Source organism: Lissotriton helveticus, chromosome 3_1, assembly GCF_964261635.1.
Source record: "Lissotriton helveticus chromosome 3_1, aLisHel1.1, whole genome shotgun sequence".
Lineage (NCBI taxonomy): Eukaryota > Metazoa > Chordata > Amphibia > Caudata > Salamandridae > Lissotriton > Lissotriton helveticus.
The window spans coordinates 735,613,549-736,766,981 of NC_136061.1; the positions used below are offsets into that span (position 1 = coordinate 735,613,549).

Sequence of the window (1,153,433 nt, forward strand, 5' to 3'; positions counted from 1 at the left end):
CAGCAGCCTAATCTATCCTGCCAGAAACCAGTAGTCACCTGTAGTTGTACCGTACCTAAACACCAACTCTCTCCAAATTGTGCAGCAACAGCCTAGTCAAGGAAAGAGATCGGAGAAAGCCAATCGTCGGCTCCACAGCCAACCAACATTTTTAGAATTCTGTATGGCGCACTAGGATTGGGTTAGTTTTCCTCAATTTCTCCAACCACAGGTCACGGTGCATACTAGCAGTACCGCACACTTCCGGGTGGCTCGCAGAATATGTTCAGGCGTGGGATTGGTCGCTATGTAACCCGGAAGTGTTACATTTATAGACAAATGACATCCGTGATAGATCGGCTGTGGACGTCGGTCGGGCATGAGGCTGAATTTACTGCTGACCCGTGTAAGTAAAGGGCAGGTGGTAACCGTAAACGCGCATGATAGTAAAACACCTCGTCTGACTGGTAGCTCTTACAGATATTAGGTTTGATGCCACGCGAGCTCTCAATCTATAGTTCATATATGTATCTCTTTTGAGACTGATGAATCTACATGTAATTTTTGTGTGTAAAGAACAGAGGTCTTTGACATTTTTCCAGCTGTGTTGGGTGGTTAGGAGCGGGAGCGTTCTTTCAAGCGAACGACGTCTATCTGCACTGATACGCTCTCCCTTCATTCGTAGCCTCACAGCCACGATTCAGGAAGCCTGAAACGTCCTTACATAGTAAAAACAAAAATAGTTGATAGACATGTTAAGAAGTATTTTTAATTCAAGGATATCATCTGAGTGGCGGCTAGATCTGCCGACTTCAGAAATCCGGAGTAAGTCTCTGTTCTCTGCCTTGGCTTAACATTCAGTGGGGCAAATCGATCAATCCGCGCTAGTGTCGTTCTCTTGCTATAAGAAAGCTTCAAAACCAGGATGTGCTAAAAGTGGGCGAGCCAAGGTTCTGGTTATGCTCTAAGAGCCTGTGCTCTAGCCAAGTCCTACGGGATAGTTGGCATCTAAATAATGCAGCAAACAGAACGTCAAAATGTGATAATCATATGCAATTTAAAATATGTATTTCTTCAAGATTCAGAAGCGTTTCACCGTAATACATCCGATTATTTTTGTGCAGGGCACTCCCTGAACTCATTTATTGGAAGCTGCCTTCTGATAAAGAAAAAGGAGGCTTTGTAAAACATTTGCCTAGGATCAGACAGTTTGGTGAACCAGGGAAGTCCGTATTGGTTCATTGTTTTCTAGTTTAACATTATGCAATTCACCCACTAAATGAAAACCTTCGTCTCTCCCTTTTAATTCCAAAGGTTTATGCTTTGTTTTTAATTCTTGATGCATGATGGTAGACCATGAGTGACAAGCAGAAGTGACAATGAATCTCGGGTCGTTTTGTTATTTTATTGATATTATGTAATGAACTCACTTTATATTATACCTTCTACGCATTGACTGCTCTGCACAACATGTTGTTTATTAGTGCAAATTTTCCATTCAAAACACTTATGCTTGTACACTTCTTGGTATTTTTCACTTCAGACTTTAATGGACTTGAATGTCTTAGTAAAGTAGTTTTAAAGACTACAGATTTTGATTCACTATTCGATTACTTAAAGACCAGGTTTTATTATTCCCCTATTGAGTATGTGTCACTCTCTGAAGATGTAGCTTCTGGGCAAGTGTCCAAACTATATTACCATCCAAGATTCACTTAAAGACACTATCAAAAAGAATTCATTGACTTAAATACATATTTGTATTAAACACTGTGAAATGTATACCATATCAATCAATGTCCAACTACATAGCTTCATGTGGTAAGAGTATCATATGTTCCGCTCGAGGTGCTTTTGGGCATTATTCAGAAGACCACAATTTTAAATACCAGACAATGGAGAGTCTTTAAGAGTTATGGTCCTTTGAACTGTCGGACAGTTTGTATTGCTGTTTTGAGTAGAAAGGCTGATCCGTTTGGAAGCCCCCTGTAATAACTATGTGGAGTTGCTGATCAACTTTTTGCTGCATATCCCCATTTTTTTGTATTCAACGGTTTACAATAGGGCAGACACGCTCGAGGGGGCCTGGAACAAAGGCTAGGATTTTTTTATCCGCTCTGTTCAGGAACTGTACGAGGCTAGCAATTGTTTCAGGATAAGCTTCGTTCAAGAGAAATTTAACAGCTGCCAATATTGACCTTTTTTGATTAATAGAAGGCATTGAAATCTTTAATTAAGGGGTGTCGTAGCCCACCCCAGGGCTGAACATTTCAGCAGAAAGGGAAGTGGGTCACGCAGCACCTCTCTTTGCACCATTAATGGCCCCAAGAAACCCATCCCCATGGGCCGACTCACAAACAGTGTCCTGCGAAGATCACCCCCGGGACACAGTAGTTTCTTTGCCCATACCTATGCAGACAGGTAAACGTTTGTTTGCTCCTACCTGGCGGGAGCATTTTTGAAACGCCTGCCAAACAGGAGCAAACATAGCTTGCTCTCTGCTGGAGGGAGCTTTAAGAATGCTCCCACCAGATGGGAGCAGACTTTTGATTGGTTTCCCTCCCTGCACTTTTTTTCCCAGTGCCATTTTAAGGTGTAGAGGTTGGCTGAGCGGCCACTCTCCCCTTAAAAAAAACAACAAAAAAAACACATAGATGCTCCACCTGTTTATCCCTGCCCCTTCCATGTTAGTAGTATGCAACAATGTTCCAGCCATTTTCCAGGCTGATGGACAGTGTTTTGTTTAAAATTGTACGTTTTAAAAAACTATCCGAAATCTTTGATGGGGGTGACTGCATTGTTAATTATTGGTGTGCAATCTGTTCTGTAGTAACTGTCTAAGATGAGTGGGTTCTTAAGTGTTGTCTACTGGTCTGAGTGCAGAGTCCACGGTTCTTCATTGTAATTGCTGCTGAGTATGCAAAGGTGCCAAATCGCCTACAAGCTCTGTTAGCGTAGCCCCACCCCTTCCACTTTAATAGTATGACATAGTGCTGGAACTGGGTGGGGTAGCCTCAGAGCTGGCTGCATGCCAGGCCCTGTTGCCAACCCACTGCTGTGCATGGCCAAAGGCTGTACGAGGTTAGATGCATGTGGGGGTGGGGGGTTTGCCCATGAGCTATGTGAGGTTGGCTGTATGTATATTAATAAAATATTACTTTGTTTAAAAACCTTAAAACTTCACTGAAAACATAGTTAGTTGTGGTATAAAGATCTGTTTTTGATTTTAGGATAAAACCCATAATATTTCACTGAAAAACCAAACCGAAGGTTAAAGTAACATTAGATTCGGTGAATGTCAGTGACAACATTAACGTTATGAACTAAAAAAAAAAAAACTGCTCGGTATGGTCATGTATATTTAAGTAAAATAGGGGGGCCATTTTGAAAAGGCTAAAGCGTAATAAAGTATGAAGCCTAAAGAACCCAAAATACAAAAGTGGAGTGGTGCATCTGTTGTCAATCCTTAAAGTGTCTAACATTTGCGATGCATTGCAACTCTTATAATGTGCTACTCGATGACAGAACTTATCATAAGTTCCATTAGGAGTGGCATACTACCATTTAAAAGAATGCGTACGTCCAATAATGGACCTTGCAACAAAGAATCGATCATAAGATCAAAGTTGCGTGCCATTTGAAAGAACAAAATCACGTGCCAGTTAAAGTTGCCCAGATCTACATCTAAATTCCGAAGCCTGTGTGTGTGAAGGCATCACAAGTATACAGGGCTAGCACAACCACACATTCGCAAAATTAAGGGATTAAAGGTTGCAAAAAAGTAATTACCAATGGCACTACTCTGAACCAGAAAAAGTAACACATACCAGAGATCTGGCATATAAACTATGATTATAGTGTCGCCTTTGTATGCCATTCCTCATGTTGATTTAGACCCATATTCACTGTAGAACTGGATCCATCGGTTCACTGTTATTGTGAGCAAGCAATCCACATCACATCCTACGCCGTAAGCATTTTACCATTTACAGGACGAACCATTTCATTGCATTGGAAGTATGCAACGTTTACATAGTATTCAACAAGTGGAGCATTCAGCACTTTGCAACAAATCAGTGATTGATGTTGGATAATCCGCTTTCTCACTCCTTTAGTAGTTTTCCCAATGTAGTACATTGCATATGGGCACTAAATACAGTATATTACATTTTTAGGGCTCGGACTCCTCCCCAGTGAAACTGGGAGGAGTTTCGAGAACTAATGTTAAAGGAGAAAAAAAAGAAGTATCTCCTAGGGCCTTGGTGAGAGGAATTCCACACATTCCTTAGCGTTTTCTGTCATCTGGTCAGTGATTCGTCTTCCCTGTGCTGTGTATGTAGTAGCCTTGAAGTGATAGGCTGTAAGTAATTTACGCGTGCCCGATGTGGCATTTTGTGTGCGAGAACGAGCACGGCAGAGTGATTAATCTTAGTTACGAGCTGTCAGAGTGCCCGTGTAATGCAAGCCAGATGATGCGAACGCGTTCACAGCGGTGAGCGCGTTCAATGTTAAATGACGAGAGGCAGCAGGCGAGGCTCACAGAAGATGACTCATACATGCTCGTCCACACTGTAGTTCTTGTGTTTCCTGAAGAGTCTCATTTCCAAAGGGCGCCATTTCCTTCTTTTCCTCGCACGCTGGCTGCACTGCACTATTTTTGTCTTGTTTAAACGCTGTTAATAGTGCATCCTACTTGGTCTCACCCCAGCTGGCTTCTCGTCACGGGTGCAAATACTGTATTGATAACAATATAAGAGGTAATCAATACAGTGATTCTTAAATTCCCAAGAGGTGAATTTCAGATAATTAGCTCGCCTGTTCATCATGGCTCTGACCTTTGGAAATAAACCTGCAACAGTCGTTGTCCTTGGTTTTCAAAAGCAAAATCACACGCGAGGCAGGGTCACTCGTAATGATTGGGGAACATCGACCACTTTTGCGGTCTGATAAGCCGGTGAAATGTTTTAGTTAATTCAGTAGGGAAGAGGCTGAACACAGCTCAATAGTGCTGAATGAGTCCATTAAAAGCCACGCAGGCAAAATTTGAGCCGGTAAACATTCCCTTCTGGTGGGTTTCCGTGCTATTAGAACATTCCCATCTGAACTGCTTTGTCAGGACATCTTGAGAGCTTCTGTACTTCTACCCCCGCCCATCACAATCCTGGCGCTTTTTCAATATGCCGTCTGAATACCTGTTCCATTGATGGTCCTATAGAATTCAGATGCCAACCAATCAGCTCCTCAGAATACCTGTCCCATTGACGAAGCTCAGTAGAAATACTTCCTAACACAGGAGCGATCATGGAATAGCCACTAACTAAGGAGGGAACATCCGAGATCCTCTGAACCTACCTGTCTGGGTGGTCATCACTCGAGCTTTGCATCGCAACAGCGCTGTTGACAACTACATATTGTGCTCGACATTCTTGTGCCGGGGACTATAATAGTCACAATTTGTATGTAAGTAAATCTAAGCATCAAAGTTACAATGTCAGCTAATTCGTCTGCTAGAATTCCTATGCCAGGAACTTGCCCATCACTGTTCCTGTTCTGGCACCCTGACCCTTGGAATTTCAAGGCAAGTTATATAAGTGGCGACCCGTCTCAGCTTTGTGAGCCTACAATAGCCAGGCATGTATAGTTCCAGTTATTGGTCACCATGGAATTAAAAAGTTTGTGATTGCGTCGAAACACGATAGGCAAAGTTAGCTCTGCAGCCATCCTCACTCAGGGGGGCACGGCACCTTGTTGGAATGTCAGTGCTCAAGTTGGATGGTCATGTCTTGTTCTCGTCTGGCCACTGACAAGTGCACGTGTTTTCTTTGAGGATGGGCATGTTCTCTGTAGAGAAATGGTCAGAATGTAGAGTGGGTTCCTATCGACTCTGCAGCGCAGTGTGGTGCATTAACGCTCCGGCTCTCTGCCCGCGGCACCCTTCGCAATCCTAGTGCCTTAACACTGTTAGTGCAAAATGTTTCAGCCCCTGCATGCTGGGCTTCGATGGTATGTCAGCAACGAGAGATGATGCCATGAACCATATGGAAATTCCTTAATGGGCTTCCTGGCAATGGAATAGTGTTAAGGAGTGTCGAAGCTTTCATTCTCAAAATGGCTTGTGAAAAATTAGAACAGGGTATTTAGCTGCTGAGGGAAATACTGGGCGCACAGCTCATTGGTAAATCGCAGTAGCTATGTTGAAGCAAAGGTGCAAATGGGTTAGAGGTAAGACCCTAGACCTCTCAAAGTAGTGTCAAAAAAGCACAACGTGAACAATCCAAACAGGACCCACTGCACACTTCTAATGAAAGTTAGAGCAAATCGGATGTCACATTGGACATTAAAGTTCGTTTTTATCAGAGGACATAAAAGTTTGTTTTCAGCATTCAAAAAAAAAGGAACACCAATGTTCCGGCTCCTCTTTTATTCTTCAATAAGTGCCAGCCGACACGTGTTTCGTCGCCGGGAAACACCTTTTCCCGCGACTCATCAGGGCTGGGGAGGATACAAAATTACAGGATGGAGTACATGATGTTCAGAAGACAGCAATGATGCGTACTCATTTAATCATCCATGCGGTCGTGCCGTGTGGGTGAGAGATTATGGTCATGCAAATGGCAAGAGTGGCGGTTGCATGCTACACCCACCTACAGATCATTGTAAACGGATCCGAAAACTCGTGTATATGGAAGGTAGACGGACTGTGAATTTATAAGTGTTGAGTGAAAAACCAAAAGGTGGCTAATAGTGCATTCGCCAATGGACATGTGAAAACGGTGAGTGCAAGGTGCAGTGCACAAGCAAAATTTTACGGGATCAGTGCAATCTAAATAAAACGCACCGACCGGGGGTCAAGGACCCATCTATAATTTCAAAGGGTAGATGGTACGCATCCTACCTGTAGATGGTCTGTGTGGGACCAAAGGTCTGTAATGTCACAAAATGAAAGGAGACAGAGAACCATAAGATTGTGTACGTGTGTACTGTGACTTATTAAATAATAAATGCACACTCAGTAGTGGTTATGTACAAAACTCACCGCAGTGCCGGTGATAATTCCGTCCCGGCCCTGCTCGAGACCGGGTTCCTTTCAATAAAAAATTGGATTCTTGGAGTGAGAAGTCAGATTCCCCAATGAGTAATAAAGTAGCTAGAATAAATGAAATGCAACCGTTTAGGGTTGGCAGAAAGTAGGTAATGGGTACAAAAACCAACAAAATCTCTGCGAAAGGATTTCACCAATAATACATTATTTGAAGTTCCATAAGGCTCACCTTTGTTTCGTGGTGACACTTGTTAAAGTGGGGATCCAGTCGTTGATTCCGTCTAGACTACTAGTCCACATGTGTTGGATGCACACACTAGTGGTATCCTTATGCGTAACACCCTAAAGGATGAAGAAAAAGTCCACGTGACGAAACGGAAGTGGACAGATAAAAGATAAGGGCGGGGGAGAGGGGGAGAAAGGAAATAATTTGTAATTAAACCTTTGCCCAGTAATTAAACAAAATTAAAGATCTAAATGCCGATTCAAGCACATGGGCTGAAAGTTAGATCAACTTTTATGAAGGTCAATTAAGGGAGACTATATTAGGACCGAACGACAAAACGCGATCCCCCAATGTAATCGATCCTATGCAGGACTGTGGATCTTAGACGGGTCTACCTGTCTTGCTTGGGGGATCTCGAATGTACGGTGACCGGGGAGTAACCTGTTGTGTGTAACACGGTTAACTTTTCTATTCCCGCCCTAGTGGAAGAACGGTAAATACAGAATTCTTACCCGAAGTGCGGGATGCGGCGCCGGCAGAGTTAGAATGCTCAATGGCAGTTCCGGGTCCAGTCACGTGATCTGACGACCCGGAAGCGTATTAAGTACTAAGGCGTGAAGCCACCCGGATATGAGTGACTAGAGCGTCAACTTGTCCTCGGTAAATTGAAGTTGGATGCAAAAAAGCGAACAGGTTTAAAATGGCTAGTATGTCCACTCGTAATGTGGATTATACTATCAAGTGGTTGTGACATCCTGCGCTAGATAGCCACCAGTAGAGAGGGGAGCATGCAATAAGTAAAATAATAGAAAATTGAATATATAAAGCGCAGTGAATGTGCAAAACCCGGTGTTGCATACACTAATGTGGAGTGTCTGTCATGCAACATAACACAAAGGCTTGTTAACAATTTCATTAGATCACGTTTTGGTATACATAAACGGTAGACGTGCAAACTTATTTTTCTTTCTCAAGCAGTTTGACAAAATTAATGGAGCCATAAGAAGAAGATTCTGTCAGCGTTCGCAGTTGAGTAAAATCCTAAACTATGTACAATCATATATCTGGTTATAGTTTGACAGTAATTCATCAGTGGACAGATCCAAAATCCCATAAGGCAATTAGAAATCATATACAGCTGATAGTGACCGAGCCTCGGATAGCCTCTATTGCGGAGGAGTCCGAAACTCAGTGACCTCACGTACATTACATAGAGAGTTCATAAATTGCGTTGTGTGGGATCAAATCAGAATCACAGAACCTGTAAATAAGATGAAAGAACACAAGTTCATGTAGCAATGACAATACACAGGACATTATATATAATAATTGCTGTTTGTCTTAGTTCATGGGATTAATCACCAAGGAAATATTGCATCTCTTGGTCGAAATTTAATCCCTGATCAACCGATCGAAGACGAAGAATCCAAGTGGCCTCCTGTCGTCTAAGTTTGAGTTCTCTGTTGCCCCCTCTAACCCCTGAAGGGACAGTGTCAATTCCAAAGAAGGACACTTGTTTGTCGACACTCTGGTCACAGCATGCGGCCGCATGCAAAGCCACTGGGTATCTGGGGTCCTGTTTGTGGATAGCCCTAATGTGTTCCGCTATCCTCTCTTTCAGTGGGCGGATGGTGCTGCCTACATACATCTTCTTGCAGACACACTCAATAATGTAGACTACAAAACGTGTAGTGCAATTAATGTTGTCTTTGATGGTGTATCTATTACCTCTCGTGTCATAGAATTCTTTCGTTTTGTGCTTAGCCCAACGGCACATGGAGCAAAAGCCACATTTGAAAAAACCTGAATTCCTGGTTGTGAGCCAGTTAGATGTGGTTGGCCTGGGAGTAGTAGGACTAAGTCTGGTTCTCAGAGTCCTCCCTCTTCTGTATGTAATGTGTGGATTCTCTCCTATGTACTCTTGGATACTCTTGTCGCCTCTTAGAATTTTCCAATGTTTGGTGAGGCTCTTGCGCAGCAGTCTGTTATGGCTATTAAATTCAGTAATTAATCGAATTCTATTGGGGCTCGTTTCAGTGACTATATGCTTCTTCTTGAGTGTCTCTGCTCTGGTGATTTTCTTAACACGGGTGGTGGCCCTGTCAATGAGTTCATCAGAATAACCTCTTTTTCTGAAACGTGTTTGCATTTCTCTCAAATTCTGTTCAAATTCTATATCATTGCTACAATTCCTTCGTGCTCTCAAAAATTCCCCATATGGGATGGTGCTAATTTGGTGAGGAGGATGGGCACTCTGTGCATGTAAGATCGCGTTACAGGCAGTGCTTTTTCTGTACAGTCTGCTGTTAATCATGTTATCGGCAATATAAATTTCTAGGTCAAGGAATTCAACTTTTGACGTGCTGGAACTAATGGTGAAACTCATATCCCAAGTGTTATTGTTCAAATGTTTGTGGAAATCCATTAGAAGCTGTTGTGAGCCAGACCAGATCAAGAAACAATCGTCTATGTACCTCCCCCAGAAAACTATGGAATCAACAAAAGTCGCACCCTTGATGCCCCAGATGAGGTCTTTCTCGAGGGCGCCCATGAATAGATTCGCAAAGGAGGGCGAGAATTTAGAGCCCATGGCTACGCCTTTAATCTGTTTGTACCATGAATTATTGAACATAAATACATTGTTTTTCAGAATGAGTTCCATCATAGTTGCCAGCATATTGGTATGCTGCCACATGGTGGCAGGTCTGTTGTGCAGTGCCTTAGTAACTGTTTCTAAACCAAGTTCTGGTTGGATGCTGGTGTAAAGTGCCACCACATCCAATGTTGCAAGAATGTTGCCTGGTTGCCACTGTAGATCAGAGAGTAGGCTTAGAATATGTTTGGTGTCTTGAATATAAGACGGAAGGTTGCGTACAAGGGGTCCCAAAAATAGATCAACATACTCTGCTAGTTTCTCAGTAGGTCCCCCTATACCAGATACGATGGGCCTCCCAGGAGGGAAAGGCAGATCTTTGTGTATCTTTGGTAAAGTGTATAAATAGGGGAAAGTAGGTTTAAAGACTTTTAGATAAAGAAATTCGTCTTCATTAAGTAGCCCCTCCTCTTTCCATTGGAGAAGGTGTCTATTAATTACCGTTGTGAGGGAAGCCATAGGGTTATGATCAAGTAGTTCATAGCATGTGTTGTCATTAAGTTGCCCAAGTATCTCATCTTGATAATCTTTCTTGTCCATTACCACAATGTTCCCCCCTTTGTCCGCCTCTCTGATAACGATGTCTTGGTCTTTGGTTAAGGTATTCAGAGCGGCACGTTCCCCTGACGTTACTGAGTGTGCATTTATTATTTAATAAGTCACAGTACACACGTACACAATCTTATGGTTCTCTGTCTCCTTTCATTTTGTGACATTACAGACCTTTGGTCCCACACAGACCATCTACAGGTAGGATGCGTACCATCTACCCTTTGAAATTATAGATGGGTCCTTGACCCCCGGTCGGTGCGTTTTATTTAGATTGCACTGATCCCGTAAAATTTTGCTTGTGCACTGCACCTTGCACTCACCGTTTTCACATGTCCATTGGCGAATGCACTATTAGCCACCTTTTGTTTTTTCACTCAACACTTATAAATTCACAGTCCGTCTACCTTCCATATACACGAGTTTTCGGATCCGTTTACAATGATCTGTAGGTGGGTGTAGCATGCAACCGCCACTCTTGCCATTTGCATGACCATAATCTCTCACCCACACGGCACGACCGCATGGATGATTAAATGAGTACGCATCATTGCTGTCTTCTGAACATCATGTACTCCATCCTGTAATTTTGTATCCTCCCCAGCCCTGATGAGTCGCGGGAAAAGGTGTTTCCCGGCGACGAAACACGTGTCGGCTGGCACTTATTGAAGAATAAAAGAGGAGCCGGAACATTGGTGTCCCTTTTTTTTGAATGCTGAAAACGAACTTTTATGTCCTCTGATAAAAACGAACTTTAATGTCCAATGTGACATCCGATTTGCTCTAACTTTCATTAGAAGTGTGCAGTGGGTCCTGTTTGGATTGTTCACGTTGTGTTTTTTTGACACTACTTTGAGAGGTCTAGGGTCTTACCTCTAACCCATTTGCACCTTTGCTTCAACATAGCTACTGCGATTTACCAATGAGCTGTGCGCCCAGTATTTCCCTCAGCAGCTAAATACCCTGTTCTAATTTTTCACATCTTTGTTGGGAGGGGGGCGGCCGCCACGCAGTCACCTTACACACTACTAGGGACAGGGACTTCCAATCCCTTATCATGAACAGAGACAAAGCAGCAGAGGAACTCTTTGACAACCTGGCCTAGGGGATGTCAACACACAGAGCTGCCACGAGCGGCACACCTAGTGTCACTAAACCAGAAGGTCTCAGAGACAAGTTTGTCAAATTGGAGAAATTAAAAAAACAGGAGAATTCAAGATGGTGGGATGGCACCACCTTGAAACAATATGTCAGACTTAGACGTATACCAAGGGGTCTAAGGGCACAAATCTTTCCTATTTATGACGACCTAGATGGTGATCTCATAGTTAAATGGGAAGATTCCCTCACCAATAACTCCTACACCCTCATGGACATTTTAATTGAGAGTTCTGACCGCAAGGTTAAGAAACTCCAAGCTGAAATTGCCACTCTTGAACAGGAGATTAAGGACTTGAACCGTCCTGAATCCACAGTAAAGAATTACACCACATTGGATGAAATTCTACTGAAACACCAAAATGAGATTAAGAACCGCAAAGCAAGACAGTTAAAGAGAGACGAGGCTGATTATGCAGAAGGCAGAATCTTTACGTATGACAGGAAGTATGATTTCATGATCAAGAAATCTACATTAAAAGGTAAAGACAAACGGGTAGAGGTAGAGGCAGGTTCTGCCTCTTCAAGTAATACATCACTCAGTACCATCAGTGTCAGCGAAGATGACTCTAATAGAACTGATAGCGAAAGTACACCTTTTTTATGCGAGATACAACGGATCAGGAAAGGCAATCGTTTACAAAATCCAAAACCCGTAGGGGCAGAAGGGGGAAGCGTAGACGAATACAGGAGGAAACTCAAGTCTGGGAACAACCCGAAATAGTGGAAAATGAGGGAGGGGATGTTCAAGTGATTAATTTATCTTCCAAACCTTTATCTCCTACCTCCATCTCCCTTCTGAGCAAAGGTTTAAACTTTAACCCATACGCTTACACTGACATTTGTAAACTCAAAATTGATCTGTTTAAGTTTGTGCGGAATTTAAAACTCAAACATTTTTCCAATAGAAATCTGTCTAATAAACAATCCAAGAACATTCCTACTGATTTTGACCCTAGTGCTTTAACGATTAATGATATGCATGCCACTCAGCTTTTACTCTCCTTAACTGATGATGAACACACTCCCTATGACATGGAGAGATTACTTGAAGAACTGAACATTGAGTCCGATTACAGCATTGCTAGTGGACTTAAGTCCAAATCCAAATGGATCCCAACTTTGCCAGGGGGGAATGCCATAGACAACTTTCATAAAAGAGTTCTAGAAGACTTAGACAAAATGGACAAAGCAAGAAACCATCATACCTTTAGATTCAGAGACAATTTAACATCAGGGGAACGTGCCGCTCTGAATACCTTAACCAAAGACCAAGACATCGTTATCAGAGAGGCGGACAAAGGGGGGAACATTGTGGTAATGGACAAGAAAGATTATCAAGATGAGATACTTGGGCAACTTAATGACAACACATGCTATGAACTACTTGATCATAACCCTATGGCTTCCCTCACAACGGTAATTAATAGACACCTTCTCCAATGGAAAGAGGAGGGGCTACTTAATGAAGACGAATTTCTTTATCTAAAAGTCTTTAAACCTACTTTCCCCTATTTATACACTTTACCAAAGATACACAAAGATCTGCCTTTCCCTCCTGGGAGGCCCATCGTATCTGGTATAGGGGGACCTACTGAGAAACTAGCAGAGTATGTTGATCTATTTTTGGGACCCCTTGTACGCAACCTTCCGTCTTATATTCAAGACACCAAACATATTCTAAGCCTACTCTCTGATCTACAGTGGCAACCAGGCAACATTCTTGCAACATTGGATGTGGTGGCACTTTACACCAGCATCCAACCAGAACTTGGTTTAGAAACAGTTACTAAGGCACTGCACAACAGACCTGCCACCATGTGGCAGCATACCAATATGCTGGCAACTATGATGGAACTCCTCCTGAAAAACAATGTATTTATGTTCAATAATTCATGGTACAAACAGATTAAAGGCGTAGCCATGGGCTCTAAATTCTCGCCCTCCTTTGCGAATCTATTCATGGGCGCCCTCGAGAAAGACCTCATCTGGGGCATCAAGGGTGCGACTTTTGTTGATTCCATAGTTTTCTGGGGGAGGTACATAGACGATTGTTTCTTGATCTGGTCTGGCTCACAACAGCTTCTAATGGATTTCCACAAACATTTGAACAATAACACTTGGGATATGAGTTTCACCATTAGTTCCAGCACGTCAAAAGTTGAATTCCTTGACCTAGAAATTTATATTGCCGATAACATGATTAACAGCAGACTGTACAGAAAAAGCACTGCCTGTAACGCGATCTTACATGCACAGAGTGCCCATCCTCCTCACCAAATTAGCACCATCCCATATGGGGAATTTTTGAGAGCACGAAGGAATTGTAGCAATGATATAGAATTTGAACAGAATTTGAGAGAAATGCAAACACGTTTCAGAAAAAGAGGTTATTCTGATGAACTCATTGACAGGGCCACCACCCGTGTTAAGAAAATCACCAGAGCAGAGACACTCAAGAAGAAGCATATAGTCACTGAAACGAGCCCCAATAGAATTCGATTAATTACTGAATTTAATAGCCATAACAGACTGCTGCGCAAGAGCCTCACCAAACATTGGAAAATTCTAAGAGGCGACAAGAGTATCCAAGAGTACATAGGGGAGAATCCACACATTACATACAGAAGAGGGAGGACTCTGAGAACCAGACTTAGTCCTACTACTCCCAGGCCAACCACATCTAACTGGCTCACAACCAGGAATTCAGGTTTTTTCAAATGTGGCTTTTGCTCCATGTGCCGTTGGGCTAAGCACAAAACGAAAGAATTCTATGACACGAGAGGTAATAGATACACCATCAAAGACAACATTAATTGCACTACACGTTTTGTAGTCTACATTATTGAGTGTGTCTGCAAGAAGATGTATGTAGGCAGCACCATCCGCCCACTGAAAGAGAGGATAGCGGAACACATTAGGGCTATCCACAAACAGGACCCCAGATACCCAGTGGCTTTGCATGCGGCCGCATGCTGTGACCAGAGTGTCGACAAACAAGTGTCCTTCTTTGGAATTGACACTGTCCCTTCAGGGGTTAGAGGGGGCAACAGAGAACTCAAACTTAGACGACAGGAGGCCACTTGGATTCTTCGTCTTCGATCGGTTGATCAGGGATTAAATTTCGACCAAGAGATGCAATATTTCCTTGGTGATTAATCCCATGAACTAAGACAAACAGCAATTATTATATATAATGTCCTGTGTATTGTCATTGCTACATGAACTTGTGTTCTTTCATCTTATTTACAGGTTCTGTGATTCTGATTTGATCCCACACAACGCAATTTATGAACTCTCTATGTAATGTACGTGAGGTCACTGAGTTTCGGACTCCTCCGCAATAGAGGCTATCCGAGGCTCGGTCACTATCAGCTGTATATGATTTCTAATTGCCTTATGGGATTTTGGATCTGTCCACTGATGAATTACTGTCAAACTATAACCAGATATATGATTGTACATAGTTTAGGATTTTACTCAACTGCGAACGCTGACAGAATCTTCTTCTTATGGCTCCATTAATTTTGTCAAACTGCTTGAGAAAGAAAAATAAGTTTGCACGTCTACCGTTTATGTATACCAAAACGTGATCTAATGAAATTGTTAACAAGCCTTTGTGTTATGTTGCATGACAGACACTCCACATTAGTGTATGCAACACCGGGTTTTGCACATTCACTGCGCTTTATATATTCAATTTTCTATTATTTTACTTATTGCATGCTCCCCTCTCTACTGGTGGCTATCTAGCGCAGGATGTCACAACCACTTGATAGTATAATCCACATTACGAGTGGACATACTAGCCATTTTAAACCTGTTCGCTTTTTTGCATCCAACTTCAATTTACCGAGGACAAGTTGACGCTCTAGTCACTCATATCCGGGTGGCTTCACGCCTTAGTACTTAATACGCTTCCGGGTCGTCAGATCACGTGACTGGACCCGGAACTGCCATTGAGCATTCTAACTCTGCCGGCGCCGCATCCCGCACTTCGGGTAAGAATTCTGTATTTACCGTTCTTCCACTAGGGCGGGAATAGAAAAGTTAACCGTGTTACACACAACAGGTTACTCCCCGGTCACCGTACATTCGAGATCCCCCAAGCAAGACAGGTAGACCCGTCTAAGATCCACAGTCCTGCATAGGATCGATTACATTGGGGGATCGCGTTTTGTCGTTCGGTCCTAATATAGTCTCCCTTAATTGACCTTCATAAAAGTTGATCTAACTTTCAGCCCATGTGCTTGAATCGGCATTTAGATCTTTAATTTTGTTTAATTACTGGGCAAAGGTTTAATTACAAATTATTTCCTTTCTCCCCCTCTCCCCCGCCCTTATCTTTTATCTGTCCACTTCCGTTTCGTCACGTGGACTTTTTCTTCATCCTTTAGGGTGTTACGCATAAGGATACCACTAGTGTGTGCATCCAACACATGTGGACTAGTAGTCTAGACGGAATCAACGACTGGATCCCCACTTTAACAAGTGTCACCACGAAACAAAGGTGAGCCTTATGGAACTTCAAATAATGTATTATTGGTGAAATCCTTTCGCAGAGATTTTGTTGGTTTTTGTACCCATTACCTACTTTCTGCCAACCCTAAACGGTTGCATTTCATTTATTCTAGCTACTTTATTACTCATTGGGGAATCTGACTTCTCACTCCAAGAATCCAATTTTTTATTGAAAGGAACCCGGTCTCGAGCAGGGCCGGGACGGAATTATCACCGGCACTGCGGTGAGTTTTGTACATAACCACTACTGAGTGTGCATTTATTATTTAATAAGTCACAGTACACACGTACACAATCTTATGGTTCTCTGTCTCCTTTCATTTTGTGACATTACAGACCTTTGGTCCCACACAGACCATCTACAGGTAGGATGCGTACCATCTACCCTTTGAAATTATAGATGGGTCCTTGACCCCCGGTCGGTGCGTTTTATTTAGATTGCACTGATCCCGTAAAATTTTGCTTGTGCACTGCACCTTGCACTCACCGTTTTCACATGTCCATTGGCGAATGCACTATTAGCCACCTTTTGGTTTTTCACTCAACACTTATAAATTCACAGTCCGTCTACCTTCCATATACACGAGTTTTCGGATCCGTTTACAATGATCTGTAGGTGGGTGTAGCATGCAACCGCCACTCTTGCCATTTGCATGACCATAATCTCTCACCCACACGGCACGACCGCATGGATGATTAAATGAGTACGCATCATTGCTGTCTTCTGAACATCATGTACTCCATCCTGTAATTTTGTATCCTCCCCAGCCCTGATGAGTCGCGGGAAAAGGTGTTTCCCGGCGACGAAACACGTGTCGGCTGGCACTTATTGAAGAATAAAAGAGGAGCCGGAACATTGGTGTCCCTTTTTTTTGAATGCTGAAAACGAACTTTTATGTCCTCTGATAAAAACGAACTTTAATGTCCAATGTGACATCCGATTTGCTCTAACTTTCATTAGAAGTGTGCAGTGGGTCCTGTTTGGATTCTCAAAATGGCGACTTGGTACTTCATTCACCGAAGACATTCAGTAAAAAATAGAATTTAAGGACATTGAGAGTGGGGAGAACACTGGAAATGCTACACGTTGGTAGCAGACATCCAGAACTCGCTGCAGAAACAGGCATTGCATGAAGCCAACGTCTTTGGAAACCTTGGCAGTTTTACGATGTTGTGAATTTTTTATGCTTTTCCCTTATAAATATGGGACAATGTGTCTCAGAAGCTAAACTTGGAGAGGCAGTTGCTTAATGTGCTTTTGTGCATTAAAAAACAACTGCAAAGAAAAGCTCTGTGTACAATTTCCATCTTGGCTGTTTCGATCAGGTTGGAAATGATCTTGACCTGTGGCTCATATTTACACGGGCAAAGATGCAATTAAACTGAGGAACTTCTCCAACTTGAATGTCGGAATCCAGACACTTGGCAAAAGTAGCCTGTGTAAAAAAAAACCAAAACTTTTTCCATACCCTTAATTCTGACCCCTCCCAGTGCAGAGGAAACGCCGAAGCTGTGCTTCACAAATATTGACAAATTCAGGTTTGCCCCCACCCCTCTGCATGCATCTTAAAGTTTACGTATAGAATTTATTTAAAATAATGTAATGTTTTTTAAAGAAATACTTACATTGACTAAAAGTTATTCACATATTTTGTAATAACAATATTTGTTTTATTTATATATACTTCTTAACATGAAATAAAATATATTTATGTTTAAAAGAAGGTTTCTACGGAGAGTGTTGCCGTACAACTGTTTGTCCGTGTGAGTGCAGAGTAGTGAGTGCAGAGTAGTGAGTGCAGAGTAGTGAGTGCAGAGTAGTGAGTGCAGAGTAGTGAGTGCAGAGTAGTGAGTGCAGAGTAGTGAGTGCAGAGTAGTGAGTGCAGAGTAGTGAGTGCAGAGTAGTGAGTGCAGAGTAGTGAGTGCAGAGTAGTGAGTGCAGAGTAGTGAGTGCAGAGTAGTGAGTGCAGAGTAGTGAGTGCAGAGTAGTGAGTGCAGAGTAGTGAGTGCAGAGTAGTGAGTGCAGAGTAGTGAGTGCAGAGTAGTGAGTGCAGAGTAGTGAGTGCAGAGTAGTGAGTGCAGAGTAGTGAGTGCAGAGTAGTGAGTGCAGAGTAGTGAGTGCAGAGTAGTGAGTGCAGAGTAGTGAGTGCAGAGTAGTGAGTGCAGAGTAGTGAGTGCAGAGTAGTGAGTGCAGAGTAGTGAGTGCAGAGTAGTGAGTGCAGAGTAGTGAGTGCAGAGTAGTGAGTGCAGAGTAGTGAGTGCAGAGTAGTGAGTGCAGAGTAGTGAGTGCAGAGTAGTGAGTGCAGAGTAGTGAGTGCAGAGTAGTGAGGGCAGAGTAGTGAGTGCAGAGTAGTGAGGGCAGAGTAGTGAGGGCAGAGTAGTGAGGGCAGAGTAGTGAGGGCAGAGTAGTGAGGGCAGAGTAGTGAGGGCAGAGTAGTGAGGGCAGAGTAGTGAGGGCAGAGTAGTGAGGGCAGAGTAGTGAGGGCAGAGTAGTGAGGGCAGAGTAGTGAGGGCAGAGTAGTGAGGGCAGAGTAGTGAGGGCAGAGTAGTGAGGGCAGAGTAGTGAGGGCAGAGTAGTGAGTAGTGAGTGCAGAGTAGTGAGTAGTGAGTGCAGAGTAGTGAGTAGTGAGTGCAGAGTAGTGAGTAGTGAGTGCAGAGTAGTGAGTAGTGAGTGCAGAGTAGTGAGTAGTGAGTGCAGAGTAGTGAGTAGTGAGTGCAGAGTAGTGAGTGCAGAGTAGTGAGTGCAGAGTAGTGAGTGCAGAGTAGTGAGTAGAGTAGTGAGTAGAGTAGTGAGTAGAGTAGTGAGTAGAGTAGTGAGTAGAGTAGTGAGTAGAGTAGTGAGTAGAGTAGTGAGTAGTGAGTAGTGAGTAGAGTAGTGAGTAGAGTAGTGAGTAGAGTAGTGAGTAGAGTAGTGAGTAGAGTAGTGAGTAGAGTAGTGAGTAGTGAGTAGTGAGTAGTGAGTAGTGAGTAGTGAGTAGTGAGTAGTGAGTAGTGAGTAGTGAGTAGTGAGTAGTGAGTAGTGAGTAGTGAGTAGTGAGTAGTGAGTGCAGAGTAGTGAGTAGAGTAGTGAGTAGTGAGTGCAGAGTAGTGAGTAGAGTAGTGAGTAGTGAGTGCAGAGTAGTGAGTAGAGTAGTGAGTAGTGAGTAGAGTAGTGAGTAGAGTAGTGAGTAGTGAGTAGAGTAGTGAGTAGTGAGTGCAGAGTAGTGAGTAGTGAGTGTAGAGTAGTGAGTAGTGAGTGCAGAGTAGTGAGTAGAGTAGTGAGTAGTGAGTGCAGAGTAGTGAGTAGAGTAGTGAGTAGTGAGTGCAGAGTAGTGAGTAGAGTAGTGAGTAGAGTAGTGAGTAGAGTATTTGAATTTGAATTTGAAAGGATTTGTATAGCGCTCGTGCACCTGGCGGTTTCTTGGCGCTTACTGGCAACAGCTACTCAGCGGCGCGGGCCGAGGAGAGAGGAGAACATTCAGGATGAGAAGGCTTGGGTGAAGAGGAGAGTCTTGAGGTCTCTACGGAATTGGGGGTACTGGGTACAGGTTCTGAGGGCCAAAGGGAGAGAGTTCCAGAAGGCTGGACCTGTGGTAGCAAATTTTGAACCACCCCACTTCTTCCGTTTGAAGCGGGGAACCAGAAGGAGGTGGTGAAAAGAGGATCGAAGGTCTCGTGAGGGGGTGTAGGGTTGAATGGCCAAGTTAATGAAAGAAGGGGCAGAACCTGTCCGGGCTTTAAAAATGGTGCAACCGAGCTTGAATAAGACTCGTTGCCGGACCGGGAGCCAGTGCAGGGAAAAAAGAAGAGGGGTTACGTGGTGTGACTTAGAAAGGTTAAAAACCAGCCTAGCGGCCTGGTTTTGAACAAGCTGAAGACGTCTCATGAGGTAGTCGGGCATGCCATGAAAAAGAATATTGCCATAGTCTAGGCGAGATGTTATCATGGCTAGAAGAATTAGTTTGAGCGCGTCTGGGGCGAAAAATCGAGAGACTCTGCGGATAGTCCTGAGTGAAAGAAAAGCTGAGGAAACCACAGCAGCAACTTGAGAATGCAAAGAGAGTTCGTTGTTGATTTTGAATCCAAGGGTTTTAGCAGAGGATACAGGAGTGGGGGGGGAACCTAGTGAAGGGGGCCAGAAGGAGGGGGTCCAGGGACTGGAACAACCACCTGTCAACACCAACTCCGTTTTATCGGGGTTGAGCTTCAGGTGGTTGAAGTTCATCCAGTCCTGGATGAAGGTCATAGTGGACTGAACATTGGACATAGACTCCGGGGTAGAGGAGAGGGAAAAAATGAGCTGGAGATCGTCTGCGTAGTTATACACAGAGACCTCCCGCTGCTGTAAAGCAAAAATAAGGGGGGCAATGTAGAGGTTAAATAAAAGGGGAGATAGAGAAGAACCCTGGGGGACACCACAGTGAATGGGTTTGAGTTCCGCAGAGAACTCTCCCAGACGAACCGCTTGAGTCCGGCCGCTCAAAAAGGAGGATAACCATAGTAGGGCTGTTCCTCTGATTCCCGCCGCTTCGACACGTGAAAGTAAGATGGTATGATCCACCGTGTCGAATGCGGCGGAGAGGTCTAGAAGGATCAAGGCCTGGTGTTGATTGGTATCCATTCCTTGTCGGAGATTGTCCAAAACCGATGTTATCACCGACTCAGTTGAGTGGGCCGGGCGGAATCCGGCCTGTCTTGGGGCCAGCACACCATGGCTTTCCACGAACTCGCTCAGGGTTTTTGCCACATGCCGTTCTAATACCTTAGCCAGGTAAGGCAAAAGGGAGATCGGGCGGAAGTTAGCTGGATCGGAGGGATCCGCGCCGGTTTTTTTTAGGATCGGAACGATCACTGCCGATTTAAGTACCGGGGTAACAATGCCCTGAGCCAGCGAGCTGTTTAGAAGCACTAAAGGCGGAGAGGGGCAGTAAGTGAAAATCTGCTTTAAGATGAAGGCGGGGCAAGGGTCCCGTGGGGAGCCAGACTTGACCAGCGGGAGAATTGAAAGAAATGAGTCGGTCGAGAGGGGGGGGATTGAGTCCAGATGGGCAATAGCTGGAGGACGGCGGGGGGTCAATGAAGGTCTGGGATGGAGAAGAAATTTTATCTTTGATCTTATTGATTTTGTCCAGAAAAAAATGGTTAAGCGAGTCACATAATGTTTGAGAGGGTGATGGTTTAAGTGACGCTCTATCAGAGAAGGCAAGATCCTGGATGATAGAGAAAATTTCTCTTGGCCGATTCTCCGCGAGTTGGATTTTAGAGGAGAAGTAGTTTTTCTTTGTGTCAAGTATGGCTTTTTTGTATTGAGTGAGGAGTTCAGTATAATGGTTTTTAGCAGTAGGGCAGTAGTTCCGTCTCCATTGTCGTTCTGCTTGGCGGAGAGTGAGTTTTTTGATCTTTAGGTCGTCTGAGAACCAGCGGTTTGCATCTTTGGGGCGTTTGGTTGTGATGCGTTTTAGAGGAGCAATGGCATCGCACCCGACCCGGAGCCAGTTGGTAATAGCTTCTGCCTGCCCAGAGGAAGGCAACGCGGTCAGATCAGGGCTAGAGGAAGAGAGGAGATTTGATAGAGCTTTGATGTCGACCCGATTCCATGACCGCGCCCAGACATTCCTAGCAGAAGTGGGCTTGAGTGATGGAACAGGGGATAGGGAAAAGGTGATTAGTGAGTGATCTGACCATGAACATGGAGAGATCAAAAGGGAATTGACCGGGCAGTCGCGTTGCCAGATTTGGTCCAGGATATGTCCCAACCTATGTGTGGGGGTATTGACAACCGATGTAAAGTTGAGCGACAGAAGAGATTCTGAGAACTCCTTGGACGTGGCGCATTCCGCGGGGTCGGAAGGCCAGAAATTGAAATCTCCCAGGACCATGATGGAGGCATGGTTAACAACCAAGGTCGCCATTAGGTCTTGAAAGCTGGGGAGAAAAGTTAGGGGGGAAGACGGGGGTCTGTACACAAGGACACAAGTTAGCGGGGGGGTGAAAGAAAGAGAGCGAACCACTAGGCAGTCTGAGGTTCCCATGGAAGGGGAGACCAGAGGCTGAAAAGTGAGTTCCTTGCGGGCGATCAGAGCGACCCCTCCACCGGGCCTGCTAGAGGAGCGGTCTGCTCGAATAGCATAATAGGCCGGGGGGAGTATCGCTAACAGGGCGGGGAGGGAGCTATCCGAGAGCCAGGTCTCGGTAAGAAACAATAAATCTGGTTTATGGGAGTCAAGCAGAGTGAAAAGATCGAGCTGGTGTTTGACTGCCGATCTTGTATTTAGATATATAACAGTGATTGCTGTGGGGGAAGGGGCCTCGGGATGGGTGTTGGTATAGACTTGATTCTGCGTAGTTAGTAGTCCAAGAGTGGAGATGCGAGCTAATGTATCGGCCGGTAATGTCCACTTGCCCTGAAGGGTAGTGAGTTGCGCCTGAGAGTATTGGATGGGGCCAGCAAGGTGCATGGCCTCTGGTCTCGGTCGGTCGCGGACGGGCGCAGACGGGCTTTCCTTAGGCGCGCCTTCGGCGCGCAATCGTCGCGCCCGCTGCGCTCGTCCGCTGCGCTTCCTGGGGAGGCACATACTTGTAGAAAGGTGAGTAGGAGGGCGGTGGGCGTGGCCTCCCAGGGGGGCGTGGCCTGCCGGTGGTTCGAGGCGCTGGCGTTTTACACGCCGTTTAGAATTTGTCAAGGGCTCCGCTTGTCTAAATCAGCGGTTTCAGGTGAGTGCAGTCAAATTTTAAAACAAGTAAATAACACAGTTTAACAATTTTAAAAGTTGCTCTCTCCCGGCTAGTCGCCTCAGGAGCAGCGTGTTCACAGATGGGAGCGCTTGTGATCAGCGTCCCTCTTGTACTGTGGGCGGTGGGCGTGGCCTCCCAGGGGGGCGTGGCCTGCCGGTGGTTCGAGGCGCTGGCGTTTTACACGCCGTTTAGAATTTGTCAAGGGCTCCGCTTGTCTAAATCAGCGGTTTCAGGTGAGTGCAGTCAAATTTTAAAACAAGTAAATAACACAGTTTAACAATTTTAAAAGTTGCTCTCTCCTGGCTAGTCGCCTCAGGAGCAGCGTGTTCACAGATGGGAGCGCTTGTGATCAGCGTCCCTCTTGTACTGTGGGCGGTGGGCGTGGCCTCCCAGGGGGGCGTGGCCTGCCGGTGGTTCGAGGCGCTGGCGTTTTACACGCCGTTTAGAATTTGTCAAGGGCTCCGCTTGTCTAAATCAGCGGTTTCAGGTGAGTGCAGTCAAATTTTAAAACAAGTAAATAACACAGTTTAACAATTTTAAAAGTTGCTCTCTCCCGGCTAGTCGCCTCAGGAGTAGCGTGTTCACAGATGGGAGCGCTTGTGATCAGCGTCCCTCTTGTACTGTGGGCGGTGGGCGTGGCCTCCCAGGGGGGCGTGGCCTGCCGGTGGTTCGAGGCGCTGGCGTTTTACACGCCGTTTAGAATTTGTCAGTAGTAGAGTAGTGAGTAGAGTAGTGAGTAGAGTAGTGAGTAGAGTAGTGAGTAGAGTAGTGAGTAGTGAGTAGTGAGTAGTGTAGTGAGTAGTGAGTGCAGAGTAGTGAGTAGTGAGTAGTGAGTAGAGTAGTGAGTAGTGAGTGCAGAGTAGTGAGTAGAGTAGTGAGTAGTGAGCAGAGTAGTGAGTAGTGAGTGCAGAGTAGTGAGCAGAGTAGTGAGTAGTGAGCAGAGTAGTGAGTAGTGAGTGCAGAGTAGTGAGTAGTGAGCAGAGTAGTGAGTAGTGAGTGCAGAGTAGTGAGTAGAGTAGTGAGTAGAGTAGTGAGTAGAGTAGTGAGTAGAGTAGTGAGTAGTGAGTAGTGAGTAGTGAGTAGTGAGTAGTGAGTAGTGAGTAGTGAGTAGTGAGTAGTGAGTAGTGAGTAGTGAGTAGTGAGTAGTGAGTGCAGAGTAGTGAGTAGTGAGTAGTGAGTAGTGAGTGCAGAGTAGTGAGTAGAGTAGTGAGTAGTGAGTGCAGAGTAGTGAGTAGAGTAGTGAGTAGTGAGTGCAGAGTAGTGAGTAGAGTAGTGAGTAGTGAGTGCAGAGTAGTGAGTAGAGTAGTGAGTAGTGAGCAGAGTAGTGAGTAGTGAGTGCAGAGTAGTGAGCAGAGTAGTGAGTAGTGAGCAGAGTAGTGAGTAGTGAGTGCAGAGTAGTGAGTAGTGAGCAGAGTAGTGAGTAGTGAGTGCAGAGTAGTGAGTAGTGAGTGCAGAGTAGTGAGTAGTGAGCAGAGTAGTGAGTAGAGTAGTGAGTAGAGTAGTGAGTAGAGTAGTGAGTAGAGTAGTGAGTAGAGTAGTGAGTAGAGTAGTGAGTAGAGTAGTGAGTAGAGTAGTGAGTAGAGTAGTGAGTAGAGTAGTGAGTAGTGAGTAGTGAGTAGTGTAGTGAGTAGTGAGTGCAGAGTAGTGAGTAGTGAGTAGTGAGTAGTGAGTAGTGAGTAGTGAGTAGTGAGTAGTGAGTAGTGAGTAGTGAGTAGAGTAGTGAGTAGTGAGTGCAGAGTAGTGAGTAGAGTAGTGAGTAGTGAGCAGAGTAGTGAGTAGAGTAGTGAGTAGTGAGCAGAGTAGTGAGTAGTGAGTGCAGAGTAGTGAGTAGAGTAGTGAGTAGTGAGCAGAGTAGTGAGTAGTGAGTGCAGAGTAGTGAGTAGAGTAGTGAGTAGTGAGTAGTGAGTAGTGAGTAGTGAGTAGAGTAGAGTAGTGAGTAGAGTAGTGAGTAGAGTAGTGAGTAGAGAGTAGAGTAGTGAGTAGAGTAGTGAGTAGTGAGTAGAGTAGTGAGTAGAGTAGTGAGTAGTGAGTAGTGAGTAGAGTAGTGAGTAGAGTAGTGAGTAGTGAGTAGAGTAGTGAGTAGTGAGCAGAGTAGTGAGTAGAGTAGTGAGTAGTGAGCAGAGTAGTGAGTAGTGAGTGCAGAGTAGTGAGTAGAGTAGTGAGTAGTGAGCAGAGTAGTGAGTAGTGAGTGCAGAGTAGTGAGTAGAGTAGTGAGTAGTGAGTAGTGAGTGCAGAGTAGTGAGTAGTGAGTGCAGAGTAGTGAGTAGTGAGTAGTGAGTAGTGAGTAGAGTAGAGTAGTGAGTAGAGTAGAGTAGTGAGTAGAGTAGTGAGTAGAGTAGTGAGTAGTGAGTAGAGTAGTGAGTAGAGTAGTGAGTAGAGTAGTGAGTAGAGTAGTGAGTAGTGAGTAGAGTAGAGTAGTGAGTAGAGTAGAGTAGTGAGTAGAGTAGAGTAGTGAGTAGAGTAGTGAGTAGAGAGTAGAGTAGAGTAGTGAGTAGAGTAGTGAGTAGAGTAGTGAGTAGAGTAGTGAGTAGAGTAGTGAGTAGTGAGTAGAGTAGTGAGTAGAGTAGTGAGTAGTGAGTAGAGTAGTGAGTAGAGTAGTGAGTAGTGAGTAGTGAGTAGAGTAGTGAGTAGAGTAGTGAGTAGTGAGTAGAGTAGTGAGTAGAGTAGTGAGTAGTGAGTAGAGTAGTGAGTAGAGTAGTGAGTAGAGTAGTGAGTAGAGTAGTGAGTAGAGTAGTGAGTAGAGTAGTGAGTAGAGTAGTGAGTAGAGTAGTGAGTAGTGAGTGCAGAGTAGTGAGTAGAGTAGTGAGTAGGACATCACAGGCAGCAGCTGTGTAAGCTTCTTACACTCACAAGGAGACCACAGGCAGCTGAGGTGCAATCTTCTCCCACTCACAAGAACGACATCACAGGCAGCAGCAGTGCAAGCTTCTTACACTCACAAGGAGACCACAGGCAGCAGAGGTGCAAGCTTCTCACACTCACAAGAAGGACATCACAGGCAGTAACGGTGCAATATTCTCACACACAAGGAGATCACTGGCAGTACACACCACATGAACACACTCCATAACACATAGCAACAATACATTGGCATTTACAATGCCATTAGCTCAAACTCAAATGAATCCGAGCCCGATTGCATTTCTAATGCTTGTTTTTAAAGCAATTAGAATGTTTCAAATTCCAAGATCTCATTCAAAGCACCCGTTTTCACCACAGTTCGTATTCGAGCATGCAAAACAATTGCCCCATGGATAATGCCCACAAATTGGCCTCAAACCCCGAAGCTGGTTAAGTGACACTGGTTCTTGATCCTTATAAGCCCTGACCAACCGGTTCCTTAGATTTCTACCTCTCTTAAAGGCAAACTTCGGTCTCTACCAACGTGTGGGAGTATTCTGCAATAGTTGCCAGATTTTTAGTTTGATCTTTTTAATCCTATTGGACTCTCTGCCAAACGGTGTTAGACACGTAGGTCTTGTCTGTGTGGGCCTTTCTTTAAACTGTAGCAGAGTCATAGTACCAAGCTTGTTTTAATGACCACTTAACTAAGCGGTACAAATAGCCTATCATCTCATGTTTTTTAAATTTGTTTGCTGGTATAAAAATGATATACTATTTTATGGATGTACATTTTGTTCTATAAGATGTGCGAAGCCGCATTGTGGAGGCATTTCAATCGGCTACTATTGGGCCAGTAGGTTCTGACTTTCTATGAGCTTTTTCCACATGGCCCGTTAGCGGGACTCGTGACCAGTTGTAGGCGTATTTGAGCGGAGCTTGAGTATGAATTTAGCTGCACGCAGTGCATATCAATTACTGAATAAAGTTGTTCCTTTTTGATCCAGGTGGAATTTTGAACGACGCAGGCGTTTGTGCTTTTCTTATAATGTATTGCTACTCGCTGGCCGAGTGTTGGCCTTCTTGCTCATTTTCTTTTTAGCCATTATAAGATGGCCCCTGCAGCACTCATCAATACATATAACCCGCTAGGGGCATGCCTATGTGTCCAAGTTATTCTATTTAAAAGTGCCTCCGTTCTACTTGTGGGTTGCACATGTTACAGGATGTGTTTGGTTAGCACAATTGTCAAAGTAGAAGTAAGTTCTATGTTTTAATGTGTCTCTGACTTCCAGCACTTTGTCAACCTGTGCATTTCTATGTTAACTGCTATGGTTTGTTCGTAACTTGAATTTCCCAAGTTACAATTGTTTTGTTTCGGTAAGAGATCCAGCGTTTTTGTACCATTAGGTGGTGGTGTATTCACAGTGGTTGTGGATTACTTTTAATTGTGTGCTTGTTTTTAGTGTACCTTGTTCGATGCATGAGGCATCTGCTGACTTCTTTTGCAGAATTATCTGTGTGGCCATGTAAATTAGCTTGATTTGTTCTTACCAGCATGGGTATGTATCTTTTGTTCGGACTATATATGGTTTCTGCACCTTGTAGTTTAATATTTCATGGCACAGTGTTTTATCACTTCTTCTCAGATGTTTTTGGTGGACATTGCGGTGTTGGTTGTGACTACCTTTAACAACCCTTTGGTGTTCTGAGGGATTGTGGGCAAGTGGTGCACATTGATGTATGGCGTATTGTTAGTTTTTGTTTCATTTAGTGTTTTATGGTGCTTATCAGAACTTTAAGGTTTTATTCCTTCTCAACACTGAGTCCTGATAATGGTCTTGCGGACCTTTTGTGCAATCTGAGACCAAAACATTGCCAATCTGTCATCTGTAACATCATTGCTGACGCTATCTGGTGTTTCAGTCCATATTCAAGGTTGAAAGATATTGATCTGAATTATATGAACTGTGGATTTATGAGTTTCAAAGATAGGAGGATTTTTTTTGCGCTTCCACAGGTACCCAGATTGAACGAATGTTCTCAAATTCCAGGGATTAGAAAGTGGCACCAGTGTTGTAATACTGATGTACAGCTGTATACAATATATATATTTGCACTGAAATTATGTATAATGGATATGATGTAATTTTTATTAATAGATTCATGTTCATAACATTACGTAGTTGATGCAGTACATGAGTAATTTGCTGATGTGATGTATTGGGATAATTTTTATGACCAGTAAAAGATTGAGTTTAACATAAATCTACCTGGAATTTTTTTTTCTTGTGTGGATTACATTACCTTGGGGGAATATTAGGTTGCCCTGTCTGATAAAGCACTTTTCTTTGTAAGACAGCATCTTGAACAAGATGGAAGCCATCTCTGTCACTAACACATGCTTCCTCTCAACCTGACGCCCTGTGTCAATTCTCACCATACAACCTTTGCTGCATATAGACTAGCTGATGTCATATTAGTTTATTTCATTGCTGTATTGTATTGCTTATGATTAACTTTCCATGGTGTGGATGTAAACATTTTTACTTGGAAAAGTGTGTTATGTTTCTACACTGGACTATTCACACGAAAAAAAGTCTATATTTCATATTTTCTTCTAACATCTCGGAATGACCTTAGCTTAGAGGGTGCTGAAAGATTATGCCTAAAGTGGGTTAGTCCTTGGGTGCTAAGGCAATGACGTTTATTGTCTGTGTGCTCTAATCTTTAGAAGAACTAACGCATTTGCTCGCACCAAGGTGAAATTGCAGATGCGCTGATTTAATATGCAAGAACTGTGCATAAAAAAAACCTTGATTTTGGGAGGAAAGCCAGAGGTTGTTCTGAAGACTTTCCTATTCTACTAGGGATGCTGCCCAATTTCTTACTGATTGTGCTGTCTATTGGGACTTAGAATATGTTCGGACTTTGACATACTCTGGATCACTTTGCATTGGAGAGCCCTCATGGGATTGACAGCATATCAATTATTTTTGAATTTATGTAATAAAACCCTTTGAACCTGTGAACTAGAACACAGTTTTTATCAACCCCATTGTTTTAATGAATTGCGTTACTCAGCTGATTTGATGTTTGGGGGGTGTTTTAACAAGGGGACACATTGCCTCATTAAATTGAGGTTTATTACAACCTCCGATTCAGTAAAGGTGGCAGGTTTTGTGTAGGTAAATTAATTTTAGGTACCTACATTTTAAGTTAAAGTTCTGCTCCCTCAACTGCTGCTACAGAGGTAGTCGTTGGCGGAAAGAAAGACTGTAGTTAGCAGTGTTGCAGCTATCCAGAATCTTTGGCTTGCGGTCACTTGTGCCACCTTCTTTCTCATGTCAGCCCCTCCTTTTTAATGCTTCAAACTGTTTTATTGCACTTTTTGGCTCTTCCTAGCCTTGAAGTTGGAGGTGAGAGTAAAAACAGCTCAGATTTACAAGTAATCTGTGTGTGAGTTTTAAGAAATGCTTTAAAACAATTTTAACCTGCTGCACTAGAAAGAAATGGGTCTCAAAAGCGAAAATTTTGAGGTATATGGCTGTGTCACAGGATAATTGTAAAAAAGAAAATTAAAGTTTGGGTTGTGCCATTTAAATTGATTCAACATGACCAGCTACAAAAATGTTAAGAGTTTCACTGATTGACCCTTTTGATTCTTGATGTGATCTACCTATTTTCTGACCTCCAATTAGTTTAGCATTGCCCCTCAAAGTTCAAATGCCTTCCAAGATCGTGATAGAGCGCGTAGGTCACCCGACCAACAATTTTACCATATGCACACTTGGCCCATAAATTCAATTTACCATATTTATTAATCGGGTAACCTACACGTTACTACCAGTAACCCTAGTTCGTTCCTACCTATTTCCTATGTACCTGACTTACCAATCCTTGTCACAGGTATCTATGATCACAATGGATCAGGGAGCTAGCTGAAAAAGATACGCAGTCACCAAAATACAATAACATCTATAATATTTGCACTCTTTATAATAACCACAGACTCGGGAAGTTTTGAAAACCTTTATCTAGTTCTCGTCAGTCAGAAATCATTAGATTTACAGTAAGCAAACTATCGATAACCAAAATCATGAAGAGCGTATAACCATGTAGAAAATAGTTTATACCAACCATTTAGAAGTCTAAAGGGAAGGTAAGAACAGGGAATATACTAGTATGAAATTTTCAGGAATAGACTTGGTATGGTGTGTCTAAAGAACGGGAAAGATAAGGAACATGCTAGAATATCACAGTGTGAGTATTTCTAGAAAGGAGAAATAACACAAAGGAGCTTGATTCTAATGATGAAATTTTGTAATAAAAAAAGCTTATAGGGAAGGTAAGAAGAATGGAACATGCTAATAATTCAGAGCAACCACTTTAATTTGGCTAAAGGAGGGTAAAGAAAGGGAACATCTATATTTCACGAGCAGTATTTCACCATTTCGCTTAAAGGATGGGTTGAAGACGGCAAGATGGCCGCCGTTGCGCTGTAGGTGCAAGTCGCATCTAGACCCCTCTCTGACCCATGGAGGTAACAGGTTCCTGATCGGCTGCTAATGAAGTATGCAGTGGTGGCTATGCCGGCAGAGGCGGGAAGGGAATAGCGGTGTCTTTCACTACTTTAAAAAAAGTTTACTGCAACTGAAATCGCTCTTTGGGGAGTTCCGAAAGGCTTGCTCTCCTAAAATGGCAAACCGGGCGAAAGACAAACAGGCAGTGGTTTCAAGCATCGGATCGGCAAAAGAGATAGGCCAGAAGGATCCGGGAAGGACTGGTACAATCCCGAAAACCAAGATGCCCCCACCCAGCAAACGCTCTACACCCACGATCTCGACGGTGACCAAGGCGCAGCAGCGCAAAATCGAGAAGGCTGCCGAGAAAGTTAGAGGCAAGGCACTGAACCCAAATGATGACACGCGCAGCGGCAGCAGCAGCGGCAGTCACAGCGCGCAGCCCGGCCAAGCGGGAGAACTTACCACGGAGAGAAAGAAGGGCGACCTCACCTTCCGCCAGCCCTCAGTAATCGAGATCTTCAACAGCAAGGCACCCCCGCCAGCCCCAACGGAGGATGCAGAGGCAACCTGGGACACGGAGAAATCTCTGGCAGGCGGGCCTGGAGGTAGCGTCCTCGTGGACGCAAGCAAAGGCGTTGCTAGGCAACCGACGTGTGCGGAGTGGGCAGAGCTCACGCTTACCGCGGAGCAAGATGCCACTGAATCAGTTACCGTCGGAGAGGAGGCTGGGCGGGCGATCACGGAAAAAGAGGTGAGAGCGATAGAAGAGGCGTCTGCAACTAAATCTTTAAAGACAGACCCTTTATTAGAAGCGCTTCAAGAGGTGGAGGCAGGATTATTGCAAGGACGGAAGGAGCAGCTGGGTATGGGATATACAGAGGGCACAGAGAGTGCAGAGGGAGCGGAGGGAGAATTCTTCTCTGTCCCTGAAGAGTCAGACTCCACTATCACCAGCAGTGAAGAGGAGAGAGAAACGGGAGACTCACTCTCCAGCACTGAAGATACAGGGGGCTCCAAAGAGAAAGACACACAGAAAAAACGCAGGCTGACTAGCAGGAGAACTGGCTCTCCCACAATACTGCACAAGAGCTCTCAAAAAAAATTGATTTGGGATTACTCCGCTACTTCAAACCTTTACAAAGAGGATGGGCAAGACCCCCAGAATGAGGCTGGGAAACTAGACTTAATATTTACAACGCTAAAACAAATCCAAATGGAAGCCAGAGCAGAGAGTAGAAGAGCCAGGCATGATACGAAGAAAATTCAAGCCTCCATTAGGAGAATAAATAAAAAATATGAGGAAGTGAGCGAAAGAGTTATCGAAGTGGAAGAAAGGACTGGCAGGATTGAGGAGGAAGTGACGGACTGGCAGACTAATAGAGAAGAGCATTCAAAGGCGATGGGGGATCTGCAATGGAAGGTTGAGGATTTGGAGAATCGCCAGAGGCGAAATAACGCTCGCCTGCTTGGAATAGAAGAAGGGACAGAAGGGCAAGACCCCAGAGGCTTTGTGATAAAGTTGCTAAAGGGGGCCTTCCCGGAGACCCCATGGAAATGGGAACAAGAGGTGCAAAGAGCACACAGGTTTCCGCTCACGACAAAGGGGAAAAAAAGAGGGGATGGCTCACTTCCAAGAGCGATGTTAGTGTTCTTCGGGAACTTTCTGGCGAGACAAGAGCTGATGGATAAAGCCAGACCTGACTCTAAAAAGTCGGTGGATGGAACTACATTTTTTGCAAGACCGGATTTTTGCCACGTTACAGTGGAAAGGAGGTGGAGACTGAGGCAAATGATTGCTGCATTTCAGAGTCAAGGCGCTGAAGCCTATTTGATGTTTCCGGCAAAACTAAAAGTCATTGTTGGGGGGAGAGTCAGAATGTTCTTTTCAGAGATCAAGGCTGGAGAATATCTAGAAGAATTGAAAGAGATGAAGGGTAAAGGTGGAGCTAGGAGATAGTATTATTAAGCAGATACATGAGAATGGGGTGGGGCAGTGGAGTAAAAAGTTAAAAAAGAAAAGAAAAGTAGAGGAAAGGAAACTGGGGAGAAAACAGTAATGCCCAAAAAAAAGGAGGGAAAAGAATAAAAAAAAAAAAAAAAAAAAAAAAAAAAAATTTGCAACCAGTACAAAGATTAGTGGGAATAAGAGTTGTTTTGGGATTGGATTTTTTTTTTTTTTTTTTTTTGCTGTTGGGGTAGGGGAAGAGAGGGGGGCGACGCTACAACGCACAGTGGTCACGCATAGGTCAGCTCTGACCTATTTGCCTGTCATAGGGGGGGGGGAGCTGCAGGGGAGGGGGGGTACAGAAGGGGAGGGTGGGGGGGGGGCACGTTTTATGGTTGGAATAAAAATACAGTACAGCTTGATAAGTCACTATGTTGTCAAGATGGAAAAATGGAAGTAATGGGAGCGGAAAGATGGGAAAAAGGAAGGGGGAGGGGAACAAAAAACATGTTAGATGGAAACTAAGATAATTACGTTGAATATATGTGGTTTAAATAACAGAGAAAAAAGACAAAAATTGGGAGCTCTACTGCGATTCTGGAAAATTGACATTGTCTGTTTGCGAGAAACACACATAGCCGTTAATGAGATTTACTTGTTGGAGCAAATGGGGTATGATGTTTTAGCTTATACAGGCCAGATAGAAAGGTGTAGGGGGGTTGCAGTCCTGGCAAGGAAAGGCTGCACTATAGTCAAAAGGAAAAAGGAGGATAGCGAAGGGAGGTGGGTGATGATTGAATTGGAAACAAATGCATCTCGATTTACAATTATCTCTGTGTACGGTTCAAATGATGATGATCCGGATGTTTTTGAATTTGTTGATAGAGAACTAGCAATATGGCCAGAGCCTCTGATATGCTGCGGAGATTTTAACATCAATGGGTTAAATGGTTTGTTTGAGAAGCAGGGGGAGAGCTACATGGGAAGGAAGAAAAAGGTATACAGATCAATTCAAAATCTTGCTAGACACAATGCACTAAGTGATATGTGGGCGGAAAAAAACCCTACGGGTTCAGGTAGCACATTTTATTCTGCACCACATAAGTCGATAGCTAGATTGGATTATTTTCTTATATCTAGCTCTCTTGTTGGTATCTCCAGTATAGTTCGTCTCCCTAGGATTGTGTCGGATCACAACCCCCTGGTTTTAAGTATAAGAACCGCTCAAGTTAAAGAGAGGTTAAACTCTACCTGGACGTTTGAAAGAGGGCTATTAAAGGAGGAGGAGTACATCATAAGTATGAAAGTATGGATAAGGAATTTCTGGGACATTAATAGATACTCTACATCGGCAGATGTAGTATGGGATAGCTTCAAGGCAGGTATAAGGGGGGAGACACTAAGCTACACAATTGCTAGAAATAGAAGGGAGAAGGAGAAAACAGAAGAAGAGATTAGAACTCTAGCAACAATAGAAGAGGCTTTAGTAGAGGCAATTAGTAAGAGGGAACCGTTTGAATCGATATTACTTGAATTAGAAAATCAAAAAGCAGAAACAGGGGTCTCACTAGCGCAGAAGCTAGTTAGGAATTACTTAGCAAAAAAAGAGCTGTGCTATGAATTCAATGAAAGAGTTGGGCACCTCCTGGCAATAAGAACAAGACAGACGATGGCAGCAGGGGAAATAAAAGAGGTCAGGGATAACACTGGGGCAATAGTGAACAAGGTTGAGGAGGTACAGGAAGTATTTAGGAGGTACTATGAGGTATTATACGAGAGAGATGAAAATATGAGCGAGTCTGAGTTCGAGGAAGAAAGCATGGCCTTTTTAACTCCTAGATCACAGACAGAATTTAGTATAGAGCAGAGAGACAAATTAGACGAGGTGTTAACTCTTCAGGAGATCGGGGATGCTGTCTCTGACCTTCCAGTAGGTAAAGCAGCAGGACAGGATCAGATACCCGCTGAGTTTTATAAAAATTTTTGGGACGTCATTGGCATAGATTTGTGGACGATATGTTGTCTGGCACAGGGTGGCAGGATTGTTCCAAAGTCATGGTCGGGTGCAGACATCATTGTGATATTAAAAAAGGACAAACCACCAACAGAACCAGGGTCATATAGACCGATCACTCTACTCAATGCCGATGTGAAGATATACGCTAAAGCCCTCGCTAATAGACTGAGTAAGATCATTGAGGAAGGGGTGTCCCCGGAACAACATGGGTTCATACCTGGTAAAGGGACTACCCAACATACCAGACAATTGATCACTGTCCTGGATGCAGCAGAGGCCTTGGGAGACCCAGTTGCAGCAATCTTTTTAGATGCCGAGAAGGCCTTTGACAGGGTCTCCTGGGCCTACCTTTGGAAAGCGATGGAGTGGGCAGGAATAGGTAAGGGATTTATGACAACAATCCAGGCTTTATACAGACAACCTACAGCTAGGATAAGAATAAACAAATCCTTTTCAAAAGCGGTGCAGATTGGGAGGGGGACAAGACAGGGGTGCCCAGCTTCACCGTTACTGTTTGCCATCTATTTGGACCCCTATCTGAGAAGGTTAACAGCGAATTGTAGGATTAAACCTGTCACACTGCATGGGAAAGATTACAAATTACTTGCCTATGCAGATGATGTAGCGATTGTCACTCCAGAGCCAGCACAAGCACTGATCGAAATTGAAGACGAGGCAAGGAAATTTGGTATATTCTCAGGATACTTAATAAATAGTGGGAAAACACAGATAGTGCAGAATAAGTATTCCACCTTTAGCGATATTAGAGTAGTTCACGAAGCAACATACTTGGGAGTTAAGGTGACGGCCGATTTAGGGAAGCTGGTGGAAATAAACATGGGGCCATTATTAGGGAAAGTTAGGAGAAATTTGGAGAGGGTCAATAATTTACACCTGACTTTAATGGGGCGTATTAACTTTATCAAAATGGTTACATTTCCCAAATTTCTATATTTCTTTAGGGCGATTCCTTTACTGTTTGATGGGATATGGTTTAATAAAATAGAAGCAACACTGAACAGGTTAATATGGGCACAAGGTAAGACACGAAGAGCATACAGATTTCTGACACTACCACGGGAAAAGGGAGGTTGGGGGGCACCAGATTTCAGATTTTATTATTGGGCTGCAGTATTGCAGTACTCTAAAGCGATACTAGGTGGTGGTTCTCTACACGAGGAAGGGATAGGTTTAGAGAATACTTATAAAGCATTATTAGGAGAAAGGGCTGAGAATGCCCTGGTTAATACAGTAGAGTTTACATATTTCAAACATACTAGATTCAAAACCTTGGAGGCAGTATATAAAATTTGGAGGGTTATTATGAAGAGAGTAGGGCTAGGTAGATTTAACAGATATCTGAGGCTATACCTAAATGATGATTTACCAACAGAAATATTTTGGGATAACACAATGAAAACCTGGAATGACAAAGGGGTTAAGAAAATAGGCGATTTGATGGATGGGGAAGGGGGCTTTTTGTTATTCCAAGATATCCAACATAGATTTGAAATACCCGGAAATAATTTCTTCAAATACCTACAAATAAGAAGTTACTTTCATCTAAAACAGGGGGGGCCAGCTGGTATGTTAAGTTGTAGGATTATGGAATGTTTAGGGAGCGGGCTAAGGTGTTCAATCAGACAATTGTATATAGAATTACAGGAGTATAAAACCGATGATAGGGAGAAATTTAGTAAGAAATGGATTGAGCAAGTTGGGGCTCACCCGGAAGCTTTGCAAGTCTCCTTAGACTTTGGAAGATCCATACTATGTTCTGCTACACTGCAAACACAACATTATAAGACTATTTTCTCGCTATATCACACACCAGCCAGAATAGCACAATGGGGGGGCAACACTGGTATAACTTGTCCACGCTGTGACTCATCAAATGCTAATATTATGCACATGTTCTGTCAGTGCCCTCAGTTATGCACACTAAAAATTGCAATAGAGGAGTTCTTGGAGAAATCTTTAAGAACAAAGGTGAAACTCACAGACGAGCTGATAATATTAGGAATTAGCATAGGCGATAACAACAACTATCCCGAATTTGTATTTTTAGCCACAGCAGTTTACAGATTGATTATTGCAAAAGCCTGGAAAGATAAATCTGCACCAACATTTTGTATCTGGCTGGCAAGGTTACTGCATATATATAATTTGGAGAAAGCCATTTATGATAGGAAAGGCAAAAGGGCAAGAATATTGGGGAGGAAGATATGGCGTCCTATAGAAGAGTGGAAGAATAGCAAGACATGAATTGGGTTTTTTTTTTTCTTCTTATTTTTTCAGGAATACTTTAGGTTATGAATTATTTTGTTGTATTTCTTTAGATTTCATTTGTCGTTCATGGCTTTGATTGTATGATAATATATATGACTGTATAATTGTAAGAAAACTCTGTACTGTATATACTGTAATGTAATCTACGGAAAAAATGGGAGAAAATAAAAAAAAAAAAAAAAAAAAAAAAAAAAGGATGGGTTGAAAATGGAATATCCTAATAAACCGCTAAAGTTTAAAACTTTATTATTGGTCAGCACAGGGAGGGTAAGAAAAGGAGCAAATAAGACTTTAGCAGTTTCAGAAGACAACAAAAAAAGACGTAAGTGTATTTCCCTCACAGATTTATATTTACCTAGAACGGTGTGTAGACAAACCCTGGCCACGGGTCAGTTAAGGACAGTAGGAACCCCAAGGAATTCAGTCGCCAGTAGGCCAGCAGGTGCAGAATGGAAACCCAGGACAGGAAAACCAGATTAGGATCAGGACAGGATCACCAAGGTAAGACCAGCACCCGCAGTTCAGTCGCAACGCCTGCGCTACACCCTCTCTGCAGCTATCAGTCAAAACCCCGATTGGGTTCTCGATTTCCCCAGCAAAGTGCTTCGCCAGCACTTAATGTTCTCAAAACCCCGATTGGGTCTGTGAATCAGTCGGACAGAGTGCTCCGCAGCACCTCCTGTTTCAATCAGCTATTGAGTGCGTAGGGTCAGTGACAGGTCAGCTATTCGGACAATTTCTCTAACTAACCTAGGCTAGTTATACTGTTTTCAGGTCAGTGTTCCACCCCCCAAATGTTGCAAGTGTAAGGATCCCCAATTTCGATTGGACAATTGAAAGGACAGGTCATCACACCACCTAGGATTTGACTTTCTCTAGCCCATAATTTACATTTTCTGGGCATGCCTTCCGAACTTCAGGTTCACATGACGATTTAAATGTGTGAAACAATGGACAGTCTATTGACAAATACATTGTAGATTTTTTTGTCTTCTTAGTAGGGTCAAGCGTGAGTTCCCAGGCACATCTTGGCTGGTGCTCCCATCTGGCTAGCGTTCAATGACACAGAGTTCATCCTCTGGCTGTGGACTGTCATGCGCAGAAAGGATTTTCAAAATGGAGTATTCCCGTCCCTCATACCCAAGGATTACAGATACATGAAAAGTAAATAGAAACAGTTTTAGAACACAGAATAAATGAATGCACTGTATACCAGGAATCCCTATATTATTCCCATTATTTTATAATGACTATAGCTTTAATGGTTAATGCAAAACAAACAGCATAGCCAAAGCAGCGATGCAAGCGGCGGGCATGTGAGAACACAAAGCAGCCATTTTGGCTCTAATGCGCAAGTGCAAAAGGTTTCCTACCAGAACTGCGAGTACGTCACATCACATGGTTATGACCGACGCATGCGCAGAAGAAATTCCCGCGTAGCAGCAGCCATTTTGGTAGCAAGAGTATTAGGTTTAGTAAACACATAGGCAAGCATCTCTGGGACACCCAACATTTCAGAAAAAGGGCAAATTAGTAAAATAAACAGGTTGATTAATACTATAAGGGTTATTTGAGGTTCATGAGTACAAGCAAGTCGCTTTACGTGCGAATCCTTGCTCCATTAATCCCCTCTTTGATGATATTCTATATCATCACAAATTAATGAAACCAGATGCCAACTTTTCACATGTCACCCAGTTCAATCTCTTCAAACATTCTGTTTAGCTTTTTCTCAGTCTCTTTATTAGGGTGAGAATTTTTCACCCTTTTATAAATCTGATTATTTAATTCTTCTAATTCAAGTTCTTCAACATTTCTTTTCACTCCTCTCTTGTTCACAGTATACTTCTTTTGGTGTTTTTGACATTTACAGTAAATTATTATTATGACCATTACTAACCCTATTCCCGCAATTGGCATCAGTACTTTACTCAAAAGACTTTTGCCTAGGTTAGAAAACCAATGACCTACAGCAGAGAGACCATCAGTTAGTCTCTTCCAGGCACTGTCAACCTCCAGTGGTTTAAGCTCTTTTTCCAAATTAATAATGTTCCTTACATACCCTTTGATTTCCACACTTTTGTCAGGTATGTAAGTGCAACAATGTTGCGCTTTCAACATTCTGCAGACTCCGCCCTCTTTTGCCAATAACGTATCAAGAGCAAGTCTGTTTTGTAAAACCATTGATCTGATCGCAACCATTTCGGTGTTGACCATGAGGAAACCTCCAGCAGTGTCAGTTGATAACCGATCTACTACTGTTGACAATTTGCAAATTCTGGGTGTATTCAGAGTCACTCCCACTGCAGGTATCAATGCACTAAATATATCACCTACTATTTCACTAACACTTTCTCTTTTACTACGTACTAATTCATTAGTTCTTTCAGTGCTTCCAGTGATTTTCCCCACATCGTATATCTTTGGGAAGACAATACCAAAATAACCGCTTCCGTACCAATGGTCGGGCAATTTGAAATAAGCCTTGTTCCCACATATATAATACATTACAGGAAAAACATGCTCTGACCCATCTTTGAAACCCCAACCCCCAATTACCTTGTAGTTGTGTTCGCATTCACTGGAACCAATGAATATATCGTTATAATAACTAGTTCTTTCTCTTTGAAGACAAAGTTTCCCTTTCTTTTTGAAATCCAGCAACATAGCAGCATTAGCCCCACCATTTGAGGTGCTCTCTATGCTTTCAGCCCATTTAGGAATTTTCAGATTTTTGTCTTTTGCTTTCTTTTGGAAACTTTCTCTTTTCTCTACCATGTTCAGGAACATTTTCTCTTGTTCGTGTAATGAACAGGTCAAGTTATCTTTGAGTGTGTCATCTATGTTTATTTTACCTACAGTTAGAAAAGAATCACTCATTTATTTTGCTACATCTCTAGTTGTATGTACAGGGTTCAGGTTTCTTCGCACAGGAAGTTCAGAAAATGTCACATCAGAGTTTGAGTAATAATACTGTAAGGGTCCTCTTCTATAAAATAAACTAGTTAGTATACTACAGGAAATTCCATAGGTTAAGGGCAAGTGGTGATACGTTACACCTTCAGCAACTGAAGTAGGCAGCTTCATATAAACATAACAGTCGTCTATTTCCATAGCTTCTACATAATGTACTAACAGGTTTTCGAAAACATTTAAATGAGTTGTGTGCTTGATCTTAGTGTAATGTAATCCTTCCTCATCTGGTGCTTCTAAATCTAATTTTGTTTGCTTAAGACTAAGTGGTTTTTCTGGTGCATCTACTCTTTGTGGTGTATTTCTAGTGTGTGATTCTACAGTGTCCTCGGGTAAGTGATTTGGGTACAGGTTCGGGTCTTTACTCATCATAGAAGGAATAGCTATTGTTAGTCCTATGCAAAGTATCAGTACTATTGCTACACTACATAGACATACTTGGCAGCATGTTTTTAAACAACTTCGTCTCGGTCTCCCATTCACAGAAGAATCAGACATTTTGACTCAAGAGAAGCTTCACCCCTCTTTGTAACAGTTTGCTTACTCGAGCAACTTTCAGGTTGGTTCCGCCTCTTCTTCAGCCTGGTCGATAATAAATTCTTCATCATTTTTGTCACTTATTTCCAAATTTTCAAATTCTTCCAATACAAAGTAAGTCCACTCAGGACTCTGGTACTTGTTGTTCAGTTTCTTTATACGAGCACTCCTTCTCTTTCATCACAGCTGTGTCAGTTTGACTTGATACTTCATTTATCTGTTCAGGTTCTTCGTTTATTGTCTTTAGTCGCAATCTCAGTCTTTTCACAAATCTAGGTACTGAATCACCTTTTCTGAGTTTTTTAACTGGCACTGTCTCTTGACTTTCTTCAAACACTCTTTTGTTTTCGTTCAGTTGTGGCACAGTTGTTTCAAGTTCGTGCTCAGTATTTCTCCCTAACTGACTAGGTCCAGGTCTTTCATCAGTTTCTTCTGCCTGGTCCCTAAACTGGCCTTGTTCAGGTGTATGCTGGATTTGGCTCTGTTCTGTATCGTTTTCTTCTTCCTGAACACAATTGTCTAGTTCTATCCGGTCCTGTTCAAACTCTTCGAACTCTTGATTTTCTTCCGCTTGAACTTCCGCCCTAATTTCTATCTGTCCCTCTCCTAGCTCAGGAGTTCTTGGTGGAGTGTCAATTACCTGTTCTTTCCCTATCTGGTCCTCCTCAGAATCAGATTTGATTTGGATTTCGATGATCTGAGTACCTTCTTCTATACCTGTCTCGTCCTCACTATCCCACTGTCTATCTAAATAGATTTGTCTTCTGGTTCTCACAGGATCTATAGTCAGGTCGACTATTGGAATCCAATCATCTTGACTGGAGCTCGGTTGTTCCTCTTCAGCTACTTCAGGACCAAAATCTTGGGACCCCTCAGCTGCACAACCTTCAGCCTCAGTTTCTTCAGGTTCAGTCACTCTCTTCGTATGGCTGGCATGGATCCAGCGAGGTACTCCTGCACACTTCACAGCTGTGGTGGTTACTAGGATCACCTGTCGTGGCTTTCCCCACCTTGGTGCAAGGCAACTCTTCCGAGTGTGTTTCTTTATTACGACCCAGTCACCTGGATTCAGGTCATGTGCTGGAGTCGTCGGCCTGGCGACGGCGTCTCCCCCAACCTGGTGAGAGAGAGAACGCACTTGGTCAGCCAGTTCTTTACAGTATTCTAGCACCAAATCATCAGGTATGCTTATCAGTTTGTATCCTGGCACCCATGCTTGCCGCATTGCTCTTCCCATTAGTATCTCATGTGGGCTCAAGCCCGTGTTCCGGTCTGGAATACTTCTGAGTCCCATCAACACATGTGGCAAAGCATCAGGCCATTCCAATTGAGTGTATTCACACATTTTTCCTAATCTTGCTTTAATTGTGCCATTCAGTTGTTCTACTACTCCAGAAGCCTCTGGGCGATATGCACAGTGCAGTTTTTGCGTAATTTTGAATGCTTCACAAATCTGTTTTATTATTTCATTTTGGAAATGACTTCCTCTGTGAGAGTCAATCGTGACTGGGAACCCGTAACGAGGTATACGTTCCCTAAGTAATAATTTTGCTACTGTAATGCTGTCATTTCTACGTGCAGGGTAAGCTTCCACCCACTTTGAAAATAGGCAGACAATGACAAGTAGGTTCTTCATTTCTCGACAAGGGGGTAACTGAATAAAGTCTAGTTGTAGTCGAATAAAGGGGCCCTCTGCCTTTCCAATTGTTCCTGGTAATACCACAGTTTTCTTTCTGGGGTTAAATTGCTGACAAACCAGACACCCCTGGCAGAGTGCCTCTGCTATGTTTCTGATTTTCGAATTGAACCATGTCTGGCGGAACATGCGAATCATCGCGTCTCTTCCCAAGTGTGTGTCTCCATGTATCAACCTAGCCATAGGAGCAAGCAGACAGTCTGGCAACACAGGCATACCATCCATGTAAACAATGACGCCATCTTCCACCCTCCTCTGACAACCAAAGTTTCTCCACCTTTGTTTTTCCTGTGGCTCTGCTGTGTCCTGTAAGTCTCTCACTTCCTCCCATGTATTCACTCCCTCTAGCATCAAAAGTTGGCAGCTGTTTCCGTTTCCCCCCAACCTTTAAATTGATTGCTGTTCGGTATCTTGCACAATGTTGGGCTAATTGGTCAGCATATCGATTACCTGCTGTAACTTTGTCATCGCCAGATTTGTGAGCAGCACACTTGACCACAGCCAATTCTTTTGGTAACTGGATTGCTTCCAGTAAATCCTGCACATAATTTCCATTTCTGATTAGGGGTGCCTGAAGAAGTCAGGAACTCCCTTTGCATCCACAATTGGCCAAAGTCGTGCACAACCCCATAACCATACTGGCTATCAGTGTATATGGTTATCTTCGCGTTTTTCCAAAATTTACAAGCTTTTGTCAATGCAACCAATTTAGCTACTTGTGCAGACTTAACTCCATGTAAATAGGATGCTTCCACTGGACCTCCCAATATACACACTGAGTAGGCAGCACTTGGGCCTCCCTCCTCGTGTCTCATGCATGAGCCATCTACAAACAGCTCATAATCTTCATTAATTAAAGGGTCTTCTTTTATGTCTGGGCGTGGTTTTGTACTAAACTCGGTCAAATCAATGCAGTCATGTTCAGTTTCCTCCATCACTTCTGTTGCAAATGAATTAGGCAGTACGGTAGCTGGATTCAGAATATTACTCCTAGCAATGGTCACATTTCCTGCACCTACAAGGATACTTAGTCAGCCGACTTGGGGTGAGATACTGAGTTTTAGTTCTTGTCAGCAAAATCACAACAGAATGTGGAACATATACAGTTACTGGATGTCCCATCACAATGGACTCACTTTGTTCAAGACTCGTGCATGTTGCAGCTACAGCTTTCAAACATCCAGGTAATCCAGCTGCTACTGGGTCCAATGTGGAAGAAAAATATGCCACTGGACGTCGAGTCAAACCATGAATTTGGGTCAGGACTGAAAGTGCACAATTATCTCGTGTGTCACAGAAAAGTGCAAAATCTTTTGAATAGTCAGGCATTCCTAATGCAGGAGCTGTACACTGACATTCTCGCAATTTTACAAAAGCAGTCATGCTTTCATCATCCCATTCCACTGGATCTTTTGCTCCTTTCTTTGTCATCTTTATCAATGGTCTTGCAAGGACTGCACATCCCACAATCCACTGCCTACAGTATCCTACAACTCCCAGAAACATTCTGATTTCTTTCTGGGTGTTTGGCAATTCCATGTTTCGAATTATTCTGATTCTTTCTGTGGTAACTTTCCTGATATCTCTCTCTATCTGGTGCCCCAGATATTTTACTGAAGAGGTACAAAACTGTAGTTTGTCCGGTGATACTTTGTCAACCTTCACCTAAATGGTTCAGTAAGGCAATGGTGTAGACAACAGTCTTTCCTGCTCTTGGATGCCACCAAGAGGTCATCTATATATTGCACCAGGACTGATTTTTCCGGGCAATACCAGAGTTTCAAGGCATTTTTTCAAAATCTGATTAAAGATCGAAGGGCTTTCTGTGTACCCCTGAGAAACACGATTCCAGACGTACACATGGCTGTCTAATTCAAATGAGAAAATAAATTTGCTGTCTGGATGTAATGGGATTGAAAAGAATGCATGACACAAGTCAATGATGGTAAACCATCCAGCATTCCATGGTATTTGGTATAGAATCACTGCAGGGTTTGGCACGACAGGACAGCAAGGAACCACAATTTTATTAACCTTGCGCAGGTCCTGTACTACCCTGTATTTACCACTAGGCTTCTTTATGCCAATTATCGGTGAGTTACAAGGACGGCTCAGTACTTCTTGCAATATGCCTGCTTCCAGCAATCGTTTGATTTCAATAGCAACTCCTGCTTTCACTTCTGCATTCATTTTATACTGTTTAGAATTTGGGTAGATTGCATCTTCTTTTATGGCTATTTTAATAGGGTCTACATTTGCCATTAATCCTACATCTTTTCCAGTAAAATCCCATACCTCTGGTTTCACTGTTTCTTGGAGTTCTTCAGGTAAGTCTTGTATTGTCAGTCTTTTAATTTCTGAGTCGGGTCTTGCTAACATTAATTTGTATATTCCATCTTCATCTGGGGTCTGAATTTCGGCGCCACTTGGAGTGCAAAACATAGTGCAGTTCATTTTGCACAGCAAATCTCGTCCTAATAAGTTTACAGGACTGGAATCACAAACAACAAATCTATGCATTTCTTTAAAATTCCCAATTTTAATTTCCATAGGTTCTGTGATTGGGGTACTAATTAGCTGATTAGAAACGCCCACTACTTGGATCGCTTCTCCCGAGAGGGGTAGGTTTGGAACGTCTGCTGTTCTCACAGTAGAACGGGTAGCACCAGTGTCCAACAGAAAGGTGACGTCATTTCCTTCAACCTTTCCTTCGATGTATGGCCCTGACTGGTCCACCGGCAAGGAGGCGCCAAGCACGCACTCCTCGTCCTCCCCCCTCAGGCACCGTCAGTAAGTATCGTCACAGAGAAATGTGTCATTTAACAAAAATTGCGAAGTTGCTGCATTTCTAACCTCCCTTCCTTCCCAAGCGTCAGTGTCTTCACTCTGTTGTGCTTTGCTCCTATAATTTGGCCTAGGTGCACGAGGCAACTGATTCTGTTTTACCTGCTGCTGGGTCTTCCGTGGAGTCTCATTCTGCGTCTATGGATTTAAATCATTAATTTGCACATTACCATTCTGCACAGCCTTACACTCGTCTCTCCAGTGACCTATCTTTCCGCACCCATGACAGGGGAATTTCTTTTGTGCCTCTTCTCTGCTCATTTTTACTCTCGGCTTTCCCCAACCTCCAGGGCCCTTACTCTGATTACTAGTCATTTTATTCAGCTGCTGTTCTTGGTGTTCTGCTAACTTTACCTGTGCCCACATGACTTTTTCTTTCAGTTCTTTACATTTATCTGCCAGCTCATCCTTGCAATATTTAGCATATTTCAGGACTTCATCGATTGGTTTAGCTTGCCAGCAAATTTTATTGTCTTTGATCCACTGTGAAATCTCAGGCCTTAACCCTAACACAAATCGATAAATGAAGTGGGTCATGTCCTTCATCTCAATGTTATCTAAGCCACTGTACGTCTTGAACACCTGTAACAGTCATTCATAATATGAGTGTACAGTCTCATCTCGATTCTGGGTAGTTCTATCAATTCGGGTCCAATCAGTTTCTTTTGCAGGCACCTTTCCTTTCAGATACAACATTACCTGATTGTATTTCCTCATCACATCCAATGAAGGAGCCCCTGTCTTTGGGTCCATCGGGAATTCTTCACTAGGCCAATCAACAGCAATTTTACATTCTGTCCACAAATCTACGGGAACTACAATGTCAAAGAAACCATCTAGATCTTTCAGGAGGCATTTTTGGACTTTCACAAATCTCTCGACCTGTCTGTACCATTCTACAGGTTTTTCTCGTAATTTTGGGAAGTCATTTGTAAAGGACACAATATCCTGTCGGGACCATGGAACATGTACCTATCCTCCACCTGGCACTTCTCTCATAGGATATAATTTTTCCACTTTTTCTGCTTCTTTCAGGACATACTCAGAAGCCATTTGCTTTGATCTACTGTCTTCCTTTTTCTTGGCCCACCTGGCTTTCCATTTTTCTAAATCTCCCCATTTCTGTAACAGGTTTAGCAATTCTCTTATTTGCACCTTTTTCCCTGACACATTCATGTTTTCGAAATCTTTGTCTGAGAATTCTGCTCTGTAGGGTTTTTGCAACACTTTAGATCTGTTAATGTCTATTCCCATACTAGCCGCAGTGTCCATTAATTTCTCATGGAACACTCGGGTATTACGGGTGATACTTTTGCAAATAAATAACAATTCCTCTTCACTAAGGGTGTTCAGTCTGTCCAGACCCACATTCCCAGCCATCAGTTCCTCTAATTCTATTCTCAGTTTATATATATATCCAATGGTTTTGGCTGAGGATTTGGTTTCTCTAATTCTCTGGTCCATCTGTCGATTTCTTCAGGAGTCACTACCGTAGCACTTCTAGTACCAGAAGATGACTCAATTTGAACTTCTTTCGAAGTAAAAGGAGTATTCTTTCTCTGTGAACTCCCTTCTGGTTCCCTTATTAGTAAATCCATCAAGGAAATCACAGATTCGCATTCACTTGCCTGATCATCTACTATCAAGGGCTCTTTTCTCTGCTGTACTACAGATGGGGTGATGATTTGAGTTTTTGGACTACTTTGCTTATCCCCGTACAAAGGAACAACTGGTCCAATAGTTATTGGGATTGTCAAAGCTTCAGGACTGGTATTCAATTGGGAAATGTTCTGAATTAGTTCTGTTCTTTGTTTAATTAAAGCCTCTCGTTCTCTATCCTGCAGTACCTTATCCATGGAAGTTTCATGTACTATCTGCGGAATTAAGGGAGGGCCATCACTTGGGGCACTTGGATTTGTCATACTTGGACCCTCGCCATAATTAGGTTTCAGGAATGGATTTCTCTTACTTGGGGATCTTGGTTCCTCATTATAAGGTGGTGGATTTTTCATTAACAAAACCTCCAGATATTCATCGTCTGAATCACCAGTGGTCATTAAATGCTTTGTTTTCTCTGTCCTTTTCCCTCCCATGGGCTCTTCTACTGTTAATACAGGGTACAGTCCTTCTACCATCATGTTCTGTCTCCATTCTTTCATTCTTTTTTCTCGGGTTTCTTTCTTTACCTTCGGATAAAATTTAGCTAACCCTTTGTCAATTCTGGGTCTGTCTCGCTCAAAAGCCTCTATTTCCCATTCTTCTAAGGCCTCATATTGCGTCAGTCTAGGTCTGGGATGCAAATCATTCATTCGGGTCCTCAGATTGAACAGAATTCTGTCATTAAATGTACCTCCTAAAGGAAATGCTTAAATTCCGTCATCTTTAGTATATTCCACCCAATTTTCTAATTATACACAAGCGTGGTAGCCTCTGTCAAACAACCTAAATGATGCGGGAGTATTAGGTGGTGGAATTATAACTCCTTCTCTAGTTTTGATAGGCTTGTCTTTCTTGAAGTAATTCTTTACTTTGTCTACAAATGTCATTTTTCTCTTGCCTGAGTACATAATGCGATTTCTAGCTGTTCTCCACTGATCTCTCACAAAACCTTGATATCTTGGATCAGGTCGAATCTCTGGATGACTTGGATACCACATATATTTTCGCAAAAATTCTTTTGTTTACAAACTCACTTCCAATATAAATGCGTTTTTTATTTTTCCGCAACCAATCAAATGTGCAGTTTCAAATAATTTCACCCAATTGGTGCGCGGCGTTCCTCGTGAAACGAGTTCTCACGCTTCTGTGCTCACCCCTCCTTTACAATGCTATCTCAGCTACACGCCCGCTGTCTCGACCAATACCAGCGCTGCACTGAGTGACGTCAGCGCAGCTCCGCAACTGACTCCCTCCTTCACAAGGTATCGTAATCTAATTCTTTATTTAAAGTGCAAGTGCTCTGTTTATTTTAAAACGCAAAAATCATTCGCCACTGTACTCGAGTGTCTAGAAAGAAAAGGATTTGTTTCACTGCAAGTAAATATCTTCTGTTTACTTTTCATATACTGCGAGTAGGTCCCTTCTGCCTACTCCTCACACAAGCATTAGAGAACCTGCTACTCCTTCGACTCATCCAGTCAGGGATATATACTAAACCAAAAGTTTCACCAGTGAACCCCTTTGCTATCAAACAAGCTAAGACGAACCCGCTACTCCTTCCGTGTGACCCTTAATCGGTGATATCACAATGGAAGTTTTGCCAGCGAACTCCTTGCTATCATTTATTCATATGCTTCTACAGAAACCCTAATTAGTGCTTCCAGTTCTGCCCAACCTGCACCAATTTTCCTCGAGCAACTGACCTCACTGCGACGTGGCTTCTATTCTACCACTCGCTATTCTGCCCCCGGGGATTCCAGACAAACATATAACAATCACTAACAAGTTTTATTAGTACATAGATCAATATTACAGCATATCAAAGAAAACTTTAAAACATTTCAAACAATTTAAAACACTTTTTCATTTGTTCGATCAATACTTTTAGCAGCAATAAAATGTTCACAGTTTAGCAGCAGTTTATTACCTATCTTAACTAGTCCTGCCTACCTTTAACTAGTCCCTAACCATAGCTCTGCTACCAGAAAATTACTGATAGAGCGCGCAGGTCACCCGACCAACAATTTTACCATATGCACACTTGGGACCATAAATTCAATTTACCATATTTATTAATCGGGTAACCTACACGTTACTACCAGTAACCCTAGTTCTTTCCTACCTATTTCCTATGTACCTGACTTACCAATCCTTGTCACAGGTATCTATGATCACAATGGATCAAGGAGCTAGCTGAAAAAGATAAGCAGTCACCAAAATACAATAACATCTATAATTTTGCACTCTTTATAATAACCACAGACTCAGGAAGTTTTGAAAACCTTTATCTAGTTCTCGTCAAAGTCAGAAAGCATTAGATTTACAGTAAGCAAACTATCGATAACCAAAATCATGAAGAGCGTATAACCATGTAGAAAATAGATTATGCCAACCATTTAGAAGTCTAAAGGGAAGGTAAGAACAGGGAACATACTAGTATGAATTTTCAGGAATAGACTTGGTATGGTGTGTCTAAAGGACGGGAAAGATAAGGAACATGCTAGAATATCACAGTGTGCGTATTTCTAGAAAGGAGAAATAACGCAAAGGAGCTTTTTTCTAAATTTTGTAATAAAAAAAGCTTATAGGGAAGGTAAGAAGAATGGAACACGCTAATAATTCAGAGCAACCACTTTAATTTGGCTAAAGGAGGGTAAAGAAAGGGAACATCTATATTTCACGAGCAGTATTTCACCATTTGGCTTAAAGGATGGGTTGAAAATTGAACATACTAATAAACAGCTAAAGTGTAAAACTTTATTATTGGTCAGCACAGGGAGGGTAAGAAAAGGAACAAATGTGCAAATAAGACTTTAGCAGTTTCAGAAGACAAAAAAAAAAACGTAAGTGTATTTCCCTCACAGATTTATGTTTACCTAGAACGGTGTGGAAACCAACCCTGGCCACGGGTCAGTTAAGGACAGTAGGAACCCTTAGGAATGCAGTCGCCAGCAGGTGCAGAATGGATACCCAGGACAGGAAAACCAGATTAGGATCAGGACAGGATCACCAAGGTAAGACCAGCACCCCCAGTTCAGTCGCAACGCCTGCGCTACACCCTCTCTGCAGCTATCAGTCAAAACCCCGATTGGGTTCTCGATTTCCCCAGCAAAGTGCTTCGCCAGCACTTAAGGTTCTCAAAACCCCGATTGGGTCTGTGAATCAGTCGGACAGAGTGCTCCGCAGCACCTCAGCTATTGAGTGCGTAGGGTCAGTGACAGGTCAGCTATTCGGACAAGTCGGACAATTTCTCTAACTAACCTAGGCTAGTTATGCTGTTTTCAGGTCAGTGTTCCACCCCCCAAATGTTGCAAGTGTAAGGATCCCCAATTTCGATTGGACAATTGAAAGGACAGGTCATCACACCACCTAGGATTTGACTTTCTCTAGCCCATAATTTACATTTTCTGGGCACGCCTTCCGAACTTCAGGTTCACATGACGATTGAAATGTGTGAAACAATGGACAGTCTATTGACAAATACATTGTAGTTTTTTTTGTCTTCTTCTTAGTAGGGTCAAGCGTGAGTTCCCAGGCACATCTTGGCTGGTGCTCCCATCTGGCTAGCGTTCAATGACACAGAGTTCATCCTCTGGCTGTGGACTGTCATGTGCAGAAAGGATTTTCAAAATGGAGTATTCCCGTCCCTCATACCCAAGGATTACAGATACATGAAAAGTAAATAGAAACAGTTTTAGAACACAGAATAAATGAATGCACTGTATACCAGGAATCCCTATATTATTCCCATTATTTTATAATGACTATAGCTTTAATGGTTAATGCAAAACAAACAGCATAGCCAAAGCAGCGATGCAAGCTTCGGGCATGGGAGAACACAAAGCAGCCATTTAGGCTCTAATGCGCAAGTGCAAAAGGTTTCCCACCAGAACTACGAGTACGTCACGTCACAAGGTTATGACCGACGCATGCGCAGAAGAAATTCCCGCGTAGCAGCAGCCATTTTGGTAGCAAGCGTATTAGGTTTAGTAAACACATAGGCAAGCGTCTCTGGGACACCCAAAATGTCAGAATAAGGGCAAATTAGTAAAATAAACAGGTTGATTAATACTATTAGGGTTATTTGAGGTTCATGAGTACAAGCAAGTCGCTTTACGTGCGAATCCTTGCTCCATCACTGAATAACCTTTCCAACATTGATCCTAGTGAATCTGGTGTTCTGACCTATTGCCTTCCCGTGCCCATGCATCTTCATTTTAGGGTTGGCATAGGTCCGGCCCAGACCTAAGCAGCTATAGTGCGATGTTTTCGAATTTTCATTACTGCTCCATGTCCTTTCTTAAGGGTGTCTTATTTTGGATGTTGTCATTCTTAATTTCTTCTAGACATAACCCCCTGTTACTCTTTTTGGCGAAAAAGGGCTTCATATTAGTGTGGAAGTCTGTGACATGTGTGCATGGGTCTAATCTACAAATTCTGGTGGTTCATTTTTAGGTCGAGCCTGGAATTCGCATCCAAAGGATGCGTCCAGGTGGAGACTTATAGCTAGCTGACTCGGGGGAATGAAGGACAAGAAACTGCCACGAGCTTCTCTTCGGCTGGATTACACTGCGTGCACGCGCACGCCCAGCCGGCGCCGTGCACATCCCCTGCCTGGTGCGCGCTCTTCAATGAATGAAAGTGAAACTGGCTGCAGTGCCTCGCATCCATGCCGCGTTAGTGTCTTTCCCGTTTATTTCCCTCCGCTTCTCTCGTGTCCCCTTCCCTCCGCCTCTCTCGTGTCCCCTTCCCTCAGCGTCTCTCTCGCCTGCATCCTTCCCTCGGCGTCTCTCGCCTCCCCTTCTGTAGTTTACTGTCCTCCCTCTGCCTAAGGCTCTCTCCAGGTCCTTTCCCTACCTGCCTCTCCATGCTCCGCTCTCTGTCTCGTGGGCCGCGGTGCTCCTCTATCTCTTCGGTGTCGTTTCCCGTCCTAGCTGCTAACTTTCCTCTGCAGGAAGTCGCCGCTGCCCCGTCCTCGGCTCCAGCTGTGCCCCACCCTCTTAACTTCACGTCCCTCCCTTAGCTCCTCCCTGCGGTCTCCTCCCCTCTCCCTATCTCTCCCACGAAGGAGCGGGGCACTCCCTTGCGGTCAGGCGGCTCTCCGGTGCCGTGACCAGACTCCGAACTTCCCCGCAGACCCTGCGCTCTGGTTCCGGACGGTCCTCTGCGTCTGACGAACCTGCACTACAGTCCAACACAGACTGGGGCTTCACGCCACCCTTGGACAGAGTCTCTGAGCCCAAAGAGAAGGCTGACAGGCTAGGCGGTGATTTTTTTTTATTTTTTTACCACAGCGCAATACAGACTTGCAGTACGCCGCGTGTTTAATCATAGTATGTTATTTATTTAAGTTTACTCCTTCCGTACGTTTAACTTTTGTTTTCACACAGCGCATTCCAGGAACCTTTAAATTTTTTTAATGACAGCGCATTTATGACTTACAATGGGCCCTGTGCTCAATAATGGACACACTCACGAAGCACGTTTAGATATTTTGTACCACAGCGTATTTCACATTTATAATAGGCCGCGTGCTTCATCGTGTCATGTTATTTTATTGACTCCTTTGTAAAGCCGCATATGCTGCACTTATCTGCCCTCACCCGCAGTTTCACAAATCAGACATAGAAGTCTAAATAGATATTTCATTTACTGTTATTTCATTACGGTACTTTGCAATACCGGGGCAATGAGGGCATATAGATCAAGCATGTACACACATTCAGGAAGCGCCTTTTCTATTTCAAGTAATACTGTTTGGTTCTAGCATGTCACTTTTAATTTAACCGTTGCGCATCTACAAACTTTGTTAAGTATCAGGAGGCCAATATTTACAGCTACAAATAATGGCCCATTCAACAACAACTGGTTCAAATATGTTCTCTCAATTTTTCAAGCTTTATTACAAATGTCACAGAAAGATGTTAATATTTCACTTCTGTTCTTGGATTTTCGTCACAATAAAATACACTGAACATAATCTTCACAAAAGTTATTTACAAAAGTTTAAGCTATTGCTATTATAAATTACAATAACTTTTATTTAAGTATTAATTATTTAAAAGCCATTGTTATTTGTAATAGCAATACATCAAAGTCACGTAAATACAACACATATTGCATTACAAATGCTATAGGTGTCACAATTGCGAAAGTTATAACTATTGGCATTGTAAATGTCAAAGCTATTAATTTAGCTATTTTAAAAACCAACACAGAAATAAAAAATATTGCCATTTACAATACCAATAGCTCTAAATTTCCTAATGCGAGACCTATTGCATTGCAAATGCTTGTTTATTCTTTTTTGAGAGCTAATTCTAGTCCCTTTATGCTGAGTGTTCGTGTGATTGCATATTTCCGCTCCGAAGGTTGGACCAACCGCCCCCAAGTGGTATGTGCATAAATAGATGCCTGTAAGCCTGCATCCAGTCATTGTTTGGGTGGCATGTTGTTGAAGGTTGTGACATAAGTGCATACTGTTTTTTTGTTTGGATTTTTTAGGAATTTGTAAGTCCTATATGCTTTCAGAGATGCCTTTCAGATTGAGCGAGGATAGATTGAAGCATTGTTCACCAAAGGCTGATGACGTCTATTAGTGCAATATTTTCATTATTATATTATGACTGACTTGTATATTATTCCATTTTATTTCTGTTATGTTACCCATGCTTTGCATATCACTGCATTAGTCAATTGCTGGGTGATCCTAGACAGTCGGAGGTTTGCAGCTGTGGGATTAACTGCTGGGAGCCCCCAATTCAGTAGGACTCAGGATATTCATGGTTGAGGAAGCTTGTACAGTAATAATTAAACTAGTGTTCCATGTAAAGAGATGGCTTTTCCAACTTCTACATTAACCTCAGCATGAAAGAATTTTCCCACCTAGCAGGTTGTGGGACTTTGCAGCTCTCCAGTTAAAATGCCTGCTGTGGCAGAGGTATTGTCACATGCTGTGTATCTTGTACTTTCTATTTCATTTTAAGTGTCTGCACCTCAGAGCCGTTGTAATGCAGTGTTTGTGGCTGTTACCTTTCTTTTTTGGTGTGTCTTTTACAGGTGTAGTTTTAATTGATTGAATTTCACATTCTGAATCATGCCTCTCTAGTCTGGGAAAAATCTATCTTGTTCTGTTACAGTTAGTCCTGAGCCTCTTGTCATTGTGTGAGAGTCCCTACTGTCCCCGCCCTTCCATTGTCTGTCCCTCAGTAGTCTCTGTACATAGACTCTGCACAGGGCTCCTAGGAATAGATTTATGTTAATAGGCAAGAGAGTGTAACTGCTATCTGCACTTGAAACGGGTCAGTCGTTTAAGCAAGGGGCAGGCCATGTTTCTGTTGTAGATGAGAGATGGCTCCTCTTTGATTCATGTGAGGTATGTCTCTGCTGCCTGTAGAAAGTTGATTATAGCTGTGCTTTCTGCAGTGAGGTAAGAATAAGGCTGGGAAAAGAGTAGCTCTGTTCTTAACAAGTAAGTGTTTGACATATTTGGCTGAAGCCACCCTTTTCATGAAGCAAACTTTGATACAAGAGACTGCTCAACCTGCTGTGTTGCCTCTGTAAATTGCTGCAAGGGAGCTAATCTCTGAAGAATGGTGTGCGAATGCTCCATACACAAGCTCTCTTGTGGATCAGGCAAATCTTTATGCCCTACATCTGTAGAAGCATCAGAACGGAAAAGTGCAGCATTTCATGGGCTTCCTTCATTGATGCTTCCTGTCACAAAAATTGTCTGCATCCTCAGCTAGGCACATAATAGGGCACACTGCCTTTTAAAATAAACATTTTTAGAGTTTTATATAGCTCTAACTAGACCTGAGACTTCGGGTATCAGAGCGCTTTACATGAGCACCAGCTTCGTTACATATGGACACATTCATTTTTGTTAGGCACCAGGAGATTAAGTGGTTTGCCCCGAATCACAGGTTGTTGAGTGTCGTTGCCGAGACTCGAACAGAGTTCCCCAGCTTTGAGGTCGACCGCTCTAGCCATAAGGCTACGTGCTTTAAGCTCTGAATGTTTTGTGATTGGAGTGTGATTGGAGTGTAAGTAGGGAAAGATTCCAAGTTTTCTTACTTCAGGAGCTGTAGTCCAGATAATTCCCTAAGATTCTGACCGGAGTGCCAGACAAAGGCGTGATTTTAGAGTTTGTTCTCATCGCTTTTTTGCCAGATTCGTCGGTGGACAATTTTCCTTATCTGAGAATTTTACTAGATTCTGGTCTTGGAACTATTGATAAAGAAAAACACAGGGTGTTTTAAGAGGTCCATTTCTAGTGTAAATGATTTTTCTTGTCGTTTTAGGATATGAACTAATTCAGATACAGATAGACTTATTTAAAGCAAAGTATATCCCTATAGCCAGCTTTGGATCTCTGACCCTGATGGTATCGTAAAATAAGGCATTGCTTGGCTGACGCAGGCGCTTTCCCTCATGGTAGCAGCAGAGTGAGATGCCTCTGTATTAGCAAAGCAGTCAAGACGTCTGTATATCATGATAGTCCGTAATCAGAATTGAACCAGATCGCCTTCTTGAGATGTCCAATCCCCACAGATGTCTACTATTTATTTTGTATTGGGCATATTTCATCAGTTCAGGGCTCGAAAAAAAACAAAAAATGGTACTAGTCCTGCAGGACTAGTACCTTAAAAAATGTCCTCGACCTAACTGCAACCTACTTGACCTCCGTCTCTGAAAGCGGAGCTAATGTGACAAGATAACAAGATTTAAAGGCATCTTTATTGCTCATTAACTTTGTGAGCAATAAAAATGCCTTTAAATCTTGTTATCTTGTCACATTTGTTCCCTTTTCACAGACCGAGGACAAAAGTTGGTTTGTTTTCCTACTCGCCAGAAAGGCCGAGTAGGACCTAAAAACAGCTTGACCATGTTAAATTTAGCTCGACTATGCGAGCGGTCAAGTGGAATTTTCGAGCCCTGCAGTTGTTTTGAAAAGGCTCCTGATTGAAAATGTCTGATTTACTGCTGTGTGCATGTGTTTGATATTGTTCTTCTCTGTCCTAGATTTAATTCTCTTCACAATAAATTCATAAGGTCCCTTTTGTTACCATGTATTTGAGACCAGTTCGACCTGCTTTTTTAGGTCTCTGCCTGCGAAAGACTGCGCAGTCGAGCTGGCGAGATTTAATGATGTTCACTAGCCGGTATTCATATCGGAAAGGAGCCGTAGGGTACAATAAGGAAGCCCCCAGATATACACACAGACACCGGGCCCTCTTGTACATCCCGCTCGTCCCCCAGCAAGTCAAACGCTGGTCCCTCCTAATGCACAGTTGATGTTTTTTGGGGGCGGGGCCGCCATAACCCACATATGCTTGTGCACGTCCCATCTTCGCGTCCTCACACACAAGTTGTAGGCGCGTGCAGTATTTGAGACTGGGGTAGCACCCCTCCACCACATCCTCCAGCACATGTCCCATCTTCCCTCCCCGGCACTGAGAGCTTACACGCGTGGGTAGCGTGCTGTGTAATGCTGTCCACTGGGGCTAGCGTGCTGTGTAATGCTGTCCACCGGGGCTAGCGTGCTGTGTAATGCTGTCCACCGGGGCTAGCGTGCTGTGTAATGCTGTCCACCGGGGCTAGCGTGCTGTGTAAGGCTGTCCACCGGGGCTAGCGTGCTGTGTAAGGCTGTCCACCGGGGCTAGCGTGCTGTGTAAGGCTGTCCACCGGGGCTAGCGTGCTGTGTAAGGCTGTCCACCGGGGCTAGCGTGCTGTGTAAGGCTGTCCACCGGGGCTAGCGTGCTGTGTAATGCTGTCCACCGGGGCTAGCGTGCTGTGTAATGCTGTCCACCGGGGCTAGCGTGCTGTGTAATGCTGTCCACCGGGGCTAGCGTGCTGTGTAATGCTGTCCACCGGGGCTAGCGTGCTGTGTAATGCTGTCCACCGGGGCTAGCGTGATGTGTAATGCTGTCCACCGGGACTAGCGTGATGTGTAATGCTGTCCACCGGGACTAGCGTGCTGTGTAATGCTGTCCACCGGGACTAGCGTGCTGTGTAATGCTGTCCACCGGGACTAGCGTGCTGTGTAATGCTGTCCACCTGGACTAGCGTGCTGTGTAATGCTGTCCACCGGGACTAGCGTGCTGTGTAATGCTGTCCACTGGGACTAGCGTGCTGTGTAATTTTGTCCACCGGGACTAGCGTGCTGTGTAATGCTGTCCACCGGGATCAGCGTGCTGTATAATGATGTGCACTTATGTGCACCGGGGCTAGTATGCTGTGTAATGCTGTGCACCGGGGCTGGCCTGCTGTGTAATGCTGTGCACCGGGGCTGGCCTGCTGTGTAATGCTGTCCACTGGGGCTGGCCTGCTGTGTAATGCTGTCCACCGGGGCTGGCGTGCTGTGTAATGCTGTGTACTGGGGCTAGCGTGCTGTGTAATGCTGTCCACCGGGATCAGCGTGCTGTGTAATGATGTGCACTTATGTGCACCGGGGCTAGCATGCTGTGTAATGCTGTGCCTTGGGGCTACCATGCTGTGTTATGCTGTCCACTGGGGCTGGCCTGCTGTGTAATGCTGTCCACCGGGGCTGGTGTGCTGTGTAATGCTGTGTACGGGGGCTAGCGTGCTGTGTAATGCTGTCCACCAGTGCTGGCGTGCTGTGTAATGCTGTGCACCGGGGCTGGCGTGTTGTGTAATGCTGCCTACCCGCAAGCCCGCTCATTCATCGCCTCACATGGGAGCTCGATCCAGCGACCCCTACCCTCACTATAGCGATCCAGCGACCTCCACGCCGAACTATATATCGGCACTAGGTGTGCCGTTTGCACATTCTGATCTCCTACCTCCATAACGCCCCCTTCCCGCATCAGAACCCTAAACGGAGCATCCTTCGGTGGCAATGAAGGGAGGGGTCTTTGCCGCCCACCCACATACCTGAGGCATTACTTCAGCAGCCCCTCCCCAACATACATAGACAGGGTTGGCGCCTGCCGAGGTACCCAGGTGCCCTCAATAGGGCTGGGTGCCTGCTGGTCCTATATGATACTGTGCAATCTCTGGCAGGGCGTAGTCGGCCTTCCTTCACCTCCCATGGAATATGGGGTAGTGAACGGGGTTGGGCGGGGGGAGTGTCCGGAGCAGTGTTTCAGCCCCCTCTTTTGTCCTCGATGGCACAACAGGTTGGTTCCCGTCAACACTTTGTGCCTGCTGTGCCTTCCGGGGGTTGTGGTAAATAAAATATAACCCTGGCATAATTTCTAGGCATTAACAATTAGCATGTATCAAATGAGAGGCAGAGAGTCCGTGGTGTCCAAGTTAAAAAGGCTTTATTCCAATAACTCGAGTTAGGGAGAATCTGTTCCATCACCACTGAGGTTCAGGAAGGGTCTTCTAACATTTTAATAAAAATGAACTGAATATATACATTTTACTCCTTGTACATAGGGCGGAGCGCTCCAGGCAGAGCAAGAAAGAAAGAGATAAGAGCATGTGGGCGTACATGAGGGTGTGTACTTTGATGAGTCATAGGTAGGTGATAGGTAGGTGTCATAGGTGGGTGGGTACTTAGAGGAGGAGTTTGCATGACCAGCTCGAACTTTGTCCTACTTGTGTGCAACATGAGCATGACGTGCAATTGACGTGTAACTGGGAGGAGAGCTGACTTTCAGTCTAGTAAAGATCTCTTGTGTCAAGGCGACCAGCACGCCTGGTACTAAGTGATATCTTGAGTCAGGGGATGTATTCTCTGAAGCAAAGGTTGCTCGTCACTAAATGACAGAAAGGGCATATTTATTCGTTCATTGCATGAGCTTTCTATGGATGCAAGCACTGTAATCCACTTAAACAGAGACAGAATGGCTGGGCCCTATCTATGCAGATGGGTTCTGTGTACCTTCTTCACCAGACTGAAATGTTATTCTGCAGAGCAGACAGATAACTGTTATTCATAATACTGTCTTGGCAGGCCTTACTGGGCTTCTTGCGGCTGAGCTAGAAGCATGCGAGGTCAGAGATACGTAACTGCAGCCTTCAGTGTGTCACGAGTCATGAAAACGTTAATTCAGGGACTGGTGGTTCAATCTGAACCACAAAAAGGGTTCAGTACGATATTTATTTAAAAGTGCAAAATACATGGGCCTTCATCTTAGCTTAACTTTTGGGAAACTTGATGACTGGCATTCTAATGCAGGACATGAATGCAGAGGCCTTGTGATTCAGGCCACTAAGAGAAATATGCATGTAACATAGGGTATACGTAGGGGGCATCTTGGTCAGGCAAAATATCATTTTCCTCATTCCCTCCTTGTCCCCTACGTAACCCTTTAGGATACATCTATATTCATGAGACCGTATAGTTGATCATACAGAATCATTTGTTCATCTTTAACCCTTTGTTTACGTGGTTGTGGAATACAGGCAGTTGCACACAGGCCGCAAATGGCCGGGCCACACTGCAGACAGAGACAGCAACCAAATATCATGAGTAGGATCATTCCTAGGAAGGACATCCCCAAGCAGATATCACACCCCAGAGCCAACTGGACCAAGTCCATGTGCCTGGGTCTTGATGTATGGCATGAGCAATCTTGTGGAGCCTTGTTATTGCTGCGTACACAGATGGCGCGTTATTTCGGATGAAAATGCAACAACTAGATCGTATCACGCTACAAGCTCCGCCCCTATCCGCCAGGATGACGTCGAGGACAAGACGATTTTGAAGGACAACAAGTCTCATAGCAGATTGCTCCTGGGTTAAGTTCGCCAGGGCAGATGCAGTCACATTCACTACTGCTTCAAGAGTTCTTGTTAACCTGCGTATCAGTTTACTGTTTTGGACGGGACCTACAAAGAAAAAGAAACCTTTGTTGAAATCTGTATATTGTTCCCAAGTTGTTTCAGTCTGATCAATCCCTGCAGAATCTGTCTCTCTCTTTTGTCTAACATGTTCTAGTCGTGAATCTCTATGATAGTGGGATGGGGCCAGAAAAACAGGTGGCAATAAGAATGCTATATAACAAGTCCCACCCCAGTCTAAGGGCAGATGTACATAGGCTGTCTGACCGCAAATGAAATAGGTATGGCGTGATGTTTTGAAAGAAGAAAGTCCTTTATCATTAAATTCTACTACAACTTTACACTCGCTGTGTCCCATGAGTACTGAGCCTTTCTTACTAACACATAAATCACCTTTTGCTGGTAGAACTGAAATAAACGGTGGACCTGTATTTTGCTTGGGCTGAACATTTAACATTATAAAGTTAACGGATGCATTTCCCTGCTCATACTCTTCATTTTCTAGATCAGTTCCCTTCCTTTGGGGGAATCCGTCTTTGTCTGGAAAGCATGCTTCATTCATTACTTTATTCAGGTTTCCATATATCCAGCCACCTGGATAAGCTATGTACTTTCTATCTATTGAAGTCATTAAAGCAAACCATGCTCCACATGAACCATTGTGTGAGAACGGTAAAGGATAGAATGGCAGAACTCCCATTCAGGGATGTGGAATTCCTATAGCCCGACTCCCAGGACATATTGTTTGGGGTCAAGGGCAACAAGTTTTAATGTGCATTTTGTCCTTGGGACAAGCATGCCCAACCCCCTGCAGCATTAACCCTTTGGCTGCCAGTTTGCAGTACCACATTAAGGATCAGGGAAGGGCACTGCCTGCAGTTAAGTTAATATTTGTGTGCATATGTTAATGCTGTTCAAACTTGTATTCATGGTTCAATAATTGAGAGCCTTTATTATTAGGCTGAGTGCTCTCAGTAAATGTAAGTTCTGACAGCACTACTGACAGTGGTTCCAGTATAAAAATGTGGACACGTGGTTTCAAAGTTTAGCAATATGAGGTTATGCATAATGCTCCCAGAAGCTCTCTGATTAGATGCAAATATTTGCAGAAGCTTGAAAGCAAGATTAATGATTCTTTGCTTTCACTATAAAATGTTCCTAAAAAAATGAAAGTAGAAAAACATTTCTTTTGCTAAACTACTGTAAAGTTTCAGGTACCTTTTTCTTTGCAGCATCATTTAGTAAAATTTGTTGATGCCTGCTATTATATATTAGAAAATAAGTGTAACCAGTTTCAATACGATATTGGGAAACATAAAAATTAACAATCATTGGAGAAGCCAGTAGGTCTGAAATGGTGGTCAGCTTTTTAGTTTTGGCAATGCGTGACTTGTTTTGGCATGGTTTTTGTAAAACCTTATTGATGTGAGAGCTGCCAGATCCTCCTCATTATAACAAACATTGGCAAAAGCAAAAATTGTTTTTGGTCTCAAAAAAGCACACACTGCGACATTAGTTACGGACATTGAACAAAACCACTTTGTGTGCCGATATGCTCCTTGTGAAAGAGCAGAATGCTGTCACTCACCCTGAAGCCAGCCGATAGATACACAGAGAGAATTTTAATAAACACAAAAGGTCATGCTTAACGCCTGACCAAATTAGGGGGCAAATTATTAAAGGAAGTCTCAAAATTGCACCCTTGGTATATGTCCTTGCATTAAGGGCAGCTGTATGGCTTTCGTGTAATTAACAAGAATTTACAGCAGTAGGGTAAGAAATAGTACTCCTAGAAAGTATTTGTGAACTAAATTTTAGCATGAGCAAATATGCATGTGTAGATTTGCTCATGCGAAAACCTGAGTGTTTGCAAGTTTATTTTCCCTCCAACCACTTTATTCCCAACTCTGGAAGAAGGTTTACGTCTGCCATTGTCAGGAGTAAATTTCCAACATTTCTCAGCACAGTATTGGAAAAGATTAGAGAAGAGTTTTTGAAAACCCTTAAACCATGCAAAAGAGTAGTTTGCATAGATTCAAAAGGAAATTCCAACCCTGGAACTATTGTTTAGCACTACCTTCAGTCCCAGTTTGTAGATCTGCGGAAACGTAGCAACATAAAGGGATTGCTAGTATTCAAACACTACTATGGTATGAGCCCTGGCATAATCAGAGAGGCTATATAAGAGCTCATATATAATGAGATTGCTGCCATAATTTGTCGCCGCACAACATGGCACCAAAGGGACAAGTGGATTTTGTTACAGGACAAGTAGATTTATGAAGCAACCTGCCCCATGGACAAGTAGATATTTTAATAAATTCCACATCCCTGTCCCTTTGTTTTCTGATAAGGGGACAGTTGGCCACATACCCAGCAATCAGTTGCATTGCTGGTCTGGTGAGAATGGTGTAACATACGAATGAATGTATTGTTACGTAGTGCAAGTCGATATGACAATTCATGAGGTGGCAGGTCACTAAATGTATGCTCTGCGGTGCTGTTACTGGAAGAGTGTATATGTGGGGAAATAGGAAAGAAAACATGTAGTAATAAACTGACACAGATTATAACGATGCACAGAATAAAAAGAATGATCAAAGTAACTATACATCTACTGCGTAATATCTTGCAGTATTTAGCTTTCATTTGGGTTTTCTTGCTATTCTTGTCTGTGATCTTATTTATGTCAGAAATCTAGTCTAACCGATTCACCACCTAGTGGACTTAAACAATTAAACTACGTCTGACTTACTAGATCTTAATTTAGATCTATACTCCTGCTGTGGAGTCTTTTCTAGCAAAGGCGGCGCAAAGTCTGTAATGTCTATAGTTTTTTTCTTGCAAAAGTTCCAATTTGTCCAAGATATGTTTTCTTCAATGCTGCGCGTCCCCTTGCGTCCTTCCACTTTCACTCCGGTCCTCGTGGTTTCGGCGTCTTCCAACGTGGCTCAAGGGGGCTTGATCAGTCAAAGTTCCGGACACAAGTATAGAATCTTCTGGTGCTATGGCATGTTCCTTGACCTGGGTGTTGTCAGGGAAGGCGGCAGCAACCTGTGAACAACAAGAGAGTAGTGCAGACATCAAGGAAGCCAGGTAATCTGTCAGCATGTTACTGTCAACATCAGTAATTTTCTTTGGCATAGGCGTACCCCACATATTTGGCGGTCTACCGAAAACTACTTCATAAGGAGATAGGCCTGTTCTGGAATGAGCTACCATACGCATGTAAAAGAGGGCAACCGGTAAGGCTATCATCCAATCCACGCCTTTTTCTGCACAGATCATGGCAATTTTTGTCTTAATTGTCTGATTATGTCTTTCTACAAGGCCTGCTGCTTCTGGGTGTCGGACACAATGGAACTTCCAGGTATAACCTAACAGAAGAGACACTTGTTTCATTAATTCAGAAGAAAATGGCTGCCCGTTATCTGAATAGATGACACGGGGCAATATCTGGGGAAGAACTCGCGCACCAACTGTCTGGCTGTTGTCACAGCAGTATAATCTGGAACTGGATATGCTTCTGTCCATCTGGATAGTGCACATACAATTACCAAGACATACTTGTAACCTCTACATCTGTCCATTTGGATATAATCCATCTGGAGAACCTCAAAAGGGTGGTCAGGAGGATGAAATCCGCCTTGTTCCACCAAATGCCTTTTCCTGGATTGAACTGGCAACAGATTGGTTTGTTAAACCAAATATTCTGTAAGCTGTCTAGCATTGCTTTTTCTCCCAAGTGTGCTGGACTATGAGCTGTGTTTATGATTACTTGTACCATAGAATCTGGGAGAAACCATGTACTTTTTCCCTTAGTCATCCAACCTTGGTTAGTCTGGACCCCTCCTTGTTCAGTCCACTTCTTTATCTCATCTGTAGTGGCATGTGTCTGTATGTCGAGTACATCATGTGTGGGATCCCTGACTGTCATACATGTTGTCAGTAATGGTACCTCTGTCTTTGTCGTGTCTGTTGGTGTCTGGGCTGTCTGGGCTGTAAGTTTAGCTGTTCGGTCTGCCAGGTCATTACCCTGGGAAATGGTGTCTGTAACTTTAGTGTGAGCTTTGCACTTCAGGATAGAAATGGCTCTAGGTAAATGTATGGCTTCTAACAGGGCTTGGATAAGCTGGCCATGCTGGATTTTGGTCCCATGGGAGGTCAAGAAACCTCTCTCCCTCCATAGTACCCCGAAATCATGAACAACGCCAAAAGCGTATTGTGAGTCAGTATAAATGTTTACTTTCAGGTGCTTAGCTCTTATGCAGGCTTGTGTCAGAGCGATGAGCTCTGCTGCTTGTGCTGACAGAGTGTCTATTTTCTGTGTCTCTATGACTTTAGTAGCAGTGGTCACAGCATAGGCTGCTACTAATTCTCCTGCACTCGTTCTCATGCATGATCCATCTACATAGAGCGTTAAGTCTGGGTCTGGAAGTGCAATATCTGTCAGGTCTTGTCTTGGTTTCGTCACTATATTCATTACTTCCACACAGTCATGTGGTGGTGCATTTACTGTACTTGAGGGCAAAAGTGTTGCAGGATTCAGAATATTACAACGTCTGATCTCTATGTGTGTCTGAAATAATATCAGTTCATATCCTGTCAGTCTCGCTACAGTCAAGTGTTGTGGCTGAGTCCTGTTTAAGAGAACCTCCACTGCATGTGGAACCTGTACTGTCAGAGGGTGTCCTAGCACTATTGAGTCACTTTGTCTTATGGCCAGGGCTGTTGCTGCAACTGATTTCAGGCACGCAGGCAGAGCCTGGGCCACTGGATCCAGTGTACTGGAAAAATAAGCACATGGCTTGTGTTTTCCTGCTTGAACGTGTGTGAGGACAGATAACGCTGTTCCATCTTGTTCAGTTACAAAAAGCATAAAAGGTTTGCTGTAACTTGGAGTTGCTAAAACTGGTGCTTGACATAAAGCTCTTTTTAATTCCTCAAATGCCAAGGTGTGTTCTTGTGTCCAAGGGAGGACAGTTGGATTGGCTGCCTCCTGTGTAGTTAACTGTATGAGTGGTTTGGCTAGATATGCATACTGGGGAAGTGAGGCCAATAAATGCACGAACTTCCTTTTGTGTCCTGGGCTGTGAAAGGTTAGTAATGACCTGTATGTGATCTTGTGTTAGCAGTCCACCCTCCTTCGAAAGCAAGTGTCCTTGCACACCACTTGCTTTTCACAGAATTGCAACTTTGAAGGCGATACCTTGTAAATGTAAAACTGTCAGTGATGCATTTTCGCAGTCTGGTTCAGATCTGGTTCAGATTTAAATAAAAAAATGAGGATGTCGTCTACATACTGGATCAGGGCTGTATTGGCAGGCATATAAATACTGTCCAGCTGTCTTTTTAATGCTTGACTGTAAATGCTAGGGCTCACTGTCATCAATCTAGCAAAAATGAAATTATATAAACATAAATAAACAAATAAATAGAAATGAATTTTCAATTCAAAAGCACAATTCTTATTTTGGGGAAACATTTTTCCAAAAGCTCTGCAGTTTAAAAAAAAAAAAAAAATCCTACTCTAAATCTTGGTAATAGTATGACCATACTACCTACAATATGTTCTCTAAATGTGTTTGAATAAAATCCAAATTATTCTAGCATAGACAGATGGGCTGGAGCCTTGCTACTCCTCACTCCTTTGAGAAGCAGCCCCTCCCTCTAGAAAGATGGTCGCGCTCGTAGTTTAGAATCAACTCCAAGCCGTGCTTCACTGTGATCTAAAATTGAATGACTGCCAGATGCTTAACACATTGCAAGAGCAAAACTCCTGCCAATTATTCTGTTTACACTACTGAGGGAAAAAACTATTCATTTGCAAGCGTGACTATATCTGAAGTCAATGAAGCTTACAGTGCTGGCTGTAAGGAAGAGCAACTTTTTGTACACAAGTCAGAGGGGCTGGGGAGGTAACTTCGCTACGAACTCACTCCTTGCTCACCTACCCCTCCCCTCAGAGCCAGGAGCTGGCTCAGTGTCAAACATAACAAATAGGAGACAAGCCTCTCGCTCGTCCCTGCTTCTCTAAAATTGGGTCGCTGCCAACGCTGAGCTCATTGAAAGAGTCAAGCGTCTGCCAAGGAAGCTAGTGTCAGTCAGTTACATAAACATTTTCTCCGTGGCTCATCGAGTTTTTTTTTTTCTTTTCTGCTTGCAAAGGAAGCCTGACTTAGCTGGAGAACAGCCAATAAATGTCCGCGGAAAAGAATTGGAGTATGGCCAATAACAACAAGACAGGCACGGCAAGAGGGAAAAAGCCCTCCCTTTACATAAACATTTACTGGGAGCCAGGACCTCGGACGGACTGTCTCAAGGCCGAAAAACAAATTTCAGAGTAATTCAAAACATATCTGTTCCCAGGACAGAGAGCTAACCAACATTCTCTAACTTAATTGAAGCGAATTTAAAACGTGGTAAAAAGCATTCTAAAATCAGTAATTAATAAGGACATATTTTTTTGTAACTAAGTGACATGCTAGCATTATAAAATAATTCTGTACTGCTACTAGCTGCTCCACTTTCTAAAAAACACTTTTGTCTAACTAATTCAGCTAGAAGGCAAGACATTTGAAACATGGGCATTTGTTTAGCATGCAAATTAACACACAAAAAAGGGACAATTTGCTTCTGCACACAAGGCTATGCATTTTGCAGTTGAGAGAAAAAAAACGAATTATCATGGACTGTTGGGTTGGGACTGTTCTCTGCATACATCAATTGAAGCTTCTTCACTAAATGTTTATCTGAAACCATCTGTGTAAGCATTGCAGCCTAACTGACCTCTAAATCAGACATAATAAATCTTATTTTCAAAGGCTGGAGGACATATATCAGGCAGCATGTTTAATGAACACTGCTTTTACCGTGCAAGATTATACCTTTCTATCAGCAGCCTGTCAAAGTACATAGGTGAGCCTTGAAACTAAATGAATGCAAATTAAACTAATGTAGGGGACACTTAGCAATGCATTAAGATGGTAGTGTATTATAGCTATCAAAAAGGGCCACGTTCATTAATTTACAAATAGCCACTTTCCTATTTAAAAAATAAAAAACACGGTTGCATTACACTAACAAAAATCCCCAAAATTCAGCACATCTGGCCATCCACCTCCTCTACCGCTGATCCAACCCCCGGGCCTCTAGCGCACCTGGAACACCCCCAAAATAATTTCTCAATTTTCAGAAATACGCCCATTGGATAACATGGCAAATCGCACCTCCGCACAACACATGCTTTTTCCACCACTTCCACAGCTCAGATCCCTTTCAAATTTGGCATCACAGTAGTCCAAGCGATTCCCTAAATCCTCACCAAAAAGCAACCAAATCCCTCCACTGGAACGGGTACGAATTACCGCTCAAAAACACGCCCCCCGCAAACACCAAAAAACGCCAAAATCCCTCAACACCTTGTTAAACAGCATGTTAAAACAAATACTGCCTTCTCAATACAAGATATTAACTCTTTGGCAGCTGAAGCACAATCATTCCCCAATGACTGCAGTACATGGGAAAGTCATGAACTCATCTCTCCATGTTATCACATAACACGTACGCACATCTTCAAAACGTTTTCTCCAAGCACTTGAAAGAGATTCAGCTCTCTCCTGCCTAGCGTAATGATAACATACTCTGCACAAAACATAACCACATGGCGCTATTCACAAGCCATATTCACAAGAAACTCAACAAGTCATAATAATGACATGCTCTTCATAAACCGTATTTACAAGGAGCTATTTACAAGGAACTCCACTCTTTGGCTTTTTCCCCTGCTAGTTTAGTTCTCTCTGCTTTATTCAATTCTTTCTCTATTCTCCTGTGTGACTCCTTGCGCCACAACTCGATGGCATCTTTCTGAGAGGGTCTTGACTTCCTTTTCCATAGCGCTTCCTCTACTCCCATAATGCATTCTGAATCCCATGTTCCTGAGACAGGCCATCTATATTTCTCCTCTAGATCCTTCGTGCAGTTTACCCATAAATCTAAAAACAAGACAGCGTCTAATCCATGCTTATTATACATATAATGACCAGGTGTGTCTCAAGGCGGGATGTTAACTGACTCTTCTAGTATGCCTTTCCTGGTCCCTATCTGACGCACTTTCGAAAAAAGTGGCATGTTGAAAACAACACAATGGAAACACAATACACAGAAATAAACTGAAACAAGTAACAATCATTCATACTAGAAACATTGTAACATTAAAACAAGCACAAAATCTGAACTGATACAGAGAACTAAACATGTACTTGAAAAACTTTGTGCACTGGAATACAGTACAACCATACCGGTCTCAGAAATGAGACACGTCTTGACCGTTCCCACCTTTTACAGTGGACCCGTCTTGACCGTTCCCACCTTTTACAGTGGACCCATCTTGACCGTTCCCACCTTTTACAGTGGACCCGTCTTGACCGTTCCCACCTTTTACAGTGGACCCGTCTTGAAACTTGATGCATTCCCCATAGTGGTACTCACCGGGAAGCAGAATCTTGAAACTTGAAGGCCTCGGACTTCTACGCATGCGCCTTGGAACAGGTGGACCTCTGGAGACCTCGGACCTTGCTCTCTCACGGGTTGGGCTCTGGTTGAGACGATCCGCGTTCCTCACCGCCTCGCATGGATGCCTGGTCGCAGTCCGTCCTCCTCCTGGGCCTGAGGGAGTAGCGGGAAATCCCGATGGCGTGTACACTTTAAAGTCCGTCACGGCTGTAGAAGGGGGCAAAGCTGGACCTACAACTCCGGCGTGTGGGGAAAGGGATTGTCCCTGTTCGGGCGCCAAATTAATGTGGTAAATAAAATATTACCCTGGCATAATTTCTAGGCATTAACAATTAGCATGTATCAAATGAGAGGCAGAGAGTCCGTGGTGTCCAAGTTAAAAGGGCTTTATTCCAATAACTCGAGTTAGGGAGAATCTGTTCCATCACCACTGAGGTTCAGGAAGGGTCTTCTAACATTTTAATAACAATGAACAGAATATATACATTTTACTCCTTGTACATAGGGCGGAGCGCTCCAGGCAGAGCAAGAAAGAAAGAGATAAGAGCATGTGGGCGTACATGAGGGTGTGTACTTTGATGAGTCATAGGTAGGTGATAGGTAGGTGTCATAGGTGGGTGGGTACTTAGAGGAGGAGTTTGCATGACCAGCTCGAACTTTGTCCTACTTGTGTGCAACATGAGCATGACGTGCAATTGACGTGTAACTGGGAGGAGAGCTGACTTTCAGTCTAGAAGAGATCTCTTGTGTCAAGGCGACCAGCACGCCTGGTACTAACTGATATCTTGAGTCAGGGGATGTATTATCTGAAGCAAAGGTTGCTCGTCACTAAATGACAGAAAGGGCATATTTATTCCTTCATTGCATGAGCTTTCTATGGATGCAAGCACTGTAATCCACTTAAACAGAGACAGAATGGCTGGACCCTATCTATGCAGATGGGTTCTGTGTACCTTCTTCACCAGACTGAAATGTTATTCTGCAGAGCAGACAGATAACTGTTATTCATAATACTGTCTTGGCAGACCTTACTGGGCTTCTTGCGGCTGAGCTAGAAGCATGCGAGGTCAGAGATACGTAACTGCAGCCTTCAGTGTGTCAGGAGTCATGAAAACATTAATTCAGGGACTGGTGGTTCAATCTGAACCACAAAAAGGGTTCAGTACGATATTTATTTAAAAGTGCACAATGCAAAATACATGGGCCTTCATGTTAGCTTAACTTTTGGGAAACTTGATGACTGGCATTCTAATGCAGGACATGAATGCAGAGGCCTTGTGATTCAGGCCACTAAGAGAAATATGCATGTAACATAGGGTATACGTAGGGGGCATCTTGGTCAGGCAAAATATCATTTTCCTCAGGGTGGGGAGGGCGCGGGCACCGCCCACGGCGGGGAAGGGTTGGTCGCAGATTCTAGCACCCCACCCTTCCATTCTGAGGTGGTATCACCGGGCTCTGATTACAGAACCCACAGGGGTGGGGCGAGAACAGACCGATACTGCCTGAAATATATAGTGGCCGAGAAGAAGGAAGGTGGGCAGCGGTGAACCGGGTGCGCTGGCATGGGCTGGCACAACGCCCCTCAGACCCTGGCTGCACGGCCCTCCTCATGCCTTCCTGTCAGTCATAGACCCCCACCCCTGCACGTCCCTCCTTCTGGACATCCCCACACACACCTTCTAATGCCCAATGCACACAAAGCTGTTCCGTGTGCCACTCCCAATGAGTGAATGTCCGCGAATGCCCCCAAAATGGGTCAGCCAACCAACCCTAAGGCAGCGCCCCCCACCACGAGGCACGTCACCAGCACACATTGTACATCGGTGCCCTGAACAGCCCCCACACCCAGCACATCTGGAGATGCGTGCTCGGTACTACAGGTGTGCCCGCTTCACAGCATGGCACTCAAGCCATCATACCGGCACCAAACGCGAGTCCACCCTGGCAGCACAGCGCAAACCCCCGAATCTTGAAGCCCCCTATGCCCCCCTCCACCCCCCCCCCCACACCCTTTGCACCCAAGGCCGACCGCATGCATGTCTCACACAGAGACCGCGTACACCCTATCAGATCGCACCGCCGTTTAGAGCTTCATAGCTCACCCACCCTGCAGCCACCCTGTTAACAGACCAACTTCTCAAAGGCGCAGTCCCACGCCTCCAGCATGCACGTTTTCTGAACCCACCCTGTCTACAGACCACCATCTCAGGGGCTGCGTCCTCAGCGCCACAGCCCACTACATAGACCTATGCCCACCTTGACCACAGACCAGCACCTCCGAGGCGCACAGACCCCCCCCCCAGCTTTTTATCCATTCTCGCAGTCCAGCATCTCGAAGGCGGCATTCCGCACACTCAGCAGAGCCACGCCCCGCCACACCCACCCTACTCACAGTCCAGCATCTCAAAGGCTGTCTCAACATTCACCATCTGCACCCCCACCCTGCCCAGTGCCCACAGACCATCACCTCAAAGGCTCTGCCATCAAGCGCCGTCCTCCAGGTGAAACCTCACCCACCCTGCCCATGTCTGCTCACCCGACATACCACAGTCCCCGCCCTAACTCCAGCGCATCACCTCTGTAGCCCACGGACCGCACCCCGCCGGCACTACACCATCTTAAATAATGCTACATCTCATCCCCTCCACAGACCTCCCCCCATTACAGCCAGCGCCCTCTGCCACCCGCACCCCCTCAGGCAAGAATGAGACAGCCACAGATATCAGCGTAAAGGCGCCCCTTACCTGGTTTTGTTCTCCTCAAACAGCACAGCATGGTTGGTGTTTTGGGGCTCCCGGGTCCCTCTCTGCTGTCACTCCTTTCTTGCGGCTCTCTTCCGAGCGTGTCCCCCCCGCCCCACCTCCGCATATTTCCATGCACATAGAAGCACACTAACACTCATAGCCACAAAAACACACCCTCATTTGCCTGTGTGCACACACACACACACACACACACACTCAACATGAACCCCAAGATCAGGACACATTGGAGTTTCTGGGTAAGAATGTTTAAGGGCCCCTGTTTGGAACAACTTTGAATTTCATAGCCCATTTTATGCTAGTCTAGCTCTTTTCTTACCACATGATATTGACTTGCATGTAAAAGGCTGAGATGCAGAAATACACAGAAGTGAGCAAAAGAGAAATGTCACTTTCCGAGGGACCCCTTGGAAGGTGGGGTCCTAGGCTCCTGGGCAAGTGCCCACTTTGCCCATGCTTTAACACTTCTCTGTCTGCATGGTCCACAAGTCCATCCACACAGAGTCCTCCCTTTATTTTACAAAGAAACTGGTGATCTCTGCGGCTCTCGCTCACCTGGAAGCGCAGAACGCTTCCTCCTGGGACCAGCAGCATCCAATGAGACACAAACCCTTCTGTGGGAGTAGCCAGAGAGTCTGGAGCCCCATACCCCCTCCGTCACAACCAATCCACCCTATAGCGCCTTGAAGATTGAACTTAAAAGCTGTCTCTACCATCCCCACCTCGATTTGGGAATGTCTGCTCGCTGGCCACTCTTACATCCCGACTAGAGATGTCTTCCCTGATCCCCACACTATTCCCCCAAACACCTTTTGAAGAGATCTCCCGACTGTAACTTGTAAAACCCGGTGATCACTCTTACTACTCTGCATCCTAACTAATGGGCCGATGATTGACGTGCATTTACTCTGTTACCCATCAGCTCAGGGTTCTCCAAACCCATCAGCTCAGGGTTCTCCAAAGTCTGTCCCGGAGAGCGGGATCCATGCCAGATTTTTAGCATATCCCCATTTTGATAAATGTAATTCTCTTAAAATATGGCATGGATCTGGCCCTCCAGGACAGACTTTGGAGAATCCCATGCACTAGCTGATTCCTGTCATAATATCCTGTGTATAGTTCACCTACTGTACATTACATAGTGTATACTGGTAGCTGTTGTGTATATATGCATTAAATGTCAAGTGTTCCAATACCCCGGCGGGTTTGGTTTGACCCATAACAAATTGCAACTAACTAAATCAAGAAGATACACACACCACACCACACCACACCACACCACACACGGCACATAGACCTACATGCACACAGAAACATTCACCTGTACACAGAGGCAACACAGGCACATGCAGAAACACATAGATAAGCACTCATATGTAGCTTCAATGAGTAGCTTGTGAGCTACTGGTAGCTTTCCAGCTACCTGTAAGTAGCTCTCCTGTGTGCAACCCACCTTACTAATTTTGATGCTTTTCCTTGGTTGAATATGAAAACCAAAATTAAACAAGCATTGAAAATGCAATATGTCTCGCCTTTGATTACGTTAAAGCCATTTGCTTTGCTAATGGTATTGTAAAGCAAAGCAAATGGCTTTAAGTTCTGCATATCTATACCAATATTAATGCATCCATACATATACATACATATGCATGGTATGTACATAAACGTTTTAAAAAAACACTAATAAAAGCACAGCTAAAAGCTACCTAATTACAATCAGAATTGCTTAAGCTTAACTAAAGCCGAGACCGTTGCATTGCAAATGCTTGTTATATTTGCAGCTTTTGTTTGCACCTAAAAGTTTATTTCACGTATCTGGGTTCTCAGCAGGTGTTTTTAGCTCAAGACATTAGTTTGTTATTACAGAGGGTATGTACTAGGTCATGATGCTGCTATTACCTGCCACGGTCATTATAAATCCAGTTCATGATGGTGTAATGACATTTTGTATACATTGTATTAACTTTTGTATATAGTGATTTATTTTATGGATGTTTAGGCAGAAATGTTTGATTTGCGCTCTTTTGTGAATTTATTATAATCGAGTAAGTTGATCCCTTTTTCTGTCCATTACAGTTCTGTGGTCTTCTCGGAAGGGAGTACCGACAAACTCGCTACTCAACCATGGTCTGAACTCTGGTAGTCTCCCGTTCAGGAGGTCTTAGTCCTTAATGAAATATGCATGCAGGTGCTTAGTGACGAATTGTTCAATTAAGTTGACTGTACAAAGGAATTTGAAGTTAGGGCTGTAGTTTACGATGTCAATAGGATCAAATAGTGGCTTTTTTATCACCAGGCCTACTACCACTATTTGAAGGGAAATGCAAATCTGCTTAGCTAAGCATTATTCTCCCAATATAAGCAACATATTTGCCAGTTATGGTAATGCTGCTAAATAGGGATTCCATGGAATATTGTTGTCCAGGTTCTCTGCGATCCAGGTGTTTAAATGCACCAATTCTTTGGTCATTTATAGGAGGAAGAATGGCGATAAATCTGTTCCAAATGTCTGCAGGTGTTTTCCCAGTCCTTTCTGACTCTTTTGAAAGCTTCAATCTTCTACAAAGACTATCACTAAAGTTAATGATAATCTGGTACCGTAGTACCCAAGCCATCTACCAAGATGTCAAAATCCTCTGGACTTATTTTGTTTGTGTCATGAGGGATATGCTTAGCCATAATATTGATATTTTTATCGGGGAACTTTGCATATAAAAATGGGGCAGAGGCCATGTAGCTGTCTAAAAGAATGTCTAACATGTTGGAGGTGAGATTATTACTTGAGTAAACCATTCTTATGCATTTTGGGTGAGTTTATGGGGGAAATATGTCACTTTCAAATAATTGCTGTTCTCCTGATCTGTGCTTTAAGATGCATTTATATTGTTCATTGACCAATTGGTTATGTATTTAGAAAGATCATTCCTTAATAAGAATGGGTCTTAAGTGTACAGTGATGGCTTGTTTGGTAATCGCCAATATGATGATCCGTATGGTGCCAAAAAGCATTGCAGTAAGGGAACTTAAGCACCAAATTGTCACCGAGCCTGCTGTGGCCAAAGTGTTTGGTCATTCAGTAGTATCTTAAATGCACATAAAATGTGATCATGTTAGCTACAGGAGTATGGCCAAGGCAAAGTTAAGTAAACTGGGGTTAATGGCCTGCCACATTGTCTGCCACCACTCTTCCCTGTTGCTGGTGCAGACAGGCACAAGCTTGCTTGCCTTGGTCTTATCAGCTGCATGGATACCCATCTGCCTTATTAAGATTTTGTTTGTTTGTGTAATTACATATGTCACTCCTCCCTAAGTTCAGTGGGAGTCAGTCAAAAAAACTTAGATGTAATAGATATTCTAAAGTAGAGATTCTTTGTTCAAATATACCTGCCGTTAGTTGTACATTTTTTTCCTCTACTTGCTATATATCTTATAGAGTCCTGGGTTATTCCTAAATATGTATCAATGCATAGTAATATTACTTTCTCAGACACTTGAGTTGAATTATTCATTGGCTGACAAAGATGTCTTGGTTTGTTTTTCGGAATACGTTTTAAGCCCTCTGGGAATACCTGTCACCTTGAAGATACGTCGCAAATCCTTTGTCATCATGTCCATGATGGAGGCTGGTATTCCCACCACCCTGCTGCTAGCAGAAATATTATGTCGGATTCTGCTATCACCTGCTGGATGCGGTGTTTGTGAGGCAGGGTGGATGTTTTTGCAGATTCTGGTCCATAGCAGCCTTGAAGAAATACAACCATAAATTTGGTGATTCTTTGAATGAGATTGGGATTTTCTGTGTTCTAAACGCTCTGAATTTAGTCTTATGGAGCTGCACACTACTGCCTCCGTCCAAACTGTAATGAATATTTTTTTCCGCAAGGGATGGATTTGCAGAAAAGACCAGTTTAGTTTAAGAAATGCATCTGCACATGCCATCCATGAGTTAATGACTTGGCAGAGATGCTAATTGATTGGTGAAGGAATGCATTCAATTGGTACTTGTCATAGGATTGAGTTTGAATGAATCTATTCTGAAAATTGTTTGTCACGGTGTATAAGATGGCAAGCACTGTCCTTGCTGATCAGGGGGCGTGGCCCAGCCTTAAAATGACTTCTCCTTGTCTCCAAAGAATGTAATTGTCAACATCAAGTAGGTTCTGGGCAAGGTAGCTTGCACACAAGCAAACAAAAGTTGTCAGGCATATCCACAGGATGAGCTAAGCCTATAAGGTGCTAAGAAGAAAAATGGTTGAGTTTCAGGAATTCCTGTAAAGTCTACCATGGATTGTTTGTATATATGTATAGTAAGAGAATCACAGAATTGATCAGAAACATGGTTATTTGTACTAGAAAAAGGAGTGTTGTGTGCCCTGCAAATCAATGAAGTCATGGGAACTATTAAGACAGGTAAGCAAGCAACCGACGGCCAGGGAAGGATGAGAGGATGTGACGTGCTGGTGTTAATATCAAGGACAGGGACCTGCAGCTAGAGGAACTCCTTTGGTAAAATGTAGGCGCATTGGGAGACACACTGCTACTGGAAGCCGGCTCAGGGTTACATGCATTTTGAGATCTAGAAAGGTGTTGATGAAGCAATGTAGACCAAGTATTAAATGTGGTTAGTAAGTGACCCGCTGCTTTTTGTGTACTTCGAAATTCTCTCTGTACTACCATCTTCTTGACTTTTGTCATGGAAGTAGACGTTTACTGTGTTTCCCTTTATTGGATCTTGGAACCTTCGTTCTTCTGTTCTATGAGAGTATAACACGTGTAGAAAGCTTCAATACCTTCCCTGGCCAATGTTCTGTGGAGCGGAGCCTTCTTGTGGCTGTTTATCAGCACGCTGTCTTATATATTGGTGTCTCTGGAGACTTGCTACATTACATGAAGCTCCACTTTCCCTTCCTTTCACCTCATTACCACTGTATTTCAATTTATGACTGGTACGTTCCCTCATATTAGTATCGTTTGTCTTTTTTCGTGAAGGACTTGTGATAGACCTTTTTATTTGAGTTTTTAAACTATAACCGTGGTCTCCATGGTGAAAAGGAAGTGATCGGAAGGATTTTTATACGCCATTTTTTAATAAGTTACCTTGTTAATATTTCGTTTTTTAAAGAAATTAGTCATTAATCACCTTGTTAATGTTCATCTAAAAAAATGATGCTTCAGTCTAGATTTGAGAGCCTGTATGGTCTGTCATTAATGAGTGCGCCAGTGCAGTAGGCTCCAGCATGGTTGTAGGTGATGAGGCATATTTCAAGCGGGGTTTACTACTGCACGCTTTAAGTGTGTACAGTAAGTATGGGGTCGTTAAGAGACTGCTTGCATCCTGTCCGTCATCATCAGTGCTTTATCGCAGCCTGCTGAAGCCTAACAAGATTGTGGGATTGGAAACCGCGTCACGGGAGCGCTTTGGCAGTGATCCAGAAAGCTTTCTGCACTCCTCCCCCACACCCTTTTTCTTGTCATTTGAAGTATCCAATGGTAGCTTTCAGATGGGCAAGTAGCTCGCATAAATGCATCTGGCAGACGTCAGCTTAGCACTACCCACATCTGAGTCAGTGATTGGGAGCAGGCGATTTGAATGACTCTGTAAGGCTGCGTCTCTCTCACATTAAGTGACCTTAATGGAAGCAGCACAGTTACTACACTTCACGGAGGAAACAAAGAAACGAGTGAATGAGGTTGGCTAATGCAGCGAAATACTAGGACGGTGACGAAGATGGCAAGCACGCCGAACTTCACAAGTGATGCCCAGGGATGCTGAGCTGGTTTCCAAAGCTGCCTTATTTGTCGGAGCACGTTTCCTTTGTACTCCCATTCCCAGGCTGTTTTCATGCCTTTGTCTTTGTGCCCTGTCATGTGCAGGGGGAAGGTGCGTACTCGTTAATAATTCATAGACTTCTGTAGCGGCACAAAACGGCCAAGAGCTGGATTGTGTATCTTGAACGGGCACTTTTCTATTTCTCGTCAAATAAGCCCTTCCTGGCATCCATGTATTACAAATCGTCATTCTTTATTCTTCAAAAATGGGTAGATTATATTTTTATGTTCCTGTTTAATGTTAGACAAAGGCTTATCTGTAACTTAATATTCCAATGCAACCATTTTCGAGCAAATCACTCATTCTTATTGAATTCTGTTTCGGAAGAATTAAATATTTACTTGGTTGGTTTTTAATGATTTGACTTAATTTATTTGTAGCAAATTGTAATCTAGCAGCACTCATACTGACTCTGTTTTGGTGTTTTCTGTGACATGAGATAGGAACAGACATCGATTCTAAGGTAATCTGATTTTGTGGTTATTTCTTTATTTTACCCTATACTTGGGTAATTTCACAGTTTCTTTACTTTAGTGAACACTTAATATCCTTGCTTAATTTGCGCTGGTGGTCCCTTCATCGGACTTTGATCGAGCAAAAAAGTAACACAAAGAAGAGAGACGAGAAACAAGTGACAAGGGCCGAAAAAGGGATGAAAACAAACCTGCATGAGCGAGATAGAGGGATGGAATGTCTGGTGTGTTAAAGAGGACTGAAGTGGAATGGAAACTATGCTGGCTTGGTATTCCAAATAACGACCATCGATAGCACAGGCCGTGGGCTTCTGGTCAAAACTTTGTGCCCTGGAAGTTTTTCTTTTGCAAATTAAGCACTATGGATTTTTTTTTATGTTGACGTTTTGGTTAACTTATAAATTGCATTGAATCGTACACTTTGCTAATACTTTTTTTAAAGCTATTATTCGTTAGTAGCTTATTTTCCAAATCGTTTCCCAAAAATACCACCAATTTTATTTTGGGTTAAAAATGGTATTGGTAAGTTCTATATATTTTCATCCCTTAGAAGCTATTTCATCCTAATAAAATGTGTCTACTGATTCAAAGAACAGAAATAACTTGCCCAACAGTCTGGTCAAAGATCTTTTAGTCTATATTCCGAGCTATAAGCCACTGTGGTCCCTGCTGCTACCTGCTTTGCTGTGATAATATTACACGTCCCATTATTGATACCTTCTCATTGGATATTTACAAGCAGACAATCTAGTTTAAGATAAACGTGTTGCATTACTTAATGTTTCCCTTGATAAGCAATAGGGACAATCAAATTAAGGCTGGCTAGGAACCTGCGTGATTGTGAAAACAATGTCATGGTTGGTTCTTTGTGAAAATGAAGATCTCTAGACTTTTAGGGTGTCAACTATAGTGTCAAGTTAATTGCATCCTCTTACAGAAGTGTAGACCCTTTGGGTAACTGATACACTCAGTTTTTGGCACCCATTCAAGATAAAGGTCTTGTCTGGTTAGCTTTGCTGTACTGTACTTGTTAAAGGGGAGGAGCTCTGCACCATTATTCCCTTGGTAACACAACTTTAAAGTTCCTATTTCAGAAGTGTATGGATCAAGCGTACTTAAAGCTGCAAAAATGTGTTGTCTGTTAAGCTGAATTCATGCCGAATTATCCCTGTTAGGAAACCTGGAATTATTCTGTTGGTGGTATATGCATGTCAGGATGCTATACTTTGGTGCATGGTATATTGCATCCAAAAATGCCTAGATATTATTTTGGGATGAATGGCCACAGTTACAGTTATTGTGCTTCCACACTAATCCACGTGCAGTGCTCATGGTTGACAAATGTTCAGTGTGGTGCTTAATGGAGGCATAGGCCTAACCCATGTGGCCATATGTTGGGTGGTTTTTGCAGTTACATTCTGAAAATGCATAATTTTTTTTTTTTAACATAAATTTTTATTGAAAGCATTGCAGCGTCAAAATCAGAGTACAATCTACATGGTCAAGCAAAGTCATGGTACATTCACAATAAGAAATTATTGCACAATTCAGCCCAGTAATCTAGTCCGGTTCATGCCCAGTTCCATCGTGGGGGATTCACAGAGTTCACCCCGGTTAATGTTCCAGTGGCCCCACTTCGCAGGGCAGCCACGGAGCTTGTAGACAGTTTTTTGGGCCAACATGCACCTGTCCAGTTCAGCCATCCAACCCACCACCAGAGGTCTATCGGCCACACCCCACTTCATTGCAATTGAACGCTTGGCAATTAGGAAACTCAAAGCGGCCTATTGTAACTCTAAGTCATTCAGGTCTGTGGCACCCAAGATATTGAGGACGATTTCTTTTGGTGACAGAGAAATGGGTTTTCCCAGCGAGTCATTCATTTTTCGGTCTGAAGACGGCTGGAATGCCAGAAACCGGTCCTCGGAAGCTTGTTTCCGGTCCAGGGAAGGCATGGCATGGCAGTTCGGGCTAGACTGTTCCCATGAGGCACAGGGTCAGACTGATTTGCATAAAGCCATGTCTGAACTGGGGTGGCAGAGTGGGCTAAAGAACGGTGATGGATCAAACCCAGATCTTTTGACTGGGTGTGAGTGTTTGATTGGTTCAGATGCTCCGTCCATCACCACCCCCTTTTGTACCGCTTTGACTGACAGTCAACCATTCCCATCAGGTGGCAGTCGTTCAAATGTCTAGGGATATGGGCCGCATTACTCCCCAACTTGAAATGTCGCTTAATATCACCCCACTGGTCAAGAAGGCAAAAGAGGATCTCTGAGGCTGGCATAGCTTACCACTTAACCCGCTGGGGAGAGTGGCCCTTTTTAAAATGATGATCCTCCCCAGTTTCCTATGCATTATCCAGAATACCCCATTCCACCTCCCGCAAAGCTGGGTTAGGGAACTAGACAGCATTGGCACAAAGTTCCTTTGGGGGAACGTACGGCCGCGTATAGCTCTCGCCCACTGCCAGATCACCCCCCCCTTTCGATGGGGGCATGGGCATGACTAATCTCTATCTGTATTATCTAGCAACCCGGCTGCTCGTCCTGCAGGATTGGCGGCTGGTCTGATCCAGCATATAGGATCGCATTAAGGAAATTAGGACTCTCACAAATTTAGGCAATGTTGTATGGTGCGCTGTGCCCAGAGCCCTACCATTGGTGACTCGAGCGGCCCTGCTGGCCTGGCGCTCAGCCCTGTGTCACACTCGGTGGGACAACAAATTGACGCAACAAACACCTCTCTGGCAGGGCTTTTGGCTGAGGGTGGTGGGAGCTTTGGAGGGGTTCTGGGGATGGGCCCTTATTGGTATATCACAATTGGGAGATGTGTGGGTGGGGAGCACAGACACTCGTTCCAAGACCTAGAGACCCGTTACACCTTTCACAATTTTACAGATATCTGCAGTTATATCACACCCTCAGCCCACACCTATCAACTGGCACTACACTTCCAGAGTTTAGCCCAATGGAAGAGCAGATCATGATGGGAGATTTGGGGATGGGAGGGGTGTCCCGGATATACTACTCCTTAACCAACAATGGCCCAACAACGCTGGACTCGCTCAGTCTCCGCTGGGCGGTGTGGCTGGGTCCTCTCAAGGACAAGGACTGGTGTGATGCCATAATGGTTCCCAAAACCATTACACCTCAGCCAAGCTTCGCCTAATCCAGCTATATTATCTTCATAGCGCCTACCTAACCCCTGATCGCCTTTACAAGGTGGGTCTGCGACCCTCTCCACCACCTTACCTCATATTGGTAAACACTGGAATCTGAGCTCACGGGTGTCCTGGGTTGTGAAGTACCACACAACCCGTTGAATCTCCTCCTGGGAGTTATGGACGGTCTAGACGGATCCAAGGCAGACAAAGTCCTCCTGGGTACCACCATCAAGGTGGCCAAGCGAGAGATCTCCGCAGCATAGAAACAGTCTGCTCCCCCGCCAAGTGTAACTAAATGGTGCAAAGGCGTAGATTGGTGCTCCGTGCAAAAAAAAAGCCTGTTTGAAGCTAGGGGATGCCAAACACCAGAAGGTCTGGGGCAAGTGGTGAAGGGGGTTCCTTGTCCTTTATTGGACTCAGATTGTATATAATAATGCATCAAGAAGTGGGTTGAATGCATGCTCGTGCATAACAGACTAATCTCCTGAGGCGGAAAGCCGGGAGCACGTTTAGCAAAATTTTAAAAATTTGAGTGTCACAAATCTGTGTGGTGATTTTAAACCTACCTGATCTTCTCTCACTTCGTTTAGGGGCCCTAGCACGCTCCTGCTTTGTCCGTGCAGTGGATTCTAGCGCTGCTACGGGACCACAAAGTAAACAACACTCTCTGCCGCCATCTCCGGCGAACCCGCCGGCCACGCCCCTTTTCGAGGCCACGCCCCGCCGATACCTTTTAAATGATGCTGATCACAAGCGCCATTCAGAGACTAATCTCCTGAGGCGGAAAGCCCGGAGCACGTTTAGCAAAATTTTTCAAATTTGAGTGTCACAAATCTGTGTGGTGATTTTTAAACCTACCTGATCTTCTCTCACTTCGTTTAGGGGCCCTAGCACGCTCCTGCCTTGTCCGTGCAGTGGATTCTAGCGCTGCTACGGGACCACAAAGTAAACAACACTCTCTGCCGCCATCTCCGGCGAACCTGCAGGCCACGCCCCTTTTCGAGGCCACACCCCTTTTCGAGGCCACACCCCCTGCCGATACCTTTTAAATAACGCTGATCACAAGCACCATTCAGAGACTAATCTCCTGAGGCGGAAAGCCGGGAGCACGTTTAGCAAAATTTTTAAAATTTGAGTGTCACAAATCTGTACAAGGTTTCATACAATGCCTTTGAACAACAATATTATAACAACTTAAACCCTTTTCCTGACGATATTAACGATGCTGTTTTTACACTTAACAATGATCTCACGGCTGCTTTTGAGAAAGTAGCTCCGCTTCAAACCCTCACCTCCCGCAGACAAAAACAGTAAGCCCCCTGGTTCACTCAGGAACTAAGCGAACATAGAAGTAGGTGCAAAAAGATGGAGCGACATTGGCGGCAGACCTATGACCCAGAAGCCAAGACTCTTTACAGACCAGTCCTCAAGGAGTTTCGCAAACTCAAACGCAACTCCATGAGCACCTACTTCGCTGAAACTATTGCCAATGCAAAAAACTCTACCAAAGCCCTCTTTAACATTGTTAAAGATTTTACGAATCCCAGTGCTCTATCTGCCCCAGTCCCCCCTTCCCAAGCACTATGTGAAAACTTATCAGATTTCTTTGAAAGTAAAATAACCAACATTGCGGCAACTATTCGTCAGAATGGGACCAACATTACCGAAGACCCTACCATCATTTGCAAGCATGCGTTTACCGCTTTCCAACCTCTAACTAAAGAGCATGCACTTAATCTATTCTTGAAATGCATATCAGGCTCTCCATTGGACCCAGCCCCGGCCCTTATCATGAACGAAATTGCCCCTCTAGTTATCGACCCCCTACTCGAAATATGGAATGCTTCCTTACTTTCAGGCGCAGTCCCCTCCGCTTGGAAACATGCACTGCTTATTCCTATCCAAAAAAAAGCAGGCATGGACCCTACCTGCCTAAGCAATTACCGGCCTATCTCGCTCCTACCCAAGCCCGCTAAAGTGCTCAAGAAAGCGGTACAAGAGCAGCTTTCCTATTAACTGGAATCAAACTCTATGTTCCATGGTACCCAATCTGGATTCAGACCGGACTTTAGCACCGAGTCAGCTCTGCTTGAGGTTTCCGAGTCGATTAGAGAATGCACGGATAGGGGAGAGGAGGCCATGTTGGTCCTCCTCGACCTATCCGCTGCATTCGACACCATCTCCCATGACACTTTACTGGGTCGCCTGCAAGAGGTAGGTGTCAGCGGAATTCCCCTTACTTGGGTCAAATCGTTCCTTACGAACAGATTCCAACAGGTGACGCTGGGTCCCTTTCTTTCCTCCAAGAAACCATTGATTTGGGGCGTTCCACAAGGTTCTGCTCTCAGTCCGCTCCTATTCAATGTGTACCTAAAACCGCTAGCAAAAGTGCTTGAATCTTGGGGCGTCAAAGTAACCTTTTACGCTGACGACACCTAACTAGTGTTCTCCTTCAAAGACCACTCCGATAAAACATTCCACAAACTTTCGCCACTGCATGACAAACATTGCTTCCTGGATGTCTGTCAATAATTTAAAGCTTAACACAGACAAGACTGAGGTCCTATTTTTCAATTAGAAATCCCCCATATCGTCCACTCTCTGGTGGCCAACTGAACTGAACCCTCCCCCGGAACCAGTCCAAGCTGCCCGTAACCTTGGCTTCCAATTTGATACTGCCCTTTCCTGCAAGACTCAAATTAATAAAGTCACCTCGTCGTGATTTGGAAAGCTTCGCATGATAAAAAAAATCATCCCATACCTGCCTCTGGACTCTCGCAAAACAGTAGTCCATGCCCTCATCACCGCTCATTTGGACTACGCAAACAGTCTGTATGCAGGGGCTCCGGCATACCTCATAAACCAACTTCAGAGAGTCCAGAATGCAGCGGCTAGACTGATTTGCAACATCCCATACCGTCATTTTATTTCACCCCATCTGATTAAACTTCACTGGCTCCCAGTGAGACTGCGCATCCAATTTAAAACCTTAACTGTGGCTTTTAGAGCTCTTAATGACCGAGGTCCTATCTATCTAAGTCGCAGAATGAAGCTCTCACAAGCCCCCCGAAACCTCAGATCCAACCATCTCCGTCTTATGATCTGCCCCCGTTTCCGCTTGGCACGCACCGGAGGAAGAACCCTCGCAGTGGCCACCTCCAAATTGTGGAACCAACTTCCTATAGAGCTGAGATTTCTGACATCAGAGCCTGTATTCCGGAAAAAACTCAAGACCTGGCTTTTTTCCCTCATCTAATTCTACCTTCTCCCTACCTCATCCTTCTGACCCTTTGGAGATAGCGTCTTTAGCGCCGGGACACCTCCGTTGGAGATAGCTGAGCGCTCTACAAACTACTAAATAAATAACAGAAACAACAGTCTACCACTGTACCAGATTGCTATTGCTTACCTGTGCTGGACTGTTTTCTGTGTTAATTCAAAAATCTAAAAAATTGTTTATCAAAAAAACCATTCGGTGTGCCTCTGCTGGTTTGTGGATCGACTGTCTGGCTTTTGAATGCCAGTGGCCGGGGATGTGTATTCTTTCAGACAGCCACCGAGGGTGGGGAGGGTTGATGTGTATCCTCCTTTACTGAATGAGTCAGGCTGGGCTGAATAGACCTGGGCAGCATTTAGAGTAGTGGGAGGAGATTTCCCTTGCACCTGAATAGGCCCTGTCTGCCTTGGACAAGGCAGTCTCCACCTCTGCCGGGTAGCTGGACCAGAGAGGACAGAACTGGTTTTGGCTGAGCACAGAGCCTCTCTGCACCAAGAAAACGAAGAAATTTGCTGTATATATAGTGGGGCTCAGACACTAGTATTTTGGATTACTGCTGAACAAAGGAACCTGCCAAGAAGAAGAACCGAGAAAGCTGGAGTAGGAGTACAACCTCTGTGCTGTGTGTTGTTGAGGTTGGCCTGCAGTGGTTGCTTCAGTCTTGGGCAGGGAAATGACTGGACTGTCCTTTCTTCATCCTGCTGTTAACGTTTTCTCCAAGGGCTTGAAATAGAGCTTGCCTCCTGTTGGTAGTCTCAGGGATGGAAAAGACTTCAATGATCACTTTTGGACTTCAAGAGGAACCTCTACCAAAGAGAAGAGCTGGAAGAAACTAGAGAAGGAGTACTGCCCCTTTGCTGTGCGCTGTCTGGGGTTGGTCTGCAGTAGCTGTTTCTGACCAGGAGAGGAACTGTGTGTGTATCCTGCTTGAAATAGTATTTCCAAGGGCTTGGAAGTGGAGCTTGCCCCCTGTTCAAGAAGTCTCAGGAACAGCAAAGACCTCACCATCCTCTTCGGCACCATCTCTGGAACTGCTGGTTTCAGTCGCCGCAGAAGGAAAGGACAACCGACTCGGTCACCGATTCCGTAACTCTGAAGAACTGTGTTTTGTGGATATTTCTACAATTTAAGGTTACCTTGCAAAGTAACTATTTTTATAGTATTGTATGTTGGATCTTTGTTGTATTTGGTCTTGTTTGGTTCAGATAAAGTTTTAATTATTTTTTTAATCTGGTGTTGTGTCCAATTGTAGTGTTTTCACTGTGTTACTGTATGCAGGCACACATGCTTCACACACTGCCTCTGAGATAAGCCTAGCTGCTCGTGGCAAGCTACTAAGGGGATGAGCAGGCGTTATTTTAGAAGTGTATCCCCCTTACACTGACTAGGTAGAAGGGACCCTACTTGGACAAAGGTGCAAACCATTGCCAACTAGAGACCCCCATTTCTAACCGCGTACCAAAGAATCAAATTTAGTACGCTTAGTGGTCATTCAGAAATGGAGATTTATGGAGAGGACAAATTCTCTTGGGGCCTTTTCTTTCTTCCTCACTGTGATTTCATTAATTTTTTAGGCGAATTTGCACGGTGCAGAGCAACTATATAAACTGTAACAAATATGGTTAACTACCAGTTTGGCCACATCTGTAGCCACTTTTGAAATACTTGAATTTGCAAATAAATGTTTTCGCTTTATATAGTTCTGATAAAATATTGTTTTTGGTATTTTTCTATCAATGCATTATGTTTCGATGGTGGCTTTTGTCTTTATTTGAGCGCTGTAAAAATGCAAAACGTCTGCCAAGGCAGTGCTTGGCTCGAGCTGTTTTTAGTCTGTCTTCACATCGTCAAATTTCTCCATTTATGTTCTTCCTATAAATAGCCATGAAACGTGAAACCTCTTTTTCACAATTGCCTTCTCACACCCTTTCTCCTGCTCCCTATTAAATTACACATCAAGCTGTAACTAGAATAGGACACCAAACTGCTCCAACTTAACAATCGAATCTTCCTGCATCTGCTCTCATTCTGTGACCGAAACCTACCTCCTTTCCTGTAGATGAGCTCACTAAGTAACCTACATGCATTAATTTTATGCTTTGGGACCTTCTACAAACCTACTTTCCTCTTGAACTGATGTCCTTACACATCATTAATTTTGCGAACAAAGTCCAGCATTCTGTTTCATAAAACTCTTTGGCCCACACACACACACACACACACTTGTATTCATTCTCAAATTCTTTAGAATGTTGTAAATCTTTCAACATTTTATCTAGGAATCCTATTCCAGTTACGAAATCTAAACCTTGTTGATTTAGAAAGTCCTTAAGGAGATGTGTGATCCTGCTTTGTACGTTTCTATAGACCAATCTCCTTTTGGAATTGTATGATCCGTCTTAAGTTTCTGTGCTAGTGCACTCTTATGCCTACATCCCTATACATGTGTAAATACCAAGTCAGGCGCAAATTCTTGTCTGTGCTTGACTTTATATTTCAGCCCCGCCTCAAATGGTGCACAACATCAGTTTTTTCCTAACTGATTTGTGGCAAGTAGAATCTGTTGAAAATCAACTGTGCATGTGCCGACATATGGGAGACATATATATGTGCTACTTGTGCATGAACCTCCATTCCGACATGTGTCATGGAGAATCAGGGCTAAATTGCACACCTAGTAAGTTTTGGGCCACAGTGGAGGTTACAGAATTTGTGAATCTTACTTGATCGCTGCCTTGGCCATTTTTCATCCATGTAGTATGGTGTTTAGAGAAATGCTCTTTATCTTCTATTACCAAGTTAATGCAGTATTTTGTTTTTCAGTTCCTCATCCTGTGGCAATAAGAACGGTTCGGGTCACAACAAAATGAACGCGCATGGTGCCTGCGGTGGTCATGAGCGGTCAAGAGACAGACGCAGATCCAGTGACCGGTCTCGTGATTCGTCCCATGAAAGAGCCGAAAGCCAACTAACTCCATGCATTCGCAATGTTACTTCGCCAACACGACAGCTTCAAAGTGGTATGCTCGAATTTTCAAGTTAGTATTTCTATCCTATGGTAAATATACATGAATGGCAAAATAAATTGTTTTTTAGTCTAGCTCATGTGACCGCACACCATTTCTTCCCTACATATTCAAGTCTTGCTCTCTCAAAGTGTTTATAGTGATCGGTTGTTCATGTTAATCGAAAGCTCCAACTTTTAGGTTTTATAACGTTGTTTGAAGTACATGATGACCTATCGCAGAGATTAATGCAGACAGGGCACACGAGAAATGGGAACGGACTATAAAGTGTGCGCTAGAGAAATCTTTGATTTAGCTTCTTATATTGTTTGTGTAAGCAAATTTCCAAGACAATTGTTGGCTCTTTCGAGTTACAGTTTTTCCCTGGTCATTTGATGGTTTGGTCCTCCCTAGTTCAATAGAAACAAGAGGAGCACTCCGTAGTTAAGCTTTTTGTTGAACCTTTTAACCTAATTTTAAACCAAGCATGCTACAGGGGCTGACATGCTGTCAGGTCATGTCTATTTACATCACAGCATATTTCAAGTATAAGAACTTGACTTCTGTGCACTGTAGCTGCTGAGCTGTAGCTACATGTATATATTCATAAAAAGATTATATTAATACATTGTCAATAATGTTTAAACCTTAATTAAATATCCACAAAACATTAATTTTCTTGTTAACCAAAACATTAAATCTGTTATAATTCACAGAAAATATATTTTCATTATTCAGTTTCATTCATAGACAGTTTTGTTGGTGTCTTATTCAATTTTATTCATGAAGACAAATCTTGTTATTGCCCAATGCATTTTGGGCCAGTGTGGCCCTTCCTCAGAGGGGCTTGATTCTGTGAAGTATACAAACAAAACTTTTTTCAATACAATATGCAAGGAAGCGATATCCAAATACTTCCAACAATTTGTCAGACTATGCCAAATCTTTAATGTGTCTGGATCGCTTGTGCTTATTCACATGAATTCACCACAAGATAGTTATTACGTCACAAAATAAACATCAACCTGATCACATAGAAAAAAGAAGAAAAACGAAAGGACAGCGTTACATAAATGTGAAGAAAAAGTGCTAAAAACCTGAACCGACTACCACGTTCAAAACACTAAACCTTGTGAAGAGCAAAATGGAGACTGCCCCTCTAGAACTAAAATCAAAAAACCTCTCACGGATGCTGTGGTCCTTGAAAGTGGCCGTGTAATCTTACTCCTGGCTGGTGAAATAGATAAACGGTACATTGATAAAAACCTACGTTGCTAATGGTCATCACCATATATATCACCCTACCAAGATACAAGAAGGAATAAAACCTAAACCAATCTTACTATGTGCTGCATTAAAAATGAGGCTCCCGACCACCAACTCTGTCTAATGTCCTGTAATGACCAAAAACGGACATTAATCCTCCCAGTCCTAGTCTAACTATTAAAACCAAACACCCTACCACACGCGGTTGCCCTCTCCTCTTACTTTGTGCAAAAGCCTCCGAACCTGTTCCCAAGTGATGCCAGTCTTCTTTACTTTCCGTTCGGTGAAACGCCATCGCGTTCCATTCGCGTATTAATGCAGCACATAGTAACGTTGGTTTATAGTTCCAAGTCTATATAGCTCCACTTAATTGCATTCTTATTACATGAAATTGTACAGGAGGGGCCATAATTCCCCCAGATGAACAGATGAGTCCTGGTCACCTTCTGCTTTTGCACCACTTCTAAATCTTTAAGCAAAGGAAAGTACTCAATAGTTGCTATTTTATCGTCTATAAGGAATCCCTGAGTAGATTTTATAAAAGTATCTTCTGCAGTAGAATCTGAAGGGAGGTTCCCATTAAAATTTTCCAGACTGTGTTCAAATGGAAAGAATAGAGCTTCCTCCCTTGTCGTTGGAGCTAGTGTGTAAACAGCCCTAACATCTTCTCAATCTGTTATAGGCCTCAAAATGTGTATAATTCTGTGTCAGAGGGACCTGCTTGCAGTAAGAAGAACCAACTCCAGTATAGTATGTGGCATACCCTTGCCTCCATATTTGTTGCACGAACCAGGTTTCCTATACACAAAAGATCTCAGTTATTCAAGTTTACTTTGGAAATCTAAATTCTCCATTTTAGATGAAGGCCAGCGCATTCCAGCATGAGATCAAAGTAAGTGAATGAATTTGGCACTCCTGGGCCTGTATTACAAAGTGCCCCAAGAGTGCAACAGGCGTGGCATATTTCGGTATTCCAGAAAGAGCTTTAGACACTTGCGATGCCCCTGCTGGAATACAGCTCGCACTGGTGCACCCGTATAACCATTAATAATCACACAAGGGGGAGAGAAGACCATGTGGATAAGTCCACTCGCCTTCCTAGGACAACTTACTAATCAAAGCAAGAGTGGAAGCCCCTAAAAAAATGTCTCTAGCAACAGTCTCAAAATTATTTCATAAATAGAACCTCATCCACTAGTGTATGCTATTTTCCTCACCAGCGTTCACTTGGGGTATGCTTCATCATTGGGCCGTCATTCCAGGTACCCAGTGTACTGGAATGGGCTCAACCTTCATGGGAATGGAGCTTGCCTAGATATTCACAAGTTTGAGGGGGATTATAAGCGGTCTGCGGGAAAAACGATTACAATCACCCCCTACTCCTAGTTTGTGTTATTCACTGGAGTTGGGATAAGGTTAACAATGGTAAGAGATGTAAACATAGGAATGAGCCAATGATTCCTTACATCTGTCAAGGACAATGGTCTACAGGTTGTAGCCGAGTGCACCCACAAGGGTCTTGTGCCTTTCCTTAGGACCTATGTCAAACAGAGCCCCAGTGTAGATATCAGGGCAGTTTCCTATTATCAGATAACTTCTGGTTGAGTTTGCGCAATATAAAACTAAAAAAAGCTGCAGCGATCTACAAGAGATGTAAACCACTTACTGTTCTTGGAGGGTGCAGTAGTTCTTACAAAATATTCAAGGGTACAATTGCCCTTACCTTCAGGAGAGGCTAACTATGGTCCCATAGGGTACAGTGGAGGCAGGCTGTTCCTGTACTCGAACAGTCATCAAAGAGACTGGCTCGGGAATGCCACCCCTTCGATCATTCCTGAAGCTGATGCCAGTATTGGACACCAGTGGATGAGGGTGTCTGTATGAAATTCTTTTGAGACTGTTACTAGAGACGTTTTTTTTTTTTCGGGTTTCACTCGCACATGTACAAGTGGCATTATCCTAAGAGTTCCCTCATTTGCATGGCGGCATGGCCCCATGCAGATGATTAAACACTTTGCCTCTGCACTTGCACTATATTATACATGTGGACTGTGTCATTCCACTTTTCACTAATGTGCTACCCCCAAGGGCAGGCAGCACATTATCTCTAATATCACTGACAAGATCTGCAATTGCCACCCCGTGCTAAAGGAGCGCAGAACAGGGCAGTGCGCCATTTACAAAATATAGCCCCTATTGCTTTAATCTTCTGTGTTTTTAGAATAATAATATAATTGATGTGAAAGCTATTCAACTTGTACCATGTGAGATACCAGGGAAGACTACCTTTTTATCCCTTCGCATTGTGAGTTGGTTCTCAGTTGCTGATGCAGCTTAATCTCCAGAACATTATGGTCACTTACTTCCTCAAGGCTGACCTAATAGAGGTCTCTGAACATTTGGGATTCACCCCACACATGGAGCATACATTTTCACCCCACACCTTTTTTAGGTTTCGCCTAGGCAGCGCATGCGCTGTCTTGTTGAAAGATGCTGTGTACAGTAAAGTGGGGGAAGCTCCGCCCCCTTTCCAGTCTCATTTTTTGATTGGCTTCAATGATTTAGGCATTTGGGTTGGTGCTTGGCTTGGTAATCCCGCCTCCTGACTTGCATGATGTCATTTTTTTCCTTCCGAGGCTATCGCCCCCTTTACTGTTAAAACAGTTTAGTTCCCCCTCCTCTACCCCTTCCCTCCCATAGTCTGTGACTTTTTCAGAACTCACCATCCGCGCAGGGCACGCGGTCCTCTGTAGGCTCTGATACAGCCACCCCAGGTAGTCGGCCGAACCGGGGGTTGATTTCTCAATGACTGGGAGGAGGTGACACAGCTATGCGTGTCTCGGGCACGGTAGGCCGGCAGGAGAATTTATTTTCAAATTCTCTGCTGCTTATTCCTCGAGCAGCTTCCTATGTGCAGCGAGCAGATGGGCAGAGTAGCCATCTTAATTTTAAAAAACTACACGCCGTGCCTGGGATTAGTATGTGGCCTGGACCTCTCACAGGCCCCGATTGAGGAGCCACCACCACTTGGGCTGTTAGTGCAGATGGCGCTTAAGGAAAGTATGTGGCTTGGCAGCATGCATCAGGAGACTTTGGCAGTTCCCTCTCCCAATGCAGAGTGTAAGGTTCCCCTACAGTTGCAACCGCTCTTTCACCTCCAGTTCAATGGGGATGTGTTCCGGGTTGAACCCCTTCCTCTAGGCACGGGGAGATTAAGTAATTTGCCCGGAATCACAGTTGCCCATCCTTGCCGAGGTTCGAACCTGGTTTCCCAAATTATAGGTCAACCGCCCTAGCCATTAGGCCAACTTCTCTCCCCTCTCCTCTCTGTACAACGAAGAGCCATGGTTGGATCTAATGCACATGGGACAAACATGTAACGGGCACCGTGCCTGCACACCTACAGTATGCAGTTAAAACAAAGTAAAAATGGAATTCTTCCTAAACAGTGCTAATGAGTCTTTCTGCGGAAGAGTGTTTTACCTGATGTTAGATGAGTACTTGACGTTACAGTTGGACGGCTAAATGGATGACTCGTGAAGTGAGTACTTAGAAGGTTGAACGTTTGTGCAAGGGACTGGGGATTGGTAGTGAGATTAGATAGACGGATTGATGTTAGAGATATGGATGAGTCAACAGGTTTGTGTATGGATGTGAGTGTTTACATACATGAGTGGTGCGCATGTCCAGAATGTGTGTGTGTGTGTGTGTGTGCGCGCATACATGAGTGGTGCGCATGTCCAGAATGTGTGGTGGTCTGGAGCATCCAAAGGTGGTTTGGCTGGTTGGGTCAATGAATGGATGGATACATCAGTGAGTATATGGCTGGATGGATAAATGCAGATGTGCCGAGTCCCTGTCTGAATGAATAGATGGAGGCGCATTAGCGAGTGATTGATAGAGGGATGAGTGGATTGATGTGTGAGACAAATTATTGAGAGACAGAAGTGGAGACAGGCATCACCATCTCTTCATGCAAATGGTTATGTTGTGTAACACTAGGGTTAAAGCATCCACAGTGACACTGCACACAAGTACCACAAGGTTACTGACTAGATTTTATCTGTATTGGTTGAAAAGAATAGCACCTTTGCGATAATTTACATTGTAACATTTTTTTATATTGTTACAGCTTCAAGCTTCCACTTATTATGCTTATGGGTGTGCCAGTTTTTGAGTAAAGGGACTTGGCGAGTCTGCTGAACAAAGCTGTCACTTATCATTATTGAACGTATATATGAACACCGAATTTAACCGCCCTAGGAACATGCACTGATTACATCATATAGAAACAGAACCGGTGCACGTAAAGCAAGGAGTAATTCTCGTCATTAATGCAGCATGAACTGCTGAAACCTCAATTAATATTGACGGTGTTTTTAATGGTTTCATATTTGTGGAAAAGGACTGAATATCACTGGAAGAGCTAAGTTAACAAATGGATTGGTGTATGACACTACCATCTGAGTTGTGCTCCACAGCTTCCGTCAGTATTCATCTACCTACCCTAGTGAGCTGTGGTGGGGTTCTGTTAATGCTTCGCTCATTGTGATTGTTTTTATCATTTAACTAATGTCCGCTGCTATGTTATTGTTGTCGACATCTCTGTAACATTACTTCCCATGATGTCACCAAGCATTCTAATTAGCTTTCACTTTTGTGAATTCTGAAATCTGGGGAGCACTGTACACTGAAGCACACTGTGCCATTCTCACACAGAGACACATGAGTGACGGGCGTATTGACTCATCATTAGGTGCCTGCAGGTACCAGGGATCAACATGTGAAGCGCTACAATGTCTCACCATGGGTCGTAAACACTATATAAATGCAGTTGAAGTTGCAGCACTATACAACGCAATGTACAGCAAAGGCAAAACAACACGTTTACTTTTTGTTATTTTTATTAATATTGATGTTTTTAAAGGAAATTCTCGTTTTTGGTTCTCTTAGTTGTGGCTCTGGTATCTGGATGGGCGGGGTGGAGTGAGTTACGCTGCACATACGCTAGCCGTTTTCCCATCATGTGATGCTTGTTTGCATGTTATTTTCAGGACATTACAGGTTGGCTCGGTTTTAACATTGCACCCATCCCTTGCATCACCCAGCCATGAAGGCGGCTGTAAAGTTAATGTCTTTGTTCCCTCGCCCCCTTCAGCCACGCTTTTCTCCGAGAGAGAGTATCTTCTACTCCCGCTCGACCTCCCTCGATCCTCAATACCCAGGGCCGATCCCCCACGGCACAGGGCTGCGCGGCTCCCAGTTGCCGGTTGTTATGGTGCCCCTGCAGGTGTCCAAAGGCTTGGCCGTCGCTGGCCATATTTATTTACAGTCTCCCAAAGTCTGCAGGCGGATCTAGTACAGCGCATGTGCGCAGGGCGCGCGCACCATTTGTCCGCCTGCAGCCTTTGGGGGCACTTTTGCTGCCGCTTTGATGTTCTCCGTGAGCCGCGCGGCCAGTGAGAACATCAAAGCGGCCGCGAAAGTGCTCACCATTTGCCACTCCCTCCCTCATCCCAATTCTTGCTTGTTTTTCTCCTCCTTACAGTTTTACCTACCTGTCTTGTTTTCGTGCTTTTTGCCATGTATTGCTTATCTTTGTTTTTTCGCGCAAACGTTGTTTTCCTTTATCATCTCCATTTTTTTCACTCCCCTAGTCAGACGTACGCAGTGGAGCATTGTTGCTAGAATCTCCTACTGGCGATAGCCAGTAGGTGTATATATAGTTAGGATTGTTTTCCATAGGGAAATCGCAACATTCTATTGGGAATAACTTTGGCGCCGGTTGAGGAATCTTCCTGAAACTTTCCTTAACTTTGCCTCGCGGCACTCCGCTCCTTCCCTGAAAGTTTGGGGGGGATTCGTCAAGCGGGGGCCGAGATAAAAGGGGGGTCCCAAAACTTGTTTTCCCCATGTTAATTTCCATAGGGCGGTTGGACTCACTTTTAGCCCGAACGGCTGAATGGTTTTCCACCAAACTTGGCAAAATTGTAGGGACTGGTAGCCCGATGTGCCTTTGCTATGTCTCAAGATATGTGCTCCAGTGGTTTTTACGAAAATTAACTTTGAAAAAATATATATTGGGCTATATATATGTTAGAGCCCAAATGTAGCCCAATGTAGCCCAAAGATGGTCACCAGAGACAAAAAAAAACAAATGTAGCCCAAATATCAGCCAGATGTAGCCCAACTATAGCCCAATGACAGAATGTCCCAGAGTGTTCTAAAGAACAACTAGAGCGCTAACAGTCTTACTTATGACAAAAGTATGGCACACCTGAAGTCATCTTGATTGGAATAAAGTGTTAACACTTAAAACATTTAATTTGCAAAGGAACAAAATGTTTGGGTTCATTTTGCCATAGAAATTATGATTAGTGCTGAAGAAAGAAACATGAGGGCACATTTTGAGTGACTTCTCAAATCCTCTTATATTTCATTAAAAAAATTCTGATATGCAGTCTCCCAAGATGGCCACCAGAGACAAAAGAGCCCAAATGTAGCCCAAATATCAGCCAGATGTAGCCCAACTATAGCCCAATGACAGAATACATTTAATTTGAAAAGGAACAAAATGAGGGGTTTCATTTTGCCATAGAAATTTTATATATATATATATATATATATATATATATATATATTCACTGAAAAAACCATAGGTTACACACCAGTTATAGTTAGGAATTAGCATTTAAAAAAACCTTTGAAATTCACTGAAAAAACCATAGGTTTTCACACCAGTTATAGTTAGCTGGAAATTTTACTCGCATAAAACCATTGAAATTCCCACGTTATAGTTAGTTGGACTCACTATAACTTGCACGTCTGCAATGCACTGCTGATGACGTCACATATTACATCACTCATGCATATATTTAAATATTTAAACATTACTCGCTAATATATGTATTCACTAAGATACACTTAATAAGCCAGTTAACCAATCAATTTTTTTTTTTTTTTAAACCATAGGTTTCAGGCCTTATATAGTTAGGAATTAGCATTTAAAAAACCTTTGAAATTCACTGAAAAAAACATAGGTTTCAGGCCTTATATAGTTAGGAATCAGCATTTAAAAAACCTTTGAAATTCACTGAAAAAACCATAGGTTTCAGGCCTTATATAGTTATGAATTAGCATTTAAAAAAACCTTTGAAATTCACTGAAAAAACCATAGGTTTCAGGAGTTATATAGTTAGGAATTAGTTTTTAAAAAACCTTTGAAATTCACTCAAAAAACTATAAGTTTTAGTGGTGTTATAGTTAGCTGGACATTTTACTCATACAAAACCAATGAAATTGCTCCTATATAGTTAGTTGTACTAACTATATTTCGCGCACCCGCAATCCACTGCTGATGATGTCACATATTGGATCATTCATGACATGGTCAGTGACATCACTGATGACATCTCAAATGACATCACTGATGACATCACTGATGACATCATCCACGTGACAATCACATACACCTTTTCATACACTATTACAATTTTTCAACACTGTTTGTAAAATACAGAGTATCATATTTAAATCCATTGTCACAGCAATACAAGTATCTAAAAATCCACTCAGTGATTCATAGATGTATACACACATCTAATCACTTACCTATTTATTCACTCATACATGCTGTCAATGAACAATAGAACACGATCAAAAATACTTATACATCTATATCGACATTAAACAACAGCACACATCCTATTCACATATGAAGTCATCCTATTCACTTATGCAAACCATGGATCATACTTACATATTTACTTAGCAAAACACTTATACAAACACCACTTCTTCTATTCATTTAGATAGTAAGTCATACTTAGTGAATTTTAAAATCATTATTACAAGTATACAGTTATCCATACAGTCACTCACACAATCATTGTGTCTTATGTATACTTATTTATATACAACAACTGACACATACACTGCCTCTTATTTTTCTAGTTTGTTGGACTTGTACCTTTGAGAAATATATTTGCTCCTCACCACACCCATAAACAGATTCCCTCACCCAAACTGTTAGAACATGTAGTTTTAACTTCATATATCTACTGAATCAACTATTCACACATCTTTGGACAGTCACACCCCCCCCACCGAACCACACACACTTTCACACTCCCATACAAATACTCAGTTAACTAATCCATAACCAATATAGACTTTCACATAGCTAGTAACCAACTGTAGAATCAGTTTACACAACAACTGACAAAGTGATACAGATATTCACACAGTTTAGTCACTATCCACTATATTTAGTGAGACATTATAAATTGGTCAAGTAAACAGTCAATTACACTACTACTAAATCCTTCATCCAAATATTTATTTATATATATCCACTCATTCTTCAATGTAAATTGCTATATATATAATGCATATTTAAATAACGAAGCAAGCCACATTCACTGGATGATGTCATCAGTGATATCATCAGTGATGTCATTTGAGATGTCATCAGTGATGTCACTGACCATGTCATGAATGATCTAATATGTGACATCATCAGCAGTGGATTGCGGGTGCGCGAAATATAGTTAGTACAACTAACTATATAGGAGCAATTTCATTGGTTTTGTATGAGTAAAATGTCCAGCTAACTATAACGCCACTAAAACTTATAGTTTTTTGAGTGAATTTCAAAGGTTTTTAAAAACTAATTCCTAACTATATAACTCCTGAAACCTATGGTTTTTTCAGTGAATAAATATATATATTCACTCACTCCCAATGACAGATGCCACTTTCTGATGGGCCACGGGGTGCCGCCCGATGAGCAGACCCAGAGAGTGTCCCGCTTTCACTGGGACATCCCCCCTCATTCCATGGCGTTGCGTGGTCCCACTCAGACAACAGGAGCGGCTCCTCATACCAAGGAACCCCACCGAAACACCCGTAGCCTGCTCGACTTTTTATCACCGTGTCCTCATGTCTGCTTTAAAACTGCAGGTCAGGAGAGCATGCTTTGAGGTCATCGGGCAGCGACGAAGAGGCTCCTTCGCAAATGTAACTGTTTTATTGAATTGCGTTGCTGAAGTTTGCATGCACCATTTTACAATGCACATTATACCAGTGCTAGATCTGGGTTGTAACTTTATACCAGAGGCCCTCTCCTAATCTATGGAGTATCATGTTTATTCAATTGGTAGGGGAAGCTTGAAGTTTCATTATTACAGCACACTTAGAGCAGCCTATCGCAATCAATTAATATTAATTCACTATATCTCCAGGGTAATGTTGGTGTATATTTTTGGGCCATATTGTGGGTAGTACACATATATAGATGTTGTGTTGGCTGAGCTCTAAAACAACGTGGCACTAACACAACTATCCTTGCTCTATGTCTAAGATGCTCTGAACTAAAGGAAATTAAACAAAGCTTCCTGGAAGTAAACCTTTACCCATGCAGGCTGGTACAATTACACAAGGCACCACAAATGTGCGCCAAGTGCCTATCATGTTCATTGCTTTTAATGCCCAGCAAAGGAAATATTAGGAAACAACGTTTTCCTTGGTGTCCCCTTATTACAAAGAAGGCAAGAATATGCAGTTAATGTCTCAAATGGGACGTTCACCTTTGACCTCTTGCATGACATGGATAAGCCGTAACTAATCAAGTTGTCACTTATTGCTGTGCGGTGAAGTGTTTCTTTTTGAAAACACAGCAGCAGGCACCTCCATAGATCTGCAAAGACGTGTTTTACAAACCTGTGTATATTCCTTCAGTATTCGACAGACTCAGGGGCCCACTATGCTTCTAAAAGAGAGTAAAATGATCTGTAAACAGTTAGCAACCATCTTAGAAGCAGGGAATGGGGGCGCCTCCAGGGTTGGACTGGCATATAGGCCTGTCTGGCAGTGTCAGAAGGGCTGGCTTGGCAGGTCAGTGTGCGAGCTCGTTTTTTAGGTCTCGCCTGTCGATGCGCATGCGCATCGAGCTTGCGAGCCTATTGCGGCTTAAACAACCTTTAACTAACAAGCAAGGAATCGTGGCGATTCCTTGCAGTGCCCGTGACTTTTAAGCTCAATGCGCATGTGCATTGAGCTTAAAAGCGCGTGCACATCAGTTCCCTCAGCCGCAATCGCCGTCTGTTCCCTCAGCCGCATTCCTCCGACACCTTTTGAAGTGAAGCTTAGCTTCACTTCAAAGGCCCCGGCTTCTTCACACCCACATGCCGCTCTCCCCGCTCCGCCCCCTCCCCTGCCCGCCGTGTGCATTTCTCCTACACCCCCTCCCCACAGCAATGCCCTCCGTCTGTTTTACAATTTGAAGAGGTAATCGGAGTGCCTCCTCACATTTCACTTCACTGCCTTCCAACCTCATGGTTGAAACTTTAGTCACCATCTCCTGTTTGTCGTACTGTTGTGCCGCTTGTCTTGATTCGCTACAATGTAAGCCCTCAGATGCCTTTTTTCTTTCTTCTCTGATTTACATCGTTTTGTACCAAGTTTTTTTTCCCTTGGCTTTCAAAATACCTTTTGCTAACATACCGTGAAAATGTGATCAGCTTCACCCATCGTCCCCGTTCAGCACTAATCCATTCCTGTAAATAAAGTTATAAATATATTTTCCACTTCTGCTGCAAGACTGCATATCATCCAAATCTTTTTGATTTCGATTTCTTTCCACTGGGGTTGCTCTACTACAGATTCAAAGAAACGCATGGTGTGCATGTTTTGTTATAAGAACATAAAAAGGGATCTCTAAACTCTTTTTTAGGTAAATAAACACTGGTTTATTGATACAGCAACTCTATCAAATGGGCCGTGGTAATAATCAATTTGTGTTTTCTTTAATGAGGGAAACCCAATTTTCAATCGTACCTGTCCTTTCCACCCATGTACTCTCCATCTTACGCACTATTGACCACACACTGTGAGCTTGCCCTTTCTCCTTTTTTTCACCCCCACAATCATACCTGAAGAACTATTCACGTGCTGCTCTCTTTATGTTGCAAGTCGCCTTCCCGTATGCTCAACGACTTCCCTGTAATAGTTCTGAGAATATGGTTGACTTATGTACAAAGTCAATCATCTTTCCAGCCCGACCATTCTTCTTTGTATGCACAACACCCACCCTCACCCACCCTCACTCACCCTCACCCTCACCCTCACTCACCACCCTCACTCACCCTCACTCACTCACCCTCACTCACCCTCACTCACCCTCACTCACCCTCACTCACCCTCACTCACCCTCACTCACCCTCACTCACCCTCACTCACCCTCACTCACCCTCACTCACCCTCACTCACCCTCACTCACCCACCCTCACCCACCCTCACCCACCCTCACCCACCCTCACCCACCCTCACCCACCCTCACCCACCCACCCTCACCCACCCACCCTCACTCACCCTCACTCACCCTCACTCACCCTCACTCACCCTCACTCACCCTCACCCACCCTCACTCACCCTCACTCACCCTCACTCACCCTCACTCACCCTCACTCACCCACCCTCACTCACCCTCACTCACCCTCACTCACCCTCACTCACCCTCACTCACCCTCACTCACCCTCACTCACCCTCACTCACCATCAACCCCTCACCCTCACTCACCCTCACCCTCCCTCAACCCCTCACCCTCACTCACCCTCATCCCCTCAGCCTCCCCCTCACTCACCCTCAACCCCTCACCCTCACTCACCCTCATCCCCTCAGCCTCCCCCTCACTCACCCTCAACCCCTCACCCTCAACACCTCACTCACCCTCAACACCTCACTCACCCTCAACACCTCACTCACCCTCACTCACCCTCACTCACCCTCACTCACCCTCACTCACCCTCACTCACCCTCACTCACCCTCACTCACCCTCACTCACCCTCACTCACCCTCACTCACCCTCACTCACCCTCACTCACCCTCACTCACCCTCACTCACCCTCACTCACCCTCACTCACCCTCACTCACCCTCACTCACCCTCAACCCCTCACCCTCACTCACCCTCACCCTCCCTCAACCCCTCACCCTCACTCACCCTCATCCCCTCAGCCTCCCCCTCACTCACCCTCAACCCCTCACCCTCACTCACCCTCATCCCCTCAGCCTCCCCCTCACTCACCCTCAACCCCTCACCCTCAACACCTCACTCACCCTCAACACCTCACTCACCCTCAACACCTCACTCACCCTCACTCTCACTCACCCTCAGTCACCCTCACTCACCCTCAACCCCTCACCCTCACCCTCAGTCACCCTCACTCACCCTCAACCCCTCACCCTCACCCTCACTCGCCCTCAATCACCCTCACCCTCACTCACCCTCACCCTCACTCACCCTCAACCCCTCACCCTCAATCACCCTCACCCTCAATCACCCTCACCCTCACTCACCCTCAACCCCTCACCCTCACTCACCCTCACCCTCACTCACCCCCACTCACCCCCACTCACCCTCCCTCACCCACAACCCCTCACCCTCACTCACCCTCACCCTCACTCACCCTCCCTCAACTACTCACCCTCACTCACCCTCATCCCCTCAGCCTCCCCCTCACTCACCCTCAACCCCTCACCCTCAACACCTCACTCACCCTCACTCTCACTAAATGACAAAGCCATCAATATTGCAATTTTAACATCGCAAAAATAAATAAATTATGTCATTTACAAGAACAATAACTACAACTTTTCTAATGCGATACTTATTGCATTCCAACCCCACTCATCCACGCAACGCCACTCACACACGCAACGCCACTCACACACGCAACGCCACTCACACACGCAACGCCACTCACACACGCAACGCCACTCACACACGCAACGCCACTCACACACGCAACGCCACTCACACACGCAACGCCACTCACACACGCAACGCCACTCACACACGCAACGCCACTCACACACGCAACGCCACTCACACACGCAACGCCACTCACACACGCAACGCCACTCACACACGCAACGCCACTCACACACGCAACGCCACTCACACACGCAACGCCACTCACACACGCAACGCCACTCACACACGCAACGCCACTCACACACGCAACGCCACTCACACACGCAACGCCACTCACACACGCAACGCCACTCACACACGCAACGCCACTCACACACGCAACGCCACTCACACACGCAACGCCACTCACACACGCAACGCCACTCACACACGCAACGCCACTCACACACGCAACGCCACTCACACACGCAACGCCACTCACACACGCAACGCCACTCACACACGCAACGCCACTCACACACGCAACGCCACTCACACACGCAACGCCACTCACACACGCAACGCCACTCACACACGCAACGCCACTCACACACGCAACGCCACTCACACACGCAACGCCACTCACACACGCAACGCCACTCACACACGCAACGCCACTCACACACGCAACGCCACTCACACACGCAACGCCACTCACACACGCAACGCCACTCACACACGCAACGCCACTCACACACGCAACGCCACTCACACACGCAACGCCACTCACACACGCAACGCCACTCACACACGCAACGCCACTCACACACGCAACGCCACTCACACACGCAACGCCACTCACACACGCAACGCCACTCACACACGCAACGCCACTCACACACGCAACGCCACTCACACACGCAACGCCACTCACACACGCAACGCCACTCACACACGCAACGCCACTCACACACGCAACGCCACTCACACACGCAACGCCACTCACACACGCAACGCCACTCACACACGCAACGCCACTCACACACGCAACGCCACTCACACACGCAACGCCACTCACACACGCAACGCCACTCACACACGCAACGCCACTCACACACGCAACGCCACTCACACACGCAACGCCACTCACACACGCTACGCCACTCACACACGCTACGCCACTCACACACGCTACGCCACTCACACACGCTACGCCACTCACACACGCTACGCCACTCACACACGCTACGCCACTCACACACGCTACGCCACTCACACACGCTACGCCACTCACACACGCTACGCCACTCACACACGCTACGCCACTCACACACGCTACGCCACTCACACACGCTACGCCACTCACACACGCTACGCCACTCACACACGCTACGCCACTCACACAGGCTACGCCACTCACACAGGCTACGCCACTCACACACGCTACGCCACTCACACACGCTACGCCACTCACACACGCTACGCCACTCACACACGCTACGCCACTCACACACGCTACGCCACTCACACACGCTACGCCACTCACACACGCTACGCCACTCACACACGCTACGCCACTCACACACGCTACGCCACTCACACACGCTACGCCACTCACACACGCTACGCCACTCACACACGCTACGCCACTCACACACGCTACGCCACTCACACACGCTACGCCACTCACACACGCTACGCCACTCACACACGCTACGCCACTCACACACGCTACGCCACTCACACACGCTACGCCACTCACACACGCTACGCCACTCACACACGCTACGCCACTCACACACGCTACGCCACTCACACACGCTACGCCACTCACACACGCTACGCCACTCACTCACACACGCAACGCCACTCACGCAACGCCACTCACTCACACACGCAACGCCACTCACTCACACACGCAACGCCACTCACGCAACGCCACTCATCCACGCAACGCCACTCACTCATCCACGCAACGCCACTCATCCACGCAACGCCACTCATCCACGCAACGCCACTCATCCACGCAACGCCACTCATCCACGCAACGCCACTCATCCACGCAACGCCACTCATCCACGCAACGCCACTCATCCACGCAACGCCACTCATCCACGCAACGCCACTCATCCACGCAACGCCACTCATCCACACACGCTACGCCACTCACTCACACACGCTACGCCACTCACTCACACACGCTACGCCACTCACTCACACACGCTACGCCACTCACTCACACACGCTACGCCACTCACTCACACACGCTACGCCACTCACTCACACACGCTACGCCACTCACTCACACACGCTACGCCACTCACTCACACACGCAACGCCACTCACTCACACACGCAACGCCACTCACTCACACACGCCACTCACACACGCAACGCCACTCACACACGCCACTCATCCACGCAACGCCACTCATCCACGCAACGCCACTCTTCCATTTGCAAAACGAAAAATGTCTAACTATTTTATTGCGAGACCTATTGCATTTCCAATGCTTGTTTGCTGTTTGTGGGTCCTCACATGGTCTGGTGGGCCAATTTTTACTTTTGATTTCCCTGATATTACCACAAACATGACCTGCAGCAACACAAATGCGTGTAGACTCCTAACTACTTGTAAAGCATCTATACAATGTGTCTCTGAAATTTCAAAACTGCCCTTTTTGCAAACGGTAAAACACTTTTATTTTGGTGCCCGAGCCTAGTTTCTGCCCCAGCCTGACCCTTGCGGTACAAAAGGGGGTGGTGATGGACGGAGCATCTGAACCAATCACACACTCACACCCAGTCAAAAGATCTGGGTTTAATCCATCACCGTTCTTTAGCCCACTCTGCCACCCCAGTTCAGGCATGGCCATATGCAAATCAGTCTGACCCTGTGCCTCATGGGAACAGTCCAGCCCGAACTGCCAAGCCATTCCTTCCCTGGACCGGAAACTAGCTTCCGAGGACCGGTTTCTGGCATGACAACCGTCTTCAGCCATGCTTGCTTGAATCCAGTGGCAGAGTGAGCAAGGGACTCACGTCTGAGCATACCCTGCCACACTTATGGCGAACAAAGCGGTACAAAAGGGCACCGTATGCCCCGACCGCTGTCTCGTCAGCCATTGATCAGATATTTGCAGCTGCTTTGAAGGCAGACTCCTTGTACCCCACCACTGGGTGCTTTTCTTTGGGACATTTCTCCCAGTTCCAGATGTGATGCCAATTAACGTTTAAGGGGCCGCGGGGTCAGGGCTGCGCCAGACTTCATTCAAACAGTATGTACAGAAAGGCATAAATGTTTCAAGTTATTTCTGCCGGCTTAGGCTTCAATCCAAACAAGCCCAGGGAGGCTGGGGTCGCAGTGAGAAGGTTCCAATAACAGAGGGGCCTGAAAATGGCAACCCAAGAACAGAGCCGAGAAAACAGAGGCCTTCCCAGCCTCGGCAGAGGCACGTCAGAAACCTTTCAAGTCACAGTACATTTAAGACCAGGATTGCTCCTCGGGGGCCACTCTATAAAGCTATTGTATAAGCCGCTCTCAACGCCTATACTTTCTTTTCTGGGCAAATTTAGGTAGCCCTGATTGCTGCAAGAATTTTCTCTTGTAGCCTGCAAGGCGACCAGTTGATTTCTCAATTTTTCCAAATGAATTGTTAATTTAGAGTTCGAAGTGGATTGTGAATATTTATATTATTCCTTAATTTGTAAGAGAAATGTGTTTGAAGTGGCAGCAGCATTGAGTGGTCGCTGTGTGTTGGTGGTAGCTCATATTACTTATTATTCCTCAGCAGAGAGTCCAGAATGTGGCTGCACGTCGCCATGTCTGAGTCCACTGCATTGCCTTACTGGAGCGGAACAGGCCACAGTGGCCAAAGTGTTACAATTTAAGACTTGCTTCCCAGTTCACAATGCTTTCCATGCCACAGACACACTATGGCCACTAGCCTCTTGCTCACTAATGGTTATCTTCAAACTTCAGATTTCTAACAATCCTCTAATAGTATAAAGTCAGCAAAGATAGTGAAGTCTATTTTGTAGGAGACAAGTGATTATGGATCTAATTTCCCACAACCACCAGGTAAATTAGCAGTGATATGAGATTCTGTAAAATAATACCTGGTGGGCGCATAACTAGGAATCCTGCCCATCAGAGATTGTGGTTACCTTAGGTTTTCAAGGCTGTATAGATAGCAGAATGTGCCCTCTACAAAGCCTCAATGTAAATCAGAGCAAGACTCGCTGCATTCTAGAGTTATGTATGAGTTTAAATGACAGTTAGTTCTTAACAGTTGGATCATATTTTGAAAGGTAAAACCAGCTACTTATTTATTTATTTATTATCACATTTGTAGAGCGCTCTGTTACCCGGAGGTGTCCTGGCGCTGGCTGCTAGTGCTGGTCTGAGTAGATGGACTTAGTGGGTAAAGAGCCAGGTTTTGAGCTCTCTCCTGAACGCCATCAGGTCCTGGGATTGTCTGAGCGTGAGAGGAAGTTTATTCCAGGCCTCGGCTGCCCCAAGGGAGAAACTTCTGCCTCCCCAGCGAGCTCTTTTCGTTCTGGGGACAGTGACCAGGGCCAGTTCCCCTGATCTCAGTGTTCGTGCCGGTTTATGCCAGCGAAAGAGCAGTTTCATATATCTGGGGCCCGTATCATGTAGGGCTTTAAAGACCATGCATAACGCCTTGAAGACAATTCGCTTGCGGACAGGTAGCCAGTGAAGGGTCACCAGATCCTGACTTATTGATGCAAATTTGGGAGTGTCAGTGATCAGGCGGGCAGCTGCATTCTGTAATAGTTGGAGTTTATTAAGGACGCTCTGCTGGGCGTTTAACATCAGGCTGTTACAATAATCTAAGCGGGAGAGGACTAGACCTGTAACGATGGTTTTCCTATGTTCCTTCTCCACATAGGGAAGAATTTTTCTAATGGTTTTAAGAACATAATGCAAGGAGGAAGAGAGTGCGTTAACCTGGGGTTTAAAGGACAAGGAATTGTCCACTAAAATGCCTAGGTTTTTTACTTTGTCCACCGGGGAGGGGAGAGGACCCATTTCATCTGGCCACCAACTCGGGGACCAGAAGTTATCCCTGGCTCCGAAGAGCAATACTTCTGTCTTCGTGGAATTACGTTTTAGACCGTTTTGTGCCATCCAGCAGCCCACCTCACGCATGCAGTTTTTAAATCTGTCTGCTGTATTTTCAATGTTTCCGGGTAAAAGTGACACCACTATCTGAGTGTCGTCTGCATATGCTGTGAGGTGAAAGCCAAACGATCGTATCACTACTAACACGAATTGCAGAACTTCGGGCTTGGTAAATAATGTTAGGCCTCCTAGCTTCACAGTGAACTGTCTGTGATTTGACGGTGCAGCAAAAACAATACATCATTTCTACTCCTCTTTAGTGACATATCATTCGAAGATGGGTATGAAACTCAAACTCCATTCTAAGATGGCGACCTTGTAGCACTAAAAGGTGTTCACCAAACATGGATTCTGCTTCAGAATGCGCACTTCTAAGATCTAACCCTTCCTTCCTGTTCTAAAAACCACCTGTCCTGACATGTGGTTCATTTGTTGGGACCCTACAATCTTTTTAAGGGTGGGCTTTACTCTAACACTACAGGGGTCCTGTATGGTAGTTCCTGTCCTACCAGTATGCAAAGGGCCACAGCTTTTCTTTTTTCCTGCTATTGGATTCTTTGCTACTCCTCCAGACTGGTAAGACCCAGTACTGCTCAATGCTTACAAGCTCCATTTTGATCTTGCCAGCCAAAGATTCAGCCCTCCATGAACAGTTCTGCCTCTGAGAACCTGCATAGAGGACTATGCCATTGAGCATTTCCCCCCCTGTTGCTGTCTGGTAACACTTTCTAGAAGGTAGCATCTCGGTAACCCATGTTATACCCTGGACAGACAATATGGCATCCAGAAGATTTCATCCTTTCCTCTCAGCCTCTAACAAAGAGGTGAAGGGCTGCTAACCCTCCCTCCCCCCCTCCCTACTTGGTGAAGGTGGATCCTGTAAGTAATAGAGCACAAGCCATCTATCTACTTGGTATCTAACAGGACTACTTTGGAAAGAGTTCAAACCCCATTGCAGGATGGGGCAGCGTTGATTTTATAATAAATCCTCACATTTTGCAGTCTGAGAAAGAAAAATTAACTTTTTAGGAAGACAAGGGACCCCTATAATTACAACTAGCTATAACATAGGGAAATAAACTAATGTAAGAAAATTATAGCTAGGAAAGGATATCTATCAAAATAAATGTAAACACAAATACCAATCTTGCTAGAGAAATATATAGTTATCTCAATAGGACACCCTATAACCACAAGATAGACTCTTGGAAAGAATATAATGATATTTTTATTGATTTATTTTCGAATATATTTATTATGTTCCATATTTCTTTTCAAGTTATTTCATTGGTTGAATTTTAACAGTCAATATATACAAATCCGATTAATGGACGGTGCGTTGATTCAGGCAGTGCGGCAGATGTCTACAACGTGCGTTTCGGCATACACGCCTTCATCAGGTAGCCGTCTATTGCACACAGTAGCCTATTCAGGGCTTCTTACAAAAGAAAAATTAACACCAGGTTCATTGTTAAAAGACTAAGCAGCAATTTGCCCGAAGACACAGCCTGACATTTGACTTCTCCCTTTCAATGTACAAAAAATATGACAAGCACAAAATGTGAAGGCATTCACCTTCTGAACTCCAGCATGGCTATTTTTGGGGGTGCTGCAGCACTCTCTGCACCTCTACCCTTTTTTGTTGCCATTTTATAAACCGCTGCGGCCCGTGTAGGTAAGAGCAGTGGGGCCGGGTTGGGGGGGGGGGGGTTCACAGACGACCATTAGGGAAAATGTAATAAATAATTACTTTCCCTCGTTGTCTGTCGAAATCCCCCAGCACTGCTCTTACCTGCACAGTCCGCAGCTGTTTATATAGCGCAAGCTCGCCCCGAAGGTATTGGAGTGCTTAACATGAGCACCAAATACATTACACAAGGACACATTCATTTTTACTAGGCACCAGGAGATTAAGGCCCGGGTGTATCAATAATAGGAATAATGATTACCTAGTTGCAATTTTCTGCGAATCGCAATTAGGTCATTGCTCTTCTTATGTATGAAACTCATAGTTTAATTTATGAGTTTCATTTAGCGATGCTTAATGGGTCACAAATCGGCCTATCTCACGAATATTAATGAAGTAGGTTGCAATTTGCGACCCTTTAGGGATCGCTAAAATCACATGGATGGTAGCCTGCTGGAGTGAGCAGGCCATGACTGTGAATGCTTTTAAATAAAGCAATCTTGTTTCTTTTTTTTTTTTTTTTAATGCAGCCCGTTTTCCTTAAAAGAAAACGGGTTTTGTTTAAAAAAGAAAAATGAAACTTTTTATTATTTTTAGGTCGAGCCTGTAACAGCGCGCTTGCGCAGTTCTGGGGAAGACTTCATGTAAGGGCTTCAGAAAGCTGACCTTACGCATGTGCGTGTGCTTTTGTTATTGTTACAGGCTATTGGCTTTTGCGTGCGTCTTTTTAACAAGGACGGCATGCAATTGGTCAAAGGCGGGTGCATGTCCCACCTTTCTCAACAAATGTAACCGCCCATGGCCTATTGGTGTCGGTTACCTGCAGCACGGCATCTGTTTCTTATCACCATGGGTTTATAATTATCGCGCGTTCACTTTCCTGCCGCGCTGGCTCGCCTCCGCTTGTTGCTTGCGTGCCGCCTTGTTAGATGAGACTTCACTTTCTTCAAGGACTCCATCTACTGGACTCCGGGGAGTATTGCATCCTTAGTGGGATTTCTACTAGGGGTGGGCGGAATTTGCATAATCGCGTTATGCAAATCTCTGCGAAACTGTAAAAAAATCTCTGAACGGCCAGGAATTCCGCGAACACGCGGAATTGCTTGTTCGCGATGTTTTTTTACTGTTCGCAATCGGTGTTTGCGTGCTCTGGGGGAAATATCTTGCGAACACGCATTTGAGAACGCAAACAAAAAATTTCGCAAAGTCGCGGAACGCAGAATTTTGGGCAATTTTGCGTACGGGATTTACCGCCCAGGCCTAATTTCTACTGCTGTTTTTTTTTTCCTTTTAGCGCGCGCACACACACAACTCCCGTGCTTGTTAACCAATGTATGTTTTGTAAATTGGCGAGGGCTTCAAAGCTCCTCGGCTCCCCAACAGTAAGGCTTTACTAAAGCCACGAAAAACACAAGCACTTACCGCGCCAAAGCAGGGCTGACAGCCCATGTCAGACCGATTAGCTTTGCTAATGCTGGTTTATGAAACGAATAAAGCCGTCCAATTTGTTGTTGCATTTTTATCTGATATCAGAAAACATCTTATAGTCTAACCTTTTCATCGCTGCTACCTCAATTTCATCGCTGCTACCTCAAATTCGCAAGCCATTGCTATTGTAAAGAGGGTATTTTTAAAACGTACGTGTTCAAGGCAATATCCGACTCGCAGCGCGGTTTACTTGTGCTCCAGCGTGCGCTATCTGCCGGTGAAGCTGCGCGTGGGAGCTACACTCACGCGTGCACAGTGTGATTTACCTCACTAGAGATTCACTCCCGCATGTTCCCTCCACACACCATCCGTCCTGGAACTGGTGCCGGCGGCATCTCTTCTTCATGTTACTGTGTGTTCAGCAGAGCTGTTATGTGACTCGACCCTTAATTATGTATTCACGGCAAGACACAATTTGCCTGTTCGTTTTGAGTCTGGCCTGATAGCGCAGCCTGGTATTTACTTAATGTTAGCAATTATCTGTTCCTTTGTCTTTTGGTCTGACCTTTCTTCCTCTTCCCTCTCGCTCCAGTCTTCTCTTCCAATTCTCTCTGACCCCCTCGTTATTTGCATATATTTACCCTTTCGAGTCTATTTCTTTATTTTTCCGTCCCGGGACCACTTTGGCTTTGTGTGAGTTTAATTTTACGTGCACGAGCACCTTGTAGAGGGGGAGACGCCGAGTGAAGCGCTGGGAGACAACTGTTTCATCCCGGTACTTCTGCATTAATGTTTTGTGCATTTAGCTGTGTTAGTGCACCTAGAAAATGTGCAAGAATTTCACCATCGCATTCGCGTTCCCCGCTTCTGACTGACAAAGCAAAATTGGTCTCAACAGATTTTCCAAAAAAAGCGCAGAATCACAGGCGCGTGCCTCTCGCTGCTCTGAAACTACTTGACACTACGCATGTGCTGCGCGAGCTCCTGGCCAGTGCACTGTGATAATTGCAGTTTGTAGGAGTTTCAGTAACCTACAAGCAAGGATGCGCCCCAGTGGCTGGTTCAGCTGCGTGCATTCCTGGACATGTGCGTCACGGTGGCAAGAAGTAACACGTATGTGCACGTCCGTTCCAGCCAGACTAAACACTCCCGGAGGAGCATTAACAAGCAATAGAGAATTCCAGAGAAAGTTACCATTCCATTCCGGTGAATGCTGTTCAAGATCGTTTCAGTAACTCAAAATCATGGCTTTAAGTGGGCCTGGTAACCGGCAATTCTAACCAGCATTGGCATTGCCAATAGGTCTCGCCCTTGGGATCTTATAGGTATTTAGTGATGCAGCACAATATCCTTGGTGCAACAACATCAACTGTTGCATGGCTAAACACATATAAGGTCGGAAAGGCAAGACCTATTGGCTATGCAATAGGTCTCGCATTTGCGAGAGTTTGAGCTATTGGCATTGCAAATGACAATGCCTTTTATTTTTGTGTTTTGAAAACCTGCAAGTGGTGCGTAAACACACACCTTGTACTCTTAGTTCTTGCTTACAAAAAGCAAGGCGCAAGTTACTGCCAGCCCTGCTTTTCGTAAGCAAGAACTTTGAGTACAAGGTGCATGTTTACGCACCATTTGCAGATTTTCAGAACAGATAAATAAAAGGCATTGTCATTTGCAATGCCAATAGCTCAAACTCTTGCAAATGCGAGACCTATTGCATTGCAAATGCTTCTCCTTCCTGTGTTTGGTCTGGTGGCTGATTATTTGTTCTGTAGTTTCGCCTTTGGTTTCTGGTTGCAGCCAGGCTCGGTCAGTGGGTGCAACAGTCCCTGGGCGGGCGTCTTTCAGAGGATGTTACTGGTGCATTGTGTTCGAGGCATGTGGGCTGCTGAATTCATATCTGTGCATAGATCGCCGCCTAGTGTTGGGTCCAGATGATTGCACTTTGTTGTCTTGGAAGAGTCTTCGAAGTATTACGAGATAGGTGACTCCTTCCCTAGACTACAGTGCGCAAGGGCATCTTCTCCATCCTCAGATTGTTTTTTTTCGCCATTGGGTTCGGATGCTAACTCCAACTTCGGAATCGAAAACAAAACTTTCTAAAGGCCTTCGACTTCGACGGTATTGTTCTCGTTCGGTACCTCTCTACTCGATCCAGCTTTCCATCTCCCATCGGTTGTCGACGCGGGCCGTTAGGCCTTTTTGACGCCACGTGAGCCGACCGTCGATGGAAAGAAGCCCTTTTAAAAGGTGCCCACAATGCCACTCCAAGTTCCCACATACTGACAAACACTCAGTATGCAACAAGTGCCTGTCCCCAGACCATAGGGAAGAAACCTGCCCGGCCTGCGCCCAGTTTCGGTCGAAGAAATCCATACGGATCCGATGGGCCGCTAGGCAAGAAATGCAGCGACAGGCACCGGAACCGGACAACATCTTCGATGATTACCTGGACCTTCCGGACGCTCAAGCCTCGGACCTAGAGATCGTCACTGTCGAGGACTACTCGGACTCCGATGACAAGATCCCACCGGGGCAAATCGTGAGTACACTGCCCCCGACACCAATAAGCCCGTTACCGAAGTCTCCAGTCGAGGCATCGCCAAAAGGCCTTAGCCAAGATTATAAAGTTTCGGAGCCCCGCCATTTGGCTCGGCTCCAAAATCGAAACCGATACTTTCAGAGACCCCAGGGCCCAGTAACATCGTCCCGAAGAAGGTTCCAGAGCCAAAAAAGGTCGTCGACCCGAAGGGCGTCGAACCGAAGAAGGCCGTACAGCCAAAAAGCGTCGACCCCAAAGAAGTAGTCGAACCAAACAGGGGCACGCAGACTAAGGGCGCCGAACCGAAGAAGGTCGCTGACCCAAATAAGCCTACCGGTCCAAAATCCATCGACCCGTCAAAGGTCGCCGACAAAAAGGGGGCCGTACCGAAGCCCGTAGCACGGCCGGAAAAACCTGCCGACCCAAAGATAAGTCCCCCCCCCCGAAGACACAAGTCGATCCGAAGAAGAATGTCGACTCGGAAAAGGACACTCATCCAAAAAGCCTACGGAGCACAAAAAACGTGTCGACCCGAATCACTCGTCGACCCCGAACAAGGGCCCGAGCTGAAAAGCAAAAAAACACCAAAAGTCGTTGAAAAAGACAGTGTTACCGAGCCAAAGAAGTCTAACACTCAACCTAGGACTGTAGAGGAAGAACTCTTCCACCCAGATCCATCAGACGATCAAGCTAAAATATACATCAATCCAGACACTGGTAAAGCTACCATCCTGCACAGAAAAAAGAGGCCTTTGTACTCTGGCTCACATTTCCCTATTCCATTAAAGAAAAAGGACTTTGGGACTTCTCCCTCTAGACTCTTCATTCCTTATCAGCCTATCATGCCTACTACACCCTTTAATCCTTACATTCCTTACCCTCATTGTCCCCGTGGTGAGAAGGAGAGTAACATGGGGGATGAGCCACAACCTCAATATGATTTCCCACAAGATCCTCAACCACAAGAGGAACCATGGGAGGAGCCAACAGACCCTTACAACACCCACCCCATCCCTGATGTACCCTCTTATCCTACTAAGCCGTCACCTACAGATGACACCGTAGTCTTCAATCAACTGATAGACAGGTCAGCACAATTCCACAATGTAGATATGCATAATGACCCTGTTGAGGAAGACTTCTTATTTGACACCTTCCCCACTTCAGAAAAAAGTGTTAGAACACTTCCCATGTTAAAAGGAGTTCTGAAACATGCACCTGACATATTTAAGGATACAGCCAGGGCACGGGTAATCAACCCCAGAATAGAATAAAAGTATAGGGCAGCTCCTACAGACCCTACTTACATCAGGGGACAGTTACCACTAGACTCACTGGTAGTGGATAATGCACGCAAATGGGCCAACTCCCAAACAGGGGAAGCACCTCCCCCTGATAAAGAGTCAAAAATACTGGAGGCATCAGGAAAAAGGGTAGCAGCACAAGCCTCCAACTCATGGAGGATTGCTAATACACAAGCCCTACTGGCTCGTTACGACAGGGCGCATTATGATCAACTCGAAAGCCTAATGCAACACCTGCATGAGCCCTTTAAACCACAAGCTAATGACCTCATACAAGAGGGAAAATTTATAACAAATGCCTCCATCAAATGCGCGCTTGACGCAGCAGACACCGCAGCTAGGTTAATTAACACTAGCGCCTTATTACGCAGACATGCATGGCTGCGTATTTCCGGTTTTAAGAATGAGGTGCAGTCCACCATTCTTAACCAACCTGCCAATCAAGATTTTCTATTTGGCCCTGCTGTCGACACCATTTTGGATAAAATGAAAAAAGACACAAATCGCAAAATCAATGGGGGCATTGCAATTTCAGCAACACAGAGGCTCCTTTTGGCGCTCCTCATACAGAGCAACTACACGAGGAAATACCTCGCAAACATCTGCCTCATACAAAAGTAACACACAAGGTTCCTTCAACAAGAACACAAACAGAGGAAGTTATAGGGGCAACAGTTAATAAGGGAAGAGGACGTGGAGGCAATAACACCAGAGCCTCCACTACCACAAAACAGTGACTTCATTACGCTGCCTCCATACCACATAACACCGGTCGGAGGCAGACTCCAACGGTTCCTACCTGTCTGGCACACAATTACCACGGACAGGTGGGTGAGAGAAATTATCCAGTTTGGTTATTGCCTAGAACTGACTTCTACACCACCAAACATACCACCCAGACATCATCCTATGTCCACGGAACACATCACTCTGCTCCAACAAGAGGTGAAATGCATGCTGGAAAAGGGGGCCATAGAGCCAGTCCCTTTCCACCAGCAAGGGATAGGAGTATACTCCCTATACTTCCTAATCCCCAAGAAAGACTGCTCCCTCAGACCAATATTGGACCACAGACCCCTAAATCAATATATACTATCGGAACACTTCCATATGATCACACTACAGCAAGTGCTCCTGTTGCTCCAACAAAGAGATTTCCTAGCAGCACTGGACCTCAAGGATGCGTATTTTCACATACCCATCCATCCAGCCCACAGAAAATACCTCCGGTTCACAATAGAAGGTCAACGCTACCAATTCAAGGTTTTGCCCTTCGGGGTTACCACGGCACCAAGAGTGTTTACGAAATGCTTAGCGACAGTGGCAGCACATCTGAGAAGGCAACACATCCATGTGTACCCCTATCTGGACAATTGGCTAATACAAGCGAAATCGTACCAACAGTGCACAGCACACACATCTCAAACACTTCAGTTGCTACACAGTCTAGGGTTTTCCATCAACTACCCAAAATCGCATCTGCAACCATCCCACACACAGCAGTACCTGGGAGCCACTATAAATACCTCAGTGGCAAACGCATATCCAAACTCAGCAAGGATAGCCAGCATGCAGATACTCATTCGCAAATTCCTGCCACAACAATCTCTGCCAGCTCGAATTTTTATGCCGCTCATAGGCATGATGGCCTCCTGCATATTCATTTTCCCCCATGCCAGACTCCAGATGCGCCCATTACAAGAATTCCTAGCACGGCAATGGAACCAGGCTCGAGGACAACTAAAAGACCTAGTGTTGGTGGACAGTCGCGCTCACAACTCTCTGCAGTGGTGGAACCCACAAAACCTTTCCAAGGGGCGACTGTTCCAAGAGCCGGTTCCACAACTAGTACTGACAGCGGACGCATCACTGACAGGCTGGGGAGCCCATCTCCTTCAATACACAGTACAAGGGCTCTGGACAACCAAACAGAAAAGGCTACATATCAACCAACTAGAATTGCTAGCGATATTCCTAGCCCTGAAAGCATTTCAGAAATACCTGTACAGCAAGACTGTTGATCCGGACGGACAACATGACCGCAATGTACTATATCCAGAAACAGGGAGGAACGCACTCTCCACAGCTGTCCCACCTGGCACAAAGCATATGGAAGTGGGCCATTCCCAAAAAAATTTTCTCCTAGCAGAACACCTTCCACAGAAGGACAATCAGATTGGCGACCTGCTCAGCAGGCACAGCCAACAACTAAACGAATGGGAGATTCACCCCCTAGTTCTCCAGCCATTCTTCAAAGAGTGGGGTCACCCAGAAATAGACCTGTTTGCCACAAAAGAAAACTCCAAATGCCAGTACTTTGCCGCCAGATTCCCACATCCGTTGTCACAGGGCAATGCGATATGGATGAACTGGTCAGGCAGATTTGCGTACGCTTTTCCGCCAGCACCACTGATCCCGCTGGTGGCACGCAAACTGCGACAACACTCACACTAATCCTGGTTGCTCCCACATGGGCGAGACAACCGTGGTACACAACGTTCCTAGAACTTTCAGTGGTTCCTCATCAAAGACTGTTCCTTGCTCCACATCTTCTAACTCGGAACCATGGAGAAATAAGACACCCAGATCCCAATCGGATGAACCTAGCGATCTGGCTCCTGAGGTCTTAGAGTTCGGATACCTTAACTTGCCCCCAGAATGCATGAACATCATTAGGGAGGCAAGACGACCAACCACACGAGCGTGCTATGCAGCTAAATGGAAAAGATTAGTTATTTACTGCAACAATAACCAAATCAACCCATTAGACGCTTCCATACAAAACATTATATGTTACCTGCTGCATCTACAAAGATGTAACTTAGCATACTATTCTATACGACTACACCTCGCTGCTATAAAACAGGCAACACCTTTCACTGTTTAGAGTACCAGCAATCAAAGCCTTCATGGAGGGTTTGAAATGGGTGATCCCTCCAAGACATTAGATGTGAAAAGAGCCCTACTTTATTACATAGACAGAACTAATCATTTAGGAAGACAAAACAACTATTTGTTGCTTTTGCACCACAACACAAAGGAAATCCTATTTCAAAGTCAGGAATAGCCAGATGGATAGTTAAATGCATTCAAATATGCTATTAAAAGGCAAAACGCACTTTAACCGTCCCCCCAAGACCACACTCTACAAGGAAAATGGGGGCATCCATGGCTTTCCTAGGAAATATTCCTCTTGAAGACATCTGTAAGGCAGCCACATGGACCACCATACACACTTTCACAAAACACTACTGTGTAGACGTGCAAGCAAAACAGCAAGCTGCTGTAGGCCAGGCTGTCCTCAAAACTCTTTTTCAAACTGCTGCAGCTGGCACAGGTAGCCACCGCTAGAGGAGATACTGCTATACAGTCTATGCACAGATATGAATTCAGCAGCCCACATGCCTTGAACAAAATATGCTACTTACCGGTATGCATCTGTTCTTGGCATGTAGGGCTGCTGACATTCATATCGTCCGCCCTCCTCCCCGGTGCCTGTAGCAGCTGCAGCATTATCTTTCGCATGGCCATCTCTTACTTTCCTATCTCCATCTCTGCCACAATGGCGAAAAAAAATCTGAGGATGGAGAAGATGCCCATGCGCACTGTAGTCTAGGGGAGGAGTCACCTATCTCGTGATACTTCGAAGACTCTCCAAGACAACAAAGTGCAATCATCCGGACCCAACACTAGGCGGCAATCTATACACAGATGTGAATGTCAGCAGCCCTACATGCCAAGAACAGATGCATACTGGTAAGTAGCATATTCCTTATCCTCATCCGTGCACACATGATCTGGTGTGATTGTGACTCCAGGGAGGGTCTGCTGCTTTTAGAAAGCACACTTAGTGGGGACACTGGTGAGGTCTTCAAAGCTAATATGGTATGCCATATGCGCATTATCATACGAACTGTGCTGAAGTGTACTGCCAAGACCCAGTAATAACATAATCCGCAAAGAAGGCCAGATGTTGCTAGTCAACGCTATACTAATGCAATTTACAATAAATGCTGGCAGTGCTCGTTCCCAGCATAAACAACCATGTGCTGACATTAACATGATCTTACTTCCATAGAGACACGCTCTTACACTGCTAGCATAAATGTGCGACACAGGCAGTTCTATCCCTACTGTCTAGTGGTGCAAGCATCCGCGAACTTTGTCCAATCAACGTGCTGTTGCTCCCTCTCCCTGCTTCCAGATTGCCTTTCCACCGTCATCAGGGAAGTTAAGCAGCTGAGGGGAGGAAACATGTTAGCCAAACCGCCATTCCCCAAACATCAAGAACTGGACAAACCCCCGGAGGACTCTGGAAGCAAAAATACAAAAACAAAGGAAGAAGAAACGGACATTACAGGAACAATCAACCGCCCTCCATCGATGAATGGCCACCCTCAGAGCGCTTCAACAAAACCAACTCCGATGGTTGAAAACGGCCGCCTCCCGTCACCAACTGGGCTAACAATCCAGCATGCCCAATTTGAGGATGGGCGAAACAGCTCTGCTTCTTCGCCCGCTCCATCATACCCTGAACAGTCACACTTCACAATTAAAACAGGTCCCCCTCGGACCACTACAGCAGTTACACAAAAACAGATCAGATGCAACAATCGAAATACCGGTCTTCAGACCCACAAGTGCATCAGAGCCGCGAAGCATTGACCTATCGCGTCATCAGATTTTACTAGCCCCTGAATACAAATCCAAGGGGCGGCACGATATTCTTAACAGATCAAATCTGTTGAAACTAGTGGAAGGCATACCGGGGCTAGCAGGTCTGAACACCAACAGCATCGAATCCATTGAATTCCTTCCCCCACGAGGAAACCAACCCTCTGAGGTCACCGTTGTAACTTTTGTACAGGTAGGCTGGGCAGGAGCCTTTCTCGAACACAAGGCCATACTGCGGAACTGGGGAATCAGAGTGTACCCTTACTCAACGCCAGGGTATCCAATCACGCTGCTATCCAGAGCGACCACACCTAGTAAGTCGGCCCCCAACAAAAATACAGAGCATAGGAGGCCGTTCTCTGTTTTAAAAAATGCCTCAGGGTCGGATACAGAACCTAAATGTCCCGAAATAGCGGCGAGAAACGAAGAACTAGACCACGTCTGGGGATGGCTGCCAGCAATACTGGCCTCAAAACACCCAAACTGACCATCGGCGGCTGGGACACCCGCAGAAACACACAATGCATTCAAATCACTCCTCCCGGCAGGGGCACCACAGCACAATGAGGATAAAAGCAAAGGGGGGCTACTCTTTTCACTGTGCTCATGGAATATCAGCGGCCTACATCAAAAAACCCTAAACAAAGACACCATGGCTTTCCTGGGGGAACACGTGGCAATTGCCCTACAGGAAACCTGGGAACCAGAGGGCTGCCCTATAGAAGGATTTATTGAATATCGGAAACCGGCACTTAGGGACAGCCGCTTCGGCCACCCCAAAGGCGGGCTGTCCACATACATATCCAATAACCTAAAAGGTGAATTCAGTCAATTTTACTTGAAAGAATACTGGCGGTCAAAATTAATCTGCGGAGCAGACAGCGATTGCTCTTACTTATAAATGTGTACATTAACCCCAACACCCGCACAAAAAAAGACCACCTGGCCAGACTCTGCGAAATTATGAATGATATAGCCACAGAATATCCTAATTCGGACCGCATTATTACAGGGGACTTTAACACAAATCTATTTCAGGGGAACACAGCAGACTCAGAAGGACCCAACATGACCAGCATTATTGAGGCTATCCCCCAATCCAACCCCCCTGTGCAAGTTTCCAATATATTAGGCGAGGTCACCGTGATGAGACTCTACAACGCAGGTTACCTGGTGGTGAATGGAAGATCGGCCAGCGACTCTCCTCCAAACTGGACCTGGTCAAATGGAAGAACAAAGTCCTACTTGGACTTCACTATTTGCAATGCGGAATTCCTGTTTAATCTGGACAGCTTCTCCGTCCTGCCAAGGTCCGAAAGCGATCACAGGCCATTTGTTATCTCCTTCACCACAAATTTAGTTCTCCATAAAAAGGCACCATTTACCTACAACGAATACATTCCGATAATTTAAAATGCCTGAAATGGAGTGAGTCCAATTGTCAGAGTATCTTAAGAACTAGCAAGGACTTTATCATGTATGCCCCAGATCAAGCGGCTTCCCCAACAGTAATATGGTCGCAGTTATGCGCACTTCTGATCAGTATTTACCCAGTGACAAATCGCACCTCACTAGTAGGAGCAACAGCCCTCCCCATCATAAAAACACTAAAAAGAACGAGAAACAACGCACTGAGGTTGCTATCAAAATTTCCAGGGAACAGTAGCTTTCTCGTTACATACCGTAACGCCCAAAAGGCACTTAGGAGGGCAGTCACTCAAGAGAAAAAGGCCCAGGAATCTCAATTCTGGGTCAAACTGGTATGGGAAAGCAAGCAAAAGAACTCAAGGAAATTCTGGTCACTTGTCAACTGCACCGATCCAAACATAACATCGTTTGGATCAGCGAACATTCAGGAAGCAGACTGGATCTCATACTTAACAGAGCATTTCCAGGCACAAGACCACCCTGACCGCCCTGGATTAACATGGGTTTTTGACACTGGCACGGGCGTAGCACCGAATACCCCACCCGGTTTAATGCAGGGGCTTATTCCACTTGATGAATTGTCTGAAGAAAGAGTAGCTAAAGCACTGACAAAAGTGAGACAAGACGGAGCACCGGGCCCGAATGGCCTGCCACAAAGGCTATTCAAGTCCGATATCCCCTTCTGGTCTATGGTGCCATCAAACCTCTTTAATTACACCCTGAGCTCTCAAATAATTCCGGATTCTTAGAGAGGTGCTATCATTCATCCTATCTATAAAGCTGGAGCACGAGGCAACCCGAACAATTACAGATTAATCGCCCTGCTGGATATAAAGGCAAAGCACTTTGCAGGCCTCATTTTGGAGGACCTTAGACAATGGGCAAAGGACAACAATCTGATTCCCCTGAATCAAACAGGGTTTGTTGCCAAATCAGGTACAATGACAAATCTATTGACAATCTCTACCATCATTGACAAAACTCTTTCAAACTCCAGGTCGATTTTTTGCTGCTTTGTCAACTTCAAAGCAGCATTTGACAGGGTGCCCAGGGCAGCACTCTGGCAAAAACTGAGGCAGCGGGGAATTCCTGACAACATCCTGAATCCAATCATCCTGTTGTATTCCAATACATGGGTTCGAGTGAAGTTAGGGTCGGGCTCGCATCTCTCCCGGAAAATCTCGACCTTTCGTGGTCTCAAACAGGGATGCTTCTTGGCCCCCCTCCTCTTCAACCTATTCATTGCTGACCTGTCAAGCACTCTAGAGCAGTGTTTCCCAAACTGTGGTCCGCGGACCCCCAGGGGTCCGTGACACATTCCCAGGGGGTCCGTAGGCAACAGTTTTAAAAGCACAGAAACATTTCTTGTATAATTAGCAGCTTTCCAGCAACAATAAAAGTGTCAAGAGAATGCCAGTGATTAATGTACCTGCTGGAGAGGAGGAGAGTTTTGTTCAGTGGCAGCTTTGATTTAACTAATGTAGCACAGAGGGTTAATGTGGCTACTGCAAAGAATGTGCAACATGCATCTTAAAAAGCAGTATTTTATGTGCCTAGGTTCGTGGTTACTGCTTTTATCACAGTTTCTTTTGTTACTGTGCACTTCATAAGTGACAATCGTAATCTAGCAGAGGGACCTATAAACTGTCATCAAAGAGCTGCTTGTAAACTGCATGGTACCAGTTAGTAACTTATATTTTGTCCCAGTTATTCATTATCCTGATGCTGCTAAAAAGATATATTTGGGTGGAAATACATTTTTAATGTTAAAGTCAATGCTAGCCACTGTGTTATGCCCTGAATCCTGAGTTTGTGCTTTTCCAGACCAAGCACTCTTTAAACATTTTATATACACACTGATTTACATGTATGATTCAATGTCTCTATACGTGTATGATGTAAAGTGCTCTGACATCCTACAATGGTATGAGAGATGCTACAAAACAAATGAAATGCATGTGACAGAGGGGCTATTACTTCCATATAAAATACTACGGGCCAGATGTACGATCTGTTTTTATATGCGCGAATGGGTTCGCAAACCCGTTTGCGCATGCAAAAACCTTTTGGGCCATGTACATAGCCTATTTTGCGAGTCGCAATTTGTTTGCGACTCTCTAAATAGGTTTTGCTACTTGCTTTTTATGGAAGGGGCATTCTCTTCCAAATAGCGAGTCTCAAAACCATGTACAAATGTTTTGCGATCGCAGAACAGTCACAATTACCACCTACTTCAAGTAGATGGTAATGCATTCGCAAATGGGCAGGGGTCTCCAAAATGCATGCCAAATTATTTTTGAAGGTCAGGCAGTGGTCCCAGGGACCTCTGCCTGCCCTTAGAATATGAAACAAAAACGTTTCATTTTCTTTTTTTTTTTTTTTAAATGCATGGGAAACAGGCTTCATTTTTTTTTTTTAAACTGCTTTATTTGAAAGCAGTCCGAGACATGGTGGCCTGCAAAGCCCAACAGGCCACCATCGCTGGGAGGGCTGGCATTCACAATGGGCTCGCAAATTGCGAGAGGCTCATTAATATTAATGAACCTCGCAATTTGCGACCCCATTGGGAATCCCAAACAGTGTTAAACAAACTGTTGTACATTTCATTTAGCGACTCGCAATTTGCCACTCTCAATGTGTTGCCAATTGCGAGGCGCTAAATGAAATGGTCGTACATCTGGCCCCAAAATCCTTAGTACTTTGAGTATTTGTTTTGTGTGCACATGTGTGTTTTTTTTTCGAATTACTGTTTTAACCCCTTGGCCGCGGCGGTAATTCCGCCGCGGCGCTAGGGGGCAGGGGGGGCCGCGCAGCGCCGCCATGCTCGTGTCGGAACCACTCCATCACGAGCCGCGGTGGCGCTGTGCTTGTGACGGAATGGTTCCGTCACTGCCAGTCCCGCTCAATAGAACGCGCTGCGCAGGCACGAAATCAGCACTGCGCAGGCGCGAAATCAGCGCCGCGCAGGCGTGGCGGCCGGGCCGTGACGGAACCATTCCGTCACCAGCACATCCCCACCGTGACTCGTGACGGAATGGTTCCGTCACGAGCGCACAAGGGGTTAATGTTTGAAATTTACCTCCTACAAATTGCTTGGGGGTCCCCGGCTTCCAGTGGTGACTCAATGGGGGTCCTCAGGAGTCAAAAGTTTGGGAACCACTGCTCTAGAGAATGTAATCAGCCATCCACCCAAAGTAGGAGGTACGGCATTATGCAATCTCTTATATGCCGACGACCTGGCACTGTTCAGTCTCACCAGAGTGGGGCTACAAAGACTCCTCGACGCCTTAATGCAATACACGGCCAACAACCAGTTAGAAATTAATATGAAAAAAACCATGATTGTCCCGTTTGGCAAAAAACGTTACAGCGGTGGAGGCTGGTCAATAGATAAAGAAAGCCTCTCAATTGGCCAATCTTACAAATACTTAGGGGTCCGCAAAGATCGGGCCCACACTTTCGTATGGCATAGAGATTTTTAAGGGTAAAATGAATAATACCTTAAATAAACTTACAACCAAACTCTACAAGAAATTGCTTCATCTGCCGAGTTATTCCTCGCCAGCACAGGTCAGACTAGAGCTGGGCTTAATTAATTATGAAGCCTCCAATGTTGGCTCATATCTTAAGCTGATCCACAAATTAAGACAGGCAGAAGCAGGTACCCTGGAATTCCTAGTCTGGAAGGAAATCAGTGTGAACAACCCGGGGGGATCATTTGGCCGCCTCCTAAATGACCACATTCAACAAATGTCTGCTGCGGATCTCTGGGCTCTTAATCCAAGCCAGGCTGTCTTTAAAAACACAATTAAACAAGCATTAGAAATGCAATTGGGCTCCGATTTATTTGAGTTTGAGCTAATGGCATTGTAAATGCCAATGTATTGTTGCTATGTGTTATGGAGTGTGTTCATGTGGTGTGTACTGCCAGTGATCTCCTTGTGAGTGTGAGAATATTGCACCGTTACTGCCTGTGTTGTCCTTCTTGTGAGTGTGAGAAGCTTGCACCTCTGCTGCCTGTGGTCTCCTTGTGAGTGTAAGAAGTTTGCACTGCTGCTGCCTGTGATGTCCTCCTTGTGAGTGTAAGAAGCTTGCACTGCTGCTGCCTGTGATGTCGTTCTTGTGAGTGTGAGAAGCTTGCACAGCTGCTGCCTGTGAGTATGAGAAGATTGCATTGTGCATCTCTGTGCTGTGCCTGTTCTTTATAAGGGACTCTTGCTCTGTTGCTGCTGCTGCCTTGGCACAGTACCTGCTGTGAGTGTGTGAGGGAAGCTTGCACCGCTGCTGCTTGTGATGTCCTTCTTGTGAGTGGGAGAAGCTTGCACCTCAGCTGCCTGTGGTATCCTTGTGAGTGTAACAAGCTTGCACAGCTGCTGCCTGTGATGTCCTTCGTGTGAGTGTGAGAAGCTTGCACCGCTGCTGCCTGTGAGTATGAGAAGATTGCATTGTGCATCTCTGTGCTGTGCCTGTTCTTTGTAAGGGACTCTTGCTCTGTTGCTGCTGCTGCCTTGGCACAGTACCTGCTGTGAGTGTGTGAGGGAAGCTTGCACCGCTGCTGCTTGTGATGTCCTTCTTGTGAGTGGGAGAAGCTTGCACCTCAGCTGCCTGTGGTCTCCTTGTGAGTGTGAGAAGCTTGCACCGCTGCTGTTTGTGATGTCCTTCTTGTGAGTGGGAGAAGCTTGCACCGCTGCTGTTTGTGATGTCCTTCTTGTGAGTGTGAGAAGCTTGCACCGCTGCTGTTTGTGATGTCCTTCTTGTGAGTGGGAGAAGCTTGCAACTCAGCTGCCTGTGGTCTCCTTGTGAATGTAAGAAGCTTGCACAGCTGCTGCCTGTGATGTCCTACTCACTACTCTACTCTACTCACTACTCACTACTCACTACTCTGCACTCACTACTCACTACTCTACTCACTACTCTACTCATTACTCTACTCACTACTCTGCACTCACTACTCACTACTCTGCTCACTACTCACTACTCCACTCACTACTCTCCACTCACTACTCTCCACTCACTACTCTGCACTCACTACTCACTACTCTACTCACTACTCACTTCTCTACTCACTACTCTGCACTCACTACTTTACTCTCTACTCACTACTCTACTCACTACTCTACTCACTACTCTACTCACTACTCTACTCACTACTCTACTCACTACTCTACTCACTACTCTACTCACTACTCTACTCACTACTCTACTCACTACTCTACTCACTACTCTACTCACTACTCTACTCACTACTCTACTCACTACTCTACTCACTACTCTACTCACTACTCTACTCACTACTCACTACTCTACTCACTACTCTGCACTCACTACTTTACTCACTACTCTACTCACCTCACTACTCTACTCACTACTCTACTCACCTCACTACTCTACTCACTACTCTACTCACTACTGACTACTATACTCACTACTCTACTCACTACTGACTACTATACTCACTACTCTGCACTCACTACTCACCTCACTACTCTACTCACTACTCACTACTTTACTCACGACTCTACCCACTACTCTACCCACTACTCTACCCACTACTCTACCCACTACTCTACCCACTACTCTACCCACTACTCTACCCACTACTCTACCCACTACTCTACCCACTACTCTACCCACTACTCTACCCACTACTCTACCCACTACTCTACCCACTACTCACTACTCTACTCACTACTTTCTACTCACTACTCTGCACTCACTACTCACTACTCTGCACTCACTACTCTACTCACTACTCTGCACTCACTACTCACTACTCTGCACTCACTACTCACTACTCTGCACTCACTACTCACTACTCTGCTCACTACTCACTACTCTGCACACTACTCACTACTCTGCACACTACTCACTACTCTGCACTCACTACTCACTACTCTGCACTCACTACTCACTACTCTGCACTCACTACTCACTACTCTGCACTCACTACTCACTACTCTGCACTCACTACTCACTACTCTGCACTCACTACTCACTACTCTGCACTCACTACTCACTACTCTGCACTCACTACTCACTACTCTGCACTCACTACTCACTACTCTGCTCACTACTCACTACTCTCCACTCACTACTCTACTCACTATTCACTACTCTACTCACTACTCTACTCACTACTCACTACTCTACTCACTACTCTACTCACTACTCACTACTCTGCACTCACTACTCACTACTCTGCTCACTACTCACTACTCTGCTCACTACTCACTACTCTCCACTCACTACTCTACTCACTACTCACTACTCTACTCACTACTCTACTCACTACTCTACTCACTACTCTACTCACTACTCTACTCACTTCTCTACTCACTACTCTGCACTCACTACTTTACTCACTACTCTACTCACCTCACTACTCTACTCACTAATGACTACTCTACTCACTACTCTGCACTCACTACTCACTACTCGCCTCACTACTCTACTCACTACTTCTCTCACTACTCTACTCACTACTCTGCACTCACTACTCACTACTCTGCACTCACTACTCTACTCACTACTCTGCACTCACTACTCACTACTCTGCACTCACTACTCACTACTCTGCACACTACTCTACTCACTACTCTACTCACTACTCTACTCACTACTCTACTCACTACTCTACTCACTACTCTACTCACTACTCTACTCACTACTCTACTCACTACTCTACTCACTACTCTACTCACTACTCTACTCACTACTCACTACTCACTACTCACTACTTACTACTCTACTCTACTACTCTACTCTACTACTCTACTCTACTACTCTACTCACTACTCTACTCACTACTCTACTCACTACTCTACTCACTACTCTACTCACTACTCTACTCACTACTCTACTCTCTACTCACTACTCACTATACTCACTACTCTGCACTCACTACTCACTACTCTACTCTACTCCTCTACTCACTACTCTACTCTACTCACTACTCTACTCTACTCACTACTCTACTCACTACTCTACTCACTACTCTACTCACTACTCTACTCACTACTCTACTCACTACTCTACTCACTACTCTACTCACTACTCTACTCACTACTCTACTCACTACTCTGCACTCACTACTCACTACTCTACTCACTACTCACTACTCTACTCACTACTCACTACTCTGCACTCACAACTCACTACTCTACTCACTACTCACTACTCTGCACTCACTACTCTACTCACTACTCACTACTCTACTCACTACTCTGCACTCACTACTCCCTACTCACTACTCTGCACTCACTACTCTACTCACTACTCTGCACTCACTACTCTACTCACTACTCTACTCACTACTCTACTCACTACTCTGCACTCACTACTCACTACTCTGCACTCACTACTCACTACTCTACTCACTACTCTACTCACTACTCACTACTCTACTCACTACTCTGCACTCACTACTCACTACTCTGCACTCACTACTCTGCACTCACTACTCTGCACTCACTACTCTGCACTCACTACTCTGCACTCACTACTCACTACTCTGCACTCACTACTCACTACTCTGCACTCACTACTCACTACTCTACTCACTACTCTACTCACTACTCTACTCACTACTCTACTCACTACTCTACTCACTACTCTACTCACTACTCACTACTCACTACTCACTACTCACTACTCTACTCACTACTCACTACTCTGCACTCACTGCTCACTACTCTGCACTCTCTACTCACTACTCTACCCACTACTCACTACTCTACTCACTACTCTACTCACTACTCACTACTCTGCACTCACTGCTCTGCACTCACTGCTCACTACTCTGCACTCACTGCTCACTACTCTGCACTCTCTACTCACTACTCTACTCACTACTCTACTCACTACTCTACTCACTACTCTACTCACTACTCTACTCACTACTCTACTCACTACTCTACTCACTACTCTACTCACTACTCTACTCACTACTCACTACTCTACTCTGCACTCACTACTCTGCACTCACTACTCTGCACTCACTACTCTGCACTCACTACTCACTACTCTACACACTACTCTGCACACTACTCTGCACACTACTCTGCACACTACTCTGCACACTACTCTACTCACTACTCTACTCACTACTCTACTCACTACTCTACTCACTACTCTACTCACTACTCTACTCACTACTCTACTCACTACTCTACTCACTACTCTACTCACTACTCACTACTCACTCCTCTACTCACTACTCACTCCTCTACTCACTACTCACCTCACTACTCACCTCACTACTCACCTCACTACTCTACTCACTACTCTACTCACTACTCTACTCACTACTCTGCACTCACTCCTCTACTCACTACTCTACTCACTACTCTACTCACTACTCTACTCACTACTCTACTCACTACTCTACTCACTACTAACTACTCACTACTCTGCACTCACTACTCACTACTCTACACACTACTCTGCACACTACTCTACTCACTACTCTGCACTCACTACTCACTACTCTACTCACTACTCTGCACTCACTCCTCTACTCACTACTCTACTCACTACTCTACTCACTACTCTACTCACTACTCTACTCACTACTCTACTCACTACTCTACTCACTACTAACTACTCACTACTCTGCACTCACTCCTCTACTCACTCCTCTACTCACTACTCACCTCACTACTCACCTCACTACTCTACTCACTACTCTACTCACTACTCTACTCACTACTCTACTCACTACTCTACTCACTACTCTACTCACTACTCACTACTCACTCCTCTACTCACTACTCACTCCTCTACTCACTACTCACTCCTCTACTCACTACTCACTCCTCTACTCACTACTCACTCCTCTACTCACTACTCACTCCTCTACTCACTACTCACCTCACTACTCACCTCACTACTCTACTCACTACTCTACTCACTACTCTACTCACTACTCTACTCACTACTCTACTCACTACTCTACTCACTACTCTACTCACTACTCTACTCACTACTCTACTCACTACTCTACTCACTACTCACTACTCTACTCACTACTCTACTCACTACTCAACTCACTACCCTACTCACTACCCTACTCACTACCCTACTCACTACTCTACTCACTACTCTACTCACTACTCACTACTCTGCACTCACTACTCACTCCTCTACTCACTCCTCTACTCACTCCTCTACTCACTCCTCTACTCACTCCTCTACTCACTACTCACTACTGTACTCACTACTCACTCCTCTACTCACTCCTCTACTCACTCCTCTACTCACTCCTCTACTCACTCCTCTACTCACTCCTCTACTCACTCCTCTACTCACTCCTCTACTCACTCCTCTACTCACTCCTCTACTCACTACTCACTACTGTACTCACTACTCACTCCTCTACTCACTCCTCTACTCACTCCTCTACTCACTCCTCTACTCACTCCTCTACTCACTCCTCTACTCACTCCTCTACTCACTCCTCTACTCACTACTCTACTCACTCCTCTACTCACTACTAACTACTCACTACTCTGCACTCACTACTCTACTCACTACTCTACTCACTACTAACTACTCACTACTCTGCACTCACTACTCTGCACTCACTACTCTACTCACTACTCTACTCACTACTCTACTCACTACTCTACTCACTACTCTACTCACTACTCTACTCACTACTCTACTCACTACTCTACTCACTACTCTACTCACTACTCTACTCACTACTCTACTCACTACTCTACTCACTACTCTACTCACTACTCTGCACTCACTACTCACTACTCTACTCACTACTAACTACTCACTACTCTGCACTCACTACTCTGCACTCACTACTCTGCACTCACTACTCTGCACTCACTACTCTACTCACTACTCTACTCACTACTCTACTCACTACTCTACTCACTACTAACTACTCACTACTCTGCACTCACTACTCTACTCACTACTCTACTCACTACTAACTACTCACTACTCTGCACTCACTACTCACTACTCTACTCACTACTAACTACTCACTACTCTGCACTCACTACTCTGCACTCACTACTCTGCACTCACTACTCTGCACTCACTACTCTGCACTCACTACTCTACTCACTACTCTACTCACTACTCTACTCACTACTCTACTCACTACTAACTACTCACTACTCTGCACTCACTACTCTACTCACTACTCTACTCACTACTAACTACTCACTACTCTGCACTCACTACTCTGCACTCACTACTCTACTCACTACTCTACTCACTACTCTACTCACTACTCTACTCACTACTCTACTCACTACTCTACTCACTACTCTACTCACTACTCTACTCACTACTCTACTCACTACTCACTACTCTGCACTCACTACTCTACTCACTACTCTACTCACTACTCTACTCACTACTCTACTCACTACTCTACTCACTACTCTACTCACTACTCTACTCACTACTCACTACTCTGCACTCACTACTCACTACTCTACTCACTACTCTGCACTCACTACTCACCTCACTACTCTACTCACTACTCTACTCACTACTCTACTCACTACTCTACTCACTACTCTACTCACTACTCTACTCACTACTCTACTCACTACTCTACTCACTACTCTACTCACTACTCTACTCACTACTCTACTCACTACTCACTCCTCTACTCACTCCTCTACTCACTCCTCTACTCACTCCTCTACTCACTACTCACTACTGTACTCACTACTCACTCCTCTACTCACTACTGTACTCACTACTCACTCCTCTACTCACTCCTCTACTCACTACTCTACTCACTACTCTACTCACTACTCTACTCACTACTCTACTCACTACTCTACTCACTACTCTACTCACTACTCTGCACTCACTACTCTGCACTCACTACTCTGCACTCACTACTCTGCACTCACTACTCTACTCACTACTCTACTCACTACTCACTACTCTGCACTCACTACTCACTACTCTACTCACTACTCTACTCACTACTCTACTCACTACTCTACTCACTACACTACTCACTACACTACTCACTACTCTACTCACTACACTACTCACTACTCTACTCACTACTCTACTCACTACTCTACTCACTACTCTACTCACTACTCTACTCACTACTCTACTCACTACTCTACTCACTACTCTACTCACTACTCTACTCACTACTCTGCACTCACTACTCACTACTCTACTCACTACTCTACTCACTACTCTACTCACTACACTACTCACTACTCACTACTCTACTCACTACTCTACTCACTACTCTACTCACTACTCTACTCACTACTCTACTCACTACTCTACTCACTACTCTACTCACTACTCTACTCACTACTCTACTCACTACTCTACTCACTACTCTACTCACTACTCTACTCACTACTCTACTCACTACTCTACTCACTACTCTACTCACTACTCTACTCACTACTCTACTCACTACTCTACTCACTACTCTACTCACTACTCTACTCACTACTCTACTCACTACTCTACTCTCTACTCACTACTCTACTCACTACTCTGCACTCACTACTCACTACTCTGCACTCACTACTCTACTCACTACTCTACTCACTACTCTACTCACTACTCTACTCACTACTCTACTCACTACTCTACTCACTACTCTACTCACTACTCTACTCACTACTCTACTCACTACTCTACTCACTACTCTACTCACTACTCTACTCACTACTCTACTCACTACTCTACTCACTACTCTACTCACTACTCTACTCACTACTCTACTCACTACTCTACTCACTACTCTACTCACTACTCTACTCACTACTCTGCACTCACTACTCTGCACTCACTACTCACTACTCACTACTCTGCACTCACTACTCACTACTCTGCACTCACTACTCACTACTCTGCACTCACTACTCTACTCACTACTCTACTCACTACTCTACTCACTACTCACTACTCTGCACTCACTACTCTACTCACTACTCTACTCACTACTCTACTCACTACTCTACTCACTACTCTACTCACTACTCTACTCACTACTCTACTCACTACTCTACTCACTACACTACTCACTCCTCTACTCACTACTCTACTCACTACTCTACTCACTACTCTACTCACTACTCTACTCACTACTCTACTCATTCCTCTACTCACTACTCACTCCTCTACTCACTACTCTACTCACTACTCTACTCACTACTCTACTCACTACTCTACTCATTCCTCTACTCACTACTCACTCCTCTACTCACTACTCTACTCACTACTCTACTCACTACTCTACTCTCTACTCACTACTCTACTCACTACTCTACTCACTACTCTACTCACTACTCACTACTCTACTCACTACTCTACTCACTACTCTACTCACTACTCTACTCACTACTCTACTCACTACTCTACTCACTACTCTACTCACTACTCTACTCACTACTCACTACTCTACTCTACTCACTACTCACTACTCTACTCACTACTCACTACTCTACTCACTACTCACTACTCTACTCACTACTCTGCACTCACTACTCTGCACTCACTACTCACTACTCTGCACTCACTACTCACTACTCACTACTCTACTCACTACTCTGCACTCACTACTCACTACTCTACTCACTACTCACTACTCTACTCACTACTCACTCCACTACTCACTACTCACCTCACTACTCTACTCACTACTCTACTCACTACTCTACTCACTACTCTACTCACTACTCTACTCACTACTCTACTCACTACTCTACTCACTACTCACTACTCTACTCACTACTCTACTCACTACTCAACTCACTACTCACTACTCTACTCACTACTCACTACTCACTACTCTACTCACTACTCACTACTCTACTCACTACTCTACTCACTACTCTACTCACTACTCTACTCACTACTCTACTCACTACTCTACTCACTACTCTACTCACTACTCACTACTCTGCACTCACTACTCACTACTCTGCACTCACTACTCACTACTCACTACTCTGCACTCTACTCACTACTCTACTCACTACTCTACTCACTACTCTACTCACTACTCTACTCACTACTCTACTCACTACTCTACTCACTACTCTACTCACTACTCTACTCACTACTCTACTCACTACTCTACTCACTACTCACTACTCTACTCACTACTCTACTCACTACTCACTACTCTACTCACTACTCTACTCACTACTCTGCACTCACTACTCACTACTCTGCACTCACTACTCACTACTCTGCACTCACTACTCACTACTCTGCACTCACTACTCACTACTCTGCACTCACTACTCACTACTCTGCACTCACTACTCACTACTCTGCACTCACTACTCTACTCACTACTCTACTCACTACTCTACTCACTACTCTACTCACTACTCTACTCACTACTCTACTCACTACTCTACTCACTACTCTACTCACTACTCTACTCACTACTCTACTCACTACTCTTCTCACTACTCTTCTCACTACTCTTCTCACTACTCTTCTCACTACTCTACTCACTACTCTACTCACTACTCTACTCACTACTCTGCACTCACTACTCACTACTCTGCACTCACTACTCACTACTCTGCACTCACTACTCACTACTCTGCACTCACTACTCACTACTCTACTCACTACTCTACTCACTACTCTACTCACTACTCTACTCACTACTCTACTCACTACTCTACTCACTACTCTACTCACTACTCTACTCACTACTCTACTCACTACTCTGCACTCACTACTCACTACTCTGCACTCACTACTCACTACTCTGCACTCACTACTCACTACTCTACTCACTACTCTACTCACTACTCTACTCACTACTCTACTCACTACTCTACTCACTACTCTACTCACTACTCTACTCACTACTCTGCACTCACTACTCACTACTCTGCACTCACTACTCACTACTCTGCACTCACTACTCACTACTCTACTCACTACTCTACTCACTACTCTACTCACTACTCTACTCACTACTCTACTCACTACTCTACTCACTACTCTACTCACTACTTTACTCACTACTTTACTCACTACTCTACTCACTACTCTGAACTCACTACTCACTACTCTGCACTCACTACTCACTACTCTGCACTCACTACTCACTACTCTACTCACTACTCTACTCACTACTCTACTCACTACTCTACTCACTACTCTACTCACTACTCTACTCACTACTCTACTCACTACTCTACTCACTACTCTACTCACTACTCACTACTCTACTCACTACTCACTACTCTACTCACTACTCTACTCACTACTCTGCACTCACTACTCTGCACTCACTACTCTGCACTCACTACTCTGCACTCACTACTCTGCACTCACTACTCTGCACTCACTACTCTGCACTCACTACTCACTACTCTACTCACTACTCTACTCACTACTCTACTCACTACTCTACTCACTACTCTACTCACTACTCTACTCACTACTCTACTCACTACTCTACTCACTACTCTACTCACTACTCACTACTCACTACTCTACTCACTACTCACTACTCACTACTCTACTCACTACTCACTACTCTACTCACTACTCTACTCACTACTCACTACTCTACTCACTACTCTACTCACTACTCACTACTCTGCACTCACTACTCACTACTCTGCACTCACTACTCACTACTCTGCACTCACTACTCACTACTCTGCACTCACTACTCACTACTCTGCACTCACTACTCACTACTCTGCACTCACTACTCACTACTCTGCACTCACTACTCACTACTCACTACTCTGCACTCACTACTCACTACTCTGCACTCACTACTCACTACTCTACTCACTACTCTACTCACTACTCTACTCACTACTCTACTCACTACTCTACTCACTACTCTACTCACTACTCTACTCACTACTCTACTCACTACTCTACTCACTACTCTACTCACTACTCTACTCACTACTCTACTCACTACTCTACTCACTACTCTACTCACTACTCTACTCACTACTCACTACTCACTACTCTACTCACTACTCACTACTCACTACTCTACTCACTACTCTACTCACTACTCTACTCACTACTCTGCACTCACTACTCACTACTCTGCACTCACTACTCACTACTCTGCACTCACTACTCACTACTCTGCACTCACTACTCACTACTCTGCACTCACTACTCACTACTCTGCACTCACTACTCTACTCACTACTCTACTCACTACTCTACTCACTACTCTACTCACTACTCTACTCACTACTCACTACTCTACTCACTACTCTACTCACTACTCTACTCACTACTCTACTCACTACTCTACTCACTACTCTACTCACTACTCTACTCACTACTCTACTCACTACTCACTACTCTACTCCCTACTCTGCCCTCCCTACTCTGCCCTCCCTACTCTGCCCTCCCTACTCTGCCCTCCCTACTCTGCCCTCCCTACTCTGCCCTCCCTACTCTGCCCTCCCTACTCTGCCCTCCCTACTCTGCCCTCCCTACTCTGCCCTCCCTACTCTGCCTGAAGCAAGTCTCTAATGATAGGACACTGAATGATAGTACAATGAGTGATCTGGTACAACGGCAGTAGGAATCTGGTAACCGGACTGTGAGAGTAAATGTGAGGCTCCCAGTGAGAGGAAAGCGAGGTGGAGTGTTTTTTTTATGAAAGGGTGGAGAGAGTGAGTCATGGTGACGAGACAGGGAGCGAGTGAGGAATCTGGCAATAGCTGGGAAGATGCAAGGGATCTGGTAAGAGGACAACGAGAGCTACTGCAAGGGGTCTGTTATGAGGGCAGTAAATTAAAGTGATCTTCTATTTTGACATTAAAAGTTTGAGTTCGGGTGAGTGGGCACGAGTGCTTATCAAAGCACTTTGCTTGTTTTTTTACTTTCAGCTGTGCTGCATAGCAGCCAGCCTGCTGTACAACATGGCTAAACATATCCCTGACAAAACCAACAGATTTTGTATAGGAGAGTCCTATTTGCTTTGCCAATGCTTGTTTAGCCTACCTCAGTCAAAGAGCAGGCGCGGGTTTGCCGGCGCGCACACAGAGCTCAAGGGAAAAAAAACGCAGCAGTGCTCACGCTCCCAGCACCATCTGCCTTCAATTACCGGCACCTCGGACAGCTGGTAATTGAGGATTTATGTATTCTTCTGCGCGTGTCCGAACACTTTATGCAGGAAGTGGACATTGAAAAAATTCCAAAGCCCTATGGCGTGCTGTCTTACTTAAACACAGCCTTGCCTGGACCAATTACCATTCACATGGCAGAATACCACACGTAAAAACCGCGCGCTTTCTGGAATGCGGCAGCCCACAGCCCTTTCTGAACTTTTTCTTTTATAACATTAGAGCTCGCAAGCCTCGCCCCACTTCGTGTGACGTAGGCCCGAGCCCTAAAAAGGTATAAGATTGAAATCCCTGATCGTGGACAAAGCTCTTCTTGCGAAACGCAGTCATGCTTGGGCGGTAGCCAACTCTTATAAACGATTATCCCCGGCTAATTACCTTTCGATAACATTTTCTCATTATCTAAAGCGATGCCTGATCGCCCTTAGATTGGGAGACTGGCGTTTCCTTCAAAATCTCCCAGCATGGCGTCGAAAAAGGGACGATCTAAAGTGCAGAGGGTGTGGGGCAGCAAATGAAACTATTCTGCACGTGCTTTGTACATGCCCTTTCTTTACTCTTCAACGCAGACGCCTTCTCAGGCCCGAATGGAATAGGCTGGGAGTTCGGACTTGCAGGCACGCCCTCATTGCTGCTCTGTCTTTAGAGAACATTGTTTTAAATATAAAATTAGCCAAATTCATTCAGAAAGTTTACAGTATTTTAGAAAAATTGGAAACGGCTAAGGCTCCGCTGATAACTGTGTAGAACAACATGTATTTTAACTTCCTCTGCATTATCCGGGAGTGTTAATTTACAAATTGACACGTTGCAGTAAGCACTGATAAGAAAGGCCACATTTTATTTCGTTTTTTCTATTCTTTTAATCTGTAAAACTGTACTTAATGTGTTGGAAGAATCTTTTAAAGATATGTTTTTATATATCTAAATAAAGGAATTATTATTATTAGTGGTGCATACTATCTGATTTATACACAGCCCTATGCTAGCTGTCCTTGACATGCGCATCACAGCAGTCCTCAGCCAGGGCCTCTCTCCACTGCACACCAATGGCAATTTGTACTCCGGGCACTATTTTCTCAAATACCTTTCTCCTGCCTGCAACAGGCAGGGCATGCTCTCTCCTAATGTTTTTTTTAACATCTTTATAGCACGGGTGCTGAATGCATTTGCAATGGAATAGGTCTTGCATTTACCAGAGTTTAAGCTATTGGCATTGTAATTGACAATGCCTTTTATTTATCTTTTTAAACTACTCCTAAATAAAAGGCAATGCCAATAGCTCAAACGCTTGTAAATGTGAAACCGATTGAATTGCCAGTGCTTGTTTTCTGGGCTTTCATTTTACGTATGAACTCCCAAATTTAATGTCCATGGAATTATTCCGAAAAAGGAGTTATACAAAATCCTTTACACAATGGGGCATAAAAAATACCCTTTTTCTGTGGGCTGGGGCATTCACCTTTTATACCAGCCCCCTTTCTTGTGTCATTTCATGATATGTATTGGGGAACTGCTTTCCCTTTATGGAGAGAAATTGAACTTGGATTTGGAGGATACTTATAACGTCATTGTGTCTTTTTCCATTACATTGGTTTGTTTTGTGCCCTACGGAGCAAAGAGTGCTCGTTTGGTTCAGTTCCTGCCCGATATCAATGTAGAAGCTTTCTTATCCAGCTATGACATGTCAAAGCAGGATCAACTAAAAAGCAGAATAATGTAGTTTATCAGTGCAATTACTCACCTGGGAAACGCACATTGTCAGCGACCCAATACTCTTCCAAAACGACCTCTTTCTGCACCGTGGAAAACTTCAATCTACTTTGTGATTCTTCCTTCCAAAGAAAAAGGGTGTACCAGGCCAGTTTCCTCTGGGCTGAGCTGGTGGTGCGATTGGCAAGGTCTAGATCTTAAGAACCAAATCCCCCCCCTAAACGTTGTGGACGAGAGCCAAAGGCCAGATAGTAGTAACCACTCAAATTTGGACCTAAAGTCTTTAGCAGGCACTGCAAGAGATCATAATGGATGGGAAGCAGTGGAGGGTTGAGATGGAAATCAGCAATGCGGCATACATTTAATCCGGCCGCGCAGAACTCCCCACCAGTCACAACCACTCCTCCTCACTAGCTGTCCTGCATGCACTTGCCTCCTTATTTTGATAACCAGTTTGTCTTGTAACATTTCGAAATGTAGTGTATATTTAACTCTGTGGAAATTTAAATATCACACACTCCTGTTTGTGACCTGTGGCATGAATGATAAACTAATGAGTCATTTAATTATAGTCTATAATTAGTACAGTGCTATTACTGAAATATTCACATGTCCATATTTTGTATCTGATGTACCATCTTCTTCCCAGCATAGAATACCGCAAGTCTAGAAATAAGTGAACAAGCATCAAATTATTAAAAATATCAATACATTTCCTAGCCGTTATCCTGAAAAGAATAGTGTGGCCTGATAATATTGGATTGAATTATATAAATGGGTCTTGGGATCATTATTAGTGGGGAAAAATGTCAAAGTCCATCACTTCTGAGGTATGTTAAAGATGAATCCAGCCATTTTAGAGTATAATCCAGCTGTTAGTGCTTATGATTTAATAGGCTTTCTGTCTCGAAGACCAACATTGTCTGAACTTAAGTGTCCTATAAATATGCCAAGTACCTGTTTAATTTATGAAACTAGGTAGGATATTTCCACAGTGTGCATTTTAACACATTAGGGACTACAGACATAAAATATGTTAGATCCAAGACATATTCATATCTTCACAAATATTTACTTTCCCATATAACCAGTATTTCTTGTACATCTTCTATATGGGTATTCATGGAACCAAACCTACGTTTGAAATTTTTTAAGATTTGAAGTTAATATATTGGTGGACATTCTGTAAAGGCATGGGATTAACTGCTCCAAAAGTGATTGTCGCCTTTCACATCAGCTTACTTGGAACACAACATTAAATGTTGTTTGTACATTCTTTGTTGTAGATCGAGAGAAAGAGCACAGTTCATCTCGCCCAAGCAGCCCACGTCCACAAAAAACTTCCCCGAATGGCTCCAGTAGTAGTTTTACATCCAGTAGCAGAAACTGTATTCAATCAAGTTCAGATGGGTTGTGCAAGGCTCCCGGCGAGATGGTGTTTGTGTACGAAAATCCAAAAGATGGAGCTCGGAATATAAGAACTTCAGAACGAGTGACACTGATCGTGGACAACACCAGATTTGTCGTAGACCCGTCTATTTTTACTGCACAACCAAACACAATGTTGGGCAGGTTTGTAAATTTTTTCTGTTACTACATATAGGGTATTCTTGATGATCTGTCTGGCATTGGTTTCATTGTATACAGATCAACAAGAGAGAGAGGACTAGATAAGCTAGCCTGTATCCCCAGTTTATATATATAAATCAATAAAGGCTAGCTAGTTTAAGGGAAATATTAGGGAGACTCTGGTACGTCAGCAGTGACAATATGTGGGAAAAACACTGTTTTCCTTTGAAAGCCCTCACCCACCGACCTAGTCGGTGGCATGCTTCATCATCGGGCCCACCACAGTGGCACCGAATGTGCCCCGGGTGTGCTTCAACGCCAGGTGACTGCGGAGCTGGTATGTTGCTGAGTGTGCAGTGAAGGGGTGTGAAGGTGAGAAATTAAAATGCTATCCAGGAGGTCCCAGCACCCGAGGGTATTAGCAATATTTAATGAACTGGGCCTCTGTTAGCAGGTTAAAAAGGCAATAGGACGTTTTAAGGGAGAGTTACAATGACCTCCAGCGTCCAGTGTGGTCTACATGTTTCTGCCAGTGCCTTTGTTGTAAGCTGGCTTTCCTCAGGACCAAAAAGGGGTGAAAAGTGCAAATAATAATAAACTATATTAAGTGAGTGTTGTTATTTTCTCTATGTGTCGCGCACGCTAAGGCGCTGTAGCTGTTAGAGGGGGATTCCCTCAAGCTTTTCTACACAGAACACATAGGACAAAGACAAGACGTACAAGGAAGAGTCATATTAGGTTTACATTGAGTAAAAGAACCACTTATAGCCGACTTGTAAGGTGGTGTTCGACCTATATGCGGCTAAGGTGAGCTCATTGGGGACTCCATAGAGCTTGTGAGGGTATATTCGACCGTTAGTGAGGGGTGGTGGGCTAAAAACGAAATCACAAGGTGAGGTACAGGGAAGTAATAGTACTAAGTCCTCACTCTGTTATTTCAATGTAAAAAGCCTCATGGGTCGCCTGGCAGAGAAAGAGACCCTGTAGGGATAAAAATGAGACATACAAGGCTATCTAACCTGTAGGGAGAGAAAGTTCTTACCCCATTTGCAGGATTTAGAGGGTTACTCACGAGTAGTTCGGTCTGGTTCCTCCTAGGACCTATTCATCCATCCGCGGCGCCCGAAATGCAGTGACTGGGCCGCAATGTTTGTCTTTTTATGCTCTAATCGTAATCTGTTTCACCTGGTTAGAGTAGAAAGAGAAGGCGGTATGCGCGTAAAAAGCCCTATCATGCTGCAACCAACTGCACATGTGCAGGGGAGCAGCGCGTGGACTCGCGCATGCGCGGAAGGCAGGGCGCGTCAATGCGCATGCGCAAGGAACGGGGCTCTGATGCGCATGCGTGGAGCATCGCCGGGTGAGCGCTGCAAGCGCTGGGCTGTATGAGCAGCCTGTGTGAGAACAGGTGTGCGTAGCGCTGGATGTGCGCTAGCCCAAGCGTTATAATAGACAAAGTATTAAGCTCTGGCACATGTAAAGAAACACAAGCGCTGGGCAAAGAGAATAACCTGTGAGTTAACAGGTGTGTGTAGCGCTGACTATGTGCTACCCAGAGAGTCATTATAAACGAAGTATTGGGCCACTATGTTGAGAATGGGTAATGCCCATCAGGCTTAGGAGATACTAAGTAGAAAGGGGGGATCACTAGCTGGAGAGAAGGGGTCAGGGAGGACGCTCATGCAGGGGGACAGGGGCACAAGTGTCTCACATGAAGTGCTAGGTGCTACTGAGTAGGACCGTGGAGGTTATTACTGGCTCACAGCCCAAGTTGTATAGGTGGGCATGATATGGTTATACTGTTAGGCTATTCCATGGAATGGCATCGTTCAGGCCATGGATGTGTGTGGCCAGGCGGTAAATCCAGCGCTGCTCTTTTTGTAGAAGGAATCTTTCATCTTTGGCATTGTCAAATTTCTCAATGACAGTCCAGGAGAAATCATTTGGTGTGTGGTTGTGGGTCAGGAAGTGATCTGTAAGTTTACTGATATTTTTCCCACATCTTATTGTACTCCTGTGTTCGGTCATTCTTGTGCGTACCTTGCGAGTGGTCATGCCAATGTATCTCAGGCCGCATCTGCACGTTATCAGGTAAACCAGGTTGGTAGAGTTGCAGTTAGTGAAATTTCGTTGCATCCAGGTTTTGCCTGGTTCCAGATTGAGGGTTTTGGACGGAGATGTAAGGTGGCATACGCTGCAGTTGTTACAGGGTTGGTGTCCGATGATCTTGGGCAGGCCCCATGCGTTAACAATTGTGTTGTCTCTGTTCTGATTGGTCGTGCGTGGCCTGGTGTTGACTAGCTGGTCTCTTAGGTTGGTAGATCTTTTGTAGGCAATGCGTGGTTTTTCCCATTGTCTTGTGCCAGAGTTGATAATTTTCCAGTGCCGTTGTATAATGTTGGAAACTTGGTTCGATGCTGTGTTGTACGTTGTTACACAGGTGAGGACTGGTTCTTCCTCAGGTTTGTCGTAGTTTTCCAGGAGGGCTTCTCGATTTTGATTCCTTGCTCTTTTGCGGGTTTGGTTTATTATCCTGGTGGGGTAGCCACGGTCCCTCAGTTTGAGCAAGGAACTCACTGCTTAGGTTTGACAGTTTTCACCCTCGACACCTGAGGGAAAACTTGCCCTACGGGCAGTTTTTACGTATCAGGCGCAATTGCAGTAACATCCAGGACTATAAACAACAGTCCAATGACCTAGTTCACAAACTGAGGGACCGTGGCTACCCCACCAGGATAATAAACCAAACCCGCAAAAGAGCAAGGAATCAAAATCGAGAAGCCCTCCTGGAAAACTACGACAAACCTGAGGAAGAACCAGTCCTCACCTGTGTAACAACGTACAACACAGCATCGAACCAAGTTTCCAACATTATACAACGGCACTGGAAAATTATCAACTCTGGCACAAGACAATGGGAAAAACCACGCATTGCCTACAAAAGATCTACCAACCTAAGAGACCAGCTAGTCAACACCAGGCCACGCACGACCAATCAGAACAGAGACAACACAATTGTTAACGCATGGGGCCTGCCCAAGATCATCGGACACCAACCCTGTAACAACTGCAGCGTATGCCACCTTACATCTCCGTCCAAAACCCTCAATCTGGAACCAGGCAAAACCTGGATGCAACGAAATTTCACTAACTGCAACTCTACCAACCTGGTTTACCTGATAACGTGCAGATGCGGCCTGAGATACATTGGCATGACCACTCGCAAGGTACGCACAAGAATGACCGAACACAGGAGTACAATAAGATGTGGGAAAAATATCAGTAAACTTACAGATCACTTCCTGACCCACAACCACACACCAAATGATTTCTCCTGGACTGTCATTGAGAAATTTGACAATGCCAAAGATGAAAGATTCCTTCTACAAAAAGAGCAGCGCTGGATTTACCGCCTGGCCACACACATCCATGGCCTGAACGATGCCATTCCATGGAATAGCCTAACAGTATAACCATATCATGCCCACCTATACAACTTGGGCTGTGAGCCAGTAATAACCTCCACGGTCCTACTCAGTAGCACCTAGCACTTCATGTGAGACACTTGTGCCCCTGTCCCCCTGCATGAGCGTCCTCCCTGACCCCTTCTCTCCAGCTAGTGATCCCCCCTTTCTACTTAGTATCTCCTAAGCCTGATGGGCATTACCCATTCTCAACATAGTGGCCCAATACTTCGTTTATAATGACTCTCTGGGTAGCACATAGTCAGCGCTACACACACCTGTTAACTCACAGGTTATTCTCTTTGCCCAGCGCTTGTGTTTCTTTACATGTGCCAGAGCTTAATACTTTGTCTATTATAACGCTTGGGCTAGCGCACATCCAGCGCTACGCACACCTGTTCTCACACAGGCTGCTCATACAGCCCAGCGCTTGCAGCGCTCACCCGGCGATGCTCCACGCATGCGCATCAGAGCCCCGTTCCTTGCGCATGCGCATTGACGCGCCCTGCCTTCCGCGCATGCGCGAGTCCACGCGCTGCTCCCCTGCACATGTGCAGTTGGTTGCAGCATGATAGGGCTTTTTACGCGCATACCGCCTTCTCTTTCTACTCTAACCAGGTGAAACAGATTACGATTAGAGCATAAAAAGACAAACATTGCGGCCCAGTCACTGCATTTCGGGCGCCGCGGATGGATGAATAGGTCCTAGGAGGAACCAGACCGAACTACTCGTGAGTAACCCTCTAAATCCTGCAAATGGGGTAAGAACTTTCTCTCCCTACAGGTTAGATAGCCTTGTATGTCTCATTTTTATCCCTACAGGGTCTCTTTCTCTGCCAGGCGACCCATGAGGCTTTTTACATTGAAATAACAGAGTGAGGACTTAGTACTATTACTTCCCTGTACCTCACCTTGTGATTTCGTTTTTAGCCCACCACCCCTCACTAACGGTCGAATATACCCTCACAAGCTCTATGGAGTCCCCAATGAGCTCACCTTAGCCGCATATAGGTCGAACACCACCTTACAAGTCGGCTATAAGTGGTTCTTTTACTCAATGTAAACCTAATATGACTCTTCCTTGTACGTCTTGTCTTTGTCCTATGTGTTCTGTGTAGAAAAGCTTGAGGGAATCCCCCTCTAACAGCTACAGCGCCTTAGCGTGCGCGACACATAGAGAAAATAACAACACTCACTTAATATAGTTTATTATTATTTGCACTTTTCACCCCTTTTTGGTCCTGAGGAAAGCCAGCTTACAACAAAGGCACTGGCAGAAACATGTAGACCACACTGGACGCTGGAGGTCATTGTAACTCTCCCTTAAAACGTCCTATTGCCTTTTTAACCTGCTAACAGAGGCCCAGTTCATTAAATATTGCTAATACCCTCGGGTGCTGGGACCTCCTGGATAGCATTTTAATTTCTCACCTTCACACCCCTTCACTGCACACTCAGCAACATACCAGCTCCGCAGTCACCTGGCGTTGAAGCACACCCGGGGCACATTCGGTGCCACTGTGGTGGGCCCGATGATGAAGCATGCCACCGACTAGGTCGGTGGGTGAGGGCTTTCAAAGGAAAACAGTGTTTTTCCCACATATTGTCACTGCTGACGTACCAGAGTCTCCCTAATATTTCCCTTAAACTAGCTAGCCTTTATTGATTTATATATTGGTTTCATTGTTACATAAATCTTTATTGCTGTTTTTTCCATAATCAATATCGTCTCTTCCTTGGAAGCTATTTTTCTGTCTTTACTTCTAATTAGCATTTCCTCACTTGTTTCATTTCACACATACCTTAAAACGAAACACATATTTTGTTTGAGGTTTGTTTATCTTTTCTACTTGCTGTTATTTAGCAGATTTCCCCTATTAGATTACAGTCTTATATGTTAGTGTAACATACAACTAATTTGTTTGGAAGTGATTTGTCTTAATGGCATGGAATTAATTTAATCAAATGTATTAATTCGGTGCCCATTATGCACATTCTGTATTTGACTGTGTATGTTTCCTGCACACCTCAGTGATGTAGGATTAAAAAAAGTCCCACTGACCGTGTTACTATTACTCAAAACAATTTCTTTAATCTGAAAAGTATTGTGATGCATAATGTACAACATTATCTTTGTGACCTGCTATACACATACGTTTTCTCTTCCTGATTGTGGATCCTATCGCAGCACTCACTGCTCTTGCTTTCCATCACAGATAGTTTATTCTTTTCTAAACTTTAATTATATACTTTTGATTTTTTCCAGTACCATCACAAGATTACAAAAAATCTGTGTGTTGAAGTTTTATTATAAAGAGGAGGTATTGTTTATCATCCTCAGAAATTGTAGTTATCGCGGACTGTGCTAGTTTCCCTTTCTTTAGTCTCCTCATCTTACAATAGAGGGCAAATTTATGAGCTTTAGCCTCCTCAAAAGTAAAGGAGCATAATGAGACAATGGGAATATGTTAAGGGAACTGTTTTTGGGTGGAGGTGGATGCTTCAGCAGGACAGCAACTATTGAGTTAAATCTCTATCTATGCTTTCTGCTAAAGGATTATCGAGAAAGAGGAGTGGTTTCCTTATCAAGAATACGATGCAACTGCAAAGGCCTTATGCTAGGTTGCTCTTGGAAAATACACTTTGGTAAATGTATAAGGAGTTAGCTGAAGTTTAAAGATGTATTGTTTGAAATGCAGACCTTTTTTTCATTCCTTAGTCAACATAATGGACTTATATGGTGGTGTTTATTACCACAGTTGTATGCATAATTTTAGTCAGCCAAGTAAAAGGTACTAACATTCTCGATTTTAAATGCTACTTATTTTATTGACCTTGGAAGAGTGAATGGCTGAGGCATTCAACCAGACGTCCTTCCTGCTCCCTTCTTCAAAACCAGCAGCATCATTTACAAAGCCATCATGATCAACGCCCACGCTTATTTTGCGGACATTATCTCGATTTCTTATGGTTCTTGGTACACCAGCTGCCACACCACCTTCAGACCGGACACTAAGAATTGTAAAAACAAACGAAAAAAACAGGTTAACAGTCCTTTGTATAACCTATACACCCAGAATCTAGAACAAACCTCTTTAAAATCATGACTGCTTCAATTTTGGAAGTTTTTAAAGAAGCCTAAATCACAATGCAGTAACAATCAAAAATACCTCTCTCTCTCCCCCTATCACTCATTCACTGACTGTATGCTTTTCATTTGATCATGTTCATCGCTCGGCTGCATTTTGGCTGGGTTTGAGCTTTCGAAATGCTATATATATATATATATATATATATATATATGTGTGTGTGTGTGTTTCCTAAGCTACGTGTGGGGACCTTTTCTGATATATATATATATATATATATATACGCAGTGGTGAAAAAAAATTTGTGCTTGAATACAGATATGTTGTTTTTTTAGGGCCTTTGTAGCAATACAAATAGGATGTTCAGCTTCACCTTGGTGACCTTCAAGTTTCCTGGGCATGTTTAATATCATTTAGCTATACTAGAGTGCTCTTGGAGTATCCTTGTTCTCTTTGGCTCTTTGGAGTGATGGGCGAAGTGTACTTACGCTTCATAATAGAAGGTCCTAGGAGTCTCCACGCCCAACCACAAAATTCACAAGTCTAAATTGTACAGGAATGAAAGCAACAAACATTCAATGGTGACCCCCCAAAAATAAATGAAAGCAGCATGTTGTACATAGACTTTAGTATAGGAACACAGATGTGGGACTCCACATGGAAACAGTAGGGAGGAAAAATCATTAGAATAAAAACGAGGTCAAACAAGCTAGTAATGTTAAAGTTTTGTCCAGTTGGAAGGAGGGAATGGAAGCCAGGTCAGCGCTGACGGACTGGAATTGCAGTGGATTTAAAGGAGGGAGCCAGGCAGGACGAAATGCACTAGTTTAAACCAGTAGGAAAGTCGATAAGTGTATGTTAGGCAAAAGTCATTTTCCTGTCGTCTGCCAGTAAATCGTTCTAGGGCTGGATTTACATCCTGTTGTGGCCCGCATGATCTCTAACCAGCAGAATTGTACAAGATTGCTTGTTTCGTGCATTTCAACAAAATGCTCAATTAATTTTACAGAATGCCTTTAAAAACAACTTATGCTTATTAAGTGTACTTAATTTTTATCTTGGAAGGCCTGTATCGAACCTTCTAACTAATCATGCATCCTAGTATTGAGCACAATTGAATGAATGTATGAATGAAGGGGAATTTTTAAAGCGCAAACTAAGCCCAAGGGCATCAAGGCGCTATAGTACAGACAGGCCAATAGGCACAAACAACGTGCGTACTAGGATTTACTTTACAGAGAACATCCAGGTCTTTAAGGACTTATGAAAACAGGCGTGAGTTTGCTGGCCGTCGGGTCCTGTCCATAAAAAGCATTATGAGTAAGGCAAAGGGTCTTAAGCAAAACTCTACGATCCACTGGAAGCCAATGCAGTGAAATTACGTTGCTTGAAGACACTGCTGTGTTTCTGACTCAGAGTACCATTGATACTGGTTTCCTTGGTCATCCCCTAGTAGTTCAACTAGCAGTTCTCAAATTCCACGGACTCCTATGTCGTTTTAGTTGCAGAGATGTGAAGGGGTTACAAAGTGCTATTCTCCTTAAAGGATATAAATTGTCAGAGACTGTGAAATGCACAAGTTTATAGATTAGGGTTCCCTTTGTGCAAAGAATTATCATATTCACCCACTTCTTGGCTATGTAGTTGAAGGTTTTACACTAGGGTAAGACCTCTATGCCTTCCCAGCGTTTTAGCTGGTGTTGCTGTACGTAACCCCCAGAACTACCTCAGCGCACTAGTCTAGAAACCCTCTAACTGTTTTGGTCAGGGTCTATTTTACAGTAGTGGCTGCATCCCTTTCCTCCCACCCGCCCCCTCAAAACCTTCCAGTATGAATATACTTGAGAATCTTTGACTAGGAGGCATATCTGAGAGTCAGGAATAAGTGAAATATACTTTAGTGTAGTGAGTTTGGTAGCTCCAGTCCATTAACATTACTAATTCTTCAAGCAGCTTTCCCACTATCTCTATCTCCATGACCATGATCTTTGTATACTTGCTTAACGTTGAGAAAATCAGTAAATGAAAGTGAAAGAATCGGGACGTTAAAGAGGTCGGGTCAAGATTTGTAACTTGGCTACTGCTTCCTGATTGTTTTTCACTTTTATGGAACATGCTTTGAGTTCTTTCGCCTACCTGGAACCTGCATTCCACCTGTGTATGGAAAGCGTTACCGTCCATCCCACCCCACTGATAATAGCATACAGTATTGACTTTCTGGTTCAAGAAGGATTCAAGTGTGGGGTAGATGCCAGTCATACAAACTTATTCTGTGTATTTCTTTAAATGTAAAATAGCATGACCATTTTATATATGTAATTTACTCGCTGTTTAAAAATACATTTGTAATGTTTTTACATTGATTATGTTGTACAGGATGTTCGGATCAGGCAGAGAGCACAATTTCACACGTCCTAATGAAAAAGGAGAGTTTGAAGTGGCAGAAGGGATTGGCTCAACTGTGTTCCGTGCTATTCTGGTAAGTTTGTCTGCAAATTGGCAAAGATTGCCACTGGATTTTTTTTTAACCTTCTACCAGACTAAACCACTATTTTTATTAGCATTTTCATATATAAACAGTTCGGCATTTGTATCAATATTGAAGATTTAATACTATCTGATAAAATAGGGTACTACCGAGCTACAACTAAGATACAAATAATCATAGTAACTTAACAGTATCACCATCTTTAAAGTATCACATTGTAGAGCTACTTGGTTATTGTAGTAGGTCCCAAAGCTGGCAAAAACTAGAAGCAAGCTTACTGCAGGCGTCATACCTGTTAATCAAACGTAACCAAGGTGTAACCTCATTTTATCCAGTATTAGGGGTGTCTTTCATAGATTCACATGCCTGAATCATTCCCCGTCGTCGAGACGGGAGCCTCCGGTATATAGAAAAGTAATGTCCTATAGACATACATAAAGAAAAATAGGCCTAAGGACCTCCCCTTAGTAGCCTATCCTCGTCCTTATGCAAAAAGGACCAAACTCTTAGAGCCAGCCAATCAGCTATCACCTCCCTCTAGAACCTTCCCTGCTGGAGCCTCAGTCTCTCAGATTTTCTACCGCACGTTGTGCTAGGGAGTCTCCAGCCTGAGCTCTCCTCAGGATATCTTCTAAACCTACTTTTTTCACTTGGAAAAAGGATTACCTTCTCAAATTCTACCAAGCCTACGCCATCTTCAACGCAAAAGAGAGCTGTGACGCCACTCGCCGTCTCCACAACGACGACGACGGTGTCGACGGCGTCGTCAGTCCTCGCATCGACGTCGACCACTCCATTGTCGTCGGCAGGTAGGCCCATCCCATCTGTCATACTGACAAAACCGTCGTCGACTAAAACACCGTCGACGACGAAATTGGGGCCGTCGACGACGACCCCGTCGACGAAGAGCTCATCGACGTCTAAATCGGAGCCGTCGACAATGACACCGTCGACGAGGAACCCATCGTCGACGACGACACCGTCGACGAGGAACCCAAGCCCGCCGTCGACGGAAGACTCGTCGCCGAGACCGTCGACGAAGAAGATGTCGACGAGGAATGAATCGTCGACGAGAAACGAATCGGCGGCGAGTGAGACGTCGACGAGGACGTCGTCGACTACCGCGTCGTCGACGAAAACATCGACGACGAAAATCTCGTCGCTTGAGCCACCGACGACGGAGGACATGCCGTCGACGACGAAAACGTCGACGGGAGGGTCGTCTACGACCAGGGACAACGCGGAACCATGGCAGAAGTCCAAGCTAGTGGAACCGTCGTCATGGACGCTGCCTCCGCCGACACCACCGCGCACATTGCCAAAGAAGCTGATCACGCCTGAAACGACATCCCCAAGCAAAGTACAAAGCCACTTACCTTCTGACTTTCTCCAGAGTGAAGAATCGGAAGAGGAAATGACGACTCAGGCTATGTCCATCTCAGACCTCCACGTGAAATGCCAAAGCACTGATGAGGAACAGGAGGAGCTTACCTACCAGGAACACTCTTTCCAAGCGCAGGTACGGACGGAAGTGACCCCAATGGTGTGTCTTCCTGCGTCCATCGTGGATGACCTTAAACATCTCATCCAGGACTACAAGCAGCGTTTCCCGGAGGCACAGGCTGTTGAGGATAGGGGCCCAACGCCGGCTACATCTGCTCCACCGGCAGCCCCACGACAGACGCGACCACCTCCGCAGGCCTCCCATGAGGCAGTCTCACCTCAAGTAGTGGAATCCTCAGATGAGGAAGCTGAGGAGATGGAAGAAGGCGAAGTCCCTGAGGATCGCACGGATCAGGACGAAGACGACGAGTATGTCGCACCCTCCCCAGCTTCACCCCAACCACGCCAGTCGGATCCTCCGCCAGTGGACATTGGCGGGTTCCATAAGTTAGTGGAACGGGCAGCAAAGCGTTTCCACATGGAATTGGAAACAACGGAAACAGAATGTTTCTTATATGATTTTAAAGAACAAACAAAAAAGATCACTAAATCAATTCCGATTATAGAATTTCTCTGGGACCAGGGAAAGAAACTGATGGCTACGCCGGCCTCCATACCTGCGGTGATCCCAGGCCTGGACAAGAAATACAAAGCTCCCACCAAGGCGGCAGTTTGTTTCAATGGGCACCCGAAACCTGATTCAGTGGTGACCCAGGCAGCTCAGAAGAATTCCCGCAACCCTTCCTCTCCCTTGTCAGCACCACCGGACAAAGAGGGAAGAAAGTTGGATACCATCGGGAAACGGTTCACCACTACGTCAGCCATGACTATCAAAGTCGCCAACTCTATAGCCCTGTTGGGACGTTATAATCGCCAACTGTGGGAGGACATAGTCCCTTATTTGGCGGAGCTACCAGATACAATGCAGGAAGAGGTCAAAGCACTGCTCTCAGAAGGACAAGCCTCGGCAGCGGAAATCATAGACTGTGCCATAGATGGAGCCATGACTGGCTTTCGCCAATTAGCTGGAGCAGCAGTCCTGCGGCGCCAGGGCTGGCTTAAGGCTACTTCATTTAGACAAGAAGTTCAAACAAAGGTGCTAGACATGCCCTTCGACGGCGAACATCTTTTCGGAGCCACAATTGATGAGGCGCTCCAGAACATCAAAAAAGACACCGATACGGCTAGAGCACTGGGTACGCTGCAGGCTAGAAACCAGTCCTTTCGAGGCAACAGGTCCAGAGGTCAACCCTCCTACAGGGGGTCCTTCCAGAATAGATCCTCCTATTCATACCAAAATAAATCGCAGTATCCGCAGAAGCAACAGCAGAGTCGCCAAACTTCGTATGGAAGATCAAACTTCCGTGGAAAGAACCAGAGGAGGGGCGCTGGCGGACGCCAGTGACCGATTACTCCAGCCAGTCCCGCCACAATCTCCCTCATTCAAAATTGGAGGAAAGTTGACCCATTTCCTACACAATTGGCATCTCATAACCACAGATCGGTGGGTACTACAACTAATAAGATTCGGCCATTCCCTGGAATTCATCACCATCCCACCTCCAACACCGCCACGCAAGCTGCCACACAAACATCTGCGGCCTTTGCTCCTGGAAATATCTGCGATGTTGAAGAAGGGAGCGATTGAGATGGTCCCATCGTCTCACAAAGGACAGGGATTCTACTCCCGCTTCTTTCTTATTCGCAAGAAGGGGAAAAAGTGGAGGCCCATATTGGATCTCGGAGCCCTCAACTCTTTCCTAAAGAGTCAGTCGTTCAGGATGGTGACGATCCAAGAAATACTAGGCATCCTCGAAAGAGGAGACTTCATGACATCCCTGGATCTCCAGGATGCCTACTACCACATCCCAATACTCAAAGGGCACAGAAAATTCCTAAGGTTCGAGGTGGCAGGACGCCACTACCAATTCAAAGTGCTGCCGTTCGGCCTCAAATCCGCGCCGCGGATTTTCACAAAGTGCCTTTCTCCTGTGGCAGCCTTCCTACGTCAAATGGGTCACCAGGTCTTCCCTTACCTCGACGACTGGCTGGTAAAAGCTCCCTCAGCGACAGCCGCTACCTCATCCTCCAACGCCTGCACCAATCTCTTTCTGCACTTAGGATTAACTCTCAATCTCGAGAAATCCTGCATGACCCCGACCAGAAGCATCTCCTTCCTGGGGGCAACCTTGAACACGGAATGCGTAAAAGCATTTCCTTCGAAGGAACGGAAACACAAGATCGTCTCTCTGGCCACGGCTGTGGCTACGAGAAAGACCGTGAGAGTTCGAACTTTCAAATCACTACTAGGCATGATGTCGTCCTGTATCCTCCTCATCCCGCACTGCCGCCTCAGGATGATGCGCCCATTGCAAGAAGCCCTCACATACCAATGGACTCAAAGTACAGGCTCTTTCGACGACACAGTGAGAATAACACCACAAATGTCCAAGACCCTGCAATGGTGGATGAACGACAGGAATCTGTTGACCGGCCTACCCTTCCTCCTTCCAGCAGCACCTTTGGTGATCACCACGGATGCATCCCTGGAAGGTTGGGGAGCGGTCCTCCAGGACCTCCAAGTCAGCGGCAAATGGACGGAGCAGGAGAAGAAATTCCACATAAACATTCTAGAACTGCGAGCGGTCTTCCTGGCACTGAAGGCCTTTTTACCACGTATCCAGAACTCCCAGGTGCTCGTCAGGACGGACAACACCACGACGATGCACTACCTGAACAAGCAGGGAGGGACGCGTTCGCTCACTCTGTCACGCGAATCGCAAGAAATCTGGAACTGGCTAGTGCTCCAAAGGATCACGCTCAAAGCGGAATATGTCCCGGGCAAGGACAATACCATTGCAGACGCACTCAGCAGACGGACGTCTCTCACTCACGAATGGGAGCTCAACCAAGGTACACTGGATCAGGTATTCTCAGCATGGGGAATCCCAAGGATCGACCTCTTTGCCACCAGGGAGAACGCCAAATGCCCAAACTACGCAAGTTGGCGTCCCCAACAAAGGTCACTCGGAAATGCCCTTTCCATCAGTTGGTTCGGCGTCTTTGCATACGCTTTTCCCCCCTTCCCGATGATTCCCAGAGTCCTCAGGAAGATGAAGGCAGAGCCTTGTACCCTGATCCTAATTGCCCCGTTCTGGCCGAGGCAGCACTGGTTCTCGGACCTTCATCGCCTCTCCATCAGGACTCCGATTCGTCTGAAACAGTACCCGAACCTGCTGACTATGTCCAACGGACAGATCCAACACCCGAACCTAACATCGCTCAGATTATCAGCCTGGCTCCTGAGCACAGAGAATTCTGTCACCTAGACATCCCACAGGAATGCAGGGAGGTCCTAGCGAAAGCACGAGCGGACAGTACCAACAGAACGTACTCCCTCAAGTGGAAGCGGTTTTGCTTATGGTGCGTGGAACACAAATTGTCACCTCTCCAGATTACCCCTGTACAGATATTGCCATACCTTCTACACTTGGCGGAGTCAGGGTTGGCGCATGCATCTATAAAGGTTCATTTGGCTTCGATTTCATGCTACACTAGATCCTCGAAGGCCCCTTCGCTTTGGTCCAGCAGGCTTATTAAACAGTTCCTCAAAGGCTTGTATAGATCGTATCCAAGACCTCGAAGGATCCCACCTACATGGCATCTAAACTTGGTACTCACCCAGCTTATGAGCCATCCTTTTGAGCCCATTCATCGAGCACCCATCAAGTACATCTCATGGAAGGTAGCTCTTCTGCTCGCTCTCACATCTGCCAGGAGAGTCAGCGAGTTGCAAGCTCTATCCATTCAGGAACCATTTATGCAATTTAAACAGGACAGAGTGGTGCTGAGGATGAATCCCAAATTCATACCAAAAGTGCCTTCAGACTTTCACCTTAATGAACCGGTGGTTCTACGTTCCTTCTTTGCAAACCCTACCACTGCAGCAGAGAGGACGTTACACTCCTTAGACCTCAAAAGGTGTATAAAGTTTTACTTGGACAAGACAAAAGACTTCAGGAAGTCGTCACAACTTTTTGTGGCCTACAGTAGACCAAGGCTTGGTCTCCCTCTCACGAAACGGAGTATATCAAGGTGGATATCTTCGGCGATAGCATTCTGCCATGAAAAGGCCGGCCGGCCGTTGAATGCCACGGTGCACGCACACTCCACAAGAGCGATGTCCACATCAGCAGCGCTGTTCGCTGGAGTGCTGATTCTGGACATATGCAGAGCAGCGACGTGGAAGTCACCGCATACCTTCGCCAGACACTATTGCCTGGATGTTGAGCTTCTGCAGGACGCAGCAGTGGGTCAGGCGGTGCTTCGACATCTATTCCAGTGAGGTGAGCCTTCCTACATCCCGCCATCCTGGTATGCACATCTCTTCTCTTTGGTTATGTTGATGTATGCTAATGCTTACAGTCGCATGCTTCTGAGTGTATTATCTAACTGCTTATAAGGCATCATTGCATCAGACATGTGCATAATGTATTGCTAACTACTCTGATTCAGGCATGTGAATCTATGAAAGACACCCCTAATACTGGATAAGAAATGTGTTACTTACCTGTAACAGCAGTTATCCAGTATTGGTGTCTTTCATAGATTCACATGCAACCCTCCCGCCTCCCCTGGAAGGACTCACGTTCTCTACCTGCTTTACGCCTACCTAGCTTGGTGCGTACGAAAATCTGAGAGACTGAGGCTCCAGCAGGGAAGGTTCTAGAGGGAGGTGATAGCTGATTGGCTGGCTCTAAGAGTTTGGTCCTTTTTGCATAAGGACGAGGATAGGCTACTAAGGGGAGGTCCTTAGGCCTATTTTTCTTTATGTATGTCTATAGGACATTACTTTTCTATATACCGGAGGCTCCCGTCTCGACGACGGGGAATGATTCAGGCATGTGAATCTATGAAAGACACCAATACTGGATAACTGCTGTTACAGGTAAGTAATGCATTTCTTCATTTTGTGTGTTCACATTGCACAGCCTTCATCTCTGACAAGGAAATGGTGTCAAACTACAGTATATTATGCTAAAAGCGGACACTGGATGACGTAATTCCTTTGTCAAAACATGAGGTTGCCTAGTCTTGCAATTAAGTCCTTAACACATCAATTAAGGGGTTCTGCTGTTATCCTTTGCAGCCAATTTTAGGAGTATAATGGCTTAGTCGTATTTCATATTTCTATTTCATAAACTTTTATTCGATTATAGAATCATATAATCATAAAAAGTACATTTTTTAAGAAAAAAGGGAGAAGATTTTTTCTTAAATCAATAAATAAAAAAACAGTATACAGATAAAATCACAGAGATGGAGTTTCGGGATGGTAATATAGTCTCTCTAAATTGAAAAACAAATACATGTTTAGTTAGAAACTTTGCGACGTGTTGATATAACTACTTTAAGAAAGGTAGCTATCAATTTCGCTTCTTGTGGAGATTTCGGGGATTGTAAATGGTAAAGTGCTGAATGCGATTGTCTAAGTCCATTAGATCGGAGAATAGGAATGATCCATGTTTTTCTTGCTGATCTGTAATATTTGCAGAAAAGGACTACATGAATCGTAGATAGTGCAGAAACTCCATCGCAGGGACAGCTCATTAGATTACGGGACCAGTTCTTCGTTTCCGGAAATGAGACCAGTCGATAGAAAAGATCAAACCGGAGCCTTGTAATTAGGAGCTTTTCATAGTTCGATAAGAAGTATGTTAAATAGGGCTGAATAAGTTTCCCTATCTGCAGTTTACAAATTCTTTCATTTTGAATTTTAGTGATCTCTGCTTGATTGCGGAGTTCCCTTAGATGGCCCATACATATTCGTTTCAACTGTTTCTTCGAGATGTCTTCAATTGAGGGTGGTTCGAGGAAGTAGTGCTCACAGTCAAGATCTACAAAGAATTTATAAATATAATTCAGCCACGGAATTTTCCGCCAATGCGCTAGGCCAAGACAGTCGGAAATAAGGGAGCGGGTAATGTGACTTTCGGGATTACACCATATTCGCTGCCACAATAAAATGGGCTGGCTTCGTATGGAGTCAACAATATATTCCATCCCAAGTTCCCGATGCGAGGCTAAGATCGGGGAACTTTGGGGGAGAGATAGAATGTATTTTATAAAGTCGTTTTCGGTGACCTGGAATTGATCAATACATCCATAGCCCCAGATACCTGCTCCGTAGGTAGCCACACTGTGGCATTTTGCATAGTATATAGTTAGCAATTCCGCTGGGGCTGGTTTGCCTAGTTTTCTTGAAAAAAGTTAATGCTGAGGTAGCGCGGCGAAAATTAAGATTTCTAGCTTCCACTGCCTTGCGCCAGGTCATTGTGTCGTCCACTAGGATGCCCAAGTATGGGTACACAGGTGTTTTTTCTAATCTGGTGTTGTTTATAAGTATGGGCTTGGAGACTCTTGGCCTTGGGCCAATGTTCATTGTAAAAGTCTTTTTGATATTAACTTTAAGGCCAAGTGAATCCATGAAACTCACATACTTATTAAGCTGCAGCTGGAGTTGGTTAGAAGTCCGTGCAAGAATTACAGAGTCGTCGGCGTACAGGAGGATGGGTATCGGGCGGTGGTCTATCTGCGGGAGGTCCTGGCTCCCTTCCAGCATAGCCTGCTCAAGCCCGTTTGTATATAGGTTGAACAGGAAGGGAGCCAGTACACATCCTTGCCTTACTCCTCTCGAGATTTTAAAGGGTCGTGAAAGTTCACCGCCGGTGCCAAATCGAACTCGGCCTTCTGCTTTGGTGTATAGTTCTCTTAGGAAGGCTAATAAAGGTGGATCCACTCCGAGGTGCGCTAGGATCTGCCAAAGCTTAGCGTGTTGTACGCAGTCGAACGCCGCGCTTAAGTCTACATAGACCAGGAAGATGTTGCCTCCTTTAGCGCGCGCGTACTTTCCGGCCAGGAGGACGAGATTTAGGGCCTGCTCAACCGTTCCGAGCCCCTTCTGGAAACCATATTGCAGATCCGTGATGATGTTATTCTCCCGGGCCCAGGATTGTAGTCGGTCCAGGAGTATTCGGCCTGCAATCTTGCCAGTGGAATCCAGAAGGGAGATCAGCCTATAGCACGCAGGGTCGTTTCGGTCCCCTTTCTTGAAAATAGGCAGTAGTGTTGATGTTGACCATGAGGGGAAGAGACCGATTGAAACTACTGCATCCATGACCCGTGTAATTATTTTCGACCAATAATCGATGTCATATAGAAACAAATCCATGGGGACCCCATCTGGACCCGGAGCCTTGCCTGTTTTTGAAGCCTTAATTGCCTTTCTAACCTCATTTAGACTAAAACGTAGGTTGATTGGGTAGATGTTACTCTTAACCAGATCGGGTTCATCCATTTGGATTGTTGGTACGACATCTGATGGTATTTCAAAGATTTTTGAAAAATGAGAGACCCAGTCGTTCTCAGTTATTGCCACGTCGAGATGGTCGAGATCACTGGTGTTGGTCAAGAATGGCGATCTTATGGTCTGCCAGAAGGCAGTACTGTCTTTCCTTAGTGCAGTCTCATGTAATCGGAGCCATAGGTCTTGCTTAATCTGTTTTTTACAGTTTTTTCGAGCAGTATTGTACTTTTTCCTCAATTGGGAAATTTTTTGAGGATCTCTCGGTTGCTGGTGTAAGGCTTCTTTGAGAGATGTGAGGGCCTTCCGACAGGCGGAATCAAACCATCTCGTGGTGCGAAGTCTGGGCTTATTTTTTGGATTAATGAATAGCTCGTCCCTTATTGCAACCTGGATGTTATGAAAAGAGGTGACAATTAGTTCTGGGGGTGTCACAGGGGACAAACAGTTGGTTAACCAGATGTGTTTTTTCGAGGATCCTTTGAGTCATCTCTTTCGGGTCGGTCTTAGTCCATTTAATTGCATATCCGTTCAACTTCTTCAACGCCAGCGACTGTTGATCGAGGGAACTAGATTTTATGGGGAGTATCTCGACTTGTTTTATGTGTATTTCCACACTAAGTGGGTAGTGGTCGCTGATTGGATTAGACCCAATCTTGTAGTTGCTTAATTGCCCTTTATACGAGTTTGAGGCTAGAATATAGTCTATGGTAGACGAACATCCTCGCCCATGAAAGGTGGGTAGAAAAGCCTGTTCCGGGATCACTAGTTCGTTTACAAAGTCAAGATCTAGAGTAAACAGAATTTCGTTTAATTTGTTACCACCTATGGTGTGCACAAAGTGTGCAATGGGGTTTCCAAGTTCGTTATAAAGCCCGCAGTTCCCGTTTTTGTGCTTTGGGCACAGTGTGAGATTGAAATCTCCACCCCAGATGAAGTAGATTGTGCGATTATTGTTGATTTTTTGGAATGAAGATAAGTATGTGCCTATCACGTCTAGATGTGAGCAACATTCCAGAGGACGTGAGTTATTGTAGTAGTTTATGAGAAGATATAGATTTCCTTTCGATGCTGTTGTCTGTGTGATTTGTACGATTTGGAAGACGGGTGTTTCCTTTAACAGTTTCACGGTGAGGGGGAGGGTATTGGAAATGTAGGTCATGAGACCACCTTTGGGTCTGCCCATAGTACCTGATAGTGCTAGAGTGAAGAAAGTTTTGTAGCCAGCTAAATGGAGTGGTGTTGTACACCAGGTCTCTTGTAGACACAGAATTTGGTGACTCTTTGCTGTATCCAGCCATGATGAGGAAGTTATTTTTGTGTTTAGACCTGCAACATTCCAGTAAGCGATGGCAAGTCTCAGGGTTGAGGGTTCCGTCATGATGGGTGCTGGTCTTATCAAGTTGTTAGCAGACGTGATGCTTGGTGTTTGTCGTGTTTTGACACAGGAATATTCAGATGAAACTTCAATGGCTGTGACTTGCTGATGGCACGTTTTGTCCCTGAGTGGTCAATCGACCATTTCGAGACAATCAAAACGGTTTCGAGTTGGGAGGCCCTGCCAGCCTTCGTAGGTTTGATAAGGTCTTTCTTGCCAGTAGGGCCTCTGGTGTTCTCTGGGCCTATTTCTCGGTCCACCCCTACCTTCATAGTCATATGAATATTCCGTCTGTTTCCATGGCACTTGATACCATGGCTCTTGGTTCCAAGGTTCTTTAGGGAACTGGTGCCATGACCAAGGTGGGGGGTTGCGTTGTTGTTTAGCTGGGGGATAGAAAAAGGAGAGATGACAAGCGTCAATCCCCCCTTTTTTTTCGAGCTGAGGCCAGGCACAGATGTAGTCCACTGTTGAGGGATCTCTACATGTTACAATAATGCAATCTCCGCGGTTTGTTTTTGTAGTTTTGCCTATCCAGGCTACCCTGCGGGCTGTAGTGACCCCTCCGGATAGGTGGGATTCGAGAGGTCTGTTGATGCTTAACCACTGCATGGCCTTGTTCTTAAGTGACCATGCTGTTTCGGGTGTGTCATCTGTTAACTCGGGTACACCTGTGAGGACTATTGTGTATGGGGTGGCTTCCGGAGGCAAGTGGGCAGGGCGTCTAGTTGCTACCGGTTTTTTGGATGTGTTTTTAGGAGTCAGTTGAGAGGGCAATGGTTTCGATGGAAAAATTTCAGCCCTTTTTTCTGGGCAGGCTCTACTGGAGTCTGTATTTGTCAACGGACCTGGGGTATCTGTCATGTCTGGATCTACATTTACTGTTTGCTGGGTGGATATAGGAGGAGGTTTCTCTCTCTGGGGTTGGGGCGCTTTGGCTACCGCCTTTGGGAGTGAAGTACTATGTTTGTGATTTTTCTGTGCTAAAGGCGTTGGATTAGCATATTTCACTGTTTTCTGTAATTGCTCTTGATGTTGTTTTTTAGGTGGCTGTGAGACATTCCGCGGACCCTTTGTATCTATACGGGTGTTTGTGTCTAGAAGGATCGCCGAGATTACAGATAGCTGAGCTTCAAGATTCCTAATGCTGAGTTGGATAGGCTTTAGGTATTGGTATAGTAGATCTTTCGTTGTGGTAAGGACTTGCGAGGTGATTCTGCAAGTTTTACATTGGTTTTCGAGATGGTCAGTTGAAATTGCCTTGTGTGGTTGGTCGGTTACTGGGAGAAGTAGTGTGCTATGTGACGTAGTGGGATTTGGATGAGTTATCGGGTGTTCTGAGCTCGAGATATTAGTTCCTAATTCTTCAGTGATTTGTGGATGTTTATTTGAGATTGCTCCTTCCCTTTCATCTTGTTGGAACGAGTTATCGTTTAGCTGGGCGGCCCCCTGAGTATGGGAAACGGCTAAGTCAGGAGTGGTTTCCAGGTCGTCAAATGTTACGGAAAGATCTGACTCAGACTGTGTGACGGAGAGATTAACTACCGACGGTACTGTATTTGATTCTGTAGCTAATAAAGTCATTGGAAGAGAACAATTCTGTGTGCTAAGATGAATGGGAGAGGTAGCGTTTGCTATAGCACCCAGGGAGGAACGCTTCGCATTTGCGGTCATGAGATCTAATGACACTCTCTTTTCCATGAGGGCTATACTCTGGTTTATTGTCTCATGGACCCGCGAAATGAATAGGTCGATAGGACCTGTTACTTGTGCAACCTCCTGTGCGTGTTTGGATTTTGGCTTAGTGGTGCTCCTTGTTTTTGGTGGCATGATGTTACCTGATTTCAAGTTCAGTGATGGAAAGGAGATGGCCCGGTCCGGTCTCTATCGGGCACTAACGGGCAACAACGGGCCCGCCCTTTGCCCGGGCTTCGCCCCGGTGTTCGCCCCGCGCACGTCCCGCGATGCGCGGTCAAGATGGCGCTTATGTGGAGTGCGAGGTTATGGGGGCGTGGCACTGGAAGGGGGCGCGGCGCTCACGGGAAGAGGACCAGCTGGAGATGGTGTTTGCTGGTCCTCGCAGTCCCGGGGCCAGCGCCTCGTCCTCCTCTGCGGCCTCGCGTTGGTACAGGTCTCTCAGCGGCACTTTAACAAAGAGCAATGCTACTCCTGTAGCAGGGGAAACGGGCAAACAGCAGTCTTGGCAGCAATTAGGCTCCACGAGTGGCACCCGCGAAGCGGGTGCCGCGAGCAGTTGTAGTGCTAGGCTGGGGGCGGGGCGCGGCGCTCACGGGAAGAGGACCAGCTGGAGATGGTGTTTGCTGGTCCTCGCAGTCCCGGGGCCAGCGCCTTGTCCTCCTCTGCGGCCTCGCGTTGGTACAGGTCTCTCAGCGGCACTTTAACAAAGAGCAATGCTACTCCTGTAGCAGGGGAAACGGGCAAACAGCATTCTTGGCAGCAATTAGGCTCCACGAGTGGCACCCGCGAAGCGGGTGCCGCGAGCAGTTGTAGTGCTAGGCTGGGGGCGGGGCACTGGAGGGGGGCGCGGCGCTCACGGGAAGAGGACCAGCTGGAGATGGTGTTTGCTGGTCCTCGCAGTCCCGGGGCCAGCGCCTCGTCCTCCTCTGCGGCCTCGCGTTGGTACAGGTCTCTCAGCGGCACTTTAACAAAGAGCAATGCTACTCCTGTAGCAGGGGAAACGGGCAAACAGCAGTCTTGGCAGCAATTAGGCTCCACGTGTGGCACCCGCGAAGCGGGTGCCGCGAGCAGTTGTAGTGCTAGGCTGGGGGCGGGGCACTGGAAGGGGGCGCGGCGCTCACGGGAAGAGGACCAGCTGGAGATGGTGTTTGCTGGTCCTCGCAGTCCCGGGGCCAGCGCCTCGTCCTCCTCTGCGGCCTCGCGTTGGTACAGGTCTCTCAGCGGCACTTTAACAAAGAGCAATGCTACTCCTGTAGCAGGGGAAACGGGCAAACAGCAGTCTTGGCAGCAATTAGGCTCCACGAGTGGCACCCGCGAAGCGGGTGCCGCGAGCAGTTGTAGTGCTAGGCTGGGGGCGGGGCACTGGAAGGGGGCGCGGCGCTCACGGGAAGAGGACCAGCTGGAGATGGTGTTTGCTGGTCCTCGCAGTCCCGGGGCCAGCGCCTCGTCCTCCTCTGCGGCCTCGCGTTGGTACAGGTCTCTCAGCGGCACTTTAACAAAGAGCAATGCTACTCCTGTAGCAGGGGAAACGGGCAAACAGCAGTCCCGGGGCCAGCGCCTCGTCCTCCTCTGCGGCCTCGCGTTGGTACAGGTCTCTCAGCGGCACTTTAACAAAGAGCAATGCTACTCCTGTAGCAGGGGAAACGGGCAAACAGCAGTCTTGGCAGCAATTAGGCTCCACGAGTTTATGCTAAAAGCGGACACTGGATGACGTAATTCCTTTGTCAAAACATGAGGTTGCCTAGTCTTGCAATTAAGTCCTTAACACATCAATTAAGGGGTTCTGCTGTTATCCTTTGCAGCCAATTTTAGGAGTATAATGGCTTAGTCTATTAGCTGTGATGACATGCCACTAGTCTCTATTGCCTAGATGAAGCTATACTTTTATCCTCAATCCTCTCAGAAAGTGGCCTACTCCATTGTTGGAACTAGTGCCAGGTCAATGATTTTACACTTCAGCCTGTTCTTTTTTTTTTCTGTGGACCGTGAAGCCTAAAAGGCAAATCTTGGGGTTCTAGACCATTGTATTGCCTGTCAGGTGTGAAATTAACTAAACAATTTCAGACCAATAAAATGTCTGTGTTTAGCTTGAGGCAGGTGTCCCTCATTCAGGATGAGATGTTCTTCATACCGTGGTGAAAGTTGGTTTTTGCTGAGGTGGGGTTGGCTGAGAGTGATGAGACAAGCTGGGTGTCGTTGGCATAGGAGATGATGTTGATGTGGTGAGATTTGACAGTGTCCGCAAGTGGTATCCTGTAGATGTTAAAGAGGGTAGGGTAGGTCTGAGGGATGAACCTTGTGGTACGCAGCAGATGTTGTTTTGCAAGTAATGTGAAGAGGGCGAGTTGGACTTTCTGGGTGTGTCTGGTGAAGAAGTATGCCATCCAGAAATGCGTCTGCTTTCACCATCTAATAGTATATGGCATAGCACTCACAAAGGGGTATAGAACTAACAGTGCACATCTGAGTGGTGCCCACTTGAAGCAAAGTAACTATTCCTCGAAAAATATTCCTTGTGAGCACAGTCCTAACACATTGTGATTGAATTTTCGGAGATGACTGTTTTGGTGGAGAAAGAACTGGTGTACTGTTGCCACGAAATGTTATGTATAATATTTTGCATTTTCATTGTTTAGAATTTTTTGGGACACCTTCGGGTGCATACAAATTGTGTTTATTTGTTTTAAATGTGTTGTCTAACTCATTCCATGTAGTGTGTCAAACCTGGACATGTTGAAATATTTATAATTCATTAAGAAAATGGTATAAATGTATAAAGAAAATATGTGCCGATGAATTAAGCAACTTAGGCGCGAAGTCTACTTAAATAAAAAGTCCGTTTGAGACCGTTGTCTGTTATTAAGATCTGTATTCGGCAATTGATGGGAGTGTGGTGGGAGACTGTGTTGAGGGCTGTGGATAGGTCGAGCAGGATGGCGGATTCTCCTCTGTCCATTAGGGTGTGAATGTCATTCCTCGCAGTGATCAGCGCTGTCTTGGTGTTGTGGTTGGATCTGAAGCGTGACTGTAAAAGATCAAGAAGGTTGTTTTTCTCCAGGTGTTCTGTGAGTTGGAGGTTGATGGCCTTCTCCAGGACAAATGCTATCTTAGTCTACTTTGCCTCCCTAAAGGTTCCCCAGGACCACTTTCTTTGTAAGATACCGTGACTTTGACTGCAAGCATGGGTTAGTGAAGGCCCAAGTTTAACTTGTGTGTGTGAAGCATGCAAAAGCAGCAGTGAAAGCAAAGAAATAATTGCATATTTAAAACAAGTCGTTTTTCCCCGATCTGCAACATGTAAAAATAAAATACCAAAATGAAGGAAAAAATGCAGAACCCAGATTTTAGGCACACAGGATCATTTAGTCACCAAAGACTTCTTTCCACTGAGAACTACGCACACATACGAAGAAAATAACTCACTCTAGCCTACACCGGTCCTTCACAGATTCTCCTACACAAACATACATTTTCATCTGTGTGAACAACATGTGGCGATTCGGGCATAGCTGCACGTCTGAGCATTTTCTGAACCTGAAAGTCCCCGAAGAGAAGAATATTTCTTTATCATAGTTTATAAATGGACCGGCCTACCAATCTAATCCACATCTGAGCATTATTAGCTCTGAACTTGTTGATAATTGATCACTATTGTACCTGACTTTTCGCAAGCATATTTTCAAAAATATTTAGCCCTTTGAAATAATAAATGGTTCTATGGAAAACTAGTTACAGAAACAGGTTGCTTACACTTGTTTTTCATGAACTGTTTCGTTTTAGAATTTAATCTATTGTATGCTTGTTTTTAATTTCAAAAGGATTACTACAAGACTGGAATAATCCGATGCCCAGATGGAATATCTATTCCTGAACTAAGAGAAGCCTGTGACTATCTTTGTATCTCGTTTGAATATAGCACTATCAAATGTAGAGATCTCAGTAAGTATGCTTGTTTTTAAAAACAAATTATTTAATTTATAGCTACACTTCTAAATACGCCAGCCTCATGCATTTCACAGTCTTGAACAATGGAGAAATAGGAGTTAAAAGAAAATGTGAACTTTTTACCGTGTTGTGCTATAGATTAGGTTGGGGGCGTTTCACTGCTTTGGTTAAGTTTATACCTTGGGAGGTGTGGACAGAATGTAGAATAAAATGGCTCAAAATTGTTTTGTTTCAGGATTGATTCAGTTTCTCAGAGGCACAACTAGGAGAGGTCCCTTTCCAAACTGATTTTAGATTACAGTGCAGATAAAAAAAAAACATTCTTTACAGGAAGACTGTACAAAATGCAGTGGGACTTCTAGATTTGTTTAGGTTCCTTATACACTCTGGCATAACACTCCACTTGGATAACTATAGGGACCCTCAATCCCATTGTGTGCCTATGTCTCAGGAAGTTTTAGCAATTCAAAAAGATGATGGACGGAATGCTGAACATTGTCAAACATTCCCAGCCACAGATGCGCGTTAAATCCATTGTTTCCATGTGCAAATCTGCCTTGACCCTGCTCCCCATGGCAACAGTCCAGCCCGAACTGCCAGGCCAGGTCCTTCTTGGACCGGAAAACAAGCATTCTTGGACCGGTTTCAGGATATCACCCCTCATCAGCTAGGCTAGCTTGAATTCAGTGACATGGCGAGCACAGGACCCACACTGGGAATACCATTCCCTCTTAGGGTGACTCTAGCAACACGAAAAGATGGACGGAATGCTGAACATTGTCAAACATTCACTCTCTGTCACAGATCTGGATTAAATCCATTTTTTCTTTTTTTTGCTCACCATGCCACCCCAACTTGCATCCAGCCATATGCAAATCAATCTCGACCCTGCTACCCATGCGAACAGTCCATCCTGAACTGCCATGCCAGGTCCTCCCTCTGCCTCCAAGTTGAGCAACAAAACTATGGATTTAGCCCCAGATATCTGTACTGGGGGTGAATGTTTGACAATGTTCAGCATTGCGTCCATCTTTTGCTGTTGCTTATTTGCCTTGTGTGGAAGGGGTATCCTTGACGTGGGTCCCGTGCTCACTATGCCATTGGATTCAAGCTAGCCTGGCTGATATGGGATGATACCCCAGTACAGGTACCAGCATGCTTGTTTGGGTTAAGTCTGGGAACCAGCCAAGAATGCCCACTCCACTTTCACCATTCTTATTTGCTCTCAACGTTGAACCCCTTGCAACAACCATCCGAGCTACATCAAAGATCCAGGTCACTTCTTACGGGTCTATAGAACATAAGATCTATTTTTGCAGATGATGTTACTCTTACTCACTGCACCCTGAACCTCTTTAGCCATTCTGCAAAGAGAATTAGCTCTCTTTGAGACAATGGTGGAATATGGCATAAACGTACGCAAATCTTTTCTTTTAAACCCGACCTTTCCCACACACGAAATGGAACAACTGGTGTGTATAACCCCTTTTCAATGGAAGAAGAAAGAAATAACCTACTTAGGCATCAATCTTTTATCAGAATTTCCAACCTTCATGGAGCCAACTTTCTCCTGTTCCGTTGCCAACTTAAACTGGATCCCAAAAGATGGGCCCCGAAAAATCTTAGGGTGTATTAATTCCATTAAAATGACCTTTCTGCCACGTGATTTATACCTTTTTCAAGGCCTGCCCATAGTAGTGCCCCGAGAATTCTTCTCGGAACTATGTTCTTTGGTCCTACGCTTCATCTGGTAAAACCGTGAAGCCAGACTCCCCTATAGATCATCCTTGGTGATCCCATATCTGAAAATCAGTGGCAGAAAGTGTGGAAGGATATTCCCTGACACAATCAGTCTCTGGGACTTAGAGAGGCCCAAAATAAGGTTTGATTGGTGTCTCTATCCAACTAAACTTAAAAACGTATTTCCGAACACATCCCTCTATTGGAGGACTTTTGGTTTACTCTGTGATTTCATTCATATATGGTGAACCTGCCCGATCATACAACCATTCTGGGCAGAAATCTTAGCACAAAATAAAACGATATCAGGTTATCCCACTTCGGCTTCCCCAAGTTTTTCCCTACTTAGATTACATGACGACTCACTGAAATTTCAAACTGTAAGCGATCATGCCAATTTATTCTCTGTTCAGAAGCTGCCAAAATGACCCTGGCGGCCGTCTGGAAGAAAACGACAACACCCTCTATTATCCAATGGAATGCCTGGCTATGGCAAGCATTAACAATGGAATGAATGGCAATCCTGCTGTTAGATTCTTGCAATAGATTTGACTACAAATGGAGACCGGTCACTTTTCTTTCAGAACACCTACCACTAACTGCTTGTCAAACCTGCACAAGACCTTTAAACCTATTTCAGTTTTGCCCCTCCAGTTAGCTTGAAGAGCATTTTTAAAATGTCTTGGCCTTATCTAAAACTGCCCAACCCAGCCGATACCTCTTTACCTGATGTATTAAATGACTCTTCATTTGTCTTTCAGCATGGCTTATTGTTTTTGTTTGGCGGGGGAGTGGGTTCAGAGAGCACTGTGCTTGTTTTTCAGTTGACACTGTAAAATCAACGTATGTCAAACTTTTTGAGCCGTGTCATAAGCAACTGTAGCCATCACTAGCACTTTGTTACGTAAAATGGTTTATTCCTAATGTACACTGTCATTATATGTGCTTGGGATGGGGGGGGGGGGCAGGGGGGGGCCTGACACCGATGGAGTGAGCAGTGTTGCTCTGTACACCTCGGCTGGCCTATATCCAGCACCATCCTGAGTCCCGGAGGACTGACCAGGGGCCCGAATCCTCTTCAATACTTTACCTCACGACAGCTGAGATAAGGCGAGGTATCCCAGGACCATGAAGCCCATATGACGAGTGAAAACGGATGGCAGCCATACGCTCGAAAACCAAGGTAGCAGCTCTTGGCCCAGACAGTGCCAGGTCGTTACTGCAATAGTGGAAGTGGTGTGACAGTGATGGATGAGAAGACCAGGCAGGCCACCCCCCAGACTAGCCCTGAACTGCTGCTGTGATTAGGGATACTGGAGCCCCTGTCTTCAGGTACCTGGATAACCTGTGCAGAGGCCGACGGTGGCCTTCAGAGAAAGCAGCAGCAACCTTAAAGCCTGGGAGCTACACCAGCATATTGACGGGGGCGATGAACTGGTGACCCCCTACGCACCCCCTTACCTGGAGAGGAACGGGCAGCGAGAGGCCTTGTGAGACAAAACCGCGTTGTCTCAGCCCGCACATCAAGCGAAGATTTAAGGATGGAGGGGAGGTGCTCGCTCGTAACCATTTGCTGCAGAGGGCGATACCTGCTTAGAAGTGCTGCCTGATCCTAGAGGCTCGGGTAGAGGCCTCCTCCTGCAAGAGGTTAGTGGACCACACCAGAGGGTGACCTGCAAAGTGGAGAGGTGGTGCACTCTGGGAGGTACAACGGGAGTTGCCTGAGAGCCCGAGGGTACTCCTGGGCCTACTATGACTGCAATACCCGTGCAATGATCCCAAAGCAGACTGCTACCGGAGGCCATTAAAGCCCTGTGAAGTACTGTTTTCTTCCCCCTCCTATGCGAAGACACTTTGGCGCTATCCTGAGAGAAGCAGAGAGTCCGCTAAGATGTGTGCTGCCTCTAGGAAGCCGGAGTTTGCGACTGGCCACCCTGGGGAACAATTTCGCAACTCGTGAATGTGATGAGAACCATGCCAGTGGGACCGAATCGGAGGCATTCTCTCTGACCTGGATGGCCACAGCTGAGAATCTGCAAGTACAGCGGAGGCGGTGAGTAAGTTGACTGGCTTTGACTGGAGGGCAGAGAGATGACTATGGTGAATGTGTATGCCCCAAATGTAGATCATAGTGGGTTTTTGCGAATCTGTCATGTCGATTAGTACCATTCTTAACCGCTGTGACTCTAGTTGGAGGAGACTTTAACTGTGTGTCTAACACTCTGCTAGATCTGTCGCACCCTCCATTGCGTGACTCCCAGACTGTTCGCACAGTTAAAATGTTCAGGGACTGGCGGCCACAATGGGGACGTGTTGACTCCTGGAGAGGCAGACTGGCGATCCCCGGCTTGGAGTCCTATTATATAGCGACCCAATTGCAGTAACTGGTTAAGGGGATGGGACAGAGACTGAGGCCAGATTGAGCCCTAGGCTCGCTTGTACCACCGTTACTTTATCTATTGCGAGTGTTTCTCGAAGTGGGAAGACCGATTTGGGGGTGATTCGCGCGAATTCAAGGTACAGGCTAAAGTGCTTGCGCTGAGTGTTAAAGAAAATGCGGGTTATGATTCGATATGCCCCTGACTTATCTCTGGACATGTTGAAGGCAATTCCCCATCGAGGTTACTGGCGGGACCTGGATATCTGGGTTGAGGCTCGGGCGACGAAGATGGGAGATATTTATAGGGATGCAGCGTTGCTCCACTTTGAGGAATTCCGCATGGAGTTTGGCCTACTTCACAGACTTTTATTACTGCATAGAGAACTAGAGACAGCAATATATAAACACGGTGTATGGGAACTACTGAAAACCTGTCGTAACAGAGCTCCTATTATATTGTTCTCTGTGCAGGCACCTTAAATGAAGTGTCTTGCCTGTACAGAGCAGATCAGCAGCACCCGTTGGAGAAATTACGTTCTCCGTGGGAAGCAGATTTGGACACCTTGATTTCGGCAAAGGACAGGGACAACATATTAGCGAGGGTACCCAAGGTCTCCAGAAATGCACACTTCAAGCTCATTCATTATTTATGTCCTGCATAGATCCTACCTGACCCCAGAGCGCATGAGCAGATGCTTTCAGATAGCTGATGAGGCCTGTCCTCACTGCGGGTAAGAGGGCACACATACTCCATATGTTTTGGGCCTGCCTGGAATTTCATTGGTTTTAGGAGGGGGTCTTACATGTGGTGGAGGAGGCTATAGAGCAAGAGGCTCCCACAAACACCGGCCCACTGTTTGTTAGGATGTTTTCCCCCACTCATCTAAGACTAAAGTCACAAGAAAATGTCAAGACCTAGCGTTTTTCCTTGCTAAACTCGAGATAGGGATAAACTGGAAGACACTGTGGGTCCCAGATTGCATATATGGAGGAGGGAACTGCTGAAGTGGGCAGGATGTGAGGGGCGACTATTGTGAGAGAGGCTAGGAGGGGAATAGGGAACATAGAGGTGTCCCGAGCCTGGGATGCCCTGGTGTAAGACTTGTCCAGTCCCAACCGGACATGCCCAGGGGATCACCTGCAAAGGTTCCCATGAGTGTCCCCTGGGGCGTGTACTCTCTTACTTACTAAGCCTCTCATATGGACCTTTAAAAGACCACAGTGACAATAGATTTGTCTGTGACTGCACCAGCCCTACCTGGAAAATGCTGCTTGCACCATAAATTAAGCCTGCACATGCATAACAGTACTGACTCATAGGGGGAGGGAGAGGAACCGTTTATCATTGCAGTGCCTTAATTCTACACATATACAGTAAATAGCTATAGAGTCGACCTGGCTACTACACTTGTAATGATATAATGCTGGATATATAAAAGCAATACCATCTGTATACAAAAAAAACGTGCTTAGGAAAAGTTCAATAAATGGAGTTCGACAAAAAAAGCTATGTGTAGAATTTAAATTAAGTTAACCATTTTAGCTTTTGCCTACCAGACAGCACAATGATCTGTTAACTGTTCGAAAATGGGGGGTCTCTAGTTGGCATTGGTTTGCCCCTTTGTCCAAATAGGGATCCTTTCTTCTAGTCAGAATAAGGGGGATACACTATTGAAATAACCACTACTCATCCCCTTGGTAGCTTGGCACGAAGAGTCAGGCTTATCTCAGAGGCCGTGTGTAAAGCATTTGCACAGTAATACAGTAAAAACACTGTAAAAGGACACCTTACCAGTTTGAAAAAAATAAAAAATATTTATCTGTACAAACAAGACCAAAACGATAAAAGACCAACATACAGTGATCAAAAATATGCACTTTGCAAGAATACTTTAAAATGCAGTTCCTTAAAGGCTAGTAACTCCATCCGGGGCTACTGCAGTGCTGAAAACAGATTCCAACAGTTCTGGCCGATCGTGTCGATGTGGGCCGATCGTGGCAACCGTTGCGGTTGCAATGTGAAGCGTAGCGGTGCTGCATGCTGTGCCCTAAAGTCGTGGTGCAGGCAACTGCTCGGTGACTGTCGTCTAGTGGGGGTCAAAGAGACCGGGGCTGCGGTGCGGAGTGAGGCCGTGCTAGTGGCGCTGCTAACTGTCACGATGCAAGCAACTGTGCCTTTTAGTGGGAGCTGGCGTCGGCCGGTCCAGACTGCGGTGTTGGATGGGGCAGTGCGTTGTGTGACTTACGAACGGTGCCCCCAAACTATGGTGTAATCATAGGTGTCGAGGGCAGTGTCCTTGTTGGCGAGACCAGGGTGGCGGAATGAAGCGAGGCAGTATGGAGTGCGGTTCCCACAGGTCGTGGCGCAAGCAGCCGCGTGGCGGTCGCCGTCGGTGAGAACAGGAGTTGTGGTGTGGAGTGCGACGGTACCTTCAGGGCATGGAGCCAGCAATGATGTCGATGACTGTGTTGGCTGCTTTCCCCTTCGGTGGCAAGTAAAACCCATGCTCCCAGAGGTGGGACCCAGAGGTAAGTGAAGTTTTTACTATCCCTGATACTTAATGAACCGAAGGCAAGCTCTATTTCAAGCCCTTGGAGATAATCCGCAACAAGTGAAGAAAGTACAGTCCAGTCCTTTAACTGCCCAATGCAGAAGCAGCGACTGCATGCCAACCCAGCAAAGCAACAACACAGCAACAGGGCAGTACTCCTCCTGGCAGGTCTTCAAGCTCTTCTTTGCAGGTTCCTTGATCCAAGCGAGTTCTAAAGTTCTGGTGTCTGAGCCCCGATATTTATACTCCGTTTCTCTTTGTTCTCTTGGGCAGAGTGTGTCTTTGCACATTCCAAACGAGGTGGCAGGTGGTGGATACCGCATTGTCCACAGCAGACCAGGCCCATTCAGGTGCAAGGACATCTCCTCTCACTAGTCTAAATGCAGACCAGGTCTATTCAGCCCAGCCCTGACTCATCCAGGAAAGGCAGGACACACCTTGACCCACCCCCAGTGTCTGTCTGAAGAGAATGCACATCCCCAGCCCCTGTCACTCCAAAGCCAGCCAGTCAATCCACAAAACAGCAGAGGCACACGGGATGGCTGACCAAGAAAATACCCACTTTATAAAAGTGGTATTTTCAAATACAGAACGTAAAAATTATCTTTGCTTAAAGATTCATTTCTGCATTCTGAGTTCAGGCACACTAAGCTCCATTTTTCTACCTTGTCCCAATGAGAAAATATACTCGCAAAATGTTAGATTATTCCCCATTCTATCCTATGGGACAGATAACCTTTCAACAGTGAAAAACTAATTACACTGTAGTTCACTATCAGGATATGTCTCACACACCAGGACATGTCCTTCATTTTATATACACTGCACTCAGCCCATAGGGGTACCTTGGGCCTACCTTAAGGGTGACTCACATGTAATAAAAGGGACGGTTAGGGCTTGTCAAGTGGGTGCGCTTGCCAAGTCGACATGGCAGTAAAAACTGTGTGCAGACACTGCAGTGGCAGGTCTCAGAACCCTTTGCGAGGCTGCTCTTGTGGTTGGCACAATCAGTGCTGCAGGCCCAATCCATATTACAATTTTACAATAGGAGCACTTGCACTTTAACACTGAACAGCAGTGCGAAAGTGCACAGAGACACTAACCCAGCAAAAAACAGAGTCAAAATCGCGAGGTCAGAAAGCAAAAAGACTGGGGAAACATACCAAAAATGCCAGGTCTTACATTAGCTTACAGTGTGCTAGAGACCGCTCATTGCTTACCATTGGGTGGCTTTAATGTCACTCACTTGCTTATTTTTCGTTACCTGACATGGGCTTCATTTCCTCTTATATTGGTACTTAACCTGGATCAAGGCCTCATGGCGTGTTCTTCAACAGCTTGCTTTTGAGGCTCTACTTTTTCTTTTTTGCTTAGCTCTTCATGAGAATGCATGTTTATTCCAGTTGTCTGCCTCATGTATTTCTCTTCTCTCCCTGCGCCACGCTCTGTGTTGCTCTCTCTAACACGTGTGCTTCTCCCCCACACCCCTTTGTGTTGCACTCTCCCTCATGTGCTTTCCTCTCCACTGACTCCTCCCCTTGTCTTGAACGCTCTGTTTGGTGTTCTTCCTCAAGTAAAACATTTTAGACTTCCGCTGACTCTTATCCTATGTTGATAAGTACGCTACACAAAGCTTTAACCTGCATTCTAATGACCATCTGTCTTTCGGGTTATCGACAATTGCTCTGTCTGTTCTATTTTCAAGACCTCCTTAAGAAACGAGCATTTGCAATGCAATAGGTTTCGCATTTGCGAGATTTTGAGCTATTGGCATTGTAAATAACTATTTGTGTTTTGAAAACCTACAAGCAATGGCAATAAGTACAAAGTGCACATAAATAAAAGGCATTGTTATTTACAAGTATCAAATGCGAGAGTTCTTGCATTGCAAATGCTTGTTTGAATGTGGATATGAGCAAGGCTAATAGTAGAACTGGTAATGCCAGCCAGTACACAATACATTAACTGAGCCAGCGCTGTCCATAATGATCACATGAGGTGCTGTGAAGTGGTGCTGTGCGGCATTCCGCCTATAGCAGTCCGAAGCAGAAGGAGCTGCGGGCCTTATTGGTGTGCCTTGGTTCCGGGCCAGCGTTTGGCAAAGTGATAGTCACCCTGCGAGTTGCTTGAACGAATGTAATGGCAGGTGACTAGATGAAATCTAAAGCATGGCTGGAGGGGGCTGCAGGCAACATTGTTGTGTGCGCCTGTGTTAATGTAAATTAAAAAAAAACAATGTTCAGGGATTAAAATTGCAGGGTCTGTGTTCATAAGATGGATTCTGTAACTCCTTTCTAGAGACTGGCTGGTGGACAGTATCTAGAAGAAAACGTGTTGAATTAAGGAACCATCAGCCGTATGTCTAGGCACAATCAAAGAAGAAAAAGTTAAGTTATCAGCAGCACATAAAGGCCTCTCCTCCACTGACATCAAATACAGGTTAAGATAAAAGTTACGTGAAAAGTATGCATTATATCAAGCGCTGAAAGAATTTAGTTGAGCTTAATGAAAACATGGTTTTAACCCACATGCGCCATTGTCGCCTACCAATTTAGAATGCGGACTAAGGCTCTCCAGGCCAATGCTTCCTCAAACAAAAAAGGAGAACCGTAAACCATTTTCGAGGGCCTATCACTTACCACAGAATGCTTTTCTCCTCCACAGCGGACACAAAGGCTGTCTGTAATTGTTTTTACCAAAGAGTAACATGGCAATTAGCGGTTTAGAAAAAAGAATCCTACAAGTGACCCCTTGCGTATATAAAACTCTACCCGTTTCAAAATATAACAAGCGAGTAACAGAGTTGGCTAGAAGAAAATGTAGACATTCAGGGCCAGCTCCGGCTTGGGAAACGGATCTGTGAAATTCTGAGGAGCAAGAGCTCAAAGGTCTGTGCATAGCCTTGAATTAAAGCGTGGCGGGAGGGGGCTATGGGCGGCGGCTACTATTGTTGACTTGGCAGCGGCCGCCAATGTTGTCTGTAAGCCCATATTATTGTAATAGCGGGTGCTGAGCTGAAACCTAAAGCGCGGTTCCCGTGGGCGGGAGGGCGCTATGGGCGGCAGGTACCGTGATTGAGTGCGCGCTTTGTTGTTAATTTACCTACAAAAACTATTTTTAGGTGCACAACAAGAGAAAGCTGAAAGTGAAATAATATTAAAGTTGAAGCACCGTGTGAAAGCAAAATAAAAAATATAAAAGCGGGCGCCGCTCTGTGCTGCGTTACAGGAAAGCATGTCGTGGGTGAAAGAGGAGAAATTATTCAAGAAAATAGTGCTCACAGGCTAACCTACACCGTAACAAAACAAGAAAAAGGTCCAGTCCTCATGGGGGATTACAGATGTAACAACAAAAGAGTATAGCCAAACAGAAAAAGAGCCAGCAAGAGGTGTCCCACTTTAAAAAAAAAAAAAAAACTCAATCACCAACCTAGTTGGTGACCTGCTTCATCATTGGTTCCCCACCAGGGAAGCTGACTGCCTCTCTGGTGTGCTACGACGCATGACTACAGCGGAGCAGGTTTTGGTATATAACGTGAGTGCAATAAGCGAGTAGAAAACTATGATTTAAAAGATGCCTTAGTTTGATCCCCAAACATTTTTTATGGTCGAAAACCCAGCGCCAATAAAAACAAGTGCGTTGGATGTTTAATAACTTGCTAAATTGACCAGATACATCCTACTGTGAAAAGTGAAAAATTGGTCAACATGTTTCTGCTGCAAAGTGTTATTGGCGAAGCATTCATCAGGACCAGCACACCACGGCAGTGTGCACATGCTAAGGCGCACCCTAACCTGTGGTGGAATGAACCAAATTAACTCACGGTTATTTAGTTGCGCCTTTCTGAAAGCCGTTAGTATCTGTGGAAATATACAGACAAACAGAACCAGTCACATGGCATAAAAGTACATCATAGCTCAAGTGCTTTGTCGTAATCTACAATGTCTAGACTCTTACTGCTGTTTAGTGCACTTCGGAGTGCAGCTATATCGCTAGCGAGCTCATGTGATGCGTCCGTGTCAGTGACATGTGAGTTAAAAATAACACATTGTGCTATAAAAGTACTTTATAGACGTGCTAATTTTCTGTATAGCATTTAAACATGAGATTGGAAGCGCGCTTACGTTCATGCACGCTTAAAGTCCATATCTGAATACAGCATGCCTCACAGAGCTACGCATGCGCTGCCCATCCGCGACCTAAAAAAATCATGGTTGCTGAGACGCAATAAACAGTAACAGTACTTAATTTCTCCTGCATAGTGCTGCACTTTCTTTAAGTCTGACTTCGGTAAAGCATGCAAGGCTTTTCTCCTAAGGACCTTAAAGGTCTGAGAAAAGCAATGTTTGGTGCAGTATGTAATGTCCCAAATAAAACCAATATTTCCCTGAAAGACCTAAGGCTATCGGACATTGAGATCGAATTACAGGAAGAAGAGGCAGAGGGACTGCATTCAGCGTCAGTAGACTTGGAAATTGAGGATTTAATGGAAAAAGCACTGAAAGAACATGCACACGCCAAAAGAAGCATGCACACACAAACTGCAATATTGTAATGTGTCTCAAGTAAAAAAATATCAGACTCAAACACCCAAACAGTCTTTGACTAACCATTAAGCATTGAACTCATTTTTGTTTAAATCCTTTTATTGTTTTTCAAATACATGGAAGCGCATTTTTTGTATATATGTGAAAGTTCGCAGCCAGGCCGCAGCATGGGGTGGATCAGGAGATTTCAGTCTGCGGATAATTAGTCGTTTGACCAAGATAACATCCACTACTTCAGGCAGCAGATCAGTCATTTGCTACCTCATAATCTCCATGCACATACTATATATTGGGCAGATTCGACACAAGGACTCTGGCCTGTTGCTGAGACCGGTGGGTTTTGTAAAGTGGTGGTCTGATCGGAGGTCAGCTGCTGGGAAGATCCAGGTACCACATTCTGCTGGCCCAATCTGGAGATACTAAGAAGACCTGGGCTTGGCCTTTACTGGGATGGAGAGACAGAAGTGAGAAGACATATGCATCCCATGAGAAGTGTTCTTGTGGAAACATTGAAAACATTTGACGCATTCCCGACCGTGTCAAAAAGATACCATTGGTCTTTGTGTGGACCTGCACCAGCCCCCCCGGCCCTTATTTGGATGGCAAAAAGGCTGCCTGAGCCAGAAGTTAGGCCTACTAGCCCAGAAGATTGATGTGCAGCTGGCCCTCTGCCGGCGACCAGAGTTCCCCCATCTCTACCTGTCTAGTCCAGCAGGAATGCGTCCATCACCACAGTCTACCACAGGTGTGGTAAGGAGAGGGCGACCAACGCTAGATCAGTTACTTTTTAGCAAGCGCCACCGCATATCTCAAGTATGCTTCTCAGAGGCCCGGATAGGCTCGTTCAGATTGCTTTGTTTGATGCTAGACCTGTTGGAACTTGAGTCCATAGAAGAGCCCGCATGTGCCTCCCTTCATAGCTGACAAGGACTTTACAGGAGCCTAAGAGGCCAAGAGGCCAAGAAGCCTCAGAGCGTCTCTCACCAAGGTCCAGGATCGAGTCTGAAACATTGAGATCATAGTCTATAGTTCTTTGACTCGATGTGGCTGAGGCTAAGCTCTTAACTCTGCTGTGTCCAGGATAAATACCAATAAATGGAAGCCTTTGGGACGAAGTCAGGTGGGATATCTGCCCTTTAACAATGAACCCCAATGATGTCAAGGGGCTTCAGCACCTTCTGGAAGGGGTCTGTGATAGACTGTGGTGAGCATGCCTTCAACAGCCAGTCTACATACGGAAATACTGATATTGCCAACCTCTGTAGATGGGCTGTAACCACTGCTTTCACTTTCATGAACACCAGACTGGTGTGGTGATGTCAAAAGGTAACACAGGAAACAACAGAATTCTGGTCTACCTTGAACTGCTAGTAACATCTGTGGACTGCCAGATGGATATATGAAGGCATGCGTCATGCAGGTCCAAGGGCACCTTACAGTCGCCTGTGTCCAGAGCATACAGAATCTGGGCCAGCGTGATCTAGCTCTTTAATTTGTACAGCCACAGAAAGTTCTTCAGAGTCTGGAGGTCCAAAATAGTCCTGAGGCCCCTGTCATTCTTTGGAATGCGGAAATTTTAAGAGTAGCAATCCCCTCCTCTTTCTGAGTCTTCAACCGTCTCAATAGCACCTTTTTAAGAGCACCAGCCTCGCCTTGTGTAACAGAATGGACAAGTGCTGATCCACATTTTTTCTGGTGAGGGTTGAATAGTGGGAGAGGTAGAAAGAAAAGGTCAGGCTTAGCCGTTTTAAAGTTTCTGAATGACGTGATGGATCACCAGCTCGAGAGGAAATGTAGTGTCCTACTCTTCACCAGTAAGCCACCTCTACGGGTAAAGTTAAGCTGCTGCAGTAGCAGTAGAGCTTAAGAACTTATGGCTGTGTTGGCCTGGACTCTGCCTGCCAGACTAACGTCCACTGCCCCATAAGGAGTGGGGTGCCTGCTCCACTGTTTGAGAAGGCAGTCTTGGTTTATACGCCATCCCTCTAGAAATGCCTCTAAACTTTCTGAATTGATGCAGGAATTTGTAGGGGTAAACAGCCCCAAACAGTGTTCCATATTTCCACTGTTTCTTAAAGCATTCAAACGCAGAATTTGCTTTTCCGCCGAATAGACTGGACCAATGAAAGGGCATGTCTATTAGGGAGACCTGTACATCACCGGAGAATCCTGTGGAATGCTTCCACATGTGTAGTACAACACTATCTAATGACCATCCCAGGTAATCCATACAATCCAGTCCTGTGCAGATAACATATTTGGCCACGTTCTGTCAATCGTGAATCATCTGATTGAAAGAAGTTCTGAGGTCCTTTGGGAGGGTGGAAAACAAATTGTGAGTGAAACTCCTCAATGGAAGGTGTAATAATAACTGAACGGACGTCAATATGCAGGAGTGCCACTTATATGCGGCTCTACCTAGTCACCTTCATGGTCCTGTCGAGTAGGCATTGAGCAGTATGCACCATCTAGCGAGGTGTAGGCACATTGCTATGGATAAATGTTTTCAGGATCCAGTGTAGCCCCTTGGGAGTATTCTATGGTGAGGAATCTGCAGATAGACGTATCTATCAGAAAGGGGTTTACACAGCAATGAATAGATCTCAAATATGTCTAGTTGCAATATCTGGTTGAATGAGAGCCACAGACGATATTAAGTTTGGGGTAGCAGGCTCTCATTACCAAGTCAGTTTTTACATTTGGAATGTCAGCACCAGTAATGTTTACAAAATGTCTTACTAAAAAGTGGCTGCCCATTTATAAATGTAGAGGACGGATTTAGACTGGAGCCTGTCCAAACATTGCATGCCAGAGCAGCATAAACATGGTAAAACGAAATGATGTAAACACTAGGGTTTTCAGTGAATTTTGTGCAACCTTACCACACTCTATGAAATATCTCTTTTTAGGCAGTTACTCTAACCAGGCCCAAGCCTTTGGAATCCAAGAGTTATAGCATTGATGGAGCAAGCGCGACTTTCCCAGACTTCTACAGATTTTAACAAAGCAAAGGAAAAATGTTTTGTTTCTGGCTCAGAAGGTTCAAAAGTTCGTATAAACACAGCAACATGTATGGCCGCACAGTGAAAGGCCCTTTGCAAAGGTTGACTGGTCACCATTCTGTAGTTTATTGCTATATTTGTTTGTTAAACTGGTACGAATGAGGTACAACTAATGCTCAGACAGGGTTATCCAGCTTAAAATGACAAAATAATGAGGCCAAACTATTGCAAAGTGTGCCCCATAATGCCACAATTTGTTTTCTTGCCACAAAAATGTCATCAACCATGCTGCATAATTTGACCCAAACCTGCTGCATAATTCCGATGGCCTTGACTCACACACAGTGAATCAGCAGGTGATATTATTGGCTTAGTTTTCAAACAGATCATTTTAAAGTGTTTTAGACCTAACCATCTTCGGTATGGTATTCCCACAGACTTTTAGCTTTCATTTCTCTGCTTCTGCTGACCCAGTTTTCTTTTTGCATTGGGACTCTGTTTACTTTACCCCTATTAACCAGTGGTAAAGTGCTTGTGCTCTCTCCCGTAAACATGTTAAAATTGGCCTACCTGTAAGTGGCACATTTAATTTACTTAGAAGTCCATAGTATATGGTATTACCAGTACCCAGGCCATGTAAATTAAATGCAACTAGTGGACTGCATCACACGTTCTACCCACTAGAACTAGCCTCTTAAAACGGGTTTCAAGCCTGCCACTGCAGCTTGTAGTACAACTTTAAACTGCCATTTCTACCTGGCAATATAAACCTGATGTAGAAAGGGTATTCTTTGTCACCCTAGACAGATGAAGGCAAACCAAGGGGAAGAACTGACAAAAACTAGTTTAGGGCTAGACAAAGATAGTTATATCCACACAGAGGCTGGCACTAGATATAAAAAGTGGCACCTTCACAACCTCATCAGAACATTCCCGGACCTGTGGAAAATTCAGACGAAGGACTGCCATGCTGTCTAAAGAAGAAATACTGGACCTACTTGTCTTGAACCCAGAAGTTACTCCAAGGGCCAGTTGGCTGACCTCCTGCCTAAGCTGCAGTGACACAACAAGCTTCCAGAGGCAACTGACTAGCACCAACTGGACCTACCTGGACCTACCTGGACCCTGCTGCTTGTCTTTGCTAGAGTGAGTCCTGACCCCAAGAGGTTCCCCACCAGGTCATTGACCCTTGGACTTAATGTATTCCTACGAACTGCAAAAACTGGGCTTGAAAAAGAACCATCCCTGGTCTCCGGGCAAGCCATCTTTGCCAGTGCATTATTTTCTCAGCTACAGACTTTGGATTTTACCCACACAGTGCTCTTTTCATCAGCAACAACCACCTTACACAGAGCCATGAAGAAATCGGACACCCAGATCCCAAACAAATGAATCTCGCGATCTGGCTCCTGAAGTCATGGAGTTTGGTTATCTGAACCTTCCACCAGACTGTGTGAACATCAACAGAGGCCAGAAGGCCTACCAATAGAGCCTGTTAAGCAGCAAAACGGCAGTGTTTTGTTATTTATTGCAATAACAATCGCATCAACCCTCTTGATGCTTCCATACAAAACATTACCTGCTATCTGTTACATTTGCAGCAGTCCGGATTGGCTTACACCTCCATCTGGGTACATCTTGCTGCAATAGCTAAAACAGGAAACATCTATCGCATTTCAGAGTGCCCGTAATTAAAGCTTTCATGGAAGGACTTAAAAGAGTTATACCGCCAAGGCTCCCACCTGCCCCAGTGTGGAATCTTAACATAGTCCTCACAAGATTAATTGGACCACCCTTTCAACCTATGCATAGGTGTGAGCCGCAGTTTCTCTTGGAAAACCGCTTTCCTCATTACAATCACTTCACTAAGAAGAGTAGGTGAACTACTGGCACTAACCACAGAAGAAACAATTTTCCAACTGCACAGAGATAAAGTGGTTCTGCGTACAAACCCTACACTTCTACCTAAAGTCGTCTCAGCATTTCACATAAATCAATCTGTACTCTTCCCTCAACCTGATTCTGTTGCAGAGAGCGCTCTACACACTTTAGATGTGAGAAGAGCACTCTTGTACTACATCAACAGAACAGAATCATTTCAAAAGACCAAACAACTTGGTGTTGCTTTCGCACCACCACACAATGGCAACCCTATCTCCAAATCGGTATTGCAAGGTAGATTGTTAAATGTTTTCAAACCTGTTACGCAAAAGCAAAGCAAACTTTAACTGTACCCCCTAGAACACATTCCACTCACAAGATAGGGGCTACTATGACCTTCTTGGGAAACATTCCCATAGTGCAACATGGTCTGCAACACACATTCACAAAGCACTACTGTGTAGATGTGTTAGCGAGACAACAAGCTAATGTGGGCCAAGCAGTACTTAAAAAACTATTTCAGACCACTCCATCAGCTACAGGTTAGCAACCGCTTTGGGAGATTACTGCTATATAGTCTATGCAAAGCATGTGATTTACAGCTCGCATGCCTCGAAAAGATAACATTACTTAGCCAGTAAACGTTTGTTCTCGGCATGTACAGCTGTAGAGTCACATGCACCCCACCCGCCTCCCTGGGTACCTGTAGCTGCTGCAGTTCTCTCTTTAGTATACATACATATGCATGGACATCTCTATTCTACTCTTTCTAACTCCATTCTCACCCTCTGCGGGAAAACAACTAACAATGGAGTAGATGCCCATGCACACTATCACCGAAAGGAGGAGTCACCTACCTAGTGACTGGAAAACACTTCTTCAAAGAAAAACAAACAGCAAACATCCGGATCAAACACTAAATGGCAGGAGTATACAAAACATGTGAATCTACTGCTGTACATGCCAAGAACAGAAGTTTACTGGGTAGGTAACTTTATCCTTATTAAAATTTACTTTTTTTCTAAACTAATTTTTCTTGTGCGTTTTCACTTTATTAATCTTGGAGGCAAGGCGCAAAGTATTTATGAAACACTGCAAGTAAAGCCTGATTGCTTTTGTGCCATGCTACCAGAGGATTAAGCACAGGTTTATTTAGTGACTTTTGTGATTCACTCTGACAAGGATTGAGTTTATTCTGACAAGGATTGAGTTTATTACTTTAGTGGGGCTCTCGCCCATCTCAGTTAATTGCCCAATTTCTTACAGTTTACATAAAAATCTATGTTCATGTCACTATTTTAGTACTGTCTATAATCGTTACGTGGAAAAAGTATTTAAAATATCCACATTCCAATTAAGCAAATGCAACCTTGTCACAATTTCCCACATTTATATCCGCACTTATTTTGTAATCACATTATGCCTAAAGGTAGTTTTGCAGAATGTTGCTTATCTGGCTTTCTGCACTTCAATGTTGCATTTCGTGGGTTGCGTTGTTCATTCCAAATCCAATGGCAGATCACGTTTCTTTCATTCTGCCTCGCTGTTTTAATTTTCAGAGTGCAGATGTATGTTGGATTACATATTATTGGAAATTGGCAGTATCCATATAGATTCATTTCAGGAGGCTTTATAGGAAATGTCAGTCTTTCTACCTATAAAGAAATGTTGAATGTCTCTTTAACTTTATGCATTTAAAACAGTTTATCAAATTGACATATTCTAAAGTCAGTGGCAGTGAATGAAGCCACCCTTGTGATAATGTAATTAAGATTTCTTTTTATGTTTAAGAAAATAATTCTGGATGTAAACGGCTCCCAATAAGTGTTATTAATTTATTTTTAGGTGCACTTATGCATGAGTTATCCAATGACGGTGCCCGCAAGCAGTTTGAGTTTTACCTGGAAGAAATGATCCTCCCTCTAATGGTAACCAGTGCCCAGAGTGGTGAAAGGGAATGCCACATTGTTGTGCTTACAGACGATGATGTGGTTGATTGGGATGAAGAGTATCCTCCCCAGATGGGAGAGGAGTATTCACAAAGTAAGCTGGATTTTATTTCTTCCCTGTGGTATAGCATGTTTACATAATAAAAATTACAGAAGAATACAATTAAGAACCTAATAGACCAAAAAGATTTAGCTCACTCTGACAAAATTGCAGATATTTTTAAGGACTTTTATGGCACTCTGTATAGCAAGAACCAGTATTTGGACAGCACAAGACTATCTAAACAAATGCATACTTCCTACCATCTCGGATCAAGAACAACACGAAATCAATAGCCCAATCACTGCCTCAAAAATCGAAAGCTCAATTAAGTCCCTTAAAATTTGAAAGGCTCCGGTCCCTGATGGGTTTAATGCTAAGTTTTACAAATGCTGCTCCTCAATACTAACTCTACCTCTTTTAAAATTGTTCCATGAATTTAGTGACTCTGGCCAAATTAATGGGACACCAGCAGAAGTCATTATTGCAGTAATCCCCAAAGAGGGGAAGGATCCAACCCTCCTCAAAAATTATAGACCGATATCTTTAATTAACTTAGACTGCAAAATGTAAGCAATGATCCTCGCCAAACGCCTTCAAAAATTTTTGTTTACAACAAGGGGTGGTGATGGACAGAGTCTCTGAATTAAGCAGAATACTCTCACCCAGTCAAGAGATCAGGGCTAGATCCAACACCGTTTTTTAGCTCATTGCACCATCCCAGTTTCAGAACCTGGCTGTATGCAAATTAGTCTGTCCCTGGCCCAGTGCATCATGGGAACAGGGCAGACCAGACTACAAAAGCCAATTCTTACACTGGGAAGGAAACAAGCTTCCGGGGACCGGTTTCTGGCATTTCTGCCGTCTTCGGCCCGGCTTGCTTGAATCCTGATGGTGCAATGAGCAAGGGACTCACATCTGAGTATACCAAAAAAATTTTGGCCAAACATATCCATCCCTCACAGGTTGGTTTTTTAAAGGCAGACTATCCAGTGATACTACCCATATCCTAGCACATGTACTGGAGAAAGCCAAACTTACTGTCTCGCCCACAGTTGCTATCACTTTGGATGCCGAAAAGGCATTCAACTAGGTAGATTGGACCTCCCTTAAAGCAACGTTGGATAAATTAAACATGGTCGAGAATCTTACGCGAATGGTAATGTCACTATATTTTAATCCCTTGGCCAGGGCAGGAGACTGCCTCTCATCTTCCTTCAACTAGAACAAGACCAGGCTGCCCCCTTTCCCCCTCCCTATTCCTACTGGCAAATGAACCCTTCCTATATCACCTTCGGAATAATAACCAGATCTCAGGGATACATTTAGGTAATTGTACAGTCAAGATAAGTGCTTATGCCGACGACTTATTGGTTGTCTCCGAGAATGCCAAAGCTGCTATCCCTGCTCTCATGTACTCAATAGGAGACTTTGCTGCAGTATCCGGTTATAAATTAAGTAAAGACAAGACTGCGGTTAAATTCCTGAATAACCTAGGTAGTAAAGAAATTATTGTTGGCAACCTAAGTGCTTCAAGTACCTGGGCTTGGACTTAACGGGAGATCTGATCACCACCCTTCAAACCAATGAGAATGCCCTCCACAAGAAAATCTCTTCATTGCTAGATGGCTGGTCACCTAAATTTTTATCTTGGTGGGGGAAGAGCTGGGACTTTATATATGATTACTCCTCTTGTTAGCTATTTATCTAGCATGCTACCAATGATGTTTTCAAATTACTTCCTGAATAAAATCTATGAACTTTTCAATACGTTCCTTTGGCAAGGCAAGAGGCCCAGAATATCAATGAAAAAACTTCAATTACTGAAAGAGAAAGGTGGTCTGGGTCTTCCGAACTGCGTATCTTTGCAAACAAGGCTCCAACAAATCCCTCAGACTGACTACACCCCGGTCTGGATACAGATAGAAAAGTCAATCATCAATGATATGCCTTTACCTGCTCTCCTCACCATGGATACATCCCATCTCCCCCACTCAAAATACATCCTGCTTAATACTAAGAGAGCCCCATTACGGCTGGAACAACCCTCTACACTAAAAATCAATACGTTCAATTTGTCCTCTCTGGCGCAACCGGAGCCTGAAGATTGATGGAGAGATGCTCCATTGGGAACACTGGTCTAAAAACGGCATACATCTAGTAAACAAGCACTGGAAATGCAATAGGTCTCGCATTAGAAAAGTTGGAGTTATTGGTCTTGTAAATGACATATTTTATTTATTTGTTGGTTTTTAAAATTGCTAAATTGATGGCTTTGTCATTTACAATGCCAATAGTTATAACTTTCGCGAATGTGACACCTATAGCATTTGGAATGCAACATGTTTTGTATTTACGTGACTTAGATGGCAGCTCTGGTCGTTAGGCCACATCTCTAGAGAGCAGAAGAGTGCAGCAGGGGAGAGAAGCACAGCAATGCAATAGGTCTCGCATTAGGAAAGTTTGAGCTATTGGTATTGTAAAGGACACATTTTTTATTTATGTGCTTGTTTTGAAAATAGCGAAATTAATAGCTTTGTTATTTACAATGCCAATAGTTTTATCTTTCGCAAATGTGACACCTATTGTAACACAATATGTGTTGTGAGGGTGAGGGGTTGAGGGAGGGTGAGGGGTTGAGGGTGAGTGAGGGTGAGGGGTTGAGGGTGAGTGAGGGTGAGGGGTTGAGGGTGACTGAGGGGTTGAGGGTGAGGGGGTGAGGGTGAGGGGTTGAGGGTGAGTGAGGGGTTGAGGGAGGGGAGGGTGAGTGAGGGTGAGGGGTTGAGGGTGAGTGAGGGTGAGTGAGGGTGAGGGTGAGTGAGGGGTTGAGGGTGAGGGGTTGAGGGTGAGGGGTTGAGGGTGAGGGGTTGAGGGTGAGGGGTTGAGGGTGAGTGAGGGTGAGGGTGAGTGAGGGTGAGTGAGGGTGAGGGGTTGTGGGTGAGGGTGAGGGGTTGAGGGTGAGTGAGGGTGAGGGTGAGTGAGGGTGAGGTTGAGGGTGAGTGAGGGGTTGAGGGTGAGGGGATGAGGGTGAGGGGTTGAGGGTGAGTGAGGGGTTGAGGGTGAGGGGATGAGGGTGAGGGGTTGAGGGTGAGTGAGGGGTTGAGGGTGAGGGGATGAGGGTGAGGGGTTGAGGGTGAGTGAGGGTGAGGGGTTGAGGGTGGGTGAGAGAGGGTGAGTGAGGGTGAGGGTGGGTGAGGGTGAGGGTGGGTGAGGGTGGGTGAGGGTGAGTGAGGGTGAGGGTGAGTGAGGGTGAGGGTGAGTGAGGGTAAGTGAGGGTGAGTGAGGGTGAGGGTGAGGGGTTGAGGGTGAGGGTGGGTGAGGGGTTGAGGGTGGGTGAGGGTGAGGGGTTGAGGGTGAGTGAGGGTGAGGGGTTGAGGGTGAGTGAGGGTGAGTGAGGGAGGGTGAGAGTGAGGGTGAGGGGTTGAGGGTGAGTGAGGGTGAGGGTGAGTGAGGGGTTGAGGGTGGGTGAGGGTGAGGGGTTGAGGGAGAGGGGTTGAGGGTGGGTGAGGATGAGTGAGGGTGAGGGGTTGAGGGTGAGTGAGGGTGAGGGAGGGTGAGGGTGAGGGTGAGGGGTTGAGGGTGAGTGAGGGTGAATGAGGGTGAGGGGTTAAGGGAGGGTGAGGGTGAGTGAGGGTGAGGGGTTGAGGGTGAGTGAGGGTGAGGGGTTGAGGGTGAGTGAAGGTGAGGGTGAGCGAGGGTGAGTGAAGGTGAGGGTGAGTGAAGGTGAGGGTGAGTGAGGGTGAGGGTGAGTGAGGGTGAGGGGTTGAGGGTGAGTGAGGGTGAATGAGGGTGAGGGGTTGAGGTTGAGGGTGAGGGTGAGGGGTTGAGGGAGGGAGAGGGTGAGGGGTTGAGGGTGAGTGAGGGTGAGGTGAAGGTGAGGGTGAGCGAGGATGAGGGGTTGAGGGAGGGAGAGGGTGTGGGAGGGAGAGGGTGAGGGTGAGGGGTTGAGGGTGAGTGAGGGTGAGGGTGAGTGAAGGTGAGGGTGAGTGAGGGTTAGTGAGGGGTTGAGGGTGAGTGAGGGTGAGGGGTTGAGGGTGAGAGGGGTTGAGGGTGAGTGAGGGTGAGGGTGAGTGAGGGTGAGGGGTTGAAGGTGAGTGAGGGTGAGGGTGAGTGAGGGTGAGTGAGGGTGAGTGAGGGTGGGTGAGGGGTTGAGGGTGGGTGAGGGGTTGAGGGTGGGTGAGGGGTTGAGGGTGGGTGAGGGGTTGAGGGTGAGTGAGGGGTTGAGGGTGAGTGAGGGTGAGGGGTTGAGGGTGAGGGGTTGAGGGTGAGTGAGGGTGAGGGGTTGAGGGTGAGGGGTTGAGGGTGAGTGAGGGTGAGGGGTTGAGGGTGAGTGAGGGTGAGTGAGGGGTTGAGGGTGAGGGGTTGAGGGTGAGTGAGGGTGAGGGGTTGAGGGTGAGTGAGGGTGAGGGGTTGAAGGTGAGTGAGGGTGGGTGAGGGTGAGTGAGGGTGAGGGGTTGAGGGTGAGGGGTTGAGGGTGAGTGAGGGTGAGGGGTTGAGGGTGAGTGAGGGGTTGAGGGTGAGTGAGGGTGAGTGAGGGGTTGAGGGTGAGTGAGGGGTTGAGGGTGAGTGAGAGTGAGGGGTTGAGGGTGAGGGGTTGAGGGTGAGGGGTTGAGGGTGAGGGGTTGAGGGTGAGTGAGGGGTTGAGGGTGAGTGAGGGTGAGGGGTTGAGGGTGAGTGAGGGTGAGGGTGAATGAGGGTGAGGGGGTGAGGGTGAGTGAGGGTGAGGGTGAATGAGGGTGAGGGGGTGAGGGTGAGTGAGGGTGAGGGGGTGAGTGAGGGTGAGGGTGAATGAGGGGTTGAGGGTGAGTGAGGGTGAGGGTGAGTGAGGGGTTGAGGGTGAGTGAGGGTGAGGGGTTGAGGGTGAGTGAGGGGATGAGGGTGAGAGAGTGAGGGTGAGAGAGTGAGGGTGAGGGTGAGTGAGGGTGAGGGGTTGAGGGTGGGTGAGGGTGAGGGTGAGTGAGGGTGAGGGGTTGAGGGTGGGTGAGGGTGAGGGTGAGTGAGGGGTTGAGGGTGAGTGAAGGTGAGGGGTTGAGTGAAGGTGAGGGGTTGAGTGAAGGTGAGGTTGAGTGAAGGTGAGGTTGAGTGAAGGTGAGGTTGAGTGAAGGTGAGGTTGAGTGAAGGTGAGGGTGAGCGAGAGGGGAGATGTATATGGGCATATAACGAGAAAGCGAAAGTGAAAGAACAGGTGATGTGGAGGACTCAGAGGTAATCAGAACGGAGCCGAACGCAGAGGAGATGGCTTCGAGCTCCAGTACAGGTAGAGAGAGGAATGACAAGGACACGAGGGCAGCTTGGGAAGGACTTCTGCTGATTACCTTCAAGTACCGTCTTCCACTGCCAAGTAAACTGCTCTCAGGACAGAAAGGGCAGAGGGGGAGCATGAAACAGAAGACAGATATAGTGACTAAGCAAAGGGCAGGGCGACAAACAAGAATAATGATCATACGGATAGGGGTTCAAAGGCGGCAAGGATGAGGCTCATGAAATTACGCGTTGGCAATTTGGATAAATACATTAAATGATTACGTTAAACAGAGTAGGCTATAGCCAGAGAGAGGAGGCATGCAGGGAAAGAAGTTAAGGCAAGAGGGAATCCAGGCCAGACTCTCCTGCTCTGGATTCATAATAGAGTGTGAAGAGGGTTATTAGATGACGTGCAATATTAGGATGTAAAATTGTTAACAAAAAAAACCATTAGAAATAAACATTTTTACGCAATAAAGTGCTATAGTAGTTTGATGCACTAAAATCACACTAACGCTGCTATGATTGGTTCCTGGCAGTGCTCTTTGCAACCAGACTGGAGATGCATATGAAGCGGTACTGATTCTCACAAGAATGAAAACTGGTCTAATGAACAGACTATGTGTTTACAGACTCATCTATGAAACAGCAACTTTGTTACCCACAAAAACATAACTAAAACAGACAATAGGTCCAGGTCATTGTTGAGATTGCACACAACAACTTAAGACACCGAAGGGGAGACACACGGCGGGCAGGGGAGGGGGCGGAGCGGGGAGAGCGGCATGAGGGTGTGAAGCAGCCGGGGCCTTTGAAGTGAAGCTAAGCTTCACTTCAAAGGTGTGGGAGGAGTGTGGCTTTGGGAACAGATGGCGATTTGGTGATGTGCACGCGCATTTTAGGTCAATGCGCTTGCGCATTGACCTAAAAGCGCACGGGCACAGCACCAAATCGCCGCAGTTAGTTAAACTTTGTTTAAAGCCCTATAGTCTCGCTTCTCTCAATGCGCATGCACATTGATAGGTCACGAGACCTAAAAACCTTTTTTACAGGAACCCTCCCATTACCTTTTTCCGTCCTCCAGACTCGTCCCGAGCTAAAACCGATGGATTTTTATAAAATCCTAATGCTAAAGTCTCTCCTCTCGATGTGTTCCATCAAACCCTCCAATCCGTCGATAGTCTTAAAGATGTCACAGCTACTAAAGTCAGGAAACAGTCTCTAAAATATATAAACTTCTTCCCCCGCACAAGTCTCACATGAAATGCGAAGTAAAATGGGAATCTGAACTCAACTCCAGCAATATCCTATATGACTGGGAGAAAATACATATCTCCCCATTTTCGAATAAAATATCTCCAATATTGTCGCAAACCAAACTCATGCTAATAAATAGGACATACTGGACATCCGAAAAAATCTTTAAACTTAATCTTAGTGAGACCCCAACATGCTAGAACTGTAAATCTCACGTAGGTAACCTCGCCCACATGCTCTTCCATTGCCCTACCTCACAAACATAGTGGGACAAGATTTAAGAGTGTATAGGCAATACATTCAACATAATTCCTCCAAGGGAATTTTCCTATAATATATTAGGTGCTCTGGATCATAAGATCGAAGATATGAATGACCTCTACATCCTAGATCTCCTGCTCACTTGAGCCTGTAAAATTGTATTGTGTGAAGTAGAAAAACTACAAAGAATTTTCTTTTAGAATGTGGCAAGAATGGCTATCCTTCCTTAGAAGAGCAGATGATGGGGCACGTCATACCTCTCCCTGGTGTAAATCCCACAGGAAGCTATGGAAGTCCCTTGATGCCTCATCTTTCTCATATGATCCCCTTTGAAAGCAGACCGAATTCCCAAGCTATAATACGTATTGTATGCTATATTTACGGCGATACTCCTGTACTGCATTCTATTTCCTGCCTCCGCAGCTGTCTAAAAGTACCTGCTTGTCACACCTGTACCAAATATTTTGCTTGTTCACCCACCTGCACGTCACTGTGGGCTCACTGCGAATACCATGGCTAGGCACTTGAGTAACTTGTAAGCCTTCCTACTTATTATTTATTTACTTTGTTTTTCTCATGATTTGTATTTGTATTTATCATGATTCCTCATGATTTCATTACTGGACTCTATAGTTATTTGTTCTTTTCTTGAAATTCAATAAAAAAGGATTTTAAATTGTTAAAAAAAGCACAAAATAGGTATCTGGCAATGTAATCTTAATTTATATGCAGCTTGAAGATCCTTCATCTGCGCTGAACTGCAATTCTAGTTTTTGTGCAGCATGAATTGGTTACAGACAGAAATTTTGTGCTTAACCCCCATTAAAAAAAAAAATTAATTATCGTTGCTTGACTGACTTTAATGAAAGTCTCCAATGATTTCTACTGCAATATTAATTTCCCCCACTTATGTCACATTCAGATTTTTCTGTACTGAAACCCAAAGTTAACCTATTTCAGAGTTTTGCTGATTGTTGGACTATGAATGCTGAATGTTAGAATATAATGAGTGTGCTCTTGGAAGGCCAGTAAACAACAAGTTATTTTGTGTGGTTTTGACTCTAGTCCCCTTGTTTGAGCCTGCGGAGAGACAGCAATTCAATGTTTATTCTCTCACCTAAGACAACAAGACTACATACACCGCTTGTTTCGCTTGATTCTAAAGACTGATGACAATCAGTTATGTCTTTAATTCAACAGATTTGAGTCATACTTCTAAACCCTAGGGTTCCAAAGATTTCATTTTTCTCACCTACATAAATGACATGGTGGGTGCACTATCTCTAATCTTGTCATCACCTACATATTTGGTCAAAATGAAACTTTTTTCATCTATGCCCTTTGACACGGCAGACCTCAGTCAAGCTATGGCTCAAGCAGCAGTTAGGCCTTAAGAAGCATCTCTCTAGATACAGTGCTTCTCAGTTGAATCTTTATCAAGAAAAATGTTAGTCCAGAGAGCATCTTAGCGCACATCTTCCTGTCTGACCAATATGTTTTGAATCTAAGTTGTGACTCAAGAACTGCAGTTACTTTAACTATTAACTGGAGGGAGGCAGGGGAATCTATCATGCAAAGTGTATGAAAAGATGCAATGTCCCATAATAATTTCATATCATATCAGCAGTAGATCCTAAATATATTCACATGCTTGAGTCATTCCCTGTCAGTTTGGGAATACCCTATAACTTTAAAATGGTCATGTACCCAGCAGAAGTGTTTGTTTAGTAGCATATTTGCTTCATTTGAAATAACCTGAACCACAGACCGTGAAGTGGAAGTGCTGAGCTGTCTGCTCCTTGAGGCCACTATAGCTCGGATTTCTACTTAACACCATGTGTGAAGGAATCCATTAGAACAGTTTAGCTCTAACCTGTTTTTGACCTTGTATTGGCTCCTTCTTGACTTCTACTTTGTCCTCCCTGGACTTCAGTCAGCTTTGATCAAACTGATGTGTTTTTTGGGGGGGGGTTCTGGCATTTTAACCTCAGTACCCCCCCACATGACTATAACTGGGCTTCTCATTTACCGGCCCCCGGGCACGGCCACGCCTTTCTGTAATCAACTAATTGAAACGGCGACGCAATTAGCTATCAAACACAATAACTTCATGGTACTTGGCGACCTTAATCTTCATTTTGAAGATTTACAAGCCAAGGAAGCTCAACTTCTGAAGACAGCCTTGCATGCGCTGGGGATCACTCTGCTCTCCACTGTATCTACACACAAACAGGGCCACCTTCTCGACCCCATTTTTGCGACCTGGACAGACATTAACATACAACCTCCGGTCCCTATCATATGGTCAGATCACCATATGATCATGTTCAATATACCCAAGACCAGATCTAAGATTAATGCCCATAAACCCTTATACGCCAAACGTCGCAACTGGAAAAACTACACTCCGGAACGCCTCTCTGACGCTTTAAAAATTGACCCTCCCCCCCTAGGTCAATCCCTTCAAGACACCTGGAATTCTTACGAACTCTGGTTGAGTAAGGCACTTGACAAAATCGCCCGTTTGGACTTGTAAGCCCCCAGCTAGGCGAACTAAATCCGAACCGTGGTTTTCAGAAAAACTTAAGGCAGCTAAAACCCGATGCAAAGTGATAGAAAGGAAATGGAGAAAGAACTACTCCATGGAACTGAAGGAGAAATACAAACGTGAATTAAAGGTCTATCAGAGACTCATAAAAGAGGAAAAAAGTCTCTTCTACCAAAGTAGAATTGAACAGGCTACAAACCCCTCCAAAGAACTGTTTCGGATCTATAAAGAACTTACAGACGCATCGAGCCTGGACACGCAAGACACATACTCCGATGAGTTATGCGAAGAAATTGCGGATTTCTTTGTCAACAAGGTAGAAAAGATTCACGCCTCATTCCTCGTTCCCTCCACACCCGGCACGATATCTCCCTCTCTCCATAAGACCACTCTCACCCACTTCCTCACTCCTGACAAAGCAGAATTGTCCAGCATAATTAACAGTATTCATTCTGGCTCCCCTAATGATGCATGTCCATTAGACAAATGTAAAGATATCATGGACAACACTCTCCTGGACCAAATAAGCCATCTCATCTCTCTCTCCTTCAAAGAATGTTACGTCCCGGAGGCTTGGAAAAATGCCCAAGTCATCCCTCTGAAAAAAAAACCTAACATTCCTATCACTCAATTTCAAAACTTACGGCCAATTTCCCTACTGCCCCAATGCGCCAAAATAATAGAAAAAATTGTGAACATTCAACTCATGGCGTATTTAGAGGCAGAAAACATTCTCCATCCCACCCAATCTGGCTTTAGACCCAAATACTCCACAGAAACTGCTGTCTTGTACTCTACGGAATCCATCCGTAAGATGGTGGACGAGGGTGAAACCGCAGCGTTGGTCATGCTAGACTTAAGCGCCGCTTTCGATACGGTGCTACATGCCACGCTGCTGTCCCGGCTTTCTGACATTGGAGTAAAAGATGACGCGCTGGAGTGGATTAAATCTTTCCTCACCAACAGAACCTTCCAGCTCCATTGCCCGCCTTTCAAATCATCCTCTCGGATCGTGAGCTATGGGGTTCCACAGGGCTCTAGTCTGAGCCCTACTTTGTTCAACATCTATATGGAACCCCTGGCTCAAATCATAGAGAATTTTGGTGTGGGCATAGTAAGCTATGCCGATGATACGCAGCTCATGTTCAAGCTTACCCCGGATACTGATAAGAATGCTTCTAATTTCTCGGAGTGCATGACTGCTGTCGCCGGATGGATGGACAGTAACTGCCTCCGGCTGAATGGTGACAAAACTGAGGTGTTAGTAATAGGAAATAAAACCTCCCTTTGGTCCCAAGCATGGTGGCCCACACTGCTTGGTGAATGCCCTCAACCGGTCGAGAAAGTCAAAAATCTCGGGATCATGATCGACTCTGACCTTTCAGGTAAATCCCAAGTCCACAAGGTCATTGGCAAATGCATCGGTACACTTAGAATTCTTAGGAAAATCATCGACCTAATACCGATTACAGCCAGGAAAACCATCGTTCATGCTCTTGTCACACCTCACCTGGACTACGGGAATGCCCTTTTGCTAGGCATTAACCAAAAACTTCTACACCAGCTGCAATGTGTACAGAATGCAGCCGCTCGATTGGTACTAGGCCTTTCGAAAAGAACCTCGGCCAAGACAGCACTGTCCAAGCTGCACTGGCTTCCCGTAAGGGAAAGAATAAAATTCAAGAGTCTCTGCCATGTCCACAGGATAGCCCACAACAAAGGCCCCTCATATCTAAAAAGCCTCATGACCATTCATCGTCCTATTCGCCATTTGAGGTCTTCAGGAATGTCCCTCTTCAAACTGCCCCGCGTTCAAAAAGCAAAAATCGGCGGCCGATCCTTCTGTTATCTAGGAGCGAAACTCTGGAACGCTCTTCCGATACATTTAAGAATGGAACCCTCTGAAACTCTTTTCAGAGCGAATTTAAAAACCCACCTTTTTCCTCAATAACTCCGGCCCCTGTCCCCTCTGACATAACCTTCGGATGAGAGTTTTCAGCATTTAGCGCGGGGATACACAGCTGTGCAGCCATGCGCTTAATAAATGTTTTATTATTATTATTATTTAGTACTGGCCTGGGGATTGTCAAAAATATAAACGTTCTCAAAGACTTTTCTGTCGGGCTAAAGAACATCTTTGCCGACCATCTTGATCAGTGAGTTTGCCTTCAGCCCATAAAAAGTGTCTTGCTGTAAGTCCTTCCCTTCGAAGACCAAAGGACGGAAAAAGAAGGCTGACTCTTTATTTGTTGAAGAGAATTCCGCCCGACCTCTCCTATAAAGTGGAAATTCTCCCCTCAGGCTGCGAGTCTGTGAAAGGTGCATCACCAACCACTTCCAAGCAGGGGACATAAAAAGGAGGCATATGGAACTTCCTTAGCTCGACGTTACCTCCAAAAGCGTCCTTGGCCATCGTAATCAAATATCAGGCAAAGCCTTCCGTAAAATGGCAAGCAACAACCTGCGCAGGAAACTGCAGGAAAATACAGTGCTAGAGACTTGATGCTCAAGACATTGAAAACCAAATGACACTATCTGCTAGAAAGAACCCTGCTGTCCACTGGCACCTCACCAGCAAAGTCTATTGATAAGTGGCCCTTTGTCGACAAGCAAGAAGCCACTGCCGACAAGATCCTTGTTAACAAGAGCACTTTAGAGTATCTGTGTGGTGACAATCACCTTTTTTGAGGACTAATGTGCATCCACCGCCACACCATAGGGATTCCTTTCAACCTTTAACTTTGCCACAATCTTTGCATACTTGAATCCGTATTAGAGATTGAAGTAAGTGACCAGAAGCAAACGTCTGAAATAGCCTACAGTCCTGCGCAGTTGGATGTCTGCTACCTGCCAGAATTTAAAGTGGAACCTTGTGAGGAGACGGAATGACGGAAGGAGTTTGAATACCAGCTTCATACCTTTAGAGTCGAAGGCCACTCTAGCAGTTATGACTAGCTTTACCCAGGGCGTCTCCACAGAGACCAACCCATGATTGATGTTCTTGTGCTATTCATGATCATGTTACCTCTGATGATATTAGCTGATGGTCACATTCCAGAGGTTAATTCCTCAAACACAGATATGACAATAACTTGGCACACCAAAGCCACATCCTCTGTCTCTGATGCTACCTCTCTGCCATCTCCTCTAACCCCACCCCAACCCAAAATCACTGCTACCTTCTCTGCAACAGATATGCCCCGATTTCCCACATCTGCCTGTTGGTGATGCCAGCTCAGTGCCCTGCCTCACCAATACATGGGGGCATGGATAAACCGAGTACATTTGACATACACCTACTCTCAGATATTGAAGATTATTGGGACCTTTTTGGGGTAGAACCAGATGAGGATGATGATCCTAAAGAGTGGGAACACTTCATACTTCCTAAAGAGGACAATTCACCTACGCAAGTTGATTCATTGCTGGATGACATCACCCACTATCAAACCTTACTGGGAAGAGCAGCAAGAAGGTTTGACCTTCCCCATAATGTCTGCAGAGCAGCAATGTTTTCTTTATGATTTTAAAGAACAACCTTGGAAAGCCACAAAATCCATTCTGATCCTGGATTTTGTTTGATTGAAGAGTCTTAAACGAATGCATCCAGCCACAGGTTAGGCAGCTACACCCCAACTAGAGAAGTGGCATAACATTTGTTAGCATGTTTGACTGCCCACCAAGCTCCTTTTGTGGCACCACGTGAGCTGTGAAACCCTTGCCCATTCTGAGGCGATACGGTCACCAGATGTGGCACACTTCAGCACTCATCCGGGTCATCCCAGAGAACAGGAGGAAAGAGGCTAACACCATTTTCAAATATGGGTGCAATTGTGTCCGCATAATCTACTTCGCAATAGATTTTTAGGTCTCGCGACCTATCGATGCGCGCAAGCGCATCGAGCGGAGCGAGAATTCAAGTAGCCAAAATCCTCATGAAACCACCAGCTTTTTGCTGGCGTTTTCATGAAGTTCACGTGAACCACGTGATCAAACACGAACGCGCATCAGCCTCCCTCCCTCCTAATTGCATTTGCCGCACAGCACATCAAAGGGCTTCGCCCAGCGTGCGCTCTGCGGCTTCTTGGCTTCTCCTCCCCTAATTAGTCATTTTCGCCGCTCCCCTGCCCACCGTGTGGCATTTCTCCTCCCCCCTCCCCTTCTCTGCCTTCCTTTCCCGGCGCACGCATTTGTTGACATTTCTTTCGCTGCTTTGAACTCCACTCCAGCACATGCTGTGCTTGTTCTTAGAGTTTCATGTTGCCTTACTGCATCTTTATTGATGATGTTGATTCCCTCTTAATACAAATTTTACCGTAATCTCCTCTCGTTATTCTGGGTGACCTCAACCTTAATGCTGACAGTCACACATGTTTTTACCCTTATTATTTATTTTTTTGTTTGCCTCGGCTCGTGTATCCGCATGGCGCCCGCTTCAGGATGCTGTGCTTCAAGGTTTTAACCACATTTGCATTTCACAACTAGTAGTATGTGTTTCGATGTGTAAACAAAATTTGTGGCTTTTGTTTTCTCAGCACGGCGCTTGCTTCACGGACATCGCGATTCATGTTCTGTTTCACCACCACAGCAGAGTGTTGAAATGTGAGCTCCCAGCTCGGCAGATAATTCTTCCCTGTCTGCCCTCTGCCCCCTTCTCCACACACAAGCTGGCCCGTCCTACATCACTGAAACAAAATGAACACCAGCATTCCTTACCCTTCAGACAACCACGGTTCCGATTTCCGAATTCTGTTGTTTCGAAGTTAATCTATGCAATAAAAGACACCTTTTTTTTTTATCCCTTTAGATATCCCTGGCACTTCACATTCTCCTGCTTAGTCTTTGTTGGAGCGCTGACCGCTCTGATCATGTGAGGGATTTCTACCTGTGATTACAACCTTGTGTGGAACATGGCCGTGTTTATTCAATTAATCATGTGTGTGAAGCTGTAATTCTCACTCACTAACACTATATTTGTAAGTAGTCACAGTCCGACACTGCTAGCAAAACATCTGCAGTCCATTAAATGAGAAACACATCCCAAATGGAGCTAGGCTTTGGTGTATTTTAAGCACAATGCCTTACACAATCTGAAAGTTCTGTGTGTGCCTCACAGGACATGATTAAAATGACCTTATGGTTAAAACAATCGGAACGTCAGACAGGAGATAATACAGATGCAAAACAAAAGTCAAATGAATTCCAATACATTTAAAAACAACTCCAAGAATGAGTGTGGACTACATTATATGTGTAACCTAATATTAAGAAGCTATTGCCGGACGTGTGCAAGTGTTGCCCTCATGCTCGAGACACCTTGCATGTGCTATTTTTTATTTGTATTTTGTAAGTACTGATGTAGTGCGTCATGGCTCAGGAGTGTCATTTCGCTTTACATAAGCAAAGGCGCCCTAATGAGCCTGGCCCTGGCCTATGACCTCATACAAGGCTTTGTAGCTTTGAACAGCACTTCGATCAGTAGATAAAACAAGCATTGGCATTGCCAATAGGTCTCGCTTGTGGGACCTTATAAGTATTTAGTTTTGCAGCACAATATCCTTGTTGCACCGAGGATATTGTGCTGCAAAACTAAATACTTATAAGGTCCCACAAGCGAGACCTATTGGCTATACCAATGCTTGTTTTCAATGCAGGCTTCTATCAACTTGCAGGAGCAGTAGTCCTACTCTGGCAGGGATGTTTTCCATCCGGAAGTCCAGGCAAAAATTTTAGACATGCCTTTTGATGGCCAAACGTTATTTGGAACCCTTAAATGACACCCTTCATAATAACAGAGCTAGCTCCCTAGGAATTTTACCGTAGAGGCACCCATACTCTACTCTGATTTATGGCTAAATATCTGGGGCCTACAGAGGAGGATTCTCCTAGAAAGGCAGGCCCTGGGTGACCCTAAAGTCCACCAACACAGTCTGGATCCAATCAAGGAGACTTTTGAAGCAGAAGTGACGGTTAAGTGTACAACATAGTTTTGGTGGGAGCTTAATTTTCACAAGTTACCCCTGCTTACCTGGTCAGGGTTGAACTTGAAACATGCTTTTTTGCGTTGGTTTGCTTTGTCCCCGGATTCGGCCGCAGTAACAGATCACTGTGTGCTTCACATAGTGCAGTCTGACAGTTCTCTGGAATTGATATAGAAACCATCCACCCAGAAAGCAACACGATGTATATTACCGCAATATATATATTCTCCTCCTCCTAAAAGGAACCATAGAAAATTTACCAAAGAAACTGAGAAATTAAGGATTCTATTCCAGATATATATCTGGTCACTAAAACTTCAGTTGAGTGGAGGCCAATACTGTACCTTCAAATTTGATCAAATTCCTGAAAAAACAATCCTTCTGAATAGTCCTTCCGATGTTTTAGGAAGTAGAGTACCTCATCTCCTTGGATCTTTAGGTTGTGTATTTTCATGTCCTTATACATCGGTCTCAGGCAATGTCTGCAAGTTTTTCAGTGGTGAAGCAGCACTTTCAAAGCCTCCATTTGGTCTAAAGTCTGCACCCCAGATCTTTACAGTGCCTAGCGCCAACATCTGCCTTCATTCGAAGACCGTTACCAAGCATACCCATACTTGGTTGACTGGCTGCTTCAGTGTAGTCTAAGAACTAGGACTTACCTTAACCAAAGTTTCATAAAGGAAACCTGAGGTCTCGTATCCTCTTGCATTGGCCTGATTCCTTTCTGCAGGCTCAAGATGTGGCCTAACCGGGAGAAGCTAGATGCAGAAGTAGGGGATTGGTTCGTAGTAGGTCTTATGTTCCAACCGTCTGTAAATGGGAAAATCATTGTCTACACGTCAAGTCAAAATACCTTTATTCGGTTTCAGAAGAAAGCCATAAAAACCAACATTACAAATTAATATTCCAGTGACCTATTTACAAATCTGTGTAAGAAGAAATTCATACAATCCAATTATTTAAAAAAAATATAATCCTTAAAATTCCATCTTTGATAAAAGTGCAATCCATGTTACAAGCACTTAATACCACAGCATTGTATAACCCCCGCCTGAAAAAAATACATCAATGCTTAGATTGTGTATGAGAAAATTACAGTGTTTGGGTTCATCTACTATATCTAGTACCGTTTCCTAACAGCCATTGCTACGTTGATGTAGTTAGAAACCCTAATGCATATAGCATAAGTAGCCAAAGAGTGCAGATAATTAAAACCTTCAATATAAGTGCATGGGCTAATTTCTTTTAACATCGGAATAACATTTTTTTCCTCCTGGCTCTTTATAGAGTGGGCAAAATAGCATAAAGTGCAATGTGCTATGAACTGCCAAATTATCATAGGAGCAAGATGCCAGTTTATCTGCCCATCTCGATTGTTACGGGAAAGACACTAAAAAATGAGGTTTCAGTAAGCGAAATCTTAAGTAAAATCGTGTCTGTATATTAATGGTGAATATTAGATTAAATTGCTGCTGGGGTTGGAATGAACAAGGGAAAACTGTCACCACGGGTTGAGAGCGGCGTATATTCACCCCCGTAAAATGTGCCTATTTTATGATGTCTTTTGCATTTTCGTGGATACCAGCTGGGTTATCAAAGTAGTGCCCCAAACCTAGCTTGTAAAGGTTATCTCTTACAAATCTGAGCCAAGGGATAGATAATGTTCCATCAAGATTGATAGTCTTTAGTGACCTCTCTTGAAAATACTAGCTCCTCAGACAACCAGATTTTAGCCCATAATAGCAGGGGGCCATATCTATACGACACTCTACAAAGTCAAGCCCCAGCTCATGGTGACAAGAGTGTGAGGGCACTATTTGGGATCATCAGTAACCTTTTTATAAATGTATTTTCCATGATCTGTAAATGGCGGCTGTTATGGTGACCCCACACTCCGGCTCTGTATGTTGCAACAAGCACACATTTGGTTTTATAGAGTGTAACCAGGTAAGTCACTGGTTTATGGCTCAATTTACAGGCAAAGCGAAAAAGCCCCTCAACAACTCTGCCCGCATGTTGCACTTTTGCAGTAACAAGCAATTCCCAGTGCATCCTGTTAACATTTTTCCCTAAGTAATTAAAATTATTCATTTTATCAATTCTCTTATCCCTTACAGCATATGTTCTAATTGTGGCCATAATATATGATTTAATAAAATTGACTTTAAAATCAAGTGCCAACATAAAATCTGTAAATGCGTTGTAATTTTTGGAGGCCATTTGCTGTCATTCGCATATGAAAGTAGCGGGACCGGTATGCCCCTAGTGCGTGGACAATCAATTCCCTTATCAGATTTTAAAAAAATCCTCCAGACCCTTGGTATAAATTTTAAAAAGTAAGGGGGCTAAAATAAATCCTTGCTGGACACCTTCTGTAGAAACTATGGGGCTGTATTTTTCCCCTTGTGGGAATATCTTATGGTAACAGAGGTGGAAGCAAGAAGCTTACGGAGAAGAGAAATCAGTGCTTCCTCGACACCCATTTTCCCCATGAGTGCCCACAACTTCTCCCAGTTTAGGGTGTCAGAAGCATTGGACAAGCCCATGAAGGCCAGGTGGAATAGAGCCTTTCCTTCATGTAGTTGCCCATAATCTGGAACAAGTTGCGGCACTGTTGTTCTGTGGTGCTCATCCCTCTCCTAAAGCCATACTGTGTTCTTGCCATCACCCCTGTATCAGTCGCCCAGGTTTTGAGGTGGGTAAGGACAACCCTCCCAAACAGCTTTCCTGTGGTGCCAATAAGGGAAATTGGCCTGTAGCAGGCAGGGTAGCTCCAATTACCTTTTTTTAAACACTGGAACCACAATGGCCTCATTTCAAGTTGCTGGGATGTGGCCAATAACCACTGCTTTAAAAACAGTCAATAAAGGAGCTCACAGCTTGGATTAATTTCAAATAGATCTAAAGGCACTCCATCCGGGCCAGGAGCTTTCATGCTAATTCCTTTTGTTATGGCTTCCTCAACCTCCGCTTCTGAGATTGATGCTCTTAGATGAGAAGCAGAGATTAGGTCCAAGGGCAAATCCCCACTATTTGCCTCTGGCTGGAGGCCATTACGATTAAATATAGCTGCAAAGTGATGTTCACAGGCATCCCCCAGGATCAAGGAATCCAACTTTCTCACCTCTTCGGTGAATAGAGGACGATTTATAATATCCCGGAAACTGTGTGTTATTAAAGGGAACTGGCTCTCTCCAAATTGTCCCAAGCTAAGCTCTTCAGTTCTTCCTTCCTCTGCTTAACTGTGCTTTTATAAGTCTTCCTATCGGATCCTGTTGCGACTACACACGTCACTGAAGGATGGGGTGCATACATGCAGGAGCAGTTCACAAGAGGCTTCTAGTCAGAAGTTGAGAAGAAACTCCACATAAGCATCCTAGAGGTATGACCCATCAGGCGTAGGTTGGCAGTTGTTCCTTTTTCTGTAATTAACAAAACAAGGTATTATCTGAACGTACAACCCAACCTCTGTATTGCATCGCAAATCAAAGCGAAACAAGGCCCCTTTTTGTATCTGAGGCAGAGATATTATGGAACTGGACCATCATCAGTGAGGTGGACATTGTAGTAGAACATCTCTTGGATGCTGAAACAACCAGGCAGATGTGTTCAGCTACACTCTTTCAGATTGAAATGAATAGGAGCTCCACCGGGACCAAGCTAAAGTGGGACTTGCTATCCGTAGACTAGTTTGCCTCCCTGGAGAACTGTAATTGGAGGTACTGCACAAACTGCTTCCATCATCCAGTGTCTGGGCGCAATGCCTTTTCAATCATATGGGCAGTCCTATTCCCTTAAGTCTTTCCTCGCCTTCTCAGAGTGCGTAGGAGAGCGAAGACAGATCAGTACTTCAGGTTTCTGATTTCCCTGACATGGGCTTGTCAGTTTTGGTACTGCGACCTATTTAGGCTGTCAACATACACGGCAATTTAGTTAAGGAATCACTCTAGACTCTTCTCCAGACACAAAGGAGAGATCCCCGGCACTAATTTGAATCACTGATTCTGACTACATGGTTCCTGCCACTCTAAGTATGGACATCTGAATATCCCTTCAGAAACCGCAACATTTTAACATAGGCTTGTGTGCCATCCTCAAGTAAGACTTAGTGCGAAGGGCTAAAGATTCAGTAGGTGCTACCATACTTGTAAGAACTATGTGAGATGGTCTCAAGTATTCATCAGACTTGGTTCACTTGCCTCAATTTCCAGATTTAAAATGATGAACGACTATTCCTCATCTTCATTCTCACAAGGAATCCTAAAGCAATTTCTGAAAGAAAATTTTAAGGCCTTTTATCCAGTGAGGTGTCTTCAGTTTCGTGGGAGCTAAATACTTTGTAGCCTACGTATGCTTCCTCCTTTCAAGCCCATTCATAGACTGTACTTTAAATTCCTTTTGTGGAAGACCCCCTGTTCAGCTTGCTTTTACCTCAGTAAGGAAAGTTGAAAAATTGTAGGCATTCACCATAAAGGAGTTATATCTTCGCTTCACCGGTGATCAGATGATTTATTGGCCACCCCATGAATCAAGCCAAAAATCCTTCAAGACTTTAACTTAAAATAACTTATCCTGTAATATTGCTGCTCTAATCTATCCACTTCTGCACAGAGGAACTTTTACTTGCTGGACATGCTGTTCTAGACTGATAAAACCAATGATTTGGGTTCAACGAAGAAGCTGCCTGCTAGCCAAACAAATCATTGCATGTTGACTGTCTGTGTGCCTCATTTTCTTACACACAAGGCCAAGCATCTGCTCCTGGGCAGATTCCTGCTGAAACATAGCCACAACAGCTGAATGAAGTAATTCCTACTCTCTATACAGCACCAATACATTACACAAAAACTTCTAGTGCCAAACTTATTGCATCTAGTGGAGAAGTGTGGCTCAATGGTTAGAGCGGCAGACCCTGATGCAGAGGCTAGCCCGGGACCAGGGTTCAATTCCCTGCCTCGGCGGGTCTTGGGCTCAAAATTCCACGGACCTGATCATTCTCGCCTCGGTGCCTATTCCAATCATGGAGTCCCACTCTGCAACTCTGTGCAATAGCTTGCTTAATCTCCACAAATGCCCCCACAACGCTAAGGATGCCTGGTCTCCACCTTGGGGGTGCCCAGGAGTGGACACCTCACAGGTAAAGCCAGGATGTGTTCCACAGCTGTATTCGTACAAGCGCCTTGAGACCCTTGCAGGTGAGTAGTGCGCTATACAAGTATCAATTTACATCTTGATGAAAATAGTCCACACAGAAGCAAATCTTTTAGGGAAGAGTCTCCAGCCAAGGACAAGAACTAATGTGAAATCAATGTTGGGCAGATTTTCATTAACCAGCAAGTGATATCATCTTGAAGCCTGTCCACATCGGGCCATAAACGCAAAGAATTGGAAGGAATGACAGACCATGACCACAAATAATATTGGGGAAACCCCAAATCATGTTCAGTTATGGTTTGAAATCACCACAAAAAGAGATTTTGATGGGGAAAATACAAAAGCAGATGGTCATGGCTACTAAGTGATCTAGTAACACTCATACTTTGGGTGCTCCTTTTTCAAAAAAATAATCTCTCTCAAAGGTTGTGTGCTGCATTGACTTTGGTGGTAACAGTAGCTTGGTCAACTGCTTTGTAATTCCGATAAACCAAACTATTGGACCAAGCCAGTTGAGCAGGTCTGTTTGAAAACCCTCTTTAGCATGTGCACCTTCACCTCCTAAATCTAGACCTATGCAGAAAAGTGGGTAATAAGGCTTTTAGACACTCCTGGCTTCAGCCATCTCGATTTGTACATAAGGTGTAGGCTCACATGTTGCATATGTCTCTTCATTATAAGACACTGATCAGAAATCTGGTTGAGTGCAATCGCCTTACTGTCATTACCAAACACAAACAAAAATGGGGCTATTGCACAGACCGTAAGGCCCTTTGTATCTATGGACAGCCCTATAATCCCTTTTGGCACGGATGGCAGCAGCTGTGCTTCTGTAATTATGGATAGATCTCACTTTACGTGTAAAAATATTAATTTTTTTAAAGAAGAATCTGTATTCGCTTTCACAATTTTTTTCACTTATTTCACTTATTTGACCATTCAGTGCTTAATGTTATTTAGCCAAATGAAGGCAAAGTATTAGGTTTGAATTCTCCGTTAAACTTTGGATGGGCTACTGAAGAAAATAATCTGTAGAAATATAGGCACGTCTGGGGTCTCCTGCTGAAAAATGTGTCGCAGATTAATTTAAGAGCGAACTAGGATAATTTGCCGGATAGCCAGCCAAACCCTATATCTGTCTCCTTAGCTGTACTTGAAACTGAGTTGGCAGACTCTAAACCTTTTAGCATGACCGTTCTTCCTGCTATTCAAATCGCTGCCATGACAGACTAATCAAAGTACAATTAGGGATGTCCAGTGTGCATATTTACCCATAGATGCTTTATAGGACAAATCCGATTTGTGCTTTCTTCGATGTGTTTAAACTCTGAGCAATCGCGGTCCTGAATAAGTTCATTTTATGAACAAAACAAGGTAAGGTAATTTTTATGAATCCGGATCAAAAGGATGTCAGAAGAAAAATAAAGATGATGCATACATTTGGATTTTTGGGAATTCTTTCTGTAGTTGTCACCTCATTTGTTTTTCTTGTCTAGGAAGATGTTCAGATACGGAGTCTTGGATGACAAAAAGCCTGAAGCTCACTGATGCTCCAGGCAGATGTCATTGTCACGAGGAAGGCCTTCTTGATGTCGTAAGGAGCCTGAAAGGACAGTAGTGCAGTGGCTCAAATGGTGCAGACATCCGAAAAGTGAGCACTTTGGAGGGTAGAAAGGCTTTCAATGCCAGCTGGATCTCCCAGAGCCCCAGACGGTTGATGTTGAGTCCAGATTCCGCCGGTGACCAGAGGCCTCTGATCGCCACCTCTACCAGATGGCCCCCCTATCTCAGAAGTGGTGCATCTGGCACTACTGTCTGATCTTGTTGGGGAAAAGAGAGGGGTCTGCCACATCGTCCATTGCAGTTTGTTAACCACCTTTGCAGATCTCATGCAGTTCCATCTGAGATCTGGTCAATGTCGGGGGAAATTCTCCTGATGTGTCCACTGGAACTTCGGGTCCAACTGCAAGGCCACCATATGCCAGCAGGCATGTGGCACAAGTAGGATGCAGGAAGCCATGAGACCCAGCAGCCTCAGGCAGTCTTACAGAAACATAGGATAGAGGCTGAAACACCGGTATCATAGCCTGAATATCCTGGACTCACCGTTCGAGAGGCTAAGTCACCGCACAGTGCCCAGAACAGCTCTGATGAAAGGGAGAATCTGAGAGGGAGTCGGTGTGACTTTGGCACATTGATCGTGAACTCCAGCTAGTGCAGGAGTTCTGCCAGAGGAGGGAGATGACTGCGTGGGGTGAGCTCCCCTTCAACAGCCAGTCATCAAGATGGGGAAAAACTGGTACCCCTAATCTCTGCCGATGAGCTGCATCCACCGTGATCACTTTGAACACTCGAGGGGTATTGGTAAGGCCAAAGTGGGAAACAGTGAACTGAAAGTGCTCTTGGCCCACCGTGAACAGCAGGATGGGAATGTGGCAATATGCGTCCTACAAGTCCAAAGCTACCACCCTTTCTGCCAGGGCAGATTAGACTTGAGAGAGCATGAGCATTTTGCACTACTCCTTCTTGAAGAAGAAATTGAGAGGGCGCAGGTCTAGGATTGGAAGAAGGCCTCCATCCTTTTCGAGCACCAAAAAGTAGTGGAAATAACCACCATAACCTACTTCAGATGTCGGCACCTTCTCTGTGGCTCCCTTGGACTAGAAAGTCGTTACTTCCTGGCAGAGAGAAAGGAGAGATGGCCCTCTGGCAGCCTGTCGTTAGTGGGTGGCATGGGTGGTGGGGTAGTCATGACAGGCAGGGAGTAGCCCCTTCGGACAATATGGATAACCCAGAAGTGTGATGTGGTTACAGGGGATGGCATATCCTGCCTCCTACTGCACTGGTTGTCCATGATGGTTGGAGGGTCAAATAAAGAGGGTTGGAGACTGTGGCTGCTGGGAGAGGGGGGTTTAAGAGGGGTTGACTGGCCTGACCTCTGGCTGCCTGACCTACGGAGTCTGTGGGTACCGCATCCTCAACCACACAGAGGATGGGGAGCTTGCATCCCATGGTGGCTGGGCTGGTAAGGTCACTGTTGGAAACCGTGTCCGTGGCAGGGAAAGGAAGACTGGAGTTAGTGGTGGGCCATGGAAAGGACCTGGTCATAGCTCTGGTAACCTTGAAGCGCTACAGTGCCGAAGCTGCCCTGTCTTCAAAGAGACGGAAACCATAAATGGGCATGTCCATAAGCAAGGCTTGGACATCTCCTGAAAAGAGCCTAGCGAGTCAGTCATGTCCAGCTTACATCGAATCATGAATTTGGCTGCATAACACCCCTGTGCCATAGCTTGGGAGAGTATGGACATGGCCTCCTACAGGACCATCTGCAGCACGTGGGCTACCAAATCCCACTGTGCATGAGAATAATGTCCCGAAATGCAGGCTAGTGTAAAAAAACATTCTCTTGCCTAAGGTGTGCAGCCTCTTGGATTCCCTACCCAGTGTGGTGAAATGTGTAGGGGTTTAGACAGGATGTGGAAGCTTGGACCACCAAGCACTCTGGTGTGGGGAGCTGGATGAGGAACTTGTCCTGGGGTGGGTTGATTGCAGCATGCACTTGTCCTGTTCACGGGAGCCCCTGTGCTGGACTTGGACCAGAACCCAAGCAGGACATCAGTAAGGGCTTCATTAAATGGGAGAAGCGGTTCTAAGGGGCGTCCCGCCCGGCTGAAGCCTTTCTGTCAAGACGTTAGTTTTGCCTGCCACTGAGGGCAGGCTAAGGTCCAGTACTTCAGTCACCCTTCTCAGCACCATAGCAAAAAAACGCTTCCTCCTCTGTACCCACGGTAGGAGGAGAGACCATGCTAATATCTGGAGAGGTGTACAGTCTGCTGGCATCCTCGGCGTCCTCACACCAATTCGTGTTTGGGTTTAGGGGCTAATTTCCTCAGGGTCCTGTGGCCCCTCTCAATGTTCCCCTTGTCCTAGCCCATAGAAATGTCTCTGGTCTAGAGGGTTTGTCTCCAGCTGGCATCAGATGATTCCCTCCATCTTCATGTCGTAGTCAGGGATGAGAAGGGGGATGGCTCTGGGAGCGTCTTCATAGGCATTGGAGAAGGTCGAGATGGTAATCCCGGCGAAGGTCTCAGTGCTGGACTGGGGCACCGGGGGTGAACATTCTGTCGAGGAACCGTCAGGGGTCACTCCTGACGGCACAGTGCCTGAAGGCGCGGGAACGGGACACCCAGAAGAAGTGCATGGCCTCATACAACTCACTGGGTTGGTTGGAGGTCACTCCTGATCCCGGAAACTTGGGGAAGCCAGGAGCCAGCTCAAGTGACCTCTCAACCGCTGCGCCAAGTCTCAAATGATGACACATCTCGTTGGATAACTTTGGAAGGAGTGAAGTAGAAGACCTCTGACTTCTTGCTGCTTTTCTTTTTGTGGTAGTTACGAGAACTCCCAGACGACTGCGATGAGGATCGATGGCTCCATGACTGCTCCTGGGACCTACTCTTGACTGGGATCAAGGCCTTTGGGTGCCTGGCATGGCAGTCTGTGCAGGTCTTTGTACTGAGACACCACAGGCAAACAAGATGTGAGTCCGTTACTGACATCTGTCGGTGACTGGTGCCGCAGGGTTTGAAGCTAGCTTTTCTAGTGGACATACCTGCCACATCATGAGAGAAATTCTCACAAGAAAGGGTTAGTCAAAAAGTGACTTGGGAGTATCTCTCTCCAAATGTGTGCTGACTGGTGTGGAAAGAAAAGAACTGATGTTGGTGCGCTGGGGTGACGCCCGTATAGGCACCGCATAAATCACTTTCAGCGCGGATGACGCCACACGCAGCTGATGCCACGTACGGGCATTCAGGAGTACTGCTCACGAAAAATTGCCTGATCCAGTCTGATGCCTGGGGATAATTCTAAGGCAAGGAATCGGCGGCTAGAAGTCTCTATCTGATACCCCTAGCAGCATAGCCCTCCAAAAGGAAATAGAACCTAACAGTGCAAAAGAACACCCATACTTTATGATGTATACAGTGATTTTACTTGATTTTTCCATAAACAGATGAATTAAATTATTGTTTTTATTTATTTAAATGGTAATTTGGTGTTCTAATTTCCTTCTTGATCCATGTTCTTTCTTTGAGACAAGATAAATCGTCTTCTAGGAATTGTCTAAAGTTTTAACCGTTTCTTGAAATGTCACTTTTCCTTTTCAGTTATCTACAGTACAAAGCTGTATAGGTTCTTCAAATACATAGAAAATAGAGATGTTGCGAAATCTGTACTGAAGGAAAGAGGTCTCAAGAAAATTCGACTTGGCATAGAAGGTAAACATACACATCTGTTCATTTTCTTTTGATGGTTGTAGTTGTCGCCGCTCATTCTCCAAAGAGTCTAACGTAATACTGTTAGATTGCATTTCTCTATGACCAAACCCACTACTCGTGGTGTTGGTCATCGCTTAAGCTCTTTGAACTTTTTTAGTGGCATATGGTGCATATACTAGCCCACAATTTAAGATGTGCATCTTTTCATTTTCCCTAGTAATTGTGCTGTAGCTATTATGTTCATGGTTGTGTCTGTTTGCCAAAATTCATAATTAGTTTATTGCTCATTACTGTCTGGTCGCTTTCCTTTATTTTACCATGGCCAATGTTCATTTCCTCCCTTGTTCTAGCTCTTAGCTAATTTTGTAGTGTGCTTGCTGATAACGCTATGCATACAGTGACATACTTGAACTCTTTCAGCAGTCTACTTGCAACCGTAGTGTCCGAATTATTACTGTTACAGGTTGGTAATAAAATGACATTGTACCATGTTGCTGAGCTAGAGTGCAAGCAAGTTGAGAAGAACTTCTTCAGGCTTATGCTGAAAAAGGTTTTTAAGATTTCCTACTACACTGTTTGAATTCTTCCTTGTTGCCATTCAAATCTGAACCTTTTTTTCTCCACATGACGTTCCCCAGTCCAATACGTACATTATTTTTGTATAAGTATAGCCTCTGAAGTAACAGACATGGGATGCTATGCAAAACATTAAATATGCAGTGTAGGAAACTGGCCCTCATTGTGATAAATCAATAACCTGATATACTGTGTAGTGAGTCCTAGGGTTGCCTGATAAGTGGACAGGGGCTTGCCCTAGCAATTCCAAGGTGCTCTTTTAGGGGAGTGTGGTCAAGCAGCCTTAGGCTTAACCGAGAGTAGTGCAAGACATCTGCAAATACACACAATAATCAATAAATGACATACAGGACTCAAGTAGGAGATCCACCCTAAATTGTAAAAAATAGCAAGTAGCTTTTTATGTTTTGGCATCAAAGAAAAATTGTTCAAGGAAGTATATTTTTAAATATAAATTCTTTTCAGTTAAAAAAGTGAACACTGCAATTTTTGAGTTCTGTAATGTTATCCTACGGAAGGAAAAACAAGTTCTGCAAGCTGGTATAGTACACAGACCTACATAACCAGTCTCCAGGAGTTAAGGTGAGTTGTGGGCAAGGTCCAAGGCAGCATCAACAGTACACTGGGTGCAGGGTGCAAAACCGCATCAGGCCCAATGTTGTTCTGTGGAGATTGGTCTCCGCGAAAAGAGGTTGCATGCTCTGGCTAGGAGGCCAGTCGGGCTGAACCAATAGCGGGGGCTCAGGCCTCTCTATGCTCTGGGATGGAGGGACATCTTTTGATCCTCCACTGCCCAGGGGCGACAGATGCAGAGGTGTCCTTAAGCATCGAGTTTTTCCTTACTGGAGCAGTTGTGGTAGAGTGGGCCTGCGTGCTGAGGCTGCAGGTGACTTCTGAGGGTCAATGAGGGGTGAAACCACCATGGTCTCTAGCTCTGGATGGCTGGGGGACCTTGAACGGGCCTAAAAAAATCATAAACATTTTACTAGACCTGCAGGTCTAGTGACTTAAATAATCTACACAACCTATTTGTAATGCTCTTGACCCATAAACTGATTTCAAATGATGTGCTCGTGGGCAAATAATTTAATTCATTGAGCCACCATTTTCTTCATTATCACATATGAAAGCACCTTCAAATGTGCAAGTTCACCATGTCTACTGTCCAAAAATTGTTGTTTTGTTTAATAGACTAAACTTTTTGCCACATATATAATACAAATCTAGCCATGTACAAAATGCACATGACCCCTGACTTGCCTCTTAGTTCATTAACAGCATTTTCATTAGGGCAGAGGCAGGATTGTTTCTCAAATAATGTTTAAAAACTATCACTTTAATAACTAAAGCATGAAGTGGTAGCACGCTATCATTTGTTTTCAGCAGATTTTAAATTGAAATGGCCACAAACTTTCCCACTGACATGTGGTTTTGCTGATAAATCTATATAGTGCACAAACAATGTTTGAAAATAGTTTCTGCAAATGTGTCATTTGCACATCATCAGGTAAAGTGTTGTGGTTTGTTTTGCTCCTATTTCGGCATTAGGTAATGGTATGCAAAGCTAGCTACCAGCCCTTTTAATTCAACAAATCACGCCTAAAAATTTAGAATAAAGTTGTTTGTAAGGTGTGGCAGTTGATTTTAACCACTTGTTGTCACACAGGAGTGAATGGTTGTTACTCCTTGCACTTGTTTAGTTTGTTTTTTGTTGTGCACGTTTATTTTTGAACAAATGACTACCGATGATGATAAAAGGGGCTTTATCTGGTGAGTACCAACCAGTAACCCCGTTGGTGGTGCGCCCGTGAGGGGTCATTTTGTTCTTCACACATTTTTTTGCACGATTGACTGTTGATGTACTGCGATAAGAGTAGATGCAGACATCATTTTATATGTTCGCCCTGACTGTCTTTTTGAAACTTCACAAGGAACTTCTCCAGTTTTTAACGAATTTGGACGTTATAGGTGAGCACACCTGAAGATTAAAACATTTTTGTTCTGGTGGTGCGGCAGTAGAAACTGACATTTGGTCGTTCTATTGAAACAACATACTAAAGTAGCAACGTCCTAGGGACAAGGTTTTTTTTTTTTAATTTGAATTGCTCCTATTTAACTCTGTTTGCTTCAAACTCCTAAACTAGAAATAAATTGCTTTGGTCATTCCTGATACATTTGGAAATATTTCTAATAATTTACAGGCTATTTATTTAAATGTTGTAGTAGAGAAAAATAACTGACCTCTACAGACAGCTCACTTGACAAAAACCTTTAACTCTAGTAAGGCATGGTTCTTGGGTGTCAGGTCACTAGGTAAGGGTCAGGCCAGTTTGCCAAAAAATAATCTTGATTGGGCCTTAGAGAGCACACTCGCCTAAACTGGGTGAATCTGCACACGAAGAATAATTTTTGGAATCCAGAGGACACTCCATCTGGACTTAGGTGAGGTTAGTGTGCCTGCGTCACTCTACTTGCAAGGGGACTGACTGTTCTTGTGTGCGCTAGACCTCCTGAAGCGCAAAGTGCTTTCAGAAACTCTGAAGCCATCTTCCCTCTGAATACCATTGAGTTCCAGGAAAGCACGGGCAGCACCGTTTGTCTCGTCTCCTACTAATGGCCCTGCTTTGCTAACATTAGCAGGTCTAAGATCTGTGTGCAATCTGTAGATAAATGTCACTGTGTGAGGAGGAGGGTCGGAGCTTTGTGGCGAGAGCTTCCTAAGAGACACTCTGCCCTCCTCCAAGCCCACAATCCCCTATCCACCCACAATAAAAAACCTGAAGTTGCCCGGTCCAACAGGAAAAGCGAAAGGAGATGGGGAGGGGAAACAAGTTTCCAGGACTGCCATGAGTATTAAAGTAAAGCTAGGTCAAAAGCTGCCAGTTACGGGAGTCTGACTTCTGAACGACTGATCATAACCCATGACCTCTCCTCGGACCTGGGCATGCTCAGAGCCGCAGAAGAACAGACACTGTTGGTCTACATGCAAAGGGCATTTCCGGCACAGTAACTCAAGCAAGAGCTGGCGCTCTGAATTGCACGAGAAAATATTTTGAGGGAATGCAATGCCAAATATGCATTCGTTTAATCCCTGCTGAGTGACCCTTATCAGGGCTGCGGTCTTGCCAGGTGCACTTGCCTATGTATCCTGCTCCACTTACGGACCCTCGACATGCCAGCATGGTGAACTATGAGAAAAGGAAGCTTAGTGCACGAAGCAGCCATTCCTCTCCCCAGCAGCACCCATGAGGAAAGAAGACCATGATCCAAAGCGCGGCGTTCCTGAAGCGGGCGACGTGATGTTAAAATAAAAGCTCAGCGACGTCCAAAAGTATACAAACTCATTTTGTTCAATTTAAACAGTAACACGAGCGGAAACTCAGGAAGCAGTAAATGTATTCGGAAGGGAAACACAAGCCTGAGGCAGACCCTAACAAAAAAATAGGGCCAAGAAGGAACGTAAATTTAATACAAAATTAAGACCACATGTAGCTGAGGGCTGTCATCAGGGAGGATCTCAAACAACAAAAGGCGGGAGTACCTAGACATGCTGACCAAAGACAAGCATGCATTTCTTTAAGGCTGGGATGGGAACGAATGTGGAAAAAAAGGAAGAGGGACTACAAGCCACAGTGTACATTACATCATACCTCACAGAGCATGTGCTGTCCAGGCTCGACTTAATCATGTCCACCTCATTGTAGCCCACCTAAGGGATGATACCAGCCTGGAAGTGGCATGCCTACGCTAACTAGCTAATTTTCCCGCCTGTCCAGGTGCCAAGGGGGTCCTGTACAAAGGAGGGGCTTATGCCTCTCCTGTGAGTGGAGGCAGACTCGCACTCTGAAGGTGGCAGCTCTTTGAAGCTTGCAGGCCTTTGAAGGCTAATCAGCAGATCATCTTGTGGGAGGGGATATTACACCCTCTTCCCCGACAGTCTTTTGTTCTGGGCCTCCTGAGAGCAGAAGCTCTCACCCTAGGAGATCAGAACAGTGTCTTGGGTGGCAGGCTGGCAGAAACCAGTCTGGAAGCACACCAGAGGCTAGTAGGTTTTCAAGGAGCACTGCTAAGATGCACTCTAGGAGTATGTATTGGTAAATTCATCACTGGATTCAGTGTGTGTTTATCAATATGAGATGTTTGATACCAAACATCCCTATTTTCAGTGAAGCCATCGAGTAGCTGGTGGAACAAGTTTTCACCAGTGTCCAGCAAATAGCCTCCATGTCCACTTGCACTGGTAGTGATAGGACTGACCAGCACAGGGGCATAGCTGCTCATGCAGAAATGCCCTCACATGTAATATACAGCACCTTGCCTTAGGGCTGTCAGGTCTGCGGTAGGGGTGACTTACAAATATCATATGTGGTGTTAGGGGACATGGCACACAGGGATGTGTGACAAGTGTTTTCACTTTTGTCTGCAACAAGACACACAGCCTGCAATCGTGGTCTTGCTTGTTCTTGGTGAGGGGTCCCTTCGGGTGGCACAGTTCTTGCTGGTGCCCTTAGGGACCCTCTTTAGTACCTCAGGCACTAGGTACCCAGGGTGCCGTTTACTAGGGACTTGTAGAGGGTGCTAAAGGCTTTGCCAATTGGGTAAAACATTGTATAGTTGTAGGGAAAGAACACTGGTACTGGGCACCTGGTTAGAAGGAACCCAGTACACTTTAGTTAAAGTTGATTGATTCAAATACCATGTAAAAAGTTGGTGGGTGCTGCAACAAGAACCCAGCTCCCTACATACGGCTAGTATGTTTTTCTCAGATTCCTCTGCTACCATACAACAGCATGCTTTAGGCACTATGGAGCTGGAACAGTTTTACTGTTAGTTTGGTAATTGGACATTTGTATTAGCCAGTTTCAAGTGAGACCATGTAATAGCCCCTTGGTCCATCAAAACTTATCTTCCCGCCCAGATCATCAGGTAATAGGAACACGCCTCTTTATCAGTATAAATTGTTAAAAGTGTGCAGTTTCCAGATTAATAGAAACGTTTTACAAGTATTTTCAAGGCATTCTAGGTTGGTTATAACTGGCATCACCCTTCAATCTTGTTTAATGTTGAATTTTAAAGTCTGATGCTATATTAAAAAAATATTTTATGAAAATGATTTCCTTTTTTATAGGTTATCCCACATACAAAGAAAAAGTGAAGAAGAGGCCTGGTGGCAGGCCTGAAGTCATTTACAATTATGTCCAAAGGCCATTCATTAGAATGTCCTGGGAAAAGGAAGAAGGGAAGAGTCGTCATGTGGACTTTCAGTGTGTGAAGAGCAAGTCTATAACAAACCTAGCAGCCGCTGCAGCCGACATTCCTCAGGACCAGCTTGTGGTAATGCACCCAACACCGCAAGTCGACGAGTTGGACATTTTGCCTAATCATCTTCCGCCTGGAAATAATGATTTGGATCCTGATGGTCAAAACCCAACCCTCTGATCTATGCTCATATTCACTGCATGTTACATAATTGAAAAGAAAAACTGTACTCTATTCAAAATTGCGCTGCAATTTCAGTTTTTCTTGTTATATGAACATAAAAGCAATTGGAGCTCTCGCAGTGTGGACTTTTATTATTAAAAGACCATTGAGTACTTCAGAGGTTTTAAAATGAATAGTTCTAGTTCCTGAGGTTCACGTTTTGTAAATGCATTTGTTTACTGGTAGGATGGTGATATTGGTTCTCTGTTTTTTGCTGGACTGCACTTTCCTCACTTAATCACTCTCAAAACGTTTGTCAAAAAGATGGGATCTGAGGCTATTGAACGTTTATTTCCGTGTTACACAGTGTGAAAATGTATAAACCAACATTAAGAACAGCACTTTACATATGGTGGCACAACGGAGCTTCTAAAATTCTTTTATATGCTCAAGAAGCCCAGGGCTAATTTTGAGATGTGTGTTTCCACTAATACCTTTATTGTAAATGGTAACTTTTCCAAACTATTTGAATGTGGCATACATAGGGGTGAGTAAAAGCGAAATTTATTTACTACTGAAACAGTAACTTTTACAGTGGCTGGTTTACACATCTCATTTGAGACACCCAACTTGGAGTAAATAATGCCTCGAACAGCTGACAGCCATTCCGTTACCTTTTCCGATTTGTTTAAACTGTTTCTCTTTAAAGTTACCTTTCTTCTACTTTCAAACTTATCTTCTGCACATTACCCCCATATTGCGACTGTGAATTGCCCTAATGGTATATGTGACCTATAATTAAAAACCCTGGTATCGGTGAACGAAACATTGATGGGACGGAGGTCAGCTTATATGTAATTTGTTTCAGTTAGCACCTCTACTTGTTTGTGGAAAATACACAAGAAATGATATTGCTTCAAAGAGACTTATTTTGCTTTCCTCTTTTTGTAGTCCATACAAACACTAATGCTGATGTATGGCGATATCTGGTCTGTTTGTAGATCGTATTGTTCAGTTGTTTGATGAATCGATCTAATCCCTTCATCACATAACCTAAGTACACCAGGCTAGTGTATGTAGTATTTGTGCTTCAGTGTTTGCTACTTTCTGTTGGAGCCTTTGTTGTGAAATTAACCATCTCTAAGAAAGCTTTGTAAGGAGCTTTTTGATGATGTTCAGCCCACCGTTTGATTCATGCTTGCTGGATATTTCCAATTTTATTACTTGAGACTAGCATGTTCACCTTCCAAAGCCCTACAGCTAAACCAAATGAAGTTTTCATTTTAGTGATCATCCATTTCCCAGTCATTTTTTATGTTTTACATCTTGAAATAATCCAATTACGCAAACCTGATATTTTTGCTAACATGGGTATCTCTAAACACCAGATGAAAGAAACGACTTCAGCATATTGCGTGTGCATCTGTATGCACTTTTTATTATAGATTTGTAATTTTAGATTAAGTTCTGTTGCAAACAATATATTTTTGGATATATTGCGTGTGCATCAAATCGGTTTAGTAGCAAGGGTTCACTGGGACCATCGTACATTGTGTAGCTGTACCGAGCTGAAAAACCTTTGGGCCCGCTTTTGTCCTTGAAATAGTGGTGCTTATTTTGCATCTTTCTTTTGCCCAAACCACTCAAATATCTGAGTCTTAACACGTCGAATGTCTAGTACTAACCTTGCAGTCTTTTTTTGTGTATGCCTAATAAGTTGACAATAATTGCTATGCATTTTTGCATCGAAGCGCTCCGTTTGCTGTTAACCTATCAATAACTGTTGTCAGGCATTCCCATAAGGCAACATGTTTGGCATTTTATGTGGAGCAACAGGGATGCGTATACATGCTTGTGAAAGAAAGGCCCTTTGAAAGTGTCCTAACTTTAAAGAGGCATCAGTGGATGCTATACCTGAAAGAAATGTAAGCAGGAGATCAGTGCTGTATGAACCAGCTACAGTGTTTTAGATTGCCGTCTGAAACCTCTCTAGTACGGACTCATCCTGTGAAGTGTTAGCTTAATTTTTTACATGAAAAAAACAGTTGTCTGTTTAGCAAGCAGATTGACTAAAGAAAATAGGAGGTTTTTTTTCAGGCAGGTTTACTGGTCTGCTGGTATCTGCAGTGTCTAATTGTGAAACGTTTGTAAAACATCCAAGTGAAACCTGACACTGATATTATTGTCATATAAGCATGGTCATGAACACCTACTGGGTGGAAAAAAAGCTAGTATAGACAGTGGTTTTCTAGTTGAGGTGTCTCAATATTTGTGCGTGTCTGCAACGTACTGCTGCAGCATTAGCTAGTTTAAGCCTCTAGACTAGAGTGCAGCCATTTACAGGTGAATCTGAAAAGCATGGTAGGTGTTACACGACGTGATTGGATAAACTATAGTAGTAATCTGAACAGTGAGCTAAATTCACCAGATTAAGATAATGGGCAGGGCAGTTGAAGCTTGACTAAATTACCTCATGTATATGGCCTTTCAAGTGTTTTAAACATTTGACACTGCTGTGATTGGCACTTGATTAAATGACAGTGATTGGCTGATCTAATGTGCTAAAAAAAAACATTGGCTAGTAGATCTAGCTAGTGGTTGAGACTGTGAAACTTAGGAAAAAATTGCAAGCTCTTGAGGGTTAGTAGAAGATCTTATTTTTGTTTTAAGCACTTGCCCTGCACAATAAATGAATGCTGATCTTGGTGGTCACCAGGCCCTACAAATACTGAAAACGTTCTTAGGAAAGTAAATACCGATTGTTAATGTAAGCTTTCAAGCTAAATTCGTATAATATTTTGGTCTGTATTTCTTACATGCCTTCCAATTCTCAGATCATCAGTTAAAACATTTCTAAATGATTTTGGACTGAACAGTTTCAAAATTGATGTTGGGTGCCACATTACACTACTGCGTACAAGCAAGGAGTGCACAGTACAAGCACTAGAACACATTGTAGTGCAGAGGCATGCTTTGCCAAATAGAGCACCCCTATTACACTTATTTAAAAGGCCACAACTTTAGTGTAATAAAAAATAAATTGGAAAGTCAAGCCAGAATATAATGGGTAATAGTTTGAAACGCAACAAAGATTTTGTGAATCACAGATTTGAATTTCTGCAGCTGAAGTAAAAAAAAATATATAGAATAAAGTGACAGTGAGATAAGAAGCATCACTACACCATTTGTATTGGGGGCCACCATATTTGCCTTGTTGGTCAACTGAAAATTCCAAGATGTTGTTCAAGATAATGGCTTGTTCCAGGTGTTACGCAGCTGTGGAGAGAATTGTTGGACTTCAGTAATGTTGGGTGAAAAAAAATGAGTATTGTTCATTCCTTGTTACTTAAATTATTGTATGCTTTTTCATTCAAATAAAGTTTCATTATTTAAATGTTTCTGTTCACTTCTTTTAGATAAAACGTTACATGTTAAGTTGTTTAACCACTTCGGCGCAGATGACGAGCTCAGCGTGTCATCCGTTGCGCCGCTCGCACGCTGATGACTAGCTGGGCTCGTCATGTAACGCGGCTTTTAGAAAAAAGCCGCGCAGCGCGAAAATAGCCGCAGCGCGCATGCGGTTAACATTATTCTAAAAACATTTTTATAGATGATTTTATTTTTTATCTGTTTGTTATTGTGTTCCAATATATTGGTACAATAAACAGGACAGCATAAACATCGAATAATTTCTGTTACAGAGCACAGTCCTGCACATTCTTCAAATCCTATGCAGTAGGATATTTCTCAGATAATCATATAGCATTCAAACAGGCAAGTACTTTTTGCATCATTACCAACGGTTCACTACTTCCAACGTGTTTGCCCCTCCAATTGCCTCTTAAATTCATGCGAGTCATCCTTAACATCGTTACTGTTCTAAAGGGTCTTTTTCCTCCTAAACTGGCACCCCCCCCCCCACCTCAATGTCCCCCCCCCCCCCCTGCCACCATTTCCAAATGTGAGGATTTCCCCTAGCAGGCCTGCCCTGGTGTATCCGGGTCGGTTTGGTATTCAGCAAGATCGGTCCGCAACGGATGACCTATGTCTCGCGGCCGGGGAGAATCCGCATTAATTCTGAGTATGCTAGTAGCTGGACTTGACAATATATAAGATCATGCAGCCATTCCTTAAAGTTAGGTGCCCTTCCGCTTCCCCACCTGCAGGCTATTCTACGTCTGGCCAGCAGCTGTTCCAATGACACATATTTCCTAACTGAAGCTTCTATCTCCGCCATGTAGCCTAGCACTGCTACCAGTGGGGTGTCCAGGATGGTGGAGCCTATCATCTGTACTAGGGCCCCCAGCACCGCTGCCAATATCTTTGAATGGGTTCCCAATCCCGCGGCAGATGTAAAAATCCTGCTCCATCTCTACCACATCTATCACAGCGGTCGTTCTCTCGTAGCTGGAGTCGATGGTGTGGTCGGGGTATAGTATATGCGATGTAAATATTTAAAGTGTATGATGTGCAACCTACTACTTGCCGACACGTTCCCAGTCTGTTGGCAGCAGTATGTCCATTGGTCATCGCTAAGGGTGTTCCCCCAGGTCCTCAGCCCAGCAGGCCCGCGAGCTCCAACCCTGATCAGGGCTCTTTACCTGGGTTGTGCGGTATAGCATAGATACCACGTGCGTGGGTGCAGAGCTTTGCAGTAGTGCGTGTAACCAGGCCAATATCACAGGCTCAGCAGTGAAGTAGAGGATAGCAGTTTTTACGTCCTGGTGTAGGGGGACATATAGGAACAGTTCCATGGGGATTCGCTGTCGTTCTCCGAAAAACCCTTCACAAGTGCAGAAATTCCAAATCTCGCATAAATCTCCCCATGTCAGTTTCCCTGTCCTTCTTAGCATCTGCCTTCACCTCACCTCATGTGTAACCGGGAGACCTGGATGATATTGCATTCTCATCTTTGGGGAATATAACATTGGTGTTTGCAAGCAATTGCCAATATTTTGCCATGCTTTGTTTGTGCATTCTATCGTTGGATTCTTACCCCCATACCGTTTGGAGGAAGAGCCCAAACAATGCTGTGATCAGAACGGAAGCCCTGTATCCCTGTTCCACCGCTAAATGTGGCATACATGGTAGCGGTTTAATCCAGTATGCCGCAAAGTGTGCTTGGGCGCACTGAAAATATAGCTCAATGTCGGGTGCCTCAAATCCTCCCCACGCAAGGGGCTGGGTCAGGAGTTCCCACTTCAGCCTGGATTGTTTCGCTCCCCATATCTGCTGGCTCAGTTGGGCCCTGAGGATTTTGAAAAAATTCTTGCTGGGTCCATAAGAAATGTTTATGAATAGGTAAAGTAATTTCGGGAGGATTACCATCTTAGTCAGGGAGATGCGTCCTGCCAATGATAGAGGTGTAGAGATCCATCTCATAAAGGACTCCGTCAAAGCCTCCAGCGTGCGGCCATAGTTTTGCAGCGTGAATCTTTCTGGATTCACTATTTATTTATAAGTTTGTATAACGCTAGAATCTACTCCCGGAGCAGTATCTCTGCGCCAACTGACAGATAGAATGCCAATGCTCTTAAGATCTAGAGGGGGTGCTAAGTTTGAAACAAGAACGTTTTTAACAGTTTCCTAAATGCAAGATGATCTGTACAAAGCCTGAGGGTAGCAGGGAGTTTGTTCCAGAGGCAGGGGCCCAGGTAGGAAAGAGCCTTTCCACACAGTCTTGCCCTTCTAATGGGGATAATTTGAAGTAGGGACTGATTACTGGAGCGGAGAGCACGTACTGGATTATAAGGAACTAACTTCTCCGCCAGATACGGGGGGCCCAAGCTGTGTATACCCTTGTGGATAACACAGCAAGTTTTGAATTTGATCTGTTGGTGGATCGGCAGCCATTGAAGCTTTTCCAGCAAGGGGCGTGATGGGGATCTAGGTGGGGCATTCAGGACTGACCTTGCGGCAGTATTTTGAACCACCTGGAGCCTGCTGAGTAAGCTGTCGTTTACTGATATCAGTAACCCATTACAATAGTCCAGGAGACTGAGCACCAGGGCCTGAACGAGGGTTTTTCGAGTGAAGTCCGGTAATAAAGGAAACACTCTTAGGAGTAGTCCAATTACGTGAAAACAGGACCCGGCTGTTTGATTTACGTGCTCTTTTAAAGATAGACCTTGATCCAGGCGGACACCCAGGTTTTTCACCACCTGCTTGGGGCTGGGGACGGGGCCCAGGTCTAATGGCCACCAACCGGGGTCCACAACATTGTGGCCTCCCCAAAAAGCATCACCTCTGTTTTTCCTACATTGCACTGCAGGAAATTCGAGGCCATCCATTGCGATACAGCTCTCATACCCTCTGAAAAGGACTGTTTAACTGCCCTGGTCAGTGTCTTAAATGGGAAGAGGAGCTGAGTGTCATCAGCGTACGACACAGGAATGAATCCGTATGATCTCATGAGGCCGGCCAGGGGGGCCACGTATATGTTGAAAAGTGTGGGACTCAAACACGAGCTCTGTGGCACCCCCTTGGTACGCTCCAGAGGTGCAGAACGGAAAGAGCCCATACTGACACTCTGTGTGCGGCCAGATAGAAAGCTCCTCATCCAGGACGGCGTCGAACCCCCGAGCCCCACCTCCTTCAAGCGACTGAGCAAGATATCGTGTCGAGCGCTGCGGACAGGTCCAACAGCACCAGAATCATAGAATTCCCCTTTTTCCTGGGACATTCTGATGTGATCAGTCACCGCAAGAAGCGCTGATTCGGTGCTATAGTTCGACCTGAATCCGGACTGAGAGTAATCCAGACCTCCAGTTAGCTCAATAAAGTTCGACAAATAAGTGTTAACGTGTTTTTCCGTTACGGAAGAAGAGATATGGGTCGGAGGTTAGATAGTTCAGTCCAAGAGAAACTGGAGTTCCTATGGATGGGTCTCACCAGGGCCATCTTCCACTCCTGTGGTACCTAGCCCTCCGAGAGAGAGGTTTACAAGGGACTGGATCATGGGGCCGAGTGACTTGCCCAAAGATGGAACAACTCTAGCAGGAATAAGGTCTGAAGGGAATCCAGTCTTGATGTGACCAATTAGTGCCTCTACATCACCTAGACTGGCTGCCGGAAACAAAGTAAGCAGGATGGAATTGGTGGCCTTAAGATTCTGTGGTGGCACCAAAGGGCAGCTCATAGGATTGCTCGTCCTAATGATTTTATCATAGATCCTCTCTATCTTGTTGGTAAAAAATAGAGAGATGTCCTCACATAATTGTTGTGAGGACAGATCAAGACTCTCACAAGCCGTAGGTTTAGTGAAAGATTGTAGGATCCGATACAAAACCTTAGAGGAATTGCCCGCCTCGGTTAATTGTGAGGCAATATGTTTTTTCCGGGCCAATCTGATATTTTTGTGATATGTGGTCAGGGCGGTGTAGTAGCTGTTTTTATCTTCCTCAGAATGAGATTTTCTCCAGGCCTTTTATAACTTTCTGCATGCCTGTTTGTGGGAGCGTAGTTGGTCAGTGTACCAGACTTCTTGACATAGTGCGGGACGCCGCCTACATGATTTCATGGGAGCTATGGAGTCGACCGCGGTGGAAATGGCAAGATTATACTTAGATAAGGCCAACTCGATGTTATCAGAGACTGCAATTTGGGGTCCAATGAATGCCTCATGGAAAGTACCTAATGACAATTTGTACCACTGTCTACGCGAAAAAAGGTAGAGATGGGGACCGTTTACTGGATTTAACCATTTCAAGTATGGAGAATTCCATAACAAAATGGTCGGACCAGTTCACCTGCATGGGAGGACTGCATACAATCTTGGAGGAGTTGGAGAAGATCATATGCAGTGTATTGCCAGCTGAGTGAGTAGGACCCTTGTTATTCTGTATTAGTCCTAATAGGGATAGATCGGCTATTAAGGACTGAGTCTCAGGATTGTCCGGTAGATCACTGTGCACATTAAAATCCCCTAACAATAAAAAATCGTTTCCGGATTTATTGTGCGGGGCCAGTACTTCGACCAATGAGATGGCAAAATTAGCACTTGGGCCCGGTGGATGGTAGACCAGTGACCCTTTCCAGCAGGCCTTTGAGGGAGTATTGATCCTAAAGACCATTACTTCCATACTGGCAGTGCTCTTTTGATTCAATATGGAAACATTGATCCCACTTTTGTAAATAATGGCGATACCGCCTCCAGTTTTAACAGGTCTGTCTAGCCTCACCATTTTAAATCCCTCTGGTATACCCAGACTGATTGAAGGGACCGAGTGTGGTTTCAGCCAAGTCTCTGTCAGGAAGCACAACTCAGGCTGACTCACAACTATGCTGTGCATTATACCACCATCTAGTGATTGGGGTAAAACTTGAGGAGGAGAAGCCCAAGGCTGTTTCCTCCTGGAAACTCTGCTGCCTCAACAAACTTGGAGCCAGTTCCTGCCCATGCTCCCTAGTGTGCTGGACCAGGCTAGGGATGCTTTTAAAGAAGCAGCAGTATGCAAAGTAGTGACTCCAAGAACGGAGAAGAAGTATAAGCATTTCTCAAAAGACCCTGCATACATCTAGGGGTCAGTGCCAGCCAATTCCATAATCACAGCAACGGCTAGGAAAAGGGCCAATGTACCCACAAATGCCGGACCACCTCCAGACAAGGAGTAGAAGGATGGACCTCGTAGGGAGGAAAGCAGAGCGGATTGCGGCAATTCAATGGCACATCGCAAATTCCAATGCCCTAATCAACAGGCCCACATACCAGCACCGGGAGGTAGTGGGGCAACTCCTAAAGCATCTACCAGACCAGTAGCAACAAAAGGCAGCTCACCCGGTAGAAGAGGGCAAAAACATGGCGAATACATGTTTAAAATTGGCCTTGAATGCGGCAGACACGTCCAGCAGACAGATAATGATCTGAGTGACTGAGAGAAGACACGCATGGCTTAGAATTTCAGGCTTCAAGTCGGAGGTGCAGAACAACATCCTGAACACACCCTTTAATGGAGAGCAACTGTTTGGCACACCAGTTGACGACAAGTTAAACCAGCTCAAAAAGAGACAGCAAGGTCCATGGGAGCGCTGCTGTTCAGAGGAATGAGAAGGGGTACACCCGTGAGAAGGCCAGGTGGTAGGCGTGGCAGCGTGCCTACTACATTGCACCAAACGTTCCAACAAAGCTATCAAGGAATACAATCAAGGCCAGCAACGGCAGGGACAGCAGCAGCAGAACTGGCAGTACCAGCCCCAGGGCCAGTCCTTTTGAGGGTGCTCAAACAGGCGAGGGCAGGCACAGAGAGGAGGCCAGCAGCCTACCCCCATTGATTTTGCCATAAAGCAAACACCCACCCTAGCAACACCTCTGGGTGCACAGAAGGACATACAGAAAAACAAAAACCGGGCGTTCCACAACAAACAGTACCTCGAACACACAACACCAGTAGGAGGCAGAATAAGACTTCATCCAGGAGTGGCGGAAGGTCACAACAGACAAATGAATACTAAACATCATACAATACGGATACTGTATAGAGCTAGAAAAACAACCTCCAAACAGGAAACCAATAAACAAGGCACACTCAGCAAAGGAACTTTCGCTCTTGCGACTAGAAGCGGAGGAACTGCTCAGCAAGGAGGCGATAGTTAGTACCGCACAACCAAAGAAACCAGGGGGTTTACTCCACTTACTTCCTCATGCCAAAGGTGGACGAAACACTAAGACCTATTCTAGATCTAAGGTTCTTGAACAAATTCATAAGGACTCAAAGATTCAAAATGACTTCCCTACAAGAAGTAATACCACAAATACAATAAGGGGATTACATACTATAGATTTAAAGAATGCGTACTTACACATCCCCCTCAACCACAAGCAAAAATGTCTACTAAGGTTTGTGATCAACCAAACTCACTACCAGTTCACAGTACTGCCATTTGGGCTCAAATCCGCACAAAGGGTGTTTACAAAATGCCTAGCAGCAGTCGCAGCGCACCTACGAAGGCAAGGTATACACGTATACCCCTAGCTTGTAAGGGCAAGTTCGTACAGCCACTGCAATCAACACATCCAGCAGGTCATAAAAACACCGACCCAACTGGGTTTCTCAATCCATTTGGAAAAAATTGCCAACCGAGCCGGAGCAGATCAAGATATTCTTAAGTGCGGAGATCAACACCATAAGGGCCAAAGTGTTCCCCAGGAGGAAAAGAACATTGGCGATACTGAAGAAAACACCTCTTTACCGCAAGGGGCAAGTTCTGACAGTGAGGACGGTGAGCAAGCTAATGGGAATGATGGCGTCATGCATTTCACCTAGCCGAAAATATTTGACTTCACATGAGAGACCATTCCAGGAATGGATACAGCAGCAATGGTCACAGGCAACAGGGAGTTGGGAAGATCTAGTGGTTGTCACACACGCAGTGCATCAGGCAATAGCGTGGTGGAACAAGGAAAACATATCACAGGGGAAACCATTTACACAACCAACTTCAACAGTGACCATCACAACAGACGCCTCCCAGCTGGGGTGGGGTGCGCACATGAACAAACTCGAGGTGAATGGGCTATGGTCGTAGCAGTATGCGGTCAAGCACATCAACTACCTAGAACTAAAAACTGCATTCCTAGCCTTAAAAGCCTTTCAGAAGAGCTGTACGGAAACAGGGTGTTGATCCAAACGGACGACACAACCACCATGTTCTACATCAACAAACAAGGAGGAACACCATCAGTAGCACTATCGGGGCTAGCACAGGAAATATGAACATGGGCCATTCCACTAAAAATAGACCTACTAGCAATACATCTCCCAGGGAAGGACAATGTGGAAGCAGACATGCTCAGCAGGCAGATGTCCGCATCCCACGAGTAGAGATCAACCAACAGGAAATACAGAAAGTGTTCCAGAAGTTGGGTTCACCACAATTAGACCTATTTGCAACACACCAAAATGCAAAATGCCAACACTTCGCATCCAGACAACCAGACCATCGGTCACAAGGGAATGCGCTATGGACAAGTTGGTCAAAGACATTTGCATACGCTTTTCCCCCCGATACCACTGATACACAGGGTACTCCGCAAATGCAAGATCAGCAACATGTCGCTGATAGTAATAGCACCTCAGTGGGCCAGACAGTCCTGGTTCTCACAAATAGTGGAAATGGCGCAAGCACCAGCACACAGATTCCCAAGAAGAAGGGACCAGTTAACAATGCAGAACAGAAGGGTGCTACACCCAGAGCCAGAGAGCCTAAGCCTAGCGGCATGGCTCCTGGAGACCTAGAGTTTGCACAACTCAAACTACAGGCAAGCACAATGGCAGTGCTCAGGGAGGCAAAAAGACCTACCACAAGAAAGTGCTACGTAGCAAAGTGGAAAAGATTCCCTGAATGGTGCATTAGTGAGAAACTGCCAAGGAAAATCACAAGGGAATCAACAGTACTAAAATATTAACACATCTGCTAAAAAGTAAACTAAGCTACACATCCCTAAGGGTGCACTTAGCAACGATCGTGGCTAACACAAGAGAAGAAACAGGGAAAGGTTTCTTCACCTCCCAAGTAGTAAAAATATTTCTGAAAGGAGCAAAGAGTCTCACCTCCAAACAGAATGCCAGCACCAGCATGGAACCTCAACGTAGTGCTAACTCACTTGATGAAGGCACCATTTGAGCCTATTCACAAGGCTACACTGCACATGTTCACGCTAAAGACAGCCTTCATAGTGGTTATCACATCACTATGAAGAGTTAGTGAGTTGCAAGCACTAACACTTCAAGAGCCCTGCCTGCTTATACACAGTGATAGGATTGTAATGAGAACAGACCCACCTCAACCAAACAATCCAAATACCTAGTTTTTTCAAAAACCAACCACAAGCACAGAAAAGGCGCTACATACACTGGACGCCAGGAGGGCTGTAATGCACTATATATAGAGGACAAAGGATTGCAGAAAGACAAAGCAGTTCTTTGTTTCCTTTGCCAGCTGTTTTTTGGGACGACCAGTTACCAAAAATACCATTGCACGGTGGATTGCACAAACCATACAACTATGCCACAAACCAGCAGGGCAACTGTTACAAGGAGCTGCTCATGCTCACTCAAGAAGGAAGAAAGGAGAAACAATTGAGTGTTTATCTAACACACCAATTCAAGACATTTGCCAAGCAGCAACATGGTCTTCAGTGCACACGTTCACCAAGCACTACTGCGTAGATATCCAAATACACAAAAAAGCGCAAGTGGGACAGAAGGTCTTACAACACATATTCAGTAACCAGAGCTCATCTTCTACCCAGCCACCACAAGGACAAACCGCTACAAAGTCTATGTACAGCATGGTGAATCCAGAAAGATTCACGCTGCAAAACGTATAGTTTCTTACCTGTTGGTGTTGTTTTGCAGCTTGAAGAATTTCTGGATTCACTAGCGAACCTCCCCCCCCCCCCCAGCCTCTGTCCTCCTCCCCTGCCTCCGTCCCCCTCCCCTGCCAGAAAGATGAGAACGGAGGAAAGGGATTAAAACTGGAAAAAGACTTTCAAAAGATAAGAGGAAAAACAAGAATAATACAAGACAAGAAAAAAGAATCCGAAGTTGGCAACCAAAGGCGGGAGCTTCCGGAGGAAGCGTCTCGACGTCACGAAGGACACCAAATGGTGGTATGTCGGTCAACGCCCACATGGGCCACAAAAAAAAGAAGAAAAAGACTACAATTCCGGACCCAACCACTAAATAGGGGAATAATGCATAGCATAGTGAATCCAGAAAGTCTTCAAGCTGCAAAACTGGTGGTGGTGGTGTACCTGCATCATCCATGGTATTACTCCTTTAGAAATCAGGCAATAATCTATTTGTGACCACAAAGAATGTACTGAAGAGTAGCATGTACCCTCCCTGCCTCCATGATGTAGGGTGCGCCAAGTGTCTAGCAACTCGTGACATTTATTTATGTTGCTCAGTTTGGCACTGGTGTATTGATGAGCCTGGGGATTTGATGTATCCACCCAGGGATCTAACGTTGTGTTGTAGCCCCCCACCCCATCTACAATAAGAGTGGACCCTATGTCTACACTTTTCCCCTCAAAACGTCCTAAAAAGTTTAGAATCGTCCGTGTTGGGTCCATAGCAACACACCAAGGTTATCCATTGCGACACTAGTTTGCCCCACATAAACAGTATCATCCTTGTGGGTCTTGCACAGATCCCAGTGCTACGTAGGGTACACCTTTCTTTATCAGGATGGCTATTCCCCGTGCATATGAGGAGTAGGTGGCAAAGCTCCGATGTGCTGCCCATCAAGATACAAATTTAGTCTGAGCAGAGGGACTGAAGTAGGTTTCCTGGAGCATAGTGCAGTGTATATGGTGCCTGTCTAAGTAAGCTAATATGGGTCGTCGCTAGCACGGATTACCCAAACCACGGATGTTCCATGTTAAAAAGTTACAGTGGGCGGGACTGAACTTCCCATTATATCTGTGCATTTTGATTGGATTTAATGCAAGGATGTCATGTTCTCTACCCCACTGCAGATTAGCTGTCCTTGTTGGTCTACTATCATGACTGTTCCTGCTCTCGAGTGCGATACCCCCTCCCCTCACCTCTCCCACAACAGCATTCAAAACTTGTCGTAGTAAGCACACCCTCCCCTCCCACCCCGATGAAACTGCAGAACTACATCACCGCAGCCATCTGCGACTGGTACATAATTGAATGGCTAGGGTACGGGCCAGAGCCTTTGATCACAAATAGTCCGCCAGCCGCTTGGGCTGCAATGTCCTGTCCCTTCTGGTGCTATCATGAACATCTGCATAACAAAAAGCCAAGAAAGAAGAAGAGGAAAAAAACAAAGGAAGACAAAGAACTGCGCATGCTAGAACAAGAATACCTGATTAAGTGAGGGGTGTCCTTTAGGGGTCTTACAGGAGGGCCCATCAGTTCTTCCTCGCCAGTGCGAGGGTGCCCGAGCAATCTTTGTTGTCTCATTCGTGCATGGCTGTATGCGTGCTTATTCAGTTGTCATGGGTTGTATGACAAGTCACCGTCCTGCCTCTTTTTGTTTCCCAAAGCGTCCCAGCTTGGTCCGTGGTATCTTGTGTGCCTACGCTATGTCGTGTGTAGGTGTCATTTGCGGTCTTCTGTTGCTTAATCCATTTCCAAATGTCCTTTTTGCTGTCAATCTTGGTTTGACATCGACTAGGGCGATCGTAAGCATCTGCTAGATATTAGAAAGTGCCCTCTTTCTGCATGGTTGCCCCCACTATTTGCTGAATTGCTGATGTACTTTGACTGAGTGTGACCTGGGCTCCTGCTAATCAGGTACCCAGGGCCTATGTTCTTTCCCTAAAACTGCATTGAAGCCTAAACCAGATTGACATCTCTGGCCACAGGTCCGCCCCTGGTAAATTGTACCACAGGTACCTAGGGCACAGTGACCAGAGAAGGCCTCTTAAGGGACTGGGTTTTTAAGAACCGGCACAGAACCGGTAACCCAGCGGTGTCAGGGTACACCCAGAGACCTCGGGTTCTTCCTGATCCAGACCACAGAAACTCAGTCTTCTAGGTGAAGTCAAAGATTAGTTTATTGGCTGCAACCAAGGTAACAAGTGTCCTAGAAGTACAACACGGGGAAGTATATTCTCAGGAGACTGCTCGAATTTACAAAGTCAGGCTTCTCTCTTTATACAGAATATTCAGCTTCAGGCAAACATTCTTCGAATTCGTAGTATGTCATTTACAGTTATTGGTTTACAAAAGAAAAGCAGAGTCATGATGACATGTACATATTTCACGTTGTGCTGTCCATAACAAATCACCTGGCAAGGCCCAACATTACATCAGATATCAGTGGACCCCCCATAAAACAGGCACCTCCCCATCATAAAGTAAGTGAAGCAAAAGAGAAAAGACATGTGAGCAAGATACGGCAGGTGTGCGCGCTGAAATGGTTTTATGGCTTGTTGAGCCTAGATGTTATCTTGCTCGGCCACTGGGAGGGGAACTGACCTAACGAGTTCGGCCTGGGGCAATGGTTCCAACTTGCACAGGTCATGGAAAAGTCGATTAAGGAGTATGTGTCCTTGTGGAATTGAATTCAACTGGATTAAGGCCTATGTAAAGGGCAACACATAAATGGAAGCCAAGGGTTCAGAATGCAAATGACGATTTCGAGGTGAAATCGTCACTCGAATATGCTGAAAATATATGTACATGATGTACACGTCATTCTCGGTCTTTTGATACCAAATTCGTCATGTTTCGACGAAGTTTTAAATCTCGAGTCCAGAACGTTTACACGAATCCAGATTTTCAGAACCACAATCCCTCCTTTTGCCCTTACATAGGCAATTAATCTATCCTCATGTTAGTCTGAGTCCAGATCTATATTCCGAAAGTCATTGAGATGTTGCTGTAACATCATTCTAGTACTTAGTACATCTCTTGACACAGGTTTCCTTACACATGATGTAGCACAGAGGCCCCATATTGCAGGAGCACACTGTATGCATAGACAGAACAGGAAAAGAATGGCTAAGACCATCCCAATGACCATTAGAATTTTCCATCCCCAGGCGGATATTAGTTCCCAGACCCATCCCATCAATGACCAATCTCCTTTATCCACATGAATAGATTCGGAAATCTTATGTAGTTTGGAGATGGCCTGGTACACTGTTGGAGTGTTATCAGGGATGAAGATACAGCAACTAGATTGGATCAATCTGCATACTCCACCTCGGTCTGCAAGGATGACATCTAAAGCGACCCTGTTCTGAAGGGTCATAAGCCGATCCGACTGGAGCTCAGCAGTCCAGTTACTAAGGGCACCAGTAGTTTCTATCACGGTGGACTCAACTACCCTTGTCAATTGCCTTATGTTTCTGCTGTTAGCCATGGATCCCCAGAACGGCAAAAAACCCTTTGCAAAGTCTCCGAATTCTTGACCTGCAGTGTCCTCTTCACTCAAGACACCTCTAACTATCCTTGTCCGGTGGTAGTCTGCCGCTGCTGTGTAGGTGGGAGGCAACAGGAAGGAAACAAAACATGAGCCCGAAAAGTCAGGGGGCAACCATGTATAGGCTCTATCGTGGCAGATGAAATAAGTACCCTTAGTTGCTAAAAACGCAGGGGAGGTCTGAGATCCAAACATATACGTTTCAGTACAGACACTCTTCCCTAACTGAGCCCTGGGATTCGTGCCATTACCTTGCAGACATAGATGACCCTGATGGGGTACAATCCAAATCGGGGACGATCTCTTAGCTTGCTGTTTCTCACTTAGAGTAGTTCCATACCCAGTCATGTTCCATCCTATGTATAATAGTGTCTCATCTCTAGGGATAGTCTCATAAGAAATACCTTCCTTAATCATGTCAACTATACCTTTGACTAGAGCACTTTTTCTAGGATTGTCTGTTATAGAACATAGGGGGTAGATTTCGTGTGCATATATGAACATTGTCCTATATGCCCATACAGAACCATTGTGACTAAATGGCAGGACCAAATAGGGGGTACCTTTATCCGTTGTGTGAGGCATAAGACCGCACACCCAACAGTTAGTTGTGTTCATTACAAGTTGGTGTTGGTGTAACAACTGAACAAAGGAGTTATTAACGAACTCCAATCTCCTATTTGATTCGTGGTCAGGCAGAGGGTGGAAAGAATGAGAGGAAACAGTAGGAGGAGGTATGGGTGATGCAGTGGGCGCAAATGTTACATGAAAAGAGAATAAAACATAACTTATCAAAAAGATCATTACGCTGAATAGCATAAAAATACACAATATTATAAAACTTTTCTTTGTCATCGTGTTACACAGTCTCTGCTTAAAGTTCATTTCTTTGGCAGGTCTCTCCACATCGGGAAACTCCATCCTCTCTAAAGTGCTGCCTGCGGTGGGAGGTTGCCTCTGCTAAGGGATGCTTCCGTCAGTCTAGGGCAACTCCCTTGGACCAACCAGAACTACCGACCTAACGTCGTCAGCTGCACCCCAAAGACTTTAATCAACCGCGGCCCTAGCAGCGGAACCCGGATGGCGGTTCGAAAAACAAAAATAAGCAAGTTACCTAGATGGGAGATCTGCACTTTCAAAAATAGTACTGGGGGGGGGGGGGGAGAGAGAGTATCTTTTTTTTTTTATTTGTCCATGGATCTTAGTCTCAAATTGCAAAAGAAATGACTTTATTAGTTTGTTTTCCTCGGTCTCAAATTATACCGTTGCTTCCCAGATATTGTGTGATCTGGGAACAAAAGGTCAGGCTCTGTAATGTTCACTCGCTTGGATGGTGGCACAGCCTTGTGCAAAATGTTTTCGTTTTCTTGTTCAGAGTCAGTTCCTTTTACATGTGAATCATTAAAAGGGACGGTATTTGGCACGGCATCAAGTTCTTTACTCTGGTCATAGGGCAGAGGTAAGGGTACCCTTTTACAGTGGACCCCGTGGATCCAGGCCTTCTTCCCTTCCACTCGAACTGCCGATCTGGTAGAGAGAAGGACGAGGTGTGGCCCCGTCCACCTGGGCTGGTCGTTTTTAGTCCTTTGGAAATTCCGCACCAGCACCCAGGTTCCAGGGTCAATGCTGTGTCCCGGAGTCTCAGAGACCGGAGGCAGGGTGTTGTTAACCTGTTGATGCAAAACACGCAATTTAGCCGTCAATTCATACAGATAGTCAAGCAAAACAGGGTGTTCTAGCTCGCTGAACTTCGTGGGCCTAGGCACTCCCCATATGTTGGCTGGCCGGCCAGCCGGCCGGCCAAAGACAATTTCATAAGGGCTGAGTTTCACTCGCGAATGCACAGTCATTCTGGTGGATAGGAGTGCTAAGGGTAGAGCATCAGGCCATTTAAGACCTGTGCTCGCTTGGATTTTGGCCAATTTAAGTTTAAGCGTGCCATTGTAACATTCTACTAATCCAGCTGATTGGGGGTGATTTGCAGCGTGGAACTTCTGCCTAATGCCTAGCCCTTCACACACTCTTCATCACACGGCCCACAAATTCACTTCCGTTATCAGACCAGACCATTCTAGGCATTCCAAACCTGGGGAAGTACTCTTTCGCAAGGGCTTTTGCTGTGGACAAGGCAGTATTGTCTTTCAGGGGATATGCTTCTACCCATCTTGAGAAAGCACAAACAACAACGAGCACGTATTTTAAGTTGTTGCACCTCTCCATGTGTATGAAATCTAGCTGCAAAACCTCGAACGGATACGTAGGAGGTGCAAAATGACCAGCTGGAGTTGGGGTTCCCCTACCAGGATTGTGCTTCAGACATACCATGCAATTCTTGACAATATTCTCTGCACACTTGGGAATCCCTGAATTCTTCCACACTGGGGCCAACAACTCGCAAATCCCTTTCACGCTGATATGAGCCATTCCATGAGCCATTGTAACCACTGCAAGCACATATGCATCGGGTAGCAACCATCTCTGATGCTCTGTCAATTCAATCCAACAACCATTTGCATCCATTCTACCTGTACTCTCTCTCCACGTGCTCAACTCTTTCTCTGTGGCCTCAGCTTGGATGGACTTCACACTCTCTATCGTGTCCTCACATATTCCAACATCACCAGTCCATCTTTCAGGGCCTGCAACATTCATTCGGCTCACCACATTCTTTGCCGTTTCTTTAGCGATCTCGTCAGCAAATGCATTCCCACGACCAACATCATCAGTCACCTTCTTGTGAGCACTACATTTCACAATTGCCATTTGCAGAGGCAAGGTCAGTGATTCAAGGAGCTCATTCACCAACTGACCATGCTGAATCTTAGCTCCATGCGAAGTCAAGAACCCACGTTCTCTCCACAATCGTCCAAAACTGTGAGCCACTCCAAACGCGTACTGGCTGTCGGTGTAGACAGTTACTTTCATTCCCTTCGACAATACACACGCTCTCGTGAGTGCAACTAATTCTGCAGCTTGAGCTGAACCATGTGGTACTCGTGCAGTTTCAACAACTGTGTGCAAAGTCGTGACAGCATATGCTGCAGTCACGTTACCATTTGGGAGCTTGAAGCATGAACCATCCACCCATAATGTACCATCACATTCAGCAAGAGGAGTGTCAAATAAATCTGCTCTCCCTTTTGTCTCTTCTTCTGTTGCGAGAAAACAATCGTGCTGTTCTAAAGCATCTGATTCCTCTGCAATTGGTAACAACGTAGCTAGATTCAAGGTACTGCACCTTTTTATGTGCACATGACTCGCTAGCAGTGTCAATTCGTAACTGGACAGTCGAGCACTAGTTAAGTGCTGTGTCTTGGTTCTATTTAACAATGTGTCTACTGCATGTGGGACCATCACGATTAGTGTATTATTCATTACTAGACCAGCAGACTGTCGAATAGAAACAGCTGCTGCTGCTGTGGCTCTTAAACAACTTGGCAATGCTTTAGCTACCAAATCCAAAGTTGATGAAAAATAGGCGCATGGGCGCTGCCTACCTCCAAATAACTGAGTCAACACAGACAATGCACAGCCCTCCTTCTCGTGGACGTACAATGTGAAAGGCTTACTGTAGTTGGGGGTACCTAACACAGGAGCCGAACATAATGCTGTGCGTAATTCAAGAAAACTTTTCTGACACTCTTCAGACCAAGGAATGGGATTGGGTGTATTTTTACATGTTAATGCCACCAAGGGTTTGGCCAGTAACGAAAAATTTGGAATCCACTGTCTACAGTACGATGTAATGCCCAAGAAAGCACGCACTTCTCTCTGTGTTCTTGGCACATTCAATTTCGCTATTGCCTGAATTCTTTCTGGGGTCAGTTTCCTTCCCTCCTTCGATAAGAGGTGGCCTAGGTAGGTCACTTCTTGTCGGCAATATTGCAGTTTGGAAAGTGACACCTTGTGATGCAAATCACACAGATGACGCAATAATGTCAACGTGGCCTTTTTACAAATTTTCTTAGTATCTGCAGCAATGAGCAAATCGTCCACATATTGTACAAGAGTAGCACCTTTTGGTAAAACAATCGTATCAAGCTGTGTTTTTAGAGCTTGACTGTATATTGATGGACTTTCACAGTAGCCCTGAGGAGCGCGTTTAAAGCGGAAACTTCGACCTCCTAAACTGAAGGAAAAAATATCCCTGCTCTCCTCAGCAATTGGGATACTGAAGAAAGCATTCTTCAGGTCAATCACCGAAAACCAAGAGGCAGAGGCTGGAATCGTAGTCAATAATGTGGTAATGTCGGGTACAACTGGAAATTGTGGCACAACAATTTTATTCACTTCTCTAAGGTCAATCACAAATCTGTACACAGGTGGCTTAGAAGGGTCAGTTCGTTTTAAAACAGGCAGAACAGGACTATTGCAAACATTTCCTCGTGTTTCTTCAATCACATCCTTTTTAATCAATTCGTAAACGATAGCTAGTAAAGCTTTTTCACCCTCACTAGAAATTTTGTATTGCGGAATTCGTGGCATTTTAACGTTGGCTTTCAATGTTACAACATATGGTGGAATTTCTAAAAGACCTACATCATTAGGACCAGTGGCCCAAAGAATATCTGGGAGAAACGACAATTCTGCTGGAAGTGCATCTCTCGACAAATACATGGGAGAAACTACTTTCTTACCTAAAGTAAGTTGTACTCCTGACGGAGAACAGTACAAAGTTGCATACAATCTCTTTAACAAATCCAATCCTAGCAAGTTTTCACCACAACCTGTTGTCAGAATAAGGGGTGCTTCTGATTCACAAGGACCAACAGAAAGAGACAAAGGGTCAGAAATCGGATTCCTAACTGGGGCGCCGGAAAAACCTACAGAAACGTTCATTTTGCCAGACAAAGGTGCGCCAAGGAGTTTGGAGTGCATAATAGAACTCTTTGTAGCACCAGTATCCAACAGAAAAGGCTCTGACACACCTGATGTAATCACCTCAACGTATGGTCCACTCTGATCTACTGGAACTGAAACAACTCCCTCTCTTTGTCTTTGTCTGTCCTAGCAATCATTATTCTCCAAATACTCATCTTCTGTATAGTAATCATCAACGTAGTATTGAGCTGTTCTGTCAGATACGTTATTTTGCTGATCAAACCTGTTCAGAGAGTTTTGTGGTGGAAGGGGACGTGCGTTCTGAGGGGCGTTTCCACGCCCTCTACCTCTAGGTGCTTGCTGACTGCCACGACCTCTAACACCAGAAACTCCATTTGCACGTTGTAATAGAATAGGACAATTATACTTGAAATGACCCTCTTGTCTGCAATATGAACACTGGTTGGGGCCTACAGGTACACGTGGTTGAGTATACTCGACTCTTTGCGAGTTTCTCTGATATTGTTGAGGCTGCTGGAAATTGTTTTGGTAGTGATTCTGACCATTATTATTTTGATTACCACTACCACGTGGCGGATAGGCTTGCTGTAGCAAAACCTTCGTTTTTAGTTCTTTAGTTTTCTTTTCTACTCCATCTTTCTCATCTTTGTCTCTATTTTCGTAATATTGTGCAGTAGCCAATATCTGTGCCGAAGACGAGACTGCCCAAGAACTTTCCGAATCCTTTAACTTTTTGCACAATTCAGGAAGCAAATTGTGCACGAATTTATCGACAAACAATCTCTGACCACCTTCTGTGGTCATATCTTGACCGCTGTGGTCGACAAATGTTTCTTCAAATCTGGTGAAGAAATCTGAAACAGTTTCTTCTTTCTTTTGCTTGCATGCAGATAACTTATCCCAATTTACACGTATTGCAGGCATTATCGTTTTCATATAATCAATTAGTTTACCAGGTAGTTCTGCTATCAAAGGTTCAGGCTTAGCGCCACCTACTTGTAGGGCATCTGTCGCAGTAATGTTAGCCCATGAGTCACCTAATTCCTGATCATGATCCGTGTGAGGAATCTTTCCCCATAAAGGCTGTGGAACAACGTTCCCAAATAGCATATCGATATCGGCTAAATTCATTATACATGTCCCAGCAGTTTGCGACAACTCTTTGTAATACCCTGCAGGATTTTTACGCGGATCAGGTAACGTTTGTTTAAGTGCTAAAACTTCAGCTCGCTTCCATGGGACATGTACCCATACACGCTGAAAGTGTGGCAGGATAGGTGGGACAGCAGTCGTGTCACCCTCTCTCCATTGTGGGGGAACTTCTCTCATAGGGTATTGTCGCGCCTTTTTCCTACTAGATGTACTAGATTCAGATGGTGACCCAGAACTGCTTCCCTTACTCCGATATGATAACAACATTTCAACTGCTTTTTCCACATCTGGACCTAAAATCATACCCTCTCCGAACTTAAACCGTACACGACACATCTCTTGCGGGATGTATTCCAGATCATTGTCTTCTAAATCCTCGCAAAGAAAAACACACATCTGTTCGAAAACATATCTCTGTGTCGCTGCTTCCCATTGATGAAAAACTTCCATGACAGACTGTACATCATATTTTACAGTGTCCAAGACCCATTTCCGTGCTAAACTATTCATTGAATCTCTCTCTTGATAATCAGGCAGTCGACTTCGCAACTGTCTTCTTCCCATGTTAGGGGTCGTAGTAGGCGACCCGAAAAGAGGTAAAAGAAGGTTAGTAACAGTGCTGGCCATTTTCTGCCGAATGGAAGGTGAAACTGAAGGAAGAACGGATGGAAAAACGGGGTGAGATAAAGCAGGGGCAGAGATAGCAGAAGAGGTATCAGGGGAAATAGAAGGAGCACTAGGCAAAATCGTAGAGGGAGCATTAGGAGAAGTAAAAGGTACATTAGGCGAAATCGTAGAAAACACAGGTGAAGCAAGTGTGGTTGGTGGGCCTGGAGCGGGCTGCACCATAGGGACAGGAGTCAGCTGGGGAACAGCTGGAGAGTGCTGTGGAAGAACAGGAGGCGTAGTTTGCGCAACTAAAGGTTGCGGGGGTGCCGTGGCATTTTGCGCATAGGGGGGTGGCGAATTTAGTAAATGCGACATTAATGGGTCTTTTTCACGCTCTTTTGCTGGCTCTTGCTGAAGAGACGGCAAAACTGGATAACATTTATCTATTGCCATTTTACGTTGCCTGTGCAACTGCTCGCTCATCTGCTCTTCTTCATTATCTTTAAACTGTATAGCAGCTTGCATTACTGAGAGTCCCTCTTCTCTCTTATTTTTCTTAGCTAATTTGATTTCTTTTTGTTTGGCTTCTTTACGCCATAAGCGGAAAGAGTCAAACATCGCCGGCCGGGCTTTCTTTTTAAAGAGTTTAACTTCAAGGTTGTCTAAGATTTCGGAATCAAAACTACCATATTGGGGCCATTTTAGAACACCATCTTTCCTGGTGTATTTAATCCATACTTCGTTGTAGGTGATGGGGCCTACCCCATGTTTCACATATAGCTCGTAAGTTGGAGTTCCAACTGGAGGAACCGGACATGAGTCCTCCAATCGGGAGTCCCTATTATTATAACCAAGACAAAACAAATTTCCAAGTCTAAGACTAGGCATCTTCGCTCTCTAGTCTAGTTCCAAACTTCAAAGGATTATCGATTACGATATTTCTCGTGAATACACGAGTCCTTCGGTTTTGGTGCTTGCAAGTACCAACACAAAACTTTTTATCCCAAGGATACCAAAACTAAGATCAACTAAGGACTGGGAGACGCTCCACTTATACTTAACTGAAATGTCGAGGACATCACCAGAAGACTCGTCTTAGTGTTTCGCTCTACCAAACTTCAAGGGTCCAAATCAGAGCGATAGCCAGGGCAGCAGTCCTTGTAGCCGTCGGGAAGCGGGGAACCTCGCAGCAAAGACCTTCGGACCACGTCGACATGCAGGGGTCGATGAGGTGGTTGGCCGTCCTCCGGAATTTTCATACGAAGCTCCTCACGATCCTCTGGCTGACTGGTACCACTGGAATCGCCCCAAATTTGGGCGCCAACTGAGGTACTGGGTTTTTAAGAACCGGCACAGAACCGGTAACCCAGCGGTGTCAGGGTACACCCAGAGACCTCGGGTTCTTCCTGATCCAGACCACAGAAACTCAGAGTCTTCTAGGTGAAGTCAAAGATTAGTTTATTGGCTGCAACCAAGGTAACAAGTGTCCTAGAAGTACAACACGGGGAAGTATATTCTCAGGAGACTGCTCGAATTTACAAAGTCAGGCTGCTCTCTTTATACAGAATATTCAGCTTCAGGCAAACATTCTTCGAATTCGTAGTATGTCATTTACAGTTATTGGTTTACAAAAGAAAAGCAGAGTCATGATGACATGTACATATTTCACGTCGTGCTGTCCATAACAAATCACCTGGCAAGGCCCAACATTACATCAGATATCAGTGGACCCCCAATAAAATAGGCACCTCCCCATCATAAAGTAAGTGAAGCAAAAGAGAAAAGACAGATGTGAGCAAGATACGGCAGGTGTGCGCGCTGAAATGGTTTTATGGCTTGTTGAGCCTAGATGTTATCTTGCTCGGCCACTGGGAGGGGAACTGACCTAACGAGTTCGGCCTGGGGCAATGGTTCCAACTTGCACAAGTCATGGAAAAGTCGATTAAGGAGTATGTGTCCTTGTGGAATTGAATTCAACTGGATTAAGGCCTATGTAAAGGGCAACACATAAATGGAAGCCAAGGGTTCAGAACGCAAATGACGATTTCAAGGTGAAATCGTCACTCGAATATGCTGAAAATATATGTACATGATGTACTCGTCATTCTCGGTCTTTTGATACCAAATTCGTCATGTTTCGACGAAGTTTTAATTCTCGAGTCCAGAACGTTTACACGAATCCAGATTTTCAGAACCACACTCTAAGGGCTGCAGCACTTCTTGTGCCACCCTTAGAGGTCCTGTACCACTAAACTCACACACTGCCCTTGCAGGCTGCGTGTTTTGGTGCTGAACAAAGTGAAGAGTGGACATGGCACACATCTGTGTGCCATGCCTCCAACCCACTGTCTCTCAAGGTCTGCTTCCTCTCCTCGATCAGCCCCGGCAGACGGCTTCAGATACGGCCGTGGTCGTCGTCCTCGCCCTTCTCCGATGTCGCGAGAGCGTCGCTCCCCGGTGGGTAAATTTTGCAGTTTGTCCCCGGGGGCTGGTTTTCGGCCTGCCCGGGGCATGGGCCCTCCGCGGGTGATGCAGCCTCGCGTGTCGTCCTCCTATATACCGTTTCCCGGTGTCGGAGCGCTGAGAGTCCAGATGGACACACATGCGGCGGCTTTACATGCCTCACTGCCATCTCCTTCTCATCCTTCCCCTCCTGGGGCGTCGGCGGATCCCTTGCCTTTGCGTTGGGCCCTCTGCGGCACCACCGGCGGCTCTGGCCACGGCGCCGACTGGTTCGGATCCAGGCTTGGAGGATGTGGTGCTGTTGGGGCACGTCCCTTAGGGGTCACTCCTTCAGACTAATGTGCTGACGCCGCCACGGGGCTGGCACCTGCTGGTCCGGGTGGCGCCACAGGGGTCGTGGAACCTCATCGTCCTGCTCTGGGTCGAGGCTAGGTTGGGACCCCTCGTCCCGTCCCGGGCCCCTCTCGTCCCTCCCTACGGGCGGCTGCCTCATCGGAGGGTGAGTCGGCAGTTGAATCGTCCCTGGCGTCAACACATGGGACACCGGACCACCTCCGCCACATCCTGGGCCGAGGCTGGCGGAGGGCTTTGAGTCACTCCCCCATCCCTCTCGTTCCTCCACGCAGGCGGCTGCCTCGATGGAGGTCGAGTCGGTGCTGTTCCGGTGCCGCCCCTTGACCACTTCGGCTCCGCTCCAGTCCCCGGTGCGGTGTGACTTGGAGGAGCCCTGTCCGGTGTCTGTCGGTGCTGGGTGGGGTCGACGTCCTGCCTCGGGCGGCGGACTCTACAGCTCCGCTCAGGGGTCGTGCCACGGATTAGTCTTCGGACTCTCCCTCTTCTCCGGAGGTTGGCTACATACTGGTGTCTTCCTCCCAGGAGACAGGCCGCCACGTGTTGTCTTTTTCACCGGCATCATCGAAGGGTGGCTTCCTGCCATTTCCGAGGCCGATGAGTGCGTCGGAGGAGCGGCAGGTCCCCCCTTCTTCGGTTCCTTCTGACTTCCAGGTCTGGCCTTTGCCTGCCCCACTTGGCTTCGGGGACGGCCGCCTTAGTTTTCAGCCGTCGCCCACAGAGGATCTGCTTTCTCCACCGCAGGCCCTACGGAGGAGGGTGCAGTCCTCGCTCACACGGTGTCCACGGCTGTGGGCATTCTGCGAATGGGTGACCCGCTTGCTCTTTTCCCGGCGGACCATATCTTGGAGGTTCTCCACCAGGGCTCTGGTGGGAGGGAGATATTTCTTTCCTTTGAGGGTTCGCTCTTTTCTTCCCTGATGGGGGCTTAGAGGCGCCCCGCCTCAGGTAATCCAGTGCCTCAGCACCTTCTGCACCGGCACCTCTCGGCGCTGTGTGACCCGGGGTGTCTTTCCCTCCACCCCTTTGCCTCCAGTCCACTTTACGCACTGCTTTTCCCTCCCTGCCGCCACTGTTGACTCTGCCGTCCCGGGAGGCCCGCTGGCTGGACTCTTGGGGGTGCAACATGTTTGCCTCGACCAGCGCTGTCCTGCGGGCCCTTAACACCTTAAGTGTGTTGGCTAGGGCCTCCTCTTGTTTGTGGGACTCGGCTGAGTCTCTGGGATCCGCAGCTTCTAAGAGACTGTTCAGGTGGACTTACGGCATCATGCATTGGATGGCCAGGAGCTAGCGGCGTTTATTCTCCACTCCACTCTGGACATCTCAGAGGTGCTGGGCCGGGCCATGGCTTCCTTAGTTGCCCTCCGTCGTCATGCTTGGCTTCTGGACAGAGTGTTCCCTGAAAATATTTGGGAGACACTGATTGATCTTCCTTTCAATGGCAGCCTGTTATTCCATGCCCCGGTTGACTCCGCCATCCAGAGGTTCCTGGCGGGGCCTCCACCTCTACCTCCTCCTCCACCTCCACCTCCACCTCCTCCACCTCCACCTCCCCCACCTCCACCTCCCCCACCTCCACCTCCCCCACCTCCACCTCCACCTCCACCTCCAACGCTGAGTTGAGCTGGTTCTGGACTTTTCTTTGGGCCGGCTGCCCTTGCTGTGGAGCGCGTTTTATGGCTATTCAAGTCCTCCTTGCTGGGAATATGGCGTTGTTGGCTGCTGGACGGCCCCTTGTTGTGTGTGTGTTTTTTTGCCGGAGTTGTTTGCACAGACTTGGATTATGCCTTCTGTTTTCTCTTGGGCTGCTTAACAAGCCTTCTGCGGGGGTTTCTTTCACCGAGGTTCTTTTGTTTTTCCTCTGCTGCAGAAGTTTTTCCAAAGAGGGTTCCCTTATCTTGGGACTTAACGTACCCTATGAGGGGTAGTGGTAGCTGTTACATAGCTTGCGCTCTGCTAGGGAGTTCTGGTTGCATTTGGGTGCCGGTTCTCCATGGCGTTTACGTATGTTATTTTTGCTGCTCGAGGTCGTATGCGCGGCCCCTCGTAGTGGTGTGTCCGGGCATTTCCTCACCTTCCTGCTACTGTCCTGAGGGCTGGGATGATTCTGTGTTCTCCCTTGTCAGGCGTCGCCTGCCCGGTCTTCCTGGGGCCCCGGGATGTTCTTGCTTCTGGCGGCTTATGACTGTTGGCGCTGTTCTGGCTGGCCTGTTGCCTTCCATCTGGGGGGGGCTCGCCTTCCTTTCCCTAGTTTCCTTGAGCACTCTAGGCTTCTTCTTCGTCCTCTTCCTGTCTTGATATTAGATGGACGCTCTGTTGCCTTGTAGGGGAGTGGGGTGCTTCAGCCTCTCTGGCCTTGCCCTTTGGGCCTCTGCTGTGAGTGTACGGGCCTCTTCAGTCTTCTTTCTTCCTCCTACATCCTCTTGGGGTCAGTAGTGTTCTGCTTGTGGGGGTTCCTCTTGCTTGGCAGGGACAAGGTTGCTTACCTAGTCCGCAGATCTGGTCCCCTGTGTGACCCTCTGTTCTGTCCAGGCTGGTGGGGTCCTTTCGCAGAACCTCCTTCCCCGTGGGTATTGCTAGGGTGTCTATTCTACTTGAAGGAATCTGCGGCTAGTAGCCTCTATCAAATGTACGAGTTACTTACCTTCGGTAACGATGTATCTGGTAGAGACGATTCTAGCCGCAGATTCTTCCACGGCCCACCCTTCCTCCCCATTCTGCGAGGACCCTTGGGTTTATCTTCGGTACTTGCCTCCTGGTGGGGGGTTGTGTCTCCTGTGAGTGCCTTCATTTGCTCTTGACTGGTGGCTCCGTCTAATTGCGGTTCATTCCTCCTCTTGGTTCTTTGGAGGATGGGGTTACAGTGCTCTTGTGCCCGCTGGCTACTCCAGGTTTGGGGGGGCTTTGCGTTCAATCTATGTCCCCTTCCCTCCCTTCTTCTTGCTACTAGGGGTCCTGGCCCCTCTGCTAACCTCTGAATAGGGGTCCTCTGGCCATGCCTTGCCCTTGTTCCTTGGGGGAGGGGGGTTGCCTTGTATGCTGGGGTGGCTTGGAGGTTTGTTGTTTCTGTCTGTCTTAAACTAATTCCCCTTCCTTATTTCTGGATGGGGGTGGTAGGCCTGCTACATGTGCCATGACTGTTTACGCATGTTCCTTGTCCACGGGGGCAGGGGAGAAGGCTGTCTACGTACTGGCAGGGTGGCTGCTCAGGGCTCTGCTTTGTTCTTTCTTCTGCCCCTGCCTTTGGACACAGCAGTGTTACACTGTTCCTTATGGTGTCATTTGTCTCCATTCTCTTTTTTCTACTCTTTCGCACACTGTTCCCATGCTCCCACAGTTTTTTGTCTGGTGGCTCCGCGTTGTGGTGCGGAAAAGTTCTCCGAAGAAAACTGATGTTGGCGCGCCGGGGTGGGACTTATGTGACCTCGCTGACGTCACGTACGCAGACGACACCTGGGCGGAGTCGCCTGATGCCGCCCTGCCCCCCGGCACGCAGGGATGCTTTGGCAAAAAGTTTCCAGATCCAGTCTCATGCCTGCGGATAATTCTACATGAAGGAATCTGTGGCTAGAATTGTCTACTCTAGATACATTGTTACCGAAGGTAAATAACTCGTACGTTTGGTATCAAACTTCTCAGCACATTAAACCCACACTGATGCCAGTGTGGGATTTAATGAAAAATGCACACAGAGGGCATCTTAGAGATGCCCCCTGAAAACTAGCCTACCACGTGTGTCCAGGCTGAGTGGTTGCTTTGAGCTGCCACCACCAGACATGTTTCTGGACCCCTGGGTCGGGCGCCCGCTGCTCTCTGGGGCCAAGCATCCTCCCCCAGAATGGGCAGGGTTCACGAAGGGGAAGCTTCAAAGGCTTGCCACCTTTGAGCTTCCCCAGGCCACCTGCTGCTCTCAGCACTGATCCCCACTGGTTCTGACCCCCACTTTGGGCAGGAAAAACAAGTGAGGAAGAGAGACATGCCCACCTCTGCCAACTCCACCCCTCAGTTGGGGGAGGTGAGGTGAAGCACAACTCTGTCCACACCATCTTGGGGATGGGGTGACTCAGCCAACCAAGGAAAGGCTTATGCCCCCTTCCCACTGGAGGGTGGCATAATAGGGGGTGCACCCACCCCAGGAAATTGACCCATTGGTCCCTGCCTTAACCTACTTGTAACACCCTAAATCTTGTATTTAGGGGCACCCCTGAACCTTGCTTCCTCAAACAAGAAGAAGGACCGAACAGCAGTGAAGCCGCTAACAAGAGGAAGATGCCCACTGACTACCGGCCTGTCTCCCCCACGAACCTGCTCCTACGAAATCCCGGTGTGTTCTGCAGCCCGCAACCTTGAAAACCACAGAGGACCTGCCTGCCTTCATCCACAAAGACTTTGTCTCCAGTGAACACCGGATTTGTTCATCCTAAACCTCTGGCCTTGGCTGGAAACCGCAAATACGCACCACTCTGCTCCCGCCGTCCACACCCGAGCTCGAGTGGGCAAACACCACAAGGAGCTCACCCTGGCAATCCTGACCCGTGATCCGGCAACTCCTGACCTGCCTCAAGCCCCCAGCCGACGCCTGCAGCATAAATGCAGAAGGGCCCCCTGTAAGAAATGGCGTTGCCACTCCTCCGGGGGGTAGCACGGAACCAAGCGGGCAGGCCAAACTTCGGAGGACATGTGAAGCACTCACGAGGTACCCACAGCCGACACACCAGGCACACCACAAAAGAGGCAGGACACCAGCTTGAGTTGGAAAATTAGTAAGTAGTTTAGTATCTCCAACCTGTAAGGCAAAAATACATCAACAGTGGTATCACAACACGGCACCAACTGGCACCAGAGCCAAGTGTATCAGGGGGGATTATTTACATGGGAAGTAAGGGCTGAGTCTGTAAGTCCTTGGCTGAAATAAAGAAGGTGATTACATTTGTCATTAAACCTGGGGTCACAATGGCGGGGCCAACTCAGGCTCTCGTCCTTAGCAGTTTAACTCCAACTCAACCCCTGTAAAGGAAAACTTCATGGCATCACAGCAAATCTCAACAGACAGGAACACCTGTAATAAATCAGCAATGGGATATAACCAGAGGCCTGGAATGACACGTCAGGCCAGCACCGGGGCAGGACACCTGCAGTAAAAGGGCACATCAACATTAGATATCGGTCTCATCACCTTAGGCCAGGGAGATGACCATCTCATCAGGGTAGTAGGCACCTTGTATGCCATAGAACCTTAGGCATACACATTACGCTGTGACATTAGGCATTTAACCATAAGCATATCGACACTGGTGCATTATTCCTGAGCAATACCCTGGGCATTCAACACATTGCGCACCTTACCAGTGCGTACATTAGGCTCACTTAGGCAGGCAAATAACATCCGCAGGGGCCCACACCCTTATTTGTATGACAGCCTGGAATCAGCGTAGGATCACCTAACAGGCGTGAAAGATCAACATACATTGGCATCAGTAACGGTAGTAACTGGTCACAACCAATCAAACATTTCCTATAACCTGGTCACTGTGCAGGGATAAACATCTCATTAGGGCAATCCTAAACATCTATTCCCTGACTAACACTTCCCTAGAGGGGCAGTCGGCCTCAGCAGCGTAACGCATGGGGATGCCCACCACCAACAGGCGCATTAACACTGGGCGCGAAACCATCGGCCTGAACCTCAACCCAGCATTAGCATAAGTCCTGTGAAAACACAAGGTGTCAAGAATCCCACCCCAGCTGGGGATTACTCCTCCTTCAGCCCAGTCTATAGGGGCTTAATTCAGGCTCTTGCCCAGTTCAGCGTATGATTACCATCCCAAGCAAGTCATGTGGGGGGGCGGACACCGACCCTGTGCCCCGTTGCCCACTCTACCCTCCACACAGGCTAACGTAGGCCCCACTCACCGGGGTTCTGGGGAGGTCTCCTTTTCAGTAGGGGCCAGGCACCAACAATGTGCCTCGAGGCCCCTGATGTACAGCACTCTCGTCGCGGGGCTCTCCTTAGACCTGCACCGGTCACTCGGGGCCCGCAAGGCCTCACTCAGGCCTTTGCGGCTGAAACGGGGCCCTCTGCAGTTTCGAGGCAGAGACGGGAAGGCACCGGCAATGTGCCTCGAGGACCCCCCTTTCTGCGGCGTCACCCGGGCCCCTCCTTTTCACGGGGGCCCGGGAGTTCAAAACGGCCTCTGGGCGGCCACACTTGCCTCACCCGGGCCTCCTTTCCTCACAGGGCCCGGGGTTTCAACACTGCCTCGGAGAGGCCACCGGGGACGAGCGCGGTGACTCGGCCCGCGCGGGGGAAAGCCTGCCTGGCCTTCCTTCCTCCTCTCTCCCTCCTGCCTCCCTCCTCCCTCCCTCCTCCCTCCCTCCTTCCTCCCTCCTCCCTTGGGTCGCTTCTTCTGTGCCGGTGGGGCTGGCACCAACAGTGTACCCCGGCCCCGCCTCTTCCACCGGCCCCTCACTCCGGGGCCCAGACCGGCGGGGTGGGCTCCCGCTCCGGTCGCTCACAATCGGGACTCCCCCTCGACCACGGGGGCCCCACACCGGTACTTCACCCGGGTCCCCCTCCCTCACGGGGACCCAGGGCTTCGCGTCGGCTCCTCTTCTCTGGCTGCCGGCCGGCAGCCAATCCCTGCGCGGCGTTGGCGGGGGCGGGCCGATGACGTGGCCGGGCCCCCGTCACGTGATGCAGGTGACGAAGGCTTCAGGGCCTAGCGCGGGGCTCTCTTCACTTCGACGGCCCTCTCCTGGCACCGGGGGCCGCCGCGACAATGCCCACAGCAGTGGGGGGTCCCTTCAAGGCGGCGCCGCGCCACGGCGGTGAGATCGGCGGCACAAGGGGTAGGCTCCCATTTTAATTAATTATTTATATGGCGGACAGTGCGCCAAACTGAGGGTAGGCTCCTCCAGCTCGATTCCCCTCACAGTGCCCTCAGGCCACACGGCACTATTCTCCTCAGCAAACGGCGCTATTCACAGCGCACCACTCCTCCCTCTGCCCACAGCTCCTTTCTCAGGCTACGCAGCGGGGGCAGGAATTTAGCACATCTCCAGCACTTCCAAATTATAGCGCTTCACAAGCTGCACAGTTCAGATCAGCACTTAACTTCACACAGCGCTTCTCCAAAATTATAGCGCTTGACAGGCAGGGCCTTACAGCACTTAGGGGGCCACAACAGTCCCAGGGCCCAGCGCTTCCAAAGGGCCTCACAGCACCTTAGCCAGCAACAGTTCTTTTGGGGGCACAATCTTCCCCTTGCGGTGCTTCAAAGGGGCCACAGCTTCCCAAGGGGGGGCGGACAGTCCTACAACAGTCCCTCAGGGGCACGCTCCTCACCTCCTGGGTGCTTCTCCCACACAGCGCTGATGTGGTTCCAGGTCCAAACAGCGTCAGTGACCTGGGATGGGGCCCTCCTTTGTCAGGGGCCCAGGGTACAGCAGAGGGGGGTGTTTTGGGGTGCAGGGCCCAGCTCACAGGCCCATGTGGCGGTAGCACCTCGCAGCAGGTCCCCTCTCTTTCTTGTCCCAGCTCTGACTGACTCTCTGGTGGCACATCCCCCTTACTTATACCCTCGTCCCAGGCAGTGCCAGAACCTTCTAGAATGTTGGCAAAGCTGGCCTAAACTGGCTCAAGGGGAGGGTTTGAGCACCCTGGGTGCCAGGCTTTCCCTCCAAAAGCTAGGGGTAGCTGGGTAATAATAACTAGACCGCTGACCTATGGCAGTCCAGTGGCAAAACCCATGGCCATGGCATCCATTTTAAACACAGAACATTTTAGTCAGGTGCATTTTACAATGGGGGGAAATTTACAAGTGCTCACACCATTACATTTTAACACAGGGCAACTCCTACCACACATGGCCTATACAGGTTTATTACCATGGGGGAGACATCCTAAATTAGGGGGGCAAAAGCGAAAAATTTCGGGGGAAAAAGGCCAAGTCCATCACCCCCTAACAGCGACCAGGAGCTGGTCAGAAGATCCAACCCCAAAAGGCACCCCGGCACCCAACGCCCCATGGCCTTGTGTGCCCAAACCGACGGTGCCTAACCAATCCCTAACTACCCAACTTACCTCTTGAAGTGGTGGTCGCACCCAGAAGACCTACGTCCCCTTCCTGCAGTGTCTTTACAAACCGGAGGTTCTCTATTAAAAACAAAAGGGCGCCTGACGTGGAAACAGCACCCTGCACCTGGCCACCCTGGTGCCGCCGAGGGTGCTCCTTTGGTGCTAATTTGTTTTCCCATTTGCCCTGAGCTAAAGTCCAGGAGCTTTGCTCCCACAACCCAGTGGCATGCTTGCCAGCAGCCACCAATCAGAGGCCCCGTATCCCCCTTTGGATAACATTGGACCTCAGCACTCTGCACACGGCCACCCGAGTGTCGCTGAGGGTGTAACAAGAGTGCATCATTGACTGTGGGGGACACCGGAGTATACCCCCAGAACCTCAACTCCCACTACCAAATACTTACCTCAAAACCGATAACACTATTTTTCTCCATAGAATAACATTGACTGGTTTTCTGTGAAAAATGTTCAAGTGTGGAGTTTGAGAACCTAAAAAAATTCTTTAAATTTGCATAATCTAACAAAAACGATTTTACTTACCTATTTTTAGAAAATGTCCCAGAGTAGTATCTAGGTGTACTACTCTGTGTAAGTATAGTAATCTCAAAAGTTATTTACCTGCTATTTTACTAAAACGCCTATTTAAGTCTAGGTACTGCATTTACTAAGTACTGCATTTCTCTGCATCCATACTGTAAATCAAACCAAAGTGCATATACAATTATCATTCAAACTGTATTTCAATTGCATCACTACTGTAAAGTATGTATTGCTTACCTGTGCCAGGCTTGCTTGGTTCTAGAAAATAAAATAACTAAAAGAAAATTTGTATACAAAAGCAATTGGTCTGAAGTTCAGTCTTTGAGTGTGTGAATTAATATGCTGACTGAGTGTGTACAACAAATGCTTAACACGGTCCTCTGATACTGCCTTACTGCTCGACCACACTACCACAAATCGAGAGTAAGGTTCTATCTAACATTACCTCTGCCTACCTTTGGGGTTCCACTGGACTCTGTGCACACTATAACTTACTTTTGTATAGTATATACAGAGCCAGCTTCCTACACCAGGTGCTTGGGACTAAGGAGATTGCCTGTTGTGTTTCTTCAGGCACTGAGGGTTAGTGCAGAAATACTGTTTGCCCTGGTGTGTTATGCGGAGGTATGCCGGGTACAGCATGGCGTATGTTATGTTCGCTTGATGTAACTTCTTTATAACAGGTAAAAATTTCTTGCGGGCTTCCTGTACCACCATAGTAAAATCGGGATATATCGTGATTTTGGAGCCTTCAAAGGACAGTTCTCTTGCAAGTCTTAAAGCAGTATTGCGGTCACAATTTAATATCCTGGCGATAATTGGCCTCGGTTGAGCTACAGGCGGGGGGCGGACAATAAGTGATCAATGTGCTCTTTCTATTATTAGCATTGAGGAGAATGCACTCTTTCCAAACAGAGTTGTGATAAGGCGCTCAACATATTCTTCCTTTTTCCCGTGTTAGTGCATTTCATAATGCCTAGGATCCTGATGTTACGTCGCGATTCCAAGTCTTCATTTTTTTGACGCGATTACTTTCAGCAATTTGTCTATGTCTGATAATTGCGCCTTCCGTTCGACTTCCGTGTCTTCGAGTATGGAGATGCGGTTTTCCGCATCCTTAAGACGCCGTCATGCTGATCAATCTTATGAGTGATTGTGTCCATTCGGGCATACGTTCTGTTAATTTTGGACTCTATAGAATTAAATCTATTTTTCATGGTGATGAGTAGTTGTCCACTAGGTCACAATTCTGCACATGAGTAGATGTTCGGGCCTCAAACTGTAGTTTAGTTTGTTTGCTGTCATTTTTGCCCATATTGCGATCACAGCGTGGTTTTTAGCCTGCAGTGATTCGGTGCAGAGTAGGGTACGTACCCGGCTTTCCTCCTCAAGCGATGCCTGAATAAGGCAAGTATGCAGGGGAGGCACTGCTTCGATCTCTGCCCCCTCCCCGAATGCGCACTCACCTCTGTTTCCTGTGTGCCACAGTCTGTGTGTTGGCCCAGCTCTGCTCTGTATAGGCAAATGCGACTCCCTTGCCTTGTCCGTCTCTCCTGGACCAATTGCATCACTTAGCAATGCATGCAGTTATGCCAATCTCAATACCATGTCCCAAACTCTGCCGAAATAGTGCAGAGTCCACCTAGGCCTCAGGGGAGGGACCGCACCAAGCTCAGTCTCCTCCCTGAATACGCAGGCCTCACTTGCTTCACGGGCTGTGTGTGGGCCCAGCGTCTTTGTCCTGTTCTGTGCAGTCAAATGATGCTACCTGACTGCCCTTGCCGTCTTGCTTGGCAGTGATTTGCAGTTGTTCCAGGCCCTGCCACAAAATCCACCGGAGCAGTTTAAGATTTGTAGCCGCCTTGGTCACGACACACCACCACCGCTCAGCGTGAGGCCTTGGTTTCCCAGCCGTTGTCGATTAATAGCGTCTGACGCTATATAGATGTCTTCTTCCCCTCGCTGCTATTGCTCAGGTGAGGGCCCGAGGGCAGTACATCTTTTGGGACTTCACCCGGGCACACGCAAGGGGCAGTAGCCGTACTCACTTTGCTATCGGTGCTGAGATCCAGGCCGCTGTCCATCCCATGCTGCCCTTTTTTGCTTCAGCGTGACCATTGGTTCCACCTTCGGTCACTGCTAGTCAGTCCGCACCATGTGGGCTACCATGTTAGCAGCCGAAGCACTGTTTGCGGTGGTGATCCCAGGTCTCCCGTCTGGCATTTTATCTTCAGCGTCATCTGTCTCTTCCGGCAGCCGCCATTTTTGATAGCACTCGCCTGCCTCTGGGTGTGTGTTTCCCATGCGCCTCTTGCCGCCGTTCAGAGGCTTTTATCTCACCTCCATCTATCCAGCGGATCATCTACTCCACTGGCACACAGTTTGGGCGCCGTCTTTGGACCTCTGAGACAGGATCATGTTGATTAGTCGCTCCGGGCTGCAAGAGCCTCAGGCAAGTGTGGCCATCTTGCTCGTGCGCCCTCTAGCGCCTCCATTTTTATGGATGATTTTTACAAGCGGTACTGTCCCACTGTAACCTTTTTCTGATTTCTTGCTTTGCAATTTTGTTCAGTTCCTCTTGGTTGACAGAATTTTGTTGGGTGAGGTAAGAATGAGTGGATGCCTGTAGTTGACCTATGAGCCACTGAGCTCTAAATTAGACCGCATTTGTTTGGCAAGCGTTTCTTAATTTTAGACTGACAGGATGATAATTAGAATTCTCAAATGAGTCTAGACATGGTAGTCTTAAAAGCAGAAAGAATGTTCCCAAAGTTAGAGAAGTTTTGGATGTCATGAATGGAAACTGATATTGTAGTTTCAATCTCAAACAGAAAAAAGGCAGATCAACGGTTGAGCAGGTTGCCATGTTTAGACTTGGTCAATGCAGTCTGCACATGTTGAATATCCGAAAGGATGACGTCCAAAGAATTGATGGTTGAGAAACATTGCAGACGTCCTGCATAACTTTCAATTAATATTTGATTCTCAAGCTAAATCCCTTTAGTACCTCACCACTGGGATTTGAGTTTAAACGCATGAACGTATTGATGATGCTAGAGATTTATTTCTACCTTTTTTGGATCACAAAGTGATGATGGAAAGCTAGTTTTCTGAATGACCCCTTTATCGCTGCCTTTTAATGCTGTAGCAGGAGTAAAGGATGCTGAAATGAAGTATCTTCCAGAGTCAGGAGGATGTTAATTGATGATTTATTATGGAGACAGATAAAACACATCTATCATGTCAACCTGGGTTGTAACTGTCATCTCATGGAATCCGGAGCACGGCAGTGTTCCTGATTCCATGTATGACACACAACACCACACATTCCCCTTCGTAATAAAATATTTATAAAAACACCAAGAATCACTTTATAACAAGAACTAGCAAATATTACATTTCAAGAAGTTATGAAAAGAAAGAAATATATAAATACTATTATCTGATAAGCAACATATAAGTTTCTCAAATTGAATTACTTATAAAGGTGATAGTCTTTTGACCATACTGGAACATGACTTTTTCTTTGTTCACGATGAACTAGTACATTGTCTTTGGTGGAGCAGGATGACTTAACTTTAGGAGAACAATGAAGAGTTGTTGAACCTGAGAACTTCCTCCAATTACTTGCACTATTGGAAGACTTCAAACCAGAAAAAACCTTAAGCTCTGGAAACACATCCTTGGGCCATAACCATCTGGGAACCTTAACAACCCTAGATAAGTTCCACACATTTCCATCTGAAAGTTCAACAACTTGCCTTCCTACACGCGTGACCATCAAAGGCTTGGAATACCGAGACTCACCAGACTTGACATTCCTGCATTTCTTGACACGAACCCAATCATTGACACTGAACTGAGAAGAACCACCACAAGGAGCACAATCAATGTCAACAGATTTCCTAGAGTCAAGTATTTTCATCCATGGTTGAGATAGGTTAGAACAACACCTCCTCCCTCTCATCTTTTCAAAAGGAGATAAATCTCCCATGCTCCTGGGTGTGTTTCTATAACACCACAGAATTTCGCTAATGGTTTGTTTGTAATCTTTTCCATTTTGTAAGGCAAGTTGAAGACCTTCTTTAAATACTCTAATCCACCTTTCCACGATGCCGTTACTTTTCGGATAATACACTGACACGCGTCTATGCCTTATACCATGACGCTCCATAAACTCTTTCATCTCCGAGGATACAAATTGCACCCCATTGTCAGTAGTAATTGATTCTGGAAAACTCTCCCTTTCAAACACTTCGTTTAAGAACTTGATCACAACACTGGATGTTATACTGGTTACTATCTTTACCTCAGGCCACTGAGATAATTGGTCTACCAAAATTATTGCGTACATTACACTTTTGTTAAATGACAAAGGACCAGCAATATCCAATGACACACTTTCCCATACACGTGAAGGTCTAGAAATGGGAAATAATTCACACTTAATATGTTTTTGAGATTTATCACTTAAACAGCAATCTAGACAGTCTCTAACCTGACGTTCTATGCATTTGTCCATTGCTGGCCACCAGAATTCGCTCCTTATCCTTCTCTTCATGGATGTCATCCCAGGATGACCTTCGTGAGCCATGTCTAAAATCTTGGATTGTAAGTCATGAGGAACCACTAATTGTTGACCTCTAACCAAAACATCCCCTACAACAGATAATTCTTGAGCAACATGAAAGAAAGGGAGAAACTCATCAGATAACAACTCTTTGCGAGGCCATTGTGTTTTTACAAATTTGCTCACATCACCAATAATTGAATCATTATCACACGCTGACTTCCATGCATCCTCATCAATACAACCTTTGGAGACTTCACATATAGACACTACGTTATCTTCATCCTTATCTTCTTTCACAACATTGTCATCAGGCACAGGCAACCTAGATAAACAGTCAGCTAAGACATTTCTAATGCCAGGTATATATTCTACTTTAAAATGAAAGTCTTGAAGCTTGTACTGCCATCTGGCAATTCTTGTAGTTGCTTTACCACATCCCTTGGTAGTGAATAAGTCCACCAACGGACGATGGTCAGACCATAGCTTAAACTCAGTGCCATACACATACTTCCGGAAGTATTCAATCCCCCACCAGCAAGCTAGAGCCTCCTTTTCTAGTGTGGAATACTTGCTTTCAGCATCCCTCAAAGGACGAGATGCGAACCCAATCGCCACTAACTGACCCTTTTGACGTTGCATCAATACTGCTCCAACACCTACATTACTTGCATCAGTGATAATTAGTGAACTGTTAGCAGTATTAAACGTTGCTAATGCAGGTGCAGATATGATATTCTTTTTTAGCAACAAGAATTCTTTTTTGCAATTGTCATCCCAAATAAATTGAACATTTTTTTTCATCAAGTTTCTCATGTTTACAGTCTTGTCGGAAAACAGGGGAATAAACTTTGAATAATATTCTGCAAGCCCTAAGAATGATCTGAGCTGATCCTTGTCAACAGGGTCTGGAGCTAATTCTATGGCCTTGACCAAATTCATTTTCGGGGAAATGCCCTCTTTACTTATGGTGTGACCCAAATAGTCTACAGAGGATACACCAAATTTACATTTTTCTTTCGTAAGTGTTAGACCACTTTCTTGTAATACACATAAAACTTTATACAGAATTTCGGAATGATCATATTGATTGGATGCAAAAATTAAAATGTCATCTTGGAAATATAAGACATTGACAAAGTCTTTAAAAAGATTATGCATGATCCTTTGAAAAACGGAAGATGCTGATATTAGGCCAAACGGCATCCTCTTGTATCTAAAGGCACCTTCCGATGTGATGAAGGATGTCAAATGCTTACTATCTTTGTGTAATGCTATCTGATGATAAGCATTTGACAAGTCCAAAGTGGAGAAAATTGATGCCCCTTTCAACTTTGTGAACATTTCATTAATATTAGGGAGAGGATGTCTGTCTACCCAAACATTTCCATTTAAATCCCTCAAATCCACACAGAGTCTTACTTTGCCGTTGGGCTTGTGAGCGACAACGACTGGGGATAACCAAACAGAGGATTCTATCTCTTCAATGACGTCTAGATCACATAACTTTTTAAGTTCAGATTTTACTGCATCCCTCAGATGTAATGGGACATTCCTTACTTTGTGAACTTTTGGTACGGCATCTTCCTTTAGTATGATTTTGTGTTCAAAGTTTTTCAAAAGACCTAATTTGGTGGTCGAAAAAACCAAAGGAAATTTTCTTTCACATTCAGAGCCGAGATCAGACTCTACATTCATGACTAAATCAGAATATCCTAGTACCTGTTCAGGATGATTGGGATCTAATTTTATCATTAAGTCTCTCTGTTGAGGCCAACCTAACAAACAAGAGCCATCTTTGGCTACATAAACCTTTGAATTGATTGTTTTACCTTTGAAACTAAGGGATGTTGTAAAGAACCCTAGAATATCAATGGGTTTTTTGCCATATCCAAGTAACTTTACGTCTGGAGGGGATAATTTTAGATCAGGAAATTCTTTCACCCATTCTTCACCTATGAGAGTGCGTTTTGCCCCAGAATCAGCCATGACATTAATATCTTTCCCTCCAACATTTACGGTGCAGTAAGGTGAATCTTTTTCACCAGCGTTGACTTCGTACACTGCAAAAAGAAACTCTTCTTCTAAATAATCGTCTTCAATTTCATTTACATGTTCATCTGAACTTCTTTTTTGGTTAAAACTCCTATTCTTAAACTTATTCTTATTCCTACACATTTTGCTAAAATGACCTTTCATTCTGCAATATCTGCACATTTGACCAATTGCCGGACACTTTCTGTCATTTGCTAAGTGATCTGGATTACCACATTTAAAACATGCAAATTCTCTCCCTTGATGGAATTGTTGGTTTTTGTTTCTGAAAGATTTTTCTTCAAAATTAGATTTTTTCACAAGATTGATTTCGGCAATGTTTTTTTCTGCAAGTTCTTTCACTCCAAGTTTCATATTCTCAAAACGATGAGCAATATCCAATGCTTTATCTAAAGTCAAATCCTCCGTATCTAAAAGTTTCCCTTGAAGCTTGGTGTCAGCAATTTTGTGAACCATTTGATCACGCAGCATCTGATCATGAAACGTTGAATACATGCATTTGGATGCTAAAACTCTTAAGTCGTTCATGAATGAGTCAACTGATTCATTTGGTAACTGACCCCTACTCAAAAACTTGTGACGTGCAACTACTATGTTGACTTTTTTAATATATTGTTTATCTAATTGTTTGATTGCCTCCTCAAAAACATCAATCGTGTTATCAGAAGTTGATACACCATCCGTGGGCAAAGGTAAATGGCTTAAGACATGCCTTCCTTCCGCACCCAAACTGTGTTTTAAAATGGCTAATTTACGCTTGTCAGTATAGTCTTCTCCTCCAATAGCTTCTATATAGGCATGAAATCCTTCTTTCCATCTCTTCCATTCTAATATAGGTTCGCCTGGATTAGGTAGAAATGGTGGCGGTGCTGAAAAACTTTCCATTATAGTGTTAGTACTGTATTTAAAATGTTATGATGAATAAAAAATTTTATTTTATTTTATTTATTTTTTTTTTTTTGATATCTAAATTGTAGTTTTAGTTTTTCAAAAGTTTCATTTATAAATTTTGTTGCATTCCAGTGTATTTAGATGCAGAAATGTGGGTTTGTTTGATAAAAACGATCATCTTCGTGAAGGTAGAAGGTTTCTTTCCTTAAAATGGCCGCCGTGCGTTAAATTGTGACGTTATGACGTCATACGCATGGGTACTGGGACGGCTCGCGCAGCTCGCATTGGTGTAGACGTTGGTCACGCTCAGGCTTGGCTCGCGCTGACACTGATCACATTCAGGCACTGGTCTCGCGCGTTGTCTCGTTCAGGGTCTTTTACGCGCATGCGCACAGGCTCAATTAGCGCGACTAGCGCGACTCACCGGAGAATGCAGATTTCAGTTGAAATTGCTCAGCCTCTTCCCAAATTTACTCACAAGAATGGCGATTTCACCGTTATGAAGCTCAGGTGGATGGGGAAACAGCGCTGACACCGCTGTGGACAGTTCGTGATCCTCCGCATCAGACGAGGTGTAATGATGCAGGTAGGGACTCCAGGTTGAGTTGCGGTTCTTCTCCAATCGTCGCCAGTGAAATGAAGTATCTTCCAGAGTCAGGAGGATGTTAATTGATGATTTATTATGGAGACAGATAAAACACATCTATCATGTCAACCTGGGTTGTAACTGTCATCTCATGGAATCCGGAGCACGGCAGTGTTCCTGATTCCATGTATGACACACAACACCACAGATGCATGCAAGACAGTAGATTATAATAGTTGCAGTCAGTTGATTTAGCCTTGGTCTAAATTGAAGCTAAGGATTAAGAAAATCTTGGCAGTTAGATCAAAGTACTTTATCAATCTGAACTGCTTAATACAGTGAGTAAGGATGACTTAGCCTCACAATGCAATTGAACTGTAGGGGCAGAGCTTCGTTCATCAACAAGTTAACCCACCTTTATATTTTTCACCTTGAGAAGTGACATCCTTTATCAAAAGGATATTAATGAAATTCAGTATGTTTTGAGATCATTTTTAAAGTGTCACTTTAGGGACCTCGTCAAAAGCCTCATGGAAAAAAAGAGGTAAAAAGTGCAGTCACAGTGTATAGGACCTGCACAAGATGGTTTGAGTTCTAACATCCAAGTGGTTGATCAGATCTGTGCAGAAGGATCTTTGAATAAAGCCCCCTACACCCTAGGCAGGAGCAGGACCTATCAATGCCACAAATGGAAGAGAGAGGGAGAGAAATGTGCGTAATCGGCAGACCAGGACTGTACAGACATTGTAGCTTGGTAAGTAAGCTTGTCCAGCACTCTCCCCGTCTTTCATTATTACCAAAGTTGTTCGCATCTGGGCTAAAGTTGTTCCTTTAAATGTCTCAACGTTTAGCTAATTATAATAAACAAATAAGGATTTGACTGTACTCTCATGCATTTTGACTTATTCCATTCTCTTAGAACAGTTATGTTGCCACAGTTACAACAACTTTGTAAGTTAAGCACTTGCTACTAAGATCTGTGAGGAACCTCCAGGTAACAGGTTTATATATTAAGTTAAATAAGCTTATCATAAAGAATTGTAGAAAATGCAGAAGTTATTTGCTTCTTTTCTCACTGATTTTATTTTCTTGTACGAATCCTTTTTCTCCTTCATGGGATCTCATTTATAATGATCAGTACTGAATAGCCCTGGTCAAGTATGGGGAAATTGGCGGATTCATTCCAAAATGTAGATTTCTGATGGATAACTCTACCTGCAAATTCCTCCCCATTGAATTTACCAGCGGCCAGTCTGGGCCTTCGGTGCCGGTAGGGTGTCCTGGCTCAGTCTCAATGGCAGTAGTGGAGTCATGCATGGGCGTCCGCAGAAATGTTTCCAGGGGCGGGCAAAATTTTAACTTCATCACCATCCTCTGACATGGTTGAACACAAGTATTAAATACATTAAAAAAATCTAATAAGACAAAGAGCTTAAATAAACAAAGAAACCCATAAGGGGAAGAGAAAAATCTTGGAAGGTGCCACAGCAGACGACCTGGCAACTACAAAAAAACAGAGGGAAAAACTAAAAATGGCCGGAAAAAACCAAAACATTCTAAATCAGGTTGATGTGGTTCTAGAGCATGGGTACTCACAAACTTTCTCTCAGGGGCCAAATTTACAGTGTGGTTTGTGGCCGAAGGTCGCACCAGTGGGGGCGGGGTCAGTAGGGGAGGAGGATGGGGCTAGCAACAATAAAAACTATGACCATGAGGTTGAACACATACCCGGCAGCGGCCGTCTTCATCCACTGAGCCACCAGACCCGGCATACACACATCTCTCTCTCTCTCTCTCTCTCTCTCTCTCTCTCTCTCTCTCTCTCTCTCTCTCTCTCTCTCTCTCTCTCTCTCTCTCCTTCTCTCTCTGTCTCCCTCCTTTTCTCTCTGTCTCCCTCCCTCTCTCTATCTGTCTCCCTCCCTCTCTCTCTCTGTCCATCTCTCCCTCTCCATCTCTCTGTCTCCCTCTTTCTCACTCACTCTGTCTATCTCTGTCTCCCTCCATATCTCTCCCTGTCTACATCCCTCTCTCCTCCTCTGTCTACCTCTCCCTCTGTCTCTCTCCCTCTGTCTCCCTCCCTCTGTCTCCCTCCCTCTGTTGCCCTCTTCCGTGTCTGTCGCCCTCTGTCTGTCACCCTCCCTCTGTCTCTCTCTTTGTCTCTGTCTCACTCTCTCTCTCTCTCTCTCTCTCTCTCTCTCTCTCTCTCTCTCTCTCTCTCTCTCTCTCGCTCTCTCTCTCTCTTTTTTCTCCCTCCCTCTTTGTCTCCCTCCCTCTTTGTCTCCCTCCCTCTGTCTCCCTCTCTCCCTTTGTCTCCCTCCCTCTTTGTCTCACTCCCTCTGTCTCTCTCCCTCTTGTCTCCCTCCCTCTCTCTCTGTCTCCCTCCCTTTCTCTCCCTCCCCCTGTCTGTCTCCCTCTGTTGCCCTCCCTCTGTCTTCCTCCCTCTGTCTGTCCCTCCCTCTGTCTTCCTCCCTCTGTCTGTCCCTCCCTCTGTCTGTCCCTCCTTCTGTCTGTCTCCCTCAGTCTGTCCCTCCCTCAGTTTGTCTCCCTCAGTCTGTCTCCCTCAGTCTGTCTCCCTCTCTCTCTGTCACCCTCAGTCTGTCTCCCTCTCTCTGTCACCCTCAGTCTGTCTCCCTCAGTCTGTCTTCCTCTCTCTCTGTCACCCTCAGTCTGTCTCCCTCTCTCTCTGTCACCCTCAGTCTGTCTCCCTCTCGCTCTGTCTCCCTCTCGCTCGGTCACCCTCTCGCTCTGTCACCCTCTCTCTCTCTCTCGCAGGGGAACAGCACAGCCTGCTGTAATTGTGAAAATTAAGGGGACCAAAGGCGTCCGTAAAAGGAATGTTGACGGCCTCCCTGCTCAGAACACATGGGCGTCCGCTACAGCAACGTGCGCTGCCTGAGTGTTAATACCACACTGTCACTGGGCCAGCACCGGACGGACCGGCGATCCAGGCAGACCCGGTTCTATGATTCTTGCTCAGGGAGGGCCACGAGCATCGATGGGTGGGCCACAAATATCGATGGGTGGGCCACAAACATAAACGGAGAATGGACAGGGTACAAAATATTGCAAAGATCAGATATTTTAGGTATTTACATTGTCAACTTTTGACATTTTGAACACCGTAAGTATCAAACAACGAGGGACCTACTTTATTTTCCCTGCTTTGCTTCTGGCTTTATGTTTCTGTTGCCACACATCTCTTTGCAGCTTTTCATGTTTAAAAAAAAAAAAATTACATTCCACTTTGCACTTTGCAAAGCATTGACGTTTAAAAGTGTGGTGACAACTTTGCACAACCCTGCCTAATAAAATAATTCAGACTTTACAATTATTTATCCTCCCTTTCTATGTACATAGGCAATAAAAACACAGTTAAAAACTGAGCTATGGTTTTGCCAAATGTGCAAAACCAATGCAACTCACCAGTTGTGCTAACCAATGCATACATAATTCATGTTCCCCATCATGCTCAAAACCTTATCTTAACTGGTCCTGGGTCTTTCTCCAATCTCTTTTCAGGCCATCAAAGTTTTTACTGAGATATTGCTTTTTTTTCCCTTCCAGCCTCTGGCTGTTTTCCCTGTAGAGGTGATACTCTTTATTTATTTATTTATTTATTTATCGCCTTGGGAATCGGGCCTAGATCCAGGGGGGGGCAAGCGCCCCCTCTTGCCCCCCACTGCGGACGCCCATGGAGTCATGGTGATGTCACTGCAGTTCTTTTTTCCCACGCCTTACAGTGTGGATTCGTAACCTATTGCCTGAACTCCGAGATGAAGCGAAGTTTTGCTCTCCAGCAAAATGTTTGCTGCTGTACAAGGGATATGTCCCCACCGAAGAAGCCTGTTTTTTAAACCTGCAGCAGCTGTGATGGAGATCAAATAGCCACATAATTGTAGTTTCTAGGCTTGAGGCATGACTGTTTGTCGTGTTACTTCTGCCTTCGAATGAACTCTAAGGACATATGGAAGCCTAAGGCCAAGGTCTGTGGCTCGTGCCAGGAATGACCAGCTGTGAAAGACTTGTCTGCAAATAGGATGAGGTCCAGATCAAATATACCTTTAAATCCTGCATTGTTTTACCCTGCAGGGAATCGCAACGCAGTCGTTACAATGACCACGTTGTGATTCCGCATACCATTACTCCGCAAGTCGAAACAGCGGCTTGCGGAGGGGGGCGCTGGAAGTTAGAGTAGTATAATTTACTATTCCAACTCCAGTCTGTGCTGACACTAGGGAAGGTGTTGCATTTTAAATCCAACAGCCCCCCCCCCCCCCCGCATGTCGTTGTTCTGACTTGCGGAGTAATTGTATGCGGAATCACAACACGGTCGTTGTAATTCTCTGCGGAATAAAAGATTTGTTGTAAACGCGTGTTTACCGTTCTTCTCAGGTGTTGATTTTGTACCGGGCCACTGGACCCCATAGCAGACCACTTGAAGACTCCATGGACGGGCGATGGATGGGTGAGGCCAGTGGGTTAGACACTTGCCTCACCCATGACTATAAATAACTATATTGGCATTTCTCTACGAGTTTTCTGTGATGTCCTTTATTTTATTTATTTTTTTAAATCATTAATGCCGTCTGGCTTGCTTTCGCTCCTTACTGTGACAACAGAGGAGGGAGCTTCTGTAATAGGGGATCTTTGTGTATAGTCATAATCTGTGAATATTCCCACTTATGTGCGGGGACCCCGGAGCAATCAAAATAGTCGCTTAAGTAGTCTTCTTCTGCAGTCCTGCATAGACACTTAAGAGAAAATAAAAGACAAGCTCAAGCGCTGGATCTGCCTTCTCACCGAAAAGGAGAGTGCCATCATAGGGCATGTTCATCTGAGTAGACTGGACATCCTCATAAAAGCCAGAAGTCCTTAACCACACGTAGCCTTGTCATTCTAACAACAAGGCAACCGTTCTGCCCAGTGAGTTGGTGTCCAGTCCACAACGAATGGTGAATTTCGCTGCATCTCTCCCGTACACAACTGCCTGTGAGGGAACGGCCTGGGCCTCCTAAGGGCACTGAGGCAGCACCTGCGCAACAGTATCCCAGATGGTATGGGAGTATTGGTCCGCGAGGCAAGTAGTATTCAGTGACCGCAATGCCAAGCTGGCAGAAGAAAACATCCTCTTCCCAAGATGGTTAAGCTTCTTGGATTCCCTATCAGGGGGAGCAGAAGGGAATGCGCCTTTGGGAGAGGCTTGGACAACCAAGCTCCAGATGCTGCGTTAGTCATGCTGGGTCGCCCGAGCAGGGCGATGGAGGCGGGAGATTGTCATGTACACAGGAGCCCCTGTGGTGGGCCTGGACCATGTGCCCAGTAGGAAATCAGTGAGGGCTTCGGAGGTAGAATCCGTAGGCTGAAGCACCTCTGTCAGGTTAGTCCAGACTGCCAGCTAAGGGAGCTCAGGGCCCAGTACCTCAGTTGCCCTTCTCACCACCATTGCTTAGGATGTAGTAGTTTCTTACCTGTAACTCCAGTTCTGTAGTAGGGGTATCTCTGTGATAGTCATAATTTGTGAATAGTCCAGCCCATGTGCGAGGACCCCGGAGCAATCAAAATAGTCTCTTAAGTCGTCTTCTTCTGCAGTCCTGCATAGACACTTGAGAGAAAATGAAAGACAAATAATGCAGCCTGACATTAACAAGGCTACATTGGCCAGCACTTCATCCTGAAGTGAGAAGGATAGCCAAATAATATCATTAAATTCACACATTTTACAGAGTTTCACCACACACAGTGAAACTCCCCTTCACAAAAATCCTTTGAAATGATAGAGAGGAAGGGTTGGACAGACAAGCCTCATAGGCTGCCATTATGTGTCTGGAAAAGGGATACCATGCCTTTAGGGAACCCTCCAGGGACCCTCTGTATTCCATGATGCACAGCCAAAGGCAAGTTACTTTCAGGTTTTTTTTCCGGCTCCTGCTAGCAGGACCCTGGAGCATTGAGCTCTACCTTTATTGGTATTACTTCAATTTTTGGAGATTTTTTTCTCTCTTTTGCTGACTTGCCCTTTTCGGGGTCCACCCTTTTAGGGACCCATGCGGATGAGGAAATGGCCTGCATGAAGGCGGAAGTTGAAATGCTGAAGGCTGTGGGCTTGGAGAAGCTGAAGGAACAGCAGAAGTCTTTCCGCCCCTACCAAAGGCGCTACGCCTCCCAGCGATTCCAGAGCAGGCAGGCTCGCCAGGCTGGACAACAGCAGCAGCAACAACAACAATATCAGAGGCAGCCCTTCCAGAAGCATCGGAGGAGCAGAGGCAACCAGCAGTCTGCATCGGGGAATAGGGGCCTGGCTGGGTTTAAGCCCTGAGGGATTACTTCCCCCTCTTCTGTTACCCACTCCGGTGCAGGGAAGCATTCAGAATTACCCGGCAGAGTGGAGAAAAATTACTCGGGACAAGTGAATGCTGAATATTTTTTCTAAGCCCTCCTCCAGCTATCCCACCGGTTCGCTCACAGTACCTGCTGCGCAAACTTCAAGCGGAGGCCGATACTCTGTTGCGAAAAAGGGTGATAGAAGGCGTCCCTCTTTCTCAAAGGGGAAAGGGTCTATACTCAAGGTTCTTTCTTGTGCGCAAAAAGGACAAAAACGAGTTCAGGCCCATTCTGGATTTGCACTAGTGGATTCGCAGGGAGAAATGCTGTCCTTGCACCAGATTTATCCTCAGCTGCATCGAGGAGACTCGCTTTGCGCAATAGATCTGCAGGATGCGTACTTCCATGTGCCCATTGCACAGAAACATCAAAAGTTCCTGCGCTTCCTTGTCGGCAACAACCACTATCAGTACACCGTACTTTTGTTTGGTCTGAAGTCTGCACCCAGGACGTTTTCGAAATGCTTGGCGGTGGTGGCAGCGCACCTGAGGAAAAACAAGGTGTTTGTCTACCCATACCTGGATGACTGGTTGATCAAAGCCTCCACCTTCCAGTAAGCGCAATTGCATTTCAACAGGACGGCTGTTCTGTTGAACCAACTGGGTCTGCACATCAACATGTCCAAGTCCATTCCGACTCCTGTTCAGTGTCTGCAGTACTTGGGATTCTCCATCGATACTCTCAGGGCAAGCGTGTGTCCTTCGGGGGAGCGACGCTCATCGAGTCTTCGGAAGGCTCATGTCCGTTCCATCAACGACGGTGAGGACAGTGTAGTCTCTCCTGGGGTCGATGTCTTCCTGCATTTTCCGCACACCACATGCACGACTCCACATGAGACCGCTGCAGGATTGTCTGGAGGATCAATGGACCAGAAATGAGGGAGCTGGAGGACAGGATCACACTGTCTCAGCACGCTCAGCAGTTCCTGAAGTGGTGGTGTTCAGCAGAGAATCTCCTCAAGGGGGTTCCATTCCACAAGGATATTCCAATACAGACCATTGTGACGGATGCTTCTCTCCTGGGCTGCGGGGGTGCATTCAGACCATCTGCAGATCCAAGGAACGTGGTCTCAGGCGTAGTACACGTATCATATCAATTTTCTGGAACTCAGAGCTGTTAATTTGGCGCTGAAAGCCTTTCATCTGTCCTTCCGGACCAGTTCCCTGCTTGTACAGACGGACAATACGACCACAATGTATTACCTCAACAAGCAGGGGGGCTCGAGATCGCCCACACTGTCTCAGAAAGCGCAAGCGATCTGGCAGTGGCTGTTAGCCAGAGGACTGACGATAACGGCTACCCATCTTCCAGGTGTGCAGAATACTCAGGCGGACGCACTCATCAGGCTCGTTCAGGAAAACCACAAGTGGGTCCTAAACGATGAGGTGCTAAGAAACATCTTCGCAAGATGGGGCACTCCAGAAATTGATCTGTTCGCCACCGCCGAGAACAGCAAATGCTGAGACCGGGACTCTGGGGAATGCACTGTGGATCAGCTGGTCGAACAGCTTTCTGTACGCTTTTCCGCCCATTAACCTGATTCCAGCAGTGCCCCTCAAGCTGTCTCAATCCAGAGCGCGAATGATGCTTATTGCTCTGGAGTGGCTTCGACAGTGGTGGTTCACAGACCTGCTCCACCGGTCTCTCCAACCACATCTGCGGCTTCCGTGTCGGCCGGACCTTCTAACGAAGTTCGAGAGGCAGATGGTGCACCCCAACCTCATCGTTGAGTTTGGTGGCATGGCTCCTGAGATAGTGCAGTATGGACATTTGAACTTGCCTGACAACTGCATGGAAATACTCATAGAGGCTAAGAGACCATCCACCAGGACCTCCTATGCCTACAAGTGGAAAAGGTTCTGGTGCATGTCCAAGAATGCTGATCCTACCTTCTGCAAGGAAGATGTCATCCATCCATACCTGTTGCATTTAGCTAAATCTGGCCACAACCAGATCTGATTGTGGTGACAGATGCGTAACTCCTGGGATGAGGCGGCCACCTGGGAGAGGCGGCCACCTGGGAGAGGCGGAGATCAGGGTCGTCTGGTCTCTGGCATAGTCCGGTCTCCATATCAACCTTTTGGAGCTTTGGGCTGTCAGAGTAGCACTGAAGGCATTCCTTCCGTCTCTCTTTTAGTGCAGGTATTCATGGGCAACACCACCGCCACGTGGTACTGCAACAAACAGGGCGTTGACCCATCGCCAGTAGGCTCTCCGCCTCTGATCATTGCTGAAACATCAGGGCATCTCACTGGTGGTTCACCACCTGGCGGGTTCTCTGAACAATAGAGCTGACCAATCAGCCGTCGATCACGAATGGCATCTCCATCTGGAGGTGGTGCAAGGTCCCTTTCAGAGGCGGGGAAAGCCTTGGTTAGATTTGTTCGCCTCCAAAGATAACGTGCAATGTTAGATATATTGCACATTGGAGTTTCCAAGGCGGCGCTCGCTCGGCGATTCTTTTCGTCCTGACTGGAGCTTTGGCCTCCTTTCTGCCTATACCACTTATGCCCAGAGTGCTCCAGAAGATCAAGTACGACTCTGCTCAATATATTCTTGTGGCTCCAGATTGGGCACGAAGAGTCTGGTATTCAGACCTTCTGTGGATTATGAAATTGCTCTGCACAGCGAATCAGTCATGTGAAGTCAACCGGGACTTGTGGTAGTACTTGCACAACCATCTCCCACAGGGAATGGAAGCAGCTGCACAATAAACATGCAGTATTCACTGACCACAATACCAGGGTGGAGGAAGAAAACATCATCTTCCCAAGTGATTCCACCCTCTTGGATTCCCTAAAGGCCAATAGACCCCCTCCCAGTCCTCTCTAATGCCTGAAACATCAAGAAAATACTCAGGCGTCAGGCGACAACATAGAATGCCGTGGGCTCTACCGGCGTCTGAATTGGCATCGAGTGACGCCTATCCCACTCGGTCTCATCGGGGATAGGGATGGGGCTTGAACTGCCGGTGGGCACCGGCTGTTCTGTAGGCTTCAACTTAGTGACCGGGCCACTGAAGGTCCTGTTGGTATGACTGGTGCCGTTCTGGAATCCGATCCCCCAAGGAACAACCGGCGTTGTGGCAGGAGCCGAAAATGTTGAATCCAATAGGCCCCCTCCCGACCCTGTGGGTCCCAAAGGCTCACCAGAGAGGTTGTCCCGCTTAAAAATGGCCCAACACCTTGTAAAACTCTTTAATTTTCACTCCAGCTCCCTGAAATGGTGGGAGGCACGGAATCGACCCCGGCTCTGCAGAACTGTGCCTAGAACATCAGTGCTCCTTATCTCGTTCGTCGATAGATGACAGTCGAGGGAAAGATGAAATCCACTTAGACAACTTCTTTTTCTTGTGCCTCTTCCTTTAGCACCTCGAGTGGGAGGAAGAGGACTTGGGTCTCCGGGAGCGGTCCTGTGACCTCCTATTCTTCGATCAGGACCAGGATCTCTAGAGAGTCTTGCTGAATGGTGTCGACTGCCGGGCTGCAAAGAGCTTCATAGCCGCTCCCGCAAGGCCTTCGGAGCCATGGCCCGACAGTCCAAGCACGACTTCGAGTCGTGATTGCGCACAAGACACCAAAGGCAGACAAGATGGGGATCGGTAACCAACATGGTGTGGTGACAGGTGCTGAACTGTTTAAAACCGGTCTTCTTCAAAGACCTCTCTCGACACACGATGAAAAAGTCTTGAAGTCGACAAAAAGTCCTGTCAAAAAGCCACGGAGTAGCAGCTATGCCCAGATTGGCGCTTAACTGGCATGGAAAGAAAATAATTGATGTCCTCGAGCCTGGGTGGTGCCCATATAGATGACCGAAACGTCATAACCGACTGAAACAACGCAGTAACGTTGAGCCTAATAGAGCCCCTCAATGCAGGGCACAAGGGGATATTGCTTGAGCAAAAGTTTCCGATCCTGACTCCTGGAAAATTCTAAGGTAAGCAACCTGCAGCTAGAAGTCTCTATCAGATTAATTCAAGCATTCCATATATCACTTTTTGCACACTTTGGTATGTTGCCTTCCACTAACAGGCAATGCTCTTTGCATTATGTCTTTGGTACAGACTCCCGACCAAGGCAGTTCAGCTGTATGCCAATAACAATTGGTATGAGGTCTTGCAAGATACTAGTAGGCTGGACATTTCCCAAGAGTCGGCCCTCTGCACCCCCCCACGCCCCCTCCCACGTCCGGCCACTGAAGGATCTGAATCCTACGTTATGGCTTGGGAAAAGTTTGGTTATGGGAGGATGATTTTGGTAATTCCACGTTACTCTTTGATGCAGAATTACTGACAAATGCGCGCAAACTCCTGCTTTCGTAATTAATAGTAATTTGGGGGGAGGGGGATCCTACAATGAGAGCACATTTAGCGAGTATGAGTGGCTGCTTGTTATTAGTGTTCTGTTGCACTTTGTGTTATTTTGTAGCACAAAATAAATCCTTGTCCATTTTGGATGCAAGGGGGCATTTTTGCACTAATAGCGCTGAACGTAGAATTACTCTTCTCAGAACTAGAGCATAATGTTGGGTAATTCTGCGCGATTACACTACACACCCACCCCTAATGGTAATGTGTAGATTGGCCGAAGTCCTTGAACTTCAGTTTCACTATGAAGGTGAAAAACAACATCTTGATTGAAGTTCTGCAGCCTGGTGAGACTGCTTCTGAGCCTCTCCTATCTTTTAATGAGTCCTTGACAGATGCTCTTCTAGGGTCTTGCGCCTAATCCTTGTTCAACGCCCCTCCAATCCTCCCCCCCCCCGTTAGCCCACAAATTGCCAGGTGCCAATGCCCCCCCCCACCCCAGGTAACCCAGCTGCCTTATTGTAGCACTCTTCTCCCCAGAACCTTGTGGTGCACGTCTCCACCAGCTGGACCAACCCCAACAATTCCCCTAGCACTGCCCCTGATAGGGAATCGAAGAGTAACGCCTCTTCTCATTCACCATTCCTGCCCCTACGGTCCATTAATGCTTCCTACTTGCTTGGCCGCTACACTCATGCCCTCTAGAACTCTGTCACATAAATCCTCCCAGGTGTTCCTGAAGACCTTTGCCCTGTTCTGCAACAGACCAGTTATTATTTTGATGCAGCCCAGTTCACACCTTGGACACCACTGACTCAGTTGACAGGCATGAGGCCCAAGTGTTGCCATCTGTTACCATGCGTGGCTACGCTCAACTGGGTTCTCTGGCGATGTCTGATCCTCCGTGATGGACATGCCATTTGAATGGACTCACCTGTTTGGGGACAAGGGAGATTCTGCTCTTGATCGTTACAAGTAGAGTAGGGCTGCCACTTGCTCCCTGGGGCTTTCTACCCAGCCATGCCAGCAGCACTTTCAGGGCTACTTTTGTGGCCTCAGATGAGTCTCCTCCTTACCACCAGCCAGTCCCTACCCAGGAGGGAACCCACCAGTTCTGTGTGAGAGGCCATGGTCCACACTGCCCCTGCAGCCAAGGTTAGCGTGCTACTCAGTCTGCCACCAGGCAGCCTCACCTTCCATGCCTCGATGTATGCTTACAGGATTGCTGCTGACCGGTGGGGGGCACAATCCACCGATTGTTTGGTTGGCAGGAGATCACATCAGAGAAGTGGGTACTGCAAATTTTCAGAAAATGTCATGCCATACCCTTCCTTTCTTTCCCGCCAAACCTCCCACTGTCCCCCCAGCAACTAAAAGAGGACCATCTCTACATTTTGCAACAGAAAAAGCAAGCCGTTTTGCGCAATGGGGCTGTTGGGAGGGTGCTCATGCCAGAAGTAGGGTGTGGATATTATTCCTGCTACTTTCTTGTTCCCAAGAAGGATGCATATCTTTGGCCTGTTCTAGGCCTGTGCCCTCTCAATCCTTCCTCCAAAAAAAGTTTAAAATGATCACCCTGGCAAAGATCTTGTCTGTTCTCAACTCAGGAAACTGGATGGTGGGGTTGGGTCTGCAGGATGCCTATTTCCATATTCCCATTCTGCCGGTCTAGTGGCTCTACCTGAGGGTTTGTGGTGGCGTGGAGGAGTATTTTCCATTTGCTCTCCTTTGGTCCCACCAATGCCCCTTGGGTGTTCATGAAAGTGGTGGCAGCGAACCTTCAAAGGTCATGGGTGTTAGTCTTCCCACTACCTTGACGATTGGCTGTTGAAGGTTGGCTTGCCCCAGGCAGTCATTATTCACCTGCCGACTATAGTGAACTTTTTGTCATCCTTGGGGTTCACCATCAACTTGCCATAGTCACAGCTAGCCCCTTCTCGGTCGCTCCCCTTCATTGTAGCCATCCTGGACAAGGATCATTTTTGTTCCTTACTGCAGGAAAGAGTCCACGGCATTCAGGCTATGATCCCGATATTTCAGCCTCATTCCTGGATTTCAGTGAGGACGACTCTGAGGTTGCTGGGAACAATAGCTGTCTGCATCCTGCTGTTCGAGCATGTCATCTGGCATATGTGGGCTCTGCAGTGGGATCTGAAGTCCCAGTGGGACCAACATCATTGGAACCTCTGTTCGTGTTTAGATTTTGTGTCAAAATTTGGAGGAGACTGCACACGTTTTGCTTTGGTGGCTGGTCTGCGGAAGACCCCCCTCCATTTCCCACCCAGAGAGTAGTGGTGACCAATGTATAGCTTCTGGCATGTGCTGGTCGTCTGGGTGAGGTGGAGATCAAAGTCTTCTGCACATCAACCTTCTCGATCTGAGGGCCATCCGCTGGGGTCTGAAAGTCTTCCTGTTGTCCATCAAAAGGAGGCTGGTGCTCATTGAAAACACCATGGCCATGTGGTACAGCAACATACAGGGCGGGCTCATGGCCCTGTGCCAGGAGGCTTTGCGCCTCTGGAAATTGTTGACCACCAAGGAATCTTCCTGGTGGTGAATCACCTGGGAGGATCATTGTAGGTAAGTGCCCCTTTTTGTATGTTTGCCCCCGTCCCCCCTCCACTCTGCCGGATGCTGACTAAGTGTGCCCTGGGTTTCTGCTAATCAGGTACCCAGGGCCTATGTTCTTACCCTAAATCTGTACTGCTGCACACCCAAATTGGCAACTCTTTGGTCACATGTAAGTCCCTCATAAAAGGTACCATGGGTACCAAGGGCACTGTGGCCAGGGAAGGCCTCAAAGGGCTGCAGCACCTACTGTGCAACCCTTAGAGGCCCCATACCATGACACGCACACACAGCCCCCCACCCACTGTAGGCTGCGTGTTTTGGTGCAGAACAAAGTGAAGAGTCGACATGTCACACATCCATGTATGCCATGCCTACAACTCACTGCCTGTGTCATAGGTCAGCCATCCCTCTAGCTGAGTGCACTATGGCCCTCGTGAGGGTACAAGTGCATGAGCCCTGTACCCCTCTATAGTGTCTAAGTCCATTGTAAGTGCAATAAAGTCATTAAGAATATATGGTCTGGGAGTTTGTCATTACGAACTCCACAGCACAATAATGGCTTTACTGAAAACTGGGAAGTTTGATATCAAACTTCTCAGCACATTAAACCCACACTGAGGTTAGTGTGGGATTTAATGAAAAATGCACTGCGTTGTGAAGTCTGCTTGTTAGGGTGCGGTGAGAGACTGTCGAAGGCCGCTGAAAGGTCGAGGAGGATGAGGGCTACTGTCTCTCCTCTGTCCAGGAGGGAGCGGATGTTGTCTGTTGCGGTGAGGGGGGTGGGTTCTGTGTTGTGGTCCTTTCTGAAGCCGGATTTGGAGGAGTCAAGGATGTTGTTCTCTTCGATGAAGGTGGCGAGTTGGTTTTGATGGCTTTCTCAATGACTTTCGCAGGGAATGGGAGTAGGAAGATGGGTCTGTAGTTCTTGAGGCCGTTGGGGTCCTCCGAGGGTTCCTTCAAGAGGGGGTTGATCTCAGCGTGCTTCCAGTCGTAGGGGAAGGAGGCTGAAGTATCTTCATTAATAAATCCAAGATACAAGGTGGTCCATGAAATAATAAATATATTTAATAAATTCATATTTATTAACCCAAGAAGGTTCCACAGGCGTGCTAGGAATTCTCCCACGAAACAACAAAAATGGTGCCTTTCCAGTCATTGAATGAGGTGTATAACGATATTCTTCCACTTTTGTCAACACACATTTTTTCCAATCAGATGACATGGTCTTAGCTAAACTAATAGTGTCCTTAATTACTTTATTAAATCTCTCTACTAAACCATTGGCCTCCGGGTGATAAAGAGAACATGTCTTATGGGTAATACCCTTACAGGATAAATAGTGTTCCATTTCTTTAGAAGCAAATTGAACACCGTTATCCGACAAAAGGGTTACAGGAAAACCTTCCTTAGCAAACAACTCATTTAAACATTGAATAATTTTGCTAGAATCAATACCAGACAAAAAGAACATCTTTGGCCACCTAGAATACATATCAATAACCACCAACACAAACACTTGAGAGTCCCTGTGTTGTATGGGACCCACTAAATCCAAAGCTATGTCTTGCCAAGGACCATCAGGACGTCTTCTTAAAATCATGGGTTGAGTATAGGTGCAATATGACTTATCACTAATATTACAATGAGAACAATCTCTGATCACACGTTCAACCATTTTGTCCATACCTGGCAACCAATATGACATCCGAAGTCTCTCCTTTCTTTTAGATAAACCTGAATGAGCAACATGAACTAAATCAATTAATTCTTTCCTAAGACTTGATGGAGGAATTAACCTTGTCCCACGAAATAATAAATTATTATCAACCGATAATTCATTGCGTACCGCCCAAAAAGGCTTGGTTAAAGCAGAGCCTTCTTTGCTTCTGGTCCAACCATTTCTCATCAAAGACATGACTTCACGCAAAGTATCATCATTTCCCATTTCTTCAGACCACTTCCTTTCAGATAGAAAATCATAATCAACCGCACAAACCAATTCTTCATCTAACTCAGAAGATTCATCATCTAAATGTTCATTAGAGACTAGACGTGAAAGAACATCCGCTACACCATTATCAACCCCCGGAATGTAATGAACTCCAAAGTTGTATTCTTGTAAGCTAATAACCCATTTTGTTATTCTCCCAGACACAAGATCCAACCCTTTCTTACTAAAGATTTCAACCAAGGGTTTATGATCAGTGTGGACGTCAAAATCTAAACCCCAAAGAAATGTTTTCAGTTTTCTCACTGCCCAGAAAACAGCCAATGCTTCCCTCTCTACAACGGAATACCGAGATTCAGCATCTCTCAAACTCCTAGACAGAAACATTATAGTTTGCATGCCATCCGGACCATTTTGTTTTAACACTGCACCTAACCCCTTTTCGCTAGCATCAGTGAGTAAGATGGATTTAAGCTTAGGGTTAAAACTTTTCAACGAAGGAGCACAATTTAACTTTTGTTTGATTTCATTAAATTCCTTCTCGCATAGATTTGACCATAGAAATTCTACTCCTTTCCTTAACAAGCACCTCATGTTAACAATTAAATTGGCAAAACCCTTGACAAATTTTGCATAATATTCAATCATGCCTAAAAACTTCATGAGTTCAGCTTTGTTTTTAGGAGCAATCATTTTGTTTATAGTGTCAATCAATTCAGCTCTCTGTCTCACCCCATCACCAGAAATATTATGTCCTAAGTAATTTATAGAATCAGACCTAAATTTACATTTACTCGCCTTTACAGTAAGATTGTGTTTACTGAATCTTTCTAAAACCACATTCAATCTTAAATCATGACCTGATTCATTGTTTGCAAACATTAGTACATCATCCTGATATATGCAAACACTAGGAACATCTTTTAAAACTCTTTCCATTACTCGCTGAAACACTGAGGCAGCAGATACCAAACCAAATGGCATCCTCTTAAACCTATACGTGCCAAAAGGTGTGATAAAAGATGTATAATCTCTGCAAGACTCCTCTAATTCAATCTGGTGATATGCAGAGGTGAGATCTATTGTACTGAAAATCTTAGCATTTTCTAGCAACACTAACAACTCTGCAATGTTCTGAAGAGGATACCTGTCAACAATTATACATTTATTAAGTTGCCTCAGGTCAATGCATAAGCGCAAATCCCCATTAGGCTTCCGCGCTGCGACAACCGGAGCCATCCATTCACAACCTTCTATTTCCTCAATTATCTCATTTTCAATAAGCTTTTCAATTTCTTTTTTCATATCTTCTTTTACAGCTAATGGAACACCACAGACTTTACAACTCACAGGAATAGCATCATTCTTTAACCGTATTTTATGTTGGTACCCTCTCAGACAACCTAAACTTTCCTGCTTTCATGCTGCTTGCCAGTTAAGTGAGGATTAGTTATTCTCCATCACCCAAAACTTATGTTGATATCTTTATATGGAAATTTCCAAATATTCCTTCCAAGAGTTTCCAAAGCCGACTACGCCAGTGAAGTATCTTCATTAATAAATCCAAGATACAAGATGGTCCATGAAATAAAGTTTAATCCAGGAATTTAAGATCCCATCCAGATACAAGACTTAACAAACCATCAACTGATTTGCAATGGAACTTTCTTAAGACCACAACATGCTTGACATAGCTAATGACATCTATAAAATTCTATTAAAGGTACAGTGCTAAATATCACAGAGGCGTTCGAGAGGGAGCGGTTGATAGTGTGGCGAAGCATGGGGGCGATGGTGTCAGCGGCTCTGTTGAAGATGTGGTTGGGCAGGTGTCTGTGGGGGCCCGAAGTGGATTGACTTCATCGCCTTCAGTGTGTCTTCGGTGGTGAGGGCTGTCCAGCTGTCAATCGTTGGCTTCCAGGTGTCGGGGTGGTAGGTGAGGGTTCTGTGTGTTGGCTGTCTCCGTCGAAATGGTCGTAAATGTTCTTGATTTTGTGGTGGAAGAAGGTGCTGAGTTTGTCGCAGAGGTCTTGTGAGGGAGGGATGTCTGTAGATTTGCTGATGGGTTGGGCGAACTTCTTGATGATGCTGAAGAGTTCTTTGTTGTTGTGCGCATGTGTGGAGATTCTGTCTTGGATCACTTTCTTTCTTGTATTTCAGATGAGTTGGTGGTGGGTGTTGGTGGTGGCTCTGAAGTTGCGTGGGCTTCTGTAGATTTGGAGTTCCTCCACGCCTTTTTGAGGCGGTGGCATGTGCGTTTGGACTCTCAGAGTTCGGTGGTGAACCAGCTGGCTTTCCTGGTGTGTGTGTTGTTTTTCTTGAGGGTGGTTATGGCGCAGTCGGAGATCCCTCTGTGCAAGGTTCAGGCTGCGGTGTTGGGGTAGTAGTCGTCCGTGATGGTCGGGATGGAGTTGCTGAATGAGGTGGAGAGCTGGTTGTCGGTGAATTTAGTCCAATTTCTGCGTGGGAGCAGGTGCTAGGGTCTGTGGATGGTGGATGTTCTGAAAGTGAAATGGATGCAAGAATGGTCTGTCCACAGGAGTTTGGTGGTGTGGTTAAAAGTGATGGAGTTTCCTGCGGTGAAGATGGGGTCGAGGGTGTGTCTTGCTGAGTGGGTGGGCTCAGTCACGATCTGGTGGAGTCCTATATTGTGGAGGTTGTCCAGGAGGGATGTGGTGTTGGGGTCTTGTTGGTTGTCAAGGAGGAAGTTGAGGTCTCCCAGCAAGGTGTAGGTGGTGGACGCGATGGCCTGCGGGTTGTTGCTGTCCATGATGGAGTTGGTGAATGGTCCATGGCGTCGGTAGATGAGGGTTCCCCAGAGGGTGGTGGTAGGGCTGGCCTGTATCTTGAAGTGTAGGTGTTCCATCAGGTCTGTGGGTTTGTCGGAAAGTGTGCTCAGTTGGAGAGTGGATTTGTGGACGATGGCGATTTCCCCCCCCCCGTCCCCTCAGGGTGGGTGGGGCGGTCCTTCCGGGAGATCTTGTTTCCTTGGGGAATGGCGATGGTGATGTCCCATCCAGAGGTGGTCTTAGTCCAGGTTTCAGTGAGGAATGCGACATCCGGGGTGGTTCTGTCGAGTAGGTCCGAGATTTCGGTGGCGTGTATGTGGAGTGATCTGACGTTGAGGAGGATGTATTGCAGGGTCTTTGGTGCGGTCACGTTGTTGCGGGTGGGTTGTGCTGGATCCGTGGTCTTGGCGGTGCTGCAGGAGTGGCGGCAGCGGTGACAGCTGATGAGTCCGTGGGTGTCTGCTGGTGATGCTTGCTTGCAGTTGTTGCGACCTGGATTGAGTGCGTTGAGTGAAGCTGGGTTGTAGCGTTGGCGGTTCGGAGGTCCAGGGTTCCTGGTGCTGGTTGCAGACGGGCTTGCCTTTAGCGCGCCAGCGCAGCAGCCGCCATTAAGTAGGGGTCGGGGAGTGCTGAACAGCTGGGAGGCAGTAGAGGGGAGGGGAAACTGGCTTGGGCTGGTCATGCTGGGGGGGAGGCTCGCTGGGGCAGCAGCGGCGGGGAAAAGCAGGAAAGAGGTGCACAGAATAAAGAGTAGAGTGAAAACAGTAAAAGTGAAAAGGAGGATGGAAAGTGATAGAGAGTGACAGTAAAAGGGTGAAAAACGAAGGTGAAAGGAAAAGGCAAGCAGTAAAACGGAGCAAGAGAAAGAGTGAGAGGTGCACTGGACCACCAGAGATGAGGCGCAGGTATAGCCTGCGGGTGGAGGAGGGCCTCGAACACCAACACTCGAGAGTGCAAGGGCTCAGGAGGGCCTCACTTGATGATGGAGCTGCAGTGGTGGGAGAGCAATTTCACTGACAATAAGTCAGTGATCTTATAAGGGGGTGAACCCACCCCAAGGAAGGGACCCATTTGTCCCAACCTTTACCTACCTGAAACACCCCTAAATTTAGTATTTAGGAGCAACCCTGAACCTTGCCTCAGACAAGTAGAAGAAGGACCGAAGCGTGCGCTGGAGGAAGAAAAGGAGGACACAAAATTACTTGTCCCCAGCCCTACTGGCTTGTTCTGACTTCAACCTGCTCCAGCAGAATCCCAGTGTGTCCTGCAGACAACAGCCCCCCAGAACAGGGAGGGCCTACCCTGCCTTCAATGAAAAGACTGTTCCCGTGAGCACCAGATTTGCTCACCAACAGACTCCAAATCCACAAGTCTGCACCACTCTGCACCCAACTCCTAAGGCCTGAGTGGCCCAACACCACTAGATCTCCCCGGAGATCCTGACCTGGGATCTGGTGATCCCTGACCTGCCTCGAGCCTCCCGACGATGCCTGCAGACTCTTTCTGGAGGATCCTCGAGACCGGAGCCGTAAGAAGAACCCGACGCCAAAAGACACCCCGGCACCAAGTTCAAGTTCAAGTTCAGGCATTTGTATAGCGCACTACTCACCCAGAGGGTCTCAAGGCGCTAGGGGAAGGGGGTTCAATTATTTGTCGAATCGCCAGGTTTTCAGTTCTTTTCTGAAGGAGATGTGGTTCTGAGTAAGGCGGAGGTGGGTGGGGAGTGAGTTCCAGGTCTTGGCAGCCAGGAAGGAGAAGGATCTGCCACCCATGGTGGATTTCCGGATGCGCGGGACTGCGGCGAGGGCTTGATTGGACGATCTTAGTTGACGGGTGGGTTTGTAGAAGGACAGCCGAGTGTTGAGGCATTCGGGTCCTAGATTGTAGAGGGCCTTGTGTGCGTGGGAGAGAAGGCGGAAAGTAATTCTTTTGTTGACGGGAAGCCAGTGGAGGTTTTTTAGATGTCCGGTGATGTGATCTTGGCGCGGGATGTCTAATATGAATCTCGCTGACGCGTTTTGGATGCGCTGGAGTTTTTTCTGTAATTTTGATGTGATTCCGGCGTAAAGTGTGTTACCATAATCCAGTCGACTCGTGACCAGTGCGTGGGTGACAGTCTTTCTTGTCTCGAGGGGGATCCAGCGGAAGATCTTTTTGAGGATGCGAAGTACGTTGAAGCAGGAGGACGAGACGGCGTTGACTTGTCTGGACATCGAAAGAGAGGAGTCTAGGATGAAGCCAAGGTTACGTGCATGGTCTGTGGGTGCTGTGCCCAGAGCTGAAGGCCACCAAGAGTCGTCCCAAGCTGAGGGGGAAGATTCTAGGATGAGCACCTCCGTTTTGTCTGAGTTGAGTTTTAGGCGGCTCTGTTTCATCCATTCGGCTACTTCTTTCATGCCTTCGTGAAGATTGGTTTTGGCGGTGTTGGGGTCTTTGGTGAGGGAAAGGATTAGCTGGGTGTCGTCGGCGTAAGAGATGATGTTGAGGTTGTGTTGACGTGCGATGGAGGCGAGAGGACTCATGTAGACGTTGAAGAGGGTGGGACTGAGTGAGGATCCTTGAGGTACACCGCAGATGACTTCGGTGGCCTCTGAGTAGAATGGGGGAAGTCGGACTCTTTGAGTTCTCCCAGCGAGGAATGAGATGATCCAGTCCAAGGCTTTTCCTAGTATGCCGATGTTGCTGAGGCGATGTATAAGGGTGCTGTGGCAAACTGTGTCGAAAGCGGCGGAAAGGTCGAGTAGGATGAGGGCCACTGTTTCTCCGTTGTCCAGGAGTGCTCGGATGTCGTCGGTCGCTGCAATGAGGGCGGTTTCGGTGCTGTGTTTGGCTCGAAACCCGGATTGGGATGGATCAAGGGAGTTGTTGGATTCAAGGAAGGCGGCGAGCTGGCTGTTGACGGCTTTCTCGATGACTTTGGCCGGGAAAGGGAGGAGGGATATGGGTCGGTAGTTTTTCAGTTCTGAGGGGTCTGCTGTGGGTTTCTTCAGAAGGGCGCTGAGTTCGGCGTGTTTCCAGCTTTCTGGAAAGGTGGCAGAGTTGAAAGAGCAGTTGATGACATCGCGGAGTTGGGGTGCGATGATGGAGTCAGCTTTGTTGAAGATGTGGTGGGGACAGGGGTCAGAAGGCGAGCCAGAGTGGATTGAGTTCATGAGGTGAATGGTGTCTTCAGTGGTGATTGGGTTCCAGGCGCTGAGGTTGTTAGTTGGAGGAGTAGGATCTGAAGTGGGTGGGGCGGGTTGATCGCTGGTAGAATTCTCGAAGCTGTTGTGGATGTCGGCAATTTTGTTGTAGAAGAAGGAGGATAGCGCATTGCAGAGGTCTTGGGAGGGAGTGATGTCGTTAGTTGCTGCGGTGGGGTTGGTGAATTCTTTGACGATATTGAAGAGTTACTTGCTGTTATGAGTGTTGTTGTCGAGACGATCCTTGAATGCTGATTTCTTGGCAGATCGAATCAGTTGGTGGTGTTTGCGGGTGGCTGTCTTGAGGGAGGCCATGTTGTCTGAGGTTGGGTTTTTTCTCCAATTCTTCTCTATGGTGCGGCATAGCTTCTTGGATTTTTTAAGTTCGTCATTGAACCAGGGAGCCTTTTTGCTGGCAGATTTCATCTGGTGCTTTTTCAGGGGTGCTAATTCGTCCGCACTGAGGGTAATCCAATGCCTGAGGTTGGTGGCCGCTTGGTCTGGGTCCATAGAGAGGGTGGGATGGTTTTGGCTGAGTGATGTGAGGAGTTGGTCGGTGGTGATTTTGTTCCAGTTTCTCCGAGGAATAGGTTGTGGACGGTTGTGGGTCAGGGAGGTTTTGTAGCTGAAGTGAACACAACTGTGATCCGTCCAGTGGAGAGATGTAGTGCGATCGAAGGAGATGTGCTTGCTGGAGGTGAAGATAGGGTCGAGCGAGTGTCCGGCTGTGTGAGTGGGGGTGTCAACAAGTTGTTTGAGTCCGAGATTGGCCAGGTTGTCCAGAAGGGTGGTAGTGTTGCTGTCGTGTTTGTTTTCAAGGTGATAGTTGAGGTCTCCTAGAAGAATGTAGTTCTCGGAGGCGAGGGCGTGTGGGCTGACGAAGTCCGTGATGTCATCGCTGAATTGAGTGCGGGTGCCTGGAGGCCTGTAAATGAGGGTGCCTCTAAGTGTGGTCCTGGGGTCGGTGTGGATCTGAAAGTGGAGATGTTCGGCGGTTGCAAGATTGTCGTCGGAGCTGGTTGTGATTTTGATGGTGTTTCTGTGGACGATGGCGATGCCTCCTCCTGTTTGATTGGTGCGGTCTTTTCAGATAATCTTGTAAGCGTCCGGTATGGCTATGGCGTTGTCGGGAGCAGATGATGTGTTCATCCATGTTTCAGTAAGGAAGGCGATGTCAGGTGACGCAGTGTCGATTAGGTCCCAGAGTTCTGTTGCGTGTCTGTGGACCGAGCGGGTGTTGAGCAGGATGCAATTTAGGCGGTTAGAGTCGGAGTTGTGTTTGGAGGACGTGGATTTGGTGAGGGTCCTGAAGCAGTTGAATTTGCAGGAGAGGCAGGCGAATGGGCCGTGGGTACGTCCTGGAGTAGCTTCGCAGCAAAGTGGAGTACGTCCGGGGTTGAGGGCGAGGAGAGTAGCGGCATCATATGTGACTCTAGAGGGTTGGGAGCGGCGGGGACCAGGAGGTCTGGCGCTGGGCGCGGTCCAGGCGCGGACGGGCGTAGACGGGCTTACCTTTGGTGCACCTTCGGCGCGACTGGGGCGCGACCGCTGCGCGTGAACGCTGCGCGCAAATGCGTCTGTCATATGCGGGTAGTGGAAGGGGAGGGGCGAGGGAGGGTCAGCAGGGAGGCGGGGTGGAGATCAGGGGAAGGAGGCAGGACCACAACAAACAAAATGGCAGCAAGCAGTCGATCTGCTAACAACACTGGGGCACAGACTAGGCGATCGCGATGTTAATGGCGGTCAGGCAGGTAAACAATGCAATAACTGGCGCAGATACAAATACAGGCAGAGATGTGCAGAATAACAGTCTAACAAGCGCACTAAATTCGTCAAGCGTTATGAATCAGATGGCCTCGGCAAATGTAAACAATGCTGCGCGGCGGGCGGGGCAATGTAGCGCTACGCTCTAGCTGCAATGAAGTTGTAATGTGCAGGATCTTTGAGGTAACGATACCGCTTCTGGGAGGCTGGGAGCTGCGTGTGGAGCGGCCGCTTCTGCTGAAAGCAGGACGGTCACAGCGCGATCGAGGAGGGGCTGCGAGGTCAGTATCAGTGGGAGGGAGGGTCAGCAGGGAGGCGGGGTGGAGATCAGGGGAAGGAGGCAGGACCACAACAAACAAAATGGCAGCAAGCAGTCGATCTGCTAACAACACTGGGGCACAGACTAGGCGATCGCGATGATAATGGCGGTCAGGCAGGTAAACAATGCAATAACTGGCGCAGATACAAATACAGGCAGAGATGTGAGGAATAACAGTCTAACAAGCGCACTAAATTCGTCAAGCGTTATGAATCAGATGGCCTCGGCAAATGTAAACAATGCTGTGCGGCGGGCGGGGCAATGTAGCGCTACGCTCTAGCTGCAATGAAGTTGTAATGTGCAGGATCTTTGAGGTAACGATACCGCTTCTGGGAGGCTGGGAGCTGCGTGTGGAGCGGCCGCTTCTGCTGAAAGCAGGACAGTCACCAGATGCCAGACGTCCTTGGGTGGCCCAACTGATGGTGTCCCGGCATCCCTCGACACCGCAACTTACCTCTCCAATCAGTGGTAGCCTGCAGAAGATCTCCGTGCTCGAGCCTGCAGTGTCTGTTCAAACTGGAGAATTCCCATTGAAAGTAACAGGGCAACAGACGCCAAAACATCACCCTGCACCCAGCCGCCCCGGTGATGCTGTGGGTGCACCTTGGGTGCTAACTTGAACCCCCCTTTGCACTGAGCTTACGTCCAGGAGCGTTGCTCCCTCAATCTTGTGGCCTACTTGTGAGCAGCCACCAACCGGAAAAGTTTCCAGATCCATTCCGACAGCTAGGGAATATTCAAAAGATGAGGAATCTGCGACTAGATAGTCTCTGCCAGAAAAAGCATTACCAAAGGTTATTTGTCCTCTGGATTCTGAAGTGAAGAGGGATGGCCATTTCACTCAGTACTAAAGGATTTGTTTCAGACACACATCTGAAGTGTCTCAATTTACAGAGATCAAACCATCCTAAGGAAAGACAAATAACATAAAGTGCCATAACGTCTGGGCTTTATCGTGTCATGCATTTTCTTAGTTCTGAACACAAGTATCTTCATGAGACCACTGCAGCAATGTCTAGTGGACCAGTGGAGCCATTTCTCAGGCAAGTGGAAAGACAAGCTTCCCTAGTCTCTCAGAGCAGCCCAGTCCGTCAGATGATCGTGCTATCCATATAATCTTCTTTTCAGGGCTCAGGGCTCATGGTCCTCAAAGGAGGTGAGACAACACATCAGTCTTCTTGAACTGAGATCTATTCACCTGTTTCTCAGAGCTTTTCTCCCCTCGTTCACAACAGATTCCCTTCTTGTTTGAACACAATAACAACAATGTATTTATTACCTGAACAAACCGGGAGTAATAAGGTCCAGAGACCCCTGGAAGCTTGAACTTTCTGGAAGCTTCGGATTGCTAGGAACTTAAAGATCACATCAGTAATTGTTCCAGGAGTTTGAAATACTCAAGTAGACTTTCTGAGCATGTTAGCCCAGGAGAAGCACAAGTTGGTCATAAAATATTCAGTTCTTCACAACATCTTCTGCAACTAGGTTTTTACACTGTTAAATCAACAAAAATGCGCAGACTTCTGAGATAGTACCAAAATGGGTTGCACGGCAATGCCCTATGGATCAGCTGGTCCGACAAAGTTCTTTACACTTTTCTGTCAATTCACCTAATTCCAGCAGTAATCATCTATGTAAGCCAGAATGATTGCAATAGTCATGGAGGGGCTGTCAGTAGTGGTTCACCTCCCTAACCTCTCAGAACGACCACACAGGAGACAGCCATGTAGACCAGACCGCCTGTACCTCAACCTTCCATAATTGAATTTGGCAGCCTGGCTTCTGAACTCATCCAATATGGACACTGTAACCTCCCACAGGATTTGATGGAAATTTTGAGAGTAGCTAAACGTCCTTCCACAAAAGCTTCCTAGATCTTTTGAATAGAAGAGATTCTGCATCTAGTGTTTTCAAACAGCTTTGATCCTACTATCTTTCCTGAAGAATCCTAATGCCATATCTCCTTAATTTGGTAAAATTTGGTATTTAGGAATCGGTAAATAGAAATTACCTACATCTGGCCCTATATAATTCTGCTTCTTTTCTTGCATTGTAAAATCAACTGAGCTACCTACAGGGCATGACGGGGCACTGGAGGGTTTGGTGCTGTTAAAGGCACAGTGCAATTTTCCATCTAAATGGCTATATTACCCTAATTCCTTTACTTCATTTACTTTAGAAACAATTTGTGAAAGAGGTGAATCTCTATGTTACTCCTCTGGCTAATCTTGTTAGGAGGCATGGCTTTGCTCTGATCTCGTATGCCGATGAAGCTCAACTTGTCATTTCCATCCTTAACTGACCAGAGACCACAGCAGCCAGGTTCCACACTTGCCTCACCGAGATTACGACTTGGATGAGCCAGAACCATCTGAAAATAAATACAGACAAGACAGAGGTGATGGGGTTTGGGCCTGGCCAGCCCCTATGGAATCGATCCTGGTGGCCCTCGGAGGCTGGAAATTGCCCCTCGCCAGTACAGAAGGTCAGAAACCTGGGGGTCATTTTTGATAGTAAACTGAATATTGGCCCTCAGATAAACAGCCTTATTTCATTGTGTTTTTTCCTCCTAAAAACATTGAGAAAAATCTTTCCTTACATCCCGCAAGAGCTACAAAAGTCAGTGATGGTCGCTCTTTTTTTTAATCTAAACTGGATTATTGCAATGCCTTATTCCTGGGAATTGATAAATATCAGCAGCAAAAACTGCAGTATTTGCAAAATGCTGCAGCGAGACTGCTTTTGGGCATTCCTGGAGGTCAGTCAACCTCGGCCGGCATAAACTTGCTGTATTGTCTGCCAGTTGAGCAGCGCATTGAATTTAAAACTCTAACTCTGGTGCATAAGGCATTCTATGGCACTGGCGCCGAGGATCTCCAAAATCTTTTCATACCTTACGTCCCGAATCGCAATCTTAGGTCGGCCAGTTTAGGCCTCATTAAAACCACAAAAGTAAGGCGGGCGAGATGGGGGGGAAGAGCAATCACGCATTGTGCAGCAACATTTTGGAACAAACTGCCGCTTCCCCTGAAGCTTCAACCTAATCTTCAGATCTTTAGGAGGAATCTTAAAACCTGGCTGTTTACAGCCATTTAGGCCAGATTCGCGATTACCCTTTCATAATGGACGAATACTCACGCTTCCCAATTGCACACCTCATAACGTCAGCCAAAGCTGCCACCACTATACCTGTACTGGATGAGGTTTTCGTAGCATGGGGCATACCGAAGATAGTGAAGACAGATAATGGCGCACCATTCAATGGGCAAGAATTTGCTGCATTTGCCAACCACCTCAATTTCAGACACCCGAAGATTACTCCCTTGTGGCCCCAGGCCAATAGAATGGTAGAAAGATTTATGGCCACTCTAAAGAAGACCATCAAGCAGGCAGAACTTTCAAAGTGTGATGTGCAAGTGGCTCTAAATGAAGTATTACGAGCATATCGAACCACACCGCATACTACCGCAGGCAGATGTCCGGCGATATTAATGTTGGTTATTACTGTGCGCATCAGAATACCAGCTTGGGAAGATGCAGCTTCTGGTATGTCTCAAGACTCTGAGCACGAAGAATTAGCAGCAAGAGACAGACTGACAAAGGAGAAGATGAAGGAATACGCAGACAGACAAAGAAAAGCTGCACATCCATCCATCCATGAGGGAGACAGGGTATTGGTGCGACAAGAACAACAGAGAAAAGCAGATTGTCAATATCATACATGTTGGTGACAAAACAAAAAGGGACCATGATTACAGCTGCGTTGGAGGACAAGAGGATCACAAGGAATGTGACGCATTTTCAGAAATGCACGCCCAATGTCAGAGAAGCGTTGACTGCATCCCGCAGTGTGGCAAAAGGAGATGCACCAGAGTCAGTAAGTGACCATCGACCTTCCACGTATCCTGCCGAAGGGGAATGGGCAGCTCAAGAGGTACCTCTCTGGCCGTAACAAACTCATCGAAGACCAGTTCGCCTCATTGAAGAACTGTAACTATGTTGTTTTCTATTATTGTTTACTCTGGCATGCACGGACACATCTGAGGTCGTAGAAGTTGTTTAAGAAGGGGGAAGATGTAATGCTGTGAGACGTGCTGGGCGCTGCGCTGACCAGCACATGAGGCTGAGAGGTGGGAGGAGAACTGGGATAGCAGAAGAGGAGGAGCGAAGGAGGAAAGTCCAGAGCAGGAACAGGAGCGCAGTAGTTGCGGAGAAATAAAAAGCTCCCACTATAAGAATAGTGTCGGTGTCGTATGTCCCTGCGCTACGACACTACAAGGTGGTCCCTGCCCCTGGCACCGCAAAGATCCGAAAGTTGCGCTGACCTCAGGAACAAGAGGTGGGGTAGGCCCTGCTGAGGCCCGCAGCGTAAGGCCCGGCAAGAGACCGGGGAAGGCAGAGATCGCACGCAGACAAGGAGGCGGCTCGAGTGAGCCTGACAGCAGACCAAGGCCCAGAGGTGAGGCTCACCTGAACAGACTAAAGCATGCGTGCAGCCGGATACAGTGAGATGGCCAGAGCACTTGGAAATGCTCGCGGGCTGGGGAAAAACCCTATTTTCCCCCTGGAAGGTGAATGTGGGACTCCCCCCACAAGGACACAAAATAGGAACACCCTGAACCAAGCGAAGACAGAGGGGCAAGCTGAGACCTCTTAGATGGGCAGCATAAAGCGCCCCAAGCGGGCAGAGACTGGAGGGTCCGCTATTCCTGGTCTTTACAATTATAGGGAGAGCGACCCAGGCGGACTCTGGCAATTTTTGGGCCCAGACACAGCGAGCCCTTGACCATAATTAAAGGATTGCCCACCTGGGGCCAGTCTCGCTCCCTAAGTGTGAGACGTATCTGACTGGTCCTGCTCTGTGAAGCACATAAAAAACTACAATAGCCCTTGGTCACTCCTCGAGTGAGGATAAGTGACTCCCCTACAGTACACCCTTGTCAATGCCCAATGACACATAACCACGACTGCGGCCAGGTGGGACACCGGAGGCCGGGTGAGACGACGACGGAAGGACGCACGCAGTAGCTATTTACCTTCGATAACAATATATCTGTAAGAAACATTAGTAGTAATAGATTGCTTACCTTAGAATTACCCCCAGGTGTCAGACTGGATCCGGAAAGTTTTTCGTCAGTAGTACTCCTGCGCATTGGTAGGCGTCGTCGTGCGGCTCCACGTGCGTCGTTAGCGCCGGGATGGCATTGCTGGAGCTACTTGGACGCACCCACACGCGCTGACGTCAGTTCTGTACACGACTTTCCGCGCCAGGAACGCAGAGCCATGCAAGAAACCGACCACTGCTGCCATGAAACTAGGGCCCTGAAAAGGATGACCTTAACCCTAGAAATCAATTCACAGATGGGGAGTATGGGTGCGGCGGTAAGGAATCTATCACTACTAATGTTTCTTACAGATATATCGTTACCGAAGTTAAGTAACATGCATCTGAAAGAAACACGTAGTGATAGATTCCTTACCTTAGACTAAATACCCCAACAATAACAACCCCCGTGGTGGGTCTGCGAACCAAGATCACACCAGAAAATCCTGGAGAACGGAACGGCCAAAGAAGCCGTCTCTCCGGACTTGGCTGTCCAGGCAGTAATGCTTGGTAAACATGTGCAGCGAAGCATAGCTGGTGGAATGGGCATGTAGCCCCACCGGAGGCTCCTTTTTAGCCAAAGAATAACAAGCTTTAATGCACAGAACGATCCACTGCGAGATGGTCTGCTTATGCACAGCCCGACCTTTCTTGGTGCCCACGTAGCCAACAAAGAGCTGATCATCCACCCGGAACTGTTGTGTGTGGTTCAGATAGAAAGAGAGTGCACGTTTTGGGTCCAGACAGTGGAGCCTCTCTTCCTCTTTTGAGGGATGCGGAGGCGGAAAGAAGGTGGACAAAGTGATGGACAACCAAGCTCTCAGGGGTGGGGTGTTGGGATAGAAAGAGGGGGTTGCCCAGAGCCAGGCGATGGCGTCGGGCCACGTTCCTGTCTACGGGAGCCCCTGTGTGGGGCCTGGACCAAGTGCCCAAAATAACATCAGACAGTGCATCATAAAAGGCAGCAAGGGCTCCGAAGAGGTTCCTGCCGGTTGAAGCACTTCTGTCAGGAGGTTAGTGCTGATGGCCATTTTAGGGAGTTCGATGTGAAGAGCCTCTGCTGCCCTACGCTACACCAGTGCGTAACATGCTCCCTCCTCCGTAGCCACGGAAGGAGAAGAATACATGCCAAGGTCAGGTGAGGTGTCTAGACCACTGGTATCCCCCAAATCCTCTGCCCAGTTCGGGTCATCACTGCACTGTTGTGCAAGAGGGTCCTCAGACCCCTTCCAGTCCCCCCTTCCTCCGAAGTCTGTGAAACAGGCTGAAAATAAGGAAGACTGACATAGGGGTAGAAAGGCCATATTGGCGTCGGAATCTGCGTCGATCGATGTCGTTCCAGCGCCGCGTTTGGTTCAGGGCTGAAACTGGGGACGACGTCAAAGGTGGTAACCCAACAACGTTAGAGGTGGTGCCAGAGGTGGAGTCGACAACGGTGGAGGTGTAATCAGGTCAACCGGTGTCGCCTGAATCCAGTGAGGTTCTGCGGCGCCATAGCCGACGGCAGCGCCGGGGTCGGAACCACCGGCGTCGGAAGAGCAGGACCTCCAGTCGGGCTCGTGGGGCCCGAAGGCATGCCGGAGGGGCCAGATGGCCCAAAGAGTCGGACCATGGCAGCAAGAAACTCTTGCACCTGTGCAGGCATCGCCGACGGACCCAGAAAAGGTGGGTAGGCCGGCGGTGACGTCGCAGGCTCCGCTGGTGCGGCACCACATGCACCCTCAACCGGCGAGGGGAAGTCGAAGTACTACTGCGCTTCTTCGAGGACTTCTTGGAATGCTTCCTCTTACCTGACCCCGAGTGCTAAGACTTCGATCCAGAAGAACGATGGTGACGGCTCTGCAACCCATCCCTCGACCTCCCACGGAACCAGGACCTTGAGCAGCGAGGAGCCGACTGCCGGACTTCCAGCAAATTCGTCGGGGCACGACTTGGAGTCATGGTCGCGCCCCAGGCAGTAGAGACACACATGGTGTAGGTCCGTCACCGACATCATGCAGTGACAGTCCCCACAGTTCCTGAAGCCGGGCATCCCTACAACACCAGGAGTCGATCGACTTGAAGAAATGAGGTAAAAGGCCTTCGAAAAAGCTCAGTCAAAAATTGACTGGGGGTACTTGCTCTTCCCGGATCTGCGCTTGCTGGCGCGGAAAAAGAAAGAACTGACGTCAACGCGCGTGGGCGCGTCTAAGTAGCTCCAGCAACGTCATCCTGATGCCAATGACGCACGCGGAGCCGCACGACGCCGCCTACCAACGCGCACGGGTACTGCCGACGAAAAACTTTCCGGATACAGTCTGACGCCTGGGGGTAATTCTAAGGTAAGGAATCTATCACTATTTGTTTCTTTCAGATATAATTCTTTAGCCTCCCTGGAGCCCCCACTGTCTGACTTTCGCCTGCGTCTCTGGTGTGTTGGTGGTCTTGCTGCGCTGACTTGCTGGATGTCAACCTCTGCGAAAATGGGGAAAACAAGAGCTAAAAACCACAGAAACAGTGGCAGGGGCAGAAAAAACCCTGGCTGTGCAGAAACACAGATTGGAAACTCCTGGAAACCCACTGCAACAGCAATTAACCAAAATATTGGAAGCCATTCAAGACCCCAAAACCACGCTTCCCCAGGACATTAGCACCGTGTCGGTAGGGCTTGGCCTATTCCAGGCAGAACATAAACTGGCAAACAGGGTCGGGGAAGTAGAGGTGACCATCGTGGGCCTCCGTCCTGCCCAGGAGATGACCTGCCTTTGGGTGGCTGAGGTGGTCGACAGGGTGTGCTCTTGAAAGTAGGGCTGAAGACTCAGAGGGTCGCAGCAGACCCAACAATATACGTGTGGTGGGTCCACCAGAAGAAGTGGAAGCCAAAGATATGGTTCTTTATCTTGAACATTGGCTCAAAACGGTGGTTGCTCATGAAGGTAACTTGACATTTTATACACTCGAACGAACCTACAGAGTGCCGGCACGCCAGTCCACCAGCACATGGATGGCCTCCACGCCCGGTGGTTGCACGCCTCCTTCACTATAAAGACAGAGGCACCCTTCTTTACAAAGTCAGGACTGAAGGTCCCTTCACAGTCAATAATTGCAGGGTGTCTATTTTCCTGGATTATACCCTGGAAGTACAGAAAAACAGGAGCATCTTTCCTTGAGGTCAAGAGGGCCCTGAGGGAAGAAGGCCTACAATACTCTTGATGTTTCCCGCTAAGCTGCGTATCATACTGAACTGGAAGACCCACTTCTGTGACAGCCCGGTGGCAGCTTGAGATTGATAGAAGCTTATAAAGCAGGAACATCACCTCCGAAGCTACAACTAGCTCCAAGAAGAGGGGAGATGAGAAAAAGACCTTGGAACCGAAATAGGAAGGTGCTAACCAGGAAACCCAGCCCTTCACAGACTGAGAGAGAGCGAAGCTCTACAGGCAGTAGCTGCCTTCTCAAGCGGTCAGCACACAGATGCCTGTAGTTACTCCTGGGACAGCAGACAACACCATTCAGCAAACCAGAATGGAAGAAAGGTGGCACCTGTTTACCTGTACCTCAACCGGTTCACAGGGGGAGGCATAGTAGGGAGATATGTGCATGTCTGGGTGCGCTTGGAGGCGGACAGACGTTTCAAGGACTGACATCCACCCTCCTTTGGGGGACTGACTCACGGCTGGGTCAAATTTCCTAATTTGACTAGATGGTTCATTCTTGGTTTGGGTGAATGGCTGTTGCCAAGCTGCTCCTGAGATTGGGAGTTACACTTAGGGGAAGTTACCAATTTTAAGTCTCTTTTTATTGGTTTGGATGTGTGTGCTCCTTGGTTCTACACATTCCGAGGGATGGAGGGCGTGGTGAGGGGGAAGTATGCCTTATCCAGTCAGACATGGCAGCACCACACTATTCGCTAAAGATTATGACATGGAATGTATGCGGGCATCGGCAAGCAAGCAACACAATGTACACAAATGTCTACACCGACACAGAGTGCAAGTAGACATGTTGCAAGAGACATCTTATCCAAAGCAAGGTAGATGTGCTGCATAGGCGGTGGAGAGGGCAGGTATTCGCCTCCTCATTTGCTGGAGTGGCTCTGCTATGAGTAAGCGGTCCAAAAGGGAGTGGTGGTGATGGACAGAGCATCTGAACCAATCAAACACTCACACCCAGTCAACAGATCTGGGTTTAATCCATCACCGTTCTTTAGCCCACTCTGCCACCCCAGTTCAGACATGGCCATATGCAAATCAGTCTGACCCTGTGCCTCATGGGAACAGTCCAGCCCGAACTGCCAAGCCATGCCTTCCCTGGACCGGAAACAAGCTTCCTAGGACCGGTTTCTGGCATTCTAGCCATTGTGGTGTATTTACTATGGGTACTGTATCGATCCCCCTATTTCTGACCCTTGTCTGGTTAATAATTAACTAGCAGCCATTCAACTGCACAGAAACCCGTTATCTGATTAGCCACACAACGGCACAGAAGCCCGTTATCTGATTAGGTCATAGCGAATGCCATCTCATTAGGCAAGCACTATTCCTCCAGCCCCCTAATAGGCATACGGTGTTCTCAAAACAAATCAAACCTACCACGACCTGGGAAATCCCCACAGCCATTGTTTTGATTTGGCGAGAACTTCAGTAAAGAATGTGCGAACGATCAAGTTCGTATGACATCCTTATTGACGTATTTATGTCCATCCTTACGTCAATCCCGGCACCTTTCAGGTATAAATAATACCGACATTGCCTTAAGCAACCACACGAGGTGGTGACAAGATTGGAGCAGCAATACTTGCCGAGGAGCCCAGCTGACAGCGAAGCCCACAGACGCTGCCCCTCCTTTCTGACGCGCTGAGAGAGAGACGCTGCCTTTTCTCCTGCCGAGAAATCCAGCTCGGGCGCTTCCAAGCAGCCCTTGCAGGCAGCTGGAATATCAAGACCTGAGATAGAGATACCAGCCCTCCAGCCTTCTAAACTCCCAGGTACTGAACTGAATAACCCTTTGTAGAGAATTCTTGAAGCAGACTCTTGGCAAAGCAAACTTAACTTAAACTGCTACATATCTACTCCCGCCACGTATTAGGCTTAGGTCAGGTACATTGGGGTAGGCGTAGTTAGAAGCACCAGTTGAGTACGATTAGTCAATGTATATATGTATGTATCTATTTTATCCATTTTAAGTATCATATGGCTAAGAAACCATATCAATGCTTTTACAGTATTATTTTATAATTCTGTTATTACTGTATGCACTTTACTTAACTCTAAGTATTGCAATAATAGCGATTCATTTCTCTTGTATGAGAACAGAGACTGATCAATAAATAACATCTTTTTATTGAACACGCCCGTCTCTTCCTTTTCTCTACAATCTGGTGAAACTAAGAATGCACTGAACTGACTGAGTAAAATAAGTTGTTTTTTGTTTTCACACGACTCTAGAGATACACTTTTGATTAGGGGAGAGCAAAGTTGTCATGTTCTATGGTTGTCAGAAACTAAATCCCTTCTTGTCTATCCAGGGAGGTTAAACTCCTCCTTGTCTATTCGAGAAAGTTTCTAGTGAACTCTGAGCTAGCTGGCACACACATAACTTTAAGTCTAATATCGACAGTAGAAGACCTAGTTAACCTCTGTCCTACGTCTATACTATTGAAGATATTATTCCAATGCGCAGAGCCTATTGGGATGATAGGAACTACACTACATGGCGCCCAACGTGTTTGGATGGGCGATAAATCTAACGTAAGACATTAGAGTAACTCAGTCGTGCTTTTTCACACAGACCCCTTTTTCCCATAATACTCCAAAGACGTCTGGAGTGGGTGAAAGGTTAAATCCGCCAAACTTAGTAGGAGGAGACTCCTATGTATGGTTCTTGGTTTATTCAACGTTGAAGGATTCACTGTTCCAAAATATTGTGCATCTAATCTTTGTTTCCATAGAAACCTGATCTGCAAATAAACAAAATCTTCTTGACAGTAGATTGTCAGAAACTGAAGAATAAAGGGAGACAGCTAGAATAGCAGCTGAACTCATAGCAGCTGACAATACTCTGCTGCAAACTGACCCGGAGGCAATACTCATCCCGGTCAAGATAAGGAAATCTATAACTTTAAAACTTATAGAAAATGGGCTGACACCGAGAGGTGGTACAGTCATATTCGTAATTGAGGCACACGAATATCGGCAGACAGAGGTATTCTATTCATGGATAAACTTTCCAGCAGCAAACGCTGTAACAAAGGACTTCCACTATTACAAAATAGAGGAACCTCCTAATGAGTACACTCCTTTCGAGGAGGTGGAAATACCACTCAAATACCAAGAGCACCTGCTCTGGTTTAATGGCGCCCTAAAACATAACAATCACATCACCAGGCTCGGTCCACTAGGTAGACCAGGAGCAACGTGGCCGGTCCTATCCGGATACACACCACATCCAGACATTGAAGAAATGTCTGCACCAGAACTTTTAGCACAGCTAAAACAATTAATTAAAATACATAGACAATTAGTCCAATATGTAATGCGGACTTCAACAGTCCTACCAGCTATTAAAATTCCACAGCTGATCCCTCACCAGGGGAACCCAAATAAAATTACACCACAGAACATACAGTCCTGTCTAGGTAAAGTACCCGCAAAACGGGAACAAATTCCATTCTGGTTAGCACAAAAAATCACTCAAATAGAGGCGGTATTTCCAGATACCACCCCGGTTGAGAAACACAGGATTCTGACTATCTGTCTTCCAATGGGAATCGCACCACATGTGGAGGACTGTGACACTTGGGGTACAGTCTTTGCTTCCATTTACACAAAAACACATGGTGTTCCATCCATGTCAGTAATACCAGATGTGCTAAAACAAATTCAAGATGAATACGGTCCAGAACCTGCTTTAACTCTTGGCATGAAATTACTAAAAGACTTCAAGCAGGTCTCGGCAATACTATTAGCAAATATAAAGGGAGAAGCAGCAAATGTGGCGATCCGCCAGAGGTTGAAAGAGACAGATATAGCAGACCAACCATTTGAAATTGCCAGAATCATAGAAAAATCCTATGAAGAACTAGGAAGAGATAGTTTGGGTGGAAAACCGGTGAAACCCCAACTAATTGAAAAACCTGAAAAAATATTTATTAAAAATAATCTAAACACTCACAAAAAGAGCTGGGATGGAAATAAACAATCCACTCCTAAAGAAAAAAGATTCCAGTCCAGAGGAAGGTCTCCTCGGCGGAGAGAAAGATCTCCGGACAAAGGACACAAGTCTCCCCAGAGGGAGCCCTCTGAGAAAAAATACAACCTTAGAAATAGGGATAATCTGAAGAAACCTGATAGATATCAAGATATTGATACACGTCCCTCTCAATCTTTTCAGACTTCCTCGCAGAAATCGGAAAGGAGAGGACGGTGAGAACACAGGGAAGAGCACGTCAAGTCCAAAGACAAGGAACCTGCTCATCAAAATAAAAAATTACAGTTTCCAAAAAAGAAGGTAGCCAGTATTAAAGTAATCAACCATGCCGAGAATACTGAGGACACAGCTGAAAAACGGAGAATGGGCTCAGACAATGCTAGACAGCGCAGCAGAAGTGAGCATAGCTCGCAAGATCCTTATGAATCCTCTGGAGACAGTGGACACGCATGAATACATTCAGGTGGAAACTGCAGATACCAGAGTTAGCAAACCTCATAAAATATATGAAATAACATTGCGTATAGAGGGGGATAAGACTAGGAAAATAAGGAGTCTCTTTTGGGATAATCTCTCCAAGGGCTATGATATCCTTCTAGCTGAAAGAGACTGGCCACCAGAGTTTGTCAGGGAGTGCCCTCATGGCGAAGAAATAATTATGCCTGCCTTCTCAAATCATATTCCAATACATAAAAAATATACACTTGCAAGAAAGTGGGCAGTAGCCCAAGCTCCTGCATTATATAAAAACCATGTGGGACGGGATGAGGACTCTCCTCCTCACAAAATCCAGTTAAAATCACAACCTACTGCTCAGAGGCAGTATCCAATTAAGCAAGAAGCTAAAAAACGGGTAAAAGAGATCCTAGATCAACTTGAATACCAGGGGGTGATTGAAACTTGCACCTCACAAATGAATAATCCTTTGTTTCCTGTCTCCAAACCAGACAATTCATATCGTCTTGTTTTGGACTACAGACACCTTAACTCGTGTTGCAAAACCTTTGCAGTACAAAACTCGCATAGTGCTGCACTAATGAATAACATAGTGCGCAAAAAATACAAAACAACATTAGACATCTCTAATGGATTCTTCTGTCAAAATATAGCACCGGAGAGCAGATATTTGACCGCGTTCTCAATAAATGGCGCGCAAAAAAATTTCTGTTGTTTGCCCCAGGGGTTCAAGAACAGCCCAGGATTATTCTCAGCAAGAGTAACAGAGTTACTACAAATATATGATGATGAGGCATTATCTTATGTCGATGACATCTATCTAACAGATGATGACTTGGATACTCACTTGAAGAGAGTGAACACCATAATACTTGGGTTCGCAGCAGAGTGTTACAAATTCAACTTTAAAAAGTCAAGAATTGCCCATCTAACTGTTTTTAGGATATGAACTATCAAGTGAAGGCAAAAGCCTGGCTGACAATTTCCTAGAGAAATGTGCTGTAATCCAAGCACCTAGAACACTAAAAAACTTACAATCAATTCTAGGTTTCCTAAATTTCGGAAGAACTTACATTATAAATTATGCAGAGAGAGTTAAACCTCTCTATGACCTTATAAAACCAGATTTTAAAAGAATCAATTGGACTCAAAAACACACAGAAATTTTGAGATCCTTACAAACAGATATGTTAGTCAAAACAAAATTACAAACATGTGACAACACACGCAACCTTGTGATTCGAGTCATCCCAGGAAGATGCGGATTCACATACATGACCTCTAATGAAGGAGAGAAGGTACCTATGGCATACAAATCACATTTGTACACAGAAAATGAAAAAAGGTTCAGCATTAAGGAAAACATTGTTCATGCGGTTCAAACAGCTGTAGCAAAGGAAAAATACCAAGCCGACGGTAGACAGGTTACAGTCAGAACAGCAGAATCAGCTTTTGAGGCATTAACAACACCATGTAATTTACCGACAACGGCACTGAATCCAGAATGGATACAATGGGTAAATTCTGTTGCTACAGACAAAGTAAAATACTATTTTGACCCGGAAATGAAAGAATTAAAATATCTAGAATATGAGAGAGAATACCCTCTGCCAATCGACATTCTGCCTTTACGACAGTACGCCTGTGTAATATACACAGACGGTCATGCTCAACCCTCAGTTTGGGGAGAGCTGGCTTACAACGCCACATGCGAAATTATGAAAGAAGTGTGGCGCGGAGGTAAATTAAGACCTCTACTTACAAAAACACACTCAGTGGAAAATAATTCAGAACAACAGACTGAAATAATAGCGTTAAAAATGGCGCTAGATAATGCCGATCGCGAATTCCCGACACTTATTGTGTGCGATTCGTATTACTGCGTCAAATCATACAATAACGATTTACAGAAATGGATTCAAAATGGTTACAAAGATGACACAGGTGCAACAATAAATCAAAAAGTACTTTGGGAACAAGTAGTTCTTTTACAGAAAGAACTACCAAAAACTCACGTGATACATTCACTGAGTCATCAGCGTGATGGCGTTCACGTTGCAGGGAATTCATTGGCTGAGACAGCCACAGCGGTAGCAACTAAATCGGCTTCCGTAGCTACAAAAAAGCGTGCAGTAAAATACATTGACGGAGAAACTGTGCTGGCAGTGAAAACGTCATCAAAAGGCGACTGCTCAGCGCTACCGATCAATTACCCACTCAATTATACATACATAATCGATGCAAACTCAGTCCCTTTTGCTCGAATCCCTGGAGTGGGGGATAGAGTAATTCCAAACATGGACAGGAGAGGCTTGTTAATAGCGGACGCACATATGGGTGAGGGTCTCAGACACCTTAAGCTAAAAGATTCTCTGGAAGAATTACAATCAGTGTACTGGTGGCCAGGCATGAGCCTGCATCCTCACATTTTTGTAAAAAACTGCCCAGACTGCAATAGAGATCGCAGTGGCGAGAGAAACGGTTTAATACAATGGCGTGTCACTCCAGAATGTATCAAATCAACAAAATAAAAACCAGTATGAATAATGCGTCACATTAACATATAAAGACTATTTTTACTTATAATGTAGGCCCCAACTTTCGGCTGACGTCGGAACTGTTATACAAAGATTTGCGAGTCTATAATGGCATATACGCTAGAAGCATGTTACGTTCTGACCAAAATCTTCACTCTAGCTCTAAAACAGCTTATGGGGGGTGCCTGGCCAGAATGAACATTGCATTGCGGGACTCTTCTCACTTCCTTCCTGAGGGAAACGGGATGGTGTAAAGAAAAAACCAAGGCATAAAGCAATCTATAACAGCAAAGGTATTAGGTTCGGGAGCTGGGTGGGTCAAACATTTAATAAGTGTCCAACGTAGTCTAAATAACCTGCCAAGAAATTCTCTGAAAGGACTCAGTCCGTACGAACTATTGTTTGGGACTAGAATGTTAATCCAAGACTTAGATAGTCAGACTTCAGTGGTTAAAGAAAAATGCTTTGATATCAAAGATCGCTTGGCTATTTTACAGGACTTAAATGAAACAAGAAAAGACCTGAGCAACATAAAGTTGAAACAGCAGCCAGCAACCACTGAAGAAAAACCACCTGTCCCAGCAAGGCCTGTCTGGATTCCAAAAGTCGGGGATCTGGTCAGAGAGAAGATCGCGGTAAAGAAGGAATTTGGGCCTTCTTACAGAAAAGCAGTTCCTGTCTTGTCTATCAACGGGACAAGATCAGTAGTACTACCGCCCCTTGCTGGTAAAAAGGAGAACCGAGTCATATCCATCGACCTGGTTAAACCACAATCATGTGGCCGATAACAAATAGTAGGCCAAGTGGACTCCCAAGAAGTAGCAGAACACCAAAGTTTGCTACATCCACAGAGGTTCAATCTGAAAGACTGATCACATTTGGAAAATCTACAGTGAAACAACAAGGACTATGCAACAAAGCGATGGAACTTGAACCTCTTAAAACCCAAATCAAAGCTTTTCATCAAGAAACAACAACCTACGATGATGTAACTACAGAGTTTTCTAATGAAACAAAGCAAAAGCCAAAAGCAAAAAGTAATCCAGAAGCAATTGGAACAATTGACAGAACGGCATCCGGCTACTTCATCAACTTCGATGATTCTTCAGAAGGACAAAGCGAACCAGAAGTACAGCCATCAACAAAAACTTTTAAAGACAAAGCAAAGGAACTTTTTCATCAACTAAAGAGAACCTATCTGACTTCTCCATGGATTGAAATATGGGTGACATTAGGTGCATTCATCCTCATACTTTGGCTCATCATGGTACTATGCTTGGGACATTTCATTGAGGGAAAATATGCTAAAATGGACACAGCAAGCCAGAAAATCAACTTGGTCCTAAAACCACACACGTCTTCACACGTCAAGAAAAGAGAACTTTCTTCAGTGAACTTCACAGCCAACCCTATACCAGGCGGTGTAGCATGGGACAATACTGATTATGAAATCTATGGCCCGGTTGAAATCCTGAAGTATCCACACCAATTTAAGATCTCGTTAAGTGACTTTGTAAAACCAAGCACATTTGCTGATGATTGGGACTTTGAAAGTATTAATGATATGATGTCTGACCTAGTAATGTCTGCTAAATCTACAGAACATGATTATTTGCAGGGTTCATCTAATTATGATCAAATGTTCTGCTATAACCACTATGGTAACCATTATCTCCATAAATCTGCACAACCTAGAAATGTTTTAAATTATAACCAATGGGAACATTGTGCTACTCCACCAAAGGGTAGTTCCAAAACATTTTTTGATAAATATTCATACTTTTCAGGGTTTAATACAAGTAATGCAGAAACATTTTATTTCAAATTGTCAAATAAGACAGGTATGAAGACCATGCTTACAAACACAAAATTGATATATTCAGATTCATTTTTTGAGCAAATGAATACATTTGGTTTTGATTTCTGGAACAGTAACATTGAAACAAAAACTGTTTGGGGTACAAAAGATTGGCAAGTACAAGGTATAGAATCATTGTTCAGAGCCTGTATGATCCCAGAACAAATTATATTTTTGAGTGACACTATTCAACAAACTACCTGTCTTGGCTTAACCAAAATCAAAGACTTAAACAAACCGTCTATTCCAAAGCCAACAACGGACAGTAATGGCTCTAAAGATGTTGAGATAGACGTGAACCATATTTTAAACCAAAAAAAAAAAGAAAAAAAAAAAAAGAAATCCTGATTAGAAACAATGGTTGATCTGGCCCACAGACACAAATAACTGTCAAGACAGATTCCTGAACAAAATACAGGGGTTAAAATTGACCAGGCCAGACCCTAGATATTCCCAAAGACAACATCCAGGGATAGTAACTACTTACAGTGTGGGCAAGCTCTGCCTTCAATGGCTACAAACATCCACACTGGCAGAAATTACTTTGCACCGCCATTATTAATTACTTTGCAGAGAACGCGCAAACAGGTCCACTAGGACGATGGAGTGGGATGCATTTAAGTCTGCCATACAGGGACACTGCCTGAGTCAATCGCTGGGAGCCCAGAGGGAGCTTAAGGCAGAAATACAGAATTTAAAGGCTGCATCAGCTCTATCACTTGAAGCAGCACTAGAGTGACTACGGTGTCATGACCTGGGAGAATACCACACGAAACACCAAGAAACACCAAGAAGAAGAGCCGGGCAGGCTATTTAGCCTGGTTTATAAAATCTGAATCCTGAGTGTAGGAAGGTGGAATCTCACTACATGTTTGCCCCCACTTTTTCTCTGGTGTTTTGATGGTTTTTGACTTAGTTTGGCTGGGATCTTGCTATTCAGGGCCTCAGTCTAGCTGCTTCCTCTCTAAATTGATTGCATGTACTTCAGGTACACCCCAGATTGGTTACTGGGTTACCCTTCTGAGTCCCTAGTATATGGTACCTTAGGTACTAAGGGCATAGGTACCCAGATGCCTACCAGGGGCTGAAGCATGTATTATGCCACCCCTGAGAAGCGTTCCAAAATGACACCACAGGTCTGCTACTTCAGCCTGGGTAAGGTGGTGCAGGCACCCCTTACCAAGATATAGGTTACTTATATCTACCTTTAATCACTGACACATATAAACCTATAAGTCACTCCTATGGCAGGCCTTATCAATCCTGAAGGCAGAGTTCTTGGTTTTGTGTGAGAGGGTGCCCATGCATGAGCAGGACCCCTCTGCAGCTTTCGGAATCTGTTCTCTGATGCTGTCCTGTGATGCAGCCAGATTATATACTCTTAAGTGCATTATAACCTCGCGGTTAATGCTAACTTTGGAATGGCTGCATGGTAACATGTCATGTTTGGTGTCAAACACTTTGGAATTCCATCCCTCTAGAGGGAGAAGACATGTACACACTAACCTAACCGCTAATAGTTTAAAAGAGCCCCAGCCTCACAAAATGGATGCTGCAGCCACAGACACGAGTCTGACCTCCTGCTGCTGGGCGATACTCAAAGCGATACAAAAGGGGATGATGGACGGAGCGTTTGAGCAAATCAAACACTCACACCCAGTCAACTGATCTGGGTTTAATCCATCACCATTCTTTAGTCCACTCAGCCACCCCATTTCAGACATGGCTATATGCAAATCAGTCTGACCCTGTGCCTCATGGGAACAGTCCAGCCCGAACTGCCAAGCCATGTCTTCCATGGACCGCAAACAAGCATCCTGGGACCGGTTTTGGATTCATAATCCTCATCAGCCAGGCTATCTTGAATCCAGTGGCCAAGTGAGCAAGGGACTCACGTCTGAGCATACCCTGCCACACTTAGGGCGAACAAAGCGATACAAAAGGGGATGATGGACAGAGCGTTTGAGCAAATCAAACACTCACACCCAGTCAACTGATCTCAGGCAGGGGAGGCCTGGACAATAGGTTTCCTGTCACAGGGAGGTGTAACCACCTCCCAGACAGGCTTTAGTGTATTGTGGCTGGGTGGGTGCATTCATAGAATGCTTTTCAGACAGTGCTGGGGGCTCACTTGGTGTCCCTGTGCATATCCCAGTTCAAACCGGTTGCAGGGGAACTCAGCCCCTGCTCTGGCGCAAAAGTGGACAAAGGGAATGGGTGTAACCACCCCTCTTCCCTGACCCTCCCATAGGTGGGTCCCCAGAGTATGTCCAGTCCCCTAACTTAATACAAGTATAGGAACCCAGTCCGTAGGACTTCAGATTACACCTGGACGAAACTCTGCAACATATATCCTGGAACTTCGACATTCTATTTCGACTAGAAGATGGAAGAATCTCCCTTGGGGTCAAGGAGTGACTCCCCTGTTCAAACAGGCACCAATGAAGTATCTTGCCGGTCTGCATTTCCAAGGCTTCCGCTAGATCCCAACAGATTTGCGACTCAGGACATGGATCTCCAGACTTCTCAGAGGCCGACACGAGATCCAAGCAAAGCTGAGACCCGCAGCCGTCACGAGTGACGTGGAACCGGAACTCCGGGACACCGTGCACAAATGTAAGTACATTGACTTCCCGAAGTTGTGTGTTGGGCAGCTTGTAGTCCAAGCCCCGAGCACCATTTGCACTGAAGATTGTGGGCCTACACTCCACAAGTGTACCGTGGGCTCGCTTCTAACATTTCCGCTCGAGTTACCTTCGCAATCCCTGATCCGTTGACTGGTGGGTCCCCACGAAAGTAACTCTTCTGTTTCTTGGGCTTTCCTGGTGGCTCCAGACGTGCCCTGACTCCCCTCCATAGGGTGAGTCCCTTAGACCTTGCTGGTCTGCACCGAAGCCAAACTTTGCTTTCTGTGTGGATTGCTGTTGCCAAGGCTTGTTGGGTCCAATCCGGATACCGACACCGCAGCACTCAACATCCTGCGTGGGACAGGTCGAATCCAGCTCCTGGTCATCGTCGACTCCTCCTGGTCCTGGTGGCTTAAGAGTCAAGCTTCACCTTCTTAATCTAAAAGCACCCGACATCGTTGGGCATCCGCTCATTGTCTTCCTGGCCACAGACTATTGACCCAGACTCTGTCCCATCTGCTTTCAGGTTCTTCATATCTTGGATCCATCCTTGGATCCACCCAGACACTTTCGACTTGGTCGCCAGCAACACTTTGCAGTAACTCGCCATTGAAAACAACGACAAAACCTGACATCAAAAGACGTCTATGCACCCGGCTTCCCTGGGTGAGGTAACTCGAGTACTCCGGGCGGCAGTCGGTGTTCCACGTCCGTTGTGCATGGATACAGACGTAGGAGTCTACAGTGCCCTACCAACTTATAATTCCGGTTTTGGCCAGGCGAGGCTCTCCCAGTGAATGTTACATGGGGCGAGAGACACGAAGCAACATTCTGATATAGGAAGGTGTTGTTCGGTAGAAGTAAGTGATTGTTTTGGACGTCCCAAGAGTGGACTTACAGCGTGTGGTTATATTCCGGCTGTGCCCCTGTATCTACGATTTATGATTATAACCCTTTCCTGAAGAGGCTAAAGAGAAAAAGGCTGAAACGTGGTCACGTCGACAGTCAATTGGAGGGATCTGCAAAAATAATTAATTTGTTGTATTCTTATGTGCCATAGTAGAGTCAGATCTACTTATTATATATATAGCCATTCTATGGTACATGGGCAAGATTTCCTCTGAGTGGTTCTCCCAGAACGTATGAGGGGACACTCATTGTACATATACATATTTCTTGTGGGTTATGTTATATATGTTTTATTTTTGTATTGATTTTATGTATGTATAAATATTTGTATAGAGTGGTCATTTTCCACTGTTTATGGACTCCACTGCCGCTTTGAATAGACCAGATATATTCATGATGAACAATAGTCATCCTAAAGAGAGTAATTAAATGTACTCTACTTCAGTCGAGTTAGTTGTATTTATTCCTTTGACACCATTTTTTGTTTGCATAGTTATTTGTCCTTTACCCAGGTATCAAAGGGTTAGTTGGGTATATCCCTTTGGTTTGCTCATGTACATGGAGCCGACAGCATGGGTCCAGACTGGTAAAATAATATCCCAACAATATGGCATTCACCGGGGGACGAGACAGGGTTGTCCCCTGTCTCCACTCCTGTTTTCAATAGCAATTGAACCCCTAGCTGTACTGTTCCAACAGGGGGAGATGGGTTGGGGATATCAGTCTGTGGGCAGGAGAACATTATTTAATTGTTTGTGGATGGTTTATTAATTTACCTGGCAGATGTACACGTGGGCACCACCTCTGCCCTATACCTGCTGAGTAAATTCGACTGAGTGTCGGGCTTAAAAGTTAATAAAAGGAAGACCTATATATTCCTGTTGGATCCCCCCACATCCCTGGCTCCCGAATCTCCAGGTGGAGCTCAACTGGGCACAATCCACTTTTAGATACCTGGGGTATACATATACCACTCACTGGAAGACCTTCGAGAGGGCAATCTCGGAAAAGCACTTTGGTCCCTTAGACCCTGTGTCGCCTCTTGGCGATCGCTACACCTGCCCATCATGGCTTGGATTTCTAAAATGGTCATGCTCCCACGCCTTTTATATTATTTTATTAACCTATTGATCATGATCCCGGCTGGCTAGTTCCTCCAATTAGACACCCTCCTGAGGGACCTTGTGTGGGATGAAGGCAGACATAGAGTCTCCCCGGGCGACCCTGCAGCGCCAACGCGGAAAGGGGTACTGGGAGTCCCGAATTTTGAGCACTGTTTCTGGTCATCCCAGCTACAATGGGTAATCCAGTGTTTAGAGGGGATAAGGCTGGAGGACATACATCTTGCTGGGAATGCGGCTGGTTCGACATGGCTCTTTGCCAACTTGCTTGCCCCAAAAGTGGGTACCCCGAATAGCTCTCCAATGTTAACGGCGGCTCTACATTGCTGGCACAGAGGAATGGTTAAGGCATTGGGTACACCATTATACTCTCCAGTGCTGCCCCTGGCCGGACGTCTGCACGGAGACCTGATCTCTATTTTCAAAGCTGATCAACAAGGGGCCTGGACTGAGGTAGGACTGTCTTCTGTGCCAGACCTTTACCAAGATAGCACCCTTGTTCCCTTAGAGGACTTGATGTCAGAGACTGACCTCCCTCCTGGCCAGTTCCTCCAATATGAAGCAATGCTTCGCATCTTCCAAGCACTGTGGGGAGACGGCAGGGAGGAACCCAGGACCCACCAAGTATTGCTCTCAGTTCTGACCTTAGGCACAGCTACACACCTGGTTAAATTGTTATGGAAAAATATCTGAGGCATCCCGAAGTCCCTTGACACGATTATGTGCCAGCTGGGAGACAGTACTGGAGAGGGAGCTTACAGACCCTGAATGGGCCAGAGCTCTTGCGTATCCTAGAACAATACCTCGTAATACCACACTGAAATACACTCAATTTAATTTCTTACATATGACGCCTCACAAGCTGAAGATAGTGTATGGTGGAGAGGCTAGACCCTGCCCGAGATGGGCCAGGAAGATGCTGACTTCCCACATATGGCATGGCTACACCCAACTCTAAAGCCATTCTGGGAGACCGTTGTCAGCACAGTGCACACGACCCTGGGACGCACATGGACCTCACAGTGTTGAGGTTTGCCTATTGCGGCTCTTCCCCAATCCCTCCAAGTGAAAGGTGAGGATTAGATTCCGAGATTTGGCCCTGATCTTGGCTAGGAGGAGAATAGCTATACTCTGGAAATCCAAAACGGGCCCCAAGATAAAGGATTGGAGATGTGACGTGTTGCAGTGGGCCAGTGGGGAAGGGAGGGCTTTGGTTAAAGAAAAAGCAAGGGGTCTGCGGAAAAGCTCATTGCAGAGCAGTGGAGGGAGACACTAAATGCCTGGGAGAACCCAGAGAGTGACCAAGACAAAGACAGCAGCCATCTAGCGACATCCCAAAGGAATGATAGTACACACACAAGCTGACCACCTAGACGAGTAACACTGTCCCTCACTGAAGACACTTAGGAGGAGTGGTGCTAGAATAGGACACAATGGTCAATCTTAAGCAACAAATGCCCCTTCAAACACAGTCACAGGTACAACTGAGGCGACGAAAGCGGGTAGCGCGTGGAGAGGCGATCCGCCCTGCCGTAGAACCTTCTCTTCTAGTACCTTGGTCTCCCCCCTTGCCACCCCTTCATTAGAGATATCCTACTCTAGGACTCAACTAGAAAACAGATCCAACAGGACTGGGATACCACACATGGGTTCGTTAGATGTTCCAGTTTCTTTGTTCACCCTTGCCTTACACTTGAAGGCACAAACAGAGAGTTTCCTCCTTTGGAGGTACTATTTAGGATAGAATATACCATCAAGCAGGCGCAGACACTTACCTCTAGACATATACATGGGAGAATGCAATAACATCCAAGGGCCTAAAACACAAAAAGGTGTGGAAAAATGGCATATATAGTGGTAAGAAAATGGATTACTAAAATGTATTGGAGACATGATAAGAAAATATGTGATGGATAAGACATTCCTGGTTATCACGTTATACCTATAGATGTATATCGTGGAATATTGAGACTGCACCTGTATGAATATTAATATGATAAATGGCAATAAAAAAACATGGTACAAAAAAACCTTAGCCTACTTTATAGGCTACTGAATGATTTACATGAAGATGTATTGCCTTCCTATAGTAAGAAAGAGTATAAGAAGCTGTTCATTCATGGGGGATTGTGTTATGTAACAAGTGTCGTGCCTCATAACCTTGTTCAAAGTTATGAATATTCCAATGTGATAGTCCGTAAATTTAACATTCAGATATGTATGTTGACACAATAGCGCACTGAAGTGCTTGTTATGCAAACAACCTACTGTAACCAATGTGAGGAGATTCAAGAGTCTTTAAACCAAGCAGTGAAAATGGTCGTATCCCCGTGATATCAAAGTGAAGAGAAAGCAATTGAGTTCCACAGTGTATGCTAAAAGGGTTTCTTCTTGTGTGCAGTTAACCTCTTTCCAAAATTGTTTAGGTGAGTTTCTTGGTCAAACTGTTCAACACCTGGTAGCAAGAGGAGGCCTGTTTAGCACTGTACTCTAAACCTTTAACTGATCTTAATACAACGAATGTTACTTAGGCCTTTTGATGTGTGCATATCAGAGTTACAGCTGACAAAATGTGGATTTCTTTTATATAGTGGAAAGACAGTATCACCTTTGCAAAGTTTTGATGGTGATAAATATAGTACATTCAATGGGAAAATAATCCCCATTAGGTAGAGCGCTGCAAAATGGTAAAAGCAAATTTCTATAAAGTCATACACATTGAAAAAATAAGCAAGGGAAAGGTCAAATTGAATTTTTTTTAATTGAAAAATATTTAACTAATACGTTACACTTTTACCATATTTATAAGAAAGTATGCGTACAAGAAATAAACAGTTTTATGGTACAATATTAGAAATACCCACAGGGATTTTGCAGTGTAAAAACAGACCTCTGAAAAGACCATTTGCGTATAAAAGCTACAGATGAAAACAGTGCTCGTTTGCACAGTGATTAAAAAATAACACAAACAAAATATATAATTTATGACCGCTATTCACAACTAATCTGGTGAACATGATGAACACTGTAGCAAATGTTTTTCCCACTTTTCCTGAAATCAGACACAATATGCTAACTTGTGTGCTTCGATATGGCTTTTATGAAATTTGTACATAAAAGCATAGGTCTTCCAGCCCTACAGGGTTCACATATTTTCACCCCAAATAATGCACTTTGAAACAGCAGAAGTTGCGTAAGCAGAATATGGGCTTCATAAGGGCCACGGTAAGTCACTAAAATCTACAGGGCCACCTAATCCCGCATCTGCCTCCAAAAGACTCATTATGACCGCCATGGCAGCTTCATCATTGCTGGGGCTGCTTGAACCCTGGTCGTTATCAATCATATCGATACCCATATGAGAGTTCTCACCTGTAAGAAAACAATAGCATTAATTGGTGCATGCCATATTGATAAAACATGTTTCATTACAAGAATGAAGAAGCTTCCTCTATGCCAGTGTTTCTCAAACTGGGTCGCAAGCCGATTTTTGGTGGTTCGCGAAAGTCAAAGAAATAAATAAAGATGCCTTTAAAGTCTGTATTTATCTTGTCACATTTGCAATGCTTCAAAGAAAGAGGTCAAATATCAGACTGTGCTTTCTGACAAATTGCTACTTTTTTAATTGAGAATTGATGTTTAAAAACTCCCCTCACTTTGCATCCAGGAAAAGAAAAGTAAAGTTAATTATGTACAAAGAGTGTGAATGTAAAGGCTGTAGGATGTAATTTCTTGGTAACAACAACATATAAATACCTGTAAAAGAAAAGTGTGTACATTCAGCAGTTAGGAAAGCAGAAATTAAGCGCATTTCATTGTAAGTCTGAAGTGTGATGGAAACAAAGATTTGAATAGGATCCAAACACTTTACTTGATGGCGCACAAATGATAAATGTTCACTGAAGCACAATTTCCACACATTATCGTTCGTGTGCAATAACAGTTTTATCAGTAAGACTGTAAGTCTGTGAAATCTTTCTACCCATTTCAATGAAAAATGAGCTATCTGTAAACAACAGTGCATTACAACACATTGCTTTAGTTTTATTAAAAAAATAATAAGCGCCTGCCTCATTTCCATTAAAAACTAAGTGGGTTGAGAATATTTCTTCAAAAAACTCGGTTGTGTTTATGAAAAGTTTGGAAAACCCTACAAAACTGCAAATGTCTTAATCATCGGACCCCTCTTTTTCTAATTCTTCCTTACGTTTGTGAAATGAGTAAGTTGTGTTAAACATGACAACTTTGGTGTGGCATTTCCCCCTGAATTTTTACCTTCACTACCCTGTTTTTGCTGAAGTTGTTTTTGTTGGCATTAGGACTCTGATTCACTCCTTGTTAGAAATGGGGGTCTCAAGTTGGCAAGGGCTTGCACCTTTGTCCAAATAGGGACCATCCTTCCTAGTCAGGATAAGGGGGTTACACTCCTAAAATAACCCTTGCTCACCCTCTTGGTAGCTTGGCACGAGTAGTCAGGCTTATTCTAGAGGCAGCATGTAAAGCACTTGCACATAACCAACTGTAATACAGTGTGAGCACTGCAAAAGAACTCCACACTAGTTTAGAAAAATATCCAATATTTTTATATACTTAAGACAAGACCAAAAACGATAAAAATCCACAATAGAGTACTTAAAAATCTTCAGTTATCAAAATCTCCTTGAAAAACAGTTCCTTGATACCGATAGCACCTTCGGAGGCTTTTCTGGCGTCATGAACAAACAAATCCAAACAGTTCTGGCTGACCGCGGCGTCGCAGGTCAGCTACGGTGTTGAAAAGACCTGCAAAACAGTACCTGTAGAAATGCAGGGCGTCGGCGACCTTTCATTCAGCTTCCGAAAGCACGGCATCCGCAGGCGTACTTTCCGGAGGTCGGTGTAGGAGGTGTCGGGCCCTCGAAGTCACAGGCGTTGTAGATCGAACTCCTCTCTCTTGAAGTCGAGAGCACTGGGTCGGCAGGCGGCAGATGCCACGGCGCGAAATGCAGCGGTGCGGTGTGCGATACCCTCAGGTCGCGGTGCAAGTAGCGGCTTGGTAGCGGCGTCAGATGGCGTCGTCGGTGAGACCAGGGTCACGGTGCGAAGTGATGCGGGGCTCGTCGCGGTGCTGGCAGGTCACTGTTGTTGGAACTGGCCCTTTTTGCAGGGTTATCCCCAAACTTTTTGCTTCTTCCTCCCTTATTTTTCCTGATCCGTGGCTGTTGGCAATAGGACTCTGCGCACTTTATCACTGCTGATCAGTGCTAAAAGTGCATATGCTCTCTGTGTAAATTGTTATTGTGATTGGATATACTTGATTGTCATATTTGTATCACCATGAAGTCCCTAGTAAAGTGCACTGAGTGTTCCAGGGCTGGTGATGACAAATGCTACTAGTGGGCCTGCAGCACTGATTGTGCCACCCACATGAGTAGCCCTAAAATTGTGTCTCAGGCCTGCCACTGCAGTGCCTGCATGCAGTCTGTGAACGGCCATGTCCTCCTGGTCAGTGTCCCCACTGACCAGGCATAACCCTTCCCTTTTTGTGCACATTGGTCACCCCTATGGAAGGCCCAATGTACTCCCCTGGGCAGGGTGCAGTGTATGTAAAAGGTAGAGCATGTACTGGGGCAGGTGACATGCTCTGGTAGTGAATGGCAGCCATTTTCGTTTTTCACTATTGTAAGGCTATCTTGCTCCATAGATTAACATGGGGGATGCTGGCTACAGTGGCTACCAGCATTTCTTCTCATAGGAACATGATAGGACATAAGAGTCTAGTATCCCTGAACTCAGAATTTAATAACACATCTTTTAGGAAAGGTTGTTTTTAAATTCTGTGTTTGAGAACAGCACTTTTATAAAGTTGCTGTTCTCTTGTCTGACCCTTCTTTGTGCCTTGGCCCGTTTGTGTATTGACTGTCTGGTTTGAGAGTGACAGGGGCTGGGGATTCCCCAGGAGGCTGGCTGAGTCAGCCCTAGGCTGAATGACTGCATTTGCAACTTGTGTGGTGGGAGGAGATAGCACCTGGGCCTGAATAGGGCTGTGCCTGCCTTCCACAATGCTGGCTCCACCTCCTGCTGGGCGGCTGACGACCCTGCCCCTCACTCTGAAAGGAAAGACGAAGCCAGGAGAACAAAGTGCTCAAGCAACACCCAGAACTGGTCCAGACCGGGCTCAGGGCCCACTTGCACAAAGAGAACACAGACTTTTAGGGGTATAAGTACCGGACCCCTGACAACAGAAAATTAGATCATCCTGGAATCAAGAAGGAACCTCTGCCAAGGAGAAAGCTGAAACTAAAGAAGGAAGATTGTCCAGCTGTTGCTCTGCTGGATTGCCCTGCTGTTGCTTTGGTGCCAAGGATAGGGGAAGGACTTTGCTTTGTGCTGTGTCCCCTTGCTTGAAGGAATATCCAAGGGCCAGAGAAGAGCTGGCTCACTGTTCTGAAGTCTCAGGAACAAAAGGACTTCACCCCCAGCTTCCCCTGAGCTCTACTGAGAGAGTTCTGTCCTTCCTGGAGTGCTTGGCCCATGTGTGGTGCCTCTGGAACTTGTACCTGTGTTGGGAAGCTGGAAACTAAGCTTGAGAGACTTTGCTAAAGAAAGGTTATCGCATCACTCGTTGCGGAGCGCATCCCCGACAGTGCGAGAAGATTCCCGCCGCTACGAAGGTCGAGATCGTCGCAGCGCCTGTTGCCGCTGTCAGAGCTGTCGCATCCTACGTTTGCGGGACGCACCCGATCGGTGCGGGCAGTCGAACATCGCTGCGAGTGTCGTCGCAGAGCCTGCCGTCGCTGGGTGAGATCGCCGCACCGCCTGCTTGCGGACTGCATCATGTCGCTGCGAGAGTCATCGCCGAAGCCAACGCATCGAGGAGCTGCGAGAGAGAAGATCACCGCTGGTCCGCGCATCGTCGCCCCGGAGATCGTCGCACCTCCAAAGATCGTCGCATCGTGCCTTTGCGAGAACAAACTTCCTACGGAACCTACGCACCGGAATCCATACAAGTGGGATTCCTCCCCATACAGAACGGATTCGTCGCAACACGCCCGCTACTGCAGCGGGCTGTCAAAAACGCCTCCCCAGGGTCTCAGGAGCAACGCATCGCTTGTTTTCCACCTCACCAGCTTCTGCTTTTGGAACTTTGTCGCAACTAAAGGTACTGTGAGCTAAACGTGATGCAACTGTGAACTTTTCACGTAACTGTGGATTATTTTATCGCAACCTGAATTTTATCGCAACCTTAAGAACTCTTTTGAAACCCTATTCTTGAATTGTGTATGTTGGATTTTTGTCCTTTTTGGTCTTGTGTAGTTTAGATTAAATACCCTTATTTTTCTAAACTGTTGTGGAGTCAGTTTGTGGTGTTTTCACTGTGTTACTGTGACTGTTGGTACAAATACACATTGCCTCTGGTTAGCCTAGACTGCTCGTGCCAAGCTACCTAGAGGGTGAGCAGGGGTTATCTCAGAGGGTTTCCTCCTTACCCTGACTAGAAGCAAGGGTCCCTATTTGGACAGTGGTGCCTACCCCTGCCAACTAGAGACCCCCATTTCTAACAACTGTGCAAGCAGCATCGCCGTCGTTGCTGAGTCGCTGTCGTTGGCTGCAGAACTGGAGTTGATGGCATCAGCGTCGATAGGCGAAGGCTGAGGTGTGGGATGAGGGCGGTGCGTCATGTAACTTTAGGAGTAGTGCCCTCGAACACCGGTGCAAGGGCAGCGTCGATTTCAGCATGGAGCGGCATCATCGGGGAGGCCAAGGCATTGTCATGAAGCGAAGCGGTGCAGAGTGCGGTGCCCACAGGTCGCGGAGCCAGCAGCGGCTCAGTGGCGGCAGCAGCAGGTGTCATAGGTGAGACCAGGGCCATGGAGCGACGTTGCGGCAATGCCCACTGCGGTGCCTTCAGGACACAGAGTTGGCAGCGGCATCCTAGAAGTCGGAGAGTTGCTTTTTCTTCTGTTGCAGCACAAAACACACAGTTCCCAGTGCTGAGGACAGAAGAACTTGAAGTCTTTCCTGTTCCTGAGACTTCTTAAACAGGGGGCAAGCTCTACCCCAAGGCCTTGGAGAAACTCACAAAAGCAGATGGCATAAAGTCCAGTCCAGTACTTTCACTGCCCAAGACAGAGATAGAGGGGTGCGAAGACCCCGATGATGAAGCATGACACCAAGGGGCCTTTTGGTGTGTGAGGGGTATTTTTCAAAACACTGAGTGCTTCAACACACGTTGATAACACTCCCCTCCCCTCCCATTCTTGGTTGGATTCTCTGTGTTTATCTAAGTATCCCAGTGGAGCAAGAATCCAGTCGTTTCGCTCTACCTCCCTTCTTTGTTTTTGACTCAGTACAGGCAGCGCACAGCTGCGGGAGCCTTACTCTCATACTCACACACATAGTATCACACATTAGGTACTTACATCAGCGGTCTTTACAATGGAGGACGAACATGACCTCACGTTTGGGGACGACGAGATCGACAGAATTCTCACAGCCATCAACCCGTTTGAGGGCCTCAGCAACCCAGAAACAGGTCCTAATATTAATGATTGGAACGAAATAGTCAACCTAAGGCGTAACCAAATCAAAGCAGCACTACATGGTCTACTAATGACAGAGTACCTCAGGAATAAAATGGGCCCACCGGGTCTGATCGTCAAAACTGAACCGTTTATATTCCAGTCAGATGCCCAGTTTAAAAAAGAGTGGTCCCTGATCTCCTGGCACTGCACCAGGGACTGGTTAGTCCTCATTGTTAAAACAGCGGCCAGAATAACACAAGAATTAAAAATTGAAATTCAAAAAATTGAGGTACAACTAAGCACTTACATCTCACCTGCCGACCTCAAAATAAGACTAGATGAACTTAACCAACAGATGACGGAGTTCGAATACACCCTGAAACAAAGTAAGTTCAATAAACTTAAAAAAGATAAAGATAAATTCACACCGGAAGGAGCCTATCCATACACAAAAGCTGATTATGTGCACAAGAACCAAAACAGTGACATAGACAGTGATGGGTCAGACAGTTCAACCGGCTCTAACTCAGGTAATGGCCAAAGGTACCGTCCAAACCGAGGCGGTTGGAGACAAAAGAGACAACAATTCCCGAGACAACGGGGATGGAGAGGGTACCCTCAATTCCCACAATATATGGGTCCCCCACCGTTCACCCCTTTCCAGTTTGGCCCAACAGCTAATGCTCAGGGGTATCCACAATGGAACCAGGATTTCGATGGTGCTTTCTATGACCCACAGCCTTTTTTAGGCACCCGCCCGGGGCCACGGGGAAGGAACCGGAAGGGAAACAACGTCACATGGGAGGACCAGAACCAAGGAAACCCCCGACAAACCAGGAGCATGACGGGATCCTTACCCAACCAACCGTCGTCCAGCAACCAGAGAGGGACTTAGTGGTCAATCTCACTCCAAAACTACTAACGAGTCTACAAACCCAAGTGTTAAACAAAGGCCTAGGCTTTGTTCCTACACAGAGACCTGATATCTTTAAGATGAACATTGAGATGCAGGAATTCATACGCAAATTGAAACTACAAGCCTACTTCATGGAAAGACCATCACCAGTTCTGAGAACCGATACCGGCCTTAGACCCAAGTCTACTTTTACTCCACCAGATTCCTTGGTCCCCTTGGAGCTATTGGCTTATGAAAAAGCTATCATGACAGAAGTCAACAAACTGGATGTGTCGTCTACTAGAATTTTTCACAACACAACAAGGGAAGAACAACAAGCCCTAAAAACGCTATCTGAGGACACTAATATCATAATAAAGCCAGCAGACAAAGGCGGAGCCATCGTCCTACAAACTGCCGAGGCCTACGACAGTGAATGTTTAAGACTACTGTCTGATAGACGCAATTACATGATCCTACAACAGGATCCAACAGAGAACCTGAGGATTAAGATTGGAGGGATGATCGAAGAAGGCCTAGCACACGATTGGTTGAGCAAGAAAGAGGGCGAATTTTTGGAGCAGAAAAAACCGCAGATTCCGTATTTTTACAGCATCCCGAAAATTCATAAAAACCTCACCAATCCCCCTGGAAGACCGATAGTATCAGGGATCGGTTCAATTCTAGAACCACTGTCAAAATTCGCGGACGCTTTCCTGCGCCCTCTAGTACAATCTACAAACACCTACCTCAAAGACACAAAAGCGGTATTACAACTCCTACAGGACATACCCTTTGACCCGGGCAGTCAACTCTTAATTAGCCTGGACGTCGAAAGTCTTTATACCAGCCTTCCCCATGACGAAACACTCATGATCATTGAAGAAGTTTTGTTCTCAACACAATGGAAGTACCAAACACCACGAGGACTGGTTCTAGAGTGCATCTCACTGGCACTAGAAAAAAACTTCTTTCAATACAAGACCACGATCTACCAGCAGTGCCATGGGACCAGCATGGGTAGCACCTTTGCGCCGAGCCTGGCGGGGCTCTATGTACATCACCTAGAGACCACAAAAATTCTCAATGAACGAAATCCATACAGAGCAAACATAAAATGCTGGAGGAGGTACATAGATGACGTCCTAGTCATCTGGGAAGGTGACCGACAATCTGCGGAGGAATTCCAAATATGGCTGAACAACCAAAATGCCTTCCTCAAATTCACCAGTACCATGTCATCCAACCTACTAGTCTTCCTTGATCTAAATATTTATGCAGAAGATGGGGGCTTAAAAACCACTACCCATTTCAAGCCAACATCGAGAAACTGTCTGCTAAGATACGACAGCTTTCACCCCAGGCACTTGCGTGAAAACTTGCCATATGGACAATTTTTACGTCTGAGACGTAACTGTACAAATGTGTCCAATTTCAAATCACAGGCGAAAGACCTGAGTGAGAAGCTAAAGCAACGAGAGTACCCCAAGAGAATCATTGCAAAAGGACTAAAAAGAGCTACGAATAACAACAGAGAGGCCCTACTGGAGGACCGAACCACAGAAGCAAAGGAGAATAAAAGACCTATATGTGTGACAACTTTTAACACCATGTCCAACGAAGTATCAAAAATTGTGAATAAACACTGGAGGATACTAACCTGTGGCAACCTAAACTTTGAAAAACCTATGTTTGCTCACCGAAGAGGGCGCAACCTAAGAGACATATTGGTACACACAAGACCAAAATCAACAACAACTGTTACGCAACCATCTGTTGACGTCCAAGGCCATTTTCCCTGTGGAAACTGCAGTAGCTGCCACCTGACCAAGAAAAGCAAAAAACTTTTCTTCCGTAATGGAACCACTTGGGAGCAAAGGAAATTTACAAATTGCAATACTAAAAACGTAGTATATCTGATCAAATGTCCCTGCAACCTTGAGTATGTTGGTATGACAACGAGGGCCGTAAAAACAAGAATGAACGAACATAAGAGCAATGTACGCTGTAAAAAGAGCACAACGAAAATGGCAACTCACTACCTAACTGCTGGACACTGCGTAAATGACCTAAACTGGACAATTATCGAGCAACTACCCTCTGAAGCTGGGCTCTTCCAGAAGGAACAGAGATGGGTTTTCAGGCTTGGAACCCATATAATTGGGCTTAATGACGATGTACCGTGGACCCAATTGACCAATGACCAATGACCGGTGAAACGGTCCTTCAAGTATGTCAGAAAATAGAACTTCAATTAATAAATATCTCTGAAATTGAAGACTATTATAACTAAGCAGATAAATACAGCGCGACCACAATCATATGTCTGAAGTTACTCAATCGGGATACTTCTGAGACCAAAACAATGAAGTTTTATAAACCAGCTTCAATAAGAAAGATATTGCCCCATTGAAAGCGCAGACAGTACTGAAAGGACCGCTGGAATCCAAGAAGCGCATGCGCGATAATCAGTGTCTGTCAGAAATGACAATAGCAATCGCGCATGCGCCATTTATCACTGGCGTGCGCATGCGCGAGTGATCAGTTACCATACGCCTACGGGGAGAATCACCAGACGCCTATGCCATGTCATTACATGACGGAGAGACATGCGCGAGGTTTGGCAAATTAGCGGACGTTCCAAACATGGGCATCTATCAATTAACATGGAGCGGAACACCCATGTTAGGAAACACAGATACTTCCGCCCATTAAGAAACAGGGTATAAATAGCATGACCACTGGTCTACCATTCAGAACCAGCGGAGCAGCGTGTGGGGGTAGACGGTGTCCATAGCGTCCTGTAATCGTGAGTAATCCACAGACTGATCAATTAAGACCATCCTCCTAAAACCAAAGTGAGTAAGAATGAGTTATTAAATCTTACATCATTCTTCCCAACAGATTGCAAAAATAGCAACACCCCAGACGTTCTCTATGCTCATGAGGCAAAAAAGCAAGCTTCAAAAGTATGACCAACAATAACTCTAAGTACCAGTACATGTGTGTTCTATGTTGTGAGTGTTGTGAGTCTTTTTCCTTCCACAGGCTTTAAAACAAGCATAATGGTGAGGTTCCAGGTGACTGCACCTGCTTGAACTACCCGCTACAAGGGTAACCAATGTTGTTTTCTCCTTTTTGTCTTTCTGCAGGTCATTGTACTTGTAGCAGACCGCTGTAGGCACACTTAGCCTATATTTTCGTCACTTTTCTGTATAATACACTTTTTAATTTTAGAAAAACGTGAGTAAGGTGGGGAGGTTGTGCCCCCGTCCTGAAGAAGGAGCTTGGCTCCGAAACATGTCGACAACGCACACCAGAGGTCCTGTTCCCTAATATAACAGCCCTGACCTCACTTTGCACTTCTTTTAATAATACCAGCCAGAGTTCAGAATAAATTTTTCCTCAAACTCATGCGCCAGGTATTTTTTAATTTTTTCACCACATCCCACCACTCACTTAACCTAAGACACCCCACACACCAACACCACACATAGTCTTTACTATTAGTGCTCCCGCGTAGTCGTAGGTCGCAGCACGCCGCATCCCGATAGAGGGGTGCGAAGACCCCGATGATGAAGCATGACACCAAGGGGCCTTTTGGTGTGTGAGGGGTATTTTTCAAAACACTGAGTGCTTCAACACACGTTGATAACACTCCCCTCCCCTCCCATTCTTGGTTGGATTCTCTGTGTTTATCTAAGTATCCCAGTGGAGCAAGAATCCAGTCGTTTCGCTCTACCTCCCTTCTTTGTTTTTGACTCAAGACACAAGTAGCCACTGCAGGTCAACACAGCAAAGCACACAGTAGAGTGGTCGTTCCTCCTCACAGCTTCTCAGGCTCTTCTTCTTGGCAGTCTTCTTGATCCAAAAGAGTTTTAAAGTTCAGGGGTTTGGGCCCCAATATTCATACCACAAAATCCTTTGATCTCTGAAGGCAGAGACTGTCTGTACCTGGCCAAAACCAGTTCTGCCCTCTCTGGTTTGGCTTCCTGGCAGGAGGTGGAGACGGCATTGTCAGAGGCAGACTTGGCCCATTTAGGTGCAAGGAAATCTCTCCCTACTCTAAATGCAGCCCACCTCTATTCAACTCTTTCCTGACCCACCTAGACTATCCGGAGCTACTCCTGGTCCCCAGCCCCTGTCATCCAAAACCCAGACAGTCAATCCACAAACCCAGCAGAGGCACACTGGATGGATAGGTAAGAAAATACCTACTTTCTAAAAGTTTTAATTTCAAACACAGAATGTAAAAATCTCCTTTACTGAAAGATGCATCTTTAGATTCTGAGTCCAGGCGTACTAAACTTGGTTTTCCTACCTAGTTTCCAGGGCCAGTCACGTTTATAAGATGTTATAAACAAACTTCCCATTCTATCCTATGGGGAACAGGTAGTCTTGCAGTAGTGAAAAACGAAATGGGCTGTAATTCACTATCAGACCACACACACCAGGGCATGTACGACCTTTCACATATACTGCACCCTGCCCACAGGGGAACCTTGGACCTACCTTAGGGGTGACTGACATGATAGAATAGGGAAGGTTAGGGCCTGGCAAGTGTGTGCACTTGCCAAGTCGACATGGCAATCCTGGACTGCACACAGGCTCTACAAATGGCAGGCTCGAGTGACATTTACCGGCTGTTTGGGTGGCACAATCCAGTACTGCAGCCCACTAACAGAGTTTGATGTACAGGCCCGAGCACACTCAGTGCATTTTACTAGGGACTGACACATAAATCAAACAGGTCAATCATGGAAACACCAATCCATAACACATTTTACCACAGGAGCACTTGCACTTTACCACTGGTCAGCAGTGGGAAAAGTGCGCAGATACACTACACTAGCAAAAACAGAGTCAAAACGGGGAGGTCAGAAATCAAAAACTCAGGGGAAACACGCCAAAAGATGCCAAGTCTAACACTCCTGCTAACCAGTGGTTAACTGCTGGGGCTATCTCCCTCAAACATGGTAAAATTGGTATACCACGGACTTGCACATTTAATTAACTAATAGTTTCCAAGTAAATGGTACTACATGTTACCAGGGCCTGGAAATTAAATGCTACAAGTGGGCTGCATCAATTGTGCTACCCACTAAAGTAGCCCTGTAAAACATGTCTTGTTCGCCACTGCAGCCTGTAGTGTAGTTTTTAAATTGTCATGATGACCTGGCAAAATAAACCTTGTGCTACGCCTTCCTTTTTTATACTTATAAGTCACCCCTCAGGCTCATAGGGCATGATGCCTGTTATTTAAAAAGTAGGACGTGTTGTTAAGTTTTAAACATCCTGACAGTGAGAAACTCCTAAAGTAGTTTATCACTGTAACAAAGCTACCTTTCCCATAGACTAACACTGGGTTACCTTATTACACTCAATAAGTGATATCTTCAGTGTGGTAGCAGATAGGGAAATACTGCTTCCACTCATTTCAATTGTAATTTAAAGTTCTCTTTCATGGTATAATCTGTTTTTAAGTCATTATTCTGAAAGTGCCACTTTCAGAAAGCTGGTGTTTTCCTGCCTAAACCAAATGTGCCTTTCTGCCAGTGTCCAGGGTCACATTAATGATAATGTCTCGCTATGGAGTGATGTGTATTCTTTCCAGACAGGTGACTTAAAGCACCTTGGGTGTGGGGAAGTTTTTTTACTGAGCTTGACGGCCGAGGGAAGGGGGAGAAGAGGGGAAGGGGAGAGAGAGAGCGAGGTTGTAGGCAGCCCTTCCTGAGCTTCAAAGGGCCATTTTTCTGACTTGTGAAGCTGCCTGCTCTGTCAGTACCAAATGCGGCTGGCATCTAGGCCTGCCTGACCAATGCCACACTAGAACATTTGGAGCCAAGCCCAAGGGAAGGGGCAGAACCAATTGAGGGGTAGGAAAACAAAGGGACCTCCACCCATACACAGGTTGGCACTGGGTATAAAAGTGGCACCCTCAGACCCTCTCATCAGAACACTCCTGGACCTATGGAAGAGTCAGGAGAAAGACTGCCCTGCTGTCTAAAAAAGGAAGACTGAACATGCTTGCCTTGAAGCCAGAATCCCCATAAATGCCTCCAAGGGTCAGTTGACTTTCCTGTTTAAGCTACAGGGTCACAACAAACTTCTTGAAGCCTATTCTGCTTCCCAACTGACCAGAACCCACTGGACCAACCTGGTTACCTCTGCCAGCTTATTTGGGAGTGAGTCCGGACCCCTCCTCCAATGCGGTCCTCAAGGTCTTGGACCCTTTCCCGGAGTCAGAATGTACTCCCTGCGCAATGGAAGGTTTCACTGGATCCGACACAGGGCCTTGCACCGCAACACCTTTAACTTCCTGATCGGCGGCTTCACCCGACCCGATGCACAGCAGCACAGACCAACGTAGGGACTCAGAATGAATCACCACAAAGCTCATAATATGTGGCTTCATAGAAACCGATGCAGGTCCTTGCATCACCTGATCAGCTGCTGCACTGGATGCATCACAGTAGCTCGCAACTCCTAAATGGCAGCTGTACTGGATCTGATGCAGGACCTCACAACGCAGCACCATACAACTCCTGATTCGCGGTTCTATGCATCTGATGTTGCGTGACGCAGAGCCTCACATTACAGCAAGGCACAGGCCCAGCACCAGGAATAAAAAGAAAAACTCCCAGCGGCCGCATCCTGTCCCTTGCCTGTGTTGCACAACCAGATACCTACAGCTGGTACTTCGGGCCTTTTGGTGATATTTTTCCTTAAACACTAACACTCCTAAATCTTGTACTACTGATTTGATTTTTATAATTTTTATGCTTTTATTTAGTAAATATCCTGTACATTTCTAAATTGGTCAGGGGTTATTGCGTTTTATACTTTATTACTGTTTGAGTGTTTCATAAATACTTTATGAAATTGTGCTGCCAATAGAAACTAGAAGCATCCCCTGGCGCTCCACTCTCAAATAAATTCAAGTTGAATTAAAGAAAAGTTCATTCAATTGTTTGAAGTAGTCTCAAGTTTATATATACAAGTTCATTTTGGAAGTATTTCTACTTCAGTTGTATAGTTCATTAGGTAACATTCCATGATCAAAAAACAACACATTTATAAGTCCGATGCATTTCGGGCTTAATGCCCTTCCTCTGGGACAACAACTAGAAGCAAGACAAAAAGAAATTCTATTCAAATCGCTGTAGATGTGACATCATATGCAAAACAAAAACATTGCATTTCGTGTGTATCACTAAAAGATATCGTGCTCGTAACCATCGTGCTCTCCCATTGTGTGCGTGCATACAAAAACTTCAACAAAATATTGGTGGACTCACGTGTTGTTCGTGTTCTAACTCACTCGAAGTCAATAAATAATGCTAGGGTTTAAACAAGGAAATGCGTGAATGTCAAGTATAGAGCGAACGTCTATACCAGAGTTATGAAAACACTGTTTCAATTTAACTTACTTGTGGTACGCATTAGCGTCTCCTGTGTGTATCGAATGGTTTCCCAAACGCGTCTGGCGCAAAACTGTTTGAAAGGACTAAACCATTCATATCGAGTTTAAGAAATCTGTGAGATTCCTGTTTGGAGTAAGATGTAACGTAATTGGGCGAAGTTCCGACCACGTGATCGGAAGTCAACCAATAGGTGATCAACTTCATCAAAACAACCAAATATATCGGATCTATTGCAAAAGTGAAAATACATAACAATGCATAATGTAATAAAAATGAACACATGCTTTACAAAAAATATACAAATATACGAAGTTGGATATGCAGATCGGTCCCTCTTCGATTCCAACTAGCAAAGGAATTCAAAAGGGTACTGACAATTCATGAATCAGTCTCACAAATAGCATGCAAATTCTATACGATCATTAAGACTGTTCGGCTTGCTGGAGTTAAGTAAATAAATCCAATGGTTCTCTCTTTGAAGAAGGAAACGGTTATTGTCTCTGCCCTCTATTTTTTCAATGGTTTCAAGAACCACATACTGAAGTTGTGAAATGTTATGGTTGGCTTCAGAAAAATGACTCGCTACAGTTGATTTTAAGTTCTTTGTTCTTATGTTTGATTTATGCTCGTTGAGTCTTGTTTTTATTTTACGTTTGGTCTTGCCGACGTATACCTTGCCACAAGGGCATTTCAGCATGTAAATCAAGTTCGATGTGTCACAGGTCGCATTGACTCTCAATTTGATTTTACGACCCTTCATCGGATGTACTATTTGATTACCTCTCATAATGTTATTACAGTTGCCACATTGTAGACATGGACGGGTACCACAATATAATTTGGAGTCTGTGATGGTAGATTTCAAAATTTCTATTTCTAGTGAAAGAAAAGATCGGTGGATTGTCAAAAGTCTGTTTAAAATAAGGTTCTGCTTTGAGAATATTCCAGTGATGGTTGATAATCTTCTTAAAGTTGAAACTCGCAGTGGAGTATTTAGACACAACTGTCATTCTGTCTAACTGGGGTTTATGTTTTGTTGTCAAGAGATCCGTTCTGCGTAAGCTTTCTGTTTTCTGTTCAGCTTCATTGATTATGGACTCTGGATATCCTCTAGCGTGGAATCTTTCACCCATATCTCTGATGGTACTCTTTGCTTTTTCTGGGTTTGACGTGATCCGTTTTGCCCGCATCATTTGCGATAGTGGTAGGTGTCTTTTGAGAGATTCCTGGTGGAAACTGTGGTAGTGAAGGGTGTTATTCCTGTCAGTATCTTTGCGAAACATCTCAGTTTCAATTCTGCCTTCAACTAGATTCACACGTACGTCTAAAAAGGTAATAGACTCTGTGGAGATTTCCCACGTAAATTGTATACGTTCTTCTTTCTGGTTTAGTTCGATCAGAGCTTGTTGTAACGAGTCAGTTGAGTTCTTCCACAAGATGAACACGTCATCAATATAACGTACAAACATCTTTAAATTTTGTGTCCATCGTGGGTCATTTAAGATGTGTTGCGTTTCATATGATCTCATGAATAGGTTTGCATAAACCGGCGCTGCGCTATTGCCCATGCTTGTCCCTATCAATTGTTGATACCACGTGTTATCATACTTAAAATAGCTATGGTATAGCATAAAAATAATCAGTTCCATAAGAAAGGCTTGTAGTTTTGGATCATAATCGGTGGTGAGTATGGCTTCTTCCATGGCTTCTATTCCCAACCCATGTGGGATCGACGTATATAACGACTTCACGTCTGCTGTGCAGAGTGTCAGTTGTTCTTGATCATTCAATTCCAGAGCATTCAACTTTGACAAAAAGTCTGTGGTGTCACGAATGTATGTGACCATGTTTTGTACCGTGGGTTGCATTAACCGATCGATAAACTGACCAATTGGTTCGTGTAAGCTGTTTCTTGTTGATACAATTGGACGTAATGGAGGATCAAGCAAATTCTTGTGGACTTTTGGCATCATGTAAAATGAAGGACTCTTTGGGTTTGTGGATTTCAAAAATGTACTCGTTCTTTCATTGATTGTGCCATCATTTTTAGCTTTGTTGATGAGATCTGTAAGTGTCATTAAGTATTCGTTGGTGGGATTGCACTCGAACTTGTATATATAAACCTGAGACTACTTCAAACAATTGAATGAACTTTTCTTTAATTCAACTTGAATTTATTTGAGAGTGGAGCGCCAGGGGATGCTTCTAGTTTCTATTGGCAGCACGATTTCATGTTTTACTGGACGTCTTTGGCAAGAGACGCCTCCCTGACAGCAAACCTCACGAACTTTAAAACTGTGGATTTAGAAGTTACTAACTTTTGGTTTCTAAAATATAGCTGTGCGACTTCTCCATATCTTTTGTTCAATTCATAAATACTTTACACATTGCCTCTAAGCAAAGCTTGTCTGCTTAGTGTCAAGCTACCAGAGGATTAAGCAGAGGTTTAGTTAGTGGCTTTTGGGATTCACTCTGACAGGGATTGCGTTTATTATTTGAGTGGGGCTCTTACTCCTCCTAACTAATAACCCAATCTCTTAGCAGGTGCACCTACCTCCTGCTAGCTGTATTTCTTGTTGTTGCTTCCTTTGCAATTTCCTGTGTTGCTAGACAGACAGTCTATCTGGCTTAGGCAACATTAGTGTGTGTGACAAGATCCCTAAATACTTATGTTGACTTTCCCCTGCCTCCAATATTCTCCTCTGATTTCTTTTTAACATAAACTTTACAAAAATTGAAGTGACAAGAAACAGAGGCAAATAAAGTGGGGCATAGGACGGGATCTGCAAATCATAGGATTAGAAACAGCAACTATGGATGGGTGGGCTCTGTCTAGCATCCAGAGGATTTATTTGATCTTAGTACACAGACACGTCCACACAAGATAAGTTGCTGTCTTCCCCCCAACTAACAACCAGGATCCAACAGAACAAAAGCAAACTTTAGACAAAGGCTTGAAAATTATTATAGTAATATTAGGCACTGTGGTTTTGGTAGGGTTTGTAAGGGATCTGTAAATAGATAGTTGCTACCAGATAAAGTGGTACCGTAGGTAAGTAACTTGACCATCTGATAGAGACTTCTAGCCGCAGATTCCTTAACTTAGAATAGATACTAAGGAACACCACCCTGGAGGTCGTACTGCGAACAGATCAGACCAAAAAGTCCTGCAGGATCGAATGGGCAAAATGCTGTCATGATGGACCTGATTGTCCGGCAGTAGTGCTTGGTGAACATGTGCAATGTCGCCCATGTTGCTGCATGACAGATGCCCAGGACAGGGACTCCAAGAGTTAATGCAGTGGTCGCAGCCTTGGCTATGGTATAATGAGAACGCAAACACTCAGTGTATTGTTTCTAAGCCAAACGTAGCAGATCTCTATGTAGAGCACTATCCATCATGTGAGGGTTCATTTCTGCAGAGCCTTTCCTTTCTTCGCCCGACATACCCAACAAACAGTTGATTGTCCACCTGAAAATCTCTAGAACGATCAATGTAGAACGACACTGCTCTTTTTGATTCTGCATGGTGGAGTCCCTCTTCTTCTTTAGAAGGCTGAGACAAAGCAGAGAAAGTAAGCAAGGTGATATTTTGGCCTACATGAAAGGGTGTCTTTACCTTCAGAAGGAAGGAAGAAAGGGTTCTCAAAACCATTTTGTTTGGGTAGAATGTTATGTATGTAGAGTGCACAGAGTGTTCTTGCAGTTGGTTGATCCTCCTGGCCGATGTTATGGCCATCAAAAATTGTGTAGTGGACAGTAGTGCAGTGGCTCAAAGGGCACGCACATGAGAAATGTCAAGACCAGTTTGAGGTCCAGTTGGGGGCACAATGGATATCCTTGGAGGAAAAAAGTGTTGTAGTCCCTTGAGGAAATGAGTCACAAAAGGGGATTTGAATATGAAGGTTGGTCCGGCAACCGCAAGAAAGCCTTTATGGTGGAAAAGTAACCTTTAACAGTGCCCAGAGCAGACCCCTGATGAGCCGGACAAAGATCAAACAAAATGTGAGATAAAGGGGAAGAAAGAGGATTAATGCTCATGGGTGCACACCATGCCACAAATTTGTCCCAACGTCAGGTGTATACCTTCTTGATGGAGGGACGTCGGGCTGCAAAAATAAAGCCACAGACTTCAGGAAGAAGGCCGAAAGCTGTTAACTGCTGTTGCTTAATCTTTCCACTTGATAGGAGAGGGTGAGCAGGTTCAGGTGCAAGACCCTGCCCTGCTGTGACTGAAGGTCCTCCCAAAGGGGCAGCCTGCTCAGGTACCCGATGCTCATGCTCAGGAGTTCCGGATGCCAAACTCTCTGTGCTCAATCCGAAGCCACAAAAATGACCAGAGCCTGGTCATTCCAGATCTCTGGGCTGGAGAGGTATTTGCACAAAGGTGTACAGGATGCTTAAGCTCCACTCAAGACGAAAAGTGTCTCCAAGCGCGAGCCACCTTGCAAACTCCAGCATGCAGAACTGCTGACATTGCACATTCTCGAACAGATCTAACCACGGTTCTCCCCAGTTTTGGAACAGACCTTGCACCAGAAAGTAACGGGAAGAGCAACCTCAACCTACTTCTGATACTGACACATTCTTGATGGCTCCTTTAATTTAAAGACCCAGTACTTCCTGACAGAGAAGTAGAGATGGTCCTCTTTGAGCAGATTGTGAGAATGTGACACGGGTGAATGGTTGGGGGGGTAGGAGGGGGAGGGTTCTAGAAAGAGGTTGAAGTAGCCCCTCTAGACGATTTGAAGAATCAGCTCGTTATGGACTGCCAGTGAGGCAGATGAAGGCAAATCCTGCCTCCCATTGGGTGCTCGAGCTGCTATAAGGGAAAACTTAAGGGGCTTAGGAGTTGCAGCTGCCGGGAGAGGTGTGACCCCTGACTGGTGGCCCCAAGTGGTTTGCGGCAACCGTATTCACAGTCAAGAAAAGGCTGGGAAGCCTGGTGACCTTGGTGGTTGGGGGGAAAAAGATGCCGTTTATAGCCCCTACTGTAGCCACAGAAGGGGCAAAAGGCAGGCGGGGATTAGGGGGGTTGAAGGGGGGGGGCGGTAACCAAGGATAGACCCAAAGACCTGGTCATAGCTGTGTTGTTTTTAAGGCGCTCAAGTGCTGATTCACCAAAGAGGCATGAGCCTTCAAAGGGCCTGCCCATGAGGGAAGCCTGGACATCCCCTGAAAAGTAAGTGGTTCTCAGCCAGGCACGGCGTCTAAATGCCACCGACGACGCAGTCACTCTGCCTACAAGTTGGTCATGTCCAGCCCACATTGGATGGTGAACTTTGCTGCATCGCACCCTTCAGCAATTGCTTGGGTGAGTGTGGCTTTGGCCTTCTCCAAGACCTTAGACAGCACTTGTGCAACCTAATCCCACACAGTGTAGGTGTATCAGGCCGAAAGGCATGCAGTGCTCACCGACCACAGTGCTATAACATCCTCTTACCAAAGGTGTTCAATCTTTTGGATTCCCTATCAAGTGGAGTAGCAGGGAACATGCCAGGGTTAATTCGGGAGGTGGAAGCTTCGACCACCAAGCTCTCCAGGGTGGGATGCTGGGTGAGAAAAGTGGGGTTTCAAGGAGTGGGGCGATGGTGGGAAGCAATCGTCCTGTGCACAGGTGACCCCTTGCAGGGCTTTGATAAGGTCCCAAGCATTACATCTGTAAAGGCTTCATTGAATGGGAGGAGAGTTTCCGTGGGGGTGACTTATGGCTGAAGCACCTCTGTCAAGTCATTTGTCTTGGCTGTCACTGAGGCACTGGTTCATACTCAGAAGGAATGGTACTGGCTGGCACTGGAGTCTGGGTCAGGCGACACTGATTGTGTTCCGTATGGGTTTTGTGCCGCCATGGGACATTGGCGGCACAGGGAACAACAGCACTGGAAAAGGCTCAGTGGAAGGTTGTGGCGCCGTGGGCGGAGTTGCTCCCGTTCCACGGGGCCCAACTGGCGCACAGGGTGATCCCACCAGCAGGAATCTAGCCCATGGGACACAATGGTGTTCCAAAGGGGATCGAGCCAACCAAACATGAGGTGCATGGCCTCATAAAACTCAAAGTTGGGTATGGAGCGCTCCGACTCCGTGAAACTCTGGGAGGTGCGGACCGAGGCACAAGCTTTGTGATGGAGCGAGGCCACGAGTGGTGTAGTTTGTCCAAGGACTTGGACCGACAAGGTGAAGTCAAAGAGGGACTTCTTTTCTTTTGCTTTTGGGTATTACCCAATGACGTGGACGACGATTGTCTGGAGTGGTCCTTGGATCTTCCACTCGAACAGGATACAGAGCATCACGGGGTAGTCTGGCGGCAAGGGATTTGAGGGAGCATTCCTGCAGTATCTTAGGATTCATGGCGCGGAGGTACTCTCAAGCTTTGGAGTAGTGACCCCACATAAAGCACCACACACAAACAAAGTGTGGGTCTATCATAGACATCTGCCTTTGACAGGCACCACAGGTTTTGAAATCGGTTGTGTTTTTTTTAGGGAACATCCCTACCACACTAGGAGAAAGAAAGTCTAAAAACTTTGATAGAATATGCCACGTTAGTTTGCATGAGTTTACAAGGCATGTGTGGTAAACACTGCTTACCGCTTTGATGAAATGTCAAAAAAAGTAAGTAAAAAATTGACTGAGAGGTAGCTGTATCCAGATCTGCAATTCATGGTGTGGAAAGAAAATAAATAGTGAGTAATTAAGGGGCATATTATCAAGAAACTGCGTTAAAATTATCGCCGCTTTAGCAGCAGGAAACTGCCGCTAAAGCGGCGATAATGGGCTTGATAATATGCCCTTGAGAATTCCCATTGAAGCCCATGTTCTGGTGTGAACTTGGGCTTCCATTGGAATTCTCAAGGGCATATTATCAAGCCCATTATCGCCGCTTTAGCGGCAGTTTCCAGCTGCTAAAGCAGCGATAATTTTAACGCTGTTCTTGATAATATGCCCCTAAGTAAGTAAGTAAAAAGCTTGTAGAGCGCACAAATGCAGAGGCATCTTGGCATGTGTATAGCAAGGGAGCGAGTAGAGGTCGGGTAAAATAGCCTCATTCCTGTGAAGGGAAAAGCTAGGTCGCATTTTCCTGAACTGGGGTCTGGAAGCCTGGAACCTAATGATGGCTGGCAGTTCATTCCAGAGCTTCGATCCTCGTTGCTCTAACACAAGCTGTTACTAATTTATATTAACAAGAAAACAGGTCATTTATATCTTATTCTTTCCAGTTACAGGTACTCATGACCGGTAACAGTTGAGAAGAGGGGTAAGTGACTTACCTACCCCTTGCGTGTTGCACAATTGGCAACCCATTTTACACTGGTCTTGAAGAAAGTCCCCCGACCCATCTGGGCGAAATAAGGGCTGAAACATGTTGACCACTCACATGGACTAACAGGTGTCATAGAATATTTATTTATTTATTTGCGGGTTTATAACGCGTTTGAATCGACTCTTTAACAGAGTATCTCTGCGCCCAAAACATCAGAAGCATAGTCAGACAGTCTATGGATAGTAGTTTAGTTCTGAAACAAGAATGTTTTGAGCTTCTTTCTGAAGCTCAGATGTTCAGAACATTGCCTCAGCTCAAGGGGTAGCTTATTCCATAGAGTCGGACCAACTACAGATAAGGCCTTACCACCCTGTCTGGTCTTTCTCACAGCTGGTACTCTCAAGAGAAGTTGGTTACTGGACCTAAGAGACCGAACCGGGTTATATGGAATGAATTTATCTCTCCAGTGCAATGGCCCTAGTCCATTTAAGCTCTTGTGTATTAGCCAACAGGTCTTAAATTTTACCCTGTTACGGACTGAGAGCCAATGCAATTTCTCCAGGAGAAGTTTAGACAATGTTCTAGGGGGGGCATTTAATACCAGCCTGGCCGCAGTGTTTTGAATCATCTGGAGTTTGGCTAGTACTCCATCGTTGGCCGATAACAGGAGGCCATTACAATAGTCAAAGCGACTAAGTATCAGAGCTTGCACCAAGGTTTTCCTGGTATAATCCGGCAGCAGGGGGAAGACCTTTCGCAACATGCCAATGACATGGAAGCAAGAACCCACAGTGATGTTACAATGTTGCTTAAAAGAGAGTTCACGATCCAAGCGCACTCCTAGATTTTTCCCAACCAATTTAGGGTCTGGGACCGGGCCAAGGTCTTGCGGCCACCAGTCCGGAGTCCACAGGATCTTTGCTTCCCCAAAGAGCACAACCTCCGTTTTGCCTACATTACATTGTAGGCAATTAGAAGTCATCCAATTTGCTACCGCCTTCATGCCATTGGAAAAAGAAGTTTTCACTTCGTCGGTTAGAGTTTTAAAAGGAAACAGGAGCTGGGTATCATCCGCGTATGATACGGGGATGAAACCGAACTCTCTCAAGATTTTAGCTAGGGGGGCCACATAGATGTTAAAAAGAGTTGGGCTCAAACAAGAGCCCTGTGGCACCCCCTTAGTAATCTCAGTTTCCGCCGAGCGAAATGTGCCCATACTAACCGATTGAAACCGGTTAGATAGGAAACTTCTTAGCCAGGCCAGTGCTGTACTCACAAGACCGATCTTAGCAAGCCGTTCGAGCAGAATATTATGAGATATAGTGTTGAACGTTGCCGACAGATCTAACAGTACCAGGACTACCGAATGACCCTTGTCCTGGTACATGTGTAGATCATCCGTTACTGACCATAGTGCCGACTCGGTACTATGCTTCGGCCTAAAGCCAAATTGCGAATGATCTAGACTGCCGGTCTGTTCGATATAGCTTGATTATATTAACTTTTCTATGTATACACCGCCTTGATTTTAACCTTGCCCCATCTCCAACTGAGATGTAGGTAATTTTAATATCCATTTCACTTAAATTCACTTTATTTCTGTTCACTACCGTTGTCATCAGCTAGTCTACCTCCGGGTGGAGGAAAGCATAGTTTGTAAAAAAGACCCAATGATGATGCCTTCACGTTACGTAAGAAGCGGAAAATCAAGATCTACCGCACCACCATTCATGTATATGAATGACGTTTTTTAAGACGGCTAATATACCAGACCCTGGTTGTAATACAGATACAAGTGCTCCATTCTCCTATGATTTTGTTGAACATGCAAAGTGCACATGACTGTTTGGCAGACCCGAGATGGCTGGCAAAGCAGTTATGCGCACTTAGTGTTCACAGCCCACTCCTCCTATCTGAGCCATCAGCCCCACCTGCCCTAACCAAGCCCTGCAGAAACGAAAAATAAAATGAAAATAACCTCGTTATTATCATTTTATTTTTCCCTTTCACACTGCTCTGCGAGCAGTGGGGGGACGTTCCACCCCTGCTGAGAAATCTATCAAATTTAAAAGCCAGAAAGCTAAGGGGTTTTCCTGTCTTTTCCTTTAGGTCACTATTGATTATTTTCTCTATTTAGGCTCACCTAACTGCCTCACACTGCATCTGAGTGATCTTTCTCCATAATCCTAAAAATAAAGGATTTCCTGGAAGCCATTGATTTACTTCTAAACTGACAGTCCCTCATTCGATCCCATGCATAAATCTACTTTTCAACAACTTTCATTTAGGATTGCCTTTCTAGTTGGCATTGGCCGCCTTCGTAAACCCTGCCTCACATGTCCTGAATGTATAGCACAAAAAATTCCTCGGATACTTTCCGAGGCAGCTTGCATGAAAATAGATCATGTTTTCATTGAAGCTGAAGGTACAGTGTAAGACTATATGCTCAGAGATTTGACCGGAGAAAGGAGGGGTTGAGCACTGAACCTTGCGTCGTGACGATCCATCTGGAGACTGCCTTGAAACGCCCATTTGGCTGAAAGGGCGTCAGCCCCCCCCATTGTGTTCCGTAGCCAGGGCTGAAGCTGTGTGGTTGTCTGTCCCAGGGAAAGCTTGGAAGAAGTAAGGCTGGAGGAGAGTGCATCGAAATAAACATTTTCTATTCTCCGACAGACAGCTTATCTTGCTGCTTGCAATGTGTGGGTGGCTTTACTGATCACCCACCGAGAGAATGCTTACCCATTAAAGATTGTATGTGAAACCATATCTGCATTGCACTCGTTAGGTCCATGTTATAGAAATATCAACACTTGCATGGTTTTACACTGTGAACAGAGAGACCCAGTTTAATATTATCTGTGGATACCCCTTCCTTTTGAACTGTTCGTGAACCCACCACATTTCCTGACAGCTAGAAAGCAGGTCCTACAATTTTTTTTCAACGTTTATTGCTCACACCTCAAGTCTACTTTTCAATATCTTTGGGAGCACTTTATTGGGCACATTGGGAGGTTCCCCCAGACACATCTTCTTGTTCCCTGGAAGTTATCATCATGACGCTCATGCTGCTTTTAATCAGAAAATATACTTTTCCAGTAAGTCTTGACTGCTTTTATTTTGGAAATGCACAGGACTCGCTTGGTACCAACCACCTTGCAGACATCTGATGCTCGCAGGTCTGGTGGACACACTGAGCTCCAGCAGTGTTTGGGATCTCAGGGGAATGCATTGGCAAAGAAAAAAGATCTGGCCTTAATGTGCTACTGCAAGAAAGAAGAGGCATGGACTTATGTCTTTTTCATACGTTAGCACATTAAACCCGATCCTATTGGCCATCCTACACTAATGCTGTCTCATTTCCTAGTGTGCACAATGATAGCCCCACCAAAACTGTTTAGTTCTAGTCCCCCCCGAAGTTCAGATCTCGTTGCGCTCCTCCATAAAGGAGTCTGCAGATGGATGTATGGCTTGCTCCTGGGTGACGGACATAATTCAAAGCCGTCTGCTCACACAAGCACATTCCAAATTATTTTGCCAATGTACTGCGCTTGCCTCGTGTAGCGCAATACATCTGATAAAACGGGGCAGTTAGGGCACTCATCAGTGCGTTCATATAACCAATTACATTTTTGACAAACTGCAGGGGTAATATATCAAGCCTGTTCTGGCTCGTGATAGGGCTGTATGATCCATCCATATCAGAAGCTGGGAGATGGTTTCAGATGGGACTTCCTATTGCTGATCACATCCCTTTGGTTTGTTCAATCTGGCTGCCTCGTACCTTGGTGTGAAACTTCTGTTGCTGCCTGGCCTGGATTCAATCAATAAATCAATTATCACTTATAGAGCGCACAGCTACCTTAGAAGAGGTTTTCTGGTGCTAGCAGACTAGAGAGACTGGAAAGCTCCAGGCACTACTGTCCCTGCCTAAAAAGACAGGTTTTTAAAGCCTTTCCGAATTCCCGTTCAGTGTCTAACTTGCGCAGTTGGCTGGGTAAGGCGTTCCACAGTTTGGACGTCCTTACAGTGAAAGACCTGCCTCCTTGTCGCATTTCTGAGAAACAGGGGACATTGAGAAGACGCTGCTGATTAGATCTCAATGTCCGCTCCTGATGATATGGGGATGAGCCTTGACTGGAGATATCCTGGGCCTTTGCCATGATAGGCTTGGAAAGCCAGGGTGAGACCCTTAAACTCAATCCTCCTGGTCACAGGGAGCCAGTGGAGGTGTCTCAGGTGAGGAGAGATGTGCTGGCAGAGAGAGGCCCTACGTATGAGTCTTGCAGCTTCATTCTGCACAGTCTGTAACCTGTGGGTCAAATAGCCTGGCAACCCCAGGTAGAGACAATAGGCATAGTCTAGTTGAGAGGTAACCTATGCATGGACCGTGATCCTGCAGCTCTCTACCGGCAGGAGACGTAGGAATTTCCTGATATTTCTCATTTTTCCAAAGTAGGCCATGGAAATATGCTTGACTTGTGCCGTAAGGGTGAGATCCTTCTCCCGCTTTACTCCAAGATTTTTAACTAACTCCTTGGGGTTGGGGGGCGGGGAGGAGGGTGCAGCTCCATAGGCCACCAGAGGCACGAGGGAGGAGGAGATGCAAAATTACCTGGAAAGGGACCAGACCTTTCAACTGCCCATAATGGGGAGCACGATCAAGGTAAGTTAAAAAGAATTCTGGTGCTACTCTGTGTGATTGTGTCAGAGAGTGTTTCTGTGGGTGGGTGTGTGTCTAAGAGAGTGAGAGAGTACGTGTTTGTGTGTTTGGTCACATGCGAGTGTTACTTCAGAGGCTCAAAAAAAGGATGGATTTAGGACCAGATCTCTGTACTGGGGTGAATGTATGACATTGTTCTGCATTCTGTCCATCAACTGTTGCTTTTGCATTTGTCACCCCGAGTGGGAAGGGTATGCTCAGACGTGAGTCCCATGCTCTCCATTCCACTGGAATCAAGCTATCCAGGCTGATGAGGGCTGAAAGCCCGAAACCGGTCCGTGGATGATTGTTTCCAGTCCAGGGAGGACCTTGCTTGACAGTTCGGGCTGGACTGTTCCCATGGGGCACAGGGTCAAGACCAATTTGCATATGGCTGGGTTCAAACTGGAATGGCATGGTAAGCAAAAAAACGATGGAATTAGGCCCAGATCTCTGTACTGGGGTGAATGTATGACATTGTTCTGCATTCTGTCCATCAACTGTTGTTTTTGCATTTGTCACCCCGAGTGGGACGGGTATGCTCAGACGTGAGTCCCGTGCTCTCCATGCTACTGGAATCAAGCTATCCTGGCTGATGAGGACTGAAAGGCAAAAACTGGTCCTAGATGATTCTTTCCAGTCCATAGAGGACCTGGCATGGCAGTTCGGGCTGGACTGTTTCCATGGGGCACATGGTCAAGACTGATTTGCATATGGCTGAGTTCAAACTCGATTGGCATGGTGAGCAAAAAAGTGATGGATTTAGGCCCAGATCTCTGTACTGGGGTGAATGTATGACATTGTTCTGCATTCTGTCCATCAACTGTTGTTTTTGCATTTGTCATCCCGAGTGGGACGGGTATGCTCAGACGTGAGTACAGTGCTCTCCATGCCACTGGAATCAAGCTATCCAGGCTGATGAGGGCTGAAAGCCCGAAACCGGTCCGTGGATGCAAGGAGAAGTGTGGCTCACTGGTTAGAGGAGGCAGACCTGGAAGCAGAGGTCAGCCCGGGACCAGGGTTCAATTCCCGGCTCAGCGGGGTCTTGAGTCCTAAAATGTTCACGGACTCGACAATTCTCGCTCCGGTGCCTACTCGATTCACGGGTTCACACTCTGCGACTCTGGGCAATAGCTTGCTTAATCTCCACAACGGCCCCTCGCGGCGGGATGCCTGGCTTTCACCTTGCAGATACCCTGCCGGGGTTATCTCACAGGGGAATACCAGGACGGGTTCCCTAAGCAAGCGCTTAGAAACCGCTCGGTGATTTGCGCTATATAAATTCCTGTACATTTACATGCTTGTTTCCAGTCCAGAGAGGACCTGGCTTGACAGTTCGGGCTGGACTGTTTCTATGGGGCACATGGTCAAGACTGATTTGCATATGGCTGGGTTCAAACTGGATTGGCATGGTGAGCAAAAAAGCGATGGATTTAGGCCCAGATCTCTGTACTGGGGTGAATGTATGACATTGTTCTGCATTCTGTCCATCAACTGTTGTTTTTGCATTTGTCACCCCGAATGGGACGGGTATGCTCAGACGTGAGTCCAGTGCTCTCCATGCCACTGGAATCAAGCTATCCAGGCTGATGAGGGCTGAAAGCTCGAAACCGGTTCATGGATGCTTGTTTCCAGTCCAGGGAGGACCTGGCTTGACAGTTCGGGCTGGACTGTTCCCATGGGGCACAGGGTCAAGACTGATTTGCATATGGCTGGGTTCAAACTGGATTGGCATGGTGAGCAAAAAAACAATGGATTTAGGCCCAGATCTCTGTACTGGGGTGAATGTATGACCTTGTTCTGCATTCTGTCCATCAACTGTTGCTTTTGCATTTGTCACCCCGAGTGGGAAGGGTATGCTCAGACGTGAGTCCCGTGCTCTCCATTCCACTGGAATCAAGCTATCCAGGCTGATGAGGGCTGAAAGTCCGAAACCGGTCCGTGGATGCTTGTTTCCAGTCCAGGGAGGACCTTGCTTGGCAGTTCGGGCTGGACTGTTCCCATGTGGCACAGAGTCAAGACTGATTTGCATATGGCTGGGTTCAAACTGGAATGGTGAGCAAAAAAACGATGGATTTAGGCCCAGATCTCTGTACTGGGGTGAATGTATGACATTGTTCTGCATTCTGTCCATCAACTCTTGTCTTTGCATTTGTCACCCCGAGTGGGACGGGTATGCCCAGACGCGAGTCCCGTGCTCTCTATGCCACTGGAATCAAGCTATCTAGGCTGGTGAGGGCTGAAAGCCCGAAACCGGTCCTTGGATGCTTATTTCCAGTCCAGGGAAGACCTGGCTTGGCAGTTCGGGCTGGACTGTTCCCATGGGGCACAGGGTCAATACTGATTTGCATATGGCTGGGTTCAATCTGGAATGGCATGGTGAGCAAAAAAACGATGGATTTAGGCCCAGATCTCTGTACTGGGGTGAATGTATGACATTGTTCTGCATTCTGTCCATCAACTGCTGTCTTTGCATTTGTCACCCCGAGTGGGGAGGAGCGGGGGGGGGGGGTATGCCCAGACGTGAGTCCCGTGCTCTCCATGCCACTGGAATCAAGCTATCTAGGCCGGTGAGGGCTGATAGCCCGAAACTGGTCCTTGGATGCTTGTTTCCAGTCCAGGGAGGACCTGGCTTGGCAGTTCGGGCTGGACTGTTCCCATGTGGCACAGAGTCAAGACTGATTTGCATATGGCTGGGTTCAAACTGGAATGGCATGGTGGGCAAAAAAACGATGGATTTAGGCCCAGATTTCTGTACTGGGGTGAATGTATGACATTGTTCTGCATTCTGTCCATCAACTGTTGTTTTTGCATTTCTCACCCCGAGTGGGACGGGTATGCCCAGACGTGAGTCCCGTGCTCTCCATGCCACTGGAATCAAGCTATCTAGGCTGATGAGGGCTGAAAGCCCGAAACCGGTCCTTGGATGCTTGTTTCCAGTCCAGGGAGGACCTGGCTTGGCAGTTCGGGCTGGACTGTTCCCATGGGGCACAGGGTCAAGACTGATTTGCATATGGCTGGGTTCAAATTGGAATGGCATGGTGGGCAAAAAAACGATGGATTTAGGCCCAGATTTCTGTACTGGGGTGAATGTATGACATTGTTCTGCATTCTGTCCATCAACTGTTTTTTTTGCATTTGTCACCCCGAGTGGGACGGGTATGCTCAGACGTGAGTCCCTTGCTCTCCATGCCACTGGAATCAAGCTATCCAGGCTGATGAGGGCTGAAAGCCCGAAACTGGTCCTTGGATGCTTGTTTCCAGTCCAGGGAGGAGCTGGCTTGGCAGTTCGGGCTGGACTGTTCTCATGTGGCACAGGGTCAAGACTGATTTGCATATAGCTGGGTTCAAACTGGAATGGCATGGTGGGCAAAAAAACGATGGATTTAGGCCCAGATTTCTGTACTGGGGTGAATGTATAACATTGTTCTGCATTCTGTCCATCAACTGTTGTTTTTGCATTTGTCATCCCGAGTGGGACGGGTATGCTCAGACGTGAGTCCTGTGCTCTCCATTCCACTGGAATCAAGCTATCCAGGCTGATGAGGGCCGAAAGCCCGAAACCGGTCCTTGGATGCTTGTTTCCAGTCCAGAGAGGACCTGGCATGGCAGTTCGGGCTGGACTGTTCCCATGGGGCACATGGTCAAGACTGATTTACATATGGCTGGGTTCAAACTGGATTGGCATGGTGAGCAAAAAAACGATGGATTTAGGCCCAGATCTCTGTATTGGGGAGAATGTATGACATTATTCTGCATTCTGTCCATCAACTGTTGTTTTTGCATTTGTCACCCCGAATGGGACGGGTATGCTCAGACGAGAGTCCAGTGCTCTCCATGCCACTGGAATCAAGCTATCCAGGCTGATGAGGGCTGAAAGCTCGAAACCGGTTCATGGATGCTTGTTTCCAGTCCAGGGAGGACCTGGCTTGACAGTTCGGGCTGGACTGTTCCCATGGGGCACAGGGTCAAGACTGATTTGCATATGGCTGGGTTCAAACTGGATTGGCATGGTGAGCAAAAAAACAATGGATTTAGGCCCAGATCTCTGTACTGGGGTGAATGTATGACCTTGTTCTGCATTCTGTCCATCAACTGTTGCTTTTGCATTTGTCACCCCGAGTGGGAAGGGTATGCTCAGACGTGAGTCCCGTGCTCTCCATTCCACTGGAATCAAGCTATCCAGGCTGATGAGGGCTGAAAGTCCGAAACCGGTCCGTGGATGCTTGTTTCCAGTCCAGGGAGGACCTTGCTTGGCAGTTCGGGCTGGACTGTTCCCATGTGGCACAGAGTCAAGACTGATTTGCATATGGCTGGGTTCAAACTGGAATGGTGAGCAAAAAAACGATGGATTTAGGCCCAGATCTCTGTACTGGGGTGAATGTATGACATTGTTCTGCATTCTGTCCATCAACTCTTGTCTTTGCATTTGTCACCCCGAGTGGGACGGGTATGCCCAGACGCGAGTCCCGTGCTCTCTATGCCACTGGAATCAAGCTATCTAGGCTGGTGAGGGCTGAAAGCCCGAAACCGGTCCTTGGATGCTTATTTCCAGTCCAGGGAAGACCTGGCTTGGCAGTTCGGGCTGGACTGTTCCCATGGGGCACAGGGTCAATACTGATTTGCATATGGCTGGGTTCAATCTGGAATGGCATGGTGAGCAAAAAAACGATGGATTTAGGCCCAGATCTCTGTACTGGGGTGAATGTATGACATTGTTCTGCATTCTGTCCATCAACTGCTGTCTTTGCATTTGTCACCCCGAGTGGGGAGGAGCGGGGGGGGGGGGTATGCCCAGACGTGAGTCCCGTGCTCTCCATGCCACTGGAATCAAGCTATCTAGGCCGGTGAGGGCTGATAGCCCGAAACTGGTCCTTGGATGCTTGTTTCCAGTCCAGGGAGGACCTGGCTTGGCAGTTCGGGCTGGACTGTTCCCATGTGGCACAGAGTCAAGACTGATTTGCATATGGCTGGGTTCAAACTGGAATGGCATGGTGGGCAAAAAAACGATGGATTTAGGCCCAGATTTCTGTACTGGGGTGAATGTATGACATTGTTCTGCATTCTGTCCATCAACTGTTGTTTTTGCATTTCTCACCCCGAGTGGGACGGGTATGCCCAGACGTGAGTCCCGTGCTCTCCATGCCACTGGAATCAAGCTATCTAGGCTGATGAGGGCTGAAAGCCCGAAACCGGTCCTTGGATGCTTGTTTCCAGTCCAGGGAGGACCTGGCTTGGCAGTTCGGGCTGGACTGTTCCCATGGGGCACAGGGTCAAGACTGATTTACATATGGCTGGGTTCAAACTGGATTGGCATGGTGAGCAAAAAAACGATGGATTTAGGCCCAGATCTCTGTATTGGGGAGAATGTATGACATTATTCTGCATTCTGTCCATCAACTGTTGCATTTGTCACCCAGAGTGGGACGGGTATGCTCAGACGTGAGTCCCGTGCTCTCCATGCCACTGGAATCAACCTATCCAGGCTGATGAGGGCTGAAAGCCCGAAACCGGTCCATGGATGCTTGTTTCCAGTCCAGGGAGGACCTGGCTTGACAGTTCGGGCTGGACTGTTCCCATGGGGCACAGGGTCAAGACTGATTTGCATATGGCTGGGTTCAAACTGGAATGGCATGGTGGGCAAAAAAACGATGGATTTAGGCCCAGATTTCTGTACTGGGGTGAATGTATGACATTGTTCTGCATTCTGTCCATCAACTGTTTTTTTTGCATTTGTCACCCAGAGTGGGACGGGTATGCTCAGACGTGAGTCCCGTGCTCTCCATGCCACTGGAATCAAGCTATCCAGGCTGATGAGGGCCGAAAGCCAGAAATCGGTCCTTGGATGCTTGTTTCCAGTCCAGAGAGGACCTGGCATGGCAGTTCGGGCTGGACTGTTCCCATGGGGCACATGGTCAAGACTGATTTGCACATGGCTGGGTTCAAACTGGATTGGCATGGTGAGCAAAAAAACGATGGATTTAGGCCCAGATCTCTGTACTGGGGAGAATGTATGACATTATTCTGCATTCTGTCCATCAACTGTTGTTTTTGCATTTGTCACCCAGAGTGGGACGGGTATGCTCAGACGTGCGTCCCGTGCTCTCCATGCCACTGGAATCAAGCTATCCAGGCTGATGAGGGCTGAAAGCCCGAAACCGGTCCGTGGATGCTTGTTTCCAGTCCAGGGAGGACCTGGCTTGACAGTTCGGGCTGGACTGTTCCCATGGGGCACAGGGTCAAGACTGATTTGCATATGGCTGGGTTCAAACTGGATTGGCATGGTGAACAAAAAACACAATGGATTTAGGCCCAGATCTCTGTACTGGGGTGAATGTATGACATTGTTGTGCATTCTGTACATCAACTGTTGTCTTTGCATTTGTCACCCCGAGTGGGACGGGTATGCCCAGACGTTTGTCCCGTGCTCTCCATGCCACTGGAATCAAGCTATCTAGGCTGATGAGGGCTGAAATCCTGAAACCGGTCCTTGGATGCTTGTTTCCAGTCCAGGGAAGACCTGGCTTGGCAATTCGGGCTGGACTGTTCCCATGGGGCACAGGGTCCAGACTGATTTGCATATGGCTGGGTTCAAACTGGAATGGCATGGTGAGCAAAAAAACGATGGATTTAGACCCAGATCTCTGTACTGGGGTGAATGTATGACATTGTTCTGCATTCTGTCCATCAACTGTTGTCTGTGCATTTGTCACCCCAAATGGGACGGGTATCCTCAGACGTGAGTCCCGTGCTCTCCATGCCACTGGAATCAAGCTATCAAGGCTGACGAGGGCTGAAAGCCCGAAACCGGTCCTTGGATGCTTGTTTCCAGTCCAGGGAGTATCTGGCTTGGCAGCGCGGGCTGGACTGTTCCCATGGGGCACATGGTCAAGACTGATTTGCATATGGCTGGGTTCAAACTGGAATGGCGAGCAAAAAAACGATGGATTTAGGCCCAGATCTCTGTACTGGGGTGAATGTATGACATTGTTCTGCATTCTGTCTATCAACTGTTGTCTTTGCATTTGTCACCCCGAGTGGGGGGGGGGGATGCTCAGACGTGAGTCCCGTGCTCTCCATGCCTCTGGAATCAAGCTAACCAGGCTGATGAGGGCTGAAAGCCTGAAAATGGTCCTTGGGTGCTTGTTTCCAGTCCAGGGAGGACCTGGCTTGGCAGTTCGGGCTGGATTGTTCCCATGTGGCACAGGGTCAAGACTGATTTGCATATGGCTGGGTTCAAACTGGAATGGCATGGTGGGCAAAAAAACGATGGATTTAGGCCCAGATTTCTGTACTGGGGGGAATGTATGACATTGTTCTGCATTCTGCCCATCAACTGCTGTTTTTGCATTTGTCACACCGAGTGGGACGGGTATGCTCAGACGTGAGTCCCGTGCTCTCCATGCCACTGGAATCAAGCTATCCAAGCTGATGAGGGCCGAAAGCCCGAAACCGGTCCTTGGATGCTTGTTTCCAGTCCAGAGAGGACCTGGCTTGGCAGTTCGGGCTGGACTGTTTCCATGGGGCACAGGGTCAAGGCTGATTTGCATATGGCTGGGTTCAAACTGGAGTGGCATGGTGAGCAAAAAAACGATGGATTTAGGCCCAGATCTCTGTACTGGGGTGAATGTATGACATTGTTCTGCATTCTGTCCATCAACTGTTGTTTTTGTAATTAAAACCTTTACAATTATTTAAAAACACATGTAAAATATAGAAGATCTCAGTCAAAAAGTAAAACACAGACAGACAAAAACATCATATATAATAATGACATGGTAGGACATAGTGCTAATACAACACCCTCACCCCAATTGACAGTTACTAGTTAATAGAACAATCGTCTGGTTGGAAGGTGGTGTTGGCAGGAGAACACCTGGACCACACCAAGATACTGATGCAAAATTAAATGAGGGCGTCAGTATATTCAATAAAAGGTGCAATCAAGCACGTTTATCTAACACAAAGACCATATGACGCATTTTGAAAACACATATGGGCTGGTAAGTAAGAAACTATTCTTTAGATGGGAAGGGCTGTCTCACAAAGTACTGGCGCAATAGATAATAGCAGCGAGATGTTCATTCAAAAAGTGCTGTCTGACTGGATTGCATAACACTGAGATAACTGTCAGGTATTAAGAAACAAATAGGGAATTGATAAATGCCAACCTGGTGTGGGTGGCACGGGACAAAGCAAACAAAAGGAGATGATGGGCGGAGCGCTGAAACTTTTCAGACACTCACCCCCAGCCACAGATCTGGGTTGAATCCATCATCATTCTTTAGCTCACTTCGTCACCCCAGTTCAGACCCAGCTATAAGCAAATCTGTCTTGCTTCTTTGCCTCATGGGAACAGACCACCCCAAACTGCCAAGCCAGGTCTTCCCTGGACCGCAAACAAGCATCCCGGGACCGGTTTGGGTAACAACCCTCATCAGCCAGGCTAGCTTGAATCCAGCGGCAAAGTGAGCAAGGGACCAACGTCGGGGCATACCCTGCCAACTTAGGGCGGACAAAGCAAACACAAGGAGATGATGGACGGAGCGCTGAAACTTTTCAGACACTCATCCCTAGTCACAGATCTGGGTTGCATCCATCATCATTCATTATCTCACTTCGTCACCCCAGTTCAGACCCAGCTATATGCAAATCAGTCTCGACCCTGTGGCACGGGAGAACCATCCAGTAACAGCGGAGGTGTAAAATACAAACTCACAATGTTCAGGGTGGAGAAGGCGTACTCTCTTACTAATGGGTGCACGAGAGGCCCACTGATTAACAGTGGCTCCTCTTGATCAGGCAGTTGATACAGTCTTGTGGCGACCATAGGGTAGGATCGGAGATTACGTGCTCGATACACTGGCATGTGTGACTGGGTCTGTTATGTGCAAAGGAGACAAAATTCGTCAACCTGATGTTTAAATGGGTGTTATCAGGGTTAAAAGAGGCGATGACAGCTTGCCGACACGAGCGGACAACCAGGTTATTCCATGCACGCTTTAGCCTGATTTTACACTCATCCAACAATGTATTACTTTCCCAGACGTTTTACATTAGGTTGAGGGGAAGGGGAAAGACTTAGGAAAATTCATTCAATGTCATAAAAACCTTGCTTTTGAAGGATTTCTGGTAGTGACAATAATTGCTTCTGCATTGGCAATCGATTGAATCGCTGTAGCTGGAGACACACTGCCATACGGTTCTGTAGTTTTCTACCAATAGATGCAACATACGTTCCAAGAGTCGGCAAAAGTTAAACTCACATGTTAAATTTATTAGACAGCCAGTTAAGTTAATTACTGAATCCAAAGTAAACCCAATCCATTAAGAACATCGAGCCGATTCACAGAACTAATCTGAGACAAAATCCTAAACGTACTACTTCTGGTATTCACAGAGGGCCAGACACTACATCATAACCCAGAAAAGTTTGCTCCTCTGTATCGTGGTACAATTTGCTCTCCCCTCAGTGTTGACTGTAGTGTCAACATCACAGTCAACTCTAAGGGCACACCCCTTAGTGTTGACTGTAGTATTGACACCACAGCAAACACTGAGAGGAGCGCAAATTGTGCACTGCATGTACCACGATGAAAAGGAGCAAACTTTTTGGGGTTATGATGTAGTGTCTGGCTGTTAGACCTGACACCCTTAGCGTGGTTTTTCCCCCATCTTTTTGCCTCTGTCTACTGTATTTTTGATGCTGTGCTGGATTTCGTTTTTGCTGGTTTAGATGCTTTGGACACTCTGCCACTGCTAATCAGTGCCAGAGTGTAAGTGCTCCCTATGTAAATTGTCATATTGATTGGGAATACCTGATTGGCATATTTTTTATCACCATGAAGTCCCTAGTAAAGTGCACTGTGTGTGCCAGGGCTGGTGATGACAGATGCTACTAGTGGGCCTGCAGTGCAGATTGCACCACCAACTTGAGTAGCCCTAAAATGGTGTCTCAGGCCTGCCAGCGCAGGGCCGGTGTGCAGTCAGTGACTGCCATGTCCGCCTGGCCAGTGTACCCACTGGCTAGGCCTAACCCTTCCCTGTCTGTGCACATCAGTCACCCCTAAGGAAGGCCCAAGGTACCCCCCTGGGCAGGGTGCAGTGAATGGATAAGGTAGAGCATGTACTAGTGCAAGTCACATGCTCTGGTAGTGAGCGGCAGACATTTTGTGTGCTCACTGCTGTAAGGCTATCTTGCTCCATAGAGTAACATGGGGGAGGCTGGTCCCAATGGATACCAGCCTATCTTCCCATAGGAACAAGATGGGACATAAGTGAATGATATCCCTGAACTCAGAATTTAATAACACATCTTTTAGTGAAGGTTGTTTTTAAATTCTGTGTTTGAGAATAGTACTTTTAGAAAGTGGCTGTTCTCTTGTCTAACCTTTCTGTGTGCCTGGGCCTGTTTGTGTATTGACTGTCTGGCCTGAGTGTGACAGGGGCTGCAGAGCCCCCAGGGGAATGTCTGAGTCAGCCCGTGGATGAAAGGCAGCATCTGCTGCCAGGGAAGTGGGAGGAGATCACACCTGATAGTGACAGGGCTGTGCCTGTCTGACCACAATGCTGGCTCCACCCCCCTGCTGGGCGACTGTCACCTCTGTCCCTGATACTGAGAGGAAGAAGGAAGCCAGGAAACCCCCAGTGCCCCAGCAACCCCCAGAACTGGTTTAGACGGGGCTCAGGGCCCACTTGCACAAAGACTTCAAAGGACTTCAAAGGACTTCAAAGACTTTTTGGGGTATAAGAGAAGGACCCCTGACTACAGAAAAATTAGATTCTACAATCAAGAGGAACCTCTGCTGGAAGAAGGACTGCTGGAGAACGGAAGGAAGATTGCCTTGCTGTGTGCTCTAAGGGCTGACCTGTTCTGCTGTTTCAACTGGAAGCTGAGGAGGAGAAAGGGACTTTGCTGTGTGCTGTGACCCTGCCTGCTTGATCTACCAAGACTTTGCTGTGTGCTGTGTCTTCGCTGAATCTCCAAGGGCCTGAGAAGAGCTGGCCTCCTGTTGGGAACCCAGGGTTAAAGATTCCTAAAGCTTTGCCAAAAATTGCTGCAAGATCGTGCTGTTGTGACCTGGAGCGTGTGGTGCTCGACTGCGGAGCGTGAGTAAGGGATCGGTGTGCTCATCGGCACATTCCCAGCGAGGGTCAGAGGTCTGTGGTGCCTTCCCACGTGAAATCTGCTCCAAAGTGGTTGTGAGGCCGAGAGGGCGGTCTATTCGTGACCTGCGCCCTCAAAAAAACATTTGCCGCCCGTTCACCGCCGCTGCCCGGGGCCAGGAATATCCCCAGAAGTTGCCGTTCGTGAACGGAGGCTGCTGCGAGGAAGATCGGAGGAGCTGAGCCCCCTCACTAACGCCGCGATGGGATTGGCCCGCGCGCCGCAGCGTCATCAGTGCTGCTGTGCCGTGATTGGCTGAGGAGCGGAGCATCATCGCTGGTCTGTCCCGGGAGCCGCACTGCCATTGGCTGACTCCCGGGTGTGGAGAGAGGCTCGCCCCGAACGCCGCGACAGGATTGGTTCCCGTCCTCGGGACCTCTGGAGGTGCCGTGCGACCACCGCCAAAGCCGGAGAAGGACTGACCCGACCTCGCCGAGGGATTCCTGCTGAGCGATCTCTGTCCCTGGCCTGAGTCCCCTCGCTGAAGCGCCGCGTCAGCACCCCGCCGCTCCCCGAAGACCTGAGAGCGGGCGGAGGGCTTCCGGGACCGCCCGGGACCGAGGGAAAGCCTACCTTGCTAGCGCGAAGGCGCGAGGATCACGGTGGGGCGCGCTGAGAGCCCCTGGAGCTGGGACAAGTCTGATCTCATCGGCACGGTGCGCCCGGAGCTCGGGGTGAGCCGCGCTCGCGTGGTGTGGGCCAGGTAGAGTGAGGGGCTGAGTCTGACAATTAACTACACGTTGGCATTGCTTGATTATGCTCATTTTAAAGAGCTGATGTGAGATACGTTCAAAGTATTATTTTTAATACTGAGACAAGAGACTTGAGACTATCTTTTTATTAAGAGACTTCCTACATACATGCAACCATTAAGATTAAGTGCCACATTTTTTTAAAGAAGTGATCATCGTGCAACTGCTTTATTTACCTTGCTGAAACTAGATAAAGATATATATTTTTATAAAAATATACTTACCTGTGTGGTCTCAGTTTGTGGTGGATTGGGGATTACTGTTGTGTTAAGTGCATTTATGGTACACATTGCCTCAGAGATAAGCCTGTCTGCTTGTGCCAAGCTACCTAGAGGGTGAGCAGGGGTTATCTACTTTGTGTAATTCTTCACCCTGACTAGAAGCAAGGGTCCCTACTTGGTCTAAGGTACTTACCTCTGACAATTAGAGACCCCCAGATCTAACATTGTTGGACAGAAGTGCGGATTTTGAACTAATAATTGCAGTTGACCTACAGTGATTTCTTGTACATCACTAGTCTAGTTTAGCAGCACAGGTTGCGCAAGATTTTTTCTATTTGGGGAAAACCTTTTTGTTGAAAAGGTTAGGAAGCATCATGTCTCAGAAAGCGGCAAGCGTGAGGGTAGAACTGGAACTTGAATTTGAAATTCAGGAGTTGTTCAACTACAAAAAGGGGCAACTGAAGCAGTTCTGCAAACAGCTTGGATGCCCAGCGAAGGGCAGCGCAAACAAGGAAGAGCTACGGAAAGCTCTGAGGGCCCGGTGGGAGGCAAAACATGGTGATCCAGAAGTTGTTATTGGAGAGGGAGGCACACAGGAGAATGCTTTTGTATCCAGTGATTTGCCAGTAAGGAGGTCAGCGTCTAGGGCTGGCAGCAACCACTCCAGTAGGATTATTTCTCCAGAGGAGCTGGAGGATAATCCGAGAGCTAGGGCCCATGAGATTGAGCTTTTTAAACTCAAACCCCAAGCAGAAGAGAGGAGACTGCGCCTTGAAACTGAGAAAGAGGCGGAGGAGAGAAGAAATGTTCTCGCTTTGGAGGAGAAGAAACTCCAATTGGCTCATGAGTTGAGCATGAGGGAGCTGGACATTAAATCCAGAAAGGTGGAGTCCAGTTCTAATGGTGGCAGCGCACAACCAGTACAGGCGGGTAAAGTATACATACCAAAAGATCTGGTACAGAATTATCAGAGGGGTGAGGATATTTATGCGTGGTTTAGATCGTATGAACGTGCCTTAAAGATGAATGAAGTGCCTGAGAAGAATTGGGGGGCAGGTTTGTGGAAGCATTTTGAGGCCTCTGGGAGGGATGTCTTAGCATCCTTAGAAGCAGCAGGTACTTTATCCTACCCCGCTATGAAGGAGGCTTTGTGCCTCAGGTATGGGCTCACTTCAGAACAGTACCGCCAGAAGTTTAGGAACTTCAAGAAGCTTGATTCAAGTACTTGGGTGGAGTGTGTGAGTATGTACACGCGTGCACTGGAAGGTTGGCTAAAGGGCAGCAAAGTTACTGATTATGTGGGGTTGTGTCACTTGATTAGTTGGGAGCACTTAAGTAGTTTATGTTTTCCAGAGCTGCGCCAGCATCTTTTAGATAGCAAGTTAACTGATCCCAGTGAGCTTGCTAAAGAGGCGGACCGCTGGACTAGCACCAGGGTCCACAAGGGGGTGGTAAGTACCCCAGCCAAAGGTGGACAGGGTCCCCAGCAGAAGAGTGGGGGGACACGGGTAATCAAAAGGAGTCTTCTAAAGGGCCCCAAAATAGTTCCCAGGAGAAGGAGTCTCAACACCCACGTCTAAGAAGTCCGGGCCCCATAAGGGCAAGCAGGACAACAGGTCCCCGCCTACTTGCTATGCATGTAGGGAGGTGGGGCACATTGCCCCCAAATGTCCAAAGAAGAACTCAGCACCCACTGGTGCTCCCACTCCGGCGTTAGCCAGTGTAGTTTTGGGAGGGGATTTGATTTTCAGTGGGGAGGAGGGGTTAGCAGTGATGACAATTGTCTCTTTAGGAGACCAAGAGATGGCCCAGGAAACCTTGCTGCCCCAAAACACTAAGAAATACGGGCAGAAGGTGACCATCAATGGACAGGAAATAGAGGCTCTGAGAGACACAGGGGCCAGCGTGACATCTGTCAGGTGTCGGTGGGTGTCTGAAGAGCAGATCATTCCCAAGGTACTCCGGCCTGTGGTGGCGTCTGACAGTTCAGTTCGCTTCTGCCAAGTGGCCAATGTTTCCTTTGAATGGGGAGGAGTCTCCGGTATTTTGGAGGTTGTTGTAAGTGATGCCTTGCCTGTAGATTGTCTATTAGGTAATGACCTGGAGAGCTCTCCATGGAAAGAGGTGGAGCACAGGACTCACTTGGAAATGTTGGGTTTGCCTGCGTGGATCTGTGTGTCCACCCGTGCAATGACAGCCAGAGAGGGCGGATTAGCAGAGCTGGAGCCTGGTACAATGGCCCAGGGACCTGCCAAGAGAGGAAGGGGTAGAGGGCGTGGGAAACCAGCCCCCACCGTTCCCACGGTCCAGGAGGAAGCAGACCCTGAGGGGGATGCCCTGGAACCTACAGGGGAGCAGGTGGCCGAACTGGGGGAATTGCCTGAGCTGTCCCAGTGGCAGCAAGATGGTGGTCCCTCCAGGGAGGAATTCTGCCAGGCTCAGAAGGAGTGCCCTTCTCTCATTGGTGTGCGGCAGCAGGCTGCAGACCAGGCAGCAGGCCTGGGGTCCAAGGAACATTTGATCTACTGGGAGGATGACTTACTTTATAGTGAGCCTAAGTTCGCTGAGCCCGGTGCAGCCCGTGTGCTGGTAGTACCCGAGCGCTTCAGGAACTTCCTACTGGGTCTGGCTCATGACGTGCCTCTCGCAGGACATCTGGGGCAAGACAAGACCTATCACAGGCTTGTCACCCATTTCTACTGGCCCCAGATGAAGAAGCACGTCTCTGCCTTTTGTAAGTCTTGCCAAACTTGTCAGGCCAGTGGCAAGAGCGGAGGGAAGTGCGTGGCACCCCTCCAACCCTTTCCTGTGGTGAGCACCCCTTTTGAGCGAGTGGGCATTGATATCGTGGGGCCCCTGGACCCCATGACGGCCTTAGGCAACAGGTTTATCCTGGTCTTGGTGGACCATGCCACTCGGTACCCGGAAGCCATCCCGCTCAGGACAGTCACAGCCCCCGTGGTGGGCCGTGCCTTGATGGGAATCTTTTCCCGTGTGGGGTTCCCCAGAGAGGTGGTCTTTGACAGGGGGACAAACTTCATTTCTAAGTACATGAAGTCCCTGTGGGAGGAGTGTGGGGTGACATACAAATTCACCACTCCTTACCACCCTCAAGGAAATGGGTTGGTTGAAAGATTCAACCGCACATTGAAGGGCATGATTATGGGCCTGGAAGAACCCATGAGGCGGAAATGGGACGTCTTGTTACCATGCCTGTTGTTTGCCTACAGGGAGGTGCCTCAGAAATCCTTAGGGTTCAGTCCCTTTGAGTTGCTGTATGGCCACCCTGTCAGAGGGCCTCTCACTCTGGTGAAGGAGGGGTGGGAGAAATCCCGCGGGAAAACCCCTCAGGATGTGTTCAGCTATGTGCTGGCCATTCGCAACCAGACCAAGCACTTCAGGAAGCTCGCTCAAGAGAACCTGGAGGCTAGCCAGGAGGAAATGAAGAGATGGTATGACCAGAACACTTCTCTGGTTGAGTTCCACCCTGGTCAGAAAGTGTGGGTGAATGGCGCCGGTGGAGCCTTGTGCGCTCCGTGACAAGTGGACCGGGCCATATGAGGTGGTGGAGCGCAAGAGCGAGGTTACCTACTTGGTTAACCTGAAGACTCCCAGGCAGCCCCTGAGAGTGCTACATGTGAACCGCCTCACACCCCACTTTGAGAGGTCAGAAGTGACTATGCTCGTGGCTACAGATGCTGGAGGGGAGGAGGATAGTGATCCTCTCCCTGACCTCCTGGCAACCAAGGAGCAAGATGGGTCAGTGGATGGTGTGATACTCTCACCCACCCTGACCCCAGAGCAGCAAAAGGACTGTCACCAAGTCTTGGGTCAGTTCGCCCCCCTGTTCTCCCTGACCCCAGGTGTCCCCAAATGGTGCGTCCACGATGTGGACACCACTGGAGATAGTCTGCCTGTGAAACAGAAGTTTTACAGGGTGGCTGACAAGGTCAGAGCTAGCATCAAGGAAGAAGTTTCCAAGATGTTGGCACTAGGGGTTATTGAGCCCTCCAGCAGCCCCTGGGCTAGCCCAGTGGTCTTAGTGCCTAAGAAAGCTGCTACCCCCGGTGGCGCCCCAGAACTCCGGTTCTGCGTGGACTACCGTGGGCTCAATGCGGTCACCAAGACTGACGCGCACCCCATCCCCAGAGCTGATGAGCTGGTGGATCGGTTGGGAGCTGCCCAGTACCTGAGCATTTTTGATTTGACTTCAGGGTACTGGCAGATTGCCTTAACTGAGGGGGCCAAGGAGAGGTCAGCATTTTCAACGCCAGAGGGGCACTTCCAGTTCCGTGTCATGCCCTTTGGGTTGAAAAATGTCCCTGCCACATTCCAGAGACTGGTCAACCAGGTATTAGCTGGGCTGGAGGATTTCAGCGCAGCATACCTGGATGACATTGCTGTGTTCAGCTCCACTTGGGAGGAACACCTGCAACACCTCTGTGCAGTGTTGAAGGCTCTGCAGAAGGCAGGCCTTACTATCAAGGCCAGTAAGTGCCAGATAGGGCAGGGATCTGTGGTGTACTTGGGACACCAGGTGGGGAGCGGCCAGGTGGCGCCCCTACAGGCAAAGATTGATACCATTCTGGCTTGGGAGCCCCCCAAGACCCAGACTGAGGTGAGAGCCTTTCTAGGTCTCACCGGGTATTACAGACGGCTTGTCAAAGGTTATGGCACCTTTGTGGCCCCTTTGACAGAGCTGACGTCTAGAAATCAGCCCAGGAAAGTGAATTGGACTGAGGCCTCTCAAACTGCTTTTGACACCCTCAAAGCTGCCATGTGCACAGCACCGGTGCTTAAGGCACCTGACTTTTCCAGTGAGTTCATTGTGCAAACTGACGCTTCAGAGCAAGGCGTGGGAGCAGTACTCTCACAAATCAATGATGAGGGCAGAGACCAACCAGTGGCTTTCATTAGCAGGAGGCTACTCCCCAGGGAACAGAGATGGAGTGCCATTGAAAGAGAAGCTGAGGCCCTACATGTTTGGGACTCACTTCCGTGTTCAGATCGACCACAGGCCCCTCAGATGGTTAATGCAGATGAGGGGTGAGAATCCAAAACTGTTGAGGTGGTCCATTTCCCTACAGGGGATGGACTTTACGGTGGAGCACCGCCCTGGTACAGAACACGCCAATGCTGATGGTCTGTCCAGATTCTTCCGCCTTAGTGATGAGGACTCCCAAGAGGTTGGGTAGTTCTCCCCACTTTCAGCTGGAGGGGACACGTGTTAGATAAAGATATATATTTTTATAAAAATATACTTACCTGTGTGGTCTCAGTTTGTGGTGGATTGGGGATTACTGTTGTGTTAAGTGCATTTATGGTATACATTGCCTCAGAGATGAGCCTGTCTGCTCGTGCCAAGCTACCTAGAGGGTGAGCAGGGGTTATCTACTTTGTGTAATTCTTCACCCTGACTAGAAGCAAGGCCCCTACTTGGTCTAAGGTACTTACCTCTGCCAATTAGAGACCCCCAGATCTAACACTGGCCATACCCTTTTCCCTGCCCTAACTATTTTTCATGACCTCCTCTACAATTTATCACACATTCCTAATGTTCCTTTTTGGAAAAATTGCATTCCAGCCCATTGATTACGGTCTGGGTCCGGGGATTCCGGGCCGACTGCGGACGTAAAGTTAGGAGTTGTAAGTGATTTCTGTGAAAACCAAAAATCGTAAGTGCCTTCTGTGAATACCAGAAGTATTAAGTTTAGGATTTTGTCTCAGATTAGTTCTGTGAATCTGCCCATCAACTTATGCTTTTGTTATTGGAGAGTTGACTTGCCTTCACATCAACATTTTGCCGCAGTGACCAATCCGGCTGTTCCAATTGTTCACATCCAGAACCTGCGGGAGGTCATGGTCAGCAAACCTCAGCCTTTCAGGCACTAAGGGGCTCATTACGATGGCGGGCGGACTTAGTCCACCCGCACCCGTAGCGATGATTGGGTCCGACTGCCATGCGTACGGCGGTCCTGCATATACAATTATGATGGGACCGCTGCTGTCGGATTCTGCATCTGTAACATTGTGGCGGTGGCTGCTGACAGCATCACCGCCACGATGTGAAAAAGAGAATGTTGTAAGAGAGTAGGATCTGCTTCCTATGGTTACCCCCACTTTTGCTGTGTTTCACTGGTTTTTCGACTTTAGTCTGGCTGTGGCCCTGCTAATCAGGACCACAGCCTAGCTGTTCTCTCTCTAAAATGATACCATGTACTTTAGGTACATAGCAGATTACTGGGTTACCCTTGTGAGTCCCTGTATAAGGTACCTTAGGTACCCAGGGCATAGGTACCCCGGGCATAGGTACCCCAGAGGCCTACCAGGGGCTGAAACATGTATTATGCCACCCCTGGGAAGCCTTCCAAAATGACACCACAGGTCTGCACTTGCAGCCTGGGAAAGGTGGTGTAAGCACCCCTTACTTAGATATACTATACCTATATCTAACTAAATATATTGACACATAGTAACCCATAAGTCTCTCCTATGGCAGGCCTTGACAATCCTGAAGGCAGAGTGCTTGGTTTTGTGTGAGAGGGTGCCCTAGCATGAGCTGAACCCCTCTGCAGCTTTCGGAAATATCTCCTTATAGCTGTTCCATGATATAGCCATACCATATACTCTTAAGTGCATTATAATCCTTGCGGTTAATGCTAACTTTGGTTTGGCTTTATCAAAACATGTTGTGTTTGGTGTCAAACGCTTTGGAATACTACCCCCCACCCCGCCAGTTCTGGCGGCGGGTGTAGCATTCCACCCTTCTAGAGGGAGAAGACATGTACACACTGGTAAAGTTAAACAGAGCCCCAGCATCACAAAATGGATGCTGCTGCCACAGACACGAGTCTGCCCTCCTGCTGTTGTATGAAACTCCATCCAGGGAGGTGCTAACACCTCCCCAGACAGGCTTTAGTGTATTGGGGCAGGGTGGGTTGCATTCAGTGAATGCATTTCAGACACTGCCTGGGGCACACAAGGTGCTCCATGCATTTCCCAGTTAAAACCGGTTGCTGGGGCACTCTGCCTCAGCTCTGGCGCGAAACTGGACAAAGGGGAAGGGGTGTAACCACCCCTCCCCAGGTCCTCCCATAGGTGGGACCCTAGAGTTAGTCCAACACCTAAACTTGGTATAAGTATAGGAACCCAGTCACTAGGACTTTAGATTATCCTGGACAAAACTCTGAAGAAGAAATCTTGGACCTTCGAAATTTCATTTCGACTGAAAGACTGAAGAATCTCCCTTGGGGTCAAGGAGTGACCCCCCTGTTCAAACAGGCACCAATGACGCATCTTGCCGGTCTGCATTTTTGAGGCTCCCGCCGGATCCCCGAAAATCTGTGACACAGGACACGGACTTCCAGACATCTCTGAGGCTGACACGAGTCTCCAGCAAAGCTGAGACCTGTAGCTGACACGAGAGACGTGGGACCGGAACTCCTGGACATCCTGCAATTTTGCAACTGCACCTTCTTTCCAAAGATTCCCGAAGTTGTGCATTGGGTTATTTGTTGCCCTTGCCCCGAGCACCTTTTGCACCGCAGCTCGAGGCTCCTTCGCGATCTCTAGTCCGTTGGCTAGTGAGTCCCCACGAAGGATAATCCTTTGTTTCTTGAGCTTTCATGGTTGCTCCAGACGTGCTCTGTCTCCTCTCCAAAGAGTGAGTCCCTCAGTCATTGCTGGTCTGCACCGAAGCATCTTGCGTGGGTTGCTGTTGCCAAAGCTTGTTGGGTCCAATCCAGATTCCGAATCTGCAGCACTCGACATCCTTCGTGGGACAGCTCGAATCCAGCTCCTGGTCATCGTCGACGCCTCCTGGTCCTCGTGGCTGAAGAGTCAAACTTCACCTACTCCACTTGAAAACACCCGACATCGGCTGGCATCTTCCTGTCGCCATCCTGGTCACTGGCTAGTGACCCAGACTCTGTCCCCTCTGCTTTCAGGTTCTTCACATCTCTGATCCACCCTTGGATCCACCCGGACACTTTTCCTCTGGTCGCCTGCAGCACTTCTTACAGCTCTCCATTTGAATCGACGACGAAACCAGACATCAAAAGGCACCTATGCACCCGGCTTCCCTGGGTGGGGTACCACAAGTACTCTGGTGCTCCAGTGGGTCTTGACTTTCGAAGTATTTAAGTCTAAAAGGGTTCCATATTAGTTCACCTCTAAGTATCCTTAATCTTTAAAATTGTAACTTGTTCGTTCTCCATATAAAGTCAATGGTGATTTGCGGCTGTGTTTAGACACTGCACACGTCCCCCGTGGGTCTCCTGCGTCCCTTCCTTGGGTGGTTCCTGGTTGCCCTAGCGGTTCTACAGGCCCTAGGCCTGATTTCTATCCCTCACGTGGTTCTTATACCACTATTTTAGTATATGGTTTGTGAGGCCCCTAGGGCAAAACATATACTGTGCAATTTATTGTATACTAATTAAGTTCCTTGTATTGTACTTTGGCCTCTAGCATCATAAAGAGACTAGAGGGGTTGTGTTTAGAATAAATACATACATTTTATATATATATACCTTGTGTGGTGTACTTTTATTTGATCATTCAAGATATTATATACTGGTAAAACAAGCTGCTTTACATTCCTTCAAGATTTAGCCTGAAGGCTGCTCTCCACAGCTACCACTAGGATAGCTTTCTATAAAGGTTGTCTTAAACCTACCATCAATAAGGGTCGTTTGGACTGGTGCAAGGTGTCCACTAGAATAGTGGACATCACATACCAGGCCAACTTCTTACACATGTTGTGCATTTCACTGCACTAAGTGGCAGGTACTACACAGTGCCTGCCACGTGGTGCAGTGAAATGTAACCCCCCAGTCCCTCAACACAAGGGGGCCCCGCAACTGGCCCCTGAAGACATTCTCCGCCAGCCTTTCAATGGCGGTTCAACTGCCACGGAAAGGCTGGCTTCCGCCGGCATCATAATTGTGCGGCAGAGCCTGCTAGGCTCCGCCGCCATTGTGAGCATGCTGACCACTCCACCAGGCAATCGTGACGATTGCTACCTGCGGAAAAGCGGCAGACGGACTTTCCGTCCGCCGTGATACCAACCGCCATCATAATGTGGAGGGGGTAAATCTCATGACGATGGCGGAACGATCGCCACCCCCGACCCAGTGGTGGCTATTTTTCCGCCATCGTAATGAGACCCTTAGTGTACAAATGTGTTGAAGTCAAGGTGCAAAAGAGAGCTCTTCTAATGGAAATCTAACCTCATTGTATTGAGAAGTAGATCTGTGTGCAAGATCCTTCCTTATAGGTCAGTTCAGAGTCAATAAATTAATTTCTGTTTTAAACTTTCTGTATCTATCAAAAAGCAACTAAATGATCAGAAGAGGTTGGAAGGCATAAACAGATCGTAGTTGCAGGGACCAGTGTGACACATTCCAGAGCAACTGTCCTGAAACTCCATAGAATAGTACAATGAGTACCAGGGGCATATATCTAGTGTTGTGTAACTTTTTCACCACGCAATGGGGCGCAAAAGCGACGCAAAAGCGACGCAACCCTTAAGTGTGTTTTATCAAGCGACGCAAGGCCACCGTGCGGGGTTCTGAGTGACTTAATAAATCCACAGTAACACAGCGCAAATCGCTGCATTGCATTACCCTGCCCCAGGCAGGTGTTCTATAGGTGGTGCAAGGGTGTTCCCATGCAACACCTATGGATTTTTGCGCATTACCAGCTTTACCATAAGTGGTAGACCTGGGAATGTGTCAAAACTGCTACAGAAATATCTTAATGCCTCCTTATTTCTTCCTCTTTTTTTGTGTGCACATCCTCAGCATGCCCAAAAAAAGGAAAATGCTTCAGGGGATTGTTTTTGTGCCACAAGGTGTCCCTTCTGGCACAAAAACAATTCTGCTTAAAACGCAGGCACCCTTGCATTATGGTGCAAGGGTGCCAGCGGTGGCACTAGGCAGCACACCCCCAACACCAGCGCTGGGAAAAGACAGGAATGTGCTGTATTATGTTCAATATGGCGCATTTCTGCTCTTTCCCTGCCACGCGGAGCAGTACGGTGACTTGCTGCGTGACTTGTTGGTAAATATGTCCTTTGGTGTTTCTGCAAGTTGTGGATACAACATCATCCCAAAATGTTAAAACTGCATCAGGATGCAAAATCTATGATGCAAACTTAGGACGCCAAATAGAAATCCGACCGATGGCATACATCAGAACTGAAATCTATTATCCTAACTTCAATATAGTTTTCTTGATGAATATTCTAGCGCAGCAGTTCTTAACGTGTGGTCCGTGGAGTCTGGGGGTCTGCAAAACCTACTCTGGGGGGCAGCGACTCCTTAGAAAATTAAGTAATAGAAACAGAGTGTATATGAATAAAGAAGCAACATTTAAAAATTAACTTTTGAAACGTTTCGTAAATGTGAAGTTGGAGGCTACAAATTAGGTTTAATTCCTCAGATCGATTTGTGGGAGCAGTGCAAATGCATCAAACAAAATATAATATTATATATTGGCACTGGGTAGCATCAGTTGAATTTAGGAAAATCCCAACCTTCCCATGAAGAGCACATTTTTTGATTTAGTATATTTGTTGGTAAATTAAATAAAACATTTCTTCATTTGTGTACTTGTTTGATGAATGCTTGTTTCTGTATTTTTGTATATTGTTTTGAGGTTCAAATCATCAAAACTATTTAATGCTGTGGATCTTGGCTTCCGTTAATGATTCTGTTGGGGTCCTCTGATTGCAAAAATGATTCATTGGGGATACCAGAATTCCAGTAATGATTACGAGGAGGCCCATAGAAGCCAAACGGTTGAGAACCACTGTTCTACAGAAAGCAGCCACTATTCAACCACAAGTGTTTCCAAAGCCCTACAATATTTTAGGACATTGGCAATTTGGTATTTGTCTCAATGGACTGAAATTACCCTTTCGTTCTGCAACAAGCTATTATGGACTTAAGGGTTAATGGAGAAGTATCCTTATTGTCACTTCTTAAACTATTGGCCTTGTGCCATAATTGTAATCGCTCCCCAGTACAGGCAATAATCGGTGAGGTGGCAGCTATGCCAGATGTTGAATGTTGCAGGTAAATATTAGCAAACTTCCAACTGGAAGCCTGTCAATAGTGTTTGGGGAAACAATCGCCACCCCAAAACGCCTGTTAACTGTTGTGTCCCAGTTTGGCTCCTTCACTATTTATTTTCGATGTTCAACCACTTCATCAGCTGTTGCTTGCCCTGGGTTTTCTCTTTCACAATGATGATGCCTATGTGGTATTTAAGCTTGCCAACCGCAGTAGCAAGACCTCCTGTAAATCCAGCAATTGTTGAGAGTAGTACAAGCCTAAATGAAACTGGTTTTGTTTTACTGAGTCTAAGGCACAGCTTCCAATGACTGAGTCTAATACAAAACTGAAATATATTAAGGGCCTATTTAAAAATATACAGATTTGTAAGGCTACCACCACATCTACGGTGAAGGATAAAGCTCTTAGTCATTTTTGGCTCCAGGTTATCTCTGGACAGTCATCTAAATGATTTTCTTCCTAGTGGCACCACTGTATGAATTTATAAGACACATTGCCACATTTCTTCCAGCTCCTCACAGAGCCACTAGTTGAAAGACTATAGCATAAGATCCAACTTGATCATAACAATTCTCTGTTGGCTGGAATGTCAAACAAAATGTTACAAACCCTGGATTTGAGCAAAACGAAATCCGCCATGCAGTGGATCATATGTCGAGATGAGGACAACACTTTCACCCACAGAAGTCTGTATTAGCTCTCAGTGCGGGGAGTGCTTAATTTGAGCCGGTGGATTCCGCTACCCAGCACTGGCACTTAACTTTCAACACAGACACTGACGGCAGCTGCCCCATGGAGGCGCTGTTTGTGTAATTTAGAGAGGAGCAGAACAACAGTTGTTTATTAATTCAATATACATTAAAACAACTAATACCTGTCGCCCAAAACATTCTTATAGCTCTGGGGGACTCAAAAAGTCTGAATAGTCAGTCACACTTGTAGAGGTGTGATGGTTAGTAGTTGCGTAGGTACTGTCAATGGCAATGGGTGGTGCAAGTTGCAGGTGGCCTTTTGACGAGGGTTCTGGCCCTTTAAAAAAATCTTTTTTTAACTAAGCAAGCACTGGTGCCCAGGCATATTTAAAAATGTGATTGTTGACCCGCAGGTCAATTCATGGTATCTTAAAAGTCACCTAAAACTTTATTTTCAACCAGAAACTTGTGCTCTGGGTGTAACATACTGTTTGAGGTACAGAGTGAGTATTTCACCTGCTTCAAGGCGCTCCTTTGTGTATCCTCCGGAATTACCTTTCAATTTTGATCCGAAAAGTAGACTCTGTTCTGTTTGGAAATAAATTGAAGAACTCGTGTGTCTAGTCTCTTCTGCTCCTCTTGATTTGCTGAACCGTAGTTGCTTTTATAATACTATGGTGATTGATGTGAAGAGGACTGTAGCTTGCTGTGAGCATGTCTAGACATTGTTATCCCTGACAAATGAGAAGCCAAAATATTGGCATTGTTTCCATAAAATGCTGGGATTGTGACAGACCTCACATGGTTTAGGAAAGCTACCTATGGAGGGTGTGGGGTTTAATTAAAGTATTGTCAACAGCTGAGTGTTCGACAACTTCAAATAATGCGTACTAATGTGTCTGGTTCAAATAATGGGTACTAGACGAAGCAAAACATTGATGCACTGAATATGTCTACTTTTATTCTGACTGGAGAGAAATAAAATAGTTGTACTTTGCCAACAGATATGACTGATATTTAAAATACTGGCTGGCTCGTCAACAAATATTTTTTTCCTTGTGCCACTGGAGAAAATAGTACATGATGTCCGTTAGCCTACATGGCCTAGTGTTTTTAAGCCCATCTTGAAGTGTTGCCAATTCGAAAGATACTTGATCCATACATGAGGCTAACATAACAGGTTACAAGTGGAACATAGCAGAATCCAATGCAGTCCAACAATGGTTGAAAAATGGATGTCAAGCTGAAGAACGATAATTTCTGAACTTTGAGGCCTGTGAGGGTAAAATATTATTTAGAAGTAACTCGCTCATGAATTTGAAGCATGTTTAGTGTACGAAAGGCAGGGATGTTAGGCATTTAATTCAGTCAAGGGTTGTAGATCACAATCATCTCAGTGGAAGCAACTATACTGTTCTAATATTTGGTCTAACGAGAAATCCTGCACACATCCCGCAACTGTCATTGAAATGAAAAATACAACAAACTGATATGACAGCGTTGAAGGTCGGCTCCTAGCTATCTCGAGGATATATCATTGTGCCCTGCGATGAAGTGGAGCAATAGAGCCCAGACCCCATGGTTGTGAGGGTTGTACCACTAGTGCACTTAGGGATCAACATTTGTCTAAATAGGGACATTTTCAGTCCCATGTTGAATTGAATGTGGCTCTTTTGGTTTCCCAGTGACTTGAAAAGCTTAGAACACTTAACCCAATTGTTAGCATACACTGCTTATTCTGTTTAAACAACATCTTTCAGATTCTGTTAGCATGGACTTGTGTAACATAACCGGAGCCTAGTTTAAGGAAGCATTGTAGTTCCTTCTGGTAGACGGCTTAGCGCATCATGGTTGTAATATTCTTTGTAGTTTCTGGATCTGACTGTGGGATGCTGGTGTAAATGATCGTCTGATGATGCAAAGACAGGGACCATATTCTGGTTAGTTCCACAAGGTGGCTGAACAATTCTTAGCATGTTCGGTTGGAGATTTATTTCTTTGACTAGTGTCATTTGAACAGACAGCAACAGCTCCAACTTAAACAGAACTCTTAGCTTTTGAATCTGAGCTGGGTTGGCAGCTTCTCTCAGACCAGAAGGTTCTGGTACTTCTCAGGAAATGGAATCTCTACTAAAAGAAGCGATTCTGAGATGCTGTCTGCATATTTTCTAGATGGAGGCGGATCTGACTTTGCCCACATTCATCGGCAACTGAAGATCATATAGTTTTGATCCCTTTGGCAACATGCACTTTTTGAATAATAAAGTTGGATTTGTTGTAAGGTTGTGTAGTAGACTCCTCTGTATCCGTTGAGCAGGATCATGAAAAGTTACATACAGTTCTAGTAGGATTAACACTGCTCAGTGATCCAATTTTTTTAGTAGCTTGTTTGGGGATACAAAGATCAAATTACAACAATAGTTGAGTTTATTTAGTCTAGCATTGATTTCTTGGGAACAGTGTACTAAAGATTTCCCTTAGGCAGGCTGTTAGACTGCTAACCCCTGCAGGATGAAAGGTTTGATTTTACTTGGAATAGGTAATGGGGTTTGAATGAGTATACACTGCTAGGGAGCTGTATAAGCAGGCAGGAGTCGACTCACTGTTGTTTGCAGTGGTGTTTCAGATGTTTGATATTTTGAGTGAAAAAAAGGGAAATGTTTGGAGTCCTACTCGACCTCTCTGCAGCCTTCGACACAGTCTCCCACCACACTCTCGCCGCCGAACTCTACGACACTGGCATACAGGGAACCACCCTTGACTGGCTCCACTCCTTCCTCACCAGCAGAAGCCAAAGAAGCAGACTTCCGCCCTTCCTCTCCGAACCCACAGAGATCAACTGCGGAGAACCCAAAGGATCATCGCTCAGCCCCATGCTCTTCAACATCTACATGGCCCCCCTCGCCGCCATCGTCAGACAGCATGGACACAGCATAGTATCCTACGCTGAAGACACCCAGCCCATCCTCCCCCTCACCAGACTCAGCTTCCAGGAAGGAATGAAGGACGTTGCATACTGGATGAACAACAGCTGCCTGAAGCTTAACTCAGAGAAGACAGAAGTCCTGGTCCTCGGCCCCTCCCCCTCTGCATGGGACAACACCTAGTGGCCCACAGCCCTCGGCAGTCCCCCCACACCCGAACGGACCATGTCCGGAACCTCGGCATCATACTCGACTACTCCCTCACCATGACCTGCCAGATCAATGCTGTTGCTTCTACATGCTTCAACACCCTCTGCATCATTCGCTAGGCCTACAAATGGATCCCCCCGATCAAGAAAGACCGTCACCCACGCACTCACAACCAGCAGACTGGACAACGGAAACAACCTTTACGCCGGGATCAACAAATCTCTGCTCCGCGAGCTCCAGACCATATGGAACACATCAGCCAGACTCATCGTCTGCATCCCTCGACACAAACACATCACCCAACACCTGCGAGACCATCACTGCCTCCCCATAGAGAAGAGAGTAACCTTCAAGATATTAACCCATGCCTACAAATACCTCCACAACACCGGTTCCCAATATCTCAATGAAAGAATCTCTTTCCAGGCACACAAAAAATCCTCCGATCCGCCGACCTCGCCCTCGTCAAAACCCTGCGCATCCACAAAGCCAGAAGGGGTGGAAGAGCCTTCTCCTACATCACGGCAAAGACCTGGAATGAGCTCCTGATCAACACCAGACGCACCCCCACTCTGCACATCTTCAGGAGGACCCTCAAGACCTGGCTTTTTGACTAACCGGAGCTGCACCCTCCCCCTAGTGCCTTGAGACCCTCACAGGTGAGTAGTGTGCTTCACAACTCCCTGATTGATTGCAAATGGGCTTTCTTTAGGACAGGCAGATCTGAGCAATAAGAATATTTTTGTTGGAGTGGTTCAAGTGCTCTGCACCCCTTACTCATCTTTAAGTCTACTTTGTGGTAGAACCCCCGATGTGTATTTATCACTTGATCTAATCTTCCTCACTGTGGACTGTATAGAATTTCTGATTTAGGTTTTGGTTAATTCTTTTTAGAAAGGCAACTGATCAATGTATTTGCAGCTTCACTTCCCTAACTTGTATAGTGACGTAACTGGTCTTGTGTTCTAGGAATGTTCCCATATAAAACATCTACAATTTGTTCTCAGGTTGTCTTTGAGGTCATACTGTCCTGTGGGTAAATTACCTGAACTACCACTTTGTGTGTAGTACTGTGTCAATTTAAGTGGTACTACACATAATATTGTTATCTGTGTTAGTGGGTGCTTTCACCATCAGAGGACATCAATTCATGTGCGCCAAATGATTATGTGCTACTCCTGGTTATAGTATGTCTTAAAACTATATTTGCTTGATAATTAGTAATGGAAAATGCAGCACATAAAATAGCAAGGAATATCATGTATACGGTACTGATGTTATTAAATAAGAAATGCAGATCCACATACGAATCTGGATCCATTGATCAGGGAATTCACTAAGTTTGGAGGGCTATCCGGGATTTACATCAATTGGTCCAAGTCCATAATTTTCCCCCTGACAGATGTCACCTCTAAAGTTGACTCGGAGTTTCCCCTGAAGTGGGCAGATGGTGCCGTCAAGTATCTTTGGATTTGGCTCAGCAGGAACACTGATGAATTACTGACAAACAACAATGGACATTTGATAACATGGCTAGATGATAGGCTCACCAGATGGATGCAACTTCCTCTGTCTCTAACGGCGGCTGGCCATTGCCAAAATGATAATCCTTCCTAAGATTCTTTATATTTTCATGTACTTGCCACTTCCCTTATCTTTACAATTTCACCAAATGCTGGTTTCGCGACTCATCTCGCTGGCCAGGGCAGGCTCCCAGCCGAGCATTGCCTGGGAGATTTTGACACTTCCCTTTGAGCAGGGTGGTTTCGGTGCAACGGACCAGGACCTTTACTATTTCTGTGCACAGGCTCGGTTTGTGCACTACTGGCTGTTCCCAGTCCAGTTCATGGCCCACATAGCACCTGAGGGTGACCATGTGGCTCCTTGTCCCCTGGATATGGCTTTGTGTCGGACTCTGACACGCCCGTGCAATTGGATGGAAAAATTGGCTTGCACGATGTGGGTGTGGGATGTACTTATAAGTAGAGCTCATCTGGATTTACCTTATTCACCCTCAATGCCTCTTGTGGGTCAGCCCCTTTGGCCCATAATGTCCAACTCTGGAATATGCACTAGGCTGCGCACACTTGGACTTACAACCCTGGGCGCAAATTATCCTAATGATACTTTTATTGCACCACAGGAGGCCTTGCCTCCTGACACAATCACATTCCTAGACACGTATAAGTATTACCAATTACACACAGCTATTCGCTCTTTACACAACATTTTTCCTGAGGCCCCACCAACATTCCAATTCCTGATAACTTTTTCTACTTCCTCCCTCGCTTCGCAGACTTGTAATGAAACTATATGTCGATATGCAAAGACAGGCGCCAGTACGGACCCCTAACAGCAAGGCGGCATGGGATCATGATATCTCACCGTTGTTGACAGATGAGCAATGGCAGTACTGCTGCTCTCAATTGAATAGTTACAGACAGGATCAAAGTTGCCACATACTGTCAAGAACAGCTTACTTTTTATTGGGAATTCATGCCTGCGCAAACTCGGCCAAAAGATATTTGGGACCTCATTTATGAGGCCGTGCGTCACTTTTACGCCGCCGGTGCGTCACTTTTTGTGACGCACCAGCAGCGTAAAAAATGTGCCTTGTTGCACCAAATTTGCAAAGTGACGCACCTAGGTAGATGTGTCACTTTGTAAACCCCTGCGCTACATTATACCTGCGTCAGGTATAATGTATGCAGGGGGAGTTCAGACGCAAAAAAAGGTCATAGAAGTGACGCAGTGAAATCTATGCCTCACAGCAGGCGTAAGACTGATGCAGGCCCTTTCACATGGGGCGCGCCCCATGTGAAAGGACACATTGCTGGAGTTGTGTCACTTTTGTGACGCAATCCAGCAATGCGTCACTTTTGCGCCATACAGATACGTCAGAAATACTGACGTATCTGTAACTCCTTGTGCAATGATGCGTCATACTGTAAATATGACGCATCATTGGTGTCGCAAGGCGGGCGCAATGAAAAGTGACGCATCGCTGTTTTCACGCAGTAATACGTCACTTTTCATAAATGAGGCCCTTAGTCTCCGTTGGTGGATGCCTTGCGCAAGCAGGTGATAGAAACATCTGCGAATGTAACAGTGCCCACTCTACCCCACTAGAGTACTCAAACTGCTTTCCTGCAGTTTATTAATCAATACAGCCTTGTGACTTGGTCTACACATTTCTATGCAATATTGCTGCACTGGTCGTTGGATGTCATTATACATTTCAAACTGTAGTATGTGCTGATAAGGAAGTCGATGTTGCCTGCTGTTTTGTTACTGTTACTGTGCTGTTTTTCTCTTCTTGGGACTATTCCTTCAGGAGGGAATTCTGATGATCTTAATATTTTGGAGGACGATAATTGAGAAATCCGTTACACATCACACTAATCAAAGATGTAGACCATGATAAGCTATGTACTGTCCGATATTTCCCTGTACCAAACTGCTGAAACCCAAGAAAAAAAAACAAGAAAAAAAAACCAAGTACCTTATGCAGGAGGAGAAGCAGTGGTGCTGCATGTCTTTTTTTTGGGAAATTCAGGCTCAGATGGGCACAAACACACTGTGAATCTGAAACATATTTATGTTTATCCAGACAGTAAACGCAGGGAACTAAATTACATAAACACCATTCTTACCAAGCATAGAGGAATTGTCAGAATATGGATACCCAGGATTATCCTGCGCCTGTCCTGGCACTAAACCAGCCGACGGTATGTCTGGTGTTCCTCCATTTACAATCTAAAAGGAAAAAAGACTTGTTTTACATTTGTATATTCATAGTAGATGATACTGTTACGTAACCTACAGCAACCCATTTTTAATAAAAGGAAATTAATAAAAACGTAAGCAATTCTTTGCATCCTACAAATGAACATGTCAACCATGAACCCAATGTATTACTGCAATGTTCTTCCCTATTCTAAAGTGTATGCACATTTTGTAAGGAAGTAAAGAGCGACATTCCATCGAGTTGTCATATTCTGGTACCAGCTCTGTGTTGGTTGTGGTAACTAATTGTTTTCCATAAATAACCACCACCAAAGAGTAATATTTCTAAAGGAAGAGACATGCAAAATATGTATTAAAACAAATCTGCTGATGGTACTTTTGAGTGGAAGGTGCACCAGAAATGTAGTCGGGATAACCAGATGTAGTCCATCAATATTATTTATTTAAACTTGGTTTAAAAACAGCACTCCGCCAACACGTTTTGTTCCTTTTTCATAAGGAATTTCATCAGGGCTTGGTATATAAAGTAGAGTATTCACAGGTATCCGAGTAGTTTCTAGTAGTATTGCCCGGCTGTTCACCTCACAGAAAGGGTAAATCAAGTCAGATCCAAGCATCTAATCTTTAGGATCCAGTGTCCTCGGTTACGGCATGGTCGCCAGCAGCAGACTGTGAGGTCAACACTCGGGTAATACTACTAGAAACTACTAGGATACCTGTGAATACTCTACTTTATATATCAAGCCCTGATGAAGTTCCTAATGAAAAAGGAACGAAACGCGTTGCCCGGTGCGGTTTTTAAACCAAGTTTAAATAAAGAAGATTGATGGACTAAATCTGGTTATCCCGACTACATTTCTGGTGCACCTTCCACTCAAAAGTACCTTTCCCCTTCTGGATTCCAGTGACACTCAACGGCGGAGAGTGTAGGAAGTAGATGCACAGGACATTAATTAACAAAACGACAAGAACGAGGTGCTGAGCCTTTGGTCAGCAGTTGGGAGCTTTATCTTTAAACAGATGTGGTGTTGTTTGAGTCAAACACATTTGCCTTTTTTGTTCTACACATACATTTACTGAGTTTATATGTGTGTGAACCCATTCGGAGAACGTCAGCCTACAGACTGAAGATTGACCACAAAAAAAAACTTTGCAATGTAATCACAATTGAAATTTAATGTTCAAGTTGCTAAAAACAGTCCCTTTCCTTTGCCTGCACATGCAGTTCAAGGCACTGGGATTAAATTACAAAACGGATTCATTTACAGAGAACACCGTTAACTCCAATAGGATATGAACAATTGTTACTTACCTGTAAACAGGTGGTTCTCCAGTATTGGTGTCTTTGATAGATTCACATGCTTGAATATTCCCCGTCGTCGAAGTGGGAGTCCCACGGTACATAAAATAGCAATAATGCTAAATATATATATATATGTGAAAACATAATACATAATAAAAGAAGAGGAAAATACAACTGAAAACCTCCAAAACAATTCATACATAGGAATGCACGGTAAAGAGAAAAACCCACTTGTAACACATTAGTGTCATTATGTTAGTCCAAACTACAGCCAATCAGGCGCAAGCACCCTCTAGAACCTTCTCCTCAGAAGCTCCAGTCCTCAGATTTTCGTAGCACCAAAGAGACCTAGAGTGCATGAGGAGAAGAGAGCCTCTGAGGGGAGGAAAGGGTGGGTCGCATGTGAATCTATGAAAGACACCAATACTGGAGAACCACCTGTTTACAGGTAAGTAACAATTGTTCTTCTCCAGTATTAGGGGTGTCTTTCATAGATTCACATGCTTGAATAGAATAGAGAGCAGTAACCTCCGTAGAGCTGAGATTGCTAGGCACATATGGAAAAAGCCAAAGACAGTAATAATACAGTCATGTAAACATTATTAGCAATCACAGAAAACACAAAGGAGGAGGGAACAGAGGCTCACCTTATTTGAAAAGATGACGAAGCACTGCCTGTCCCACTGCGGTATCCACTTCATTGATGGCATCCAAGCAACAATGCTTGGTGAAGGTGTGCCTGCTGGACCATGTCGCTGCACGGCAAATCTGATGAAGTGGCACACCGGCAAACAAGGCGGTGGATGAAGACATCGCCCTCGTAGAAAGAGCCTTCACTGAAGACTGCAATGGTTTGCCAGCTTGTTGATGGCAGAAAGTAATGGCTGAAGAAAGCCAACGGGCAATTGTTGGTTTGGTAACTGAATGCCCCTTACGCAGTCGCCCATAAGCAATGAACAGTTGATCGGACTTGCGGAAGGAGGCAGTTCTGGCAATGTAAAATTTAAGGCATCGTTTGATGTTCAAAGAATGCAAGCGCTGCCCCGCCGGAGACCTTGGGTCCGGTAAGAAAGTTTTTAGGAACACAGGCTCATTCATATGAAAATCCGTAGGCACTTTAGGGAGGAAAGAGGGGTTGGTGCGCCGTCAGGTTTGAACTGTAGATAAGGTGGCTTGATAGTGAAAGCGTGAAGGTCGCTCACGCGACGAGATGAAGTCAAAGCCAAAAGCAGCGCAACCTTCCAGGTGAGGAACTCGATATCCGCCCTATGGATAGGTTCAAATGGTGACTTCATAAGTTGAGATAGGACAACATTGAGGTGCCATGGTGGAGGAGGGCGCCGAACAGGTGGGAACTTTCGGAAAAGCCCTTTGAAGAACTGGCGTATGATTCTGGACGAGCAGAGGGAGGAAGTGCCATCGTGTCGGAAGCGAGAGATTGCAGCTAGGAAAACTCTCAAGGTAGCATGTGAAAGTCCGGACTGAGCGAGACTTAAGAAGTACGGAAGAAGTTGCTCCGGAGTAGAATGGATTGGATGGACATTTTCTGCCACGCACCAATGACAGAATCTCTTCCACTTGAGTTTGTAAGTTTTGATGGTAGACGGAGCCCTAGCATGAGCGAGGATGTCCCTGCATTCCTGAGATATGTTTAAGTCTGCAAATTCAAGGTGCTAAGGTTCCATGCTGACAATTGTAGCGTGGAGGGATCCGGATGGCACACTTGGCCCCTGTCAATCGTTAGGAGGTCTGGACGAGGCGCAGAGGAATGGGCTCGCACTGGGACAGCAGAAGCAATTCCGAAAACCATGCCTGTCTGGGCCATTGAGGGGCGATCAATAGGATGTGGCAGGGCTGCCTCCGCATCTTCCACAGCACCCGCGGTACTAACGGAATCGGCGGAAAAGCGTAAGCGAATAGAACGCACCAATCGATCAAAAGGGCATTCCCGCACGAACCGGGGTGGGGATGCCAACTTGCGTAGGACGGGCATTTTTGATTCTCTGGCGTTGCAAAGAGGTCTAGAGCTGGGCGACCCCATCGGTGGAACACAAGATCCAGAGTCGGCTGGTGCAGTTCCCATTCGTGTGTCGATGATGTGGACCTGCTTAGAGAGTCCGCCAGGATGTTGGACACGCCCGGCAGATGGACAGCCGTCAAGGTGATCTGATGACGGAGAGCCCAATCCCAGATTGACTGGGCCAAGCGAGACAGGTGTGGAGACTTGGTTCCTCCCCGTAGTGCATGCTGGTGGTATTGTCCGTTTGGATAAGCACTGACTCCCCGTGAACTACTGGTAGGAATGACTTGAGCGCTAGGAAGATCGCCATCAACTCTAGCCTGTTGATATGCCACGTGCGTTGGGGCGGAGTCCACTTGCCTTTGATGGATAGGCCTTGGAGATGAGCGCCCCAGCCCTCCTGAGAGGCGTCCGTCGTGAGCGTGAGATCTGGTGGGTAAATGAGGAACGACGTCCCCGTCTCCAGGTTGGTTGGCTGCGCCCACCAATGCAAACTCTTTCTCATGCGGGCTGTGACAGCAACTAGGTCGTTGAAGGACCCGGAGACCTGACGCCACTGTACGTCCAGTTCCTCTTGAATGAGACGGGTTCGCAATCTGCAATTTGGGATCAGTGCGATACAAGATGATGCCATCCCCAAAAACGACTTTAACGTCCGAACAGAAACGGACTGTCTTATTCGAATGAGGGAGACCAGACGAAGGATCTTCTGTTGCCGCACGTGCGAGACGAACGCTTTTGATAGTCTCGTGTCTAGGATAGCTCCCAAGAAGTTTCTGGTTTGCAATGGCGCAAACTGTGATTTTTCGACGTTGATGGCCAACCCCAGGGACTGAAACACCTGCTGACAAAGACAAGTGTCCTGACATAGTTGATGGTGGGATTGAGATTTGAGGAGGCAATCGTCCATGTATGGAAGATTTGAACGCCTTGGAGACACAGGTGAGCAACCACAGGAGCCAGTACCTTCGTGAACACATGAGGGGCTGATCGAAGTCCGAAGGGCAAGACCTTGAACTGATAATGCGTTTGCCCCACCTTGAAACGCAGGTACTGGCGATGCTGTTGGATAATCGGGACATGAAAGTACGTGTCTTGAAGGTCTATGGTGGTCATGAAATCCCCGCTGGATAGAAGACGCTGGATTTCCAGTAATGTCAGCTTGCGGAAAGATTGGCTCTTGAGGAATTGGTTGAGAGCCCTCAAATCCAGAATGGGTCGCCAATCTCCGGTCTTCTTGAGTATAGAGAGTAAAACCCCTCTCCTCTTTGATGCACCGGGACCACTTCGACTGCACCTTTTTGGACAAGAAGACAGACTTGATGGTAAAGCTCCTTGAGGTGTGGAGGAGGCGGGCCAGATGGTGGAGTACGAGGAGGAATCTCGACGAACTCTAAGGTAGGACCCCTTCGTACAATGTCTAAAACCCAGCGGTCCGAGGTGATGGAGGACCACTGAGAATAAAACAGAGAGATTCGACCTCCAACACTTTGGGGATGACAAAAGTCATTGGCGCTTAGGAGTGGATCCACGATAGGAGGACTTTCCCCTATAGGATTTGGAGGACTGCTGACGATTGGACTGCTGCTGATTGGATGCGTAACGCTGGTTGCCCTGATTGTAGGAGCGGTACTCCTCGAAAAGTGGAAGAAGTGCCGCGTCCGCGCGCACCTCGAAAGGGCTGCTTCCGGAATTGCAACGTGCCCTATGACTTTGCCGTATCGGTGTCCTTCTTAGTGGACTCCAGAGCGTCATCAATGTGAGACCCGAATAGCGATTCACCATCATACGGCATATCAAGGATCTTGGATTGGACTTCCTGCCGGAAGGAGGTGGATTTTAACCAACCCTGGCGTCAGAGAGCAGCTGCACTTGCAAGCAGACGGAAACCTGTACCAGCAATATCGACTGCACAGTCGATCATTTCTTCCGATGCTCTCTTCCCATCCTGAAGAATCTGCTGAGCGTCCACCTTGGAAGCCTCAGGTATTAGATCTACAAATGCAGATATGTCCGACCACGTCTGCCGGTCATAGCGTCCCAAAATGGCTAAGGCATTGGCTGCCCGAACAGAAGTGGAAGCCATGGTAGAAAACTTGCGGCCAATAGCGTCTAGGCGCTGACCCTCTCTATCGGGAGGCGCGGTGATTGGAGACGCTGGGTTCCGGGCTCTACGCTGTGCAGCTTGAGTTACTACTGAGTCCGGCTTAGGGTGAGCGATCAAGCATGCCGGAGAACCGGTTGGGGACTTGTATTTCTTCTCAAGGCGCGGTACTTGAGCAGGTAACGTGTTTGGAGCCTGCATGAGTTTAATTCCTTCGTTCCTAATAAAATCGATTATTGGAATCGTGTGGACTTGTTTGTAAGGCTTATTTTTAAAATCGTAGAGGAAACAGTCCTCCTCACGTTGCGTTCTAGGTAATTTGAAACGCTGAGCCGCCTTATCCATTAGTAGATGGAAACTGGCGATATCTACTGGAGGTGAATCACCAGAGTCTCCTGGCTGAGGAGAGGGCGTATGCCTTAGGTAAACGTCCCACTCCCCCATACCGTGTTCGCCTGCATCCTCGTCCGAATCCTCAGGGACCTCTCCGTCCTCTCGTTCTGGAACCACCTCATCATCCGCATCCTGCGGATAAACAGTCGTATGAATTCTGATGGACGTCTGAACCTGGGGCGAAGTTGTGGGCGGCAAAGTCGGTGGAAGAGTCGGTGGGGGCAGTGCAGCGGCAGCAGGAGATTGCACAGGAGTACCTTGCGGCGCTGCTGGGAAACGACGGTTGTAATCTTCCAGCATATGATGGAGATTGGAGATCAAGGACAATGGTAACGTAGCCATAGGGACTTGGACAAACTGTTCCTCAGGTTGAGACTCTAGGTCTCCGCCATCTTCGTCAGTGTCAGACTCCTGACATTTGATGATCAAATCAGAGGGACTATGGGCTGCCCCAAACGTGTCACCTTCATTCTCAGAATCAGTGTCATGCTCAGAGGTAGTGCCAAACATTGGAGAAGGTGGTTGCAGCTCTGGAGCAGATAACTGGTGGCACAGAGCCTTACTGCGACGTTGGGAAAGATCAGCAGTGCCAGAGGATCCTGAAGTCTTCAAAGGCACTAAAGGCAACGAGGCAAAGGAAGCCGGTGCCACCGTCGACGGTGCCGTCGACGCTATTGTCAACGGTGCTGATTTGGCTGTCGACGAAGACAATTTGGAAGAATCCATCGTCGACGGAGTCGCAGTCAGAGTTACCCTCGACAGGCGATCCATCGTAGACGAAGTCGTCGACGGTACAGTCGTCGACGGAGTCGTCAACGTAGGCAGAACCTCCGTAGACGGAGCCATCGTCGACGGGGCTTTGGTCGACGGAGTCTTCGTCGACGAGGTCTTGGTCGACGGAATCTTAATCGACGACGAAGATTTCTTAGTGGCTTTCGTCGACGAGGAATTTTTCTTCGCCGACGAGGTGATGGGAATCGTCGATGAGCCGTGCCCGCGGGCTGGCCATCGGCCCACCCCACCCTTTGCCCGGGTCGGAGGCGCCGGAAAGGAAGAGCCCATCCCGCACGCCTCCCACCGAGAGGAGCCGGGGTCCCCTCGCAGGCCCTCGGCCCCTTCTCTTCCGGGCCACCCTGCCGCGCGGGAAGGGCGCCTCCTCGGTCGCCCGGACCCCGGTCGGGACCGGGGACTCGGGCGCGGGAGGGCCCAGCCGGCGCCAGGGAACTTTCGCGGGGAGGGTACGGTACCAGCCCGGGGGTGCACTGCCATTTCGGTGTCCGTGCCGGGTGAACTTGGGTTCCGCCTCGCAGAGGGACAGGTTATACACTTAAACCTAAACACTGCTACGGTTATAAAATGATAAAGAATGTCTAAGTATCTAGTGCTCATTTAATAGCCTCGGAAGAATTCGGTTTCAAACCTGTCGATGAGGTCAAATACAGATTTCAGGAGCTGGTGCACGAGTCCACTAAGCCATCATATTCAGCAAGAGATTGGTGTGAACCAGTGTGCAGGTCTCTAGACTTGGGTCCTTTTTAGGTGTTACAGGGTGCAGTTCACAGAAGGGGTAGCATCGGTGAGCAAATTACGGTTAGATAGAGTGTCTACCACAAAGAGTTGTACTGAAAGAAAGTGACTTGTTCTTCCGGTAGATACTTCTAATCAAGGATTCTTCACCTTTTGAATAGAGACCAAAGCAGTACCTCTCAGTTGGAGGCTCTTTGAACTGGCTCAAACCAAATAGTCCTGCAGGACTGAGCAGGCAAACTACTCTTCTCATCAGACCTAGCTGTTCAGACAGTGGAGAAGTGTGGCTCAATGGTTAGAGCAGGCAGACCTTGATGCAGAGCTCTGGCCAGGGACCAGGGTTCGATTCCCGCCTCGGCGGGTCTCTGGCTCATTAATTCCCCTGACTGGATATTCTCGCCTCAGTGCCTGTTCTGATCATGGGTCCCACGCTGCAACTCTGGGCAATAGCTTGCTTAGTCTCCACAACGGCCCCAAAAGCGCTGGGATGCCTGGCTGCACCTAGGGGGTGCCCAGGAGTGGACATTTCCCAGGAAAGCCAGGAAGGGTTCCTAAGCGGTATACGGACAGCGCCGGGACACCTCCGGTGGAGGTAGCTGTGCGCTTTACAAATTCCAACATTTACATTTACATTTATAGACAGGAGTGCTTCGTGAACAAGTGGAATGACATCCATCTGGAAAATAATCAAATCAGTCACTCCTCATGCAAACACAGTGGTAAAAGCATTGGCTCCGCTGGAGTTCGAACATATCGATCCCCATCATCGGATATAAATAATAAATACCCAAGATATCTAATTCAAGCTGTTATCATATACAATAAAGTGTGGTAAACTGGGGACAAACAGACGAACGAAGGTAAAATGCTGAAATACAAGAATTGATGGCCCCACGACATGCCACGTTTGAATTATAAGAATACACTTTATTGTATACGATAACAGCTTGAATTAGATATCTTGGGTATTTATTATTTATATCCTTTGGTGGGGATCGAACATATCGATCCCCACCATCGGATATAAATAATAAATACCCAAGATATCTAATTCAAGCTGTTATCATATACAATAAAGTGTAGTAAACTGGGGACAAACAGACGAACGAAGGTAAATTGCTGAAATACAAGAATTGATGGCCCCTATGACATGCCACGATTTAATTATAAGACGCGCTATAGCTTTTATGAAACACTTGCAAGGTGAACAGGCGATTAGCAATACTTAAAATGGTCCCCGGCTTAGACACGCTAAGATGCGGTCGAGCCTGGGAGACAACAGGTAGAATTGCCGGAGGGCTGCCGAGACAAGTAAGAGCTACTAACCTTTTCGCCCAAAATTTAAATCCCTTCAGCAGTAGAAATTGAGATTTTAAACACAGCGTTAATTACGATTGGAGCATTGACACACCGAATCGCAGCCAAAAAACCAGAGATAAGAATGTTTTCATTAATATCGGCAACCTTTTTCTCCAACAGGAGCTATATGTTTTTGCGCATTCCTCAGGAGAAAACAGACGTTACACAAATATCGTTTTTATAATAAGTGCAATGGTTATAAGCAGGGCACCTTTCGGCAAAAGAAATATACAAACAGTTGCATTTACTAACATAAATTACGATAATAAAAGCCCTAAGACCAACCATATCTCAATGGACCCACTATATACTCATTTTCTCAGACAGGCGCAACGATTGAGAGCTGTTTCTAAACAGAACAATGCTGACACTTTCTCAAGAGCTTTTTCCAAAATCTTCGTTTTAATATTGTAACAAATTATACATCTGGCCCACTGTGTTTTTTAACCCACAGAGTCTACAGGCCCCTCCACCCAGGCGGACTATAAGGCATATTACTGCTAACTAAAATGTACGTTCTTTTCCCAAATGACCGGGGACAATACTTAATGTTGCATGTTACGTATGTTTATTGCGAGCGAGCAGTTTTAAAACAAGTGTATGTTTTGTTTATACGTTTTAATCCTTTTGAACAGGATCACTAAGAACAGATGGAGTACCACCCACTAATGTTGATAGTTCATTTGTTTTAGGAGCACTGTGTCATGCACCACAGTCTTTGTTTTTACACCTTACAGGCACAAAGCACAACAATGAACGAATGCCTATTTATATGGCTGGCCCAATATGGGCAGGCACTGTGTACTAACCTACAAATCTATTTTTTTCCCATTATGCAGATACTACGGGTACAGCGTTAACCGTATGTATATTTACTAGATACACACACTAGATGTGTCTACCTAATATTTCCTTATTATTTAGGCTGAATCACAGGAGTGGCATACATGGGGCTGGCCCTCATGCTGTCCTGAAGAAAAGGTGTATGGCACACCTTGAAACATGTCGACAGGATATTAGGGACTGTGGCCACATAACAGTTATTTTTCCTTTATCCACCCCTTTTTACCATCCCAACTAGAGGCAGGAATAAAATGTTGGCTTACTAGCTAGGTATTTTTAATTATTACCAATCACCACTCCACCACACACTGCACTACACATAGTTTCGCAAAAAAGTGCACCTACGTATCCCTTGCAAGTTGTAGCACGCCCCAAGCAGTAGATGCTTGGGATGGCCCCAATGATGAAGCATGTCACCTAAGGGCAACCTTGGGTGAGTGAGGGGACTCAAGAAAATAATTTTCTTTTCCTAGACGGTACACCCTGAATTTGGGCTGTCCTGATTAATCCTGTTCCCTTGGCTAGGTTCACACGATCCATCACATGGATTCAAGTGTTACACTTTACAGTTCAGGAGGCAGAACCTAGCAATAGCCTCCCTCTCCCTCCTTTTTGATAACTACTGACTTTTACTGTACATGGAAGAATTTCCACCTCATTCCAGATATAACTGGTACGAAACAGTATGGTAGTTCAAGAGTGCCGCTGGTGGTGCAGTTTTGTCACTTACCTGAAACTTGTCTGGTGCTGAGTCTTCATCCACAAGCTCAATATCATAAATCGTTTACTTCCCTGCATATTGCTGATTGTGTTTCCTCCCATAGCATAACAGTGTATTGATTGAAAAATGTACAAAGTGCCCACTTTTTACATTGAAAGACAGTAATATTGTAAAACATGATTTACCGCAACAAAGTATCTTTGGTTCTATCAAATAAATATACAAAAAGTAATATTTTTACAAACCATTGGTCTTGGATTTAGTTACTAAGTGTGTGTAATTATTTATTGCCTGTGTGTGTACAACAAATGCATAGCCCTGCCCTGTGATAAGCCTAACTGCTCGCCCACACTACCACAATAGAGAGCATTAGTATTATCTACTGTAGCCTCTGTAAACCTCTGGGGATCTACAGGACTCTGTGCACACTATGCCTTACTTTGGTATAGTATATACAGAGCCAGCTTTCTACAGCACCTTACCTGATAGAGACTCTATTTCTCCTCAAATTCCTTATCTTAGTATCATCCCCAGGCTTTAGCCTGGATCTGGAAATTTTTATTGAGCTGGACCCCTGTGCACCGGTAGGTGGCATCATTCAGTTCCGTGTGGCGTTGTCCACGCCAGAAGTGACATGCACTGCGCTTATATAGATGCCACCCACCGGACTGATGTCAGTTACTTTTCAGGACTTTCCACACCAGAAGTCGGGAACCACAAAGCACACTGACCACTGGTGTGGCATACTAGGGCCCTCAAAGGGGAAAGCCCTGTCCTTAGAAATCAGTTCGCAGAGCTATGAGGATGTGTGGGACGGTAAGGAATCTGCGGCTAGATTCTCTACCAGAAAAGGCGTTACCAAAGGTAAGTAACTTGTTCATCTGATAGACTATAGCCGCAAATTCCTTACCTGAGAATAGATACCCAAGCAATACCTTCCCGGAAGTGGGTCTATGAAACAATTTCACACATTGAAGTCCTGCCGGACCGAAAGAGAAAAGTGCTGATCCCTACGGACCTGCCTGTCCAGGCAGTAGCTCCTTGATAAATGTGTGCAAGGAAGTTCATGTTGCTGCCAGGCATATATCCAGGACCGGAACTCTGCATGCTAGTGCAGTGGTTGCAGCTTTAGCTCTGTTGAAATGAGCACGCAAACCCACATGGGGGTTGCTTTTTAGCCAACGCATCACAGATCTTTATACAGAGCACGATCCATCGGAAGATGGTCTACTTCTGCATGGCCTGTCCTTTCTTCGCTCAGATATACCCCACGAAAAGTTGGTCATCTACCTGGAACTCTTGTGTGTAGTCAAGGCAGAACGACAATACTCCTCTTGGGTACAGATGGTGAAGCTGCTCCTTTTCATTGGAGGGATGAGGCGGAGCGTAAAGAGTAGGCAAAGTAATGGACTGTTTTACATTAAATGTAATGACCACTGTCGTAAGAAAGGAAGCCCTCGTATGAAGCAGTTTGTCTCTGTAGATTATCAGGTAGGGAGGCTTGGATGACCAGGCATGAAGCTCACTGACCCACCGGGCAAATGTTATTCCACCAAGACAGCTGTCTTGATGGTAAGGAGCCTGAGATGACCGTTGTGCAAGGGCTCAAATGGAGTGCACATCAGGAACATCTGAACCAGATTAATGTCCCACTGAGGAATAATGAAGAGAGAAGGAGGAAACATATGCAGCAAACCTCTGAAGAACCTATGCACAATAGGGGACTGAAAGAGGGAAGGTAGGTGAGGCAGCTGCAAAAAAAGCAGATATAGCAGGGATCCCTTAACAGTGCCCAGAGCATTGCCCTGCTGGGCAAGAGAAAGAACAAACAGGAGAACCTGAAAAAAGGGAGAAGAAAGAATGTCAATTTGTTTCTCTGCACACAATGCCACAAACTTGCCCCAGTGGCAGGCGTATACAGTTTTGGTGGAGGGACGCCAGGTTGCCAGAATAACATTGCAGACTTTGGGCAGAAGGTTGAAAGCTGTTAACTGTTGCAGCTCAATCTCCACGCAAGAAGGCGGAGAGTTGACAGGTGCAACAGAAGATCCTCCTGAAGGGGCAGCCTGATCGGAGGACTGATGACCATGCTCAACAGCCTGAGATACCGGACTCTGCGCCCAGTCTAGAGCTTCCAGGATGACTTGGACCCGGTCGTACCTGATATTCTTGAGAACTCTGGATAGGAGTGGTATGGGAAGAGAGAAGTACAGGAGGCCCAAGTTCAACTTGAGAGGAAAAGCATCTCAGAGCGAGAGCTGCCTTGGAAACTCCAATGTGCAGAACTGCTGAAATTGCACGCTCTCGTTGGTGGCACATAAATCTAACCAAGACCCTCCCCACTGCTAACTAAAAGAGACCTTGCATCACCTCTAGATGGAGATGCCATTCGTGATCTGCTTGGCATCTTCGACTGAGTTCCTTTGCTCTAGATTTCAGAGAGCCCGCCAGAACCACCTGGGACATGCCCTGCTGTTCCAGCCATATCCACTCTGCGCACACTATACCTTACTTTGGTATAGTATATACAGAGCCAGCTTCCTACAGCACCTTACCTGACAGGGACTCTATTTCTCCTCAAATTCCTTATCTTAGTATCATCCCCAGGCTTTAGCCTGGATCTGGTAATTTTTACTGAGCAGTACCCCTGCGCACCTGTAGGTGGCATCATTCAGCTCCGTGTGGCGTTGTCCATGCCAGAAGTGACATGCACTGTGCTTATATAGATGCCACCCACCGTCCTGACGTCAGTTACTTTTCAGGACTTTCCACACCAGAAGCGCAGAACCACAAAGCACACTGGTGTGGCATACTAGGGCCCTGAAAGGGGAAAGCCCTGTCCTTCGAAATCAGTTCGCAGAGTTATGAGGATGGGTGGGACGGTAAGGAATCTGCAGTTAGATTCTCTACCAGAGAAGGCGTTACCAAAGGTAAGTAATTTGTTCAACTGATAGACTATAGCCACAAATTCCTTAGCTTAGAATAGATACCCAAGCAATACCTCCCGGAAGTGGGTCTATGGAACAATTTCGCACAATGAAGTCCTGCCGGACCGAAAGAGAAAAGTGCTGATCCCTACGTACCTGCCTGTCCATGCAGTAGTGCTTGATAAATGTGTGCAAGGAAGTTCATGTTGCTGCCTGGCATATATCCAGGACCGGAACTCTGCATGCTATTGCAGTGGTTGCAGCTTTAGCTCTGGTGAAATGAGCACGCAAACCCACAGGGGGGGTTGCTTTTTAGTCAATGCATCACAGATCTTTATAAAGAGCACGATCCATCGGAAGATTGTCCACTTCTGCATGGCCCGTCCTTTCTTCGCTCAGATATACCCCACGAAAAGTTGGTCATCTACCTGGAACGCTTGTGTGCAGTCAAAGCAAAACGACAATACTCCTCTTGGGTACAGATGGTGAAGCTGCTCCTTTTCATTGGAGGGATGAGGCAGAGCGTAAAGAGTAGGCAAAGTAATGGACTGTTTTACATGAAATCGAATGACCACTTTCGTAAGAAAGGAAGCCCTCGTATGAAGCAGTTTGTCTCTGTAGATTTTCAGGTAGGGAAGCTTGGATGACCAGGCTTGAAGCTCACTGACCCACCGGGTCTTGATGGTAAGGAGCCTGAGATGACCATTGTGCAAGGGCTCAAATGGAGTGCATATCAGGAACATCTGAACCAGATTAATGTCCCACTGAGGAATAATGAAGATAGAAGGAGGAAACATATGCAGCAAACCTCTGAAGAACCTATGCACAATAGGGGACTGAAAGAGGGAAGGTAGGCGAGGCAGCTGCAAAAAAGCAGATATAGCAGGGATCCCTTAACAGTGCCCAGAGCATTGCCCTGCTGGGCAAGAGAAAGAACAAACAGGAGAACCTGAGAAAAGGGAGAAGAAAGAATGTCAATTTGTTTCTCTGCACACCATGCCACAAACTTGCCCTAGTGGCAGGCGTATACAGTATTGGTGGAGGGGCGCCAGGCTGCCAGAATAACAGGCGGAGAGTTGACAGGTGCAACAGAAGATCCTCCTGAAGGGGCAGCCCATTCTGTGCCGGCACAGGGGAAAAGGACAGGGGAAAAGGACAGGAATGCGCCGTATCTGGTAGATACGGCGCATTCCTGCCCTTTTCTTTTGCTGTAAGGTAGAGCAGAAGGAAGGCCTGCGGCTCTGCCTTATGGCAAAACCTCAAAAATGAGACCCACAGTCTTCTTCCAGGAAAGCCAATTGAGGCTGTTGATCTATATGAAGCAAGGATCAGTCGTGTAGCTCTGTCCATTGTGGTGAATAGTGAGCTTTATTAAGGTTGTAATCTCGATAGGTTGACTTCTCCATGGCAGAAAGCAGAGAACTCCATGGTCTGCATTATGTATGGGGTGCACTTCCCTAGTCTGCGCCAAACTGCACCTTTAGCTGGGTCTGTGCACCATTGTAGTTCATTCGCCAGCCCAGCTGGCAGCTGGAAACCCCTCTGAGGCCATTACATTAGGGAAAGGTGGACAGCTGTCTAAAGCCGCCGTGCAGGCATTCACCCAGCAGAGATCTACAGGCAGGCACATGCAGCTGGAGAATGGCTGCAGAAACATGCCTAGGTTGTCCTGCGGACACCCCAGACTCCTTTCATGAAGCACACTCTTACTTAAATCTTATGACTCAGCACAAGGTTATATACTCCTGAAGCGGGGTCTCGAGCAGAGCTAACATCTCCAATGGAAAGTAACCGGCATTAGGCACGGCATCAATGTGGTTGTGGAGTTGACTTACAGGGCTGAGTTCTGCATTCAGTTAGCATCGTTCTATTGACTTTGTGACTGTAGAAACATTCGAGTGGTGCTGATGAGCCTGCAGATTAAGGTTACCGTATGTGTGCTTCAAACATGGTGCTGCACACTTCGCTGAACTGAAGGATAAAGCATTCAGCAGAGAGTACAAATAGGCACATTTGCGCATACCTGCCTGGCAGTTTCGTAGATCTCCATCCGCACTTTTAGATTATAAAGATGCGAAAAGCCATGTTTTCACTGCTCTCTCAACTGGAGGTGACTGACATTTTTTATGTGCGCAGACAACGCATTCCCAAGTTGTTCCTTCTGGACAGAACAGGAGGAAGACCCGCTGTGCTTATTAATAAATCCCGCACCTAGGGGTCGAAACATCGACATGGTTGTGATAATCCTGACCCTACTCTCTCCGCCGCAAGTGAAATGGAAATTTAAAACCCAAGCGGTTCGGAGCTTCATGTACCCAGGGATGGATTTCCTCAGAATAGTTTTTTTTCAACAATTCATATAGCACTGCATATATCCTGTTCACATTAAGCACTTTTTTTCGCACTTTTTCGCACCATAACACTTGCGCCGTTGGAACAAAGTATATGTTCTTGAACTTTGACAGCAGTGTAATGTCAGTTCGAGACCATAAAATGTAAAAGAATATATAGATTTTTCCCTAAATATAGACTGTGATTGATTCAATTTTGGTGTGTCGTTGTTTCATGTTCTTTGTCTTTTTCTCCTTTTTTGTTGATTATTACTGAAAAATTTGAGTACTGTTTTCTTGCATTGGTTATTATTGAGTATACTAAGAATCAATTCTGTTACCCGACAGAACCAGCTTTCTCCACATTATCATTTCAAATAAGGCTGCCCTGCCAAGAAGGGACAGGAGCAAGGTTCGTCTTTAGGCGCGTCAGTGGTGGCTCAAGATTGTCAGCAAGAAATCTGGCTGGGTTAGAGGTGACAAATATCCACAGATAACGAAACCCCTCTGTGACAACTTAGGCTGTACAGTCTTGGGGCAAGCGTGGCGCAGCCCCCAGTAGATGGTAAATCAGGGATTTATCCCAGTTGATTTTGTAGCCCGAATATAGATGATAGGGTGTAAGATTATAGATAAGTCTGTCGAGAGTAAAAACTGGGTCGGAGACAGAGTAAAATGTCATCCGTGTAAAGGGATATTTTTTCATCCTATTCATCTGTCCAAGCACTAGGGGCGTCTCGTCTGATCCAGGTCGCCAGCGCCTGTAGGACCAAAGCAAAAATAATGAAGGATAATGGGCAACCTGGCATAGTGCTGCGTAGTAGTCGAAACACACTAGATGTGCATCGGTTAACTGTCACCTGGGCTAGAGGGTCAGTGTAGAGGAGCCATACCGACCCAACACAACATGGACCAAAGCCCACTTTTGCAAGCACTTTGAACAGGAAGGGCCATTCAACTGAATCAAATGCCATACGTGTGCCAAGTGATTCAGAAAAGGGGGTGGTGATGAACAGAGTGCCTGAATTAAGCAGACCACTCTTACCCAGTCCAAGGATCAGGGCTTGATCCATCACCGTTTTTTAGCTCACTGCACCATCCCAGCTCAGAACTTGGCTATATGCAAATTAGTCTGTTCCTGTCCCAGTGCATGATGGGAACAGGGCAAACCAAACTACCAAGCCAATTCTTATACTGGGAAGGAAACAAGCTTCCGGGGACCGGTTTCTGCCATTTCAGGCGTCGTCGGCCCGGCTTGCTTGAATCCTGATGGTGCAATGAGCAAGGGACTCACATCTGAGTATACCCTTCCACGCTTATGGTGGACAAAATGATTCAGAAAAGGGGGTGGTGATGAACAGAGTGCCTGAATTAAGCAGACCACTCTTACCCAGTCCAAGGATCAGGGCTTGATCCATCACCGTTTTTTAGCTCACTGCACCATCCCAGCTCAGAACTTGGCTATATGCAAATTAGTCTGTTCCTGTCCCAGTGCATGATGGGAACAGGGCAAACCAAACTACCAAGCCAATTCTTATACTGGGAAGGAAACAAGCTTCCGGGGACCGGTTTCTGCCATTTCAGGCGTCGTCGGCCCGGCTTGCTTGAATCCTGATGGTGCAATGAGCAAGGGACTCACATCTGAGTATACCCTTCCACGCTTATGGTGGACAAAATGATTCAGAAAAGGGGGTGGTGATGAACAGAGTGCCTGAATTAAGCAGACCACTCTTACCCAGTCCAAGGATCAGGGCTTGATCCATCACCGTTTTTTAGCTCACTGCACCATCCCAGCTCAGAACTTGGCTATATGCAAATTAGTCTGTTCCTGTCCCAGTGCATGATGGGAACAGGGCAAACCAAACTACCAAGCCAATTCTTATACTGGGAAGGAAACAAGCTTCCGGGGACCGGTTTCTGCCATTTCAGGCGTCGTCGGCCCGGCTTGCTTGAAACTTGATGGTGCAATGAGCAAGGGACTCACATCTGAGTATACCCTTCCACGCTTATGGTGGACAAAATGATTCAGAAAAGGGGGTGGTGATGAACAGAGTGCCTGAATTAAGCAGACCACTCTTACCCAGTCCAAGGATCAGGGCTTGATCCATCACCGTTTTTTAGCTCACTGCACCATCCCAGCTCAGAACTTGGCTATATGCAAATTAGTCTGTTCCTGTCCCAGTGCATGATGGGAACAGGGCAAACCAAACTACCAAGCCAATTCTTATACTGGGAAGGAAACAAGCTTCCGGGGACCGTATTCTGCCATTTCAGGCGTCGTCGGCCCGGCTTGCTTGAATCCTGATGGTGCAATGAGCAAGGGACTCACATCTGAGTATACCCTTCCACGCTTATGGTGGACAAAATGATTCAGAAAAGGGGGTGGTGATGAACAGAGTGCCTGAATTAAGCAGACCACTCTTACCCAGTCCAAGGATCAGGGCTTGATCCATCACCGTTTTTTAGCTCACTGCACCATCCCAGCTCAGAACTTGGCTATATGAAAATTAGTCTGTTCCTGTCCCAGTGCATGATGGGAACAGGGCAAACCAAACTACCAAGCCAATTCTTATACTGGGAAGGAAACAAGCTTCCGGGGACCGGTTTCTGCCATTTCAGGCGTCGTCGGCCCGGCTTGCTTGAATCCTGATGGTGCAATGAGCAAGGGACTCACATCTGAGTATACCCTTCCACGCTTATGGTGGACAAAATGATTCAGAAAAGGGGGTGGTGATGAACAGAGTGCCTGAATTAAGCAGACCACTCTTACCCAGTCCAAGGATCAGGGCTTGATCCATCACCGTTTTTTAGCTCACTGCACCATCCCAGCTCAGAACTTGGCTATATGCAAATTAGTCTGTTCCTGTCCCAGTGCATGATGGGAACAGGGCAAACCAAACTACCAAGCCAATTCTTATACTGGGAAGGAAACAAGCTTCCGGGGACCGGTTTCTGCCATTTCAGGCGTCGTCGGCCCGGCTTGCTTGAATCCTGATGGTGCAATGAGCAAGGGACTCACATCTGAGTATACCCTTCCACGCTTATGGTCCCTTGCTCACTGCTCCATCAGGATTCAAGCAAGCCGGGCCGACGACGCCTGAAATGGCAGAAACCGGTCCCCGGAAGCTTGTCTCCTTTCTGGTGAAGACTGATATGATGTTAAACCTTCTGCCCTAACACAATCCGGAGATCGTGACATACCTCCAAAGTGTGTTAGGCCACGTGTTTTGTACCATAAATGGCAAGGATTTGCGTAGCAGAATGTCCACCCCGAGAACCAATGCTACAACTGGCATGGGCTATCATTTTATATCCCCACCTGTCCAGTGCACAGAAGGCATTTCCATGGAGAACTATCTGAGGAATTATGGTTTTTTTTTTCTTGTTTTTTTTTTTGCAGAGTTTTATATAGCGCGAAATAGACCCGAATCAAATCAGGTATCAGAGCGCTTTACATATTTTCCAGTTACGTTACATGAAGACACACTTTGATTTTAGGCACGGGGAGATTAAGTGATTTGCCCAGAATCCTAGTTTTTTTTTTTTGGTGTCGTTACCGAGACTCGAACCCAGATCCCCAGGTCCGAGGTCGAGCGCCCTAGCCGTTAGGCCAACCCCTCTCCCCTAAGGATATTGCAGCACTACTCTTTTTATTTTGTCCCCAAGGCCATTGACATTCCAGAACAGAAACCTAAGGCTTGGAACAGTCATTTCGGTGGCTATAGGCAGATGCGGGGCCCAGACAATGTGAGTGTGTTCTGACTATGATAGAATAGGAGCCTAGACCTACTGGAAGCAGAAATTCAAAGACTTTCTTAAGCAAGCACCTGAACTGTATCAAGCTTTGAGTTGAAAAACTGAGTTACTTAAGGATCTCCGCACCATGTTGGGTTAATTTAGAGAAATGACCGACCGACAAGTCACATTTCGAGATGACTATGCTGTGGAGAATTCCTACCGAAAGGGTGAGCACTCTGTAATAGCTTAGCCAGACTGCTAATGCCTGTATGAGCTACGATTTATTCTTCTGCCATGAAACCCTCAGATGACCACGAACTGCGTGACACCCCAGGCATTCTAAATCAATTAATCGACCACTATAAGCAGCTATACTCCTCAGTTTTATGTTGGTATGGCTGGAGGACCCGGACAGAGAACCTCTTATGCACTCAGAGGAGTACATTTAAAGCAGTCAAAGATGTGCCATGTGGCTGCGCCTCTGGTGGGAACACCTCATAATAGGCTTATATGAGCCATACATAGGTGTCCTGGCCCCACATTTCTTGTCATGTTGGATGAGGGATATAATCAAGGCTACCTTCAACCGTTCTTATGAAAGCAATTATTATCACTTTAATTAAATCAGACAAACCCGATACCTTTCTATGTGTCCTACAGGTCTTTTTTCGCTCCACAACACTAAAACTTGGATCTTTGGAGGAGCTTCTGAAAGGTGGACTGAGGAAGTGACTTCACAAGTCAGAGAATATGCACTGGAGTATTCAGAATCTGAAGTCTCTGGCAATCTCCTCCATTTCATCTTCTTGACTCTTCAGAAAGTTTCAACCTACTGGATATTGATAATGTCAATGTCTAGGTGAGTTTGACTGACCTAGACAGAATGATGGAAAGTGAACTATTGACATTACCAAATACTTCAATGTTGACTAGGAGCAATGCTTTCACATAATTCAAGGCTTCGTCTTGAATAGTGTCTTGGTGCTGGTTGTCTCTACGATAAGGATGTCGTGACAGTTCTAGACGTCAACCGGTAACAATACTTTTTCTTTCTTAATGCCTTTTGTCAATCTCCCTAATGGGAGTTTTTTGAGAGAATAGCAGGTATTCTGGTAGAAGGGGACCCTTCTCCATGCCCTCCAGAACTTCCTGAAACAGATTCCAGGTTTCTCTTCTGTAGGTCATGAAGCCTGACCTTCTTCTTGCGCCACTAGAATTTTCTGATGAACATGGAAATTCTTAGATGCTTGATCATCTGATCGACAGACAATACAGATGTCACAGGATCACTATGCCCTCTTTTTCAACTGGAAAGGCATTTCCAGTAGCCAAAAAGAAGAACTGGCCTAACTGTGACTTGAGGGCATGATCGGACACTGGAAGCGGGTGATTCTTTAAATGCACTATGTCCATTTTTCAGTCTGTACCTATGGCAGCCTATCTGCTAATATTGCCCTGTTTTTCCTTTCTTTTCTGTAAAACAAACGGTGAAAGGTGTTTTGATTCACTTATTATTAAATGAATGACCATTTGTATATAAATGACTCATTTTTTTAAAGTGAAAATAAGTGGAATTTAGCCAACTGTTAGCCTTAGGCTGCCAAGAAAATGGCTTATTTTTCACTTAAGTTGTTTAAACACCCCTCCTTCCCCCTGCTCCCCCTCCCCTTTCTCCCCCTACCCGATGACTTTGCTTTCTATGGATTCACCTGGAGGAGAATGCATTAAAATCATGGCTTTGTTTGTGCATAGGAGGAAGGCTTGGCAACTGGGGCAGAATCTCAATGGCTGTTTCAAGGCCTCTTCTTGTTTAAAAAACAAAAAAAATTATCAACTAGAAAAACCACACAGCTTATGGGAGTGAGTCACTGGCGAGTCAATGCATTCTGGATTCTGGAGTGGGGTAGTATAATGGGGAGCAAAGAGTATACAAATTAGATTTCTTCCATGAGCTAATACTTATACTTATAGTTTAGGCTTAAAGGTGAGTAATTTTTAGTGCTGATGACGAGTAGAGGTAAAATGTAATTAAGATAGTCAGTGCAGGTGATGGGACACAACTCAATTACTAAAATCATGTTAGGGAAGGCAAATCTTGCATCAAGACTGTGACCTGATGTCTTGGTACGTCCAGAGACCAGCTATGGAAAATTCAGTGACTTGAAGCTAGAGAGTAAGCCTTTAGCTTCAGAGAAGCTGGGCTTTTCAAGCAATATGTTCAAGCCACGAAAATGCAAAAGTGCGGAGGCGTTAAGTTCGTCTCAGCAAGGAAGTCTAGGAAAGGTTCACCAAATGCTACTTTGTATAGGTAAGCAATGGAGAGGAATGGAATGGAATTCTAGTGATTTACATTCAGGGGGTATACTGTACTCACTCCAAAAGGCTGCTTTGTGAGTAATGCCTACACCACATCCAGACTTTCAAGCTGTTTGCTTTTAGGAGCTTTTTATATTAAGATAATCCTAAACTGCTTATGTGTACGATAGGTGGCACACCATTGCTTAGACATGTGTCTGTCAAAGTTAGAACTGTCAGCCTTAGAGTGGTCTTCCACCAAATGTGTTGCTTTCACCGCTCCAATTTTTTGCTGTTCTCGTTTTTGCTGGCCCTTAGGACTCTGCACACTTTACCACTGCTAACATGTGCTTGTGCTCTCCCCTTAAAACCTGGTGGAATTAGCTTATACCCAATTGCCATATTTAATTTAATTTTAAGTCCCTAGCATAGTGGTCTTACAAGTACTTGAGGCCTGTAAATTAAATGCAAATAGTGGGCCTGCAGCACTGATTGTTGCTACCTTCTTAAGAAGCGATTTAAACATATTATGTTATGTTGATTTGTATAGCGCACTAATAACCCAAGAGGGAATCCAGAAGTTAGGGCAATGTGTGTATGTGGTCCAAGGTGCTTAAATAAAAAGCCAGCTCTTCAGCTTCTTGCGAAACTCAAGAAGCATTGACGACAAAATAGTACTCCACATTGCAAGCCCCGTAGCTTCTTTGGAACCAGCCGGTGCGCGAGGCAGCCTTGGCGCAGGACTTTGCATTGCAAGCCCCCTCATCAATGGCTTCTCGCCTATGACAGGACCTCTCATCACAGCCTCACAGGTCCTCGGAACTGAGGCTGCGTGGTGCACCTCCAACCTCCTTGACACATCTGAGACACAGGACTCAAACTTTTGTAACCAGGATTTAAGGTATTCTAGTTCAGCTGGCCTAACTGGGTCCCTGTAGCCTGCCTATGTTCCATCGCGGTCAGCCTGAACTTGTGACTTTGTCCTGATCTAGCACGACCAGATATCGACAGTTGGCGCATTGTGCTTGTTTGGTGCTATGTTCACTTACATCTTTCAAAATTGAATCTTATTTGTTCTACTGATTGGATTTTTGGCATTTTGGTCTAGACGTCAGACAGCCAGGGGCCATCCGAAGCACACAAGGGGTTAAAAGACGAAGAGATTTTAGGAGTTGAGGTGAGAGCATAGTCGGTACAGAGGGGAGTCTGTAAGAATTGAAGCAATAGTCGATGTCAGACTTATTAGTCATTTTACAGGATTGAGTAATCGGGACATAACAGGCCAAGTACTGTGTGGATTGCTCCATTTACGTGCCTCAGTCAGCAATAGGAAATAAAGTCCTAGCACTGCCACCTTAGCAGACACAAACGATCCAAAGTCGTGCACTTCTGTTGAGACTTAAGGTACAGCCAAAGCGGTAGGAAATAAAAGGATAAAGATGGATGAGGTAAACTCTCGTGGCTCTAGCCTCTGAAGACTACACCTTGATCTTGCTAAGAAAGCAAAACAATGAAAATGACAAACACATTAACAGCAGAATTTTAAACCACACTCACCTTGGTACCCAGTGATATTTTCTCTTGGTTCGAATGGGTTTGTTCTCACATATTCACGGCCTATCCGCAATGAACTTCCTCAGTAATTTCTCTTCGCCAAAAATATCTTTGGGGATCTTTAGTAATATGGTTTAATAATCTACCGATATTTTGTTGTGACGGAGAGAAAGAGAGGCATCAATATATTTCCGTTCACTTACACTGGGAAGTTCTACCTGTTAAGCTGCGATAGTTTCAAAGAAAAGGAATTTACGAATGCTGCATGGTGAAAGGAACACGCAATGTTCTCCTACACAATTAGTACTCTAGTGTTTTAAATGAAGGAATTAGTCAACCATTGCGAGCAGAGTTATAAAATGATAGTTTTAGTTCATATGCTTTTATCATCAGACTTACTATCGAGTTTCCTTATTTAATAATATAAAACAGGTCTCGGTACCTTCTTTCCCTCGGGGGAAGACAGATCTGGAGGTGGCGTGCTTGTAATATTCAAAGGACTGGAGCCACAACTGGAAGGCGAAGACCCTCGGATTCTGCAACATAGCCATAATTCAGTCAACACAAATACAAAGAAAGAACAATATTTTCTACTTAAGCGCAACATTCAAATATATGAAATCTAAAGTATTTTCAGAATTTAAATGCCATAATGACATGTACTCTGAGTAATCAGTGTATAATATTTGAGATCAGTTCATCAGAGGAATCATAACTTACCTTTTTATATCGCCCCACGAAAAGATATTAGTTAACTCCGAGGCTGCCATCGACAGCATAACTCATTTTGCAACACAGGCTTCGATTACATGTCCATATTACAGACTTTCGACTCTACTCTACTTCCTTCATGCCTACCTTTAATAGCGATTTGTGATACAGCTGAAATAGGACTATGATTGATGGGAAAAGCAAACATCTCTGATAGGTTCTTACATTTACCAAACCTGCCGGCATATACTGGGTGGGGAAACAGGTGTCCGAGTTATACACGCAGTAATAATATGAACACAAGACACTCATGACCTGGAGTACCTATGGTAAAGCGATCACTACTGTTTCTCTGCCTGGCACTGATGGCGGATAGGAATGGACTGAGGAATGGATGGAAGTGGCGTAGATGAAAATACCAAGACTTTATTCTATGGGGCATTGAGGACCACGGGAATTTGGGCGAAAAATACATAATGTGATTGAAGGCAGGAACCTAAGCTCTGCCCATTCCCCTATTCTGTAGTTCTTACTATAGTCTTCATTTTTATCAAACGTTCCCTACTAGCTTTGCTTGCTGAGTGTATTTAAAAAAACTGTTTTTATTAGTCATTACATTATACAGTATCCTTCAACAAGCGTAATACACTTGTTCATTTAGTATACAAACAGGTAAATCACTTGTACATTGTTTTTGCATAATAAACAAACTCTAAACCAGCAACCAATACAGTGTCGTCACACAATCTCTAGTATTACCCTCCATTAACATTAGGGAACCAGACACATTCACTTTGACTTATCAATAATCCCATTGTAAATCTTAGACTCTCCCATCAGCTTCCCGTCCACGTCATGCAAGTTCAGACCTACAGTACTCTCATGCTAATCATGTCTACATTTCTTGCAACAATACCTGTCTTTAATCCTACTCCTAAACACCCTGTGTGTCTCTTTCCTGCGTGCTTTCTCCCCTTTTCTTTTATCCTCTTCCTCTCCATCCCTATGATTCATGTTCTCCATGAGGGTCGCCCAATCCACTGGATCTTGTTCTTAGTTATCATGAATGCGGGCACGTTGTATGTTTACTTCTCCCGCCTGGGCCCAAACAACCACATTTTGTATACCATAATTCTATTGACGGCATCCTCGTACTCTACCATCCGATGGCCACCCTTCGTTTTGCCAACACCAGTGCCAACTGCTGGAACTTCCAACGCATCTTGACCTCCAAACCCTCACACCAGGCATCTTAACAATACCCAATAAACACACTTGTGGAGTTGCCATCTGTATCAGGCCTGTCACCTCCCTCATCCTTTTGGTCACTCTTTGCCGGTGTCGTTGAACCGTCTGACATTCCCATGACATGTAAAGAAACTTTGCACCATCCAAACCACACCTGGGGCAATTTTCTCCCCTCACCATGTACATCCTACTGAGTTTAATCAGAGTTAAGTATGTGCAATGGAAGTTATTAAAATGGGTCAATTTAAAACGGGCATTGCAAAACAGTTTCTTAACTAGTATTGCCTCATGTAACGCAACGTTTGTTTTTGTGACATGCTCACTTGTAATTTGTTCTCCTCATGTATCATTACTGTTCCTATTGTGAAGCGGTCTGACACCTTCAGGTAAAGTCCGCGCTATATAAAAACGCATTACATAAATAAATAAATAAATAAAATAAAAAAGCTAGTTCACATGTCCCATTCCAGTCAGAGGCTGCAAAGGGAGTGCCCAAATCCACCTCCCTTGCTCGTCTAGAAGGTGCCTCCTTCCACACCCTTTCTTCCTGCAATGTCTTATACAGGAATGTCACCATACATTTTGTTGCCCTGCCATTAATAACAGTTGTAATGTGACAGTTTCCTTCGGGGGGATTTGGGAAATCTGTCCATATTCCCCATGCCGTATGTGTTATTTTAGCATATTGGAGAAATTGTCCCGTCCCGCTGTCTGTGCCTCAAACGTCAAGCATGTTTCCCCCCTGGATACAAATCCCCAAAATCATGCAGCCACCGTTCCTCCACCTGACCATGGTCATGTCTTGATCAATGAGGTAAAACGGAAGCAATGTCCATCTAGCTAGATCCCTGTCAAAGGGCGTTTTTTTAAACACCCTTGTGATTGTTCGTTCCCAAATTTCCACGATATGGCTTATCAGGTATGGAGTGATCAGTGGGACTCTTCCCACGCATGAGCAGCTCCATTAGGCAGTGTAAACCATGCCTGCCCCTCAAAAACCACTGCCCTCCATTATCATCCCCCGACGCCCACTACGATACGTATTGCTACTTGGTGGGATTATAATACAATTACACATTTGGAAGACCCAATCCCCCCTCTGCGGTCTCTTAAGTTGTGAGAGCGCAAACCTACTTCCCTACTCCAGACTACAGGGTAGAGTGTACAATGCGTTTTGAATGATATACATACATCTGGGGAGGAATACCATTTTAGCTACTGCCACCCTCCCCTCTGTGGAAAGCAGCAGCGTATTCCAAAACGTAATTGATCTTGATAGCCCATTCACCAATTGTTCTATATCAAAGAGTATTTGGTCATCCATGGTGTGGGCCACGATGATGCCAGGGTACCAAAAGGACGACAATTCCCCGCATAGACCCAACTGTGGCAGTTCCGCCCCCGAAATCCCCTTTAAAGTCGTCTAGGGGAACAGCAGTGATTTCCGTTTATCAACACATAGCCCTGCTATCTATCTGATCCAAACGTCGCAGGAGCGCCAGTCGCAGCAGATAGGCCAGCACATCATCGGCATATTAAGATATCAGGGGTGTCATTTCCCCTACTATTAGTCCCGCAGTGGCCCACTCCCTCCTGAGTCTTGATTCAATCGCAAGTGCAAATAATAAATGAGAGAGTGGGTAACCCTATCTCGTGCCTCTCCATACCCCCCATTCTTCCAACATGATGTCCCCACTGTACACCCTGGCTCTAGGCGAGGTTTATAGTATCCTAACCCAATGACAGAATTGTGGACCAAAACCTATATCTTGTAGCATCTGTTGCAAATTACTCCACTCAACAGTATCAAATGCTGCTTGCACTGATACTAGGGCCAATGTCTTCCTGACTCCCCCTCACAGCAAGCATGACATGCACAAGCAAGCGCAACTTAAGGACTGTGCTCCGTCCTGGCATGAATTTGCACTGATCTTCATGTACCAATGCCTCTACCCATGCGTTCTGCCTAACTGCCAGTAGCTAGACTAGTACCTTGGCACCCACTTTAAGCATGGTAAGAGGCCGGTGGATCTGCCACGTCGCCCCCTGGTTTATGCATCATACATATCACTCCTCTGAACGTCTGAGCCAGGGCCACCTTCCCCCCAGCCTCATTGTACACCTCCAGCAGCGGACCTGCCAACTGCCCTGCATACGTCTGGTAAAATTCTACAGTGAAGCAGTCACTCCCCAGAGTCCAACCCTGTTTAGTTTTTTTAGCACCCCTTTAAAGTCTTCTAGGGTGATGTCTGCATTAAGTTCCTTCTGGGATAGAACATTCAATTGATGAAACCCTGCTCTCTCCAAGTACTCTGTTATTGTTGGCCCTTCCAGTTCCCTGCAACCTGCATATACCTCCTGCAGATGATCCCTTAGCGTGTCATTGATCAGTCGCTGAGTGGTGGTGGCTGAACCATCCCGTTTACGTAATATAACTATGGGGTGTCTAACCATTTCCCTTTAAAGCAACCAAGCCAACATTCTACTGGGTTTATCTCCTTCTCTATGTAATCTGTCTGTATTTCCTTCTCATTAATTTTTCAAACCTATCCCACATGTGTTCTAGCTGTCTTTTAATATGGACCACTGTGTCCCCTCTTCTAGTTCTATCTTCCTCCTTCTTTGAGCCTCTCAGTTCAGTTTCCAAATCCCCCAGTTCAGTTTGCAGCTGTTGACGCACACCACAGATTTTGCTCAAACATTCTCCCCTCACAACTGCCTTGAGTGCTTCCCATTTTATGCCCCTTCAATTTGCTATGCCCTTGTTACCTTCCATGTAATCAGTGATCTTGCTAACAAAATCCTGCCTAAAGGGTGCATCCAGCAACATATCCATCTGTAGACGCCATTCCAACAGCAATGGGCAATGATCCAATAGATATCTGCCCAGGTAACCCACTTTATGTATTTCCACCTGTAAATGTACGGCCTACTACTGGGGAATTTTCTATATGCGCCAGATAACGTTCTCACCAGAGATCCCTGCAGCCCAAATTTTGCATGGCTTCAAGAAGTGCACCTCCTCCCCTACCCGGCTTAGTTGTATCACATGGGGGTTGCCTGTCCTTATTAGTATCTAATACACAATTAAAGTCTCTCACCCAAAGCAATCTATCTATCATTTTGGCTGTTATTAATGCTTGCATTTTGGGGAAGATATCTCTGTCATCCCTATTCGGCCGATATGTGTAAATAATAGTCACATACATAACATCCAATATCCCATGCACCAGTACATATCTTCCCTGTGAGTTTGCTTTCAAATAAATCACTTGGAATGGGACCCCAGGTGCTACCCATACTGCCACCCCCAGGGCATATGAGGAAAAGTAGACATGTACAACTGCGCCCTCCATTTTTTCTTTACTTTCTCTGCTTCCTCATCCTTGAGGTATGTCTCTTGCAGGAAAGCTATGCCTACCCCTTTTCGTCTCAGACAAGAGTGTATCCTGTACCTTTTCACATAGTTGCAGAGGTCTCTGAAATTCCATAATATTGTATTAAAGTGTTGTACCATGTTGTTGAGATGGATGTCCCATTTCTTGTTCGTGATAAGTCCTCGCCTGACGCAGCGCCGGATTTAGACTTGATAAGGCCCTAAGCTATTTGAAATATGGGGCCCTTTATAAGTCCAGATATTCTATGTGACTATGTCAGTGACAAATATGATTTTCGGATACCTAGAGGGTTAAACTGAAATACAATTAAAAGTATATTGATAGTGAAATAATAAATCTTTAACTTAAAATCATTTTTATTCATAACAAACTTAAAAATGCAAACTCTGGTAAAAAGAAACACAAGTTCTTTTAAGAGGCACAATTTACAAAGGCTTATTGTCTAATCTCTTGAAACATGTTATAAGGATTAAGGTATTATATTAAACTAAAATATTTTCTTTCTTGCCTTTGCCAGAGCAAAGTCACTGATGACATCATCAAATGATAAACTGCGTAGTTTGTCGCTTTCTATGCACATGAGACTGAGGGAACATAATTTATCTTGAGTCATTGTTGTTCTAAATTCATTTTTTATCCTCTTCAGCTGAGAAAAAGATCTTTCTCCAGAGCAATTTGCAACCATCATACTAAGAAACAATCTCGAAATTGCTTCTACATTAGGGAATGCTGATTGGACACGATCGTTAAAGATTACCCTATACAGATCCTAATGTGTCAGACTATCTTGTTCCACTGAACCATGGGCTTGACTATGTCTAACATATTGATGAAAATGCTGGACTTCTACAAGATTCAGGTCCTCATCTTCAGGAGATGTTTGGCATAAAGCACTAACTCCTTCATGAATCTCTTCTTCTGTAGATTCTAGTTTTGTTAAGAATGAACACTTTTTTGCAGCATCATTGTATACTGAGGCCCTCTGTGCCAGACTTGACTCTAATGCATCCATCACAGGTATAAATGTTTTGATTCTGAACTTGTCTCTTGGCTCAAGGTTCTCTAAAGCATTATCTTCATCATCATTGATATGCCTTCTTCTATATCTTCTTTTCTTGTAATCAACATCAGGCAATTTTTTCTTTGCTTCTTCAAAATGATCGAAAAGATCCCTGGAACCTTTAACAAAATCCGAAAGTGAAGCATACAATTTCCTACATACATCTAGACTAATTTGGGGGTCTTGCAGTGATTGACTAGCCTTGTGAAATTCATCCAGCAAGTAACTCCACAAATATAACAATACCATAAATTCAAACTCCTCTATTTTATTCAAAATGTTTATGGCTTGATTTCTTGTTTTGCCTTTCTCTGTAGTATCAATATGCAGCTGATGCAATGCAGAAAATATTCCATCATAACTATCAAGTATTGCACTTGTGGCCATTGAATGTGCTTCCCATCTAGTCTTTGACAAAGACTTTGGAACTTTTGAATCATCTTTGAAGAATGACAACAGTACTGCCCATCTATGTGTAGATGCTCTAGGCAAATAGCGCTATGTTCTTCGAAAAGACGCGCTAAAAAAATTGGGTCAAGAGTATGGGACATCCCGGATGTGCAGCATTGGGACTAATAATATTTTTTGGGGGCCCCCAAGAAAGTGGGGGCCCCAAGCTATAGCTTGTGTAGCTATTATGTAAATCCTGCGCTGGCCTGACGTGGAGTACACCATGTTAGCCATTGTTCCCTCATTCCTGCACTTCCCAACCCAAAGTTATGTGTGTTGCACTGCATTGTCATGAAAAAAAACAATAACCACAAATTGAACTTTCCACCCCATTCCTCCCTGGCCAATCATTCAAAAACAATAACTACAACATCAATGATTGATCATCCAATACCCAGGGTACTTCTCCCAATTATACTAAACAGGTGTACTGCAAATCTTTGCAAATGTTTACTAAGTTCTCCCTCATTGTGAGAGGTAAGCATGTCGTGCAGGCACCCCACCCAGAACAGCTAGGGTACCACACCGGGTCTTGCCTCAGCTGCCCTATCCAGTCCCCATGTTAATATCTCAGCAGCTGTTATCATTGCATTTACCATTAAGTTTTGACTTATAGCATCAACCTTCCAAGACGTGTAATTATCCCTCCTGTTACTTCTCATACTTGCAGTTCTCTCACTTGTCTCCTGTGTAACTCTTCCAGGGTCCATGCAGTGCCAAGAAGGGATTACATCTTCAGCTTCCATCCCTTAGTTCTGCCGTTCTCAATGATCATCTAGCCAGAAATTCACTGATACAATCACGAGCATTGCATGAGTCATCGTCCCCTGGTCGTATCACCATTAGGGAGCCATCTTCCTGCACCTCTATTCGGGATGTTTCAGTGACCTCCTCTAACTGATTTCTCCAGGGACATACTTCAATTGATAGTTTATTGTGCCCCTCCCCATAACCTCCTACCAGTTATCTGGGTGCCCCTCTCCCGCTGCAGTAGCTTATCCCATGCTTCTAGCCATGGCCAAACTTCATCAGGACTCTCAAAGTAATCAGTCTTCCCCAGAGCCACCACCCAGAGCTTCGCCGGGAACATTAACATATACAGCAGTCCCATTGTTCTGAGTTTCTGTTTTACCTCAACAACTGATTTTCTTTTTGCCTGGACCTTCCATGTGTAATCTGGGAAAATTGTCATGTTGTGGTTTTCAAATATAAGAGCTTTTGCTTCTCTTGCTGCTTTAAGGATACTATCCCCGTCTCGGAAATTGAAAATTCAAACTAGTGCCCATGGCGGCGCTCCCAGTGAGGGGATACCTCATCAACACCCTGTAAGCCCTTTCCACCGCAAACACTGGCGACGATCCCTTAGGTCGCAAAGTGTTGTTTTATTCAGGCCTCCCCAAAAAATTCTGCCGAAGGACCCTCTGCCCTCTGACGAAATCCCATGAGATGCAGGTTATTTCAGCAAGACCTGCCTTCAGCATCCTCTGCCCTGTCCTCCAGTATTTTCGCCATGGTTGTGAATCTCACCACTTGCTCTTTCAAGGTGCAAACCACCTGAGGAACGACGCCAATATTTTGTTCATGTGCCGTCACTTTCTCCGACACCTTGCGGAGATTTGCATGCAACAGTCCTGCTTCTACTGAAACAGTGTCTATTTTGGCCTTCCCACTTCTCTTGACACAGTGTCTATTTTGCCATCGAGAGCACTACGGGTCCCTTGTATGGCTGCCAGGAGCTCTGTTCTTGATAACTCTATTTCTCGTTCTGTATCCTGCGACTGCCTTATAACCCTTTGCTGCGGTGTCCGCAGCTGTGCATACTGGTTTATCGTATTACTTTAGTGTCCTGTATTTGCTTTATCTTTTCCCATTGTGATTTAGCTGAGATGCGTTCCACTGCTTATGTCATATTAGTCGTTCTCAAAGCACTTGCCATTGGTGGTCAGAAATAAATCCCTGAAGCCTTCCTTCCGACCATGTATTTCCTCAGCTCCATGCCAGAGCCTCTCCGTACCCTCCTGTGCTGCTCGCTTCGCCACGTATCCCTCTACCCCATGGACCTAGTTTCACAAGGAAGGGCATGTCAATCTGTGTTCATTCACCACCTTCCAGCCCCTGCTTCCAGGCAAAGCTCAGCTGTTTCCCTGTGTGCCTCATTTACTGTCCACAGGTCTCCTGTGCCACACATGGACACAAAATTTAAAGTTCAAATTTAGCTCATATTTTGCTTATGTAGGTCGAGCTCACTCGCTTTGCTCATTACATAAAACTCATCTCCAACTTTTATGCTCCCCCACTTTCAAATGTCACCAGACACCTCTGTTGACTATATTTTTAATATCTCCTCTACTATGCTGCATGTGCCTCTGTAACTGGAGAGACACTGACAGAGGAGAGCTAGGTACACCATTCTGTAGAACTGTTAATGTTTATGGAACAGTGGGGCCGATCCACAGAACTAATTTACGACAAAATCCTAAACTTGCTACTTTTGGTATTCACAGAAGGTATTTAGTAGTCAAGTTAAGAATTTGTCCTAAGTAATGATTTTGTCCTAAGTTAGGATTTTGTCTTAAGTTAGGATTTTGTCTTAAGTTAGGATTTTGTCTTCAGTTAGGATTTTGTCTTCAGTTAGGATTTTGTCTTAAATTAGGATTTTGTCTTAAATTAGGATTGTGTCCTAAGTTAGGATTTTGTCTTAAGTTAGTATTTTGTTTTAAGTTAAACTTAAGACAAACTTAAGTTAAACTTAAGCTTAACTTAAGACAAAATCGTAACTTAAGACAAAATCGTAACTTAGGACAAAACCCTAATTTAGGACAAAATCCTAACTTAAGACATAATCCAAATTTAAGACAAAATCCTAACTTAAGACTACTAAATGCCTTCTGTGAATACCAAAAGTAGTAAGTTTAGGATTTTGTCGTAAGTTAGTTCTGTGAATTGGGCCCAATATTCCTGTCATTTATGGTTTTTTCAGCGTCCATTTTGAAAAAAATAACAAATGCCTTTATTTTGGGGCGGCTGGTTCCCAAAGATTGGCATATGCCCTGGATACCTTCATCTCGCACATAGGTTACAGCAGTGTGGTTTCACTGTTCGACGAGCAGCACACACCTGTGCCCAAACCCAGATGTAAGTGAAAATGGCATCAGAGGGGTAGCGATCCCAATTAGGGCAGGGCAGCCCCTCTGTCACCAATCCGGCCAATGTCTATTCTATTTGAGTCTGCTAAGTTAAACTTGGTGGTCCCGGAGAGAAATATCTTCCAAGCGCTGGGATTAAAATCACACCACATGTGAGACATTAATTAATTCTGAAAGACCCCGGCATAGGTGTCTGTCTTCGGAAACACAGCGGCGGCAGGTCAGCTCTACGGCCAAGGCATAGTGGCTCCTGACACGTTGGGTGGCAGAAGTGATATTTCCAGCGTACCAACTGCATGACAGCTGACCTACCAGATAATACACAAGTGAGGCCTTAAGTAGGGTGACCAACCATCTGTAAATTACACGGACTGTCCGTAATTTGGACCGCACGTCCGTTGTCTGTGAGGATCCCTTTTACGAACGCCTTTTGTCCGTAATGATGACCATTACAGGGAGCAACACTCCACCCCTGTGAGAAGCCACAGCCCCCTGATGGGGCCACCTTGCACTCTTCCTCTAAGCACGGGAGCAGCCTCACCCCACCCATTGTCATTCTGTCTGCCGGCTGATTGTCACATACAGAATGACAATGGGCCAGTCTGGGCTGTTAAAGCATGTGGTGGACTCTTCCTGCCTCAGTGTAGAGAAGGACATTCTTTTAGATGGATAAAAGATAAAAGGCCCATGCAGCAACGTGAAAAAACAGTTTATATAAAGAAGCCTGTGAAACAAGTTAACAATAAGGAGCTAGAGTTCTTTCACTGACTGACCATTTTAGAACTGACACATTTTCAATATTATATTCAACAAAGCCATGTTTGCTGCTTTTTTATTTTAAGCAACTAACAACCATTGACAAAGCCAATAGTCCTGCCTTGTTGTTGGTGTCACAGTACTTGCTGTATTATATATCTGGATGTAATGACAAAAAAAAATAATGACAAACCAAAGGTGAAGATGGACGGAGCGTTGACAATACAAACACTCACTCCCAGGTAACTGTTCTGGGTTTAATCCATCACCGTTCTTTAGCTCACTCCGCCACCCCAGTTCAGACATGGCCATATGCAAATCAGTCTGACCCTGTGCCTCATGGGAACAGTCCAGCCCGAACTGCCAAGCCATGTCTTCCTTGGACCGGAATCAAGCTTCCCAGGACCGGTTTCTGGCATTACAGCCGTCTTCAGCCGGGCTTGCTTGACTCCAGTGGCAAAGTGAGCAAGGGACTCACGTCTGAGCATACCCTGCCAACTTATGGCCATGTCTGAACTGGGGTGGCGGAGTGAGCTAAAGAACGGTGATGGATTAAACCCAGATCAGTTGACTGGGGGTGAGTGTTTGTATTGTCAAAGCTCCGTCCATCACCACCTTTGGTTTTTCCCCAAAAAATATAATACCACTCGGGCCGAACACTATGCTTAGCACAGATTTTTAGCCTAGGTGTTTTAAGCCACGCCCTTAATTACATTGAACATCCCCTTTGAAGAGACCCCCCAGTTTTTTTACCCCACTTAAATCCCTGGAAACAACACAATGTCACAGGCACCTCACAAACTGGCATTGTGCAACATGCATGACTACGTTTTCATATTGCCTATATACAGGGGCATAGTGAACCCTCCCCCACCCCACCCCTTGCTTTAGGAACTACAGCGAGGTGAAGTTCTTGCTGAGCCTCTTCTGTCTGCAACTCTGCAGACAAAGGCTCAGCTCTTAATGTGAAAAGGTGGGTGAGTAAATAAGTGAAGCAATGTCTTAATGGCTGGATGGATTAGTGAAAGGATGAATGAAAGGGTGATTGGATAGATAATGAAAGAAAGGATGGCTGAGTGAGTGGAAGGATGATGAGAGAAGGTAAATAGATGGATGTATGGGTGGAAGCGTAGATGGATGGGTAAAAGGGTGGATTGGTGAGGGAAAGGATGGATGGATGGATGAGTGAAAGGGTAGATGATGAGTGAAAGGATGGATGGATGAGTGAAAGGATGGGTGGATTGATGAATTGATGTGCGACAATGTGTGTTGGCACCCCCCAATGACCACCGCTGCCACAGATTCCCTCACTACCACCATTTAACAGTGCCCCTCAAGTCTCCATAACCAATCTCTCAGATTCATTTAGTTTTATAGTGCCACTCATACCAGTGTGAGGTGTCAGAGCACTTCACATCATAGACACATTTAACAGAGGCAATCACACTTGTAAATGAGTGTATAGGAAATGTTACATAAGACAGAAGATTACAAGATGTAGGAGTCATGTCATCCATACTGGTAGGCAGTATAGTTTAAGGGTCCTTGGTCAGGTAAAGCACACATTCAGAATTTAAAACAAAACAATAATCGTTAGGGGTTCTCTTTAATAATAATAATTAATTTCTACCCAAATGAACCCTTTTTGCAAGATTAGGTTAAGGAAAGACCAGGCAAAATAAAACCTGTAGGTCTAATGTACACCTTGCTGTTTGCAAGCTGCTCTTTGATGACAGTTAATAGCTCCTTGTTCTAAATTAGAATTTTAATTTATAAACTGCAAGTAACAAAAAGATCTCTCTGACAGAAGCAGTAACCCATTGGGCACATGCTCTTAGCAGCAGCCCAATTAACCCTCTGAGATACCTTATGAGGAGTTAAAGATCCTCTAGACAAAATTCAGTCTCTCTCCTGAAAGAACATTAATCACTGGAGTTATCTAAGACATTTTTATTGATGTGTGAAAATTGTTGGAGTCAAGGAACAGGGCAGTAGGTAGTTTGGAGCCATAATATATTTGCAAAAAGGGCGCCCCCACCCCAAGTCAACGCCCGGTGCGGTGGCCGATCGTAACGCCCTGGCAAGGATGGATGAGTGAGTGAAAGGGGGGCAGATGGACAAAAGGATGGATAGATGAGTGAAGAAGTAAAAGGGTGGATGGATGAGAGAACGGACGGATGGATGAGTGAAAGAATGGATGAGTAATCGGGTCAATGGATGGATTCGTGAATGGATGAGTAGTCCCTATTGTCCTGAAGTTTTGTCCTGAATTTTGACCTCCTGTCCTGAATTTTTGTCCTGAATTTTGACCCTTTGTCCTGAATCTTTACGCTCACCGTCCTGAATTTGCACCCATGCCAGTTGCTCACCCTAGCCTTAAGTATGCTTTACATTACATCCTCTTACCTGTGAATCTCCATAATTTCTTCGGCAATCATTCGACCTATCTTCCCAGCTCCTGCTCGTGTTCCACCAGGGATTCCAGGAACCGTCGGATGGGACCTCTTTGTAGCACCTGCAGTAATTTTTCTATTTAATGCGTGCTGCGATATGACATGTTTTTATTACAATTTAACACAAATGTATTCAGCAAACCAAACAAATACTGATGTATCGGACTGAAGACACTATTTAGTCATTCTATTGAGAAAAGGATTAATATTTGCGCCTTGTGTGGTTCACACAATTTTTGAAATAGTGAATGATGAGAGAAGCTGAAAACGAACTTGCTGTACCTCAGCCTTATTTAATGTAACTATGGGCATTAATGCCAGCAATTAAAGTAGAAGCGAGCTTTGAAATTACCTTACACCCCGTAGCTGTTTCCTGATCTGCCTGTATATTCCGCTGTTTGTGCTGGGCAATTAGTGTCGACTGAGCTCCATTTGAAGAATAACGTCCCTACGCAAGAAACAAAGGGCTCGATACACAGAATTAACTTAAGACAAAATCCTAAACTTACTACTTTTGGTATTCACAGAATGCACTTACTACTTTTGGTATTCACAAAATGCACTTACTACTTTTGCTATTCACAGAATGGATTTACGACTACTAACTTTACGTCCGCACTCGGGCCGGAGATTCTGGCTCGGAGGCGAAGCTTCCGGCTTAGAGCCGGAGCTTCGGGCCCAGAGGCGGAGCTTGTGGCTTGGAGGCGGAGCTTCCGGCCCGGAGGTGGAGATTTCGGCCTTGGCTAAACCTCCACCACCGGCCGGAATCCCCACCTCCAGTCCAGAAGCTCCGCCTCCAAGCCAGCAGCTCCGCCTCCAGGCCGGAATCTCCGGCCCAAGTGCGGACGTAAAGTTAGTAGTCGTAAATCCATTCTGTGAATAGCAAAATTAGTAAGTGCATTCTGTGAATACCAAAAGTAGTAAGTACATTCTGTGAATACCAAAAGTAGTAAGTTTAGGATTTTGTCTAAAGTTAAATCTGTGAATCGGGCCCAAAGGCTCTCCGGTTATACCACCCCCTAGTGTCCATACTCTTGCTCTCACTGGAATACAGACTGTTCAAGAGGCGAGCGATTTCAGCTTAAGACTTTTGCCACAACTGAAATGGGGAAAGAGATGCCTAGGTAACATTACATCTATCACACCGGAGACAATATTTTGCACAGGAAGGATGCTTGAAACAATCCCAGCGAAAGTGGAGCAGACTATCTCCAAAGACATTCAAGAGGGCGAGATTCAACTCAGTGAACCTAGTACTAAAAAGAGGGAAATCGGGGGCCATCTGGCCTCTATGGTGAGAGCAACGAGTAATATCCAAATATGTTCAGCTCAAGAAAATTCAGTGTGACGTTTAAAATAGTGAGAAGAGCAAAGAAGTTCAAATAATGTTCCTTTGTCAGCTCAGGCACAAAATTAAAACAAGTATTTGCAATTTAATTTGTCTCGCATTTGCAAGACTTACTGTTATTGGCTTTGTCAACAGGAAACCGGGCGCCGTGCTGAAATATAAAGGAATCAAAAAACCACCACTGGGTCTGGGCCCCCAACAGCAAGGCTGAGCCACGAAATACTATTGAACAACAAGATGCCAATACTGTCTCACTATTTTCTTTAAATCATAAAAAACATAAGAATTATACGCTATGGTCCATTGACACAACAATGTCTGAATGAATCTTTTGTTTTATTTTTAAATTTTCTTCTCAAACAAAGACTTTTGGTTATTATTTCACCAATTCATTATACATTACAAGACCTCATATACATATATGAATTTACACAATATTTACAAACAACCTTTTGTACAATATCAACAATATCAAAATTTCTACATTCAGAAACAATCATACCCTCATCCATCCACAGCCATTCATATCTTCATACATATACACACACACTGGAATAAAAATATTCACAGTAAGCCATAAACAATAAATTCCCATCAATAAAATTTTTGTTGAGCGAAAGTTTTGGATTACTCCTTTTGTTTGGATGGCATAAATTGTCTACGCGTTTCGAACTCACACAAGTGGGGGAGTTCTCATCAGGACAACAGGCTGTAAAAGAAAAGGAGAACAAAACCTTCCTTTAGGGACATGACAGAAATGGTGGTAACCTTGCTCAAACCTCCATTACTCTAGCTTCCTCCTCTTACCTCTAAGGTTTTAGAGCTGACTGGGGTTAAGAAATTAACTCGACGGGACAACAAAAAATCCAATGGAAACACAAGTCTGTATGAAAAAAGGCACCCAATCAGTACCAAGCACACTGTGTTTTTTTAAAACAGAAAGACGTTTTGATGTGATTTGGGACAGTGGACTTACTTGTGAACAGAATCACGGAGGTCAAATGTGGGACACGTGTACAGCCAGCCCTGTGGAATGGTAGATATGTTGTTACATCACTTGGTCTTTCCCATGGGGGCTCTAATCAAGCCTTCTAAAAGCTAATACTTACTTGTTAATTGGTGGCTGCTGTCCACAATGGGATTCACAGGAGGCGGGTGGACTCTGAAAAGGGGTAAATGTTAGTGATTAGTCCCCCGATCGAATTGTGTTGTTCGGCGTACTTCTATCAATCTCAGTAATGTATATGGTGCAAATCATACCTAGTTAAACGGCATTCTAGTGGACCCGCTTCGATCGGAGGGTATTGATTCTCCTGGTGCTGTGATGAGTTGCAGCGCCGATCCCGCGTCTCGTTTCCCACCACACTTCCGGTACCGCAAAGGTTTCTGGGAGTTGTGGATTTCGGCCGTTTCGTCCTTATATTTACACCGTCCTTTGATAATATCGGTGCGAAAGTCCGCAATTAGTTTTTTACAACTTCATGACATCCGCTGGAATTGTCCAATACAGTGCCCGTGGTGGTTTATTTTGTGCGATCTCAGACTGCAAATTTGACAATACTCCACGGGGGTCAACTGTGAGACAGTTTAGTGACTGAAACATTTGGCATAACTCACCCACTATACGGTGCTCGTATGGAATTGCGATCGATGTCGGCCATTTTGGATTGGGCTAAAAAATTATCCAGTTAGTGCCCCTGATGGTATTAGATGGTCAAAGCCTTGGTACGTGTGCCAAATAAGGTTGTGAAACCGGCAGTTCTTCACAGCTTTAAGGCAGAGCTTATGATTAGAGGTTACATAAATGCGCTTTGTCTCAACTGAGTTTGTAGACCCCAGTCAGCTCTAAAACCTTAGAGGTAAGAGAAGGAAGCTAGAGTAATGGAGGTTTGAGCAAGGTTACCACCATTTCTGTCATGTCCCTAAAGGAAGGTTTTGTTATCCTTTTCTTTTACAGCATGTTGTCCTGATGAGAACTCCCCCACTTGTGTGAGTTCGAAACGCGTAGACAATTTATGCCATCCAAACAAAAGGAGTAATCCAAAACTTTCGCTCAACAAAAATTTTATTGATGGGAATTTATTGTTTATGGCTTACTGTGAATATTTCAATTCCAGTGTGTGTGTATATGTATGAAGATATGAATGGCTGTGGATGGATGAGGGTATGATTGTTTCTGAATGTAGAAATTTTGATATTGTTGATATTGTAAAAAAGGTTGTTTGTAAATATTGTGTAAATTCATATATGTATATGAGGTCTTGTAATGTATAATGAATTGGTGAAATAATAACCAAAAGTCTTTGCTTGAGAAGAAAATGTAAAAATAAAACAAAAGATTCATTCAGACATTGTTGTGTCAATGGACCATAGCGTATAATTCTTATGGTTTTTATGATTTAAAGAAAATAGGGAGACAGTATTGGCATCTTGTTGTTCAATAGAAATATAAAGGATGGCGCCCGTATTGTAAAGATGAAAGCGGGTGCCGTGCTGACACAAAGCACAGCGCCCGTACACATAAAAGTTATGTGCATGGTGGCCCGTGAAGCAGGCGCCAGGGTAATATAAAAAAAAGCAACTAGAACTGGTCTTTCAATACACAGCACTCTCACCATGTATTCCAGCACAATGCTCTTCTCTGGCAGGCGAGCTGTGTGTGCTGCAGGCATGCTGTAGGAGCACAAACCTGCCAGCTTGTAAACTACCAGGGATATGCTCTGCTGTTCCAGTCACGTCCAGAGAAGCAGGGCCTCTTGACAAAGGGTCTACGACCCCACCTACCCAGTTTGTTGCAGTACCACATGGTGGTGATGTTGTCCTTGAACACTTGAACTAGCTTTCTCTTGATTGAAGGAAGAAAGGCTTACAATGCCAAAGAAATCGCTCGGAGCTCCAGCAAGTTGATGTAGAGTCCGGATTCCACCGGAGACCAAAATCCTCTGATCTCCACTTCTCCCAGATGGCCACCCCATCCCAGGAGTGACTCATCTGTCACTACTGTGTGATTTGGTTGGGAAGGGAGAGCGGTCTGACTCTGACCCAATCACGGTTAGTAAACTACAAATGCAGGTCTTGTGCAGTTCCCTCCGAGATCTGGACCATGTCAGAGAGAATCCCCTGATGCTGCGCCCCTGTAACTTCAGGTCCCATTGCAGAGCCTGCATATTCCATCTAGCATGTGTCACAAGCAGGATGCAGGAGACCCTAAGGCCCAGCAGCCTCTGAGTCATTCTCACCGAAATTGAGGATAGAGGATGAAAAATCGGTAGAATAGATTTAATATCCAGGACTCGCTACTCTGGAGGATAGGCCCGAAAGAAACTGTGTCCAGAACAGCTCCAATGAAAAGGAGTGTCTGAGAGGGAGTCCGTGTGACTTCGGCACACGGATAGTGAACCCCAGCAAATGCGGGAGGTTCGCCGTATTCTGGAGGTGGGTGATGACAGCCTGGGGTGAGTTCACCTTCAACAACCAGTCGTCGAGATAGGGTAAGACTTGCACCCCTGATCTGCGGAGATAAGCTGAAACTGCCACCATCACCCTGGTGAACACCTAATTAGATGAGGGCTCGCAGATCTAGGATAGGGGGCAGCCAATTTAATTCTTCGAGACCAGAAAGTAGGGGGAATAATAACCACAGCCTAGTTCTGGCGCCGGAAACCTCTCTATGGCTCCCTTGGCCAAGAGAGCTGTGACTTCCTCCTGAAGCAGATTCAGGTGATCGTCCATCAGCAGGTCGTAAGTTGGAGGCATGGAGGGAGGGGTGGTCTCAAAGGAGAGGGAGTAGCCCCTTCAGATCATCTGAAGAACCCACCTGTCTGATATGAAGTTTTGCCAGTGGTGGAGGTGATGGCTGATCATGCCACCAACTGGTCCCCCATGACCTTGAAGGGCTGGACTAGAAGGGTTTGTAGGCTGAGGGTGCAGTGGGGGTGGTGGACTGACCCAACCTCTGGCTGCCCGACCCACGGGGTCAGAACGAGTCAAGCCCAAGGCCGCACAGAGGTTGCTGAACTAGCGCAGTCTTGTGGCTGGGGTATGGATGACATGGCTGAAAGCCCCTTCAGTAGCCACAAAAGAGGCGAAAAGCAGACGGGATGAGTGGCCATGAGAGGCCCAGGGACATGACTGTAGTCCTTGAGCCTTTAAAGAGCTCAAGGGCCATGTCTGCTCTCTCTCCAAAGAGATGGGCACTATCAAGGGGCAGGTCCATGAGTGTAGCCTGGACATCCCCAAAAGAGCCAGAAGTGCTCAGCCAGGAGTGGAGTTGAACGGCCACCGTCGATGAAATCGCTCTGCCCGAAAAGTCGGTGGTGTCAAGTCCACAATTAATCGAGAACTTTGCCACATCCCTACTGTCTGATACTACTTGGGACAGGATAGCCTGGATTTACTCTGGGACCTGTGGCAGCACATGCACAACCGTTTCCCACAGGAAGTGATAGTAACAACCCTATAGGCATACAGTGTTCACAGACCGCAATTCAAGGCTGACGGAAGAAAAATGCTTCTTGACCCAATATCCAGCCTCTTGGATTTCCTGTCCAGGGGTGCAGAAGGGATCATGCCCTGAGATGTAGAGGCTTGGACTACCAAGCTCTCGGGGGTAGAGGGGCTACTGAGGAAATTTGGGTCGCCCGGTGCAGGGCGAGAGCGGCGGACTATTGTCCTATTTACAGGAGCCCGTGTGCTGGGCCTGGACCAGGTTCCAGTAGGACATCAGTCAAGGCCTCATTGAAAGGCAGTAGGGGTTCTTAGGAGGAAACACCCAATTGCAGAACCTCGTAAAGATGTTTGTCTTAACTGCCACGGCAGGGAGCTGAAGATCCAGGACCATAGCTGACTTTGCACCACCATAGCTTATGAAGCTCCCTTCTCCGTGGCCACAGGAGAGGAAGAATGCAGACCAGAATCTGGAGAGGTGTCCAGTCCACTGGCCTCACCCGATTCCTCATACCGGTCCATTTCATGCTCTTGCTGGTCTTGTAAAGGGTCCAGCCACTTCTTCCAATCTTCCTCCTTTTCTAGTCTTCAGAATGAGGCTGCGGAACCGACCCAGGACCAAAGGGTTCGGTCTGTGCTGGAATCAGCATCAGTAGGTGACGATCCAGCTTTGGGTTGTCATGGATGAGAATGGGACTGGGAGTGTCGGGTGTTTTGGTGTGTTGCCCGGCATTAGGGAAGGTCGTTGTGGCACGACCAGCATCGGTCCGCATCCATTACTGGATCCCTTGGGCAGTCATCTGTGCCGGAGCCGCTGGTGCAGAACCAAATGGAGCCTTCTTTGAGCCTCGGGGTACGAAGGCACACCAGGAGGGTCAGACCACCCACATATGAAGCAACCCAGGCGCAGGTTCAGCCGAAAAAGGCCTAAAACGCTAAGGCTCCTCCAGCGTGCCAGCCGACTGACGGGAAAAGTCAAAGTATGCTTTGACTTCTTGTGTTTTTTATGCTTCTTACCTGACCGACTCGAAGACTTAGGGCTCCCTGAGCGGCACCTGGACTTTCCTCTCGACTGGGAAACGACAAGGAGACCTCCTGGGAGAATGAAAGGTGCTGAGCACCGGGCCGCAAGTAGCTTTAGGGACCGCTCCCTCAAAGATTTCAGAGCCATGGCCCAGCTTCCAGAACACAACCGTGAGTCGTAGTCACACTCCAGGCACCAAAGACAAACCAGGTGTGGATCCGTTACCAACATGGCGCGGTGACAGGAGCCAAATGGCTTGAAGCCAGAGGTATTCTTGGACATCCAACACAACAAAAAAGCTCGACAAAATGTCAAAAAAAGCCTGTCAAAAAGTGAGGGTAGCTCTCTTCACAAATCTGTGCTATCTGGCGTGCACAGAGACGAACAGATGTCAGCATGCCAAGGTGGCGTTTGTATAGGTGACGTGCGCGTCACAAAGTCTTCTGAGTCGGCCAAACCGCCTACCAGTGCACAAGGATACTGCTCAAAGAATAATCTTCCAGATCGAGTCTGACGCCTGGGAAATGGTAAGGAATCTGCGGCTAGATGTCTCTACAGATCTTAGTTTTAACATTTATCCTAGATAGTGGAAAAGCCAAGGCTTTTGCAGCCTTTCACAGTGTCTCATTAAATGAAGAAATGTCCTTGGAAGATTAGGGGCCCATCCAAGAACCACCTTAGCCTCAGACTCACATCCATTAGCATATTGGCAGGCACAATAGAACCTTCTGAGACTCTGCAGCAGCGAAGGCACATAATTCCCCATGGTTTTCATACATCTTCCCTGATATTTCAGTAAAGGGAATATAAAACGCAAAAGAGCTAAACAAATGCTGGCACTCTGAGGATGAGATAATAAGGAGCGAAGAAACACCACCAGGATTTGCCCTAAATGCCTGGTCGACAGAACAATAGGAACCTGGAATACCAACTGAGAGCTCTGATCCTATGCCAACCCCAGCACTAACATCGACAGTGATGGTGAAGAAATAGATAAGGCTTTCGCAGCAGAGTGGAAGAAATTGAGGCAGGTACTAGACTGACTAGTTGTTGAAAGTTAACCAGCACCACAGTAGAGACCATCGGTGATGGCATATACAACCAGCCTGGAAGCTCTTTAGGGACTGAAAATGTATCCAGAGAGTGTTGGAGGGGCCCAGGTCCTAGCCAGCGAAGCCTGGGTGAATGCTGCCACTTGAGCAGGGTAAGTGGCAGTTGTAAGAGAAGCCAGGAGTGAATCTGGCAGTAGCAGTTATGACACTTATACGGAGCTGGGAACCAGTGGTAGGCCCCTGTTCAACTGAGTAGCAGCACAGTATGAAGACGAGGTAGGAGTTGAGGGACAGCCTGGAACAGGAATCCTGCCTGAGGTCATGGAAGTCAGATAGGAAGAACACCTTTCAACCTGATCAACATAAAGAGGCAGAGGGATAGAAACAACAACAAACAGGACACATCCTCAAAATTACCTGCGGAGCTGGAACCATAACAAAATTTCGACTAGTAGCACTTTTGCTGGCCTATGCAGTCTATCACAGAGTGCCTTCCAAACACCAATGCATGTGGAGATGACGACGGGAACCAAACAGCCTCTAAACTCAGACTCACCAAGTAAGACGACACCAGAATTGTTATCAATGGCATGGGAGATCGAACAGCCAAAAGCAGGATGTATAGCACTGCAAAATACTTTCGACCAGAAGAAAAATTCAAAAGAGCACATCAGATCTGCACTGAAGGGTATGGAAAGAAAGGTAACCAAAGGTAGAATGCTGTGGCATTATATATGCCATTGTGATGCCGAATATGTGGAGGTGTTGGAGCCGACTTGGAGCAGTAGAACCACTTGTTGGCGCAGGAGAGCATCTACAATTTTTCTGATTTTGTATGGGCCAGGAGCAGACTCATGAGGTGAGCAGCGTGTAATAATAAGTATCTACCAGAATGCCTGCTCGAGGGCAAGACGAAAAAACTACCACATGGAGAGCGAACATTTTCTATTTGTAAAAGTATTATGCACGGAGTTAAGGGGGAAAAGAAGAAATACGTGAAAAGGAATATGGAGAAAAGCATCCAGGTGCTGCAATAGTTCAGTACATAAGGAAGCTAGATGAGTCTGCTGCAGTTTTACAATAGCATTTTGAGTGAATAGAATATGTATATATGTACTTTACCAGTCATTAGTGGTAGACACAAATTATACCAGCCAGCTAGATTCTGAAGTACACAAAACATTGAAACAAAATCATAAACTGTGTCATGTTTTTTTCCATCTTTTAAAGGCGTTGTACATTTTTGCAAGACATTGTCGTATAAGACAGTTTACAAGTAAAGACTAAAATATGCACGCTGATTTAGTTTAAATGATCAAATGTGAAATTTGGGCAACAAGAGGATTGGATTATAATTGCATTTGGTGTTTTAAACACGATGCAAAAGAACAAGTTACCTACCTTCGGCAATGAAGGCATTACATAAGTTAAGTAACTCATTCTGATAGATACTTCTAGCGGCAGATTCCTCACTTTTGAATAGATACCAAAGCCATTCCTCCCCGGAGGTGGGTCTGAGAACTGATTCAGACCGAAAAGTCGTGAAGGACTAGATTGGCAAAGTGCCTGTGATGCTGGACCTAACTGTCAAGGCAGTAGTGTTTCGTAAATGTGTGCGGGAAGTCCATGTAAAAGCCTGACTGAAGTTCAGGACAGGTCGAAGGAGCCCACAAACTACCAGCAGGTTGCTTCTTGGCCAGAACATAGCAGATCTTAATGAAGAGTGCCACCCATCTGGAGATGGTCAGATTCTGCACTGCTTTTCCTTTCTTTGTACAAGTGAACCCCACAAAGAGCTGATGTTCTCTTGTGCGATCAAGATAGAAGGGCAACGCTCTTTTCAGGCCCAGATGGTGGAGTCTCTCCTCCTCCTTGGAGGGATATGGTGGAACAAAGAATGTCATCGTTTTGATGATTTGGCCACCATGGAAAGCTATCACCACCTTCTGTATGAAAGAGGCATGGGCGCAGAAAACCAGTTAATCTGCGAAGAAACTGGTGTTTGGAGGTTGAACACATGGAGCTTGTAACTCGCTGGCCCTCCTGGCTAATGTGATAGCCACCAGGAAAACTGTCTTGAGTGTCAGGAGTCGAAGAGGATAACTATGGGTCCGAAGGGGAAACACATAAGGTAGATCAAAACCAAATAAAGCTCTCATTGAGGCATATTGAAAGGCTTGGGAGGAAACCTGTATTGCGGACCCTTGGGAAACTTGTCTGGTGACTTCAACAGGGAGGGCTGATATGGACGAAAGATACCCCTTAACTGTGTCCAGAGAAAGGCCTTGCCAGGCTTAAGACAAAACAAAAAACTTGACTTCCAATGAAGATAGCGTGAGGTGAAGGTTCTCAGCAGCCCTCCGCAGCACCATAACAAAGGAGGCCCCTTCATTCATAGCCGTTCTAGGAGGAGCGACCAGGCCAGTGTCCAGTGAGGTGTCCAAACCCCTGGCATAAGCCAGGTCCTCATACCATTTGCCTTTGGCTAAAGATTCTTCAAGGGGGTCAGGGCAGCTGTAAGGATCCTCAGCTCCACCCGAATCACACTCCTCACAGGGCCTGTCAGGAAAAGGAGGCACTGTCTCTGACCCGGAAAATCATGGTCGGGTCGGCACCAGAATGGACACCAGCTGACGTCGGTCTCGGTCAGTATCTGAGTCGGGAAGGAGTATAGGTTCGGCACTGCCAAATGGCGTCACAGAACCAAACCATGCAAAGGTTGTAGATTCGAGACTGGAGTTGGTCCGGATCCAGGAATGGATCCAGCGGGACTGACCGCCACCAAGGTGAACCCAGTTGGGACTCCTTCCGAACCTGGTTGGCCCGAAGGCCCTCATTAGGGGTCCAGCCCCCAAAGATGAGGTGCAGGACTCATAGAACTGCTTGAGTTTGGTGGGAGTTTATCTGGCTCCAGGAAATTTAGGGAGAAGTGGAGCAGACCCAGTCTCACCAGGGGATGTATGGGAGTGGGGTCTACACTTGTGACATTGTTCCATGTCCATCCGATGACTTTGTATGGTGAACTTGAAGAGTGCTCAAGTTCTTGAACTTCTTTTTGTGGAACTTACCCAATGATATCTAGACAACAACCGTCGGGACCTGCAGCAGTGTGAAGCTGTCCAGTTTTGAGCAGCCAGAAGCTTCATCGCTCATTTCCGGACCGCCTTGGAGTTCACCATACGGCATTCAAGCATGTCCTGGAGTCATGCACCAGAAGCAAACCAAGAAGGGGGTATGTCACAGACATTTGCCTGTGACAGGCTCCACAGGGCTTAAAACACACAGGTTTCCTAGAGGATATTCCTAAGGAACACTAGGAGAAAGAGGGCTCAAAAAGGTTGACAAAACATTGAAAATGTTGTAAAGAAAAACGACAGAGGCAGTTCTTCCAGATCTGTGCTGATAGGTCAGAAAAAAAATCCCTGAGGTCAGCACGCTGAGGTGGCACCTTTCTATGCACCATACACGTCACATCCGGCTCAGATGACGGCACAGCAGGGGTGGCTCATCCACTAAGACAGAGGAGGGTCACCCTGCTGCTCTAACAACGTTATTATTATTTTAGTTTTCATAGGTTTGGTGCTGGGTTAGGGTGGGGCGTCGCTGGTGGCACAGGGAGAGGAGTGGTTTGCACACTCCAAGTGCACATGACGGTTTGGCCGGCCGTCTTGGGCCGGCCAAACAGTCATTTGCAATTTGGACGTTCCCCTCCAGGCTGTAAGGCACAGCCTGGTGAGAAACACGCCCAGGCTCCCACTGCCTATTTGAGTGCCGAACCACAGCACTCAGGCCCTTCACAAGGCTGCACTGCAGTGTTGTCATTGGCTTAGGTGAGTCGGGTGTGCTTCCTGGTTCCAGCTGGAGCGGAGGGACGACGGAAGAGAGACGCGGAGAGGAGGTTAAGTGTTTTTATTTATTTTTTGTATTTTCTCCCCTCCCTCCCTTCCACCCTTGTGCCCGGCCAGCCACTTCTGCACCACAGTGGAGCTGTTTGGCGCCACCTACTGGTGTGTAGAGGTACTGTTCAGGATTGTCACGATCCAGTTTGATGCCTGGGGAATATTTTAAGGTAAGGAATCTGCGGTTTAAGTCACTAACAGATATGCAATTTCCATAAAAGGCCCGCATATGTCTTCATCATGGAGTTGTGTGATAGCATTGCTTATGACACAAAAAACAAGAATTCCCAATATGGAGAAGTTCAAGAAAGGACGTACCATATGTTTCACAAAAAGCAAAAACTCAGGGGCATATTATCAAGAACGGGTGTTACATTATCGCCGCTTTATCGGCAGTAAACTGCCGATAAAGCGGCGATAATGTGCTTGATAATATGCTCTATGAATTCCAATCGAAGCCCATGTTAGATGTGAAGACATCTAACATGGGCTTCGATTGGAATTCATAGAGCATATTATCAAGCACATTATCGCCGCTTTATCGGCAGTTTCCTGCCGATAAAAGCGGTGATAATGTAACACCCGTTCTTGATAATATGCCCCAAAGCTTCTAGTTTAGTAGCTATCCTGCATTTTGAAAACTGGGCTCTCTACTGGTCAGTAAAAAAAAAAAGGAATTCACAAAAAATATTCAATTCAGTAAGTGGCACAAAGGCAAAATAAAAACCTGCAGGAAGATGAAGCACCGTAAATAATTTGGGGATTAAGATTGGTCAAGTGAGAGCAAATGCTGACTAAATATTATTAACAATGTAATACTAGCATACACTAGAAAAAGATGAATTAATGTATAGTTCTCCTTTGTAGTTAAAGAATGAAGAACTTGTCACTTTAGGGTTTCAACGTAAGTTGGAATACTAATGGATCTGAGGGCTAACCATGATCTTTTTGAGGAACATATTTGAGGTGCCGTTCAACAGAAAGTTCTTACGATTCCATAAACAAAGAGTGCATGATGGCAAGTGTGGAACAGTATGCCAAAAAGTAACCTGTCTGAATGCAAGTGCCTCATTCCTTTCAGCAACAACCATTTATGTATTTGAAGTACACTGCAAGCAATAGTCACAAGGCAGCAGAGCGCTTTACATAGCAGTGTGAGGTTTAACAAGATACATTGTAAACGGTACATGAACTTACTCAGTGGGCCAAAATGTAAATAATAAGGTTGGGAATGTTCGCTAATGAGGACCTTCGTATCCACCGGAGTAGCATATTGTTTTAAATTAATTATTTGCTAAAACGCCAATCACTGGAGGTAGGCTAAATTGTTTGATTGTAAGCAAAGGCACTTATTTTAAAAGACAGTCTTAAAACCACTGAGAATATGAATACCTTCTCCAGATTGAAGAGCGCTATCCATACTTTGAGGAGAAGCTGCTAATGGAGGAAAGGTTGCATCTCCACCATCAAGTACATTGGCACTTAGAAAAAAAGAGCAAAAGAAAGACGTTAAGCTTGACGTGGCAAATTGTATTCATTGTAGTAGAAAAGCGTTATACAGCAAGGCAAATGAGCATAAGCCATACATTTTATACTTGGAGCACTATATTTTACACATTTCAAAAGCATGGTTGAATGAATACTGCGTAACACAGGCCCCTGCAGCCCTTGCGGTGCGGGGGGGCCCTCACCCTCCAGGGGGCCCCGTCAGCACTGCACTTCTGCTGGGGAGCTCTAGATTGAGCCCAGAGCGGGCCCTTTCACGTACCCTGCAGGGGGGCCCCCTCAAGGTTCGTTACGCCACTCAGATAAGAGTGTTTCAGAAAGCATTATTGTTAGACCTGTCAGCTTTAGGATGGTCTTCCCTCAAACCTTTTGCCTTTATCCTCCATTTTTTGTTGAAATTTGTTTTTGTTGGCTCTAGGACTCTACCACTGATAAATGGTACAAAATTGCTTGTGCTCTCTCCCGTAAACATTCAAAAATTGGCTCACACCGGATTGGCATATTTAATTTATTTATAAGTTTAGTGTAAAGTGGTATGCCATATACCCAGGGCCTGTAAATTAAATGCTACTAGTGGGCACTTATTGTGCCACCCACTTAAACAGCCCCATGAAACATGTCAGAGGCCTGCAATTGCAGCCTGAATGGAGTTTTAAGCTGCCAATTCGACTTTGCAATATAAATCCTTAAACTCCCCTTTCATTGCATATAAATCATCCCTAAAGTAGGCCCATCGTAGTCCAAAGGGCATGGTGCATTGAAATTAAAAGGCTGGACACGTACTTTTAAGTTTTGCATGCCCTGGTAGTGAAAAGCTCCAATTTCATTTTTCACTACTGTGAGGGCTCCCTCTCCAATAGGATAACATTGGGCAACACTGGGTGGCCTTGCTACAATTAATGCTTGCTAACCTTTGATTGGGAAGAGGTAAACCTTTCACGTTGTGCTGTGGTAAAGCCAACCATGGACACCTCATCAAGGTAGGCAGACAGGGCAGAGAGGTCACCGGAGAGTCTAGTGGTGTAAAGGTGCATGAAAGATCGGAGGAGAGTGACAAGTATGTCATTATTTGAGGTTATCTGAGATTCTGATTCAGTATGTAGCTCTGTAATGTAGGAGGTGTCCGGAGGGGGTGGCGGTGATTGCAGCAGCAGAGCTATAGAGTTTCCCGGACGCTGCCCTCCCTGTACTTGCGAGCCCTGGAATATATTTTCCAAGGAAGAAGACGTCGCAGTCCCCCAAATCTCAGTAGTCTGTCAGGAGCGTAGCGCGTTTAAGCACGTGTGCAGTAGCAAGAGGTGGATGGGCTTCGAAATCAACATGGGTGAGGACATTTTCCACGCATGTTATTTCCTTATGGATCTCCCGCAAGAACTAAAACTGCTGTGAAATGCAAATGTTTCTAGTGCATGCTTTAAAAGCCTCCCAGAGTGTGGCCTGAGTGGCCACTGAGCCTTCATTCAGTTTGAAATAGTCAAAGATCGACTCCTGTCAAGTGGAGCAGAATAGTGTGTCTTGTAGGGCCAGCGTGGGGAATTGCCAAGGGCTGGCGTGAGTCACCTGAAGGGGAAAATGGAATGTGGCTAGCACTGGGGCATGATAGGAAAGTGTGCACGTTAGGTGGTGGACCCATTTCAGCCAGGGGCCTATTGCAGCAGAAATGTGGCATAATCAATGCATCTTCAAGTAGCATGTGGGGCAGAATAATGGGTAAATGCCTGTGAGGAGGCACCCTTTTGGCACCAGGCATCTTGGAGAGTATGAGTAGTACAGATATCTTTTAGGATACAGAGGGAATGTGGTTTACAAGTTGGAGCGCCAGCTGTTGAGTCGCGGGATGCATCCATTAAAATATTAAGGTCACTGTTAGACCTGGCATCTTTGGCGTGGTTTTCCCCTATCTTTTTGCCTCTACCTCCTGTATTTTTTGATGCTGTGCTGGATTTCGTTTTTGCTGGTTTAGATGCTTTGGACACTCTGCCACTGCTGATCAGTGTCAGAGTGTAAGTGCTCCCTATGTAAAGTGTTGTTCTGATTGGATATACATGTTTGGCATATTTGTATCACCATGAAGTCCCTAGTAAAGTGCACTGGGTGTGCCAGGGCTGGTGATGACAAATGCTACTAGTGGGCCTGCAGCACTAATTGTGCCACCCACATGAGTAGCCCTAAAATGATGTCTAAGGCCTGCCACTGCAGTGCCTAGGTGCAGTTTAGAAACTGCCATGTCCTCCTGGTCAGTGACCCCACTGATCAGGCCTAACCTTCCCTTTTTGTGCACATCAGTCACCCCTATGGAAAGCCCAAGGTACCCCGCAGGCAGGGTGCAGTGTATGTAAAAGGTAGAGCATGTACTAGTGCAGGTGACATGCGCTGATAGTGAATGGCAGCCATTTTCGTTAAGATTAAGGTCACCTACCAATATGAGATGGTCAAAGTCCAGTTTGGCGATGTGTGTGTGCAGTGGTTGAAACAATTCAGGGAGTCAACGTTTGGCGCATAAATATTTGCCAAAAGTGTCAATTTGCCCTCCAATGTCCCAGTCACCAAAGGGTTTCATCCATGTTTGTAAAGTATTATGGTTGAGGGCTGAAAGGGGACATTTTTATGAATCAAAATGCAGACCCCTCCTGAGTAGATGCTGTAACAAGAGAAATAACAGTATGACCCCCAGTGGGATGTGAAGGTGTGGAATCTGCTAGGGGAAGGTGGGTCTCTTGCAGGAAGGTGATTTGTGCCCGCCGTGAGGTGTACGATATCGCAAGACTTGCTTTCCCCTGAGAGGATTGTTAAGGCCTCTAGTGTTCCATGACAGCAGTGTACATGCTATAAATTGTGAATCAAGGGTGCATGTGGGTAACATCTATGAGTGCTCAATACATAATGGAATCGTGCTCTTAATGTAAAACATGGCAGTTGGAATGCATGGGAAGACAGCAGCATTAAACAAATCGATATCAGGGAGTAATGGGCTCTTTCCACCGCAAAAGTGGTTGTGAAATGTTGTTGGCCCTGGAGGTAGCATAGTAGTTGCTCTACAAATAGACCCATGCGGCCTGTGTCAGTGGTCTCTGCAACATCCAGCATGCGCAAATTATTGCGGTGCCACCTTGCCACCAGGTCCTCGTTCTGGATTGCCACAGCTTTCAGCAGTACCTCCAGTTTTTCTAGGAGTTTGGTGGTCTGGGTCGCCCGTACTCTAGGCCAGAGATCTTCTCCTCAGCCGCATCAAGCCGGGAGGCGGGCCCTTACAACCGTCCCACCAAGGTGTCAAGGTGCCTAGTTAGGGTGTTGAGTCTGCCATCAATGGCCCGAAAGCCTCCCCTCAGCTCTGCCATGATACCGTCCCTCCCGGACATTTGTTCGGTCTCAGAGCCCCCACAGCACCCAGTGGGCACGGGCTACTGCATATTGGAGGGTCAAGGTCTATCAAAAGCCAGTTTCCACTTCTTAGGGTCCCCACGAACCATAGCATAGGCGGCATGTCGTAAGGCACCTGGATGATAGTTGCCCACCCAAGCTGTAGAACCCAGAGCTACGAGCAGTATCCTACGCTGCCTCGCTGGTCAGACAGCTGAATCAGGCCGGTGAGCAGCAATGTAGTGTGGTGGGCGGAGGAGATACTGGGCCACCACAGGGCCCATAGATATAGGCATGCAGCAGACAAGTTGAGGCGGCATGCCCTGGAGGCATGGTCTAGGGTTGGGGAGCGCACACTAGGCCCGGGTTGTGGATTGGCGTCTCGACTGCCCATGTAGGAGGCTGTGGCAGACCGGCAATCGCCCCCCAAAGTGCCACACATGTTAACAGTACTCACAGCAGGGGATAGGGATCAGCCACCGGCCGGCAGTCCAGCAATTCCGCGTGTACTGGCGCACATAGGCCCATCCGTCAGCTGCGATGGAGTGGCACCGTGCAGAAGTCACTGCAGGAGCAGGATGGTGGGGGGCCTGGCTCAGCGCCACCAAGGATCCTCATGCGGCCACAACATCCAGCAGCAGATGGAGGCTCAACAGGGTGAAGGAGTGGCCCCCAGGAAGCACAGTTTGGTGCCTCGGGCACGCTCAGATGAAGTCTGGGGCGAGATGGCCAGCACAGCAATCAGATGGCAGGGGATGGGGGGACCAGCAGACACTGGCGGGCACAACCCTGTTGCAGCGGGGCCTCTGAGGTAGGCTGCGAAGCACGCACACTCACCACCTCCAATCTCTGTATGCCATCCTGCATGCCCAGCCTGCCACATCCGCAGCAGGAGGTCGTCTCAGCACTGTTGCTGGAGGTGGATCACACTGGATGGGGTTATGGGCCCATTTCTTCGTATCCCTCGAGTGGGGCTGCTGGAGCTTCAGACTAGTGCGGCCATCTTGGCCAGCGATCAGGCCACGTCCTTTAATGCTTTGGTATTTAATCACAAGGGGAGGAATCTGCAGTTAGAAGTCTACCAGTAGAACAAGTTACTTACCTTTGGTAATGCCTTTTCTGGTAAATACTCTACCTAACTGCAAATTTCTTACCAACCCACTTCCCGTACTGCAGAATGGACTTATACAGCCTATTAATAAGATCCCAATATAGAGATCTGCAAACTGCCATATTCTAATTTCAATGGGCTCTGCGTCCAACAGTGTGGACAGAGATCAGAAAGAAACTGATGTCAGCAAGCAGAACTCACAGATTTAGAGGCCTTGAAGTCACTTCTGATCCAACGTGGAGCCGCATGACACCACATATCGACACACGACAGAATTACTATAAAATATTTACAGATCCAGTCTACTATCTGGGGGGATTCAAAAGGTGAGGAATCTGTGGTTAGATATAGTCTCTACCAGCAAAGGCATTACCATGGGTAAGTAGCTTGTTCTTTTAGGCTGGTCAGTCATATATTAGGATCTACAGTTTTGTTAGCTGCAGACAAAACATAAAGCAGGTTGATAGCCTTCAAGAGACACAAGAAGATCCTCTCTGTCTGCAAAAGCTTATTCATCTCATGGGACAGAACTCGTAGTGAAGGGCAAGAAACAACTGATTTTGTTCAACATATTCATATAAAATACATGAGAGAATCCAAGCAGGTTCCCGTAGGGTTGAAATTAGTAAAATATTGTGAAAATACTTCTGTCATGAGATGTGTCCTTGCCCATCTTGATCACGCAATAGTGAACAGGAGGCCAATCAATGTCACCCATCTGCCAAACATTGGTGTGCCCAACATTGTGGAAAGGTTCACCAGAAGGAAGATCGGTAATGGTTTTTGCTGACGACAACTAGTCAAATGTGGCCACCATTGCCGAGAACTAGTCAAAGATTGCTGTAATCCAGCAATATATGGCAATTCCCGCTAGACTACGTGAGCTCTCGACATCCGTCTTGTCAGTTATTGATGGCGTTTCTAGGACAGCAGTGGTGAAAGTGGTCTCACTCAGGAAACTGAGCAAGACATCTTGTAAGAGAAGATTTGGAGTTGAGGAGCAGTTGAGAGCACCAGTTCTAGGTTTGTGTGAGCGTGCAGATTCCAAAACCAAGGTTCTACCAAAGATAGGAAATAATATTTGCCTTGAAGGTATGAAGTAATAAGGAAGCCTATGAAGAAAACTTTCCTAGAAAATGAACTTTGCAGGCAGGTTACGGGGTTGAAATACTTTAAGGTTGTCTCTGGAATCTTGTAACACGAATTGCTCATTGCTTTTAAGGTAATCGTGACTTATTGTGATCTTTTTTTGCTCCAGGGCTCCTTCCCCACAATACTCTCCCTAATATTCCTTCTTCTCATCTGACCACTCTGATACTCTGTGGAACATCCAATCAGTCAGACCTGCCAGAAGGTGGGTTTCTGGGATGTATTGCTCCAGAAGATCCTTCTACCGGACAGAATTACAGGCCCACAAAATAAAAGATCGTCTTGAACAATTCCTACCAAATGGCCTCATTGAAGGATCTCAATTTTATGTTATGTTATTGCGTATTTGTAAAGCGCACAGCTACTCAATCGAGTGTCCAGGCGCTAAGCAGATCAGGACGCTACCGAAAAACAGGACCGACTTTCATGATGAAATTATTTCTGGAATAACCAGGTTTTGAGTTGTTTCCTAAAAAGCCATACATCTGTAAGTTGTCTTATTGTAGTTGGTAGCTTATTCCACAGATGAGCTACCTGTACTTGAAATGAACGGCCACTTCAGCGGGAGCGTGCACATTTAGGCACGCTCATCACATGCTGTCGGAATGATCTTAAAAGTCTCCCGAGCATGTAAAAAGTCACTCGTCTCCTAATATAATGTGCTCCGATATCATGCAAAGCTTTAAAGGCCAGTGTCAACGACTTAAACTGGATTCTGCGGCTAATGGGCAGCCAGTGTAGGTTCTTTAAATGGGTAGAGATCCGTGTTCTGGGCCCAGCATAAGAATGGATCTAGCTTCAACATTCTGAACGACTTGAAGTTTATTCAATAAACACTCCGGAAGGCCGGGATAGAGGACATTTGCGTAGTCCAGCCTTGAGGTAATGAGAGCTCGGACCACAGACCTTCTATGAGAAAGGGAAAGAAGCGGCAAAAATTTCCGGAGCAGTTTCAGAATGCCATTACAGGTTCCTGAGACCGATTGAACTTGTTTCTTTATATCTAGTGAGTCATCCATGTTTACCCCCAGATTTCTCACAACACCAGCAGAAGTCTGCCGGTGTGACATATCTGAAGGTCACCATTGTCTCCAAGCGTATCGGGCAAAAGATCCAAAAAGGATCACTTCCGACTTTTCAGGATTGCACTGTAGCTGATTGCATCTAAACCGAGCAAAGGCCTCTCTCAAACAGTTGTTACTCTTCTCCCTTTTTACAGGTAAACAACAGCTGAGTATCACCAGCATAAGATATAATTATTGCACCTGCATCTTCAGCCAAAGAGGCAAGGGGAGCCATATACAGATTTAACAACAGTGGGCTTATAATAGACCCTTGAGGAACACAGACCTTCATGGGAGGCATACAGGAGGAAAAGGGGGGAGTCCAGACCTCCTGACTTCTGTCATCCAGAAAGGAGGAAAACCATTCCAACACCGTGCCCCCACTCCGCACTCTCTCAGTCTCAGTAGGAGTCTATCATGGGGCACGGTGTCAAAGGCAGCCGAAAGATCTAACAATATCAAAGCCGCTCTCCCACCCAAATCGAGAGTCTCTTCGATGGATTCCGAGATCTCAAGTAGAGCCGTCTGTGTGCTGAAATTTGAGCGGAAGCCAGATTGACTCGTATGGAGGAGGTTGTTAGTTTCAATGAATTCCGTGGTTACAGAATTTACGTATTTTTCTTAGCAAAGAAAGGCAGGAGCGAGATGGGTCTGTAGTTGGATACTAATAAAAGGTCAGCTGTAGACTTCTTAAGCAGAGGCAGTATTTTGGCCCTTTTCCAAATAGATGGTACCTGGCCGCTGCTTAATGACAGATTCAGAGCTGCATTGACCTCTGGGTTGATGATATCAGCCACAGTCGCAAGTATTTTGGCAGGGCAAGGATCCGAAGGCGATCCAGATTTTAAATTCTTAATTATGTTGAGGGATTGTTCAAAAGTCATATTGGGAAACTGAAGAAGGAAAGCTTTATATATCGCATTGAAGCTGTGAAGCTGCGATTTAGCCAGTGTACTAGACGAAGGAACTAAGGATGTTTGAATGTCAGCTATTTTCTTATGAAAAAGGGAAGCTAACTGACGTGTCCAAGTATCAGATACATGACGCTTAATGATACCTGCTGTGGGCGACGTGAAATGCTTCATGATTTAGAAAATGTCTTTGCTCTTGTTAGTTGATTCCTCAATATTGACTGCAAAGAAAATGTTCTTTTCCTCCAGAATATTATGGTGATACAGTTTAAGCTCCCTTTTATATAATACTTTGCTATCTATACAACAATGATTCCTCCACACTCTTTCCAACTTTTTACAAGCACTTTTACATTTCCGCAAAGTTTCATTACACCAAGGTGCGGGTCTTCTCGTTGTTCGTAAAGGACGAGAGGACTGCGGGGCAAACAACTCAACACCTTGCTTTATCTAATTTTCCAGGCTAGCCACATCACTCTCTATCAGACTACACAAGGGAAGAGCTTGCGCAGTGAGCTCAATGTTCAGGGCCTCGGGGGTGATTTTATAAAAGGGCCTTGATTAAAAAGAAGGCAGCTTCTCCATAATATGAGCTGTTTTTATTTGTTTGGCTATCTTTAATCCTAACAGAAAATGATCTGTCCAAACTAAGGGAATAGGCTTCTCTGTTTGTACAGGGGTATTGGAGAAGATTTGATCCAGCGTATGGCCTTTTTGTGAGTAGGTCTAGTTACAAGGGGGACCAAATTCAAGGATTCCAAGGCCTCGCCTAATGTAGTAGCATCAGGACTCTCTAAGTTGTCCATATGGACATTAAAATCAGCCAGGACCATAAAATGTTTAAATCTGAGGGCTAGTGGTGCTGTTAAATTGGAAACACTCTTCAGAAACGGCCCTGCATGCCCGGGAGGTCAGTAAATTAGTGCTCCCGCCAGAGATTGATGGGCGGAGAAAGTGCAGTGAAAGCCCTAACTCTCCGAAAATAGTATACCCGGGAGGAATAGCTATTGCAAAGTGGGATTGGATGTTTCCGTAAGCCAAGTCTCTGTTAGAAATAAAATGTCCAACCGTAAGTCTGTTATGAGGTCAGCTACATGTTGGGCATTTTTATTAAGGGAGCGTACAGTGAGTAGAAAAACTCTAATATACTCGTGCCCATAGGTCCCGGCCAATTCTGTATTCAATTCCTCCCCTCTTACAATGGGCTCGGGCTCCCTAACTGGGCAGATGGAACTAGTCCACTTACACATGCTGCACTTCAAGATACTACTGTCCCCCCCTGGCTCTATACAGCTATGGCAATTCAATATAGGCATAAGTCTCTTCAACTCTAGGCTGTTATATATGATCTGCTCACCGTGAGTCATAGTACCACCAGCAGCGTTTCCCGCCCTAGCCTCCTCCGGGGCGCAGACGGGCTTGCCTTCGGGGCGCCGCAGTGCCATGATTGTGGATTTAAAAAAGGAAATCATTGCCTCAAGGACAGAAAATGCAACACTGGCAGGTAGAGCTAACCAGATCCATCCAGATTAGAAAACCCAAGTGTACATATTCCATCATTTGATAGGTAAAGTATGGGGGCAACAGTGGTTCCTGGGTCACTCTCGGTAACCATTCCAACTACAGTGCCACTTGCAGCCCAGAAAGGTTCTCAGGAGACCATACTAAGTCACGCACAAGCACAATTGTACTTCATGGTGCAACCTAAACATTTCCTGATGCCCAGTCCAGAACTGCTTTCTTGGCATACTTTTTGGGCAGCGATGGTGCTTCTTGGGCTGTGCCTCTTGTAAACGAATATGGCCCATTATTATAAAACTGGCCCAGGTTTAATCTGAATTTGAGAAAGCATTAGTCGAACCATAACCATGTCAGCTGACCGCAAGTTTTTTCATATTTAATCTAATTGATTGCACTACTAGCCAAGACTGGTTGGCTAGAAAAGAGAGCAGACCTCTACTACCAAGGATTAAAAAATAACATGAAAGATGTTTTGGCACACATTGACCCTCGATCACAAACCTGTGCTGACCTTATTAACCTGAGATTAGATCATCTTCTTTTCCAGAGACGTGGGGAGAAGAAAAAGCCAGAAAACAAACCATTGTTTAAATCTCACGAGAAATCAACACCAAGGTTCAATAGTACAGAACCAAAGGAAATCGGAGGAGTTGGAAGCCCTTTAATGAAAGATTAACAGGATATCACAAAATGGCACAAAAATGGCTTATGTAAGAAAGACAATTTTATAAAAAACTGTCAACTTGCACCAAATCAAGCAACATCAAGATGGTGGAGAACTAGAAGTCAAGCTGCAGAATCAGGAGTCTGCTTCGGGAACAACTATGTTATCTCCTGAAAAAACTGTGGCCAAATTTAACAAAATGTTGTTCCACACTTAATTTTAGAAGCCAGTATTTAAGCCCCTAATTAGCTGTTCAAGAGGCGAGAGGCTACGATTGATTATGGAGCTACTGGCAATTTTATTGATGCCAAATATTTAGAGCAGCTAGATTTAGACCCAATGAAAGATTAGACCTGAAGCCATCTGAGCTGTAGATGGGACGATGCTGACTTCTGTACCCTTAATTAGACAAATTACTTTAGTGACCCTCTGATGTATAGAACAGCGACTGTCCCACTAGAAAAAGTTGTATGTCATTGATGCACCTCAATTCAAGTGAATTATTGGTATGCCTTGAGATATGCTCCACAACCCAGTCATTGATCGGAACCAGCGAGATGTAGTATTTAGGTTAACATTTGGAAAGACATTTGCAGTTATGTGGAATGAAATGTGACTCACTTATACCATACAGTTGCCACAGACTTTGAAAAAAGACATTGAGATACCCGTGCAATACAAAGAACTTGAAGAGGTTTTCAGTGAGTGAATTGCTGAAACTCTTCTGCCACATCGCAACTATGTCTGACACACTGATTTAACTTTTTTGCCCAACAATTTTGTGCAGCCGATATATATGCCTAAGAGAAGTAAAATCTTAATCAGAGAGAACATTTGAACAAATAGCTATAAAGTTGTTTTACCGGCCATCAAAGTCACCATGCCTCAACTGTAGGGCACTGAACACTGTTATAGTAAAATACAGCTATCCTCTTCCACTCAGCCTCGTTCTCTTGGATCAGGTGCCCATGGCAACAATTCACACCAAAACAGATCTACATGGTGCCTACCTCTGGTCCAAGTTAGAGCCGGAGATAAGGTGAAGACCGTATCTTGACCCATTTTAGACTGTATGAATATTAAAGAAAGCTGTTTGGCCTATGTTATGCCCTGGCAGCATTTAATTAATTTTGCTAACAATGTTCTGCGGAATATCTAGACCAATTTGGTAACATCCATATTGACAATATTCTAATTTATTCAGTCAGAAACAAAACCATTTTGAGAAAACTTGCAACATGCAACATAATTGCCTATTTTACAAAGTGTCCAAATTCAAATTCCATGTCATCGAAGTGGAATGTATTTAGATTTAACTCCTCAGGGGTTGACCATGGCTGTAATGAAGATTCAAGCAGTTCAAGGATGGCTAAGGTCACAAAAAGAAGTACAGAGGTTTTTGGAGTTGTCAACTTTTAATGTCAGATTCATTCACAATTTATCAGCGACAGTTTCCCCAATTACAAAATTATTACCTGAGAACATTTCTAGATTGCCCCGATAAGGTGATCAGGCCCTTCCAACCCAGAAAAAGGCCCTCACTTTGGCACCCATTTTGGAGCATCCAAATGTAGAGATGCCCTTTATAATAAAAGGAAATGCTTCTGATGAAGCCATAGGCACTATCCTCTCACAGAGACATTCTGAGACAGGTCAGCTCCAAAATTTGATTTATCTGTCTAAGTAGTTCCACTCTGTATTACAGAATTATATTATAACGGATAAAAAGCTTCTATCTACCCAAACTGCATTTAAGGAGTGGCAGCACTATCTACCGGGAGGGAAACACCCTGCCACCGTGTTTACGGACCATCCTAGTTCACAGGTTAAGGTCAGCTAGAGCATTAACGTTCTTTGCAGGGTTTGACTTTGTGAGATTTCAGGCACAGTCAGAAAATCAAAAAGCAGATTCATTGGCAAGCTAAAAAGAATGGGACCACCTTATAAACCAAGCAGAAACTCCAAATATAATCCCAGCGCAACATATGAATGGTGCTAACTTTGTGCACGCCCTTTTGGAAGATATTAAAGAAAGCAATTTCATTGACAGAACTAGTAAATTGAGCCGCATTAGAACGAGGCAGAAGAATCAGAGACAATTTATAATTTGAGAGATCTAAATTATATGCATAAACCTCTAAGCTTACAGGCTAATAAAATGTGCCATAAAACCCCAATGTTAGACCATCCAGGAAAAGATAAGACCCAAGAAATTGTAGCTAGACACTTTGGGTGGCTGGGATTGAATTCAGATGTTGGTAAATATGTGACAGATTGTGAAATCTGTACCCAAGCCAAAGCAGATTTATCTAAACATAAGGGACTCTTACTCCCTTTACCTACACCCAAAGACATGCAGGATTTCATTGTCCGCCTGCCACCACAACATCACTGGTGTTGGTTGATAAGACTATTTGAAATGGCATTTTATTGCTTGAAAAGAAGTACAAACAGCCAGCCCAGTTGATGCTCGAAAATAAAGTCAAGTTACACGGTCTTCCTCGAACCACTATATCTGATCGAGATACACAATTTATCTTTCACTTTTGGAAAACCTGTGGTTCACACTTAGGGAATCAGGCATGTGTGTCCACGGGTTTTGGCCCACAAAGTGATGCACAAATGGAAAGGGTGAACCGATACATTTAACAACATTTTAAGTGCTTTCTTAAAGATGCCATTCAGACTTGGGAAGATATTCTTTAGCTTGAGGTACTTGCATATAACGTTGTTCTACATTCATCAACACATTCTTCTTTTTTTTATGTAAACTTTGCATTTCATTCTCACTATGTACAATTGTTAATCCCTGAATTGGATGACTCAGTTCATCATATTTCCGATTAAATTCAAGAATTAACGAACAATGCGCACCAAACAAGAAAGCGTGTTCTTCATGCAAAAGAAAAATAACAAACGTTCGCTGACAGACTTTGACAAAAAGGACCCGGTTACCAAGCTGCCGACAAAGTGTGGTTGTGAACTGAGATTTGTACTTAGTTCAAGCACAAATTTAAGTTCCATCCACGAGTTCTAGAACCGTTTGAAAATATAAAACAAGTAAATCCAGTCATTTTCCAGTTGAAGTCACTTATGACGTTAATAGCTTCAATGGCATACGCAAGAGTAACTGTCAAACTTCCTATTTGATTTCTTGGGCAGGTCATGGGCTCAAAAATGACTACCTGGAGCCTGCACATTTTACTCATGTTCCTCATTTGCTTTGTCGCTTCATGACTACTTAAAAAAACAACACATTGACTTCACGAGATGGGCTTAGAGGGTGGAGTAATGTCGTGTTCAGTGCCTCTGTCCATCTCGCTCACATAATAGCGATCAGGAGGCCAGTCAACCCGACCCATCTGCCAAGTCCCAAAAATTGGTGTGCCCAACCTTGTGGACAGGTTCACCAGAAAGGAAGTTGTTGTTGTTGATGGTGGTGGTTTTACCGGTGACAATTAATCAAAGATGACCATCATTGTCAAAAACTAGTCAAAGAGGGCTGCCATTGCTGAGAACTAGTCAACCGAATAGCCACCATTGCAGTAATCCCACAATATTTAGCAAATCTTGCAAGACTAAGCAAACTCTAGGTGGCCATCTTGGCATGTTTTCTATAAAAGCTGCCTGCACTGGTCAACACTTGCCCGTTATTGACAGTGTTTTCAGAAGGGCAGTTGTAGAACAGCGACTCCTAGCAAAACATATGGGGAGAGAAGAGTTGTAGTTCGGTAACAGTTTAGAGCAGCAGTTTTGGGTTCGTGTGGCGCCTGATGATTGCAAATGGCTAGGAAATAATCTTTGCCTTCAAGTTAAGAAGCAAAAGGGACGCTTATAGTGAAAATGTGTCTTAGAAGCTTTACTGAATTGTTGGGAAATGAGCTTATTTTGCTTTAACGTGAAGAGTGAGTGACAAAAATTAAGGTTGGTTATCCCCTGTGAAGGAGGACACTATAAAGGGTTCAAACCTGGGACCAACAAAATCATTGGTGTTACACTGTATTAGGAACAGGTCAGAGACAGAAACTCATTGAGACACTTCTTCCTTGAGAAAACAAAAGCACTTGTAACAAGGCCCTCTACAGGTGCTTTGTGCCGGCAGGTTTTAAAGGTGAACAAACAGTTTGATTCTTGAAGATAAAATACTATTGTGTTAGCCAGCCAAAACAAATCATTCATAAAACGGATATTGGACTAAGGATCTTACACAATTTCTTTGCAGGTAATTTAATGTTTGGAAAACTGTAAGGTTGGGAATCTTGCAAAGCTGTAATTACTCATTGTTTTCCAGGTGAATCATGACTTATTGTGCCGTTCTTTCATTCCAGGTGTCCTTCACTACAGTACCCATCCTAATATCTATTCCTTTCATCATGCCACTCTGAAACTTTGTGGAACATCCAATCAGAGTTTGAGCTGTCTTATGGTGGGCGTCTGGGAGATACTGTTCCAGAAAATCCTTGGACCTAACAGTTTCTTATGACATGTAAAATGAACAGCACTTTAGTTTTCAATTTTGAACTGTTGTCTATATTTGCTAATGGCGCTGAAAGCCGTATCTTTAAGCAGTCATACGTTTTCGCTGTAGAGATTTCCTGCCTCTCAATAAACCTATTTTTTTACAGATTTTATTTTCCTCATGCTAAAGAGTTGTGTTTTGAAGGCATAAGCAATTGGCCTGTTTTAGACAAATAAAGTTGGCAACATTATCCAATATGTGTTGAACACCACTGTCATTTGATCAAGTATTATCTGCATAGATTAAACCATTTATGAGTATGTCCACTAGTTTTTGAGGGGAAGAGCATACCTCGTTCAGAGGTGTCTCTGTTTTTCCCATATAAATGTGAAACAGCTGTGGAAATAAAAGGGTCCCCTGCTTCTGGCCACATTTGTTGTATATCTTTGTGGGCACATACTTCAGTTCTCCCAAAGTGTATCCTTACGAAATCCCAGCATGCAGTTTTTTGTATTCCTCTCAGTAGAAGGGCATTTGTTTCCAACTCCTGGAGTTTCCTCCATAGTACACCCCAGTCTAACTGATCAAAGACAGCTGTATAGTCGACAATGGAAATTTGAAACATCACTCTTACTCTGTGAGGAATGACTGTCAATAAAAGGGTCTTTTCCAGGCTTCAGGAAACAGGCCTAAAAGTGTTTATTGGGAGAAAATTTACTAGGCTTGGAAATCTTGCAAAAATAGCTCAGAAAGCACGTTTGCTTCAAGATCTCAAACAGCTGTTAGTCTATAGTTAGCCAGATTGTCAATGGCTCCTTTGTTATTATTTGGTAACAAAATTCAGCCCTTCCACATATCAAGTAGCATATCTGAATTTCTCACCATGCTGGTAAGAAGGGCTAAGAATGAGCCGAGAAATCCAGAGGAAGAGTTAAATTCCCGAAACACCTTTTTAACCCTAGTGTTAAGGGTCAGGCACTGAACATTTCCCATCACTATTTCTTCTTTTTTTATAGTCCACATTGAGGGCTTTCATTAAAGGTCATCTTTGCCTTAATAAGCTGGCTCTAATGGACATGTAGAAACACAAACAAGGAAACAAAGCAATCAACAAATGTTTCAAGCATGAACTAGCATTATTAGTAATAAAATGCTGTAATCTTGAACATTTGCAATGGTTTAAAGTATACAAATGGCTATTGAAAGACCTTTTGGAGAGACGAGGGACCCAACATGGGAAATAATTTTATAAAATTGACCCAAAAAAAAAAAGAGATTTTAACATTTATTAAGAACTGACCAACTGTTATGTCCTTGAAAATATCCCACACAACATAGATCAACAATGAAAAGCTCTACTGTAATTGTAAAATACAATAATAATAAAATAAATATCTGGGGTGCATTCACAATTCACTTCAATACTTTTCTGTTAACCATAAGCCAAGGAAATCCTCTTTCACTTCGTTCAAATCAGTTCCTGAGGAATAAATGTCCAAAGCTTTCAATCTATATCAGTGGCATCAGTCCTCGTATTCTACACGATTAAAGTCTTCTCTGATACAATGAATGACACCTTGATCAGTTCCTCACAGTTCCTCACTGGTCATGGCAGAGTCTCTAACCATGTGAAACCTGCAATCATCACCCCATTCCTGAAAAAGCCCAGTGCAGAGTCTCCCACCCCACGCCATGTCAAAGCAAACCGCTGTTTGATCTCCAATCTCTTACAACGTTCCAGAAAGAAATAATAATGGACCAACTGTAAAAATACATGAAGCAACAACCACTGCTACACAATGCTCAATGAGGGTTTAGGCCTGGTGGAGGAATATAATTAGTACTGGCTAATATCAGCAAACAACTACTCATCACTCTTGATCAGGTCCAGCAAAGCTCCACTGATTATACTTCATCCCTCTACAGCAAAAGATACTGTCGATTCATAATATTCTGCTGACTGCAGTGGAAGAATGGTTTGCAGTCTCTGGAAATAGTCTAAACTAGATGAGATATTTCCTCACTGAACAAACTCAACTGGTACACCTTTTATCATCAGAATCGTCCTCCCACAGCCTACAGTGTGGTGCTCCAACAGGCTATGCTCTATATCTTCTATCTTCACGTATTTATGGGAACCCACCTACTAGCTAATTTAAGGTACATTTGCAGATCTACGCAAGCAATACCCAAATCTATATCTGAATAGAAGATAACGTAGTAATTGAGACTCATTCCGCCAGACATTCAGATTACCAGTTGGTCAAATGCAGCAAACTTTCACCGTGTTTAGACATGAATAATTTATGTAAGTGTTTTATCAGACTTTTGTTGTTAGATCCACCCAATGATTCAAAGAGAGGTATAGTGATATGTTTGATAGTAGTAAAAAGGGCTGAGCATGGTTAACACATCAAATCTAAAAACACGGCTGTTAGACCTTGCACCCTTGGCGTGGGTCTCCCTTCCATTTTTGCTGTTGCCTCATGTATTTTTGCTGGTATTAGATGCTTTGGGCACTGTGCCACTGCTGTCCAGTGCCACAGTGCAAGTGCTCCCTACTGTAAATTGATGTATTAATCAGTGGTTCCATGTTTGGTTATTTGGTTTACGTGTCAGACCCTAGTCTAGTGCACTGAGTGTGCCCAGGGTGTGTAAATCCAAATGCTGCTGGTGGGACTGCAGCACTGGTTGTGCCACCCACAGAAGCAGCCTTGTAAATGTATCTAAGGTCTGCCATTGCAGAGCCTGCGTGCAGTCTGGTACTGTCATACTGACTGGGCAAGTGCACCCACTTGCCAGTCCCTAAACCTTCCCTTTTCTTCATATCAGTCACCCCTATGGTAGGCCCAAGGGCAAGGTGCATTGTAAGTATAAGGTAGGACAAGCCCTGATGTGTGTAGCATGTCTTAATAGTGAATTACAACCATTTTCGTTTTTCACTATTGAAAGGCTACCTGTTCTCCATAGGCCAGAATGTGTAGTTAGAGTTATTAAATCTTATAATCCTAACTGTCTCAGAGAACATGGTAGAAATTCAAGTTTAGTATGCCTGAACTTAGAATAATAAAATACATATTTTAGTGAAGTTGATTTTAATATTCTGTGTTCGCAAATACCACTTTTAGAAAGTAGGTATTTGCTTGTCTAACCATTCAAACCTGCCTCTGCTAGGTTGTGTATTCCTATGTCTGGTTTTGTGAGTGACAGGGCTGGGGAATTCCAGGAGACAGGCCGAGTGACCCGGTGGTGAATAGAGAGATCTGTATCTAGATGGGAGGGAGGAGTTGCACCTGAACCTTGAATAGGGCTGTGCCTGCCTTCCACAATGCTGGCTCCACCCCCTGGGGAGCGGCTTATGTCTCTGCCCTGCACACTGAAAGAAGAGAAGGAGTCCTGTAAATAAAGTGCTCCAGGACTCTACTTGCCTTCCACACCACTGGCTCCACCTCCTGTGGGGCGTCTGATGTGCATGCCCAGCACAGTGAAAGGAAAGGAAAAGTCTGGTAAACAGAGTGCTTTAGAACTGGTTTGGACTGGGCAAAGGCCCCTCTCCCCTCAGAGAATAAAGGATTTTCGGGTATAAATATTGGGACCCTGATCCCATGAAATTAAATCACTTTGGACTACAAGAAGAAACCTTTACTCAGCCGCGGCCGGTAGTGTGAGTACTGGCCGGGCGGTGACGTGGGGAGGGGGAGGGGAAGGGTGTGGGGGTAGTAATGTATGGATGACGGACCTGAACAGGTAAGTAAATATATAAATAAATAAAACAAATTTAGTTGCGTGCACTGCATCGTATTTGGTGATGCAGTGCGCGCAACGAAATTCGTTTTATTTATTTATATGTTTACTTACCTGTTCAGGTCCGTAATCCATAGATTACTACCCCTCACCCTTCCCCCCCACCCCCCACGTCACCGCCCGGCCGGTACTCCCACTACCGGCAGCGGCTGCCTTTACTGAGGAGAGGAACCTGAAAAAACTGAGGAGAGACTATTCCCAAGCTGAAGAGCAGCTTAGGGGATTGGCCTGCAGGGGTTGCCTTACTGCCAGAGGAAGGAGAAAGGAACTTTATGTACTTAGCTTTCAACTTGTGAAGGAACTTCAAGGGCTTGGAAAAGAGCTTGCCTCCTGCTGAAGTCTCAGGGACAACAGACTTCAACCCCCAGCGCCACAGAGTTCTTTGGAAGTGCCTGCTGCTGTTGTGGGCCTTCTGAGGGACTGTGTGTCGCAAGGAGCAGGAAGCGTGACTCAACGAGAAGAAGCGTGTTGCCGTCGCTGTGCCTGCCGTCGCAACTCGGAAGGAGGGTGTCGCCGCTGGAACTGTCGCACTGCACCGCATCGGAGAGAAGCGTGCCGCAACGAATAGGAAGCGTGTCGCCGTCGCTGCTATCACAACTCCGAAGGAGGGTGTCGCCTCTGTAGCTGTCGCACTGCACCGCATAAGGAGAAGAATCTCGCAACGAGGTCGGAGCGGGTTGCCGTCGCAACTCCGAAGGAAGGTGTCGCCGCTGGAACTGGCTCACTGCACTGCATCGACCAAGAGCACCTCGCATCCCCGAGAAACACGCTGCCGTCGGAGCTGCTGCCGTCGCATCTTGGATGTCGCCGCTGGAGTTGTCGCGTCGAGCGGAAGCTTCACGCATCGTGGGAGAAGAGCGCCGCCGCTGGAACTGTTGTCATCGCATCGTAAGGGTGTCGCCGCTGCAGTCCACGCATCGAACCGAGAACTTTTCGCATCCTCGAGAAGCGTGCCGCATCTGGAAGAACTTCACGTCTTTATTTCTTTGTATCTGAACTTTGCCGCATTTCCCATCGCTACGACATTGCTTGTCGTGGAAGCGCAACGCAACCTAAGGTACATTGACACAGTGTCGCATCTAAGAACTGAACTGAACTAGGCTTAAATCTACCATCTTAAAGTAATCATAGTGTGTATTTTTGTCATTTATGGTCTTGTGGTAACTCTATATAAAGTCTACTTATTTTTTAAATAAAACATGTGTGGTGTCCATTTGTAGTGTTGTCACTGGGTTACTGTATGTGGTCACAACTGCTTAACTTACAACGCCTCTGAAGTAAAGCCCTTCTGCTCGTGCCAAGCTACCAAGGGGGTGAGCAAGGGTTATTTTAGGAGTGTAATCCCCTTATCCTGACTAGAGGAGAGGATCCCTATTTGTCACAAGTACCTACCTGTGCCAACTAGAGACCCCCAATCCTAACAACAGCACTAAAAAACAATACAAGACATACTACACACAAAAGATTCTGAATCTACAGGGACATAGATCACACGCTTATAGTTTCAGGTATGGAGGTGAAGATGCAGTATTTGACTCTTCTGATTTCCCCATGCAAGAAAGTCAAGGCATACTAGAGTCATAGTCAGTAAAATAAATATTTTTTAGGGGACACTATTAATATCTACTCCAACGTTAATTATGGTTAGGCATTCCACAGAAATATTACCGGAACATAAAGGTATGGCCTTTCCACTATCCTAATGCTAGACTATGAACTGGCTCGAGCTACAACCCCCGTAGTCTCAGGCATCGTGGGGCACTACTTTATGGACTAATGTGGACTGAAAATGTCTATTTTGTGTGTAGACAGGAGACATTTTACTCCCATTTGGGCTGTAAGGGAGTGGCTTCATTCACTAATGTATTTTTTAAAAACTATAAATTTTTTAGGAGTCAACCTGTATATTTAGCATGCTGTACGACTTATGTTTATAGAATTAATCTAATTTCTTACCGCCTTTTTAATATTAAAAAAAAAAAACAGATTGCCTATCCAACATCATCAACTGTTTAGACTATATCCAACACAGGATGAGAGAACATTTCCTGTTGAAGAAATCCTGGCACATGTCTCACCTAAATATGGTCTGCTCATCTTGGACCTATATCAATATATACAAATTTCCTAAAGCCAAAAATATGTAAATCATTTTTAGTCAGTATAAGACTCCTAGTCAAACAAATGTGACTACTGTGAAGGGCACCAACATGCAGCACTCCACGATCTGAACAAATCTCGGTTTTCAAAATACCCATGGATTTGAGTTTACAAGATGGTTTCTTATGGGATGTATGGGCTATTGTAATGTACCTTGTACAGAACCTGATTAGCAGTTTCCAATGTCATGCCACCAAAATGCGGCTGAATTTGCCAAATCAGTCTTGTAAGCACTCCGCAAGTTCCCAGCAAATACCAAGATCAGATTACAAATACTGTGCATTACTCATAAGGCATACTGGAACAAAGGCTTGATACAACAAAATCTGGCCCCACACTACAATCCTTCCAAGAACCTTTGTCTTTGACTTTCAACAATTAATGCCTTAACACTTAGTGAAGCTTGTGAAACATGGTGGCCAATGTTTAGATGCATAAGGACCCAAACTGTTAAATGGTTCGGGCCCCCGAATTAGAAACTAACTAAAATACCTCATTCAGGAAATTATTTAAAAACAAACTCTTCAAGAATGCATCTTCATGAATTCACCTTTGAGATCGCATTCAAAAAGTTGGGGTTGATGGGTTTCACCTTGTTCCACTTGACTACAATAACCTATGTTGTGTACAATCTGTATGATAGTACTATGATAGGTATTTGTAGCACTGCGATATGTAGCATTACACCAACAACCATTTCAAAGTTATCACAAGATGACAACAATGACTCTACAAAACACCTACTTATGGTGTTTATTACAGTTGGAATGATCATTTTCTATTCTCCAGACTCGCTGGCGATACCCCCTTTTATGATTTTAAACATTTCCATCCACCTCAGATTGATATAAAGGTGTTCAGTTCTTCGAGTTACTTCTTGGCACTCCTTTATTCTACAAATCTTGCCATGAACATCATCTGGATTAGGATTTCTATTTACCTTTCGTAGGCAAGAGAGTAATTTACCTTTCTTTGTTCTATCATGACCATTTTAAATTGTAAGCACCATATTTTTGCAGGCTGGGGCAGAGGTGGGGATCACAAAAGGTACCAGATTGGTTAGTAGATCAACCCAAGAAGATACCATAGGTATCCCTTGAGTCGCTAATTCCTTCAGGTTAGAGAGGAATATTTGAAAAAGCAAACCACCCTTGCAAACCAATGCATTCTTTGGTGTTCTGCAGTACCTCTATTTATCCCTCTACTATCAAAGGCAGGCTGTTCCAGCCATCCAAGTTCAAGGCTATAAATTAAGGGAAATGTTTGCTTTAGAATCTAGGTACATGGAGGCGAATGCAAAATCGCTAATGTCCAGGGTCAAATTACATCACAAATCTGTCATCCCTAGTCTTTTTTCGCTTCTCTCAAAATGATCCATGTGATTAGTTCGTATGATTGCGCTTCTCCCTTCCATAACAAGGCTCAAAAGCAAAGACAATCGTTATGGGTGTCCCTTATACTAGTGTAGAATTACTGATTCTGGCTGGCACTCCCACACCATAAATACAGGGATTATAATTTATAGCCCGGGAAGATCTGGTAGTATTCTAGTGGTCCAATTATGAGTGTTCCCCCCCCCATTCCTCGAAATGCATCAGGACCAAATCTGTGTCTACTTACCACCTGCTTGAAGCAGGTGGTAAATGAGTGTGAGGGATGTAGAATGGAGGAGGCATCTACTGCTCTTCCGATTATGCAGGCGGGTGGGCCGAGGATAGGTGCAACAGCTACCCATAGCCTCCAGAGAACTTTGCGTGACTCTGGACCCAGGATTACTGGGTCCAGTATTTGCAGACTCAGTAACTCTTGGTCTGGACATGCTGGGTAAGTTCCAATGGCTCAGAGAAATGACAAGGTAGGAGAAGTTCTGCTGACAACAAGGAAGGACCGGAGAAAGAGTTCAATGGGCAGATTTACAAATTGATCCTGTTAAAGATAAATTTAGCGGCTCAAATGTACAGTTTCTTGACTATTATTTGTAAGTCCATTTGTAGTCGTAACGGGAACACAGTAAAGCCATGCCATTCTAAAGTATTACTAGCTATACATACATTTCTTATTGATTCGTGGACCATAACAAAAACAAACTGTGTGGAGAAGTTCAGGACGTAGAAAAACCCCAAGAGCCATTTTCCCTTTATTTAGAGACAATGCTCTGTTAAGAGAGGCCATTGAAGCCATGAGGAGATACAGATTTGCAGAACTGAAGTAGGAATAGATGGATGGATGGACAGATGAAGACAGAAGGCTCTTAAGTGTGGAGAAGCGTGGCTCAGTGGTTAGAGGCGGCAGACCCGGAAGCTGAGATCGACCGTGGACCAGGGTTCGATTCCCTGCCTCGGCGGGTCTCGTGCTCAAAATTCCACGGACTCGACAATTCTCGCTCTGGTGCCTACTCAACTCACGGGGTCACACTCTGCGACTCTGGGCAATAGCTTGCTTAATCTCCACTACGGCCCCTCGCGGCGGGATGCCTGGCTTTCACCTTGTGGACACCCTGCCAGGGTTTCTCACAGGGGAATACCAGGACGGGTTCCCTAAGCAAGCGCCGGGACGCTTACGGGCAGCTGTGCGCTTTACAAGTCCAGCACATTTACATTTATATTTACCTATCATTAGAACCACGTTTAATATGTTTAAGGTGGAGTAGTGTTTTAAGAAAAATACTTACGAGACAACAGTGTTGGTAGAGACAATGTATTCTACTTCTTTGGTCCAAGGGTTCATGAAACTGAACCATCGACTTCTTAACGTAATAAAAGATCCATCTTTTATTTTAAATTTGTAACAATTTGTTGTAATTTTTTCTCCGGTCTGTAAAACTAAGCAAATTGGATCATGTTACAAACATCAATGTCTGACTACAAATATATAACATGTATGAAAACATTAAGCATTATTGCATTAGTCAACTCATCCCATTTCTCGCTGACTCACTGCATCTTCAAACACATTTATTATAGAATAGACTGTATGTCTGAAAGTTGGAAGACTTTTCATTTGAAAAAATATAAACTACAGATAGGGCCATATGTATCAAGCTAATTAACATTCGCAAATTCTGCGAATTTCGGCCTTTGCGAATGCTAATTAGACAAATGGTATGTATCAAACAAGTTTGATGCAAAATAAGGAATAGCAAAATTTGCAATTCCTTATTTTGCGATTGCACTTAAGGAATCGCAAATTTTGCGATTCCTTAAATGCAATGTATCAAACAAAAAATATTAAAAAAATGACATTAAGGATTCGCAAATTACCACCAACTTCTAGTTGGTGGTAATTTGCGAATTCTTTTCAAAAATCTTTTTTCCAAAAAACAAAAGGTGCCATATGACACCCATACATGCCCTTAGGGCATGTATGTGCGCCATATGCCCCCAAATGTCTTTTTCAGGGGTGCAGCAGGGTGTTCTTGAGACAACCCTGCACCCTTGAAAAAATTCCTAATTTGCGATTAGCTAATTGCTAATCGCAAATTGCCCCTTCATTCCTATGGGCCTCCTGGCCCATAGAAATGAATGGGTAATTTGCGATTAGCAATTTGCTAATCGCAAATTAGGAATGGTAAGGAATCGCTATTAAATAGCGATTTTGTACATACATACCGTTTTGCGAATTCCAAATAGCGATTCCTTAAAATTCGCTATTTGGAATTCGCAAAACGGAAGTATGATACATATGGCCCTTAGTGATTCAACAAACCTAAGACCAGAACATGACCTGGCTATCATATTGCATAGGACTGCACGCAGAGCTAGAAGCATTGAAGAGAACCCATTGCATTTATCAGCCTAACTGTTTTATATAGCACTCCAGGCCTAAACTGACTAGAGAATCAGGGTGATTTCAGAAGAAAAACAGTTACATTTTTAAACAAACATATTACAACATAAATGGTATCTCTTTAGCAGTAAACCGATATCAGGGGGTTGGGTTTAGGAAGGTACAAGAAGTCAAGAGACAGACTTAATTCAAATGTCAGGAAAGGTGAACTTTTATATATCGCCTGCATGATAGAAGAGAAGGTTTGGTCCTTAAATCAACCGCCAGAGGGGTCCACAGTCTGGCTGCAGCTCCCTAAAAAGATTGATTTATTTACTATGCAAGACATTGCGCTTTAATGAATGCCTCTCTTTCAAGTAAAAATAGTACAGATTGTAAATTATGTTTTTCAACCTTTCTTAAGCATATCCCCTCCTTTTGACTTTTGATGTGGACTGTGCAAAGAACGCCGACCACTTCCACACCTCCTGTGCTTTTTCATCAGTCATGTGATCTGAATTGCAAATTCTTTTCACCGGAGTATAGCACTCATCAAGAGTGGAGTGAGCGGGAGAGGAAGGACACCTATCAGCCACCGCCCTGGCAGTGGGGCTCCTACAGTAATTTAGGAGAAGAATCTTGTGGATTTCAGTTCCATTATCCCATCGGTCCCTCTCTAAACCATCATTTATGAGTCTTGGGCTACCTGATGAGAAGCAGCCCCTTACCTCTGTCCACCACTGCCTTCCTCTGTGTGCTCCACAACTAGGTGCTGCTAAGATATTATCTGACAAACAGCAGTACTCTGTTATGAAACAGGGAGGCAGGCCTGTTTAGTCTTCCCATTCATGAAGGAAAACTAGTTCGATCTATTGTTTTTTTCTTCTCTTATAATTACTGTTTCCCAGACAAAGTTTAGAGTGGCCTCCTATTCTGCTGGTTTGAATTTTTCACAAACGAAATAACTAGATTCTACAGCGTTTCGATTTAAGTGGGTTTAAATTAAAAGCAACAGTGTTTATTGCAAAAGGTCAGGATAGTGGATCTGGGTTGGATTAGACCTTGTCTGGCACTGTTGGTAGCGTGCTGAGTGCTGACAAAGTAGAAGATACAGTGAGTCCACTATATTGTAATTCCCTAATAAGTATATTGCTACCTCAGGTCTAAGGTTTCATCATACTGGTAGGCGATATCTTTGCTGCCTAACACCCCAGGACCAAAGTCCCTGCCCCCCTTTTTGTTCCCTTAGGGGTTGGAGGGGGGGGGGGTTCTGGCTTAGCCTGGTCTACATCTATCCAACATGGTCAAGCCGGACGCCAACCAGGCTAAGCTAGCCTTTGACGGGGCAAAAACTGCACTAGAGAAAGATGCCGAACTGAACAGAGCAACGGTGGCGATGTGCAACTGGAAACAGAGGACACACAGATGATGTCAAGGTGCTCCTCTTGAGAATGGGAGGCAGTTTGGTGAGCATTGACTCCAAAATTGACTCTCTGACTTACAGATTAGACAGCATGATCAATCCATTGAATAAGCAGCACACAAGAATTAACATGGCTAAAAGAAGCATCTCTGATATTGAAGATGACGTGTTAGAGCAGTTGAAAATACAAAAGGAAACTAGAGCGGATCTGTAAAAAATAAAAGTCAAATACTAAAACCTCGAAGCGCCGGCTAGGAGCAATAATGTGCATTATTGGGATTGCCACATCTACGAATATGGAATAGGCTGAACTGAAGACCATGCAGAGAAAACCCATATGTGGCAGGGAAATCCTATTTCATGCCCACAGACAGGTCACTTGCCCAGATGCTGATAATGGGTGCACCTCTCTTCCCGATCATTGCCAAATTGCTTACCTACAGAGATCGTGATAAAATTTTGCAGCTGGCAAGTGACAGAAATGGCATGAGGGCAAATCGATCACTTTACACAATTAGTGCAAGACGCTCGGAGGAAATTGAAAGATCCAAACATACAATATGCTATGTTATACCCAGCATGATTGAGCTGTACTCATAAATGGTAAGTTACATGTGTTCACAATACAGAGGAAGCACAATAATAAACTAGATACAGTAAGAAATCTGAGTAGGTCCTGTCCGACTATCCCCACAATTGACCTCAGCCATGTGGAATGACTTTGTAACCCCTCCGGTGCGCAACTTATTGAAAACACTACTGAAGTCGCAGATAACTACAGCACTGTACTGGTTTATGAGATCTGGTGGTGACTGGTGTATGGTGTTCAGTGTCCATCTGATCACTCAGCTGCCTATCTTAATATATTTTCTAACAATGGCCACCTGCAAGCATTATTGAGTGTCTGGACTCCTAAAGCGTATGGTATGAGTGAACTGTCACTTCCTTATTAAAAAGTTACCTGTTTTAATTATGTTTATGTTATGATGGAGCTCTCTGAATGGGGTTCATAGAGAATTTGGGGCTTGATGTGGGTGGGAGAGGGATGGGGTGAGTTTTAAGGCAGTATGTTTGCCCATCGGTAGGGGCCTGCATATAGCTCACATGTATCAAACTGTTAGTAGTAAAACTAACATACAGACATATGGTAATGTAATCTAGGACATTCATCTCACGCAGAGCTAGGCCTGGAAATATCAGATTCATGATGCGGAACATAATTACCATAAAGCTAGACAAATGATAGCATATATTAAAACGCATGAAATTGGTGAGGTCCTGCTATAGAAAACCTACACTGATCCAGCAAGTAATAGTTAGGGGTGTGGCGGGCTTGGTGAGGAAGGGTGTACATTTCAGATCCCTAGATGTGATAGCACATGCAGAGAGTAGATACCTGCTTGAGCAAGACCACCTTTGCTCTACAAACATCTGCATCAGTGATATATACGGCACCAACTATGAAGACCCTGACTTTCCCCCCAGAATTGGTAACTGACTTCTGCCGGTCTGCGTGAAACTGTGTTAGGTAGGTATTTCAATATTACTCTGAGACCACAGCTGGACAACACAGGGGCAGGGGAGGTTGCAATGTTAAATCGAGAGATGCCCTATGGGACATCATTCATCACTAGGAACCACTGGACTTATAGCACATCCTATATCCAAACACTAGCAAATACATGTTTTACACAGCCGTCCGTGGATCTTTTTTATAGATCGACTATTGTCTGGGCTCAAGAGAGGTGCCAGGTTTGGAAATGGCTATATCTCACCTTCTTAGAACATTGTCAGATGATTCTCCCGTGATCCTCCCCTTACTCTTCCCAATAGCACATACCCACACAATCTCTGGTTATTACAACCTAATGAGCTTTTTGGGTTTTTAAAACAGAAATTGGACAGGTAATACAAACATATTTTTAGGAAAACAAGGGACCAGTTGCTATATATGCCCTGTGGGAAGCATTTAAAAAGGTTGTCAGAGGAGAGTGTATATCAAATGGGAATGGGATACTGAGGATACTGTGAGATCGACTGACCATATTAGAAGCTGAAATAGCAGAACTTCAACAAGCTCCAATTGACCAATCAGACACAGCAACACAGGCAAAATTAAATGCAAAAAATATTAGACTTTCACAACACAGCAGAGAGGCAAATATGCTGCGGCTCATAGATATGGCGAGGGTGATAGACCTGACTGTTCACTAGCCAGACTGATACGTCTGGCTTGAGCCTCTTCAGAGATTGGCTCAATTGAAAATCAGTCTGCAGTTCTTTATAAAAAAAAGAAAAGTTGACATCTTACAAACCTTTGCGGATTTCTACGCTAACATTCATTTAAGATTGATTTAACCCCCCTAAAGATCTAAATAATAATCTTTGTAGAACGACCCTGACGTGGCTTAAAGCTAATCACTGTGAAATATTATGCACCCCATAAACAATTGAAAAAATGTAAACGGTTATTAAAATCTTGAAAAAAAGGCTTGGGTCCTGGGAGGCAGGGCTTTCCGGCTGAATGTTATAAAGAATATGTAGACCTCCTTGCCCACCTTTCTACACGCTGTATACGAATGTATGACGTTACAGTGCATACATTTACAATGCATGCCTTTACAACGCAGTTTTTACATCGCAACATCCTTTACAACGCATTCTTTTACATAGCATGCCATTCCATCGCATTTTCAGAAACTACCTTTACAACGCATTCCATTACATTGCATTATACCTTTATAACACATACTATTACAATGCATAGCATTACATTGCATGTAAGGTAAATGTTGGATAATATAGGGGTAATAATTACTATTCTAACTCCAGTGAGTGCACCAGTAGGGTAAGTGTCAGATAGTGTAAGGGTACTATGTGTTGTAATCATGCGTTGTAATGACTTGCGATGTAAAGCCTGCGTTGTAGTAACATCCATTGTAATGACAAGCATTGTAGTGACATGAAATGTAATGGCTGCGTTGTAATGACATGCTATGTAAAGGATGTTGCGATCTAATTACTGCTATGTAAAGGTAGTGCGATGTAATGACTGCGTTGTAAAGGTTGTTTCCCGCTGTATACAATAAGGTCTTTGAATCCGATATTAGCCCCACCTAGATGCGTGAGGCAATAGCAATAACAATGTTAAAGCCCAACAAACCCCCACTACAATGCGACTCTTATCAACTGCTGTTTCTTATTAATGTGGACAACAACATTCTAGCCGAATCACTGGCCAATTGACTGTTTCCATTACTCACATGGTTGGCCAAATCTGGATTTACTCCGGGCAGTTCTAGTGCCGACAACTTAACTATTCTGTTTGGTATTACTCACCAAGTTTCTCCTAATACATAGGCAGTAGCCCCTTTTGTAGATACCCACCAAAGTATTTAACTCTACGGAAGGGCCCTTTTTCATTACAGTCCTGGAGCGTATGGCCACGGGCAAAGTCATGATTAAGTGGATGAGCCTCCTACACACAGAGCTGAGTGCCAGGGCGCAGGTTAACAGGTTGAAGTCCGCCCCCAATTCCCATATGCAGAGGCACCAGGCAGGGGTGCGCACTGTCTATCATTCTCTTGGCTCTTATAGTTGAACCACTTAATAGTATTATCACAGAATACTTTCATCACCAAGGCATAACATTGGTTCCCATATAATTGCTCACTCAATGTACCCTGATGGTAGTTTGCAATTGAAAGATCCCAAAAATAATACCCCCTTATCAAAGAAAGACTGGTGAGAGCTTTGGGTGTGGTAAAATCTTTGAAGATTGTGAAGACGTATTTGCTGTTGTTGGAGCTACCATTTATTTGTTTGACTAGGGCTTTACTCTTGGTTTCTCGGATGAGGTGGTGGTACATCCTCTGGGTGGCTATGCAGGTAGCTTTTTCAACTTCCCCTTTGCTGGGTCTCCATTTCAACTCCAGTTGTTTGCAGTGTCGCTTAGTCATTCATTCTGAGGTCTTCTGTGTACCAACTGGCTTTTGTTTTATTTTTAGCTGTGTTGCTTCATTGGTGATCCACTTGTTGAAGTTCTTGATGTCGTGTAACAAGATGTCTGTGAGTTCCAGTTTGTTCCCATGTAGGGTGGTCATCTAGTCCACTTCTGTTAGGTTGTTCGGGTGTCAGCGTGCTGGGCCTGCTGTGGGGGGCTTCTGGGTTGATGGATGTTGATTGTAAAACTGACTATGGTATGGTCTTTCCAAGTGACAGGTCTTGAGGTGTTGACTGTAATGTGAAGACAATATCTAGTATGTGTCCAGGATATGGCCCTGCCCACCTGAACAGCTGCATTCACTTCCACCAACTTCCAGATACCTCTGCTCTGCCAGTCTCTCACTAACACACACTCCATCAAAACACAAAAGCAGAGCAGGGGGGTGCATGCTAAATCCTGGAACGACCTCACGCAACACATCAGAGCCTCCTCCTTTCTTCCGTATTTTCTCAAGCAGCTGAAGACCTGGCTTTTCGATTAAGTCACCAGGGCTGGCTTCACATACCTGAAACAGAGCGCCAGGATACCCTCATGGGGGATTAGCGCTCTATAAAAAATAGATACCATAACAATTTGGAAGCATATCAGGTCTTAAAATAAACTGGGCAAAGTTGATGATGTTCCCATTAACCAGCAGCACAACAAGTCCTGCCCTCTCAGTTCCATTAAAATGGCAACTCGAATCTCTAAGATACCTATGTATTTAATATCACTGGTACCCAGGGGGTCATAATTAGAAGAACATTATGCACAACGCATGACTTCCATTACACAGCTGGTTGAGTAATGGATCAAATTACTGCTGTCTGTGGCAGGTTGAATTGTGCTAATGAAAATAGTTCTCATTCCAAAGCGGATATATTTATTTCAAAATATTCCAAACCCTCTCTCACATACTAGCTTTGATCAATGAATGTCTTTGATGGTGCGTCTGGCATGGGCAGGACGGCAGTCTAGAATTGCTTGGTAGAAACAGACCATGGCTTACAAAATGGTCCTCTAAACCACTAAGGAGTCAGGGGAAGATGAGGCAACACTACTGCCCCTCTGCACAATACAACAAAAACAAAAGAAGTAGGTTGCCCATACCAATGCCATAAGCAAGGACACCGTGGTTGAATGTGGAGATCTAATTGCTGTAAGTCTTGTGTAGTCTAAGTAGGCCTAAGAGGCCATCCTTAGTGAAAGATGATGCCTCACACACAATATTGTGTCATGCTTCATCACAGGCATCCTCTCCCCACCCTGGGAAGATGGTCCTACCAGGGCAGACTCAACCTCCCCAAACACTTTTGTGAAAGGAGGGAGTTTTTACATAAAACTTACAGGACAAAAGCGATATACAGTTTAATTAAAAATACCTTTAGGTACCTCAGTTATAAGGTTTATTAGCGAGGATCTGAGCTACGTTAAAACAAATATGTTGGTGGTCCGTTAAGAGAGTAATGCCTCTAATCTATCTTACAGTAAGCCAACATGTTTCTGCCCACACAAAGAGTTAAGAGGTCTGGGGCATTCGTCAGGGTTGTCAGGTCCCTACAGAAACAATACAGGGTGTCCCCTTTGTCCCTAAATGCTAATGTGGGGGAGTACACCTAAAGTGTGCCCAAGTGAATACAACCTGTGATACGCTTATGCGCAATTCATCATGCACCCTCGACTTTAGGGAAAACCAAAGACTCTGTAAAAAGGAGGGGTGGTGGCCTTTGTAGTCACACATTACTCAGAAGGACGGCCACGTGGAAGCACTCTGTCCGCTCCCTGCAGGTTGGACCAAAACATTCACCTATTGGTCCTCAATTTTGAGGTTTATTACCTTATGGCCCAGGTCCAGTGTGCACTGTTAGCATCACAATACAAGACAGCCTCCGCACCCAGACCTGGAGGCGGAACTGTTGCCCCCACACCATTATGTACAGTTATATTGAAAAAGCCTCCAAGAAATTTATACACTGGATTGCACAATATGGGTGTGATCCAGATTAGTGAACTTGACAAATTGGGGGAGATACTGTATTCCCCAAATCTCATCCTAACCAATAATCTCATGATCAAGGTGACAGTTGATAGACATGCTGTCAGACAGTTGAGCACCAGAGATTTACAAGCTGTAGGTGACCTCTTCTCTAATACTTGCTTTAAAACCGTTGATGAATACATGTGGATGCCAGGCCAACATCCATGAATATCTTTATGTATCAGAGACTGAGAAGTTCACCTGCAGCAGTGTACACTGAGTTTTCATATAATCTGTAGAATAGAGTTTACTCACCTATGATTTAACTAACCCAAAACCCTGCTAGACCCATCTCACACATACATAATTGGAGGCTGATGAGATCATTATAGATTTATCATCACTAAAGACCAAATGGGAGCTTCATTTAGGCCACAATATTACCGATAAACAATAGACATATTGTTGTCAACAGATTAACTACATATCCTTGAATGGGAAACTAAAGACTGAATACATACAAAGAGCATATTACACCCTATTAGCGTGTTAAGATGTGGGCTATCAGACAATTCAGGCAGTTGGTGATGTTAAGCTCCAAATGCAGACTTGGCACATATTGGCCTGGGCTTGACACCTAATGCATGAATATTGGAATAAACTGCTGTATACACTCAGGGCAAACACCACTGTAAATGTGATGCCCGCTGATGGACAATATGGGATATGTGAAGGAAATCCCTAAACAATTTAAGAAATTTATGGCACTTGCCCTGCTTATTGGCAGGCTCAGAGTGACAATGCCAAGGAGAAACAGTAGAGCTATGAATGTTGGCTGAAAGATCTTACAACACGCAGCAAACATGCAGAAACATATAAAGTAATGCTGCCTCCCTCATCTCGCCTAAAGGATATACGATCACCATTACTCTCATACTTGGCAATACTCACATTTGACTTGCATGATGTCTCTCCTTACTGTTAGAGCATCACACTGCTCTAAAGATGCACTATGCCACAGGAATATTGTTTTGATGAGATCCACATCGTATTATGAACTATGTTGTAATTGTATTTATATAGCACTTACTACTCCTGATGAGGCGTCAAAGCACTTTTGGTGAGTAGCATGCTGTCCCAGAACCCAAAAAGGATTAGTGATGGATTAGTATAGAGAAATATTAGTTAATTTGAGTAGTGGACATGCAAGTCTTTTAGCTGGATTGAATAGGATAATGGAGGGATAGACGATGGAGGAGTCTAGAAAGTGTTATTTGGGAGATCATAGTAGTAAGATGAGGTTTGGGGTGAGTAAAAGGAGAGATGGAGGAGGAAAGAGTCTCAAGAAAGGGGATAGGGAGATCATAGTAGTAAAAAGAGTTTTGGGGTGAGTCAAAGAAAGGATACATGAGGGAAGAATTTAGAAAGTGTTGTTTAGGAGATCATAGCAGTAAAATGAGATTGAACCAAGGAATGAAAGAGGAGGGAATAATCTAGAACAGGTTATTTTGGAGATCATAGTAGAAGAATGAGGTTTGGGATGAGTCAGAGAGTGGAGGTAGAGGACATATTTAGAGAGGTATATGGTGAGGCAGAGTAGTGCATTTGAGCGAGTCAAAAGTTTATTTTTTCTTCTTCAGCAGGAGTAAAGTAGTAAATACATAGATACATAGCTACATGGAAAGGGTACACATGTATAAGTAAGACAATGTACCAAGATTTAAAGTTGTATTTTATAAACTTAGACTTTCCATTGTTGTTGAATTTCAAGCTAATTTATTTGCGTATTTTAAGAACTATTTGTTTATTTTAATTGTATCTTTTCCTCAATGTATATGCAACAAATTACATTACTGTAACAATCTTCAATGTGAGGAGGTTGTACATTGGCTTCTTGATTCTGTGGAAAACGTACTGCCATATTTCAAAACTGAAAATAAAGTTTAAAAAAAATCTTTTGTCCTCCTCTGAGTTACAAAACTGTCACAAGAAGATTATTCTCCTGTCTCCTCATCAGCCTAATCAGCTTCTGATAAAAAAGACACCGTGAGCTTCAGGAGAATCACTTTACAATTCCAGGGACGATATGAGGGAGATCCAAAACTACTTGAAAAAAGGCTGAGGTTTCCAAGTGGAGAATGCACTACCTAGCCTCCACAACCAAGTGAAGGTCTATTTGTCAATAACTTAAGGATTGGGCCCTCGTCTACCCATTCTCCAATTGATGAAAGAAAAAAGCAGTAAAGTTTAGAAGTAGTTTGACAAAGGAGCAATGCCAAGATTCTGTTCTCATCTTTAAGATATGGAGGAAGAATCCATAGTAATGATAATTTACTCATTGATTCCAAATCTCTCTGGCAAGCCTTTGGACAAGATGCATCTTCTAGAAACCCTGTAGATCATAAGGTGGGTGAATTAGTGAAGAATGATTACGCAGGATTAAACTAAGCCATGTGCATTGAATCATATGCTATCTATGCACTGGCAAAGAAGTTCCAAAATGTCTCTTTGGCCATCATAAAAATGAAGGTCAAATGTTCACCTGATGTATGCTTTGACCACCAAAAGCATCTTTCTTGGCTTTGGGGGTTCGATTGTTGTTAATCATCAAGTAGTCAAAAAACGAAAGGGGTACAAAAATCTTCTTTACTTAAAGTACCTTTCACAGGCCAACAACTGTTTGGTCCCCAGCTTGAAGTATCCACAGCTTTTAAGGATTTCAAACTTTGGTCAATTCCTGAGAAACAAACCATTGTTCTAATAGAAACTCTCTGGCTCCATCTGCAAGGTAAAATAACAATACACAGCAATACGGTAAAGGTTCTTACAAGTCTGCGTCATCCTTCTTACCTACAAGCCTCTCAGGTCATAATTATAGCAAGAAAAAAAGTCTTCAACGCTTCCAGGAGAAAAGCGAGTCTCCATTTCTACAAAGCCTAGTTTCATTCTGTATTTGGATTTTGGGTTCTGTACCTCACAGAATAATACAAAATAGATGTTTCCTCATTGCCCTACCCAACTCAACACAAACATGGTCATAAACCTTCAAAAAATGCCAGCTCTCTGACGGTGCAGGCTTCAAGATGATGTGGCAAAATCACTGATGGTAAGGTAGCTTGTTTTCATCTGGGTCTATGGTTGGTCACATCTTCATGTTCTGGTTCCCTCTTTGTAGCAGTTTGGAGGACCTACACCTAATCCTTCCAGCTATTCAGAGAGAACTCAAATAGTGGATGAATTCCTTTTGCCTGACTGAAGGGGTTTCTCTAGTCCTCCCTTGGCAAGACACAGAGATGACAGAGAATGGGGGATAATTGTGGGAAACTTTTTGCTCAGGGACTATTGGCAAGATGGAAACCTCTTCATTCTTCCAAATCCAGGAAGCCAGAAGCCATATTTCAAGCTCAAACCTACCTCATAGGTAGAGCATGTCTCATTCAGACAGACCATATTACCACCAAAGCACCCAAAACAATCTGAATATCATCATATCGAAGTAGCATCTCTGATTTGCTCATCTCAACAACTGTTGAGTGGTTTCCCTCAGTAGGCACTTTCCCTTATCTCAGGACTTTCATTTGTCTCGCCAAGTCTTTTCCAAGGTTATGCATGAGGTTCGGCTGTATTCTCTTAGACCTATTTGCTACATCCTAGCACAACATCTTGCTTCGTCAACACTACTCCCAGTTTGTGGACCTAACAATTTGGGCAGAGGACACTCTCGCCTTCAGTGGCAAAAGTGTCTCCATTATGCCCTTCCTCGTATTCCCCTGTTCCAGAGGATTCTTTGATTCTTTTGAGGGTCAGTCAATTGAGGTTCTGAGTTTTAGTGATTACCTCTTTTGGCAAATGAGGACTTCTGAGGCAGATGAAAGTGGGTTAGGAATTTCCAATATTTCCGCCAAATGTGTGTACTTCCCGTCAGCCTGATTTTCACCAGAGACTTAGGGTAATAGCCTCGCTATTGAAAGTTTAGGACTCTGGGGATTTCTAGTGATGTAGCCACTGAAATCCAGAATTCTTGCAGAACACCTACACCAAGAGCTTATGACTGCGCCTGGTTTCCCTTTTCAAGACTGGTGCAAGGCTAGAGAGGTACGTTTTTGGGATTGTGAAAGGGGTTTCATTCTTTAGTACCTTTTGGATTTTTGTTTTAATCTCACATATATTTTTAGTTTCTTCTGTTTTACTAAATCACATCGTAAAATACTTTTCATTAAACACTACACCCATACTGTTGGTTTCATACTATAATTTGGATACACAACAGAAACATTTTACTCATTAGAAACAATGTGTCTGATATATATATATACACACATTTTGTGAAAACGTATACAAAGGTTTCTTAGTAGTCAGTAGGAACTGACAATGGCTAGTGAGCATTTTTAGCTTTTTCATGTTCCAAAATTTGATTAAACAGATTTTATATTGAATAAGAATACAAGTAAAAGAACAGTCAAACCATCAAAGGCACTACACGTGTATTGCAATTATAGTAACCACATTCACAGTTGTTAGATGTTTGAGCTAGGGCGAGCATTCCCATGTACCTTAGCAGATTTACTATAATGGTTTTATCCTCTGTACGTATCCAATGAGTCCCATAATAGTCTATTACTTTGATCAGTTTTGAGTGTTTCAAGAAAGCATTGTTAGGGGGCGTGGCTTCGAGGGCGAAGATGGTGGACGTGGCTTGCTAGAGCTCCCACCGGCCCGTTACTGATCCGTCGTTTTATCCTGGCCCCCGAGTCCAACTCCTGACCCACACTTGCAGCGGAGGTAGAGACTGGCGAGGGGTACTCTCCGGTGCAGGAACCGGGGCGCTCGCAGCATTGGTGGCAGAGGTAGCGGCGGCGACGGCCTGGGGCCTACACTCTGCGAGTGAAGCCGGGGCCTCAATTTTGGCGGTCTCCAGCCGGGAGCTCACAGTGTCGGCGGACGGTGCCTGCGGTGGGCTCGCGACCAGGGGCTTGAACTTGCCACGGAGCAGAGGTGACGGAGGTGGCCATATCCTGCTTCTGGGGGGGCGAGTGCAGCCTCCCGGACCCTGAGGGTGGACCGTGGCTGAGGTGGGGCCCGGAGACCGGGGCCTCGATTTTGGCAACTCGCGTGAGGCAGCGCGAGGGAGGCCGGTGCTGCGGCCCCCCCCCGGAGTGTGACCCTGTCTGCTCCTTGGTCTGTGGGCTTTCGCGTTTGTCTGCCCTTCAGGTTGGCTGGGGGCCCTCTGCCCCGGATTTATCTGGAGGTGGTGCCCGACATCGGGGTTGCTGGCAGTCACTGGTGGAGGCGACGAGGTGGGCAATCGGCCCGGTGGGAGCTGTGACTCTGACTGGACAGAGTCCTGCGTGTGCCCCCCCCCGGAGGCGGACTGAGGCGGTCTGCTGGTTCAGGACTGTGTGCCACCCTTGGTAGTGCCTTGCAGCGCGGACCGCCTAGCTGAGAGGACCGGTACCTGCCCGGAGAGCCGGGGCACCTGAAGAGAGCCTCACCATGACCAGAGGGGGGGGAGGGCCCGCCAAACAAGGCCCCATCGACAAATTTACCGGCCCGAGTGGGGGTCAGGGGGCGTCTGGTGGCCAGGGATCGGGCCCGGACAACGCGGCGCTCATGGCGGCGATCACCCAGTGTAGGGACATGCTCGATGCCAAGATTGGGGCAGTTGGAGCAGACGTGACCCTGTTGCGCCAAGATCTGCGCAACGCTGTGGCTCGGATTACCGAAACCGAATCGAGGATCTCGGTGGTGGAGGACGATGTTGGGACCCTGAAGCGGAAAATGGCGGCGATGGAAAACATTCAACGGGGCCTGGCGCTTCGAGTCGAGGATGCCGAAGGGCGGGCACGCAGAAACAACCTACGCTTTGTGGGCTTTCCGGAGGGGTGTGAGAAGGGCAATATGGAACAGTTCCTGACTCAGTGGCTGGAGAGTTGGCTCCCCCCGGAGGCCCTGTCCCGCTGTTTCGTGATCGAACGCGCCCACAGAGCCCTGACGCAGAAGCCGCCGGCGGGAGAGAGGCCCAGACCCGTGATTGCCAAGCTCTTGAACTTTCATGACAAAGACGCCATTCTGCAGGAAGCGAGGGCCAAAGACTCTCTTCTGTTCGAAAATCAGAAAATTATGATCTTCCCGGACTACACTAGACTCGTGCAACAGCAGCGGCACTCCTTCATAGCCGCCAAGGCGAAACTCCGGGGCTTGAAGATCCAGTACTCATTGCTTTATCCAGCTCGCCTACGGGTGCTCTTTCAATCCCGTACTCATTTTTTTCATACCCCAGAGGCCGTTTTCAAATGGACTGATGAGACGGTGAGAATCAGGCCGAACGATCAGCCTGGATTGAACCCGGGACGTTCACGAGAGCCGTCGCAGGATCGGGAAGACCAGGCTGCCAGGCCCAGGAGGGAGAGGAAGTCACGATCACGGAAACGGTCCGCTTCTCGCGGTGGATCTCCTTCTGCTGCGCCTACTGACTCTGATCACTCTGGAAGAGGCCGCTGACAGCCGGTGGGGGCATATGCCGGTCTACGTCTACCATGAACCCCGGCCGGGAAGAGTTGCTCCGAGGTGTTCCACTGTGCCGCTCATTGACTGTTGAGTATACTGCTAAGACTGGATGGGGGGGTGCAGTTGGGGGCACGTTGGACAGTGGTGTTGTTGTTGTTTTGGGGGGGTTTGGGGGAGGACGGGGGGGATTGCACGTGATTTCTGATGTTTTGCCATTGATGGTGCTGTGTACCTGGGTGTGGTGCCAGGGTCCTGCCGCGTTTGCTACCCTTGACTATGGCTGACGCGCCGCTCCAGGGGCTCCCCAGGGAGTCCATGCGTGTGATTACCTGGAATGTCAGGGGAATGCTTGACAAGATCAAACGGGGGGCGATTTTGAGATGGGGGAAGAGGGAGGTAGCGGATGTGTTATTGTTGTAGGAAACGCACATGCTGGGAACGAAAGTACTGAGCCTGCAGAGGTTTGGTTACCAACAAGTCTATCACGCAGGGTTCTCCAGGGGGTCCAGGGGAGTTGCTGTTTTGGTGCATCGTAGATTGGCCTATGTCCACGAGAAACAATGGATAGATCCACAGGGTCGATACGTGTTCATCAAAGGGTTGGTGGGTGCTGAACCTGTGGTTTTTGGGAGTGTCTACGCCCCTCCGCCATTGCAGTGGTCCCTGTCCAAGAAATTGTTTGCGGTATGGGCCGAGATCCCCGAGTCCTTGGCGGTGCTGGGAGGTGATTGGAATGAGGTGATGGATGTTTGTATGGATCGTAGACGAATGCAAGGGGTACTTGCGGCTGCTGCCCCTACCCGGTTGAATGCGATGGCGGAGGGGATGGGATGGGTGGATGTGTGGCGTCATATGCATCCCAAGGCCCGTGAATACACCTATGTGTCGGCTGTACATGGCTCCTTTTCGCGCCTGGATTACGTTTTTGTGCCCCATGCGTCCCTGGACAGAGTGCGGGAGGCTGGGATCTTGCCTAGAGGGCTGTCGGACCACTCCCCTGTGGCCGTCAGGATAGAACTGCTTTCGAAGCGTCAGCCATTCCGGTGGAGAATGTCTTCGTGGCACCTTCAGCAGGCCGGCTTCGTCCAACACCTGCGGAGCGCGATTGCACATTATTGGCAGGAAAATTTAGTGGACGACGTCGACGCTATAGTGGTCTGGGAGGCCATGAAGCCCACGATTAGAGGTATAGATATTGCATGGTGTGCGGCGGCCCGTCGGGAGCGTAGAGGGACCATCACTGCGGCGGCCACACAGGTGGAAACTCTAGAAGAACGGTGCCGGGGAGGGGGTGATGACGTAGCATTGCGATTGCTCCTGCAGGCGCAGCGGTCGTATGCCTCTGTGCTGATGGACGAGGCTCGGCAGGCGTGGCTGGCCACGCGCAGTAGAGTCTATCAGTGGGAGGACAAGTCTTGTACCATGCTTCATAGGCTGTGTCAATATGCGGTCCAGCCGCGCTCGCTGCCGGGTCTCACAGATGGGGAAGGCGTGGCGATCATGGACCCGGCGGTGCTGGCGCCAAACTTCGCCCAGTATTATATGGACCTCTATGCCCCGCGGGACTGCCTGTCAGCGGACGCAATTGACAAATTTATTGGAGACCTGCCACCGAAGACGGTCTCCGATGAGACCAGGGCGGCGCTGGACCTCCCCCTGACGGCGGAGGAGCTGGAAGAGGCGTTGGGACAGCTCAATGCAGGGAAGGCGCCGGGGCCCAGTGGGTTCCCGTGTGAATTTTATAAACGTTTCCACCTTCAATTGGGTCCCCATTACATGCGTGCACTGGAGGCGGCACGATCGCGGGGCAGCCTGCCAGCTGACTGGCGACATGCCGGAGTTGTGGTTTTCCAAAAACCCGGCAGGCCCCCGGACAGGCGGGACTCCTATCGCCCGATATCCTTGCTCAACATTGAGGCTAAGCTGCTGGCTAAGGCCTTGGCGAACCGCCTTCTCCCCTATGTGACTGACTTGGTCCATCCGGATCAGGCCGGTTTCATGCCACATAGGGCGACGCGGCACAATATCAGGCGGGCACAGGCGGCGATTGATGCAGTGAGGGACACGGGGCAGAGGGCAGCACTGCTACTAGCGGATATTGACAGGGCATTTGACTCGGTCAGCTGGACATACCTGTTCGCTCTCCTGCCTCGCCTCAACTTGGGCCCGGTGTTTATTTCCTACGTCAGACTATTATACACGGACATCACGGCTTCGGTGCGGGTCTCCGGTGCGATATCTGAGAAATTTCCCATCGGCAGGGGGACCCGGCAGGGGTGCCCACTCTCCCCGTATTTATTTGCGCTCGCTATGGAGCCTCTGGCCTCCTGGGTCCGTATTGACGCACAGATGCGGGGCTTTGACTGGGGTGATACACTAGAATTGCTCTGTATGCAGACGATGTCCTCTTCTTCCTTACAAATTTGGACAGATCGGGCCCTCGAGTCTTAGAGATTATGCGTGTCTTCGGGGAGGTTTCGGGCCTCTATCTCAACCCGCGTAAATCCACCTTGTGGGTGTTGGGTGGCGGCAGTGTGGCGGACTCCTGGACGTCGGAGCTACAGATGGCAGTAGGGGGCTTGAAGTATCTGGGAGTGTTCCTATCTGACTCCGCGGCTGTTGCTTGGGAACGTAACGTGGTCCCGGTGTGGGAGAGGGCCCAGACGGATGTTAAAACGTGGTCCCGGATGCCCCTCACTATCTTCGGTCGATCCGCCATTTTCAAAATGGTCGCGCTCCCGCGCCTTCTATACCAACTGCAGAACCATCCACACCCTATTGCTCCTCAGTGGTTTCGGCAGGTTAATTCGGTCTTGGGCGACTTTCTGTGGGCTGGGGGTGCTGCCAGGGTGGCACTGCGGACTTGCTTCCTGTCCACGTATTGTGGGGGCTTGGCCACGTCTGACCTCTTGTCTTATTATCAGGCCTCACACCTGCTTATACTCAATGAGTGGTGGTATGGGGACAGGGGAGACCCGGCATATGCCCTGGAGCGCTCATTGATGGGCGACAGCACTCTGCACACGATTCTGTGCTCGGCCAAACTACGGAAAAAACTTCCGAGCGTTACGCGTGTGGTGTTTGTTATATGGCGACAGGCGCTGCGTCGCATGGGCTGGTGGGGTAGACTTACGGCGGAGACTCCACTGTGGCAGAATGGACGTTTTCCTGGATTGGCCTCCTTGACCAGGTTCGGTGGATGGGATGCCATCGGCATCTCGTCGCTGGGACATGTACTGTCCGGGGTCACCCTGAAGTCGTTCCAGGAGCTCCAGACCGAGTTCCATATGCCCACGACCCAATTCTATCGCTATCTTCAATTTCGCCACGCGCTGGCACCTAACATTGCTGGCTTGGAGTCACTGCCGGACTTCAGTCCAGTGGAAGCGAAGGTCTTTATGGGGGACCTCGGCGATAAGAAGGTATCCCGCATCTATCAAACCCTGGTCACTCATTGTTCCTCCTCCCTACTTCCCCTTAAGGACGCATGGGAGAAAGACATTGGACCCCTGGATGAAGACGATTGGAGGGAGGCTCTGGAGTCCCCGCGAGGGACAGCCATTGCGATGCGACTGCGTCTCATCCAATTCAAATACCTGCACAGAGCCTACTACACCCGGGAGCGATTGTGGAAGGCGGGTCTGATTGTGTCCCCAGAGTGCCTACGTTGTGGTGTTGAAAGGGGTACGTTGTTGCATACGGTGTGGTCCTGTGCGCGCCTTACCAGCTTTTGGAATGGTGTCTGGGCTTGTTTGTCTGAGGTGTTGGGATGGGATCTGCCCCGCACCCCCCGATTAGGGATTCTTCATATACTGGAGGGTGTAGGGGGGAATATCTATAAGCGTCATCTCCTACTGCTGGGACTGGTGGTGGCCAAGAGGGACCTGGCACGGGCATGGAAGGGAGTGCGAGCCCCCCCGCTGTGTGCATGGAAGGCTGGCTTAGACTACTTTATGGGGCTGGAGCGCCCGGTGTTTGAGGCCAGAGGATGCCCCCGTAAGCATTATAAGATCTGGAAGAGGTGGGCGGAGTATAGGGGACTGTTCCTGGACCCTCCGATAGAACTGGAGGATGAATGGCAGGAGGCGGTTGGCCCACAGACCTAGGGAGATACACGGTACCGGGCATGTTAAGTCCAGGTGATGGAGATTTCATATGATCACGTGCAATGGGTTAGGGCGGGATAAGGGGTGGGTAGTTGGGAAGTTGGGTTGTTGGGGATGGGGGTGGAGGGTAGGGGAGGGAGGGACTTGCTTGATCCGTATCATTGTCTGCGATTTGTGATGATGCAAAACATGTCTTGATATTTGGTGGCACTCTCCTGCTTGTGGGGAGCCACATGTCTGCTTCTCTTTGACCCATCAATAAAATTTTGTTGTGAAAAAAAAAAAGAAAGCATTGTTAGGCTCAGGAACGCAGAATAACCAAGCCTGACTACAAAGTATGATTGAAACTTTACCAGCTGATTCCCAGTATCACTTAGATTCCTAGCGAGACCATCATGTCAAAATGAAGGTGCATGGATTTCCAAACACACAGAGCTTGGTTCTAAATTAATATCTATGTATCTTACCAATGCGCTTGGACATTTCTTGCCATAAAGGTTCGACTAGTTTTTATGAAAATTAGTCTGATGGGAGAATGTCTAGTTTATGCATTCTTGCTGGGTTCTAGAATTTCGTGTGTTTGGCGACATGGCAGGGATAATTTTGGAGATGAAAGGCAATTCTACATTTGCAACAATTTAAAGCTCAAGAATTCAGTTAATGTAGTCTACGTATGTCCTTCTCCCAAGTCTCTGGAAAGCCAAGTTGAATTTAGCGGTCTCTTGACATAGCAGTCTCTAGATTTTAGATGTTAAGTGACAAGTTTTGATAATTTTGTTATAACCTGTGGCAGATCATGCTCATGAAGTCTGACCATTTTAAATACAACTTTCAGTCTCAAGAAATTGTAAAAATCTAGATTATTTGAGCCAAATTTACACTGCACTTCCAAGACATTATATGGTATAGTAAAGGTACCAAAGTCACTGATCATCGATCTACCTTTACTTAACCAGCCCTCCAGTATATTGCCTTATTGTCTAATTGAATTTTCCTGTTATGTAAATACCAATAAAAACAGGTCAGATATAATAGGAGGAAGAAGGCAAAATGTTTGGGGATACCCCTGTCCAACACCTTTGATGGCATTAATCAATATAATAGGATATGGCTGTTTTCAGTAAACTGCACAGATGTAAATCAAGAAATAAGGAACCCCGAGGAAGTTTACAGACTGCCAAGATCAAGTCACAGAGTTCAAACAGCAATTCCCATTCCAGTGGTCGATCAGCACTATTCTGGACTTGGGAATGCAAACTGCATCAATGGTACACCCCACCATGAGGTGAGCTATGATGCTTTCTCAAGTCCTTGCCACTAAGACTAAAGGCTCGGCTTATGAAGGGCAAAGTGGTAACCCAATTTAAAAATAAAAATAAAAATCAGTGCTACTGGACAATTTTGTACGGATAGGGGAAAAAAACACAGGTTGGCAATAAGAACACAACAATTACCTAATAGGACAAATAGAATGGGACTGCCAGACATTAAACAAAACTACTATGCCTCCCAGTTAAAATATGTGGTAGAATAGATTCAATCTAAATTGGAGAAACATTGGTGTTTTATGGACCAAACTGGTTCCTTGGAAGCCTAAAACGAACAGACCAAGGATAATATACTCCTCTGCGGTCATGAGAGCGACCCTGAAACTTTGGAATTGCCTGGCAGTAATGGACAACCTCACCATGTTCCCATCCCCCAATCAGCATTTCTTGGAAAACCAGTATTAATGCCACATATAAGGACAGTAGGCTTGAGATTTGGAGACAGGAATGTGTAAAGGAATAGGCTTAGAAATCAAAACTTTTATGAATATGCATTCAGAATATGACCTTCTGGGATAACAATGGTTCTGGCACCTGCAGATTAGGCAGTCGATCTTACACCCCTCTATTAAGTTACAGGCCTGTAGACCCCTCACTAAATCTGAACGTTGACTGTTGTCTCACAAAAACGATAACAATTTCTTTCAGATTTCAATCAATTACAGTCACAGAGCACAAGAATCCCCAATATCCATGGATAAAAGCATTGGCAGAATGAAGCGAACAGAGAACCGGCGCCAAAAGAGTGGCAGTGTTTATGATGGGTTAAGCAACACTGAGAGTCTGTACATCTGTTGGCACTTTGATTCACCTTCTGTGGATCATCCTCAATTGGCAGACAGATTAGAAAAGCATCTTAGACACGATTAACAAGATCTTCCAAATTCAGATCCTGAAGCTCCCACCACATGTGGCATTAGGAGTGGCAAACCAAAAACGTACCCTTTACATTAAAAGAAGGGGATGGCTGGATAGTCTTTGGTACATTCTGGGCATGGAAAAAATAACTAACACTCTTACAGGAACTTTGAAGCACTATGAATCACAATGGGATCCTGTTACTACAATCCAAATCTTCTGAAGTGAGAGAGCTCACATGCCCCAGGTACTTAGTGTGCTATGAATAATGACGACCTATAAAGGAGACCAATATAAAGGCGTATATCCTATTAGACACATCACAGTTCAGAGTTCTTAAGTAATCCCTGCAAAAACGGTGTTGCGGTTGGGAGATATGAGAAGCTTGAATAAATATTCAGTTGCTCTTCGTTGAGATACAGGTTCTGGCCAGAAAACTTGGTTTAGGTTGTTCTTAAGCCAATAAAATATAACTGAACCTTAAAACAGACATGGGATGCCTGGATATTGACAACTATCTTATGTGACTGTTAACTACCAGACTGTCAAAACATTCAAATCCTCTGATAAAACACAAAATTCAGCAAAATACAATGAGGTGACTATGAGATCGCCACTATAACCACAACTCTACTGAGCATACAAACAGATCATTCGCAGTAACATAAAACACCATCAAATTTCCAAAACATAATGTTTCATGCATTGTGGATGAACAAATAAATAAGATGAACAAATAAAGAATGGGAGCGACCCCACACCCAAGAGAAGGGGTACCACAGGTTAGTAAGAAAAAAGTTTCTCCTGGGAAAGTTTTACACCATGCTCAAGTCAGTAATGTTTTTAGGTCTCAACCCTACAATCTCGCTTTAATTTTTTCACAACACCATACCATTCATCATACCATGGGACCCCAATAGTCAAATATGTGGAACAATACACAAACACCACTGAATTATAAAAATACACAATCTACTTTTAATAAAAATTATACATTCAATATAAATCAAGCAGTAGTTAAAATATCCTCTTTAGAGACGAATTCTACAATACATATAATTAAAAAACACACAAATGTGTCCACAATGACGATCCTAAAAACTAGAGAGCAAACAGACAAGAAAGTGCAAATTCATAAAAGCATCCTCATTTACGTTACCGGTGGCCTATGAGTTATTATGTACCACCTTCTTCAGGACAATGTGAAATGATAGCTCTCTCCCCACAACAGCAAATATGTCCTCTCAGAATCTCAAAAGAGTTCCAAAAGACGATGACCGCAAGTATCGTTCAGGCAGGATCCCAAGGTCCTCCAAAGATTGTTTACTGTTGATGCTCAGTAAATTTCGGTAGCTGTCCCATCTGTTGTAAAAGAGTACAAGGTAAGCGGGGCTCTTAAAGCTCCAGACGCTTCTTGATGTCAATATTTCCTTTGCTGTATAAATATCAGGAACAGGCGGGGCTCTTAGAGCTCCAAACGATTCAAAAACTCAGATATCAAAGGTCCCTTGCCCGAGGGGTAGACTTTACTTAGTGAAGGCGAGAGATCAGAGTCTTCTCTCCAGGCAGAGACTGTATAGGTCATCTGTATTTATACGAATTCGGTAATGTCATGGGCTTGGGCGTCAAATATATTTATTTCTCCCAATGTTCATCCCCTCTTTAAATTTTATGGGAGGCAGAATCTGTATGCGCGATAGATAGTTCGTCTTGTGGAACCTATGACCTATACAGTCTCTGCCTTGAGAGAAGACTCTGATCTCTCACCTTCACTAAGTAAAGTCTACCCCTCGGGCAAGGGACCTTTGATATCTGAGTTTTTGAACCGTTTGGAGCTCTAAGAGCCCCGCCTGTTCCTGATATTTATACAACAAAGGAAATATTGACATCAAGAAGCGTCTGGAGCTTTAAGAGCCCCGCTTACCTTGTACTCTTTTACAACAGATGGGACAGCTACCGAAATTTACTGAGCATCAACAGTAAACAATCTTTGGAGGACCTTGGGATCCTGCCTGAACGATACTTGCGGTCAACATCTTTTGGAACTCTTTTGAGATTCTGAGAGGACATATTTGCTGTTGTGGGGAGAGAGCTATCTTTACACATTGTCCTGAAGAAGGTGGTACATATTAACTCATAGGCCACCGAAACGCGTCGACGCACCACAAAGTGTTACATCCAAGGAACCACACGGGTGCCATATTGATGATATGATTAATGGACACTTGCATGAAATTATATCCAGTTCCATGTGGAGTAATGTAAATGAGGATGCTTTTATGATTTTGCACTTTCTTGTCTGTTTGCTCTCTAGTTTTTAGGATCGTCATTGTGGACACATTTGTGTGTTTTTTAATTATATGTATTGTAGAATTCGTCTCTAAAGAGGATTTTTCAACTACTGCTTGATTTATATTGAATGTATAATTTTTATTAAAAGTAGATTGTGTATTTTTATAATTCAGTGGTGTTTGTGTATTGTTCCACATAATTGACTATTGGAGTCCCAAGGTATGATTAATGGTATGGTGTTGTGAAACAATTAAAGCGAGATTGTAGGGTTGAGACTTATAAACATTACTGACTTGAGCATGGTGTAAAACTTTCCCAGGAGAAACTTTTTTCATGCATTGTGGAACCTGGCATTCTAGCAAAAGGTCACAGCTTTGTGCACACTAACATGATTGGCCCCTTTAACAGACATGCTAGTCTAATTTGTTTATTCCAGAACTACAACACTATTATATTGTGGGAGAAAACAGAACCAGGGCCATGTCTAACACTAGTGAGCTTTACAATCCTTCAACACATTAAAAGTCTGACGCTGTGAAATTTATAACGGAAGACTTAAACTTGAAGATGGATATATGTATTTTCCATTTAAATAACAAAAGGCCCACCCAAAGATAGAACTTAATATGTTCCCTCCAATGTAGTAAACGCTGGAAACGTGACAGAGCTTCTCAGTACAAAGGAACAAGGTCCTTGCATTACAGTCCTGTGCATAAAACGTGCATAAACCCCAACTCTTACATTATTTGAGTGCCCATCCACTGACATAAATGGAGACTGAAGCCCGATGACATTTGTGTTCAGAGGTTTTAATGACAATGTATATGGTAAACTGCTAAAGTGTAGGGGCTTCGCCCAACTGCTTTCAGCAGTGGAAATAAAGGTAAAATAAAATGGTAATAACGTTATTATCGTTTTATTTGTTCCTGCTGCGGCGTCTTTGCTGGCAGGGCTGCTCTGCTCTCAGAGCAGGGGGGAGGAGTGGTGGGCACGCTGTAAGTGCGCAGTGACTGATTGATCGGCCAAACAGTCATGCGTATTTTGCATGTTCTCCATCCAGGTTTCTTTACAGCCTGGGTGGAGAACATGCCCAGGCTCCCATTCCCTCGCTGAATGCCAAACCACGACGCTCAGACCAATCACAGAGCTGCATTGTAACGTTGTGATTGGTCAGGGGAGCCTGGATGAGTACCCTGTTCCTGGCTAGGAGGGACGCGGCAAGAAGATGGAGGAGAGACGTGGCGACCACGGAGGAGAAGCAATGAAGAGGTAGTTTTTTTGTCATCATTTTGTACTCTCCTTTCCGCCCTCCACTCCCACCCTGCCACCCCTGATCCGTGCCGCCGCCACTGATGGTAAAAAAAGTATTTTAAACAACCATTGCTTTGAGTCAAGATTGCCATACCAAATAAAGTCAGTCAAAACAAGTAAAAATTAAGCAAAATCAACAATTAAGATAGATTTTAAGTAAAAACAGACAGGTCCTAGTACTTGTGAGTTCTTACCTTCGTGGAAGCGGTAAAAGCTGGCCTGGTTTGATGCAGGATCATTGGGATGTTGTGAAAAGTGGCCTATAAGTTAAATCTACCTTTAGATGGGCTAGCTAAAACGTGTGACACAAAACCATCCAGTTCCTTTTTTAGCTAAGATGCCACTCAAACTGGTAGATTAATGAGAGTGTGTAACTCAAAAGCTTTATATGGTTTATAACGTTTTGTGGGAGTAATTTTAGTATCTTGCTTGAGTACTTCTCAGGAATTCTTCTGCCATGACAAGATAACATTCAAAATGCAAAGATGATTGCTTCCAATCCAGCTTGGCAATATCTAAATTGGTCTGCTTTCCCATTTCTTCTTCTCCATGTAGCTAATCATGTGTAAATTCACGAATGCAGTCCCTTACACTACTATACGTTCTTTTCCATAATTCATTTCTTTTTTTTTTTGCTGACCCGAGGATTGTTTTTCATATGGCTTTTCTATTAGGAACAGTATAATTAAATGCATTTCACAACATGAATACATTTACCTTGCCTATGACATTCTGCAAGATGTCCTATATCATCTTGATGAAAATATTCATAGCATGAAGTTCCTAAGAGTTCCTGCGGTAAGTAGCCCAGTATAGCGGTTGCCCTAAAAACAAACAGGAATAGGTGTCTTTGAGGAATAAATGAACAAGGATACACATTTAAATTGTTAATCCATATATCCATTTAAAGTACTCTATTGTTCTCATGACTAGGTTAACACTTTGTACACCACAAATAAACACAATCTGAATTCTACATCAGCTTTGGATGCTACATTAAGGGGCCGATTATGATACGGCCCGTAAAAGCTCAGACCTTCAGTCAGAGCCATTAGGGCTGCATCATAATGGGCCGGTCAGATTCCTTTCCGGCCACCTCATTTTGATAGATGCGGTCGGAAAGGACTCCGACCAGTCATTCTGGCTGGCTTCCGAAGTGCTCGGAGAGCCTGTCATCCAGTTGGAATGCAGCCTGTAATCTCAAGGGCAGCTCTTTCCGCCCTTAAGATTACATTGCACGGTTTCCGACATGGTTTCCATGCTGGTCTGTCTGACATGGAAACCATGTCAGAAAGCATGTTAGGGGGTCTACAGCAGGGCCGCCTATGGTGCACGGCCTCCGGTTGGAGGCCTAGGGGGAACCTATGGTGCCCCCCTGTTGATCCCTGCACCTTTTGGCAAGCACCTTGAGGTGCCTGCCACGGGGTACAGGGATGAACCGCACCTTGCATTTTTACTATGAGAGCATGCATTACAGCCGGTTTACAGCCGTACTGCTTAATCCCATAGTGAAATATAGTAATGTGACCAAACATGTGTTCGGTCGCAAACTAATGGGGCGGTCGGGACCGCCGACCGGGTGTCAGTTGGTCTCATGACCGAGTTGGTGTTGGGCGGAAGTGATTCCCCAGATATCGTAATAACCCCCTAAGTAGCCAATGTGAGGCGGAAAGCCAACATAGTTTATCTGAATTCATACATCCAACAATACGGTCAACCACAATATAATTCTTGAAACAATATTAATGAAATATACTTCCTCTTCATGGGGTTTTTGTTTTCATAGAACTTGTTTGAGCAGCTCTAAATTTCAAACTGTGGATGGAGAGTTCTGCCCAGCAGCAGGGCTGGCTCGAGGGTGGTACGATCCGTGCCATCGCACCGGGCGCTAACTAGGGGAGGTGGCGCCATATTTATTGTTCTAAAAGCACTAGCAATAAAAATGTCAAGAGAACTCATTTGATTAATGTTCTTCCTGGGGAGAAACCGGAGGTTTGCCTAAGAAATTTTGACTCGTAGTGCAGACGGTTAATATGCCTGCTACAAAGAACGTGTCCCATTCAGATCACAAAGTGCATATAGTATAAATTGAACAATGGGTTGCCACTTTTGTCAAAGAGATCCTTTTGTTACTTGCAGTTTATAAGTATAAATCTTACATATTAACTGTTATCAAAGAGCTGCATGCAAACTGCAAGGAATGTATTAGAGTGATGTGTTTTTTGCCCTGTCTTTCGTTATCCTATTTTTGCAAAAAGGATTCATTTAGGTAGAAATCAATTATTATTAGTAAAGAAAACCCCTAACAATGGTGTTACATTTTAAATTCTGAATTTGCGTTTTTCCAGACCAAGGACTCAAAGTATACTGCCTACTAGAATGGATGACATGTAACTCCTACACCTTGTAAGCCTCTGTCTTATGTAACATTTCCTATACAATCATGTACAAGTGTATGACTGTCTCTGTGCTATGAGTGTGTGATGTAAAGTGTTGCGGCATCTTAAACTGGTCTGAGTGGCGCTTTAAAACTAAATTAATCTAAGAGACAGGGGTTAAGGAGACTTGAGGGGCACTGTCAAATGGTGGTAGTGAGGAAATCTGTGGCAGAGGTGGTCAATGGGGAGCGCCAACAAACATTGTCGCACAGGGTGACGCCATTACTAAAGCACAGCAGCCCGTGGCTGTGACTGGCATGGCATGTGCTAAATCAGCCACTGTATGAAATTAGTCCCATCTGGCTGAATCAGAATTTGTTTGGTATTTTAATCATTATGGTCAATGTATAACGTGTCAGAGGTCCAACCATTTACATCACCTACGGTGTAAGTCCTAAATGACACATAATCAGAACATTTTACAAATATACATAGGTCTTGGATTCACTTGATCCCCATTCTGCCTAAATAGTGTTTGTCCCTTAAACTGCAGCGGAGGCAGGCGACCTTGCTACAAAGCAACCTGTACTCCCTTCTCTAGTAAAAGTTTAGACTAAATGCCAGAATTGGGTTCCTTGACTGGTTGACATTTTTCAGTTCATATTTACAATGTATGGCCCATAATTTATTTTTAGTTACAGTCTAATAGTTTAATGATACTTGCCTAATAAAATGTAATGGATATTTGTCCTTTCATACAAAAATGCATGTCCAAAGTGATCGACACAAGTGCCTCTCAGAACATATTTTACCAAGTTTTTAATCAAGAGTGAGATAGTGAGCAAACCGAGTATGAAATCATTCACTTATTTCCATACACTCAGTCAGTATTGTTAATTTGTATTCGTTCCTTAGGTCTTGGTCACAACTGAATCCTTCAATACACTGATTTGTCAATGACAGTAGACAAGTAAATTTATAGATCTGGCATTTGTGACAGCTTTAACTTTCTCGCCAGACTACTGTTTTTCTAAAATAAAAATACAAAATGGATAGTACATATATGTGCACAGAGGGGTTTTCGGTCAGATGCCTTCATCCATTGGTTTGTTAAACTGTTGTTTAAAATTTGCTTTCACCTACCACAGCATATAGCATGGGGCACTGGGTCAGCAAACTTCACCCATTGGCTCCCTACGCTTTAAATGACTGCGCTAAGTGTGCTCACAATGTTCACGTCTGTCAAAAAATAGTTCCGTTCTCTTCAGTTGCAAAGCTGCCAGTTCTTTTTTTATATTTTCATAAAAATATTAGATACCGGCTACTTATTTTGCCTGCACTCCTTAGTAATGTCTATGTTTTAAAGTGCCATTGTAATATTATAGCTGCCTGTAATTTGAGTGCTTGATTAGGTGGTGATTTAATCTTGTCTGCTTCATAAATAGTAATAATAATAAAAACGAAATGTGTGGCACTACTGAAAGGTTTGTTGTTTGAAAAATATTGGTAGCAGAACTGCTGCAGAGGTTAATAGTTTTTAATTTTAAAATTATTATTGCAGGCATAAGGCAGTCAAGTTTTGATGACAGCATGTTTTCATCTTTTTTCCATTTTATTTTTGTGGTGTATACATGGAATATAGATATATTTTTTTAATTAGTTATCACATCAGTTTGCCAAGGCCCAATCTACAATGCTTGATTGTGTTCAAGGTAGGATTTATGTATTCAAGTCATTCGTGACCAGTACATGCATTCGTGAACAGAAACCAAAATATGAAGAAATGTATTGTGTAGCTTAGTGCATACAAATCATGGTGATGAAGAATCAATCATGTAACCATGTAAAAAGTAAAATACAACATAAAAACGAAATTCTTTAATGATTTGTTAAGTTCTGCAGCTGTGGGCAGAGAATTTTCAAAAAGGTGACAGAAATATATATCTAGGTGAAGTTAGATTCAAATAGTTACCTAAAAAATATTTTTTTTTAATCCGATTCAAAGCGTTTTTAAAAGTACACTTGGTGAAGCATATAAAATTGATTTATGCTGGAGTTTATCCCTCAAAATAAGTTTTGAAAATGGAGTAAAACTGTATTTTGAATTTTTATAGTTTTCTCAATTCAGAGCATGATATGTCTTGTAAAGGAATAGGATTATTCCCTAACTATGGGCATCATTATGTTGCTGCGCGGTCGGACTGCCGACAGCTATCGTGGCGGTCAGGAGACCACCTGACAGGTTCTTCTTGCAACGTGTGCCATGCACCACAGGGTGCATGGCAAACAGTGCATGGAGGTGTGTGGGGGCACCACACGTGTCCCCAGAACCACTTTGTTGTGGCTCACGAGCCCTGTTTGGGGCCCTCCAAAACCCTTTTTCAGCATCCTTTTCATGGCGGTCTATCCGAAGAGAAAGGGCTGTCGGAAAGGGATATTGTAATCGCGACGGCGGTGCCTGCCTCGACACTGCCTCTTTTCGGGACTACGATTCCGACTGCCATCCTGTCAGGATTCGAGATTGTGGCGGAAGCGGCAGTCTCCCTCTGGCAGCTTGTGGTCCGACCCCCGGTATTGTAATCCATCTGTCGGATCGAAGGGCTGTCGGTCAGTTGGACCGCCACTGATGGCCTATCGGTGGCAGTCCGACCAACGCGAAATCAGCCCCTATGAACTGAAGCACACCATTTGTAAATATGTCACAAGTATGCATAGAAATATTGCCTGTCTGCGCAACAGTATACATTCTTACTACCACGGACATGCCTATAGATGTCAAATCATGTTTACTTACATATAGTATAAAATGTAAATATACATGCAGAGAACATGAAGGATAATAATACAAAATAACTAGCGACATTACAACGTTCAATGAGCAAAGCTTAAATAGTCAAGACACTGAATTGTGAAGTTCCTAAGTGCCACCTAAAGAAAATAAAACATGAGAAAATTCTCATTAACTACCTCCATCTTTGAACAAACAATGCTGGAAGACAACAGGTCTGGTTTTAGTTAGGGAAACGTTGCTAATACTTGTTCACGTAAGACACAAACATAGGGCAGAGCAAAGAAACATTGGTAAACCCCTTCCTTAGTTACAATAAAACAATGTTGACATTTTTTCCTACCTCTGGTCTACGAAAACAAATTTTCCATCTATGGCATGTCGTGAAACATACTCTGTTGATTTAACTCTTATTTCACCATTGAGAGGTTGTGGAACAATATGAGGATGCAAACGTCCAATTGCGACTAAACAGCTCAGGTTGCAACCTTCATTATCCGGCTCGTTGTCTTCATCAAGACCCATTTTTGTGGGTGGCCAGCTTTTTAAGTACCCCGTGCTGTGTATAGTGCAAAAGCTTTTTCGGTCTGCTGTTAACAAGAGAGATCACCTTGTTAGGACTTACAATAAACACAGAGATATAATTTAGAAGCTCGGAGACAGGACCAGAACACTTTTCGACAAATCGAATCACAGAAACAGATAAACGACCCTCTGAATCATCTGAAAATCAGGCACACAACACATGCAATTTGAGTATGTTAATATGCTGTTGACAGATGAAGGATTAAATATAATATGAACACGAGAGTGGCAGGAGAACCACTGACACAGTAGTACCACAGACCCCTCCAACAAAGTCGACCCAGTATGGCAGGGCTCGATACGGGCAAAGGGAACGTCTGGAGCGAAGCAGCTAATAGATGCGGGCCAGTCCGAGCGTCTCATCAGGGACAACACACAAGAGCACAAGACCAGACCAGCCGACTGCTATAGTTTAAGTTGATCATGTGTTAATACGAAAAAAATGTTGTAATAAAATGCTCATGATGAAGTCAGACAAACCATAAAAAGAAAGACTGTGGTGCCTTTGACATATGAACAGTTATACCACAAGGAAACCTTTTTTCTGGTTCCACCAGGCTGCACTGCCACATTCGTAGTTTGAGTCCAATGTATCAATTTCTTGAAATTTACTCTTAAATGTAATCCTTATTTCATCATACTTTTAATCCATTTACTCCATTCATTATCAATTCATTTTACTCAATGTTGTAAACGATGTTATTTCATTGAAGCACAGAATTCCATGTAGGGTTTCACTTGTCATGTTTTTAATAAAACAGCCCAATGCATTTCGGGAAAACACTTCCCTTCATCAGGGGCATCTATAAATACAAAGAAACAACATTATAAGACTATGTTCGTAACTGTAAACTTGATTAACAATATAGCAACAACGTTTTCCGAAACTCGTTTATACAATGTAGCACTTTAAAAACCACATTCATGCCCTATTTTGTTACGTCATTGATATGTAACTCAGAGATTTCACAAACTCAATGCAACGGTTCCTAAACAATAACATAAGGACAAACATAAATCATTGTGCGCTTACCATGACATAAGAATCTCGCGTTTGTTAAAAACTTTTCTTCACCATGTGCCGAAGCACTGCTAGCGCGTAGCGCAGCCTTTTTGAACTGAACAAACTATTGCTTTTGTGTTTCCGCCCATACTTAAGCCTCTACTTCACCACGTGTATATGCCTAAACAGCTTTACTACTGACATTAACGAAGGACTATTCAAAAAGTAATCGTTCCCGCACATTAGTTCCTGTAATTCCCACAATGCTATGTAATCGTGCCCATTATTGTTCTTTAACTCCGTAATCACCATATCTATTACACTGAAACTTCTTTGTTGTTAATCAGTCCACTTCTGTCTATTTTGTAAGAACAGTCCCTTGATTAGGTACTTGTCATGTTTTTAATAAAACAGCCCAATGCATTTCGGGAAAACACTTCCCTTCATCAGGGGCATCTATAAATACAAAGAAACAACATTATAAGACTATGTTCGTAACTGTAAACTTGATTAACAATATAGCAACAACGTTTTCCGAAACTCGTTTATACAATGTAGCACTTTAAAAACCACATTCATGCCCTATTTTGTTACGTCATTGATATGTAACTCAGAGATTTCACAAACTCAATGCAACGGTTCCTAAACAATAACATAAGGACAAACATAAATCATTGTGCGCTTACCATGACATAAGAATCTCGCGTTTGTTAAAAACTTTTCTTCACCATGTGCCGAAGCACTGCTAGCGCGTAGCGCAGCCTTTTTGAACTGAACAAACTATTGCTTTTGTGTTTCCGCCCATACTTAAGCCTCTACTTCACCACGTGTATATGCCTAAACAGCTTTACTACTGACATTAACGAAGGACTATTCAAAAAGTAATCGTTCCCGCACATTAGTTCCTGTAATTCCCACAATGCTATGTAATCGTGCCCATTATTGTTCTTTAACTCCGTAATCACCATATCTATTACACTGAAACTTCTTTGTTGTTAATCAGTCATTTTTTTCGTCTCACCCATGAGATTGCACCCAGGACCGAAAAACAAAGACTCGAGGATTACCAGAGATGAATCATTTAAAACTTAAAATATGTGACGAACACAGACCTTGGGCTTCCTTCCATGTTGAAGTATGATTGAAAAGTACCTAATCAAGGGACTGTTCTTACAAAATAGACAGAAGTGGACTGATTAACAACAAAGAAGTTTCAGTGTAATAGATATGGTGATTACGGAGTTAAAGAACAATAATGGGCACGATTACATAGCATTGTGGGAGTTACAGGAACTAATGTGCGGGAATGATTACTTTTTGAATAGTCCTTCGTTAATGTCAGTAGTAAAGCTGTTTAGGCATATACACGTGGTGAAGTAGAGGCTTAAGTATGGGCGGAAACACAAAAGCAATAGTTTGTTCAGTTCAAAAAGGCTGCGCTACGCGCTAGCAGTGCTTCGGCACATGGTGAAGAAAAGTTTTTAACAAACGCGAGATTCTTATGTCATGGTAAGCGCACAATGATTTATGTTTGTCCTTATGTTATTGTTTAGGAACCGTTGCATTGAGTTTGTGAAATCTCTGAGTTACATATCAATGACGTAACAAAATAGGGCATGAATGTGGTTTTTAAAGTGCTACATTGTATAAACGAGTTTCGGAAAACGTTGTTGCTATATTGTTAATCAAGTTTACAGTTACGAACATAGTCTTATAATGTTGTTTCTTTGTATTTATAGATGCCCCTGATGAAGGGAAGTGTTTTCCCGAAATGCATTGGGCTGTTTTATTAAAAACATGACAAGTGAAACCCTACATGGAATTCTGTGCTTCAATGAAATAACAACGTTTACAACATTGAGTAAAATGAATTGATAATGAATGGAGTAAATGGATTAAAAGTATGATGAAATAAGGATTACATTTAAGAGTAAATTTCAAGAAATTGATACATTGGACTCAAACTACGAATGTGGCAGTGCAGCCTGGTGGAACCAGAAAAAAGGTTTCCTTGTGGTATAACTGTTCAACGTCACAGCGCACTGAGACAAAGCGCGAAGCAGGTTTTTGCACGCCGATATAACGCTAATATCAAAGAATAGTGATTACATATGGATGATTAGGTGTGCATCTCTTTTCTCATGAATTCGTTAGCCTTTGACATATGCACATTAGATGGCATCATGTTAAGACTAAAATCATTAAAAAGCAATTAAAAACAAAAATCTGTTAACCGGTTTTTATATGAAACCACTGTGTTAAGAATGTGGGCAAACTGAAATTTTTTGGCAACAAAGAAGGAAAGAAAAAGTAATTTTCTGCTCCAAGTTTTCACACTATTTATTTTTATATGATACATTTTAACATTTATATAGTATGGATTTTACTTTCCGTTTATAACTAAAAATCTTACATATTAACTGTCATCAAAGAGCTGCATGCAAACTGCAAGGAATATATTAGAGCTGTGTGTTTTTTGCCCAGTCTTTTGTTATCCTAATATTGCAAAAAGAGTTCATCGGTTCACGTTTTATGATTTTGCAGAGGCCCAGGTATGGTACTTGAAATAGAACGTTATAGTGACCTTGACAACTTTATTTACTTTAAGTATCAGCCTTCGAGCATTAAGGTATCACCAGAATACATTCTGAAGCGTATTCTACTAATATTTACTGGTTAAAGTATGTACAGATGTTAAAAATACAAAATATACGTGCTTTACAAAGTTTTTGTACCAGACAAAATACTGGTCATGCCGATAAAAAACCGACTGGGTGGCATACCTAAGTGTAGACCTAACCGGAAGAGCAAAGGAGTGCTCCACATGGTCAAAAGAAACAAGGGGAGAGAGTTAAATATCGAAAACACCAATAGGCTCCAGAAGGTCATCAAATAATAACACGTGGATTTATATAGCTCAGCTAATCACCCGTGAAGGTCTCTAGGCGCTGTCCATAGGCACAGGGAGATTAAGTGATTTGCCTAGAATCACAGGATGTTGAGCCAACGCCGACTCGAAACTGGATAACCAGCACGGACCGTTATGCCACACCCCAAAGTAAGCTGCTTTTTCTTTATTTTTAAACTACATGGGGGAGCCAATATGTTGCTCGTGGGTCATATGTTAACAGTTAGCCATAGAATGGGCAAGTCACCGAAAGTTCGAGCCTGGCCCAAACTCAACTCAAGGCCCTGTTGGAACCTGTGGCTTCTGTCTGCCTCCCTTCCTGTACATTTGACGTCGTGTTAGGGTGGGAGCCGTCAACTTTTGACCAAAGGAATCCAGTTTGTGTCTCAGTGTTGCTCAACATCCTGCGATTCTGGGCAAATCACTTAATTCCCCCATCCCTAAAAAATGAATGGTGACCTTCTGTAATGTAGCAGATGCTTAAGTGAAGTGCTTCAATACCTTCTGGTTGAGATTGCGGTATATAAAAGGGACAAAAAGAGGTAAAAACAAGGATTGTTACTTCATAATATTCTGGGCTAGAACTGGGTTTACATGAGAATTGTTTTGCTCCTTAGAAGGATCACGTTTAAAAATTATCACCTTTTATAAAGTACTTCTCAGTGTAGTGCTATAATCTGACGTATTTAAGCCAAAGGTTCAACATGCTAAAGAAGAGTCTTGATCATATTTTATGTGATGTTTGGTCTATGAATCACATAGTAGGGGGTGTGGCCAGGCCGTGGACCGAGCTGGTCGCAAGGCGCTAATTCTTTCCCGACTGAGGCGACGTCTTTGCCCTTTCCCAGTCCCCTAGGCGGCCAAATATCATGCGGCAGCCTGGAATTGGGGGCTGCAACGTTCCGGTATGAGCATCTGCTGTGCAGAGTCCTGATAAGCGGTGGAGCGGGCTGAAAACCGGGAAGGAGATCCTGACCGGGGCGCAAGATGGCGGCGAGACGGAGGCAGAGAGGGGAAGAAGAGGAGGCGAGGTGATTGTGCGGCGCGGACCCCGACTGGTGGTGGTGCAGTAAGTCGCTGGTCGTACTCCCGGGCCGCTGTGTGCCCGCACACTAGTCCAGCAAGCGCACCCCCGTGTGGGAGGTCCGTTTGGCCGCCTGCGAGGTGCTGCGCAGTGTGTCCTCACGGTAGCCCGAGCCGGTGCGAACGGAGACAGGGCCTGCTCGCATGCTCCAGTACGGGCCTTGCCCTGGGCCCTTGTTGTCTCCGGTTGGCCGGCGCTCCTGACGGCACCTTTTTGCGCTGTGTGCAGGCGCCCGGGGCTGGCCCGAGCAGCCTCCCCTCTGCCCAGAAGACGCGAGCGTGGGCCGTCGCTCCTAAGGACACCATCTTTGCCGTGTGCTGGCTCCCGAGGTCGGCCCGTGCGCCCCCCCCTTTTCAGCCTGCAATTTCATTCAACAGCCACCTCTCTGCTCAAAAGCCACATGTGAGGACCAACCACAACTACGATTTACAGACAGGTCATCGCTGCTGTAGACACAGTGGTAACAACCAACTTCACCCGCTCTTGATTACGCCCTGGATCCTACATTGTTCTGCCGAATTCACCACAGATACATCTGGGCTACCACTCGAGTTGGAGTTGCCTCACTCCCTTTATCAGCCACAGCCAGGACCCACCCGCCAGGCAGACGTGTAAAATGACCTTGGCCTGGTCTCCTGTCGTGCCTTTGGATCATCAGCACCCCGTCCCCTGCAACCTCCCAGAGTCACAACCAGAGGTCCCTTCTCCACAGCCCTACTATCCATTCTCCTGCGCTGCAGCGGCATGGGCTGCAAAGACCCTAAGCAGCGCTTACTCCCTTTTGAGAAAGTCACAGAGACCGTCACTGACCCCCCCGGCGACATGGCGGAAGGCGGACAGCCCTCCACCCTCCATGAGGACACTACCACCCAGCTGGGGCCCCTACTATAGGAAATGAGAGCGGGTTTCAAGGCCTTAGATGTGCGCTTCGACATGTTAGATAAACATATCGCGGATCCTTCTGGACACAGAGAAGGCTTTTGATTCCTTAGAGTGGCCCTTTTTCTTGTCCATAATGCAGCGAATGGGGATGCCCAATGGGTTCATCGCCACCACATCCCTCTTATATAGACAACCCACTGCCAGGCTCTGGCTAAATGGTGCCTTATCAGCGCCTTTTTCCTTGTCGCGTTGCACGAGGCAAGGTTGCCCGCTATCGCCTCAGCTTTTTATTTTGGCAATGGACCCCCTCATTAAACATTTTCAAGAAAAGCACCTACACCGAAGGTTTAAAATTCACCACAGGCCCGTTACTGGTTTCATTATATGCTGACGACACAATATTATATGTTCGTGATCCCCAGGTAAATTTAGACCCCCTTATTTGAGAAATACTTAGATTTGGCACTTTTTCCAGGCTGGGTATAAATTGGCACAAATCGGAGATTTTTACCCTAACAGGTAGCACAGCCAGCTGGGACCTGGAGTTCCCCCTGGAGTGGTGTTCAGATTCAGGAAAATATCTGGGTGCCCATATACACCTCGAGTCAGACCAGATCATCCGGCGTAACTATGGGATGGCTATCTCAAAACTGGAGGCACAAATAGACACGTGGCTTAGGCTCCCACTGTCTATGGCGGGTCGCGTTGCCCTCATAAAGATGAATGCTCTGCCGAAATGTTTATATCAATTCCAGAATATACCGATCCCACTCACAAATAGATTTTTTTGCCGCTTCGCTCCCACTTACTCAAGCTCGTGTGGGGCAACAGAAAACCCAGGGTGCGCTGGCAGGTCATGACGCTTCCCTGCAACAGAGGAGGATATGGTGTTCCAGATCTGCAGCTGTATTATTTAGTGTCACAATGCAGCTTTTCACAAACATGGTATCACCCGGACGCTAGGATTCCATTCCTGCGGCCGGAATCAGTTTTGTTCTCCCGGACACATTGGCTACCGTTCTACCCACAGGGATAACCAGAGACCCCAAAGACATACAGCCGGTCGCAACCACCATTTGGGCCTGGACTAAGTTGGTGCGCATAACAAATACCCTGACACTCTACTCTTCAGCACTTCCGCTCCCTAATGCTAAATGGTTACCCATTACTGGTGAAAAATTGGTACAAAAAACTTGCACTAAATTTAACATTGCCAATATGGGTACTTTTATCCAGGGGGCCACATTTTTGACCCGGATGACGAGTCTGCATTCCCTGACCACACATTTATGACTACGCTCCGCATTGCGGGCAACGTTCCCGGAATATCCACTTGAACCTGCATCCTTCCTCCCCCTTACGATAGTGATTGACAGTACCAAGGGGGTCCATCTCATGTCTCAGCTCTACAAGGTGTGCGCTGACATTATCCCCGTGAACGTCAACAAGATACGCAGCGCCTGGGAGGTGGACCTGGGCAACCCTGTAACAGACAAACAATGGGCGGCATGTTGTCCAGTCACAAACAATGTCTCCCTCAACAGCCGACACAAACTGATCCACTTCAAATTCTTACGCCGAATGAACATCACCCCCGCTAAAGCACACCGGATGGATCCCAATAGATCACATTGTTGTCAGAGATGCAACTCTCCATACACCTTGCATGGACATACCCAGGCATACACACCTTCTGAACAGGCATACACAAGACGCTAAGCAGTATGATTAAGATGCCAGTAGTACCTATACCAGAGATCGCCTTACTAGGTTATCTAATCCAATTCCCCCAGGAAAGTCCGTAGGTTTGTTGCTATCTGTTCATTGTTGGCTAAGAGATAAGTCGCCATACACTGGGGAAGCAGGCGCTCGAGTAAGATCAAGAGCTGGCTCCACAGCTTGGCATCATGCTCTATGAAGAGTGAACTATATGCCAACACTGTCCCTCCCTCCTCAAGACCTAAAGATATCTGGGGTCCTCTCAGAACCTTCCTATCCTCTCAACAGGCAGATACCCCATGCAACAGGAGCAAGGCATTGTACTGACAGGTGTGGGGTAGGAGGGCGTGGGAAACGCACCACTTAAAACACCAATATGATTATACAGTTTCCCATGTTCGGGGGTTATTCTGCATCAGGATACAGGGTCATCAGGGCTGTCAATGATGCGTTAATAGCTAAGGGAAATGATGGGATGCTTGAGTCGGACAGAGCGAAAATTATTGTTTTTAATGTACAATTTATCACGTCCTTGACTGTGATTGCGGGATAGCCATGTTAGCTTATCATATACTCATGCATATATTGAATTGCGAATGAACTCAGTGCGTCGCTTTTGTTTGTTAGGAAAATGCTAAATAAAGTGGAACAAAAGTGATTTACATAGTAAACATTTTCAGGGCTCGGCTTGTGCCCTGGCTCTAAGATCCGAGCCATACTTTTGGCTCGTCCCTGTTTCGGCTCTCCCCTTTAACTTGTTAGCTCCACCCACCTCTTGTTAGCTACAGCAATTAATATCAGTTGCCAACATTAGCAGTTGTGTCATTATAAAAACGCCCTACATTCAGAGAGTGCAGAATTGACCAACCGTCAAGAAAAATATTTCGGACATGCTGGCTGAAAGCAGTTACAGCCTGGTTCATCAAGCTAAATTGCACTTGCAAAGGGCAAGATTCTCAGAATCTTGCCTTTTGCGAGTGCAATTTTTGCATTTGGGATTCATCATCCCAAATGCAAAAATCGCTATTAAAGAATTCGCACATTTGCGAAGAATTGCATTTAAGGAATCTCTATTTGAGATTCCTTAAATGCAATTCATGAATCATTTTAAAATTGCGAAATTGCAATTTTGGGCCGCTATTTACCGAGAGGTCAGACCTCGTGGTAAATAGCAAAAACTAAGAAAAATGCATTTAAATGCATTTTTCTAAGTTGCATGTTACACACACACGTCCTTTGGACATGTGTGTGCGCAACCCCAATGTAGATTACATTTCAGGGGTGCTACAGGGTGTCCTTTGGACACCCCTGCACCCTTGAAATCGCATCCTTATTTGCGATTAGCTAATTGCTAATCGCAAATAAGGAATAACTCCCCATTCATTCCTATGGGCCTGTAGGCCTGTAGGCCCATAGGAATGCATGGGGAGTTATTCCTTATTTGCGATTAGCAATTTGCGAATCGCAAATAAGGAACATGTAGGAATCGCAATATTTTTTGCAATTCCTACATGAATCCCGTTTTGCAAGTCCTTAATAGCGATTCCTTATGAATCGCTATTAGGGGCTCGCAAAACGGGAGAATGATGAATCTGGCTGTTAGTTCCTAAAGCTTTCCTAAAAGCAAACAGCATATAAATTGGGCTGATTTTCTCAGGGAGATAGTTAAAAAATCTTTGACTGAAGCAGGAGAAACCTTATTTTTTCAAATAAAATATCAAACTAAAGTCTTACATAATAACATTCTACATGGATAAAGAACATATGACAATGTAATTTAACTTTTTTTACTTTTTTGGATTGAGCCATTTCAAGGTGAGGATGAGTAACTGTTCAAAGCCACCAATGATATGTCTGCTCACAAGTGGTGTAGTTGACCTAGGCCAATGTTTTTCGAGGCTAAAATGCTTTGAAACAATGTCGTCTTTCTAGGGGAGGCAGTAAGGATTGACCAAAAAGGGGAATTATCTGGCTGGATTTCTTTACTCTCATTCCAGGGCAGGCGGAATAGTGTAGGCTGGCTTTGTTTGAAGCTAAAGTTAATTCAGGAGACCTAGATATCATTGCCGCAATCCATTGTTATATAAATATGAACTGGGCAAAAAGAAGTAAAGGTGATGTAACTACGAATACAAGCTGGTCTTATTTATATGGGTTCATACTTCTAGTCTACAATTAGGCCCATATTACAAGATAGCTGGATTTTTATGCAGGGATACTGTGTGGCCAGAAGAAAAAGTTAATTACCTACAGTAATGATCTTTCTGGTGGATACTCTCTCTACCTGCAGATTCCTCAACAGTAAAACATTCTCAGGAATCAGAAAGTTCTCAAGTCGCCAGTAGGGAGTGCTGGCTTCACATTGACGCCGGAAGTGGTGTCTGGTAACGTCACGAAAGCCATGTAACACTCATCCATGCGCAATGACTTCAGTTCCCTTTTCTCCACGACTTCGATGAAAGACTGGAGCGAGCTCTTTTTCTCACAAAACGTATGACTGCAGGCAGACGTACCCACCCGAAATAACATTTCCTGACAGCATACCTACACATAAATCTGGTTATCGCAAGTATAGTCTCAGGAATGGGAAATAATATATGCATTCTAATTTACTAGATCCAAATCAGCAAAAGGTGTCCCGATGCAGGATAAATACGCTTCCATGCAGGCCCAGAAGGGGACACAAGGGCAAGGCTGACCCCACTGGGGTGCATCGCCTGGAAACCCACAGCGCACAGGACCAGTCCGATGGCCGAAGAAGGAGACCAACAGGAGCCAAAAAGCCCACACGAGCAGGGAGCCCAAGCGGCCCCCACCTGGGCAACAGGCAGGGCCAGACACAGCCAAACGATGGAGAGGAGACCAGGAGCCCACAGGGAGCAACCGCAACAGGAACCCAGGTGAACTCCCCAACAGGGAGAACCACAACGGCACAAACCCTGAACCCCCAGGGACCACCGGAAAGGGAGCCAAAGCAGCGAACCGGCACACGGCACGCACCTGGGCCAAAGCGAGGCACCACGCCAGGACAGGAGGACAACGAACCTGGGCGCCAGGCACACCGGGGGGAAAGACCCAGCCAAAAGCCATGCCGCGAGAGGGCTGGAGCAACAAGGCCCCTCCCCCCACCCCCCGGAGAACCAGAGGCAGAATCCAAACCAAACTGCCCACCAAAGAAAGAGCCAGAGCCCAACAACACCAGTCAGAAAAAAAGGAAGAGACAGGCAGAGGGAGAAGCAACCAGGAGACAGGTGCCGCAGGAGGAGCAACCACAGAACGAGCAACACCACCAACGGAACCTGGAGACAGGGAAACCCCGATCCAAGGAGAAGGGCACTGGCAGGACCCACCAAGGCCAACCAAAGGCCGGGAGGGAAGACCAAGCAGAAACACACAGCACCCGGCAAGCACAGGCCAAGAATTAAGCAGGGACGAACCAAGCCCAATCACGCCCAAACAACGAACAGGCCAGGACAGGAGCGAGACACGGCCGCATGCCGCAGCAACAGCAGGGAAACACAAGGATCATGCCAAGGAAACCACCGAAGCTCAGAACAGCACAAAAGAAAGTGCAAGAGCCACGACCACCAAGACAGCAGCATCCAGCTCAGAAGAGGCAAGCAGCCGGACACAGCACCAGCCAGACCACACAAAGCAGCTTAAAGGCAGGGACCAAGCCACAATTAAAAAATAATGAAATAGTAATCCCCAACCAAACAGTCACCAGGCATTGGCTTGTGATAACGCCCACCACAACATGGTTCAGCCCAGAGGAGTAGAACTCGCTCATCACAGGCTACAGGCATCGTGCCACAGGAGGCCCCAGGACAAGGAACAGGCACCCCCAAACCACCCGAAGGAAAAAAAGGGGAACCGCGCACAAGTGAGCCCCAAGCACACACCGACACACCCGACAGCCCCGGGCAACACAGCCAACCCCTGAGCACACCCAGGGCACAGCAGGGAAAGCAGGCAGCGACAGAGGCCATCAAACTGCTCAGGCCCCAGTACCAGCCGCCAGAGAGGAGAGCAGGACACCAGCAAGGCAGCAGGCCGAGAACAGGAGCGCACAAGGGAGGAGCCGTAGGCACCGAACACACAACCCACGAGCAAGAGGCAGAGACTCAACCACCAGGCCCCAGCGACACCCAGCAAGAGCTGCAGAAGCAAAGGGCCGAAGGCCAACGGCCCATGCAGCCAAACAGTAGCAGCACAGGACGCACACTAAGGAAGCAGGCCGAGCAGAGTGGAAACCCAACGCCCCCCCAAGGGGCACAGGTACGCAGCAGAACAACCCTCCATGTGGAAAAAACTCAACCCAGCGGGAGCAGGGAATGCAGGGAGAAAACACCCAACCACAGTGCCCCTGGAAGCCACCCAGAAGCACAGGACAAGAGGCACAAACCCACGCCCCCCAGCACCAAGGCCGGCAGGCAAGCCGGGAGCAACAACCACCCCTGCAGGCAACGAAAGGCAGAGGCACAGAGCGACCACAGCAACAGGAGAGCCAGTGTGAAGGGCACAGAGAACCAGAGTCTGAGCAAGGCAGTCCTAGCAGTGCAACAAGGCGACAGGGAAAGCGCAGCAGAGCAATCCACGGCAACCCAGGAACTCCGCGTCATGCCCGGGACACAAAACCAAAAACATAGCAGTACCACATTCAGCAGAAAAAAGGAGGCACGCACAGAACATTGTCCCAAGAAAGGAAACATCAATGACAAAGATTGTATTTGCTTTAACCTAGCTACGCTTGAAGTGAACCCTCCTATTGTCCAGACATGGTCGGATCACTCACTGATCCCTTTTAACTTCTTACTTGATGGGGGAGCCACGGGCAAACATTCAGGGAAAGTCTCGCAATATAGAAATGGGGGTTGGAAATCGATCATTGGGCGTCCGGATCTGACTACGATAGCTAGTGAATGCAGGCCTTCAATGACAGGAAATCTGGTAATAGACAATAACTGCTTTGGGGAGTGGATGTCTACTCTCAAGGAGAAATCTGGTCATGCTAATGACAGGAATAGGTCAAACCTAAACAGACAATCCGCCCTCTGGTTTAACCACACACTGAAAGATAAACAAGGAGAGGTGCGAGCTTCCGAACGTAGGTGGCGTAAAAACTACCAAGATGAGGAACGCTGGAGATATAAAACAGTAAGAAGACAATATCATGCACTGATTAAGGAGGCCAAAACTAATTTCTACACGGCAGCAATAGAAGCAGCTAATAATAAACAAAGATCGATCTTTAACATCGTGAATGGTTTTAATAACCCAAAAATACTATTGCAGGAAATCCCCCGTCTGAAAAACTCTGCAACACCATAGTGGACTTTTTTTAACCGAAAGTACAGGCACTCACTAGAGAATTTGTCGTCCCTAAAATACTAACAGCAAAAGAAGGGAGCGTGCTGAGCTCAAAATCAATCAGTATGGCGACTTTCAGACCTGTCAGTCTGGAGGAAACCCGCCAGGCCATACTGGCGATCAAGTCAGGATCGCCGTTTGATCCATGCCCCCCTACTCTTCTTCAAGCTCTTGTGGACACTGTTAACCCTATAATCAACAATATCGTTAATGCATCACTTGCTACTGCAATTATTCCTCCAGAATGGAAACTTGCGGCGGTTAAGCCTTTGCAGAAAAAACAATTAGCAGACCCCACCACTCTGTCTAATCTCCGACCTATTTAGTTGCTTCCTGTGTTATGTAAATTAACAGAAACGTTTGTGAACAGACAGCTCACAAAGTTCCTTGAGGAAAACAACGCCTGGCACCCAAATCAATAAGGTTTTAGAACCCAACACTCTACAGAATCAGCTCTCCTGTTTACCACAGACACTATACGTACTGCTATGGACCAGGGTAAGAAGGCTGTCCTGATTCTATTAGATCTGTCGGCAGCCTTCGACACGGTCTCACATACCATCCTGATAGACCGGTTAGCAACATCTGGCATAGCGGGAGAGGTACTAGAGTGGATTAAGAACTTTTTGAATGCCAGGCGGCAAGTGGTTACCCTGGGTGACTTCTGCTGAGGGGAAAAAACACTCACATCAGGAGTGCCTCAGGGATCTAGCCTGAGCCCGACGCTTTTTAATGTTTACACCACCCCTTTGATTAGGCTGATATCGTCCTTTGGGATGGACGTTATCGCGTATGCGGACGATACGCAGCTTATCCTAGTCCTTGACAAAGACACTAAGGACTGGGAAGAAAATCTTAAATGCTGCTTGACGGCCACTTTTGAATGGATGGGAAAGAATCATTTGAAGTGCAACACAGGAAAAACGGAATTTCCGCCGCTAGGCAGGCAAAATGACTTTATCCCTAAACAGTGGTGGCCTGAAGACGCGGAGGTACCGCTAAACACGACTAATGTGGCACGTAACTTAGGCATCAAGTTCGATGCCTCCCTGTCGTTTAAACAACAGGCGCTGTCTGTAGCAGGTACCTGTTTCAATGTCATTAAGAGTTTAAGAAAATTCTTTGACTTACTCCCACAGTCAGCCAGAAAAATGGTAGCGGTCGCACTCGTAACATCGAGACTCGACTATTGTAATAGTCTATATGAGGGAACCAACAAGGCGGTTATTCATAAGCTGAAAATGGTGCAGCATGCAGCGCCAGGCTGGTTCTGAAGTGGCCAAAGAAATCCTCAGCATCTACCGCACTGAACACTCTCCACTGGTTACCAGTGGTCAAAAGGGTGCTGTTTAAAGTCCTGGTAATTACCTTTAGGGCCTTTCATTTGCAAGGACCAAAGTACATACAAAAGAGGTTCTCCCAATACCATCCATCACGCACCTTGAGATCCTCCAATGCCAACCTGTTGGCTATACCGACTTTCAGAATCATTTCAAGGGGTGGCAAATCTCTGCCAGTCCTAGGATCCAAAGCATGGAATAAACTCCCCCCACATCTCTGTGCTATGGAACGGGAATCTGAGTTCAAAAAGGCGTTGAAGACCTGGATTTTTAGTCTCCCTGACACGAGCGCTACAGCCCTAATATGAGTATTCTGGTCATACTACTGAAAGCAGCCGGAACAGAATTTACATCAACTCTGGTCTGTGTAGGCGCCAAGATGCTCCATGGAGTGATAGTCGCGCGGTATTAAAACCAATTTACATTACATTACAAAGCCCACACACATAAACCACAGAACATGAGTGGGCGGTGTACCCGGTGTATCGAGCAGAAGCAAGTCATGCCAAACACAGCAGGAAAGACCATCTGCATAACAAGAAAACATATGTAAAATAAGGCCCATTACAGGCAGCCAGAATGCACAGGGCAGCACGCCCCAATCCACCAGCCCCCAAAGCTGTAGCACCTCAGCGCCATGCGAAGAACAGAAGCCAGGCCAACAGAATGCCCAAGAGTGCCCGAGGAAGGAGCGCACAAGCACAGCACTCGCTGGAACCCAGGAGAACCGTGAGAAGGAGGCACACCCGACAGCAGCAAAGGGTGAGCCAACGAAAGGCGCAACTACTCACCAGGAGCCAGCGCCACCACCCACTGCAAGCAGCCACAGACACCCCGAAGCACAGGCAGGGGAACGACAGACAGCAGCCATCACCTCCGCATCCCAAGAAGGAGAGAGCGCGAAAAACGGCAAGGTGCCGTGTCCGCCCGGACACTTGGAGAAAGCGCCAGCAACCAAACACGGACCCCGCTCCAAGGCTGTGGAGGCAAGGGACAGCAGCATCGGTCACACCCGTTGGGAGAAGAAGAAAACTGGCTACGCGGGACTCACCTGGAGAGGGGGCCGAACACCAGCAGCAGCAAGGGCTCCACTCCAACAGCGTGAAGCCAGGAACACTGCAAACACAGCGCGTCTCCCACCCGTCCCGGCTTCAGGAAGACGCGCTCGCCACCCGGAAGCACCCGTGTGGCCACGCACCAGCCGCAAAGTGCCAGCCGCCCAGGCAGTATATAGGCTAGGAACCGTCATGTCACCCAGCAAGCCCGGCAGGCCAGGAGACAGACCAGCAAACTCTGCGCCAGCACAGCCAGGCAGCCGCGCAGGGGGAAGGAGAGAAGTACGCCACTCCAGCCCAGCAGGAGCAGCACGCCACGTCCATTCTGTCCACAGACAGGAAAAAAGAACAGGCAGGATGCTGGGTAAGTACTGCTTATGTACTACCGGTGGGAGGGGCAGTATTAGGGTGCCAGCATGCCTTTGGTCTTTTTTATTTCTGTCGGAAGATGGTTATCTCCACATTGTCAATGAATGGGCCGAGGACATAAGGGACCTGGGGGTAATAGAAGCTGGGGACCAGTGTGAGGCAGATGGTGGGAGGCAGAGGGTGGTGAGGGAATCAGAGTCAAGTACTGCTTATGTACTCCTGGTGGGAAGGGCAGTATTAGGGTCCCAGCATGCCTCTGGTCTTTTTTTTTCTGTCGAGAGATGGTTAACTCCACATTGTCAATGAATGGGCCGAGGACATAAGGGACCTGGGGGTAATAGAAGCTGGGGACCAGTGTGAGGCAGATGGTGGGTGGCAGAGGGCGGGGAGGGAATCCGAGTCAGCAAAGTCTGTGTGCTGGCAGCTCCACCATGTGGTCGAAGGGGGTCAGTGAATGTAGATGAGTTTTAAAGCTGAGAAAATTGAACTTTGGTGCTGTAAAGCACTTTTTAGGAGTATTGCAAGCTCAGCTTTGCCACTTGAAAGGAACAGAGGAATATCCAAAACCTCTGACCCTACCAAATAAAAATAGAAGAGAAAATGTATATTTTAAATATGATTTAGAGCAGACGTACTTGTTCCCCATGGACTTCTCCTTCAAAGTTGTCAGTGTTGAAGGGTAAGTGAGATTTTCTACACAATGAGGTCTAAAAGCATGGCTCGATATCAAAAACACAGAGGCCATGACTCTGCCTTATGAGTACTAGTAAACTTGCATTCCGATCGAGTTTACTCTTTTACCATAGATCTCCTTCTGGGATAAATATCAGAGCAATATGGTCGCCATTCCCTTCAGGAATTCTTTCTAAATGCTAGGCTGTGCAAGGGCACGCTTTGCCTAGACACATCACACTTAGTTTTGGGACATCATTAACACATCTTTAAAATGTACAGGTCTCTTATTACTTAACTTTTCTTTGCCTGATATTCCAACAACTGCACTAGTGAGTGGAGGACATAACATTGAAAGTAGTCAAAACTAATACATCAAAACAACAAGCATTTGCAATGCAATCGGTCTCGCCTTTGGGACCTTACATGTATTTAGCTATGCAGCACATTAGCCAGTGTTGCAGAGGTGGCGATTTCTTTAATGCAATCTCCTCTGAGATACCTTTAATCCAAATCAAAGACCGCAGCAGAGCTCTGTCCTCCCCGGCTCAACACTGTGGCTTCGCCCAATTCCCACTCTCTGTTATACAATCCCATAATTAAAGTTATACAAGTCACAAAGGTATAGTAACAGCACCGCCGTACATAAAGTGAAAAATTATATAGGATGGTGGCATCCATGGTGTAAACAGAGACACAGGATGTATATAGAGTCTCTGATATAATATCTTTGTCAGAATTGTATTGAAATTTTCCACATGTCCAATCCAAACCAGCACAACGAACAGCTGCCACAATTGTAAAAGCCTTTTTTGCACAATCTAATTCAAATCTAAGGACTATTTCTCCCATGATAACTTGGACTGATAATATCTCTCAATATGGTACCGCTACAAAAATTAATTCTCTGGTGTGTTGTTATCAACTGTGCTGTCTAAAGTTATCACACTAGCACTTGCCAATGTTTATTAAGCACCTGGATAAACTTTATAATCTCATTGATGCAGTTAATCTAGGGACCTCCTGTTTGTGGTTTACCTTCTTTCTACCTTTAGCCGTTCAGTGCAGATGTCTTATCAATTCTCAGCACACTCTTTCCTACTCTCTCGGTAAGGTTGTCCTCAGGCCCTCTCTTTTTAATCAATCTTCAGACCACTAACATCCTAAATGACTCATGATCCTCGCCAGAAGCCCTCTTTGCTCTCATCATTTCCTCACTGTGATCACCTTCAGATGTGTTTTCGGGTGAGAAGCATAAAGGTTTGAATTGGAAGCTATTTGTTTCTTATAGACCCTGCTCTCAATTATGCACGCAGGATTGTTTGGTGCGGTTTGATATCAATATCTGTCATAGGAAGTACGAGGGTAGCAGGAGACATCGGGCATGAAAAACACTAGGGTAGTGCACCTTTTAATTTTATATTTGAATTGACCCAAACATTATTTTAATCAATGAGAACCAGATATCTTTGAAAAGATAAAATAATTGTAAATACATCTATCAATATTTTTTACATTGAGTACTGATGATGGGCACCAGAGTTTTTGTTTTGCAACTGGTGGGTTCAATATTTTATTGATTTTAAATATGTAAATGTTCCTTCTAGCCTTAAGGGGGTCATAAGGAAATTAACCCAACTGTTTAAACGTGTTGGATGGAGGACTTTTGCAAGGAACAAACTTTTACTGGAATTCTGTGTCTTGGCATGTGAAAGAAATTTTACGGTCCAAATTTGAAAAATAAATATGATACAGGGCCTACTGTGCAATCAGTCATATATAAGCTGAGGGTATTGCTGGCTGGGCTTGGAAAGGAGAGGGGAGCTTGCTGAGAGCGGGAGTATGTTAAACCATGGAAAGATGACACCAACCAGACCTGAAGAAGCTACCCAACCTTTAACAACCACAGATAATGACATTCATTGAACTGACCTCCCATGGTTGAGAGGCCAAGACACTCAGACAGCAGTGGAATGTGTGCCTTGCAAATTTATGTGCTGACTCTGTGTATTATTATTACTTCGTCACTACTATGACCCAATGCAAACTTCTTCCAAACACTCTCCTGTGGAAGTCAAAGTGTCGTTAGCCCATATTGTCTTGGAGCAGAAGCTATTTTTTTCACTGAAAGCTGAACAAATTTACTGTGTTACAAAGTACTGTGCTTCACCAACCTTGCACTGGTGCTTCTTCTGCGGTCCCCTCAATTTTGGTGGTGGCAAATTTAAAATCCAGGAATGAAGAAGAAAAGAGTGGTGGTGTACACCCCATGCCTCTCTACCTTAGTGAGCTGGAACACAGTGGACCATTACTCCTTTCTAGATATCATCACAGACTGCATCAGGCAGGAAGCACGCAAGGAGCCAATGACAGTCTTCTAGGTCAAACTTACTCACAACCTGTCTTGGCGTGGAAGGAGCAGTTGCAGTTTTCCTCCTACAGTCCCCTCCGATGATGCAGTGATGGCACTCAATGGTAGGGCTCCACTCAGATGTACGCAGTATATAGAAGGGACATACCAACAGTTGTGGGTATGTGGGGAGAGGTCAAATCCTCCTTCTCAGCAGCACATTCCAACACAGCTAAAAACAATTGCACTGGGTGACCTACACACCAATCCAAGATGGCTGTTTCCCCATCACTCCACTTTTAAAACCTTTCATAACCAAGATGAATCCTATGCTTTCTGTAAGTCACTTCCAGATCCTGGTGCTGTCATTTTCTGTTGTCCTAAATATATAAGACTGACTGTTTTGCAATGCACCACCTTTTGCATTACAAAACATTTTTCAGCGAGTTCTTCGCACCCCTGTTGCTTATATTTTTGTCCCCTGATTTTTGTTGTTTAATGTCGGGTCTCAGCATCTGTTATCCTATCGTCTCTAATATACTTCGCTCTTAACTTCTCTTGCCCTAGAACGTTTTTTTTGCCACAATGGATTTTTTTTCTTTAGTTGTTGATTCTCTTCTTAGTCGGCACCTGTTCTTTCCACGCTTCTTTCTATGCTAAAAGGGCACCATGGCTATTGGAAGGAGTTGACATTTCCTTTTGCAAGCTAAGTCGCGAAAAAAGGAGACGTTATTTGGTCATTCACTTGTTTACTTAGAAAGATGGGATTTGACTGAGATAACAGTAGGGAAAGAAGGCGTGGGCAATTTGCATGCACACACAACGCATGAACCCCGAAACATTGCACACATAGACAAGCAAGGATAGGTAAACACATACTCTGCACGCTCACATGCGGTGCATATATAATGACACACATTCTTCACACACAGACTGCACAGACATAGCCATGCTATGGACACTTTCCTCTACAGTCTGAGTAGCTAGGGAGTGTGAGAAGTGTTACGCAAGCAACCAACCTGACATGGCTGCGCACAGACATAGCATATATTCACGGATATACCCCTGGGACAGGCACAGCATAAATCCACGTGTATCAAACGATTAAATCATTCTAGGGCCTAGAGGCTCTTCAGAGTGCTGTGCGTTCTCTACTAAATATGGTACGTAATTTTCATGCCTCATACCATAACGTAACCCAATGTCACAACCTTTCACTGTGATCTGCCTATATTTCAGTTTGTGCTCGAGAGATGCAACTGCATGCGCACATTTGTGTTTGTCTGTGTTTGCCTGGCGTGGCGCATTAAAGCCAGATCTACCGACTTGACTAGAGCTTGTTAAACTTAATGTCTGGTGGTGTTAGCAAGCACTGAAAGAACGCGCCCTGAGCTGGCTCCTTCACTGCTGTCATGATGAAAGCAGCTGAATGGACATAGTCTGGGGTTAGGACTCAGACTTGAAGTGTATTTCAAAACCTGGAAACCGGACTCAGGGGTGCGTGGCTCTGGCACTTTGAAGGGCACGCCCTTGACCTACCTCCATTCAGCTGCGCATAAGAACTTAAACATACCTATGCTTACTCGTAACATTTCATATTACCAAATTCACTTACATAGACACAACGCATGCGGGCAGATATAAGCCAAAATCGTGTCTATATTCATACAAGGTCAACATTGAATTAATGACACCAAAACATTTCTTATTTAAGTTATAGTACCCGAAAGAGTGCACCAGCGAACAGTCCTGTGTGCATTATTACATGCTTAGATCTTCATCCAGGGGATGGGTATCAAGGGACTGTTAGCCTTAGTTTGATGCTATTAAAATTGTACAGTTCTGCTCCCGCATTCATATCACTATGTGGAGAAGCGTGGCTCAATGGTTAGAGCGGCAGACCCTGATGCAGAGGTCTGGCCCGGGACCAGGGTTCAATTCCCGCCTCGGTGGCTCTTGGACTCAATTTCCCCGGGCTTGATAATTCTCGCCTTGGTGCCTAGTCTAATCATGGGTCCCACTCTGTGACTCTGGTCAATAGCTTGCTTAATCTCCACAATGGCCCCTGCAGCGCTTGGATGCCCGGCTTCACCTTGGGGGTGTCCAGGAGTGGACATTTCACAGGAAAGCCAGGATGGATTCCACAGTGGTATGAATACAGCGCTACGAGACCTCTGGATAGAAGTGCGCTATATAAATACAAACACATTTACATTTCAGGATAAATAGAATCGGATTATGACTGGGTTAAGAGTTAACTGCCTGCAAAAAAAATGGAAGCATATGTGCCTGGAAGCATTTGACCTTCAATGATCAGTTTGCAATGCAATAGGACACGCATTTACACGAGATCTATTGCATCATGGACAACAAGAGTGCCGGCGGGGGGAGAAGGGGGCACAAAGGAGTGCTCATAGTCCACGTACGGTGTAACACTCCAAGTGAAGGGGCCAGTAGCCATGGGAGGTGTCAGATGACGACATAGCAGTCATAAGGAGGGACTAACAAGCCTCGAAATGAATCAGAAGACCACAGTTACGGAGGACAAAGACAAGCCAATGGCCGGACTGTGGGCAGAGCTTCCACAAAGCTTTCTCTCCGTACTCAATACTGCATGCCTCGCAAAGCGAGCAGCGCATGCGCGCTGCCGCTATAGGCTTGACCTAAAAAAGTGCAATGCAAAGTCAGACTGGATGGGATTCACATAACCAAAGCAGCAAGAGACGTTGCTCTCCTTTGGCAACAGAAAAAAAACAATTATCAGTTTTGTCACTTAGAAGCAGCAGCAGTTTCTCCATGAGAGCAGAGGAGCATTGCCCCTCTGCTGGAGAGTATGAAACATGAAAAATAAAATGGTAATAAAACGACCATTTTTTTTTCGTGCTCACAGTAGCCAATTCTGAGGGTGGGTCAGAAGCATGGAGCAATAGTGTGCATTTCAGTGTAATGTGCGCAGGTCACTTTGGTCGGCTGACTTGCGACGGCCAACCTGACATGCACACATTAAACACTCCAACCTGAGCAGTCTTAGACAGCGGGTGGAGAGAATGCACAGGCCCCCAGTGCTTAAAGGACAGTCAAAACAGTGTGCTCCAGCCAATCCTGACCTTCTTTCATGTTGCCTGAGCAGCATGAGAGCAGCGTCAGAATTGGCAGAGACGAGATGCTGGTTAGAGCTCTAGGAGCATGTGCTGCCGAGCTGAAGAGGAGCACTGAGCATGAGGCACTAGGTAAGTTATTCTTTTTATTTAAAAAAAACTTTAGTTAACTCACTGATAGGTACTGTGAGAAATTTGCAGTGCCTTCAGTCTCAACTCCAGAGCTCTCAACCGTGGCATGTTATAAACACTGTAAGGAATGGACCACAATTGAGAGCTTTGGCTTTGAGCCTAAGGGCATTGCTGGGTTTTATTAGTGGCCGTCAGCGGGTTAATATTCGCCTGTCGCTCCACCTGTTCTAATTGCCGCTGGCCGTCACTGCTTAGAAGGGAAAGAATAAGTGGTCAGAAAAGCAGAGAAATCTTTCAGAGAAAAATAGACCCAGGAATAAAAAATTAATGTGTATGCTTTCGTTTGGGGAAAGCAGAATTGCTAGGAACCCATTCAAACAAACAAGTCTTCAAGCACGACAGTATCTCTTTAAAATGCAAGGATGCTGAAGAATGGTTGACCTTTCTATCTGAGTATAGAGGGCACAAGTATGTCATGTATTTAGAAGGGGACAGGGAGCACACTGGATACCGGCACACAATTCAACCAGATGCATTGTGGTAAAAGCAGAGCATGGTAAAGAATCACTTAAGTCGAAAGTCTTTAGCATTCACCATTGTTGGTGAAGCCAATGCTGGGTATCTCTAGACACGTGTTTCAGGATATTTGACATTCATCAGTATAGAGTAACACATTATATCTGTGGGTGCTTGCAATGCTGCCCACTGTTCTCCAGTTTCTGTACTACTTGCAGGGAACAGGTGTTTCCCAATGAGCTCGTCAGCCCACTAACTCAAAGGAGCATCTGGACGAACAGTGTGATGATATGCTAGACAATGTGCTCCCTCCCCCGTTTTAGGGAGGACAAATACACAAGCCAATGGTCGGACAGTGGGCGGCGCTTCCACGAAGCTTTCACTCCATACTCAATACTGCATGCCTCGCAAAGCGAGCAGCGCATGCGCGCTGCCGCTATAGGCTTGACCTAGACCTTTTTTTACCGATCTTCATAGGAGCTCAATTCACTGATTTGCATAGAGAGAAACTAAGCTGTAGTCAAGCCACTGGCCAGTCCACATATCTTTAGTATGTTATAATTATCATAGAAGTCACTATTTCTTGTGTAGCTGTTCTACCCATTGATTTCTATCCAATATCTCGCTTATAATTCAGCTTGCAGTTAAGCTCATCTCATTCCCATCAGCAAACAAATCAGAGCACAAGTGTGCTACTCGTTCCACCAATGCCATAGGCAATGAATGCATGTACTTTAGTATCTCTTGAGTCAACGAGAGAGCAGTTGGATGACTCTGCCATAAAAATACACAGCTTTTATCTAGTATTGTGTGTCACTGGTCTACACCAATGCAACTTGGTATACACGTAGTAGGGGATTCTCACAGGAATAAATGTTGTGTTTTGAAGAATAGCATAAAAATATGAAAACCAAAACTGTGAAGAAATAATTTGATACAGTAATGGAACGTAAATATAAATCAACATAAATTGATGGGAACGTTTTATGTGTTAAGTAGAGGAAACATTGTCTACCTTCAGGTCAGAGACACAAAACCCTCAATGGAGGTTCTTGCCCATTCTGATTGATGGGAATACAACTGAATCTGAGGCAGAGCAAGACAGGCTATGCAAGTAGAATGGAAGCAGAATGCATGCAAGGAGTTTCCAAAGCAACATTCACTTATTTTTTTGCAGACTTAACCTTGAAGACTTGCCAACTAAATTTGAGTATAAAGGTATGAAATTGTAAAATTACAAAATTATTTCTTTGAAATGGAACAGCATTATAATGTTTTCTTAGTACTTTAGTAGAATTACTCTTGGATATAATTTTCTGGATAGAGGATATGGAAAGGCTGAATAGAACTGTAGCCCCATTCCATAAATATAAAATCAAACAGTTACAGAACATTTTTCTTAGTTGTTACACAATTGCCAAATACAATTCTTCAAATTCTGTCTTCATTTGTTTGAGGGATAAAACGCCCAGATTGTTAGATAATTTTTTCCTAAAAAAAGTACTTATTAGTAATGAAGTGTGCTAAATTGTTGTTTATAGGTTTTCTGTACCTTCACTAATAGGATATTATGGCACATATAGTTTGAGAGGCAATGGGAGTTTGCTATACTAGAGCAATATAAGTAATATTCATTTGTTATATAATCAAATTAACCAGTTCGAGACTAAAACTATATTACCTTTCTTCTTTGAACAGGTAGAAGAGAAGTCTTTGTCTTCAACTTTCACAGATGGTCTATTACATTTCATTCTACAAAAGAAGGAGCGTCTTGCTCCAGAGCACAGTCTTGACGGTCCAGGTGCGATATCTGTTTTTACAGGTAGACCAGCTATAAACACAAAACAATTAATTTCAGTGAGAAATACTGCAAATAATTTTTTACAACATATATGTAAGCAAGCTAATAACTGGGTGATATATCTATAAAAGTATGGCCTTTGGATAGTTTTGGCATTAGAAATTCTAATTTAAAAAGCTATAGCGTTCAGCATCAGCTAAAATTGTGTTTAAAGCCATGATACATACAGAAAAAAGACAACAGAAGAACATGTTAATGGCAGGTATTCCAAACTTAACTGCAGTAATAATATTGTATGCAATATACAATAGTCACCCTAAACAGCTCTTATGAGCAGCCAACAACCTTAATTTGAGTAACAGGTAAAAAATGGTATAAAACTACCTTGCACAGTGTCTGTTGTCTCTGTAGCCAGGCGGTTTAGCGGGGTGACCGGTGAGACAGTACTTCTCACTTTGGAGTGCCATCAGTTACAGGTGCTTTGTGTGAGGATTCGGGCTTGTGGACTGTTTGTGCCAGAGTAAATGCATTTCCACTTCCAAGAGATCCCATGCCATTTTCATTAAAACAAAAATCGCTCTCAGAATGCACTTATGTACTTGGTCAATACCGGGCAATACTGCGCCGGTTTGCGGCCAGTCGAGGCTGGGCTGGGTCACCCCTCTTGGCTTTTCCGTTCGACTTAGCAAAATTGAGGGACTGTCATTATTCTTTCCTGTTTGTTCTCCCAGGAGCCCCTCTAGAGGGGGTTTTCACTCATTTGATCGAACTATTTCACCTTGCCCTGGCTAGTATAGAGAAATAGACCTCAGGTTGGGTCAGTCGTTGGGCTTTAAGGGTTGTCACCCAGTGTACTTATTAATATTAATATTCACATCTAAAATATACGTGACCCTGGGCAAAATGAAGATGAATTTGGGTACATCTGGGAGGGCTGAGACAACCTTAAATTCCTTTTTGGCCAGGGCAGCAAGTGTCATATCTAAGGAAATAGCCCTAAGGAATGAAAGGAGACTCTCATTGAAGTCGGAAAGATGTATTCAGGAACCACTATCACTTGCTGATTCAGAGGAAGTAACTGCCATTCAGCTTAACGACAAGTTACCCACAATGGTCACATATGATAAGACCGCAGTGGTTTTGTCAGATGTTGACATCACACCAACCGAAGCCCCGGTCAAAAAGAGGGCTGGAGGGAAGAGAGGATCCCAGCTGCACAAGAAAGTGGTCTCTCCAGCAATGTGTTAATCCTGCTTTGGAATAAGCTATGGATATATTACTCCCTAGGTTCGAATCACTGTTAAAAACACTGTTGTCAGCTATTTTGTTGCTGCTTGAAGGGATATAGGCTAATCTCAGTTTATCCCCTCAATCTGACCACTTTGCCCCAAATAGCAAGGTAGTGACTGTGGCCGCGGGGACAAGCCATCCGGCTGGGCTCACTCACCTCTTTATATCTACCTCCAGAGTCAGCGCCTCTGGCAGCCATCTTGATGGGAGTTCCACCTATTAAACAAGGTGCGAGAGAGTCGACTGTAGACCTTATACATAAGGTCAAACACTGGTGTGATAGTATCATAGTAAACAGGCACTCTGTCACTGCATGTCATAATGGCAAGAAGAGTGGGTTGGGTGAGTTTTTTTTCAAAACCAGATTTTATTGACATTTTCAAAATGGATTGCGAAAACAATCACAGCGCTCCGGACACAGGAGAGGCTGTAAGCACAGAGCCAAGAATCATAGCGGCCGCAATCTGTAGTTAACTTACATAGGATATATGGCTTTTAACCTCCCGGATCCCTCCCTCCAACACCCCAACAACCCCCCACCCGGTTCCCACCCTTGTCCCGTTCACGATGGTCACCAGTAACGACAAAAACATGAGCTGTACAAAAGCATGTGTTCACTCTCACTCCCGCCCCGGTACACATGGCTGTTGCTCCACTAATGAGTCCTGCTGCAATGGCGGCTCCAGCCACAGTCCCCTGTATTCTGCCCACCTCTTCCATATTTTATAATGTTTTCTGGGGCAGCCCCGGGCCTCAAAGACAGGGCGTTCCAGTCCCATACAATAGTCCAAGCCCCGTTTCCAGACTCCAATCGGAGGCGCCCCCGGATCCTTCCAGGCGCGGGCTACATCCCGCTTAGCAACTGTAAGGCCCAAAAGCAAGAGGTGCCGCTTATAGACGTTGCCGCCCACCTGCTCCAAGACATGTAGAAGGCCCAGCTGTGCCGTGCGCGGGAGCTGCCAGCCCAGAACCTCATCCAAGCAATCCCAAACACGCTTCCAATAGCGGGCAAGAACCCCACAGGACCATACTGTGTGCAAAAACGTACCCATCTCCCTTCCACATCTCAAACAGTCAGGGGAGGCAATCAATCCAGCCCGCCACAGCCTCTCTCTCGTGTAATACGCTCTGTGTAAGTATTTAAATTGGATAAAACGCAGCCGCACTGCGACAGCCGCCTCCCTCGGGGCCGCAAGAGCCTCCCTCCACCCTTCCTCATCAATCTCACCAACATCACTCTCCCATTTAGACCGCAAGCCATCTAAGGAGGACGCACAGTGTGTAACAAGGGACTGGTATATGCACGAGATCTTCTTCTCCGTCAATTCACCCATGAACAGTTTAGCTTCTATAGGACTAAATTCCGAGAGGGAGTCCAACCCCTCCAACGCGGGGGAGATAGCATGACGGAACTGCAGATATCGGAAGAACTGGGAGCTCGGCATTTCAAACTCATCTCTCAGTTCCTGGAAGGACTTCAGGGTCGTGCCCTTCATAACATGTCCCAGCGCCGAGATGCCTATCATGTCCCAACCTCGAAACCCCGAGAGGGTCGACAAGGCCGGCAGGCGGCCATTCTGCCACAGCGGGGTCTCCCCCGTCAGCTTATTCCACCACCCCATACGACCCAGCTCTCGACGCCAGACCTGAAAGACAGTCTGCGTAACTACCGGAAGCTTCTTCCTTTTCCCGGCGGAGTAGAGGAGCGTGTGTAGGGTGTCGGGTTCCATTAAGTATCTCTCCAAGGCATACGTCGGGTCGCCTCGATCCCCATACCACCATTCATTAAGTATCAGGAGATGGGATGCCTGATAATAGGATAGAATGTCCGACGACGCCAGGCCACCGCAGTACGTGGACAAGAAGCAGGTTCGCAGGGCCACACGCACCGCTCCTCCAGCCCAGAGGAAGCGACCCAGGGCCGAGTTGACCTGGCGGAACCACTGTGGCGAAATAGGATATGGGTGATTCTGAAGTTGATAAAGTAAGCGCGGGAGGGCGACCATCTTGAAGATGGCCGAGCGGCCATAGAGATTCAAGGGCATACGGGACCACGTCTTCATGTCCGATCGGACTCGGTCCCAGACCGGAACGATATTACGCTCCCATGACATCCCAGGGATGTCGGTCAGGAACACCCCTAGGTATTTAAGGCCTCCCGTCGCTATTTGTAGAGCCGAGGCCCAGGCACCGGGAGCCCTCCCTCCGCCCAGGGTCCACAGAACGGACTTCCTCACATTGAGATGTAGCCCCGACACCTCTCCAAACACTCTCATGATTTCCAAGACTCTGGGGCCCGATCTGTCGAGGTCCGTAAGAAAGAACAGGACATCATCCGCGTATAACGCGATGCGGTCCGACGGTCCCGCTTCCCACTCGAAGCCTCTCATCTGCGCATCGATTCTCACCCAAGCCGCAAGGGGTTCCATTGCGAGAGCAAATAAGTACGGCGAGAGCGGGCAGCCCTGCCGGGTGCCCCTTCCGATGGCGAACGCGTCGGAAATTGCGCCCGCCACCCGCACAGACGCTGTCAGATCCGTATATAGTAGTCGCACATACGAAAGGAAGTGAGGTCCAAGGTTCAAGCGAGGCAGGAGCGCCTGCAAGTATGCCCAGCTCAAGGAATCAAAGGCCCTATCTATGTCGGCTAAGAGGAGCGCCCCCTGGGAGCCAGTGGCGTTCATCATTTCTAGAGCAACTTGGGCCCGCCTAATGTTGTGCCTGGTGGCCCTGTGGGGCATGAAACCAGCCTGGTCCGGGTGGACCAGAGTGGTAATGAGAGGCAGGAGACGATTGGCCAGTGCCTTCGCCAGGATCTTCGCCTCTATATTCAGCAGAGAGATGGGGCGATAAGAGTCGTGTCTATCCGGCGGCCTCCCCGGCTTACAAAACACCACTATCTCGGCGTGTCTCCAATCCTGCGGCATCCGACCTCGCTCCCTTGCCTCGTCCAACGCCTTCTGGAAGTGCGGCCCCAACTGGAGGTGGTATTTCCTTACAAACTCGCACGGGAAACCGTTCGGCCCAGGGGCCTTTCCGGCATTTAGCTCGCCCAATGCCTTACCCAGTTCTTCCGCGGACAGAGGGAGCTCCAGATCTACCCGCTCCTCATCGGAGACCCCCCGCGGCGGGAGATCCGCCAGAAATTTGTCCACCTCCGCCGCCAAAAGGGAATCCCTGGGGGCGTACTGCGCCTCATAGTAACGCGCGAAACTGGCAGCCACGGCCCCAGGGTCGGTGATAGGGGTCCCGGCGTCATCCATCAGTGCAGGCATTGTGTGCGCCTGGAGCGCCCCTGGCATAGCCTGTACAGCATAGAGCTGGATTTATCCCCCCACTGGTATATTCTACTCTGCGTGGCTAGCCATATATTACGCGACTCCTCAAGTAACATAGAGGCTGCATCATTCTGCGCCTGCAGGAGCCGTCGCGTATCCTCCTCTGCCCCCGTTTCCACAGACAGCGCCTCGAGAGTGCGGATGCGACCCTCTGCCTTTTCCAAGTCTTCCTTCTGAGTTTTACGGGTCCTCGCGCACCAGGCTATGTCCACGCCTCTGAGCGTTGGCTTCATAGCTTCCCACAGGGTCACCGCATCCATGTCGGGACCCACATTTTCCTCCCAGTAGTGAGCTATGACTTCGCGCATGTGGGATTGATAATCCTCCCGTTGTAAATGCCAGGTGGATAGGCGCCATCTAAACGGCTGGCGCCGCCGGTCAAGAAGGATGTCAACCGTAATCGGGGAGTGGTCCGAAAGCCCCCTGGGCAGAATAGCAGTCAACGCCACCCTTCCTATGACGGCGCGCGGGACAAACAGATAATCCAGCCACGAGAATGAGCGATGTACAGCCGACACGTATGTGAATTCTCTACTGTGCGGGTGTTGGCAGCGCCAGGCATCCATCCATCCCATACCACCGACCATATCACTCAGTTTCGTAGGTGCAACCACCAGCGGTCCGCCATCAGGCCTAAAGCGATCCATAGAGCCATCCATTACATCATTCCAGTCTCCGCCAATCACCGACAGTACGTCCGGCACCTCAGCCCAGACCATAAACAGCTTCTCCACTAGAGACCATTGCAATGGGGGGGGGAGCATACACACTACCAAACACCACTTGTTCCTCACCGATCATTCCCTCAATAAAGACATACCTCCCTTGGGCGTCAATCCATTGCGAGGAATGGGTATAAACAACTCTACGATGGACCAAGATCGCCACCCCCCGGGACCCCCGGACAAACCCTGCGTGGAACACCTGGTGATACCCATAGCGTTGCAGACTCAGCGCCTTTGTACCTAGCAGATGGGTTTCCTGTAGTAAGAGGACATCCGCTTTCTCCCGCTTCCCCTGGCGTAGCACAGCCCCACGCTTTATTTTGTCGAGCATGCCCCTTACATTCCAACTTACAACTTTCAACGCAGCCCTAGGGGGCTCCAAATTACGACCTCTAGCCGCCATGAAAAGCGTCTGGGCGCAGCCGCCCGGGCATAGGAGAGCACACCTGCTCAAATGACAAGAATCGAACCTGGCGAACCATCGTGTGTGAACAAGTTACCCCTGTGGACCCAAACATTGTGCATCCCCCCTCCCCCATCCCCCAGACCCAACCCCAACTCAACATCCCGCATCCCAACCACCCCCCTCCCCCATACCTCAACAACATTGAAGTACCTGTCGCGGCGCAGGCGCGCCCCAACCCCCAACGGGAGGTCAGCGGCCACCTACTCCAATGGATCCCCATAGGTCTCTTCCCTAACTGTCCCAACTACCCACCCAACTAATCGACTCCCCTCCCCGACATCTCCCACTTAAGTAGGAGGCAAAGCCCCTATAGCAGGGCTAACCGAACCCTCCCTACCCCCCACACCGCCACACAACTGTTAGAATATCCTGCAGGCAGCAATGACACAGTTCTGACATCAAACCGCTGTCCAAACAGACCTGGAAAAGCCCCTTCTCCCAGCGGGAGTTTGTAATCAGCACACGTTGAGTCAGTCCCCTGAGGTACCACCATCCTTGCCAGAGTGGTCTGAGTCCGCAGGCGCGCCATCCCGCCTCCCACCCCGTGAAGGGGAGCGTTTACGTGACCGTTACCTTCTATTTCTTCTGCCCTTGACGACGGGATCCCCACGCTCCGGTGACGGGCCCCTCGAGTGGCCCGGGTCCAGTCCCGGCTGGTCGTGCGGCCGGACCCTTACTGTCTCATCCGTCCACTTAAAGACGTCCTCCGGAGTGTCAAAGAAGTGAGTTCGTGACTGGAATATTACCCGCAGGCGGGCCGGATAAAGAAGAGAGTACTGGATCTTCAGGCCTCGCAGCTTTGCCTTGGCTGCGATAAACGAGTGGCGCTGTTGTTGCACAATCCTGGTATAATCGGGGAAGATCATTATCTTCTGATTTTCAAATAAAAGCGAGTCTTTGGACCGTGCTTCCCGTAGGATAGTGTCCCTGTCGTGGAAGTTCAGTATCTTCGCGATCACCGGTCTGGGCCGCTCCCCTGCCGGCGGTTTCTGCGTCAGGGCCCTGTGCGCCCGCTCAATCACAAAACATCGTGACAGCACCTCAGAGGGAAGCCAGGACTCCAACCAGTGGGACAAGAATTGCTCCATGTTGCCCTTCTCGCAGCCCTCCGGGAAGCCCACGAAACGCAGGTTGTTTCTGCGCGCCCGCCCTTCCGCGTCCTCCATGCGGAGCGCAAGGCCTCGCTGAACGTTTTCCATCGCCGCCATTTTCCGCTTCAGGGTCACGACGATATTCGGGATTCGGCTTCAGTAATGCGCACCACGGCGTTCCTCAAATCCTGACGCAGGAGGGTCACATCTGCGCCAACCGCCCCGATCTTGGCGTCCAGCATGTCTCTGGACTGGGTAATTGCCGCCATCAGAGCCGCGTTGTCAGGGCCCGAGCCATGGCCCCCGCCCGAGGCGCCCGAAGCCCCACTCGTCCCGGTAAATTTATCCAGGGTCCCTTGCTTAGCGGATCCACTGCCGCCCCCTCCTCTGGTCATGGCCACAGCACCCCAAGGTCCGACAGTTATCCAAGCAGCTGCGACCAGCCTCTGGGCCCTCCTCCGCACCCCGGACCACAGGCACGCACTCACCGCAGGGCGGACACTTGGCCCACAAGTCTTCAAGCACCGTCCACCACCAGGGGGGATATGAAGGGCCAGGGGGGAGGAGGGGGCTCTCTTCTTATCATTACCCGCGCTCCACTAGATCATCTGGAGAGAATACGTGCACTGCAGTGTATTGGCCGGGCTCAGTCTCTGCTCCGCCTTGCTCCACCGGCACTCCTGACACTAGCGGGGGGTCCCGTGGGGCCACTCCCGTCCACACCGCTAGCCACCACCTGTAGTCGGTCTGGGAGCCCCCCCGCTCCGTCAACCAGCTGTCTCGGGCACTCACCGGCGGCTCTCAGGCCCAACCAGGGTATCGTCCAGCCAGACACCCCCACCGGTCGTCTCAGGATCGCCCCGGCGGTTGCTCCAGCCGGCCTCGCCGCCTCCGCACTGCCCCTGCTGATGTTGTTGGAGGCCCCGAAAATCGAGGTCCCGGTCTCTCGGCCCCGATGTAGGCCGCGTCGCTCTCCAGCCGCCTCCAGACGCCAGAACAAGCACCCACCACAACTGGGGGGTCCTTCCAGCAGCTCCTCGCTCCGCCAGTTAGGAGAGTCCGGCAGCCCCGAGGAAGCGGATGTCAGCGGGCCGGCGCGAAGACCCCCCGGCCGGGGAGCGCCAAACTCGAGGTCCAGGCTTTCCCTCGGGGACTAGGCCGCAGACTGCTGCCGCTGTTTTCGGCTCTGCCAGTGATCCGGGAGCACCGAAGGGCACACCGGACGACACCTCCTGCCCTCCGCACTTCTCACCGGCGGTGTGGGTGACTAAACGGGTCCGGAAGCCAGGATAATTAAGCGGATAAAGAACGGGCCGGTGGGAGCTCTAACAAGCTGCGTCCACCATCTTCGCCCGCGTAGCCACGCCCCGGGTTGGGTGAGTTTTAAGGTGAAGAAATGTATTGAGGGGGATTGTTTTGTGGTTAATCTGAGGCATCTAAATACACAAAAGCTCTGGTTCAGTAATTTTTCTCAAGGTAGTAGCACAATGGTTAGGACTGCCCCCCTTAGATATTTTTATCCCACCCATTCTTTCCTCCCAGACATCAGCGCTTGGTCTGCTCCGAGGCTCTCAAGAATGCATAATTGCTAGGACAGACATCCCACTTGCCAACAGGTTTGCACCACTGATAAGACTAGAGGTATGTGATTGACAAGTGTTACAACAGGATGGGCGGTTGAGCTCCAGGTTTATGAGTTCAGCAGAAAAAATGCCCATCCTACTTCACCAGATGACCACTACCCACTCAACTCCTTCCTTTATAAGTGTTATGACATGGAATATCATGGGTTTCAGGTCCAAAACGGAAAATGTAAACTGTCTGAGAACCCTTGGGCACTTTCTTATAGACGAGTTGCAGGAAACCAGTGACACTGGTGAATCCTTTTTGATGGATGGATTTTCCTCATTTTTTAAGGTTGCATCCCCTTCTCCAGCAGATCACGCCAAGGGAGGCCTTCTTGTTTTGGTCTCACTTAAAATTCCATGTTTCGCCAGTATGATGAAATTCGTTTCACCTAACATTTTGAGCTGAGACAGTTGAGCTGGTCTTTACAAATCATCCTGCCCGTTGGTAGTGAATTTTAGAACTCTTTCTTTTGAACCTCAGACACTGAACATATTGCCACACTGGAGTTTTTTTGGGAAAATTAAGGAGAGTCGAGGTCCTCATACTTTTATGTCATCATTTTGGGTGATTTTAATATGCATCTATGTCAGCTTAACTGCACTTTAGCAAAAGGCCATTTAGATGCAAAACCTCTGGCCTCCCATTTTGAGCACACTGTCCAAGGTCATTAATTGGAGAGGTTCCTGGAACCCAACAACCTGCACTGTTTGGAACAGAGAGAGATGGATGACATGGTCCCTTCTTTTTCTGGTAGAGGTTGTTCCTCTATCAGACTCGACCCCGACCAGCGCCAGGAACCCTTGACCTCCGCACCACTAATGCTACAGCCCGACAGCACTCCACAAACTCAACCCAGGCCGCAAAAACAACTGTAAGCTAGCCTTGCCGGCAGACACACACGGACCCTTCAGCTGCCACCGCTGTCGACAATCCTACAGCACCGCCAGGAACACAGACTTAGCACAACCCAAATTCAAGAACACCACAGAACCGAAGACCCTGCAATGCATCCTCCTCAACGTCCGATCCCTCCACAAACACGCCACTGAAATCTGGGACCTCCTCGACAGCACCACCCCGGATGTAGTGTTCTTCACCGAAACCTAGACCAACACCACCTCAGGACCGTACATCGCCATGGCCATCCCCCAAGGGTAAAAGATCTCCAGAAAGGACCGCCACACCCGACCGGGAGGAGGAATCGCCATCATCCACAAATCCTCCTTCCGCCTGAGCACACTCCCCGACGAGCCCACAGACAAGATGGAACATCTACACTTCAAGATACAGACCAACGCCATCACCACCCTCCGAGGAACCCTCATCTACCGACCCCCCGGAACTTGCGGACCATTCACCAACTCCATCACGGACATCATCTTCCCACATGCCATCCCATCCGTCAACTACACCCTGCTGGGGGACCTCAACTTCCACATGAACAACCAACTGAACCCCAACACCACATCCCTCCTGGACAACCTCCACAACATAGGACTCCGCCAAATCGTAACTGAACCCACGCACTCAGGACACACCCTTGACTCCCTCTTCACAACAGGAAACTCCATCACCTTTGGCCACACCAGCGAACTCCCATGGACTGACCACTGATGCATCCATTTCACCTTCAGAACACCCACCACCCACAGACACCAGCACCTGCTCCCACGAAGAAACTGGACCAGAATCCCCATCGCGGAAAACGACGAACCCAACACAGCAGCCCGGACCCTGCACAGATGGATCTCCGACAGCGCCAACACCATAGCCCCTCTCAAGAAAATCAACTACACCCACGCCAAGAAAGCCAGATGGTTCACCACCGAGCTTCGAGAGTCCAGACGCACCTGCCACCGCCTCAAAAAAGCCTAGAGGAACACCAAATCCACTGAATCCCACAACAACTTCAGAGCCGCTACCAACGCCCACCACCAACTAATCAGAAAAACAAGGAAAAAAAGCGATAGAAGACAAAATCTCCACACAGGCACACAACAGCAAAGAACTTTTCAACATCATCAAGGCGTTCGCCCAACCCACCAGCGAGTCAACTGACATCCTTCCCTCACAAGACCTCTGCAATAAACTCAGCACCTTCTTTCATCACAAAATCAAGAGCATCTACGACAACTTCGACGAAGACAACCAACACACGGAACCCCCACCAAACTCCCCCGACACCCTGAAGCCAACGATTGATAGCTGAACAGCCCTCACCACTGAAAACACACTGAAGACAATGAAGTCAATCCACTCCGGGGCCCCCACGAACCCCTGCCCCCACCACTTCTTCAACAGAGCCGCCAATACAATCGCTTCCCATTCTCTGCCACACCATTAACCGCTCCCTGGCGACCGCCGCGTTCCCCGACGACTGGAAACATGCCGAGGTCAACCCCATCCTGAAGAAACCCTCAGCGGACCCCACTGACCTGAAAAACTACAGACCCATGTCCCTGCTCCCGTTCCCTGCGAAAGTCATCGAAAAAGCCATCAACTGCCAACTCGCCACATTCATCCAAGAGCACAACGTCCTCAACTTCTCCTAATCCGGCTTCTGGGAAAACCACAGTATGGAAACCGCCCTCCTCGCTGCAACAGACGACATCTGCACGCTACTGGACAGAGGCGAAACAATAGCCCTCATCATCCTCGACCTCTCAGCGGCATTCGACACAGTCCCGACTGCACACTAATTCGCAGACTTCACGACGTAGGGATCCAGGACAAGGCCCTTGACTGGATCAGCTCCTTCCTCTCCGGCAGAAAGCAGCGGGTCAGACTCCCCCCTTTCCTCTCTGGCCCTATACCAACCACCTGCGGAGTCCCTCAGGGGTCCTCCCTCAGCACGACACTCTTCAACATCTACATAGCTCCGCTCGCCCACATCGTCAAAACCTATGGACTCAACATTGTGTCATACGCAGACGTCACCCAACCTATACTCTCCCTATCCAACGAACCCAACGCTGCCAGACACAACTTTCGAGAGGGCATAAAAGCCGTCGCCAAATGGATGAAAAACAGCTGCCTACAACTAAACACCAACAAGGCGGAAGTAATCATCATGAGCCCAAACCCCAATGCCTGGAACGACACCTGGTGGCCCCCCGCCCACCCCCACGGACCACGCACGCAACTTGGGAATCATCCTGGACTCCGAGCTCAAAATTGACCGCCAGATCAACTCAGTCTCGTCATCCTGCTTCCACACCCTCCGCCTCTAACGCAAGACCTTCAAATGGATCCTCCTTGAACACAGAAAGACCTTCACTCACACCCTGGTCACCAGCAGACTAGACTACGGCAATGCACTCTTCACCGGAATAAACAAAAACCTCACCCGCAAGCTACAGAACATCCAGAACGCCGCCACATGACTGGTCCTCAACCTGCCAAAACACTGCCACATCTCCAGACACCTGCGCACACTGCACTGGCTCCCCATCGAGGCTAGAGTCACCTTCAAGATGCTCACCCACGCACACAAGGCCCTCCATGACACCGGACCAGCATACCTGAACAGCCGACTCAAATTCCACGCACCCCTAAAGGACCCTACTATCAGTCCAGCTCTCCTACGCCATGGTCCCACGCACCAGAAAAAACAGATCAGAAGGCAGCTCCTTCTCCTTCCTCACAGCAAGGCCTGGAACATCCTTCCGCTCCACCTCAGACAGACAGCATCGCTTCCCATCTTTGTAAGAGACCTCAAGACCTGGCTCTTCGACCCCCCCCCCCCCTTGATGTACTGGAGCCTGCAACCCCCCTGCGCCTTGAGACCCTTACGGGTGAGTAGTCACGCTTAATAAACGCCTGATTGATTGATTGCCCATTGATTTCCTTATGATATCCATTCCCTTGGTCCCTGTAGTTAATACCTTGAGAACCACTTGGAACAGTTGTAGCGATCATACTCCCAAAACACTGGAACTGGCCTGGAATCTAGATACATCCGGGGGTGAGGACAAGAGTGTTTTGAATATTTATGTTAGTATAAGAGATCAAGCCCATATACTGAAGTGGGACAAGGTGATACTAGAGGCCTTTCTAGATCATTTTTATGGGGAAATGTAGGTGAGGTTGTAAAATGTCTCTACAGCGGAACGCAGGATAGCTCTGTATTAGACGCCTTTAATAAATTAACTACACACATTGTGGATAACTTGACCTTTTCTGGCAGGACCAAATACAATGAAGAATTAAGCTGGTTCGATTGTAACTGTTCCAAGACACATAGGTATTTAATGGTGGCCCTTAAGCAGAAATCCAGTGATGCGGACAAGATTAGTGCATGTAGAAAAGGATACAAATGTGCAATTCAGCAGAGAAAAAAGATTATTAGGGAACAGGCATGGGAGGCCCCAAGGCAGGCCAGCATTCTAGTTAACAGCTCCACATTATGGAAAGTTGTAAACAGACTTTTCTTTTCAGGTTCAGCTAACTCAAAAGTGGATTGCGCCATACCTCCCGAGAGATGGGTCCAACATTTTAAAAGTATCAATATCGATAACAGTGAGGACCTGTGAGAACCAGGAACTGATATCTCCACATTGTCTTTCACTGTTGAAGAGGTACATAAAGCCATTTTGGATCGAGCCAGGGGGAAAGCGACGGGCCTGTAAGGGGTTCCTCCAGACCTTTATAAAACTAACCCTTCCACCTGGACTAAGATCCTGACACAGTTTTTTAATGCAGCCTGCATCTGTGGTTTTCCCCTTCCTGATCCGAGGCAGTCATATTACCAATTTTTAAAAAAGGGGCGATGGATGATCCAGCATGTTATCACCCCATTTACCTTTTAGAGTCGGCTGCTAAGATTATGGGAAAGGTTGTTCTGGAGAGCCTCACCTCCTGGGTCGATAATATTATCATCTCAGAGCTTCAATATGGTTATAGACATGGTAGAGGGACACTGGACCAATGCATTAATGTGCACTTGACTGTAGGGAAATACACTATAGCTAAGACAGGATGCCTGCACATGGCTCTTAGGGATCTAACCTCGGCGTTAGACCAGGTTAACAGATCCAAACTCTGGCCTATCCTCTTGGATTTGGGCATGGACGCTGACCTGGTGGCTTTTCTGCACAGTGCAGTACAATTAGAATGGTAGGCTTTCTGGAGGTCAAGAAAGGAGTAAGGCAGGGATGCATTTTGGCCCGCTGTTTTTCACCATTTATAGTAATAAGCTAGGGCACGTACTGTCAGCAGCTCGTAGGCACATCACTAGTGCGGGCGCCAAACTAACTCCTGCCTATCTATATGCAGACGGGGTAGTGATATTAGAAAGGACCACTGTGGGACTTCAAAACCATGTAAACGCTTTTCTGAGTTTTATGGATTCTCTAGCTCTTTCTACAAATTTTAGCAAATCCCATTCAATGACGATTGGCCGCGGAAGGCCACCGCGCAAAGCTTTCCTGTTAGGGGGAAGAACTCACTAAAGTATCTACTTTCCCCTATCTGGGGTGTTGTTCGACGATAGATTATCATGGGTTAATCAAAGAGTCCTTAAAAAGAACATCCTGGTGAGGGCTGTCGGTGCTACCATTGACTTTGTCAAGAGACTAGAGGCCAAACCTGTGCCTGCCCTACTAAAGGTCTTTTTATGAAAAAATTGATTCTCATGGCTACCTTTGGGTGTGACGTGTGGGGTTACACAGATGGAAGAGAATTGATTGCAGGTGGTTGAGAATAAATTTTTGCGAAGACTTCTCGCTGTTCTTTCTAGCAGCCCCGCCTTTATGACTCATGAAGAGCGTGGAGTGGGCTACATATCTGACCTCATTGTAGTGGCGCCTACAATGTGCTGGTTGAGAATCTGGTCAAGCTCTGTCCCCACCCCGAATCAACATGTATTAGAGGATTGTATTGCTCTTGAGGGGGCTCTACACATCCCGTGGCTAGGATACGTTGCGGGACAGTTATACAGGATAGGTTGACTGAATCTGTTCAGCCACCCAAGACCTGTATGCCCCAGTGACTAGAGGGACATCAAAATTATGTTCTTGGACAGGTTGTCTGGGGAAAGGGAAGATATGGAACTTGTTAAAACCACAGTGAGACAATACATGATGTTGAGAACAAGCTCACAGGGGGAGCCATATTTGACACTAGTCAATAATCTTCACCATCGTTTTCTACTGACTAGGTTTAGAATTAATGTTGTACATTGGTTTTAGCTGTCCCTAAAAGATTTTCAAAGCAGAGTTTTAAAGCCCTGTCCTTGTGATAGCTTTTCTGAGCAAGTCACCATGCGCTTTATATTTTTTTGTGATTTTTTTATTGTACTTTGAGTCAAAAATGTATTATTCTGCTGGTTAAAAACAATCAATTGGCACAAGTATGGCCAGCGTTGTTGTACTTGCAAATGTTACCCTCTCCCATGTTTTGCTTCAGGGTTGTAAGTTTTCTTTCGGAAGCCCTCAGACTCAGGAAAAAACTTTTCAAGGAATAGAGGGCTACTCATTGAGACTGTGAACATCAATCTTTAGCTCCTCACATTGCACTGTGATATTTTATTGTAAAGGATTGAACCCGATACATTTTTTTTTTTGTTAATGCACTGTGCTTTCTGCCTCTATATGTTTATCCTTATGTGACACTACAATATTCTATTTCTGTCCAGTATCATTTAGCAGTTCGCACAAATGGTTTTAGATCGTTACTTTTCTTGCTAAAATGGAGACAAATTTATACTAATCGCTCTTTTAAGGAAATCATGTATTTATCTTGATTTTAAGTAATATATGTGTTTCTTAACTAATGTGCTTGTATGGCCAAATAAAGAATTAATGACTTGACTTCTCCGAAGAGTTAATAGAATGTAGTTTAGGCTGAAGCTGTTGGAGGGTGATGTGTGCACGTCTACCAGGCTGGCTTCAGATCATGCGCCCACATGGAGACTTGTAATTTACACATTGTAGACAATGCCCTCTTAACCCCAGATGAAGTTGACCCCTACGTCTTGATATTGCTGGGCCTCTCAGCTGCCTTTGACATAGTGGACCATTCCACCCTCATCTGCACACTGGAGTTTTAAATATGGTTCATCTGCAATACCCTTCACTGCTTCTCCTCCTACCTTTCCAATTGACCCAGGGTTGTTCACATGGGCAGCTTCAGGTCCCAAAATACCCGTAACACCTGTGGAGTTCCCCAGGGTTCCATACAGTCTCCTGTGATCTTTAACCATTATATGGGGCTGCTAGGTGCTCTTCCCACAGACAGTTGTAGACTTAAATTTACAGGTATGCCCAGACATGGATCCCGTGATCACTGGACTCAAGCTGCAACCAACTGATGATCGCTTAGTTGGGTTTAACTGGTCTGGAATTGCTTGTGGTCTTTTCTGGAGAGGGCCAAGACTTACAGTTCATAACAGACTGTTTGCATGAGGAGCAGAGTCCGTACTGATTTCAGTAAGGCAGACCTCTGTGTAGTGTGGCATAGTGGGTGAAAAACAAAGAGCTGGAATGCCAGAGCAATTGCCAATGGCTGAGACTTATTCCAGCATTCCATCCAACACCTTGCTGTTACTCACAGATAACAGCATCCAGATTCACCAATATACCAATCATGCACAACTCTCCTTGAAAGTCTCCTCTGCTTCAGGCATCCGTTGCCTCAAACACTGCATGCATTTCATCCAAACATTGTTGCCCAGACGGGACCTGAAGCTCAACTCAACCAAGAAAGAATTCCTGGTATTTGTCAAAAACAAACAAGACAGAGTACAGACCTGACTCAATTATATGAACCTTGGTGGCTTCAAACCCCCAACTTTCACCGAATGACAAGTCACTTGGATTCACCCTGGATATCAAGGAACTCATTCCCAGAAAACCAAAGACTGCAACCCAATTTAGACTTCTATAACTAGTTGACTTTATGCTTGTCTTTAACAATGTACAGAGCTCTGCTGCCTTTTCAGTAGGTAAGTGCTATAGAAATACTATATAGATACAGTCTCATTTGGAAATTGTCCTCAGAGGAACCATATACATTTTCTTCTACAACCACTAAAGTATCATAAAACCCTTAAAATCACAGTTCAAACACCTAAAAGTTAAATTAAGCTTCTATGGCTTGTTACGTTTTGAAAGTATGGCTCAGTTCTTGGCACTATTCGGTTAAAAAAAGTTCAAGAGAACGTGATCATTTTGCAAGTCCTTTGTAGAAAATGAATCTGCTTTTTTCTGCAAACTCTTTAAAATGGTTGTTATTCCACTATAGAGGGCAACTGCCTTCATAATTCCATTTATACCACTAGCCATCTCTGCTCATTGCCTTTCAAGGTGAAAAGCGCTCTTGTTTCAAGCAGATTGTCAGTCATCTAAACATCTCTGTGAGGAGTGGAAGAGTATCTATTAATTTGTTCTTTTCAACACTATAAAAATATTGGTTGTCAACAGTTAAAAAAACAGAGATGCATCCCAAAGGTGATGAATGTGTGTCACAGAGCGTGATGAATGGCATGGCTGGGAAAGTGGTCTTATTTGCGAAACACGATGAAATCTAACACGGTGGGCCCAATTCACAAAGTTAAATTTAGGCATGAAGTCTAAGTTTAGACGTGAAGACCAATGGCCTGATTCACAAATGTAAACATAGACTTCAGGTCTAAAATTAGACTTCAGGTCTAAGTTTACCTTTGTGAATTGTGCCCTGTACCTGTGGCCTCAGGGCACTACGTAGGTAAACACTCGACTAAGAAAGGGCAGCTTGATCATCAAGGTCTTTGGACTTTATTCCTAATCCTGCTGTAAGGATCACCAGAAGATGCACAAAGGACTATGATGATGAGGGAAACCATAACAATTCACACATTTGCTAGCCTAGCACCGTCTGCTTTGCAAGCTTACCCTGAATTTCTATGATTCTGCTCATGCCAGTTAATTTCAGCAATCTATCAAGTCCTAGAAGATGTTGGAGCTGGTGCAAGAGGCCATACTATTGTGCAGAAGAGCAACAGTACGGGGCACAATACTCAGTGCATTCTTAACGACCAGAGTTGTCTGACCTTCCCAAGTAAAAGTTGTGGAGAAAGTGACACAGCCTGTTCTATTCCTGTACACAGAGAAGCTGTAATGACTTGTAACTTTAGCTTCACCCATTATTGTTGTAACAATACTGAAAAGCTAGTATTACATATCTTAGAAAACCCAAAAAGAGAAACTGTCAATATGCCTGCTTTTTATTCAAGTTTGATGTTGGTCACCATGTGACACGTTGATGTAAGTCTCTGTAATATGATGTATATTTGTATAATAAGTACTGTGACTTTTTAAATCACAGTGTGGAATATTGTCCATTTGGGAGCATATTAATCCCATATTTAAATGTGTTTATTAGGAGAACGGACAAGCTTCAGCAGTTTGATGATCGGTTGACAAAAGAAACTAGGGTCCATCAATTGAAGAATGTTCTTGACTGCGTTGAATGCACACACAGTCAAATCTACTTTTCAGAAAATGAAAACAAATACAATAGTGATTGTGTATTAAAGGCAGCATTTTATTTGAGCCCTGCATAAAATAATAGTAAAACTTTCTAATCAAACAGAACGTTTAAAGTTGGAACTTTAACTTTGGCCAACTAGAGGGCATAGCCATGTCTACAGATTTCCAGATAAGGATGAAATAAGGGTCACAAACAAAATCAACTCCACAGAGGACACTCTTTTAAATCAATCTTTTTAAAAGACTTGAATACAGCATTGGAAGTTAATAATAATAAAGATCATCCTTGGTAATGGCGAGCTTTTCCCCAATGCTAAAGATGTCAAGATGTTTGAATTTCTTTGAGTTGTGCATAGCAACAGCAACTGATGCTTTATGAGAGAACTGGAAACAAGCCCTTGTTCCATCTTGTTGAGATAAGAGGCGCAAGCAATAACACTTGCATTCTCCAAGCAATACAAAGGTAGCATGGTAATGTGCACTTGGTGTTTTCTGCTTAAGTGCCCCTAATGCATTTCATATTTTCATGTATTCCGGAGCTCATTTTTCATTTACAAACAAGTTTCATTTAGTGACAAGATAACATTTTGCTTCATTATAGGTTGACAGTGCATAAATTATTCTTGAATATTTATTCATGTGATTTATAATATGTAGTGTATTTATATGAGAAACAGAATACATATGCTAATTATTTCATTTTACATTATTTATAACAAGGTCTGGTCTTTTCACAATAAACAGAAAGTGTATTTGTTGGACTTGGACCTCTCTGCAGGCCCAAATGTTTTGCCTTCAACCCTCCTATTTTTGCTGAATTCGTTTTTGTTAGATTTAGGACTGCACACTTTATCACTGCTACCCAGGGCTAATGTTGCTTACTCCCTAAAACATGGTAAAAGTGGCTTCCATCTGATTGGCATAATTCATCACTTAATAGGTCCCTGGTAAAGTGATATGCCTTATACCCAGGGCCTGTAAGTTAAATGGTACTAATGGGCCTGCAGCACTGATTGTGCCACCCACTTAAATAGCTACTTAAACCATGTCCCAAGCCTGCCATTGCAGCCTTAATGGAGTTTTGAGCTGCCAATTCAACTTGGCAATACAACCCCCCTGGAAAACCCTAAACCTCACCCTTTAATTGCATATAAGACACCCATAAGGTAGGCCCTAAATAGCCTATAGGATAAGGTGCATTGTAATTAAAAGGTTGGACATGTACTTTAAAGTTTTACATGTCCTAGTAGTGAAAAGAAAAGTCTTACATTTGTTTTCCAACAACTGTGAAGCCTAACTCTCCCATAGGATAACATTGGGCTGCCTTATTCCATTTACTAAATGCTAACTGTTGATTGGAGGCAGGAAACAATTTCATGTTTAGTGCCTTAAAAGTTGTAATTAAAAATCCTCTTTAATGGGACAGTCAGATTTTAAGTTACAGTTTTGAAAATGCAACTTTCAGAAAGTCTGCCTTTTTCTGCCCTAACCATTTGGCGCCTGTAGCCTTTCCTAGGTTACATGACTGGGCAGTTGGACTTTGTTTATCCCTTCCAGGCAGCCACCAAATAGAGGGATTAGGGATGCCTGATTGGGCCATCAACTGGAAGGATGTGGGTGGGGTGGAGCTGGGCACAACCCCACTTGCAACTGATTAGGCTGAGTTCTGCCTTCACCCAAAGGGCTTGTCATCCCTGCATTGTTCATCCAGCCAGCTTGGAGCCAGGGCAGGGGAAGCAGAAAATGTCAAGCACTTCAAAGGAAATTCCCTTGAAACTTCTCCTACTTCAAAGAAGGCAAAAGGTATAAAAATAGGGCCTCACATAGTGCCTGTAATTATTTTCCCTCTCTCTCTCTTTTGTTATGAAAATAAAAATAGGGCCCTCATACCCAGTCTTCAGTTCCCTTTCTAGACCTACGGAAAGACTCTCAGTGCACTGCCTGCTTCTGTGGCCTAATGTGTAATCCACAAGACTGCTTTGCTGTACCTGAAAGAACTGCTGTGCTGTCTTGAATCCTCAGAGGCCTTCCCTGCTGCTTGAGCCCTGTTTCATCATTTAAATAGAGGACTACCAGAGTGACTCTAGGAGCTAGATGACTGGCTTCCTGATCAGAGCCTCAGGCATAGAAAAGGCTCCAACCAAGTGGCCCCCTCCATTCCTAGACCCTTAGTTGTGGTGTTCAAGGTGCCCAGATAGCCAAAATCCCAAACTGGGGTCATTTTTGGTTAAAAACGGTGATGGGGCCAACCTGCTTGTTTATCTGCCACAGTTTCATCGCCAGTTGGCTTGACTTTGCAGTAGCTCCCAGTACATTTTTCTCTGCAGAAACAAATCCTTTCAGTGGTCCTTTGCCAAAGGGGTACCCAGCCTCATGGAACTCTTGCCGGCTACAGCCCCCAGCTTCCACCCGGTGGAAATTTTCAACTTCCAAAAATGAGACTAAGTCCGAACATAGAAATCTTCACCAAGACTTCATCCAGCGGCTCCCCGATGATGATGCTTTACCCTTCTCAGAACACTTTTCTTTGAAATTTCCTCTAAATTCGAAGGTAAGTGCTGACCGGGACCAATCCACTTCTTGTATACGACTCATGCTCCATCACTGCTGGACATATTTTTTTACCTTGACCTGGTCTCGCGCAACCAAATGTTTGCAGTAAGGGCTTTAAACTTTTAGGTGCTAGTTCTGGAGTTACATTTTAAAAATTCATAACTCCTGTTCCACTGATTGAATTTTTGTCATTTGGTGTTAAATAATTAATTCAAATGTACTCTATTTTTCTATATTGGTGTGGGATTTTTCTTGTGTTGTATTTTCACTGTGTTACTGTTTGTGTGCTGTATAAATACTTTACATATTGCCTCTAAGTTAAGACTGCCTGCTTTTGTGCCAAGCTACCACGGGTAAAGCAAATGTTAATTTAGTGACTTCTGTGGTTCAACCCGACAGGGATTGTGGATGTTTGTTGAACAGAGGTCACTCCACCACCCCCCATTTCAACTAACAACCCAATTTCTCAAAGTATTCAAGGCTGGTATTGACAAACATTCTGCAGAGAGATATCCTTTGCTCTTCCCAGGATTTTCATAACAACTGCCAGGTTAGGCCCAATCCAGAAGTCTTGGGTTGCTTGTATTCTGGTTGAGTGAGGACCTGGCTTTACAGTTCAGGCGGGACTATTGCTACTGAAGCAGGACCAAGGCTGACTTGCTTGTTGCTGGGTTTATTCTGAGGTGGCACAGTGGGCAAAAAAACACAATGGGTTGGAATACTTCCGAGAGCGATTGTCAGTGTTTACACTATTTGCAAGCAATGCTCGGTACGTCAGTGAGTACGTCTGCAGCTAAACCTGTTGATGAGAAAATTTGTCTAGATTTAACACCTTGGAATATGGGCGGGAAAATTGGGCACATTGATGGAAACTTATCGTGCTTTATCACCAACAAACGATAGCACTGTAATGGTAAATGGGCCAGTTGTCAGACTGTGTTCCTCAATGGTTAGACAGATCAAAGAAACAGTGCAACGTCATGGCACAGGTGAACCCTACACTCGACCTCGGTGACGCCAGAAAAGACCAAGGAGCACATGCCACTTCCAAATCACAGACTAGACACGAATAGTTGTCTGACTTTAAATGCTCAAAATCGAGTATAAAAAGTGCACAACCTGCAAAGTAAATCCACAATACAAATTTGTTTCAAGAATACATTTGAAAATGCATACGTCATAGATAGCGTTTGTGCAAACCTAAACATTCAAACAGTGACATATTTTAAATAATAGATGAAAAATACTCCAAAATACCCGTATGTAATTATTTTACTCTGAAAGATAATGAAATGAAACGTACTTTTAGCATCGATTAGTCTTTCCCGTGGTGCCGTATCTGATGAAGATAACTGTTCCTTAACTTTGGCAATATCTTTAGGATGTAGGTAGTCAAACAAACTCTGACCAATCAGATCGTTCTGAAAAAAGACAATTATAAAACAAATGGTAATTAGAAAGTATACTTTAGAAGAAATATACCAAAACAAAACATCATACTATGTGTTTAACTATTGGAATGTGCCTGTATCCATATATTATGTATTCTACATATCTGGCTGCGCATCAAGTGTTCTTCAACTATGCATTTTGTCAAGGAACAGCTAAACTATGAATCTCCATTAAGAAAAAGCAATTCGAACACATAGCAAAATTAACAAGTTACTTACGTCAAGTAACTCTCTTTCTGGTGTATGTTCTATCCAACCCCAAGATTCCTCAACTTGAGAATATAACCAGGAACCATTCTGGATCTGGAAGATTTTTGCAGCATAGCCCCTATGTAACGTTAAGAGGCACCATGCTGCTCTGTATCAGCCTTATTCCGCCACAAAAGTGATAGTCAGAGCCTCATAAAGGCCATCTCTGAGAGCTGACACAATTTTATTTCCCGACACTGGCTGCACCCTCGGATATAGAGTTCAACAATCAATCAGATGTGCCAGAAAACAGATCTTTAATTTGGGACCTTTTCAAATGGAGAAAAAGAACCTTCCACAGAACAAGGAGGTGAGATGGCAGTGTGGAATCTGTGGATACATAGAATATCAAACAGAAAGACTGTAACACAACGTGAGTAACTTGTGCTTCTGATGGATCTTTCTCATCGTCCTCATTTTGTGAACAGATATCAGAGCAGTACTTCCCAAGGTGGAGGGTCTGTGGAATGGTTCAGATCAAAAAGTTCTGCAGGACCGAATGGGCTAAATGCCCTTCCCGCTAAACCTAGCTGGCAAGGCAGTAGTTTCTCATGAACTTGTGCACTGATGCCCATGTTGTGGACTGACAGATATCCAGAACGGGCACCTCGCGTGCAGTGATAGCAGCGTTGGCTCTGGTGGAAAGTGCCCTCAGATCTTTTGATGCTGCTTCCTATTCAATGCTTAGCAGAACTTTACACAGAGGAATATCTATCTTGATGAGGTTCTTTTCTGCACTGCCATGTCTTTCTTGGCCCAGAGAAGAGCTGTTTATCCACAGGATGGTCTTTGGTACGATTGGTGTAAAATTTCAATAATCTTTTAGGGTTAAAACAATTGAGTCTCTCTTCCTCCTCCGAGGGGCGATGTGGAGCAAAGCATGTCACAAGAGTAGTGGACTGCCCGATATGAAAATTAGTCACAACCTTCGGCAGAAAGGTTGCTACAGTCTTCAGCACCAGTTTATCGGGAAAAAAGAGGCTGGACTGGAAGAGCCTGAATATCACTCATACGATGAGCTGAAGTTATTGTGCGGAGAAAGACAGTCTTCAGAGCAGGGGTCTTCAACCACTTTTGTAGTGAGAGCTACTTCTGATCAGTGAAAATCATCATGAGCTATGCAAGGCTAAGCAACAAACGCATTGTTACTAGACACCCTCACACCCAGATCCACTGTCTAAGTCTAATGTCCATAAAAACAGATACTATGGTTTGAACAAAATATTACAACTAGGGACCCTTTGACAGGACTGCCATGTGTGTCAGTGAGAGTGTTGTCTTTGGGAATGTATCAACATGTGTGCGTATGAATGGGATAAATGTGTATGGGTGACTTTGAGCCTAAGTCATATGTACTTGTGTCACTGGAATACCTGTCATATGTGGCACTGTTACATGTATAATACAAACATATAACCATTTTTTTTAAATGGGAGAAATTGGGAGGAGGAGCTTGGCGGGCATCCGTGATGGCCGCGTGAGCACAGCGCTCTCCGGACCCCCGCCACTCCCGGCATGATATCCTGAACATATCCTGATTCTTCACGAGGATCTATGTAGAGGACGCTGGGCTGATCTTCCAGGGATTTTTGGAATTTGATTTGGACCCGGGGCGCCGAAGATACGGCGATTTGAACTTTCGGGGTCCGCCCTTGCAGTGCGCCCGGGACTGGGTGAGGCTCTCTGGCCGTCTCGGAGTTGAACAACAGCGGCAGGGGGATTGGACTTGTGGGTCCCCCTCTTAAGTTTCGGTTTCGATTCTGCCTCAGACTGAGACATCTGGCAGGAGAGTCTGGCCTGGGCTGGGTCCGGCGCACTGGACGGCTGTCGGGCCTTTGGCTGGCTTATTCTCCTTTCAGGCTGGTCCTCTCCTAGTGGTACCCTTGCAGCTGCCTTTTGGTCCCGACGCCCTGCTTTCCTGTGGCCATTTCCATCGGGTCGATTGAGTCTCCTGGTGACGTGGTTTCCAACATGGCGGGCAGAGGGGACCGAGAGACACGAAAGACCAAGACGCCCCTGCGTGGGGGCCCGGTCCAGTCTAACGTTATGGACCGCTACACCCATGCGAAGGGGTCCCTCGGAGCCGCCCTGCCTGGCCCAAGTGCGGTTGACCACATTGTGGACGCATCAACGGAACCGTCCTTGCAGGACATCATGGGCGCCATTTCTGGCATGAAGGAAACGATAGGCCAACAATATGAAGCTTTGGCCCACAAAATCGACACAGTGGCCATTGATGTGAACTTGATTCGGGCCGACCTATCTAAAACCAATGAGAAGGTGAAGTCGTTGGATCTCAAATCATCCAGCCTCACGGCAGACGTCTCGGAGATACAGACGGAGATTGGCAACCTCCGTAGGGTGAACGATTTCATGACCCGGCGCTTGGAGGACTTTGAGAACAGGGCACGTCGCTGTAATGTGCGTGTGGTTGGCGTTCCGGAGAACCCAGAACCGCACTCTGTTGATCTCCTGGTCGAGGACCTGATCCAGAACTACCTTTCTCCGTCTGGGCTGAGTAAATTCTTCGCAGTGGAGCGTGCCCATCGTGTTCCGGGAGGCCAGGGTAAGCCAGGCGCCCCGCCGAGGCCTATTGTTGCGAAACTCTTCCACTATAGGGATCGGGACGCTATCCTGCAGGCATCACGTGTGAAGGGCCCGGTGGCCTTTGAGAACGCCACGGTGAACTTTTATCCGGACTTTTCTCAACAGGTGCAGAAACAGCGTATGGGCTTCCGTGGAGTCAAGAAGCGTCTCCGGGACATGGGATTGCGCTACGCTATGCTTTTTCCGACCAGGCTGCGGGTTGAGTACAGTGACCGAACCTTTTTCTTTGATCGGCCTGACTCTGTGAATGACTGGCTGGACTCTCTGCCGGACCGACCTCCTGCGGCTGAGTCCGCCGCCCACCCGGGTGGTGCTGAGGGTGGTATAGAGAGCTGAACTATTTGTCTATGCCCGGGTCCTCGTGTAAAGTAACTTCTTCTGGGATTCTATGCCTAAGTGCCTCTACTATCTGTGTGTTTTCCTTGTTATTTATCTTGTTGGGGTGGCGGGTGGGCCAGAGCCTTTCCTCCTCCGGGGTCTTTTTGTAGAATGGGGGTTCTTGGGCGACAGGCACACTGCATATTGGGGTGGCTTTTTAGCTTCTTGCAGGGGTGCAGGGTGGGGGGTGTTTCCTTTATTGTTGGGGGGTGGGTGGGGGGGGAAGTTTGATGTTTGTGTGTTGTGTCCTCAAGGCGATTCTATCTTGCTAATGATGTTTTTGATGTCATGCTCATTGGAGGGGGGTTGCGGCGTTGCTGTGTGGGATGGGGGGTAGCGGGTTGAGGTTTATTTTGTGGAATGTTAATGGTCTGGGGGATCGTATTAAGCGGGGTGTGGTGTTGCGATGTCTACGACGTTTGTCTCCAGATATTGTTTTTCTACAGGAGACTCATTTAGTGGGCAATACATGTCGTGCAATGAATAGGTGGGGCTATCGCCTCGCCGCACATTCGGGGTTTACCACGGGTTCCAGGGGGGTGGGTATCCTTGTTCGGGCTTCCCTCCCCCTAGCTATTGATGATGTGATCCTTGATGATCGGGGGCGTTATGCCGTCCTCGTGGGTCGCTATGAGGGTCGGACCCTTTCCTTGTTTGCCGTTTATGTGCCCCCCGGTCTACAGACCTCTACCTTTTCCGATTTGGGCCGTGTGTTGTTGAACCTCCCTGATAGTACTCTCTTCATAGCAGGTGACTTTAATTCTGTGTTCTCCGGTCTACATGATCGTCACCCCCCAGGGACACCCCTTTGGCCCAACAGTGGCTGGGTGGGTTTCTGGATACGTTCGGCTTGGTGGATTGCTGGAGGCTTATGCATCCTACTCAGCTTCAATACACTTTCCACTCTGGGGCCCATGGGAGTCTGTCTAGACTGGATTATTTCCTGATGCCTGCGGCGCAGTCGCCGGCGGTTCGTGAGATTAGACACCTCCCCCGGGGCATCTCTGATCATTCTCCGCTCTGGCTTTGTTTTGAGGTGGGGGTGGAGGCGGCGGGCCGGGTGGCTCCTATCAACCCATGGTACCTCACCTCCCCCGAGACCGGCAATCTCTTGATTAAGTCTTTGGACAATTATTTTTTAGACAACAAGGGTTCCGTCTCCTCTGCGGTATCCCTGTGGGAAGCCTTTAAGACGGTGATTCGCGGGCAGGCCCTTTCCCTTATTACTGAATCCAAAAAGGCGCGGAATCGGGAGGTGGTGGACCTTGAGAGGGAGATTGCTGAGATAGAGGCTGACCTAGAATCGGATGTTACATCTGATAAACTCCACGCCCTGGGTCTGAAACAATTTGCTTATAAGTCTTTGGTCACAGATGCGGCTAAACTGATGTTTCGGGAGCAACAGGGTCGTTTGTATGATGTGGGGGACAAAGCGGGTAAGTTATTGGCATGGTTGGATAAGAAGGAGAGGGCGAATCGTGTGGTGCCTGTGATTCAGACTTCGAACGGTGTGAGAGTGACAGACCCGGTTGGAATAGTTGAATGTTTTGCGGATTATTTTCGTGTGGTTTATACCCCTTTGTCTGAACGGGATGTTGATGACTCTCGCCTTTTGTTGCGTGATATAGCTCTGCCCAGTGTTTCCGATTTAGACCGAGTCTCTTTGGAGTCCCCTTTTACTACGGACGAGATAGCGACGGCCATTCGCTCACTCCGTTCGGGCAAAGCTTTAGGCCCGAATGGATTGCCAATTGAATTGTACAAGCTAAGTCCTGACAGGGTGGCGCCCTATCTTCGCACCATGTTTTTGGAATCCCGCGAACGGGGTATTCTCCCATATGATCAGCGTCTGGCTACGATAGTTGTTATCCCCAAAGAAGGTAAGCCTCGGGACCTTTGTTCGTCTTACAGGCCCATTTCCCTGTTGAATGTTGAACCTAAAGTCCTGGCTAAGCTCCTGGCTACCCGCCTCTTGACGGTCATTAGTGGCTTGGTTCATCCGGATCAATCCGGATTTATCCCGCATCGCAACACGGCTCTTAACCTACGTCGTCTCCACGGAGCTGTTGCGAGGGCGGGGCTTCTGACGGAGCCGGCCATTTTGGCTTCGCTTGACGCCTCAATGGCCTTTGACACGGTAGAGTGGCCCTATCTTTGGGCAGCTCTTGAGAAATTTGGTTTAGGACCTGAGTTTATTGGTTGGGTGAAGTTGTTATACGCCGAACCCTTGGCACAGGTAGTGGTGAACGGTCGGGTTTCTGTCCCCTTCTGTCTTGGTAGGGGGACCCGTCAGGGGTGCCCCTTGTCTCCGTTGCTTTTCGCGCTTGCTCTGGAACCGTTGGCTGCGTGGCTTCGATGGGAACCTTCACTCAAAGGGATCCGTTGGACACCGGATTTCGAAGACCGCGTCTCGCTTTACGCGGATGACATTCTTCTGTATCTTACTTCCCCGCGTAAATCTTTAAATGTCTTATTTGACGTTCTTACTTCGTTTGGTGCTAACTCGGGTCTGGTTATTAATTGGGCTAAGTCCTGTGTGTATGTTCTCTCGGGTGTTTTGCCCCCATTACCGGACAGGTTTCCTGTCCAGGTTGTCCAATCTGGCTTCAAGTATTTGGGGATCTTTATTACGCTGGACTCCTCGCTCCGGTTCGAGCGTAACCTCCTCCCCCCGCTTCTTAGACTGCGACTGGATGTGGCCCGTTGGCGTAAGCTACCCCTGTCTCCTCTGGGCAGGGCTGCCCTTTTTAAAATGATGTCTTTACCGCGATTCCTCTACGCGCTTCAAAATTCTTTTGACGACATTCCCGCTACCTATTTCCGAGAGATCGAGAGTCTTCAAAGGCAACTGATCTGGGACGGGCGTCCACGTATCGCCCTTGCGAAACTTACCATCCCTTGGTATGACGGGGGCATGGCGCTCCCCGATATCAAGAGATATTATTGGGCTTCCCAGCTGTCTGCCATTAACCACGCAATGTATTCCCCGGGTCGGGATCCGGCCTTTGAGATGGATAGACTCCAGCTGCCGGGAGGGGATTTTAATAGAGCGCTTTATTCCAGATCGGCCGGGCGCCATCTTGTGGGCCCGTCCAGGACCGCAGTCAATGTGTGGCACGCCGCGAATGTGAGTTTGGGATGGGAGAACCGACTGACAATGGTGACTCCGCTTTATGCTTCTGAACGTTTGGGGTGTCTCTGGTCGACTAAGGGCTTTGACCGCTGGGATATGATTGGTATATGTAAAGTGGGTGATGTCTGTGTGAAAGGTAGAGTGAAGTCTTTCCAGGCCCTTAAGGCAGAATATGACTTGAGTGATAGAGAGTTTTTTCGGTATTTGCAGGTCCGGCATGCCCCCCTCAGTTCTGGCTCCTGATGTGACCCTGCCCGAGTCCTCCCCCCTTGAGGATCGCATACTGGATGGACACCTGCCCGATAGCACTATCTCCCTTATTTACAAGAAACTGATTAATAATCGCGCTGATTTATTGGTCCGACTTAGGGAGGTTTGGGTCGGTGACGGATTGGACTTGGATGACGAGGATTGGCAGTCGGCACTCTCTTCTCCGAAAGAGGTCGCCATCCCCGCCCGTCTCCGTTTGGTTCAACTTAAGATCCTCCACCGGGTGTATGTAACTGGTCCGCGTCTGGTTATGATGGGTTTTTCCCCAGATGGCTTATGCAAGCGTGGTTGTGGGATGAGTGCTACATTTCTGCATATTCTTTGGGAATGCCCGGTGGTAGCAGCCTATTGGAGTGATGTGCTTGCGGTGATGACTGTTGTGACTGGTATTACCCTGCGGCCTGAGGCCCGACGATGCCTGTTGAACGTGTGGGAACCCACCGACTATTCTGTGGCACAGACCAGATGGGCGACCTTGGGATACATGGTCGCGAAGCGGGACATTGCGCAACTCTGGGGCGCATCCAGACCGCCCGAAGTCTCGGTGTGGGAGGATAACATGGACTGGTTCATGTTCCGAGAGAAGACCGTCTATGTGGCTAGGGGCAGACCCAGGGCGTGGACGAAGATTTGGGGTCAGTGGAATGCATATCGTGGAGATATTTGTACCCCTCCCTTGGTTGACACTCCCGATGTTACCCTATCTCCCTAGGCTGACGTTCCCGAAAATTCTTTCCTGTTATTTTAGGATTTTCCTGCCCTCCCCGCTGGCCCCCTCCCCCCCGGCCTTGCCGAGTTCCATTGATTTGCTTTTGTCTTCCTGAGTAGTGTCTCTCCCCTCCGCCTTTTGGGCTGACTTGATTAATGTGCATTCGCCTTGTTTAGAGTTCGTTGTTTTTATGATTAATACAGAAAATTATTATGTTCTGTCCTATGTTTTGAGCAATAATTGGTATATGCTTTGTGCCTGGCCTCGAAAGTGATCGTTTGCTTTTTATGTTGTGCGTTGCTATTAGCGGCCAGCCCGTGTGGTTGTGGGCCCATCTCTGTAATTTTTATTTGATTGCTCAATAAAAGTCTTTAACCAAAAAAAAAAAAAAAAAAAAAATGGGAGAAATTGAGAGTGCAGAAAACATTCTGCAAAAATGTTCATGATATGTAAAAATTTTCTGCACTTCACATTTCTACCACATAAATTAATGGCTATATTTTTCAGTTATAAGTACGACACAGTGTCTAACAGCCACTGGGAGCAAAATGCCTGCTGTGTGTAAAGGCGACACTTTGAAACGGTAGAAAGAGCTAACTTTATGTTCATATGGATCCTATAAAACTCACCAGTTAAATGTAATCCCATTTCCAAGTAACACATTTACAAACACCAGGCATCTCCCAGTGGCTGCAGACAATGTGTCATATTTATAACAGAAAAATACAGCCATATTTTTTAAATGGGAGGAACTTAAAGTGAAAAAACATGCTCCATTAAACATTAAAACGTATTTGGCTTAACTGAAAGGGGAGAAAAACGTTAAGGCCCACGTTTCATTGAAAGGATTCTATTTTCCAGTAGTGAATATGGCACTGTGTTGCTACTGAGAGCAAGAGGGCTGTTGTATGTAAATGTGACACTTTGAAATAGGAGAAAATTAAAATGAAGAGATAACTTAATCATAAAGGTAACTTTTCATTTTAATTTTCTACCATTTAATAGCATTTAGAAACATCATTTTGTTTTCACACTCCAATATTAGGTTGACAAGGACTTATTTAAGAGTTACAAACCTAGGTGTTTCTGCTCTTTACCTCTGTGCCCTGGGTCATAAATCTGACTCCAGCACTGCTCATTATCAGGCTCTTCTATCTGCAGAAAAGATAAGAAAATAACAGCCTTCTCTTAACTTTAAAAGAAAAATTTGACCCTGTGCTTTAAAAAAAATGAACTTAGGGCTGTAAGCTACTCTGAAGGTGTCAACGAGCTACTGCTAGCTTGGGAGCTACTGGTTGGAGACACCTGCCTCAGAGGCAGCAGATGGAAAGAGATGGAAAGGCATACAGGAGTCCCATGCTCAACTCTAGGCAGAATGATTCTCCAACAGAGCTCTCTTGGGAACTCCGGTGCACAAAAGTGCTGACATTGCATGTTCTCAGAGAGGGTGAAGAGATCAAGTCAGCATGTTTCCCATTGCTGGAAGACACCCATCCCCACCTCCAGGTGTAACTGCTATTCCTGGTCCACAAGGCGTCGTCCACTGAGTTTGTCTGCTTTGGTGTTTAAAGATCCTGTCAGGTGGTGCATAACCAGGGAAATGTCCTGACGATTCAGCCAGCTCCAGAGGTGCAGGGCCTCCTGGCAGAGGACTCTGACCCTACATGCGCTGCTGGTTGCAATACCACATGGTGCTGGATTTGTCCATTACAAAGTGAACCAGACTCCCTTAGATGGATGGTAGGAAGGCTTTGAATGCTAAGCGAATGGCCTGCAAATCAAACAGGTCCCTGTGGAGTTAGGTCTCTACCGGACTCCCCATCTCAGCTATGATGCATCTGTCACCAATGTCAGCTCTGGGTGGGGTAAGGAGAGGAATCTGTTGGTTCTATTGCAGTCCAGCATCCACCACTGCAGATCCTTTCCAGTTTCCTATGAAACCTGGATGGAATACAACAGGTTCCTTTGGTGATGGGCTCACTGAGACTACATATCCCACTTCAGAGCCTGCATATGCCACCTGATGAGTAGGATGCAGGAAGCCAATAAGCCCAGAAGCCTCAGAGTCATTCTGAGACCTAGGACAAAGGCTGAACCCTCTGGACTAAGGCTCAAATGTTTTGGAATAGTTGATCCACAGGAAAGGTCAAACAATGCATGTATCTAGAATTGCTCCAATGATCTGGAGCCTCTGTGGGGGTGATAGGTGTGACTTTGGCATGTTGATAGTGAATCCCAAAGATTTTCAGAAATTTGCCATGGTGTGAATGGCAAATGGGTTTAGGGCAGACAGAATCTGGGCCATTGAGAGCATCTTGAATTTGTTCTTCCGCAGGAAGAAGCTGAGAGGCCTAGGATCTAAAATAGGTTGTAGGCCTCTGTCCTTTTTCGGCAGTAGGAAATAGTGGGAGTAATATCCACACCCTACTCCAGAGGCAGACAATCTTTCAATGGATCCCTTCACCAAAAAAGACTGTACCCCCTGCAGTAAAAGGGACAGGTGCTACTCAAAGCCACTCTGATGTGAGCGGAAAATGCAGTGGGTTGAAAAGGAATAGCATGGTTAAGCCCTGTTGAACGATATGAAGGACCCACTTGTCAGATGTTATGTTCTGCCACCCCTGGAGGAGAAGACTGATCCTGCCTCCCACATAGCAACAGTGTGCAGCTAAGGGCAAATTAAATCAGTTTGGAGCCTGATGCAAGATGGGTGGGGGACTGGGAGATTTGCTGCCTGTGATTGCTTGGTCATGGTCTACTGGATCCCAGACTCAAAAGAACCCAGGTGTCTGTTGCCTGGGCGGTGGGTCTTGGTATTGCCTGTATGCTAAAAGCCAGGCAAGGCTTTGAAAATGGTGAAATTATTGGCCATACTGCCCCGCGGCCATTGAGAGGCCCAGGGGAAGCACTGTCACTTCGCTATCTTTGGAGTGGTGCGGTGAAGAATCAGACGTCACGCCAAAGAGGTGAGACCCTTCATAATTCATATCCATAAGTGACATCTGAACATCTCCAGAGAAGCCCGTGGATCTCATCCATGCATGGCATCGAAGCATCACACTACTCCAGGCTGTTCTGCCTAAACAATCATTAGTGTTCAGTCCTCATCTGATAACGTATTTTGCTCTATCCTAGTCATCATGACTAGTTTACCCCAGATTGGCATGGAATTCCTCTGGGACTGCCGGCAGGATCTTGGCGATCATGTTCTTTAATGTGCAGGAATATCTACCCAACAAACACGGACCAAAGTGCCATGCAGGCCAAGGAGAACATTAATTTCCCCAATACCTCAATATCGTTTTACTCTGTCTCGGGGAAGGGGCGGCATAGGAAATGAGTTGGAATAAACTCTCCTGGTAGATGTCTGAGCTAGCAGGCACTCGGATATAGTGTGCTGTGTCAGGAAAGCAGGGTCACCTGGAGCAGACCTGTGACGTCGGGCTACCTGCCTATTCACAACTGGACAAAAGCAACACTCAGTCCAGGTACCCATGAGAGTGTCAGTCAGGCAGTTGTTGAATGGAAACAAGGGCTAGGATGAAGCCTACCTAGGTTGCAAAACCTCTGTGAAAACATTCGGTTGTACCTCAATAGGAGTTAAAAGTAGATCTAGGACTTAAGTTGCGCAACATAAACACAGCAAATGAGCCTGTCTTTTCTGTTGAGAGGCCTGCGGAGAACCCAACTCAGTATTAGGGAAAGTATCCAAGCCACTGCCATCATGAAGGTCCAAGTAGAAATTGTCGTCAGGTTGTGGGGGTAAATAATCTCCATCATCCATATCATTATCGAAAGCTGGTTGCGTTTAGTCAGAATGTGATCCAAAAAGTTGCTGAAATGCTGAAGTGCAGCTTCTAGGTAAAGACAATGTTTTGGCAGAGTCAGAACTAACTGGAATAGGGAGCGTCAGAACAGTTCCAGGGACGTGATCTTGGTCAAGGTCAAGGTGGATCCGGTTCTTAGTCGTACAAAAACCAATTCCTTCTCTGGTGTTAGCAGTTTGGGGGCTGGTATCGATATGGCAGGAACCAGAATGGATCTTGCTGTCAGCTCTAGGGTCAGAGCTGAACCTGAAGCATGTTTGGGAGGTACATCGGAACACAGGATGGATACGCCGGTGGTAACCGACTAGTGGCCTGCACAAATCAATGGGGCACAAAGGCACATCAGAGGGAGCGGAAGGGTGCCAAGGTTTTGCATCTTGGCTTCTCTGAAAGCCTCAATCTGTTGTGATGTCAATGAAATTTAGGGTGCATCGGGATCAGATGCAGAATTAGGTCCTTGGTGGGGGACCAGCAGCGAGATGAAAAGGCACCTTAACAACATCAGAGTTTCTCTGGAAGAGGGTGTAGGGACTGAGAGGAGTCCTGTTTGGTCTTCTTGTGCTTCATCTTCCACTTCAAACTTACTTAAAGACTTGGACAGCAGCAATGAACTGCCCTGTGAATAGCCCAAGAGCAGTAGGCGAACCGCACCCTTGACTTTGAGTTGGAACAGGACTTATGCAACTTTTTTTGGTTTTCAACAATGTACAACTTGGCTTCGCAGTCCCGAATCAACTTTGGAGTCACAAAGGCACACTCCTTCCACGACTTGGAGTTGTTGCCCAACACAAACACCAGAGACACGCATTATCGGGCTTGTAACTGACATCTGTTTGCAACATTCTCTACAAGGTTTAAGCCCTAAATATGTCGGAGAAGACATGTTCCTTTGCACTTTGGAAAAGTAGAATCTTAACAGAAAACTTGTCCACAGATGAGAAAAGGTTGAGAGCTAGCTCCAGATCCACATTTGAAGGCACAGAAAGAAAGGAAGAAACTGATCTCGCGCGTAGAGGTTGCGTTTATATGTAACTCCCATCAAACAAGGCCAACGTGAAGCTGCACAATGCCAATTACCAGCATGCATGGGCCTATGATCTAAAAAGCACCTGGATCCACTCTGGTGTCTGGGGATATTCACAAGGTGGGCAATCTACTAATATAAGTATCCATCAGAAATCATGAAATAGGAATATTGAAAAGAAACGGAAGCTGGGGTGGAATTAGGCATATTCTCAACTTAATTCACAGAACACAGACATACCACAACAGTTATTGAACTATGCCTTCCAGATAAGCATTGTTTCTTTGTCAATTACATATTTTAAAGTGAAAAATTACAGCACACATAGAACTTAATACAAAGTTACTGACCAGGAACAACCGTTTAAAACAGAAAGAGTTATACTGCACGTTCTTGATTATCATTTGAATGCAACTCCCCTTTCAGTGATTTTCACCCTGGACCCACAGAGTGACCACTACAAACCTGTACATACTGTACAAAGTAGGACTATCGTATTCTGTATAACACAATAAAAAACATAACATTCTTGGCAGATGTAATTTCTGCTTTTGAAGCTGAATAGCTTTGTATCCACTTCAATTTGTTGTGTAAACCTTCATCTAGTCTCATGTAGACTGAACACAGTGGCATGTAAGGAACAGCTCTATGTGGAACACTCCACTACCTCCGCAGGATTGGATCCATGGCACATAAAAAGTCCCACAAAAAAAATACCTGTGGAACAAAACATCTTGGACTTCAAGAATTTAAAACAATTTCAGAATCCATCAGCTCTATTATTTGGGAGTCCTTAAAGTCCCTTTTGCTCATAAATGCTCGCTCTTGACAACACCCACACCTTCTACTTTAGTTCTGACAAAGACCTTAATCTCTACGCTAGTTAAAGGGTACCCTGTATGGACTCTGGTGTCATGGGGAATGTAATTGGCACTCTGCTGATAAATGATCATCTGAATGATGGAGTTGCACTTACCTCAGGGACCTTAAAACAATATTCGAAAGTGACAAGCGTCATCACTTAACAACATCCCTCAGTGTAAGTTTTGCTGTCTCTAACAACTTCTAATAGCACTTTACAAGCCTCTCGGCAAGTTTAGGTTTCATATATCTTAACTGCCATTGCACAATTGTTTATTTTTTTAACAAAGAGCCAGCTGCAAATATCAACAGGCATCAACAACTTTCGAAAGAGATAATGCTGCTTTAATTGTTGTATAATGATAAAGTGTGACCTGCTGTGCATTACAAGGATATTGCAAGTGACTAAGGAGTTCCAGTAACATACATAGCTACAAAGTCGAAGGCCAAGTTCACTGAAAATTCATGGAACTCAAGGAGACTTGTAGTATACGAAGGCAGAATTGATGGAAAGTTCATGGAACTCAAGGAGACTTGCAATATCCGAAGACCGAATTCACGGAAAGTTCATGGAATTCCAATGGGACTTGCAATATCCTTATAATGTTAGGGCTGGTGGTACTTTATTCCTTTGACACCTGGTTATACCATTACCCTTCTTACAAAACGCTTAAAACCTTGGTGCAGGCTCTTGCACGTTCATTACAGACAAGATGAATAAAAGCAGAACATATACTGTGAAATTTAACACACCAAAAAGCAGTAAGCAATTTTCGAAAAAAAGATATTAGAATCTGTTAAATGTAGGTCAGGTTAAACATTCTGTGGCTCACATTATGTAGAAACATGCAGAAATTATATATTCAATGGAGTGACATGTAGCATGGAAAAAATAAACATGTTATCTTAAATCTTTCTGCTGATCCTTTGTTCGGTTTCCAAAAAGATATCAGAAGCTAGTTCCCAATTTCCATGTTTAAACTGCAGATGTACATATTCTCTATGAACTGCCTTTCATCCTGGCTGCTGACTCTGGCAGCAGGCATTGTGATGCTGAAACTCAACTGCAATCACTTATTACAGTTGAGCAGCTACACTATTTGTTTATTACAGTCGACAAGAGATGCCACAAGTAATAAGGAAATTAGAGAAAGGCTTTCAAAAACGGATTGCAGGGTCCCATGTATTATATTAGGATATAACGTTAATGTTAATTGATTTTTGTATAGCGCTTAATCACCGGCAGGTCTCTAAGCACTTTAGAGAGAGTTGCCAAAAGGTCATTAGTGGATGCATGGCAGCACAGGGAAGGGGAGTTAAACATTATCCAAAACGTACCTGAAAAGGACAATTTTGAGCTGTTTCCTGAAGGGGGAGTGCAGGTTCCTTGCGAAGGTAATCAGGCAGTAGGTTCCATAGTTGAGGAAGCAAGACGGAGAAGGCTCTGCCCTCTTTAGATGCGGTGTTGCACCATAGAGGGGCCAGGCGGCAGGTCTCAGATGACCGGAATGTGCGGCCCGGAACATAGTTCTACAGGCGTTCTTTAATTTAGGCTGGGGCTTTGCCGTAAATTGCTTTATGGGCAATGCAGAGACCCTTAAATTTTGCTCTTTGCTTAATAGGAAGCCAATGCAGTTTGCACAGCAGAGGGGGGACGTGGGCCCTTCTAGGCAGCCTAAAAATCATCCTTGCTGCGTCGTTCAGTACCACCCGCAGTTTATTAATGAGTTTCTGGGGAAGGCCGATATATAAGGCTTTGCCGTAGTCTAGTCTAGAGACAACTGTGGCTGACTCAATCATTTGTAGTGAGGCAGCTGAAAGGAGGGGGACAAGTCTCCGTAGCTGACTCATGAGACCTATACAAGTTCCGACCACTGTGGTAACTTGGTTGGCCATGGAGAGCTTGGAGTCGATCTTTATGACCAGGCTTTTCACAACGGGTACTGGTGTGGGGGTGGCAACCAGCTCTTGGGGCCAGAAACAATCGCTCCAGGGGTTGTCTTTCGTGGGGATGGCAAGGATTTCTGTTTTGTCAGGGTTCATTTTTAGTGAATTGGCTGTCATCCAAATCACTGTGAATCTGAGGGATTTTTGCGCCAAATCCTGGGCATGGGTAGAGTTGTCAATCCAGAGAATAGGTTGGGTGTTGGCCGTATAGTTGAAAACTCAGCAATCAATGCGGGCTAGCGCTGACACCCGAGGCTGTAGGTACATGTTGAAGAGGAGCGGGGACAATGTGGAGCCCTGAGGGACGCCAAAGGTGAGGGTGCCCCTATCCGATACCTGCTCCCCCAACTGGATCTTCTGGGACCACTCTGACAGGAAGCATTCTAGCCACGGGTGTGCCAGCCCGTGAATGCCCGGGTCCGTGATTCGATCCAGCAGCTGTGTATGGCTAACCGTTTTAAACGCCGCAGATAGGTCTAATAAAATCAGGACGCTCGGTTAATGTCAGCCATGATTCTGAGGTCATCGAGAACAGACAGCATCATCAGCTCATTACTGCGATGGGCTCTAAAACCAGCCTGTCGAGCCTGGAGTAGCTGGTGTTCCTCCAGGAAGGATGAAAGTGTCTTGAGGACAGTTGTTCCACAACTTTTGCCAGGCAGGGGAGCTGGGAATGGGCCTATAATTCTTGAGATTAGCAGCATCTGCTCCAGGTTTCTTTAACAGGGGGTGACTCTGGCCTCCTTCAGGTTGGAGGGTAAGTAACCAGTCTCCAAGGAGTTGTTCAGTAAAGTGAGGATCTGCCTTTCCAGCCCGGGAAAGGCCATTCGGAAAATCCTTGGGGGGCAAGGGTCTGCAGGAGAGCCCGATTTGATGCGATTTATCAGTTGTATCAGTGACGCTGAATCCAGGTTAAGGAAGCTGGTAAGTTGCTTGCAGGGAAAAGGAGGGACCTGATTCTGGACTAGAGAGCTCTGATTGAAAGGGGTATTATCAATCTCAGAGAGGATGTCCTTGACCTTCTGAAGAAAGAAGGTCTGAAATACATTGCAGTCTAGGGGCACGGCTGCAGATTTCACCTCAGACTTTGGCTGAGTTCTTTCAGTATTCTGAAAGTCTTTTTCTGTTTGTTTGGCGCGTCTGTAATTCTTGCCTCGTAATATTCAGCTTTCCTGTTTGTGATGGATTTTTTATATGAGGTAAGTGAGGTTTTATAAGTTATCAGCTCTGCTGGGTCATATGCTTTACACCACCGACTCTTGGCTTGGCGGAGGCTTTGCTTCCTTTCCTTCAGAGTCTCATTAAACCAGAGGGCCCTTTTGCGTTTGTTTCTGACTCTGTCTCTTCGCTCCGGTGACACTTTATCTGTGGCTCCGCTCAGGGTGTTTGTCAGGGCTTCACTCTCCTGGTCGAGATTTCCTTTTTTAAATGGGGGGGGCCTGAGTAGGGTATCCACTAGGTTATCAGTCTCAATTTTATTCCAGCTTCGCACCTTTCTCCACTCTGGGGGTGGTTGCGATAGTTGGCTGTCTCTCAGGACCCAGCAGTTAATTAACTAGTGGTCTGACCATGCACAGGGGCTAATAGCTATTAGACTGGCCGATGGTTGCGCGGTCCAGATTAAGTCCAGGATGTGCCCTTTAGAATGGGTGAGGCCATCTACCAATTGATGGAGTCCAATTGTGCACATTCCTGTCTCAAACTGGCTGATGAGCAGCTCTGTCAGTACTTTATCCCATCGATAGTTGAAGTCGCCAACCACTAGGAGTCGTTGGTACCGTGAGCAGAGATCAGTAATAATCTCCGTGAATAGATAATTGAATCTGGGGGTTGACCACCAGTGGCGGGACGCTAGTAGGAGGCAGAAGGATTTAAATGAGATTTTGGCCCCTAATATGTCTGCATTTTCAATGCTCTCTGCCACTATTTTGGTGATCATTGTCCGCCTATTAAAAAAAAATTGCCACGCCCCCTCCTTTCGTCTTTTCTTGTCTGTTATGCCAGAGGGCGTCAAAGTCCCCCGGGAGGGCTGCAATGATGTCTGGGACTGAGGTGTCACCCAAACAGGTTTCGGTGAGTGCTAGGATCTCTATGTCTCCATCTTGGAGGAGTGAAAAGACTTTCAGGTGATGCTTCTGTAAGGAGTGTGTGTTAAGAACAGCCACCTTCAAACCTGGTGGGTTACCGTGTACGGTGTTGTTATGGGGGACTGGAAACGGGGAGGTAGTTCTGCCCATTCCCTTCCTTCTCAGGACATTTTCTGCTCTCAGCTTATCTGTTACCTTTCCCCCTAGGGCATAGCTACCTGTGGCTAGGGTCTGAAGTTCTGCTGCTGAGTATGTCCGAAATTGACCTGGGGTTCTGGCCCCTAGCCCGTCGGACGTGGACGGGTGCAAGCGGGTTTGCCTTCGGCGCGCCAGTGGTGCGCCCGCTGCACGCGTCCGCTCCAGCATGGCTCTTTGGATATTCCCCTTCCGCCCACCAACCAATCAGCTCTGTGTGGCAGCAGCTGTTCTCCCCCCTGTGCACTAGACCGCGTTTGCAGAGCGGAAGTGCTGAGACCTAGGAGGGCGATATCGGCGAGGAACAGGTAAAACGAGTGGAATTACATTTTAAAAATGGTGCGGTCCAAGTTTAAAAGGGTGCAATTCAATTTTAAAAGTGTAGAATGTTATACTTTCCCAAGGTAAGTATATCTTTTTCATCCCATCATTTTCTACCATTGACCACAAACATTGTGTCATCCCTTAAATCAACCACTTCAGCAATGCCCTACAGATCCCTGGTGTGGATACCTTTAGAAAAGTCGAGTACAAAGCATCAACTTTAAATAAGAACCGGCAAAGCCAAAACATATGCTTAGCTGTCTGCATTTCTTGTGTGATAAATCAAAATAATACATAACATAATAATATACCTACTAATGAGAGCAAGGCTGCTGAGCAAATGCCAGACCGATTCACATTGCCATTTACATGTTTTTTTAAATTGAAAACAATTTGCAAAGCTGACAACTTCACAGGTCTAAATTTAATTTGTAAATCTCAGGATAAATTATGATCAGAGAAATTTTTGACTGTATTTGCACACCGCAAACTGAACTGCCTTATGATGCTTGAGTGAGAAGCGGTGTTATTATTCATCATATTGGAATCAACTACATACAAAAGTCTAACGAATTGAAATCTCCGACTAACAATTCTTAACTCCCCGAGTCTTTTTACCAGGAGATGTGATTAAGAGTTTTATTGAAAATTGCTCTATGGAAGAGTTACTAAGAATTTAAACTTTTGCAACCTACACTGCTCATTTGAGTTCTCAACCATGGACAGTTTGCTCCTAATTGACGAAGCAGTTTTAGCAACAGAAAAGATGCACTGTATTACAGTTGCATTTGAGAATTAATTCCTTTTCTTCTAAAAAAAGGTATCTAGGTCAAATATGCATAATTTCTCTCATGTGTTGGGGATCTAAAGGTACCCAGGGTTTATGGAATCACCCGAGAGGACCGAGAAAATAGACAAAATGTAGCAATATTTAGCTTTTTCTGAAAAATGGGGAAAAAGTGCAGTGTAAGACAGCATATTTTTTTTTTACTTTCTAAAAATGGCCTCAACTAAAGGTAAAAGCAAAGCTGTAAAAGAAATTACAGCAGTTTTGCATTTTTCTAAGTGGTAGGCCATTTTTCTATTTTTTTATTGTAGGTTCTAATTACTTGAAGTTTGTGTGGAAACCGTTGTGAAGCCCATGGGTGAACCCAAAGAGTCACACGTCTGAAAACTAGAGAAAATTCATCAAGGAGTCATAGTTTTGTTAAAGAAACTAATTGCTGACATAAAAAATACAGAAATAAGTTCTAAAAATGTTTGAAATAGGTGACAATGTTTTCACCTGATGTCCGATGCAGCTTAACGCTAATTCTTTCAGACAGTTCTGGTCGTAGGGTTATACAGTGCTGGTTGGTTTCCAAAAATTATGCATTACCCAGAGCCTTATAATGAAATGAAATGAAATGAAATAGAGTTTTATAAAGCGCGCTACTACCCGGAGGCCTCGTAGCGCTAAGGACGGGTAGGAAACGATAACCACCAGCTAAGGATTAGTGGAACAGAAGTGTTTTCAAGTTTTTGCGGAATTTTAGGAGATCAGGTTGACTGCGCAGGGTAAGCGGCAAAGTGTTCCAGTCAGAGCTGCATTCCACGAAAAAGAGCGGCCTCCCCATCTGCCTCGTTTAATTTTCTTGGTTGTGGCCAAAAAGGTTGTACTGGAACGCAGCGATCGCCGTGGATGGTAAGGAGTGGCTATAATATTTCATTGTGTACCAACCATGCAGCAATTCATATTGTAAAATCTAATAAATGAAAATGGTTATGAAGGAAACCTATGCATCCTTGAAATGTGCCGAGATGCCGCGCCATGGTTCGATGAATCCCTACGAACTAGAAAAAGTAGTTGTAGAGGTCTTGAAAGGACATGGCAAAAATACTATACACCTAAAGATAAGAAGATCTATAAGGCTGCCTTAAAAAACCATTATTCACAGGTGAAAGAGGCCAAGAAGAACTAATTGCAAGCTAGATTGAAACGGCCCACAAGAAGGGAAAGGACATTTTTAATATTGTAAAATCCTTTACTTCCCCTAAGGTGGCTAAGAAAGAAGACCTGCTTTCAGCTGCTTGGGCCAAGCAGGTGGTGCTATCCCTCCACAATAAGATTGTTATAATCCAACAGTCTTTTGATATGGTTTCAGAGGAGGACCAGGTCTATTATCAACTTCTGAATGAAAGGTCTTGCCCCTGCAGCCACCTCCACTATTAGTGTTTCCTGAAATACAATTAGACGAGTCGCTCACTTACCTCAAAGGCCTCAGGTCCGGCTCCCCAATAGATGCCCGTCCAGCCAAACTATTAGCACCTCTAGCGCCTACTATTAATCCCACCGTTCATAAGGTGCTTAATCTATCCCTCTCCACCGGTAAAATGCCACATATTTGGAAGCAGAATGCCAGAAACCGGTCCTCGGAAGCTTGTTTCCGGTCCAGGGAAGGCATGGCTTGGCAGTTCGGGCTGGACTATTCCCATGAGACACAGGGTCAGACTGATTTGCATATAGCCATGTCTGAACTGGGGTGGCAGAGTGGGCTAAAGAACGGTGATGGATCAAACCCAGATCTTTTGACTGGGTGTGAGTGTTTGATTGGTTTAGATGCTCCGTCCATCACCACCCCCTTTTGTACCGTTTTGTACATATTTGGAAGCAGGCAAAATTTCAACCACTTCTAAAAAAAAAAGAAAACGACCATTGATCAGAATGATCTGGCTAACTATAGGCCTATCTTCCTCCCCCCAGCTTTCTCTAAGGTTTTAGAGAAACACATTACCAGAACAATTTCAGAGTACATAGTAAACTGTAATCTGCTGCATATATTCCAATCTGGTTTTAGGGCAAATTATGGCACAGAGTCCACCCTGTTGGAAGTGACAGAGCACATAAAGGAAAAACTTGATAAGGGAGGAGGGCAGTTCTGATACTCTCGACCTGTCGTGGCTTTCAACACAGTCCCACATGAGAGACTTCTTTATAGATTGCGGAACTTGAGCATGGGTGGGACTGCTTCGGCCTGGATAACTTCTTTTTTGAAAGACAGATCTCAGGAAATATGGATACCCCCTTTTTCATCCCCCATGCCTAACATGAATGCATGAATGTAGGAGTACTACAGGGCTCCATTCTTAGCTCTACCCTCTTTAATATATATATATACGTCATCTCTTGCACCCTTAGTAGAGGATGATGGTGTCAAGATTATTTCCTACGTTGATGACACACAACTGATTTTCACTTGTGAAATAGGAGTCGACTTTGATGGAGACAATATTAGATCCTGTCTCACAAAGGTGTCAACTGGCTCGAAGTAAATCAGTTGAAATGCAATCCGGATAAATCAGAGATTGTCTTTTTCGGCCAACCTGTACTGTGCAACTGGAGATCATGGTGGTCGGAGGAGCTGGTTTCTCTCCTTTCAGCCCAAAAGAGGGGTCAAAATCTGGGCATTATCATTGACAATGCCCTCTCCATGTGTTTCCAGGTTCAAGCATTGGTTAGCTCCTGCTTTGGTATACTTTGTATGCTAAAGAAATTCCTGCTATTTTTGTCATCGGATAGTAGGAAGATAGTGGCCCAAGCCTTGGTGATGTCAAACTGGACTACACTAACAGCTTGTACCTGGGCCTACCTGATTACCATATCCAGCGTCTGCAGGTGGTGCAAAAGGATGGGCTAGGGCAATCCTTAGACCTAAGCCCAGGTCTCATATGACTCCCATCCTTAAGATCTTACATTGGCTGCGAATGAAGGAAAGGATCAAGTTCAAAGCCCGGTAATATTTTCTAAAGCTCTCCATGGCACAGGAGTGAGTTACCTCAATAAGCGTGTAAACGGCTACACTCCAACTCAGACCTTAAGATCCTCTACATCCGATCTTGCCCGTACACCCGAAGTACACTTAGCCCGCATAGGGGGCAGATCTTTCGGGTTTTTGGGCGCTCAGGCGTGGAACAGATTGCCTGCTATGCTGAGAGCCACTGCGGACCTGACAATTTTCAAGAAACATCTTAAAACAAGGCTTTTCAAGAATTAGTTACATCTCAAAGACCTGCCACTCATTTACCCTCAGCGCCAGGACACTCTTGTTGAGTAGCTGAGCGCTACGTCATATCCTTTTCATTCACTCATTCAAGAGCATGGGACAATCTGGGTTTCTAGGGCACTGCAGTACAAGGTGAAGAGAATAGAAGCCCACATGTCATTATTAGACTTAAAAAGAATGTTAGACAAAAAGGGATGTAGCAAGGGCATGGAAAGATCCTGCTCCGTCTAAATTGGGTGCTTGGAGGGCAGGCCTCGACTGGTGTATGGGTCAGGAACAGCCTATTTTTAAAGCGTGGGGGTGCCCGAAGAAGCACATATGGAAACTATGGGAGGATTTTAGGCGCCTCCTATTGGAACTGCCTCCACCACAATTTGCAGAAGTTGCAGAAGTTGAATCCATGTAGACAGTAATGTTGTTACACCAGGTATGACGTACATGGAGGGGCCTAATTGGCATGACCAGTGTTTCGCTATGCAGTATAAGACACAGATGTTAAGAATGTTAGGAACTGTTGTTTACAGACCGGAATGGTTTCTATTCTTGCTTTATAAATGCTATATAGTAGTCACCTGCTTGGACACCGATATACTGATTAATGTATACTTTCACTTCTTTGTAATGTATGTGATTACTTAATATGATGACTCAATAAAAAAGTTTTGAAAAAAAAAAGAATGTTAGGAATGCATCACCCGAATTAGAGGTTTAGATGATGTTCAAAATTGTGGTACAGACTACAGAAGCTCCAGCTTGGGATATGGCATAAGGTTGAGTCACACCCAGCTGCAATGTCCACTAACTGCTCCACAATTTGGGCAATCCAACCTTGTTCGGAGATGGAATTACCCAACTTGCTTGGATAACTGGAGACAAGGGAATTTAGGAAATTCCAGAATTTTCTGGGGCAGCCTGATTTACAGATTTGTGTAATTTCTGTCATTGTCTTTCAGTGTAGGCTTTTTTTGCTTGCTAGACCCGTTGTTTATAACATTTCCTTATGCTTCTAACCTCAGCCATTGATGCTAAATTAACAGAAAGGCTTCTAATTTTTCAGAGCCCTATTTAAGAGCATTTTCTGTTGTCTTAAGCTATGGTTTCTAGGTTGGGCCTCATAAAGAAAAGAGAATTTTGCTGTTAAGCGGCATTTTGTTAAGGAGAAGCATTTTTTTTGTAATTTGTTACCATATAGCACAACAATTTATTTGTGATGTCTCTTGCTGAGAAATGTGCTGGTCTGAAGGGGTTCAAGAGTCTTAAGTCAGCTATTTATTCATAACATCTGCTGTTACACGACAAAGAAATGAGTTTTAGCTGAGGGCGACCTTGGGTCTGCTATGTCTTAAATATTTAGGGCCCGATTCAAAAAGGTAAACTAAGACAAAACAGTCTAACTTTACGACTTTCGGTATTCAAAAAGGTTATTTACTACTTGTAAATGGCTTTTCTGAATACCAAAAGTTGTAAAGTTCAACTTTTGGTATTCACAAAGAGCATTTACGAGTAGTAAATGTCGTTTGTGAATACCGAAAGTCATAAATTTAGACGTTTGTCTCAGTTTATTTTTGTGAATCGGCCCCTGGTGCCTAAGAGGCAGGTGTGTAAAGTGCACCTGTTAGGCTGCGTGATCACTCTCTAACCTTGTGATAACTTCAAAGGAAAACAAATATTTGAAGTGTTCCACTGATACAAAAGTGTAATCGATCACAGCATTACGCAGAGTGGGTGTGTATTTTATGGGGATGTCGGAAGGTAGCATACCCTTCAAAAAGTGAAAGGTGCAGGGTCTTTAGCATGTTATACCCTCGTGTGGGGACAGTCACTATGCGCATACCAAACAGCACCAGGATACCCTTCCGGTGGTAGTGCGCTCTACAAATCTGCATATCATAACATGGCATTCATATGTACAAATAATGGCTCATCATTAGGTGTGCGTCAGGTTTAGATTATGGTCACCCTTCAAAATAATGCAAAGTTTCTTCTTACTTAGCATGATACATGTGTTATCAGATTTCCAATGGTGTTTGGCTCGTGCCTATTTGCAGGATCATGATATAGGTTTAAAAAAGGATCTGACAAAAGTGCCTCATGTACTGACCCACCTAAACTCTAAAGCTTGAATACTAATACAATATAATTCGTAGCACAACCAAAGGAATTTGATACACAGACAGTCAGACTACTTTTCACCCCACCTCTGCCATTCTCTTCACCAGCATTCATACAGTAGGTAGGACAGCCCAAAATGGGCAATGGATTATAGAAGGCATCCTACTGTAATCGGTTTTAGGGCCACTCTATCCCATGTTACAAACGTATATTTGTGAGTTCAAAAAAAATTGGCTGCTTCGATATTTGACCACATTACCTGTGTTGACTCCTTCCCTGGTATGACGGCACTGTTTGTTATATTCGGTTATGTGTATTTGTAAAGTGAACTACCACCCGTGAGGGCATACTGGTGCTGAGCAGGTGCGTGAGCTCAGCCCTGTCTATGGTAGGTTAGTTAATTGAAAAGTCAGGCCTTCAGCTTCCTGCAGAATTCAAGAAGAGAATAGGAGACTCTGATGTGGTATGGAAGGCTATTTCATGCTTTGGGAGCGAAGTAATAGAACACCCGCCCTCTTGATCTAGGTCAGTGTATGCGTTGGGTGTGTGCAAGTAGGTGTTCTGAGGAGTAGAGGTGTCTGTGTGATTGGTGGAAGGAGGCGAAACCGTTCAGGAGGGTGGGATTCAGTTGTGTAGTTTCTAGAATGTGTGTGTAAGGAGTTCGAAATGAGAATGTTTGTGGATCAGATACCAGTAGAGCTCCTGGAGTTGCATTGTAATGTGAGGTTTGTGTTGGAGGTTGAGGATGAGCCTGGCTGCCGAGTTCTGGATGGTTTGTAGTCTTCTAGTCAATTGCTTGAAGATCCAGGCATAGAGGGGATTCCCGTAGTCCAATTTTCTGGTAACTCGTGAGTGAGTGACAGTTTTTCTAGTTTTGCTTGGGAGTCATATAAAGATCTTTCTCAACATCTTCATGGTGTCGAAGCAGGATGTAGTGATGATGTTGACCTGTGTGGTCATGTCCAGATTGCTGATGATGATTATTGCAAGGTTCCAGGTATGGGTGTTAGGTGTGGGTACAAATTCGACCGAACACCAGTTGGAGTATCATGGTGAGGTGTTTTTGCCAAAGATCACTACTTCTGTCTTGTCGGTGTTGAGCTTGAGACAGATGGCTTTCATTCAATTAGCGACTTTGGACATTCAGGTGGTGAACTTGTTTCTTGTGTTAAGAGATCTTGTCTGACAAGAAGAGTATGAGTTGGTGTCGTCAGCGAAGGAAGATGTTGATGTCATGTGCGCGGATGAATCTGGCCAGAAGGATCATGTATGCGTTGAAGATGGTGGGTCTGAGCGATGAACTTTGAGGCACTCCACAGTTGAGTTTGTGGGCTTCCAAGGAGTAAGGTGCCAAACTGACAGCTTGTGTTCTATTAGTTAAGAAGGATCAGAACCAGAGGAGTACAGGTTCTTGGATAACAATTTCATGCAATTCATGATTAGGATGTGGTGTGCGACCATGTCGAATGCTACAGAGAAGTTCAGGAGAATGAGGGCTGCCATGTCTTTGTCAAGGATCAGGCTGATGTTGTCTCTGGTGGAACATTAGGAGTCCTTTGATGAAGGCAGGGCGGGGGCAAAGGTTAGATGGACCCCATAGTGGATGGTCTTCATAGAAGCAGTGATTTGGACGCTGGAGACAGCAGGCCACAAGATCAGGGTTCGATCTTCGGTTGTGACGGAAAGTTTCGTTGTGAAGGTGATGGAGTCTGGTTTAGGGCCAAAGTTACTGTATATGGAGGTGATTTTGTTACAGAAGATTCTGTGAGCTTGTTGCAAAGGTGAGTAGGTGATGTTGCTGGAAGTGGCAGGAGGTATGGTGAATCTTTGATGATGGCAAAGATTTCCTTACTGCTGTTAGTGCTGATGTAGATGCGATCTAAAAGAGCTGTGCGCTTGGTGTCAGTATCTGCTAGTGGCAGTGTATTAGGGCTGATTTGAAAAGGTCTTTAACTTTGGTGTCTAGACTTGTTCTCCATTTGCACTCCAGTTGCTTATAGTAGAGTTTCGTCAGCCTGAGTTACATTGGGTGATCCAGCTGTGGAGGTTTTTGATGGCTTAAAGCAAGTGGCTCGTGTGTTTGAGCTGGGGCGAGGCACTGGTGCTGTGGTGAATTATATATTAATTTCCTACCTTATTATTTGTGTTTAAAATTCTCATCTCATGGTGAGAGTAAAGTAACTTAAGAATGTTGCCTCTATTTAGTATATCATGCTGACCCCTCTGGTGTTAGAAGGAGAGAGCGATTATGTCCTTCCATTTTTGAGGTGTGCCCATCAGGCTGTTCATAACATGAGGAAGTTCAAACTGCTTGTCAATAGGTACTTGAACATCATCATCGGTTTGGCACATAACAGGAATAGCCGGATTGTGTTCTTCCTTAAAAGGAGTAATGGACTAAAAATGTAAAATAGAGTTATTTCTTAGGGTATGGTTGTAGTGATCATTAATGAGGTCTGCAAGTGTTGGCCCTATTCTAGTGTATGAAGATGCAACAGAGGTTTCTATGTCTTTAGTACCAGATAAAGTGCATGCTGTTTGAGATTTCGAATTAGTGAGGGCTATTAGAGGATTGGGAATCAGATGAGGTAAAGATGTTGTACCCATTAAACAAGGACTACCCTCAGAGCATCTTAGCAGGTTAATCACTGGAGCGATTATGGAGAATTTGGATATCTCTTGCCCTCCTAATATGAAGTTCCCAACTGTAAATTGGCTGGATCACATATGGTTGTCTGTTATTGCCGTTGGTTCAGGTAGTTAAACGGTGTTGCTAGAGACAGTTTCATGAGCTGGCTGGGACAAGTGAGACCCAGACATTTTCTTTTGAGGTATGGAGGACATGATCATGTTATTTTGTACCAGAGACGTTCCTACGTTGGTAGGTGTGAGGTATGTCGCAATATTTTGATCTAAAGGGGTGGTTAATGTCTGCTGATAAATCCCAGTCACTCGTAACTGACACCTCTGTTTAGGTGCAGGCAGCTTCAATTCTCCTTTAATACATTTGTAAGTGGAGCACAAAGCAATCACAGGAGGACAAAGGGAGTGTGACAGGAAGAAATGTGACCACGGGAAGGAGGCTAGCAACCATATGAGGTATGAAGCTGCAGAGAAACAGGAGCGAACAAGGCTGTGCACAAGACATGTGTGGGGGGCATGAGTACGGCATAGCTTGAAGCCTACATCATTTTGGTTCATTGGCCTGTATTAGACTGCTTAGGAGTAGCTGGTATGAAATGAAAGCACCACCATCCCTATGAATGTATTTGCAGAACCAGTGAAGCTGGGGATAAAGATTATGTGGTTGAAAGATGGCAAGGATTTTGAAAAAAGAGTAGGAACTGATCCTCAACCAGCACAGCTCTGCCAACCCGATCTTCGGCTGTAAATAGGTGTGTTTGATGCAGCTGGAATTTCTTGGATGGGCAGCATTAGTGTGAAAAGCCTCCCTGCTCTAACAGCAATATCTAAGGGGTGAAAGACAGCAAGAGGTAAGATGGGCTTCATGTTCTAATGTTAACAGTCTGCTAATTCCAAAAATCAGATATGCATGGCTATCTAGCATGCAAGGCATCGGGCACGCAGACGGGCCTTGTATCCAAGGCATGGCTGCTTTAGCTTCCATTTTTGTTACAGCTGGATTGCAGGGTTGTCTTCACCTATAGGTGGGGTCATAGAAGGGAGGAAGGGAGCATATTCCTCAGCACGAAATGAACGTAGTGCTCGTATGCCCCTATTTTCTTGTAATTCGATATTATAAGCAAGTAGTGACACATTTTCGTATTACTGGCTTGTCCTAAAATCCTAACACGCCTGTAATAAGAAAATATATTATAGTGTTTTATATGGAGATACACTTATAAACCCTTACATGTCTTAGATGTTTATGGAATGCCTCTGATCAGTTACACATCATAAATTCATTGTTTGTAACGTAATTACCTTCATGTATAATGTTTATTATAAATGTTATAAATATGAGCTTGACAATATTACAAGAATCTTTTCCATAAAGAAAATACTCACCCCTTACTACAGACTTGTTGGACCAGGCCCTCTCTGTAAGTTCACCCCAAACTTTTTTTTTTTGCCTTCCCCCTTTCTGTTTTGCTGATTAGTATTTGTTGGCTTCAGGACTCTGCGCTTTACCAAAGCTAACCGATGCGTAAGTGTTCTCTCCCTATAAATATGGTACAATTGGCCTACACCTGATTGGCACATTTAATTTACTTGTAAGGCCCTAGTACGGGTACCCAGGTTTGTGAATCAAATGCTACTAGTGGACCTGCAACACTCATGCCACAAAATAAAGTAGCTCTTTAAAACATGTCTCAGGCCCGCTATTGCAGACGGTAGTGTATGTTTAAACTGCCAAAATAAACCTTTGCCAGGCCTAAACCTTCCATCATTTTTACAACTTATTAGTCACCCCTGAGGTTGGTCCTAAAAGATTATAGAGCAAGGTGCAGGGTGCATGGTATTTAACAATTAGGACATGTGGGGTTACGTTTTACATGTCCTAAAGGTGAAAAACTCCTTAAGTCGTTTTTCGCTATTGTAAGGCCTATCTCTCCCATTGACTAACATTAGTTTACCCTACTCCACTTAATAAGAGATAACTCAGATTTTGGGGCAGGTAGAGAAATGTATAAATTCAAATTAATTTTAATGTAAAATCCTCCATAGTGGTAAAGTTGGATTCATCTATACAAAGTTGGATTTTATGTCACAGTTATGAAGGTTTCACTTTTAGAATGTTGACATTTTCTGTGCCTAAATCAGTGTGCCTTACTACCAGTGTCACATCACTAAATTGCTATCCTGCAGTGGGATGTATATTGCCCTGACTGGGAACAAAGGGGGTTTAGGTGTGACAGGATTGGCCATGTTGGTAGGATGGCTGGGGGAGTACGGAATTACACTTCGAAAGAAAAGACCTTACCTGCAGCACAAACAAGGACCTGACAATAGTCTTTTGTCACCCCAGACATTTGGGAACCAAACCCAGGAAGGGCAGGCAAGTGGACCAGGTGTTGCCCCCACACAAAGACTGCCACTGGGGTTAAAGGTGGCTGTTAGGCCTGCCAGCAATAGGGTGTCTTTTCCCCAAACCTTTTGCCTTCCCTTCCATTGTTTTGCTGAATTAGTTTGTGATACTACTAACTAGTGCTGAAGTGCCAGTGCTCATTCTCTACAACATGGTAAAATTAGCTTACTCCTGATCAGCATATTTAATTTATATATAAGTCCCTAGTAAAGTGCTACACCATATACCCAGGGCCAGTAAATTAATTGCTGCTAATGGACTTGTAGCACTTATTGTGCCACCCAATTAAGTAGCCCATAAAAACATGTCTCAGACCTGCCACTGCCGCCTGTGTGTAGTTTTAAACTGCCAATTCGACATGGCAAAATAAACCGCTTGCCATGTCTAAAACTCTTTTTTTAATACATATAAGCTACCCCTAAGGTAGGCCCTTACCAACCCATAGGTCAGGGTGCATGTATTTAAAAAGTTGGACATGTACTTTTAAGATATCATGTCCTGGTAGCGCAAAATTCACAAATTAGTTTTTCGCTACTGCGGCACCGACTGACTGACTGACTGAAATTCTTATAGAGCGCACGAATGCCGCGGCGTCTTGGCGCTGAGAGTACTAAGAAGCAAAATGGGGCAGAATTAGGACTGGGTGAAGAGCCAGGTTTTTAAGGACTTTCTAAAGCTCCCTCTCTATTAGAATACATTTGGGTAACCTTATTATGTGTAATAAGTAAAAACATAAGGTAGAAATGTAATGTTGGTTGTCTAAGGGATTGTAGTTTAAAATCCTATTTAATGGTGAAGTCAGATTTTAAGTCACAATTCTGAAAATGAAACTTTTGGAAAGTTGGCATTTTCTTCTACTAAATCATATGGTGCCTGCAGCTTGTTTCTAAGGTCACATGACTAGGTGTAGTTGGCCTTAGTGTATTCCTCCCAGAAAGTCACACAATGGAGGGGTTGGGTGTAGGCAGGATGGGCCATCCTGACAGGATGGGAAGTGCAGGACTGTGCGCTGCCCCACTGCAGTGCACAGTCCTGCACTGCAGTGGGGCACTTTAAATACTCTGCGTCAGCCCACACACAAAGGACTTCACACTAGATTTTTGTGCCCCCAGCCATCCTAGGACCAGGGCAGGGAGGGAGGAAATGTCAACATCAACTGTTGGGGGGTAAAACTCTAGAAGTTTCTTCCACTTCAAATATGGCACCACATAAAACATTAGGACCCTCAGACTCACTTTTCCATTCACTTCTGGGCCTGCAGAGGACTCTCAGAGGACTGCCCTACTGCCTAAGCTACTGTGGACTTCAGAGACCTGCCTTGCTGCCTGAAGCCTGCCCTGTGCCCTCAAAGGACTGCCCGGCTGCTTGAGACCTGCTCTTCTGCCTGAATAAAGGACTACCAGAGTTACATCCAAGTGCTAGTTGGCTGACCTCTTGATCAAAGCCTCAGGGACAGAAAAGGCTCAATTATCTTGAATTCACACCTGGATCCAGCCCGTGTGTGACCTGACCATCTAAGTGGTGCCCCTCCAGTCCTGGACTCTTGGAAGTGGTGCTAAAAGTGCCCCGAAACCTCAAATCCAAAACTTGGGACTTAAAAGCTTTTCAGCCAGAAAGTACCCAGAGTACCAAGAGGACACTAAGACCCACCTGCTCACCGATCTGCCCAAAGTTCATCGCCGATCGGCATGATTTCACAGTAGCTCCTGCTACGTTCTTCTCTGCAGCAGCAAATCCTCACATAAGGGGTACCTGGCCTCATGGATCCCTTGTTGACCTCAGCCTGCAGTTTCGTTGTGCTAGAGATTTTCGACCTTCAAAAAAGAGACTAATTCTGAACGTAGAAATCTTCACAGCAACTTTGTCCAGCGGTACCCTGATGCGGCCTCCTTCTCGGACACCACAGAATGGTGACACCAGGCATGGAGCGCACCAATTCTCGAAGGTTCCAAAACCGAAGTGTTTGGCCTCTCAAAAAGATAAATAATGAAACTAGACTATTTTGGAACAATGTCGGCTAAAAAATTGCTTTGAAAGTGATTCATGAAAATCGTAAATATACCCATGCAGGAGAGCAGTCCCCGCATCAAAACGTCAAAGCAAACAATCAGCGCGTGCTACACCATTAGGATACGAAAAATCTGAAATAGCAGTGATCTGCCCATAGATAGAGAAAAAACACAATGAAGCATTTTATAAAGTAATTGCAAAGTTGGGAGGGAAGAGGTCATAGGAAATGATTCTTCCCTGACAAACGGTTTCTGGGTACAGCATATATCATAAGTCTGCTATTCAAATATTCTATCTGATGATGCCATAGTGAGAATGCAACGTGGGATGCCCAAGGGTCTCGCATCCTACTCTAATATGACTGAATTTTTAGCAACTTTTATTACCTGTAACGGAGAAATAGTAGCTATTATCGACTACATATGTTATGCCCTCAAATTGTCCAATTTCCGACTGGAAATTGTCATCTTCAGATGACTAACTCTTTAGATTTATTGTATTTTCATACGTCATTGTCCAGTTTATATTTACTTTTACAATGAAACTAAGTGATGTTGATTGCTTATTCAAACTGTTACGATTAGATCTCTCCTGTTGTCTCTGAAGAGTGTCTTAAAGTGAATAAATTGTTGTCAAATAAATCCATAGGACTATTTTCTTATAGAATATGTGTACTCTGGTTCAGAGAAATACAAGATCACGCTTCCATTTACCTATCACTCCTATGAAAGCTAACTATATGTTTTGCTTTTAAGCAAATCCATCATGAACAAGTTGTAAAAACTGTGCACAATCACATGAAGTGAAAGTGTATGGTCTTAAGCCACCCACATGGAAAAATTAAAAAATATGGTAGTAGAGCTAGCCAGAAGCTCTGTAACACAGCAGTCCAAACTGCAGCATTAACTTGTTAAATCAAAACCATGCGGATGCATAATGCTTAGGAGTAAAACATAGTATTGATGTGGATAACTCTGCAGTATCAGAATAAAAGTGTTATTTACGTTCTTTGAAACAGTGCCTTGCCAGTGTTAAAGTCCGTTTTACTCACAAAGATAATACTTGGAAAGTTGGATTATTTTTGCCTCTGTAATTATACCAATTTAAACCAGTTCTGCAAGGCAGTGTCATCAATTAGGTTAGCCACTGTCCAGAGCTCTGCTGCCCATAAAGGTGTGAAGTAAATTGGCCACCCCCTGGCTGTTGAGACTTTTCAAACTCGAGCGGTGAGCCCTGTTATGATGTCTGGAGCACTTCACGCTAAAGCAGTGACACATTTTAACTACAAATGTCACAGAGATAATTTTTGGAAAGGTTGATAATTTTTGCCTCTCCCATGGTAGCCCTTTATCCAGTTCTGCAAGGCAGTCCCATTAATTGGATTAGTCACAGTCCAGAACTCTGCCCAGAAAAGTATGAAGTACATCTGTTAACCACCCCAGCTGCCGAGGCTTTTTCCAACTTCAATGTGAGCCCTTTTGTGATGTTTGGCGCACCTCACACTTTAGCATTCATTTTGTCCCAGTTTTCAAAGACTTCTCAAAATAAAAAACAATGCTCCATTTGTGTGATTGGGTCTATCACCCATGACAGGAACAGACAAAAACTGTGACTACTTGAAGTCAATGTGGTCTTCGCTTGGTCCCCGGATTAGTCTGTTCAGGTCTCAGGTAGTCGGTCCGTCACACTGTGATGAAACACGGGGTGGCAGGAATTTTGTGGATCACCTCAGATTCTGCTAAATCTCAGATCTGGCCCTCTGGAGGGGCAAGCAGGACTGTTAGGCCTGTTTTGGTATGGAACACAGCCGATGCCTGGAGGAGGCCACCCCAACCTCAGACCAATTGGTGCGCGTAAAATCTCCTGAGGCACAGCCGGGAGACTTGTTGTGTTTTAGAAAAACTTGTGTTACTTTTAAAACTTGTGTTGTTTTTATAAATTTACCTTGCTCAGGACGCACATTAGACTGCCCTGCCCTTACATTTTCTGCCGCTATCCCGTGCAGCCGAGTAGGAACAATTGTTACTTACCTGTAAACAGGTGGTTCTCCAGTATTGGTGTCTTTCATAGATTCACATGCTTGAATATTCCCCGTCGTCGAAGTGGGAGTCCCACGGTACATAAAGATAGCAATAATGCTAATATATATATATGTAATAACATAATACATAATAAACTAGAGATAATACACACTGAAAAACCTGTACAATGGTTCCTCCATAGGAATGCATTATCAGAGAAAAACTCATTTGTAACATATCAGTGTCATTATGTTAGTCCAAACTGCAGCCAATCAGGCTCAAGCACCCTCTAGAACCTTCTCCTCAGAAGCTCAAGCCCTCAGATTTTCGTAGCACTAGTAATAACAGCGCATGAGGAGAAGAGAGCCTCTGAGGGGAGGATGGGTGGGTCGCATGTGAATCTATGAAAGACACCAATACTGGAGAACCACCTGTTTACAGGTAAGTAACAATTGTTCTTCTCCAGTATTAGGGGTGTCTTTCATAGATTTACATGCTTGAATAGAATAGATAGCAGTAACCTCCTTAGAGCTGGGATTGCTAAACACATTCTCCAAAATTGAAGACAATAACATACAGCTTAAAAGCATATAGCAATCACAGAGAGAAATGGAGGAGGGAATAGAGGCTCACCTTATTTAAAAAGATGACGAAGCACTGCTTGCCCCACTGCGGTATCCGCCTCATTGATGGCCTCCAAACAGTAATGTCTGGTAAAGGTGTGCCTGCTGGACCATGTCGCTGCCCGGCAAATCTGGTGAAGAGGCACCCCAGCAAACAAAGCGGTGGAGGACGCCATCGCTCTCGTCGAATGTGCATTCACTGAACACTGTAAAGGCTTGCCAGCCTGCTGGTGACAAAAAGATATGGCTGCCGAGAGCCATCTTGCAACTGTTTGTTTTGTCACTGAATGCCCCTTCCGCATCCGTCCATATGCTACAAACAGCTGATCGGATTTACGGAAAGGGGTAGTCCTTGAAATGTAAAATTTTAGGCAACGTTTGATGTCTAAAGAATGTAAACGTTGTTCAGCCGGAGATTTTGGATCCGGGAAAAAAGTATTTAAGAAGACAGGTTCGTTCAAATGGAAATCAGTAGGTACTTTCGGCAAAAAAGAAGGATTGGTACGAAGTGACACTCCATCGGGCTTAAATTGCAAGTAAGGAGGCTTAACCGTGAAAGCGTGCAGATCACTAACACGCCGAGAAGAAGTCAAGGCCAGAAGTAATGCAACCTTCCAGGTGAGATACTTGATGTCTGTTCTGTGAATCGGCTCAAAAGGAGGCTTCATAAGCTGTGACAATACCACGTTGAGGTGCCATGCAGGAGGAGGGCGCCTAACAGGAGGAAACTTCCTGAAGAGACCTTTAAAGAACTGTCGGATTATTCTGGATGAACAGAGAGACGTTGAACCATCGTGTCGAAAGCGCGAGATAGCTGCTAGAAAAACCCTCAAGGTGGCATGAGAGAGACCAGACTGAGCAAGGCTCAGAAAGAAAGGCAAAAGCTGCTCAGGAGTGGAATTGATTGGATGGACATTGGATGCAGCGCACCAATGACAAAAACGCTTCCATTTTAGCTTGTACGTCTTGATTGTTGATGGAGCTCTAGCAGACGCTAGAATGTCTCTGCATTCTTGGGGCATATCTAAATTTGCAAATTCGACGTATTCAGGTTTCATGCCGATAATTGAAGTGTGGCTGGGTCTGGGTGACAAATTTGACCTTTGTCCATCGTTAGGAGGTCTGGACGCGGATGCAGATGAATGGGTTTGCACTGGGATAACAGAAGCAGTTCTGAAAACCATGCCTGTCTGGGCCAACGAGGGGCGATCAGTATTAAGTGGCAGGGCTGCCTGCACATCTTCCACAATGTCCTCGGCACCAACGGGATTGGTGGAAATGCATACGCAAACAGGCCGCTCCAATCCATGAGAAGGGCATTTCCGCTGGACTCTGGGTGGGGATGCCAGCTTGCGAAGGATTGGCACTTCCGATTTACTGGGGTTGCAAAAAGGTCTATCATGGGATGACCCCAACGGCGGAACACCAGGTCCAGAGTCGGCTGATGTATCTCCCACTCGTGAGTGGATGACGTGGACCTGCTCAGAGAATACGCAAGGATGTTGGATACCCCCGGCAGATAGACCGCCGTTAAAGAAATTTGATTACGAAGAGCCCAATCCCAAATCCTTTGACCCAGTCGAGACAGTGGCTGAGATCTTGTGCCGCCCTGTTTGTTCATGTAGTGCATGTTGGTGGTGTTGTCTGTCTGAACCAGCACCGACTCCCCCTGCACTACGGGCAAAAATGATCTGAGCGCTAGGAAGATCGCCATCAACTCCATCCTGTTGATATGCCAGGTTCGTTGTGTTGCCGTCCATTTGCCTTTGATTGAAAGGTCCAGGAGATGAGCGCCCCAACCCTCCATGAACGCATCTGTGGTCAACGTCAGATCCGGAAACTGGGCCAGAAATGAAGTTCCTTCGTCCAGATTGGATGGTTGTTCCCACCAAAGCAAACTGTTCTTCATGCGGGACGTTACTCTCACCAGGTCGTTGAAAGACCCCGACACCTGGCGCCATTGCAGGTCTAATTCCTCCTGTATAGGACAAGTGCGTAACCTGCAATTTGGGATCAGTCCGATACCGGACGATGCCATCCCCAGAAACGACTTTAACGTCCGCACAGAAACTGACTGCTTTGACCGGATGAGAGAGACCAGACGGACTATCTTTTGATGACGTTCGAGGGAGATGAAGGCTTTTGACAAGTCTGTTTCCAGAATTGCTCCCAGGAAGTTTCTTCTTTGCAGCGGTGCAAAATGTGACTTCTCCATATTGATGGTTAACCCCAGTGACTCGAACGTCTGCTGACAGAGACATGTGTCGTGAGCCAGCTGTTGAGGGGATTGGGATTTTAGGAGACAATCGTCCAGATATGGAAAGATCTGAACTCCCTGAAGACGCAGATGAGCCATGACCGGGGCCAAAACTTTTGTGAAGACACGAGGTGCTGATCGTAGGCCAAAAGGTAGCACCTTGAACTGATAGTGCATGTGCCCCACTTTGAACCTCAAAAACTGGCGATGCCGATGGAGTATTGGCACATGAAAATAGGCGTCTTGCAGGTCTATTGTTGTTAGAAAATCTCCACTGCAGAGAAGTCGCAAGACTTCCGATAGCGTCAGCATGCGGAAAGATTGTTGTTTTAGAAAGAAATTGAGAGCTCTCAAATCCAGGATGGGCCGCCACTCTCCCGTCTTCTTGAGAATGAGGAAAAACCGTGAGTAGAAACCTTTCCCTCGCTGAGATACAGGAACCACTTCGACTGCACCCTTTTCTACCAGAAGACGAACCTGATGTTGTAGTTCCTCGAGATGGGGAGGTGGCGGGCCTGATGGTGGAGAATTTGGAGGAATCTCTGTGAACTCCAAGGCATGACCCCTGTGTACAATGTCTAATACCCATTGATCCGATGTTATCATGGACCACTGGGAATATAACTGCGAGATTCGCCCTCCAACCCTCTGCGGAACTTGAAAGTCATTGACGCTTGTTGTTGGAGCCTCTATAGTTAGATTTTCCTCTATAGGGCCTTGACTGCTGCTGACGATTTGACTGTTGGTTGGAGTAACGCTGGTTTCCTTGATTGTACTGGCGGTACTGGGACTGTCCTCCTCGAAAAGTGCTGGAAGAAGTGCCTCGTCCACGTGCACCACGAAAAGGCTGCTTTTTGAATTGCAAGGATCCAAGCGATTTTGCCGTATCAGTGTCTTTCTTTATCGATTCTAGCGCCTCATCGATGTGAGAGCCGAAGAGAGACTCACCGTCATACGGCATGTCGAGTATCTTCGACTGGACCTCCTGCCGAAACGACGTGGATTTTAGCCAACCCTGACGTCAGAGAGCCGCAGCACTGGCAAGGATACGAAAACCAGTACCCGCAACGTCCACAGCACAGTCGATCATCTCTTCTGAGGCCCTCCTGCCATCCTGAAGGATCTGGTGCGCTTCCGCTCTGGATGTCTCCGGAATCAACGAGACTATCGCAGAAATGTCTGACCACATTTGTCGGTCGAAACTACCTAAAATGGCCAATGCATTTGCGGCACGGACTGATGTAGACGCCATGGAAGAAAACTTCTTCCCAATCGCATCCAAACGTCGACCCTCTCTATCCGGTGGAGCAGTGATAGGAGTTGCAGGGTTACGTGCTCGCCGTTGCGCTGCTTGGGTCACCACTGAATCCGGCTTAGGATGCGAGAGCAAGCAAGCGGGCGAACCAGTCGGCGCCCTCTATTTCTTCTCTAGACGAGGGAGTTGAGCAGGTAAGGAGTTAGGAGCGTGCATGATTTTTATTCCCTCCTTCCACACAAACTCGATAATAGGTATGGTGTGGACCTGTTTATAAGGCTGGTTTTTAAAATCATAGAGAAAGCAGTCTTCCTCTCGCTGTGCTCTTGGCAATTTGAAGCGCTCTGCCGCCTTATCCATTAATATATGGAAGCTAGCGATGTCAACCGGAGGTGAATCACCGGAGTCGCCCGGCTGAGGAGAGGGCGTTTGCATTCGATAGTCATCGAATTCTGCCATATCCGGGTCTTGGTCATCGTCCTTATCCTGGGGAACTTCTCCTTCCTCCCTTTCTGGTTCTGTCTCATCCTCCACATCTTGTCGATAATCAGTGGGGATAGGTTGACGGGGCCCCTCTGGAAGAGCCATCTGCTCTGAAGGTTGCTGCTGATGCTGAGTAGGCTCTGTAGTCTCAGATGTAGCATGGCACGGCGTACCCTGAGGTGTTGGAGGAAATCTCCTATTGTAATCGTCCAGCATATGCTGGAGGTTGGAAAATAGAGAGACTGGAAAGGTTGCCATAGGAACCTGTACATAGTGTTCCTCTTGCTGATTATCGTCCTCCTCCTCGCCGTCTTCAGAACTTGTGTCCTGACACTTAATAATCAAGTCCGATGGACTATGGGCATCACCAAGGACATCGCCGTCCGCAATGGATTACGTTTCATGGTCAGTAGCCATCATTGGTGAGGGTGGCTGGAGAGTAGGAGGTGGCAATTGGAAAGTAGACTCCCTGAAACTGTCCATAGAAGGCTCTGTAAGGACCGGAGAATTTGAAGTGTGCAAAGGCACTAGGGGCATAGTGGCGAAAGACCTTGATCCTGATGCGGATTCTGCGTGTTCCTGCTGTGCTCCAGAATTTAAAGGCAAAACTGCCGTCGACGTAGCCGTCGTCGAGTTAATCGACTTAGATGTCTTTCCTGGAGCGATCGTCGATGATGATGATGTAGACACAGCTGTCAGAGACGGTGTCTTTTTAAATGTAGTCGTCGATGACGAGTGTTTTGCCACAGCTCGTCGACGGAGCCTTTGGTGTCGACGGGACCTTCGTCGACGTGCAACTCGTCGTCGGGACCTTTAGCGACGACGATGATTTCTTCGTCGACGGCAGCTTCTTCGCCGACGAAGTAATAGGGATCGTCGACGAGACTGTGGAGATTGAAGCTCTCGTCGACGTGCAAGACGATGAAGCAGACGTCGTCGTCACTGTAATCGTCGACGAAGCCACCGCAGCCAATTTCGTCGTTGGAATGGTCGTCGACGAGCCCGTCGACGACCGCGGTGTCAGAAGTGTAACAACACTTATAGAGGTTGGAAATGACGCCTGAGAGCCAGGTCTCGTGGGCGTAGACACAGAAGTCACAGGAGCAGTAGGATTTACTTGGGCTACTGTTAAAGCCATCTTTTTCTTCTTCAGAAAAGGAGAAGGTAACTCCTGAACACTGCCACGCTTGGAAGCAACAGTTGGAAAACCTGACTGGAAACTCTCTGCGTCTGAAAAAACTTCCTCTTTGTCCCGAAGGCGCTTCAACCACAGAAGAAAACTACCTTCCCTGTCTCTGAGAATTTTTGCTGGAAAAGTTCTACAGAACTTGCAGTCAGCCACCTTGTGTTCTGGATATAAACAGTAAATACACTTTTGGTGGGGGTCCTTCTCAAACAAACGCAGTTTCCCACAGGAAGAGCAAGGTCTAAACAAAGACTTCTTACTTGACATCTTTGAGAAAACAACTGAAGTAGTAGAAGTTAGAAGAAAACTGAGCAGAGCTCAGGGAGACTCCCTTCACACGACGTGCGGTAGAAAATCTGAGGGCTTGAGCTTCTGAGGAGAAGGTTCTAGAGGGTGCTTGAGCCTGATTGGCTGCAGTTTGGACTAACATAATGACACTGATATGTTACAAATGAGTTTTTCTCTGATAATGCATTCCTATGGAGGAACCATTGTACAGGTGTTTCAGTGTGTATTATCTCTAGTTTATTATGTATTATGTTATTACATATATATATATTAGCATTATTGCTATCTTTATGTACCGTGGGACTCTCACTTCGACGACGGGGAATATTCAAGCATGTGAATCTATGAAAGACACCCCTAATACTGGAGCAATGCTGTTGCGGGTGGAGTTAGTTTTGGCCGCCATATTTGGGGTAGCTCGGGATCACCACTCAAGTGGTTCGGCCACTCCCACCCCAGCCAGGTATTTAAAGCCCGCCCTTAGCCTCGCGCACAGACCAATTGCTTCGCGTAAAATCTCCTGAGGCACAGCCGGGAGACTTGTTGTGTTTTAGAAAAACTTGTGTTACTTTTAAAACTTGTGTTGTTTTTATAAATGTACCTTGCTCAGGACACACATTAGACTGCGCTGCCCTTCCATTTTCTGCCGCTATCCCATGCAGCCGAGTAGGTGCTGTTGCGGGTGGAGTTAGTTTTTGCCGCCATATTGGGGGTAGCCCGGGATCACCGCTCGAGTGGTTCGGCCACTCCCACCCCCAGCCTGAATAGGAGTAGCACACCCTCCCGTCTGCACCCGTCCGCGCCCGGTCGGGACCAGGGGCCACACCCCCTGGTTCTTGCAGGGGTTGCCCCCTGATTTATAGCAGTGCTACCCTACACAGGCTAAGGCCTAATAAAAGGACAGAATGCCATCATACCCTAGACCCTGCAAAGCCTCCGTTGGTATGTCGTTACTGCCACCGTCATTTTAAACCGCACAATCACCTTGATCGAGATCGTGCTTCCACCACACAATATAATCTAGCCCTCCTAAACTGTAGATCTCTTCCTAAACATTGCACCGAATTAGCCCTTTTAATCATCGAGGAATATAAGCTTGATGCTTTATTTCTGACTGAAACATGGTTGCAACCAGGGAATGAACCTGACATTATTCGGGCCCTTCCGATAGGATACGGTATTTGCAGAATGGATCGCAGCTTAGGAAGAGGAGGAGGCCTGGCTATTATCTATAAAGACATCTACAGATGCAGATTATTACCATCTTTATTTACAGACGGGGAAAATCTTACTTTTTCACTGGAACTGTCCCCAACCGACTGCCTATCAGGCGTACTTATTTATCGCCTTCCGGAGGCGCTAAAGAAATTTATTCCCAAACTTATTGATTTGGCCTCGATACGAGTGGTAGCCATGGCGAACTTTACTACTCTAGGAGATTTTAATATACACTTGGAGGATGCAACCCTTTCTGCAACCAATAATCTTTTATCTGGCCTCCAAGCGCGGGGTTTAGACTTGAAGTGCCTCCTTCCTACACATGAAAAAGGCCATCTCCTTGACCCGGTCTTTAGTAATTTAGACAATCTTACATCAGGGGACCCCATTTCTCTACCTTGGTCCGACCACTCCCTAGTTCCCCTATTTTGGGTAACAAAGGCTGCACGGGGAGCACAACCATCCAACATACTGTGGGACCGGAAGTGGTGCAATTTACCACTGGATGAATGGAAAACATCCTTGGAGGCAGCCAAGCCATTGCTAGGTACTGACATTGAGGAGGCAAATACGAACTTCAATAGGTGGATCCAGGAAACTCTTGATAGGGCTCTCCCCAAGGTCATCGTTCAAAAACATAATAGAAAAAATGTAGCCCCGTGATATAGTCCCCAACTGAGATTATTAAAGCAATCTTGCCGCAAGTTGGAAAGGCTATGGAGACTCGACCCCTCGCAAGAAACAAAGGAAACCTATAGGAAGGCGATCAGGAGCTATAAAACCGAGATTAAAACGACCCAGGCAAACTTCTATGAGACCAAAATAAGTACCGCAGCGAACTCCCCTAAAGAGATCTTCCGAATAGCGAAGTCCCTTATCATCCCTCCACAAACCTCTTCCTCAAAAGAAGGGGCTCTTGAACGCTGTAATCAATTGGCGGTGTTCTTCAAAGAGAAAATACAAGCTATCTACACCGCTTTCCCTTCGTAGCAGGTTGACTTGGTGGACAATATTACCACAGATCTAGCTCATGTACCAGTGCTCGATCAATTACATCTTCTGGATGCAGAGATGCTTGACAAAATTGTCAGCAAATTTATTTATTTATTAATAACATTTCTAAAGCGCAAACAAAGGCCCATGGGCGTCTCGGCGCTGTCACCTCGGGCTCTCCGCTGGACGTGGCTCCGCCCCAACAGCTCAGGGCAGCTATCCAGGCTGTTCAGTCTACCATTATAGAGGTCCTAAATCTCTCCATTTCCACATGCACAGTCCCTCTCATGTGGAAATGTGCTATGGTTAAAGCATTAATAAAAAAACCTAGCTTAGATCCATCCACATTTTCGAACTACCGCCCAATTTCTCTCCTGCCATGGCTTAGTAAGCTGTTGGAGAAACATGTAAATAGCATTCTGGATAACCATCTCGAATCCAACAAATTGTTGGACGACACTCAAACTGGTTTCCGCCCAAACCATGGAACAGAGACCGCGCTGTTGTTGGTAACCGAAGAGGCAAGGAGGCTGGTGGATGAGGGAGGAAGGGCTGCCATCATTCTTCTAGATCTTAGTGCAGCGTTCGACACGGTCAACCATTCCATCTTGATCAACCGACTCAAGAGTAGCGGGCTGTCGGATGCTGCACTGGATTGGCTCACCTCCTTCCTCAGTAACCGCTGCTTCCAAGTCTTTGAGGGAGATGTTGTCTCCTCCAGTCTGTCCTTGGAATGCGGGGTACCACAGGGCTCGGCCTTAAGTCCAACGCTCTTTAATGTGTACATGCAGCCATGGGCAGCCGTCATCCATCCATTTGGCATTAAGATCGTCAGCTACTCAGACGACACCCAGTTAGTGGTATCTCTGTGCCACGACAAGGGATCGTCTGGCATGCTGGCCCCCTGCCTTGAAGCAGTGGCCAGGTGGATGGAGGACTCTTATCTCCGCCTTAATGGAGATAAGACGGAGACCATGTTACTGGGCAACTCTTCTCCCACACTCTCCATCCCCGCATGGCCCTCGTGTCTAGGGCCAGTGCCACCGCCAAAGCCAAATATAAAAAGTTTGGGCGTGTGGCTAGATGACACCCTTAACTTCGGTCACCAGGCTACGGTCTTATCATCAACCTGCTATGGGTTGTTGAGGATGTTACGCAAAGTTCTCCCTCTACTTCCATTCGATGCCCGCAGAATTATGGTCCAGGCCCTGATATTATCACGGCTGGACTACGGAAATGTCCTGTACTTAGGAGCCCCATTGACCACAATAAACAAACTACAAGTGGTTCAGAATAGTGCATCAAGACTGCTCCTGCAGGTTCCTAGGAGACAATCTGCAGGACCAGCGCTCCGTGAGCTGCATTGGTTACCTATGGCCGCCAGGATAAAGTTTAAGGCGATGTGCATAGCCCATAAAGCTATGTGGAAATCTGGCCCAGCCATCCTTCACTCTATGCTGTCGCCCTATGTACCATCAAGATCTCTCCGCTCCAGTAACCATTTTCTGGCTACCACAAGGAAAATTAAGAAATCAAGATGGGGAGGTCGTTCTTTTTCATATACGGCTGCCAGATTATGGCACTCACTCCCCCAGTCAGTAAGAGAGATCCGTAGTCTGACGACCTTCCGCAGACTTCTGCAGACACATCTATTCAACTGGTAGTTTCGGCTGAGACTTTTGTCCGTGGCGTTATTGGTTCCTGAAGCGCTACGAGGCCTCCGGGTAGTTTAGGCGCTATATAAATATTCTTTAATAATAATAACACTTCTTTTGTTCGTTAAAACAAAAATATATATCCCTAATGTCTAGTGAGCTTTTTTCCATACCCCTGGAGGCAGACTGGGGTACATTGCGTCAATCTGCCATCTGCGAGGTAGAAAGACTGTTAGGTCTATTATGGGGTGAGGGCACTTCCTGATGCCTGGGTGGGCTGCAACATCCCTTCTTGCTTTGGAAATAATATTACTATACCTGATGTCTAGTGGGCTTTCTACCCTTATGTGGGCAGAATAGTGCTTTTTCAGATTGTTTTGGCTGTACGACAGAGGAAGTAATAGAAAAAATAGGGAAGGAGCAGTATAGGATCTTCACCAGGATTTCTAACAAACACCTGTTTTACACCTAAAACATGGGGTCCCATCCCCTAGAAATCAGACCACAGAGTTGAACTTAGAGAAGACTGGAAGAATACTGGTGTCAGAGGGGCATATTATGAAGAACTGCGATAAAATGGGCTTGATAATATGTCCTTGTGAATTTCCATAGCAGCCCAGGTTCTGGTGTTAACCTGGGCTGCTATAGGAATTCACAAGGGCATATTATCAAACCCATTATCGCCATTTTAGCGGCAGTTTCCTGACGCTAAAGCGGCGATAGCTTTATCACAGTTCTTGATAATATGCCTCAGAGTAACTTTGTTTGCCTGAGAAAGGACTCCGGAATTGTATGCTGCTTTTTCTTGAACCCAATTTCTGAATGTGATTCTCAAAGGTGAAGGAAGGTTACCTCATGAAGTGAACAGGGAGATAAAAGAAAAGAGGGCAAAGAAGAACCAGTATGTGAGAGGGACTGGATTTCAGCAGAAACACTTCCTGAAGAGAGTGGTTGAGATTATTATCCACAAATATCTGTCCCCTGGGACCATATGAACTGTCCCTGGAATTCAATTTTGGAAGCTTTAGGAGTTACTAGGAGAAAGATGTTCAGACTGCTATAAAGTTGTGACTTAGAAAATGTCCAATGCCCAAAGGACCAGGACAAAGTTCTAGAGCTCTGTGACAAAGAAAAACAAGCGGGGGCAAGACTTTCTTGTTCATCCTGCTGGGAGTTTTGTTACAGCAAAGTTCAAGGCTCCTGCAGGTCCCTAGAAAACAGGTATTGGATCTTGTGGAACCCTGTCCAACTGCCTCACTTGGCTACTTACTGATAAAGGACCAAGAGTTTGTAAAAAAACTTAGTCCTAACCTTTGAGAGGGGAAAAACGCAGCAAAGCGACCTTGACAGCTACAGATTTCAAGCATGTCCCATTTTAAGCTGCTCAAGGATTCAGTAGAACTTTGAAATCAATTTCTCTTGCTGCACTGAGCCTATATCGGACAAGGAGTTCTGCATTGCCCTGCTGCTTGATGATTGTGACATGTTTGGCTCAGTTCACAGAAGGCTTTCTCTAATGGCCTGATAGTGTAGAGGCCTCTAGAGGCAGGGTATTATATCGCCCCACCTCCTATTTAGTGTGGATGGCGTAATGTCCTATTTTTCTGTCAATCTCCACCAGGTTTTGCAGTGAGGAAGAAAATAAATAATAAAAAGAAGGCCTCTAGAGGAAGGGCATTACATAGCCACCACCCCGCTATTAAATATGGATGGTGTAATGTTCTTTTTTTCTGTCAGTCTCCACTGTGTTTTGCGGTGAGGAACAAAAAAATACTAAAAAGAAATAATGACCCTACACCCTGGGCGAAAACTCCCAAGGTATGGAGGTCATTTGTTTTCAGAAACAAACATACGCTTTGGGAGTTTGGTTCTGAAAAACCAAAAAAGGATGAAAGTTTGGTAAACGGCTGTCCAAATCTACTGCAGGTGTCCGCGAAACTTTATGGACCTTACAGGGAACCACCATGACTGTGGCTCCTTTCAAGGTTTAGAGATGACCAATATGCCAGCACCCATCTATACATGTGGTAGACAGTTGTAATGTGCTCTGTCACTCTGACAGAAGGAGTACCATCTGCCAAAGCATATATCAGGCTGTAAGTCCAAAGGCAAAACCGTTTACTTGGGTAAACCACAAGGATTTACCCAACCTTAGCTCCTTTACACTAACCTAAAAAAGGCACCTCAGATTAAGTCACCTACACCTCTTTGATGTTTGAGATGTCTATTGTTTCCTATGGCACTTTCTGTGTTTTCTTTCAAAAATCTTAACTTTTAATCTCCTTTATCAATATGGTTCTTGACAATCCAATTTCCTCTGTTAGTTTGCTATGTTATTATGAATTTATTAAGCGTGCCATCACTCATGACTTTTTTGGGTGCTGAGAAAGAGAATTAAGTGGTGTGGCAGATGAGTAGAGCTTTAAGCTATTTTCTGAGTTTCAGGAGTAGAAGGAATCTTTTAGCAGTGACCAGGAAGTGAGTTACCAAAGGCAGGTAGAAAGAGCCAATGATAGAAAAGGCTTGGCTGCTACATCTATATCTGGTTTTGCAATTTCTGGCCACGAATAGTAAGGACTATCCAACTAATCACCATATCTGAGGAATATTAGGAAGTAAGCACGTCAATATGTATTTTTGAGCAATTGCTGAGGGCTCCCTATTGACGATACAAAGGAGCAAAAAAAATAAAACCACCCCCTTTAGCGACTGAAGTTGTCAAGGAGGAGGGGGAATTCTGAGCAAACCCAAGGGGAAAGGATAGCAAGATGGTCTGCTAGAAGTTTTACTCATTACAATCAGGCCAAAAGGGAATGGATACAAAGGAAACATTGTTACAATCGTCAAGCTGTGCCCGACAACTACAGACGTAAGAAGTCAGGAGGGATACAATGTTGTTACAAGATGAGACCACTGTAGAGACCTGAGAGTCTATCAGCAGGCTGGAGTCAATTTTATTACCTGGATTTTTAATGTCCAAAGGAAGCTAATGAAGGATGCCAACGCCTTGTGGCCAGAAAAGTTGGTTCCATAGACCAGAGTATCCGCTAACCACCAACATCTTAGAATTGTTGTTTTGAGGGCTACCACAAAGCATACAAAGGTTTTAGAGGTAGGGGAACACTACTGAACACCACATATAACGTCTGAAAAAGAGGGGGAAGACCAGGCCCCAGAAGCCAGTTCCAGTACGGTTGGAAATAAAATGCGTAAATCACTTGAGAATACTGTCTCCAATGCCAGATTTCTGGATTTCATGTAGCAGAAGATTGTGATTGACAATGTCAAACGTGGCAGATAGGTTCAGCAAAATTAGGGGATTAACACTGTTGACATCTTCAGCAGAGGAGGTCATCAAAACCACCGGTAATGACTAATTCTGTGAAATTTTTCTGGGTTGAGTTGAATTTGGGAGTGTTCAAATAAATCGGAAATTATGTTTCAAATGGTTTCAATTATACATAGGAAAAATGAATTACATTAATCGCAAAAGGACTGTGAAGCTGGGGGGTATGAGCTGAGATGGGAGGCAGAAGATAGCTCGGTTAAAATTTCAAAAGTTTCTTTTTACTATGAGTGTTCACAATTCTGGCAGAGTAGTACTGTGAGTGAGCTAAGCGAATTACTTACAGATATATAATCTAAAGGAGCTTCTATATTTGCTATTCTTGTTTGAGTCATAGTCACATCACCACCAGCGTTAGGCTCTTTTAATGGCATCTTTGCACTCAAAGGGTTTTATTGAATTAAGAAGAGGTTTTGAAAAAGAAGTATTCTAATGGTCTGCTCATTCACCCAGAGTGGAGTCCAGACCAGTACTGTCATAGGAAATCAACTAATCAAGTAAGTTGCCTGCAATATGAGTGCCACTATTAACGAAGTGTCGCTGGGAACAGGCTGGAAACAGGAGATTAAATCGTGGCGAAGTTAAGTCTGAGAATTTTCCAGATGCAATTTAAAAACTCCTAAGAAAATAGAAATGATTAACTAATTTGAAAAAAGTCAGGAACCTCTGTAAAATAACAAATGAAGGATGAAAGGTTGCTTAAGGGTCTTTGAATTAACTAAAAAGAAAAAATAATGTGGGGTTCTAGGGATATGTTGATATCAACACATCACAATTAGGGCCTTATTCGGCAGATGGCTACTTCACTGCCATGTTTCTCTCCCTTATGATCACAGTGAAAGACTGAAAAGCCTGGAGGTGTCGCTTCAACATGGTCCACCCATTTCTTTAAGTAGGTTTACCAATGATAATTTTTAATCTACAAACATTGCATTTGGTCTAAAAAGGAAGGCCAGCATGCAGTAATCAGAGATCAGCGATCAAATATCTCAGGGCTAGAGTAAAAATAAATAGGTGAAGTATTATAGGTAACTCGAGGGGTGGGGAGCAGGAGCCGCCCTAGCCATACCTGCAGCCGTGTTGCAAAGGCATCAAACATCAGGCAAATTAGGGCCGACTGCAAAAAAGTCCACATTTGTAAAGCGCACAATCACCCGTTAGGGTCTCTAGGCGCTGGGGGCCGTCGGGAAGATTAAGCGAGCTATTGCCCAGAGTCACATGGTGCTGGGCTAACCTGCCGCCGGAGCCGGGGATCGAACCGTGGTCCCCAGATTCCAGCGTCAGTCGCCCTGGCCGCGGCGCCACACCTCTCCCACTGCAGAGGGCAGTAGAAACAAAAGATACAAGTAAAAGTCGGAGGAGGAGCTACGCTAAGAATCAAGATGGCCGCGTAAGCTCCCGGCTCCGCCGACCTCCGCCAGCAGCTCGATTATCCTGTCTTCAATCCTGACCTTACACCTGATCTCCTTGTTTATGAAGGTCTACTGCTTCTAAAGGTGCAATCCCGAGATTTCTACCTCATCGGCTGACGAAGATATGCGTGTTTCCATTCTCGGCCTAACAATGTGTGGAAGCCGGGGCCTCGATTTCTGGACTACCCGGGTCAGAGTTGAACAACATCGGCCGTGAGACCTGGACTGAGCCCGGTCTCCCGAAGAGTGCCTGAATTGTTGTCTTTTTGTGACGATCCTTTGAACGATCTACACCGGGGACACGCCAGCGTGCCACGCCGGCTGCTGTGGTGGGGGTCCGGTGCCCGGAGACCTTGCTGCCTTCCCGGGGTCGACGGGCTGGGGCCCTCTCTGATGGCGAAGGTGTGTTCTGTAAGACGAGGAGCGCCCATTATTTGATATCAGATATGCGTGGCCTGCGACTCCGGAGCAGCCGGCCTCCGGGGTTCAAGTCCGGCTCTGTCGCCTATTGAGAGGGGATGGAGCGGACGGAAGGCACGCCATCGCTGCAGGCCGTTGTGGCCGCCATTGGGGCGCTCCATTCGCACGCTGTCGCTGTGTTCCGGACACTGATGGTGAAAGTGGCCGGTATCCTGGAACCTGAGGACGACACCTCGTTTAGTTTCCAGCTAGAGCTGGTACCAGCGGTGCATTGCACATCAGAGGTCGAGGTCCCCGTGCATGACCCGGAATTCATGAACCTTGATGGTCCCCTATTACCGACAAGCCAGCCCGTGCTTCTCGCTAGCGTCTCTTGCCTGACCCTGCTGCCGCCCACCACATCTATAGACGGTCTTCCATGTGGCTACGAGTTCCTTGGTGATGGTTTTGGATACTCGCTGTTCTTGGACACCTTTCCTCGTTCGAGCCGTGAACTTTTATCCTGTATTCGATCTTCCTGTGCTGACAAGAACTTTTATGGACGCTTTGCCTTTACCATCAAAATGGCGGCTCGAGTGGTAAAGACTCTTCTGACGGACCGTACTGGCCAGGGCTGAACTTTATCGCTGGGATCCGATATAATAGCTTTTGGCAATGCCAGGGTTGTGCCTATATTGTGACGGGAATTGGGTGGTTGTTGTTTATCCTCCCCTGAATGGTTTGTATAATTGCTAAATATTGATTTTACCATGTCTCGGGGTGGTCGCTGTTGGCGGGGGGTATGGGAGACCGGGAGTGTGTTTGCTTTCTCCTCCTCAGCTTTCTCTTTTCCCTTCCTTTAGGGTAGTTCTTGGGCGACAGGCACGCTGCTAGTGGGGTTAGGCCGTAGCCATTGCAGGGGTGCAGGGTGGGGGGTTAGGGGTGGGGGTTTTTATTTTGCCTTTCTTTTGTTCTATGGCCCCTTTTGTTTTTTCTCTTTCCTTCTACGAGAGATGGGCTGTTTATTTTTCACGAATCCTTTATGGTCTGGGTGTCTTCGCTGGCTTAATTATCCTGTAACATTGTGGACGGGGTCGCGCGGGTGGGATTGCTTTTGATTGATTAATAGATTGCTTGTTTCCTTTTTCCGTTATGTGTACCCGTGATGGGCCTTTTACTTCTTACAGTGATTTTTGTTTGTATATTTCCCCCGCCTGGCCCTGTTCTGTATTTCACAGCGAAACACCTGATATCTGTATTGCCTACTCTTGTCTTACTGTTAAAATAAAAAAAAAGATTAAAAAAAAAAGTAAAAGTCAAAGACAGAACTCGAGACCAGCTGTTTCTGGTTCCTATAAACACCATTTGGTAAGAAGGGACTTTTTCAAGGGCCATGTTTCTAAACGCTAGTCATTGGAGTACACTTTATGGGCTACTGGCAGTGTGAAATGATAAAGTTCAGTGATATTTACATAATACAAATGTATTATATGAATCGCAATATGATCCACAAATACTTATTCATTTTTTGTCACTGCAAGTTCTTCTCTAATATGTCATGGAGTATTTAGCCTTGATTCTGTAATAAAAAGTTTCTTTTCTTATGTAATTTGCAGCTTTGGATTTGAAATTGTGGTAGAATTTTTATTTTTCCATGTCAAATCATGAAAAATCTGTAAACACTGCTAGTTGTAAAGAAATAATTTTTGGATTAATATCCATATATAGATGTTTTTGTACATTGTTAATTGTAACTAAAAGGATTTTTGGATTAAAATCCATGTATAGATCTTCTTGTACTGTCAGATGACATGATAAATATATTACGTATCAACTACAAATAGAATTTTGGTAATTATGATTGTATATTTACTTTCTCCTTACAGCCTTGAAAAAGTGAGAGGCGCCGAAATCAAGTGTTAGCTGTATTACGTCATCAACATTCATTTGAGTGAGAGGTTTTTTTTCTTCTTTGCTTATCAAGTGACAACGTAGTATAGAATTATTGCCACTAATCATGAATAATCTATAACTAAATGAATATGCTGTTAGAAATACAGTGTATCAAACCATAATTGCATACTGTAAAACACAATTGAGATGATAAAATAAAGGTGTTCTAAAATGTTTAAACTGCGTTCTGGATTTCAAAAAGTGACTTTTACAATTTTTTTTTATTTATATTACTTAAATGGTGATTGGTAGGGTAACTATCACTTTAGAGAGCATTTACCACCGGACATGAACTTAATTACCCTGTGATTTCTTTACAATACAACTGAAAAATTCAGTGAAATTTACGTCCAGGCCATATTGCTGGCGTGGGACGGAATAAGATTTAAGATGTTGCCAACTGTAATCGAAAAATCGTGAACTTTGAGTAGGTATGTATATTTTAAAAAACTTGCATGAACCACCACAAAATAGTTTCAATTTGATTCGGAGCATCAGAACTGCTTTTGAAACAATTGTACTCGTGCATGGGATATTCACTCTTTATTTAAACGGATCCAGTAAAATACAATACCTGGCTGTAGTTGAGGATCTTGAAAACGGATTCAGAAACAAACAAAATCTTTCCTCTGTCACAACCCACAACAAAAAGAAAACCATCAGCTGCCTGCAAAAAAAAGAAACTCAGTTACTGACAAACGTTTGAAAATTCACAACGCTTACATTTAGAGATTTTTGTATAATTCCCTAACATATGTTCTTTGCTGAATTTAAAGAGGATGCATAAGACACACAAATGATGGACGGAATGCAGAACAAATCAAAACATTCACTCCCAGTAAAAAGATCTGGGTTAAATCCATCATTCTTTTGCTCACCATGCCACCCCAGTTTAGACCTGACCATAAGCAAATCAGTCTTGACCCTGTGCCTCATGGGAACAGTCCAGCCCGAACTGCCAAGCCAGGTCCTCCCTGGACCAGAAACAAACATCCTAGGACCGGTTTCGGGATTTCACCCCTCTTCAGCCAGGATAGCTTGATTCCAGTGGCACAGTGGGCCCAGGACCCACGTTTGGGCATACCTGGCGCATTTAGGGGGAGAAAGCAAAAGACACACAATTGATGAACGCAATGCGGAACAAATCAAAACATTCACCCCCAGTCAAGAGATCTGGGTTAAATCCATCATTATTTTGCTCACCATGCCACCCCAGTTTAGACCTTTCCACATGCAAATCAGTCTTGACCCTGTGTCTCATGGGAACAGTCCAGCCCGAACTGCCAAGCCAGGTCCTCCCTGGACCGGAAACAAGCACCCTAGGACCGGTTTCGGGGTTTCACCCCTCTTCAGCCAAGATTGCTTGATTCCAGCGGCACAGTGAGCCCAGGACCCACGTCTGGGCATACCTGGCGCACTTAGGACGAGAAAGCAAAAGACACACAATTGGTGGACGGAATGCAGAACAGGTGCTGGTTTCAAACTGGGGTGGCGTAGTGGGCAAAATAACGATGGATTTAACCCAGATCTTTTGACTGGGGGAGAATGTTTGCATTGACAGCATTCCATCCATCATCTGTTTGCTGTAACATTTTTTGCCCTAAGTGGGGTGGGTATGCCCAGACGTGGGTCCCTTGCTCACTGTGCCACTGGATTCAAGCTAGCCTGACTGAAGAAGAGTGACATACCCTGAAACCGGTCCCAGGATGCTTGTTTCCGGTCCAGGGAGGACCTGGCCTGGCAGTTCGGTCTGGACTGTTCACATGGGGCACAGGGTTAAGACTGATTTGCATATGGCTTTGTCCAAACTGGGGTGGCGTAGTGGGCAAAAGAACGATGAATTTGACCCAGATCTTTAGACTGGGGGAGAATGTTTGAATTGTCAGCATTCCGTCCATCATTTGTTTGCTGTAACACTTTTTGCCTGTAGTGGGATGGGTATCGCCAGACGTGGGTCCCTCGCTCACTGTGCCACTGGATTCAAGCTAGCCTGGCTGAAGAAGGGTGACATACCCTGAAACCAGTTCCAGGATGCTTGTTTCTGGTCCAGGGAAGACCTGGCCTGGCAGTTCGGTCTGGACTGTTCCCATGGGGCACAGGGTCAAGACTGATTTGCATATCGGGTGGCTTTGTGGGCAAAAGAACGATGGATTTAACCCAGATCTTTTGACGTGGGGAGAATGTTTGCATTGACAGCATTCCATCCATCATTTGTTTACTGTAACACTTTTCGCCCTAAGTGGGACGAGAATGCCCAGACGTGGGTCCCTTGCTCACTGTGCCACTGGATTCAAGCTAGCCTGGCTGAAGAAGGCTGACATACCCTGAAACCGGTCCCAGGATGCTTGTTTCCGGTCCAGGGAGGACCTGGCATGTCAGTTCCGTCTGGACTGTTCCCATGGGACACAGGGTCAAGACTAATTTGCATATGGCTGGTTCCAAACTGGGGTGGCGTAGTGGGCAAAAGAACGATGGATTTAACCCAGATCTTTTGACTGGGGAAGAATGTTTGCATTGTCAGCATTCTGTCCATCATTTGTTTGCTGTAACAAATTTAAAGAGGATGGCACTTTAAAGAGGATGGCACGAGCGTAGCTTTTGCCAGTGTAACACCATCCTAAACGTTCTGAAAGTATTCTTTTGTAAATGAAAGTATAAAGATAACAGGCAAGGTTTTGTAGAGATGCACAAAAATAAGCATTTATGTCTAACTTAATTTGCCCGTTGGACAACAGGCCTTAGAAGTTGATACCCAAGGTATTTTAAAGCAACATAATTGACAACAGAATAAGTTGAGTTAGTTATTGTTCATGCAAAATATACAACCCCCTCATCCTTCATTTGATACTAAAAAAAAGTTATCTTTATTAAACACATAATTTTAAGAGCATAAAAGAAAGTAATCCTTCACCAGACACAAAAAGTTAGAACAAAAAGTTAGTAATAAATTAGAACTGTAGAGCCTAGAGACCCTAACGTCAACATAATCTTCATGCATCAAAAGTCCCTATACTAAAAAGGGGAGGTTTCTGCTTTACTTTTAAGTGTATAATAGTCTAGGGTTTTTTGCACAAAGCACAGATTTCATTTATAGTTATCCCGTGTAATAAACAAGCTACTTACCTTCTGTAATACTCTTTCTGGTAGAGAATATTTAGCTGTAGATTCCTCGCCTTCTGAATATTTCCTAGGCATCAGACTGGATCCAGAAACCTTTTGGCTGTACTTCTGCACGGGGTAGGTGGTGCCATGGGCCTCTGCCCGAACGCTGTTCTGCTCTGAAATGACATGCAGAGCCTATTTAGGCATCACTCCCGCAAGCTGACTATAATTGCTTTCGAAACTGTCAGCGACCCCAGACGCAGAGCTCCAATAGAAAATTGAGAACAATGTGCAGATTCCTAGACTTAGAATCTTATTATTGGATAGAGTCAAATCACAGAACGGGTAGGATGGAAAGGTGAGTGAGGAACCTGAGGCTAGAGTCCCTCCCAGAAAGAGCATTATCAAAGGTAAGTAACTTGTTTTTCTGATAGAGATTTCTAGCCGCAGATTACTCACCTTTTGAATAGATACCCAAGCAGTACCTCTTTGGAGGAGGGCCTGTGTACAGATTCAAACCAGAATGTATGCAGGACTAAGTGGGCACAATGTCCCTCTTGACTAACCCAACAATAATGCTTCTTGAACATATGGCGAGGTGCCCACATAGCTATCTGACAAATGTTCAGGACAGGGACTCCATGTGCCAATGCAGCGGTTGCAGGCCCTGGTAAAATGACGAAGCAGGAATTATCAGACACTGCTTTTTAGCCAATGTGTACTAGATCTTAATGCAGAGCACAATCCAGCTGGATATGGCTCTTCTGCACAGCCTTGCCTTTTTGTGCTTCATAGAGCCTCAGAAAGAGTTGATCATCCCTGTGATGTTCTTTGGTACGATCAGTATAAAAGCTTAGATGTCTCTTGAGTCAAAATGTTGGAGTCTCTCCTCCTCCTGTTTAGAGAGGTGCGGCAGCGCTTAAAACCCTGTAAGGTGACGTTTTGACCAAAGTGTAATGGCATCACTAATTTAGGAAGTCAGTGTCCACAAAATCAGCTTGTCTTCGAAGAAGGCAGTATACAGCAGGTTGACACGGAGCTTGAAGCTCATTCACATGCCGCTCCGATGTCGACAAGGAACACTGTCTTGAGGGTGCGAAGCCACAAGGAACAACTGTGAAGTAGCTCAAAGGGCGTGCCCATCAGAAAAGTGAGGACCAAGGTAGGGTCCCACTGAGGGATGACACAGGGAGAGAGAAGAAACAAATGTGGTAAGCCTTTGAGGAAGCGCATAATTACTGGAGGCTTAAACAATGAGGGCTCATCCAGCAACTACAAGAATGCAGACAGAGCTGAAAGATACCCTACAGCCATGCCCAGGGCGAAGCCTCGTCGTGCAACAAAACGTCAGACAGCTTGGCCTGTAGGGTGTCTATCTACCAAGTACCACACCAAACTACAAATTGTTTCCCAACAACAGGCATGTACAGTTTTTGTTGAGAAGCATCTGACTGCCACAATGACATAAACCACCTCTGGGGGAAGATTAAAGTTGTTTAGCTGTTTAGCACTTGCGACTCAGTCCACAAGCATGAAGGTTAAGACTGTGCAGGCCCAAGTGCAGAAATCTGTCCTACTGCTGCAACAGCAGATCCTCCTGAAGGGGAAGCCTGACCAGAGGACAAATGCTCAAGCTCATGAGTTCTGGATACAATACTCTCTGTGTTGACACCAGGGTCACTAGGATGACTTCGGCCCAGTCAGTCCTGATCTTCTTGAGAACTCGGGCAGGAGTGGTAACGGCAGAAAGGAATACAGGAGTCCAGAATTCCACTCGAGGCACCTTGGAAACTCCAACTAGCAGGATTTCTGACATTGCACGTTCTTTACAGTGGTGAACAGATGACTCAAAGTTCTCCCCATTTGCTTAAGAGACCTTGCATCACCTCCAGGTGTAACTGCCATTCGTGATCCGCTAGATCTCTGATCTCGCCAGTCTTGGCATTCAATGAACCAGCCAGGTGGTTTACCACCTAGAAAATTCAGTGGTGGTCCAGACATTTCCATAAGCGCAGGGCCACCTGGCACAGGGTCCAAGACCCCCTCCTTCCCCACCTGTTGCAGCAGTACCACATGGCAGCGGTGTTGTCTGAAAGGAACTCTGCCAGCCTCCCCTTGATGGATGGAAGGAAGGCTTTCAATGCCAAACAGATGGCCCTCAGCTCCAGAAGGTTGATATGGAGCCAGGACTCCGCCGGAGAGCAGAGGCCTCTGATCTCCACCACTCCAGCTGGCCACTCCAGCTCAGAAGTGATGCATCAGTCACCACTGCCAGCTCGGGAAAGGGAGAGGGGTCTGCCACCGACCCACTCACAGTCCAGCAACCACCCCTGCAGATCTTTTGCAGTCTCCTCCGAAATATGAAGGGAGTTGGTGCTGTCTCATTGAAGTTGGGCCAACTAAGACTTCAGGTCCCACTGCAAAGCCCACATATGCTATCTGGTGTGCTTGACCAGCAGGATACAGGGGGGCGTCAGTCCCAGTAGCCTCAGTTTTGACCTCATTGAAATCCAGGACCAAAGCTGAAAGATTGGGATCATAGCCTGAATAACTTGGACACTTTTTTCCTGAGGGGAAGGCACAAAATCAAACAGTGTCCAGAATGGCTTCAATGAACGGCAGTGTCTGAGAAGGAGTCAGGTGAGACTTTGGCATTTTAATAGTGAACCCCAATTATGACAAGAGGTTTGCCATCATCTAGAGGTGGTTGATGACTGCCTGGGGCAAATCCACTTTCAACAGCCAGTAGTTAAGGTAGGGGGGAGACTGGAACCTCTGACCCACAAACAGCACTGGTGACACCAAAAACTGAAGCACAGTGTAACGGAAATGCTCCTGTCCTACTACGAACCGCAAGTAGCACCAATGGGTTTGTAGGATAGGTGTATGGAAATATACATTCTTCAGATCTAACGCCACCATCCCGTCTCCAGGGTTGAGGGAAGCATAGACCTGGGCCAGTGTGAGCATCTTGAATTTTTCCCTCCAGAGGAACGCATTGAGAGGAAGCAGGTCTGAACTGGGATGGAGGTCTCGGTCTTTCTTGAGCACCAGAAAGTAGCGGGAATAACAACCACGTCCTACTTTTGGCAAGCGCATCTTCTCGATAGCCCCTTTGCCAAAAGGGCTTACACTTCCTGCCGCAAAACAGACAGATTCTCCTACATCAGTCATTGGAGAAACGGTGTAAGGTGTGGTGGTGTGAAACAGAGAGGTATGGCATATCCCTTCTGAACAATTTGCAGGGCCCACCTGTCCAATGTTATGGCCTGCCAACCCTGCAAGAATTGTTGGATCCTAGCTCCCACTGGGTGGCTGTGCTCCTCTAAGGGCACGTTAAAGGGTTTTGGCATGTCGGGATGCAAGGAGGGGTGTGGACTCAGCAGTTTATTGACCTTGATCGCGAGGGAGGTGAACTAAGCTGGGGCAGATACGGCCAGGGAGTGTGCCATGGCCTTACTCTCCTTGAACTGCTCAGGAGCTGAGTCTGCCTTGTACCCAAACAGGCAAGTCCCATCAAGAGGCATGTCCATGAGGGACAACTGGACATCGCCTGAAATGTCAGTTCAACTCAGCCAAACGTGGCGGCAAATGGCAACACTGGTGCAATGGCTCACCTGATGGAATCAGTGGTGTTCAAACCGCAATTAATTGTGAACTTGGCCCTGTATAACCTGGGCAAGGACATAGCAGAGATCTTCAGGAACACCTGGGAGGACTTGAGCCACAGAATTCCAAAGACATGGAAATAGAGCTCCTGGAGGCAGCTGACACTTACAGATCAAAAAGCCAAACTGGTGGACGAGAAGACTATTACCAAATGTCTCCAGCCATTTGGAGTACCTATCAGGAGGGAGTAGTTTGGGATGCACTTTGATTAGTCCAGCTTGTAGACACCTGCACCATCAAGTTGTCAGGGGAGGGGTGCTGAGATAAAAAAAAGAAGCAGGGTGACCTAGGGACGGGCAGTGGCGGCATGTGATCTGGCAGTTGACTGGTGGTCCAGAGCAAGGGTTGTCCATGACCCCCAACACAGTATCCATATGTGCCGTATAAAAATTCAATAGGGGCTCAGTGGATGTTGTCCCGGCTGAAGGACTCCTGTCAGAACAATAGCCTTGCCCTCCAAGGTGGAGAGTTGGAGGTCAAGGACTTTGGTCACCCTTTACACTACCATGGCATAAGAAGCATTCTCCTCAGTGGCAGATTCAGGGGGTGAGTGGAATCCGACTCAGGGAAGGTATCAATGCCACTATCCTCCTGCAGGTCACCATACAAATTCTTCTTTTGGTATGGCTGACCAATCTCTTGAACTGCAGCTTAGTCATTGTTCCAATCCGTACCAAACAGAGAATGGAGTTTTCCTTTGTCTTTGTTGAGGCAGCAGATCCAGTGGAGGGAGTGGTGGCTCTGCGGCTGCCGAGGTCGAACCAGTGCTGGTAGAAAACCAGTCTAGTTACAACCCTAGACAACAGACAGATAATGCCAAAAGACTGAAAGCACTCTAATATTGTACAACCTGCCACCCCAAGACTGGCTGTATGCACATGCGTTTACTATATGGAAATTTTATTTTATATGCTTTGTTTCTATGAAGCACTCAGTGATGCCGCGAGTACGAGGTAAGTGGTTTTATTTATTTATTTCATTTTACCTATCACGTCCTCTGTTGACTCCCCCCACCTTGCCCTATCGCCACTTACCTGTGCCAGCCATGCCAGCTGGTTTCACTCACAAAACCATTTATAAGGAGGATTAATGAAAAAATAATGAATTCAAGCTCAGAGGAATCTGTAAGCATCCAAATGCCTCACAAATATACTAGGGGTGGGTGAACAATTCAGCTCCATTGAAGTTTGAAGTTCCAGCAAAACTCCGCCAACTTCAGTGTGGCGGAGTTTTTCTGCGCATGCGGCTCGCCAATGTTAAGTTGGCTAGTGAGAATTTGTGTCCCCAGCAAGATTTTGGAGCGCTAGAATGCCTCCTGGTGAGATTCTTCAATGCGGGTGGCCGCTACCGTTCATGTTTAGAAAAATGCAGCTCGAGTATAAAAATCTATTTGAACTGCAGAAAGAAGCAGTGCCCTCTGGTGCGTTGCAAGGTGCCATTCACGCTGATTTTACAGCACCGAACAAACTCCAGGTGCAAAAAAATAAATGAGAGCAGAGCAACGTACCAAAATTCCTCCGCTCGCAGAACTCAGCGGAATCTTGCAGAGTTTTAAGGTAACTTTACAAGTTACGCCCACCCCTCAATTATACCCATAAGACTCCCTCTTTTGTGTGCTATGTAAATCCTGAGCTCCACTGAAAGGTCCATTTTGACATACAGTTCAAAGTCATCTGTTGGAAAGTGTAAAATGACTTAAGATTAAAATGCACAGTAGAAAATATTACTTTAGCAAATATTGAGAAAACATCCATAAGTTAACTAAGGCCCTGATTATTATGCTCGTTCAATTCTGCCTCAAGCCTAAATCCCTGTTTACAAAGGGGTCGGAATTACGAGTTTGGTTTTATTCAACGCTGATAATTATCGACTATTAAATAAATCAACATTAGTTAAATTTCAGCAAGGCAAACCTGCTGAATTTTAACGAGAAAAAGCATACAGTATTTACCGTATCTGTGCATTTTGGTGCATTAATCGCCAAAATGAAAACAAGTTACTTACCTGTACTGTAGTTCTCCAGTATTTGAAGCTTTCACAGATTCACATGCCTGAATCATTCCCCGTCGTCGAGACGGGAGTCTACGGTACATAAAAAAGCAATGCTTAGTAGTATAGCAAACTGAAAAGAGGCCCAGGCCCATTTCCCTTTTGCAACCCATAACCTTTGTTATGTAAAAGAGACCAAACTTCTCCCTGAACCAATCAGAGCTCCTAACCCTCTAGAACACTCCTGAGAGAACCTTTTGCCCCTTAGAAATTCGCTCACTTGTGCCATAGACACCTTTTGTGCTAAATCCGAGGTGAGCCTCTCAGGGGAGGAGGATGGGTCGCATGTGAATCTATGAAAGTTTCCAATACTGGAGAACTACAGTTACAGGTAACTTGTTTTCTTACATTGGAGTATTGGAGCTTTCATAGATTCACATGCCTGAATCAGAATTGAGAGCAGTAGTATAAAGCACTTTTTTTTTTTAAATCTAGTATAGTTACTTAAAATACCATCTTTCTATACATGTCCAAGTTAGAATTCTGCTTATTAGTATTGCAAACACTCTTACCAAACATAGTAATAGAAAAAGTGTGCATTTGTAACCAAGAAAAAAGGACAGAGGGATGTAAAAGAGGCTCACCGTTACTGGATAATGTTTCATAGCACCGCTTCTCCCACCGCCACATCTCTCTCCGCGGCTGCCTCCAAGCAGTAATGCCTGGTGAAGGTGTGCGTATTTCTCCAGGTCGCTGCCCTGCAGATGTCCTGGATCGGCACTCCCACAAACAAAGTAGTGGAGGTGGACACTGCTCTCGTCGAGTGGGCACGAACTTGTGCATTCAGAGTTTTTCCAGCTGCCCGATCGCGCTGGAAATCCATCTGGCAATTCCACGCTTTGACAAAGGAATGCCTTCCTGGGTGCACTGAAGGCGACAAAAAGTTGTGGAGACTTGCAGAAGGGTCTAGCCTTTTGTAAATAGAATTTGAGACAGCGCTGGACATCCAGTGAATGGAGAACTTTTTCCGCCGCTGTTGTTGGTTGAGGAAAGAACCGTTTTAGAACCAGAGGCTCATTTAAATGAAAGTCAGTAGGTACCTTTTGAATAAACTTCGGATTAGTTCTGAGAATCATTCTATCCTCCTTAAATTGCAGGATAGGGTCTTGAATCGTGAGAGCCTGCAATTCTCCCACTCTCCTGGCCGAAGTGAGTGCGATGAGAAGCGCCACTTTCCACGATAGGAATTTGATATCTGCCCTGCGTATTGGCTCGAAGGGCTGCTTCATTAATTGAGAAAGAACTATGGTCAAGTGCCAGAGAGGTGGTGGAGGCTTTATGGAGGAAAAACTCTGAACAATCCCTTCATGAATTTTTTAATGATCCTTCCTTGCAGACCATGAAGACGGTCCTGAGGACGTCCTTCTGTAGCGTGATATTGCAGCTAAATGTACCTTTATAGAAGCATGAGCCAAATCTGACTTAGCCAACATTAAGATGTATGGAATAATCTCATGCGCTGCCGAATTCAGAGGATGAATGTTACATCTTTGGCACCACAGACAGAATCTTTTCCATTTCATTCGGTAGTTCTTGTTCGTACTATCCGCTCTAGCTTTTGATAGGATGTCTTTGCATTGTTCTGAGATCTTTAGATGTTGAAACTCACAGTGCTCAGGAGCTAGGCCGCTAAATGTAATGATGTCGGGTCCGGATGGAGCACTTGTCCCTGGGACATCGCCAGAAGCGACGGTATTGGCTGGAGGCGAATTGATTGTACCTCCGACAGTAGCAGAAGCTCTGTGAACCAGTGCTGCCTGGGCCACCATGGGGCTATCCTGCACGGCTCCTTCTTGATCTTCATCAGAACTCGTGGCAGGAAGGGAATTGGAGGAAAGGCGAAGGCAAAGACACTTGACCATGCTATCAAAAACACATTTCCCCAAGATCCCCATTGGGGAAGCCAGCTTGCGAAGAACCAGCATTTCCTGTTCTCTGCTGTTGCGAAGAGGTCTACTGTCAGTTTCCCCCATCTTTGGAAGATGCTGTCTAGAATCCCGTCGTCGATCTCCCACTCGTGGCAGGTGGATTTGAGCCTGCTGAGAGTATCTGCTTTGACATTCTGGTCCCCTGGGAGATGTTCCGCTGTTATGGATATCTTGTGTTGCAGTGCCCATTCCCATATTTTTTGGGCCTCTTGAGACAGGGAGAGTGTTCTTGTTCCTCCCTGTTTGTTTAAGTAGTGCATCGCTGTTGTGTTGTCCGTTCTTAATAACAAAGCTGATCTTTTTATCCTTGGTAGGAACGCTAGCAATGCCAAGCAGACGGCTCTGAGTTGATGTGCATTTGTTGCTCGTACAACTTCCAGCGGCCGCTGACTTGGAGGTCCTGAAGGAACGCTCCCCATCCTTCTAGGGACGCATCTGTCGTAACTACCAGTGGGTCTGGCTCTGTAAGGATTGACAGACCCTGCGAGACATTCCGCTCTTGGGTCCACCATCTCGCCGCTTGAACCATAATCGGCGTCACCCTCACTATGTCTTCGAAGGATCCCTCCGCTTGATGCCATTGTAGATCTAGTTGCTCTTGCAACGGACACATCCTTAACCTGCAGCAAGGTACAAGGGGAATGCAAGATGACATTGTTCCCAGCAATGACTTGTACTTGCGTACTGAAAGACACTTTCTTTTTGTAAAGTTTTGGAAAAGAGATATCATTTTCAGTTGCCTTTCTTTGGAGGGAAACGCCTTGTTCACCTCTGTGTCTAGTATTGCTCCCAAGAAGGTGATGTTTCTTGTCGGATAAAGGGATGATTTTTCCTCATTTAAAGTCAGACCTAACCTGGCAAACAACTCACGCAAGCCGCTGTTGACGATCGGGCTGATGCTGCTGATGGTGCTTTGACCAACTAGTCATCGAGATAAGGAAATACTTGGTGTTTCTGTTTCCTTAGAACAGCAGCCACTGGAGCCAGGCATTTCGTAAAAACTCTTGGGGCGAACGGCAGTACCTTGAATTGGTAATGTTCTACGGCTACCATGAAACGAAGGTACTGCCTGTGGGAAGGATGGATAGGGATGTGAAAGTACGCACCGTGGAGGTCTAATGTGGTCATATGATCTCCTGGGTCTAAAAGTAGAAGGATGTCCTGAAGAGAGACCATTCTGAAAGATTGCTTCTTGAGATAGGTGTTTAGGGATCTGAGGTCTAGAATAGGACGCCATTGGAGAACGTTTTTCTTGACTAGAACGAATCAGGAGTAAAATTCCCTTCCCTTCTGGGAGTTCGGCACCGGTTCTATTGCCCCCTTTTGGAGCATTATCCGAATCTCCCGACCCATCTGATGTAAGTGCTTGACCTCTTGATGTTTTGGCGGTGTACAAGGGGGCGTTTGTAGAAGTTCTAGAGTGTATCCAAATTGAATTATGTTGAGAACCCATTTGTCCGTAGTTCTTTGCTGCCAATTTTGGAGATAATAAGAAATCTTTCCACCCAGGGGAACATGTGATGTAAGAGGGATAGGTGTAGCCGTATCCTGCAGGTTGTCATTGTCGTCGGGTGTTGTCTTTACCCTGACAACCTCCTCTACCTCTAGGAGTAGATTTTGTGTAGCCTCCTGACTGGCGTTGCGTATACTGATGACGGTAGGGCTGAGATGAGGTGGAGTAAGAAGAATATCTTCCTTAATGGTATCCTCCTCTGTAAGACGATTGGCCTCTACTCTTAGAGCAACGAAAAGGAACTTTCCTATATTGTAGTGTTCCCAATGATTTTGCTGTATCAGTATCTTTTTTGATACTTTGCAGTGCCTCATCTATATGTTTACCGAATAAATCCTCTCCATTGAAATGAAGGTCAAGATCTATTTTGGACTTTCGGCCTAAACGATGTTGCTCTCAGCCTGCGTAGGACTGCCGCTCCTCTCAAAGATCTGAAGGCTGTAGTCGCGATGTCCATAGCGCAATCTATGACTTCAGCAGAAGTCCTCTCCCCCTCTTGCAGAATCTTCCTGGTCTATCAGGCTCTGGGATGCTGTCTATGAAAGGCGAGAGGTCACACCACATCTGCCTGTCGTACCTGCCCAGAATGGCCAGGGTATTCGCAGCTCGAACTAGAAAGGCAGACATAGAGGAAAACCTTTTCCCCGCGTTGTCCAATCTCCTACCCTCTCTGTCCGGAGGTGTCGCAATAGGATCCGATGGATTCCTTGATTTTTCTTGAGCCGCCTGGGTTATGACTGAATCCGGCTTGGGGTGGCCTAGAAGACAAGCTGGAGCATCCGAAAGCTCTTTATATTTTTTGTCCAGCCTGTCGAGTACTGGAGTCACCGTTGCCGATGTCTCCATGACCTTCAGGCCTTCTTCATGAGATGACTGACAATCGGTTGGGACCGAACTGCCTTACGATAAGGTTCCTTGAAGTCGTACAAGAAACATTCTGCTTTGTCAGTTGACATGGTGAGTGCAAATCTGTTTGTGGCTCTCTGCATTAGATTATGAAACCCACTGATGTCCTCTGGTGGTGAGTCAACAGGCTTTGGTGAAGGAGAAGGCGGCGACGGAATGAGATAATCGTCCCACTCTCTGCTAGGGTCCGTTATCTCTCCTTCCTCCGGATCATCATCCATGGTCACTGGTTCTTGTTGAGATCTTGCTGGTTTGAGATCTAGGCAAAGGCTCTGGTAAAATGTCTTGCCTCAGAACTGGTGTACTTGGTATGGAGCGTGGTTGAGGCGTAGCCAATGGTAATTCTTTAGAGGTATGAGGTACAGGATGTCTCTTTTTATAATCCTCCAGCATGAACTGCAGATCCTTTAGCAATGAAGATGGAACACTCACCATCTCTTTCTGATACTCTTGGCGGTATTGTTGCTGGGGACGATCTTGAAACTCCTCATATTCGTCCTCTGAGTCATCCTCTTGGTATTTCACAAGTAACTGCGACGGGCTACTAGCATAGCCAAAAGGACCGCCATCATCCTCCCCTTCTTCTGACTCCTTCTCCTCCAACGGGTGAGATGGTACCAGAGGTGTCGCCTTACTCGGAGAGGTAAGTTCCGGGGTAATTGTCCTTTTCCTGGCAAAACCCCAATTTTCCTGGTTTTTTTCTCCTGTTGACTAGCCCGTCGACGAGATCGCCGACTATATTATCGTCGTCGACGATCCTGTAGTCTCTATCGTCGTCGAAGATCCCGTCGACAAGCCGAACGTAGTCGTAGTCATTGTCGTCGTCGATGCCGTCGTCGTCACAGATCTTGGCGTCGACGCTGTCGTCGGCGACAATGCAATTTTCTCCGTCGACGCTCCCATCGACGATGTTGATTTTTCCAATCTTCCCTCAGGAGGAGTGGAGGCCGGCTTCTTGACTGGATGTTTGGCCTTAAGGGGTGATTTTGAGGGCCCTGAGCTTGTCCTTTTGGTATGTTTTACCCCCGAAGCATGACCCTTGCTCTCCTTTTCCTTGCTTGGAGGAGATTTAGAGGGACTGTGCCCAGAAGACCCTGGGGGGGTCTTTTTAAGGGCCTTCTCAGGTCTTTCCCCTGAGGTATGAGCCTGAGGAGATCTACTTCTTTTTTGAGATCTTTTAGAAGTTGAAGATTCCTCCTCACTGTCACTAGACATGACTTCCTTCCTGGCTTTTAGCTTTTGAAGCCATAGTAAAAGCCTTCCTTCAAGATCCCTCTAAGTTTTATTTGAAACGGTACGACATACCTTACAATCCTTTGCTTGATGGTCTGGGTAAAGGCAGTAGATGCAATCCTTATAAGGGTCGTCTGTATAGAGCCTTTTCTTCGAACAGATGGCCCAGGCTCTAAATAAACCTTTTTTCTCCTTGACAGCCATTGTAAAATATGGATAAATAGTAGGTAGTAATCCCAATAATTAAATCTGAAGAAGAAACTCTTAAATCCAATCCAGATTGAGTAGAAAACTGAAGAGTTTGAGCAGAGCTCAAAGGAGACTCCCTAGCACAACGTGCGGTAGAAAATCTGAGGGGCAAAAGGTTCTCTCAGGAGTGTTCTAGAGGGCGAGGAGCTCTGATTGGTTCAGGGAGAAGTTTGGTCTCTTTTACATAACGAAGGTTATGGGTTGCAAAAGGGAAATGGGCCTAGGCCTCTTTTCATTTTGCTATACTACTAAGCATTGCTTTTTTATGTACCGGAGACTCCCGTCTCAACGACGGGGAATGATTCAGGCATGTGAATCTATGAAAGCTCCAATACTGGAGTAACAGCACGTTATTCCACAGAAGCTTTCACACCAGATAAATAACTAACCCTGCGGTATAATTATTTACCAGCTGCGATAAACAGCACCTATACCTGTAATCAGGCCCCAAGTCTATTATTTGTGTATTTAAATTATTTGAAATCACTATAAATGTAATGCCCTTTTACCACACCATCAATGTTTTTTAAATTCTATTCTCATCCATTTAAAAATAATGACAGTATAACATTACATACCCTGAGAATAAGATGCTTTAACTCATCATCTGAAAGAAAAGCTGGCTTATAATTTGCTTCTGTGTATGGATTTGCGGCACCTAAAGAAAAAAAACAAATATTAGCTACTTTGTTAAACTTATATCAGATTAAATGTAGACTCGTTCAAATTCAACGTGGTTTTTTAGTGACATTATAGATTACTGAATTGGACAGTGAATATCGGGAGAAAAAAACTTCACATTTAACCTTCATAGATCTAGGAGATGTAGTTAATAACATTGCTCAGATCACTTGTTCAGTTGCCATTCAACACCACCACATTTTCTGTTTTTCTTTAGAACATTCACAGTCAAGAGCCTCATTCCAAGTCCACCAGAAATCAACTCGGTAGCTATGCTTCCACGAGTGCTGCCGATACTAGTAGGGCAGACGGTCTCACAGCCCACCCTGCATTTCAGAGTGCAGGCGCAAGCCGCACCTCACAATGAGCGCATCCAAGCTGACATGTCGTGCTACACTGTCTCTGCCCCTGCGCGCTGCAAGCGTGAGCAGGCCCACCACAACAGTCAGGCCTAGGACACCTGCCTCCATTCTGGGTGGGTGTACCATGTGGTCCTCTCTGGCTTCACCACATTCCTCATCAAGGCAGCAAGGCACAAGTAGCTGTATGCAAAAACAACAATTGATGGATTGTACTGGGGTGAATGTATGACATTGCTCTGCATTCTGTCCATCAACTGTTGTTTTTGCACAAGTAGCTGTATGCCACCCCTCACAAACAGAACACATTGTCCCACTCCTTATGTCAGCTGCTTATCCACCACCTAGTGCTACTGCCCAGTGACCTGCCAGATACTGCCATCCTGTTTCACACCAGCCGAACTGTGACAGACACCTCATCTCCAAGAAGGCATCGCCTCACAGGTACCAAGCAGCCCTTTCATGGTGCCCCACCTCTACCCTGCAGCACTACCATCCCACCTAACAACGACGGGGCGTACGCAGCATGGTAACCATTTCGCCCATTCACGCTCACAGGAAAACATGGGTTGAAGTGTATTTTGAGGCACTGGCTATTGAAGAGGGCAGGAACCACTTGTTGCTCCTACACCTTGACAGAGTGGATACACATAAGATATTAAGAACTGTGGGGTGTGGCTTGGCCGCTAAAGAGGGTGGATCGCTGCTAGCAGAGCTCTAGGGCAGAACGAGGTGGAATCCGCATAAGTCCTGCATGAATACAGGTATTACCTCACCATCCACTGGAGACAAAATCAGTAATCAACGCTGACCCCGAAAACACTGCCAGAGCATAAGAAGCTGCCATGGGATTACCCTACGGCCCCTCCAGGCCCTGCGCCGAATAACTGTCCGCAGTGCCCACAAGGCCCACCACTGAATCCCAGCCAGTGGTGCACAGAACGAGGGGTGAGGGACCCCCACAAAGTCCACAGAGGAAGTCCTGCACCATCTGGAGCAGCCGGTCTTGACATGAGCCCCTGAGTCACACCGAAGTGCCCTGCATTGTTGGGCGATGTCCTGGGCCTGGATTCGGAGCGAGAGCTTGACCATCATGGCCCCAACTGCTGAGGGACACTCAGGGACATGCCAACGGTCGTCCTGACTGCCTGAGATGACAGGCCCTGCTGCAACACAAAAAATGGTGGCGGGAACCGAGGCGGCCCACCCTGGTGGAGTTTGCCGGTACCCCAGGACTGTCAGAAATGAAGGTAAGGCAGAATGAAAATTAACCTTGCAGGCTCCCTAACAACTTGCGCCGCCCCCCGCGTGAACTGATAACCCTCAAATCTCCATAGGAGCCTAGGCATGGGCCTTGGCCACTGCTACGACTGAACCTGGTGTGACCCGCTGCAGTGGGACTGGACAGCAAGATCAAAGAACTGCGGATAGAGGTGCTACTGTCTTCGAGGCCCTCCCGGCAGTGACCAGTACTAAGAGCCCCACAGGTACACGAGCCGGGGAACAGCCTTAGAACAAGGGTGGGTGGCCACATGTGCCCACCAGATGTACTTGTTAGCATAGCAATCTTTTAATATCCATTAGTCTATGGATATATGCAGCCACGGCCGGCAGTGGGAGGAAATGCAGGGCGGTGACGTGGGGAAGGGGAGGGGCAGGGTGGGGGGTAGTAATGTATGGATTACGGAGTTTTACAGGTAAGTAACTATTTAAATAAATAAAACGAATTTGGTTGAGTACACTGCATCCCAAAATACGATGCAGTGCGCGCAACGAAATTCGTTTTATTTATTTAAATGTTTACTTACCTGTAAAACTCTGTAATCCATACATTACTACCCCCCACCGTGCCCCTCCCCCTCCCCACGTCACCGCCCTGCATTTCCTCCCACTGCCGGCCGCGGCTGGATATATGTGTGATGTATGGTATCCAACAGTACAAAGACTGCAAATGCGTAGCGATCAATTCAGATATGTATGGAAACCATGTTCATTCCTGTTTGAGCCATAGCAACACACATACATGTCTAACAGCCTTATCTTGGAAAAGTAAGTCCCTTAAGGGCTCACTCACAAACGCATTATTTGGTTGCCAACTACACAGCATCTATCTCCATGCCAACCTATCTGTGCTTATTCATATGTAAAGCAGATTGTTGTCATTTCTTTTTTAATGCATATCCTGAGTGCCTTTTACCATATTGTACAAACACAGAGCATTTTTGCCCACCTCCTGTATCATTTTTACACATAGAAAAATCTGATTAAATGCGTTTCTTTTGAACTTCATTTGTTCCAGTCTTGCCAGAGCAGAGTCCACAATGAAACGACAAAAATGTACAGTTTTTGGCTGTCGATGGGTGTCATCCTCTACTTGTAACCAGAGGGATAAGTATATTTACTGTGCCATTATTCTCCCGTCTGTCAGGAAAGTCACTCAAGCCAGAGAAATAGAATCGGATGACTGGGATTCTCTGACCTAGATCTTGTAAAACCTACAGTACACTTCATGGAAACGAATGAACAACCTGACCTCTCTAGACAGTCACCTAGAGTATGTTACAAAATATATCCTTTCACAACACCAAAATGTGTGTGGTACGATATCCACGCAATTCTTTAACTGCCTCCATACAATAATTTGCAGTTTCAATGCCAGGTCCTTGAACTGAACCCAGTTCAATGCAGGTGACCTGTCTCCTGCTTCTGGTTCATCCCAATGTCCTAGCGAAGCTGGCAGGGAGGCGTGTACGAATGAGCAAGAACAGGTCCTAAATATCTGAAATGCCTCCTTTCGTCGAGAGAAGGCAGTTCCAGTACGTTAATGGCAAGGGAGAAAAGCAATTCCCACAGGAAGTATCTCGGTTCAAGCTCAGTTTTTATCTCCAAATGCCATTCAGAACGCAACCACAAACTGAGATGGTGTTCTTTGTAGTATGTAAAACTGACAGACAGAACTGCAGGAGCACAGGAACAGGCAGCAACTTAAAGTCAAACCAATAACAGAAAGTAATGACTACACAGCTCCCACAACAGAAGGTATAATGTTCTCCAATACTTAAACCCACGTAGTCAATGCAGTAGGTTACCATGTGCAACATCACAAACATATAATGATACAGCATAGCATGACCTTACATTCTAATCTTACGTCATTTATATAGTACTTGCCACAACTGAAGATGGCTGAAGGACTGTCAACTCCCCTCAGAATGATGTAGGTGTGTGAATAAGACATATGCTGGTTGGTGAAGCCTCCATGTGGAAAGGTTTAGTTTGATGGTCTGGAGATGAAGTACGTATTTTGGTTCGTTTACAGGACAGACCGGAAAAGCAGATATTGCAATTCAGGCTTACTTGGATTTAGAATCCTCACTTTACTAAACACAAACCCTGGGTGGCAACTACTTGTGACAAATCAAAAGGAAACGGTTTAACTTGGAACACTGCTTGGCAAATGATATGGTATATTAAAATATACTTGCCTCCGATAGACCGAAGAAAACAAATATAAATGCCATACGACAATGCAGCACCACTTTTGATGAACTTGTTCTGATACCTGTTGTTAGAAATGTATTTACCCTTACTAATCTTTCTTTCAATCTGTATTTTTACTCAAAAGAGTACATCCCCTGCTTGGAAATGGCTGCATATCCATTTAGCAGACTTGGTTGGCTAAAGAAGCAACATAAATAAGGTCTGTACGCAATTATTTTCTTTCTATCTTCTTTCTATGAAGCCAGGCATGCCATGAGACCTCCTTTCTCTCCCCTGCCTCTGGATATTCCATGGGCTCGGCAGCAATTTTCTGAGGGTTTTTATTCGGAGTGGAGAGTGGGGGTTTCACATGCAACGGCATCTCCTTTGAATGTACTGCTTCCAAGTGTCTGCGTTCAACACTATAGACATCTATGATTAAATACTTCGAGCCACCAATTCCTGCTTTTCAGATCCCTTAAATAATCCACATTCTGGGAGCCAAATTTCTCTCCTTAAACATTTGACCTATGAGCCCTTTGTTGTTTCTTTCAAATGTATGTCTACTCAAGGTGTTCCAAAGGCCAAATTATGCTCTCCAGATATTTCAGTGTATTAATTGTATTTCTGTGTTTTGTATCGGTTTTATATTTCTATGATTTTTCTTAGTCAAATGTAATATTTCCATTCCCAGGGTAAACAAAAACATGGAAAGTATTGGTCTTTGGAGGGTTTAGATTTACAATTTCCCCTTCAACCTTAGCAACAGTATTGGTCTTTGGATAAGTTAGATATACTATTCCCACTATAACAGAAGCAAAAGCGTGCAAAATGTTGGACTCTTGAGAGGCTAGATTTACTATTCCAACACCTAAAGACTTTTTTAACGAGCATGTATAAAACATAATAAAAACATTTAAACATTTAACATTAAAAAAATATATTCATATAATTAATTGATAGATCAACAAGATTAAATTAAAAAAACATATATTACAAAATAAATAAAAACAATGAAAATATTTAAAATAAATAAAATGTACTACCTAATACTCAAAAATAAAATCAAGTGACAAATATAAATAATTAAAAAATATAAACAAATGGGTCAATAATTAAATTAAAACTAATAATAAATATAAAATGCTTGCATAATCTTATAATTAAACGATCAATGTATTAATTCTAAATTAAAATACAATTAAGTGACAGAACATTTAAATCCTTTACATAATTATCAATTAATAATTTCAATAACATGAAAAAAGAATTACAAATAAAAAAATATTTTAAATAACTTTCCAACCTATTCACCTAAAAACCCAACAACACACTAATAAATTGAAAGTGGCTAATTAAATTTCAAAAGAATTAAATTTGACATAAAGAATAACTATACTAAAATAATTAGCACAATTAATCAAACACATATTTAGCAATCAAATAATAATTTAATTACCAAAACAATTAATTGAAAATAAAAAAAAAACAATTTAAAAAAAAATAAATCCCCACCTAACCCCCTACAAACAAAACGTAGTACTAAATTTAAAATGAATTCAATTTATAAAAATGTAAATTTCACATTAACAATTACAAGTTACAATAAAACACACATCATAACGATGATACCGTGTAATACTATAACTCATATATATTACATTATTTAAAAAACGATATTTTTTACAATTATACAGAAAACTATATACTATATAAACAGATGTTTAAAAAACAGTACTTTAAATAAAAAAAATATATATTCCTACCTTCTACGTTCAGTTCCACTATATTTTTATATTGTCAATGTTCTTGACAAAATATTCTTGCATCATAATTGTAAGAAATGTGGTTGTTGGTTGACTAGAGGGGTGAGCATTGGTCAAGCAGCAACCACAATCCTTGTCAGGGTGAGGTACAAGCCAACCCTCAGTTAACCTGTGCTCATCCCCCTGGTAACTTGGCACAGAGCAGACAGGCTTAGGTTTGAGGTAATATGCAAAGTATCTGTGCAACACTAAAAACAGTAATAAAGTGACAATTACCACACAAAAAGGATCCCACATCAAGTTATAAAAATAGAGATGCCAAAATGTCCAAAAAACAATTAGTATATCCGGAGATTTGCAGTTTTGAAGATGTTAGTGAAAATAGTACCAAAAGCATAAAATGCCAATTGCGTTTATCTGGTCACCCAGATACAGGAACAAAGTCACATGTTCAGGCCGACCACAAAGGAGCAAGGGCCTGCTACAGGGACCCACTAGGTCAGCTGAACACAGTACCTTAAATCCTGGCACGCGCTGTTACATTGTAGGACTTTGTATCATCCGGCGTCAAGTTCCGAGGAAGCTTGTGGAGTGAGGCTTGCGGGGCTTGGTGTAGGCTTGCGTCCGTTCCGGTGAGTTGCACGGAAAAGCATTGTAGGTCTTTGAGTTGTTTCTGATGTGGCTGACAGCTATGTGGCGAGGCTTTGCATCTCTTCACACCGGTTCCGATGGAGCATTCAGCTGGGATTGGCAGAAGCACCTTCAGGTCCACTTATAAGGGACACGGGCTCGGGTGGTACCACTTAGAAAGGTAGGACTGACAGATGGCAGAGTCCAGGTTCTGGGTTCAAGGATGTTGGGCGAATTTTTTTTCCCTCAGGTTCATAGTTGCAGGTCCAGTCCTTCTCACCCAGGTAAGAGTGCAGCAGGCATCAGGTCAGCACAGCAGGGCGGCAGTCCAGCAGAGTGGCAGTCCTTTTAGCAGCACAGCAGTTCTTCTTCCTCGCAGAGCATCCACAGTTCTAGAAGTTTACGGAAGAGTTGGTGTCTGGGGTCCAATATTTATTTCTGGTGACCTTCCTCTGGAAAGTGGGAGAAGCTTCTAGAATTCCCATTGAAGTCCACAGGCATCCTGACTTCCCTGCCCTGGTTCCAGACTAACTACAGGGGTATGCAGCCCCTTGTGTGGAGGCATGACACAGCCTATTCAAGTCTAAGTAGGGTTTGCCCAGCTCTTCCCTCCCATCATGCCAGTGATAGCCCATCCAGGCACTCTTAAACTCCCTGTTTTGTGTGGTTGTCTAAGTGGAATACACAAAGGTCAACTGTCAGCTACACCCAGTCATGTGACTCAGAGATAAGCTACAGGCACTAAATGGCAAAGGCAAGAAGATGTCATCTTTCTGAAAGTACGAGGTAGGTGATGTACTTGTCACCAGACCCTTTCTGCACTGCAAATGCTAACCTAGGTTAGCATTTGCAGTGCAGAAAGGGTCTGGTGACAAGTACATCACCTACCTCGTTCTTTGACTTTTAGGAGAGAAGCATCCTCCTCCCTTCCCGCACGCCCTGTTGAAAACCACATAAAAATTGAATACTGGTGATTACTTTGAAAATTTCGGGTGCACAGTACAACCCCACTACTTTCTTCATCTTTCTGAAAGTGGCATTTTCAAAACTGTAATATAAAATCTGACTTCACCATGAGAGAGGATTTTTCATTAAAATTCTAAAGATACCAAACCTGAATGCATTCCTTCACCCATTTGGAAATTACACCTTATTTAGGGCCTGATTCTGATGGGGGTTGGATAGCTTCCCGACCGAATTGGTTTGGAAATGGTTTCCGACCCACTCGGATATGGAGAGTCCGACCAATGGAGTATGATGCATCCGGATGCTTCCAGATACGATTTGGTTAGACTCCCATTGAAATCGATAGGAGCATATGTTCCTAACCGCATCATAATTGGGCCCTGGGTCGGGAAGACACATTCCCGATCCGATTTGGAAGGAGCAAAGGCCATTAGGAGGCCTTCCTAACCGCATCAAAACCAGGCCCTAGGTGGGAATGCTTTCCTAACCGCATCAGAATCGGGCCCTAAATGTAATAGGATCACTCCAATGTTATCCTATGGGAGAGGTAGGCCTTGCAGTAGTGAAAAATTTATTTTAGAGATCTTCACTATCAAAGCATTTAAAATGTTAAAATACATGTTCAACTATTTAAATACACCACACCCTACCCTCTGGAATGTCCAGGGCATATGCCAGGGGTGACTTATTTGTAATAAAAATGGAAGGTTTTGGCCTGGTAAGAGGTTTATTGTACCAGGCTGACATGGCAATTTAAGAATTGAACACACAGGCTACAATGGCAGGCCTGAGACATGTTTAAAGGGGCTACTTAAGTGGGTGGCACAATCAGTGCAGCAGGCCTCCTGGTAGCATTTAATTTACAGGCCCTGGGCACAGGTAGTGCCTCTTTACAAAGGACGTACAAGTAAATTAAATATGCAAATTGGGTAGAAGCCAATTCTACCATGTTTTAAGAAGAGAACTCAAGCACTTTAGCACTGGTTAGCAGTGATAGAATGATGAGCGTTCTACAAGCCAACAAAAATGGGATCAGAAAAAAGAAGGGTGAATAACTAATCAATACCTTGATGGACTTCCCTGCTTAGGTGATAGAACTTGGACAAAGGATGTTCTGCAGGGGCTTTTGTCAGTTCTGTGCCTTTCTGAAATCAGTTGGATTGCTCTGTCTATACTCTCCTGAGCCACTGAGCTGATCGATGGGAAGCACTTCTCATCTGTGGACCCCAACTGTGCAGCACATAACTGTAACTTGCTCAAACATGCATCCCAAAAGTCAGACAATACCACCATGGCAAACAAAGTAATGTGACCCCATTTCACCCCTTGAATCAAACTTCTCTCCCCAACTCAAGGAGACTCTGCCCATACGGACAACAACCAACAGATGTCACTGACAGTTGTGTCAAGAACCAGGCTACAGGCCATCAAAGGCTCTCTGACCTCTGAGGTTTCTCAGAGGTGGGTAGCCCCGGGTGTTAGGTTCCCTCTTTCCACTCTACCTCCCACCAGTACAGGGGTGGTAGCTCAGTTCTCAGATCTGGCAACCTCTTATCCTCCCACTGTGGACTGGTTCCACCTCCTGGCCCTCAATCTGGGTCTCTACACTCTCCCCTTGGGAGCAGTACCACCAGAAACCAGCGCTTTCAGGGTGCCTGTCTCTTCTAATTCACCTGACACTGTGGAGCTCTAAGTACAGACCAAGTTCCCATGCTTGTCCTCCAACTGGGAGCAATCCATGCACCGGGTTAGCAATGGGGCACCCTGGGCATCTGCCCATTGTAACCTTCCCTCCTGTCTTTAAAGGGACCTGGGAAACCTTCCCCCACACACACATTACACTGTGACCTGCCTGGGTCACTGTTTACGTCCCCCTCACTCTGTTAGGCAGAACCTAGACCACCCTCCTTAGGATCACTCCTCAATGCTTTCTTAAACCCTCTGGTACTACCCCAAAGGTCCGCCTCTGTTATAAGCTCACTGGGGTCAGCAGGCATGCAGTCAACCAGGTGTTGGCAATCTAATTGTACAGCCCATCACAGGTGTTTACCTCACTACCCTTCACCCAACCATCAAATGCCTTACACAAGTAATCTGCAACATCCCGCCAGGACTGGTGATACAGTTTCTGAATTTGCCTGAACCTCAACCTTTACTTTTCTCGGGTGAGTAATTTTTTCTTGACAAGGGTCTCCTTCCTTGATGGGGTCCCCTTCTCTAGAGCCAGTATCGCAACCCTCCTCTCAGTAGGTTAATGGCTCCAGAGGTGAGCTCCCCAATACTCTTCAGGGATCCTGTGCACCTCTAGAGCTACTCCATATGCTTCAAACCACCTGTCTATGTCACCCCCATCTTAAAGCCCGGAACCGTGCCCCCGAGTATGTGGTTTGCTCCTTCACCACTGGACACTGTATTTTTGCTTCCACCTGTAATGCTGGATTCAGACAGCTGTTTGGTCTTCAACTCCAGTTCCCTGAGACCACGCTCATAAGCCATTCTACTTTCCAACATGGCTCTCAGCCTCTGTGGTTAGTCTCATTTCTACTCGATCACTAAGGCTCTTCTTCGATAAAAATCTAACATATAATAATCAAAATATGCACTTTGCAAGAATAACGGTAAAGATGCAGTTCCTTGAAGCCGGTAGCTCTATCTGGTGCTACTACGGTGCTGTACACAAAAAAATTCAACAGTTTCAGTCTACAGCGTCGGTGAGGACCGGCATCTGTGTCAGAAGACTTGTAAACAGTCCGGCGGCAGCGTGGGTCATCGAGTCTGCAGTGTGAAGCAGAGTGGTGTGGCGTGCTGTGCTCTCAGGTCGTGGTGCAGGCAGCGGCTCAGTGGCAGTCGTGCAGGGGCGTCGGTGAGACCAGGAATGCGGTGTGTTGCGGAGCGGTGCTCGTCGCGGTGCTGACGGTCACAGTGCAAGCGACGGCGTAGGTCAAAAATCGACAGTCGATGGGAATAGCATCTGTTTGCCGTGGCTGTGGTGTGTGACTGGGCGGTGCTTCGTGTAGTTTACAAGGGGTGCCCCGAGACCATGGTGCAGACCACAGCATCAATGTCAGCAGGCAACATCGTCGTCTATGAGACCAGGGCGGCGGAGTGAAACAAGGCAGTGCAGAGTGTGGTGTCCACAGGTTGCGGTGCAAGCAGTGGCTCAGTGGGGGCAGTGAGAGGGTTTGGGGTTCAAAGTGTGGCGGTGCCCTCTGTGGTGCATTCAGGTCACGGAACCATGGGCGGTCTTGGTGACGGAAATCGGCTTGCGGTTTCCCTCTGTGGCAACTGAGACACGTGCTCCAAGAGGAGGTACCCGGAGTAAGGTGAAGTCTTTGCTTTGGTGTCAGATTGCATCAGTTCAGGTGAATTGCACAGAAAAGCTTTGCGGGACTTTGAGTTGTTTCTGATGTGGTTGACAGCTATGTGGCGAGGCTTTGCATCTTTTCACACCGGTTCTGATGGGGCCTTCAGCTGGGATTGGCAGAAGCCCACTTCTAAGGGCCCAGGGCTCGGGTGGCACCACTTGGAAAGGCAGGACTGACAGATGGCAGAGTCCAGGTTCTGAGTTCAAGGTTGCTGTGCGCATGTTATGTCCCCCAGGCTTCTGATCAGGAAGCCAGCCAACTAGCCCTTGGAGTCACTCTTGGGCCTTGGTTCAAATTTGCAGGTCCTGTCTGTTTCTTGAACAGGGGGAAAGCTCTACCTCAAGCCCTTGGAGAAACTCAAAGAAGTTGCAGAAAGTTCAGTACAGTTCTTTCTCTGCCCAAGACTGAAGAAGCCACAGCAGGCCAACACAGCAAAGTGGCAGCTCCTCCTCAAAGCTTCTCCAGCTCTTCTTCTTGTCAGGTTTCTGAGTCCAAAAGAGCTCTAAAGTCCTGGGGTCTGGGACCCAATATTTATACCACATTTCCCTTTGTTCTCATGTGGCAGAATCACCGTGCTTAGTCCAAACCAGTTCTGTCCTCTCTAGTCCAGCTCCTGGCAGGAGGTGAAGACAGCATTGTGTAAGGCCTATTCAGGTGCAAGGAGATCTACTCCCACTACTCTAAATGCAGCCCAGGTCTTTTCAGCCCAGCCCTGACTCATCCAGGAAGGTCAGGACACACATCAACAAACCCAATAGATGTCTACAGTAAATGCACATCCCCAGCCCCTGTCACTCCAAAGCCAGACAGTCAAACCACAGCCCAGCAGAGGCACACAGGATGGATAAGCAAGAAAATGCTTTCTTTCTAAAAGTGATTTTTCAAACACATAATTTAAAAACCATTTTTACTAAAATAAATTCTGAGGCCATGCATACTAAAGTCCATTCTCCAATCTTGTCCCCAAGGGAAGTTATATTTGTAAGATGTTACTAAGTATCTCCCATTCTATTCTATGTGACAGCCATTCCATGGTGCAAATCGAAATACACTGTATTTCACTATTAGGACATGTCACACACATCAGTACATGTTCTACCTTTTACATACATTGCACCCTGCCCATGGAGGGTATCCTGGACCTACCTGAGGGGTGCCTTACATGCAAGGAAAGGGAAGGTTTAGGGATGGGCAGGTGGGTGCACTTGCCAGATTGACATGGCAGTCACAACTGCACGCAGACACTGCCATGGCAGGTCTGAGAACCCCTTGCAGGGTTGCTTGTGTGGTTGGCATAACCAGTGCTGCAGGCCCACTAGCATCATTTGATTTACAGGCTTTGAGCACACATAGTGCACTATACTAGGGACTTAGCAGTAAACCAAATAAGCCAAACATGGAAACACCAATCGTGGGGGTCACTTCAACCTGCGCCTGAACGGGAGGGGGGCCGGCAGAGTCCCAAAGCACTTTCTCCTTTCCTTTGCTTTCCTGGAACACAGCCCCCACCAAGCGCCGTGAGGGAAACGGCAAACAGAACCAGACCACAATCCCCAGGTGCCCCGGTGGCAGAGGTGCACCTGGGACGTCACTGACTGCGCCAGGAGGCGCCTACAAACAGCGGAACACCTCCTGTCCCCGCGGGACGCGCGCGGGACCGCCGGGCTAAGCCCGGGCAAAGGGCGGGCCCTCTGTGGCCCTCAGAGGCACAAGGAGGCCGGGACGGACCACCTCCCCTTGCTCCCTAGCAAAAGAAGGTATAGTTTTTTATTTTTTTCTACCCATGGTCTTCTTGGCTTCACCATCAAAGACACTATTTTTGAACATACCTTATTATTCATGACGCATAAGGGGGCATATTGAATTCCTACATTACAGCTAGACAATGGAAAAGCTTATTCAGAGCTATGCATCACCTACCACTATTTGCGATATAGATGACCGCCGCCAACCCCTCGATACAATGCAATCCCCGTCATATACCCCTAAAAATTCGCAAATTGTGTCCTACTGGGAGGAACTAAACGCTCTGTGCGGGACTAACTTTATTCCAGTAACATCCTCTTCCCCCGAAAAAGGCCTTAGTATTAACACTCCCGCTGACAGACCTCATGAACCTTCTATACCACCTCATGAGGACAACATCCAGGCAATTGCACTGTCGCTGGGACAAAGTGCAAAAAGGAAACACGACGGGGTAAACGATTATGAAATCCAACCCGAAACACAAAAACTTTGTATTGATTCCCCATCGCCTGCCACAATCTCCATCACACCCAGGGGGGTTGCTGAAAGTTTGGAGGACAAAGTATCATCGCCTCAAATGCAATTACTACCTCAGCTTGAACTATTGTTAAGATATGTAATAGCACCCTTGTTAGAACAAATTACTGTTTTAGGGGATAGGCTGACAAGCATAGAGACAGCTATTAAAGCCAACTCTTCATCTATTATAAAGATGGCGATACCTAATTGTTCTATCCCACAAACTGTACCTGAATTGCCTATGGTAATTGACACAACAAAAACTGTTCCAATTGTAAGTCAATTTCCCATCATGCTACCTCTAACTGCTACCAAAACCGCCCGCAAATCTTTGTCTAATACGAGAAAAAATGTCCCGATTGAAAGACAGCCTCCCAAGAGTCAACCCCCACTGGTCACTAAAAATGGTCCAAAACCTGTGTTAACTAATTACTCTGCTGTTAGAGCAGAGACAAATGGAGCTGCATGTATAGACTTACCTCCGGCAGCCGCACCCTTTGTGCTTGTTCTTTCAGGTGCACCGACTCCCGCCCACAGGAAACCCGAGAGTTATCAGGATCTATTACACAAGGTCATCTTCTGGTTAGCTAAAAACAGACCCCTGCCACCCAATAAAGATGGTGGTATCCTGAGTGTTAGAAGGGTGGGTTGGCTAGGGTCATTACCTAAGGACATTCCCGGGGACTTAATTCTTGTTAAATTTAGGAATAGGAACATCGTCCCCTATTTAAGATCCTCCCAGCCTCACGAAGGTGACGGTCCCATCACGATTTGGGATTTGTATGATTTCTATCCGTGTACCCCTCACACCCCCCTACCAAGACCCACAGCAATATATAATCATTTGCTAGAAAGGGGTGGTATTAGCTCACCTGTCCCCCATAGATTTGATTTATTCTACAAATACAGCAATGTTTGAGAAGTTTTTATAAAGGGTCAAGCTTACATTTCAACCCAGCCAGTCATCCGAATGGCTATCCATAGGGCTGGCAAAATTCCTCGGGTGGGCCTGGCTAATTAGAACTAGGGACGCTTGTAGCACTTTAAACTGAATAATTAAAATTAAAATAGCTTGCCATAGTCTATCTATCTTACTTGGGACAAATGAAATGGTTGTTTTTAAATACTTGTTTTAATCCTTTTATGGACGTCTTCTTATGTACATTTAATTGAGATTTTTAAACAAATTCTTTGTTTGTTTAAAATTTGTATATGTATATTCTTGCTGTATGTCTTGTATTAGTATGCATGTCTTTTATGAAGAAAATTCAAAATAAAGACGTTAAAAAAAACTGAAACTGGAAACACCAATCCATAAACATAATTTACTATAGAAGCACTTGCACTTTAACACTGATCAGCAGTGAGAAAATCCGCAGACACACTAAACCAACAAAAACAGAGTAAAAATCAGGAGGTCAGAAAGCAAAGAGACTGGGGAAACACGCCAAAAGATGCAATCGTCGGTTCCATTCCAGCAATTAGGATGCAACCAAATCCTATACTTTGTTATGGGAGCATTCACTCCGAATCTCTGATTGATCTCCCCACCAAATCTTCGGCCGCGTATGAGTGCTCACATCTGCCACACTCCTTAGGAAGCTGACTGCACACCATATGAGGACGCCTGCAGCCTAGCGAGTTTTTCCGTCAGGCGTGTCATGGTGAGGAATTAGTTTACGTGAGAATTGGCTGTGAGTCCCATTTTGCTAGTGATGCCAAACTTGCTCACACCTCGCGTGTCACGGTGTAACGGACACCCCTGGGAGAATTGATTGCCAGTTTTGCTGGCTGTACACTGCACTCTTTCTCCTATGATTCTGTGGCAATGTTATTTTGGTATTATCTGAATTATGTGGGCGCATATATCGTTCATTTACCATGCACACTTTGTAGTAATATTTACTTTGGAATTTGGCGTGTCACGGTGATACGCACACCTTATTCTCGATACCAGATTATACCTTACATTTCAATGCCAGTGACACGCACACTAGAGAGTACCAATCCTTTGAGGAATCATGCGTGTCACGGTGATATGCACACCGTAGCCTTTCTTTCTGTCTATTTTGGGCATTTTAACGCAAATCCATAGGGTGTACCTTAACCCTTATTATTTATAATTAAGTATTTTCCTGTACTCAGTCTCCTTTGGCATTTTACATTGTTAGAGTTCAGCTATGTGTGCCCACATTTTTACGCTAACCCCTCCCTTGCCATTCTTACATGGTCCTGGGGAACCATAAATGAAGTGGCCCGAGTGGAAATACTATTTTATGAACTATTTATCAGCAATTGAAGAGGAGGGTTAGAAAAAATGTACTTCCTCATATAAAAAGAAAATTTTACTACATAGTCTAGGTCCCGAAGGTATACGCGTCTACCTCCAAATGGAAAAGAAGGTCAGATCTGCAGTGGAAGGGGATGTTTTTGCGAATGCACTGGATGATTTGAATCACTACTACTTACCCATTGTTTGTGTAGCCATCGACAGGTTAAATGTTTTCCAGAGGTAGAAAGAAAAGTCTGAGCTGATTGAAGACTATGGGCATCATTAGGATGGCAGGCGGACTTTGTCCGGCCGCATCCTCACGGTGAAAGGGACCGCCGCCATAAGGGCGGGGGTCCCATGGGGGCAATTAGGATGCGCCCAGCACCGCCCGCCGCAATGCTAAAAATACATGTTGTGCTTTTCAAAGTACAACGTGGCAGGCACCACGCGGTGCCTGCCACGTTGTACTTTGAAAGGCAGGGGGAACCATAGGTACCCCCATGTGCACCCCCCACCTCCCCGGGCAGACTCTGCATGCCTGCCGCCACGGAAAGGCATTCACAAATGCACATTGTAATATGGCTGGCGGTGTCTGAAAGACACCGCCACCATATGGAACCCTTTTCCGCCCGGTCGACATGTCGACTGGGCGGAAAAGCGGCGGATGGTCTTTCCATCTGCCGCGGACCCCCCAGCCATAATAATATGGCGGGGGGTCTCTTCTACAGTGATGGCAGCCGGATTGCCTGGTGGAGAAGTGTGGCTCACTGGTTAGAGGCGGCAGACCCTGAAGCAGAGGTCAGACCCGGGACCAGGGTTCAATTCCCGACGCGGCAGGGTCTTGAGCCCAAATATCCACGGACTCGATAATTCTCGTTTCGGTGCCTACTCGAGTCACAGGTTCACACTCTGCAGCTCTGGGCATTAGCTTGCTTAATCTCCACTACGGCCCCCCCGCGGCGGGATGCCTGGCTTTCACCTTGGGGATGCCCAGTACGGGTATCTCACAGGGAAAAACCAGGACGGGTTCCCAAGGCAAGCGCCGAGATGCCTACGGGTAATCGAGCGCTATATAAGAACGCTTAATAATAATAATAATAATAATAATTGCCCCGCCGGGCGGGCGGTGACTACCACCGGCCCGGCGAGGGCAATCTGCCTGCATCCTAATGGGGCCCCATGTGTCTGCTTTGAAAAAGTTAGCGATTTCATGTAAATTTGGTAATATACATGATTAACTAATTAGAGACCAGGTCATCATGCACACTAATGACACCAATGTACAGGAAAGACTTTGGGTGAGTGGGGACTCATCACTCAAGGACGTTATAGCGATAGTTAAAAAGAGTGAAATATCTAAAAGGTGTGGTAAGGCAGCTCAGGAGGGTACAGTGGTTTGCAAAGTTTCTAAAGCCAAGAGTTTTGACACAAAAAAAGAAGCTTGCAGTTAATTGGAAAAGCAGAAATCTTAGTTGCTATAGGTGTAGTAGCAGAGAGCACCTTGCCAGTGATAAGAACTGCCCTGCAGTTAAAGCGAAATGTTTATTTTGTGGTGTTATGGGCCACTATGCTAAGGTGTGTAGGAAGAAGAATATAAGTATGCAAAGGGTAAAACTAGTGGATAACAAGTCATACTCTGAATTGCCTGATGTAGGCCAAGTTAAAGAAGATGATGGTGTACTATGCATTGAGTGTCCTGTTCTAAACGTATGCAATGCAACTAGGAACAAATCATTGTGCATTGGAGGGGTAACAATAAGCGTTACTGCAGACTCTGGTTCACCATTTACTATAGTGAACAAAGCAGTATGGGATAGTAAATGTGTGAGGGTAGTAAATAAGCATCTAATTGAATCTGATATTCATCCTGTCACCTTCACTGGTGAGAAAATACCTATGTGTGGATATTGTGTATTACCCTTTAATTTTAAGAGTAGAATGACAATGGCCCAACTGTACGTGTCTGAGGTAGGACCTGCGATATTGGGGAGGGTAGGTCAAAAAGCCTTGGATATTACTCTAAACCCCAACAGCGTGGAGCAGGTGAAGGGTGCAAATGACACTGAGTGGGATTTGAAGAACGTGCTAAAAAACAAATACCCAGAAGTGTTTTCAGGAAAGATAGCAACTCTTACCAACTTTGTCCATTGGATTGTCTTAAAGAAGGCTGCTGTACCTGTGTCACATAAAGTAAGGAATATCCCCTTCAGTGTTAGGGATGACATTATTAAAGAGTTGAAAGGCTTAGAGAGCAATGGTATCATAGAGACAGTGGAATGTGTTGCGTGGATGGCTCCACTGGTGGTGGCCAGGAAAAGTAATGGCAAACTGAGGTAATGCATAGATTTGAGAGACCTCAACAAAAATATAGTTGTGAACTGACCTGTCACCAACTTACCACCAGGTGACTCTATACCCTGACAGCAGGGATCTAACTGCATTCATAACGCCTGTAGGATGTTTAGGTTTATCCGCATGCCATTCGGACTAGCCACGGCTGCTGCATTCTTTCCAAGTATCATGCATAGACTTTTCAAGGATCTTCCTGGCATAGCCTACTTTCAAGATGACTTGTTGGATAAGGGCAAGAACAACGAGGACACTGAGAGCAGACTTCACGATGTGTTAGATAATTTGAAGGCTTGTGGTTTAAATGCTGAAATTAATAAGTGTGAGTTTGGTAAAAAATCTGTAACTTACTTAGGACATGAATTAGGTGGTAGTGGCATCACCCCTAAAAAAAGAAATCCTTGAATCTATTAAGAATGCCCCAGCTCCTATGTGCAAGGATGAGGTTAGGTCATTTTTGGGCTTGGCAAAATTTTATGCTAAATTTGTTGAAGGATTTTCAGAGAAAAACTCACCAATTGAGACAACTGTTACGTACTAGGCAGAGTTTGTAGGGAACGAGGAGTGTCAAAGGCAATTTGAACCGAGTAAACTTAGCATATGTGGTGCTTTACCACTTCAAGGATTTGACCATTGAGCTAAGACGTTGATTACCACGGACGCCAGCGGTAAGGGACTTGGTGCGGTCCTCTCCCACATTTCAAGTGATGGAGTGGAGGGCATCATTTTGTTTGCTTCCAGGTCCCTAACCCCTCCTGAGGAAAAATATTCTGTGATAGAACGGGAGATGTTAGCATGTGTATGGGCCACATCTGAGTTCAGACAGTTTGTGTGGGGTAAGGAGTTCACGATACGTACTGACCATAAGCCACTAGTGAAGGTGTTAACAGCTGAAGGGTCTAGCATCGCTACTCCCCGCATTGAAAGAATGTCACTCCACTTACTGGACTAAGCGTACAATGTTGAGTACATCCCTGGAAAGAAAAATAGGGTGGCTGACTAGCTCAGTAGGTCACCCTTACAAAGTGATGGTGAGATGTATGTGAATGGGAGGACAAAAGTGTAGCAAGTGATGAACATGATATGGGGAGCATTACAGTGGCAGATTGAGAAACTGGTTACTGGGAAGACAGTACTTTGTTTAAGGTTATGGATTACACATTGCAAGGTTGGCCTGACAAGAAGACTATTGAGAATGAATGCAAGAATGATTGGGAGCTTAGAGATGAAATGTCTGTCTCGAGTTCCGGATTCCTCCAAAGGAATAACAGGATCATTCCTCCATTGTGCTTACGGAAGAGAATTATAGAACTTACACATGAGGGACATCAAGGTATTGTTAAGTCTAAACATAGACTTATAGGTTCGTATTAGTGGTCCGGTATGGACATGGCCATGCGAACATTGCAGCAATTCTGATTAATCCCTGGTCTTGTTAAGGCCGCCCTTGAGTAACAGAACTTTACCTTCGGGTCCGTGGGAGGATTTGGCCATTGATATCTTGGGACCTGTGTTAGATGGTATGGGGGGACCTAAAATCATCTTAGTGTTATTTGACATGTATTAAAAATGGATGAATTGAAGATCTGTGAATCTTCTGATACTAGTAATATATTGCTGAATTTCTTGAAACTGTATTGAGAGAAGGCATCCCCAAAACTCTCTTGAGCAATAATGGACCACAATTTGTGCCGGAAACATTTACTTGTTTCCTTAAAAGGAATGGCATCAAAGGAATGAAGACACCTGTGTATCACCCTGCTTGTAATGGAGCGGTTTAGAGGTTTAACAGGGTCATTATGGGCAGTATCCAAGCTGCCATTTGCGCCGGTATAAAGTGGGAGCAAGAACTCTATAAATTGGTATGGGCATATCACATCACTCCTACTGTAACAGGGTACTGCCCTTTCAAGACTGACTGGTAGGGATCCCTTCACTGGGGACACTTCGACATGGATGTCTCAAGAATTGCAATGCAAATGGTACATAGAAATTGTCAATACGAATCTAGAAAATGCCCACAAGATGTACAGGGAATAGTTTGACAAACAGAGGAGCACCAAAGTAGTAACCTTGAGTGTAGGAGTGTGGGTGTGAGTCAAGTCTAGTAGGTTGGTGAGGAAAGGAAGCAGCCAACACAAGAGAGTAAGGAACGTCTTTGCATGTTTTGCTGAATTAGATGATGTCAAGGTTTCGCATTTCAGCAAGTTAGCCAAATGCAACAAAATCTTGTCATGGAAGAGGGGCTGTGGTCGCTCTTCAGGTTCATGGATTTCGGATGAAAATGTTGGTGAAGATGTAAGTACGGAGACCAATTCCAACTTGGAGTGTTGGGAGGGCAGAGCCTTGGTGCAAGTTGATGATACACTCCTGGATGGGGTACTAGGAGAGAGTGTGTCCAGTGGTGAGTGTGTGCCACCTTTGCCGCTGGGTACACAGAAAGCTTCAGTAACGGAATGTGGCGTCAAAGGCACAAGTCTGAGAAGACAGATCAAAGTGCCTATCAAGTACAATGTTATATTGTCGATAAATGTTTACATTCTTGTACCTGAAAATGTTATCTTGCTTTCTAGTCTTTTGTTTTTTTTGTTTTATTTTGTATTGCACCTACTTAAATATTGGTTAGTACAGTATCTTTTCTGTTTTATTCAAGTTCCTTTGTATAAAAATGGGAGATGTGTTGTGCTGGCATTCTTCCCGTCGCGCGAGGTTGCTACTGAGCGCATGGGGAGAATGCCAAGACTTTAACGTTTAGTGGGTGAACCCTTGACATTTACAGTTGGTTCTTCGGCTTGACTAGCCTTGCTCCTGCCGCTCTCCCTCTGGGGAAAAAAAAAACTTGGATTGCACAGTTCTTGGAGTTGTTTCTCTCTACAGCTATTAAGACCTACCTCGTAATGTCTTCATGTGCTGAACAGCCATTCGCAGGACTGTCAGTTTATCAAGCTTTCTGGACATTGCATTGCACGTTGGTACTAAAGACGCTAATTCGTCAATGAAGCTGTTCATCTTGTCTCTTCTCCTTTTTTCAATCTGACTGTGTGCTTCCCTAGATGAAACAGAAAGCAGAAACATACATTAACCTTTGGTATATTAACTCAACCTTGAATACACAGAGTAACTGGGAACAACAAACCTACACAGACTGTTCATACATGTCAAGAATAAACCCACTAAGGCTGTCTACACTGGTTTAATCATTTGAAAACATTTCCAACCTGAACACTGGAAATACAGCCCAGGCAATGGCACTTTTTATATTTTGGGGTGGGTCATTTATCACCACTATGGGAAACTATCAGGACTAGAGTACAAAGGAACCAAGGGGCAGGGAGTATCTGGATGCATCACATATGCTTGTTTTGCAAAAGGAGGGCTCCACATGCCTCATTGCTGTGCTGGAGCGACCGCTGAGCCTGCTCCAGGCGAGGTCGCCCCCACACACCGCTGCTCCTGCCCGCTGACTGCCTGTGCTCTGCTCTGCTGCCTTAGTTCTGGGCCCTGCCTTGCATTGTGCTGCCTTCGTTTTTCTCCTTTCCCGTGTACTGTTGCCTCCTTTTCCCCCCATCTGCTGCCTTCATTTTTTCCTTTTCCTGTGTACTGTTGCCTCCTTTTCCCCCCATCTGCTTCCTTCCCCCTGCCTTGTGTGCTGTTCCTTCTTTCAGCCGCTCTCCCCCGGACGACCCAGCCGCCGCTGAGCCGCCCTCGGACCTCCTTCCCGCTGCAGACTTCCGGCGACTCCGCCCCCCTCCTGCCCATTGGCCGCCCCGCTCCCGCCACCCAGCTGAGCCGCCCTCCCGGCCCCTTACTTATGACGCCCCCTGAGCGACCGCGCAGCGGACGCGCGCAGCGGGAGCACCGATTGAGCGCCGAAGGTGCGCCAAAGGTAAGCCCGTCTGCGCCCGTCCGCGCCTGCACCGCGCCCAGCGCCAGACCCCCTGGCCCCCGCAGACGCCAGCCCACCCGCCTGACCTACGACGCTACCGACCTCAACGCACTCAACGCCGGCCGGATTCCCGGATGCTACCGAGCCACCCCGAGAAGCACTCACGGACCCTTCAGCTGCCACTCCTGCAAGTTCTCCTGCATCCGGACCTGCACTGCACCCGCACCCACCAAGCCGAGCACCTGCAGCAACCACCTGAAGTGCATCCTGCTCAACACCCGCTCCATCCACAGACACGCCGTGGCTCTCTGGAACCTGCTCGACACAACAGCTCCTGACGTCGCCTTCCTCACGGAAACCTGGATGAACGCCTCCTCAGCGCCCGACATCGCCATCGCCATCCCGGATGGATACAAGATCATCCGGAAAGATTGCGCAAATCAGACCGGAGGAGGCATCGCCATCGTCCACAAGAGCACTATCCGCATCTCGACCAAAACCAATGACACCATCACAGCCGCCGAACACCTGCACTTCCAGATCCACACCGACCCCAAGAAAACCCTCAGAGGCACCCTCATCTACAGACCCCCGGGACCACGCACACAATTCCCGAAGACATCGCCGACTTCATCAGCCCGCACGCCCTCCCCTCCACTGACTACATCCTCCTCGGGGACCTCAACTTCCACCTGGAGAACAACAACGACCGCAACACAACCACCCTGCTGGACAACCTCGCCAACCTCGGTCTCAAGCAGCTGGTGACCACCCCCACCCACTTCGCCGGACACACACTTGACCCAGTCTTCTCCTCCAGCAAGGACATCGCCTCCAGCCACGCCACCGGACTCCACTGGACGGACCACAGCTGCGTCCACTTCAGCTTCAGAAAGAACACGATCCACCACCACCAGCAACAGGTTGCACGCAGAAGCTGGACCAAGATCACAGCCGACCAGCTCGCCGCATCCCTGAGCCAGGACCCCCCCGCCAGCTCAGCGAACCCCAGCCACGCCGCCAACAACCTCACGAAGTGGATCAGCAACTGTGCAGACGACCTCGCCCCTTTAAGGACCCCGCACAGCAGACCCGGAAGTAAGAAAGCACCATGGTTCACCGACGAACTCAAGAGCTCCAAGAAGAACTGCCGCGCCCTCGAGAGAGACTGGCGCAGAGACCCAACACCAGACAACATGAACACCCTCAAGCTCGCCACTCGAAAACACCACCAACTGATCCACACCACCAAGAAAACCGCATTCACGGAACGACTGGACAACAACGCACACAACAGCAAGGAACTCTTCAACATCGTCAAAGAGCTTTCCAGCCCCAAAGCCGGAAGCAACGACATCACCCCATCACAAGACCTCTGCAACTCCCTCGCCTCCTACTTCCACAACAAGATCGCAGACATACACAACAGCTTCACCACGCAGGCAACGCACCCCACGACCGCACCTGCACCCCCCACCACCACCCTCCGCGCCTGGACCCCGATCAACACCGAAGAAACCCGACGTACGATGAACTCCATCCACTCCGGATCTCCAACCGACCCCTGCCCGCACCACGTCTTCAACAAGGCCGACGCTGTCATCGCACCCCACCTGCGGGACATCATCAACACCTCCTTTGATACCGCTACCTTCCCGGAGAGCTGGAAGCACGCCGAACTCAGCGCTCTACTGAAGAAACCATCAGCGGACCCCACCGAACTAAAAAACTACCGCCCCCATCTCGCTCCTCCAGTTTCCAGCCAAAGTCATCGAGAAGACCGTCAACAAGCAGCTGGCCGCCTTCCTCGAGACGAATGGATCCCTCGACCACTCGCAGTCTGGCTTCCGGGCCAACCACAGCACCGAGACCGCCCTCATCGCAGCCACTGATGACATCCGAGCCCTGCTCGACAACGGGGAAACAGCGGCCCTCATCCTCTTGGACCTCTCCGCGGCATTCGACACTGTCTGCCACCGCACCCTAGTGCAGCGCCTCAGCAACGTCGGAATCCAAGAGAAGGCTCTAGAATGGATCATCTCCTTCCTCGCCGGAAGGACACAGAGAGTCCGCCTCCCTCCGTTCAGATCAGAAGCCACCGAAGTCATCTGCGGCATTCCTCAAGGCTCCTCGCTCAGCCCCACCCTCTTCAATGTCTACATGAGCCCCCTTGCGGCCATCGCACGCCAACACAACCTCAACATCATCTCTTACGACGACGACACCCAGCTGATCCTCTCCCTCACCAACGACCCCGCCACCGCCAGAGCCAACCTGCACGAAGGGATGACAGACGTAGCCGAGTGGATGATGAACAGCCGCCTGAAGCTGAACTCGGACAAGACGGAGGTCCTCATCCTGGGATCCTCGCCCTCCGCCTGGGACGACTCCTGGTGGCCCCCTGCCCTGGGCAGCGCACCCAAACCAACAGACCACGCACGCAACCTGGGCTTCATCCTGCACTCCTCCCTCTCCATGACCAGACAAGTCAACGCCGTCTCCTCGTCGTGCTTCAACATCCTACGCATGCTACGTAAGATCTTCCGGTGGATCCCCACCGAGACCAGGAAGACGGTCACCCAGGCCCTCGTCACCAGCCGACTGGACTACGGCAACGCCCTCTACGCCGGAACCACTGCCAAAATCCAGAAGAGACTCCAGCGGATCCAGAACGCCTCAGCAAGACTCATCCTCAACATCCCCCGACGCAGCCACATCTCCGGACACCTGAGAGACCTGCACTGGCTCCCGGTCAACAAGAGAATCACCTTCCGTCTCCTCACCCACGCACACAAAGCCCTACACAATCAAGGCCCAAGATACCTCAACAGCCGCCTCAACTTCTACACTTCCACACGCCAGCTTCGATCGACCAGCCACGCCCTCGCCGCCGTCCCCCGCATCCGAAGTGCCACTACGGGAGGAAGATCCTTCTCCTACCTGGCCGCCAAGACTTGGAACTCCCTCCCGACCCACCTCCGCCTGACCCAAGACCACCTCGCCTTCAGGAAGCAGCTCAAGACCTGGCTGTTCGAGCAGTAGCGGACCCCTCTCCCCAAGCGCCTTGAGACCCTCCGGGTGAGTAGTGCGCTATATAAATGCTTGATTGATTGATTGATTGAGGGGCATTGCTTGTCGTATGTGCAAATGCAACCACCAGCAGTGTACAGGCCATAATTAAAAAATATGCTGTTCCCACCCACAAGAGTCTTTTTCTAAGCCAGATACCAAGTCCGAGCCTAGCCAGAGACACCATTGACTAGTTTCATTGGCTTTAATGGCAGTAAGTAAACTGAACACAGAGGAAGATTCAGTACTTTAACTCAGAAACTCAAGTCCCTGAGACTGGCTCAGTCTGTAAGTGCATCAATTATGTATGTGCCTTCTGTGGCCCTACTTCCCACTGATACGATATTCATCATTCCCTGTCGGCTTTACTGACTTATTTTAGGGGGGAATTGTTGTCAAACTGTTTCTCAACATGTTGGGTTCATGTTCCAAGAGTTACTCCCTGCCGAAAACAGGCTTCGTTCTGAGGGTCAAATAACCAGCATAGACCTATTCTCCAGGGGTGATGCACTTGCCACAATTCACCGCTGGAACACATTGCTGGTTGCTCACCATTATCCGGATTTACCAGTATACTACGTAGCAGGACAATGCAAGAACTAGAAGTGTGGTAATACAGCACAGACAGGGAGACTCCAGGCACAGTCTGCTGCGTAATATCTGCCTTCCCTCCATAACGTAGACATTTCAGTTCTTTCCCCATCTCCCATCCTGCACCGCAGTGTCAGTGCGGCTTCGAGCAGGCTCGGGGTTAGAAGGGTCTTTTGGGTCTGCCGTCAGAGGCTCTGCCCACTAGCCTACGGTGGTCAGTGGCTGCCAATTGAGTCCCAGACACCCAGAGCCTTTGTCAGGGAGAACTACAGATTGCCTCTGGTCACAGATGCTCACCACAGACACATAGCAATGCCACGTGCACGTAATGATGAGTTCAAAGAGTAAATGCATTCCATTCCCAACAATGGAGTTAAAATCACCTTGTGTACTCTACAGTGGCTGCACTCATACAGAGTCAAAAAAGGGTAACACCTATGATTTGTCCATGCTCTGCAAAGAAATCCTTGCATCTCTACCTAGATCCCGAAACTGAGGATGCCAAGCACTTTCTCTGACTAGTGTCTCTTTGAAAAATATGCAAACATCACAAGGAGCTCAGAAGGGTGGTGTCATTTCAAAGACTGCTTTACAACGTCCCTTGCAGAGACACTTCTTAGAACACAGCCCCATTATTTTCAAGCACACACTGCCAATACGTAATGTGCTTATTTTCTCAGCCTATATAATACACCCATGACGACACTTTCTCTAGCCCCACCTAAAGACCACCTTTCCTACTTGGTTCAAGAGTAAATCTGGTTACAGACCACAGGCATTCGAATCAGATTCTCTGTACACTAGAGCCGCTGCTCAACCCACTGCCCCCAACTCTTCATGCGGCTGGTTGGCTCCGGCTCCTCAACACCGACGTTCCGTGAGGGTAGGTGTACCGACGACTCCTGTCCTTCAACAAGGGTACTTACGCTTGAAGTGCTCGACGCGGGAGGAGACCGCTGAGGCAATGTATTTGTACCTAATAGGGTTTCACTAAGAAGTGGCAGAACTCCTTGCCTGCCCTTGAATATCCTGTGGAGTAGGTAATATTCGCCTACCACAGCGTGTAGATAGTTTTTTTAGTATTTAGGTCCTGATGAATTGTGCTGTATCAATTCGAACATAATGCATGAAACATGTTGACCACTAGGTAGAGTGTACTCCTCTGGATGCTTGCACCAGACAGTAATCTCTCCTCACTGTTTTTAAGAAGGTAGCCACACCAATAAAGTTACGTAGTGGATTACCTAACCTTTTTTAATCACCACCACTCCCTTACATCTACACTTTACCTAAGGCCCTCACACCCACATGCACCAACTGGCAGGGACAAAAGATCTCCAATAAAGAGCCCCATCTGGGTGCCCGTGAGACATTGCACTGGCAGTTTGACGAGGAGCAAAACCCAGATGATGAAGCATGACACCTAGCTTGCTGGGTGTGTGAGGGTTTTAGTCTCGAAAGGGAGGATTCCCCTGCTCCTTTCTTTTATTCCTTGGGACGTGGTCCCCTCTGTGTCTCCCTTGTGGTATACCACACCACCTTGGGGAACTGTGTACTACACTTTGTTTGCATAGTCATAGGTCTTGTACGGTGGACCCCGGTAAAAATAGCCTTACCTTGTCCCTCTCTTTGTTGACAGAATGAGAACCAACACCTACGTGGCCCTATCCAGCATTACTGGCTGTACACTCAACCAGAAAGTTGGTTCCTAACTGAACTCCACACTTGTCATTACATCCAGAACGAGAATACAAGGCACACCGCACACACTTCTACGGGCCACTTTTCCCAGATACACAAACAGACAAACTTTCCAGTCAACAAGAGCCCCAGTAATGGCATGATCTGATCCAGCATGCAACACACTAGGGCAATATTTTGATACTATCACTACGCATATGTTCAATCGGAAGCAAGTGTGGACATTAGGGCCGTAGCAAAACCCTAGGTGTTCACTTATCACTGACCTCAGGCTCTGGATGGGTTGAAATAATGTTTGCAGTACTAAGTTCTGCTACAGAGGTTGTAAGTTATGGCCAATAATCAAATCATTTATACACGCCGTTGAGCTTTAAGCTGTTAAGTTGTATGGTCCCGGATCACCCTGCAGGAGCGACACTGCATGTGTTCCCTACTGACCAGGCTGCTGCTGTGTACTTGGAGTGTGAAGGATGGTCAAAGTCCAGGGCAGCTTTGTTGAGCAGTCTTCTTCTAGCCTGAAGGAGACTTGTGAAGACCAACAATAGATACAGTGTAACATAGTATTTCAGTCAAGATTAAATGTTCCGCCAGAACAACCGCTTATTTTAACGAATCACACTCTATTAACACTTTCGAAACGTAAACAAAGCACAAAATAACCAAATAGAAAGATATCACACAATACATTATGTAACAACTTATCAACACTGATCATAAAGCATCAACACTGAGTAAACAAGTTACAACCAAAATATCTTGATAAGAATCTTTACAATGTTTGCACTTCAAAGTTAGCACCTCACACAGCCACTACTGAAGCAGATAATCGCCACCAGGCACACCTATCGAAAAAGAGGCCTTCCTTGCCTGGAAATGTACCTTATTGATATTTAGATGATAGGCGGGGGTAAAATCAGCGTCATCTGTCTCTGGCATGGCCAATTTCTCCACCTACACAAATCCTCTCGCTCTTAAGTGATCCGAGAAATTACTGAAATAGTGTTCTTACTGCCCTTGGACTTAAGAAACTGCTTTTTCATAGAGTGAATACACAAATCTACAGCCACAGGCACAAAGCAGGCCACACCATATGAGCTTACACGATGATGCACAGGTCTCATTTGATGGCGGACCTCTAGTAAAAACGAATTTAGAAGAGATGGGTCGCTGGAGCACACTGCACGACCTTGAACCTACAACGTGCAGGGAAAACAAGGACATCTACAGATACCTAGCACACGGACCAGCACTAGCATACACATCAGACACATGCTTACCTCGCATTTTTGATTCTACCTTGGTCTGTGTATTCGAGTCTAAAAAACAAAGAAATTGTGGCATCAGCAAAAATATTTACATACTTTAAATACTCCAAGAAAGTACCTCATGGATTGCAGTTTTTAAGCAGTTAAATGTAGTGCAAAGTAAACAAAGAGAGCACAACTATATACATGCAGCCAAGTCGTTCCTTTAACAACGAACTTGTTTGCACCCTGTAAAATTGGTGCTCTGCCATGCTTCAGTGCCCTGCTCTCTCAAAATAATTCAAGAAGCCCAGTTTGGTTGCCAAATTTATTGTAGTTACAAATTAAAGGGAAGTAGCTACGGCCATGTGCCACTCGGGTGCTCCACTTCTCATTTAGATAGCCTACACTTATCAGCTGAATGCTTAAATTGTGCACCCATCCCCTAGTTCGTGTAGCACTAGGAAATGACTACAGATAAGACAGAATTCAACTAAGTCAACATTAATTTTTTTTTCAAAAAAGCCTTTTTTTTTAGGTTTTTCAGAGTTACTCTTAGCTGGGTTGTCAAAGATCGTGTCAACACAAAAAAACATACAGAACGAGCTGGTGGGTCAGCTCAAGTCAACCATTCGATGATGCACGTCCCTGCCTATTCCTGCAGGTCAGCGACTGACTGTCCATCTAGGGAGAGCTTCACCCGCAGTGCACAGATGGTGAACTGTCCATGTACTGCAATGGAGACCTTGCAGGCCAGGTCTCCTTCGAATGGAGCAAGCGACACCAGACTGGTCTCAGCACATCTGGGTTTCCTCAGCATGGTGCAGCAGAGTGGAGCTCGTGCCCTATCGCACAGTATCAAAGATGGTCTTGAATGCAGCCAGGAAATCGCCAATGGCTGAGAATAATCCCAGCATTTCAGCATCCCCTTGGGTTTGTTGCAGTAGACACCCTATATGGAACTGGTACACCCAGACATGAGCCCCATGCTCACTCTGCCACAGGATTAAAACTGAGACGAGCATTAGAAGTGTAGTTTTTAAGTTTTCCAGTATGCATGCTTGACATTTATGTGTGCATATGCGTGACATCTGCATGTCTTATATGGAACACTGTCACTTAACTGTATTTAGGATTATTAAATGATGTTGCAAAACTGAACATGCTGTTATGCTCACGAAGTGATGGGACAAATCAGAACACACATAAAGATGGCAAGTATTAAAACTTTGTGGGTATTCTCATTACAATCAAGCTGAGCCCAGGCATTATGCTTGCTATGGCATAATAATGAGAATTATTGCCTTTCTAAAACTTTATGTCCACTACTGTCTGAAGCTTCAGACTATAATACTGGTGCAACACTTCTTGAACCATACCTCCATGAACGCATTTACCAAGCAATGCACTCACTTAATCAATCATGCAATCATTCATCCACTTCCACAGTCACACATGCAAAGTTATCAATCAATTAATTGAGCTACACAAGTTGACTTTGCCTGTGGGCGACTCCAGATGATCAGCTATTAGTCTCACCTTCGAAGAAGGAGCACAATTCCAAAACTCACCCACTTATATTTTTGTACAAGACAGGCTAAAGACCCATCCTTTTTGTTTTAAAGTACACCCTCTGTGACAAAATCTACCACTTTACATTAAGGCCCTTTGATTTGCACTGGCGGAACATGCTTTTAGGAACCCACTGGATACAATTTGTTTAAGTGATAAGTGCCTGTTTATCAATGATTTTTAGAAAAAATACAATCTTTTACAAAAGTACACAGTTAATCGAAGTAGATCCAGAACCAACAGGCCACCATTTGTGGGAAATTCTCTTTATTGGAACTGAAATTGGTGAAACAATTAAACATCATGGCACAAGGGTTCCAGTTCCAGATTGTAACAGGAGTACAGCAATTATTGCCAGCATACAGTACATACTTGAGACTCTTCTCGTTTATCCCATAAAAGGCTCCAATGACAAGTTTGAGATCCAACAACCCCCAAGAGACCAGACTTGAAAGCCAAGTTAGATAAATTAGCTGTAGTTGGATTAATAGCTTTTATTGCTCCTGGGAATCATTTCCTTAAGGAACCCTGGTGTTTGATTGATTCAGATGCTCCGTCCATCACCACCCCCTTTTGTACCCCTAAGGAACCCTGAACCATACGTACTATCGCATTTTCCCCATGGACACAGAATGGGAAATACCGTTTGAAATATAAGGCCCCCTGTCTCTTATTCCATGAGTATAGGATGAGCTCCTATGCTGCGATTGCAACTGTGACTTTGCCTTTATGCGTTCTGTAAGAAATTGGGTTGTTGGTTGACTGGGGAGTGACACCTGGTCAAGGAGGGAGCCCCATTCTTGTCAGGGTGAGACACAAGCATACCCAAACATTAACCTGTGCTTAAGCCCATGTTGGTTTGGCACAAAGGAGTCAGGCTTAACTTGGAGGCAATGTGTAAAGTATTTGTGTAACACTTAGAACAGTAACACAGTGAACACACACCACAAAAGAAGCTCACAAGAGGGTTAGAGCAACAGAATTTAATACAGAAAGCAAGACCAGAACGAAACAAATACAATTAGTAGAACCTAAGATATTGGTTTGTAAGGTTTTTTAGAGAAAATAGTGCCAAAAGGCTTAAAGCAGCAACTGTGGATATCTGGTCATGCTGGACTGGGAGAAATGCAAAAACAGTTGATGGACAGAATGCAGAACAATGTCATACATTCACCCCAGTACAGAGATCTAGGCATAAATCCATTGGTTGTTTGCTCACCATGCCATTCCAGTTTGAACCCAGCCATATGCAAATCAGTGTTGACCCTGCGCCCCATGGGAACAGTCCAGCCCGAACTGCCTAGCCGGGTCTTCCCTGGACTGGAAACAAGCATCCTAGGACCGGTTAGGGCTTTCAGCCCTCATCAGCCAGGATAGCTTGATTCCAGTGGCTTGGATAGCACAGGACTCATGTCTGAGCATACCCGTCTCACTCGGGGTGACAAATGCAAAAACAACAGTTGACGGACAGAATGCAGAACAATATCATACAGACCCTGTGTCCCATGCTTGTTTCCGGTCCAGGGAAGACATGGCTTGGCAGTTCGGACTGGACTGTAACCATGAGGCACAGGGTCAGACTGATTTGCATATGGCCATGTCTGAACTGAGGTGGTGGAGTGAGCTAAAGAATGATGATGGATTAAACCCAGATTATTTGACTGGGGGTGAGTGTTTGATTTGCTCAAACGCTCCGTCCATCATCCCCTTTGGGATCACTTTGGACTGGGAGAAGGTCACAAGCTCAGGACAACCCCGATGGAGCGTGGGCCAGCTACAGGGACCCAGTTAGGCCAACTGATCAGAGTACCTTAAATCCTGGTTTGCGGACCATTGCCTGGATCTGCATCAAAGATGCGTTGCGCAGAAGCAGCGATGCGTCAGTTCCGAGATGTGTCAAGGCTGCCATGTGAGGTCCTGTTTCATCAACGGTGCCGTTAATGGCGCTTACAATGCAAAGACCAGCAGCAGGGATGTGGTGTGCAGTCGGGGCGATGCATCGATTCCGAAGAGCTGCGAGACAGCGACCCAGAGTCCATTGTCAAGCCTATTGTCAACAAGAGATGCGAGTGCCTGCGCCGAGGATGCGTTGCACAGTGGTGGCTCTGAAGGCGATGCGGGCTGTGGCGGCGATGCAAGTCTTTGCGATGGGTTCAATCCTTACACGGGCACAGATGAGTCAGTTCTGCTCAGGGTTGCGCTGCACATCAGAGCTAATGCGTCGATCCCGCTAGGTCCACAGAGGATGGTAAAGCACCTTAAGCCTACTTCCAAAGGTCCAGGACTGTGGTGGCACCACCTGGCAGGGTAGACTCACAGATGGCAGAGTCCAGGTGCACATGCAATGTTATGGAAGCCTGTTATATCCCTGAGACTTCAGATCAGGAGGCCAACCAACTAGCCCTTGGAGTCATTCTGGGATCTGGGTTTAAGTGATACAGGTCCAGTCCTTCTTAGCCAGGCAAGCGGGCAGCAAGTCAGCACAGCAAAGCAGGAGTCCAGCAGAGGGCAGTCCACCAGAGTGGCAGTCCTTCAGCAGCGCAGCAGTCCTTCCTGGCAAAATATCCACAGTTTCAGGAGTGTACTGAAGTGGTGGTGTTTGAGGTCCATCTTTTATTCCCTGGTACCCTGGTTCTGTAAGGTGGGAGAACCTTCTAAACAGTAGTTTTGAAGTGCAAGGAATTCTCTGCCTCCCTTACCTTGGCTCCCAGCTGGCTGAAGTGACAATGCAGGGTCATTAGGACCTTTGTGTGAAGGCAGAGCACAGCCTATTCAGTTTCAAGAGGAGCTGTGCTCAGCTCTACCTCCCCATCCTGCCAGTAGATAACCCATTCAGGCACACCTAATCCCTCTATTGTGTGACTGTCTGGGAGATCACCTGTCAACAACACCCAGCCATGTGGCCAAAGTCAGGACACAGGTACCAAATGGGTAAGGCAAGAAAATGCCAACTTTCTAAAAGTGCGATTTCCAGGACTGCAATTTAAAATACGACTTCACCTTTAGTTAGGATTTTAATTTGGGAGTCCACAGACACCAAACATGAACTGGTTATCGCTTTCTGTTTGGAAACTGCACTTATAACTTGTAATAAGGCACCTCCAATGTTATCCTGGGAGAGATAGGTCTTGCAGTAGTAAAAAACTAATTTAAGCATTTTTGAACATGTGCTCTTTTTAAATACATTACACCCTGCCTTCTGGGCTGTTCAGAGCCTACCCTACAGGTGGCTTATATGTATTAAAAAGGAAGGCTTTGGTTTGGAAAAAATTATATTCTGTCAGGTCGGAATGGCAGTTTAAAACTGCACACAGCGGCTCTGCAATGACAATCCTGAGAAATATTTAAAGCACTAGTTAAGTGGGTCGCACAACCAGTACTGCAGGACCACTAGTAGACTGCAATTCACAGGTTCTGGGGACATGGAGTGCCACTTTACAAGGAACTTACAAGTAAATTAAATATGCGGATTGGGCATAAGCAAATCTAAATTTTTTAAAGGAGAGAGCACAAGCACTATAGCACTGGTTAGAAGGAGTAAGTGTGTAGAGTCCTAATACCAGCAAAACAAGGTAGAAAAATGTGGAGGGTAAAGGCAATTTTTTAATTTTTTTATTTTAAAGGTTTTATATAGCGCTGGCTAGACCCGGAGGTATCAGATCACTTTACATGAGTATCAGATCATAGTCACATGGTACATTGTTCCAAAGGTTACACAGTTATTAGAGCATGGCAACATAGTTACTTGTAAGGTAGAGATAAACAATAAGCACAAATGCGTAAGTGGAAGAGCAGCAAGGGGAGAGATTCATGGGAAGAGGGAGGTAGGGGTAGGAGCAGGGGAAGTAGACAGATAATGAAGGCAGGAGAGAGGAGGGGAGGGTGAGAGACACAGCATGGAAAGAGGAGAAGAACGACAGTGGGGACACAAACCAGAGACAAGTCAAAGCAATGTCCAAAGTCCAGTAAGCTGTGATCCCAGGGGAAGTGGTATCACTTCCCTATCTCTGTTGCGAGAGGCTTCCTTTATGCAGTGGACTCCCTCAGAGGCGTCTCTGATACTCCAAGGCCTACATACTGGATCCTTCCCCAAAAAGAGGCGAGGGAGTGCTTTGCCAAGGGTTGCCATACCATACCTCAGCTGTGAGTGGCTCCCTTGGCGCAGTGGACTCTCTCAGCGGGTTCGCTGAGACTCCAGAGTATAAATATTGGATTTTTCCCCAACAAGGGGAGAAGGAGTGCTTAGTCAAAGGGCACAAAGGACAGGGGGCTAGGCAGAGTAGCAAGCTAGGGGAGAGATTCAGGGGAGAGGGGATAGGAGCTAGGGAAGTAGACAAAGAGAGAAAGAGTACTGAATGGGAACATATTTAATTAATGAGATATTATATAGCGCTGGCTAGACCAGAAGGAAGCAGAGCGCTTTACATGAGGAACAATAAGGTTGCAATTTACATCAGTTAAAAATTACATAAGTATCAAGAAAAGCATTTAAAGAACATAGGGGACAAGGTGAATGGAGCAAGGAAGGGTAAGGGGGTAGGGTAAAGCGGTAGGAGGAAAATAGGACGTAGAGACGAGGGGAAAATCTGCCCATAGTCTGGCTGGGTAGGTGACGGCAGGGGGAGGGGGGAGTCCACAATCAATCTCCTCTTTAGCTATCTGGTAGCTCCACCAGGCAGAGAGGGCCAGGTCCAACACCATCAAAATTAATTGTGCTTCAAGATCTTATCACTTGTAGAAAGGTTGCTAATATGAAAGAAACTGTGGCTTAGGTCCCTTTGTAAAGACAAATGTAATTAATTTCCCTAAATCAAACCTTGTAATGCTATTTCTATCCAGAGAAAGATTCTCCAGAAACGTTTAACAACAGTCCCACTGGAATCTGGCTGATTATTGCAACAGTCGAATAGAACACCTTTCCAAAAGGAGATGGGTAGAAGAGATAGCAATAGCAGTACACCTATTGTGTTTTCCATTCACCGGACTACTAACAGCCCCTGTAAAATTTTAAGGGGAGACTCAGATGACACACATACCCTTTACATGAACATTAGATAAACCTCTGTTGCTGTACTATGCTAAAACTGCGGACCAAAAAAATCAGGAATAAATTCATGCAAATAATACATTGTGTGCCAGAATTTTTGTGTAATCCTTGCTTGAACCGAGTGCATTATTTGTATTGTTAAAAAGCACCTTGGTCTAAAGCTTTTTATGAAGCTGCTACCCACTTCCATCATTGGCCCCGATCACTGCCTGCATGTACTGTGTCTAAAGACTTTTTTTTTTTTTTGCAGAGTTTTATATAGCGCGAACTAGACCCGAACCGGGGATCTCATTTGCCCCTCCAGCTAGTTGTTCTTTTGGGGAAGTGGGCATCCAGGGTCCGTGTAAATGGGTGTTTCAAACTGTAGCATAGAACAGTGCCTAATATGTAAACAAAAAAAAGTAAGATTTTCAGAGTAACAGGTACATTCATAGGGAGCAACATCCTCAATGATTGTATATTTTGAAAGAAATATACAAGTCACAATAACCATATTCCTAAATATTTATTAGAAATGTTCCTAAGTGGCATGGACATTTGAAGATAAGTGATTTTGATGTGTGATTATCTGGTGACACTGGAGAGAATTGGGACGCAAGGAATATCTTTGGATCGCTAGATTCTATATGCAATGTGTAGTGATGGACTTGCGGTCTGACAAGCCCCATTATGCATGGGGATCAAACAATGTAAAATGAAAGGAGACATTTTGGTTGGCCCGAGAACAATATTGACCAGATATAGATGAGAATGATCAATGAAAATCAGTAAGCATTAGTAGTGTCATTTTGTAGCTCCAAAGAAGTGTCTCACAACCGTGAAGCCCGTGTTGGCTTTAGTGATTTATTTTAACAATGCTTGTACACCGATGATCATTCTCAGAAGCCCAGCATCTGGGATACAACATCGTGTGATATCAGCGCTTATAGGAATGGCTGTATAAGTGTTACATTTTGAATGTTAATCAAAGGAGGATACAATTATACATATTTTTCTAATAAATATTTAGATATTTGGTGAGTGTGACTTGCATATTTCTTTGGAAATTTATAATCACCGAGGTTGCTGCTCCCCATGAATATACATGGTACGCTTTGCAAATATTACTAGGGTTACAGACTAAGCGGGAGGTAGCAAGAGCAGGGCCATTCTCATTAAAACCCAGTGGGACAAGGATTTCCTAAATAAAATAAGTGTTGGGGCCTAAAGTTTTACTCTCACAGTCAGGGCTGCTCACCTCAACCACACGCTGCCAGGATGAGCGCCAGTCACTGGTGTTAGCTCCAGGCCACCATGCAAGTTGTGGTACTACGGAGGAAGGCCATTGATGGATGAATGCAATAAATCTGTCAGACTGCTTAATGGTTCCCCAGTTGAAAAATAATGTTCCTTGGCTGACCTAGAAAACATTCTGTTCTTCTCTTACATTTCGTCTTTATTCAAAGTGTAAGTATGTTAGGGGCCAGCTGATGAATGACAGAGCCTCAAAAGCCAAGCTACAGATAAATGTCACTGTAGTGGCAGTAGTAAGAATACTTGAATGCTCTGTCATCTGAAGAATGAGGGCGGGAAACAAAGGTTCACACAGCTTGCGCTATATTGTGCTGTTTGTGGAAGCTCTTTATAAAGAGCTAGTAATGTTACCTTTTTACTTCATAAAAAAGTATTTCTTTATACGCTTTGGCAAGTGAATAAAGACGTGCTTACTGAAGAACATCTTTGAAAGTATCACAAGGCTAGCTTTAAAATGAGCACTGGCAATGCAAATAGATCTGGCTTATAACTGAAAGTCCTCTTTTACACCTCAATATATAAGTATTCTGTCACTCAACCTTGCACTCATACAGCCATTCATCCACCCACTGACTCCTTCTTGCATTCATCCACTCACCCACCCACAATAAAACACACACCAACCCAACAAACATATGAAAGAATAAAAGAATAAAAGAAAACCGAAAAATGCTACTATATGAACTTGGTGGGGATGTGAATGTAATTGAGAATAAGTAAAACATTAAACATAGCAGTGAGCAGTTAAAAAAGAAATGGTATTGTGAAGAGCGATTAAATGCTGTACTGATCCAAGATGGTCCACATGTTGCTTGTGAATGTGGCGGTCACCTTGGAATGGGTAAAACTTGCTAGACTATGGGCAACACCTTTCAAGATGCTCTCCTGGTTTAAAAACAGGGGCAATGAGGGATGCACTGTACTTCAGAATAAATGAATAGTAAGCAAATGACCCATTACCATTTTCTAGGGAGCTACTAGGCACTCCCAAAAAAAAAAAAAAAAAGTAAAAGAGAAGTAAACAAAAAATGGGTGCCTAGAAAAGGAGAAAATGCTAAACTAAAGTGACTAGTGCACACTCCTTTGCAATAAGGTACAATCAGTTTCAGGCAGATGTGCACATGTGGCCATGCAAAATGTTGTCTCAAAGAGTACAAAAAGACCAATGGGTGAAAAGGGATAGCCTTTTGCCCGATGCTTTAAGCCAAAAGAACAAATGATGGACATAATTCTGAAGAATGTCATACATTCACCCCAGTACAGATCTCTGGGCCTAAATCCATCGCTTTTTTGCTCCCTATTGCCATTCCAGTTTAGACCCAGCCATATGCAAATCAGTCTTGACCCTGTTCCCCATGGGAATAGCCCAGCCCGAACTGCCAAGCCAGGTCCTCCCTGGACTGGAAACAAGCATCATAGGACCGGTTTCAGGGTGAAAAACTGGGCTTTCTAGTACCCAGCGGCGCCAGGGGCACGCCCAAAGTCTTCGGGTTCACCTGTCTTGGAATACAGAGACATGAGATACTTCTTGGTGGCGTCAGAGATCGGATTTATTGGCTGCAGCCAGAAACAGATGTCCACGAAGTACAACACCGCGTATATTCGTAGGAGACTGCTCAAATTTGTAAAAACGAGTCATCCCTTTTATGCCAAAAAAATCACATTCCAGTCAAACACCCATTATTTACAACTTATCCAATCATAGGCATTATTACAGAAGGTATCGCATAACGGCAAACCCACTTTTCGGTTGTCCGGCCCACCAATAATTATACAGAAAAGCCCAACATTCCTTCTTACATAAGTCGGACAATACCCATAATAAAGGACCACAACCCATGTCATAAAGAGGCCATAAAAGAAGAAACAGAAACAGATACAGAGCAGGATAAGGGATGTGTGTGCATATTAAACTTTACAATGTCCTGTGCTCTGATTCTTAATCTTGATCAGGGAACTGGTTTAGCAAGGTCAGCTTCAGGCAACGAGGTCAGTTCACTTGGTTCATCCAAAAGTCATCACGAACTCGAGCTAACGTGTACGTGTACCAAGGACTCGTTTGGCCGCAGTCGACGGCCTATGTGAGAGCAACCAAAGAATGGCTGCCATGCACAAAATGGAACCCATGGTTCGGAACTAAATCTCCAAATACATAGTGAATCTGTCGGTCTAACATGACGAGATCACTCGTGCTTGCCGAACTCACTAATTACGGTTTGCTGCTATCAAATTCGTAACGAAACCATGACATTTATAAAACGGGTTCAGAATTCACGGAACCACAGACCCTCCTTTTGTCCTTACATAGGCAATCACTCAGTCTGCGTCTGAATCGATGTCAATATTCATCAGATCATCGAGATGCTGCTGCTGCAGCATCATCCTATTACTCAGTACTTCTCTCGAGACAGGTCCTCTCACACACGTAGTAGCACAAAGGCCACATATGGCAGGACCACACTGTACACAGAGACAACACGAGGAAAGAATCGCTAAAACCATCCCGATGATCATCAGAATCTTCCATCCCCAAGTTGATAACAGCCCCCATAACCATCCAGTCAACGACCAATCTCCTTTATCCACATATATAGACTCGGAGATCTTATGTAACCTAGAAATGGCCTGGTATACTGTAGGAGCATTATCTGGTATGAAAACGCAGCAACTTGATTGGATCAATTTACATACCACTCCTCGGTCTGCAAGTATGACATCTAAAACCATTTGATTCTGTAATGTCATAAGGCGATACGCTTGAAGCTCAGCGGTCAAATTACTAAGGGCACCAGCAGTTTCATTTATGGTGGACTCAACCACTCTCGTCAATTTCCGTATGTTTCTACTATTTGCCATAGGTCCCCAAAACGGTAGGAAACCCTTGAGAAAGTTTCCCACTTCTTGTCCCGTGGTATCTTCCTGATTGAAGACACCCCTAACAACTCTCGTTCTGTGGTAATCTGCAGCAGCAGTATACGTAGGAGGTAACAAATATGCAACGTAACAGTTTCCCGAAAAATCAGAAGGCAACCATGTGTATGCTCTAACCATACCAGACAAAATACGTGCCCTTAGCTGCTAAAAACGGTGGGGAAGTTTGGGACGCAAAGACATACGTCTGAGTACAAACACTCTTCCCTAACTGAGCTCTCGGATTCTTGCCTTTACCTTGCAGACAAAAATGACCACGATGGGGTACGATCCAAATCGGAGGTGACCTTTTTCATCTCTGCTTCTCATTCAGACTAACACTATATCCAGTCACGTTCCATCCGATATAAGCTAATGCCTCATCCTTAGGAATAGTCTCATATGTATCGATATCTCTGATCATATCTGTTATTCCCTTCACTAGTGCACAATTACTCGAGTTATCTTTCATGGAACGCAGGGGATAGACTTCGTTGGCATAAATAAACATTGTCTGATATGCCCATACAGACCCATTGTAACTGAATGGCAGAACCAAATAGGGAACACCTCTATCCGTAGTATGTGACATAAGACCACACACCCAACAATTAGTGGTGTTCACTACCAACTGGTGTTGATGCAGGAGTTGTACAAAAGAATTATTAATAAACTCTGACCTTCTAATCAGTTCATGTTCAGGTAAAGTGTGAAACGAATGCAAAGAAATAGTAGTAGGTAAAGACATAGGTTGGGAGGTGGGTGCAAATGTCAATTGGGTAGCAAAAACAATCCCACCCATCAGAGACAACGTCATGCTAAAAAACACTATAAGACACGTTATTAAAAAACATTTGCTACGAATCAATTTGCACAATTTTGTCTTAAAGTTCATCTTTGCAACAGCTCTCTCGATCTCAAAAAACTCCATCCTCTAACCGTGCTGTTCGCGGCAGTTGGTTTTCTTCGCTCAGGTGTGCGTCTGTAAGTCTAGGGAACGCCCTAGAACAAACCAGAACCGTCGACCTTGTGTCTACACGGTTTGCCACTCCAAGTTTTGATACCGCGACCCTACAGCTGAACCCGGATGGTGGTTCGAAAAAGAAAAAAAACGGAAAAAAAAACAAAAAAACTTCTTGGATGAGAGAGTGCAGAAAGAGCAGGAAGAGATTATTTTTTTATTAGTCCATTGTTTCTTGGTCGCAAATTATAACGGCCTTTACCAGGCACCGTCTGATCTCGGAACAACAATTCAGGCTCAGTGGTGTCCAATCTCAAAGGCGGAGGCACAGCTGCTTGCAAGATATCGTCGTCCTCTCGCCCAGACCTGGTCCCTACCAAATGTGCGTTGCTAAACGGCATAAATTTCGGCACTCTTTCTGTTTCTGAATCACCAATACCCTCACGGATCCACTGGTCGTACGGTAGAGGTAAAGGTACCTTTTTACAATGTACGCCGTGGATCCAATTTTTCTTGCCGTGGACTCTTACTGCTGTTCGTGTCGATAAAAGTACTTGGTATGGGCCGGTCCAACGGGGCTGAATGTTCTTGGTCCGCTGGAAATTGCGCACTAATATCCAATCTCCAGGATTGATGGCGTGACCTGGATCTTCAGATGCTTGTGGGAGGTTATCATGAACCTGTTGATGTAAAACGCGTAATTTAGCCATCAGATCATACAAGTAATCAACCAACACAGGAAATTCGATGTCGCTGAACTACGTTGGTCTCGGCACTCCCCACACCTTTGCCGGGCGACCAAACACAATTTCGTATGGACTAAGTCCTATTCGGGAATGCACTGTAGTTCTAGTTGACAAAAGTGCCAACGGCAATGCATCTGGGCATTGGAGACCAGAACTTGCCTGAATCTTGGCTAACTTAAGCTTCAGAGTGTCATTATAGCACTCGACTAAACCAGCTGATTGGGGGTGATTCGCAGCATGAAATTTCTGCCTTATGCCCAAACCCTCACACACTTTCTTCATGATCTGGCCCACAAACTCACTTCCGTTATCACTCCACACCATTCTTGGAAAACCGAACCTAGGGAAGAATTCCTTGAGCAGAACTTTAGCTGTGGATAAAGCAGTATTATCCTTTAGGGGATAAGCCTCTACCCATCTTGAAAAGGCACAGACAACCACAAGGACGTATTTCAGATTGTTACATCTCTCCATGTGGATAAAATCCAATTGCAACACCTCGAACGGATACGTCGGAGGAGCAAAGTGACCTGCTGGGGTTGGGTTCCCTTGCCAGGATTATGCATCAGACAAACCATGCAGTTCTTGACCAGATTCTACGCACACTTAGGAATTCCACCATTCTCCCACACTGGAGCCAACAACTTACGAATCCCTTTCGCACTAATGTGAGCCATTCCGTGTGCCATCGTGACCACTTCAAGCACATACGCATCAGGCAACAACCATCGCTGGTGTTCCGACAACTCAATCCAACAGCCAGTCGAATCCAACATTCTCGTACTCTCTCTCCACACACTCAATTCTTTCTTAGTAGCTTCAGCCTGAATCAATTTCACACTCTCTATTGTGTCTTCACACATTCCTCTATCCGGAACCCATCTCGCTGGACCTGCAACATACATTCGACTCGTCACATCTTTCGCCGTTTCTCTCGCTACTTCATCCGCAAACGCATTACCATGACTAACGTCATCTGTAACTTTCTTATGTGCACTGCATTTCACAATCGCAACTTGCGTCGGCAACGTAAGGGACTCAAGAAGTTCATTCACCAACTGTCCATGCTGAATCTTCGTACCATGGGAAGTAAGGAATCCACGTTCCTTCCACAATCGCCCAAAGCTATGGACGACACCAAACGCATATTGACTATCGGTATACACAGTCACTCTTCTTCCTTTTGACAACACACACTCTCTTGTCAGTGCAATCAATTCTGCTGCTTGAGCTGAATTCTGTGGAATACGTGAAGCTTCAACGATCGTGTGCAAAATCGTAACCGCATACGCTGCAGTCGTATCGCCATTCGGAAGCTTAAAGCATGAACCATCTACCCATAAGGTACCATCAGAATTCAAAAGAGGAGTATCTTTCAGATCAATTCTACCCTTCGTTTCTTCCTCTGTCCTGAGAAAGCAATCATGCTGCTCTTGAACATCTGTTCCTACAGAAATCGGCAACAACGTGGCTGGATTCAACGTGTTGCATCACTTTATGTGCACATGACTCGCCAAAAGTGTCAACTCATAACCTGACAACCGCGCACTAGTCAAATGCTGAGTCTTCGTTCTGTTCAATAAAGTATACAGTGCATGTGGAACCATCACAACCAACGTATTATCCATCACCAAACCAGCAGACTGTCGAATTGAAACAGCCGCTGCCGCTGTAGCTCTCAAGCAACTCGGCAATGCTTTAGCTACCGGATCCAAAGTTGACGAGAAATACGCACATGGACGCTGCTTGTCACCAAACTGTTGCGTCAAAACTGACAATGCACAACCCTCTCTCTCATGAACATAGAGTGTAAAAGGCTTACTGTAGTCGGGAGTACCCAACACTGGAGCAGAACACAATGCATCACGTAATCCAGAAAACCTTTTCTGACATTTGTCAGACCAAGGAAGAGGATTCGGAGTATCCTTAAGAGTAAGTGCCAACAGAGGTTTCGCAAGTAATGAAAAATTCGGAATCCACTGCCTACAGTACGAGGTAATATCCAAGAAAGCACGCACTTCTCTCTGTGAGAATGGCACAGTCATTTGCGCAATCGCTTGAATTCGTTCTGGGGTCAACCTTCTTCCCTCCTTCGACAAGAGATGACCTAAGTAGGTCACTTCTTGTCGGCAATACTGCAACTTCGAAGGTGACACTTTATGGTGAAGGTCAGACAAATATCGCAACAAAGAAAGAGTAGCCTCTTTACAAGTTTCCTCATCATCAGCAGCAACTAACAGATCGTCCACATACTGAATAAGAGCAACACCAGCAGGCAAGACAATCGCATCAAGCTGTGTTTTCAAAGCCTGACTATAGATGGAGGGACTTTCACAATAACCTTGGGGAGCGCGCTTAAACCGAAAGCTTTGGCCTCCTAAAAAGAGGCCAAAAATATCTCTACTCTCCTCGGCAATTGGAATACTGAAGAAAGCATTCTTCAGATCTATAACCGAAAACCAGGTACCTGAAGCAGGAATCATAGTCAGCAAAGCAGTAATGTCCGGAACAACAGGAAAATGTAGCACGACAATCTTATTAACCTCTCGAAGGTCGATCACAAACCTGTAAACAGGCGGCTGAGAAGAGTCAGTACGCTTCAGAATAGGCAAAACAGGACTATTACACACATTACCTCTCGTTTCTTCAATCACATCTTTCTCAATCAAATCATAGATGATCGCTAAAAGCGCTCTTTCACCATCGCTAGAAATCCTATATTGGGGAATACGTGGCAATTTAACATTCGCTTTAAGCGTTACAACATAAGGTGGAATCTCCAAAAGACCAACGTCATTAGGACCAGTAGCCCAAAGAGTATCAGGAAGAGAACGTAATTCGGTGGAAGCCGATCTTTAGACAAATACATCGGAGAGATCACTTTCTTACCCAATGTAAGCTGCACTCCCGAAGGAGAACAATGCAATGTCGCATTCAACCTTTTCAACAAATCCAAACCCAACAAATTCTCACCAAAACCTGTCGTTAAAATAAGGGGTGCTTCCAATTCACAAGGCCCGATAGAAAGAGACAAAGGACTAGAAACTGGGTTACGAACTGGGGCGCCAGAGAATCCTACCGAAACATTCGTTAAGTCAGACAAAGGTGCGCCAGGGAGTTTAGAGTGCATGATAGAACTCTTCGCTGCACCAGTATCCAAAAGAAAAGGCTCTACCACACCCGATGTGACTACTGCAACATAAGGTCCACTCTGGTCTACTGGAACTGACACTACTCCCTCCCTTTGTCCTCGGCTATCCTAGCAATCATTATAACTAGTACTCTCACTCTCAACATAATAATCATCAGCATAATATTGAGCAGATCTGCCAGTCAGAACATTCTGCTGATCAAAATAATTCATAGAATTCTGTGGGGGGAAAGGAACGCTCGTTCTGAGGAAACCCTCGATACTTGCTGGAAACTACCACGACCTCTTGGACCCGACATACCACTCGCACGTTGTCGTAAAACAGGACAATCACTCTTGAAATGACCGTCCTCCCTACAATACGCACACTGATTCGGACCTAACGGCGGCCTTGGAGGAAAATACTCAGGCTTCTGTGATATCCTCTGAAACTGTGGCTGTTGCTGAAACTGCGAACGTTGCTGTGACTCTTGTTGGGTCGGGCGAGGCGGATACGCCTGCTGCAACAGAACCTTCGTCTTTAAACCTTTAGTCTTTTTCTCTATTCTATCTTTCTCATCCTTGTCCCTATTCTCGTAGTACTGTGCAGTCGCCAGTATCTGGGCCGATGAAGAAACAGCCCATGAACTCTCAGAATCTTTTAACTTATTACAAAGCTCGGGTAATAAATGAAAGACAAACTTGTCCACAAACAACCTCTGACCACCTTCCGTACTCATATCCTGACCACTATGATCTATGAATGTCTCCTCAAACCTAGTGAAGAAATCAGACACACTTTCATCTTTCTTTTGCTTACATGCGGCTAATTTATCCCAATTCACTCGTAAAGCCGGCATCATTGTCTTCATAAGATTTATAATCCTGCCAGGTAAATCTGCGACTAAAGGCTCAGGCTTAGCTCCACCAACCTGTCTACCATCCGCAGCAGCGATATTCACCCATGTATCACCTAACTCTGGCGCATGATCCTCATGACGAATCTTCGCCCACAAAGGTTGAGGAACCATGTTACCCAACAACATGTCTATGTCAGCTAAATTCATGATGCATGCGTCAACTGTCTGGGACAACTCCTTGTAATATCCAGCCGGATTCTTACGGGGATCAGGTAAAGACTGTTTAAGATCCATAACCTCAACTCTCTTCCACGGAACATGTACCCATACTCTTTGGAAATGTGCTGGTACAGCTGGGGATTATTATTCAAACCAGCAGCTACCGCATCGCGCCATACTGGAGGAACTTCTCTCATTGGATACTGTCTCACTTTTCTCCTAACAGAAGGATCAGACTCAAACAGTGGCTGAGAAGGAAGCTCGCTCCTAAACGCGAGTATCGTCGCAACTGCTTTCTCAACGCCGGGACCCACTATTGTCCCTTTCGCAAACTCGGACTGTACATTAAGTAACTCCAATGGGACCTGACCCGATTCATTATCTTCCCATTCCTCGCGGAGGAAAGTACACATAACATCAAAACGTACCTTTGCTTCAGTGCTTCCCACTGCTGGAAGACATCCATAACTGACTCTAGATCATATCTCAAGATATTCGAAACCCATCTACGAGCCAAAAGACCTAACACTGCCCGTTCTTCGGGACCAGGAAGCTGGCTACGTAATTGTTTACGTGCAGAAACAGGGGTCATACTCAATGACCCAAAGAAAGGAGACAAAAGGCCAGTAACAGTGTGAGAAGTTGGCCTGATGTGCAGTGTTCACTATTCTAGTGATCACTATATATCAGTCCAAACAACCCTTATTGATGATTGGTTGTAAGTCAACCTTATAGACCAGCTATCCTAGTAGCATGGATACGAGCAGTCTAAGGCTAAGACTCTAGAGGGCGTGTTAAGCCAGCTGTTTTACCATCACATTACCCCTTGAACACCCAGTGAAAGGACACCACACAAGTGTTATGAAAATAAACAGTGTATTTATTAGAATCACAACAACCCTGTACTCTTTATGAGGACAGGGTGCTAGGCACACAACAAAACTCTTATGAAAATACTTAAGTTAGCACGTTATACACAAATGCCCGAGGGGCACGAAAAACCATATACTCTAAAAGTGGAATGCGAATTACTAGCAGGTAAGTAACGATTCTCAGAGGCTTTGGGATCGCTAGGACTGGACTACTGAACCTTTAGATTACTAGCAGGAGGCCTAGGGAACTCGGGTGCAGAGTGTGCACTCTCACGCGGGATGCGGGACAAAGTCTATGGAAGCTAGAATTCACAAAGTTAGTGTTCACGGGCGAACCCGACCTGATAGGGAGAAAACGACAGTGGATCCTGACCCTTGGATAGTGAGGCTATGCTGGGGCACCGAAATGCCGAAGTTACCTAGCCCAGGGGCTGCAGCTGCATAGGTCTGAAAAGACGTCTGGAATCCTCGTGCCGGACCAGGAGCCTGGAAGAAGGAAGTTGCTGGCAGGCGACCAGTGAAGAAAAGTTCGATGGATCCAAGCCTGGATCAAGGAAGAAGAAAACCTGAAAGCAGAGGGGACCAAGTTCTTGAATCACTAGCCAGTGATTAAGTGGGCACCAGGATGGCACCGGGCGAAGTCACCGCAGTCAGGTGAGTGGGCGCTGCTGGGCTCTGCAGTCTCTCGGACCAGGAGGCGTTGTCGGCGACCAGGATGGAGGTGCGAGCTGTCCCACGAAGGTTCTTGCTGTCGACGTCGCTGGACCCAGGATTGGGCAACAAGTCTTGGCAAATGCAAGGCCCACGCGGTGGACCTAAAATGGCGTCTCAGCCGGACCAGGAGGGTCCAGGGTACTTCTCCGATGGAGGGAAGCAAGGGCCAGTCCGGAGCAACCAGACTAGCAGCAGTATTGTCGTCGGGCGTCGTTCGGAAGGCCACAAGCCAGCGGGCTAGTAGCCAAACAACGCGGTGAGCAGCAAAAAGCAGAAGGGCCCCACGCCGATCGTGGAGATGCTGGGGGGCTGCTCTTCGGTGCTGGAGCTGCTCAGGGTGGGGGCTTCTCGGACCCCAAAGCACTCACCAGGAAATTACTCGGTGGGCTTGCTGTGCAGAAGTCGTGCAGTCTTGGCGATGGCCGGTCCCTCGAGGTCTCGTCGCACCCACGGTTCTCAGCTGTGCTGTAGAGGTGGGTAGAGGTCAGAGGTGCCAGGGAAGCCGGGTCTCGTCGAGCTGGGCAGTCGGATTCCGGAGGAAGGACGTGCAGCAGACCGCAGTGTTCTTGGATGGTGCCTGCGGATGCAGGGTGACTACTCCTTAGCCACAAGGGAGAATCTTGAGGAAGAAATCGTGAAGTCCTTTCGTGGAAAGTGGTATCTTGATTCCAAAGATGATCTAATTTGGAAGGGGGCCTGCTCCTACCTTTATCTGGGAAAAGGGGGCTGGCACGCGACTAAGTCCTGCCCTATGGGTGGGACCAGGAGGGGGGTGGTTACACCCCTCTCCTTTGGCGGGCTTTCCCCAGGCCAGGGGCTGGAGTGCCCCTGGAACTGGTTTCAGCCGGCCTATGCACAGTGAGCACCGGGGTGCCACTTGCAGTCACCTTCCTCTGTAGCCCTGCCTACCTGGAATACACAAAACCCTGTCTGGGACGGTGCTGGCACCGCCCCTGGCAGGAAACCCTTTGTCCTTGCCTCCTGCTCTGGGAGGACTCCCAGCAGCAGGAGGGCAGACTTGTGTCTCGGTGGCAGCATCCATTTTGTGGAGCTGAGGCTATGTCTGACTTTAACCGGGGTTAGGGGTTACATACATGTCGTGTCCCTCTAGAAGGGTGGAATGCTAACCTCGTCGCCAGAATTGGCGAGGGGTTAGTATTCCAATTCGTATGACACCTTACTCGACATGTTTTGATAAAGCGATACCAGAGTTGGCATATAACCGCGAGGATTATAATGCACTTAAGAGTATATGGTATGCGATATCGTGGAAACGGCTAAGGGATGGATCCCGAAAGCCGCAGACAGGCTCAGCTCATGCCAGAGCACCATCTCACACGATTCCAAGCACTCTGCCTTCAGGATTGTTAAGGCCTGCCATAGGAGTGACTGATAGGAGATCTGTGTGTCCATTTTAGGGTTAGATATAGGTATACTATATCTAAAGCAAAGGGTGAGTACACCACCTTGCCCCAGCTGTCGTGCAGCCAGTTGTGTCAGTTTAGTTAGTCAGCCCAGGGGTGGCATAATACATGCTTCAGCCCCTGGGAGACTTCTGGGTACACCTCAGCCCTGGGTACAGGGACTTGGAGAGGGCCCAGTGCCAATTCAGTACCTGAGTACAATTTGGATAGAGAGAACAGCTAGGCTGTGGGTCTGATTAGCAGGCCCACAGCCAGGGAAAGTCGTAAACCAGTGCAGCAAAAAGCAAAAATCTGGGTGATCATAGGATTGCAGACCCTACTCTCCTACATGACCCCCCCCCAAACTTTGGGACAATAAACTAACCTTGACCAGGTGAGTCTTCTTGCTCTAAGTGGAAATACCTGGAGAGCCCATCAGCATTGCTGTGATCAGTACCAGGTCTATGCTCCACTGTAAAATCCATCCCCTGTAGGGGAATGGACCACCTAAGCAGTTTGGGGTTTTCACCCTTCATCTGATTTAGCCACAAGAGGGGCTTATGGTCTGTCTGAATGGTGAAGTGAGTGCCAAACAAGTAGGCCCTCAGCTTCTTCAGGGCCCAGACCACAGCAAAGGCCTCCCTCTCAATAGCTGACCAATTTTTCTCTCTGGGTGTCAACCTCCTACTAATGAAAGCAATAGGCTGATCATTACCATCAAAATTCAGTTGAGACAGAACAGCCCCCACACCCAACTCAGAAGCATCTGTTTGGACAATGAATGGCTTGGAGTAATCTGGACTCTTTAGGATAGGTGCTGTGCACATGGCCTGCTTTAGGTCATTGAATGCTTTCTGACAGCTTGCTGTCCACTGAACTTTCTTTGGCATCTTTTTGCTTGTCAGGTCATTAAGAGGGGTCACTATGGACCCATAATTTCTGACAAACTTCCTATAGTACCCAGTCAGGCCCAAGAAAGCTCGAACCTGAGTCTGGGTGATTGGAGGAGTCCAGTCCTTGATGGCCTGTATCTTACTCTCCAGTGGCTGAACCTGGCCTCCACCTACAAGGTGGCCCAGGTATACAACCTGTGTCTGCCCTATCTGGCACTTTGTGGCCTTGATAGTGAGGCCTGCCTTTTGCAGGGCCTCTAACACTTTCCTCAGGTGGACCAGGTGATCCTCCCAGGTGGAGCTAAAGACAGCAATATCGTCTAGATATGCTGCACAGAAGTCATCCAGCCCAGTGAGGACTTGATTCACCAACCTTTGGAAGGTGGCAGGTGCATTTTTCAGTCCAAAGGGCATTACCACAAATTGATAATGCCCTCCAGGGGTAGAAAATGCTGTCTTGGGTTTGGCCTCCTCAGCTAACCTGATTTGCCAATACCCAGCTGTCAAATCAAATGTACTTAAGAAGTTGGCAGAAGCCAATTTATCTATAAGTTCATCTGCTCTTGGTATTGGGTGGGCATCAGTCTTAGTGACTGCATTGAGGCCTCTGTAGTCTACGCAAAACCTCATCTCTTTCTTACCACCCTGGGTGTGAGGCTTTGGCACTAGAACTACTGGGCTAGCCCAAGGGCTATCTGAGGGCTCAATGACTCCCAGCTCCAACATTTTCTGCACTTCAGTTTTGATGCAGTCTCTAACATGATCAGGCTGTCTGTAGATTTTACTCTTGACAGGCAGACTGTCCCCAGTGTCAACATCATGGGTACACCAATCAGTTTGGCTGGGTGTCAGAGAGAACATATGTCTGAAGGATTGCAGGACTTGCCTGCAATCCTGTTGCTGATGTTCAGTGAGGCTGCCACAAAAGACAACACCATCAACTGATCCATCATCAGGATTCTGAGTGAGCAGGTCTGGGAGAGGGTCACTCTCTTCCTCCTGTCCCTCATCTGTGGCCATGAGCAAGCTCATGTCCTTCCTGTCAACATATGCCTTGAGCCTGTTAACATGGAGCACTCTGAGAGGGCTCCTGGGAGTTCCAAGGTCCACCAAGTAGGTAACCTCTCCCTTTTGCTCAATGATGGTGTGGGGCCCAGACCATTTGTCTTTCAGAGCTGCTAGGGCCACTGGCTCCAGCACCCACACCTTCTGTCCTGGCTGGTACACAGTCAGAACAGCCTTTTGGTCATGCCAAGCTTTTTGAAGTTCTTGGCTGGCCTCCAGGTTTTTAGATGCCTTTTCCATATACTCAGCCATCCTGGAGCGGAGACCAAGTACATAGTCCACTATGTTGGTTGCAGGCTTTTTGAGAGATCTCTCCCATCCTTCCTTCACCAAACACAGGGGTCCTCTTACAGGATGCCCATACAGAAGCTCAAAAGGGCTGTAGCCAACCCCCTTCTGTGGGACCTCTCTGTAAGCAAACAAGAGGCAGGGGATCAGGACATCCCATCTTCTCCTAAGAGTTTCAGGTAGCCCATGAATCATCCCTTTGAGGGTCCTGTTGAATCTCTCAACAAGCCCATTGCATTGTGGGTGGTAGGGTGTGGTGAACTTGTAGTTCACACCACACTCCTTCCACATTGCAGTCAGATATCCTGACATGAAGTTTGTACCTCTGTCAGAAACAACCTCCTTAGGGAAGCCCACTCTGGAGAACACTCCAACTAGGGCCCTTGCCACTACAGGTGCTGTAGTGGTCCTAAGTGGAATAGCTTCAGGATACCTGGTGGCATGATCCACTACCACCAGTATAAACTTGTGCCCTGATGCTGTCTGGGGTTCCATTGGACCAACAATGTCAATCCCCACCCTTTCAAAGGGAACCCCCACCACAGGTAGTGTGGTATGAGGGGGGCCTTTGTTGTGCCACCTGACTTACCACTGGCTTGGCAAGTGACACAGGAGCGACAAAACTCCTTGGTATTCTCATTCATATGGGGCCAGTGAAAGTGTGAGACAAGCCTGTCCCAAGTCTTTGTCTGACCTAAATGACCTGCAAGGGGAATCTCATGGGCCAAGGTGAGAAGGAAACCTCTCAGAGACAAGGGGATGACCAGCCTCCTGGTTGCACCAGGCTTGGGGTCTCTTGACTCAGAGTACAGGAGTCCATCTTCCCAGTATACCCTGTGGGCACCTGTGGCATTCCCTGCAGCCTCAGCAGCAGCCTGCTGTCTGAGGGGTTCAAGGGAAGGGCAGCTCAACTGTTCCTTCCCCAGGTCTGCTCTGGAGGGTCCCCCTGAGCCCAGAAACTCAACTTGATCAAGTTCAAGCTCTTTAGGCTCAGTTTCCCTCAGCTCTTCCAGATCAGCCTCCTCAGAGACTTGATCCTCAACCTGGGGCAAGGGGGAAGGCAAAGCCTTACCCTTACTGCTCTTCTTCTTGGAAGGGGTCTGGTCCATAATTTCAGGATCCAGCACCTGTTCAGTGGGGCATCTTCTGGCCTGTGACCTAGTCACAGCAAGCACATGTGCTGGCAAGCCTAACATCTCCATGTGAGTCCTCTGCTCCACTTCTGACCATTGTGATGACTCCAAATCATTGCCCAACAAACAATCAACTGGGAGGTCTGAACTGACTACAACTTTCTTTTGTCCCTTCACTCCACCCCAGGAGAAAGCCACAATTGCCACACTATGACTAATAGTGACATTGCTGGCATTGGTCACCAGGAAATCAGTACCTGGCATGATCTGTCCAGGGTCCACAAAGTTAGGTGTCACCATGGTGACACTGGCACAAGTGTCCCTATAGGCCTGAGCCATTTTGCCATTAATCAAAGGCGTCTGCCTGTATTTGCCCAAAGTATTGGGACTTATCTCAGGGGTTATATCCATATCCCCTGTACAGACAAGGACAGCCTGAGTGAGTGTGCCAACTAAGTTGTCAGACCCCTCAGTTCCCAAGGTTAACCCAACTAATGCCTTGGGAGGTACACTACCACTATTGACTGTACTAGGGGGTGCAGTTGCCTTAGGGGCTGTAGTGGCAGGAGTTTGTCCTCCTCTTTTGGTGCACTCACTAAATCAGTGAGATTTACTTTTGCAGTACTGGCACCACCTTTTTGACTGGCCTTCTTGAGTCTTCTTCTTCTGGGAAGCCTGACCCCCACCCTCTTTGGTTTGTTGGGGACCTGGTGAAGACTTCTGGTCATTTTGTTCACTCTTTGCATTACCCTTCTGGTCTGCTTTCTTCTGACCACCCTGGTTCTGGTTCTGGTTCTGCTTGATCCTTGTCCTGACCCATTTGTCTGCCTTCTTTCCCAATTCTTGGGGAGAGGTCAGATCTGAATCAACAAGGTGCTGGTGCAACAACTGGTTCTGACAATTGTTTAAAATTTGTTCTCTCATCATAAGATTATACAATCCTGTGTAATCTGTAACCTTGCTACCCAGCAACCAGCCCTCCAAAGCCTTAGTGGCACTATCCACAAAGTCAGACCAGTCCTGAGACTGAGTTTTCTGGGTGTCTCTGAACAGCAACCTGTACTGCTCAGTGGTTAAACCAAACCCATCAATCAGTGCATTTTTCAGGACCTGGTAATCATTAGCATCCTCCACTCTTGTAGTGAGGAGCTTATCTCTACCTTTGCCATCAAAGGAGAGCCACAGTATAGCTGCCCACTGACTTCGGGGAATGCACTGCACAGTGCAGGCCCTCTCCAAAGCAGCCATCCATTTCTGGATATCATCCCCTTGCTTAAAGGGGGGCACTATCTTAGTCAGGTGTTTAGTATCTAAACCCTTCTCTCTATCTCTTGGGAGATTGCTGCCACCAGTGGGAGCTAACCCACTCATCTGCTGCTCTCTTGCCAAGGCAAGCTTCTCTTTGGCCAGGGCAATTTCTTCCCTTTCAATCCTCAGAGTAGCCTGTCTCATCCTAGCTTCATGCTCCATTCTCTGAGGGGAAGTCAATCTCCTCTGGGGAGAGTTCCTTCTCCTCTGAGAAGAGGCATTAGAGTGCAGAGATCTATTGGAGTCCCTAGAAAGAGATCTATCTCTCCTAACTCCAAGGTTAGGCCTACTTAGGGTCAGTACTGGGGGTCCCCCAGATCCTAGCCCAAGCAAGTCTAAGTTGGCCCTAGTTAGCCTTCTGACTACCTCAAGACCTTTGTCTACCTCGTCCCCAGAGAGTTCCCCTTGATCCTCCTCCTCAACTGCAGTAGCAATGTTGGGGAGATCTGGATCCTCAGAGGTTCCCTCTAAGGCTGGCATGTTCTCATGTAACTGAGAAAGCTTTCTGGCATCATATGTCTCTAAGAGACCTATCAGAAAGGGAGTGGTGGGGTTAGACCCCTGCTTCAGTTTCCTGGAGACACAGATTTGTCTCATCTCCTGAAAACTGAGAGCTGCATATCTTAAAGTGACCTGTGGAGGGTCAACACTGACCAGGGGAGTCTCAGTAGATTCTCCCTGGGTAGACATGCTTTTCTAGTGAGGTGTAAGTGGTGCACTTACCTACACTATATGTTTGCCTACTGATCCCTTGCTAGAGTTGTAGTTTAGGGTGTGCTAGGCCCTAGGAGCTACAACAGCTGGTTCAGTAGAACTCAGAGTATTCTAAGCTAAGTTATATGTACCTTTAGTACTTATGTGATCTTTCACAAGATATTCTTAGGGCATGTGTGGTAAAACAACAGCAAGCTCAAATCCCAACCGCTGCTCACCAATGTGAGAAGTTGGCCTGATGTGCAGTGTTCACTATTCTAGTGATCACTATATATCACTCCAAACAACCCTTATTGATGATTGGTTGTAAGTCAACCTTATAGACCAGCTATCCTAGTAGCATGGATACGAGCAGTCTAAGGCTAAGACTCTAGAGGGCGTGTTAAGCCAGCTGTTTTACCATCACATTACCCCTTGAACACCCAGTGAAAGGACACCACACAAGTGTTATGAAAATAAACAGTGTATTTATTAGAATCACAACAACCCTGTACTCTTTATGAGGACAGGGTGCTAGGCACACAACAAAACTCTTATGAAAATACTTAAGTTAGCACGTTATACACAAATGACCGAGGGGCACGAAAAACCATATACTCTAAAAGTGGAATGCGAATTACTAGCAGGTAAGTAACGATTCTCAGAGGCTTTGGGATCGCTAGGACTGGACTACTGAACCTTTAGATTACTAGCAGGAGGCCTAGGGAACTCGGGTGCAGAGTGTGCACTCTCACGCGGGATGCGGGACAAAGTCTATGGAAGCTAGAATTCACAAAGTTAGTGTTCACGGGCGAACCCGACCTGATAGGGAGAAAACTACAGTGGATCCTGACCCTTGGATAGTGAGGCTATGCTGGGGCACCGAAATGCCAAAGTTACCTAGCCCAGGGGCTGCAGCTGCATAGGTCTGAAAAGACGTCGGGAATCCTCGTGCCGGACCAGGAGCCTGGAAGAAGGAAGTTGCTGGCAGGCGACCAGTGAAGAAAAGTTCGATGGATCCAAGCCTGGATCAAGGAAGAAGAAAACCTGAAAGCAGAGGGGACCAAGTTCTTGAATCACTAGCCAGTGATTAAGTGGGCACCAGGATGGCACTGGGCGAAGTCACCGCAGTCAGGTGAGTGGGCGCTGCTGGGCTCTGCAGTCTCTCGGACCAGGAGGCGTTGTCGGCGACCAGGATGGAGGTGCGAGCTGTCCCACGAAGGTTCTTGCTGTCGACGTCGCTGGACCCAGGATTGGGCAACAAGTCTTGGCAAATGCAAGGCCCACGCGGTGGACCTAAAATGGCGTCTCAGCCGGACCAGGAGGGTCCAGGGTACTTCTCCGATGGAGGGAAGCAAGGGCCAGTCTGGAGCAACCAGACTAGCAGCAGTATTGTCGTCGGGCGTCGTTCGGAAGGCCACAAGCCAGCGGGCTAGTAGCCAAACAACGCGGTGAGCAGCAAAAAGCAGAAGGGCCCCACGCCGATCGTGGAGATGCTGGGGGGCTGCTCTTCGGTGCTGGAGCTGCTCAGGGTGGGGGCTTCTCGGACCCCAAAGCACTCACCAGGAAATTACTCGGTGGGCTTGCTGTGCAGAAGTCGTGCAGTCTTGGCGATGGCCGGTCCCTCGAGGTCTCGTCGCACCCACGGTTCTCAGCTGTGCTGTAGAGGTGGGTAGAGGTCAGAGGTGCCAGGGAAGCCGGGTCTCGTCGAGCTGGGCAGTCGGATTCCGGAGGAAGGACGTGCAGCAGACCGCAGTGTTCTTGGATGGTGCCTGCGGATGCAGGGTGACTACTCCTTAGCCACAAGGGAGAATCTTGAGGAAGAAATCGTGAAGTCCTTTCGTGGAAAGTGGTATCTTGATTCCAAAGATGATCTAATTTGGAAGGGGGCCTGCTCCTACCTTTATCTGGGAAAAGGGGGCTGGCACGCGACTAAGTCCTGCCCTATGGGTGGGACCAGGATGGGGGTGGTTACACCCCTCTCCTTTGGCGGGCTTTCCCCAGGCCAGGGGCTGGAGTGCCCCTGGAACTGGTTTCAGCCGGCCTATGCACAGTGAGCACCGGGGTGCCACTTGCAGTCACCTTCCTCTGTAGCCCTGCCTACCTGGAATACACAAAACCCTGTCTGGGACGGTGCTGGCACCGCCCCTGGCAGGAAACCCTTTGTCCTTGCCTCCTGCTCTGGGAGGACTCCCAGCAGCAGGAGGGCAGACTTGTGTCTCGGTGGCAGCATCCATTTTGTGGAGCTGAGGCTATGTCTGACTTTAACCGGGGTTAGGGGTTACATACATGTCGTGTCCCTTTAGAAGGGTGGAATGCTAACCCCGTCACCAGAATTGGCAAGGGGTTAGTATTCCAATTCGTATGACACCTTACTCGACATGTTTTGATAAAGCGATACCAGAGTTGGCATATAACCGCGAGGATTATAATGCACTTAAGAGTATATGGTATGCGATATCGTGGAAACGGCTAAGGGATGGATCCCGAAAGCCGCAGACAGGCTCAGCTCATGCCAGAGCACCATCTCACACGATTCCAAGCACTCTGCCTTCAGGATTGTTAAGGCCTGCCATAGGAGTGACTGATAGGAGATCTGTGTGTCCATTTTAGGGTTAGATATAGGTATACTATATCTAAAGCAAAGGGTGAGTACACCACCTTGCCCCAGCTGTCGTGCAGCCAGTTGTGTCAGTTTAGTTAGTCAGCCCAGGGGTGGCATAATACATGCTTCAGCCCCTGGGAGACTTCTGGGTACACACCAGCCCTGGGTACAGGGACTTGGAGAGGGCCCAGTGCCAATTCAGTACCTGAGTACAATTTGGATAGAGAGAACAGCTAGGCTGTGGGTCTGATTAGCAGGCCCACAGCCAGGGAAAGTCGTAAACCAGTGCAGCAAAAAGCAAAAATCTGGGTGATCATAGGATTGCAGACCCTACTCTCCTACAAACAGTATCAGTCATTCTTTGTCGAGCAGAAGGAGAAGCTGTCATAAGGACAGGAGACAAAGTATTTTGAGGTGATAGAAACGTAGCAGAAGTAGTAAGAGAAGTCGAAGGTACAGGAGAGTAAGGCAAAGAAGTTTGAGGCAGAACTGATAGCAAAGTCGGCGGCCCCAGAGGAGGCTGCGCCGTAGGAGGAGAAACCAGCTGAGGAGGAGCTGGCGGCTGAGCAACAGCAGGAGGTTGCGGAGGTGCTGTAGCACTCTGCACATAAGGGGGTGGTAATCTCAACAAATGTGACATCAAAGGATCCTTTTCAGGGTCCTTTGTTGCACTTTGTAGAAGAGATGGCAAAGCTGGATAACATTTATCGCTGGCCATATTATGTTGCCTATGCAACTCCTCAGTCGCTTGATCTTCTTCATTTTCTTTAAACTGCTTAGCAGCTTGCATTATCGATACACCCTTTTCTCTCTTATCTCTTTTAGCTTGTTTAATTTCTTGTTATTTGGCTTCCTTACGCCAAAGGTGGAAAGAGTCAAACATTGCCGGCCGGGCTTTCTTCCTAAATATTACAGCTTCCAAATTATTCAAAATCTCGGAATTGAAACTACCATGTTAAGGCCATCGTAAGACACCATCTTTCCTAGTGTAGCTGACCCATACTTCATTAAACGTAATGGGACCCACGCCATGTTTAGAATAGAGCTCATAAGTCGGAGTTCCAACCAGAGGTATCGGACATGAGTCCCCCAACCGGAATCCCTGTTACGACCACAACAAAATATCTTCCTAATTTTGCTAAGACCAGGCAATTTCGCTCACTAATCTAGCTTCAAACTTCAAGGGATTTATCACAAACGATAGTCTCGTAAATGTACGAGTCCCTCGGCTTTGGTAATTGCAAGAACCAAATCAAAGACCCAAAGAAACCCAAAACAAAGGACTGGGAGCGACCCACTTATACTTAGCCAAGGTATCAGTCACGCCACCAGAAGACCCGTCTATCGTCTCGCTGTACAAATCATCACAAGGGGGGTGTCCAAGACAGGGCGACAGTCAGGGCAGCAGTCCTTCGTAGCCGTTCGGAAAAGCGGGAAGCCTTGCAGCAAAAACCTTCAGTCCACGTTCGACATACCGGGGTCGATGAAGTGGGGGCCCTCTTCCGGAATTTCCTCACAAAGCTCCTCGCAATCTTCGGGCTTGGACCGGTACCACTGAAGTCGCCCCACGTTGGAACTGAAGAACTGGGCTTTCTAGTACCCAGCGGCGCCAGGGGCACGCCCAAAGTCTTCGGGTTCACCTGTCTTAGAATACAGAGACACAAGATACTTCTTGGTGGCGTCAAAGATCGAATTTATTGGCTGCAGCCAGAAACAGAAGTCCACGAAGTACAACACCGCGTATATTCGTAGGAGACTGCTCAAATTTGTATAAACGAGTCATCCCTTTTATGCCCAAAAAATCACATTCCGGACAAACACCCATTATTTACAACTTGTACAATCATAGGCATTATTACAGAAGGTATCGCATAACGGCAAACCCAATTTTCAGTTGTCCGGCCCACCATTAATTATACAGAAAAGCCCAACATTCCTTCTTACATAAGTCGGACAATACCCATAATAAAGGACCACAACCCATGTCATGAAGAGCCCATAAAGGAAGAAACAGAAACAGATACAGAGCAGGATAAGGGATGTGTGTGCATATTAAACTTTAAAATGTCCTGTGCTCTGATCCTTAATCTTGATCAGCTATCGGGCAGGGAACTGGTTTAGCAAGGTCAGCTTCAGGCAACAAGGTCAGTTCACTTGGTTCATCCAAAAGTCAGCACGAACACGAGCTAACTTGTACGTGTACCAAGGACTCGTTTGGCCGCAGTCGACAGCCTATGTGAGGGCAACCAAAGAATGGCTGCCATGCACAAAATGGAACCCATGGTTCGGAACGAAATCTCCAAATACATAGTGAATCTGTCGGTCTAACATGACGAGATCACTCGTGCTTGCCGAACTCACTAATTACGGTTTGCTACTATCAAATTCGTAACAAAACCATGACATTTATAAAACGGGTTCAGAATTCACGGAACCACAAGGGTTTCATCCCTCATCAGCCAGGCTAGCTTAATTCCAGTGGAATGGAGAGCACAGGACCCACATCGGGGCATACCCATCCCACTCAGGGCGATAGATAAATGTAAAATGAACAAATGACGGACAGAATGCTGAACAATGTCACACATCTACCCCAGTACATAGAACTGGGCCTAAATCCATTCTTTATTTGCTCCCCATTCCATTCAAGTTTAGACCCAGCCATATACAAATCAGTCTTGACCCTGTTCACCATGGGAACAGTTCAGCCCGAACTGCCAAACCAGGTATTCCCTGGACTGAAAACAAGCACCCTAGGACCGGTTTTAGGGTTTCACCCCTCATCAGCCAGGCTACCTTGACACGGGACCCATGTCTGGGCATACCCTTCCCACACGGGGTGACAAATGCAAACAGAACAAATGATGGACGGAATGCTGAACAATGTCATACATTCACCTCAGTACAGAGATGCAAAAAGCCTTCATGAGCGGAAACAAAATGTGAAAGACATTCAAACAGACCAATGGCTGAAGAGAGCTGACCCAAAGTAATTTTTATAAATTTTAAGTCTGACCGAAAAAGACAGCTTTTTCTGTCTAGCCAAGCTACTGTTTCTAAAAACAGTACTACAAAATACACATCGATAGAGGGAGGTTTTGTATGTGGACTTCATTCATTGGTCCTTTAAACTGTTATAATTCGATTCACCTTACCACAGCATCCCGCATGTTGCGATGGATCAGCCCACCTTACCTACAGGCTAACTTTACTTTGAGTGACTGCACAAAACCTTTGCACATTGTTCACATCCACCTAAGATAGTTCCTTTCATTTCAGTGGCAAATCTGGTCCACAGTGTGTAAACTGGAATGCCAACATAGGCTTGAGACATATATCCTGAAAAATTGTGGCCTACAATAACAGGAGAAATACGGATATAAGGATAAAGAGAATTGTAACGTAGCTGGTTCGCAAGTCCAATGAGAACCAATAGAGCGTGCGCAGTTGGACATGACCAGCCTTAGATGATCGAATATTTAATTAAGCCCTGCAGAAGTCTCTTGTGAGGAGACGAAACGTGTTGGCTACTTGAAAAATCTGATTTTATGAAGATTTGAATGAAGTTTTCTAAAAAAATATAAAGAATTTGTGGATGAATTGTGTACAACTTATATCTTAAAAAGATGTATGTCACATGTATAGGGAAGTAAAATTGTGTATGCTGGTAACTCTTGTGCAACATCTGACATATGGCCTCACTGACTTGTAAACATAACCAATTCAGGTCTATAGTATTGAGCATAAGCTTCTCAACAAGGCAGTGGAAGCACACATTGTCTGCCCAATCAAATGCTGAATTTGAGGTAATCAACATATAGGAAGATCAGAAGCCTCTCCAAAGAAGCGCTTCTTAAAGCTATTGTGATTACATAAGGTATGGTGAGAGATGTACTGTCAAGCCAGCTCATAAATAAATGGGGAACTAGAGTTTGTGATGTAGGTAGATCATCAAGCCTTGTTTTGCTTTTTTTCTTGCATTCTGCTGCTTGTATTTCTGCAACAGAGCACTAGAAATACAAGAAAAACAGAACTTGGTGAGCTACTAACATCACACCTAGATCAATGTGAGAGTTTACTATTACTATTATGTACTGTAAAAAATATCATGATGCAGTTTTCTATAACTTGAACATAACGTGCATTTGTAACCCAGAAGGGTTTCTTGGCGCAGAATAACATATGCTTATTATTACCCCACTCAATGGTACTCACTTTATCGACCATAAAAGGATGAAAGGCTGAATGGACCGACCAGGATTTGAACCATGAGGTCAAACACAGGCCCCTACAGCAGACGCATTAGTCCACTAAGCCGCCGTACCTGGTGCTATGAAACTTTTAACTCCTACAACAGCTAACGGAATTGCCTCTTTAACAACCTTATTGAATCTCTCAATTTGACCATTGGCCTCTGGGTGAAACACTGCAATTCTTTTTATGAATAATGCCACATCTTGTCAAGTAATTTTCCATTTGCGTACTAACAAATTGAGGCCCATTGTCCGTAACTATTTCCTGAGGAATTCCCTCTCTACAGAAGACTTTCTGATTGCAAAACTTTCAATATTTGTTAGAGTATGTACCTGGGAAATCTAATGTTCATGCTGACTGCATGTCAAGGCTTCCTTTGGTTTATAAACGTTTTCTGTTTATCAGAATCTTTTTGTTTGTCATATTCTTTGTTAACAATGTGCACTACAGAATTCTCGCCAAATACTAGATTCACGTCACATAGAACATGTGCTACTTCACACTCATCCGTGTCAATATTGTCTGAATCCTTACATGGTGCTATGAAACTTTTAACTCCTACAAAGAAATAAGAGTCTAGGCTGGAACTTGATCAAATACTATTATTTCTGAGCTCTTAATTGTGTTGTATGTTGTTATTCAAAGTTCAACTGAGAATAACATTCTCGTGGTTGTTGCCTTTTAAAATACTGCCGCGTGTGTTGTGCGTTTGGTAGCTGAGAGGTACCGTGTGAGATGTTGATGTTTGAGGGGGAAGTGAAATATATATGCACTAAGGGTGGCGGTTTACCAGATTCTTGCTCTGGACCTGATCTGTACTGCATGCGGAATAAAGGTTTCCACACGTACCTGGCTGATATCTTCTTTTCGTCTATAATTACTGGAATCAGCAACTTCTTAACAAATTTGACTTGTCTCGTTTCAGGAACATTGCCGGCACCCTTCAACAGACTGGTTTCCTCACCAATTCTGCTACCCGTTGGGACAGCGCTTTGTGCGTGACTGCTGTAAGGAGCCGAATGGTTGGTGGCATACTTTCCTAGTGGAGTCCTCCGGCACGGTAGGAAGGCTAGGTAGGGCACAGAAGAGGAGATATGGCAAATGGAGCCAGGGAGGGAGGCTTAAAAGTACTGCTTGAATCAAACCTAGACTGTACCTAGTCTATCACGTTCCAGCCAGTCCAACGAGAATCATCCAAATGGAGGCTCCTGTTTGGAACCAAGCCAAATCACTGTGACATCACAGATGGTGGATAAACAGGGTTGACTGTCATGTGACAGATTTAGTCTGCCTAGCGAGTTCACAATGCTCTGTATGAAGGTGTGCGAGTTATAGAACGTTTTGGTTGGCGCGGAAATTTTAAATTCAAGTTATAACGAACGTTTACATTTCTAAGGTTTGTGTAGTTTAAGTTGGTTTGGCTACAAATTATACACACACACAAACCCACACACACACACATATGCAAACAAAGAAGCAGAGCACTCTGGATAGTTCCTACGTTTAGGTGGAAAACAGCTCGTGTATAGAGCACCCTACAACACCAATGACACTCTGAATCTGCTCACATCGAATGTCTGATTTTCTAGCAAAGTTTTTTTAAGCATAGGATTAGCACAGAGCCATCGAAAAGCGAAGGCTCTGTGCTTGTTTTATTAAAATCCCCATGGAGGGGGCACAGCATGGTATTTTTGGGATCCATCACTAAAACAAAAATGACAGGTGGTCTCAACAAGCAGCTTTCACACTTGTTAAGAAAAAGAACCAGTGAAATGCAAAAAAAGCAAAATGTCAAGCCCTCTAAAAATAGTTCTATTGCAAACCAACAATAAAACATACTTATCTCTTGTGTCCTGCACTGCTGTCTGTAACATGGTTGGCTGCAAATGGCCAGTTGGGCACAGGTCCTGGCCAAGTTATATGGCCGTGCACAGGTCCTGGCCATTTACATGGCCAGCCCTTTGTCTTGCCTCGCAACATGTGGTAAATATGATTACCCCTCAGTTATATATATACACCACATACAGTAAATGCCTCTTATTACAACTTTCTAACTAGCAAATGAGGCATAACATTCGGAATCAGTATTTAATACACCTAATTTTGCATTTTTTCCCTTTTTTATGGGCCTTTTCCCCCAACAAATCTCAGCAGGTGTGACTTGCCCGAATTTAGTAAGGGAAACTGGGAGGCTGTGATATCTCACAACTTGTAATTCTGATGCCTGTGCAAACATGTGTTTGCATAGAGATTGGAATTCAGCCCTGCATTTGTAATCAGGGCTGTTCCGTGATTTCAGTATCACCTAGAGATTTAGTCATACGACTCGGTGAACAGACATTGACAACTCTATAAGGGGCCCTTTGAAACCCCCCATTCATCCTAGGGGTCCTGGTTGTGATCATCGAACCCCATTACTTGACCTTTTGTTTTCATTTTCAGGATCTTTGGAACATGCTGTGTGTCCTGTAATGGTGGACGCAAAGAAACATTTTCTCTTGCGACCAGCCAATCATTGCCTTTGGATCCTCAGGCCCTATTGTGGTGCAGACTGTCCTTGTACTAACGGTGCAGATTCCTCTCCCTTCAAAATGGGAGTTAAAATGGGAAATGTCACTACTTTGACCCTACCCCAACTCCCATGTACCAGCACAAAACCTGCAAAACCGAAATCAAGTTGGATTAGCTTTTTTGGAACGTTTTGTGCTGATTTCTCGAATTGTGCCAAAGTTATCAAGAAATCAAGCAATGTCTTTTCAATGGAGACTTTGACCTAAACATAACTACACAGTGATTATCGCATATATTATGAACATGTGCATATACAAATATATTCATTTATTTAGGTACATAGATGTGGAGTTTAGGATAGCAAACTCATACCTACCTATATGTACTTACCTTCAAGAGATAGTATCAGTCAATATTCTGGATACATTATTTTTGCAGGACAATATTTGAAACTTGATAATGCACACCATACCCTGGGGCCAAGTAGTTAACGAAGGGATGGACCCGGTGAGATTTGCATGTGCAACCACCTGGGAGAGCATGCTGTTTGGGCCACTTTTTACAATATTATTTTTCGGGTCATGTAGAATATCAGAAATAGTAGGAACAAGATATGAACGGGGCTTGGAGATGGAAGATATCATGAGAAATGTTCAAGGGTTGGGCCCTCAGTTCAAGAGGATTAATAGAGATGAGAAGGGCAGAGGTAGTGTAGTATGGCTAAGAAGGTCGGGGGAGCTGGGAGTGTGCCTGGTGTACTGGCTGGATACGTCTTTACCATCCTGGGCATGGTGGGGTGGTCGGTATTTAGACATAAGTCCGGAAAAAGTGTTTTAGCCAGGCATATGCCGGGCGCAATGAGATGCTCCTGTAGCAAGTGGGGTGCAATGAGTCAGATTTCAGAAAGGTGCGGTGATGGAAGGGTAGTTTGGGGATTAGTGCCGGCAGGCTGAAAGACTTTGGGGGAGAGAGAGGAAAGATTGATTGTATGTAGGGAAATATGAATACGGAGATGCAAGGTTTTTAAAGCAGCCTTAATGGTTTGTCATTTTATCCCACCTGTGTGGAGAAGGAGAAAGGTAAAAGGAAGGAAGTTTGGATATATAAGCATTCCATTGTGAAGTGGGTTGGGATGAGGCCAGGAAGCAATTCTTTGGTCGACAGCTGAGGTTGTATCAAGAAAAGGTGATATTGCTGTATAATTTAGGTGAGATGACATGGGTTCAGCTGATGCCTGGGCTATGGAAGCTGAGAGAGAAATGGCCGGGACCTGATGGGGTGGTTTTGCACCTTAGGGAGAACGACTTGGTTCAGTCCCGGGGGCTGGAGTTGATTAAGAGGATGAAGAGGGACCTGGAAAGCCTACAAGAAAGGTGGGCAATGATTCAGTTTGGATGGACACAGATGTTGCCTGAAACGTTTTGCACAGCACGGAAAGAGGTTAACCCCTTCCACGCTCATGACGAGCTGGGCTCGTCATGAGGTAGCCTCCTCGCACGCTCATGACGAGCCCAGCTCGTCATGAATAAAGGGAATATGCAAATCTCAGCACAGGAGGGGAATATGCTGAGCATCGATCTGGTTAACAGGGAAATTTGAGGGTTTTGAAATACCAAAGGGATTAAGATACTCAAGCATAAGGAGATAGCTTATGAGTGCCTGGTGCTATTCCACCATGTTGGATTCCATCTTTCTATGCTTGGAAAAAGGTTATATCTGGAGATGCTAATGGTGTTGGGTGGAGAGTGCGAGACTGTGTCTGTAAACGAGTGGGGGGGCAGAAATAACACCTCAGAGGAATTTTTTTCTAGTGGCAGGTTGAAGGGGCAAAGACTAAGAGATAGTTAAGCAGAAGAAAGTCATGGGACAGAGGAAGTATGGGAACAGAGAGGAAGAAAGAGGAACAATGAGATGGGGCATGGTCTAAGGGCGGGAAGGCGATTCAAACAAAAAATTCAAACAAGGACATTGATTGTTAGAAAGGAGAACATATGAGATTCTTAATGTATAGCGTTGAATTGTTGTCATTGTTTAGGGGCTTGGAGAGGGAACTGTAGGGCATACAGATGTTTTGGGGTGGGGATTGCTTAGTAACACATTGTTAGAAAGATGAATAGCGCATTTTATTGTGTGCGGATTGGCTGAAGGAGGTACAATTGTCCAGCTTGCGGCAATAAAAGCGGCCTTTTGCACACATGACATAATGGAGACCCTTAATGATGGCTTCCCAATGCAGGTCATGGGTGAAGGCGCATGTAACGCCCTCTGCACCCGGGTAACTTGAGAGAAGACAAGAACAGCACAATGATGTGGGCTGCTACAGAAACATGTCACATTGTCAAAAACACTGATACATCACTTTTGTTTAAGTTGCTGAAGTGTGAGTCAACCACACACCCGGTTGCACGATTTGGAAGTGGACTGGGTAGTTAGAAGATATCAGAATACGTTTTGCCACTTAGGGCAAGTGGTTTGAGGTCGCAACGGTGAAGAAAAACTAAGTGAGAGAAAGGGGGAAGAGGAACGACGGGAAGAGAGAGAAAGAAAGAGGAATCAATGAAGAAGGGCATGGCTCCAAGGTGGGTAGGCCAATCAAAGAAATGTATTGTTGGAAAGGAGAACACATACCATCCATAAGGCATAACATTGGAGTTGTCATTATTTAGAGGAATGATGGAGGGAAATATTGATGGGGGAGTTGTTAAGCAGTGGGGTATGGGTTAGTATCAAATGGTCAGAAAGTTGAAGAGGGAATTTTAGTATGCATGGCTATGCCAAAGGAGGTAGAATTGCCAAACATGCTCCCAACAAAAGTGAACTTTTGCATATATGACAAAATGGAGTATTGTAATGATTGTCTTGTGAGGCATAGTCATGCATAGGTTAAAGAGATGCTAGCCAAAATATATGCAGAAATTATGAAACCCACAAAACACTGATTAGTCTGCTATGTAAAGAAGCAAAAGATAACGATGAAGGTGAAAAAGGAAGCAAGCCAGCTCTTTGGAGTATATAGCTCAACCTTGCTTATGCCTGCGAGGTTGCACACAAAAGTTCTGCCTCCCGGCCATCAAGTAGTGGGGTCAAATCTTGGTGTATCTGGATATTTCCACAGCATACTTGTGTGGCATATCATCACAATAACCCCTACAGAGTCCTACTGCACTGATGGATGAGATGAGGTCCAGCGTTTTCAATGATACTCACATGGCCAGGAGAAATGAACGTGAATAAAAGGGAGTGTAGCGAGGTTCAATCAGTCCTAAATAATAGGCAAGAGGCATGGTGCCGCGACAGCAGGGGCACAGACTAATCAATAGTTTGATCAAACCTGTAGCCTAGGCACATTCGCAGAGAATGACCACAGGTTGACTTGCTGCCGGTATGGAATGAGGACATCCATATAGGGTAGAAGCTCCTTACTACTTATTTGAAACTGGCTGGTTAGATGGCAGCCACCTAAGAAGCGTTCATTTACCACAAGTGGGTACCCTGCGTGCATCTGGTGAGCACTGTACCAGACAATCTGCAAAGTTGTCAGCTCAGGTCAGTGTCTTTAATCAATCATGTTCGTGTGTACACGTGTGTGCCCAGAACACTAAAGCATGGCTCAACCTGTATTCGGTCTTGGCCAGGAACTCCACAGGTTCATTAGTGGCAATGCTACATCCCAAACTAAGTCTGGTAAGGCATGCTGCTTCTAATGAAAGGCTTAAGGACAGTATTGCTTCCCAGATTGTTGGGTAAACCACCCTGGTATGTCCCCGACTACTCCATTGCCTTCTAACCCATTTTATGTGTGATACATGGCACACTGCATATTCTCAACGGATACTTATGCATGAACATGTACACAATGCTAAGTGTATAAGCAGCATAATAATGCATTTTAACATGCATTTGTAATCTTAAAAACTCAATAACGACGTTAAAAAAAACAGCCTGGTAATATTAGGTCACCTGGACACTTATGTGGCGGCCACAGCACAGACAGCAGTAAGTGAAAAAATGATTTAATTTCTCGGAGTGCCACTACTGTTAGGCTGAGCAGTCATCTAAGCAAGGTAAACCACTGTTTATTATTCATTGTGTACTAGCTGCATTCATACTCAGGAATTCCCTTGAATTACCTGGTAAAGAGCTAACTGTATACTCCTTCCTTGAAGGTAGGGCACATTGTCCACAAAGCACAGACCACAAGGCCCACAGTACACTGGGGAAAGGGGTGTGTGTCAAAACACAGGACTCTCGCATTTTAGGCAGTTTACATCTCTGCTGCTTCTGTTTCACTAACTCCTGTAAATTATATGGGATGGCCAAAAGCATAATGGCAGGCCACCACTGAAGCCATTTAAACAAGGTCCTGCAGGATAGAGAATAGCAATGCATATAATCATAAAAGGGGTGCTCTGTCCCAGGCACAAACAAGGTGAGCCAGCTTCAGATCTGCCATGATCAGCATTTTGGACAGGCCTTTATCAACAGCGTATGGGGTAGCAAGACTTAGCAGTAGCAGGCAGGTAGGTCATGGTGCTTGGGCCAGACAAAGAGCTTAGGTATCAAACTGCTGTTAAGTACGTCCAATAACCTCAAATAAATGAGGCATTGAAGCAGGTTGACAATGGAAGGGGGCAGAGCCTGAAATCCAAATGTTTCCTACAAATATTTATCATTACATTGCTTTTGTGTTTGAAAATGCCTTTCAACGAGCTTGGACATCCCAGAAGTATGGAGAATGGATGTTCTACCACAATTGAGTATTTAATACTGTCCTGAAATGAGTGCAAAATACTCACCACCACTATATTGTTACGGTAAGTATGTATAGGTAAGTATAGATTTACTATCATGTGCTTCAATGTGGAGCTAAGAATACTAAATCTACACGTACACACATAGTTTTACGAAGACAAATTTGTGTTGTCAATATTCTGCACTCGGTACTGGTGCACAATGATATGTTGTGACTCGTTATTGTTCCATACATCCAATAGTCAATACGGTTCTGTAAATTCAATAATGCAATTGAGCCTATAATACATTACCTTCCATGTGGATCGTCCTTGTCCGTGTCCATGCCATCACTGTGCAATGAAAAAAAAATGCTGTTATAGCAAATCATATGTCAGAGATAATTGTATACCCAGTTAAAATATTGCTGTCTCTGTGCCACTAACAAAACAAAAACTTTAATTATGAAACCTGCCTTTCGAAGTGTTAGTAGGATATTGGTGGAGACTTAGGAAACAAAAACCCCCCACCTCCCAGCTAAAGAATCTCGAAACATAGTCAATAAACCACCATTAGCAACCAGTCCATTGTCCAAAGCTTGACAGTCTGTCTAAGGCTTTCCCTACAGAAATATCTGGTTCAGAACCAGAGGTGCATAATTTGAACCGATATCTACTAGTGGAACCCACCCCCACTTATTTTCGGGGCCGGCACTTATTTTTCCTCAACACACGTTGACAGAGAGCAACTAAGCACTGGCCAGCGCTCTAATGTAAGTGGATAGCCCGGGCTGCGGTTGGTCTCCAGGCAATAGCCTGCCTCTGTTATTTAACCAAGAGATGGACAGTGTGAAGCATCTCTGCCTGCTTTTGAATACTAGATCAGTGCGCAGCCATGCTCAGGAGCTCTTTGATCTCCTGTCCACGGAAAAGCCGCTGTGTCTGATGCTGACAGAGACCTGGTTAGGAGTCTCATCTAACCCCGATATTGCCATAGCAATTCCTTCTGAATATAATGTGTACAGGCAAGATAGATCGGAAGGGAGGGGTGGCACTTGTAGTGAACAAATCGGTTATCTGCTCGATTATCCCGACGGAGGCCATTACAGGGTCTGAATCCCTTGCTTTTTCTTTGACATTGGCGCCGCATCAATCGGTTAAAGGGTTGTTAGTTTACAGGCCCCCCGGCCCCGATGGCTCTTTTTTTGATGAGCTACAGTCGGTAATGTCAGCTCTGGTTTTGAGAGCCGATCACTGTATTTTGGCTGGGGATTTTAATTTCCACATGGATGACGATTTGGATCCAGCTGTGATTAAACTGTCTGACATTACGGCCCCTTTGGGCCTGGCCCCCTTTGCCTTTGAACCAACGCATGATAAAGGCCATACTTTAGATCAGGTCTTTTCCACGGCCCCTATAGAGGTGACGGCACTTCTACCGGTCCTATGGACAGACCATCGGCTGATCAATTTTCATGTACTGGGTACTAAGAAGCCTTCGAGCATGGCCCTCAGACAACAGGGACTAGCCTCAAGAGTGTTCCATCGGGTGACCCCAGAAATGTTGGTTCAGGCATCCTATGATCATCCTTGTCCCCTCATCGGGGATTTGGATAGGGATTTGGAGTCCCTGCAGACGTGGCTTCTGGATAGATTGAACGATTTAGCCCCTGCAAAGGCCTCACGGTCGACACCCAAACGGGTTTCTGCCCCTTGGTTCACGGAAGCACTGTCGGCTTCCTGTAGGCAGTGCAAGGTGGCCGAAAGGGCTTGGCGTGTTCAGTATAACTCTGCCGCCAGGCTCGCTCACTATGAACTATGGTCAAAGCCTATCATCGGGATATCCTCCGAGAGAAGAAAGGCTATTTTGCTAGGAGGATTGAGGCTGCTTCTAACTCCTGCAAGGAGATTTTCTCGATTGTTAGGGAATTTACGGCCCCACGGTCGAACTCGACCCAGACCGTCCCTACCGAGACGTGGGTCTCCGATCTCGCCAACTTTTTTACGACTAAGATAAAGCTGATTCAGGACTCTTTTCCATCAAGGTCGGGTGTAGTTTCCCCTAATTCCGTGGACGGACCAGTTCCATCGGTCCCTCCAGGGTTTGTGCTGTCAGACTTTCCGCCCATCTCTGCTTCTTCGTCATTGACACTCATGGCCAATCTTAAATCGGGTTCGCCGCTTGACCCATGCCCGGCCAAATTGTTGGCGAAGATGGCGGTAGTTGTTAATCCATTGGCGAATCCCCTCCTGAATCTTTCGTTGAGCCAGGGGGTGGTCCCGCAGGTTTGGAAGCAGGCAATGGTCACCCCCCTCCTTAAAAAACCAGGTCTTGATCCCGCGGTTTTGGCCAATTATAGGCCTATTTCTCTCCTCCCCGCGTTGGAAAAAATCTTGGAGAAGCATGTGCATAGTGTGCTTTCCAATTTTTTGGGAATCTTACGATCTGCTTCATCCCACGCAGTCTGGCTTTCGCCCCAATCTTAGTACTGAGACGGCGTTGCTGGAGGTCTCTGAAGCCATCAAGGAGACACTGGATTCGGGTGGGAAAGTCATGCTGGTCATGCTTGACTTGTCGGCGGCCTTTGACACCGTCCCCCACGAGGGTTTGCTCGCCAGACTTTTTGAGATCGGTCTGAGGGGGACGGTGTTTAGCTGGTTTAGATCGTTTCTGGCTGGCCGTCGGCAAACGGTCTGGGCCTCATCCAGTTCGGCCGAGATGCCGCCTTTGGGAGTCGGAGTCCCGCAGGGCTCGGTGCTGAGCCCGACTCTTTTTAACATCTTTATGACCCCTCTGGCGGCATTGGCTGAGTCTTTCGGGGCCCAGATCGTATCCTACGCTGACGATACCCAGCTCCTTTTTACCTGCGGGAAAGGAGAGGTTTTTGATGGAGAGAGTATCCGTGAGTGCCTTGGGGCTGTTTTTAATTGGTTCCAGCTGAACAGCCTCAGGTGCAACTCAGATAAATCGGAGGTACTCTTCTTCGGTTGCCAATCTGATCCAGCCTGGCAGGGATGGTGGCCCGCCAATATGTCTCCTCCGGCTCAATCATCTCAGTCGGCCAGGAACCTGGGGATCAAGATAGACTGTGGCCTGACTTTTAGATCTCAGATCCTTGCGCTTACTGGCACCTGTTTAGCCCTCCTCAGGATGCTTCGGAAGTTTCTTCCTTTGCTCTCTGAGGATCATAGGAGGACTACGGTACAGGCCTTAATTGGTTCAAGATTGGACTATTCCAACGTCCTATAACTTGGCCTGCCGGAGTATCTCTTGCAACGGCTGCAGATGGTCCAGAATACGGCCGCGCGAGCCATATTCGGCCTTCATAGGCGAGCCAGAGTCTCCGGCCTTTTACAGACTCTCCATTGGCTCCCTATCCGGAAGCGGATAGTTTTTAAGGCCTTGACTCTGGCTCACAAGGCCCTTCATGCCTCAGGGGCTAAATATCTGCAAAGGAGGCTGGCCTTTTATCATCCGGCACGAGCGCTAAAATCAGAATCGATGTTCCTTGCCACGGTCCCTCGCGTGAAGAAGGCCCGTATTGGAGGCCGTTCCTTTAGGTTGCGGGCCCCACAGCTGTGGAATACCTTGCCTCTGGCATTGCGTAGTTCCTCGAATTTGCTGGCCTTCAGGAAGGGCCTTAAAACTTGGTTGTTTGCCCTCTAATTCCCCCTTTTTTTTAGTTCTCTCCGCTTTTTCTATCTGTGTGTTGTGTTTGTCTTTCTCAGGCTGTCAATAAAGCGCCGGGACACTCTTTTTGAGTAGCCGTGCGCTATAAAAGACATAATTAACATAACATAACATAACATAGTCTCCTGAGTGGCTTTTATACTGGTGGCAGTGAGGAGATGGCTAAGAAACAAGTGTCAATTCCAAGTGCTGTGGAGCCTTAAAGCTTAAATAGGGACGACTTTCTTTAAAGGTTAAACTAAAAAAGTGTTCTCTTTGATCAAACCATCAACCAAAATGAAACACGCCTCAAGAAATATTCGTTTCTGACAACTAAAAACATTTAATGAAAAGTATTGGAGAACGTTAGAATGTATATTCTATTCACAAAGATCACACACCAAAGACAGAAATCTAAAGCAACCTGAACGGAGTACATTTCCTGTTTAATCACTTGAGGCTTGAGGATGAAGTAGGCAATATAGAGACTCTACAACATGTTGACTTAGTATATAGACGCATCAAGAGCAGTTGTACAGACGGATAACTTTTAACAAATGTATATGTGATGTAAGACTTGTTCTACATGTGGGAAGTGCTGGGTCGCCTGTATTGCCATCACTCTTAGAATACATATTTCTCTTTTTGTTGATTCAAACTGGGAAGTAGTTGCAGTCTGCATCGGGGCTTCTTCACAGCAAGCTTGTATAGTCTATCTTCACACAAACCCCTAGAGAGTCCGAATGCACTAATGTCTAAAGAGAGGCTCAACAACTATTTTAAGCCTTGTCAACCCTTTTCCATGATACTCATAAGGCAAGGAGAAGTGAATGAGGACAAGAAGGAATTAAGCAAGGTTGAAGTAGTCCTCTAAAATAGGTATGAACCATGATTGCAAGAAAATATGTTCTCCATTCACATTTAATGCTTTGAAAGAATATCAGTGGTTAGACAGATAAAAAGAGTAAAGGCTTAAGATTTCGGAGCTGCCTTCTTGTGATAGAGAGAACAAGACAAAGCCGAAGATAAAATATGAAAATTCTATTTAAACTTCCATCCAAACCATAATCCATAGAGGCCAATGCCCCTCCAGCCAAATGTTTATGAGAAACAAGCAGTTATTTGCCAAATGTTTATGAGAAACAGGCAGTTATTTGTGGTCGTCTTTATCATTCCAAGTACCCAGCTTGTAAGGTGTAAAGTGGACACAGGCTAGAGTGGCTTGAAAACTATTTGGGTTAGCCCACCCTTGTGCACCTGAGATTTTTAACTCAAAGTCTTATGAATATCATATCACGCAAAAGGCCAGGTGATCGCAAAACAGGGACATAAAAACAAAAACAAAATTGTATTCTTTTTAAACACTGAACGTGGCTCTCTCTGGTACCAGCACCTGTTGGTGATATCAAAGCCCTTTACAATTTAAGTTCTCCTTAATGAAACATAGCACAAGAAAATTGCCAAGTTCATTGATCTCTTTGATAGAGTCCAAAAAATCCATCCTTGCTAATTACTCATTTGGCAGAATAAAGATAAAAAGGAGATCCAAGAGGGTATCAAGATGTATTAAGACCCTTTATCCTTCCAAACACCGCTAATAAGGGGATATAAATACTCAGGCAATCACCACTGGTGGTACTTCGTCACTGCACCTTGAACTAGAAGTTCTCCACGTCAAGAAACATCTGAGAGAAGAATTTGTGGTGATAAGTGATAGGAGGAGGGGTGGTAAGTAAGATTGTGCCCTTATAGGACTGCTGACAGTTCAAGGTTCAGGGTTATCAATCTTCAAGGTATGATATATACACACACACACACACACGCCCGATGTAGTAGGGAGTTCTAATGACACAAATGGGATACCTTCGACCCACTATCAGTGTTTCCAAATTAATAGAGGGGAAGAAGTCATCAGTAGTTTTTATGGTCTGGCTTGACAGAGTAGCTGTCACCAGATAATTGTGTGAGAATCAACAAGAGAGGGGCTTTGGCTCGGCCCGCATGTTGGGACCTAGGAGTACAGGTTTTGGTTAGGCAGAAGTTAAGTTTCCACAAAAAATTTAGCTATGATAATTTTATTTACCCAGTTGCCTGAGATTGAACTTTCAGGGGCACACACATGACACTGAAATGGTATTAAAGTGTCTTAGATAACTAGATAATGTACTGTGTTTGTCTTTCTCTGTCAGCAGCATAGATGGAAGGAGGGTAGCCATGAGCAATGTATTGCACTCCTAGCATCCTCCTTTCCCATCATTAACTTTAGATTTTAGAGACCAGATTTGTGTTTGACAGCAGCATGGTACTCCCAGGGCTACACTAATATACAGGGATTTTTACGTTTGGCTTAGAGTGCAACTGTTGCCTAAATGTATATGATCAACAAAAATAACTTATAGAGTAACACTTGAGAGAGGTACTTCAGCTCCATACACTTGTTGGCTCCCCTGAGTACAGGATTTGATTGGGCCACATTTGTGTGCTTTCACTAAAAAGACTGCTTGTATGTCACTTTTTGGCTTGTAGTAAAACTTATACTCGATACAGTAGAACTGAGTTGGTTATTATGGCAGGCCGTGGATCATGCCTATAGGCTTGATTTTTTTACTAGGGCATGTTATAATAATTTACTAGGTCTGACACAGTTATTGTGAAAAGCATATGTTAGCATCTACAGACATTTAAGTGTGAATTGTTATTACCCTACATTAAATCCCACATATAGGTATTTTGTTACCTGTATTCTCACAGATTACAGTAGTAGGCAAGGGTTTTAGCGCTAGCCTACCACTCAAACAAACCCTGGGGTTTTCACTGTGATGATTCTTGTTAGGCCCTGTTGAGAGGGGTTACATTGTTTTACAAGCTGTGCTTTTAACTGTATGCATGATGGTTGCCAGTTTATGTACACTTGAATAGGCCACTGTTGGGTAAAGCTAAAGCTAATATTAAAGGGTAAAGGCCTCATTGGTTCATTGGGAAAAGTCATGCTACGATTCAGGAAATATAACGAAATGTTATACTAAAGCCATTAGACTTGACTTTATTGTGAAAAGCATGTGTTAAAGAGAACGGGCTTTCAAGGATGAATTGTCATGACACTTTACTAAAGCCTGTAAGCAGGTATTTTGTTACATGGAATTTCACAGATTGCTATAGTAGGTAAGAGGTTTGGTGTTGGTGATTCACCCAAACAAACTGAAAGACAGAAAATACGCACAACAATAATCCTTGTTAGGCTCCATGTGAAAATATAGTATTTTTATTTTCCATCTGTAATTCTGTATACATTTGTACTCTTATGACTCTATGCTGGGTGGGTGCCTTGTAGAAAGCTTATGCTCAGTCCAGTAGACTTGAGCTGGTTCTAGTGTCATGCCAATGATAAAGGCAATAGGTCTGATTGTTTACCATGGAAAGTTACAATAAAGGCAGTAGGCATGGTATATTGGTTATGAAACTCAATAGACATTTATGGGTGGATTAGCATTAGTCTGATTTAAAGCCTACAGTTTTTTTATTCCATTAAATCTCACAAACTGCTTTAGCAGGCATATGCTTGGATACTGGTTACCCCCTCTTACAAACCATCAGTATAGATGATTCGCACAGTGAGAATCTGTGTTAAGCCCTGTTAGAAGACCTAGTATTTGGCCATGCCAACTGTAATTTTGTATACATCTGCAATTTTATAACTGCGCACCTGATGGTTGCATTGTGGGAAAGCTTACACTCAGTACAGTAGCCCTGAGTTGGTTATGGTAACAAGCCAAAGATAACAGCTATAGGGTTGATTGGTGTGCTGGGGAATGTTATACCAGATGCCAAAGGTCTGACCTGTTTTTTATGAAACGTTATTACAAAGGAAGTACGCCTGACGTATGTATTTTGAAAAACACATACTACATCCAATGAGCCTCTAACAGTGGACTGTTGTGACATTAGGTTACAGGTCTTTGAAATTTATTACATATAATCTCCGAAATTACCATAACAGGTATTCGTTTTGGTGTTGATCACCCACTCTGACAAACCCTGGAAGTAGATATCCCGGTGTTGATTCTTGTTAGGCTATCGAAATGGGTTGTATATTTTTTTCCATCTGTAATTGTGTACATATTTATAATTTTACAACTGTATGCATGATGGTTGCAAGTTTATATGGCCTTCAATAAACCTGTGTTTTATACAGTGTCAAGCCATTAGTGAGGGCTAGCGGGCTGGTGAGTACACAGGAAAAAGTAATGTCAGATTCTTTAGGTTTGATACGTTTCTATGGAAATGTTATGACAAACCAAGTAGGCTTTACTTATTGTGGAAAGCATGTGGAAATGACAATAGGCTATTAACAGTGAATTGTTATTACTATGTGATAAAGCCTCTACGCAGGTATTTTGTTAGAAGGAATCTCGTAGATTACCTTGGTAGGCAAAGGTTTTGGTGTTGGGGACCCACCTGAACAAACCATAGGGACAAATGATTTACACCATGGTAATCCTTATTAGGGTTTGTAAGTAGAGGTTTTATATTTGTTTAACACATTGTGTATATAGTTGTAATTTTATTATGGTATACCTAATGGGTGCCTTGGGGGGAACCAACATAGTGTGTCTGAGTTGCCTATTGTTACAAGTCAATAATAACAGCTAGAGGCCTGATTAGCTTAGTAGCAAAAAATATATCCAACACCATAGGTCTGATCAGCTCATTATGAAACATTATGATAAATGTAGTAGCCTGATCTATGGATTGCATAAACATATGTTAAAGTCAATAGGCAATTAATGGTGGTTTATTTCTTTGTATTTAAGCCAACAGATTGGTATTCTGTTAAATGAAATGTCACAGATTATCTTTGTAGGGACGGATGTGTATGTTGGTTACTACCCCTGACAAACCCTGGGGGGAGAAAGATTTGTACTGCAATAATTCTTGCTAGAATCTCTTAGCTGTCTGCCAGGAAATAATTAAACGCACGCACTTACCGGCACCATGCCGCAAACAAGGACATCTGTTCCTATGTAAAAATAAGTTGTGCTATGGCTCCCGGAACCAGCAAGCAAACCAAGTACTGGCGGTGTGGTTACCATGGTTATAGACATACTAACAGGGCACATCCAATCGGAATCGGGGTACTATCCCAGCCACAGTTAAACAACGAACCATGAGAGTCAATACGGGCCATGGGTAAAACGGGGAGTGGTAAACGAAATGTCAAGACACTACGGATGTATTGTATATTTGATGTTTGAGTAGTCTCAGTGCGGAAACAATTTACTTGCACGCCCTTGCTAAATGTAATGTTTTGAACATGAAGTTAATGTTTTAAATCAACATATGATTTGACGAAAAGAAAGGGTAAAGAGACTGCCATGAAATTAATGTGCTGAGTCAGAAAACTTTTCACGTCGCCGCAAGGGTGTAACCTGATTACCATAGCAACCAATAATGCTAATTAGCTTTGTTAATTGAAACCCAAGACATGATGTATATGTATATATAGTGCACAGCAATATGGTCAGATGTTAGTGAGCAAGGCGGGAGCAGGCCGCCGAAACGCGTCTGAGCAGAAACTGATCGAGAAAATAAACGTTTGAATTGAGATACACGGAGTCAGCGCCTTCTTTCATGGAAAGTGTGGTTTGGCGATAATATATATATATATATATATATATATATATATATATATATATATATATATATATATATATATATATATATCTTTTCACTAAAAAAAACAAAGGTTGCAGGGACATCATAGTTAGGTTCAGATTGTACACAGACAAAGCCATAGAAATTCAGCAGTTATAGTTATCTCAAGTGACTATAACTCGTGCCCTAAGGTAACTATCATCACATAACTGATGTTCCCTTTTTATGGTTCCCCTTTAATTTCTTTCCTTGTCCTCTTTTTAGTTTAATATTACTTAAGTCAATACTTCAGCTCTCCAGGCAGTGCTAACGAGTGACTTGCTTGTCGTTCATTTAACCTGTAGCATGCCTCATCCAATGTGGCTACTTCCTTCAAACCAGGAAGTCATTATGGAGTGTTGCTGTCTATATTGTATAATTGTTTCACCATTCCAAGATGGCCAACACCTTGGTTCGGAATATGTCGGCCATCCTGGACTTTAAAACAACAATAGACTATTTACCGTACCTCTGAAAGATGGGCACCTGCATCTATTTTTAGTTTTGTATTGCAAACAAATGCCTACTGTGTTTAGATGGCAGCAGATTTTCCTTTCTCTACCTGCATTCTTTTACGTATAAGTTTTTGAGTTTGTGTGTTTTGTTGCGATTGTTTTAGAGTGTGAATGAAAGAATGAGGCAGCGGATGGATGAATAGATGCATGAGTGCAACGAGAGACAGAGTATATGTATTTATTACTTATTGAGTGCCTAAATTTATTAGTGACACAAAAGTCACTTTCATTCATCCAAACCGACTGGTATAGCCACGGTTTGTTTCTTATTTCCTCCTCTATCCAATTCGTGGTCAGGTCAGGCACAATATTTAGTTACACCTAATCCGGAAAAGTATGGGCCATACCGGAGCACATAAGCACAACCTGATGACTAATTCACCTCAAAAGCAGGTATAACCAAAACAATGGAAAATATTTCACTGTTGCTGCCACATCATGCATTTTGGAAGAACTCGTCTTTCAAAACTGAAACCAGTAACATTCCATTAAAAAATAATGCTCACCACCATCTCTCAAGCATCCACAGTGAAAAAAAGTGAAATATTCAAACACATTGGACTGTAATCCAAGAACTGTGCTCTTGGGCACACAAGCATCACACTGTGCATCACAACGAGTGTGCCAATATGTAGGGGAAACGGCATGGTGCTTCAAGACCTTCTAAAATGTGGCCCACAAACAGGCTGCAATTTGTGAAGGTTACGTCTCCATTTTCCTAGGAGATGACTGACACGCATTCCCTCTGGAGTTATTGCACAAGGTTTCCTTTACTAGAGTCAAAGGAGGCACCATTAGACCTTTGACACTATTTAGGGGGTTGACATGAGACATACGCAGGAGGGTTAGAGGGAACTAGCCTCTTGTCAGGTGAAGCCAGGGTCTACTGTCCATATTATGTATGGCCATATTAGAAAAACTGTATTTCTCATATTTTGGCCACAGTAAGTAGTCGAATTACGTCAGAACCCCGCCTTTATATAGTCGCACTTCCTCTAAAATATAGTTGACAAACCGAGTAATAAGCAATAGAGATGGCTAGGGTATTGAAGAGAAAATGGGACGAATGGCAGTTACAAACACTTCTAAACAAAGACATGAATTCAGAAGGAAAATGGTTTACAAAGAAACTAATGGCTATGGAACAAAATGCAGTGTATCCTTTGGCAAGCATTCAATTTGTTTTAGTAATTAAAACATATCTTTTTTAGCAATAACTTAAATCATCGCAACTCTGTTACAGCAAGGGTGCGAAAGAAATGTAAAGTTAAAATATGGAAGCATCGAAGCCTATGCACAGGTCCAAATGACAGAAAGCGGAACCCAGCATGTATGTCGAACAATGTTTAGATATGCCTAATATACAACGTTCTGCTACCACGTATATTCTGATCCACGAAAATCAAATCATTTCCTTTGATTATTATTATATTAGTTGATTTCTGGCCACATCAACTAGACTGCATGTATTAGGTAGTAAACATTGGCACAACTTTCCACAAATGTGTATTTGTTTAAGAAATAATAATTGCTATACAAAAACATGTAGGCAAGTCAAATATTTCGCAGTACTTACTCAAAGGAAAATCCATCAAGCCTAAAAGATAAAGAGAACAATTTGGGATAATAAATCTCAAAGAGAAAATACAATTGTTATTATTAGCTGTTCTATTAAGTGACTAATACATTTTGGTACCACATAACATCATTATTCATTAACAACGCCAAAAGTTTCCAATCAGTTTATTAAATCTTTAAGTACAAACGTTATGTACATCATCAAGTCAGGGATAAGAGAAAAATAGGAAAGAGAAGGTGATGTGTGCATACTCCGGAAAGAGTCAGTGTGCGTTTTATGAGAGATTTGCATGTTACAATCACAAAACATAGCTTTTGGTATCAATTCATAACCTCCTACTGAGGCAGTTTCAATTTTTCAGTATGTGCCCATGTTGTGGTCACTTCAACAAGTATGTGTGTTTCTTTCGTTTTTTTTTTTACCATTTTAAGTTGTAAATTGCTTGCCTGCGCTGTCCGAATCTCTCTTGGTTGTGTGCGATCATTCTTCTTCCCATATGATTCGCCAATGTCTTTTTGGGGCGTGTAGCTTTCCTATTGCTGCTTCTGGGTTACATCACTTTCCGCAGGTTTGTTTGGACGCTTGATTGCCCACTCTCTAGTTCAGCCAGTCAGAGTAGCTGTACTCAATCTTAAATCCGTTGCTAGGCTGAAGAGCTTTAAATTTGAAGGTTGACTGTTCTAATTTAGTAGGTTTGCTACAGGGGACCGAAGAAGCATTAGTTGAGCATCAGGCTAGTGTTGAAATATTGGAAACATTTTATGGCAGAAGTAAGCCTCATTGACCATTGCTTCAACTTATTTTCATGCCAATTTCCTGCCCCGTTGTTGCCATTCTCCCCAATCTACTCTATATGCAGGCTGCATTTGTTGTGGCAGGTTCTATACAAGTCTCGTCTGGCTTCCATTGTGGGATTTGAATTTAGCTGTTGAACTGTTGAGGCTCTCTATCAATAGCTCAGCATGTACGTTCTTCCAGGAACGCTGCCTTGGTTTTTCAGGATACTTTTCTGGATTCTAGCCTTCTTCGGCTAGTATCAATATGGGCTGTGGGGATCATGGACCGTTACTTATTTTACATTACTGCTGAAGAAGATAGATCTGTTTTACCTGATGATTGAGCGGTCTCTCCACAATGAGCACTACCCCTTCACCTTCCTAGCGTTTCACCATCCAGGTTCTATGGAGTGATCAGTGCACAAGCACCAGATTCACAAGCTGACTAGGTTTTCCACTTCACCAGTTACCGATTTTTTTTCTAGTTGTCTTTTTACAAAAGGACCCCTTCAGTCTCCAGCACTGTGATGGGTGCCACACCAAGGACTCAACAGCTGAGCCGGCACCGTCTTTAGGTCCTCTGCAAGTCTGGAAGACAAGTTGGGACAGTTGTGCCAAAAGGGCAGTTTCAAGTCTACCAATCCTCACCTAGAGTTGCCCCTCTTCTGGTTCTAGGTCTAGACACTGAGCAGCTCTCCTTAGCAAGGCCCAAGGGAAGGCCCTGCAGTGCTATATGATGTGTTCGTGCTGCTCTTGTTCTCATCCACTGGAACAATGTGCTGTGTAGCTAAGCAGAGCCAAGGGAGAGAGAGAAAGAAAAAGTGTGTGCGAGGTGAGAGTCAGGGGCGATCTTGTGTCTGAATCATTTCCAAATGATATATGGGGGAGTTGAGAATATCATGGCAGGCAGATGCAGCAAGAATAGGTACGTTATGATATCGCTGGCTATGGAAACCACATTGCGGAGCTGGTACATATTGCGAAAATCCAACAAGTCATTGAACTATATCAGGGTATAGAGAACCATTGCAATGTGTTTGCTTTGGGATAGGGAACGCGGGCACACTACACCAAAGATTGGCATATGAGTGAGAACAGTAGCATGATTTCATTGCTTTCATATGGAGATAGGAGGACATAACGGCATGGCTGTTATGAGGTGAAATCCGCACATAACGGCAACACTTCCACATGAGGGAAATAGGCATATCATGGCTCGGATATGGAGGAACAGGAACACATTAAGGCTTAGCTGACATGAGGCAAATGAAGAGAAACTAGCACGGCATGGCTTATGTAGAACAGGTGCACATTATAGCTTGGTTGGCATAAAGAGCAAATGGGCATATCGTGGCATGGCTGGCATATGGGAGTATGGAGCCCAAAATGCAAGGCTGGAAAACAAGGGCACATCATGGCATGACTGGCAAATGAGAGATACCTGGGAAAGATTATACAATTGACTCGCATATTGAAAATAACAAGTTGAAATTTGGGAGTACAGAAGTATATTTGAAGCAAATGTAAATCGTTTGTTTGAGAACAAATCATGTTTCATTTTCACTAAATTTAAGAGGCGGAAGTTGTGGGACATGGAGCGACAATTTCTAATTATTTGGAGGGGATCTCGTGCTGATTAAGGGGCACAGTTATTGTAGCTGCAAATGCCTATTTCAGGATGCCATTGATATAATTTAATTGAGATATGTGAAGGTAATTCATGGTAAACGTTGATAACTTTATATGACCCAGTTATCAATATCTAAAAAAGTAGTCCAAGGTTTCGGGTGGATAGCTCTGCTCTTTTAAATATGAGATGTTGCGATCTGTGCAATGTTTAACTTTTCCAATTGTTTCTCTTCAAGTAAATTTGTTGTCCTATTATATGGAAACATAACGAAAGGAACTGCAAAGTAGATAGAAATGAATGCTATTTTTGAAATGCAAGAGGATGTCAAAATTTCATAGCCTTTTTATTCGACATTTGCTCCACAGTTACACTCTAATGTAAAATGCTTTGGGAATGGCCCCAAAAACTAAACTACTGGGGAGGATTTGCTCTGTAGACCATGGTGTCTTAAAATATGTAATCAGTATCACTTCTCAACTGCCTTTAAAATCAGTGTCTTTTTAGCCTCTTTATTTGGAAAATCGTGCTTTAAAATGTATTGTTTGCAAAAAAAAATTTGTTTTTAATTTGTCCAACGAGACTCCAACCCTGGCCCTCTCCTCTGCCCACCCTTGAGGCTGCTAGGACTGCTTCGCTCGTGTAGTGACATTTAACTGTTCCCCAACCACTACAAATGAGCCACTGTCCACACTGAAATATGTGAGCTGCCTAGTCTACTAAAACTGTCCTCCTGAAATCAATACTCATTCGATCTTATGATTTAGCTTCAGCTGGGTCAAAGAACAGACCTCAGAAAACAGAGCTGGTGCTGCAGCCACGAAGCCATCTTGGGAACGAGTTGTCTACACCCTTAAACGTTCCAAACATACAGCCAAACAACTGACAGCAAATGATTGTCCATCACACTGTGTGAAAATATTTAAAACATTTTTAATATTAGTACGAGAGTGAAATCCTAGTCCTAATTACCCCAAAAAAATGGATTCAAAACTCCATATCTATTGTGATTCACACTTCACCTACATGATATACTGTGTTTAAGCCAGGACTGAATCAATCTCTAGTACTATTTGAGGTCTCCAGGTTACCTTTTGTGATTGCTGTGCTCTTACTCATGTTAAAAGACAGAGTAATTGGTGCTACCTTTATGACTGGCTGATGCAGAAATCTCAACTGTAACCAGGCTCCTACAACTAATGGCCTGTTATCAGTATACATTGACGCGCTTCCCTTATCAGTCTGTGGAATGATATGCTCCAAATGGTGAGAAGGCTAAATGAAAGTAAATACTCTTTGGCAGCAGAAGAAAGTAGGGCACAAGAAGAGCTCTGAGGCGAGAACACAAAATAAACCTGCAAGGCTTGATCAGAGTAAATGAATCTATTATATAATTTCAGTATGGTCCTCTTTGTCAGAACATTTGCTGTACCGTAATCCCATGTGATATCAAAAAATATACACTTTATAGCACAGCCTTTCAGTGGCGATATAGGATCGCCCTGCAAATGTCCTTGTATCATGCATAGTTCTGCTGCAGAGAGTACCTTATTAAATTAACAGTGCACCACAATAAGCATTCTGCCAGATGCTGCACGTAAAAAATGTACCTCAAACGTCCAGTTTTAATAAAGGTAACCCCTACCTTAATCTAGGAAATCAAAGGTTTTTTTTTTTCCAACGAGAGCACCACCACTTTCAGAGGACATATCTGGGATCTTTTAAAACATTCTTTTGCGTGCATTTCCTATTATAACTATTAAAATGGCAAGCTAAGTGCAATATACTTTAGAGATAAGAGGCAATGCATGTTTAGGCGCGGCCTTTGAGGCCGCTTTATAGGTCTCAACAGACTATTGTTTTTCCAAAAATATTATACATCATACACATAGAGAGAGGCTTTTCGTCAGTAGATTTGATCCTTTGGGAAACTACATTTCATTCATATTTTGTTTCCGCTCACTAGCAGCATACTGCATGGGGCAAAGGGTCAACCCAATTTACCCCTCAGCTCGCTTCACTTTGAGCAACTGCACAGAGCCCTTGCACCTTGTTAATATTGGCTTAAAATAGTTCATTTCTCTTTAACGACAGATCTGGCTTAAAGTGGGATTTATTTATAGATTTTTTCTAATTACCTTTAAATACTGGTGATGCAGCCTGTGTTGTTGCAATGCATCCTCACCACAGTTTCCCAGTTCCCTGCTGCTCAGCAGTGTGTGATGTATGGAATGTAGACGAGTGCCTGGTTGCTAAGTATTTCAGTTAGACAGAGTGGGCTGAACAGTGAGGGTGCTTCTCCTGGTGGGGCTACTTATAATTAACTGTAACCTGGAACTAAGTGATATCATCTTCAATAAATCTACCTTATAATCATGGTTACTTAGCTACATTCCTACAAAGAGGATATCTCCCTTTACAACACTGGCTAGCAGTTGCAAAACGGCCTACGTGTGAAAGGGGATTGAAGCAGAAAATAAAGTCTACAAGAAACAAAGAGGAAGAGTGATTTAAGCGTAAAAAGAAAAGAGAAACACCCTGAAAGCCCCACCAGTGTCTTTGTGACAAGACAGCCTGCAGTCATCAGACGTCTTGGCTTTTAACCTGTTTAAATTTAAAGTCTATGCTGATTTATGGTTACTTGTGCGCCAACAAGTTGAAGTAGGCATTTACAGAATTTCATCACTTGGCCAAGACATGCCGGTGGGGAGTGAGTCGGCAGCACTGATTAACAAGGAATGCAGCAAGTGTGATGTAGGGAAGTGGCAGTGTGTGCAATTAGCCACTTGAGGGCTGAAATGCAACCCTATTGGTGTACAGTCACAGGGGCGGCTCCTCCATTAGGGTGGAGGAGCAGTGCCCCACTGCTTTCTCGCAGTGCGAGAAGCAGCAACATAAAATGGTAAAACTACCATTTTATGTTTCTGCTTCTCGCACTGCGAGAAAGCAGAAGGGCTTGGTTGGGAGTGGGTGGGTCGGCTGGAGGGCAGGGGAGAAGTGGCTAGACCAATGCTGTGGGCCCTAACTGTTCCAGTCAAGCGCATTCTCCCTTTTCTCCATTTGCCTACAAGGAGAAAATGGCCTCCCCATAGGCGCCGTCCCCACCAAACACAACACTGCCATTGCAACGTTGTGATTGGCTTAGGGAAGGGGAGGGAGGCTGCCTGCTTCCTGTTCCACGGGACCCGGCCAGGAGCTGAGACAGTGTAGGACCCGGGATGGTACGTTTATTTATTTTCTATATATCCCCCCAACCCCTGTGTAAACCCCCGCGTGGCCCCAAAACCAGGCCCCCACCCGTGAGTCATTCCGGCCGCAACTGTACATTCAGCTGGCAATGAGTACTTCCTAGATTTTACGTGTGAGGACTCTCTACTGGGGGCAAGAGTGTCTTTTTGTCGATTTTGATCACCCCGTTGGGTTAAGCGTATTCTACTGCTTATGGGGACTACAAGTTGGGCAAGTGCAAGAAGGGCTATGTTTTGAGTCTTTTAGAACCGTTCCGTCGGGGTAGGCATGCCTCACTGTTTGAGAGGACTACAAGTTTGGCATGTTGAAGAACCAATATATATTTTAAGGCATTTATTGGTGAGAAACGGTTATCCGTCAGTGTTAAAGTTTAAAAACGTACCGTTCCTGAGCGCGAGACTCAGCACAGGACTCAGCTTCTTGCACGTCTGGATTGCGCAGCTGATTGTCCCAATCACGCATGGGTAACGTGACACACATGGACGCCAGCCTCACAGACACCATCTTGAATTGAGTGTGAATCGCTTTGTTGACAGTTCTCTACAGACCTCATACGCTCCCAGGATATCACAGGGTTTCCGTTTAATGTTTATTTCACTGCTGAATTACTGAAAATGTTGCCTCTTGCACACTTGATCAGCTGTTGCGGGAGATCGCAGTTGTGTGAAAAGATGTGAAGGATTGTAATAGCTGCATCAGGGTAACCACTTGTTTCTGCTTCCTGTCGAAGCTCTGCTGCCTGTAGTTGAACCAGTTAAAAGAATACCGCTCCTATGAAGGAATGGCTGCGCAAGGATTTAATATATCTGATTGGACATTCCACCTTGCGCCTGAAGTACTATGAAGGATCTCCAAGCACCGGGGACTTGAGGGTAATTTTAAGTGAGAGGTCACTCACCGGGACGTCGGATGTTATTGGTGGATGTTGTTCTTTTCCACGCTGAGTTTGTTTGTAATGTGTATTTTTATTATTGCCATGGTGAATTTTCTGCCTTACTATATACAAGATATGCTTTCCTGAATTTGCTGTGTGTGGATTTTTTCTGTGCCATGCATTTCCTGTTCGAGTGTATTTTTCAATGCTAGTCTAAATTTGCTGTTGGTGAATATTTTTCTATGCCATGCTTAATTTGCTACCTGTGCATTTTTCAATGCCATTGTTCAATGTCTGTATGGGTGAGTGAGTGGGTGTGTAAGTGGTGTATTGAAGAGTGTGGGGGTATGTAAAATAATGTATACATGAGGGAGTGTGTGTGTGAGTATCTGTATGGAGAGTGGGTGTGTAAGTGGCAGTAAATGGTGAACTAGTAGTACGCCAGGATACACGCTTGCAGAGGGGTGGAGATGGGGGGTGGGGGGGCTCAGATAGACTCTCAGCAATCCCACTGTCTAGGACTTACTTGAGGTAACAGGAGGGGTTGTTGGACCCCAAGGACTCTCAGCATCCAAAGGGACTTTATCCCCCAACAAGTAGTGCGCCAGGAGGTGCGCTTGCAGAGTTGTGGGAAAAGGGGCCTTGAGGCTCCCCCAGTGGTCCTCAACATAGGTCACTGGTTTCTGCAAGCTGGACATGTTTGACAGCTACGGCTTTTAGAAAATGGAGTTATGTTTGCTTTTGCTTGGTGGGAGCGGTCAGCTTCCACCAAGCAAAAACAAACAGCTACCTCCAGGGGGTGGGTACCTCAGGAGGTAACAAGAGCCGGCCCTGGGGGTGGTGGTCCCTAGTGCCATAAATGGCTTAATTCAATTTAGCCCCAGTGAGTTGGTGGTACCCGGGGCTGCAGGGGGGCACACAGGCCCTACTGCATTCATTTAATTACTTTTGCCCCGTGAAGGTGGTGGTCTCTGGGGCGTGGGCAGAATGAGTGGGCCCGCTGGCATACATTATAAGCAGTACCCCGGGAAAGTGGTGGTTCCTGGAGCTCCCCCACAATCATTTAGTTACTTTTGCCCCAGGGAGTTGGTGGTCCTTGGGGTGCAGGAGAGCTGAGAGGGCCTGTCCAAATACATTATAAGCAGTGCCCCGGGGAGGTGATAAGCCCTAGGAGGGGTAGCCCCAGGCAACCCCCTTCTATTTTTAAGGTGTGCCCTCCGGGATATGGCCCATGCAGGGGGTTAATTAAAAACAAGTACGGGAGCCTGCGCTTGTTTTTTTTAAATTATTTTTCCGGCGAATTCGCAAATATCGTGTTTTTGTAATATTTGTTTTTATTGCTTTTTTGGCATGTTGGTGTCCTCTGGGGCTCCAGGACAAACTTAATGGGGCCAGGGTATTCCTACCCTGCCCCCATTTCTTTATATTTTTTAGGGGGGTCTTGGTTGGAGCCGAGTCCCCCGATGACTGCCAGTACTTCCTGGTTGAAGTGTTTGCAGCCAATCAGAACTCTGCATTTTCCTGCATAGGCTTGTTATTTTTCACAAAGTCTTCATGGTCACAGATGTCACTAACTTTATTTTCCCAACAGCTACTGAACGGATTCACACCAAATAACTAAAAGCAAGATGTGCGGGGGGCGTGGCCAAGACGGCGAGCATGGCGGACGTGGCTTGAGCGAGCTCCGTCCCGCCGCCAGTGATCCTTCCTGATATCCTGCGTCGCCCCGACCTCTGTTCGCCCTAAAGTGAGAGGCTGTCCGCGGGAGCAGGGGAAGAAGGCCCGACAGCGATTTTGGGGCCCCGGAGGCGTGATCTCTGCCGCCTCCGGCAGCGCAGAGCCGAGACGGCGGTGAGGCCTACATTGAGCGCCGGAGCCGGGGCCTGGATTTGTGGGCGCCCCGCCCGGAAGTGAGGTGACGCCGGACCGGCTGGGGTGTGGGGAGCCGCCCCGCCCGCGCGACCTGTGGGGCCGCGGCAAAGCATACCTGGCGTAGAGTGAGCGGCGTCAGAGACCCACCGGCGGTGAGACCAGCGTCCAGACTCCTACGGTGCGGTAAGGGGGAGCCGCGTGGTGTGCGGCCTGGTGGGGGAGGGGACGCTCCTGCGGAGGTGCCTGGCCCCGATCGGCGGCCGAGTCGGACCGCGGGGTTAGTGGCCCTCGGAGCGCTGGGAGACGGCAGTCATCCGATCTCTCGCTATTCCCCACCATAGTACCAACACCCCCCCCCCCCGCCACCTCCACTTGATCCTGCACCAGCCCTCTGTGCCCGGGGCGCCGGTGGGGCATTACCCATCACTCGGCGGTCGGGCCGGACCGCGGTGGGGGACACTGGCCAACTACGACGGCACTCCTGTGCGCCTGTGGATTGCTGACGGCCGTCTTTGCTGGGTGCCACGAGGGGGGGCCGTGGCTGCCTTCCGCATCTTCCGTGTCGGTGGGCACGGCCACCCTCAGATATCCTGACTCCACCACGGGGCCCTCCTAAAGTGGCTTGCCTCTTGGTTGTGTAGTGGTGTGGGACACCTCCTGTGGTGCAGTGCGCCGGGCCTGCTTGGAGTGCTATTCATTGGACGCTACGGGATCGGTTGGGGCTGTCTCTGTACCCCGTCATCCCCGGCGGTCGGGCGTGAGCCCCACGAGAACAATGACTAGAGGAAACAACAGCGGCGGCTCTTCCAAGCAGGGCCCGATGGACAAATTTGCGGGACCGAGTGGGAGTGCGGGGGCCTCAGGAGGACAGCAGAGCTCGGGACCAGATAATGCGGCGCTAATGACAGCCATCACGCAATCTAGAGATATGCTGGATGCGAAGATAGGTGCGGTCGGAGCGGACGTTACCCTGCTTCGACAGGATTTGCGCAACGCTGTCGCCCGCATCACGGAAACTGAGACCAGGATCACGGAGGTAGAGGACGACGTAGTGATCCTCAAGAAGAAGGTGGCTGCCATGGAGGGAATCCAAAAGGGCCTGGCGCTGCGAGTGGAGGACGCGGTAGGACCGGCCAGAAGAAATAACTTGCGCTTTGTGGGCTTTCCGGAGGACTGTGAGAAGGGGAATATGGAGGCCTTCTTGACTCAGTGGCTGGAGGGGTGGCTTCCGCCAGAATCCCTTTCGCGCTGCTTCATCATCGAGAGGGCCCACCGGGCCTTGATTCCGAAGCCGCCCACCGGGGCTCGCCCCCGGGCCGTGATAGCCAAACTGCTCAACTATCACGACAGGGACACCATCCTACGTCAGGCTCGTGCCAAGGACCCCCTCATGTTTGAAAACCACAAAATCCTGATTTTCCCGGACTACACCAGACTGGTCCAGCAGCTACGACAATCCTTCACGGCAGCGAAAGCACGCCTTCGTGAGTTGAAAATCCCGTATGCCCTGCTCTACCCGGCCCGCTTACGGGTGGTGTTTCAATCTCGCACTCAATTCTTCAACTCTCCGGAGGATGTATTTGAATGGACGGACGAAACGGTGCGGGTTAAGGTGCACACTCCTCCGAGGAGGGGCTCGGATTCGTCATCCACATCGGAACCCAAGAAGGTGCCCCGCAGGTCACGCAGCAGGAGTAACTGGAGAGTGCGCTCCAAGAAGCGCCGGCCTTCCCAGGAGAAGACTGTGGAAGACACTGAGGCGACGGATTCTTCCCCCCTGAAGTCTTGAGTCCCTGTGCTATACTGGCCCTGGTAGATGTTTCCGGCTCATGGGGCCGTGAAGGTGCTTAGAGGTGCAGGTCAGACAGATTTGGATATCGAACTTGCCATCTGGACTACTGCTAAATACGTAGTGATCCGTGGGTGGATCATGGGTCGGGAGGCGCTCGAGAGAGAGCGGGTCTTCTACCGGAGTTAGTTCCCACGTTGGGTAGAGGGTAGTTAGACACTTAGTGGGTAGTTGGGAGGGATCCATTGGTGTTGTGGATCTCCGACCTCCCGTTGGGGGTCTGGGATCGCCTGCACCGTGACAGGTACTTCAATGTTGCTGAGGTATGGGGTGGGGGGTTGGAGGGGGGGTTGTTGGTATAGTTTGAGGCCGGGGGGGGTTGGCGGGGGGACGGGTAGGGGGTTGGGGGGTAGGGGGGGGAGTTGTGGGAGTGGGTAGGCCTAGGGTAAGCACGGTGTATGTGAGTGTCTGGAGGATGGTAAGAGTCTGTATGTGGCCTCTGATGCCTGACGAACTGACGATCTGGCCCCCTGATGGCGACTGACGGACAGGGGGCGGAACCCCCATGAGCTTCATTGCGCATTTTGAGCTGGAATGTAAGGGGGGTGCTCGACAGAATTAAGAGGTGAGCAGTTTTGCGTATGGGGAAGAAGGAGAAGGCGGACGTTCTACTCCTCCAGGAAACTCATCTCATGGGCACCAAAACCCTTAGCTTACGTAGATATGGTTATGATCAGGTGTTCCATGCAGGGTTTACGAGGGGCTCTAGAGGAGTTGCAATATTGATACACCGTCGTGTGCACTATACGCATGAAACGCAGTGGCTGGATGCGCATGGCAGGTTTGCCTTGGTCAAAGGAAAGGTTGGGGAGGAGCCCGTGGTGTTTGGCAGTGTCTATGCGCCGCCCCCGCTGCAGGACGCCCTGTTGGAGCGGCTGTTTGATGTTTGGGCTGAAATCCCGCATGTGTTAACTATCGTGGGCAGTGACTGGAATGATGTGATGAATGGGAGGCTGGATCGCTGTAGGCCAGGGGGTGATCAGTCGCCTGAGGCTACGACAAAACTGAGCAGATTGGTGCAGGGGCTGGGTTGGGTAGATGTTTGGCGTTATCAGCATGCATGTGGTCGTGAGTACACGTTTGTGTCTGCTGTTCACAAATCCTTCTCTCGCCTCGACTACCTTTTTGTCCCCCAGCCCTGGATAGCACGGGTGGGCTCTACCGCGATACTCCCTAGGGGACTGTCGGATCACTCCCCGGTTTCATTGACACTGCTTTTAAACACAAAAAGACAGCCGTTCCGTTGGCGCCTTGCTACGTGGCACTTACAGCGCGATGATTACCAATCGCACATGAGGGAGGCTATAGCGCACTACTTGACCGAAAATGACGGCCCTGACACGGACGCCATGACCTTGTGGGAGGCTCTAAAGCCGGTGCTCAGAGGCGTGGATATAGCGTGGTGCGCGGCGAATCGTAGGGCCCGCGGGCGGGCCATAGCGGAGGCGGCGAGTCGGATTAGTAGCCAGGAGGCCGACTGCACGTCGGGAGAGGGTGGCGCGGTGGTGGGGCAACTGCTTTATCTCCAACAGATGTATCATTCCTTACTGTTAGATGAGGCCCGCCATACCTTGCTGGCTATGCAGAGTAGAATTTGTCAATGGGGGATAAGTCCGGCTCGATGCTCTACAGGTTGTGCCAAGGTACCTTTCAGGCCCAGCCCTTGCCTGGACTCCGAGACGACGCGGGAAGCCCTATCACTGACCCGGAGGTCCTGGCTGAGACCTTTGCTCGTTACTATGAGACGCAGTACGCGCCCCGGGAGTCTCTAGCGGCGGAGGACATCGACAGATTCCTGGCTGATCTCCAGCCTCGGGCGCTCTCGGATGAGGGCCGAGCCCGACTGGTCCTCCCCTTGTCTGCGGAGGAACTGGGAGAGGCTCTGGGTGACCTGAACGCTGGAAAGGCCCCTGGGCCCAATGGTTTCCCCTGCGAATTTCTGAAAATGTTTCATCTTCAACTGGGGATGCGCTATAGGAAGGCACTAGAGGCGGCTCGGGACAGTGGATGCCTTCCGGTGGACTGGCGACATGCGGAGGTGGTCGTCTTTTGCAAGCCTGGGCGTCCGCCGGATCGCCCTGAGTCATATCGTCCGATTTCCTTGCTGAACTTCGAAGCAAAAATTTTAGCAAAAGCCTTGGCGAAACGCCTTTGTCCCTATATATCGGACCTGGTCCATCCAGACCAGGCCGGTTTTATGCCCCACAGGGCGACCCGACATAACATTCGCAGGGCGCAGTTGGTGGTGGAAGCGGCGCGAGCGGCAGATATCCCGACGGCCCTTTTACTGGCAGATATCGATAGAGCGTTTGATTCCCTGAGCTGGCCGTATCTTCCAAGGCTGCTTCTACGCCTCAACCTGGGCCCCCGTTTTCTGTCCTATATTCACTTACTCTATACTGACTTGACAGCGGCGGTGCGGGTTGCGGGAGCGGTGTCCAGTTCCTTTTTGATAGGCCGGGGTACGCGACAGGAGTGCCCCCTCTCGCCCTACCTGTTTGCACTAGCGATGGAGCCACTGGCGGCCTGGGTGAGGATGGATGCACAGTTGCGTGGTGTGGAATGGGTGGGAGGACCGACTGACAGAATCGCGCTTTATGCCGATGATGTACTTTTCTTTCTTACGGACCTGAACAGATCCGGCCCCAGGGTCCTCGACATAATGCGCATCTTCGGCGACGTGTCCGGCCTCACATTGAACGTACAGAAGTCCAAATTGTGGGTCCTGGGAGATAGTAGTGACTTGGGTCCTTGGGCTTCGACCCTGCAGAAGGCGGTGGGAGGCCTTAAATATCTGGGTGTCTTTTTGACGGACGTGCCGGGAGTGTCGTGGTCCCGCAATGTTCTACCCGTGTGGGACAGAATACGATCGGACATGCAAATATGGTCCAGGATGCCGCTGAATGTGTATGGACGCTCGGCCATCTTTAAGATGGTAGCCCTACCTCGCCTCCTTTATCAGCTTCAAAATTATCCATACCCGATATCGCGGCAGTGGTTTCGGCAGGTGGATTCGGCGTTGGGCCGGTTCTTGTGGACGGGAGGGGCAGTGAGGGTGGCGCGCCGCACATGTTTCCTCTCGACGTACTGTGGAGGCCTGGCAGCCTCGGACATTCAGTCATACTATCAAGCGTCACACCTGCTGGTCCTCAATGAGTGGTGGTATGGGGATCGCGGTGACCCGACTTACGCCCTGGAGAGATACCTTATGGACCCGCACACGCTCCATACGATATTATACTCGGTGGCACTCCGCAAACGACTCCCGGCAGTCACACAGACGGTGTTCCGGGTGTGGCGCGATGCGCTCCGCCGTATGGGATGGTGGAACAGACTGACGGGGGAAACCCCGCTGTGGCACAATGGGAGGCTGCCGGTTTTGGCTTCCCTGCGGGGCTTTGGTGGCTGGGACGCAATCGGCGTCTCGGCGCTGGGTCATGTTATGAAGGGCCCGGTCCTAAAGTCGTTTCAGGCTCTGCGAGATGAGTATGATATGCCCCAATCCCAATTCTTTCGATACCTGCAGCTTAGACATGCCCTGACCCCTACCATAGCGAACTTGACTTCTTTGCCAGAATTCAGTCCTCTTGAGGCTAAATTGTTCATGGGGAAATTCGAAACAAAAAAAATCTCTAGTATATACCAGACACTGGTCACCCATTGTTCCCCCTCCCTAGACAAATTGCGGTTGGTGTGGGAAGGAGAGTTGGGGAGTTTGGAAGAGGAGGATTGGAGGGAGGCCCTGGAGGCCCCTAGGGGAGCAGCGATTGCGGTGCGCCTGCGCTTCATTCAATTCAAGTACCTCCATAGGGCATACTACACGAGGGAACGACTGTGGAAAGCGGGTCTGATTGCCTCCCCGGACTGTCTGAGGTGCGGCAGTGCAGTGGGATCCTTTCTTCATACGGTGTGGGAGTGTGTGAGACTGCAGAGATTTTGGACAGGAGTGTGGGAGTGCCTGGAAGAGGTGCTGGGCTGGGAGCTCCCCCGCTCGCCGAAGTTGGGCCTTCTCCATGTCATGGAACAGGTGGGGGGGAATTTGTACAAGCGACATTTGCTCCTATTGGGCCTTATAGTGGCCAAGAGGGACATAGCTAGGGCCTGGAAGGCTACTAGAGCCCCACTGCTGGAGGTGTGGAAACGAGGTTTGGACTTTAATATGGGACTAGAACATCCGATATTTGAGGCGAGGGGGTGTCCTGCAAAACATTATAAGATCTGGAAGAAATGGGCTGACTACAGAGGCCTTCTGCTGGACCCCCCGGAGCCTCGGGTCACCGACGCAGATCGCGTCCGTACTGGCTTAGGGTGACATGGCTCACGTGCAGCGTTTACGATTGCTAGGCTCCTCTAGATGGACAATACAGACACCGTGCGGGGTGGAGGGAGGGTTCCGGGTGGGTTAGTGGTGGGTGGGAACTGGGGGAATGTTAGCTGGCTGTATATGAATGTGATGTTTTTGATATGCCCACTGCCTCTCTGCTACTTAGGGAGCAGTGGATTATTTCTATTATGCTGTCAACTACCAAAACCTAATAAAATTTGTTTTGAAAAAAAAAAAAAGCAAGATGTGCATAACCAAATCTCCCTTTCTGTCATATTTGGTGTAATTCCGTCCCGTGCTTCGGGCTGCAGCTTCGACTAAAGATCCAATGGCAATCAACATGCTAAACATAGGATTTGTGTACCCCCCTTTTTCTCGGCCCACGCTTTCCATGAGCAAGAATACCCAACTTGACTTTTTGTGGGGAAAATTTTGTGAAGATTCATCAACCTGTGCCAAAGTTATAGCGAAGACAAAAAATGCTTTTTCTATGTAAACATGGTGAGCCAATTCAAGTAAACAGGGGCGAAAGGGAGGGATGTGTGCTGGCGCCCACCCTCTTTTCATTATATATGAATGATATACCGCAATATTTATTGGGCTGCGAACACGATTCTCCCAAGTTAGGGGGGTACCAGTACCTGCACTTTTATTTGCATATGATACTATCTTAATATCCCAAACCCCAAAAGGTTTACAATGTTTAATAGACACTTTTGATGCATATTCTGAAACTAAAGGCCTGGAAATAAATTCTAGCAAAACAAAAGATATGGCGGTGAATCCCCATAAGCCTTTAAAAAAAATGTAACAGTAAAAAATCAGAAGCTAGAGTACGTGCATAGTTTTAATTATTTAGGTATAACCTTGGACACTAAAATTACTTGGAAACAACAATTGGAGAAAAGTAAAATCATTTTACTCCAAAACTCTCTACCGATAGTAAAGAAACATGAGAGTAGTATATCTAAAGCGGTATCCCCTGCCCTCGAGGTATACAAGTATAGGGCACAATCAGTTTTATTTTATGGGGCAGAGCTATGGGGGCCTTCAAGTAACAATACTTTTATGGTAGGAGAAAATAAGTTTTTTTAGGAAATCATTACGGATTCCAATGCGTACACCACTAATACCTATTGTGATGGACCTAATCGTATGGATAATCAGGCAATTCTAAGACCACTATTATTTTGGGTGCGACTCTGGTCTACAGCAGAGCTCGTACATTATAAAGAAGGGCTTGAGGAAATTTCAAGGTTCAATCGCGGAATGGGTTTGCTGTGGCTCAAGCATGTTAATGGTTGGTTCCGTAAATTAGGGTTGAGTCATTTTTGGGAGGAACCTGCTCAACTGTCTTTGGCCGCTAAGAAAATATAAAAATCTGTCTTTTGGGCCTATATCCAAGATGGTGTATCCTATAGCGCAACAACAGGCACATTAACAACACAGTTTCTTTAAATGAAGTCAATTTGGGGTTTTGAGCCATTCTTGGATGAGGTGCAGGCACACCTAACAAAATCGTTATATATGAAATTTCGATATGGTGTTCTGCAAATTAATTCGAACACATCGAAATGGGCCCGCAAACAGGGGGAAGAAAATATTGAGCGCTGTGTATTGTGTTAATCTGGTACAAAAGAAAATGACTTACATTTGTTATTCTTTTGTCCAGCGTATGCAAAATCCCATGATTAAACCCATTTGTCGGTTATTGGGTACTAGGTCTTGCCATGAAGCAGAAAGAATACTAAGAACCGATACTTCACAAAAGGTCGTTTTTAGTGTTAGTAGGTATCTATATGATGTAGGCTTAGAAAGAGTAAAGGGAGGCTTGAAATGTTAGTGTATTATGCTCTGAATGTCGATAATATATTAGTTCTGCACTTGCATTTTATGCATTACATTTGGAGCATTGTTATCATACTTGTTTTGCATTTGCACTTTACTAATTAATAAGAAAATATGTGGAAGGCCATACCAAGCATACACGTTGCACTAAAGTACTTGCACTTTCAACAAGTGATTCCTAATTAGGAAGTTTTAATGAAATGATGCTAGATAGATTTTATTATTTAAACCGCTTAAAATGTAATTGTCCTTATTTTCTTTTAATAGTTGAGAAAGGTCAGTACTGAAAATATGAATTTCAATACTTGTGCAATAGTTATGTTATGTTATGTTATGCGTTTTTATTGGGCGCACAGATGCTCCAGCCAAGGAGCGTCCTGGCGCCAGACAAGGCAGCTGCACAACACAACGAAACAATAATCAAGCACAATTAACTAAGGGAATAAAAAGGTTTTCACCGCTCGGCGAAAAGAAAGCAGATCCCCAAGGGCACGAATCGCCGGGGGAAGGGAGTTCCAAAGCACCGCTGCCCGAACTTTAAAGGAGCGCCCGCCAGCTCTACTCCGCTTAAAGCGCGGGACAACAGCCAGTTCTAGATCAGCAGATCTTAAAGCTCGGGCTGGAATGTAATGGGCCAAGAGTGTCGACAGAATCACAGCTGGAGACCCCAATAGTCTAGCGATACCTTTGGAATGTTTTATTGTTATGTTGTGTAAATTGTATTGTATATCTTTTATGGTTTTTTGAACCAAAATAAAGATTACATTGAATTGAATTGAATTGTAACCATTGGTACTAACTATAACTGTTTTTCAATGATATTCGCAAATTCATCTCAATGTTATATGGAGGGCTGCGCTGACGGTCACAAATATAGGGTGTGGGAAAATCAACTCAGCATTTTATACACATCAGGGGTCCCTCAATGTCCCCTATATTGCAGCAAAGGGATCAGATCACATCCAACCTGACCCCTCATGCCACTTTCTCCCATTTCATTTTTGCCCCACGGACTGTTCCAATGAAGTAAAATGGCGACAGCAACTCTCTTCTCAGGATACAGCCAGTCAATCCTGGCATTCCTGTTGGAGCACACATCCCCGATTCGTCGCAAATACTTTGTGGCCACAGATATACATATTTCTGCCATATTTTGTGTAATGCGGTTCGGGATGCAGGCATGTCTAAAGAGTCTATGGCAATTAACATGGGAAACTCGCTTTTTTACCGCTCCACCCCCTTTTTACACGGCCTTGGGTTGACGGATTTATTTATTTATTTTATTTATTTGTTTGTATAGCGCTGGAATCGACTCCCAAAGAAATATCTCTGCGCTTAAGCGAACTCTGAGGGGAGGTTGAGAATCCTGACGTACTTAATAGGAACAGAACAAGAAGGTCTTTAACAATTTCCTGAATTTTGCATGTTCTGGGCACTGTCTAAGAGAAACAGGAAGTTTGTTCCAGAGGCACAGGCCAAGGTAGGAGAGGGCCTTCCCTCCAATCTTGCCCTCTTTATGATTGGTACTTCAAGAAGATATTTACTACTGGAGCGGAGAGCACATTAAGGTGTATAGGGTATGAATTTCTCCACCAAGTAGGAGTGGCCCAGGTTCTGGAGTGCCTTATGAATAACGCAACAAGTTTTACACTTGATCCGTAGGCGAATGGGCAGCCAGTGGAGCTTCGCCAACAGGGGGTGTGATGGCGACCTAGGTGGCACATTCTGGACCAACTGTGCAGCTGGTTTCTTTGACTACTTGTAGTCTGCTGAGTAAGGAGTCAACAGCTGAAATCAGCAGCCCATTACAGTAGTCTAAACGGCTGAGTACTAGAGCCTGGACCAGGGTTTTTCGGTTGGAATCCGGGAGTAACGGGAAAACTCTATGGAGTAGTCCTCTTACATGGAAGCATGAGTCAGCTGTCTGAGTATGGGCTAAGAGCTTAATCTAACCGGATACCCAGGTTTTTTACTACATGCTTGGAGACAGGGTTGGGGTCCAGATCTGATGGCCACCATTCAGGAGTCCACAGAAGGGAGGCCTCGCCAAAGAGCATCACCTCTGTTTTTCCCACATTACATTGTAGAAAGTTATTAACCATCCACTGTGATACAGCTCGCATTCCATCAGAGAAGGCCAACTGGACCGCAGTTGTAAGTCTGCTGAATGGAAAGAGGAGCTGCGTATCGTCGGCATATGATACGGGAATGAACCCGTACGTCCTTAAGAGATTGGTCAAGGGGGCGACGTAAATGTTAAACAGTGTTGGGCTCAGGCAAGAGCCCTGTGGCACTCCCTTGGTCAATTCTATGGAAGCCGAACGATACGAGCCTAGGTTGACACTCTGCGAGCGACCAGACAAAAAACTTCTCATCCATGACAGAGCCGACCCCCTTAGCCCCACCTCTTCCAATATTCTGAGCAAGACACTATGGGAAACTGCATTGATGGCCGCAGATAGGTCCAACAGCACCAGCATCACAGAATGTCCTTTATCAAGGGACATTCTGATGTTATCAGTGACTGAGAGAAGTGCTGATTCGGTGCTGTATTTGGGCCTAAAACCGGACTGGGAATGATCTAAACATCCAGTCTGTTCTACAAAATTAGACAGATGGGTATTGACATGTTTCTCCATTAGCTTGCTCAGGTATGGAAGAAGTGAGATGGGGCGGAGATTAGACAACTCCGTCCATGTAATATTGGAGTTCTTACGAATGGGTCTCACCTGAGCCACTTTCCATTCCTGCGGCACCAGACCCTCTGTGAGGGAAAGGTTGATAAGGGACTGTACCACAGGACCAAGCTGTTTGGCCAGGGATGGGATAACTTTAGCGAGGATGCAATTGGACGGGGAACCAGATTTGATCAGACGCATCAATGTGTCAACCTCAGTTAAAGTGATAGCAGGGAGATTATAAAGCAACACAGGGTTAGCCAATTTAGGAGTATGCAGGGACACTGGATTGTTCTGTAAATTACCTGCCATCATGATTTTATCATATATCACCTCTATTTTATGAGCATGTCCTCTCTTAAATAGTCAAGCAGCAGAAGCTTGATCTGAGGGCCCTGACAACAGAAGAGCAGACCCTGAGACTTTGCTGGAACAGAAGCCAGCGTAGGGCAGGGGTGGCTCATCCATATGCGCCAGAGATTCCGCTAGGAATGCTGACGGTGCTTCCGCATGGAGGAGACTGGACTCCCCTAGCGGATTGGGAACAATTAGGTGACCAAATGGTAGGGGATTTATATATGAATGGGGAACTGATGACTTTTCAGGCGCTAAGTGACATGTATAGCCTTCCCGAGGGTGGCTTCCTGCTTCATGCAGCAATTACAGCGGTGATTCGTAGGCACTGGAGAGGTGGGCAAGCGGAACCTGTGACCACATTGGCCTGCCAATATGTCGTAATGGCCGCAGGGACCGTTAAAGCAGTCACATGCCTCCAATCTCGGATGCTACATGAAGGCTTGCGACCATTGACGGTCCTAAAAGCAAAATGGGAGGCGGGAATAGGCCATTCGATCCTGGATACAACATGGGAACACATTCTTAAAAGGGCAGGGAAAGGGAGCAGGAATGACCGGTTCCAACAGGTACAGTTTTTCATTTTACATCAAGCTTACCTGACCCCGGGTAGGATTAGGAAATACTTCCAGGTCCAAGATGCGGCATGCCCCAGATGTTTAGAGCTGGAACATATGCTGTGGCTTTGCCCGACTATTGGGTATTATTGGGCAGAAGTAGGGGACCTTTTGAATGCAATCACAGATAGACAACTGGACTTCGACATAGCTGCCTGCTTGCTGCACTGGTTCCCGCATACAGCGAAAACTAAAACAACCAGCAAATTTATTGATTTAGGTCTATTGTTTGCAAAACGTGAAGTTACCTGGCATTGGAAGTCAAGGGAGGGGCCATCGAGCAGGCGCTGGCGCACGGAGTTCTGTAAGTGGGCAAATTGTGAGAGTGTTGTCAGGCTCAGACAAGCTAAACGTGTTGCCAATGATAAGGCCTTGGAGATGGCAAGAGCGTGGGAGGCCCTGGTTCAGGCTTTGCGGGACTCTCAGCTGGAAGGGGGGAATGAATGAGCATTACTCGTACATGTGATCATTAACAATGAACAATGATGTGCAAAGCTTTCTGTACAGCTGCTTTTATAACGGGTTGTGAGATTCGGTATATGCCCACACCACCGAGTATAGGGGGGAGGAATTTAAGGGGTTTGTTAGGTGTTAATATGGGGACATATTTGATTGATATGGATGATGTGATAAATGTTTTATATTGTACGGTGGCCACAAAAATCCAATAAAATATGTTTTCAAAAAAAAAAAATCACCTTTATTTTATGAGAAAAGTATAAGAAAATATCATCACACAGCTGTTGGGAGGGTGATTTGAGGCTTTCACATACCTTTGGATTGGCGAAGGATTGAAGAATTTGATATAACATTTTTGATGAGTTTCCAGCCTGTGTTAGCTGCAATGATATGTGCATTTTGCGTGCAGATTTTTATGTTTTTGTGATAACTAGTCAAGGAGAGGTAATATTGGTTTCTATCTATCTCAGTGTGTGTGGTCCTCCAGACCCTTTCTAACTTTCTACACACTTGCTTTCGTAAACGCAGCTGATCCCTGAACCAGGCTGCCTGAGTCCGGTTAGGGCAATTCAGGCATGATTTCATAGGAGCTATCTGGTCAATAGCCTTGGTAATAGCTGAATTATATTTAAGTAGGGCTTCCTCAATATTATCAGCTGCCTTGAACTAAGGTTCTATAAACACATTTTGAAAGTTTTGCGCTGAGACCTTATGCCACTGTCGCCGCGAATAAGATGTGGCCGGGATCCAGTTTTTAGGTACTGCCAGGTCATGCATGTAAAATTCAATGACAGAGTGGTCTGACCAATTTACTTGTCTGGGGGGTTCACATTTAATTTGAGAAGAGTTTGAAAATATCATGTCCAAGGTGTGGCCGGCTACATGTGTAGGGCCTTCATTATGCTCAACTAGGCCTAATAGAGACAGGTCAGTCAGAAGTGTCTGAGCATCAGAGCTATCGGTCACTATGGACATTAAAATCTCCTAATAATAAAAAATGATTGCCTGAATTTAGATGGGGAGCCAGCAGTTCAACTAGTTGCAAGGAACAATTTGCTGCAGGACCTGGGGGACGATAGATTAGAGCCCCTTTCCAGCTAACATGTGTGGGTGCATCTATCCTGAAGACCAATACTTCCATGGTGGCATCACTATGTTGGTCTAGGACCGAGATGTTGATTCCATTTTTATAAATAATGGCAATACCTCCCCCGGTTTTGGATGGTCTTTCCAATCTAATCATTTTAAATCCTTCTGGAATACCCAGTGTAATGGCCGGAACCGAATTAGGTTTAAGCCAGGCAGGGCTAGAAAAATCAAAAAAATGGAACTAGTCCTGCAGGACTAGTACCTTAAAAAATTTCCTTGACCTAACTGCAACCTACTTGACCGCAGTTTCTGAAAGCGAAGCAAATGTGACAAGATAACAAGATTTAAAGGCATCTTTATTGCTCATTAACTTTGTGAGCAATAAAATGCCTTTAAATCTTGTTATCTTGTCACATTTGTTCCGTTTTCACAGACAGAGGACAAAAGTTGGTTTGTTTTCCTACTCGCCAGAAAGGGTGAGTAGGACCTAGAAACAGCTCGACCTTGTTAAATTTAGCTCGACTATGCGAGCGGTCGAGTGGAATTTTCGAGCCCTGCCAGTTTTCAATTCCGGCTGAACTGAAGAGATTAGGTCCCATACCTCCGTTGAGTGCTTGGGCAAAGAGCGGATGTTGCACAACAGGTTCTTCCACCCTCTCTGTGGGATGTCCACAGAGTGCGTGATAGTTCGACCTGAAAGAATGAAGGGGGCTTGAAACCGGCAATATCGGCATGAGAACGGGCCTTCCATACATGGCCACGACTCTGATAGACAGCCCAAGGATACCGTTGGCTGTAAATTGAGTAGATCTTGTCTAGTGTAACCTATTCGTGTTGGGGGACTGTGTTTTGTGGAGAAATGGCCAGAATCTCTGGCCTCTGGCTTCGTCCTGGCACGGACGGGCACGCCGCCGGCGCGTCCACTACGCGCTCCGTTTTGCAGGGCCATTTATGTTGTTTTGCGGCAAAGCACTAGTCCGCCGACCAAGCAGTTTCCCTCCACTCAATCGGGATTGGGACCCGTGGTAGACCAGGCAAAATATCCGGAGGTGGGGCTAGGCAGCAACAGTGAGTAAGAGGTTCCTAATGACTTTTTAAAAATACAACAGAGCACAGAGTGCAAAACAACGGAAATGTGCAATTTTAAAACCAATATGTTTTTGTAAGCGTCAGCAACTAGCGCAGGGCAGGGGAAGGTCACTACACACTACCTCATGCGCGTCCGCTGCGCGCTCTATTTTGCAGGGCCATTTATGTTGTTTTGCGGCAAAGCACCTAGACCGCTGACCAACCGGAACTAGCAGTTTCCCTCCACTCAATCGGGATTGGGACCCGTGGTGGACCAGGGAAAATATCCGGAGGTGGGGCTAGGCAGCAACAGTGAGTAAGTGGTTCCTAATGACTTTTTAAAAATACACAGAGCACAGAGTGCAAAACAAAGCAAATGTGCAATTTTAAAACTAATATGTTTTCGTAAGCGTCAGCAACTAGCGCAGGGCAGGGGAAAGGTCACTGCACACTACCTCATGCGCGCTCCGTTTTGCAGGGCCATTTATGTTGTTTTACGGCAAAGCACTAGACCGTCGACCAACTGGAACTAGCAGTTTCCCTCGACTCAATCGGGATTGGGACCTGTGATGGACCAGGGAAAATATCCGGAGGTGGGGCTAGGCAGCAACAGTGAGTAAGTGGTTCGTAATGACTTTTTAAAAATACAACAGAGCACAGAGTGCAAAACAAAGGAAATGTGCACTTTTAAAACCAATATGTTTTCGTAAGTGTCAGCAACTAGCGCAGGGCAGGGGAAAGGTCACTACAACTACCTCATGCGCATCCGCTGCGCGCTCCTTTTTGCAGGGCCATTTATGTTGTTTTGTGGCAAAGCACTAGATCGCCAACCAACCGGAACTAGCAGTTTCCCTTCACTCAATCGGGATTGGGACCCGTGGTGGACCAGGGAAAATATCCAGGGGTGGGACTTGGAAGCAACAGTGAGTAAGTGGTTCCTAATGACTTTTTTAAAATATAACAGAGAACAGAGTGCAAAACAAAGGAAATGTGCAATTTTAAAACCAATATGTTTTCGTAAGCGTCAGCAACTAGCGCAGGGCAGGGGAAAGGTCACTACACACTACCTCATGCACGTCCGCATGCCCCAAATCTTTCCATGCACAACAGGATTCAAAGGGGCACTTTTTTGGGAAAATCTTGTGAAGAATTGTCAAACGGCACCAAAGATATAGACAAGTCAAAAAACGCTTTTCCTATGGAAATATAGTTCTAACTATAAAGTCACCAGCAGTGTTTTAAGGCTGGGCTTAGGGACATAGTTCAGCACATTTGCACAGTGGCGCTGTAACAATTTTCAGAGTTGACATTAATATAACATCACTGAAATCATTGGGATTGTGAAAACTCCTAGCTTCACACAAAGTGTAGCAAAACACATGTATTCAGCAAGAGAATGGTAAAGATGTAGTATGTAGCTGGTGGTGCACCGTCACATATCACTAAAGCATTGTGCGGTCGCGCGTTGTCATAATAGCACATTTTGCATCGAAATGGTCACTAAATTTGCACAGAAATGAAAACAAGTTACTTACCTGTAACTTTGGTTCCCCAGTATTGGTAACTTTCATAGATTCCCATGCTTTGTATCATTCCCCATCGTCAGCCTGGGAGCCTCGGTAAATAGACAAAAAGATAGCAGTAAGCACAAAAGAGAAAGTAAGGGCTAGGCCTCATCTCATTTTGTAGCCTATCTACCTCTTTTTGTAAAAGAGACCTAAAACTTGCAACAACCAATCACATCAGCCTCACCCCATAGAACCCTCCTGAGAGAGCCTCAGAGCCTCAGATTTTCACAGCCGTTGTGTAACAGAAACCACCTTTGCTGAAGGCTGAGCTTTCCCAGGGGAGGAGGTTGGGCGCATGGGAATCTATGAAAGTTACCAATACTGGGGAACCAAAGTTACAGGTAAGTAACTTGTTTTCTTGCCCCAATATTGGAACTTTCATAGATTCCCATGCTTTGTATCAGAGTAGCTAGCAGTAAACCACATGTGCACATTATGTTACATTAGTAGCAAAACATCTCCGTGTAATCATATACCTTGTAACAACATTGGAAAAATATGTGTTACAAAATGTGCAAACATAGGAAGGAGGGATAGAAGGCAAAGCTCACCTCTCATTGGAATAGATTCCTCAGTGCTGCCTGACCTACTGCCGCTTCGCTCCTTAAGAAAGAGTCCAGGCAGTAATGTTTTGTGAATGTATGGGCACTGCTCCATGTAGCTGCCCTACAAATGTCTTTTATAGGAACTCCAGCGAAGAGAGCTGCTGAAGATGAAACTGATCTTGTGGAGTGAGCTCGTACAAGTCTCTCCAGCGGTTTTCCTGCTGCTTGGTGGCAATAATTAATTGCACTTGATATCCAGCGTGAGATTCCTTGTTTTGAGAGAGGAAGTCCTTTTCTAAGAGCACTGAAAGCCACAAAAAGTTGAGAAGATTTTCTAAAAACCTTCATGCGTTCAAGATAAAATTTGAGACATCTCTGGACATCCAAGGAATGTAGAGACCGTTCTGCAGGAGACGTAGGTCGAGGGAAGAAAGACTTTAGAACCACTGGTTCATTCAAATGGAAATCCGAAGGGACCTTTGGAATAAACTTCGGATTAGTCCTTAAAAATAAAGTGTCCTTTTTGAACTGTAGAAAGGGTTCTAAAATGGAGAGAGCTTGCAACTCTCCTACTCTCCTAGCTGAAGTGAGAACTAAAAGGAGAGCTAATTTCCAAGACAAAAATTTTAAGTCCACCATTTGGATTGGCTCAAATGGAGGTCTCATGATTAAACCCAGATCTGTTGACTGGGTGTGAGTGTTTGATTGGTTCAGATGCTCCGTCCATCACCACCCCCTTTTTGTACCACTTTGTTCGCCATAAGTTGGCAGGGTATGCTAAGACGTGAGTCCCTTGCTCGCTTAGCCACTGGATTCAAGCAAGCCGGGCTGAAGACGGCTGAAATGCCAGAAACCGTTCCTCGGAAGCTTGTTTCCGGTCCAGGGAAGGCATGGCTTGGCAGTTCAGGCTGGACTGTTCCCATGAGGCACAGGGTCAGACTGATTTGCATATGGCCATGTCTGAACTGGGGTGGCAGAGTGGGCTAAAGAACGGTGATGGATTAAACCCAGATCTGTTGACTGGGTGTGAGTGTTTGATTGGTTCAGATGCTCCGTCCATCACCACCCCCTTTTGTACCACTTTGTTCGCCATAAGTTGGCAGGGTATGCTCAGACGTGAGTCCCTTTCTCACTTTGCCACTGGATTCAAGCAAGCCGGGCTGAAGACGGTTGAAATGCCAGAAACCGGTCCTCGGAAGCTTGTTTCCGGTCCAGGGAAGGCATGGCTTGGCAGTTTGGGCTGGACTGTTCCCATGAGGCACAGGGTCAGACTGATTTGCATATGGCCATGTCTGAACTGGGGTGGCAGAGTGGGCTAAAGAACGGTGATCGATTAAACCCAGATCTGTTGACTGGGTGTGAGTGTTTGATTGGTTCAGATGCTCCGTCCATCCCCACCCCCTTTTGTACCACTTTGGTCTCATGAGGTGAGCCAGAACCAGATTGAGATTCCAAGCCGGAGGTGGAGGTCGTACTGGAGGGAAGACCCTGAAAAGACCCTTCAGAAACTGCTTGATAATTCTAGCAGACCAGAGAGAAGGACCAGAAGCTGTTCTTCTAAATCTTGAAATGGCCGTCAAATGTACTTTGAAGGAAGAATGAGAAAGGCATGACTTTACCAGCAACAGCATGTAAGGCAGTATCTGATGAGGAGCTGAAGAGAACGGATAGATGTGTTCACGGTGACACCACAGACAGAAGCGCTTCCATTTAGCACGATAGGTCTTATTTGTACTTGGTGCGCGAGCTTGAGTTAAAATCTCCCTACAGTCCTGAGGGATATTTAAGCTGTGGAATTCTCTGTGCTCAGGAGCCAAGCTTTCAAATGGAGAGAGCTCGGATCTGGATGTACCACTTGTCCCTGGGACATTGTTAATAGAGATGGAATGGGCCATAGGTGAAATGGATGGTCCTGAGAAAGCAGGAGAAGCTCCGTGAACCAGAATTGGCGAGGCCACGCTGGTGCTATTAAGATCATCCTGCAAGGTTCCATCTTTAGTTTCCTGAGAAGCCGCAGGATCAGGGGAATTGGAGGAAAGGCGTAAACAAATGCGCCTGACCAAGACATCGAAAGAGCATTCCCCAGAGACCCTCGATGGTGATCCCAGCTTGCACAGAGTCGGCATTTCCTGTTCTCTGGAGTCCCGAACAGGTCTATGGATAGAGTGCCCCAACGTTGAAAAACCTTGACTAGAATATCTTTTTCCCACTCGTGACAGGCCGATGCCAGACACCTCAAGGTGTCTGCTGTTCTGTTGAGAGTGCCTGGTAGATGCTCCGCTGAAAGGACGACATTGTGGAGAACCACCCATTCCCATATTTCTTGGGCCTCTTTCGAGAGAAGAGGAGACCTCGTACCTCCTTGCTTGTTTATGTAAAGCATGGCCATTGTGTTGTCCGTCCTGACCAGCACGGTTGCACCTGGAACCCTCTGCAGGAAAGCTTGCAAGGTTAAGCGAATCGCTCTCAGTTCCAAGAGATTGAAATGGAGAAGACGCTCTTACGGGTTCCAGTAACTGCTACCTGGAGGTCCTGTAAGACAGCGGCCCAACCCTCCATTGAGGCATCTGTAGTTAGAATTAGAGGGGATGGAGTCATCCTGAAAGAGAGACCTCTTGAGATATTTTCCTTGACAGTCCACCAAACTGCTGCCTTCCTCATTAGAGGAGTGACCTTTATCTTGTCCTCGAAAGAGCCTTCCACTTGGCACCATTGCAAGTCTAGCTGTTCTCGCAAGAGACGCATTCGCAGTCTGCAATGCGGAACTAATGGTATGCAAGATGAGATCGATCCTAGGAAAGATTTGTATAGACGGACTGACAGGGACCGTCTCTTTTGTAGTTGGCTGGCGGAGAAGATTAGCTTCTTTTGTCTTTCCTCCGAAGGAAAAGCTCTGCAGCTTTTTGTATCCAGAATGGCACCCAGGAACTTGACCCTTCTGGATGGAAGAAAGATCGATTTGTCCTTGTTGAGATGCAGACCCAGATGATTGAAAAGTTGGATGCAACTTTCGACTGCCTTTTTCGTTGCTTGAGAAGATGGGGTTTTTAATCAACCAATCGTTTATGTATGGGAAAACTTCTAGAGATTGTTTCGTGAGGAATGCTGCTACCGGGGCCAATACCTTTGGGAATATCCACGGAGCGGATCTGAGCCCGAACGGCAGAACTTTGAATTGAAAGTGGCTCTTGGCTACTGTGATGCGTAAATATTTTCTGTGAGATGGGTGGATCGGAACGTGGAAATATGCGTCCTGGAGATCCAAAGTCGCCATGTAATCCTCTGGATTTAGAAGACGGAAGATGTCTTGAAGAGAGACCATTCGACAGGAGAGTTTTATGAGATAGGTGTTGAGCTCCCTCAGATCTAAGATTGGGCACCACTTCTCCTCCGTTTTGTGAATTAGGAAAAATCTGGAATAGAATCCCTTTCCTCTTTAAGAGAGTGGCACTGGCTCTATCGCTCCCTTGGAGAGCAGTTGACAAACTTCGCGAAGGAGCAGGTGCAGATGTTTTGATTCTGTGGCGCGAGGGGCTCTGAGAGGTGGGAGGTCTTGAAATTCCAGTGTATGGCCAAATTGAACTATATTTAGGACCCACTGATCTGTTGTTATAATCTTCCAGCAATTGAGAAAATGAGTTATCCTTCCCCCTACTGATGTTACAAGGGGCGAAGGAGCAGTAGGCAGAGCCAGGAAGCCGCTATTGACGTTTAGAGGTATCTCTCCCCTGACGTCCCTGTTTACCTCTTGAAGACTGGCGAGAGAAAGACACCGATTGATTTTGTCGTTGAGAGTACTGAGGCTTGAATGATTGAGAGGATTGTGAATAGGAGGAGTAGCGTTGTTGATAACCTCCCCTATACGTAGAGAAACCTTTTCCTCTTGCACCCCGGAAAGGAACTTTTCGATATTGAAGAGTGCCCAAAGACCTTGCCGTCTCTGTATCCTTCTTAATGTCCTGTAACGCGTCATCTATATGTTTGCCAAACAGCATATCTCCATCGAAGGACAGATCCAGAATTTTATTCTGCAGCTCAGGGCGAAACCAGGTACATCTCAGCCAACCTTGACGTCTTAGGACCGCTGAACCTGCTGAGGCGCGAAAAGCCATTGTAGCAATATCCATTGCACAATCTATAATTTCCGATGAAGATTGTTCGCCCTCCACTAGGATCTTTCTCGCTTCCGCTTTGACACTATCTGGAAGCTGATCAATAAAAGGTGAAAGATCGCACAACATTTGGCGATCATATCGTCCCAAAATTTCCAGTGCATTAGAGGCTCTAACAAGGAGGCTAGACATAGAGGAAAACCTCTTGCCTACATTGTCCAGACGCCTGTCCTCCTTGTCTGGCAACGCAGTCAGGGGTCCTGATAGGTTTCTTGATTTTCTTTGGGCCGCCTGAGAAATAACCAAATCCGGTCTAGGTTGACCAATAAGACTGGCAGAACTGTCCTCCGGAGCTTTATATTTCTTCTCCAGACGCGGTAGAAAGGGAATCACAGTAGCTGGAGACTGCATGACCTTCTTGCCCTCATTCCAAACATGCTCCACTATGGGGATGGAACGGACAGATTTTTTGTAAGGCTCCTTAAAATCATAGAGGAAACAGTCTGATTGCAGCACAGGAACAGGAAGGCCAAATCTTTTAGATGCTCTTTCCATAAGATTATGGAAACCCCCTATGTCCGCTGGAGGCGAATCCACAGGGTCCGTAGATGGTGAAGCTGGATCTGGGATAACATAATCGTCCCATTCTGCATCAGGATTTTGGACACGTTCTACATTCTGGTCCTCATCCGACGAGTTATCATCATCCTGTACTGTAACTAACTCATGCCCTTCTAACAAAGGTTGTCCTTCATGCCTTTGAGATGTTGATGCCACAGAAGTAGAAGGAGGCTGCGGAGGTGGTGGCAGGGGAGGTTGCATGGTTTCAGAGGTTGGAGATGGGAACCTCTTTTTGTCATCCAACAACATCAGCTGTAGGTCATTTATTAGTGAAGATGGCATGGCCACCATACCTTGTTGAGATGTTTCCTGAGGTGTATCACGAGGAGTCAATTGTGCCTCTGGATGATGTTGACCCAAGTAATAGTCATCCGAATCCGAGTCCTGGTACTTCACCTGGAGTTGAGATGGACTATAAGCATTTCCATATGGACTTTCATCCTCGTCAGAATATTCCTCCTCCAGAAGAAGAGCTGGAGGTAACGATGTCACCCTATGGGTGATATCATTTCCGGAGTAATCAGCCTTTTCTTTATAGAAATCTTCACGTTTTGGATCGTCGGCGGTGTCGTCGACGAGGGAATCGTCGTCGTCGGAGAAAGAACCTTCATCGACGGTGGAATGGTCATCGACGGTGGGCTGATCGTCGACGGTACCGTTGACGAGGTCGATGTCAGAATCATCGTCGCCGTCGTCATTGACATCGTCGTCGACACCATCGTTGGCGTCATCACCGTCGACGTTGTCAATCTCGTCAACGAAACAGAGGTAGGATGTATCGTCGACGAAGTCATCGTCGACGATGTCGTCGCCGAAGCTCTCGATGACGGGCCCGTCAACGGAGCTGAAATTGAAACCAGCTGGATTTTTGACGTCGTCATCGACGTACCTGAGGAAACTGTCGTCAACGGACGGATTTTCTTCTCTCTTTTTGCCTCCTGAGGTGTACTTGAAGGTTTCATGAAGATGCTCTGTTTTTCAGATGGTGAAGAGGTAGTAGAAGGACCTTGGCTTGCCTTCTTACCAGATAACACCTCAGGAACAAGTCCCTCTTTCTCCTTTGCACCTTGGTGAAGAGATTTTTTGGGACTAAGCCTTTTAGACCTTCCAGAGGTCTTTTGAGAGGCCTTAGCAGGGGGTTCAGCAGATGTAGAAGGGGAAGACCTACCCCTTTTTGTACACCTCCTCGAAGATGTTGCTGAGGAGGAATCTTCACTATCACTAGAAAGAACCTCTTTCTGTGATTTCATCTTCTGTAGCCAAGTCAGAAGTCTTCCTTCCCGGTCTCTCAGAGTCTTGGTGGAGAAGGTCCTACAGATTTTGCAATCAGTGGCCTTGTGATCCGGGTATAAGCAATAAATGCAGTCTTTATGCTTATCTTCAATATATAGCCTTTTCTTTGAGCAGATAGCACATGCTATGAACAAAGCTTTCTTTTCTGACATCCTGAAGAGTGATTAGTTGAAGAAAAAAACAAAGTTGAAGAGAAAACTGAGCAGAGCTCAGTGGGGACTCCCTTAGCACAACGTGCGGTAGAAAATCTGAGGCTCTGAGGCTCTCTCAGGAGGGTTCTATGGGGTGAGGCTGATCTGATTGGTTGTTGCAAGTTTTTGGTCTTTTTTACAAAAAGAGGTAGATAGGCTACAAAATGAGATGAGACCTAGGCCTTACTTTCTCTTTTGTGCTTACTGCTATGGTATTTTCTATTTACCGAGGCTCCCAGGCTGACGACGGGGAATGGTACACAGCATGGGAATCTATGGAAGTTCCAATACTGGGGCAAACAGATTTGCAGATTAAACTAAATGGCACACAGCTGATAATGTATGGAAATCAGGTTTCCGTGAATATTTATCAGTTGTGTATTACGAAGTAATTGATTTGTTTTGATTCTATTACAATATTTGTTTCCATCACACCCCATAATTACAAAAGAGTCCTTAATTCTTTCTTTCCTAACTGCTGAAATATATTCTGAAATGTGTATAGTTCATTCACGGGTATCTACATATTGTTGTAAGTTACAAAAAAAGACATTCTATAGCCTTTCCTCTCACACTCCCTGTAAACCACCAGCTCTTCTCTTAGAAACCCTTCTCACTTTCATTCAGAGAAAGAAAAGTAAGCACCAATGCCCTTGTTGAGCAGAGTTTATCAGAAGACAAAACATGACATTGGACCTCTGTCTTTGAAGCACAGCATCTGTGACAAGATGAACAAGTTATTTACCTTCAGTAATACCTTATCAGGTAGAGACAATCTGCTGCAGATTCCTTACCTTAGCCCCAGGTGTCAGACTGGATCGGAATTTTTTGTGAGCAGTACCCTTGTGCGTCGGTAGATAGCGACGCTTGTTTCTGCAAGGCGTCAACCATGCCAGAAGTGAAATGTGCTGTGTCTATATATGCACTACCCCAGTGTTGACATCAGTTTATTTTTGTGACTTTCCACGCTAGGAGCACATAGTCAGGAAGAACACTGACCACTGGTATGGAAAACTAGGGCTCTGAAAGGGCAACAGACCTGTCACTAGAAATCAGTTTGCAGAGCAGGGAGGGTGGGTGGGTCAGTAAGAAATCTAAGGTAGATGGAGTCTCTATCAGAAAAGGAGTACTGAAGAGACTTCTAGATGCAGTTTCCTTATCTTAGAATAGATACCCAAGCAATAACTCCCCGCAGTGGAGTTGGCGAAACTGTTTTACACTAGAAGGTCCTGTAGATCCGCAAGAGCAAAGTGACCGTGCCAACAGGCCTGACTGTCGAAGCAGTAATGCTTCAAGAGCAAGTGGGGAAAAACACCCATTGCTGGCTGGCAGATATCTAGGACTAGAACTGTGCATACTAATGCAATGCTGACACAGTGGTCGCAGCCTTAGCTCTGGTGGGTTGCTTCTTGGCCAATGAGCAGCAAATCATAATGTAGAGCACGTTCCTTCAGAAGATGGTCCATTTCTGCACGGCCTTTCCCTTTTTCACTACAACATACCCCACAAACAGTTGGTCCTCTACCTGGAACTCGTTTGTGCAGTCAGGGTAGAACAACAATGCTCTTCTTAGGTCCCGTCAGTGTAGTTGCTCCTCTAACTTAGAGGGATTTGGTGGAACATAAAATGTGGCCTACATAAAAAGGAGTGACAACTTAAGGCAGAAATTGAAGTTGTAGTGCGAAGAACCAGCTTGTTTGAGTAGATGTTAAGGTATGGAGGCTTGGATGACAAAGGCTGAAGCTCACTGACCGTCCAAACAGATATAACTGCCACCAGGAACTCCGTCTTGATGGTAAGGAACCTGAGAGGACAATTGCGCAATGGCTCGAAGGGAGCAAACATCACAAAAGTTAGGTACAGATTAAGGTCCTACTGAGGAATGATGAAGAGCAAATGTGGAAACATGGGTAGCAAACCTTTCAAGAACTTATGAATAACGGGATATGAAGAGGGGTGGTTCATCTGGCAACTACTGTAAAGCAGAGATGGCAAAAACATATCCCTTTAGGGTGCCCAGAGCAGAGCCCTGCTGGGCAAGAGAAAGGATAAAGTTAACAAACTGAAAGAGTGAAGCAGAAAGAGGGCCGACCGCTTTCTCTGCGCACCATGCCACAAACGTGCCCCAAAGGCAGGCATATACAGTCTTGGTAGAGGGACGATTGATTGCCAAGATAACATTGCACACTTCGAGCAGAAGGTCAAAAGTTGTCTGCGGTTGCTGCTCAATATGCATGAAGTGAAGGATGACTTGGGCCTGGTTGTTCTTGATCTTCTTGCAACCTCTAGGCAGGAGTGGTATTAGCGGAAAGGCATACAGGAGGCCTGAGCACCACTCAAGACAAAGCGTTTCCCAGTGAGAGCTGCTTTGGAAACTTCAGCGCGCAAAACTATTGACATTGCGTGGTCTCAGCAGCGGCAAACAGATCTGACCAAGACTCTCCCCACTTCTAAAAGAGCCCTTGCACCACCTCCAGATGGAGATGCCACTCATGATCTGCTAGGAACCTTCGCCGGAGTCCATTTGCACTGGCGTTCAGAGAACCCACCTGGTGTTGAACCACCAGGGATATGCCCCGATGTTACAGCCAGGTCCAGAAACGCAGGGCTTCTTGACAATGTGTCTAAACGCCACCTTATTTGTTCCAGTACCACATGGTGGTGGTGTTGTCCCTGAACACCTGCACTAACCTCCCTTTGGTGGAGGGTAGAAAGGCTTTTAATGCCACACTGATTGCCCAGAGCTCCAGTAGGCTGGTGTGGAGTCCGGATTCTTTTGAAGACCAGAGGCCTCTGATCTCCATCTTTCCCATGTGGTAGTCCCATCCCAGGAATTACGCATCTGTCACCGCTGTCAGATGTGGCTGGAGAAGGGAGAGCGGCCAGCCAATGACCAAATGGCAGTTAGCCACCACCACCGATTTTCGCCTTACTCTCCGAGACCTGGACCATGTCAGGGAGATTCCCCTGTTGTTGTACTCACTGGAACGTCAGGTTCCACTGGAAGACCCCACATATGCCCGAGAGCTTGTATCACAAACAGGATTTAGAAGGCCATGAGGCTCAGCTGCCTGAAAGTCAGTCTAATCTAAATCCAGGATAAAGGCAGAAACATCTGTATCATAGTCTGAGTATCCTGGACTCGCTGCTCTGGAGGATAGCCCGGAAACTGATCTATGGCCAGAACAGCTTAAATGAAAGTGAGTGCCTGAGAGAGTGTCATGTGTGACTTCGGGACGTTGATCATGAACCCCAGCGAGTGCAGGAGGCCCACCGTAGTCTTTAGGTGGGAGATGACAGCCTAGGCAGAGCCCGCCTTCAACAGTCAGTCATCGAGATAGGGGAAGACTGGCAAACCTGATCTCTGCCGATGAGCTGCAACCACCACCATCACCTTGGTGAACACACAAGGGGCGCTGGAAAGGGCAAAAGAGAGCATGGCGAACTGAAAGTGTTCATGGCCCACCATGAGCTGAAGTTAACACCTGTGGGTAGGCAGGATAGGAATGCGGAAGTATGCATCCTGCAAGTCCAACGCTACCATCCAGTCTCCCGGGTGAAGGGTAGATAGGACTTAAGCAAGGACGAATCTGAGAGGATGCAGGTCAAGGATAGGAGGAAGGCCTTTGTCCTTCTTGGGCACCAGAAAGTAGCAGGAACAACAACCATGACCTACTTCTGGTGTTGGCACCCTCTCTATGGCTGCCTTGGCCAAGAGAGCCATCACTTCCTGGCGGAGCAGGGAGAAGGGCCTCCATTGACCTGTTGCATGGGTGGGGGTAGTCATGAAGGAGAAAGAGTAGCACTTTTGGGCAATCTGAAGAGCCAAGTGGTCTGAAGTTATAGACCTACAGTGGGGCAGGCGATGGCGTATCCTGCCTCCCACTGGGTGCCCATGATGGTAAGAGGGCAAACTAGAGATGTTTGGAGGCTGCTGCTGCCGGGGGGGTGATGAACTGGCCTGACCTCTGGCTGACTGACCCACAAGGTCTGTTAGTACCGTGTCCTCGGCCACGCAGAGGCTAGGAAGCTTGCAAGCTGTGGTAGCTGTGCAGGTAAAGACGTGGCTGGAAACCCCTTCCGTGGCAACGTAAGGAGCAGTAGGTAGACTAGGGTTAGCAAGGGCCATGCAAAGGCCCAAGGACCTGGCTGTAGCTCTGCTTTCCTTGAAGCACTCCAGAGCTGAGTCGACCTTGTCTCTGAAGACACAGGAGCAATCAAAGGGCACGTCTATAAGCAATGCATGAACATCCCAAGAAAAGTCAGTTGTTCGCAGCCAGGCAGGCGCCATAAGCAAACAGACAAAGAACTCGCTATGTCCAGTGAGTCGGTCATGCCCAGCCCACATCGAATCGTGAAGTTTTCTGCATCCCTCCCGTCAAGCTTGGAAGATTATGGCCAGGTCCAAAAACGGGACCATGGGCAGCACCTGTGCAACCGCATTCCCCGGGACATGGGAGTAATAGCCCACAAGGCATGTGGTGTTTATGGACTGCAGTGCCAGGCTGGTGAAAGAAAACATTTTCTTTCCTAAGGAGTCCAATTTAATGGAATCCCATTCTGGGAGAATGGTACGGATAACACCAGGATTTACACAAGAAATGGAGGCTTGGACCACCAAGCTCCAAGGGGTAGCGTGTTGCTTGAGGAAGTTGGGGTATCCAAGGGTGAGGTGGTGGCAGCAAACATTCATCCTGTTCACAAGAGCCCCTGTGCATGGTTTTGACCACATCCCAAGCAGGAGGCCCGTGAGGGTTTCATTAAATGGGAGAAGCAGTTCTGAGGGGGTCCCTGCCAGCTGAAGCACCTCTGCCAAGACGTTAGCCTTGACTGCCACTGAGGGTAGGCTAAGGTCCAGGACCTCGCCCACCCTTATCACCATCATAGCAAACTGAAAGCCTCCTCCTCCACAGGCAGGGTAGGAGGAAAGATCATACCAGTATCTGGAGAAGTGTCAAGTCCACTGGCATCTGCCAATTCTTCACAGCAGCCCTTGTTGGGGTTGGTATTCATGGTTCAGCAACCCTTGCCAAACTTCCCTGAGTCCCAGCTCATAAGAATAGGGCTTCGGCTCAGACCTGGAAGGCACGGCTCCAGTTGGCACCAGGGATGAGAATAGGGATGAATAGCCAAAGGGAGCAGGGAGCGTTGGCATGGCGACAGGCGCTGGGGAAGGTCAAGGTGGTACGACTGGCACCAGTCCGGATACATCCGAGGATCCAAGGGGCCCGACTAGAACCAGACAGACAGCAGAGAACCAGTAGGGGCTCCTCCTGAAACCATGGGACCAGAAGGGCCACCCAAATATGAGGTTCATGGTCTCCTAGAACTCGCTACATTTGGTGGGTCGCTCCAGGTCCCGGAAACTCGGGGAGGTGAAGAGCCTGCTCAGGCTCAACCACAGAGCCAGGCCTCGAAAGACAATGCTCACTCGTCTCATCAGAATACTTTGATGGACAGTGCAGAGAGGATATTGAGTTCTGCGACCTATCCCAGGACCTTCCTCTCGAACGGGAGACTGTCGTGGGTCGCATAGTTGGCGTCATGAAGCTTGAGGGAGCACTGCCTCAAGGCCTTGGAGTGCATGGCGCGGCAGTCGGCGCAGGTCTTCACATCGTCGTTGCACTTGAGGCACCAGAGGCAAACAAGGTGCAGGTCCATCACCGACATCTGCAAGTGACAGGCGCACCAGGACTTGAAGCTGGCCTTGCTAGCTGATATCCTGCCACAACAGGAGAAACATCTCTAAAAGACTTTGACAAAAAGTAAAATAAATCTGTCAAAAATGGATTGGGGTAGCTCTCTTGATCTGCGCTGGCTGGCACGGAAAGAAAAGAACTGACATCAGTGCGTTGGGGTAGTGCCTATATTGGCATCAGATACGTTACTTCCTGTGCGGACAACGCCACGTGAATTTGAATGACTCCACCTACCGGCGTGCCGGGGGACTGCTCCTGAAAAAGTACCAGATCCAATCTGATGCCTGGGGATAATTAGAAGATAACTAATCTGCAGCTAGAAGTATCTCTCATATAAATGCAAAATGTAAAAGCAGCTTTATTTATTGCTTTTCGTGACCCACCAGAAATCAGCTGTAAGTCCACTAATGGGTTGCAACCCACTGTTTGGGAAACACTGGTATAGATTATCAAAGGGCTTTACATCACACACATATTATGGAGAGACAATGAATGAATGAGTAAATCATGTAAGAATGAATGTGTAATAGTTAGGTAAAACAAAGAGGGTATACAATCTCTAGAAGTTACATGTCACCCATACTGGTAGGCATAATGTGTTAAAATTGTTTTCTCTGAAAAAACGAAGGGGAACATTTACTATGTTTTCACACAACACACCGTAGTAACCAAAGACTCTGTTATGTAGAAAGAAGAGAGCACACAGCCCCATCCCTTAGAAATGGCGCTGGTTCTCCTTCCGCTAGCGCTGGTTTACCTTAGGCTGGCTAAGGATAAAGTCCTTTTTTCCAGGAAAACATTGTCAAAGCATTTCCAGCAAGGATGGGACCTGCACTGGCACACAGAGTCTTTTAATTGGAGCGTTGTTATTGTTTAATTACTGCGTTGACCCTTTGGAGCTTCATCCTTTGCTTTCCCCTCCAGACGTCCACGATGGACAGCGGAGTGCAAGGGTATTTTGAGATTTAAATATTAAATATCCTTTAATTGAATGCTGGCACAGTCTATGTTGCAGGGTTTTTCAAAAGTTCCTGTTGTAGCAATAACAGCTTGTGCATTACCGACTGAACTGAGTTGATTCCAAGTAGAAATACTGAAAACCAATAATATGAAAAAAGAAATACAAATGTCAAGACCTTTCAGGGTTCTGGAGGCTGATGATAGTTCCAAACGAAATGGATCAGGTGGTGAAAGGCTGATGAGCTGCGTGCATTGCTTGTTTGCAGGTGGGAGGGGGGTGATAACCACACTTTGAATCTAATGAGCCGAGGCACCCTGGCAGGAGGATGTTTCCAGGAGCGTCCCGTGCAGGTAAGAGCGGTGGGGGGCGGGGGTATACTGAACAGACGACGACAAGGTAAAATACATTATTTATTTAATTCTCCCTCCTCGTCTGTCGAGTTCCCCTCTTACCACCCACCGCTCTTACCTGCAAAGGGCTGCTCCTGAATGTTTTCAGGTACTTTATAATGTTTTCCGTGTGCATGAGTGGGGGGTAATATTGTGCAGACCATTTCTAGGCTGAACTGTTCCATTAGCAGCCTTTGCCTGGTGGAGATACCTGTATCTCCCTGGTCTCATAGGTTCCTGCTGCGATATACCGAAACTATTTGAGACATGTTTTGGTGGAGAAATAATAGCCCTTGGCCTTCAAACATTTACTTAATGAAACGAGTGGAAAGCGAACCTGGAAAGTGGGCATACAGTGTCAGATCAGAGGGACCCTGATGAGCTTCTAAGGGAGTATTATAAAACACTAAGGTTAGGTAAATCTAAAGCACTCCTCAGTTTCTTTCAGGAAGGCTAAGGTTTATACTTGCCTGCTTCTAGTTTATGAATTTCAGGTGCGAGTCTTTGTGACTTCCTACCTGAAGAGCTGTGCTTAGGGCACGGCATGTCTATTTTGTAGTGCAAGATATTTTTTCCTTTCACCTCAATGTCTGATGTGGTATTTGTTTACAGTGTTCACATTCTGAAGTTTAAAAAAGATTTTTTTAAATTAATTTAGAATGGCCATCTTCTTTTTCAAATTTTAATACCATGCTTGGACATGGCAAAATAAAGAGGCCATAAACACTGTCGAAGGGACTCCCAAATAGTTTCAATGACGAGGAAAGGGAAGTGAATAACCATCCCTCAGGAAAATGGTAGAAAATCATTGAAAAAAATCCAAATTGGAGAAATAGTGGTTAGCCATTACAAATGCAGGTCTTAAAGAGATCTTTTAGCGTTCAGGAATTCTCTCAGGATGAATAGAAAATGAAACAGCTAGATTGCTCCGATGGAGGGCGTAGAGGACAAGCAACCTTAAAGAAGAAGATATCTAAAATATCTCATGCAGTCTGTCTCACGCTAAAAGATACAAAAAAATGGGGATTGAATACTTGAATTAATCGCAGCCACCGGTAACTTCTCATAGCCGCATCCCAGTCCACTTTTATTTTGCACACTATGCCAGCTCAGTTTGGACCCAGACATATGACTCTATTCCAATAGGAACATTCCAGCCCAAACCACCAAGTCAGGTCCTCCCTAAAGCAGAACACAAACAACCCTAGACCGATTTTGCCTGTATTAGGATTTGGTCTCATGTGCATGGCAATTAAAATTACTTTATTAGTACTTTAACATTATTAAAACACTTAAGTGTGTCTGCTGATGCGGCTTGACCCTACCGACGCATTCCCATGCTGGTGCACGCAACATGTCAAATTTTCACTATGTGCTTGCTATATAAAGTGAGCTCCACTCACAGACACTGTGTGTAAAATTTATGTTGTGGTATTCGGAAATGTTGACATGGATTCTGCCTTAGTCAGACTTATGTTGGACACCCCTGTCATAATAGTTATGAATGTGATGAAGACCCCGTGATGGAGAAGAAAAAGTTACTTACTTTCGGTAATACCTTATTTTGTAGAGACTCTAACCCAGATTCGTTACCTTAGAATTATCCCCAGTCATATGACTAGATTTGGCAATTTTATGTGAGCAGGGCTCCTGGTGGTGTTGTTCGTGCCGGATCTAATACATGTGGTGCCTATGCAGGTGCGACCCCAGCACACTGATGTCACTTTCGTTTTGCGACTTTCCACGCCAGTAGAGTGGAGCCACGAAGAACACGGACCGCAGGAGTGGAAAACTAGGAACCTAAAAGGTGAACATTCTTGACCCTAGAAATCAGTTCACAGGACGGTGAGAATCTGTGCCTAAATAGAGCATCTACCAGATACGACATTACCGAAGGTAAGTACCTTATTCATCTGATAGAGACTTCTAGCTGCAGATTCCTTACCTTAGAATAGATACCCAAGCAATACCTCTCCAGAGTTGGGTCTGTAAACATGATTTAAACTAGAAAGTTCTACAGGACCGAATGAGCGAAGTCCACATCCTGACGGACCCAACTGTCCAGGTAGTAATGGTTAGTGAACATGTGCAGCGAGGTCCACATTGCTGCCTGGCAGATGTCCAGGACTGGAACTCTGCATGCTAACGCAGTTGTGCATCCTTTGTTGTGGTAGAATGAGCACGCAAACCTTCTGAGGATCGCTTCATGACCAATGCGTAGCAGATTTTAATGCAGAGCCCAATCCATCAGGAGAAGGTCTGTTTTTGCATGGCCTTCTTTTTGTTAGCTCCAACATACCATGTTTCCATGTTAATGGTTCTGTTTGGTCAAGGTAAAACGACAATGCTCTTTTTAGGTCCAGCTGGTGGAGTCTTCATAGAGGAATGAGGTGGCGTATAAAAGGTAGGCAAAGCGATGGACTGTTCTATGTCAAACGAGATGACTATCTTCGGCAAGAAGGATGCTCGTGTCCAAAGGACCACTTTGGTGGGGAAGAAGGAGATATAGGGAGGGTAAGAGGACAACGCCTGAAGTTCATGGACCCTCCGGGCATATGACATTGCCACCAGGAAGACCATCTTGATGGTGAGAAGCCTAGGAGGACAAGAATGAAGCGGCTCAAAGGGAGTGCACATTAAGAAAGTAAGAACCAAGTTGAGGTCCCATTGAGACATAACAAAGGGAACAAGGACAAACATGTGTTGTAGACCTTTAAGAACCAATTTACAATAGAGGACTTGAAGAGTGAGGGCTGATCTGGCAGCCGCAGGAAGGTGGAAATAGCAGATAAATAGATCTTCAAGGTGCCCAACGCAGAGCCATGCTGGGCTAGGGTAAGGATAAACAAAAGAACAAGGGAAAAGGGGGCAGATAAAGGCTCAATCTGTTTTTCACACCATGCCACAAATGTATTCTAATGGCCGGCGTATACTGTTTTGGTGAAAGGTGCTGGGCTGCCAAGATAACACTGCATACCTCGTGCAGAAGATCAAAAGCTGTCAACTGTCACCGCTCAATCGCGCACACATAAAGGTGGAGCGTTGACAGGTTCGGGTAGAGAACCCTCCCCTGCTGTTGCAACAGAAGATCTTCCTGAAGGAGCAGCTTGATCGGAGGATCGATGGCTATGCTCAACAGCTTGTGATACCAAACTCTCGGAGCCCAGTCCAGAGCCACAAGGATGACTTGAGCTCAGTCATTCCTGATCTTCTGGAGGACCCTGGGCAGGGTTGGTATGGGCAGAAAGGCATACAGGTGGCCTGAGCTCAACTCCAGACGTCTCAGCAGTGGTAAACAGATCTAACCAAAGAACTCCCCATTGCAGAAAGCTACTGTGCACCACCTCCGGATTTAGATGGCATTCGTGATCTGCTTGGCATCTTCAGTGGAGTTTGTACAACCTGGCGTTCAAAGAGTCCAACAATGTTGGACCACAAGGTATATGCTCTGGCATTCCAGCCATATCCAGAAGTGCAGGGCCACTTGAAAAATGGTCCACAACGCCACCCCTGTTTTTTGCAGTGCCACATGGCGGCGGAGTGTGCATGAACACCTGCGCTAGCTTTCCCACAATGGAGGGCAGAAAGGCTTTCAATGCAGCCGGATCGCTCGGAGCTCCAATAGGATGAAGTGGAGTGCGGATTCCCCTGAAGACCGGAAGCTCTGATCTCTACCTCTCCCATGTGGCCGCCCCAACCAAGGAGTGATGCATCTGTCACTACTGCTACATCTCGTTAGAGAAGGGGGATGGGCCTTCTGCTGACCCAATCATGGTTGTTAGCTACTAGATATTTTGTAGTGCCGTCTCAGATCTGGACCACATCAGAAGGATTCCCCTGATGTTGTGCCCACTGGAACTTCAGGTCCCACTGCAGAGCCTGCATTTGTCAATGGGCATGTGCAACAAGCAGGATGCAGGAGGCCAGGAGGACCAGCAGCCTCAGAGTCAGTCTCACCAAAACCCAGATAGAGGGTGAAACATCTGTATCATAGCCTGAATATCCTGGCCTTGCCAATTGGGATGATAAGCCCTACACTGCACTGTGTCCAGAACAGCTCCTATGAAAAGGAGCATCTGAGAAGGGGTCAGGTGTGACTTTGGCACGTTGATAGTGAACCCCATTGAGTGAAGGAGGTCCGCCGTAGTCTGAAAGTGGGAGATGACTGCCTAAGACGAGCCTGCCTTCAACAGCCAGTCATCGAGATTGGCGACGACTGGTACCCCTGATTTCTGCAGATGAGCTGCAACCACTGCCCTTTAGTGAACACCCAAGGGGTGCTGGTAAGGCCTAAGGGTAGCACGACAAACTGAAACTGCTTGCGGCCTACCGCAAACCACCGGTAACATCTGTGGACAGGCAGGACGGATATGTGGAAATAAGCATCCTAAAAGTCCAATTATAACCTCCAGTCTCCGGGGTCCAGGGAAGACGAGACTTGTGCACAAGTGTACGTTTTGAATTTCTCCTTTTTCAAAAAAGAATAAATTGAGAGAGTGCAAGTCTAGGATAGGACAATGGCCTCCATCCATCTTGGGCACAAATAATAGTGGGAATAACAACCATGACCTACTTCTGATGTGAGCAACCCCTCTAGGGCACCCGTGACCAAGAGAGCAGCTACTTTCTGGTGGAGCAAAGATAGATGGTCATCTGTCAACCTGTCATAAGTGGGTGGCATGGGAAGAGAGGTAGAAATGGGTAATTTGTGGGCGCCTACAAAGGTAATAGCTGGTTAGGTTTAGTTGTAAGAAGCTCCGGGGAATCGCTATCAGAAAGGGAGTGATAGCATAAATCAAATGGGAAGCATTCCCTCACACATGGGGATATGTCCCCCGGGCTTCCTTGTAGTCCTTCACCCTGAAGGTTTCACTGTTCCTTCACATATAATAAGACATGTGTTGTATTTTCAACAAAGTTTATTTGCAATAAACGATTCCTGTTGTATTCACAAGATTCATATATTTCGTTGCTTTCCAATGATTAAACCATGATTAAGCTTTCCCAATGCATTTCGGCATTCAAGATGCCTTCATCCGGGGAAATTTCTAGAAAAATAATAGTGTAACAACACTTTAGAAAAGTGGCCTTGAAAATCGTATGAAAAGGTTAGTCAGTTGGTGCATAACATCATGCAAAAGTTTACCGTGTGAGGGTATTGCCGTTATTGGGTGTGACCGTTAGATTAATTAGTGCAAAAATTGAACCGTGCTCATGGATTAAAAAGAACCCGAGTGTATTAATCGCTACGTGTTTAGAACACGATTATTTTCCGTAGGAGCAAACAACCTGTAAATTATACCGCTATGGTGAAAGTGAAATGACGAAAAGGTGATAACCCCATTACTAGTTTGAGAGTTACGCCGAAGCGGCGCTTACCGCTGTAGTTCTACTGTTTCATCTCTCCGTGCGTGAACCGGAATCCCTCCGTGCTTGAACCGGAAGTGAAACTGAATTACACGCAGTACTGTTATATCGGCTAGAGGGCGTGTTTAAAGCGTCACAGCCAATGACGCTGTTGTGTAGAGTGTCGAAAAAACGTGTGTAAATAAAGATGAAAAGGAGTGAAATCAAAAAGTGCAATGGAAAAACGGTGAGAAAAAGTAAAAGAAAATTGTCAGAAATAAATGATTTAGAAAACACGTGGAAATAACATTAACCTGTGTAACATGGTAACATGGTGAGCAGTTAGACAAGGTAAACAGGTTGGTATGTTAATAAGCAAGGTTAAAAGTTGTGTTGTACTGAATGAACAATTTGTTCCCTTGTTCCCTTGTTCGTTCAGTACAACAACACGTTTTTCCATTGCACTTTTTTATTTCACTCCTTTTCATCTTTATTTACACATGTTTTTTCGACACTCTACACAACAGCGTCATTGGCTGAGACGCTTTAAACACGCCCACTAGCCGAAATAACAGTACTGCGTGTAATTCAGTTTCACTTCCGGTTGAAGCACGGAGGGATTCCGGTTCACGCACGGAGAGATGAAACAGTAGAACTACAGCGGTAAGCGCCGCTTCGGCGTAATTCTCAAACTAGTAATGGGGTCATCACTTTTTCGTCATTTCACTTTCACCATAGCGGTATAATTTACAGGTTGTTTGCTCCTACAGAAAATAATCGTGTTCTAAACACGTAGCGATTAATACACTCGGGTCCTTTTTAATCCATGAGCACGGTTCATTTTTTGCACTAATTAATCTAACGGTCACACCCAATAACGGCAATACCCTCACACTGTAAACTTTTGCATGATGTTATGCACCAACTGACTAACCTTTTCATACTATTTTCAAGGCCTCTTTTCTAAAGTGTTGTTACACTATTATTTTTCTAGAAATTTCCCCGCATGAAGGCATCTTGAATGCCGAAATGCATTGGGAAAGCTTAATCATGGTTTAATCATTGGAAAGCAACGAAATATATGAATCTTGTGAATACAACAGGAATAGTTTATTGGAAATAAACTTTGTTGAAAATACAACACGTCTTATTATATGTGAAGGAACAGTGAAACCTTCAGGGTGAAGGACTACAAGGAAGCCCGGGGGACATATCCCCATGTGTGAGGGAATGCTTCCCATTTGATGGGAAGAGAGGTAGCCACAAAGACAATCTGGAGAACCCAGGGGTCTGATATTATTGACCTTCAGTGGTCAGGGCCGGACTGGGAACCAAAACCGGCCCTGGCAAAGTGCTCGTCCGCCCCCCCATTCCCTGGGGGGTTTGCGGGTGCCGCCGAGCTCTTTGCCCGGGCCGGTTTTTGGCCAATTTTGTTACAAGAACGGCCCTTTGACAAAACGGCCACCAGGGGCCCAAAAACGGCCCCCACCTGTGCGGCCCACAGTGGTTGCCCATGATGGTTGGAGGACAAACTAAAGAGGCTTGCAGGCTGCAGCTGCCAGAGGTGCACTGGGCCGAACTCTTTCTGCCTGACCCACAGTATCAGTGGGTGCTGCGTTCTCGGCCATATAGGGGCTGACGAACTTGTGGGCCATGGTGGCTAGGTAGGTAGAGACAAAGCTGAAAGCTCCTTCCGTGGTTACGAAAGGAGCAAAAGGTGGACTTGGGTTGGCGGGGGCCATGGGAAGGCCTAAGGACCTGGCCGTAGTTCTGCTGTCCTTGACACGCTCCAGCGCTGAGTCCACCTTCTCTCTGAAGAGAAGGGAGCGAGCAAATGGTATGTCCATAAGCAAAGCCAGGACATCCCCTGAAAAGCCAGTTGTCCTCAGCCAGCCGCAGTGCCATAAGGCCATGACGAAGAAACCACTCTGCCTAGCGAGTTGGTTGTGTCCATGTGTCTCTCCCATCAGCTGAAGCTTGGGAGAGTATGACCCGGGGCTCCATCTGGACCATAGACAGCACCTGTGCAACCGAATCCCAAAAGAAAACATTTTCTTACCCAAAGTATCCAGCCTTTTGGATTCCCTATCCCTATATTACTGGAGTGGGACAACTTTCACTGCGTTGAAGATCAATGGCTCTGGGACCGATACTGGGACCTTCTTCTCGACCGAGATCGAGACCATCACAGCGTCGCATGTTGAGCGGCAAGGAGCTTGAGGGATCACTCCCTCAAGGTTTGGGGTGAATGGCACGACAACAGACACAGGTTGGGGTGTCGTGGTCATGCTCACTGCACCAGAGACAGATGAGGTGTGGGTCCGTCACCGGCAGACATTTGCCTAGGACAGACTCTGCACCGTTTAAACGCAGCCTTCCTCATGTAAATGCCTGCCACACCAAGCGACAAGTCTTGAAAAACTTTGACAAAAGTCGTAAAAATGCTCAACCAAAAAGTGACGGGGGTAGCTCTTTCTGGATCTGCGCTGACTAGAGCGGAAAGAAATGACAGGTGTTAGCGCGCTGGGGTGGGGCCTATATAGGCACCAGGCACATCACATGTTGTGCGGCTGACACCCACAATGCCACGTCGAGCAGTAGGAAGCTATCTACCAGCACACAGGCGTAATTCTCATAAAAAATTTCCAGACCTAGTCTGACGCCTAGGGATAATTCTAAGGTAAGGAAACTGCGACTAGAAGTCTCTATCAGATATATTCTTTAGTTTTTTCTTGTTATTGGTTTTAGTCCAGCCAACTTCGAAACCTTACTCAAAGCCTGAATGTTTAATAGGCACAACACATTATCAAGCTTAGATAAGTCCACAGTTGTTACCTGTTAGTTATGCTAAAGGCATGTTTGGACCAGGGATAACAGCCCTTGAATTTCTACACTAAATTAAAAGGTTAGACTTGGTCTCAGTGTATGTGAAGAACAAGATAGCCGAAGCGGGGGTCCGTACTACAACCCCACTGTACTGTACTGCAACCCCACTAAGCAACAATCAGTGGGGTTTAACAAATTACTCTTAAAGCTTTTGGGTGAAGTACAAGCCCAATCTAGAATACAATCACCTGCCGTGGTCTTACCAAATGCAAGTCCTTCTTATAGCTGTAACAGGGGAACAACGTAACACGAGAGCGATAGCCACTTAATCAATAGGTTCAAATATTTATATGAATTTAATGTAGTGCTATCTCATCACAAAATAAATAATCGATTTATTGCAAAACGAGATGGATTTTATTAAATGCTATCTCCAGCATATCTCAGTTATTACGACCTAATTACAGGAGTTTGTAGAAAAGGCTGTATGTGAGGAAATAGTTAAAGTACAACACTGCCGTTGTACCATTTATTACTTTGCAGAGAAAGGGCGGAAGCTACTTTGTCACAATGTACAATAGAAACCCTGGGGAGAGAAATTCCATAGTGAGTCCTTTTAAGCATCTTTGAGAAATGAAACACACAGAGGCTGGTCAATCTAATGGGACAATAGGACCGACTTTCTTTTTCGTACTGAATGAAAAGAACATGCTCTGGGTTAGTCTTGCTATTGTACGTGAGTAAGGAGTTTTTACCAGTACATGGTGTTGGGCTCTTACAATTAGTGTCGGGTCAGTGGTATTTTGAAATAAAATACCCAGTTTAATTTCTTGCAGTATATTCCAGAGATTGAGTGGGGCAATCTGCAGACGACCTAAACCAACACACCAGGTTGTGAAAATAGGCCTTATCCGAGCAAACTTTAATTTCCCTTGACTGCTTCTATATTCACTGCCAATGAGTGCTTGCTACTTGAAAGTGCGTAAAATGAAAATGCACAAAAAATAAAAAGACACATGTGAAAGTGATAGGAAAGGCAGCATCGTATTACTTTCATACGATCGCTGTAGTGCAGTGTTCATTTGGCACCTAGAAAAACAAACTGTGTTTCTGGCACTTCCATGGATTGGTGCAAGGTTTTGACGTTCTTCCAACGGAAAGAAGACAGACATCCCACAAGTATATAATGCCCAAATATCACCTGCAAAATCAAGTCAGAAAGTCATATATATATGTGAAGAGGCATTAAAACACTGGGGTTTTTTAGAAACCAGCCCCTGCTTGGTGGGCTGTACTGTTATTACGTACTAGACTACAAAACATCAAACGAAGAAGTGTTGACAAAATGCTAAAAAGCTAATCTTATCAGGAGTTTAATATCCATTTAATATGGCTGAAACCTGTACTTACTGGTAATCGGTTGAACTGTTCTTCCTTTTCCGGCTGCAATCCATGCCCGTAGAACTAAGAGAGCTTGAAATAAGATCTGTGGGACCAGGTGACATAAAATCACTGATGGTCGAAGAAATATCCATCCTTTGGTCAGCCATTGGATCATCTGCAATTTTCAAAAATGTAATTAGAAGAATCACTCTCTCCAATATTTACTAACACATTGCATTTGTATAAATCACATTAACACCGCTTCTTACTGGTTTGCCTCAGATTTTGCTCACCATCTCTTGCTTTAGCTACAAAGCTCTGAAAGTGGAGGTGTATCATATTCCGGTTATACAACACCAACAAGTAGAGCTTTAAAAGACTCTTAGTAAATACACATATAAGATTATATTTCAAGTAAACCTGTGTTGCCTAACAGTAACCCAGTTTTCTAAGGCGAGCTGCCTGTTCCTGAATAGCACAATGTAATTGACTTATTAAAATCGGTTTGACCTACAAGCAATACAGTGAAACACAGAAAAAGCAAACGTGAGAAAATTAAAATAACACTGTATGTCTCATGTGTCTAATACATTCTATCAATAGGCACGCCTCCCTTTAGTTGGGTGCCATTAAAACCTGGTCAGTAAAGTGGTGTGTCTGAATTCACAGTAAGCAAATCACACCAGACCAAGCCAATGGGTGCTTTGGCATGTAGGGAGGTTACTAGGACCATGGGAATGCCAGCTGGACACCACTTCCTGTGTTGGGAATTTATTTCCCAGGTTCTTCACTGTTACTCGTTCTTATACTCATACGGGAGCATGTCTTCCTCCATGCCGTCTTGACGTTGTCCTGCCCTGAACTGTCCTTTAGTTACTTTCCTTTCCCGCGTTAAATGTAAATGTCGGAATTTGTAAAGCGCACAGCTATCTCCACCGGAGGTGTCCCGGCGCTGTCCGTATACCGCTTAGGAACTCTTCCTGGCTTTCCTGGGAAATGTCCACTCCTGGGCACCCCCCAGGTGCAGCCAGGCATCCCAGCGCTTTTGGGGCCGTTGTGGAGACTAAGCAAGCTATTGCCCAGAGTTGCAGCGTGGGACCCATGATCAAAACAGGCACTGAGGCGAGAATATCCTGTCAGGGGAATTAATGAGCCGGAGACCCGCCGAGGCGGGAATCGAACCCTGGTCCCTGGCCAGAGCTCTGCATCAAGGTTTGCCTGCTCTAACCATTGAGCCACACTTCTCCACATCCCAACACAGGAAGTGGTGTCCAGCTGGCATTCCCATGGTCCTAGTAACCTCCCTACATGACAAAGCACCCATAAGAAAACATTTAGGTGCAAAACCTCTGAAATGAGCCTTTATTCTAAGCTAGTATTACAATGGGAACTGCATAGTAAACTGCCTCACCGAAATCGGTTACCGGAACAGAAATAACTGGGTAAAATGTACATCATTTAATGATGACCTAATCGCTCCTAATTGAATTCTTTCGGATTGACTAAAAAGGGAAAGTGATCTTCTCATGACTTCTTACTTTCTCGTTCACAATTGGCTCGAAATGACTTGCACTGATGGGAGGTCATGCAACATCTGCCTAAAAACTTACTGGCACTTCAAGATTGTGAGCAGAAATCTCTGTCATGTATAAGCCACACCCACTATCACTAAACTACCACCGAGACCAACCCATGTTTTATCCAGCACCATTGGTCTATAATTATTGATTGGATGGCTGGGTGGGTGGGCTTTGGAAAGGAGAGGCATGACGGACTAAGGCTGCAAATCTCCTTGAGGGTAACTTGACTTGGAAAATTAACATACATTATAGCAGGCAATAGTACTACTAATGCCAAAGTACTTAGCAATATAAAAGAAGCATCCGTCTGGCAACTAGGACATCACACCCTTGTCATAGGGTAAGTCCAAGATGCAAACAGGGGGACGAAAATTCTGAAGGAACTTGTTCTCTCCAAATAAAACGTTGGAGCCTGGAAATCCCCTGGTTCAGCAGGGTCCCTTCAAAAGAGGAGGTGAGAAAATTGGGGAAATAAATCTCCTGGATTAAGTCAAAATAAAGCAAGCTCTTTAGTACGAATTACAAACATCTAGGGCACCTTTTGCACACAACGTATCAGTCTTTACAGGACAACCTAGAGCTCTCTGATACTTCTAGCTAAACTAATTTCAAACACAACGCTGCATTTCAGATTCATGCTGCAAAAAGCCATGGGTTAAAAAGAAAAGACTTAACTTGCAAAGTCCTTTTTAGCGGACACTGATGAGCAGAACCTCTAATGGAAGGATGCAAACGGAGCAACCCATCAATCATAATCTCATGTTTACAAAGAGAAAACATCACATGGACTATTTAGATTATCAAGCAGAATTCCAGAAATCATGGTGGATTAACAAAAGAAAAGCCATCATCTACAAATGTCTTTCAGCATGTAGATGTCTTGGAAAGCCCAATGCACACGTACAGGAGCGTGTACAAGATGTGCTGCTCAGTACAGTCCTTTTTGACAATCTTTCATGTCTGGTATGTCCAGATGAGCACATGCTAGCACTTAGAAACAAATAACTCAAGTTCAGACATTGAAGGACGGGTGAAGAATCGGACCATCCTGACCGATGTGGAGCACCAGAATCTGATGAAATTACAGGAAACGGTTATACAATAGAAGTACAGAGCACGTATTGCGAGGGCCAGGAGCTCTCTGACAACATCTCACACTTGCTGGGCGTCAAATCCCTGGAGGGTCCAGCCATCACCAAGTGCGGGAACAGAGTCATACGTCATTTTGTTCAATCAGTTCAGGAGGAAATTACCGTTTAGAGACTATTACTTTGCTTCCAGGCGAGACACAATTTTGCGAGCGAGAGCTTGGGTTTCCTAATGAATCTAGATGAAGAAATCATAATGTCTCAAACGTGTAGACTCATCTGCCAATTGTGATTAGCATGAAAGGAGTACGCTCAGTTCTTTTACTCTAACTGAGATGCACATGGAAATTATATTGTGAAGAAACCAAAATATGTTACTTTCAACTTTTATATGAAAGGTCGTATCCTTTGTTGAGCAAAAGTTATGGAGAGCGTTGAGCAGTGGGTTAACCACTCATACTTTGAAAAGGCTGTCACTAGTGTTATCAGAGAATAGAAGGCTAAAAGGAAACACCTTTCAGAAAATTCGGCTGCCGAATACACAGACTAAGAGAGTATGGGCCAGATGCATCAAAGGGTTTTACCCATTCTGTGTCTATGGGAAAATGTGTTCATACATATGGCCCTATATTACTTGTTCACATACCCTCTTAGTTTTAGAGTCTATTCTTTGATTGTAATAAAGGGCTAAATTGGTAATGTTAGATCAAATGTATTAACTCAAATAATGTTTCATTAATTGTTGTTTTCAGTTAGCATAACCAGGTTTCCAGTTGACATACCTGGTTCTCAGCCTTCTGTACTGACATGCACATTTTTGCAACTACGAAAGAAATGCTGGTTCATTCTTTATGTTTAAAGATCCTGCAAGAGGTCTTTTCTCTTGATAGAAAATAGAAAGATGATCTATTTTGTGGTGTTGTGCTGAAAAGAAATGATTTCTTTCGAAGCTTTAGAGGAAGCTGTGTTCTAACTATCTTCACTCTTGCAACAAATCAAGGACTTTTCCTGTTCTTGCTGATGACTGTGAAGGGACAATTGTATTGAATACTTCAAAGATGGTGCACATGCCATTCTCTTGTTTTTAGGTTAAGGATTAACATCAATTATGCATTCTGAAGGCATTTCCAGCAGTTTTGCAGTTAAGGCAACATGTGTTTATGAAAATGTATAGGTTGTTATAATTCCTCATTTCACCCCATGATATGAGTGTTCTGTAGTTCCACTACCACCTGGATCCTGGGCAGATAGTACTTGGGCCAGCTTGAGCACTTTGATTTGCATTTTCCCAGGAAGGCATTGAGAGGGAGAAGATCCAAAATAAGATAAAGGCCTCTGTCTTTCAGCAAAAGGAAATACCAGGAATAACACCTAGTCCCCACTTCAGAGGTGATACCCTTTTACGGCTCCTTTGGTCAAAAGAGCCTGCACCTCCTGATGCAAAATGAAAAGATGGTCCTCCGAAAGCTGCTCTGATGCAGGTGGCTGTTGTGGCAGGTGGAAAAGGAATGGCAGCCCTGTTGGATGATTTGAAGGATCCTGTTGGATGCGATGTTCTGCCACCCCTATAATTGGCAGACACAGACTCCTATGGCGTGGTTGTGTGTCACTAAGAGTGCACTAAAGAGGGTTGGAAGATGTTGCTGGAAGAGTACGGGACTGTGAGGTATGCTGCTCTTGATGGCCTCATTGTTGTCTGTTGAGTCCATGGTCCAGGCGTTGAAGGGATGGGATGTTTGCTGTGCAGATATAAGGGCCTGGTGCTGCTGGTATGCGAATGCCCTAAAAAATTCCTGAAAAGGGCAAAACTGTTACAAAGATGGCCGAACCGGTGCTGACAGGCCCAGGGAGCACTGCTAAGCACAGCTCTCTTAAGAAAGCTCTAGGGCATAGGTTGCTTCTTTGTCAAATAGGCAGGATCCATCCAAAGACATATCCACTAGGGAAACTTTGACATCTTCGGAGAAACCTCCGGTTCTCATCTACATAGGTCACAGAAGCTGCATGCTCGTGCCAATAGCTCGACCTAAGTAATCAGTTTTGTTTAGGCTTCATCAGGTTACAAACATAGCCACATCCCAGCCATCCTGATTGGTTGGGCCAAGAGTCCCATGAGTCTTCTAGCACTGCAGGTAAGATGTCGCCAACCATGTTGCAGAGTGTATAAGTGTAGCGTCCTAAGAGGCAGCTGCAATTGACCGACCTCAAGGTGAGGCTGGCCAACGAAAACATTCTGGTGCCAAATGTTCCCATATATGTGGACTCTGTCTGAAGAAGTAGTCGGAAAGGCGTCAGTGCTCATTCTGCTGGTGGATGCCTGCACCACCATACCCTCAGGAGTTGAATGCAGAGTTAAAAAAAAAAAAAAAAAATCACCTTGAGCTGGCATACGGCGACATGTGACTTGGCGATTGACCAGAGGGCCACAACATAGTTTTGACCAAGTGTCCAAAGCGTTTCATGGAGGCCCTCACTGAAACACAGAAGAGGTGCGATTAGTGCCTGACTAGGCTGCAGGACCTCAGTGAAGACATTAGTTTTCACCTCCATAGTGGGGAGGTGTGGGAGGGGGTCAAGAAGCCCTCCTAATGACTGTGGCAAATGATGTACTCTCATCAGTCTCTGGTTCAAGAAGTGAAGCCAACCCAGTATTGGTTGAGGTATACAACACATTGACATCTTGTAGGTCCAAATACAATTTTTTCTCTTCATAGGGTGGGGCAAACTCTTCCTCATCGCTCCCATTATAGTTTTCATATGGCTGACTCTAGTTGGCACCCAGGCCAGACTGATGGTGCAGAGTCTGTGTGTGACTGCACAATCACGTTATTGTGGGAGTCAGATGGGTTGAGTATTGGCTCTGTCACATCAGGATCAGGGCACAGTCTTGATTGAGCTCAAGATGAACTTGGATATGAGCTGGACACCACAATAGGTTGTAGATCCTCCTAAGGCGCTGTGGTGTTGATGGCGCTGTTGATATTTAAGCAACCAGTACAGATTTTGGCACTGGAACCAAAGTTGGCACCGATACAGGTGCAGAAAAGGAAACAAGTTTGAAAGGCACATACAGCACTGAGGATTGATCCACCCGCTGTAACCTTATCGAAGGCCCCTGTGGATCCTTGGGGTCCAAAGGCACACCATAGGGAGTTGAAAGTTCACTGAAGATGCGCAGGATGGTCTCCCTAAAGGCTGTGATCTGCTGCAACCTCACAGACAGAATTGGAACTTTGGCGTGCATCAGGATCAGGTTTGGAATCGCCTCCTCATGGAATGGGAACAAGACCCTGAGCGATGATGATGCCTTTGTGTCTACTCCAGAAATCGAGATTGGATTTCTCATGTTTCCTATAGCACTTACCCAAATACTTCAACCGCAAAGAAGATCTGTCACAAGAACTACAACATGAACTAGAGCGGGGCTGCATTCTCAACTTCGACCGGGAGCGGAACCTGTGTGGAGTCTTGCAGTGTTTTGCAATATAGTGATTTGCCTCACTTCCTCAGATGCATTCAGATTCATCTGGGTACAGTTGCCACAGGCTTTGGGGTCGTATACCAAACCCAAACACCCGTGCCACACCTCCTGGGGATCGGTCACAGACATCTGTTTGCGACAATCTCTACAATATTTAAATTCTGTTATTTTAGGAGGTGGCATGTTCCATGCGCACTAGCAGAATTTTGAGAAACAATCTCTTCAAAGTATGCAGAAATTGAGTGGAGCTCCATTTTTAGATCTGTAGGCACAAAAATATAGGAACTAGCATCAGAGTAAACCTCCAATGCTAGTGTACAACTATGAGTTATTGAAACTCGGTATTTTTTCTTACTGTTACGGTTCTCTGACACCTGAGCCCGGCGCTCCGTTGAGCGCTAGGACCCTGAGGACCCCGGATTAGCGTTTGTGTGCGGACGTCAGTGGAGCCGAACGCGAGGAACAACGAGGCGAGACTCGGCAGCTGCAGGAGCCCGGCAAGGCTGTGGCGAAGAATCTGGGCAGCATCAGCAAAGGTCTACCCTCGACCCGCAAATTGCACAGTGAATTATATTCAATTCAGATTGGAATCACCGCACATACGGTCAGTAAGGCGGGGGAAGGGGGGAGTGACTCTTGGTGGGCTAAAAGCTCACTTGCATTGAAGGTGGTTTCCTGGTCCCTGGGGGACTCTGCTGTGGGAAGCTTCAGCCTGGATCTTGGAAAGCGGGTAATGTGAGTGATGTGCGAGCTGCTGTGAGAGGTAATCAGCCAGACCTAGGGGGTGTAGGGATGGACATTGTGGCAGAGAAGTCCCCCCCACCATACTGGAAGTTTGCCCCATTAGACAGAAAGTACAAAGAGGGGGCAAAACAATTACTGAAGTCAGCGAGTGTGGAACAGACGAGGTCAGGGTTCAGGCGAGGAAAGTATGCTCGACACCTCCGGCAGCTAGGAATAGATATCTGCTTCGCTCCCTGCCAGAAAAGGAACAACTCCACCTTGCTGTCCATACAGGGTGCGTAGTCCCTCGGACCCCACGACAGAAAAAGAGGGAGAGGAAGGAGAGAAGTAAGACAGACGAAGTTAGAAAAGGTAAAAGTAGTTCTAACATATTAAAACCTGCTCCTTCATTGAAGTCTTACTTTAAGATAATGGAGAAGATGACGGCCCCTAAAACTCCCCCCTCTATCTGTACTACCGCAGATGCCAGCCCGCATAAAGTCTCTAAGCAGGTAGAAGCACAGATTTATTCACAGACTTTTCCAACTGTACGCCCCAAGGAACCAGTTAAACTAGTAAATAGGTATGCTCCGTTGTTATCAGAACCAGAGACGGACTTAGAAGAAGGGGTAGGTGATTCCCCACTCAACTTGGAGGGTGAAGGAAGTATAGAGGAGAGCTCTACCTCTCTGCAACAATTGGAGTCTAGCTCTCACCTCCCTGTTCAATCAAATGATGATAATAACGCTGAAAATATAGGAGTGGTCCCTATGGGGGAGCAATCAAGAGGAAATGAGAGTAATCAACTCGAGAGCCTCCTTCGGTCTCTACGCGAAGATTTATTGGCAAAACTACTCCCCAAGTTTGAAATTTCAGAGGGATATCAGAAAGAAATTGCTGAGAAATGTACTAGTTTGGAGAGCAAGTTAGATGACATTGTACCAGGACTGGGGTGCTGGAAGGAGAAGTCGCTAACCTCTCGAGGGTCTCTCAGGCTCATTCAAGAACTATTTCCGAGCTTAAAACACAGAATAGGACTCTGCCACTGGACATGGAGCGATTAGAGATTCACGCTAGGAGGAACAATTTAAAATTCTTGAAGATACCGGAAGGGGCAGAAAACGGCGATGTGAAGTCTCTGATCTGTAAATTGTTGAGAGAGGGGGTATTAAAAGACAGACCTGATATTGACCTCGAGAGGGAGATCCAGCGGGCACACAGAGATCCATTCAGACAGCATCCAGATAGGAAGTCCCCGAGGAAGATTCTGGTGAATTTTCATACATTTACGGTAAAGGAGCTGGTTCTATGTAGGGCCTTGGTTAACTCATCTCTCCATATTGACTCCACTAATTATCTTATTCGTTCGGACGTAGGTAGAGTGACTGCTCAAAGACAGTGGGAGTTGGGTTCTCGAATGTCCGACTTAAGAAGTCAAGGAGCACAGGTGATGATGAGATTCCCCGCGGCGCTAAGGGTGGTATGGAGAAATAAAACGTACAATTTCACCTCCACTCAGGAGGTTGATACTTTTTTATCCAATATGAAAGAGGCACAACAACATTAGATACTCCATGATATAGATGATTGTAGGGAACATATATATCGCAAAATACCTAGTATGAGTACACATTTGGCTATATCATTCATAAGGGGAAATATACAAAAAAATATATATATATAAAATATACGGGACTCCACGCAGGTGTGCAACCGGTTGGATAAAGGGGGAGGAGCGAATCTGCTCCAACAAGGTATAAGGGGGCTGAACTCACCACAATTCTGTGATTGCACAGTTGGGACGCTTTGGGCGCTGAAGAAGGCAGGAGTCTGCCGAAATGCATTCGCCAGTTCTTCATTAAATTGCTTCCAACTAATTCCCCATGGGTATCTGCCTCGTTTCCTTGGAGGGAGGTTTGTGTTCATGTTACGGCGTCAACCAGAGACGCTCTTCAGATACCCCCGCCTGTGGCTGCAGACTTTACTGGTACTGAACTGCTGCAGTTCGTTTGTTTTCGCCAATGTTAATTGGACAGTCTGGAGCCCGCCACGGATACCGGGAGAAGAGACTACAGTGTTGGGATTTCCAATCCCACGCCGGGCACTTGTACATTGTCACTTGGACCCCTGTTGAAAGGACTCCTGGGCTACGTGGCTGATGCAGTATTTGGGGACCGGAGGAAGAAAATTTCATGTGGGACTCCAAAGCAATAGACTATTCCTCCGTTCCAGTGGATGTATGTTGTTTATTGCACCCCCCTGAACTAACTTTGGTATCTATCCTTGTTTTTCCCCTCCGCGCACAACTTTCAAGGGTCTAAACACTGGACTCTGGGAAATGAAGTCCTCCAGTAACTACGGGACTCCACGCAGCTGTGCAACCGGTTGGATAAAGGGGGAGGAGCGATTCTGCTCCAACAAGGTATAAGGGGGCTGAACTCACCACAATTCTGTGATTGCACAGTTGGGACACTTTGGGCGCTGAAGAAGGCAGGAGTCTGCCGAAAGGCATTCACCAGTTCTTCATTAAATTGCTTCCAACTAATTCCCCATGGGTATCTGCCTCGTTTCCTTGGAGGGAGGTTTGTTTATATATATATATATATATATATATATATATATATATATATATATATATATATATATATATATATAACAACAGGTAAGTTGATCTGCCATCCATCTTTAATGAGGGGTAAAACGGAACCAGCTGCCAAACATCACCAAGTTTTAAAAGTCTCTTGCCTGACGCGTTTCGTGTTCAGCAACACTTCTTCAAAGGCCATAGAGTTCCAACGGCTGCGGCTCGGCGGTTTTGAGTGCACCACTTCACTAACCACGCCTTCTGGGCGTCGCCACCACCAAGGCATCCTGGTCATTGTAGTGTCTCGTACTAACTGCAGTGAGCTGCCTTGCCGCATTAACCAATGTTATTAACTCCCCAGTGGGTTGTGGTGCAAAGCTGAAGGCTGCGCTGAAACTTTGTATTCCTCAGTACTCCGCACCTGTTCCATAGGCGACGGCGTAGCTTGACGTCATCGCAGGGATGCTGTTGCCAACACCGGAGCATCTCCACGGCTCAGGCCTGCAGTACAAATTCCAAACACAGGGGAGTTAATAACATTGGTTAATGCGGCAAGGCAGCTCACTGCAGTTAGTACGAGACACTACAATGACCAGGATGCCTTGGTGGTGGCGACGCCCAGAAGGCGTGGTTAGTGAAGTGGTGCACTGAAAACCACCGAGCCGCAGCCGTTGGAACTCTATGGGCTTTAAAGAAGTGTTGCTGAACACGAAACGCGTCAGGCAAGAGACTTTTAAAACTTGGTGATGTTTGGCGGCTGGTTCCGTTTTACCCCTCATTAAAGATGGATGGCAGATCAACTTACCTGTTGTGGGCGTCTCCTTCACGGGCAACCCTGTGTTTGGAATTTGTACGGCTGGCCTGAGCCATGGAGATGCTCCGGTGTTGGCAACAGCATCCCTGCGATGACGTCAAGCTACGCCGTCGCCTATGGAACAGGTGTGGAGTACTGAGGGATACAAAGTTTCAGCGCAGCCTTCAGCCTTGCACCACAACCCACTGGGGAGTTAATAACATTGGTTAATGCGGCAAGGCAGATCACTGCAGTTAGTACGAGACACTACAATGACCAGGATGCCTTGGTGGTGGCGACGGCCAGAAGGCGTGGTTAGTGAAGTGGTGCACTCAAAACCGCCGAGCCGCAGCCGTTGGTACTCTATGGCCTTTGAAGAAGTGTTGCTGAACACGAAACGCGTCAGGCAAGAGACTTTTAAAACTTGGCGATGTTTGGCGGCTGGTTCCGTTTTACCCCTCATTAAAGATGGACGGCAGATCAAATTACCTGTTGTGGGCGTCTCCTTTACGGGCAACCCTGTGTTTGGAATATATATATATATATATATATATGTATGTATGTATATATATATATATATATATGTATGCATGTATGTATATATATATATATATATATATATATATATATATATAAATATATAATATATATATATATATATATATATATATATATATATATATATATATATATATATGTTTATATATAGATATATAAATAAATAAATGCACTTGGGACTCTGGGGTATCATTTCTCGTAGTTCGTGGCACAGGTTGTATATAGTCTACACAATAGTAAGAGGTAGAATCCAGGTTGGGGTTAGGGCTTCCAATAGGCGATAAAATCGCCAAGGTTCACAAGTCAAATGTCAAAGGTTCTTATATAGCGCCCTATCACAGAAAGGTCTCAAGGCGCTTGCTTTGGGAACCCGTCCTGGCTTTTTCCCTGTGAGATAACCCCTACTGGGCATCCCCAAGGTGAAAGCCAGGCATCCCGCCGCGGGGGGGGGGGCGTAGTGGAGATTAAGCAAGCTATTGCCCAGAGTTGCAGAGTGTGAACCCGTGATTCGAGTAGGCACCGAAGCGAGAATTATCGAGTCCGTGGACATTTGGGCTCAAGACCCTGCCCTGTCGGGAATTGAACCCTGGTCCCGGGTCTGACCTCTGCTTCAGGGTCTGCCTCCTCTAACCAGTGAGCCACACTTCTCCACTCTCCACAAGGGGGGGTTCCTCAAGGGGGGTGATGTGGGGTGGAGGGGGGTAGGGCAGATAAAGAGAAAAATTATTCCTCATACAGCCAAGAATGTTAATAAGAACGTGAGGCAAATTTTTAGTGTCAATTGGGTCAAGGTCTCTATTGAGTTATATACAAAAGGTCCATCCTTATGACGAATATTTCAAATAAAATTAAAATAGTGAGCTGGAACGTTAACGGTTTGAGGGAGGGCAGGAAGCTCAATAGAATCTGTAATATATTAAAGAAATCAGGGGCTCACATCTGTCTCTTAGAAGAAACTCATCTTGAATCACAAGAATGTAAGACAGCTTTTAGAAAACAAGGTTGGATCCAGGATCTTCTCTGCTCTAACCAAAGCGGGAATACCAGAGGAGTGGCGATAATAATTCGGGTAAATAGTAGGATTAGAGTAGAGAAGTATGAGACGGATTCCTCAAGCAGATGGTTGACTGCGTCGCTAGCGTTAGTTAGTCTTCAGCTGGTATGTGCAGTATATTATGGCCCTAACTGAAATTCCCCAGAGTTCTTGTTGAGCCTGAAATCTAGTCTGTCTGATTCGAATGTATCTGTCATCTTAGGAGGCGATTTTAATTTGTTTTTTGATGCAACCCTGGACCGCACCTCTAGGGCTATGATCACTCCCCCACATAAAGTGAAAACTGAGCTTAAAAATATTATGAAAGATTTCAATCTTTTGGATGTTTGGAGGGTTAAAAATGCTAAAAGCAGAGACTATTCTTTCTATAGCCACAGATATAGGCATCATTCACGAATAGACTTTTTTATTATCGATCGGGTATTATTCTCGGGTGTCGATTATATCACATATATTCCAGCTCTATTATCAGACCACTCTATGGTCGAATTAACGATCAAACTCACGCAGGGAGTACAAACAAGAAGGTGGACCCTCGATAGGTCAATACTACAAAAAGAGGAAGTAAAAGATGACTTAGTAACACAGATAGATGAGTGTTTTAGGTTCAATAGTGGCACTGCCTGCGACCAAATTGTCTGGGAGGCCTTTAAATCCTTCCTCAGGGGGATACTAACTACTATTACGATTAAGAGAAATAATGATAGTAGAAAAGTAGATGCAGACTCTCTTCAAAATAAAAAAAAAGAACAGCAGCTACAACAAGCCTCATTAGATCAGCGGGCTGACCTTGAGGCTATACAGCATGAGTTGGACTGTTTGAAAGCAGATTATCGGGCAAATCTTGATCAGATAATTAAAGACAGGTGGGACGCGAGTAAATTGCAAAACTTTTCTTATGGGGAAAATGTGGACGTCTCCTTGCATGGAAGGCGAGGTCAGATAGGGCCAGAAATCAAATTAGAGGACTAATTATACATAGTACAGGGGCTATATCATATGATAATGGTCAAATTGCGGAGGAACCCAAAGCCTATATGTTAAAGCTATATGCAGAGAGCAGTGATCTTTCATCTGAAAGAGCAAAAAGAGCAGAAAATTGGTTACAACAGCTAGAGGTATTGCATTTTACGGAGACAGATAGTGCCTTATTGAGTTCAGCTATCAAAGAGGGAGAAGTATATAACCAAATAAAAAGAATGGCGAAAGGTAAAGCAGCAGGTCCAGACGGGCTCCCCATAGAAATATATCAAATAAGCCTGGACACAGTCGTTCCTGTCCTTACAACTTTATTTAATAAAATACATCTTACAGGTGAGACTGCTCCACAAACCTGGTCAGAAGCTACAGTTGCCTTGATATTAAAGCCCAATAAAGACCCTCTGACCGTTGAGTCCTATCGGCCAATCTCGCGGCTGAATACCAATTATAAAACTTTGTGGGGGTTCTGGCGGCGAGATTGGCTAAAGTTATTAAATCAGTAGTGCACGAGGATCAGAGGGGCTTTATGCCACGTAGGCAACTGAATGAACTTACGTTTCAGGCTATTGCATCTATAAACGTTGCCACCGATGAGGAATCTCCTTTGACCATAGTGGCCATCGATGCCGCAAAGGCTTTTGACCAAGTCAATTGGTCTTATTTATGGGAAGCACTAGCTGGATTTGGCATTCCGATAAATTTTATATCGTCGATTCGATCATTATACTTAAACCCCAAAGCTAAAATTCTTGTGAACGGCCTTCTTACGGATTGGGTTCGAATATCCCGTGGAACCAGGCAGGGGTGTCCCCTCTCCCCACTTTTGTTTAATTTATATATTGAACCTTTTGTTATTCAGTTGAGATCAGACCCCTTAATCAAACCTTTTAATATTGCAGATTTAGCGTTAAAATTCGCTTTATATGCCGACGATCTTTTAATGTTTACCTCCAATCCTGAAGAGGCAATTCCTCGACTTTTTGATCAGGCAGAAGCCTTTGGGGAGATTTCAGGCTACAAAATACATAAAGAAAAGACTGAGCTTATGCAGTGGAACCAGGAGGTAGAGTTTCCGGGAGTTAAATCACGGATGAGATATCTAGGGGTCCATTTGGCTAAGGATATCAGTCAGTCAGTCAAATACACTTTATTCGATTTGTTAAAATCATAAAAGACATAAAAATGTACATACATTCATAAAAATAGAGCAATTCATGTATTTACAAACTCAGTGCAAAAAGCTTTTATGAAACAAATGCTCTACCGAATGAATTAAAAATAGTTAATAAGAACAATCAGAATAATACATTTAATGTTGTATTTTTCGTTTTAATTCTAATTGCCGCCACTAAAAAACTAGCCACATGGAAAGTAATGCGGGTGCTACCCAGCATCTGAAGATGGATGAGGGCAGGTCTGACTTGGATAAAACCAGCCTCTTTCAAAATTGGTAGCAGATATTTTTCCTTTATCCCCGCATAGTGCCCGCAGAACATAATGAAATGCATAGTGTCTTGTTGCGAAAAATTATCGCAATTACAGGGCGGGCCATCTTCTGGTTTACACCACGATTGATAACTACCCAGGGAATAATGTATTAGGTTGAATCTGAATGTAGTCAGTAGGGCTCTATGGAAGGGTTTGGTAACAGTCTTAAGATATGGCTCAAGTGCGGGGGAGATTGTTAGCATATAATGCCGTCTAACAGAAGGTTTCAAAAATTCCAGCTCCTCGCGGGCCAATCTAAGCCTATCTAAAAAGTGTAACTTAGTCCAGTTGACGTCCTCCCTTCTAATAGAAGAAGGGGTTAAAAAGAGCTCCGGGCGTCCTAACTGACCAAATGAATATCTCAAGTATTCAAGCCAGGGTATTTTTTTTTGCGTGATCCAGTACCATGACATTTTTTAGAATAGCATGATTCAGAGTTATCTCTGAGTTGAGCCATATTTTTAGCCAGAAAATTAATGGGGCTAGTTTCAGCTTGTCTGAAACATAATCCAAACCAGGCTCAGAATGAATTGAAAAGATGGGGGTGGGCTGGGGAACAGACAGGAGGTATCTTAAAAACCTGTTCTCAGTTCTTTGAATCTTATCAAGTGGAACATAGCCCAAATAGAAGCACCATATGTGGCAATTGACATATATTTCGAGTTATAAACTTATAAAAGAGCCTCCATGGGCCTAACCCCCAACCTTTTTGAAAAGCCCATGAGGGCTGAGGTGGATCTTGCCACGGAAATACCTTTAGCCTTGATTTGGGGGGCCCATGTCCCCTTCTCATCGAAGAGAACACCGAGGTAAGGAAATGCTGCCACCCTGGAAACCACCTCACCCTTGCAAATAAAGGCCCTTGCAAACAAAGGCCCTTGCAAATAAAGACCCTCTGACCGTTGAGTCCAAGTTTACACTTACGTCTATGATGACCAACCACCATTGAGTGGGATTTTTTCGCATTTATCTTTAAGGCCAGATGATCCATAAAGATCCCAAATAGTTCTAACAGTCTCTGGAGTCCCACCCCGGTACGGGCTAATAGGACTTCATCGTCCGCGTATAGGAGAGCCGGTATCACAGCATCACCTACACGCGGCACGTCCACCCCTGGTACATCTAAAAAGTTACCTAAACCATTAATGTAGATGGTAAAAAGGAGGGGGGCTAGGATGCAGCCCTGTCGTACCCCCGCTCTGATTTAAAACGGCTCGTACACCTACCCTCCTTGGTGACCCTTACCTTAGCAAATAACTCCTGGTGGAGGGATGCCATGAAATTAACAAGGGGGGGGGGTCAATCCCTATCTCCAAGAGGATTGGCCACAACTTATCTCTATTCACTATATCAAAGGCCGAGGAGAGGTCCATAAAGGCCAAGTATAACGACCCCTCCTTAGCTAATGTATATTTAGAAATTAAAAGGTGGAGATTTGAACACTGTTCCAGGGTACCTCTTTTTCTCTGAACCCATATTGTAGGTTTGACAGAACCCCACTACTCTCAATATTGTCCCTTAGGTTGTACAATAAGACTCTGCCTTGTATCTTAATCGCAGAGTCTAACAGGGAAATGGGTCTGTAACAAGCTGGGTCATCTCGCTGCCCTTTTTTAAAAATCGGCACGATGATTGAAGTGGCCCATGAGGCAGGAAAGATATTACCATTAGCCGCATAGAAGACATTTGTAAGCACCTTGGCCCACAATTTGGGTGAATGTCTGTAAAGGTCTGAGGGGACACCGTCCGGCCCGGGGGCCTTATTTTTTGAGGTCTCAGTGATTGCTTTCTCAACTTCGTCGCAGTCGAAGTGTAGGGGGGCTGACTCGGAAACCAACAAGGGGCTTCTTAAGGCGCCGGACTCTAATTCTCCATAGACTTCTCTAAAATGGCAAAGCCATTTATCATCAGAGATTACACAGTCCATGACTGTGTTATCTGAGTCTGAGAAAAAAGGCAGGTTAATTGTCGCCCAGAACTGTTTGCTGTCACGCAAAACATCAATTGATAGTAATTTGTCCCTGCGTCCTTTTTTATGGCGTTTTTCCTTCTATTGATCGTTTGCCTATATCTCTTCCTCCTCTCAGCGATTGCAGCCTTGTCTCTTGGGATGGTTTTCAGAGCTTGTAATAGATCCCTATGCGCTTTTGTGCAGTTAGAGTCAAACCATTTGTGGGGGTAATTATCTCCTATACAAGATTTGGTCGTCAGGTCGTGCGAAATGTGTGCACATATAGACTCAAAAGCGCCCATGATTACATCGTTAGGAGCATTACAATCCTGACAGAGTGCCATATTGCCTTCTATTTTAGGGCGTAATTCCTTGAAAAAATTATCCGGTACGACCTTAGCCCATTTGAGCATTCTCCCTTGGTCCATTGGAAGGACAGCAAGCTCATTTTGGGGAGGGCTGGTCCTGATCCCTATGGGGTTGTACCACCGCAGCACAAGCAGGACCGGGTTATGGTCACTGTATATCGACATAATCACTTTATAGGTTACAACCCTTCGAATGATGCCAGGAGTCACAAAAATGTAATCTATCACAGAACCTGGGTCAGCGCCTTTAAAAGTAACTGCCCTTACCTCACCCTCGATACTGCTAGATTAAAAAATATTAAAATTAGCCAGCAGCTCCTCAAGAGCCTCTCCTTGACTGGAATGCTCGAAGTGAGGAACCACTGACCTACTGGGCCCTCCTGGTTCCCTATGTGGCAAACATCACTGCATGGATGAATATTAAAATCGCCAATTAAAATGAGCTCGAAATTAATGCAATGATTTTGACTGAGGTTAATTAAAAAAAATTCCAACAAGGCAATATGTTGAGTGCTACCGTCCCTGTCCCAAGAGTTATAAAAATTAATTTAAATGCATTTACAGGTGGACGAGAGAACCCATTCAACAATTAGAAGGTTGGGGGACCCAACCTCCACCAATTTTTGTATCCCCATGAGTTTTAGGGAGAGAAGCATGACAAGACCACCTTTCGCTCTACCTGCAGTACTTGGGATGGCCGGGATGACGAAGCTAGTAAAGCCGTCCAACCAGAAGCTAGGGGAAGAGTCCCAGGTTTCCTGCATTGATATTATATCGTGACTGGAGACAAAGTCAACCCAGGCTGTATCTGCCCTTTTCGATCTGATGCCGGCTACATTCCACCTAATAATTTTACACTCCGCTAACTCATCTAGGTTAGAAGCATCATGGGTGTTAGACGATGTCAAAGCTGGCAGTCAATCAATCTCTTCAATGCCTGAAAGGGGAGCAAATCGGTTACTCAGGGCCGGTCCGCGGGGCTCTAAAAGTGTGCAAGATGTCTGAGGATAAGGTACCACCGGGGAACCCAAATCCACCTTCAAGGGATATGGGCGGCTCCCCGAGGTCCTTGCACGTCCCAGATCTGTGTCCCGTGCCCTCCAATCCATCCCTGTGTCCCGTGACCCATGAGGTATGGTTGGGGGTGGATAGAAGAAACCCAGGGGGGCGGGTCTCATTTGCCCAGTATGTGTAATCTCTAAGCCGTCCCAAAACAGCCTGTCTGCCAGATCCACACTATTGAAATTGACTATAACACAGTCCCCCTCTATTTTCTTTGGGCATTTCCCTATCCAACCCACCCTTCTTGCCATGATAATCCTGTCTGAAATGTTCAACCCTCCACTACTGGACTCATTACACCATGCTCTGGAGTGACCCCAATAAGGGAGCGGCCTCCGGGGGCAAATCCACCTTTACTTGGCAGCCTCTTGCTGACATGCTAGAACTTAGGATGGGTATCGGTACCCTACTGGCCAGGAAACGTGGCCTCGCGGGAATGGGATCAGCGCTGCTAACAGGGGTGTAAATATCCCGGCTCCTGATGTTAACAGAGACCACCCCATCATTAGTCAGCAGTGGTCTAGAGGGTCTGGAAACCTCCTTGGGATTTTTACATGGGGGATCAGTGTCAGGCAGATGCGCTTCCTGACCTAGGGTGCAATTTTTGGCATATGTATCTATTAATGCACATTTCTTAAGAAGACCAGCTAAACAAGTATTCAAAGTGTCCACAATGTCTTTCGCTATGCCCAATAATAATGGCTCTATGCGTGCTACAAATATGGACTCTAGCTGAGCTCCAAGATTATCATTAGTCACAGTCACAGTATTTAAAAGGGCATCTGGTTTTTTCCTCCTTTTGGTGGTCCTCTTTGTGTCATGGCCAGTGACCTGGGTACAGTGTTCCAATGGTGTGGATTGCGTTTTGCCAGGGGAAAGACGGACAGAAGGGGCAGCAATGTTCCTGGGATGAATCACTACCAATTTCCTTCATGAGGGTCACCACAGCGGAAGAGAGATAAGAAATAATTGACTCAGAATGTCTAGGCACCTTAGCCTTCTTCCCCCCCTCCTCAGCGTTAGTTGCTTTCTTGCGCTTACCCATCCTGCGACATCGGGGGGCTGGCCCAGCCCGGCCTCTTCTGGCCCCTGACGGCCACAGACGGCACGGGCTTAGCCCGGTGCCTCCCACGCGCGTCCCGCGACGCGGGGGCTCTCGCTGGTCTTTGAGCATCTCCGGGGGCGAGACAGGGCGTGCGCGACTTCCTGTCACGAGGGCCGCTGGGGGATGTAGTCCCAAGTCCGCCGCGCCGTGCTGTCCGGTGGCTGCGGCGGCAGGAAGGCTGGTGAGGGTAGCGGGAATGGCGTGGAAAGGTTGTGGCGTCCTTCGGTGACCTCCGCAATGCCCAGGTCAGTTTGAGTGTGTCCCCGCTCCCCCGGGGCTCTCGCTGGTCTTTGAGCACCTCCAGGGGCGGGACAGGGCGTGCGCGACTTCCTGTCGCGAGGGCCGCTGGGGGATTTAGTCCTAAGTCCGCCGCGCCGTGCTGTCCGGTGGCTGCGGCGGCAGGAAGGCTGGTGAGGGTAGCGGGAATGGCGTGGAAAGGTTGTGGCGTCCTTCGGTGACCTCCGCAATGCCCAGGTCAGTTTGAGTGTGTCCCCGCTCCACCGGGGCTCTCGCTGGTCTTTGAGCACCTCCAGGGGCGGGACAGGGCGTGCGCGACTTCCTGTCGCGAGGGCCGCTGGGGGATTTAGTCCTAAGTCCGCCACGCCGTGCTGTCTGGTGGCTGCGGCGGCAGGAATGCTGGTGAGGGTAGCGGGAATGGTGCGGAAAGGTTGTGGCGTCCTTCGGCGACCTCCGCAATGCCCAGGTCAGTTTGAGTGTGTCAGAGAGATATCCAAAATAAATTTAGATAGAGTGTATAAGGAGGTCTGCGGCCTCTTACAACGTTGGTCTGGTCTCCCATTGAATATTTTTGGGAGAGTGAACTTAATAAAAATGGTTATTTTTACCTAAAATCACCTTCCTGTTCAACAGCTCATGGACTGGGAATCACTTTCTAGATTGACAGGAAGAACCCTCACCAGGTTCAAGTATTATCAACTGTCAGGATGGTGGGCTATTAGGTCATGGGTGTCTGGTGCATCGAATTCAAAGTTTGATGCTGTGAATAGAAAGGGGAGATGGAAAAAGGAGCTATCCTTTTGGTATTGGGCCATGATGGAGGCAGAGGGAGTGACAGAGCCCGAACTCCAAAAGACATGGTGTGATGCTGCAGATTTGGATCATAATAATTTACAAGATTTGTGGGTGGACTCCTTTAAGATGTTACATGCAGTGGTTAAGTCAGCTCCACTCAAAATGAATCACCTATTCACTTTGTATAGAGTATACATCTCACCTAAAAAACTAGCCAGAATTACGAACACAGAATACTGTTGTCCAAGGTGCAGATTCCCGGCCGCTGATGACCTCCACATGTTTGTAGATTGCCCGATACTTGTAAATTATTGGTCCAAAATGGGTGAGTTCATCACTGAAGTCCTGGACATGCAATTTGTGATCACTGCAAGGGTAATTTTGTTTGGGTTAATCATGGAGTACCATCTTGATGACATGGCGTCTAAATTCATCTTCTATGTGATGTTATTAGCAAGGCGGGAAATCTGCAGGGGCTGGAAGGATGAGAAAGCGCCCACTTTTCCAGATTGTTTGAAACATATTATTTATATAAGCAAATCGGACATGGCCTGTGACAGCTCTAGTGGTGACAAGATCTGGGCGGCCCTTGAGGCATGGCGGAACAGATAAGGGTATTCCGATGATTTCACCTGGGCACTGTTGGGGCTTTATCTCTAATCTAACCAAGGGTCTCCCAGGTAAATAAGATTGGAGTGGATTGAGCAAACAGTGAAAGCTAGAGGGGCTACCCCTTTCCCTCTCTCCTCGGGTTTCAAACATCTGAGCCGTAAAATCATAAAAGCAGGAGAGAGGTTTTTTTTTCCCCATCTAGAATGCCCCTTTTTATCTGGTATATGAGGAATCCAAAAAAAAAAAAAAACTCCAATGCTGAGGAAGAAGAAAACATATGCCTGCCACTGATTAAAACTGTCATTCAGTAGTGTATACAGAAGCGGAAAGCTGTTTCTTAGCCAACTAAACAATACAAGCGTTAGGGGATGGGTGAAAAAATAAAAACAAAACCAAGATTCGGACAGCTGATGACACGAGTAACAGCAGTCATTTGAACAAACAAAAGACACTGAGCCTAATCTAAGAATTTTAAATTGACAGATTGGCTTGAGAATACCTTATTCTATTTAGCTTGTGGTGCTGGTAAAAACCGAAGAAATGTGAATGAGGGAGGGCATGACCATGACCAGATTGTGTGAAATATGTTAAGGTTGTTGACAAATTAAGCAATGAAATCTTATCTATTTATACTCCGCGGCACACTGCGTCACCCAGTGATAAATCTCTACAAATTAATGTTAAGACTACAACTTTACTTTGTATTTTTAACTGTAATGACAAATTATTAATAAATACATTTGAAAAATAGACATAAATAATAATTTAAAAAAATAAGAGTTCTTACCGGAGATCTTGGCGCCTGAACACCTAGAGTAACCAGCTTGATAGGAAAGCCTGCAGATGAGGCAGAGGCAACTAGTCACCTTAAAATGTGATTCATTCCAGACGGTTTAACTATTCTTCTGAAGGCCTAGAGAGTGAACAACAAATAAAAACATTTGTTTGTAGGGACTCAACCAACCTTTAATCACTACTTTTGTTCATGTGTCAATATGCAGTATTTACTTATTAATGAATTTTCAAGCTCGGACGTTGACGGTTTTTCGTTAAAGAAAATATTCTCTTCTCCACAACACCTGAGACAAAAAGGAATATATATATATATATATATATATTACCTACTGGCGGTCGCCAGTAGGTAGTTATAGTTAGGATCGTTTTCCATAGGAAATCCGCAACATTCTATTGGGAATAACTTTGGCGCCGAATGAGTGATCTGCCTGTGATTTTCCTTAACTTTGACTCGCTGCGCTCCGCTCCTTCCCTGAAAGTTTCGGGGGGATCCGTCAAGCGGGGGCCGAAATAAAAGGGGGGTCCCAAAACGTGTTTTCCCCATGTTAATTTCCATAGGGCGGTTGGACTCACTTTTAGCCCGAACGGCTGAATGTATTTCCACCAAACTTGGCAAACTTGTAGGGACTGGTACCCCGATGTGCCTTTGCTATGTCTCAAGATATATGCTCCAGTGGTTTTTACGAAAATTAACTTTGAAAAAATATATATTGGGCTACATTGGGCTATATATATGTTAGAGCCCAAATGTAGCCCTATGTAGCCCAAAAATGGCCACAGAGACAAAAAAAACAAATGTAGCCCAAATATCAGCCAGATTTAGCCCAAATATAGCCCAATGACAGAATGTCCCAGAGTGTTCTAAAGAACAATTAGAGCGCTAACAGTCTTACTTATGACAAAAGTATGGCACACCTGAAGTAATCTTGATTGGAATAAAGTGTTAACACTTAAAACATTTAATTTGCAAAGGAACAAAATGAGGGGGTTCATTTTGCCATAGAAATTATGATTAGTGTTGAAGAAAGAAAAATTAGGGCACATTTTGAGTGACTTCTCAAATCCTCTTATATTTCATTAAAAAAATTCTGATATGCAGTCTCCCAAGATGGCCACCAGAGACAAAAGAGCCCAAATGTAGCCCAAATATCCGCCAGGTGTAGCCCAATGACAGAATGTCCCAGCGTGTTCTAAAGAACAACTAGAACGCTAACAGTCTTACTTATGACAAAAGTATGGCACACCTGAAGTCATCTTGATTGGAATAAAGTGGTAACACTTAATACATTTAATTTGAAAAGGAACAAAATGAGGGGTTTCATTTTGCCATAGAAATTTTATATATATATATATTTTTTAGGAGGTTACAGCGCACTACATTGACCGGCATGCTAAAAATGTGCCTAACGAGGCGCCCACCAGGGGGCAAACACTGAATATTTAAACAGCAATCGTAGTGTTGGTGTGCTGGCTTTACCTCGAGTTGCTGTGGCTCCCCTCTGACGAAGGTCAAGATGTGACCGAAATGCATTAGGAAGGAAATGCCACTTTGGAAATAAAATCTTTGAAACATCGGAAGGAGTGCGGCTCGTTCCTTTCTCAGGCAGAAAGGGTTTGGAAATATATATATATATATATTCACTGAAAAAACCATAGGTTATAGACCATATATAGTTAGGAATTAGCATTTAAAAAACCTTATTTTACTCACACAAAACCATTGAAATTCCATATATAGTTAGTTGCACTAACTATATATCGCGCACCCGCAATCCACTGCTGATCATGTCACATATTACATCATTCATGACATGGTCAGTGACATCACTGATGACATCACTGATGACATCTCAAATGACATCACTGATGACATCACTGATGACAACATCCAGTGACTGTATGTTTCTGTAAAGTTAAAATATGTCTTACATATTGAAGAATGAGTGGATGTATAAGTGTCTGGATGAAGGATTTAGTAGGTGCGTGACTGACTGTATGAGTGAGTGATTAAATGTGTCTCACTGAATGCATGGGTTAGTGACTAAACTGTCTTAATTTGTGCATCATTATGTCTGTTGTTCTGTAAACTGCTGCATGTGTTGATCATTAGCTATACGAGAGGCTATATGTGTTATTAATTGGTTGCCCAAGTATTTCTATGGGAGATTGAGTTTGTGTGGGGGTGGCTGGAAGGTGTGTGACTCTATGCATAGATGTGTGAGCAGTTTATTCACTAGGTGTATGAGTTCAAGAGTGCATGTGGAAACAGCTACATGGGCAGTTGACTGTGTGCATGAGTGTATTGATGAGTGAATGGATATCTCAATGCTACATGTCATAGTAAGTACATATGTAAAACACAGTACATGTGAGAGTTGGCATATATAAATAACTGTGCATGAGAGCCACTGAATGAGTGAGTGGTTGTATCGATCATTGTGAACTTGTATCAGGGATTGTATAAGAGAGTAAATATGTGTTAGTATATGTTTCAATAAGTAAGGTGTGTTTAACTGTATAGTTGAAGAAATGGAGGTGAGATTGTTTCTTTGCATGACTGACTGGGTGTGTGAGTAACTCCATGGATGAGTGGCAGTGTGTGAGTGTCTGTATACACTGAGTGTATCTAAGGTTATATTAGAGTCTGAAGAGGTTTATCGTATTAGCACAAGAATGATGTCAAATGAGATGTCATCAGTGATGTCATCAGTGATGTCATTTGAGATGTCATCAGTGATGTCATCAGTGATGTCACTGACCATGTCATGAATGATGTAATATGTGACATGATCAGCAGTGGATTGCGGGTGCGCGATGTATAGTTAGTGCAACTAACTATATATGGAATTTCAATGGTTTTGTGTGAGTAAAATACGGTTTTTTAAATGCTAATTCCTAACTATATATGGTCTATAACCTATGGTTTTTTCAGTGAATTTTCAAGGTTTTGTAAATGCTAATTCCTAACTATATATGGTCTATAACCTATGGTTTTTTCAGTGAATTTCAATGGTTTTTTAATAGCAAATATCATAAGCTGTCGAATGTCAAGTACGTGGTAAGTGAAAACATTTTCGTGTTTATGCACACTGATCTGCTTTGAATGGTGCCCCCCCCCCCTCATTTCTATTAGGAGTACTCTCTCTTTGCAGATAGTGAAAGGTAGTTAACGCAGGCCTTTGCCCCCGTTGTAATCCGTCGTGCCTGCTTCTCTCTCCATTTGATTGATTGTTATCCAAGTATTTACTGTTTTAGAATTAGTTCTCTTTGGTTCATTCTCTATTTACAAACAAACACAGAGTCGCAATACTCTGTTTAGTCTTTGCAGATAACGAAAAATCGTGTAAAAAAAAAGAAAAGGAATCGAGCAAAATCAGTAGGCCACTAATGGGATCTCTTTTTGACCTCGCTAAAATAGAAACATTAGGAACAACCCCTCATGACAAATACAAAACTAGTGAGATGAACTGAACTCCACACAATGATGGCTGCAAAACAGCTCGGCTCCGCCACCCACCCCGCCCAAAATAACGATAAAGAACGGCTGCCATGATTGGTTGCGGAATGACCACGACGGAGCTACGAAATGGTGCTGCTCTCATGCTAACCCCAGCTTCAGTCTGAAACATCCAGAAACACTGTAGACTACCAATTCGATCAGTTCCGGTAGCGCCCCAATGTAACCCGGTAGAGAAGAACTAGCCCTCCCCTCTTTGACTGATGGTTCTTGTTGCCTGTCCCTTCTGTTGTCATTTAACAGAACTATTTAGCCTGCTGAAAGGGGTTGTGTTCCGACCGCTGGTTGGTGGAGACATTTTGACTATATTCTGTACCTGCGTTGTCGCGTAATGCGTCATATGACGCGCCGCGTTAGCGCATCCGGAAGTCATCCGGGGCGCGCAGCGCGTAACGTAAGCATAACAAGTCATGTGACTTGTTAATAAAACTTTTCATTGGTTCATTTTACTTTTCTTATTGTAATGATGAAAGGCTTGGTCATATGACCTAAAAATTACGCTTTTCGTTACTTCCGAACATTATTTTTTCTTAAATATATGTTATAATGTTCCAGGCTAATGTACTTTCCCGGAAATTTTACAACTGTCCTGCAAGTAAAATATATTCTTTTTTCGAGAAAAAGAGCGTTTCTTCGTCCCATGACGGAGCCGGTGAGCAAAAGAGGGTCGACCTGCTGTCTTAGTCGCCGATACGCCTGAATATGAGATTCTTATCGATCACTTTATGTTGCAGGAATAGAAAACACAACAGCCCTTGACCATTTATCTGTACTGCGTTCCTTCGTATTATACCTTTTACCCTTCATGTAATTGGTCTGCTTTATTTCACTTGCCTTTTAATGATTCTAAAACAGTCACTATTATTAAAAACATTACCAATGTATATACTACTACCATGTTTTCTTTTAAAAACCTTTATTGTGAAAATTTCATTATACAAATACGAGCCTATAACCACGTGGGCCTGCCACAGAGCAAACTGTAATCGTATATGATGAATAGACATTTACACTGTAGAGGAACGTAACGGGCGGGCCATTAGGTTGCAAGAACTAAGGTGTCTAACAGTTACGGAATCGGTGGACGTACATTTTATAATTAAAATACGACAGGGCCAGTTACAATAAAATTATCTAGATATACATTTGCGGGCAAGTACCATGGGTGACGTTAATTCGAACTTTCAACAGTACAGTAATCAATAACACATCAGAACTTAATATCAATAGGGATGTCGAAATATTCAATCAATTCTCGTCCCCGCCCGCCATGTGCTTCAAAACTGCATACGTATCTCGTGATTTCAAGGTTCTGCAACCAGTACACAACAAGGAGTTACGAGTCCCATTTATTCCGGCGCCATTTTGGGCGAGGACGGGCAGGTCCAGGATATAGTCAAAATGTCTCTACCAACCATCGACTATGATGATGTTCATATGCTGTATTTATTAGAGTAACACTCATCTGTCCACATGAAATTAATTTGCCACAATCTAAACATGTCATTTTAATCTTTCCAAAGTTCTTCTAAATATTTGGGACCGTTTCCCTTGCCTCTGAAGCTCTCAGTGCCACTTCTTTGATGAATGTACTAGCAGGTCAGGGGTTCTCCTCCAAATCTCTCTTTTATGCAGCACTATAATTAATTGGTGCCACCTCTCCATATGACGATGCATGGTATAGTTACCACAACTATATTTTTTTTCGGTTCCTCTGGAGAGTTCATCGTGGCAGATGAAGCGTGTAACGTACCGGGCATTTACCTTTTTTTGCATGTACAGGAAAGGAAAAAAAAATCGAGCGTCCGAGTTCTAAGGTGTCCCAGGGCCATTTTAGTGGACCAGGCCCAAATCCAAAGAACAGGCCGCCATTTTGAGAGTCCTCTTGCAGCCGCCTGTCGCTGTAGCATCAAGAGCAGCCGAAACTCAGCTGAATGGCAACTGAAACGGTAAAGGGGCGCCCCACTACAGCAGACGAGCCTCCACCTAGGAAGGCCCATTCACGCCGGCTCCCCCCCCCTTCGGGCACCCCACGCCGTTATTCGGAGCAGTATTGTAGGATGGCCACACCAGTGCGGCAACTTGCTAGACATCACCTCGGTGGTAACCGAATCTCAACGCCTTGTGGTGTCTTCTATTCAAAAAACATTGTTATGCTGCCTTCGACCTATTCGCCGCAAGTGCGCACACAACTCAACTGCATAGCTTGCTAGACACCACCTCGGTGCCATCCGGATCTTAGAATGTCAGCACCTTTTGGTGTTTTCTCTTCAGAAAATATTGTTGCGCTGCCTTTGGCCCCATTCACACATCAGTCCGCTACTGACGCCATCTCACAGGCTAATGGGGCGCCCCACGCCGACTTTCAGCATTGTAGAATGACCACACCAGTACAGCAACTTGCTAGACATCACCTCGGTGCCATCCGGATCTCGGCGCCCCACTGCAGATGAAGTGCCTCTCAACTATGAAACCACCACGGTGACATCCGGATCTTGGCGCGTTGTGCTGCCTTCGGCCTATTCGCACATCGGTCCGCTACTGACGCCATCTCACAGGCTAATGGGGCGACCCACGCCGAGTTTCAGCATTGTAGGATGACCACACCAGTACAGCAACTTGCTAGACATCACCTCGGTGCCATCCGAATCTTGGCATCTCAACGCCTAGTGGTATCTTCCATACAAAAAATATTGTTACGCTGCCTTTGGCCCCATTCGCACATCAGTCCGCAACTTAGACATCACCTCGGTGCCATCCGGATCTTGGCATCTCAGCGCCTTGTGGTGTCAGTCAGAAAATATTGTTGCGCTGGCTTTGGCCCCATTCGCACATCGGTCCGCTACTGACTCCATCTCACAGGCCAACGGGGCGCCCCACGCCGACTTTCAACATTGTAGGATGGCCACAGAAGTGCGACAACTTACTAGACACCACCTCGGTGCCATCCGGATCTTGGCGCGTTGTGCTGCCTTCGGCCTATTCGCACATCGGTCCGCTACTGACGCAAACTCACAGGCCAACGGGGCGCCCCACGCCGACTTTCAGCATTGTAGGATGGCCACACCAGTGCTGCAACTTGCTGGACACCACCTCGGTGCCATCCGGATCTTGGCGCGTTGTATTGCCTTCGGCCTATTCGCACATCGGTCCGCTACTGACGCCGCCTCACGTGCCAACGTATTTTCTCCGCATTTTATACCCTATGCCGCATAACAGGTCATGTGACTTGTTTATAAAACTTTTCATTGGTTCATTTTACTTTTGGTTTCCTAATGATGGAAGGCTTGATCATATGACCTAAAAACAACACTTTTCATTGGATGAAAACTTTTTTTTTTTCCCAAACGATGAAAGCCCCACCTTGTTTCTGGATGTTTCAGACTAAACTGGCGTCAGCATGAGAGCACCACCATCTCGTAGCTCCGTCGTGGTCATTCCGCGAGCAATCATGGCAGCCGCTCCCCACCAGAAGCCTGCAGGAGTCGGGGCCCCCAAAACTTTTGATGAATTCTCAAGGCGGAGGGGACGCTTTCGAGAATGGGGTCCAAGACCTAGCAGACAAGCGTCCGATTTCCAAGGTGTCCCAGGGCCATTTCAGTGGACCAGGCCCAAAAAGGAAAGAGCCTGCCGCCATTTTGAGAGTCCTGTGACAGCCGCCTATCGCTGCACCGCAAGAGTGGGCGCAACTCAGCTGAATTGCGGCTTTTGACACAGTGGACCAAAAACGGACGGAATGGCAACTGAAACGGTAAAGGGGCGCCCCACTACAACAGATGACACTCCACCTGGAGAGGCCCGTTCACGCCGCCTCCCCCGGGGCGCCCCACGCCGTTATTCGGAGCAGCATTGTAGGATACCAAAACCAGTGCGGCAACTTACTGGACATCACCTTGGTGCCATCGTTCTGCTGCCTTGGAACTATTCGCACAACAGTTTGCTACTGATGACCCACCCCCCGCGACGCCCCACGCCGTTATTTGCTGGGTGGCAACTTACTAGACATCACTTTCGTGTCATCTAGATTTCGGCGCGTTCTGCTGCCTTGGAACTATTCGCACAACAGTTTGCTACTGATGACCCACCCCCCGCGACGCCCCACGCTGGAAATCTGGACGTTGTGCTGCGTTGGGACTATTCGCACAGCCGACCGCTACTTCGTTGTTTTTCCCTAAAAATGTTTATATGTTATTACTATTTTTGTTTTCTTGTATATATTTATAAATTATTAAAGTTTTATAATCTTACTACTTTGTCGGAGTGCTATATATTTTTAATGTGACACATAATTGTAAAAACTTTGATGTACAAAGAGTCATCCCTGGAATCTTCCGCTTCACGCTCGGTCCCCTCCCCAATCACAATACAGGATGGTTTTCAGATAATAGCAACGCTTCTGCTGTGACGGATCTCATCGAGTGTGGGCCTTGATCTACTATAACTCCTTTGAAGAGGGGTGATTCTTTACAGCTGTGGCCATAAACTACATCTGCAGGGCTAGCTGATAGCCTAGGACCGGCCTGGACAATCGGACACAGAGGAAAAGGAGTGTCAGAGGGTGCGGTAGTGAATAGGGCGAAAGGGAGGTGTCGGGTGGGCACAGGGTGTGATTCTCAGGGAAGAGCAGCGCAGATGGGGGGAGGTTTATTACCCATGCATAAGACAGAGAGCGGGGGTGACCACTGCCTGGGTGAGATGCTTGCGAGGGTGGGGAGCCATGCTAAGGATCGACAGCGTGCACAGAGTGGGTCTGGTCAAGGCATCTAAAATGGCTGCCCTGCACGACAAAAGTGTGGCATTTGAAAAAAGACAAGATGGCGCAGACAATGTTTTTCAACACTTCCTGATTTCCTTCGAATCGAACGTTAACAGACGTTGGGGCATATTACCAAAGTTAAGCGATATTTATCCCTAACGATGCATTGCAAAGATTTTTTTACCGTCAGAAATTATCGCAGATAAACCTTGCTATTATCAAGGTTTATCGCAAATACGATAAAAAACGACCGCAATGCATTAATATCGCTGAAAACTCAGCGATATTCATGCATTACCGAGCTAATGCTCTTAGCCATGTTATCCACCTCCCATTGGATAACATGGCTAAGAACTGCTCAGGGCAGCTGTTACTTTTTGGAGATATTCGCGCTTATCTCGAATATTTCCAAAAGTTGATAATAGGAGATAGCGATGTTAGCGACTGTTTCCAGTCGCTAACATCTTGGCATGCCCACTTTGCATGTCATTAGTGATAAATATCACTCACATGCAAAGTGGGGCCCAAGATGGTCGCTATCTCCTACTAGCCGTCGCTAACTGGTGTTAGCAACAGCTAGGTAATACAGATATAATTTTATCTCCGCGAAGCGGAGCGCTGTTACAGATATATATCTTGTTTTTGAACGTTAATTTCTCAAAATGCACTGAAGCACATATATTGAGACCTAGCAAAGGCACATCGGGCTACCAGTCCCTAATATTTTACCAAGTTTCGTGCAAATCCATTCAGCCGTTCGATTATTATTATTATTTATTTTTTTTGCCCCGCGGGGCCCTTTTAAAACCTCCACATCAAACCTAGGGGGTCAGCGAGGATCTACTATGCCCCCTTATGGTCATTTGCCCCTTCGCTTTGGCCTCCTCTTGTCTCTCGATCCTACCGAGAGACAAGATGGCGGCCGCTACGTACTGTTTGGAATGTTTACAGACACCGGAGAGCCAATCAGCTTCGCTTCGCAAAGCTCCGTAACGCCAAAAGTACGCGAAGCGGTGCGCTGTTACAGATATATATCTTTTTTTGAACGTTAATTTCTCAAAATCCACTGAAGCACATATATTGAGACCTAGCAAAGGCACATCGGGCTACCAGTCCCTACAATTTTGCCAAGTTTCGTGCAAATCCATTCAGCCGTTCGATTATTATTATTATTTTTTTTTTTTGCCCCGCAGGGCCCTTTTAAAACCTCCACATCAAACCTAGGGGGTCAGCGAGGATCTACTATTCCCCCTTATGGTCATTTGCCCCTTCGCTTTGGCCTCCTCTTGTCTCTCGATCCTACCGAGAGACAAGATGGCGGCCGCTACGGACTGTTTGGAATGTTGACAGACGCCGGAGAACCAATCAGCTTCGCTTCACAAAGCTCCGTTGCGCGAAAAGTACGCGTCCTGGAGCGCTGCCCGGTCCGCTGTTACAGATATATATCTTTTTTTAAACGTTAATTTCTCAAAATCCACTGTAGCACATATATTGAGACCTACAAAAGGCACATCGGGCTACCAGTCCCTACAATTTTGCCAAGTTTCGTGCAAATCCATTCAGCCGTTCGGGCTAAAAGTGAGGCCAACCGCCCTATGGAAAACTCAATGTTAAAAACACGTTTTGGGACCCCCCTTTTTTCTCGACCCCCCCTGGACGAACCCCCCCCCCAATTTTCAGGGGCTGCTCAGAAACAAAATGTGCCATTTTCCTGAAAATTTCAGCCAATTCCGTCCACAAACGCCAAAGTTATTAGACATAGAATTTTCAAAAAACCCATAGAGAAAAAATCCTAACTATATATACCTACTGGCGACCGCCAGTAGGTAATATATATATATATATATATATATATATATATATATATATATATATATATGTATATATATATATTCACTGAAAAAACCATAGGTTTCACACCAGTTATAGTTAGGAGTTAGCATTTAAAAAACCTATTGAATTCACTGAAAAAACCATAGGTTTCACACCAGTTATAGTTAGGTGGAAATTTTACTCGCATAAAACCATTGAAATTCCCACGTTATAGTTAGTTGAACTCACTATAACTTGCGCGTGCAATGCACTGCTGATGACGTCACATATTACATCACTCATGACATGGTCAGTGACATCACTCATGACATCACTGATGACATCTCAAATGACATCACTGATGACATCATCCAGTGAATGTGTATCTTTCTGAAAAATAAATATTTTTTATATATGTATATCTAAAGGTTGATGGAAGAATAAATGGGTAACTGGATTTTTTTTGTGTAAAATTGATTGGTTAACTGACTTATTAAATGTATCTTAGTGAATACATATACTAGCGAGTAATGTTTAAATATTTAAATATCTGTATCTGTGTCTCACTTTGTGTATAAGTGGCTGCATGGGTTGGTGAGTAGCTACATGAGTGTGTATATGGGTTATTAATTGTTTTTTTGAGTATCAGTATCAGTGTCTGTATGGTTCGTAGGGGGATATTACTTAGAGCACAGATGCATGAATGAGTGACTCACTATTTGTATGTATTTTGAAGACAGCATGTGTGCAAGACTGTATGGGTGGATGATTGTGTGTATGGGTGAGTTAGTGAGTATGTGTTTTTATAATTGATTGTTTAAGAGAGTAAATATGTTTCCGTTTCTGTAGAAGTATGTGTAGTGGTGTGTATATAGCAGTATAATCAAGTAAATGTTTTTTTGATAGTCTATTTGCATGTGTGAATTTGTGTGTGAGTAACTATATGGATGAGTATTAGTGTGTAACAGGATGTATAGGTGTATAAGTACATATTATCAGTAAGTACATGCATGAGTGACTATATAGAACTGTTGGTGAATGAGTGGATGTGTATGTAGATGTTGGAATCACCTAATAAGTTGTTGTAATTGGTATTCGTTTCTCCTTTTTTAAGAAAATGTTAGTTTCTATTTTTGAATGTGTGTCTCAAAGGTTATTTTATGCTGATAGGAGGTCTGCCACTTTGTCACAAGGATGTTGTCATCAGTGATGTCATTAGAGATGTCATCAGTGATGTCATGAGTGATGTCACTGACCATGTCATGAGTGATGTAATATGTGACGTCATCAGCAGTGCATTGCACGCGCAAGTTATAGTGAGTCCAACTAACTATAACGTGGGAATTTCAATGGTTTTATGCGAGTAAAATTTCCACCTAACTATAACTGGTGTGAAACCTATGGTTTTTTCAGTGAATATATATATATATATATATATATATATATATATATATATATATATTTTTTATATTTATGTATATTCATATAAATTAAGAAGGAGTCCTCGAGTTTTGCCCCAAATAGCAAAAAGACAAGATGCGGCACACCAGTACACAGCACAATGATTGGTTCCTCCGCATTTTGTGCAAAGCTATGTGTCTTGCTACTTTCCCTGTAGAGCTAAACAGCAAGGCACCAATGGGATTGAATGTGGAAGAAGACCTTCTCACTCACTTGTAATTACGCTGTAAGAAAATTGAGGATTTTTTAATAATGATGAAATATCAGTAAAATGAAGGTCAGGTCCGCCCGCATAAGTTCGGTTTTAAAGTTTTATGTAAGATATGTTTATTTGGTATATTGTAGCACTACATGATAGGGGTTATAGGGGATTTTTCACTTGAACAAGGAGACCTACTTGACAGGATAAAATGTATTGAGCCCACTGGGGCATGATATAAGGAACAGCAGCAAGACACATAGCTTTGAACAAAATGCGGAGGAACCAATTCGGGTACCTTAAGCAGGAGTGGACTATGTTATAAGCACACTAAGCGCAGCATTTGGTATAACATATGGCACCTGTATACCACCTCAAGGAAGGTATACAAGCAGTAAATGCTAGGTGTGAGCCTAGGAAGGTCTCAATAAAGTTGTAATGAGGAAAAAACACGCAATACCGCGAAATGATCGCAATGTGTAACATCAAACCTGTATTTTAAATATAATGCAGTTTTTTTGCTGAGACCCCAAATAAGTCCTCACTTTGATTTGAATTAGAATGTTCAGATTGAATTTAATGCGATGCGCTGTGTTAATGCACTGTGAACTACGAGTATTTTATCCATGTCTATCACTTTGTAGTTCTTGTGTCACGTGATGAGGCGTCTGTTGCACTGCATTTATAATGGCCGCGAACAAGCATAACACTTCGGTGAGCAAGCCTGCGGGTCAGGCGAAACGCGTCCGAGGGGCTGAATTGAAATAAAATCTTTTGGCCAGCACACTTTAGAGACAACACACATGCAAGGTAAAAGAGATTAGATAAAGAAAGTGCATTAGCTCCTTAGAAAAACTGTGGCAAGGACCACAGGCAATGTCAATGAAAACAACCCTACAGGTATGGATCAAACAAATCCCCAGCCCCAAGGGTGGAGAAACACCCTGCAAGACGGCAACAGTCAATAGCATATGCACAATACGTGACCTCCAAAGGGTGAAATCCGCCTATGGACAGAAGGACCAGAGGCAATAGCGAATGTCGTGAACTCTACAGTCTCTCCCCACAAAGAACAGATGAGGGAACAACATCCTGAGAAACCCATAAAAATGGCTCACAAAACACATCCACATAAGATCAGGGTAATAAACGAATTTACCGCAAGAGCAGGAAGAAGAAAACAAGAACAAGATTGATGAAAAACTCCAACCTGTACTTGGGAAAAAACATTATTAACCCAAGGATCATCACTAGAGTACCTATCCTTGAAAAAAGAAATGAAGTCATAAGATAAATGCGCACTACAAGGGTCCACACTGCATAGAATGGGTAGAGAAAGAAAGATGGCATGTATCCAGATAAGAATCTGCCAAAAAACGATGAGCAACAATTCTCAAATCTCCATAGCTCATATTGTAGGTATACATATACAGCCATACCCACAATATGAGTACACACACATATATATCCACAACACCCTCCAGAAAGCAGAAGGAAGGGGCCACGAAAGGAAATCAGGAAAAGGTCTTTATTGGAAAGCAGAACTGGCATAATGCAATTCGGCTTAATTGCCTTCCTCAGATGCCGCTGCCAAACTAAAACACAGCCACGCCTCCGCTTTTGAATCGTCCTGCATTCCCCAATTAGGAGCTAGCACCTCCCCAAACATGTGATCATCCACCATGTAGCAGCACTGTAGGTACTGCAACACCCAGAATGCTTCATACTTGTGCGGGTGTTATGTGGGGAAACTGATATTAAGTCCATGTGGATAAGGTGCGATGTAGGGTAAAAGCGTGTTTTGTCCAGTCCAAATAAACTCCTCAGACCCTTCCTGGGTCCCCGCATACGTTCCAACCTCTGTAGCACAGGTTTGCCGGGTCGTAAGCTGATAACAGGGTACCAGTACTCCTTGTGAATTCACAAGCTGCCGGGTGGCAGCGTCCCTTGCTCTACCCGCACATGAGAGGTGGGCTGACCCAATCCAATACCTTGGGCGAAAAACAAGCTGCAAGAGCCAGTAATGCAGTCAGCCAACTTGACAGAATGGGGACCCCTAACGCGTCTCTGGCTGACGCAACAATATCCACAACACCCTCCAGCAAGCAGACGGAAGGGGCCACGTGAGAAAATCAGGAAAAGGTCTTTATTGGAAAGCAGAACTGGCATAATGCATTTCGGCTTAATTGCCTTCCTCAGATGTCGCTGCCAAACTAAAACACAGCCACGCCTCCACTTTTAAATTGCCCTGCATTCCGCCCCAATTAGGAGCTCGCACCTCCCCAATATATATATATATTTATATATATTTATTTATATCTGGATATCTACGAACCTCTCTGTGGCGCCCAGCCGGACACAACCAAAGGACGAAATACAGACTCCAAATATTGTGGAAAAATGCAGGTCTTTATTTTCAGTTTGTCAGACGCGTTTCGAATACCCTTGTATTCTTTCTCAATTCACAAACAAATAGTCCACTTTCACTTTTTATATTGTTTTTTTGTGTGATGCTTTCACCTCCCCTCTGTGATGTGTGGAAATAGAGGAAATACTGCACAAGTGTGCATGCTGGGACTTGTAGTTGTTGAGAAAGCCTTACTAGATTGCTAGCATTTTGAGTTTGCATAACATTACCGCATGAATGCAGTTTTGAGAATAGATGCGTGAAGCACAATTATCATGACATTATTTCAAAATAACAATTTGTTTTGAATAGGTCGCCAATTTCATTATATATTTTCTCAATGAGTATAAATAAATAAATATATACATTGATAAAATATGCTATACAAAAATATATTATCCAAAATATATATCTATCATTCTTCTTATAAAAAGACAACAAATGAATACATATTTCATATATACAGAATACAATATAAAAATAGTAATATGCTATTTAAAATACTGACACTCTACAAATTTACACATGGAAATCATGGAATAAATTCCGAAACCCACGTTTTGGCTAACCTTGTTGACCAAAGTTGGTCAAATGTCAAAAAGACGTGCAACACTACGCAATGTGCAAAAATACAAACTAAGTGCAAACTTTGCCTTCTTTTGTAGCAGCATAAGAGTATTTCCTTACGTAAAGTGCATGGTAGTGATGTGAATATTACTAAAATTCACTAAATTTGTGCTTCTTACTGAACAAAGTCTTGACATTTTCAAGACAAGTTTTTTTAAAACTTATAAGCAAAAGAATAAGTTATGCTTATAATGTGAAAGACTAATATGTATATTTTGAAACCAGTCCCCAGGTGAAACATCGATCATTGTGTGGAACGAGGCACTGAAGAAAGCCGACAGGCTGAAACGCGTCTTCCAAGCGTTTCCATCGACCTGTAAATCAAGCGCCTGAATTTGGAAATAAAGCCTTCTGTCAAACTCTGAGCATGTGTCGGACCTGCTTTCTCTTGGGGTAGCAGGACGGGTGTTGGTGTTTATACGGTGAAGCAGGAACCGTTTTTCCGACACGCCCTCTCGGTCTGGAGCTCCATGCACCCTGCTAAAAACTGTGGTATGGTATAAAAATACAACACGGCGCCCCACCAATTGGAAAAAGAAACTCACCTGAGTAGCTGAAACCAGAAGGGGAGAGAGGATGCAGTCTAGTGCTGCATAAGGAGTTGTGATGTATTCCTATAGGTACTGTATCGATTCCCCTATTCCTGACCCTGGTTTGGTTAATAATTAACTAGCAGCCATCCAACGGTGCAAGAACCGTTATCTGATTAAGCCACACCACGGCACAGAAGCGCGTTATCTGATTAGGTCATAACGCATGCCATCTAATTAGACAAGCGATATTCCTCCAGCCCCTGATAAGGCATACGGAGTTCTCAAAACAAATCAAACCTACAGCGACCTGGGAAATTCCCATAACCATTGTTTTGATTTCACCGAGAACTTCAGCAAAAGAATGTGCGAACGAGCCTGTTTATATGACATCCTTATTGACGTATATATGTCCATCCTTACGTCAATCTCGGCACCTTTCAGGTATAAATATTACCGACATTGCCTTAAGCAAACACATGCGGTGGTGACGAGATCGGAGCAGCGAGACGTGCTGAGGAGCCCAGCAGAGAGCGAAGCCCACAGGCGCTGCCCCGCCTTCCTGACGCGCTGAGAACGAGACGCTGTCTTTCTCCTGCCGAGAAATCCAGCTCCGGCGCTTCCATGCAGCCCTCGCAGGCAGCTGGAATATCAAGACCTGGGATAAGAGATACCAGCCCTCCATCATTCTAGATCTCAGGTACAGAACTGAATAACCCCTTGCAGAGAATTCTCAAATCAGTCCCTTGGCAAAACAAACTTAACTTAAACTGCTACTTATCTACTCCCGCCCACGTATTAGGCTTAGGTCAGGTACATTGGGGTAGGCGTGGTTAGAAGCACCAGTTGAGTACGATTAGTCAAATGTATATATGTATGTATCTATTTTATCCATTTTAAAGTATCATATGGCTCAGAAACCATATCAATGCTTTTACAGTATTATTTTATAATTCTGTCTCTACTGTATGCACTTTACTTAACTACAAGTATTGCAATAATAGCGATTCATTTCTCTTGTATGAGAAAAGAGACTGATCAATAAATAACATCTTTTATTGAACCACGCCCATCTCTTATTTCTCTACAAACTGGTGAAACTAAGAATGCACGTACTGACTGAGTAAAATAAGTTGTCTATTGTTTTCACACGACTCTAGAGATACACTCTTGATTAGGGGAGAGCAAAGTTGTCATGTTCTATGGTTGTCAGAAACCAAATCCCTTCTTGTCTATCCAGGGAGGTTAAAATCCTCCTTGTCTATTTGAGAAAGTTTCTAGTGAACTCTGAGCTAGCTGGAAAACACAAACCTTTAAGTCTAATATCGTCGGTAGAAGACCTAGTTAACCTCTGCCCTAGGTCTATACTATTGAAGATATTATTCCAATGCGCAGAGCCTATTGGGATAATAGGAACTACACTACATGGCGCCCAACCGTTTGGATAGGCGATAAAACTAATGCAAGACATTAGAGTAACTCAGTCGTGCTTTTTCACACAGAACCCCTTTTTTCCCATAATACTCCAAAAACGTCTGGAGTGGGTGAAAGGTCATATCCACCAAACCTCGCAGGAGGAGACTCCTATGTATGGTTCATGGTTTACTCAACGTTGAAGGATACACTGTTCCCAGATATTGTGCATCTAATCTTTGTTTCCATAGAAACCTGATCTGCAAACAAACAGAATAACCTTCTTGACAATAGTATGTCAGAAGCTGAAGAAGAAAGGGAGACAGTTAGACTAGCAGCTGAACTCCTAGAAGCAGATAATACTCTGCAGCAAAATGACCCGGATATAATACTCATCCCGGTCAACATAAGAAAATCTATAACCCTAAAGCTTATAGAAAATCGACTGACACCAAGAGGTGGTACAGTCATATTCGTAATTGAGGCACACGAATGTCGGCAGACAGAGGTATTCTATTCATGGATAAACTTTCCAGCAGCAAACGCTGTAACAAAGGACTTCCACTATTACAAAATAGAGGAACCTCCTAGTGAGTACACTCCTTTCGAGGAAGTGGAAATACCACTCAAATTCCAAGAGCACCTGCTCTTGTTTAATGGCGCCCTAAAACATAATAATCACATCACCAGGCTCGGTCCACTAGGTAGACCAGGAGCAACGTGGCCGGTCCTAGCCGGATACACACCACATCCAGACATTGAAGAAATGCCTGCACCAGAACTTTTAGCACAGCTAAAACAATTAATAAAAATACATAGACAATTAGTCCAATATGCAATGCGGACTTCAACTATCCAACCAGCAATTAAAATTCCACAGTTGACCAGTCATCAGGGGAACACAAATAAAATTACACCACAGAACATACAGTCCTGTCTAGGTAAAGTACCCGCAAAACGGGAACAAATTCCTTTCTGGCTAGCACAAAAAATAACTCAAATAGAGGCAGTGTTTCCAGATACCACCCCTGTTGAGAAACATAGGATTCTGACTATCTGTCTTCCAATGGGAATCGCACCACATGTGGAGGACTGTGACACTTGGGGAACAGTCTTTGCTTCCATTTATACAAAAACACATGGTGTACCATCCATGTCAGTAATACCAGATGTGCTAAAACAGATTCAAGATGAATACGGTCCAGAACCCGCTTTAACTCTCGGTATGAAATTACTGAAAGACTTCAAGCAGGTCTCTGCAATATTATTAGCCAACATAAAGGGAGAAGCAGCAAATGTGGCGATTCGCCAGAGGTTAAAAGAGACAAATATAGCAGACCAACCATCTGAAATTGCCAGAATCATAGAAAAATCCTATGAAGAACTAGGAAGAGATAGTTTGGGTGGAATACCAGTGAAACCCCAACTAGTTGAAAGTCCTGAAAAAGTATTTATGAAAAATAATTTAAACACTCAAAAAAAGAGCTGGGATGGAAATAAACAATCCAATCCTAAAGAAAAAAGATTCCAGTCCAGAGGAAGGTCTCCTCGGCGGAGAGAAAGATCTCCCGACCAAGGACGCAAGTCTCCCCAAAGGGAGCCCTCTGTGAAAAAATACAACCTTAGAAATAGGGATAATATAAACATACCTGATAGATATCAAGATATTGATACACGTCCCTCTCAATCTTTTCAGACTTCCTCGCAGAAATCGGAAAGAAGAGGACGATCAGAACAAAGGGAAGAGCACGTCAAGTCCAAAGACAGAGAACCTGCTCATCTGAATAAAAAATTACAATTTCCAAAAAAGAAGGTAGCCAGTATTAAAGTAATCAACAATGCCGAGAATACTGAGGACACAGCTGAAAAACGGAAAATGGGCTCAGACAATGCTAGACAGCGCAGCAGAAGTGAGCATAGCTCGCAAAGTCCTTATGAATCATCTGGAGACAGTGGACACGAATGAATACATTCAGGTGGAAACTGCAGATACCAGAGTTAGCAAACCTCATAAAATATATGAAATAACATTGCGTATAGAAGGGGATAAGACTAGAAAAATAAGGGGACTATTTTGGGATAATCTGTCCAAGGGCTATGACATCCTTCTAGCTGAACGAGACTGGCCTCCAGAGTTTGTCAGGGAGTGCCCACATGGCGAAGAAATAATTATGCCTGCCTTCTCAAACCATATTCCAATTCATAAAAAATATACACTTGCAAGAAAGTGGGCAGTAGCTCAAGCCCCTGCCGTATATTAAACTCATGTGGGATGGGATGAGGACTCTCCTCCTCACAAAATCCAGTTAAAATCACAACCTACTGCCCAGAGGCAGTACCCGATTAAGCAAGAAGCTAAAAAACAGGTAAAAGAGATCCTAGATCAACTTGAATACCAGGGGGTGATTGAAACTTGCACCTCACAAATGAATAATCCTTTGTTTCCTGTCTCCAAGCCAGACAATTCATATCGTCTTGTTTTGGACTACAGACACCTTAACTCATGTTGCAAAACATTTGCAGTACAAAACTCGCATAGTGCTGCACTAATAAATAACATAGTGCGCAAAAAATACAAAACCACATTAGACATTTCTAATGGATTCTTTTGTCAAAATATAGCACCAGAGAGCAGATATTTGACGGCGTTCTCAATAAATGGCACGCAAAAGAATTTCTGTCGTTTGCCCCAGGGGTTCAAGAACAGCCCAGGATTATTCTCAGCGAGAGTAACAGAATTACTACAAACATATGATGACGAGGCATTATCTTATGTCGACGACATCTATCTAACAGATGATGACTTGGATACTCACTTGAAGAGAGTGAACACCATAATACTTGGGTTCGCAGCAGAGGGTTACAAATTCAACTTTAAAAAGTCAAGAATTGCCCATCTAACAGTCCTGTTTTTAGGATATGAACTATCAAGTGAAGGCAAAAGCCTGGCTGACAATTTCCTAGAGAAATGTGCTGTAATCCAAGCACCTAGAACACTGAAAAACTTACAATCAATTCTAGGCTTCCTAAACTTCGGAAGAACTTACATTATAAATTATGCAGAGAGAATTAAACCTCTCTATGATCTAATAAAACCAGATTTTAAAAGAATCAATTGGACTCAAAAACACACAGAATTTTTGAGATCGTTACAAACAGATATGTTAGTTAAAACAAAACTACAAACACGTGACAACACACGCAACCTTGTGATTCGAGTCATCCCAGGAAGATGCGGATTCACATACCTGACCTCTAATGAGGGAGAGAAGGTACCAATAGCATACAAATCACATTTGTACACAGAAGCTGAAAAAAAGTTCAGCATTAAAGAAAATATTGTTCATGCGGGTCAAACAGCTGTAGTAGAAGCAAAATACCAAGCAGACGGTAGACAGGTTACAGTCAGAACAGCAGAATCAGCTTTTGAGGCATTAACAACACCATGTAATTTACCGACAACTGCACTGAATCCAGAATGGATACAATGGGTAAATTCTGTTGATACAGACAAAGTAAAATACTATTTTGACTCAGAAATGAAAGAATTAAAATATCTAGAATATGAAAGAGAATACCCTCTGCCAATCGACATTCTGCCTTTACGACAGTACGCCTGTGTAATATATACAGACGGGTATGCTCAACCCTCAGTTTGGGGAGAGCTGGCTTACAACGCCACATGCGAAATTGTAAAAGAAGTGTGGCGCGGAGGTAAATTAAGACCTCTACTTACAAAAACACACTCAGTGGAAAATAATTCAGAACAACAAACGGAAATAATTTCATTAAAAATGGCGCTAGATAATGCCGATCGCGAATTCCCGACACTTATTGTGTGCGATTCGTATTACTGCGTCAAAACATACAATAACGATTTGAAGAAATGGATTCAAAACGGTTACAAAGATGACACAGGTGCCACAATAAAGCAGAAAGCACTTTGGGAACAATTAGTTCTTTTAAAGAAAGAACTACCAAAAACTCACGTGATACATTCACTGAGTCATCAGCGTGATGGCGTTCACGTTGCAGGGAATTCATTGGCTGAGACAGCCACAGCGGGAGCAACTAAACCGGCTTCCGTAGCTACAAAAAAGCGTACAGTAAAACACATTGACGGTGAAACTGTGCTGGCGGTGAAAAGGTCATCAAAAGGCGACTGCTCAGCATTACCGATCAATTATCCACTCAATTATACATACATAATCGATGCAAACTCAGTCCCTTTTGCTCGAATCCCTGAAGTGGGGGATAGAGTAATTCCTAACACGGACAGGAGAGGCTTGTTAATAGCAGACGCACATATGGGTGAGGGTCTCAGACACCTTAAGCAAAAAGATTCTCTGGAAGAATTACAATCAGTGTACTGGTGGCCAGGCATGAGCCTGCATCATCACATTTTTGTAAAAAACTGCCCAGACTGCAATAGAGATCGCAGTGGCGAGCGGGGAGGACTATTGCCATGGCATTTCACTCCAGATAAACAACAACAATAAGAAAGCACCCATCATGAAAAAAGCTCTATATTAACATAAAAAGACTAATTTTCACTTATAATGTAGACCCCAGCGCTCGGCTGACATCTGGACTGTTATAAAAGGATTTGCAAGTCTATAATGGCATATACGCTAGGAGCATGCTACGTTTTGACTAATGTATTCCTTTTAGCCCTCAAGCTTATGGGGAAGCATGGCCAAATGAGCATTGCATAGCGGGACTCTTCTCACTTCCTTCCTGAGGGATACGGGATGGTGTAAAGAAAAAACCAAGACATAAAGCAATCTATAACGGAAAAGGTATTAGGTTCGGGAGCTGGGTGGGTCAAACATTTAATAAGTGTCCAACGTAGTCTAAATAACCTGCCAAGGAATTCTCTGAAAGGGTTCAGTCCGTACGAACTATTGTTCGGGACTAGAATGATGATCCAAGATCTTGATAGTCAGACTTCAGTGGTTAAAGACAAAAGCTTTGATATTAAAGATCGTTTGGCTATTTTACAGGACTTAAATGAAACAAGAAAAGACCTGAGCAACATAAAGCTGAAACAACAGCCAACAACCACTGAAGAGAAACCACCAGTCCCAGCAAGGCCTGTCTGGATTCCAAAAGTCGGGGATCTAGTCAGAGAAAAGATCGCGGTAAAGAAGGAATTTGGGCCTTCTTACAGATAAGCAGTTCCTGTCTTGTCTATCAACGGGACAAGATCAGTAGTACTACCGCCCCTTGCTGGTAAAAAGGAGAACCGAGTTTTATCCATCGACCTGGTTAAACCACAATCATGTGGCCGATAACAAACAGTAGGCCAAGTGGACTCCCAAGAAGTAGCAGAACACCAATGTTTGCTACAAATACAGAGGCTCAAACTGGAAGACTGATCACCTTTGGAAAATCTACAGTGAATCAACAAGGACTATGCAACAAAGCAATGGAACTTGAACCTCTTAAAACCCAAATTAAAACTTTTCATCAAGAAACAACAACCTATGATGATGTAACTGCAGACTTTGCTAATGAAAGAAAGCAAAATCCAAAAGCAATTGGAACAATTGACAGAACAGCATCCGGCTACTTCATCAACTTCGATGATTCATCTGAAGACCTGAGTGAAGCAAAGAAACAGCCATCAGCAAAAACTTTTAAAAACAAAGCTAAAGAACTTTTGCAACAGCTGAAAGAAACCTATCTGATTTCTCCATGGATTGAATTTTGGGTGGCCTTCGGTGCATTTATCCTCATTCTTTGGCTCATCTTAGTACTATGCTTGGGACATTTCATTGAAGGAAAATATGCTAAAATGGACACAGCAAGCCAGAAAATCAACTTGGTCCTTAAACCACACACATCTTGACACATCGAGAAAAGAGAACTTTCTTCAGTGAACTTCACAGCCAGTCCTATACCAGGCGGTGTAGCATGGGACAAAACTGATTATGAAATCTATGGTCCGGTTGAAATCCTGAAGTATCCACACCAATTCAAGATCTCATTGAGTGACTTTGTAAAACCGAGCTCATTTGCTGATGATTGGGACTTTGAAAGTATTAATGATATGATGTCTGATCTTGTGATGTCTGCTAAATTCACAGAACATGATTATTTGCAGGGTTCGTCTAATTATGATCAGATGTTCTGCTATAACCACTATGGTAAGCATTATCTACATAAATCTGCACAACCTAGAAATGTTTTGAATTATAACCAATGGGAACATTGTGCTACTCCTCCAAAAGATAGCTCGAAAACATTTTATGATAAATATTCATACTTTTCAGGGTTTAACATAAGTAATGCAGAAACATTTTATTTCAAATTGTCAAATAAGACAGGTATGAAGACCATGCTTACAAACACAAAATTGATATATTCCGATTCATTCTTTGAACAAATGAATACATTTGGGTTTGATTTCTGGAACAATAATATTGAAGCAAAAACTGTTTGGGGTACAAGAGATTGGCAAGTACAAGGTATAGAATCATTGTTTAGAGCCTGCATGATCCCAGAACAAATTATATTTTTGAACGACACTATTCAACAAACTACCTGTCTTGGCTTAGCCAAAATCAAAGATTTGAACAAACCGTCTATTCCAAAGCCAACAGTGAACAGTAATAGCTCTAAAGATGTTGAGATAGACGTAAACCATATTTTAAACCAAAACAGAACAGATCCTGAATGGAAAAAATGGTTGATCTGGCCCACAGATACAAATAACTGTCAAGACAGATTCCTGAACAAAATACAGGGGTTCACATTGACTAGGCCAGACCCTAGATATTCCCAAAGACAACATCCAGGGATAGTAACCACCTACAGCGTGGGCAAGCTCTGCCTTCAATGGCTACAAACGTCCACACTGGCTGAAATTAAGCAACACCTAACTTTACTTACAGAAGGTGCTGACTTGCGTGATTTCATATTGGGACCACGCAAACAGCGTCAAAAACGTTTCATAGCGGCCTCTATATATGCAGCTTATAACGAAGTTTGGAAAGTAACTCAAATTGAGACAGCAGAAAAAATACGGGAAATTGACCGTATTAATTTGGAAAAATCACTTTCTGTGGTGGACAATGGGTTAATGACTCTGTCCTCCAGAATATATTCTCTGGACAGCATTGTGTCTTCAGCAATCGATATAATATCGCAAGACTTACTGATGTTACAACACGGTCAGTCCCAATTGCGTTCTATTGTACAGCTTAGCTGGACGTTACAAAATCTGCGTTCTGGCTATGTGCCCTGGCGTTTAATCAACACAACGTCATTATTTAATATCTTTAACCTCACTGATAAACAAATCAGTTTGGCACAGAAGGGTGCTGACTATACAATTCTGAGCATTGAAAAACTTGAGAGATTACCATTGACAATGTCAGAACGACCTGTCATTGAATGGATAATACATGGGATAATAAATATTCCGATAACTACTTTCCAGTTTCAATTCTGCCAAAAATATATACAGGCAGGCCAGTATGAAAGGTTGGGTAAATGATACATTAAGTCAATATGGAACTTGCCCTATACACACGAATGTGTAAGTAATAAAGGCCAGAAAGTGTTTCTCAGTGGCGATAATTGTGCAAGATCACTGAGTGGTACACTTCTGTGTCAGGGTATTAGTTTGCACGGAGCCTGTGAAGGGACTTCAAATAACCTTTCATGTTACCAGCTAGGCACACCTGCAACACAAATAGAACCATTCTTTAGGAGACTCTCGAACGGGAGTTACATTCTAATAGTAGATCGCAGATGTTGTAGTTTGCTGCCCGGAAAACCTTATCTCATAACTGTGACTAGGAAGGTCATGTGCTGTGAACATGTATTGTTCCCCAGCGATTCTCCAGACAGGGAGGCAAGGTTATGGCCCGATTTGAAAATTGCTTCTATTCGAATAGATACTTTAAGCAGAATGAAGACTGTGCTCCTACAGACGCCGACAAGGCTCACGTCATCAAAAGAAACGTATGATCTCCAAGTTGCAAGGACAACAGAAGAGATTCATTCATTATTATCAACTAATTCCCCCATACATTTCGCAGAAATACTGAACGAAATCTTAAATATTTCTGATACCACTGGTATCTCCAGTGTATTTAAAGCAGTGTTTTCGGGTGCTTTAACTCCATTCAAAGCCATCCTGGGTATTTTTCCAGACTTTGTCCATTCCATTTTTGGCGGACTTCCTCTCCTTTTAGGACTAGTAGCGGGTATTCTATTTTTGATCCTGTTATTTCGCTATGGCAAACCATGTCACAGACAAAACACCTGCGACAAGGGAAGAAATGATCCTAGCCATTGGCTACCGGGACCGGGTAACTAAAATCCTTGGACTATCCTTAGAGACCTGAACATGACCTGGTTTCTTTCATTTAGACCAATGTGGCAAAGTTGTGTTATGCCTGTATTAAGATGCTTGCTATGCGGCGAAGAATGCGTGTTGGACACCTGTCTGGCACTACAATCGGATGTGCCAATGGACGCAGATACCTTGTTGGGTATGGTAACGGCTCATGCATTGTGCTGTCCCCAGCGGCTACCAATCCTGATGACGGCATTCGTGGAGTCTTCACCACTACGATTGAGGGGTAGTGAAGTACAAGATGAAAGCAGCATCAATCAGGTACGACCTTCAGTCAGCTATGCTGATCAAAACATCAATGGAGGCAATCATGCTCAGGCTCATGAATGCATGGTAACAACTTTTTCCGAATTAGTGGAACTTACGCAAGAAGCTGTTGACAGTTTTTTCAACAGTCTAAATGATATGATGTTTTCACCGGAGCAGCAGGAATAACTTTGAGCAAACTAGCACTCGGAGTTCCTCACATCCTGAATTTGGCCTTCAACTTTTTAAAGAAAAGCGATATGAAAAATTTTCTCATCATTTTTTCAGACTGCGAGAACTTTTTCCCCAATTCCAAAATATTTACGATTTGTGGGACACTTATCTTCTGCTTAAAGTAGAAATTATTCTTAGAGAACTAAATTTCTATTTTAGGTAGTCACGAGACATACGCTATCCTCTAGCACTATTATACATAACTTTATGATTGTGATGAAATGGTCTCGCATTCTTTTTTCTGTATTAAGAGCCATTTCATGTGTGGTTTTCGCATTTATTCATGCTGAATTTAAAAATATGCATTATATGTTTAGCATTATTAGACTGCTTGTGCATATAGTACATGTGATTGTGTTTCATATATTTTATAATTCCAATTTTCTGAATACATATGATTGTATTTTGGGGTGGTATGGTATACACAAACGCTACTGGTTTCACTATGCCTAGATTTGTAAATATGGACATAGTCTACGTGGAGTGGGTGTGATGTATTCCTATAGGTACTGTATCGATTCCCCTATTCCTGAGCCTGGTTTGGTTAATAATTAACTAGCAGCCATCCAACGGTGCAAGAACCGTTATCTGATTAAGCCACACCACGGCACATAAGCGCGTTATCTGATTAGGTCATAACGCATGCCATCTAATTAGACAAGCCATATTCCTCCAGCCCCTGATAAGGCATACGGAGTTCTCAAAACAAATCAAACCTACAGCGACCTGGGAAATTCCCATAACCATTGTTTTGATTTCACCGAGAACTTCAGCAAAAGAATGTGCGAACGAGCCCGTTCATATGACATCCTTATTGACGTATATATGTCCATCCTTACGTCAATCTCGGCACCTTTCAGGTATAAATATTACCGACATTGCCTTAAGCAAACACATGCGGTGGTGACGAGATCGGAGCAGCGAGACGTGCTGAGGAGCCCAGCAGAGAGCGAAGCCCACAGGCGCTGCCCCGCCTTCCTGACGCGCTGAGAACGAGACGCTGTCTTTCTCCTGCCGAGAAATCCAGCTCCGGCGCTTCCATGCAGCCCTCGCAGGCAGCTGGAATATCAAGACCTGGGATAAGAGATACCAGCCCTCCATCATTCTAGATCTCAGGTACAGAACTCAATAACCCCTTGCAGAGAATTCTCGAATCAGTCCCTTGGCAAAACAAACTTAACTTAAACTGCTACTTATCTACTCCCGCCCATGTATTAGGCTTAGGTCAGGTACATTGGGGTAGGCGTGGTTAGAAGCACCAGTTGAGTACGATTAGTCAAATGTATATATGTATGTATCTATTTTATCCATTTTAAAGTATCATATGGCTCAGAAACCATATCAATGCTTTTACAGTATTATTTTATAATTCTGTCTCTACTGTATGCACTTTACTTAACTACAAGTATTGCAAAAATAGCGATTCATTTCTCTTGTATGAGAAAAGAGACTGATCAATAAATAACATCTTTTATGGAACCACGCCCATCTCTTATTTCTCTACAAACTGGTGAAACTAAGAATGCACGTACTGACTGAGTAAAATAAGTTGTCTATTGTTTTCACACGACTCTAGAGATACACTCTTGATTAGGGGAGAGCAAAGTTGTCATGTTCTATGGTTGTCAGAAACTAAATCCCTTCTTGTCTATCCAGGGAGGTTAAAATCCTCCTTGTCTATTTGAGAAAGTTTCTAGTGAACTCTGAGCTAGCTGGCAAACACAAACCTTTAAGTCTAATATCGTCGGTAGAAGACCTAGTTAACCTCTGCCCCAGGTCTATACTATTGAAGATATTATTCCAATGCGCAGAGCCTATTGGGATAATAGGAACTACACTACAGAGTGAGCCAGAAAAGACTTTGTAACCGAATACATCCTTTGTGTACGGGAAAATAAGTGCATTTCTTGACCAGTGTGACTGGGAAGCCACTGGGCTTTTTGTTTGAAGCATCACTGTATCCTTCATTCGTCCTAACATCGACGGCCAATCAGAGTGCAATATGACGTTTTTGAAACCAGCCCCCAGGTGAAACATCGATCATTGTGTGGAACGAGGCACTGAAGAAAGCCGACAGGCTGAAAAGCGTCTGCCAAGAGTTTCCATCGACCTGTAAATCAAGCGCCTGAATTTGGAAATAAAGCCTTCTGTCAAACTCCGAGCATGTGTCAGACCTGCTTTCTCTTGGGGTAGCAGGACTGGTGATGATATATATATATAAAGAAGAAGCGAAAGCCACGAGGAGAACAGGAAAGGCAGCCTTTATTCACCCGGTCAAAGTTCTGATGGCGGCGAATGCATTTCGGCGTGTGCCTTCGTCAGCGCCCAACACCAGCATGACACATGATTCTTCCCTGCTTCCATTTGAATGGTGAGCACGAGTTCGCCCCTCCCCCTTGTAAGTACCGCTCAACAGGTGCAGTCCGTTCTCCATTCTCCGGACTACAGCTCCCAGGATGCCTTGTAATGCAGGTAACCCAGGATGGTGAGTCAAAACTAGTGGGGGGTTATGTTGTAATTGCCGATTGAACTCGTTGAGCAGGGGGAGTTTGTCATGTCGAAATGTCACAGGATCACTCGGGCTCCCCCTCGGGTCTCCTCCTACTGCCACAGCCTCCCAGAAACTGAAGTCGATAGTGCAGGGACTAGACTGCAGGTGCAGAGTGCCCACGAGAGAGGTTAATACCTCCACTGCTCCTCTCATTCAGTGCGGGTGGCGGGAACCGGACTTAATCCATACATGGAACAAACAAAGTGCCGCGAAGCAGACCAGCAAGAGTCCGGACCCAAAGCGTGGCAGGGGCTTTCAAAAGTGCGTTGCTGGAAACCACACAGATAATGTCCAGGAGTGCTCCAACCCAAAAGAAGAAGCGAAAGCCACGAGGAGAACAGGAAAGGCAGCCTTTATTCACCCGGTCAAAGTTCTGATGGCGGCGAATGCATTTCGGCGTGTGCCTTCGTCAGCGCCCAACACCAGCATGACACATGATTCCTCCCTGCTTCCATTTGAATGGTGAGCACGAGTTCGCCCCTCCCCCTTGTAAGTACCGCTCAACAGGTGCAGTCCGTTCTCCATTCTCCGGACTACAGCTCCCAGGATGCCTTGTAATGCAGGTAACCCAGGATGGTGAGTCAAAACTAGTGGGGGGTTATGTTGTAATTGCCGATTGAACTCGTTGAGCAGGGGGAGTTTGTCATGTCGAAATGTTACAGGATCACTCGGGCTCCCCCTCGGGTCTCCTCATACTGCCACAGCCTCCCAGAAACTGAAGTCGATAGTGCAGGGACTAGACTGCAGGTGCAGAGTGCCCACGAGAGAGGTTAATACCTCCACTGCTCCTCTCATTCAGTGCGGGTGGCGGGAACCGGACTTAATCCATACATGGAACAAACAAAGTGCCGCGAAGCAGACCAGCAAGAGTCCGGACCCAAAGCGTGGCAGGGGCTTTCAAAAGTGCGTTGCTGGAAACCACACAGATAATGTCCAGGAGTGCTCCAACCCAAAAGAAGAAGCGAAAGCCACGAGGAGAACAGGAAAGGCAGCCTTTATTCACCCGGTCAAAGTTCTGATGGCGGCGAATGCATTTCGGCGTGTGCCTTCGTCAGCACCCAACACCAGCATGACACATGATTCCTCCCTGCTTCCATTTGAATGGTGAGCACGAGTTCGCCCCTCCCCCTTGTAAGTACCGCTCAACAGGTGCAGTCCGTTCTCCATTCTCCGGACTACAGCTCCCAGGATGCCTTGTAATGCAGGTAACCCAGGATGGTGAGTCAAAACTAGTGGGGGGTTATGTTGTAATTGCCGATTGAACTCGTTGAGCAGGGGGAGTTTGTCATGTCGAAATGTCACAGGATCACTCGGGCTCCCCCTCGGGTCTCCTCATACTGCCACAGCCTCCCAGAAACTGAAGTCGATAGTGCAGGGACTAGACTGCAGGTGCAGAGTGCCCACGAGAGAGGTTAATACCTCCACTGCTCCTCTCATTCAGTGCGGGTGGCGGGAACCGGACTTAATCCATACATGGAACAAACAAAGTGCCGCGAAGCAGACCAGCAAGAGTCCGGACCCAAAGTGTGGCAGGGGCTTTCAAAAGTGCGTTGCTGGAAACCACACAGATAATGTCCAGGAGTGCTCCAACCCAAAAGAAGAAGCGAAAGCCACGAGGAGAACAGGAAAGGCAGCCTTTATTCACCCGGTCAAAGTTCTGATGGCGGCGAATGCATTTCGGCGTGTGCCTTCGTCAGCACCCAACACCAGCATGACACATGATTCCTCCCTGCTTCCATTTGAATGGTGAGCACGAGTTCGCCCCTCCCCCTTGTAAGTACCGCTCAACAGGTGCAGTCCGTTCTCCATTCTCCGGACTACAGCTCCCAGGATGCCTTGTAATGCAGGTAACCCAGGATGGTGAGTCAAAACTAGTGGGGGGTTATGTTGTAATTGCCGATTGAACTCGTTGAGCAGGGGGAGTTTGTCATGTCGAAATGTCACAGGATCACTCGGGCTCCCCCTCGGGTCTCCTCATACTGCCACAGCCTCCCAGAAACTGAAGTCGATAGTGCAGGGACTAGACTGCAGGTGCAGAGTGCCCACGAGAGAGGTTAATACCTCCACTGCTCCTCTCATTCAGTGCGGGTGGCGGGAACCGGACTTAATCCATACATGGAACAAACAAAGTGCCGCGAAGCAGACCAGCAAGAGTCCGGACCCAAAGTGTGGCAGGGGCTTTCAAAAGTGCGTTGCTGGAAACCACACAGATAATGTCCAGGAGTGCTCCAACCCAAAAGAAGAAGCGAAAGCCACGAGGAGAACAGGAAAGGCAGCCTTTATTCACCCGGTCAAAGTTCTGATGGCGGCGAATGCATTTCGGCGTGTGCCTTCGCCAGCGCCCAACACCAGCATGACACATGATTCCTCCCTGCTTCCATTTGAATGGTGATTATTTACAACAAGGGGTGGTGATGGACAGAGTCTCTGAATTAAGCAGAGTACTCTCACCCAGTCAAGAGATCAGGGTTAGATCCAACACCGTTTTTTAGCTCATTGCACCATCCCAGTTTCAGAACCTGGCTGTATGCAAATTAGTCTGTCCCTGGCCCAGTGCATCATGGGAACAGGGCAGACCAGACTACAAAAGCCAATTCTTACACTGGGAAGGAAACAAGCTTCCGGGGACCGGTTTCTGGCATTTCAGCCGTCTTCGGCCCGGCTTGCTTGAATCCTGATGGTGCAATGAGCAAGGGACTCACATCTGAGTATACCCTTCCACGCTTAGGGTGGACAAAATTATTTACAACAAGGGGTGGTGATGGACAGAGTCTCTGAATTAAGCAGAGTACTCTCACCCAGTCAAGAGATCAGGGCTAGATCCAACACCGTTTTTTAGCTCATTGCACCCTCCCAGTTTCAGAACCTGGCTGTATGCAAATTAGTCTGTCCCTGGCCCAGTGCATCATGGGAACAGGGCAGACCAGACTACAAAAGCCAATTCTTACACTGGGAAGGAAACAAGCTTCCGGGGACCGGTTTCTGGCATTTCAGCCGTCTTCGGCCCGGCTTGCTTGAATCCTGATGGTGCAATGAGCAAGGGACTCACATCTGAGTATACCCTTCCACGCTTATGGTGGACAAAATTATTTACAACAAGGGGTGGTGATGGACAGAGTCTCTGAATTAAGCAGAGTACTCTCACCCAGTCAAGAGATCAGGGCTAGATCCAACACCGTTTTTTAGCTCATTGCACCCTCCCAGTTTCAGAACCTGGCTGTATGCAAATTAGTCTGTCCCTGGCCCAGTGCATCATGGGAACAGGGCAGACCAGACTACAAAAGCCAATTCTTACACTGGGAAGGAAACAAGCTTCCGGGGACCGGTTTCTGGCATTTCAGCCGTCTTCGGCCCGGCTTGCTTGAATCCTGATGGTGCAATGAGCAAGGGACTCACATCTGAGTATACCCTTCCACGCTTAGGGTGGACAAAATTATTTACAACAAGGGGTGGTGATGGACAGAGTCTCTGAATTAAGCAGAGTACTCTCACCCAGTCAAGAGATCAGGGCTAGATCCAACACCGTTTTTTAGCTCATTGCACCATCCCAGTTTCAGAACCTGGCTGTAAGCAAATTAGTCTGTCCCTGGCCCAGTGCATCATGGGAACAGGGCAGACCAGACTACAAAAGCCAATTCTTACACTGGGAAGGAAACAAGCTTCCGGGGACCGGTTTCTGGCATTTCAGCCGTCTTCGACCCGGCTTGCTTGAATCCTGATGGTGCAATGAGCAAGGGACTCACATCTGAGTATACCCTTCCACGCTTAGGGTGGACAAAATTATTTACAACAAGGGGTGGTGATGGACAGAGTCTCTGAATTAAGCAGAGTACTCTCACCCAGTCAAGAGATCAGGGCTAGATCCAACACCGTTTTTTAGCTCATTGCACCATCCCAGTTTCAGAACCTGGCTGTATGCAAATTAGTCTGTCCCTGGCCCAGTGCATCATGGGAACAGGGCAGACCAGACTACAAAAGCCAATTCTTACACTGGGAAGGAAACAAGCTTCCGGGGACCGGTTTCTGGCATTTCAGCCGTCTTCGGCCCGGCTTGCTTGAATCCTGATGGTGCAATGAGCAAGGGACTCAGATCTGAGTATACCCTTCCACGCTTAGGGTGGACAAAATTATTTACAACAAGGGGTGGTGATGGACAGAGTCACTGAATTAAGCAGAGTACTCTCACCCAGTCAAGAGATCAGGGCTAGATCCAACACCGTTTTTTAGCTCATTGCACCATCCCAGTTTCAGAACCTGGCTGTATGCAAATTAGTCTGTCCCTGGCCCAGTGCATCATGGGAACAGGGCGGACCAGACTACAAAAGCCAATTCTTACACTGGGAAGGAAACAAGCTTCCGGGGACCGGTTTCTGGCATTTCAGCCGTCTTCGGCCCGGCTTGCTTGAATCCTGATGGTGCAATGAGCAAGGGACTCACATCTGAGTATACCCTTCCACGCTTAGGGTGGACAAAATTATTTACAACAAGGGGTGGTGATGGACAGAGTCTCTGAATTAAGCAGAGTACTCTCACCCAGTCAAGAGATCAGGGCTAGATCCAACACCGTTTTTTAGCTCATTGCACCGTCACTTGCTCACTGCTCCATCTGGATTCAAGCAAGCCGGGCCGACGACGCCTGAAATGGCAGAAACCGGTCCCCGGAAGCTTGTCTCCTTTCTGGTGAAGAATTGGCTTGGTAGTTTGGTCTGCCCTGTTCCCATGATGCACTGGGCCAGGGACAGACTAATTTGCATATAGCCAGGTTCTGAGCTGGGATGGGGCAGTGAGCTAAATAACGGTGATGGATCAAGCCCTGATCTTTGGACTGGGTAAGAGTGGTCTGCTTAATTCAGACACTCTGTTCATCACCACCCCCTTTTCTGTATCGTTTTTGGCCACTATAGGTGTGGCAGGGTATACTCAGACATGAGTCCCTTGCTCACTGCTCCATCTGGATTCAAGCAAGCCGGGCCGACGATGCCTGAAATGGCAGAAACCGGTCCCCGGAAGCTTGTCTCCTTTCTGGTGAAGAATTGGCTTGGTAGTTTGGTCTGCCCTGTTCCCATGATGCACTGGGCCAGGGACAGACTACTTTGCATATAGCCAGGTTCTGAGCTGGGATGGGGCAGTGAGCTAAATAACGGTGATGGATCAAGCCCTGATCTTTGGACTGGGTAAGAGTGGTCTGCTTAATTCAGACACTCTGTTCATCACCACCCCCTTTTCTGTATCGTTTTTGGCCACTATAGGTGTGGCAGGGTATACTCAGACATGAGTCCCTTGCTCACTGCTCCATCTGGATTCAAGCAAGCCGGGCCGACGACGCCTGAAATGGCAGAAACCGGTCCCCGGAAGCTTGTCTCCTTTCTGGTGAAGAATTGGCTTGGTAGTTTGGTCTGCCCTGTTCCCATGATGCACTGGGCCAGGGACAGACTAATTTGCATATAGCCAGGTTCTGAGCTGGGATGGGGCAGTGAGCTAAATAACGGTGATGGATCAAGCCCTGATCTTTGGACTGGGTAAGAGTGGTCTGCTTAATTCAGACACTCTGTTCATCACCACCCCCTTTTCTGTATCGTTTTTGGCCACTATAGGTGTGGCAGGGCATACTCAGACATGAGTCCCTTGCTCACTGCTCCATCTGGATTCAAGCAAGCCGGGCCGACGACGCCTGAAATGGCAGAAACCGGTCCCCGGAAGCTTGTCTCCTTTCTGGTGAAGAATTGGCTTGGTAGTTTGGTCTGCCCTGTTCCCATGATGCACTGGGCCAGGGACAGACTAATTTGCATATAGCCAGGTTCTGAGCTGGGATGGGGCAGTGAACTAAATAACGGTGATGGATCAAGCCCTGATCTTTGGACTGGGTAAGAGTGGTCTGCTTAATTCAGACACTCTGTTCATCACCACCCCCTTTTCTGTATCGTTTTTGGCCACTATAGGTGTGGCAGGGTATACTCAGACATGAGTCCCTTTTACACTGCTCCATCTGGATTCAAGCAAGCCGGGCCGACGACGCCTGAAATGGCAGAAACCGGTCCCCGGAAGCTTGTCTCCTTTCTGGTGAAGAATTGGCTTGGTAGTTTGGTCTGCCCTGTTCCCATGATGCACTGGGCCAGGGACAGACTAATTTGCATATAGCCAGGTTCTGAGCTGGGATGGGGCAGTGAGCTAAATAACGGTGATGGATCAAGCCCTGATCTTTGGACTGGGTAAGAGTGGTCTGCTTAATTCAGACACTCTGTTCATCACCACCCCCTTTTCTGTATCGTTTTTGGCCACTATAGGTGTGGCAGGGTATACTCAGACATGAGTCCCTTGCTCACTGCTCCATCTGTATTCAAGCAAGCCGGGCCGACGACGCCTGAAATGGCAGAAACCGGTCCCCGGAAGCTTGTCTCCTTTCTGGTGAAGAATTGGCTTGGTAGTTTGGTCTGCCCTGTTCCCATGATGCACTGGGCCAGGGACAGACTAATTTGCATATAGCCAGGTTCTGAGCTGGGATGGGGCAGTGAGCTAAATAACGGTGATGGATCAAGCCCTGATCTTTGGACTGGGTAAGAGTGGTCTGCTTAATTCAGACACTCTGTTCATCACCACCCCCTTTTCTGTATCGTTTTTGGCCACTATAGGTGTGGCAGGGTATACTCAGACATGAGTCCCCTGCTCACTGCTCCATCTGGATTCAAGCAAGCCGGGCCGACGACGCCTGAAATGGCAGAAACCGGTCCCCAGAAGCTTGTCTCCTTTCTGGTGAAGAATTGGCTTGGTAGTTTGGTCTGCCCTGTTCCCATGATGCACTGGGCCAGGGACAGACTAATTTGCATATAGCCAGGTTCTGAGCTGGGATGGGGCAGTGAGCTAAATAACGGTGATGGATCAAGCCCTGATCTTTGGACTGGGTAAGAGTGGTCTGCTTAATTCAGACACTCTGTTCATCACCACCCCCTTTTCTGTATCGTTTTTGGCCACTATAGGTGTGGCAGGGTATACTCAGACATGAGTCCCTTGCTCACTGCTCCATCTGGATTCAAGCAAGCCGGGCCGACGACGCCTGAAATGGCAGAAACCGGTCCCCGGAAGCTTGTCTCCTTTCTGGTGAAGAATTGGCTTGGTAGTTTGGTCTGCCCTGTTCCCATGATGCACTGGGCCAGGGACAGACTAATTTGCATATAGCCAGGTTCTGAGCTGGGATGGGGCAGTGAGCTAAATAACGGTGATGGATCAAGCCCTGATCTTTGGACTGGGTAAGAGTGGTCTGCTTAATTCAGACACTCTGTTCATCACCACCCCCTTTTCTGTATCGTTTTTGGCCACTATAGGTGTGGCAGGGTATACTCAGACATGAGTCCCTTGCTCACTGCTCCATCTGGATTCAAGCAAGCCGGGCCGACGACGCCTGAAATGGCAGAAACCGGTCCCCGGAAGCTTGTCTCCTTTCTGGTGAAGAATTGGCTTGGTAGTTTGGTCTGCCCTGTTCCCATGATGCACTGGGCCAGGGACAGACTAATTTGCATATATCCAGGTTCTGAGCTGGGATGGGGCAGTGAGCTAAATAACGGTGATGGATCAAGCCCTGATCTTTGGACTGGGTAAGAGTGGTCTGCTTAATTCAGACACTCTGTTCATCACCACCCCCTTTTCTGTATCGTTTTTGGCCACTATAGGTGTGGCAGGGTATACTCAGACATGAGTCCCTTGCTCACTGCTCCATCTGGATTCAAGCAAGCCGGGCCGACGACGCCTGAAATGGCAGAAACCGGTCCCCGGAAGCTTGTCTCCTTTCTGGTGAAGAATTGGCTTGGTAGTTTGGTCTGCCCTGTTCCCATGATGCACTGGGCCAGGGACAGACTAATTTGCATATAGCCAGGTTCTGAGCTGGGATGGGGCAGTGAGCTAAATAACGGTGATGGATCAAGCCCTGATCTTTGGACTGGGTAAGAGTGGTCTGCTTAATTCAGACACTCTTTTCATCCCCACCCCCTTTTCTGTATCGTTTTTGGCCACTATAGGTGTGGCAGGGTATACTCAGACATGAGTCCCTTGCTCACTGCTCCATCTGGATTCAAGCAAGCCGGGCCGACGACGCCTGAAATGGCAGAAACCGGTCCCCGGAAGCTTGTCTCCTTTCTGGTGAAGAATTGGCTTGGTAGTTTGGTCTGCCCTGTTCCCATGATGCACTGGGCCAGGGACAGACTAATTTGCATATAGCCAGGTTCTGAGCTGGGATGGGGCAGTGAGCTAAATAACGGTGATGGATTAAGCCCTGATCTTTGGACTGGGTAAGAGTGGTCTGCTTAATTCAGACACTCTGTTCATCACCACCCCCTTTTCTGTATCGTTTTTGGCCACTATAGGTGTGGCAGGGTATACTCAGACATGAGTCCCTTGCTCACTGCTCCATCTGGATTCAAGCAAGCCGGGCCGACGACGCCTGAAATGGCAGAAACCGGTCCCCGGAAGCTTGTCTCCTTTCTGGTGAAGAATTGGCTTGGTAGTTTGGTCTGCCCTGTTCCCATGATGCACTGGGCCAGGGACAGACTAATTTGCATATAGCCAGGTTCTGAGCTGGGATGGGGCAGTGAGCTAAATAACGGTGATGGATCAAGCCCTGATCTTTGGACTGGGTAAGAGTGGTCTGCTTAATTCAGACACTCTGTTCATCACCACCCCCTTTTCTGTATCGTTTTTGGCCACTATAGGTGTGGCAGGGTATACTCAGACATGAGTCCCTTGCTCACTGCTCCATCTGGATTCAAGCAAGCCGGGCCGACGACGCCTGAAATGGCAGAAACCGGTCCCCGGAAGCTTGTCTCCTTTCTGGTGAAGAATTGGCTTGGTAGTTTGGTCTGCCCTGTTCATCACCACCCCCTTTTCTGTATCGTCCATTTGAATGGTGAGCACGAGTTCGCCCCTCCCCCTTCTAAGTACCGCTCAAAATTTTTTTTTTTACACCAACGCGGAGGAATGCACTCGTGTCAAAAGAGGGGCAGATGGGGAGCGCACAGGAAAATTGAAACAAATTGCCAGCTCTGCCGTGCGATCCGCAAGCAGGTAGCGGAGTCCATTTGGCTGGACGAAGGTACGAGTGGACGTAAGGGGAAAAGGAAGGAAGATGCAGACCCGTGAAGGAGAATGCAGGAGAGCAACGAGTCGGAAGACTAGGAGCATTCGGTGGATGCCCCGAGCGGTAAGCGTTTTACTGTTTCCTTAGATTCCCGATGAGGGAACAAAGTATGTTCTCAGATCGAGAGAGAGAGGACGCGGCTGAAGGCTTATTATCCAAGAGTGGACGGAAAGCAGACAAGGACCCCAGGGGAGGAACAGGAAGTCAAACAAAGACTAGAAATTTAAAGGGCCTGTTCAATAAATTAGAGAAGACATATGAGAAGGAAACCAGGAAGTGGTGGGAGGTCACTTCTCTGCAACGTTATCTAGACGCCAATCGCATACCAAGAGGGCTAAGAATATACACCACACCCTCATATGAGAATCCGGATTCATTACTGTTACAAGAGTGGTCAGAATATACCCATGAGTCAACGGTGCAAATAGAAAAAATCCTCATAAAGTACGCATGGAGTGACAGACAAAAGTTGCTGGAAGAGATAAAGCTAATAGAGAACGAAATAGCACTGGACAAGGATACCAAATCAAAAGATGAACTGCACCAACGTAGGAAAAAGCATCTCGCTGACTATGAAAGCGTAATAAAGCATCGGAAGCATCGGAAGCAGACAAAGTATGTTCGCGATAAGGAAGATTATGAATCCGGGAGGATTCTAACCTTTGTCCGAAAGTTTGACGGACCCTGAAAGCAATTAAACCTACAAGCACCACAAGAAGTCTCATCAAGGGAGACATCTGAATCAGAGATAGAGGTCTCTGAAGGAGAACGAACAGCGCATAAGGAAAAACAAGTGACACCAAATTTTTTACAGGAATACCAGCTAATAAGACAGGTCAAGCAGCGACCAGCGGCACAGACTCACCCTCCACAGAGAGAAAGAAGAGACAGAAAACAAGGAGGGGAGGAAAGGGAAAAAGACGCTTCACCAGAACAGAGGGTAACAAGGAGACCGATTGTCTCATCTGTGAACAGTCTGTTGGAGAATGCCTCGCTATACATGGACTGCTTTTTAAATCCTCTAGTGAAGGACTTAAGCTCCTACATGAAGGATACAAAAGATTTTTTGCGGATCATTGCAAACATCGAGTGGGAGCCAGACATGATTCTAATAACACTAGATGTGAGTAGTTTATATACTAGCATAAAACATGAAAAAGGATTGGAGGCACTAAAATTCTTTCTACAAAAAAGGAATGCAAAGTATTATGAGCACAATCTGATGTTGTTGGAACTGATGTCCTTTTGCCTTAGGATTAACATTTTTCTTTTTGCAGGAGAGATGTACCACCAAGAGCAGGGGACTGCGATGGGGACGTGCTTCGCCCCCAGCTACGCAAATTTATTTGTGGGCTGGTGGGAGAAGCACGTGGCCTGGGCAGGGGATAATGAGCAATGGATGGACAGGGTGGTGTTTTGGGCTCGTTACATAGATGACTCCTTCATCATTTGGAAGGGTTCGGAGGAGGAAGCTAGGATCTATGTTTCAGCCCTCAACACCAATGAATGTAACCTAAAATGTATCAGCAAAACAGAGGTGGCATATCTGGACCTACTGGTTTACATCAAGGATAACACCCTACAAACCACACTGTATAGGAAGCCAATGGCTGGAAACAACACACTACACGCAGGCAGCTTCCGTCCGAAAAGTGTGATAAGTGGGGTCCCCTATGGGGAACTTGTAAGGTTAAAACGGACCTGTTCAACCAAAAATGAATTTGAGAAATCGAAGAACGAAGCCTTTAGGAGATTTAGAGCCCGGGGGTATACAGAAGGGACCTTAAAAGGGGCAAAGGAGAAAGCAGGCAAGAGAGAGAGAAGCGATCTGTTGTTGGCAAAATCCGAATTGCAGAAATAAACTCAGGACAAGCAAGGGACACTCACGATGATAACAGAATATACGACTCGATCACCTGAGGTCTTCCAAATCCTTCAAAGGAATTGGATGATTTTGAAAGCAGACAACGTAGTGGGCCCCACTATATCTGAGAAACCACTTATTTATTTTTAATTTTTATGTCCTCATACATGCCTTAAGGGAAGCTCTTGATGGGATACCTCCAATCAATCGATACCATCTGATTCCGTTCCGACCCTTAGTTGAGGCATATGGAAAGAGAAATGGAGCTCTCTCTACAAGATGATACAGTTTCCTTTTCCCACTCCTGTTCACATCGCAGGGAGGACCCAATGTTACTAAGGAGGACAGGACCGACGGTGCCCTGGCATAATCATAGGACCAGCTTTACTTCTCCCTCCAGACCACTAGACTCGCCCATATCTTATTCATACTTGTATTATTGCAAGCCATATCAGATTTGCTGGTATAATGTAGTTCAGGCATTCAGCAAAGGTCAGAGGGGTTTCAGACTTCCAAGCCCTACAAATTTCCCTCCTTGCAAGGATGATTACATAAAACAACAATTTAGAGGCAGGAGCATTCATACAATAATTTGTCGGGAGACCAAAAAAGATTGTTCTAAAGTTAACTTCGAAATGCTGATGCAGCACATCTTCCAAGAAACCACGTACCTCAGACCATAATTGCTTGATTCTTGGACAATCCACAAACATATGGATGTCATCTGCTGTGGGGTACTTACATCTGGGACAGTTGTACTCCTTCCAGGTCACTCTGGCTAGTTTCTTTGGAGACCAATAAACTCTGTGAGCTGTGTACAGATGGTTTCTCCTAAGTGCGGCTGGTTTGACTACTGCCTGCAGCATGGAAAAACAGTCACCCCAGAGTTTACATATTTCCTGCTCATTACCTCCAGAATCACTACCCCAGAGCTTTTTGACTTCCGATTCCAAATCCTTACCGGCTTCCACGAGGGCCCAATACCAATAAGAAACTTCCCTTTTCCATATACCTGTTATAGAGACAGAGTCAAACTTAGAATTTGCATCATCATTATCCCAGGACTGCGTTGCCCACCAGGCGGATAACTGATAGAACTTAAATCTTGTTTGAATCCCTCGTGTTAAACTGGATAGTGACTCCCAACCGATCAACTGTGAATCCTTTTGGAGATCTCCCCAAAATCTGATACCAGCCAATTTCAGAGGTTAAGAAAGTTGGTCTTGCAAACATTCGGGAGTCCCGGGAGAGTCCCAGATTGGAGCCTGTACTGCATAGTAAAGGATATTTAGACCCCTCCTAATGATCATCCAATTCTTTAGCGCTGCTCCCAGAATCTTGAGTCTAACTTTTTTGTAGAACTTAGGATCTCCAAACTTGTAAAGGAAATACTCCTACCCTTTCTACACATCCAGTAACATTGCTCCAAATAATAAACCTAATGAAGAAGAATCAATTTTATTGGCCAAGACCCTACATTTTTTTTAATGGAATACGTAATAATAGGTAAGTAGGTCAGGTAGAGCTGGGCCTCCCATGTTAAGAGCTCTCCTAAGCTTTTTCCATGCGATTCTAGAACTTTTAGTCGCCCATATGAAAGAGCCAATTTTACCCTGTCATTTAGCGAGATCCTTCACGCTAAAAGATAATGGAATCGAGTAATACAAAAAATTTATTTTAGGCAGGATTATCATTTTAACAAGGTTAACCTTCCCATATATATTTAAAGGGAGGTTTACCCAGCGTGTTAAGAGACTGCTAACCTCTTTGGAAACCCTCTTCCAGTTAATTTTTTGAATGTCTTCTAAATTCTGGGCTAGGTGGACCCCAAGATATCTCATTTGGGTCTTCACCCCTTGTGTTCCATTAACTTAATTCCATTCCATTATTTCAGTTTTATCCTTGTTAATTTTATATCCTGCAACTTCACCAAATTGTTCTGCCTTCTCGAACAACCTTGGAATAGCTTCTGCTGGGTTAAATGTAAACATGAGCAGATCATCAGCATACAGGGCAAATTTCAAGTCTAATTCTGCAATTTTAAAAGGATTACTATCTGGATCAGCTCTGAGCCAGCAAAGTAGGGGTTTGATATATAAGGTAAATAATAATGGTGACAAAGGACACCCCTGCCTAGTACCTCTTGAAATGCTAAACCAGTCAGACAATACTCCATTGATTAAAATGTTTGCTCTGGGATTAAAGTAAAGAGGTTTCACAGCCTGCACAACATTACTCGGAAAACCAAAGCTCTTTAGAGTCTCCCAGAGATATGACCAGTTCACCTGGTCAAAAGCCTTTGTGGCATCAATTGCAACTAACGTGAGAGGGCCCTTTTGATCCACTGCAACATCGATTGCCCCTATAGCTTGAAAAGTGAGCTCATTAATCTGTCTGCCGGGTATAAAACCCCTTTGGTCTGGGTGCACTATAACCTTAATTACTTTCGACAACCTTGCTGCCAATATCCCTGCAAAGACCTTATGGTTCGAATTTAACAGGGATATAGGTCTATAAGACTCGATTTTTTGTGGGTCTTTTTTCGGTTTTAAAATTAGGGTCACTGTTGCTTCCGCCCAAGAACTTGGAGTGCCTTCTCCCTGGATATATCTTATTGAACAGATTTTTTAAAACTGGCACCACCTTATCCAACAACTCCAAGTATAACTCTATTGGAAGTCCATCAGGGCCAGCTGCTTTACCCCTAGCCATTTTTTTAAGTTGTACTCTAACCTCTTCCTCCGTTATACTTGCTTGCAAAAACTGCCTATGCTCTTCGGTCAGCAGGGGGAGAGTTATTGAGTTAAGCCATTTCTTAGCTCTCTCTGGCCCTGATTCGATATCTTCCTTATATAGATTATACATAAAGGATCTGGCCTCCTCCCGAATCTTGTCATCATCATCATGCAAAAGAACTCCTGACCCTCTTTGGATTAGATTCTTAATCAAATTTCTCACCCTATCCGCCCTGGTCTTCCAAGCAAGAAGCGATCCGCATTTCTCGCCGTAAGCAAAGTGTCGGCGCTTGCTGATATCCCACCTATCTTTTAAGACCTAATCTAAGTTAGCCTGGAAATCTGCCTGGAGACCCTCTAGCTCTTTTTCCAATTGCGGTACTTGATTTTGAAAGACCAAAGAGGTCCTCTGTAATTCTGTCTCTTTCATCTTAACAAGCTGGTCAGCTTCAGCCTTTTTCATGGATTTCCTCTTGCTAATCATTGTAGAGCGTAATAGCCCTCTTAAATAAGCCTTGAAGGCCTCCCATACAATCTGGTCCTTAGCAGTACCTATATTGAACCTGAAGTATTCATCCGTTTTTATTTCTAACTCTAACGTTACTCCCTCATTCAATAACATAGTCCTATCAAGAGTCCACCTTCTCTGACCCTCCTTTTGTTTAAGACCGAGTATCAACTCCACCACTGAGTGATCTGATAAAATCGCTGGAATATGCCTTGTAGACTCAACTTCGGGGAACATAGTCTAATCCACCAAGAAATAGTCGATTCTAGAATGATGTTTGTATTTCTTACTATAAAAGGAAAAATCCCCTATATTTCCATTCTTTACTCTCCAAATATCCAACGAGTTAAATTCTTTAATAATGCCTTTAAGCGCAGACAACATTCTTGGTGGAGTAATATATTTTGCTTTGGAGGTGCGATCTAACTCCTTATTCAACACTAAATTGAAATCACCCCCAATTATAATTGGTGCAGCAGTATTTAGTACACTGGCCTCTAATTTTAAGAGGGCACCCAAATTATCTTCATTCGGTCCATAATAAGCGGCACGCACTAGGGGGGTTCCCCACACAGGTCAAGGTAGCCACCAGCCATCTCCCCGACTGATGTGTATCGAAATTCTCTACCTTTATTCCAGAATTACCTCTAATAATTATTGCAACTCCCCTTGTGCTTCCTTTTTGTTCCGAACAGATCACCTCCTGTACCCATCTAAGCTTACCAAACCCCTGCTTCCAATCCTGGGTCTCTAGGTGAGTTTCTTCTAAAAAGCAAATATGGGCCTCACTGTTATTTAAAAATTCACTAACCCGCAACAACTTCCTCCTATTTCTCAATCCATTAACATTCCAGGATATTAGCTTAATTTTATTTAGCCTGTTCATTTTCCTGGCTCCCAGAAATCTTCCCACATGGATCTAACGTTTTTTTCTTTTTTTAAATCGTATGAGGACTACATTTTCTGTTTTTTCCCCCTTTCATTTTATTTTGTGGCTCATTTCACTTCTTCAGTACTTGGTTATTAGTTATGGTGAAAAGACATACAGGCCGCCCTCCATGGCCTCAGGAAGTTGCTGAAGAGCTGGACTATAACTTTGGTCTCCATCGATCCAGAGCTTAGGCACACTATCTTGATGAACTTGAACAAATCCCTTCAACTGAAAAAAGGCATAACCTGATTTTTGTAACTTTGGGGCACATTCCCAATATATATATATGTATATACACACACACACACACACACACATAAGCATAGGTACTCCTACAGCATGTAGAAATATACAGACTTCAATGCCCAGCATGCATTACTAACTGGACCATCTGTTGTTAATTAAAAAGTTGAAATAAATACATGCTGTAGGAGTGCCTCTTTAACATGACTGCGCTGATACTCGTGCCCGTGAACAAGGAGTTTGACACTCTGAAATGCGTAGGGAATGAAAGAATATCCGGGTTGATGAAATGCTTGTCTGCCTTCACTAATTTGGTTTTGAGTGCTGATCCAAATCGAGGAGTCATTGTTTATAAAAATAATTACGGCCACCCCAGAGAGTGAGAGGAAAGGGGATCACGAAGGTATGGAACTTTTCAAAATCCCCGTTTGGAAAACCAGATGGCACATATCCTGAGCATTCCTTATCTCGGAGGCCTACTGGAGGTTTTAAAAAATACATACATTTTGTATGCAGCACAGCACCTACAAAGGGGACAATAAAAAGAGGCACTGCAAAACATATATATATATATATATATATATATATATATATATATATATATATATATATATATATATATATATATATATATATATATATATATATATGTATATACACACATAAGCATAGGTACTCCTACAGCATGTAGAAATATACGGACTTCAATGCCCAGCATGGAGTACTAACTGGACCATCTGTTGTTAATTAAAAAGTTGAAATAAATACTTGCTGTAGGAGTGCCTCTTTCAGTGATGTCAGTTGAGATGTCATCAGTGATGTCACTAATCATGTCATGAATGATGTAATATGTGACGTCATCACAGTGCATTGCGGGGGCGCGTGTTATAGTTAGCTGAACTAACTATAACGGCAGAATTTCTCTGGTTTTGTATGAGTGAAATGTCCAACTAACTATAACGTCCCTGAAACCTGTCGTTTTTTTCACTGAATTTCTAAGGTTTTTTAAATGTTAATTTCTAACTATAACTTCCCTGAAACCTATGTTTTTTTAGTGAATTTCAAAGGTTTTTTAAATGCTCATTTATAACTATAACGTCCCTGAAACCTATGGTTTTTTCAGTGAATTTAAAAGGTTTTTTAAATGCCAATTTCTAACTATGCCTACAAAGGAAGGACATGTGAAGAAAGAGGAAGAAAAGCACAGACAGAAGCAAGAAAAATGCAGAAAGAGGCAACATAAGTCCAGAAGGACAATGAATAGTGCAGGAAGAAGCAAGAGATGTGCAGAAAGAACCAACAGAGGAGCAGAGTGTCCTCCTGTGCCCCCAACTTTTTGCTGACGGGTACTGGAGGTAACTGACTCCGACTAACCAGGTCTAGAGCCAGAGCTATGCTAAAAGACACTTAGAATACGGTGAAAACACCTACATACAATAGGGAACAGTATGTGTTGGGTACCCCTGTGATTAGCATGACCTCCTCTGTATTTGCCATTAGTTAGTGCCTGGGTCATTGCATAAGTACATGAGTATTGACTGAATGGTTAGAGTTCTACAAGGAGAGTGCATGGTGAATTTATAAGAGCTTGGTTTTGGTGGAGTGATTGGATAAGTACATGGTGCTGGCTGGGTGATTGAGGAGTGCATGGGTAGTGACAAGGAGATGGCTGGTCTGCATGAGTAGTGCTCATGTAATTGTAGCAGTGCATGTGTTAGTGCCTGGGTCATTGCATGAGTACATGGGTAGTGACTGGATGATTAGAGTGCTGCAAGGACAGCGCATGGTGATTTTATAACTGCTTGGGTTTTGGCTGAGTGATTGGATACGTATATGGTGCTGGCTGGGTGATTGGAGGAGTCCATGGGTAATGACAGAGGGATTTCTAGAGTACATGGGTACTACCTGGGTAATTGGAGGAGTGAATCAGTATTGCGTAGGTGGTTGGAGGTCTGCATGGGTAGTGCACAGGGGATTGTAGCAGTGCATGTGTTAGTGCCAGGGTCACTGCATGAGTACATGGGTACTGACTATATCGTTAGAGTACTGCAAGGAGAGAGCATGGTGAATTTATAAGTGCTTGGTTTTTGGCAGAGTGATTGAATAAGTACATTGTGGTGAATGGGTGATTGGAGGAGTGCATAGACAGTGACAGGGAAATGGCTGCACTGCATGGGTGGTGCTCAGGGGATTGTAGCAGTGCATGAGTTAGTGCCTGGGTCATTGCATGAGTACATGAGTAGTGACTGGATGATTAGAGTACTACAAGGAGAGTGCATGGTGATTTTATAAGTGCTTGAGCAGGTGTGCAGGCACCTTGGTGAGCAGGTGTCGGCTTGTAGCCTGGTCCATCAGGACAGTGAAACCCTGAAGTCAAAGGTGTTGGGTCCTGCATCTGGTGACTAGAATTATGATGTAGGTTTGTTCAAATTCTATGGGATGCAAGTGTTTGAATGGCATTGTCAGTTGCTAATTCATTGTTTATGCTGATGGTCGCATACATGGATGCTCAAAAACACAAATTTACTTTGTGTGGACAGCAAACTTTCATTGAAGATTAGCCACTAGCGACCAGCAGTTTGTATCCTGGCTGCAGCATCAAATGTACTAGGAGGACAAGCAGACAACTTCAACCTTCTAGCCACAACATTGTGGAAGCAGCGGTGTGATGCCATTTTCTTCGCAACCTTGACATCCGTGTCCAGCTGGTAGGGTGAAACAATGTTGACAGGATGTTCTGCGGTGCTTTTCCTGAAATTTTGATGTTCACATTTGCGTTGCATCATGGAAATGCATACCAAACAGAGGAACGTGTGCTTGCACGCTATCAACATCATTGTGTTGTTTTGGTGCCATTTCAGTAGGAAATTGGGCTCACTTTTGCATCATAAATGCATACCAAGTTTTGGAGCGTGTGATTGCATGCTATCCACATCTTTGTGGTGTTTTAGTGTCATTTCAGGAGAAGATTGGGCTCAATTCTACTCAACATGGCAACGTGGATTACGCACGATTAAGTTATTTATGTCATTGCCGCTTATTGTTGTTTCCAAGCTCTGCATGCTACATGCAACACTATTATATTTTGCTTCATTTGAGTGTTTGTGTCAGGAAATAGAAGTAGTTCCTCCATCGGAAGTTGTCTGCCTGTGCCTTTTGGTGATGTCCACACCACTTATATGTTGACTGCTCAGGCAAGTGTGCCATACTACACATCGATTATTCCCAAGCCACAACGAGTTTGAGGTACAGTTTTCTCTTTTCTTACAGTGATTTGCACACCTGTTTGTTTTGTACATTTCTTCTTAACAGTGATACACACCTTATTTACTTAGTGCATGTAGTAGATTTACAGTTGTGAGTGGAACAGTCACTGCTCAACACTTCATGTTTATTGCCTATTCACAGTGATATGGACACCGAAGAATCTAGTGAAGCTGGTAGTTCAGGGTGGAGAGACCAATTGTGTAGACCCATATGAGGATATTGTGGTTGATTGAAAAGTGCTTAACCTGTTGATAGACTCGGGCAAGAATGGCGATGATCACCGATAAATTGTTCCAACGAACATGGGGCAAGAGAAGGTTACACCCGTCGGACAGAAATCTGGTAAAATATGATGGCAGGAAGAGGCAGCTTATGGGATATTTTGAATGTCACATGAAGTTCAAAGCCCAAGTCATTTTTGAGAAGGTGTACGTAGCAAGGAAGGGTCTGAACATACTTGGGTGGTACCATCCGGGATTATTTCGAATGACACTTAGGCCAGGTAGGAAAGTTCGGGTTTTGTTGGTCACAGATGGAACAACTTGCGAGCAAGAGCCTGCTAATCAAGATTCTAATAATTGTTGGACAAATCTGTTTAAAGAGGTGTTCAGTGATAAACTGGGGAGGATTGTAGGATTCACACACAGAATCAAGGTACAAAGTGGAGCTATGGCAGTCAATAATAAGTTAAGGAATGTTCCTTTCAGTTTTTGGAAGGAGTTGGCAGAAATTCTCAATTAAATGTGCGAAGGTGAATGAATGAATGAATGACAATTTGTACCGCGCATACTTAGCCCCAAGGGGCATCAAGGCGCAAAACAAACAAACAGAAAAGTCCAGGCTACCAGATAACAGGACCAAAGACCACTAGGAGCGCGACCCCTTATATGCCTGGGAAAAAAGCCAGGTCTTCAGGTGTTTCCTGAAGACCGCCAAAGAAGACTGGCTAGAAATCTCCAGGGGGAGGGAATTCCAAAGTTTTGGAGCAAAGGTGGAAAAGACTCTGCCTCCCCATTTCACCTTAGCGAATCTGGGCACCGAAAGCATGTTCTTTGATGAGGACCGGAGGGTTCTCGTGGGGATGTATACACACAGAAGAGACCTGATTCCCTCTGTGCCTGAGCCATGTATAGCACTGTGGGCCAGACAGAGAAGTGTAAAAGAAATCCTAGAAGGAATCGGAAGCCGGTGGAGGTCCCTTCTGGCCATGGTTACAGAAGCTAGTCTAGGAAGGTTTAAAACCATCCTGGCTGCTGCATTCTGTACCATTTGGAGACGGTGGATGGAACCTTTGCTAATGCCATTATGAAGGGCATTGCAATAATCTAGCCTAGATGAAACTAAGGCAACTGTTGCTTGTTTCCGAGCTACCAAGGACAGGTAGGGGGAAATTTTCCAAAGGATTCTAATTATGCCACAACAGGTTGACACTGTCCTATTAACCTGGGAGTAAAATGATAGAGCAGGGTCAATTAAAACTCCAAGGTTCCTGGCGGTAAGGGTGGGGCAAGGGCATTCTCCCAAAGACGGAGGCCACCAGTCTTTTGACCAGAGATCTTGGCTCCTCCAAAGACCATGATCTCGGTCTTTTCGCCGTTTAGTTTTAAAAAATTACGGACCATCCATTGGGAGACTGCTTCCATACATGCTCTGAATTTGGGGGCAACGTCGCTAGCTGGTTGGGTGATAGATACCAGGATCTGGGTGTCATCGGCATACGATAACACATCCAGACCGAAGGATCGTACCACCTTAGCAAGTGGGGTGACATAGATGTTGAATAATACAGGGCTCAACGACGAGCCCTGAGGAACCCCACATTGCACTTGTTGGGGATCGGAGAGAAAATCGCCCATTTTAACTCTCTGCTCCCTATGATGGAGGAAGGAGGAGAGTAAACTAAGGGCAGAACCTTCTAGACCGATTTCCTTGAGCCTGGAGACCAGGATTGACGGGGACAGGGTGTCAAACGCTGCTGTAAGATCTAATAACACAAGCAGAGTGGAGTGTCCCCTGTCAACCTCAGACCGGATTTTATTGGTCACAACCGTAAGGGCAGACTCAGTACTATGAGCTGCCCGAAACCCATGTTGAGAGGGGTCTAGCAAGTTGGAACTCTCGATGAAAGCAGATAGGTTACGATTTATATGGGACTCCAGGATCTTAGCTGGAGCAGGGAGTAGGGAAATTGGACGATAGTTTTTCAGTATTCCCGGGTCCAGAGAGGGCTTTTTAAGCAATGGCTTAACAACGGCAGTCTTCCAAGGGAAGGGGAAAATCCCCTCGCTGATCGCCATGTTCATAACCTCTAGTAGGGGGGGAAGAACAGACCCTCTACAGGTTTTCAAAGTTTTTAAAGGGCAAGGATCGAGGGGCGAACATGACTTGATGGCATCAAGTAGGAGATTGAGATCTTCTAGAGACAAGAGGGGGAAACACTTAAGCTGCGGTTTAAGTGGAGCATCGACCTTATCAGCAGTAGGTGGAGTAGGTAGAAGGGGAGAAACTACTGTGTTGGCATCGAGCTCAAGATTGCTTATTTCAAGTGAACTATGGATATCAGCAATCTTAGAATGAAAGAAACTCGCTAGGTTATTGCAGAGTTCCTGTGATTGGATGGTGGGATCGGCTGGTTTAGGTGCCGAAAGAGAGTTGATTGTATTGAACAGTTCTCTTGAAGATTTAAGGGAGGCCGTGAGGTTGGTAAAATGGCACCTTTTTTCTTCGACAATCGCCTTCTTATAATCTCTAAGTAGGGATTTGTGCAAGGCTTTACCCCGAGAGTCAGGACGAGCAGTCCAGGACCTCTCTTGTTGCCTGCATTTCTGACGCATTGATCTTAAGCGGTCAGAAAACCAGGGTTGAGAAGGACTTTTCCGGGCTGAATAGTGCTGTTTGGCCGGGGCAAGGATGTCTATGGCACTGGCTAAGGCACTGGAAAGCTCAGAGGCAGCTCTATTGGGATCAGCCAAGGAAGGGCAACTGAGAGCGATCATGAAGGTTGACATAGTATCATCATTGATGATGGTGGGGTCATTGAACCCATCAAATCATCTTTATGGTTATCCCCATTGGTGATAGCAAGGAAGAAAAATGGGCAATTGAGGGTTTGTGTGGACTTGAGAAGCTTAAATAAGGTGATATGGGTAGATTCCAATCCCCTTTCCCGTATAGATGACATTAACACATTTGCAGACACCAAAGTGTTTAGCAAAATCGACTTGCCATCTGCTTACAATTAGACCAAACTGGATGAATACTCTAAACCTTTAACAGCGTTAATATCATCAGTCAGCACTTTCCAATTCAAGAGAATGCCTTTTTGATTTGCATCTGCTGCCTCTTTTTTCCAACGTGCGTTGGAAAATGTGCTCCAGGTTGCAAAAGGAGTGGTGACATTCTAGGACAACATTCTAGTGGCAGGGGAAGATCTGGTCAGTCACGATAAGCTCATGCAGGTGTAGGTAGCAGAAATCTGGAATAGTAGCCAATGAGTAGCCAATGAGAAAAAATGTGAGTTTGCCAAAAGTAGCATAAAGTATTTAGGCCATGTAATTTCTGAACCATTGGTTTAGCCTAGGCTTGGTTTGGTGGAATCTTTAACAAGAGCTCCTTATCCCAAAAGCAGAGAACATGTAGCATTGTTTGTCAGAGTTTGCGAGTTTTATGCTAAGTTTATAAAGAATTCCTCTGCGAAAACTGTTAATTTGGGTGAACTACTTAAAAAAAGAAACACTTTTGATTGGAGAGACGCCTGTCAAAATGAATTTGTTACTCTCAAAAAGGAAATTTTGTCTGCAGGAGTGTTGGTACAATCCCACCAGGGAGTGTATCATAACAGCAGATGCAAGTAATGATGGACTTGGAGCTACGCTGGCACAAAAGTGCAATGCTGCAAACGGAGTACCTGTGGGATTCGCTTCCAGGTCATTGAAATAAAATGATAAGGTATTCTCTGTTACATATAAAGAATTGGTAGCCTGTTCGGATGTTGAGTGTTTTAAATGACTCATTTTGGGAAGGAGATTTTAATCTTAAAACAAATCACAAGCATTGGTCAATATCCTAGGAGGCACGGTCATCAGGGACCATACCCTTAGGTCGATCAGATTGAGCTCTAAATTTTTTCAAGAAGATTTCAAAATATAATACATCCATGGGGGTACAAATACTAGAGCAGATAACTTACCACCCTCCCCAGTCAGCTCGGAAGAAGGTACTATGCTCTGTGAGGAGGATGATGAGGAATGTTTAATAGCCACCACTGATGTTTGTCAAGGGAATGCATTCTCTGAGGAACGCCAGAGTGTTGGATGTTGAAGTTTTCAAAAGTATGAAGAAATATGTGAAAGAGAGAGAGAGAGTTGTGCCTGTAAGGATGCAGGCTTATATCAAGGTGGCAGAGGAGTTGTCAGTTGAAAGGAATGGATGTTGATGAGAGGTGATAAACTTATTCTCCCTGGTGGGTTGAGGGAAAGGTAATTGTGAGTGGGTATGAAGGACACCTAGGACAAACCATCAGGAAAAGCTAGATCACGGAAAAGTATTGGTGGCCAGGTATGGACACAGCAATTGTCACAAAGGTTGATGTGTGTGTAAAATGCGCCAACAGGTAAAAAGGCATGAAAACAGAGGCTATGCCTCTTCAGTCGTGTGTGTTACGTGAAGAGCCATGGGTCAAACTGTGGATAGACTTCATAGGCCCGTTCAACACTTTACCAGAGAGATCTAGATTTGAAATAGTAATAGACTACTACAGTAAGTGGTGGGAGATTGATTTCATGGAAGAGCCCTACACTGTTGCAGTTATAAAAGTTTTAAAGAAATTGTTTTGGAGAAAGATTGCCTTAAAGCATTAACCATTTATAATCTTTATGTATTTTAGTAATATGAAAGTGGGAAAATATGATGATATCATCTTCTCCTTACATTACACATTCTTGGTTCTACTTCCATGGAATGTGGAATGTACAGCGGAAGATGATGATGTGGATATTCTTTCTCTGGCAGTTGCTGCCAGGAGCTGAAGAAGAGTGTGGCCAATAAAGATATCCCTTGAACTATAACTTTCGTGTGGAGATAATGTGTGTTTAACCTCACTACACAAGGTAACATGTAGCATGTTAGCACGTATTAATGGAGACACTGTACAATTGAGCAAAATTGTAGATGGTAGAGAAGGTAAGATTTTAAAGTTACTTATATGCAGAAAGATTGTTTTTGATGGATGTGAGTAATCTCTTCAGATTGTATATCTGAACCCTTTCTAGGTACCAAACCGATTTCAGAAATGTTTTTGTTTTAGTATCCTATTACTTGAACCAAGCAGTGATGTGCTACTCTAATCACCAATCCATTAGGCTCCACAAGACATGGCACAAAAAGTCCCATAAAAGGTGTCACAAGCACATGTGACCATAGTTCTGCTAAAATATTTTGAGCCCTTAGAGGCTATTACAAAATATATCATGGTATAGCAGGAAGTAAGACATATAATAGACTTATCATTCCCCCTGAAAGGAGAAGTGGTATGCTGATGGCAGTGAATAATTAGCTTGAAGTAAATCTTGGTACTATGGATGTCTCTCAGTACTCGAAAATAACGACCACGTGACTGACAGCATGACGTTCTGAGTAAACAGAGCAAGACAACGTGCATAATAAAGAATTAACATCTCCAGAGAAATCACATCTTCAATCGAGTCTTTTTTATTAGGAGCTCTCTTGCTTTTTATAAATGTTGCTCCTGTGAGTATCAAACTGATGAGATCTTGCCCCAGAGCTGAAAACATGAAGCCCTGGAGCTGCCGCTAAAGTGCAGTATCTAAATTTGGCAGAAAATACCTGTACTATCAGAGTCTCTAGTACAGGATGAGCCCACATAAAAGAAGCCTCGGATGGAGCCAGTCTAACTTTTCTCGATGTGTTAGAAAATCAATGTACACTTGACAGCTTGCGAATATCTCAGGCCGAGTAATCTTCTACATGTCAAGAATCCTGGCAGATAATCAACAATAAAATCGTTAAGGACATATTTGAAAAATTATTTTCAGTGCTGGCATCACTTACTCTGAATGCACTTGCAGCATCAAGATCATCCCTCTCGTGATGTCATTGATGGCAAGACAGGCATAGACTATCTTGAACTGACCACGTTAGTACCAAAGGAGCAGTGATAGTCAAACTGGTCTAAAGCAATGCAGAAACCACTGACAAGTTCTCAAATTCATCATACGCTGGTGATGCCGTAGAAACCAAGGTTGTCAGAGAGAACATCAGGCGGTAAATCCTTTGTGCTCATAAAACAGTCAGCACAGTCTGCTGAAAAAACTAGATTTGCTCAGTTTAAACCCCCGAAAAGGGAAAACATGTGCTTAGTTTTCATGTCTGGCACCGATGGAAGTCTGAATGCTCAGTCAACATCTTCCTACATTCTTTTCTGGTCATGCCGGGAGGATAAGGAAGAGTTCTTGTGGATTCTGGAGGTATTACATTTCAAAGGGTTTCCAAACTTCTCTCCTTTCAGAAACGACATAAAATAATTAGCCTCTCACTCCAGACTGGCTTTGTGGAATGTATCTGTGTACACATCATACACTGGGATGTCAGGTGCTCTTCCTAGCATCACAAGTATTAATAATGCACGGCTGCCAAATTTTCACATTCCTTATGAGTGACATTTCCAAGGTTTCAGTTTGCGTATGAATGGCTTTGACAAATTGCGATTAAAACCAAGTCATGCAGTCCTTTTAAACAGATAAACACAAGAAATCACACCTATGTGTGCACTGGGAGCCCTAGAAAGGCCAATAAGTTTCTGGAACACACCTGAAATAAAGGGTCACTAAACAGAGATTGTCAACAAGTACTAGTATGCGTGTGTGTGTGTGGTTGTTTTTTTTTTTTAGCTAATGGCGAATTCCATTCTGGGACCTGTAGTTTTGTTCATTATAGGCAAAAACATGGAATTTCTCGCCATCATAGTTATCTCAGCATATAGTCCGCAGTAATGCCATTAAACTTTCCCAGAAGCAACAGAGCTGTGGCAGGGGGCTGCTCATGACCTTTTAAAATACTTGTATTGTATCCATAAACCTCATATAGGGATCGCCAGGGGCCACAGCTGCAAACCCTTGCTTGCCACTAGCGACCCCTAGCACTGCCTGTGCGACCTCAGAGGTAGGCAATGGCAATGAATGAAAAGAACAAAACAGAAGGTAAATCACACTGTGATGTGACTTGTCTACGTGCTGCAGCTCCAGCAGAAATTGAGATATTCAACTCTTAGCTAGGTAAACAAGTATGTATATACCAGTACAACACATACTCTGCTGAATAATTAAAAAAAATAACATAAAAAATACACATCATTAATCAAGATGGTGCAGATGTTTCTTATTGTGAACACATAGAATATTCTGTGTTTGAACAAATATTTCAACTTTGTGCAGTAGTGCAGTAGTGATCGATTATGTCAATAATGCTAATCAAAATGTATTAACAATGCTAAGGAACATTTTACGCAAAAAAAAAAAACAATCAATGGACAGAATGCTGAACAATGTCACACATTAACCCCAGTACAGAGATCTGGGCCAAAATCCATCGTTTGTTAGCTCCCCGTGCCATTCCAGTTTAAACCCAGCCATATTCAAATTAGCCTTGACACTGTTCCCCATGGAAACAGTCCAAAGCGAGCTACCAAGCCAAGTCCCCACATCAGCCGATTAGGGCCTCAATGTGACAGTAGGTTCAAAATAGCCTTGGCATAGTAAGTAGGACAATCACAATAGTTGTACCGTAACTTGGCAGCTCATGTCATTATGTCAGCTGCCTGATGGAGTAGGCTTATAACCTGGTGACACATATACACCGGCCATGCCCAGTCTGTTTCAATGCCACAGTACAAATAATGAGAGAAATTTGCAAAAATCAGCATTTTCCCCTTTTGAAATATAAAAACTAAAACAATACAAAGGAAAATCAATTCAAAACCGAATCCGATTCCGACTGCGACTCCGGCAACCTCCTGGAAACCATGAGCATCATCGGACTCGCTCAACTGGTCACTAGTCCCACACACTGCACAGGACACTTCCTGGACCATATCTTCACAGCCAGCAACAGAATCAAATTCACCCACACCACCGAACTCACCTAGATTGACTACATCATTGTCCACTTCAACATCGCAAGCTTACCATGACACACCACCACTTGTTATGTTATGTTATGTTATGTTATGTTATGTTATATTGTGATTTGTAGCGCGCGCAACTACTCCTGAGTATCCTGGCGCGAAGCAGTCTAGCACAACTGGAGAAAGAAGATGAGTTAGTAGGCCTGTTTAAAAAGGTGGGTTTTAAGTGATTTTTTAAAACATCTTAGGTCCTTAGTGTGGCGCAGCTCTAACGGGAGGGCATTCCAAAGGATAGCTGCTTTAACCGATAGAGACTGCCCGCCCATCCTAGCTCGGCGGAAATGAGGAATTACCATCAGTCGTTGGGCAGCCGACCTAAGCGGGCGTCGGGGAATGTAAAAAGCAACTCTCTTCTTGATGTAGGAGGGACCGGAGTCGTGTAAAGCTCTGTGTGTAAGGACCAGAGCCTTAAATTGTATCCTCTGAGTCACCGGCAGCCAGTGGAGTGTGCACATTTGTGCTCTAATACTGGTCCATTTAGAGACGCCTAGAAGGAGTCTCGCCGCCGCATTCTGAATAAGTTGAAGCTTGTTGGTCAAGTATATCGGAATGCCTAGGAAGAGAGCATTGGCATAGTCCAAGCGGGCCAGAATAAGTGCCCGTACAACCATCTCCTTAGTCGGCTGCGGGAGCAGAGGGAGGAATCTGCCTAAGGATTTGAGGGTCCCGAAGCAGATGCCTGTAAGTCTTTTTATATGTTCTGAGAATCTAAGATCTGCTCCAAACCAGATACCCAGATTCTTAGCCGGGCCACCCTCCGATAGAGGCCGGGGAAAATCTGGCGGCCACAGAGCTTCCGTGAACTGAGGGGGAAATTGACCATAGAGTAAGATTTCCGATTTCCCCTCGTTGCATTTTAATTTCGCCTGGGCAAGCCAGGTGAACACGGCGGCTAAGCATCTTTGCTCCGCTTCTGTGCTGACGATCGGGTCGTCCCAGGTGAACAACAGCTGGGTGTCGTCAGCGTATGCCATAATCTTGGCGCCCAGTCTTTCAGCCAGAAAGAGCAGAGGGGTCATAAGGAGCGGGCTCAGCGTTGAGCCCTGCGGGACACCCGTCTGAACTTCTCTGGTCGATGAGGAATGGGGGGGCATCCAGATTTGCTGGGAGCGGGAGGTCAAAAAGGATTTCACCCATGACCACACTTGCCCGAGAGGCCGATAGCGGATAGGCGCGTCAGGAGAAGTTGGTGAGGTAGCGTGTCAAAGGCGGCAGAGAGGTCCAATAAAATCAGCGCCGCTCTGCCGCCTTTATCCAGACATTCTCTGATTGCCTCCGTCACCTCCACCAAAGCAGTCTCCGTACTATATGAGGATCTAAAGCCAGACTGTGCTGGATGGAGGGCCCCTGAGTTTTCAACAAAGACATTTAGTTGTCGAAAGGCCACCTTTTCACAAACTTTGGCCAGCGCTGGTAGCAGGGAGATTGGCCTATAATTTGCCGTGACAAGGGGATCAGCCGATGGTTTTAGCCTGCTTCCATTGTATCGGTACCCTAGCGGACTGTAGCGACCTATTAACAATCGCTGTGACTTCCGTGCCAATGATATCAGCAACTCCCGCCAGAACTCTGGCCGGGCAGGGGTCTGAAGGAGAACCTGATTTGAGGGATTTGAGGACGGCGAGGATATCTGGCAATTCTACCAGGTCAAACTGGGAAAAAGATTTGTTGGGGGGCAAGCACAGTGGCAGATCGGGTAGAGGGTGTGAGGGTGTGACAGACAAAGCTAAGCTTTCTTCGATCAGTTTGATCTTATTGATGAAAAAGGACGACAGCTCCTCACACCAACCTGCAGAGATAGGAGTAGGTTTTAATTCTGCTTGAGGTGCCATAAAACTTTGTACAATGGCAAAAATCTCCTTGCTATTATTATCTGCCTTCAGTATTTTGGCCGCGTAATACTCGCTTTTGGCCTTCCTAATCGCCGTGTAATATATTCTCTGCGAAGAGCGGAGCTTGGATTTGGCTAGCGGGCAATAAGCCACCCTCCAAAGTCGTTCCAACTTCTTACAATTGAGCTTCAGATCTTTTAGCGTTGGTGAGTACCAGGGTTGCGATGGCATCTCACGCTGCTGGTTTCTAGGCATGGGTTTGCATGTGGCTTCGACCCCCTGGCTAACCCAAGCATTGAATTGGTCTATTTGCCCTTCCAGATCATCTGCTAGGGCTGCCTGCGAGTGAGACAAGGCCTCCGCCAGCCCAGGAATGCTAATCTTGCGGGCAGACCGTCTCAAAGGGGAATGGGATTGGCGGGACGGCTTGCTCATGTCCCATGAAAAAGTGATCAGAGCATGTCTGTCCAAGTCACCGGCTGGGGGTCATCAACCTCTAGTGGAAAGTTGGAACATACCAGATCTAATAAATTACCCTTTGTGTGAGTAGGTTTAGCGACCCACTGGGTCAGTTGGATCAGACCCAGAAGATCCAGAAGGGCCCGAGTGTCAGGGCTCTCTGAGGAGTCCAACTGGATATTAAAGTCACCAAGAAGTAGAAATTTAGAAAAGCGAATAACTCGTTCAGCCAGGGAATCACCTAAAGATTTTATAAATGACCCAGTCTGCCCGGGAGGGCGGTAGATCAGAGTTCCCCCTAATGTAAAATGGGGCGTTAGGATGAAGGAGAAGTCAAATGCTTCCCCCTCCACTACTTTCAAAGATTTTTCGCATGCAAATGTCCAAGATTCCCTAAACACCACAGCTGTTCCTCCTCCTCTCCCCACACTGCGATCAGCGCGAGCAAGGCGATAGCCTCGGGGAACAGCCAGCTCGACCACCGGCGCACAGGACTCCCTAAGCCACGTTTCTGTGATAAACAGAATATCTAGTTTGTTATCAGTTATAAGCTCATAGATGTTCACTGCGTGTTTCACCATGGAACGGGCATTTATCAGGGCTGCCTGCACAGTCGGTACTTGCCGGACCGTCCTGCGGGCCTTCGTCCGGAGAGGGGGCAGATGGAAATTACAGTCAGGGCATTCCCACACCCTATCCATAGTCGGGTTACAGTATTTCTGACCGGTATGAGGGCCCGGATTCCAAGACAATAAATCTGCTCGACTATAAGGGCGCCTACTGGCATCTCCTTTTTCGTGACGGGCAGAGTAACTGGCCCTTGGCCCGGGTCTGGCGCAGACGGGCGCAGACGGGCGCAGACGGGCGCAGACGGGCTTGCCTTGAGCGCACCTTCGGCGCGCTCTCGGCGCGCCCGCTGCGCACATCCGCTGCGCATCCTGGCCAGCGTGGCTCTAAATAGTCGCGCTGGCGACTGTAACGCTAACCTCACCGGAAGAAGGCTCCCGGAAGTGAGGCGCCCTGAGGTCTTCCCTCCAAGCAATCGGCCAAGCCGTGGCGGACCGGGGAAGCCTCAGACAAGGTAAATATGCAGGCACACAAACAACAGTGATAAAAAGGTATTGCCCTTAGTATAAAAAACCCCAAATCGGTTTTAAAAATTGCAGCATATCATCATTGTGCAAAATAGCAAAAGCGGCTTTTAGATAAAATTGTTAGTGATCAACGAAATGTAAGTGCAGCTTCTACTCGCCAGCAGTGTGTGACCGCAGAGCGCCCAGCCCAGCACGCCTCTAAATAGTCGCGCTGGCGACTGTAACGCTAACCTCACCGGAAGAAGGCTCCCGGAAGTGAGGCGCCCTGAGGTCTTCCCTCCGCAGCAATCGGCCAAGCCGTGGTGGACCGGGGAAGCCTCAGACAAGGTAAATATGCAGGCACACAAACAACAGTGATAAAAAGGTATTGCCCTTAGTATAAAAAACCCCAAATCGGTTTTAAAAATTGCAGCATATCATCATTGTGCAAAATAGCAAAAGCGGCTTTTAGATAAAATCGTTAGTGATCAACGAAATGTAAGTGCAGCTTCTACTCGCCAGCAGTGTGTGACCGCAGAGCGCCCAGCCCAGCACGCCTCTAAATAGTCGCGCTGGCGACTGTAACGCTAACCTCACCGGAAGAAGGCTCCCGGAAGTGAGGCGCCCTGAGGTCTTCCCTCCGCAGCAATCGGCCAAGCCGTGGTGGACCGGGGAAGCCTCAGACAAGGTAAATATGCAGGCACACAAACAACAGTGATAAAAAGGTATTCCCCTTAGTATAAAAAACCCCAAATAGGTTTTAAAAATTGCAGCATATCATCATTGTGCAAAATAGCAAAAGCGGCTTTTAGATAAAATCCCCCTACAAGCCTCAGCTGGACCAGATTCACCAAGCCCATTTGGGCTGCTGCCGTCATCAACAGACCCCACACCTCCAGCAACCTCAAGACAGCCTTCTAAGATTTATCAGACTGCATCTCTAACTGCGCCGACGCTGTCACCCCCATAACGGCCACTACCAGAAGATCCACCAAACATGCCAGCTGGTTCACCCCCGAACTCCGAGTCTTCAAACGCGAGTAAAAATGACTGAAGAGACAATAACACTCCAGCAAGAACTCTTCAGACCTCACCACCTTGAAAGCAAATACCACTGTCAGATTAAGGAAGCCAAAAAGTGCGCTCTGACGATCCAAAGTGAGGCAACCAGCAACCACACAAAAGAACTCTTCAGCATAGTCAGAGAATTAACATGCCTTCTTCTGCAGAGACCTTGATCCGCCCAGCCTAAGCCCTCTACGAATCCCTGGCTGACTACTTCCACAAAAAAAATAGCAGACATCTACAGCAACTTCGACAAACAGCCATCCGACCTCAACCACTTCCTAACACATCACCTCCCCATGGGACGACACATGGTGGTCTCAGCACTCGGACCCTCCCCTACTCCCACCAACTATGCCTGCAACTTCAGCGTCATCTTGGACAGTGACCTCTCTATGAAGCACCAGGTCAACTCAGTTGCCTCTTCCTGCTTTCACACTCTCCACATGCTTCGCAAGATCTTCAGATGGATCCCCCACCAGCACCAGGAAAAAGTAACCAAAGCCCAAAATCACTATTCGTCTAGACTACAGAATGCACTTTACACTGGATACGCCACCTGCCTCCTCAAAAGATTACAGGCCATCCAGAACACCGCAGCCAGACTCATCCTCAACCTCCCCAAAAGACCAGCATCACCCCCCATCTTAGAAACCTCCACTGGATCCCCGTCCCCAAGAGATGCCCGTCCAAGCTGCTGACCCTCGCCTGCAAAGGCCCTTCACAACACTGGCCCCTTCTACATCAACCACTGCCTGACCTTACACCAACCTACCAGACATATCACATCCGCCTCCATGTCCATTGTTCCCCCGCATGCTGCGAAGCTGCAGTGGAGGCTGCTCTTTCTCCTACCTTGCTGCCAAGGCCTGGAACAACCTCCCTCTCCACCTCTGCACCTCCCCTTCACTTGCCGACTTCAGTAAAAGACTCAAGACCTGGCTCTTTCACTGAGCCTCACCGTATAGCACGTGCCTATATACCCCTCGAGGTGATAATCAGCACTTAACAAATACCAATTGATTGTTTGAAAAGCAGTTTACAGCTATTGAAACGACTGATAAAAGATTATTAAAAGAAAACAACACATATTTGTCACATTAACCAATAATTCGGAAGATTTGAGACCAACACATCACTTAATGACCAGCTCCTGGCCATTCTGGAAGCACATGAACAAATGCAACAAACGCATAGTATCTTTTCCCAAGAAAGGAAGCAACGCTAACCCCCATGTATTAATAGGCATTTCCTTGTGACGAGGGGCACATGGCATTGACCATCCATGAGACCATCACTCAACGGGGAGAGAATGAGAAACAGTACTTTTCTCTAAAAAAGATGATGCCGGTATTCACTGATGGTACATAGGCAATAAAGGTCCTGCAGCACTGGCTTGCCCTGAGGCTCACCACCAGCCCTTCATACTGAGCACAGTTAATGAATCCTGTGATCTTCACGGAGAGGTGCCGAGGGAGAAGAAGCTGTGCAGCAGCCTCTGCACCCTGACTACCTCCTGAATTGTTTAGTGAGGGGTCAGTGAGGGTGGAATACCCCACATCTCAAAATAAGGGAGTTATTGAATCTAGCAGGCTTCACTCTGGGATCAGCTACAAAAAAGGGTGACACAGTGCAGAGCCCTTGACAGTACTTTTTCTGCACCCGAAGGTCTTCAGGGGCAGAGAATGTACCATGCACAAAAGCAGCATCTTCTCACACTTACAGTCATTACAGCCTGATGGCTTAATGGACTGTTTTTTTCTACTTAACTTTTTCCACAGTTCAGTTCCTCGTCTTCAGAAATGCACCCTCTTGGGAACCCCACAGTGTGAGGCTCTGCTCACAGATGGTCACTTTTGTGCAACTGTCTATTGCCAGTTCTGGAATCCTATCATGCTACCCTCCTCTTTCTACGCCCATTTCCTGTCATGAAGCTGATGAATGAGTCCAAGAGTTTCTGACGGAGTCTGAATGAATATACATGATGCGCACATGGAAACTCAGTGACTAACGAGCATTGACTGACTGTTACACAGATGGCAGTCTTTACTTCTGGGCTAGCCATGCTGGCACCAATGGCTAGCAGGTGGGTGGGGGATGGCTGGTACAGTGCTGCTTCTGAGCTCTTGGCTCAAGAGCTCATCCCTGCTGATCAATTTGGCCAATGTCCTGGGCCACAGTGACTGGTGTTGTGGCAGCATGTGCTGTTGAGCTGTGCAGCCTGGTACCTGGGTGAGGGGGATGTCTCCACCCTCAAGATCCCAAGGTTCTGCAGCAATAGCCTGTCTGGGCACTACAGCATAGCTCAGTCACTGAACAGAGGTGGGAATTGTAGTATTCCTATTTAGAATGTTTTCTAGTCTTGTTATGTTTCCTCTGTCTGGCTACATTCCATATGTGGGAGTTGGGCAGAGAGAGAGTCGCTTCTGTGGACTGTGGATGTATAAGCTGTTATCTACAATAAACTTACCTTTTCATTCAAACAATCCTCATTGTGATTACTTCACAATTTTGGCGACATTTGGGATTTTGTCTTGAAAAGAACCTACTATCAAGGATATATATATTTTTTTAACAGTGTTCACTTCTCTCTAATTATTTTAAATTTGGCATATTGATGACTTGCAAAGATATCCAGTGTGAAAAAATTGTGCCATGGACTTCTTCACTTGCTTGCAAACGGATTACAATTTGCTGTTTTCAACAGAATATCCACTATTTCATTGTGAGTACCTTTTGTGGATGTCTGCGTGTATTCTATGCTGCTTCATGTGTATCCAGCCTTTAACAAGTTCATCATAACAAGTTGTGCGGCAGCGCTTTCATTTGAATTTTAATGAAATAATTTTGCAATTTCAAAAGACTGCCTCGTAGTTAATCCGTTTTTGAACATTTCCGCTAAACAGTTAAAGACTTTGTGTTTACATCCATGCGATTTCAATCTGTGTAAGAGAGCGCTAGCACAGGCGTTGTTTTTGGGAAATTACTCTCCCTGTTTAGCCTAGCGTATAACTAAGCTTATGCGGGGAGCGTTCTCAAGGTAATTGACTGTAATCATCAACAAACATCAACTGAGCCTGAACGTAGGTATGGATTAAGAGTGGAACTATCTGCATTGTTGCAAGCAACCAAGTGTCTATTTTTTATTTTTTTTGGTTACTCTGCTGTGTGTGAAAGACAATCTCTGGATCTCACTAAACTGCTCGAGCGCTGCAACAGTTGACTTTATTAAATAATAACAAGTTACTTGCGCTGTGGAGAGCCTTGGAAACGCTGCGTCGGCGAAATTCTGCACGTCACCGCACTGTGTGTATTCTGCCTCGTTCTGGTGCTAGCGACGCTCTACATTGCCTGGATACATCATGACTCAGTTCTACGTCAGACGCAGGACGCAGCGTCTGGCATCCATCATATCCTGGTATTCTTTTTCTTGCGAGACTATTTTACAGTGGATGTTTTCAAATCAATCTTTTTTTTTGTAAATCTTTTTTTATTAGTTTTATAGATGCAAAACATATGAAGCACATCTGTACAACCAAAGTACTTTTTCCCCGACTACACGGGTGGCAATAAAGCAACATGTCAGTCCATCAAGAGCGCTATGCCAGTTCATGCTGAGATTTCGTGGACAGGATATAGGCGCCCAGGTGTGCCGTTCCTCCGAAAGGCAGAGGTTGACCCGTTTCACTTCCCTACAGGGTAAGGGACAGGCATGATGTTTTCAAATCAATCTTGCTTCATTCCTTCAGGTACTGTTTCTAGTCAACACGATTTCTTTTAAGCATTCTGCTGGAACCATTGTGACATCGGTGACTACATTTCTTATTTTGATTTTTATTTTTTTTCACGATTGCCTTTTTATATACTCTCTTGTTTATTGTATTTTGCCGATATTAATTGTTTAGATTTTAAGTGTCAATTTACCTAAAATTTTAACATGTCTAATATTGTTGTTCCTCCACACTTTCTACCTGTTGCTGGTGAGCCAAAAATGGAATGGGATTTGTGGTACCCAATGTTTTTGGCGTATGTCGATGTTTTAGAAGAGGATGGCTGTTCCCCTAAAAGAAAGTTGGCACTGCTTAAAAATTGTCTGGGGGGGCAGGTTTAAAGGAGTTAGCAAATCTTCCTCCTATAGATGGTTCTGGCGACATTAATGTTTTTGAAGTCACTGTTAAGCAAATGAGCATTAGGTTCGGCAGAAAAATTAACACTGTCATGGAAAGGTTTAAGTTTTATTCGAGGGCTCAGAAAGAGGATGAGTCCATTGAGAATTATGTGGCCGCTTTACTCACTTTAGCTAGTTCTTGTGCGTTTGAAACAATTAACTTCGAACACGTTTTGAGAGATCAGATTATGATGAAAACCAAAAGTAAAAAAATTCAGGAACGTTTGTGGATGGGGACAGAATCTTCTCTCAGTGCGGTACTGAATATCGCTAAGGGGATTGAACAATCAGAAATTTTCGTTAGCGAGATCAGGGGACAGGTTGTTAAAAACAAAGATATTATTCCTGAAGTAGCCATTGTAAAGGACTATTCTAATCCTAGAAAGCCTCCTTTTGCTTTTTCTAAAAAGGGGGGCTTCGCTAGAGAAAATAGGCCATTTGTTAAGAAAACCCAAATTGTTTGTTATAGGTGTGGTGGCACGGACCACGTTGGAAGTTACAAGGGATGTCCTGCTTGGAACAAAATTTGTATCAAATGTAAAAAATCTGGTAATTTTAACAAAATGTGCAGATCCTTCCAAAAGGTAAATTTGGTGTCGTTTGAGGACAGCGAAACGGATCAGGAACAAGTTTCAGAAATAAATAGTTTGTTGTGTGTTGGCGACACCAAGTGCAAGGGTTTTCCCAGCGATAAAATTCTGGTTAATGGGAAGGAAATTTCTATGTTGATTGACTCTTGTGCTTGGTACAGCATTATTGGCAGAAACATTTTTGATAAGTTTTGGAATTCCACAAAACTTTTTCCTCTTGATAAACATCCTGGTGGTTACTCAGGTTACAAAATTAATCTTGACGGATTCATGTGGGCTGACCTTAAATTTAAAGACAGAACAACTAGGTGAAAGCTCTATGTTGCACCAAAGGAGCATCAATTCTAGGTTGGCCTCACCAGCAAGAAATGGGCATCAAACTTGATCCCAATGCTTCTCCTCCTGTCTACATTGTTTCTCATGAGAACGATGAGTTTGTCTGTAAAATAAGGACTACATTTCCTCTAATTTTCTCTGATAATTGGGGTGAGTTTGTTAATTTCAAGCACAAGATTGTCCTTAAGGAGAGTGCTGTTCCTGTACGACACAGAGTTAGGAATGTACCCTTATTGTATCGCGAAACATTGAAATCACTTTTATCTGATTTAGTATCTAAGAAAATAATTGAACCTTTAAGTCTTCTCCTTGGGTTTCGCCAGTAGTTTTGTCACTTAAAGGCAATGGCGAACTTCGTTTATGTGTCGACCTTCGCAGTTTAAATAAGGAAATTTGGATTGATAGGCACACTTTACCTCACATTCACGAATTAATTTCTACACTTTCTGGGGCTTGTGTGTTGTCTCCACAATAGATCTAGCCAGTGCCTATCACCAAGTCCTTTTACATGACGAATCCAAATTTCTTACAACCTTTATTACACCTGAGGGTATGTTTCAGTATCGCCGCATGCCATTTGGTTTAGCCAGTGCAGCATCTGTTTTTCAGAGACTTATGAAGGAAGTTTTAGAAGGCTGTGATGGTGCCATTGCTTTCCAAGATGATATCCTGATCTTTGGGAAAGACTTTGAGCATCATGATAAGAATTTAGAGAAGGTTCTCCAATGTGTACAAGAGAAAGGGTTATCTCTGAAGTTCTCCAAATGTAAATTCAGACGTGATAAGGTGGAATATTAGGTACATGAAATTTCATCACAAGGTATTAAGCCTAAATTCAACCACATAAAGAGTATTTCTAATGCTCCTAATCTACTTACTAAGGAGCAACTTGTGTCATTTTTAGGCCTCACAGAATTTTAGAGCAAATTTGTGCAAGATTACTCCACCAAGGTTCATCTTTGAGATCTTTATTGAAGACAAATGTAAAGTTTATGTGAACAATGAACAACAACTTGCTTTTGATTCACTCAAGAAGGAGATTATCAATGCTCCGTTCTTGAGGCCCTTTGAGGTCGGCAAAGATTGTATTGTGTCAGTGGACGCCAGCAATCTTGGTTTAGGGTCTGTGTTGATGCAGAAGAATTCAGGAGATGAATATGTAGTTTCCTGCATCAAGGACTCTACGGGGTGCTGAATATAATTATTCCACCATCGAAAAGGAATTGCTGACGTGTACTTGGGCCGTTCAACACTTTCGGCAATTTTTGTGGGGTACCAAATTTCGCTTAAGAACAGATCATAAACCTTTAATCAATATGTTAGCTGCTGGTGGGGGGAGAACTTTGACTGCTCGTTTGGCTCGTTTGGCTGCAAAATTGCAAGAGTTTCAATGCGAAGTTGAATATGTTCCTGGACGTTTTAATGTGCATGCTGATTGTATGTCTCGTTTGCCGTTGTCAGATTCTTTTGATGTTTCTTTCGTTGGTTCCGATAAGGATGTAGTGGTTTCTATTGAAGATGTTAATAGTGAAGTTTCCAAAGTTTGTTCGGAGATCATTTCTGAATCTGAATGGAAAACTGCCATGTGTGATGACAGTATCTTGTCTGATATTGTGAAGTTTATGCAATTGGGCTGGCCTGAAGAACGTAAGTTATCTGGTGATTTATCTACTTTTTGGAATGTAAGAGATGAATTAATGTTTGATCAGGGGTTTTTAACTCGTGGTGACAAAATAGTTCCTCCATTTAAACTGAGAGAGAAAATTGTCTCTATGGCTCATGAGGGACATTTGGGTATGTCTAGCACCAAAAGGCGCATAAGGGAATTCTATTGGTGGCCTGGAGTTGATGGCATGGTGGACAAATGGGTCAGGTCATGTCCTCCTTGTTTCCATAGTGACAAATCGGCAAAGCCTATCATTGTAGGTGTTTCTCCTGTTGATTTTGTCTCAACTCCATGGAAAAAACTTGGTATTGACATCGTTGATCCACTCAATTTATCTCCCAACAGGGATATTTTTGCTTTAGTGTTGATTGATTATTTCTCTAAATGGCCTGAGTTGAAGCTTGTGGATAAAATTGGATCAGCGCAAGTTATTGAATTTTTGGACAAGGTTTTTTGTAGGGAGGGCATTCCCACAGAAATTGTTTCTGACAATGGCCCTCAGTTTATCAGTAAAGAGTTTTTTTCTTTTCTTGAGAGGTGTGGGGTAGTACATAAGAGGGTATCTAATTATAACCCTCAAGCCAATGGTCAAATAGAACGCTTTAACAAAGTCATTAAAGAGTCCATTCAACTTGCTATTAAAAGTGGTTTAGATTGGAAGAAGTCTCTTCGTGCAACTTTGTTGTCGTATCCTACTTCTCCCAATTCTGTCACTGGCTTATCTCCTTTCGAGTTGTTGCGTGGTAGGAAGCCAGGGTCAAAATTGTTGCCCTGGTGGATTAAAAGTAAAATTCCATATGATTCTTTGTTTGACTCTTCAAAAGTCAGAAATAAAGTGGTGGCGTATCAGAGTAAAATGAGAGGAATTCCCCAAGGGTCTTCTGCCAGTTGTTCTAAAATTAAGGTGGGTGATCTGGTTCGTGTTAAATTTGGTGGTGTTTATGGTAATAAGTGGGCTAAATGGTCTGATCCATGCAAAGTGGTGGAAGTGTTTAGTAAGGCTGTACGGGTTGAAGGAGGTAAGATTTGGAATTTTGGACGTATTTCTTTATGTAAAACTGGATGTCCTAAGTTGTTCCCACACTCTGTTTCTTTTAAACCTTATGACGATCAGGATAATTGTGCGGCTTTGCTGGACACATTTGGTTGTGATGCTTATACTTCTGTTTCCATTGGTTCTGGTGGTTCATCTTTTGTCACTTCGGATTCTGGTTCCATGAATGTTGATTCTTGTGACCATGTCAGGGGTTTGGATGATTTTTGTGTTGATTCTGGCAATGTTGTTAATTTAAGGAAAAGTTCTCGCATCAGACATTCTCCTGTTAAATTACGGGATTTTGTTCATTGATTTTACTTATTTTTTTTGTTATTTTTTTATTTTATTGTATTTATTTATTTATTTTTTTGTTTGTTTTAAGGGGGGAAGGTGTGTAGTATTCCTATTTAGAATGTTTTCTAGTCTTGTTATGTTTCCTCTGTCTGGCTACATTCCATATGTGGGAGTTGGGCAGAGAGAGAGTCGCTTCTGTGGACTGTGGATGTATAAGCTGTTATCTACAATAAACTTACCTTTTCATTCAAACAATCCTCATTGTGATTACTTCAGGAATATAACAGGGGGGCTGATGAGGGGGGGCCTGCCTTGCCACCACGTGATGAAACCAGGCTCGGGCTCAGGCCCAAGGCAGGATGTGTCATACCAGCTGTATCCATGGCAACTGCTAGGGGCACCATTAAGATGCTACGAAGAAGAATGATGCTCTACCACTTCGCAGGGCAATATGCCTAAGTAGTGATTAGTTATTAATTAAGCGTGAAATTTAATTTGAGTGTGGTCATACCGGGGAAATGCACTGGATGCGTTAATTTAACCTGCAATGTGTGCCACTTCACGGGGCTGGTAATGTGGACAGTACTTAACTTGAGCTACTGTTGCCAATGGACACCACGGCACTTAGATTAGAGGACAAGGACACTTTATATTTGTCCCGCGGGCAGCAGTTCAGATTATCAAAGATTGTAAGAACAAAACACTGGTAAGAATGATTCTTTTATAGCAGCCTCGAGCCACCTTGTGGTAGAATTAAAATGCAATCAAAGTACCACTTGAGTCAAAATATAGGGAGGTTCCTATGAATTAATGGCCCACATCAGTGTTTTCTGTAAATAATAAAAAAAATAATATTAACCATAGAATGTGGGTCAGTCACAGACAATAGCCTGGAACATTTCCCTCAAGACTTCAGTCGAGAAATGGAAAATGAACAACCCAAATGGGCAAAGTAGGAAATAAAAACCTCGGTAAACAAGGACCATTCATCTGCGAGGCATGGAAAATAGGAGCTGAAGTGACTGGCCCCCATGGCACTTTAAGCTGACCCAGCTATGCCACCTCCTGTGGAGCCTCTCAGATACTCAACTAAAGTTTCACATTGCACCTGAAGCCTGTGACCAGATTCTGCTGGCAACAAGTCTGGCAGTTGGGTTCAGACAAAGCACCAGTAAGAATGAGTGTGGAATGTTTTTAAATCACCATCTCCTTCCTTTTGGCCAGGTATCCCTAAAATGGGTGAGAGGACCGGACCATAGAGTAAAAATGTTGCACATATTCGGATTGCATTTTCCGTGTGTTGAGTAGAATACCCTGGTCCCACGCATCGTACAAGTGGTTTGTAAGAAACGTAGGGGCATTTTATCAAGGATAGCGTTAAAATTATCGCCGCTTTAGCGGCAGGAAACTGCCGCTAAAGCGGCGATAATGGGCTTGATAATATGCCCTTGTAAATTTCCATAGAAGCCCATGTTCACCAGAACATGGGCTTCTATGGAAATTTACAGGGGCATATTATCTGGTGAACACGGGCTTCTATGGAAATTTACAAGGGCATATTATCAAGCCCATTATCGCCGCTTTAGCCGCAGTTTCCTGCCGCTAAAGCGGCGATAATTTTAACGCCACCCTTGATAATATGACCTGTCTGACACAACCAGGGCCAGAGGACACTTCGAGCAGTTTCGCCAGTTTTGATGTTTGAGAGTTTGTCCCTCACATCAACATGCAACAGAGGAAATTCGGCAAAGGCCTTGTTTGTCTTATCACAAGAAAGCATTGAAAAGAAATGAAATGAGATGCCAGAGTAAAATGCAATATATCTATGCCAACAAAGGAAAAAAGCCAGACATCTTTGGCTCCAACCGCCTGAATCATTATTCCCAAAAGATGTTCATGTTTGAAAGCGGCACACGGTTTTCAAAATCTATATTTAAATTCCCTGATCAGAGCTGGTACGCGAACAACAGGCCAGCACTGCCAAAAAATAGTTTTTAAGGCAGATGAATTAAACGGACAAGGAGTTAGTCACTCCATCAATGACTAATCCATGAAATAGCTGCAAAGCTTGCATCTATATTACCACAATTACCTTAGCTATATATATAAAAAAATCTGTCTCTAGGTGATTTACGCAAGCAATGCAGCTGTGAAATGGAAAATACTTGAAACAGTGCTCTCGTATAGAAAAAGTGCTTCAAAACCATGGCAAAAGAAAGGAAAATGTCTCTTCAAGTAAAATTGCACGCTGGAATTGGTGGCTTTGTGTTAGTCATTTTATTGCTAGTATTGTGGTGGGAGGGTCACAATAACTTAGACAAAATACTGACCAGCAACAGAATCAAATTTACAATAGCAACTACCATAATAATGTTAGGGAAATACAGGGGGGAAAAGTTATTTACCTGTATATTGTGGTTCTCCAGAACTGACATTTTTCATAGATCACATGCTTAAATCTGGTGCGAGTCCCATGTAATAATTATAAGTAGTGTTTTGAAAACAGTACAAAACTCAGTGACATTGTTAACCAATTCACATTGTTTTAGAATAACAAAAGCTCAACCAATCAGAGAGCAGCCCTGACGCCCTATTAAGGGTCATCATACCTCAGATTTCTAGCAAGAGTGTGATAAAAGTGAATAGAAAAGTTATTCTGAGTGGTGAGCTCCAATGGTGAGGAAGGAGAGTCGCATGTGAATCTATGAAAATATGTCAACACTGAAGAACCACCACAATGTACAGGTAAGAAACGTTTTTTTTTTGCTCCACTAGTCAATTTTTCAAAGATTCACATGCTTGAATCAGAGTAGCAAGCTGTAATACCTGAAGTTGTGGTGGTGGGTATTGCATACGCCACAGAATACGTAAAGGTCATGATACAACTGAACATATGAACTAAAGCTATGTCAACACATGTAATAGAAAAAAAACATCTGGAGGCGTGGCCAAGATGGCGTCGGAGTAGGACGCTTCTTTGAGCCTCTCCGACGCCGTTCCAGCAAAGCTTCGAATGGCGGGGTCTGAGGCGTGCTGACCGGCGTCAGACGGACGGCGGAGGTCGCCGAGACCTGGGGAAGCGGTCCGGTGCTGCTGGCGTAGCGGAACGAGGCCGGCGGCGCCTGCTGGATCGGAGAAGAGCTGCGGCCTGTGTTGCACCGGCCTCGCGTGCTTGGAGGGCCGGTCGCGATCTGGGCGGTGCCCGGCGCAGAGAAGAGGCGGCCCGCGCTGGCGTTCTGCGGCCCTCGCGGACCTGCCGGGGGGCGGAGGGCGCGGCTTGCCGGGTACGGGGTCCCGTGCTTCCACAGGGAGACCCCCAGCGATACTGGCCTGGTGGAGCGGCTGAGAGCGGAGAGCTGCAGATCGGGACCCGCCGGAGGCGGCCGGCAGAGCGGGAGTCCGGAGGAGCCGGGAAGACGGCGGTGAGCTGACCCCCCCCCCCCCGGGCTACGGAGGCTGCCATTCTAGTAGGGTAGATGGCTGCGGGGGCTGTGGGGGCTAAAGACTGAAACCCGAGGGGCCTAAACTACAGAAGCGGGCCTGGTGGAGGGGCGGAGTCGGACCCGGCCTTGCTTATACCGCGACCTCTGCCGGGGGCTATTACTGAGCCGCGCTGGTCGGCCTCCATATCTGGGACGGGGCACGTGAGCTTCCTGGGGTGCCTGGAGTCCTTGTTGATGGGTCCCATATACTAACGGAGCGGTCCAAGCGAATTCGCCGCTGGAGACGCGGTTGGGCGGAAGGCTGGAGCCGCCATTTTGACTGCGCCTTATCAGGCGGCCCTGGTGGCCTGGCCCTGCTGACTCCCATATCTTGGTTGCCTGTTTGGGGATCCTTGTGATATCGGGCGCCTCCCTACGGGCCCGGTGTGGTAACTCCTCCCCGCCTCTGTGCTTCCTGGCTTGGAGGGGGCGCTGGACAATTGCTGTGTGGCCATAAGAGGTGTACCTACCGGCGATGGAGAGGTCGCACGCCTGATCGGATCGCCTGGAGGGGAACAGCTGCGCTACCGGCCGGCGCGGGGCCCCGTTTGTGCCTCCCAACTGGGCCTCTGGAGTGGAGGGGACGTCTGATCGCGTGCAGCAGAAGGTACCTCAAGATGTCCAACACATTGCGGAAGGGGAAGCCGGGGAAGGATGGTGCCCCTAAATCCTCACAGCAGCCGGCCTCGCCTGGAGCCAGTGGCTCGTCAAAGCAGTCGGACGATGAGGCACCCGCCACTAAGGCGTTCATGACTGAGCTCTTTGCGTCCATTAAAGAGGATATTTCCGAACTCCGCTCGCAATTGGCCTCTGACCTTCGGGAGGTGAGGCGAGACGTTGATGGGCTTGGCGATCGAGTGGCGACACTGGAAGACCACGATTTGAGTATGGCGAGTGATGTGCACCAACTGCAACAGGACGTCATCCGCCTTACTGAGCAAAATTTGGATCTGCAGACCCACGCGGAGGACCTAGAGAACCGCTCCCGGCGAAACAACATCCGTATCAAGGCGGTGCCGTGGGACGGCGAGGCGGGAGACCTGCGTGAGTACGTCCAAGCCCTGTTCGTGCAGATTCTAGATGAGGAAGATGTTCGAGAAGTAAAGATGGACAGAGTACATAGAGTGGGGTTGCCCAGGCGCGGGGGGGGACCGCCGCCAGATATCCTCGTTTGTGTGCATGACTTTCAGTTGAAGGAACGTATCCTGCGGAAAGCTAGAACCATCTCCACTCTGCAATTTCGGGACCATCGTCCGCAGCTCTACCAGGACCTGGCAGCATCGACGCTTCAGAAACGGAGAGACTTTCGTCCTGTGACCGCCTTCCTGCGGGAACGCAATATATCCTACTCCTGGGGACATCCTTTCCGTATCATCTTTCGCTGGCAGAATAGGCTAGCACAGATCAGCTCCCTGCAGGTGGCACGGGATCTTCTGGGTCTTGAAGACGTCGCGCCGTCCCAGGAGGCCCGTGGATCGTCGCCGCGGAGACAACGTCGCTCCTCATCTTGGCATAGAGTTGGCGCCTCCCCGGGGGAACGACGACCGGATCGCATGACCAGCGTGCAGGAGAGGGGTGCGGCGGTGGCTTCGGTGGCTTCCGCAACGATGGCTGATTCTCAAGCGAGCTCTGGAGCAGCCTGACCCCTGTTTCGCTGAACGAAGTCGGAGGGGCTCTAGTCCTGAGGTTCTGGGGGTTCGATTGTACTTTTGGAGAAGACACCCCAGACCGTGGCCTGGGGATCACTAGGTTGATTCCCTTGCTCCAGTATCAGTCCAGAGGGGCCTGACGAACTACGGTCTATTGGAACTGATGACTACCCGACTCAGGTTTAGTACCTGGATAGGTTTACTTTTGTTCTTCTGTTGGGGGGGAGGGGTTGGGGGGGGGGGGTTCTGGAGTTGGGGGGCTTGTGCTATTAGATGTGACATCCTGAGCTGTTTATTATTGGGTTCCTGTTGGGGGGGGGGGTTGCGGTTGGGGGCGGGGGCGGAGCATGGGGGAGGGCGCAGGAAAGTGCGATGGCGGCGACATGAGTGGTTTGTGGCATGTCTGGTGGTATGGGGGGGGGGTGTTGGGGAGTGCATGGAACATGAAGTAGGGGTGTTAGAGTTCCTGGAGGCTGACAGTCAGTGTGCGGGTGAGCTCTCGTCTGCTAAGGGGAGGTTCTGGAAATGCCTACTGAAAGCTTTGATTTTCTGGTCCCGATATGCCTGTTAGTATCGGGTCTTGGAATGTTAAAGGCTTGAATTCGCCACAGAAGCGACAGAAAATATGGAAGTATATACATGACCATCAGTTGGATATCGTGGGGCTCCAAGAAACCCATTTAGCACGCAAGGACGAGCTGCGCCTTCGACATAGGGCATATCCACTTCTATACAGGGCATCTGCATCCACAAAACATAGGGGGGTGGCGCTCATGTTCCGCGCTGCGCTGCACTTCCAACCCATTGATATGCGCAGTGATAAGGATGGCCGCTGGTTGATGGTGAAAGGTCTGGTCCTGGGGAGGCTGAGTACGTTTGTGGTGACTTATATGCCCAATACGGGTCAAAATCAGTTTCTACAAGGTCTATTGCAGAGAGTGGGTGACTTTGCTGAGGGCCACCTGTTCCTCCTGGGGGACTTTAACCTGGTATGGGACAAGGATATGGATAGTTCTGGGCCCCATAGAGCTGACACGGGGGTGTTCTCTGCTTCCTCGCAGCAGTTGGTGGGGGAGCTGGGGTTGGTTGATGGCTGGCGCTTTTTCCATCCTACCACTCGGGACTACACCTTTTTTTCGCATGTACACCACTCCTACTCACGATTGGACCACATTTTCCTTAGCCAGGCCCTTAGGGGGGACGTTGTCGATGCCGCCATTCTTCCACTTTCAATGTCTGACCACAGTCTGCTGGTGCTTAGCCTTCGTTGGTTGTCGGCCGGAGACGGTCATCGGAAATGGTATTTCCCGGCCTCTGTGTTGAGAGATGACGCCTCTAATAAGGCATTGCGGAGGGCCATCAGAGAGTTTTTTTAACTTAATCCCGCGTCCGACACCTCGTGGTCCAATACATGGGACGCCTTTAAAGCGTCTGTCAGGGGCACGTGCCTGGGCCTCAATGCTAACCTCAACAGGTTGCGGCGCAAGGACCGAGAGGAATTAGAATCCGAACTAGCGAGCTTTGAACAGGCTCATAAGCTCAAACCTTCGAGGGTGACCCTCCGACCCCTGACCGCGGTCAGGGGGAAATTGAGAGCACACTACAACAATAGGGCCGAACTGACGATGTTGAGGCTGGGTCGGCAATCCTACTCTAGTGGGAAGAAGGTGGGACGGCACCTGGCGCGTCAGTTGAGGGACAGGCGGGAACGTGAGTACATCGGGGGAATTCGGGACGCTACGGGTGAGGAGCAACATAGGGATGAGGCGAAAGCAGCCATCTTTGGCCGCTTCTATGCGGACCTCTACACGGGGGACAGGTTACATGCGGATGCGCAGAAGGAATATTTGCGGCGTTTACCCCTGCCCCAGATATCCAAAGAATGGAATGAGTTGCTGGGGGGGCCGATTGTCAGGGAAGAGGTACTAGAGGCTATCAAGAGGTTAAAACTACACAAGGCACCTGGGCCAGACGGCTTTACTGCCGCTTTTTATAAAACATACGCCGCTGACATATGCGATTTCTTGGTATCCCTCTTCAATGACATGGCGGAGTCTGGATCTTCAACCGGCTCCTTGACGGAGGCGGTGATCACGGTTCTGCCGAAGCCGGGGAAAGACCCCACCCAGTGTGCTTCGTATCGCCCCATAGCACTCCTCAACATCGATGCTAAACTATATTCGGCGATCCTAGCGCATAGGTTGCAGGATCTGATGCCGGCGATTATTCAGCCTGACCAGTCTGGATTTATCAAGGGGCGTCAAACCCATGATAATACGCGCAGGGTGGTACATCTAATAGAAAAAGCCAACCGGTTCCACATACCGGCGGTTCTGGTGGGGCTGGATGCCGAAAAGGCTTTCGATCGTGTGGACTGGAGCTTCCTGTTTCATACGATGGTAGCCTTTGGCTTCTCGGAGAGGTTTATCACCATGGTGAGGGCTAACTTCTCCAACCCTCGGTCTCGCGTAGCTGTGAATGGTCACATGTCGGCGTTTTTTCCGCACTCTAGAGGCACTAGACAGGGTTGCCCTCTTTCACCGCTCCTGTTCGCGCTCAGCATTGAACCCTTGGCTGTGGCAGTGCGGGAGCGGGAGGGGATCCGGGGCATTCCGTTCACAGGAGAGCAACATAAAATCAAGCTCTTCGCGGACGACATTCTCTTCTCCGTGGCGGACCCAGAACGCTCATTACCGTGCATCACGGAGACCCTGAGGCATTATGAAGAGGTGGCCGGATTCAAGGTGAACTATAGCAAGTCACATATTTTGAATATTACCCTCTCACGATCCGAGATGGAACGCGTGCGCCCTCTGACGCCTCTGGCCTGGGCCGATACCTCAATTGTCTATCTGGGGGTCCACTTGACTCAGACTGTGGACAAACTATTCTCAGCCAACTTCCCTCCCGTGTTGGCGAAGACTCGAGCTGAACTGGAGAGATGGAAACCTAAGTTCCTGTCATGGCTGGGTAGGATCCACGCTGTAAAGATGGTCCTCCTCCCTAAATTCCTGTATTTATTTCAGGCCTTGCCCATACCTCTAGACGGTGACTACTTTCGTCGTCTCAGGACGCAGATCCTGCGATTTGTATGGCAAGGGGGCCGTGCGCGTCTTTCTTTTTCAGTATTGCGTCGGACGAAATCCGAGGGTGGCGTGGGACTGCCTGACATGCAGCTTTATTATAAAGCGGCGCAATTGAGGGTCCTGGTGGAGTGGTCGCAGCAAACGTCTGAAAAACATTGGCTTCACATGGACCGGAGTGTGGCAGGCAGGTCAATCTGGGACCTGGCGTGGAAGCCAAAGAAAGACCGCCCCCTGAACGCCTATATTAGTACTCCTACGGGAACCACGCTAAAGGTGTGGGATACCCTGGCATCGGACGACCGCTGGACTACGTTCCCCTCACCGTTCACCCCTGTGCATTTTAACCCGGCTTTCCCCCCGGCGTCTCAGGAGGGGGCTTTTGACGCTTGGAGAGTGGGTGGCTGCAGAGCGTTGACTCACCTGTTCCATGGTCAGGAACCCCTCACATTCACTAACTGCATGAGGGATTATGGGATCCCCCAGTCTGACCGATATCGCCATGTACAGTTGCTCCATTGGGCCACGTCACCAGGTGTACTGGAGGCGGCCACGAGACCTCCATCGCCTTTCGAGGCCTTTATATTGCGGACGTCCGTCATGAAAGGCGTCATCTCGTTCCTATACCAGCTCCTGCTTAAATCAACGGTATCGCCCAGGCCACGATACATGGAGCATTGGGAAGAAATGATAGGGAGAGATATCTCCGACAGTGAATGGTCGGCGCTGTGGCGGGACCTGACGGATTTTACCACTCGCTCCATCTAAGGGAAGCTCACCTCAAGACACTGATGCAATGGTACTTGTGTCCTACCAGGCTCCACCGCTATTATCCGGCCGTCTCCGACAAATGTTGGAGGGGTTGTGGGCTCCTCTGGGATTTCCAGCATATCTGGTGGGACTGCCCAGTGATTCGGCCATATTGGGAGGAAATCCTCTCGCACATCAGGGACATTCTTCAGTATCCTATTGAGGACTCTATGGCCTCAGTCTTATTGGGCCTGCGTGACCCCGGCCTTGAACATCAGACACGGGCAGACAAGAAAATCTTGTGGCTTTGTATTGGAGCTGCCAAGATTACACTGGCTGCTGCATGGAAAAAGAAGGAGGCACCGGCAGTCTCATTGTGGCACGCTAGACTCTGGAAGCTTCTAAGCTTGGAAAGAATGGCGGACATCTTCCTCGATAATTTCAAAAACTTCCAGTTTCAGTGGGGTCCACTGGTCGCATTCCTCTCTAAAGGCCTACCATCCGCTGTTTGTCCCTCGTCTCTGCGGTCACTGCACCTGTTTCAGGTTTAGTGATATGGATGGAATGTATGCTGGTGTGAATGTAGTCGCCGCCATGGGGGGAGGGGGAGGGAGGAAGGGGGGGAGTTTCTCTCATTTATGGTTCATGGTTTACTGAGGTACATATAGACGAGGCCAACGCCTGTGCGATTCTTCTATGACGGACCACGGGAGGGTCAGACTCCTGCTTGAACTTTCCAACGCACGAACCCGCAGACGGATGCACGGAACTGGTCATTGAGTCCTGAGACATGCTTATGGGTTCCGTTATGCTTATGTTGCCTCCTAAAGCTTCTTGCGCCTTGTGGCCTGTATGACACCTCGGTAACCTGCATGTGTTGTTTTACTTTTCTCAAACTACAAATAAAAATTTTATAAAAAAAAGAAAAAAACATCTGTTGATATATGAATAAAAAACCCACCTCAGTTGAAAAGATGACGCAGAACAGCTTGCCTTACTGCTGCATCTGCCTTGGATGATGAATCCAGACAGTAATTCTTGGTACACCTTACGTTACACCAGATTGTCGCCCCTCAAAATGTCTTGTGGCAAGATCCCTGCAACCAGTAGAAGTAGTTATGGCTTTGATAGAGTGTGCTTTTACGTTATCAAGCAATGGTCGCCAAGTTTTTTTTTTATGACAATAACAGATGGTCTGAGAAACTCAGCGAGCTATGCTATTTCTCGATAGAGCATTGCCTTTTCTAGAAGGAGCGGAGGATATCTAGAGTTGATCTGAGTTTCTGAAGTTTTTAGTCCATTCAATATAAAACTTTAAACTTCTCCTCACATCCTAAGTATGTAGGGCTTTCCCAGCTGCTTTAGATGGGTTTTTGTAGAAAGTTTTTAAGACAATCGGTCATTAGCCTGAAAGGAATGTGTTGACATTCCAATAGGAACTCTCTGCACCAGTATTGCCTTGGCCAACCCTGTGCTATTAGGATTACCCTGCAAGGTTCTCTTTTCATCTTGTGAAGTAGTCTGTGGATTAGAGAATAGTCGACTATTCCTGTCAAGGCATTGTGAAACGTGTTCCACCATGAATGTCTGCTAGCGAAGAATCAGCACTTTCTGTTTTGATATGTTGCAAACAAGTCCAGATTTGGAGTTCCCCATTTGCAGAAGATGTTCAGTAGCTGCTGCTAGTTCAGCTCCCACTCGTGGCAGTCCCTGGATGCCCTGTTGAGAGAATCTGCACATTTCTTTTCTGTCCCTGGAACATATTCTACACATAAGGTAATCTTGGTAAGAAGACTCTACCTCCCGATCTTCTGCAGACAGGAGTCCTGATATTGTCTCCATGTTTGTTTAGATAGAACATGGTAGTGGTGTTGTCTGTATGGACTAATACTACAGAGTTCCTTATCCTGGGGGAAAATATTGGATGCTTGGATAAACTGCTCTCAACTCCAGATGGTTTATGTGTACCTGAGTTTCCTGAGGCATACACTTGCCATAGATTTCGAGGTCTTGTAAATGCGCTCCTCAACCCTCTAGAGAAGCACCTATTGTCATTACAAAGTGAGGATGGTAGTAAACAAAAGAGAGGCCAGAGAGATATGGTCCTTTTTCTTTCACCGTGCCAGAGCATGTTTAATCTCTGGAGTACTGTGGACTATGCTCTTGAATATCCCTTGAGTTTGTATCCATTTATCATCCAGTTGCTCCTGCAGCAGTCTCATTTGAAGTCAGCAGTTTGGAATAAACGGTATACAGGATGACATTCCCAACATTGAATAGTATTTCCGAACAAAAATAACCTTTTTTTTTTTAAAGGGACAAAACTAAACTTGTTAGTCGTTAAATTCTTTCTTTTGTTGGGATTATTTTCCTTAGATCTCTATTTCAAGACTGTCCCCAGAAACATACTCAATATGCATGGTATTAGAGAAGACTTATCTTTGTTTAATTTGAGACCTAGATTTTTGAAGACTTATAGACAGGCTCTTGCAGACTTTTTTGTAGATTTGAAAGTTAGTTGACTAAATATAGAAAAATATGATGACCCTTCGTTCTTAAGATTGAGACTACTGTTGCCTTGCATTTAGTGAACAGATCATAAACCAAAGGGAAGTACCTTGAATTGGTAATGCCACCCCACCTCCCCGAACCTCAGATACTTTCAAAGTTTTACATGTATGGGGATGTGAAAGTAAGGATCTGGGAGATCCAGCAGCATCATGACATTCCTGGGTTCAGTAGCTGCAGAGTCTCGTGGAAGGAAAGCATTCTGAAAGATTGTTTCTTTAAGAATTTGTTAAATAGTCGTAAATACATCACTTGCCTCCATTTTCCCCGATGTCTTCTTGATGAGAAAAAAGTTTTAATAGCAACATTTGTTGTAATGGATATATGGGCCCTCCTCTATTTCTCCCTTTAGAATGAGAGAAAGGATTTCCTGCTTCATCAAACTCGAAAGTTGATGAGACTACTTATGAGGAGGATTTTAAAGAGGTTTTTGAACAAATTCCATGCCAGTTCTGCGCACCCTTGCAGAGGCAGAAAAGGAGAGGTGACTAGTGCCTGCAAGTTATCACTGACTCCTTGATGTTTCCTTACCCTTTCCTTTGGCCGTGGGTATTTTATAAGTAGACTGTCTTGAATAAGATGCCACAGTTGGTGCTCTGTAAAATTGTTGCTGTGCGTGCGGTTAGCAGTAACACTGCTGTAATTCATAGTAGGGCTGATACCCATATGATTGGGGACCTCCCCTATATGAAAACCTCTGCTACCACAAAAGGTTTGAAAACGTCATTGCTGTAAGGCCCCAAGAACGTGCTGTGTCTGATTAGACATGTTGGTGAGTCCCCTGGGGCCTTGTATTTTTTTTTATTGAGGGGAGAAATGACCACCACCACAGTCACTGAATTGTTTATTAGCTTCAGACATTCATCCCAAATTTAATCTACAATGGGTTTAGATTTGACTGACACCTTTGCAGGGTCCTTAAAAGCATAAAATCTGTTTGTTTTAATGGGATAGACGGTTTAATCTTTTTGAAACTCGCTTTAAAAGTTCATCGAAACCTCCAATATCATCTAAAGGTGAGCTAGACATTGGTGGTGTAGGTGAAGCAGAAAGTGGGGTGATTTAATCATCACATTCTTGTTCTGTGACGGATTGAACACTGGTTATGCACCCTCTTCAGGCTGTTCCTCATCTCCATCACTATCTACATAATCATCATGAATAGTGATTGGAGGTAACATTTGTGGCTCAGAATCAAGTTGCTGCGCCATCAGACTTTTCCCCAGTTGTTGCAGTAGAGGAGTACATGGAAAAGAAGCAAAGTCTCGGAGAATCCTGCCGGTACAGGATTGTCATTGCGCTTGTCTTGGGAAATCTTCTATGATAGTCTGCCAACATCTTTTGGAGAGCGGTCATTAATGCTAGTGGCACTTGTATTGTATCCTCCTGATTATGAGGTTGGTCATCACAGGGCTCCTCATAAGAAAATGGCTCTTCAAAAGCCTCATAGAGTTGAGATTGAGACTTCACTCTTTCTTGGAAAATGTAATCTCCCATGTAGGCATTAACCCCATTATCCTTACTGTCATCATCGTCCTGGCACTTTACATGTGATTGGGTAGGACTATAAGCCGGTCCAAAAGGCCTATCATCATTATCAGAGTCTTCCACTTGCAAACAACGGATAGGTGGGAGTGGGGATACTTGAGGATGTCTAATTCAGGTAAATGGTCAATCTGAATAGCGGCCTGTGTTATATGCATAGTTTACTGATACATTCTCAATGGAGCAGCCATCGAAGATGGTTTTGTTTTTATGTACAGTGGCCAGTTATGGGGAGGTTGTCTTTTTTAAATTTTTATTGGAGAAAATTATCCACACAAAAGAGCAAAATAACATTTGAGAAAGTAATATCAACAGGATCTGGGATATACAAGCGGAAATATATCACAACAATAATAATAAAGGAAGCGTCATACCAAAATCTAGTCACTTGTGGCCCAAGTGAAATCATCATAGAAAAGAAGTGGTGTTTTGGCCAGACAGAATTTGACCCATCCAAAGCCTGATTGGGTCCCAAATCCTTCTCAGCCTCTTTCTACAAGCATCATTTTCTGACAAAGACATTTCCAAAGAACATGTATTCAAAAATTCATGCCACCATACCCAGGAACTTGGAGCGTCGCTTAATAACCAGTATTGTGCCAGAACAAGGCTGGTAAGAAGACAGGAAAAAAATATAACCCCACAATATTTGGTATGATAGCAGGTGAGTGCCCTAACATAATTAATTTAGTATTCCACGCAATAACGACATGAAAGATGCTCAACAACAAAAGACAAGTATTTACATAGTGCTGGGTAATCAGCAAAGATATGAACTGCATTTGCCCCATTAGCCCCATACCTAGAGCACTTCTTATCCCTTCTAAGCTTCATGATGAATAAAAGGTGGGGGTATAAGAGAAGTCATGAATTCATTTTATATGATGGGCCTTTATTAGAGAGACATTGAGGACACTCTGCGCAAGAGAGCCACCCAAAACCCATTCCCACTCTAAACCCTAAAAAAACCTTATCACCAAAAAAACCATACCTACCCTAAACCCTAAAAATCCCCTTGCCATCCAAAAATCCATACCTATCCTAAACCCTAAAATTACCCTTGTCACCCAAAAACCCATACCCACCCTAAACTCTAAAAATCCCCTTGTCACCCAAAAATACATACCCACCCTAAAGTCTCCCTAGCCACCCAAAAACCCATACCCATCCTAAACCTTAAAAAATCCCTTACCACTCAAAAATCCATACCCACCCTAAACCCTAAAAATACCCTTGCCACCCATACCCACCCTAACCCCTAAAAATTCCCTTACCACCCAAAAACCCATACCCACCCAACACCCTAATAATTCCCTTACCACCCAAGAATCCATACGCACCCCAAACACATATATATCTTTATATATTGCATAGACATAGTTGAAATACTTGTTGATAGCAGTGCGATTTTTCACAGTTATAGCAGCATTGAAAAACATAAATATACCATCAATATTGTTTATCTGGTTTTTGTACAGCATAAATACTTGGTACCGGACAAAAGTGGCTAGTCCAATAAATAAATAAATAAATAATGTATGAATACATAATCAAATATAAATACACTGTATATACACTATTTAAAATACGTAACAATGGCTTTACTACCTTGTGCGGTACGAAGATAAAATGTTCCAACATTATTACATGAATTGAAATACCTATAAAATTAAATATGTAAACAGTTTGTTATGTGCAAAATGTTATCATATGTGCAAATTCTAGCAAAATTCTGCAAAACAAGGGGTTTTCGATATTTACCAGCACAAGAGCCTGTGTATCATTTGCCAATACCAGTGTACTGTTCGCTTTATAAAACATATTCTTAAGAGACTGCATAAATGCAAACACTGGTAAAAGTCAGTTTTTCATTGTTATAACCCTTGACATGTGAGCCTCTGCTATCAACCTTATTAAGACCCTATGCACAAAACAATGCTGTTGGTGTAAAAAATATATATAGTGTTTTTTAGTACTAAACAGTACATATTTCATCAAGAACTGTTATGTGTCTTATTTATACATATAAAAAAACCTTAAACCAAAACCCACATTGTGTACACAATATCAAGAAAGAATAGTGATTAAAAAATGTCTGTTTGGACCGGAGACTGTTATCAATTATCTATCACAGTTAGTTCATAAGAAAGCAGAAGTTTCTAACTTAATTATTCAGATACACTTGCACGCTCATCCAATACTAGATAATATGGAACAGGAAAAGATTTTTATAAATGATAGTAAAGCCCGAACCACATAGAACGTATTCTTTTTTGCGTGTGGACTATTCCTAATAGAGGGACTCTTATCATACTTCTATAATTACAAGAAGTTATGTAAATCTTCCGTTGTGTTTAACCCATTAGGATTCTTACTGTCTAGTTCTAAAATATAGCGTGTCTTCATTTTCCTCAGAAGTTTCTCTCTGTTTCCACCCCTTCTCAGGGGTGCTACTGCATCTATCACAAAGTATGAAAGTCATCCAAGGTCATTGTTGTGTACGGTTCTGAAATGCCTGGGACGGACTACAGTGATTCTGCCACTGGAGGCTGAGGCGAAGGGAACTGCAATCACCTGACAGCACAACGACCCTTGAACAAAAAGCAAAGCTGCTGATATCCCTCCCTCCTACTAAAGGAATGAACGGACATTTTAAACACTAAGAAATGCCACCCTACTCAAGGGCATGACACTTTACTTACCTTGGGGGACTGCAACTACCATAGCTCCTGGCGCCGCTAAGCTCCTCCCACTCAGGGCGGACGACGTCCATTGTCAAATAAAACGTGTTTGAACAGTGCAAGGAAAGTTTGGCATCTTCTTACTACAGTCCATGATTAAGGGGCGTGTTCAGGCCCCGAAACGCGTCGGACTTATCTTTCTGTGAACCAGGAGGGAATCACGGCTCTGCAGCGGGTGCCACCAAGAGGCCGGAGGCTCGGGCCGCTGTGGTGAGCCTTCACCGAAGCGCTTGCGCTCTTGCTTTTTTCATTTACTAACGGCTCGCCATGGCCGTGGTGAGGAGCTCCACTCCGGGGACGGACTACAGTGATTCTGCCACTGGAGGCTGAGGCGAAGGGAACTGCAATCACCTGACAGCACAACGACCCTTGAACAAAAAGCAAAGCTGCTGATATCCCTCCCTCCTACTAAAGGAATGAACGGACATTTTAAACACTAAGAAATGCCACCCTACTCAAGGGCATGACACTTTACTTACCTTGGGGGACTGCAACTACCATAGCTCCTGGCGCCGCTAAGCTCCTCCCACTCAGGGCGGACGACGTCCATTGTCAAATAAAACGTGTTTGAACAGTGCAAGGAAAGTTTGGCATCTTCTTACTACAGTCCATGATTAAGGGGCGTGTTCAGGCCCCGAAACGCGTCGGACTTATCTTTCTGTGAACCAGGAGGGAATCACGGCTCTGCAGCGGGTGCCACCAAGAGGCCGGAGGCTCGGGCCGCTGTGGTGAGCCTTCACCGAAGCGCTTGCGCTCTTGCTTTTTTCATTTACTAACGGCTCGCCATGGCCGTGGTGAGGAGCTCCACTCCGGGGACGGACTACAGTGATTCTGCCACTGGAGGCTGAGGCGAAGGGAACTGCAATCACCTGACAGCACAACGACCCTTGAACAAAAAGCAAAGCTGCTGATATCCCTCCCTCCTACTAAAGGAATGAACGGACATTTTAAACACTAAGAAATGCCACCCTACTCAAGGGCATGACACTTTACTTACCTTGGGGGACTGCAACTACCATAGCTCCTGGCGCCGCTAAGCTCCTCCCACTCAGGGCGGACGACGTCCATTGTCAAATAAAACGTGTTTGAACAGTGCAAGGAAAGTTTGGCATCTTCTTACTACAGTCCATGATTAAGGGGCGTGTTCAGGCCCCGAAACGCGTCGGACTTATCTTTCTGTGAACCAGGAGGGAATCACGGCTCTGCAGCGGGTGCCACCAAGAGGCCGGAGGCTCGGGCCGCTGTGGTGAGCCTTCACCGAAGCGCTTGCGCTCTTGCTTTTTTCATTTACTAACGGCTCGCCATGGCCGTGGTGAGGAGCTCCACTCCGGGGACGGACTACAGTGATTCTGCCACTGGAGGCTGAGGCGAAGGGAACTGCAATCACCTGACAGCATAACGACCCTTGAACAAAAAGCAAAGCTGCTGATATCCCTCCCTCCTACTAAAGGAATGAACGGACATTTTAAACACTAAGAAATGCCACCCTACTCAAGGGCATGACACTTTACTTACCTTGGGGGACTGCAACTACCATAGCTCCTGGCGCCGCTAAGCTCCTCCCACTCAGGGCGGACGACGTCCATTGTCAAATAAAACGTGTTTGAACAGTGCAAGGAAAGTTTGGCATCTTCTTACTACAGTCCATGATTAAGGGGCGTGTTCAGGCCCCGAAACGCGTCGGACTTATCTTTCTGTGAACCAGGAGGGAATCACGGCTCTGCAGCGGGTGCCACCAAGAGGCCGGAGGCTCGGGCCGCTGTGGTGAGCCTTCACCGAAGCGCTTGCGCTCTTGCTTTTTTCATTTACTAACGGCTCGCCATGGCCGTGGTGAGGAGCTCCACTCCGGGGACGGACTACAGTGATTCTGCCACTGGAGGCTGAGGCGAAGGGAACTGCAATCACCTGACAGCACAACGACCCTTGAACAAAAAGCAAAGCTGCTGATATCCCTCCCTCCTACTAAAGGAATGAACGGACATTTTAAACACTAAGAAATGCCACCCTACTCAAGGGCATGACACTTTACTTACCTTGGGGGACTGCAACTACCATAGCTCCTGGCGCCGCTAAGCTCCTCCCACTCAGGGCGGACGACGTCCATTGTCAAATAAAACGTGTTTGAACAGTGCAAGGAAAGTTTGGCATCTTCTTACTACAGTCCATGATTAAGGGGCGTGTTCAGGCCCCGAAACGCGTCGGACTTATCTTTCTGTGAACCAGGAGGGAATCACGGCTCTGCAGCGGGTGCCACCAAGAGGCCGGAGGCTCGGGCCGCTGTGGTGAGCCTTCACCGAAGCGCTTGCGCTCTTGCTTTTTTCATTTACTAACGGCTCGCCATGGCCGTGGTGAGGAGCTCCACTCCGGGGACGGACTACAGTGATTCTGCCACTGGAGGCTGAGGCGAAGGGAACTGCAATCACCTGACAGCACAACGACCCTTGAACAAAAAGCAAAGCTGCTGATATCCCTCCCTCCTACTAAAGGAATGAACGGACATTTTAAACACTAAGAAATGCCACCCTACTCAAGGGCATGACACTTTACTTACCTTGGGGGACTGCAACTACCATAGCTCCTGGCGCCGCTAAGCTCCTCCCACTCAGGGCGGACGACGTCCATTGTCAAATAAAACGTGTTTGAACAGTGCAAGGAAAGTTTGGCATCTTCTTACTACAGTCCATGATTAAGGGGCGTGTTCAGGCCCCGAAACGCGTCGGACTTATCTTTCTGTGAACCAGGAGGGAATCACGGCTCTGCAGCGGGTGCCACCAAGAGGCCGGAGGCTCGGGCCGCTGTGGTGAGCCTTCACCGAAGCGCTTGCGCTCTTGCTTTTTTCATTTACTAACGGCTCGCCATGGCCGTGGTGAGGAGCTCCACTCCGGGGACGGACTACAGTGATTCTGCCACTGGAGGCTGAGGCGAAGGGAACTGCAATCACCTGACAGCACAACGACCCTTGAACAAAAAGCAAAGCTGCTGATATCCCTCCCTCCTACTAAAGGAATGAACGGACATTTTAAACACTAAGAAATGCCACCCTACTCAAGGGCATGACACTTTACTTACCTTGGGGGACTGCAACTACCATAGCTCCTGGCGCCGCTAAGCTCCTCCCACTCAGGGCGGACGACGTCCATTGTCAAATAAAACGTGTTTGAACAGTGCAAGGAAAGTTTGGCATCTTCTTACTACAGTCCATGATTAAGGGGCGTGTTCAGGCCCCGAAACGCTTCGGACTTATCTTTCTGTGAACCAGGAGGGAATCACGGCTCTGCAGCGGGTGCCACCAAGAGGCCGGAGGCTCGGGCCGCTGTGGTGAGCCTTCACCGAAGCGCTTGCGCTCTAGCTTTTTTTGTATATATATATATATATATATATATTTATTTATATATATATATATATATATATATATATTCACTGGAAAAACCATAGGTTTCACACTCGTTATAGTTAGGAATTAGCATTTAAAAAACCTTTGAAATTCACTAAAAAAAACATAGGTTTCACACCAGTTATAGTTAGCTGAACATTTTACTCATACAAAACCATTGAAATTCCCACGTTATAGTTAGTTGGACCCACTATAACTCGCGCGCCCACAATCCACTGCTGATGATGTAACATATTACATCATTCATGACATGGTCAGTGACATCACTGATAACATCACTGATGACATCTCAAATGACATCACTGAAGACATCACTGATGACATCATCCAGTGTCTGTGTGTTTCTGTAAAGTTAAAATATGTTTAACATATTGAAGAATGAGTGTATGTATGTGTGTCTGGATAAAGGATTTAGTAGGTGCGTGACTGACTGTTTGAGTGGGTGATTAAATGTGTCTTACTGAATGCATGGGTTAGTGAGTAAACTGTTTGAATTTGTGCATCATTATGTCTGTTGTTGTGTAAGCTGCTCCATGTATTGATTAGTAGTTATATGACTGGCTATATGGGTTATTCATTGGTTGCCCAAGTATTTGTATGTGAGGGTGAGTGTGTGTGTGGGTGGCTGGGAGGTGTGTGACTCTGTGCATAGATGTGTGAGCAGTTGATTCACTTGGGGTATGGGTTCAAGAGTGCATGTGGAAACAGCTGTATAGGCGGTTGACTGTGTGCATGGGTGTGTTGGTGAGTGAATGAATATCTCAGTGCTACATGTCCAAGTAAGTACATATGTAAAACACAGTGCATGTGAGAGTTGGCATATATCAATGACTATACATGAGAGACTGTGATTGCGTAAGTGACTGTATGGATCAATGTGTACTTGTGTCAGTGATTGTAAAAGAGAGTAAGTATGTGTTAGTGTACGTTTGAATAAGTAAGGTTATGTGTGTATAACTGTATAGATGAGTGAAATGGGAGTGACATCATGATTCTTTTGTATTTTGAAAGAAGGAGTTACAGATACGTCAGTATTTCTGACGTATTTGTAAGCGCAAAAGTGACGCATTGCTGGAGTGTGTCACAAAAGTGACGCAACTCCAGCAAATGCATCCTTTCACATGGGGCAAGCCCCATGTGAAAGGGCCTGCGTCAGTCTTACGCCTGTTGTAAGGCAGGCGCAAGATTTTGACGCAACGGCGTCCTAAAAGTGATGCAGTGAAATCTCATAGATTTCACTGCGTCACTTCTACGACCCTTACTTGCGTCAATACGCCCCCTTTGCATACATTATACCTGCCGCAGGTATAATGTGGCGCAGGGGTTTACAAAGTGATGCATCTACCTAGATGCGTCACTTTGTAAATATGACTCAACAAGGCGCATTTTTTACACCACTGGTGCGTCACAAAAAGTGACGCACCAGCAGCGTAAAAGTGACGCATGGACTCATAAATGAGGCCCTCAGTCTTCTACTCTCACTTTTTCTTTCACTTTCTCTGTCTCTTCACTCCCTTACTCACCTTGTCTCACACTCACTTGCCTTAATCCAGTCTGTATCTCCACTCTTTCCTAAACATCACTGCTCTTTACTTACCCTTCCACACCCCCGTTCCTTTACTACATTTTCTTCACTTATCCTCATTCCCCATGTTCACTCTCCTTCTCCTCACTCACCTCCCACACTCACCTTCTTTCAGTCCCCCTACTTCACTTCCCTTCCCCTCTCGTCCCTTTCTTTTCTTTCTCACTCATTTTCCTCTCCTCTCTCACTGCACTCCACTTCAGTTACTCTTTTTGAATTTTTTAAAAATACAGGTTTTTTTTGAGAATTGGAGGTAGTTCTAAAAATATTTTTTTTTCTTCTTTTTTCGTTTTTTTCTCAAAAAAACAAAAACAGGGAATGTCAAACTGCTCAACAGGAGCAGAAAAAAGAATCAAAATTAGGGATGGGGACGGCAGCGGTGGTTCTCTCTGGTTCGGACAATGCTCATAATACTTTGTTCACCATAACAAAGTAGTTCACCACAATCTTTACAGTTATTTGTGATGCCATGACAAACAGGCTGAATATTTGGAATCAGCTGTTCTGGTCGCCCCCTCACCGATACAGTTGCTCCTCCAGTTGAAGTAGAGGCACCATCCCTTGGAGCCTCTCATGCCAGAGCCCTGACACTGTCCTGGGCATAGTTCTGAGGATGCCTGCGTTGAACGTGGCGAATCATAGTTGAATTTCCGAAACTGTACTTCCTTGTGGGGTCTCCTCGGGAAAGTACAGTATGGCAGATCTTGCACTCCACCTTTGGAGCATTTACTTTCTTTTTATCAGCAGGTATTGAGAAAAATTTCCATATGAAGTGCTCCTTTGCTCTAGGTTGAGGAGCCTCTTCTTCAATGAACCCATCTGAGTCCTCACTGCTACTGGTGGGTCTAGCAGCCATGATAATGCCAAAAAGAGTGAGCAGCAAAAAACAGGTCTTTCAGTCACAAAAGTGAAAGAAGAAGTGAAGGAAATGGGTGGGGTTTTCATTCTTTGTCAAAAAAACTGTTAGCAACTAATGAAAATTGTTATTTTAAGGTCACATGACTTGACGCGCTTACGCTGCGCGCACCGGAGCGCTTCCGGGGGCGCTTCCGTGGGCGCTTACGCGGCGCGCCTAAATGACGTTCTGCTAGCTTTACGGAAATGCAAAATCATTTCTATTCTGAAAATCAAAAATACTACTTTTATAAGTATGGTACTGAATGTCTTGCATTATTATTTAGTTTTCATACATATTTTTTTTTACGAACGCAGAAATAGCGCTATCGCTGCACTCTCGGGTGAGCTTACCGGTGCACCCTGAGCGCTCCAGGACAAAATGATAAAAAAAAAAGAATACATTGAACAAATATATATATTTTTTAATTAATTATAATTAATAGTTATAAAAAACAGCTAATAAAAAAAAATCGTAGGTTACAAAGTCGATATACAAAGGAATTAGCTTTTAAAAAAACTATGAAATTCCCTGAAAAAAACATAGGTTTCACAAACTTTATAGTTAGGAATTAGCATTTAAAAAACCTTTGAAATTCATTCAAAAAACCATAAGTTTCACAATCGTTATAGTTAGGAATTAGCATTTAAAAAACCTTTGAAATTCACTGAAAAAACCATAGGCTCCACACCCGTTATAGTTAGGAATTAGCATTTAAAAAACCTTTGAAATTCACTGAAAAAACCATTGGTGATGTCATCAGTGATGTCACTGACCATGTCATGAATGATGTAATATGTGACATCATCAGCAGTGGATTGCGGGCGCGCGAGTTATAGTGAGTCCAACTAACTATAACGTGGGAATTTCAATGGTTTTGTATGAGTAAAATGTTCAGCTAACTATAACTGGTGTGAAACCTATGGTTTTTTTAAGTGAATTTCAAAGGTTTTTTAAATGCTAATTCCTAACTATAACGAGTGTGAAACCTATGGTTTTTTCAGTGAATATATATATATATATATATATATTACCTACTGGCGGTCGCCAGTAGGTAGTTATAGTTAGGATTGTTTTCCATAGGAAATCCGCAACATTCTATTGGGAATAACTTTGGCGCTGGTGGACGAATCTTCGCGAATTTCTCAAAGAAGGTAGCCCGCTCCGCTCTGCTCCTTCACTGAAAGTCTGGGGGGAATCCGTCAAGCGGGGGCCGAGATATTTGGGGGGTCCCAAAACGTGTTTTCCCCATGTTAATTTCCTTAGGGCGGTTGGACTCACTTTTAGCCCGAATGGCTGAATGGATTTCCACCAAACTTGGCAAAATTGTAGGGACTGGCAGCCCGATGTGCCTTTGCTATGTCTCAAGATATGTGCTCCAATGGATTTTGAGTAATTTAGGTTAAAAAAAATATATATAGCTACAAGCGCGCCCCGGTACGCGCACCGGGGCGCGTACCAGCGCGCTACGCGAGTACGCGAGCGGAAAGCTGATTGGCTCTCGGGTGTCTGTCAACATTCCAAACAGTCCGGATCGGCCGCCATCTTGTGTCTCGGTAGGATCGAGACACAAGAGGTGGCAAAAACAAAGGGGGAAATGACCAAAAGGGGGCAGGGTAGACCCCCCCTGACCCCTTAGGTTTGATGTGGGAGCTATAAAAGGGCTTTGCGGGGCTCGATTTTGCGGTGGGAGCGCCCGGTACGCGCACCGGGGAGCGTACCGGGGAGCGTACTGGAGAGCGTACCATGGAGAAAAAAGAATGACAGCGTTTTTAAAAAATGTAGCATTTTTTTATAATTTGGAGGTAGTTCTAAAAAGAACTGTTTTTTTTTTCTTTTTGTTGTTTTATATTTTTTTTATTGTTTTTTTGAACATTTTTTACTTTTTTTGGCTTTTATGAACAATTTTATATTTTTTTTGTAATTTTTATGGGGACAAACAAAAAACATAGAATTGTAAACGGCTCAACTGGAGCAAAAAAAAAAACAGGAAAAAATTAAGGTTTCTTTGGGCATTTGTGGTTGTCACCAGCATGGTTGATGAGTTTAACACTTTGCTCACCATAGGTAATTGTTTTTCCACAAAATATACAAACGATTTTGTATCCACCAAACTTGGTTTGGATGTTTGGGACCATCTCCCTTGTCTCTGGACCCGATGGAGTGGGTTGTTTACTTTGGGAGGTGCTGGGAGAAGATTGGGAAAGGTTTCTGGTCAGTTCTCTGACCTCTGCCGCAGCATAGTTGTTTGGATGCCGGCGTTGCATGTGGCGAATTATGGTGTTGTTGCCAAAAGAGTATTTTTTGGCAGGGTTCCCCCTGGAAAGTACAGTGCCACAGATCAGACAAGTAACCTTTGGCGCATTAACTTTCTTTTGGTCCTTTGGGATTTTAAAAAACTCCCAGACAATGTGTTCTTTTGGCTTATAGGGGGTAGTATGTTCAGGCAGGAACTGCTGCCTCTCCTCCTCCTCCTCCTCCTCTTCTTCATCTCCACCACTGTGGTGTTGTGGTGGTCCTTGTGGTGGTGGTGGTTGAGATGCTCCTGCTGCTGCTGCTACTGTAGCCATTTTTCAGTACAAATAGGTACAAATAGATCTGGAAACAGGTCTTCCTCAATCAAAGTACAAAGTGAGAATGAGGAAAAAAGGTGGGGGCTTTCATCATTTGGAAAACAAAACTGTCCTGAACCAATGAAAAGTGTTATTTTCAGGTCACATGACTCGGGCTTTTATCATTTGGAAACCAAAACTGTTCTGAACCAATGAAAAGTGTTATTTTCAGGTCACATGACCCGACGCGCTTACGCTAGGCGCCTCGGGGCACGCCCGGGTGCGCGCCCGGGGGCGCTTATGTAGCGCAATCGTATGCGCTCGGGCGCTTCCGGGTGCGCTTACGCTGTGCGTCATAAGACGCATCTCCGCGATACGTCACGATGATGTTTTCGTTCGCGGCAATAACGCTAACAGGACGCTCACCGTTACGCGCACCGGGGCGCGCCGCAAGACTGCGCTTACCGGTGAGCGCACCGGTACGCGCACCGGGAGCGCTCCAGGGCAAAAAAATAAAAAATAAAAAAAACATATAAAAAATAGTATTACATAAATATACAATATAGGATTCATTATAAAATAGAAATTAGCTATTAAAAAACCTATGAAATTCCCTGAAAAAACCATAGGTTTCACACCAGTTATAGTTAGGAATTAGCATTTAAAAAACCTATGAAATTCACTGAAAAAACCATAGGTTTCACACCAGTTATAGTTAGCTGGAAATTTTACTCGCATAAAACCATTAAAATTCCCACGTTATAGTTAGTTGGACTCACTATAACTTGCGCGTGCAATGCACTGCTGATGACGTCACATATTACATCACTCATGACATGCTCAGTGACATCACTCATGACATCACTGATGACACCATCCAGTGAATGTGTGTCTTTCTGAAAAACAAATATGTGTTATATATGGATATGTAAAAGTTGATGGAAGAATAAATGTTTAAATAAGTGTTTACATGGATGTTTTTTTTATAAAAAATTGATTGGTTAACTGGCTTATTAAGTGTATCTTAGTGAATACATATATTAGTGAGTAATGTTTAAATATTTAAATATATGTATTAGTTTTTCACTTTGTGTATAAGTGGCTGCATGGGTTGGTGAGTAGCTACATGTGTATGTATATGGGTTATTAGATTTTTTTTTAGTATCAGTATGAGTGTCTATATGGAAAATCGGGAGTGGTTGGTGTGTGTATATATATATATATATATATATGTGTATATATATATATATATATATATATATTATATATATATATATATATATATATATATACACACACACACTTAATACAAAAAAAAACGTACTAAAATGTTTACAACAAATATGCCTTTGCCATTTATACCTTCATAACGAAATATGTTATAAAGGCATGTGTGGTATAGGCAAATTCGATGTAAAAAATGCGTGGTAAAGACGAGCTTGGTAAAGTCGCCTGCATGGTTAAGCCAGTGTGGTAAAGTCGTGCATGGTTGGTGATGCGTGATAAAGGATGTTTCCCTTGAGGTTGCATCGTGTCTAGGAATTAATCCATGCTGATATAAATCTAACAAAATCGAAATCACAGTGGATAGCCTTCTAGCCAAGACACAAGTATGTATTTTCGAGTCAGTGTTAAGTAAAGAAATTGGGTGGTATGAGCCACATTTGGAAGGGTTCTTCCTCTTTTTGAGGAAAAGGATAATATTGGTTTTCCCCAGGACCCTGGGACATGACCGAAAGAATTAAAGAGATCCCAGAGAATCAGTAACAAAATATGTTGAAAGACAGCATAAAGCTCTAAAGGAATTTAATTCGGACCCAACCCTTGACCTTACCTAATGACCAGATAACTGTTTCCAACTCATCAATGTTATAGGCTCTTCCAATCTTGCCTCATTCAGTCTACAATGAAAATGTCCCCTATAAATTGATCCACAGCCTCAGTGGAAGCAAAACAAGCCTCTCTGTAAAGGTTTGGGTAAAAGAGTCAAAAAACCTCCCTGATTCCCCCTGGATCCACCACATATTCACCCTTTTCATTCCTAATCCGCTGAATAGTTTTAATGCTAATTCTGTTCTTGATTCTAAAGAAGAGTAGCCAGCCCATCTCCTTGCTTTGTTTAAAGCTTAACAGCATCCTAGAGGGATGTATGTCGTTAGCACGCATGCTTTTACAACGCATGCCTTTACCACGCGACTTTTACAACGCAAGTCGTTACAACGACTTGCGTTGGGGGGCGCTGGATAGTGAATAGTTTAATTTACTATTCCAACTCCAGTCCCCGTGGATAGTAGGGAAGGTGTTGGATAGTAAATTAAACTATTCCCTATCCTAGAGCGTCCCCCAGCACAAGTCGTTGTAACGACTTGCATTGTAAAAGTTGCGTGGTAAAGGTAGTTCGTTGTAAAAGTTGCGTTGTAAACGCTGTTCACCTCCTAGAGCAACATTTGTTGACCACCTGATCCCATAGATGTTTCCTGAGAACCTCTTGCAGGGCAGATAACTGCTTGAAGAAGAGTAGCATCCTCCGCCCATCCTGGCCCGGTGATGCTATGCCCCAAGCTAGATTCTACAGAGCTAAGAGTTGAACGCATTTGAGTCTCCTCCACAGAAGCTGCCCTCCGTTGATAAGCAGCGAACTTCAACACAAGGCCCCGGTAAAAGTCTTGAGGCATGTACCAAATGAAAACAGTAGCTGCGAAGCCGACATTAGCCTCCAGATACTCCATCAAGAGCAAGTTCAATGGGTGAATATATTTGTATTCAAGAAGCAGTCTTCACTGAAAAGTTTGAATGAATAAGGATAACTAATTGTGGTCGGATATTATTCTTGGATTAACCTAAATCTTCAGTATCGACACAAGAGAATGCCTAACAAAGAACATATTGATCCATGAGAGGGACTTGTGAGGGTACAATAAAAAGTAAATCCAAATTCACTAGCTTTACCATGTCGCCAAACATCAATAAGTGTATAGGAAGCCGTAAGCTGTTTCAATGTGCCCCTGAAGTGTTGCCACCTCCAGTTGGTCGAGTAACAGTTCCTTGGCGTATGATACATGGAATCAATTTGAGAGCACTATGTAGCATTAAAGTCTCCGAAAATGATCAGGGGCGACGTCTAAAAATGAAGTTTGGCCAATGAGACATCAAAGATTGACGGGTCATCCTCATTCGGGCCTTATACTACACATATAATAAAACACATTCCATCTTTCCAAACAGTCACAATAAGCCATTGCCCGCCAGGATCAACCTTCTGTCTCATTATAACCCATTTGTAATCCCATGCCATCAGCACAACCCCCCCACTGGGCCAAAGTAAAAGGTGCACAAGACTTTTTAGCCCATGATGTTTGCTCCGAGGCAAGATGCTTCTCCTGGAGACAAACAATTTGTGGTCTTAGAGTATGCAATTCTTCCCTGACTATCCTATGTTTATGGGGCACTTAGACACTGTTAATGTTCCAGGATAGAATACGCAAATGCTGACCTAGACCGCTATCACTACTAGCCATTACAACAATATGTCAAAGCCCACACGCTTCCTCTAGAAATCCAGTACCCCAGCTGCCTTTTACTCTGAGACTCTCCCCCAAAGTTAGCTGCCCCATTTGTTCTCCACATGTTCTCTATTTTTTATCCCTAGACTTTTAAGTCTCCCTTCCAAAAGTAAACCCACCAACCAGTGCTAACACCAGGTAGTCTCCCTTTCCCAGCCCCTCACCCCCTACTAAGGAGACTCCCCAACCTCCTGAAATCTATCCCACACAAAATGGCCAACACCCACAAACTGGATAGCCCTGGTTCACAGATAGGCACAGGACCCAAGGCTTTTGCAAGTCCATCCTACCCTAAAGGATGAGAGAACTCCAGCCATTTTCTAAACAAAAATTCTATATCTAAATAAAAATAGCACTACCCCCCCAGAGGGAACACCCAAACAGGTAAATTGTGTGCCGAGTTAGAGGGCAACAAACCTACTTGCAAAAATACAAAAGAAATAAGAGAAGAATATGCCACATCTTATGACAAATGTCAGAACATGCAAAGAATTTGACCCGCAAGCCTTAATTGGTGACCTGGGGTAGGCTGTTCGGTAAATCTACTAGCGCAGTATAAAATTGCTGACTTACATAAGGATGGAACAGGGATTACGGTAAAGTCCACCCTTGCTAGGCAGCCAGAATGTAAAACGATGTCCTCTTTGTATCATGCTGCCCATGCCCCAATCGCTTAGTGCAGAAAAATATTCTCTAAAAAGACAGATGACATAATCTCTAGGATTGTTTCCGTCTGACCCCTCCGGGATGGCCAAAACTCTGGAGTTGTTTATACGAAACCCTTTCTCGAGATCTTCCACCTTGGATGAGAGACCGGAAAGAAGAGATTTGTGCTGGAGAACAGATGATCAATTTTTGCAAACTGCTGAGTGTAGGGCGGTATACAACAGTGAGGGAACCTGAAACTCCAACGGACCCGGGTAAGTTACAGTACGAAAATAATGGTCACAGTGGAAATTGATTATACACAGAAATCAAATCATCATCATAATAAATCAATTAATACAAATTATTTCTAATCATAATATGCTTGCATTTACAGAGGACAGCACAATTATCTGTACATTTCTAAAAAACGGTGCTCCAGAAAAAGGGGAGGAAAGGTGCTGAGGAAGAGGTGTGCATTTGTGGGGGTTATAGAAGAGGAAAGGCGATGTGCAATATATACATCACAGACTGATGGTAATGGTCACTTATCCAAAACCACTGCCTATCACTTCACGGGCTTGACGTTGGGGGATGCTGGTGTATAGAGAGACGATGTCCATAGTGACCAGTAGCTGGCAAGTAGGGTCAAAGCGCATGTTGTCAACCAAATTGATGGCTTCCATTGTGTCCCATAGGTATGATCTGGTAGATTCCACCAATGGTTTTAGGAAGAAATCCACAAACTTACAAAGTGGTTCCAGCAATGATTCACACCCAGATACTATGGGTTGTCCCAGATGATGTTCCATGTTTTTATGAACCTTTGGCTGGGTAGGAATTGTGGGTAGGCGTGGTTGCTTTTTGCTCAGATAATTGAACTCCAGGTCAGACAAGAAACCCAGTCTTCTGCCTTCCTCTCTAATCTTCAAAATAAGTTTCCTTGTTTCCTTCTTCGAGTACGTGTTCAAACATGTGTAACTCACCCCATCCCTCAATTGTGTGTAAATCTCCGTCTTGTAGTGAGGTGTACTCTGGACCACAATGGCTCCGCCCTTTTCGGCTGGCTTGATCACAATCGACTTATTACCCTACAGGGAGTTCAACGCCTCCTGCTCACCTTTAGTGATGTTATGTTTGACATACTGTTTGGTAGAGCATATCTTCAAGATATCCATAAGGATAACACTCTCATAAGTGAGTATTTTGTGGGACATCATATGTGTAGGTGGCATGAATGTTGAAGGCACCCTGAGGCCTGTATGAGACGATGGTTGTGATGGCTGAGAGTGTTTGAAGTAGTACCTTAGTCTCACCTTTCGGAAGAAACTATGTAGCTCTGTCTTTATGCTGAATTGATTCGGGTGGGTGGTTGTTACAAACAGCAGTCCTTTGCTAAGAACCTTCTGTTCATTGTCTGTAAGTTCATAGGAAGACAGGTTGATGATTGGGCTCTGTAACTTGTTCCCCATCGGTACACACATCGCTGGGTCTGGATTTCCCCGTGGTTCTCCGGGGGGAATCAAGCCTGTTTCTGATTCTGACCCTGGGTATGCCTCTTTCCCAATCCTGCCCTTGTTGGTGCTGGCCCCTCTGTGGGCCCTGATTCCAGTTGCATCCTCTCCCTCTGGGTGGTCTCCATTGGGCATCGTCTAAAAAAGCTGGTCATTGAGGTGGCTGGTACCAGTTATCCAGTGGTACCAGTAGGGCAGCCTGGAATGTCTCTGCCTCTCTAAGGCAGTTTTTGAGAATGTCCATATTCCTTGACAGCTTTCTCAAAACTAACTGAGTCTTGGGTTAAGCTATTTTTAATGCAAATGAGTCTTTCCTGTTTCCTCTCTATATTGCAGCAGACTGTAAATAGCCACCAAGGTAGGAGCATCCAGATCAGATGAAGTCTCCTACTGGGACTCGCCCACCGACGCCATAACTGTAGAGGCAGTCAAATTGATGGTCAAGGGGTTAATAGAAGGGACAGAATGTTGGAAGAGGATTAGTGGGCATTATTACAGTCCTATCTGGGTTCCAAAGCAGCTCATCCTCAGCTAGTGGAAAAGCAGGGTCAAGGACCCCCTGGTAAAAGGCAGACGTGACCAATCCTTCAGCTGAGAAGTTGTCATAGGACCGATACCAGCTTGTAGCCTGCCATTCAAGCTACCACAGCCATCGGGGACTTTAGCAGATCTTGGGGACCCCATCGAATCGCATGGCGTCTCCGTGAGGAATCCAGACGGGTTTCTTGGTCTTGCTCATCAATATCGGAAAAGCTGCCTGAATCTGAGAGGGAGTAAAATTACTCCTGGGGTTCCTGCACAGTAGCGGCAGCAGCAGGAAGAGCTGACTCCCCTGAGATAACCGCCTAACCCTGCAAGGAGGTCTGTGGGATAGTGACCATGGGTTCCCCAGCTCTGCCTGTTGATCCTTCACTGAACCAGAATAGTCTTCATCAGTCACCTTCCACTGGAATCCAGAGACATCTGTCCAGGTGAGAGTATTTACTCATCCCTTGTGTATTAGGTTCAGCCGATGGAAAGTTAGAAATTACTGGAGCAGGACTGGTGCTAGTTAATAATACCAACTAACCTGGTGCTACTGTGAAGGACTCATTAAGGGCACCCACAGCAATGGATGTATCATTTAGGAGCATAACCTCACTATCATTACCCCATGCAACCATACAAAGAGGTGAGATATAGCAATCCATAGACCTCAGAGTACGCAGTCATTACTCCAGCAACTGCTCTCATTGCTCCCATGGAGGGCAGTGTGGTGCCAGGGTCAGCGGACAAATTGGACTCCCCACCACCCCCCTAGTCTTATTTCCTGATCCAAGCAGGCCCAGATCAGCACCAGAAGTGCCCAAAATGCAGGGAGCTGCAGGCTGAGCAGAATCTCTGGATACCTCTGCGCTGTCAACTGACTTGGCAGTGCTTTGCCTAGCAGAAGCCGGTTCCTTCCAGTTCTTCATGAGGTAAGAGGGCTGACCGCAGTAGGCTGCCCCCCCTTGCTGCACTGTTAAACGGCATTCTTGCCCAAGTAGAGCGAGTCGCTGTTAAAATAGTCCTTACAAGCAAATATGTTCAAAAATACACAGTGTTGTATGAATTTCCTTTAAGCTGCTCCAGCTGGCATCGATACTATGCGAGAAACTGCAACAGTGTTGCGTCTGTGTAGCAGTCAGTCTGTGTAGCAGTACGTCTGGCTGCTGCAGAAGAAACAGAATAGTGAGTTAAGATACAAATACAATCCCACAGTCTCTTCCACGCTGCTGACGGCATGAAAATATTTTGGGAGTCCTTCCGGAAACCTCAGGCCGTGGGTGAGAGATGTCATCCTCTCCCCTGAGCAATGGACATGGGAGGACGCAGACTCCGCTCCACTAACCGCTGCCCATGACCAAACCGAGCCAATCCCCCACATAAAATAAGCACAGAGGAGTCAGCTGATCAGAGAACCTCCACACCCTCACCTGGGGGAGGGAGGCAAGGTACAAAGGAATGGAGGCCCAGCATTTAGTAGCACATCAGATACAACACGGGAGGACCCAGAGCCTAGCCGCAAGCTGCCATCTTCCAACTCTTCCAACCTTGCTTCCTCACAAGATATTGACTGAGAGGAGGTTGTCATTGTAGAGACTTTCGGTGTTGATGGAAAAATAGCCTTCAATGAAACTCCAAGCAATCCTGCCGTACCCTCGAGAAAGCCTGGCGCCACGACCAATCTACAGAAAACATGACAGCCCTCAAGAACGCCACCCGCAAACACCATCAGCTGATCCGAACCACCAAAAGGGCAACATTCAGAGAACGACTAGACAACAACGCCCACAACAGTAAGGATCTCTTCAGCATCATCAAAGAGTTCTCCAACCCCAACGCCTGCAACAACGACATCAGACCCTCGCAAGACCTCTGCAACTCACTCGCCTCGTTCTTCCACCGCAAGATCGCCGACATACACAACAGCTTCGGCGCACAGACCACGCACCCAACCACCAAACCAGCGCCCTCCACCACGACCCTCTGCACCTTGACCCCAGTCAGCACCGAAGACACCACCCGCATGATGAACACCATCCACTCCGGCTCCCCAACCGACCCCTGCCCACACCACATCTTCAACAAAGCCGACTCCGTCATCGCACCCTGACTCCGTCATCGCACCCCAACTCCGGGACATCATTAACATCTCCTTCACATCCGCCACCTTCCCGGAGAGCTGGAAACATGCCGAGCTCAGCGCCCTCCTGAAGAAACCCACCGCGGACCCCACGGACCCCACGGACCTCAAGAACTTCCGCCCCATCTCGCTCCTCCCTTTTCCTGCCAAAGTCATCGAGATGACCGTCAACAAACAACTCTCCACCTTCCTCGAGACAAACGGATCCCTCGACCCCTTGCAGTCCGGCTTCCGAGCAAACCATAGCACCGAGACCGCCCTCATCGCAGCTACCGACGACATTAGGTCCCTGCTCGACAACGGGGAAACAGCTGCCCTCATCCTCCTAGACCTCTCGGCAGCCTTCAACACCGTATGCCACCGCACACTAATACAGCGCCTCAGCAACACCGTAATCCAAGGGAAGGCCCTGGAGTGGATCATCTTGTTCCTATCTGGAAGAACCCAGAGAGTCCGCCTCCCCCCCTTCTGATTCGCGGCCTCCGAAGTCATCTGCGGCATGCCTCAAGGATCCTCGCTCAGCCCCACCCTCTTCAACGTCTACATGAGCCCCCTCGCAGCCATCGCACGCAAACATAACCTAAACATCATTTCCTACGCTGACGACACCCAGCTGATCCTCTCCCTCACCAACGACCCCGCCAGCCTCCAGGAAGGAATGAAAGACGTCGCGGAGTGGATGAAGATCAGCCGCCTGAAACTGAACTCAGACAAGACGGAAGTTCTCATCCTGGGATCATCCCCCTCCGACTGGGACGACTCCTGGTGGCCCCCTGCACTGGGCACCACCGCCAAGCCCACGGACCATGCACGCAACCTGGGCTTCATCCTGGACTCCTCCCTCACGATGACCAAACAAGTCAACGCCGTCTCGTCATCCTGTTTCAACACCCTGCGCATGCTCCGAAAGATCATCCGATGGATCCCCACCGAAACCAGAAAGACGGTCACCCAGGCCCCCGTCACCAGCCGACTGGACTACGGGAACACCCTCTACGCTGGATCCACAGCCAAACTACAGAAAAGACTCCAGCGCATACAGAACGCCTCTGCACGACTCATCCTGGACATCCCCCACCACAGCCACATCTCTGCCCACCTGAGAGACCTACACTGGCTCCCCGTCAGCAAGAGAATCACTTTCAGATTCCTCACCCATGCACACAAGGCTCTCCACGATATGGTCCCCAAATACCTCAACAACCGCCTCACATTCTACACACCCACCCGCCAGCTCCGCTCCACCAGCCTCGCCCTCGCCACCGTCCCACGAATTCGCAGAGCCACCGCTGGAGGAAGATCCTTCTCCTAACGGGCGGCCAAGACATGGAACTCCCTCCCCACCCACCTACGGCTGACCCAGGACCACCTCTCCTTCAGGAAACAACTCAAGACCTGGCTATTCGAGCAGTAGCGGATCCCTCCCCTCCCAGCGCCTTGAGACCCTAGCGGGTGAGTAGCACGCTCTACAAATTTGCTTGATTGATTGATTGATTGATTGATGTTGTGGGCAATGTTTTAGACTACAAATAAGTTGATGTGGATGCTGTAGTCATTGATGTGCTTGCTAATGGTCTCATCAACAGATTACTCATAGACTTTTTACTTGTAAATGGTTTATTCGTTGATGATAGTCCATTGTTTGCCTTTTCTCTTTAGACATCAAGTCCATCAAAGAAGGGGTTCAAAGCTCAGACCTGATCTTTACTAGTTTCTTTTGGGAGGGAGAGAAAAAAGAATCCCTCCTTCTTGAGGATTTGCAAGCTTCAGCTGATTTTAATGGTGTCTAGACTTTTTGGAAGGCTCTCCAGATGAGTCGGATTCTTCATGTCTCTGCTTTTTAAAAGGGCAAAGATGATTTGTGTCCTTCATCCCTAGAAAAAACAAGTTACTTACCTGTACGTGTGGTTCTCCGGTATTGATATCTTTTATAGATTCACATACTTGAATCTTCCCCGTCGTAATGGTGGGAGTCCCACAGTAACAGTACAAATAACAGTATTAAAGACCTTACTATAGTCCTACATAGAAATGAAAAACACAATTTCACAACCTTTCAACCTCATTTCATAACATTCAAAGTTCAGCCAATCACAGCAGAGACCTCAGTGTAACCTTCCCCTACTGAGCCACCATACCTCAGATTTTGAGCGCAAGTGCATACATAGATTACTCAGAGGACTGATCGGGGAGGAGGGAGTATCACATTTGAATCTATAAAATATATCAATACTGGAGAACCACAGTGTACAGGTAAGCAGCTTGTCTTTTGTCCAGCATTTAATCTTTTATAGATTTACATGCTTGAATCCGACTAGTTACCAGTATGCCAGCAAAATAACAAAATAATGGCGGTGGGAAGGCGCACTATCCAACCATGACGTAAAAGAGAAATACCATAAGGCAAAAATTAGAAACATGAAATAATTTGCATATATACCTATACATATAAAGCAAGTGAAAAAACACACAGACACACACATATAAGGAGGCTAATAGCCACATACCTTAGGCAAAGAAAAGACAAAATGCAGCTTGTCCAACAGCTATATCTGCCTCCTTCTAACCATTGAGGCAGTAATGCTTCGTGAATGTGTGAGCACTCGCCCACGTTGTTCCTCGTTGAATGAGCCTGCGTCTTTGCAGGTAGTGGATGTCCAGCCTTTTCATAGCAGAAGTGACCCAATGAGAAATGCTGGCCCTAGTCAAGGCCTGTCCTTTTCTAGGTGCAGAGAATAATATCAGTAATTAAGAGGATTTATGGAAAATCCTTGTTCTTTGCAGATAAAACTTCAAGCAGCATTTAATGTCCAATAAATGGAGAGCTCTATCCGCCACTGAAGATGAAAGAACTAGGAAAGAACACAGGGATAATTACAGGTTCATTGAGGTGGTAGGTTGAAGGCACTTTAGGTATAAAAGAAGGAATAGTATGAAGTATAACCCTGTCTGGCAGGAGCTAGAGATATGGCACTTTTATGGTGAATAACTGGATTGCGCTGATATGTCTTGCTGACGTAATGGCCAAGAGAAAAGCCACCTTCCAAGAAAGAAACTTTAACTCACATTTGTGCACTAGTTCAAATGGAGGTCACATAAGTTACAACATAACTGTATTCAGCTTAACCCTGGGCAAAGCACTACGCTACACTCGCGTAGTTTGCGAAGTTTCCGCTACTTCGCAATACGTGAATTGCACGTAGCACAGTGCAAACATGCGTAGCGTAGCGCAGCGGTCATTTTTTGCTTGCTCTCGTTCCTCAACGTCAAGTTGGCGACCGCGAGCAAACAAAATGACATCCCGGCGAGACTTTTTCCTCGTTCGCGATCAGCAACATCAAGTTCAGAAAGCTGCCGCTAGAGTAAAAATCTACTTGAGCGGCAAAAGCTACAGCTCGCACTGTGCAAGATGGCGTTATCAATGATTGCACAGTGCCAGATGCTTGTCCGCACTGTGCAATCATTGAAAACGGCATCTTGCACAGTGCGAACAGGCTACTACGCAGTCAGCGTAGTGTTACGCGTAGCTCGCGTAGTGCACTTCGCGTAGCGCTACTTCGCGAACTACACCCAGGGTTAATTCAGCTGCCACAGTACTGGAGGAGGTCTGACCGGAAGATAGAACCTAAAGAGACCTTTAATAAATTCTTTGATGAGTCTATTGAACCACAAGGAAGATGGATCTGAGCGTCTTCTATATCTGGATATTGAAACAAGGTGAACTTTTATGGAAGATGCAAAAGCCCTGCTTTGGCTAGGTGCAAGAGATAAAGGAATACTTACTCCGTTGAAGCTGAAAGCGGATGCAATGGATGAGTAATACACAGTGCACAAAATATTTTCTATTTTCAAGTGAAGCACTTGAGCATGGAAGGAGCTCGAGAGTTCTGCAGTTTTGCTTTGCAGTCTTTGGGTAATCTCAAATTCCCAAATTCAGCAAAGTGAACAGCAAAAGCCAACAAATGAAGAGATGGAATTTACGGATGAACCACTTGGCCCTGATCATGTAGAGAATGTTCTAATTTGGAGGAATGAGAATCGGAGAACACTCTGATAGGCGAAGCAGCTAGGTGTACCAGTATTGCCTTGCCCACCCAGGAGCAATAAGAACCAGAAGACACGGCACCTGCTTCATTTTCTGAAGGACTTGGGGGTGAGAGGAAACAGAGGGAAGGTGGGCGCGAACATCCTGCCCAAGAAAACAGAAAGGTGTCTCCTCACGACTCTGGTTGAGGATTCCTGCTTGCAAAGAAGGTGCAATTTTCATTGAGGTATGTAGCGAACAGATCTAATGTTGGAGAACCCCAGGACTGGAAGACTACCTGCAGCTGTTGGTCGATCAGCTGTTATTCGTGGCATTGCCTGGGCACCTCCACTCATTATGGACTCCCGGCACGTATTCCACCTGCAAGTAGCTGTGGTTGGCAAGAAGCCACTCCCAAACCTGTTGAGCTTGGCAGGAAAGTGCTTGAGATCTTGTGCTGACTTGCTTTCAAAGGTAGAAGAAGGTGGTAGTATTGTCCGTCCGGACAAGAACTGAAGAGCCCTGGATTCGAGGTAAGAAGGCTTTCAGGCCCAGGAATACCGCCCTGAGCTCTAGTAGGTTTATGTGTCATTCTAACTCCTGCTGGGACCATTTGTTGTGAACTTGTAAGTCATGAAGGTGAGCCCCCTCATCCCTCCATCAATGCATCTGAGGTCATTACCAACTGTGGCACAGTGTGAATGGAGAGGTCCTGTGTAAGAATTTGCTCAGTCCTCCAGCAAGACATCGCAGTTTTCACTAGGAGCCAAAATATGAGTCATGTCGTTGAACAATCCTTGAGATTGAATCCATTGCGAATCCTCCTGCAAAGGTTGCATGCGGAAACGGTAACTGGGGATCAGTGGGATGCACGAGGACATCATCCCTAGGATGGACTTGAATATTCTCACAGAAAATGACCTTTTTGATGAGAGAAACCTTATTATTTCTTTAATACGTAATACTCTTTCTTGAGTGGGAAAGGCTTTGCCGAGATCTGTGTCGAGTAATGCCCCCAAAAAAATGATAGACTTGGAAGGAATGAGGGACGATTTTTCTAAATTGAGACGAAACCCTAGAGAATGGAAGAGATTCCGGCAGGCTTGAGTGGAAGTTTTGGTCGCCTGGAACGTAGGAGCCTTTATTAGCCAGTTGTTCAGGTAGAGAAACACCTGGTATCCTGAACTTCTTAGAAAATCTGCTTTTAGGATCATGAATTTGGTGAAAACCCTGGGAGTCGATATTAAACCAAAAGTAAGCAACTTGAACTGATAATGGTGCCCTGCCACTTCGAACCTGAGAAATTTTCGATACTTGGGGTGAATTAATAAGTGGAAATAAGCTTCGAGGAGATCGAGAGAAGACAGATTATCCCCTTTTTCAATGAGAAGAAGGATCTCCTGTAGAGAGAGCATCCTGAAGGATTGTTTTTTGCTGAACGTGTTCAGCAACCGGAGGTCCATGACCTGTCTCCATTTTCCTGTTTTCTTCTTGATGAGGAAGAAGTGAGAATAAATCTCTGATTACTTTGTTTAAGGGGTACCTCTTCTATAGCGTGTGTTAAAAAGGAGTGATTTTATTTGCTTCTTGAGGTCTGGAAGATGACGAAGTGGAACTTTCCGTGGTGGAGCATTTGGAGGGTGCTGAACGAATTCCAGGGTGTGACCGTGATGGAAGATGTCTTGCATCCATTTGTCCGATGAGATGGACTTCCACTTTTGCAAGAATTTTGAGAAGGTGAATCCGAATTGCTGTGGCACTGTAATGGCAGGGTCCTGGTGATACTCATTGTCTCCTGTTAGAGTCCTGGGACCTTCCAGCACATTACTGCCTCTTACGTCCTGTTGGTCTTGAGTGGGACTGTGTAGCATTGGAGCAAAAGAATTGATTGTATGGTTGGTAGGTATTCTGTGAGTAGGTCTGGAACCGCCGTTGAAATTGCGGTCGAGATGTATATTGCCCCCGAAATCAATGTGCTTGCAGAACAAGCACTACCCAGTGAAGGGCATATCAAGAATTTTGGCATGTACCTCAGGATGAAAGGTGGTTGCTCTCAGTCAACCCTGACGACACAGCACCGCTACTTCTGCCATCTGGCGAAAGGCGGTAAATGACACATCCAGGCAATCCGAATGAGCTCTGAAGATGCTCTTTCCCCTTCCGACAGAATGTCCTTTGCTGCTTTCTTTTTATCCTCAGTGTTAGAGACGGGACCCCCGGCCGGCCAAGGCTCACGCCAAAGTCAGTCAGGGATCACCATTTCTAAGTCAGGGCAAGGGAGTTACACACCAAGATAACCCCTGCACACCCTCTAGGCAGCAAGGCTAATCTCGGAGGCGATGTGTAAAGCGTTTGTGCGCGCACTCCAGCGACAACACCCTAGGCCCACCACAAAGGAAACTCCACACAAGGTTATATCAAAAATAGCCTTTGTATTATAATAAAAACACATTAGATAAGACACACACTTTACAATGTGCCAACAGGCACGGGCAAGATTTACAAGGGATTATGTACAGGACAGAGCCACCTGGACCACTGTCAGGGGAATGCACTTTTAGAATTAGCACTTGTTGTAGGTATAACACTTAGCACAAAGACATATAATGAATGTAGCACACAAAATAGTTACATGTAGCACACAACCAGGACTTGCTGGTAAAGGGTAAATACCTCCTACGCAACCCTAAACACTGTAGGAAAATCACGCAGGGAACTAGGACCTTATTCTAAGGACCTATGGAAGGAAACCACCATCACCTAAGCATGTCACATGTAGCAAAGGGAAGGGAACCTAAAACAATCCTCTAAGCAGGTTACTTTTAGCAGAGGGGAAGAAACACAACTCAATCACCTAAGCAGGTCACATTTAGCAAAGTGACCGAAGCATTAAACACATTGCACATGAGGCATCAGAATACATTCCCTTAAGCAGGTCACCTTTAGCAAAGGGAAGAAAAGCAATCACCTAAGCAAGTCACATTTAGCAAAGGTAATAAACCATAATCACTCCTCTATGCAGGTCACTTTTAGCACAGGGGAAGAAACATAAACAATCACCTAAGCAGGTCACTTTTAGCAAGGGTGATAAAACATCAACAATCCTCTAAGCAGGTCACTTTTAGCAAAGGGGATAAAACATAAACATAATGCACATGAGCCATCAAAGCATATTCAGAAGTGCATGTAGAACATTTGCGCAGGAATCAAATAAGCAAGTACATCACAATGCGCAGGGTGCACATGGCACAACACTAGAACTGTCCCTCAGGCCAACTGGCCTCGCAAGGGCTGAAATGCCCTGAGTCCAAATGTCAGGGAGGCTGCGCAGGCAGCCAGGAACACAAGCCTAAACGTAGCAACTGTCCACTAAGTGCTGGACAGTTGTGAATCAATGATGGCCAACGTTGGAGCCTCGTGGGCTCAAGGACAATGGTGAGGGCAACACAGCGTGGGAGCCACGGGGCTCTCACCAACTGCCTGTGTCCCCCCAAGAGCCTCTCTGGGCTCTAAAGTACAAATGGCGCTGTGAGCCTCTCAGGCTCTGAACAAGCACTGGCCCTCCTGAGCCTCTCAGGGCTCGTGAAACAACTGCGGGCTTGGGGAGCCACTCGGGGCTCAAAATACACAAATTGCCCCCAGGAGCCTCGGGGCTCCTCACACCAAAAATGCGGGCGTCGTGAGAGTCCTTCGTGGACTCGGAACAAATGATGCACCCAGAGCCTCAGGGCTCCACACACTGGAGGGGGAGGGGCGCGCACCGGCAATGTGCCCCGACGCCCTCCTCCCTTTACTCGCTCTCTCTCGGCCCCACTCACCGGCTCTCTGCTTCCCGGGCGGTTCTGGCTACGGGCTTCCTTCGACCGGCCTCTTCACCGGCTGCTGGCAGAGGTCCGGGGCTCTCCTCTCACTCGGGAGCCTCGGCAGGACGCGCAGGCTGCTTCCTGCTTCTCCGGTCTGGCCCCGTCACGCTGCAATCCGCCTGACTTCCTCTGGGGCCGCCAATGGCAGCGCGGCCCTGGGGGTATGGAGGCGGGACTTCCGGGTCGCACTAGGCAGCGGCCCAGCAACGGTTCCAATGTCCCTGGGCTGCGGCGGTGAGTTTCGAGGGGCAACGCCGGGTGGGCACCGGCTTCCTTAAATAAATAATCAAATCGAGGTGGGCACTCGATCGTGGCATAAAGCGCTGCTAAGCGCTCGGGGAAAGAATTATCAGCGCTCCACAGCGCTAGCAGGCAAATAAGCGCTCCCAAGCGCTAGGGGCATGCAATAAAGCGCTCTCAAGCGCTAAGTAAAAGTAACGCGCCCCAGCGCTAAAGAGAGCACAAAGTCCAGCAAAGTTCTTCAGTGAGGCAGGGGGGGCAAGGCTGGGCCCAGAGCCAGCTCACTGGGTCCCCAGGTAGGGAGACAGTCCAAGTGGCGATCCTCCTGGCCCCAGCAACAGCAGCAGCCCCCTCAGCTAGGATCCAAAAAGCAGAACAAAATGTAAGGACACAGCCCCTTCTTATACCACTAAATCCTTTGTGCAGGGTGGGGGGAAACCAGTTGCAGCTGGTTTTGGAGCACCCTTGATGGCCCAACCACCCTTTTCATTCACTGGGGAGGCTAGGGTCGTTAGACGTACCACAGGGGCCGGAGCCAGCATTGTGTGGGGGAAGCCCAGCCCCATCAGGAACCAGATGCAACCCTCCCACACATCACTCATGCTGATCTCTCCACTCACTCCTGGGCAGACCCATCCAGACTTCCTGGAGCCAGGCTTGCCAGCCAGCCCCAGCCAATCACGCTACAGCACCCTCACTGCACACATACATCAATGTCTAGAAGTGGCACTTCCTCACTAGACACATACAAGCCGCACATACCATCGCGCAGCATTCATTCTCACGAGTTCACACATACCAAACTCGAGCCTGCACTCCCCACACATCAGGAACTAACATGGACACATACATTCCCCATGCATTCCTATAGGAGGGCAGGCCAGCCATACTACACGCACGCACTTTACCCTGGGACACAGGGAAAAAGTGCGCAGAGACCCAAAAATCACTAACACAGATCACATACTAAAAAGCAAAAAGATTAGGGGTGAACCTGCCATAAGGGCCAAGTCCAACACTCACGAAGATATTTATTTATTTATAAAGTTTTATATAGCGCAAACTTGATCCCAAAGGATATCAGAGCGCTTTACAATTTGAGGCAAAGGTAACAAATCAGAACATTAGTCTAACATTGGTAATCTCACATATTGCTTCTTTGTTGGTTTTATTCTCCTTCATTGGGAAATTAAGTTTTAACCATTGACTTTAACATCTTGAATTCTGACTCTGTCTGCCCTGGGTTCTGCAAACACAAGACGGCCCCCAGGTTCCTCACGGTTATTCAGGTTATTTGCGCTCAAGATTGTTTTCCTCTTTGAGGGTGTTTTTGGTACTTTTGGAGATGCTTTCTACTTTCTCAAGCTTCACCAAGATAAGGGGCTGGAACATGTAGTGTGGGATGCACAAGGAATGTGTGAAGAATTATTTGCCTTGGAATACTTTCAGGAGCCTGGCCAGCTCTGGTGAGTTTCCTTCACGTAGAGGGTGTCTTCTCGAAAACGTCTTGTGCATTCGCAATATTATAAAAACAAGGGTTTCTTGGCTCATAGACAGGATCTCTCCTGAGAGGTCGACACATCTGCACAGTGCTGCATTTCCCGGCTTGAGAAGTCTCTTGACCCTAGGACTATTATCTGGGACCCCCAGTCTTGGTAGGGTCAGGATGAAGACACTGCAGTCAGTGAGGTATTTTCTCTGATCATTGCTATTGAGATATATGTATAGATATATATGGTTATCTTTATATGTGTTTTTGGTTGGTGGGCACATTCATTTATTATTTGCTTGTGCTCTATTTTCTTGCACTCCACTTGTGAATGTTTCATTGTTATCTGTGATCAGTACATTTATATTTAGCTATTTATTTATTTATGTAACGATTTACTCTTGCACTTTAGAGATTAACAATCTAGGTTGCATGATCATATGAATTGACAAGTATAGAATATGTGAGCTTATATATTTCTGTTAACTGTAGTCAACCTAATTTTCAGGAGTCTTTTGAACATGTAGTCCCACTACACTTTAAATTTATATTTGAATTTGATGTATCTAGAAGTATTTTACCAAGAATTGAAAGCACAGTAACGTATGAAGAATTTGGTATCCGTTCAACTGTATAACGTATTTTACAGCGATGACATGAATTTTCAATTTTGATACTTATTCTAGTCGGGTTGTCAGCAGTAGTGTGTTTGCTTTAAAAGAAATTATACATTTTGCACTTTGTACTTATTTGCACATTTATGCACTTATTTATGCACTTTTTTAGTCCACGTGACAGGTCATTATGGTTTCATGGAGAATAATGATTTTTTTATTCGCCCAAGAGTGACACCTTGTACATAAAAAAATTATATGCATTTACCATTTTTTAGCTATGACATGTTCGCGTTTTTTTATGCATTTTAACTTACAAGAGTTTAAACTAGCGCAATCTATATGAGCTGTATTTTGGGCGAGTATGCCTTCTAGCTTCATTACTTTGTCAGTCACGTGACTATTCGAAATTGTATGTACTAGCACTTTAAAAAGCACTTTCACGTCAGCACTCACTGTCGAGTGAACAAGCAGCTGTTGCTGCGAAACGTGTCTTGACACAGCAGGAATAAAAGAACTTGGAAGCACATACCTTGGGTCCGTGTCCATGTTACGGCAAGCGGTGAGAGTCTGCAGGAGTCGTATTTGGAACTTTATATATATATATATATATATATATCAGCGCTCCAGCTCCACTATCTCTCACGGATCACTCGTAGGCGGGTGCGGTTTGCTGCAGTGGACAACCGCTTAATACAAAGCTCCAATTCTCAAAATTTCGTTTTAGAATAACCGCACTCACAGAGGGGAACGTGGCACACACATTCTTTATTTGCCAACAGTCAACAAATACGTTTCGGCTTCAAGCCTTCGTCAGTGTCGATGGCACCCCATAGAGTAGCATGTTAATAAAGTTTCCTGCCTGTAAAAGCCGATCCACGGCCAGATGATAGCCCAATGATCATTTTGAAAAGAATTTTACAACCCGGGAGAACATAGGGATTGTATTAAACATGCGCGCCCATATATGTGAATGTAAACATTGGAAACGATATTCGATTCCAAGATGGCGCGCTATTTTCGAAAGTGATCCTTGTCCCCTTTTGATGTCTATGTACAGGCAGGAAACTTTATTAACATGGTACTCTATGGGGTGCCATCGACACTGACGAAGGCTTGCAGCCGAAACGTGTTTGTTGACTGTTGGCAAATAAAGAATGTGTGTGCCACGTTCCCCTCTGTGAGTGCGGTTATTCTTAAACGAAATTTTGAGAATTGGATTTATATATACATATATAAGGGCTTTGTAAGCCCGAAACGCGTCTTGCCCTCTTGCCCCATACCTTTCCGGCAATAAAAGACCTTTGATTCTTCATTTGTGGTCCGTCTCCTGCTTGCCTCGCTGTTCCGGTTCCTGAGCTGCAGTGGCTTTGTCAGGAGTTTGCGCACATATATATATATATATATATATCCTGCTCAAAACTCTTCGCACTCACGCAAAGACCACAGCACTCCAGAGGGACAGATCAGGTCCACAGTTTTCTTTATTCAGGAACCACACAAACGCGTTTCGGCGTTCTGCCTTCGTCAGTGTCTATATATATATTACGCATACGCGGTCCCACTCACATTGCAGGGCACCTGTTGGACGCTATATTTTCTAATATCCAGTCATCCAAGGTGGACTCACCTACTCCCATGGGCTGGACTGACCACGCTTTGGTCGTCATGTCTATCCCGCTCACAGAGCCTCGTTACAATGATTCTGTTCAAATGGTCTTTGAACGTCCTTGGCGCAAATTGAAAACCGAGGAGTTCCATGACGTTTTAGCCAGGAATCCTCTGGGCCTGTTATCCGATTCAGAATCTGACTATGGCACATTTTGTGATGGGATAAAACTCGGTCTTGACTCCTTGATCCCTGCTAAATGGTTTAAGGGGCGACCTTCTACCACTAGCCCCTGGTACACCGATTCTTTGAGTGCACTAAGGAAAATATGTAAAAAAGCGAACGTGAGTGGAGAAGGGACTACGATCCTGAGAAAAAACTGAGTTATTTCGCCACTATTAAGCAATACCATAAAGCCATTTGTAAATCGCGGGCTGATTACTATGCAAGCCAAATTAAGCTGAGCTCCAATCCAGCAAAATGTATCTTTAAGATTCTTAAAGATCTCAGGTCTAAGAAGGTCTCGATGCCTGCTATATCATCGGCACAGCAGTTTGATGATTTAGCCACCTTTTTTGTAGAAAAACTGCATCTATCATTTCTTCCCTCCAGCCCCCTCTTGCCCTATTCCTGTGCCCTTAGTCACTGGATTGGGGCAGACACTGTCAGCCCTCCCACACTTGTCTCAGGAGGAGCTCACTCGGTTGAGCGGTAAAATTAAAACTGGCTTGCCTGCTGACCCCTTAAGTCCTTCTCAATTTAGAGAGTCCTTCTCCATCTTCCAGGCCCCGCTCCATAATATAATCAATACCTCTTTTTCTACTGCTATTGTACCTGCTCTCTGGAAACAGGCGTGTGTGTCCCCCATTCTTAAGAAACCCACACTGGACCGTCCAAGCCGGAAAATTTCAGGCCCATTTCCCTGCTCCCTTGGGCGCGAAGGTTGCAGAGGCACATGTTTAAAACGTGCTTACTCAATTCCTGCAATCCAATGATATTCTGGATGTCTTTCAGAATGGGTTCCGTTCGGGACACAGTACGGAGACGGCTCTTCTGGCCACCCCTGAGCACCTGTGATCCATTCTCGATGACGGTCAAAGTGCGGCACTTATTCTGTTAGATCTCAGTGCCACCTTTGACACGGTCTCACATAACATCTTGCTACAGCGGCTCGAGGAAGCTGGAGTGATCGGGTCAGCCCTTGCATGGTTCAGATCTTTTCTGACCGAGCGATCTTTTAGAGCTCCTCCGTTTCCCTCCCAAGCCCATCGTATTGAGCAGGGTGTACCCCAGGGCTCAGCTTTGAGCCCTGGGTTGTTTAACCTTTATGTTCAACCCCTGGCTGCGTTCACCAGGCAATGGGACCTTGTGATGGTCTCATATGCCGACGACACACTGCTGATTGTCACCATGGTGGAAGGTACTGCTCCTAACGCCTCTAGGTTTAGAGATGGGATGACGGCAGTGGCTCGCTGGATGGCCTCCAACTGTTTGCAACTCAATGCCAACAAAACCGAGGTTTTGTTGGTTGGGAAGAACGTTAATCTTTGGAATGAACAGTGGCCACCAACCGCTCTGGGTGCAGACCCACACCAAAGACCTTAGTCAAAAATCTTGGGGTCTGGATAGACACTTCCCTTAGCTTTCGGGATCACACTAGGAAAGTTGCCGGTACTTGTCTCGGCCTGCTACGGGGTTTCAAGACCCTTCTGAAATTTTTTGATCCTACTACACGTCAGCTGGTTATACAGGCTACTATTCTATCACGCCTTGACTATGCCAGCTCTTTTTTGCTTGGGGCTAATAAGGCCAAAATACGTCGGCTACAACGCGTCCAAAATGCCGCTGCAAGAGTGCTGGTAGGCCTTCCACGATTCTGCTCAGCTGCTGACACTATTCGTAAACTGCATTGGCTCCCTATGAAGAGTAGGATTCAATTTAAGGCACTGTGCCTTTCTTTTATAATTGTGAAATCAGCCCACCCTAGTCTATTGAGCAAGTTGCTCACTCTGTATGTCCCCAAACCCAGGTTACGGTCGGCAGGTCGGCAGTTGGTCGCTGTCCCTCGAGTTAAGCGTAGCTTGGCGGGAGGGCGTTCCTTCCGCTATCTGGCAGCCAGGCTTTGGAACTCTTTGCAGGAGCAGATCCGGGGTATGGATTGTTTACTCGCCTTTAGAAAAGCTGTCAAGACATTCCTCTTTCCTTTAGCCTAACCTTGGTATTTCTGGCTGCTGCTTTGTTTCCGGTCACTGTGCCCCTCCTACTTTGTAGCTGAAAGCGCCGGGACGCCCCTTTGCTGGGGCAGCTGTGCGCTACACAAGCTTCTTTAACATAACATAACATATATATATAGTATTGGGAAAGGAGGTGTGGGACCCCCATCCTGAGCTGTATCTTTGCCCCAAGCCCAATATATTATTAATTTGGGGAGGAGGGCATAGAGCCACCTCCCCAAACCATATAATGCCCCCCATATAATGCCCACTCCCATCCTCAATTCCCCAAGGTCTGATGTCCGGCATTGTCCCTGGGGACCTCAGTTAGAAGTCTGACTCTCTGCCTGGGCTCTCCCACTTAGGGAATATTGGTTTGCTCCTAAACGGCGGGAGCAGAAACAAAAGCTTGTAGCCCTCTTCATCCAGACAGAGAATTTTAATAAACACAAAATGTCACGGTGAACGCCAGACCAAATTAGGGGCTCAGTTATTAAAGAAAGTCTCAAAAGTGCACTCATGGAATGTGTCCTTGCATTAAGGGCAGCCATACAACTTGTGTGAAGTCCCAAGAATTTACAGAAGTAGGACAAGAAGTAGTACTCCTAGAGAATATTTGTGAACTGCATTTTAGCATGAGCAAATATGTATGTGTACATTTACTCATGCGAAAATCTTGAGTGTTGGCAAGCTCACCATCCCTCCACCCACTTGTTTCCCCAACTCTTGAATAAGGTTTACGTTTGCCATTCTCAGGAGTACATTTCCAACATTTCTCAATATGGGAAAAGATTAGAGAAGAGTTGTTGAAAATGCTTATAACATGCAAGTTAAGTAGGTCTGCACAGACTCAAAAGGGCATTTTAACCCCGGAACTATTGCTTACCACTACCTTCAGCCTCAGTATGTATATCTGCAGAAACGTGGCAACATGAGGGGATTGAAAGTGTTCAACAATACTGATATGAGCCCTGACATAATCAGAGAGGCTAGATCAGAGCTCTTATATAAGGAGATTGCTGCCATAATGTGTCGCCGCACTACATGGCACGAAAGGGACAAGTGGATTTTGTTACAGGACAAGTAGATTTATGAACAAGTAGATATTTTATTAAACTCTACACCCCTGAGGACTGCGATGCTACTATGCTGCACCACTGTCTGAGTGAAAAGGAATAGACCTGTATCTTGAAACCAGGACTGTTGGACTTGACCCTTTCTGCAGGGTCATCCCTGAACTTTTTGCCTTCCTCCAATATTCTCTCTGACCTGTTTTTGTTGGTTTAATGACTCTGGGCACTTTACCACTGCTGACCAGTGCTAAAGTGCATATGCTGTCCCTGTGGAAAGTATATATGTGATTGATTTCCATGATTGGTTCATTGGATTTGCTGTCAGTCCCCAGTAAAGTGCACCAGGAGTGCCAGGGCTTGTAAATGCCAATACTGCTAGTGGGCCTGCAGCGCTGGTTGCGCCACCCACAGAAGCAGCCTTTTAAAATGTGTCTAAGGTCTGCCATTGCAGAACCTGCGTGCAGTCTGGTACTGTCCTGCTAGTTGGGCAAGTGCACACACTTGCCAGCCTCTAAACCTTCCCTTTACTTCATGTGAGTCACTCCTATGGTAGGCCCTATGGCAGGGTGCATTGCAAGCATAAGGTAGGACAAGCCCTGATGTGTGTGTCATGTCCTAATAGTGAATTACAGCCATTTTCGTTGTTCACTATTGTAAGGCTACATGTTCTCATAGGCCAGGATGGGCTGCTGGAATTATTACACCCTATAATCCCAGCAGACTCAGGGAGCATGGTAGAAAATCAAGTTTAGTATGCCTGAACTCAGAATAATAAAATACTTCTTTTAGTAAAGTTTATTTTAATATCCTGTGTTTGCAAATGCTACTTTTAGAAAGTTAGCATTTGCTTGCCTAACCATTTCTGCCCGCCTCTGCCAGGATGTGTATCTGCTGTCTGGGTTGTGTGAGTTACAGGGCTGGGGATGACAGGTGGTGAATGGAGGGATGACACCAAGGTGGGTGGTGAGAGTGCCTCTTGACTCTGAATAGGGCTGTGCTCTGCCACGACAATGCTGGCTCCACCTCCTGGGGAGCGACTGATGACTCTGCCCGACACCTAGCCCAGGAAGAGGGAAGACTGTCAACAAAGTGCTCCTGGCTGTACTTGTCATTTCAATGCTGGCTCTACCTCCTGCGGAGTGTCTGCTGTCCCTGCCCCACACACTGAAAGGAGAAGGCAGAGTCTGCACAACCAAGTGCTCCAGTGCTGAAAAGGACTATGCAAAGGCCCCCCTGGCCTGAAAAGACAAAAGAAACTGAATGTAAATGTAGGAGCCCTGCTCCTAACAAAGCAGATCTTGTTTTCCCACAACGAACCTCTGCCCAATTAGAAGGACTAAGAAGAAGCTGAAAGGACTGGCCTGCAGTTTGCCTTGCTGAGGAAGGAGAGGAGAAGCCCAAAGAGGACTTTGTTTTGCTGTGCTGAAAATCATCTCCAAGGGCTTGTCTGAGCTTGCCCCCTGAACGGAACCCCAGGACCAGTGGGTTCCTTGAGTCTTCGCTCGTCTTGTGAATCGAGTCGTGTGTTCCTCCCGCCGGAGCCGAGACTGCGCCCCCTCCTAGGGCCGTGGCACTCGGGAGCTGGCCTGCCTCTTCACCTGTTGAGAGCCCCGCTCGTGTAGAGCCGCTCTCTGTCCCTCGGGCCATGTCGCCTGCTCATCTGCCCCCTTGCCCACCATCGGAGCGTGCTTGAGTGCTTTCTCGCCCCTCCCGCCGGAATTCCTCTTGCGAGAGCGATCTTTTGCCTGGACGGCCGCCCGTACTCCTAGACGTACCCGGCCGCCCTGCTTTGCCTCCGAGAACGAATACAGGCCGAGCCGCCCCTCCGAAGTGACCCCCAGTACTGCCCGTACTGGAGGTCGTGGGCCACGCCTGCTTGTGAGAACCGCCCGCTGATCAAATAGACCCAGAGATACGCTGGTGCTACGAAGCGCACTGTCAGCGTACCACTCGTGCCCTGCCAAAGAGGACGGCTACAGCCTGAACGTCGCGCACTTGACCGCACCGCACCTTACCAGCTTGCTGCAACGGGCTCGGGCCCGCAATGTTCTGATTTCCCCGTGGCCTGGTGCGCTTTCAATTGCTAAGAGTACATGAAGCCTGGTTCGCACTGAAGTGCGAGTCAATCCAGATTGGTACGTCGCGTACCCTGCCAGAGAATCGTCTGCGCTGTACGCGGTGCACCGTGAGAGAGTCGGCAGCGCCTGTTCTCCCCGCACGAACGAAGCGTCACAAAGGCGCCAGACCTAGCGGACATTGTCCCCGAACCCTGATACCGGACCTTGAGGATAGCGGAACTATTTCCAAGGTAATCAAAAACAGATGGAAGCAGCCTAAACCTTGTCTAAGAACTTTAAAGAAACCTTTGCCATTGTGGAGATCTGGTGGCCCCAAGTTTAAAAACGTTATAGAAGGTCTTGTGATAATCTTCCTGCCTGCATATATTTTTATATAAAGAATACGTATTTTTACAGAACCACAGCCTGGTGTCTATTTGTGGGGAATCAGTGTGTTTGCTGTGTATTATTACAAATGCTTAACTGACAACGCTCCTGAGATTAGCCTTGACTGCTCGCGCCACACAACCTTGAGGGTGAGCAGGGGTTATTCTTGAGGGGTAATTCCCTTGCCCTGACTTAGAGGAGAGGGTCCCTGCTTGTCACAAGTACATACCTGTGCCAACCAGAGACCCCCAATTCTAACAAGGACCACTAGGTGACTCCACGGTAAAGTTGGCTGGCCTACTGTTTGGAGCGTCAGGGACAGAGAAGGCTCTCACCATCTTGAACTCTGCACCTGGACTCTATCTGCTGTAGGACCGAACCCCCTGAAGTGGTGCACCTCTAGTCCTGGACTCTTAGAAGTGGGGTTAAAGGTTCCCTGCCAGCCCACCTTTGGTCTTCAACTGATGAAGCGCAATGAAACTCCTCGCAGCTTCGCATCGCATCCCAGCACCTCATCGAAAAATTGCTGCTAGGCAACGCATCTGCAACAGAGGATCTTGCATCCCTGCAACCAGGATTTAAGGTACATTACTCAGCAGGAGTAACTTAGGCTCTGTATCGGGTCTGTACTCCATCGCAGTCTGCCTGAATTTGTGACTTTGTCCTGGTCTTGCGTGACGAAATAACCACAGTTGACACTTTGTGCTTTTAGGCACTATTTTGACCTAAATATTTAAAATTGCATTTCTCTGGTTCTACTAGTTGTTTTGGTGTCAAATAATTTATTACATTTTACTCCACTTTTCTAAATTGGTGTGGGATTTTTCCTATGTTGTATTTCCACTTTATTACTGTTTGTGTTATGCATAAATACTTTACACATTCTTTCTAAGTTAACCCCCTCACTGATAGGTCTTCCCCCCCTCCCCCCCCAATCCCCTACCCCTGTGCTAAGCCTTTTTTTGGCCATTAGGGGTAGTTTGCGCTTAGGACCCTATAACATTTTGACCACATAAGGTATCCACGCCAAATTTGCATCATTTCCTTCCAACATCATGGGGATTCTAAAGGTACACAGGGTGTGTGGATTCCCCTGGAGGGGACCCAGAAATTAGCCAAAATACAGCTAAATTATTTTTTGTTACAAAAATGGGAAAAAGAGTGCTGCAAATGAAAGCATCTGGATTTTCCCTGCAAATGGTATCAACAAAGGGTTTGTGGGGCTCAAATCCAAATATTCCCAGCTTTCAGGGACTGACAGGCCTTTGACAGAAAACCAACATTTTTTACACATTTTTGGCATTTTACTGGGACATAGCCTATTTTCGCTATGTTTGTGCTTTCAACCTTCTTCCAGTTAATGTACAAATGGGTAAGAAAGCAATAATGGATCCAGGAAAGCTATACATTTTACAAACGTAGACCAAATGCTGCATTCAGCAAGGGGTCATTTGTGTAGATCCTTCAAGGTTTCTTTATTGAAACAAACAGTTGAAAATAGGAAAAATTGAAAATGAGTTGATAAAAACAGCCATTTGTGCCAACGCTTTCACCTGTAACTTCTTCTAATTATGACAGATGTTTAAAAGCAATATACCTTTACATCCGCTGGAACATTCTGCCTGTGGGGATATGTAGGACTTGTAGGTTCACCAAGAACCCGATGAACCCAGAGCCAATAACTGAGCAGCGTCTTGCAATGGTTTTTTATTATGTACCGGGTATATAGCTATTAATTTGGTAAAATATATATAGTGAAAAATCCGGATGAAAGACACATGTATTTCTGAAATTGTAACAAAATATAGAGTTCAGAAACAGTAGCTATTTGCACATTTCCAAAATTGTGAGTACCCGTACTAGCATGAGAATTATACTATATTCTTGTTTACACATTGTCTTTCATTTGGAAGACAGAAATGCATCGAAAGTCACTTGGTAATAACAGTTGCTCTACAATTCTGTGTCTCCGGATAAAAATGGTGCCTCACTTGTTTGGGTAGGCCTAGTGCCCGTGACAGGAAACGGACCAAAACGCAACATGGACACACTTCATTTTTACAGTGAAAACTGACCCTTTTTTTGCAATGTGCATAGCTGTAGATGTTGAACCCTAGCTCTGCCGGCACCTAAGGAAACCTAGCAAACCTGTACATATTTGAAAAATAGACTCCTAGGGGAAACAGGATGGGGTGACTTGCTTGGCTCTCACCAGGTTATGTTACCGCAAATCCTTTGCAAACCTCAAACTTTGTCAAAACAACCACATTTTCCTCACATTTCTGTGGTGGAAAGTTCTAGAATCCGCATGGATCCACAAAATTCTACCCACCGCCCATTCCTCAAAGTCTACAAAGAACAATGGTACCTCAGTTGTGTGGGTAGGCCCGAGTGCCCGAGACAGGAAACGGTCCAAAACGCAACGTGGACACACCACATTTTTACAGTGAAAACTGACCCTTTTTTTGCAAAGTGCCTAGCTGTAGGTTTTGAACCAACCCTAGCTCTGCCGGCACCTAGGGAAACCTAGCAAACCTATACATTTTTTAAAACTAGACACCCAGGGGAATCCAGGATAGGGTGACTTGTCTGGCTCTCACAAGGTTCTGTTACCCAGAATCCCTTGCAAACTTAAAACTTTGTAAAAAAACAAAACACATTTTCCTCACATTTCTGTGGTGCAAAGTTTTGGAATTTGGGTGGATTGACAAAATTCCATCCACCCCACCTTCGGCAAAGTCTTCTGAGAAAAATGCTACCTCACTTGTATGGGTAGGCGTAGTGCGCACAACAGGAAACGGCCCAAAACGCAATGTGGACACACCACATTTTCACAGTGAAAACTGACCCTTTTTTTGCAAAGTGCCTAGCTGTAGAATTCGAACCCTAGCTCTGCCTGCACCTAGCGAAACGTAGGAAACCTATACATTTTTGAAAACTAGACAACCTGGGGAATTCAGGATAGGGTGACTTGTCTGGCTCTCACCAGGTTCAGTTACCCAGAATCTCTTGCAAACCTCAATCTTTGTAAAAGAAAACACATTCCCCTCACATTTCTGTGATAAAAAGTTCTGGAATCTACTTGGATCCACAAATGTACTACCACTCACCGTTCCCCCAGGTCTCCTGATAAAATTGGTACCTGAGTCACGTGGGTGGGTCAAGTACCCTCGACAGGCAAGGGCCCGAAACGTATTGAGGAGACATCAAAATTACCTATCACAAAAGAACCTGGTTTTGCAAAGGGGGTGGGGGGTAACCTGGGTTTTTGGCCCCGGGCTTGGCGGCCGTCTTGGGAAACCAACCAAACCCACACATTTCTGAAAACTAGACACCCGGGGGAGTCTAGCGAGGAATGGCTTGTGTGGGCCCCCAATGTTTTCCTACCCAGAATCCCCTGCAAACCACAAATTTAGCTAAAGAAAATAAGTTTTTCTCAAACTACTATATGGAAAAATGCAGAAATCTGCATGGATCCATAAATTTCCTACCACCCAGAGTTCCCCCAGGTCTCCTGATAAAAATGCTACCTCACTCGTGTGGGTGGGTCAAGTCTGTGCGATAGGCAAGGGCCCAAAACATATTGAGAAGACATCAAAATTACCTATCACAATACAACCTGGTTTTGTAAGGGGGGTCACCTGGGTTTTTGGCCCCGGGTTCAGCAGCCATCCTGGAAAACCTACCAACCCCACACATTTCTGAAAACTAGACAGCCGGGGGAGTCCATTGAGGTATGGCTTGCGTGGACTCCCTAACGTTTTCCTACCCAGAATCCCCTGCAAACCTCACATTTTGCTGAAAAGAAATTCTGTGTGTGACAGTTCTGGAATCTGCATGGATCCACAAATTTCCTACCACACAGCGTTCCCCCAGCTCTCCTGAAAAAAGTGTTACCTCACTTGCGTGGGTGGGTCAAGTACCCATGACAGGCAAGGGCCCAAAACGTATTGAGGAGACATCAAAATTACCTATAACAAAACAACCTGGTTTTGCAAGGGGGTCATCTGGGTTTTTGGGCCCGGGCTCGGTGCCATCTTGGGAAACTACCAAACCAACACATTTTTGAAATCTAGACACCTGGGGAGTCCATCGGGTTATGACTTACGTGGAGACCCCAATGTTTTCCAACTCAAAACTCCCTGCCAACCTCAAATTTAGCTGAAAAAAACCCACATTTTCCACATATTTTTGTGTGGAATTATCATGCTGGCACAAATGTCCTAACCCACAGTGTTCCCCTGAGTCTCCCGGGTAAAATGATACCTCACTTGTGTGGGTGTCCAATACAGAATTGCCTAAAAACGTATTTTTAAAAAAAGTAGCGCTTAGAATTCTCTGTGCTGTACCCTTAATCCCTATGTTTTTGGCTCTTCCCAGTCACAGGCCCTACCAACACAAGTGAGGTATCATTTTACTCAGGGGAATGAAGGGAACGCTGTGGGGTAGGATATTTGTGGCGGCACAGTAATTCCACACAAACATATGTGGAAAATTTATTTTCAGCTAAATTTGAGGTTTGTAGGGGATTCTGGGAACTGTTAGGGTGTCCACGCAAACCATACCTCGCTGGACTCCCCTGGGTGTCTAGTTTTCAGAAATGTGTGGGTTTGGTAGGTTTCCCAAGATGGCTGCCGAGCCCGGGGACAAAAACCCAGGTGATCCCCCTTGCAAAATCAGGTTGTTTTGGGATAGGTCATTTTGATATCTCCTCAATATGTTTTGGGCTGTTTCCTTTCGCGGGAACTAGGCCTACCCACACAAGTGATGTACCATTTTTCTCAGAAGACATTGAGGAATGTGGGGTGTGTGGAATTTTGTGGACCCACGTAGATTCCAGAACTTTCCACCACAGAAATATGAGGAAAATTGTTCTTTTTTTTCTTTACAAAGTTTGAGGTTTGCAAGGGATTTTGGGTAACAGAACCTGGTGAGAGTCAGACAAGTCAACCTAATCCTGGATTACCCTGGGCGTCTAGTTTTCAAAAATGTGTAGGTTTGACAGGCTTCCCTAGGCGCCGGCTGCTTTAGGGCCCAAAATCCACAGGTAGGCACATTGCTAAATACATCTCTGTGCCTAGTGGGCTTTCTGCCATCCTGGGGGGAATCGTGGGGGGGGAGGGAGGGAGGGATTGCCCCGATATGCCCCCAAGGGGGTCAGAAAAACTGTGGTTATTTGTTTGGGGGTGGGGGCATTGGTATGTCCATTCGGGCAGCCCCCACCCAACGCATAAAAAAAGCCAGCGTAATCACGGCTGCCTCGTGGACTCTCTGTTGCCCCCCGGGGGGGGCAGATCAGGGGCTACTGCCCCATCTGTCTCCTGAGGAGGCAGAAAGACTGTGGCATTTTTGGGGCATGGTGGCGGGATTGGCATACCCATTTTAGGCAGCCCACACCCCTGAATTTAAAAAATAAATATTCCCTGATGCCTATTTGGCTTACTGCACCCTCCCCCCCCACCCCCCCCCCCCCCCCAAACCTGCGAGGCAGATAAGTGGCTTATGCACCTATCTGCATCCTGGGAGGGAGAAAGACTGCGACAATTTTTTTTGGGTTGGGGGTATTGCTCATTCTGGGCAGCCCCCACCACTACGTATATAATATACAAAATCCCTGATCCCTTGTGGGTTTTCTGCCCCCCCCTGGGGCCCAGATCAGGGGCTACTTCTCCCATCTGCTTCCTGGGGGGGGGGGCAGAAAGACAGTGGCATTTTTGGGGGGTGGTGGGGCATTGGCTTGCCCATTCTGGGCAGCCCACTCCCCGAACTTTGGAAAAAGAAAAATAATTAGTGCTTAGTAGGCTTTCTTCGCTCCCTGGGGGGGCAGATAAGGGGCTATTGCCCCATATGCCTCGGGGGGGAGGGGCAAAAAATATTTTGACTTCTTTGCCGGGGTAGGGTGGGGGCATTGGCATTGCCCCTTCTGGGAATCTCCCACCCCTATGTATAAAAAAACTAAAAATCCCTGCTGCCTAGTGGGCTTACTGCCCCCCCGGGAGAAAATCAGGGGCTATTGCCCTCATATGCCTCAGGGGCAGAAAGTCTTTTGCCTTCTTTGCGGGGTAGGTTGGGGGCATCGGGATGCCCATTCTGGGCAACCCCCACCCCATGCCAATAAAAATATAATCCCTGGCATCTAAGGTGCTTTCTGCCCCCTGCAGGGGGCAAATTGGGGGCTAATGCCACCATCTGCTCTCCAGGGAGGGGCAAAAAGACTGTCTCTGGCAAAACTCTATGGGGGAGCAAAGGCACTTGCCCAAAGGGCCACTCCCCCCTCCCTGGTGCTAGGGGATGGATCCCTGCATGTGGATCGCCCTCCTGTGGTGATCACCAAGCAGGGGTCCACTAGGGACCTCTTCCATGTGTTTCGGTGATCAGGAGGCTGAGATAGCCCCACAAACACCGAAACAGTGAAACTGAAACTAATTTTATTTTCATTGTAATGACGACAGGGCGACATGCTCACGATCGCCATTGCAATCAACACCCGAAACATGCCTCGGGAGGTTGGGGAAGCTCTTCCCTACCTCCCAAGGCAAACAAAATTGGAAATCCATCCGCTGTCTGCAGCAGAGGGATTTTCCTTGCCTGTACTCATGACGGAATGATTCCGTCATGAGCACAGGAGAACTGGTGCTCATGACGGAACTATTCCGTCATGAGCAACCAAAAGGTTAAGTCTGACTGCTTGTGTATCAAGCTACCAGAATTTTAATCAGGTGTTAATTTAGTGACTTTAGTTGTTCACCCTGACGGGAATTGTGGCTGTTGCTTGAGCAGGGTTTAACTCCCACTCAACCAACAACCCAATTTCTCACTAGGCCCAATTCACAAAGGCATGTAAGAGTTTGTAAAGAAATGCTACAAGAGTACTATTTTACAAACTGGAAGTTGCCTTGGTTAATAGCCCCTGCAGAACTTTGCAATTATTTTCCTTTATAGAAAAGGTTTGACTGGTTTAGCTTTTTGAAAAAGAGTGATCTTTTATGAAGTGACAACTTTATAAAAAGAAAGATATCCTGACATGTAACTATCTCATATGGAAAATGACAAATCAAAGACAAATTTTGGATACCATAATAATGTCTACATTTGGAAAATATAGGGATGACTATTGAATTTAGTGTAAACTGTAGTAAAGATCACTGCTTCAATTAGTGGCTGAAATTCTAACAAAATATGTTAAGAACTGAAAAGAAAAAATAGATTGAAATCCGCCCATTATGCTTATCTTAGCTTCCTGCCAAAGACCTGCTCCCACTCCATCAGAACTACAAATGTCAGTGAATTAGCATCCCATTCACAACACAAAATTAAGCCTAGGGGCATAGATGTACAACTATACCTCGGCAATTAACGGAATTCTAAGGGTTACACTCAAAACTGTGTGATATAAATACATTTACATGAGTAAATCTAGGAGCCATATGACTACACTCTGAGCCTTTAATAATGACCAGTTTTTGGCAGACATTTACAGCATGGTTTATGTTTTTTTCTTCAAGAGTAGAACATATCCTTCGCCTATGCCATTAAATGGGGATGTTCTCCCCTTCTCTTTCTTATGCAGGGACCACATTAACTATGGCTGAAGGCAACATCACTTTTCCAAGGAGAGAAATGGTTTGAAGGCTTTTTTGGGAAGTCCTGCAAACGTTTTTGAATTTAAAGATACAATTTTGTGGAAGCTTACGGCAAGTCCCTCAGCGCCTCTCTCCTCGCCACCTGATCAACGTACTGTCCAATTTGCGTAGTGGTAAGTGGTTTTCTCATTATTAAAAAGAAAAAAAAAAAACTACTTTTCGTACAACTAATTCACACGCAGGTGTACAATATTTTATATGAATCGTGCACTTAGACCCTGCCAACGGATTGTGTGAAACATGATAGCAAACATTTTATTCATCTATACAAGTCTAGGAGTTCTCTTTTTATGTTTAACCGTTTGTTACTTTATGTTAAAAAAATAATGTATACAGGTGTATTTGAATACTCACTAGAGTTTTTACTTGAGAGACGAATTGTAGGTCAGATGAAATGAGATCTGGTTTTCCATTGTGAAAGAAGGTTTATTTCTGAATGCTTGATCAAAGGTTGGTATCCAGGATCAACCTAAAAAAAAGCATACTACTATGAAAACACTGTGTTCAACAAAACTGGTTGAGAGAATATATGGACAGGTATGTAAACATTGAAGGTTTTGTTTCAAATGGATCATACATTTTATATTAAATGTTTGCAGCGATCGGGCAAACCACTTGGTAATTTTGACAGTAGCACTCACACTTCTAGTGCAGCAATATGTTCCTCTAAATTGTGCAGTGTTCAAACCAATAAAATTAACCGATTGTCTTCTAGAAAATATTATACAATGCTTTACATATTTTACACAGCTGTGCTTTTGGAAGAGAATTCATACGTAATACTTCAATTTCGATAATTTCAGCATTCTATCGGTGTTGTATTCAAACACCTGTGCAAACCTACAAAACATGTACATTTTGAATCATAACTTATTGGAATGTCTGCCAATCTCCGTTCTAGGAAAAGCTGACTAATCACAGCCACAACATTTTATGAAAGAGCTGTCGATTTTCTTTTAACTTTTCCAAGTAGCTTGCAGCCTCCTTTTCACAATAGTGAGGACCCCTTGTCTAGATTCAAGAATCACAGTGCTAATATTTCAGCTGGGCAAATAGGCCATGCTCTTTACTGAGAGTAGCCCTCCAACCGCCCCTATAAAGACAATCTTGTGGCCCGACCGTGAGGTAAATGTATCAGAGAACAAGCATTTACAATGCAACGGTCTCGCCTTTGCCAAAGTTAGAGCTATTGGCATTGTAAATGACAACATTTTTATTTATGTGTTGGTTTTGAAAACAGATAAATTAATGGCATTGTCATTTACAATTCCAATAGCTTAATCTCTCGCAAATGGACGATGGCGCCAAGAGGTACACAAACAGCACTGTGCTGCCGGCAGATCAACATGCTGACAAGGTAATTTGCGTGCTGCCTACACTTTACTCGGCTAATGTTGTGATCACAAATATAGCAGAGTAAACACTGCAGGACTGCCACACAGGCCCGGGCCGGATTCTCAAAGAAATGAACAGTGGTAGAGCAAAGGTCAGCAACTAATGCAGTGGCCCGCCACCGGCCCCCCAAACCCGCATTAAAGTTTTTCACCCCCCCCAGCTTTTTCGAGTGGCCATCACACCTTAGCTGACTGGTTGACAAAAGGTACGTCATTCACCATGAGGATGGTTTGATGTATTGCTTGCACGCTGCAGCCAGCCACCATACACCACGGGTCACCACGATGCACAACTCGAGCCACCACCATGCCCCGCCCGGCCCCTGCTCACAAATCCACTGCGCAGAACCGCCGGGGCCTACCAGTACCTTACAGCCAGGAAGTGTACTTTCACTTTTTCCTACAAAACGGGCATGCGAGTCACAGAATGCTTGCTGCTGCTAGCTGAAAAACAAAAGCGACCTCTCGACAGCTTTGCTTCTGACCCTGGAGCCCGAGGAAGTGGACAGTCACCGATGATGTGGCGTTCCCGTCTAGAGTTGTCTTTTTCCAATCTAATGCACTCTGGGAGTTGTAGTCCTGGGTCAGTTTAGTCGATCCAGATGAACTGACAGAGTCGAAAACAAAGATTTGCAATGGAAATCCCAGAACAGAAGGACCGAGTCATGGGTGACGTCGTGGATTCTTAGAGGCTTCTGTAATCAGACCGCTTCTACACGGACTAGAATTGGAAGGAATGATGCTTCACTACAGCGCTCTGGGGAATCCGCCTCAAGGCACTGGCTGAAGCAGCGCACCGCGTCCTGCTTCCCTGTTCTCGGCAGAGCTCTGGTCATCAGAAGCCACCGAGGGTGGGCGCCGGGGTGGGATGCCAATGGCCCTCATTATATGATTAAAGACAGGAATTCTCAAGGCCACGAATCAGTGCTGGGAAAATCGAGAGCCAGGCAGTGGTGGAGCGGAGACATCAGTACTGCGCCTGAGCCTTACCGGAACAAGCAGCCTGGAGGGGGTCAAGTGCCAAATGATTTGAGTGAGGCGCTTGCAAACGCTAGAAGCGCCAGTGAAATACTGTGACTGCCCCTTTCACGGCTCTCGTGACCCCACCCAGTGCCATGCTGAGAATTGATTGCAAAGTGACTGACTGCAAGGACACTAGACTCACCTGAGGCTGCAGACTGGGGGCCTCAAAAGAAGTACATGATGGGGTGTCTCTCGGGTATGCCTCTGTCACAAGTCACGCGCACTTTTGATTGCGCGAGCCCCCCCTCCAATGTGAATGATCACCAGCCCCACCCTGCGCGCTACAGCTCGGCTCCTGATTATTAGCACCGGGTCACGGACGCTGCAGCGCTAGATTCCCTGAATGCATTATTATGCAAATAGTTATCCCCGCACGGAGGACGACCGGAGTAGACAACAAGCCGAGGTGCCGTGATAGCGGGAGGGGGGGGCGGGAACGGGCACACGGACAGCGGGAGGGGGGGCGGGAACGGGCACACGAACAGCGGGAGGGGGCGGGAACGGGCACACGAACAGCGGGAGGGGGGCGGGAACTGGCACACGCTGGTTCAAAACGGCACTGCGGAGCTTCGCAAGTAAGCTACCGCCCGCCCGCCATCTTCGAAGAAATGACCAAAACAAACCTAAAAAAAAAAAAAAAGTAAACCACCGCCCACCGCCGCAATGACGTTCTAAAACGGGCGGGATGAGTAAAAATCGCCGGAACGCCCACGAATCTGCTCCCACAATGACTGACGCATCTCTGTTCCAACGGCTAGCCTCCATTTATGGAGCTAGCCAATGGAACAGAGAGGCGAGACAAAGCCCCAGACTGCTTTTCAAAAGATTTCGCCTGCGCGAACACTGCTGCGCAGCGAACGCCAGGCCAAACCTAAAAACAAGTTGGGTGGCACACTATGATAAGCATGGATTTTGAGTTTAGGTGTTTGTAAGCCACGCCCTTAATTACATTGATTTACAACAATGGGTGGTGATAGACAGAGTCTCTGAATTAAGCAGAGTACTCTCACCCAGTCAAGAGATCAGGGCTAGATCCAACACTGTTTTTTAGCTCATTGCACCATCCTTGTTTCAGAACCTGGCTGTATGCAAATTAGTCTGTCCCTGGCCCAGTGCATCATGGGAACAGGGCAGACCAGACTACAAAAGCCAATTCTTACACTGGGAAGGAAACAAGCTTCCGGGGACCGGTTTCTGCCATTTCAGGCGTCTTCGGCCCGGCTTGCTTGAATCCTGATGGTGCAATGAGCAAGGGACTCACATCTGAGTATACCCTTCCACGCTTAGGGTGGACAAAATAATTTACAACAAGGGGTGGTGATAGACAGAGTCTCTGAATTAAGCAGAGTACTCTCACCCAGTCAAGAGATCAGGGCTAGATCCAACACTGTTTTTTAGCTCATTGCACCATCCCAGTTTCAGAACCTGGCTGTATGCAAATTAGTCTGTCCCTGGCCCAGTGCATCATGGGAACAGGGCAGACCAGACTACAAAAGCCAATTCTTACACTGGGAAGGAAACAAGCTTCCGGGGACCGGTTTCTGCCATTTCAGGCGTCTTCGGCCCGGCTTGCTTGAATCCTGATGGTGCAATGAGCAAGGGACTCACATCTGAGTATACCCTTCCACGCTTAGGGTGGACAAAATAATTTACAACAAGGGGTGGTGATAGACAGAGTCTCTGAATTAAGCAGAGTAATCTCATTGCACCATCAGGATTCAAGCAAGCCGGGCCGAAGACGGCTGTAATGCCAGAAACCGGTCCCCGGAAGCTTGTTTCCTTCCTAGTGTAAGAATTGGCTTTTGTAGTTTGGTTTGCCCTGTTCCCATCATGCACTGGGACAGGAACAGACTAATTTGCATACAGCCAGGTTCTGAAACTGGGATGGTGCAATGAGCTAAAAAACGGTGTTGGATCTAGCCCTGATCTTTTGACTGGGTGAGAGTATTCTGCTTAATTCAGAGACTCTGTCCCTCACCACCCCTTGTCTTAATTACATTGGCCACTCCCACTTGAGAGACCCCCCCCCAGTTTTATCATCCCACTTAAAGCCCTGGGAGTAGCTCAGGTCCTGTGACACAGAGAAGCAAGGGACTCTCTTTACGGTATACCCTTATTAGAAGGGTCAAACATATCCTACCAGGGGCACAAGTTTAATCTGACATTGTGCAGTGTCATAGCCTAGTGGGGAAGGGGCTGGCATATAATGACAGTAGCAATGTCTTACGAAGCGCTCATCTACGTCAATGCAGGGACCCACACATACATGACAACAGACCCAGCTGTGTCGCCATAAGCACCATGGCCATATCATGGGCAGGCTCCAGAGGTACTGTGACAAAGTTCAAGAATTATCCCATCCAGAGGCCCAGTTATTTAGTAACAGAGAACCAGCGATACTATGACGAAGGTCCAGTCATAGCTGACCAAAGACCAGCCATATCATGATAAAAGAGTAATCACCTGACAGAGACTCTGCCATATCCTACCTGGTGCAAAACGAACAATTGATGGACTGGATGTTGAACAATGTGAAACACTCACCCCAGTACACCTGCTCCCCATGGGAAGAGTCTAGCCCGAACTGCCAGGCCAGGTCCTCCATAAACCATAAACAAGCATCATGGGACCGGTTTCAGGGTTTCACCCCTCATCAGCCAGGCTAGCTTGACTCTAGAGGCATGGAGAGCATGGGACCCACGTCTGAGCATACTCGTCCCATTCGGGGTGACATGCTAAAAGAGCAATTTATGGACAGAATGTTGAACAATGTCAAACATTCACCCCTGTACAGAGATATGGGCCTAAATCCAAAACCAGTCCTGGGATGCTTGTTTCTGGTCCAGGGAGGACGTGGCTTGGTAGTTTGGGCTGGACTGTTCCCATGGGCAGTAGGGTCAAGACTGATTTGCACATGTCTGGGTTTAAACTGAAATGGCATGGGGAGAAAATAAAACAATGGATTTAGGCCCAGATCTATGTACTGGGGTGAATGTTTGATATCCATGCCACTGGAGTCAAGCCAGCCTGGCTGATGAGGGGTGAAACCCAGAAACCGGTTCTAGGATGCTTGTTTCTGGTACAGGTAGGACTTGACCTAGCAGTTCGGGTTGGACTGTTCCCATGGGTAGCAGGGTCAAGACTGATTTCCATATGGATGGGTCTAAACTGGAATGGCATGGGGAGCAAAAAAATGATGGATTTAGGCCCAGATTTCTGTACTGGGGTGAATGTTTGACATTATTCAGCATCCCGTCCACCAATTGTTCTTTTTGTATATACTACCAGGGACCAAGTCATGCATTGACAAGGGCTCAGCTGGACCCTGACAGAACACTGAGCCTTAATATGACAGAGGCGCACCAATACTGCAACAGAAGAGTGGGTAGCAATATTCTAGCTGGTATCCCCAAATCCACACAGAGACCAGCCATGTCCTTGTTGTATCCTTTACCTCACTCATCATTAAGAGGCGATAGCTTACCCAGCACGGTTTTTGGTGTTCGTTTACTGCACCTCCAGTCCAGAAGTGAAACACACATAAACCTCCACTCATGCACCCCGCCAAGCACCTACCTCTCGCCTCCTATTCCAGTACCTGCACTAACGGACAGATCTCCCAATGAACCACATTCCCATCATGCTCCCCTTCCCAGTACATGGGTGAGCATATGTGTCAGCAATACAAGTGCACCTCGCACCACCTCTACTGTTTCAGTACCTAGCTAAAAGCATAGCTCTGCCCAGTGGCCTAACTAAACTTGAGGGGGCCCGCTTCAAAATACATGGAGGGGGCCCCTCTCCCTGGCCCACCACCGCCCACTTTTGCTGAGGGAGCCCCCTGGAGCTCCCCTCGTGTATCCACTAACAACCCACACAGGGCTCTGCTAGCAGACTTTTACCGCCTCTGCCATTCAGTACTTTTAGTCCTGGCGGGGCAACCTAGCTCTGCCCCTACCTCTTCCAGTACCGGGCCTCACGCACACCTGAGAGTTCACCTCTGTCTGACCTACAGCAGCCCTGATGTCCCGATTCCAGATACCGAGCACGGCTCTGTTACTGCCCCTCGTGCCTGCCCTGGAGCACCCATGCTGCCCCACTCCAGCGGCCCCTAGACACCTCCTCCAGCTCACCTGGAGGAGCTAGGTGAGGTGGAGAGAGAGCTCAAGGGGTCTCCGCACTATTTAAGGCAGTGTGTTGGAGCCAGTTCGGGACAGACCTTGCAAGCGAGCAGCACCCCGTAGCACGGCCATTAATTACTAGTTACTGATGAGACAGTGGGGAGGGCGATCAGCCTGCACCAGAGCGCAGCCTAGCAAGCATGCCAAGGGCCCCGGTGCAAGCAAGAACATTCCCGCCTTGGCAGCTATTTGAGTAGCAAATACACCTTTTATCAGGGTATTATGGGTCCCTCAGAGCTCTGCGCCTCGGTGCAGCTGCACCAATGGTTACTACACCCCTGCCAGGGGGTCTGTCCACTGCTTCGCCCAATATTGGCACGGGTGACAAGGCAAGAGCCAGCCCCTGGGGACTCAAAAGGGAGGCCTAAAAGAGCTGATTGGTGCGATGCCCTTGCAGAGAAGTATGGCGCGTGCACACATAAACATCCATCTCATCTGCTTTGTTGTGGAAGGGTCCAGCCTGCTGGAGCGCCGCTGCGACGGGGGTCCTTGTGGCAGTGAGGTTCGGTCCAGCCCCCGCCGGCCTGCGTGGGAGTACCGCCGAAGGGTCCTTACGGCAGCGACGACCCTCCAAACCGACCTGCGTCCATGGGTTCCACTGCCAGAGGGCGCGCGCCGTGATTGAGTGCCTGAACCCAACTAGTCGTCGGCGAGCATAGCGCCGGGAGGTTGTTATGGCAACAGAGGACCCCCATCCAATCAGTTCTTGGTGGGTACGGCACCGGTGCAGTCGCACAGCCCGTCTTTGTTGATTGTGCTGCCTGGGGGGGTCTTTGTTAAGGAGAGAGACCACCACACGGTCAGGTAGAGGGGGAGTGTCCTTGCGGCTATGGGGTGCCCCAGTCTGCCCTCACTGAGTCCACTGACGGAGCCCCCGTGGTTGGTCCACATTGATGGAGTCAACCGAGCCTGTGGTGCCAAGCCCTGGGGTGCACCGCGCCTACAGAGGTGCCCCACCCCCTCCCCAACATGGCCCTCTTCAGTGGAGCACCCGGGGGTCCTTAAAGTGACACCCTGCGCCCTGCGCGCGCTCTGGCAGTACCAGTCTTCCCAGTCCTCGCCTGAACTAAGCGGCGCCCGGGGAGGGGTGTTCAGCACCAGAGTCCCCTCTCACAGCTTGTTAGTGGCGCCCTATGGAGCTCCCGCCGCTGCCCTATGGAGACCCCCGAGCCTCTTGGCCCATGGCCGAGCCCCCCCGCGCCGGGCGCGGGCCCGGGAGGTCAGATATCGACTGTATCGTCCACCCCAGCCCGTCTCCCGTGTAGGGGTGGCCCGCGGGTCTTTGGCGGCTCTCGGCGCGCTGCCCTGGAGCCGGCACCGGTGGGCGCCCTACCGAGGACCGCGGGCACCCCCCCGCGAATGGACTCCATGCCACCCTAGCCAGAGATCCCAGGACGGGGGTGAGGGCTCCCAACGGCGCCGCCAGTGAGCAACAGCATTAAACAGAATAATAATAACATATTGAGCGTTCATGCGGACCCTACAAACCGCAGAGCTGAAAGCAATTACTGAAGACGTCTTGGAAATTATGAAATGACAAGCTGAGGATCAACGGGCGCAAAACAGCGTGGTGGGCGTGCACGAGACGCAGCGTGGGCATGCACATCAGCTGAAGATCGCCGGAGAAGACACCGAGTCTGCCTGCTGCCGTGACTGACCCGCTGCGGAGGGAAAGAGCCCGGTGAGTGGGGGTAGAGGGGGGGGCGGCAGAGAGGGAGTGGACAGAGAGGGAGGAGGTGTGTGTGTGTGTGTGTGTGCGTGCGTGTGTCTGTCTGTGTGTGTGTGTGTCTGTGTGTGCGCGGTGCGTGCCTGCCTGTGTGTGTGCGCGTCCACAGACCCTGGTAGGCTCGTGCACAGCTCTGTATCCCTTGAGAGCGAACTCGGCGACAATAGGTCTCGATGCCGAGACCTAAAAAAGGTGGCAATGCAGGATTAATTTAGGCTGGGTGCATTAAGATAGGAGCCTTAAGTACTGATGAAAAAATTAAACCATTTGATAAAATGAAAGACGAACACCAAATATAGCCAGAACAGTTCCTATTTTACGCCAGACTAACGTGAAAGGGGGAGGTCCTCTGGCCACAATTGGGGAGCAGACCTCTGAAATCACAGACATTAACCACACTACTGGATCAGGATGTTATATTTTGGCCATATATAAAGTCCTAGCTGAGGAACGGTCACGCACTTAATTGAATGTGAGATATAAATGGAATACAGCTTGCAACGCTCACTAACGAACAAGCAATAGGAGATTGCACTAAAGATCAAAAAGCTAGCTCCAGTAAGGAAATATTTCATTTATTACAATGGAAATACTTATTCAGAATCTATTGCACCCCAAACGGTCCTCAATAAAATATACCAAAGCAAGTCAGATGCTTTTCCCAAATTTAACACTTCAGGTGAATATCTAATATAAACGAAATGAAAATCTGTTAAAATAGGAGAATTTTGGTAAGTGGTGGTGAGAAGGCTTCATAAAACAGAAGGAACCATGGCACAACAAACTAAGAAGTGTTGTTTACTGGAACTGTACTCGAGTCCCTGAAAGAAAACATTGCAATACTGATTTGCAACCTTGGGTTTGGTCTTCAATGGTCATACATTGAATACAAAAAGAAATTAGTAACTGGTGAAAAAGACCAAAATTAGAGGGCATTGGCAGAAGAAATAAAATACTGTCCCCAGCACAAACAAATTATACATTTTTATAAGATCTGGATGTTTAATCTCAGCGGTTTTATTATTCTATGTAAAATCTTCATCAATTAAAGCAATGAGTCAATGATACCAAAGAGAGAGAGGGCGAGCCACGCCGTTGACCGAAATGGCCATAGGGCAGTAAAGCTCCGGCGCCAATAGTTCACATCTTTGGGTTACCGTATTCCAAGCTATCCCTAACCATCAGAGTGACAAGATGCTGATCCCCTTTCACCAGTGGAGCTGATTTATGCCAGCTGCTGCCCCGATGAATAGCCATAGAGCTAGAGTTTGGAGAAGGTTAGGAGAGGCCTAGCTTCGCGTTGCTAGCACCATGGCGACTGGGGCTGAGGCTACTGAGCCTCACTGGGCCCTCCATCTGTGCTTCCCCGGTATCCACCTGGGCTCTGCGCCGGCCTTCCTGCCTCCTGGCTACACCTTCTGCCGGCTGCCGTCACCTTGGGATACATCGACGTGTATTGGGCCTATAAAGACTCTGTCTGGGCCTTCCTGTGCCTGGCCTATGTTGGACCCTCTGCCTCCTTGCTTGGACTAAATTCGAGCCTTGACGATACGACTAGTGGGTGATGCAACCTCCTCCTTTACTCTCGGTCCGCCACTTCGTAGCGGAGTGCCCTGTCACCTGAGGCGGCGCTGCAACGGTCTTAGGGTACCCTGCGGTGTATTTAAGGCTCGTCGAAGTGGGTGTACCCTCTGACTTGCCCAACACGCTTGGTTCTAGGAGATGGTGGAGACTTCCACCTCCTCTGCATTGGTGTTGGATCATGAAGAAGATCCTGCCTGTGAGTACACTGCTCGCCCCACTTTGTGCTCTTCCTTTAGACCCTGGACCTGCCACCACCCTTAGTTTAGCCACTGCCATACTACTGGGAAGCCTATGTAAACTTTCTGGTTGGGCCCTGCGCCTGGAGGTCTCCACCAGCGACTAAATCCTTGTGGAGGGATCCCTACCCTTCCTGCCAAACCATCTACTGCTCCTCGAAGACAGGATTGCTTTCCTTCTACCCCCCTCCCCAGCTCACACTTTCCGTTGTGTGGAAGGGGCTGCGTGGTGTCTGATCTACTTGACACCGGTCCCATCTACTTCCAGTGTTCTACGCCTAAAGCTCCTACCTGCACCCCAACTGACACCTGCAGACTCAAGCACAGTCTGGGCCTTGCTTCGACCTCTACCACAACTACTCCTTTCACATGCATAGTGGTCATAGCTCCTGCCTCTGCCATCAATGCTGTGCACTCTGTGGACTGATCGCCATGGTTTGGGAGACCCAAAACAGCACAAGCTCCCCTTTGACCACGCACAGCAACCACGAGGTCCGACTACCTATCTGATGCAAAAGACTGCCCCAGCACGACTCAAGTCACTGATCTACAAGGGGGTTCTGCGGCTATTATCGGAGACCTACGAGTGAGATTCAGCACCATCAACGTCCGTTTCAACACCCAGGCTGAAAAACTGGACTGTATGGGGGAACATCCAGAGTGCACCATGGCACTAGGCTTGACGCGGCGGAGGTACGAGTCTCTGACCTTGAGGATGGTGTGGTCTCTGTGACCAGGCGACTGGAGAAGACAGAGTGGCTTTGAAAGCGGTGGCTATAAAAAAGGAAGCTAAGGGACAAACAGTGCATAAATGTTCCAAAACCTGCTCCAATTAATAGTCGAGTAACAACAGGGGGCATGCAGTTCCTAAAGAAATAAAGAAAATGAACAGGTTGGTGCTAAATAGCTGAGGATCCAGATGGGGGCATCTCAATACTCAGGAGCAAGAACCCTCACCTTCTCAGATGGGCATCATGCTTCATCATAGAGCATTACACTCGCCTGGCCAGCACTGCAGTGTTTTCATGGCACCCACAAAGGGTCTCTTTGCCAAAGATCTTTTGTTTTTTTTGCCATATGTGAAACGAGGGTGAACGTGTATGGGCTCTAAGGTGTAGATTAGTGTAAATGTGGGTGAGCTTAAGTACCCGAATACTATTTTTATTTAGTGGGTAACCTTGTCTAGGTTAAAATCAAAAGTAATGGCTGTAATCACAAGTAATGGTCTGTATCAGCTCATGAACTTGTGCATAGGTTGGTCGACATTTTTCTTGCCACAGAAGTTGAAATCAGTCAAAGGCAATTCATCAGGACCTGAATTACTAATCTACACAGTGATATAAGTGTGTATTTATCCAATCACTACCATAAAGTTGAAGCAAAAAGATTATACCTGCATTAGTGGTAAATCAACAAACCAAATAGGCAAAGTAAAGGATCCCATTGGGTGGATGCAGTGAGCAAGCTACATTTTAGCTGACTGAGGACACAACTTGTGCCCTGATGTGAAGTGCAGTTGAGAACCTACCCCGTCTCTGCCACCACCAAAAATGGAGACCTCGAGGCGCACTCCCACTGGAATAATGTTCGAATGATGGGACTTGCAGAATCTACATACATGGGGCGCCCTGAACACTTTGTGGAGCGACTACTCACTGACCTACTCTGTACCCAACACTTCACATCCATGTTTGTGGCAGAAAGAGCCCACAGATCACTGGGTCCCCATCCACCAGGGAGTGCTTCCCCAAACACGTCATTGTCGCACGCTTGCTTAATTACAGAGACAGAGACACTGTGCTCTGCCAGACCCAAAAGGAGGGTCCATTGCAGTATCAGAGTGCGACTATCTCCTTATACTTCGACTTCACACTTTCTGTACATTAAGGGCGGCGAAAGTTCAATGGCATTAAAGCCCTGCTTCGCATACAGGGGCTTAAATATGGCATGCTGTACCCAGCGAAGCTCCGGGTGGTTGAGATGGCAAGTCCCGATTCTTTGACACTCTTCTGGAGGCACTGACCTTATGCAAACAGCTGGGTACCAATAACCCCTCTTCATCCCACACCACCCCGGAGCGCTTACCTCCTGGACCTCCACGTCTCTGCCAGCGCAGACCTCTTGCCACCAGTCTGATATGCTCCCTGACTACACCACTACCACCACCATTCATATTTTGTGCCCGCTGGCTGTTTACTCTTGTTAATGATCCTTCACACTTGCATCTCGGAGTAACCTTTCTCTTGAAACCCAAAGTTATGTACCATCACCAGGTATTGCTCTGAAATTAGGGATTTGATTGCTACAGTGTTGCTTGCTCTCCAAGGAATACTCCATGTTGGGTTTCTTGTTTGTTTTCTGGACATTGTTGGGATTCACTTGGTCATTACTGTCTGGTGTGGGTGAGGCGGGGTCTTGATATATATGTTCTCTTTAGAAGACAAGGGAGCCACCGAAGTCTGGTGATTGACTGTTCGTCACTATTTAAAAACAAATAAATAAATTTTATCTGTAGGTCCTACTTGTACTTTTTCAATTTATTATACGAATGACTTTTAAATCAACTTACCCACTGTTAAGGATATGGACCTTGAAAGATGCGCGTGACTGGATATCCTTTAGCGCGATTATCAGGATATCCAGTCACGCGCATCTCCCAAGGTCCATATCCATAACAGTGGGTAAGTTGATTTAAAAGTCATTCGTATAATAAATTGAAAAAGTACAAGTAGGACCTACAGATAAAAATTTATTTATTCGTTTTTAAATAGTGACGAACAGTCAATCACCAGACTTCGGTGGCTCCCTTGTCCTCTAAAGAGAACATATATATCAAGAAAGTTGAAGGTAATCATTCTAATGTAAAGAGATGATGAACAGCAAAACAAGCCAATCGTTAAAAGTTGAGATAACAGATTGGTAATTATTTATTTAAAAGGGTTTACAATTCGGAAACCATAACCTGAATACTGCAAATCAGCAGAGATATCTAACCGAACGAAGAGAAGATGGGTAGAATATGAAACAATCCTCCGAATTAACTTCAGAGGTTGATTAATTCCATTTTCTAAATAAGGAATGCGGAAAAGAAATCAATCTCTACGACTCAATAAGTTAAATGTTTTGTCTCAAATATCTCTTGTAGATTTATTATGGCTCCACAATAAGTAAAACCTAGAAACATCTGTGTCTATACATAGAGAGTGGCGCAAAGTGTTTAACAGTACTGCTATAATCATGCTTTCATAATGTTTAGTGTAAATAATATGTGTCAGTGGAATAAATAATGCTTATATTTTAAAAAAAAAGATGTACAAGTTTGATGTAACTAATTGTATTTTTCTTTTATTAATTAGAATTTTGCCCTGATGAAGGTGTTATTACAAATACCGAAACGCTGCGTCGGCAACTTGTATTTTTATTGCTCTTTGTGTGGATTTACACATTTTTAACTTTTTACCCTGATTGTTTGACACTTTTTTAATGCCAATTATTGTATTGTATGAATAAATTGTACCATTTTTCTAAATTTTGTTGTGATTCATGTTATATGTTTTAAAAAAAAAAAATTCTATCATATGTTATAATGTGGAACTGATGGGTTCTTAAGTAACTAGTGGATGCCTAAATAGCTTCCTATTAACTTGGATATATAGGGACTTGCTCCTTTTTATACATCACACTGATGGGACAGCAGGTCCTTCTACTGAATGTCTATGCCCCCAACAAAAATGACATCTCCTTTTCCAGGAATTGATGACCCAGCAAGAGCGATTTGATATCACGATCATATTGCTGGACACTAGCATCTTACATTTTGGTGGTAATCCACATTCGCTGTGCTTCGTAAATGATATCATTGGCACACACTCTCTTAAAGATGCATACGTTTCTGCCACTCGACCATGAGTGAACCCATCTCTAGTGAACAGATTATCCAGGCAATTGACTCTCTAGACAGCTCTAAGCTCCCCGGTTTTGAAAGCCTCACCGGTGCCTTTTACAAAGCATATTATGGTATCCTTGACTCCCCACTTATAAAATATGTACACTGAGGTCCTCGAAACTGGAATCCTTCCGCCCTCACTATGAGAAGCAGTAATTACCCTTTTGGTCAAACCCGGTAAAGACCCACATAGCTGCGCCCCTTGTAGGCCACTTTCATTGCTTAATTTCGATAATAAGCTCCTTGCCAAGGCGATTGTCAACAGAGTGTCCTTACTGTTGGACCAGATCTCACCCATCCTAATCAGATTTGTTCCCCATAGGTCCACCTCCTTCAATTCGCGCACGGTGTTCTCCGCCCTCAACAGGGTTTTCCCAGATGTACCTGCAGGCGTCGCCCTTCTTGATGCGGAAATTACCTTTGACTCTTTAGAATGGCCTTTTCTCCATGCAACGTTGCAGAGACTGGGTTTCCCTGGGGGGTTCATTTCCCTGATCACGTTTCTGTATTCTGACCCAGTAGCCCGCATACAGGTCGAATGGCTCTATATCTGAGCCCTGCGTTATCTCCAGAAGCACTAGGCAAGGGTGCCCCATCACCCCTTTTATTCATTATAGCCATGGACCCCCTAGTGCGCCATCTTCAAGAAAATCACATGCACCATGCTCTACATTTTAAAGATGCCCCATCACTTTTTGGGTGATTTGTTCCCGGACAAGCATGTGATTTCCCATGCGGAAGACAATAGGTTCACTAACTCCACCTATATGGACAAATTAATACTTTGTCGACTGCATGGGACACTGCGCTCTCGCATCCCTTCTTATCCCTTCTTATCCCTTCTTATCCCTTAGCTCCAGATGATTTTACCCCCTTGTCAATGTTAACAACAGATATGGAGATAATAACATGGTTGCTAAAACTTCCTCGTGCCTGCATGGCCTTTAAACGTACAAGTGACACCAAGGTTGGGATGAGATGGGAATGAGACCTATGCCATCCTATCTCTTACAAAGACCGTTCCAACTGCTGTGCGCAGACTAAACTGGTATTCCACAACCATCGTCACACATTACACCATCACTCACTGTCCATGTTCTCCTTTTTGTGTAAAATGATAAACAAAGTTTAAAAAAAGAAAATAATGATACTGCAAAGAACCGAAAGTCACTCCCCAAAAAAATCCTACCACTGATTAATATCTGCACACAAGGATGATACCGAAAAATTTAAATTTTTCAACCTAATGTTATTTTGATCATTTGCATCAATTTATGCACTTCTAGTATTTACTGATTTTCAAGGAATACACCTTCAAAGTGTACATTCATGTTGTACACTACCATGGTAATCCCACTACAAAATACTCCTGCACGATTGTAGGCCTGGGCGTAGTTCGTGGAGTTATGCTACGCAGAACTCCGCAAAGTTACAAAAAAACTCTGCGAAGTTCCGCGAATGGCGGAGTGCAGTGCGAACTGCAGTTTGTGCTGGTATTTCTGCCGCTTAGGTAGAAATTCTACCTGAGCGGCTGCTTGCTCTCGTGAATTTACCGTTCACGAGCGGGGAAAAAATTCCGCTGCACATCGCGAAGGGGAGTTTTCTGCACTCCGCGGAGTGCAGCGTTCAGAAAACTCAGCAAACTCCGCAAACGGAGCGAAGTTCACCGCCCAGGCCTACACGATTCTCAACACAGGATTAGGTCTTGTGGAAATACACTTTTGCTGGTTTACATTTTTCCCGTTTTTCTATGCACAGAAAACTTTTCATGATGTAGAAAAAAAGTGTTCCATTATTCTCCTTTGAAAATATGAGTGTGTTTAGGGGCACGTTCCTAACTATCCACACACATGCTCTGACCTTTTACTGCACTTTAATAGGTAAGCAAACTATGATTTAGTCACAGATATTCCCATCCAAAGTGAACATGTGATAGTTAATCCCAAGTTTCCCAAAACATGCAAAAACCAAAACAGCAAAAAACAACAAAAAAGAAGGGACGTTCTAAGTTAGAATGGCCAAGTTATACAATACAGATGGGGTCATAAAGATTCCTAAAAACAAGCATGAGTGTGATGCTCCAAAAGAGTAACATCATTTTCATGCCAATTGCTTTAGACTGGAGAATGTTATTGACTTAGCGAAGTCCATGTACAGGAGCCGCAAAACCAATAGGACTGGAGAGTTGCTTGTCTGTAATATAAAGGTGCAATGACTCAAAAGGAGTTTTGTAAATTAAAGCATTAAACAGAAAAAAAGTATCTACACTTGCACTTTGTAATACATATTTTTGTTCTGAACTACTAGAAGATGTGTTGCACATGGAAAGGCTGTAAGCAGCATGAAGTGACGAGAAGTAGATATGCTGCACTATTTCTACCCTCTAAAAGGAGTCAAGTGTTAAATGTATAATTTGCCTTATGTAATATAATTTTTTATCAGGTAATTATGTCAATTAATAAATGGTTATTTTAATTTGTTAATATTTAATTAATTGTTATTTGGTCAGTTCCTATAATCATTACATTTGTTAAGGTCCTTTTTATTAATGGTTTTCATTTAAATGTATTTAATTGTTCATTTAATAACAATTTTGTATACACTGTTTGTCATTTCTTTTTTTATCGTAGTAGGGAAGGAAGTGTTTTAATTTAAAATATTTTTTAATTTTACTTAATTTGCCCTCCAAAATGTTTATTTTCAAATTTAATTTAATTTGTTTGATATTTAATGCAAGGATGCTAGTTTCCAGTCCAGGCAGTTCAGGCTGGACTGTTCCCATGAGGAACAGGGTCAAGACTGATTTGCATATGACTGGGTCTGAACTGGGGTGGCGAAGTGAGCAAAACAAGGATCATGGATTTAACCAGACCTAATAGTAACTGGGGGTGAGTGTCTAAAAATGTTCAGTGCTCCGTCCATCATATTGTATTTGCTTTGTTCAGCCTAAGTTGGCAGGATATATGCCCAGACGTGGGTCCCTTGCTCACTTTGCCACTGCATTCAAGCTAACAATTCAAATGTGAGTTAGCAATAAAGATATCTACATCAGAAACTGTGATGATCTAAAGGTTCAATTGTCTGATTAAAAGGTAATAAACAAAACAATGTTTTACAGCCAATATTAGTGTGAACAATTGTTTACTGCAGTGAACTTCACTTTGTTTCATCAATGAAGTTGACGCCCATCTTACAGAGGAGGAACATTTAATCGAAAATGCAAGAATTAGGATACATGATGGGACTTGATACACTGATTGTATAAAGAACTTACTTCATCCTGTTGGTTAATTTTTTTTCTGTAACTCGTCACAGTACTTTGACGTAGCCTTAGCCACATTGCTGACGATGAAACTTTGGCTACCATGAAAGGGAGAGATCCAGTTCATATTGATGAAAGAGTGAGGCGACTTCTACAGTTAAATGGAAAGATTCACTTCCCAACCATCTTAGGTTAAACATTAACATTTGCGACCAAAATTATTTTGAATGAAAATGAACAAGGAACTTATTGCTTGAAATGGAGGCACTCTAAAAGTAGGCAAAAGGGAACATTTTATTATATTTGACAATAGGATAATGTGAGCGGTATTGTTGCAAAACCTGTTGCAAGTTTGTAAAGAGGATGTGCATTAAGTTATGTCTAACTTACAAAGAAAAGACAATGACAATTAGATTTTTATCACATGAATGTTAATGAAATTACTGATTTTGGAAACAGTTTTTAAGTGAGACGATTCATTAAATTAACAGTAACCTAAAATGTCCTCGACCAAGGGTCATCCAGAGCTCTGACACAAGTGAAGTTCATAGTTGCAGGTCGAAGTAGAAAAGTTCTCATTTTCGTCTGTGGGCGAGTTGTCAGAAACTCAACAGTGTCACACATTTAAAATGGAAGTCAAATTAAATGTGTCCCCAAGATGCCCGCACATATAGTTTAGTGATGCCCGCACATATAGTTTAGTGTGTGCCAGTCAAGAAGTAGGCATTTCTTGTAGTCCCTGACACCTACACTTTGAGATGTTCACCCATGCTGTAACTGATATTTGAGAAGGAGACACATGCTTTGTACAGAAGGCTGAGATCTGACAGCTTGCTAAGAATTTGTCAGTGGGATTCTAGTTTATGTTGGGTTTGACATTACTGATACCTGTGCATCTAAAATGCTAAAACGGTGAGAGGAAGTGAGACGGATGAGTGACAACCTACATAATTTGGGTTATGACCATACCGCTAATCTGCAGAAAGTGTTCCACATTGGGCCTGCATGCTATTATTGGCTGAAAAGTCAAGACTCAGGCAGTTGTAGTGCTTGTGTAAATGTTTTGCTATGTATTCCACAAGAGATGCAAAAATTGTGCTCTAGAGTAGTGTGATTCTACAACTGCAATTTCTGTATATTTATGGATTTGCTTCATTTGAATACATTTTTGGATTTTAACTAGAACAGATTTTGTTTTGAGCTTAAATGAATCAAAAGTTATTCAAAACTAGGCGTGGGTGACATTTTAATTATGCTAGCAGAATTTCGGTAATTTTGTGTAACAAACTGTACGCAAACAAAGTAAGACTACGCCACATTGCATAGTTTCAGGTAGAAATTGGAACACAAATGTACCATTCGGTCAGGTTTTGCATTCAGCATTTCATGTAGAATGTTTACTCGAGTGGACTGTTTGAATAATTTTTGAATGCAAAACTTCAAATATGAACGCAAGAGCCAGTGTTTTGAATGCAAAGAACTGGTAATCAACTCAAAATTAAATTTCCATGTTGAGTTTTTACTCAAACAAGCAGGGTAATTCTATTTAAGTGTAAAATGCTTGTTGCATAATAAGGCAAGATTTCACGTACTTTTGTGGTAATTTTGCATAATTACGCTACAGCAAATGATAAGAGTTTTTCACACCCCTACTAAAAACACAGCAACCGAACCATAAATCTCAGAAGGCAAAGTAAAAAAAGCTGCTTACACATACGGATATAGAAACATAAAAATTCTGCCTCCAGTGGCAGCTTTAGCACTTAGTGGGTCTGACAGAGAACTTGTTACATGCAGCTGATCAGAGGTGTGTCAACAACCGAGACGTAAGGTGATGAGTAAGAAGCTTTGAACTGTCTTAAAACTTACCAAAGGTTCACTGTTGTACAGGCCCACTGCCTAGTTTTGTAAACAGCAGCTGTAAAACCCCTGATACCTTTAACCAGAGAGACAGTGCTTAATCTGTGCCGTACCTCTGCTCAAAAGCTGGCGGCTGGTGCAATTGAACCTCCGCTGCTGAATACCAAGGCTGGCAGTCTTTAATAGACTACCAGACAATCCCTAGCCCCATTAGCAAGATCCTTCTTTCTGCTTGGGACTGTTTTTGCCATCTTTTTCTTCCTCCGTCTTTTCGATCTGTATGTTTTTCCTTCTCTTGCACTCTGTAAATATCGATACAGAAAAATAAGTGCCAGTCCCAAAAAATAAGTGCTGTTGCCCCCACTGGCAACCACCGGCTCCAATTAGGCACTGCTGAGAGAACATAAGGAGAGCTGCAATTTCTAAACAAAAAGTCACTGTCTGATAGAATGGTGGTTTAATACCATGGTCTAGTTTGAAAAGCCTGACACGTGATCATGAGGGAGTGGAGACAGTACGAATTAATAAAACAAGATAAATTATTGCAACAGGAAGTAGGCCTACAATTCAAAAGTCCTAAAAATTGCTGTTAACCGTCTACTACTCGGGGAAGACTAATTCTCACCTCGCCTGCCATTCATGATAGTCACATTAAATTGTGCTCACAGTGTACTTCAAAAGTAATAATTTCTATCGCATTTACTCAGCCTTCCTGGATGAGGCCCACTCTTTAAAGGGCATTTAAGCCATGTCAGTCATGAACAATGCTACTGGTGAAATTAGAATGAAAGTGCACTATTGCTCAAAGTTCTCAAAAATATAACTAATATTATATTCAAACAATATCAGCTATGAACAGTATTACTGCAGATTGAACTTTAGAATGCACCATGCCCCACAATTTATTTGAAATAAAAAAAATAGAAAAGGAAAAACGTGGCCAGACCCGCTTCACCTTCTTTGCTTCAGCTCTTCTATACCGTTTCAAGTACCTGGAGGTGTTCACAGAACACCACAGATGCCTTGTCTGATTTTCACCTTGAAAGATTGAACAGTTCACAATAACAACTAATACTCTATAGCTTCTTAAAGTAAATGTCTGCATTCCTTTAATTTAGGTTTGCAAATGTTTACATTTTACCTTCCTGATTTTGATGGGGTAGCTGTGCGCTCAATAAATGTCAAATAATAATAATAATAATAATAATTTAGGGGGAAAATGAATCCTTTTCAAACATTCTGCAGTCTCTGCTATGAATACATCGAGTAACATGCACAGCAATTTTTCTATCGCATTTTTTTGAGCTCCCAACAGCTTCAAACACATAAAGAAGTCTTTGAACTCGATTGATTAAAGGCATTTTGGAGCACAGTAAAGTAGTACTACTTCGTTTACTACAAAATGCAATTCACACCCCTAAACCAGAGATTTCCACCTCTCCTGTCTTTTCTGTATGGCGATCTCGGCACATGTAAATATAGGATTTAGCAGTAAAAAAGGCAGTGACAAGGGGTGGTAACAATAAAGCTGGCAATAATTACTATAAAATGGTAAGGATAAGCGAAATATAGGGAGGGTTTTAGGTCTAGACAAGCCAATACAAAATACACATCTACATGAGATTAAGGCACTTGCTATTCCCCGAAAAAATTCCACTACCACCCTAACAGTGTCAAAACAGACTTTAATGTATTGAAACACAGCCTTGGTGTGCGTCAATTACCACACATGGTCAACCATTAGCACTGCAACACACTCCTATAGCAAACAATGAAGATAGGCTATAACGAAGGCTCCCAATTTTCTGATTTTACTGATTTTCACAGTTAAATACAGAAAGAAAATAATCTATTTTCATGTTTGTATTTATTTTTAAATATGTAAAAGGACAGAATTATTCTCACTACTGTCACTCACAAGTCCCAGGGTAAGTTAGAGTCAAACTTGCATAACTGCATATGTGCCATTGAATAAGCTGTCCGGCAATGAAATGTTTTTAGATGATTACATTGTACGGTATACGACTATAACCTGTTGGCCATACACGAGTGCACATTTATCTGTTAAAAGTTGAAATGTATCCATTGCAGTTCCATGTTTAAACTAAACATAAAAAACAAAGATGATTAAATAATTATTAAATGAGCTATCAATCAATCCATACATCTGTGCAATTGGGGTAAGGAGATGGCTAAATGCAAGTAGAATAATCATATAAAGCATATCAGGCCATACATATCTATATCCTATTTATCAAAGAACACACTGGAATACATTTAAATAGGCATATACATATGACAAAAACCGTTTATGTGTTTTGTATATAACAAAATATTTTTATTCAAGATATTTCATTGATGGAAAAACTCTTATTTTTCATGATTTTGTTTTTGGGTGTATTAAATTTAACGTTTTTTAAACATATTTTTATAGTAATATTCTCAATTCTGTAAGATTCGTATACATAATCTTATGCCTATAGAGAGACAAATATATACAAACATATATATGAGAAAAATTATACCAAAACACTGTACATAGAATTAAAATGCATGAAAAAGTGATCCACACTAATATTATAAAGAGAGAGCCCAAACCTTTGAGGCGGGTAATCTCAGTAACCACAGCACCTATCACAACACCCAATACAGCGTTGGAAAGGGCAGCTGCAGCAGAAGGACGTAGGCTATGCAGACGGCCACCATTTTTTTTTTGCAGAGTTTTATATAGCGCGACCTTGACCCGAACTGAATCAGGTATCTGAGCGCTTTACAGAGCACCAGTTACGTTACATGAGGACACACATTCATTTTTGTTAGGCACGGGGAGAGTAAGTGATTTGCCCAGAACCACAGGATGTTTGGCGTCGTTACCAAGAATCGAACCCAGATCCCCAGGTCCGAGGTCGAGCGCCTTAGCCGTTAGGCCAACTCCTCTATACATTTAAAAGGTAAAAGAACCGTGCCAGCAAAGCAGTACCTTGTGGGCGTGTCTGCGTTGTGCTGTGGGCGTGGGCTGGGGGCGTGACTAACGCTGGGGGCGTGTGGTACGGCCATCACATAGTGGGCGTGTGCTGGGGGCGTGAAAACGCTGGGGGCGTGTGTCCGCCCTTCATGCCATGTGAGTCGTACATACAAGCGCCAATTACGTTGCTGCGCAGCATCAAGGGGCACGCTGGGGGCGTGAGAAACGCTGGGGTCGTGTGCTACGTTCCGCGCTTCATGCCATGTGGGTCGTACATTAATCAGAAGATCGTCTGCTGTGGTCGTGTGCTGGGGGCATGACAAACGCATTCACCTGGAGGCCTGGTAAGTAACGTTACTGCAGCCTCTCCTGCGCGCTGTTACTGAACTCTCTCATTCAACAAAATTACACGCGCCTGCTACCATCAACCAGGGCTCGAGCCGGGCTAAGGCGGCGGATCAGTACACTAATTACACGCGCCTGATAACATCAACCAGGGCTGCAGCTGGGCCTCAAGCGGGGGAACATGCGCCTGCTAACATCAAACAGGCCTGCATCTGGGCCTCAAGAGGGGGAACACGCAAATGAGCGTGTCTGCGGGGACAATTACTGCAGCCTCTCCTACTCTCTGTCACTCAACTCTCTCATTAAACGGATTTACTCGCGGCAGATAACTCTCTCATTCAACGACATTACACGTGCATGCTAACATCAACCAGGGCTGTAGCCGGGCTCAGGCGGCGGATCACTACACCAATTACACACGCCTGCTAACATCAACCAGGGCTGCAGCTGGGCCTTCTCTGTCCCTATTCTAATGAAACAAAAAATGTTGTCTACCGCAAGATTTTAAAATAAATTGCCCTTGCCAAATACACACATTACACACATTCTATTTCATATCCGCACAACGTCGGGACGGGCTGCTAGTAGGTTATAAAGTAGTTCAAAGGCTGGCGGTAGATGAAAACCGAGGTACTTAAAGTGGTCATGCACCTGAAGATGGATCCCTGCAGGGGGAGTGGGCACTGGACAGCCAGAGAGCATAAATAAGAGGGATTTATCCCAATTAATTTGATAACCCAAATATCCCACAAATAGGAAAAAAAAGCATAGGAGTCTTCTGATTGTGGCCGTATAGAGGAGAACACCGTCGGCGTATAGGGAGATCTTTTCTTCCCACAACCCATCCCCCTCGATTCCCGCGGACAATGGATCCGCTCGGACCCATGCCGCAAGTGGCTCCAGAGCGAGTAGTACGGGGGAGAGTGGGCATCCCTGCCTCGTCCCCCTGAGCAGGGTGAAGGGTCGGGAGACGGAGCCGTTCACAAGCACTCTGGCCAAGGGGCAGCTATACAGCAGTTTAATCCACGATTGGAATCGGGGGCCGAACCCAAATCTATCCAGGACAGCGAATAAGTAGTGCCATTCGATACATTCGAACGTCATACAAGCATCTAAGGACAGCAGTGCAGTGTCCTCAGTCGGGCTGGGCCCAGTCAAATACATTACACCATACAGGGGCATAAGTTTAATCTGATACTCCGATGCGGTATAAAGCCGGATTGATCAGGGTGTATTAGAAATGTAATCACACCTGTGAGACGATTCACAAGTACTTTAGTGAGGACCTTCACCTCTGTATTCAGTAGAGATATGGGCCCATAGGAACTAAAGTGATTTGGCGGCTTACCCGTCTTCGGTATAACCACAGTGGTGCTGGTCCGTTGATCAACAGGCAGACAGCCCGCGTCCTCAAACATTGACAGTAGATACGGCACCACCACACTCGTCATGCTCTTGAATAACTCCGCTGGCAAACCGTTCGACCCAGGGGCCTTCCCGGACTGCAGATCTTGGACTGCCCCCTCAATTTCCTCAATCGTAAAATCTTTATCTGTGCTTTCCCGGTCTTCGCTGGACAGTGTAGGCAGTCGAACATCTGCCAGCAATTCCCGGCATTCGATCTCTGTTCTAGTGGGGTTTGAGGCATAGATCTCTTCATAGTATTCCACGAATGCCTCCACTATTCTCACCCCGGTTATCTGTACTGTCCCTCGCAAATAGCAAATCTCCGCTATCCTATTGCGCTCCCTGTCTCTTTTTTCTAGCCAGGCGATCATCTTATTGGCCTTGTCGCCCAAGTCATATACCCGTCGCTGTGTTGCCAGGGCAGCCACTCTCGCATGTTGGACTGCTAGACTCTTTCTCTCGTGTCTTTTTAGTTCAAGTTGGTGAGGAAGTGGGGGATCAGCTACTTCTCCAGCCAGGATTCTGGCCTCTAGGGTGACTACCTCAGCCTCCAGTATGTCCCATTGGATCATTTTTGTCTATTTTACAGCCCCCCAAGTGAGCTTGTATATGTCCCGTCACTGGCTTGAACACCTCCCATAGGGTACATGCAGATTCTACGGGCCCTTCATTCTCCTGGAAATAGAGTTTTGTCTGCTCCCTCATTTGTTCTGTCAGGTCCTTTTTCGTGAAGAACCAATGATTAATTCTAGGTGGCAATAGGACCCTGGAGAGTAATTTCCACCGGCGAGTGGTCTGAAATCTCTTGCGATTTGATGTGGGCACCACGAAACCGACCCTCGTCACCCTGGAGAGTCAGGATATGATCAATGCGGGAGAAGCTACCATGTACCGCGGAGTAGAAGGTGTACTGTTGCTCCTGGGGGTTGTGAGAGCGCCATAAATCCACAAGGCCCATGGCCTCTACAAAGACACGTATCGGCTCTACCCCTTTCCCTCTCATGGCCTTGGTTACCCTGTCCCTCTCTTGATCCATTGTGGAGTTCATATCCCCGCCTAGTATTAAGACACCCAGGGGAAGATCTACCAGTAAAGCTCCCAAGGCTGAGAACGCTTCAGTATGGACCGCAGGTGGTATATGACTGGACACTATGTTCAGCGTTTGGTTCTCCTACCTCCCGGTGAGTGCCACACACCTTCCTAAAGAGTAATGCCAGACATTTACCACCAATGGAAGGCTAGTCTTCACTAGAATCCCCCCCCCTCGAACCTGTTGTGTACCCAGAGTGTGCAATCAACTTGTAACCGTATCTGTCTAGGGCCCTGTATCTATTGCTTTTAAGGTGGGTTTCCTGTAACAATACCAGGTCTGGGGTATGCCTATGGCGGTATTGTAGAACCACTGTACGAAAAATGGAAATGTTAATGAGGGTGGGTGATTTTAGTTGTAAAGTATTGTCAGAAAATAATATTTAAAAAATCTAATTCATATATTTACAATTTCATACAAAGTGTATTTTAGCAGGCTAGTGGGTGCAATTGTCCGGACAACAAGGCAGTTAACAAACTGCGCGCAGGCACTGCAGTGGCAGGCCTCAGATCTCTTTTTAGGGCTACTTGCGTGGGTGGCGCAATTAGTGCTGCAGGCCCATTAGTAGCATTTACCAGACCTCGCACACAGAGTGCACTTTACTAGTAAGACAAACATACCAATTATGGACAACCAATTCCCATAACACTTTATACAGGAACACTTGCACTTTGACACTGATCAGCAGTGGCAGTGTGTCCAAAGTCCTAAAACCAACATAAATAGGTCAGAAACAATACATGAGAAAGGCAAGAAGTTCAGGGATGACCCTGCAAAAAGGGCCAAGTCCAACACTCCATGCTTAGATTATGTAGGAATTGAAGGAAGTTATAAAGTGTTACATTTCTTTAATGTTACAGAGCAGTGTCTAGGGTTTAATGTTTAGGCAGGCTCCAGGAAGTCTTGAAACCACTCTGTGAGTTACCACAAGATGGCATGGCACTTTCTGTGAAGTAGGACTTGCTGACAAGTGTTGAATATTTGTCTGGGATTTTTGGCCTTTTAATTGAACCTTATTTTGTATTTGCTGCAGACCTCTATACCCTTTTACCCTAGTAACCAGTGAAAAAAGTTTAGGTGCTCTCCCTGGTAAAGATGGTAACATTGGTATACCCCATATTGTCACATTTAATGTACTTATAAGTTCCTAGCATAGGGCACTACATGCACCGAGGGCCTGTAAATTAAATGCTACCTGTAGGCTGCAGCACTCACTGTGCAGCCCACCAATGTAGCACATGTTTCCAGGTCTGCCACTGCAGACTGGGTGTGCAGTTTCAAACTGCCATTTCGAGCTATCAAAATATACCTTCTGCCAGGCCTAAACCATCCTTTTGAATACTTCTAAGACACCCCCTAAGGTAGGTCCCATAGGGCAGAGTGCATGCTATGTAAAAGGTATGATATGTATATTTAATGTTTTACATGCCCTGAGAGCTAAAAACAAAAACAAAACAAACACAATTTTTCAGTATGGCAAGGCTGGCTCTCCCATAGGTTAACACTGGTTTACAATATTACATTTTGTAAGTGCTATAGTCAGCTTGCGGGGAGCTAGAAAAATGATTTACGGACTCGTTTTAATAGTAATTTAAAATCCAACGTAATGGTCACGGTGAATTTTATATTACTAATTTGGAAATGACACTTTTGGTTAGTGATTTTTCTGCCTAAAGACAAAAGGCTTTCCTTCAAGTATATAATGCTCACCCGACCCCTGATGGCAATCATGTGGTGCAATGTGTATCGCTCCCAGACAGTGGACAAAGGGCTGTAGGTGTGAGGAGGCAGACTCCTCCCTTACAGGATGGCCTGGGCCTGGAGCTGTGCTCAGCCCCTTCCAGAGTGCCACTTGCAGATGATGCTCACATCTGCCTCAGTTTTCGTCTTTCCCCACAGGCTGGCTCCAAATGTAATGGAAGGGGAGGGACTGACCAGTTGGTTTAGGGGATGGGCAAAGGCCTGTCTCCCACACACAGACTGGCAATGGGCATATAAGTGGACCATACAGACCTCTCCTCAGGACACTCATGGACCAGTGAATACTCGGAAGGGCAGCTCTGTTGTATAAAGAAAATGAAGAAAGACTGGACTTGCTTGCCTTGACATCAGGACCCCAGAGGTGACTCCCAGGGTCAGTTGGCGGGCTTCCTGTTTGATTTATAGGGACACAATAGATTTCAAGAGGCATTTCACAGTGCAACTGACCAGCTGACCAGTTCCATCTGGACCTGCCTGGACCCTGTAGCTGGCCTCTGTTGAATGGGTCCTAAACCCCAAATGGAGTCGCACAGGTCCAGGACCTTTGGCTGGTGTTAGAGTGTACTTCTCCTGTACCCCAACTACAAGACGTAGGGATTAGAAACGTTTAGCCACCCTCTTACCTGGAGAACTGACAGAGATCGGGGTTGCAGACAACACACAGTAGTCAAATCGCCGGTAGATCTCAACTTGTTGGCTTACCCAGCTACAGGAGATTCGATCTCCAGAAAAGCTTCGAACTCACAACGTAGAGGGCTTCACCTGATAGACATCAATTTATTCCTACGCACAGACTTTAGACTTTGGTCACTCAGAACTTTCTGAATTTCGTCGACTGCCACACTGGCACCCCACACTTCAGCAACCCGAAATTATTAAGCCCTGCTTCAGATTCAGCTTGCAACTACCCTTCCCCCACCCCTCATTGACAACCAATTTTTCTCCATCAAAGTTTCTAAGTCTGAAGGTAAACTTTCCACCGGGATGAACCTGGTCTCTGTATCCAACCCACAGTCCATTATGGGCAGCATTCACTTTTGACTTGTATCTAGTTCAGCGAAATCAGATACCTGCGTTTGGCACTTTGTGCTTTTCTGCACAATTTTTAATTTGAACTTTAAAATTTAATTTCTCCGGTTCTACTTATTGGAATTTTGTAGTTTTGGTGTCATTTTATTTATTAATTTATATTCTGTTTTTCTAAAGTGGGCCGTTTCTTGTGTTGTGCTTTCACTTTATTACTGTTTACCTGCTGCATACATACACATTTCCTCTAAGTTAAGCCTGGTTGCTTTGTGCCAAGCTACTAGATGGCTGCACACAGGTTCAATTAGTGACTTCTGTGGTCCATCCTGACAAGGAGAGTAATTATTTGAACTGAGATCTCACCCCCTTGATCTAATACTTTAATTTCTTACAACAAGTTCTCCGGTTTAACTTCTCACTGAACTGCAGTGCCTCAATTAACCTGGACTAGTGTTTTTCAAGAACATGTGTTCTTTAATTTGCTAACACAAGAAAATATAATCTGTGTATGCCTTTTTTCAGCACAACACATTAAAGGCAAATGTACTGGCTTTGCCAGTGCTTCTTTTTAATCAATTGTGCCCTGTTCATAACTTGCTAAATCCATCCATTTACTAATTCTTCCAGCTTGCACTCTATGCATATTAGCAAGATGCTGAAAGGTTCTACTAGAAAGAGTACCATCCTGAAAGAATGCCTTTCTGGCCATGCTCTCTTACAAACCACCAACGCCAGCCAGTCTGTCAGTGTGAAAGAAGCAAACAGCTCTTTTGTCAGCTACTCGTCCACTCTTTTCAATACATATTTCTAAACACGCCTACACGTGGCTGTTCTACATACACTGCAGTCATTATTTTAATTAAACCCGAGTCAAGACAAATGATATGATGAAATGAAAAGCTTTATTTCTGTTAATTAACATTCTCGTCACGTGGTTGGCTTAATTATGCAGTGTAGGGCCGGGCCTTAGGCCCTCATGCTGGAAATGACTGGGACGCAGGACACACTGCTTGCTCGGTGCAACTGGCCCCGAGCACGTGCGCTCGGCCTCTTTTATTGGTACTGTGTCACATGACCTGTGACATCAGTGGTGGGTGGGTGTTCAGTGTAGTTACAGGCTCAGCACTAGAATGCTGACTTGTGCTGGGCATTACATCCCTCCCCAAATTGGTTAAAAATTAAACCAAACATGAAAAGTCCAAACACCTGTGGGGGAAAGAAAACACAGAAAATAACATTGGACTTGCGCTTTCAAAAGAGTCTCTTTGGCTGCTTGCAAGCCGCAGGCAGTATAGTTCTTGCGTTTTGAATTAGCAGTTCTTGGTGGCACGGATCTTAGTTGTTCGGCGGGTTCATTCTTTCTCTGTCGGCTGTTCTCAGCCCTGCCTTTTGCTTTGCTCTCTTGGTGACGAATGGTTGAAGGGAGATGGATGACGTGGTTGTTGTTTGCCTTCCGGCTTCTTTTCTCCAAGCTGGTTGCGTGTTGTTTCCAGGCAGGCTTCAGTGTGTTTCTTAGTAGGTGAATAGAGTAGGTGCGAACATCCCTCTCACTAGGATGCCCCTCTCGCCGGTTTTCTTCTGCCACAAGATGTCCGGGAGGACCTCTTTGCCAGGTTTCCACTGGACTGGTGTTTTTGGTCGCGTTGCTCTACCATAGCCTTCGGGCCGTGAGCAGGGCGCTCCACGAACCTCACCGTCGTGTCCTAGTTCCACCTGAAGGTTGAGTTGTCGACTCTCTTCATTGCTCTCGAGGCTTTCATCCTCTTGAGTCCTGCAGACGTGCTTCTGTAGATCTGTCTCCCGTTTGGGACTTGCTGCCACCAGAGTTCCTTGAGGCCTCTTCTTGGGTTGCCACGGGTCGGTGTGGAGTGGTCAGTTCATCAGCTGGATGTGTGAGCACTCTCGCCATTCGATCTTCCGCCAACCCCAGATGTAGATGTCTTCAACAGTCTATCTTGCTCCTTTCTGCGGTCGCCATGTGGATGGATGACTCGTAGGTGGTTGTCTTTGGTCTGCTCTGCCGGTGCTCTTACCAGGCTTGTTCTCCATTGCACTCCGGTGTTCCAGTGCCTGTCACCTTTCTTCTTTTCTTACGTGTTCCAGTGCCTGTCACCTTTCTTCTTTTCTTAGTGGCGGTGGCCACTCTGTTCTTTCTTCATTCTTCTTAGCTTGACAGTCGTGCCACTCTGATTGCGTCTTCCTTCTTTTCTTCTTAGTGGCAGTGGCCACTCTGTTCTTTCTTCATTCTCCTTGCAGTGACTGGGTGTCACTCTGACTTCTCTTTCCTTCCTTTCTTCGGTGGCAGTGTGCCGCTCCGATCTTTCTTCTTCTCTTCTCCTCTTTTCGCAACGTACCCTGTTCCCCTTTTCTTCATCTTCTCTGGCCAGGCTTCCCCATGCAGCGCGCGCACTCTGCACGTGTCTTCCTGGTCTTGTCCTAGTCCTAGGACACTATCTTCTCATTACTCGCTTCCCAGGGTTAGCGTCGCGACCTTCACATCTTCTTCCTGTTGCTTTCGTTAATTTGTGTGGTTGAAGTTCGTGGGTCTAGGTCGTCGGACCGTGCAGTGTCTGAACTTCTTGGACGTCGTGCTGGTCCCTTCTGCCGAGGTCTGGCAGGTAGGATTTGTGGTGCTGAGCTTCTTGGACGTCGTGCTGGTCCCTTCTGCCGAGGTCCGGCAGGTAGGCTTCTTGTTGCGACCATCTGGCTGGTCGACTTCGTGCTTTGTGACCAAGCTGAGTGGTCAGGTTGCTTCTGTGATGTATCTTCAATGCTGCGGGTTGTCTGCGCAACCATTTCCTGTTCATCGCAGTTGAGTTGGTTTGGTGTGCATCTGGGTGCGCTCTTCATGTCTTCTCTTGTGACTTGCTGCTTTGGGCTAGTGCTGTCCGCACTGCTGCGCATTTGCGTCATGCGCTTTCGCACGTCCTGGTGCTGAGTTCCAGAACCATCGTTGGTTCGTGTGGGGTGTTCTTACTTTCGCCATTCTGCTGCAGCGATGGCCTGTGGCCACTAGGCATCGCTGTCTCCTCTTCTGGCGTGGCGTAGATGCTTCTGGAGGGTTGCGTCACCACTCCGTTGACGTTCTTCTGGTCTTGCTTCTTCTGTTTGGTGCTAGTTGCGATTCTTTGGAATTACTCCTGGCGTACTTGCGGCGTACTTGTGGGAGAGTTCAGAGGAGTTCTTGCACTCCTGTTCCTGAGGTGTTCGTTCCGCTGTGGTGCACTCCCGCGCCGTCGCGTTTTCCTTCTCAGGCTGTGTGATGGGCTTGGTGGCGTTCCGGTGTGACAGTGTTCTTGCCCTTGGTCCTTGCGACCAGTTACAGTCCTCCTTTGTCGTGGCCGCAGGCTGGTTGCTGCCCTTTGTAGCCTTTTGTTGTATTGCTGCTGTGGCATTTCTCTCTGTGTGGTGTCTGTGCGCCAGTCTTGCGCAGCTGCCTGGTGTTGCTGTGCCAGTCTTGTGCTGCTGTGTGTGCACCTGCTGTGCTGACCTTTGTTCCTTGCTGCTCTTTGAGCGCTTGCAGCCTGTTGTCCCCTGCTGGGAGTCTGCTGTTCTGTGGTACCCTTGGGGGCTGCTAGGGCAAAGCTGCAGTGATCACTCGCCTTGCTGCAGGCTTATCTATGAGCTGTTCGATCCCCTTCACTGCAGTGTTCCTAATAGGCCACTAGATGGCAGTGCAGATCAGGCAGCTTTCCACCTGACGCGTGTCTCGCTGGTCGTGGCTGGGTGGAGAGGAGCAGGTTCTGGAGCACCAGGCAAACACACTCAGGCCACGGTACACGAGCTGATCAGGCAAGTGGAGGGGTCTTTATTCACTTATGACGGCTGGTGCAGCTCTGATTTATCTGGGGCAGCGCTAGTTGTGCTGTGGTCTTCCCTTTTTGTTGTTCTCCTCGAGCCCTCCGCCCGCAGCAGCTTCTCATTTCTCATGCTACGCGGGGCGGAGGAGGGCTGGCTCTGCTGCCCTCGCTGTGTTGAGGCACAGGCAGACGTTGGGGGTGTCTGCTTTGTTCCCCCCCCCCGTGGTCGAAGTGCCGTTTTTGCGCACCCCACCGCCGCAGCCTCACTTTCCTCTCGCTGCGCGGCGGGGAGGGGGGGTCGGTGCTGCTGGAGTATTTCTGCCCTTCACAGCAGGTCTTGCATTACTCGCGCTGCGAAGGGTGCAGTTAACGATTCCTCTGAGGCGGGGTGGGCGCTCGCTCGGCTCCCTTTTTACCCCTACGTCCTCCGGCAATGCAGCGTGTCCAGCGCTTGGGGTCTGAACACTTGCGGGTGGGCTCCGCTTCATTTATTCAGGGCCCGGCAGCTTTCCTCATGCTGCGGGCTCATTTGCCTTTGAAGTCTATTCTCCCCGCTGCCGCACTTCACTCACGCTGCGCGGCAGGGACGGGGGACGCTGCAGGCAGGCAGCGGTTGGCTCCGCGAGCCTTGTCTTGATTGCGGGGGCCAGTAGCCAGTGCCGCTCGCACTTTTAGGGCATGGTTAGTGTTTTTAGCGGGTGAGCTCCGCTTTGTGTAGTACTGGGCGGCGCTAGGAGGCGGTTATGAACATCGCGGGTGGGCTCCGCTTTTGGTGCTGAAACAGTCTGGGCTCACCTTCGGCCGACGGGCCTGTTCTTCCGCGGGTGGGCACCGCGATGGCTCCACTTGTCTTTTCCGGGGCACCGCCACGGCAGGGCGGACCACGGCAGGCTGGAGAGGTGCGGGGTGAGCTCCCGGTCACCTCCTCCTTCTTCTCTCGGCCCGGGGCTCGACACACGCCTCGTGGGCCTCTCGGCGGCCGGCTTCCTTCTCAGGGGTGTGCCTTTGCAGCAGGCAGCTCTCTCTTCCCCTTTTCCTTCGAAATGTGTTACTGAGCTGTGGCACGCTGGGCACAGCTCCGCCCTCGTCGCCATTGTAGGGTCGGGCCTTAGGCCCTCATGCTGGAAATGACTGGGACGCAGGACACACTGCTTGCTCGGTGCAACTGGCCCCGAGCACGTGCGCTCGGCCTCTTTTATTGGTACTGTGTCACATGACCTGTGACATCAGTGGTGGGTGGGTGTTCAGTGTAGTTACAGGCTCAGCACTAGAATGCTGACTTGTGCTGGGCATTACATGCAGCACAATTAATCAAGTGTATACCCACATCTCAATGAGTGAATGTAGTTCCAGGGGGAAAGTAGGTCAACTGAATCCGTTTAGACATCTATTTCAAAGCCAATGATACTTCACGGCACAGTCTTCAAGCACCGTAAACAGCGCAACTACAGAGCACTTCAACTAAAACTTGTCTCACACCGAACCTTGGCCTCCATTTTCTCAAAATCTCACTTTCATTATATATTTCATTTTGACAACAGGGTAAGATAAAATAAGTAGAAACATTTTGTAAGCAAGGACCAGGGTCTAGCGACTTTAGCTGTAAACCTGCACACATGTATGTAATCATGCTATGAAATCTAGTAGGTGGAGAAGTGGAAATGCACAGAGTTCCTGACATAACTGTTTTTAACCTAGCCAAACCATTGCTTGTCCGTAGCCAAAACACATGCTGTTTTTCTAGCACGGATGAACCCTTTGTGGACATAAAGCATGGTTACATATTTAGTGCGTGATTTCTTCTGCTTTATATTTTATTCTACATTTTATTTTAATTCGCTGTGACATCTTAAGGTTTTGTGATTTTGAATTTTAAAATATACAAGCCTCAAAGTTTGTTACCAACAACCATTTTTTAAAAACGTATGTGACCTGTCTCGCGCCTACCTTGAATTTATCTATTTCTCCTATGCTTTAAACACTCAGTTAATATTAAGATTAGAAAGACACCTTCTATAATCTTTGGTCTAGTTTTCAGCAGTACAGGCATTTCATAGCGAAATAGATGAATCACAACTTTCTCACACTGAAGTTGCCCAAAACCGAAATTTTCGTGTTTGGAGAGTCTTTAATCTGGAAATTGTATTGATAGACTAGTGAGCTGGTATCAACCCCTCCTCGACCCTCTCGGCAAAAAATGTAGTATCCTTCAAAGATCAGATCTCAAAAACTGTGTTAAGCTGGTTTTTTTCTTCTTTCAGTTCTTTAAAAAAAAGTACTCCTTTCATTCTGAGAGATCATTGGAAATCGATTGTCCCAGCCACTATTGAGGCCAGGTTAGATTACTGTAATGTTATGTTTCTTCGGCTTCTCAAAAACAGATCCGTCATCTCAACATCTTGCAAAACTCTGCACCTCCTCTCCTCTTGGGGATCGGAAAAAAGGATCCTATTTTTCCCCCTTCTTTGATTTTCATTGGCTCACTCTTGTATTTTAAACCCCTCTGTCTCCCCCACCACGCAACAAATGATCAGGGCCCCATATATCCAAAAATATCCCATCTCACATATGCAGATATGGTTCCACACGTACACAAAACCACTGTGGGAAGATACCCCTTCTGATCTGGTATATAATATAGACAACGATCACCCAAACAAGTCCTCTTCCTGTCGCTTGATGTCAAAAAGGCATTTGATCAGGCTGATTAAATTTTTTTGCTCCAGGCCTCACAGAAAAAGGAGGGGACAACAATAGGTCTAGGCAAGTGTCAGAACCCCTTACAGAGGGCCACAAGGCAAGCAGGGGTTACTGGACCCAATGGTGGGGGCTGAGGACTTTTACTCCTGACCGCCTGGGGCCTCCCCAATATGGATTCTGACATACTGGGCCGAGTACCCCTTCAGCCCTTGACTCTCAGGAATAGCATGGCCCGAGCAGTTCATGGCTACCTCGAGGGGAGATCGATACTGGGGAGTGAACACAGGCTCACAGCCCAAAATGTGTTTAGCAGCAATTGCAATGAATCATTGTCCAGCCGAATACTTGCTTTTATGAAAAAATAGAAGTATTTTATTTCTACTGCTGGCAACACAAAGGAAAAATATAACATACACAAAACTACACAGTTCCCCTGAGGTCAGAACTCTATTAATTCTTTAGGCAGTTTCCTAGGTCCCATTTCCTCCTCGCTCCTAGCGACAGCAGTTATTCCACATTCACTATAGGCAACATCCAAGGCAAACCCCACTAGTAGCCAGAGTCTCAAGAGTCCACTCTGACTCTATTTTAAAGTCAGTGTCCCAGCTCCACAGCACTAATTAGTAATTGAATTCCTCCTGCGCCGACTGGACCAAAATCAGTCTTACCCACATCTGCAGACTCAGAGCATAAGGAGTTTGTGAGCATGCCCTGTTTGTGGGTGGTCAGAGCGGCAGCAGCTGAATCAGGTGAGTTTCACTACAGCTACTCCTTGCAGAGTAAGTGTCTGATCCGGGGGAGGGGTTCATGCAATGATCCTGATGATAGTGCACACTTTCTCCTATGGTGGCCTCACTTCTCCAGCGCAGGTGTGTGGATCAGGTTGCGTGTCTTGTGCTACTTGTCCCCATCTCGCATTCGTGTCACTGTTTCCGGGGGGCCCAGTTTCCTCTCTGTACATACACACACACCAACATATATAGATATATATATATATATATATATATATATATATATATATATATATATATATATATATATATATTCACTGAAAAAACCATAGGTTAGAGACCATATATAGTTAGCTGGACATTTTATTGACATAAAACCAATGAAATTCCATATATAGTTAGTTGCACTAACTATATATCGCGCACCCGCAATCCACTGATGATGTCACATATTACATCATTCATGACATGGTCAGTGACATCACTGATGACATCACTGATGACATCTCAAATGACATTCCTGCTACTTTGGAGAATAAAAGGTCTGAAAACGCTGTTGTGGGTGTCTCATGCTTCAGGGCAACTTTTTGAGGAATATATATATATATATTTATATATATATATACATAAAACACAATCTTAGCTGCGTAATACATGCATTTACATGTAACTTTTTTACCACACACACCACGAAATTCGTTGTAAACACATCCATGGTAAAGGCTTATTCGTGGTAAAAAGATTTGTTGTGAACACAGTCATGCTAAAGACTGTTTTAATGTAAAGTGTTTGTTGTAAAGGCATATGTGGTTTAGATGTCGTTGTAAACTATGGTTCCTCCAACCTTGCATACAGGGGTTGCTGGCTCCTCACTACGGGCGGGCTCCGGCCCGATCGGTGCAGCGATACACATAGTTCAATCACAGCAAGCCTTCCTCTGAGATACGAGTGTTGCAAACGTCGTACCTGCACATGGGCAATGACGCGATTGGGAAACGGTCGTCTTCTCACACCTTGCAAAGGAAGTCTACTCGACAGGGCTCCCATCTGGACGTCATTTCCTCCAACGCTATCCTCTTTCTCACAAGGAACACTTGCTGGTGCTCCAGGCCAGGTAGCCTTGGGTTCCCTGGGTGATGTCCACTCACCCAGCAGTGAGACTAGCAGGCCTTGGCCCCCACTCCTGGTCACAGGCAGAGAAGTCTTGCAGAGCTTTCACTTCTCACACAGCCCATCGAACAGCTTTCTCTATGTCAATTTTGGAGAACGCTAGTACCCCTTCTTATAGTCTATTTGCGGCAACTAAATGTGACTTATAGTCTGCATTTTTTATTTTTATGTTGGGGCTCCTTATTTTTAGGTGCTCCGTCCTCTGCCCCTTATACTCTTGAAATCAGCCTGTCAAACAGGAGTGACTCCAAAGCTGATACTCCTCAATACAGTACATGGGAGCGACTAGAGTTTATGCCTGGAAGTCAGTCACAGTGATATTTGTATCAAAAGGTTAGGCCAGAGCACCAGCCCTACTCTTTAAGATTGTCTTATCAGCCACAACTCCTTCCTGAGGCATGCCCAGACCTCTTTCATGTCATCTCTCACTGAATCAAAGCGTACAGGGGAAGCCTGGCTCTACCCTCTGCAGGGTATCCGACCAACCATACAGGAATGCATCAATGCATAAATCAGTTTGGAGTATCCCTTTATCTTCTCTTCATGTTTCACCCAGCAGGGTTTTTCTGCCAAAATGGAATCCCGGGCCCTCCATATATTGTAGCATTCACAGACACATACATCTAGCACATGTATATGGCCTGTGCACTTTGCACAGCGCTGTATCCTTTATGTATAGTACCACTCATAGGAACACATACATCCAGCAAATCCATTTACCATTGATGCACTGCCGCACATCCATTAACTTGCATAGGACCTTTCTGTCCCAACAGCACGTTACATCATGCCAAATGCTTTTATCATAAACACAGGCTGCTCTTCACTACTGTTCAATATACAGAGAAGTACAACACATAGGTATACCTTCTGTCCTGTTTTTTGCACTGTCCATAGAATCATTGGTAACCTTACCCCAACCTGATGAGACAGTGTTACCAGGACAGACATTTTGGGAGAGTTCTGTATAAGAAATCGCTCTATAGAAAGAGAGATCTAGGTTACTAAAATTACCTCAACATACACCAAAAGGTATTTCTTTCTATTAGGGTCATCATGGGTAAGCTTAAAAGATAAAGAAGGATGTATACTGGGTGCTATGACTCAAACATCCATAGAAGTGCTGACATATTTCAACCTCTGTTAATGTCCAAAGGGTCAAAGCCTTTCATCAGGGCTAATAAAGAGGTACATGTAATCATTTGTACACCACAAATTTATGAAGAAAATGGTTTCATTCTTTGCAAGGTCGAATAAAAAAATACCTAACTAGTGGATATCAAATACATATGGTCATGGCGAGTTTCACACCCATTTGGCTTTCCGCCTGCCCTAACTCTGCCCAGAAACGCCTACATAGGGTATCTCACTCGCCATGACGATGTGAAAATTAGTGTTTCCTAATTCGGTCTAAAAAGGCCAAAGCACTCCAATAGAAGGGACATGAAGGGCTGTCACAACGAGAGCCGAGTTGCAGCTGACCTAGGCCTGCGCTTTCAGGGTCTGAACTGCTGCAGCAAAATATGTGTTAGCTTACATGGTCACAAAAGTAGGCACCAATGACGGGGAGATATGTTTTTCTTATCCCTTGATAATATTTGTTTTAAACTTACATCAGAAGCTATTAGAGGAGAAGCATCCAGAGAAACACACATGCATCATGCATCACGTTTTTGACCAAGCTTTCCATAGGCGTGGGCAGGTACTGTCAGAACAAGATTGAGAAGCATTGGGAAAGATGTAAGTAAGTACAGAACCTCAATAATGGAGATGGTTTTAAGCTCAAAATGTAGGAAATAGTTGTTAGTTTGAAGTATAAAAGGGAAATAAAGCCACTGTTGCTCACATCTCAGGTAAATGATATGACTTATTTAGAAACTACTAACTAAAGGCCAATGAGAAAATACACAACATGAAATTTTTAAAAGGGAAAGGAAATGGGAGGTTTTTGTCTACCCTGACGACTCCAAAAAGTGTGTTATCTGAATCAGAAATGTGTTATTCGAATATGTATAAAAATATATATACGACTGCATTTTGCTGCAAAGGGTACTAGCCCATACTTTCATGAGCAATCGTACACTATTGACATATACAATGTAATTAGAGTGTACAGCAACGCTGACTGTCTCTGGTCATTTGTCACTTAACTGACAAAGGTGACTTGCTATATGGAAGAACTAATCAAATTGAAACTGGCCATGTTCTGAATTTCTTTTACATTTCTTTCAAGTTTAATAGTGGAACAACCACTGTGGTAATGTTCCTTTACAATGAAAATTTAATTTTTTAATCTAAGTCAATTGCAACTGGCTGGCACCTTTGTAGGGCAAAGGAAGCCATTGAACATGTAAAACCTAGTAAATCAAATTGTTACGTTAAGGGCAAAGAGAGGATCCTTCTTGTGGAGTTGTAAGTGAGCTCCCTAAAACAATCTTAATGGTAAACTTAATTCTATGAAAACTCCCTGGCTGATCATTAGTAGTTCGGATCAAGCAACAAAGTTTTCCTCAGAGAATTACATGTGGCTAACAACAATACATTTACCACAATAAGGAATGTAAAACGTCCAAATGAAGTTATAGAATGTAAGCATTTAGCAATTTAAATGCCCCCCAAAAAAATGCAATCGGATGGACTGAGCAAAGATATAGCAAAAAATAATGTAATTAACTTATGGCAAAAACAGTAGTTTTCATCCCCATCAGACAGTCCTGTTTTAAACAGGAAAGATTATTTATTGTACAGTTAATTAAAACCATCACAATGTTCCAATACATAAAATCCAATGTCTCTGCATGTTAAGACCATCACAATATTCCAATACAAAAATATCAGATTTTTCTGTATGTTGAAAAATACCCCAACGTTAAAAAGTAAGATTGCTTTGTGCCATGCATTACAATTTACTTCATTGTCTCTTTTTACAGCTATATAACTCTAAAGAAGCTGAGAGGAGCAGCTAAGCAATGTTTGTGGCCTATAAAATTCGTTAAGCTCTCAAAACAGGTTAAACATTTGATCAGTTTGCAGATTAATTGCGGATCCTTTGAGTCCAGACTTTTTAGTATTGTGGATCTGCCGGTGCAGATACCTCTTTCATTAAACTGTCTCCTCTGCAAATAACGCCGGTGGTACTCTAACACTGGGCAAACACAGATTAGATTTACGAAGCCCTATGTTGGTGACCCACATAGGCTGCTTGCTTTTGAGCCCTGGAACTTCCAGTTCAGAAGATCAGCATTGGAAGGCAGTTTCCCTAAGGGTAATTCTAAGAATTTGGTTTTAAGGTAAGGGGAAAAAGCGAGTCCCAGGTATGTCGCTCGCTCAAGCCTATTGTAGGAGTGTAATACATCCAGTCAGTCCTATTATCAACATGAACACAAAGTAAACAGCAGGTAATTTATTTATTTAATTTATAAAAAAGGAAGCAGTGCTCTCAAAGAGACCAAAAAAACAAAATCTTTTAGTAAACGCGTTAAAAAAGGAAAAGTTCTGCTTGTTTGTAGGCAGCAGAACTCGACAACATCATGACAAATATTCTTGATACAATTTCTTGATAAAACTGACCTTGGTAATAAAAGTATCCAACTAATCAAGACTGGTTCCTCCTACAAATATCCTTACTTTCGAGTTAGAGAGGGCTCCATGCAACTCCATTGCAAGTCCACAGAAAAAATGTCCAATTGGTCCTTTTGATTCCTCTTTGGCAACAACAACTGCACTCTCCCACGCTCAAACAAGATTCACTGGTATGGCATGGTCTTTTGTAGCAAGCAGGAGACTAGTACTGCTGGCACTGGTTCAGATTTCTGGATATAGAGATAAAAGGCAGTACTGAAGTTCCACATGAATTCTTCAGCATATTCAGCAAGAATTCTCATCTTGTAGTATTTAGGTATTGAATGGGAGGAGGATCTGAGTGGGTCATAAAATTAAAGAATCTGACTAACTCCATTGGGATTCATCCAAGGAAGTTATTTCATGGGAACCAAATGCACAGCACTTTAATCTGAAGTGCAATTTTTGTACTTTGCTCTTCCAGGTCGATTATTATTTCAGGATTAGATGTAATAATGAATGTAATACTGAAGAAATAGGAGATCTTTAATTTTATAAATTAGATGAATATGTATATTACAAGGGTATTTGGTACTTTAAAGGACCGGAATGCACTGCACTTTATTAACAGCACTTTGTCTAGTGTTGAAGTTTTGGAATTATCATGTTTTTTAAGGATGAAATTCTAAAATGCTTGATGTACTTTTTTTTAAAGTAGTTGATCCTACGAGCTTTGAGCAACTATGTTCAATGCAAAATTATTTTTTGCCGATGTAAGGTTCTTATAATAATTCTGCTCAAAAGAAAGAAAAAAAAGAAATAACAATTCTAATCTTGTTTGCAGGCAGTTCAGTCAGAGTGGATCAAGCAGCAGATTCCAGAAAATAAAATCATTTAGCAACAATAATGACCCCGAATTAATAGGATTCATATTTTCAGACTCTCCCACTGCGCAGGGGTGTGGCTCAATTCATGTTCTAGTGATACGCTTCTTTGTATGAAAAAAATACATACAGCTCACAAAAGAAACTGTCATGGTTCTGCTCCCAGTCTCCAAAATCTACCTTGAGGTGGCACAGGCAGTGCAACCAAGATTTAAGTTAAATCTCTTCCCCTGCCCCCAAGCCAACATCTGCTCCAAGCCTCTTGTGGGCTTCACTCAAGAGGTCGATTTTTTGCTAGATACTTGAGGATACAGGAGAGATCCAAATACCATTCCAAATACGGAGAAAAATAAACTGCACACATTTTGTAGATTGCATTCAAAAGGTCATAACAAACATAATCTGTTATATCTTATTTACTAGTATAACATGTACTCTAGCCCTGCTGCCTCTAGCTGCTCAGCCAGAATGTGTCTTGGTCTTAGAATGTTGGTGTGCCTGTGATGCGTGGAATGCCTGGGTGTCTGAGTGGGATGAGTGTGGCAGTTAGAGATGGGCTGAGCAGCTAGGCAGGCTGCTCCTGGTGGGGCTGGTACCACACTAGGCTGACTGGAGTCAAGACAGATGTATCCTGAACTGACGACTTAATAAAGAAGACCTAAATATACATACTGGCTCCTGGTGTCTTTCGACATAGGACACAACATATTTTTGGCGACTGGCAGACTTGAACCCTAGAGACTCTTGGTACGGCTAAGAAACTAACAGCCTGATTCATGAAGCGAAATAGCGCCCGCAATGGCTGCGAAAACGCAATTGCGGGTGCAAAACACGGAATCGGCATTCAAGTACGAAATAGCGAAATCGCTAAAAAATAATAGCGATCGGAATAGCGATTACGCTGTAATAGTCGCAGACTCCGGGAAGTCGAGCATTAGCGATACGGAAATAGCGACCAACCACGGAATCTGCGAAATGAATAGCGAAACGCAATATTGTCTCAATCGGCATTCATGAAAGAAATACATTAGCGAAAAAGCGCAAAATCGCACGTTTGCGCGGCGCAATTTAAGGACAACTCAAAGCAGGTGGTAACCATAAAAGCCATGATTAACCAAAATTTGAAAAACTGTTAGCCAATCACCAACAGGTCCAGGCCTGACCAATCACACATAAGGACATTCAGCAGCAGCATTAGGCGTTCCACAATGCCTGGGATGTACATGGTGGTGAGGCGGCGAAGGCTACAGCGAGCAGCACGGAGGAGACGCATGAGGCAGGCAAGGATTTACCGGCAGCGGGTCACCTTGCTGGGCCAAACCAGAGAACAGATTTATGCAAAATACAGGCTGAATGGGGAAATGATCACCTGGCTGATACAAGAACTCGACCCCATCATGCAGCACCCAACAAGGCGAAACAATTCTGTGCCCACACATGTGCAGGTATTGTGCAGCCTGCACCTCCTGGCCTCCGGCAGTTTCCAGGGCATAGTAGCCGCTGCTGGGGGGATATCCCAGCCCACCATGTCACGCTGCCTCCACACTTTTGTTGACGCCATGCTCAGCCAGCTCCACCGGCACATCACATTTCCCACGAGCCAACAGGAATTGGACCTGACAAAACTACAATTTTATAATGTTGCCCATTTTCCCCATGTCCTCGGCTGCATAGACTGTACCCACGTCGCCATCTGCCCACCAGCTGGCACGGAGTATATGCACCGCAACAGGAAGTCCTACCACTCCCTCAACATACAGATGGTCTGCAATGCCAAGACCATCATCACTGACATTGTGGCCCAGTACCCAGGGAGTACCCATGACTCCTTCATCTTCAGGCACAGCGGACTCCACACACGACTGATCAGGGGAGAGTTTGGGGAAGGACACCTACTTGGTAAGTACACTTTGTCGACAATGTCACATTGCTATGAAGTAACTGCGCTGCACAGGCAATCAACATCTGCTCCTCTCATTCAGGTGACAGTGGCTACGCCCTACGGGAATACCTCCTGACCCCTTACCTCAACCCTGCCACACCTCAGCAACGGCGCTACAATGTTGCGCACATCCGGACAAGGAACTGTATTGAAAGGACATTTGGCCTGCTCAAGAGCAGGTTCCGTATACTGCACAAGACAGGTGGGGCCATGTATTACAGTCCTGCAGCGTGCTGCCGCATTGTGGCTGTCTGTGCAATGCTTCATAACATTGCAACCAAGCGCCGGATACCAGTTGACATCTCAGGCAGTGAATCTGAGGGGGACGACCGGCCACCAGCACATGCGCACCATGCACGCGGGGAGAACCCAGCTGAAGGCCACAGACGTCGCAACCACATCACAGCTAACAATTTCTAGCCCACCCCCTTCCCCCACCCCACATATCACAATTGCATGCAAAATGTAATGATTACACAAGGCGAATGTGTGCAGCAAAATAAATGTAATTGTTTGATTCACAAGAAAAAAGGGTCATGGTAACAACTATTTACAAAATGCAGTATTCCTGCATACTGCATGTGAAGGTTCATGGCAGGCTTAGCTTCAGCCTGCGCCTGTGTCCCTGACACAATGTCATTGGCGCCTCCGGCGCACAATTCCCAGGCGCCTGTGAGGCTCTTCCTCATCCTGGGCAGCTGTACCAGGCGTAGCCCTGGTGCTGCGCCTAGGTGGGGGGGCCTGCGTGGCAGAGTGGCTGCTCACACTGGAGGCACCCTCACTCGCATCGTCTCCCCCCACAATGGCCGGTAGCACAGGTGTATGCAGTGCGGTAACGGCGGTGGTCAAGTGCTCCAGCACCCGGGTAATGTCCTCGCAGCACTGGACCAGTTGGTGCTGCTGGGTCAACGAGCGCCGCGACAGCTGGGTGGTGGCATTTGCTGCCACATAATTTGAGCGACTATAGGTGGATAGCCGGCTCAACAGCTGGTGGTGGCGCCTGCTTGCAACACTGCGGTGCTTCACCAGCGCTGCAGTATTGTCCTCCATTGCCGCCGTCATGCGGTCCATGGCCGCCGTCATGCGGTCCATCCGCTCGCCGACTCCCGCCACATTGCGGCCAATCTTATGCAGCTGGAGCTGGATGGCTCCTTGCTGCTGCGACTGGCGCTGGTGTATTCGGAGCATGCGGCGCTCCACGCTCATGCAGGCATGGAGATGCCCATTGCCCCTCCTGCTGTGCGGCCGCTGTGTTGCGGATGTGGCTGGCCCAGATCTGGTTGGACGAGCTGCAGGTGGTGTAGCAGCTGGTGTTGCAGGTGCGGCAGGCACTGGAGGCACATTGGTGGGGGCTCTGGTGTTGGCAGCCGGTGGGCCTGCAGATGTTGCAGCAGGTAAGGTGGGGGCTCTGGTCTTGGCAGCCGGTGGGCCTGCAGATGTTGCAGCAGGTAAGGTGGGGGCTCTGGTCTTGGCAGCCGGTGGGCCTGCAGATGTTGCAGCAGGTAAGGTGGGGGCTCTGGTCTTGGCAGCCGGTGGGCCTGCAGATGTTGCAGCAGGTAAGGTGGGGGCTCTGGTCTTGGCGGCCGGTGGGCCTGCAGATGTTGCAGCAGGTACGGTGGGGGGCCTGGCTGCTGGTGTTTGCGCAGCGGCAGGGGCTGGTGGCTGGGTATCGGGTAGGGATTCCTCCTCCTGGGCCTCCTCATCGATCAGCAGCCTCTCGCTGTCACTGCTATCATCCGCACCTGTGAGGGTAAGTGGATACTCATTAGGTGCATGTGATTGTCAGACGTGCAGATGTTACATGCATGCTGGGTGTCATTCCCTGGATGGCTGTGGATTTGCGCACTTTGGAACCTTTCTGGCCGCATTGTGGTACTACTACATTGTGGACATACTACGTCTCCCACAATGCTTCAGGGCATTTCCTGATGCACAACATAGGCATGACTAAGGGCCAATGAGTGAGCCTATTTGGTCAGGGACGGTCATAGGGGACAGGGTCGCAGGCGCATGCCACTTACCTTGGGTGTCTTGGGTGGGGCGGGAGGAGTCCAGAGGGGTCACGCCAACACACGCCTCCCTCTCCAAGGTGTCCTCTACCTGGTCCTCCAGGGGGGTGTTGGGTGGGACAGTCGGTCCACCACCTCCAGTGCCTGATGCCTCACCAAGGCGCTCCGCCACCCTCTCCTTGGCACGCCCTCGGAGGTCGTACCAGCGCTTTTTCAGCTCCTCCAACGACCTGTCCGCAACGCCCACAGAGTTGACGCTGGAGGCAATCCCCACCCAGATCCTCCGCTTCTCCTGCTCTGGGACCCTCCTTGAGTTGGCTCCAAAGAGCTGGTCGTGGTTGGCCACCACCCCTTCTATAAGGTTCTCCAGCTCCTGCTCGGAGAACTTTAGTTTGCGCTTGCGGCCAGCGCTGGTGCTGGGGCCAGGGAGAGGTTCGTCGGACATGGCAGTCGCAATTTCGGCCGGTTCGGGAGTCGCTAACGGAGGTTTAGCGGCAGCTTTCCGTCGTGAACACTCGAATGATAGCGTCACTGTGGTGTTTGGGGGTGGGATTTGGCTGCTTCCTGGTTGTGATGTAATCACGGTGCTCGGAATGCGTCTTCCCGTTTTCCAGATCCCGCGAGAATGCGACTCGCAATCCCGATCGCACGGGATTGCGAGTCGCAATTCCGTGCGATCGGGATTGCGAGTCGCAATCCCGATCGCAGGTAGCCGGAAATAGCGATTTTTCTGCGTTTTTTGTAGGTCGCTAACGGCTTTAGCGCCCGCGTGCGAGTCGCTATTTTTTTCCCGAAAAGTACATGAATGCCGTTTTGCGTTTCCTCAATAGCGAGTCGCTATTAATCGCTATTAGGGACACGCAAAACGGCCCGTACATGAATCAGGCTGTAAGGAACTGCGGGCCAGATGTATCAAGATACCCTTTTGCAATTCTCAAATAGCGATTTTTAAGGAATCGCTATTTGAGGATTGCAAAATGGTATGTATGTAGAAATTCGCTATTTTTTTGTGATTTCTTAAAATTTCTTAATTGCGATTAGCAAATTGCTAATCGCAATTAAGGAATAATTACCCATTCATTTCTATGGGCCAGGAGGCCAATAGGAATGAATGTGAAATGATTCTCAATTTGCTAATCGCAATTTGCTAATCGCAAATTGAGAATAATTTCAAGGGTGCAAGGGTGTCTTAAGGACACCCTGCTGCACCCCTGAAATTGACATGTGTGCGCATGTGGCGTATGAGCATCACATGCCACCTTTACAAATTGCAAAAAGTGCATTTGTAAAAGAATTTGCAAATTACCACCAACTACAAGTTGGTGGTAATTAGCGATTTCTTAGTGTGAAATCGCAAACCTTTCTTCTTTCTTACATTCCATTTAAGGAATCGCTTTTTGCGATTCCTTAAATGGTAGCGCAAGATTAAGGCATCGCAAATTTTGCAATTCCTTAATTTTGCGATGCTCTTTTTTCATACATCGCAATTCCTGTTTTTTTTGTCGCAAACGGTGCTATTTTGCGATTCGCAGCGTTTGCGACAAAAAAAACGCTTGATACATCTGCCCCTGCAAGAGACACCAAGAGATCCTACAAGCAACTACAAGTATAAAGAAGGTATTTCCAGGTAAGCCAGCCCAACCAGTGTCCTTTCAAAGGACAGCCCCAGCGAGCAGTGTCACCTTCAACTGACACTACAGCCTGGGAATACTACAGCTACAGTGAGTTGGAGGAGTAGTTCAACTACAACCGGTTTTGGTGTTCCAGCCACAACATTTTCAATATAAAAACAACAGTGAGTTGGAGGAGTATTTCAACTACAGCCACATCTGATGTTCCAACTACATGGTAACGTACAAAAGTGTTTGTGAGTTGGTTGGGTAGCCTCTCTACAACCAGGTGTTGGTGTTCCAGCCACATCGCGCAAATGTTTCTACAGTGTCTTTAAGATAAAGGCACAATTTGGGTTTCCTCGTCATATAGAGGTCAGAACTTACAGTGTGCAGTGTTTGCACATATGGAGAATTTGTGGTACATAATTGTCATGTGCAGCGAATTATAGTGCTTCAAGTACCACAGTTATAGTGCCTCCAAGACCACAGTAACTTTAAAGTTATTATATTTTTCTGCTTTCCTGCCACATTTTGCAACAAGATCATCTAGGAATGGATGTAAAGTAACCACAGCACGTTAAAGTACTCATTTTGCTCTTTACAGTGGTGTACATGCTGTTGTATGGCACGTGGATCTTGAAGTTTGTGGCACGGCAATATGCGTCTCCACTGAGGAATATGGTATTGGATTTTACTTTGCTTTGTGGCAGTCAATATTTCGGCTAGTAGTGAGTAGCCTGGGTGAGGCACAGTTTTGTGGTGTGCTGTTTTTTGCCACTACAGTGTGCACTTTGACTTTGAAAGAATGTACTTTGAACTGCAGAGCACTGTACATGCTTTCGGTTGTTGGAAACTGAAGTAACTGTTTGCTGTGCCCGGCAAAGAAATGAGTTGGACACATGTTGTCTTTAGTGGTGAATTCTGCTGAGACATTTTCTCTGCGGGCGTTGGAAAACTGCCGTTTAAATTTCAAATTACATGCGCGCGAGTCTTCATGCAAATCTTTACTCTCTGTTCCCTCTTGGGATCCTGCATGACGCGTTGATCTTCGTGGAATCCTTTATGATGGTCATGCCCCACACTGGACGCTTTTGGAGCACCAACGCGCTGGGTACCATCCGGCGCGACGTCAAAAACGTGCCGCCATCTTAGGGTTGTTGGAACATCGTATTTGTTAGAGTTTTTTTTTTGTTTTTTTGCCCAGTCTCAATAAAGTTATTCATCATGATTCTGAGGTCTATGCTGTTCAAGCAACAAATGTACAAGGTGATATATTGTCCTTTTAGTATATTTCGCGGAGATCCTCCGTTTCAAGTATGTCGGAGGAAATTCACATTGGGTAAGATCCCGTTTTTTTTTTCATCTTGCATCATTCACGGAGCCTGTCAACTGTAACCACCTTTGTTAACACATGTCTTGTGTGTTGCAGGGACTACTAGTTTCTTTTTTACCACACATGAGGATAGTGTAATCTGGGTGAATAATGAAATGTACTTGTGCCGACTTAATGCCGCAACTTTAGTTGTTTATACTTTCCGGCCCATTTGCCCATTGTTTGCTCATTGTCTATGTAAATTTCTTCTGTAACTTAGCATTGCTCTGGGCATTATGTTCCTTCTTATTAGACTGTGTTATTCAGTGTATTGTAACGTGGGCGAATATCGAAATGTACCAGGGGGGAATTTCCCAAATTGTTTTACAATGAGACTTGGCTCACAGGTGTGGAAGAAACAAGTTTTGCAATTTGGTTTGTCTTGTTCTGTTTTCTCTTCCTTGTGCAGGGAAATTGTTTACTTACCACAACTCGGGTGAAACATTATTCACCGACGTGGACGCAGTTCAGCAGTGTACGACTCAATTCGTATTTAGGTTTTTGTTGTTGCAATGACACAATTTTGTGCATGTTTAGTATAAGCTTATTATGTTTCTTCTACTGCACATTCAAATGTTGTGATGCCACAGGCTTACGTTTCGCTTAGAATGGTCTTTCCTTGTTTTCTAGTGGGTGGTTATCACACAGTTCCCTTACTTGAGGGATGGTTGTGGGTTTAATTTCCCCATTTATTTAGACTGTTACTCCTACTTGGGGGTATGTAACCTCTACAAGGGGTTTGGGACATAGGTTAGTTCCCATACCTTTGTACCTATGTAAACTCCTACGCGGGGTCGGTTGTGGGTTATTATCCCTGTTACAGTTCGCGCAGTACAATAGTACATACCTTTATGGTTGGTTCTATGGGTGATGACCCATTTGTTTTGTTTCCCTTACTCTTGGGAATGAAGTTGCAGGGTATTCTATTCTATGTTATGCTTTTGGCATTTGAGTTGTGAAGTCTTTTACCCTTTGCGTTATAGTACTTTACGTTGCAGTATAAGATTCTAAATTCTATGTACTGAAATATGTTTGAAATTCTCTTTTTTAAGGGGGATGGGGGGATATTGCTATTCAAATGTATTCATCTCAACCATCCTTTCTTTAACTCATGGTTCTTTCTCCTTGGATGTTTTGTCCATTTGCTGCATCTTTGAGATTCGTTATATTATTCTACTTGGGCTTAGTTCTCTTGTTTCCTTTTTGCTTTTGTTTAAAGAAAAAGGGATAATGTTATATCTTATTTACTAGTTTAACATGTACTCTAGCCCTGCTGCCTCTAGCTGCTCAGCCAGAGTGTGTCTTGGTCTTAGAATGTTGGTGTGCCTGTGATGCGTGGAATGCCTGGGTGTCTGAGTGGGATGAGTGTGGCAGTTAGAGATGGGCTGAGCAGCAAGGCAGGCTGCTCCTGGTGGGGCTGGTACCACACTAGGCTGGCTGGAGTCAAGACAGATGTATCCTGAACTGAAGACTTAATAAAGAAGACCTAAATATACATCCTGGCTCCTGGTGTCTTTCTACTTAGGACACAACATAATCCTTTTGACTTTCAGAATAGCACAGAACACCCTTCAATTTACAATAATCACTATAAATCTCCAACAGCAAATAGTTTGCTTAAAACACAAATGCTGCATCCAGCAGTGAATAAACGTACAGGTGCATCTGTTTTATTCTACGAATTCCAAATATATTTTAAAACTGGTTTGCGGTTTCTACTTTGTTCTACGTCGGCACTACGGGCCTCTGGGAGCACAATCATTCCAAATGAGTAAACAGAAACACCTATATTTCTATTTTGAGGCACTAGTCAGGAAAAAACAAGGTTTGTCTGTTGTGGAAAGTTGGTGGAGTGGTGCATACATTTTAGGGTTTCCTCTATGAAGTGCATCAATTGTACACATTAAACATTGGAGACAGAGTAATATTTTACCAAACTCCAAGAAAATGTATACTTGAATATTTATCTAAAGATTGAGATAATGACTTACAGAACAGCTGTACACTTTCAGTCTACATGTTCACTTAATAGCATATAAAACAAGCATTTGCAATACAATAGGTCTCGCATTTGTAAAACTTAGAGCTATTGGCATTATAATTTACAATGTTTTCTACTTATGTTTTTTTTTCAGTGGAGTTATTATTTAAAGAAAAAAGTGCCCGTCGTCCTGTGGTGTTCTTGTAGTGAGACGGCACATTAAACATGGAACCACAGGGTTCTAGGTGCAGGTGGAACTCAACGGATCTGGTTGCAGCAGGTTTGAAATATTCCACAGAGGTTCCTGAGCTTTGATCAGGTCCTCAAACATAAATTTTGACTACTAGTCACACACTTCCCTTGTCCAAGCACGTATACAATTCACCGAGTATCTGCAGTTTTGTGAACTAAAGGCAAAACTGGTGATGTTAAATAAATAAAGTTGCTTTGCCGTGCTGTGTTGGGAGGCGGGAGGGTCTGAGAGTGCTGGTAAATCAATAAAGGCGCTTTGCCATGCTGTCGAGAGGTGGTAAGGGTCTGAAAGCGCTGTGTCATTAAATAAATAAAGGCGCATCGCCGTGCTGTGTTGGGAGGCGGGAGTGGTCTGAATTTGCTGATTATGGTAAATCAATAAAGGCACTTCGCCATGCTGTCTGGAAGCGGGAAGGGTCTGAAAGCGTGTGTTATTAAATAAAGGCGCTATGCCGTGCAGTGTTGGGAGGTGTGAGGGGTCTGAAAACACTGGTGATATTAATTAAATCAAGGTGCTTTGACATGCTGTGTTTGGAGGCAGAGGAGGAGACAGGGAAGGGTGACAACATCCGCGGGTTGAGGGGAAAAGACAGCATGTCAGCTAGAGAGGGGTCAGGTGAGAAAGGCATGAAGGGTACAGTGAGGACGGGAACAGAGTAAGAAGAGGGGTGAGAGGCATTTACACCAAATCACTCACCACGTAGGCGGCGCCGCCCTCCTGGTAATGCGTCTTGGACTCCCGGTTTCCGGGATGGAGAAGTGCATGTTCCTCGTTCTGCTCCTCTCAAGGCACGGCACGCTGACCCTGTACTGGCACGGCATATGGCAAGGGAAGAGTGTTGTGCATGAGAGTATTGTGGAATAATAGCTAGGTACCCTTAACTCCAGGATGGCGACAGCACTCACATCATAACCCGGGATACATGCATGCCGATGGGCACGGCCTTCTGTTTAAAAGCAAAACGAGCATTGTCGCCATTGTTAAAAGTGCGCGCCCATGTTTGAAAAGTAAAAGCCTGCATTTGAAAAGCAAGAGGCAGCTGCAGCCGGGGAGAGGGAAGAAGCGTCAGCGCGCTGAGCTTGTCCCGGGATTTTAAAATGAGCATGGGCTCAATTGTTAAAAGTGCGCTCCCGTGTTCGAAAAGTGAAAGCCTGCATTTGAAAAGCAGGAGGCAGCTGCAAAACAGAGTGCGATCTGGCGGACAAAAACAGTAGGTAGGCACTGCTGCTTCCGGACTAAACGGAAGTCAGCATCGTGTTAACAGCCAATAAAAAAAATCTAACAAAATTAATGACAAACTTTAACTAATGGCAAGCAGCAACAGAAATAACACGGAGTTTCACCAACCAATTACTTGATGCCTCGCATGCGAGACCTAAAAATGTATAGATACAGCACATGAAAGAAAAGAAGGGCTTCACTGTGGAATAAAGATACACAAATGCCCTGTTTCCTGAAAAACTTAGTCACATTCTGGCAGTCCTTGAAACTAAAATATGGTTTTTAAGAAGTGAGGCCTTTTTATCTGTGTCACTAGAGTGAGACCTACGGCTCACTGATGTAAAGTTCAGCTGATGTGTGTTTAGTTCACCCTTGAGCTACATTAAGTTAGCATGTAGGACTGTGCAGCATGTGTGTTGCATGACGGATGTAATTGTATTTGTGTCTGTGAATGGTAGAATACATGGAAAACTCTAGTTTGCATTTTGGGAAACCCAGGGCTGACTGGAGCAAAATGAGGAGGTTCGGGAATCCCCTCAGACAGATTGCTGCATTCCTGTGAGCTGGGTGGGACACACACCAGGAGGAAGAAGAGTCAGGCTCTTCAGTACACTTCAAAGGGTGCTTTTTGATTTAGAAAGAGGTGACTAGAGAGGGCCATTTGCAGATCTCAGGAAGGAATTGGGGCTGATAAGAGAATCATAAGGAGTGTTTTTTGTATTATTCTTTGTAGTTATTAATTGATTTAATGAATAATGATTACATTTAAGCAAATGATCTTAATTACATGATATCCTTTATTTATTTATGGGTCATTGTTACTTTTAGTATGTTTAATCTAGCCTAGCGTATCCAAGATGCGCATTAAAATGAAAAACATATGCTCATCAAAAAGTTCATCTACCAAATATCCTGTTGCCCAGTATCTGGATTCAAAGCCAAGGCATTCTGCATTCCTAATAGTTAGGAAAAAGTTCATCTGAATTTTCCATTGTGAACAAAAGGAGCTGCGTTCCTGGGATGGAGAGATCTCCAAGCAGACAGTGGGTTGTTTTGGTACTACAATGGTGTGTTTCATAGATTGTACAGGACTTTAAGGTGAGGGAAACTACTCTCGGCTTCAGTATGTTTACATGATTAAATCACTCTTTTGTATGTACTATAGCAACAATCGCACTCAAAGGCTAAAGCAATTGTCCCCTCGGCTGACCTGTATGAAAAATTCTCCCGATATTGCACTAAAATACAAAAACCACTAAGCAACTCTTGTCGGGAAATAATTTCGTAGTTGCTTACTGATCACCAAAAGCAGAGCACTCCCTTTCGTCTCTCATTGACACCTTTTACCTGGGAGAGGTTGCAAGCTTACAATACTACTCCCTGCACATATATCCTACCTATGTGACATCATTTTTATGTTTTCACAGAAGGAAAAATAGGCAAAGTCCGAGAACAAGAATAATCCCAGCGCCCCGATATACCTCTGGAAAAAAAATTGTTCTCCAGAGATTTTCATTTTTGATTTGTGTTTTTGGATCATTAGAGAGGTAATTTAGCTTGAGTAGACATTACTGATTTGGGGTAAATTTTTTTGGAGTCAAAGCGTAGGTTTTTGGTGTCAAGTAGTCTTATAGAGACAAAAAATAATTCCTCAGAGCAAACCTTATGCCACTTTCCAAAATGGCAGCTCTATAACGATGTGTTTGAGCCACCATATTGACAAATTATATTGATAATGCTTTGTTTCAGGTTTTCGGTTGATTCAAATTCGTAAACCTGAGCGAAGCAGGTGGTAGCAGAGGATCTTTACCTCCTGACAGAGTGTTTCTAACTACAAAATACGAGTACTCCTTCAAGTACTCCTTCAACAAAGAAAAATGTGTCATATGCCAAACTAATCTGAAAGAAAAGCTAACATCAACTACAGCTGGCCAGAATAGATTTTGAGATGCTGCAGAAATACGGCAAAACGAAGTTCACAAAAGATTGAAACTGATAGGTGAAGAGGATCAAATATTTTATCGTTGTAACAACGAGTACTACAAGTTGTACACAATGGAAAAAGCCTGAAAAAAAGTGAATCACAACAAGAATCCGAGTCTTCAGAGAAAGCAATGACAAACAAACAAATGCCCATCCACTTAGAAGATTGATGGCCACCCACCTCCAGCAACTGATCCTCAAAAAGCAGAGGATCTTCAATGTGTTACCTGTGGTTTAGCCAGAACAAGGGTTGAATGGATTGACGAAAGAACACAGTACAGAGTATGTGAGTCTCAAAAGACAAACATTTTATCTACAGCTAGTTTCTTCCAAGATTAAGTTTTCATCCGAGTAGCTGATCTAAACAGCAAGGTGAATGTCAAAACAAATCTAAAATGAAACTCTCTGAAGAATAATTTTTTACGGAGGTAAATCAAGAGGCCAGAACTAGAATGACTTGTTTGGTTCTTGGTAATCTTGAAGACAGCTAAAATACAGAATCACAAATATCACTGCAACATTGTTACTCTATACACTTGTTTTTTATTTTACAGGCACCTCTCTTCCATTAACACCTTGTTTTTTTTTCAACAGAATAGTAAACTTGAAGATTTCCATGTCTGCCAAGGTCACCAAACCAAAGTCAATAGGATAAAATTTTCCATACAACCAACAATATTTAGCACCCAGCAAGTAAACACTATTAAAATGTTTGCTGTTGTATCTAAGTCCCACAAAGGAAGGGGACATTTTGGGGATTTCTTTCTGTACCATAGTTATTTTCTGTTTAATTTAAATGTACCGAAAGGTTATATTCTTTCCTACAGCAGTAGCACTCTCTGGCCACTGGTTGTTCGAGGTGCTATAATTATTTCATGCTGCACCTAGGCTTATTTCACTTTCGCCCCAGGGAAAGCCTTCAATACTCAACTTTGCTCCCTATAGGGGATCAAGTACCCAAAGGTAGAAATTTGAATGCCGAAATTGGATTACAATATTGTTAGTGGCCCTGGAATATCAGGGATAATTCTCAGCCAACACACAGGATACTGCACAATAACCACTGAATGTCCTGTGAGCACCCACAAATACACCACAGTGGCCACACTACTCCCTCCACACCCAACCTGATCCTCCCCCACAACTTCTCTTGTCCCAACCATTAAATGGATCACTGACATAATATCGACTACAAAAATATAGGCTTTTAAAATATCGACTCCAAAATATCGACTACAAAAATATCGAAGTCCTATCTACAAACAGGTAAGTACAAAAATATCGAGTCAAAAATATCGTTTAAAAATATGTACTTTGTAAAAATATCGAATTTATTAAAATTAATGTACAATTAAACAATTATTTAAAAAAATAACTACAATATACTTAAAAATACTTAAATAACCTTAAAATTATTAAATAATTAATTTAACTTATTAAAAAAAATACAACTTTATTTGTTAAAACATATATATATTAACAGAATATTATTAAAAAATATACAATAATATTACCATAGCATAGCAAGAATGTTAAAATTACTATTCCCACTCCAATGAGTGCAACAGTAGGGAAAGCGTTGGATAGCGTAGGGGTAAAAATTACTATTCCCACTCCAAGGAGTGCAACAGTAGGGAAAGCATTGGATAGCGTAGGGGTAAAGATTAATATTCCCACTCCAGTGAGTGCAACAGTAGGGAAAACGTTGGATAGCGTAGGGGTAAAAATTACTATTCCCACTCCAGTGAGTGCAACTGTAGGGAAAACGTTGGATAGCGTAGGGGTAAAAATTACTATTCCCACTCCAGTGAGTGCAACAGTAGGGAAAGCGTTGGATAGCGTAGGGGTAAAAATGACTATTCCCACTCCAAAGAGTGCAACAGTAGGGAAAGCGTTGGATGACATAGGGGTAAAAATTACTATTCCCACTCCAGTGAGTGCAACAGTAGGGAAAGCGTTGGATAACGTAGGGGTACAAATTACTATTCCCACTCCAGGGGGTGCAACAGTAGGGAAAGCGTTGGATAGCGTAGGGGTAAAAATTACTATTCCAACTCCAAAGAGTGCAACAGTAGGGAAAGCGTTGGATAGCGTAGGGGTAAAAATTACTATTCCCACTCCAAAGAGTGCAACAGTAGAGAAAGCGTTGGATAGCGTATGGGTTAAAATTACTATTCACACTCCAAAAAGTGCAACAGTAGGGAAAGCGTTGGATAGCGTAGGGGTAAAAATTACTATTCCCACTCCAGTGGGTGCAATAGTAGGGAAAGCGTTGGATGGCGTAGGGGTAAAAATTACTATTCCCACTCCAGTGAGTGCAACAGTAGGGAAAGCGTTGGATAGCGTAGAGGTAAAAATTACTATTCCCACTCCAAAGTGTGCAACAGTAGAGAAAGCGTTGGATAGCGTAGGGGTTAAAATTACTATTCACACTCCAAAGAGTGCAACAGTAGGGAAAGCGTTGGATAGCGTAGGGGTAAAAATTACTATTCCCACTCCAGTGAGTGCAACAGTAGGGAAAGCGTTGGATAGCGTAGGGGTAAAAATTACTATTCCCACTCCAAAGAGTGCAACAGTAGGGAAAGCTTTGGATAGCGAAGGGGTAAAAATTAATATTCCCACTCCAGTGAGTGCAACAGTAGGGAAAGCGTTGGATAACGTAGGGGTACAAATTACTATTCCCACTCCAGTGGGTGCAACAGTAGGGAAAGCGTTGGATAGCGTAGGGGTAAAAATTACTATTCCAACTCCAAAGAGTGGAACAGTAGGGAAAGCGTTGGATAGCGTAGGGGTAAAAATTACTATTCCCACTCCAAAGAGTGTAACAGTAGAGAAAGCGTTGGATAGCGAATGGGTTAAAATTACTATTCACACTCCAAAGAGTGCAACAGTAGGGAAAGCGTTGGATAGCGTAGGGGTAACAATTACTACTCCCACTCCAGTGGGTGCAACAGTAGGGAAAGCGTTGGATAGCGTAGGGGTAAAAATTACTATTCCCACTCCAGTGAGTGCAACAGTAGGGAAAGCGTTGGATAGCATAGAGGTAAAAATTACTATTCCCACTCCAGTGGGTGCAACAGTAGGGAAAGCGTTGGATAGCGTAGGGGTAATAATTATTATTCCCACTCCAGTGAGTGCAAAAGTAGGGAAAGCTTAGGATAGCGTATGGGTTAAAATTACTATTCCCACTCCAGTGGGTGCAACAGTAGAAAAAGCGTTGGATAGCGTAGGGGTAAAAATTACTATTCCCACTCCAGTGAGTGCAAAAGTAGGGAAAGCTTAGGATAGCGTAGGGGTTAAAATTACTATTCCCACTCCAAAGAGTGCAACAGTAGGGAAAACGTTGGATAGCGTAGGGATAAAAATGACTATTCCCACTCCAGTGGGTGCAACAGTAGGGAAAGCGTTGGATAGCGTAGAGGTAAAAATTACTATTCCCACTCCAGTGAGTGCAACAGTAGGGAAAGCGTTGGATAGCGTAGGGGTTAAAATTACTATTCCCACTCCAAAGAGTGCAACAGTAGGGAAAACGTTGGATAGCGTAGGGGTAAATATTACTATTCCCACTCCAGTGGGTGCAACAGTAGGGAAAGCGTTGGATAGCGTAGGGGTTAAAATTACTATTCCCACTCCAGTGAGTGCAACAGTAGGGAAAGCGTTGGATAGCGTAGGGGTAAAAATTACTATTCCCACTCCAGTGAGTGCAACAGTAGGGAAAACGTTGGATAGCTTAGGGGTAAAAATTACTATTCCCACTCCAGTGAGTGCAACTGTAGGGAAAACGTTGGATAGCGTAGGGGTAAAAATTACTATTCCCACTCCAGTGAGTGCAACAGTAGGGAAAGCGTTGGATAGCGTAGGGGTAAAAATTACTATTCCCACTCCAAAGAGTGCAACAGTAGGGAAAGCATTGGATAGCGTAGGGGTTAAAATTACTATTCCCACTCCAAAGAGTGCAACAGTAGGGAAAGCGTTGGATAGCGTAAGGGTAAAAATTACTATTCCCACTCCAGAGAGTGCAACAGTAGGGAAAGTAAATACTTCATATATTATTGAAAAAAATATAAATTAATATAAAAAAATAATAATTAAAAGTAATTACCAATTTAATATAATAGAATGAATCTATTAAAAATACAAATTAAAGTTAATTATTACAATTAGTTACCTATTAATACAAATTAATTACAAATTAACAATTAAAAATTAATTAACAATTAATTCAAATCAAATACAATTAAATAAATAGAATTATTCAATTAATTATCAATAAATTACTTCCCACCCTATTCCCCTATAAACCCACAACCCACAACAGAAAATAAATTAGTTAAATTAACATAATTAGCAATTAATCAGTTAAATACAATTAATTGGCAATTAATATTCAATTAATTACCCATAAAAAATTAATTAACTATTAATTCTAAACAAATACCAATAAATAATTTTACATATTTAATTAATTATAAATAAATTACTTCCCACCCAATTCCCCTATAAACCCACAACCCGCTACAGAAAATAAATTAGTAAAATTAACATAATTAGCAATTAATCAATTAATTAAAATTAACTGCCAATTAAAAAATAATTAATTACCAAATATAAATTAATTAACAATTAATTAAAAAATTAATACCAATAAATACATTTACATATTTAATTAATTATAATTAAATTACTTCCCACCCTATTCCCCTATAAACCCACAACCCGCTACAGAATTAAATTACGCAAAAATTAAAAAAATCATAATTCATTAGTTAAAATAAATTAGAACATAAATACACACTTTTCACACATATAATAACATAAAAAACACTTTAAAAAATTCGATATTATTAAAAATTCGATATTTTTAATTACCTATATTATATACTTCGATATTTTAACTTTCTATATTTTTAACATTCGATATTACATTACTTACCTTAAAAACGATATTTTTGATGTCTACATTCTGTCCATTCGATATTTTGTCCATTCTTTATTTTGGACTCGATATTATGTCCATTCGATATTTTCTACTCGATATTTTGACTGTGTACCTAATTCAATACATACCCCTCAATGCTAAATCAGAAACCAAGGACGTGAGGAACCCCGTCCCATGTTTTTAAGTGCCTGTTTATCAAGTATATCTATAGACCATAGCTCACCTTTGTCTCAGCTGGGGAATACCACTCACCAAGAATGATTCTATCAGCACCGTACACAGAGATTATATTTGAACCAACACACACACACACACGATTAATTTGAAGTGCTCGCTCCTCTTAGTTGGGCACCTCGGAGTATGACCCCTCCAATTTGTGCTATCCAATAGTAATTGAGAATTCTGACAGCCTACTCTACTTTCAAGTTATTTTTAAAAAAGCCCTACCCATAAGGAAAATATCGCTACAAACTTTTTTTCCTGAATCCAAATCTAGTCACATCATACCAAATACCACTTTCCTGGTACAGTCCTGTGGTAAATCTTAAGTTGCTGATCAGACCTGCTAGAATATGGTCCAGAAATACGATTAGCAATAATATGGAAAACAATTCTCCAAACTATGGCAGATATCAGCCACATGAGTACTTGCACTCAATCACATATATTACAAGCCTTAATGGAAATAATACCATCTAGATCAAAACAGTGTAATCTGTAAAGTCAGAAAATAATTGAGGGCTCTTTGAAGCACTACCCAGTCTGGTATATCAAGCAGAGCGCTGGAAAGATAGTGGGAGGAGTGTAATCTCATTGCAGTCTGCATAGCAAGTTGCAACTATCAGAGAGTTCAAACATTTTTCACTGGACACAAGTAACCATTCAAAAATTGCAGATCTGAAGACAACAACTTGGACCACTGTTTCTACCTGTTTATATCATTGTATACCGATTTTAAAATACTTGGCAGGCACTGAACTGGTTTTTTGGTTAGAGGCTACATGTTGATCTGATTTAGTATTTGCACCTTACTCTCCGGTCTGCAGAACCGCGGGGAACATTTTTTCCGCCCTACTTCCTGATTATTGTTCGTCTTCCATTTCTGACATCATGTGCAGGCCTACAGTTACTTACTTGGTTTGCTAATCCCTTGTTACGGATACAATAGATTTCAGGGCACTTCTAAGGGACTACAACTTGGATTTCATTGCAGATGGAGAAACATGGTTAAAAGAACAGTTCTCCCGGGACATTGCTCTAGCTTGGTCTTCAGATGATTTCGTTTATCAAACTAGTCGATCTTCTAAATCAGGAGGAGGAATAACCTTTGTTTTTAAATCCTTTCCGCTAGTGGCCAATTGGGAAATCACTCCTCACCGGTATTCCGAATCCCTAGCCTTGACAATTGTTTAATCATCAATTCACCTGGTGAGTTTTGTTGGTACACCACCCTTCAAGCAGTATGATTAAAAACTTGCTTTACTCACTTTAAGAACTTGTGTCTGTCCATTTTGTCCTCTCCACTAGTTTAATGCTTCTGGGAGATTTTAACTTACACCTTAATAATCCTAACAATAATTAGGATAAAAAACGTATTGATATATGCAACCCAGTACACTTGTCACAAGCCATCTTTTAACACACATACACAAAAAAGAGATCACAGCCTTGATAACGTGTTTGTCCATGAAGATCTGGTCTCACTAGTAGAGGCATCTGAATTTTCATGGACTGACCACAAGAGCCTGTTTTCCCAGGACTACATCTCCAATGAGGACACATTTTCCCTGCCCTTAAGTATCTACTTTGACTTCTAACTGAGCCAAACTTAATGCCACAAGGTTCACACACTGACTTCAATCAACCGGATCCACCCTTTCTGGCAACAGTGACAGACCAATTTAATCTATGAATTAAGAATGTCCTTGAGCTTACTGCCTCGCTTAAGCTAACACCGTGTCACAGAAGCATGCCTTGGGCCCCATGATACAACGGACCCTCAGACACCAAAAAAGTATTGCAGGAACCGGGAGAGCATCTTAAACTGTAAGTCTGCCACACAAGAATACAAATGAGAACTAATTGCACACTCTAGTTCCCAATACTACCACACCCAGATTCGTAACTCAAATAACTCCTCTAAGAAGATTCTAATTTTTAGATATCTTGCATACCCCAAGGTTCTTGTTACAACACACACTCTTCTGAACATTTTGTAACAAACTTTCAGACTTTTTCCACAACAAAATAGCAATCAATCCAACCATACATTCCTCCCTACCAAGGGTTGTAACCGACCTAATCACCTTATCAAAATGGACTTCCTTTGAAGAGATTACTTTGGCCGACATCAAGTCACCTCACTGCAATTTCACCCAGCACTCCCTCAGAAGTAATTCCTTGAAATTTGGTAAAAACTTAATCCCTCCACCCCGCTCTTCCAAGTCTCAGACATTTGGTCAATTTCCAGATTCCAGAAAATTGACAATTTTCATTCCTCTTCTAAAAAAGTCCACATTCGACCCTCTTCAACTATCCAACTACGAGTTAATCTCCTTATTGTCATCCCTTTCTAAGATCCTGGAATTCCACTCCCTGATCAATTCATATCAACAAGTCATTCTGGTCTTAGCACCAAGACAGTGTTGACCGTGGCAACACACGTCATCAGTCTTGTGCTGGGAAAAGAGCAGCCGTGCCATTGTCCTCCACCTTCACCATTTTGCTGCTTTTGGCATGGTTTCCAATAATATCAGTTAACAAAGATGAGGGAGAGATAGGTATTCGGGGAGGCTAAACAGTGCGTCATTGGTTTGGCTCCTTTACAAATAGACAAACACGAGCTGTTTCCCTGGCTGCCTCACACTCTGCCGTCAAACCTGATTTCTGCGGTGAGCCTCCAGGATCATCCCTTAGTCTCACTATTTTTTAATCTTTATATCGTTACTCTGGTAAAACTTGTAGCATCATTTGGACTGTCGTTTTTAGTTCATGTTGACGACACCCAATTATGATTAAGGTTAAAGGTTTCCTTGTTGATGCAGACACACTCCTAATCCTGTCTGCTAACTTTGGCAGCCTGAATAAAGGATAATTACCTTTGACTGAATAGCGATACAACTGAAGTAATGGTTTTCGTTAAACATGACTTGTCTTTCTGCTGGTGGTCTAGCTCGTCTCGCACACCTCCCACCCCAGATGAATCAACTCACAATCTGGGAGGGATCTTGGATTCCAGCCTCTTTTTCAGAGCTCGTATATTCAAGCTCACCACCTCAGGTATTGTTTTCAACATCAATGTATTAGGGAAAATAACTCCCCTTCTTCCTCTTGCTTCCAGGAAGATCTTAGTCTTGTCCCCAATATTGAGCAGGCTAAACAAACTGCAAATCTCTATACATTGGTTTCGCAGCATCTTCAATTCACAAACTCAAACTCATACAAAAAAGCTGCTGCAAGTCTTATCTTTACAACCACTAAACAATCCAAATCTACAATCTCTGCACCGGCTCCCATTTTCATAACGTATCATCTTCAAGACACTAAATGCATCTTAAGGCACTGTTCCCTCTCCAACTTAAAACCTACATGTCCTCTTTGTTTGCCTTCTTCATACCCACCCGTACTCTTAGGTCCTTCTCAGTGTCTATTCCTCGTTTCAGAAAAAACCTGCATTGGAGATTGAGCTTTTTCTATAATCACTGCTTGCACCTGGAACAGTCTCCCTCTCAAATTACATTTCCAAACTAAATCAAATTCTATTTTGTAAATTACTGAAGACCCATCTCTTTACCTTATAACTGCTACTCTTGCGCCTACTTTTGTTGCTACCTCTAAAAGTGCCAGGAGACCTTTGGGTATTTGCACACTTTATAAATCAATCATCATAATCATCAACAGCTTTGAAGGGCATTCCAGGAACTGGCAATCATTTAGTTGTCCTCATCCAAGATAACTCTGAGGAAACAACTATTTGTTGAATAACACTGCTACCACCATCGTTTTAAAGATCAGATACAATTACTTGAGCTAAATTAATGACTGAAACCGAAGGCCTCACCACAGAACAAAGCTCATTAATGGATCACTTAAACCCTAGAAATTTAAGAATGCACCAGCCAGAACATCTTTAGTCTACGCTACTGACCAAAAATCCAGGCTGATGGTGAAAAGCTCTCTGCCCACCTCAAACAGTATTAATAGCATTTCCTCCTTATCAACACCCAATCTAGGTTTGATAACTGGTGATAGATAGAGACCTTGCCGAAAAACAAAGACAAATTACCCACACTTTTAAACCATGATCAGGCCTGTGTGTAAACTCTCCTCTGCCTTTCATCAGTCTTTGGCACAATACACGCCTGCTGCCGAGCCACCCCGAGATGCACCCACGGACCCTTCACCTGCTGCACCTGCAAGTTCACTTGCCTCCGAACCTGCCCCGCACCCGCCAAGACAAACACCAGCAGCAAACACCTCAAGTGCATTCTGATCAACACCCGCTCCGTCCACAGACACGCCGTGGAACTCTGGAACCTCCTCGACGCTACATCACCGGACGTCGCGTTCCTCACGGAAACCTGGATGAACGCCTCCTCTGCACCCGACATCGCCATCGCCATCCCGGACGGGTACAAGATCATCAGGAGGGACCGCATCAACCAGACCGGAGGTGGCATCGCCATCGTCCACAGGAACACCATCCGCATCACGAACGACGTCAACGACTCCTTCGCCGCAGCCGAACATCTCCACTTCCAGATTCACACCGACCCTAAGACGACCCTCAGAGGCACCCTCGTCTACAGACCCCCGGGACTGATGGAGCGGGCTTCAGAAAATATTTTATTCTGACTTGTGGATTCAATTCCCTATAACATGAACTAATCAATTAATGAATTGTTGCATGATATATTTGATTAATCCAACCTAGATTAAGTTTGCACCACACATGAACACGAGGGAACTAATAACATGTGCTCTTGTTGCATTTGCAAGTCTGTTTTGTAACACATGATTAATATTGTTTTGTTTGTCATGTCTGTCCTATTGTCTTTGTCACTATTAATATGCGGCTGATCATTCAAGGCATGTGCTTCATTATATGTGCTTATATGTTTGTCCTATGTTGTGATTTGTCTGTCTGTGAAACATTTAATCATCTTTTACTCTTTCAGAAACATAAAGCTGGACTATATGAAGAATGGTAGATATTTTATGTATTGCTTTATTTGTTTGCTTCTGCTAGTTGTCATTTAATTAATGGGTTAATTACTAGCAGGGAAGGGTGGGTAACAGAAGGGTTTGTTTTACCTGAATTAATCACTCTTTTTGTGTTTGTTTAAATAATAGGCCTAAAAGTGATTTGAGGCCTAGCTTTGGTTCTGATTCTGAAGAGAAGTTAGTCGGCCTGTACGTGAGCAGAGTTGGAGCCAAGTGCAGTCATCTTGGAAACTTTCCATGGAGAGTTTTATTTTGTTTATTTCGTTGAAAAGACTGTGGCTCTGAAAATTAAAAAAAACTGTGGTTCCTCTGACAATGGAACTTGTTCACGGACTGCTCAGGATGTTCTTTTCTCAAGGCCAAGGAAATGACAGGGATGATTTTGCCAGCTCTGGTGGAAGTCAAGAGAAGCAACTTTTTAATTTGTTGCAAAGACACTCGGAAGCTGATGTCACTCTATGTCAATGGACAATGGCATGGTGACGCTCACACCCTGGACGTAGTGATTTTGGTGGACTGACAGACAGCAACCAATCAGAGTGCTGAACTTTTAGAAAGAATTACATTTTAGTTAGATTAGCGAGCAAATAGGGTATAAAAATTGGCCTCTTGTAGGGATCGGGATTGACTGATTCCTGAGGGCGAAGTGCTGTTCGATTTCCCATGGACTTGTAAGCATTCAACTGATTATTCATTTATTTTCCCTTTCAGGTCAGAAAGCTAACTTAGGGTCTAGGGCTATGTTTTCTTTAATTCATTATTTTATGCTGAGTTAAACTGTCAGTTTTTGAACCAATAATTAATGCAATAAAGCTTACTTATTAAAAATAAATGCTGATATTAATAAAAAGCTAATTGAATTTATGCAATTTTGAGAATTTTAAATTAAACCTTTAAAATGACAAGCTGGTCTTGTTTATTGAAAAGAGTTTAAAAACAACATATTAGATCCAATTGCCTCATGTTTCAGCTGCTCTGTTGTTTCTCATGGGCCTGGTTTTGATTGGTAAGTGTGGTAGTAGATAGTGATGTCAATTATAAAGAATTTCTGTTGAAGCGCTACACCAATTTGGTAGCATTCAGACGGTTATATGTTGTTTTTGACATGCATGTTACATATATGTAGGTATATTCATAGGATTGATGTTTAACAAATGTTGAGTTTTTGATTTTGTCAGATTGTTATGTGTAATATGTAATCTTAAAGGGTTTTTCTAGATTTGAAAAACTCCTGGTTTGCCATGGCAAGAGTAGTGTAGTTAGAAAATTACACAAGTGCATTTGTCTGTTTCAAATTTATGGTATAGAAAATATCACGTGTTGTGGATGTACAACACAAATTTAGGGACATTAGATTGAATGTATAGTGAGGATTGCCTATGAAATTGTAGCATTAAGCATAGGGACTTGTTGCCTGTTTTAAAACTTTCTGTGAAAAGAGTAGTAGGAGTTATTCAAGCTTGAGAGAAGGGTGAGATAGCGTCGTCTATTCTTATCAACGCCTGACGTTTTTCTGTGGTTGGTTCAAGTCCTGCCAAGAATTCGTGTGTGTATGATCAGGGTTTTCTGTGTGAAAGTGCGTGAATGATTTGTAATGTCAACTGGGTTAAGTTTGAACTTGCTGGATCTAGGTGTCTGTTTTTAAATGAGGCTCTTTTGATTATTACCTGTTAGAAGGGTAGGGTAAGAATTGCCTTACTAGTGAATGAGATTATTCTGTGAGAATAGCGTCGTCTATTCCACGCTGAGAATACTTGAATGAATATATATAAAACTATCTCTTTGTTAGGGAAGCAGACAAATGGTTTCCTTTATGTAGTTATTAATTGCGTTCAAAAAGTAATAGGAAAGCGTTTTTTGGAGCCTTCATGGTAAAGAATGCGCTATTTTAAAATATTGTAAAGCGCTTTGAAGCCTTTAGGTAAAGTCTGCGCTGTTTAAAAGCATTAAAGGGTGTTTTGCGCTATTTAAATCCATTTAAAAGCATTGCGCGCTGTTTAAATTCATTAAAAAGTGCCCCGATCGAAAATTGTGAAGGAGGGGCTATTTTTGTGAGTGAGATCGTGTAAGGAGAGACTGAAGCTGCAGCAGCTGCATGCGTCAGAGTTGCCGCGCTCTGATTGGGTAAGGCATCCGGAGTGTCATAGTAAAGCTAAGCTCCGATTGGTTAAAAAGCCAAAGCCTCACAACAAAGCAGTGAGAGCATTATATTGATTTAAGTGGTCGTGCAATAATTAGTTGATGTGCACCACCACAGTCATCCAAATTGTTTATAAATTCAAGTGTCCCCGTTTCTAAATTTCTTATTTGAAAGTAATTACGCAAGAAAATAATGCCAGTATCATAGCTAAATGAATTATCTCTATTTTGAAAGTGTGTTCGATTTAGTTCTTTACTTCATTTTATGCCGTGCGTGTCACTTCTAAATTATAATAAAGGCTGGCGAAAATTGTTTTCAACGCATATTAAAAGGGAGGGGCTGTTTTATGAGTGAGAGCGCGAAGGGAGAAAGCTTGGAACTGCAGCTGCCGTGTGTGTCAGAACAGCCGCGCTCTGATTCGCTGAGGCGTCCGGAGTATCAGAGAGAAATAACACTCTAATTGGCTGAAGCGTGTTGTCTGCTCAAAATAGTTATTTATGATTTAAAATTGTCCACGTACAGTTTTTGTTCATTGCTATAGTTTCAAGTGTGTTATAACTGATATATAACAAGCATTGCGCGCATTTATAAAAGAGAAGCTATAAGCGAGGGAAAAAGATTGTAGAAAAGCCACATTGTGAGCGAGGGAGCAGTCCTTCTATTGGTTCAAGTCCCGACGCGTCACAGAGAAGGAGAGCACACATTGACTGATGAGCCTGACGCGTCACAGAGGAATTGCGCACCCATTGGCTAATGATGTGCAATGTCAATGGGAAAGTCGCAACGTTATTGGTTAAGGCGTTGTGAAAAGCAGCGCTGTGATTCGCTGTAGAGCGTTTTAATGCTAAAAAGTGGTTGCGCGTAATTATCTGATGTGAGTCATCACTGCCTGCCGAGGAAGTGTCCTCAAATGTATTGTATATTAAAGAAAAGACACTTGAATATAAAAATAAAACACCGCTTTGGCCCTCTTCATCGTCGTGTTAATGATTTAAAAGAAGAAGCTTCTGACAACTGATGCGTGTAGTAACTGTAGCGCGTTGTGTTAAATTTGCATTTTGTGAAGGGGAGACTGAGTGTAAGGGGAGAGCTGTCATCTGCAGCGGCTTTTCACGTCACAGCCGCCGTGTTCTCATTGGTTGGAGTGCCTGAGAGTCAGGGCAGGGCTTCGCTCTAATTAGTTGATGTATTCGGAGTGTCACAGCTAAGCTGTGCTGTGATTGGGTGGAACTGCCAAATTGTTTTAGTTTATAAAAGTCCCCGTTTTGGTATCTTTCCAAAATTCGCGCTATTTATATAAAACAAAGCGCGTTGCAAACGAATGAGTATGACGAATATTGCGCACTGTATTTCAAAAGTAATCTTATTTTAGAAGGGACTGGTTAAAGTGCAAGAAAGAGAGAGAGATTGTCAGCTTACCGCGCTATTGTTTAGAAGGGAAAAGATTGAAATAAAAACGGAGTTGGGAACGAAGGAGCCGCCTTTCTATTGGCTCAAGTCCCGACTCTTCATAGAAGAGCTGCGCACCCATTGGCTGATGATGCGCAGCGTCATAGAGGAGCCGCGACCGAATTGGTTGAGGTTTTAGAAGCGTCAGAGCGAGGATGGGCTCTGATTTGGCTGAGGCTTTCATAACGTCACAGCAAAGTAACGCTGTGATTTGCTTAATTTCCGAGTTAGTTGTATAAATAATAAAGATCCCCGTTTTAGTTCCTTGACTGTATTAGAAGCATTTTAATAATTAAAAGTAATTGCCTGTGATATGTATGTTTGTAAGTGTCAACATTCTCCTCATAGATTAGGCTATTAATTCAAAGAAAGGAAAGTGTGTCACGGCTGATTCATTGCGTGTCACAGCTGATTTGTGTATAGCTGACGACGAGTGTTGCGTGCTGTTTTAGAATTAATGGCACGATATTATGAGTCATAGTGTTCCTCATATTAAGTGGTGAGCTAATATTACAAATAAGACGATGAGCGCGAGGGGAGAGAGACTATAGCAGCAGCAGTAACGTTATAGCTACAGCCGTGCTGTGATTGGTTGAGCTCGCGAAAGCCGCGTTCTGATTGGCTGGAGTGCCGTGTTGTGATTGGCTGAGGGGCTGCAAATGGTTGATGTGTGTTGTTTGTTTATTTTTACTCTAGCGCTATATTATATTTGTCAGTACAGACCTTGTCTGTCGTTTATGCCTAGTATCTGCAGTTATTCTTACAAGTGAGTGTGCAATATTAAGCACAGATTTTAAAGACACATTCTAGTGCATTTTACTTTTCTTTCATGCAGTCCTCTCATAGTTTCACATCAGCGTGGGAACAGGGCAGTGTTTGGTTCAATTAGACAGGTGTTACCAGATGTTCTGTCAGTGAAGCGCATGTGCTCAATGGTCTTTCTCACACTCCCTGACGGTAGCTTTTACAGTGGATAATAAATAACTGTGCTTTTTCATTGCTCTTTTCATGCTTTGCTGCAAATGATAGGCTTTAGCTGGTAGTTGACTGTTGAAAGTGATTTTATCACTGCAAGGATCCTTGAAAGTAAACATTGTATTCAGCCAAGTGTGGAGAGAGGCTCGTGCTGAAATACATGCTATGCCACTAACATCGTGTGGAGAGAGCGTGAAGGAAAGCTTTTGCTGAAACATTCTGTTCTATAATTAGAAAATATAGATCGCATGGTTTCTTTTCCTTTAAAAAGTGCGTGTTATAGCTGACTCGTGTTGCTGCACCAGCAAGTGTTGTGACATAAATGGACTTAGTGATTTATGGGGTTTAAATAAGTTCTAGGGAAACTAATTTGTTGCTGGTTGACAGAGGGAAAAACACGGAGGATCCTACAGTAAGGTGTGTAAGTGCAAATAAATACAATTTAAAAATTACTGAATAACATTTAAATCTTTGTTGTTGTAAATTAAAAATTTTACATTGTGTTTTTGCAAATCAATGTTTTTCTTTCCAGGTTTATTAAAATTAGTGATACAGGTAAATTAAGAGAAAAATGTGATTGACCAAGTTATAAGATTATTATACACCTGATAGTGTTAAATTAATTAATTAATTAATTAGCAAACGCTGCAAGGCAAATTTTGAGAGAGTATTTACCAAATTATCTAAAGAAGCAGAAAATGACTTCCTTGTATAAGAAAATGAAAAGGGTTGTTGTCAAATGTGAGAGTAAATTAATGATTCCCAAATTAGCGAAATTAAATAATAAAGGTATCAGAGTAGAAAATATTGATCAATGTAAAATTGATGTTGTAAATATTGATCAGAACAGGAATTCAAGAAGACTCCCAGAACAGATTAATGTAACGCCAAAAATACCAGATCAGATTAAAAGAGTCCCATCTCAAACTTTTTCTCAAATTGATGTGACAGAAAAGCATGATGAAATGTCTGGTACTTCTGGAATTAATATTCCTGATCATGTGAATTCATCAAATGATTTAAAGGAGTCCATGAAAATTATGGAAACAAAGACAGTTCCTGTGCTTGGAAAGGATGAAATTAGTCCCATAGCTTTAATGGTCCCATTTAATTCTGAAATTGAAAATTTTACTGAAAAACGTTATTCTATTGTACTTGAAATTGAATTAATAATGATTACAGCTCAGCAAGAAAGAGTGATGACTCCAGTTCTAACAAGTGAGAATTTTGATATTGATCTGATTGAATTGACACAGCCTGATGAGTCAACATTATGGTCAAAGGAAAAGGAGTCTAAAATAAATGAGCTGAATGAACAGTTACAAATACAGCGACAGGTGATGATTCAGCAGAATGAGATGGCTTTACCGCCATTGCAAAATTTTGTTAATAAGGAACAGGAATACAGATCACAAGGAATAAGTGAACTTCCAGTATCCTGGAATGAATATAATGGTCTTTTAAGTGAAAACATCCAAGTAACAGATAAAATTGATCAACAGATTAAAACATTTATTCCTACAGGTTCACCTATCAGAAATGTAAAATTAACTAAAGAATTGATTGATGGCATTCAATTGGCGGAAAGGATTGCTGACGTGAAATGTGCAGCATACACAAAGAATGATGAACATGCTTTGAGTTCACTAATACTAACTTCTGTAGTTGAAATATGGCAGGGAGTCAAAGATTTACAAGATGAAGTAACTCATGAGGAGAAAAACACATGGTTGAGAGCAGAATGTAAGCAGGGAGATGAGGATGAGATTTGGACACACAGAGATGACAGAATAGTTTTACCAAACAGCATGATTGATGACATGGCTAAAATGTACCATAGTTTGGAACATATTGGAAAAGATTTAATGGTCAAGCTGTGTTGCCAGAAAGTGAACAAAGTTAAGAAAACAATTGTGGGAATGGAAACAGAAAGACAGGAAAGTGGTTCATTGACCAGATTACAAATGGATTTCATTGAGATGGAACTGCATAACAAATTGTACTATGTTTTTATGATTGTCTGTTTGTTTTCAAGATGGGTTGAAGCATTTCTTACACTACATAATGAAGCAATTACTGTTGTAAAGTTATCAGATGGCAGAAAACATATTGAAAACAGACTGCTATACTGTACAGACAGACTAGAAATTTCAGATGTTGAGGAGCAAAAGAATGGTACTATAAAGAACAGAGATACAAAAATGTGCCTAGCTACAGGTATAAAGTGGACAGATGTTCTTCCACTTGTTTTGATTTTTCTGAGAAGTACTACTGATAAAAAGACATATTTAGGTTTACATAATATTGTGATGGACAAGGTCATGAGACAGGCATTCATACCAGAGAAAAGAATGATGACTATCAATGATAGCATCAATTTGGAGTACTGCAGGAATTTATCAGATGAAATGATTTCTGTTTCTGAAGAAGATGAAACTGAAGTGCAAAAAGAACAAACAAGTGAAAAGGTTAGGAAAAAGGTTCGTCTAAAAAGAAATTGTCTAGTGCCAAGGTGGCAGAAAGGGAGGCCAGTCAGTCTTGTCACAACAAATGCAGTGAGGTGTAAAAGACTGAAGAGGTGGATTGACACTGGCCATACTTTTCGTGTATCTACACCTGAAAATCCTGATGAGGATAGTGTCACAACTACTGATTCAGATTCTAAAGAAGATTCTGAAAGAAATCCAGATCTTGAAGATCGACAGGTTGGTCGACATCTGGAGAGTTTTTAATTGAAAAACAAGCCTTGAATGAAAAAGACTTGAAAATTGTGACTGAAGACTCAGAAATTTATGAAGATCTGCTAGAAAAAGAAGCAGAAGAAGAATGTGATCAGATTGTGATTCAAGACCAGGAGAGTATTGAAAAGCAGAAAAGTAGCTCTGAATGCAGGAACAAGAATTCTGAAACTGGGAAGTTGAAGGTAATTGAAGAAAAAGAAGAAAATGAATTGCCAAGTACCAGTTACAAAGATGACGTTCCTAACGGAGTGAAGCTGCCGAGTAAAGAAGTACCTGAGTCTGAAGTTGAAATTTCTGACACTGAAACTGATGAAAATAATGAAGATTCTCAAATAAGAAAATTGAGAAAAGGAGCTTGGAGAACAGAAAATAATGTGATAAAGTCAAAGAAGAAATTACCAAGAAAAAGTGATAACTGGCCAGGAGAAAATGAAGGCCTAAAATTCAAATTGAGATACAGGTCAATGAAACAGATTGATGAGATATCAAGTCAAAAAGATTCTGAAAAGAAAAGTGAGACAGGAAAGAAAATAGAAGTGATACCTGTAATGGAGGTAAATAGTCACAGTCAGAAAGAGATTGAAAACAAAAGTGACAATGATTGAGGTACATACCTGTTAACAATTTTAGGTTTCTGTTTTTGGCATAAGGCTGAAGAAAATGTGTTAGATGACATAAGGTCGAAGAAATTCTGTTAGCTGAAAAATTAATTTATGACATTAGGTCGAAGAAAAAACTGTTAGAAGGTTTAAGTATAAAAAAAAAAATAAAAAAAAGATTTGAAAAAGGGGGGTGTTAGAAATTTTTAGAAAATTTAGACAAATTTTTAAAATTTTTGTTTTATTTTTCCTTGCAAGCTTATTGAGATTACTTTCATGTTTTTGTAAAAGCAATTCAAGATGCTTAATTTTAAATAAATTTGGTAAGATGTCTCTGATATATATGCTCCTAATAATTCTGCTTTGGTTGATTTAGGTTGTTATTTTTCTTTTAGAAATTATCAAGGAGATGTTTAAGGTCAATATGACAAGCAAAGCTTCAGCTAGTCAAGACAAACATAGTGTAATACTGACACTTTTATTAGTTATAGTTTTTGCAACACTTTTGTTGAAGATCAATTGCATGTTACACAAAAGAAAGAAATAGATCTAGAGGGAATTTGTAAAACTGAATATGGGAGTTGTAGGCAAACTGATGAGAAAAGTCTTTAGAAATACTAACACAGGTGAAATTGAATCATGTTCATCTTAGATAAAATTTTTGCTAAAATGTTTGGGTGTTGTTTGGTGATTTTAAAATCACCAGATGAGGGAGTTGATGGAGCGGGCTTCAGAAAATATTTTATTCTGACTTGTGGATTCAATTCCCTATAACATGAACTAATCAATTAATGAATTGTTGCATGATATATTTGATTAATCCAACCTAGATTAAGTTTGCACCACACATGAACACGAGGGAACTAATAACATGTGCTCTTGTTGCATTTGCAAGTCTGTTTTGTAACACATGATTAATATTGTTTTGTTTGTCATGTCTGTCCTATTGTCTTTGTCACTATTAATATGCGGCTGATCATTCAAGGCATGTGCTTCATTATATGTGCTTATATGTTTGTCCTATGTTGTGATTTGTCTGTCTGTGAAACATTTAATCATCTTTTACTCTTTCAGAAACATAAAGCTGGACTATATGAAGAATGGTAGATATTTTATGTATTGCTTTATTTGTTTGCTTCTGCTAGTTGTCATTTAATTAATGGGTTAATTACTAGCAGGGAAGGGTGGGTAACAGAAGGGTTTGTTTTACCTGAATTAATCACTCTTTTTGTGTTTGTTTAAATAATAGGCCTAAAAGTGATTTGAGGCCTAGCTTTGGTTCTGATTCTGAAGAGAAGTTGGTCGGCCTGTACGTGAGCAGAGTTGGAGCCAAGTGCAGTCATCTTGGAAACTTTCCATGGAGAGTTTTATTTTGTTTATTTCGTTGAAAAGACTGTGGCTCTGAAAATTTAAAAAAACTGTGGTTCCTCTGACAATGGAACTTGTTCACGGACTGCTCAGGATGTTCTTTTCTCAAGGCCAAGGAAATGACAGGGATGATTTTGCCGAGCTCTGGTGGAAGTCAAGAGAAGCAACTTTTTAATTTGTTGCAAAGACACTCGGAAGCTGATGTCACTCTATGTCAATGGACAATGGCATGGTGACGCTCACACCCTGGACGTAGTGATTTTGGTGGACTGACAGACAGCAACCAATCAGAGTGCTGAACTTTTAGAAAGAATTACATTTTAGTTAGATTAGCGAGCAAATAGGGTATAAAAATTGGCCTCTTGTAGGGATCGGGATTGACTGATTCCTGAGGGCGAAGTGCTGTTCGATTTCCCATGGACTTGTAAGCATTCAACTGATTATTCATTTATTTTCCCTTTCAGGTCAGAAAGCTAACTTAGGGTCTAGGGCTATGTTTTCTTTAATTCATTATTTTATGCTGAGTTAAACTGTCAGTTTTTGAACCAATAATTAATGCAATAAAGCTTACTTATTAAAAATAAATGCTGATATTAATAAAAAGCTAATTGAATGTATGCAATTTTGAGAATTTTAAATTAAACCTTTAAAATGACAAGCTGGTCTTGTTTATTGAAAAGAGTTTAAAAACAACATATTAGATCCAATTGCCTCATGTTTCAGCTGCTCTGTTGTTTCTTATGGGCCTGGTTTTGATTGGTAAGTGTGGTAGTAGATAGTGATGTCAATTATAAAGAATTTCTGTTGAAGCGCTACACCTCCACAGGAACACCATCCGCATCACGACCGACGTCAACGACTCCTTCGCCGCAGCCGAACATCTCCACTTCCAGATTCACACCGACCCTAAGACGACCCTCAGAGGCACCCTCGTCTACAGACCCCCGGGACCACGCACACAATTCAGCGAAGACATCACAGACTTCATCAGCCCGCACGCCCTCCCCTCCACTGACTACATCCTCCTCGGGGACCTCAAATTCCACCTGGAGAACAACAAGGACCGCAACACCACCGCCCTGCTGGAAAACCTCGCCAACCTCGGACTCAAGCAACTGGTCAACACCCCCACCCACTACGCCGGCCACACACTTGATCCCGTCTTCTCTTCCAGCAAGTATATCACCTTCAGCCACGCCACCGGACTCCACTGGACCGACCACAGCTGCGTCCAGTTCAGCTTCAAAAGATCCACGACCCACCACCACCCGCAACAGGTACCTCACAGGAATTGGAGCAAGATCACCGCAGACCAGCTCACCACCTTCCTCAGCCAGAGCCCACCCGCCAACACAACGGACCCCAACGAAGCAGCCCGCAACTTCACACAGTGGCTGACTGCCTGCGCCGACGACCTCGCGCCACTAAAGAATCCTCCTAGCAGACCCAGAAGCATGAAGGCATCCTGGTTCACCGACGACCTCAAGGACTCCAAGAAGACCTGCCGCACCCTCGAGAAAGCCTGGCTCCTCGACCGGACCACCGACAACATGACCGCCCTCAAACACGCTACCCGCAAGCACCACCAGCTCATCCGCACCACCAAGAAGAAATCCCTGAAGGAACGACTGGACAGCAACGCCCACGACAGCAAAGAGCTCTTCACTATCGTCAAGGAGTTCTCCAACCCCAGCACCGGCACCACCGACATCACTCCGTCACAAGACCTCTGCAACTCCCTTGCCTCGTTCTTCCACCGCAAGATCGCCGACATCCACAACAGCTTCGGCGCCCCACCCACGCACCCAACCGTCGAACCAATGCCCCCCACCGCCACCCTTCGCACCTGGACCACGGTGACCACCGAAGACACAGCCCGCACGATGAACACCATAAACTCCGGATCACCGACCGACCCCTGCCCACACCACGTCTTCAACAAGGCCGACTCCACCATCGCACCCCAACTCCGGAACATCATCAACGCCTCCTTCAACACCGCCACCTTCCCGGAGAGCTGGAAGCACGCCGAGATCAGCGCCCTCCTGAAGAAACCTACAGCGGACCCCACCGATCTCAAAAACTTCCGCCCCATCTCGCTCCTCCCTTTTCCTGCTAAAGTCATCGAGAAGATCGTCAACAGACAGCTGACCGCCTTCCTCGAGACGAACGGATCCCTCAACCCCTCGCAGTCCGGCTTCAGAGCCAACCACAGCACCGAGACCGCCCTCATCGCAGCCACCGACGACATCCGGACCCTGCTCGACAAGGGGGAAACAGTGGCCCTCATCCAGCTGGACCGCTGCGTTCAACACGGTCTGCCACCGCACCCTAGTCCAGCGCCTCAGCAACATCGGTATCCAAGAGAAGGCACTGGAGTGGATCATCTTGTTCCTCGTCGGAAGAACACAAAGAGTCCGCCTCCCCCCGTTTCGCTCCGAGGCCACCGAAGTCATCTGCGGCGTCCCGCAAGGATCTTCACTCAGCCCCACCCTCTTCAACATCTACATGAAACCTCTCGCAGCCATCGCACGCCAGCACAACCTCAACATCATCTCTTACGCCGACGACACCCAGCTTATCCTCTCCCTCACCAGAGACCCCGACACCGCCAGAACCTGCCTACACGAAGGGATGAAAGAAGTCGCCGAGTGGATGAAGGACAGCTGCCTGAAACTGAACTCGGACAAGACGGAAGTCCTCATCCTGGGATCTTCGCCCTCCGCCTGGGACGACTCCTGGTGGCCCCCAGCCCTGGGCACCGCACCCAAGCCAACCGACCACGCACGCAACCTGGGCTTCATCCTGGACCCCTCCCTCTCGATGACCAGACAAGTCAACACCGTCTCCTCATCGTGCTTCAACACCCTGCGTATTCTTCGCAAGATCTTCCGCTGGATCCCCACCGAGCCAGGAAGACTGTCACCCAGGCACTCGTCACCAGCCGACTGGACTACAGAAACGCCCTCTACGCCGGAACCACAGCCAAGCTACAGAAAAGACTCCAGCGTATCCAGAATGCCTCCGCCCGACTCATCCTGGATGTCCCCCGACGCAGCCACATCTCCAGCCACCTGAGGAACCTGCACTGGCTCCCCGTCGACAAGAGGATCACGTTCCGGCTCCTCACCCACGCACACAAGTATCTCCACGACCTGGGCCCCAAGTACCTCAACGACCGCCTGACCTTCTACACGCCCACCCGCCAGCTACGGTCCACCAGCCTCGCCCTCGCAGCCGTACCACGCATCCGAAGAGCCACCGCCGGAGGAAGATCCTTCTCTTACCTGGCTGCCAAGACTTGGAACTCCCTCCCCATCCACCTTCGGCTGACCCAGGACCATCTCGCCTTCAGGAAACAACTCAAGACCTGGCTGTTCGAGCAGTAGCATACCCCTCCCCCCAAGCGCCTTGAGACCCTCCCGGGTGAGTAGTGCGCTATACAAATGGCATGATTGATTGATTGATTGAATACATCACAAACCGCTCCGAGAACAGCACTAATGACAATTTGGCATCAGGTGAACAGACTTTAAATACATGTTCTCCGTTCTGTACAACAGGCCTCACATGGTAAACATTTGACTCGTGTCTACCCACTTCCACCATTCCTATAAGGGTTAACACATAAAATTGCAACCCTCTCAAACATCCTTTATTCATTATATGTTAACTAACATATGTAAGCCAATATCCGTCAGATGCACATTAACTCTGCGGATCATGAATATGTCACATTGACTGCCTAACTTGTCCAAAAATAGAAAATCAAAAGGTTCTGGCTCAATGAATCAAAAATACAGATCCTGCTTCTAACATTGAGTGATATCCTACCATGTTTTCAAATGACTTTCCTCCCTCTTTAGTACTTCGACATTCTTTGACTCAAAGGTCCACAACCTGGGAGTCAATTGATACCATACCATCACAGGTGAACGTCCCTAAAATCATGTTCTACCAATTATTATTTGACCTCTGAAATTGTGACTCTTCCATCTGAAACGTTTTCTCTTGTTTTAACAGTGCTACTGTACAGAATTAATCACTGTAATGGAATGTGGGTTAGACTCTTTGCCAAAGCATTGCCAATACTGCAAAAAGTCAAAATCATGAAGCCCTATGTCATCCTAGAGTTGAGGTGTTTGTTCTCAACAAAGCAACAAGTTGAATGCAAGACTCTGTCCCTCTTGGATAAAGTCTATTACATTGCAGCCTCCTCCTACCTCTCCAAATGTGCAAATCCATTCCAGGTGCGTAAAGACTTTGAGACAAATCAGACCATGCCTATACCAGACGACGTGCAAATGTTTTGGGAGTGAAACACTACAAGTGCAAAGCTTCTCCACTGAAACGCGCTTCCACTCAACCTCTGTCAACCTTTGTGGAATACTCTTCCCCAAAATATCCGGCAAAGTCCTTCCCTCTTTCATTTCCGTAAACTTCTAAAAACTTGGCTGTTTGACCAATGACTCCTCATCAATGGTTTAAGCTCTCCTCTTTAAAGTAAGTGCAGTTTAGCGCCGAGACGCCCACGGGTATTTGTTGCGCTTTAGAAATGTCAAAAATAAAATAAAATAAATAAAATAAATAAACCTCTACCTCAAAATAGTTCTTGAGAATTAGAAAAGCCCTGAACATTGACCTGTTCCAGCAAACCTATGGTTTCTGCAACATTTGACTGCGCAGTGATCCATCAACATGGCACTTCTACGAGTTGACTTCTTAGCATATGTAGCCACCCCCCGTTCCCCTCCTTACGTGTTACATAGGTCTAGCTAGCCCCTGCCCAAGGCATTCTGAACCAGACCCGAGAAAGCCTTAGCTTGAAGAAAAATTTGCGACATTTGTTTGAACTGTGTTCCACTCACTGCAATTTAAGGTTCTCTGATGTCACAACAAGCATTTTCCTATTTTGGAATCTGAAATACATTTATGATTTGCGTTAGCTTTGAAGACATATTCAGCTCTTGCAGATTTAACGATGAAAACAAGCCCTGACACAGATAATACACGTATTTTTATATCATTAAAAGCACACGTGCATGTTTATATGTTAGGGATGTGGATTATTGAAGTATTCTGTGATATATTAAGTTAAAAGATTATTTTACTATCAGTTGGATAGTTTGTTGATTTTTGTTATTTTTAAAGTTCTGCACTTGCCACGAGTGTGAGTTTTACGTGGAGATGGATAGAGCACTTCGCGATAAAAGTGATATTTGTTTTGCGAAGAGTAAGCATTCAGTACGAATGATCCTGCCGAATGCCTGTTGCCATGGCAATTCTCGTCTGTATGTGGAGCTATATCGCATGCTACAAGGCCTCCATTTCACTCATCCACAGAGATCGGTCAGGTGAAAATTAAAATCCAGGGCACAAGATGGGATGAGAAGAAGAGTAGATAAACAGAGTGCAGAGCAGGGTCCTGGATAAAGGGAATCTGTTTGGCATTACTGTACTGCTCAATGTCATGCAAAAAAAAAGTGTCCGTGTTTACCCTCTAAGCGCCCTACATACAAGCTGAAAGTCCGCCGTCATCCCTGGTGCACGTTGATGGTTCCATTACCAGATAAATTGATTATCAGTTTAATATGATTGCTGCAAGTCCTATGTATAAAACGAGGGTTACAGATAAATCACTCCAGGTCAGCTACAGTTGGTACAGCAACCACAAGAACTATCTAGAAGCACAGGATCCAATTCCATTGTGACACAGCTCGGAGAGAGCAATTCACTGGCCCAAAATGGTTTTTAATGTCTTTCATGACGAGAACTGTTTGCAACTGGTAAATGTAAATTGATACTTGTATAGCGCACTACTCACCCGCAAGGGTCTCAAGGCGCTTGTACAAATACCGCTGTGGAACCCATCCTGGCTTTCCCTGTGAGGTGTCCACTCCTGGGCACCCCCAAGGTGGAGGCCAGGCATCCTTAGCATTGTGGGGGCCGTTGTGGAGATTAAGCAAGCTATTGCCCAGAGTTGCAGAGTGGGACTCCATGATTGGAATAGGCACCAAGGTGAGAATTATCAGGTCCGTGGAATTTTGAGCCCAAGACCCGCCAAGGCGGGGAATTGAACCCTGGTCCTCGGCTAGACCTCTGCATCAGGGTCTGCTGCTCTAACCATTGAGCCACACTTCTTCATTGAGCCAACTGGAAGCTGGTCATAGCCTCCAATTCTGCCAAGGTTTTAGTTTCAGGTTATATCATTCAGAAAGCAGCAGAGATAGCCCAACTTCGAATGTATATCCAGCAGATGACAGAGCCTTCAGAGACAGAGTCCTGAGAGCCCCTATGAGGAGGCAAAGCTGATCTTAGGCACCTGACTAGCAGGACGTGGGATCAAGCTCGAGAGGCAGCTGTGGAGAGGATACAATTATGCAAATCCTATGGTAAAGAAGTGAGTCATCAAGGGTATGGCCTATTGGCCGGGGAGGGGGGGTAGCCTTTGCCATTAAGAAATCCTTCATCTGCCATACTTTCGACCTAAGCCACCTTAAGGATTGTGAGGGCATAGGCTTCACCATCAAAATCAGCGCTTCCGTCTCCTTCTCAGGGGGGCTCATCTACCGCCCACCTGGAAATGCTACCCCCTTCCTGAACTCCCTTGACGACGCCCTCGGATCACTCCTGACACATTATTCCACTTTCACTCTTCTAGGCGACCTGAACCTGCACTTGGAATCAGGCACAGACCCTCACACCATTTGCTTCCAGCAATCTCTCAGTATCTTCGGCCTCTCCCAACTTGTTTCCTCCCCGACACATAGGGCTGGGCACACGTTAGACGGCATTTGCTCCAATCTGACAACTATGACAACACTCCCCCCGATTCCGCAAGTATGGACCGATCACTGCCTTATCCCCTTTGTTATCAAGGTAAATCCCTCCATGTCTTCAAGCGCCAAGCGCCTCCTCCCTCCTTTTTCGACTAATTGGAAGAAGGTGGCTGAACGTATCAAGTCAGTCCTTCAGCCTTTGGTCCCGCCCCCCACTACAGTCGGAGATGTCGTGTCCGACTCCCGTAACTTCGACACCTGGATTGGTAAAATTGTCTCTGACAACTCCAGCCCGACCCGCCGACAACCATCCCGCCGGAAAAAAAAGCCCAACGCCCCCTGGTATACCCAGTCCCTCACTGACAGCCACCTCCAATGCAGGATCCTAGAAAGGACCTGGAGAAAAACCTACGATGAAGCCCCCAGGCGTCTCTATACCCTACAGAGGAAACTCTATCTCTCTAACATTAAAACGGCCAAAAGGGAGTACTTCACCAAAGCCATAGAGGAAGCCCAGCAGAAACAGCAAACGATCTTCTCCATAGTTAAGTCCTTCACACATCCCAAAGCCCTCCTACCTGAAATCCCTCCATCCCAATCTTTATGCAACCAAATTGCTGATTTCTTCATAGACAAAATTGTCAACATTCAAAAAGATTTCCCCCAACCCCTCACCACCACCCACGACGCCATTACAATTCCCTCTACCCTCGGCAGTTTCCAGTCTGTTTCCCTTCAACAAACCCATAAGGCCATCCTGGCCTGCAAATCAGGAGCCCCCACTGACCCCTGCCCCCCCTAACATTCTTCATCATCTCATTGAAACTGTAAATCCCACGATTAATGCCGTCATTAATGAATCCCTTGAATCAGGCATCGTTCCCGATGACTGGAAAAAGGCCATAGTTAAGCCCCTAATGAAGAAACAAAACAAATCCCCTACTGACCTCACTAACATGCGTCCAATCTCGCTACTACCTGCGCTCGGCAAAATCACGGAGCTGCTAGTATATGGCGAGTTAAAAACCTTCGTAGAGAACAACCACCTTCTGCATCCCCAACAATCAGGATTCCGTCCGGGCCACTCCACTGAAACCGCCTTGATTGAACTATCCGACTCTATCAAGTTCTTGCAGGATGAGGGGAGACAGGCTGTACTCATTCTGCTTGACCTAACTGCAGCATTTGACACCATCTCGCACGTCATTCTTATTAACAGAATGCGCGAGATTGGTGTGACAGATACTGTACTGACATGGATCATATCGTTCCTTTCCAATAGATCCCAAACAGTTTCACTAGGCCCCTACTCCTCCACAGAAAGACCAATCACATCAGGAGTCCCCCAGGGGTCCATACTCAGCCCTCTTTTTTTTAATATTTATATGACCCCCCTCCTCGTACTGATAGAATCCCACGGAATCCTCGTTACATCGTATGCGGACGACACCCAGCTTGTCGTTTCCATCGATAAAAAATGTACGGACGCAATCTTTAGATTTAAGACCTGTCTCTCCGAGGTCTTTCTATGGCTAAATAGCAACCACCTCAGATGCAATAGCGCCAAGACTGAGATTATACCCCTAGGGAAAGACTTGTCCTTCTCCCCAAAAGACTGGTGGCCAGAAAACTCAGATGCCCCTCCTAGCGCTGTCTCCTCGGCACGCAATCTCGGCATCCAATTTGACGCATCCCTCAGCTTTGATGACCATGTTTGCATCACCGCAGGGTGCTGCTTTAGCCTTATTAGAACTCTGAAGAAATTCTTCGACTTCCTCCCCATCTCCGCCAGAAAGTCAGTCGTGGTTGCCTTAGTCCTCTCCCGACTCGATTATTGCAACGGATTAATGGCAGGAGTGAAGAAGTCCACCTTGAAGAAATTGCAAAGTGTTCAGCATGCGGCTGCTAGACTCGTTCTCAAACTCCCCAGAAGGTCCTCAGCCTCAGCTGCCCTCAACACCCTTCACTGGTTACCTCTTCACAAGAGAATCCTGTTTAAACTCTTATTCACTGTATTTAAAGCCACCAGGAAAACTGGTCCCCTGTACTTTACCAAGCGCTTTACGTACTACACTCCTACGCGCTGCCTGAGATCTTCGGGAACCCACCTTGTCGTTATCCCTAGATTCAGGTTAAAAACGCGCGGAGGGAAGACTTTTTCTTTCCTGGCATCTAGAGCCTGGAACAACCTCCCCGTCAATCTCAGACTAGCTGCCACTGAGAGCCACTTCAGGAAACTCTTGAAAACCTGGGTATTCCAGCAATCCGACTCCTCAGTCTTCGCTGCCATTTGATCTGTTTATCACCACGTCTCCTTTCCTGCACGCTCAGCGCCAAGATGCTCCTCCCGGAGCGATAGTCGCGCTTTACAAATCCCATAAATATCAAATATCAAATATGCAGAATTTGAGGTGGTCATTTTCTAGTCTCAAATGAAGAGGTAGGGAGGTTCACAGGAAGGAGCACAGAATGCGGAGGGGTCAGTCACTAAATCTACTGTATCTGAAAAATCGGGATGACAAAAGGCACCTGTTAGAAGAATTGAGGCTTTTAATCAGTTTGTAAGGCCCAAGATGTTTAATATAGTTGGAGCCAATGAAGAGAATTAGGGACTGATTTCGACTTTGGTGGTGTGGGAGCGGGTCTCCATGCCAGCACCCCACTTCCACACCGCCAAAGTCGACCCCCGCCCACCCTCCAGTCGTTTTGTGGTCTCGTGGGTGGGCGGTGCGGCAGTCCTGCAGCGGTGCAGTTCACATGCTCAGATGTGAGGCTTTGAGCTGCAGTGCCGAAGGAGTGCCAAAGCAAGATCCTGCATGGCATGGACTTTTCAGTCAATGCCGTGCAGAAGTATTCCCAGGCCCTGAGGCAACAGGGGGCCCTGTAGGGCCCCCTTCATTTCCTCACCGCCAGCATTTTCATGGTGTGAGCACCGTCATGAGACTCTGGTGGTGAGGAAATTTGTAATATGCTTGGTGGTGCCGCTGTGGCACTGCCAAGCATATTGCAGCTTTAGACAGCCACGCAACACCGCCAGGGATAGCACATCCCTGGAAGTTGTGGTAGTCCTATGGCGTTCCGACCGCCATAGTTGTAATACGGCAGTTGAACCGCTGGTGTGGCAGTCCCCAACCGCCACCGCACCTCCACACTGAGTTTGGCGGTCCGATGGACCGCCAAACTCATAATTAGGCCATTACTAAGGAATGTTACAAAGATTGAGACTTGGATGCATAAACTCACCAGACTTCTTACGTTTGATCCGGAAATTAACCTCCTTTAATATTAAACCAATTTCTACCACAAATTCTTCTTTATTTAAAATATTGTAAATCTATCCATGAGGTTGATCATGGCATTATCATAAAACACCATGTGCACAGAAATTATTTAGGTATCTATTTCACAAGCGACAAGGAGTAGCGTCTCTTCTACACAAATCTGCATTGTGTATACTTTAAAGAGAAGTGTTCCTAATAACTCTCAGTATGCATGCATTAGGTACTGAGAACTACAAAAATGTGTTCGCCCTCTAAGAAGTCGCTTCACAACTGTTTCTTCTGCATCCAGCATAAAAGGTCTCCTTTGCTGCTTTTCAGTGTCTCAACTCACTCCAACCTGTCTTCCTGATGTTTCTCACTCCTGCAAGTTGTCCTGATGCTCCTCGCTTCAGTTTATTTATTTCAGCACTCCTGCCAGCACTTGTTTTCTATATGGATTCTTCCTTCTGGAACTGGTGTTACTTAAATTCAACAGTTCCAGTGGGGCTTCCATCTAGTGACTTGGGTTACCTCAGACTTTTTTTTAAATTAGAGAAGCCAGAAGCACTCTGGTAACTGCTTTTTTGACACATCTGTTTCACTAGGAGACATTAAAGGCAGATGTGTAACAGTAGTGTGATTTGAGGCAAACAGTTTTAAAGAGATATGCAGGGAGACCAATATGTAAGCTTTTCCTGTAACCCACGTGTGGCATGACCACACCTAGGATTAGGACAATTTTCTGAAAGCAGCGGAATAGTTCCAGAACTCCATTTAGCAGGCGCAGATTATAGAAAACTGTTTTGACAATCACACTTTCTGCTGCAAAAAAGAATAGATCACTATCATATAGCAGGTCTACATTGTGTGCTTTATCAGTAGGAATTGAAGGGGTGTTTCCAGTACCTCTATTTACAGAAGAGGGCAATGGGACTGGACAGACAGGGTCTTCAAGCAGAGTTTCAGTTTGTATGCTGTTTAGGCAGAATCTATTATTCTCCATCCACAGATATACCTAAGAAAGGCATTGAGATAAGGTGCAGAGGTTGTCAGGATAATTTGAAAGCTTGAGGTGGACTTGATTATCTTCCACATGTGATTTCCTATCATCTAAGAGTCTAAGATGGCAGATGGGGGAAACGGCGGTTGCAAGAAAGAGTTTAATTTAAGCTGGTGACAAGGTTGAGTCCTGAGGAATGCTACATTTTATTTTGAATGTTATGGAGAGCAATAGACTGAATCTGACTTGATGAGCTCAATTTTGCAGTAATAAAGCAAACCATGGAAATGTTGTTCCAAGTATGCCAGGCAATGTGGACAGTTGATTAATTAGCACCTGGTAGTTAATGGTATCAAAAGCAGCAGAGGGGTCTTAAAGATCTGTGCATTGGGTTAGCCCTGCCCTGGGAAGTACAGCTTTTTTCCCTAATATTTAGTAGAGTGCTCTATGTGCCCTTGTGGGGCCTGAAGCCTGACTGGCTGCCACTTAAGTAATTTAATTCAGCTGAGAGGGCAGCTGGCAGCAGTTTCTAATGTCTTCGTGTCAATAGGGAGACACAAGATGGGTTTGTTAACCAGTTGGGCTAAGTCAAGGAAGTCCACATGTTCAAAATGCCCTGGCTGATGGATCATAAGCACAGGTTTTCAGATCACCCAGAATACAATATCGGCCCGAGACAGTTAAAATATGACGTGCAAGGTGTAGGTAATGAAACTGGAAAGTAGAAAGGCATTTCTTGGGTCGATGGCAGAAGGTCACACCGACCAAGGCAACAGGTAGTGTTAGACCTGTCAGCCTTAGGGCAGTCCTCCCCCATTTTTTTTGCTTTCACCCTCCTATTTTTCTGAATTCCTTTTTGCTGGCTGTAGGGCTCTGTGCACTGTACCAATGCTAACCAGTGCTACAGTGTTTGTGCTCATCCCTAAAACATAATCAAATTGTCTTACACCTGATCAGCATTTTTAATTTTCTTATAAGTCCCTAGTAAAGTGGTATACCATATGCCGAGGGCCTGAAAATAAAATGCTACTAGTGGGCCTAGAACCGAAAGGAGACAGGGACCTAACTGCTCATCGATCGGCCCAAGGTGCATCGCTGGTAGGCCTGACTTCACGGCAGCTCCTACTAAGTTCTTCTCTGTAGCAGCAAATTCTGTTCAGTGGGTCTTCCAAAAAGGGTTATTTCCCCTTGTGAATCCTTCGTTGTCTACAGCCTGCGGCGTAGTCCAGCTGGATATTTTCTACTCCCAAAAAAGAAACTAAGCCCTAAATGTAGAAATCTTCACCACTACTTTTTCCAGTGGCTCCCTGACCACTACTACCCATCGGACAGAGCCTGCATCCTTGCTCTGCTGAACTTTATCTTATCAGACATTTTTACATTACATTTCTTCTAAGCCTGAAGGTAAGCCTAGACCAGGCCCAGTCCACTCTTTATATCTGACCGCGCTTCATTGCAGTCGGCCATAACTTTCGACTTTGCCAAGGTCTCGCATAACTAGATATCCGTGGTTGGTGTTTTGAAATTGTAGTCACTAGTTTTCTTCATAAAAACTTTAAATATTAATAATGCTGGTTCTACTGATTGGATTTTTGTTATTTTGTTGTTAAATAATTTATTAAACATTTGTCTGTTTTTCTAAATTGGTGTTGGATTTTTCTTGTGTTGTGTTTTGACTTTATTACTGATTGTGTGCTGCACAAATACTTTACACATTGCCTCTAAGTTAAGCCTGACTGCTTTTGTGCCAAGCTACCAGAGGGCTAAGCACAAGTAAATTGAGAGACTTTAGTGGCTCACCCTACAGCGATTGTAGTTGTTGCTTAAGCAGGTTTTCCCCCTCACTCAACCAACAACACAATTTCTCACAGTGTGCTTGTGAAATCTTGGTCAGAAGATATTGAAATAAACATGTGCAATTATGCGTATTTAAAAACAAAGAATGCTGTTATTCAGTGGACGGAGGATGACTAGGCCAGAGACTGTGGAATTATTTAACCAAGGCTCAGTGATTGACAGGAAGTGGGTGCACTTATGTAGGATGAGGTCATGGATATCACAGGCGTTTTTAACTTTGAACCTTCATTTGTGAGGGCGTTCAGTACGATACTGGGAGTAAGGATGATACCACTGAAAGATAAAGAGAAGTAATGGGCCAAGGGGTGGTGAGCTCCAATCCGTACTCCATCTCAATGGACACTGGATTCCAATCCTACCTAGATTTTGTACATGGTCAGTATGCCTGGCACAGAGCAGCTCATTTGATTAGTTTGTCTCCTACAGGTATTTGTGTGCAAATTGTAGGTCACAGATTGCAACAGTGGGAGGGACAGCTCAGCTATCTCTGAACTTGTCAGTGATAATGTCCAATATTAAAAAAGTCAAAACTCAATTTACTTTGATGTGTCTGCTACGCACTTAGTCACTCTACCTTTTTTTTTAAGAGGGATGCATAGTTATTATGCACATGGAGGGATGTGGGCAAAGTACAGCAGTTTTCAGATACAGCTGTTTGCAATCGGAGCAGGGACAGTTCTGACTTTATTTTTTAAAGTGGAAAACCTCTAGGCCATTGAAACACATTATATTAAAGGGAGAGTAATGATGGCATCCTTGCAAACCAGACAGGAAATACAATTTATAGTCGCACCATGACACACTCCACCATTCTCTGAATACGGGCACATATGGCATAAAAACTATTTGCATGTCAGGCTTCGAGCCTTCCATATTCCAGCCCTCCATCAAGAATCGTTCCACATGCATTGGATGCAGTTACAAGGTTTACTGCATACATGTCTGTAAACAATATAGATTGTGTAAGCGTACATATAAAGGGGCAGATTTATGAAGGCCTTGCGCCGCCGGTGTGTCACTTTTTCCCATGTTAAAAATGACGCACCGGCGGCGCAAGGCCTTCATAAATCTGCCCCAAAATCTCTTGCATTTGTCCTAGGCCTACATGTATTGGAGAAGGTGCATTGAACCTGCCAGTGGGCAGCATACTGGCACTGTACAAAAAACAAATAGGTAACTTAAACCAATCACATCAAACTATCACCACAGTTTCAACAGGTTAGTTCCCGGGACCAACACGGATACTGATTATATTTTTCAGAAAGACTTTGCAGTTTCTGTGCTTTTTTTATATTCTAGCAGTTGCCTGAAAACCACGGATGATAATTAGGTTATATAATGTGTGCTTTGAGTTTTGGAGTAACCCTTAGCTATGCGTACCAGGTTAAATGCAAAAAAGTGAGTAGGTTGAGAAATACAGCCTGGTGGTCTAGGTTAATCACTAAAGTATTCCAATCAAGTACTACTGCAGGACATTTACCATAAATTCGGAAGATGCGGTAATTAAGCCAATCTTGAATAACGGTCCCTCTGACCCCAAAAGTTACCAACTAATTAATCTGATAAATGTAGGTGCAAAACTGATCAAAAGCAATACTTTAATAAACGAAGGATTGGATAGATTGTATCGCTCAGGTTACTATCAAGCAAGGTGTTTTCAAAGAGAAGCATTCAACAATTAAGCATTGTTCTAGCCTATGAGCGATGGGCCAGAAAGCAATGGAAACACAGGGTAATCTATTCTGTTGCTTAATGGATTTCCGCTCTACCTTTGATTTAGTAAACCAGGAGACCCTGTGAGGAAAACTAAGAGGCATAAATATATCCAGAAGTCTACTAGAAGTGTTGAGAGCACTTTATAGGGGGAACTGGGCCACGGTTGAAATAGATAAGCGTCATAACACAAACTCCCAATGGAGAAGGGCCTCCTACTGGGATGTATTCTAGCTCACATTTTATTTGCATGTTGTACACCTTGCTGACCCTCCCGTGACTCTATAGAAAGTATGTGCTTCTTGCCCCAAGAATGGGGATTGGGGGAGGCATGTCCCTTGCTTACTATGTGTAGATGATCTAGCAATTATGGACATAAAGCAAATGGAGCTGCTTAATAAAGATTGTGAGGAAAGCTTTTAATAATTAATTTGAAGAAAACAAAAGTCTTAGTGATAGGGAAAAATGTAAACTTTTTAATTTTTCGACCGGGAAGGGGATAGTAGAAGAAACGTCTCCCTATAAATACCTAGGAATTACTTTTAATAAGAAATTAGATTGGAAAATGCATCTCAACACCTTAAAAACCTTGGGAACTGGGGATTCTGCTCTGACCGACCTGGGTGTTTTGCTGTGGAACACGCCGATTTCCAGTGACTTGGCCTCCCTGTGTCCCTGGTGGGATTGACCGCCTCTGCCGCTGCTTGTTTACTGCTTGCAGCACCCGCTTCGCGGGTGCCGCTGCGCGGCGTGAGGTGTGGGGTTGAGGCTCAAGGAGGACTGCCCTGCGTGAGAGAGGAGGAGGGTGCTTCGTGAGGCTGAGGCGAGCGCGCGCCGCAGGGACTCAGAATACCAGGAGTCCCTGCGCAGCACAGGTGTGCTCGGCCGCGCCCCCAGCAGGACACACCCCCCGCCCGACCAGTTGATTAAAAGAAGGAGCTTGTTAACTGGCAGTGGGATTCTGCTCTGACCGACCTGGGTGTTTTGCTGTCGAACACGCCGATTTCCAGTGACTTGGCCTCCCTGTGTCCCTGGTGGGATTGACCGCCTCTGCCGCTGCTTGTTTACTGCTTGCAGCACCCGCTTCGCGGGTGCCGCTGCGCGGCGTGAGGTGTGGGGTTGAGGCTCAAGGAGGACTGCCCTGCGTGAGAGAGGAGGAGGGTGCTTCGTGAGGCTGAGGCGAGCGCGCGCCGCAGGGACTCAGAATACCAGGAGTCCCTGCGCAGCACAGGTGTGCTCGGCCGCGCCCCCAGCAGGACACACCCCCCGCCCGCAACGTCTCTCTGAAAATCAGCGGCCTGACGCTCAGCGGGACGCGAGCGGGACGCCGAGCGAAGCCCGAGCAAAGGGCGGGCCGTCTGTGGCCGTCCGGGGCAGGAGGAGGCAGGGCTGGGCCACATCTCTGTCATCCGTCCCCGAGTACAGGCGGGTTGCGTGGCTCACTAGGGTTTTCTGCCCTTCATCATGTCTACCCGCTCAGGTAAATTACTCAGGAGCGAGTGCGAAAGGGGAGTTGCCGGTGGGAGCCCAGTAATTGGAACCATGGACCGCTTCATAACTAGAGTGGCGGCAGTCATAGACAAGGAAATTGCTATCTCCGAACGTCGTCTCTCTGAGGTCTATCTTCCTTCTAGACGCTCATCCTTGGGGGCCTTAGCACAGGCATTGACACCGGCTTGTGAGCGAGACCAACGTGCCCTCCATGTTGCTGTCCAGAGTTGCCCCATTGACCCCCCTTCGCTGCACGAATTAGGGCAAAACACAGACAGGTTGGAGTATTCGGCCACGCTTCCTCCTAGTGGCATTGAGGAGGAGGGTAGCTTATTTGTACCACCGTTACCTGTATCACCTATGCCTCCAAATAATGGTGCAACCCATTCACCGTTATCCATAGCCCCAGTCCCTACCACAGTAAATTTAGAAGTGGCGCCATTGACGCACAAGGCAAGTAAGCAAAAGAAAAGGGACAAAACTAAAAAGGCAGCCAATTCTAATAAGAAGAGGCAGGTGAGACAGGCCGTGTTCTTTAAACAAACAAAAAAGCCTTCTGGTCAGGGCGGGAACAATGCAATGGGGCTGGTGCAAGAGGATAAGACAGAGGTGGGTGGGGATACTGTAGCCTCTCAAATGGGTTCAAATAACTGCACGCCCCCTTGCAATAGTACTGATAATGCCCCTGCAGTTATTGTCTCCATGACTATTGATTCCATTCTGGAGAGGGTAAATAGTCTCTTGATGCCCTTGCTGACTCAGGTTAAGGGCTTGGGGGCTAGAATAGACAAGCTGGAGCAATCAACCCTAGATGGTTTTCACTCACTTAAAACCACTTTCAAACATCTAAATAGAGTAAGTAACAGCCAGGATATTGGCCTAGAGGGGACTGCGCCCCAGGTAGTTCCTCTAGCTTCCTCGTCACCACAGGTAGACTCTAATTCCCTTACCAGGTCAAATAAGTCTGAACCTAGCAGAGTGCGAGCCCAAGTCCCTAAAATTTCTACCCCACCTGTAGCAGGGCCTCACCCTAAGGGAAAGACAACGCCCATAGTGGTTGCAAAATCTACACATAAGCAAACTCCACAAAGGTAGCCCTTGGCAAGTAAGGATAAACCTAAAGAAAGTCAAATACATGGTAAACAAGACAAATTTAAGGGATCAGTGTCAGGAATGGTTGCCAAAACTGCAACCTTAATTACAACCCCAGCTGTTACCACAGCGGTCCGCCCTAACTCACGACGACAGATCCCCCCCATAAACCTCCCCCCAGATTGCCAACCTTTTGTTGCAGTACTGGTAAATGTTCCCCCACTGAAGGAAGGTCAACTGGAAAACCACGAGTCACTTAAAAACAAGTGCATCCACTGGTTAAAATTAAACAAGCCTATTTCGACTGGAGTGGATGGGCTTATTTTAAGTGTTCGCAGAGTGGGAGGCGCTAGGGGGCGCACAGCGGAATGGCTGCCTGAACCGCAGCTCCGCCGGGCGATCATCAGCTAGGTGGTCGATTTCCGCCCTCACCCCGTTATTCCGCTCTCCAAGGCCAACATCACTCGTGGGAAGATGAGGTACGTCGGCGACGAGGGGATGCTTCAGCTAAATCTCCGGTAAAAACAACTTTTCACCGTTTTGGATACGGAGCTCGCTTGCTTGCCTGACAATATGGCCGCCGTCGGACAGCGGATCCCCGTAACGAGACGCAACCCGGCTTAAACTCGCCCTCCTGTACTGATCAACGCAAGCGGAGGTGAGGGTTAGCGTTCAGGGACTGTGCAAATGTGTGGCGTTGCCCTTCACTTCATAAAACGGCCACAGGACTTTGCAGACGTCCGGACGCAAATGCCTGACAATATGGCGGCGGGAGGCTCCGGAGCGCCGAGTCTGCTGCCTTCGCGCCAAAACGCGCTATAACTGCTGCACGGGTCTGTGAGCTCCGGGGATGCGCTGGCACACTGCGGACCGCTGTACACTCCTGGGTGCGGTCTGTCCTGGCCAAAGTTGCTAACATCACCAGCACTGCCGCGTGGGCGCAAGCCCGACCGGCCAGGATACGCGACCCAGACACGGTGGGGCACACGCGGTGGGAGGCGATCCCGCGTCTTGCTGCCTTTTGCAGGGCCCAGGACGGGGCTGCAGACGGTCGCTGACAACACCAGTACACGCAGAGGACAGATTACGCAAGCCGCGTCCCCCCCTCTAGTACTGTGCGGTCTGATGAGGTGAGCCCGAGCTCTGGGACGTTTTCGCGCGAGATTGCTACACGTCTGCACGGAGGCATCACGGCGGCAGCGGCGAGGGCCACGAGGGCATCTGGGGCCATCCTCAGGAAGGTGACTTCCCCCTCCACTACCATGGGGAAACCTGATAAACAACAGCCAAAGATCTCTTTCGACTCCAAAAAGGCGACGAGACTAGTGGACGGGGCGGTGGAAGAGGGCGGTGCGGCCGACCCACCACCCAGTACCAACATGGAGAAGATACTGCTGGCGATACAGTCGAATCTGCAGGACATCAACGGTAAGCTTGATAACCTCACATGCAGAATGGATAGTATGACCGCACGTCAGGAGAAACATGGTGAACGGCTGGATGAGGCGGAGACCAGGATTTCCGCAGTCGAGGACGAGGCAAGGACCTCCACCACAAAATGCACGGGAATGGAACGTCTCCTAGAAGTGATCAAGGCAAAGGAGGAGGATTTGGAGGCGCGCTCGAGGCGCAATAACGTCAGAATAGCGGGCCTGCCGGAGACGACCAACACTGGGAGGATGGAGCAATTTGTTGAAAACCTATGCAAAGATCTCTTTGGAGCGGAGGCCCTGTCATCGGTCTTCATAGTGGAACGTGCCCATAGATCGCTAGTCCCCAGGCCGCCACCTGGCGCCACACCAAGACCTATTGTGGCGAGGATTCTCAACTATCGAGACAGGGACACGATCCTCAGGCTTGCGCGGGAAAAGGGCAAAATCAACCATCAAGGCAACTCCCTGGAGTTTTACCCAGATCACACGGTCGCAGTTCAACAGGCACGTAAGGAATACTCCTCCGTGAAGGCCAAGTTACGGGAAATGAACGTTGTCTACTCCATGCTTTATCCAGCGCGGCTTCGAGTGATGTGGAAGGAGAAAGCAATCGTGCTGACAACACCGAGGGCAGCCCAGGACTTTATTAAAAGAGCGCAGCGTGAGTCGAGAGAGGACTCGCAACGTGACCAGCACAGAGACTCGGAATAATGCCATTGAAGCTGTCTATCATCATGCAGCGGTGAGTTTTGTTATACTGTTCCACGACGTGAATGACCACTGGACCACTTTTGGTTGTAGTGGACGGCTCCGTCCAGGGTCATCCTCCTTGGGGAGGTCAATGTAGCTATACAACACTTGCACTTTATCACTGGGGCAGTCGTCCGATGACACGATGGGGGCTACAGAACAACTCTGTTTTTTCTTTTTTCCTCTTGATGGTTACTTTCCCCTGTAGCTGCCCCATGCTACATTCTCCATCCCACGATGCATTTATTCACGAGGCCGGAACAGGCTGCTGCAGTGGCGGATGGCTGTTGGGGCTGACGGGCTCTCGCCTCTTGCATTAACAATAACTTCTAACACTGCGGAGTAACAAGGCCGCTAGAAGCGTGCGAGACTCTCACAAGTGAGGATGCACCGACTTGCGGCACAGACTCCAGCTGTTGGCAACGCATTCAATTGTAACGTTGGCGAAGATGCCCCCTGGCTGCGCCGCACTTCATAAGGGTGGCGTCGGGTACAGGGGGCGGATTGACTTTGTTGTCGGCAACGGACATCGATAGGTGCCGGGATGTCGCGGTGATGCTCTTATGGCACTGAGACCCATTGTGACATGTAGCCGAGGTACTGGAGAGGTGGAGGGTGGGGGCGGGAGGTTCGATCACTTGTCTTATGCATATATACAGTTGCTTGCAGTATCGCCGGAACCCGAGCACCGGGTGTAGAGTTGTGCTCCTAGCGGACCTCCGTAAGGGTATTACCCACGAAGTGTTCTAATTATGGGCAATGTTTTGATGGTTCTATGTTTGTGGGAATTGTGCTCTGAGGGGACATGGCTTCGGCAGGTTGGGGTTGCTGGAGTGGGTGGGATTCGGGGTGGGGGTATGTTTGCCAGTTTACTAAGACCGACAACCTTGAATATGTACTGCTTGTTGTGTTCCACATCGTACTATGCTGTCATTGAAGTGATCATTCTTTGCATCACTGGCGGGTGGATACCACCTGAGGGAGTAGCATGTGAAGAGATGGTGTTTGTTATATTTGCAGATATCAATGGGTTCTGGGGAGGAGGGTAGATTGTGCTTGAACGTTCTTACGTGGAACATCAGGGGGTTCTCTAGGCCTCAAAAGGTCAGGCAGGTTTTTGCTAGTCTTAACAGATGGAACGTGGATGTAGCGTTCATACAGGAAACGCACCTCGCACCGCACACTCATGCACATTTGGGTGGGAGGTGGGCTGAATCAGTGTATAGAGCCTCGTATTCTTCCTACTCACGCGGGGTGATTATTTTGATCAAGAAAGGGATTAACTTTGAGGAGCGACACGTTCTTTGTGATCCAGATGGCAGATATGTATTGGTGACAGGCACACTGAGAGGCCAAAGACTGACACTCCTGAACGTATATGGGCCAAATACTGATGCTCCCGAATTTTTCCGGGAAATATGGGGACACTTACAAGCACATGCTAGCGCACACATACTCTGCGGGGGGGATTGGAACGTCACGTTGCAGGATGGACTGGACCGCTCCTCCCAATCGCTAGAACAACACAAGCAATCAAGGCAAATGGTGGGTCACATGATGAATGATCTGGTCTTAGCAGATCTATGGAGGTTGCAGCACACTGATATGCCGGGCGCTACTCACATCACATCATCACACAATAGTTGGTCCAGGCTGGACTACTGGCTAGGCTCTAGGGACATGGCGCTGTGGGTTCGTAAGTTGCAGGTGCTACCCCGAACGCTATCGGACCACAATCCTGTACTACTGCGGGTGGAGTTGCCCCGATACTCACCTCCCCCCTTCCAGTGGAGATTCAATGCCCGTGCCCTCTCGGACACAGTCTATGTTGACACAATAACGAAAGCTATCAAAGACTACTTTGATAATAATGCGCAATCGACGGATGACCCGTGCCTTCTCTGGGAGGCGTTCAAAGCTACGATCAGGGGAGTCTGCCTAAGCACCACCGTAGGGGTACTCAGGGACATAAGGGGCCAAATTAGTCGTTGTGAGAAGCAAATGAGGGACTTGGAACTGTTGTATGAGACCACGCAGGATGTTTCACATTTACAAGGCTTGCGTGCACTACATACGGAGCATGCAGACTTTTTGGAGTCCGAAATAAAGTACTTAGATCGCCCGCAAGTGGCTAGAGCTTTCGGGGAGGGAGGTAGGCCAGGGGGGGTGCTGGCGCGTAAAATCTGTGAGGGACGAGGACAAAAAGCGATACTTAGGGTTAACTCTAAAGAGGGTATACCACAAACGCACTCTGAAGACGTCTTGAAATGTTTTGTTGACACCTTTGGCACGCTATACCAGTCGCAACCCACTGCCCCAGCGGAGGACACGTATGACTATTTGCGCGATGTAGCAATTGGCTGGCTATCGGATGCACACAGGGAATACTTGGCTAGGCCCATCACAGTTGAGGAAGTGACGGAAGTGATCGCCTCGCTTCCGAATGGCAAGGCGCCCGGCCCTGACGGGTACACCTCTGAATTCTACAAGCAATTTGTGGATATTCTCGCACCCTATTTAGTAGACATGTATGGCGCTGCCTTCGAGAATTCGTTACTCCCCCCACTCTGCGAGAAGCCATGATCATTGCGCTCCTGAAGCCGTCCAAAGATCCGGAGGAATGCGATTCCTACAGACCGCTATCCCTGATCAATGTGGACTCAAAAATCCTCGCAAAGCTGATAGCATGCCGCCTGTCTCCATTGATGACTAGTCTGGTCCTTCCAGATCAGTCGGGCTTTGTACCCACCAGATCCACGTCACACAACACTAGATCTTTGTTCGCTCTTGCACACTATCTCCAACCATCGATTAAAGCTGCGGCGGTCATGCTCGACGCCGCGAAGGCGTTCGATTCCATTGAGTGGCGGTATATAATCATTGTCTTACACCGGATGGGTTTCCCTAAACGGTTTGTACAGTGGGTCACCTTGCTCTACACAGAACCGCGCGCTAGGGTTCGGATCAATGGCTACATATCGGATCCGTTTGACATTGAGCGTGGCACCAGACAAGGCTGCCCACTCTCCCCTTTGTTATTTGCGCTGGCTCTAGAGCCCCTTGCGTGTATAATTCGACAGAACTACAAAGAGTCGGCATTGCAGTTTGCAGCCAGGCCTCTTCACATATCACTCTACGCGGACGATATGCTCTTATACGTCCGCGACCCTGAAATCCATCTGAACCCACTGCTCAGAGAATACATCCGCTTCGGCGGACATTCAGGGCTGGAGATTAACTGGTCCAAATCATCCATAATACCTCTGACCGACGCCACCATGCCCTTCGACGTGGATTTTCCATTGGACTGGCAGAGGGACCCGATCCGATACTTAGGGGTCATGTTCCACAGAGATCCGGAAGAGGTCCTGCGGGCCAATTACGGGGTGGTACTCTCTAAGCTTGAAGATAAGATCCAACGTTGGATTCGATTGCCACTATCATTAGCCGACAGAATCGCAATCGTAAAGATGAACGTGTTGCCCAAGCTATTGTACCTGTTTAACAACGTCCCAATAACGCCGACGCGTGAGATCTTCCGCCGCATAAAATCCATGGTGCGGACATTGATTTGGGCAGGCAAACAGGCTCGGATTGATCTGCAGACCCTAACGCTTCCATTCGCGAAAGGCGGCTTTAGTGTGCCTGATTTTCTCCTCTATTACCTTTGCGCACAGGCGCAGTATGCGGCGTATTGGTACCACAATGTCCCATATCTCGCACATACGGCCGTTGAGGAGGGTGATGCTCATCCCATCCCCCTATCTGCGATAATATCACACACGAGGCCACCGCTGCATGCAATGGACATCAACACGGTGGACACCACGGTCAAAGCATGGCACAGGCTTGGACAGCTGGCCCACAAGACTCCACTATACGCTCCAGACATGCCTTTACAGCATCACCAGGCGCTGTCAGTCACTGGTGAGAAGGTTGGAATGTCCTTGCTGAGTAGGGCAGGCATTGACAAGCTGGGTGATGTGTTTCAAGACGGTACGTTTGTAAGCCTGGACCAATTGAATTACATCCAACACCAGACTCCCATGTTCCACTTCACGTACTATAGACTAACTAGGGCGTTGAGGGAACATTACCCAACATTCCCGACAGAACCAGATTGTCTTGCAACACTACAACTCCTGATTACTACTACTGATCTTTCACATCTAGTGTCTAGATTATACTCAGCGGCACAATCAGAACTGGCGGGACACACTCAGAAAGCTAAGGGGTGGTGGGATGCACTACTAGAGAATCCACTAACAGATGAAGAATGGAATAACACTTGCGCGTTAACACAGATTTTAACGCCTAACGGCAACTTAAGAATAATACATTTTAAATTTATACACCAGATCTACTACACGCCGACCAAGCTGCGAAGGTTTGGCCTACAGGAGGAAGACAGATGCAAGAGGTGCAATAGGGAGGGGGCGGATTTTGCACATCTGGCTTGGGATTGCGAGAAAGTGGCGGGATATTGGGGGGAGGTGACTACCGCCCTTGCTGGTATGTTAGAGGAAGAGGTACAATGCACACCTAAGATCTGCTTACTGGGCATAGTTCCTCAATTCCGTGCATTGAAGCGTAAGTTTTGTGCAATTGCTTTATTGATGGCGAAGAGACAGGTGGCGCAATGTTGGCATAGCCGAAAGGTACCGACGAAGACAACATGGCTGCATGATATGTCCATCTGCCGGGACAGACTACAAACATATGAGGAGCAATTGCCGGTGAGATCCAGACCGAAGGATATGTGGTGTTTTTTGACAGACTACCTTACTTCACTGCAGGACAGTGAGGAGGATTAGTTACCCAACTGTTTCGCCTCATGGGTGGGTTGATTAAGGCACGGGTACAGACTGGCCAAAGGTGTACATAGGGGGAGCACTGAAGTTATGGGGGAATAGACATCTAGGTCGTATGAAAGGATAATGTCAGGTCTTCAGTTGGGGTATGTTTTTGTTTTCCTTGTTTTCCTCTATATAAAAGGTTAAAATGTAAGACTCACTACGCTTGACAGAAATGAGCCATATATAAGATGATGGGGGTGGTAGTACCAACAGATTACACGCTTTGCTTCATATACCGCTTGATAACTACACTCTGTTTGCATTGTGATAGCGAACCGGCCTCGGGGTTGTAGGTTCATGCTGTGTACTCTGCTTTGTGTCAATAAAGGTCTTACAAAAAAAAAAAAGAAAAAAAAAAAAAAAAAAAAAAAAGGGTTCGCAGAGTGGGGTGGATAGGGCAAGGGAAAAAAACACAGGAGGGGGACTGTGTAATAATAAACTTCCAAGATTCTAGAGTAGTGAGCTCAATCTGTGGCCCTATACAAAGCATGGATTCTCAAGGGGTCAAAGTAGTGGACTTAACTTTTTTCTACCCCAGGCAAATTGCCACGCCGCCTTGGGAGGGTCCTAGTACTTTTGGCTTTTGCCAAATTTTTGACCCACAAAGGGCTGGGGGTCCTGGTGCCAACGGGTTGAACCCGCAGGGCCCAGGAAGCTGTTGACTGCAGTAGGGCGACATGAGGGTAATTGCAGTTACAGATGTGGTATCAGTTAACAGAATAGGCCCTAGGGTAGGGTCACCACCACGAACACCCTTTCACTCATTAGTAAGCAACAGTGGGTCGGTAGTCTCTCTGCCAACCCCTCTTGAGTGTAATTTGCATGTTCCTTCTGTGAGGTCCCCGGCCAGTAGTGTTCTTGCGACCGGCGATATACCAACTGTGACGGACCAGGTCTTTAAGGTTCTCAGCTGGAATATCGCAGGGATCGCAAGAAAGTTGGCCCTTCCAGATTGGAATGCCCTGGTGGATGAGCATTCCTTATGCATTTTTCAAGAGACCTGGAGTTTGGAGCCGGTACATAGGGTGGGATTCTCTTCCCATTATGTGCCTGCCCTATCCTCTGAATCAGGGAGAGGACGTCCTTCGGGTGGTCTGCTCATATGGGTAGCAGCCTCCCTAGACTGCAAAATAGAGGAAACACAGACAGGTTCCCCGGACATTCAAAATATTAGTTTAAGAGACCGTAGGGGACGAATTATACTGAATGTCTACAATGTGTATGCTAGAGGAACTAAGGGCGGGAGGAAGTCCTCTGTATTATCTCTCCTGGAGTCACTATTGAACATAACTCCACACAAGTCATGTATCCTAGTAGCGGGAGACATGAACTGCACGTTCGAGCCTCTGGGCTCGGATGTCGCCCTAGACCAGGACGAGGAGGATGCTAGACTAGGGATCCCTGTTTTAGAGATTCCACCAATCAGGAGATGGACAGAAGTGGCGCTACAATTATATTCCCTGACCCTAGAATCAAATCTAAGAGCAGTGAACGGAAGGACAGCTTCAGACAGGGTGGGGGCTCATACATACAATAGACCAGGTCACACCTCTAGAATAGATTATATCTTACTAGAGGTGTATCTCTGGAGCCAAGCGAGGGACATGGTGGTGGTCCCAACGATTGATAGTGACCACAACCCACTTTCCTTGACCTTGGCCCAGTGGTGGTGCTCTCTTAAAAAGGGTCCCTTTAATGCCGCAGTAGCTCCCCCTGACGAGTCTGTGGTCTCTCTCTGTGGTAGGCGCCTAAAATGGGCTAAACTGGTCCTCTCCGAGGAAAAAGTTGGAGAAATCTCAACCCTCTTAAATCAAGCTGAGTCAAATCTGGGGTCCTTCCCGACAGGGGTGGGTATGGCTAGTGGGGTTTTTGTCTCATTAGTAGAGGCCTTGACCAATGTGTTTACTATCCCCTCTGTTAAGTTAGGAAATAAACGAGGAAAAAAGCAGGGTAATGGATGGTACACGCAAACATGTAGGGTACACAAAACATTGCTCGTAGAGGCACTGAAACATAAATCCCACAGTGCTATACTGGAAGCAAGGAAGGCTTACAATAGTTCCCTTAAAAGTGCCAGGATGGAGTGGGAAGAGAAATTTTGGGAGGACCTACTCCGTGCTAGCAAAAATAAAGACTCTAGGGAATTCTGGAACCTAGTAGGCTCCCGGAATAGGCCAGAGGAATCTATGAGACCATGTAGTATTCCCCCTCAAAGCTGGGTAAACCATTTTGGGGCTTTATACCTCCCGGCGGATGGGGAATTAAGTGAAAGGGCAACCTTCCCAGTGGTATCTGGTCCCCATACCTATAACCTCTTTACACCTTTAGAGATTGAAAAGGTAATAGGGTCGGTAGCCCCCCTCAAGGCAGCAGGCCCAGATGGTCTACCGGGGGATCTTATGCGGGCAAATCCAGTGGTATGGGGAAGGGTTATTGCAGCACTCCTCAATGACATTATGATGGGAGGGTGAGTGCCCGATTCCTGGAAGGGGGCGGTGGTGGTCCCGATTTATAAAAAAGGATGCAGAGAAATCCCGGGAAACTACCGCCCCATTAGCCTTATAGACTCCACCCAAAAGATAGCAGGAAAAGCCATACTTGGGAGGATCCTTCATTGGGTGGAGGAAAATAAAATATTATCAGACTTTCAGGCAGGTTTCAGGGCAGGAATGGGGACGATTGAGCAGGCGTTTAGGTTGGCACTCCTTGGGTGGAAGGTGGTGGAACTAGGCAAGGGCAGCCTATATCTGGCCTTTATAGACCTGAGGACTGCCTTTGACCTAGTTCCCCGGGAGGAGCTATGGAGGGTGCTTCATGGGCTGGGATTGCCTCCTTACATCCTGTCCCTCCTCATAAGCCTTTTTGCTCATACCTTTGCTCAGGTCCGCTGGGGAAGAAATGGAGAACTAACAGAGAAAATCCCAGTGTCTAGGGGTGTGAGACAGGGATGTGTTTTGGCCCCCACCCTTTTCTCCTTATATGTGAATGGGGTGGTGGAATATCTCCAGCAAGAACCAGCCGACGCCCCCTGTCTCGGAGGAGTGAGGATCCCCACCCTGCTCTTTGCGGATGACACGCTCTTGATATCAAAGACTCCGCAAGGCCTGCAGAAACTGTTAACTCGTTTCCAGGACTTCTGCGGTGCAAAAGGCTTAGTAATCAACGTGGACAAAACTAAGTTTCTAGTTCTAAATCCTCCAAGGAAACTGGGCCGCCCCCCCACTCTCAACTCTGTCGCCTTGGAAAAAGTATCCGAATTTGACTACCTTGGAATTCGGATCACGGACAGCATGAACTGGACGCCCCACATTGCTAAGATGGTATTGAACCATAAGAGAGTGGGAGGTGCCCTCCTGAGGGAATTCCGGGCATCACCCAGGAGGTCGCTTGCCCCAGTAATCGACATCTACAAGGCTAAGGTAGTAACATCAGCCTTGTATGGGGCTGAACTGTGGGGGAATTGCTGTCTGGACTCCTTGGCAACAGCAGAGAGTAAGCTCCTGAAATCCCTAATCGCCATCCCATCAAGTACGCCAACAGTGCCTGTGCTGCTGGACACAGGATGTAAGAACATAAAAGACCAAGCCCGCCTTCGCCCACTGCTCTTATGGGCACGCATCTGGAGGGGCGAAGAGTTAAAATCGTATGCTGAAGGGTTGGCTGAGATAATGAGCTTGGGTGGTTGGGCAAAAATCAAGTGGCTGAGAGACGTCAAAAAACTTTTGGAGGATCTGGGTCTGGGGAATTTTTGGTTGTCTAGATCGGCTCCACCTAAAGAGGTCCTGAAAAGACTGTACTGGAATTGGGTTAAGGACCAGCTAGTTACAAACTCTGGACATTGTAAATCCACAGCTGCCTTTTTAATAGTAAAGGATACTGTGGTTTACGAGCCGTATCTGGACCTTATTACTCTACCATTTGATCGAGCATTGTATTTTAAATTTAGAGTGGGCTCCCTCCCAGTCGGTGCACTGGTGTCTAAGTGGAAATCATGTGCTCACACGTCTCCTTTTTGTGCATGCTGTCCCACCAGGATAGAATCCATTACGCATATCCTGTTCGAGTGTCCCGACTATGCTAAGTCTAGGAGTTTTTGGCTTAAGCCCCTCTGTCGCAATATGGGCACGAGTAGTTATCTGGTAGCCATGCGCATCCTAATGACGGACACATCCCCCTCCATTGTTTGCGGTGTAGCTAAATTTTTAAAGCAGTCTTGGCTGATCCGATGCAAGAGATTGTCAATTGCGGTTTAATTCATTTTTAGCTAATTTATCTTGACATTACACGTCCTTTTATCCATTTTAAAGGTACATCTAAATACTGGTGGTTTTTTTTTTTAAATAATGTCTTTTTATTCTTGTATTTACTGTATTTTGTGTACGCTTATAAGATATCTTGCATATCGAATAAAAGCTTTTTGACTGACTGACTGACTGACTGACTTGGGAACTGACCATGATTGGAGGGCTAAAGAAATTCAAAAGGGATTTTGGTGATCGTTCTTTAGATCCTGTGCTTGCGGAATATAAAGTGATAGTCCCACCACAAATATTTGGTGCTGCCATTTTATACTTTAAGTCATAGCTTAATTGGGAGAAAACTGAAGGTAAATCTCTTTCAATTCTCCTAGGATTCCCCTTATGTGCCAGGGTTCAAGCTGTAAGAATCGAAGCCAATTGGAAATCATGGAACAGTAAGGCGATGAACCCAAGTATACGATTTTAGCACCGATAGTTAAGAGCAACTAAATCAAAGTGTCAACCCTTTGCAACAATGGGATTTACCTGAACAAATTAAGGTGGGTGGGGCATGTAAGGAACGGCTTTACTGCATATTCAAATATTGTAAGATAAAAGATAATAAGACAGATGATCCCCTGCTTTTATTTAAGACGGGATTAAATTAAAATTGATCTATTGAATCCAGGCTTAGAGACCCAAGTTACCAGGCCTCAAAGACTTCCACCTTCTTTTTAAGAGAGTTCTGGCAGGATTAAAACCATGTACCCATATTTTTTAGGGTTACTCAATTCCTCAGTGCAAAAGGTATAATTAAAATTCCGAATTGGGCTAAACGCATTTTTTGCTCGTTGAGGCAGAGTGAAAGCTCTCCTCGATGGAGATAGGAACTGTGGCTGTGGGCTAAGACTGAGCTGTTCTAATGTACATGCATTGTATATATTTTAAATCATCAAGGCATTTATTTTTTAAGCCTGTTCTATTTAAATATGGAATAAAGACAAGGATGTAAAAAATAAGGTTTCTTATTTAATATGCACATTTTTTTATGTAATGTGGGTGGTCCGTAGGTTTTTCTTGACTATTACGCAGAGGAAGATTTGTAAATGTTTAAATGTCTAATGATTATTTGAAATTAAATAATATCTCACAGTTTAATATACTAGATATAGTCGTAATAAACATATTTTTATAATTACTTGATGGCAGGCATGTAGCAAAGATTGTGATTTGACTTTATCTGTCATCTAAAGAATTTACCATTATATGCTATCGCTTAAGATTCCAATCCAAGCATTAGTTTAAGAAGCTTAGAAGGCAACTCGCATTTGAAAATAAATAATGCACTTATGGTTTAAAAGAATTTGCAATATGTTGGTAACATTCAACCTGTAAAGCAGACAGAGAAACAATATTATGCTGCATACGAGACAAGCAATTCCTTTGTAGTGTCTTGATGTTACTAGGTATGAGCGTCCTTAAATTAAAAGTGATCATTAAACCAAGTATCCTCTCTCATGCAGATTCGTCAAGAGATACGTGCACACTTGCAAAATAGCTACTATATCACCTGAAGGTGGAGCTTGACTCAGCAGTCCCTATTTCCTCAGACTTGATGAGGACCCAGCATGGTATCTTTTGCTTTATAGGTTGAAACATTGATAAAAAAGAAAGGGGCAGATTACAATATCGGGCAGTCGGACCGGTGACCGTTGTTGCGGCGGTCAAGAGATCCATGCCATATTACGATCTGACTGCTGTGGTGGCGGTCGGAAAGGCTTTTTCCCACTGCGGTCCAGAAAAAGGGCTAAAGCAGAAGCCTCAGAGGAAAAAAGCCCTTTGTGCACATCCGTGCACCGTGTGCAAGGCACCATGTGATGCCTGTCACATTCTGCATGGATGAGTGGGGTCACTTTACAGTGGTCACAGGTGATAGGGGCCCTGCTTGGGGCCCCTAACGTCTGTTTCTGACAGCCGTTTCATGGTGGTTAGACTGCCAGAAAAGGCTGTCACAGAGGGACATCGTAACCCCAACGGCAGTGCCTGCTTAGGCATCTCGTTCATGTAAGGGATACAAATCCAATTGCCTAGATCCTGTAGGAGGGCTGCGGTCTTTCCACAAGACCTCTGTGGTCCAACCGCCTGCATTGAAATGCACCGGTCAGACCAATAGCCTGTTGGGTGGAGCGCCACCAGCGGCCTGTCGGTGGCAGTCCATCTGACATTGTAATCAGGCCCAAAGTTTGGATTGTAACAAGTAGGATCCCTAGTACGTGAAAGATAATGGGAGCCGTGCAGGTTCTGAAGCAAGCAATTTATTAAAGATGCTCCGTAGAGTACAAGAGCCCAGGACCGCTCCTCTCGTGTTCCCAGTGTTTCGGTCCAACGGTAACTGTTTGACAGAACACCCAGAATGGCAAAAGCAGAATGTGGACAAGACATTATATGTAAACATTCTGTGCCCCCATGAGAGCGCACAGGACACCTTACTACAAACAGCCTAAACACTAAGGAAGGGCAAGTTAATTTACACAACAATCCCTTTAAACAAATGGACCATTACTTAATTAACAACTTGGCGTCCACATTTCTTCAAATTTGTACTCTGGCATCCAAAGATTTGTGCTGTACTACCATTTGATTCAGACAAATTTGAATCAGGTTTATGCACTGCATCATCACTCTTTTGTAGCAACTTTACTGGGTATAGTTGCAAACTATAATTTAGGTTTCCAAAAAAACTCTGCTTTGCTTGACTTAACTATTACCATGTTTTTCTTTAGACTGATCTCCAAAACGTGCAACTCAGGTGTTACCTGAAGCAGAGTTAAACAGTGCTGTGCTCATTTCTTATGTAATTGAATCCGAAGGAACAATTGTTACTAATACAACGAAAATGCTTAAAAGACAGTTTCGCTCATAGTGACAAATAAAGTGTATGATTTTTTCCTGATAATAATCTGATTTTCTGCCATGGATGCAAATTAGATTAAATTAGATTAACTGATGTTTAATCCCACCCATAAATCGATGGAGGATTGAGTTAGTATCATAAAAATGGCAATGCAGTTAAGTATTGTGATCCAGTCCATACAAAAGAAGACAACCGTTGACCTCTCGACTTCTTTGAGCAACACGTTCTGTGTAGATTAGCACAGGGAGCACTTTACTATTAGCCGCAGATGCTTTGAAGACAAATATTAATACTTGCATACTGTGCAGAACATATACTGATCACCTTCAACGAGGAGACACTGATAAATCTGAAACAAGCGTTTGTAATGCAATAAATCTCGCAATTGCGAGATTTTGAGCTATTGGCATTGTAAATGACAATGCCTTGTATTCATCTGCAATTAAAAAAATGCATTGTCATTTACAATACCAATAAGTCAAAGTTTCTAAAATGCAAGACCTATTGGATTGCAAATGCTGGTTGTTTACAGGCGTCCCATGATGTGCTTTCCCGTTAATGAAGGCCACGCTCCTTTCTTTAGACGAGCCGTGTCTAAAGAAAAGCCTGTTGCCTCTATTAAAGTGAAAAGCGCGTTAATGGGCGCTTTTACCAAAAAAGCATTTGTTTGTCAAGTTGACAAACTGCTTTTTTTGGAAAAGCGCCCCATGAAAGCACGCTTGACACATTGAATGTTGCAGGAAAGCATGTAGCGCCTGCAGTAGGCGAAACCATTAAAGAAAATAGTGCTTACAGAGTAAATAAGACGTACCATGTAACAATAGAAGTAAAGGGGCCAGTTCTCATGGGAGGTTGCAAAGGAAGACAAGGCGGTACCAAGGAGGGGCTAACAAGCCTAATAACGAATCAGAGGCCAGCATTTACGAATGATAATGGCACAAGCCAATGACAAATATTGGCGGAGAGTGGGCAGGGCTTCAGATCCATACTCCAATACAGCATGGAGCACAGAGCAGTGCATGCGCTGCCCAGGCTCGAGCTAAAAATGGCCAGAGAGCAGTTTCCAACTTGGCCCTGGAAAGTCTTGAAGCCAGATGAAGAGTCAACTCGGCGGTAAGTTCATGAACAGGTTTATTAATGTACAGGACTCGTCTTGCGACAGCCGGCAGTTCTTTCCCTGCTAGCCAAGCTCCAACTGCCCGTTTTTGAATCCCCACTGCGTTCATAGGAATGTAGAATGCGGTCCTGGGTTCCACATTCCTACCTCATGCAAGTAGAACACAAAGCCTGCTGTGACAAAGCCATTCTACAGCACCATAAGTTATGGGAGGTACGAGTGACAATCTTTACGTTTTGAAAATTGCCCCCAGAAAAATATCCTTGTAGTTGCTATAAAAACTACAGAGCATATTTAGGGTGATGCTCATTTTTAGGTCGAGCCTGGAATACACGCATCCGAAGGATGCGGTCCAGGTGGAGAACTATAGCTAGCTGACTCGGGGGAATGAAGGACAAGAAAGTGCCACGCGCTCTCCGGCTGGATTTCACTGCGTGCATGCGCACGCACACTCACGCATGCGCACATCACAGCCACACGCATACACAGCCAGACGCACACTCACACACACACACCCCCCTCGCCGCACCTACACACACACTAGCGCACCTACACGCACACACAGAGACCCCCCCACACACACACCAGCGCACCTACACTCACGCACGCACGCACACATACAAAGACCTCCCCTCCCCCCGCCGCCGCCATCGCACACACACACACACTGCATACACACACGCTCACACACAGGTGCCAAGCCCCACTTACCGCCTCAGCCGCCTCTCCTTACTTCTGCTGCCATCCACTCTGTGGGCGCGGGCTTCTCGCAAAGTCGGAAGTCCCGCCCCACGACTGCCGTGAGCGTGCACATCCCAAGACCGGAAGTTCGGGAGAGTGCACGCTCACGGCTTGTTTTTCATCTTGTGATTATTATTTTTCCCCCTCCTCCTTGCTTTAATTTGACGCGGTGAGCTTTTGGTAACGAGGTAGGGAGGCCGGCCGGGCCGCCGCGGCCGGATTCATTAAGGCCGGCGCTGCAGGGTTTTCTCTCTGCACGTTAATGACATCGGGGGATCGGGGGAAGGAGACAGCCGCGACGCTCCATGAAATAAACATGAGGCCTGTCAGTGGTGACAACCCCGGCAAAGGGACAAAATGATTCGGGGAGCGGCCTACCGTCCTCCCCAATCCGAACCGACAGCTCGCCAGAGCTTCCCACTCCATGCCGGGTGGAAGGCGGGGGACGAGAACTGAAAACACAATTAAATTATCTTCATTCAGACATACAAATTCCATTAAATCAGTTTGAGGCTCCGAAGGCCGCAGCCTTGAGAGTTGAGAGTCAGAACGGAGGCGAGGGCTCTCTTCCGATGCGACCCCATTTTATCTGTGTCTGTGAGGAGGGGGGCGTGGCCAGCACGACATTAAAGTAAGTCAGCTATTGTTATTGAGGCATCTTCTAGGCAGCACCACAATTGGCCTAGGAGTGGTTTTACGTACTCATCCACCACACTTCATCTTGTTCCAGATGTGGATGCACCCGTCAAGCGCCCACACATCTGGCGCGCCTTCACACCAGTTTGGGCATTCACAAATAGCCTTGCTCTAACCCACACTGGTTTGACTAACTCGCACCTCTGGCGATCAGCGTAGCTGAACCACTTCAGGGAGGGACTCATGACCTGGCTCTTCCAATGATCCTCCGACCACCAGCCCCCCGCCCCCTCCCCCAGTACAACACATATTGCATTACAAATGCTATAGGTGTCCCATTTGTGAAAGTTAAAACTATTGGCATTGTAAATGACAAAGCTATTAATTTCGCTATTTTCAAAACCAACACATAAATAAAATATTTGTCAATACAATACCAATAGCTCAAACTTTCCTAATGCGAGACCTATTGCATTGCAAATGCTTGTTTATCAGGTAATCCAGGCTCCTGATTAATTGTTTCACCGAAATATATATATTTGGTAACTCCTTACAATTAAGTGTCTTTTACGGAACCAATTCTGATTAGTGGGCGCCCTGCAAAGCACATTACCTGGGCATTAATGAGGATAACAACCACGGAATGACACACTGTGTGGTGCAACAATTTATCTAGAGCTTGCTGGAGGCCGGTAGGTGTTCTGTCTTGGAATCGAATTTCATTTGCATAAGGATACAGTACAATAGGTAGAGTCATATGTCCATAAAAATTGCTTAGCATTAACCAAACTGATACTAAAACGGCAGAGCTTCGGATCACACAGACGGAGACGGGAACGAAACCTTGTTGCTCGCCCCTTTCACACTACAAACTTGTTCCCATCAAGTTATTTCACAGCCTGATTTGGCCCAAAGCTTTATAGTGCAATTTATTTAGCACTAACACTAAAGTTCTGGAAACACCCAATCACATGAGTGTTTAGTTTCCCTATCCACAATATGGCTCGGTTCAACGTGTCACAAACCAGACAGTAGTCCTCGAATACACAACAGAGTCATGCCAACCATGTCATGAAGGATGCTATGGCTACAATAATCAATGCAACTACACCATGCAATGTAGACACACCCTAGACAAACCAATTTGATTACCTTAATATGATCTCACTTTAATATGTGTTGGGGGGGACTGATTGGCTGGAGCTTTGTTTCACAGCAACAAACTACGACCTTAAGTGCAAATCCAATTGGAAAGAAAGATTCGCTGAAACTGTTTGTTTCATCATTCATGCCAACGTACGTTTACAACCCAGTGTTCTCCAAGTACCGGTTATTTCCTCATGGCACTCAAGTTAAGAAGATTAAGTCCCAAACATGTTTTATTCCTTTTTAAAGTCCTACACTGTTAATCAGTAAGAGCCTTGTGAAGAAACAGGTATATAATTGATATGTAATGTACAAAAAAACTCCATTGTGTAGGGCCTTTTGTCTGCTTACAGAGGCCCTACGTAGTGAGCACAGAGTAAACCAGAAACTTCTGCCACGTTTTCAGTGGGGTCCAGAGAATTCGAAAGAAAAGTCTTTCATTAAAAAAAGAGACAGCTTGTGTGAGAAAGTGCCATCTTTCTTGCATTGGTATGCCCTCACTTTTTTCTGACTGCTGATGTGCTTTGACTGAGTGTTCCCTGGGCTCCTGCCAACCAGGTGCCCAGGGCCTGTGTTCCTTCCCTAAAAACTGTGTTGAAACAAAACCCAATTGGCATCTCCGGCCACCTATCAGCCCCTAGTAAATGGTACCCTAGGTACCCAGGGCATGGTGACCAGAGAAGACCCCTAAGGGCTGCAGCACGTATTGTGCCACCCTTAGGGGCCCTGTACCTGGGTACCCACACACTGCCCTTGGCAGGGTGAGTGCCTAGGTACAAAACTAAACAAAGAGTCGACATGGCACACATACCTGTATGCCATGCCCACAATCCCACTGCCCTGGCATACATCAGTCACCCCTCTAGCTGGGTGCCCTATGCCAGTGGTGTGGGCCCAGGTGCATGATCCCTGTGCCCCTACAGTACCCAGGGCCATTCCTGGGCACTGTAAGTGCAGTGATGCCATTAAGAGTATATGGTACTGGGAGGTTTTCATTACGAACTCCACAGTACCATAATGGCTACACTGAAGACTGACAAGTTTGGTACCAAACTTCTCAGCACATTAAACCCGCACTGATGCCAGTGAGAGATTTAATGTAAAATGTACCAGAGGGCATCTTAGAGATGCCCCCTGAAAACCTAACCTACAATCCACGTCTGGCTGAGTGGCTGCAGAGGCTGCCACACAGCAGACATGTTGCTGGACCCCTAGGTAGGAGAACCCCCCTCTCCTGGGCCTGCAACAATGCACATCCTGGGCGAGGTGCTATGTCTTCTCCCCCAGGATGGGCAGGGGGAAGCTTCAAAGGCATGCCGCCTCTGTGAGCTTCTCCAGACCATTTGCTGTACCCAGCAACCAGCCCCCACCAGTCCTGCACCCCACTCTGGCGGGAAGACTGACGGGAAAAACTACGTCAGGAAGGGGGGGGGTGCCAGCCTATGCCAACCCCACCCCTCAGGTGGGGGAGACGAGGTGAAGCACGACCCCGGGCTCTGGCCATCTTGAAGATGGGGAGCCCTGCCCAATCACAGCTAGGCCCCTGCCCCCCTCCCACAGGAGAGGAGCAGGCTAGGGGGTGTACTCACCCCAGGGCAGGGACCCATTGGTCCCTGTCCTTACCCTACCTGTAACGCCCCTAAATTCAGTATTTAGGGGCTCCCTGAAGCTTTCTTCCTCAGATCCCGATACGAAAAGAAGAAAGAAGATCAAGAAGAAGACCCGCCGTCCAGCTGCTAACAACAGGATGACAACAACTGACTTGGCCCCAGCCCTACCGGCCTGTCGATCCTGGAAACTGCTCCTGCTTAATCCCAGCGACTCCTGCGGACAGCAACCTTGGGACACCCGGAGGACCTGCCTGCCTTGACCCTCTTGAAGACTGGGCCTCCCATCAGCAGAGGCTCTGCTGCAACAACCCACCTGGTGCCAACCAGGAAGCTCCGGACCAGCCCACTGTGCACCCGCCGAGCCCGGGCCGGGCCCAACCGAACCAAGACCACGAGGACGTCCCCCCGGCGACTGGGACCCGAAGTCCAGTGCCCAAAGACCCTCCTCATTGAACCAGCCGACGCCTGCAGACTCAGAACCAGGCTCCCCCCAACCGTGACCAGCCGAGGGTACGCTTTTCCGACACCCAAAGACACCCCTGCACCCGGCGCCCTACAGCCCCCTGTGCCTCCCTTTGGGGTAACTACCTGTGCTCCAAGATCCCAACTTACCTCTCGAAGTACTGGTCGCCCCTGGAGAGTCTCCGTCCCCGAGCCTGCAGCCTTTGTTCCTTTTTGACCTTTCCCGTTGGATAACATTGAGCGCCCGACGGCTCAAATGCACCCTGCACCCAGCCGTCCGAGTGCCGCTGGCTGTGACCCCTGTGTCCTATCCTACTTCTCCCCTTGCCCTGAGCAAGTGACCAGGAGCCCAGCTGCCACAGCCCCGTGGCCTGCTTGCCAGCAGCCACCAACCGAAGGCCCCCTCATTGGATATCATTGGGCCTACCTACCTCTGCACCCGGCCGCCCCTGTGCCGCTGGGAGTGAACTAACTGTACTTACTTGACCCTGGGGGACCCCTGAGTCTATGCCCAGAACCTTAACTTCACAAACCAAGTACTCACCTGGAAACCGGTAATTTACTTACCTGCCATTGGATAACATTTACTCATTAAGTGTGAAGTTTTGAAATCTGAAAATATTCACATAAAATCAGCCAAAGTCCGAATTCCGAAGTACTCACCTGTGATCAGGGGAGAAGCCAGTGCTGTACCTTTCAGCCCAGTACTGAACCGCAAAAGTAATCCCTAGCGGGGTTACTAGTAATCTGTATTTTCTCCATATGAACCCATTTTCTACTTTTCTATTAAATTTCTTCTAAGTGTCTACTTTTGAAAACTGGAAATATTCTTTAAAAATCACACGAAATACTGAAACACAATTACCTACCTGTTTTGAGTTAAGACCCCAGTGCTGGCCCTAGGAGACCAGTGCTGGGTTACAAAAGTAATGTGAGGGTACTTTACCTGCAACCTGAATTTTCTCCCATTGAATAACATTGTCAGATTTCCATTGAAAAGTTTCTAAGTGTGAACTTTTAAAACAGCTTTATATTCATGAAAATTCACTACAGTAACTAAAACGTTTTTGCTAATCTGGTTTCAGCTTAGACCCCAGGACTGAATCTAAGATCTAGTCCTGGGACTACTAAAGTATTCTAATTAGTAATCAACTGTACTTACATGTGGAAAACCCATTGAGCTCAATGCTATAGTGTGTTTTAGGATTGTGTTGCTTACTGTCAATACTGTATTAATTGTGTGCATGAACTTTATTGCTCCTTTGCAAAGTAATTACATGAGAGAACTCATAACAAGAAAAGTATATTTTTAATAATTGTTGGCTCTAAAAATAAAACACATATATCTGTGGATATAAAAAAAATTGGCCTGGAGTTCAGTCCTTGAGTGTGTGAAACCTTTTGCTGACTGAGTGTGTACAACAAATGCTTTACACTGTGCTCTGGTACTGCCTTACTTCTCGACCAAGCTACCACTTTGGAGAGTAAGGTAAGTTCTGACTTTAACCTCTGTTATACCTCTGGGGTTGGTAGACTCTATACACACTGTACTTCATTCTAGTCCAGTATATATAGAGCCACTTTCTCACAGCTTGCACATGCGTGTTTCTGATCGAGGCAACACAGTGAGTGACTGCTTTACACAAATTATTTTACTCTGGAAGCTCAAAAATACAAATACTAATAAAAACTGTTTCTGTGTCACAGAAAGACAACTAAACGCATTCAAAAGACAGCTAAACTCATTCGTCAGTCTCTATTCCAAGCCTTACTCCATAACAATGCGTTATCCCATAACAATTAAAGTTAATCCTGTGATTATTTGTTATGGGATAACGCTTGGAATAGAGTCTGGCGAATGAGTTTAGTTGTCTTTCTTAATAAATCTACGTATTTTATTTAGCATTGGGTTCACCTGTGGTATCAAAGGGCGCTAAAATATGAAGATAGGTTGATATGTGGGATAAGGTAGGTCAATGAACCAATGAAACCATTTCAGGGAGCTGGAATAGGCCTCTTGTTCACAGGTACTAATCTTGGTAGGTCGGCTGAGCCTTTCATTTGTCTGAGATTGATAGAATGAGTATCAATATGTTGGATAACAATAAAATTGATTGTTGAACACCAACAATCCCCGATGGGTCAACCTGAAGTACACATGCCATGTTATCCTTCATTACTTGCCTCTAATTGAATAATACTGCGCAAATTGGCACATCATTTTCCTTTCTTTAACAGCATAATCTGGTTCTCCACTGTAATGTAATGTCAGTAGCCGTGCTTATAACCTTTTGGGATATTACTGGGAGGAATTCATTTGAAGGAAGGATCTGTATAACACTCTAAAACCAAGGCAATAATATTGCCATGGCCGTACATTTATTTATTTATTTATTTATTTATTTATAGAGCGCATCATTCATCCCAAGGGATATCACGGCGCTGAATAGAGAGAAATCATGGCAGGGCTGCTGGTGGGGTGGGAAATATGTTGGGTATTAGTCCTTCACGTTTACTTCACACAGTTGGCAGTGGGGCGTAAACAGACATATCTCTTGTTGCCATATCTTCTTCTACGTTTTAGAGCGCTGAGTTTGTGGTATGTGGCAAGGCCCCGATGCAGTTCATGGACTACCTCAACCTTCTCCCTGTTTAATGAGAACAGCTGTTTCATGGATGTGCTTAGAAAACACCTTATCTGTAAGCTAAAAACAGAAGTGCTGGCTGCTTATCACCAAACCAAGTTGCGTTTATGAAAAGTATGTATAAAAGGTTGCGTTTATGAAAAGTATTTATAAAAGGCAGACACATTTTCATTTTTCACAAAACCAGGTAGCTGTCCACACTCCATGTATTCGGTGCAAATGAATATGTAAGTGTAAACGGTTTTCACAAAACAGATCCACAGAAAAGGAATTAAACCATTTTCAAAAATGTATGAGGTCCCAAAAGCGCTTGTTTCTCCTTATGACAAAAGTTCGTACTGATTGCACCAAAAATGATGTATGACAGATTCTGCATTTCAGACATTGTGAATTGAAAATATTAGCTTTGACACATTTTGTCCAACATGGAGGAAAAAAAACAAGTGAGAACAAATACGACAACTTACATTTACAGGAGAGCAGTGACAAAAAATAATTATTATACTCGATTCAGGATGGAGTGTTAATGTGCAGATGTTTAGCCACTATACTGTGATCAACTGAGACGTGTCAGTTTATGTTGCGCAAGAAAATCGGCTGCAGGTTCGCTCAAAACACGCACTTTACAATAAAAATGTAGGCGGCTTCATCTGGCTGTAGCTGGGGTCTCCAATCAGACCATAATGTGTCTCGCGGCAGTGGTTTGTGAAAACCAGCAGCGCGGTATCTAAGAGACTGGGAACGCTGACGTCCGAGCATTGATTGCAAAGAGCGGAGACAGTGTGACGTGAAGCAACCTGGAGGCGAAGAAAGGGTCACCCGATAAACGAGAGACGTGTGGCGAGTAGCAGAGAGGGTCAGGAAAGGGGTCACACACTTGTGTGATGGTCACAAGGCAACAGCACTAGGAAGGGGGCGGAGTGACGTGATGCTGAGGCGGCCAGGGAGCAGGTATGGAGGTAAAAAGACCGAGCGCACGGGAAGGGGTGCTGTGACAAGGTGTAGATGCCGCGTGGGAAGGGAACAGGTGTGATGTATACAGCCTGCTGGAGCGCAAGGGATGAGAGGGCTGGTATGAGTAGAGAGAATCAAATCACGGCTTTTGCAGTACGATCATCCTTCTGCACAGTCAGAAAGTCAGTGAGCAAACGAATAAGAGTGGATATGATGCAGATTCATGCAGATGTGTCTACAGAAGACGAAAGAATGCTGCCCTAGCATCAAAAAAGGTACCCAGAAGGTGGAAAAGTGGGCTCTTGTGCAAACCCAAAGCATGGTCTGAAAGAAAAGGGTAAATACACACAGAGCCGGAACCGTACTTATTACTTGTGTTCATAAACAACGATGTTTTAATCAAAGACATAAAATGCCATATTGATTCTCTTCGAATCGACGAGCAACTCAGAAATCATTTTCCGAATGATTTTTCACTAATGCCCGGTCAATACAAATTGCGGCTTCAAAGCAGTTTAATTGGTGCCTGGCCCTCATTTGGACCACAACATTTTCCCCTTAAGAATTCTGGTCTCGTTTGCTGCTTGAACCATCAAGAGGAGGGCTAGACAAGAAATTAAAAGGAAGAGCCAAGCCAAGGGTCGGCCATGGGTCCAAGAGCCCGAGTAAAAGCCTAGCCTTGATAATATTTGGCAAGTAAATCATGTAATAAACACCAAGTCAGAGTATGATAAATTGTCTTCAGCATTAAAAAATAGTGCATTTTTTACACGTGGAAGCATCTCACCTTAGCACATCAGATTATATCTCAGCATTGATAAATATTACACGTGAGAGTTATTTAAAACACGCTGATGACAATGCTAACAGTGCAGTAAGAGGTAAGTTAGTTGCCTTGTGTACCCTGTATATGGACTGGATTCTTACTTTAGATAGAGCAAAATTATCGGCTATTAACTCACCAGAAGAGAGGTTTTTGTACAGTACATATCCTGGACGCATCATTTGAATGAACCATCATATCTATAATGAACAACTTAAGTATTTGAATGTGCGCTTGATAATCAGCAAAGAGGGAGTTCGGTGCAATAAAGTATTTGCCTAGGATCACACAATTCAACCAAGCAAAAAAGATGGGATTGATCCCAGATTTCTAGTTTAATGCAGGGGTATAATGCAGACTCTTGCAGTCACTGCTGCACAGGGAGGCCACAACCCTGCAGCCGCAACCATTAGCCCAAGGGGCACATCATCACATTGTGCAGGAAGGAGGGAAGTTGCATTATGCCACTGGTTTTACACTGTGCAATTCAGCCACTAGACGAGTATCTCTTTCGCACAACAAATTCTAATACTTCCACCTTAATTCTTGAAGGATGAGATTAGAGGCTAAGTAACGGGCAGAACATTATTTTTGGCACTTTTAGATAGGCGAATCTTGCTCAACAATGAGGAATAGACTACCTGTTACCCTTTTTCGGGACATGGAAGTTCGCCAGGATTCGAGCCTGGTTGCCCATGTTGCAGGGCCAGTAGTAACCACAGCCATATGTCCTCCCGTGAAAGTCCGGTTAGACTTGAAGTTCCAAGAGGATCTCGAACCGAGCCAGGCACTTGGCTCGACTTGTCAGTGCCTCGACCACCTCCAGTAGCATGCCACATTAAGGGAGATGATGCCTTAAATTGCCATCTCTGCTTTTCGTGCCCGTCCCTGTCTCAGAAGTAGCTCATGTAAATCCTCTGCTGGATACCCAAATGTCTCCTCACCTGGAGTGAGACGCACCCCTCCTCAGGATCACAACCTGCCGCTCACCGCGTCGGCCACGCTCGGCCCTCAATGTCAGCCTCTTAATCGCACCAGCTGTGCGACACAGGGCACAGAAGTGCGGCAGCAGCATCCCGCAACCACCAGCAGCTGACACCGCCGGGTTAGGACTCGGCTAGTCCCTGTTCGGGGAGATTTGCCTGACAGCTCTGAGTTGCACCTGTCTCAGCAGTGATTCCACATCTGCGCTTCCCCCATATCCGCATTCAAGCCACCATCCCTGAATCAGTCTTGTATAATTAAAACTCGCACCCTACACACCTTTCAAAGTCAATCCCACTCTCCTACCCGGAAAGAGCCGGCTTCACCCTAGTAAGTCCTGCAAAACGTGCCAGACGAGCAAGGCTGGGGTACTCACCAGCAGCAGCTCCAGTGACAGCCCGCGCTCCCTGGATCTATGTAACACACCGCGAGGCTGTAAACAGCAGCCCCATCCCTGACCTACTTTCTGCCTTCACTAAATGTCGCACCACTAACCTACTTTTCAGCCAATGACGTTCACCGATGACCCAGGGAAAAAGTCCGCCAATCAGGGTGCGCTCTTGGTGCGCCCTAGCCAATCCGCAACTGCGGAGGAGCTACCTGCATTTCAGTTGCATCACTATCTGCTTTATCCTTTATTTGTAGACCGAGAATCCCGGCGGGAGGGGTGAGGGCATAGCGCAGTTATCACGTGACGCAGCAGGAACAAGGAATCTCCTATCCGCCATCTTGCTTAAGGGTTCTGTGCTGTCATGAGCTTCGGTTCGTATATTTGCTGCTGAGAAGCGCGTTACCTGTAGATTCAGGAATTTTATCTCAGCAATTATTTAAAGTTCTCACTGCAGCGATCAGATTCGAACGTCCAGGAAGCAAGTTCTTATACCAGCTACACAACCTCTGAGTTAACGACTCTGTAGCAAAAGTCGGTTTCACAGCTTTGAAGTTTCCTTTTTCCCACAATTATAGTTCAGTCAGTCAGTCAAAGATTCTTTATTTGGCTAATAAAAGCCCAAAATAAATACACCAAGAGCAATTATTAGAGCAAGGCAATAGAGCATCATAAATACACAGCCAATACAGTTTACACTTAAAAATTTCCCTAAAACCATGTTTAAATAGAGGGTAAAATAGATATATGGCTCATTATTACAAGCATTTGCAATGCAATAGCTCTCACATTATTAATGAGTGAGCTATTGGCTATGTAAATGACAATTTTTTAAATATGTGTTGGCTTTGAAAATATATAAATTAATAGCATTGTTATTCACAAAGACAATAGCTTACACTTTCCTAATGCAAGTCCTATTGGCTATGGCAATGCTTCTTGGTAGCAAGCTAGGACAGTGCTGTTGTGGTGCTGAGTGATGCTGTTGTGGTGCTGAGTGATGATGTGGTTGGACTGAGTCATGTGGTGGTGTATTAGAGTGATGTGGTGGTGTCACAGAGTGATATGGTGGTGTCCCTGAGTGATGTGGTGGTGTTGTGTGGCGTTAGGCAGTGTGAGGCGTGCAGCAGTGTGAGACGTGCAGCAGTGTGAGGCGTGCAGCAGTGTGAGGAGTGCAGCAGTGTGTGGCATGCAGCAGTGTGCGGCGTGCAGCTGTGTGAGGCGTGCAGCTGTGTGAGGCGTGCAGCAGTGTGAGACGTGCAGCAGTATGAGTCGTGCAGCAGTATGCAGAATGCAGCAGTGTGCAGCATGCAGCAGTGTGAGGCGTGCAGCAGTGTGAGGCGTGCAGCAGTGTGTGGCGTGCAGCAGTGTGTGGCGTGCAGCAGTGTGAGGCGTGCAGCATTGTGTTGTGCAGCAATGTGCAGCATGCAGCGTATGAGTAATGCAGCAGTGTGCAGCAGTGTGGCGTGCAGCGGTGTGTGGCGTGCAGCAGTGTGTAGCGTGCAGCAGTGTGTGGCGTGCAGCAGTGTGAGGCATGTAGCAGTGTGGCGTGCAGCAGTGTGAGGCGTGCAGCAGTGTGAGGCGTGCAGCAGTGTGAGGCGTGCAACAGTGTGTGGCGTGCAGCAGTGTGTGGCATGCAGCAGTGTGCAGCATGCAGCAGTGTGAGTAATGCAGCAGTGTGCAGCAGTGTGAGGCGTGCAGCAGTGTGAGGTGTGCGGCACTGTGCAGCATGCAACAGTGTGAGTAATGCAGCAGTGTGCAGCAGTGTGAGGCGTGCAGCAGTGTGAGGTGTGCAGCAGTGTGAGGCATTCAGCAGTGTGAGGTGTGCAGCAGTGTGAGGCGTTTAGCAGTGTGTGGCGTGCAGCAGTTTGTGGCGTGCAGCAGTGTGAGGCGTGCAGCAGTGTGAGGCGTTTAGCAGTGTGTGGCGTGCAGCAGTTTGTGGCGTGCAGCAGTGTGAGGCGTGCAGCAGTGTGAGGCGTGCAGCAGTGTGAGACGTGCAGCAGTGTGAGTCGTGCAGCAGTATGCAGAATGCAGCAGTGTGTAGCGTGCAGCAGTGTGTGGCGTGCAGCAGTGTGAGGCATGTAGCAGTGTGGCGTGCAGCAGTGTGAGGCGTGCAGCAGTGTGAGGCGTGCAGCAGTGTGAGGCGTGCAACAGTGTGTGGCGTGCAGCAGTGTGTGGCATGCAGCAGTGTGAGTAAAGCAGTGTGCAGCAGTGTGAGGCGTGCAGCAGTGTGAGGCATGCGGCAGTGTGCAGCATGCAACCGTGTGAGTAATGCAGCAGTGTGAGGCGTGCAGCAGTGTGAGGCATGCATCAGTGTGAGGTGTGCAGCAGTGTGAGGCGTGCAGCAGTGTGAGGCGTTTAGAAGTGTGTGGCGTGCAGCAGTGTGTGGCCTGCAGCAGTGTGAGGCTGGTACAAAAGGGGGTGGTGATGGACGGAGCATCTGAACCAATCAAACACTCACACCCAGTCAAAAGATCTGGGTTGAATCCATCACCGTTCTTTAGCCCACTCTGCGAGGCGTGCAGCAGTGTAAGGCGTGCAGCAGTGTGTGGCGTGCAGCAGTGTGAGGCATGCAGCATTGTGTTGTGCAGCAGTGTGCAGCATGCAGCAGTATGAGTAAAGCAGCAGTGTGCAGCAGTGTGGCGCGCATCAGTGTGTGGCGTGCAGCAGTGTGTAGCGTGCAGCAGTGTGTGGCATGCAGCAGTGTGAGGCGTGTAGCAGTGTGAGTGCAGCAGTGTGAGGCGTGCAGCAGTGTGAGGCGTACAGCAGTGTGAGGCGTGCAACAGTGTGTGGCGTGCAGCAGTGTGCAGCATGCAGCAGTGTGCAGCATGCAGCAGTATGAGTAATGCAGCAGTGTGCAGCAGTGTGGCGTGCAGCAGTGTGGCGAGCAGCAGTGTGTAGCGTGCAGCAGTGTGTGGCATGCAGCAGTGTGAGGCGTGTAGCAGTGTGGCGTGCAGCAGTGTGAGGCGTGCAGCACTGTGAGGCGTGCGGCAGTATCCAGCATGCAACAGTGTGAGTAATACAGCAGTGTGCAGCAGTGAGAGGCGTGCAGCAGTGTGAGGCGTGAAGCAGTGTGAGGCATGCAGCAGTGTGAGGCGTGCAGCAGTGTGAGGCGTGCAGTAGTGTGAGGCGTGCAGCAGTGTGAGACGTGCAGCAGTGTGAGTCATGCAGCAGTATGCAGAATGCAGCAGTGTGCAGCATGCAGAAGTGTGTGGCGTGCAGCATTGTGGGGCATGCAGCAGTGTGAGGCGTGCAGCAGTGTAAGGCGTGCGGCAGTGTGCTGCGTGCAGCAGTGTGTGGCGTGCAGCAGTGTGAGGCATGCAGCATTGTGTTGTGCAGTAGTGTGCAGCATGCAGCAATATGAGTAATGCAGCAGTGTGCAGCAGTGTGGCGTGCAGCAGTGTGTGGAATGCAGCAGTGTGTAGCGTGCCGCAGTGTGTGGCGTGCAGCAGTGTGAGGCGTGTAGCAGTGTGGCGTGGAGCAGTGTGAGGCGTGCATCAGTGTGAGGCGTGCAGCAGTGTGAGGCGTGCAGCAGTGTGTGGCGTGCAGCAGTGTGTGGCTTGCAGCAGTGTGCAGCATGCAGCAGTGTGAGTAATGCAGCAGTGTGCAGCAGTGTGAGGCGTGCGGCAGTGTGCAGCATGCAACAGTGTGAGTAATGCAGTAGTGTGCAGCAGTGTGAGGCGTGCAGCAGTGTGAGGCATGCAGCAGTGTGTGGCGTGCAGCAGTGTGAGGCATGCAGCAGTGTGAGGCGTGCAGCAGTGTGAGGCGTTTAGCAGTGTGTGGCGTGCAGCAGTATGTGACGTGCAGCAGTGTGAGGCATGCAGCAGTGTGAGGCGTGCAGCAGTGTGAGGCGTGCAGCAGTGTGAGGTGTGCAGCAGTCTGTAGAGTGCAGCAGTGTGCAGCGTGCAGCAGTGTGAGGCGTGCAGCAGTGTGAGGTGTGCAGCAGTGTGAGGCGTGCAGCAGTGTGAGGCATTTATCGGTGTGTGGCGTGAAGCAGTGTGTGGAGTGCCGCAGTGTGTGGCCGCAGCAGTATGTGGCGTGAGGCAGTGTGAGGCGTGCAGCAGTGTGTGGTGTGCAGCAATGTGTGGCGTGCAGCAGTGTGATGCATGCAGCAGTGTGAGGCGTGCAGCAGTGTGAGGCGTGCAGCAGTGTGAGGCGTGCAGCAGTGTGAGGCGTGCAGCAGTGTGAGGCATGCAGCAGTGTGTGGCGTGCAGCAGTGTGAGTGATGCAGCAGTGTGCAGCAGTGTGTGGCATGCAGCAGTGTGAGTGATGCAGCAGTGTGCAGCAGTGTGAGGCGTGCAGCAGTGTGAGGCGTGCGGCAGTGTGAGACGTGCGGCAGTGTGAGGCGTGCGGCAGCATGCAGCAGTGTGAGTAATGCAGCAGTGTGCAGCGTGAGGCAGTGTGAGGCGTGCAGCAGTGTGAGGCGTGCAGCAGTGTGTGGCGTGCAGTAGTGTGTGGCATGCATCAGTGTGTGGCATGCAGCAGTGTGTCGTGCAGCAGTGGGTCATGCAGCAGTGTGCAGCATGCAGCAGTGTGAGGCATGCAGCAGTGTGAGGCGTGCAGCAGTGTGAGGCGTGTAGCAGTGTGCGGCGTGCAGCAGTGTGAGGATGCAGCAGTGTGCAGCGTGCAGCAGTGTGAGGTGTGCAGCAGTGTGAGGCGTGCAGCAGTGTGAGGCGTGCAGCAGTGTGAGGCGTACAGCAGTGTGATGCGTTTAGCAGTGTGTGGTGTGCAGCAGTGTGTGGTGTGCAGCAGTGTGAGGTGTGCAGCATTGTGAGGCGTGCAGCAGTGTGAGACTTGCATCAGTGTGGCGTGCAGCAGTGTGAGGCGTGCAGCAGTGTGAGGCTTGCAGCAGTGTGAGGCATGCAGCAGTGTGAGGCGTGCAGCAGTGTGTGGCGTGCAGCAGTGTGCAGCATGCAGCAGTGTGAGTAATGCAGCAGTGTGCAGCAGGGTGAGGTGTGCAGCAGTGTGAGGCGTGCAGCGGTGTGAGGCGTGCAGCTGAGTGAGGCGTGCAGCAGTGTGAGGCGTGCGGCAGTGTGCAGCATGCAACAGTGTGAGTAATGCAGCAGTGTGCAGCGTGCAGCAGTGTGAGGCGTGCAGGAGTGTGTGGCATGCAGCAGTGTGAGGTGTGCAGCACTGTGAGGCGTGCAGCAGTGTGAGGCATGCAGCAGTGTGGCGTGCAGCAGTGTGAGGCGTGCAGCAGTGTGAGGCGTGCAGAAGTGTGAGGCTTGCAGCAGTGTGAGGCTTGCAGCAGTGTGAGGCATGCAGCAGTGTGAGGCATGCAGCAGTGTGAGGCGTGCAGCAGTGTGAGGCGTTTAGCAGTATGTGGCGTGCAGCAGTATGTGACGTGCAGCAGTGTGAGGCATGCAGCAGTGTGAGGCGTGCAGCAGTGTGAGGCATGCAGCAGTGTGTAGAGTGCAGCAGTGTGCAGCGTGCAGCAGTGTGAGGTGTGCAGCAGTGTGAGGTGTGCAGCAGTGTGAGGCGTGCAGCAGTGTGAGGCATTTATCGGTGTGTGACGTGCAGCAGTGTGTGGAGTGCCGCAGTGTGTGGCCGCAGCAGTATGTGGCATGAGGCAGTGTGAGGCGTGCAGCAGTGTGTGGCGTGCAGCAATGTGTGGCGTGCAGCAGTGTGATGCGTGCAGCAGTGTGAGGCGTGCAGCAGTGTGAGGCGTGCAGCAGTGTGAGGCATGCAGCAGTGTGTAGAGTGCAGCAGTGTGCAGCGTGCAGCAGTGTGAGGTGTGCAACAGTGTGAGGTGTGCAGCAGTGTGAGGCGTGCAGCAGTGTGAGGCATTTATCGGTGTGTGGCGTGCAGCAGTGTGTGGAGTGCCGTAGTGTGTGGCCGCAGCAGTATGTGGCATGAGGCAGTGTGAGGCATGCAGCAGTGTGTGGCGTGCAGCAATGTGTGGCGTGCAGCAGTGTGATGCGTGCAGCAGTGTGAGGCGTGCAGCAGTGTGAGGCGTGCAGCAGTGTGAGGCATGCAGCAGTGTGTGGCGTGCAGCAGTGTGAGTGATTCAGCAGTGTGCAGCAGTGTGTGGCATGCAGCAGTGTGTGACGTGCAGCAGTGTGAGTGATGCAGCAGTGTGCAGCAGTGTGAGGTGTGCAGCAGTGTGAGGCGTGCGGCAGTGTGAGACGTGCGGCAGTGTGAGGCGTGCGGCAGTGTGCAGCATGCAGCAGTGTGAGTAATGCAGCAGTGTGCAGCGTGAGGCAGTGTGAGGCATGCAGCAGTGTGAGGCGTGCAGCAGTGTGAGGCGTGCAGCAGTGTGTGGCGTGCAGTAGTGTGTGGCATGCAGCAGTGTGTGGCGTGCAGCAGTGTGTCGTGCAGCAGTGGGTCATGCAGCAGTGTGCAGCATGCAGCAGTGTGAGGCATGCAGCAGTGTGAGGCGTGCAGCAGTGTGAGGCGTGTAGCAGTGTGCGGCGTGCAGCAGTGTGAGGAATGCAGCAGTGTGCAGCGTGCAGCAGTGTGAGGCGTGCAGAAGTGTGAGGCGTGCAGCAGTGTGAGGCGTGCAGCAGTGTGAGGCGTACAGCAGTGTGATGCATTTAGCAGTGTGTGGTGTGCAGCATTGTGTGGTGTGCAGCAGTTTTAGGTGTGCAGCATTGTGAGGCGTGCAGCAGTGTGAGACTTGCATCAGTGTGGCGTGCAGCAGTGTGAGGCGTGCAGCAGTGTGAGGCTTGCAGCAGTGTGAGGCATGCAGCAGTGTGAGGCGTGCAGCAGTGTGCAGCATGCAGCAGTGTGAGTAATGCAGCAGTGTGCAGCAGGGTGAGGTGTGCAGCAGTGTGAGGCGTGCAGCAGTGTGAGGCGTGCAGCTGAGTGAGGCGTGCAGCAGTGTGAGGCGTGCGGCAGTGTGCAGCATGCAACAGTGTGAGTAATGCAGCAGTGTGCAGCGTGCAGCAGTGTGAGGCGTGCAGGAGTGTGTGGCATGCAGCAGTGTGAGGTGTGCAGCACTGTGAGGCGTGCAGCAGTGTGAGGCATGCAGCAGTGTGGCGTGCAGCAGTGTGAGGCGTGCAGCAGTGTGAGGCTTGTAGCAGTGTGAGGCGTGCAGCAGTGTGAAGCGTGCAGCAGTGTGAGGCGTGCAGCAGTGTGTGACGTGCAGCAGTGTGCAGCATGCAGCAGTGTGAGGCGTGCGGCAGTGTGCAGCATACAACAGATTGAGTAATGCAGCAGTTTGCAGCGTGCAGCAGTGTGCGGCGTGCAGCAGTGTGTGGCGTGCAGCAGTGTGTGGCGTGCAGCAGTTTGAGGTGTTTAGCAGTGTGTGACGTGCAGCAGTGTGAGGCGTGCAGCAGTGTAAGGCATGCAGCAGTGTGAGGCGTGCAGCAGTGTGAGGCATGCAGCAGTGTGAGGCATGCAGCAGTGTGTGGCGTGCAGCAGTGTGCACCATGCAGCAGTGTGAGTAATGCAGCATTGTGCAGCAGTGTGAGGCGTGCAGCAGTGTGTAGCGTGCCGCAGTGTGATGCGTGCAGCAGTGTGAGGCATGCAGCAGTGTGAGGCTTGCAGCAGTGTGTGGCGTGCAGCAGTTTGTGGCCTGCAGCAGTGTGTCGTGCAGCAGTGTGAGGCGTGGAGCAGTGTGAGGTGTGAAGCAGTGTGTGGCATGCATCAGTGTGTGGTGTGCAGCAGTGTGTGGCGTGCAGCAGTGTGTGGCATGCAGCAGTGTGTCGTGCAGCAGTGTGAGGTGTGCAGCAGTGTGAGGCATGCATAGTGTGCAGCATGCAGCAGTGTGAGTAATGCAGCAGGGTACAGCAGTGTGAGGCATGCAGCAGTGTGAGGCGTGCAGCAGTGTGAGTCGTGCAGCAGTGTGTGGCGTGCATTAGTGTGCAGCATGCAGCAGGGTGAGGCGTGCGGCAGTGTGAGGCATGCGGCAGTGTGAGGCGTGCAGCAGTGTGAGGCATGCGGCAGTGTGCAGCATGCAGCAGTGTGAGTAATGCAGCAGTTTGCAGTGTGAGGCGTGGAGCAGTGTAAGGCGTGCAGCAGTGTGTGGCGTGCAGCAGTGTGTCATACAGCAGTGTGTCATGCAGCAGTGTGCAGCATGCAGCAGTGTGAGGCGTGCAGCAGTTTGAGGTGTGCAGCAGTGTGAGGGGTGCAGCAGTTTGTGGTGTGCAGCAGCGTGTGGCGTGCAGCAGTGTGTGGCGTGGAGCAGTGTGCAGCATGCAGCAGTGTGAGGCGTGCAGCAGTGTGAGGCGTGCGGCAGTGTGCAGCATGCAGCAGTGTGAATAATGCAGCAGTGTGCAGAAGTGTGAGGCGTGCAGCAGTGTGTGGCGTGCAGCAGTGTGTGGTGTGCAGCAGTGTGTGGCTTGCAGCAGTGTGTGGCGTGCAGCAGTGTGTGGCGTGCAACAGTGTGAGGCGTGCAGCAGTGTGAGGCATGCAGCAGTGTGAGGCGTGCGGCAGTGTGAGGCGTGCAGCAGTGTGAGGCGTGCGGCAGTGTGAAGCGTGCGGCAGTGTGTGGTGTGCAGCAGTGTATCGTGCAGCAGTGTGCAGCATGCAGCAGTGTGAGGCGTGCGGCAGTGTGAGGCGTGCGGCATTGTGAGGCTTGCAGCAGTGTGAGGCATGCTACAGTGTGAGGTGTGCAGCAGTGTGAGGCGTGCAGCAGTGTGAGGTGTGCAGCAGTGTGAGCCGTGCAGAAGTGTGAGGCATGCGGCAGTGTGCAGCAATCAGCAGTGTGAGTAATACAGCAGTGTGCAGCATGCAGCAGTGTGAGGCGTGCAGCAGTGTGTGGCGTGCAGTAATGTGTGGCACGCAGTAGTGTGTGGCGTGCAGCAGTGTGTCGTGCAGCAATGTGAGGCGAATATTCCGAATTCTTTGGCTTTGGATTCAATGGGCTAGTTCATTGACATCGGCTGATGTCAATTTTATCTTTGACCCTTATTTGCAGACGTAGGAGTTTTTACAATCTGAACATGATCATCCTTCTCCATTGTCTTTACTTCCTCTTGATCAGTGCAAATGTATTATTTACACCGATGGTTCTTTTCAACCGGCCATTGGTTCTAAGCATGATTATTCAGCTGCCTGCGCAATTGTGGCAGGCCTGATTGTTAATGGTGATTTTAAATCCTTCTTAGTGCACCCACAATCCATTGGTGATTGTACGGCTCAGCTAGCCAAGTTACATGCTTTGGTTTTGGCTCTGTAATTCGCTGATCCTGAGATTCCATGCTTATAGTGTGAGAGTCCTTTTACTGTGTACAATCCTTCAATGACAACTTGTTCTTTTGGTCACAAAATTATTATTGTGATTCTAAAGGTAGCGCAATAAAGCTTAAAATGCTTTGCGTCCGAGTGACTGCTCTTAAGGAACGTTTGCAGCTCACACATGTTATTCATACATTAGGACATCAGCGTGTGGGTGCACAAGCTGGTGGTAATTCTATGGCTGATGAGGCAGCCAAATCTGCAGTAGCCACATGTCCGGTAGCAGCAATCACTAGGTCTATGACTAAAATTGATGATGATATTCTTGCGGCTATAGCTGCTACGAAGGAGGGAACGCAGTTTCCCCAAGGTTTCCCTTGATGTTACACATATCACTTGTCTTCTGATCAAGTCCGATTTGTGACAATCCCGTCCGTTGGGGATTGGCTGATTCCCAATGAGGATAGCAGACTTTCACTTATCATTGCTGCACATAAAGGCGTAGCATCTGCCCATGCCGGAGCGACTAAGACAATTTCACTTTTTTTTTTTTTACAATCAACTTTATTGATTTTAAACTCAAACACATCAAAATGAACAGCACAAGACATTTGGACAATTTTACAAAACACCACTACTGGTGATGGCTGTGACTGTATGTAACTAACTGGTTGGGAGCACAACCATGACGCAAAAACACTACATTTGTGCACAGAAGTGAACTTTGGTTCGATTAGACCAGCTGATTTAACCATTTGCCCCAGACCTTGTTGTATTTGGACGAGCATCCCCGGGTCTCAAAAAAGGGTTTTTCCAGTGCGCCACACCAGTCCATTCCCCGGCTCCATCTGGCAATACTGGGGGATTTAGCTTGCGCCCAGGTAGCTGCAATATCACGTTTGGCCACCGCAACTGCTGTCCAAGGAGAAGCTTGTCTGATCGAGAACGGTTCAGGCCTCCATTACCCCCAGGATGACACAAATGGAGTCATAGGGAACCTGCCAGCCCACGACCTGTGTGAGTTCAGACTCTATAACTGACCAATACGAGGCAAGATTAGGGCATGTCCAAATCATGTGATAGAAGTCAGCCGGGTCATGGCCGCATCGCGTGCAGTTTGGAGAGGGGAGCAGCCCCGCCCTATGAAGGCGTTCTTGGGTGAGGTAGGCAGCATGCAAAGAGTATAATTGAATTAGATGAAGCCTGACTGAGGTCATGATGGTTTTGGGCAAGATAAGGGCATCTCGCCAGTCCTCCTCCTCCAGGGGACCCACCCTTGCCACCCAGCGGGTCCAGAGCGGGTCAAGTGTGGCCGGGCCATTATTGACAAGGGTGCAATATATTTGGGACACCCCACCCCTCCCAGGTTCTGCTCATGGCCTGAGCTTCTAATGGGGTGAAATTCTGGGAGCGACGTGCCTGTTGAGATGTGTGCGTTAATGGCATGACAGAGCTGCAGATATTTGTAAAATTGGGAGGCGTGGAGGGTGTAGCACTCCTGTAGGTCTTAGAACGCCCTAATTTGGTCGCCCACCCAAATGTCGCCCAGCAGTGATATACCTATGTGGTCCCATTGTCTGAACACCGTGAGTGCTGCTACTTCTCTTAACCACATACCCTGCCAGAGAGTTGTGTGTTGACTTAGTTGTTTGTCCCAGCGTGTGTGCCTCAGGGCCATGCGCCATGCTCCAAAACAACAATAGAGGAAGTGTAGAGGTGGTGATAGAATAACCCTCCTTACTGAACTATTCAAACAATGGGATTCTATCAATGTGCATAAGTAAATAAACTTAATCCTGATAATAGTGGGTCTAAAGGTGAGGTATGACCCTTTCTCGTGATGACAAGATAAGGGCACTTATGTGCTTTTAAAATACCCCTCACACACTAAGAAGCCCTTTAGTGTCATGCTTCATCATCGGGGTCTTCCCGTCCCTCTACGGGGCGGGGCGTGCTACGACCTACGAACTACGTGGGAGCACTGATAGTTGTGACGATAGGCTATGTGTGGTGCAGTGGATTCCAGTGAAGTGTAGGGGCCTATTAAAGTGAATGCTAAAAATTAAAAATTCCCTGGCTAGTAGAAAAATAGAATTTATTAGGTTCTCTAGCTGGGAACGTTAAAAAGGGGTTTTGTGAAGGTAGAGCAAATTGCTTGCTAACTGGTGACATGTTTCGTAAGTAGTCCCCTACTACTTACTCATCAGGACCTCTGATGGTCCCTACAAAAAGGTAAAACTCAATTTGATAGTCTAAAAGGTATATGCCTATAGTCCTATAACTGAGTAGCAAAAATCAGCTACCTAGTTATGCTTCCGGGCTTGAGTGGGCCCCGTGGAAGCATTGAAAAATCTGACCGGATGTGGTCTCTGTAAAGGGAGAAGGGAAAAAAAGCAACGAGAACATGTAAAACAATGTTACATTTATCTATTCCATAGATACTTGATGTCTATTTGCACAGATATCATTTTGTCATAGCGTGACCATCACCTACCAGCCTCAAAAAACATCTAGATGAACTAAACAAAACACTCAATGATTTTGAGACATCACTGAAAAACAGCAAATATGAAAAATTGAAAAAAGACACGAGTCGCTGGACAAAGGAAAGAATTTACCCCTACATCAAGGATGATTACAAATCATCACGCGACAATGCTACGGATGATGACGCATCAGATACAGGATCGAGCGGCTCTGACTCCAGCAGGGGCAGGAATCCCAGATACCAAGGCACAAGACGGAACTTCCTAGGCCAAAACTATCGTGGCACAAGAGGATGGAACAATTATCCACCCCAAATGATGTATCCACAACAGTATGGCCCAATGCCATTCCAGCACCCACAAGGGCCATACCCACCATGGGGTTATCAACAACAGGACTATGGCTTCTTCGACCAACCGCCTTTTTTAGGCACACGCCAAGGACGGAGCAGAGGAAGAAACCGAAGGGGAGCGAATGTACATTGGAGCACTGAAGAGGAGGAACCTCCAAGAGTGTCCACAAGAAGCATGACGGGAGCGTCAAAGAACCAGAAATGAGTCTGGTGGTCAACCTCACTGATATGGAATTATCTGAAGCTCAGAAAAATGTCCTGGAGAAAGGCCTAGGATATGTCCCGACTGCCAACATGGATAAATTCCTGCTCTGTAAAGAAGTGCAGGATTTCATGAGACGCCTGAAACTCCAAATCTTCTTCAAAGACAAGGAAATCACCAACGACCAAGGAGACACTGGATTAAAACCAAAATCAAAATTCACTCCTTTGGACAACACATTTCCCATTGAACTTCTTGCCTTTGAAAAGGCGGTTATGAGAGATCTTGAAGAACTTGATCCATTGAACAAACGAGTATTTCAAAATGTTTCAAGTGAAGAACGGAAAGCATTACAAGAGATGAGTAACAACAACAAAATAGTAATAAAACCAGCTGACAAAGGTGGGGCGACGGTTATACAGACGAAAACACAGTATGACAATGAGTGTATGCGACTCTTACAGGACCAACGGAACTACTAAATTCTAGAAACAGACCCCACTGAGAGCATCAAGGTGAAGATAAACACAATGGTAGAGGAAGCTCTAGCACATAATTGGATAACCAAGAAAGAAGGCGAATTCCTATGTCAAAAAGATCCTAGAACTCCTTTTATGTATACTTTACTAAAAATACACAAACGTTTGTACAACCCTCCCGGACGTCCCATTGTGTTCGGGATTGGCTCTGTTCTGGAACCGGTCTCGAAGTTCGCCGATGCCTTCCTAAGACCAATGGTACAACGGACATCGACTTACCTCAGGGACACAAAAGATGTACTCAACCTTCTGGAGAACCTAACTTTTGACCCTAAAACCCAGCTCCTAATGAGCTGTGACGTGGAAAGTTTATATACTAGCCTCCCACACGATGCAACACTGAACATCATTGAAGATGTCCTGTTTGAAGATGAATGGGAGAACCAGACACCAAGAAATGTGATAATGGAATGCTGCTCCCTGGCGCTAAAAGAAAACTTTTTTGAATACAATGGCACTCTATACTTGCAACAACACGGGACCAGCATGGGAAGCACGTTTGCTCCTAGTATAGCGGGCCTCTACGTGCACCATCTAGAGGTTACGAGAATACTAAACCCCAGGAATCCCTTCAGAGACAACATCAGGACCTGGAAGAGGTACATTGATGACATTCTTATTATCTGGGATGGCGATGAAAAAACTGCCCAACAATTTGTAACTTGGCTAAACCTACAGGATGATTTCCTCAACTTCACTAGCACCTGCTCAAACAGCAACCTGGTATTCCTCGACTTGAACATTTTCTCCAAAAATGGTAGACTGATGACCACCACCCATTTTAAAAACACCTCAAAGAACTGCCTCCTAATGTACCAAAGTTTCCATCCTAAACACCTGCGAGCCAATTTACCTTATGGCCAATTTCTACGCTTGCGTAGAAACTGTACTGAAATTGAGAACTTTAAACTCCAGTCAAAAGAACTTAAGAAAAAATTGGAAATCTGCCAGTACCCGGAGAGGATCATCAACCAGGCTTACAAACGGGCGAGAAATAACTGCAGAGAAAGCCTCCTGGAAGAGAAAGTACCAAAAGAGGAGGAACGGAGACCTATCTGTATAACCACTTACAACACCAGTTCCAACGAGGTCACAAAAATCCTGAATAAGAATTGGAAAATCCTGAACAGTGGAGGGCTCCAGATACCCAAACCCATCTTCTCACACAGGAAAGGGCGAAGTATAAGGGACATACTAGTCCACACAAGACCCAAAGCTGTTAAAACCAACAAAAACCCTAATTTCGTACAAGGACATCACCCATGTGGAAATTGTAAGGTTTGCTGTTTAACCAAAAAAAGCACAAAACTGTCTTTCCGAAATGGGGCCACCTGGGAGCAAAGAGCTTTCACCAACTGTAACAGTACCAATGTGGTGTACCTCATAACCTGTCCCTGTAATTTGGAATACGTGGGGATGACCAGCAGGGCTATAAAAACCAGAATAGGAGAACACAAAAGTACAATAAAGTGCAAGAAATCCAGCACAAAGTTGACTAACCACTTCCTAGAGAGCGGTCACAAACCTGAGGACATCTCCTGGACAATTATTGAGTCAGTGACCCACGAAAGATTCCTCCTAGAGAAAGAGCAGAGATGGGTATTCCACATCAACTCAAACAAAACTGGCCTGAATGATGGAATCCCTTGGGGACAAGTCTAATATGTGTTCACCTATACCTTTACATGGTCCAAAAAAAAGGTACAACCTCCCTTGTAACTTCAGGGTTAAGACACTATGATAACGATCAACACTCCTAAACAACATCCTGAGCCAATTTGTACTGTTTGTTTATTGCCTTGTTTCTAACTAGACACATGAGAACTATCCGCCTCCGATATATTTTTTACTCCAAAAAGAACTTTACAATTAACATTAGTCAATAAACCACCACAATACTAATTCTCAGTGCCTCAATCGCTTTCCATAAAAACAGAAAAAAGACTAAAAACAAGTCGTTTTTCATACTACTGTGCTACCGGCGGCGGCCATTTTAGGTGAGCGTTCTAGTTTCGATGGTGCTAGCAACAAGCAAGGAATGACTTATCATTTCCTTCCGCTCAGTGAAATAGACGGCATGAACACAGCCCCACTGTTCATCCGAGTGGCACAAGGGTAGGAATAAGGCATTGCTCCAAGTAGCGGACATGTAAGTAATAGACTCTGACCACAAGTCTTTAATGCACTGGTCACGCAGCTCCACCAAGGTAATAACTACTCACCGACATCGGGAGTGACTGTAAAATGCGGTTTCTCGTTTCAGTACACCGCGGATAATACCCTTCGTTCTGCCAGCTCATGAGGCACGCTAACAGTGTTTAATCAGTATGTATATAACTGTTCGATTTCGCCGCACGTTTAATCGAAATCCTGATTATGCACTTAGAACCACGCTAACAACTAGCGATTGAAAGGGAGTGAATGTGTGTCTTTGTAAAACCCCCCTTTTTTTGCATGAGTAATTACACCAGTATTACTACCACTGGCAGTTTATTCGCTTGCTCTCTCTTGTCTGGTATATACATTTGGGTGCATTGAGGCGTGAGTGGATGTTTTGAGATGGGTTGGGTTGTTCCACAAAATCTGTGGCTGATAATCTATAAATATATATGAACTACATGACGAATTTTTCCACATCGATGGACACAATTACTTTCTGTGTCCTGATGTTCGATCAAGCCAGCGGATGCCCGATATGGTCACTCTATGACAAAATTATATCTGTGAAAATAGACATCAAGTATCAATGGAATAGACAAATGTAACATTGTTTTACATGTTCTCGTTGCTTTTTTTCCCTTCTCTCTTTACAGAGACCACATCCGGTCAGATTTTTCAACGCTTCCACGGGGCCCACTCAAGCCCGGAAGCATAACTAGGTAGCTGATTTTTGCTACTCAGTTATAGGACTATAGGCATATACCTTTTAGACTATCAAATTGAGTTTTACCTTTTTGTAGGGACCATCAGAAGTCCTGATGAGTAAGTAGTAGGGGATTACTTACGAAACATGTCGACCAGGTAGCAAGCAATTTGCTCTACCTTCACAAAACCCCTTTTTAACGTTCCCAGCTAGAGAACCTAATAAATTCTATTTTTCTACTAGCCAGGGAATTTTTAATTTTTAGCATTCACTTTAATAGGTCCCTACACTTCACTGTAATCCACTGCACCACACATAGCCTATCGTCACAACTATCAGTGCTCCCACGTAGTTCGTAGGCCGTAGCCCGCCCCGCCCCGTAGAGGGACGGGAAGACCCCGATGATGAAGCATGACACTAAGGGGCTTCTTAGTGTGTGAGGGGTATTTTAAAAGCACATAAGTGCCCTTATCTTGTCATCACGAGAAAGGGCCATACCTCACCATGCGCCATGCTACCAAGACTGCTCTGATTATCGGTTGTATCGCTGTAGGTATTGGGCTCCCATGTAGGTATGCCTGTATTTGGGGGAACTCCAGGTCCTTGAGCTCTGATTCGTAGTCCGGATCAGACCAGCCTCCATTGAACCAATCGTGAATCACAAGGAGCCGAGTGGCTAGGTAGTATAGGTGGAGATCGGTCATATCGATGCCGCCGTCAAAGGGTGAGATCCGGCAACGGTAGAGGGTGATACGCGGTCTCGCTCCTCTCCACAGAAACCTTCTGATCACACTGTCTATTTCTCAGTGGGGTAATGTTTGATGCCCATTTTAACTCTGGGAGCAGAGTGATCCATATCCCTAAGTATTTGAATAACCGTCAACTGATGGGATGGTAGTTTGCCAGTCAAAACATTCCCTGGAGAGCTGGAGGGGCACCAGGGTTGATTTTGCCAGGTTGAAGCGGAGGCCCAAGACATTCTCGAAGGCCTGGAGTGCCTCGAGGCATCTCGGACCAGAGTTGGCTGGGTCGTCTGCTAGGAAGAGCAGGATGTTGTCCGTGTAAAGGGTGATTTTATTGGTGTGGTGACTTTCCCAAGCCCAGCCCTGGATCAGGTGATCAGACCAAATCCGACAGGCCAAGGGCTCCATTGCCAATGCAAATAGAAGGTGCAAGAGAGGACACCCCTGCCTTGAGCATCTCTGATTCGGGAACGCCTCTGAAAGGGTCCATTGGTAAGTTCTCTGGCTCTAGGGTTAGGATATAGAACTTGGACCAGGTGTCGGAATTGTTGTCCAAAGCCCATCATCTGCAAGACGTCATCCAGGTAGCGCCAGTCTACCGTGTTGAAAGCTTTTTCAAAATCGACAAGAAGGAGCGCGAGGTAGGGTGTAAGGAGCTGGTGATGAGCAATGGCCAGATGGAGGCACCTCAGGCAGTGTCTGGTGCTACGTCCTTGCATGAAGCCACACTGGTCCGGGTAAACCAACTTGTGTAGAAGGGGGCGGAGCCGCTGGGCTAGGATCGTGGCGTATATCTTTATCTCCGTATTAATTAACGAGATTGGGCAGTAGTGTGCGCAAGCTGGAGAGGGTGGCTGGGTCTTGGGAATTACTACAATGACAATTTCACTTTTACAGCAACGTTTCTGGTGGCGTGGTTTATATCAGCAAGCCAGTAAATATGTTCTTTCTTGTGACATTTGTCAACAGATTAAGCCTTCTACTGTTGCACGTCCACCACATACTCAACTTTACATTTCTAATCAGCCATTTATCTTGATCACTGCGGTCCTTTGACTTCTGACTACTGGTTGCAGTGGATTTGTGCACAAGATTCATTTGGGTTTGGCCGCAAAGCGGTGCTGACACTCGAACTGTTATAAAAGATTTGCGTGTCTTTGTAGGGGCATTTGCTTCCATTCTGACCAAAGTCCTGCATTTGCCTCTCAGGCTTACTGGGTTGTGATGAAGTCTTTGGGGGTGCAGGTGCAATTCTCATCTCATTTCGGCCTAAGGGCAATTCTGTTGTAAAGCAGATAAACCGTTACTTAAAGCAATCTTTAACAGCAAGGGAATTAGGCATTGACAGGGGTTGACTGAATCATCTTTATGGAGTCCAACGTGCACTTAATAATCGCCCAAGAAGATCTCTGGGTGGGCGGACCCCATACAAATTGCTCTTTGGCATTAAAATGTTTGTGCCAGACCTTGATGGTCTAGACTTTGTGGCGGCTGCTGCAATATCTGACATAGATAACCATTGTGCTATGTTACAGAATCTACAAAAGACTAACGACACTCTGGCAAAAGATCATTTACCCTTGTCAACTGAAGCAGCGGTGCTGATTCCTGTTTCTAGCTGGGTTCCTAAAGTTGGAGATCTGGTCTAAGAGAAAGTAGAGAACAAAAAATAATTTGGTCCTTAATACCGTTCTCCAGTGCCAGGGCTTCGATTGAAGAGTACCCGTACTGTGATTTTATCTCAGCTGCCTGGTCGCAAAGAGAATCAATTAACTTCAATCAAGCATGTCAAATTACACCACATGGCGATACTAAATAGTATGCCTAGAAGTATTCTCCGGAGGGATGTTTCGCTGAGTCCAATGTATTCTGTCTCCCCGACAACTCCACATCAACAGAAAGGGGAGATGAAGACTACAATCGATTTGTTGCCAGTTTTGCCGTCAACTTCAACTACTGTGGTGCATGATTATGCCTCTCCACCAGTCCAGCTTATATTTGACATTCCGGATACTGAAATCCATTTATCGTCCAATGGAGATAAGCCCCCATTATTTCATCTGAGTTCTAATGGTTATTATATGGACAGAGATAACTTTTCTTTGGATTCTTCTTCATCTTTCAATGTGCAGAGTCCAAGACTCGTGTTTGCATTTTCATATCCTGGTTTAAAAGAACCTACCTTGTTCCCCCTTGGACATATATCTGGCTGCTGCTCACTATGGTGTTCCTCTTCATGTTGTTTGGTTTTGTGACAGTCTTCTTCGTACTAATAAATGGCCATTACTTTCTTGAACGCTCTGCTGTTCACCTGGTAGACGGAGCATTGGCCCCACACACTTCGTCTCATAAAATGAAAAGGGATCAAACCCTGGTTAATATTTCAGCGTTTCCAGTTGTTGATGGTATAGTTTGGGATAAAGTGCCATTCGAAGTCTATGGTTCAACCGAACCAATGCAAATTCCATAAGTCCTTTGTGTTTCTTTAGGTTATGTCATCATCCCAGGAATACATTCCGATGACGGTGTTCGGATTTAAAATATGATACTGCTTTTAAAACAGAAGATCTGTATTTAAATTCTGCAAGCTATGCTGATTTATTCTGCTTTCAACATTATGGTCATCATTTTTTACACAAATTCAACACTGTAAGACCTCCTTTTAACTATACACAATGGGAGCACCGTCCAACACCATTCCAGGGGAGTTCACAGACACAGAAAAATAAGTTTGTATATTTCTCTGGTCATAATGTTTATGACCCACAGTCATATTACTATAGATTTAATTCGCCTACACGCACAAAATTCATGCTGACCCATACTAAATTGGTATATTCTACATCATTCACAACTACCTTATCCTTAAAAGGTTATGATTATAGGAAGGATATGATTGATTTAAAAGTAGTATGGGGTACCAACGATTGGCAGGTGGAGGGTACTCAATAATTACATTGTGCATGTTTAATACCATCAGAGATGATATTTTTAAATCAGACTGTTCAACAGACTACATGTTTTGGTTTGGCCACTGCTAAAAAATGAAATTCTCCCTCAATTCCGTCTTTGGCTGCCTATGCCACTTGGCAGACACACACTAATTATTCTCTTCATGCCTTGATCGAAATGTTTCAAAATGGTACTCTTAATTCCGGATCCATTAGATTGGTTAATATGGCCAATTAGTACCAATGCTTGTCAATTACGCTTTTCCAATGCCTCCAGTGGGTATACACTCAGTAGATCTGACCGACGTTTTGCTCATTCTCATACAGTTACTACATATTCCGTAGGTAAATTGTGTCAGAGATGGTTGGAACATTCCACACTGTCATCAGTGAAAGACCACCTGTTTTTTTTGTCAGGTGACATTGATCTAGCTGATTTCCTTTTAGGTCCAAAATCCCCTCGCACTAAACGTTTTGAATATGCTGCATATAATGAATTTTGGATACTTTTCCAGATGAAAGCTACAGTACGCCTACGGCAAATTGATCAAGATAATTTGAAAAAGGTTCTTGACATTGTTAATAACAATATTAACACTTTGTCTTCTAGTATTTACACTTTTAATAACATTGTTTCATCCGTTATTGACATAGTACAGAATGATGCATCTGTAACGTATCATGGTCAGAATCAATTGCGCTCTGTTATGCAATTTGGTTGGACATTGCAGATGCTAAAAAGTGAGAAAGTGCCATGGGATTATTTGAATGCTTCCACCCTGTTTTTACCATTTAATTTGACTGATAAACAGAAACGTATTTCAATGAAAGACGCTACATACACTATGTTACACATTGAAAAGTTAGAACAGTTACCATTCTTGATAGCGGGGACTGAGTCTTCAGTATGGTTAATACAATGGGTTATCTCATTGCCTATTTCCGATAAGTAGATATAACCCTCTTGGAAGTAGTTTTATTGATGAATTATGGCCCTTACCCTATACATTTCGCTGTCAACGTGAGGAGAAGGAAGTTTTCGTACAGGAGAGGACTGTGATTCAACAGTAGGTCATTCTTTAGTTTGTAAACATTTTGGCCCTTAATTTAGCTTGTTTTCTTAAAGGGATGCCTGTCCCTGCTATTATTACCACGCTCACTCTACCTTCTAATGGGAGTTATCTTATCCTAAATAACCACAACTGCTGCAGCTTTCTGGCAGGCATTTCACATATGGTAACAGTTTCACAACGTGTTACATGTTGCCGCAATGTTCTTTTTCCACCCCCACATGAGATTGTAGATAGTTAATTGTGGCCTTTCATTCCAACTTTTAAAACAGATTTCAATAAGCTAAGCAGACTTAAACCGCTATTGTTTCAACAAGAAGTAGCTCTCAATTCAGCTCGTGAGACCTTCGAATTACAGGTGGCTAGAACAGCCAGCAAGATTTATTCAGTGATGAATACAAATCTCCCACTACATTGGGAGAACTAATCACCAAATATTTAATGCGTCTGATACCGAGGGCCTATCCCATTTTAAGCTTGCGGGATCCGGCCTTGTGACTTAGTTTCATACTATTTTTGCTGTTATCCCTGCCTATATTCATTCCATTTTTTCCAGTGCCTTCGGAGAGTTTCCCTTGCTGCTCCTTCTGGTTTGCGGTGTGCTTGTACTTCTTTTACCACTCTGTAATGGCTGCCCGTCCTGTGCTTCAGCCCAGGCCAATGGCGGCTGTGCCGTGAACGAATGCAGCAAATCTTTGCTTTCCTACCATTGGCGCCTCTTAGCATTAGCTATGGGCTTACCTTCCTTTGCGCCTACATCACCTGTGTGCAACGTGTGTTCTACTGTCGCCGGTGCCCCTTTGATTGGGCGCTGGAAGTCTGCCTCTCCAATACATCACACGCTCTACTGGATTTGGAACTGTTGAGGTCCCATGACCAGGACTATTCGGAAGACAGGCGCTTTGTGTATGGTCCTACAATTGGAGCTTCAGTAGGCTTGAGTACCTGTGCTCGTGCACAACGCCTCATGTATTAGAGTTTCATCAAATATCACGTAGGTTGCTCGGAAATGCTCCAGGCAGCATACGGATATAAGAAGCATGTCTGCTCCGTTGATTTGCTTAATTGGATGGTGGTCCTCTTTACGATGGAAGGTACTTATGGCCTATTGGATCTAATGGCATTCCACTGTGCATGTGATCTTTTTGAATCAGAGGGGCCTCTGTAAAAGACCTCTGGAAAACATTGCAAAGGCGGTCGCCTGTTCTCGTACAATGCCCCCAGACTATGGAATGCCCTTCCTCTCTCCCTGAGGCAAGAACACAATCACCTCAGGTTCAGGAAACAACTAAAGACCCTACTCTTCCCCTGAGCCCTCCATCCTGTCTCCTTACCCCACAGGACAGTGGTCACTAGCGCTGGGAAGCCCTAGGGTAGCTATGCGCTCTATAAAACCCAAAATCAAATCAAATCAAATCAAATATTCTTTGAATAATTATGAAAAAAAATCTCCCTGTTTTGCGCACTTCATATTTGTATCTTGAATTTTTTAGACAATTTAGCCTTTCACCAGCTGCTTTGTTTCTGCTTACTTGTGCGTTCTGTTTGCCTCGGAGCTACTGACCTGCCCAATGGGAGGGTGTCACGTGGCCGCTTAGGACATTGTCATCTTCACTAAGTTAGCATGAGCTCTGCAGCCATTATGCAGCTTTGCCCACGTTAGTAAATGGCTATATTTTTGCAATGACTTTGTTTGTACCTTTCACATGAGAACTGTCTGCTGTGTGCATTCTCTGTCAGTTCCTAGGATTTAGTCTGAACATTCTGATCAAGGTCGATAAACAATACCCCTTGTAATTTTGTTCTGGTCAGACCCTAGCACCTGGACAAAACATACCATTGCAGCTGTTGTTTGGAATTCATACTTTGGTATTATGGGGATACATGCATAGGGAGCACACACTTGGAGAGGGACCTTTCGAGGGAGAAGAGTGAGACAGCACCTATGATGTAGAACTACCATCTATAGTCTGAGGTATGGGGTCTGCAGCAAAAACACAAAGATCTTCTGATATATAATAATACCGCTTCTTAGCAAGTGGAGGGAGGTTAGGCTCCATTGTCTTTTTAAGATGACATCTCCCTTTATGATTTACGGACTAGTTGCGATGCTGATTGTATTTGTATTATGCATGCTCCTACTTATTGTGGCACATATACTGCATGTTAGGTCATGCTAGTTAAAATAAATATTTTAAACTGTTTCATGTCTCTATCAGATCTTATTGTGGACATGGACAAGAGTGTAAGCGAAAGGGTGTCTCTTGCAACCGAAAGTCGTGAGAGATTCGGGAGTGTTGTGTTCTGGGGTGTCTTCTCACTTGTTTCTCTGTGAGTGAGTAGGTCATGTGCTTATGGGCACTCAGGTGGTACTCAGTCCCTGTTCACTAAGGTCCCATTATCCTATGCATAGTTCTGTCTGTTCTTGGGCAGAATCCCTGCAACAGTAGGGGTATTCCAGATGTAATAGAAAGCGATGGCATCGCCCATTGCACCTCTCCTGCTATCGCTCAACTTTTTGCAGATTATTACGCGTCGCTTTATGCGGCTTCCCCGCATCCAGCAGCGGAGTTAGCTGTATTGTGCCTCGCTGAGGTGCAACTGCCTCACCTCCCTGATGCTGAACACCGGGAGTTAGTAAAACCTATTACAGTGGAAGGGTTAGATCAAGCCATGTTAGTGGTCATAGCGATGATGCTCCCACCATTGTTTTCTATTCTGACTATTGCCCCATCTTCCTTATCAATGGAGAGGTAAAAATCTTTGCAACCATCCTGGCCTCACACCATCGACAGGTCCTTTAGTCCCTAACCCACCATGACCACTGCAGTTATATGCCCACCAGGAGCAGGAGACACTGTTTGAGATGCCTGCACTTCATCATCTCTTAACACCTCAGTTAGTGCTGCTACTGATAGATTTTGAGAAACCAATTGATACCATAGACTGGGGTATCTGGCTGTAGTAATAGAGAGGGTGGAGTTCGGATCACAATTCTGATATCTGGTTTGAGTCCTTTACTCCAATCCAACGCCCAGAGTGCAAATTAAAGGGATGGTCTCAGATGAGAAATGTCTGAGGTGGAGGGATTTATACGTGCCCTCTGCCTCAGATATTTCTTCACAAATATAATGGACAATGAACCACCCAGAAACAAAGGTACTTTAAAACGATTGAAACTTAAGAGTACATACATGGCCCCAATAAGTCCCACATTTTTTTATTCTTTTGAGATCATCATCAAACACGGGAGTAGCATTGGTGATTATGGATTCATCATTCCACCTACAAAATGTCAACAAACATGTGTTTGATCCTTTGACTTATGTGAAACTTGACAACAATCCCTTAATGAATTTGTCAAACCTCCCTTCAGACCGATCGTGTCCTCACGTCGATCTATCCATGAACCCATCGTCAAATACCGAGATTTTTATTTGCAACCTCTGGTACAACAAATGACAGCCTACATCAAAGATACTTCTGATTGTATATTGAAACTTCCAACCATCGACATTGATGACAACCATAATATCCTGTTGAGTACAATAGATGTCAAGTCACTGTATACATCTATGCCACACGATCTAAGCTTGGAAGCAGTTGAATATTTTCTCACCAAGACTGAGTTGGATGAGGATTTAAAAATATTTCTACCCAAACTACTTTTGTTGGGAAAACAAGTACTTCTTGCAACTCTCTAGGACTTCTATGGACAAATGTGCAGCACCTTGTTACGCTAATCTTTTTATGCACAAGTTTGAAATCTGTCACATTTTGATGAATGGCTAGTGGAGTAACAACCTTGTGATGTTCGTAAGATGCATTGACAACATTTTCATGTTATGGAAAGGATCCACACAAGAGTTATCTCTAGCCATTGAGCATTTGAATTCCATCGCATGTAATTCATAGTTAATTTCAGTGATGCTACGGTTAGCTTTTTGGATGTATCTGTCTCTAGAATTGGAAACAGATTGGAAACTGATATATATAGGAAAGAAATTGACCACAATAATTTATTGCACTACAACAGCTTCCATCAATCTTCTATAAAAGATCATTTGCCTTACTCTCAACTATTGTGTGTCAAAAGAATGTATCCGATACTGATAGACTCTCTATAAACACAGGAGACATGGTCCAAAGATTCAGTGACAGAGGTTGTCCCTCCAGAATATTGGACAGTGCTTTACAACCAAATCGCGTGAACAGCGATTGATGCCAACCAAGAAATAGGAGAAAGAGAATCATACTGTCTTAGTGTCAAAATTTTCCATGCAAAGTTCAAAAGGTTATTTCTAAAACATTGGCCAATAATACAAATGGTACCAGATTTCAAGGGTGTTTTTGTTGAATCTCCTTTGTTTGATTAAATACGCAGCAAAAACATCAAAGAAATCTACATCCAAACCTAAAATCACTAATTAAGACCAGATTGAAAGAACACAAAAAAATATCAGGACCAACAATTTAAAATTGGTTATAGCCTCACACTTCTTGACATTGAAGCACAACTTCAGCCAGCTCCGCTTCATGATGTCAGAGACTGTGATTTCATGGTAAGGTAGAAATAACCACAAATATCTCTTACAGAGAGACATTCATTTAATAAAATAATTGGATACCCTATACCTAATGGGCTCAATGATTGCCTGGAATGCAGTTTTTTCTTATAATTTATGTTTTGTTTGATGTGAAAGGTTTTTCATAATTTATGTTACATTTGATTCAAAACGTTTTCTGCCAAAGGCGGGCGTTTATCTATTGATGGCCATCACTTTCCATAATCTACATTTTCTTGTCTTTCATTCTTCCAATTTTTATTCCTCTACACTTTGCCCTTTTTCATTTTTATTTCTGTTATTGATAATTCCCCAAATGGTCTGTCCCTCACACTAATTCTAAAACTTGATTTTTCCTGTGCCATTTGATTACATACTACTGTTTAATATACTAATCCCTCAGCTTTTATATTATCACCACTGTCTGTTCCATTCCCCATTCCAAAATAGCATTCACCTTTCACTCGCTTTTCCTCCCGCCCACTTTGTCCATCTTTTAATTGTTTATAGTTTACTCCCGAACTACTACAGGTGTTCATTTAATTTTTCAACAATCGTGGACTAAGATGTCGGAACTTCGTTTGTTTACCCACTGCTGTAAAATTTTTACACCTGACCATGTTACTGCTTGTGCACTGTTGCCAGTATTATGTATATCTTTGACTCGCCATGCACTTTCTTTTTTTTAACACATTTTATTGATTTTATAAAGGTTCCAAGTGTTCCAATTACATGTGGCATACAATTTCAGCTGACAAAAATTCAATTGTATAGCAAACACCCATTTTTTTCTCTAATATTTCAGAGTGAACACATGAAACATTATACCACAACCCAACTATTAATCCATAACAAGCAGTGTCTCGGCTCATATAACATGTACAATTGTAATCTTCATCAAAGTTATCGTGTCCCATTAGATGAACAGTTATTGCAGCTTTACACTTTTCTTGATGCCTCACCTTCTGACTGGCCATTCGTGACCTCGTATATTTCCATGGGGATGCCACTGAAGGTGGCCAACCTGGTCCAAATCTTGGTATGTTTTTGAGGGCAGCCTCTTGCCACAAATAGTGGAAATTCTAGGTCCATTGCATAGTCCATGCCAGAGTGATACACGGGGAGCATTAACTGCTTTCCAATATTGGGCAATGTCTCGTTTAGCCAAAGTGAGATCTACTAAAAGAAGATGTCTTTTGTACCTGTTTATCCCCAATTTGGGGGATCTCGGACGTTCCCATGTTAACACCTCCTTAAGACATATCAGTCATATCAGTACTCCCCGCCAGAAAGGGTGCAGAACAGGGCATGTCCTGACAATGTGTATAAAGGTGCCCTCCTCCGATTGACACCACAAGCAATGAGATGTAATCAATCCTGCCTTCCAAAGTCTTTGCCTAGTGAAATATACCCTGTGCAGATAATTGAACTGAAAATTGCCGCCTCATGTGGGGATGATAGAGCCTCTGTCCAGTCATCATTGTCGATCAGGCCCACGTCAGCGTCCCAGATGGCCCTCAGGGAGTCAATATTTTTGGGGCTGTTGTTCACTAGTGTTTGGTATATTTGGGACACTTTTTGCTCCCCGAGCTCTTCCTGAGAAGTTTGTCTTCCAATAGGCTGAATTCTGGACCCCTGTCAGGTCTCAAATATACAGGTGAAGAGCATGCTGCAGCAGTAAGTATTTGTAGAACTGGGAGTGGGGTATGAAAAATTATTTGCGTAAATCTTCAAATGATTTCAGAGCTGTCCCCTGAATGATGTCCCCCAAGGTTAAAATACCTATACGGTCCCAACCGAGGAATCCAGCAAGGTCCGCAACCTGTGGAAGAAGACGATTTCGCCATAGCGGTATTGCGCATGTAAGCCCATTCGACGTGGAGCTTGTCTTCATGTCACAACTTATACTTTTCCCACCTGGTCGAGGCCCTTGGGGTCATTCCTACTATAGATGAGAGAATATGCTGAGGAATCTCCCATAAGCCATTGTTCCACTTTAAAAGCTGGGTCTTCTCTAAACCCATATCACCACTTATTCAGTATCTGGAGGTGTGCTGCAGCGTGATATGATTGTATATCAGCTGCGGCAATACAGCGTATGGCGACACAAGCGATGCTGCCCCGGTATAAGAAATGCACCATGATGGCATTTATTTGATGGAACTATGACACTGGAATTAAATATGGACATGATAGGAGTGGATGTAATAGGCATGGTAGGGAGCCCATCTTAAATATGGCTGATCTGTCGTAGAGGGATATGGGAGAGTTGACCATTTTTTCACGTCCATCCTAACTTTATCGGTTGCAGCCTCAATGTTATGATGCCAGGACAAGGTTTGATTATCGGATATATGTATGCCGAGTTAAGTGAAGACATGTGTCACCATGGTAAGGTCTTCTGCCCCTCGGCCGCTTTCCATGGATCCTTTGAGAGGCCATAACAATGATTTAGAGGCATTCATATAAAGACCCGATGTCTTGCCAAATATGCATATTATTTGGAGTATTCTTAGGCATCATCTATGGGGATCTGTTAGAAAGGCGAACCCGGGGGAGGCAGAAGGTGTCTGACTGACCACCCCTAGGTCTACCCCTCCTTCAGAGAAGGGACCGAGCGATGTCGAGAGGCCTCCGACGGGAGGGCCCTCTCCTAGAATCGTACAGCAGAGTAACCACACCACTACAAATATACACCACACGTAGATAGAGTTTTCAATCTTTATCGGGCAATTAGTATCGTTTCAATATATACAGCAGATCCCGGGATGTGGAAAGTCTCGTGGCAAGGGGCAAGGTAGCGGGACAGTCTTATAGATGGTCGGTTGCAAGGAGACCCTACGCACAGCTCTCAATCCTCGAGCTGGGGGGTTCCGGAAGGTTGGGCCGCGGCAGCGCCAGCAGGCTCCAAGATGGTTCAGCGAGTGTGGACCGCGCCAGCGCCAGCAGGTTCCAAGATGATTCAGCGAGTGTGGACCGCGGCAGCGCCAGCAGGTTCCAAGATGGTTCAGCGAGTGTGGACCGCGGCAGCGCCAGCAGGCTCCAAGATGGTTACAGCAAAGATGGACCGCGGCAGCGCCAGCAGGCTCCAAGATGGTTACAGCAAAGATGGACCGCGGCAGCGCCAGCAGGCTCCAAGATGATTCAGCGAGTGTGGACCGCGGCAGCGCCAGCAGGTTCCAAGGTGGTTCAGCGAGTGTGGGCCGCGGCAGCGCCAGCAGGCTCCAAGATGGTTACAGCAAAGATGGACCGCGGCAGCGCCAGCAGGCTCCAAGGTGGTTACAGCGAAGATGGACCGCGGCAGCGCCAGCAGGTTCCAGGTAGAGCAGCAAAAGGAGTTCGTCTCAGGGTCAGCCGCGACAGCGTCAGCAGGGCTTCTCGACTCCGGGATACAACTGCCGTCCTACTCCGGGGCTGGCCCAGATATAGGTCTGGAGTCCTTTGATGTCCGGACCCTCTCGCCTGGGGGTCAGAGGGGCCGGGATGATGGTGTCCAGACACCCAGCAGGGGTTGGGGCCAGCGCTCAGGGAGGCCGGAGGTCGATCGAAACCAGGCATCCGGGGACGGTTGGAGAGCCATCGAAACTCCCCTTTCCTTGTCTCTGGTTGAGTGGCCACTCTACCACCCGGAGGGTTCTTGGTGCCTCGATGGTGGGCTCGCTGGGGCCGTAGCCGCGGCTGGGCCGGGACCACGTGTCTGTGACGTGATGGGCCCAAGATGGCGTTGGGCCTGGAATGTGGGTCCGGGGTGGGCACCGGACCGGTAATGCTGGGGCGGCCCGAGTGTGCCGTGTCGGTGGTTGTGGGCCGCCGGGTGGCGGGTCTGGTGGTTTGGAGGGCGTGCAGAGGTAGGCCCGAGACCGACCCGGGCTGGATGGAGGGCCGATGTCATCCGGGGCCCGCCATGCGGGAGGGGTAGGACCACGTCACGAGGCCGGGTCCAACACACGTCCCCTCCAGCTGAAGGCGGGGGAGAGTCACCCATCTTCTTGGGGATTCTCCTCGCCAAGGCGGAAGAATCTGGAGAGGCCGTCAGCGTTGGCGTGGTCGTTGCCAGGGCGATGCTCCACGGTGAAGTTCATCCCTTGGAGGGAGATGGACCAACGTAGCAACTTCGGGTTCTCGCCCCGCATCTGCATCAACCACCGCAGGGGCCGGTGGTCGGTCTGTACTCGGAAGTGGGTGCCGAAGAGATAGGGCCGGAGCTTCTTTAAGGCCCATACGACGGCGAAGGCTTCCCTCTCGATGGTGCTTCATCGTTGTTCTCGGGCCAGCAGGCGCTGGCTGATGAAGGCCACAGGAAGGTCAACTCCGTCAGAGTTCCTTTGGGACAGTACGGCCCCAATGCCGTGTTCCGAGGCGTCAGTTTGGACGATGAACTCTCGGCTGTAGTCAGGGGGCCTGGAGCACCGGGGCGGTGCACATGGCAGTCTTTAGTGTCTCAAAGGCTACTTGGCACTCGGGGGTCCAGTGCACCTTCGGGGGTAGTCTCTTGGAGGTTAGTTCTGTGAGGGGTCCCACAATGCTCCCATAGTCCTTTATGAACCGCCAATAGTATCCAGTGAGCCCCAGGAAGGCTCGGACGGCGGTCTGGGTGACGGGGGGCTCCCAGGCCTGGATGGCGTCGATCTTGGGTTGAAGGGGAGCCACTTGGCCGCTCCCCACTTGGTGTCCCAGATAGGTCACGGACCCTTGACCGATCTGGCACTTGCTGGCTTTTATTGTTAGTCCGGCCCGTTGGAGGGCCGTCAGGACCTTCCAGAGGTGGGTCAGGTGCTCGTCCCAACAGAGGCTGTACACTGCAATATCGTCCAGATAGGCGGCACTGAACTCTTCCAGCCCTGCCAGCACCCGATTCACTAGCCTCTGGAAGGTGCCCGGAGCATTCTTCATGCCGAAGGGCATCAGGTTGAAGTGGAAGTGGCCATCGGCGGTCGAGAAAGCGGATCGTTCTTGTGCCCCTGGCGTGAGGCCGATTTGCCAGTATCCGGCCGTGAGGTCGAAGGTGCTGAGGTACCTGGCGGCTCCCAGGCGATCGATCAGTTCATCCGCTCGGGGAATGGGATGGGCGTCGGTCCTGGTGACGGCATTCAGTCCCCGGTAGTCGACACAGAACCGCAGCTCCGGGGGCACCCCGGGGGCGGCGGCCTTAGGGACCAGGACGACGGGACTGGCCCATGGACTGTTTGAGGGCTCGACTACCCCTAGGGCTAGCATCTTGGAAACTACGGCTTGGATGCAGGCCCGGACTCGGTCGGGGACTCGGTAGGCTCGGTGCCGCACGGGCGGACTGTCCCCAGTGTCGATGTCGTGAACACACCACTGGGTGACTCCGGGGGTGAGGGAAAATAAGTTCGCAAATTGACCCAGCAGTTTCTGGCAGTCCTGGCGCTGTTTGGGTGTCAGCGCGGGAGAGAGGGAGACTCCCTCGACGGAGCCATCTTTCTCGGAGGTGCTCAGGAGGTCTGGTAGAGGCTCGGAGTCGTCCTCTGCTCCGTCATCGGTAGCCAGCAACAGGCTCAGTTCGGTGCGGACAAAGTGGGGCTTGAGCAGATTGGCGTGTAGGACCCGGAGGGGGTTCCGGGGGGACTCCATGTCCACTAGGTAGGTGACGGGGCACTTGCGCTCCACCACGTTGAAGGGCCCCGTCCATTTGTCCTGGAGGGCACCGGGGTCGACCGGGGACATGACCCAGACCTGCTGGCCCGGTTCGAATTCAATGGACGAGGCATTTTCATCATACCAGCGCTTCATCTCCTCTTGACTGGCCTTCAGGTTGGTTTCGGCCAGTTCCCGGAACTTCCGAGTCTGGTTGCGGAGAGTCAAGAGGTATCGGAAAACATCGGGCGGAGTATCGGAGGCGGCCAGCTCCCAGCCTTCCTTGACCAGGCTGAGGGGACCTCGCACCGGGTGTCCATATAATAGTTCAAAGGGGCTGAACCCCAGGGACTTCTGGGGTACCTCCCGCTAGGCGAACAGGAGGCATGGCAGCAGGACGTCCCATTTGCGCCAGAGGGGCTCTTCTAGGCCCTTGATCATTCCTTTCAGGGTCCTATTAAATCGCTCCACTAGTCCATTCCCTTGAGGGTGATACGGGGTGGTGAACTTATACGCGACCCCGCACTGTTGCCACAAGGACCGCATATATTTCGATATAAAGTTTGTGCCCCGATCACTGTCGACCTCTCGGGGAAGCCGACTCTGGAGAAGATCCCCATTAGCGCCCGACCCACTACGGGGGCTGTGATAGTCCGGAGGGGGATAGCTTCTGGGTAGCGGGTGGCATGGTCCACCAGGACGAGGATGAAGCGGTGCCCCTGAGAGGTTGGAGGATCCAGGGGCCCCACGATGTCGATCCCTACTCGCTGGAAGGGAGTGGTCACCACGGGAAACGGTTGGAGTGGGGCCTTGATTTTCCCCCCACTCTTTCCGCTGGCTTGGCAGGTCGGACAGGTTCGGCAGTGGTTGTACACATCGCGGCGCATCTTCGGCCAATAAAAGTGGGTCACCAGGCGGCTGTAGGTTTTGTCCTGCCCCAGGTGCCCGGCGAGGGGCACATTATGTGCCAGGTTTAAGAGAAAGTCTCTGAAGTGGAGGGGGACGACTAGCACTCGGCCGGCCCCCAGCTCGGCGATCTTTTGTTCACTGTACAGGAGGTCCTGGTCCCAATAGATCCAGTGGGACCCCGAGGAGTCTCCTGTGGCTTGCGTGGCGGCTTGTTGTCGGAGTCCCTCAAGGGAAGGACATGTCTTTTGTTCCCGACGGAACTGCTCGCGGGTGGGGCCCCCTTCTTGGCGCCACTGGGCTAGTTCGGGAAGGGGCCCGAGCTCGGGAAGTTCTTCATGGCTGGGGCCCTGCGGCCCCAGTTCGGGTTCGGCCGTGGCAGTGGCGGGTGGCGGAGGTGCCGGCCATTCAGGTTCTTCGGGCAGATTGTCTTCGGTTGGGACGGCGTCCCGGGTGGACATGGATCGGGTCGTTACGCAAACCCTTTCAGGAAGGCCTAGCATCCCCAGATGCTCTCTTCGCTCGATCTGTGCCCAGGGGGAACTTTCCAGGTCGTTCCCTAGGAGGCAGTCCACCGGGGCATCGTCTCGGACGGTGACTTTCAGCATGCCGGACACTCCTCCCCACTCGAAGGGGATGCGAGCCATCTGGCACAGGCTCTCGGAATTGTCCGCTGACCGGACAGGGCACAGAACGTGGGGCAAGATTTGTTCTGGGGTCACCAGATGGCAGCGGACGGCGGTTATGCTGGCCCCCGTGTCACGGAGAGCCTCGGCCCGGCGTCCGTTGATGGTGACCCACTGGCGGTACTTCTGGGTGTTGATCGGAATCTGGTCTCGGGGGATCATGTCTTTGTCGCCCAGGGAGGCGTGGCACATGGCCGCGGACTCCCATTCTTCTGGTTCCATAGGGACCTCTTCTTCTTCATCCTTTTCTTCGCTCAGAGCAGCTGCAGTGATTTGTCGACCGGGTGGCCTGGTGGTGCCGGGCCGCTGGTTCATGGGGCAGAGAGGATCATTGGCATAGCGACCCAGCCGCTGGCATCTGTGGCACGTAACGTTGGGGCGTGGCCCCGGTCGGGCTGGATGGGCCCCCCTCGGGCTGGAGGCTGGTGTAGAGGAGGCGGGCGAAGACCCCAGCGGGAGGTCTCGGCCTCGGCTGATGCCAGACCCGCCGCCTCGCGGCCGGTGGTTCCCCGGGGACCCTCGTCCGTATTCTCCTGTGGTGTTCCGGTGGACGCGGTTGCTCGCCCACTGATCTGCTTCGACCGCTAGCTTTCGCGGCTCGGTCAACTTGCTGTCGAGGAGGTGCTGTCGTAGTTCAATGAAGCAGTTGTTGGAGAGGTGCTCCCATAACATCAGGTCGACCAACTGCTGGTAGATAGTGACCTGACTGCCTTTGACCCACCTCTCGAAGGCTCTGCTAAAAAAGTTCACATATTCTACCCAAGTGGTACCAGGGATTTTTTTACAGTCTCGGAACCTCTGCCGGTACATTTCGGGGGTGAGTCCGTAGCGCGTGAGTAGGGCCGTTTTCATGTGTTCATAGGAGGTCATTTCAGTGTCAGGGAGTTCCAGCAGGGCGTCCCTCCCTTCGTTGACGAACCTCCCCCACAGGCCGGCGCCCCAATCCTTCAGGGGCACCCGATGGGCGGTCATTAAGCATGGGCGGATTTTGCGGATCCACGATTCACGGATTTGCGTGTTCACGGATCGTGGATCCGCAAAATCCGCGGATTTAGCGGATTTGCGTATCGGCGGATTTGGGGCGGGGCTTCCATGCGAGTGCACATGCATCTTGTGTGTATTAAAGGTCAGAGACCGATCAGACCAGCAGATGAAGATACAGAAGCTCCTGGACACAGGAACAGCACGAGGATTGCGCTCGTGAAAGTCAAGGATGCAAAGGCCTCTGTCCAGCATCACAGCTGATTTTCGATGGTATATTTGGGAAGAAGGCACACCTGCCCAGCCTTGACAACGCTCACGAATGTTTTTTGGGCCGATGAATGAGTCACTGAATTTAAGCTTCAACTAGACGGTGCCCACCGTGAGTGTGTGAGCGGGGCCAAACGTGCGGGGCTTCCATGCGAGTGCACATGCCTCTTGTGTGTATTAAAGGTCAGAGACCGATCACACCAGCAGATGAAGATACAGAAGCTCCTGGCCACAGGAACAGCACGAGGATTGCGCTCGTGAAAGTCAAGGATGCAAAGGCCTCTGTCCAGCATCACAGCTGATTTTCGATGGTAGATTTGGGAAGAAGGCACACCTGCCTGGCCTGTTGTTACTATTTTACGATGGCGCCGGCAAGCTGCCAGCGCCATCCTACACTAGTTACTAAATTAGCTTCAACAGGAAGCTCGAATAGATAAAATAAAGCAGATGCATGAGCAGCTGCTTTATTTTATCTATTAGTGCTTCCTGTTGAAGCTAATTTAGTAACTATTTTAGGATGGGGCTGGCAGCTTGCCGGCGCCATCGTAAAATAGTTACAACAGGCTTGAACTTTTGCCCTCGGAATCCGCCGCTCGCGGATTTGCGAATTCGTGGTAAATTCGCGGGAGTTCGCGGATCGCTAATTTACCGAAAATTCGCAAAATCCGCGAGCGTAACGGATTTTGCGCTCATGATTAGCGGTCATGGCCACCTCGTAGGCTTTGAACCATTGTTGGATATCATCGTTCTTGTAGTATTCTTTGACTACATCTTTCGGTAGGTGAACCTTGGTGTCCACGGGAGGGGCCGAGGTCTTGGCTCCGGCCGCGCTATCTTCGTTGATCTTGGCCTTGATTTCTAGTTCTCTCAGGCCTCGTTCGTGTTCATATGCTAGTCGTTTTTCTTCGAGGTCACGTTGTCTCCGTTTCTCTTCTAGATCCCCCTCCAGCCGTAGTTGCTCGAGGGCTATCTTTTTCTCCGCTAGCTGGAGTTCTCCGTCTAGCCGGAGTCGTGCAAGCTCCACTTCGTGTAGCCGGTCGCGCTCTCGTTCTCGAGCGTCTTCATAGATGAGGTCCGCGTTTAGTGTTGCGGTTCTTTCCCCCGTTGGGGGTGCGCTGGTTTCCTGTTGCCCGTTCGGGCCATTCTCCTCTTGGGGTGGTCTGTCTCGGGTTTCCACCCAGGCTTGTAGGGCCGATTTGAAGTCCTCTTTTGTGCTCAGGCCAGTGGTAGCGATACCCATGTCTTTACAGAATTGTTTTAGTTCTTTGTGGCTGTATTCTTCTATCTTCTCTTTCTGGAATTCGGCAGGTAGGTTGGTTCCTTGGGTCGTCATGGTCTCTCTGTGTTTTTCCGTCGTAGCGGGTAGATCACTCTCTGTACATTTTGCGTTGGCTCGGATCGCAGCGCCTGCCACCAATGTTAGAAAGGCGAACCCGGGGGAGGCAGAAGGTGTCTGACTGACCACCCCTAGGTCTACCCCTCCTTCAGAGAAGGGACCGAGCGATGTCGAGAGGCCTCCGACGGGAGGGCCCTCTCCTAGAATCGTACAGCAGAGTAACCACACCACTACAAATATACACCACACGTAGATAGAGTTTTCAATCTTTATCGGGCAATTAGTATCGTTTCAATATATACAGCAGATCCCGGGATCTGGAAAGTCTCGTGGCAAGGGGCAAGGTAGCGGGACAGTCTTATAGATGGTCGGTTTCAAGGAGACCCTACGCACAGCTCTCAATCCTCGAGCTGGGGGGTTCCGGAAGGTTGGGCCGCGGCAGCGCCAGCAGGCTCCAAGATGGTTCAGCGAGTGTGGACCGCGGCAGCGCCAGCAGGTTCCAAGATGGTTCAGCGAGTGTGGACCGCGGCAGCGACAGCAGGTTCCAAGATGGTTCAGCGAGTGTGGACCGCGGCAGCGCCAGCAGGCTCCAAGATGGTTACAGCAAAGATGGACATGGCAGCGCCAGCAGGCTCCAAGATGGTTACAGCAAAGATGGACCGCGGCAGCGCCAGCAGGCTCCAAGGTGGTTCAGCAAGTGTGGGCCGCGGCAGCGCCAGCAGGCTCCAAGATGGTTACAGCAAAGATGGACCGCGGCAGCGCCAGCAGGCTCCAAGGTGGTTACAGCGAAGATGGACCGCGGCAGCGCCAGCAGGTTCCAGGTAGAGCAGCAAAAGGAGTTTGTCTCAGGGTCAGCCGCGACAGCGTCAGCAGGGCTTCTCGACTCCGGGATACAACTGCCGTCCTACTCCGGGGCTGGCCCAGATATAGGTCTGGAGTCCTTTGATGTCCGGACCCTCTCGCCTGGGGGTCAGAGGGGCCGGGATGATGGTGTCCAGACACCCAGCAGGGGTTGGGGCCAGCGCTCAGGGAGGCCGGAGGTCAATCGAAACAAGGCATCCGGGGACGGTTGGAGAGCCATCGAAACTCCCCTTTCCTTGTCTCTGGTTGAGTGGCCACTCTACCACCCGGAGGGTTCTTGGTGCCTCGATGGCGGGCTCGCTGGGGCCGTGGCCGCGGCTGGGCCGGGACCACGTGTCTGTGACGTGATGGGCCCAAGATGGCGTTGGGCCTGGAATGTGGGTCCGGGGTGGGCACCGGACCGGTAATGCTTGGGCGGCCCGAGTGTGCCGTGTCGGTGGTTGTGGGCCGCCGGGTGGCGGATCTGGTGGTTTGGAGGGCGTGCAGAGGTGGGCCCGAGACCGACCCGGGCTGGATGGAGGGCCGATGTCGTCCGGGGCCCGCCATGCGGGAGGGGTAGGACCACGCCACGAGGCCGGGTCCAACAGGATCTGTTGGAAAAAACTGGATATTGTCATCATATAATGCAATGCGACCTAAAATTTCGGGAGTCTACTCAAAACCTTGCATGACCCATACCGCTAGAGGCTCTATGGCAAAATCAAATAGTAGGGGTCAAAAGCTTTGTCCATATCAACAAGAAGAACTGCTGCTGGCCTCTCCAGTCTGTCCACCAACGCAATAGCATTATGTACACAACGTATATTATGCCTTGTAGCTCTATGGGACATAAAGTCCCCCTGATCCGTGTGAATTAAGTCAAAAAGGTGTGGTTTTAGCCTATTCGCTAATAATTTGGAAAGAATTTTGGCTTCTATATTGAAAAGTGAAATAGGGTGATACGAGGAACATAATTCTGGTGGCTGTCCAGGTTTTAGGAAGACCACAATCTCTGCGTGTCTCCAATTCGGGGGCATGCATTTATTCTCTAGGGCGTTATTAATTGTAGCCAGGTATCGAGAGCCCAGTTTTGTGCATGCATTTTGAAAATTTCAATAGGGAATCCATTTGGTCCAGGGGAATCACCCGATGCCATATCCACTGTGGCCATGTCTAATTCCTACTACGTGATGGGCAAATCTAGCGCCTCTCGTGGGGCTGTGGGTAACACCTTAGGTGGGATGTCTTTGAAGAAGTCCTCTATTTGCGACTCAGTGAGGACTTCACTCTTAGTGTATAAAGTCTGATAGTAAAGACCTGCAATATGCAGGTGGGATCAGTGATCACGTCTCCTGTATGTGATGTAATCGTGGGTATGTGAACTGGTTTTAAGGCACTTTGACATAATCTGTGCAGGAGGTTTCTGGACTTATCTCCCCATTGATATATCCTACTTTGCATGGCTTGCCATATTCGTTTTACGTCATCTAGTTGAATGCTTTGGTATTGTTGTTGTAATGCTCCCAATTGTTGATGGGCACTGTCACCTGTTCGTTCTAGCATGCGCATGATCTGGGCTTCAAGCTGTACTAATGTCTGCTGTTTTTCCTATTTGGCGCGGTGTTGTGACTAATATCAAAGCCCCGAATGGTAGGCTTCATGGCCTCTCATAAAGTGGTAGTGGAACCAGCTGTTGCCTCATTTAACAGGAAATATTCTGTCTGGGCTTTATACAGGGTATTTTTATGGCTCGCATTATGTAGGTGCCAGGGTGAAAGGTGCCAGTGCATTGGTGATCGTTGGTGGGCAATCTCATATTGTAGTTGTACAAGGGAATCATCAGATAAACCTCTTGGTAGGAAGTCTGCTCTTGTCAGTCGATGTATGTATTCACAAGTGATAAAGATATAATCTATTCTGGAAAACGGAAGTGTACCCATCTGTGCCTGGGTGTAATACCTGGCACGTGTCGGTTTATTCTAATGCATTCACCATAGGTCTTATGTGGGACTCCCTAAGTGTATGGTGCGTGTTGCAAACCCGCATCTGTCTAGGGTAGGGTTCATGACATCATACCAGTCTCCCCCAATCAATACTAGGACGTCCGGCATTGAACTCCATATATCAAAAAAAATTCAATGATCGTATGACTGAGAGGTTAGGGGGGCACATATACTACCTAGAACTACTGGCTCCCAGTTAATCACAGCAAGTATGACTAAGAATGTGCCAAAGGTGTCAGCCCATGTTTGTATATGTGTAAAGGAAAGTCTGCGATGAATCAAGACAGCCACCCCCCTCGAGCCTTTTGTGAAACCAGCATGGAAAACATGTACATAGCCAAATCAGGCCAGGCATGGCATCTTAGATCATAGAAAGAAAATGTGTTTCTTGTAGGAATGGACCATCCGCCTCTAAGTGTTTTGCATTTCTAAGCACAGCTCCACGATGAATTGTGTCTAAAATTCCTATAACATTCCAAGTAACCACAGTAACAGTCCCTAACTGGTTTAAATTATTAGCGTGTGTTGTCATGTTGTGTGATGGCCAAGAGTGCGAGGTATAGGACACCCCAATATTGCATGAGGACAACCATAAACATATAACATTTTAAAACTTTATTAGCCTTCTCCCACCCTTTTCCACCCTAACCCACCCCAATACCTTCAGAAACAATGAAGCATCTATTGCAGAGATTGAAAAGCTCCCATCCCAACAGGGGATGAAGGCTGTACAGGATTGCATCTGCTGCTGAACCAGTTCAGTGTAATCCGAAAAAATCATGATTGGATGAGAGTCATAGGCAAGAGATTTCTGCGCAGGATAACATCTCGGTCGTGATAATTTAGTATCCGTGCAATCAGAGGCCGAGGATGGGAGCCCGGTTAAGGCTTGGAGGTGAGGGATTGGTGGGCGCACTCCAGTATGAAGCAGGAGAATAATTTCCCGTCTGGGATCCAGGTTTAAGGCAGTGTTCCAGGAATTCACATATGTTAGTACCCTCACACACCTCTGGAAATCCCACAAAACACAAGCTATTACAGCTGGCTCTCCCCTCCGCATCCTCCACTCAAGAAGCAAGGCCTTAAGTGAGCGCCTCAAGGGTCGTAACACGCTGTTGCAGTGTAGTGATATTATCTTCTGTTCCAGAAATGCAGGCCTCTGTCTGTGTCACACGTTTTGCAACATTACGCAGATCTTCTCATAAGAGCATGACATCTGCTCCTACCGCACCATTTTGAACATCAAGCGTATCTTGTGACTGTGTTATCGCAGCAAGGATTGCAGCAGTGTCTGTTCCCACATGGGGGTTGTCATTTGAGGCTACAGTAATTGTACTACAAAAGGTAAATTGGTCCATGGTGCACCGTTTCGTTGCAGGGCCGGCGGACGGGCCTTTGGACATGTTGAGCATGTAGATTGGATCTGCTACCAGTAGAATGTGCAATGTCCCGTACCAAGGGAGCTATAGTTTGCAATTTCTGAGGATGCGTGTTGTAAGGGTATTTGTCACTCGGGGGTCTCCCCATCCCACATGCCATACCGAGGCCTAGCCCAGCTGCCTCCGCAGGCAAGGTATTACCCCGGCACCCTCGAACGGGTGCTATTCTTGGTCCAGTTTAGCTTCACTACAGAGCAGGGAAAGTTTAGCCCAGCCACCAACGTCTAGACAATGATTCAATGCCCAGCTACAATGTCTTTAATAGAGGCCTCTATTACACCAGTAGATAAGTGGGCACAGGAAAGCCACCGCACAGGCCCCGTCTGGCTGTTAGGATCGTTTGCAGGCTCTCAATGGACGATGGGCTCTCACATGGTGTATGCTACCCCAATGTCCACTCTCACCATGTAGTCTCACCCTGCAGCAGGCCAGCCATGTCCACTATCTTTGATGCAGTCCTCAATCTATCCTCGCCACGCCCGCCCTCAAGATGGCATCTCAGGAAGGGGTAATGAGGTACCATTACCCCTTCCCCTGAACGCACAGGTCCGCATTCGTTGGGTCAATTGCATGGTGCTCGCTCCCTCCGTGCACGGCTTGGGTCCATTCACAGCCCATGCTCAGTGCTGCCACGTATATTGTGCCTTCTGGGCAGCAACTGTGGAACCTGATCTTGGTCCCTGGCACCAACCGCGTCTTCAGAGTCCGTGACCCTGGGCTCTGCCACTTCACGCCCAACTCTAATATGGCATTTCTGGGAGGGGTCGAGCCAGGACCAGTGCTGCACAGGCCCTCTAATCAGCCCAGCTCCAGTCCTGTCTGCGCACCCCAGTGGCCTTCAACTCTCAGGATAGACAAAGGCCACGGCGGCGATCATAGACCTCCGTCCTGCTCGTCAGGCTGCTGGCTCTGCGCTTGTGCCCTTTATGTCGAATACCGGCGACTGCGGCCTGACGTCGGTGCAGCCGAGCTACCTATGCGGTCTCCTGGCCGGTATTCTTTGGCAGTATCTTGTTCCTGGGCACTAGCGATGTCGATAGAGTCCTAGCCAGGAAGTTTTAATCGCTGGGCTAAGTCGCATCGCCATGATGGACCGATTGGCCACGCCCACCTTGCACTTTCTAACCGTGAATATTCACCCTGTCCTCAAGAGCCTTTCAGTTTGTTTCACTTCAGCGCATTTCACACATGAATGTCACTGGGCATGTTTAAATCTTTTACCTTTTTTGAACCGGTCTTGCATGTATTCCAACATTTGATGCACCGGTTTTTCTTTGGGTTATGCTTTTTCACTTTTTGATTCTCACCACCATCTTTCTTTCTTGTACCGCATTAAGCTCTCTTCAATTTTATCACACTTCATGCATCACTAGAATTTTCTCTTTGGGAACTCACCACCTGAATAACTTTGACTGACCAGAGGGCTTTTTGCTTTATTATGTTCAGATGCAATCTCCGCTGATGAAGGGCTTTGTTTGCCCGAAATGCATTGGGTCTGGCAAGCATGATTTATACAAGCCTTTGTGTTGTTATGATATAGCACATGATGAATCCTAAAATTTGATGATTGACTAATCATGATGATTGCATAAATTCAAATTGTGAATCGACCAGGATTTCAACCTTTGATTAATATTGGATTAATCCACACTTGGACCTCTGGCTGTGGATTCAGGCTACTTTACCCCTGGGGTTCCGCTTTTTTCTATCTTCCTTTCAGGAACTCCAGTGGGCTTACTCCCGGTCTGGAACACAATTCCACAAGTATTTCCAACTGCGACATGCATTAAGGGTGCTTGTTCCTCCTAACACTTTGATCCCAGAGTTCAACTCCATTGAGGCAAAGATCATGATGGGAGCATTGAGTAAAGGAAGGGTCTCCAAAATTGACCCCACATTGATCATTAATGCCCGAGACAAATTGATGGCCCTTAGAGTTCATTCTGAGTGTTAGCTGGGACCCGGGGATGATGCGGATTGGCGAGATGCTCTGATGGCCCCCTAAAGTGCTCACTATGTCATCAAGGCTTGGTTTGGTGCATACGTACTACTTACACGCTGCATACCTCCCACCTGACAGGCTGTACAAAGCATGCCCACTTCTCAGCCCCACAGTCTTTTGATGCTACCATGTTCCAGCTGATTTATTTCATATGACATAGTCCTGTCCTAGACTAGCAAGATACTCGGAATTGGTGATCATCGAACTATCTGATTTTTTAGGCTTTGGGATAGAACTTTCCCTGTTATTGATTCTATGAGGTGTCCTTGAGTGTGCAGGGGGACACGTGCAGACCGAACACTTTTGCAGACGGCACTGATGGTAGCCGAATATGACATTGTGGCTAACTGAAAGGCCTCCAAGCCCAGATGATGTCACATTGGTGGCATAGAATACACTGGTGTGTCCAGCAAGAGAAACCAGTGCACGAGGCACAGGGATGTCCTGCTAAATATACTAAAATTTGGAGTAAATGTTTTGGGGTGGTGGGTTTGGACTCATTGTGAAAATGTTGTGCTGAACCTGATGTCATTCTCTGGGTATACAATGTTGCCTGCTGTCATAATTATAACTGTGATCATCTTGTTAGTTTTCAATTTGTTGTAACCAGTGGAAAACAATACAAATGTATTTATGAAAAAATCTTTCCCCTACACTCCCCTTCCAGTCCCTCTACTAATTCAATTACAGGGCTCCTATCTGGCTGGGGGTGCAGGAGGAGGGGGCCTAGTACCTGTCCTCACTGTCTTTTTCCCTTTGAAGACAAGTTTGGCTACTAGCCTAGCCCCCTTCCTTTTCTGGCATCTGCAGACAGCAGATCTCCTCCCTCCAGATGCCTCATTTGTTACAGCATAAGCCACTTCACACCTCATTAAGGCAGCTTGGCTCAGTCCATCAATGGCTGGGGACAATACGGAGAGGCTGCTCCAGAGCTCGCTTCAGGCACACCAGAAAAGCATGTTCTATAACTTCTTTTCTGCCATAGGTATAATAAATCCAACCTTTGCAAATTGTGGGATTTATTCTATCAATGTAACACTTTGAATTAATATTTCAGCTCACTCTGTAAATTGTTAAACTTTTTTGAATGTTAAATAAAGCCATCCTATGTTAGCCTTTGGCGCTTATACAGTACAATGGGGGAAAAACTAAATTGGCAGTTTCTCCTTCACCATGGCATATAAAAAAAGTATAATGTCCCTGCTTACTTTAACACCTGTGTGTACTTTGGACACCTAGGGCAGACTTTAGGGGTGACTTGTAGGTGAAAAATAAGGTAGTTTAAGACTTTAGCAGTACTTTTAATTACAAAGTCGAGTTTGGACATAGTTTTATTTTAAAAGCAGTCTACAAGGCAGGGCTGGCTTCTAAAATGACAGCAGGCGCCACAGCTGTGCACACTTGAGTCCATAAGATCCACTAGGCCTCTAAACCTACATGAACTACCATATACTAGGAGCTTACAGGTAGGATGTCGGAACCAATGATAAGTATACCTAATTACCATATATCTTTTGGCAGAACACTGGCCCTGGCCCTGGTTTGCAAGGCTCAGGGCACAATCAAAGTCATTAAACACCAATATAAGTCACAAATTGGGGCGAAAAGTGGGTGGACAAAGCAAAAAACCCTGTTCTCTCACAGACTGGAACTTGCAGCTGTTTTCTCACAGACAGGAACTTGTGGCTCACATCCTCGCCACAACATTGTCCAAGTCCCTGATTTGCTGAGTAGATAGGGATTGGAGATAGAGTTAGCACATTGCGCTATCAAAGAAGCCACCTGATTGAGTGCCTGGCTATGAGTGATGCCTTGAGGGTTGATGTTTGTCACCAACACTGTGTTGTCCAAGCTTATGAGAACATTGCAATCAATCAGGTGGGACCCAAAAACCTGAGGGATCTCTCCACTGATGAAAGTTCTTTCTAAATGGAAAACTGCAAGGTCTCCGATTGATCCCATGGAATCTGGACCGACAACTGTCATATCGTGGAACCCCAACCCAGGGCACTGGTGTCGATCATCACCACTGTTGGAGGTGAATGATGAATCACACTTTTCCTGGTGAGGATGGTCGGGCCCAACCTCCACTGTAGACTGTGAACAATTTCTGGAGAAACTGGATTCTCCATGGCCATATCCTGAATAAGAAATGTCACAAATCTGTGAAGGTGCCACAATAACGGCCGTAGATGTAATCTGGTCCACTGCACTGTCAACGCAGAGGCCACCATATGCCCCTCTACTTCCATTCACTGAAAGAATGTAGCTGTCTTCTGAAACAATAGAGATGTCAAAATTGTAAACGCTAGATCCTGGACTGAGGAAAGAAGACCTCGCTCACAAGAGAATTGCAATGTTTAAAATACACCCATGAATCTATAGCATAACTATGGTCTGTTCCAGATGTTATTGCATTACTTGGACAGATGGAGCCTGGAGAAACCAGTTGATATATGAGATATGTGAATACTGAACTCCCCTGAAGATGCAAGTGAGCCACTAAGGGTGAAAACCCTTGGTGATGGCTTAGGCCGAATGGTAGAACACAATACTTGCAATGGCGCCCCTGTACAGAGAACCATAGGTACTGTTGAAAACCTGGTGCCATGAGAACATGGAAATATGCATCAATGAGATCCGGTGTCATCATATCCAGCCTAGATCAACGGAATGATGGGTTGAAAGGTCTCCATTTTGAACTGAATTTTCTGAACAAAGTTGCTTAGAGATTTGAGGTTGATCACAATCCTGAAAACTTTAGTCTACTTCGGGACTCGGAATATAATTGAATAAACCCCTTGTCCTTGTTGTTTCTGTGGTACCGAAACAATCGCCTTCTTCAGCAGAAGGGATCAAATCCCATTTTTCAAAACTTTCCATCTGAGTGGATCCTTTGGAAAGTGCACATGAACAGTCCCTGATGATGGTGGAAGGGACAAGAGCTCGATCTGGTAACCCCGCTCCATAATGGTAGTACCCATTTTTCGGTTTTCGTGAGACACCAGCTTCCCAGGAAATGATAAAGCCTACCTCTAGCATCAGTTGGAACCTTTGATGCGGCATATTCAGGAAAGCTGACTACTATGCCATAGATGTCGGTTTTTCTTCTGGAATTTTCCTTGGAAATCTTTCAAATGAAACTTCTGACTTCCCTCCGTGGTCTGTTGGCTATGTGATGATTGAGGAAACGATTTAGTAAAAGCAGTGAAGAATGGTTGTTTATTCTACTAGTGTTTCTGGAATGAAAATTTATGTTTCCATTCCTTGAATACCTTATGGAGTTGTCTTCAAGGTCCTTACCAAACAATTGTGGTCCTGTAAATGACATTCTCACAGCCAGGAACGTTGTGCAGAATCAGTGTTGCAACCCTTCAGGTTTAGGTTATGTCTGACTGCAATAGAGGTGTCACAGGACAAAGCCGATGCCCTGATGCAATCAAAAGCATTATCAGACAGGAATTCACCCTCTTTTTCCATAGACTTCATAAGATCCGGACACTGGCCAACTTCTTGTATTGTCTTGAACAAAGTAATGATTGTGTCACATTTGCCCGAGAAACTCCAGAGCGAAGGGCCAAATGGGAGTCTGCATACTCCTTCTTCAACTTAAGAATGTTCTCTTCTGCCATTGAAGGTCGGCCCACCAAACTGGTCACAATCGATTCCACATGAACTTATTCTGGCAGTTTGTCTTCCATCCCCTCCTATGGATAAAGTTTTGCCATGAAGCGAGGCATATTGATGCATTAAAGATCTTTCTATTCTTTCAGCAGAACGTCCATAACAAACTGATGAATGGGCAAAGTTGTGCTCAATTGTTTTTTAACTTGTGACAAGACAAAATCCTTAGATGTACTTGAAACATCCTCCTCAGGAAACCCCATATTTTCTCCAACAGGGGTAAGAATATCCAGCAACATGTCCTTTGAAACAGATTTTCCCTTATGTTCCGTTGAGCCCGAGAAGACTCGTCTGAAGAATTAGAGCTGGTAAATTCGGAGTAAAAATCATGTTCTACTACAGATTGTGATCCTCCTTTCTTTTTCTTTAAGGTGGATACAGTTTCCAAAAGTATTTGCTTCAGTCTGTCCTCCTTTCCCGGTCTCCTTTTCCTAGGGAATGTAAATGAGAATAACTGTTAGCATTAAATGGCGAAGACGAGGGAGATCAATGCCTTCATTTTTTAGGTCGAGCTGGTGTTAGCAGTGCGAAGCGCTGAATCCAGCGAAAGACCTTATGTTATCCACTTGCTGGGAATGTTGGACAGGGGATGGGCACGAGTAAGCCCTCGGCGATTTCAGCGTGTGGACGCGCATGTACAGCTCTGCGCCGTGCACATCTCCTGTCCCACATTCCCAGCAAGTCAGCCTCTCGCAATTGCACGTGCACACACACAACCACACTCATGCATGCACACACACAAACACACACACACGCGCACACACACACACACGCATGCACACACACATGCACACACACACACCCACCCACCCCTCCCCCCCTTACCTCACCGGGCTCTTGTCGCTGCGCTGGTGTCATCTCTGCATCACCTGGCACACACAGGGCTTTTCATGGGAGCCCCGCAGAGCACTCGAGCTCCTCTGCCAGCACGACGCGGGGCTCTCCCCTTAGGCATGGGAGCCCCGCAGTGCTATCCACTGGTCTTCACCCTGGCCCCCTCCTGGGACCCGGGACTTCAGCTGCCGTACTTCGCTTTGGCACCGGGGCTCGCTCCTCATATCGAAAGTTAGGAATGACGCGCATGCGCGGGCAGCCCCCGCCCTCCCAGCCCGTATACTGAGCTTGTTGTCAATAGTGGTCTTCCGTGCTCGCTGCGGTAGCTGCTGTCTCTTTTTTTGTTATTTATTAGAATTGGTACTTGCTTGTGGTAAGATAATTTGTTTCCCATTATTTATCAATAGCGGCGCTGCACAGCTGTCCTTGAATGAGCTTGTATCACTGAGCAAGTTCGAAGATACGTCCTTAAATTCCAGCTGTTTGTGCTCAGAAGTCTTTACCCAACAGTAAATGTCCACTCTGTTCTCTGCACTCCTTAAAGGGGTGATTTGCATGTATGATGGACGTATAATCACTGCTTAAAATATTTTTGGTGCACGCCCCTCCATTACCGAGTCCTGGTTCCCAACTCCGAGAGTGGGACTGGGTTATTGTGCTTAATGCGTGCCATTTGTTGGAGCGCTTCCATTCATGTGTGGAATATATCCCCTTTTCACCTTTCAGCCATTCTCCCACAGAAAGAGTGGTTACGCTAGGCGCAGACTTTCACACAAATGTAAGCAGAGGCATCTTCAGGAAGTGAAACATTTGCAGCATAAAGGTCACACATGCATGACAGACTGCTACAGATTTATCAAGATTTGGAGTCGGAGTTTGTGAGACACAAAGGGCGCCTGACTACGCCAAGCGGGGCAAACAACCTTGATCACTTTTCTGCGTTAAAGTTTTTTGCATCACCGTCCACTGCTGCATAATGTTACAGGTTTTGTTTTCCCCATACATATTGTATGATTCTTACCACTGTAATTACTGCATGTGGATTGTAAACACAAATGGTGATCGGGTGAGCAAACCCTGATGCCCTATGCATATCGCAATGTAATCCCTGTTAATGACCCCATGGGCAGATGACGAGAAATGTAGAATGTACCAATTCCTGTGATTAACAATGCAGTATTATAACAAAAATAAGTATAAAAAAAGAAAAAAAATGTGCATGGACAACTGACGCAAGCGCAGCTCTTAATGTCTTTGCGTCTACTTGTACCAAATACCACATGATTCATGCAGTGTGAGTGTAGTGGGGTGGGAACAGTGTTAAACCCTTATGATTCCACGCAACGCCTGGCATCACATCCTTGATTTGCGCAGAATGCTTGTCAAACATAAAAACAAGACCAAACATAGGACAAAAAGCAAGTTGTGTATTTCTAATAAGTGTGGTACACCGTGAATTGCTTTTTTCACACAATGCAGTTCTTGCAGATTTGTTCCTATCTTTGGCAATTCTTGGCCACTGACATTTGAGCTCCTAGCCTCCGAGATTTCCATGTGACGGGCTACACACAGAACATTGTGAGGCGCTCAGGTGGTGTGGCATGACTTCCTGCATATGCACCACAGCTGGTGCTGCACATTTGAGTTGGCACTGCCCACCTAGGCCAAGAAATTATAAGCTGATCAACTACCTATTTCTGACTTTACAACTCAGCATTCATTCATTCATTTAATTTCATTTATAATCTTTATTTCGCCACAGTAGAGCCATAAAAGATACATAAAACACAATTTACACATACAAGATATGTATATATATATATATAGAGGAACAAGTGATTTTGCGGATAACATGAGCACGGTTGGGAAATCGTTACACTAAAAACTTTATTGAAATAGGCTAAAGAGGCATCCAAATTTATAAAAAAGTATAAAAAAACACATGGATTACATTGCATTACATTACCCTGCCCTCTCGGCCCCGGTGCCTAAATATAGAGCCTCGCAAAACGAAGGCATTCCAGGAATGAACAGTAAAACACAGTGGCACCCACCGCCCCTCAGAGCCCCTGTTCTTATCCCCACTTCCCGCGTCTGGTTTCAGGCAGCCGTCTGGAACACGTGCTCTTGCCACCGTGAATGCGCCCCTAATTTTCATTTTTTGGGGGGATTAGATCATGTTGCAGTTTCTGTTTGGAGGATTGTAAGGGTTGGGGGAGGGGTCTGAACATAAAACCAAAATGTTAAGGGAAGATGCACTCTCGGTGAACGCCCCCTGGAAGGTTTAAGGCCCTTACTGATCACATTGATAATCAAATAGTTGCATAACGCTTTACCATGTAATAGTGTGGGGCCCTAGGCCCACATGGTGGAAGAACTGCGACACACACACCAGAGGTATCGTGGGTTAGTGAGCCTCGAGCACGTGCGCTCGGCTCCTTTTATTAACTGTGTCACGTGATGTCGTGACATCAGTGGTGGGTGGGTGTTCAGTGTAGGCATACATGGTTAACCCTTAACAGTGTCAGATAGGACACTACATTCCTCCCAAACTTTAATAAAAATTAAGGAACGGCAAAAAGTCCGAGCCTGTGGGAGGAAGTACATAAATATACAGTAATTACAAATTTACAGTGAGTCTCTTCAGCTGCTTGCTTGATGATGGTGATGGAAATTGCTGCTGAGACTTTATTTCTTCTTGGCTCTACGTCCTGGTTCTCGGTGGGCGTGTTCTTCTTTGCTTGCGCCGTGGACGTGTGGTGGTCAGTCCACGGAGATCTTGCTTTTGAGGATGACGTCAAACCGGATGACCAGAAATTAGACTTGGATGTGGTTGTCTTCAGCTGGTCCATCGGTTTCTTCACTGTAGGCAGCTTGGCTTTACTTTTCAAAGGGTGGAGTGTTCGAAAGACATTCTTCTCACTAGGACGCCCCTCTCGCGGGTGTTCTCCTGCCACGAGATATCACCGGAGGCCCTTTTACCAGGTTTCCACTGGGCCGGGTATTATTCCACAGCGTTGCTCCAACTCCACAGTCTGCGTGTGAATGGAGGAGTCGATGGGGTACTACCTCGCAAAGTCCGTAGCTCCACCTGAAGGGTAGTTGTTGACTCTTGCCTTTGCGCACAAGTTCCTCATCTTCCTGGGACGTGCAGGTTAGACGGCGATGGACTCATCTCTCGTGTTGGGACCCTCTGCCACCGGTGTCCCTGAGGCCTTTGCCCCTTGGATTTCCACGGGCTGGTGTGGATTGGTCAGTTCTCCTTGTTAAGGACATCTGAGCTCCCTCAGCTTCCAGACTTCCGCTCAATCCCAAAGGTGGGTGTTGCCAATGGTCCGGCCTGTGCTCTCCTACCGTCCACGGGTCGTCGGGGTCTTGTGAATAGGTGCCTGTTCTGTTCTTGGCGCTATCAGTGTTCTCCAGGACGTGCGGGTCGCTGTGCACGATGTTGTGGTGTGTCACCTCTTCTTCTTCTTGTAGGTGTGTGGACTTGTTACACCTTTCTTCACCTTTTCCAGAAGTTGTTGATGATGGCGTCGTGCCACATGACTTCTTACTTCAGTTCTCTTCTTCATGGCCTCGTGCCACTCTTCTCCTTTTCACGACACAGTGCGGTCACCTTTCTTCCTTTGTCTTGCTGACCAGGCTTCTTCAAAGCCGCGTGCACTCCGCCTGTTTCCATCTGGTCTTGTCCTGTCTTTAGGACACTGTCTTCTCTCCACTCTTCGGTGACTGGACCGGTCATTACGATCTTCTCTCTTGTCTCCGATTACTTCTAGTTACTCTTGATGTTGCGTCCGTCTCTCCGGGTCTTCTGATCTCTCGGTACACGGACGTCTTCTGGCAGGACATATTCATCCTGACTTGGCAGAATTTCTTCTTTCATTTCTGGCGATCATTTTGGGTGATCGGCTTTTGTTTGGGCGCCCCTCTGGCTTGTCGGATCATCCTTTTTCCTGGGCGATCTTCTTTGCTACCAGATGGGGTGGACAGCTTGCTCTTCGTGAGTCTTCTTGCTATCCGCGACCGTTGGGATCGCTGTTGGTTCTGCTGCAGTGCTTTTGCGTTGGCGCAGTTTTTCCTGCGCTCTTCGTGTGCTGTGCTTTTCCGGAGGGTTGGCTTCACCTCTCCCTGGACCTTCTCCGGTGGATGCACTTCTCGTGCTCGCTTCCGGTGAGGTTCTTTAGCTTCTTGGGGCGTTCACCTTGCTTGGTTGTTTCGCCTCCTTCTGGCTGCGGGGTAACTTTGCGTTACTCTTCCGGTGCACGTCAGTGTGCAGTGTAGTGGCAAGTTCTTGCTTCACTTGGTACCGTCGTGATACATCTTCAGTGTAGCTTTGTTCCTTGCGGTTCATTTGGTTCTTTGGCGTTGTCGCTTTTCCACTTGCGTGTCGCACTTTTCTACTTCACACTTGGGTACTTGCTTCGCACGTCTTCTGGTGCTTTGGGTGTGGCTTCCTTACTTTCAGGCGCTGTCTTGTACTGTCCGCGTCCGGGGTACACTGGCGCTCTTTCATCGGTTGCCTTTGAATCTTGCTGCTTGCGGTAGACGTTTCCGACTTTCCCTCGACGTCCAGCGTGAGGTTGTCTTCTGCGATTGCGGTGATCACCTGTGGCCACAGGCGTCACTTCTGCCGCGGTGTTAGGGCTCCGTCTTGATCCGCGTCGCTGCAGGCTTGCTTTCCCTGTAGGCGGTCCCTTGTGCTTACTTGTGCTTGTTTTGTTCTTGTGGCTTCTTTTGGGTGCACTGCTCACCAAAGTCCACTAGATGGCAGTGTGGGCTGAATTCCCTTCAGCAGCTGCTTACTTTCTTCCCCTGTGGTTTCTCTGTGCTTGCAGGACTTGTTTCCCTCGACCTGCATAGAAGCTGAAGTCCACTGCTGATCCCCGTGGTCTGGAGCAGGACACCACCTCCTCACAGGTAAGTCTCAACTTTTTTGGGGCACCAGTGTTACAGTGCTTGTCTTGAGAAGGGGGTGGAAAAAAAGACTCTGGCGTGTGCAGGCATTTTTCTTGTTCTTTGTGTTTGAAAATGGCAGATTGCACTTTCTTTTGGAGGGAGGGGGGGCACTATTGCACTATGACTGTTCAGAACGGCCGCCGGCCGTCTCACGCTTGTCTTCCCCCTCTGTCCTTGCTCGCAGCAGCCGTTCAATGTTCACGCTGCGCAGGGGAGAAGACACCGGGGCTCCTCTTTCTTCATTCGCTCTCTCGGCGGCGAGTGTCACTTCACTTGGGCTGCCGACACTGCTTCTGCCAGCTGCAGACCAGACGCTGGTTCTTCTGTCGCTCTCCCTCATGCGGGTAGGCTCTGCTTTACTTTCTGGGACCGGCAGCTCTCCCGGGCAATCTCTTCACCCCGCCGCCGCACTTCACTCACTCTGCACGGCGGGGGACGCTGGAAGCAGGCCGCGGGTGGGCTCCGCGAGTCGTGCTTTATTACGGGCGTGTCTCTTTTGGATTTTCCTTTCACCGCTCTTCACACATGCGGCGCGGCGAGGGAGGGCAGACGCTGCTGCAGGCCGCGGGTGGGCTCCGCTGGCATTGCTGAAGTCATTGTTGAACGGGGGTCAGCTCAGGCAGGCCGCGGGTGGGCTCCGCTGGTCTTGCCTTGTTCAAAAGTTCATTGTCGGCCGTCTCGCGCTCTGGGCATGCGGGTGAGCTCCGCTTTGCGCAATCGATGAGGGGGGGTCGCTTCTGGCATACGCGACCCCTCCGGGCCATGCACAGCTCGTCGGCTCACCTCCGGCCTACGGGCCTTGCAGTCGGGCTCCGGCCGCGGCGGGTGGGCTCCGTCCGGTCTCTCCTCACCGGGGCAGTCGCGGCTGATGCGGGTGGGCACCGCACGGTCCGCTTAGCGCAGGAACGCCTCCCTCAGCACAGCAGCAGTCGGCGGGGCCGGAGAGGTGCGGGGTCAGCTCCAGATCACCTCCTTATCACAGGCTAGGCCCGGGGCCCGGTGCACGCCCCGTGGGCACTCGGCGGCCGGCGCTGCTTCCTCTGGGGGTGCCCTTCGCTCGGGCAGGATTCTCTCCCCCTTTTTAGCAGTGGCTGCGTCGCGTGGAGTTCGAGCTACTCCCTCGTCGCCATTGTAATAGTGTGGGGCCCTAGGCCCACATGGTGGAAGAACTGCGACACACACACCAGAGGTATCGTGGGTTAGTGAGCCTCGAGCACGTGCGCTCGGCTCCTTTTATTAACTGTGTCACGTGATGTCGTGACATCAGTGGTGGGTGGGTGTTCAGTGTAGGCATACATGGTTAACCCTTAACAGTGTCAGATAGGACACTACATACCATTCAAGCTTCTAAGCGCAGAAAAATGACGATATTAGTAGCCAATCGCATTGCTTTCATCGGGCTCTGAAAATGAAATGCGGAGCCTCTTCAGGTTCCTCACACATCTTGGACGCAAGTGCACAGCTCGCTGAGCTACCTCCCGTCATCCAAAGTGGCAAGCAAGGCCATGAGAGTGGGTCTGGCATCCCTGATGATTAAAACAGGGCCCGGCAGACACCGGAAAGGGACACACTAACCGCTTCCATTTCCTGACAGACAGGTCTGCCAGGCACGTCCGCCTCTGCTTTAATAAATATACCTTTTCCTTTCGATCGGGCCCCAAATTCCAACACGCCAGAGACAACTTCAATGCAATAGTTCTCGCAATTACTAAAGTTTGAGCTATTGGCCTTGTAAATAACAATGCCTTTTATTCCTTTGCATCAGTGCGTAAAAAAGCACTTTGTACTTATAGTCCATGCTTATGAGAATCAAGGCTAGCAGTCTCTTTTACTGCCAGCCATGCTCATCGTAAGCAAGGACTATACGTTCAAAGTGCGTGTTGATGCACCGATTGCAGGTTTTAAAAACAAATGAATTAAAGGCATTGTCATTTACAATGCCAATAGCTCAAACTTTAATAATGAGAGACCTATTGCATTGTAAATGCTTGTTGTGAGTGTTTCCCCATCCCAATCGTCTCTAACAATGCTAGAGAATCCATTTCAACTTTCAAACACCAACTTCTCCAGAAGCTAAAATAATGCTACAGATGCCTTTAAATACCCGTAATAGCAGCCTAACCTTCTTTAAACCAGCATGTGTCAGCGGTAGCGGGCATCGGGCAGTTGCCTAAAAGGCGTGAACAATGGGGCCGGTTTTGCAGCAATGCTGCAATATATGCCCCCAGTAACAAAAGCAGCAGTGCTGGGCCGGGCTGGCGCTAGGCATGGGCAGTGTGGGCAGCTGCCCAGGACCTCACGCTCAGCTGAAAAACAGGGGACCCGCTTCCGTGTGAAAGGCCACACTTTCACAGTTAGCCCACCTGCTCCTCTGAGGCACCCTGCCCTACACTATCACAATACACATGCGAGATGTCTCAAGTCGACCTTGCTGGTCGTCGTGGTATTCCTGGGGGTGCAGAGGTGGGGGGAAGGTATAAACAGAGTGGAGAAGGCACAGCAGCCAGGCCAGCAATTATGGCTCAGAGTGTGAGGGGCGGAACAGCACCTCTCTTAAGTACCAGCCATTCCCTTTCTGCACTTTGTTGCTAGGTGACAGAAGGCCCCTTTGTTTCCAGGACCAGCCAGACACAGGTAAGGTGAGGTGGGTGAGGGGAGGAGGGAGTAGCCAGATCAACTGGCTTCTGTTAACTTTTGCATCAGTGCTGGGGCATTGTTTTACGAAATGCCTTGTTACCGCTTCGAAGGCCCAGGGGAGGGGCCCCCTTTCCCTGGGCCTCTAAGCACTAGAGCAAGCTGCAAGGTCCAGGTGTCTGGGCCCCCTTCAAGGCCTTGTAGCCTGTACTCCCTCTTTCCTTCCCTTTATTTGTTCCCCTGTGAAAAGGCAGCCTTGGGATGGGGAGAAATAAAATGTTCAAAATGTAAAAAATAACTAAAACAAGACAGAGTGGGTCGAAAAGGAGCCAGATTGATTTTATTCACACCCAAAACACATTAGTGCCACTTTACAGAGTTTGCCAGTGAAGCACTACTTTTGTTTTCTTGTTTTTCCCTGAACAGCAGTATATTCCCCGGGTGGGGAAGTGCACCATTCCTGGATGTACTGCAAAACCTGCTTGATGGGCGGATTAAAAAAACAAAATGCTTACCGCAGCTCTGTATTCATGAATGTAGTCTTGTTAAACCATATTGCTTACGTTTTGTAAGGATATAAGCAATGGACATTGAAACTAGTCCCTTCCGGCCCTGTAGTCATGGCCTTAACTTTTCATGCAAAAGCACTCATTGATTTCTGAATAATAAGCGCAAAAGCGTTAAGGTAACCATGTTGTTCCTGCTTACATTTCAGGTGCTTTTACTTAATCTTACATTCTTTATGAGTGTTTGTTTTTTCCAGGATGTTGTCACTTATTTTTTTTAGACAGCATATTGCTCTTGTCTTGTGCCTAATTTGAATTGAGTTCCCTCCAGGTGTTTAGCAGGGAGCAATTGGGTTGTAGTTGAAGGCAGTGCGAGTTTCTCTCAGTGGGGCAGTATAGTGTTCAGTGGGGGAGTGGATGTGGCACAATGGTCAGAGCTGCTGAATTTGGAACTAGGGAACCAGGTTCAGCCTTCATGACCAGTTCACCAGACCACTCTCCTGAGAGAGCACATTTCCATACTAGACCTTAGAAGGCCCGAAAGACCTTAGAAGAATGGTGTCTGAGCACCAGCAGGTGGACCATAGCGGTGGCAAGTAATAATAATAATAATGATGGCATTTGTTAAGCGCGCAGCTACCCTCAGCTGGGTGTCCTGGCGCTATGGCAGACAGAGGGCAGGGAGATGCATCGCGCCGAAGCTAGTCGTTCCTACTAAAGAGCCAAGTTTTCAAAGACTTGCAGAACTCCTGTTCAGACTGTGTTATGCGTAAATGGGGGGGGGGTAGGTTCTTCCAACATTTGGTGGTGCCCACCTCAAATGATCTGCCTCACATTCTAGCTTTTGCAAACCGCGGGGTGACAAGAAAGTGTTTATTGTTAGATCCTAAAGATCCGGATTGTTGATAAGGTCGGAGTCTTCTCCTTAGATAGGCAGGGCCTCTCCCTTTATATGCCCGAAATGCGAATGTCAAGGCCTTGAATTCGATCCATTTAGCTATTGGCAGCCAGTGAAGTTGCAATACCCAGTTCAGGAGGCCACCATGCAATGGGAGGGGGGAGGGTTGATTAAAAAACAAGACCTCAGTCTTATATGCATTAAGTTTTAGAAAATTGCGGTTCATCCAGGAGGCCACCATGCAATGGGAGGGGGGAGGGTTGATTAAAAAACAAGACCTCAGTCTTATATGCATTAAGTTTTAGAAAATTGCGGTTCATCCAGTTGGCAATGTTCTTAAGACAATCTTTTAGCAGGTCAAAGATGGAAACTGACACATCACTAAAGGTGAACAAGAGCAGGGTATCATCCGCGTAAGATGTAACTTTGATCCCAGTTTTGGAGATCAGCTCTGCCAGGGGGGTCAAATAGACATTGATGAGGAGCGGGCTCAACGCCGCGCCCTGGGGAGGGTGGATTAACCTTGAAGGCCTGTCCACTACAACCCCTATTGTAGCTCACCACAAGTCTTTTGGGCAGGCCTACGAAGCAGAACACCCTGGAGCAACAGTGACTCTGTCACTGAGGTCACAGGACCCTTGAGCAGAAAGGCTCTAGGGCGGTGTGACCGATGAGATCGCCCTGAGCGTTGACTTTGGGTCGGGGCGTCATGTTTGCAAGTATATTATGTTTCTAAAATAACTTGCTGCCTCCTTCCTGGCCTCCAGCAATTTTCAGAAACAATACAAATGGCATGATAACTCCGGTGATTAATGTTCCTCTTAGAGAGAGATGGAGTTTTGGCAAGTGGAAGTTTTGACTTGAGGAAAGGTAGCGCAGAGGGTTAATGTGTCTGCTGCAAAGAACATGTACCATGCAGATCACTAAGTCCACCCAAATAATGTTAATCGGCCAGTGGGTTACTGCTTTTGTCAGAGAGATCCTATTGTTACTTGCAATTTATAAGTCAAAATCCTATCATAGAACAATGAGCTATTAATTGTCATCTAAGAGCTGCATGCAAACTGCAAGGTATAAATTACAGCGTTATGTTTTTTTCCCCAGCCTTCGATTATCCAAATGTTGCAAAAAGGGTTCATTTCAAAATTCAGAGGTTGTGCTTCTCTAGACCAATCACTATTAAACTATACTGCCTACAAGAATGATTGTCATGTGACTCCTATTCCTTTGTCTTATGTAACATTACTTATTGTGATTTACACACATATGATTGATTGTCATTTGTGTAATGTGTGATATAAAGTTCTCTGACACCCTACCCTGGTATAAGTGGCGCTGTAAATCAAATTAAATGCATCTGAGCGAGAATGTGGTTATGGAGACTTGAGGGCCACTGTTAAAGGGTGGTAGTGAGGGAATCCGTGGCAGAGCAAGTCATTGGGGGGGCACCAACATTGTCGCACAGGTCTCCACCAGCGCTAAAGGTTGCCACTTCTACTTCCTACAGTTCTAACACAAAATCAAAAACGTTGATTTGAAAACCCCTTGAATCTGAAGCATACCTTCAAGTCAATTTATGATTTAGCAGTGGTCTCGGTTAGTCTAAGTCTTTTTTTATTCATGTACAGTCTTTATTTGTTTGCAATGGTGTCTTGTAATTTTGTACTACATGTGTTGTGTTTTTGCACTTAACATAATTCTGGCGAGTAAAGAGCATACACAAAAAAAAGATTGTCCTTTTAGCATGTGCGTGTTGGATACTGATGAGAGGATTTATGTTTAATAAATTATGAAGTATTAATGTCATCCCAAGGTAGCACAATAAAGGCACAGACAGATAAGGTAGCCTTTGGAAATTTGCAAATATATCCATGGTATGAGAGGTTTTCTCTTCTGTCATTTTATATTTTGAAAGATCCCGCCCCTCATTACCTCAACAGGATCTCCCCCTTAATGTGGTAGAACTGGAAATTGTATAATGCACTCATATGGAAACAATCAGTTAACAAGGAGTAAATAATATACATCTTTATGAGACCTGCTCCTAGCTTTTCCATCCAATGTGACAAATGTAATCCATTTAATACAGTTTTAAAATATATGGACCTATTTTATTTGTATATTTATCTTTCTGTCCATGTTACGGATAGCCATGTTAGGTCTCTTCAGTGATGATCAATAGTCCTGTGATGTCACTTTCTGTGATGTTACCAAGGGCGGCTCCTCCACTAGCATGGAGGAGTGTCGCCCCACTGCTTTCTCGCAGTGCGAGATGCAGAAACACAAAATGCTAAAACTACCAATTGTATGTTTCTGCTTCTCGCACTGCGAGAAAGAAGTGTTTGGTTGGGGGCAGGTGGGTCTGCTTCAGGGCAGGGGAGGAGTGCCTTGCCCACTGCTAAGGGCGTTGACTGTTTGGCAGACCCTCTGGATTCCCTCTCTTTCCTGTAATTTGAATAGGAATATTGTTCACTGTCCTGTGTAGAATCACTGGAGCCAAGTGCAATAGTACCCGTCATCGCTTCAAAGAGGAACATGCATGTGAACGGTAAGGAAGATAACAGTGATTAGGGCAGAGTTATACACATGAATAGGGAGCTCTAACTTGTGGGCTGTTGGCATATTAAAGTGCTCTGGATGGGGCGAGAGCTATACAAGACTCTACATTTACAAATACATTAATACAACTATGAGGCTGATGTAGGGGTTTTAATAAAATGTAAAATTGCATTAACACAATGTGATCAACACATAATGAATCTGAGATATTCTGTTGAGAAGTTGTATTTATTGTAATACTGGATAATGTAGGCCTTTAATCTCAAATGTTTGTTGCTGTCTGCAGTCATCTTTTTCAGCACACAGTCCTCTCTATTTCCTTTCTCACCATAATCACAGAACATTTAGGCAACTCTGTAAATAATGTTTTGAATCATGATGTTACTTTTCCATTTAAAGCATGATGCTTCATTCTTAAGTTTCGTTTTCTTGTTGTGTGTTAGCATAGTGAATGGTTCCCAAGATCTTACGTTTTGGGACCACAATGTGATTCTCATAATCGCTTAACCTTGATTTCTTGTAAAAGAGGCTATACTATCAGTGTTGTGAACTCATACTTCCTTGATCCAGGGGGTGTAGCTTTGGTGGGGAGGGGGTGTTTGGGGTGTGACACCCGCCTAATAAATGTATTTTCTGTTAAATAGTTGAGTACAGGAGCTTTCAGTCAGGTATAGTGGGGAGTCTGTCGAATTTCAATAGGAATTTTTAACAGCACACATTCAAAAACACTTCCCCCTCTCTGTTTTGAAAGCTTTCAACAATGTTGGTTATTTGTCAAAATAATGTATTTTCTCTCACTTTGTACCCCTACCAATCCACATTTGTCTCCATTTCCATTGCTCCTTTAGTCCCTCTCATTCAACCTGCTTGTCATATAAGGTATTTTTACATTTTATGGCCGCTCCATTGTTGGAAAATCTGAAGCTAAAACTCCCCCCTCCTCCCCCCACTCTTATTGACCAAGCTATGCCTCTGCCCTGATCTTTAGAAGGGGACACTATGTGTAGCGCGTCAACATTGTCTGATCGGAGCCCACCTTCTAAATGGTGATGGATAAATGTATTTAGCTATGGGGTGTTCGAGAATTAAGGTCTGATTGAAAGAGTTCATCAGAGTCATGTACAGGCTTTCCTTTGATTGTACCAGCAGGAATTCAATATACTGGTCTCTACCCATTGACATTTTGACAAGGGCTTTCTATATATCAATTGATTTTTTATTCATTTGTGAACTTTCTAGATAGCTTTTTTATTAATATATTGTACATATGTCTTGATCTGTTGTCTCTGTTAAATGTTATATGTGCAAGGGGTTTGTTCCATGTAATCACCCCACGATGTATATATATCACATGCAAAAGAAAATCAGCAACCAATTGGGTAAAGAAGGTTAAAAGCCAGGATTGGTATTTGTATGATTATTCTCATAATTACCGATATCCAAAAAGGGGAAAATAAATTAGTTTAATGCAGGGTGATTCCCAATTGATTTTGATATCACTCTGGTTTCCCCTAAGCTTCCCCGTTAATCATCTACAGTCATTTACCAGAGAGTTTATATATAGGCATATTGTATAATTGTTCTTCTTGAATCGGGGTTACCAGGATAGTACCATGCTTGTTTTGTATTAATTCAGATTGGTTCTTGTTCATCTCTTTGAGCACAGGAGTAAACGAATTGATCAAATCAATTAATCAATCAATCATGGGTTGTGGAGCTCAGCTACTCACCCGGAGGGGTCTCAAGGGGTGGGCGGGAACGCGCATATCCAAGCCTCTGCGGTGCTGGATGTTCATGGTGATTCGTCGAAGAGCCAAGTCTCGAGGTCCGTAAGGAACTTGGGGGCATATTATCAAGCAGGGCATTAAAAATTATCGCCGTTTTAGCGGCAGAAAACTGCTGCTGAAGTGGCGATAATGGGCTTGATAATATGGCCTTGTGAATTCCAATAGAAACCCATGTTCTGGTGTGAACATGGGCGTTTATATTGGAATTCTCCAGGGCATATTCATGTCCTGGTCTGCCATCCTAAGACCAACTGTACATCCTAATATATGTAGACTATTGTCTCTACACGCCCACCCGCCAGCTACGGTCCACCAGCCTCGCCCTCGCAGCCGTACCACGCATCCGAAGAGCCACCGCCGGAGGAAGATCCTTCTCTTACCTGGCTGCCAAGACTTGGAACTCCCTGTCCATCCACCTTCGGCTGACCCAGGACCATCTCCCCTTCAGGAAACAACTCAAGACCTGGCTGTTCGAGCAGTAGCATACCCCTCCCCCCAAGCGCCTTGAGACCCTCCCGGGTGAGTAGTGCGCTACACAAATGGCATGATTGATTGATTGATTGAAGCCCATTATCACCCCTTTAGCGGAAGTTTCTGCAGCTAAAAAGGCGATAATGTTAACGCCCTGCTTGATAATACGCCCCTTGGAGAGGGTTTTAAGTGATTGACAGTACCTTCACGGGTACCAGAGTTGTTTTGCACTCACAAGCGAGATCGATTTTCATTTTATTTAATTTTAAATAATGCAGACAAGGAATTGTTATTTGTTATTTTAAATGTGTTGAATTCAGATGTTTACATTGCGGCAAGCCGCTATATGATTTATTGGTTGTAGTAGGGTGACACGCAGAGACACGCTGGGATTGGTTAACTTTTGAACAGGACGCACTGCAAATGGTTGATTGTGCTGTGAGTTGTGGTGTGGTGGGCTGATTGCATTATTTTGTGCCACTCTAGAGTTGGTTAGCTTTTGCTGATGCTGTTCAGATTGGTAGATCGCTGTTTGCTTGCAATACATGATTGTACAATGTGAGTTCAGCACAGGAAAATGGGAATTGTGATTACTAAACCTACCATTCTCTCTTGTGAGTGAGAAAAAATTGCATCTGAAGGCATAGCTGCTCTTTATAAGGGTTTACACACTTGCTTGTTTATCTTCGATAAATGTTTGGAATGTGTATCTATAAACACGCACTAATGTTGCAAAGTGAACCAACTCCTCCCCCCTCCCTCCATTCATGTCCTGGTCTGCCATCCTAAGACCAACTGTACATCCTAATATATGTAGACTATTGTCTCTATGCGTCCCTTGTAGTTGTTGCTCAGCAACCAAATGAATAGGGTCTGTTCTGCCTTTCGATTAAAAACACGCGCGTATTGGACACGCGCGTATTCTAATCCAACGGTGTGTATATATAGACACACGCTTAATCGAATCCAACGTTGTGTCAAAATTTCTTAGCAATCTGTGAACAACTTTCGGAGATTTAAGATTTTGAACAAACGAACCTTGACATTTGTATGTGTCTGTTCGGGATTTCAATTAAAAACAAACGATAGCACTTGATGACGTGAACATGCAGTTTCCTTTACATGGTACCTTTAATGTATGAAAGCTTGAGAATCTGAGACGAGTGGTGTATGAAATGAAACCCCAACCTAGACCTGCCCAGTTTGAGGCATTTTTATGCATCGGAGCATGCTGCACATCAGAAGGAGAGCAAAAGAATGAAGATTCAGATTTGTTTCTTCTGTTAGTAATTGGTTGGATGCACATTTTATTTTAAGACAGTGTGCATGGCATGAACGCATAATTAAAGGTGTGGGTGTTTATCCTGCAATGGTGAGAAAGGATGAGTAGGAAATGCCAAACAAAAAAAGAGAATTAGGTTAAAGAGCAACAGACAGAAATGGTCAGATGATGATGAAGAAGAGGGATTCTTAGATTATTTATTAAAATCACGACTGCCATATCATGTTGTGCCCCCTTTTGTGTAAGACTCACTCCAACAAAGGTATCCTATGTGTTTGATCATTAGCCCGGTAGACATACCGGGATATCTCACACAACTAAGTAAAGCTTAACCCTCATCATTTAACAAGACCATAGTGTTGTTTGATAGACCCTCACACACCCTAAATGGTGTCATGCTTCATGAACCTGTCTCATCCTGCTCCCTAAAAACCAGGATGGGTTCAACTATATTCCATGGAGGTCTTGGGACATTTTTCTGCCATAGTCTTAGGAGACAAATACCTCTGAAAACCTAGGTATCCCTTTACTAACAGTATTTCTGGTATGATTCTGAATACTTACAGGGGGGTCTATAGAGATAATGATCTTAAAGCCTATGTATAAGTCAACATGTTTCAGCCCTTAGATGCAGTGGACATTGAATCCAGGGCTTTCATCAGGACTAGGCACTTTGACCGAGAACTGTGTCAGTGATGTCAAACTAACAACAAAAATGACAAAGTTACCCTTTTTCCATTGGGGTTCCAATCTTGTGTCTCCTAACTGTTAAGCCAATAGGCTACATGGGAGGAGTACGTGACATGTCCCTATATTCACACATTCATCAAGGGTATCATGTCACCTTTCCCACCTACCTGTTCCGCTCTCCCCCTCCCCACTGGTAACTAGTCCTGATGAAAGCCCTGGAACTTATGGCCATGATAGAGCCCATCCTGGTTCTTAGTCGACACCTGGGCGTAGCGAACAGCGAGAGGCTAGAGGATCTCAGCAGTTGTGTAGGCACATAAGGAGTCATCAGTCCTTGGAAGAATAAGGGAGCTAGGCAATGTTTGGCCTTGAACATATAGCACAATGCCTTAAATTCGATGCATTTCGAGATCTTAAGCCAGTGTTGTTGCTGAAGCAGAGGAGGGACTGAGGCATGCCTTGGTAGCCAAAAAAAGTAACTGGACAGCCTTATTCTGATTAGTCTGTAGCCATTGAATCAAGGTCTTATACGCGCCCAGGTACAGCACATTGTCATAATCCAGTCTTGATATAACCAGTGCCTGAATGACAGTTATAAGAACCGCTTAGGGAATTAACCAAAGGATCTTTTTCAGCCACTGGAGGACTGAAAAATAGGCAGCAGTGAACTTAGACACCTGTGGCTTCAAGGAAAGTTTATCATCATCTATATAATTAAAAATGTAAATGTTCGTTTGTTCAAAATCGCAAATCTCGGAAAGTACTTCACCAATTGCTTTGAAATTTTGACACAACGTTGGATTCGAATACGTGCATGTTTTTATACACACAACGTTGGATTCCAATACCCGCGTGTCGAATACACGTTTGTTTTTAATTGAAATCCCGAACAGACACATACAAATGTCAAGGTTCGTTTGTTCAAAATCTTAAATCTCCGAAAGTTGTTCACAGATTGCTAAGAAATTTTGACACAACGTTGGATTCGATTAAGCGTGTGTCTATATATACACACCGTTGGATTAGAATACGCGCGTGTCCAATACGCGCGTGTTTTTAATCGAAAGGCAGAACAGACCCTATTCATTTGGTTGCTGAGCAACAACTACAAGGGACGCATAGAGACACTAGTCTACATATATTAGGATGTACAGTTGGTCTTAGGATGGCAGACCAGGACATGAATGGAGGGAGGGGGGAGGAGTTGGTTCACTTTGAAAAATTAGTGCGTGTTTATAGATACACAACGTTGGATTCAAATACGCGTGTGTACAATATGCGCGTGTTTTTAATCGAAAGGCCGAACAGACCCTATCGATTTCCTTGCTGCGTAACAACTACAAGGGACGCATAGAGATATATATTGGAAACGTGCGCTTACTCTTTTCTTTCTCTTCATTTAACCAGACTGAGCCACAGCAACGCATGGCCGGGTATAGCTAGTCAATAATAAAACCGAGATTCTTGATCTTAGTAGGCAGGGTGGCTATGTGCCCAAGGCAATCCTGCCAGTGTCTAGGACCCCAGAGATCAGGGTTATTACCCAAGACCAGGACCTCGGTTTTATTGCCGTTGAGGTTCAGCGCATTTTTTGCTCATCCATAAGGAGATATTCCTCAGGCCCTTGGGGACTAGGATGAGACCCAATGGTGAAACGCGAAACCAATAGGGTGTGTGAGGTTCTATCAAACAACACTATGGTCTTGTTAAACGACGGGGGTCAAGATTCACTTGGTTGTGTGAGATATCCCAGTGTAGCTTCCGGGCTAATGATAAAATATAAAGGATACCTTTGTTGAAGTGAGACTTAGCCGGAAAGACGTTTCCTCTCATTCCCTCCATAGGGCTGGATTGATTTCTGGTATCCGTGAGCTACTGGTATTGTGGATACCCCTTCCTGAGGGGTCAAGAGCACAGGAACTCAGGACTTGAAAACCAAGGGGTGGTGTGATAGATGGTGTAAATGTATCCACTGCCCGCACCAAAGGAGAAGTCTCTTGTGTTGTTGTATCAGGTGCATCTACCCCTGGAAATATCATAACTACTGTTACCCTGTTGCAGTAACAGATTCACAGCATCCACCCAGAGAAACAATGTTCAAGGAAATTAGTGTCTTAAAATAAAAAATTTAATTTGAAGAGATTTTGAAGGGTACAAATGATTTAGAGAAATTGAACATTTATGATGAAGCTGAGTTTAGATATTTGGGCAAAGAAGCAGGTAGGATTGCTCAAGAGGAACATGAGAAATTGGAAAGTTTGGCTGAATAATATGAGATTAAGTTAAATCAGAAGAACCACTTGTGAGTGAATTTCAGAATGGTAATGAGTGATGAAGAGATATAAAAAAATGGGAACCCTGAGCAGAGAGCACATCCAGGAGTTAAAATGTAGCACCAAAGGTTGGCAGGAACTAGAGAAATATACAGACAGATGCAAAGAAAGAAGGAGCCAAGACAAAAAAAAGAAAAAGGCAGCAAGTGAAGCAGAGTGTCAAACCAGTGCCAGTGAAATTGAGACTACGGTGACCAATGAATTCTCCTTGAGAGAAGTACATGGAGGAGTGTATGTGCATGTGCCTTGGAGCCGATCTTCTCTTCTGTCATTCACAAAGATGTTCCCCAAGCTGCAAGTGTAGCCGGGGAGATGGTATAAGGAAGTAGAAAGGATTGTAACTGTGTCAAAGGTGCATTTGAAAGATTTGGGTATGTTGATCGAGGTTGCTGTTCCCAGGGATTTGTGGATAGAGAACAAAGGCATCATGAATTGGCCCACATAATAGCCCAAAATGGTCCATCGTCCAATGTCATGTCAAATTATAGGGTGGTGAGTGAGCATTTCAAAATGAAGATACCCCATTAAGAGGTGAATGGGTCCAAAATTATGAGGGCAACACAAGAATTCAAGGAATCACTACATGCTTATTATGAGAGGGTAATGCAGATTCACAGGCAGAACAGCGGAATAGAAGACTCAGCTCTCAAAGGCCATAATAGTTTCAGTTCAGCGTTTGTGATTGCGTTGCACCCAAAGCTTAGTTCTTAAATGTAGCAAAATGTGATGTACTGGCAGACACAATCTGTGGATAAGATCTTGAAGTTTGCAAAGTATTATGGTGATACTTAAGAGGCCAAGCAAAGAAAGGAAAGGAATATATAGGCACAGACAATGTTGGCTCAGAGAAGTGGGCATAGGAGTTCTTCCCTGATAGATCTGACTTCAGATTCTGTTTCAGGAATGCACATGGGTGCACAAGAAATCAATATTTAAGGTAGTGTTCTGTATGCGTCAACAACATATGTTGTTCATGGAGGAGAAGGTTTTGATGACAATTCCAATACAAATATGAGCAATAGCGCCTTGAAAATGGACACACCATGCCATATTTGCATTAAGATAGGGCTTTGTAAGTGGAACTGTGGATTAAGTCATAACAGAGTTAAGAATGATGCTCAGACGAATTCCAAATTTCAGAACATAAATGTTTTGTGTCAGAATAGGGCGATGCAGTGAGCACCCCAGCCCAACTATCCCCCTGTGTAAAATATGCAGAATCAGAGGCCTCCTAATGCAAAAATGCCACAAGTCCCAATGATGCAGCAAAACATGCAAAATAAAGTATTAAAGAAATAAAAAATCCTTGATTTCAGCATTGTCTTTTAATAATCAATGTTTTTTTCTGTTTTTAGCAGCCTCTGAAAGGCCTACTGGGCTTGGCTCCAATCAGTAACAATGATGGTGCCTGAGGGTAGAGGAGAATTTAATTCATGGTGCAGTCCTGGAGGTAGTCACCCAGAGGCGGTGGGTGACATTTGAAAGTGGTGGGGCGCAAAGTGATTTGCATACAGCACCGTAGCGAGCGAGCGAGCCCGAACCCCAAAAGGGGGGTTGGGGGGATTCACCCCCCCAAGAAAATTTTGAGAAAAAAGAAGAAAAATCGTGCATTTTCAAGCAAAATTGAGAAAGCAGGAAGGTTAAGAAAGCAATTGTGAAAGTGCAGTTATTACATTAATAGATGGCATGACATAGGTAGCTGCTTATTCAGTATACCCACAGAACTTCATACATTCCGTCCTATTACGCTCAGGTGCTGAATTCAGACTATAAGACTTTCATGAAAATCTCAGCTCTAAGAGTAGAAGAAGTTGCACAGCAGTTGGGAAACAGCCTTCACAAAGCATTGGGAACCACGCCTTACCTATACCATTAGAACGCATGCGACTATCACGCATGTCTTTCCACACAGATCATAGTGTTAAGGTGAAACAAAATGTACTTGTGTGGCGCAGCCACTGTAACAATCGTACAAAGCAAGCTTTGCATTTCCAAAGGTTTTATCGCCGGAGTATTCCAGTTCAAGAGACTGATAACTCTTCTGCAAGCAGAGCAAATGGCTGCACAGCTCCTCGTACGTGAAATGGCGCAGCAATAGCCAGTATGCTCACAGAAAGCCCGCTGGGCTCCAAGTTATTAAAAGTGCAAGATCATTTCCTCCAAGCCTGTGATAACAGTTGGCCTAACCAGGTCCTAAAGCATTACAGGCTCTGCTAAAATATGTTTAAGGGATGGCATCTAATGGCTCAAAAATGAAGTTATTGCGGACCATGTTTTATACTACAGCGCAGACGTGCGTGAAAGGTGCAGCACATAGAACGATATGATGTGCAGGATCCCGCTCAGACCCGATAATAGGAACCAAAGTGTGATGGAGAGAGGCAAGAGACCATATCATTGGGACTGGGTTTGCCAATAGACTGCAGTATTACTTTTTAACTTTTACCATATCCCCGTTACATATTACACAGCTAACAATGTGAGGCACAAAGCGACCGTGATTTCCCCAGAACTGAACTGCTCTTTTGGTTAAAAAAATGGAATTCAAACAAATTTTCTTGGTTGGAGGGTTAGCCGTCTAAGTTACTCGTCTACCGGAACCCCAACATTTCGACACTGCTGTATTATGCTCTGACTGTGTACATTTAGCTCTACATAAATACTGAAAAACATATTATGAAAGAAACAGATTTGAGATGTGTTGAGAAAAGCAGAACCAAGTGTACCACGCTTATAGTAAAGTGGTGTGTTTATGCTGAGGTAACAGTTCAAAAAACAGCACCTGTGCTCGTCGTAGACGAGGGCCGACTTGGTCAAGCAGAAGCCGCGCATGTGCATGCATCTTATACATTTCAACAGTCTTTCTCATGGCTACTCTTAGCTAGGGCCACTGGATTCCAAGAAATGCAGCGTCCAACAATAAACTGTTTTTATTAAAAGACGGTGTTTTGGTGAAAGCCCTCGACCGACTCCCCCAAGCTGCCTAGAGTTCTTGTCATACATGGGATGATAATCCTACAGTACATCGGCATCAGATAGTAGGAGCCTATGATAACACTGCTGCACACCCCTCTCATGACAACAATGAAAACGAGCATGGCACGAAAGTGAAAAAATAAATCCAGCAGCCATGTCTCAAGTTTTCAACTGCAAACACAACAATGATGGACAGAATGTGGATCAATGTCACACATTCACCCCAGTCAAAAGATCTGGGCCCAAATCCATCGTTTTTCCACTCCACACCACCCTGGGTTAGACAATGGCGATATGCAAATCAGCGCTGACCCTGTTGCCCCATGGGAACAGTCCAGTCCGAACTACAAAAGCCATGTCCTTCCCAGAACGGAAACAAGCATCCGAGGACCGGCCCGGTTTCGAGGTAACACCTCTCATCAGCCCGGCTAGCTTGATTCCAGTGGTGTGGAGTGTCTGGGACTCACGTCTGAGCATCCCCAGTACACTTAGAGCGGTAACTGCAAACACAACAATGATGGACAGAATGTGGATCAATGTCACACATTCATTCAAGTTTTCAACAGCCACGTTATTCTAAAATGTCTTTATTTATTACTGCAAAAACGCGACACCACGGGGCAATATTGTACACGTGTTTACAGCAGCATCCCTAACCTGTGCAACAAACGCACACAGCCCCCTCCTCCCCCCAGTATTTCCCAGTGGCCCCATCTATACAAGACAATGAGGTACAATCGTAAAAATACTGCACACGCGTCAGTCAAAATTCCAGAATTAGAAGTCAGACTGCCGCAGCAGGACCATGCCACGCTCCTTACAATGCGCCAATACAAACTGAGTTTACGATATAAGCGCACATGTGAAGTAAAGCTGCTGCACACGTGTCTCGCGCCGCATAGCCACAGGGTCTCCTTTATTTGTGATCCTGGCAGTCAGTAGTCCCACAATGTTGCACTGCTCTAATCCATGAAGCCGAGTAACCTAATGACTTTCTGCACATTGTTAAAACACACGTATTGTACACCAGGCTTTTTGCCTGTGCTAAAATTCTCTAAATCAGCGCAAGAAGGAACCTGCGTTCTATCACAGCGCTATGAAGCCATACCCCTGACATTACGTGAGCAACATAACTACGTACAACATGACATGCATGGCATCCAATCTCCTCCAAAGACCTGCCTTCTTTCAGCACATGCCTACAGCACCACATTATTACTTGCACGAATTCATTTTCAATCTATAACACACAATTACTTCAGCATGTTAGCCTACTGCTCGCACATATCAACTATCCTACTCAAATTTCCCAAAAGTATTACTACCGGGAATAACAATAAGCGGTTGCATATTTGGTTAATACTGTGCTGGAGTCAAAGCTACCAACATTCGCCTTTGCTCTGTTACTGTAGTATAATGCACCAATGAGTCTACAGTGAGGGGTATTTCATTCAACTTGGCGCACAGTGCAGCTGGACACAATGCCCTGCATTCACAGCCAACAGGCACAGGTTCTGCCCTGAGGGGCTCACACACTACTGACCTGCGACGGTCCACGTGCACACCACACAATGCCACCGACAACAGCACTGCCGCAGCAGGGTGAACGGGAGGGCTGAGTAAACAACACCCCCCAGCCATGCCAGCCCCTCCACTGGGTGCCCAAAATGGCCTTTCTCAGTGCACGCTGCTGCCACAGGGCCCCTTGTGCATGCCGGGCGACCCCTGCACACCGCTGACCTTTTGTTGCCCCCCTCTGCTCAGGGATTCACAATGAATGGCATGGCACGAGCACTGCGGACAGGGGAGGGAGGGATGCTGCAGTGCACCTCGCCTATACACAATGAGTCCGGGACCTACCTCCTTGGCGCCGACCCGGGTCCCCTCAGCCCGCCGTCCTGCCACTGCCCTGGGTCCAGTCTTAGTCACAGTTCCATGCCCCCCAAAGCCTGCTCCCACGATGGCGCAGAATGGCCAATCACTGCTGGCTTCATGCTGAAGTCACACAGTGATTGGCCACAGATCTCCACTGAGCATCTGCCCCCACCCACGCGCGGCATCCAATAATGGATGTTGCGCGGTGGACCAGCCAATCCTGGCGCTGCATGCAGCACCAGGATTGGCTAGGGGGGCACATTGTTTACTCGCCCTGGCGGCCCTTACAAAACCCGGGGCCCGGCTGAAACAGCACCCTGGCCCCTCTAGTATGCCTGGTAATGCCTCACACTGTTGTCACATCTACTGCGCATGCTCGGGAAAGTCAAAGCCCAATATTTCACATGCGCAAAGTACCTGCCTGCTGCAGTCAGAGACAGCAGAGACAGACTGACTGTCACTCACTCACAGCAGCTGGCAGACCCGACCCCACCCCCTGCGCACTCCGAGTCCGGACCGGGCCGCCCGCACCATAATAAATTATCGCTGCCTCGGAAAGTTGATTGTTTCAAGAAAGAAGACATTGAATTATTCAGCCCTGGAATTATTACATTTTATTTGACAATGCCTCGGTGCGTCCAGGGCAAGCTTAGTGGGGCTACGCCCCTACACCCCAATGGACGCACCGCGGCTGTAGTCACCTATATGTAGAAGGTGAAGTGAATGGCCACCCAGTATCATTTTGATCGATATAGATGCCATCAGCTCCACAGTTTGTCCAATCGAGCTTCCAACTCTACCCCTCTAGGGAAAATAAATCCAAGTTTAGGAAACTTGAATAGACATATAACCTATTAAGTTTCAGCAAATGTGTCTGTAAAGATTGGCGCTGGTAAAGGCACCCATAAGTTCATAATATGTGATACAGGTCCTGTTAATTTACTGGAAAAGGATCTTTATTGCAAAATGAACTAGCAATTCAGACCCATGATGGAGATGCTGACTTCAAAATAAAGTCACAATAGAAGTCTGTGTGTTCCCTGTTTAGACAAATTGAAGACTAACTTTCTGATTTGAAGGGTACAGGGTACGTCTCTCCACTGTCATCTCTTCTGGCCGGACCGGAAGCAGGAAGCACACACGCTCCCCTAAGCCAGCCAGCGTTGTGATTGGTCTGAGCCAACGGTTGGGTGCTCAGATAGGGGCTGCGAGCCTGTGTATGTTCTCCACCCTGGCTGTGCATTACAGCCGGTGGAGAATATAGGCAGTGAACATTACTGTTTGGCCAGCCCAAGACAGCCAGCCAAACTGTCATGTGCGCTGACAGAGTGCGATCACCACTCCGCTGCCTGGTCTGTGAGCAGAGCAGCCCAGCCTCGCCCCGCAAAACTGCTTCAGCAGGGAAAAATAAAATGATATAACATCTTGTTGTTATCATTTTATTTTTCATTTTTTTACATTGCTGAAAAGCAGTGGGACGATGCTCCTCGGTTTGAGCGGAGGAGCCACCACTGCTTCTTTACCTTGTCGGAATACCGCAGACCCCATGCTAATCCGTTCATCTTTAAACACTGCAAAGCCCTGTAATGCAGCTGACCTGGAAAAACTGCCTGTATTAAAGAAGACAGAAATTCAGTTACACAAGCAAGGTCTCTCAATGTAACCTACTTCCTTTTCCTTAATTGACGTACCTCCTTCTTTATCATGCCTATCTTTCTCTCTGGCAACTCTCATTGAACTTTTACTGTATCTATTGCAAAGCCTAAAAATTCCTTTCTTTGAGAAGGTTAAAGAATCGATTCCTCCGGATTGACCAAAAACCCCAATCTCTTCAGTAACTCTTTCACAATAGACAAATGTACTCATATCATCTCTACACTCTGACCCAGGATAAGAATGTCGACCATATATATATAGTCAATCTCACACCCTGTTCTCATGAAATTCCTACCACAGGTTTTTTAAATCTTTATGAAGCACCAGAGTGTAGACAAAAGCCAAAAAGGAAGACAATGGAATTGGTACAACTGACCTTCCCACCAGACGAAAACGTTGACTTTCCTTATCTATTGGAACTGTAAAATAGGCATCTTTCAGATCCTGCTTCACTATCCAATACAACTCATGTTAAATGTCTAACAACATGTGTACTCCCTCCATTTTGAAATGATGGTAAGTTATATAGTGATTCAATTCCCTTAAATGTATCACTTGTCTCCAACTGTTCTTTACCAAAAAAGGATACATACAAACTTTTTTCTTTTTCTACTACGTTTACAATAGTGTATTTGTCTAATAAAAGGCTTATTTCTTTTGCTACAATCTGTTTTTGATTGAACACCAACATCCTAGGTTCTCTTCCCTGAAAACGTTCTGATTCGAATTCCATCACATATGTTTGCATTGCAGCAATCACCCAAGGATCTTGTGTGAGTAAGTTCCACTCCTCTGAGAAATGTCATAACCTTCCTCCCACCTTTTTCTGGATAAAACCAGTGATAATCCTCATACTCACCGTGTGAATTTGTAGCTTGTTGACCTCTCCCTCTTGATGTTCGCTCTCATCCTCCTGACTGGCTTCCTCTGTAAAGTCCCTTTTTTGAATTATATTGGACTCTGTAATTTGCTCGGCTGAAAGTTTGCCTTCTCTTTACGGCCCTACCACATACATTTCCTCCCCATAAAACCTTTCTCACTGAAGTTTACGCTTTATCCGAAGCTGTAAAAGTGGAGACATTTGCCTAGGTATTTTACCATTCCTCCTCCAAATAATAACTCTTCCGCTTCTTGAGAGGATTCTGTTCGCTCTAACTCTCCCAACTTTGGGCTTATGCACATTATGACCGCCTATCCCCTGTCCGCAATTAGACCCGCATTGGCGTTTCCTTGAAAACAAATAGCCCTCTGACACCATCAGACCTAACCATGTACCTACGATATTAATGACACTTAACCATATACCTACGATATTAATGACACAAATATCACATTTATGGATGTTCATGTTTCAAGGATGCATAACAAGCTGGGAACTAACATACAAAAAAGCAACAGATAGTGAAAACATGTTACATTATTACAGTTTTCATAAAAAATCTTTGAAGAATCATTTACCATACTCGCAACTTCTAAGAATTAAAAAAGAATTGTATCCTATTCAGAAACTACTATTGACCAAATTGAGAAAATGTTAGATAAATTCAGAGATAGAGGATACCAAGGAAAACAAGGTTTTGGATCAGGCAAAAGAACGCTTCGCTAAGAAAATGAAACAGGAATTGTTGAAAGCCACACAGGAGAGAAAACAAAGTAAAAGTATGGTTTTAATCTCCAAATATTCCACAATGAGCTTTCAGTTAAGGAAATCTATTCTACAGCGTTGGCCAATGCTCACAACCGCATCTGATTTCAAAGGTATTTTTTCAGAAAATCCATTATTTGCTTACCAGAGAGGAAAGAACGTTAAAGAGGTACTTACACGTTAACATCAACACGGAAACCATCCTATATTAAGGGACAATCCCTTGTTCAAATGGCAACAAGTGAAATAGTATCATTAAAGGAGCATGGATTATACACCCTATGAAAGGGAACAGGATTAACCTAAGAGTTTCCGCTAACTGTGACAGTAAGAACATAATATATCTGTTACAATGCCCGTGTGGGTTGGTATACGTTGGAAAAACTGAAAGAAAGATGAAAACCAGGTTCAATGAACATAAAAGTAACATTCACACTAAAAACATGAAATCTGTTATAACCAGCCACTCCTTAGACCATGGTCATAACATTTGTCCATTAAAATTTCTCATTTTGGAAATTGTTGAGAAAAAGGACGGAAAAGATAATAACAAATGCCTGTTACAGAGAGAGAACTTCTGGATTAAGCGTTTGGACGCATTAAGACTCAATGGCCTCAATGATAGAATGGAATATATGTGTTACTTGTGATTAGTAAAGTGCATAACAAGGGTCAACAACAGGAATTCCGGGCTGTGTTATTTACATGTCTCCGTTTTAATTTTTGTTATTTTTCATGTTTTATTGTTCACACAGGATGCATATTTTGTGTATTATTTTGTCACCCAGTCTGTGGGACTATGTGTTTTTAGATTACATTGAACATGGATAAATGGAACACTTACCAGACGGTCCTCTGGCATGAGGTAGCTCACAAGATGGCCCCTACCATTGCATGATAATGATAGGATGAAATATACCTGTTAACAGTGATTACTAAGATGCTTAACAGCGGGTGATATCCGGATCATTAGGCTGTGTCATTTTCTAGTTGCCTTGTTCAACCTTTTTTTGATCATGTTCTCCCTATTATCTTTCATCATCTTTTATCATTGTTTACCCAGGACGTAGAATTTCGCGTATTAACATGTCACTTAGTGTATTATGTGGTTAGCCTGTTTTCATTTAGTAGCAACACTGAACATTCATATTTTGAACATCTACAACAAGTCTTAGAGATAGCTTGCAAGATGTTCCCCACCACTGCATGTTAGTCCGTTGTTGCATGCTATGCATTCAGCTGTTTTCAAGAGGCACGTCGGTTTGTTTTAAACAGTGCTCGATGGTAAAATGCACACGAAGATTATTAGGAGTTATAACTTATTCACCTGCACCTGATGTTATGGTTATTATGTGAAATTTACATGAGAGGCACAGTGATTTTTTTGTTTTTTTAATTCAATGGGATACACACGGAAACGATTAACAGCCACATGCATCAAGTGATTTAGGAATCGCAAACGGTGCGAATCGCAAAAATCGGCCGTTTGCGATTCCTAAATCACTATTTGGGATGCATCAATCAAAAAAACAAGAAATCGCTATTTTTTGCAATTTCTAAAAATGCGATTGCATTTAAGGAATCGCTATTTGCAATTCATTAAATGCAATGCATGACACCTAACAAAATGGCAAATTCGCAATTAGGAGGAAAAAATTACCATGAGGTCCAAAAAATCTGAAAAATGCAATTTTGTGCATTTTTCAAACTGTCATGTTGTTAGGGCATGTGTGTGCATAGATTGATTTCAGGGGTGCAACAGGGTGTCCTTTGGACACCCCTGCACCCTTGAAATCGCAATCTCAATTTGCGATTAGCTAATTGCGAATCGCAAATTGAGATTGTCTTCCCATTTATTCCTAAGGGTCTTTTGGCCCATAGGAATCAATGGGAAGGGATTCCTTAATTGCGATTCGCAAATTGTGAATCGCAATTAAGGAAAAATAAGGAATCGCTAAAAAAATTGTGAATTTTTGATGCATTGCCGTTTGCGATTCCTTAATTGCGATTCCTTAATTTTCGGCAACAATGATGCATGTGCCTGAAAGAGCTTTAATTTACTGACACACATGAGTTTGGAGTCACCTTTTACGTTATCACGTGAGAACCATAGGTCCGGTCACATCACCATTTTGATATTGTAGACAGCCTAAGAGATAGAGACCAGTTTCCCCATGGATTATTATATGTTTTACAGAACTGATATCCCCTGACGAAGGGCCACGGCCCGAAATGTATTGGGATGGGATAATGCAATATATGTTTTCATGGATAAAATTTATCATGAGAAGAATATGTTTTGTTGAATGTATATGATTTGCGACAAGATGGATAAAAAATGAATACTGCCTTGGCATGATAAATATATCATACGCAAATTGAATTGAAGTTGAATCATTTTAAACAACCCCTGCTTATAGGGGCATCTGCTGAGCTGAGGGGGTTAGGCTCTATCAGTGGACGCTGTTATTCTGTATTCCCATGAATGCCATGTGAAATATTCCCAGGCTGAACTATTTTCCCATTGTGTAATTTTATACAGCATAGATTTAAGCACAGGGGAGCTGGTCCCTGATGACCAAATGCACATTATTGTATTCATTTTTTCTCAATGAGGAAAATAGTTATTTTGTGGAGAAACGTCTTCCGCTACATTGCTTTTATGTTTGGAGTGATGTGTTCCCCCTTCCATCATGTAAGGGGAGTTACTCAAGTTCTTTGGTGTCCATGTTTGGAGTGATGTGTTCTCCTTCCATCATGTAAGGGGAGTTATTCAAGCTCTTTGGTGGGGTAAATCTCTAATCATCTCCAGGGTGGGAAAGGTTTGGGTTTGAATTTGTGAATTGTCACAAATGTACAAGTTTGCAGCTGCTCACAAAGTTACAAGGTTAACCATATCTGTCCAATTCCCACCCCTTGTACGGGAGTTACCACTGCACATTTACACATGGTGGGATACTACGCAGTTATTTACACCTGTAACAGTCCTTTTGTGAATTCCTAGGAGGCATAAATGAAGATATTTTTAGATACAGCAGAAGATGCCTTATGTAAATTGCCCCAATGTGTTTAGCATACACTGATTAAAGAAAGGGAGATAGGCTCACTTGATGCTCTGCCCCAGGTCGCCGAAGTCACAACTAGCAGTCTTGTCTTCTTTCCGGTAATAGATGGCTCCAGTTTAATGCAGGCTTTATTGTGAAACCTAACTAATGTGCCTGCGTTACTGCCAGAGGTAGGGAGATCGAATTTTTGTACTGTGTCGTCGATAAGAGATGAATGAGCTGCTTTTGTTAAGTTAGAATTGTCCCTCTTTGGAAATATGATTGCTTACTGATCTCAGTGAAGGAAAATGACTTTCTGAAATTGCACCGAAATGGTAGTCTTAACGCCAACTTTTGTAAAACTGTAACCCAGTACCAAGTAGCATATTATAAAAAAAATACACCCTGAACTACATTGTAATCTCTGTCACTTTGCCACCACTTTTCATTTACTGGAATGCAGTTCAGGTGCACCTTGCCTGGCCCAAATACCAAAACTTGAGTTTTTTCATTTTGGACTAACACAGACTATTCACCAGTGGCCGAAACATACTGGACTTTGCAGACCTATTAGACTAGAGTCTGCCATAAATGGACCAGGTCCGGAGCATAAACGGTGAAGTGCTTATGGTGGCGTGGCAGGCATGGGACAACCATTCGTTCCTTGGAAAAAATACAATGAATTTCTGCCAGAAACAGGCACTAGGGTAGGAGGACATTGCTGCAATTTTGTTTGAGGCCGTGTGGTGCAGTGACTATACACTGTATTATGGGACTCGGTATGCAATTTCATCTACATCTCAGAGAGAAATTCTAAGAGCGAATTTAATCATATATCGTCTATACTTAAGTTTAGCCATTTGCCTCAGGGAGGGCTGCAGTCAAAACAATCAAAGAGTAACCCACAAATCAAATGTACTGTCAAGGTTTATATGTAAATTGAGCTGACTATTAGAGAACTGGAGTTAAAATACCAACCTGTCCTGACAGGAAAGTATTATGATCAAACACATTTACTTCAGATATCATGTTTTTATGCGTTCTCATTATCCTTTTCACTTGTGTAATTTCCTGAGCGTTCACGCCCTTGTATGAGAGACGTAAATTGTTTAAAAAAAACAGTTGTACTCAGGAATTAGTATTTTCGGAGTCTGTAGGCAAAACTACATTGACAGATATTATTTTTCTGTTTGCTAAATGAGTTTCAATATTTTCGTATGCATTGGTTGCTATTTAATTCCAGAAGGTGACTTGGCAGTTACTTTAATTGCTTTAATGTGGTTAAGTGGGATGTGTTTGGGCGCTGTTCACCATCTTTTTTGAGTCCCTTGATGACGGTGCAAGCGTCAGGTTCCTGGTGTGGGCTTTGTCTAACTCAATGCATGTTTCACACTGCCGGGCAGTGTGTGCCTCTCTGTGGGACATGCCATCGTGCCTGTGTGGCTCACAGCATCCTTATGCTGCCACCAACAGTTTCTGTTCCAGAGGGAACTGCGTCTCTCAATAACTTGTCAGTGTGGCCAGCAATTAGCCGCTCACCACCAGTTATGCCCATGCCCCACATATACATATATGTGCACAAGGGGCAAGATCATTTACACAGTGTTTTCTTCCTGTGAGAAATGCCCATTTGGTTTGGCCCAAGTGATATAGGATTGTTAAATAAAGGTGATGAGCATGCCTGGAGCTATAGTTACAGCGCTTTCACTATGTGAGAGTCATTCCTTCTTAGACTGTCCTACAACACAACAATCTGGCGATGGGGAGGTGCTGAACCAACAGTGGTGAGCACCTTCCTCGCCCCTGGGGTGTGCCATCCACTTGGATCTCCATATGTGTTTGAAAGCAAACGCTGAATTTCACTGCAGTGCTGCAGGCCCACCGATAGATGACTTAGCCCCGTGTGCACAAACAGATGTGGCGATAGCTGGAGGGGTGGTCCGCTTTCTTTTCTTCATATCTAATGTTTTGGTCTCATCAGGGCCAGCTTTGGGCGTGGGCGAGATGGGCCCAGGCCGGGGGTGCCAATATTCCAAGCGGACTGGCACGGGTGATGAATTAGACCACTTCTTTGATTGGTTAAATTGTAGACATAGCGACATTAAATTCTGTTGCTCTAAAAGTCAGACGAAATTGACATTTTTAGATGTAGATGTGGCCCCCAAGGAAGGGCGCCTGACAGACAAAAATACTACCCTACACTTTGGGAGTTCACACCCCAAAAATTTAAAAGAAAACCTCCCTTATGGCCAACTACTGCGTATTCACAGGAATTGTTCATGTAGAGATGATTTTGACCACCATGCAGATGTATTCTGTGACCAGATGCTAAGAAGGGAATACCCGAAAAAATGCTCAAGCATGCTAAGAAACGTGCATGGAATACTCCAAGAGAGATATTGTTAGAAAAAAGAGAGAAGCCACCATTGGATAAGTTGGTCTGCGTGACCACATTTGGACCACAGACCAACAAATTCAAACAAATAATAACTCGAAATTGGCACCTTTTGGAAAACATGGAGGTTAAATTACTGCGTCCTATGTTTGCAATGCGGAAAAGCAAAAGCATTGGGCAGGAATTGGTAAGAGCTGACATCTTCACTAGGCAAGTAAAAAAAGATCTACTTGCACAATGGGGGTTAAAACCAGTTGAGGGTCACCACAAATGTGGGAATTGTGTTGCCTGTGAAAGTACAATAGAGGGAACAGAATTCAATCATGAAAATGTCAAATGGAAGCATTCCACATTCTCGAACTGCAAGACGAAAAATGTCATATATGCGGTGGTCTGCCCATGCCAAAAAATTTACATTGGCAAAACCAACCAACTAATTAACCACAGAATCACACAATATCGTTCTAGAATTAAAAAGAAGGTGTGTACAGCCCCGATGATTGAACATTTTTTGACAGAAAATCATTCAGAACATGATTTTAAATGGACAGTTCTGATGGTGGTAAATAGATCTAGACTCACTACAGACATCGACTCTGTACTATTGACTAAAGAAGCGTACCTGATCATGAAATTTAATAGCATTCTAACGGGCCTTAATGAAATGTCTGAGTTATCCAGAGTAGTTTAAGCTCTTCCATTAAAATGCTCTCAAGTCACAAACATTTATCTGGAGGGGGATATAAGATTGGAATTGACCAAGTATGGGGTAACCACGGACTTGGTGAGACTAAGCTGTGGGTAGTTTATGATTCTTGAAACACCACAATGGTGCAATCATAGTGGAATCGATCTGCATGTAGAAGGCCCGGAATTGGTTCTTTTATGAGTATAGACCCGAGCATATAGCGAGCATAGAGAACAGCTGGAGAATGAGCATAAGAGGGTAGTTGGCTAAGCATATTTCTGTGAATAGCGTTTGTACATTGGGACTATTGGCATATGTATTTATTACGCGATAATGTGGCAGCAACAACTTAAAGATTCATTGAAGTGAGTATGGATTAAGGCATAGAATGCATATTAAACATGGCATATAGATTCATTTGAACGTCACGAATATACCGAGGACTACAACCCCCAGCATCCTTAGAGGCATTTTGAATAGACTAACAAAGCACCGCTTCTGGGTAAACGAATAGCGGTAGCCTGCAGTGAAGACTCCAGGGGTGTTGTCAGAAACGAAAGGGAATAGGTAAGAAAGGGTCTTTGTCAGAACTCAATTACTCACTTGAATGTCTTACCAGTTCTTGCACAGGAACAGAGATGCTAGATCCCTAGTCCCACTAAGCAATGCCAGTAAGTCTTGTAAAGAACCTCCTGACCATTACCATGGGGGACGGGGGAATTGGATAAAATAATAAACAAAGAAGAGACTGGTCCGGAAAGGGTCAGTCTGTCAGCTCTTGGCAACACCTTCGCCTTCTTTCTCTCAGCGGAACCTGACATTTAAAATATCATTACTACCTATGCTTCTACTCTACTCTTGTATACTCCCGCAAATGTCAGTAGTGAGATTAGCGGTTCTGACAGTACCCCCCAACAAGGCAGTTCTTTGCCTTCTTGGCTTTGAGGGAAATCGTTGATGAAACAACCTAATTAACCTGGGAGCATGGACGTCCTCCTCCACTTCCCAAGACCGCTCCTCAGGACCATAGCCCTTCCAATCAATTAGGTAGTACAGTTTTCCCTTAGACCTTTTAGAGTCTAAAATTTCTTTCACCTCAAACTCAGTTCCTGTCTCTAACTGAATGGGTTTTGGAGGGGTTTCAGTTCTAAGGTTTGTGGAAGCTTTCTTTAACAATGAAACATGGAATACTGGATGGATTTTTAGCTTAGCTGGTAATTTTATCCGATAGGTGACCTGAATAATCTTTTCCTCAACCGGATAGGGACCAATGAATCGGGGCTGAAATTTTCGATTACCTTTTAACCTCAAATTCTTAGTGCTCAACCAGACTGGGTCTCCGATATTCAGAGTTGGTCCTTCTCTCCTTTTTCTATCAGCATAGCCCTTGTATTTTTCCTTAGCCCTTGCAAGATTATCTACTGCCTGTAGTTGTGTCTGATGTAAATGCGAAACTACTTCTTTCACCGCTGGAACTGAGATCTCAGTTTGCCTAATAGTAGCATTTGGGTGCCTACCATAATTCAAATAAAAGGGAGAATAACCTGTCGAACTGTTCTTGGCATTATTGTGGGCGAACTCAGCCGTCCACAAATAATCTGGCCAATTTCCTTCTTCTTTTAGAAGAAACAGTCGTAGATACTGTTCTAATTCTTGGTTCACCCTCTCGGTCTGCCCATCAGTTTCTGGGTGATAACTAGTGGAGAATATAACTTCTGTTCCTAACCCTTCCATAAAGGCTCTCCAGAAGTGAGACACAAACTGGGAACCTCTGTCCGAAATCACTATCTTCGGTATTCCATGTATTCTTACAATCTGGGAGCTGAAATTGGTGGCTAGCTGTTTGGCAGTGGGAACCCCTTTTAAGGCTGTAAAATGGGCCATCTTAGAAAAGGCATCTACCACTACTAGAATTGTATTAAACCCCTGACTGTTCGGTAAGTCTGTAATAAGGTCTAAAGTGACAGTATGCCAAGGGTACGGAGGAGTGGGGAGTGGTTGTAAAAGCCCTCTCGGGGCCTGCCGTTCTGATTTTCCCTGAGCGCAGATCTCACAGGACTTAACATACCTCTCAATGTCCGAAGCCATCTTCGGCCACCAATAGTGCCTCTTGATTAACTCTTCGGTTTTGGCTTCTCCTTTGTGACCAGCTAGTCGATCATCGTGGCATTCTCGCATTACTTGTTGTTGCAATTCTTCTGTGGGAATATACAAGGCCTTTTGATAATAGGGTAATTGCTGGATTATCTCTCTATCTGGACCTTCTTTGGCCCACTCCTGCATGGCTTCTGGTCTCATGACCTTAGCGACATCTTCCTCAACACTAATGGAAGTGGTGGTCCCAATAATCCTTGCACTTGGAATGATTGGTTGATCCTCCGTAAGGGTTTTCTGTGCTTCAGTGCCGATTCTGGACAACGCGTCCGCTTTTTCATTTTGAGCTCCAGGGCGATAGGTGATCACGAAATCATAGTCCGCAAAATATAAGGACCATCTCAACTGTCTTGGTGTTAGGGTCCTGGCAGTTTTTAAAAACTTTAGATTACGATGATCTGTAAACACGGTCACTACGTATTTGGCCCCCATCAGATAATGCCGCCACTCCTTAAAGGCATCTTTGATGGCTAATAACTCCTTCTCCGTGATGGTATAATTCATCTCAGCCGAGGTTAATTTTCTGGAACGATAGGCAACCGGGTGCAACTGACCCGTAGTTTTGTGTCGTTGAGACAGTACTCCACCCACAGCTTGGTCTGACGCATCTGTCTCAACATAGAAGGGTTCCGCTGGATCCACATGCAACAGGACCGGTGCTGTGGTGAAATTCGTCTTCAAGGATTGAAATGCTTCCTCGGCTTCCTTTGTCCATTCGAACTTGATTCCTTTTCTCAGTAATTTGGTAAGGGGAAGAATCTTCCTGGAGAATTCACTAATAAATCTCCGGTAAAAATTGGCAAATCCAATGAAGCTCTGGATTTCTTTTACGCTTGCAGGAGCTTTCCAACTCATTACTGCTTCTACTTTTTTCTGGTCCATCAATATTCCAGAAGGCGAAAGGACAAACCCCAAAAACTCCACTTGTGACACATCAAAGGCGCATTTTTCCAGTTTCACAAATAATTTGTGCTCTTGCAGTTTCCTCAAAACTCCTCTTACTTGCTCGTGGTGTCTTGACACATCAGATGAGTAAATTAGAATGTCATCAATGTACACGATTGCACATTGATCTATGAATTCCTTCAAGATGTCATTAATGAAGTGCTGAAAGGCAGCCGGGGCATTACACAAACCATAAGGCATTACTTGATATTCAAAAAGCCCAAACCTAGTCCGAAATGCGGTCTTCCACTCGTCACCTTCACGCATTCGGACTAGATGGTAGGCCCCTCTCAGGTCTAGTTTAGTATAAATCTTGGCTCCTTTGACTTGGTCCAGAAGTACTGAAATCAGTGGCAAGGGGTATCGATTTTTCTTAGTGATCTTATTGATTGCTCTATAGTCTATACACGTCCTCAGATCTCCCTCCTTCTTCGGCACGAAAAATAAGGGAGATGAGACGGGGGACTGAGAAGGTCAAATGAAACCATTCGCTAAATACTTATCCAAGTATTCTTTTAAATGCTGGTTCTCTTTTTCAGTCAGGGCATAGACACGACTGCATGGTAAGTTGGAACCTGGCTCCAGATCTATCTTGCAGTCATACAATCGATGTGGGGGTAGCTGTTCGGCCTCCACTTCGTTAAACACGTCTTGGAACTCTTGATAATCTCCAGGAATTTCAGTAATATCTATAACACACATGGAATGTCCGGTGGAACACAAGGATAAAGCTGGATTATTTTCTAAGGATTTCTCCTCAGCACCAAAACAATTCTCATGGCAATACATCGAGTTCATCTCTATTGTCCTTGAACTCCAGTCAATTGTTGGATTGTGTTCGGTAAGCCACGGAAGACCTAATATTAATTGAAATTGTGGGGCATCTATTAGGTTAAATTGGATCTTTTCATTGTGACCATCTCCTGAAATCAATTGGATTGTCTCTGTGTGACTCACGATTGGTCCTGACGAGAGATTGGTTCCATCTACTGCTCGGACGGGCTCACTTTTACTCTTCTTAATCGCTTGGATCCCCACCTTAGCTGCAAATCGTAAGTCGCAGAAATTTCCTGTGGCGCCGGAGTCGATCATTACTGACACTTCCGTCAGAATGATTTCTCTAAATCTCGCTTCCATGGACAGATTCAGATGTGGAGCCGCCGACTGCAAGGTGTTTGCAACTCGGTGTTCAGTTGGAGTCTTTTCTTGATTCGCATCCACCCGTTCCACTCCCCCCACGGGTGGTGCCATTAGTTTTCCTTCGGCTTGTATGTGCTCTTTGGCTTTTTTGGACAATTTCTAACGAAATGCCCTCCGGATCCACAGTACATACATAAATTACCAACTCTCCTTTTGTCCTTCTCCTCCTTAGATAGAGGACCTCTAATTGTTCCAATCTGCATTGGTTCTATTCCTTGTTGTGTCTCCGCACTTCTTGTGCCCTCTGGTCGAGCTCTATCAAATCTTGGAATTGTTGTTCTATAGTCCTTCTTCTTTTCTCCTCTTCTTTCTCCCTGGCGAAAGTCTATCTCCAAAACTAGGTCTATTAGTGCCGAAATCTCTGTGGGTCGATTTGGAATTTGAGCCAATGTATCTTTCAGTTCATCTCTCAGCCCACAATAAAATACTGCAGCCCTTTTGCTTTCTGGCCAGTCAGTCTCGACCACCAGTGTGTTGAACTGGGCCAGGTACGCTATCAGGTCTCAGTTTCCTTGTCGCAAGTCGAGCAATTCGTTATCCACCACCTGGGAAATCCGCCTCCTGTCAAAGATTCGGAGAAAGTCTTGTTTGAAACCTTCAAAGTTCCTCAGTAGAGGATCATCCCGGGAGACGAGCGGCACTGACCAAGAGGCTGCGTCTCCGCTTAAATACGAGAGTATGAAAGCTACCTTGGACTGCGCATCAGGGAAAATCGAAGGGCGGCACATAAAGTGCAAGGAGCATTGGGAAAAAAATATTTGCGCCTTCTGGGGATCCCCGTTAAATCTTTCTGAAGCCGCAAGTGGAATAACAGGGGATAGGGAATGAATCACCTGAGTGGTCGATCTATTGGTGGCTTCTAACACTGGATTCATAGCTTCCCTTTCCAAACTACTGGAGGACCTAAGTCTTAATGCTAATTCTGCAGTTTCCTTCCTGGCACTAACTACTTCTTGCCTCAGGTTTCGATTTTCTTCCCTGACTGCTCCTAACTCCTTTTGTATTGCATCTAAAATTGTTCCCAGGGACTGTACGTCAATTCCCTCCGCCATCTCTGTTCAGGTGCGAAGGCAACGTGGGCACTTCACTCTGTCAGAACTCAATTACTCACTTGAATGTCTTACCAGTTCTTGCACAGGAACAGAGATGCTAGATCCCTAGTCCCACTAAGCAATGCCAGTAGGTCTTGTAAAGAACCTCCTGACCATTACCATGGGTTACGGGGGAATTGGATAAAATATTAAACAAAGAAGAGACTGGTCCGGAAAGGGTCCATCTGTCAGCTCTTGGCAACACCTTCGCCTTCTTTCTCTCAGCGGAACCTGAAATTTAAAATATCATTACTACCTATGCTTCTACTCTACTCTTGTATACTCTACTGTGTATTTAACCCACCCTTGATCTCCTGAACCTTGCCTCTCTTCTGGTTGGTTGATTTTGTCTTCTCGTCAGCTAGTTGTTACTAAATAAGAAAGAATAGATATTAATTTCTCTGCCTTTTCTTTTATCTGTCTATCTTTTATTTTATTTTAAAAGCACTTACTTCACTAACTGTTGAGAGATGTTTTAAGCGGGGTTCTGTTGTTTCCTTTTTTAATTCAGCTCTTTCACTAATATTCTCTTAGTCTTCTTTTCTTTTAATCTGTTCTTGTCTCACAGATCTTATTTGTATTCTTATATTGCTCTGAGAACTATGTACATTATTCACAACATTAGAATTTTAGAACTACAATTAATGTCTTTTCTCGTTTCTCCTATTGCAGGGTTTCTTCTATCAACTGTGAAAAACTGCTTTAGGTATGTATTTTCTGACCTTCAAAAGTACTTTCAATTCCATAGAAAATGTTTGAATGCCTTAGCGCTAATGTCTTTTGATTTTGACAATACTACAACATTATGGGCCTCGCTCCTAGGAAGTTCGTTTCCTTTAATCCAGTAATTCTGAAAAATATTGCCACTTAGCTCTGTGCTCGAGACCTCCTTGTATTCTTCACACGACTGACAGCTGGAAACCTCCGCCTCAGATGCGTTCCGTGCTCTCCGCGTCACGGCTCTGAAATTCTGCACGGCAGCAAACTCCGGTCGGGCTCTGAGGAACGAATTGCGTATTTCAATACCTTTCTCCTCAAAATGACTGGAATTCCTTACACTTAAAATACGGGCCAAGATACTCTAGGGGGAACAGGATATGGCAACCTTCCTGACGAAGTTCGTTGGTGAAGTGCGTCGTCATGAAGGCGCTCGCGCTGCTCCTCTACTCCTCCGCAGCTGTGAGCCTATCAACTAGACCGCTCACCGCCGTTTTACCTTCAGTGGCCATTTTGGGTGCCATCTCGAATCTCCTCTTGCGGACTAGACTAGTCCAAGTATTTCCACTAGGAATTACCTGATCTTTCCTTGACGAACATATCCCGCAAATGTCAGTAGCGAGATTAGCGGTTCTGACAGTCTTACAATTGATTGCAAATGCCGTATTGGGATCCGTGAGCCCGAGAGTAATTACAACTCCGGTTTGTTATAGTATGGGGGATACACACGACGGAAGTAGATTCCGGAGGAGCCTAACATAGCCAAGAAGTAACGCGGGGGCATGGATATTACAGAAGTGTAGAGGTGAGAATACACTGCGGTAGTTGTTTAACACTTCCGCAGTTGTAGATACAGAATGCTTACTAATTTGGGCATTGGCCTTGTTTTGTAACAGGATCGGCAAAAAGAAGAGGATAGCCGTGTCCGAAATGCCGCTTTAATTAGATACAGGTATGCCGCAATAACAGCTATATGTGAGGTCGAAAATTATGTTAGATGGGAGTATGTCGCAACGATATATACTCTCTTTCCTACAGAGCTGACCCCAGCCCATGTTCCCCAGTTAAACTAAGCGTTGGGAAAGATTGACCGCTTGCACGAATCAGAGTTAGATGCAAGGTAGGCTCGTTCATAGTGCTCGCTATTAGAACCACGAAATTGAACACAAGAGATACGAACACTGAACCAGATAATTATTTTTTACAGATTGATTACGCGTATGGCCGCTACCCATGTTTTGAAAAACACTAAACGTCTACAATTTAAGAATCTTCTAGAAGGTATGAAGTGTAGCCATCAGATATAGATAAAGGCTGCGAAGGGTAGGTCAGAGGTACTATTGCTGATTAGTTGTCATTTTATTTTTCATTTGCTTCATAGATTACTCCTTTGTGCCAATAATAAGAAGCCCTGATGAAAGCCCGCGAAGAATTTAAACGTGGCTGGAAACGCATTGGCATATTCTTAAATTGAAGGAATTAATGAAAAATTTTGCATAGTGTTTTACAAATAGGCAAATATTGGCAATGTTGCTTTTGGTGATGAATTATATTGAGCAGCATTTTCTTTTGAATTGAGAAATTTGGCCACGCACGTATAAATTGAAAATAGTGCTGTTTATTGAATGTTGCAATTTTGAATGTTGCAATTTTGGAGCAATTGTTGTATATAAGGGTGTTTATTTTTTCAAATTGATTTTGCTTAAAGAGATGTGTAGATGTATGTATGTAAAGTGTTTTCATGGTATAAACTGTATGTCCTTCTGAGAACAGAAGAGATTTCCTACTCAGAGAAAATATTTAAAACAATAAAGAAAAGGTTGAATAAAATAACCTAACCACAAAAAGAATGTAGTGTGGTGTTCTGAAAAACAAAAAGTGGGAATCCAGGTACTCTTCAGTGTATTTAATATTCCAAGGGGAGCAGCAGGAAGCTGCCTGACTTAATGTCATGCAAACAGCAGCTCGTCGATCCCAATTGGTATCAATCGGCTCCTGTTAAAGCCTTTGTGATCAGCCCTTAAAGTACCTCAGCGCCGTTGTTAGCACCCATCAACCCTCTGTCCTCCACCCATTTTCCTCAACCTCCTAACGTCACACATCAATGACCCCCTACACCCACAACAAATACCAAATGGTTTTCCGCCCAGGGTGCTGTCCCGTTCAATTCGATTTAGGGCTGGCACTGCATTTGATGCACATCTCAGGCAGACCCTCACACCATAATACCCCTACCCAGTGAATGAAAAACCCAGTATGTGGGAAGACAAACCATTTCACCAATATCTGTTGGTCAACAAGTAATAATTTATTGCAGACACTCACCCAGAATCATCAGACCAAGTAGATGGTAAACGACCTCAAGACAAGTCATTAACCACGAGACAAATTTGTTAGACAAGAATCCAAGTCAGGGGAAGAACATGTTCACCTCATCCTAGCACCCGAGAACTATGGCGAATGCAAGACACAAACACAGGAAAGATGCCTGCTGAATATCAGACAGATTGTGATCAGTTGCATAATTGACACAGATTCCACAGTGTGTTAGTTGTCATGGCCAGACTAAGCATCCCTGCAACCCCGGCCAACACTCAAACTGTTGCAGGATTCTGCTCAGGAATAGAGGTATGCTCGGGACCATAGAACATCAGTATGTGAGGCAATGAGTCTCCAGATCACATCAGTATCTATGAGCCCTAGTCCGACTAGCTATAATGCCTCACTTGCCCTCATAACCTTTACGGGGAGACTCGTGATTTGGCACACCAGAATATAACACTCTCGGCCCTCTAAGAGATCGCGGAAACAGGACACACCCTTTCGCTCTCTCGCTCGTACTTGTCAACAAGAAGATAAAAAAGAGACATAAAGGAAATTTGCAATGTTTATTTAAACTATGTTTTAAGATGCAATAATTACACCACAATTATAAAAGAAATACATACTAATAATGTCATCAGCATGCTTAATAAACCATATACAAAAGAGCCCTGTCATGTTATCTGACAGATCTGTCTAAACCCCCCCATACAACTGAAGCTCAGTTGTTATATAGATCTCTGGGTTTAGTGGAGGACCCCGTACCTTAGCATACATAGGTGAATATTCTATATCTCAACTTATGCAGAACTCTTGTCTCAGGACCTTCACTCTGTGTGTATCTTGTTTTCCAAAACCCTGTCCCTAGCTATATGACATGATATGTGTATTAAAAACCGCAGCTGCATTCTCGTATTATGACTAGGTTAGTTTGTAAGCATATAAAAATAATAAGGGGCAATGTTGTTGGACCTTGCTTAGGCTGTTCAGACTAAATCACAGAAAACTAATCAAATGCAAAAAATGTGCTAGTTCTGCGTGAAAATATAACGTGGCACGAAGGCAAGCATGATATTTAGCAACATATGCATAAACTAAAGTTGCCTACAATGTGCATGATAAGGCTAACATACATAAAACAACAATGGGCCGTGTGAGAAGCACATGACAAAACCAGCCCGCACTAAAGTCTACACCTATGGCAGCAAGACCACAATTTACATCACTGGCACCTTAAGCACTGCTATATCTCGTGTAGAGTGGTCCATTGTCATCAGAGGATGTGGGTGGGATATGTGGAGAACAACATGCCCATACTTTTTTTATTTAAAAAAAAAAAGTTCCCCTCCTTTTTGTTAAGGGATGACTGTCCAGGGATGGTTAACTTCAACAGTTGAGATGCCGCAGCTGAAAGGGATAGGGTCTCTGGCTTTGTGAAGCTGAGAGAAGGACAGAGAGCTGAAGAAGAAAAAAGGCTTCCTGCCAGGATGCCAGCGATCTGAAAGCAACGTAAATGTGTGCAATTGGTTAATCTGCAAATATAAGTTAATTGATGGAGTCCCTTGAAGTTTCATGATAACAAAGATCTATTCTTTTTGAGAGGAAATGTTGGAGGAACTTCACTGACTGGATGAAGGAAAACTTTCTCAAACTCAATACGCCATGGAATGATGCATTGTGGCCCATGGAACTCAGACATCCCCCTGCTCTGACAAACCACGCCCGCAACCTTGGCATCATCCTAGACAGCAAGCTTTCTATGAAGAAACAGGTCAACAGAGTCTCATCTTGCATCCACACCCTTTGCAGGCTCCACATGATCTTCAGGTGGCTCCCAGGCAACACCAGAAGGACAGTCACCCAGGCACCCGTCACCAGCAGACTAGACTAAGGGAACACACTCTATGTAATCTGGGGGTCAGGGTTCGATCCCCGGCTCCGGCGGCAGGTTAGCCCAGCACCATGCGACTCTGGGCAATAGCTTGCTTAATCTTCCCGACGGCCCCCAGCGCCTAGAGACCCTAACGGGTGATTGTGCGCTATACAAGTGTGGATTATTATTATTTATTATTATGTAGGAATCTCCACACGCCTCCTGAAGAGACTACAAACAATACAAAACTCAGACGCAAGACTCATTCTCGACCTCCCCAGAAGGACCTACATCACACACCACTTCAAGAAGATACACTGGTTCCTGAAACAGAAGAGATCCCAGTTCAAGAAGCTAACCCACGCATTCAAAGCCCTACACAATGAGGGATCTGCATACATCAACAAACGTCTGACCTGCCATCAACCTACCAGACACCTACGATCCGCTTCCATCTTCCTCGCAGACACCCTACATATCCTCCAAACCACCAAGGTTACCTCTTTCAACAATTTGGCTTGAACCATTGCTTCATGCCCACTTATTGGTCGCAAATTCTCGGCTCACCATCTCACTTTAGGCCTGTCGTAATCCAGTCTGAACCCAAACTCAATTCCATGAATCAGGGATAAGTTTGCCGCTGAGCTCCTCATATCACTGACAGAATATCAGAGACAAAAATCTTGAATGGACAGAAAAAGTTAAGGACCAAAATATGGAGGCTCCTCAGTCATGGCAGGATCTACGCAATGTGAAACTGCAGTGCGAGATCCCATCACGAGTGCAGAGGCCCTGCCATAACTGAGGATACTCCACGATGAGTGGGGAGTCTATTTGTGAATCGGGGCCCGAGAAGGTAAGTGCAAATAGGTGAATATAGATTTACTATTCTTAATTTCACATCTACATAGCTTAAATATATAGATATCATCAAGGTACATATTTTTATTTTTTTTATTTTTTATTTTTGGGAGTTTTATATAGCGCGAACTAGAACCGAACTGAATCAGTTATCAGAGCGCTTTACATAGCACCAGTTACGTTACATGAGGACAAACTTTCATTTTTTTTTTTTTTAGGCACGGGGAGATTAAGTGATTTGCCCAGAATCACAGGGGGTTATTGTACATATGTGTGGAGTTATATATAGTAACATTTTGTTGACCTATATAAACTTACCTTCACAATATTTTTGTCCTTGATGTTCTTGACACAATATTTTGTCCACGCAATATTTTGTCGCCGATATTTTGTCTAAACACTGTGCTCCCCAAAACCCCAACCTAGTGCCTCAAGCATTCCACTCCATGTGATGTATGAGCTTTTGCCCATACTCTGAGCACCTCTCCCCCTTCATCTGTCAGCCTGACCTTGGCAATTACCACCTTGTTCTCCCACACCCACTGCAACAACAGGTTGTGGGCCACACTACACCACTTTGAGCCAACGGAAGCAGCAATGCTCCATATTGCAAATCACCTTATTAAAGACCTTGCAAAGCCCGACTGTCCAACCAGCGCCCTGCCATAGCTACCAACGCTGGGTGGGACGATCCTCAAAGGGCTTGCAAAGCAAGGGCCATCCGCTGGCCGTCCACGCCATAGGACCTGGCCATTCTGGGGCCACGGTCTGTAGGAACAGCTCATTGTCTCCTTGACCCCAAATCCATTCTGCATCTTCTGCCAAATAAGCCCTGAACTCTTCATCATAATGCACCCATTTCAACCTCCAAAGTTTAGCTAGGCTTTGTGCATCATGTCAATATACTTAAAGAGAGCCACTCAGTGTTTTGGTGCAATTTTGCATTATGATTTGCACTGATCGTGTGCTGCACAAATAACTGACCTATGTAAAAATAAAGTCTTGCACCAGACAAATGGCACAACTGATAGTGCAACTTTGCAATTGCTCTGGAGCAAAATTGCCCATGGTAAGTGCAATCTTTATAAACTAGGAACAGTTTGCAGATAGGTTTATTTATTTACATCCGATGTATATAAACAGCCACAGGAAAGCAACTGTGTTTTCCCGGGTCCTGCATTTGGATGTATGTCATGACAACGTGAGCTTTACCCCGCGCTGCCATTACGATGCATCCATTACAACGACTTGCGCTGCAGGCGCTGGATTGTGGAATAGTTTAATTTTCTATTCCAACTACAGCCCACGTAACAGTAGGGAAGGTGTTGGAATAGAAAATAAAACTATTCCTTTACCAAGAGCGCCCTCCAGTGCAAGTCGTTGTAACGACTTGCGTTGCGATGGCAGCGTCGTAATGGCAGCGCGGTGTAAAGCCCGCGTTGTCATGGCTGTCTCCCCTGCATTTCATTGAGGGGAGTCTCTATTAGCAATAGAGTCGCAATTACTTACCAGTCATTTTTATTATACCTAGTCCTGCTCTTCCTCATCCCAGTCCTCCTTATGTATGAGATCTCCCCATCTCCAAATATCTTTCAACAAGAAACTCCAGTTTGCACATACCAAAAATATATTCTCCTTTCCCCTTACTGGGAACAATAAATAGAACTGATATTCCAAGTATCCACCTGAAATATTCACAGCATCACTGGATACCAAATAGAACATGGAACGTGGTTGTGCTGTAACGACTTGAACAAAGGGGAGGAGGCCCAGAGTAATGAAGATTACCACTAAGTAACCGAGGCATGACCTCTATGTGCCTCTTCCTTGACTCATTCCACACTTTGAGGAAAACCAAAGAAAGAAACATACGTCAGTGGACCCAAAGCTACAACAGTGGCAAAAAAGCCACAACGCTAAAGCACCAAAGGGACCACTGGGAAAGAAGGCTCCAAATCAGGTGACAGCCCACAACCCCAAACAAATAAAAGCCATGATCCAGGCGAAGCAAGAGCAGACGTTGAATGCCCACCAGGAGAACAGTGACCAAATGACAGCACAGGCAAATAAGGACGTTTTTTTACGGCGGAACCTTTGAACAGGGGTGTGGCTAGCTCTTTGGCCGCCTGTGTCGGTCCCCGAGTGAAGAGCGGGGTGTGGGGGTCAGGGAAATAGTGCCCGCCCCAAGACTACAGCTATACAGATACCTGTGCTCTCATTTGATATGGAAGCCGGTGCCGCTCACTAGCCGCTTTGAAGTGTGGACCTATCTTGCCTGCATTTTTGGGAGCTATCTGTCCCCCCTAAAGGAGCAACTGTACCAGCGTGTACTGGCGGCGCTATTGGGAGGCGAGGAGCGCGGACATTCTTGACATTGAGGACGGGGCCGGGACTGCGAGGCCCAGCATTCCAGGCGGCCAGGCAATCGCCGCAGCTGGAGCCTCTTCCCCGCCCCGCCCCTTCTTACTTAACTCCTCCTATCCCCGCGCACGCGGGACGCGCGCGGGGCGACGACCGGGGCGAAGCCCGGGCAAAGGGCGGGACGTTCGAGGCCGTTAGAGAACGGCAGAGACCGGACCGGGCCACCCCCCTAACAAATCGCTATTTAGGCTTCCTGTACCCGCCCGCTTGGCTACTTAGAGGCTCGGACTTAACACAATGGCTACGAGAGAAACAAGAAGCAAGGCCGCTTCCATGGTCTCAGGTACTTTGGACAAGTTTTTGGCTAGGGCAAATACAGTGGTAAATAAGGGGCTCACAGTGTTAGAAAAGCAAATTGCTGAAGGTATAGAAAACTCGCACCTGGCTTCTCCGGGGTCATCATCTAATGTTAGATCATCACTATTGCTTGACGCCACGCATTTATCACTTATGGACAGTATTGATCAAACCATAGAGTCTGTCCTACAACAGCTAAGGACCCTTAAACTCACACAGGGATAGAGACTCAGTACATACTACTGATGAGGTGGGATCATCCCCTATTGCAGAGTTAGTTTTACCTAGGGCTCTAGGGGACAGTTTGACTGTAACAGAACATATGGGCGATAGAGAAGTTGTTGCCCCGAAAAGGAAAAGATCTGGGAAGTCCATAGGTGCTAAAAGGGCTAAGGTTGACCGCACAACAAACGCTATTAAAGATAGTACGGATGCCCCCGGAACTTCCACCATAGGGAATGTCATGGATATGGGGAGTCCTCCACTACTCAACGCCAACCCCATACTCACGCACACCGGCCCATTTATTTCTGGAGGGGGTCCTTCTAACAACTCAGAGCATATTATCTGCTCACTTACTGATATTTTTAAAAGTCTTTTGGATCCTCTCTCCCTTAAACTAGATTCTATCGAGGCTAGACTTCTAGCTTTAGAAAGGTCAAGTGGTAGCGGTGGCGACCAGCAAGGGCCACGAGTAAGTATACATGGAGCTAACGGGGCCAGTGTTGGGATTCTTTCCTCCCCTACTGCTATAGTTACTGCGGCTCCTATTCTATCAATAGCCCCTCCCCGGGAGAATACCTTCACAGTCCCTTCACAACAACCTGTCCCTGTCCCCCTTCCAAGCCGACTGCCACCGGTACCAACTGCCAGGAGGTCGAAGCCACCTGCTTCAGCCAGTTCTTCTGGACAGGAAAAACCATCTAATGAAACAGCTAGTTGCCCTAATCGGTCAGCTAGCTCCTTCAACCAGCGGAAGGCAGTTAACCTGCCCCCCGAAGCGGCGGCCTATACTGTGATTCTGATGGGGGTACCGGAGCTTTCCAGCAATGTGGTGGAATCTTACGATTCCCTACGCAATAAAGTTATCAGCTGGTTAAACATTCAAAGGCCCCTACCACCCAACCTAAGAGGAGAAGTACTTATGGTTAGAAGGGTCCCATGGGTTGGGTACACTGTCAAGAAAAGTGTGGGGGATTGTATAATTGTAAGCTTTCAGAGCCCACTGGTTGCTACGTACATTTGTAACTGGCTTGGGAGATCTGGAAATACATCCATTGAATTGGTCCCTCTGTCGTACTTTCACCCCAATGCACGAGACCTGACTATGAGGAGGGACGATGGTTGGACAAGGGTGGGTTTTGCTGTTGATGGGTCAAGATACAGGCCCACCCGGAATGATATCCATGTTCATGGCAACTATGCACATTCCAACAGATTCAGTTGCCTTGACCAGGTGGATTGACTCGAGAAGGGTGCATCTTCCAGGGACACCCAAAGCATCTCTGGTGAATCTGTAGGACAGGGGACAGGGAGAGGCGTAATCGACACTTGCATTCGAGAGTCTGATGCATCTCATCGCGAGAGCTTAATCTCTATCGGCCCACGGGGCCAAACAAATAACCTACTTCCGAGCCCACCTGATCCCAATCTAGCACCCGTAGTTCCATCCACCTTGGAAACAACATTGCAAGGGCCTGAAGTTGCATCAACGGACATCGCACCCGAGGTAACCAGGGGGTTGGGATCAAAGATTCCAGTTGGAACCTTGAAGGTCCTCTCCTGGAATGTGGCGGGTATTGCCAATAAACTAGTTACAAATGACTAGGATTCCTTAGTAGGCAGCAGCGATATCTGTCTCTTCCAAGAGACCTGGGCCAGGGAACCCCTGTGTAGAGCAGGATACGCAATTTTTGAAATTAAAGCTAAGTGGAGTGGTAAAGGGAGGCCTTTGGGTGGTTTGGCGGTCTGGGTAGCCAGTCACATTGGGTGTAATGCAGAGAACGTACCTACTTTTCTCAAGACATACAATGTGTTTTACTTAAATGGCCCAATGCCTTCAATTTGGCAATTATTAACGTCTATTCTCGCCCAGTTAGTGCGTCCATGGAATCTCTTACACTCGACGATCTTTCGTCATTCCTGGGTCAACTTCCCATCGATTGTAAGATAGTGATGGGTGGAGATTTTAATTGTCACTTTGAACCCTTGGAAGGTTTAAAGGAGGGTGCCCTAACTGATGAAGACGATTATTGGGGGGTCCCGCCATGCCAATCCCCCCATCCCAAATCTTGGTTCCCCCTTGCAGTGCAAATTATGTCGCTAACACTAAATTTTGCGCTAAGGGCTTGTAATGGGCGTACTCCTTTTGACACCCCTTCATCGTGCACCTTCAATAGGAAGGACCATGAATCGCGCCTGGACTACATTTTCGTAGACACAGGCCTGTGGTCCAAGGTACAGGATTTCAGGGCCATCCAAAGAACAGACAGTGATCACAACGCACTTTTACTAGATATGGTGCACCCTTCACCTGCTGCTGGGTCATTGTCCACCGATCCCAGCGAAGACCCAGGGAATCTGGTTCTTAGTTCCAACAGACGTAGGGTAAGATGGGGGAATCTGGTAAACTCAAAAGAGACTATAAGTAAGATTTATGAACTAGCACTTCCCAAGCTAAATGAAATGGACGGATTAATCAACCAGCCTAGACCCCCAGATTTTAACGAGAAACTAGCCCAAATCCATATAGACTTAGTGGGCACCCTAGGAGAGGTTTTCTACCCGGTTGTAGTCCCAAGGAAGAAAAAGACTCGAACCTCAACCTGGTACAATTCCTCTTATAAAAAGATAAAGACAGAGCTAATAGCCACAATAAAAGCAGGTACTAATAGGGTAAGGTAGCTGAGCTCAGGCGGAAATACAGGGAAGCCATGGCATAAGCAAAATCTGATTGGGACTGGAATAGATGGCAGGATCTCTCCCTGGCAATAGAAGCGAGGGATTCTAGAAAGTTTTGGTCCTTGGGTAATACCAGTTCAGGAGAAGGAAAAACTGCTGTGGAGCCAAACATAGCAGCCTCCGTTTGGGAAGCCCATTTTAGCAAATTGTACCAAGATACCCCTGAATTTGCTAATGACGTGGCCACTGATGTCCCACCTGACCCTGTAGTTGACTAGAATTCCCCCTGGGTGAGGTACTTAGTGCAATAGAGAGACTGGCGTTGGGGAAGGCCCCGGGACTCGACAGATTGCCTGGCGACCTTTTTAGATATCATCCAGAGATCTGGGGCCCATACCTCCTTATTCTCTTCAATTCCATCGCGGGAGGTATGGAGATCCCCTGTACTTGGCTGGGGGAAGAAATAGTACCTATTTTTAAAAAGGGCTCTCCTCTGCTCCCAGCCAACTACAGGCCGATCAGCCTTATAGATGTCCCCCAAAAGTTATTTTCTCGCCTTCTTCGGGACCACCTTCTAGATTGGATGGAGGAAAACGAGATCCTGAGTCCCCTCCAGGCGGGCTTCAGGAAAAACACGTCCACCATGGATCAGATTTTCCGTCTCGTTCTCCTCTACTGGAAAACTGTGAGGATAGAGAGGGGGAGGCTGTACATGGTGTTCGTGGACCTGAGGTCCGCCTTTGATTTGGTTCCCCCTAAGAAATTATGGGAGGTCCTAAGGGAGCTGGGTGTTCCTACCCATTGACTACATGCTATAATTAGGCTTCATGACAGCAACTTTGCTCAGGTTAGGTGTGGGAGGGATGGAGCGTTGTCATCTAGGTTCCCGGTCTTAAGAGGGGTGAGACAGGGTTGCGTTTTGGCGCCAACCCTGTTCTGCCTTTTCATTAAGAGTGTCATATCCCATCTCGACAATGTCACGGACAATGACGCTCCTTTGTTGGCAGGCAGGAGGGTACCGGCTATCATGTTTGCCGACGATACCCTCCTGCTCTCCAAATCCCCGATGGGGATCCAACGGATATTAAATGGGTTTGGTCTTTTCTGTAGACAGCATGGTCTAGAGATCAATACAGAGAAGACCAAATTCATGATATTCAACCCCTCCCCTAAAACCAGACCTAATCCAACACTGGGTTCTGCAAGACTGGAAAGGGTAAAAACGTTCCAGTATCTGGGGGTAACCTTACATGAGAACTTATCCTGGGACCCCCAGATAGCTAGATCCGGGTTAAAGTTGTCCCAATTGTTGGGGGCGATTTTGAAGGTCGTAAACACTTCCACCTTCAAACCCATCAGCCCGGCAGTAGAGATATATAAAACCCAAGCAAAAGCCGCTGCTTCCTATGGTGGTGAGTTATGGGGGTGTAAAGCTGGGACAGAACTTGTCAGAGTAGAAAACAACTTTCTCAGACGTCCCCTGGCCCTCCCCCGTGGCACACCCCTGCTCCCTTTAAGACTAGATGTAGCTCTCCCCTCGATAGGCGAGGACTTGAAACTAAAACCGTTAAGATTTTGGCACAGGCTATGGACCACCGGCGAGCTTGCACACTATAGGCAAGACCTTATCCATGTAATGAATCTGAACCAGCGTGATAGTATCCCGTGGTTGGCCTCTATAAAGAGAGAACTGTACCGCCTGGGACTCCCTGAGCTATGGGAGTTTCCTGAACAAGGCTGTCAAAGGGTCCCTCGCAAAAGATTGGTCGAAGTACATAAGGAGAACAGTCTAGTTTCCCTGGTGTGTGCACCCAATAACGGCATTTTAACTGAACAATTCTTGGACTCCAAAAATTCTTACCAATTCGAAGGTTTTATGGATATTATTTTCCCCATTTTAGCAAGAAAATTGTTTATCCAATGGAGGCTAGGCACCCTGCCCCTCAAAACCTTTACTTGTAAATGGACAATGAGGGACAACAGAATTTGTCCAGGGTGCAGCAACCACGATGAGGAGGAGATTCACGCTCTGTTTTTCTGCCCAGCTTACCATAGACCAAGGAAATATTGGCTAGCGCCATTATGTAGGAACTTGGGCATAAGGGACCATTTACATTCATACAGAATATTGAAAACAAGTACCTTGCCCCACATAGTCTTCACAGTTGCCAAGTTTACAATGGCTATGTGGCAGATAAGGAGAAAATTAATAAAAGACTGAATACTGATATGAACTGCAATGTTAACTCCTACCCTCATCCAGATTCTCCTAGGAAATGAATTTTTACGAAATGTATATTAGTGTCTTTTTACTGTATGTGGATGTTTTTATGCTGATGTTTTTTACTGTATCTTTTATGGTCTAAACGGGCCGAAATAAAGAATTTTTGGATTGGATTTGGATTGGTAATAAGGACCACCTACATCAACAATGAAGAGAACAGTGAGTAATACCTAGTCAACTGAAGCCCACATACATCCTGAGAACCCTCCAATCAGAGCAAGGAATGTAATTGAAAAGGAAACAACGCACCTATCACCCATTGGCAGGTAATCCCCTAAGAACGAGAGACAAAAGCCAGAACCAAGATGCAGAAACAAAGAGCAGTCTCGTGAAAAGACCCAACACAAGGAAGGAATAAGCAACAGTTCAAAGGATTGACCAGCATATGGGAAACAGGCCCTGACGCACAAGCACCAATGACAGAGACAGGCAGATGTAAGACAAATAAGGCATCCCCAATACAGGAGAGAAAGGCAGATCCAGCATGGTATAGCCCACACCAGAACCTAGCTCAGCAAAGAGTGCCAAACCCCCAGAGCCTAAGGGCCCTTTCCACATGAAAAAAACTTATACAACAGCCCAAAGAAACAGGTATGAATAAACCCCGTAAGAAGCACATTAAATAAGAAGGTAGAACAGAAGAGAACCCAAAGAACAAACATACCCAAAAGCAAGCCCACATGACATGTCTAATGAATAAGAGACCACCTTCTAGCACCTGAGTGAGACAACAAGCTGTGGGGTGAGGAAGGCCAACCAAGCCTACCAAAACAATCTAGTAGATTCAGCAGGGGTACATTAAGGCAAGTATCTCTAACATATCTCGCAACTGGAGGGCACAACAGTCTGAGCTTCCAAGACATAAAAACAAACCAGAGCCAGCAGTGCTGGTCCTTGCTGAGACAGCAATTGGAAATAGGAGAGAAAGACAACGTCCAGTCCTAAAAGTTGGAGGAAAAGAAAAAGACTACTAGGAAATAGGGGTCCAAAAACCAAGTGGTACTGCAGTCTCAACAATCACACCAGGGTCAGTAAAATTAGGAGTGGAAACCAGCCTATGGCTGCCCCGAAGCAAAAGCAGAGAAGGAACCCAGCAACAGCTAGCAAAAGGCAGGCCCAATCAAAGGAAGAACCAGCAAATAGCACATAATCAGAGACCTCAAGCCCACAGATGCCATAAGTCATACAAGAACATCTTGAGAAGCTAAAACCAATGTAAAATCCTGGTAGACAAGGAAAAAATCAAAGGGACAACAACCCCAAATAAATGTTGAACAGCAGGCACACAGAACCTAGGCAACAAGAACAATAGGGTTGGAAGGGTTCAAGAAGAAATACAAGGGAAGCTGCAGCGCAAAAAAAAACAGCTGGAAGCAGCAGTACAGAGAAAAGAAGGCTACATGAGCATGCCACAGAGAAGCATGACTGGACCAACATCCCCAACAAAGGTAAGGCAAACGACACCACAGAATGCATCGCAAGAAGCTATGCACTGATTCCCTTGGCTATACATCAGATTACCATATGACTAAGTGGTGAAAGAAGAAAATAAAGCAAAACAAATCAAGCCCACCCAATTCTGCCATGAAAGTTGTACTGTTTATTGTATTTATTTGTTGCACAAATGCCATGCTATTTCCCTCATTTCCTATGTACTCCTTATTGTTATTATGCATGAACATAGGTGTTTTAAAATGTTTCTGACTATTGGTTTATGTGATTATAACTTCATTAGCACAGCCCTATTATGTCAGATCTCACCCTGTCAAGTGTGTGCCTTTCATACCTGAAACCTATAAAATGTACCCTTTTTGGGCTATGTGTCACACTTTTCGTGCCTTTCAAACTGTGCAGTCTCTATGCGGTTCTGCTTGTTGATTTAAACTTAGACTTTTTGATTACTTCCCCAAAGGCAGACTCTAAATCAGTCTCTCTCTTACCTAGAACTAGTTTGCCTTTCTAACTGAGCAGACTCTGAGCTTGTCTGTATATTGACTTAGGGCCAGATGTAGGAAGCGTAATTCCGGTCGGTAACGGCCGAACTTACCGAATTTCGGCCGTTACCGACCGGAATTAGGCTTTTCATATGTAGGTGGCTTCATTTCAGATTCGGTAATTTACCGATTCTTAAAAATACCGAATTAGTAAATTACCGAATCTGAAATGTAGGGAGCACTCAAATTAGTGCTTTTCCCATCTTAGGTTTCGTTATTTACCACCAACTAGAAGTTGGTGGTAAATAATGAAAACCTTAGAAAAAGCATTCTTTGTGCTTTTCCAACTGTGCCATGTTGCAGACATACATGCTCTTAGGTCATGTATGTCTGCAACATTTGCACCCATACACATTTGAGGGATGCAACAGGGTGTCAAAGTGACACCCTTCAATGTTTCCCCCTTTCACCGAATCGGTAAATACCGATTCGGTAATTGGCATATAGGAATAAATGGCAATTACCGAATAGGGATTTACCGATTCGGTAATTACCGAAACGTACAGATTCGGTAATTTTTTCAGTAAAATTACCTACATCCCATTTGCCTGTTCTTAAATACCGAATCGGTATGATTCGGTATTTAAGAATCGGTAATCTGGGATTACCTACATCGGCCCCTTAATACTTAAACAATTTGAGCAGATTTTCATGTTAGACCTTCTGATGAACTATACTTTGGTTCTGACCATTTACTTGCTTTGGAGAATTGTTGATTTCGCTTGCATTTGCATTATTTAGTGCATTATAGATCCTGATTTTAATTTGACTATACACCTTTTGCACATAATGATGCTTGATATTGAATAAACCTTTATAGTTTTGACACTAAATTTTGCCCTGTGAAGATTTCCTGTATTTGCACAGCGCCATCACCTTAAGGGACTCACACAGACATTGTCCTACATTTCAATCTTTTCAATTTATTAACTAAAAGCGTTCACACACATAACCCCATTCAAAAAACATGAACCCTCCAAAATGTACAGAACTTTTTCAATTATAACACTACTCATCCTAACCCCAACAAGAACCCACAAACCAAACAGTATAAATTTTAACATAAAGTACTACAAAATACAGAAATGTGATTGATAAAAATACAGTCACTAAAATATCCTGAACATTATCACATACTAAAAATATTGTTCAAATATGTACAAACTAAAAATAAAAAGTAGACATCACTACATGCATGCACAAGCTCATTAAATGCCACAATATTTGTGTAAGCTGTATTTTTACCTACAATATTATTTACAGATCTGAATAAATCATATATTTACCAACAACATTTTGACTCACAGTATATTTGCTCTCATGAAATTTAAACTATGATTTCACTGTAATACATTATTTAACCATTTTGATGCGTCGGACGGCCCCTGGCCGTCCGACGTCACGTTGGGCATGGGCGTCTGACGGCCGAGAGCCAACCGTTCTGCACACGCATTGGATTCAGCCACACCCTGGCGTAATGTTCGCCACGGCGAAGGGGTTAAAACTCAACATCCTGGTACCTTACATTCTCTGTCATACCGTAAATTTTCCAAAATGTACCATAGCTGTCCCCCTTCTGATTAGTGCGATGTTGCTTCCTATCTAGATTTAGGTCATAACCATACACCCAGAGACATACATAAATGGTCCATTTAGACTTTTAAGTGTGAACATGACATTGTCCTACCATACTTCTATCCACTTCCTTCATCTGATATGGAAGAAGAATAGATGTTGATCGTGCATTTACATCTGGTTATTGTGGCTCTGGCCCCTTTTGTCTGACATTTTCTATCACTTCTCTTGTGTTCACCACAGTCATAGAGGAATCCATGCTTCCCCTCAAACCTTCTTCACACATTATAAGCTTCAGATTAGGGGGAAACAACCCACTTTTGTTGTACTCTTCGGGTTTTCTCAGTTCTGTGAGTCTTTGAGTCTGCATTATATTGTGTGCCCTACATGCCCACAGGGTATGCATCAAATTTGGGGTGTATGTTGTGTTATGCTATAGAGATTTGTAAAGCACACTATATCCCAAGAGGGCATCCTAGAGCTGATGAGCCTAGCCACACCTAGAGCCTAGTGGAACTAGTCAAACAGCCAGGTCTCCAGCTTCTTGTGAAATTCAAAAAGTGAGGATGCTCTTCTGCTTTAGGAGTGATATAGAAGAAGACTCACTTGCCAGATCTGGTTTGCTGTATGTGACGGATGTGTGCAAGTAGGAGCCCAGATGAGGAGAGGTGCCTGGAAGGTTTGTGAAAGCAGATGCGATTGTTGAGATATTCTGGGTAAGTGTTATGTAGTGCCTTGAATGTGTGGGTGAGGAGTTTGAATTGTGTTCATTTGTGAACTTGTGGCCAGTTTAGCTCTTTCAGTGTGGTGTGATGTTAGAGCAGCATGGGAGGTTGAGGATGATTCTGGACGCCGAGTTCTGTATGGTCTGCAGCCTTCTGGAGAGTTTTTTATGTTGATCTCTGTGAGAAGTTGGCCTGATAGGTGATGTTTCCAATTCTGGAACCACCTATTATCAGACCAAACAATCCCTTATGGTGTCTGGTTGTAAGTCAACCTTATTAGACAAGCTATCCTAGGGGTAGCATGGACTAAGCAGCCTAAAGGCTTAACTTAAGAGGTCGTGTTAAGCGAGCTGTTTTACCACATACAATCCTGTAATATCAAATGAAAGGACACCACACAAGTATATATTATAAAAATATATGTGTTTATTACTAAAAACAATCCCCAGTATTCTTTATGAATAAAGGGGCACAAGCGTTAAATCAAAAGCACTGTTTAAACATACAAGTTGCACAATTATGGATGAGGGCAGGGGGCCACTCAAACCATATACTAAACAAGTGGTATAAGAGATGCCACTCGAGCAGTGGTTAGGCCTAGGGCCTAGGGAATCGCTGGGAGCAGTCAGGACAAGCAATGCTGAAGTCGGGAATGGCCCTCGGGATTCGGGAGCAGTGCGGAAAGTGCACGCATGCACCAATGTTAACCAATGGTGCGTAAAAAGTGTAAAGTTAGAGTTTTAGGACACTTCCGCTGAACCTAGAGGAACAAAACTTAAGACACAGACCCTAGAGGTGTGCACCAGTGTGGGAACACCGGCGGAGCAAAGTTACCTCACCCACAGGAAGTGGGTGCACAGGGTCGAAGTGGCGTCGGGTTTTGACACGCAGGCTCTTGGTGCTTGAAGCTGAAAGGGCTGCAGGCGGGTTGAAGATGAAGTGTCCGGTGGAGTCCAAGGGTGGACTCAAGTCGAAGAGTACCTGAAAGCAGAGGGGACAGAGTCTGGGTCACTCAGCAGTGACCAGGGTGGAACCAGGACGGAACCAGGCAATGTCGGGCGCAATCAGGTGGTCATCGAGGAGCTTCTCTCCGCTGTCACGTGGGCTCTGGGGCATCTGCGACGTCCAGGAGCAGGTCACGATCTGTCCCACGCAGGCTCTCGCCGTCGGCACTGTCGGCTTCAAGTTTGGAGCAAACAACACTTGGCAAGAGCAATCCACACGGAATCGGAAGATTGCTTCTCACTCGGACCAGGGAGGTCAGAGTCGGGGCTCCTTTTCAGGGGAGCTGGTGTGGATCTGGAGCAACCAGATTCACGAGTCTTCTTTGTAGTTTCGTCGGCACAGGGACCACTAGCCGGCTGGCAAGTGACTGGGCCAACGCGTTGAGCCAAATAGAGCAGAAGGGCCCCACGCAGCACTCGTCAAGTGTGGAGGGCTGAACTTCGGTTCAAGAGTAGCTCAGGGTGGGGGCTTCTCAAACCCCGGTGCACAGCTTCGAGGGTCACTCGTGGGCTGCACGGTCAGCGTCTCGTGGTCAATTCAAGATGGCGTGCCCCACGCTTCCGGTCGCCTCCACGGGTCTCAGCTCTGCAGGGACTGTGGATCGGGCTGTTGGAAGGCAGGCAAGCTTGATCTCGTTGATCTCAGTCGCTCGAGTTCCGGCGGGAACTGCAACTAAGTAGACGTCGAGGGCTGGATGGTGCCTGCTGCTGCAGGGTGGTCACTCCTTGACCACAAGGGAGATTCTTCGGGCTTCCACGTTGAGATGGAGGTCCAAGGGTCCAGAGTTTCGTTTCTAATGTTTCTTCCAGGAAATCTGATGTGCATTGGCACTGCTCCCACTCTTATTCGAATCTGGGGGGCGTGATTACCTGCTAGGTCCCCCCCTATGGGTGGGACCCAGGAAGTGGGTGGATACACCCCCTTCCTTTGATCCAGGCCGCCCTGGCATGAGGGCTGGAGTGCCCCAGAACCGGTTTGGCCGGATTATGCAAGGGGCAGCCTTGTGCGCCCCAGGCAGTGTCTGGTTTCTTTCAAACCTCCCTGCTACAATCCACTATCTCCTGTCTGGAGGGCGGTGACACCCTCCTGTGACAGGAAACTCTTTGTCCAGGCCCCATTTGGCCGAGTTTCGGTCAGCTGCAGGGGTCCAGACATTTGTCTGTGGCAGAGGCATCCATTTTGTGGATCTTAAGGTCTTTGGAGAAATTAACCGCATTTAAGTGAAGTAACATGTCTTACCCCTCTAGAGGGGTGGAATGCTATCCCCGTCGCCAGAACTGGTGAGGGGATAGTATTCCAAATCGTATGACACCTTACACGACATGTTTTGATAAAGCCAAACCAAAGTTGCTATTTAACCGCGAGGATTATAAGGCACTTAAGAGTATATGGTATGGCATTATCCTGAAACAGCTTAGGGAGTTGTTCCCGACAGCTGCAGACAGGCTCAGCTCATGCTAGAGCTCCATCTCACATAAAACCACGCACTCAGCCTCCAGGATTGATGAGGCCTTCCATAGGAGTGGCTCACAGGTTTACATGTGTCCAGATATAGGTTTAGATATAGGTATACTATATCTAAGCAAGGGGTGATTACACCACCTTACCCCAGCTGAGTGATCAGCCAGTTGTGTCAATTTAAGAACCAGCCAGGGGTGGCAAAAGATATGCTGCAGCCCCTGGTAGGCCTTGGTGGCCCCTATGCCCTGGGCACCTATAGTGCATTATACAGGGGCTGACAAGGAGTCCATTTCCAATTGTGGTATGTGCCTATAGCACATGTGTCATTAATTTAGTGAGAGAACAGCAGGCTGGGGGTCTGATCAGCAGGCCCACAGCCTCAGTAGTCGAAAACCAGTGAAGCAAAAAGCAAAAATTTGGGGTGACCATAGGATAGCAGACCCTACTCTCCTACACAACCCCCCCCCCCAAACGCAGGGACATTAAACTAACCTTGACCAGATAAGTCTTCATGTTCTAGATGGAAGTACCTGGAGAGACCATCTGCATTACCATGGTCAGTCCCTGGGCGGTGCTCCACTGTAAAGTCCATCCCCTGTAGGGAAATGGACCACCTGAGCAGTTTGGGATTTTCACCCTTCATCTGATTGAGCCACAAGAGGGGCTTGTGATCTGTCTGCACTAGGAAGTGAGTTCCAAACAAGTAGGACCTCAACTTCTTTAGTGCCCAAACCACAGCAAAGGCCTCCCTCTCAATGGCTGACCAACGTTTCTCTCTGGGAGTCAGCCTCCTGCTAATGAAAGCAATAGGCTGGTCTTGACCCTCTTGATTAAGTTGTGAGAGCACAGCTCCCACCCCCAACTCAGAAGCATCTGTCTGTACAATGAACTGTTTGGAGTAGTCAGGACTCTTCAGGATAGGTGCAGAGCACATGGCCTTCTTCAGGTCATCAAATGCCTTCTGACAGCTAACTGTCCACTGAACCTTTTTTGGCATCTTCTTGGATGTCAAGTCATTTAATGGTGTCACTATAGACCCATAGTTTTTCACAAACTTCCTGTAATACCCAGTCAGGCCCAAGAAGGCTCTGACTTGTGTCTGGGTAACTGGAGGAGCCCAGTCCTGTATGGCCTGGATTTTGCTCTCCAGTGGCTGAACCTGGCCTCCACCTACTAGGTGGCCCAGGTATACAACCTTACTCTGCCCTATCTGGCACTTAGTGGCCTTGATAGTTAGGCCTGCCTTTTGCAGGGCCTCCAAAACTTTCTTCAGGTGGATCAGGTGATCCTCCCAGGTGGAGCTAAAGACAGCAATATCATCTAGATATGCTGCACAAAAGTCATCCAACCCAGTAAGGACTTGGTTCACCAACCTTTGGAAAGTGGCAGGTGCATTCTTCAAACCAAAGGGCATTACCACAAACTGATAATGTCCACTAGGGGTAGAGAATGCTGTTTTGGCTTTTGACTCCTCAGCTAGTCTGATTTGCCAGTAGCCAGCTGTCAGATCGAATGTGCTCAGAAACTTGGCAGAAGCCAATCTGTCAATGAGCTCATCTGCTCTTGGAATGGGGTGAGCATCTGTCCTAGTGACAGCATTGGGACCCCTGTAGTCCACGCAAAACCTCATTTCTCTCTTTCCATCTTGGGTATGAGGTTTTGGCACCAGGACTACTGGGCTGGCCCATGGGCTCTCTGATGGCTCAATCACTCCAAGCTCCAACATCTTTTGCACCTCAGCCTTGATGCAATCCCTGACATGGTCAGGTTGCCTGTAGATCTTATTCTTCACAGGCAGACTGTCACCAGTGTCCACTACATGGGTACACCAGTCAGTCTGGCTGGGTGTGAGTGAAAACAAATGCCTGTGGGCCTGCAAAACCTGTCTGCAGTCCATCTGTTGCTGGTCAGTGAGGCTGCCTGCCAAGGCTACTCCATCAACTGAACCATCATCAGGGTTCTGAGAAAGCAGGTCTGGGAGAGGGTCACTCTCTTCCTCCTGATCCTCATCTGTGGCCATGAGCAAGCTCATGTCCTCCCTGTCCACAAATGCTTTCAAGCGATTCACATGGATTATCCTGTGAGGGCTCCTGGGTGTTCCAAAGTCCACCAAGTAGGTGACTTCTCCCTTCTTTTCAATGATAGGATAGGGTCCACTCCATTTGTCCTGGAGTGCTGCTGGAGCGACTGACTCCAGTACCCACACCTTCTGTCCTGGTTGGAACTCTACCAGTACAGCCTTTTGGTCATGCCAAGCTTTCTGCAATTCTTGGCTGGCCTCCAGGTTTTTGGATGCTCTTTCCATGTATTCAGCCATCCTGGAGCGGAGACCAAGTACATAGTCCACTATGTCTAGTTTGGGCTTTTTGAGAGGTAACTCCCATCCTTCCTTTACCAAACACAATGGACCCCTCACAGGGTGGCCAAACAAAAGTTCAAAAGGGCTGTAGCCAACCCCCTTCTGTGGGACCTCTCTGTAAGCAAAGAGCAGGCAGGGTAAAAGAATGTCCCATTTCCGCCTGAGCTTCTCTGGTAATCCTTTTATCATGCCTTTAAGGGTCTTGTTAAATCTCTCCACAAGCCCATTGCATTGTGGATGGTAGGGGGTGGTAAACTTGTAGTTTACTCCACACTCCTTCCACATTGCTTTCAGATAGCTGGACATAAAATTGGTGCCCCTATCTGATAACACCTCCTTTGGGAAGCCCACTCTTGAGAAAACTGCAATGAGGGCTTTTGCCACCACAGGTGCTGTGGTGGTCCTCAGGGGAATAGCCTCTGGATACCTGGTGGCATGATCCACTACCACCAGTATAAATCTGTTCCCAGATGCTGTTTGGGGGTCCATTGGACCCACAATATTAATTCCAACTCTTTCAAAGGGGACCCCCACCACAGGTAGTGGTATTAGGGGGGCCTTTGTTGTGCCACCTGACTTACCACTGGCTTGGCAAGTGACACAGGAGCGACAAAACTCCTTGACATCCTCTGACATGTGAGGCCAGTGAAAGTGTGAAACAAGCCTGTCCCACGTCTTGTTCTGGCCTAAGTGTCCTGCAAGGGGAATATCATGGGCCAAGGTAAGAAGGAACCCCCTAAACTGCAGAGGTATGACCAACCTCCTGGTCATGCCAGGCTTGGGGTCTCTAGCCTCTGAGTAAAGGAGTCCATCATCTCAATACACAGTATGGGTACCTTGGGCATCCCCAGCAGCCTCAGCAGCAGCCTGCTGTCTGAGGGGTTCAAGTGAAGGGCAATCTAATTGAGCCTGCCTCAGGTCTGCCCTTGAGGGTCCCCCTGTCCCCAGAAACTCAACCTGGTCAGGTTCAAGTTCCTCAGAGACAGTCTCCTCTTGGACTGCAGAATCAGTTTCCTCTGAAACTTGATCCTCAACCTGGGGCAAGTTGGAAGGCTCAGCCTTTCCTCTCTTGCTCCTCCTCTTGGGTTGTGGTTGGTCTATTGTTTCAAGATCCACCACTGGTTCAGGAAGGCACTTCTTAGCCTGAGCCCTTGTCATGGCAAGGACATGCTCTGAAATCCCTAGCATTTCTGCATGAGTCCTGTACTCCACTTCTGACCATGCTGAGCTTTCAAGATCATTGCCTAGCAGACAGTCTACTGGTAGGTCTGCACTCACAACAACTTTCTTTAGGCCATCTACCCCTCCCCAGGAGAAGTTCACAACTGCCACACTATGGGAAGTAGTGGAGTTGCTTGCATTGGTCACTAGGTAGCTCTCACCTAGTACAATCTGTCCAGGGTCCACAAAGTCAGGTGTCACCATTGTGACACTGGCACATGTGTCCCTGTAGGCTTGAGCCAGTTTCTCATTAATTAAGGGAGTCTGCCTGTATTTGCCCAGGTTACTGGGGCTTACTGCAGTGGGCAACTCAATGTCCACATCATACAGGAGAACTGCCTGTGTAGGGATTCTGACTAGGCCAGATCCTACTTCAATACCCAGGGTCAACCCAGCTACACCCTTGGACTGTGTTCCACCACTGCTTACTGTACTTGGGGTTGCAGTTGCTTTAGGAGCTGGAGTGGTGGGGACTGGATTTGCCTTGGTGCACTCACTGCCCCAGTGTGAAACTGATTTGCAGGTATTACACCAAGGTGTCTTTGGACCTTTGTTCTTCTTCTTCTTGTTTCCATTTTGGGAACCACCCTCCTTACTATTAGTTTGGGGGCCTGAAGACTTCTGGTCTTTTTCTTTATCTTTCTGATTACCACCCTTCTGGTCTGTTTTCTTCTGGTCACCACCTTGGTTCTGGGGTTTCTGCTTAATCCTTGTTCTGACCCATTTGTCTGCCTTCTTTCCCAATTCTTGGGGAGAGGTCAGATCAGAGTCAATAAGGTATTGATGCAACAGCTGGTTTGTACAGTTATTAAGGATCTGTTCTCTCATCATAAGATTGTACAATCCTGTATAGTCTGAAACTTTACTTCCCTGCAACCAACCCTCCAAAGCCTTAGTGGCACACTCAACGAAATCAGTCCAGTCTTGAGTCTGTGCTTTTTGGGTGTCTCTGAACAACAACCTGTATTGCTCAGTGGTTAGGCCAAACCCTTCAATAAGAGCACTCTTCAAGACAGTGTAGTTTTTGGCATCCTCAGGTCTAACTGTGAGGAGCCTGTCCCTCCCTTTCTCAGAAAAGGAGTACCATAAAATTGCAGCCCACTGATCCTGAGGAACCTGCTGTACCATGCAGGCTCTCTCAAGAGCAGTCATCCATTTGTGGATGTCATCCCCTTCTTTAAAGGGGGGCACAATTTTTGTCAGGTTTCTATTGTCATAGCCCCTGTCTTTTTCTCTTGGAAAATTGCTGCCACCAGTGACATCTAAGCCACTTAATTTCTGCTCTCTTGCCAAGGCAAGTCTAGCTTGAGCCAAGGCTACCTCCTCCCTCTCTATCTGGAGTTTGAAAGCCCTCATTCTGGCCCTATGCTCTAGCTTTTGAGAAGCAGTCATGCCTCTCTGTGATTCTCTGGAGGCACTAGAAATATGAGAGTCCCCTGAGGGAGATCTCACTCTTCTGTTGCCTGGGAGAATAACATTTTGGGATCTGGGGAGGTGCTGGCCTTCTCCATTCCCCAGTAGGTCTAAGTTGGCCTGGTTAAGCCTGGCAACTTGGACCTGGCTACCCCTCTGATCCTGATCTTCTGGGTCCTCAACTTCTGAGTCCTCCTCCTCCTCTTCTTCTTCCTCGTCCTCCTCCTGAGGGGGATCAGTTACAGGGGGGTTCCCTCCATTTCCTGTCTCTAGGGAAGCTTCCTTTGCCCTTTCTAAGTCATCCTGCTCTAGGATGGCTACCAGGATTTGGCAGGTGGGACTTCTGCCCCTTTTTAACCCTCTTGATTTGCACAAGGCAACCAAGTCTTTTCGGGTTAGTTTGTCATAGCTGAAAGTTGCCTGGGTAAGGTCAACTGTCACAGGAGTAGACCCTGAGGCTTTTCCTGTGTCAGACATGACTCTAGTGTGGTGTAAGTAATGCACCTACCTACACTAAGTGTTTTCCTACTGTACCTTACTAGTGAGTTGTAGTCAGGGTGTGCTAATCCCTTTAATCTACAACTACTAAGTTCAGTAGAACTTAATATGCTAAGCTTTTGATTTATATGTACCTAGAGGTACTTGATGTGATCTTTCAATTTGATACAAAGATTGCAATGGTAAAACAACAGCAAGCTCAAATCCGCACCGCTGCTCACCAATGTGAGAAGTTGGCCTGATAGGGGATGTTTCCAATTCTGGAACCACCTATTATCAGACCAAACAATCCCTTATGGTGTCTGGTTGTAAGTCAACCTTATTAGACAAGCTATCCTAGGGGTAGCATGGACTAAGCAGCCTAAAGGCTTAACTTAAGAGGTCGTGTTAAGCGAGCTATTTTACCACATACAATCCTGTAATATCAAATGAAAGGACACCACACAAGTATATATTATAAAAATATATGTGTTTATTACTAAAAACAATCCCCAGTATTCTTTATGAATAAAGGGGCACAAGCGTTAAATCAAAAGCACTGTTTAAACATACAAGTTGCACAATTATGGATGAGGGCAGGGGGCCACTCAAACCATATACTAAACAAGTGGTATAAGAGATGCCACTCGAGCAGTGGTTAGGCCTAGGGCCTAGGGAATCGCTGGGAGCAGTCAGGACAAGCAATGCTGAAGTCGGGAATGGCCCTCGGGATTCGGGAGCAGTGCGGAAAGCGCACGCATGCACCAATGTTAACCAATGGTGCGTAAAAAGTGTAAAGTTAGAGTTTTAGGACACTTCCGCTGAACCTAGAGGAACAAAACTTAAGACACAGACCCTAGAGGTGTGCACCAGTGTGGGAACACCGGCGGAGCAAAGTTACCTCACCCACAGGAAGTGGGTGCACAGGGTCGAAGTGGCGTCGGGTTTTGACACGCAGGCTCTTGGTGCTTGAAGCTGAAAGGGCTGCAGGCGGGTTGAAGATGAAGTGTCCGGTGGAGTCCAAGGGTGGACTCAAGTCGAAGAGTACCTGAAAGCAGAGGGGACAGAGTCTGGGTCACTCAGCAGTGACCAGGGTGGAACCAGGACGGAACCAGGCAATGTCGGGCGCAATCAGGTGGTCGTCGAGGAGCTTCTCTCTGCTGTCACGTGGGCTCTGGGGCATCTGCGACGTCCAGGAGCAGGTCACGATCTGTCCCACGCAGGCTCTCGCCGTCGGCACTGTCGGCTTCAAGTTTGGAGCAAACAACACTTGGCAAGAGCAATCCACGCGGAATCGGAAGATTGCTTCTCACTCGGACCAGGGAGGTCAGAGTCGGGGCTCCTTTTCAGGGGAGCTGGTGTGGATCTGGAGCAACCAGATTCACGAGTCTTCTTTGTAGTTTCGTCGGCACAGGGACCACTAGCCGGCTGGCAAGTGACCGGGCCAACGCATTGAGCCAAATAGAGCAGAAGGGCCCCACGCAGCACTCGTCGAGTGTGGAGGGCTGAACTTCGGTTCAAGAGTAGCTCAGGGTGGGGGCTTCTCAAACCCCGGTGCACAGCTTCAAGGGTCACTCGTGGGCTGCACGGTCAGCGTCTCGTGGTCAATTCAAGATGGCGTGCCCCACGCTTCCGGTCACCTCCACGGGTCTCAGCTCTGCAGGGACTGTGGATCGGGCTGTTGGAAGGCAGGCAAGCTTGATCTCGTCGATCTCAGTCGCTCGAGTTCCGGCGGGAACTGCAACTAAGTAGACGTCGAGGGCTGGATGGTGCCTGCTGCTGCAGGGTGGTCACTCCTTGACCACAAGGGAGATTCTTCGGGCTTCCACGTTGAGATGGAGGTCCAAGGGTCCAGAGTTTCGTTTCTAATGTTTCTTCCAGGAAATCTGATGTGCATTGGCACTGCTCCCACTCTTATTCGAATCTGGGGGGCGTGATTACCTGCTAGGTCCCCCCCTATGGGTGGGACCCAGGAAGTGGGTGGATACACCCCCTTCCTTTGATCCAGGCCGCCCTGGCACGAGGGCTGGAGTGCCCCAGAACCGGTTTGGCCAGATTATGCAAGGGGCAGCCTTGTGCGCCCCAGGCAGTGTCTGGTTTCTTTCAAACCTCCCTGCTACAATCCACTATCTCCTGTCTGGAGGGCGGTGACACCCTCCTGTGACAGGAAACTCTTTGTCCAGGCCCCATTTGGCCGAGTTTCGGTCAGCTGCAGGGGTCCAGACATTTGTCTGTGGCAGAGGCATCCATTTTGTGGATCTTAAGGTCTTTGGAGAAATTAACCGCATTTAAGTGAAGTAACATGTCTTACCCCTCTAGAGGGGTGGAATGCTATCCCCGTCGCCAGAACTGGCGAGGGGATAGTATTCCAAATCGTATGACACCTTATACGACATGTTTTGATAAAGCCAAACCAAATTTGCTATTTAACCGCGAGGATTATAAGGCACTTAAGAGTATATGGTATGGCATTATCCTGAAACAGCTTAGGGAGTTGTTCCCGACAGCTGCAGACAGGCTCAGCTCATGCTAGAGCTCCATCTCACATAAAACCACGCACTCAGCCTCCAGGATTGATGAGGCCTTCCATAGGAGTGGCTCACAGGTTTACATGTGTCCAGATATAGGTTTAGATATAGGTATACTATATCTAAGCAAGGGGTGATTACACCACCTTACCCCAGCTGAGTGATCAGCCAGTTGTGTCAATTTAAGAACCAGCCAGGGGTGGCAAAAGATATGCTGCAGCCCCTGGTAGGCCTTGGTGGCCCCTATGCCCTGGGCACCTATAGTGCATTATACAGGGGCTGACAAGGAGTCCATTTCCAATTGTGGTATGTGCCTATAGCACATGTGTCATTAATTTAGTGAGAGAACAGCAGGCTGGGGGTCTGATCAGCAGGCCCACAGCCTCAGTAGTCGAAAACCAGTGAAGCAAAAAGCAAAAATTTGGGGTGACCATAGGATAGCAGACCCTACTCTCCTACAATCTCGGCATTGAGGGTGGTCCCGTAGTCCAGCTTACTTGTGACCAAGGTGTGCATAAAAGTTTTCCGGAAGCCATTTGAAAATCTTCCTCTGCATATTTAGGGTATGGAAGCATGAGACGGTGATTACATTGACTTGGTTGGTTATGACGTTTTTGCTATCGATGATGATCCTGAGGTTTTTGCGTAGGTGGTGGGAGCACGTTGTCAGTGCTCACTCTGTTGCCTGCCAGGTGGAGTCCAACAGTGATGAGCTCTTCCCGCAGATCACTATTTCGGTCTTGTCAATGCTCAGATTTAGACAGTTGGTCTTAATCAAGTGGGCGATTTCAGTCATGCAGGCATTGAACTTGACGTGGGTACTGGTCGTCTTGTCCATAAGGGAGAGAATGAGTTGCATGTTCACATAGGAGAGGATGTAGATGTTGTGAGAGAAGATGATGCTTGGTAGATGGATCATATATGTATTAAAGAGGGTTGGGCTAAGGGAGGATCCTTGAAGAACTCTGCAGATGAGGTTGCGGGAGTTCGAGGTGTTTGGTGCCAGGCAGACTGACTGAGCCTTTCCAGTTAGGAAGGAGGAGATCTATGCTGAGGAAAGGTTTAGGAGGGTGAGGGCCGTCATGCATCCTATTCCCATAGTCATTCCGATTTACACCTGTGGCAGACAATGTTCCCTCTATTTGTTTTTCTCTATGTGTGGCAGTAAAGGTGCTTCATGCACTGCAGATAAGACTACATGCACTGAAGATAAGTAGCAACTTAATATACAATCATGTGCTGTGTACAAGCTACCAAAATCAGTGGCATAGCAAGGGTTCCATGGGCCACAATGCAAAGCAGAAAAGAAGGAACATCCCCACACACTCACACACTCCTTTGGGTTGGTATTAAATGACATCCATTACTAGGGTGCAGAGGGCTCCTTAGACCCCCGGACATGGTTGCCACTGCATCTTGTGTCATAATCATTCTACATATAATTCCTCTCTATTTGCTATCTCCATCCCACTTTTATCTCCTCCACGCACCTTTTCTTATCCCTATCAACTAGCACTCTATCTTCTATCCTGTCCTTACCACCTTCTGCCCTTTTTTATAGCTTTTTTCTCTCTCCTTGCTCTTTCTTACAATCCCACTTTTCTTTCTCTGTTTCCACTCTGCTCCACTTTCCCTCATTCTGTCTCCTCTCTTTAATCTATGTCCTACTCGTCTTTCTGCCACAAAGTCTCTCTAATCTCCCTGTTATCTCTCATTCCACTCTTACTCTGTCAAATCTATATCCTGACTATTCTTCTCTCTCATTTTGTTCCTATCCTTGGCTCCGACTTCCTTATATGCCACCATTTGGTCTACCTCTCCCCTTTAGGTGGTTTTATCATTTTTTCCATCTTTCTTTCTCTACCTTTTTCCGTTCCTTTCTATGTGTCACTCCCCATTCTTTCTTTTCCTCTCCCTTTCTTGCTTTCTCTCTTCCATGTCTTATCCGCTCCATACATGTTTACTTTTCTATCTACACTCAAATCTCCCCTCTCTCTCACACTCCCAAATCATCTTTCATCTCCATCTCTCTATTATTTCTGTCCTTCCTACGTTTCTACTTTCCTATCCAGTACCTTTTCTTACTTTCCAAAACCCTTTTCTCTTCCAATCCAGAACCTGTGTACAGAAATGTGGCATGCTCAATGTCATAAGCAAACCATTTTTCTCTCATGCTTCCTTGGCCCCTTCTCTGTGGCATTTTCATTGCCTTCTGATTTTGCACAGTAAAGCATAATTTGCTCTACATTGGTCATTTGGTAACCTTATATTAGCTTGCAGTAAGAACACAAATCGTCCTCATAATATTGACAAGTACCTGTTTAGAGATTCTGATCCAGATTTATTAACTCTTTGCGCTGAGTTTGCATCACAAAAGTGACACAAACCCAGCACCTAGTGTTGTGGTTGGATTTACTTTCCAAGGCAAATCAAGATTTTTGTAGGAAAGTTTCCCACAGTAACGCAAAGTAGCACTATGCACTAAATTGTGTTACTTTGCATCGGGGGCATACCAAAGGTGGTACATGGGCATTTCCATGCAACCACCCATGGGTTTTGAGGCAAATCCCTATCTTAAAACATTTATGTGGAATTGAGCCCAAAAATGATGCAGGCGTACCAGTGGAGTAACTTTTGAAAGTCTCCATATTTTTTTAACTTTGCAAGAGTGATACACTTCACAGCACACATACAGTGAGAGATGTCTTAATGGATATTTTTTTGTAATGGAAGGATCTCATTCCAGTACACAACCTATGCTTGACAGAATGCTCACATCCTTGTTCTAAGGTCAGGCACTGGAATTATAAGATTTTGCGTCCGTGGCATTTTCTGCATGTGTATGGATTTGTCAAATGTGCCACATAATCCATCATATGCTGTATAATTTGCAGATTTTAATCCCCAAAAATTGCTTCCAGCTTGAATGGATAAACCATTACTAAAACCGGGTCTACAAGTATTGCTGTGAAGTGGAAGACTCTTCACAAAGGTTGATTAGGTACCTTTATGTCGCTTATTGTTGTATTTGAGTGTTAAATTGGTACTAATGAGGTGACACATTTGCCCAGTTTGTATTAGCATGTGTGAAATGTCAAAATAATAAAGTAATACTATCAAAAGAATGTACAACATTATGCTGCATAACTTTTCTTGCTGCGTAATTCAACCCTGCTGCATAACTTGGTCCTCTCCTGACGCATAATTCCAGTGGCAAGGACTATGGCAGAAGGCAAAGGTGGACAAGCCAACAAATTAACTGGGACAGCTGAGCAAAGGGTCTGCTCTGGCTCTTAAGAACCCATACACAAGCCAAGCCTTGAAAACACATGGCATGTCAATCATGCAGCACAGATTATGTTAGACTATAGTAGGTCTTCAGAAGCACCTCATCTCGGTACATCTGATTATGTAAGAAGTATTTATTAAACATGAACAGAGAATTGTTCCTGCTCCCCCACCACTTCCACCCAAAAGACGATCTTGTTAGTGAACTAAAAGGCAAGTCATGCGTACCCATATGTGGCCTACGTTAAATTATAGATGGGCCAACTTTGTTTTGTACAGTGCAAAGCCTGAATTCATGTATTTGAAGGTCCCGTCTTTGTGATGATTAATGAAAAGGAGAACACAATTTATTGATCATTTTTAACGTATTTTAGACTAAATTTAATTCATTTTTAAGTTGCTTTTCCAATAAAATGTATATGGCAGCATGAATTATCTCCATGTAACTGTAACAATGTTACAAAGCAGACCACGTTCACTTTACTTTATTCTACCCTTTATATTCAGGGCAAAGAGTTGCTTTCCTGGCATCATTGTTACGTCGCTAAACCAAAGAGGATGATGGACGGAGTGTTCAACAATGCAAGCACTCACCCCCAGTCAACTGATCTGGGTTCAATCCATCATCATTCTTTAGCTCACTCACCACCCCAGTTCAGACATGGCCATATGCAAATCAGTCTGACCCTGTGCCTCATGGGAACAGTCCAGCCCAAACTCCCAAGCCATGTCTTCCCTGAATCGGAAACAAGCATTCTGGGACCGGTTTCTGGCTAATCAGCCATCATCAGCCAGGCTAGCTTGAATCCAGTGGCAAAGTGAGCAAGGGACCAACGTCTGAGCATAACTTGCCAATTTAGGGCGAACAAAGCAACCATTGTCACGTCAGCCAGAGATTACGCAAGATCTGACAGCAATGGCGTTTTTACAAATATTATCTTCTATGGATGTATTCACTGCATTTTTAAATTGTATTAGGAGTGCGCTACAATTAAGTTATGAACTTGTAACCCTCTAATGAATGTGTTTTTGCAAAAGTCTCTGTTTTCTGATTGAATTGTTTAATTATTGTTAAGAACAGATTTTTAGAATGATATCAAAGGTACTGTTTTACTGATGTAATTTTCTGATAACCATTTTAACAATTGGCACTGTTTATTTTGGATGTTTTGATATGCTTTTATGGCAAAACGCTGACAAAAGATGGCTGTGACCTTGTTAATTGTCTGGCTCTGTTTCTGGCGGCGTTTTATTAAATTAGCAGCTGGGTATAGATTTTGTAGGGGGAAAGCACATCACATAATCCTCTTGTGCTCTGATACTTTAAGTCTGGCCCCATGATCTGTTTTGGGAAAGCCTGGGGTTCTTTTAAACAGAGAGAGCTCTGGTGTTTCTATATGGTCGTAAATGTTACTATCTCTAGAATAGTTCTGTCATTAGTTCAAATATCTACATGTCGAATGGGTCCACACAGCACGTGTCACGATGATTCAGTGCTTTTCCAAAAATGTGTGTGTAACAAGGAGCAGCCAGTGTAGAGTGAAAATACACCTAGTGGCATTTTTACAATTGAATGACAGAGCGTGGCATACACCAGAATAGCTAACGGCGCACTCCGCAATTTGGAAAACTCAGGGATGCGCCGTATTTACAATGGTCCGGACATCTCTGCGTTTCCCCCTGCGCTGGCACTAAACTTAGCTACTTAGCGCCAGTGCAGGCACCCTTGCACAATAGTGCAAGGGTGCCTGCGTGAGGGAATTATTGTTTATGTATTGTGCAGCACACAAAGAAGCTGCAAAACGCAATTTTTTTAATACTTGTTTATGTGCAAGAAGGTAAACCTTCCTGCACAGAGCAGCGTCAAAATCAGTGGGTGTTGCAGCAGAACGCCCACCGCATCACCCATTACCTGCCACTTTCATGCTAAGTGTAGTGTGAAAGGGGGACTTATTTACAAGGTGGTGTTAGGCTATGTTTTCTTGTAAATAGGGCAAAAGGTATATCGCCACAGGAATGTCAAAAAAATTGTGACGTTCCTGTGGCCATGGGCCCTTGTAAATATGCCCCTTAGTTGTGGGAAGCCCTGCATCTATAACAGTCAGTAACAAAAGGCATTCCAGAATGTTCCTTTGTTTGATTGTGCCACCTGAGGTTTCGAAACCTATTGTGACATCATTCATCACATGGGGCCTTTAACATTATTGATAAACGATGTGACACTTTTACCTACTAAGCTTGGTATATGAACATGCATACTTTCATTCTGCTAACCGCCAACACAAACACAAAATGTTGTTTTTTATGTTTACTGATATATAATTATTATTATTACTTCTACTACACAAGAGGTAATACTTGATGAAATAATTTTACTGACATGGTATTACAAGTTCCAAACCGCATGGTACACATTGCATCGACACCACAAATGTAAAAAACTGGTTATTTCAGAACGCAGAACATTCAAAATGTTGCCTTTGGTTGCAATGTATATTAAAGAGCTGCAAAGAGTATATCCACCATAACATACATTTCAAATAGGTTTGAGCTTTGATGTTTGTGAAAGGAAGTCTCTGACACGTCATCCACACAGCACTGATTCAGTACAGATATGAGTCACCACAGACGTGCGCTGCTATTTATAGAAGCATTAAGCAATCTGAAAGGACAGGGTGTACGCTGCAACATACATTGTTTGACAGATCGAACATATTTCAACGGCCTATGCCAACGATGCGTTTTGTGTTTTTTAAAATGCTTCAAAAACACACTACCTATCCCTGGGTCCTAAAATGTTGCAGGTACAGTTTCGTTGCACTTTAAAAAAAAACCCTATTGGCTGTCAAAGGTTTTTATGCATCATCTGAAACCATTGTGGAAAAATTAGTAGATAGGTCGGCCATGATTTTTGCATAATGTGTGCCTGCCTCTACACATTATCTACTTGAGCATAGTTAGGGTGAATTGTACTGTCTATTCCAGCTTCCCCCACCCAGGGGAGGGTTACATTTTTCTCTGTGTTCTGTTAAAGGAAGAGCAGATAAGACACCCCAGCACGCCATTTGACATTAATGTACCGCATAATATCTAATTTGCATGACATGGCAGTGTTTTTCACTCATGAAATGACTCTGCTGAATAAGACGCGATATTGCAATCAGGGAAATATTAAAAGACAAAAGAATACTCAAATTGTATATTAGGTACACAAACATGTAGAGAAGACATTCTAATGTAGCGTTTTCAAATAATTCTCAGGAGCGTAAAACTGCGAGGTCACACTAAGGACCTGATGTATCAAATGGTTCATTTTGTGTGTCTAAGGGAAAAAGAGTTAGTACATGTGGGCCTAAATAACAAGCATAGGAAAAGAAAATAGGGCTGTTTTTTTGCAAGATGCTGTCATTGTTTTTATTATATTAATTACAAGTATATACTACGAAAATACAAAAGTAAAAAAACTATGTACAATGTCACAGAGATTCTGCTCAGGAACAGAACTATGCTTGGGACCATAGAACATTAGTAGATAGGGACTGAGTCACCATAACACCTCAGTACCATGAGCCTGAGTCTGACTAGCTTTAGGGTCTCACTTGCCCTCCTGCTCATCACCAGAGGAACAAGTGAATTGACGCGTTTATCCCAGGACGCACCCGACAGCTTGCCCGCCTTACGGCTTCCATTATCAGCTTGCCTTTACCAACTGGTGTAATGATTGCGGCCTGAATTGAACTTTGCTTAAAGGACTAAACTACATGTCCCAACATGCCGCATGAACTTGTAATCAACCAGTAAAGCCCACTGGGGTCCGTGAACCAATTAAAGGCATTTATATAAAGGAACCCGATTCCCTGTGCAAATGACAATGGGCCTCTGAGGAAGTGGCGTTCCAGCCACGAAACGCGTCAGGCCGTAATCATTACACCAGATGGTAAAGGCAAGCTGATAATGGAAGCCGTAAGGCGGGCAAGCTGTTGTGTGCGTCCTGGGAGCTCAAGGGCGTTTGTTTAAAAAAAAAAAATATATATATATCTATATATCGCAACACGAGTCAACTTCATCCAGTTGAAAAATGGTAAGCACACTGGTGTCCGATTTCAAAGATTGTTTATTGCAAACCCCCTTCACCCCAGACAGACGCGTTTCGCTCTACTAGCATCGGCATGGATATCTCGGCATGGATAGCACTGTGCTAATCCTATGCTTAAAAACTTTGATAGAAAAACAGACATTTGAGGTGAGCAGATCTAGAGTGTCGCTGGTGTTGAGAGTGCTCTAAGAGGAGCTGCTTTCCACCTAAACTGAGACCTACCCAGAGTTCTCTCCTTCTTTTTTGAATATATATATATATATGTATATGATTTAGCAAATGCCCTTAAGCTTTCCAGGACACACTCGTGTTCGGCCTGCCATCCGGCTTAATTGGATCCTTATCTCCGACAAATCCCAGGTAAGTTGTAGTGCCTGACGCGTTTCAGGACCTGCTGCCCCTTAATCATAGGCGGCTCAGTATGCAATGTTGAAAGGCTCTTTTTTTCTTTTTATTTCAATTTAAAGCATGATTTCCATTGGTTCCCTGCCCGCCATGGGCTACACTTCGTTCGTGTTCAGTTCAGTTGCATGCTGGGAGATGTAATGTTTGTGTGCAAGCCAACATTATTCCTTTCAGTAAGTTCAAAGTTACATACTTGATTAGAGAATTTTTATGTCCCTGAGTGGGGGTCCCAGGAGTTGTGGCGATATCATTGTATCCGGCTTCACACACTGGGCAGATTGAAAGCGTTTCAATCCGCAGTCTCTTCTGTCCATTCCCTGCTGCACGGTGACAGAACATGGTGCATCCTGACGCGGTAAGAACCCCGCGCTGTAAATGTGATTTATATATACACATGCACACACACACACATATATTTGTATTTTCCCTGAAAAAAACAAAGGTTAATGTGGAGCTATAAATAGGTCGTCTAATAATAACTACAGTCTTAGAACCAGAAAAGCTGAGGAATTCACCAGTTATACGTAACTGATCTGAGTATGTCATGGGGGTGGGCTGTGCTGGCTCCCGCAGGAGTCCTACAAAACCTCAACAAACCCCACAAAAGTTTTTGTTTTTTGGCCACAAACCCCCATGACTAGGTCAGAATATCCACCGCTGCCACCCTTCTATTTTTATTTAAATATTTTACTGGACTCTGGGACCGAGTTCCCCAAGTCCTGTAATGGAGGCCTACAGCAACAGATATTGTTATTTTTTACACCTTAATTTCTTTGAAACTGCTGAATAGATTTACACAAAATCACAAAAAGCACTCATTCTCGAAAAATATCTATAAAGTTTGATTTAATTATGTTCAGCGTTGTTTCCTATATTATTGTAGCATTTTCTCCATGGTAATTGCCTGTGGAAAAAAAGTGTTTTGGGGCACCCACTGTTTCTCTGCCCCTACTTGACAGATCACTACAAAACTCTCCAAGAAGAGTCTGAGGTGGATGAAACTTTTTAGTTAAAGTTTTGTGCCAAAGTTATTAGCAAAACAAAGATGCTCTTCCTATGGCAACTCTGGAGCACGTATAACTACACAGCATCTACTACTACTTTGCATTATATATGTGTGTGTGCGTGTATATATATATATATATATATATATATATATATATATATATATATATATATATATATATATATATATATCCAAACAAGTGCAACCTCCCAGGCTCCAACCGTAGCGACCCAGGAAAATCACGCGGATCCAACACAGTTTTGTTGTAGGCACAAGTTTATTTACGAGCTGAACCAAACAATCTGACGCGTTTCGGGCATCCGCCCTTGCTCACAGACAGTCAGTGTTGGGAATGGCCACATTTAAATATCCTATGCCCCACAGTGAAAGTGCATTTTTTTCTCATTTTTTTGTTCAGTACCACGTGATGACTGACATAGAGGACAAACTATCAATACTGCACATTATAGTCTGTTTTCCAAACAATTGCAAATTGGTAACCCAAAGTAAAGGTAAAATGTAAGGATAAAATCCAAACAAATTGTGACATTGAAGAGATACATACATATATAAATATATACATATATACAGTTCATAGAAATAATGGAAGGGAAATTAAAGCCTAAAATGCCTACATTCCTTTATATCCAATACTAGCAGTTGATGCCCTAGCATATATCAAAGTGCAAAACTACGCAATAAAGTGCTTGATGCATGGTTTAAAATATCCATGTAGAGGCAATAAAATATCAGATGTATGTGCAAAAATACGCATGTGCAAAATACGCAGTATTGTAAACATCACTTATTGCATCTCGTCATAATATGTGCAAATTAACGCTATATGTAAACATATGACTCATAGCAGCATAGTAATAGGGCAAGGACTACATAATATAAAAAAGTCACAAATTATGAACATTGCAAATGCGGAATATATTTTGGGTAAACATAAATGCCTATTGTCTATGTCCTCGAAAAAAACAGTGCTAACCCAAAAGAAATAGTAATGCAAAAATAATACAATTATATAATAATAAATCACCATGAATCACAATAAGAGAAAAAGATTTAAGTGCAGGACCCAACTAAGGAGATTTAAAATAGTGTGTGAGGGTGGGCGGCAGCCCGCCGCGGCTCCAATGTAAAACAGTTATAAAGACAGGCCAGTACAGGACTAAATTACAGAAACACATGTAAGTCATCTGTATTATTCAGTCCATTAGGGGATCTGCTATCTAACTCAAGAATATATTGGGATTCCAACTTCCTTAGCATCTTCTCCCTATCTCCGCCCCTTCTTGGTTTTTCTATTGCAGAGATAACATAGTAGAACAGGCACTCCAAATTGTTGTTATGAACAGCCTTGAAGTGCCTGGCCACCGGGTAGGCTGGGTCATTATTTACGATCGCTCGTAAATGCTGGAGGATTCTCACATGCACTGGCTGTCGTGTACTGCCGACATATCTCAACGAGCATGTACAAGTGAGAACATAGATAGCAAATTCCGTTTTACAGTTGTATTGACCCATGATCTGAATTGGGTCAGGACTAAAAGGCGTATAATACTGCTGTGTACTTTTACCAAATTTGCAGGCCCTGCAGGAGGTGCAGCGTTTAAAGCCTGATCTGGATTTCATCCATTCCTGTTTTTTCCTGAGTTCTGGAAAATCATGGCAAATATGGGACTTCAGTGAAGGGCCCTTCCTGAAGGTCACCACAGGGACATCCGCAAGTTGAGGTTTGAGAACAGGATCAGTTTTAAGGACTGGCCATCTCTTGGTTACAATAGATCTTATCTGTCTGGCCTGCCTGCTGTATGAGGTTATGAACCTGGGCGCCGTGGCATTACCATCCAACGTTTCTGAACGTCTACCAGTGTTAATTGTCTCCAATAAAGAGACACGGGATCTACATTTGGTCTTATCCACTGCTACTTTTAACACTGATTCACGATAACCTCTGTCTCGAAACCTATTCAGTGCTTCATCAGTACAGATTTTAAGATCAGAATCTGTACTGCAAATTCTCTTAATTCTTAAGAGCTCACCCAAAGGAATGTTATCGACTACATGTCGAGGATGTGCACTGCTGGCATGAAGAATGCTGTTGCCAGCAGTGCTTTTCCGATGTAGTTTGGTAGCTAGCTGGCCATTATTGATAAAGACTTTAACATCTAAAAAGTCTGCCTCGCTGTTGCTGATAGAACTCGTGAACTTAAGATTTTCCTTGTTGGTGTTAATTAAATTAATAAACATTTCTGCACTGTCACGATCACCTTGCCATAACACAAAAACGTCATCAATATAACGGAGCCAAAGCAAAACATGATCAGAAAAAACTCCAGCATGCTGTCCCCTGAGGACCTGCTCCTCCCACCAGCCCACGTGTAAACACGCGTAGCTGGGAGAGAAGCAGGCCCCCATAGCAACCCCACGCTTCTGCAAATACAAATCACTGCCAAATAGAAAGAAATTATTGTTGAGACACCAAGATGTTAGTTCAATGAGGACTTTGTTGTGTTGGTAACAGTTCATGGGCCTTTTGCCGAGAAAGAATTCCAGTGCCTTCAGCCCAGAACTGTGCTCTATGCTCGTATAGAGCGACTCAATGTCAAGTGTAATCATGAGCATATCATTATTCCATGTTGTGTTTTGTATTTTAGCAAGAAAATCGCCTGTGTCTCTCACATATGTAGGCAGGTCCTGGACTAGGGCTTGCAGGAAATAATCTATGTATTCGGTGACATGTTCAGCCACCCCTGCGATAGCCGAAATAATTGGTCGACCCGGGACCGGTCTTGTCAACTTGTGAATCTTAGGAAGTAAATACAGTTTGGGCAACACAGGAAATTCAACATGGAGGAATTCAAATTCCTGTAATGAAATCATGCCCTCCCTTTTGTACTTGAACAGTAACTTTTTTAAAACATCTTTGCAGGCTTCAAAGTGTCTTGCGTTGGCAATGGAGTAGCAGGCATCATCACTCAGTTGTCTCTTAGCTTCCTTGATATAGGCATCCTGGGGCCATATGACCACATTACCACCTTTGTCTGCAGTGGTTACAATAATGTTGTGGTCATTCCCCAGCTTTTTGACCAGTGAATAATAATTGGTTTCTTGTTTGCTCTTGTACCGTTTTTTATGTTTGATCTGATGAAGTAAATGCTTTAAATCTTCCACTACCACGTCCTGGAAAACGTCAATAGAGTCTCTGGGCATGGTAGGATTGAATTTTGACGCAGGTTTAAAGGGGCTGATCTTAGCTCCTATCTGGGAAATGGATGCTGCTCTTAATTCCTCTTGTGTGGATGCACAGTAACTGGTTGATGCATCAGCCGATACAAGATTATGGAGTGTTAGTAACATTTTCGTGTCTCTTGCCGGAAGTGTGGGCACATTTGAAATAGCGCTGATTGCGCTATCCACTACTTGTGTTGTTTTATTGCTCAGACCCTCCTTGATGTCAAAAAACTTTTTGAGTTTAAGTTTTCTAATATACATATATACATCCACACGTGTCTTGGCATAATTGAAGTCAGTAGTTGGACAATATGAGAGTCCAAGACTTAACAGTTGTTTTTCAGCTACGGTTAGATCAATAGTGGACAAGTTGATTATAGTATTGTCACTTACTTGTTTTTGCGCCAGTATTGCCGCTTTGGTTTTTTGGGCGACTTTATGTTTTTTCCGGCGCTCACCACGCCTTTTGTTGTTTCTGATGCGTTTAGCTGCTGCTGTTGTCCCTTTGTTTGTTGCTTGTTCCAAGGCCTTAATGTTTTTATCCGCTCCAGGGATAAAAAATCGACCTCCTCACCAAGGTCTAAAATCCCCGAGTTGGTTTCACAAGCACTGCTGACATCATCATCAGAGGTGGGTCCGCTAGTAAGTGACTCATTGTCACTGATTTCATAATTGATGTTTCCAATTGTGGATGTATGTGCCAAGGCTGCAGTTGATGTTTATATGTGATATATATATATATATATACTCATATATATATATATAATATATATTATATATAAGTGTTTTGCAAGGTTTTAGGAGAGGGCATGTTCATGAACTTGCTTCGTGCAGTCAGGGCCGGACTGCGAACAGAAACCGGCCTTGGCAAACTGCTCAGCTGACCCCCTTCCTGGGGTGAAGGGGAGTGCAGCTGAGCAGTTTGCGAGGGCCAGTTGCTGCCGATTTGGTAACAGGGCGATATTGCCGACCCCCGGTAACAAAAACGGAACCGGCCCCCACCCTAGTGGCCTACCGGGGAAACGCCTGGTGCCCGCTATGACCATTCCAGACCTGCGTGCAGTGTTTTTGGTGATAGCAGAGAAAAACAGCAAAGACTGGACCATAAAACAGATCCACAAACAGCCAAAAATGGCCCACACTGCACCTGCCAGTCCAGCTAATCGGGCACTACCCGATTGCCCTACAGGCCCGTCCGACATTTTTTATGTGAATGATGTTGGCGCTCAGATAGCCAGCCTCTTGAACATAATCCGAAAAACCACTCCATTCCTCTCCCCATCACTGGGAGCAGTGCTTTAAATGGAAATATAGAAATGCAGGTACTCATTATTCTGAGTACCTGTTTGTTCCTCGAAGTGCAGGTACTCTCCTATCAAAATAAATAAATGTGGGTACTCAGCAGGAAGCCTGCTGAAGCCAGTAGACAGTGCACTTTGGTCAAAGGTTATTTTGCTCTGTGCTAGTCCTCTCTCCGGGACGGCAGCAGGCAGGTTTCCAGACGCTCTTTTTGATGGATCACGAGCAGACCTCCTGGACAGTACGGTGCCCACCAACTTCCTGAACCATAGAGCGTCACGCATCCATTTACTAGATCGTTTTCGACAGTGCGCACTTCCTGACCAGATAACAACGTGGTCAAGAGAGATTTAAACCTCAGTTTATTGTTCCTTCTAATGGGTTTATTTATGTATTTATTTATTCAAGAGTTTTATATAGCGCTGGCTAGACCCGGAGGTATCAGAGCGCTTTACATGAGGTTCAACAAAAATTACATTACAAGATTAAATCAGTTCCAATTTACATCAGTTGCTAGACAAAACAATTGCAAGAGCATAGAAGACGAGATAAATGAAGTGTAGAGGGGAAGGGGTAAGGGTATAGGGCTAGGAGGGAGATACGGCAGAGAGACAAAAGGAAAGTCTGTCCAAAGTCCGGCTGGGTAGGTGACGGTCGAGGGGAGTCCCAAAACCCATCTTCTCTATAGCTATCAGGTAGCTCCACTGGGCATTGGCCAAAGAGCTCGGTCTCAATGGGAAAAACAATTAAAGAAACATGGAGGGCAAAATAAATGGAGCGTAGAGGGGAGGGGGCATGGAAGGAGAGAAGGGGGGATTGGGGAAGAGACAACAGGGAGAGACTAAAAAAGTCTGTCTAAAGGCCGACCGGGTAGGTGACGACCAAGGAGGGAGTCCACGGCCCTTCTCCCCTACAGCTAAACCAGGTAGCTCCATCGGGCATTGGACAAAATAGTTCAGTCTCAATACACTGAGAGAGGAGAGACAAAAATAGAGGGAGGATGCGGTAAGCGACGACAGGAGAGACGAAAGGAAGTCTGGCTGAAGACCGACTGGGTAGGTGACGTCCAAGGAGGGAATCCCCGACCTGTCTCCCCTATAGCTAAACCAGGTAGCTCCATCGGGCATCAGACAAAATAGCTAGATCTCAAAGGACAAGGGAAAGTTCGCAGATAGACAGGGTGGGGACTAAGGGTCAGGACAGGTGAAGGCAGAGGTCAGCAGCAGGAAAGTGGAGAGGAGTAGAGCGAGGAGATAAACCGGGTGAGGACTAGGGCCAGGACAGGTGAAGGCAGAGGTCAATAGCAGGAAAGTGGAGAGGAGTAGCGCGAGGAGGGGTAGGGGGAAGGTAGGTCAGCAAGAAGTTCCCATGGATCTGGTGGGCAATAGTTGCCAGCTTAGCCAATGTGCGGGTACTCTGCTGATTCTCCGGTGCAATCTCAGGTACAGTCAGGTTCTGAGTGATTTTTGGTTACCCCATTTTGCAGGCTGGAGTGGATCTTTGTGTGCAGCCTAGATGAGTTTGCAGCATTGGATCTCGCAGCAGGGGTGGTGTACACGCAGGGACGCATCAAAGTTGAGATGCGCACCTTCTAGACCTCCAGGTGTCGTTCTCAGGAAGGCTATTTGTTCTCCCATCTATGCAGGCCTCGTGTGACATGTATCTCGGTCAGCCGCCGCCATTAAAGCCCGGTAGGTGGGCACGCAGTGCTGAAAGACCGGTGGAGGGTAATATAGTCTGTGGCCCTTCTAATTGTGTCAGAGTGCAATGGCCGCACGATCAAAAGCGGGCACCGAGACCCGCCGTCAGTGGTCTTTGGCATCATGGCATGAGCAGGCCTGGGGCCACTCTAGTACACACACTGTCGCGGTTATGGTATGGGCACCGTCATGGCAGGTCCGGAGGTGGGTCCACAGTGTCCTCCATAGGGCCCCTCAGCAGATTCGCAGTGGAAAAGGCCCCCGTTGACTGGCAGCGCATGCAGCAGGTCAGAGATGCAGGAGTGGTTCAAAGCTTGAGCAAGGAGCCGGTGCAGGGGTTCCAAGAGCCAGGAAAGGTCTCGATCTGCGGCCGTGGTGCGCCTGCGGGCGCCGTCTTGGGGTCAGGCGGGCTCCGGGCAGAAAGACCCAAAGGAGAGTCGCCGCCAGGATGAAGCTGCTCAATACGCCCCCGGGTCAGAAATGGGCAGCGGGAGTCTTTGAGGGGCGATAGCGTTCTAACAGCGAGCCTACCTCCCGGAGCCGCTCTCCGCCGACGGCGTTCTCGGCAAAGTAATGGCCGCCATGTTGAAGATCACCGCATCTCGCCAACCACCGGGAAAAACAGCCCCAACCGAGGGACACAGAGGCAGGCAAAGACTCTCCAGAGGTGCTCCTAGCAGTTCGCTTCCGGTAGGGAACTTTGTTGTCCAGAGTGCAGCCCCAGAACCGCCAATCTGTAAGCTGGAGCAGCGCGTGGACTCGTATACCCTCATTTAGTGCTGGCTTTTGTGCAGTCGTTGTAGAGCGTCTCGAAGTCGTGGCGGGAGATGAGCTTGCAGCGATTGACACCGGGCTGGATGGCCCCCAGCCCGCGCAGGATACGCACCTGCTCCACGTTGCACACCACCGGCGTGATATCCAGGCGCTTGAGCTTCGTGTAGACGGTGTGAAGGCCGCCCACGAGGTGCTTGAGGAAGAGGTCGAAGGCCTGCGGGAGGCAGATGAGCTCGCAGCCCTCCACCGTGAACGAGGCCACCTTGGCTCCGCGCAGCTCCACCATGCGGCGTGTTCTCCACCGGCGAGGGGGTCGAGTACAACGGCTTGCCGGGAGGGGAGGCCGCGGAGGTGGTGCTGATGGCCACGGCCAGCCCGTAGTGTAGTTTGTGTTTAATGGTTGTATTGGGGTGACCACCTCTCTCTAGGTCAAGATGAACACTGTCCCTAGTGCTGGATTTTGTGTTTTGCGGTGGGCGTTTCACCGTAACACCCATTCACTTCGACGCTGCCACTTATTATCAAGAGAGGCGATAATAGGTGGGAGCGCCGAACTTAAGACCAGGAAAATTCTGGTCTTAAGGGAGCGAAACGAGGAGAAATGCTTGATTTCTCCTCGTTTTTTTTCCATGTGTGCTGCCTTGTGCAGCACACATGGAAAAAGCAAAATGCCAAGGTTTGTTTATGTACAGGAAGGAACACCTTCCTGTACATAGACAAACCTCCCTGCTCGCAGACACCCTTGCACTCTGGTTCAAGGGTGCTTGCGTTGTGGTTAAGTCATCAGAATTAGCGCCATTGCAGAAGGAAACGCCAGGCTGCACCATATCCTTGTAAAATATGGTGCAGCCTGGCGCTTCCGAATTGGTGACGAGAGGCGTTAAGCCAAAGAGGCTATCGCCTCTCACCGCTACATCCTAGATAATATGCCCCTCCATTTCTTTCTGCCACTTCATTTTCGGTCGCTGAAAGGTGCGATGGGTGGGTACAGGTTTGAAGAGGGCTTCAACTCCATGAGTAAAGAGGGCTGGCAAGTGCTGAATCTCCACTTTAAAAGAGTTACTTCTGGGGTAAGACACAGAAGAGGGCATGGAAGACAATTTGTCACTCAGTTTTACTGAGCCGAGGCAGGGAACGTCAATTTATTATTTTACTTGTCTTTTCATTTTGCTTTTCAAGATTTTAAAATATGTGTAATATTCCTGAGAATTGCTGTTATGCTTAGCTTGGCTCATGTGAAGAAATCTTCCCATCCAAAGATTTAAAATAAAAAAACCTTAATTAGCAACTGAATTCCTCTTTAGGAGTGTGGGAAGCTGAAAATTCTCAATACTCGCGGCTTTCTAGAATTTACTTTTGATGTTTACACAGCCTTCAAAAATAAACATAAAAAGCTTGCTGCAGCTAAAACTGTTCTGGTACAGTGAGGCCTTCGAAGGGCAGTGACCATTCTTGGTTTCGGTCGTTCTATCCGGCAAAGTAATCAAGGCCTGTCCTAGCACACTGCTTCAGATCACCACTGGGAGCTGTTCCCTCACATCATTTTGTCAAGTGATAAACAAATGCTTTTTTTTTGTAAAAGCGCCCCATGCCTCGCTTTTACTTTAATAGTTGACGCTATTTCCTCAGACTTGGCTCATTTAAGGTAAGGTGTGCGGCCGCCATTAATTAATTAATTAATTTATTTATTTGTTTATGCGATTTTATATAGCGCGAACTTTACCCGAAGGTGTCAGAGCGCTTTACATAAGAACCAGTTAAAAAACATAAGGATTTAGGATTACATGCGTTACATAAGGGATACAAACAGAAACAAATTGCAAATGTACAAGATGTAAAGTCACACAAGGAGGAGATACAAATGGATATACTCTAAGAGTCACATAGGAATGGTAGATAGTACAAAGGTCTACTGCATATACTAGTGATTAGAGTTATCTCTAAAGTATAAGTGTCCTTAGAGAACGCTTACGCTGCTGCAATGGGGCTGGCTGTTTATGTCGCACGAGGCTTCTGCGCTTTAATTTATCGCAGTGGCTCTTTTGTAATAGGGCTTTTTTATGCAGTTTCTGGGCACTTTTTGGAACGTCATCACTGCTGATGCCAGGGAAGCGGAAAGACCTCCCTGCAGCAGGCAAGTTAAAACATTCGAAATAGTGCTCGGAGGCGGTAATTAAATTCTCCCAAGCAACAATGCATGTAACGGGGGTGTCGCCATGGGAGGTCACAAAATATGACAAGGCGGTACTAAGGCGGGACTATTAAGGCTTTTCACCAATGAACAGCCACAGTTTACAGTGGACAAGGACAAAAACCAAAGAAAAATATGGGCGGAAATTGGGCGGGGCTTCAAGTCCATAATCCAATACAGCATGGCTTGACCTAAAAACTGTGGTGAAAAATTGTTTTTTTGTAGAACTGTAATTGAAAGCTGGGACGCTGGTGATCCTAGCACATGAAAGCTTTTCTGATGCTATTTATAGAAAAAAACACGTTTTTCTGTGGAGCATGTCTATCTATTCCCCAACACACCCCCCACACTCCCCCACCCACCGCAACTCCCCAAAAACTGAATTTAGCTAGATTGTGGCTATTTTCTCGGTTCCCACCAGGGAAATCTACAATTCCTTGGTACATGTGGCATCCCGGTGCTGTTATACAATAGGTCTCACATTTGGCATTACTAACCTTTGTACAAAAGTGTTTATGATGATTTAGGTGTGAATTACTCCAAATATAAATAGATGGCTGAGCACGGGGGTGGAATTCCTAGAACTCAAGTGGTTAAATAATGGACATCACTAAAGCTGTGAAGAGTGGTTTAGAGTTGTCATTGTGAGGTTGAAACTGATATACCACAAGGCCTCTTGAAATATTTTCCATATTCCATAAGGACCTTTGAAATATTTTGCATATTTCATAGGTCTCTCCAAAATATGGGCTCGTACACCACTGCATTACTAATGCCTTATTAAGTTTTACAATCTTAGGCTGCTTTTGGAAATTGCTATTTTTGTCTTTCATGAAAGTGTGTTTCTCACACGACTTCTCACAAAAATCGTGCGGAAAAACACTACTGCCTCTCAAATAGTATTTGGACAGTATATTGAAAAAAATATGTAGTGCTACAAAAATATAGTTTGAGGAACTTCATAAAGTCAAACATATTTTGGACTTAAATATCAAAGGTGGGTTGTCACAACATATAGATACTGTTGTACCTGAATTCCACTTCAGGGATATCATGGAGTGCTGAAGACTATTCACAACTTGTCCCACTGAATCTCAATCTCCAATAACTATTTTAGAGAGCACAGACCCCCAAGGGAGAAAGGGATAGAAAGACAACAGCCAGTAAGGATCCAATGGTCAATACCTAACGAGGAGATAAACTCTCATTAATGCTTCTGTATGTTTGTAGTGGTCATATATACGTAGAATGAAACCCACCTATTGGTTTACACACTCTTTCTTGGCTGTCTGCCTGTCTGTAATGACGTGTATGTACATTTATATATCTAGAAAACAAAATTAATCAAAAAGTTAGAATGTGAGTATGACATTTATTTACTCAGTCATAGCACGTGTACGATAATTCTTGGGTATGGTTACCCGGTGATTAGAATATAATGATCTGAGTCCATGAGCTTTCTTTCATGTCTACAATAATTACAGGACTTTTACTTCACATTCTTTTTATTTCAGTAACATTTGTATTGAAAATTATATTTACATGGTGCGTCACGTATACATGGGAGGTAATTTACAGAGAAAACAGATATAAAATGCCCTGGGGGAGGGTGTGGGGGGGTGTGGGGGGGTTACAGGGATGCATCACGAGTCCATCATCTTGGCACATCTGACTGTGGCTGTGCAGTTCCTGGCAGTGTGTTCCGTTAGTTCGTGCCCTAGTATCAATATTCTTAGTTTGCCCTCCACCGCTCCCTGATGTCCTTTCGATAGACTCTCGCACGTTTGTTGATTGCCCACTCCCCTGGTCCCCGAGGCCGAGAAAGAAAAGAAAGAGAAGAAGAGAGAGTGGAGAAGCTACCGGTAGGGGTAGTATTTTATGGTGCTGTGCATGGGCGGTGTCTATGACTCAGTTGAGGCTCCTGTGGCTGCGTTGCTTGTTGCCGTTACTACGGCGGTTTGTGTGAGGACAGGTAGTTGTCCAGTGATCGCCACATTTCGCATTTATTGTGGGGTGTCTGTGTGTGTTTGGCCGTTATGGTGTCTGCCCCCCTTAGGAATGTAACCCAGTTGAACCATGCCTTAAAAGTGGCTTTCGCTGTATCCTTCCAGTTGTTCAGTATCGTCTTAGCTGCTGCTGTCAGCAGTAGGTCAATCAGGTCCCTGTCTTCTTTGGTTTTGATTGAGGGAGCCATGAAGCCTATGGCCAGACTGTGGAACTCAAGTTGGAGTGAGGCGCCTGTTATGTCATTTATCAGTGTGCCTATCATGTTCCAGAACTTCTTGACCTTCGTGCAGTGGAACAGGAGGTGTGCTAGATCTCCTGTTTGCTTGTTACAATTCCAGCAGGAGTCGCTTTCTCTAATTCCTATGGAAGCTAGGCGGGCGGGGGTCCAGTAAGCTTTGTGTATCAGCCAGAATTTAGTTTGGTCTAGGGTGGTTGTTACTTTCTTACTCGACGTGGATGTCCAGAGTTCGGTCCTCTCTCCCTCGCTAAGCTCTCTGCCTATGAGTGTTTCCCAGTATGATGTGACCTTGTTGTTAAGTTTTGTGGACTTGGGGCTTAGGAATTTGTACAGGTGCGCTACCTGGTGCCCCAGTTTGTTTAGGTTGGTAGCGTATTGCAGGATTGAGGGTGTGTGTTTGTTAAGGCCTGCCTTGCTAATCGCCACTTTGATCTTTGGGAAGTTGTATAGTTCGATGTTGTCCAGTTTGTGTTCATCTTTGAGTGTGTCAAACGTGGTGTGTTGACCGTGTTGATGTAGTTGGTTAACTGTGGAGATGCCATGTTTGTACCAAGAGTGTATGTCTAGTGTTCTGTCTCTGTATTTGATTCTAGGGTTGTGCCATATGGACTCAAGCTGTGAGTTCCTGACACTTGTGTCTAGAAGCCTGTCTATCCTAAGGAGGGCCTTCCTTGTGTTCCTTAGTATAGGGTTATGTCTGATTGCGGGGTGTTTGGTTGAAGTGAGTAGTGCGATGGGTTCCATGCCTCCTAGTAGCTTCCTCTCTAGTGAGAGCCATGCCGGGGTGTATTCTTGTTGTGGGGTCAGCCAGTGTAGTCCTTGTTTCGCTATACATGCTGTTTGGAATATCTTAAAGTTGTTATATTGAGGCCTCACAGGCCCTTGGCTAGTCTGAGTTTCTGTAGGCTAAGTCTAGGCTTCTTGCCCTTCCACAGGAAGGTGTTGAGCAGTTTGTCTAGTTTTTTTTATGGAAGTCCGCTGTGTTGATCAACGGGAGCATATTAAGCATGTAGTTCACTATTGGTGTGAGCATCATCTTGACCGTTTCCACCCTTCCCCACCATGTGGTGAATTTGGGTGACCACCCCTCTGTCCGTTCTTTGATTTTACGTAGTGTTGCTTGTTCGTTCTGATCTAGTGTGGACCTGAGGTCCTTCTAGAAGAGGATGCCTAAGTATTTGATGGACTTTTTTTGCCATGTGAGCCCTGATGTACCTAGTACTGTCTTCGTGGTATGGATATTTACTGGTTTGCACTCTGATTTTTCCCTATTCAGCTTATACCCTGATACGTGTGCATACTGTTCTATGGTGTCCATGAGGGCTTTTATTGACTCTTCTGGTTTTTCCGTTATTATTAGGACGTCATCCGCGTAGGCAGCTAGTTTGAATGTTTCTCCTTCTATGGGTATCCCCGATATGTCTGTGTTTGTTCTTATCATGTGTAGCAGTGGCTCTATTGCTAGGAGGAAGAGGGCTGGTGAAAGTGAGCATCCCTGTCTGGTTCCTCGATCTAAGCAGAGTAGTTCAGATGCCCCCCGTTAACCACTACGCGTGCTTTCGGGTCGTTGTATGGAGCCAGGACCATCTTCCTGTAGTTTGGTCCTAGTCCAAATTTCTCCATGCAATGTTCTAGGAATGGCCAGGACACTCTGTCAAATGCCTTTTCTGCATCCAAGGCTATCATAACAGCCGCGTTGTTGCTTTTGCCTGCGTGGTTTATTATGTGACAGAGCAGTCTGGTGTTGTTGTGTGATACTCTATTTTTAAGGTAGCCTACCTGTGAGCAATGTATGAGCTTAGGTAGGTATGTGTTTAGTCTGGTCGCCAGGATTTTCGCATAGATCTTGCAATCTACATTAATAAGTGATATCGGCCTGTAGTTTTTGGGGTGCTGGATATCTTTGCCTTCCTTGGGTATAACTATGATGTTGGCTTCTGCCATTGTTGGTGTCATGCTGCCTTTGTGAACGCAGTTTGTGAGTACGTCTATCAGCGTAGGCTTGAGTAGTGGTAGAAACTGTTTGAAGAACCTAGCTGTAAATCCGTCCGGGCCTGGAGCTTTGTTGTCTTTGAGGCTGGCTACTGCTCTTTCTATCTCGTCACCTGTGATGTTTGTTTCTAGCATTTCTCGCTAGGTGTCATTCAGTGCGGGAGTTGTGATGCGTTCCAGGAGTTCCTTGCCTCCGTCGCCGCCTAGGGTGGTGTCTCTTTTGTAGAGTTGCGCATAGAAATCTCTAAACGCATTGAGTATCTCCTTGTTTGCTGTCTGGGATTTGCCTTTGCTGTCTCTGACTGCGGCTATTGAGTGTTGTTTCTGTTTGCCCTTGAGGTAGGACGCTAGTGCTTTCCCATCTCTGTTGGCGGTACATAGATTTATGGCCTTGTATTTGTTTATCCAGTTCCCCGCCCTTTCACTGAGAATTCTATTCAGTTCGTATTTCTTTTTTGTTAAGGTAGTGAGGGTGTTTCTGTCTTCTAGGTTGGCTATATGTCCTGTTTCTAAGTTTTTTATCTCCTGCTCTAGGTCTGAGATCTTTTTGTTCCTATCTCTGTTTAGCCTGCCTTTAATGGTGAGTATTATGCCTCTGATAGTGGCCTTTAGGGCGTCCCATAGGGAGTTCCTGTCTATGTCGGGAGTATCATTGATTGCTAGGTATTCTTTTATTGCCGTCTCTATTTCCGCTTTGGCTGCGGTGTTTTTAAGCAGGTCGTCATCAAATCTCCACCTGCGTGTTGGCTTTTCATTGTGTTTACCTGTCAGCACAAGGCTGATGTGTGAGTGATCCGAGATCGTTCGCGGGCCTATTTCTGTATGGTCAATTAGGTGGGTGTGCGCGTCTGAGATCAGTATATAGTCTATCCTGCTGTAGGAATTGTGTGGGGTTGAGTAGAACGTGTACTCTCTGCCGTCCGGGTTCTGCAGTCGCCATGGGTCTTTGAGGTTGAGTTTTATACAGAGATTCTTCAGAATATTCCCTCTGTGTGCTGTCTGACTCGATCTTTGTGGGTGTCTATCCGTGGCCGGGTCTAAGACCTGATTCATGTCACCAGCCACCATGAGGAGTTCCCCCAGCGGTAGGGTGTCTAGCTGCACTCCGACCATGTCCCAGAAGGACCTGTCATCCGTGTTGGGGCCGTAGATGTTCGCTACATGTATGGGTTCGTCTCCTCTTGCGAGACTGGTCACTAGCATTCTGCCCTCTGTGTCTGCCTGTGAGCTTGTCAGTACTAGCTTGGATTTCTTGCTCAGTATTGTGATTACCCCGTTTTTTTTGTTTTGTGCCGGTGATCCTATGACTTCCCTTATCCAGCTGGCCTTGAAGCGGCTTATGTCCCCCTCTTCTAGTCTAGTTTCCTGTAGTACATATATATCACTTTTGAGTTTCGCCAGGTGGTCCAAGATTTTCCTTCTCTTACCTGGGTGGTCCAGACCCTTGACATTCATAGACACTACCTTGATGTCAGTGGTGATGTGCTTGTGTTGGTTGGTTGTCATCCTATATGGTGTATATCTGGCCATTTCCCTGGCTGTCTTTGCCTGTCTCTGCATGTCGGTATCTGCCTACTCTCCCTCCTGTGCTTCAAGTTCCACTGGATAGATAGGGATAAGAGATAGAAGGATAGAAATTGAGAAAGAAACAGAAACAAAGCCAACCCATGTATGTGCACCCCGCGCCACCCCTTGCCCCCGCCCCCCTCCCCGCCCTCCCCCTCCCCCTCTTACTTGCTGAGTGGGTGTGCGACAACAAAGTTCCCTTTGCTCCGCCATCGTCCCTGAGGCTTATGATCAGTCGTTCACTTGTTCATAAACAGCCTTGATCCATCCAATGCTCGTTAAACTTCGAGGGATATTGTTCTGCATCAATCACTTTTGCCATTGTTACTCTCCTGCCTCCTTCCGCGTCTCTTATCTTGGGGTAGTTACTGTCATAGAGGTAGGTCGCTGTCGTTTGCCATAGATCATTGTTCTTTGGCTGAGGGGACCACTGTCCCATATGTGAGGTAGATTCTAGTGAGGTAGTTGCGGTGAAATTTCTTTTTTCAGCACCGTTCATTCCGATTTTCCCGCATCGTCTGGTGATTGCCATAGATCCTTGTTCTTCGGTTGAGGGGACCTCTGTCCCATATGTGAGGTAGATTCTAGTGAGGTAGATGCGGTGTAATTCCTTTTTCAGCACCTTTCATTCCGATTTTCCTGCATTGTCCGGTGATGCACTTCTTTTTGCCGCTCCAGGGCTCTTGGTTTTGGTTTCCATTTCTTCCGTTGGCGGTCCCTGTAGGTATCTCCTTTGGTCTTCTGGATCTTCAAATACCATTGTTCTCCAGTTGTCCGTTACTTTGAAGCGTGCTGGGCCGGTGAAGCTGAAGTTGAGCTTCCTCCTTCGCAGGGCATCTCTTAGTGCTAGAAACCCTTTCCTAGTTTCAACTGTTGGTTTGGAGTAGTCCTGTGTCAGTACTATCTTGCTGCTAGCCCATGTCAGGTTTTGGTTTTTACGGGCAAAGGCAAAAATGGCCTCGGTATGGGTAGATCTTAGTGGGCAGCAGATTATCGGTCTGAGGGGCTTCCCGTGTGCTGGTTTTCCTGCTGGTACTCGGTATGCTCTATCAACCTCAAATGGTCTTTCAAATTTCAGGCTCGTCAGCTAGGGTAGCATATCCTCCAGCAGGGCTGCGCAGGTGCCAGCTGGGTCCTCAGTGCCCTCTGGGACGCCCAGGATCCTTATATTGCCTCTTCGAGCTTTGTCTTCTTGTTCCGCGAGCTGCTTCTGCATGGCTTTTGTAGTCTTTGAGCACTGTGCTAGGGTTCTGGAGTTTGTGATGGTAACGTCCTCGATGTCGCTTATACGTTTTTCCGCGGCTTCTATCTTTGTATTGGTGCTGTGCAGGTCTGCTCTTATCGCTGCTAGTTCCAGCTGCATATTGTCAATAGTGAGTTTTATTTCTTTCGCCACTACGTTCCCTTCGTTGACTCTTTTGAGGATTGTTTCTAGAGTGATCGTCTCACTTTTGAGCTTCATTGGCGACTCAGAATTATCTTTCCTGGGCTTTTTCTGGTCTCCGGCCGTTTTCCCATCTTGTCCAGCCATTGCGCTGAGGCCTCTCCTTGTTTGGAGGCTGCTTAGTCTTCCTTCCTGGGTTGAGGACAGGGCTTTGGCCGAGTCTCTCTTTTGTGCCGGTATTATGTTGTATGTACGGTACCTTGCGGGTTCTCTTATGTTTCTGGTTCTTGTTTTTGATTTTGCCCCTGCCAGCGCGTGCTTTGCCTCGTTCGCTTCCGCGTGAGCTGGGGTAGTATTTGCCCTGGTTGGGATTGGCCTGATTGCTACGTGGTCGTGGCGCTGTGCCTCCGATTCGTATTCGTTGGCTTCCTGTATTTGGGTCTGTTGCGCTGAGATCTACCGTGTTGTACCGTACTTGTGGGTTATCGTGCTTGGTTGCCTTTGTTTCTATGGCAGGCGTTTGCTGCGCTTGGCTAACGTTCTTTGGCGCTTTTGGCAGCGGATCGGGCCTTTCAGCTTGTGCTGCGATTTGCCCTTCCTCTTGCGTGTGACCAGGAGTAACTCGCTCCGGTTATACCTGTTTAGGTTCCTGAGGCCGAGAATCACTTCGGCGCCTCGCTGCTGGTCGCGCTGGTCGCGCGCTCGTTTGCTCTTTGTAAATTTTAAAAATCCCCGTTTTTGGATTTAATTTATTTTTAATTACTGCCTTCTCCCCTGGTCTTAACTGGGTCCTGGCCCTCACCTGCACTGTAATTTGTGGAATCACCACCGCTGTTTGGCGGGTCCGGGTTACCGGGAGGTTGTGGTGTCAGCGCCATCTTGGCTTGGGGTAGAAGCGCGAGCGCCATCTTGGAGCGTCCAGGTGACCTGGGACGCCGAGACGACGCTATTTAGGGCGAGCTGGTCGTGAGGTGAGCCTGTTTAGGTTCCTGAGGCCGAGAATCACTTCGGCGCCTCGCTGCTGGTCGCGCTGGTCGTGCTGGTCGCGCGCTCGTTTGCTCTTTGTAAATTTTAAAAATCCCCGTTTTTGGATTTAATTTATTTTTAACTACTGCCTTCTCCCCTGGTCTTAACTGGGTCCTGGCCCTCACCTGCACTGTAATTTGTGGAATCACCACCGCTGTTTGGCGGGTCCGGGTTACCGGGAGGTTGTGGTGTCAGCGCCATCTTGGCTTGGGGTAGAAGCGCGAGCGCCATCTTGGAGCGTCCAGGTGACCTGGGACGCCGAGACGACGCGATTTAAAGCTCGCCTGTAGAGCGCAGCGGTGACGCGCAGCGGTCGCGCCCTCCCTGCGCCTGAGTCGTGCCAGAGTCCTGCCCGTCTGCGCTTGTCAGCGTCTCGGAGGTGTGTGAGGCGGGACTCTGGCTATCGGCTCACATACTGACCAGGGGCGTTTCATTTTTTTTGGAGCTTCGTGTTATTTGCTACCTTACGGGATGTTTACCTACAGCGCGGATGTTCTGTTAGCTTTGCGGTCTCATCCTTTGGGATGCAAATATCTTTTCCCCGGTGGACGCCTTTTGGGAAAAGGCTGTCCTGCGTGTGGTTGGCGCCCAACGGCCTCGCCAACTCCTGCTCTCCCATCTCCCATTCAGCACTATCACTGTGCCTTATTGAACACCAGGTCCCTGGCCCGCCACTCTATGGACATCTGGAATCTTCTTGCAGATTCCAATATATCATGTCTATTTTTAACTGAGACTTGGTTGGGGGCAGGTTCTGAACCGGATGTTGCCTGTGCCCTTCCCTCTAATTATACCATCTTAAGGAAAGATAGAATTGGGGGCAGAGGTGGAGGGGTGGCCTTGGGGTGTTCTTCTTTCCCGGTGGAGAACATTGTAGGATGTGAAGCTTTAGGCTTTTCACTTAGTCTTTCTGCCTCTCAGACATGCACAGGGATTCTCGTTTATAGACCACCTGGGCCCATTGGTTCCTTTTTCGAAGACCTGCAGGCGGCTCTTTCCGTACCCTGCATGCGATCAGCGCACTGTATGCTGTTGGGTGATCTAAATTTACATATGGACTCGATATTGGATGCTGATACATCCAAGTTGCGGGATATTACTGCACTGTTGGGGCTTGCCCCTTTTATTGACAGTCCTACCCACGTCAAAGGCCACACGTTAGATCTAATCTTTTCTACGGTGTCGATCGAGGTGTCCCTGCCGCTTCCAGTCCTTTGGTCTGATCATTTTTTAATAAATTTTGCTATCTCATATGAGTTTAGGACTAGCCATAGAACACAGAAGGATGTGTTTCATCAGTCCAGAGCGTTTCATTTAGTGACAGCAGATATGCTATCGGATGCTCTCTGCCAACACCCATGTAAACTTATAGGGAACTTAGAGGCTGATCTGACTTTGGTTCAGAAATGGCTGCAAACAAGATTTGAGGAGCTTGCTCCAGGGAAGTCAACTAGAACAGCCCCCTGCCATGAATCCGCTCCTTGGTTTACCTCCACACTACGGAAAATGCGCCAAGACTGCAAAAAGGCGGAAAGACTCTGGCGTCGCAAATACGACCCAGTGGAGAAATTAAAGTACCATGATGCCATAAAACAGTACCACAAACACATCTCCGATGCCAAAAAGGAATATCTTGAGCATAGAATAGACCGGGCGGACAACATGAGTAGGGAACTTTTCAGAATTGTTAAAGAGTTTGTTGATCCTGCCGCAGGTGCCCTCTCACACTCTCATACAGAAGGGTGGATTAGGCAGCTGGCTGACTTTTTTGTCACAAAAATTAAAACTATTCAAGATTCCTTCCCCCCCGTGGATTCTGCCACTGATGCTGACGACTTAGGTCGTATATGGAGCCCGGTACCATCCTTAGAGGCAGAGCCCAGACCTACATTATCGGTCTTTCCGCAGGTGTCCTGTGGAACGTCGCTGGAGCTACTGTCTCGGCTTCAATCTGACTCACCCCTGGATGCATGTCCAGCAAAGTGTTTGGGCAAGGTGGCATCGGCAGTAAACAGCTTGCTGAACCCCCTGCTCAATTTGTCTTTGAGCTCTGGAGTGGTGCCCAGGGAATGGAAATACGCACTCATTCTGCCGCTGATCAAAAAACCTCTGTTAGATCCTTTGCTGCTGGCTAACTACAGACCGATCTCCCTCCTCCCTGCTCTGGCGAAGGTGGTTGAGAAGCATGTTCAGTATACACTTACCACCTTTATTGAGAATAACAACATTCTCCATGATTCTCAATCGGGTTTCCGTGCTAATTATAGCACGGAGACAGCCCTTGTGGAGGTGACCGACGCCATCAGGGAGACGCTCGATCGAGGGGGAAAGGCGATGTTAGTCATGCTGGACTTGTCGGCGGCTTTCAACACCGTCCCTCATGATGGTCTCCTTTTAAGACTCAGGGAGATCGGACTGCGGGGGACGGTGTTGGATTGGTTTCAATCCTTCCTATCGGGCCGCCGACAGGTGATCTGGGCTCCACCGTTCTCCGCTGAAATGCCATCGCTAGAGGTCGGGGTTCCTCAAGGGTCCATCCTGAGCCCCACCATTTTTAACATCTATATGGCCCCTCTGGCGATGGTAGCGGAGGCTTATGGGGCCCGGGTCATCTCATACGCTGATGACACCCAGCTCTTGTTTACGTGCAGCAAAGGAGAGGTCTTTGACGGCGACAGGATCAAAGACTGTCTGAGTGCAGTCTTTGCGTGGTTTCAGCAGCACAGCCTGAAATGCAACTCGGATAAGTCTGAGTTGCTTTTCTTTGGCTGTGCCCCTGATCCGAGCTGGAAGTCATGGTGGCCCCAGGACATGTTCCCTCCTGAGAGGTCATCCTCCCAAGTGAAAAATCTTGGGGTGGTATTTGATGACGACCTATCTTTCCGACCCCATATTATGGGGCTAGCAGGGAAATGCTTCGGCATTCTTAAAATGCTGAGGAAATTTCTTCCACTGCTTTCCCTGCAATATCGAAAGACTGTAGTCCAGGCGCTAGTGGGGTCACAGTTAGATTGCGCGAACGGGCTTTTTGCAGGTTTGCCCAAGTATCTTCTGGCTAGACTGCAAATTGTCCAAAACTCGGCGGCCAGAGCCATATTTGGCCTGCCAAGGAGAGCCAGTGCTTCTCTGCTTTTAAATAGGTTGCATTGGCTACCTATTTCTAAAAGAATCAGGTTTAAAATTCTCACTCTGGCGTTCAAAGCCCTTCCCTTTGTTGGTCCTAACTACATTAGAAAGCGTACTGCTTTCTATGTGCCACGGAGGATGTTGCGGTCAGCCGATTTGGCTAAAATGGAGGTGCCCACTGTCAAACGAGTTCGGATGGGAGGACGGTCCTTCCAATATATGGCAGCTTGCCTTTGGAATGAGCTCCCTCTCTCCCTCCGCAAAGCCAATAGCCTCCTAGTTTTCAGGAAAGAGCTGAAGACCATGCTCTTTTCCGTGTAATCACTGTGACTGTAGCGTTTCTGCCTTTGTGTTTTTGGATCTTAGGCCTCTTTGCCAAAGCGCCGGGACACCCCTTGGGGTAGCCGTGCGCTCTAAAAGTACGGCCTTAACATAACATACCCTTTGCCCTCACTTCGCTAGTTTCCTTGGGCTCGCTGTGGTTAGGGTAGGCGCTGCCTCTTGTGGCGAGTTTGTTGGGTTTCCGTTCGTCTCCGTCTCTGCCACCGCTGCAGTGCCCTCGCCTGCCTTGCTATCTCACTTTATGTGCCACTGGCCTGTGTGCGGTCTTGTCACCGCTATGGTGGTAGCGCTTTCATTCAGGGCGGTTACGGTTGCTGTGCTGCCTCTGCGTCGTGTATGCAGATTCCACCCCTCTGCTCGCTCGCCTGCTGCCACCGCTTCGCTTGCGGTCAGTGTGCGGTGACGTACCGCTTGTCCGGCTGCCTCCTCTGCCTCGGCCGTGTCCGCCGCTGCAGTAGCGCTTCCACACAGACGTCCCGGTGGCTCAGTCTCTCAGTTCGTGCTACTTCCCCGGTGCTTGTGCGGCTTGGAGCGTTTAGCGTGGGTGCGATGTTGCTGCTGTGTGAGCTTCTTCACTTATCTGCTTCCCACTTCCCGCTCCTTTGTTTGTGCCCTGATGACTCCTTCCGGGGATGGCGGTTGCAAATGGCGGCGCCCTGTGAGAGGAGCGGTTTCACTTTCATTAGTGCCGCCAGCGCGATCTCGCCTCGCTGCTTCTCACCCTGACGGTAAATGTTGTTCGGCTTAAATTTGGTCTATGCCTGCTGTTATTTCGGTGCTTCCTTTGAATGTTGCCGCACCCCTCCTGTTTCTCTCTTCACCGCGTAAGCTCTGGCGGGGGTTGATTTCCAATTTAGCCCTCCTGCCTTCTTAGGCGTTAGCTGCGGTGTTCTATTATGCTAGCTTGCGTGGGGAGCTCTAGGGATGTGCTGCGCGGGGATTCTGCTGCAAGCTCACCTCCACTCCCCCTTCGTTGCTTCTGGCTATGTCTCCCGCCACGGGCATTTGGGCACCATTTTGCCCCTCGTCTCAGTCTCCCACTCGGAGAGTTAAATGGCTGTATTTCTGCCTTGGCTGCTTTTCCTTGGTTTTCTTCCGGCTCTGCTTGTTGCCTGTGGGTTCCGACGTCGGAAGCTGGCTGTCGGTGCTTGTTACTGTTCTGTTTGGCTGGTGAAACTCACCGTTGTTGGCCTCGGGACTGCGGAGCTGACGGACTCAGACGACCGTCCTCATTGCCGTCCAAGCCACGCCCCTTTTACTTCACATTCTGATATAGTTTCTTCATTGAAACAAATAGGACCAAAAAAACAGCTTTTTAAGTTCAATGACTTCATTCCAACAGCAATTCTGGTTTTGGTCACTAGATGGCAATGTTGGTCCTTAATTAAAAACAATATAATCAACTTGTGCTGGAATCTCTTTTTGAGTTAGAACTCTTCATGCAAGATGAACACAAAAGAAAGACAACACCCGTTTTCTTCTAGATGGCAGGCAAGAATCCTTGAAACAGAATACCAGGAATGGCAGAGATTGCAGATTCCTCTTTCGGCAGCTAGCACAGCAACAACATTTGGAAAGCACTGAGCTATGTTCAAAATGTGTTTAAATAGTCACCACAATGATGCCCATAACTGCAGTCTGATCTACTAGACCACAAATACAAAAGTACAGACAACATGGCTGTCAAGCATGCCTAGAATTCCAATTATACTGAGTCCTTTTTAGTTTTCTGAATCTGTAATGTAGTAATCGGAAGAACTGAATCCTGCGAAACTTGTTTTAAGGCAACAACAATCTGCGATTTCTCCCTTTCTTGTCCTTTCTCTGATGATTTTAAGAGTGCCTATCACAGATAGCCACATTTTGTTATTTCTTCTCCATACATACGTACTTCAAGGCAGATTTACAAGCCCCCTGCGCCACCAGTACGTCACTTTTTGTGACGTACCGGTGACGTATTTCACTGCTCCATATTTACAAGGGCAGGAAAAGCCACCCTGTGTGGCTTTTCCTGTCCTTGTAAATATGGCCCCTTTACACGCAGCACTTTGCGTGAAAGGGGCGTTCCATGGTTGTTGCTGTGGGTGTTCCCAAGCAACACCCATGGAACCAGACACATTTCCATATTTACAAGGAATTGTTAATCTGGAAATGCGTGTGAATGCTACGCATCACCGGTGAAGACGTAGGGAGGGCGCAACGAGGAGACATTTTTTAATTTCTCCTCTTTTTTCCTCTTTCAATGCATGCTGAATTCTACAGCATGGTGCAAGGCTGCCTGCGCCGGTGCATGGCAGCTGTTTGTGCGCCAGTGTAGGGGAGAGCATGGAACTACGACATATCATTGTAAATATGTTGCATTCTTGTGCTCTGAAAGTGACACAGTGCGGCGCAGCCAAATGGCTTGCGGAATGCACTCAGTCACTTTCTCGTAAATCTGCCCCGTAATTTTTAGTCTTGTTTTTAATATAATCGTAAAATATTGTTTACCCAAATATCATTGCATATCAGTTGCGGCTCGTATAGGTAAGTTTGGTGGGGCCTGGTGGGAGGGGATTTAGACAGATCACGACGGCGAGGGAAAATATATTATTTATTTAATTTCCCCTCATCATCGTGCGTCAAAATCTCCCCCACTCCCCACACACAGGGACCCACCGCTCTTACCTGCACTGGCCGCGGCTGTTGTTATAGCTGTGAAATTTATTTTCTGTATTTAATTTAAAATATTTTTGATGTTATTTATATTTATTTTTAAAAGTTATTGCAATGTTTATTAAATTTAATTTTAAACTGTTTTTATTTTAGCAATTTTTAAACACATATATTTGTTTATTAAAAGTTTTAATAGCAGGGTATAGGGTAAAACGGTGTGAAGTATGTGTAAATATTTTTCTAATTTATTCATTAAATCATTTAAAAACATTTTAATTAAAATTTTTAAGTATATATGTAAAATTATAAAATACATTTTATTGCTGTTAATTATTTTTTCATTTAAAATACATTACATTTAACTTATAAATGTATGCTATAATTTTTCTTATTTCTTCAATTTATATAATTAAATTATTTAGTTTTCTGTTGATGTGACATTATTTTATGGATATTTTGTGTTAATGAGAAGTAAAATGTAATAATATATTAATGTAACTTTTATTAAAATGTCATTTTAAATTATAAATTCATTAACATTTTTAAATTTTCATTTGAATTTGTTTTTAAACAATGAATGTGTATTTAATATATATGTTTATTACAGTGTTATGTTATGTGTTTCTAATTGTTGTTTTGTTTAATTTGAGTTACGATTTATATGGGAATTAGGTGAGGACATTTTTGAAGTGTTTGTTATTAGGTTTATATTTTATTTAATGTTTTACTTTTTAAGTAGATACATACTTATATAATCCAAAATGTTGCAAGGATAATATGGACAGCGGCAAGAGACACATTAAGAGGACTCATGATGAGAGACTCAGCCCTTACCTAGAAGAAGAATAAGGCAGAACAAGCATCTCTTGAAGAGAAAACCAGAGAACTGGTGTTACACCATCAAAGAGACCCCTCCCCTAATGTAAGATGCTAGCTGGAAAAGGGGAACATCTCACTGAATACCTTCTTTACATAGAGAGCAGAAAGGTTGCTCAAACAGAGACACTATGAACTTGGGGACAATGCAGGTAGGTTGTAGGCAGAAAACCTACATCAAAGGATATCGCAGACCTACATTTCAGCCATCAGCTCTGAGAAGAATCATTTATTCAGACATCCCCTTGACACGACAGACACCACTGGGGGATATTTACAACAGAATGGAGAATTGCGGCATTAAGCAAACATAACTAATGCCACACTTCTCCATTCTGAAAATGCGGGGCTGTGCCATATTTCCCTGTGTTTCCACTAGCTTTGGCACTGAGTTCAGCTGCCTAGCGCCAATGCAGGCACCCTTGCACCATAGTGCAAGGGTGTCTACGTTGGGGAAGTTAGGAGTCCTAAAATTAGGAGTCCTAACTTTACTGCTCCTAAACTGAGAAAAATCCTAACTTTAAGACTTTCGGTATTCACAGAAGGCATTTAGGAGTCCTAAAGTTAGGACTCCGAACTTCTGTGAATACCGTAATGAGTAAGGGGCATATTACCAACAAATAGCGATATTTATCGCTAAGTAGGCTTAGCGGCAATTTTTTTATCGCCGCGCATCACTGGATTTTATCGCTGAGATAACGTGCTATTAGCAACATTTATCTCAAAAGCGATAAAATTCCCGACTATAGCGGCAAAATGCGTGAATATCGCTGAGAATACAGCGATATTCACGCATTATTGCTAACAGGGTCTTAGCCATTATATCCACCTCCCATTGGATATAATGGCTAAGAACTGGTCTGAGCAGGCGTTAGTTTTTGGAGATATTCGCGCTTAGCGCGAATATTTCCATCGCTACGCCTGTGTTGGTAATAGGCGATAGCGATAGTCGCTAACAGGTTGGGTACGCCCACTTTGCATGCCATTAGCGATAAATATCGCTGACATGCAAAGCGGGCCCCAAACCGCTCGCTATCGCCTACTGCTGTTATGTGAGGGTTCATATTATTATGATTTTAGAGTGGATGTTAGAGGACAACTTAACCCACTTGTGGCCAAAACTAAAAAGGACTTGCTGGGCCATCTCAACCTATCAATGTGGGGCATAATTCAAGCAGTTAATAAATATTACTGTCGCACCAGATATAATTACATCCCCTGAATCATTCCTTGCTCAGATTGTTTCGGACCCTGAATTCTACATCTGAGATGAGAGGAAACCCAGACTGAATACCAGAACTTGCTGGCACATGCCAGGTTTGGCGGTTTCATTTTCCCTCAAATGACCAGCTACCACTTAGTGCAACACTTATCACAGTTGTCTTGCTTTCTGCCATATGCCTCAGAACCCCCAGCGTGGGCTCCAAATTGAACAGGCCATACTAGATTGCTCAGCTAGGTGTCCTTCCGCCTTATACATGTAAAACCCTACCATCGACAGCTGATCTCCTGATCTTTTGGTCCATGTTTGCCGCAAGGAAAATTAACATGCCGATGACTGTTGATTCACCAGCGGAACCCATGTGGCACAATGCAGGTACAGAGGTACTCAAGTAGGAAGGAGATCAGAAAAAGGAATTCTCTCTATCGACAAGTTGTAAATTGATGAAACACTCAACGCGTTTCAAGACCTGCTCTCAAAATTAAATTTACACAAATTAGGTCACAGGGGGGATCATCAGCTTTTGCATTGCCTGCATAGCCACTACAGTTTGTTTATAGCCTCTTGATAAATTACCCACCACACAACATTTGTAACAATGGGGATTGCTGCAGGACTCAGTATCTGGAATTTATAGGACCATTGTGACTTGGTGCATATCTTCTAGGGACGCCTGGCTTCACAGCATGCTACTGGATGCTAGACTCAAGGGATGCCTCTATTGCAAATGTCCAATTTACCCCGATCCTCGCGCCTGGCCCCGCTACAAGATGTTTGTGATAGGAGTGGGATGTCACACCTCATACATACATCAGTGGCAGCCTTCCTGGCTGTGGCTAAGATCTGCACCTCAAGACACTGACTGCGAACCACAGTGACCAAACTAGATGAACAGCAACTAGACCTCCAATGAACAGCCCACTGTGAACGCATTGTTTACAAGAAGATTGACAAAGCTAATATGTTGTACACCATACTGGATCTTTATCTCTGCAGACAATGTGAACTTGCACAAAAGTCTAACTTTACTTTGTAAATCAGGCCCATAAATCCCAAAGAAAAAGCTACACTTTGTAGTAAGTTTACTACTGTTTTGGGGTTTACAAATTACGAGTGTAATTTTACTACTAGTAATTTTATCAGTAGTAACATTACACTTGTACAAAAAAGCACTGGTGCACAACACAATAACAAGAATGTAATAAATTCAAGCTATAATAATCACAGGAGTAGAGTTCCTCAATTTTGATTTCTTTTATTCCAAAATGACCAATGCTCAGCCGAGCATTAAGACAGACATGTCTTAATGCTCGGCTGAGCATTGGTCATGTTTTTAATTGTATGTTTATGTGTTTGTGTTTAATACAGCCCTGAAACGCGTCGGCTGTACTACCACATTTTGGAATAAAAGAAATCAAAATTGAGGAACTCTACTATTATTATAGCTTGAATGTATTAGATTCTTGTTATTGTGTTGTGCACATGTGCTTTTTTGTATATTGTCAAAGTTCTTTCTGAACTGGCAATGTGATGGTGGGTGCCAACCAGTGTGCACACAAGTCCCTATGCTAATAGAAAGGGAATGTTATGATGAAGAGTTACTCAGGTTAGGTGCTGTGATCAAGAAGGTTCCACTGTCTCTTTTGTTTCAAGTAACATTACACTTGTAGTTTGTGAATTACAAAAAGTAGTAAGGTTACTGCAGCAAGTATAAACTTAAACAAACGTGTAAGCTTACTTTTGTGAATCAGGCACTGACACTAGTATCTTAAACACAGAATGCCTTAGTATATAGTCTCGGTTTATGCAGGCTCAGCCCTAGCTTTCCGTGCACATTTGGCACAGCAGCTCTACGATGCTGAGGTGGTTTAGTGACCTTGGCCTCTTCGAATCATGAACTACTATATGTATGACACTCCTAACAAATGACCCCGATAGCCACATTCACTCCCACTTATGGACTTGGCACATGGTTGCATGAAATTACATTGGTTTGCATATACTTACATACTCCCTGAAACGTACCCACGCTTCATGCGACTGAATCAATAGCCCTGGTCTGACATTCGATAGGTGATGTCACATCGACGATGTTCAGTTATCACTCCCCCTCCCCTGCTATTAGATGTTACTTTAAGCCTATCTCTCCTATCCTCTCATTTTCTCTCTCTTAGTTTAACACTTGCTGGGCAGTGCTCCCACACCACTCAATTGCTGCATCAACTTGCGTCTTTTGTGTCTTCTCTTGGTGGAAGATGCACATTGCGTAAATCACATGGACACATCCTTTATCAGTTGTTTCCTCGCTATCACATAGTCCTCTACTTCTGGAGAACCTTGTCTCCACCCATGCTGCCCCTACGCTGTCCTGCACTGAAATGCCCACCTCCTTCCCACACTCCCTATCCAGATCTGGAGGCAGGAAGTGGTGTTCAGTGTCTTGGGAGGACTCTGTACATGTACTCTGTAGGGTCCTATTATTCTTATGGCATGACATGTGGCCTCTACCTAGAGGAAAAACAACAAATCTCTCTACATCACATGGCTTCCGTTCTTAAAAATGGATGACACAGCTTTGTCTTAAGAAATAAGAGCAAAGGAGGTTGTCAAGTGCCAGTGACAGCAGAAGAAAAGGTGGCCATCTTATAGTATGAATGGAATTTGTGATAACCAGTGCTGGAATTGAAAACATGTACTACTGCAACCCATACATTGGGGGTCAGTTTGTTATGAGGATAGCGGGTGGAGTGCAGAGACATGAAATGGGGAGTCTGACAATCAACTCTTACATGTTTTAAAAAAAAATCTGCTGCTAAGTAATTGGAAGGATAAATGTGCCATTAAGCCTGTCCTAGCTTCCTTAATTGGTCACAAAGAGGCTTATTTTAAAATAACTCAGAGGGTTAAGACGCAATGCAGAGATCTTTGTGTGCACAGACATCTTCAGGAGAATATAAAAAAGCTAAACTAACGGTTACATAACTCTGGTGTTTTATGCAGTTCTGATAGAATTCTGTGTTTTGTCCAGTCACAGTTTTGACTGACGACTAACGTGCCTGCTGCAGAGCATGTTGTGTAGCATGCAGATCAAAGATTTGTATTTTATGTAGATAGGTAAGTGGGTTATTGCTTTTGGCACAGAGTATTTTTTGTTACATCCAGTTCATAAGTTAAAATCCTTTTACTATAGCACAGTGATCCATGAACTGACATCAAGGATCTGCATGCAAACTGCAAGTCATTGGGTTTAGACCCTTATTGTTTTTTCCTCAATCTGTTTTGAATAGAAGGTTACAAAGAAGTGTCCCTTTTGGTAGTAATAAAGTCCCAGTTATGTTTAAAATGCTGACATTGCCTTCCTTTATACTACGCACTTTTATCATATAATGTTTACAAGTATGGATAATATGTTGCCCCTACATCTCATAATCCTCATTGTTTTAGGTAACATTTCCTGTCCATTGACTTTCACACTTGTATGATTTATATTCTCTCTGTGTGTGATGTAAACTGCTCGGACACCCTACATCGGGAGGAGTAGTCATTTAAAAGAATGTAAGAAAGGCAACGGAATAAACTACTAAGTACACTTTAGATTGTTATTTATGTAAATACTCATACACACATCTCATCCATGGTGGAGGGGTTTTGAACAAAATCACAAACCTGACTCCATGTCATTGTTTCTCTAAAATACTTGTCAAGTGATAAGCTCTGTCTGTGCCTTTGTTTCCTTCCATTGCATTGGTGTCTAGGTGTTAGGCTCCAGATAGTTCCTAGCTAGGATTATACTTGAACAGAAGAAGGGCTAAAGGGCCTTAAATTCAGACTTTTTTTGGTTCAGCTGGAAGTGAAAATTAGGAAGACCTCTGGCAGCCTGCAGGTTGCTGCTCCAGATAGAAAGCAGATGGCCACATGGGCACTGCTGAACTGTGTCCCAGTGTCTGAAGGTTATACCAGGACAAATTCAGCAAATTACTCTGAGTTAGCCAGATCCGAGACCCTGTTGAAAAATGCCTGTCAGAACTGAGATCCGGCAGGATCTCCCTTTTATTCTGACACTGGTGGTAACTCTGACAGCAACAGTATGCTCAATAAGACAAGCTCACCAAATGACAATTGTCAAAAGATGAAATGTGATAGTCACTCATTGATAAGGATGCAGAATATCTAAACAAGTACCATCTACCCATCCTTGACACACTTACTTGTTCTATTGACTTGGCACTTCATAGCATAATGTTTGCAGTTTTTAAGCACTGCAAGTAAGACGAGCTGTATAGGAAATTGGGTTTTTGGTTGACTGGGCTGTGAGCCCTGGTCAAGCAGCAACCACAATTCTTGACAGGATGAAGTCACAAGCAAACCCTAAATTAAACATGAGTAGCTTGACACAGAGCAGTCAGTCGCAACTCAGATGCAATGTTTAGGGTATTTGTGCATCGCTTCAAAGAGTAACACAGTGAAAACCCACCACTAAAGGATCCTACACCAGTTTAGAAAAATAGTGCAATATGTTATAGATAAAACAAGACCAAAATGACAAAAATCCAATTTGTAGAACCAGAGCTATGAATTTTGAAAGATTTTAGGATAAAATTGCACCAAAAAACACAAAGCGGCAACCCCAGGTATCTGGTCGTGGGAGACAGATAGAATGTCACAAAAACAGGCCAACTGCGATGGAGCGTAGGTTGGATACAGGGACCAGGTTAGCCCCACTGAAAAGTTACCTTCTTAGTACCCCACAAAGATTCCCTCCAGTTGGTGGTGGAGGGGGCTACAAGGAGCAAGGAAGTGGATGGTTGTCGATGCAGCGCAAGGATCCTGTAGTCGTTGCAAACAGTCGGGTCGGTGCTTAATGGAACCGCTCCACGTGAACTGTCGATGTAGTAGTGGGAAGGAATGGGCTGATGGAACTTCCCACAGCAGGGCTGTGTGACTGTCAAGGATTTGGCCCCACTAGGCCCGATTGCAGTCATGAAGAGCCCAAAAACTTCAGTTTAGCCTGTCTGAGGTCACACAAAGGGTCCAGGACCTGAGGGCACCACTTTGGACTCAAACGCATGCTCCAGCTGGATATGGGTACTGGTACAGGTGGTTGGAAACCTGTAATGTCCCTGTGGCTCAGAAGAGGAAACCAGAACACTAGCGCTTGGAGTCACTCTGGGAGTCCTGTGTTCAAGAGGTGCAAGTCCAGTTCTTCTCACCCAAGCAGAGGGCAGCAGACAGCAGGTCATCACAGCAGGGTAGCAGTTCCTTCAAGCAGCATTCCAGAAAGAGAGCCAGTTATTTCGCCAGCACAAAAGTCACCTTCCTTGTAGAGTATTTGCAGGGTTCATAAGTGTAGTGAAATTGTGGTGTCTGAGGTCCAGTGTTAAATCCCCAGTTGTGCCTCTGAAGTGGGGAGAGTCTTCTAGAAGTTCCTCTTTGAAGTCCCCAGGCACTCTACCTTCCCTGCCCTGCCTCCTGACTAACTATAAGGGGCATGCAGCCCTTCATTATTATTATGTGGAAACCAAAAAACAAAAGAGGGAGTGAAGAGGGGAAAAAAGTCGAATCGCCCTCCTCCAAAATATGTAAAACAACCAAAAAGATTCTACCTTTTACTACTAACGTTAATATATCCTTCCTAATCTGAAACTCTTATATATAGATCGATGGTGGGAGTGAGTGTAACCCAATGCATGGCCAGGGAAACAGTATGGGGTCATTAGGATGGCGTGCGGAGGCACCACCGCGGTGCTGGCGGGGCCGAAAAATGCCTTTTGTCTGCCCACGAGCAGCGGGTAACACGTCCGCCATATTAGTATAGCAAAACATAGGTCAAATCCCGTCCGCTGCGGAGCGACGTACACCGCCATCAAAGTGCACCTGCTACCGTGGCGGTGGGAGCCAATGGAGACTCTCCGCCGTACAGAATGACGTCCGCCCGCTCCACGAATTAGGATGGCCCAAACAGGGACCCGGTCCACACCATCCGGTCACGACCGCCATGGACCCAGCTCTACATGTGTATCCGGTGCTGTACCTGCTACAGCACTATCATCTAATGGGCGCCGCGGACGATGCCACAGGTACGCAACTACACAAATACAACACACAACACACAGGCTGACACAGGGTACAATTCCACAACAGACACCCTACTGGGGGCAACAACACATCCACAAGGGCACCCACACATGATCCACCTGCCACCAAGTCACCCCACTGCATCCTGGGCACACATGGACCCGGAACTTGCAGCAAGGCCCCGATCCTGGTCACGTCATCGCAGCGGTCAACACATGCACACAATGCAGAAGGCTGGGCCAGTCCAAGGCATTGACAGGGCACAAAGACCACAGGGACACACCACCTCCAACCACACATTAACACACCCCATCAAGTCACAGGCCAGGTGCCCATCCTGTGCACCCCAATGCACAGCAACAAGCAACAAACACAGCAACAAGCAAGCACAATCCACACCCTGAACCACACAAAAAACAACAAGGGAGACAGCCACTGCAGGAGTGGCTGACAAGGAACACACAACACCAGTGCCACACACACTGAAGGCTTCAAATACTTGCCAGTACATAAACACACAAACAAACACACACCCTGGGTGTAGCCACAAACATAACACACACTCAGGGATGCCTGAACAGATGCCTGCCTAAAAGCAACACACAAACACTACAGACACACACACAGAACCCCATCAGAAACAGACATACCCTGTCAGCCAAACTGTGGAAAGGTAATGGGAGCACAGACACAACAGGAGTGCACAACCCCATCACTCAGGAACAAAACACACACAACATACCACAAATCACACAAGAAGTGCACCATCACAGAACTACACTGCCACATGAAACCAACCACAGATGCACATGAAACCAAAACTGAAAACTGAACAAACAGTACTGGACATCAGGGGATGCACATCAGGCAATGCCAAGGCCACGTAAACACAGCACTGTATCCACAACAAGCAGTGTGCACACCAAGCAGAACAGTCACACACAGACATGATTGACACAACCTCAACACACACAACACAAATCAGCACAGCACAAACACAACAGCACACCCAGGAAGTAAAGCAATACCACAGCCAACACACATACATCCAACACAACAACAACAGATGCACCACTCTGTGATACAAGAGCAGAACCATCTTGACCAGAGCACTGGGCAGCACACACAACTGAAGTGCACATGAGCAATCCTCACTGATTAATAGCACAAGAACACCACACATAAACCATTGGGGCAATGTCCAGAGTGGAATATTTGTCCTGGCTCAAGAACTGCACCACAAAGCACAGTGTCACAAATGAAGTGATGGGGAGGCACACACACACATGTAAACCAAGGGGACAGTTGACATCAAAGTTAACTGACTTGCATGTCAGTAGTACACAAATAGAGGGAGTGCAGACCCACAATGGGTAGGCATAAGTGGCACACATAGAGGATAGAATTACACCACACACCATGCCATACAGGAGGATAGAAAGGCACCATGTGCCTGCAATGCATGAGAAAACAACCACAATGGCAGTGTGGAGCAGCAGGGCTACACAGTCTACATAAACAAACTCAAGACACATGGATGAACAAACAAACACAACACTGATGTGCAAGTCACACACTTTGCACACACATAAGTGACTAAAACAACAAGGAGGAGTCAGACAGAACAGCACGGACACACCAACACACTGCACAGTGCACAACAGACAACTTACACATGTGCATAGAACCATATCTCAAAACTTGGCTGTTTACCCAGTAGGTTCCCTAGCAGTCCCTCTTTTTTGTCTGTTTGCTTTTTACTCTTTTTAACTGTGTTATGTTACTCTGAAGCACGGACACACCAACACACTGCACAGTGCACAACAGACAACTTACACATGTGCATAGAACCATATCTCAAAACTTGGCTGTTTACCCAGTAGGTTCCCTAGCAGTCCCTCTTTTTTGTCTGTTTGCTTTTTACTCTTTTTAACTGTGTTATGTTACTCTGAATTAATTCTCCTTACCTAAAGCGCCGGGACACTCTTTTTGAGTAACCGTTGCGCTATACAAAAGAATAAATAACATAACATAACATAACATAACATATCCACAGGGCAGAACAATCCAAACAACAGGCACACAACTCCTGGGTGACACATGTGTGTCTTTCACAATCCAGAGGCACACACACATCCACTCCCCCTACAAAGTCACACCCTTCAAACTGCACACCTCTTGACTACCCAAGAGCACACATCTCATGTAGGCCATGGGACCAGGACTAAGAGCCAACACAAGATGACCAACAACATACATAGTTGGGCACACATAAAGGAATAACACACATACATCATGACATTGCCCAGCCTGTATGCAACCCTGTGCACAGCATCACACCCTGTGCTGGCAGTGTCCCCCAACCTGACATGTGAACAATGTAGCCAACAATAGCAAACCACTAAAAAGAAAACTGCATGACAGGCAAAATAGCCATCACAGATAACACCAGTATCAGTGTCTGAATGGACTGAAGACCCTGTCACCACTGTTTAAAAATGTGATGTGGCCAAAGAGCTTGGCAATGCTTAAGTGACACATAGAGCATGGGGCACAGGCAACTAAATGCACACACCAAAAGAACTTTAATCAGCAAGGACACTGACAAAACAGACAACAGGAGTAACTGTATTTATTCACATATTGCATAGATGTGACAGTAGAACAACAGTAGACAAGAGCAAGGCACAAAATGCTAATCATATGCAAGATAAAAAATATCTTCATGGTAAGGCTCCCCTATCTTGAAATAACTTATTTCCCCTTACAAAATCAACAGAGCCCTTCGGTCCACACATCTCCATCTGGCTTCATTTCCCAGGATCAAAAGGGCTCGATCTGGAGGCCGTCTTTTTGCATATAATGCCTCCAAATTGTGGAACTCTCTTCCAATAGACATTCGTGCTCAGCCCAATCTTTTGTCCTTTCGCAAACTCCTGAAAACCTGGCTGTTCCCTTAACTTCCCTCTCCCGTCCTCTCCAGCTCTTTCACTAGCGCTGGGACGCTCACGGGCAGCCATGCGCTCTAGAAATCAATAAATAAATAAATAAATAAATAACCTGCACAGGCAAAATCCAAACAGGAAGGCCAGTGTCCATGGCAGGTGGCACAGCAAGTATATGAGAGGTTGCACAGGGGAGACTCCAACACAGCAGAGCAACAGGGCCAGTGTCCAGGGCACAGAGGAGACTCCAACACAGCAGAGCAACTGGGCCAGTGTCCAGGGCACAGGGGAGACTCCAACACAGCAGAGCAACAGGGCCAGTGTCCAGGGCACAGGGGAGACTCCAACACAGCAGAGCAACAGGGCCAGTGTCCATGGCAGGTGGCACAGCAAGTAAATGAGAGGCTGTACAGGGGAGACTCCAACACAGCAGAGCAAAAGGGCCAGTGTCCAGGGCACAGTTGAGCGTACAACACAGCAGAGCAACAGGCCTAGTGTCCATGGCAGGTGGCACAGCAAGTACATGAGAGGCTGCACAGGGGAGACTCTAACACAGCAGAGCAACAGGGCCAGTGTCCAGGGCACAGGTGAGAGTACAACACAGCAGAGCAACGGCCAGTATCTATGGCACAGGTGAGAGTACAACACAGCAGAGCAACAGGGCCAGTGTCCATGGCACAGGTGAGAGTACAACACAGCAGAGCAACAGGGCCAGTGTCCATGGCAGGTTGCACAGCAAGTAGATGAGAGGCTGCACAGGGGAGACTCCAACACAGCAGAGCAACTGGGCCAGTGGGCATGGCAAAGTGCAGAGTCATGACATGAGAAGCTGCACAGGCCAGGCCAGAACAGGAAAGTCAGTGAGCATGGCAAAGTGCAGTGTCAGGACATGAGAAGCTGCACAGGCCAGGCCAGAACAGGAAAGTCAGTGAGCATGGCAAAGTGCAGTGTCAGGACATGAGAAGCTGCACAGGCAAGACCAGAACAGCAAGGTCAGTGGGCATGGCAAAGTGCAGAGTCAGGACATGAGAAGCTGCACAGGCAAGGCCAGAACAGCAGTGAATGACAAGGCCAGTGGGCATGGCAAAGTGCAGAGTCAGGACATGTGAAGCTGCACAGTGAGTGTATTTGACTGGACCCTACCATGGCCAGCAACACATCCATGTGGTAAACAATGGGCAGTACTAGCACATCTGTATGAGAGACAGGTGTATGAGGGGGACTACCACTCACTCTTGGATGTCAGGTGGACTTGGAGCTGGCTGTGTGTGGACCACTTGACTGGGGAAACAGAGGCCCAGGTGATGTAGGGCTATCGGTGGCTTGGCAAGCTGGAGGGCTGTTTGGACCAGGTGTTTTAGTGGCACGTGGAGGCAGAGTCATGCAGACCTGTGACATAGTGTGGGTGGGAGAGGTTTGCCTTTCCACTTCTTGGGAATTCAAAATGGCTTTCCTGTACTGGGGTTATTGGGAACTGGTGTGGACACAACAGGCACACACACCAATTGAGCCGCATCAGGTGCAGACACTGGCACTCCCTCTGGTGACGTGCTGGATCCTGCGGAACGCTTTGTCTGGCTACGCCTCTGGACCACCTTCCCCTGTTTGCCAGGTGTACCCCCTACCATGCCCTCCTTCCCCTGTTTGCCAGGGGTCCCCCCTACAGTGCCCTCCTTTGCCTGTTTGCCAGGTGTCCCCCCCTACAGTGCCCTCCTTTGCCTGTTTGCCAGGGTTAGCCCCTAAAGTGCCCTCCTTTGCCTGTTTGCCAGGGGTAGCCCCACCAGTGCCCTCCTTCACCTGCTTCACTGGGCTTGGAATTGGAGTTGATGTGGCAGGGGAATGTGGCCCTGAGCCCTTCCCAGGTGCACCCTTGCCATACAACACCTCCTCAGTGGGCATAGACACTGCACGCCTAGCTCTGCGTGAAGTTTCAGGGACAGGAGAGTCCTTCGCTGGTGATGCCTCTGAGGCATGTGAGCCTGATATCTGCTTCATGGCTTTTTCGGCCGTGCTCTTCCCTGATGGGCTCTTGTCTTTGCATTCTGGGGTGGCTCTGCTCTTCTGTTGGGATGGTGTCTGTGGGCGGGCCCGCTTGGGTTATTTCTGCTGGGTGCTTCTTGTGCTGTATCGTGACTGTGACGCATGGGAACCATGGTCACTATCATCCGATGTGGCCACTGACTGGGGGGTGGACAAAGGCACTGGAGCAGGAATGGGAGTATGTGCCTGTTGAAGGGCAGACGTCACTGTGGACGACAAAGCCTGGACTATACAGTGTAGCCCACCAACGTCAGAGTGTATGCCCTCCATGTAGGCAACCACCTGGCCTAATTTTTTGTCATGGTCACTGAAGGCATTGAGCAGGGCTGTCTGGCCCACACAAAGCTGGCACACGAGCTCTACAGACTCAGCACTGAGGGCAGCAGGGGGGACAGGTACAGGCTCAGCGGTGCCAGGCGTAAATCTAACTCGTCCCCTCTTACTGGCACGGACACCGGCAGCACCAGAGGAAGTGGATGGGAGGCTGGCCACTGGCCGCTGTATCGTAGAAGATGATGCAGAGTCACCATTCCCTATGCCTGCCAACATGGATGTATCACCGCTGGCATCAGATGATGTAGTACTTTGTGTCTCAGGCAGGGATTCCTCCTGCATACTACGGCCCCCCTCAGATGCGCTGGTGAGCTCTGTGTCACTAGGCTCCGGTGCAGCTGTAGTGCTACTCCCGCCACCACTGGTTTACGGCTCCTGTTCCTCCGTGTCCACTGGCGATTCTGCATGAGAGAGAGAGATGCAGGGTTGTGTTAGTGTCATCAGCAGGACAAAGCAATTCAATCAGTGCAGTACAGGAGATGCCCAAATCAACATGGTGACCACCATACCCTGCAATCACATTGCAGCAATACACTACATAGACCACAACAGTGCCTGTAACCCTGAATATCTGCCACAACTGAGCCATGTCAAGGCCACACAGCACAACACCCTGTGCGTGGATGAAGTGTAGCAGACACACAACTTGCTCTGCCCACACCTAGGGACATGATGTGGGGAGATCACTTATTACCACTGACAGACCTTGAGGGAACAGGAGGGGACAACACACACACCTATTAGGACCTGACAGTCCACAATGTCAAGTAGCCCATAACAAATACCATCTGGTACTCTGGGGCACATTGTTGTCAGATGTGTGGGCCTTAACGATCATGGTGCATGCAAAGTAGGCATACATGAAGTCACACTCAGATAGTGGACACTGCTGTTCACCCCCTAATAGATTCCTCACACTATCCCAATGCTGAATGACCATGTAGATACTAACACATCTGGCTATGAGAATGCACAGCAGGAAGGATCACCTTTGTAAGGCCAGTTTGGGCCAATGCATGACACTGGCACCAATCCCAGCAGACACTCACATGACACAGCACAGCTCCACCCCACGAACATCACATGGGCCCACAGCTGCCACAGGCCCTGTACACATGCATCCACTCCCAGCCAAAGTCACCCTCCCCAAATACTCACCCCTGCCTTGCTGCCGACGCTCCTTCAGGCGTGCATCCGGCTCAGGATGAGTCACAGCCAAGATGCGGCGCATCAGTGGTGTCATGCTGCACTGTGCCAAATGCCCAGTGCGTAGTAGCAGCCCCAAGGTCATCTCTGCCACGTTCTTTGCCAGCCGGCTGATGTTGTCCCACCTCTTGTGGCAGTGGGTGCGTCTTCGGTTAGATACCCCCAGGGCTCGCACCTTTGCTGCAATGGCCCTCCACACGGCCTTACGCTGGTGTACCTTGACCTGCAGGCATGGGAGAAAAGAAGGGGGAATGATCAGTGACACAGTGTCATGTACCAACATCTATCAGTACAGTTGCAAGACACAGACGCATTACCAAATGTAATCTCCCTCCATTCCAAACTGGGATGCACCTCACAAGGGCACTCTGCATGGGCCAAGCAGATGTGATTGCATGCATTTATGAGGGCGTACAGGGTCCCTGCACGGCAGGGACCCTGTAATCTCACACACATGCAGGATGACTGTACTGAACCCCCTCTGTGGCTTTCACACATCTCCAGTCCTATTCATGTCTAGCCACTACATACATTACATATCGACTTGTGTATGTGCGTAGAATGACTGTGTGCATGACTGGGCAGCATTCAATAAGCATGTCCGATGTACATATGTTTATGTTATGTGTGTGGCATCGGGGTACACAGACTCACCAACTAAATATCCATCTACACAAGTGTGGTCGTGTGCAATTATACAGGGCTGAGATAGTGCATATTTCTATTTCAGTGTGAATGAACAAAAGTAAGGGCACAGTAAGTGCAGAGATGTGATCACATCTTGGTGTGCGGGCACTGGGCATAGCCTCTGGGTTGACACTGAGTCGGACAACATGGGCACACAGAGACAATCAGCCGAGCAATTACTGTCCTGGCACCTGCATGTCCAACATCCTGTGGCTCTGTATGGCTGACAATGTAACACACTCCACTCAGACATACAACTGCAGGCAGGGAAAAACCGGAGACAGCATGTTTGTCAGTGTATGATGCCACCCCACACCCTCAGGCATATACTACAGCAGTATAACTACATGTCTGCCCCCCCTGCCCTACACCTCCCTTTACAATTACTTACCACAACATTGGGGGTACCATACAGCCTTGGGTACTGTGCGAGCACCTCGTCCACCAGGACCTCCAGCTCCTCGCTTGTGAATGGACTGGCACGGATCTTCTCTGCCCTTGCCATCCCTGTGGACATGGAACACCTGTGGTGGAAGTGGGTGGTGAGGGGTCCCAGGCAGCAGGCTCTGTAGGCAGCAGCAGGAGAGGATCTCAGGCAGCAGGCTGAGTAGACAGCAGCAGGAGAGGGTCCCAAGCAGCAGGTTTTGTAGGCAGCAGCAGGAGAGGGTCACAGGCAGCAGGCTCTGTAGGCAGCAGCAGGAGAGGGTCCCAGGCAGCAGGCTCTGTGAGCAGTGGAAATGTAACGCTCACTCCCATAGATTTATAGCCCCTGGGGGTCGTTTCTTAGGTGCCAAGCTGCAATAATGGTGTATCGTTCAAAAGCATCCAATGACCGCCTCCACGGTAGCGGAACACACCTACCGCGATTTTCAAAACTGCATCATGCCACCGCAATCATCGCTCCCATTGGTTAAAGTCAATGCTCCATGGCGGTGATGCACTGCAGGGGCCCGGGGTGCGCTACCGCGATGGTGCACTGTTCAAAAGCATCCAATGACCGCCTCCGTGGTGGCGGAGCACGCCTTCCGCGATTTTCTAAACTGCATCATGCCACAGCAATCATCTCTCAGCTACCGCGAGTACGGTGGTGGAGCATGGCCACTGCCATCTTCGCATGTCTCCATGCAAATGACTACCGCACTTGTGTAAGTGGTGGTGCTGGTGACACACCGCCAGGGCCAGGCGGTAGCTTCCGCGAGTAGGGTGGCATGCAATGGCAATGTCCATCAGGAACAGTTGAACACGTACACAGTGGCAACATGGTGAAGGACACATCATCGTCCACACAATGCCATTATTCCATTGAATCCACAGGTGCCCGCACCTGCCATGATTGGGTATGTGTGACGTACATTGGTCTGTAGTCCCTGCCATGTCAACTATGCATTTGATGGTTGATGAAGCGTGACAGTGTTGAAGTGGATTCAACAATGTGTGCACTAATCAATGTGTTGTGGGTCAGTGATGACCGTGGCAAGAGTTGTCTCACTGTATGATGTTGTTACTTACTTATGCTTTTAAATCTGCTCATACACACAATTGACAGTTCGCGGACTACTGCGATCATTGTGTTATGGATGTGTGCCAAGTTTACATGATGCATTGAGGTGTGACAGGTACAGCAGATGAATATGAGACATTTATGTTCATTTTACACACATTGGCTTGATGGTACACTGCAAGGCGTGCATATGTGAAATGTGGGGTTTAGTATGTGTGCATTCACATTGACCTATGTGTTGTTTGAGGCACTTTTGTATGACAAATTGAGATATGTGTCCTCTGTGTGGCTCAAACGTCCACCCATGTAACCTGGTGTGTCACGCATTTCTCAGGGCAGTCTTTGTTTTTCCGTGACATCCTTAACGGGATGTGCTGTGGCCATCTCATGATGGTTGTCATTGACATGTGTCCATTTTCATCTCAACTAGGAGGAGGTCTAATCTCCTACATCACTTGAAACTGCTGGAGGACATGGAGGATGTTGCGATCATTTGCAAATTCCGCCTCGACAGACCCACCCTGAAGACCCTTTGTGATCTGTTGGCGCCCAACCTGCAGCCTCGTCGCCATTACCCCACAGCTTTCACACCAACGAACAAAGTGATGGCAGCCCTCCATTTTTTTCCAACTGGTTCCTTCCAGGATACCGTGGCCAGCACTGCAGGGATGTCTCAACCCACGTTCAGCCTGGTGCTGAGGGATGTTCTTGCAGCCATGATGATCTATAAGGACAGATACATACATTTCCCCAGGGGAGCAGAATTGGCTGTTGTGAAGGGAGACTTCTCTCCACTTGGGAACATCCCCCATGTTGTTGGTGCCATTGATTGCACACATGTCAGTCTGGTGCCATCACAGACGAGTAGTACAAAAGAGGGTGGTGATGGACGGAGCATCTGAACCAATCAAACACTCACACCCAGTCAACAGATCTGGGTTTAATCCATCACCGTTCTTTGGCCCACTCTGCCACCCCAGTTCAGACATGGCCATATGCAAATCAGTCTGACCCTGTGCTTCATGGGAACAGTCCAGCCCGAACTGCCAAGCCATGCCTTCCCTGGAGCGGAAACAAGCTTCCTAGGTCGGTTTCTGGCATTTCAGCCGTCTTCAGCCAGGCTTGCTTGAATCCAGTGGCAAAGTGAGCAAGGGACTCACGTCTGAGCATACCCTGCCAACTTATGGCAAACAAAGCGGTACAAAAGAGGGTGGTGATGGACGGAGCATCTGAACCAATCAAACACAACGAGTGAGCACATTTTACGCAATCATAAACATTATCACTCGATCAATGTGCAGGTGGTGTGCCTGGCAGACGTGACCATTTCGCATGTGTGTGCCAGAATCCCCGGCTCGGCCCATGACTTGTACATCCTGAGGAACAGCATTGTGCCCCGGATGATGGCAAATCTGCTTCCCGAACATGCTTGGATTGTGGGTGAGTATGCCTAGTAATATGACGTGCTGAGTGTGTGACCTGCTGCCCTCTGCCTGTGCAACATTGCAATGTGTGTTTGTCATTCCTAGGTGTCTCTGCATATCCCAGCCTTCCATGGCTGCTGAGCCCACTATGTAATCCCAGGACCCCGGCTGATATCAGGTACTATGAGGTCCATGGCACGACCCGTTGTGTCATTGAGCGGACTTTTGGCCTGCTCAAGTCAAGATTCCGCTTCCTTGACAGGACTGGAGGTGCACTGTCATACTCGCCTGGGATCTTCTGTAAGATTGTTGTGGCATGCTGTATGCTCCACAACATGGCCACTCACAAGGACAGTGGAGAGGAGGAAGGAGTTGACATGCGTCAACAGCTCATCACCCGCTACTTCACTTGAAGGTGGGTGACGAGGTACAACTTGTACTATGTATGGTGTGATTGCTGTGGTCGTGAAGGGCTATGTGTGGATGGTACAGACAGGCACATGTAAAGTCACCTGTGTGTGGAAATGTGGCAGTGACATGTCATCTGTGAACATATAATGGACTCAGTTTGTTGACACTTGTTGCACATTGTGTTGTCTGCCTGTTGACTCATGTAGATGGTTGGTGTAGTGTACTGTCTGTGATGCCACACTCACACCAGTGACTGTTCTGTTGTGTATCCCTAGGTGCCTTGAAATTATCCATGCCTACATACTGTCCATCTTTTGGATACTTTATGAACATTTTGAACACTGTAAATATTGAACTAAAGACGAAGCTGAACCAATTGAAGTGTGTAAGGTATTTTATTTACAAAGTTGACAGGTGAGGGGTGCAGGCAGATTTACATGAAGGTGGAGATGTAGCAGTGAGTTGACAGTCATGGTAAATGAGATGTAAGAGTAGACACCACATCCATGTGGTGACCCAGTCCAACAGACAGGTGCCATTCACAAGGCAGTGTGGGGAATGACAGTCCAAAAAGTCAATGTAGTGGGGAAGAGGGTTGCCATCACGGCTGGCTCCATGACTGGCGTTTGGCTGGTGCTTTGCCTCCAGAGACTCCCAGGCTCTTCTTTGGACGTCCCCTTGATCGCTTGGGTGGGAGGGGCCCTGCAGCATGGCCAGCGGCGTCTGAGGACTCACCCCTCTCTGTGGCCGCAGAGGAGATGGTGCACTGTCATCCTGCAGCACAACCGAGGGGGGCGGAGGTGTTGTTTGGGACGCAGGCCTGTCCCTCAGTAACGCCACTTGCTGGCCCTTGCGGTCCACCATTTTTCCCATGCGGGTGTTGATGGACCTCATCAGCAGGATGAGCTCGCGTAATAGTTCTTCAGATCGGACACTTTGACCCTGGACCTGTTCGTAGGTCCCGATGACTCTGGTGAAGTGGTCCAGGGATGGTGTCCCAACCTCCCGCGATCTGGGGGTGACCCTGGCCCTCCCACCTGCCCTGCTGCCACGGACCTGTTGCCTCGCCACTGTGGGTCCACGCACACTCTCCCTGTCATACACAGTTGTTGGTGTGGGCTGGTCATCCCCTGGGACAGGGAGGGTGCTGCATGTGGCACTGGTGGTGGTGGTGGCGGTGCTGGTGGTGGCAGCGGTGGAGGCAGAGGCCATAACTGCAGGGGTCTGCTGTGCCGTTGTTGTTGCAGCAGACGTGGTGGTGGGCCCAGCCTGGAGCTCATCGTCCAGAGAATCCTGGGGAGTCTACATCCGAGAGCCCATGTACTGGGGGTGGAGACTGGCTCTGCTGGTCGTTGTTGTCATCCTCAGCAGTGAGTTCTTGGTCACCTGTGGATTAGATGGGGAATGGTCAGTGTTGTGTACTGTGCAAGAATTCTGTTAGCTGTGTGTCATCCACTGTCTGTACACTACACAATTGACAGTTCATTACTATTTTTGCATGCAATTGGTGCTGTGTGTAGTGATGCAGGTCTCCCACCCACAAACAGCCAGCCCAGGGAAGACGGCTACCTACCTGTTAGTTTGTTTGGTATACAATGCAATGGCTTCACAGTGCTTGTGGGAGGGAGGGAGTGCTCCATTTTGCTGGGTTGTAGGACAGGGGGCATGGTGGGAGTTGGAGTACAGGCCTCCCTCCCACATAGAGGCCTCCCAGTGAAGATGGATACCTAGCTATAAGTTTGTTTGGTGAACAATGCAATGGCTTCCATGTGCTTCTGGGTGGTGTGGGGAGGGCTCCATCTTGCTGAGGTGTAGGACGGGGGCATAGTGGGAGTAGTAGTGCAGGCCTCCCTCCCACATACAGGCCTCCCTAGCAAGATGGCTTCCTACCTGCTAGTTTGTGTGGTGAACCATGCAATGGCTTCCAGGTGCTCCTGGGTGTTGTGGGCGGGGGGCTCCATCTTGCTGGGGTGTGGGACAGGGGGCATGGTGGGAGTAGTAGTGCAGGCCTCCCTCCCACATACAGGCCTCCCAAGCAAGATAGCTACCTATCTGTAAGTTTGTTTGGTGAACAATGCAATGGCTTCCAGATGCTCCTGGGTGGTGTGGGGGAGGGCTCCATCTTGCTGGGGTGTGGGACAGGGGGCATGGTGGGAGTAGTAGTGCAGTCCTCCCTCCCACATACAGGCCTCCCAAGCAAGAAGGCTACCTACCTGTACGTTTGTTTGGTGAACAATGCAATGGCTTCACAGTTCTTGTGGTAGGAAGGGAGTGCTCCATGCTGCTGAGGTGTGGGACAGGGGGCATGGTGGGAGTTGGAGTACATGCCTCCCTCCCACATACAGGCCTCCCAAACAAGATGGCTACCTACCTGTAAGGTGAGGGTGAAGAATGCAGTGGCTTCCAGGTGCTCCTGGTGGTGTGGGGGGAGTGCTCCATGCCGCTGGGAGGTGGGACAGGGGGCATGGTGGGAATAGTAGTGCAGGCTGACTGTGCTCATGCTCCCATGGGTATATTGCTAGCTACGGTTACGGTACATGGGAGTGGTTGTCTGTTGGATCTGTGAGACAGGTTTTTGTGTGTGTGTGGTGCAGATGTATGTGATTTGTCTGGTGTGGTGTGTGTTTTTGGATGTGCAAAACAGTACATATCAGTGTGTTGGTTGACATTTGTTTGTACTTACCAGCCTCCACTCCCCCGGATACTCCTGTGAGACTGCCAGGATGCAGTATGGCAAGCACCCTCTCCTCCCATGGTGTGAATGTTTTCTATGGGATGGGAGGGCCACTGCCAGTCCGGTTAGCCAGCTCCCAGTTCTTGCTCCTCCTCTCTTTGACAACCCTCTTGATATCATGCCACCGCTTCATGATCTCCTTCTTAGATCGTGAGGTGGACCCTACTTCATTGACCCTTTGTACTATCCTTTCCCACATTTGAGTCCTTGTGGCTAATGGTGTCTGTTGGACCAGGCTACCAAACAGTTGTGGTTCGACTCTGACTATCTCATTTATCATGACTGTCAACTCACTCTCTGTGAATTTGGGCATTTTCTGTGATGCCATGGTGTGTGGTGTTTGAAGTGTTTGTGGGTGGTAGGTGTGGTGTTTTTGTGTGAGGTGTATTATGTGCTGGGGGATTGTTGGTGGTGGTGTGATGGTGGTGGTGGTGGTGGGTGTGCTGTGTTCTCTTGCCTCTCCTGTCAGATCTGGTGGATAGCCTTATCTTCTGGAGTGTTGCAAAGGATTGCGGTCAGTGAAGGGGCTGGATTTATACACAGCTGTGTGGGTCTGTCCACATGGGATTTTGCTGTCAGATGTGTTGTAGGGGTTGTCCTGGGAATTGTATGCTTCTGTTTGGCATTTTTCCTTTTCATTTGGTTGTGTTTTGTGTATTTGGGGGGCATGGCTACTTTGGTTTTTGCAATTATTGGCATTGCGGCGGTGATTTTGCTTCAGACCACCATTTTTTTCATGTATCGTCCGCTCCGGTAGCTATGCTGCAGCTCTTCCGCTGTCTCTCACATTCACTCCAGCAGCGGTCAGAAACAGCGGATCGTACCGCGGGACCATCGGGGATATACTAATTTCCCATGCAGAGTCTCTGTTATGCTTGCGACGGGTTGTAGCTTTCCCGCTGCGTTTCCGACCGCCCGGTCGGTTTCTGCACGTCACCACCCCCGTTGGGAGGTTTTGGTTAGCCCGCTACCGCTGCGGTCGTTTTTTTTGGGCGGTTGTTCCTAATTTGACCACCGGTTTCTCCACAGTCCCGGCGAGCGGTTGTTTCCCGCCTCCATGGCAGTCGGGGTGGTTTTCCGCCCGTCATCCTAATGGGCCACCAAATGTTCATTCGGTGTCATGCTTCATCATCGGGTTCTGAGACCAACGTAGACGCGGCAACACTTTTTTGTGAAAAGACTGTGTGGTGCAGATGTGAGAGTGGTAGGGTCAAAAGGATTAGTGGTGCTAGTTAAAAGTTACCTGGCTAGTAGAAAAAATTATTTATTGCTTTCCCTAGCTGGAAGCACTAAAAAGGGGAATGGAGGTGATATATTGTAATGAGATATCACCTCATAGGTCAACATGTTTCGAAAGACATCCCCTTGGCTTTCTCGTAAGGACCGTGAACGATCCCTAATCCCCTCAAGTATAAATTAATAATAAATATTATGTGCCTATCAATGTAAGCTTTGGTACATGCTGGTCAATAATGGACACACAATGATACCTACTTGGTATCTGTTTCCAAATTACTAATCTGTAAAAGAGAAAACACAAAAAGAAACAGAATCGGCTGTAGTAAACACATCACCATCACGTGGAATAATTAGGAAGTTTGGTGGAATATTCCACTGTGATAAATTTTTCTCCAAAATTGAGGTGCACCACCCTTATATCTGGTAGTGGGTGCTGTGCTGCCGAAGGCGAGTGTTGTATCATCTTTATAAAGTCACTTTAAAATTGCACACACTTGCACACAAACTTGTAGTAAAACACTCTGTTAGCAAAATGTGTAGCATGCACATCTATCTCACACTCATTATGTTGTCGCCGTAAGGTATGTAGCATGCACATCTATCTCACACTCATTATGTTGTTGCAGTTTGCGAAATCACAAGTTTGACATACATTACTCAGGAATAACTATAGCCTCATGAGATATGCATGGGAGGGGAGGGCGCCCTATAGTCAGACACTGTGGGGAGAACAAGATTTTAAGCGGTTAGACCACATACGTGGTTGTTAGTGTAAAAGGATAGTGGCTTTGAGGCCAGTCTGGTCATTACTCACGTCATCAAGGTTGCACGCTCACCAGGGTAGTACCTCTTTGTGGCTCTGTGGAATGTTGTCTGAGTGGTCAAAGCTTCTATTTAAGTGCTTCAAGGATGAATGCGCGCGTAAAAAAGAGGCGGAAGGCTAGAACTAGAACCGCCGTAAAATTGCGGCCCTGCATGTGTCAATCCCTTAAGGAGTTTAATACGCTTCCTGTGTTGTAACAGTTACTCAATTATGGCATCTCGCAAGTGTGCTGTGAATATCGAGCATGCTTCCAGCCAGTCTCAAAAATTCTAAAAGAGATGGCCCTTTTTAGCCGTATATGAAGTTTACCAGTACCTGTATTATCATTTTGTAATAATTGCCGGTGCTGGTGCGTAATGTTTAAATTTAAACAACTTCATCATGCTTCCTCATGCATGGTGATACAGCTCATTTAAGGGTTATATGTTTTGTATTTGTTATTTTAGCACTGAGATGCTTATATGATACTGGGATTATCTCAAGTGCTATATTATGCGGCTAGTTTGAAGCACCTTCATATAGTTACGGAGAAAGGTGATGATATTAAAAAGAGGTTGTCTAGTGCTTGCTAGAGTCCCTTTGTTCACTGTAGAATTGACCCCAGGGAATATCATCCTTGAGACCTGTCTCATGTGTCTTTAGATGGAACACCCAGCGTTGTTCCTTTTCAAATAGGAACCTCTCGATTTTCACTTGTTTGAATATTGTCCAGGTCATATCTTCGATTTTATGGCCTTTTCCAGGAAATGTGAAGTCATCTTAGTGGTGCTTCTCTTACATTTGATGTTGCTTTTGAGTTTCCCAATCCTAATCTTTATGGGGCGTGTTGTCATGCCCACATATTCCTTCTGGCATGGACAAGTGATCATATACACCACATTCTTGGTGTTGCATGTGGTGATGCTACGTTGTTCCCACTTTGTTCCATTTTTTAATGTAATTTTGTTACTCTTCTTTGTCAGTTTGCACACATTGCATTGACTGCAGTAATGGCCCATACAGGCACACCAAATAATCTCTATTGTATGTGGCTGTCTAGGAGGAATATACAAACCACACCTGTCAACTGCACCCAGTTATGTGACCCAGGACTAGGCTACAGGAACTAAAGGACTAAGGGCCTCATTACAATCTTGGCGGATGGGATACTCTATCACAAATGTGATGGATATCCCATCCGCCATGTTACAAGCTCCTCAGAATAGAATGGAACTGTAAATTGGCGGACGGGATATCCACCACGTTTGTGCGGAGTAAACTTGTCCGCCAAGTTTGTAATCAGGCCCTAAGGTAGGAAAATGTCAACTTTCTAAAAGTCGCATTTTCAAAATTGTAAATTAAAATCCGACTTCACCATAATTTAGGATTTTTCGTTACAAATCCAAAGACGCCAAACATGAACTGGGCACCTGCCCCCATTAGAAATAACAGCTTATTAAATGTAATAAGGTAATTCCAACGATATCCTATTGGAGATATAGGCCTTGTCGTAGTGAAAATTACATTTCTGAGTTTGTCACTAACAAGACATGTCAACTTTAAAATGACATGCCTTACTCTTAATATACATTTCACCGTGCTCTGAGGGCTGCGTAAGGCCTACCCTAGGGATGACTTAAATGTATTAAAAAGGAAGGTTTGGGCCTGGAAAAAGGTTTATTTGGGCAGGTCGTACTGGCAGTTTAAAAATTGCACACACAGGATACAATGGCAAGCCTGAGACGTGTTTAGAGGTATACTTAAGTGGGTGGCACAATCAGTGCTGCAGGCCAATTAGTAGCATACAATTTAGAGACCCTGGGCATTTGTAGTGCCACTTTACTAGGGACTTACAAGTGAATTAAGTATGCCAATTGGGGCTAAGTCAATGTTACCATTTTTTTAAGGAGTGAACACATGCCCTTTAGCACTGGTTAGCAGTGGTAAAGTTTGCAGAGTCCTAATGCAGCAAAAACAAGATCAGCAAAAGGTTTGGGGGAAGACCACCCTAAGGTTGACAGGTCTAACAAGTTACAGTTAACCAATTTTATTCTTCAGCACAAAAAAAAGAATTTGCATGGCTCACTTTCAACAAAAGTTTGTTGGGGAAATGTCATTTACCAGTGAAATTGTGCAAAGTCTGCAAATTTCAGAACTTCATGAAGCTGCAAACGAGTAAATTGTATGTGATTTCACTAGTCGAATTTAAACAATATGCTGCCTTACTCGTGGATGAAGATCACATACAAAAGTCACTAATGAGACCATAGGTCTCTGAGCCATATCGACTGCCTCAGCCAACAATAGAAAATGTTCCATATGATTAAAAAACGTTGTGTTTTTTTCATGGACACTGTCATGTTGTTTCTACCAGATATGATTAAAATAGTTTGCTTTCTTAACCTTCTTAGGGGGTCTTGATATATTCAAAGTTGATTCGCAGTAGGTTGTTTTATTAATTTGCCTGCTTCCTTCCTGTTCTTTTTCCTACTTTCTGTCTGCTGAGTGTTTGCACTGGCACGAAAGGCAAACCTTTATCATCTTGAGGCATTTAATCTCATGCCCGACAGTCCATTGATATGCACAAACAGTGTCGGACTGGCCTATGGAGCAACCAGTCAGTGCCTGAAGGGCTGGTCTGACAGGTCAGTGTGTAAGTCGTTTTGTGGCTGTTTGTGGCCCTGTTTTATGGTCTGCTGGAACAGTTTTTGCTGTTGATTTCCCTGATATTAAGAAACATTTACTGCAGCAAACTCAAATCCATGCACTCTTCCTTATCTTGCAAAACACTTATACAGCACAGAGGGGCTTTACAAGTTTAAAAACTGCCACAATTTGCAAACATGGACCCCTTCTTTAGCTATCTAATACACTAATGGGGGCCATTTTTTATTTGGTGCCATGGCCTATGTTCTGTCTCAGTCCGACCCTTCGCAGAAAAGACCTCTCCATCCATCATGTGTGATTGCAAACCCATTCATTCTCTCCTCTAACCCCTCTTCATTTCCTCGGAAAACTAGTGAAGATCCCTTGAAGTGTCACATTTGGTTCAGGTGATTCAATGCTCATCTTGGGGTTATTGATGTTGCTAAATTTAAACCTGATTGCAAAAGAATCCTAATATTACTATGTTGGAGTGGAAGGACAGAACATTTATGATCATCCTCCAGACTTTGAACCTGGTGATGATCATGATGTTTAGATGCATTTTCAGGTTGCAGTCAAACAACTGGAAAATTACTTTAAAGTCAAAGGTGATCTTGTTGTACACAGACATAACATTTTCACCAGAGTGCAAGGTCCAAATAAATCCTCAGGTGACAGACCTAAATGTGATAGCTTCTTGTTGTGAGTTTGTGAGTTTGAAAATTTTACTTTGCAATTGATCAAGGACCAAATAGATTCAAGATGCAATTCAAAAAAGGTTCAACAAAGACTTTTGACTTGTAATAATCCAAGTTTAGATGAAGCAGTTGAAATGGCCAAAAGTATTGAATGATCTCAAGCAACTAGATTCTCATTTTAATCAAGCTGCCAAGGTTAGCAGTTGCAACAAGGCACCCATTAAAGATAATTACAGTAAAAACAAAAGGGAACATTGTAAATCCTTTAGGATCAGAAACAGTGTGTTTTAGATGTGGTTCACCTCTTCATTTCTCTAATTTCAAAAATTGCCTGGCTGCTAACCAAGAGTGGTGGAAATGTAACAAGGTGGAATATTTTGGAAAAGTATGAGATGGAGGAAGTGTAACAATGTCAAGTTGGTTGAAGCTGTGTCTGATGATATAAGTATTGTTGAAAATAAAATTGATGAAGTGGTTTTGTCCATTGAAGTGATGGGAATTAGCAATTTTGACAACAAGGTTAAGGTCAATAGTGATCCATTTATCAATATTTCTATTGATGGGTTACACATACTGCATGAATCAGGAGCGATAATTACTATCATAGCTGTAGATAAGTACAAGATAAATGGCTTAATGAAGAACTATCACCTCATGATTTTATTGCTACTGCTTTAAATAAAGGTACTAGAATTGATTTACCTGGAAGTCGTTTGGGCATATATTGGATTTCAGGGTAGGATTATAATGTGCAACGTTTATGCGGTTCAAAAAGGCATTAATGCATTGGGGTGGTGGCCTCAAGCAGATTGTGGCATGGTGATCAGACCTGGAAGCAAAAGTCAGTTGACTCTTGAAGATCATTCTTAGAACTCAGCAGTTACTTTTTGTACTAGCCATCAATGGATGTCAATATTTAGTGGTGTATTCAAAGAAGAGATTGTTTTTTATCAAACACTTTACACAAGAATAAATTGAAAGAGGGATGTGTCCTTGTTAAACATAAACTATGCAATGTCCATTTGAGTGTAAGAGAGGAACTCACACCAACTCTTACTAAAATGCAGGAAAATGGTAAAATAGAAGTGGTGAATGCCACGTTACGGCTTTCACCATTTGTTTTAGACAAAAAAAATGTAGAGTTGCATTCATGCATAGACCTCGGATGTCTTAACAGCAATATTTGGGTTAAAAATGTTCCACTTCCTCTCACTGAGGATTCGGCCAGGGCGACTGACGCTGGAATCTGGGGACCACGGTTCGATCCCCGGCTCCGGCGGCAGGTTAGCCCAGCACCATGTAACTCTGGGCAATAGCTCGCTTAATCTTCCCGACGGCCCCCCAGCGCCTAGAGACCCTTACGGGTGATTGTGCGCTTTACAAATGTGGACTTTACTTTACTTTTAATAACATTCATGGGTCAATCCAAATGGTTCACCAATTCTGACATGTGGGCAGCTTACCATCGGGTGGAATTGGACAAGGGTTCACGCCACCGCACTACCATTAATACCTAATAGTACGTTACAGTTTGCAGGATGCCATTTGGATTGGCCTCAGCAGCATCTGTATTCCAGACGGTCATGACTAGGATGTTGCAAGGAATTTGAAAAGTGCTTGTGTTTCAATGCAACATATTATGTTTGTTTTCATGTTGTAATTTTTTAATTAAAGTTGAAATAGGAGCATACAACAGGGTGTCAATGCAAACGAAATGCAGTAGTGGTTCACAACACTGAGTGGTGCAATAAGAGGATGGGTATGGGGGAAAGAGGGGACGGGGTGGGGGAGGGAGAACAGCTGGGGTACAGGGGAGAAGGGTACTGGTCTCAAATGAAGACAGGGTGGCCAGCCTTTTGTCCTGTCTCTGTGTGCTGTGCTGCGGGTATGGGTCGCGGTGTATCTGGTATGTACCTTTAATGGTTATAAATAGGGTGGAGGCTCTTGTGCCAAGGCATCTCAGGAGGAGTTGTATTATGCGGGTGTGGGGGTGAAGATATATTAATTTTTGCTTAGACACTAGAAGAGCATGATGCTGTCTTGAATAACATTCTTAATGTGTTGTTAGACTATGGAGTTGTTACACTTAGACAAGACGAAGAGAAGGAATATACAAAGAGATAAGTATAGAGTTACCATTCTAAACTCTAGATCTACATACCTTGAAGATGTATATATATATTCAAGTTACATATATGTACCTTCACAATATTTTTGGCCTCGACTCTTGACACAATAATTTGTCTACACAATATTGTTTCTCTGATATTTTGTGAAAACACCGTGCTATTTGCTGACTATTTTAAACTAAAATGAGGGCTTGTAGAAAGCTTGACACCCTACTGTAACAAAAAGAACATTGTTCTTTTCAAAAAATGTGAGAACTTAATTCCAAAATTATGAAAACTTTTGCCAAATGTAGGAATGTATTGAAATGCTACTCTGATTTCGTATGGTCACAGTTATGCCAGGAAAAGCTTGAACTGATCGAACAGGCTATTGTTTCTTCTCCTGCTTTACCACGATATGCTTAAAATCGCAAATCATTGTTTACTGCGGATGCCAGCATGTATGGTTTTGGGCAGTCGTGGCTGCTACCTAGAAACAGCAGAGGGGCTTGTGGGGGGGAAGGAGCAGGGAGGTGTCAGGTAAAAAAAAAAATCACTTATATCCCGGCCAAACACCTGGCCGACTGCCACAGCCTCTCCTGCATCCTCTTCCTGGCTTCTTGGGGGAAACAGGAAGCAGAAAGTACCAGGGCTCCTAAGCTCCCCGCAGCCAATCACAACACTGCAATGCAGAGTTGCAATTGGTCATGACATGGCGCTCAGCCTGGTGCTGGTTGGGTGGGCATGTTCTCCAAGCAGGCTGTAATGCAGCATGCATAGAGAACAGGGAAAGTGCTCATGACTGTTTTGGGCAGCCAGAGAGGGCCAGCCAAGCAGTCATTGCTCACTTAGGAGTGGGGGCAAACCACTACTTGGCTGCTCCACCCACCCCCACGTGCAAGCTGCCGTAGCAGACTGACAACATAAAATGATAATAACACTTTGTTGCTATCATTTTATTTTTTCCTTTGTTTTGCTGCGTCAAGCCAGTTTGTGACCATCCTCCACCTCAGCAGAGGAGCTACCACTGGTGTTTGGGAATTCTGTCCCAAAGGATGGCTTTAGTGAGGTGATAGTGTGCTATGCATCTAGACATTTGAGGGAAGCAGAAACTTGATATTCTGTGATTGAAAAGGAGATGCTTTCATGCATATCTGATGTGGAGAAATTCAAACCTTATTTGTGCGGTAAAGCATTTTGTCTATGCACTGATAATTGACTCTTGGTGAACATATTGTCTGGCAGCAAAATCAACTACTTTTTTGTCCAGGTTGTCTACAAAATTGTTAGAATAGAATTTTGAGGTATCGCATATTGCAGGTAGGAAGAATGTTAAAGTAGATCATTTATTAAGATTACAAATAGATGAACAACAGGACTTCTTGGAGGATGAAGTTGAATAACGCATTTTTGTCAAAGACGAGGATTTGTTCCGTTGTTCCAACATGCAGGATTTGCACAAAGAGCTGGAGTTGGATGATGAACTGAAAGATTTTTGGGGGGGTCATTGGTGGGTGGCCAAAAGAAAAAATACAGATGACTAGTTGCCAGTCTTTCTGCAATGTTGCTGAACAGCTGTCTTTAGAAAATGTTATTTTGGTGAGGTGTGACAAACTCATGCCACCATAGTGTTTTAGTCAGGGCATTCTTGAGACAGAACATTCTGGCCATTTAGGTATATATGCCACCAAGCACAGGCTACGGAATCATTTTTGGTGGGCTCGCATTGACGGGAATGTTGAGGACTTAGTGAGAAGCTGTGGGCAGGGTGCTGATGGTAACAAACATCTTGTGACAGTCATTCCTATAGCATCTTTATCTCCGAGTCCGGCAAGGGTGTGGCAGATAGTGGCAGTTGATTTTTTACCATTTCATGTATTAACCAGGTACCTGGTATAACCTGGTATATTCCATTGCTTTGATTGACCTTCTTTCCCACTGGGTAGAAGTGAAGAGGGTATCTGAACCTACTACTGACAGTGTCATTAGTTTCTTTAAAGATGTTTTCACTAAAGAAGGTGTACCGAGTTAAGTTATGATAGCCAATGGCGTCCAAGTCACTTCTGTGGTCATTACAGCTTTCCTTGACATGTGCAGTATTAAACATTCTCACACTCTTACACTCAAATCAATGGTAAACTGGAAAGTTGTAATTAAGATTTGGTACAATTTGTTACGAGTGCCCTCAGCTCCAGAAAGGACTGTGCTGAAGCCATCAGCCAACGGTTGGGGCGTATCATTCCACACTGCATTTGATCACTGGAGAAATTCCATTTGAACTGATGAAACAGAGAAGAGTGGCATCAAGTCTTTCACCATTTTGGATGATTGAGGTCAGGATTCATGAGGTTAAAGTTCAGGTTTTCAGTTGTAGTGCTAAGCGCAATAGTGTTGGTGCACATCTGTCCCAACTTCTAGCTCAGGGGTCGCGCCAACTGCTAAGTCCGGAGCAGGGTAGTCCTAATACGTACTTTGATGCTTGCCGACTGGAACCATCACTTTTATAGTTAGGGGAACCCATGTAATCATACTGAGACAGTTGCATAAGATATACAGATAAGGATTTGCTTTTCAATGCTTTATATAATGAATTAATAGGTAAATTACAATTAAGGTGCCATAATCAAGTTAGCAGCAAAACGTGTAAAACATGAGTACAAAGAATTCTGTACAGATCTAAATGAAATCCGGCATAGATTCACCATCTAAGTTGGGTAAAGGGGGTCTCTCCAGTTACAGAAATCCACATACGTGTATGGGGCTTTAAACAAAAACGTTCATGCATTCAGTAGGAATCGATGGTTCTTAGGGTTTGGACCAATAGAAAAAATGTTACTGGAAACATTTGATCCTACAGAATACATTAGCAGATTCTCTCTGCTTAGCTGTACAGCTGTACAGTTAAACTGATGCATTGTTTTACAACAAGAAAATTTATCTGAGAACACTTTCTGCTTACTCGAGTGAAAACTATACAAGCTTGATTGAAATCAGGAATCAGCAGCAGTAATCAAGTGATATACTGTATGTTGAGGCAAGATGGAGGGCAGTGTAAACACAATCTAATGTTAGCATAAGCTCAGTTGTAATACTCATTTCTTTGACAGAAAATAGTCTCTCACAATAGCGAAGCAATAAATGCTGTATGGTGTACTTGTGAGAATATATTAAGCCCCAAGTTGTGTGTGGGTGATTGGGTAATGCATGAAAGATCCTTTGTTGTTAAGAAGAGGTTTGTCAAAGTTTAGAAAACCTGTACACATCGGTGAGGTGCGAGGCAATGCTATACAAACATCTGATGGCCAATGGTGGAATGCTTCTTGTGTTGTTTGATTTGAAATTCTCTGACAACAAAGATATGAATCACAGATTAGTGCATGTATTGCGGAAGATGGAATGGGCCAAGATCTGGGATATAAGAAATCTGTAGGACAAGCTCAAAGTCAGTAGGTCCGCAGAAGTGACTGCACAAGAACGATTCCCTGTAGCCATCTAGATTAAAGTTATTATTGTTAGTAGGCTGTTTATATCTGGTTTGCATTTTTGTGTGTTGTTTATTGTTGTGTTGGTGGGTGCAATCTCTCATTGTGTGAGGGGAAGCTGTGTGGCATCTTGTAGCATAGTCCTGTCATTGTATGTTTGTATATGTAATATCTGTGATGTCATTTGTATCTGTTTTCTTGTTGACTCAAGCAATGTCCTTAGATGGAATGTATGCTGCTTTTTACTTGAAAATGAATTCAGTTATTTAAGTTTAAATGTATTTATTGAGTTTCCCACAAATAAGAAAGCATACATAGGCAGGGTTGAAAACACAGAATAAAATTATATACATTCCATAGCTGATCTCATTGCAGGAATAGAATATCGACATCATAAAATACCAAATAGAGAAAGCATATGCATAGCAGTGAGTGGAGGGCAAAATGAATTGCTCTGTCCCTTTTGGAAACCAAAAACATTACCCCCTCCCCCGTCCGGTAGCCCCTGCAACACATTGGTCAAGTTCCATTTCTACATCTGGAGCAGTGCAAGCTAGTCAGTAGGTTGGATTGGTGGGTTCTTCCAAAGATCTGAAAGTCGTAACACTATTTGGGCTGTGTGATCTCATTGAATTCTGACGAAAGCAGTTTTAGGAATGGACACCAGATTTTCTGAAAGGAGGCAGTACAATGTGTAGAGTAGCTGAGATACGCTCCATCCCCAGGATGTACCAAAGCCTATGTAGCCAACCTGTGTGTGTTGGAGAAGTGGAGGATCCCCAATGTGATAGGATGTTTTGCAATGCTGCCCCTAGTGCCCGCCCCATCTCCCATTCTCTCGTGCTTTTAAGTGGATAGGTAATTAGATTAGGAAGGCCTAAAACCACATAGACGGGAAGCCTCCGGATATGTGTATCGAATGGCTCATCTATCTGGTCTAGGATCGTGGTCCAATAGCTAGACAGCAGTGGGCACTCCCTTAATAAATGTAAAAGTGTTACCTTGGCATCTCAGCCATGCCAGCAAGTGGGGCTCAGTTGCGGATTACCTCTATGTAAACGCGCAGGCGTGTGGTACCAATACGTGGCTATTTTCACAGCTGTTTCTATACTAGCTAAATTCCGGGCTGTATGCTTTGCCCTATAATAAATCCCTTCCCAGTCCTTCTGTTTGAGGTCCCCCCTAGTTCTCCCCCCCGTCTCCTCTGGCTCAGCGTGGCTTGCAACAGGGGGTTGTGTCTCACCATGTCGTACAGTTTGGAGATCAGCCCCTTATCAGTAAGTTTAGTAATAAGCCATTTCTCATATTTAGTTAGTCGACTGCCCCCCTGTTCCCTCACCTCTGGTTTAAGTACCCAGTGCCGAAGTTGCCAATAGCGCAATTGCTCGGCCTCAGAGATTCCATAGTCAAGCTTCACCTGGGCTAATGAGAGGACTCCAGAGAGGTCAAATAGATGCCCCACGGAACGGCAGGAGGTGTGCCGCCAAGCTTGGTAAGATTTATCATCCAGGCCAGGTGCGAACTCGCTGTTCCCGAACAGTGGAGTCAGAGGAGAAGGAAAAGTTGTACATTTCTTTGTTATTGCCACCCCATCCCAGACCGGCATCACCGATTTAGTGATTGGGGACGTGCATGTAATGGCCGCACTCCTTCGGATACCCCAGCTAAGTGTACCTTTAATAAGCCTGGGCACATGTCACGTCTTGACTACATCCTGGTCAAAACACGGTCATGGCCAAAGGTTATAGATCTAAACGTTATCACAAGAGCTGAGAGTGACCATAATGTCTTAGTCTTAGAGCTGAGCCCGCTTAGTACCAGTAGGAATAGCACTCTAGTCGCTGGGGATCCAGATGCTAGGCTTACTCTGTCCAATGACAGACGTAGAGTCAGATGGCATAAGTTTATGGAACACCCGGAAGAACTTTGGAAATTATATAGCCGGATAGTTCCGTTGCTTGCAGAGGTTGATGTGTTAAACATCCAACCATTTCCCCCTGAGTATCACACTAAGCTGCAGGCTCTTCATGTGGATCTACTATCTCACCTGGCAGAGGTACTTAATCCTCGGGTGGCCAAGAAGAACAAAGGGGTCCGACAATGCACCTGGTATAATGCAGCTTGTAGGAAGGCAAAGTCAGAGCTTGTACAGGCTTTAAAGGAAAATAATAATAAACTTGAAATCAAATCTAGAAGAGCACATTATAAATGGCTGACTAAATGTGCGAAGGAAGAGTGGGATCATGATAAGTGGTCTAGTTTATCCTCTGCACTAGCAACTAAAGACTCCCGGAAATTTTGGTCCATAATTAACAATGGCTGCGGAGAATTGAAAGCCGCCATTGAACCAAATATAGCAGCAGAGGCCTGGGAAGACCATTTCCAGGCTCTGTACTCCATCGAGGATCTTACAGATACTCTTGAAAGTATATTGATACATCCAGCTTTTATCTCACAATCTGAGGTGTTAGATTTGACGTCGACGGAAGTTTGTAATGCAATCTCTAAGCTTGCCATAGGCAAAGTCCCAGGTTTAGACAAACTCCCGGGTGACCTTTTCAGTCAGGAACCGCAAATATGGGGTCCATATTTTCAAATCCTCTTTAACGCGATCCTGAGAGGCATGGCGGTGCCCCGTACTTGGCTGGGCGCAGAGATAGTCCCATTATTTAACAAGCATTTACAATGCAATGGTCTCGGCAATATTATAGGTAGAGCTATTGGCATTGCTCATTATTTTTTTTTTTTGTATCCCTAAATAAATGGCATTGTCATTTATATTGGCAATAGCTTAATTGCTTGCATATGCGAGACCTATTGCATTAGCAGAGATATGTCATAAACAATGTCGTAGAACATGTTGCGAGTGATGTCATATGTGAGATCATAAGCAGTGCATTGGGGGCCGCTAGTTATAGTTAGGGCTGCTAACTATAACTGGTGTATGTCTGCTTTTTGTTGTTTAGAACTTTAATATATAACTTCATGTTATATATATATACCATTGACCTTTATTAGGTGAGTTATATTGTATCTGAAAACAACCTTTACACCATATTTTCCAAATAAGTCTTTACTGCTCAACCACAGCTCCCAAAGGACAGTCTTGAAGGAGAAGGGATTATTAAAGTATTAGCATGCAACATCTTGGCTCTATAAGAAAATAAATAGTAGATTTCCTCTTCGAAATTGTTCTGATCTTCTCACACCCGAATGACTGGAGAAAAATCCTGGCATAAACTACCTGGACTTTGTTAATAAATCATTTTTGTAAGTATAATAGTAGCACCGGGTTTAATTGTATTTTTCGAAATTTGGAACCATCCTTATTGATTCAGCTTGCAAAAACGTACCTGATGTTGTACTGGCATGTCTATTGTCTGACCTTCGGCAAATATTGGCTTTCCGACAGCATTTTTCCAGCACTCTTCACAACGCACAGCATTCTGCGAACAATTATTATCACTGGAAACTGCTTCATTTAGTTTTATTTCTCTGATTGGATTCACAATCCATTTCGATGGAGGCCGCTTTGAAAATGATCTTATTGTTTCAGCCATTGATTTGCCACGGAAGCAGAGTGCTCGGTTCAGCGGGTGAAAGCGGTAATGTCGAGAGGCCTTGTCATACATTCATACATTCGTGCAACGCATGGATGAATGGATGAATGAACAATCTGCAAATCACACCATTTGAGGTGCACGGTATCTGCACTCACAGCATGCACTGATATGTCAATGATGTAATGTGGCACAGAAATTCATTGGCATCTTAAAAACGGCACGGCAGTCTTTGATTATGGTGTGGAAGCAAGTCTTTCTTATTGGTAAGATAGTTCAGGGGTCAAAGCACCTGTGCACCCTCCAGGCTGAAATCCCGGGATAATACAATAGTTATTCCTCACATTAATGGGCACCGAGATGCACATTGCACACATAAAAAGACCACAAAAGACAGGACGGCATCGAGAGGCGTGTAGGTGAATGGCCACAATGACTCAGCCTAACTGTAAGTAATCAGCTTAAGCCAGTACTCGAGCTCTTCGAGAGACACGCAGCCCCCTCCTAAACGGCCACCAATTGTATCAGAGCACTTCCTCGCTCGGTACACCGCAAGTCTGAATCACTTTTCCTTTTCTCCATTAGAATATGTCCACCATTGAGGCTAGCCTTCCCTCTGCCCCCGTGAAGCCTTAAGACCCAGACTAGGACTAAGCCCTGTCTTTTGTGGTCTTTTTATGTGTGTTTGTCCTGTGTGTTAAAAATGTTTAAAATACTCTGCACATCGTTTTAACTCACGCTAATGTCTGAGAGTTGAATTGAGTCACGCACCTATATTAATGGAGTGTGTGAGATCGATATAAATACGATTGTTCTTCACCAAGCACACCACAATAGATCTGTGTGCCCGTGTGAGCCATAAAGGGCTTTGTCTTAGTATATGTTAGCCCACCTAATACCAGCACTTTAAAATCCGGCAAAATTTGCATGGTTTTCTAGCACATTGCTAGTACGCACAAGTTCTGAATGGGATGCACACGGAGCGATCTGACACGTGAGAGCCAGCACTACACTACGTTATAGGCACGTAACTGGTTTCTTTGTGACTGCCTTCTTCTCTTCCTCCCACAGGTCTTTTTGCTCTTTTTCCTCGCCCAATTTAGGTTCAAGGTTGTTGCCTACTACAGATTTTTGGTAGTAGGTTCTAGGAATTTAGGACTGGCTGCGCGTTAGTGAGCGCTGACCACCCACTTTCCTCTGGTCCTAACGAAAACCTGGAAATTACCATCCACAGGTTGAAACATGTAGACCAATCACACATAGATACACACGGTCATAATAACCTTATATGTATCTACACACCTTTTTTGATATTGTCCAGTAGCTTTTGAATAAATTCATTTGCACATAAGTGATACCAGGACAATTTTTACACCACTTTTTCGCACCACTTGCACAAACACCAGCTCCACTGTAGTCCAGGTGTCGAAGCACACCCTGATGGCACTCGGCTGTCAGGGTGGACCCCAATGATGAAGCATGTCACCAACCAGGTTGGTGAGTGAGGGGTTTTTATATAAAAGAAAAATTCTTTTCTTTCTGCCATAGATATCCCACCCAGAACTCCAGTTTAGTTCTTCATGGTGGTACTCCTCTCATGTTTTTTTGATTTTCACATTCAATCTTACCCACAAAGGTAGTATCATATTAATTCTTGACATTTTGTGTGTACAGCTTTCCTTGGTGCTGCCAATCTAATGTCAATGCTCCAGCGTTCCCTGCTGCCTGGTGATCTTTCTCTTCGTGTGACCAAATGGGAAAGTGAGTTTCTTTAGTTGCATTAGTCTTCACTGCTCTATATTTATCCTCTACTTGATTTAAGAATTTATTTTCAATGTAAGTGAGAACACATGTCCAATAGAAGCCCAGGTTAGATGTGCAGGACATCTAACCTGGGCTTCTAATGGAATTCTATAACGCATATTAGCAAGCCCATTATCTCCATTTTAGCGGCAGTATCCTGCCGCTAAAACGGCGATAATTTGAACGAGGTTCTTGCTAATATGCCCCCAAGTTTTTTAATGAACATATCTAGTATTATTATTTTCAGTCTATCAACAAGCACAGGAAATTCCTCTGAATCCAGATATGGAAATTGAGCTTCATTCAGTACTAGGTGTCTCAAGGCACTTAGGAACTGATTTCAATGTCGGGCAGAATTGCTTCCGCCTGACACTGACTCAGTCATGGCAATGTCCAACACACGGTCGGCAGTCCGACCACCTAATTAGGATGCGACCAAACACTGTTCGATCACATTCCTACATTTCCATGTGGGAGCATGCATTGCGGCCGTAAACCGGCCATAATACATGCTCCCATAGGGAAATGGGAGGTGTTGTTCATCCCTGCACCCAGTGGCAGGCACCTCAAGTTGCCTGCCACGGGGTGCCGGGATTAACAGAGATCAAACCAGTCAAGAGCTAATTATTACATCTAGTGCCTTGTGCATAAAGTGATACATGTTTTGTTGCTCTTGTTAAGAATCAGTTTTTTTTAAGAAAAATAATTGTGACTATAAAAGTGGTGCATTGTATTTTAAAACCGATCAATTGATATTTGCATTATTTGTTGGATGTTTTGTTGATGTTATTTTCTTGGATATTTTTGTAATGTTTTATGTTAAATGTTGATTGAATAGTACTGTAAGTAATTTTTTGTATTGTGTATTCCTTTCTGGCATTAGAAAGATTTTTTGTATAAAAGCATATGACTAAGAGGTATAAATAAATATACCGGACCAAATTTAATGAATTTGTTTATTTGGCCCTATGTGAAATTATATTACAAGTAATCTGAGAAGGGGGCCCTTTTGTGTGTGGGGATCAACAGAGAGGCACCATAGGTCACCAACCACAGACAACGCACCCAAGGGGGCCTGCAGGGGCCCCCCCAAACATGCTTTCCGACACTGTGTCCATGTCGCTCCGGGCCACCGTGCATCGTAACGATACCGGTTCTGACTGGCCGACTGACTCCTTGAGCCTGTTGGAAGCCAGCGGGAATGACTGGCTTGTTTCAATTCCGACCGGCTCCATCTTTATCAGCCGTTCAGAATTGAAAACGACTATGGCTTGTCGGGTAAGGAAGTTTAAAAGAGAAAAGAAAATAAAGATCAAGTTCCGCAAGTCTCAGCTGAATCACCTCAGCAAACAGGCTCTTGTGAATTCTCCTGAACACACGTTCCTTAGTCAAACATAAGTATGAGTTGGAAATACTACTGAACGCATATAGCCCTGACATGGTCTTTTTAACGGAGACTTGGACGGATATAACTTCAACCCCTGATTGAAATGTTGCCTTGCCTTTGGGTTATGCACTATCTAATCAAGACAGACTAGGCAGTAGAGGGGGAGCATCGCCATTATCTACAAGGATGGCCTGAAGGTGCAGACGGAAGTAGTGGTTGACCTCCAGGCCGAAGTAATGCAATTTTGTGTTGGGCTCAAGGACGGGACTGCACTTCATGGCCTATTGGTCTATCGGCCGCCGGGCACTAGAGCCGTTTTTTCAACGCCTCTTATGTCCTATATGGAATCCTGCATTAACTACGAATTTTTTACAATTCTAGGTGATTTCAACTATCACTTTTAAGCTGCCCACTAACTCAGATACGGTTATACTTCTAGATCTTATGGAAGCACACGGCTTGCATCAGCTAGTGTCTGAACCCAAGCAACAAGGGGGCCATATTTTAGATGGGCTTTTTTCTAACCACCCGGATATCTCACTGGGCTGTGTAGAGGCACTCCCTTGGATGAACCACAAAGCAGTATTCTTCGAGCTTAGGGCCAGGAAACCGGGGAGGTGCTCTTCTCATAAAGCTACTAAGGTGACGGTCCGTCGCTGGAGTAAGATAACAAGTAATTGCCTAGAGGCTGCTCTTGACCATTCCCCTCCAATTTTAGATAAGGATAATGAAGTGGCTGCTACTCAGTTTAATGAATGGATTAGAAGAGCGGTAAATTGTGTTGCCCCTCAGCAGACCGCCACAGCAAATAGGCGCCCTTCGGGGACACCGCGGTATGGCACTGAACTTAAACGACTAAAAGTTGAATTCAGAAGGTTCGAGCGTCTTTGGAGAGTGGATTATAGTAGGATTAGTAAAGATGCTTATAATCAGGCCTTGAATAGATATAAGGAGGCCATTCTGCCTGCTAAGAGTGTGTATTTCACCTCGAAAATCCAGGAAGCTGGAAACTCTGCAAAAGAGCTGTTTAAATCTGTGTCTTCTTTGATTAAACCTCAGCAGGGCAGCATGTTTAAACCTGACCAGGCGTTCTGCAATCAGCTGACGGTTTAATTCCAGAATAAGGTGCAAACAATATATAATGACTTGGCTAACTCATCAAATTTTCTGTTGGGTACATATCAACCACCCCCGGAGGAGGAGATAGTGCTATGTACATTGCTATGTTTCAACCCCCTATCAGAAGATGTAGTAACAAATATTTTAAAATCTATTAAATCTGGTTCGTCCCGCGACCCTTGCCTACCAGCCATCATGCACCTGGCGGCGGAGAGGATTAGCGAAACCCTTACCTCTTTGATTAATCAAGTCCTGATATCCGGCATCTACCCTGTAGCCTGGAAGACAGCTAGTATCAGGACGATCCTGAAGAAACCCACCTTGGAGCCTACTGAATGTAGAAATTATCGGCCAATCTCGGGTCTGCCATTAGTAGCCAAGATCCTGGAAAAATCGATTAATAAAATGTTAACTGAATACTTGGACAGTTATAGGCTTCTGAACCCATCCCAGCACGGCTTTTGCCCAAGACACTCCACTGCATCTGCCTTGATTGCCGCAGCTGAGGGGATTCGGACAGTAGTTGATGTTCTCCTGGATTTGTCGGGTGCATTTGACACCGTGAATCACACGGTTTTGGTGCGGCGACTACAGGAGATTGAAATCAACTGCCTGGCTCTTGCCCTCCTCTCCTCGTTTCTAGACAATAGGAAACAAAGCCAGAACTGGGAGGGTCTACAATCGGATAGTTTTAATCTGCCTTGCGGGGTTACGCAAGGTTCAGCTTTGTCCCCAACAATGTTTAATGTTTATGTGAAGCCGCTGGCCAGGCTTGTAAGGAAGCATGGCTTTACCCTTGTGTCGTATGCGGACGACTTGCAACTGGTGGTATCCATCTCAGACAGGCCGGAGCTAACAGCAGAAGGAGTCCATGCCTGTCGGAAGGAAGTAATTGAATGGATGAGTTGGAGTTTTCTGAAAATTAATACTGAGAAAACAGAAGTGATTGAATTTGGGAACGGATCACCAATCTGGAGCAATCTGTGGTGGCCGCTGGAAGCCGGGGAATGCCCTTTACCAGTAAAGAAAGTGAGGAACCTTGGGGTCATTTTTGATAAAAAACTGAATATGTCAGCTCAGGTGAATAGCCTAACGTCAGCTTACTTTTTCTTACTCAAGACCCTGCGTAAAATCTTCCCTTTCATTCCCATGGCACTTCAGAAAACAGTTATGGCCGCCCTTTTTATGTCCAGACTGGACTATTGAAATGCGTTGTTTTTGGGCATCGATAAGCATCAGATTAGCAAACTTCAATAACTGCAGAATGCTGCCATTCGAGTGATTTTAAAGCTTCCGAAGGGCCATCCCACTACTCAGGGTAGACGGGCACTACACTGGCTCCCCGGCTAGCAGAGAATTGAGTTCAAGGCACTCTGCTTGGTGCACAAGGCACATTATGGGGTGGTTCTGAGGACTGTCAGAATAGGTTCAGGCTCTACACCCCCTCACGAGACCTACGGTCATCCAATCTTGGCTTTATTTGTAAGCCTAGGTACAGACGTGCTAGATGGGGGGGGGGGGCTGTTTACTTTCTAGTTGTGCAGCCCAATTGTGGAACAAACTGCCAGTGGCCCTGAGACTTCAGCTGAACCTTTCATCGTTCAGGAAAATCTTAAAATCCTGGCTGTTTAATGCCGGGTAGCTGTCAACCTAACTCTTTGCTCTGCTCCACTTACGCACATCAGCGCCAAGATGCCTCAGCATTCGAGCTCTTTATAAGCATTTTTATAACATAAGATAACATTATTCCAGAGTCTCCAAAATTCGCCCTTACTATTATTTGTAATAAGATAAGTCCACTTAGGAAAAGAATACCTCCGACATGGCACCCTTGATATTTTGGACATTCTTAGATTAGGACCTTCACTTTTATCTACATTCAACTCAGAGTGTTGAGTGTTGAGTTATGACGATGCAAATATTAAAGGAAAAGAATTGAATGTTAGGTTGCTTGAACTGATTATCAGATGTAAGATTGAGCACACGTCTCGCTACACTACCTTAAAAGGAACAATCCTAAATGAAGAAGCATTGGCGAAGTATGAATAATATCAAAGATGTCGCTATCAGAGTCTTCAGTAGAAGAAACTCCAACCAAGGGTAATGTAGAATGAAGCCACACAAAGCAGAAGGAGAGGTCTGTACCTCATGAAGGGCCAGATGTAGGTAGCCTAATACGGGTCGGTAACGTCCGAAATTACCGAATTTCGGCCGTTACCGACCGGTATTAGGCTTTTTAGATGTAGGAGGCCAAATTGAAGGATTCGGTAATTTACCAAATCGGTAATTTAAGGAATTGGTAAATTACCGAATCCTTAAGATACCGAATCAGTAATTTACCAAATTCTGAATGTAGGGAGCACTCAAGTGAGTGCATTTCCCATTTAAGGATTCATTATTTACCACCAACTACAAGTTGGTGGTAAATATTGAAAACCGTTAAAAAAGCAATTTTGTGCTTTTTTAACAGTGCCATGTGGCAGACATACATACCCTTAGGGCATGTGGTAGGCATACATGCCCTTAGGGCATGTATGGGTGCCACATGTGCACCCATGCACTAGTCAGGGGTGCCCCAGGGTGTCAATGTGACACCCTGCCACCCTTGTAAGTCTTCCCCCTATTACCGATTCGGTATTTACCGAATCTGTAATTCCCATTCATTCCTATGGGCCTCCAGGCCCATAGGAATGAATGGGAATTACAGATTCGGTAAATACCGAATCGGTAAATACTGAATTTTACCGATTCGGTAAAATTTACCGAATCATTAACTACATCACATTTGCCGATTCCTAAATACCGAATCGGTAAAATTCGGTATTTAGGAATCGGTAATATGTGATTACCTACATTTGGCCCGAAATCCTAAGATGTCACTCTAAACCTCACTATGTTACAGCATAAGATAGTCTGTATTCAAGGCAAATCACATGATCAGCTCTGGTAACATTCCACGATTCAGGCACAAATTGGCTACTGGCACCACCTTTCCCACATCGATAAGTTGCTACTTAATTTTTCCTTGGCCATTCTTCTCCTCCTCCATGGGAACTAGCCTCCTTCCTCGTCACCATGTTTTTCCTTGCCATAATCTGTCTTCACATACCCCACTATCTTACTAAAGCACAAACCCTCCTTTACTAAATAATGAAGTTTTCTTTGCACCCGCAGTAGAAACAAAAACATGCAAGTAACACATTGTACATTGAAGGTCAAATATGAATTAAATGCTGGACTTCAATGTGAGCTTGTTCTGAAACTATACTATAGGCCACAAAATCATGTTAACGTAAAAGTTCACAGGGTTACAAATACGTGCACATTACTCAACACATAGCAAATGCAGTTTCTTAACTAATGAATAAATTAGAAAGACTACGTAAAAGGTGTTGTTTCAAAATACGCAAATATGAAAATATTTTCTTGCTACATGTATAAATGTCTAACATTAGTCTACACGTGTCTCATACCATGAACTTCACAATGAGACATGTTATAAGCTTTAACTTCCTCTTAAAATATTAACATATAAGTATTGCATGAATTCCTATTAGTCACATTTCTAGGCGCACCATTTATAAACGTCATTAGTTTTCATATGGAGTACTTTAAATATGCAATACTCAGGGCCACTGGAATTATGCGGCAGGAGAGGGCCAAATCATGTGGCAGGGTTAAGTAAATTATGCTGCTAGAAAATCCAAATCATGTGGCATAATGCAGCACATTTTGTAATATTATTACTTCATTATTTTGACATTTTTAAACTTGGTAACACTGTGTGTGCATTGGTTGACCTTATTAGTGCCATTTTAATACCCAAATATAGCAATAAGCCACAAAAGGTGACAAGTCCAGCTTTGCACAGGGCCTTTGACTACGTGGCAACATGTGTCTCTAGACTTTTTGTAACTTTTCAACCTTATGAGCGAGAAACATTTTTTTTTTTAATCTGTTGATTATGCAGTGAATGATGGATTAGGTGCAAGTACGGCAAATCTATATTTATGTAAAAATCGCAGCGCCCGCACTATAATTCCAGTGGCCCTGATAATATCCCATTTTCTCTTAGTAACATTAATTGCACAGAATATATTCGAGTGCTGACTACAAATGATTATAATACATTCTGGCAGTATCTTAGGGTGGAATCAAAATGATGCTGCTCCACTGACTTCACAGTATGAAACAAACCTTGAAAGGGAGAGCCTGTGGTGCCAGTGCAAAAAGGTGCGAGATAGCGCAGTACTGGTAAAAATCTGACCTGTCACTTCCTTCTCCACACATTCAGCCAACATCCTCAACCTCATTACTGCTGTCACCGATACTGACACTGGCTCTGCATTTCTCGGTACGAAGATAGATTTAGTTCAGTGATGTCTGCCAGCGCCGGCTTTAGTACTGGTGGCGCCCAGGGTGACAGCCATTTTTGACACCCCCACACCCCATGATCTCCTCCTCGGATTCTCTCACTACCACCGGGCAAATGTGCCCTTCATCCCTCCAATCATAAATTATTGCTAAACACAGCCCTCTACCCTGAGATCAGTGCCCCTCCGCACGTCAGCGCCCAGTGCTGCTGCACCCGTTGAACTGCCTTAAAGCCGGCCCTGATGTTGTCCACCTACACACTGCAGCCTCCTGCTAGTCACCCACTGCATCTGCAGAAACGGAGCCGTCTGACAAGGCATTATCGTTGCAGTGTCTTCCTATGAAAATAAGTTGCCTGTCAAGCTGTGAGGCCTTCAATCACTTAACTTCAATATATCACCACTTTTGCTTCCATGTGTGAAGGTTTTTTTTTTTTTTTTTTTTAACGGGCCGCAGAGCTGATCTTCTTTTCTCACTGAATATCCTGCGCTATCTGGACAATTATCAGTTCCTTTCCCTTAGTCTGACTCCAGTCTGAATCGCTTGGGTGCCTCCAATGATCCTATCTGACCTTGATGCTTCATATGTTCTACCATTTCCAATCTACTGCAGCTGCTATTAAGACACGCCCCTTATGGCCGCTATTACATTTGGTAGAACTCGGAGATATTCTGTCATATATCCTTGGAAAGTTACACTTAATTTGTATCTATTCATACTGTCTCTAGGTTGATATATAATACCACACCAGAGAACTTCTGACAATATTATATATTCTGTGCAGTTTATATGTGACTGAATGTCTTGTTGGGACACATCCTGTTAATGGTGCTTGTTGGAGCATTCAGCCATGCATAATCACACGCATCAGAAAATAGAGAGCACACGTGTTTCTTTGAAAATGTATTTCCAAAAGTCGAAGTACTTGTAAACTTCTATCCCATTCGTATTTAGCCATAACTGAAAGAATGAAGTGATGGTAACTTTAAACTCACTCACTGGAGAGAGACTGAGGCTGGTTGCGCCATTCAAAAACAAAATTAGACAATTATGGAAAAATGCGTATCTACATACGATGTCACACCTGCTGGGGGGCTGGGACAAAAAGAAGGAGACGAGTGGAGAGGGAGGGAGGGAGGAAAGCGGTGAATCTTGTTATTCCACCACCTTAACGATTAAACTCACCTAAAACGCATGCAAAATACATGACACTGCCAGCAGAGGGCGATGTTGAACAAGATTCGATTTGATTTAAGAGCCTCTGCAATTTAACATGGAACGAAATGAAAATGACCAATGCTTATGTTTGTAAAAAGTATTTGTGTATTCCATGATGTTTTGCTCGTTTGCATCAGAAAGCCTCTGTAGTGGCGCTGTCTAGTTGATGCACGTCACGTACAGACGTGACGTGCGGCCGCCATGTTTAGGGATGCGCGCGCAGCGCGATTCAGAAGCGCGATAAGCCGACAGAGAGCAGCTGCGGCTCGGCGCTCTTTAGGGCACATGTAATTAATAAATATACCAGTTAAACCACAAACGCTGCAGTGTCCTCATTGGGGGAAACCACAACTTTACAATGGCGACGAGGATGGGATACTAGACCCCCTGCCCCCTGCACAGAACCAGACCACCGAGGAAACAGCACCCACCGGGGGCTAGAGGGCACGTAGCGACGAACAGGACCACGAGAAACCTGGTGCCAGGAGGAGCAGACGGGCGAGAAGTGACCAGCAGCCCCCACACAGGTACTACACCCTAAAGAGTGTGGCAGAGCTCAGCACAGTCCAGGAGAGGTGCTCACCAGCCCGAAGGGGTAGCCCAAGCCCCAGAGACGCAAAGCAAAGTGCGCCTGAGCACGCGACGACCCACCAGACAGGGAGTACCGCGCTGGATCCCCCAGGCAAGATTGAGGGGGCGGACGAAGGTAGTCCCCAAGCGCAAACAGGCAAGGAAGAACAGGACAACACGCCAGGAAGTCCCAGAGGCCAAGCGAGCGCGCATCCCGCGATCAAGAGCGAGAAAATGAGTGCGCAGGCGGGGTATGCGATGGCGCCAGTGCAGTTCCTGCCCAGACCAGGAGAACCACTTATGAAGTGGGAAGACTGGAGGGAATACATTGATAATTTCATAGGAGTCTTGGAGGATGAGAATGAAGAACAATTCAATCCCAAGAGGAAGAAACGCATATTGTTGCTCAACCTGGGCCCAGAAGGCCTGAGAATTTACAAAAGCCTAGTGCCAAAAGAAAGAGGAAGCACCGACGTGGATGTGTATGCCCATGCCATCGAAGACCTGAACGAACACAACAGGCCAGCGGTGTGTGTCTCAGTGGACAGGTTCAATTTCCAGCAAAGGAAACAACGCCCGGGAGAGACAGTAGAGGAATATGTTGCGGCCTTGAAGAGACTAGCGTCCACGTGCAGGTACGATAATTGGGAAGAGGAGTTCATCAAAGACCAGGTGGTGATGCACACCACGAGCACAGCGGTGCAGGACAAGTTGTGGGCCAGAGGCGACACCACCCTGAAGGAGGTGATGGTAATCGTCAAAAGGGCAGAACTGGCGCGCAGGTGTGCAGTAGCAACGAGGAAAGAAACAACCACCAACGCCATGGTGAACAGAATAGACGAGGAGGAGCCCCGCAGGGACTACAAGAACAAGGGTTCGGCGGCGAAGGGGCCTAACAAATGGCAAGGTAATCCAGGCCCTCCAGGGAAACAAGCGGGAAGCAGCAAGAAACCATGCTATCGGTGCGGGAGCTGGTCGCACGAGGCACACAACAGGAAGTGCCCTGCATTCCGCGCCAAATGTTTGTACTGCGGCATAGTGGGCCACTATGAGAAGGTGTGTCGGAGGAAGTCCTCGAAGAGCATGGTAAAGTACGTCGGACAGGACAGCGAAGAGCAAGAAGAGGGCGCAGAGGAAGACGTGGTCACAGTCATTTACATAGAAGATCAAGCACTGAGCGTAGACGGCCCGGTGTTGAACGTTGAAGGCAAAAGAACGATGAAACCGGT

The 1,153,433-nt window shown here is 45.7% G+C and overlaps 2 protein-coding genes across 7 annotated transcripts; one reads left to right on the top strand and one right to left on the bottom strand.

Annotated features, from left to right (window-relative positions):
* Positions 1–237: 237 nt before the first annotated feature.
* Positions 238–215,583, top strand: BTBD10 (BTB domain containing 10). 4 transcript variants are annotated; one of them, XM_078680908.1, is made up of 8 exons: positions 238–385; positions 85,777–85,991; positions 137,227–137,512; positions 146,439–146,541; positions 162,251–162,371; positions 180,325–180,522; positions 206,082–206,192; positions 211,897–215,583. In XM_078680908.1, the coding sequence occupies exons 2-8, from the start codon at positions 85,820–85,822 to the stop codon at positions 212,205–212,207; spliced, it is 1,302 nt and encodes a 433-aa protein (XP_078537034.1). In that variant the 5' UTR covers positions 238–385; positions 85,777–85,819; the 3' UTR covers positions 212,208–215,583. The 4 variants fall into 4 exon arrangements, with proteins under 4 accessions (XP_078537034.1, XP_078537035.1, XP_078537032.1 ...); XM_078680909.1 differs by having other exon boundaries at positions 272–385; positions 85,777–85,973; XM_078680906.1 differs by lacking the exon at positions 238–385 and adding an exon at positions 75,816–76,088.
* Positions 215,584–302,025: 86,442 nt separating this feature from the next.
* BMAL1 (basic helix-loop-helix ARNT like 1) lies at positions 302,026–961,846 on the bottom strand. 3 transcript variants are annotated; one of them, XM_078680912.1, is made up of 20 exons: positions 961,702–961,846; positions 846,719–846,833; positions 721,002–721,127; positions 699,782–699,929; positions 652,134–652,154; positions 640,997–641,035; positions 601,508–601,546; positions 593,875–594,032; positions 573,429–573,508; positions 558,776–558,868; positions 508,139–508,256; positions 486,157–486,306; positions 461,736–461,982; positions 456,944–457,050; positions 431,345–431,495; positions 408,357–408,445; positions 395,149–395,257; positions 382,416–382,509; positions 358,766–358,868; positions 302,026–302,660 (listed from the first exon to the last, which is right to left on the bottom strand). In XM_078680912.1, exons 4-20 carry the CDS (start codon positions 699,919–699,921, stop codon positions 302,500–302,502), a joined length of 1,899 nt encoding a protein of 632 aa, XP_078537038.1. In that variant the 5' UTR covers positions 699,922–699,929; positions 721,002–721,127; positions 846,719–846,833; positions 961,702–961,846; the 3' UTR covers positions 302,026–302,499. The 3 variants fall into 3 exon arrangements, with proteins under 3 accessions (XP_078537038.1, XP_078537036.1, XP_078537037.1); XM_078680910.1 differs by having other exon boundaries at positions 302,366–302,660; positions 461,736–461,979; positions 961,702–961,810; XM_078680911.1 differs by lacking the exon at positions 601,508–601,546 and having other exon boundaries at positions 302,366–302,660; positions 961,702–961,810.
* Positions 961,847–1,153,433: the final 191,587 nt, after the last annotated feature.

Excerpts from the sequence above, each read along its gene's own strand:
- BTBD10 (XM_078680906.1), top strand. The coding sequence starts at position 75,964 with ATGCCCAGGGATGCTGAGCTGGTTTCCAAAGCTGCCTTATTTGTCGGA. Across the intron at positions 137,513-146,438 it reads CCAAACACAATGTTGGGCAG|GATGTTCGGATCAGGCAGAG; the intron begins GTTTGTAAATTT and ends TATGTTGTACAG. Across the intron at positions 206,193-211,896 it reads AATTCGACTTGGCATAGAAG|GTTATCCCACATACAAAGAA; the intron begins GTAAACATACAC and ends CCTTTTTTATAG.
- BMAL1 (XM_078680912.1), bottom strand. The coding sequence starts at position 699,921 with ATGGCTGACCAAAGGATGGATATTTCTTCGACCATCAGTGATTTTATG. Across the intron at positions 573,509-593,874 it reads GCACATGAAGACATTACGAG|GTGCCGCAAATCCATACACA; the intron begins GTAGGTCTTAAT and ends TTTTTTCTTTAG. Across the intron at positions 408,446-431,344 it reads TCTACCAACACTGTTGTCTC|TGCCAATGTACTTGATGGTG; the intron begins GTAAGTATTTTT and ends TTTTTTTCTAAG.